The sequence below is a fragment of the Ambystoma mexicanum genome, chromosome 10 (assembly GCF_040938575.1).
Source record: "Ambystoma mexicanum isolate Mex_15411 chromosome 10, UKY_AmexF1_1, whole genome shotgun sequence".
NCBI classification, from domain to species: Eukaryota; Metazoa; Chordata; class Amphibia; order Caudata; family Ambystomatidae; genus Ambystoma; species Ambystoma mexicanum.
The window spans coordinates 1,640,165,891-1,641,319,323 of record NC_090932.1 but is presented as its reverse complement, the minus strand read 5'-3'; the positions used below and the strand labels follow the sequence as shown (position 1 = coordinate 1,641,319,323).

General features: G+C 47.6%; 2 protein-coding genes and 1 long non-coding RNA gene across 4 annotated transcripts; 2 read left to right on the top strand and 1 right to left on the bottom strand.

The window, feature by feature from the left end:
* The first annotated feature begins 172,008 nt into the window (after positions 1-172,008).
* Positions 172,009-233,969, top strand: LOC138492707 (uncharacterized). The gene is made up of 4 exons (XR_011276252.1): positions 172,009-172,305; positions 173,141-173,217; positions 233,691-233,786; positions 233,875-233,969. It is a non-coding gene; the product is annotated as an uncharacterized lncRNA (long non-coding RNA).
* A 181,725-nt stretch (positions 233,970-415,694) lies between these two features.
* CLDN5 (claudin 5) lies at positions 415,695-420,231 on the bottom strand. Its single transcript, XM_069620054.1, has one exon. The coding sequence runs from the start codon at positions 419,822-419,824 to the stop codon at positions 419,171-419,173; it is 654 nt and encodes a 217-aa protein (XP_069476155.1). The 5' UTR covers positions 419,825-420,231; the 3' UTR covers positions 415,695-419,170.
* Positions 420,232-542,691: 122,460 nt separating this feature from the next.
* Positions 542,692-1,110,794, top strand: LOC138492705 (septin-2A). Of its 2 annotated transcripts, XM_069620052.1 has the most exons (13): positions 542,692-542,829; positions 628,519-628,567; positions 646,020-646,119; positions 689,921-690,007; positions 690,739-690,862; positions 777,235-777,369; positions 824,536-824,653; positions 895,894-895,995; positions 914,403-914,548; positions 918,458-918,541; positions 949,083-949,140; positions 1,054,619-1,054,698; positions 1,110,120-1,110,794. In XM_069620052.1, the coding sequence occupies exons 2-12, from the start codon at positions 628,541-628,543 to the stop codon at positions 1,054,685-1,054,687; spliced, it is 1,050 nt and encodes a 349-aa protein (XP_069476153.1). In that variant the 5' UTR covers positions 542,692-542,829; positions 628,519-628,540; the 3' UTR covers positions 1,054,688-1,054,698; positions 1,110,120-1,110,794. The 2 variants fall into 2 exon arrangements, with proteins under 2 accessions (XP_069476153.1, XP_069476154.1); XM_069620053.1 differs by lacking the exons at positions 949,083-949,140; positions 1,054,619-1,054,698; positions 1,110,120-1,110,794 and having other exon boundaries at positions 918,458-918,545.
* The last annotated feature ends 42,639 nt before the right edge of the window (positions 1,110,795-1,153,433 follow it).

The window sequence follows — 1,153,433 nt, the reverse complement described above, 5'->3', positions numbered from 1 at the left end:
ATCCTTCTGCTGCATATCTATCTGAAGAGCTTCCTTTTGATGATATTTTGTTTCGTTAGGATTGCCCGAAGCAGGGTTTGGAACCTACACCTATTCCCGTTAATCAGAAAGGTCCCTACGTTGAAATGGTAGTGGGAAATAGGAAACATCAATTTTTGGTAGACACTGGAGCACAGAAGTGCTCCATTGATCATTCTCGGGTTCCAAACATTCCACTGTCAGGGCAAACCAATGTTTCTGTAGGGTTTTCTGGCACACCAGTTGTTTGTCTGGTTTCTTCACCGGTACCTATTTCTTTGGGTCCCTTTACGGACCACTGTCCATTTCTCTTGACTTCGAATTGTGGAGAGAATTTGCTGGGGTTGAATCTGTTGAAGGAATTAAATGCGGTAATTCATTGTTCTTCTGATGGAGTGCGTTTGACGATTTCACCACAGCAATGTTCTGTTTCGCAATTCTTGACTAGACCTTTGCCGCCAGAATTCAGTAATGTACCAGAGTGTTTGTGGGCAGTTGATGACAATGATGTCGGTGTTTTGCAGATTGAGCCTGTTAAAATAGTTTTGAAACATGGAATTAAGCTGCCCCGTATTCCACAGTATAAGATCTCAGTTGAAGGCGAGCGAGCTTTGAAGAGCAGTGTTTCCGATTTTGTGCATCGTGGGGTGATTGAGGAGATTGCAGGAAGTTTGTGCAATAGTCCGATTTTACCCGTGTACAAAAAAGGTGATAATGCAATTCCATTTCGTTTTATAATTGATTTACGTGCCATTAATAAAGTCGTCGCTCCGCAATTTCCAATTGTGCCTGATGTGACGACAATATTAACCATGATTCCAGCTACAGCTACTCACTTCAGTGTTGTGGACCTAAAGAATGCTTTCTTCAGTATTCCTATACATGAGGATAGTAGATACTTGTTCGCGTTCACCTTAGGGAGACGCTCATTCACATTTACTTGTGCACCTCAAGGTTATACTGAGAGTCCTAGTATTTATAGTAGGGCTTTGAAAGAGCAGCTTGATACCCTTGAATTGCCCCCTACTTGTACGTTGCTTCAATATGTTGATGATTTGCTTTTAGCCGCTGACTCTGAGAGCTCTTGTAAAGAGGGCACTGTGTTGTTGCTCATCCATCTAGCTAAGCATGGTCACAAAGCTTCGCTTAAAAAGTTTCAATATTGTTGCCAGGAGGTCGCCTATTTAGGCTATCTCCTGTCAAAGGAGGGAAGAAGATTGACACCTGAAAGAATAAAACACATTTCTGGCATGTCTGTCCCAAATACAAAAAAAGAAGTTAGAGCCTTGATAGGTATGGCTTCTTACTGTAGGTTATGGATCCCAAACTTCTCACTAGTGATAAAACCGATGTTGGCCTTGACGAAGAAGGGTATTCCTTCGCCATTGCCATGGAATACGGAGCATCAACATTCATTCGAGTTGCTCAAGACTGCATTATGTTCGGCGCCAGTTTTGGGCACACCAAACTATGAGAAGGCCTTTGTGTTGTTTGTGCATGAATGTGATGGATGTGCTTTGGCTGTATTAACGCAGGAACATGGAGGGAAGAATAGGCCATGCGGTTACTACTCTTCCGCCCTTGATCCTGTTGCATGCGCTTTGCCAAGATGTTTGCGCGCTGTCGCTGCTGCTGCGTCTGTAAAACAGAGTGAGGGAATGGTCCTAGGCCATGATTTAACCCTGATGGTGCCTCACTCTGTAGATATTCTATTGAACAAAACCCAAACGCAACACCTCACTTCCGCACGACTGACAAGATATGAATTAATCTTGTTTGCTCCCCACATTCAAATTAGGAGGTGCTGCATTCTTAATCCGGCTGAATTCCTACCTTTCCCGCAAAATACTGTTTGCGGTGACGAAGAGTCACATGACTGCCTGTATACTACTGAACAAGATACAAAAGGCAGAGTTGATTTGAGGGACACTCCTTTGGATAACCCACAAGGGGAGCTGTTTTGTGATGGCTCCTGCTTCAAACTACTGGATGGTACATCCACAGCTGCTTATGCAGTCACTACATTGAGTACGGTTGTGGAGACCAAGAGAATTACGCATAACTCTGCACAGGCCGCAGAGATTATAGCATTGACTCGAGCTTGTGAGCTTTCCGAAGGGCTAACAGTAAACATATATACTGATAGCCAGTATGCCTTTGGGGTGGCTCACAACTTTGGGAGACTTTGGTCAGAGAGAGGGTTTTTAACTTCGCATGGCACCAAGATCCAACATGGCTCCCTGATAGTACAATTGCTTTCAGCGCTTGCGCTCCCAAGTCAGTTAGCAATCATTAAGTGCGCAGCACATCGTAAGATTATAGATGATGTAGGGAAAGGAAATGCTTTCGCTGATCAAATAGCTAGACAAACTGCCTCTGATCTCTTCACGGAGATGTATGTTTCAAGGGAGACTGTAGATGCCTATGCAATGGATGAGGGTGTTGAGTCTGTACGGGATATCCAAGCCGATGCCACATTAGAATAATCCAAGAGGTGGGCTGAGGGCTTGGGGAAACTCGATGATGATGGGTGTTGGGTGGACATGGTTGAAGGGAAATGGTTGCTTCCTAATGCCTATATAGTAATGATGGTTACCATGGCACACGGTCCCACACATGTGTGCGCTCAACAGATCACGAGAATGTTAGAGAAAGTCTGGGTAGATGATAAGATTTCAAAAACTGCCCAGCATTATGTCCAAAATTGCATGATTTGCCTACAACACAATGTGGGAAAGGGGACAGCAACTCCAAGAGGTAGCTTTGGGCCTCCTTCTGTCCCGTTTGAAGTGATTCACTTTGACTTTATTGAAATGGAGCGATGTAACAATCTAAAATATGTCCTTGTGGTCATTTGCGCCTTTAGTAAGTGGGTCGAGGCTTTCCCTGTTAAAGACGCTACAGCCATGACCACTGCAAAGACCATGTTAAAGGAATTCTTCCCACGGTTCGGTTTGCCGAGAGTTATCTGGTCGGATAATGGCCCGCATTTTATCGCTGCTGTAATTCTACAGATATGTACGGCATTGCAAATTGACAAACAATTCCATTCGGCCAGACATGCTCAGAGCGCCGGATTAGTGGAAAGACACAATGGTATCATAAAAAACAAGCTCGCTAAGACGTGTGCCGGCACCAAATTAAAATGGCCGGACGCCTTACCGATCGTGTTACTAGCCATGCGTACAACCCCTCAAACTAAGACTGGGCTCTCTCCATTTGAGGTGGTAATGGGGAGACCTGCCAATATCTGGGGTCTTCCAAAGCCTAGGGCATTGAGGAATGTAGAAAATGTATTGCTTTCAGACTATTGTAGCCAGTTGACTAAAAACCTGTATTTCATTTATCACCAGGTACGAGACGCTTTACCCGCGCGATACGAGGGCCCAGGCCACAGTATACAACCTGGAAGTTGGGTTTTGGTCAAATCCTTTGACCGATCTTCCTGCCTTGCACCTCGGTGGCGGGGCCCGTTCCAGGTCCTGCTGGTCACTCAAACAGCGGTGCGTGTCGCAGGTCGGAAGCATTGGATCCACGCGACACATGTCAAGAAACTTCCTCACCCAGTGCCACACGTTACAGAAGAAACAGAACCCCTCGCTAACGCTGCAACCAATGATCCCAAGGCAGTGAGTAGCACTGAGAGTGCGTCGGAGAATCTTTCTGAGCCCGTGAGGCTTGGGGAAGCTGCCATTTTGTCTCCGCACTCTCCGAAAATTTTGCTCCTGGAAATTGCTGTTCCAACTTCACTTGCCTCTGATACGTTGCTTCCAACGGGAAGTGACGACATCTTGTTCTCGGATCAAACAATACCAGGCACAACAAGATACAACTTCCGGCCACGAAGATAGACATACGGCACGGTTTTGCTGTGCATCTGATAGACATACGGCACGGTTCGGCTGTGCATTCAAGGAAGGAAGGGATCATCAAGGGCTTGCTTTTGCCCAAAAAAGTTGAGGAAGGGGATTCTGTTGGCTAGGGGTTGTGGAAGGACTAAGAAGTCGCGCGACCGTAGTGTCGCCAGCAACGAACATTGGGGTCGTCAATTGAAAATCTACAATGCCTGCTACCGCCACCGCTGCTGCTCGTATTGGACTTATAAATAAGGGGGTAACCAACTCGGACAATGAACAATGTGCCTGGGCCCCGAAAACGTATTTCTGTGTTTTTATGATAATATTTGGTTTTATAATAGTCACTGTCTTAGGCCTTTGGTATTTCGAAGAAACTCATCCTTTAGAGTCTTTGCTGCCGACTGAAATTGTACCCACTGTTCCTACAGCTTTTGTACATTTGCATACTCTGTCACCTAGGGACTCACAGCATAGACAGAAGTATCACAATAATACCTTGTTGCTTATAATGAATGCAACACATGCCATTTTTAATAAGACTAATTGTTGGGTCTGCTCACATTTACCGCAACATGGGGATAAGGGGCTAGGTTGGTATATTCACCCTTTACCTTTGACAACTGCTTGTTATGCTTCACTTAGAGCACTGTTCTTTGGCCGATGGAACGATAGCATCTCAGGGAACTTTGATGGCACTAATTTGAATAGTTTTGAGAAACGTGTTCTGACTCCCCTGGGATGCTCGCTTTTCGCAAATAGGAGTAAGCTCAATGTTGCTTCTATTAGGCCTTCTGATAGACTGTCTCGTCCTTTCCAATCTTTGATTTCCTTTAAAATGGCTCCGATAGGCAATAAGGATGCCGTGCCTCCTTCTTATACTGTTAACCATAGCCCCGATTCAGTTTCTTTCTGCATACAGAGGAATGGCACCCGGTCAATGGGAGATTTTAAAGGTTGTGCCAACGTTGCAAATTTGACTGGGGAAGACAGACCTTTGTATGTAGGCGAACCTATCTATTTTGTTTGCGGTAATGTAGCATTTCCATGGTTGCCCAGGAATTGGCAAGGAACTTGTTATCTAGGAATCCTGTTACCTGGGGTGTTTATAGCAAGTACTGTAGAGGTTTCGAAGGCTCGTCCACGGCGGGACGAGAATGGCGACACTCCAGCACAGGTTTTAGGAGATGTAGCGAAATCATTCCTTCCATTCTTTGGGCAGATAGCGAATTCCGAGGATATCAGGAAACTAGCGAGAGTACTGGAGAGAACCATCAACCGGACCACAGATATACTCTATAATATGACTTTAGAGCAGAAAGCGATCAGATTGGTAGCGCTTCAGAACCGGATGGCATTAGATGTCATTCTGGCTGAACGTGGTGGAGTATGTAAACTAGTGGGGTCCGCTTGCTGTGTTTTCGTACCGGATTCCTCCCCAACTATTTTTAAGGCAATACAGAATCTGCACATTCTTAGTTCAGAAGTGCATGTTCCCGAGGGAAATTGGGATCTTAGCGCTTGGTTCTGGGACTTCTTGCGGTCTTGGGGTTGGAAAGTGCTTTCAGTCTTGCTGATTATTTTGGGAATTCTGCTATTTCTTTGTTGTTGTATCCAATGTCTACCAAGTATATGTTCAATGCTAGGGGGATGTTGCGCTCAGGCGATAGGTACAATAGGACATAAGGTGTATGCCCCGGATAAAACCTCTAAGGAGTATGTACTGAAAGAGATCTTAGTAAAAGATCTAATGGCGATAGATATTTCTGACAGCTATTCAGGGTGTATGGACGATGACACATGGAGTTATTTGCAGGGAGATCAGAAGTAGTTTAGCACTTGGCATAGGCCAAAAGGAGGGTTTGTCAAACTAGAAATTATATCGTGCCTCCTATTGCTATGAATATATGTATATTGGCCTACGCCAAGCTGCTAACAAGCTGCTTATAAACTACATGTGAATAAACTCGCATTGCAAGGTCCTGACCTTAGAAACCATGTAAACTGTCATTTTGGGTCAAGCCGCCATTTTAGGTTTTCTTGCTCTATAAAGTCACCATGTGAGCTAAAATGGTAGCCTATGTTATTCAGAACAGAACTCGATTGTCATGACCTCTGTACAGCTAATGTATAACTTGCCTGCAGGCCACTTGTTAGGGTCATGAGCTGAGACCTTGTCCTTCTGCTGACCTGTGTGCAATGGATTACCTGTATCACCGAAACTGATCTATAATTGAATGAGAACACCTGCTTAACTATATTGTATAAATTAAGTCCCGCATTGTAATGTTAGGCCTAGAGCATACATTATTACCATTTCTTCTTGTTAATGTATAAACCTAAGATGAACTAGATTTGACCTGGCAAGGGACCCTAGAGCAGTAACTTATTTATGGAATGGTTAACCCAAAGGAGGGCTGAACAGCAGGCTTGAAATGTATAAAAGCCTGACTGTTTCAATGAATTTTTGCACTCACTGAGCACACCGAACCACGCCGGAGTTCGTTGTGTTGTACTGAGGGTCGATAGCTATCTGAATTTTGTTCTGTTCTTTTGTAACTGGATTCAGTATAAAATAAAGTACTTTGTATGTTCCTTTGTAACCTGTGTTTGGTGTGTTTCCTTTTTGGTTACCCTGCCTCATATTATTTCCTTGTTTTCACAGCAGGTACCTTACCTGAAGGACGCCCCCACAGAGGTAGCGACGGCCACAATGGGTGGATGCTCTAAGTTGCCCATTAGACCCTCCACAGGACCCTCCCTGTTGGAGGAAGTGGAGGCGATGCCGTTGAAAGCAGCTATAGAGCCATTTCCTGGTAGGGAGCAAGGAAAGGGTTGGTATTCTACCCCCCATCTTGGACCTGAGGCTTCTCAACAAGTTCCTGAAGAGGGACACATTCAAGGAGGTGACGCTGGTCCAGATTCCACAGGCCCTAGAACTCCCAGACTGGAGAGTGCCCCTAGATCCTTAGGGCGCTGATTTCCATGTGCCCCTGCTTCCAAGGCACAGAAAGCACCTGAGGATTGTGAATGAACAATTCCCCCTGCCCCCGTTCGGGCTATCCCCCGGCTGATGGTCTTCACGGAGCAGATGTGGTTGTGGCAGCGAGGCTCAGGAGTGAAAGATTCATGTCTTTCCCTATTTGGATGAGTGGCTCATCCTGGCTTCCTGTTTAGAGCAGGCAACCTTCCATATTCACTGCATGTGCCCATTTCTTCATAGTCTGGGCTTCTCCTTAAGCTTCAAAAAATCTCTGGTGACACCTTCTCAGGAGCTTCAATTCATCATAGCAGTTTTGGATACTCCCTTGGTAAAGGCTTTTTTTTCTCGTGGGCAGAGCTCTCTATATTTTACAGATTGTTGAAAGTTTCCAGAACAGTACCTGTCAACATTAGCCTTTCTTTGTCTTCTGGATCTGGTGCTATCATGCATCTTTTTGGTGCCTCAGGCTTGACTGCGGATTAGGTCTCTACAGTGGCGCCTCGGATCACAGTCGTCCCAGTTCTTAGGCAACATGTCAGACCGCATTTGAGTCTCGACACAAATCATTCAGGATCTGTCATAGTCGGCTCAGAGGGACAAATGGAAGGGAGAGCAACCATTCTGGCAACATTGGCCAGAGGAGATTATTGTGACAGATGCTTCCTTAAAATTCTGGGGCGCTCACACAGGGGATCACGGAGTGAGCAGGACTTGGTCATTGGCAGAATCTAGATTACACATCAGCCTGTTGGAGCTATGGGCATTCAGGCTTGCCCTGAAGGTTTCCCTATCTTCAATCTGGGGGAGAAGTGTCTTGGTCATGACAGACTTACCCTGTGCAGGGATGCAATGCAGAAGTGGTTCTGGGCTTTTGAGAACAACATTTTCTTGTTGACTGGCTATCGGTATGGGAACGAGAATGTGGTAGCCAAAGCCCTGAGTAGGCCTCCCATGAGTGGTAGTTGTGCTAGGTGGTGCATGTGGAAATCTTCTGCTTTTATGAACGACTCAGATGGACCTATTCGCCTCCTTTGTCAAAAGAAAGTGCAAGCGGTTCGGCTACAGGTAATTTACCCCAGAGAGGGACACTGCAGGATGTGTTCTTTGTGGACTGGGATTTCGATCTCCTCTTTGTAGTCCCGACACTTCTCACCATCCTACAAGTTGTCCGGAGGCTAAAGAGATTCAGGACCAAGATGAACCTGATTGCCCTCGTTGGGCTCAGAGAACGTGACCATCTGTCCTCCTCGATGCCTCGCGAAGGGAGCAGATCTTCTCTCCAAATCGGAAGGACAGCTCCTTCACCCCCAACCTCAGCAGCCTGAACCTCCTTGCCTGGCTGCTGAGAGGCTCACGTGCAGGGGTTGGGACTTGTCAGAAGAGGTGGAGGAGGTTCTCCTTTCCACCTGAAGAACGGTGACCAAAGCAATTTACAACTATTGTTGTAAGACATGTTGTTCTATGTGCGGAGAATGGGATATGGACCCTCTTCTTTATTCTACCCGCTGGATACTGACATTTCATTTTGAGGGTGACCTGGCAGCAATAACAGTGGTCAAAAGGACACTGAACAGAGCTCTCACTTTTGGGTTCCTCCTGTGATCCAGTTTCTCAGTGGACTGGTCCTGGGATTTAAATGTGGTACTTGCATTCCTCATGGGCTCCCCCTTCGAGCCTTTTCATTCTTGTCTTCTACATCTGTTGACGCTTAGGACAGTGTTTCCTGTTATCACCACACGTATAGTGAGACCCATTGTCTCACGCACCCAAGGAAAAATCTTGACCTGGTGACCCAGGTGACATTTTAAGAAACATCCTCATCTTCTGCACCTTTGGCCATGGCAGCAGTGCCTACATTAGCCTTAAGAAGAAGGACCACCACACCCCAGCCCTGTCTGCACTGGACTGGCTCCCAAAATGGCCATTCCCAAAAAGGAGGGCGTTGTGGCACTGTTTGACTGATATTTGGGGTGGCAGGTTCCTGAGGACAATCACCCCCTTGTCCTTAACGTGGGGAGACTGGTCTTGACTGGGAGTGCAGACAAGCTAAACTGGCATCTGGGGCTTATGTATGATATGATATGGCATTTATAACGCGCCTATACACAAGTGTTTCAAGGCGCGATGAGGCAAGGGGGGGGGGACAAAGGGAGGACAGACAACCATCTTACTAGGCCAGGTGTTATTCAGATCACGCAGGTGTATGGGAAGGGGGGAAAAAGGAAGAGTGCAAGGGGGGAAAGGGAGAGGGGAAAGTGCAGTACATGGGAAGTGGAATAAATAAGATAAATAAATAAGAACACATGAAAAAACAACAGGCAAGTGCAAGGAAGTGCGGACAAAGTGCTGGAAAGGGGACTGAAGGGATACAGAAAAAAAAAAACATTCCCCAAGTGCAGGGGTTACCAGGGAGGCAATGCAGGTGGGCAGTTGACAGGGCCTGGGCCAGATATCAGAAGGGTGGCCAGGTAACCTGTGCAATTTCAGTCAGGAGTTCATCAAGGGAGGGGAGGAGAGAAAGCAGAAGCAAAGAGGAAGGTTTTGAGGTGTTTCCGGAACCGGAGGTGGTTCTCCTCGAGTTTCAGGGAGGCAGGAAGGCTGTTCCAGAGAGAGGCCCCTGCCGAAGAGAGTGATCTGCCACCAACTCGTTGCTTGGAGAAGCGACTGACCCTGAGAGAGTTGGAGGCAGATGAGCGAAGAGCTCGTGAAGGAAGGTATTTAGGAAGAGAGAGTTGAAGGTATTTCGGCCCCAGACCCCAGAAGGCCTTGTGTACAATGCAGAGGGTTTTGAATTTAATCCTCGCAGCCACTGGGAGCCAGTGCACAGATTTCAGTCCGGGAGAGATACGATCCCTGGGCTTGAGGCCAAGGACAAGTCTCATAGTCCTGTTCTGGATAAGTTGCAGAGGGCGGAGAGTGGAGGCAGGAAGGATTTAGATAGAGGCTGTTACAGTAGTCCAGCTTGGAGAGGACCAGGGCTCTGGAGACAGTGAGCTTCTGGGAGAAGGATAGGAAAGTAAGAATACCTCTAAGGAGGTGTAGCTGGTAGTGTGACCTCTTAGAGACGTCCGAGATATGAGGGGAGAGAAGGAGAGTGCAGAGTCGAAGATGACCCCAAGGTTTTTTGCCTTGCAGGTGGGAGTGTGAGGAGGGCCAAGGGAGGCCGGCCAAAGAGCTGCAGGGAAGGAGGGAGTGGGTGTGCCGATGAGTAGAATCTCAGTTTTACTGTCATTAAGGCAGAGGTCGTTGGCGGCACACCAATCCTGGATGGCAGACAGGCAGTCAGAGATGAGGGAGGGAGAGGAGGAGGCCGAGGGTAGCCTGAAAATGAGCTGGGTGTCATCAGCACAGCACTGAAAGTTGGGGCAGAGAGTGGCGATGCGGTGGGCAAGGAGTACCAGGTATTGGTTGAACAGCCAGGGAGAGAAGTTAGATCCCTGGGGGACACCATAGGTAGAGAAAAAGATGTCAGAGAGGAAGGACCCAAGTTGGACCTGGGAGGGTCAGTCGGAGAGGAAAGAAGTCAGCCACGCCAAAGCCAGACCAGTGATACCCAGGTTGTCACAGAGACGTTTGAGAAGGATGGCATGATTGACAGTGTCAAAGGCAGAAGAGAGATCAAGTAGGATAAGAACGCAAGGGGTGTTAGAGTCGAGGTTGGAGAGCAGGTCTTCACGGATGTTCAGGAGAGCAGTTTCCGTGCTTCTGGCAGCTCTGAAGCCAGACTGATGGTCATGAAGACAACCAACAGATTCAGTGTGGAGATTGAGTTGGGAGATGGCTAGTTTCTCCAGGAGCTTGCCCAGGAAGGGAGTTATGGAGATTGGGCCATAGTTAGCCGGGCAGGAGGGGCCGGCAGAGGGTTTCTTAAGAAGAGGGTGCACAAGGGAGTGCTTCAGGGGGGAAGGGAAGACTCCAGTGGCGAAGGAGTGATTGTAGAAATCCGCCAGGACAGGAGCTAGGGAGTCGATGTGATCCTTAATAGTTTAGGAGGAACAGGGGTGAACCTGTTTTGACGAGACTTTCATAGATCGGACTTGTCTAGAAACCTCGTCTTTAGAGAAAAGGGGAAAAGTGGAGAAGGAGGGAGGAGAGGTGGCAGCAGAAGGGCCAGAGGAAGAGCAGGGAATAGCGGGAGGGGGTGAGAGGAGGAGAGTGAGGACAGGATGTCCTGAGTTTTAGAAATGAACTGAGAGGCCAATGCCGTGCAGAGGGACTGGGAAGGGACAGAAGAGGTAGAGACTGCGGCAGGATTGGCCAGTTCCTTGCAGATTTTAAAGAGTTCAGCCGAGTTGTTAGATGCCGCAGTGACACGGGCTTGGATATGAGCTCTCTTCTTGGTGAGGACGGAGAGCCGGTACTGTCTTTGCAGCAGGCGGCAGGCCAGTTTGTCAGAGGATGAACTTGAAGCACGCCATTTCCTCTCGGCAACCCTGCACTTACGTTTTAGGCTGACGAGGTCTGAGTCGTACCAGGAGTTGCACTTGGCTTTGGGCTTCAAGCGGCAAGCGGATTCTGATGACAGGGCCAAGGATGTCAAGAGTATCAGATATTGCAGAGTGGAGAGTGGAGAGTGGAGAGGGCTGCGTCAGAGTGAGAGTCAGCCAGGGGGGGAGGAGGAGGTGAGAAGGTGGCAGCGAAAGCCTCAACTGACACGCGCTTCATGGGTCGGGTGACCGAGAAGGTGGGTGGCAGTGACGGAGGTGGCTTGGCCTGTGGGGTAGGGAGAGTGAGGTGGGAGGAAAGGAGAAAGTGGTCACTCCCGGAGAGAGGAGTGGAGAGAGGGATAGTGAGGGGAAGGTCTGAAGAGATCAGAACATCGAGAGTGTGCCCTGCAGAGTGAGTCGGGCCAGGGGGAGAATAGTGAGGGAGAGGGAGTCGCAGAGGTCGCGAAAGAGTTCAGAGGGGGGCAGGAGGCATCCAGGTGGATGTTGAAGTCTCCGAGGAGGAGGAGTTGAGTGGTTGAGGCCAGGAGTGAGGAGGAGAGGTCCGCCCTATCAGAGAGGAAGGAAGAAACCTGACCAGGTGGCCGATAGATAGTAGTCACAGTAAGGGAATAGCTAGGCGAGAGAGAGAGCCTGCAGACGAGGCATTCAAAAGAGGAGTAGGTCTGCGTAGGAATGATAGAGGCAGGAATCCACTCAGGGAAGATAAGGGCTACGCCCCCACCAGATCGGTTGGGTCTGGGCACGGAGAGGATCTTGTAGCCATCAGGTAGGAGCGTGTCAAAGCTGGTGACAGAGTTGGACGTAAACCATGTCTCAGTGAGACCGAGGACATCGAGGTTGAGGTCTTCAAGAAGGCGGCAGATGTCAGAGGAGTGTTTGACAGCGGGAGTTAAGAGTGGCAATGTGGAGAAGGTTGCCCTCCTTGAAGGACCTCCGGGGAGGGGTACAGATCAGAGGTACGCTCTATGGAGGTGTAGAAAGCACCCGAGAGGGGGCAGAGTGGAGGGGGTAGGTAAGGTAGCCAAGGAAGGGGGGGAGGGGACAGCAGGAGAAGAAAGGAAGTTGATGAGGCGCTGAAAGCATCTATCAAAGAGATGAAGGTTGGCCTGAGGGCCTTGGACAAAGACGGTTCCATTAGAGTAGACACTAATGATGACCTTAGAGGAAAGGAAGGAGGCCAGGAGGGCATCCCAGCGAGTACCACCATTAATGGGAGAAGAGGAGAAAGGCGAGAGTACAGAGACCATATGAGGGGTCCATAGATCTGGAGAAGGAACGACAAAGAGGATGTCGGTGAGAGTTTCCTTGGAGGAGGCACTGATGTGGGTGTCAGCGATAGGGAGGCCTGGGTTGGAGACCAGGATTTCCTTTTTAAACTTTTTCCTACCAGACTTAGTGAGGAGATCAGGGTAGTCAATAATGAAACAGTTTGAAAAAATGGGGGAGACAGAGAGCACCATAGAGTAGGTGGGAGAGGAGGGGGTCCAGGGGTAGGCTGACAAGACAGCGAGCGGCAAGTGAGCAGGAGAGTGGCACAGGACGGTACTTACGCGGGGAGCACAGGAGAGGCCCAGGACAAACTAAGATAGGAAGGACAACCTAAATTTTAGAATCCTAAAGAGGGAGAAAAGGGCCTAGGTTTCACAGAGCAACTTTAAATACGGTGACAGTGCATGTTAAACAGGTAGAGAAACCCACCTAAATTTGAGAATCCTAAAGAGGGAGAAAAGGGCCTAGGTTTCACAGAGCAACTTTAAATACGGTGACAGTGCATGTTGAACAGGTAGAGAAACCCACCTAAATTTGAGAATCCTAAAGAGGGAGAAAAAGGCCTAGGTTTCACAGAGCGACTTTAGATACGGTGACAGTGCACAGTAGAAACAGTGAGATCACAGCTGACTTAGTTGGTCAAACCAGGTGGACACAGTGGGCAGAGGGCCCAGACCAATGTGCAAGGGTGGCAACAGGCGTCCCCTGCGGACACCTGCAGACATCACAAGGAGCTGCCCTTTGCCTAAGGGGCCCTTAGTCGAGGGGCTGCCGGGCAGGGGGGCTGCCCAAGAGGGACAGATTAATACCAGAAAGCACCCAATTGGAGGGGGGGTGTGTGGGCGGGCAGGTAGGCGGGAGGGAGTTAGGGAGGACCAGGAAGTGGCTGCAGGGGGAGGGAGGGAGAACAAGCGCAGGGAGCGCGGGCCCGCAAATATCAAATTTAAACAAAAGCACCCAGAAACACTCACTGGAGGCCCACAGGGGCCGGGCAGGGATTAAACCTGCAGACTGGGCATGGCTAATGGCAGCTGCTCACACCCGCTCTGCTCATAGAAAGAAGCGAGCGGGGAGAGCAGCTGTCGGGTAGTCCTGGAGGGACAACCAACGGCACCAATCAGAGGGGGGGTGGGCGGGCAGGTAGGCGGGTGGGAGGGAGGGAGGTCTAGGAAGTGGCTGCAGGGGGAGGGGGGAGGAGGGAGAACAAGCGCTCAGAGCGCAGGCCCGCAAATTTCAAATTTAAACAAAAGCACCCAGAAACACTCACTGGAGGCCCACAGGGGCCGGGCAGGGATTAAACCTGCAGACTGGGCATGGCTAACGGCGGCTGCTCACACCCGCTCTGCTCGTAGAAAGAAGCGAGCGGGGAGAGCAGCTGTCGGGTAGTCCTGGAGGGACAACCCACGGCACCAATCAGAGGGGGGGGTGGGTTGGCAGGTAGGCGGGAGGGAGGACCAGGAAGTGGCTGCAGGGGGAGGAGGGAGGAGGGAGGAGGGAGAACAAGCGCTCAGAGCGCGGGCCCGCAAATATCAAATTTAAACAAAAGCACCCAGAAACACTCACTGGAGGCCCACAGGGGCCGGGCAGGGATTAAACCTGCAGAGTGGGCACGGCTAACGGCAGCTGCTCACATCCGCTCTGCTCGTAGAAAGAAGCGAGCGGGGAGAGCAGCCGTCCGGTAGTCCTGGAGGGACAACCCACGGCACCAATCAGAGGGGGGGTGGGCGGGCAGGTAGGCGGGAGGGAGGGAGGACCAGGAAGTGGCTGCAGGGGGAGGGGGGAGGAGGGAGAACAAGCGCTCGGAGCGCAGGCCTGCAAATATCAAATTTAAACAAAAGCACCCAGAAACTCACTGGAGGCCCACAGGGGGCGGGCAGGGATTAAACCTGCAGACTGGGCACGGCTAACGGCGGCTGCTCACACCCGCTCTGCTCGTAGAAAGAAGCGAGCGGGGAGAGCAGCTGTCGGGTAGTCCTGGAGGGACAACCCACGGCACCAATCAGAGGGCGGGGTGGGTTGGCAGGTAGGCGGGAGGGAGGACCAGGAAGTGGCTGCAGGGGGAGGAGAGAGGAGGGAGAACAAGCGCTCAGAGCGCGGGCCCGCAAATATCAAATTTAAACAAAAGCACCCAGACACACTCACTGGAGGCCCACAGGGGCCAGGCAGGGATTAAACCTGCAGACTGGGCACGGCTAACGGCGGCTGCTCACACCCGCTCTGCTCGTAGAAAGAAGCGAGCGGGGAGAGCAGCCGTCCGGTAGTCCTGGAGGGACAACCCACGGCACCAATCAGAGGGGGGGTGGGCGGGCAGGTAGGCGGGAGGGAGGGAGGACCAGGAAGTGGCTGCAGGGGGAGCGGGAGGGGGGAGAACAAGCACTCGGAGCGCAGGCCTGCAAATATCAAATTTAAACAAAAGCACCCAGAAACACTCACTGGAGGCCCACAGGGGCCGGGCAGGGATTAAACCTGCAGACTGGGCCCGACTAACGGCGGCTGCTCACACCCGCTCTGCTCCATTGGCTGCACCATTTCAGTCCACCTTTTTATTTCTGAGCATACGAACAGTTGCAGCCTATTTCAAAACCATCATAAATGCTGGGTGGGACACTCATGTTTTGTGTTTCTAGGAAAGTTTTGTGTTTCTAGGGTTTTTGCCTGCTTCCTCCTTCCTAGCAGCACGAAGTCTGTGCACAGTCTGCTGGAACTTTGGGCGGGGATCTGTGCAGGACCCTTCCATTCTCTGAGGATGATCTTCTCAGGACTCTTATGTTTTTTGATGATCTTCTAAAGACCCTTCCATTCCCTGATGGAGGGTGTAAAGCACCGGAGGGGGGCGTCTGTACTCCTGCTCTCTATATGGCAGAGGAGAGGCACAGAGCACCCCAGCCAAGGTTCTCTGTATTGGTATCGTGGTCGAGCAACCAAGGCTTAGCTCTCAGGAGGTGATGCAGGCTGGTTCTTAAGTACAGTGTAGTCCCCAAACACACACAAAGGAATGTCCACACACTGTATACGTGAAAACACAGTCTTTATATAAATAAGGTTCAAGAGGTTATATACACAATCACAATAACGCACTTTATGCTCAGTTAATCTATAATGGGAAATATATACACCGTTCTACGTGGTACCACAATTACTATGTGATTTCATTAATGTGCATCAACTGTACTTAGTTTAAATGTCACACAAATCAAGTAATAAAGAGAACCAACAATAGACATAGGAGGAAAAGCAGTTGGTTAGAACAATAGGCAGAATACTGGCCCCGTTACCTAGAAACAGTTCTGTGTGGAGATCACTCCCCACCTGGGCAACCTGTAAATAAAGATATCATACAAGCCCAGTCCATATATTGTTCACAAGAGTCTTATTTCCTTCTAAATAGTTCCACAAGCCCAATGTACCTGGAATAGCAGAGTTCGACGTCGGGTCGTCGACGGATCCTTCTTAAGCGGCTCCTTTTAAGGCAGGAGCCACGGATCATTGAGATCCCACGAGGGAAAAGGGTGAACACTGTTGTTGCGGCAGCAGCTTCGGTTCTTGCGGTACTCGTTGACGCTCGGTTGAAAGCGTCCTGCAAGCTGAGGCGTGCGCTGCACCTCGACGACCAGTATTCATTGCCGCAAGGAGTCAATGAAGAATTTTGGCCCAGCAAGGGCGTCGAGTCGTCAGCGTCTCTGCGGTCTTGGGGGGGCGGGAAACCCACCAGCAGATTCTCCTCGATCGTCGGCGGCCTTGACTTCCTCCGGCAGGATGAAAGCGGTCGACGAGGTTGAACAAGGGAGTCCTTGGATCAAATGTTCTTAGGCAAAGGGAGCACTGCGGCTCCGGTCGGCGATGGTGGACGGCTGTCCGGTGCTTCTCTTCGTTCTCCTTGGCGGTCCCCTTCTCCGGTCGGCAGCCTTTCATAGGTCTGTCTACCAGGGAGCTTTGGCAAAGATCAGCTGGTGCACAATGGTCCCTCATAGCTCGGGAAGAGGTCTCCTTGCCAGGTCCTCTCTTGGATCAGTTCCTTGAAGGCACAGCAGCTTTCAGATTAGCGAAGGACAGCAGCAGCAGTTCTTCTTCTTCCAGTGGGCTTCAAAGTTAAGCATCAGTTTCGAATTCAACTTCTGAACGATTTCTAGCAGTGAGAGGCCCCCAGATATACTGTTGATCTCCCATTCACTCTGCTGGGTCACACTCAGGCAACCAATCATTCAAAGGGGCATTCAGGCAGCCAATCAGGCGCACAGTGCATTCAGGCCATTCTTCTCCATCCAGACACTCACAACACAGAATGTGGATTCGGACATGCACTCTGCCATTCAGCACTACACACTGCATTCATGCCAGTTTCGGGCAGGACTGTCTTAGTCATTGTGTCAAACACCAGATCCTAGACACACATAACACGGAATGCATATTCGTCACACACTCCATTCACCCAGGTCCCAGCCCACGGGCGTACCCACAACATACAGTCATTGGGAAGCCTCCAGCCAGTCTGGCCTGGACTTCCCCACAACACCATATATGGAATGTCCACCCAACAGCCAGAAGGGGGGAAGGGACAGAGTGAGGGCTTCCCGGAACTTCGGCAAAAGTAAGGTAACAGGCGATAGAAAGCAAGAGGCCACAGGGGCCATCTTGTTTCCTATCAGGAATCCAATGATTCCAATGACAGGGTCTGGGTATCCCAAAATGGAGGATGTGCAGGGCACCTGTCAATTCGGCACGTAGCTGCCACCAGCCTGTACCCTGCTCTGTGGGCCACACAGAGGTGCCCAAAAACATACATTAGGAGTACCGGGTCGTACTCCCACCCATGGGTGCCATAAAGGTATCCCAAGGGTCTGTTCACCAAACCAAAAAGAGGAAGAGCCACACCACCAGGAGTCCCACATGCACTCCTGCACGGAAAACAAGACAGAACATACATGATAAAGCAATAAAGGACAAGGATACAGAGGCCCTGTCCCTCTGATGCATTTCCAGCATCACAATGGACTTATCAGGTCCCTTCCATTTGATCTTCTCAGATCCCTTCCATTACCTGATGATGGGTATTCAGGACCCTTCCATTCCTTGATGATGATCTTCTCAGGCCCCTTCCATTCACTGAAGATGACCTTCTCAGGTCTTTTCCATTCCCTGATGATCTTATTAGGTACCATCCATTCCCTGATGATCACCTTCTTAGGGGTCCCTTCCATTCCCTGATGATCACCTTCTCAGGTCTCGTCCATCCCCTGGTTATCACCTTCTCAGCTCCCTCCCATACCCTGATGATGATCTTCTCAAATCCCTTCCATTCCCGGACGATCACCTTCTCTGGTCCCTTCCAGTCCCTGATGATGGGCTTCTCAGGTCACTTCCATTACCTGATGATGATCTTTTCAGGTCACTTCCATTCCCTGATGATGTTCTTCTCAGGTCCCTTCCATTCCTTGTGATGGGCATCTCAGGTCTCTTCCGTTCCCTGATGATGATCTTCTCAGGTTCCTTCCATTACCTTATGATGGGTTTTCAGGACCCTTCCATTCCCTGATTATGATCTTATTGAGCACCTTCCATTCCCTAATGATGACCTTCTCATATCCCTTCTATTCCTTGATGATGATCTTCTTGAGTCCCTTCCACTTCCTGATGAACACCTTCTCAGGTCTCTTACATTCCCTGATGATCACCTTCTCAGGTCTCTTACATTCCCTGATGATCACCTTCTAAGGTCCCTCCCATTTCCTGCTGATGATCTTTGCAAATCCCTTACATTCCCTGATGATGATCTTCTCAGGACCCTTCCATTCCGTGATGCTTATTTATTTGTATTTATAACAGCGTGCCAAACCCACAGGTATCAGGGCGTTAGTTACAGTAGGTGATGATGAGCTTCTCAGGTCCCTTCCATTCTATGATGGGTTTTCAGGATCCTTCTATTTCCTGATGATGGGCTATTCAAGTCCGTTGCATTCCCTGATGATCACCTTCTCAGGTCCCTTCCATCCCTGATGTTGGGCTTCTCAGGACCCTTCCATTCTCAGAGGACCTCCTTCATTACGGCCATTAATGGGAATTTAAGTTTGGTAGATCTTTTAAATAACCTTAGGTCCTATTCCGGCATTTGTTCCCCTATAGGCATGGTTTTGGTAAGCAAAGACAATAACTTTGTCAGACAATTTTTAGAAAATTATTTCAATGGATTGCTTTCTCCCACAAATTCCTCATCTGATAGATATCCTCATCCAGCTCTGCTGCTTCGGAAAAATGTTAACAGGGGCCGTAGTCAGCCTTGGATGTGAAGTCAGGCGTCGTATATACACCACTGTCTTGATGGTCGTGAAGATTATGAGAACCTCCGTCCCCAAGTACCACACGAGGAGATAGTAATATAACTACCCGTGCGATCCTTGAGGCCACAGGTGTTGAGTGCCAAGGAACAGGAACCAGGAATGACGGAAACTCCCCTGACCGCTATAAGCTAGCAAGGGTTAAGTATAAGGTAATGGCAATGCAGTTGATACTTAGAACACAGGATGTGAACCGCAATAAGGCTTACCTAGGCGGGAGAGGAGTGGATGTTAACCATACCCCGAGTAATGACAAATGGGCAGGAGCTTGAGAATATCCGGCAGCAGCAAGAGGCGTAAGAGGTCCTGTGTAGCACTCCAGATGGAACACAATATGCACCTGTAAAGGCAGTGAGGCTCAATGTTCAGGTTTCAGAGTGGGGTAATCCGTGAGCAGTCCAAAGAACAATCCGAGATCAGAAACCAGAGAGTATAACACATCCAGGGGAAAATCCAGAACAAAACCAGTTAGCTGTGCCAGGGGTCAGTAGTCCAGAAGATAAATACGAGGCAGTCCGTGATCCGAGGCAGAAGAACAGGGGTCCGTAAACTTTCCTTAGTCAATAGCTGAGAAACAAAGGTCCAGGAAACGCCAAACAGTACTCGATACGAAGCAGCTGTGAAGCACTGTGTCAGCGTATACTCGCTGTATTTAAATGCACTGATGAGTCAGGTGATAGACGTCACGTGGCACGTTTCTCCTGACGCTTCTGCGTCATGTGTTCCGTGGAAACAGCAGGTGATTGTCTCTTCCTGATCACGTGACGCGGAACCAGGCTGAGCCGGCAGCCCCGGCACACCGTTGAGCAGCGCCATGGCAACTGTCAATGAAAAAACGGTCGTAACGACCTCGGGCAGCCGTCCCAACCCGCCTTCATCCGGGTGTTCCCAGTTTGATCACCAAACTGCTGCTGCCGGCTAAGTGGGGGCGAATAGGCAGTAAGGGAGGTGCTGATATTGGAACAATGGGGACTTGTAACAGCGTGCATGACAACCACGACATTATGCCCCACACCTCAGTTCCTTTTCCTGTGCGGTTGACACGCTGCTTTGGGAACACAGTGATCAAGTCTTCGACTCTACTTGATGTATTTTCATCAGAAATAGATGTTTTCCTCTGTGCAAGATGCCAATCACCCGGGTTTCGGGTATCAAGCGGTGTACCGACTGCCACTCCAAAATGTCGGTTACCGACCCACATGAGATACGCCTCTGGTGCCTCAGCACGGGTCGCGATATGAAGGGGTATGCGTTGTGCGCTAAAATGCACCCAAAATCAGTGCACAAATGGGCTGCAAAACTCGTTCTAGGCTGATCACCTTCAAAATCTCTTGCACGGTCGGCAGTCCGGTCCTCTTAGGCTGAGACCTAGGGGCCTACCTCCGAAAAAGATAAGCAGAAACATTAGCGAAAAAAGAAATGGTCCCATTCTAGGAGCCATTCTTCCCCCTCATTGTCACGCAAGAGAAAGGCGCCACCGGCGAGACTCCGATTCGTCAACGGAAGGTGGTAAGCCATCGGCTCGGCCTACCACTCGGCACAAGTGTGAGCATTTCAAAACCTCCATCCTTAAAATGTTTAAAAAACAGGCAGCCGCAGGTGCTGGTCACCCCCCAAGCAGCAGGCCTCAGAGGCAGAAGTAGTGCTTATTATTACCAGACACTCAAAATCCCCAGTGCTGACGCCATTGACGTCAGGGAAGCCTTTGGGCTCTACGCCAAAGAAGACGCTGAAACTTTCGATGCCAGGGTCTTCCCATGCATACCAAGGTGTGAGCGTCTCTGATGCCATCTCAGTGCCACAGCATCGGTCAACAGCAACGGTCATCTTATCTGCACTGAAAGACAAGAGGCCTCATTATGACCCGGGCGGTAAGGGATTACCGCTACCGGTAAGGGCACTGGTATTGGTAATCCCTTACCGCCCTATTACGAGTTCCCTTTGCGGGTCCTCCCTTAACACCTGGTTTTACCAGGCGTTAAGGACGGGACCCACAAAGGGACTTTGGTGCTAGTAAATATTAGCGCCTTCCCCATTCCCATTGAGCCCTATGTGGGCTCAAATGGGAATGGGGAAGGGCCCTGGTGAATAGGGAATTACCGCCCCCATCAACCTTGGAATGGGGCGGTAATAGCTCCTTTCACCAGGGTGGAGTCGGTGAGGTTTTGGAGGCAGCCATGGCGCTAATAGCGCCATGGTTACCTCCAACCTCGTAATGACCCCCAAGGCCTTGATGCCGACAATCAGTGAAAAAGCCTTTATCCCGCTCTTCTGGACTGATTTGCTCGGCACTATGTCATCCATCTTCGACGCTGATGATGTGGATGACCAGGGAGGATTTGATGCCATTTTCATGAGAGCAGGTGGCGTTGGCTATTTTGACGACCAAGCTCAGCTTTTAGAACTGGCACAAGGACTTCTTGATGCCAGTGGCCTAGATACTTCACCAGACCTGAAGTTCCAGCAAAGCCAACCATATGCATACACCCATGCCAAGTTCAGGGCACTGGTAGACAGAGTGGTTGACACCTTAGGTCTACAATCTTCGGCATTGCCAGTCCAAGGTTACGAATTGACGGATATGTTGGATGAGGGTCCGGTTACGGAATGTAACATGTCTCTGAATCCGGCGATCACCGATCCAGTAGCCTCTCTATGGCAGCATCCCTGCTCCAACCCCCGGTCAGTTCGACCATGACCAGAAAGTATAGGCCGGCAAAAGGAAATCCGTCATTCCTCTCCTCTCACCCTTGCCCGGAAGATTTGTCATACAAGCTGCCACAGTCTCGACCAGGCCAGCATTTACAACTTCAAATCTCCCGCCTGATAGAGAAGACAAAAGAATTGACGCCATTGCCAAGAACGTTTTCACTTCAGGTAGCATGGCTCTGAAAGCCACAAATGTGGCTAGTGGTTTTGCAAAGTACTCCTTCGGTCTCTGGAAGGCAGTGCAAAATGTGGCGCAGTAAATCCCTGAGGGGAAATGCATGCAGGCTTCATACAGCTGTTGGAGGATGGGAAAGAGGTGGCCAGGTAGTTGCTGAAAAACACGCCTGGACGTGGCCGACTGCATGACCCGTTCGATGGCTTCGGCGATTGCGTTAAGGAGGCAGGCCCATTTGAGGTCTTCAGGCTTTTTCGCCGAGTGTCCAAAACAAATTGCTGGACATACCCTTTGAGGGCGAACTTCTTTTTTTCGGCCAGAAGACAGATGATTCCTCAAAGAAATGTAATGAGTCAAAGATCGCTTCAAGGTCACTAGGCCTAGCTGCGCAGCCTGCCAAACCTGCCTTCATCTTCCCCTCTAGGGGTAGGGGCTAAAGGAACTATGTGCCTCACAGCAGGAAGACGTTGCTCCTATAGGCCAGGCAAGGCAGAAGCGTTTATCGCACTCTGGAAGGGGGAGGGGAGCTTCTAGAGGTCAACAAGCAGCAACAGCTGCTTTGATTTCCTTTCCCACACTTACCGGTTGGTGGATGGCTGGCAGAGCATTGGCTCCAATGGTGGGAGAATACCTCTGATGCCTGGGCCCTAGAGCTTGTGCGGTGGGGCTATTGGCTGCCCTACTTATGGAAACGGTTGAACAGACCTTCACCACTTCCAACCCAACCACGACAGGAGCACCAGGAAGAACTGAGAGCCCTGTTGTTGAAGGGTGCCGTGGAAGAGCTACCTCCCGAGCAGAGAAGATCAGGCTGGTATTCCTGGTATTTCCTGGTGCCCAAGAAGGGAAGAGGTCTTCATCCAATTTTGGACCTCAGGGCCTTGAACAAGTTCATGAGGAAAGACAAGTTCAAGAGGGTGACGTTGAGAGAAATTCTCCATGCCCTCGAATTGCAGGACTGGCTGGTGTTTATAGATCTGCAGGACGCTTATTTCTATGTGCCGATACATTGGAAGCACAGGAAGTTCCTGAGGTTCCTCATAGGGGCCAAGCACTAGTAGTTCAAGGTGCTACCCTTTGGGCTGACCTCTGCTCCAAGTGTCCAAGCTCATGGCAGTAGTCGTGGCTCACCTCAGGAGATCCGGAGTCCACATATTCACATACCAGGACGACTGGCTGATTCGAGAGAAGTCCGCGGAGCAGGCTTTGTCTCACCTGGAGGACACCTGCTCTCTACTCCACAAGCTGGGCTTCTCCCTGAACTTGAAGAAGTCCCATGTGATGCCAGTCCAGAGGCTCCAGTTCATCGAAGCAGTCCTAGACATTTGGGTGGGGAAGGTCTTTCCCCCACGAGGAGAGAGTCAACAGCATTGCGTAGATGGTGAACCGATTCCGGTACCATGCCTCCTTAACAGCAGCTTCCTTCCTCCACCTTTTAGGCTTCATGGCGTCCTGTAGCTTTCTAGTGCCAGATGCCAGGTTGTGCATTAGATCTCTTCAATAGCTTTTACAGGGACAATGGTCCGAGTACCTCAGGACTCTCTGACTCCCTAGAGGTGTCCATGGAAGTGGTCGGCGACCTCGTTTGGTGGGCCGACAGCAGCAATTTCATGGCAGAGGAGCCCTTCTGGCTGCCGTGGCCTCAGGACTGAGTGGTCACAGATGCAGGACTTGCAGGTGAACAGCCTTTGCGCAGTGATGGAAGCCAGGTGGTACGTCCACAGGCTGGAGTTGCCAGCCATCAGGTTAGCCCTGTGAGCGTGAAGCATGTCCTGATTCTGACAGAAAAAACGGTGGCCATGCCCCTACCTGAAAAAGCCAGGTGGCATGCGCTCCCTTCCCCTCTACACAGAGGCGATGCAGATGTGGTTCTGGCTATTAGAGAGCCGGATCTTGGTCTCTTCAATTCCTCTGGTGGGGACAGAGAACAGTTTGGCGCATGCTCTGAGCAGGCATAGCTCGGTCTTACACAGTGGGAAATGTGTCAGGAAGTCCTAGAGGAGGTATTTTCTCACTGTGGTACCCCATCAATTGACCAGTTTGCCACGGAATCCAACAGGAAGTGCAGACACTTTTGCTCAAGGAAATTCCCAGTGAACAGCGCTCTAGGGGATGCGTTTTTGGTGGATTGGACCTTGTCTCTCGACTACGCCTTCCCTCTGCTTCCCGTCATTCCCTGGGTTCTCAGGAGGCTCAAGAGGTTTCGAGCAACCATGATCTTGATCACCCCGGACTGGGCGAGGAAGACCTGGTACTCGGACAATCTGGATCTGACCATCTGCCCACCTCTCCGGTTGTCTCAGTGCCCGGATCTCCTAACCCAGTCGGAAGGTCGGGGACTTTAACCAAACCCAGAATTCCTCAACTTATATACATGGCTCTTCGAGAGGATGAGATACGATGACTGGGACCTCTCTGAGGAGGTGCTTGAGGTGTTGCTGGATGCATGCAGACCATCTCCAAGATCTCTGTACGCGTGCAGATGAAGATTTGAGGCACGGTGCAGGGAACGTGAGATTGACTCTATCTCTTGCCCCACCACTTCAGTGATGGAGTTCCTTCTGTCACTTGCCTCTGAAGTCCTTCAGATCTCCACAGTCAAAGAGTCAAAGGATATATGGCGGCCTTGTCTGTGTTTAAGGGGTCCCCCGGATCTAAGTTCATATTTTAACGATCCCAGTGATGGCTCAATTCCTGAAAGGCCTTGTAAATAAGTTTCCGCCAGTGCCCTTTGTTGTGCCAGATTGGGATCTTCAAACGGTTCTGATATTTCTGATGGGGCTCCTTTTGAGCCCATGCATACTTGTTCTTTGCGGTGGCTCTTGTTGAAGACTGCTTTTTTAGTGCCGATAACATCCGCCGGGCAGGTAAGTGAATTGCAAGCCCTGCGCTGCAAACCGCCTTTTCTGCGGTTCTTTCGAGAGAAGGTCTTGCTCAACTACCCTCCCCAATTGCGAATCCATGGCCCTCATTACAAGTTTGCCGGTCCGGAATTAACCGTGCCTGTAAAACCGTACCAGCACCGTTTTCTGGACTGGCAAACTACGAGTTCCCCGGGATGGGTGACATTACACCCGCCAGGCCTGACCTGGTGGGTGTAACGCCACCCAGCCACAGACGGTCACTGAAACACCGGCACCATTTCCACATGGTGCCAGCTTTTCCACTGTTCCCATTCCCATAGAGTCCAATGGGACTCCATGAAAATGGGGAGTAACAGAATTGCCAGTGCCGATTTACCAGACCACCGGGGTTGTAATGCCCTGGGAATTCCAGCAAGTCTGGCGCCAGTAATTCCCTACGGGTCAGGCGGCAGCCTGCCAGTTTTACCGGCACAGCTACCGCCGGACTCGTAATGAGCCCATATCTGCTAAGATTAAATGCTCACCCAATGCAACCATCTCACTCCACCTCATCTACCAACCCCCTGGCCCTGCCAATACTTTCAAAGATTACCTCAACCAGCTCATCCTACACAACCTTAAGCCTTCAACCCAACTTCTCATTTTAGGCAACCTCAACCTGGGCCACAACAACCCTTCTGACCCTGAAGCTGCATCTCTCACCAGCTACGTGGCAGCTCTCAAATGCCTGAAACTGATCACTAGTCCAACACACTCCCAATACCACACACTTGACTGGATTATAGACAACAACAGTAATGCCACCATCCTATCTAACCTCCCGTATCCGTGGTCATCACCTTCTCCATTCCTTCACCATGCCAACCTAGACCCACTGGTACCAACCCTGTCACTAAACCAGCAGCCATCATGGCCCGTAGCACACACAACCTATCCAGCGACCAATTGATCCCACTCGTCAGGCTGCCCCTTCACAAACTCTTGACACCAGAGACCTGTGGCAACACTATAACTCCTTGCTCAGCAATGCCCTTGACACTCTGGTTCCTGTTAAAGCCCGGAAACCAAACAATGTCAAACACCTCAATTCCTGGTTCACACCTGAACTCAGAATCTCCTGCGCCAAAAAAAGAGCAGCTGAAAAAGCCTGGTGTAAAGGCCCCACTCAAACCACCAAAGCCCATTTCAACTCCACCTCACGCCACTACAGAGAATCCATACACACTGCCAAGGCCAATGCCTACAGTGACAGAATTTCCAAAGCCTCCTCGAGCTCCTGAGAACTATTTGCAATCCTCAGAGAATTGAAATCCCCTACCTTCCGCCTACTACCATCATGAAAGACAACACCTGGTGCTACACGGTCCAAAACACTCTCACCAACAAAATTGCTTCTCTGCAAACTAAGAGCGCCACCAAACGAAGAATTCCTAGAAGCACACCACATCTTAGGCACTCGTCAATCAGGCTTCCGGCCCAAGCACTGAACAGAAACTGCCCTCCTAGACCTACAAAACAGCTGTACGAAGCCAAAAACTGAGGAAACCTCTCCCTCCTCCTCCTGGATCTGTCAGCAGCATTCGACTTAGTCGACCATCACACGTTGTGCCATCACCTCACATCCTCAGCTGACTTTTCACCAGCCGCGGCAATGTCGATTGCATCCTTCCTTGTGGACAGAACCTCTTGGGTCTTCACAGGCAAAGCTGCCGCACACCCCACTCTATCCCCCTGAAGTGTGCTGCAAAGCTCTTGTGTCTCCCCCACCCTATACAACATATACACCAAACCACTGTTTGGTCATTTGGACTTGCTAGTCTTTTCATATACAAACTACGCCGACGACACCCAGATCCTCACCCCCCCTCTCTGGCAGCTATGTCCAAGACACCACCATTATGAACACTGTCTATGAAACAGTCCAATCATGGATGGCCTCTCATAATCTCTGCCGATAAGAGAGAGTTACTCCTAGTTGGCCCCAATGCGCGCCTAACCAAGCTGCACCCAGCCTACAAATCATTCACCATAGAAGGTCACAACATTCTAGTGGCCCCCTCTGTGAAAACCCTCCCCACTAAACATGTCCCACCAAGTCAATCACATTGCCTCCACATCAGGCTATGCCACTGACCCCATCACAGCTAGCAAACCCTTCCTCACCTCAAAAGAACCGGTTTGAAGTAGCTTGGGCCCTCATCTGCTCTAAACTAGAGCATTGTAACTCCCTGCTCAGCAGCACATCCCGAAAAAAACTGACCAAGCTTCAAATGGTACTGAACAATGCCCTGAGAGCAGCCCTAGATATCGGCAAGAGAAAACATATCTCTGAGGCCAGAAAAGCCACCCACTAGCTACCAAAGACAGGATCCATTTCAAGATCCTCTCCATTGCGCACTGTTGCCTCTCAAACAATGCTCTGCCCTACCTTGTAAGCAAACTCAAAAAACACTCTTCAACTAGACCTCTAAGAATGGCCCACAAACACTGCCTCACCACCCTAAAATTAATCTGGAAAAGGTCAGTCAGTTCCCGCTTCCCAGTCCAGGATGCCTCACTCTGGAATGAGTTACCCATGCACTTGTGCAATGTACCGTCCTAAAACACCTTCAGGAAGTTACTAAAAACCCACCTCTTCAACTGACACTTAGTTTTCAATGATAATGTAATGTTCTGCTCTGTTTTCCCTTACTGTAACCAGCGCCTAGTTGCCCACGGGCTTGGTGCACTCTACAAATAAATAAATAAAGTAAAGTCGGGATTCCTACCATAGGTGGTGTCTGAGTTCCATCTATCGCAGGCCATAGACCTTCCAGTCTTCTACCCACCACTGCACCCTTCTAAAGAAGAGGAGCATTTCCATCGACTAGATCCCAAAAGGGCCCAACGATTCTACATCGCAAGGACGCAAGGATGTCTGAATTCAGAAAGTCTGACCAATTCTTCACAGCCTACTCTTTAGCCTTTAAAGGTCTGGCAGTAACAAAACAAACATTGTCCCAGTGGGTCATTTTGTGCATAGCAGAGTGCTATCAGTCTGCAGGCAGGGGGCCGCCTGCTGGCATCAGAGCACACTCGACTAGAGGGGTCTCTGTGTCATCTGCCTTACAAAGGGGGGGCCCGGTTAGGGATATTTGTTGTGCGTCAGCATGGTCCTCACTTCACATGTTTACAAGACACTACCGTCTAGATGTTGCCCGCAGGGCTGATACGCATTTTGGTAGAGCGGTGCTGCAAAATCATCTGTTAGTATAAGTTTCTGCCCACCTCCTTTGCCTCACTGCTTGTGAAGTCTATCAGATGAGGAATCTGCAGGAGAAAGGGAATCCATTGAAGGAAAAATTACTTACTGTAATGTCCATTCTATGGATTCTTCTCCCGCAGATTCCTCATCTACCCTCCCATCCATCGCCTCTCTTCTTTAGTGGGTTGACACCTGGTGATGGTCCTGAGATTACTGTTTTATGTCTTTCATGCTGCATGTTTTCTCTCCAATTTAAAAAATACAAAAAATAATATTTTCTGACGCTACAGGTTGGGGTGTCTTCCACAAGGATTTTTCTCCCCTTGGGAAGTTTGTTATGTTAACCTCTTATGGGCTGGTTAGCTAGTTTGTTCTCTCTCTGTGTTCCTATGCAGTAGTCATGCTCGGCAAGAAAGGCGTGTCAAAGGTCAACGGTCGAGGTCCACTCCGCCCCCTGTCGAAATGTTTCCGAAGCAGCAGAGCTAGAGGGAATATCTATCAGATGAGGAATCTGCGAGAGAAGAATCCATAGAAAGAACATTATGGTAAGTAATTTATCCTTCCCCCGAGACTCCTGCATAATAACCTCCCCCACCTCCGTATATGAGGCCCGATCGGCGATCACTGGCTGAGGAAGAGGATGGAGACAGGAGAGAGTCCTTGTGTGCAGACCTTGTCGTCTTTCTTTTTTCAGCCCATGAACCCTTTATACCATCGTTTTCTATGTCATCCATATGGGCCTCTGTCTCCCTGGAGACTAGAAGAGCATCAGGAGGATGTAAGGTCCAAGGAGGAAGTAAGGTCCCAGGAGGACCTGGTATACCTTAGAAGGAAGGGGCTTATCTTTTAGATGTGAAAAGGGTTCCTATTGGAGGGCGTGACCATGGACGTCATTTAGGGGTTGCCAGGGGTCGCAACTGTGACCCCTGAGGTCTCCCTTGCTACCCCTGTGGTCTCGCTTGTTACCCCTAAAAAAAGAAGACAAAATATGTATTTATTTATTTATCTTAGATTGAGGCTCATGGGAATTGGCCAGCAGCATGTGGCTCTTTATTTCTGGAGTGGCTGGTTTTCTGATAGCTATAGCCGGTAAGATAGCTCAGTGGGTTGAGGGCTGGCTGCTGCAAAGTGTGTGTGATCTGCAGGATGCAGGTTCGACTCCCAGCAAGGTCATCTCAGCCTTTCATTCTGCTGAGGTTGATAAATGAGTACCAACACAGGTTGGGTGATATTGTATGTATATTTGTTATATATGAAGCGCTTAAGCATAAGTGCTATATAATAACACATCATTATCGTTTGGCCTTGGACATCTGATTACATTCACAGTGATTTAGTAATATGGGCCTATACACACTGATATTAACGATATATATGGTGATCCATTCTTGTATGAAATGTATATCACTTTACAGTGATATCATAACCATATTGTTTGTTGTGTACTTAGAAACAATGCTATGTGATGCCACGTCCTGTTTTGTCTAGGGGTGAAAGGTTGTGTTCCATCGCTTCCTGTGATGTCACTTCAGGGTGTGGTCAAATGACACCACTTCCTGTGATGTCATCAGAGGTCAAGGGTCGTGTGATGTCACTTCCACTACCCCTGGCATTTTGGTGAAATGATATCCCTGGGCGCGGCCCTGTCCGTTTTTTAGGATTGTGGTGAGGAAGAGTAGGACTAGCAGTGATGAAGATTACCAGTAAGTACTCCAGGTGTTTGGGCTCCCCTGAAGCACCATGTTACCAGCATTCAGTTAAGCACCAGTGAACGGTCTCTGGGCGGTGAAGGCTTGGGCGAGATGCCGCATCCCAGTGGGTCATCCCTGGGAGTGTGGGTTTGGGGTACTGTGTCATTGTGGGGTCACAGAACTCCCGGCCCCATGCTTACCCTGTTCTTGTCAAGTGAAAACATGTGACCCACCACTGGTGGCTTTTCCGTTCCAATTGGGGTCTCCTTTCACTCTGTGAAGTTGGGGCTCCTGGGTTTGGTATGTTCATAGGTAATGGGGGTTCAATGGGACAACTCGGTAGGCGAGGCGCAACGTGGACCTTGTTCACCCAGACCCCAACTTTCCATCAGAGAGATCAGAGACAGGAGGTCTCCAGGCCCGACTCGTGCACCAGGAGCCTAGAGGAAGTGGGGGGAGTGAGGCTGAACATGGAGGGGTAAAAGAGGAAAGAAGCGGGGCAGCAAAGCTCAAAATGTAATTGCGGACTGTGGTGGCCTCTAAGGACGACAGGACGCTGGAAGTGATTCTAACTGCCTTTATTTAAAGGACACAACAGGTGGGCGTAAACTGTCATGTGCTTAACAGAGGCAGGTACTCACAGTTCAGTCTGTGCCTCCCGGTTGCTTCACTGGAGGCAGGGTGTGCACATGGATGGCACACTGTAAGCTTCCAGGGCCCCCATGAGGCCTCCTATGGCATTGGATTTATGCCCTGGAAGCTGGGCTGCATGGGCTCTTCTGGGCCTCAGTTACGGTGGCTCCATACCAGGAGCAGCGCTGTTTCCAGACCGCTTGTCTGGCGCTCCGCCAACCTTCTTTCTGGCGCCAATGTTCTATCGTGAAGCACGGGTCCACGAGATCTCGTTATGCCGAGATCCCACTAGACCACGCTCCCGCGATCACGTGACTTCCCCACACACCTCCTTTGCTGGGAAAAGGATAGATGGTCATTCCATGACAAAGTCTGCAAACTTGCTGGGTTTCCTTTTCTCTATCTGAGGTCTGCCTTGATCTAGAAGCGGGGCAGGGCTGCCGGAGCACTATTGTGGAGGTGCGGGTGAATCGGATTCTCCTTGTCTTGCCCTTCGCTGTGACTCCCTGAGTGGGGTTGGGGAGTTGGTGGTTGACACTTCGTTGCCGTATGGTGACTCCGAGGCATCTCTTTCTGCCTGGCGAGGGTTTTCGGATGGCTCTTGTTGGTCCTGATCTTCTCTGATTTCCCAGTGTGGCTGTTCATTAGTTTCTTTTCTGCGGTACATGGCCACCCTTTCTAGATTCCATTTCCTTCCGTCGCTGGTGCAAATGTGGTTTGACCCTTTCGCAATGAATTCTATGGGACTGCTGTATCTGGAGCCGGTCGACGTGTCTTTGTGGGGAAGACGTATCTTTACCAGGTCACCTTTGTTAACTGCTGTGTGGTGAGCGGCCCGACGCGTGTCCCCTTGAGCCTTCATGGCTTCTTTGTTACGCTGCGTGCGAAAGACCACGTCTTCCATATCCACATCATTGTCAGCCCTCACTTGATGGAACCAAGGTGGTACCAGTGTGGATGCTGCCCTTCTCCCCCTTAGCAGATGGAATGGTGACACGCCGGTGACAGCGTTGGGAGTAATGCGGTGGGCTGCGACGGCCTCCTTGACAGTCTTGTAGGGGTTCAGGCCCGAGGCATGCGCTAGTTGCAGCACCCCTTTGATGAAGCGGTTCGCCCGCTCGACCAGGCCATTGGCCTGTGGGTGGTAGAGACTTGCCCTCCGCTGTCGAATATTGTTGAGTTTAAGGAATGTCTCCATTTGTCTGGTGACTAGCTGGACTCCATTGTCCGTCACAATTTCCTCGGGGAGGCCTTTGCGCTGGAATATGGTGGTGAGTGCTTCGATGACTGTGTTTGTGGTGATGTCCGAGGTGAAATCAACTTCAACCCACTTGGAGAAATAGTCGACTGTGACTATCCCATATTTATGTTCTGGGGGCATGCTGTCCAGAGGCACGATGAAGTCCAGCCCTAGTTTGCGCCACACCCCTTTGGGGACTTCGGTGGGCAGCATGGGGGCTTGTCACAGACAGGCGCTTGTCACTGTTTGTGCACTCATGGCACCTTTCGACCATTTGTCGTATGTCCTGATCCATGCTTGGCCACCAATAGGCGTTGCGTATCTTGCGTCTGGTCATGTTGCACCGCAGATGGCCTGAGTGTGCTCTGCACAGTATCACTTTATGAATTCCGCTGGGCAGGATCACTTGGCCGTCTCTCAGAATGAGACCATTCATGGTGGTGATTTCGTCGTTCACCTTCCTGTAAGGACGTAGGCCTTCAGGGATTGCTCTTTCGTCAGGACCCTTCGTGGACCCAGGCTGCTACGCGCCGTAGGGCATCGTCCTGCTCAAACTCCTCCTGCCAGTGGCGCTCGCTCAGATCTATGTATTTGCCATTCCTCAAGTCACTTATAGAGGCTACGACACATTCATCCTCCAAGAATGTGGTCCCAGGGGCATTTTGGTTCAGGAGCCTGCACGTTTTTCCAGCCGGCAATGTGGGCTATCTCGTATGTGTACCCTTGAAGTTTTGCGGCGATCCTGGCCAGTCTCAGGGTGGCAGTCTTGGTGCCGCCCGGGTTCAACATGTGAATGAGGGGTTTGTGGTCAGTGACCAATCTAAATTTCATGTCCCAAGCGTAAGATCTGAAGTAGTCGACGGCCCAGGCACATGCCAACATTTCTTTCTCTACGGTGGAGTAATTCTTCTCCGCCGATGATAGGGCTTTTGAAGCAAATGCCACAATATTTTCAGTGTCGCCCTTCTTCTGGGTCAGAGTGGCCCCTAGCCCGTACGCGCTGGCATCCATTGTGATGCAGGTGTCCCATTCAGGGTTAGACGGTTTTAGGCATGGTGCGTGCAGAATCCTTCTTTTGATAGCAGTGAAGGCTTCTTGCTCTGGCCCCCAGGAGTAGGTTGCCCCCTTCTTCAGAAGTTCTCTCATGGGCGACGTGGTTTCAGAGAACCTTGGGTCAAATTTTGCGTAGTACTCCGCTAGGCCCAGGAACGAGCATAGTTCTTCTCTGGACATCGGGGCCGGGGCGTCTGTTATGGCCTCCATTAGGTTCTTCTTGGGGCTCACCCCTTCGCTCGAGATGCAGTACCCAAGGTATTCTACTTTGCTCACTCCAAAAACACATTTCTCGTGGCGTAGATGTATGCCTCCCTCTTGAAGTATGCTCAGGACTGCCCTGAGTGCTTTGTCATGGGTCTCGTTGTCCTTGGCATACACGAGGATGTCTTCCTGAAAGAATGAAACATTTGTGAGTCCTTTGAGTAGGGAATTCATCATCCTTTGGAATGTGGACGCTGCCGAAGACAGCCCAAATGGCATGCAGGTGTATTGAAAAGTGCTGAAGGGAGTGATGAATGCCGTAAGGGGCGCGAAGATTTGTGTAGTGGAATCTGGTGATAGGCGTCACGCATGTCCAGCTTCGAGAAGATTGCCGCTTCTTTCATCATCAGGACAACTTCGCTGATGCTGGGGAGCGGAAAGCTATCGGTAACAACCTCTAGATTCAGACTTCTCAAGTCGATGCATATTATGAGGTTGTTACTGGATTTCTTCTTAACTAAGACCACTGGACTCAGCCACTCGGAGGATTCCACTGTCTCGATGGTACCTTCTTCGACCATCTTCCGAAGGTGGGCATCTAACGCAGGTCTCGCTATGGCAGGTACCTGTCTAACTTTATGTTTCACAGGCACTGCATTGGGTTTCAAACAAATCTTGTGGACAAAGTTTCTCACTTTCCCTGGGTTCTCGGAAAACAGGCTTGGGAAAATCTCCTTGAAATTTTGCGCTGCTCCTGAGGAGACCATGAGTACCTGTTCCGAAGTGCTGGGGTCCAGTTTAATACTGAGTCTGTGTTGATCGTCCCATCCGAGCACGGCTGGGCCTTTGGGTGAGAAGTACACCTTGGTGGTGGTTGACCTCCCTTTGAATTCAATTTGGGCTCTGATGTAGCCCAGTAGGTTGATGGTTGCCCCTCCGAAGACTGTCGGTTTTTGCTTGGTTGATCTGATTTCCACTTGTGCTTGTCCCATCATCTCCTTGTACGTGTCGATGGGAAGGATTGTGAGGTCTGAACCTGAGTCTGCCATGACACGTGTTTCCATGCCGTCCACTTTAATGGTGCAGTGGGGCTTTTCTCTCCTGGCGTGGAGGGCATTGACCATGATGACCATGGGTCTGTCCTGTAGCTCGTCATTGTCGTTTGAAGTGTGGTCGCCATCGACGCGTGAGACGTTTTTTTGCCGTCACATGCATGCCGGGGCCACGTGACCAATGCGTCCAAACTTGGAGCCCTCCTTGTTCCTGGCGGGGCAGTCACGATCATTCGCCATGTGTTTGGTGCTGGCACATCTGTAGCATTTCGGCACATCCCTTTGCCTGGGGCCTTTGTCTCTGGGGCTGTCACGGGACTGCTTGTCTCTGCACCCTCTCCATTGCAGTGCCGTAGGTTCGGGTACTGGCAGATGACTTCCCGCCTCTTTGCGCCTGCTGGAGGTTTCTTCTTCCGCCCTGGCAATTTGGATGTCCTTGTTGAGGGTCACCTCCTTTTCTTGGATGAACTTGTCCTGCACTTTCCTGGAGTTTGTGTGAACGACCAACATGTCGCAGATGACCTGCTCTGCGTTTTCGCCGAAGGCGCATAGGGATGCCAGCTCCCTCATCCCGGTGATGTAGTCGTCCACGGGTTCGCTCCCTTCTTGTTTACGGGTGTAGAACCTCAGCCTGTGTAGCACCATGTTCTCCTTATTGGTGAACCTCTTCACAATGCAACGGGTTGCCTCCTTGTAGACGTAGTCGTTGTCATGGTCCACTGGTATGGCAGTTAAGCTGGCAAAAATGTGCTGTCCTTCAACCCCATTGGGTTCAGCAGCATCGCCTTCTTCCTGGCGGGGGCATATCCCGTGGCACCTACAGCCTCCAGATACGTGGAGAAGAGGGGCTGCCACTGCATCCACTGAATTGCCGGGGTCCTAGGTGAGGGGAGAAACGCAGGGGGCGGTGTGGCACCTTGCATGGTAGGCCTGTGGGTCTTTGGTATCCTCATCGCCAATTATGTGGTGGCCTCTAAGGACGACAGGACGCTGGAAGTGATTCTAACTGCCTTTATTTAAAGGACACAACAGGTGGGCGTAAACTGTTCATGTGCTTAACAGGGGCAGGTACTCACAGTTGCTTCACTGGAGGCAGGGTGTGCACATGGATGGCACGCTGTAAGCTTCCAGGGCCCCCATGAGGCCTCCTATGGCATTGGATTTATGCCCTGTGAGCTGGGCTGCATGGGCTCTTCTGGGCCTCAGTTACGGTGGCTCCTTATCAGGAGCAGTGCTGTTTCAAGACCGCTTATCTCGCGCTCCGCCAACCTTTTTCTGGTGCCAACGTTCTATCGCGGAGCGCGGGTCCTCGAGATCTCGTTATGCCGAGATCTCGCGAGACCACGCTCCTGCGATCACGTGACTTCCCCACACGGACTGCCCTTGCTGCATCCTGAAACATACCCTTCAAGGCAGACCCGGGCATCACCGTTTTACGCCGGCTGTCCCACAGGAGACCAGAGCTATGCCGAAAAGCAGCCCTGCCAGGCCAGTGTGGGCCAAATTCATGAATTAGTGCCCTGTGCCGTCGGCAGTCTTAACCAATACTACTGTCCCAGCGTGATTTAAATGGACCATTTACCACACATGTTCATAAAAATAGCACCCCAAGGTACGACGACTTTGCTTGTTGCCAAAAGTGACGAAATTCGTGCAAGTGGGCAGGTATTTTTGGGCTGCCCAGGCCTGTTTCTCTGCCCCCAGTCTAGCTCTTAGAGGGTATGATGCTGGGGGGGAGGGAGGAAGCCTCAGTCACACCTGCCCCACTTGCCTTATCGCCCCTTCCCCCAGCTGCTATCTGGCGCTTCTCGCACACTCAGCATCAGGTCCTGTTATGGGCACTTCCTGCCGGCAACTCCACGCGCATTCCTTGTGGTTTTCTGCTTCCACGGGTTCCCAGGCGCGCTCAGGCCCTGCCCCCAGCCCGCGCCTCCCTCCCCCCGCCCCCTGCTCTGGGCCTTGTCACCCCTCAGCCTGGGTCCTGTCCGGGAAGGGGCTGGGGCCCCTCTGGGAGGATCTTGCTGGGAACTGCAAGGCGCTTGACTTCTACCTTCTGAATCACCGAGCGATAGGTTCATTTTATTTATAGCTACAGGGCTTCTTGGCGCAATGCTGAAAAAAGAGACAGGTTTTATACTTGATGCAAATGCGTAGGTGGTGCACATAGTGCAGCCTGCACCGGAAGAGTGCTATGCCTCCAAATGAAGAGGGCGTTGATGGCAGGAGTGAAAAAGGGTGCATTTGCCAGACACCCAGCATGTATTTAGTGGCATAGATGCCATGTGGCCCCTTTTCTGCGTTCTTTAGATGAAAAGAACCGGAACCCAGAGTGAAGTTACCAGTTTAATTGTCATTTTGCGGTATTCCCAAAGAATTACAGCCACACTCGATTACTGTTACCGCCACGCGGTATTGCAGAATTACCGCTGGATTATGAGTGGTGTTAAGGCAGTGTTTATCCCCATTTTAGGAGTCCATAGGACTCCATGGGAATTTTTAGATGTACCGCAAGCGGTAATTCTGTTACGTGCTGGAGGTAAATCCCCCACCTCACCTGTAATGTTGGAGATCAGCGGTGCGGTAGAATCAGGAAAAATTCCGTTACCACCACAGCAATTGATGGTAGCGGAATTACCACCAAAAATATGCCATACCACCAAACTCGTAATGAGGCCCTTTATATTTGTTTTCTGTCTCTGAATTCTATCCACAGTTACAACTTGCCTCACTGGGCACTTTCTAAATACCACAACATAACATAAATTGAGTCACAGACTTCCAAGGTGGTATCATAAAAAGTTTAAGGTTTGTGCACCGCAAAAAAACAGGTCTGGTACAGCGCGTTGAAGGACGCAAAAAAGCCTTTGCTCGCACACACAAAGCACTGTTTAGTTTGACTTCATGTGGAAATCTACGCAGGTCAGTGTTCGCAAGCTTACACGATAAACAGTTCCCTGAAGTCTAATCAGGCTGATCTCTGATCTTTAGCTTTCCCTGGTTTTAGTAGCTGGGGCTTCGCACATTTCATCAATCGCTGTTAACATGTAGCGAATACGAGTTTTCAACAAATATTGTTTAAAAATACACGCAGTGAAGCCATATCCAAGTGAAAACGCGTGATGCCATTTCCTGTGATGTCAGTGAAGGGTCTATTGTTATGTGATGGCCACAGGAAGTGTTCAAAGATTTGTGCCACCCGAGCGAAGAACCATTTTGCACCCTCTTCCCTTTCAATGGTGCTAGATTTGATGTTTTGACCTCCAAAATGCCGCACCAGTGCCGATCTGCTGACGCGGCGCTAGCACGTGATTTGCCCTCATACTGCACCAGGTGTAGGTGATTGGTTAATATGTGAGGGATGCAAAGCGGTCCACGCGGGCTACAAGCAGTAACGCTGGGGTCATTGCAAACCGTATCTACCCCAAAATGGCTGCCATGGCTGCAGCTAATGCATTGAGATGTATTCATCTGAACTCTGGGTCTGAGTACGGCTTTGGCGGTAATAATGTGTGGGTGTTTTACCACTATGCCAAATTCAGAGTTTAGAGTCTAAGGGCCTCATTATGAGGCAGGCGGCCACGTAATGAACGTGCTGGTACGGGACCGGCACCGTTCATTACGGGCTGCCCTATTACGAGGACTGCTGTGGGACCCTCTAAGGAACGCCTGGTCAGACCAGAGGCCTCATTACGAGGTTGGAGGTAGCCATTGCGCTATTAGCTCCATGGCTGCCTCCAAACACGTTCCGACTCCGCCCTGGTGAATGGAGCAATTACCGGTCCATTCCAAGGTTGGTGGGACCGGTAATTCCCCATTCACCACGGCCCTTCCCCATTTCCATTTGAGCCCCCATAGGGCTCAATGGGAATGGGGAAGGCTCTAATAACGGTACCGCAAATTGCGATACCGTTATTAGCTCCAGAGTCCCTTTGCGGTCCCGTCTTTAATGCCTGGAAAAACCAGGCGTTAAGGGAGGATCCGCAAAGGGAACTTGAAGTAGGGCGGTAAGGGATTACCGGCTCCGGTGCTCTTACCGGTGCCGGTAATCGCTTACCGCCCACCTCGTAATGAGGCCCCAGGCGTCCTTAGCGGGTCCTGCTAGCAGTCCAGGATGCTAACAACGGGCCTGTCATTAACGGGCCGTTGTTAGCATCCTCTCCATTCCCATTGAGTCCTATAGGGCTCGAATGGGAATGGGGAATGGTTTTTTCCAGAGCCCAGACAAGGGCAATAACCTGGTCCACCAAGGTCGGCATGACCCGGTTATTGCCCTTTTCTAGGCCCCAGAAAAAAATCATTACCGGGGGAAATTACCTCCACACAAATGCAGTACCTCATGCAGTAATTATCGGACTCCATGAAGCCCTCTGGGACTCCAAAATGGGGAATACTGAAAAAGTCTGCATGGCTTGGAAGTACCTTTCCCGGCCACCCAGTAATTACTGCACGCAGTAACAATGGGCCTCAGGGCCTCATTCTGACCCTGCCGGTCTTACCGGCACCGTTGTTTCCAAACCGGCATATTACAGGAGCCGTAATGAGGCCCAATGAATGAGTTTCTCAGTATCACTAGAGCTAATGCCGCAAACTCATAATGGAGCCCTCTGTGTTGTATTGCATCCTGAAAGGTTCAGACGCAAATAGCATACATGCAATGCCATTTCTCCCATCACTACCTCTTCCAACCTTACCCACAGACCAAGGTCTGGTGCTGGTCGCAAGTACCTGCCACCGTGTGGCAATCCGCTTTCTATGGGTTTGCTGGAGTAACTTGGGAGTATGTTATGTGTAGGGATGAGCCCACATCTGAGTTTAGTCGTGGCTCAGTTAGTGTTGATGTGCGAACGGCCAGGCCTGGGGCAGGTCTTAGAGCGACGGGAAGGGGGAATAGGCCTCACTAGGAAACACAAAGTGCAACTCTACTAGTGGCCTCTTGCAGACCGGTCCCATGTCACTCCTTCTCTCCATCTCACCACCACTCTCAAATAGATGCATTGCACCCCTCTGCAAGTTCGCCAATTAGGGGAAGGGGTCAGGGGCGTTGGCTGGATCACTGTTTTGGGAGGTCTTGACTGGCTTCATTTCCGAGGTCCTTCTCATTTCTCACGCCATTTTCCCAGAGACCCTCCCAGAGACCCCCCTTGACTATTAGTGCAATGAAGGCACTAGCTCTGATCTAGGAGTGGCACTGTTGGCAGTGCTTTATTTGCTGTGACACCGACTGGCAACGCCGGGGCTATGAAACAGTGGGGCAATGCCCGGCTTCACAGGTACCTACTAAGGTCTGCTTGGAGATGTATATTTGTGAAAAAGGAACTCGGCTTTAACTCCATTGGCCCACATGGCCCCCAAGACGAGGACACTGGCGCTGTGGGGCCACTTGTTATGCAAAACAACAGAATATGCCCTCACCCCTTGATCTAAGGTCTGCTTACCTTCAGGTGGACCGCCGGAGCCGTCTAAAGAAATAGCTGCTTTCATGACTGGGCTGCCAGTTCCTCGGGATGCCACTCGACTTGGCATAAGCTGCCTCTGTCGTCCAGGAGAAGATGGACACACTTTTCAAAGGCACGGGAGAACGTGCGTGTTTTCCGCGCAATCTCATTTATATGGGCACAATGGCCGAGCACGCAGAGGTTCTGGACACTAGTGTCAAGAAAGTAAAGGGCTGACCTCAAAGTTCGAGTACTTAGGGCGCACTATCAGTGGACAGCAGCCGCCCCACTTGGCTCTCCTCAAGGCCATCAGGACGCTGCAGGCGTTTTAGACTTACAATGTGTGCAACATTCAAGGTTTGCTTACAACATTATAGGAAAAGACACGCTCCTGTCTTGCGTTATTTTCCAGGGGTTTCTGATTAACCGCCCCTGAAAGGCACATTTGTATTTGTGTTAGGGCGGGGAGGGGGTGGGATGAGGTTGATGTTGTAGCTGAATGGAATGTGGAATGTAGGGCTCGGGACAGTGGGAAGGCAGTTAATATGAGACATTAAAATAAGTAAGACCCAATCCAGCGTCATCATTCATGTTATGGAAGACATACATGAAATTAGGGTCACAACAACTGAGACAACACTCACCCCCTCCCAACACATCGCACCACTCCTCACCCCCTCCCAACACATCGCACCTCTCCTCACCCCCTCCCAACACATCGCACCTCTCCTCACCCCCTCCCAACACATCACACCTCTCCTCACCCCCTCCCAACACATCGCACCTCTCCTCGCCCCCTCCCAACACATCGCACCTCTCCTCAACCCCTACCAACACATCGCACCTCCCCTCGCCCCCTCCCAACACATCGCACCTCTCCTCACCCCCTCCCAACACATCGCACCTCTCCTCACCCCCTCCCAACACATCGCACCTCTCCTCACCCCCTCCCAACACATCGCACCTCTCCGCACCCCCTCCCAACACATCACACCTCTCCTCAACCCCTACCAACACATCGCACCTCTCCTTACCCCCTCCCAACACATCACACCTCTCCTCACCCCCTCCCAACACATCGCACCTCTCCTCACCCCCTTTCCACCCCCTCCCAACACATCGCACCTCTCCGCACCCCCTCCCAACACATCGCACCTCTCCTCACCCCCTCCTAACACATCGCACCTCTCCTCACCCCCTCCCAACACATCGCACCTCTCTTCACCCCCTTTCCACCCCCCCAACACATCGCACCTCTCCTCACCCCCTCCCAACACATCGCACCTCTCCTCACCCCTTTCCACCCCCCCAACACATCGCACCTCTCCTCACCCGCTCCCAACACATCGCACCTCTCCTCACCCCCTCCCAACACATCGCACCTCTCCTCAACCCCTCCCAACACATCGCACCTCTCCGCACCCCCTCCAAACACATCGCACCTCTCCTCACCCCCTCCCAACACATCGCACCTCTCCTCACCCCCTCCCAACACATCGCATCTCTCCTCACCCCCTCCCAACACATCGCACCTCTCCTCACCCCCTCCCAACACATCGCATCTCTCCGCACCCCCTCCCAACACATCGCACCTCTCCGCACCCCCTCCCAACACATCGCACCTCTCCTCACCCCCTCCCAACACATCGCATCTCTCCTCACCCCCTCCTAACACATCGCACCTCTCCTCACCCCCTCCCAACACATCGCACCTCCCCTCGCCCCCTCTCCACCCCCTCCCAACACATCGCACCTCTCCTCACCCCCTCCCAACACATCGCACCTCTCCGCACCCCCTCCCAACACATCGCACCTCTCCTCACCCCCTCCCAACACATCGCATCTCTCCTCACCCCCTCCTAACACATCGCACCTCTCCTCAACCCTCCCAACACATCGCACCTCCCCTCGCCCCCTCTCCACCCCCTCCCAACACATCGCACCTCTCCTCACCCCCTCCCAACACATCGCACCTCTCCGCACCCCCTCCCAACACATCGCACCTCTCCTCACCCCCTCCCAACACATCGCACCTCTCCGCACCCCCTCCCAACACATCGCACCTCTCCTCACCCCCTCCCAACACATCGCACCTCTCCTCACCCCCTCCCAACACATCGCACCTCTCCGCACCCCCTCCCAACACATCGCACCTCTCCTCACCCCCTCCCAACACATCGCACCTCTCCTCACCCCCTCCCAACACATCGCACCTCTCCTCAACCCCTCCCAACACATCGCACCTCTCCTCAACCCCTCCCAACACATCGCACCTCTCCGCACCCCCTCCCAACACATCGCACCTCTCCTCACCCCCTCCATGTCGCTGGTGGGATCACCATTTCCAGCGCTGTCTCTATCGCATCCTACAGGTCACGGAGACCTGCTTCAGCTGTCTATCCAGCCTGGTGTCACCCTGACTAGCCGGTTATCCAGCCCCATTCCAAGACCACAGCTGTGCGATGGAAGACCCACCTGGGGACCCAAAACCTGCGGCTGAAGGAGTGTCCGGAGCGCAACATCACCCAGGCTTGGACTGGGACAAAAGATTAGGCCTGGCACCAAAATAAGAGCGGCCCGCATATGCCATTGGGACTTTTCAGGACCCACGAAGGAATACAAAAGGGGGCATTTTCTGGATCCATTTCTGGCTAGGGTTCCATTGTAAATCCCACCATGCTATGAACCCGATAGTGTGGGTTGTTGGGTCTCTCAGAAGAATTTATTTAGGAAAGTTTGAGGGAACTGGTACACTTTAAAGCTCACTCTAATATGTAAGGGATTAAAGGCAATGTATAGCTTGGTTTGGGACTCTGCCCCTTGCACGTGCCTTGCTTGGCAAGGGGAAGATCTGCTATTGACCCAACACACTCAGCTCCGCTTCATTTAGAAGGCGTCATTGGCTCGGGTTCGTTTTCACCAAGAAACACGTCAGTGGGATCAGCGTCCAAGCCAAGATTCCTCATCCTCAGAGATATGGCTCACTCGCGAGATGGCTATTGAGTTCAGCGATGGTGCTGTCCAGAAGGGGAGCTCAGAGTCGCCCCTCCACTTCCGCTCCTCGTCCTGGGCAGCATGGAGTGTATGCAAAGTGCCTGCAGTCCATGGGGTCCTGCAGAAGCCTCTGACAGATCCGCACCTGCTGCTCTGCTATTGATGAGGAGCGCCTGCAATAGTGTTCTCTCTTCTGCAGCACTCGGCCCCCAACCCTGCACCCCCCCCAGACTGTCATTTAATAATGGTTACGTTTTGGCCAGGTGCCCAGCAGACCTCAGGGAGGGCAGTCTGCCAATGACCGATCAACTCTAATAATCCCTCGCCCTAACTACAGTGCGTCTCGCAGAAAGAGCCCAATGTCTAACTCAATAATGTGTTAAACTTGGACTGTGTGGTCTATCAGAGCAGCGGGGACACAGCTCTCTGACAGCCCTGAGGACACCACGTGGATTTCCCCTCACTGCCCTGACCCTCACTTGCAAGGCCCGGCTTCTCTGCCATCTAGTACAGGTACTGCTGGTGGAGCGAGGGCTCTGGACTCCATGCTCCGAGTCTCACTCTGGATCCCCATCACTTGCTGGTAAAGTGTTAGCAAGCGACCCCCACTCAGTGGGTCTCGCTCACTTTAAGCAATCACTCTTGCCTAGTTTCTCTGTGCCCCTTTAGGCATTTTGCACAGACCAGCCTGATCGCTGGTGTGCAGTGCAGTGCAGTGCAACCTTCCTTCGCATACGTAGAAAGTGCACTGAATGTGCTGCACACGCCTTGAGCACGCGGTGCTGCGCCAGGTATGGCTTCCCTACCGGATGTAGCACGTGCGGCACCAGTGCAAGCTTTCTTCAAATATTTAGAACAATTCAGCGCCTCCTATGCTGCAGGAGTGTCAATCTAGCCCCATTCCTGAAAATGTCATTGACACATGCAATAATCGCACCCCAGAGTCGGCCGTAAAACCAGCCTCCTTCAATTGTGCAACTTCCTATAGGATTTGACTGTTGAAATAATTCGGACTATGTACATGATATGAGAAGGAATGGGAAAGGACAACGCGACTCGTATTTTTTTTTTTAAAGAAAAAGATTGTCCCACCAGCCTAAGAAAGAAAAATAGTCAGAACTTAAATGAAAGCAAACTAAAAATAGGCAAGTCTCATGTGCCTGGTTTTGAAAGGGAACTCCTTTGGTTACAAAGGCAGAATTTTTCTGAATGCAGTATTTGGGTTTGGGAACGCACGCGCATTGCGAATATGTCTGCACTTCTGGCTGCAAGTGTTAAACTGGGCTTTGTGTCCTGGTGAAATGCATAACCAGAATTGTCTAACAAGTGGGACCTGAAGCTAAAGAAGTTGGGGCTCACCGCTGACATTAACACCTGTAAATGCCCACAGATTTTGGATGGGCCTTGCCCGCTCAGGCCCTAGCACGCAGGCCTTGGTGCCACACAGCTGCCGGCAGGGCACATAAGGGGACGTGAAGTGACATGGTGACGCTTGAAGTGGGAACGTGTTTTGTTGTACACTTTTGTTATTGCCACGACCCTTGCATATCATTGAGCCACGCCAGCCTCCAAGTGTGCAGAGCTAACCCGAAAGAACAGCATTGTCCACCAACCCACAACCGCTCATTACAAGCCTGCAACATTGCCCTTACATTATTTTGGTGCAATGTGTACTGTGCACTGGATAGTTACCAAAATCGGCCCACACATGAGCCAGAGTACCAGCCCACAGTGCTTGTCTCTTGTTTCGGCATTGGCCGAATGCCCAACTGGACAATCCAAGACTGGCTACACCTGATGAACCAGAAATGTTGGAAAGGAGTGGAGTTAAGAGAGATGAACAGCTTCAAACACAGAATAATGAACTTAGTCGGAAAGTCAGTGGGCCTCATTACGACAGTTGCGGTAAGGCAACAACGGCACCGGTAGTGCTACCGGCGCCGTTGTTGCCATGCCGCAACATTACGAGTTTGCTCGTGGGTGCCGCTCTGGACGCCTGGTCAGACCAAGCATGGAGAGCGGCACCCGCAAGCATACCAGGATGGTAGCAACGGTAACGTTATGAACAATACCGCTGCTACCTTCCTCCCCATTCCCATTGAGCCCTATGGGGGCTTAAATGGGAATGGGGACGTACAGGCCCCGGGTCCCGCGAAAGGGAATTACCGGGCCCTCCAAGGTCGGAATGTCCTGGTAAGTCCCCTTTTGCGAGTGTGCCCCTCTGTGTTGAGTGCTGGCTCCCCGGCCAAATCCACTAATTCCTTTCCGCAAAGTAGATGAGAAACTTTCTATTCATGATGGCGTGTTGGGCACTCAGGTTCAGATTGCACCTTGCCTTCTGGGGTTTAATGATAGCCCCAGCACATGAAAGGAAAGTCCAGGTTAGGCCTCTAATGTGAAATACATCATTCTTAGGGCAATGCACACCAAAAAAGACAGGCCTGAAACCTTAGCCTAAGCGAAGGGGCCTGGTGAGTAGAACTCTGTGTCTTACTGAAAGTGACACAATGAACAGTGTATCATGGAACAAACGTGCCTTGCTGAAAATGACACGAAGGACAGTGTATCATGGACCATACATGTCTTATTGACAATGACACCATGAACGGTGCATCATGGAACAAATGTGTCTTGCTGAAAATGACACAAAGAAGTATGTAAAGATGGAAAAGGCACATAGTTGGCTGAGAGACAAAAACGTGGCATTTGTCATTGAAAATGCCACACATTAAAATGCTTTGCACCCTGGACATAAAGCAGCACAGGAACTGACATTATGTTAAATGGGAAGCCGAGTGCATTTTGCAGCTGAGGTTACAAATACATGGAGTTAAAAATGTTGCTAAGGGTGAAAATGCACATGGTAAATGACAACACAAACAGCAGGGTTTAATGTATGTTGCCCCATTAATAAACTAGTGCTGTGCAAAAAGAAAGACACTAATTCCAAATGGCCTTGCATGTATTTATGAAGGGCAAGAACACAATAAAGAAATTGATGTTACATGAAAAGCAGGGTCCTCTGACACTGAGGCTGCAATGTCCAGAGGCATGTGCACTTCGCAGAAAGGAAAAATGTTGCCAATAGTGAATGCATTATAATGATCAGATGAACAGCGATGTGCAAACGTGTTGAAAATAATAGGAAGGCCTCATGTCTAAAGAAAGATATTGTGACAAGTGAAGTACAGTATTTTGGTCAGTGGGGCTGACTTCAACACAGTGATTCGAAATTGCCTTCCCCCATGGCAGGTCTGTTGGGCTCCATATCTGGAAGGGAGATCTCTCTGGGCGCTTTGAAACACAATTTACTTGCTGTAGCGTCTTACAAATGCACAATCAATAAAATAAATAAATAAAAATAAGCTCCTGCATGCTAAGTATTTACGACGGGCCAGATCCAGACAGGACCGGCCTGGGTAGTTGAAACTGTTTAAACCTATTAGTTAGAATTGTGGTCAACTCATGATATTAAGGACAAATGGCAAATGAGCCCTTTCCTCTCCTCTACCTCACTCTCTAACTGCAGCGTCCCTCGGGGCTCTATCCTCTCGCCGTGGCTTTTCAACATTTACCTTGCCTCTCTTGCCGACTTGATCTCCGCCTTCTCCCCTCTTTTCCAGAGTTATGCCAATGACACACAGCTTTCCTTTAAGCTGCCCTCTTCTACCTCCCCACCTTGCTCCCATTCCCGATTGTCTGACTGCTATTCATGCATGGTGCGCTGCTAATGATCTCTGTCTTAACGCCAGTAAGGCAGAGATCCTTCTTATTGAAACTCCTGCCCCTTCCTTCCCCCCTAATCTCTGGCCACCCTCCTTGGGTCCCCTCCCCTCACCCTCTTGTGAAGCAATAAACCTGGGAGTCATCTTCGACTACTCTCTCTCCTTCTCCCTTCACATCATAGACCTTGCCAAGAAGGCCCACTTTCAGCTTACCGGCAACGTTGTATCTGGACCGGCATACTTGTAATGTGCCCCAATGACTTTTATCATGTTTTAATAAATGGGGAAAAAATACCATTCATACGTGCAACCTTGTGTGAATATGGGAGTTGTGTCATTAAGTCTGCCATGAGTAGGCGAACATTAATATCTATATAATATGGCATTTATTAGAATATTACCAAAATTTGCCATGTAGGGACTTTTTGAGGAAATAAGCTGTCATGATAAAATTGTAAATCATAGAAGGTGCGTACCTCTCCACTTCACTTCAACCAAGGGCCTATCGGCACAGAGGGTTTGGTTCTTGGGTGTAGGGCAAGAGGGTAATCCGCCAATGAGAAAGTTAGACCCAATAAACTGGCTTCTCCGATTTCTGTAATAATTGGGGGTGTGGCTTATACATTAAAAAGCACTTGCTCTATGCAGAAGCAGACAGACAGGAGACAAAGACAGACAGAGAAAAAGAAGAGCTGCTAAACATCTTGAAGGGGAACTGCCCTTAATCTACATGGGGTATCCTGGGACAGTTGCTTAAATCCATCTAGCGTGGAGAGGCCTTAACATTGAGAGGCCTTAAACTTTTGCTGCGTGAGAAAAACTGGGGAAGCCAACAGCTGACTGTGCCCCGATTCTAAAGGAGATCCAGATGAGGGATGAAAGCTGGTGACAATCTCTGACTGAACTGACCAGACCCTGTCCTGTCCAAAGAGGAGTCCTGTCTTCCCTGAGTGCCCCAACAAAACAGAGGTCCAATGTAAGTAGAATTGATCCATTTGAAACCGTGTGTGGGGAATCTGCCTGCCATAATATCTTCCCTTAATAGTGAGTGGGGGGGCTATTGTGTAGCTCCTTAGCATATTTGACTGTATATTAATTGAATTAACTACCAAATAGATTGCCACAGCGGGGAGCTTGGAAGAGTTTGAAACTTCCACCCGCTTTCCTAGCGGGATTAATGTTATAGTCATGTAAAGTAATTGGGTGCTGTTATTTTTCCTGTCCACCCCAGATTTCTCTAATGAACAAGGGTGTCTTAGCCACAAAAAACGAAATTCCCAACTGATGCCATTTCCAAACCTTACCTTTAAAACAGAAAGGTGCTAGTTGAAAAAAATGAAATTCCCAACTGATACCACTTCCTAGAACCCAGCATTTCAACACAAATGTGTTTTTGCCACCAAACGAAATTCTCAGTTGTCACCACTCATTAAACATTGTATTTAAACAAAAAGTTGTTTCTGCCAAAATGAAATTCCTAAACTGTTCCCACTCCCTAGATGTCATGATGCCTACCCCCGGGCATCCGGATCGAGTCCATCAGCCCCGGGAGCAGGCATCCAGATACTCATTAAAACCCCAACAGCCCAGGGTGGGCGCTGTTTGGATTCAGTCCTGGCGCCTTAGGCGCCAGGCTCATCATAGAAATCAGACCTGGCGCCATAGGCACCAGGCTCATTGACTTTACTTACCTTATGCAGACCATGCTGCAAATGAGTCCAAGCCAACGTGAGGCCTGGATGGGACTATTTTATTACAGGGACTATTTTTTACTCGGATGTGGTTCTGGGGAACTTCTTACCTGGGACTTCTTTGCAGGCTATTTAAACCACGCCCGAACAGCAGCTCATGCTTCGTGTTATTCTGCATCCAGCAGCGTAACGCTCACCGTGTCTGCAAGTCAGCATCCAGTCTTCTGCCACACCTGCCTCAAATCTGGAGCTCCTAGACAAAAGGAAAAATAGGAGAAGAGGTTAGATCACGGACATTATTTGATTCCTTACCTGATTCCGGACCCAGCACATCTCTGAGCCTGGAAAGGACATTATTTTAGCACGGGTTGCTTCGCCAGCAGCAGCGCCACGTTATACTCACCAGTCCACCGCATCTTTCAACTCGGCGCTGCCTCCATCATTTTCTTCGTCGAAACCCAGCACCTGGGGGGAAAACAAAAGGAATAACAAGGTGAGCCGAGAAAACCGACAAAGACAATCTCTTTGCCACCATAGGCTTACCTGCTTTACCACCGGAGGTATTATCCTTTAATTCGCTGCATCTTTCTATGCCGCATCTATAAAGGGAGAGAAAACAGCAAGTTAAACTCATGCAACTTTTACCGGACAGTGTTTGGTAATACAGACTCTTACCTGAACACCGTCAGCTGCCTCCAGGCAATATTCATTTGGACTCAGCTGCAACCTAACGAGGGAATGGAACAAGAGTGAACATCGGACATATTGAACTCTTTGAACTTTATAGACACTGGAGTCAATATTCCTCCGGAACTCCTCCAGTACCTTCAAACCAGTTAAGTAACTGGTATCTACGCGCCCCTGCATGCCATGCAGGATGGAGAGCTCATCATTTAAAAACGTAAGGTGAGGTTATCAAGAGGGGATATCGGAGGTTATTAGTGGGGAGAACGAGAACAGTTGGGGGGCCATCACTAAAGTCCACGGGTGGCTAAATCCCTTTCTCCACTTGCAGGAGATACTTCTATGAGTCCAGCAGACAAGATTAGGCGGGCCAGTTCAGACTGTCATCTATTCACTACGCATCACTTTGGTGGAGACCGCAGCTGTCCGGGTCCGATCGACGCCCCTGTGGGAACCTGGTGAGCGTAACACTAGACCTTGCCTCTAAACAGAGGGTTGATGCATATCACGAGGCCTGGGTTTTTGGTGCTGGGGGAAGAAGTGCTTTGCAAAGTGAAACTAGTGTAATTTCCATTGAACAATATACACTATTTCCTAAGAGTGAGTAAGTGACCCTGAGAGCAGAACGAGTTTGCATTGCTTTTGGGTGAAAAGGAAACAGGGTTCTATTTGCCACATGTATTCGTACAAATCAGTGTGATTCCAAAACTGCTAGCATTTCCAAGTGTGCATGAAATTAAATAAATTGACCTTTTTTAAAAACAAAACTGCTTTATTTTCACTCTAATTTGTATAAAGTCATATTTGCCTGTTTATTAGAAAAAGGAAAGTTCATCGTGTGTTGAAGCTTTGTTTTGTGCCACAGAGTAGGTGTCATCTGTAACCAATTGTGATCTATTGAACATATACTAAATACCTCAACTACCTCGTTTCTGCTGGTATATACCTCACTGGGAGGATGATTTTTTAAATGAAATCATAATTTTTTCAATAAAATGTTATCAAAATATTTAAACCTGCAGACCTTTAGTGTTTATTTCGAGTATCCGTCATGTGTTTGCTGCTCAAACAGTGTGTTTGCATTGGCAACCTTGGATATACTTAAATGAATATATATTCTTTCTATATCCCTGCCTGGTTCTTGGCTCATTGTTGGGCCAGGGGGAGGGATCTACGTGGCTTCCTGAGTCATCGATAGTGCTTACAGAATCCAAAGAAATGAATGGTCTGTTGTGGGCTCTCTCTTCATTGGGGGGGAGGAACCCTCTATGTTGAGCGGGGTCTCCCAATATATTGTTACAGCCTAGGGCTTGGGCAGTGCCAAATATTTGCAGGCAGCACACCAGGGGCATCTTCATCACCAACAAAGCATCTGTGGGGACTATTAGTGGCCCATGATTGATTCTGAGGTAGAAGGACTTGTCTGGCAATGCCTTGTCTGGGCCTTAGCAAACACATTTCTGGTGACCAGACACCCCCGTTCTTGTTTTTACTGGTCCCTGGCACAAGCTAGCCTTTGATCTGATGAAACCTTACTGGAAACTATTCTTAGAGTAGAGGTTTGCCATAGTCCTCATAGATCACTTTTTAAAGTGGCCAGAGATTACATTAGTTCCCACCATCAATGCTGTCACTGTTATTAATATCATACAACAGCTCTGTAGTAGAGGGCTTATCGGAGACAATGGGGTGCAACTCACATACCATGCGATGAGTGCCATCCTAGATTCCTGGGATGTTTTGCACCGCACCACTTCTTTATACCACCCCCAATGTAATGACATGGGGGAGAGATTTAACATGGTCTCTAAATATTCCACCCAGGCTACCATTCAGGAGCAACCTGAATGTGAAAGAAATTGTTGGCCACATGTTGTTTTCCTACAGGACTACTCCTCCTTCCACCACCCGGGTTTACTTTTTTGAGGTCATGATGGCTAGACGAACACTGTGGGCTTCCAGGCCCTGGTGGCTTGTTAAAGACTGTGAAATGCACACTCAAATAGGTATACAAGGCATGCGCCTCAAGTTGTTTGCCAAGCAGGAACACACAAGGGTCTCTTATGACAACCAGTTTTTGGATTACACCCTGTCCTTTAAAATGGGGGATTGGATCAAAATTAGATTTCTAAGTCTTCTTGACAAGTGGGACTCCAGGTTAACTTCACCCACTACTGTGTCCCAAGTGCTGCAGGGAGCTAGCTCCCCGGGCGGCCATTGGTCAAGTGTAGAACATTTAGGGGGTTTCCCCCACTTAAAGAACCTTGATGTACCATAGGAGCCAAGTTACGGGGTGTGTTGCCCATCCTGCCACACTGCACATCTCTGGTTGTCTCTGACATAGAGTGTTTCTCTGGCCAATCACAAGCTTTGGTAGGGGGAGTTCAAGTCCCCGCCTAGAAAGGCGGTGGTTCCTTCACTCATTCCTCCTCTTCTCCTACCCCCTTGACTAAAGCTTCACTGGTGGAAGCTTGTGGGTCTGTGGTGGTTAGAGTCAGAGTAAGAGGGCACCCATTCAGGATTCCTGTTAGGTATGCCCATTAGGTATGCCCTCTAGTTATACCCACCAGTTCTTGGTCAACTGTTTTCTGTCCCTTGTTCATTAATACTATTTTGTTGCATGGTGTTGTTTGCTATTGGCTTTCAGTTCAGGTCCTGTTTTTTCTCTACCTCTAATGACTGTTAATTCTCTGTGTAATGATGTTGTTTGCTAAATGAGGGAGTAGTGTTCTATCCTGTCACGTGTCTGCTGCCAGACTCATGTCCGTTGCAGAGCATTGAGCATTGGCAGCAGGCCATGTTTTAGGAGCGTGAGTTACTCCTGCACAGCAGTTTACCTGCAAGTCCAGAAATTCCTCGAGTCTAATAATCTACTTTGTCTCCGCCAGTCAGGCTTCCGCCCTGGCCATGGGACCGAAACTGCACTATTAAAGACCAACCTGACGATTTCAGTGACGCAGGCAAACCAGCTCTCCTTTTGCTCCCCGACCTTTCGGCAGCTTTTGATTTGGCGGACCACAAGACCCTCTGCCACCATCTCTCCACAGCCACTAACTTTTCCAACTAAAGCCACAGCCTGGATCACCTCTTCTTCCAAGAAAGAGTTGTGAAGGTCTTTTCTGACCAAGCCTGTGACTGCTCGAAACCTGTTAAATCCAGAGTCCCACAGGGCTCTTGCATCTCACCCACCCTCTACAACCTATCCATGAGGCCACTCTTCAACTTCCTGGATGCACAAGGCATCACATATACGAACTATGCTGATGACACGCAGGTCCTCATCCCCCTCACCGGGGAATTTGAGTCTGACATGGAAACTCTAAACTCCATTTTCTCCATAATTCAAGCCTGGATGGCAGAAAACTGGCTATACCTTAACGGAGAAAAAACCGAGTTACTACTTATCGGATCACCTGCAACCCTAAACAAACTTGACGACCAGTACAGCTCTTTCACAATCGACAAAACCTAAATTACTGTCTCCCAAGCGGTCAAAACCTTGGGGTCTACCTTGACTCTGACCTCTCAATGATCAGACAGGTTGATGCCATAGCCTCTGCTGCGGCCTACCACTCTAAATTGCTCAATTCAGCTAGACCTTTTCTACCAGAGCAGAACTGCATCACCTTGATTATTGCAAAGCCCTCCTAGTGGGCATCTCAGCTAAAAACCTTAGAAAACTACAGACCATACAAAGCAATGCCCTCAGGGCTGCCACCGGCATATCCAAAAGGGACCACATCTCAGCAACCAAGAAACGTGTCCACCCCCTCCCCATCAAGGAGCGCATCATTTTCAAAACCCTCGCTATCATGCATACATGTATCCACAACACTGCCCCCGACCCCGGTATCTATCACAGAGGATTGCCAACCCTTCCTCAAACAGACCCACCAGAACCGCTTACACCAACAGAATCAGCATCCCATTGACCTTGAGGACCTGCGCAGGGGGCTCCAGCTTCCCCGTCATGGCCACCTCCTGCTGCAACTCCTTACCACCGCACTTTAGGTGCATTGCCTCTCACTGTTATGTCACACTCTTCAGGCACTGCCTGAGCCAGCTGAGCTAGCCACTTGGTACTGTGATGTCATGCAAGTACCAAGTGGAATGGTGATGTATGAGTGATAGAAGGCTGTGCTGAGTGTTCTGTTTATGGGTCAGTTGGTCCCTCCCTCCCTGGGTGATGGGTGCCAGTGATCTATCTTATGTCTTATACCTTATGTCTTTATGTCCTGTAACAATTAACTGAAGAACTGGAAGTAAACTTATTTATAAGCAACCTAACCCAAGTATGGACATTGCTTTACTACAATGGCGACGAGGATGGGACACATAGGATGGAACACATAGTAGTTGTGGATTTTGGTACATTGTATACGGAGGTAGCGCCTTGGTTTACTTAAGCATGGTGAGTAAAGTCCTCTTTTGGTTATGGGGACATGTGAGGTAAATCCTGGGGGTAGCGCCCTTTCAGGTGCAGTAGTGAGTAAGTGGAGAAGTGCACTAAGGTGAGTGGGAGTTGTGGTCGGGGGATTTTAGGAAGATCTTAGGAATGGTAGTAGTGCACTGTTAGAAGAAGTCAACTCTTATCTGAAATGGACAGGTGGTTTTCTTGGATGAAGATGTGGTAGTGGTTACCTTAGAATTAGCTGTTGTACTGGTTGGGGACGCCCTCTGGTGGTAACATTGGCTAAACGGAAATCTGTTGTCCAAGATGAAGAGTTGCCTTGTAGTTGTTTTCTTTTTGTGTTATATGTAAATCCAGGCCAAGGTACCCCAAGGTCAGGATTATGGGACTCGTCAGTGCTGCAATTGAGTTGAGCGTTTAGTCCAACCCACTGTTTTGTTGGTGGTCTTGGAGATGCCTGGCCAGTATCTTCGAGTTGTTGTAGGATCTGTTTACCTTGGTGTGGTTGAGTTGGGCTCTTCTGCCCTAGTCCTTTTGTTGTATTTGTTTGTATATTCGTGATGTAGGCATAGTGGTGATATTTCAGCAGTGGTTAGCGGTTTTATGAATTCTCTCAATAGGTATGGTGATTCTGTTGTTTTCCTGGATGTCTAGTATTGCGCCAGGATCACAAGCCATGTGAAGGATACCACTGACACCGTATGTGTGTTTCAGTTTTAATCAGCGGAGCTCCCCGGAGCCCCAACACTGCACTCCACTCTTCAACTTCCAACCATCTCTCGCTGGTCACGCGGCTCCCCCAGCCACAATCCAAGAGTCCGCGAGACCAGCTCGAGAGCAACATTCTAAACTTAAGCTCTACACATCTTTCCCCTTATGCAAATATAATTAATAAGAACTGATTATACGAAAACCTAAATTATATTCTATTACATTTTCACTTAACCAAAACAGTCCTAAAATAGAGATATGCTATGCATACAAATTTTGAATCTTAACTTTGAACATTTAAATATCAATTTCTTTCCATAAAATTGTTAAGTTTCTGTTTCATAATCTCTCATCCACACAGGCTTTGACCTATGCCTATGTGAACCTTCTTCATTCACTCTTACATCTGTATCCTTCTTTTCCACTTCCACATCCACCATTCCCCCTTTCACTTCCTCATCAGCAACTCTTTCCTTCACCTCCTCTTCTTCCTCTTTCTTATTCCTGTCCACACTCTCTCTTCTTCCCTTCAATCTCTCCTCCAATGTATCTTCTTTCTCCATTCTTGCTCTTGCCAACCTTCCTTTTGACCAAACTTCCCCTCCCTCCAAGACAACAACATTGCTTTTAACCGCACATATCTTTTTTGGTCCTAAGAACTTACTTTCCACACATTTGTTCACCAACCTTGGATTTTTAACATACACCATCTCCCCAACCTTCCACTTCTGTTCTTTTACCCTCATCCTGTCATCAAACAGTTCCTTGTTTCTTTCCTGATTCAATTTAATTAGTCTCATTATTTGATCACGATCCACACTGACCACCTTGGCCATCCCCAGCCATCCTGGACAAAGCCTTGTATCAGGTTCCCTACCTTTCATTGACACAAATAGAGATACACCAGTTACAGAGTGTGGCGTAGTGACGTAACTCCATGTTAACATCTTCAACACCTCCCTCCATGGTTGTCTTGACTTCATTGCCAATTGTTGGCCCCCTTTTAGATACCTGTTGATTCTCTCCACTAGACCGTTCGCCTTGGGATTATACAGTGCAGTCCTTGTGTGTTTTATGCTGTAGCCCGCCAAAAAACTCCTCATTGCCACAGACACGAATTGTACTCCATTATCAGACACAATTTCCTCTGGAACACCCTCCTTTAGGAAAACTTTTTCCAAGAAACCAATCAACTCCTTAGTCGTCACTTCCTTCACCGCTTCCCATTCGAACCATTTCGAATGAAAGTCTACTACCACCAATATAAATTTAAATCCTTCTCCCAGGCCAGTCACTGGGCCCATAATGTCCACTGCCAATTTGTTCCAAGGTTGATCTGGTATCACATTAGGTATTAATGGGGCCTCTCTTACTGTAACGCTCACCTGAATCTCTCGGAGGCGCAGGTCCGGGCTTGGAGATTTCAGTGTCTTCTAGGGTCACGCGCAGGCCTCTGGTAACACCCTGGATAGACCCTCTCCTCACCGTAATTTTGACCTGGAGGGTGAGGTGTCTGCAAGTAGGAGAACAAGGGGTTAATGTATGTCTGGTTGGCCAATCTGACCTTCCCCTTTTCTGGACTCCCCACGTTACTCGTAGGCTGAATATGCTCACCTCATATAGGTGAAATCGGAGCTCTCCATCCTGCGTCTGTGCAGGGGTGCTGATGCCAGTTGCTTCACTGGTTAATTGCCCAGCCTCTTGATTGCAGAGGATGAAGTCAGGGAGCAAGGCCGTCGTTAGCTGCACGAACGGTGATTGCTTGAATATGGAGTTTTATTTATATGACCCCTTAAATGTCTCTCGCCATTGCAGGTCCGGTATGTAGATAAGGTAAGCGAGAAGAATGCCGGAGCTCATGAAGGCACGTAAGTAAAAGAATGTTATTCGAAGTTAAATGCACTTCTTAATGTCTCTTTTCCCTTTCGAAGTTAAATGCACTTCTTAATGTCTCTTTTCCCTTTTTCAGGTAGCCGTAGCAGTCGGCGTGGAGATGGACGCCGAGGTACGTGCCGGAGAATGGGCAAGCCGATGACAGCTAGAAGGCACGTGAGTAGTGATGGCGTACTGTGCCCCTAATGATGTCCTTCTTGTTTTAGCGGGTGCGGACAAACAGCGCCTGCCGAAGATCGAGGCGTACGTGGCACAGGTAAGCAGAATAATCACGGAGGTTCACTAACCAATGTCCTTTGTTTCCGCAGGATTGCCGGAGTATGAAGAGTGCGGCACGCAGCCTCAGGATGCTCCGATGGACGAGGTAAGTGCTGCGCTGGTTTTGTCTTGTCCTAACCTGGTGTCCTTGCTCTCTTTCAGACGCTGCTGAAGACTGAAGACTGATCTTCCGGAAGGTAAGACTGAAGATTTCTTATTCACAGATGCAGAAGCTGAAGATTCTCTGGAGCTGACACGGTGAGCGTCCTGCTGCTAGTGCAGAATAACGCGAAGCACGTTGCACTGATCGGGTGTGGTTTAAATAGGCCACTGGAGTGCTTAGGTGTCTCTTTCCACAGCCTCGCCCAGACAAGAAAGAAGTTCCAGCTTCCAGAACAGTTCCAGTATCCAGTCCCAGGGAGTGGTGCTGGCCACACCCAGAAGGTAAAGTAGTTCCAGCCAGGAATGGATGAGGATATCATCCTACAAGTAAGTGAGCAGCATGGTCTGCAGCAGGTAGGTCCACCCAAGCACCATTCCTCTCAATATGAGCCCGGCGCTTCCTGTGCCGGGACTGGGTTCCCTTATGAGCCTGGCGCTACTGGCGCCAGGACAAGGTCCAAAAGGCCCCTGTGGGGACCGGCTGGTGCCTGGAATGGAAGTTGTGACCCTGCTTCCAAGGATGTTGGGCTGGGTCTGACTCCTTGGAGACAGCGGTCATGACAGCACCCCCCTTCAAGGCCCCTCCCAAGCTTGTCTTCTCCGGAGGCTTTGGCTTGTTGGGAAAAGTTCGATGAAACTTCCTGACTAGACGAGGTGCATGGACATATTCTGAAGGCTCCCAAGATCTCTCCTGGGGGCCAAATCCCTTCCAATCAATCAGGTAGTACAGTTTCGATTTGGAAATTTTGGAATCCAAGATGTTTCGAATTTCAAATTCGAGTTCTCCATCCACCTGGATTGGCTCTGGAGGATTAGTCAAACGGGTTCCGGGTTGCATAGGTTTAAGGAGAGAAACATGGAAAACGGGATGTATCTTCATCCGAGTAGGTAGCTCCAATTTCACAGCCACCGGATTTATCACAGCCGTGATCGTGTAGGGTCCTAAATATCTTGGGTTGAAGGTGCGTGGTCCTTTTAGGGATAAATGCTTCGTGGACAGCCAGACTTGATCTCCTACTTGGTATTGAGGGGCCTCTTTTCGATGTTGATCCGCTCCTTTCTTATACATTTCCTTGGCTCGTTGAAGGTGAGCTGTGGCTTCCTTAAATGCTTGAGTTATTGTCGCATGCAGATGGTCTACAGCGGGCGTTCCGAGAGCTTGAGGTGGATCCAAATAAGAGGTTCGAGGATGACTTCCATACAGCAGAAAGAAAGGGGTTTTCCAGTTCCTGAAAGGATTGAATTGTTGTAGGCGTATTCAGCAATCCAAAGGACATCCTTCCAAGTGCCCTCCGATTGTTGCAACATACAGCGTAGATATTGTTCCAGAGTTTGGTTAGTCCTCTCAGTCTGCCCGTCAGTTTGGGGGTGATGGCTGGTGGAAAGTCGTACATCAATTTGCGCTAAACGACAACAACTTCGCCAAAAATGGGAAATAAATTGGCTCCCTCGATCAGAGATTAACACTGAAGGGAACCCGTGCAACCCGACGATGTTTTCAAGGAATTCTCGGGCCAAAACGGGAGCTGTTGGTAAACATTTCAGTGGAATAAAATGAGCCATTTTTGAAAAAAGGTCCACGATTACTAGAATTGTGTTGTATCCGGAGCAGGAGGGTAAATCCGTGATAAAATCCATTGAGAGAGTATGCCAAGGGCATGGTGGAATGTCTATTGGATGTAGCAGACCTGCTGGTCTTTCCTTTTGACTCTTGTTTTGTGCGCAGATGCCACAAGAAGCCACAAAATCTTTAATGTCTTTTCTCCAAGTCGGCCACCAAAAATGTCTTTTGATTTTCTCTAGGGTTTTGCCCACCCCTGGATGTCCTTCTATTAGAGAATCATGGTAGCAGGTGATGACCTGATTCTGTAAGTCAACACATGGCAAATATAGTCTTCCTTGGAAATACAATAGATTCTGATCTATCGTAAAATCTTTCCCTTTCAGTTGCCAATTCAATGAATCTTCAGGAGTTATTAGTTGACTGACTTTTGCTTCGATATCTTCAAGGGATAGCGTGTTGATTACTCCCAGTATCTTTTGTTCGGGGATTATTGGTACCGGCTCTGAATTAGCTGAGTGTTCGTCTACCCCTATTCGGGAAAGGGCATCTGCTTTTCCGTTCTTATTCCCTGGCCGATACGTGATCACAAAATCAAATTCCGCGAAGAATAATGCCCAGCGGAGCTGTCTCGAAGATTGGGCCTTGGCTGACTTCAGATACTGGAGGTTGCGATGATCAGTGATTACAGTGACTGTGTGCCGGGCTCCCAGGAGATAATGCCGCCAGGCCTTAAAGGCGGACTTAATTGCCAGAAGTTCTTTGTCCGTAATTGTATAGTTGATTTCGGGGGCCGAAAATTTGCGGGACCAAAATGCCACAGGGTGTAATTGGTGTGTTTCGGGATCTCTTTGTGATAGCACAGCCCCCATTGCGAGGCTGGATGCGTCTGTCTCGACGATATACGGAAGTTCTGGACGAGGATGCTATAAGACTGGAGCGGAGACAAATTTAGCTTTCAATTCTTGGAAGGCTTGTTCGGCCTCTGGAGTCCACTCAAATTTTTTATTCTTTTTCAGAAGGGCCGTGATGGGTTGAACTACTCGGGAAAATTCTGGAATGAATCTCCGGTAAAAATTAGCGAAGCCCAACATGCTCTGTACTCCTTTCACGGAAGTTGGGGACGGCCATTTGGTGATAGCGTCCACCTTTCTTGAGTCCATGTGAACTCCATTGGGTGACAAGATGAACCCCAAGAATTCGACTTCCTTTACATGAAAAGTACACTTCTCCAATTTAGCAAACAAACGGTGTTGGCGAAGTCTCTGTAGAACCGCTGTGACATGTCTTCGGTGCTCAGCTTCTGAGGATGAGTATACCAGGATATCATCGATATAAACAATTACGCATACATCAAGAAGTTCTCGGAAAACGTCATTCATAAAGAACTGAAAGGCGGCCGGTGCGTTACATAGTCCAAAGGGCATTACTTGATACTCAAACAATCCGTATTTAGTGTGAAAGGCCGTCTTCCATTCATCACCCTCCTTAATGCGTACCAAGTGGTAAGCTCCTCTGAGATCTAGCTTTGTGTATATGCAGGCTCCTTTAACTTGGTCCAATAATTCGGGAATCAGAGGCAAAGGATATCTATTTTTGACTGTAATCTGGTTCAGGGCGCGATAATCGATACATGTTCTCAGGTCACCTTCTTTTTTCGGAACGAAGAACAAAGCTGAAGAAACTGGAGATTTCGAGGGACGAATGAATCCGTTAGCCAGGTACTGGTCCAGGTATTGCCTGAGATGGAGATTTTCTGGCTCAGTGAGAGCATATATTCTACTGCACGGAGGAGTAGATCCAGGTATTAGGTCTATCTGGCAGTCGTATGACCGATGCAGGGGCAAGGTATTGGCCTGATCTTTCTGGAAGACGTCGCGGAACTCTTGGTATTCTGGAGGCAATTGGGGGCTCTCGGAAGCGATGGCTGCTAGCCTGATATCGGGTCGAGGGTAGCAAGTTGGGGCGCATTCTGGAAACCGGATTACCTTGGCTCGCCAGTCTATCTGAGGATTGTGCTTTTCCAACCAAGTAATACCCAGGATTACTTGAAACTGCGGGGCCTTGATTACATCAAACACGATCTTCTCCCGATGTCCATCTTGGCATAGCAACATCACTTCCATGGTGGTGTGAGAAACCGGTCCGGAAGCTATTTCTGTACCATCCACTGTAGTGATTATGTCTTTAACCATCTTAGAACATAGAGGAAGATTCATCCTGGTTGCCATATCTTGATCTACATAGTTACCGATCGCTCCGCTATCAATGTATGCTTTAATTGCATGCATGCGATCTGGACTTATGAGGACCATAGGCATTACCAAATGCGAGGTCAAGGAACTGGTTTTAACGCTCGGCAAGCGGACCTCTACACTTGTCGGGCGAGGTCGTTTCCCGATTCTAGTTTTTCAGCATTCTTATCGGAAGCTCCTACAGCCTTCTTGACCGGTTTCACTGAACAATCACGAAGGAAATGTCCGGAATTCCCACAGTAGAGGCACAGCTGTAATTGTCTTCTCCTTTCCCGTTCCTTTTGGGTTAATGGTCCTTTAACAACCCCTATCTGCATGGGCTCCACGGAATCAGTTCCTTTAGCGGAGCTCTGAGGTCTTGAAAATGTTTGGGTTTCAAATCTGGAACGATCGGTCTTCCTGTTCTGTAGCCGGTGATCTAATTGGACTACTAGGTCGATATAATCGGAACAATCTTGCGGGGGATTCACCACCTGTGCTAAGACATCTTTAAGTTCTCCACGCAGCCCTCTGTAGAAAAGCGTGATTCTCTTATCCTCAGGCCACCTACTCTCAACCACCAGTCTGTTAAAAGATGCTATTTATGCTAGGAGATCCTGATTCCCTTGTCTTAGTGATAGGAGTTCATTGTCCAAGGCCTGCCCCTGTGAGTGTCTTGCGAACAACTTTTCCATACTGGTCTGGAAATCTTGAAAGTTATGGAGGATCGGATCATCTTGTGTCACAAGAGGAACGGACCAATCTGCAGCACTACCGCTAAGATAGGAAAGTACGAACGCTACTTTGGTTTGGTCAGTTGGGAATGCGGCGGGTCTACACAGAAAGTGCAAGCGGCATTGATTGATGAATACTGCAAACCGTTTTGGACCACCTGAAAAACGTTCGGGCGGGGCCAAAGGCACATTCCCTGGCAGATTAATTTGCACCGGATTATTTGAGGTTGTAGGAGTGTAGCTCCCTCCCGAGGCAGGCAGAGGCGTCTGTCCCGCTTGTGTGTGTAACAACTGTCTGGCCAGATCATCCGTTCGTTCTTTTGAAATGATCAACTCCCTTCGTAAAGCATTTGTCTCTTGGCGGGATGCCTGTACTTCAGCTCTCAGTGCCCCAAGCAATTGGGCCAACTGATCTGTGTCCGAGGTTTCCATTGCGCCTGGGTGGGAATTTTGCGGTAGGCTTCGCGTTCTGTAACGCTCACCTGAATCCCTCGGAGGCGCAGGTCCGGGCTTGGAGATTTCAGTGTCTTCTAGGGTCACGCGCAGGCCTCTGGTAACACCCTGGATAGACCCTCTCCTCACCGTAATTTTGACCTGGAGGGTGAGGTGTCTGCAAGCAGGAGAACAAGGGGTTAATGTATGTCTGGTTGGCCAATCTGACCTTCCCCTTTTCTGGACTCCCCACGTTACTCGTAGGCTGAATATGCTCACCTTATATAGGTGAAAGCGGAGCTCTCCATCCTGCGTCTGTGCAGGGGTGCTGATGCCAGTTGCTTCACTGGTTAATTGCCCAGCCTCTTGATTGCAGAGGATGAAGTCAGGGAGCAAGGCCGTCGTTAGCTGCACGAACTGTGATTGCTTGAATATGGAGTTTTATTTATATGACCCCTTAAATGTCTCTCGCCATTGCAGGTCCGGTATGTAGATAAGGTAAGCGAGAAGAATGCCGGAGCTCGTGAAGGCACGTAAGTAAAAGAATGTTATTCGAAGTTAAATGCACTTCTTAATGTCTCTTTTCCCTTTCGAAGTTAAATGCACTTCTTAATGTCTCTTTTCCCTTTTTCAGGTAGCCGTAGCAGTCGGCGTGGAGATGGACGCCGAGGTACGTGCCGGAGAATGGGCAAGCCGATGACAGCTAGAAGGCACGTGAGTAGTGATGGCGTACTGTGCCCCTAATGATGTCCTTCTTGTTTTAGCGGGTGCGGACAAACAGCGCCTGCCGAAGATCGAGGCGTACGTGGCACAGGTAAGCAGAATAATCACGGAGGTTCACTAACCAATGTCCTTTGTTTCCGCAGGATTGCCGGAGTATGAAGAGTGCGGCACGCGGCCTCAGGATGCTCCGATGGACGAGGTAAGTGCTGCGCTGGTTTTGTCTTGTCCTAACCTTTTGTCCTTGCTCTCTTTCAGACGCTGCTGAAGACTGAAGACTGATCTTCCGGAAGGTAAGACTGAAGATTTCTTATTCACAGATGCAGAAGCTGAAGATTCTCTGGAGCTGACACGGTGAGCGTCCTGCTGCTAGTGCAGAATAACGCGAAGCACGTTGCACTGATCGGGTGTGGTTTAAATAGGCCACTGGAGTGCTTAGGTGTCTCCTTCCACAGCCTCGCCCAGACAAGAAAGAAGTTCCAGCTTCCAGAACAGTTTCAGTATCCAGTCCCAGGGAGTGGTGCTGGCCACACCCAGAAGGTAAAGTAGTTCCAGCCAGGAATGGATGAGGATATCATCCTACAAGTAAGTGAGCAGCATGGTCTGCAGCAGGTAGGTCCACCCAAGCACCATTCCTCTCAATATGAGCCCGGCGCTTCCTGTGCCGGGACTGGGTTCCCTTATGAGCCTGGCGCCACTGGCGCCAGGACAAGGTCCAAAAGGCCCCTGTGGGGACCGGCTGGTGCCTGGAATGGAAGTTGTGACCCTGCTTCCAAGGATGTTGGGCTGGGTCTGACTCCTTGGAGACAGCGGTCATGACACTTACCACTCTGCACTTGTCACTTGTTTGACAACTCCAGCAATCCTTAACATACCTTTCAGCACTTTTGTCAATTCCCGGCCACCAATAGTTCTGCCTCAACTTCCTTTTCATGGCAGCTTCCCCTGGGTGTCCCTGATGCGCCAATCTCATCAAAACCAATCTAATAGGTTGAGGGGGAACCAAACACCTACCCCTCCTCAATCTGCCTTCACACAAATTCAATTCATCCCTTATCTCCCACCATGTGTCAAGACTGGATTCCTCTACCCCTTTCTCCTCCTCACCTTGGTCTTCTTGTATCTCCTCCAACCTTAATGTTTCTGTCTTCTTCCTAGTTCTTACGCCTTCTCCTGACTTCTTCTCCTTTTTCTGACGTAAGTAAGGACGCGCTCCCTCGGTGGCCACCTTGATCTGGATGTTTTACAGATCTTGGGGAAACCCGAGGAGCACGCCCTTCGTGCTGGGAAAAAAGCCCAAAGGCAAAAAAACCCTGAGAGATCGTAACTGTCCGTCTGTAGATGCGTTGAGTGTTTGTTTGAGAGTATCTTTCAATTTACCTTGGAAACAGTACACAAATTCTCCAACGATTCCTCTGATGGAGTTAATGATGGGTTGAATAAAGAAATCAGAGTCCAGTAGTTTCCACAAAAGAAAGAAATAGGTAAGAAAAAGATAGACGATGACGGGAAAGAATTAGAATAAGGTAAGACTTCCGATACTGTGGACGTCGGTAAAATAAAGAGGAAAAGCTGAGAGAGATAGCCGATGTAGACACTTATAGGGAAATAGCGGCAGACACAAAGGGAGGTTAGCGCTATGTGTATGAACGAATAGAGAAACAGAACCAACCGCTACCTTACCTTAACCTGTAAACACCCACGTGAGGGAATAAAGGTGACACACATACAGAGAAGGGAGACAGGGAGAGAATGAGCTCTGAACTGCAAGTCGCCTCTGGAAACGAAACTGGCAGCGAACGTAACGAAGTCGATACAACGCGCTAAGCGCCAGTTTGCATCGTTGTTTATAGTTCCCGGCGGCCATGTTGGAAAAACACTAGACCCTCAACCTGGAACAATCAGAACCATGTTAGTGGTATTTCCACCTATGCATGAATTTCCAGGGCTGGTGCATGACACCATGTATTGAATTTATTATCCAACACCTTTTTATCTGGCCACCCTTTCACTGTCCATTCCTTTACAAGTTTGAGGTCCTCATCTGACTCTTCTTCTAGTGTCCACTCTTCTCTACTGACTGCACATTGTATTTCTGCCACCACTGGCTCCTCTTCTACCTCTCTTTCTTCTGTCCCGTTACTTTCCATTGGTAGCCTGGACAGGCAGTCCGCCACCACATTTCTCTTTCCCGGCAAGTAGCTCACATCAAAGTTAAAATTTTGAAGTCCTAATCCCCACCTGCTTATTCTTGGAGAACCCAATGCCCACCTTCCACTTTCAAAGAGCTGCACCATGGGTTTGTGGTCTGACCTGACCACGAATCTTCTCCCCCACAAGAAATACTTAAAATGATTTACCGCCCAGAACATAGCTAATGTTTCCCTTTCAATGACGGAATATTTACATTCTGCTCCTCTTAGCGTCCTAGACGCAAATGCAATAACTCTCTCTGTATTGTCTTTGTCATACTGCAACAACGTTGCCCCCAACCCCAACATACTCGCATCAACCACCAACACACTTCTATCCTTAGAATCAAATCTTCCTATGGATGGTGCTGCACTCACTGCTTTTTTAATGCACTCAAAAGCCACCTCACAATCTGTTGACCATTCAAATCTCACACCCCTCTTAAGTAACATTCTAAGAGGAGTTGATACTTTGGCAAAATCCTTCACAAATCTGTGATAATACTCGGCCAACCCTAAAAATGATTTGACTTGTTCCTTATCCTTTGGCACTGGTGCATCCTTCAATGCTTCCACTAAATTCTTCTTCGGTCTCACTCCCTGCTCATCAATTTCATGTCCCAGATACTCCACACTGCTCACTGAAATCTTACATTTGTTCCTTTTCACCGTTAGCCCTGCCTCACCCAATCTGTTCAACACCTGTTTCAACACTTCATCATGTTCCTTAGTGGAACTAGCATATATCAGAACATCATCTTGGAACACAATAATGTTTTTTACACCATCCAGTACTGTCTCCATCACCCTTTGAAATACCGCAGCCGCCGAAGCGAGTCCAAATGGCATCCTACAGTACATATATGTTCCAAATATTGTTATAAATGCTGTTAAATGTTGACACTCTTCCTTCAATGGAATCTGATGGTACGCCTGAGAAAGGTCAATGACTGAAAATACTTTGGCGTTGTTTAGTACAGATAATTTATCACCAATTATCGGTAGGGGATGTCTATCTACCAGGATGCTTCTGTTAAGATCCCTCAGGTCTACACAAAGTCTAATGTCTCCACTCGCCTTTGCAGCCACCACCACCGGCGACAACCATTCCGAGCTTTCACTTTTTTCTATTATTCCCCTTTGAAGCAATGACTCCACCTCCACCTTCAGTTTCTCGCTCAACTCATGAGGTACTGGCCTCACCTTATGCACCTTTGGGCTTGCACCCGCCTTCAGCCGAATTTGGTGCTCAAATCCTTTCAACATACCCAATTCATCCTTAAATACCATGGGATACTCCTTCTCCCACTTGTCCTTCACTTCGGCCACATCAATAGGTCTCTCTGCATTCGCTTGGATTCTGATTCCTAATTTCCATTGCTCACCCCACCCCAAGAGTGATGACCCTTCTTGAGTCACATATACTTCCGCTTCACAGCTCCTTCCCTTATATTTTATGGAGGCCTGGAACATCCCTACCACATCAATCTTCACGTTTCCATATGCATAAGGTTCAATGTTGTGTTCTTTCAACAATCTCACGTCTCCCTGCATGCAACTCAGAAATGTTGCCCTTGACATCAAAGTCCATGGTGAACAACTGTCCACCTTCATGGTCACTACTCTCCCATTGATCATGAACACATCTGTGGGTGCACCTCCTTTGCTTGACACCTCAGAAATCTCTAGCACATGCTTTGTCCGGCTGCACAGTTCCAACTCTTGTTCCTCTATTTGTTCTGGTACTTTTCCTCCTATTTCAATGTTCTGCACCACACCTGATTCCCGACACACTCTCGCGAAATGGCCCTTCTTCTTGCATTTCAGACACAAGATATTCCTGGCGGGACAAAACATACTTGTGGAAATGTGGCGGTTACTCCCACACTTGTAACATCTTATTTCCTTGTTAGTAACAATCTTACGGAAACCCTTCACTGCAGCCACTTCTCCTTCTCGCTTGTCTCCCTTCATGGTAGACATATACTTATGGGTTTGTTCCATACTCCTTGCTGTATCAATGGCTGATTCCAGTGATGCATCTTTTGATAATAGTCTTTCCTGTATTTTCACATTATTCGTGCATCTGACCAATTGGTCTCTTATAAGGGAGTCTGTGAGCAGGCCAAATTCACATTTATGGCTCAATGACCTTAGTGCCGCAATGAAGTTCTCCACTGGTTCCTGTGGATCTTGTATCCTTTGGAAGAACTTATGCCTTTCAAACGTTAGGTTTTTCTTGGCTTCAAAACGGATCTCCAATTTTTGTTCTGCCATTGAATATTGGTCGATTTCACCTTGGCTTTGCTGCACGAGATTAGGCAATCCATCATAAACACTTCTGCCCTCAGTTCCTAAGTTATGGAGCAGGATAGCTTCCTTTCTCGCCGCCGCAAACTTATCACCCCCTATTGCAATCAGGTAAGTGTCAAACAACTTTTTCCACCTGTCCCATCTTATTGGTGGAGTGCCGGGTTCTGACAGGAATGGGGTTGGTGGTGACATACTCGCTGCAGCCATTATTGTGTAATATAGACCAATGTATTCAACGCTGGGCTCTATATGCACCGTTGCACACTAGGTATATCCTCTTGCTCCACCTTATTTATTCTTATCAGTCTTCTTATAGTCTCTACCAGTATTTCTGTATACTGGTTCTGTAGCTCCTCCCTTTACACTGTCCAAATCTTCAAACGTGCTTTCTGTAGACCCAACAGTCATTAGCCTAACAACAATCCTTATGCAGGCTCTATCCTTAGGGTGGCACTTCCCTTTTTCTAATAAATTGTTATGGATCCTGTAGATATCACTGCTTTCATCAGAAAATGCCTTCCCTTCAGTTTATTCCCTTTTTCAATACTTCTTCTAGGTGTCACTTTTCCAATAGTTCCACTAGGTGGCACTGTATTTGTATGTGCCTCCTCTCCCTCCTGTTGTCCCCAGCCCCCTCTCCCCCTTCGTACTTCCTCCTCACCTCTTTGTCTTCAGGGGACTGAGAACCGCAGCACCAACCAGTTTCTCCTGGTGAGGTGGGGAGAGCGAAGAGCTCCTGCTCCCCACTCCGCCTCCGCCGCGGAGACCGTCTCCCTGCAGCACCAAGTCTTTGCTGCTGAGACCGCTCCCTTGCGGCCCCCACACCTCTCTCCCTGCTACGCGATCTTCCGTAGCCGTTGGGATCGGCACTACGGAGGTCCCAACACTATGTTCCGTGTCACAGGACTACTCCGGCGGCTCTGTGGCGAGCTCCGCTCCTCGTCGCCATATGAAGGATACCACTGACACCGTATGTGTGTTTCAGTTTTAATCAGCGGAGCTCCCCGGAGTCCCAACACTGCACTCCACTCTTCAACTTCCAACCGTCTCTCGCTGGTCACGCGGCTCCCCCAGCCACAATCCAAGAGTCCGCGAGACCAGCTCGAGAGCAACATTCTAAACTTAAGCTCTACACCATGCTTCAGGGTGGCAGCCTGGAGGCTCGCCTGTGGCAGGGGCGGGCGGAAGGATATATGTTATGTTAGCGAGTGTTTGGTTTGTAGGGTAGCTTTAGCCTGGTGTATAGGCTGGCATGTGTCTAGGGTGAGAGTCTAGAGTTTGTCCGTGGCAGGGATAGACAGAAGGTGATTTGTGTTGGTATTGAGGGTGACCTGGATATGTAGGTGAAGTTTGGAATTGCATAGCTGTGGGATTTCTTGTGAAGCTGTATGGTGGATGGTGATGTGACTTGCCTATATGTAAAGTGCTTATTGTTCGTGTAGACGTTTCGGTAAGGCGGGAGATGTGTTATGTCACACTCTTTAGGCACTGCCTGAGACAGCTGAGCTAGCCACTTGGTACTGTGATGTCATGCAAGTACCAAGTGGAATGTTGATGTATGAGTGAGAGAAGGCTGTGCTGAGTGTTCTGTTTATGGGTCAGTTGGTCCCTCCCTTCCTGGGTGATGGGTACCGGTGATCTATCTTATGTCTTATACCGTATGTCTTTATGCCCTGTAACAATTAACTGAAGAACTGGAAGTAACCTTACTTATAAGCAACCTAACCCAAGTATGGACATTGCTTTACTTCACTCACATAGCCTTCAGGAAAGCTATAAACACTCTTTTGTTTGTATACACTGGGCCCTATCTGCGTTGTAGCTTCCCCAGTACGTTGCGCTACTTTTCCATGATGGGAAACCCATATTGATTGCTGATTGACTGTTATTGTTTGTCTTACGTAGCTCATTTCTCTGTAACCTCTCACTACTAATGTATGACCTGTGTAAATCACAATCAAAGATGTTCCAATTTTCCTAACCCTGTTTAGACTCTGCTCTCTGTAACCATGAGTAAAGCTTTTCCTCCCTGTAACTAAGGCACTTTCTTGCAGCAGCGCCTCGATGCCCCAGGGCTGTTAGTGCGCTTTACAAATGTAATAAATAAATAAATAAGTGGCTGCGTTTTTCTTGCCTGTTCTAATAAAGTGCTTGTTTGTCATGGTGTGCACTTTGCTTTTTATCAGTATTAGGCCTCGTAGCAGCCGGATTCACCCTCATTTGGGTTTCTTTCTTCTTTACTTTTTACATTAAGCAGGCATGATATGTTATGATATGATATGATATGGCATTTATAACACGCCTATACACAAGTGTTTCGTAGAAGAAAGGCTTCAGTTCATCACAGTGAGCCGAATTTTGTTTTACTATGTTTATGCCTAATGCAATACTGTGCCAATCCGTACTTGCAGTCAAGCTTTAAGCATTGAAAGGGATTTACATGTCATATAAGCATTAAGTACTTTTTTACGAATTACAGGACGTTTTTAGAGAGTGATGTCACCATCTCATCCCAGAATGCACTGCAATTTGACAGTGTCTTAAATAAAGCCCTTATAATTATTTAATCTTTTATAACATGCTTAATACTGGAAACCAGCATCAAAGTGCGAACTGGGATTCAAACCTCTGTTGCTCTGTGTTGTCTTTGCTTCTAAGACAAACTTGTTGCCCCTGAGCTACCCTCCCACACCCTGTACATACTTCTAATGCTGAAAAACATGTGAAAATTAGGGTGAACAGAAGTCTTGCTACTATCTCTATGCTTAATGTAATACATTGCATATTCTTATATGGGCCAATGCGGGCATGTTTGGCCAACGCTATCACATTCCTACAGGAGAAATTGCTGATAGGTTGGGACAAATCCATCAGGGCTCTGTGCCAACATGGGCAAACTCTGGCCTTTTGGGGCAAAGCCATCACATGTGTATCCTTATTGGGGCAACTGTTGGCATGTTGGGGAAAAGCCATCCAAGATGTGTTCTTACAGTGGCCATACTTGCCTAATTTTATTTCCCTGTCTATAATACAATCTACAAAACATCCCAACTAACAGCCTGGCATCTGTTTGCGCACATACAGCACATTAGTTCTTGAACGGAGTTACCTGCTTTTATTTGCCCTCTTTTTGTCATGTTGGCATATTGTGACAAATTCCCATCTGTGAGAATGTGAAAGACCTCACTTTTTTATGTATATTAATTCAAAATGATGTGTGTCATTCTGTTTCTGAAAGGGGGCTTGCTAATCAGATCCCCTTTCATAAAGCTGAATGCCAAAACCATAGTGCATTCATGTAACTTTGCTGCACTAGTCTCTAGTGGTACATGGCAGGGTCAAGGGTCCCATTTACATGCCTGACAGCTGCTATGACCCAAAGTCACTGCAGCCACAGGAAGCCTTTACATTTCTGCACCTCCAAACTAAAATGTCATAATTTTACATTCTGCTGCCAGTGAAATCTCTAAGAATAATCCAAACCTGGTGATGGTATGGTGACTGATAAGAGCACACAATTATAAAAGCAACACCAATTTGATATCATAAAAATACCTTGTGAGCCCAGGTCAGTGATGCCAAAGTGATATATATATCATAGCTAGCCTGACTGTCTCCACTGCTCACACAATAGCCAGGATACTGTGTTCATTTCATTCCCTGGGAGGAAGGGTAACACCACCCCTCAGACCACAGGAGCACTCATCAGGAGATCTCCTGGGAAGCCTGCTTTAAAGGGGCACTCACATAACAAAGGCCAGATACACACCAGAGTGCTGCACCATAGAAAGCCTTTGAGGTCATCGGGCATGGAAAAGTGGCAAAGGTAGAATAGTCAGGTAAGCAATGGTGTCCTGAGAAGGTGTTCCACCATCTTGATTTTCTGTTGGGGCTCGCTCCCTTCCTGTCCCATCCATTTCCTTCAGGACAAGCCACTCTGGATATGATGTCAAGGGTCACTTGTTACAGCAACAGGGATTGGGCCCCTTACAGCAGGCTTGCTTTTGTCCAATCCCCAATGACTATTTAGCTTTACAAGGAAGGGGTCACCCTGTCCCTCTTAAATACATAAATACATTTCTGGACTTTCAAGAAGACAATAAGAAGTCTTTGGACCTCTTGGGGGTGTATTCCATTCCAAAGTATTACTACAGTGAGGTGAAGATAGAAGGCATCCAAGGGTGTTGAGCGATATGTCCCCTAACCACCCCGTTGGAACATTAGGGGGAAAATTGCTGTGGACCAAGGACTTCCACCCTGCCAGCTGCACTGCATTGGAACCAGGATCCTCTCTGGAGGAGAAGGAACTAATGTATGTGCCATCCAAGCACCCTGGACTAGAAGTGCAGGACATAAAGGACTCATCTTGTTTTAGAGCCCCTGGATTGGAACCCTCAGCAACCAGATTAGTTGTAATCCTGTTGCCACAGCTCCAAACAAAATGTTAATCATGATTGACACCCTTTGAACTGACACAGGACCTGGGGTGCTGTTTTTGGCACTTTACAACTTCGAACAGCTTGCCTGTCACTTGGTACCACTTGACGCCACTTCGCACCAGTAGCTCTCATTGTCACCTCAACTCAAACACTGGCTCACTGCTGTGGAAGCCTTACACTTGACCCATTTATGAGCACCACATTGAAACAACAGGCCTTCACCTCGACCGACTCGAACTATGATGCGATCTGCTGAAAACCATTGTACTATGCACTGACTCGAGCGAGCGGTAACATTGTCTCGAAATGACTTGACCACCCTCCTCAACCTTTTCGTCATGCTTGCCTCCACTTGGAAGCTATGGCACACTTGGAGCCTCTGCCATTAGAGTGCCACCACGCCCGCGCTGAACAACTATTGCGGGTCTAGTCGTTTCCAAATTGGCGCCTGCTCCAAGATATACATACAGTCCGGAGCCTTGCTTCCCCGCTTTGCAACCCTTTCTTTGTACGCAAGGGTAAGGCGCTTGTTCTTCTGTTCTATGCCTCTTTTTGTCCTCCCTTATGCCTACTGTTTGCCTTATCCTCCTTTTGTGCTATGCCGGTCACTTCAGATCGCGTTCCTTCCAGCCTCTGTCTTCCTTCCAGCCTCTGTCTTCCTTCCAGTTCATTCTGCTCTGTTTTCTGTCTGCCTTCACGGGAGAGTCTTTCCGCTCTCACACCGGCCACCAGTAGAAAGCTTCAAGTTCTGCCTTCCTTCCAGCGACTTTGGAAGGCGTCTCGCACAGCCCATACTCCGGCAACCATGGGAGTATTTTTGCTTTATTCACTGAAGATATTCAGCTACGATTTTCAAGGTTTTTTTTGTCACATCGGCCTTTTCCACAAACGGGCTATACCCGAGAGAGGGGGGGCGTCTTGCTCTCTCTGGTTAACACAGGCAAGCGTAGTGGCTAGCCCTCAGGATAGATCCTTTCTCCATGAAGGACGGAGGACCACACTAAAGAAAACCGTTGCTGCTGAATCAAGAAGACGTAGTTCCGCAAGACCAACCAGCACCTCGGGTGAGGAAGAGGATTCAGAATTTGAGACTTTTGGACCCTTCGAACCGCATCACCTTGAATGCGACTCAAACTGCACAGAGCCCTGTCTCGAATCCGACTTGACACTGACTCAACACTGGATCAACGCGATTCGCCGCATCTCGAGCCCTTATTTGACGTTTGTTGAACCACCCAAGAATAAGGTGCAGTCGGGGGGCCTTGAGACCATAGGGATTTATAAGCCCCTTAGTGTTTAATTAAAAGTACATATTTTAATAGAACCTTGATTAGACATTCCTTTATTTTGGACCATTGTACTTAAGTTGTTTGAGTTGCTACTGTTATCCCGTCATATCCCTCCTGACAGCATAGCCTTCCCTCGGCCCACACTACCACACAAGGCCAAGGAGGTCTACCTGATAGGACTCCATGGGAATGGTGACTCAGAAGCACCAGCACCATTGCCAAGGAGGTCTACCTGTCGGCTGTGGCTGTTTCACCTTCACGATTGGTAACACTGCTGGTTTAGTGGCAGTATGGGGCTGAGGGGGCGGTTTAGCCACTGCTCATCCTGCAGAGGCGTAGTCATTAGGTCACAGACCCTCTGGTGGATGACACTGCTCCCCATCAACAACCATGAATAATAACTAGCAATTAAAAAAAAGATACATATTTATGAAGGAGCGTGTTTGGCGCCTCCTAGTGGCATTGCTGCTTTAATTTCTCAAAAGCAGTTCTCAATCTGTAAATATAATGGTAATATGTACATTTTGTGTTGAAAACCTTTACAGGTTTAACACCTCATAATGTCCCGCGCTCAAGGGTTTCCAAATAAAGGTGACACCCTTCTAAGTTCGCCAACTCCGGCTCGTTTTTCTTGGGGGACAAACTGTACTGTTCATTTAAGCAGAAGGTACATGCATGGGCTGCTCTGTGCTTCTGATTTAAGCTGGAAGTGCTGAGCTGTGCTGTCAGGTGGGCAGCTCTGGATCTGTCTCTCTTGGCAGAGACCAGCCCCCAGGTATGGTTGGCACCTGGGAAAGTTGCTGACTTCCCGTCATCTGGAAGCCGCCATGCCCCTTGGCCACCAGAAGGGATATGATATTGCACGCGACACCCCCTCCCTCATCGCTCCATGTTGGGTGGAAATTAAAACCTCTCAAGCTGTTGCTCGTCATTCGCCCTGAAGTGCTTTTTCCGCTTAGCCATTGTTTAATGAAGTGTTCTGCTCCCAAAAATAAGCGTGCGCAGAAGTGCTATACAAATAAACCAAATACAAATACAGAAGTAGCTGGAAAGTTCTGCAAACGGCCATCAATCATTCTGACGTCACTTCTCACGTGATCTCCAACGTAAAAGTGCACACAATGGACGCTTTGGGTTCCAAAGCGTGTTCTCAGTAACAACATATAAATGAAGTGAGCACATATCTTCTGTCGCTCATGCTTCTTACTGTGGTCCTGCAAAGGGTGAGTTCAGTCCCGTTTGGTGCCGTCCGCATGGTTCGTGTGTGCCCATCACGCACACATCACCCATGGGCCCACCCTCATGCATTCATGGAATTGATGCCAGGAGCCAGTGAGTTGCTGTGATAACTGGCCCACGGGAACCCTGCTAGGGAGAATTCTCATGTCTGTGTTAATTCCCTTCAACCTTAGAAACCCCCAGCTCCTTTGCTGGACTCTAGGACTTTTCATTTCTATCCTGGAGAGAGTGGGCCCTTTTGCTGACTCTCACATGTGTTTTTATTCTATTTGGACTCTCTGTTACTTTTGGTTTTGGAGTCTGACAAACTCCATAGGCATCTGCTTTTCGTATGGTGACACACAGCACCTTCAGTGCAGTGTCACAGAGAAGTCCTTTGGATTTCTCAAACGTTTAAATGAAATACCTTCTCTTTGATAAACAACTGTTTCCAAGAGCAGTGAAGTGAAATTGACTTTACTTACACTTTTCTCTTTGTAGACCCCGCACACACTATCTTACATAGAGTGCTGGAGGAGTAACTAAGTATCCACTTTGTCTACCTTCTCATGTAAAAAATGTAATGTTACCCTTTCTACAATTAATGGCTGGTGGCAGTGGTTTCATTTTCCTACCATTGTGCGTTTTTACCGCATGCTGAATCCTCAGATGTAGGATAGCACCCATGGGTGCCCATGTTGTCAAAATAGCCCGGTCTTCTTTTTTCACCATTTCTTGTTGTAAAAGTCCTTCTTGAGATTTACTCAGCGCACCAAACCAGTTTTGGTCCCTTTGTTTGTTTTGTCTTTGGCGGGTTCACTGGTAAAGCCCACCTCTGGCTCCAGCGTGTCTGGCAGGGCAAGAAGCAAGGGAGGTTCTCGAAGCTCCCTGTGCATAGTATCCTTGGTTTGAATGCACCCAAAGGTGATTGGCCGGCTGGCTGTTCTTGGAAGACAGCCACCCTGCTGTGTGAGTGACAGCTAGCCTGCGAATGAATGGGAGAAACCTGCATAAAAGGCAAGGTCTTTTTCAAGGAAGGCCGAGTCGACCACTGGATGAAGAAACCAAAGAAGAAACCGAAGAGAAGCTTTCTGCACCCTCCTGGACCGTTGGTTTGCCCGGTGAAGCCCAGCTGCAGTGCTGAAGCTCCGAATTTCTAATCGACTAGAGAAGCCCGGAAAGGACGACTTCTCCCCTTGGGTTGGTTGGACCAATCAGGCCCAAGACGAACGTGCCTTGCTGGCTGTACTACTTTGCTGCAGCAGGTACCGGGTGCCAGGGGACAGGAACACCAGGACGAGTGCATCACTTTTAAGCCGGACCCAAGCTCCAGGAAGGTCCTCCGGACTCCCTCGAAGCAGGACTAATCAAGCCTGAGCCACCTCAACAGAGTTCTGGACCCCAGAAGCAAGGAAAGTCCACAAGGTGTCCAAGAGCCGCGGTGTGCTATTTGCGAGTAGCTGAAACTGTGAAGTGCAGCTGATCTGGAGTGTACCCATTGATGCCACCGACCTTCAAACCGTAGTGCAGGCGTCCCGAGACGTCCTCCCTCTTGTTCCCATGACTGAGGCCCAGGAACAACAGGATCTGCAGGACTGCAACAGGAACATAAGCCAGCTGGAACCTTTTCTTCAGACTCAAGGTACTATGTGACTAGGGGTAGTTACGCCTTGTTGTGTGTAGCTTGCTTGCTCTCACTGGAGACTTGCATTGGCTGCCCTTTGCAAAGGTGCTTGCAGCTTTGCTTTTTCACGAGCCTCCCAGCTTGTAGCCCAACAGGGATTCCTTTACTACAAAAACTCTCCTTAACATTGTACACTTTTGTGCTATCTTCAAACCTTGAGCCCAGTGTAAGCCGAATAGACAGGCGGGGTCTCAAGTACATCAAAGTTCAATGGTTCACAGGCACATGGGGCAAAACTCATCATGAGGGAAACTTTATTAATCAGGGGAGGTGGGGACTCCCCTCGACGGACGACAACATGCTCAGTTACTGGATCCATTTTAAGCATGCTGACAATATGCAGGATCGTGGCTTCACACACACATAATTACTGGGACCACTTTAAGCAAGCATCACATTGCTATCTTTACTGAGCCCGCTTTAGGCACTCGTGGAGGGGCAGGAAAACCCATGGTCTGCTTGGGAGCAGGGGGCATAACCAGCTCCTGGCACGCGCTGGCGCAGTCTGGCCACAAGGATAGCCACGGTCATGGGGTTGGGGACAACTAACTTGGGCAATGACATTTTATTTGTTCAGGCCAGGGAGACGCTCCTCTCCACCCGCGCATATGCAATGTCGCACCCTCTGATGCCGTGGGCCACATCTGCTGTGTGGATGTCAGATCTGTCCAGGAAGAGAGGTCTTTCACATGAGGCCACTCCCTCGCTCCCCCAGGTAGGAGTTTGACATCTGTCACCACGGAGGCGGAGGCCATGTCACTTCCTCTCTCCCCTAGACAGGAACCGAATACCTCTTAACACTGGTGTGGTGGCTGTGCCGCTTCCTCTCCCTCTGGGTCAGTGTGCCGACAGTCCTTGGGAAAGAACCGACAAGACAAGCGAGCTCCGCATGGCGGGCACTTTTTTTTAAAAAGTTTATTGATCAAAATTTTGTTTTTGATGCATACGCATCTTTACAAAATTATAGCATTATTCATAAAAGTTACATCAAATAAACATCTTTGCATCTTTGCAACATTTAGTTCATTCAGTAGTTTACATGTACAACAATTTATCACTTTCTATGCATTTACAAAGAATTAAAATGAGATTAAAAAGATAAAATAAATAAACAGAACATCAAACTACAGATATCGTGTATAATATCATATAATACTTCACATAAACAAAGAAAGATAAAGAAAACAGAAGAAAGGAATTTTTTTTTTTTTTTGCACGACATGATAAATGTTAAAAGTTAAACATAAAAAAAGCTTGGAAATATCTATATATATATATATAGTCTTGACCCAAACACTGGAAGTTGTGGCTTAATATAGAGCAGTCTCTGAACTCGTTGACAATGCCTCCACAATGATTTTCACTAAGCGTACTGTCGCTAAAATTATAGCATTTGAAGAACCCCACATACAACGCGACCAAATTAATTCTCTTACAAAGCTCGAGTCTGTCAAACTAACGGAGTTAATCGTTTTCACTCTTTCAGTTTCAAAGAATGGACATACTAAAAAAAGATGTTTTAGAGTTTCGATTGCTTCAGATTTATTGCAAAATCTACAGCTGGTACTGGTAGTACTATTAACCGTACTCTCCCAATATTTCGTTCTCGATTTTGTATGCAATAGATCTAGGCGGAATCGCATGTAAAGGGCTCTGGTTTCAGCACAGGGGCAGAGTATCAGATATAGTAGTCTTGGCGATTGCTTATAACGGAATTTCGCATATTCGGTGAACGACTTGTAGACCGATATTTGTGAACAGATAGCCGCCCAATCATTCCAGAACAGTCGTTTATGTGCTTTAAATAATTTAGATGGTAGAGCTTCAGCAGAAATGTTTATACTCGCTAAAATAGCAAGAATATGCTTATAGAAGGTTCTAATAGATATAGGATAAGCTTCCTGCAACATGATTTTAAAGTCCTCATAAATGGAATTTTCAATCGGAGAGTACATTTTTGCAAAGTTCTTTACAATGCGCCAATCATGACGCACTGCTAAGGAATTTAGCCCTAGTTCGTGTAGTAATATTGAATTAGGAAGATAATTCGGAAGACCTAAGGTGGCCTTCCACAATTTTGCTTGGAGTTTATTTAGGAAACCGGATAGATCTAAGAGACATAGACCTAGACTATACAAAAGTATTGCTTCAATCTTCTTAGAATAAAATTCAAACAACGGAAGTAGAGAAAATTTGCAATACTTATGAAAAATCATTTTCATTTGATTTTGCAAAGGTCGTATTTTTTCCGCAAGTGTAATTTGCCAAAAAATAGCAGAGGAATTATTTGCCAAATTATAGCCCAGATAAATAGTCTGTTTAACAATTTGAATATTACAAGAGTTCAAGTGCCATTGAAATTTGCGAATTTTTACCTTTGAAGAGAGCACAAGAATATTCGATTTTGTGGAATTTATCGTCAAATTGTTATCACTACAATAATGCTGAAAAATATTCAATTTGTTTTGCAAACCTGATTGAGTACTATCAAAGAGAAGCACATCATCGGCATACGCCAGCCAAGACAGCTGAAGTTTGCCAAGATGAACAGTGTTAGATATAGCAGGGTCCCATAACCCTTCGATGTCAGATAAATAAAGGTTAAATAGGACCGCTGCGAGATTACATCCTTGCTTAACCCCAATTGCAGTGGAAATAGGGTCAGTCAAATTGCCCTGACTCGAGATGCGTACTCTGAAAGAAGTTTTGTCATGTAACAACGCAATGAGTGCTACTAAGTAGGGAGGGAATTTCAGTTGGAGCATTTTGTTCCAGAGCCTACTGCGAATAACGCAGTCAAATGCAGATGATAAATCCAGTGATGCTATAAAGATTGGACCATGGTCAGGATGAAGTGCCTCAGCTTTTAAATGTGCTAGGATCGTGGCGTTTAATTGTGTGCCCATATTCTTTCGAAAACCAGTCTGTACTTTGTTTAAAAAATGATTCTCAGAAATGTGGGCTTCAATAAGAGGAGAGAAAAGATTTTGGATGCCACGTCCATAAGTGCAATAGGCCTGAAGTTAAGGGGGTTATTTATTGGTCCTTTTATATGTAATGGGATGATAATAGAGCTAACCCACGAGGTCGGAAGGTATTTTTGGGTAAAGATAGATTGAAAAATCTTCAAAAAAGTATTGGCCCAAAACAGTGGGTCATCTTTAATAACACAGGGCGGGAGGCCGTCAGGACCTGCACATTTCGAGGATTTAAGTTTGGAAATAGCGAACAGAATGTCTTCAATGGTCTATGGGCATATCATTGGGATAGGGATAACTAGGTCCATAATATCTGCAGATGAAAATCTTGGTGGGAGCAGGTATTTCTGTGCATAAAAGTTGGACCAAGCAATGCCATCAATGGATGATTCAAGCGAGGGCCTAGTACTTTTGTTCACTGTACGCAGTAGTTTCCAAATATCCCGCGTATTGCGGTTACAGATTAGGCGTACCATGTTTTGGTTACCTATTAGGTGAAATGCAGATCTGGCCGCTCTTATATTGTTTCTATATCTGCATAGTAATAGCTTCTTACTTACAAGATAGCTGCTACAGGATGTGGAACAAAAGTTTCTTTTAAGAATTCTTAGCTCGCGATTTCTCTCCGATTTTAATTTAGCGATTTTACATGTCAAAATATAATCAGGAGCATTTGATTGAGGCTGTATCAATGCAAGTTCTGCAAGGGCAGTTAGATGATTATGAATCATTTGTAAATTCCATGCAAGAATAAACTGGCAGGATTGTGCCCCTTGATCATGATCAGGCCACCAGTCCCGGTTTACTAAGAATGTTAGACGTCGGCAGGTAGAGATGTTCCAGCGAATAGACAAGAATTGTCTATCGCTTTGAACTAAAGTCAGCGGTTGGGATCTGCCAAAGGACTGAATTTCAGCAAGTATGATACACTGTAGAATGGCATGATCACCGTATGCTGGAAAAAAAGAAGTAATAGGACAGATGATGCCCGCTAGACCTTGGGAGGCCACCATGTAATCAATAGTCGAGCAAGCCTTTCCCCTGTGCCAAGTTAGGAAGGATTGAGGGAGTAAGGGATCCAACACTACTAGATCCCATGACCAAAAAAATTGGGTCCATTTTAATCCATTTGCGTGTGCTGTTTTGAAGTGCTGAGAGGCTATGTGTGAGGGATAAACTCTTTGAGATGCAAATAGATATGCATTAAAGTCGCCACAAATCAGCACTTCTGTCGCTGGATAGTTACAAAAAGTTTCTGTTAATAATTCATTTAAAATGTGGATGGCCTCTTCAATGGCAAGCTTAGCGGGATTCCAATAAATGGAAATCAACATCACCTTTTTTAGCCCAGAAATGTCAATATCATTGTTTGTCATTACAAACAATTGAGAGCACAACTTAGAATTTATTACAAAGACAAGATCATTATTGAGAAGAATAGAAATGCCTCCGACTGGCCGACCAGACCGTGGCTGACATGCGGTGTTGTGAATGGTTGTGAATCCATCAAGACAAAATTCTTTGCAGCACATGGTTTCTTGCAGAAATAAAATAGAGGGAAGATCATTCAATTTTCTATTTGTAAACCATGTAAGAAGATTGTTTAGACCGCAGCAATTCCAGGACTGAATAATGAGCTTGTTACATTATGATGAAGATGCCGCAGTGGTGCTCATTGTTTGTGAGGAATTTTGAGAAAGCGCCAAAATTCCCAGAAGTCCATTCAGAGCGGAAGTAAGGGAGGCCAACTGAACTAAAATGTTTCCATTCTCCAAAGACGTAAGGGCCGAGTTAGTTAGAGCATTACATTTCGACAGAGTGGGTGGGGGAATGAATTCTAGGAATTGCATTGCTTTTTCGAAAGAAGCAAATGCTTGTAGTTCCAATCCCAAGAAAACTAAGTCCGATTTATGCTCCCAGATTAACTTTGCAATAATGGGCGAAATTACCTTGCAAAGCATGCGATTGTTGTTGATTAGGGGTAACTTTATCCATTCTATGTCTTGGGAAATTAAATTACGTAACAAAGGGATTTTATATAGGGTGTTCATCAGAAATGAGCGATTGATGGGCACCACTCCATTGATTTGTTGATTGCTGGTCCAACCAATCAAGGTCTGCGTTTCTTCGGGGATTTCATTGAAGGAGCGCAGATCATGACTAACTATGATCTGTGTGACAGCCGGAGTACATTCAGCAGTGGGCTCTCGCCGGACAACATTCGCCACCTCAGAAGGAGATGAAGCTACAACTTGAATAACCTCTGGAGAAGCGCCGATGCCCGAGGATGAACCAACTCGCGTTGCTAGAACTACTCCACAGGGATTATTAGTGGCTGTCAACATAGTTGGGAGGAGCATTTGAGTAGCAATATTCTGCGGGAAAGAGATTTGAGGTTCCTGCAGTTGAATCATAGTCGTGGGTTGGTGAAACATTACTGGGACATTCATAGTAATTGGAGTAAGAGATTCGGTAGCTTCTTTCTTAACGTTAGTAGTCCCACCACAGCATGATGTTTTTTTGTTTTCAATCAGGGGAAAAAAAGTATTTAGATTTGCCTGAACTAACGTGCTAGAGCTTCCAACATCTTCACAACCAACTAATTCTCCAGTATGAGTGAGATCTTCTATTGCGTTCTCTACAGTTGGTTTAAGAGAGTTTGGACACATTCCTTTCTTTGCTTTTTTTTTAGTTTTTTTAGAGGAATTTATTTGTAGCGCCATTAAACTTTCTTCGTTCAGTTGGCTAGAATTAAAATGAAAATCTTTGCTTCCAATTTGTGAAGTATTCAGTATTACATCCCCATTGTTACAATTTTTGGCGGGAACCTGCAAAGAGATAGCTGCACTGCCACTATTCGCAATGCAGGCATAGTTTTTCTTTGATTTGTTTCTTCGTTTCAATGCTCTCTGATAGGATTTTTTCATCCTCCGTGAGGGATGATAAATATTAGATGGCACCTCAGTCAAATCGGGCGAGGTCAAGATGGAATCCTCAAGTAAATTTGTAATCGCTGAGGGACTATCAGGAGCCAGCTCATCCGCAGTAGCAGCTTGAGCATTTGTATCATTGTTAAGAAGGTCAGCTGAAAACAGCTCTGATCTAAATAGCATATGTTCAATTTGTAGTATTCTCTCGTGCTGAAGTTTCGCCACCTCTACTATGTCCATTGGGGTTGTGCCAGAAGTAGAAGTTTCTGGCAAACTAACTCCAACTGTGGCATTAGCAAAAGAGGTGGGCATGCCATTTATTAAGTATGTAATTTCAGTTGTTTGTGTACTTTGCGATGTTAGAGCCTGTATTGCCAGGTTGGCAGGCAAACTTCTCTTTACAAGCCCAGCCGTGCGTTCAGGACAAGCAATATGAAACTTATGACAAGATTCTTGGGCTAACATAAACCCTTCGATTTTTGCTAGTTTAATCGAATTGTCAACAATAGATTCTTTTATATCCTTTAACAGCACATGTGTGAGTTCATGTCCCCTATCCAATAGATTTAAGATACGAGTCAATACAGGAAATGAATGTAATTCACGCTCCAATGAATGTGAAGAGTTTTCGTTGTTCGATATTGGAGATAGAGGAGAGTGGGGGGCAGTAGGATCAAGAGAAGTCACATGTGGTAATTGATTATTCAAAGGATCAGAGAATACAGTATTCTCATGTTGTGGTTTCATGAGAGATTGAGGTTCAAAAGTGGGTGAACTTCTCATTTTGCTCAACGCAAACATTTCCCGTGAATGACTTCTGGATGAAGAAGGCTGGTTAAAAGACGCTAAAGGCGGACATGGCGTCTGATGGAAATGGACATGTTCCCTCACTCCGCAAGAAGATGCTACGGGAGTGGATGGGCCTAGAGAGAGACTAATTCGCCTTTCTAAGGCCGAGATTATGCCAGGAGCGAGCATAGAGGTATCGGAGATGGGCATAGGGCCATTATCGGTCACCTCAAGAAAGACACTAGATTGAGTATCTATGTCGTTGGCAGTTTGTAATGTGAAAGGTGTGTGCACTTGTAATTCGAGTAAAGGAACAGATACTTCAGTGCCTGTATGTTGTTCAGAAGCACTCAGAGCGACCGCCAGTTCTACAGGATTCGCAGTAGACATTGTTTGTATGTCAGTGGGAGGCTCGGACTGTGGACAAGTTTCTGATACCCTAACTCCTTCCATTTTTGCTTTTGGAATAGATTTAAGACCAGATTTTTTGTTGGATTCCCGCAATCGTTTCCCGTTCCTTAAGGTGAATAAAGAGGAATCCATAAATTAGTGGTTGGTAGGAATATAACACGTCACCTATTGTAACATCACAACAATAGCAACTCACCGAAATAGTGTGTGATGTTTTATTTTTTTTTAGTATTATTTTTTTATTTTTTATTTTAAGGTTGCGTTGCAGGAACCCAACCGTATTAGTATTTATTAATTAAGCTGTCAGAAGGGAAGCGGAATACAAAAGAATAAAGCAGGGCTTACCCAAATTGTTTGATTGTCCGCTTAGAAACTGCCACCCACCACGCGCCGCGCACCGCGAACAGCAAACAGTCCTTGGCAGTGCTTCGCGGTGCGCAGCGCGGGTGCGCTGGGGGCGAGTGAATTTATGGAGGTAGGAGGGGCGTGTTCCAACAGAGGGAAGCTTGATTCAGAACACCTTTGAACAATAGAAGAGAGATAGAACAAAAAGAATAAATTTAAATTACTGCTTAACTCGTATTCACTGTCCGCTATACATAAGCAATGGAGGTAGGAGGGGCGTGTTCCAACAGAGGGAAGCTTGATTCAGAACACCTGTTTCCTGCCGTGATGCAGGTCAGGCACAACGGCAGTTCAGGTTCAAGAGAGGCGAGGTTCGGAAAGGTGAAGTCCACCGCCACACGAGGGCTGTGCAAAATCAGAGCGCAGCGCTCCTCAATTAGGGACCAGCACAGCAAACAGTCCTTGGCAGTGCACTTCCTATCATGTGCTCCGGCATGGCTGGGCTGCACACGGGTTGTCCCATACTCGTTGCCAGTTGTTTTGATGCCAGGTAAGGCCGGCACCCCTCCTGCATACATGCACGACACAGACAGTGGGTGGCTGTAATAACTGGCTCACGGCTGTCTGTCTTTTTCTTGCTGATCGATTTTATCCATCAGCTGTGATTTTTGGATACCGAGGCTTGGTCTCATTACTCCATCCTCTCGGGTTGAGTGTGTAGTCGTGGGTTGCGTTTCTTCTTGGTCTGTGTGGACTTGTCACAATAGGGCTGGTTTCATAGCGTCTTCGCCGTGATGGGCCGCGTGTAACAGTAAACTGGCGCACGGGAAGCTGTGCCCCCCCTTTTATTGGGACCATCACAGGGTGTCGCAGGTGTCATCAACCTGTGACACCGCACACGCCCTGGAAGGGCCTTGAAGTCACAACAACCAGCAGGCACCTACACCCGCTGCGCTAGTGCCAGACTGTGCCGAGGAATGGTGACAAAATCCCTAGAGTTTCTACTGTTGCATCATTTTAGTAATAAGGAGTACATTTAAAATGTAACACATTAAGGTCACTTAACTTAAAAGAACTAGTTACTGATGCTCGATTGAGTTAAAGAAGTTCTCAAGGCCACTACAAGGCATATTTGACAACGAGGACTGTTACGCTGGGGAATAGGCTCAGTGTTTTAAGTGGGATATGAAATCGAGGGGGGCTGTGACGCGTCATGAAGCAATATTTGGGGGCATAACCTGAAAAGGGTTTTGAGCAGCTTAACATCCCAAGTAGCTAATAACGCTTTAAAAGAGGTGGGGAATATGTAAATAAAGGAGGGACCGAACTGAGCCAATCGAGACTCCATATGTTGAATGAAAAGGAGAACATTCTACTTTAAAAGATATTTAAAAATATAATGAATGTGTTTAAAAATATTGACCAAAATAAATATATTCAAATATAAAATAGAACATCAAATCAAAATATATCTGTGCAGCATGCAATCCCACAGTTCTTTTGATAGAAATCCTGGAGTCTCACGCACTATTTAAAATCATTCTAAGGACAATTCTTTAATACATGCTGTAAAAATGAAAGGATGTACTCTCCTGTAATTTTCGTCAGTGTTTAAAAACAACCATGTGTTTTTATTTCTTTAACTAATGTGATCCTAAACACCTCTGAAATTGACATCTGCTGGTGAAGCGTAGTATTGCCACTCATATTTTTATTTGCATTTCTCTAGTTTGGGGAGCCCTGGTAAAGCCGTGGCTCAAGGCCAATGTTTGGACACTGCCCGGGCTGAGCCCTGGCTTGTCCGGGCCCACTTAAAGCCCTCCCTAATCAGACCTTCCAGCCAAAGAGTGTTGGCTTAAAATTCTGCCAGTGGCTTGGTGCTGGTGGGAACCCTGGGTCAGGGTATTTCCTGGGGGCTCCTCGGGGAATACCATAAAATGGTAATATCGTTACCGCATGCATTCTACATGCTGTAACTTTACGTGTCTGCATGATTTCCGCGTCATGTAGACCCGAAAGTTATACCGCATTTTGAGTCCTATAGGACTGCATGTGAATGTTCTACTACCGCATGCGATAATTACAGCATAAGGTGATGCTTTTGTGCGGTGGTGAATTACCAATTATTTATTTAATGTGTTTCAGTATAAAACTTTACACATAACATCAAAAGTAAAAAACAGATAATAGCGTCCAGCGGTCGAGGATGGGTGTGCAGGAGAGGAAGGACTGGGCTTATGATATGTTGAACAATGCATCTGTATGAAAGTTGTACTGTAATCACCCTGCTTTGATTTAAAATAAAAATATATTTTAAAAAAACAGATAATAGCAAATTATACATATAATATTCAGCAATCAAAAAGATCATGTTAAAATTTCATAGACTTATCTAAAAGTCATGTATAAAACAACATATAAAAATACCATTAAAAATGACATATGACTTAATTGATTGGTTAGTGCGTTACCATTCCTTGCCCCTCTCAGCCTCATAGCTCAGTACTTTCAGCAACACTAATACACTGCTTTCATACCTAGAACATCGTATTAATTCAGATGCAGTGCAACCCTCTCACGGCTCCACCAATTATTCGTTGTCTAGTAGCTTAGAGGCGATCAACCGTACTCTATATATGTCAGTCTGCAGCTTTTTATTCTGCGTATTGCAGCATCTTCGCCATAGGTCATCCATACTAATGGTGCGAAGCTCATGCACGCGCTCCCCCAGGTACGTTACATAGTGCAGGCCCATAACCGGACACTCGGTTAGCACATGTTTTTGTGTTTCTACGGCTTGATAATGTTTACAGAGTCGTCAGGTACGTTCATCCCTCGGGATATTCATAGATCTTCAAAATCTCCAGGACCGGTAACCTATTCAGGCGCAGTAAGAGTAAAAACCTTTGAAGGTTCTTAGACGGGCAGGTAGGAAGATACCTTTGGGGTTGACTATAGGTATACAACCTCTCAGCAATAAAAATGTAGGACCTCACTGTAGACAAGTGGGTGAAATTCTTCCCCCAGTCACAAAGTTCGATTTTCCTATATGACTCTTTGACTAACTCATGAAGATTGTTACCCCAGTCGGGAAACCAATCAAGCACCTCGAATAATTCCAGGATACTTTACTCGAAAACTTGGTCAGTCTTCAAATCAGAGAAAGGGCAGAGGAGGTCATATAGGAAATGCGACTCTGTACAGGTTTCAGTAAAAATGTACAGTGCCACCTGTTTCTTTGTACCATACATTCCAAGGAGAAGAGTCCCATATCCAGCCTAATGACCTCCATTGGGACGCACTGAGGCAGCCCCAAAATCTACTTCTAGTTTCTACCCTCGATTAGTTGCAACGAGCCTAGGTTGCCCAAGGAAAGGCTTTCCAGTCCGTATATTATAGATGGAGCCAGGCTCTGAATATAGAGACGCCTGGCTCCGTACATGGTAAAGCACCCTGTGCGCACCACGAACTGTTGTATCAGGCAAATAAGTTGGGCTGATCTCCTAGTGTGCGCCTCTTGGCATGATGAGTAGCCATTTTTTGCAGAGATCTCAACTCCAAGGTATTTAAACACTGGTACATATTCAATCACCTCACTGCAGGCTCTAAGCTCAGGGCAGCAAAACTTCTTGGAGGTAAATAGCATCAACTTGGTCTTATTGATGTTTATGAGCAGGTAATTTTCCTCAGCATATTGCCATAATTTGTCTGCAGCCCATTTTATGCCAGCAAATGGGTGATCCAGCACAACAAGATCGTCTGCGTATGCTAGGATTTGACAATGCATTTTACCCAGACGAGGAGGAATACAATTAAAGAGCAGCATTTTATCAGGAAGGTCAGAGATGTAAAAACTAAAAAGAAAAGAGCAAACACACAACCCTGTTTAAACCCTCTTCCTATTTTAATGGGCTTTGAAACCATACCATGAGCATTCAGCCTAAGGACCTCTTTGGTTTGTGAGTGAAACAGCTTTAGAAAATGAAGTAACCTTGGAGAACAGCTCTTCTGTTCCACTGTAACACACAGTCGATCCCTATCTACCAGGCCGAGAGCAGTCGGGAAATCGACAAACAATGCGTAAAGTCCTGGGTACCCTGCTTGTTTGCTCTTGATGTTAGATAGTCCATAACCCGAAGGTTATTGGAGGTGGAATAGCCTGGGCGAAACCCCCTCTGTAACCTATCCAACAGGCCCTGGGTTTCTGCCCATAGTTGCAGCTCCTTTAAGATAAGAGATGAAAAATTCTTACCAGTGGAGTCCACCATTGACAGGAGCCTGCAATTGAACGGAATCAGAGGCCGGGGGGGCTTTTTTAACACTGGAATGAAGATAGAGGTATGCCCGGACCTACGGATTCGACCTTCACTTAATATTTTGTTAAACATAGTTTTCAGTAGGGCCGCCCAGAACTCCGGTCCCTGCTTTATAACTACATTTGAAAGCCCACCGGGCCGGGCGACCTTGAGGGTTTTAACCTTTGAATACATAATTTAATGTCAAATTCATCAAATTTCTGGGTTGAGCCTGCTGTTACATCATATATTCCAAAATATCCCTGGTTCGTCATCCCATTATGACGTGAGCCTAAGTAGTGAACACAGTCTTCCACCTTTATAGGGTTAATCATTCCTTTTGTTTTACTGCCTTTGGCTTCACCCAAGATCTGTCAAATGCTCCTTGAATCCCTCTCTGCTAGTACATTTATCATGTGCTGCCACTCTACCACCGGTCGGGATCGCATCCACCCCCCTATCCAGTTTCGACATGCATTTTTGGCCACTCTGATCTGAGCAAGTCTGTCCTTAGCATTGGTAGATTTACGTTTAATCAGTCTAACCTCTTGTCTCATACGGCACTTTCTGTCAATCATCTCTCTGTCAAAGTGCCGGATCTTTCCCATTCATTCAGCCATAACAGAATTTGCAGTGGCGTGTATACTTGAGAATTCTGCAATCCACTGCTCCATTTCCTCTATACCCTTGGTACCAAAATTAGTAAGAGTAGAAGGGCTGTGGTTACAGGTAGTTCTTGCAGCATTCTTTATGTTAAGCGAAGACCAGACAATGCGATTAACAGCCTGGTTTCTTTCAACTGGACCAAGGTTAATTTGAGTGGTTCTTAAAGCATTATTCATTCTAATTTCCACAGTTGCATGGTCACTCCACTTGTTCCATACAACACTCATGTCATCCAACCTCTGGAGGAAATGTGGAGTGACAAAAAGTAATCCAGAGTAGCTCTCTTATTCATCATACGATAGGTAAAATTGCCAGGTCAATCACCGTTCATTCTTCCATTCAACAATTTAAGATCCCATCTCTTCATGTAATCCAACCATAGCGATTGCTGGTCTGATGCTTCGAGCTATTGTACTCAGCCACATTTTTATTCATACTTTTCAAACCTTCAAGACAAACACAGTGGGCATTGAAATCGCCCCCAATCACTATTTCATCAACCCCATCCCCAGCTGACCAGCTAACAAGTAACTCGCTCAGAGCACCTTGAATGTCCATCGTCAGCCTCCCAATAGGTGGACCGTAGAAATTTATAATGAGCAGCGGGCAACCTTGATTATGGACAGAGAGATCGACTTCCACTGCAAGTATATTTTCGGCGTTAGTGATTGCAATCCCACGTGAGTTCATACAATGTTTTACCCCAACCAGCAAGCCCCCGTAGGGCCTCCCACGCTCACTATGCTTGGCCTTAATTTGATAGATGGTGTAACCATCGATTACTATGTCATCCATTAACCAAGATTCCTGTACCAAGAAGATTTGGTTGCAAGTCCAAATACTGAGAGAGCCCCCGGCCTCCAGCAGGTGGGTCAACCTGTGGGTATTTCAAGATAGGATAGAGACGGATCTTTCCTGGCTCGATAGAACAGGCAGGGCTTCTGCTAGCCATTTCAGAGCAGCCTGAATGTCAGACATTTGCACCTTGCCTGTATTTGTGATAGCGTTTTTAGTCAGGAATGAAGCAGAACCAGTAGTACCTGCTTTAATACATAGCAGGTTCAAAACCTCGCTCACACAGTCATCATCAAGTTGGATACTAAGATTCTGTAAAAGATCTTTAAAGGTACGCAATAGGGTGACAGTCCCCAGGCTTTTACAATGGAGTAATGATGTATTGGCGTTTGTAGCTGGCAGAGGTTGAAAGAAGAGTAGTTCATCATTATGTTGGACCCTTATCTGTGGAACCTGGCACATATTTATCAAAAAGGTAGATCTGCTTGCCCATGACTTCCTATCTTTTTGCTCCAAATGCTTAAACAGGATTTTGCCATCCATCCTCAGCTCAGCTGTTGATCATTGGGTTTATCCATACACCCATTGGACTTGGATGTATACATTGTTTTAGATTTAAAGGTAAACGTACTAGGGGCTAGGTCACCTGTCCTAATAAACTCCACTAAATCTGTGAGATTAGCAGAGGACGTTGACCCATCGATGGTCACCACACAAAAGCAGGTGGAGAAAAAGTGTTCAGAGGTTGACACTCGAAATTTGACAGCGTGGTAAACCATCCGGTATTAAAAGGTACCAGATGTTTAACCAGTGCCACCAAAGTTGTAATGAGGCCCTAAACCAAATCCCCGCAACATCAGGCTGAGTCTAGTGCAAAGAGGGAAGCTTGGCCCCAGGAAAAAAACAAGATTGGCAAAGACAACAATTTTGACTTTTGGAATGGGCATTTCCAGAAACTGCCATAAAGGTACCACCTGGTGATAAGGTGGCACAGCTGGAATATGGTGTTATTACCTGGGCATATTATGACAGCGTCTAGAAAATGCATGGTGCCTGTACAAGAGCCAAAACTGTTGGCTTTACCACAAACACAAGAAACAACTCTGTATAAAATAGCACTGCCCTATAAGAAAAAGGCAATTTTCCTAGGGAAAAAAGTAGGCATTTGAGGCAATTTGCATACCAACACTGTATTGCTTTGTGGTTCTGAACTGGAGGTGAACTTCCAGTGCTGGCCACTGGGTGGTTCTGTTGCACGCGTGACTAAGATGGCATGGCTAATTCTACTTTCATATTTCAGGTGGAAGAATTTCTCCTACTCATAACGTTGATGGTGTTCACTAAAACAGCCCAATGCTCCAAGCACAAGTGGTTATATTGTGGTGTGGGCATAGTGTCTGTGGCGAGCTGCCGGTGCAAGCCTTCATGCATGCCAGAGGACTGAACCGCTTCAGGAACGCCCCGGAGGGATAGGGATACACAGCAGACGAGACGGAATACCACCTCTTCTGGGTCTGCACCTATGCCCAAGACCTGATGTGGGACTTGTCCACGGAACTGCGGGGCCTGATCGCTGCAACAAACATCACTGCTGAGTAAGTGTTGTGCGGTTTGGTCCCAGGGACCCACGCACAGTGAGATATCCAGGCCTGTTGGAGAATCCTATGCTGTGTTAAAGATGTGCTCCTCTTTTCCAGGAACCGCTTGGTGGTGGGGAAGAAGGAAACTTTGACTGAATCCTGCCGACAGATGATCCACAGCCTCCTAAGGGACTACGAGATCATCGACGGGCCGGACGATGACACCGATGAGGAGGAGTGAGTAATGTGAACTTTCATTACCAGTTTGTATGCTTTCTCCTCCAAGAACCACCCAGGGGTGGCGAAGAAAGAAAGGTTGACCAGACCCTGCTGGCGGAAGTTCTGTAGCCTCGCGAGGGGGTCGGCAGTGGGTCAGATGGTGACAGAGACAAGGAGGGGTATGTAATGTACACTTTCATTACCTGTTTGTGTGCTTTCTCTTCCAGGACCCACCTAAGGTGGCAAAGAAAGAAATATTGACCGCACTTTCGGTGGTAAGATGAGGATGTGGAAGTAATGTACACCTAACCTAACATGACCTTTTCCTTTCACATGCAAAAGGTCAACAGAGCAGGCTTGTACACATGTTGTTCTGACGATGCTTGAGACTGATGAATTAAGTGGGCGATTCTGAAAGTGACGATTTACCATATCGGAACGGAACGTTGACCCCAGACATTTTGAACAGTTAGTGGCGGTTAGGTTTTCTTGGGAGGTTGGTTAGTGTCTGCATTTGGGGGAAATAGGCGACCATCATCTCTTCAGACGGAAATTGATGGCTCCCGAAGAAGACAAACTCTATCGGACGAACTGAGACCCGAATTCAGGTGGGTTGCTTTAACAGTGATTGAACTGTGTTCAATTATTTGTGTTATGCACGTCTGATGTAAATTGACTGTACAGGAGGGTTAGGGCGGCGGGTGGGTCCTTACTCTGGAGTGTTAATATGCATTTTCTCCTGAAAATCTTATAGACAGAGCGTGTTAGTCAATTCCTCTCCGAGCTAGTGCACCGTTGTATAACTTTGCTATCAGAAGACTGGGGCACTTTTTAAAGCATTGTAATCTGGTACTTCAGTCTAATTGCTTCTTTTGAGATCATCAAAACTACAAGTCCTAAAATGCATTTTTTCCAGTGAAGAGCTACTTCTGGATATTTTTGGGACAGTTGACCTGGAGCCCTCTGCAACTTACAGTGAAACGGAAACGATTATTCAGCAATACAGTTGTCCTCATAGAAAAGATGTGAAAGACGTTTATTTTGAACAAGACTCTTGTTTTACCTTTAAGTTCCTGTATGTTTGATCCCCATTGCCATTTCAAACTACATCTTTGCCAAGTTGCAATTTGATAGGTACAGCCCTGACTGCTTAAGGAAAGCCCAGAGCGCTCCCAGAGTTGGGAGGTGCTGCTGCGGCAGGGCTGCTCATGGGTAGAATGAGTGGGGCTACCAGGTAGCCACACTGTCGGTTCTCATGGAGGATTCCTCGGGATCTAGTGATTCTGGCTCTGATTGGCAGCCAGTGCCTTTGAAAGAGAAGAGTAGGAGAGAGGATGAGACTAGGAGCAGGTCTCCTGTGGACAGTTGGGTGGATGATGGACATGCGATTGCTGAACCTTCGAGACATGCTGCATTGGCACACGAGGAGATGGGCCCTCTCCAAACAGGGGGGGTGAAAGGTGCAGGAGGTTGGTTTGGAAAAGCTGTGGGTGACAATGGGTCTTGTGTACAATTGACTGTGCTGAATGAGGGTGATGTTGGTACCCCTAAAGAGAGGGATTTGTCAGTCATAGTGGCGAGTGCTGTGGACGGTCCGGCCTTCAGGAGGGTGTGACCAATTGAAATAGTGGAAGCTGTACAGGCGAGGGCTAGATCGCCTTGGTTCGTACATAAGGTGGGTTAGGGTAAGCTTCTGGTTTGCTGCAAGAGTTTTGAACAAAAGGAGAAGGTGTTGTGCTTCGCAAAGTGGGGGGTATTCCTGTCCTGTCTACGGTGCCACAAGTGAGTGTGAAAAGAGGTGCAGTGTGATCTATGGAGTGCCAACCGGCACCAATTTGGAGGTTTTAATGGTGGAACTTAAGCACGATCATGTGGAAGAAGTACGACGGTTGGGACGAAGGAATGGTGAGTGGGTAGTGCAATCTACTACTGTATTGGTGACATTTCAGTCTATTGAGGTGCCGTATTATGAGGATTGGTTATCGACAGTTTTGAGTGACAAAGTATGTCCACCCCCCATCCCCCATTGAGAAGTTTTAAGTGTCGGAGGTTTGGTCATGTAGGCAGTGTCTGCAGAGGTATGCATTGTTGTGCAAAATGTGGAGATGGCCATGGTATCAAGGAATGTTTAGATGAGAAAAAGCCTGTTTGCAGGAACTGTGGTGGGGATCACTGTGTTATGCATAAGAGGTGCCCTGTGCATGTGCGTGAGGTCAGGTGCAATCGGTAAGAGTGTCTCACAAATACGAGTTATGCTGAGGCGGTTGCTCGGATGCAAGTCAACGGTGGGATTAGTGTTGGGCAGAATTGTGATTGAGCTCTTGCCTACTTCAGGTGTTCCTAAGGAGCAAGCCGTGCAGGCGCAGGTGGCGGGGGATGCTTTGGTGCTGACAAAGGCAACGTGTTTGCTCTTTATGGTTGTGAGGTTATTCACTGTTCCTTTCAAACGCAGAGTAAGGCTAAAAAAATGGTGATAATAGCTAAGGCGGCCGAAAGGTTTCGGGACATTGTCGAATTTTCGAGGGAATATTTGAATGAGATCTTGAGAAGGGGGACTGTGTGACGTGTGCAGTGGCTGTAATGTGGTATGGGTACAGAGGTAGTGGCGGTTTGGTTTTCTTGGGAGGCGGAATCAGTGCCTGAACTTGCGAGACATCGGTGAAAATCATCTACGAAGATAGAAATCGCCGGCTCCTAGATGTTGGGAGCCACCCCAAGAAGAGGAGGCAATGCACTGAGGATTCCTATTAAGGGGGAACATGTGTACAGTTCTCTGTATTATTGAGAGCTGTCTGTTGTGAGTTGGAAAACCCATGTATTCAATAGTATATGGCTCCTATACGCATACAAGCTCATATCAAAGTGAGCTCCCAATTTGATGTGAATTTTCAATACTTCTAAGAAGCGCAAATAACTTATACACTGCGTACATTTACACACTCTTTTAATCTCCTATACAAACTATATATGTATGAAAACTGACACCAGTCAGTCCTAACTTTGATGCCTTTTCGTCTCTATGGTAGCGTACATGTACGAAACGTACATTTTCTACACGTATGCGTACGGTTTGTATAAAAGATTTTAAAAGAAGTTTCTTCTGAGCATGGTCCTATATAGATACATTTTAAAATGTGAATATCTCAAAATTGGGAATCCCGATTTAGGAAACAAAACAGTGCACCAATTTATGATAATATGTAGGTGCACGCCAAAAATCTTGAAAATGGAAGCAGACAATTGTGAGATATTCGGGTCAAAATAATATTGTTTTCCATATGAGAAAACCCAATGTTAAAAGCTATTAAAAAACTAAATCAAAACATTTCTAAAAATATGAACCTGTCCAAGAACAATTCTGAAATGCTCTAAGCAGGAGCAGTTGCTACGGAATTCTACTGTGGAATATTTTCCGAATGTTTCATGGAAGGGTTCAAGTGTTGCTAAAAAAAAAGTTATTTATACATGTTTAAGGGCACTCACATGGTACCACTTCTACCCTAAATCAATTGATGAATATTGCTGTCATAAGAAATGTGATCAGACACATCTGATCAAGAAACTAGGATCCAGACCTGAAGCCCTTAGAAAGAGGAACCTAATTGAGATGAAAGGGCTGCGCTTCAAGGGGCAAAATAATAGCACACACAAAAATCACAGTGAAGTCACTAAGCACTGAGAAGCAGTAAAGCACGAGTTAATGTACCAAGCATGAAAGTCATTTGCAGGGACTACTAAACAGGTACAGTTTTGAGGTTGATCTCAAGTACTGGTTCCTGGAGCTGCTATCCAGTGCAGTTGTCAGGCTGATCTGATGTACTGGTGCCTGGGTCTGCTACCCAGTGCAGTTGTCAGGCTGATCTGATGTACTGGTGCCTGGGTCTGCTACCCAGTGCAGTTGTCAGGCTGATCTGATGTATAGGTTCCTTAGGCTGCTACTCGGTGCAGTTGTCAGGCTGATCTGATGTACTGGTGCCTGGGTCTGCTACCCAGTGCCGTTGTCAGGCTGATCTGATGTACTGGTGCCTGGGTCTGCTACCCAGTGCAGTTGTCAGGCTGATCTGATGTATAGGTTCCTTAGGCTGCTACTCGGTGCAGTTGTCAGGCTGATCTGATGTACTGGTGCGTGGGTCTCCTACCCAGTGCAGTTGTCAGGCTGATCTGATGTGCTGGTGCCTGGGTCTGCTACCCAGTGCAGTTGTCAGGCTGATCTGATGTACTGGTGCCTGGGTCTGCTACCCAGTGCAGATGCAAGGCTAATCTGATGTATAGGTTCCTGAGGCTGCTACTCAGTGCAGTTGTGTGGCTGCACTGATGTACCAGTGCCCGAGGCTGCTACTCTGTGCAGTTGTGAGGCTGTGCTGATGTACCAGTGCCCGAGGCTGCTACTCTGTGCAGTTGTGTGGCTGCACTGATGTACCAGTGCCTGAGGCTGCTACTCAGTGCAGTTGTGTGGCTGCACTGATGTACCAGTGCCCGAGGCTGCTACTCTGTGCAGTTGTGAGGCTGTGCTGATGTACCAGTGCCCGAGGCTGCTACTCTGTGCAGTTGTGTGGCTGCACTGATGTACCAGTGCCTGAGGCTGCTACTCTGTGCAGTTGTGAGGCTGTGCTGATGTACCAGTGCCCGAGGCTGCTACTCTGTGCAGTTGTGAGGCTGAGCCGATGTGCTGGTGCCTGAGGCTGCTACTCGGTGCAGTTGTGAAGAGATGCAGCAAAGTTACCAGGTAAGAACATTGTGTTTTTATCTTTCAGGTTGTGCTACTCAGTTTGACGACCAAAAGCAGTGGAGAGGGAGGATAATAAGAGACTTGTTCTCAATGTTATCTTATGGGGGATAGGAGGAGATAACTGCTTTGCGTTTACTTAACCCCCTGACTCTGACTTTCCCAGATGACTGGATGGATCGACTGGGGGTCGCGGGAAGTTGGATTTCCCACTGCTGGTTCTTTTGAGAGGTGCGCTGGAGCTGCTGGTGAAAGGAGTCTTCCGGTGGGGTTCAGGAGCAGAGTGCAACCCTTAAAGGAGAAATGAGGAATGCACCAATGCAGCCCTCTTCAGTACACTTCACAGAATGGGGGAAGGCGAGTTCCAGCAACGGCCACTGCACACAGACGGCAGGCGTCCTTCCAATCGTGGTTGTAGAAGTCCTTCCAGGACAGGATCCCTTGACAGTGGGAAGCTGAAATTCAGCAGGAAGGTGACTTATACCACGAGATGGCAACCAACAATGCTACGGCTACAATTGTGGAACGCTGATGATTCTGTCAAGGTAGCCCATTAGAGAGCTGGACACCCCACGGGCTGGCCCAGGGGTACTTCCGACGGCTCAGAATGGCTGGATACTCGAGAACATGTTAAGACTGGTTGGTTCCACCAGTCCAGGGGTTGAAGCACCACACATGGCCTTCGCAAATCAGGTAGTCGAACAGTTCATCACCGGTACAGAGGCAGCAAGGGATGTTAGGCCTCTTCAGGAGTCTTCTTCGGATCTTCAGTCGGATGTTCTCCAATGGGAGATTCTGGGCTCCAATGCTGATTTCAAGAAATTGATACAGGCATACTGTTCTTATACAGAATCCATCCTGGAAGCAATTCCAAGCCGACTAGTGGTAAGGATCTGCACCATTCAAACAGCCAGCAGTTGTCCAATCAGGGACAGCTATTGGTTTCACTCAGCCCCACACCTAGACTCACTGGCACCATAGATCTGGAGTGGGACCAGTTGATGCCACCCCTATCCTGGACCAGCACACAGATAGGCATCACTACCACACAAAAGCAGCAGCGTTCCCGGGCAAGTGCATGACCTTATAAGGGCTTTCCTCACCTGGGAAGACAGGAAGAAGGTCAAACGTCAATATGGCCAATGAATACGTGAAAGTCTCATGGCGGTGCCATTTCAGGGCACTAAATACAACAAAAGGAGTCCCAACAGGAAAGACAAAGAATTGCTTCCAGTGCCTTAAGTCACTGCATGTGTGGGGGAATCTAGGCATTAGGTAATATTTTTTCACATATTACAAGTCCTTATGTTTGTTCTGTATTTTGTTAGAGCACAGCACTCTTGTGCTCAAACTCCAAAATGTGTATAAACTTCACATGTATTCCATACGAATCAAGGTAATCTCATAAAGAAAACACATACAACAATGGTTATACATATAAAGATATGCATGTCTGGCAGAAACAAAGAAAAACATCAAGGTTTAGACAGTGCAGAAATACTTACAAGAAATTGTCAACATTTGCTATGAGTGACATTAAGACTAAACACATCTTCAGATATAAATTTACCAATCCATTATATTTCAAGCAAACACACAATCTGTTATCAATCTACCTGAGATTTAGCGTTACTGTTGTATTATTCCTAAAGCACGATGGATCATACAGCAACTTGGAATGTCTGTGTTGAATTTTTAATGATTCTCTAGTTCAGGGATCTAGATAATGTGCCACTGTGAATCTAATATAGCGCAGGCTACTTGCGTGTGTCAATCAGGACGCAGCGGTAATACGTTTCGGCGTTTAGATCGATTGGACCGCCTTCCTCAGGACCAAAGTACTGAACTTGTGTATTGACCCCTGAGGAAAAGTAAAAACAAAGGAACGGAAAATCCTGCTATTCGGTAATAAAGACCTGCAATTGAACTCTTGTGCAGGTAAGAATGAAAATTAAAAATGCCCAAAAAAGAGCATAGTCACCAACTCCCACGCAGTGACCTGCTCTATGCATGTGCACCAGCCATTTCTGCCAACCCTACATCTTACCAAGTGCTCCTGCCCTACCCCGTCCTGCACGCGTCACCACACAGTGCACGGATACAGAATACTTTTGGGCATTAACCTGCCCCACACAAGCACCTTTCTAACTATGCTCTTTTCTGGGCATTTTTCATTCTTACCTAAACAAGAGTTGAGGCTGAGCTGAAGTACTGGTGCCTGAGACTGCGACCAAGTGCAGTGGTGAGGCTGAGTTGAAGTACTGCTGCCTGAGGCTGTGACCCAGTGCAGTGGTGAGGCTGAGCTGAAGTACTGGTGCCTAAAACTGCTACCCGGTGCAGTGGTGAGGCTGCGCTGAAGTACTGGTGCTTCCTGCTACAGGAGAGTCAAGATGTAAAGTGACACTGGTGAAGGAGAACTGGAGATTAGCATGAGCATCAGAGACTTATAGATAAGACTGCCCAAGAGTGTTTTTCTCAATAACTCTGTTTAGAGACTTCCTCGTGATTTTGCCATGTAATCGATATTTCATTGTCATTTGGTTTCTGAGCCCCTGTTTATTGCAGCTGTGGCACTCTTGCCTTTGCTGATTTCCCTGTTCAACACTTCACGTATTTCAAGCACACAAACCTACCTCCAGCTGGGGATGCCCTGTCCCCTCAATTCAGAAAAGATTGAGCCCTCAAGGAAAGCTTAACAGTGCTAAAACCAACTTTCTTTTCTTGCCATACTGTAATCTGAAGCAGCTTTGACAGCATTAAAGGACCTCAAACCGGTGTCAGTGTGATTTGTAGATGAAGGGAGAGCCAGGGATTACTTCCTTGGCTCTGTGGCAGCTGGGGGTCCCATTCCAGGGGCTCTGGGATAAGGATAAGGTTAGTACTTTTGTTCAGACTTACCACCCCCGGGAACTTGGCTGGCACCTACAGGGGATCATTCGCATCTGGTGAACAGGGTCTGGTTCCAGTCCAAGGCAGCAGAGAAGTCTTGGTCCAACAGCAGGCTCCCTCGCTGGGAATGGTTAGGTGACAGAGCCCTCCTCTGTCTTCTGCCTTGGATGCCTTCTGTCTTCAATGCTATGGCAGAGGACTTTGAATTAACCAGTACTTCCAAGAGGTCTAGTAAATCCGTTGTGCCCTTGTTAGAGTCCAAATATGAATCAGAGAATGAGGGATTGCCCCTCTTCATTAAAAGGAATACTTCTTCAGTGGAGTGGCCAAAGACAGCCAGCCTAAGGGCTCCAATCCCTATTGTCGTAACAGGTGCCTTTTGCCTTATAACATCCCACCCAGAGTACCTTGCCTGCAGGAAATGTAAGGGACAGAAAACAGAAGAGAGCACTAAGAGAAAGCAAGATGGTGAGTCTCTTTTCAAGGCCTACATTCCCTCTCTGGCTACTTTAACTTTGGTCCCTTGCCATGCCCGCTGACTTGAAAGAGATTCCAGTGGTCTTCACCCTGGTGTGAGTATGGCTCTGTAATGTAAAAGTTGCGTCTGAATCACTGGTTCCAAAGGGACTTCCTGGGTCAAGATCCTATGCCATTGGGGAAGGTGTAGAAGAATAAAAGAGGCAGCACGCTGGATTTTGTTCCACGTAGTAGCTGTGGTGACAGTCCAGGCCAGACACTAATGTACATCAGTCCTATCATAGCTGAGCCCTGCTCAGAGAGCTGCCACTAGTGTGATATCAAATTGCTGTGCTGTATAGTTGTGTGCTCTTAATGGTCATCATTCCGCAACCAGGCATGGCTTCTATTTATAGATGTGTGTGCCACCAGACTGACTAGAGTACACAATGACTATAATTTAGATCAGAGGTGCAGACAGTTAAAAACCCACCTATGCCCGCAGTTTCCAGGAATGCACATGTGACCTTTGAACCTGCTGTGTTGCACTGCAGAGCTGGTGCTGTTGCTGTAAAGAGACTGGTATAGTAAAGGCACACGTATGCAATATGCTTTTCGGCATGGAGCTTCTTGAAATGAGTGCCTGATTAGCAGATCTCCCTTTCGGTGACTTTTTAGATTTTTAGTCTCAAAAAAAGCTTTCACACCCTGGCAGATGGCATTCCGACACACAGAGTGAGACAGGCATAGATTGCAGTAGAGAGAAAAGGAGAGCGCAGAGGATAGTGACAGAGGGGGAGAGAGACAGAAAGAGCCTGGATTGGCATGTGATATGAAGATTACAGCTCGCAAGTATGTATTTCTCTTCTACGCATCCAGTGTTCCCATTGGGCCACACTTTTTTGATGGGCATGTATGAGATTTGCTACAGCAAACTCCTCCTGTGTACTTAACACAACTTGGTATCTGAAGAACTGAAATATATTTCATATTTTCCCCTTCTCAACTTCCTGGAAATCCTATGGCTTTTAATAAAAGAACATTTGGTCAAGAAACCCCTACATACCAGTAGTGTTTTCAGACTACTGTCATTTGTGCCCATTTTGGGACAATATTTCCGTCACATCACAAATTTACCAGCTGCCACTGCTCCTCACCTTTTGGAAAATTCACCTCCCAGAGCAGAAGCAATATTTAGGGGGACAGGAAACGTGGGAGCATTGAGTGGGGGACACCTTTTACTAATCGCTCAGAACTTCTAGGAGCTCAGAAACATCAAGTGCTCTATCACGAGTGGGGCGAAATCGCCGGAATACCGCCCAACGCTGATAGCGCTACTGCAACTCGGTCCGACGTCATTAGCGCCAAATCATGAGTTGCAGGGGGGCACTATTACTGCCGGTGGTAATAGCGGGGAAAACGGCCTTAATACCAGCGCATTCACCTCCATCTGAGATCTGGAGGTGAATGCGCCCGAACATAGGATTTACCACTCGGCCCAACTAGTGATGAACCCGCAAGTCATGAGGGATACGCCCCTCAGCCCGCACCTCCCCATGGTCTCAGTTACAGAGTGGATAAAGAGGCCCCCATTATAAAAGTGTGGGAGCCCCTTGTGGAGCGCTAGTCTCGCAAGACTTGGCCCGGGCATGAAAGAGGGGAGTGTGGAGCAGGAAGGAGAGAGCAGTCTCACCACAGTCTCACCACGGCACTTCTACTGCAACTGGGGTACATTCCCATAAGGATATTATTGTATGCTGGATACACCAGCAACTGCATGAAGAGAATCAAGGAAGCAAAGAGTCTCTGAAATTGTTGAATCATCCTTACCAGGCCACAACATACTTGGCACGAGGATGAGGTCGTACCAGCGTCCACGCGGAAAATCACAGAAGAAACATGCAAGCAGCAACACCACCACCAGCGTTCTTCAGACTCCAGGGAGGCCAGTGATTCCATGGCCCCAGTGGGAACCACTATTCACTAGGTATGTGGACGCCTTGGGAGGGACAGATTACTCCCCAGGAAGGAAGAAGGCCATGCTGCTGAATGCAATGATGGTGGAGTATATTTGCCGGATTGAAGCCTGAACCGGTCTAGGATGAAGACGATGATGCACAGAAGGAAGCTATCAGGAGGATAGTTAGTTAAGAGATTCTCCAACAGGGAAAACACTGTATGTTTATATTTATTTAGTATTTTTAAAGCGCTCACACAGCCCAGGGGCATCGAGGCGCTGTTACAGGAATTGTTTTTTTTTTTTTTAGTTGCGTAATTTTCTTTGTCTTAGTTGCGTATTTATAACGTGCTTAAATAACCAGAGGTCTCTAAGCGCGGACCTGGGGATCAAACCTATGTGGCTTTGTGTCGTCTTGCTTCCATGGCGATCACGTTGACGCTGAGCTATCCTCCCGGGACTACTATAATATACACAATACAATTGTACAGCAGGAATCAGGAGAATATGGAGTCGGTAGACAACTACGTCACAAGTCCGTGAGAAATAGCGGCATATCATATTTTCTGTGTTGTTTAGGGACAACGCAGAACATTTGATTCGTGACATGGTGGTAATTCACATAAATAGCAGGAAAGTGCAAGACAAGCACAAACTGGAAAAAGTTAGATAAAGCCACTCAGATCGCCAGAGCGGCAGAGACCACACTCAGATGCAAGGAAATGGTGGGAAGTTTGCAGAGTGCGGAGGTGCACGCCCTTCAATATAGAGGGAACAGAGAAAGGCCCAGGAATGAGACCAGAGAAGAGAGAGAGACAAGCAGAGAGAAACCATGAAATGCCACAGGTGCGCAAGCACCCAACATCTTGAGAATGACAAGGCATGCCCAGCCAGAGGCAAAGAATGCACAAAGTGAAGGAAAATTGGACATTTTGCCATGGTGTGCCACTGGCGGAGAAGGAAAGTGACATCCATAGAAGCACGAGAAGAAACGGGCAGAACAGGAATCATCGGAAGATGATAGACCCACGATCATTATGGTGAACAGTACGAAGGCCAGAATAGGGAAACCTCACTGCCTGATTAAGCAATGAAACCAAAGTGATGGCGGATTTGGGGTCATACCTCACCATACTGCTCATTCGCACCTACGAAGAAATGATAGGAAAAAATGAAGTGGAAGTTCAGAAGATGCAACACCGACCAAAGGTATTTGGAGGTGCCACAGTATGCCTGTTGGGATACATAATGGGAAATATAGAATTTAAAGGTAGACAGACAGTAAGAAGAGTGTATTTTTCAGAGGAGGAACCAGCAGTGCTTGGGTGGGATGACCAGGTGAAGTTAAACATCAAGCTGCGTCCGAGCACTGAAGACCTGGTCCTCTCCATAAGAGCAGGAGCAGCATCACTATCCAGATAGGAGTTCCTGCGGTTGTTCTCTGACGAACTGGGAAGGATAGCGTGCTATGCACATAACATCCGGCTGAGAGAAGGTTGGTGCAGGACAACACAAAGTCGGACCAGTCCCAGCTACGGCGAGATCTGCATTACAAAATCAGCTCATGAAGATAGTAAAAGAGGGCACGATTGAGATGGTGGAATCGTCAGAATGTTTAAGTCTGGTCATTCTGATCAAAAAACAGCAATCCAACGATACATTAGAATCTGCATAGATCTCCTCAATCTCAATTTAGGGATTATAGCAGATAGCGGCTACTCATTACCAAGCATCAATGAACTGATTCTGATGATGAAGGAGGCCAAGTGCTACTCGAAAGTGGAAATGCGTAACGCTTACCATCAGATTAGTTTACACAAAGAGTTGCCGTCTCTGGTGGCGTTGATCACATCATTCCGCATGCACCACTATACCAGAACGCCATTCGGCCTGTCATCGGTCGTTTCGGTGTTCTATAGGATGATGGACGTGTTACTGCGTAACATAGGAAATGTGTCGTACTTCCAGGACGTTATACTCATTCATGCTGAAGACGAGGAAACTCATGGTGTTGTACTGAGAAATGTGCTCATTAAATTGCAGGATGCCGGAGTTAAATTGCAATACGAGACGTGTATGATCAAGGCGAAAGAGACGAAATATTTCGGGTACAAGAATTTGCGTGAAGGCATTAGCCCCAAGATAAATGTGCCTCAGTTGATAGTCAGGGCATCAGAGCCAACCACTAAAGAAGAATTGAGATAGGATTTGGGCCTTGCCGAGTACTGCGCGAAATGTGCACCATGATTCTCCTAAATGACAGCACCCATGAGAGAACTGCTGAAGAAGGAGATGGAGTACTCGTGGAAGACAGAGCAGAAAGGAGCATTTGAAGAAATAAAGAAATGATAGTGGAAGTCCCATGCCTAAAACTGATCAACCTTGTGTGGAAGACCTGTATCACACGAGATGGCAGAGACTTTGGGTTAGGAGCGACCCTTGCAAAGAAGAGAGGTGATATGGAGCATGTGGTAGTGTTTGCATCCAAGGCACTGTCCGAGACATGGAAAAACTACTTAGAGATGGTAAAATGTGCATGGGCAATGGAATATTTTGGACCTACAAGTGGGGAACCAAGTTTCATCAGCTCACGGACCACAAGCCTTGGGTACTATGAGGGGTCAAAAATGCGAGATGGACACAAAAGTATAGTTTTCTCAATGTTTGCCATTTTATACAAATTAAAAGGGGGTTAGATAAACGCCTATCTATCCCTACCCTAATGAGAATGTTCCTACCTAGCAAACTAAAACTAAAGAAGGATGACCTGGTGTCCAAATGTATCTGACCCTCACACTAATACATATAACCAAAGTAAATGGTAAATATATCAGATTTCAGTTGAACAAAACAATGCAAAAGGTCATACTTATAAATCCCCCAAAGTACTTGTTGTGATCAGGGTGTGGTCCCCTTCCCCTGGATCAATTCAGGAAGTCCTTTGCAAAGATTTCTATTTAACAACGTTCTATTCAATTCAAAACAAAATGTCTTTTCCATTCAAATTGTCCTTCCACCTGACAAAGTAAATGGGCCTCATTACGACCCTGGCGGTAAGGGGTTAACGCCAGCGTTAGCTGCGCCGACCCCTTACCGCCAATTACGAGGTCCCTTAGCGCCATGGCGCTTTTAACACCTGCTTTTAGCAGGTGTTAAAATCCATGGCGCTAAGGGACCATGGAGTTAATTACGCCACCTTAATTTACGGTGTCGTAATTAACGCCTTCCCCACTCCCATTATGCCCTATGGGGCAAAAATGGGAATGGGGAAGGGTAAATGGGGATTGGGGACTTACCGCCCCGCCGACCTCGGAATGGGGCGGTAAGTCCGCCAACCACCATGGCGTAAACGTAGTTTACGCCATGGTGGTAAAGTCACGGCCCAGGCGGTAACTTACCGCCTGGGTCGTAATGAGGCCCAATGTCTCTTTCACAAAACACTTGTTCCAAATAAAAATAAAACGGTTTTCTCCACAAAATGTTCACCCCAGGATATAAAACAGATAAAAGGATACCAGAATATTCTTCTGATGGAGTACCTTTGTCAGGATAGCACAGCAAATGCCTTTTGTAATGGAACAGCTTGGCAAAGTAAATGTTTCTTTCCACAACAATTTTCTGCCACAACCACACTTCATCAAAACAACTGTTTCTTTCCTGGTATACTCACGTGCCAGGACTAACTACAACCGATCCCTTTCCTGGTTTACTCGCCTGCCAGGAATACAAATTCCTACATTTACAATTGTGTTTTTCTGTTAGTGGCAATGTTTGTTCCAGGGTTCTCCACACCAGTATCCCTTGTAAGGTGAGTTGGACCATGGCTGCCTATCTTTATAGTCTCTTGACTGCTGGCAACGAGGGTTGCAGGTTTCCCCATGCTGATATCTCATAGACGGAGAATTGCACCCAAGTTGCCTCTTTAATCTACTGGTTTGGTATTCAAATGTATATGCTACTGAAAAAATTTTCTTGGAGCGCCCCGGGATTACATTTTACTTCAGGTCAACTCATCGGTCTCCTTCAGCATCTATGCGTTGCTACTGGCTGCTGCGGCAAGCCTTCTGCAGTCTGTCCATACCGTTGACAGCTCCACCGTAGATTCAGCTGTCTTCTCTAGAGCTCCACAGGCTCTGTTGTGTGTCTGCATCCTCCCGCACATCTGAGCATCTCACATCGGGTTGGGTGCATGTCCACATGGCTTGGCTTCTCTCCCCACTGCTGTCCATGACTCTGCTTCACCTGTGCATACTCTTCAAAACTGCACGCCTTCTCTTCCCGTGTCGGGTTCTACTGGTGTACTTCCTTCTGCTTCAGTTGCCTCTCTCCTGACTGCTCCTCTCTCTACTACTCCTTCTCCTTGATGTGGCTCATTCAGCATTTAAATTTCCTGTGTAAGGGCCTTGCTTCACAACTAGACCACAAGTTAGTTTCAATTGAACTTCAGATCTTTACTAACTCTTGGTCTCAGTTCCACAGGCATTATGGATCCCGAAGTCCATAGTGGTTTGGGTTCTTTAACATCTTTAACATCCATTTTAGTTCTGATTGCTTTGTGAACTGAATGTAATCCGAGCTTGGTGATATGTGAATAGCAGTTACAGTGTTTGGCTTTACTTTACAATATGCCATAATTGTTCTAGGAAGAATAGAGGAATCAGGGGCACAGCTTCCTCCTGATATGAGTCTCCTCCCACGCGATCCTACATCATACCACCCCCAGGGTCAGGATCAGGCAGTGGCTGCCTTCCCCTGGCCACATGAGAGGAGGCCCAGACCGAGGTTTCAGTGATGATTTTGGTAGATTCATCGCAGGGCACATACTAAGCCCAGTGGGCGCAAAGACATCCGCTCCAGGATTGCCACGTATGGCAGCAAAACTAAAAGAGCACATGCACAAAATAATGCACATTCCGGGATGGAAGAATTGGCAGGTTGATTGCATGCCACGCCTGCCTAGACAAAATGGCCAAGTTAACACGTTCTTGCAAGATGAGCACTTAGTAGCATCAATTGGAGACTTGAGGAGCAAAGAATTCATGGAAATAAGTGAGAGGCACTGGCTAGAGGAATCAGCCAAACATATATCTGTGCCGAAGTTGACGAGATGGGTCAAGATTGGATGGCCAGACAAAAGGGGGATTCTAGATGGCCTGCGACCATACTGGTAGGTGACAGAGGAAATACATGAAGACAAAGGCCTACTTTTTAAGGTTGACAGAGTAATACTCCCCCCCCATGGCAATGAAGAAAATCATACGGTACAGAGCCCCTTCAGGGCACTTAGCAAGGAACATGATGAGGCGCAGGAAAAGGCAATCATACTGGTGGCCCTGTATGGACCTGGCTATAACAAACATGATGGAAAGATGCTGGGAGTGCGTAATTAGTGACAAAAGACTCACAGTGAGACAGGCACCTCTCGTCCCTACATAGATCCCACTGGGTGTATGGCAGAAGGTGGGGTTGGATTTCATAGGTCCCTTGGAAGCCATGACATCTGAACTTAGGTAGGGAATAGTAATCGTAGACTATTTGTTGAAGTGGGTATAGATGGAATTTGTGCCTGATATTACCACGAGAACACTGATAGATGCCCTCAAGTCGCTGTTCCAAAGGGAAGGGCTACCTACAGAGATAGTGACCAACAATGGAGTCCAGTTGACACCCATTGAGGTGGGAACATTTATGAGGGACAATAATATAAGGCAGATCAAAGCGGCCCTGTATCAACCCCATGCCAATGGGCTGGTGGAAACAACTAATAGATTTATAAAAGGGGCCATTTAACTGCCAATGTCATCATAAATGGATCCATACAAGACAGTGAAGGAGGCAGTGGCCGCTCACAGGCTCAACCCTTATGGAACCACCATGGTGTTGACCTTCCACATGCTAAGAGCTGCATCCACGTTAGTGCCCCAGCGCCGGTCCAGGATGCGGTAAAATGACATGATAACCACTGAAGTATGATGATTTTGTAACAGAGGATGACATCATGCTTCTCAAGAAAAGGAGGTATGTGGAGCGCTAGTCTCGCGATAGCGGCTCCGGCCTTACTCTTGCTAGACTTGGCCCGGAATGGAAGAGGAGCGTGTGGAACAGGAAGGCAAGAGCAGTTGCGCCGCTCCTCCTGTAACTGGGGTACAACCCCATAAGGCCATTGTATGCTGGATACACCAGCAACTGCATGAAGAGATTCAAGTCAGCAAAGGGAAAATGCATCCAAGTGTCTTCTGGGTAAATATTATTTAAGGTCGTACAAAAATAAAGGAGTCCCTGAAATTCCAGCGTTGAATCATCCTTCCCAGGCCACAACAACACCCTTCTACTGAAAACAGACATAGTTCAAATAGCCTTGGAATGAATGCCAGGACCGCTGGGGGTGTATTTTCTATAACATCCAAGCTCCCCCAGACCCCCTGCCCCGCACGCACACAAGAGCTGTTATTTTGATTTCAAATATCAAAGAAAACATCAGATATTGTTGAAGGTTTGTTTGAAAAAACATACAGAAACGTCGTGCCAGACTCCCAACGCATCATCAGCAAGTTTTCTTCAATTAAATGAGCGGCTTTTGATGTGAAACATGCTTGCAGGCCGATAATGGCAGGAAATTGAAAACAATAAGGGGAGCGCTGGGGGGCCGGAGCCTGGGGCCCCGCTTCTCCGGAGAGATAGCCGGCGCTGCTTTGCTGCGGTGCTTTGAAATAATGACTTGTTGTGGTAAGAATGCAGCAGGTTTGATTCGGCTGAGGTCAGAGGTTATCCCTGCTTCAGCGAGAGGGATGGGCGCTGCTAGGGGGCCTGGCTGAAGAGGAGTATGGGATAAAGTCTGGGGCCGAAGCTCACCCACCCACACCTCCGTAATAAGAAATCACTGATGTGGGGTGGCACGAGTTTTCTCATTAGGGCTGTGGTATTTGGGGGTACAAGCAGGTGTTCAATTGGTGCAATTTGAAATCGCATAGGACAATTTGACCCTAGAGTACAATTGGCCTTCTGCAGGTCTGTGTACCAGCTGTCACTCCCAAAGGGCCAATCAGGAATGGGTGTATGTATGTACAGGATTACTAGAGCACAAGCCTAGCTGGCAAGCAACAGAGTGAGCACCTTACACAGGGGGGGGGGGAATACACCTAAGGGTGCAGGGGTGGGAGAGGCACCAGGAGATAGGGAGTTTCGGAGGAGAGGGGAGGGTAGAAGGAGGGGCGGCCTTAGCGGCGGCAGCGCCCCCCACACAGCAAAACAAACATTTGGTGCCCCTGCACCACGTCACATGGGGGGAGGGGCACATTTTTCAATAGGTGGCAATGTAAAAGCGGGCGCATCCGAGCTGGTGTGGCAGGGGGCTAGTGGCGCCCCGGGTGGTCGCCCCGGTGGCCCTGCCCTAAGCCTGGCCCTGGATAGAAGGAGGGTTGAGAGATCAGCAAGTGCTGAGATGTTTCTTGAAGGGTCGCTTCGTCTGGTCCTTCCTGAAGTTTAGATTGGAGGGGGGCAGTCTTATCTGTGTTAATAACTTGTTCTAGAGACAGGGTGGGTGACAGCAAAAATCCTGCTTCCGGGGGTTTCCCCTCTTGCAGTTCAATGTTTCCAGCCTGGTGATGTTTTTAGGCTGGCTATCCGTCCCTTATTTTGTGAGACTGTGCCAGTTTAAATAACTGTGGGCCTCATTCTGAGGCTGCTGGTATTCTGGCGGTAGAGACACCAGGATACTGGCAAATGTAGATACCTTTTCCGGCGGCATTGCCACCAGATTACGGTTGCCGGAGTGATGGTGTAAATCACCATTTGGTGAGCCATGAGGGGATTTGCCGTAATTACCGGCACCTGCAATGCAGGTAGCCAATGGGCAGCCTTTCTGGCCTCAGAGATGTGGGCACATTCACCGATGTCTAGTGTGGCTCGGAGTGCATTGTTTTGCAATGTTTGTAGTTTGTGTACATTTTGTTTCCGAAGTGCAACTGAGCAACGAGTTGCAGTAGTCAAATGTGGAACCTTTTAGGGCACAAGCAATTTCTAGCCGGTTCTGCGTAGTGAGCAAAGGTTTGCTAGCATTGATGAATTTAGTGGCATACCCTGTGTGCCCTTATGCCTTCACACCACTGGTGCGCATTACAATGTTATAAACTAAACTAAATTAAACTGGATGGTCCGCGTGCACAACAATGTGCTTCTGGTGGCCCTAGGCATCAAAACCACTTTGTAAAGTTGCCCGCCCTAGATGTTGTGGCTTCTGGGCAAGTTCGCATCTTGGACAGCGTTTAACTTTAATTGTGGATACTGCTTACCATGCGCGCATGGGGATCTCCAGCATTTGCGCCGGCATTAAAAATCCATGCTGACGCAGATGATGGCGCATTTGGACGGCGGGGCGGATGGGAGGCGGCAGAAAGGAGGGAAGATGTGTTACGCCCCTCCTCTCCGCCATACAAATGATTGAAAATGAGCTGTGGCGTGAATGGAAGGTGTTAAAGCCTTAGTCAAGGCTTTTACGCCTTCCATTCACATTACGGCTCATTGGAACATGAGTTCCAGTGTCTCAAATTGGCAGGTGTGGTAACCCCTCAGGGTAGGAGAGTGTGACCTCTCTTGCCTGAGTGCAGTCGGAACCCTCCAATTGAGTCCTGGTTCAGTACAGGCTTGAACTGGCCTGTAAAGATACATTTAGAACCTAGTGTAATGCCTAAAAGGCCAGCCCAGGATACCGAGGTGCCTCAGTTCTGTGGGGAAGACTAATTAGTGCATTGTGCAGCTGCTAGTATTGATCAAGGGCATTTGCTGTACACTTTCCCAACAATCATACAGTAGGTAGCACTCAGTTTGCTGGGTAAGGTCCAGAATTGCAATTTGTGTGTGTTCCCACATTTTCACCATGATTCAAAGAAGCATTTTCTAATGGTGCAATCCCATTGGAAAACACTTTGTGAATCAGGCCCTTTTGTTTAGTGGCAGAGGGCTATCTCAGTGAATCGAAGTTATATCAGTCCCACTCCCTGAAACAGTTTTACAATCCTCGACCAATTGAAATATTTATGCATCAGATTTTAAATTGTGAGGAGTAGTTGGTCACCCACACCCAGATGATTGCTCACTATTTTAAATTATGAATTTCTTTGCAGTACTTCTTTAATTATCAATTGCACCCCACCTTAAATGTGACATGCTAATAATGGTGGAGTTATACCTGCAGGTCTGGTCTGTTGTCTGTTACATTTCTTAACATAGGCGTATCGTGGTCCTAGTAAAATACAACCAATCCAGAATCAGATAAATGTGCGATTGCTTAATTAAATTTATCAGAATTGTTTAATCCCTGGTGCAGATCAGTTGAATATTGGATATTCATATTCGTATTGCCTCGTCCTTTCGGTAATTAAGCATGTTAGCTCAATTGTGTTCCAAAAACCATTAGTTACGATCTGTGCTGTTGATGTAGGCTTTGAATAATAAGTTCAAAGATGATATTCACCATAGCGTCAATGTTGTTACGCATGAACAGTGCAATTCAGATGTTCTGGGTGTGCAACTACCCTCTTACAAAAATAAGTATTTGATATTATGTACTGGAATAAATTCCACATCTCCTCCAAAATTTGATTAATTAGTCTATCACTTATCAGCTTAACAAATCATAAAAACACATTCATTTCATGCTTGCAATTGAGGGTGGTTTTTAAACATCGTAATTTACAAATCATTCTTGATTCTGAGTGTCTCAAAAGGGGTTTCTGGTCACCATTTTGGATACTCCAATTAACATTCTTACACCAATAAACCGTATGTCATTCTTATTTTGCATCTGATGTGATTCTTACCAGCGAGTAGCTAATGGTAGTCTCATATCCTGGGTATTCAGAATTGATATATGTTCTCAAATGCGGATACGTAACTTTCGAATCGGGCTCCCCACATAAGTTTTATGACATACACAAATAATCGCATACACTACATATTTAGATCGTCGATTAATAAGATCTGTAATTGGTAACAGTATACCATTGTCACATGCAAATCTACTGCTATCTGGATGCGCAAATCTGCACATGCTGCAGTTCCCACATTTAAAAAATCCTTGTGTACGGGGTCTCCTCCATTCACACGCTCCATTTGTCCGGTCATCTAAAGCCTAAGAAAAGATGGCCTTATCTTGTTTCTGATAGTTTGTGCTCGAGCATAGATAAATGTTGGTTTGTCGTCTATATATTGGGTTAAATCTCTATCCATCTGCAAAAAATGCCAATATTTATTGGCAATTCTAAACAAGACATTGCTGTCTTCTGAGTATTTGGTGATGAGACTCACATTTAGTTAATGTTCAGTCTTATCTTTCAAATTAGGAGTCACCAGGCCTCATCATAAGTTTGGCGGTAACCCTTAAATGCGGTGGTAGCGCTATTACTGCCGCATTTAAGGGTCCGCCAAATCACGGCTTCGGCTGATTTCCCCCCAGCTCTTAGCTGGGGGGAAATCTGCTGAAATTTCGCGCTCATACCTCCGTCAGGAAATCCGCCAGCGATAAGAGCACGAAATTTCCCCATTGAGCCCAATGGGGAATGGGGCCTTCTCGAATGGGCTCAACAGGGAATGGGGATTTCCCATCTGCCAAACCCGTGATCCGGCGCTAATAGCGCCGGTGGGTTTGGGGGTAGGGCAGATAATGCCGGCGCTATTAGCGCCAGCGTTACCGCCCAACTCGTGTTGAGGCCCACCATGTTTTCTCTAGTCATGCCTTTATTTTTATTACATGCTGTGGAAATACATTCCCTAGTGTATTCTCTCTCACATTCTTCATCAAAATCTGAATCGGTACTACAGTTCCTGCGTGCACGATCAAATTCACTAGTGGGGATATTCTTAATGGTAGATTTTTTATGGCAGCTGGAGGCAGTCACCGGCACTCTCGACCTGCCTTGGCGTAAGTGTGCATAGCTCTGACCGCATCCCCTTGCTGCCTCCTTAAGTTCATGTTATTTATTTATTTACCAAGCCTTTTTCGGCTGGTAATCCGTCCCGATGCCTCCCCTGCCCGCTCCATCCACTATCCCCTCTCCCACCCAGAGTGCAGATTGGGCCTTGTGCCCACCTGAAACACCTAGCGAGGGTCTAGGGCCTAGGGACGGACTACCAGCCGAAAAGGCTCAGTAAATAAATCTATAAAGTGAGCTTAAAGGGGGCGGCAGAGGGATGCGGTCAGGGGCCTAGAATCTAGGCCCCTGACCGCGTCCCTCTGCCGCCCCCTTTAAGCTCACTTTATAGATTTATTTACTGAGCCTTTTCGGCTGGTAGTCCGTCCCAAAGGCTTCCCTGCCCACTCCATCCACTCTCCCACCCCTATCCCCGCCCCACAGCGCAGATTGGGCCTTGAGCCCACATGAAACACCTAGCGAGGGTCTAAGCCCCTCAGCTGCAGCTTCCCCGGCACTCTCTACCTGCCTTGGGGTAAGTGCACATAGCTCTGACCTCATCCCCCGCCGCCTCCTTTAAGTTCACGTTATTTATTTTTTTATTTACCAAGCCTTTTTCGGCTGGTAATCCGTCCCGAAGTCTCCCCTGCCAGATCCATCCATCCACTCCCACCTTTCCCGCCCCAGAGAGCTGATTGGGTCTTGAGCCCGCCTGAAACACCTAGCAAGGGTTTAGGCCCCTCAGGTGCAGCTTTCCCGGCACTCTAGACCTGCCTTGGGGTAAGTGTGCATAGTTATGACCGTGTCCCTGTCGCCTCCTTTGAGTTCACTTTATTTATTTATTTATTTATTTATTTACTGGGCCTTTTTCAGCTGGTAGTCCGCCCCGAAGGCTCCCCTGCCTGCTCCATCCACTCTCCCACCCCCAACTTTGCCCCACAGCCTCTGCCCCTCAGGACCCCTTTGCCCCTCAAATCCATCCTAAAATAAATATTTGACCCCCCTGCCCACGTGCAGCCCGCTCCCTGCAGGCTCTCCGCGTTGTGCCATTCTCCCTTTCCACCCTCCCCTCAGCCCTCCCACCTCCCCTGATTGGTCAATACTCAGGTCATAAGTGACCCTTCCAGGGCAGCCCCCTGCCCGGCAGCCCCTGCGGCTAAGGGCCCCAAGGAAAAGGACAGCTCCAACAGGGGCGGCTCCAGAAAGTGTCAGCAGGTGTCCGCAGGGGAAGCCAGTGAAGCCAGCAACCAGCCGTCAATCAGCAGCAACCCTAAAGTAAGTGTGGCATGGGCGGGTAGTAGAGCAATTAGTCTACTCCGGAAAACCCTGCCACTCAACATTACCTTACCTCAGACCTATGCATGTTAGCAATGCTGCACTTCATTAGAACTGTGAACAGTAGCCTGCGTCGCTTCTAGATAGGATTGTGAATGTTAGCAATGCTGCACTTGGTAGATTTGTGAACATTAGCCTGCGCCAGACCCTGGCAGGATTGTGAATGTTAGCAATGCCGCACATAGTTAGAACTGTGAACATTAGCCTGCCCAGACGCTGACACAATTGTGAATGTTATGAAACAAATGGGTGCCATCCTGCCACATATTTTTCTAACAATTGTTCTTTACATTACTATTTGTTGCAAAGATTTTCACATTTCACACGCTAAGTATCAGAGGATCTGTGTACTTATAATAGTTAAAGTGCAGGGATACAAAAAAAGAGAAAGAAAGAATATCACAGGTGACTGTTGGCTTAGTTATTCAGCTAATGTCACAAAAGAACTGGGTTTAGTTTCCCATAGTGTTTAAATAGCTTTTTTTAACAACACTTGCCTAACATTTGGCAAACATGTAGAAAAGAGAACAAATAAAGAGCAGACTAAAGCCACAATTCAAATTTCTCAAAGCATGATCATACATTTGCTGAAACATGTACATAAAAGCAGATAGTTTCGCAGCAGTTATGTACAGAGATACACATAAAGTATGAAGCATAAAATTGTAGTTAGTGAACCGGAGTTTCGTCTTCACAAAAAAGTCATCCTGATAGTTGTTTCAAATGATGTACTGGATGTCTTGTTACGGGGAGATAACCAAGTCTTTGGTCACTATGGGAAACTAAACCCAGTTCTTTTGTGACATTAGCTGAATAAATAAGCCAACAGTCATCTGTGATATTCTTTCTTTCTATTATGAGTACACAGCTCCTCTGATACTTAGCGTGTGAAATGTGAGAATCTTTGCAACAAATAGTAATGTAAAGAACAATTGTTAGAAATATATGTGGCAGGACGCCACCCATTTGTTTCATATCCCTACAGCTCTTAAAGTCCTACCACTTTCTTTGAGCAGTCCCTCCAGTTGCGTAACGATTATGAATGTTAGCAATGCCTCCCCTAGTTATATTTGTGAACAGTAACATGCTTCAGTTCCAGATAGGATTGTGAATATTAGCAATACCGCACTTAGTTAGAATTGTGAACATTAACCTGCCCAGACCCATACTAGATTGTGAATGTTACCAATGCCGCACTTGGTTAGATTTGTAAACAGTATCCTGCGTCACCTCTAGATAGGATTGTTAATGTTAGCAATGACACACTTAGTTGGAATTATGAACATTAGCCTGCCCAGACCCATACTAGATTGTGAATGTTAGCAATGCCGCACCCAGTTAGAATTGTGAACATTAGCCTGCGCCAGACCCTGACACGATTGTGAATGGTTGCCTGAGTCGCTTCTAGATTGAAATGCAAATGTTGGTATGTCCCACACTTGGGTGGAGCTGTGACCATTAGCCTGAATCACATCTGGATAAAAATATGAATGTAAATGCTAACATGCCCACACGTGTAGCACTGTGTACCCTGCTTTCCTGTTCCCCCATGCTGTTGCTATACATCCGTATCCCCCCTCCTGTTACTGTAAGCCCAGCCCCTGTCTCTGTGTCCGTGGGTCACTGTGTTCCCTGCCATCCTGTTGACATGCTTGGTCTCGGGCATGTACAGGAGGGTGGAGCGACCTCTGACGGGCCCATAGGATCAGAGCTCACCCTCAAGTACTTTAAGATGAGATAGCTGCACCTTGAGGTGGATGGGGTGCAGGTTTCTCTTACTCCAACACCAAGCAATAAGGACAACTCAATGGTTTGGCAAAGGGAAGTCCATTTAATGACAAGTACAAAAAACAGGGAAACAATGGAAATCAACAGTGATGCGGTTGCCCGTCTCGCTTCGACTCCCCCATTCTTCATTCAGACAGCAATAGTTATAGTACATTCTCGTCATCATTGACGTGTAACACTCAAAGGTTTGTCATGCAATTCTATTGGTTACAGAGAAAACTTAAGTATAGGTGCTATATCTGTATATGGTAACAGAGTGTGAGGATTGGATAACTCTTATCGGGGGCGTCTACGCCCATCCCTCTACATCACTCGTGCAAGACGTCACTACAAGTACGACGTCTCATTGGTTCTACTAGCTATAGGACCCTAGATTATATGGACCATTGTTATTGGGTCGGTTACACCCCTAAGCATAAATCTCCACTTTAATTAGCAGCATGCAGAATGTTCACCCAAATGCAGTGTGCCCCACAGTTCACCCTGCCTCCCTTCCATCAATCAGTACTTTTAGGGCTATGTGTCAATTAGTTGGCTGAGGTTGGCCTTGAAACTGTAGCTTCTTATCAGGAAAGGTTATGGCATCCTCTCGTTTGGGTGACATCAGACGTTGGTATTGTATTAGTACAACGTGAATCTGCTTCATTTTCCCTCTTTTTGTGTATTTGATTCTCCCTTTGGCCTCGCCACCTGCCTGGGCCTCCTTATAACGACCTTCGCGGGGCAGGCTGCTATGCTCTTAAGTTTCATTTCTTCGAGGTTTGCGCTCTCCTCCCTTCCTGGAGTTGACCTCGAATTCCCAGGCATGAGCTGCAACTTGCTAAGTTTCGATTCTGCTGTTTCTTCTAGCTTAGCTGGAGTATGAATCTTGGCCTGTTTGACCCCTACCATCCTGGCCTTAATTCTGCTTTTGTAAAATGGAGTCGCACTTGTATAATGTGCTTCATTGAGGTAGATATATAGTTGGCGCTTGCCGCTCTATTCTTCTACTAAGCATAGCAAGCTGTACTTTTTCTTAGCTTCTTTCGTTCCAAGCCTATTTACAGGCATTTAGCTAGTTGCATATTTTCATCCTACTTCATCGTTACGTTTCTTTATATGTCAAGATCGTTTCTTCATCTAAGTCCATTACATCATTATTCTTTACATTTCGTCTTTGCGTATTGTTAGGAAAGATTTCGTAATTGTAGGTAATTTTCCTTCCATGTGGCAACCCCTAAACTTTTTGCTGTTGTTTTTCACCTTGTTCTTGACTTTGCCAGAGAAGTGCAGCCTTCTGCCGCACTCCTCTGGGCTTTCGCTCCTTTCTTACGGGGAAACTGACATGCCCTTAAGACAGTCAGTACCGGGGAACGCTGTTTCCCGTAGTTTCCTTTATCATGTTGCAGCTTTCGTGCAACATGACACAAGAGGGCACTGTAAGCTAAGTTACAGCTCTCTTGGGTCTCTAGCCTTCTACAGGCCCTAGATACTCGTTTAGGATTGTATCTGATCGGTGCAAGTGATTCAGGGACGGGAATGGTGGCAGCGATCGTTTTCTTGTGTTTTGAGCTCCTTTTGGCGTTCTAAGCGCGTTTTCCGCGCTTAACCCAAAATGGTGGCCTGGCTCCCAAAATGGCCAGACCACGAGGCTCCTTTGTCCTGTCCGCTGACCGTCTTGCTCCCTTCACCTTCCCCAGGTCGAGCCGACCCGGGGCCTTCCTTATTTGGGCATGTACTTTCCTGCGAAACACGGATGCTTTCGCGGGCTTCTACATGTCTTGTGTGTGCCTCCAGGATGTGGGCTGGGATGTCTGGTCCCAATACACATCCTGGGTGCCAGAGAGTCTAGGGTGGTGTGAATGCCTGGGACCACCGTGGTCCGTGATTGGTCCACGAATGGTGTGAGTGTTGATGAGCGGATCTCCCATTGGGTCCCCTCCGTTTTGGCGCGAAGGGAACCGTGGATAAGAGGGGGCTGGAAACACCACTACCATGTCGATCTCCTGAGTTCTCACGAACGAAGGAATACAGGAGCCAAGTATCCTGCAACCAAGAGGCTGGACCGAGGAATCGCTGGTGACCCGCTGAAGGACTTCTCCTCTGCACTGCTGTCGCCTTGTGAAACCCTTTTCACCTTTGATCGAACCAGAAGGCCTGTACTGGTACTTCGACCTTTGGAATAGCGGGAACAGCTATTCTCGGCATCTTCACCATCTCCTGCCAGTAAGCCTTCGGAAGCGTCTCTGGGCCATCCAGCTGACTGACCAGCTTACACGGGAGTCTTGCTCTGTAACCGCCGCCAGGTTGTGTAGTATTTCGAGTCCTGGTCACTCTCACACGCTTCGTACACTTGGCGTTCCCAGGTCGGAAGTGAGTAGTGTACATTTGGCTCAGATACACACGGCCGCTCCGTTGCCCTGCTGTGGTGACAAACTGTGCGGGTTTCTTCGATTGGGACGTCTTTTTACTCGACACGACGACGAGGCGTTCCCTGCTCTTCTGAACCTGCCAGCTACTGAAACGGACGCAGAGAATCCTGGGTCTGCTTGCATCGGGGACCGGTGAGTAGCATAGCTAGGATCTGGTCGCCCTCCTGCAGGAGCCCATTGCTTTTCCCCGCTGTGTCAAACAGCACCCTTGTCTGTACTCGCGCTCTGCTTCTGCCCACTGTGGAGGCTGCGCTTGAGTCGCGGAACTTGTTCTTCTTCTTTTGTGCACTAAACTAAACTGCCTGATTTCCCTCGAAGAGCTTCTCCTTTTGCCCGTTGGCACCAGCGTGTGCAGGTACTTTTGAGCACAAGGCTCCACTCTTCGCAGGGCTCGGACTTCCATCTAGTTAGGTGCCTCTGAAGGCGAACTGGGTCTAAGCATTATTTCGCACTGCCTGTCTTCCTTCCCTTTTAGGTGGACTACCCATTTCGTGCGTCTAACGCTTCAGACTGTCGTATTTGTATATATATTGTATTGGTATGGTATGTGTTGGTTTAATATTGTTATATTGTGATTTTCTCGCTATGGTCATTGTTTTAAAGGCCTTGAAATAAATGTGTATATATTTTTAATATAACAACTGTTTGGAGTAGTTTGTAAGTGTTCTTGCTTTGTGTGCTCATTGCGGGCTTTCAGTCACCCTCACCCCTCTTGAGACCTCGTCTTGACCGCCGCGATCGCTACCTTGATTGGTCTGGCTCGTCCAGAGGTTACCCTGTTCCAAGTTATTAGGTTGGCCTTATGAACTTCTGCGCCACCAGGACAGAGTTCAGAAATCCGTCTTAACACGTATCATCTTTCGATTGTTGTTTATGTTCATCTGTACGTCTGTCCAGGCCCTTGTGTCGTCACCATTCACCTTCAATTAAGGCCCTTTGGGTCTCTTCGGGGACAGTTTGTAAGTAGTCTTCATTTCGTGTCAGCTGCTGGTACGGTTGTCTCAATGGGTACTGTGCTGCCCATGGTTGTCTGGTTATTGGCACTTCAGCAGATATTGCTCTTCTGATGGGCACTGGGCAGAGCCCTAGTGCTGCTCTCTGTTGGTTTATTTGCTCCTCATACGTCACATATCTCGGCGAGTATGTTCCTGGTATTTCAAAATGGGTGACTGGAGTGTAGGCCATATCTGGGGCCTCCTCTACAGGCACTTTAAAGATAACCATCACATCACATCACTAGACTTATCCTCTACTATACACCACCATTCAACTAGACCACAGCTATACCCCTGAAAAATTCGGCCTAGCTGTTCATGTACGAATACGACCCCATGAACACCTCATCACCCTAATAAAACGCAGCTAGCTGAGCACATTGCGGTCTTGTTGCTCACATATGCGTCGTTCAGGCCTAACGCAGCCAGCGCCTAGTCGGGGTGTCCACCCGCCAGACAGCACACATCCAACTGATATCTTCAGCACCACACGTAACGCTAGGATGCAGCTACCATCCGGCAATTACATCAGCTGCACACATATCTGGTGCACCCACAAACCCTATGACACTATCTCTCTCTACTGACCAGAACTACGGTTCCCGAGGGCGTTCAAACTACAAGCGCTTTGAGGTCATACCAATGATATATGGAGCGCTATATAAATGCCAAGTAACGTAACATAACAGATAAGGTGCAGTTGACCTCTGTTGGTTTTCTGTACGTTTTGCTTTTAATTTGCCATTTCTTGATAAATGCATGCAAGTCTGAAAAGTCAATAATATTTGGGTCACTATGGCCTGTTAGTTCCAGACCAAATTCATTATGGTTCAGATAGTTATTGAACTCCTGAAATTTTTCTGAAGTGCCATTCCACATTAAAATAATATCATCAATAAAGCATTTCCACATGACAATATTATCCTTATAATCACAGTTCCTCAATGCATAGGTTTGTTCAAATTGTCCCATAAATAGGTTGGTCAGCGATGGGGCAAATTTGGCAAATAGTCGTTTTGATTAAATAAGAAATTGTTGTTGTTCAAGGTAAACCGCAAAAATTGCTTTACCATTTCTATGTGTTGTCGTTTTGAGGCTGAAAATGTTGTGTATGTATAATCAATTATCTGTATTGCCAATTCATTATCCATGGATGTATACAATGATTTGACATCTAAGGTAGCTAGCAGAAATTCAGGTTGCCAATCAATGTTAGTCAGAATTTGTAAAACGTGTGTTGAATCCCTGATGTAGCAGGGTAATATTTCAACTTGGTGTCTAATTAGTAAATCAATGTATGTTGATAATCCCTCAGTGGCCCAACCAGTTCCAATCACAATTGGGCGTACTACAGGCAAACTTTCAAATGGTTTGTGTATTTAAGGGAGAAAGTAAATTGTTGGTATAGTCGGTTCTATTTAGAAATAGATTTTCATCATCTGTTAATATACCTATGTTGTGCCATTTAGATATAAGTGTTGACATGTCCTTGACTACTGTCTTTGTGGGGTTTGATTCCAGTCCAGTTTCCTGTAGCAACCCAGTGTTGATAAATGTAGGTTTCACATTTGCACATAGTCTTCTCTATTGAGAATGACCACTCCTCCACCTTTGGCAGCCTCCTTGATTACTATAGAACTTGTTTGAGATAAAGTTTCTAGAGGTCTGATTTCTTCACTATCTAAATGTCATCTACTATAGTTTGATTGTGCACTGCTCCTGTCCATATGTCGGTGAACTTTTTCAACAACCGCTTTGTGAAAGGTTTCTATGACACTTGCATTAGATTATTGTGGACTGAATTTTGATCTGGGTTTTAGTTCTTTCATTTGAATATTAATGTGATGAACACCCAGTTCCTTACATATTTGTTCTTGACTTTTCTTGTGATTACATTTCTAAAGATAGTAATAGATGTCCGTTCTCTATATCTGATATTGCCACTCTACTGAGTGGTGTGTGTTCTTCTTGTGATTGGTAAATTGTTACCGTGCAATGAAAATATTTTTTAAGTTTAAGTTTAAGCTTTCTGATACATTTATATAGATCAATTATGCAGACGATTTAATCCTACTTGATCTGACCCAGGTGGGTCTCCAACGTCAATTGGATAATTTATCATCATATATTCAAGAAAACAACTTGGAGATCAACAAATCCAAAACAAAGATAATGATTCTGCAAAAAAGGGCCATTAAAAAAAAGGAGCGTTTCCACTGGCACCTGAACGAGAAACAAATTGAAGTGGTGGATTCTTTCAGATACCTAGGAGTGTTTGTGGACAGCTCGAGGAAAGCGAGCAGTATGCAAGTCAATCTATGGTCAAAAACCAAATGTTTGACAGCACAGTTGAGAATGGTTGACCGAAAATACGGAAAGTTCTCCCTCCAACCGCCCATAAATTACTACAAGGCAAAGATTGTTCCATCACTGACTTATGGCATGGATGCCATACCCTCCATTCCTCCTCTAATTTGGCAAAAATTGGAGGGTTACATATGGAGAGCCGTCCTGGGCCTACCAAACTCAACTCCGATTGCCCCAATCAGGCGTGAACTTGGCCTTCTGTCGTTGAAGGCAGTTGTGGACCATAGCTCTCTTCAGTTATATAGGAAAATCATTCATCCCGAGAGCCTGGAAATCTACCAAATAATGGCATCAGAACTGGAAAAAGGTTCTAATCAAACTATGAATAAGTGGGCTGAGGACCAAAAACAAAAACTACATCAAATTGTATGTACAGAAGCAGAACTGAAAGACAACCCAACCAGGATAAAAACAAAACTGGAATGTGGGGACTGGATTAATACCATTGAGTCAGTATCCTCTTGCAAACTTCTTGAACACCTTCCCATGAACACCAACAAATTAAAAGAACCGATGGCGTATTGCAAGAAATATCCCGATAAATTACTGATGAGAACTTTTCTAAAAGCCCGACTAAACGTCTTACCGACTGGAGAAATTTTAGCGATTAGAGCAGACTCGGAGAAAACAAACTGTGGATTATGTTCTAATCCTGAGGTTATTGAATCAATAAAACATCTGCTGATGTGTTGTCCTGCCCTCCATCAGGCAAGGATCGCATATTTCTCCACCCTGACGGCAACCTCCTTTGCAGGGAATGAAGATACTTGGTGGAAACGCCTAATAACGGGCGAAAAGACCCAATGGCACACGGCTGCCGCAAAACTTCTAAACTTGGCCTTGGAAAGAATAAAGGCGATTCCGGAGGTTGGCGCATGACTACACCTACAATGAACCAAATTGCCAGGCATGCATCACTCATTACTTATCAAGCAAAATTAGGAGTGGATTCCCTTCAGTTGGACTGAAAAACGCTCTTGTAAAAATCTATGATTAAATACAAGTAATAATAAAAAAAAAAAAATAGATCAATTTGGAAATCTATCAAATTTGCTTTAGCAGTTGGGGCAAAGGAAAGCCTCTGTTGAGAGCAGATCTTTCCATATCTGTTAATTCTCTATCAGATAAGTTAATTATTAGATTCTGTGTTAGCTTTTTGGTGTTTGTTTCCGAGATCCTGACCTCGTCACGCTTTATGTTTGATTTAGATCTCCGTTTGGTACGGCGGCTGCCTCTGCTTCTTCCTCTGGTGACGTTCCTTGTATTGATATACCATGAATTAATGTTATTTGAAATCTTACGTGTTTGTAATTTTGTTGTTGATTGCCTCTCTTGTAACATTTGATTTACTCAACAACAAAAAAATGTTTTGGCTGGTACACCCTATATTTGTGTTAATTGAACTTGTGTTAGATACTTTCGATTGGTTAGTGGTTTTGTCCACCTCAAAATCCCAAGGGAAGAGTTTGGTGTAAACGTTCTAGATGGACTTTTAGTTCTGTCATAAAATGTGCATTTGAATTTAAAGACTCTATCTTCTCTGTAGTGTCTAGTGTCCCTAACATATTTTCTGAATTTCATCAGTTTGATATCATCTTGATATTCTTTAAGAATAGAGTACATTTTGGTATTGTTTTTTTGCTTTGTACTTTCTAAACTATCCATTTGTGCAATTTCTTGTTTGACTTTGTCAATTTGAGCAGTTGTTATTGCATGTTCTCTCTCTGTATGTTCTATAATAAACTATACGATCACCTTTGAACTTCGTATGTGATTTTCCTCCCATTTCTGTGCTAAATCTCGAGCTTCGCTATTGCTGAAGTCTGGGGAAATTAAGATGCCTAGTCCCCTTGGAATTGTATCATTCTTTAGTTAGTTAATCATGTAGGCCTTTTCCCAGTATTTGTTGAGCTCTTTTTTCAAGAGCCTTTCCAATCTCTGAAATGTTTCGCGTAAATGTTCTGATTGGTTGGTACCTGTTCTGAATGCGTTACTAGGGCTTCCTCTGGGGACAAATAATGCAGCCCGATCCTCCTCTTGATTTAACAAGGATTCTGCCATTTCTATCAATTTAGTTGTTAGGATTACTGTTCCTAGCTGCCTCTATCCAGAGTTGGGTGCTGACTGGATAACTGGTGTGCTTGGGTATCAATTATATAAGTGTGTAGTTCTTAGTAGTTAGATAGCTGAAAACCCTTGGAAGCAGAGACTAACCCCCTAGCCTCTTTAAATTAAACTAACATTGAAATGCTTTCTGGGTTGTGAGCTTCTCTTAAATCAATTATTTACACATTGTCTCATTCTTATTCCATTCTTAGATATTTATTAATTGTGTGTTCTCATTAATTGTACATAGCCAACACATGTTTCGACCACTGGTTGTTTTCAAGGCTTTACAACTGCACATAATAATTATAATCAAATTTAATATTTGCATGAAATCACAGAACCATATTTATGAGAATGTGAATTGTCGTCATGTCCATAACATTTTGTATAAAGTTGAAATAAAATGTTAGTAAAGTTTAAAACAACAACATATACCAATATTAATCATGCCAATAACAGCATTGTTTCCCATTTCTGAATCAAATATAGTCAGACATCAATATTGTTGGTTTGTGGCTAAGCGGATATTGATATGGTAAAGAAGCTGATAAAAGAAAAAGACAAAGTAAGAAAACAAATGAGAAAAAGAAAAAAGTTGAAAACCTTCATTAATAATAAAATGACTATGTTCCTTAATTCTGCTCAACTTTCCTCTTTCAATAGTTATTATTGTTTTTTATACATGCTCAGCCAATCATAATTATATCAGTCAACAGTAAAAACCTATAACTACCTTGAGGATAACACAGTTATACAAGGTGAGTAAGACCTTTTGGATGTAATATACAATTACAGTTCCTGTTCAGCTCAGTGGAACACAGTCTAGGATAAGCAAGAACTTGTTACACTAATTTAGGATTGCACCAGGCAGACCAGGGTCAGCTGTACTTGAGGAACACTTTTTAAGAATAGCACACAGCTATTCTAGGAAGGTAAAACCTAATGTTGTAATATACTATTATAGTTGCGTTCAGGTCAGTGGAACACAGACTGAGGTAAGCAATAAGTCTAACTTATTTTAGGATGGCACATAGCTAACTCAAGGTAAGTAAAACCCATATACTTTTAAAAGGAGCTATCAGCAACTTGAAAGTAAGTATAACATAAGGAAGACTTATTCCAGACAGGCTACCAGCAAGTCAGGGGAAGCAAGATCCACCAGGGGCACTCATACATTTATATCCTAACAGGAATAGTAAAATGAAGCCAACAACATTACTTTTGGGGAAGAGGCACAACCAATTCACAGGTGTGTAAAATAACCTTATATATACTTTTCGGAATGGCACAGCACACTTTACACTTACTACTTGGGGAGAATTTATATTTTTATTAATGATACTCTACCAAGTAGCGTGAGGGGTAGGCTTTTCATGCTCAAATCTTTTCTTTATTCTTAGTCAATCCATCCACATAGATTTCCTTAAATAATACTGATGGGTCTCTAGACATCATTATTCCCAAATATCTAATTTTTCCCTGCCCCACTGAAAAGCGAACTCGTCTGGGAATGCTTGAGTACCATTATTATTATTTGTTTTAACTGTTTTTATTAATTTCTTAATACAAAAAGAAAAACAGTTCAGCACACACATGCCCCGCAACCCCTTGCTTCACGCCCACCCACCTGACAAAAGTATAAGAACAATTACAACCCAGGAGAAAATTAAGCTGAGCAATTGCAGGCAAAAGGATAAAATTAGCAATCAGAAACCCCAGTGTCACTGTTACCATTTGACAGTAAATATGCGATATACGGCCCCCAGATGTCCTGAGGTTTCGCGGCAGCGTGCACCATAGTCCGTTTCCAGTTTGTGACAATGAGCAATATCCATCTTCCACTGTTCATATACAGGAAGGCGGCCCCTGCCCCACACCATTAACCACCCTTCTTTTAGCCAGTAGTAACAGCAAACCAAGGAGGACCCTAACCTCCTTTGGCAGCTTCTTGTGTGACCCAGCAGCACTACAGAGGGGACGGAGCCCTCCTTACTCTAGCTATTCTCTCCGGCAGTTCAAACACCTTTGCCCAGAAGGAATGTATTTGGGGGCATTACGAAGCCAGATGTAAAATGTTTGCGGGAGAGGCACCTTCTTGTGGTCCCTTTGCTTCCATTTTAAGTCATGGCGCTTTGAATCCAGTGTGTGTTTGTCTCGTAGCAATCCTCGCCCCTGCCTAGTCCCGCCCCCGGCCCTGATTGGTTGTTCCTTCGTGTGTGTTTCCTGGACCTAACCCAGTGCACCCAAGCTCCCTGTGCCATTTGCATCAGTAACTACTCCTCCCGCCTCCCATCCCTCCCCTGCGCTCTGATTGACTCCTAGGGCGGTCTTAACCGACCTCCCCAGGGCAGCCCTCTGCCCGTGCAGCACTGCGGCTAAGGACCAGAGGCAAAGGGCGGCTGCAACAGAGGAGGCTCCAGGTTGTGTCTGCAGGTGTCCCGGGGAAGCCAGCCATCAACTACTATGACCAGTACGCTAGGAGCGGCCTGGGTTGGAAGTAGAGCAATTACTCTACCCTCAAATCTTCGCCGCTTAAGCAAACCTATCTAAAACACTATGATTATTCCCACTCCCTCCCTCCCAAACTCTCAAATCTTGCGGTGCTTAGTATTGCACTCAACAGTTCAATTGACTCTCAAAACTAACTGTGTTTAGCATTATACCTTTTTGCTCTGTGAGGCGCAGCCCTCTCTCCCAGTATACAGGACTCTCAAATCTAGCTGTGCTTAGCATTGACATTGTGAAAGATAGCGTGTGCCACACTGAGTTGGAATTGTGAACATTAGCCAGGGTCGCTTATGGATAGGATCGTGAATGTCAGCATGTGCCACACGTGGATGGACTCTTAGACCCTAGGCTGTGTTGCATCTAGATAGAAATGTGAATGTTAGCATGTTCCACACCCATGATAGAAATGTGATTGTTAGCATGTACCACATTTAGATGGTAATGTGATTGTTGCATGTGCCACACTTAGATGGAATCTTAGACACTAAGCTGCGTCACATCTAGACAGAAGGGTGGTGGGGGTGCAGCATTTTGATAAGGGTGGCCGGGGCCCCCCTTGGCCACCCATTGGTGGCGCCTCTGCTGCCAGCTCTGGAGGTAGGAGGAGACCCTCCTCGGTAATCAGACCCAGCATTGCCTGGCGGCTCGGCCAGCACGCTCCTCAAAATGCTTCTCGTATCGGATGAGGTGGCTTTTGGAGTCACAGTTCAGGGTAAGGTGACCAGATTTCCAAAACGAAAACCAGGTCGACCAACAGCATAAAAAAGGGACTACCCCATCGCAGATCACCAATTACCACCCCTCCCCCAACACGCCCCAACAACCAGCACCCAATCATATTTCCAGCACTTCTCCTTTCTATAAACTGTACATGATCTCATTTGTGTAGTTTTGTCTGTGAATCTTGGCGTGTTAATTCAAATCAGGCGTTTGCTCTAATTGATATGACATGGCTTGCTGTACGTCCATTTCCAAGCCAGTCGCTTTGGCACAGTCAGTAAGTGTTGTGACTTGTACCTGAAAGGTTGGGGGTTCAAGCCAATCCTCAAAATTCTGAAAGTGTTGTGAAAAAAAAAAGTACAATTTTAAATGCTTGAGCTACCCAACCATGCAAACCCGGACGGGGGACCCGGACTGTCCCAGGAAAATCGCGACGTCTGGTCACCCTAGTTAAGGGACACATCCTGCTTGTTGGGCGTGCTCGTACCTGCCTCCGTTTGTAGACGAGAAACACGGGGAATGACGTCACCGACGCGCCGCCCCCTTTTTGGCAAGACTCCCCCTACATTTTTGACACAAAAAAACCCAAACCCGACCTCAACATGACCCGAGAATCATATGTATTTTAAACATTTTTAACCAACACTATTTCCCTGTAGATTCCATATTCATAAGAGAAATATTGTTTTCCCTCATCGTGTCTGATTGTTGATCAGGTGTCTGCAGAAAGTGTAATATTGGCCCACAACAATTATATCCTGACTACATCGTAAAGCGCTTTGACTCCATGAAGGGCATGGGAAGTGCTAAAGTAAACGTTATAAATATACAAATGGGTGTGGCTAGGGGGCGAGCGAGTGCCAGTGAAGGAGGGGGCGAGCGAGCAAGGTGTCGGGGCCACTGAACGTGTGTCTGTGTGTCAGGGTGGAGCTCCTTTCCTTCACTGCAGGGGGTCGGGTCACTTAATGTTTGAATGGGGGCACTTGTCCCTTGACTGGATGGCAACTTGAATGCCTGCAGCTCAGGGTCAGGGTGTGGTCACGTGGTGCAGCAATGACAGCATTGGCATTGCATATTTCAGGTGATGGGGTCCTGACCCTCCGGTGCCCTCCGCCGCCCACTGCTTTTGACGGCACATGTCTAGTGCGTTTCCTTTCCCTGATCCCGATATTATGGCGCAGCCGCCTGGGAACTGAAGCGTGCGCCTCGCAGTGTTAATCCTGGTAAACCCGGAGACTCCACGGTAGACCCGGAGAAGAGAATAAAAACCCAGAGTCTCCGGGCTGAACCCAGCGCTTAGGGAGGTATGGCTCCCGCACGTGCTTCCACCGGCAGGATGTAGAAGGATCCGGGAGAAGGATAGAGGTTAGGCAGCTATGGCCCCGGCACGTGCTTCCACCGGCAGGATGTAGAAGGATCCGGGAGAAGGATAGAGGTTAGGCAGGTATGGCCCCGGCACGTGCTTCCACCAGCAGGATGTAGAAGGATCCGGGAGAAAGATAGAGGTTAGGCAAGTATGGCCCTGGCACGTGCTTCCACCGGCAGGATGTAGAAGGATCCGGGAGAAGGATAGAGGTTAGGCAGCTATGGCCCCGGCACATGCTTCCACCGGCAGGATGTAGAAGGATCCGGGAGAAAGATAGAGGTTAGGCAAGTATGGCCCTGGCATGTGCCTCCACCGGCAGGATGTAGAAGGATCCGGGAGAAGGATAGAGGTTAGGCAGGTATGGCTCCCGCACGTGCTTCCACCGGCAGGATGTAGAAGGATCCGGGAGAAAGATAGAGGTTAGGCAGGTATGGCCCTGGCACGTGCTTCCACCGGCAGGATGTAGAAGGATCAGGGAGAAGGCTAGAGGTTAGGCAGGTATGGCCCCGGCACGTGCTTCCACCGGCAGGATGTAGAAGGATTGGGAGAAGGATAGAGGTTTGGCAGGTATGGCCCCGGCACGTGCTTCCACCGGCAGGATGTAGAAGGATCCGGGAGAAAGATAGAGGTTAGGCAGGTATGGCCCTGGCACGTGCTTCCACCGGCAGGATGTAGAAGGATCAGGGAGAAGGATAGAGGTTAGGCAGCTGTGGCCCCGGCACGTGCTTCCACCGGCAGGATGTAGAAGGATTGGGAGAAGGATAGAGGTTAGGCAGGTATGGCCCCGGCACGTGCTTCCACCGGCAGGATGTAGAAGGATCCGGGAGAAGGATAGAGGTTAGGCAGCTATGGCCCCGGCACGTGCTTCCACCGGCAGGATGTAGAAGGATCCGGGAGAAAGATAGAGGTTAGGCAAGTATGGCCCTGGCATGTGCCTCCACCGGCAGGATGTAGAAGGATCCGGGAGAAGGATAGAGGTTAGGCAGGTATGGCTCCCGCACGTGCTTCCACCGGCAGGATGTAGAAGGATCCGGGAGAAAGATAGAGGTTAGGCAGGTATGGCCCTGGCACGTGCTTCCACCGGCAGGATGTAGAAGGATCAGGGAGAAGGATAGAGGTTAGGCAGGTATGGCCCCGGCACGTGCTTCCACCGGCAGGATGTAGAAGGATCCGGGAGAAGGATAGAGGTTACGCAGGTATGGCCCCGGCACGTGCTTCCACCGGCAGGATGTAGAAGGATCCGGGAGAAGGATAGAGGTTAGGCAGGTATGACCCCGGCACGTGCTTCCACCGGCAGGATGTAGAAGGATCCGGGAGAAGGATAGAGGTTAGGCAGGTATGGCCCCGGCACGTGCTTCCACCGGCAGGATGTAGAAGGATCCGGGAGAAGGATAGAGGTTAGGCAGGTATGGCCCCGGCACGTGCTTCCACCGGCAGGATGTAGAAGGATCCGGGAGAAGGATAGAGGTTAGGCAGCTATGGCCCCGGCACGTGCTTCCACCGGCAGGATGTAGAAGGATCCGGGAGAAGGATAGAGGTTAGGCAGGTATGGCCCGGAACGGGCTTCCACCGGCAGGATGTAGAAGGATCCGGGAGAAGGGTAGTGGTTAGGCAGGGATGGCCCCGGCACGTGCTTCCACCGGCAGGATGTAGAAGGATCCGGGAGAAGGGTAGTGGTTAGGCAGGTATGGCCCCGGCACGTGCTTCCACCGGCAGGATGTAGAAGGATACGGGAGAAGGATAGAGGTTAGACAGGTATGGTCCCGGCACGTGCTTCCACCGGCAGGATGTAGAAGGATCCGGGAGAAGGATAGAGGTTACGCAGGTATGGCCCCTGCACGTGCTTCCACCGGCAGGATGTAGAAGGATCCGGGAGAAGGATAGAGGTTAGGCAAGTATGGCCCCGGCACGTGCTTCCACCGGCAGGATGTAGAAGGATCCGGGAGAAGGATAGAGGTTAGGCAAGTATGGCCCCGGCACGTGCTTCCACCGGCAGGATGTAGAAGGATCCGGGAGAAGGATAGAGGTTACACAGGTATGGCCCCGGCACGTGCTTCCACCGGCAGGATGTAGAAGGATCCGGGAGAAGGCTAGAGGTTAGGCAGGTATGGCCCCGGCACGTGCTTCCACCGGCAGGATGTAGAAGGATCCGGGAGAAGGATAGAGGTTAGGCAGGTATGGCCCCGGCACGTGCTTCCACCGGCAGGATGTAGAAGGATCCGGGAGAAGGATAGAAGTTAGGCAGGTATGACCCCGGCACGTGCTTCCACCGGCAGGATGTAGAAGGATCCGGGAGAAGGATAGAGGTTAGGCAGGTATGGCCCCGGCACGTGCTTCCACCGGCAGGATGTAGAAGGATCCGGGAGAAGGATAGAGGTTAGGCAGCTATGGCCCCGGCACGTGCTTTCACCGGCAGGATGTAGAAGGATCCGGGAGAAGGATAGAGGTTGGGCAGGTATGGCCCCGGCACGTGCTTCCAGCGGCAGGATGTAGAAGGATCCGGGACAAGGATAGAGGTTAGGCAGCTATAGCCCCGGCACGTGCTTCCACCGGAAGGATGTAGAAGGATCCGGGAGAAGGATAGAGGTTAAGCAGCTATGGCCCCGGCACGTGCTTCCACCGGAAGGATGTAGAAGGATCCGGGAGAAGGATAGAGGTTAGGCAAGTATGACCCCGGCACGTGCTTCCACCGGCAGGATGTAGAAGGATCCGGGAGAAGGATAGAGGTTAGGCAGCTATGGCCCCGGCACGTGCTTTCACCGGCAGGATGTAGAAGGATCCGGGAGAAGGATAGAGGTTGGGCAGGAATGGCACCGGCACGTGCTTCCACCGGCAGGATGTAGAAGGATCCGGGACAAGGATAGAGGTTAGGCAGCTATGGCCCCGGCACGTGCTTCCACCGGCAGGATGTAGAAGGATCCGGGACAAGGATAGAGGTTAGGCAGCTATGGCCCCGCCACGTGCTTCCACCGGAAGGATGTAGAAGGATCCGGGAGAAGGATAGAGGTTAGGCAAGTATGACCCCGGCACGTGCTTCCACCGGCAGGATGTAGAAGGATCCGGGAGAAGGATAGAGGTTAGGCAGGTATGGCCCCGGCACGTGCTTCCACCGGCAGGATGTAGAAGGATCCGGGAGAAGGATAGAGGTTAGGCAGCTATGGCCCCGGCACGTGCTTTCACCGGCAGGATGTAGAAGGATCCGGGAGAAGGATAGAGGTTGGGCAGGTATGGCCCGGCACGTGCTTCCACCGGCAGGATGTAGAAGGATCCGGGACAAGGATAGAGGTTAGGCAGCTATGGCCCCAGCACGTGCTTCCACCGGCAGGATGTAGAAGGATCCGGGAGAAGGATAGAGGTTAGGCAGCCATGGCCCGGCACGTGCTTCCACCGGCAGGATGTAGAAGGATCCGGGAGAAGGATAGAGGTTAGGCAGGTATGGCCCGGCACGTGCTTCCACCGGCAGGATGTAGAAGGATCCGGGAGAAGGATAGAGGTTAGGCAGGTATGGCCCTGGCACGTGCTTCCACCGGCAGGATGTAGAAGGATCCGGGAGAAGGATAGAGGTTAGGCAGGTATGGCCCCGGCAGGTGCTTCCACCGGCAGGATGTAGAAGGATCTGGGAGAAGGATAGAGGTTAGGCAGGTTTGGCCCCGGCACGTGCTTCCATCGGCAGGATGTAGAAGGATCCGGGAGAAGGATAGAGGTTAAGCAGGTATGGCCCCGGCACGTGCTTCCACCGGCAGGATGTAGAAGGATCCGGGAGAAGGATAGAGGTTAGGCAGCTATGGCCCCGGCACATGCTTCCACCGGCAGGATGTAGAAGGATCCAGGAGAAAGATAGAGGTTAGGCAGGTATGGCCCCGGCACGTGCTTCCACCGGCAGGATGTAGAAGGATCCGGGAGAAGGATAGAGGTTAGGCAGCTATGGCCCCGGCACGTGCCTCCACCGGCAGGATGTAGAAGGATCCGGAGAAGGATAGAGGTTAGGCAGGTATGGCCCCGGCACGTGCTTCCACCGGCAGGATGTAGAAGGATTGGGAGAAGGATAGAGGTTAGGCAAGTATGGCCCTGGCACGTGCCTCCACCGGCAGGATGTAGAAGGATCCGGGAGAAGGATAGAGGTTAGGCAGGTATGGCCCCGGCACGTGCTTCCACCGGCAGGATGTAGAAGGATCCGGGAGAAGGATAGAGGTTAGGCAGGTATGGCCCCGGCACGTGCTTTCACCGGCAGGATGTAGAAGGATCCGGGAGAAGGATAGAGGTTGGGCAGGTATGGCCCCGGCACGTGCTTTCACCGGCAGGATGTAGAAGGATCCGGGAGAAGGATAGAGGTTGGGCAGGTATGGCCCCGGCACGTGCTTCCACCGGCTGGATGTAGAAGGATCCGGGAGAAGGATAGAGGTTAGGCAGGTATGGCCCCGGAAGGTGCTTCCACCGGCAGGATGTAGAAGGATCCGGGAGAAGGATAGAGGTTAGGCAGGTATGGCCCCGGCAGGTGCTTCCACCGGCAGGATGTAGAAGGATCCGGGAGAAGGATAGAGGTTAGGCAGGTATGGCCCTGGCAGGTGCTTCCACCGGCAGGATGTAGAAGGATCCGGGAGAAGGATAGAGGTTAGGCAGGTATGGCCCCAGCACGTGCTTCCATCGGCAGGATGTAGAAGGATCCGGGAGAAGGATAGAGGTTAGGCAGGTGTGGCCCCGGCACGTCCTTCCACCGGCAGGATGTAGAAGGATCCAGGAGAAGGATAGAGGTTAGGCAGCTGTGGCCCCGGCACGTGCTTCCACCGGCAGGATGTAGAAGGAATCGGGAGAAAGATAGAGGTTAGGCAGGTGTGGCCCCGGCATGAGGATGTAGAAGGATTGGGAGAAGGATAGAGGTTAGGCAGCTGTGGCCCCGGCACGTGCTTCCACCGGCAGGATGTAGAAGGATCCGGGAGAAGGATAGAGGTTAGGCAGGTGTGGCCCCAGCCCGTGCCTCCACCGGCAGGATGTAGAAGGATCCGGAGAAGGATAGAGGTTAGGCATGTATGGCCCGGCACGTGCCTCCACCGGCAGGATGTCGAAGGATCCGGGAGAAGGATAGAGGTTAGGCAGGTATGTCTCCCGCACGTGCTTCCACCGGCAGGATGTAGAAGGATCCGGGAGAAGGATAGAGGTTAGGCAGGTATGGCCCCGGCAGGTGCTTTCACCGGCAGGATGTAGAAGGATTGGGAGAAGGATAGAGGTTAGGCAAGTATGGCCCTGGCATGTGCCTCCACCGGCAGGATGTAGAAGGATCCGGGAGAAGGCTAGAGGTTAGGCAGGTATGGCCCCAGCATGTGCTTCCACCGGCAGGATGTAGAAGGATCCGGGAGAAGGATAGAGGTTAGGCAGGTATGGCCCCGGCACGTGCTTCCACCAGCAGGATGTAGAAGTATCCGGGAGAAGGATAGAGTTTAAGCAGATGTTTACCTGGGTAGCTGATGATATCATGGCCCTTCCTGCCATGTGTTGGTAATCTTCACGTGACAGCATCAGGCGTCAAATACAAATAATACAAATGTGATGATGTAGTTAGTGTCTCATACTGGATTGTTCAGTTTGTTCACTCTGCTTTTTTCTGTAATTATGTGCAGTCTGTCACTAGTATCCATGAGTCAAAGTGTACAAAACAAAGTAGTCAATCGATGTTGCCCTCTGTCCCACCCGTTCCTTCTTCATGTAACCACACTCTTTGTTGTGTGGTTGTTGGCCTCTGTATGTAGCCACACTCTTTGTTGTGTGGTTGTGGGCCTCTGCATGTAGTGTGGCGGGTCGGAAGAAGGAGTCGGACACATGGAGGACATGTTACCTTTCTTTAATGAAAATATATGGAAAAAGACAAATCTCTCCCTATTACTAAAGGGATCAACCTGCCTATCTAAATTAACTAAAGGTGCTCGTCTGTCGTCAGGAAGTCAAAAAAGTATGATGTGTCCTCAGTCCCAAACCTAACTCTACCACGAACATGAATAACTCAACATAGGCCAAGAGAATGTCCCTCTTGCCCTGGTCATCTCTCTCTCTTCTTGCTTTCTTCCCAGCGTCTTTGTCTTTTTTGTTATTTATTTATTTTTTATTTCACATTTATAGCAGCGCACAAAACCCTCAGGCATCTAGGCACTAGATACAGAAAGTACAAAGTGACATAGTTCAAGGTGCGGGACCACAGATATGGCTTAAAATATGCAGGTGGATCTCAGAGACATAATCATATGTGCAAAAGACAAGATAGGGCAGATGCAGATACTGGCAAAGATCGCCTGTATCTCATCTCCTGGGGTTTTTGACACACAAATATCTCTCTTTCAAATATAGGTTTCTTTAAGTTATCTTCCCTGAAAGTCTCTTGAGGTCTCCTTCAAGAGCTCACATAGCTCTTCCCATATACTTGTGGGTTTTGCATTCTCTTTAATACCAGCTTTAAGACATTTTTCCTTGAAATACTTTCTCACACTATTTACTTGTAAGTCTCTTATATTCCTGAGGGTTAACATTCCCTGGGTTTCGTATGACCTTATCCAAATTATCAGCCCCCCTCTCCTGGGTTCTTGGTATTGAATTCTCTTTTTTATGAATCTGTTCCCTTGCCTGTCTGATTTCACAACACTTTGTATACTTATTTGCCATGTGTTTTCTCCTCTTTTCAAGCCTCAATACCTGGGGCTTCTTCCTTCCTCCCAGAGTATTCACTTACACAGTTTATCTATTTTCCAAATAATAGCATTCTTCGTCACGCTCTGTATTGGTTTCAGATATCTCCAATTCTGCTTATTTAATTTCATACCTGTAACTTTGAGAGGTTTCTTTCTCTTTCATATGTTGCCCTGGCAGCCTCCCGCTTCTCCCATCTCCCCGGCACCTTTTCTGACGCTGGGGAACCACACGGGGCTCTGCGCACATTCAGCTTCTCGGTTGCTCTTCTCTGTGTCTGCATTTGCTGGCGTAGTGTTCTCGGGTCCTCTGATGTAGGGTGCCATCTAGGTTTGTTTGTTTGTTTGTTTTATTACTTATATTGCGCACCAGACCCAGGGGTAACCGGGCGCATTTTATAAGACAGCTCAAAGCTTAGTTACAAGATCACATGGCAGGTAGAGCAGCAAAAATAAGATACAACAATTAAAATACAACAAATGTACACGAATATACAGCAAGTAAAAAGTGTAAAAGCATGTATTTACAGTCCTGAACAGAAGTTCCTAGGATTGAGTAGGTCCAGGAGGCAGTGGATGATCTAAAGTGTGTCTGTATTTTTGATCCACATTATAAGGTTGTGTCGGAAGGTGAGGTAGGGTTGGTCAGTCTTCAAGGTGGATGGTAGGGAGTTCCAGAGTTGAGCTGCTTTCACCTGAAAGCTGCAGCCACCGACTTTGGTCAGTTTGACTCTAGGTATAGATAGGTTATTGGAATTAGCAGATCTAGTAAGTCTTATAGGTTTTAGTTTGGTGAATCTAGCAGATAGGTACTGTGGTGCGGCGTTGTTAAGGCATTTGTGGACCAGAGAGGCAACTTTTAGTTGGATTTTCTCCTGCGTAGAGAGCCAGTTGTTAGCTCGTCTGAGAGCGGTGGTGTGGGCTCTCCTGGGAATGCAAAGTGCTGCTCTAAGTGCGTTGTTCTGCAGAATTTGAATTCTTTTGATGATTTCCTTGTTAGCCCCAATATAGAGCGAGTTGCAGTAGTCCAGTTTTGATAACACGAGCGCTCTAGCGAGTGTGATGCAGCTATCGCTTGATAGGAAGGGTTTGCCTGCTCTTATCAGTTTACAGGTGTAGGCGGTTGCCGAAGCCATCGCATTGACCTGCTTGTTGAAAGAAAGGGTGGAGTCCAGGTAGAAACCCAGTGTTTTTACCGCGTGGGCGGTCGTGATTTGGTTATTGTCGATGTTAAAGGAGGAGTAGTTGGGGCCCGGTTTTTTAAGGGTGGGGGGTGTGCCCAGGATGATGATTTCAGTTTTGTCGTCATTCAGGCATAGACCGTGTGTGGCCATCCATGCCTGGATGATGAGATACACTCTGTTCACCAAGGCCAAATCCTTGTCGTAATCACCGGTAAGTGGTAGGAGAATCTGGGTATCATCTGCATAATTAGTGTAGGTGATACCAAGAAGGTCCAGATCATCGAAAAGGGGCTTAGTAAAGATGTTGTAGAGTGTAGGCGAGACACAAGATCCTTGGGGCACACCACATGTGATGGGGATGGAGTCTGCTGCCGCGGTGGTGGAGAAGACTCTCATAGTCCTGTTATTGAGGAAGGATTGGATCCAGTTGGTGGCTTCTTCTGAGAAGTGCGCGGCTGTATCCAGGTGCCTGCAGAGGACCTTGTGGTCAACAAGGTCAAATGCGGCTGATAAGTCCAGGAGGAGGAGTAAGGCTGGTTTGCCTTGATCCCTTAGCTCATCAATTTGCGCCTTTAGGTCTAGGAGGGCAGTTTCAGTTCCATGCTGGGGACGGAAGCCGGACTGGCATACTCCTAGTAAATTGTTGTTTTCTAGGTGTTTCTATATTTGTGAGTACGCCACTTTATCTATGATTTTTAAGAGGAATGGCACAGTGGTGATTGGGCGGTAGTTCGTGGGTATGGCGGGGTCAAGTGTCTGTTTTTTGAGCAAAGGGAGTACCCAAGATTCTTTTAGGTTACTCGGTATGGACCCTGTAGGTACGTCGGCAGCAAGGAGCTGGCAGTACTCCCTTCTCCTGTAGTCTCAGTGTCGTTAGTTGGGCATCTCACCCACCATGAAGCAGCTGTGGTCACGCCACCAGCTTGCAAGGGTCTTAGCTTCCAGTTCTGACACAGTTCTCCCGTTGCAGGATTTGTCAGCTCTCCGGCGTGTCATTCTGGCATTCCTTGCCTTTCCAAAAGTCTTGGGCTCTGTGACTTCATTCTGCTCCACCTCTCCAAGGTGTAATCACATCAGGGGGCTTCCCCTGCGTACCATACCCTCTCTCCTCACAAGAGCTACTCACCCCAGTTACATACACGTCTCTTTTTAAAGAGACGTCTCCTTTTACTTGGTATGGCTGTTTGGTTCCCACATTACCTTAAGCCAAACATAAAGGTGAATGATTGCTCTTGTTTGCAGACCATCCCATAAATGTGGATATGATATTGGGTTTAGGGAATTCCTCATCGGAATGGGAGTCCTTGTCCCCAAGGGGGAGTCACTTCCATTGAGGTCCCACTTGCCCATACCCCTAGGGAGGGTCTTGCTGAGCAGGCTAACCTTCCTAGCCTCAAAGGGAGGGAAGGGACAAATACCCTCGATTCATCACAGTAGACATGCCCTTTGGTGTGTGGTGGTGGGTCTTTGCGTGTAGCTAACTTAATTCTTCTTGGGCTTTTCTGTCCGAAAGTAGTGCAGCCGTTCAGTGTGACATTTTTACACTTCACAATCAATGGCAGGGCTAGATGAGGGGCTGAGAGGGTAACTACTCCCCACGCTCCATGGCTGCTTCCATATCCTAAAGGGCCCTCATCCCACCATTAAAGTACTGAAATAGTATTGACTGATGCTCTATGAGGAACCCTACAACCTGTCTGGCAATGAAACCTGACTCCATCGCTGCTTCATACCTACTTTGACAGCATAAGAAAGGTAACCACATGGGCACTGTGCCTCTTTGGCACAAGCTACAGAATACCACAGCCTTTCATGGCATCTGCGTGTGGTTTCCCTAGCTAACATGGTCCTCTAGGACCACCGAACATATCGTAGAAAAGCTGTGTACTGAAATTCCTCCAAAGCAGGGGTAGATTTCGACCAGTGACCATTGGGTCAGCCAAGGCAGCCCCTTACTGTGACAAGGAATTTCCTACACCCTATGTTCAGGGTTAGGGAACCTTAATTAACACCCAGGTTGCAGAGAGCTTCTGTATAATGCCGGCCTCTCTCAGAGGTAGACCTGGAAGAGCAGTCATGGCTACGCTCTAAAGACGGGAGCACAGTGGTGCAATGGTACAGGGTAGCATACAAAACCATCCAATAAGGGAATGCCCACAGAACATGTATGTTAAAATGACCTCTTCCTATAATTCTAGCAGGAAGAGATATGTAGTATCCTACAGATGAGTAGCTTTTCCGGATAGAGTTGAAGGGCAGGAAAACAGTTCAGGAGTTTGCAGTGTTTTTTTAATAGGGTTTTTACAACTTGGTGAACATCCAATGTTAGTCAACGGGGTGGATCCAAGAAGCAAGTTTGAGGGTTTTGCTAAAAGGCGCAGTCAAACTTGGGGCGGTATCAGCCCAAGTTGCGCTTGGTGCTCAGCTTGCACCCCCAATGCTTTTCTATCAGATAATAATGTTTAATGAGGAAAAGTCCAGTGACAAGCTTCTGGTTGGAGGAAAAGGGATATATCAAAGTCGCGGCCCAACTGAGAAGGTGCAGGATGTTTAGGTAGTAGACCCCGGACGAGGAGGCCGGTGCAAGGACCCTGGATGACATTGCTGCGGGGAAGAAAGAAGAACCACATGTTTGTGACTGATCCAGCCTCTCCCACAACCAACATTGTAGTCTCAGGGGATGAAGCAGTGCAGGTGGATGCCCAGTAGGTCTGAAGAAGGTAAGATGATACTTGAGCAGTTGTAGGGCTTAGAAACTACCTACTGCCCATCTGTTGTAAGAGTGTCAGGATCCTAGACAGAAGGTGAGCCCGTGAACTAGCTGGCCCATGCTAGCACATGGCACGGCCCCAAAGGGGCTCAAAGCACCAAGGCATTACAGGATGGAGGAGCCGTGCTCCCACACCCCACCTGCTGCCTCGGTAAGTAGGCGCATGCAGGAAAAGAAAGTGGGGCCATAAAGTATGGCCCCTATACCTAGTACCTGTGCAGGGGCAGCGGTCTCTTTGTACATCCGCTCCCCCTGCAACAGGACCAGTGTTGTGGCATTGGTATCATACTTGTGCTTTGCTGATAGGCCCCCCAAACCGCCCATGAAAGAAAAACTCAATGTTGGCTTTAGGGACGCTGAGAAGATGTCCATCGAGCTAACAAAGAAGCTGGTTGCGGCAAGCAGGAGCTTTGTGACAGGATGGCCGGGCGGGCGGCCTGTTGTGAGGCTATTCCAGGGAAAGGATCAACATTGCGCTGCAGTTTCAGGTGTATCTCCATTGGAAGTAAGCAGTGACTCAGTGTCCTGGGTGGAGCGCAGAGGACGGCGCGTGGAGCATCGGGTCCACCGAGCCAGGCATGGGGGCCAGGAGATCCACCTTGGCCGAGTAGGACAACCGAGGGCGAGCGCACGAGCACGGCACCAAAATGCAACATCAGTGAGTGCCTGCGGTCCCCAGCAGCTTGGTTGCATGAAGGAATCCCAAAGGAAAGTTTTGCTTGAGTGCCAGCCCCCTGAGTAGAGGAAACATGCATCTGGTTTCCTAAGAAGAGTTACAGGAAAGGCCCAAGCATCGTGGGAGAAACGTGGCAGCCATCTTGGGAGAGGCCGGAGAACTAGCCCAAGGCATCAGGATTGCATGCAGGGGAACGGAAATAAAGTAAGGACTGCACCCCGTGGGGGCTGCATGGCAGCCATTTTGGTTTGGGAATAAGACATTGTGACTGTCCGGAATGCATACTGAGGAGGCAGCTTCCTTGTCTCAGTACTTTCTGAAAACTTGAAGAGAAGAAAGCAAGGGGGTGTTGCTAACAGTGTTGCAGCTAGCACGGAGGCATAAGTTAAGCAGCAACAAGCACGAAGGAACCTGCTGGTTGTTGGGGCAGCGCGGCACCTGTCAGGAAAACTCATGTGCCCCGTCTTCATCGTCACTTATCTTCCTGGTCAGAGTACTTACAAAAAAAAAAAGATAATTACAAATAACTGGAATTGCTGGGCTTGGCTGCACAATAACTGGGAGCATAGCAAATTGAAGCACAGCAGTGTGGCAGGGGCCGAGCAGGAGGGGAAAGGACTGAGGAAGAAGTAGGGTGGCCTGGGCCAGGGATCTTCAGAGGCATTGTCTTGGGCACCTAAGAAATAAATAAAGAAAGGAATATGGACAATACCGAGGAGATGGCTGACCTAGTGAGGAGGATAAGAGCAGCCGCAAGAGACAAAGGTGTGGACTGGCTCATAGCGCAGACTACAGCAAAGGAAGAGAAGGATCAGGAAGGAGTGGTATTGCTTGAAGATGTTAAGGGGGAAGACTGCATCCGAGATACTCCCCCAGAGAGTGGGTGGCCAGAGCCCAAGGAGAAGGAGAGCGAGACAATAGGGGAATAGTCTGATGCGTTAGACAGAACGGAGGTGGCTCTATAAAGAAAAAACATGGAAGAGGAGACCGACCCACCAGCAGCAAAGAGACCTCAAAGGGCCAGGAAGGCATCAGTGAAAGCCACAGAAGCTAGTGGTGAGAGGGAATCACCGAACCAGACGCAACAGTGGAAGGCAGAGCTAAAAAGTCGCTACAGGCCTTAACGGCAGCGGCAGAACATGACGCATTGGGTGAGAAAATTGCAAAGATGGTAGAAATGCATGTATAAAGAGCACTGAAAGGGTTGCATGAGACCGGACGGGTTGATTAAATACATTCCTGCAGGGACAACTATGGGTTGCAAGCGGAGGCAGGTTTTGAGGGAAGCACGAACATTGCACGGTTTGAACAAAGGAGGGCCCCGATAAGGGGAAACGAGTTAGCCACTTCGAGCAGGGGCGCGCAGGCAAAGAGTGCACTGGCACCTGCCCAGCTGCCACAGGGGAGGTGCACAGCTCCCGAACCAAGCAGGGCAGATCACGGGACAAAGGAGGTAGCCTTTCCTCCACCAGTGGGCTTTCCAGGGGAAGCATGGGGGCTCGGAAAGAGGGGCAACCAAAGGGCGGTCAGGCTAGGAGACATGCTCGCTTCAGCGGTGGGAGTCAGGAGGGACCCAGGGCACACACCTATGGCCACAAGGGCGGTGGGTCTAATCTGCTACGTACCCGAGGAACTTGAAGAGAAAATATGTAGCAAGGTCTTTAGCAACATTCTTACTTTACTCGAGCTGGAGCAGGTAGGGTTGGACATAGTAAAGGAGGCCAAGAAGGAGGATGACAGGGTTGATAGCAGGAAGAGAGTGAGGAGGGAATGAAACATCATGAATTGGCTATATGCCTTTAGAAGGCACACCTCCATTATGGTTGAGAAGTACCCAGTGACGCCTCTGTACTCATTACATACAAGCAGCCCATCCACGAGGCCCATAAGGAGTATGGGGGGATGCTTGGCTCAAATAGGATGAGGGCTTCAGGTTAAAGATGTAAATGTTTCCCAGCATCAACTGGGATGATGAGGATGTGTCGGGGTAAATTCACAAGATGATATCCAGCAATGGGCACAAGAGCATGTCAGTGAGGGAGCAGCAGCCAGTTACGAGGAACTACCCAAATTGGCGGGCAGGACTTATCAGAGTAGCGACAGAGGAAGGTGGCCCTTTCAGGATGGGAGTGGTGTCTGGTCCAGGGGGAGCGGATCGGGGAAGGACACCACCTGCTGGAAGTTTGAAAAAGGGAGCTGCACTTGCGGCAGAGACCACACGGCAGCCCGGTGAGGAAGTGAGGAACAGCAGGTCCCCAAGCAGAGGGAGCAATCAATGCAGAAGGGAGGTGGAACCTAGGTTGGGGGAAATAGCCCCAACCCCCATTAAGCTTGCGACACTGCGGCCGCTGCTGAATTGCTATCATGACAAAGGAGCAGCCGATATACTATTAAGGGGTTTCTAAGAGGGTTTTAAGATGCTTAGCCACAATGTGCTCAGCGGGATTGTCCCAAAGAACTTAAAGCCAGCAGCCATCAAACTGGAAATAGTGGATTTAAAACTGAAAAAGGAGATAAAACTAGGTAGGACAGAGAGGCCATTCATAGTGCCCCAATTCGAAGAATTTGTGGTTAGCCCCCTAGGGGTGGTCCCAAAGAAGGAAGAGGTGCAATTCAGGTTAATCCACCATCTCTCTTAGCCTAAGGGAGAGTCCGTAAAGAGTGGGTTAGATTCTGACCAGTGTTTAGTGGGGTACACTTCCTTCGATGAGGCACTAGACTTGGCGAAGGAAGCAGGCAGAGGATCTCTGTTGGCAAAGGCGGATATTGAGTCAGCATTCCGACTGCTGCCAGTCCACCCTGAGGGCTTTAGGTGGCTGGGGCTCCAGTTTCAAGGCAAGCCCTATTTCGACAAGTGCATGCCTATGGGCTGAGCTATCTCGTGTCACTATTTCGAGCTGTTCAGCACCTTCCTGGAGTGGACAGTGAGAAAAAGGTGTGCAGGGGCAAAAGTGGCACACTACTTGGGCGATTTCCTATTTGTAGGGAGGAAGGGCAATGAAGGGTGTTAGGTGGCGCTAAGCAGTATTGAGCAACTAGCAGAGCATTTAGACATCCCACTGGCCAGGGAAAAGATGGTTAGGCCAACCATGGACCTGACTTTCCTGGGTATCGAGATTGACACCCTCAAGGGGCTCTGCAGGCTCCCACCAGTGAAAGTAGAGCATTTTAGGGGGGCTCTGCAAGAGCTGGGGAGGAAAGAGAAAGCAACCCTAGACAAGTTGCAGAAGCTGATGGGGCAACTCAACTTTGTAGGCAGGGTGATCCCGGCTGGCAGGGCTTTTGCAAGAAGGCTTGCCCAAAAAACGGTGGGGCTGGCGCCAGCACTTCACCACATGTGACTGGGGACAGGAGTGAAGAGAGGTCTCCAAGTGTGGGAGCGTTTCCTGCAATTCTACAATGGGGTGCCAGTATGGAGGGAGCCATGGCAGTCCAATGAGGAGATGGAGCTGTTCACAGATGCTTCAGGAGGTGTGGGATATTGACCATTGTTGACAGGGAGCAGGTGCGCGAGAGCGCGCAAGCCAGGGGCATGGATTGAGGAGAGGCTGACGGGGAACATATCATTTCTGGAGTTGTTCTCTATCGCAGTCAGCTTCCACATTTGGCAGGAGAGGTTGATAAATAAGAAAACCACATTGTGGTGCGACAACCAAGCAGTAGGGCAGTTAGTGAACAGCAACGCAGCAAACTGCCCATTAGTGCTTGCCCTGCTATGGTTCCTAACGCTTATATGGCTGAGACTGAATATGGAGGTGAGGGCGAGGTATATTCCAGGTGTGCAGAACAGCATAGATGACGCTTTGTCTTGTTTACACAGGCAGAGATGTCAGTGGCACCGGAGTGACTCTGGGGGAAACCAAGGGGGTTCTAAGGAAACTCTTAGACAATTCTGTTGTCCCAGGTATGTTGCAGCGGTACAAGGGGCATTGGAGGAGATTACTGGCAAGAACAAATGCCAGAGAGTTCATTGGAGAGCAGGGCGTGTTGAAGTTCATAATAGGGGCCTGCAGGGTCCAGAGAAGCAGGGCATGGGCCGCCACCACTTTAGCAGCAGTGGCTTTCTTCAGCAGGACCAGAGAAGAAGCTGTCCACACAAAAAGCGAGGATGGAAATCAGGGGCCTATAAAAAAATACATCATGACCGACAGAATGTAGAGTGCTCCACTTATGCTCTGTAAATATCTTTCTCCCCCCATGCTAGAGGACGCCACGCATGACAGAAAGGTAGCATGGGTGATTGCCCACTCGTTCGTAGTGAGAGCAGAGGAATGGGCGAACGACAGGAGGAATGGAAGAAAGAGGGCCTTGAGTAATACCGACATCCCCTGGTTTGGTAAGGAAGGAATGAGATGGGAAGATCTGGATGAAACAGTGGCGGCATTGATGAAAGAGGACCCCCCGGTGTAGTAATTGTCCACTTAGGGGGGGAATGACCTGGCGCAATTGGGCAGAGGTCTCCTGCCTCGCGAAATGTGCGGCACAATGTGGGCGTTGAGCAAGGCCATGGGGGCTTGCGAATTGATGTGGTCGGAAATGATTCCTAGGTTCACGTGGAGAGAGGCCAAGTCAAACTCACCTGTTGAGAAGTCTAGAAAAAAGCTGAACATGGCAATGGTGACATTTTGCAAAGGGGATGGGCACAATCAGGCGTGGGCTCATAAACCTAGGAGTGCCTGGTTATTACATGTCGGAGATGGGCTGGTATCTCTTTTTGCTGAACTTGGAGGACGTCCGGAGAGGACGAGGCTGCGAATAGGATGCCAGTTGTTGCAAAAAATGCGGGCGGCAATGGGGCAAAATACCCTTTTTGCTGTGGCAGTAACTCCGGCGACTGAGCAGAGCCTAAACTAATCTCCTGATGGAGGGTAAAGAGGACCATGGGTAAATGGCCCCGTTAGCCTAGCACGGTGGTGGGGAGGCAGCATGGGGAAAAAAGGAAGGGCACCCTCGTGGTCGTCAGCTTCTAGCCTGGGCTGGTAGAAAAAGGAAGACATAACGGCATCCCATGCAGCCCATCGGTGGCGAATGCCAGTGTGTTTCACCCAGAGCGGGAGGTTCGGAGTGAGACCTAAGTACACCGGAAATTCATGGATAAGGAAAAAGAGAGCTAAATGTAAATAAAGAAATAGAGAAAGGAAAAGTGGGTGCCAAGGAATTAGATTATTATACAGAAAGGTGCTGCCCATCCTCTGCGGTTGTAAAAAGTATTGAAGATGTTATTGTTTGGCTTCAAGTGATAGTGTGAAATGTCCTAGGCAAACACTTCAGACGTCAATCCCAGACACCCATTCACACATCCGGCAAGATCTAGTCATGGCTGCCCTGGAGTCTCACGAGGACGGTGCCCATGCATGGTACACACTTGTTTGCCTGCTGCCCGGGTAAACACAGCATTGTTGTCCAGGGTCACTAGAATTCTAAAGGTAGGTTGCAATTTGAATGGGCACCTGCAGGTATCAAGCGTTTGTGCCCAGATATTTTGTTAAAGGATGTTTGTACCGTGCCACAAAATGGCGGCAGAAGCGTGAAGCCTTCTGAAACATTTCAAACAGATGCCAGTGAGAAAACACTAGAAACCAAGCAGGTTAAACAGGGTACCTTGGAACACCTGGGCCGGGGTCTTACGACACCCACGGACACATACTCTGAGTTCCATTGCCATTGAGGCTCTGGACAGGCTCGGACTGGCCTATAGGGCAATAGGCCCATGGCCGAACCAAAAACACAAAATGCTGGTGTGGGCCGTTTCTTATGTCAAAGTGGGCGCTTTGTTAATTCACTCTGCGGCTCGTAGTTTTCACCAGTGTTGCTGAATAATCTGTAAAATGCACAATTTGCGTCACAAAGCCTCCTCTTTAGTTACTGTTCAAACAGCGTCACAAAAGGAATGAATGGCCATTTGCAACGCTGGGGCCGAGACAATTTTATGGCCCAGTCCGACCCTGGCTCTGGATGGGGACTAACTTGGAAAAAGAGGTCATTGAACTGTGAGGGGGGAAATAAAAACGATGGGGGACTGACTCACTGTGAGTCAGCCTTTAGGACTCCGCCCCTTACACTCCCCACAGCACCATGCTCTTCTGTTCTTTGGGGCATTTCGTGCTTCACTTTGCGATTGGGCGCCGTCGCGTGGCTGGGTCTTCTGCGTTACATGTAAGATTCATGGCTATGCCCACTTGCACCTGGTTGGCACACACTTTATATCGGCTGTGCACAGTGATAAGTTCACGTCCATTGTAAACCTGGGCAGCTGATGTCCATAAGTGCCGACTGGGGTGGTTAAGTGCAATGGGGTGTTGGGCTTGGCTGTCTTTTCTTGCCCATTATCATTGGCACAGGGTTGACATTTTGTCTGGATCTGGTGTTTTTGTTTTTTTTTAGATAGTTTCACTTGTATCCGTTCCTGATTTCTAAGGAGGCCGCCTGGAATCTATAATCGCCCCCTGTAATTGGCCTTGGTTATGGTTTTGCTGGCAGGTGTGCATGGGTGCCCGCCAGTTCAAGGCCGTGCCCATTGCTATGCTGTTGGAAGATGCTCTCAAGGCGCCATTAACTGTGCTAGGCAGGAAAGGGCACCGGGGGCAGCTGGTGCTCATAAAACTCCCCTCTTTCTCTGGGCCACTGTGTCATTAATGGCATTTGTCATGGCAACCACACAGGCTCCCGGGTTTCTTGGAAACGGGTGGGCCTGCTCGTACCTTTTGGGGGGCCGTGAATCACCGCTGCACGGGGCTTTGTGCGCCCATTTCATGAGTTTGTTTACAACCTTTGAGGTTTTTGGCTTTTCCCGACCTAGGCTATTGTGTGCACCACCGGGCCCAAACCCTGTGGATGCCAGGGTCACCCCGAGCTTTGAATTAGGGCCTAGTGTATTGTGTATTGGAGCAGACCCTGTGACAGCCACATTGAGGGGGCGCTGGAAGGGAAAGGTCAGCCATGCCTGAATGCAGAGGGTGGCTGTCCTGGGAGAGGACGGATGCGGCTGAGGCTCACAGCAGCAGACCCTGGAGGGGGTCATTCTGTGCTTCCACAGGCCCTGGCTGGGACCACACTGCTGAGGGTATATCCTAACACCGTCAGGTCTCGGAGAGGGCAGGGTCTGCTCCACATAACCTGGCACCACACGGCTGTGGGTATATATTATCTTAGCACCAGGCCTCGGAGAAGGCAGTGCCTGCCTCAGAAACCCTGCCACCTCACTGACCCAGGGATAGAGGGGCAGTGCCTGCACCCACAGTCGTTGGTACCACACTTCTGAAGAAGTACCATGAGGCACACATCATCAGGCCGTGTCTGTCCCCCCCAGGCCCTGGCACCACACTGCTGATGGTATTCATTTTCCTAACACGAGGCCTCAGAGGGAGCCCTGTCTGCCCCCACTGGCCTTGGCACCACACTGATCCAGGGATAGTGTCTGCCCCTACAGTCACTGGTGCCACACTGCAGCAGGTGTATGAAGCTCAGAATAAGCAGCCCTGGAGGGGGCAGTGTCTGCCCCACTGGTCCTGGCACCACACTGATTCACAGATAGAGGGGTAGTGTCTGCCCCCACAGTCACTGGTGCCACACTGCTGCAGGTGTATGAAGCTCAGAATAAGCAGCCCTGGAGGGGGCAGTGTCTGCCCCACTGGTCCTGGCACCACACTGATTCAGGGATAGAGGGGTAGTGTCTGCCCCCACAGTCATTGGTGCCACACTGCTGCAGGTGTATGAAGCTCAGAATAAGCAGCCCTGGAGGGGGCAGTGTCTGTCCCACTGGTCCTGGCACCACACTGATCCAGGGATAGAGGGGTAGTGTCTGCCCCCACAGTCACTGGTGCCACACTGCTGCAGGTGTATGAAGCTCAGAATAAGCAGCCCTGGAGGGGGCAGTGTCTGCTCCACATAACCTGGCACCACACTGCTGTGGTTATATATTATCTTAACACCAGGCCTCGGAGAAGGCAGTGCCTGCCTCAGAAACCCTGCCACCACACTGACCCAGGGATAGAGGGGCAGTGCCTGCACCCACAGTCGTTGGTACCACACTGCTGAAGAAGTACCATGAGGCACACATCATCAGGCCGTGTCTGTCCCCCCAGGCCCTGGCACCACACTGCTGATGGTATTCATTTTCCTAACACGAGGCCTCTGAGGGAGCCCTGTCTGCCCCAATGGCCTTGGCACCACACTGATCCAGGGATAGTGTCTGCCCCCACAGTCACTGGCACCACACTGCTGCAGGTGTATGAAGCTCAGAATAAGAAGCCCTGAAGGGGGCAGTGTCTGCCCCACTGGTCCTGGCACCACACTGATTCACAGATAGAGGGGTAGTGTCTGCCCACTCCAAACCCCTAGTCACTGGTGCCACACTGCTGCAGGTATATGATGCTCAAAATAAGAAGCCCAGGAGGGGGCAGTGTTTGCTCCATTGGTCCTGGCACCACACTGGTCCAGGGATAGAGCGGTAGTGTCTGCCCCACAGTAACTGGTGCCACACTGCTGCAGGTAAATGACGCTCAGAATAAGAAGCCTTGGAGGGGGCAGTGTCTGCCCCACTGGTCCTGGCACCACACTGACCAAGGGATAGAGGGGTAGTGTCTGCCCCCACAGTCACTGGTACCACACTACTGCAGGTATATGACACTCGGGATAAGAAGCCTTCTAAAGGCATATCGCCAATTCATGATGTTTCTTTCCCTCCTCACTCTCTTCCTGCTATCAACCCTGTCATCCTCCTTCTTGGCCTCCTTTACTATGTCCAACCCTACCTGCTCCAGCTCGAGTAAAGTAAAAATGTTGCTAAAGACCTTGCTACATATTTTCTCTTCAAGTTCCTCGGGTACGTAGCAGATTAGACCCACCGCCCTTGTGGCCATAGGTGTGTGCCCTGGGTCCCTCCTGACTCCCACCGCTGAAGCGAGCATGTCTCCTAGCCTGACCGCCCTTAAAATCTAGCCTGCTTTTGGAGTCCAATCCCTACTCTTAAAATAAAGGCACTTTGCCCTTCTGACATCACACCCAAACTGCTTTGCGCTAAAGGAAGTGGAGGGAACAGGAAGGAGGGATAGAGGCAGAGAGAAACAAGATCTTCCTTTATCTGTACAGAGCTTGCCTTCTCAATAGGCTCAAAGGCCCTTTGAAATGCAGCACTCTGGTGTGAGGCCAAGCCTTTTATGAATGGGTGGGCCCTTGGTGCCTATTCCCAGGCCAGCTTCCTGTGGAGTGGCATTAATGTCCTTCTGGGAAGGACATTACCTACTGGAGTACATCCAGATCCTCCAAAGCTTCGCTGAAGGCATCATGATGCAAGACATAGACAACAGACTTAAAAGTCAAACAAAAATATTTATTAACTTAAATGTCAAGATTGTACAAGGCCTAATTTGATCTATGCCAAGGTGGGATTTCCCTACCTGAACAAAACTAAATAAAGTCTTTGGCTTCCCTTTATCAAACTCTTAATTCTGCCATCACGTGTCACACATCTCTTGATAGTCTGTGGCCTTGCCGCACTGCATTCACCCTTAAAAGTTCACCTTTGTGGGGTTTTATTCACATCCCACCTTCTGTGGCACTCTTTTACACTTATACCCTTTTCCGTAGTTTATTTTCACTTGGGCACTTTATTGGTCCTTCAAGATTTGCTTTGCCCATAAGATTCTTAGTATATTCAGTGTATTCAATATTCAATGTATTTAACTTCAAAGGTTTCATTCAGTTCGATATTCAATATACTTCTGTTTTGTTTAGTTTCACCTTTTCATTCAATCTCGTTTTTAAAAGGCATTCATTATCCTTAGGTTTAAGTTTCCATTCAGTTCTGTAATTACACAGCATTCATATGCTCATCTGTACGTTTTCAGGCAGTTCAGTATTCAATAAACATTCAATAAACATGTGTTGCACTTGTTTCAAAGACTGTTACTTATTCCTTGTCTGTTAGGATCCCCCCCGGTGCACCGTGTTCTCCTCGACACTCACCGGCTGATTGCAGCTCCCTCGGATGGCCGTCACAGCCTCCTTTATGGTTGCGGGGCTGGCGGGCCGTCTGATGCAAGCCCTACTCACCTGTCGGGCAGTCTTCTCTGCATGCCGGCAAATGGAGAGGGTTCTCTCTGACGTGGACTGGATCCTCTCTCCACCGGCTGTGCCTGCAGCTCCTGCTGCTCTCACCCTGGGCTGGTGGGCCCCACACCTGTGTCACTTGTCTTTGCCCACACAAGTTCCTGGGGTCTCTGCCGGTGACCTGGCTCCAGCTCTGGTCCCCTCACGGCTGCCTCCACACATGAAGGGATCCTCTGTTGGTCTCTCCCACGCAGCTTCCTCCTTGCTTCCGGCTGGTCGTCCTCTTGTTCTCTGACCCTCATTTTATACACCTGCAACCAGTTAACAGGTTGCAGGTATGGGTCCTTACTCAGGTTTGCCTGACCATGATTAAAGGGACATGCCTAACTCTCTGCAGGCATCTTCCTTGTCCCATTACTCTTAAACATCAAATATGGGGAAATGAGGGGGGAGGTCTTGCAATAAGCCATAAAGGTCGGGGAGAGTTAGGTTGGTCATTATTAGTGAAAGGGGGATACCATGTCTCACCTGCAGGTACCCCACCGCCAAACTCTGAGGACCCTCCACCCAGGAGATCCTCCCTCGCTTCTCCAACCCCAGGGTCAGGATCCAAAAGTGATGGCCTTTCCCTGGCCACCTGAGAAGAGGATCCAGGGGGCTTAGGAGTGAGAATACCCTCAGGATTCTCACATACCCTCCCCAATGCTGGTTGGACCGAGGTGATTCACATGGAAACCACGAGATAAAGTCTACATTACCTTGCTCTCGACCCTTCCGGTATTCCACTGTGAAGCAGTAACGTTGAATCTCCAGGAACGACTGCATTACCCAAGGGTTGGATTCCTTCCTTTGACTGATCCACACTAGAGCAGAGTGATCTGTTATTAAGTAAAACGTGCACCCCAGGAGGTGATACTTTAGATGAATCATTGCATACTTCATGGCCAAAGCCTCTAACTCGATGATTGAGTAGTTCTATTCTCAGGGAAGGAGTTTTCTGGTTATATACAACTGCTTATATACAAAATTGGGTGTTCAAAACCATCATGGTTTTGCTATAGAACTGCTCCTAATCCCAGTAAGGAAGCATCAGTCTGGAGGATGAACTCTTTGGAAAAGTTTGTCACTTTTAGAATGGGGCTTTGGCATAGGGTTTGTTTCAAGGCTGTATAACAGTTTTAATCTTCCTCTTCCCATTTGATCTTTTGGGGCTCAGCATTTTTCAATTTATCTGTCAATCTAGATGTTTCGCTGGAAAAGTTCGGAATAAACCTGCAATAGTACCCAATTAGTCCCAAAAAGGCTCTTAGATCTTCCTTTGTTTTTGGAGTGGGGTTATCCTGAACTTCTCACCTTCTCCTGTTGGGGTTGAACCATGCCATTACCTACCAAAAATCCCAAATACTTAACCGCAGATTGGACCAGTTTACACTTTGGGATTAGCGGTTATCCCGGCTTGTCTCAGCACTCTCATTACAGTGTAAAAGTGGTTCAAATGGTCTTTCCATGTCTGTCTGTGTATGACAATGTCATCTATATAGGCTCCGCAAAATTCTGAGTAGGGTTGTAAATTGTGTGCATTAGTCTCTGGGAGGTTGCAGGAGCACCATGCAGACCAAAGGGTAGAACTTTAAATTGGAATAACCCTGTGGGAATGGCAAAAGCAATTTCCTCTTTATCTGGACCATGTAAAGGAACTTACCAGTATTCTTTCATTAGATCAAATGTTGAAAGGTAGACAGAATTACTCATCCGATCTATCAGATCATCGATACGGGGCATTGGATAAGTGTCAAAGGCAGAAATGGCATTCACCTTTCTGACGTCTATACAAAACCTCCAACTTCCATCAGGATTTGCCACCAATACAATAGGTGAGGACCAAGGACTATTAGAATGTTCAATGATGTTAGCCTCTAAAATGCTCTTAACTTCCTGAATGATGGTATCTTTACTAGCCTCGAGCAGCCAATAGGGTTTCAAATGTACCACTTTGCCTACAGGAGTGCGGATGTGATGGTATATATCCTTTACTCTCCCAGGTTCTTTTTGAAATACATCAGTGAACTGCCTAATATGGTCATACAAGTCTTGTTTCTGATTATTGTTGAGGTCCTGTGAAATTAAGGCTCTAATGTCTGTGTTTTCTGGTAAAAGACAGGATAATATTATCACAAGGGACTCTGAAGGATTCTCCTTCCCTTCCTTCAATAGGTTTACGTGATAAACCTGGGTATTGAGACGGCGGTCAGGTGGTGAGATCTTATAGTTGCAAGGACCTACGTGTTCTAATACTTCATATGTCCATGTTTTCAGAAGTAGGCAAGAGTACCAGCACCCTTTCATCTATGGACAAGGACTTCAATGAAACCTTTTTATCATAGAGCATCTTTTGTTGTTCCTGTGCTTTAAGGACGAGTATGCTCATCCTTTTTGCATAGACATGCATAATAGCCTGGCATTTAAGGGGTTAATCATATGAGTCTGGACTAGTGATCTAACTGCTGTCATATGTTCTTTCATTCTATTTGCAGTTTGAGAGACTGGGTTTGGTGCTTTCTCTCTCTCTTCCCATGTCTCCCTCTCAACATATCTAGAACATCCGGCAGTTCTCTTCCATAGAGGAGTTCGAATGGGGAAATTCATGTCTAGGCTTGGGGGGTTTTCCTGACTTCAAACAAAGCCCAGGGTATCATTTGCTCCTAGTTGTTATCAACCTGCTCAACTAACTTTTGGAGTATGGTTTTGAGGGTCTTATTGAATCTTCCCACCATCTGTCTGAGGATGGTATACAGATGCTCCGAAGGTAGCGATGTGTAACAGTTCTTTAGCTTCGCCCATAATTTTGCTCATGAAAGTAGACCCCTGGTCAGTCAGTATCTCCATCGGAAACCCTACTTGTGAGGCTTTGGGATGGCATGTAGCATAATCTACAATAACCAGAATTTATTTATTTCCCAGTTTGGACATTTCTAGGGGGATCCCACAATGTCCATACCAATATGGGAAAATGGAACCTCGATTATTGGCAATGGATTTAAGGGAGCTGGTGGTGGTATGTGTATACTAGTTTCATGGCAAATGACGCATGCTTGAATTACGTTTTGAATGTCAGTGTGAATTCCGGGCCAGCAAAACTTGTTTGCTATATGTGTTTGAGTTTTGGATTGCCCCAGATGACCTCCTGTCAGATGTGAATGGGCTATTTCTAGGACCACCTGTTTGTGACATTTAGCGACCAACTGTGTTTTTACCATTTCCTCCTCAGTGGTGTCTCCTGTATAAAGAAGCCTGTGTTTCAGAAAGAACCCCCCCCCCTTTCCCCTGATCTTCTGGTTCCAACACTACTTGCAAAAATGCTTCCGCCAACAATGGGTCATTTCTCTGGGTAAAGGCTAAGTCAGGAAGTATTTCAGACTTTTCTTCTTTAGCTTTTCTGGGTTCAGGGTTGGGAGGGCCACCTGTTGTCTCATCAGCCTCCCCAAATCCTCGAGTTCCTCTGTCTGTACTTTCCTTCCCAGATTTTTCTTTAAGCTTGGTGAACATTGCTTTCTCAAGTACCCCTTGAACAATCTTATCTACCTTGATGAATTTGGAATGGGTCATTTCCGTGATTTTGCAGCAATACCTTAACATCACCTCTAAGGTCTGGTTCTATCACTCCCGCTAATACATCTATTCCAAATCTCCATGCCAGCTCTGACTTGGGTGCTAGTCTTATGCATGTATCAGGGGTGGAATAAGTATCAAATCTTCTGTCACCTGGAGGAATTGTCTCATCCCTACTACTACAAATATCAAACCCAATAGAGTCCTTGGTAGTTACTAATGGGTCTGATGCTCTGGCACTTAGCTTTTCAAATCTCAGGGGCCCTCAACTTGTATCAGTTGAGCCGCATCCCACTCCTCACACCATTTGTGAAGGTATCATGAAGCAAGACACAGACAACAGACTTAAAGTTGAAACAAAAGATTTTTATTAACCGAAATGTCAGGATGGTAGAAGGCCTAACTTGTCCTAGCTAAAGTGGGATTTCCCTACCTGAACAAAATTAAGGATAGTCTGAGACAAAGAGTTCAACTTAAACGTCCTCTTGCCCTCACAACTAAAGCTAGCCAATGTGTAGGGATCTTATCAACAAGATAAACAGTGCTTAACTCAAAGTCTGAGCTCCTTCCAGCCCTCAGCTTTCTTTCAGCTCCCCTTCCCCAAGTTCCTCACATTCAAGACAACACAGTTCCAAATAGTCCTTGGGGTTCCTTTCCCCAAGCTCCAAGTAACACAGTTCAAAAAGCAAAGGGGTCTTGAGGCTTCAACCTCAAGACAACACATGCAGCTCCTCAAATCTCAGGGCTTCTTTCCCCAAGATTTTTACTCTGCCAAGTTATTTTGGTCTTTTCAAAAGTAAAACACACCTCGAGATTAACCTGACCCTCCTTCTGGTTGCCTCACAAGTTCACTCACAATGCCTCTCCTTGGTTTGTTTCACAATGTCTTTGATTTCTCTTCATCCAGTGCTCACTTGTCTAGGCGCAGTTGTCAGAGCACACAGCCCACCCATGACTGGCTCTTCAGCTCCTGCCTCTGTGTACCAAGTTACCTTAACTTAATTCCTCTTTGTTGGCCCCTTGGCCTTCTTTGCAAGTTTACACTTCTCTGGCTTCTCCGTGTGACCTTTTTGGTTCTGTCATCACGTGTCACATACCCCTTGCTAGTCTGTGGCCTTGCTGCATTGCATTCACTTATAACATGTCACCTTTGTGGGGTTTTATTTATATCCCACCTTCTGTGGCACTTTACAAAATGGTTTTGCAGGACGCTTTGTATGTGGTAGCGCATCAGAAGCAACCTGCAGTGCGTGCCATTCCATACAATATCATTTACACCCCCCCAGTCAATGTATTTGGTAACATTAATGGCAGATGGCATTTTAACACATACGCAGAGCAACAACAACAATAAAACTGCAGGACCATTACAGATGCAGGGAACTCATCTAGTAGAGCCCTGTCCAGGTGCTCAGGGGCAAAATACATGCAAACCTCCTAATTTGCATATGGACTGCACCAACAGAAGTGACTTCCCAGAAAAGGACTTTCCAAGGAGCAACATCAGTCTTTGATACTTGGAGGCAACATGGATAAGTAAGCCAAGTGGCAAATAACTTTGTGGTGCAAAATACCTGAATTGCACTATTATATTTGTAAGAACTCTATATTCATTGTGCTTTTTTAAATAGCATGATATATTAACATAAGCTATGAAGTGAATTACTTACAGAGCTGCATATAAGACACAGGGCCTCATTACGACTTTGGAGGCAGCCATGCCCTTAATAAGGGCATGGCTGCCTCCAAAATCGGGTCCGGGTTCCCTGAATGGGGAATAGTGTATAGGCGCGTTACAAATGCCATATCATATCATATCATATCATATCATATCATATCATATCATATCATATCATTACCGGCCCATTCCGAGTTTGGAGGGCCCAGTAATTCCTCCTACAGGGCACCCGGGTCCGGTCCTTCCCCATTCCCATTTGAGCGCCCATACGGCTCAATGGGAATGGGTGTGGGAGCTAACAACGGGCCGATTACGACCGGCCCTTTGTTAGCTCCCTGGCCCCCTCGCGGGACCCGCTCTGGACGTCTGGTAAAACGTAAAACCAGACGTCCAGAGAGGTCCCCGCGAGGGGACCTCGTAATATTGCGGAATGGGTTTAACGGCGCCGCCGCCATTAGCGGCGCCGTTAAACCCATTCCGCAATTGTTGTAATGAGGCCCACAGTGTGATTAAATGATCTGCCTAGGATCACACACTTTGTTGGTTAAATGGACTATTTAAGCAACTGAGCACATCTTCCAGGTCTAGTTGATAAAGATATTTATTAAGGTTTTGCTTTGCATTTAATGTGCTTAAATATTACTTTATTCTTAGCAATGCCTTGGAAACAAAGCACATTACATAAGGAACTAACCTTTCATAGTAAACTAACTTTACACTATATACATTCGTCATAGAAATATGATGAGCAATAAGAGTATGGCTTTAGTTTTATTCTCCCCATCCTGCATGCAAAATCAGAATAGCATCATGCAGATTACTGTGAGCCTAAAAAATAAAAAATCCCCCTTGAGTTTTAAAGCCACAGGGCATGATTCATGGAATTTTTTGCATGGTGCAAAATGACTTTGCACAACCGTGCAAAGTGTCTTTTTGCTTTGCAAGGTCACTTTGCACTGCAACAATACACTTTTCACTGCTCCATGAATCAGGGTGGAGCAGTGCAATGTGCACTTTGCATGCTTCCATGGGCCTGGGTCTTTGTTGACAGTGCAAAGCCACTTTGCGCCATGCAAACAATTCCATGAATCCAGGCCATAGTTATTATTTTCTGAAGCCTGCAGCATTGTGCACCCTTCTCACTTCTGATCATGCTATTCACATTTCTATAGGGACAAACGTCCCTGCTCATAGTACCCCCTCCCGCCCATCAGTGCTAATGAAAGTGCTGAGCAGGAACTCCTCCAGTGTCCTGCCAATGCCCCGGCCTAGCTATGAAAAGAGGCAATGCAGGGGCAAGGTGCCCACCCCCAACCACCTCACCGGCAACTGCACACGCCACTGTGTCTGCCATCACTCCGACCCACAGGTCAAATTGAATGTCTGACAGGGCATGGAGGTCAGAATTAGGTCTCTTTGTTCAAGCCCCGCATGCAGCCATTCCTCTGTTGCTATTTGCTCCATTTTGGCTCCCTTTCTAATTTCAATATCACTAATTAGGCAGTGAACGCCGCCATTAGCTTAGAGGTGCACCGGCGAGCAACATTGCTTCTATGTTTATCAATGGAGGGTGGGCGATGAAATCCAGGATTAGCTGGCTCTGATAACGGGTTATTACTGGCTCTGATAACAGACACAAGAAACAGGCGATGTCTGAAGAGTGAAAATGAATGAGTCGAATGGAAACCCAGGCACTGTTGATCATTTCTTTCCAGATCCAGCAGGGACAGCTTCGCCGTTTGCAATCCTGGTGGCTGGGCATGGCGCTTCTGGGAGGAGAGGGGAGTTCATTGTATGAAGTCACATAGGAAAGCAAGACTAGTCATGCGCGTGCAGCTTGTTATTGCTTTTATAGCCATTCGTCACGAGTTGCCGTTGCCATCATGAGTTAGAAGAGGCTCATTCTGGGACTTGTAGTTGCGTTTTCCACATTATAATGCCAGGCGACACAGAATGCACAGAAACATAATACACATCAGGACTGGGGGGACAAGGGCCATATGGTCATGGATGTTTATGCATTCCATTTCTCCACACAAACTATAGTTTGTGTTGCACTTATTTTATTCTCCACAAATTATTAACACGACATGACATTACATTATAGTTCAGAGGAAATTCTACTTTTCCAACGAACGATTACATTTTTTGTAGCCTACCTTATATTTTCATTCTTGTGTTGGGATGGACTCCCGGGTATGCCAGAGCGATACTGGAAGTCCGCGGACTTGGAGGGTCTAACTCCCTCCCCCAGAATACACAGAGAACTCAGTCAGAAGGCAAGTACACACTGTGGTTTATTACAGCCAAAACCAACAAGGATCGATAAAAGAACTCAGAAAAATTCCAGCATGTCACATAGTAAGTGGTGCGCGGGCCACTTTTGTTCAACTACACTGTCACTACTCAGTCTGCTCTCCAAAAACCTATCACGGTGTGGGATTGCATGTCAGGAGCCTAATAGCCTATATGGATACCTATCCATGTTATTCTACTGGCTCTTCCATGTCAGGTGGCTGGCCTGTCCCGTCCCCAAAATCTAAATTACTACATTGTTGCAGATTAGTGGACCAACTATTTGACTCTGCTATTGAATTGTATTCATTCAATCTGATGTAGATGAGGATGTTTCCCCCTCAATTGTTAACACTTGCTCCTTATTTTAGTGCTTGTTTCTGAAATTTGTATATTTGCTTTTCTCCACAAATTTGAAAAACGGCTCCTCAAAATGTAGGTGTTTGCTCTTCTTCACAAATGTACATATCTGCTCCTCAAAATGTGTTTCCCTGTCTTTCCATCTGACGGTTCATCAGGAGGTGCGATTCCTGCTGTTTGTGATAGTCCTAGCAGCTGAGACAAACCAGGCAGTCACATTTACTTATTGTATTTTAAGACTACCATAAAGTTCTGCAATATTGGTCATTTTACTTACAAATATACTGCCATGTGTTTCTAACAGTCAAAGTCCATTAATCTCTTCCTAGGGTTAATCGGAGGTGAAACATGTGTGGAGGAGCAGATATGCACATTTGTGAAGAAGAGCAAACACTTAAATTTTGAGGAGCGGATCTTCACATTTGTGGAGAAAAGGAAATATATCAATTCCAGAAACACAATAAGGAGCAAGTGTTAACAATTGAGGGGGAAACATCCTCATCTACAGATTGAATGAATACAATTCAGTAGCAGAGTCAAATAAATAATGGCACATTGAATGAAATAAATTCAATTAGAGAAAGCAAAAATTAAAAATTGTGGTTGAAGTATTGAATTTTGAGGAGTGAAGCAAGTATCGAATTTTGAGACGCAAGTACTCCAAATATGAGTTAATATTTGAAATTGAGTAGAAAATATATCCAATTACACCACATTGAATACATTATATTAAAGTGGAGGCGCAACGTGATCGGATTCGAGAGTTTTTCATTTTGCTAATTTCTGGTCAGCCTCAGGGCACAAGAGTCTGACATTGTCGCCCACAAATTCACAAAAAATATTCTTTTCAGAATAACTAAGCATCTATAGGGGAAGCGCCAAGTGCTGTTAAAGGCTGGATTTACCATAAAGGCAAGGGAAAGTACACAATTTACTTCCTGGTCGAGGCTTCATAGGACCATGCATAGTCTTAGTTTTTACACATTTCTTTGTAATTACCACAGAACTTATCCATGTGTGGCTTCTACTTCTTTTATGATGCCGTCCGCGTTGAGTACGGTGGGCATCTGTTCAAGCTCTTTCTTTGCTGTTTCAGGTAAAGCCTCACCTTTTGTTTGAGGCATAACACTTCTTTTTTTAAATGTTATGCTGTGCATTTAGGCTTTCAGTTTCCTATCACTGGTGTAAACACCGTTGGTGCTTGCTGCGTGTGTCTTCTAGATTGGGTCATTTAATGGACATCACCTGTTCCTTGGCCTTGAGGTTCAGCTGTATGTCCAGATTTCCTTGATGTGGATTTCTTGGATTGTTACAGATGTGGACCACCTAAGATGGAATCTCTTGGGTTGTTACAGATGTGGACCACCTAAGATGGAATCCCTTGGTTTGTTACATACACCTTCCATGTGGCAATTCTGTCCTTGAATTTCAGTGCACCTTTCATGTATCTGAGTAAATGCAACTTACCACCGCTGTGCATGTTGGCTTGATGTTGTTTCTCGTGAGTTGTTTCTCGTCTCCTCATATTTCTTTGTAGGTGCTTTTGCGTATTATGGTGATGTGCACGCCTGAATCGACAGTCACGTTGCGCTCCTTTTCATTGATTTCTGTGGGGAACCTTGTTTAGAATATCTGCGTTTGGTTTTTAGGCCTTCTCTGCTCAGTGTTTGCATTGGCGGAGATTCATAGTGCCTGGCGTTTGGGTGTCGCGGCTGCCGATCCTTGCTTCTTCCTTTCTTTACGGGTTTGCTTCTGCACACTTTGGCAATGTGGCCTGAGTTTTCTGACAGTTTGCACAAGTTTTGCCTCTGGGTGGGTATTCTCTGTTGCCTGCCACAAGAGGGGAGACTCTGCAGAATTAGCATCCTTTCTTGCACTTTTGGTTTATGTTAACTTCTGTTCTTTCTGTGTGCATCGCTTTTCCTCAAAGTAGCCTTCTGACTTCAGTAACTTTCACAGTTCTTTTTCTTTTTCCTCTGCAAAACTGCTTCATGTGTGCTTTCTGAGATCATTATTGTCTGTTTATTGTGACATTCTTAATTTGTAGTAGTTTGTCCTGCTTTTTGCTGCCGCAGCACCCCTTGACTAACAGATGTCTCAGCACAGTGTCTGTTATTGCTCTAAACTGGCATGCACTTGCTCATTCTCTCAGTGCTGTTATGCAGTCATTTAAGCTCTTCAGGTGGTTCTGTTTTCGGTTTTAAGACCACAGTCAGTGCCTGAGAACTCTGCTTTTACATTGCATCGCTCGGTCAGTCTGTGCATCACTTGTTCATATTTGTTGTCCATCGCTGTGCCTATCGCTGCTTTTTCTGCGTCTGTGTCCTAAACAACCTTTTCCCCTCCAGACTGCAGCTATTCTGCTTAACACTTTGTTGTACAGAAATCTTTTGAAAGGAAGGCTGCTTGCTGTTTTATTTAAAAGGTTTCCAGATATCAGACCAATCTCTCATTAGGATATATTTTTCCCAAAAAAAATAAGCCATAGTCAGTGTTTAAAGTACACCCAGTACATTTTTGAATGTGCATTTTTTAAACACTAGTGATAGCCTTTATAGTGAATTTACAAAAACAAGAACAAATAGTATTTCTGCTTTTCCTTCTTTCATATTTATAATAAACAGACATCATTATGTAAAACACCTTTTGCTGATTTTACACAATTGCAGTGAAACATAATTTTTGGAAGAATTTCACAATATTACTTAACGTGTTTTGGTTACATCAAAACCTTTTAACACTATAAACACAATAAGCTTTAAATTTAGCACTGTTTTTATACAAGTGTAACACCTCTTTGAGGTCCCATGACTTCTTTCTTGACCGACAAGACATGTTTTGACTATGAAGCATCTATTCAACCCACTCTTCCCCAGGCTCTAAAGTGAAAGTGGCATTATCCTATGAGGTGTCTTCTTTGACGCGTTGGGTGTAAATCTAATAAAAAATGCAATAAATGTTACTTTAATATATGGAATGTTCAGGATATATATATATATACTTTGCAACCTAAAGCCGTAACAAACTCAACAGATATTGGGCATTTAGGTGGGTGGCTGAAGTTTAATTACATTGCTAATCTTGTGTGTTGAGAGGTGTAAACCTGGAGAGGAAACTAAAAACGTAGGATAAGCCTTAAAGCTTTGTGGCGGCAGGAGTAAATGTGTATGTAGTTCATGAGAAAGTTGAGTGTGGAAATTGTACCTGTGTTAGGTTCTTTCGTAAATGCGGTGCCTCCTATAACGACTATCCCAGATAGGCCAAGAGGATTGTTGTGCTCACATTCCCCAAGTTTGGTAAACCTAAAAAACAGAGCAGAGCAATACCATGTTTCAGTTTTCATCGTAAAGCAAACATATAATTTAGATTCTGTGGGTCGAACATCTGTTTTAATTTTAATCTAAATCCTCTATAGTTGTACAATGTAGAAACTGTGCAGCCATTGCTTGTATGAAATTAAATGCTCTTCTGGGTTACTTACTCTTCTTCGTCTGTTTGTTTAGCGAAAACTGTTGCATTTTAAAGCAGAACAGCGAAATCCACTAGGACAATTATTTATATTTAGGTTTGTCTGAAATTCACGGTCGTTATTGTGAAGGCAGAGAAAAATACCTTGATTTTAGAAAACTCTGAGGTGCATCCCTTCCCTGCCCGCTTGGCAGAATGGCCAGCAATAACAGTATTTATATGTCCTGCATCTAGATCAGGACTAGGCACTATGCTGTGGCGGCCATTTTAGGAGATTGCCATTTCCAAAATACAGGTTCAATAGATAGCTCTCCACAATCTGGATATCTCCACAATCACTGCTCACTATGGCATTCATATTAAATCTCTCCATGAGCCACATGGTCCTGCTGGTCAGTTTATTGACTACTTCTTCCAACTAATTGACTCCTTTCCTCCCCATCCTCACCTCATTGTCACTGGTGACTTTAACCTCCCCTCTCTCTCCACTCCTCCATCCACTGACTTTAGCTCTCTTCTCCTTAGCCCCACGCTCTCTTCTGTCCATTGTCTGCCCACCCATTCAAATGGTGACCCCCTTGACCTTATTCTCATCTCCTTTCAACTCTCTGCCTCTAATGTTTCCACTGCTCCTTCTCCCTCTGATCATTTCATCGCCTTTGCCTCTATCTCCACTCCTACTTCCATCCCTCTCTCTCATCTACCACTTCCATTACCAAGTTTTCTCCCTCCAAATTCCCTATCCACCTTTCTGGCCTACACCACTTTCTTTCTTCCAATGCACAATTACCAGTTCCATCCACTAATAAAGTCATCCCTAACTTAAACGCTGCTCTCAACGCTCCCTTCGCCTCTCACTTCCCTCTTTTCTACATTCACCCCTAAACCCTCCTCTCCGCAGCCTTGGATTACACCCACCATGCACCCTGAAGACAACACTGGTCCGATCTCCATCTCTACCTGACTGCTCTTCAAAATGACTCCTCTGCTTTCGACTCTGCCAAACGTGATTTTTATTATTTATTTGATTGCTTCTAGCGCAAACCTGGCCCGTAGGAGCGCTTTACAGTGTTCAGGAGGAGCCAGGTGTTAGGGAAGGATTCCATTTATGTGTGATTTTCCCTCCAGTTGTGAATCCCCCCAACTTTTTGCTGTTGTCTGACCATCCTAGCCTGACCTTTGCCAGTGGAGCCCAGCCTTATGCTGTACTCTGCTGGCTTTTCACTCACTTTGTAATGGGGAAACTGACATGCCCTTAAAGACAGTCAGTACTGGGAAACTTTGTTTCCCTTAGTCTTTCTAGCAACATGTTGCAAGTGCACAATGTACCTTACAGTACAGTGCTTGGGAGTCTTACTTTCATTTTTAAGGCCCTAGACACCCTCAAAGGATTTTTCGGTAGCAGTGCAGAAGTGCCATGGAAAGAGCTGGTGGCAGCAGTTACTTTTCATATATTTGTAACCCTTTCTTGTGGTCCATACTGCATTTACAGCGTTTGGCCCAGGACTGTGGCTTGGCCCCAAAATGGCCATTCCACGAGGTCCTTTGTTTTGTCCTTTGGCCATCTTGTCCCTTTGCCTTCCCCAGGTTGAGCAGACCTGGGAAAACCCCTATTTGGTAATGCAAATCCATGTGCAAACCAAAGCTTTCGCAGGCTTCTGCATGCCTTGTGTGTGTGCGCACAGGATGTGGGCTGGACTGTCTAGTTCCAATACACATCCTGGGTGCCGGGATGTCTGGTGTGCTGGGACTACCTGGGACCACGGTGGTCCGTGATTGGACCACGTCTGGGATGGCTGTATGTGAGCAGATCTCTCATTGGGTCCTCTTCATTTTGGCGTGAAGGAGATTCTGGATAAGAGAAGGCCCTTTAGACCCATATCAGGTGGATCTCTTGAGTTATTTTCGAACTTAAGATAGCAGCCAAGTATCCTGAAACCAAGAAGCAGAGCCGAGGAACCGCTGGTGACCCGTTGGAAGGTTTGGCACCCTGAGTCTGCTGTTGTCGCGTGGGAACCCCTGTTTTCGGTCGAACTTAGAAGGTGTGCAAAGGCGTTTCGACCCATTGGAACAGTGGCACTAACTATTCTCAGTACCTACAATTTAACCTATAAGCGAGCCTTTTTCGGAAGTGTTCCTGGACTGCCCAGTGAACTGTCCAGCTTGCATGGGACCTTTGCCCTAGACCTTTGCCCAGCTATGGTGACGCACTTCGAGGGTGCCTTGCTTCTGTACCCCCTTGTGCCCTCAGACCTGCTGCAGTGGAATTGGCCTAATCCCTTCATCAGGAGCGGAGAAATCGCCAATGTCCCGCCACATAAACATCCTTGGAATGCTGCCCCTGAAAGCTGCAGAACTGCACAACCGCAGGATTTGAACCTGCAACCAAAGTGGACTCGACTGCCAAAGTTTGGTCCAGAGTGCGCAGAAGCTCGCTGCCCACTGGCGCATCCATCCATTTTTACCCAAAAGTGTCTCCTGAGGGCCACTCCTCATTATCGAGGTAGCCTGTGCTACCGAGCTATTCCCAATTGTTGGATCCAGTTCTGCCCTCTTGGGGAGACCCTCCTTGAATAGTGGGAACTTATTCTTCACTGCCTCAACCGCCTTCCCGAGCTGCTACAGCCCTGCAAGAGACCCCGTTTTGGCCCAACCGCATGATCGTCATAGGGACTGGACTGCCTCTTAGTTAGGATTTGATAAGTGAAGGACTGCCTAAAAGTTATTTGTACAGTTTGCTCCCTTTCTTCACAGGTTGTGGACCCTTACTGTGCACTATTCCTTTAGGCCATTGGTAACTGTATATATGTTTCATAGTAGTGTTATATTGGTTCAGTTATTACTGCTGATATTTGCTTTGTGTTTGATTTAAAAGGCCTTTAATAAATGTATATGCATTTTTGATATATACACCTGACTGAGAGTAATTTGCAGTGTTGTTTACTGTGTGTGCTCATTGTGGGCCTTTGGTCACTCTCACCCCTCCTGAGACCTAGTCTTGACGGCTGCCAATGCTACCTTGATTGGTCTGGCTTGTCCAGAAGGTTACCCTGTTCCAAGAAACTAGGCTGGCCTTCCAGGTCAGAGTTCAGAAATTCATATTAACGCTAGCAGGTACTAGCATCGAGCTAGCGCTTTTAACCGTAACACTGTACTGTGGGGCAGTGTCAGGGTTTCAGTCATGGGGAGGAAGTGATGGAAGAGCCATGTCTTCACGATTTTGCAGAACTGCATGATGGAAGGGGCAGTACGAGCCTCAAGGGGGAGTGAGTTTCAGAGGGATGGGGCATAGCAGGAAAGGGACTGCTTTCTGGTCCCTTCCTTACGGGTAAGCGTGGACTCTAACCCTTTGATGGTCGAGCTACCGGAGGTGCGTGAACCACAGAGTTTGGCTGTTGGGTAAGATGGGGTTCCATTGGAAACCGCTTTGATGTGATGCATGCGGTTTTAATGAGAATCCTTGCGGGGAGCAGGAACCAGTGGAGATCACGTAGGATGGGGGTGATGTGGTTGAATCTACAGACATCTACAATAAGACGGGCTGTGCCATGGTAGGCAGCTTTGAGGAGAGCCTATGTATCTCTCATTCCATCTTTATCCTCTCAACCTAGCCGCCTCCAAAAATTTCTCATCTCACTTCCTAAACCCTCTCCATGTGCTGTGCTCTTTCTGTTAATGTTCTAGCTCTCTACTTTGCTTCAAACATTTCCAGCATTCAAAATGCCCTTGCAAATGACCTTCCATCCCCCACCTGCTCACTTTTCCCAACTGCCTCTATGCTCCTCTCCTGCAACAATGTCTTCCTTTACCCCACTAGCCCCAATGAGATTCTTGACTTTCTCCTCGGGGATAACCCTTCATATTCCCACATCGATCCTCTATCTCTCCACATAGTGAAACTCATAGCTCCCAGTGTTGCTCCATATCTTATTTCCCCGGACGAAGCTGAGAATGAGTTACTATCCCACGTCATCAAGGGAGTGCACAATCTAGGTGTTCAAATGAATTAAAAAGGTGGAGTTCAGAACACAGATTGGCTATCGCTTGCCTTTGATTGGGTCTTGTCATGGCTGGAGGCAGCAGTAAAATTAGTGATTCCTGTGATCGTGTTCTTCTTGGTCCTCTTCTGCACGTGCCAATGGGGTCTCCGATGATGTGTTCCTATAGTCCCTAATAGTGCAAAGGTGATGCTATCAATTGGGGGATCTAAAACACCTTGCCATACAATAAACAGCAAAACTCAAAAACTAATATTTCTGTGGTTGTAGATATGTCGAGTGCAGATGAGTTTGTTACTGTAGAAGTAACAAAAGGGGGGAATGTTGGCAAGGAGCCTAGTGCTTTCCTTCATTCCCAAACTTTCCAAGTGCTTTAAAATTAGGAAAGACTTCTGTTAACTGTTTTCTAAGCACTAAAAGAGCCCAGGTGGGAGGAGGGTCACTAAATAAAAATAGTTAGGATTGAAATATAAGGTGCAAATAACTATTTAGGTGAATATATGTGTAGAACTGTTAGAATTGTAGTTAGCTTTGCTAAAAGCACACAGTGAATGCAGCCTGTGCTAAAGGTAGACGTCACCGAGGCTAGCTCTCACAGAGCACACAAAGTGGCTGAGCAGTTGTTCCTGTCCATCAAAAGCCCCTGCAGACTAAGAATAGGAGAATGTACCTGCTCATTCATACAATGCAACATTATGTAAAAATAGGGGTTTTTATGAGAATTACTGGACCATATAAAATATATTTATATGCAGTGAAGTGTTGAGAGTATGGCGGGAAGATGTGTTTTTTTTTAATTGAATGTTTATGACAAAGCAGATGATGCTAAGCAAGAGCTTTGGTGTTTTCCTGCAGAGGCAGCAGTATGTTAAGCAGTAATGGTGTAAATGTAAACCTGGACATGCAACACTGGAGACTTCAGCACCCCTTGTATGGCAAGAACAACAATTTTGGAGGAGCTCTGCCGGTATCCAGTAATGAAGTCAAGAGTATTTAAGCTCCAGGCCAGCACCAGTCTTCAGGACCTAGGAGCGGTTGAGGGACAGAATATACTGCTCTGGAGCATAGTCCTTTGCCCAACCTCACTTCTGTACAGATTAAATTTGTTATCTTTTGCAAGATAGACTCTTGGCCTTAATTCCCTAGAGGGGTGCATTCATTCTGGTGTGAGCATAATTAAGGTACAAACTTAGAGTTAGGGGTACCCTTACAGGGACTCCCTTTCACTCCCTCTCTATCTCTATTTAAATCCAACCTCCTAGCTCTCCTCCTTCCCAAAGAACCACTTGCATAACATTGTACACTGCCACATCGCCCTGTTCTCCTCTGCCTCTACTTCTCTATGACAATCCCAAGGCACATATCCCTCACCCTTTCATCCTACAACCTAGCACTTCCTCTACTATCCCGTTCCTATATCAGGCTCTACTGTCCTCGTCCCTGGTTCATGTTTCTCCCTTCCCTGCATCATCTGGTCTTATATCCACATCCCCTCACTCCTTGTTAAGGACATTGGTCCTCTGCTTTTTTACATGGGCCTTCAATGCAGTGCATTACATCGACAGTTTTACAATTTGAGAACTTTCTGTGTGTATGTTTAACCCTCATGTGCAAAGTTCATGCTATTTTTGTGAAGATACAGGCTGGGCGGTGTCCTCTAAATTCCTGTACCCCTCAGCAGCTAGTGATTAGTGGTAGCGCTGGCCTGTTGCTTGAGCTGAGCTCATTAGGTCTTTCAAGCTTTTCTTTCTTTTTATGACAACAAACAAGCAATAGCTTCGCCTTAAATGTTTCATGATGTTTCATCAGGATCTAGTTTTCGAAAAACGGCGTTCCTAATTTTTGAGCCTTGTTTGTTAAATGTGGTTAACACATACAGTGGGAATACATTAATCCTCAGGATGTTTTGGCTGTAGAAGCCCCTTTCTCCCCCATCTCTGTCCTTTGCTCTATGTTGTGTCCTGTAGGTCAAATATTTTGGATAGCCCTTTTCCCCCTGTTTGTCATGTTTTTCGCACTTCTTTCTAAGTTAAAGGTAAAGGTGACAGTAGTAAGTTGTGAAAATTTAAAAATAAATACAACTATGGTTGTGAAATGTATTTATTTTAATTTTTACATCGCGCCACTTTCCCATAGGTCTCAGGGCGCACATAAAACCACAGACTAACAACGAGAATCAGGAAGAGGAGAAGCAGGGGTCAATTAAGGTGCAAGGTTGAAAAGGTGGGTCTCTGTCCTTTTCTTGAAGTCTGTCAAGGATGTTATCTTTCTCAGATCGGGAGGGAAGGCGTTCCAGGCCAAGAGGACCTGAACATTGAACGTGGTGCCACCAAACCCGTTAAGCTTGAATTTCGGTTGTTTGAGGCTCGCCTGGTCAGAGGATCTGAGTGAATGGCACGGTTGGTAGACCTTTGTGTGCTCAGTGAGATAAGAGGTGGCCTGGAGATAGAAATATTTGTGACTCAGCGTTAAGGCCTTGTGAGAAACACTTTGGTTCACTGGGAGCCAGTGGAGCTCCCTTCTCCTGTTGGTTACGTGAACTCATCTGGCAATACCCTTGGTAGCAAGCACTGCACCTTTTTGAATCACTTGTAGTGCTGTAAACATTGCCTGAGGGGTGCCCAGGAACAAGCTGTAACAATAGTCCATGCACGAGATAACCAATGCTGATGCGAAGAGGCAAATTGTCCTAGGTGACAAGAAAGGATGAATGTAGCCAAGGAAATAGAGGGATGTCTGTGTGTGCTGTTTTTTGGTGATCTTTTTGTGTTGTTGTTAGGCAGAATCATATGCAGTACCCGTTGGGAACACCACACACAATTAAGACTACAAGTACAAGTACAAACTCACCTTTGGTACAAGCCTGTACTACACAGGAAAGTGGTAGCGATGGCTCAGTAGCCAGACTAATCTCAAGAGTAAAGTGACCAGTATCAATAGTTACACAAAGGACAACAAATTACTATGGTTCAAACAAACTCTGACTCAAGGTTTCTGAGTAAAAGAATATACATTTATTTACACATAAGTTGTAAAACAATTCACTAAGTAAAGCAGCAGAAAAATCACAGTTAAGCTCAAAATGAAGTGTGAGCAAAATGGCACTCCAGCAATTTAAAAGGGAGGGAAAGACAAGGTTATAGAAAATTAAGCAGCACCAACAAGTAAGTAGGCAGGGCAATCTAGAAAAGGCTTGCTACAATGAGGATTCAAATCAATAGGCCTGGGCCAATGTTAATGGTTCAGAGTTTTTGCAGAGGATCACACAGTTCAGAGTAGTTCGCAGTTAAGTCTTTGCCAAGAGTTTGAAACGAAGTTGGTCGGAAGAAAAGTTACTTAAAAGAGTAGAGAAGTATAAGCCCTCAGATTGGCGAAGGATTTCAAACACTTTCACCGTGGTCGGACGGAACGAACAACCGGGTTAGAACAGTACCTTAAATGAAGAAGAAGGCTGTCACTGAGGCAGAAGTTCCTGGCAGATCCTGGAGGCTCACGGTTCCTTAAGCGTCTGTCGGACTGACACGAAGTAGGAAGACTGGAGGGTCCTGCACTGCCCAGGGAAGAAACCAGCAGCAGAGCAAAGCAATGAATAAAAGGAGCGCTCCTTAAACCCAAACAGGTTCTGGTCCTCCTGGCTATCTGGTTCACTGCAGATGTGTACAGCAAATCCGACCAGGGGAGGGAGGCCTTGCTAGGTGTTTGGTGAACTGGTTGGTCCCACCAGCTCAAGGGAAGAAGATTCCTTGCAGTTCTTCTCTGTTGTCGAAGTTTGGAGATCTGGACCCGCAGCAGGACTTCACCGGGAGGTTCAGTCATGCTAGTGGTCCTCTTCTTTCAGCTTCTCTTCGGTTCTTTCGATCCAGTGGCGACTCTGCCTCCTTCCGAGTCCCAGAGACATGCTTTTTATGCAGTTGTCCCCCCATTCACGCAGCCTGGCTGTCAATCACACAGAAGGGTGGCTGTCCTGGTGGGACAGTCACCACAGCCAATCATACAGAGTGCGACATGGGCGAATAAACCCAGCCAGAACCAAATAAAAGTAAATGGGGTCCAGCAGATTTAAGTTCAAGGCTACTAACTTAGTCTAAAACAGTAGCAAGGCTATTTAAATAAACCGCAGTAGGAAAAATATGGTAGATACCACTGCCACCAGCCAAATCTTAACGAAAGGGGAATACAATAATGTTCCATGAGAGACAGACAAAAAGGGATAACTATTAACCCTTTCCAGTACTCTATGTAAGATAGTTTGTACTGGGTCTGTGAGTTTAAAAAGACTAATAAAGTCAATGGCAACTTTACATGTTCTGGGCGACAGTAGTCAGTCCCAGAAAATGGAGTCTAAAGTGGGAAGTCTGAAAAAGACAACCCTGTGTTACTGCACTAAAGGTGCTGTGTGACACACAGTAAAAGGATGATGCCTTTGGAGTAGGTGAAGCTCCACAGTCCATGAACACAAAAAATGTTAAACACACACAGCAAAACACATGTAAGAGTGGGATAAAAAAAAGGCTCACACTCTTACCAGGTGAAAATATAAATCCTAGAAATCCAGCAAAGCTGCTGAGGGACTCAGTAGGTAAGGAAAATTAACCATTCTGGAGAATTCTCCCTAACAGTTGTCTGCTCTGTGTTCATGTATGCAATTGGGACTATGCTGTGGGAAAACACGGATGCGTACTAGTAACTTATCACATTTCAGAAACACTCATCTCTATGGTTCAATCTATTGTCTAATTTCTCTTTCCTCTGACCCCCTCAGAACGTCCCCTTTCCTTTCAACAGACTAAGGACTGGCGACATCCTGGCAAGGTCACAATATGCCACCTTTCAGACAATGCCAGACGCTGTAAGACTACACTGGTGATGGGCGCAATACAAATATTGGATAGCATAACACATAGATTGAATTTGTTATGGACTCTCCCTCAGGTGGAGCGTTCAATTGCTATATATCTTTATTTCGACTGTAGATTGTGTCAAAATAGATGTATACTTCTGTATAATAATCATTGTGGCTCTATATAGTTTACCCAGTCTCTTCCCAGAGCTTTACCACGATCAATGTTATGCTATGTAATGTTTAAATCTAAATACATTATGAAAAAAAAATACATATTTCATGTGGACTGTAAGCGCATTGGGTGGTGGATATTCTACAGAACGAGAGATTTGTAGGATGTACTTCATCGTGCAGGTCTGAGCTTCGAGGTATCCTGTAGTACTGTCTTTCCATTGTTGCCACTGTATAGTTGGCGTACCTGGGGTCAGTACCAATACCGGCAGGGCTGGTACTCTCTGCACCATGGTGTGTTTTGTGTGGGTAGCGTTTGTCATGCTGGCCTTGAGTTTGATGTACACCGTGGAACTGGCTTTCCCTTGTTGCCACTGTATGATTGTCGTACCTGGGATGCGTACCAATGCCAGCGTGGCTGTTACTTGCTGCTCCACTGTGTCTTTTTTGTGGGAGGTACCTGACATGCAGGTCTGAGCTTCAAGGTACACTGTATAACTGGCTTTTCCTTGTCGCCACAGTATAGATGACGTACCTGAGGTCAGTACCAATACCGGCGACGTTGTTACTTGCTGCGCCATGGAGTATTTTTTGTGGGTAGCGGTTGTCGTGCAGGCCTTTAGCTGAATATACAATATGGAACTGACTTTCCCTTCTTAACACAGTATGGCTGGCCTACCTGGGGTCAGTACCGATGCTGGCAGGGCTGCTACTTGCTGTACCATGGTGTCTTTTTTGTGGCTAGGGTTTGTCGTGCAGACATTGAGCTTGAAATAAATATTGGAACTGGCTTTCCCTTGTTACCACGGTGGCTGGCGTACCTGGGGTCAGTACCAATGTGGCAGAGCGGGTACTTGCTGCGCCATGGAGTTATTTTTGCGGGTAGTGTGTGTAACGCAGCCTTTGAGCTTGATATACACATGTAACTGGCTTTCCATTGTTGCCACAGTAGGGTTGGCGTACCTGAGGTCAGTACCAATGCAAGTAGGGCTGTTACTTGCCGCACCATGGTCTCTTTCTTGTGGAGCGTATTTGTCATGTAAGCCTTGAGCTACACTGTGTAACTGGCTTTCATTTTGCCACAGAATGGTTGGCATACTTAGGGTCGGTACCAATGCAATTACCCCAGCGCCCCGGAGATGTGTCCTACATGCCGCAGCATGACTCATCAAAGGACTCCACAAATTTGACCACATCACCCCGACCCTAATCAAAATGCATTTGTTCTCGCTGCAAGACCGTATCATTTTCAAATCCTGCTGTATCATCTACAAGGCTGTCAACCCAAAGTCCCCAAGCTACCTCACTGAGAAACTCAGCATCGCTAGAGGCCTTCGATTCTCCAGAAGTAAGGACATGAGCAGTCTTGAATTCTGCTGGTGCAGGAAATTAAAAAAACAGGGTTTCTCTAAATGCGCCCCAAGACTCTGGAAGCTCCTCCCCATCAACATTCGACTCGCCCCCTCGCTTCTACTTCAGGAAAGAGCTCAAGACCTTCCTCATCATGGAATGGCTCCTCCCTAACACCTAGGTCCACACCCCCTGCACTCCCCACTCTACCTGAGACTCAGTGATCTGCTCCCCACTGTCTTCACCCTTTGCTGCCAATTGCCCACCCTGCCCTGTTAGTGCCCTGCTCCTTGTTTCTCTGCTTTGCAACTGTGTTCTTCCCCATATGATTGTAAAGCACTTTGTTGCTTTTGGAATCTAGGTTCACACTCAATAAATACCAAAATAATAATAATAATATTAATGTCAGCAGGGCTGTTACTTGCTGCGCCATGGTGTCTTCTTTGCGGGTAGCATGTGCCGTGCTGGCCTTGAGCTGAATCTGCACTATGGAATTGGATTTCCCTTCTTGACACAGTATGGCTGGCGTGCTTGGGGTCAGTACCAACGCCGGCGTGGATGTTACTTGCTGCGCCCTGGTGTCTTTTTTGTGGCTACTGTTTATTGAGCAGGCTCTGAGTTGGATATACACTGTGGAACTGGCTTTTGCTTGTTGCCACAGCGACTGGCGTACCCATATTTGTCAACATTCTGTGACCGAAAAGATTCCGGATTTTTCAAGTTTCAAAAATATTATTTTGCATAATTTTTTTAAAAAAATGAGTTTAAGGTGCAATTTGGTTCATTAAAACCTTATACACTACAAACAAAGGAACAATTACATTTCAATCCTTAAAACCGATATCATGAAGAGAGAATAAATACAAACATATTACAATCATTTTTTAACAAGTCATAAAATAAAAGAAAAAGCACATTATAAAAACACCATTTCAAATAATTCTCTAACAGACAGCTCTTTTCCAAATATAAAAGGCTGCCCCAATAAAAACCTTTATCTCCCCGTCATAAATAACTGACCAAAATTGATCGGATTCAATCATTTGGAAATCACCAACTATATTTACATACCCTTTGCAATACCATTCCTTTAATTTAGAGCACATAGTAAGAATATGTCTTACAGTCTCCACCTCTCTTTTACAATGCCTACATAGTCTTTCTGGTCGGGGGATATTAGTCCAAGAACCAATTAATTAATTACAAGGAAGGGTATTCAAACGTAATTGCAAGATAAATCTTCTCAATGCCCTATTTCCTGTATTTAATAAATATTCTGTCGGGATGGCAGGTTTAAGACCTTGGAGAGCGTAGGCAGCGTATCCTGTCTTAGTGTACAGGTATGTTTGATTTTCACACAAATCCCAGATATATGCTTTTTCCTTAAGACTTTTCAAAATGCAGGTAGCATCCTCTTTCACCATAGGCTCCTTGTAACCTAGACCTTGCAGGAAGGGCAGTACTGTATTTTGTAGGCTTAAAATATAAGTATTATTGAACTTACCTTTACTTCTATTTTTTTCAATTAATTAAAGCAAATTTCCTTCCTCCCCCTCCCCAGTATTATTCTAAAATACAATTTACAGCATCCTATGTCCCACAAAGTCAAGAGGGAAATAAGCCCAAGTTCACATCTTATTGCGTGTACTGGCACAGCGTTAGGTAATCCTAGAACAGGTCTCCAGAGCTTCCTTTCGAGTTGGTCTAATTTACTCAGATATTTACTCTCCACTGTTTCTAAGGCGTACTACAGAATACCGGGTATAATACAACTCTTGTATACCTCAAGAAAGCCTTCAATAGAGTGGCCTCCTTTACTGGCCATATGTTTCCATATGACATTCCACTTCTTTAGTATTTTTGTATCTACCGCCTCTTGGAAGAAATTTATACTGGGATTACTCAAAAGGGGCATCACAGGAAATTACAAAACATACCTTGTTGGCACCATTGGAGCATTCCAAAATGCGCAACCCATGAAACAGCACAACATGGAAAGATGCTGAAATGTATAATTGTGAATGGTAAATTAACACCAAATTCAATTACCTAACTTCACAGAAAATAATCACACAGAGCTGGTAGGCAACGTTTGCCACTGCTCCGTAGCAGCAGCCCGGGCAGTACATATATATTCCTGCAGTGCAGGTGGAACACTGAACAACATGGAGACTGATACCCTCCTCAGTCTGCTAGGCAGATGCTGTGTGATGGTGGTACGCTCTGCCACTGGCCTTCACTGGTGGTTCACCTAAGGCCTGTCCCAGCAAGAGTGCAGGGCAGAGTCATGTAGCTGTCAGGTCAGTGGATTGAGCTGCGCCCATCACTCAAGTGTAGCTCTTCCCCACCCACTGCACAGACAGATGAATTGCCTTAGAGTCACATAAATGACCTGCCACTGTAAAAAGCAGTAGGATCTGTCAGCCAAAGCTGTAGGCGGCAGGACTGCTTAAAAAGCAGTAGCCTACTGCCTAAATGGGTAGGGTTGGCAAGCATGCACGGTACCTGGGGTCAGTATAAACACTGGCGTGGTTTTTGCTCGCTGTGCCATAATTTTTTGGGTGCCAAGTGCGTGTTTTGTCTGTAGTGTGTGCTTGCTTCAGGTTTACCATGTCAGCATTAGCTATTCCATTAGGGAGACAGTAGTTCACTCCTAGTTTTAACTATGCATTTCGGGACTTGTAGTCCTGCAGGTTAGAGCAGGGCAATCCAGGACTACAAGATCCAGAATTCAATTTTAAAACAAGGTCTGCAGTAGCGTCTCTCGAATGGAATGGATAATGTTGGAATGTATGCCTTTACTCCCAAACAGCGCCCATCCCCAGAGTACAAGCCCACCATGACAAAAGGACGCAGTCAGGCCAGAGACCGCGACTCGCCCTCGTATCTGCGGCCGCAGCTGGGCACAGGGTCGCTTCTGTTTCCTGTTTCCTGTGATGTTGTGCTCAAATCTTTGATGCGGGATTCGTAGGCGCAAAGCTAAATATTTACGGCAGTGTTTCGGCGGTCCCACTTATCTTCGGCTCCAGAGAACCCCCCCTGTGGCTTCTGGCACTGCCACCTTCCTCTACTCTCTGAATCACCACAGAAGGTATGATTAATTGCTTGACTTCCGGTTGCAAAAGGTGGGAGAGGGGCGGCGGAGCACTGTGTGAGCCAGACAAAAGGTACAGTTTGTATTTAAAAAATAACAAAGCAAAAACGTTCAAGCATGCCGTGTTAGGAATAGCTCTTTCCACACTGTTTAGCTGCTAAGAAAAATGTGTCATGGTGCTTGAGTGACTGTGCTGTAAATAGGGGTACTACCAATTAAGGCGCATGGGTGAAGCCCAGTGTGTGTGCCAGTCTGCCCAGCGTTGGTGGAATGGCTGAGGTGGGCATTACTCAGCATCACCAGGGGTCGTGCAGTCTGCACCTTAACCACCAACACATTTCTTTTCTGACCAGCAGAGCCTTTCCTAAGCGTCACGTGACATTTCCAACTGAAGGACCCCCACATAGCCCCAGTTACCAAGATAGGTAAAGTGAGTAACAAAATAAAGCTCCTTTTAAAGATTAGTTTATGTCCATAATGTCTACTAGCTTGGCATGCAAAGGGTGGCGTTTCCGTCCATAGTCCAATGCTCCTAACATCATGCAGAACGATTCTGTTCTCCGACTTTATTGCACAACATATTTAAATGATAATGATGTGTTAAGTATATAGCGCCTTTATCCAAAGCGCTTAATGTGGTAAACGGGTGAAAGTACAGTGGTATTAAACATTACATTTTTCAGACTTGCATTATTTTTCATCCTGGGACTTCTAGTTTTCCATTCAGAATGTGTAAAATAAGGTTACAATAATATTGTTTTGCCTTAACGTGTTTCTATATGGATTTACATGTTGTCAAGTTGTTTTACTGTGCATTTTGTGTATTTTGCAGGTAAATTCTACAAGACAGCACTGCTGTAGGCCTTGAAATCCACAACTTAAATATTTGTAACAGGTAAAGCACTTAAGGTATGTGGGCAAGTGCCTTAATTGGTTTAAATTTCCGACTTCACTGTTTAATCAAAGTGTGTGATCCTGGACAAATCATTTAATCTCACTGTGACTTACCTGCAGAAGTTGGAGTCATAGAAGTGCTTTAGTTCACACTATTTGAAGAAAACGTCACCATTACGATAGGGCAGATCTAATGATGTGTGCCCCCTTGTTCTTCTCTGTTACTGCCCTCTGAGGCCGCCATCTAGAACTGCATTTTTGTTGCGCTGAGACTCCACCAGTCCCATATCACTTGATTTGATAGGCAGATGTATAGTTTCACCAGCCAGTCACTACACCAGAAAATCCAGTGCACTGGACTGACTGTGGCAGAGCCAACTTTCATTTTCTCCCGTCTGGCTGCCTTTCACTGACGTTGCTTGCACCGTTCAGAGTACTGCCCCACAGGAGAATGAGTGAACCTCTGCTATGCCCCGGTATCCTATGTTATCAGGTCTTATATAGCAGGCATTCTGCCGTTTTCAGTTTCTTGGCGCTTCAGGGTCTGCAAGAGGTGGGGTAGGGGAGCAGGTTAATATTGCTGTGTGGCAATGCTGGTGTGTGCAGATCTGAAAAGATAGGGTTCTCTTTGAGGTGTAGGTTTTCAATTGAATTCCATGGATTGAAGTACATCTAAGGTAAAAACAAAGACCAGGAGTGGAGTAGAGTGTCCCCCATGACATGGAGTCATCTGGACACCCTACTCCCTTGTGAGATGGGGGGCCCCGGAGGGAATGCGTAGCGTTTCCCCTGGGGTTTTGGGCGCTGCACGGGCCAGCTCACTGGCCTGCGCATAGTGCGTTGCTGTGGGTAGTTAAGGGGGCAGGGAAGGTTCGAGAGCAGGCAATGGTTGAGGACGAGCGTTTGTCCTTGTCGCCTGCTCCCGAGTCTTTTCCTGCGTGGGGCCTATTGGCTTGTTGGTTGGAGGAGGTGAGGCAGGATTTTGGGAGTAGCAGCAGTTATTGGTAGGCGGATAAGAATAGGCTTATGATTTTCCATTTGTGTTAGGATTAATAGAATAACATAGTCGGGGATAAGGTACCCCCAATCCGTACCATGTTTTTTAAGCGGCTCCTCAGTCGGCTGTCCGTTGGTAGTGTGGGTTATCCGAGGGGCAGCGGGTGCGTAGGGTGCTCCAACCCGGTCTCAGTGGTGCCTTGTAGTGGCGTTGGGTGAGCGGATTAGCTGCTGGTCCCCGCAGCTTTTCGCGAAGGGGAAGTGGGGGGGGGGGCGCAGGACGCGTTAAGTCAGATTTCGCCCCCTGTGTAGTTCATAGCGGGATCCCAACAAGCCGGGCGCGAGATCCTTGGTGGCCGGCGATGAATGCGCTGCAGTGCGGTACTGGGGTGGGGCCAACGGCGGCAGTGCAGAGCCCTTAAAGGGGCCGCACCCATTATAGAGAACCCTGTTAACAGTGCACGGCAGTCTTGTATTGACGGGGCAAAGCAGTGCGGTGCCATCATCTCGCCACCAGGGGGGCGGTGGGAAGCTGTTGTTTCGACGGTAGGTTGGGAGCAAGGGCAGCCAAGCAGCTGGGGACAATTTGGCTGTTGGGGGTGGAGGGGTTCAGCAGGTCAGGGAGCGCATGAGTAGCCTAATTTATGGGGCAGGGTTAAAAAAAAAAGGGTTAAAATTAATAATTGGCCCATAAGTGGGTACAGACATATAAGTTAAGGGATTTAAGAGGAGGGCACCCGGGGAATTATTTGGGGTGTCTATTAAGATTGGTACCCCCTCTTCCCACGCTGCAGGCAGTTCCATCGGGTAGAATTTTGGCTTGGGGGCTAGTTGTTGAGGGGCAGATCAGCAAGGGCATTCTTTGCACACAGTTGGTTTATTTCGGGTGTGCCATGGTGGGGCAAGGGTCTAAGAGGAGGGGGCTGGTGGATGCCAAGGCGCTGAAGGAGTCCCTGGAAATTATTAGCAGGGCAACCAAAGCACAGCTCGAAGGGGCGGTGGGCGAAGTTACGGTTGAAAGGGGGGATGTTGGAGAAAGGCTGCAACGGAGAGCAGCGGCAGATGGGGCTCTTGCGGCAGTGGTGGCATGTAGCCCCGCTGCCGGTAGAGGGGAGGTTTGGGGAAAAACGGGCAGGAGGGAGATCCCCAGGAGAGCGTCCAGGATGGAAGGAGAGGTAGGAGAGGGGTCAGGGAGGGATTTGGGGGACAAAGACCCGGTGGGGGAAGAGGGTGATAGGAGATTGCAAAAAGGTGCAGGGCAGTTGGGGGGTGAGGATAGGGGTGCCAGGGTGGAGAGAGGGACAGCAGTGCGGAGGGTGGGAGAGGAAAATACCTCCAGAACGGCCCCTCCGCAGGATTTACGAGGAAAGACTAGAGGGCACAGCACGCCCCTAGCACAGAGGCCTGAAGGGTGGAGGAGAGGACCCCTCGCCCGAGAATGGAGGAACAGGCAGGGGTCTCTACGGCCACGCCGCGAAGACGCCAACAGAGTGGCGGGGCAGATGCCCCGGGCTCACGCGAGGAGGAGCTGCCCGGCCAGAGCATGTGCTCGCAACAGCCATGGTATTACATTGGGGATGATGAAGGGGAGGAGGAGTATGTGGGACAGTGGGAGGATGAAAGGTACATTGGTCCAAGGAGAAGGGAAGGAGTGAGAAGCGGGCTGAGGTGGGAAGGAGAAAGCCAAGAACGGGGGGGTGTTGGAGTGCTAGGGGTCGGCGGGGAAGCTGTTTAGGTGAGAATACTGATATGTTTTGTCCCACGGCAGGAGCCCGGTGAGGTAGGAGATGAGGAGCATTGGAGTGGAGGCCGGACTGCGGCTGGGCGATGGGCGATGGCTGGGCGATGGCAGGGCAGAAAGAGGTGAGCGGAAGGGGAGTGGTCAGCGGCTTGGTGCAGGGGGGACAGGAGGTGAGGGCAGGAAGGGAAGGGGTTGGGGCACAGGTGGAGAAAGGGTTTACAGGCTGCAGGGGCCGTGGAGATGGAGAGGAGGGTATCCTCGGTGGAGTTGCAGACGGACAAGGTGGATGTGGCACCCGAGGTAGCGCAGGCCCCGGAGGAGAGGGCAGCTGAAGGATAAAAGGTTGCCACATATGGACATTATGAAGCCATTGGGCGCACATTTGATGGGGGCAACAAAGGATAAGATATGGGCAGGAGAATTTGTGGGATTTTTTTTAAGCTCCTGCATAGGGAAGTAAGGGCTAAGGAGGAGGAGAAGGAGTGCCGGTTGCGATCGAAAATTGAACGTCAGCTTTTATTATTTACACAAGCGTTTATTGTGAGAAGTTCCCGGAGAGGTGCGTAGCACTGTTGAAATATATGGATGTGATAAGGAAGGCATTCACAAGTTTTGGGGGCTTTGCGTGGGTGCGTTATGACGAGGAGTTCAGGGCAAGGATGGCAGTGGACAGCCAGGCAGTATGGGGGAAAATCGATATGGATCTCTGGTTACAATGGATGGCGCCGACAAGGCCAGCTCCAACTTTGCATATGGTAAGTGGCTTGCCTGTGCCTTACCGGCCCTTTCTTGGTCGCCCCGCCCCAGAAGGGGCAGGGAGAGGAGGCAGAGGTCAGCCCTAAGCAGCATGTTGGGCTTTCAATAAAGAAGGCTGCACGAGGACAGCGTGTAGGTTCAGACATGAGTGCAGCAGGTGTGCAGGGCGGTGACCAATTACCCAATGTTTCTAACAGGGGGACAGGGCGAGTAACGGGACGAGGGGTTGTGGGGAAAGGCTTTTACATCAGTTAAGGTGGAGGTTCTGGAGAAGTGGCTTAGCTTTTACCCGGACAGGGAAGGAGCGAAGAATTTGGGTGAGGGTTTTCGTGAGGGTTTTAGGTTAGGTTACAGGGTCCAAGGTTACGTCGTTGGGTGGAGAATGTGAAGTCGGCTAAGCAAAATGTTGAAGTGGTAAGGGAAAAATTGCACAGCTGGGAGAGGGGAGAGTGAAAAGGCCATTTGCAGATCTGCCGGGTGATTTGCTGGTGTCCTCATTGGGGGTCGTGCCCAGGAAGGTGCCGGGGGAATTCAGATTGATACATCATTTATCGTGGCCGGAGGGCATGTTGGTAAATTATTTTATTGCCCCGGACATGTTGGTAAATTATTTTATTGCCCCGGAGGAATGTGGGGTGTCATACGCGAGCGTGGATCAGGCGGTGGGTCTGATGAGGACAGCGAGTTGCAGGGCATTAATGGCCAAGTGCGACATCAAGGTGGCGTTTAGGTTGGTGCCAGTGCACCCAGAGGATTTTTGGCTGCTGGGAATGCAATTTGAGAACCGCATTTACATAGACAAGGCCTTGCCTGTGGGTTGCGCAATTTGTTGCGCCTTGTTCAAGCTTTTAAATTCTTTTTTGCAGTGGGTTTTTACACATAGCTCGTGTTCGGAAGGGGTATTAGACTACCTGGATGATTTTGTGTTCATTAGTGGGGCGGGCAAAGAAAGAGAATGCAAGGAGATGCTAGGGAGGTTTCAGGCTCTGATGCAGGAGTTGGGGGTGCCGTTGGCGGAGGACAAAACTGAAGGACCAGCTGTAGTGTTGACCTTTTTAGGGATCGAATTGGACTCAGTGGCCATGACCTCACGCTTGCCGCAGGACAAGGTGAGCAGGCTGGTAGGTTTGCTGGAGAAGGCAGTAGTGGCACGGAGGATGACATTAGTGGAGATGCAGAGGGTGGTGGGACATTTGAATTTTGTATGTAGGGTAGTGGCCCCTGGGCGCACTTTTTGTAGGAACATGGCGCGGGCGACGGCGGAAGCAAAGTACCCACATCATTGGATGAGGGTGTCGGGGGTGGTGCGGGAAGATTGTAGGATTTGCCTGCGTTTTCTGGAAGGCTTTAACGGGGTGTCCATGTGGCTACAAGGGGATCCTGTGTCATGGGAAGTGCAGATATTTTCAGACGTGGCAGGCGCGGGGGGATTTGGAGTTTTTTGGGGGGGGCAGATGGTGCACAGAAAAGTGGCCAGCGTGATGGCTGTAACAAGGGAGAAGCATAGCATTTATGGAATTTTTTCATTTGGTGGTTGCTTTGGAATTGTGGGGAAAGGAATTGAGGAACAGGAAAGTGAATTTCAATATTGACAATGAATGCGTGGTTCATGTAGTGAACAGGCAGTCGGCAAGGGACCAGAGGGTGGCGAGGTTAATGAGGGAGTTTGTGTTGTGCTGTATGGAATTGAATGTGGTGTTTAAGGCAACACACCTGCCAGGGAAGGATAATGGCATTGCTGATGCATTATCTCATTTTCAATGGCAGAGATTCCATGGGCTGGCACCAGGAGCACAGCAGAGGGGGCAGCGGATCCCGGAAGAGGTGTGGAAGATAGGAAGTTGAGAGCGCTGTCTTTAGTGGAAGGTTTGCTGGCCCCGGCGTCCAGGACGGCATACAGGAGGGCATGGGTGGAATTCATAAAAGGGGGCGCGCTTAGCTGGAAGGGTAGGAAGGATGCCGAGGATCGAAGAAGGGATGATGTGGTCAATTTCCTATTAGGGTGTATGGACAAAGGATGGTCGAAAGCAACAATAGTCAGGAAGCTGGCAGGCATCGCTTTCTATGGGAAGTGGTTTTGGGGATTTCAGCCCAGCGGCAGGGAAATGGCGAACAGGATGTTAGAGGGATGGGTGAGGGAGAATAGGAGGGAGAAGGACAGCAGGAGGCCAATCTCGGTGGCTTTGTTGGCCAAATTATGCCGGGCTTTGGAAGGGATATGCTGGTCGGCTGGGGAGGGGGTCATGTTTGCAGCATGTTTTACTTGTTTGTTTTTTGGGGCGTTCAGGGTGTCTGAACTGGTGGGAGGGAAGTAGGGGAAGGTGGGAGGATATTTATTTCTCAGAGGTGGGGTTGGATATTAAGATTAGGAGGTCAAAGGCGGATCAAAAAGGGAGGGGTTGTTGGGTGTTGCTGGGGTGGGGTAGTAAGGAGCTGTGCCCGGTTAAGGCAGGTTTGACTTGGAAGGAGTTATGTGGGGGGAGGTCGGGGGTGGTTTTCCAGCATGAGGATGGGGCAGTAGTGTCGGCGGCTCAAGTGTTGGGAGTGTTGAGGAAGGCTTTGGGGGCTGTGGGGGAAAATGCGTAGGAGTTTGGAACTCATTCGTTCAGGATGGGGGCGGCATCTGAAGGTAGCCAGTTGGGGTTATTGGAGGACAATGTTAAAAGTTTGGGTCGGTGGAAGTCAGGGAAATACAAAGGGTATATTAGGGACCTGGGAAAAGGGGCTGTCTCATAGGGGAATAATGGGGGCAAAGGTGAGGGCCGAGGGTTGCGGGAGGTTGGCGAGTGGAAAAGTGACATGTAATTTCTTTTGCAGATGCGGCTCGAAGGACGGGGTAGATGCCACAGATTTGGATTGTTGGTCATTCAATTGTGAAATGGGCGGGGAAGGAGGCAGAGAAAAGGATTTTTGGTACTCAATTGGGGTGCAGCTACAATGTGGCGCTTGTGAGATGGTCGGGTTTAGGGGGGCTTTGGGTTCAGCTGCTGCTCATGTTGGCGGGGCTGGGCTGAAGGATTATTATGGGGTCCCATAAGGGGTGATAATACATGCGGGGGAGAACGATTTGGTACGATACACAGGTGTGGCTCTTTTGAGGAAAATGAAGAGGGATTTGGCATGGATTAGGGAGATATGGCCAAAGGTAAGTTTGGTATGGTTTAAGCTGCTGCCGAGGAAAGTATGGAGGGGAGCGGTAAGTGAAGGGGCAGTAGAGCGGACTAGGAAGAAAATTAATAGGGAGGTGAAAAATGTTTGCAGTTTGGCAGTGATGCAGGTCCTGGAGCACAGATTTTTCGGTCTTCCAGGAGGATGGCGTTCATCTGTCGGTTTACGGGAACAGTTACTACCTTTTGGACATGCAAGTGTAGGAAATGATAAATAATTTGGGTTAGTAGGTAGAAATGTAGGGGTGGGACAGAAGCAACACCTCAGGGGAGCGTTTTTCTGATGCCGGGGCCATGGCCCCTTTGGATGAGGGGGGAGGGAAGCAAAATGGGGGAATAGCGCAGGAAAGGATGGGGGTGGTGCTGTTTGCACAAACGGGCTACCCTGGGGGTGCAAAGAGGGGGAACAGGTATTGAAGATGGAGAGGCATGGCCTCGGGAAGAAGATGGGAGAAAGCGGGAAGGAAGGCTGGAGAAGATGTTAAGGAGACAGTAGGGAGCAAGGGATAGGTAGGGAGGAATTTAAACTGATTTATTTATTTAATTGTTAGGGGAATTGAAAATGTTTAATTATTAAATTTGTTTGGCAATTTGTTAAAAACAGATATGGTAGTCTGTAAGGCCAGGTGGCCAGGTTAGCGTTTATTTGTGAGCTTTGGCCTGTCAAATTAAAGCAACCTTTTCCACTACAAGCGAGTCTGGGTGTTTTGTGCAGTAAGCCCAAAGCTCCTCTAGTCCATCGCCCCTTTGGGCCTTGGCTCCCTGGTAAGTCACTCCCTTCTGGTCCATCACCCCTATGATGCTTGGTTGCTCGAGGGAGTCACTCTCCCCTGGTCCCTGGCTCTCTGGTGAGTAGCTGTAGAAAACAAACACAAGAAAAACACTTCCTGTTTCTTTGTGCTGTAGCTCCTAAAATGCATTTGAAAACCCAAAATACGCACGCTTCCATGGTGTGTCCAGGCAATCACGTTCAGCACGAACTGGAAAAAGATATGGTAGCACTAACCACTCACTTCAAAAGCATCCTAGCTCCTGCCCTAACCAACAACATGTCTCGATGCACAGCTCCTCCATCGAAACAACACAGGTTACACAATGGAAAGTACACAAGCCAAAGGCATGTGTCTGCACTAAATTTTGCTTAGTGCCACACAAACCCTCCACATATACACAAACGCACCTGCATACACCCCTTACTCAAAACTCTGACAGACACCACAAATGCCACACAATTACCTTAGCAATCTGGAGCGCCTATTGACTACTGCACCAAACAGCTCACACAATATCTAAAACGTGCACCTCAAAGAGAGCCCTTTCTTTTCAGATGTACACACATCAGCATTGTAACACAGCAACATTGCCCTGTTCTCCCTGCCTCCATTATTTCCCTACCCCACCTCTTGCAGACCCTGAAGCTCCAAAAAACTGTTGAAATGGCAGAATGTCTGCTATATAAGACTCAATAACATAGGATAACGGGGCATATCTGTGTGGAATTCGACCATCCACACGGTGGCTGTGCACTCATGTTGGCTTTTTTGCAATTTTAAATGAAATTGAATGATGGTAGATCAACCTCTGGAAAATGTGTGGGGCTAATCCGCACACATTTTCTTGTGCTCACTGCACGACATATGGCTATATCTGTGTACTCTGGGTGGACACAGCCTACAGGCGCAGTCCCCCTGTCATATTTAGTTGGGATATGACAGCCAGGAGTACATACTGTATCTCCAGAAGGGGGAAGGACATACCTTCCCCTTGCCATGGTCAGCCTGATTAACTGCTAAAGGCGCCACGGATCCTTCCTCTCCATTTGTTGGGCTCTGTACAGAACACAGCACTTTATATACTAATTAGAAAGTAATTCAAACAGGCCCACATGGGGCCTGGCTACAGAGGCTAACAAAGGAGACCGGAAACCCCAACAACCTTTAATATGCAACTGTGTCAGCCTGATGCCAGCTCCCGCCCTCTGTATTGATTGACAGTGAAATGTCATGTCTGGGGCTGTGTGTTTACAGTCATCCCCAAAGGGGGAGCCCAGTCAGAAGGTACGAATATGATGGAGCCAAAAAGCCTGGTCTCGCAGCAGCTTAAAGGGAGACCTGTCGCTTTAATCAGGAACCACAGAGAGCTTCATAAAACCAAAGGGACCCTGTGATTCACAACAGACAGGAAGATGGGTCGGACTTAGTATTACATGTTTTCACCCCTTTACCTTTTCTATTGCAAAGCACACTGGTTATGACCCCATGCATACAGGAGATTGTTGGTGGGGGCCTAGGATGTATTCATTAAGGTAGGCTTAGCCCACACCAATCCCTGTGGTCCATTTGGCTTCAAAAAGGGCTGAGTCCCTCTTTAGGCAGATCATCTGAAGGCTTTACCAGAAGCAGAAAGAAGAACTCACCCTTGGAACCTGGCTGAAGCTACATCACAATGGGCATTTAGCCTTTCAAGCTTCTAGAAGTTGCTAAAAAAACATCAGTGTATCTGCGCATTTCTATTTACCGTTTAAGCGCTATGTAGAAACTTACAATGAATTGTCATTCTCTACCTCACCTAAAAGCTGTAAGTAAAAAAACATAATACACTATACCTCTTGAAAACTGTATATATCACACACAACATAGCTTTAGAAGTTACAATAAATCCTTCAGCATATAGCGACACATCCATCAGCCGTGTAAAAAATAAACAAAAAAAAAAGAAAAAACATTGGGTTGTCATTTGTTAGCCATGTCATGACACCTGTTTTAAAAAGTAATGGAACAGCTCTGCTCGTTGGGGCCTTGGGCAATTCAGTTAATAAATCAAAAGAACAACTTTCATCATCGGACTCCCCCCAGACATTCCTCTGGCCCCTATGGATTAATCAAAAACAACAAGAAAAAAAAGGAACAACCCTAGGCGTTGGGACCCCCCATACATTCCTTGCGCCCTTGAATAGCAACAAAGCTATCCCATTGATGAATCAAAAAAAGAACAACTTCGATCGTAGGGGCCCCCCCAGACATTCTTTGGGCCCTTATGATCAACAGCCAAGATGACCCATCCTCGGGCCCTCACATTCTGTAGCGCCGGTTGTCAAACCCCAGCACTTGATATCTTGGTAGCAGCAGCTCCTCTGGTGTATAACCACTGGTGATCACAAAACAGTGGGCCTCGTCACCCCCTCTATACCTGGTGTTTGCGGATACTGACGGGGTCCAAAAAGCCTGCTTTTTGCTCACGACATTTCCATAACACTTGTTGCCGGGACTCCTTAAATTATTCCAAAAGCCATTCTCCATTGGCGGTGGCAATCCTGGGCCTTTGTAGCTCGACGTCCCCTGAGAACCAGCGAATGGCACACTCCACAAATCCTGACTGCGAAACTCCGGCCTCGATGATTGCATGAACCCATCAGCCTTATCCATGGGCATTCCTAGATCCATTTCCACATGCCTTGATGTTTGCAATATAGCAGAATCCGTGATACATCCCATATACACGACATCAGCATCCGCCGTTTGCAAGGGCCCACACGTCTGACACAGTGGGGAAACAGCGCAGAGACCACAATGATTTGTCGGACCCCAAAGCAGCATTTTCGGGCCCTCAAAACATCGACCTTTGTAGGCTGTTTTTCCATAAATGCCCTGTTGCAACATCCAATTGTTAAGTGCCATTTCTGTAAAAAACATATAGAGTCAGAATTCAATATATTAAACCTTTATAACAACCAAGCGCACAGTCCTGAATATAAAAAATGCCAAATTCTTTATTCATCGCCACATCGATTGTGTGATCTATGACACATTGGCAAAAACAGCAATGTTTGTTAAAGGTTGCGCTATATAATTCCTGGCACACAGTTAAGAAAACAACAGACACAGGAACACTTGGACCATCACAGAAAGCTGGGCCGCATATCGGACACAGAACCATTAGAACCCCATTAATAAAGTAGTGTCGTAGCAGCGGCAATGGTCCAACTGTCCCTGACGGGCAGCTGTGATCTCCAGCAAATTTGAAGAGTTTGCAAAGAATATATTTGGCATAAACACTACTTCTTTTTGAGTTTAAAGGTTTAATTTTATTTAGTACCAGAATAAACAATTACAATCTGAGTATAAATGAGCTATCAATTACATGACATAACATTTCAGATCGTTAAAACATTCTGTAATGCAATAAATAAGATCAAATATAGCACGAACATTCATTAACTTTGAATATATTTCTAGTGTGATGACTAAAAACAGAATTATCATGAATTCATTAGCATATGCGTAAATTACTCAGATTGATTGAGAGGAGAAGAAGGGGGATGAAAAACAGGATGAAAATAAGGGGGGAGGTGTTTTTCTCAGATAGGTAAAAAGATAAAGCGAAAGGGACATGAAACTGTAAATAGAGTTAGCAATACAGGTAAGCTTAAACATTTGTATTATTTAAATAATCAACAAAAAGATGCCATCTTCTATCATGTCTAGAGGAGAGAGAGGGTGAGTTAGCGATACGCTTCTTCAGTCAGTGGGCATCTCATATATTATTCCACCAAACTTTTGTGGAGATTTTAGTGAAATCTCTCCAATTTGATGTAATTAAGCGTATTGCCAGAAGTATAAACAGGTCAAGGATGACAAAGGATGACCTAATCTTGCCCTCTTTGAGAGCTAGGGTACCAAGTAGAATATTAGTTAAATTTAAAGGAAAAGAGATTTGAAAGATGCGTTGAAGAAAATTCCAAACTTGGTTCCAAAATGTATTTATCAAGGTATGTCTACAGGACCCAGAGGTTGATTGACAAGACCAGCATAAATCATTATCTGCCAATTTAGATAGAAATAATTTCTTGGGGGTGATAAATGCTCTATTCATGAAGAAGTAAAGGGTCTGGGTTAGGTTCGCTGATGTGGATATAGTTTTAGGCCCTCATTACAACCAGGCGTTAAGGGGTTAACGGCGCCGTAAAAGGTGGCGGCGCCGTTAAACCCTTAACGCCTGATTACGAGGTCCCTTTGCGGGTGGCACTTTAACATCTGCTTTTAGCAGGCATTAAAAAACCAACCCGCAAAGGGACCTTGGTGCTAAGTACGGTGCCGCAAATTGTGGCACCGTACTTAGCGCCTTCCCCATTCCCATTGAGCCCTATGGGGCAAAAATGGGAATGGGGAAGGGCCATGGCGGCATGGGGAATTACTGCCCCGCCAACCTCGGAATGGGGCGGTAATTCCCCATTCCGCCATGGCGGAGTCAGTAAGTTACCGGCATGGACCATGGTGCTATTAGCTATTAGCACCATGGTCCAACGCCTGGGTCGTAATGAGGGCCTGAGGGCCTCATTACACGGATGGCGTTAGGGATTTACCGCCTTACTACGAGGTCCCTTTGCGGGTTGGGGGATTTAACGCCTGCTTTTTGCAGGCGTTAAAATCCAACCCGCTAAGGGACCTCGGAGCTAATTACGGCACCGTAAAATTGCGGTGCCGTAATTAGCGCCTTCCCCATTCCCATAGAGCCCTATGGGGCAGAAATGGGAATGGGGAAGGGCAATGGCGGAAGGGGGATTTACCGCCCCTCCAACCTTGGAATGGGGCGGTAAATCCCCTTTCCGCCAAGGCGGTGCCGGTATTTTACCGGCAAGAGCCATGGCGCTAATAGCGCCATGGCTCACCGCCTACCGGGTAATGAGGCCCTTAGTCTTGGACCAACTCATGGACCACAATTCATCCCCAAAGTGAATTGCACAGCCCTCTTCCCATTGCAATTTAGATGACCATAAATTATTGGGATTTATTTCTGCCCTTACATCTTTGTAGAGCAGCAGTATTCAAACTGTGGGGCGCGAGCGCTTGGGGCACCGCAGCCTGATGTCCAGGGGGTCGCACACCCACAGTCTGAATTTAAAAAGAAATCTGTTTTTTTTTAGTCTAGAATCTAGACTGGAGTCTAGATTATAGACAAAAAAAATCTGGTCTTCAACATGCAATGAATATCGTGTGTAATGGTACCATTTCCTTGTACATGGCTATCATTACACACGATATACATTGCATGCTGGAGACCATATTTAGCATTTAATATAATGGCCACAACAAAAGGTATTGTAGCTCTCTTGGGCATTGGGTGGTGCATGTTTCGTTAAACCATGACATTAGTTAAGTGTGTTATTTAAAATACAGATGATTTGAAGAGCACCATAAAAAGAGGGCGATTGCTGAGCAAACTAAGGGATTTTCAACCGTAGTGGGTTTTTCTACAGGATACCCACCTTAATATGCTTGATTAAACATATGGAGGGCTTCCTGTTTTCTGTGTTCTTATTTTTTTTTTTATTCTTGGCCCGACAGTTATTTAAAGTATTTGAAATCTGATTGAAGAAATTGCCCCAAAACGAGCTTTGGCAAAGCCATTGTTGGCTCTTTTATAGCTATTAGATGGTTTGCCAACCACTGCCATACATATGCTCAGGGACTGATGCGATCCACCAGCTGTCGCCATCTTATGGGCAGATATCACTGTTAAGGTAGTGCCTACTTCTGCCCACACAAAAACCAAAACTGTGGTGTTTAATCATGTCAGCTTAGGTTCCTAAAGACTGCATGTTAGTGCATTGTAAAGGAAAGAGAGAGACATTTATTAAATCATTCATTCAGTTCAAATAGTGATGAGATTTATATTGTACCTTGATGTCACCAGCAGCCATTTCAGAATGTTGTTTTTGTTGTTTTATATATAGGTGATCTATAAGGAGCCATATGGTGGCAAACGTTCATTTCATAGCACAGGGTACTTGCTCTCTATGGGCCTCATTCCGAGTACGGCGCTAACCAATGGCGCTATTAACGCCTTGGTTGACGCCGTACCCGGACCGGCAGCGCCTTGGTGGATGGCGGAATTACCGCCCCATTCCAAGGTTGGCGGGGCGGTAATTCCCCAATCCCCATTTACCCTTCCCCATTCCTGCCCCATAGGGCATAATGGGAGTGGGGAAGGCGTCAATTACGCCACCGTAAATTACGGTGGGGTAATTAACATCAAGGTCCCTTAGCGCCATGGTTTTTAACACCTGCTAAAAGCAGGTGTTAAAACCACCATGGCGCAAAGGGAACTCGGAGTATGGCGGTAAGGGATTACCGCCACCGCTCTCGTTAGCGGTGGCCGCTATCCCTTACCGCCATACTCGGAATGAGGCCCTATGTGTCTATGTGCACAATATGCTTAGTGGCGCTTTTTCCATTGGAAATTAGAGAGCACTGTTGATCACAATTAGGTGCAACTTTAATTTCTCCAGCAGAGATTTCAATGGGGAAACCTGCTCAAGCACCCCACTATTCATCAGGGGGCTTTTGCTGAAGATGAGGAAGACCTGTTAATATGCTGTGCAGTTTAGGGATGGGCGGTAAGAGTGGTAAACAGTGGTAATTAAAAACGTCTGCTCTAAAAGGCAGCATTTTAACACATTATTTAAAAAGAATTCCAGGGGGAGAAACCCTCCTCCCCCCGAACCCTTTCGATTGGTTTGGGATCCCTCACTAAGTTCGGTCGCTATGGCATATCTGAGGGAAATATGTATTCCCCTCCACTTAATAAATGCACCATCCGCCGCTGGCCCCAGCACTCTGCTGGGTGCACAGTGGGGGGAGCCCAGGGACTGTGGTGGGGGCAGGATCGGGGAGCCATGGGATAGTGGTGGGAGCAGGATGGGGAGAACCCAGGGACTTTGCTGGGAGCAGAGGGGGGAGAGCCCAAGATCTGTGGTGGGGTGGGGAAAGACCAGGGACTGTCCTAGGAGTAGGATGAGTCAGTCCAGAGACTGTGGTGGGAGCAGGATGGGGAGAACCCAGGGACTTTGCTGGGAGCAGAGGGGGAGAGCCCAGGATCTGTGGTGGGGTGGGGAAAGACCAGGGACTGTGCTAGGAGTAGGATGAGTCAGTCCAGAGACTATGATGGGAGAGGTGGGAGAGCCCAGGGATAATACTGGGAGAAGGTTGCGGCGACCGTACCCGGTAGTTCATATCCATTTGGACTTACTGTCCATTTGGAATTTTTGGAGGGTTCCGGCCCGCCCAAATTATGTTCAGGGGGGCCTAGGCCAAAAAAGTTTGAAGACCACTGTTGTAGGGGTTGGATGCTTTGATTGCATCGGGGGATTCTATGGGACGCATTCTAGGAGGGTCTACAAGTAATAGATGGGAATTGTTTCTACTGGTAGCATCCAAACATGCATTAATTAAGTTAAAATATTGACTCCAAGGAAATGTTGGAAATAGGAATTTGTTGCTAAATTCTTCTGCAGAGAGGATATTGCCATTCACAATTATTTGATCCGTGAATTTAATTCCTTTGCCAATACAGACTTTGCAGAAAATAGGTCTATCAATTATGGTTATAGACTTATTGCACCAAATAAAGGGAGAGAGGGCCTTAGCAGGCTTGTTAATTTGATCAAACAGAAAGTCCTTGAAGTAAGAACTAGTGAGACAGATGGTTTTAGAGAAGCCCTTTTTGGATCCATTGAAAAGATATAGGGCCTCATTACGACCCAGGCGTTAAGGGGTTAACGATGCGGTAAAAGATGTCGGCGCCGTTAAACCCTTAACGCCTGATTACGAGGTCCCTTTGCGGGTTGCACTTTAACGCCTGCTTTTAACAGGCGTTAAAAAACCAACCCGCAAAGGGACCTAGGAGCTAATTACGGCACCGAAATTTACGATTCCGTAATTAGCGCCTTCCCCATTCCCATTGAGCCCTATGGGGCAAAAATGGGAATGGGGAAGGGCCATGGCGGCATGGGGAATTACTGCCCTGCCAACCTCGGAATGGGGTGGTAATTCCCCATTCCACCATGGCGGACATCGGCATGGACCATGGTGCTTATAGCACCATGGTCCTCTGCCTGGGTCGTAATGAGGCCCATAGTGTATCTTTGATATCAAATGGTGAAACAAGACATTTTTCAACAATTAACCAAGTTAGGTGGGTTTTAAGACTTCATTCATGGGGAACCAATGCCTGGCTTGTTTAAGAACGAAGGCTCCATGATAGTTTTTAATATTGACGCCACTATTGACAAACGGATATCTTAATTTGCTAGCAGCAATTTTTTTCTTTTTCTTAGATCCCCATAAGAAATATATAAGTATTTTATCAATAGATTTAAAAAAGGAGGTTGCCAAAGGAATGTGAAGCATTTGTCAGTAATATAAAATCACAGGTGTGAACATCATTTCAATGGCCTCTAATCTTCCGTAGCAAGACAGGTAGAAGGGGCACCGTGTGGTTACAAATTCATTTAGCTTGGTTTATAATTTTTGTAGGTTCATTTTAATGATTTTAGGAAGTGAAGAGGCAATTGAAATACCTAGATAATCAATAGAGATAGGATTTCATTTAAAACCGAAATGGACCAAATCCTCTTTAACACAGTAGGCATTAAGCGGAAGCATTTCTGACTTATCCTTGTTCAACTTGTGTCACGAGAATTGAGAGAAGAGATTAATCAAATCTAGTAAGTGGGGAAGTGATGTGGCCCGGATTTCAAGAAAGATCAATATGTCATCCGCATAAGCAGCTAATTTAAATTCAAATTTCCCACACCTAATACCAGCAATATCTTTATTGGTTCATATTAGTTCTAATAGTGGTTCCAGGGCCAGTACAAATAAAATAGGTGAAAGGGGACATCCTTGTCCAGTACCCCTATGGAGGGAAAATCTAGGCGAGAATTGATAATTTATAAAAGTAAAAGATTAACTAACTTAATATAACCATCCCCCAATGCCATGTCATTTTAAGGCTTGAAATAAAAAATCCCATTCAACGCGTTCAAAAGCTTTTTGCCATAAAGGGTTTTTGGGGTGATTCTTCTTATGCATGTAATGCAAAAGGTTCATAAACAGTCTGGAATTCACTGTCTTTATTGTGTTTGGGAAATAGGATCAGAAGGGCTTCTGTAAAGGAGCCCAGTAACTTATCTGCCTTAAAGAAAAATGTATAAAGTGATTCTAGCTTAGGTGAAAGGGTAGAAGAGAAATATGCAAAAAAGTCTATAGAAAACCCATCAGGCCCAGGGGTTTTTCCTTTTGTAAGATCTTTTATGGCTTTAGTGATTTCATTGATATGAATAGGGCTGTCTAGGCCCATATTAACAAGGTGGTTGTGTTTCAAGTGATCAAAAAAGCAATTGGGCCTCATTCCGAGGTTGGTGGTAGTCATGGTGCTATTTGCGCCATGACTGCCACCAATAATGGTACCGTGTCTGGTTTGGTACAATGGGGACTTACCGGTCTAGTCAGACCTTGGCGGGACCGGTAAGTCCCCATTCACCAAACCATTCCCCATTCCCATTGAGCCCCCATAAGGCTCAATGGGAATGGGGAGGGCGCAAATAACGGGCCGGCGTATGCCAAGCCCGTTATTTGCACCCAGGTCCCTTAAAGGGTCCCGTCCTTAACACCTGGTCAGACCAGGCGTTAAGGAAGGGACCCGCTAAGGGACCTCGTAGTAGGGCGGTAAGGGATTACCGGCACTGGTCTCCTTACCGGTGCCCGGAATCCCTTACCGCCCTACTGATGGCCATTGAAATTATTATTAAAATTAGTATGATCAGAAGCATATAGATTTTCATAGAACTTAGTGAAACACCCAGGATATCTGCATCAGAGGTTTCTATTTTGCCAGTAATTTTTAATAGGAGATATCCTGGATCTTTGCTTTTTGATTTTAATATACAAAGCCAAAGCTTTACCAGCTTTATTGGATGATTGATATATTTCGGATTTAAATTTCAGCATCACACCACAAGTTTGTTCTGCACATTTTTGTTAATAGAGAAATTAAGAGTTATGATTTGTTTAAGCAAAACATCACTTGCTGTAGCATTGTATCCTTCCTCTAAAGCTCGTAATTCTCTATGTAGGGCATCTAAATCTTTCCTGGCCTCTTTCTTCCTTTTGGCTACAAATGAGATGATATTTCCTCTTAGGGTGGCCTTATAGGCATCCCAATTATTGGCCGTAGAGGTGTTGTCATCTTTGTTAATATGAAAGAACAACATGTGGTGAAATTCGAGAAAAGATTTTTGAAAGCTATCCTGAAGTAGTGAGTTGCTAAATCTCCATCTGCACCCCAATTCTATATTAGTAACTACAGGGGAATAGTTTGATATTGGTGAGCACTTCAATAGTGGAGTCAATTATTGCACATGCTAAGGATTTGGTGACACAAATGTAATCAATGCGTGATGGCGAGTTATGTGGGAAGGAGTGAAAGGTGAAGTCCAGATGAGTAGGATATGAGAGCCTCCATGTGTCAACAACTCCAATGTCCGATAAACACCTTGTAAACCCGGTGTGTGATTTGCTATGTTTGAATTAACATTGGGATCTTCTATCAAGAAAGGGGTCAATGACATTCAAATTTCCACATATTATTAACCTGGGAAGGACTGATTGTAAAATCATTTGTTTCATTTCCCTCAAAAACTTGGGATCAGGGTTAGTGGGAGAAAGTGTGAATTTTGATTGATAATTTAGCTAAAACCCATCTATCATTAGTATCTGTATCCTTGTACAGGACCTGATAGTACTCTTTTGATTAGGATAGACACTCCATTATTTTTACCATCTGCCTGACTAGCCAATACCTCGCCTACCCAAAATCTCATCAGTTTCATGGATTCCTGTGATGATAGATGCGTTTCTTGCAAGCAAGCAATAGTTGGTTTAAATCTATTGATGTGAACTAATATCCTTTGTCTTTTAATTGAGTTGTTAAGACCCTTAACATTCCATGTCATGCATCGCAGGGCCATTATCTAGAAAAGGGTAATAATAGTAATATTAACACAACGTAAACATGAAAAACTCGTCCATAGTCCAAGTGCCTTCCGCTTATCCAGAGATTTACATATTCCAGCATTGTTATAAAGTGAAGTGGGTATGAAAAACAGAAAAATTAAAAATAAAAGTAAAAGGACCAACCTTACAACATCTGACAGTAGGGTATCATTGAGTGGGAACTTGTAGCTTGATGGTGACCGATATATTCACCGAGACAGTTTGGACTCAACTGTGACTACCTCCCACTCAATATCAACCTATCCGACACCTGCACCATCAGCATGCACATTGTATATCGACCTCCCGGCCCCTGCACCGACTTCCAAGATTCTCTCATCCATACCCTGTCGGATAATATCAAAAAGACCTCCCAAATCATTCTCCTGGGCGATCTTAACTTGGGCTTCAATGACCCCAAAGATCACCATGCTAAAGCCCTCAACAAAGACCTCACCACCCTAGGCTTTGCACCAATCATCTCTGAACCCACTCACATCAAAGGACGCACTCTGGATTGGATCAACCAGCACAACTACTCCATTCTAGTCACTGCCAATACCCCTATTCCTTGGTCCGACCACCACTATATCCAGTTCAATCTCACCGCTAAGAAAAAGCACCCCATCCCCATCACCCCATGTCCAGCAGCACTCGCCAGGAGCTCACGCAAACTTACAGTGGAAAATCTGGCGCCATTTCTAATGCCCTCCTCCAATAACCCAGATACTCTGGCCAGCATCTTCAAACACATCATCAACAATGCAGTCGATGCCATCACCACTCTGGCCCCTAAGAAAGCCAAGAAAATGAAACACTCCAATACTGTTACACTTCAGGCTTCCCCGCGGGCCTCCTTACAGAATACAACTTCTTTACAAGCTCCTCTATGGACCAGATACAGGCTGCCATGGCGCTTGTACAAACTACGACGGACTCCGGGTCAGCTGACACGTCTTGTACGTGAAAGACGTACGGCAAGACACGCCGCCTTATGGCTATAAAACCACTGTCTTCCAAGGGCCTCGTTGCTGCTAATTAGCGTTACAAGCTACTTGCGGTTACGTCTGTTACTTCTTCGTGTCTTCCCACACGATTCCTCATCTGAACTCCTGGTTTTGACCCTTGCCTGACTATTGGATTGGCTTGTCTCCTCCTTGTTCTTGTCATGCTTGTCTGGCTTTTGACTCGGAACGTTACTGGATCTGGCTCCCTTCTGTCTCTTGCGGTACTTCATTCCAGGTTGCTGCTTCTGCATACTGAACCAAAGCCGAGAACTTGCTGTCAACTATCCGGAACTTATTGTACATCTACTCTGGATACATGTTTGCTCAGGTACATACTTAATTGGCAATTCTTATTTCTACTACTATTTCTCTCCACGACTTGTTTGGATATTTGTCTCCTGTTGGATTCTGGGACATTGAGTGCTATCCTGTGAACTTGTCTTCAAGTGCATATAAACGCTCTGCTGAAACTGCACCAACCTGGCACTAGTGCGACCCTCGTGCCGTTCGGGGCTACTTCCCTATACTAGCATTCCTGTTTGTTATTTTCTCCTTTTGTTGTCTTCTGTGTCCTGGATTCCTTCCCTCAAAATATCCTTATTCAGGTTAGTTGTTTACTTCCAATTCGATATATATATAAGTTGGGACTGATACTTTAAAGGCTCTTTAGACCATTCCCACTCATTTTGTGTTATATTCTTTGTAGGACCACCCCGGGGAAGCTTCACTCCAATACCTATCTAGGTAGTTTCCCATTTAATTCAACTGTTCTGATTATTTGCCTTAACTTCAACACTGTCTAATATCTTTGTATTCCTTTGCAGCATTGGTATTGGCGGTGTGTGTTCTCCCCGCTGTTTTATTCAATTGACACCTCTGTCTGGCCCAACTGAAACATCAGAGAGGTACATTGTAGAAAAGAGCCCCTCTTTGAGGAAGCCTGAGTCCTGTACTCAGGGGAGCTGGGATGGAAGGCTGAATATCGATTCTTGTACCACCATCATCTCCAAGGTCACTCCTCCGCATCTTCGGCCTATTTCGGAGTGGTGAGTAACAGAATTAGCAGCCACGTAAAATGTCCACGGAGGCCAGTGATGCTTTGACTCAAATCGTGCAAATGGTCACGGATCTACGAACCGACTTGACCAATGCACAAGAGGCACTGCGCCAACGTATGGACGACATTCAGGCCTTGGTTACCACACCAGCGCCACAGATGGCCGGTGCTGGTGCTACAGCATCAGGTTCAGGGTTTCCACCTCCACAGCAGGAATCAAACCCGATCATGCTTACAACCCAGTTCCCACTAGCTCCTCCTGAACGCTTCCTAGGCGATCCTAAACAATACTGAACATTCATTAACCATTGCAAACTGCATTTTTTGTGCCGTCCCGCTTCTTTTCCATCCTCTACAACTAAAGCGGCTTTTGTCTTGTCACATTTAGGAGGCACTGCAGTCGCATGGGCTAACCCATTGTTAGAATCCAATCGTCATGTTCTCTACAATTGTGATGCCCTTCTTGCTATGATGAGTAAAGTATTTGATACACGTTATACTACTCAAGCTACTGACTTGGAACTCTTAAAGCATCGACAAGGGAACAATTCTTTATTGGTTTATTTGGCCCGGTTCAATCAGTTGGCAGCAGAGACTGACTGGCCTGAAGAAAAGAAAACCGCCGTCTTCTATCAAGGCCTCTCAGATGAATTAAAGGACATCCTCTCCACTGTTCCTGTAGTCCCCACGGCATTCAGGGAACTACTAGATTTAGTCCTTCAGATTGATGCCCACAAATCCGAAAGACGTGGCGAAAAGAAAACAGCATTGTTTAGCACGGTTTCAGCAGAGGCCTCGACTTCTTCACTTCCTGCGCCAGAACCCATGTAGATTGGTGTGGTTAGGGGACCACTTACCTCTGCTCAACGAGAATATCGTAGATCACACAATCTCTGCATGTACTGTGGGGCCTCTGACCACTTATTGCCTGAATGTCCAAAAAAAACCAAAAGAAAGATAGGAAACGCCAAATCCCGATAGTAGACAGAGTCCCTATGTCGGGATATTCACTTTTGGACTCTACATTACAGAATCCAAGTCATCTAGTCCACCTACCTGTTACATTTACCCTAAATCAAGGTGTTTCATTCCAGACAACAGCCGTGATTGATTCAGGTGCAACAGGTAATTATGTTGATCAATGCTTTGCCTCTATGTCAAGAATACCACTGGCTCGCAAAGCTATACCTGAAACAGTGAATGCAGTGGACGGTTCAATTCTTGTTTCAGGAATGGTAACTCACCAAACGGTTCCATTACATATGAGTACCGATGAAGGCCATACTGAAGAGATATAATTCGATATTATCAAAGCACCAGCCTACAAAGTCATTCTGGTATTCCATGGTTGAAGCTTCATAACCCTGCCATGGACTGGTCGACCTCTCAGATTCAATTCCCTTCCAGTATATGCAATACCCGATGTACTACATCATTTGGTATTACCCAGGATAGTCCGGTCAGGGCACTGGTTTCTCCTACTATGCATATTGGAGCTGTTTCTAAAAATGTTGCCTCTGTGGTACCCTCTCAATATGCAGATTACGCAGATGTCTTTGACAAAGGGATGGCGGAGACTCTGCCTCCACATAGAGCCTATGATTGCCCAATAGACCTAATACCGGGAGTAAAGATACCATCCAGCAGAGTGTATTCCCTCACTCTCAAAGAAGATGAAGTCCTTAAAGATTATATAGACAAGGCCTTGGCCATGGGATTCATTCGTCCATCCAAATAACCAATTGCATCACCACTTTTCTTCGTTCCTAAGAAGGAGGGGGATTTACGTCCCTGTATTGATTATCGTGCTTTGAATGCAGCAACCATTAAAAACCAGTACCTTCTTCCTCTGATCTCTGTCCTCCTTGATCAATTGGGATCTTCCAAAGTATTTACTAAGCTCGATCTCAGAGGAGCTTATAATCTCGGCCGTATGAAAAATGGGGATGAATGGAAGACTGCTTTCAAAGCACGTTATGGTCTATTTGAATACCTTGTCATGCCCTTTGGGTTATGTAATGCCCCGGCCACCTTTCAGGCATTCATGAACGATTTGTTTTATGACATCCATGATCAGTTTGTTGTTGTCTACCTGGATGACATTTTGATCTATTCACAAAACCAGGAAGACCACGAAAAACATGTCAAAGCAGTGCTCCAACGCCTGAGAGATCACAAATTGTTTGTAAAAGCCAAAAAGTGCATATTTCATGCCTCAGAGGTGGAATTTCTGGGATATGATCTTACCAACAATGGGGTGCGCATGAGTCAGTCCAAAATGAGTGCTATCCTGGAATGGCCTGTGCCCAATTCAGTCAAGTCTTTACAATCATTCCTGGGATTCGCAAACTTTTATAGACGCTTCATCAATGGTTTTTCTGAAATCTCTGCACATCTTACCTCTCTGACAAGTGCCAAGGTGCCATTTGCATGGTCTTCAGAAGCTCAGAAAGCTTTTTATCAATTAAAATCAGCCTTCACTTCCGCCCCTGTCCTTAAACATCCTGATCCCGAGCTTCCTTTTTTTGTTGAAGCTGACGCTTCGGGTTATGCTCTTGGGGCGGTGTTGTCACAAACCTGTCCTCATTCGGCGAGATCCATCCTGTTGCCTACTTCTCTCGGAAATTGACAGCTTACGAAAGAAATTATTCTATCACGGAACGCGAACTCTTAGCCACCAGCGACGCATTCTTGGAATGGAGACATCACCTTCTGGGGGCCAAACACCTTGTAACAGTATACTCGGATCACTGCAGTCTGTTAGCCTTCAAATCTATGAAATGTCTTACAGCTAGACAGGCGCGGTGGCATTTATTCTTTTCACAGTATCAATTTGTTATCACTTACCGTCCTGCTAAAGCTCAAGTTTTGGCTGATATTCTCTCTCGCCTACATCCGGATGGCCAGTCCCAACAGATCGAAGCACTTCCTCTCCTATCGAACAAAGTTATTTGTGGTTGTTCGGTTCAGCCCTCTTTGTGTTCAATCATCCTTGATTGGGTCTCAACCCATCCAAAAGAGATCACTGACTTCAACCTGGAAGTAATTCAGGGTATGCCATTCATTCAAGGGCGCGTCTATATACCCTCAGGTCAAGCTAGAGCTTTAGCGCTCCAGTGGTCTCACGATTCTTTGATTGCTGCACATCCAGGAAGTCAAAAGACTCTTGAAGCTTTACGGCGTTGGGCCTGGTGGCCTTCCATGGTTCGTGATGTAAAGGACCACATTTTGACTTGTTCCATATGCACTCAGTGTAAAACCTCTAGAGCTAAACCAGTAGGCTTGTTACAACCTCTTTCTGTTCCGTACAAACCTTGGCAGATGCTGTCAATGGATTTCATTGTGGAACTTCCTGACGTTCAGGGCTATGACACCATTTGGGTGATTGTTGATTATTTCACAAAATATGCATTGTTCATACCTTGCTCTGGCTTGCCTGCGGCTCCGGAATTGGTGAGACTGTTCTTGACGAATGTGTTTCGTTTCTTTGGATTACCCTCGGGTATTGTTTCTGACCGTGGTACACAATTTACATCATTATTCTGGAAGGCTCTTACAGCTTCTCTCGGTATTGAGGACAGGTACTCCTCGGCTTACCATCCTCAGACGGATGGGCAGACTGAGAGAACTAACGCTACTATCGAACAGTACCTACGCTGTTTATGCCTTCAGTTCCAACAGTCTTGGTTTATTTCTCTGCCTTATGCAGAGTTTGCATATAACAACTCTATGCATACATCAACTGGGGTTTCTCCCTTTTTTGCCCTGTATGGTGGTCATCCTAGGGCACTCCCACTTGATCCGGTATTGCCGGGCGTTAATCCAGCAGCAAGAGATTGTATAAGAGATCTCGATAAGATTTATCGGGATGTACGCTGTCATTTACTCTGAGCTCAAGATCGTGCCAAGAAGTATGCCGATGTGCATCGATCACCTGCACCAGTCTATCGAAGTGGCATGAAGGTGTGGTTGCTGTCCCGTAATTTGCGAATTGTGGGCACACGCTCGCTTCTGCCCAAATACGTGGGACCCTATGCCATTACTGATGTTATCAATCCCGTGGCGGTCAAGCTCTCCCTGCCGCGCTCATGGCGGATACATCCAGTCTTTCACGTCTCCCTGGTCAAGCCTTTCATCCAGAGGACCCATCTGCCTACACGCCCTCCACCAATCTTGGTGGATGGAGAGGAGGATTATAAGGTCTCGCGTATCCTGGACTGCAGAGTATCTAGAGATACGTTGTTCTACCTTGTGGATTGGAAGGGGTATGGGCCTGAGGACCGTACATGGGAGCATCTATCCAATTTAAATTGTCCCGATCTTCTGAGGAGTTTCCATTCCGGCAGGGGGTTGCCGGAGTCTTTGGGGGAGGATGCTTTTACACTTCAGGCTTCCCCGCGGGCCTCCTTACAGAATACGACTTCTTTACAAGCTCCTATATGGACCAGATACAGGCTGCCATGGCGCTTGTACAAACTACGACGGACTCCTGGTCAGCTGACACGTCTTGTACGTGGAAGACGTACGGCAAGACACGCCCCCTTACGGCTATAAAACCACTGTCTTCCAAGGGGCTCATTGCTGCTAATTAGCGTTACAAGCTACTCGCGGTTACGTCCGTTACTTCTTCGTGCCTTCCCACACGATTCCTCATCTGAACTCCTGGTTTTGACCCTTGCCTGACTATTGGATTGGCTTGTCTCCTCCTTATTCTTGTCGTGCCCGTCTGGCTTTTGACTTGGAACATTACTGGATCCGGCAACCTTCTGTCTCTTGCGGTACTTCATTGGAGGTTGCCGCTTCTGCATACAGAACCAAAGCCGAGAACTTGCTGTCAATTATCCGGAACTTATTCTACATCTACTCTGGATACATGTTTGCTCAGGTACATACTTAATTGGCAATTCCTATTTCTACTACTATTTCTCTCCACAACTTGTTTGGATATTTGTCTCCTGTTGGATTCTGGGACATTAAGTGCTATCCTGTGAACTTGTCTTCAAGTGCATATAAACGCTCTGCTGAAACTGCACCAACCCGGCACTAGTGCGACCCTCGTGCCATTCGGGGCTACTTCCCTATACTAACATTCCTGTTTATTATTTTCTCCTTTCTTTGTCTTCTGTGTCCTGGATTCCTTCCCTCAAAATATCCTTATTCAGGTTAGTTGTTTCCTTCCAATTCGATATATATATAAGTTGGGACTGATACTTTAAAGGCTCTTTAGACCATTCCCACTCATTTTGTGTTACATTCCTTGTAGATCCACCCCGGGGAAGCTCCACTCCAATACCTATCTAGGTAGTTTCCCATTTAATTCAACTGTTCTGATTATTTGCCTTAACTTCAACACTGTCTAATATCTTTGTAATCCTTTGCAGCATTGGTATTGGTGGTGTGTGTTCTCCCCGCTCTTTTATTCAATTGGCACCTCTGTCTGTCCCAACTGAAACAGCAGAGAGGTACATTGTAGAAAAGAGCCCCTCTTTGAGGAAGCCTGAGTCTTGTACTGATGGAAGGCTGAATATCGATTCTTGTACCACCATCATCTCCAAGGTCATTCCTCTGAGTGGTGAGTAACAAATACTTGGTTCTCCAATGAGCTGCTTAAACAACACTCAGAAAAACGATCCACCCTCTCTACCTGGAAAGCAAACCCAAGAATTGCACTGCCAATGATCGGAGCTTAACAAAAAATGTGCACTCTGGACATATTGGAGACTATCATCTTAAGTAGAGAGATCCTACCATAAAATGACATTGGAAACTTTGACCATACATTTAATTTAGCTAACAGTGTGTTGAGATACTTTTCATGGTTTTCTTCATATAGCAGTTTCTGCGTTCGGGAAACTTCTACACCTAAATATTTTAAATTATATTGAGCCCATCTCAAGCCTCAAAGCTCCCCTGGTTCGATTGTGTTCTCCGTGAGTGGGAATAATTCGGATTTTGAAGTGTTTATCTTATATCCTGAATGATTGGTAAATATGGCTACCTCCTCCATAATTGGTTTAATATTTAACCCTGGGTTATGCAAATACTAAGTAGGGTGTCATCTGTGTATCGGGATATAATCTGTGGACGTCCCGCTATATGTATCCCGCTGTGTCCATGGTGGTCCCTTATCAGTCGCACCAGTGGTTCTATTGTGAGTATGAACAAAAGAATGGAGAAGCGGCATCCCTGATGTGGACCCCTTGACAATGAAAACAGCTGTGATATATATATATATAGTAATTTCACATGACCAATAAATCGGTTTCAGCATCCAATGACGCTGCAACTGCAGAATCATGGGGGTCTATCTGGGAAATGATCCCAAAGAGACGTTGCAGATTAAAGGCCATAGAGCTGCCAGGTTTGAATCCCGATTGATCGGGGTAAACAAGATGGGGGATATGTGGAAGGAGACTGTTTGCCAATACTTAGGCTAATACTTTTACATCTGAATTAATCAAGGACAGAGGGCGATGGGAGGCTACTTCTCCGGGGGGCTTGCTCGGCTTCAATAGTACTGTTATAACTGCCTCAGTTAATGATGTCGGAAGAAGTCCGTCATTGCGGGCCTCCTCCCATACCATAAGTAGCTGTGGCGTCAGTATATCCTTGTAAGTCTTATAAAGCTCCATTCCTAGACTGTCCGGCCCCGGTGCCTTACCGGAAGCCAGTGAGGCCAGTTCTTCCAACGTCACCGGTTCGTTGAGCCCATCTCTGACCTCTTCACTATGACTGGGGAATGCAATCCCATTTAAGTATCGGTCTACTTCGTCTTTAGTACATGTGTCTGCATTTGCATACAGCTCCTTGTAATGCTTCATTATTATATATTTTATTTGATTTAGTTGATACACAACTTTTCAAATACATGCAGGAATACACAATAATACAAAAGCAACAAAAAAGAGAAATGGAATAAAATACCAAGGGTACAAAAGATAAACATATTAGACAAAAACAATGGATACAAACAAAATACTTTACATTTCATATACCTTCCAGATGATTTGAATACAATAACAAAGGATAAAAGATAAAATGACAAAACCAAACACATCTCATGAACCAATAGGGCCCCATACAAAATTAATTTGAAGTGGCTACAACAGGCAAAACAATTCTTAAATATTGCACAATAGCGATCTGTACTTTTTCTCTTGAGGTCAAAAACATAATTTGCCATTTGTAGTCACTTGAAGTGTGAGTGTGAAAGGTGATAATATTCTGAAAATATCTTTCTCTCACCAACATTAGGGACGGACAGTCTACTAGCAGATGTTGCAGAGTTTCTTTTTGCTGAACATCAGTGCAATATCTGCAGTAGTTCTGTTCCTGAGGGATCAGTTTCCGTCTAGATAATACATCTCTCGTACCCCATAGATTAAATCTAAACCATTGGAATTCAGATCGTATAGCTGGAGATGGACATTTCAGCAGGTACTGAGCAATGATACCATAAGGCTTGACACCAAACGCCCAAACATTAAAGTCTTTATAGTTCGAGCACTTCGCTAAAGTCCCCGCCCAATCAGCGCGATAGAATTTTACTTTAGCACGGTCAGGGTTCTGGAGTAAAAGCTCAATTGTTACATTTGCCTCACTCATATGGCTAAATACACACTTCAGCCATTTCATTGGATATATATTACGTGATTTTAACAAGGCAGAGGCCAAAACCTCCAGAATGGTCCCACTATTTATACCCAACAGGCACTTCCGTAGCAGGGAACACTGTCTCCACCTTGCCTGTGCATACAAAGACACCAACCCCAACTCATACCGCACCATAGCGATCGGCAATGCTTTAGGTAAGCCTAAGATCGCCTTCCAATACTTAACCTCTAAGGCCTCCCATGGCGAGCCTTTGTCTAACACCGTGCTCTCCACACCATACACTACAATCGGGACGACTTTCATTTTGTAGCATTCTACTGCATGTTTCAGGGAGAATTTACCAATTTATTTTTATAATAATTCTGGACTGTGAGGTCAATTGGAGTAGTTTACTCTGCACCATTGTTCCCGTGTCACCCTTAGATTGCCTATTTGAGATTTCTATACCCAAATATTTGTATTCAGACACCTTTGCCAACTTGATGTCTTGTATCGACCATGTGTGTGTAAGGTGGGACCTCCTTTTGCTTCCCAGCTTGGGAGGACAGGCAATTACTTGTGATTTACTGACAATTATAACCAATCTGTTTTCACAGGCGTATTCCCTAAGCCTTACAAGCAACCGCTGTAGACCTTGTGGGGTCTGGGACAAAAGGACAAGGTTGTCTGCGTACAGCAGATATGGGATCTGCTGGGCCCCAAACCTTGGCAGATCACCATTACAATGCAGAAATTCATTCCCAAGATCTAAAATGAAAAAGGTAAACAAAAATGCAGCCAACGCCCAGCCCTGTTTCAAGCCACGTGATGTTTCAATTTCTGGAGACAGCTTCCCATCTAAGCTCATGCGAACCCGCATCGATGTATTAGAATGGAACAAAATGATCAGGGACAGTAGGGATATTGGGCCCTCATACTCTTTCAGTTTGTTAAACTTCAAATGCTTCAAAAACTCTGCGTTAATCACTTCAGTTTCTGTTAAAAACCGTCCCTGTTCCTCTATCCCTGTGATTAATTGTGCCCCTCTTTTGCCCCTTATCAGACCTGCCAGGTACCGCCCAGGGTGATCTTTTTCTCCATACCTGAGGGCGTGACTGGTTTTGCCATGCATCGCACAGTTTTGCCATGCATCGCACCTCTTGGTCTGCCAGTTTGTGAAACCTCAGCAGGTTCCCTTTGATAATCCGCAGGAGAGCACCATTACTAACTAGTAGTACTATATTCCTTTTCAAGCCTCCTCAGTTCCTGTTCCACCTCTCCCATTTCCTTCCTAGTGTTTTTCAAAATTCCTGGCGATCACTGTTCCTTGCAGCCATACTTTAAATATTTCCCATATGGTTGCATAGCACAGGACTGATCCTTCCTTCATACTAAAACCCATCTATTTCTTCATGTAGGGTTGATCTCAGTACAGCATGCAACAGTGCCGCGGATGACATCCTCCACATCGGCCGGGTTCTTGGTACACTATTCAGTGACAAGGATATCACCACCGGGGGAATGGTCCGACAGGGTACGTGGCAAGATCTTGCTGCCTTGCAGCCTGTGTGACCAGGCAGCCGACACCAAACAGAAGTCTATCTGGAACATTGCATCATGCACGGTAGAGTAGTATGTATACTCGGCAGTTCTCGGATGTTCCTCCCTCCATATGTCAACCAGCCCATGATGTAACATTATCTGCCCAATTGTCCGACCCGCTGCTGTGGTCCCTCACGGTCTAGTGCTAGATCTTTCCTTAGCCACGTCTAGGATAGTATTAAAATCTCTGCCTCACACCACTGGGAGGTCAGCTACCCTCCCCAATTGTTTAGATAGGTGAGTATAAAAACTGGGATTGTCAATGTTTGGGCCATATGTGTTCACTAACACAATTATTTCCCCAGCAATCTCCCCGACTACCATAACGTATCTCCCTTCAGGGTCCACTTGTATGTCTTCCGCTTGAAAAGGTAATGATTTATGCACCATAGTAAGTACACCCCTGGCCTGCGATGAATAGGAAGTATAATATCTCTGTCACCCCCATTTAGGTGCAAGGCCATCGTGTATGGAGCCCAGAGCGTGTGTTTCTTGTAGCATCACTATTTTAGGGGAGTGTCTCTCCAGTTAAGAGATAACCTTCCTAGCTTTAACAGGGTTATTAAAGCCTCATACGTTCCATGATGGTGGTACTATTGGTTCACCCATAAGACCCTTGTTGTTGCATATTGAACATGCATGTGTGTCTGTGTTCCGTTAATTATCTTCTGATGCCAATTTGCCTGTCACCCTGTCTGCCAACTTTTATGTAACACCCGTTCATTCCAATCACCCAACAAGCCCCTTCTGTTTAACCATCCAGGGTCCCCCCAACCACCCTCTTTCCGATACCATACCCTCCCCACCAATTCTCCCCTCCCGCATCATCTACCCCAACTTGACGATGTATCCCTCCAGTAATTGCGAAGAACTCCCCACCACCCCACCTGCCTGCCCTGATTCCCCATGCTAACATTTCAATGTTCCTAACATTCTACCCTCACCCTCCCTCTGCCCTCACCATCCTCCCCAACTTCCTGATGCAGTCCCCACTTAACCATGGAAATATACTGGGTTGCGCCGCGAGCAGCCACCGCCTGAGTAGGCCAGCCAGGAAGACCTGCATCCCAACTTATTTATCAATAGCTTGTGCCTGAATAATTAACCACACTTTTTCAATACAAAAAAGGATTTACACATTATTCCTCCATTTCATTTCCTCTGGCATTGTCTCTCGGGGCTTGATTTGGATTTCTTTCATGCTCCGGTACTGGGAGCGGGATCGAGACTTCCACATATGCAAGCATGTCCCCAGGGTTCTCAAAAATATGTGCCCTTCTACCATGTTGGATATGTTATTTTGTGGGAAACATTCGGGCATATTGAACATTCCTAGCCCTCAGCAACCTCTTTTCCGGACCGTAAAACCTCCTCATGATCTGGATCCCCACTGCCAAGGCAGGATAAATGTGAATTTTATTGGATTCGAAGCATAGCGTCCCTTGCTCCCTGGACAGTTTCAGGACACTATCCCTATATCTATAATTAAGCATTTTTGCTATGATAGTGCGCGGAGGGGCTCCCGGTCTGTGAATCAGAGCTAAAGTACGGTGAGCACAATGCACCAGAAAGTGTGCAGAGTATTGTTCTGCGCCGAATAACGTTTTTAGGGGATCTTCAAAGAACGGTTCCATTGGCCCTTTGCATGTTACTTTGGGAACACCAACTATGCGCAAGTTATTCCGCCTTGATCGTGATTCGAGGTCATCGTATTTCCATTGGGTCTTGGTGAGCTCCACCTTCATTGTTGCTATCTCACAATCGTGTCGGCCTACATTGTCCTCCACTTCGCTGATCCTGGTCTATGCCTCTTTTATGCGGCCGCTCCCCTTCTCTAGTTTGGCTTTAGAGACCCAATGGTTGCGACAATATCATCCAGTTTTACATTGACACCCGGGAAGCAACTCTGCATTGCTACCAACAATTGGTCCTCTCGGGCCACATTAGTTGTGGTGTTCAGGGTTCCCTCCTGTTCTGGGGTTGCCGTACCCTGCAGACGAGGCCGGATTGCTAGTGAAAGAGTCCATGGGGCCCGCTTCTTTCCAGCTCCTTTAGTCATATTGCACCCCTGATCACCACTCTTCAATGACCAGTGGGGCTATTGGATGTCTTTTCGTTTCCCCCTTGGGGCACCCACACTATGTCCACCTACACCAATTCAGTTCTCATATATTGCGGGACTCAGACCCCACATCGTTATGTACTTACATAAATAGTGGTATCTGAGAGGTATTGTATGCTGGGTCTTCGCTTCCCTCAACGGATATCAGCTTTCTTGTGTCCAGCTACTCTTCCACTGCCTACTTCAGTTAGTGTTGCTTATTAAGCCTCTCCTCTGTTCCACACTCTGGACCAGCCAGTCTCCTTTGGTCCACTAATTGTCCCCAGTGCAAGGCATCGCCATTATGATGGGGGCAGGCCGCACCAGTCCCATGCCAGTTGCTCAGTCCGCAAGCAGGATCGGCAGGTAACCAGGGGCGCAAGCCAGTGTTGCTTCGTGTGGTTTCTTTCAGTCGGGACTGTGCATCCCCTTGCAGCCCGGGTTGGTAGCCAAGCTGGGTCAGGTCAGTCGGCTAGTCACCAGCAAAACGCCCGCTCTGCAATTTGTCATTAAGCATGGAATGCCAGCTCCTGTTGTGGGGTGTTTGGTGTCAGGTCTTCCCGCCTTAATCAAAAGAGCCAGTCTTTCAGTTCTTGAAGCAGCTATCCTGCTGGTGCCCCTTTGGTCAGCCCCCAGCTCCACCAGCCCCCGGGACACTGGTCTTCAATTTGGGTCCGCTCACTAATCGAGCCCCTCCCCCTGCACGCCGTGAGAATACTGGGGCTCAGCAGATGGTGCCCCGTGTCTCGCTAGGGTCTGCCACCAGCATCCCCTCAGGTCTGCTCCACCCCGATCCTCCCATAATGAATTAGGTCTTCTTGTATAACTCACAGGGAGTCGATATCCTTGGGCCACCAGTGCCCTGTCTTTCAAATGACCAGTATCAGTACTTGGGGAGCTAGTATTTGGATTCACCACGCAAACACGTACCCCTGCGGGTCCCAAGACTAGTGGCACACAGTAGATGGTTTACTGTGCGTTGCTGGAGCTGACAGCCGGCGTCTTCTCTGGGATCACCCTGCTTATTCCGTCACTTGCCAAATCTCGCTGACACAGCCACGAAGAGCCTCAGTCTTCAGACCGATGGTGCCCCAGAGTTTCTGCCACCTTAATATTCAATATTGTTCCAGAATGCAGGCGCGGTATAGGATTTATAGTACACAGGATTATGTTGGGGCCGGAGCTCACACTCATGTGGCCATTCTTCTTCGCTGCTCGGCAGCGCCCCCTTTTTTCAACTTCTTCATTTCTTTTCTCAAAGCTCACCCATCTTTCATCTAATTGTTGGAGTTTAGTGTAAGTGATCTCCATAAAGGGTTTCAGTGCTCTAATTTCAAGTAAAATAGTTTCCATATTTAATTTCAAAATAGTTTGAGCAGGAGGAGGGGAATCACTTTTGGGCCGTTTTAAGGTGGCCGTTGCTGTTTCTTTATTAGCAGAGCCTTTTGCTTGACTTTTATGTGAAATGTAGTTTAGGGCAGCAGGGGGGTCTTTAAAGTGCACTAGAAATGTCAAGGTTTGTTCGTCTCCAGTTATATTTAAGTACTCGGGTAACCACAACTTATCATACCAGGTTGTTGGGGTGAAGTAATTTGCAAAGGACCACCAGTAATTGAACTTCAATAGAAGATGTGCGGTGTGAAACTACACAACCCTTATCCTCTTGTTATTAGGTAACCCACCTTTTGGTACAGGTCTGTACTACACAAGTTGGCAGTGTGACTGAGCAGCCAGGCTTATCTCAAGAGGGGTAAATGTGAGCTGTATAAATGAAATCTATCAATACAAGTAGCCAATTAACACTTACACTCTCAAGGTTTCAGATATACATATTTATGTATTATTTATACATTTGCACATCAAGATTTAGTTAAGCTTCTTTAAAAGGGCAATCGTTTGTATCAGTTAAGAACATTTTGGAATCACTTTTTAACAGGCAAGAAAGTTGGTGAATACTCTTTGGATATACTAATACATTTCTCCTACATCCTGCAGTGACTTCAATAACAAGGCTAGTATTGCATTTATATATAACACCAATATACCTTTTAGAATCTGATTTTCAAAAAATAAGGGTTAAAGGAAAATGAGATGGTTAGAACATACTTTCTTATAAAGTAAATACAGTTGGAATCCTCCAATGAAATCTACGTAAGCCCTTCCCAGCAATAAAAGGGTTCAACAAATTACAACATATGAGGGACAAGCAATGCTAAAGTCAATGAATTCAGAAAGGTGCCTTTAGGGAGCCAGGACAGCCAAAGTCTATAGTTCTGATGTACGTCTTGGAAAAAAGTCTTTAACAAATTTAGGTAATTCAAATAGAATCACTGAAGGGACACAAGCTGTTAAGTCTGTGCAAGGGGAGTTAAAATCAACTCAGAAAGTTAAGCAAGTGCAACGTCCAGTAAGAAACTCCGACCTAAGGCAAGAAGGTAAGTACTCCAAGCCCAAACAGTACCTCTGTTTAGAAGAAAAGTGGTCCAGCTGGATTCCGTCTTGCTACAGCCAAGCAGACCCTGGTTCCTGAGCCTCAGTCATGGGGACAAGATGGGGGACATCTGGAGGGCTCCTGCAGCAGTACTCTGGAAGGTCGTCAGCAGCTATAGGCTCTCTTCGATTCAGTGGCACTACGCAGTTTCAGCGTTTCACAAACAGCACTGATGCAGATCGAATATCGCTGGTTGGGCTTTCCTTGCTCCCTCAGTCCTGGACCCTGGGGAGGGGACTATAGATCAGGGTTTTCTGCTTCTGGAGTGTCCTTGGGAGGCTCCTGGAGCTTTTGGCAGGATTGGTTCCGGGACAGACGTTGCACTTAGTTATGACCACTCAACCCTTGACATTGGGCTGCTGCAGCAACGGAGAGACACAGCCAGTTGGGTGATTGCGCCAAAGTGGAGTTTATTGGTCCCACTAACCCACAGAAAGACATTTGGGGTCATTACGACCCAGGCGGTAAGTACGCCAACTTTACCACCAAGGTGAGTGGGGCGGTAAATCCCCATTTCCCATTTTACCCTTCCCCATTCCCATTTTTGCCCCATAGGGTATAATGGGAGTGGGGAAGGTGCTAATTACGCCACCGTAAATTACGGTGGCGTAATTAGCACCAAGGCGGTTTAGCGCCATGGATTTTAACGGTTGCTAGAAGCAGCCGTTAAAATCGGAATCAGGCGTTAAGGGTTAACGACGGCGTTAACCCTTAACGCCTGAGTTGTAATGAGGCCGATTGTCCCTTCCTGAGCTTCTCTGTCGATACGAAAAAGGCGGTCAACACAGCAGCATCGCTTCACCTGTACTTTGAGGTCCAGGAGGTTGCAGCAGGCTTCTCGTCACGATTTCTGCTTCAGATGTTTCTTCCAGTGGTCGACTCTGCCTCTAGTCCCAAAACCCTCGCCTTTTAAGCAAGTTTCCCATTCATTCACAGCCTAGGCTGTCAATCACACATCAGGACTGGTTTCATTCAGGCACTCCTAGAGACAAAGGCCAGGGGAGTTCTGGGAACCTCCCTCGCTTCCTGCCCTGTCAGACACACTGGAGCCAGGGGCAGGCTTCAGGCCAAAGCCTGCCAAAGGCAAAACACACAAAGGGCCTCATTACACGGACGGCGGTGGACCAAGGTGCTGTTAGCACCTTGGTCCATGCCGGTAAAATACCGGCACCGCCTTGGTGGAAAGGGGAATTACCACCCTATTCCAAGGTTGGTGGGGCGGTAATTCCCCCTTCCCCCATTGCCCGTCCCCATTCCCATTTTTGCCCCATAGGGCATAATGGGAATGGGGAAGGTGCTAATTACGGCACCGCAAATTGCTGTACTGTAATTAGCTCCCTGGTCCCTTTGCGGGTTGGTTTTTAACGCCTGCAAAAAGCAGGCGTTAAATTCTCCAACCCGCAAAGGGACCTCGTAGTAAGGCAGGAAGGGTTTCCCGGTACCGGTAAAATACCGGTACCGGTAAACGCTTACCGCCTACCGTGTAATGAGGCCCAAAGGGGTCAAACCTGTCTAAAAACACATATTCAAAGAGAAAGACCTCACAAACAGAAAATGGCGAAAAATGAAGACGGGGCCATTTTGACAAAATATAGGCCCTTGGGTGCTGTACTGCAACTTAGGGGTTGGCCTGTAGTAGAAAAACACAATGGTAGTAAAAATGAAACCACTGCCATGAGACATTTAAAGCAGTGAGGGTAACAAAACTGTTACATAAAAAAAGTAGGATAAGCGGCTACTAAGTAACCCCCGCCACTGCACATAATATGGTGTGTGCAGGACCTACAAAGTAAAAAAAGGTAAGTAAGAACAATTTCACATTACTATTTTTGGGAATGGTAGTTCACCCAAGAAAAACTATTTAAACCTTAAGCAAATACAAAGGACTTCTCAGTTACACTGCACTGAAGGTGCTGTGTGTCACTATACAAAAAACATATGCCTCAGGAGTTTGTCAGATTCCAAAAACAGTCAAAACATAAAATTCAAATCAGGGAAAAACACTTGATAGAGTGAGAAAAGTGTCCATTAAAAAGTCCAGCAAAAGAGCTGGGGGTCTCTAATGTGAGAGGAAATTATCACAGAAATGAAAATTCTCTCTAACACTACTGTGTGCCAGTTCACAATGCCTCATGTCACTTGTGTGCATAATCAGAGCCCGACATCTGAAAAAGTTTAATTGCCTAAACCAAGTGAATATTTACAGAAGTTTATAACTGTGTTTTTGTGCGTGCTGTGCGTGCTGTGTCAGCTCAGCATGTGGAGGATAAGACCTAGGCCTAGTTTTTGCAAACAAGCTCTCTAAAAACACTGATAAGACCTAAACACTAGCAGCCCTGAAACAAACATAAAATGCAGATTACAAAATGCCCCTATCTCACCTGAAACAGTTTCGCATGCAACTTAACCCTTGCCTGCCACTGTTAAAGGGCACTTTAACTTCTGTATATAAAAATGTAGTCCGGCAGCTAATCCTGCCTGCCTCCAGAGAATAAACACATTTGGGCCTCATTACACGGACGGCGGTAAGGGTTAACGGTCACCGTTAATGGCAACGGTGACCGTTAACCCTTACCACCGTACTACGAGGTCCCTTTGCGGGTTGGAGGATTTAACGCCTGCTTCTTGCAGGCGCTAAAATCCAACCCGCAAAGGGACATCGGAGCTAATTACGGCACCGCAAAATTGCGGTGGCGTAATTAGCGCCTTCCCCATTTCCATGGAGCCCTATGGGGCAGAAATGGGAATGGGGAAGGGCAATGGCGGAAAGGGGATTTACCGCCCCTCCAACCTTGGAATGGGGCGGTAAATCCCCTTTCCGCCAAGGCGGTGCCGGTATTTTACCGGCATGAGCCATGGCGCTAATAGCACCATGGCTCACCGCCTACCGTGTAATGAGGCCCATTCTGTTTTAAATGCTCTGCCCATTAAACAACAATACACAGTACTAGATTCTAGAACATGCCCTTTTAAATAAGAAGGCTTTCATAGCATGTTTAAAAGGCACATGGTGCCGGTGATCCAGACTTTTCAACAAAAGTGTGCTGTTTAGCCGAACACTCACTTTCAGTCTGCCCTGACAGCAGAAAATGCATGTATTTTGTTTATCGTGCACATTAAATAGCAGGGCTAAAGACAATTTGAAACACAATCATGCGCCCATGTTAGCATCTTGAAACACTTTCTAGCACTAGAAATACTATTCTTTAGATTTAAAGAGTGTATAAATATTTTACGCTTTTAACACAGCCCACCTGGTCAGAAAAACAGATATTTATTTAAAAATGCTTTCACGTCCCTGTACAAGGCTACACAAAATAATGAAATAAACAGATCTTACCTCATTGACTCTTCCGTCACAGGACTTGTAGATGTCAGGGGTCTTCAGTTCCAACCGGGTTCCATAGATCAAGCAAATCTCCCGAAATCCACAGCACTAATCTGGCAGGCTTCAAAAGCCTGGGTTTTAAAGACATCCAGTTAGTGCCGTCCCACCTTAGCACCAGCCCTCTTATCGGAACATCCCCCATCCTGCATATTCCACGTGCAGTCTGCTACGGGCCTCTGAAAACCCCCTAGTCACAGTGAGTTTACAATAAAATAGGCTTATTCAAATGCAGTTTAGATACACCCAGCACGTGACAGCATGAGAAAACACAAGCCTTGGTAGCGTCAGTGTAAGGTTGCATCATTCTGATTTCAGTTTCATATATTTTCTAATACATGGGCAGATCCAGCAGCTGAGTCAGACTTCAGGGCCTCCTGTGTCGTCATCTGTGAATTCTTTGGCCTGTGCCTCCGTCTTCATGGATAAAGCCAACTGCTTTGTATGTGTGTGTGCGTGATCCTGCCAGCAAAATCATCAGTGTTAACCAGCTGCATTTTTTAATTAGACACTTTTGACTGTCTGGCATATACAGAATGTGGCGCTCTGTTTAACATTAATACAATATATTAATGTTACAATATAAAAAGATACATTATTCTGAATGTTATAACACTTTCTATATTTTTATTCACGACCTGCTCTGCTTTTTCATCCTATCTTTTCAATGACTTCATGTTTCCCTATGGGCCTGCTGCTGTGTTTTGCAATGGGGGCCTGCAGCTGTCTTGCTGTGAACACTGTGTATTTTAAAATGACAAAACGGCAAAAGCCAATGCTCCAGCATTTTATTACTTTCATATGCCTGTGTTTTTGTAGCCATGAAGTTCGATCTTCACATTTCATTTTTTGTAAAACCCTTATTCACGTTCTATCAAAAATGAGGTTAGTAAACTATATATTCACAGGCTGTGTAACATAGCTGTTTAAAAAAAAGAAAACATATCTCAGCTTTGCGCATGCGCTGTAGAAGAAACACGGGCACGTGGGGATACCCGCTCGGTAAAGAGTTCCGCATGTTCTCCTCGACAGAGGAAAAAACACTGGGCAACACGGACAGCTTTGGTTATTCTCGTTTCATATCTCAACACATTGTATGTGTGTATTTCATTGGCGGAGTCGGTGCAGAGTCACTGGAGTGAGTAGAAGCGTGGACCCTTTTTTCCTCTGGACCTGTGTTTGCCTATCCTGACCACTGGGAGTCTCTCTTCTCTCTCTACTGGAAGAGGGTGTTTCCAGGACTCTTAAGCCACCTAGACCCGCAGAGGGGAGTCGGTGCAGAGTCACTGGAGTCCCTTGAAGTTCGCGGAAGTCAGAGGGTTGCCTCTAACACCTATAGTACCTACAGCAACAGCAACATGTGCCAACGCTTCCAACGCTTCCAATTCATCCTTCAGGTAAACCTGTGACACTTGCCACTTTATTGAACTCATTACAATTAGAAGTGAACACCGCGTGGGGACTGCGGGGAAACCTTTGACCCACATGGCTGTATACCATATTGTCTCAATTAAAGTGGTGGATAACGTAGCACGGCATCAAAAGCGCCGAAGTTTGGGACACGCACAAAGTTAATCACTCTCTACTAGCGTTCTAGGAGCTCATCTTGTGACCGCGAGGGGACTGCGGGAAAACTTCATTTGACCCTCGCGGCCTTGATTATCATCAATTCTCTCCTACTTGGAAACTCTCGGAACTCTTGGCTTTGCTTTAGAAATTAGGCTCTGCTACGAGCCAGCCTGCTGAACTACTAGAAATACTTGTAATCATCTGCGAACTAGAAGGCAGAAGCAACCTTGACCCTCCAACTCACCTCATCCGGACGCCTCGTCCCAGCAGACCGGCTCTCCTCCAGTTTCCGCTGACTCCTGGGTGCTGTGGTCGTGGGGGCATAGGGTGTCTCCCGGTGCCGCGCATCTTTTTGGGCTGTTGGAGCCCTCCCGCCTGTGGAGGGGCTTGTACCTCCGTTCCGGCGGCTCTGCCGGCTGCTGTCCCCGTGCCAGACAAGAGGTGCGCGTCGGGACCGTTGACTTCCCGGGCCTGCTCGGCTTTTCCTCCCGGAGCAGAGAGGTGAGCGGCCGCGGTGGCTTCCCAGCCCTGACAAAGCCCTGCCCACGAGCCAATAATACAACCTGTCATGTCAGACATGTAGGGCACTTTGGCAAGCAAGCCCCCTAGTGTCCAACTAGGTGCAGTACGGATGCAAACAAGACAACAATCCGGCAAATTGATCACAACACAACGTCCAAAATATACTCATCAAAACACTCCAACAATGCCCAATGAAAACCTCTGTTACATAGAAAACACTACAGTTAGCGAAACCACTACAATAATAAAGTCTATAGAAGCCCTTCAACAAACCTGCACCCTAGATAGCAAGGTTAAACCAGCGACTACTGACGATATGTCCTCTGTGGTGTGCAGCGCTTTGCAGGTAAGACCTACACCGCTAACCCAGTCAACACCACAAATAGAAACACTACTAGGCATCCATAAAATTGAAACCCAACCGATTGAAACAGCGACCCGGACAAGTGATTCAGAGAAGATGGATGACCCGGCTACAGACTCAAATGGCAGTCAACAACAACAGAATACAAGCTCAGTGGACCCTGAAAAATCCATTCTTTCCAACCTGCAAGACGCCATTTCTCACCAGCCAAAAGCAACCCTAATCCCCAGCCATCAAACAGATTCCCAATTTAGCACAGCTCCTTCACAAACCAAATACCAAAAAGATAGAGCAAAGCTGGCCAAAGCTAGATGGAAATCCCTGCCCGAGCCCAGAACTAAATCAGAACTACATGACTTATTGTCTTAAGCAGTCACGAAGCAGCGACTGCAACGCCTATCGCTGGACTTAACTGAGATTGAAGCCCTAATGGAGCTTCAAGAAAACAGAAGGAAGACATCCAAAAACACCTGGGACCAACTACAAACCTCACAAAATGATAGCTGCAGACCATACATAAGTGCCAAAACACACCAAACAACAAGCACACCACTGCCTGCCTTGAATGCAAGTATACACCGTCTACCGCAGCCTAACCGTGAGGACAAACCTTCCCTATATGATCCCTGTCAAACCTTTCCTATGCCTAACCCACCTCAACAGCAAGAGTCGATTCCTACGATGATGGTGGCCCTTCAAAACATGCTGGTAACAGTCTGCACTCAAGCCCTAATTCCGTATATGAAACTGCAAGAAGCACAGGCTGATACAGCACGGGACCAAGCCTCAATCCTAGCTTCAATCTACTCGAAGAAAAATTCCAGGAAGTGCTGATGATCAAAATAGAAGGCCGATTCAAGCGAAGGCTGAAACCAGTGCATCCTGGCAACAAAGGCTAGCTGATATAGCACAAAAGGAAAGAATAGAAAAAGTACACATCACTGATGCACTGATACAACTAATGCACACCAACATAGCAAATTCTGCACGTAATGAAGAGTCTCAGCGAGACACGATATACAGTCCAAAAAACATGGCAACACAAACGGATCATCTAGAGCCCCACCCGCATGAGACAGCGACCGGACCTTCCTCAGATCCAACCAATAGAGGAAATACCGCAGACTGCTTAATCAATTTAACCACTGACCCACAAGTTGCAACACAATATCTAGGTAACTGTCCACAAGTAATCCCTGAGTGTCTCTCAAAAACCAAGGACTCCTATAGTATATTCGACCCAACACGGCCACACATCAACCCCAATCCTGGCCACCAGAAAACAAAGAAACAATATAAACAACAACAAAAAGGCTCACAAGCTTTCCTACGCAATCTTAATCTCCCAGCAAACCATGATGCCAAAGCATCAAGACCTACGCCACAACAGACCTTGATCCGAACCAATTCAGAATCGGATCCCATAGTAAGGCCTCTACAGTAACAGAAAGTGCCACCACAATCATCAAACAACACTATGGAAGTACATTTAACCGATATAGAGAAGGCTGATACAGAACTATTATTAAACCTATCCACATACTCAAGTAATCATCATGGAGTCAGTGTTCAAGAAGAGATCCAATTAAATGAATCTGCTCAAATTATCATTGATCACTATGAACGGACACACTCAGATCAACAATCCATGACAGATCCCGACGATGAGAAGAACGGAGACCCATCTTCCCAAATCCCTACTATCGACCTAGATGGCTCTGCCATCTCGCAAACCTCGTTAGGTGCTTCAATCCTCAATCAACCAGTTCCCGCAGCATTGAAACTTCCTTATTTCATTGATCCACAAGAGAAATCTTCAAAGAACAGCCTCCATCTTGCAAGAATTGACACCCAAGATGACAATTTGATCCTTAATAGGACAAATACTCTACGTCTCCTTCATGCCATTCCAGCGTTGAGAATAGTTACTACTAAAGATATACATTTAATCGAATCTATGGATCATAGAAAACTTGACATAATTGCTATCGAATGTGCTACTATGAAGACTCTACGTTTGATTGAAGCCCACACCGAAGATCTCCGAACGTTGGGATTTTACCTCAGCGTCACAGACACATAATTTGACTCCAACTTCGAACAAGACAAAGATGAAATGATTAATACAACAATATATTAATCTTTAAGCTCTAGTGAAAGCCTTTACTCAGAAAATCGCATTGCCTTCCAAAAGCGATCAACCAAATTTGTGACAGAGTCCTCCCATTATGATGGATACCAGCCGGCGAAGGAAAGACAACCAATATGGAGAGACATGAGTTACTCAACCACATCTACCAACTTGAGCGTCCAAGAAGCCACTTAGCAACGACCGCATCCACACCTCTACTCTTTGACAATTTGTTCATGGAACACCCGAGGTCACCTTCACCTGTATCAATCGACGAGACCCGAACTAACAAATTCTGAGATTGTATGTCTCCAAGAAACGTGGCTACATCAAAAATCAGTATGTGACGGGTACACTGCCTACATGAACCTGGCGATCTGCCGACAAAAAGGATGCCCCTCTGACGGTCTTCTAACTTTTATCAAAAGGAGCACTGACCTAAATGTAATAGAAGCACAAGACATCACCCCATGGATCCAGAGACTCATTATACAACAAGATAGGATTCTTGAGAAGAACTCCATGCAAGATCCTCTGATACCCGGCCACACCAAATACATGGGTCTTTTCAACCTATATTGGAATCCCAACAAAATACCTGATGACCTCTTCTTAGACGCCTTTTTTTACAACAATGGACAAAGACACCTTGAAATATCCTGGAATTACATTCATCACACGTGGTGACTTGAACATACACCTTTTTTCCTCCAATGGTGAAGAGCTTGCAGAACATCTGCTCGAACCCTGTGCCCAACGATGGTCTAAAGAAATGACAGATAGAAACATGGTGCGGCTAGATGTGCTTAATGCAGCCTCCACCTCCCTTACACCAACGTGGGCACGTGGAACTAGTACTGGGATCATTGACTATATATACCGTTCAGGGAACATTAATGATCCCTTACGCGGGATGGAAAATATTGCCACAAAGGATAGCGATCACTACATCTTGATCAGATCATGGTGCAACAGCAGAGATCCACCACTGCGACTACAACTACCAGAGTTGGAAGCCAGTTTTAGGGCAACAAGATTGAAATTATCACAACCTGCAACAAAGTGCCTGCCAGATATATTCAAGAACACAATGATGCTTGATGAGTCCAAACTAAATTATGAATGGATACTACAAAATTTTCACCAACGTCCAACTGCCGGACTCATACAGAGAAACAAACACCACCACGCCTACAGCTGCATGATAGTTCTAAGAAAAAAAGCTCTAAGAACTCAGATCAAGCAATTAATGAAACAACCTAATCCAGATAAGTATAATCAGATCAAACAGCTCAAACAAAGACACAAGAACTGGCTGAAAAATGCTAAGATGACCCTCGAACAAAACGACGCAGAGACCATGCTAAGAGCCATGGCGATGATAAATTCACGAGATCTCTGGAAACTGCTGAATGAAACAACAAACACATCTGACCATATGCTTTCTGAGGGCCCTGAAACAAGCTGGATAACCCATTACCACCATCTATATCAAAAACGACGACCCGTCGGCAGCGACGAACCAACAACCCCCAACCAAACTGGACGTTTGAGTGGGATCTTGCAGATATAACTGATGCAATACGCCAACTGAATGTATCTCGGGCCCCTGGTCCAGATGGCCTATCAAATGCCATTATAAAAAACAACCCTGACACCTGGGCAGCCTTTTGTAGCCATCTATTTGACTTGATAAATCACACGAAACATATTCCTGCCTCATGGCAAAGAGCGATAATAATCCCCATTTACAAGCAAGGACCAACTGAGAATCCATCTAATTACAGGCCTATTGCGCTATTGGACCCATTGAGAAAAGTCTTTGCAAACATCCTTCTCCTGAAACTGAACCACAGCAAACAGACATGCCAATCGCCAAACTGGCTTTGTAAAAAATGTTGGGCCCAGCATCAATTTACTCCTCCTAAACCTGCTTAAACATGAAACCATCAGATCCAGCACTCCGACATATGCGGCCTTCATTGACCTGCATCTCGCCTTTGACAAAATCAACAGAAACATCTTATGGGCGAAATTGTCGAAATGGGGCTGCCCAAACCACATACTGGAACCAATAAAGTTGCTATATTCAAATACACAAGTGCAGATACGTTTAAGCAAGAGTGGCCTTGTCACGCAACCAATAAAAACATGGCATGGGCTCAAACAAAGCTGCCCACTGGCTGCAGCCCTGTACAACCTGTTCACCTCAGACTTTGAAGAGACTATAGTTATCCCACAAATGAACCCACCAAAATTAAACTCAACAGCAATTCCAATGATTCTCTATGCTGATAACATTGCAATCTTTTCCAAAACACCAAGAGGCCTGCAGATCTCCCTGAATAATATTCAAGAATACATGGACAAAAATCAGCTGGAAATAAACACCAGAAAGACTAAGATCATGACATTATCTAGTCTAAACGGCCCTACTCAGAAAACACCATCATTCTTTCTGCAGAAGGAAAAAATTGAGCAAGTTCAAACAATTAAATACTTAGGGGTTTGGCTCAATAAATCCTCTGTCGAGCAACCATGGATTGATCACCTCAAAGGCAAAGCACACTCTCTAGCGCGTCAAGGCCTAGTACTTCATAAAAGATTTGGGAAATAGTCTACTAAACCAATCGTAATTTTCTACAAACAAAAAGTTGTACGTATCTTGAGATACGGCAGAGAATCAATGATAAATTTATCAACAATCATATGGGACCAACTGGAGCAAATCTTTTGGACAAAGGTTTTAGCCATTCCAAAATCCATCCCTTCATCAAGAATTTGTTTTGAACTTGGTCTGCAATCACTGCAATCAATCATACGGTGGAAACAACTTGATCTTCTCAGAAAAATAAGCAATAACGAGAAGATTCCTGCCCTGAATATTCTTCGCCCAATCGCTGGAAACATCAACTCAATGGCACTGAATAAATGGAAGGAATTCCTCAATCAAGAAAGGATAAGATATGACATATCAACTGAAACATTAGTTTGTAGACCTCAAAGAGCCAAAATCCAAATTGAAAGACTGGATATCAACAATAAAAGAAAAAGATGGATACAAACTTATGTTAACTTGTATCACCAAAGTTAGAGCCTTAAATGTGACCCCTCGTTATCTTAACCTGTTTCTTGACCACCTTATCCGAGACACCTTCATGCGGCTTCGTCTTAATGCTCTTCCAACACAGCAAATTCTTAGGATACGAGCACAAAAGAAAATCCGAAATCAGACATGCAGGTACTGCAGGGAAGAAGACACTATTGAAAGTCTCTATCATCTATTAATGCAATGTCCGGCCTTAGCAGATGAACGCATTGCAGTTGGTAGGCTCTACATGAAATACAATAAATCCATGGACTCTGAGGAACGATGGCACATATCTTATCTGGAAACACCAACTCAATGACGACTGCAGTTATTCGTTTCTGGCAAGCAATCCAGACACAATTAACGCTTGGTCATGGACAATTATCTCTCCTTGGATAATTCATGTAAAAATGTCAAATCTTTTTGTACAAACTTATGTAATGATACTAAGACAAATGTAAGGTTTAAAGCTATAAACCATATGCATTTTAATTAAAAGAAAATATCTCAGCTTTTTGTCATAATATATTTTTAATGCTTCATGTCCCTTATAAACAAACATGCCCGGGCATGACCTGGCAACTTCACAATACTGCCCGCTCCATAATTGGGCATACCCGGGCGTGTCCACACCATTATAAAATCATTTTTATTCAACTTGTATTGGTGTTAAAATAGCCAGAAGCCTCCCAGACCTATCCTTCACATTGTAAAATGATAACGGTGTGCCCAGAAAAGACCCAAACCCTCTTTATATTAAATCTATATAAAATCTTGTTCTAAAACTCTTATAAAGTCGACACGTCACCCATCTGCCTCAATTTATATTACAGCTCTAATAAATCTATTTAAACTGATGAACATTAAAGTGCTTATCAAAATGCCCGCCAGATTTATACAAAGCTAATATAAAGTGTATATAAACATTATTTAGGTTCTTATCAATCACAATCCCTACCAGCTTTATATAATAATAATATAATGTTTATGTAAAATTATTCAAAGGCTTCTCAAATATACAACAACCTCGTATAAAATCTGTTCTACAATAATGATGTCACTCCATAAAGGCCCCAACCCACTCCTGCGTCATCAAAGCGGCACCACCGCCTAGCACTCGCCAGCTAACTCCTCACAACTCACTTTGCCCTTGACCAAGCAACAGCGCACACACGCTCTCCCATATTAAAATCATTTTAATATAACATTTATATTAAAATTGTTATATAAAGTTTAGATTCACTTTATATCAAAACACAGAAAAACACTTTATAGCTGTTTATATAAATCTGATATAAATTTGATTTCAATGTGATATCATTTTTAGATTAAATTGATATCAAAAATCATATCAAAGGGTCGGGACTAAGGACACCAAAGGGGCGTTCCCACCTGTCAAAATGTACTTGATGGGGAAGGGGGCCCCATATACTACTGACGTCCTCTACTCTGCACTTAAGAAAATATAATATTGACATGTAACACTGCTTAGCACCCTATGCTGTTCTATCTTTAATGCCCATCACAATATGTTTAAGCTACGTTTGTAATTGTGATTTAGTGTAAGTTATGACACAAAGATAACACAAATAATACACATGTTCTTAAGAGGTCTGTCTCTCAAATAGTATCTTGTTGAATTTGCATGCAGCAGATAGATCAAAGATGTCTATTTATTAATATATTTGTAGTCATATATTCTCTGGATGTTTCTGTCTGAGGCGAGTCTATCCGTAATTCTTTATGCATTCCAGGCAATGTCTAGTCAAGCCCCAGTGAAGCTTGCAAACCAAAGACCAAGCCCTGCCCTGCCCCCGCCTCGCCTCCACCTTTCCTTTTTGAATTCAGCGAGAATATCTCTGGTCCCTTTTCGCTACTTCCACCACAGTTTTCTATTATTCCCCCTCTCCACAGTCAGGAGAGGTGGAAAGCGCTGCACCGGGCAACTAACACAACATTATATTGCACTCAGTGTCTGTGGCAGCCGTGCTGGCCTTGCGCTCTTAATTATGAACAAAGATTCGCAAATTGTATACACAAAATTGTGTGTAGCACAAAAAGCCTCTGGCAAAAGCACAGCCAACAGCTGTTTCGACCGTCTGGGTGTTAACAATGGCAATGGGAAGGATTGTGGTAGTTCCACAGAGACTCAAGTCTGTACCAGAGCTTATTCTCGGACACACACGGTAGGCGGTAAGGGTTAACGGTCACCGGTAATGGGACCGGTGACCGTTAACCCTTACCGCCTTACTACGAGGTCCCTTAGCGGGTTGGTACTTTCAGCAGGCGTTAAAAACCAACCCGCTAAGGGACCTTGGTGCTAATTGAGGTACAGTAATTAGCACCTTCCCCATTCCCATTATGCCCTATGGGGCAAAAATGGGAATGGGGAAGGGCAATGGTGGAAGGGGGAATTACCGCCCCGCCAACCTTGGAATAGGGCGGTAATTCCCCTTTCCACCAAGGCGGTGCCGGTATTTTACCGGCATGGACCAAGGTGCTATTAGCACCTTAGTCCTCCGCCTACCGTGTAATGAGGCCCATTGTCCTGAGATGTTACCGTATCTACTGGCGATCCCGCGAAAATACTCCTTATAGTGTTATCTATCAATTATTAATAATCCAGCGAAAAACTTTGGAAGTTCACACGTGTTTAAGAACGTCTTAATCAAACTGGATGATGTGGGTACATCGGCCTGGGTTCAGCCTTTCAACAAGACCCGTGGACACGCTGAGCTCCGATTCTTGTTGAAAGGCGGAGCACAGCCCGACGTTCCTACATCATCCAATTTGATTAAGACGTTCTTGAACACACGTGAACTCTCAATGGTTACTGGTTTGAACTCAGCAACGAGTAGTTTCGCTGGACCACCAGCAGGCCCCTTCTCTCCTCCCCCCGCCACCCTCCCCGTCCAAGCACACGCAGGCGCAGCTCTGTACTTACATGTACGAAACATTACATGTGGCAGTTGAAACCAGTTCTAGTGCCCATTTGTGATTGACATTGTGTTGCCCTCCCCTGTCTTTGGGTCACGACCTCACGCCGTGTCTAATCATCCAGGATTTCTCTTAAAGCCGCGTGCGTGACTCACAAGGCTGTGCCTTTTTGCACATTTCATCCTTTTCGCCCCAGTGGAACTGCCATGTTTTGGAGATTACACAGAGCCAGGCTGGCAGGAAGATCTTTCTCTTATCAGGCAGCAGTTCATTGCGCACCTCTGAGTCGGTGAATGCAGAAAAATCTACATGTTTTCACGAAAGAAACAAAAACTAGGTTGATCAGGAAATGGCTGTCACCTTTCGATAGCGCAGAGAGCCTCAAGGGGAAAACGTCGCTTCATAAAGCCACTGAATACCAAACACTAGCTTCCATTCTCCGTGTCCTTTCCACAGTCAGCGCTGTGAAGTGGCCAAGAATGGGGGGAAGCGCTATCCAAGCAGCAAGCCCAGGGCTGTCAGAAGATGTGGTGAGGCCCGGGGCAAAATAATTTGGTGAGGCCCCCTTACAATTTTTTGCACTCGGCCAGCGGCGGCATATCCGCACACAGGAGACTTGAGAAATCTACCCATGAGTTTGTGTGCAGGATCCCAAATATGGTTTATTATTACTTTCTCTACTGAAGAAAGGTTCATGCCAGACTAACTTTTTTATCATATGAATAAATATATATAAGATGGCATGAGCTCTCCACTGCGCCACCTCCAATTCTCTGAGGGTCAAGCACTATTCCAAGCAAAGAGTTGAGGGCAGATCTCTTTCTTCGGCTGGGGCCTCCCTCTGGAAACAGCCTCCCTGCCTCGCTCAAACTTGAGGAGAACCATCTGCGGTCCCGGAAGCACCTCAAGACCTGTTTATTTGCTTCTGCCTTCTCTCTTCCTCTCCCTTGCTGATCACCTGCCTGATCCATGCACTGGTCACCTGGTCAAGCTCTGAATTCGGGCCCAGGTCCCTGCCTGTCCTGTTGCAATCCTGCACTGCCTCTTGGCTCCCCTGCACTTGTGGTCTGTATCTGTAACCCTACAGTCCCCGCTCTTGCTTGTATTGTCCACCCGTTGGCTGCACTTATGAGTACTCACACTTGCCACCAGTTGGCTGCACTCTTGTTTCTCCTTTGTTCCTGCACTTCTGCATCCTACCCCACCCTTGGCACTTCTCCCCTCCCCCATTCCCTGCTCTTGCACGATCTGAATGACACATGGCCTAGTAAGATCTGTGTTTTGTCCTACTCTTTTGTTTCTCCCTCCTTGCCTTGTCGCGCCTAGAAACACTTGCGTACAGGCATGTTATAAATGCCATATCATATCATTAAGGAACACCTTGCCCCTGTTTGCGCATTAAAACACACATCATACACAGTGACAAATGATGTACAGTGGAGGCTGGTACATTTCTGAACTTAAGAGGCTTAAATGTTTGTTCCAATTAGTCAGGATCAACAAGCACAGTGAGGGAGCCCAAACCAAACAAGGGTGGCTTGGGGGGGGGGGGATTATCACTCCCAAGAAAATGTTTGAAACATTGGGTTAAAAGTATGCATTTTACAGCACTTTCTTTGCAAAATTGGGTAGAAATCCACAGAGTTTACAATTGGTTTTGTATGGAAGCACATGGGAATTCCCAATAGTTGCAAATCACAAATTGTGCATAGGAACATTTTCCAATACATTTCATGCCGCCTTTCCACGCGAGATATGCTAGTATAAACATATATTCATGCTGGTTGTTCTAATTATGTTGATGCAGGCTGCATCAATATATGCCATTATTACCATGTACGGATTCCCAACCAGTAAAAATGCCATGCCACAGAAAGTATATCCAGGCTGACTGTGTACCATAAGTGTTATTACTGGCTGGATTGGCCTACATTCAAAGTGGGCCAATTTAGCCAAGTAGTGTGTTTGCTTTAACCTTGATGCATAGTCCTGTGCATCAAGGGTAAAGCAAAAAGAGCACTGGCAATGCTAACAGTTTGGGCATTCGTATAGGCATGGGAAAGGCACTTCTGTATTGGTATTAGCTGGCCATTGATAGTGCCAGTGCAAAATGGTTTGAGTACCTGAGCAGCTAATAGCAGTGCCCCGTAAATGCCTAATACTTATACACAAGCCAAAACTGTTGGCTTTGCCAATGCTTATTTTTTAAAAGAATTTCATCGAAAGACATGCAGGGTGTTTTTAAATTGAGTGGCCAAAGGCAGACCTGATTAAGACATTTTTATTACACCAGTTACATGTTTACAACTCCAATGAAGTCATGAACTCTTAGAAGACTCCTTTGAGGAAACACTTGCAGGCACATGCAGGGCACAGTTTGATGGCTAGCCATATTTAAAGCTAGCCCAAAGAGATCCAGTCAGGAGTTGTTTGCGTGGGGAGGGCAGGGACTGGGTGAGAATTGCCATAGGGATTAGCATGGCCATGAGAAGTAATTTCCCTGTTAGCACCTGCATTCATATCCATACATTTTTAGGTAATTGAAATCGTGATGTGGGGTTAGCACTTGCATGCTAGGGGAGTGATTAGAAGGGAAGTGGTGACATGAGACATCTCATTCTCACAGCAGTCCTTAAGTGTGATGTTTCAGAAATGAAGGCAAGAGGTAGCTGCTTGTAACATTGAAACTTCAACAGAATAGTCTCATTCGAAAAGTGGAAAGATTTTAGGTGCCCCCCCACAAGGAAGTTTGCCCTTTCCTCACAGCTACTGACGTTAGCACCTCTCCCAACATTTGAAGTATTAGTCCCCTTTCCCCCCTGACATTTTAGCCTAGGTGCACATCTGATGCCATGAACCCACCCCTTAATGAAGTGGCCCGCGGGGCGGTTACATTTAGGGGTGGTGCTGAACACACACTCACAAAAAAACACTTTCACCGATGCATTCAACCACCAGTTACACAACTCCATACATGCAGGTATACATAAAACCAAACACAGCATTGACACAAACATCAACATGCACGCATGCATTCATACATACATATACATACTAATTTAATTTAAATACACATATACACTTTTAATTTAAAATAAAAAACACTAACCTTACCTCCATGCACCCTTAAAAAGCATCAACGCAGCCGACACGAAGACATGCTGCCTGAGAAGAGAGAACTCCTCTCCCATCAGTCAGCGTGGTCACGCTGAGCAATGTGAACACACTGACTGACAAGAGAGAACTCCTCTCCCATCAGGCAGCGTGGTCACGCTGAGCAACGTGAACACACTGATTGACAAATGAGGAGTCCTCTCTAATCAACATGAACACACTGACTGACAGGAGAACTCATCTCCTGTCAGTCAGCGTGGTCATGCTGAGCAACGTGAACACACTGACTGACAAGAGAGAACTCCTCTCCAATCAGTCAGCATGATCACGCTGACATGAACACACTGACTGACAGGAGAGGAGTCCTCTCCCATCAGTCAGTGTGGTCACACTGACAACATGAACACACTGAACTACAAGAGAGAACTCCTCTCCTGTCAGTCAGCGTGGTCATGTTGAGCAACGTGAACACACTGACTGACAAGAGAGAACTCCTCTCCAATCTGTCAGCGTGTCACGCTGAGCAATGTGAACACACTGACTGACAAGAGAGAACTCCTCTCCCATCAGTCAGCATGGTCACACTGACAACATGAACACACTGACTGACAAGAGAGAACTCCTCTCCTGTCAGTCAGCGTGGTCATGCTGAGCAACGTGAACACACTGACTGACAAGAGAGAACTCCTCTCCCATCAGTCAGCGTGGTCATGCTGAGCAACGTGAACATACTGACTGACAGGCGAGAACTCCTCTCCTGTCAGTCAGCATGATCACGCTGACATGAACACACTGACTGACGGGAGAGGAGTCCTCTCCCGTTAGTCAGTGTGGTCACACTGACAACATAAACACACTGACCTACAAGAGAGAACTCCTCCCAATGTCAGCGTGGACACACTGACAACATGAACACACTGACTGACAAGAGAGAACTCCTCTCCTGTCAGTCAGCGTGGTCATGTTGAGCAACGTGAACACACTGACTGACAAGAGAGAACTCCTCTCCAATCTGTCAGCGTGTCACGCTGAGCAACGTGAACACACTGACTGACAAGAGAGAACTCCTCTCCCATCAGTCTGCATGGTCACACTGACAACATGAACACACTGACTGACAAGAGAGAACTCTTCTCCTGTCAGTCAGCGTGGTCATGTTGAGCAACGTGAACACACTGACTGACAAGAGAGAACTCCTCTCCAATCTGTCAGCGTGTCACGCTGAGCAACGTGAACACACTGACTGACAAGAGAGAACTCCTCTCCCATCAGTCTGCATGGTCACACTGACAACATGAACACACTGACTGACAAGAGAGAACTCTTCTCCTGTCAGTCAGCGTGGTCATGCTGAGCAACGTGAACACACTGACTGACAAGAGAGCACTCCTCTCCTGTCAGTTAGTGTAGTCATGTTGAGCAACGTGAACACACTGACTGACAAGAGAGAACTCCTCTCCTGTCAGTCAGCATGATCACTCTGACATGAACACACTCTCCCATCAGTCAGTGTGGTCGCACTGAGAACATGAACACACTGACTGACAAGAGAGAACTCCTCTCCGATCAGTCAGTGTGTCACGCTGAGCAACGTGAACACACTGACTGACAAGAGAGAACTCTTCTCCCATCAGTCAGTGTGGTCACACTGACAACATGAACACACTGACTGACGGGAGAGGAGTCCTCTCCCATCAGTCAGTGTGGTCACACTGACAACATGAACACACTGACTGACAAGAGAGAACTCCTCTCCCGTCAGTCAGCATGGTCACGCTGACAACATGAACACACTGACTGACAAGAGAGAACTCCTCTCCCGTCAGTCAGCGTGGTCATGCTAAGCAACGTGAACACACTGACTGACAAGAGAGAACTCCTCTACTGTCAGTCAGTGTGGTCATGTTGAGCAACGTGAACACACTGACTGACAAGAGAGAACTCCTCTCCTGTCAGTCAGCATGATCACTCTGACATGAACACACTGACTGAGAGGAGAAGAGTCCTCTCCCATCAGTCAGTGTGGTCACACTGACAACATGAACACACTGACTGACAGAGAGAACTCCTCTCCCATCAGTCAGCGTGGTCATGCTGAGCAACGTGAACATACTGACTGACAAAAGAGAACTCCTCTCCTGTCAGTCAGCATGATCACGCTGACATGAACATACTGACTGACGGGAGAGGAGTCCTCTCCCATCAGTCAGTGTGGTCACACTGACAACATGAACACACTGACTGACAAGAGAGAACTCCTCTCCTGTCAGTCAGCATGGTCATTCTGAGCAACGTGAACACACTGACTGACGAGAGAGAACTCCTCTCCCATCAGTCAGCGAGGTCACACTGACAACATGAACACACTGACTGACAAGAGAGATCTCCTCTCCCATCAGTCAGCGTGGTCACACTGACAACATGAACACACTGACTGACGAGAGAGAACTCCTCTCCTATCAGTCAGTGTGGTCACACTGAGCAACATGAACACACTGACTGACAGGAGAGGAGTCCTCTCCCATCAGTCAGTGTGGTCACACTGAGCAACATGAACACACTGACTGACAGAAGAGGAGTCCTCTCTTGTCATTCAGCATGTCCAGGTTTTCAGCTGAATGACGGGAGGCAGCAGAGCTCACTTCTGAGACCTGCTGTCTCCCATTATTTTGCTGTTTGTTGCAGAGCCAAACGGCTTCGCAACAAACAGCAAAATCATTGCAGGGGCAGCACAGTCCCCCGTGTGAATAAAGGACACGGTAGACTGTGCTGCCTTCCACTCAGGAGAGGGGGCCGCAAGGCCCCCAGCAAGCGCGAGGCCCGGGGCAGTTTGCCCCCCCTTCACCGCCCTCGTGACGCCCCTGAGCAAGCCTAACACCATGCTGCCTTCTTCCCGCTACTTTGCCCTTACTCCCGCTAATCTCACTTCCGGTCTCCTCTCCATCCTCAGCACTTTGAGACAGGCCAGTTTTCATCCTCAGCACTTTAAGACAGGCCAGTTCTATGCAAGCTCGTGGCCTAACGAACCCTGCCCTCGTCCTGCAAAAGCAAAGCCAGTCCCTGGGTATAGCCCCCGCCTGCATCCGGGGGTCAGGGAGGGTCCCCAGTAGGGGCTGTGCCCTGCAGTGCACTCCACACAGATACTGCACGCGCAGGCAGAATCCCTCAGGAGGGGGCCCTGTACAAGCCCCACCCGGAAAGTTACCGCGTGCCTGCAGACAATCACTTTATCTGCACCGGGTGACAAGGGAACTGGTCCCGAGTTCAAACATGCGAGTTTGGACAATTAACAGTTTGAAACATCAACATGTGGAAATTATTGCAAAATGTTTTTAAAAAGTGCTCCACAGCATAGCAACAGTAGGAGGACGGAAGGGGACAAGGAGGCGACGCGCACATACACACATATGAAAGAAAAGGCACCGCATAACCGAGGATCATGAGCAGGGCAGCCGGCAATGAACAGGCAGAAAGCTTAGGCCCCCATTTGGAGTTTGGAGGTAACAGCAAATACCGCAATATCTGTTTGCGGTAAGCAAGATTCCCCATGATTCAAGGGCACCATTGATTTCCTCCCCCATTCTGAGTCCCATAGGCCTCCATGGGCCAATACCATATCACCGTATTTGGGATTACCACATGCAGTAATACCCCAGGTGGCACAGCCTTAGTGTGGAGGAAGCAGTCTTTGTGAGTTTCTTTTTCGAAACTCTGAATTTGGTGGTGCAGTAAAAGTGTCAGTAATTCCTATTCTGTGCTGTTTGACTGCAGTGCTACACTCTAAATTATTATAATTATTGTATTTATTGAGCGCAGACCTAGCTTCTAGAAGCAAACAAACACTTTACAGAGGTATACAACACTACAGATACACAATGGAGCGCTTTACAGAGGTATACAACAGTACAGATGCATAACAGCGCTTTACAGAGGTATGCAACAATACAGATACACAATGGAGCGCTTTACAGAGGTATACAACAGTACAGATGCATAACAGCGCTTTACAGAGGTATACAACAATACAGATACACAATGGAGCGCTTTACAGAGGTATACAACAGTACAGATGCATAACGCTTTACGGAGGTATACAACAGTACAGATGCATAACGCTTTACGGAGGTATACAACAGTACAGATGCATAACAGCGCTTTACAGAGGTATACAACAATACAGATACACAATGGAGCACTTTACAGATGTATACAATAGTATAGATGCATAACAGAGCGCTTTACATTGGTATACAACAGTACAGACGCATAACAGCGCTTTACGGAGATATACAACAGTACAGATGCATAACAGAGTGCTTTACGGAGGTATACAATAGTACAGATGCATAACAGAGTGCTTTACAAAGGTATACAAGAGTACAGATGCATAACAGTGCTTTACAGAGATATACAACACTACAGATACACAATGGAGTGCTTTACAAAGGTAACAAAAGTACAAATGCATAACAGAGCGCTTTACGGAGGTATTCAACAGTACAGATGCATAATGGAGCGGTTCACTGAGGTATACAACAGTACAGATGCATAACGCTTTACGGAGGTATACAACAGTACAGATGCATAACAGCGCTTTACAGAGGTATACAACAATACAGATACACAATGGAGCGCTTTACAGAGGTATACAATAGTATAGATGCATAACAGAGCGCTTTACATTGGTATACAACAGTATAGATGCATAACAGCACGCTTTACAGAGGTATATATCAATACAGATACACCATGGAGCGCTTTACAGAAGTATACAACAATACAGATACACCATGGAGCGCTTTACAGAGGTATACAATAGTACAGATGCATAACAGAGCGCTTTACGGAGGTATACAACAGTATAGATGCATAAAGGAGCTTTATGGAGATCTACAACAGTACAGATGCATAACGGAGCATTTTACAGAGGTATACAACAGTGCCAATGCATAACATCACTTTACAGAGGCATGCAACAGTACAGATGCATAAAGGAGTGCTTTACTGAGGTATACAACAGTACAGATGCATAACAGCGCTTTACAGAGGTATACAACAGTACATATGCATAATGAAGCACTTTACAGAGGTATACAACAATACAGATGCATACCAGAGTGCTTTATGGAGGTATGCAACAGTACCGATGCATAACATCACTTTACAGAGGCATACAACAGTACAGATGCATAATGGAGTGCTTTACTGAGGTATACAACAGTACAGATGCATAACAGCGCTTTACAGAGGTATACAACAGTACATATGCATAATGAAGCACTTTACAGAGGTATACAACAATACAGATGCATAACAGAGTGCTTTACGGAGGTATACAACAGTACAGATGCATAACAGTGCTTTACGGAGGTATAAAACAGTACACATGCATAACAGCGCTTTTACGGAGGTATATAACAGTACAAATGTATAACAGTGCTTTACGGAGGTATACAACAGTACAAATGTATAACAGTGCTTTACGGAGGTATACAACAGTACAGATGCATAACAGAGTGCTTTACAGAGGTATGCATATGTCGTCTCGGGGGGATAGCTTAGGGGTAACGTGCTTGCCTTGGAAGCAAGACGACACAGAGCAGCACAGGTTCGAACCCAGGGTCCGCAGTATTAAGCGCGTTATAAATAACCTATCATATCATATCATACAACAGTACAGATGCATAACAGTGCTTTACGGAGATGTACAACAGTACAGATGCATAACAGAACGCTTTTTAGAGGTAATAACAGAATAGATATACTGCGTGGGTAGGAAACAGAGGGGCACAAAGGAGGGGTACAGCGGCGTCTAGCGAGTCAGGTGGCACGAGGTGTGGGCAACGTGATGGCCTAGATGTTGAGGAGGAGAAACTCCTTGAAGATGTGGGTCTTGACTTCTTTTCTGAATTGTAGGAGTGTGGGAGGCGAGTCTGATGCGGACTGGGAGGAGGTTCCGTAGTCTTGGGGCATAGGCAGAGAAGGCTCGTTTTCTGGTCCTTTCCTTGTTGCAGCGTCAGATTTCAAGTCTACACGTGTCCTGGTTTCTGGTGGTGCGCTGTCAGCCGGGGATGCTGAGTTTCTCCGCAAGGTCGCTCGGTGACTTGAGGGCACCTGCCTTATAGACGATGCAGAGATTTAAAGCCATTAGCTAAGAAAAAGAGTTGTGGCACAATAGTGATTGTGATAGTGAAACCTATTTTAAAGGGAGAACACAGACCACACTGTATGAGGCTGGGGTGGGGTGATGTAAAATGCATAAAGCAGAATGAGATAAGAAAGTAATAAAACAACAAGCACTGGCAAAGTCAATAGGTCTTGCGTTTTAAAGAGGAAAGCCTTTGTATGCAGGGGAATCAACATGTGTTGCAGGAAAGGTTTGGTAAGATTATGCATTAGTGAATGCTAGCAGTCTCAGCAGAGAGGGCAATGTTTGGATGGCCTCTTCTCTCTGTCCTGTTAAGCAGTTATTTTGCACACTGATGAGACGCTCAAAGCATATCCTGGTAGGGCTGTTCTACCTATGGGGCTATACAAGAACTAATACCAGCACTTCTAAGCACCTTTCCTACACAGTCATACACTGGCATAGGGCTGTCACTTATTGGAAGTGTCTGCATGGAGACTGAACACCACTTTTACATATATATATATATTAGTAGTCTTTTATATGGAGCACGTGGTCTTAAAGGTTCCGTGTGTTAATATCCCTGCAACAATATCGGCATACAAGAATATCGCCTATGCCGTTTCCCGGCGACCATATATATGGCGATATTATTTACAGGGATAATATTACCTGATACCGTCTTAAAGCACTGAAAGCTTGTGTGCATGGAGGCGAGTTGAGACCCCACTCAGGGAGAAACCAGATCGTAGTCTGAGGGGCGAAAAGGGGAACGGCCAAGGAGGATTGGGAGGTGCATAGATGAGCCTCCTTGTGATGCACGCTAAGAAGGTGTAAGAAACCCTGTACTGCACTGTAACTACCTATGCTTTACTTGTATGTAATCTAGCGCCGTGATACCTCCGGATCCTGGGCGCGTATAACACATGAAATAAATAAACAAATAAATAAATAAAGGGGGAGTAATCCAGCAGGAAGCACTATATATAAAAAACGGGATGTTATTCTTAAATATACAGAGCACTTTCGCAGCATCTTTCAGGCCGACTCTGACAGGCGCTTCCCCAGCCCTACCAGCCTTTCAAAAGCAACCCTGCATATAAGAAGCACGTGCCAGGGGCACTCTGCTAGCTCCTACCTACACACTACATTTTACACAAGCTAAATGGGTACAAATAGCCCCTCACAGGCACTGCACCCAGACCGTGAAGCTAATATATGTGAAGAAATGGATATTACGACAATAACCCCAGGAGAAGCAAAAACTGTGACAACAATGACTGATGGATGTGAGAATGACTCTCTGGAGAGAGTGGTGCACCTCAGGAGTGGACCGTGCAAGCTTAATCTGCACACCAAGCAAGTAAAGTGTGGGCATCAGTGCTGCATGGTTCACAGAAACACAAAACAGTGATAGCACAGTGCTTACACATGCACAAGCATGCACAAGCATGCACGGCTTGGACCTCGGCATGACTACATCAGTCATGTTAGGGCTTACTAAGGGACTTGTATTGTGGAAACCTAGGTCTGGATCAGCAGAACTCTGTACAGTTAGGGGCGTTCAATGATAGACCCAGAAGGCTAATCAGGGGGGTGGGTTATGGACGGAGACCTCCCTAATCACTGATCGGCCATGTGTTGGTTAAAGATCAGGGCCCTCATCGCTCCCCTGAATGGCAGGAAATGGGGAACAAGTTCTTTGTAGTGAGAATGCTTTCCCATAGACAGGGGCAGAGCAGGGCTAGTTTCTTGCCACTGTTGACTTGAATGTGCCGGCCTTCCAGTTTCAACATCGCCATGCCAATCCCAAATTGATTTGCCTGATTGAAACTGCTCCAGTTAATCCCATATTATCAATGTCATGCCAGTGTCAACAGGGCCATGCATGCCATTGTTGCTGCAGTAAAACATATTCTCATGCTCATATCTAGATTGCCGCCATAAAACGTTATGCCGCGCTCAACACAGCAATACCAATGTTGCCCAAGTAGAGCACATTTTCATGGTTAAATCTGATGACAAATTCCGTGTGGTCTATCTAACCCGCCAATACGGCAAAAAGGGCACTTATGTTTAGCTATTGGTGTGATAAGAGGTCTTTAGAAGTGCCGGAATGCAATTAGTTTGCCAAACTGTTTTTCTGATTTTTTTCGTATTTCGCTCAATTTTTTGGTGGTTTGAATTGGTTTAAAAATGAGACAAGATTAATATATCTTTCTGTCCAGCTTTAGGCAGAATTATCTTGTACTATAAGCTAGAATAAAGGCGCACGAGGGTTGCATACTGTATTGAATTCTGTGACCCATGCATTTGCTTAGTGGCGAGCTTTCTGCCTCGCAATCTATACGTGCCGACACTGCGAGTGAACACGAGTCGAGGAGAGAGGAAGCACTACCCCGACCCATAGTAACACCGGCCGTTTGAATGCGATGTGGGCTCAGTAAATAAGTGGCAGTTTTGCTCTCTCTCTCATCATAATCAGGTGAAGTGCGCACTTTGGTGCTCACATATATAAGTAGAGGAGTTTGTCCTCTCTTTGTTGTAATTAGGCTAAGCTTGTGTACTCGTGCTGGCGCCTTTCTTATTTACTATTGGTTTAATACCTAATAAGCGATTGTGAAGAAATGAAAGAGAACTTTACTGCTTGGATTTTGCAGGGCTGTTCGTGGCCCTTTTTATCACGTGTGCCTATGAATGATATAGAGCAAAAAATGAGACGGTGGTACTTTAGAATATGTTAAATTTGCATCGTGGACATATGCAACTTGGCTGTGAAGATTGGTCCTGCCCTAGGATAGGTGTTGGGAGATGGATTGAATAAAAAGCGCCACGTAATGAATAAGGACACTAATAGATGAAGAGAGGTATCCTCGGCTGACATTTAATTTATGTCACTACAGGTTTACGGTTTTATGACAGATGAGGTACCCTGGAGATTAAGAATATTTCCAAGGCAGTACGCAAATCGAAACAAATGAATAGGAAGGAGTATTGCGGTAAGTATCCCTTCTTTCTCATTTTCTCTAACCCTGAATAGGAGGTAGAGTTCCTTATAATTATGATGATATACTACTTTCATTTTAGGACACTGAGTGAGAAGACGTGTGCGCTCGGCCGCGTGCCACGAGTTAATTGGGAGGTGGAGAACCCCTCTCAAATTTGTGAAGCTTATTTTGAAGTGCTTTGGCATAGACAACAGAATCATTGCGATTTAAGTCTATGAGTAAGTATCCCTAGCCTTTGGGATAGTTAGAAGAGCTATTTAGGAACTAAATTTTAAAAGAGTGAACTAACAACCTTGAGAAAAAGTCCCTATGCTGTGTTTTTTCATTCTTCAAAGTGGGATGAGATGGGTTCTATCCTAAATTTTGGAGTGTAAAGAGGATTGATCCACAATATGTCTCTCTCGGGTATGCAGAGTTATTGCATCCTGAGACCGATGTTTAATGATTACTCATTAGAATCATTGCTACATTCGTGGTACAGATTAAGCAAATGGGGAATGGTAAAATATATATATATTTTATATATTTTTTAATATGGTGTATTTGCTTTTTAGGTGGTGTAACTCACCCTACTTGGTTTCTATGGCAAGGACTAACGTCCCATATTTGGTCCTGAAGAAGGTTGCTGTATCGAGAGGACGAACTACGGCAGTCCAATTAGACAACCGAAACATTTGTAGACTTTATTAATCTGTGGAAGTGAATAAACACAGATAGTTCCATTGGCTATTCATATGGAGGGCTTTTGCATTGCTAATAAAACGGTATGTTGACCTAGATAGTCAAAACACCAAGTATGAGTAATATATCTTCTAAATAGCAGTGAGTGAGTGGTAGGAGTGAATGATGATGTGTGAGTTGAATTATGTTTTAGTAGTGAGATGTTTTTTAGAATAGACATTTTATATGTTTATATGCTAATACATTTAAACATCGAATTAACAAAAGTACACTTATTGTTATTTATGAAAAGATAAATGTTAGTGATATATCATTCCCTATCCCTGTCAGGAAGGCCTGTAATCTCCTCTTCCTCCTGAGATGCCCCTGACTCCCTTTCCTCCCCTTGCTCCTCACCTCGAAGTCACTGGCGTTGAGTCAGCTTCGGGTTGTCCTTTGTTCAAGTCTTCCCCCCTTTTTTTTGAAGATAGGGACGACCGAGGTAGGACGCCACAGTGACACCCTTTGGGTGATCTGTGGCAACCCTCCTCGGTGCTGGTCAATGGGGAAAAAGCCAGTGGCACAAAACACCCCAGAAGAGTAGAATCTTCAACCGCTGTGTGGTAGCTATCAACCCACTCCGGAGGCAGCAGCAGAGGGAGAGGAACTGCTTGACACAGTCCGGAAATTAGAACAAGCTCCAACGAGATTCGGGTAAGAGATCAGGTAAGTAGAATATAGTTCCAGTACAGATAGTCAGAAGAGGGCTAGGTGAGGCAATCCACAAGACAGGCAGTGGTCGGTACACAGGGATTTCATGCAGGATAGGTACACATGAGGGCTATCAGAAGAGGGCAAAGCGAGGCAAGCACAAGACTGGAAGGAAGGAAGACGGAAAGAACAACAGAGTAAGTAAAGAGAGAAATACGAAGGAAGTAAACACAAGACGGGAGGGAGGAAGGATGAGAGACGGGAACGGAACAGGCAAGGGAGGAGGAGAAAAGATTGCGGGGGAACCCCGACTAAAGGTACGGAGACAAGGGAAGAAAAAGGGGCGAAAAAAGCAAAGAAGGGCAAACGGGCGGAAAAAAGGAAAACTACTCGAAAAACAGCAGCGCCGGCAAAACAGGACGAAACACTGTACGTTGCAACGCACCTGACCCCGGAAGTGAAAGGAATAAATCCCGGTGTCGGGAACGTCGCAAGGACAGCTAGACCTACACTGCGCGTTTCCCAAAACATGATGGAACCAGCAATGGCGGGCGCAGCCTCCACTTCTTCCAAAGCCGCCAGGTTCCCTGAGGCGTGACAATCCCACTGGTCCACTCCTGTGTTTATTGTTGTTGTTGGCCTGAAGGTATAGGCACCCCTTTGTTTATAAATATGGTGGCAGAACTGTTCCATGTCAGTCATTTGTCAGTGCTGCCTGATGCCATATACATTGCCACAGAACGGTTCCATGCCACAGTCATTTGTCTGTGCTGTCTGGTGCCATATACATTGCCCCAGAACTGTTCCATGTCACAGCCATTTGCCAGTGCTGCCTGATGCCATATACATGGCCTCAGAACTGTTCCGTGCCACAGCCATTTGCCAGTGCTGCCTGATGCCATATACATTGCCTCAGAACTGTTCCGTGCCACAGCCATTTGCCAGTGCTGCCTGATGCCATATACATTTCCTCAGAACTGTTCCATGGCAGAGTAATTTGTCAGTGCTGCCTGATGCCATATACATTGCCACAGAACGGTTCCATGCCACAGTCATTTGTCTGTGCTGTCTGGTGCCATATACATTGCCCCAGAACTGTTCCATGTCACAGCCATTTGCCAGTGTTGCCTGATGCCATATACATGGCCTCAGAACTGTTCCGTGCCACAGCCATTTGCCAGTGCTGCCTGATGCCATATACATTGCCTCAGAACTGTTCCGTGCCACAGCCATTTGCCAGTGCTGCCTGATGCCATATACATTTCCTCAGAACTGTTCCATGGCAGAGTAATTTGTCAGTGCTGCCTGATGCCACATACATTGCCACAGAACGGTTCCATGCCACAGTCATTTGTCTGTGCTGCCTGGTGCCATATACATTGCCCCAGAACTGTTCCATGTCACAGCCATTTGCCAGTGTTGCCTGATGCCATATACATGGCCTCAGAACTGTTCCGTGCCACAGCCATTTGCCAGTGCTGCCTGATGCCATATACATTGCCTCAGAACTGTTCCGTGCCACAGCCATGTGCCAGTGCTGCCTGATGCCATATACATTTCCTCAGAACTGTTCCATGGCAGAGTAATTTGTCAGTGCTGCCTGATGCCACATACATTGCCTCAGAACTGTTCCATGCCACAGTCATTTATTTGTCTGTGCTGTATGGTGCCGCCACCATTGCACTCAGAACTGCCAATGACACTTGTCATTTCATCCTAATTTGCACCATGTCACTCACATTCCCCCCAGAGCTGATCCATGCCATGGCCTTTGCCCCCAGAACTGCTCCAATTGCTGCTCCCATCCACGCCGAGCCCACCACTTGTGCAGTCTTACTAAGTACTTCTCCTGGGGTAGGTGAAGCCAGAGGCTGTTTGCAGTTCACACCTGGCAGCACGGGCTAAAGGCTGTGCTTGGCCTCCGCTTCAACACCCTGCGAGCAATTTTGCTTGGAAGTTCTGCATGTCTGCGCTCCTCGGCCACCGTAGGGCGTGTGTGCGTTGTGCGCACGCGCATGTGCTGGCCAACATTTCTGGTGCATCTCCTCCAATACCATAAACACCTGAAGATGTTAAACGTGAGACCCAATGATTTAAGCTGCGAATAGCTTGCAGCCTCCCATCCCGTTTTCATATCCCCCTCGCCCCCCGCCCCCCTTGCTGGTTTACCCTCGCACGCGTGGTCGTTCGTTTGGATATGCACCCCAGAAGTTCTAGGTGTCCTCTAGATCCCCCCTTTGTCCTCAGGTGAGTATTCTTGCTTGACGGGCTGTGTGCAGGTCACGTGGTTATTGGCAGCGCCACGTATTGTTGGGGTGCAGCCTGCCTTTGTAACCAGCGGCAATGCTTCGAAATTACACAACTATAAATGCAGGAGGCCCTAACATCCAGACAATGGGCTCCATGACACATGCATGATGCAAGGCTAAGCTGGCCATGGCCATATCTATGTGGCTTCCACTGCACAAATGTATTTGCACGAGATGTTTGCCCAGGAAGTTTTGGATGCAGTGCATTTCTTTACTACTGGGGTGGGGGCAGAGGCCTTCAAACCAAGGGGGGTGCGGCCACATTACTGGTGGGGGGGTGGTTGGGGGGGATTTTGTATTTTTGGTTCAGGCATTCCCCTTTTGCCATATAGGCCAATCCGAGCCTGGCAGCTCATTCAGAATGGGCGAAAGGGCGTCATTCCAATGGCCCCCTTACCCATTATGGAGGAGCCGAGGAGGCAGCCAAGTGAAACACTGAGCACTCCCTCCGCTTCCTTTTCCAGCTGAGGGAGTGCTGCTGGGCTAGCTAAACTGTCAAAGGGAAAGAAACACTGTTTCCCTTTGACAGTTCAGTTCCCGAGTCACACATGCTCACTGAGCCATGCAAGGCTGGGTGCGTTTTGCTTCGCAAAACTTGCATAGCTCACAGAAATGCTTGCTTGGGAACTGCATGTCTGTATGTGCGAGGGGGAGCTCCTGCACCCCCTCGGTCGCTATGTCATATCTGGGGGAAATATTTATGCCCCTCCACTTAAAAAATTCACCAGCCGCCACTGGCCTGGGACTGTGGGAGGAGCAGGGTCGGAGAGCTCAGGGACTGTGGTGGGAGCAGGATGGGCGGGAATAGTGGTGGGAGCAGGGTGGGGAGAGCCCAGGGTCTGTGGTGGGGTGGGGAGAGCCCAGTGACTAAACTGCGAGTAGGGTGCAGTGACGGCGCACAATAGTTCATAGCCATTGGGACTTTCTGTCCATTTGGCATTTTTGCGGGGACCTGGCCTAAAAAGTTTGAAGACCCACTGTTTTAGGGCATTCTCTAGTTCCCAGCTCTGTTCACCTAACAGCCCAGCATTCTCCTTCACCTATTGCCATACCATATGAAATTATCAGCGAGGCAAACTATAGGAAAGCAGCCCAGGTGTGCATTGTTAGTACTGTTGGTGCAAGGAATTCTGGTCACTGTAGTCTTTCCAGGCAGCCAAGAACCACCTCTATCCCCTTCCCTTAGTAGTGCAACTAAAGTGGGTATAGTAGCGCTTCAGGAGTCCAAAGCGCCATAATAAGGGTTTTACTTCTTGAGGGTGAGGGATGCCCTCTGGTTCCCAGCTCTGTTCAACTCACAGCCCAGGGGTGTTCCCCTCCAATCATGTTCATGGCTTGTGCAGTCATCAGGGAGGCAGCACCTAGCACACAGGCAGTGCAGGGGTGCATGGAAAGTACCATTAATGGGAATCTGAGCGTGTCTCTCACCCACCAAGATAGGTAGATAACTTGGAGAACTGGGATGCAGAGGGGCTGCAACAGGGTGACCCGTGCCACATTGCTGGATAGTCCCCTCAATCGACCCTCCCATCATCACTGAGATTGAACTGCTAATAAATGGTGGCGGGGAGTTGGTTCGTGGCGCCCTGATATGGCTAGAACGCACGGATTTCTTAGCACCGGCGGAAACGGTATCAATAACGGAGATCTGGACTGCCGCCCTGGTGACTGCGCGGGCCGAGAAGAGTAAAGAGCTGGGAGCCAGACTGGGCCTCGCCCACCCAAAAAAGCACGTTAACCCTGCACACCTAGACTGCCTCCCCGATGATTGTATGAGGCAAGAAAATGTTTGGAGGAGAACACAACTGGACTGAGAGGTCAACAGAGTTGGGAACCAGGGTGCGCCCCCCCATCACCAAGGAAAGTACATTTGAACGCAGTGCATCTGGTCCTCCCTCCCCTGTCCTCCTTAGCATAACATTGGGAATGTCTCCTTGTCCCTTAAATTCCATTCCACTCATCTGAAGTACAAGAAAACATGTACTTACCTTTTAGTAAAATTGTTGAACGTTTTGAACCTGCAGAGACATCTTTCTAGTGAGAAACATTGTGGCTCCTGTGACTTTTGGGCACAAGGCCTCATTACTCTTAGCGTTTAGACTGCCTTGACTTGTGATCTGGTCCCATCATTTATTATATCTAATCTATTACCTGCTTTGCTAAACAGGTCATTTGATGTATATTTGGACCTATGGTGAATGCATATATTTGTATCCGAGTATTATGCGATAGATAATACTACCTGTAGGATTCATGTGCCAGAGTGTTCTGAAGGCCTGCAATAAATAGTTATATTGTTAGGGGAGATATTCATCGTTATGCATAATCCCCTCCCATGTGAGGCCCCCAGCACATTTTGCTGGATTTAAGGATTTTTGGTTTGTTGCCCTGTGTGGGTGCGACTCTTTCCTTCACCCCTATCTTTTGGGATACTTGGTCTTTCTTTATGCAACTCTCTCTTCGAGAAATGCTTTCTATGGCATCTGTTATTGAATGTTGCTACACACATCACTCTGTGCAGTGTGGCTGGACACACAGCACTCTCTGTGCAGTGCTGCGGAACACACAGCACTTGGTGCAGTGTGGCTGGGTGCCCCTCGAGCATCCCTTTTTATTTTCTGTTATTTTTTCTTGTGAGAACTCATGTTCCCAAGGACAGGTATCCTTCCTAACTTTTATGTTGTGAGAAGAGCACACCTCACCTTATGTGGACGGCTGATGGGTGACGCTGTATCCTCTTTCTCACTGTCCCTGTAACTTTTTGGCTAGTCACAGGCAAGTGCGAATGGCTGGTGGCCGTGGTTTTATCCTACCTACTTTTGTGCAATTTTTAATTTCAGGTTATACTCACGGCCCCACTAGTGCACAGACGGGTCACCATTGACTATAAATAATGGCTATATTTTTTTTTCTCCACCATTTCTTGTGTGCTTTTCCTCTTTCTTGGTCATTCTGCTGTGCTGGGTGGGAGAGGTCCTGGTTTGACTTTTGTCTTCAGCGAGAAGCCTTTGTGAAGCCCGCCAAGGCTCCAGTGTGTCTGTGAGGACAGGAAACGTGGGAGGGCTCCGAAACTAGTGGGTACAATCATTCTGAAGACGACCTGCATTTCGAGCCATCCAATGACGAGCTACGGCCTTCAGGGGCTGAAACTCGCCAATACCCTGAGACCTGTGGCCACTGTGCAGTGCATCATCTTCCGAAGATTGAATCCTCACAAAACTTTGGTGGACTCCTTTCGGACCTCCAGAGGCAGGATTCCCCTCACTAGAGTACTGGACCGAGATATCGAAACCAATCGACCAGGCGGTAACCTTTCTTCACTGGTGCTTTTCAAAAGGCGCCAATATCACAGAACTGAGAAGAATCCGTTGCTGAGAGCCTCTTCACTTGACTGCTGCTGTGAGATCCACTCCAGTGTCCCTCCTTTCGTCTGTCTGACCAGGAATCCAGTGGCCGAGTCCAATGGCATATTTAGGCTTTTTGCTGCCTTGAGCCCAAATAAGTGCAGGCACCTCCCGCAACCTCACTCTACCTCTGCCAGACTCTGCACCTTCACCAGATGTTACCCCTTCAACAAACTGTCTGCGTTGTTCTAACTACGCCTCTTCACCCCTATTTTGTCCCCCAGTTTGGCTCCATAAAATTATAAGGATGTTTTTAAGATTGCAGGGGTTAGAAAGTTATTGCTTCCTCTCTATTCGAGCCTGCCATCTTCTATGTTATGTAGTTGAAAGAGTGTTTTCAGGTCTCTGCTGCCCAAGATTGGGAGAAGGCAGTGGGCCTCATTACGACCCTGGCGGAGTGGGTTTACGCCAGCGTTATTCGCGGCGGACCCGTCCGCCCTACTACGAGTTCCCGTAGCGCCATGGAGCGTTTTCCGCCTGGCTTTTCCGGGCGGAGAAATCCATGGCGCTACGGGACCTTGATGTTAATTACGCCACCGTATTTTACGGTGGCGTAATTAACGCCTTCCCCACTCCCATTATACCCTATGGGGCAAAAATGGGAATGGGGAAGGGTAAAATGGGGAATGGGGATTTACCGCCCCGCCAAGGTCGGCATGGGGCGGAAAATCCGCCAACCCCCATGGCGCTATCGGCAGCTTTCCGCCGTGCTCCGCGGTGCATTTTGCACCGCGATTTCCGCCAGGGTCGTAATGAGGGCCAGTGTGTTCTACAGTAGAGTGCACTATAGTTAATTGTTACGACTAATTGTCTACGTTCGGTTACGACCGCAAACAATCTTTTAGAGGAAGCCATAACAATATAAGGTGTCTACCAACTGGACATTAGTTGGAACGCGGATTTCTGGTTTGAATGATAATATCTGGTTTGCCTCAGAAAGTGCCTGCTGTCACTCTTTGTGAAGCACCGAGACTGGTCTGTAATATTGATGCAACATAACTCCATTTCTACATCCGGTCTTGTCAAATGGTAACGTTTACCTATGAAATATATTCAAGTGGTACAAGCACATCTTATTAACATGTTGAATCAAAAGAACTCAACCCCCTTCTCATGGTTACAGCTCTGGTGTTAACTGAAGGCAAAATGGGAATAAGGCAAGTTACCTGCTGCAGCCGATGCATCTCCAATCCCTTGGGCTGGAACGCCATTAAAATATGGCAACATCACATGTGAAGTTTCTAAACTATGCCTGGGCATTAACACCTCAGTAGAGTAAAGACAGTTGGCAAAGGTTCTTGGAATCTTTGGTTGTACATTCCCACAGTGGAGTAACAGATAAGGGTGACCCTGAACATTCATGTGTGGGAAGGCACAGCTTTCCTCGTAGCTGCACAATGCAGGCACCTTTTATAACAGATGAAGAGGTACATACTGTTTACTTCATTGCTGTTTGTGCAATTGATCAAAATACCCAACACTCCAAGAGTAAAATTGAGCAATGGATTGGGCGTTCCTGCACAATATTGCCTCTGTGGATGTGGTTTAGGCTATGGGTCTTGCCAACTTGCGTTTAAGGTCATTTAAAATGTTTGTTAACTCTGTAGAATATGTTGGACAGTACAGTACAATACAACTGAGACGACTCTTAACCAATAGTAACCGCCGGCAGACGGAAGTGGGCCTCCGACAAAGGCCGAAGAAAAAGGCCCTGTTTGCCCCTGTTCTCCACGGTGAGGCACATCTGACCTAACATTATTGTACCCTCGCATACCAAACTCACAGGTACCTGTACGTATCCTCCGTGGCCTATTACCAACTGATAGACCTTCCTACCCGCAAGCTAGAATCTGTTCTCCAACCTGCCAAAGTGACAATAGCCCAGAGTCCTTGAATCTCCCGCGTACTGCTGACACCTTTTTCATAGGTACGCTCTGCTGATTAACTTTGTACGGCCAGGTGTCTGCACTTCCGCTCCCTTCCAATCTGTTCCATTATTTTCGGGAATGTGCTAAACCCATTGCTCACATGATTGCCCTCATAAACGTTATCCGTGTGCCTTTCATTTATATTGTACATGTCTATGCTTAAGTGTATATGCCTATGTTTAATCAGCTAACCTCCGCCACAGATCTACGACCAAATGCTATCTTGTTTGCCCCCTAACATTCTGTTAGGGATCTGTTATGCTTAGGCCCATGTCATCCTCTGCTTATGATTTGCCTCTGAAGCGTTTTCTAGATCTGCAGTTAACCCAAATGTGCACTGTACTATATTCTGCATGCATTCCACTCAATGTACCACGGCAACCTGAATGCCTGTTTGCTTCTTTGTACTGTGCCAATGCTTAATAACTACTGTGATGACCTGCATTTCAATTTGTTAGGCCCCTGTTGACCTGCATTTCAATTTGCTACATCTAGGCTCGGACAGTCAGCTCTTATAGGCTATTCATATTAGACAGAGTTCAGTCATACTTCAACTCTGATTTTCCAACTTACAAAGTTAAGAGCATTTGCTTAAGTTACATGCCCGATATGAAATTTGCCAGTTGGTGACTCTCGTTATATGACTGGCATTCTTGTATGTAAAGGGTAGTAAAACGTGTCTTCCTTTAGGTCACCTCCAGGCTTCATTCTGGTCGTGCCTGAGTCCAGGTGAGCCTTCTTTTTGTCGGTAACAACTGTTTTCCTGATTCCCGCTATGCTAGCCGCGGTTCTTACAATAATGGACTTCCATTCTATCTGGGTTCTTTCCCCCAATAGGCCTGCGCCCATGAAATGTCGTTGGTCAGAAGTAGTATATCCACTTCATCTTGAAAGCAGCGGACTACACAAACAAGGTCTGTTCATGCCTTTTTGTGTATATTTTTTTGATAATTTGGAACTTGATGGTTCATGTACTACTGTATTCTGTGGTTTGTTTCAGTCCCTCCCATGGGGTTATCATTTCTTCACCACCTAGCATGGTTCTTCCTTTTAGGCTTCACTAATCTTCAGCTCTGGGTCAACTCTCCAGGGATGGGCACAATTGTATACTTTGGAATGCACATGCCAACACCAAATTGTAGTTTGTTTTTAACAATTTTTCTATGTGGGTTGCATGTGGCAAAGATACTAAATGGCTGTTGTATTCAGTATTAAGATAAGGCAGTGCATTTAACTTATGCACTCATCTCCTTTCCTTTTTTAGCAAATTTGCATTCATTTCCTGATGAAGACGTGGACAAAATCAGTCTTTGACATCGAAACCGGTTGCGAAACTTCAAAGGGGATGTGATCTGCTAATGCAACAAATTTCCATTCATTTCCTGATGAAGACGTGGACAAAATCAGTCTTTGACGTCGAAGCCGGTTGAGAAACTTCAAAGGGGATGTGATCTGCTAGAACAAGTTTGTTTAGATCCACCTCTATGATAGATCACATGAAATAGTTCTATAGCTGTGTTTTATACAAAAACAGTTTGTCTGTGGCGACAAGTTGTATGCCCCACCGAGTGTAGATAAAGGTTGAATGTTGCACTTGAATGAAAAAATATTGGTATGTATTTTTAGCTTTTATTAGGTAGTCTCATGCTTTCCTGCTATATTATATAAACTATGAAGGGTTAGTAATATGTGATTAATTCACCCTTTTTTTGAATTTATGTTTCATGTTAAATACATTTTGATACGATGTTTGTAAAATAAATACGTCCTCTGGACAATTTTGTCAGTAATCATTGGTACAGTAATACTCTGGTCCAGAGAGTAGGGTTTCCCTGCATTTTTCAGGTACTCACACATGGACTATACCTGAATGATGAGAAGACTGAGCTACTCCTCTTAGCCACACCCGCCAATCTAAAAAAAATGAACAATCAATGCCTATCCTTTAACACTGATCGGAAGGATATTAAGGAGGTAAAAACATTGGGTTTTTACCTAGACTCCTCCTTGAGTTTGCGCAAACAGGTCAGTGCTACAGCCTCAGCGACAGCATACACCTGTAAGCTTATCCACACTTGCAAACCCTTCCTTTTCAGTAAAAGCTGCACCACGCTAGCCAGAGCACTAGTACTGTCAGAAATGGACTACTGTAATGCTTTATACCTAGGTGCCAGCAAATACATCACTAATAAACTCCAGATCCTGCAGAATTAAAGCACTCAGAACTGCCCTGGGTATCCACACAAGGCAACAAATTTCAGGGTCTAGACGAAACAACAACTGGCTCTCCATCAACGAGAGAATATAACTTAAAACAGTTTCCCTAACGCATAAATGCCTTAACAACTCAGCCCCTCCATGGCTCGCTGAAAGTTTTTCCAAAAACATCACCACCCGACATACCAGATCGACTACCTCTGGCTGCCTAAAAGTACCCAGGACCAAACTAAAAAAACAGGTGGCAGCAGCTTCCCTGTAATGGCTGCTCAACTCTGGAACTCACTAACCACCACCTTAAGAGTTGATCAGTCTTTCTATAAATTCAGGAAAGAACCCAAACTCTGGCTCATCTCCAAAGACTCACCATAGTAGACCCCTGCAGGCGTTCATCCTCCTGAACCGTGTATCAATACACACCCCCCCTCTCAATTCTCCACCTTTTATCATTACTGCCTTCCCGTCCAATATCGTGTTAGCCCTCTTTCGACTCCTTCACCAGGGTTCCCCTCGCTGCTTACCTATACTTTGAATCTATGAAATTATTTCCCCAGACAATGTAGACTGCTTTGGAATTTGAAGCTGTATACTTTTGTATGTTTCCTGTATATAAATACGATTCTTTTGTAATTTTATACTACTGTAATGCCTTTTTGTGTAACTAAGATAATGCATATCCTTGTAAATGCGCCCAGATACCCTTGGGTTTGGAGCGCAATATAAAGAAACAAACTAACAAACAATGCAGACATTGTTTTCTATCCCTAATAAAGCACAATGTTCCCTGATATTTCCAAACAAATTAACACATTTAAGAGGGATGTTGGAGAAGATTATCAGGATATAAATACATACCTCAATAAGTCAGCCCATTTAAAAAATAACATGTGGTATCAGCACATGAGTGATGTGGGGAGAAGAAGGTCCGATGGGAGCTGCTATGTATGTTCTCTCATCCCTTATGCCATGAGCACAGCCAGAACATTTATAGCAAGAGAAATACTTACACATGATGCGAAGTGTGTCAGCCATCTAGTAGCATGCATGAAGACGATTTGAAGGGAAATGGGCAACCATACGATGGATGTCAAAGAGAACGTTCCCATGTGAAGATGCTTACATAACAACGAAGATGATAAAAGACCCAAGATGGAATAGCAAAATGACCCTGTACTCATAGAGTTGTCTGAATAGAGGAGACAGGAAAATTGTGGAACAAAAAAGACTGAATTGTGCAGATGGATGGGACAAGCCAGGAAGCTGGGAAAGACCTTGGCTAATGGTATATGGACATGTAGCCACGAGTACAGGATGGGAAGAAGGAATGTTAGGATGTAGTGCACACTTATCAAGGACAGCACCAGTAAAGTAGTGAATGATGAACGCCTTAAGCAATGGCCCGGGTATTCAAAGTTACTAACATGGGTTGAAGATGAAGCAGGACCTGCATCCATATTGCCAATGAAGAATGCAACACTGTGTTTCAGAAACACTGCTCAGACCAAAGTTCAGGAAAATAAAGGAGGCAACAAACATAAGTGATGTGCCAGGAATGAAAGGAGAAACTGTGCTGCTAATGGACCACTATTGGACCTGTGGAGCCAACGCTCATATGAAGCTACCAATAAATTGGGGGGAATATGTTCTATGGTGGTAATACATTCTCCTGTGTTTGTGATCCCCCAAAGTGATCTTCACGTAGCCAACTTTCCGAAAATAGATGCACATCAAAGCAGAAGAGAGACCACTATTTTTTGGCAAACTCAACAGAAGCTTATCATGACATTCCAGATGAGCATAAATTGTTCAGTATGACTGAAGTGATATTTATAGCCATAGTCATGGCAGGAATTCAAGCTTCAGCAAATGCCAAGTGGTTACAAATCACAAGGCAGGAGCTGCTATAAACAATTAACATGACAAAAAAGGATTCAATGCCATTAAAGAAGACTTGAGGACCATCAGACTCATGACCCTCCAAAACAGGTATGTACTGGACTTAATTACAGCAATGGAAGGAGGCATGTGCTCCAAGTTCACACCATCTTGCTGTATATACCCACCTGCCCATGATGGAGAAAATGGAACCCTGACAGAAGCTATAACTCTGTTGTCAACCCTGCATATGAAAATGGTAGAAGAAATAGATGAAAGCAAAGACAAAGATTGTTTTTCATATCTTTTCTCATGGGTTCCAACCTGGCTGGCGAATGCCTTCAAAATGTTGGGAGCAATACTAGTGTTATTTTATTCTGGGATTCTGTCTTAGATCATAGGACAACAGAAAGCTGTTGGAATGAAGATAATGATTGATGTAAAAGCTGTGGCTGACGATCACACACAAACCAAAAAACACCACCCGTGAACACCTGAAAGGAAGCCCAATGGCACCCCTAGGAACAAAGTTTTATTATGCTGAGGACCATAAGAATTATGTGGAACAATGGGTGTTCTGTACACCAACTGGGGAATGTTGCAATTGACCTGGAGTGTGAATGAACACATAAACACTTAAAGAATGCAGTTGACCTGAGGGGGGTGACAAAGATATGGATTCCGAAAAAAACGATATGTGAAGAAAAGGTAAAGAAAATTGAGGAGGTGGTTGAGCACTCAACCAGAGGGGGGAATGTAGAGAGACAAACGTACACGTCATTTATAGAGCCCACCCCCTCACCTCCATCATATTGGATGGAGCGACAAGAACGCACTGTGTTTCTCACACCTGGTATCATCCCAATACCAAATCAACGGTACGAGAGATGTTATGTGCTCAGACAACTGTACCGAATGTACCCTCGAACTGATGCGGTAGACATGAGCCTACAGACACCACTGGATATAGAAGAACTATAAGTAAAGTCAGACAGATGTAAAGTGACACCACCAAATATAGAAGATATGTGGCCGTGCTGAACTCAATGCATGAATATCTAAAGAATGAAGATTTAATTAAAGCAACGAAGCAAACGTATGCAAATGAAAAGGAAATCCATATACACTAAGAAGATAAGAGATGTAATCGATGTATATACGCAGAAACGCAAGGTAGAAAAGACAACATAGAAGCTTGCTAAAGTAGGAAATAGAACGCGAATAAAGCAGCCATGTTGAGAAAATTGATGTTGGCATTTTATAATAGTAAGCAAGAAGCCTCAAGAAGGGAAACCAAAGCTGCAGTGCTGAAAGGCACTGAAATACAAATTCTTGCAAGAACAAATGATATTTGTTTTGGCTCAGAATCAAGGATGCCACAGCAAGAAGCAACTGCAAGGCTTGAAAGGAGCTGAAGAGGATAGGCCATGTACTCAGGACATATTTCTCTTAGATTAAGTAAAGGAGTGAACAGTTGCGAGTGCCAAGTATTGTACAATTAAAGATGCAAGTACATGCAGGACGGAGCAAACAAGACTCCAGAGGCCAAGGAGAGTAATAGCACCCAATATTATTGAATCCTATAGCATTAAATAGAAGGACAGAATGGTCAAAATCATGGTCTTGTCAAATGTGGTATAAGACCAGAATACAAGGCCTATTCATAAAGCTCCAGACGAAGATAGCAATGTACCTTCACTCCCTTTAAACTTTAGAGGAAGAGAACAGTCAGCAAAGTCAACTACATAGAAGCAGTGTTGGCTTAGGGCCTAACTGATAAGAGATGGTAGGCTAATTAGCGAAGAAAGGCAGTTGTCTGATGTTGCTCCATTGCACCTGGTTTCGTTGCTTACAAGTCAAATGTCCAAGGTTGGTAAGAGAGTGCCAACCAATCACGAGGGTCTATGTAATGGTGGGCCATACATTGTTGCATGGGGCTATCCACTGCTTTCATCACGTTATTATCTGTATTTTACGTAGTCAGAGGTAGTTCAAGGCGTGCCTACCAGATCCAATGATGATACTAACATTCATACAAACTATATGGATAAGTTTTCCCTAACCAATCCCTCCACCCGGTAGGTTTTTACTGTTATTCACATAGGATGACATCATAGCTGATGTATGTCAAGGTATAAACTTTTAAGTAACTGAAAGGCATTGACAGTGTGTGAGCTAGAATATTTTTGTTCGCCAGGATTCCCTACTTTATTGAACTATTGATAATAAAGTCGTATTTTGCCATGTTCCTTGAGTCTTTCTGGTTATTTGCGCCTGAGATCCTTTATTGTGGTAATCCCATTCGGCACTTGGAACCCTACAGGTGCTAACGCACAAGTATTTAGAGACTGGTTTAGCAAGCACCACACTAGTAGCTGCAGCCCATCAGATGGTTTGGGTTGATGATGTCATGTCATATGTGACCGGTAGTGTCTTAAGGGAGCTGGTCCTGGTGTTGGTGGGCTTTTGGATGGCACATCTTGTACCTTTGGGGTTCCTTACTCAGGTGACTGATGTTGGTGGTATTTGAAATGGTAAGATGGTGCATTGACGTAAGTGAGTCCTAGTGTCTTGTGTTGAATGGCGTTTAAATAGCACTGATGGTGTACTGAAGGCTGTTGAAATGGCAGTATAAGCTTCATGGTGTTGGGTACTGGGTGGTGTTTGGATGTTACGGATGTATTGAGGGTTAATGCTACTATTTACTGCAGTCGGGTGGTGCTTTTATGGAAATGACGTTGCCTTGAAGCAAGTTGGTCTTGGTTACCACTATTGACTGGCGTTTTAAGAGTGGATGGTCCTAGTGGGTGGTGGTGGGTGGTATTTGTATGGCTGCATGTGGAGAGCTGTTCCTGGTGCCTGGTGTTGGGTGTTGGGTGGTGTCGTACTGTAGTGGTGGAGCCGGGGGTGGGTGGTTGGATGCCCCCCTCCCCAGTTCACTCTTAGTGCCCAGTGTGCCCCCCCAGCCTCCTGCTGGCTCTGGATTAGCACCACCAGGCACCAGAAGATGCCTCTGCTACTGGGTTGTTGATACCAGTGTCTGTGGTTGGGTGGCACTGATGATGTCTTAAGTAAAGTTGATCATACGTACTGGTGTTGGCTGCTGTTTGTATGTCACTGATAGTGTCATAAGATAAGTTGGTCTTAGTGTCTGGTGTCGGGTGCTGTTTGTGTGGCACTGATCGGGACTGATGAGAGTCGGCCCTATTGTTTGATGGGGTTTAGATGTCACACACAATGAAATCACCCAGTGCATACCTCAGTGTACATAGCCACGGCAACAAGCATTTGGAACCACCCCGTCGTACCCCTCAGACCTCTCTTGTCCTTTGCTATTCACTACTCGTCTCGGGAGGATAGCTCAGGGGCAACACGGAGCACCACAGGTTCGATCCCCGGGTCCGCGCTTAGAAACCTCCGGGTATTAAGCGCGTTATAAATAATCAATCATATCATGTATCATATCACAACATACTGGCAATATACATACATGGTACGAGTCAATCAGTCACAGACTTCAGCCTGACAGATATATCAGGTATGAAGCTACTGCACCTTTGGGCAATGATACAGTGCTGCAAAAGCCTACCAGTGATAGTGGGGTGCTATACAAAACACAGTTTGACATTGGTAGTTGATGCCTTGAGGGACGTTGGTCCTTGTGCCTGTTCTGGGGTGGTGTTTGGATGACACTGATGCTGTAGTGAAGGGATCTGTTCCTAGCCTTGTTTCTGCTGGTGTATCGTGCCTTGAGGGTTGAGGGTCCTAATGTCTGTTGTTTATTTGTCGTTTGTATGCCATTGATGCTGCATTGAGGGTAGTTGGTCTTAGACTCTGCTATTGGATGGTGTTTGTATGCCATCAGTGATGCATTGTTGAGAGTTGGTCCTAGTGTCTGGTGTTGGGTGTGCGTGTATGCCATTGATGGTGCATTGATAGGAGTTGGTCCTAGTGACTGGTATTGGGTGGTGCTTGTATGCCGTTGATGGTGCATTGCTGGGAGTTGACTCTAGTGACTGGTGTTGGGTGGTGTTCATATGCCATTGATGGTGCATTGTTGGGGGTTGGCTCCAGAATCTGGTGTTGGGTGTGCCTGCATTCCATTGATGGTGCATTTTTGGGTGTTGCTCCTAGTGACTGGTTTTGGGTGGCGTGTGTATGCCACCATTGGTGCATTTTTGGGAGTTGGCCCTAGTGTCTGGTGTTAGGTGGGTTGTGTATGCCATTCATGGTGCACTGTTGTGTGTTGGTCCTAATGACTGGTTTTGGGTGGCGTTTGTATGTTAATGTTAATGTTAAAGGATATTTATACCGCGCACTATCGCCACCGGAGTGGTCCCCTGGCGCTCTGGCGGCTCTGAAAGAGGGAGAGGGGGGGTGAGTTAGTGGGAATAAACTGGAAAAGTGCAAGAGAGCAGTGATTTGCTTTTGGCAGTGTTAGGGAGAATTCTCTGTTTAGGCTGAATTTCCTAACCTAGTGAGTCCCCCAGCAGCTTTGCTGGATTTCTGGAGTTTGTTTTTTCCATCCTGCCAAGAGTGAGACTCTTTTTCTCCCACTCTTGGACATGAGTGTGTATAATTCCTTTGAATGTCAATGTGTTCTATGGGCTTTGGGGTCTTTTACTCCATAGGGTCTCATATGTTTTGCTATGTGTGTTACACCGCACCCTCCGTGCCGTAATACTGGGGCGTCCTAGCGGACCTCCCTCATAGACTACATACCCGGGGACTGACTACTGTCTCCCCGGGCATGTAAAGTCACCATTGGCTTTACTAGACCTAAATTTACTAACAGAACTAGTACAAACCATCTTATTGTGGACGTACTAGTAGGGGTAATTCGATTACTCCTGGATCTGTTATTCGAGGGGGCACTGTCCCGTCCCCCCTCATCGAGTTTTGGCTGGTGGCAGTGGAAACTACTTGTTATGTTCGACCCCGAATATAACCCTATGGGATTCTTCCCATTGTTGGAGATTGATACTTTTTCTCGTTAATCCCTAATGTACCACCGGTCTACTTATCTTACATAAGTCTATCGGATGGTATTTTCTGCCAGAACTCGGTTTGTAAAATGGCGTCTATGTTCGTCTCTGTGACTCCTAAACCAAAGGTCGAGCCCTTTGTTCCACTTTTGGCGGGCCTCTGTACAGAGACCCTCCAAAGTGGTGCCATTCTGTCTGGGTTACCACAGGGGTGTGGGAGGGGGTTTAGGCACCCTGGACCGAGTTGCCTTGCCAACTCCGGTCACACTCTGGTATGATTGGCCCAAGTGGTGAGCCTCCACGCTCACCACTTAGCGTGTGTTGATTGACAGCTAGGCTGAATGAATGGGGGTTTTCTGCATAAAAGCAGGGCTTTTGGGACTGGATCTTCAGAAGTCGCCACAGGACCTAAGAATCCGACGAGGGTTACGCTGAGCCGACCTGCACGACGACACCTCAGGTGGAGCCCTGCGGAACCGACTCACCACTTCCCGACGACAGAGGAGATCTCCCTGCCGGAGAGTCTCTTCCCCTGACTGGTGGGAACAACCAGTCCCCTTTGCTTTTTCTTCGCCTCAGGACGCAGTGGTCGAATTGCCCGTGCAGAGCACCTCGGCAACCGGATAGCCACTACCTCTGTACCGCAACCAAAGGGTGGTGCCTTGTGACGGAGCACCCCCCGGCTGGTCTCTTCCCTGGTGGTGCACCGGACTTCACTTTTCTTCGACGGCGAGATCACCTCTACTCTTGGCAAAGACCTGACGTGCATCCACCACCAGGAACAACTGCCCCCGCCGGAGCTGCCCTCCACAAACAAGGTACCGTGTCTGCCTGGCTTCCCTTTTGATCGGATAGAGTGAGGTGTCTTAATCCTCTCCTTTCCGTTGGGTCGCCTCCAAGCTTTTTCTCACGCATTGTTCTGAACTGGTTCAATCTTCCAATAACAATTTGCTACCCAGGCTCGAACGCATTTCCACAAAGAGACTTTTTGGGGCAAATCGCCTTGCCTCTCTCCGAGTGGGCCTGGCCTCTGAACTTTATGATCTATTGTGGTTCTTGTCTTCTTGCCTTGCATTTTTCCCGTAAAGTATTGAACTGTGTTGATTTCGTAACCTACTACTTTTCTCTCCCATCCTAACTGATATCAGAGTGCCATCTAGATTGAGGCATACACCTCGGTCTGCAAATAAGTGATGCCGGTAGAACCTAGACTTGTCGAAATATTGGTAGGGGGTTTGATCGATTCTTCTTCGTAGAGTAATTGTAATTGAATTGTTTGCCGTGATAGAGCCATAGTGTTTTCCATAGATGTTCAGTTATAAATAAATACCTTTATATCTTTACACTGAAGCCTTGTTGCGTGTTTGCTTGTCTTACTGTGAAGAAATGTCCTATATTGTATACTCCACATACTGCTTAACTCTTCTTGAGAGAAGTCTGACTGCTCAGCCACCGCTACCAAGTGAATCTGTGTGGTACAGACTGCTACCAAGTGGGTTTACTGCCAAACACCTGTAGTCCTAAATCTTTTGCAGTGGTCCCAGAGGGAACTGCACAGGTTTCCCCCTAACACTGGTGTACAGCGGTGGGATTTGTATCGAGTATACAGTTTAGAGTGCTTTTCGACACTTTAGGATAACTAACCACAAAGCTTAGCACTAAAAAGCAACTTTCAAAAACATGTCTACGATGGAAACTTACAGTCAAGAATCCTTGTCAGGTGAAAATACTGAGTTTGCGAGCTCTCTATAGGCAAGAGAATCTTTCTGTAAGAGGCAAGAAGTTAGAATTAATGGAGAGATTGCTGGCGAACCAAAGTCTGGGTACTGGTTCAGAGGAGCCAATTTCTCCATCAAATGTAGATAACAGTGATGGTGTTGATCTGAATCGTAATTCTGATGATAGCGATGAAGAGGCTGACGAGGACGGAGAGGCTAACAAAACTGTCTCCCCTGCTCCTCTACCTGCCTTACCAGCTGTGCCTACGGGGCCCATACCAGGTCCCACAAGTAACCCTGCTTATTTTGAACTTGAAAAAATGAAGCTCGAATTAGAATACAAACAGTTCTTGGCTCAATCTGAACGAAACCAAGAGCTCGAGTTCAGACGGATGAATGCCCAGGCTGAGCAGAAGCAAGCTGAGTTAAGACTCAGGGAAATAGAACTTAATCACGAGTTAGAGATGAAAAAGTTGTCTATAGAAAATGCTTCTCTCTCCTCTGGTTCCTCTAGGAGCTCCAGTCCCAAAAGACCCCGGATGCCGAAGGAATTAGTGGGTATGTATGAACCGAGATTGGATGTGTTGGATTGGTTAAAACTGTTTGAGTACAATCATGGGCTCCAGGACATCACCGGGAATGATTTACTTCCCTGGTTGTTCTCTAGGCTCCCTCCTGTTGCGACTGATGTGGTAATGGAATTGGGGGAGGCGGATAAGACGGAGTACGAAAGTGTGAAACTAGCTTTGATAGCTAGATTCGGGAAGACCCCTTCCCAGTATCTTAAGAGGTTTAGAACCCTCAAAAAGCATGATTGTACCCCTTGGGCTACCTGGGTGAGTGAAGGGTTGAAAAACTTAGAGGGATGGATTAAGGGTTACAAAGTGAACACTTACGAGGGTATAAGGAATCTTTTTATGTTGGAGTCTATTTATGATGCCTGTTCTCCTGACCTCAGACAGCACTTGGCTGATTCAAAGGAATTGGATTCCCGGAGGCTAGCTAAGGCTGCTGACTTGTGGGTTGCCAACAGGGCTACTCATAAGGATTCTGGGGCAACTCAGAAAAAGGATGAGGGAAAACAGCCTAAAAAAGACTCAAAAGAGAATTCGAATAACTCAAATTCCAAAGAGGGCCCCAAACAAAACCAGAAGGGTAAGCCACCGGGAAAACCACAGCAGAATAGTGTGTCTTCTGGTGCCAAACCGGAAGGAGGCCAGAACAAGCCACCATTCCAGGAAGCATTTGGTAAATGCTTTGTTTGTGGCTCGACTGACCACGTGAAAGGAGATCCCAGATGTAAGGGTAAACCTTCAGGGGTCCAGCTTGTCTCCTTAGCCTTCGCTCCAGAGGAGGAAGTCCAAATGGCAAGTGGAAACTTTCTACTGCTAGCTGACGAACCCATTGGAGTCTCAGCCAGCATTTCTTTAGTATCTCTGGGGTTGTGGGAACAGCAGAATTTAGATGTCTATAATTCTATCCCCGATAATACTAAAGAGTATTATAAGGACAGTGTCCAGGTGAATGGTCAGGAGACTCCTGCCATTAGGGACACTGGGGCCAGCATAACTGTGGTGGATAAATCGTTTTTTCAGGCTGAGGATGTTGCTAAGGCACCCAAACGCCTCACCAAGTTAGCTGGAGGGCCTGTGCAGATGCTTCCCCAATTACCAGTTCTCATCCAGTGTTACAACATGACTGTGAAGATACCTGTCAGCATACAGAGTGAGGTACCAGGACGCGTACTGTTGGGTAACGATTTGAAAACTCTTGGAGTTGTATCGCATACTCCCAGACCTCCTAGTAAACGGTTACAGGAGCTAACCAGACCCGCAAGAGAGAGGACCATGCGTGGTACTCTCCAGGAGATGATGAAGAAGGAAATCACTCCTGCTCCACTGGAATTGTCGTCCGCTGTCTCGAAGAAACCAGAAGCGAAAGGGAAACCTAAGACTTCTATCCCGAAACCAGCAGCCAGCATTTCAGTGCAGCCAACACGGACTTCCCCGCGGTTGTCCAAAGTTACACCCGTAACTCCACCTCCAGCCGAGGCTGAGAGGGAGGTACAACCCTGTGTGGTAGAATTAGACTCCGAGGAAGAGCTAATGGAAGGCCCGGAACTCATTGGAGATCTGGATCCTGTTGACCATCCTGAGCTACAGTCTTTACTGGCAGAAGGTAGACCCAGCAGGGCAGACTTCAGTAAGGGACAGAGAGAATGTCCAACTCTGGAAGGTCTTCGCCACCAGGCAGAAGCTCAGGCTGAAGGGCAAGAGCCTGGGAAATACAGGTTGCACTGGGAAGATGGCCTCTTCTACAGTGAACCGACCGAGTCTGCACCTGGAGACTACAAACGACTTGTAGTACCCCAAGAAAACAGACCACAGTTCTTGCAGTTAGCCCACGAGATTCCTTTAGCTGGCCACTTGAGTTTCAAGAAGACTAAGGAAAGGCTCTCTCTCTACTTCTATAGGCCAAAGATGGGGGCCGAAGTAGAAAAACACTGCAGGAACTGCCACACCTGCCAGACCTCTGGTAAGTTTGGCTCCAAGAATGTGGCACCTTTAGTGCCTCTCCCAGTTGTGGGAGTCCCATTTGAGAGAGTAGGGATTGACATTGTTGGTCCCCTTGATACTCCAACCTCCTCAGGCAACAGGTTTATACTTGTTGTAGTAGACCATGCTACTAGGTATCCTGAGGCAATTCCTATGAGGACTGCTACAGCTCCGGCTGTGGCTAAGGCCCTCCTTGGTATTTATACTAGGGTTGGGTTTCCTAAGGAAGTAATCTCTGACAGGGGGTCAAACTTTATGTCCCACTACATGAAGGCCATGTGGAAAACCTGTGGAGTTACTTACAAGTTCTCAACAGCTTACCACCCACAAACCAATGGGTTGGTAGAACGGTTCAACCGAACCATGAAGAGCATGATAGGTGCTTTAGAAGAACCCCTTAAGCGTAAGTGGGACCTTCTACTGCCATGCCTTCTCTTTGCTTATAGAGAAGTCCCTCAGGAGGGAGTAGGTTATTCTCCCTTCGAACTTCTCTATGGTCATCCCGTCAGAGGTCCATTGGCCCTGATTAAGGAGGGGTTGGAGAGTGCTCCTTCCCCCAAGCCAGTCAGAGTGACTGACTACGTGATAGGTCTCCGGAGGAGAATGTCGCACATGATGACGGAAGCAAGCGATAACTTGAAAGCTGGACAAGCATTGGTCAAGCACTGGCACGATCAAAAGGCTAACATGGTTGAGTTCGCTCAAGACCAGCTCGTTCTCGTTATGATCCCAACAAGGCAGAGGGCCTTGCAAGACAAATAGATGGGACCTTTCAGAGTTGTGGGTAAACTCGGAGAGGTCAACTATCTGGTGGACTTGGGCAATCCCAAGGAGGCTCCGACAGTCTTTCACACCAACCGACTCAAAGCGTATGTCTCAAGACCTGATGTAGGAGCGTTGCTTCTAGCATCATCCGAGGAAGAAGAAGAGAGTGAAGCTCTTCCGGATCTCCTCCGAGGCTTACCTTTGGACGAAAAATCTGACACCCGAGCAACAAGAAGAGTGCAAATCTATGTTGAATCAGTTTGCCTCTCTGTTTTCGCTTTCACCAGGCTTGACCCCTTGGGGCCAGCATGACATACTCACTGGTGACTGTCTGCCAGTCAAAAGCAGAGGATACCGAATGTCAGAAAACGTACGAACCCACATCAAAGGTGAGGTCAGCAAGATGCTTGATCTCGGGGTAATAGAGCCCTCTACTAGTCCATGGTCTAGCCCAGTTGTGTTAGTACCAAAGGCCGGATCTAAAGAGCTTAGATTCTGCGTGGATTATAGAGCTCTAAATGCAGTCACCAAGACTGCTGTCACCAAGACTGATGCCCACCCTTTGCCAAGAACAGATGAGTTGGTGGATAAACTCTGCGCCGCCAAGTTCCTCAGCACATTTGACTTGACTTCAGGCTATTGGCAAATAGCCCTGACAAACCATGCCAAGGAGAAAACTGCATTTTCTACCCCCGTTGGCTTATACCAGTTTAAGGTAATGCCTTTCGGACTGAAGAATGCACCTGCTACGTTTCAACGGATGGTAAACCAGGTTCTGAATGGGATGGAGGACTTCTGCATGGCATACTTGGATGACATCGCAGTGTTCAGCAATTCCTGGATAGAACATGTAAACCACCTGAGAGATGTTTTGCAGGCTCTTGGACGAGCCAATCTGACCATAAAGGCGAGTAAATGCCAAATTGGACAGAGTAAGGTAGTCTATCTTGGACATGAGGTAGGAGGTGGAGAAATAAGGCCTTTGCTCAGTAAGATTGAAGCTGTGCAAAATTGGACAACACCTACTACTCAAACCCAAGTAGGAGCCTTCCTAGGCCTCACTGGGTACTACAGGAATTTCATAGAGAACTATGGGACCATAGCTTCTCCACTGAATGTCATCTCCTCGCCCAAATTTCCTAAAAAGGTTATATGGAACGAGGAGTGCAATCAGGCTTTTGAAAACCTGAAAAAGGCTCTTTGCCAAGCCCCAGTACTCAGAGCTCCTGATTACCGCCAACACTTCATTGTGCAGACAGATGCTTCAAATGTAGGAATAGGTGCCGTACTCAGTCAACTGTATGGGAAAGGTAGGGAGCACCCCGTTTGCTTCATCAGCCGCAAGCTGAAGGATCCTGAAACAAGGTGGGCAACAATCGAAAGAGAGTGCTTTGCTATCGTGTGGGCTCTGAAGAAGTTTAGGCCGTACTTGTATGGTTCTACTTTCGTCATTCAGACTGACCACCAACCCTTGAGATGGTTAATGCAAATGAAGGGGGAAAACCCAAAACTATTGAGATGGTCGATCTGCCTGCAAGGGTTTGATTTCACCATTGAGCACAGGTCAGGGTGTCACCACCAAAATGCTGATGGTCTCTCTAGGATGTATGTCATCGACTAGAGGTATGAGATTCATCCAGGAGTGGATTAAATCCTCCTGTCCCTTAGTCTGGGGGGGGCAGTGTTAGGGAGAATTCTCTGTTTAGGCTGAATTTCCTAACATAGTGAGTCCCCCAGCAGCTTTGCTGGATTTCTGGAGTTTGTTTTTTTCCATCCTGCCAAGAGTGAGACTCTTTTTCTCCCACTCTTGGACATGAGTGTGTATAATTCCTTTGAATGTCAATGTGTTCTATGGGCTATGGGGTCTTTTACTCCATAGGGTCTCATATGTTTTGCTATGTGTGTTACACCGCACCCTCCGTGCCGTAACACTGGGGCGTCCTAGCGGACCTCCCTCATAGACTCCATACCCGGGGACTGACTACTGTCTCCCGGGCATGTAAAGTCACAATTGGCTTTACTAGACCTAAATTTACTAACAGAACTAGTACAAACCATCTTATTGGGGACGTACTAGTAGGGGTAATTCGATTACTCCTGGATCTGTTATTCGAGGGGGCACTGTCCCGTCCCCCCTCGTCGAGTTTTGGCTGTTATGTTCGACCCCGAATATAACCCTATGGGATTCTTCCCATTGTTGGAGATTGATACTTTTTCTCGTTAATCTCTAACGTACCACCGGTCTACTTATCTTAAATAAGTCTATCGGATGGTATTTTCTGCCAGAACTCGGTTTGTAAAATGGCGTCTGTGTTCGTCTCTGTGACTCCTAAACCAAAGGTCGAGCCCTTTGTTCCACTTTTGGCGGGCCTCTGTACAGAGACCCTCCAAAGTGGTGCCATTCTGTCTGGGTTACCACAGGGGTGCGGGAGGGGGTTTAGGCACCCTGGACCGAGTTGCCTTGCCAACTCCGGTCGCACTCTGGTATGATTGGCCCAAGTGGTGAGCCTCCCCGCTCACCACTTAGCATGTGTTGATTGACAGCTAGGCTGAATGAATAGGGGTTTTCGGCATAAAAGCAGGGCTTTTGGGACTGGATCTTCAGAAGTCGCCACAGGACCTAAGAATCCGACGAGGGTAACGCTGAGCCGACCTGCACGACGACACCTCCGGTGGAGCCCTGCGGAACCGACTCACCACTTCCCGACGACAGAGGAGATCTCCCTGCCGGAGAGTCTCTTCCCCTGACTGGTGGGAACAACCAGTCCCCTTTGCTTTTTCTTCGCTTCAGGATGCAGTGGTCGAATTGCCGGTGCAGAGCACCTCAGCAACCGGATAGCCACTACCCCTGTACCGCGACCAAAAGGTGGTGCCTTGTGACGGAGCACTCCGCGGCTGGTCTCTTCCCTGGTGGTGCACCGGACTTCACTTTTCTTCGACGGCGAGATCACCTCTACTCTTGGCAAAGACCCGACGTGCATCCACCACCAGGGACAACTGCCCCCGCCAGAGCTACCCTCCACAAACAAGGTACCGTGTCCGCCTGGCTTTTCTTTTGATCGGATAGAGTGAGGTGTCTTAATCCTCTCCTTTCCGTTGGGTCGCCTCCAAGCTTTTTCTCACGCATTGTTCTGAACTGGTTCAATCTTCCAATAACAATTTGCTACACAGGCTCGAACGCATTTCCACAAAGAGACTTTTTGGGACAAATCGCCTTGCCTCTCTCCGAGTGGGCCTGGCCTCTGAACTTTATGATCTATTGTGGTTCTTGTCTTCTTGCCTTGCATTTTTCCCGTAAAGTATTGAACTGTGTTGATTTCGTAAGCTACTATTTTTCTCTCCCATCCTAACTGATATCAGAGTGCCATCTAGGTTGAGGCATACACCTCGGTCTGCAAATAAGTGATGCCGGTAGAACCTAGACTTGTCGAAATATTGTTAGGGGGTTTGATCGATTCTTCTTAGTAGAGTAATTGTAATTGAATTGTTTGCCGTGATAGTGCCATAGTGTTTTCCATAGATGTTCCGTTATAAATAAATACCTTTATATCTTTACACTGAAGCCTTGTTGCGTGTTTGCTTGTCTTACTGTGAAGAATTGTCCTATATTGTATACTCCACATACTGCTTAACTCTTCTTGAGAGAAGTCTGACTGCTCAGCCACAGCTACCAAGTGAATCTGTGTGGTACAGACTCCTACCAAGTGGGTTTACTGCCAAACACCTGAAGTCCTAAATCTTTTGCAGTGGTCCCAGAGGGAACTGCACAGGTTTCCGCCTAACAGGCAGCCTCAGCCTGGTGGGTCCGTTGGTTGGGGTTGGGGTGCTTGCGGTCCGTAGTCGTCGTGTGCTGTTGTGCAAGTCTATGTGCGGTTTTATTTGTTGTTGCAGTGTAGTGAAGTTTGTGCGGATTGCTGTGTATTAGAGTTGTGGTTGTGTTTGGTTAGAGTTTGAGCGGTGTATGTAGAGAGAAGAGATTGTTAGTGGATTGGTTAGTTGGCCTTTCAGTCCTTGCAATTGTGTCTAGGTGTGATGTTTGCTATCATTCACTATTCCTTCTAAGTGTGTGGCGCTTGCTAATTTCAAAATTCTGTCTAGATGTGAGGAAGGCTAGTGATCATGATTGTCATCGTTCACAGTTTCATCTAAGTGTGGAGCATGCTAGCATTCATAGTCCTTTCTAGATGCGGCGCGGACTAAATTCAAGAATTTACATCTAAGTGTGGTACATGCTAAAATTCATGAACATGTCTAGATGCGAAGCAGGATTAAGTCAAGAATTCCATCTAAGTGTGGTACATGCTAACATTAAAATAACCCTGTCTAGATGTGATGCAGGCTAAAGTCATGAGTTCCATCTAAGTGTGGTACATGATAACATTAACAATCCTGTATGCCACTGTTGGTGCATTTTTGCAAGTTGGCCCTAGTGACTGGGTTTGGGGTGCATTTTTGGGAGTTGGCCCAAGTGTCTGGTGTTGGGTGTTGCTTGCATGCCCTCTATGGTTGATTGGTGGGAGTTGGTCCAGGTGTTTGGTGGTTTTTGTATGTTATCGATGGTGCATTGATAGGAGTTGGCCCCAGTGTCTGGTGTTGGATGGTTTCTGTATGCCATTGATGGTGCATTGTTGGGTCTTGCTCCTAGTGACTGGTGTTAGGTGGCATGTGGATGCCACCGTTAGTGCATTGTTGGGAGTTGGCCCTAGTGTCTGGTCTGGTGTTGGGTGGTGCTTGTATGCCCTCTATGGTGGATTGTTGGGAGTTGGTCCTAGTGTCTGGTGTTGGGTATTCTTGTATTCCATTGATGGTACCTTATTGGGGGTTGCTCCTAGTGACTGGTTTTGGGCAGCATTTGTATGCCACTGTTGGTGCATTGTTGGGAGTTGGCCCTAGTGACTGGTTTTGGGTGACATGGTTTTGGGTGACATTTGTATGACACCATTGGTTCATTATTGGGAGTTGGTCCTAGTGCCTGGTTTTAGGTGGCATTTGTACACCACCGTTGGTTCATTGTTGGGAGTTGGCCCTACTGTCTGGTGTTGGGTGGTGTTTGTATTCCATTCCTGTTGCATTGTTGGGAGTTGGTTCCAGTGCTTTGTGTTGGGTGTTGCTTGTATGCCCTCTATGGTGGATTGTTGGGAGTTGGTCCTAGTGTTTAGTGTTGGGTATGCTTGTATTCCATTGATGGTGACTTATTGGTGATTGCTCCTAGTGCCTGGTTTTGGGTGGCATTTGTGTGCCACCGTTGGTGCATTGTTGGGAGTTGGCCCTACTGTCTGGTGCTGGGTGGTGTTTGTATGCCATTCCTGGTGCATTGGTGGGAGTTGGTTCCAGTGCTTTGTGTTGGGTGTTGTTTGTATGCCCTCTATGGTGGATTGCTGGGAGTTGGTCCTCGTGTCTGGTGTTGGGTGTGCGTGTATGCCATTGATGGTGCATTGTTGGGAGTTGTCCTAGTGTCTGGTGTTGGGTGTGCGTGTATGCCATTGATGGTGCATTGTTGGGAGTTGTCCTAGTGTCTGGTGTTGGGTGTGTGTGTTTTCCATTGATGGTGCATTGTTGGGAGTTGTCCTAGTGTCTGGTGTTGGGTGTGCGTGTATGCCATTGATGGTACATTGTTGGGAGTTAGTTCCAGTGTCTGGTGTTGGGTGTGCGTGTATGCCTTTGATGGTGCATTGTTGGGAGTTGTCCTAGTGTCTGGTGTTGGGTGTGCGTGTATGCCATTGATGGTGCATTGTTGGGAGTTGTCCTAGTGTCTGGTGTTGGGTGTGCGTGTATGCCATTGATGGTGCATTGTTGGGTGTTGTCCTAGTGTCTGGTGTTGGGTGAGCGTGTATGCCATTGATGGTGCATTGTTGGGAGTTGTCCTAGTGTCTGGTGTTGGGTGTGTGTGTATGCCATTGATGGTGCATTGTTGGGAGTTGGGCCTCGTGTCTGGTGTTGGGTGTGTGTGTATGCCATTGATGGTGCATTGTTGGGCGTTGTCCTAGTGTCTGGTGTTGGGTGTGCGTGTTTTCCATTGATGGTGCATTGTTGGGAGTTGGTTCCAGTGTCTGGTGTTGGGTGTGCGTGTTTTCCATTGATGGTGCATTCTTGGGAGTTGGTTCCAGTGTCTGGTGTTGGGGTTGAGTGCATGCCATTGATGGTGCATTGTTGGGAGTTGTCCTAGTGTCTGGTGTTTGGTGTGCGTGTTTTCCATTGATGGTGCATTGTTGGGAGTTGTCCTAGTGTCTGGTGTTGGGTGTGCGTGTTTTCCATTGATGGTGCATTGTTGGGTGTTGCTCCTAGTGTCTGGTGTTGGGTGTGCGTGTTTTCCATTGATGGTGCATTGTTGGGAGTTGGTTCCAGTGTCTGGTGTTGGGTGTGCGTGTTTTCCATTGATGGTGCATTGTTGGGAGTTGGTTCCAGTGTCTGGTGTTGGGTGTGCGTGTTTTCCATTGATGGCGCATTGTTGGGAGTTGTCCTAGTGTCTGTTGTCGGGTGTGCGTGTTTTCCATTGATGGTGCATTGTTGGGAGTTGGTTCCAGTGTCTGGTGTTGGGTGTGCATGTTTTCCATTGATGGTGCATTGTTGGGAGTTGTCCTAGTGTCTGGTGTTGGGTGTGCGTGCTTTCTATTGATGGTGCATTGTTGGGAGTTGGTTCCAGTGTCTGGTGTTGGGTGTGCGTGTTTTCCATTGATGGTTCATTGTTGGGAGTTGGTTCCAGTGTCTGGTGTTGGGTGTGCGTGTTTTCCATTGATGGTGCATTGTTGGGAGTCGGTTCCAGTGTCTGGTGTTGGGTGCGCGTGTTTTTCATTGATGGTGCATTGTTGGGAGTCGGTTCGAGTGTCTGGTGTTGGGTGCGCGTGTTTTCCATTGATGATGCATTGTTGGGAGTCGGTTCCAGTGTCTGATGTTGGGTGCGCGTGTTTTCCATTGATGGTGCATTGTTGGGAGTCGGTTCCAGTGTCTGGTGTTGTGTGCGCGTGTTTTTCATTGATGGTGCATTGTTGGGAGTCGGTTACAGTGTCTGGTGTTGGGTGTGCGTGTTTTCCATTGATGGCGCATTGTTGGGAGTTGGTTCCAGTTTCTGGTATTGGGTGTGCGTGTATGCCATTGATGGTGCATTGTTGGGAGTTGTCCTAGTGTCTGGTGTTGGGTGTGCGTGTATGCCATTGATGGTGCATTGTTGGGAGTTGGTTCCAGTGTCTGGTGTTGGGTGTGCGTGTATGCCATTGATGGTGCATTATTGGGAGTTGTCCTAGTGTCTGGTGTTGGGTGCGTGTGTATGCCATTGATGGTGCATTGTTGGGAGTTGGGCCTCGTGTCTGGTGTTGGGTGTGCGTGTATGCCATTGATGGTGCATTGTTGGGCGTTGTCCTAGTGTCTGGTGTTGGGTGTGCGTGTTTTCCATTGATGGTGTATTGTTGGGAGTTGGTTCCAGTGTCTGGTGTTGGGTGTGAGTGCATGCCATTGATGGTGCATTGTTGGGAGTTGTCCTAGTGTCTGGTGTTGGGTGTGCGTGTTTTCCATTGATGGTGCATTGTTGGGAGTTGTCCTAGTGTCTGGTGTTGGGTGTGTGTGTTTTCCATTGATGGTGCATTGTTGGGAGTTGCTCCTAGTGTCTGGTGTTGGGTGTGCGTGTTTTCCATTGATGGTGCATTGTTGGGAGTTGGTTCCAGTGTCTGGTGTTGGGTGTGCGTGTTTTCCATTGATGGTGCATTGTTGGGAGTTGTCCTAGTGTCTGTTGTTGGGTGTGCGTGTTTTCCATTGATGGTGCATTGTTGGGAGTAGGTTCCAGTGTCTGGTGTTGGGTGTGCGTGTTTTCCATTGATGGTGCATTGTTGGGAGTTGTCCTAGTGTCTGGTGTTGGGTGTGCGTGTTTTCCATTGATGGTTCATTGTTGGGAGTTGGTTCCAGTGTCTGGTGTTCGGTGTGCGTGTTTTCCATTGATGGTTCATTGTTGGGAATTGGTTCCAGTGTCTGGTGTTGTGTGTGCGTGTTTAACATTGATGGTGCATTGTTGGGAGTTGGTTCCAGTGTCTGGTGTTGGGTGTGCGTGTTTTCCATTGATGGTGCATTGTTGGGAGTCGGTTCCAGTGTCTGGTGTTGGGTGTGCGTGTTTTCCATTGATGGTGCATTGTTGGGAGTCGGTTGCAGTGTCTGGTGTTGGGTGTGCGTGTTTTCCCTTGATGGTGCATTGTTGGGAGTCGGTTCCAGTGTCTGGTGTTGGGTATGCGTGTTTTCCATTGATGGTGCATTGTTGGGAGTCGGTTCCAGTGTCTGGTGTTGGGTGTGCGTGTTTTCCATTGATGGTGCATTGTTGGGAGTCGGTTCCAGTGTCTGGTGTTGGGTGTGCGTGTTTTCCATTGATGGTGCATTGTTGGGAGTCGGTTCCAGTGTCTGGTGTTGGGTGCGCGTGTTTTTCATTGATGGTGCATTGTTGGGAGTCGGTTCGAGTGACTGGTGTTGGGTGCACGTGTTTTCCATTGATGGTGCATTGTTGGGAGTCGGTTCCAGTGTCTGGTGATGGGTGCGCGTGTTTTCCATTGATGGTGCATTGTTGGGAGTCGGTTCCAGTGTCTGGTGTTGGGTGTGCGTGTTTTCCAATGATGGTGCATTGTTGGGAGTCGGTTCCAGTGTCTGGTGTTGGGTGTGCGTGTTTTCCATTGATGGTGCATTGTTGGGAGTCGGTTCCAGTGTCTGGTGTTGGGTGTGCGTGTTTTCCATTGATGGTGCATTGTTGAGAGTCGGTTCCAGTGTCTGGTGTTGGGTGTGCGTGTTTTCCATTGATGGCGCATTGTTGGGAGTCGGTTCCAGTGTCTGGTGTTGGGTGTGCGTGTTTTCCATTGATGGCGCATTGTTGGGAGTCGGTTCCAGTGTCTGGTGTTGAGTGTGCGTGTTTTCCATTGATGGCGCATTGTTGGGAGTCGGTTCCAGTGTCTGGTGTTGGGTGTGCGTGTTTTCCATTGATGGCGCATTGTTGGGAGTCGGTTCCAGTGTCTGGTGTTGGGTGTGCGTGTTTTCCATTGATGGCGCATTGTTGGGAGTCGGTTCCAGTGTCTGGTGTTGGGTGTGCGTGTTTTCCATTGATGGCGCATTGTTGGGAGTCGGTTCCAGTGTCTGGTGTTGGAGGTGCGTGTTTTCCATTGATGGCGCATTGTTGGGAGTCGGTTTCAGTGTCTGGTGTTGGGTGTGCGTGGTTTCCATTGATGGCGCATTGTTGGGAGTCGGTTCCAGTGTCTGGTGTTGGGTGTGCGTGTTTTCCATTGATGGTGCATTGTTGGGAGTCGGTTCCAGTGTCTGGTGTTGGGTGTGCGTGTTTTCCATTGATGGTGCATTGTTGGGAGTTGGTTCCAGTGTCTGGTGTTGGGTGTGCGTGTTTTCCATTGATGGTGCATTGTTGGGAGTTGGTTCCAGTGTCTGATGTTGGGTGTGCGTGTTTTCCATTGATGGTGCATTGTTGGGAGTTGGTTCTAGTGTCTGGTGTTGGGTGTGCGTGTTTTCCATTGATGGTGCATTGTTGGGAGTTGGTTCCAGTGTCTGGTGTTGGGTGTTCGTGTATGCCATTGATGGTGCATTATTGGGAGTTGTCCTAGTGTCTGGTGTTGGGTGCGTGTGTATGCCATTGATGGTGCATTGTTGGGAGTTGGGCCTCGTGTCTGGTGTTGGGTGTGCGTGTATGCCATTGATGGTGCATTGTTGGGCGTTGTCCTAGTGTCTGGTGTTGGGTGTGCGTGTTTTCCATTGATGGTGTATTGTTGGGAGTTGGTTCCAGTGTCTGGTGTTGGGTGTGCGTGTTTTCCATTGATGGTGCATTGTTGGGAGTTGGTTCCAGTGTCTGGTGTTGGGTGTGAGTGCATGCCATTGATGGTGCATTGTTGGGAGTTGTCCTAGTGTCTGGTGTTGGGTGTGCGTGTTTTCCATTGATGGTGCATTGTTGGGAGTTGACCTAGTGTCTGGTGTTGGGTGTGTGTGTTTTCCATTGATGGTGCATTGTTGGGAGTTGCTCCTAGTGTCTGGTGTTGGGTGTGCGTGTTTTCCATTGATGGTGCATTGTTGGGAGTTGGTTCCAGTGTCTGGTGTTGGGTGTGCGTGTTTTCCATTGATGGTGCATTGTTGGGAGTTGTCCTAGTGTCTGTTGTTGGGTGTGCGTGTTTTCCATTGATGGTGCATTGTTGGGAGTAGGTTCCAGTGTCTGGTGTTGGGTGTGCGTGTTTTCCATTGATGGTGCATTGTTGGGAGTTGTCCTAGTGTCTGGTGTTGGGTGTGCGTGTTTTCCATTGATGGTTCATTGTTGGGAGTTGGTTCCAGTGTCTGGTGTTCGGTGTGCGTGTTTTCCATTGATGGTTCATTGTTGGGAGTTGGTTCCAGTGTCTGGTGTTGTGTGTGCGTGTTTAACATTGATGGTGCATTGTTGGGAGTTGGTTCCAGTGTCTGGTGTTGGGTGTGCGTGTTTTCCATTGATGGTGCATTGTTGGGAGTCGGTTCCAGTGTCTGGTGTTGGGTGTGCGTGTTTTCCATTGATGGTGCATTGTTGGGAGTCGGTTGCAGTGTCTGGTGTTGGGTGTGCGTGTTTTCCCTTGATGGTGCATTGTTGGGAGTCGGTTCCAGTGTCTGGTGTTGGGTATGCGTGTTTTCCATTGATGGTGCATTGTTGGGAGTCGGTTCCAGTGTCTGGTGTTGGGTGTGCGTGTTTTCCATTGATGGTGCATTGTTGGGAGTCGGTTCCAGTGTCTGGTGTTGGGTGTGCGTGTTTTCCATTGATGGTGCATTGTTGGGAGTCGGTTCCAGTGTCTGGTGTTGGGTGCGCGTGTTTTTCATTGATGGTGCATTGTTGGGAGTCGGTTCGAGTGACTGGTGTTGGGTGCACGTGTTTTCCATTGATGGTGCATTGTTGGGAGTCGGTTCCAGTGTCTGGTGATGGGTGCGCGTGTTTTCCATTGATGGTGCATTGTTGGGAGTCGGTTCCAGTGTCTGGTGTTGGGTGTGCGTGTTTTCCAATGATGGTGCATTGTTGGGAGTCGGTTCCAGTGTCTGGTGTTGGGTGTGCGTGTTTTCCATTGATGGTGCATTGTTGGGAGTCGGTTCCAGTGTCTGGTGTTGGGTGTGCGTGTTTTCCATTGATGGTGCATTGTTGAGAGTCGGTTCCAGTGTCTGGTGTTGGGTGTGCGTGTTTTCCATTGATGGCGCATTGTTGGGAGTCGGTTCCAGTGTCTGGTGTTGGGTGTGCGTGTTTTCCATTGATGGCGCATTGTTGGGAGTCGGTTCCAGTGTCTGGTGTTGAGTGTGCGTGTTTTCCATTGATGGCGCATTGTTGGGAGTCGGTTCCAGTGTCTGGTGTTGGGTGTGCGTGTTTTCCATTGATGGCGCATTGTTGGGAGTCGGTTCCAGTGTCTGGTGTTGGGTGTGCGTGTTTTCCATTGATGGCGCATTGTTGGGAGTCGGTTCCAGTGTCTGGTGTTGGGTGTGCGTGTTTTCCATTGATGGCGCATTGTTGGGAGTCGGTTCCAGTGTCTGGTGTTGGAGGTGCGTGTTTTCCATTGATGGCGCATTGTTGGGAGTCGGTTTCAGTGTCTGGTGTTGGGTGTGCGTGGTTTCCATTGATGGCGCATTGTTGGGAGTCGGTTCCAGTGTCTGGTGTTGGGTGTGCGTGTTTTCCATTGATGGTGCATTGTTGGGAGTCGGTTCCAGTGTCTGGTGTTGGGTGTGCGTGTTTTCCATTGATGGTGCATTGTTGGGAGTCGGTTCCAGTGTCTGGTGTTGGGTGTGCGTGTTTTCCATTGATGGTGCATTGTTGGGAGTTGGTTCCAGTGTCTGATGTTGGGTGTGCGTGTTTTCCATTGATGGTGCATTGTTGGGAGTTGGTTCTAGTGTCTGGTGTTGGGTGTGCGTGTTTTCCATTGATGGTGCATTGTTGGGAGTTGGTTCCAGTGTCTGGTGTTGGGTGTTCGTGTTTTCCATTGTTGGCGCATTGTTTGGAGTTGGTTCCAGTTTCTGGTATTGGGTGTGCGTGTTTTCCATTGATGGCGCATTGTTGGGAGTTGGTTCCAGTGTCTGGTGGTGGGTGTGCGTGTTTTCCATTGATGACGCATTGTTGGGAGTTGGTTTCAGTGTCTGGTGTTGGGTGTGCATGTTTTCCATTGATGGCGCATTGTTGGGAGTTGGTTCCAGTGTCTGGTGTTGGGTGTGCGTGTTTTCCATTGATGGGAGTTGGTTCCAGTGTCTGGTGTTGGGTGTGCGTGTTTTCCATTGATGGTGCATTGTTGGGAGTTGGTTCCAGTGTCTGGTGTTGGGTGTGCGTGTTTTCCATTGATGGTGCATTGTTGGGAGTTGGTTCCAGTGTCTGGTGTTGGGTGTGCGTGTTTTCCATTGATGGTGCATTGTTGGGAGTTGGTTCCAGTGTCTGGTGTTGGGTGTGCTTGTTTTCCATTGATGGGAGTTGGTTCCAGTGTCTGATGTTGGGTGTGCGTGTTTTCCATTGATGGTGCATTGTTGGGAGTTGGTTCCAGTGTCTGGTGTTGGGTGTGTGTGTATGCCATTGATGGTGCATTGTTGGGAGTTGTCCTAGTGTCTGGTGTTGGGTGTGTGTGTATGCAATTGATGGCGCATTGTTGGGAGTTGGGCCTCGTGTCTGGTGTTGGGTGTGCGTGTTTTCCATTGATGGCGCATTGTTGGGAGTTGGTTCCAGTGTCTGGTGTTGGGTGTGCATGTTTTCCATTTATGGCGCATTGTTGGGAGTTGGTTCCAGTGTCTGGTGTTGGGTGTGCGTGTTTTCCATTGATGGCGCATTGTTGGGAGTCGGTTCCAGTGTCTGGTGTTGAGTGTGCGTGTTTTCCATTGATGGCGCATTGTTGGGAGTCGGTTCCAGTGTCTGGTGTTGGGTGTGCGTGTTTTCCATTGATGGCGCATTGTTGGGAGTCGGTTCCAGTGTCTGGTGTTGGGTGTGCGTGTTTTCCATTGATGGCGCATTGTTGGGAGTCGGTTCCAGTGTCTGGTGTTGGGTGTGCGTGTTTTCCATTGATGGCGCATTGTTGGGAGTCGGTTCCAGTGTCTGGTGTTGGAGGTGCGTGTTTTCCATTGATGGCGCATTGTTGGGAGTCGGTTTCAGTGTCTGGTGTTGGGTGTGCGTGGTTTCCATTGATGGTGCATTGTTGGGAGTCCGTTCCAGTGTCTGGTGTTGGGTGTGCGTGTTTTCCATTGATGGTGCATTGTTGGGAGTCGGTTCCAGTGTCTGGTGTTGGGTTTGCGTGTTTTCCATTGATGGTGCATTGTTGGGAGTTGGTTCCAGTGTCTGGTGTTGGGTGTGCGTGTTTTCCATTGATGGTGCATTGTTGGGAGTTGGTTCCAGTGTCTGATGTTGGGTGTGCGTGTTTTCCATTGATGGTGCATTGTTGGGAGTTGGTTCCAGTGTCTGGTGTTGGGTGTGCGTGTTTTCCATTGATGGTGCATTGTTGGGAGTTGGTTCCAGTGTCTGGTGTTGGGTGTTCGTGTTTTCCATTGTTGGCGCATTGTTTGGAGTTGGTTCCAGTTTCTGGTATTGGGTGTGCGTGTTTTCCATTGATGGCGCATTGTTGGGAGTTGGTTCCAGTGTCTGGTGGTGGGTGTGCGTGTTTTCCATTGATGACGCATTGTTGGGAGTTGGTTTCAGTGTCTGGTGTTGGGTGTGCATGTTTTCCATTGATGGCGCATTGTTGGGAGTTGGTTCCAGTGTCTGGTGTTGGGTGTGCGTGTTTTCCATTGATGGGAGTTGGTTCCAGTGTCTGGTGTTGGGTGTGCGTGTTTTCCATTGATGGTGCATTGTTGGGAGTTGGTTCCAGTGTCTGGTGTTGGGTGTGTGTGTTTTCCATTGATGGTGCATTGTTGGGAGTTGGTTCCCGTGTCTGGTGTTGGGTGTGCGTGTTTTCCATTGATGGTGCATTGTTGGGAGTTGGTTCCAGTGTCTGGTGTTGGGTGTGCTTGTTTTCCATTGATGGGAGTTGGTTCCAGTGTCTGATGTTGGGTGTGCGTGTTTTCCATTGATGGTGCATTGTTGGGAGTTGGTTCCAGTGTCTGGTGTTGGGTGTGCGTGTATGCCATTGATGGTGCATTGTTGGGAGTTGTCCTAGTGTCTGGTGTTGGGTGTGTGTGTATGCAATTGATGGTGCATTGTTGGGAGTTGGGCCTCGTGTCTGGTGTTGGGTGTGCGTGTTTTCCATTGATGGCGCATTGTTGGGAGTTGGTTCCAGTGTCTGGTGTTGGGTGTGCATGTTTTCCATTTATGGCGCATTGTTGGGAGTTGGTTCCAGTGTCTGGTGTTGGGTGTGCGTGTTTTCCATTGATGGGAGTTGGTTCCAGTGTCTGGTGTTGGGTGTGCGTGTTTTCCATTGATGGTGCATTGTTGGGAGTTGTCCTAGTGTCTGGTGTTGGGTGTGCGTGTTTTCCATTGATGGTGCATTGTTGGTAGTTGGTTTCAGTGTCTGGTGTTGGGTGTGCGTGTTTTCCATTGATGGTGCATTGTTGGGAGTTGGTTCCAGTGCCTGGTGTTGGGTGTGCGTATTTTCCATTGATGGTGCATTGTTGGGAGTTGGTTCCAGTGTCTGGTGTTGGGTGTGCATGTTTTGCATTGATGGTGCATTGTTGGGAGTTGGTTCCGGTGTCTGGTGTTGGGTGTGCGTGTTTTCCATTGATGGTGCATTGTTGGGAGTTTATCCTCGTGTCTGGTGTTGGGTGTGCGTGTTTTCCATTGATGGTGCATTGTTGGGAGTTGGTTCCAGTGTCTGATGTTGGGTGTGCGTGTTTTCCATTGATGGTGCATTGTTGGGAGTTGGTTCCAGTGTCTGGTGTTGGGTGTGCGTGTATGCCATTGATGGTGCATTGTTGGGAGTTGTCCTAGTGTCTGGTGTTGGGTGTGTGTGTATGCAATTGATGGTGCATTGTTGGGAGTTGGGCCTCGTGTCTGGTGTTGGGTGTGCGTGTTTTCCATTGATGGCGCATTGTTGGGAGTTGGTTCCAGTGGCTGGTGTTGGGTGTGCATGTTTTCCATTGATGGCGCATTGTTGGGAGTTGGTTCCAGTGTCTGGTGTTGGGTGTGCGTGTTTTCCATTGATGGGAGTTGGTTCCAGTGTCTGGTGTTGGGTGTGCGTGTTTTCCATTGATGGTGCATTGTTGGGAGTTGTCCTAGTGTCTGGTGTTGGGTGTGCGTGTTTTCCATTGATGGTGCATTGTTGGGAGTTGGTTTCAGTGTCTGGTGTTGGGTGTGCGTGTTTTCCATTGATGGTGCATTGTTGGGAGTTCGTTCCAGTGCCTGGTGTTGGGTGTGCGTATTTTCCATTGATGGTGCATTGTTGGGAGTTGGTTCCAGTGTCTGGTGTTGGGTGTGCATGTTTTGCATTGATGGTGCATTGTTGGGAGTTGGTTCCGGTGTCTGGTGTTGGGTGTGCGTGTTTTCCATTGATGGTGCATTGTTGGGAGTTTATCCTCGTGTCTGGTGTTGGGTGTGCGTGTTTTCCATTGATGGTGCATTGTTGGGAGTTGTTTCCAGTGTCTGGTGTTGGGTGTGCGTGTTTTCCATTGATGGTGCATTGTTGGGAGTTTGTCCTCGTGTCTGGTGTTGGGTGTGTGGGTTTTCCATTGATGGTGCATTGTTGGGAGTTGTCCTCGTGTCTGGTGTTGGGTGTGCGTGTTTTCCATTGATGGTGCATTGTTGGGAGTTGGTTCCAGTGTCTGGTGTTGGGTGTGCGTGTTTTGCATTGATGGTGCATTGTTGGGAGTTGGTTCCAGTGTCTGGTGTTGGGTGTGCGTGTATGCCATTGATGGTGCATTGTTGGGAGTTGGTTCCAGTGTCTGGTGTTGGGTGTGCGTGTTTTCCATTGATGGTGCATTGTTGGGAGTTTGTCCTCGTGTCTGGTGTTGGGTGTGTGTGTTTTCCATTGATGGTGCATTGTTGGGAGTTGTCCTAGTGTCTGGTGTTGGGTGTGCGTGTTTTCCATTGATGGTGCATTGTTGGGAGTTGGTTCCAGTGTCTGGTGTTGGGTGTGCGTGTTTTGCATTGATGGTGCATTGTTGGGAGTTGGTTCCAGTGTCTGGTGTTGGGTGTGCGTGTATGCCATTGATGGTGCATTGTTGGGAGTTGGTTCCAGTGTCTGGTGTTGGGTGTGCGTGTTTTCCATTGATGGTGCATTGTTGGGAGTTGGTTCCAGTGTCTGGTGCTGGGTGTGCGTGTATGCTATCGATGGTGCATTGTTGGGAGTTGGTCCTCGTGTCTGGTGTTGGGTGTGCGTGTATGCTATCGATGGTGCTTTGTTGGGAGTTGGTCCTCGTGCCTGGTGTTGGGTGTGCGTGCATGCTATCGATGGTGCATTGTTGGGAGTTGATCCTCGTGCCTGGTGTTGGGTGTGCGTGCATGCCATTGATGGTGCATTGTTGGGAGTTGGTTCCAGTGTCTGGTGTTGGGTGTGCGTGTTTTCTATTGATGGTGCATTGTTGGGAGTTGGTTCCAGTGTCTGGTGTTGGGTGTGCGTGTTTTCCATTGTTGGCGCATTGTTTGGAGTTGGTTCCAGTTTCTGGTGTTGGGTGTGCGTGTATGCCATTGATGGTGCATTGTTGGGAGTTGGTTCCAGTGTCTGGTGTTGGGTGTGCGTGTTTTCCATTGATGGTGCATTGGTGGGAGTTGGTCCGAGTGCCTGCTTTTAGGTAGTTTCTTAATTTCTCTATATTTGGGTGGTTGGTCAGACACGTTTACCGGAAGTGCTGTGCCAACAGCGGAAGCAATCCCTTTACAGGGTGTATTTACATAGTAATGAATCATTGATGGCTCTATTGGTGAGGCCGGGTGTTGGGGTAGCGCAGGGCTTAATAGGGGGTGATTGACAGGGAGACATGCAACATAGGGTCTCCTTTTAGGCAATGGGCTGCGTTTCCATGGATGGAATATCCATACATGCAGTTGTTTCCTTGGAGCGTGGGGCAGGCGAGCGGGAGCGGGTAGGGGACGCCCCTCCACTGGGGCCAGGCTAAAGAGCTGTTGTTCCGAGTGTGTGGATGGCACTGATGGTGTCTTGAGGTGTGTTGAATTGAAGAGGGGCGTGCTTGCCCCCACCTTGCAGTTGCTGTGTTTATTAAGTCTCAGCCCCCCCCCCCACCCACCCCTTTTCTACCTCGCAGAGTTGGTTCTGTGTCGGGCAATCGCCTCCTCATTGCCCTCAAACCCACCCCTCCAGTGCACATAGCCAGGCAATAAAGACCGATAGAGGGAGTGGGGGGTGTGAGGCGCAAGAGGGCAGGTCCAGCCTCAAACTACCACAGGGAGGGACGCCAAGAAACCAGTGGAAGCAGTGTGTTATTGCACCCACAAGCTGTGTCAACAGCTGTGAAAATGCCAAAGGGGGCGAGGGGGCGGGGACTGGGGTCGTTTAATCAGAACCCGGCGTGGGAGACCGGGACCCCCTCTGCATGGAGCCGAGAGCGCGGCGCTCTGTGACCAGTGCTTCTTATATTGGTCTTTTTGAGGAGTTTTTTTTCCTCAGGAAAGGAAGTGTCATTTTCCTAATCCTGCTGCAAACGTGACTGTCTGCGTGTCCCCATGCCCCCTACCCCTCGCCCCACAGGATGGTGTACGAGTCAGGTGATGGCTTGCCCACGTGCTGCCCTTCAAGTAGGGCCATTACATTGGGTAATAATAGCACCTGATATTACAGCGCTTAGAAGCAGGGGACTCCCCCATGAAGCTGCTCTGAAACCAGGTGTATTATTATTCCCCATTAAATTGGAAGTATCTTTGCTGTCCACGACCATTCTCCGTTAATCCCTCATTAACCACACCCACGAGCTCCAAGTCATGGAATCATTTCATTTAGACCCCCCAAAAATCCTAAAAGCACAGTTCACTTTTCTTCTGTTTTGTTAACACGAATATATAACTGACAACTAACCCTCCTAAAAACCTTCATCTTTCCTACAAACTCAAAACTCAACTGCCAAATACAACACACACACACACACACACCCATAGACACCCTTACCACAGCAAAAACAGGAAACGGCACAGCAAACACCCATCCACCCCCCCTGTAATCCGACTCAACCCAACACACGAAATGTTCAGCACTGCGCCACAGACCCACAAAACAATCCCACATAGACACACATACACATAGCCCACGCCATCTTGAAGCAAACCAAACACAGCGACCATTTTTTCCCTAACTGAAGCTACCAACAGCAAAGCAAAAGTCGCTCTTGCGCTGCCCCTCTCTGTGCCACTGACTAACCCTGCCCAACCCTCCTTCCTTTTCGGATCTCCCAGAGCGCCTGGAGGCCATGAAAACGGCAGTGGTGGGTGCTATAAAACTCAATGGCATAGCAAACGTCTTCCCTGTCTATTCTAGTCACTAAACCGAGGGAGCCTGGTGCAATTTGCAGTTGCAACACAGCAAACATCCCGACGTTATCCATTCCATTTGGAGAGGCTAGTCCAGTCCTGGTTTTAACGTTTCATTCTGGGACTTGGATTTCCCCTTTACAATCCCAGGACTACATGGGGGGGCTTCCCTGCTAATAATTTGCCCTTCAAATATCAATAATAATGCGCTTGTTATGGTAATGTTAAAGAGCACTTGTAGCGCGCACTGTCACCACCGGGGTGGAACCCTGCCGCTCTGGCGGAACGGAGTGGCCCCCTGGCGGACTGGAGTGGCCTCCTTGGGCTCTGGCGGATCTGAAAGGAGAGTGTTACTGTAAGTGGGGAGTAGTGTGACTAGGTAGAGTGAGAGTTGTGATGTTGTGTTGGCAGCTTCTGTTCGTTTTGCGCGGTTCACTGAGCTTGCGTCGGTAATATTCCCCTGGGCTGTTGTGCATGTCCATGTGTTGTTTGTTGGTAGTCGCAGTGCAGTGAAGTGCATGCGGATTGCTGTGCAGAGATGTGGTGGTGTATGTTTGCGTTGGAGAAGTGCATGCGGATTGCTGTGCAGAGATGTGGTGGTGTATGCTTGCGTTGGAGAAGTGCATGCGGATTGCTGTGCAGAGATGTGGTGGTGTATGTTTGCGTTGGAGAAGTGTATGCGGAAATTGAGGTTTTAGAGTCGGGTTAGTGGGGGTTTTCCACCTCGTTGTTTGGGCTTCTGTGCTCGTCATCTCGGGCCGTCCTGTGTGTTGGACATATTATGGTTGTTTTTAAACCCAAGCCAAGTTGTGGTGTCTTTCTTTGCCTACCAGTCCAACGATTCTATTTTTAAATATGCGCTTATGCTATGTGGGACAGCCTGGCCGTGACCTCATCGAATTTATTTTATTTAATTAATTTATTTATTTATTGGTTTTCACTCTGCCGAAGCCCGCAGGCATCAGGGCGCAACAAGGAACAAAAGACGGACAGGATAAAAAAAACTATTAAGGAAATCTATCCTAATCTTCAATTTATAGCCAGTTGAGACTGGCTTGAGGGGTTCATTTAAATAAATGGGTCTTCAACTTTTTTTCGAAAGCTTTGGTCGTTAGTTTGTTCCATATCGGGGCTACTCTAACTGGGAATGCTCTGCCCATGCCCGGGGAGCACTTGCACGAGGTTCTTTTTATCTGGTTCGTTCCTTCTGATCTTAAGAGATGGTGCAGGTGTGTACAAGGAGATCCTTTCTTTCAGGTATCCTGGAGACCGTCCCAATAGGCGCCTGTCTGCCAAGGTCATGCTTTTGAAAATGATCTCTTTTTTCAGCTGCCAGCCAGTGAAGCTCCATTTGGTCTTCAGTAAAATGTGCCCTCCGTGACCTTTTCTTTATTATTCTGACAGAATAGTTTGGCATTTGGCCATGCAACCCTTACTTGCGCGAGCATCAGAGCAATTCCGTAGTCCAGCCGTGATAAAATAATGGCTCTTGCAACGGTTGCTGTGTTCTCTTCGCGTGAGTACGGTCACATGGACCGAAGTAGGCGATTCCAGTATTGGCAGGTCTTTTGGAGGTGCATTACATGCGCCCCAGCACCTAGTGACGCTTCCAGGGTCATACCTAGACTTTTCACTTCATCCCTAACTGCAATGGCCGAGTCCTTGACGTTGAACGACTTGTACTGAAGACTGAGCTTGTGCCTTGCATGGATGGACTCCCTCCCTTCTGGTGACACTACCTCTGGGAACAGGATTCCCAGTCCACAATGTGATCTGGTATCAACTGGCCCTCCACACAAGACTATGCTACACACGGTGCCTTAAAGATGTCTACACAACTGTTAACCCCTTGACAAGTTGGTGACGATTATTTTGCATTGAGTGTTTTTTCCCTTGACATAATAGTTCCAAGAATCACACCATTTAAATACAGGTGGGGGGTTCAGGGCGTGACTGGGAATCATGTTACCAAAGCTAGTATCACCAGAAGGAAGGCAGCCCATCCCTTCTCCTCTTTCCCCTTCCCCCGCTCCCTGCCTCCTTGCCCCCACCCAAAGCAGCGGTTAAGCGGGTGGCAGCGGGCACAGCAGGACCCTGCCAAGGAGGCTTTGTGCCTCCCTTCTGATTTACAGTGGGAAGGCTGCGAAAGCAGGGGCTGCCTGGGACCCAAAGAGCACTCTCCTAGCATCCAGGACAATAAGGCACGTCTCTGTCAGGGCATAAAAGGGAAGGCATAGATCAAGACTTCCCTGGCACTGAGAGGAAGGATCTGGCAGAGTCTCCTGAAAGCAGTGCGGCAGTGGCTGCCAGGGAGAGCCTTTCACGACTGAGACTGAATGCAGCCCATCACATCTAGCCCTAAATGGCTTAAAGACTTAGAAGGTAATGATAATGTGTTTTTATATAGCGCTTTAATCAAAAGCGCTTTATATAGGACATACATAACTAATATTCCCCAATCGAAACTGATGCTCATTTATCGACCTAGGAAGGATGAAAGGCGGAGTTGGCCTTGCCGGGATTTGAACCTGCGACATGCAGATCAAACACAGATCACAGCAACAAGTGTTTAACTTGCTGAGCTATTTTACCGTCTCTAGGCTGAACAGGGGCAGAGCCCTTCTACTCTAGGCTGCATGCCAGTCATTTGCACCAAGGGCTCGATTCTGTTGGTTGCACTTGCAGGCATGCACCACTGCCGCATGCCTGTGAAATGGGCCTTTTTGCGTCTGTTATGGTGGATTCTGATCCTTCATTTTGCACCAGGCGAGGGGATGGCACACATACGGGGCTAATATTGTGTGGCGGAGAGGAGGCATGGAACGGAATTCCCGTATCTGTCAACGCCCCCCCCCCCCACACCATCATGTCCGTCATACAAATGTGCAAGCATTTACGTCAGCATGATCTTTTCACATTTACGCCAGGTGGGCATTTTCATGCTGATGCCAGGTGGATTCCATACGAATTAGAAATCCATTGTAAACGATGCCTGTCAGGTGTAAACGCTGCCTGACAGGTGTAAATGGCAAGTGACATTCACTCAATTTACACTGAAAAGTGCTAAATGATTTAAACTGCATTGAGGGGACCGGCTTATGAAAGTGCAAACCTAACCAGGTCCGCTTTATGCAATTTCTGCTTTGGAGGAACATGACTTCCATAAAATGCCAAATGTGTTGCAAGCAGGCGCTGCACCAATGTATGCTGTCGACAGATGCAGCGATGAAAAACCTTGTTCCATTCCGCCTCGGACATCCCAGACAGGTGAATTTGCCATAACATGACCTGTGTATTTGTAGCGCCCATTCACCCCCAGAGGGGCTTCTTGGTGCTATTGACAGATAACAGATGGTTTATTGTTACCCTGCGTAACGGTACTTATTTCTATCAACCCCAGCAGGATGAAGGGCTGAGTGGACCTGCCGGGAGTCGAACCTGTGACCATGAGGTGTAGCACAAGCCCCTATAGTGGATGCAATAGTCCACGCCACCACAGACCCAGCTGTAATACAGGTCCATTCGCCCGCTCTCTGCCCCACTGCGCAGGCTCCCCTGTGGTGGCTGCTCTGCCTGGTGCATTGCCTGCTTGTGACAGCTCTCCTGGGGGTGTCACAGCTGCAGCCCAGGCTAGTGCTACCAGTAATCCAAGATGCACTGTGCCACCACCTCACAGGTTACAGACCTAGAGTAGCGGGCACCAGTGCCCAAAAGAAAGCAAAGACCCAAACATTGACCCAAACCTCCTCTTCTAGCACAAGAGGTTAGGTTCCCCCCTTCACAATTCACCACCAGGAAGACCTCTGCCTTGGATTAGATTCCTCCCTCAACAACCAACAAGCCAAGCTGCCGAAAAACAATCCTTTCCCTCACATGACTCCTTCGGCAGTAACTGCCATGCACCCCCACTCAGCAACTCCTGAAGCATCCACTAGCCTCTTCGCTCACCCAGTGACAGACACACATGGCAGAACTGGCCTGGGTTCCCCTGAGCCTCCACTACCTCACACCCTGACACCGGTCATAAGGAATAGAGACCCCCGCCCTGTCAGGAGTCCCTCGGCACAAAGGCCTGTCTCGCAGCTCTCTGTCCCCTCGCAGCCCGACTTCTCCCCAAGCTGATGGCTACATGTGCACAGACACTTGCGCAATAATCTCAGCATTCCTCACCATGCAGACATGCCCAACCCCCCCACCATGTCCTCGATACCTTAACCCCGGTGCCCTCATTGTCTGTGAGTCCAAAATGGTGCTCGAGGATGCGACCCCAGCAAGGAGGTGCTTTTCCGTTCTCCTTCTGTCTTTTTCCCTTTCTCCACACTGTCTTTTTCCTTTCTTCTCTTCTGTCGTTTCCCTTTCTCCTTCTGTCTTTTAACCTTCTCCTTCTGTCTTTTCCCCTTTCTCCTTCTGTCGTTTTCCCTTCTCCTTCTGTTTTTGTCTTTTTCCTCCTTCTGCCTTTTCCCTTTCCCCTTCTGTCTTTTCCCCTTCTCCTTCTGTCTTTTCCCCTTTCTCCTTCTGTCTTTTCCATTTCTTCTTCCGTCTTTTCCCTTTCTTCGTCCGTTTTTCCCTTTCTTCTTTTCTTTTTCCCTTCTCCTTCTGTCTTTTTCCCTTCTCCTTCTGCTTTGTCTTTTTCCTCCTTCTGTCTTTTCCCCTTCTCCTTCTGTCTTTTTCCATTCTCCTTCTGTTTTGTCTTTTTCCTCCTTCTGTCTTTTCCCTTTCTCCCCTTCTCCTTCTGTCTTTTTCCCTTCTTCCTTCTGTCTTTTCCCTTTCTCCTCCTGTCTTTTTCCTTTCTCCCCTTCTCCTTCTTTTTCCCTTTCTCATTCGGCCTTTTCCCTTTCTCCCCTTCTCCTTCTTTCTTTTTCCCTTTCCCCTTCTGTTTTCCCCCTTCTACTTTTGTCTTTTTCCCCTTCTCCTTCTGTCTTTTCCCTTTCTTCCCTTCTTCTTCTATCTTTTTCCTTTCTCCCCTTCTCCTTCTGTCTTTTCCCTTTCCCCTTCTGTCTTTTCCCCTTCTCCTTCTGTCTTTTCCCCTTTCTCCTTCTGTCTTTTCCATTTCTTCTTCCGTCTTTTCCCTTTCTTCGTCCGTTTTTCCCTTTCTTCTTTTCTTTTTCCCTTCTCCTTCTGTCTTTTTCCCTTCTCCTTCTGCTTTGTCTTTTTCCTCCTTCTGTCTTTTCCCCTTCTCCTTCTGTCTTTTTCCATTCTCCTTCTGTTTTGTCTTTTTCCTCCTTCTGTCTTTTCCCTTTCTCCCCTTCTCCTTCTGTCTTTTTCCCTTCTTCCTTCTGTCTTTTCCCTTTCTCCTCCTGTCTTTTTCCTTTCTCCCCTTCTCCTTCTTTTTCCCTTTCTCATTCGGCCTTTTCCCTTTCTCCCCTTCTCCTTCTTTCTTTTTCCCTTTCCCCTTCTGTTTTCCCCCTTCTACTTTTGTCTTTTTCCCCTTCTCCTTCTGTCTTTTCCCTTTCTTCCCTTCTTCTTCTATCTTTTTCCTTTCTCCCCTTCTCCTTCTGTCTTTTCCCTTTCTCCCTTCTGTCTTTTCCCCTTCTCCTTCTGTCTTTTTCCATTCTCCTTCTGTTTTGTCTTTTTCCTCCTTCTGTCTTTTCCCTTTCTCCCCTTCTCCTTCTGTCTTTTTCCCTTCTTCCTTCTGTCTTTTCCCTTTCTCCTCCTGTCTTTTTCCTTTCTCCCCTTCTCCTTCTTTTTCCCTTTCTCATTCGGCCTTTTCCCTTTCTCCCCTTCTCCTTCTTTCTTTTTCCCTTTCCCCTTCTGTCTTTCCCCCTTCTACTTTTGTCTTTTTCCCCTTCTCCTTCTGTCTTTTCCCTTTCTCCCTTCTGTCTTTTCCCTTTCTCCCTTCTGTCTTTTCCCTTTCTTCCCTTCTTCTATCTTTTTCCTTTCTCCCCTTCTCCTTCTGTCTTTTCCCTTTCTCCCTTCTGTCTTTTCCCCTTTCTCCTTCTGTCGTTTTCCCTTCTCCTTCTGTTTTGTCTTTTTCCTCCTTCTGCCTTTTCCCTTTCCCTTTCTGTCTTTTCCCCTTCTCCTTCTGTCTTTTCCCCTTTCTCCTTCTGTCTTTTCCCTTTCTTCGTCCGTTTTTCCCTTTCTTCTTCTCTTTTTCCTTTCTCCTTCTTTCTTTTTCCCTTCTCCTTCTGTCTTTTCCCCTTTCTCCTTCTGTCTTTTCCGTTTCTTCTTCCGTCTTTTCCCTTTCTTCGTCCGTTTTTCCCTTTCTTCTTCTCTTTTCCCTTTCTCCTTCTTTCTTTTTCCCTTCTCCTTCTGTCTTTTTCCCTTCTCCTTCTGCTTTGTCTTTTTCCTCCTTCTGTCTTTTCCCCTTCTCCTTCTGTCTTTTTCCATTCTCCTTCTGCTTTGTCTTTTTCCTCCTTCTGTCTTTTCCCCTTCTCCTTCTGTCTTTTTCCCTTCTTCTATTTTGTCTTTTTCCTCCTTCTGTCTTTTCCCTTTCTCCCCTTCTCCTTCTGTCTTTTCCCTTTCTTCCCTTCTTCTTCTATCTTTTTCCTTTCTCCCCTTCTCCTTCTGTCTTTTCCCTTTCTCCCTCCTGTCTTTTTCCCTTTCTTCTTCTGTCTTTTTCCCATTCTCCTTCTGTCATTTCCCCTTCTCCACTTCTCCTTCTGTCTTTTTCCCTTTCTCCTTCTGTCTTTTCCCCTACTCCTTCTGTCTTTTCCCCTTCATTTTTTTCCCTTTCTCCTTCTGTATTTTTACTTTCTCCTTCAGTCTTTTCCCTTTCTCCTTCTGTCTTTTTCCCTTTCTCCTCTGTCTTTTTCTTTGTCCTTGTCTTTTCCCCTTTCTCCCTTCCCCTTCTGTCTTTTCCCTTTCCCCTCTGTCTTTTCCCTTTCTCTTTCTGTCTTTTCCCTTTCTCCATCTTTCTTTTCCCTTTCTCATTTTTCTTCTTTCTACTGTCTTCCAGAGATTCCCTTTTCTCCTGCCCAGCCCATTCTAGAGCAGCAGAGTGCTGTCCCTTTTTTTTTTTACTTTGACTATTAGGTGTCGCTTGCACCACTTTTATGCTGAAACGTTTGCATTAGAGTCCGGATAGGGAGAAATGGCATATAAGGAGGGGCACGCGGCTTGTAGGTAATGTTTGGTTATTCGCCCAACCATTGATTGCCCATTGGCATTTTAATCCCTGCGGCCATTCCCATCAGTTTTTGCCCCTCCTGACCCAAAACACCTCCTCATGGGAACTCGTTGAGCTCGCTTTAATCAAGTCTTACCATCAAACTTTGCACTCAAAGTGCCTGCTACTTTTTTTTCAAAGCAGTCTTCTGAGAGTTAAGTATTTAATTGGAGCTCTAAACCTGCTAATGGTGCAATAAAAGTCTCTTAACCAGGCTTGCCATCAGTCACTCGATTTATAAGCACTGTGCTGTTCTTCACTGAAGTCCTGATAAAAGCAAGCATTGGCAAATCCAACGGTTTTGTCTTGCATTATAGGTATTCGGCATTTGCCAGGCACTGCTATTAGATGCCCAGAAACTCTCACCATTATGAAGGTGCTACCATCAATGACCATTCAATACCAGTACCGCAGTGCCTGGCAAGTGACTTTCCCATGCCGACACAAAAGCCCAAACTGTTGGCATTGCCAATGCGTGTTTGTCTTTTCTAGTGCTCTCAGCAACATTCCATCCAGCCCCATGGTGAGCTGGATGGACTATTCCAATCTTCAATACATAGACATAAAATCAAATATTTTATTCAACCCTGGTGTCTGTGTCTTTCTTTCTAGGTTTTTTCCGCTGGGACCAAGCATGCAGCCCTTTCCAGCCAGGCCCTTTCTGGGCCAAGGGTGAAAAGACGCCTCCTTCCTGGACTGCCTCTGTCTGCCTCTGTCTCCTGTATTCTTTATCCTTTTTTACGCTATTAATGGTTTAAAAAAAAAAAAAAAACACTGCGACCTTCAATAAACATAAATAAAACAAAAATACAGCTGTCATTGTCAGGCTGTTGCGACGAGCATCCAAAGACACTCATCAGCACCAAGAGGTCCTGTGAACTGCAGCTGTTGTGCTTCTAAAATGGTGTGTAACATACGTTTCATGTTTGTCATTTTGATAAAAGCTCCGCCCATAGCAAAGCAGAACTGTTGATATAGAGAGAGGATACGGGCTGAAACATGTATTGGACAGAGCACACATTATCATTTTATGTGCTCATATGCCATATCCATGTTTCTAAGCAGCACACACTAGTGTGCGAGTCAGTCTTGGCGTTGCACTGAAAGGAAACAAGCTTCTAGTCTGTTTTCTCTTTTCAATATGTCATAGAAAGAGATGACCACAGCAAGCCCCTCCCATTGCAAGCTGTTCAGTCTCAAAACAATGATGTATCCCACTCCCCATGTCCTAAAAGAACTGGTCAGCGGGAGAAAGACAAGAGCCCCTCCTTCTCTCCCCTCTGCGATAGGAGTGGGTTGGAGCAAGGGAGGTACCAGAAGGGCGAGCTTCTCTAGGGAGAGGAGTTCAGCATGGCGTTGATCTTCTACCACACCACCAGCCTCGAATATGGCTCCTCTTGAGTGTCCGCTGCTGGAGAATAGTTCAGCATCACTTGAAGGTACCAGCACAGTTGGTGACAAGCATTGGCTTGTGTCAAGTTCCTGAGCATTTGCTGGCAAGCCTTTGCAATGGGGTAAGTACCTGCACATTCTGCTGGCAAGCCTTTGCAATGGGGTAAGTACCTGCACATGTGATGGCAATCCTTTGCAAAGGGGTAAGTACCTGCACATTTGCTGGCAATCCTTTCCAATGGGGGCAAGTACCTGCACATTTGATGTCAATCCTTTGCAATGGGGCAAGTACTTGCACATTTGATGGCAATCTTTTGTGATGGGGCAAGTAACTGCGCATTTGATGTCAATCCTTTGCGATGGGGCAAGTACCTGCACAGTTGATGTCAATCCTTTGCAATGGGGCAAGTACTTGCATAGTTGATGTCAATCCTTTGCAATGGGGCAAGTACTTGCACATTTGATGGCAATCCTTTGCAATGGGGTAAGTACCTGCACATTTGATGGCAATTATCTGCACATTTGATGACAATCCTTTCCAAAGGGTAAGTACCTGAACATGTGATGACAATCCTTTGCAATGGGGCAAGTACCTGCACATTTGATGGAAATCATTGGCAGTGGCAGAAATACCTGGATGGTTGATGGTGACCCTTGGCAGTGGGGCAAGTCCCCAGACATTTGATGGCAATTTTTGCCAAATAGGCCGTCCTCCTTCAGCCATGGTTGCTGCTACCCTGTTTCTTCTGCCAACGACATGAGACACCGCCTACATGGCCAAAGGAGTTGGCTCAACAACCCTTGCCTGACTCTGCCTCCTTCAACTTAACCGCTAGGCCACTAATTCTGCCACTTAACCACTAGGCCACATCTCCTCTAACCTATCTAATAGGTCCAACCCTCTCAACGTAACTACAGCTCATCCAACGTAACCACTATTATACATCTCCTGCAACTTAACCACTATTCCACATCTTCTTCAACGTAACTACGATTCCACATCTCCTGCCACTTAACCACTATTCTACATCTCCTGCCACTTAACCACTAGGCTACATCTACTGTGACTTAACCACTAGGCCACATCTTCTGTAACTTAACCACTAGGCCACATCTTCTTCAACATAACCACTATTCCACATCTCCTGCAACTTAACCATTAGGCCACCTATCCACCAACTTAAACACTAGGCCTCATCTCCTGCAATGTAACAACTAGGTCACCTGTCCTCCAACTTAACCACTAGGCCACATCTCCTGCCACTTAACCACTAGATCACATCTCCTATAATTTAGCTAATAGGGCTCACCCTCTCAACGTAACTACAGCTCCTCCAACTTAGCCACTATTATACATCTCCTCCAACTTAACCACTATTCCACATCTCTGGCTACTTAACCACTAGGCCACATCTTCTTCAACATAACCACTATTCCGCATCTACTGCAACTTCACCACTTGGTCACCTGTCCTCCAAACTAACCACTTGGCCACATCTCCTGTCACTTAACCACGAGGCCACATATTCTGCATCTTAACCACTAGGCCACATCTTCTTCAACATAACCACTATTCCACATCTCTGACAACTTAACCACTAGGCCACATCTTCTTCAACGTAACCACTATTCCACATCTCCTGCCACTTAACCATGAGGCCACATCTTCTGCATCTTAACCACTAGGCCACATCTTCTTCAACATAACCACTATTCCACATCTCTGACAACTTAACCACTAGGCCACATCTTCTTCAATGTAACCACTATTCCACATCTCCTGCCACTTAACCACTACACCACATCTCCTCCAACTTAACCACTAGGCCACATCTTCTTCAACATAACCACTATTCCACATCTCCTGCAACTTAACCACTAAGCCACCTATCCTCCAACGTAACCACTAGGCCCCATCTCCTACAACATAATGACTAGGTCACCTGTCCTCCAACTTAACCAATAGGCCACATCTCCTGCCACTTAACCACTAGGCCACATCTCATCTAACCTAGCTAATAGGTCCCACCCACTCAACGTAACTACAGCTTCTTTAACTTAACCACTATTATACATCTCCTGCAACTTAACCACTATTCCACATCTTCTCCAACATAATCACTATTCCACATCTCCTGCAACGTAACCCCTCGGCCACCTATCCTCCAACCTAACCACTAGGTCCCATCTACTGCTACTTAACGACTAGGTCACCAGTCCTCCAATGTAACCACTAGCCCACATCTCCTACCACTTAACAACTAAGCCACATCTCTTGTAACCTAGCTAATAGGTCCCACCCTCTCAACATAACTACAGTGCTCCTCCAACGTAACCACTATTATACATCTCCTGCAACTTACCTAATAGGCCACATCTCCTACAACATAGCCACTAGGCCACATCTCCTGCAACATACCCACTAGGCCACATCTCCTACAACTGAACCACTAGGCCAGATCTCCTGCAACGTACCCACTAGGCCACATCTCCTCCAACTTAACCACTAGGCCATGTCTTCTCCAACTGAACCACTAGGCCAGATCTCCTGCAACCTACCCACTAGGCCACATCTCCTCCAACTTAACCACTAGGCCACGTCTTCTCCAACTTAACCACTAGGCCACATCTCCTGCAACTTATCCAATAGGCCATGTGTCCTCCAGCGTAACCATCAATCCACGTGTCCTGCAACTTAACCACTAGACCACAACTGGGGTCACTTGACTAAATCTCACTTATCTGGCAGGTCACTTTTCCCTCTTATAACCTTTCCTTTCACACTTACTCTCATGTCACACAGCAGTCACAGGTCACATCACTGGGTGCGTTCTTGAATTTTTGGTCCTCCAGCCCAGTAGATAATGATAATATTACACCTGAGTTTATTATGTATTACACATCTTTGCAATGTTCAGAGATGGAAGTGTAATGTAAATCATTGGCACGCTGTGCCACTAGTTTGTTTGCATTTAACAGAGTGTACCTTTAGTTTAAAGGCTCAAGAAAAGCGTCCTGAATGTGTTTTCTTTCTCCCGGGCCCAATATAGAATCAAACATTCAAGCAGTGCCAATTTCTGAAGTAACGCCCAGGCATAGACACATGCCCAGAGTCTGTCTGAGACTCTGCCAGGCATAGACACATGCCCAGGGTCTGTGACTCTGCCAGGCATAGACACATACCCAGAGTCAGTCTGCGACTCTGCCAGGCATAGACACATGCACAGAGTCTGTCTGCGACTCTGCAGCCTGAGCACCTTAACAACCCCACAAATACATTTCTTTTATCAGCAGCATAGCCTTTCATATGCATGGTGACATGTTTTCAGCTGAAAGCCCTTTAAAAGCGCCAGTTAACTTGCACATCTATGATAAAGTGAGCAAGTATGTTTATACCCATGATGCCTACTAGATTAACATGCACAGAAATAAAGCTGCTTTATGTCACTAATCAAATGTTCTCAACATCATGAACAGCAACGAGCTGGAGGTTTGTGACAAAGAATCTCCATATCTATCAGAGTGTATTATACAACTTCTTTTATTACATGTCTTAAATCACAGAAAGTACGGTGCAGTAACAAATATTCTGTAGGTTCGCTTAATCCTGCATTCTGGGAGTAATAATTTACTAACTATCTAGTCTGTGTCAGGAAGTCCAAAGCAAATATCTATCTGAGTCCAAAACCTATACTTGCCCCCACCTCTATTTGGCTTTCCCCCTCCCCCCATCAAGGGGAAGATTTGTGCTATGGAGGGAGTTGTTTCCAGTCACCTGCCAGCAAAATCAAGTGCGAAAAATACAAGTACCAGAATCCTCAGAGCTAATTAACCTGTCACACCTGAAACAGAAATGCAGACCCGCCTGAAAAAACAAAGAAATTCAGCCTCCCTGAAGCTTGATGAAGTCATGAAAACGTGCTTTAGGAGGAGAAGCTAAAGACTGGTAACAGAGCGCCTGCCTTCACATCATTAAACAATGTGTAGGGATGTCCGCCTCAAAATCTAAAGTGTTAACATAAATGTTCTGAGCTTCGTCCAGCTCTTTGTGAAAAGGTTTGCCTTCCCCAAGGTTCAAATAGTTGTTCACAGTACAAAAGGCGGCTCCCTTCCCCAAGCTTTCAAGTCTTTCAACAGTTTCAATACAAAATCATTCCTGGGGATCCTTCCCAGCTCTTCTGTCTTGGTTATCTTTCACCAATCTCTTAGAATTCAACTACTTACATTCAAATCACACAAGGATTCCTTTTAGAATCAATCACAAGCTTCTTTGTGGTGCTTTAAGTGGCTTTGTTCCATAGAGGGGTGCACTCGGTCCAGGCTCAGTTTTTGGACCACACGGTCCACCCATTACAGGTCACACAACCGACACACCTTACTTGCTCCTTCTTCTCTCATCTCTACAGTGGTGTATTGACTTTTTTCTCATTACACATCCTTATAATGCTTTACCATTGCTTGTTGTGCCACCATTCTCTTGTTGCACTTTCAGATACCCTCATTGCTCTTGCCAATGCTTGCACAGTTCTTTTATGGCTCTTTCCAATGCACATTCTCTTAATCTGCATAGTTCATAATGATATCATTGTGGCTCTTGCCAATGCTTGTTCTCTTATTCTGCACAGTTCCTTTAACTTGTGTGATTCCACAAAACAACTTTCATTCATAACGGTATTCCACCGTATTCAAAGTTCAAAATATTTGTCTTCATGTAAATAGGTATTCAACATACTTGTTTTCATTAAAATGCTGGCTTTCCTTTAAAGCGGTATTCAGGACACTTGTTTTCATCAAAATGCTTGCTTTCATTTAAATCAGAGCTTTCTTTCACTTTCTTAAAAGTATTACAAGCTTTCCTGCCATCCCGATGTCCCCTTCTCTAGGCTAACTCACCGGTCGGTGCTTCCGGCGTCCCGTAAAGCTTCCGGCTGTCACAAACTCTCTCTATCTCTCTCTCTCTCTCTCTCTCTCTCATGCAGCTCCTTGTGTAGTGTCTGCAACGGCTTTCTGTGGCTTTGCTCCACCGACAATGCGTATCTCACAGCACAGGCCCCACTCGGCAGTTTCTCCTGCTCACGCCGGTTCCTCTTCCGTACTCTGCCACCGGCATCAAGCTTCCTTTAGCCGTGCTTCCCGCTGCATACACTCTGTATCTTCTTTGGTTCCTCGAGCACTCCGTCTGCCATGCCGTCATCCCGGAGAGGTCTGCTCTTGCACAGCAGTCCCGTGACCTGCTTCCACAGCTGACTCCATGTTCTTCAATCTTCCTGCTTTTAAACGTACCGCCAGGCGAATTCGTCAGAAAAAGACTAGACCGCTCATTACTGGTTTGGGAGTTCTGTGTTACTCTTGGTTGCCTCCTAACCATCCCAGTACCTTACTGGTGTTTGTATGTGTATTTATCAATAAAGAGAGGCTGTGTGTCTCTAGTGGTCTCTTCCTCGTCCCAGTATAAAACTTGTGTGTTTTAGGGAATGATTGACAAGAAAAGTAGGGAAGGGATTGACAGCCTATAAAGCCTCTAGAGGCTTGGGGGACATTGTACTCATGGTGAAAGGGAAATGGGGGATACCATGGCCCCCCAAAGGGTGCCTCATCCCCACTCCCCACGTCTCCTCCACCCAGATGATCCTCTCTCGCATATCCACCCCCGAGGGTCAGGATCTGATAGTGACGGCCTTTCCCTGGCCACCTGGGAGGAGGTTCTATTGGGGAAAGAAGTGATGGTGTCCTGAGGTTCCTCACATGTAGTTAATGTGAATGGGATATGTGTTACTTTTAGTGTTACTTTGTGTTTAAGTTGATACATTTTAGATTTGTCAAAACTGCCGATGCAATATAAACATTGGTGTGGTGTGCCACGTAGCGCCTAAATGTTGGGCAGCAAGGAGCTTCAATGCACATGTGAGAAAGGAGTTTTGCAATGGGTGTCGCAAGTCGTCTCATAAAGTAGGGAGTGTGTAGGCCAGGAGCCTAGGTTGGCGAGATGAACTCTGTGTGACTGGGAAAGCTGGTTTAGCAAGGTTGAAGGCTGAGGAAGGGCAACAGGCAGACAGACACAGGTAATGCCTCCATCAGCTACGATTCCTAAAAGATGGGATACTGAGGAGAGTGGAAGGGTAACTCCTTCAATGGTTAGGGCCACAGAAAGGTTGAGAACGGAGGGCAGAAAGGGAATAACTCCCCCGACTGCTAGCAGAAAGATTACGGGTGGAGGAGCGAGAGAGAGTGAGAGCGGAAACTGGAAGACTAGACGAAGGGATGAGAATGAGCAAAAAGGGGGAGACTGTGCCTTCTACCACTAGGATGGAGGATAGGCTGTGAATGGCAGTGGAAAAGTAGGAGTGGGAAAAATTATAAGAAGCATTGAGACTATCAGATGAAGAGGTAGTGCTGTTATGACAGCAGAGAAGTGACGAGCGGTAAGAAATGAATAGGCAGGTAAAGGACATAGAAGAAGGAAGGTGGAGGCATGGAGAAGGTCTTGTTAGATTGGACAGGTCAGTTATCAAGGAGGTCAATGTAGACCTTGAAGACGAAAGCGTTGCTATGGGTACAGGATTTGAGTAGGGAGAACGGGAACCGGCACCCTATGGTAGTGCCGAGTATGTTTCTATGCCCATAAAAATGCCAGGGGAATGTGGTAACAGGAGCAGGAGATGAGGATGAATGGGAATCAGATGTTGCGCAGAGAGAACAGGTTGCAGCAGCCCCACCTCCTGCTCCAGCAGCAGTGGTAGGGATCACACCATGGGGTCCTAGGACACGCTGTGGTACTCATATGGCGGGAGTGAGCAGCAGGGGAAAGATGGGGAAAGCCCCAGTAAAGGCAGGTGTGACTCAAATTCCATTGCTCCAGAAGGGTCAGGGAAAGGCGCATTATGTCCTATGGTCACACATGGACCGGAATAATTTGATAAAGACACTCCCTTCGCTCACTGCACAGAAGTGGATTTATGCATTAGAAAAACACACTGCTGGTGCCATGTTGGCCATAGGGGGCATGGAAAGCTTATTCACAGCTCTAATGAGGGAATGGTCAGACACGCTTTGGAGGCGAGCAGGGGATCCAGGTGTTCAGTTAGATAAGAACTCCCACGATGGAGCAGCATTCAATAATTACAGGGCACAGGAATGGGGGGCCCTGCGGGTCATATATCCTGATACAGCAGGTATAAATTTTATTTTGGCCAATACAATGAAGTTAGATGACGATCCTGCCACACATATCCAATTAATCCAGGAGATGTGGAGGGCAGAGTCGGGAGAAGCGTGGCATAAGAATGTGGTGATTCTTTACCACATGTTAAAAAAGGGACTTCCCAAAGCAGTCCAGCATGACTTAGACAAAGTGGTAAGGATGGAGGCCACATGATGGGTGGAAATTCAGGCACATGTGCATTTTTGTTAAAGGAGACAAGACAAGCAAAAGCAGAACATAGAGCAGGCACAAAAGGCAGAGGCCAAGCTTGTCCAGAAAAAACTAGCAAAGCTTTGTTTGGAAAGAGCTGTGATTACCAGCTCCATGGAGGGACAGCAGGAACAATCAGGACAACAGGGACATATTGAATCAGGTATGAGACAAGGTTGGATGGATGAGTATGCTCCCAGTCCATGGCAAATGAGATGGTTTCTGAGGGGGAGAGAAGTATTTTCACTAGGAGTTGTGCCATTTGGCAGGTTTAGAGGAATAGGCACCCGGTTTAACGGGCCCATGGGAAATAACTATGAGGGTTGTCTGGGGGTTGTCTGGGATCCAGTGTTGGTCGTGTGGAAGGATGAGATACTTTGCACAAGATTGTCGGTGCAGGCCCCAGTATTTTAATGTAGGAGCTCTGCAATTGTAACCCCTGCCCATGCCATATGCCCTAGGTTCCCTGCAATTGCAGCAAGTACGGGTTGAACAGAACACAGCGTCTCGGGCTGCACAAACCTATTTGTTTCAACCAACCATGCCAGAACAGGCCTGTGAATTGTCAATCAGTACACTGAAGCAAGTGTTTTTGGAGGGAATCCTTTCCTGCTCCCCGGTGCCAATGTTTACCTAGATTAGGACAGCCCACAGGGATCTCTGATGTGTCCAGTCCTGTCTGTTACTGCTGATTTGGAAGAGGAACCCCTGAGCTAATGGCCCTTGTAAACATGCATCTGTTACTGGATGGGATTACACCAGAATAATTCTGAGTCCAAATAACCAGACAAACTGAAGAAGATGGCAAGTTGCTGTTTTTTTAATAAATTATCTAAAACAGGGAGTTACAATTAACATCAACGGACGTACACTCATTCTCAGCGATTTCCACATAAAATACAATTATATACTTTCCTTGTGTGTCAGATTGACGTCATGCTACGTGGCAATAATGAAAAACCTATCAAGGGTTGGGATTGGTTAAGGGGCACATCTAGATATACAATAATGTAGGGGCTAAGTTTGTTATTGTCTGTCAGATATCAGGTGGACAATTTATGCCCACCTCTTCATATGTGCCATTTAAGAAAAATCAGTTGCATAGTGTTTCATTGGTTTCTCAAGCTATAAGGCCCTTCGTTATATGGACTAATACAATTGGTTTTGCACACTCATGCCAAGTATGGAACATTAGGTTCAATTAGCAGTAGATAAGCCAAGACCCAGGTACAAGAAGATAGGGCATGAAGCTGCCCTATCACCCAATTAGCCCACCATCTCTCATCACCCATGCCTTCTGCCATGAAATTCTCTTCATACCTGGCTTTGCAGAGTATTCTTGTCCTAGGAATGCAACGGGAGTGAGGGCACTCACTATCGTGTTCGGAACTCCAAGTTCAAGCCTTATTTTCAGCCTCGACTCACGTGACAAGAGATCACGATTCTGTTCATTCTGCAAGCTTTTAAATGTTTTAATGAATTAAGACTTGGCATCTTCTGTGTTATTTCTCACACCTTAACGTGAGAGGATTCATCCGCCGCACACATGTTCCTCTTCCGTGTAGATAGCTGACCTCGACTTTTCATTTCTTGACTTCAGGCTGGACAGTCTCCCAACGCAGCTCCAACAACCTGCTATTCTAGTGCGACACAGCCTTTCATTTGCTCTTCATGATTCTTTGGCTTCATTATTTCATGATACCAATGTCCAGTTTCTGTACAATGGCGGCTCTGCCTGCATTCTATTCACTACTTGTAGCTAGTCTATATGATGACTTGATCTGTCTTGAATTTCAGTGTATGCACATTCATTATACTCCTGATTTATGCAGTACTTTCTAATGTGTAGTCTTCTTCTTTTACACTTTCAAGGTTCACTTGATTCTTTACTTTCTCATCTCTCCTCTAGGATTCATACATTGTCTTCATTCAGTATTTCAGGACTTTGTGCACACCTTCTTATGACGTCATCAGTCCATTTTCTTAGCTCTTTCTCATATTCCTTCAGGGATCTCCTCCTGTATGCTGTCATCAACTCAAGCGTACATTCGATATGGTTGTCTTAATGGATACCATTTTCCAAATACTTGCTGCGGTATTGGTACAATAACTGGTGTTCGACCAGGCACAGTCTCATGTCTGAAATACACAGAAGATTGGGGGGGGGGGGTAGGATCTCCTACGGATGTGTACGTCTGCTCCTCTACATTCCCCCTGTGGTTGAGTCCTCGACCACCTCCTGAAGTTTTCTTGCTTCTTTGAATCTTTTCTTGAAGAAAGGTTACTTTGGTATCCATGTCTTCATCACCCACCTCAGGGTGCCCGCATTTTTGATGTGTTTGTCCACACTCTAGGTCATGTAATTACATTCTCCCATTGGGGTACAGACGATCCACCATCCCACATAATTCTTATGATCTCTTGGGTACAGGAATTTCGTTCCTTCGGGTGCCACAATGCTTGCTTTAATGCAGTCTCTGATGGTACTTTCAGTGTGTCCATTTTCTTTTGTTTCATCCTTCACATAAATCATGATCTTCATTCTCTCTGCTTTCTTTCCTGTTTTTTGGCATTGTCCAATTATTTTCCTTATAACACAGAATATGAACATTATCATCACCAATATTGTTCCAAGGAACTTGAACACATTTGTCATCCAGTCGGGAATCCATGCAAACAGAAATGAGAACCTATTGTCATCTCCAATAGCCTCTGTCTCCTCCTCCATTTTTGTGTGCAGTTCTATCAACATAGTTATAGCATCCATCTGAGTCCCGTTCTCACCATCATAGGATGGTGGGAAAGTACAGAAAGAAGGCCTGACTCTGGCACAAACACCACCTTCCATTGCTGAAATCAGGTTGAGGACATACTTGTTCTGGAGGGTTATTAACCTTATGGCCTTCAACTCTTCCTTTATGCTGTTAAATCCTTTTATAGTGGCATTGATTGGCTGTAACAGCTCCCATCTTGTGATCTGCAACCATTTGGCATTCACTGCTGCTTGGAGTCCAGGCATAAATATAGATGTCATTATATCCGTCTTGCTGAACAACCTGTGCTCATCCGGAAGCTCATTGTAAGTTGTTATTGACTTAGCTGAGAAATTATTCTCTCTCTTCATCTGCTGGAGTTCAAGTGGCCTTATTCTTCTCAGGTGCTCATCCATTTTTGGAAATCCCTCAATATTCAGGTCACTCTGGGGAATCACGGAGGCTGGAACATGGATGAGTACAATGGAACACACTCCTCCCCAGTTACTGGGCAACTTTATATATGCTCTGGATCCACAGGCCCAATATTGATCCATTCGGACAGCAGTCACTCTCCTCATTCCTGGGATATCAATTATTTTATTGCACTCTTTATTCTCTCCAACTCAGACTTTAGCTTTGTTTTGAAAGCACACTGTTGAATTAGTCAATGGAACTACAGCCACTGGTCCTGATTCATCATCCAACCATGTCAGCAGTTTAGAGTTCTTGGCCCATGACTTTAAGCACTCATGCGCGACGACTCTCCAAGAGTACAGCGCTTCCATTTTGCTCGATACGAACAGTTCCGCTCCCTGTAGCCGGGTACACAGGAGGCGGTTTGATTCACGAAATAGAAATTCATTGTTCTGTATGAACCTTACCGTGCGGATGTATTAGTAATATCTATCAAAGATTAGCCCACAAATCGAAGAGAGAGCAACTTTGATGTACACTAGAGGCCACTGGAGCACATGTTACCAGGCCACTGGAACTCAAGTTACCAAGCAAACCCAAATGGGGTTTGCAGAATCTGTTAATGTTCATCCCATCCTGATGAAGACTTATATATTTTGTCAAGTCTAAACTATTTACCAACTGGGAAGCCTGTGTTATAAAGAAGACCTGCATTTATGGGCACCAATAGTCGATATTTTGTCTGGAATTAACTATTGTTAGCTTTATTGTTAGTTTTATATACTTTGTCTGAAATGAACTATTGTTAGCTTTATTGTTAGATTTATATGTGAAAGGATTTGGAAATGAATTTTACATTTCTCTTCTTTATCTCAAAATAATTGAAAGTTTTAGGGATTTATTTAGACTGAATGAATGTTTGAATGCATGTTTTATAGGATGCTTTTATAACTAAACTGATTAAAATGTTTAATGATTTTTTATATTCAAATCAAAATAAAATGAAATAATGATTTGATTTTCTTAGCCTTCTGCCTTCCTTCTCTCAGTTAGTCTCGCTCTCCTGGTACCACCTTGTTTTTCATTGTATGCCCTTACCTCAAGGTGCCAGTGATTGCTGAGGTTCCCACCTTGGGTTTTGTGTATCGTGTTTTTAATTGAACCATCAGAATGATAAAGACTTCGGAATATAAGATACAAGAACAAGAAAAGAAAGCACATGTATATATATATGTAATTCATAAGAGTTTAGAAAAACATTTTATGTGCCATGCCATTTCTTGTTGAGTTACTAGCCTTCTTGGAAGTGCATTTTTTACTCCCTGAAACATTTTTAATACATGTACTCAAATCACATTCGAAGTTGCACAATCTGCTCGATTATTGCAATCATATTATAACTGGGCTGTTCTTAGGATCTTAGAGAAAGGTGAGAATATTAACATCTCTCCTAAAGAGGGGAGGGTATGAATGAAGTATAAACATAAAAGCTGCCACCACAACCCTATATGTGTCACTGTCAGCTGGTGTCATATGTTATTTTTGGAAATATGTTTTCTAAAAAGGAATCTGGGCATTTATCTCTCTTGCAGATTTTAATAAGGAATTGGTGCTTGGGCATAGTGCTGATATGATTTTACTCAAAGAGTCTCTAAAAAGTACTTTTAAGCTCTGGAATTCTCTGCAAGTCCATGCACTTCCTGCTAATATTTTAAGAAGTGTCCAATGAATTCCAGTCCAAAAGAAATGTTTTTTAATCACACTGCTCTATCGTCCTTCTTCTAGGTCATCGATCGAGTCTGCACACTTGGAAATTCTTCTTCTTGTCTTGCTTCCCAGCCAGTGGATACTAGAGGGAGGGTCTCGCCGTTGTAGATTTTTAAGCTGCCCAAATGTAACAACACTCTTCTTCCAGACACCCTAACTGCAGGAGGGGAAACCTCCTCTATTTGATATGGTGCATTAAACCTTGGCTTATGCTATCTACGTGTACAGTTTTTTATAAGCACTTGATCTCCAACATACAACTTTGGTGGTATCAATAATTCACTTGGATCAGTTACTGGGCCGTCCTCTTCCGTGTTCCTCAACCCCTCCCTCCGATGCTTGACTTGGTCTGAAATGAAAGAAACACCGGTAGTCATACAAGTCAAATAATCATGCATCTCATCACCTAGAGTCTGCGCTAAACTCTGGGCATCACTTCTAACTCTGGATGGGGGTTTGAGGGGCGTCCTCATGCGGTACCCTGTTACTAATTCATGGGGCATAAGGTGATGGTCTGAAACTGGCTTATTTCGAAGGGATTATAAGGCTAGCGATAGGCAATATAGCCATCTCTTTTTCAAAGTTAATCTGATCTTTGCTATTCTTTCCTTGAGGAGGCAGTTGAGCCTCTCAACCATCCCATTTGCTTGTGCGTGATAAGCAGAAGAAAACATATGCTTTATGTTCAATGAAAACTCTATTTGTTCAAATAGCTCATTGACAAAGTGTGGCCCATTATCGGACCTTAATACTTCACACACTCCTCATGCATTAAGAACTTTGCTGCACGGGTGGCATCAGGATGTGTACAAGGACCGGCTTTGATCCATCGAGAAAAGGGACACACCACCACCAATAGATACCTATATCCATTACATGTCTGCAGCATATCGGCATAGTCAATATGCAATTGCTGATAAGGGCCATTTGGACAGGGTATTACTCCTCTGATTGCTCTTAGTGTATGCCCAGCTGTAAACTTCTGTCACACAATATAATTCACAATGAACTGTCCAACTTGTTCCAATAGATTGGGAACAAACCAGTCCTCTGAAATAGTGGCAGCAAGACTTTCTCATGTTATATGCATAGGGTAATGTAGCTGCTCAAGTGCCACTTTTAGTAATGCAGCTGGCATCACTGGCTTGCCAGTGCTTTCCTGTCTTCATAGTGCTTCCATGGGGGATAAAGATCACCCCCTACGTCTCCAAAGCTCCTGCTCTTCTTGCGGGGCTCCACCCTGTATCTCTATTAGTTGCATAATTGACAGCATATTAAACCCGTCTCATACCAGCATGCTTCTATTTAATACTTCTTTAGCATTTTCAGTTTCGAAACTCAAAATTTCTGAAGAATACACAACCCTTTTATCTTCTAAATCTGCAGCGTTGTTTCCATGAGAAATAAAGTCTGTTTCTTTAGTGTGCACTGCACATTTTACGAGCACTATGGACACTGGGAGATGTAGTGCCTTAATGCACGGAGATAAGCCCTCCTTTTCCAATGTGAAGGTCCTGCATGTGCAGTTGACGTAACATAGGCGGACTCACTGTGCACCGTCACTTCCTGATCTTTGTGTTTCTTGAGCGCAACAATAAGCCCTACCAACTCTGCTGCCTGTTCTGAAAAATGGGATAGTAGTCTTGCACTCGAATTCACTGTTTAATCTGTATTTTACAACTGCAGATCCTAAATTCCACTCCCCACTAGTTTTATTGATGTTTTGATGAACTATCAATAAAAAGAATCTCCCCTTCTCCTAAAGCATTTTCTTTCACACAGGGTATATCAACATAAAATTCAACCTAGTTAGTGCAATCGTGTACATGATTACCTTCTATTGGTTCAGCTACAAATGTGGCTTGGTTCACTATTTTACCTCTCACAATTTTAATCACTGGATTAGAATTCATTACTTCATATGCAGAAGCTCTTTGTGTTGTCAATGTTCTATTGGGTTTCTCTAAAATGGCAAATAGGGCATGCTCCACATATAGCATCACTGCACAACCCATAGTAATACTTGTGGAATTCTCAATCGTAAATGTAGCAGCAGCCAAAGATTGTTCACATGGAAAATGTCCTCTCATAACTGTATCTAAAATCCAACTGTAATATGCCGAAAGGTTTATACCCTAGTGTTGTTCTTTGTGTGAGTACTGCTGTCATTACTGATCCATTGGTATGTGAAAACAAATAAAACTCTTCACTATAATTGGGAATTACCAAAGTTGGAGCTGTACAAATTTCTCTTTTTATTCCTCAAATCCTTCCTCCATTTCTTCAGTCCATTCTATCTTTTCCTTACCAACTTGTGCTTTCTTAAGTGCTTGCAAAAGCGGTTTTGCGTACGTGAACACCCAGACCCTACAATAATTTCCCTCACTGTATTTGGCTTTGGTGTTGTCATGATAACCTCAGCTCTCTCATGTGTCACTTTCTTTCCTTCATGTGAAGTTAACTAGCCTATGTACAACACCTCTTCCTGGCAATACTGTAATGTCTCCTTATCTAAGTTGTATCCCTTGTCTGCCAACACAGTCATTAGCTGAACAGAGTCCTTCCTAAATTCATCCTCTGTTTTTAATACAGATTAATATGTCATCTACAGACTGAATTACAGCACTCTTGAGTTTAATATTACCTAATCCATCTGTAGGACCCTATTTAAAATAGACGGGGACTCACAGTACCCCTGAGGCAAACAAGTATGTTTTTGTCTTTTTTGTCTGAATGCAAAGGAAGTAAGGTATTGCAAGTCTTTGTGCAACAGGATCGAGAAAAACGCATTTTTCAAATCTATCACTGTGAGATACTTAGCTTCAACTGGGATACTACACAATATTGTTGCAGGGTTCGGAACTAATGGAAATTCCACTTCTGCAATCTGATTAAGAGGGCGCAAGTCCTGGATAAATCTCCATGACCCCCCTTTTGATTTTGTAATCGGATACACCGCCGTATTGCATGAGGAGTCTGACGGCAGAAGAATTCCCTGTTTCAGCAACGCTGAGATAGTCTGAAATATGCCTTCATCAGCTTCTCGAGAAATGGGGTACTGTTTTGCTCTGGGTTAAATTGCTCCTGGCTTGAGTTTTATTTTAATACAAATAGGGGGTAGGGGAGCACTGCTAATTCAAATCAATGTAAAACTGGGTAATTAATGCCATGGAGTCGGCCACTGGCAACTTCAGTGTAAAGGAGTTCCTAACGTTTCAGGTGCAAACGGGCTGACGTCACAAGACCACTTGGGACACAAAAATGCACAAAAAACAGAACAACTTATTACTAAGCAGTAAGCCCAAATGCACTCCTATCGGACCATAGTACAATTTTTTAAAGTGTACTTCCTAACACAAGCTAATCAAAAGCATGCTATTGCGATTTTTCGTTAATATCTAAAACACATCGTATTTCAGAATTTTGTAATAAAGTAAATCCTCAAAAATTAGACAATGTTTGCACACATTTCTTGAGATATGGCTCATTTTCTTAATTGGCCCATCTCTGTTTTTTTCAAAATTAAAGAAATCAAAATACATTTCCAACAAAAATCATTAATTTCCACAATTCAAACAATCTAATGAAACTGTTTTCATAGGCATTTACAAAATCATGCACTGAATACAGTGTTACATTATAATCCACAAATTGAGTTATATTGTTGTGTGAGAGATCAATTCACACATGTGAAGCCCTTATTTTTGCGAATCTTTGCAAATGACCGACGTGTTTCGGATCGAGCGATCCATCTTCAGGGTAGGGGCTTCTCTTTAATTGTTACTCTTGGGCAATAGATAATTCTTAACAGGCTTGACCTATGGAAAATTAGAGAGGTACATTATCTATAAGTAGATACCAACCAGGGCTAAATAAACTGGCTGGAAACCAGGTGGGTTAAGAGTTACTAACCTCACTCTGGGGGAAGCAGTATTTCAATTCTGACCTATCAAAAGGTATAGAATATGGGTAGGGTAAATATCAAGTTATTCAAAACACTAGTCCACTGATTAAACAGTTGACTCTTGTATGGCCAGAATAATCTACTCACCCAATCTGTGATAGCGAGGCACCAGAGACTGGGAAGCGGCAGAGGGCGGCTGTGAGGACCCTGGAATGAAAAAACGGGTGTATAGGTTACACTCGAAATGTGTCACACATTCCACTCCCTCTGGGGATCCCATTCCTCATCCCCGTGCCCCGAACATCCCTCGCCCTCTTGCCCGGTTCCGGGACTCACAGGTTCTCTCTTCGCCACAGTTGCCACGGCGCCGACTGCCACAAAGCTTGGGTCGGCATGCTCTTTGCCCGCGGAGACGTCTGCCCCCTTGGCGTCTTCCGTGGCGGCTGCTAGACTGACTTCTTCCGCGTCACATGACCACCGCCTTTCGCTCACGTGTTTCTGGACTACACTCACGTGACGCTCGCGGGTCATGTGACCGGGAGGAAATAGCAGCGCCAGTATTTAAACGGCTCTGTTACGGTGCTTCGGTGCTTCACAGCTGTTTCTTTGGATTCCTGTACAGCGCTACATACCTTTTGTTTCACCCCTTTTTGGATCTTGACCTCGGATTTGTTTCACGGACTGGCAACGGATAACCCTTGGCTTTGGTACTTGCTTTTGGATCATTGTTACGACCACGGACTCCTACTACGTTCCGACCTTCTTGTGCGGATTCTGGCATCAGGTGGGCCTGGCACTTGCAACCTTGCTGGGATACTTACATACTGAAAGAACTGCCTTGCTGGGTCTCGGAACCTCCCCCATAGGTACAACCGCCACTCCACAGACACCTTTTGGTAAGACCGTTCCACTTACTTGTTGATTGGTTGTTGATTCTGTTTTGGCTTGACACTTAACCGGTGTTTCCTTTACAGTGGTTCGGGGTTCCACGAGTACCGCAGTTCCGGAAAGAACATCTCCCACCTGTGGCCTCAAAGGCGGCACAGAGAGTGACTTCGATTCTCTCTGTGCGGCACTTGTGGACAGAGGACTCTTCGGCTACACGACAGTCAAGACACAACAGACTGTAAAGCCATCCTGTCGTGTAGCTATGGAGGGAGCTGCGGATGACCCCTTGACCACTATGGTTCAGGCCATAACCGTGTTACGTGCGGACATGGCCGCAGCAAATACAGCCATTCACCAACGCTTGGATACCATCCAGAGTGCTAGACATCCTCTACCCTCAGATGCTGAATTTGGGGATACCCCACGAGGCCCCCCGCCCGTCCAACCTCCCGTTCCACCCATTCCTAACCCTATCCCCGTAGTACTGCCCTCTCCTTTTCATTTGGCTGCCCCTGAGAGGTATCATGGGGATCCCGGCAAGTTCAGAACCTTCTTGAATCAATGCAAATTGCATTTTTTGTGTAGACCCATGGCTTTTCCAGACTCCACCTCTAAGGCAGCCTTTACTCTTTCTCATTTAGCAGGCACTGCTGCTGCCTGGGCCAATCCACTCCTGGAAAACGACCACCCAGCCCTTTACGACTTTGATTTGTTGGTCACTGAGATGTCCCGAGTGTTCGATACACGCCATAAAGTCCAGTCCCGAGACCTGGAACTCCTGGACCTGGGGCAGGGTAGGGGGTCTTTGATCGAATACATTACTAAGTTCAATCAGCTTGCAGCCGAGAATTCCTGGCCTGAATCCAAAAAAGCCGTTGTGTATTATCGCAGCTTAAATAACGCCATGAAGGATGCCCTTGCGGTTGTTCCCTCCTTACCGACCTCTTACCATGATCTAGTCAATTTAACTCTGGATTGGACGCCAGACGTTCTGAACGTAGGGCTGAGGCCAGTTTCTTGCACACCACTACCCCATCTCCTTCCACCTCGGCCCCTCAAACACCAGTTCCAAACCCATGCAAATCGGGGGCATCAGGAGCCCGATCACACCCATAGAAAGGGAACGTAGGAGGGTGGACAATGCTTGCTATTATTGTGGTCTAACTGGCTATTATGTGAAGGAGTGTCCCCGTCGTCCCGAACTAAAACCATCGGGTTTTCGGAGTGCTCGACCCTAAACTCGGGGACCCGGTTGAGCGCTCCTTGTCATACCTCGAACCCTGTGTTTGCTTTCGGCCGCATCAGACCCATATATGTGCAGGTCATTCTACAACCCACACCTGACATCTCAAACCCAGTTACGATTATCATAGATTCCGAGGCTACAGGTAATTATATGGACATCACACTGGCCCAAACCCTGAACCTACCTCTTCTAGCCAAAACCCGGCCGGAACCAGTACAGGCAGTGGATGGGACTGCTCTGGTTTCCGGACCAATCAAACAGCAGACCGCCCCGATGCTCTTGACCATACAGGCTATACACAGGGAGATCCTGAGTTTCGATCTCATCTCAATGCCCCAGTTCGGTGTAATATTGGGCTACGGGAGCACAACCCCTTAATTGACTGGAAAGAGGGTTTGGTGCATTTCGAATCCGATCTCTGTCAACATTTCTGTCTAACCGCAGCCACCACTATTGAGACACCCGCTCAAGCATTGGGGGTCATGGCTCAATTATCTCTAGAGGATCCTGTTGTCCCCTCCACAGAACACCACATGGTTGGACTAGTCTCCACACTCATTCCGGCCCAATACCAAGACTATCTAGAAGTGTTCGACCATGGTTCATCAGAAGTTTTACCGCCACATCGCCCGTACGACTGCCCGATAGATCTGCTTCCGGACCGCACTATCCCCACAGGTCGTATCTACTCCTTGTCTCCTACTGAAGATCTAGCCCTCAAGGAGTACATTCAAAAGTCCCTCCGTCTGGGCCAGATACGTCCTTCTACATCCCCGGTGGCGAGTCCCGTTTTCTTTGTCCCCAAGAAGGAGGGTGGCTTACGGCCTTGTGTGGACTACCGCAGACTCAACGCCATCACCAAGAAAGACTGCTACCCCATTCCACTAATCACGCCCCTCTTGGACCGTCTCACACATGCCACAGTCTTTACCAAATTAGACCTCCGCGGTGCCTACAAGCTGGTTCGTGTGCGTTCCGGGGACGAATGGAAGACCGCTTTTTGTACTCGCTATGGCTTGTATGAGTACACGGTCATGCCGTTCGTTTTGTGCAACGCTCCGGCCACGTTCCAGAGGTTCATGAACGATATCTTCTCTGACGTCCTGGACGTTTTTGTGGTGGTCTACTTGGATGACATCCTGATATTCTTCCAGACCATGAAGGACCACGTACAGCACGTCAGAGAAGTGTTGTCTCGTCTACGGACGCACTCCTTGTTTGCCAAACCCGAGAAGTGCCAGTTCCATGACGACTCCGTAGAGTTTCTTGGTTTTCACATCTCGTCTGGAGGGCTAGCCATGAACTATTCCAAGGTTCACGCAGTGCTGGATTGGCCGGTCCCCGATTCATTGAAGGCACTCCAGTCTTTCCTTGGTTTCGCTAACTTTTACAGGCGATTTATCTCTGGGTTTTCTTCTTTGGTGGCTCCCCTCCCTTCCCTGACTAGCCCTCGCACACCTTTTCTATGGACGGACACACATCAACAGGCTTTCGAGGCTTTAAAGACGGCATTCACTACTGCCCCCATCTTGCAGCACCCAGACCCAGAACTGCCATTCATAGTGGAAGCTGATGCTTCATCCTTTGCCCTAGGTGCTCTATTGTCACAGACTTGCCCTACCTCTGGTCGCCTTCATCCTGTGGCCTTCCATTCCCGTAAATTCACAGATGCCGAATCCCACTATACCGTGACTGAAAAGGAACTACTGGCGGTCATGGACGCCTTCCGCGTTTGGAGGCATCACCTCTCGGGTGCTAAGCACGTGTCACAGTTTATTCTGATCACCAGAATTTACAAGACCTGGCATCTCTGACGTGTATCAACAGCAGGCAGGTCAGGTGGCATCTCTTCTTTGCGGCCTTCGACTTTGTGATCAAACATCGCCCGGGTAATACCCATGGCAAAGCCGATGCCTTATCGCGTTCCCCTGGGGGAGTGGCCTTGCTGACATTTCCAGACACCCGTCTGGATGTCGGCAAGGTGGTTTGTTTATGTACTCCAACCCTGACCTTACTTGACACGATACGGGATTGGGTTTCTTCACACCCAGGCCAATTGTCCGATTGGGATTTGGTGGTTCACGATGGTCTCCCCTTTGTTTCTGATCGTCTATTCATGCCCACGGTAGACACCCGCAACATGGCCTTGGAATGGTCTCACGACGCCCCGGTTCATGGTCATCCTGGTCAGAAACGCACTTTGGCGCTGCTGAGAAGGTGGTGCTGGTGGCCGTTGAAGGCAAGCGTCCCCAAACAGCACAATCCTCCCCGCAATGAGAGACAATGAAGGACTCTCCCAAAATGGGAATAAGGCCAAGACAGAGTGCGGGTGAGCGTAAATGGGAGTTTATCAATCAGAATAGGGCATGCAAAGGACTCTGCAAACTCCGAGAGCGCTCTGTCTGACAATAGCAAAGACAGGCGTATATATTTACAAAAAACGTCATGAGACCCTACACACTATAGGGGGTACAAGTTCATGGGGATTGGGTGGCGACGACTAACTATAGGTGCTGCTGTGATGTGGTTGGCTTTGGCTGGAAGACGTCACTGGGCAGCCTCGTGGGTTGGGCTGGGCCTGGCAGGGTGGCGGAGTTCATCCAGGCGGTGTTGTGGGGCCATCGCGGCCAGTGGCAGAGATGAATGTCTTCTCCTGACTTATTAGCCCTAGGCCATGCACACCGCAGTCATTCAGGCATTTTTGGTATTATCTTCTTTAGTAAATCTTACAATAGGTTATACAACAGGTTAATGCAACACAGGAGGAATGCACCTTGTGAGGGGACTGGCGGTAATACGTCAGGGCATGGTTACCAGTGTCCTGTTGACCGGGGCCATAGGTCGAGGGGCTAAGCTTCAGGGCCTGGGACGGGCAGTACATGTCTTTCTGCCCTGTTAGAAGTTGTTATGGATGTTCCGCTGTGTGTTGTCAAAGTGTTGGGTGTCTTGATTGCACAGGGCCATAAGTCTGAGATGGTCCGGTGGGTTGTGAGGTTTACGAGGGGGCGCGTGTGTTCAGGCAGAGGTTTACTGCTGTGCTGTAAATAATGCATGTGGCAGGTGGTGGCCTTGGGTGCTACAGAGGGGGTTATAAATCTTTGAAGCGACTCCAGTCTGGTTGGGGGAGGTAACGCAGCGCGGCGCGGCCTCTGCTCTCATGCCTTGGCAGCCTTCGTAGGGTGGGAGGGGGAATGGCCTTGCACGTATTTCACAAAAGGTATCTCCCTCGTGTGTTGCCGATTTAGGTAAAGACATCACAAACATTTGAACACTCTACAATACTTATTCAAAACATTACAAAACATGCATTTAAACTTTGCTGGATGTGTCTTGATTATGCCCAGCCTGAGTACCTTATTCATATATTATGTTTTAACAAGTACAGTATTTAGTTATATGCATATATATTTGCAGTAAGTGAGGTAGAGTTTAGGATTGGTGGAGAACATAGAAAGTAACCCGCCACTTGTTCATGACGGTGGTGGCGCATGTGGGGCCTAGACATGCACACATGACATGTGCCTTCTCGTGCATTCTTCACATGGGCCCTTTGTATGGTTACATTCGTTTTCTTGTGTCCTCTAGCAGCATTAGTTCAGTTATGGCGCGAGCCCATGGGGTGTAAGTTTTCCAGTCATACACGTAACAAACAGATTCCTGGTGTGTTCCGTTATTATTAGTACCCAACTGCAATGGTATAGGCTCACCATCGCTTATATCATGGGAGCATGATCTCTTGTAATTATACATCGTACAGGCTTTTGTAATATAAGGGATTTTATGGAAGAAAAGCATCCTTTGCAAGTAGTCTCAACATTAATATACAAAGATTGTCTGTCATCTAACGACCATTTTACTGTTCTTTTCATTTGCCTAGGCCTGTTGGCCGGGTCATGCTGGGAGCGATGATACATTGCGGGAGGTGAACTGTTACAATGTTAGCGTATTACACTAGCCCATGTCCGTCTTGTTCGTGGGAACGTGCTCGCAGCGGATCTGCCAGGGTGCTGCGGCAACAAGGACGACTGAAACCCTCCAAGGGTGGGGGCCGCGCAACAGTGCGCTGAGCTCACACCATCTTTATCAGACAAAATGGTTTCTAGGCCTAGCTAAATTTTAATACATGTGGGCAATTAATACGTGCGGGCAATGTCTCCAGTGGGTGAACCCTCCACCACCTGGGCCCGGGTGGCATGAGGGGACGCCCAAGAGAGCCATCGTCCTCACCTGGGGAGAAAGCGTAGGCGAGGGGGGGTCTTCTTGGACCAGTCCTCCCCTACATTTCCCCCCTTTCGTTACTTAAAGTAACGAATTCTTCAAATCTTCTATCCTCCTACATTCTGCCTCGTTCATCACCGCCTCATCCCATGCAGGAGTTCCTTTGATGGGCATCCATGCTCTGCACACCCCCCTTAAGCTCTCACCTCTCCGGGCGTATTCATCTGGGGTACACATTAGATATATGCACCCACCATCTCCTTCCAAATCTACCCAAACTTCCTCATACCATTCTAGTATACGGGGCTCTTTGATGGTGGTGTGCCACAACTTATCTACAATATCTTTATCGTGGTATATAGGCACCAGTTGGTACTTGGGCGAGTTATCTATCCCTGTTTGTACTTGTGCTTCTTGCATCGTTTTTATTGTACCGTGTGAGTTGCCCATTGTCACCATCATCATTGCACCATTTGGTACTGCATTAGCACAAACTCGAAGACCCACATGGCACAGGCAAAAAAGTAGAAGGAGGAACACAACAGCTGGTATTAAAAATTTCACAGTTGTTCCAAGCCATGAGGGAACCCAGGAGAAGATGTTGTCGAACCATGTACTCGCTTCTGCTCCGCCTTCCATTTTCATTTTTTCTCCTAGGTTGTGGACTGCTTCAATCACATGGGACAGGGAGCCATTCTCTGCGTCTTCAGAAGGTACGAAAGTGCAGCAGGCACTTCCTATTTTTCGGCAAACACCACCGTCCATCGCCGTCAACAGGTCCAGGACATACCTGTTTTGCATGGTCATTAGTCGTAAAGCTCTTAGTTCCACTTTGATAATATTGAATCCTTCTTCAGTGTCGTTCGCCAGCTGAATCAATTCCCAGCGTGTTATCTGGAGCCATTTTGCGTTTGCCCTTGCTTGGACACTTGAGACGAGTGAGGCAAAAAATGTTTCTGCTGAGCTGAATAATCGATATTTGTCTGGGATCTGAGCCAATAGTTCTGATGATGCCTTTGATATGTAATTTGATGCTCGCCTGTTACGGGTCAGCACTTCTTCCTTGTTTCCAGAAGACAGGACATATATTTGTGTCTCTGCAGTTGGTTGAGCCACACTCTGCATGCGTTCCTGCGTCCCATCGACGTGGCTTTCTGGTATCACCATTAGGGCTGAGTGCAGAGTGGCCATTGAGCAGCTGCCACTCCATGACTGGGGGAGGTGTAGGTATGCCTGTTTGCCGCACACCCAGTACGTGTCCATCAGGGCCGCTGTCCCTTTCCTTAGGTCTGGGATGGTGAGGGTCTTGTTGCAGTTCTTGTTTGTTCCCATGGGGGTTCTCCCTTCTCCTTTAAAGCACAGTTTATAGTCCATTTCGCTCTGCAGTTTGAACGGCTTTTCAATGGCAGTTACCCAAGTTAGTTTTGAAATGTGTTCTCTCCATACTGGTGTACATGTTTCCTCTATCCACTGCAATTTATCCGGTGCCACACCTCTTAGTGCTTCCGCTTTGCACAGTACTTCTTCATCCTTCCGCTTGTTGTCAGAAAAAAGTGTCCCTTCTATCACAAAAAATGGTTCTTTCAAACATACCACTCCTGCCGTTTTTGGGTAACACGTTTTCTCGTTCTGCAGCATTTGAAAAGTCACTTCGTGTGCCTGGAAGGTGTTCCTAATCCTGCACAGCGTGAGATGAAGGAGACATTGGGCATCCACAATAGGCAACTCTTTAGGTAACAACACTTTGGGTGTACCTGATGCATGGGGGATGAGGGAACAGACATAACAGCTCTCGTTTGTTGTCTGTTTAGCTGTGGCACTCATGTCTGCATACCACTTATTTGTTTGATGGGGGTGTCGTGGGTCTTCCATCTCATCTAGACCTAGCCCATAGTACTCATCGTACTTTCTCCTCCCTGCTTCTCTCTTTCGTCTGTTGTTCTTGTTACTCATGTACTTCCCACCCCCCTGGGCAGTGGACAAACTAGACCCCCCTTTCTCATTCCTGCCCCCCTTGACCCATTCATCATATAATATTTCGTGCATTTCTAGTAGCTTTTCGTCTTCTTTCCTGACGTTATCTGGCAGATTGTTTTTTGGGATGGGGGCAAGCTGGCTGGTGGGGGTGTTATACAACCATGATATGGCAGACGGGTTTCGGTCATTGAGACTGTGGGCATTGTAATTGGATACCCCTGGTGGAGACACTGTGTTGCTCTGTATTCCACCTTGTGGCTTTTCTCTTTGTGAGGTCACAACACTGGATGGTGTGGTATGATACCCCCACACAAGTTTAGTTCCGTCCCATATCAAAAAATCACCTTCCCTGGTATTGACACCTGCAGTTGTATTGGGCCCGGTGGTACTGTTAATTGGTCCAGTAGTGTTGTTACTCCCTCCCCCCTCGTACATCTCGATAGAGATGAACGCTATAAACCAATATGTAACCAAGCCAAACATCATCATAAAAAACAATGTGATGCATACTGATAATCCACACTCATACGAATATCTACATCTCTCATATACTAATTCTCTCATTCTACTAATTCTATCCGTTGCAGGCTGCCCGTTAGATGCCATGGAAGCTCCTGTTTGGGATATAAAAGTGCATTAAGTGCATGTATGTAAACGTTTTGCTGGCACCATCTGTACCAATACATTTGACGGGGAATGGAAGCGGGTGGGGATGCGGGGGAGGGGTATTCACAGACAAGGGTATATACAAGCTATAATATTATTATTTCATTAATTACATACCACTCAACAAGATAAAAAAAGAAATCACACACACACTTTTTTTTTTGGAATATCCTTGTCAGTCATTATTTCATTCAATTCCAGTGCTGACATTATTCCATTCAAGTCCAGTGCTGACACACACACTCACGCAAGTCGATATTTAGACATCCTACTCATTTGCATCGTTTGCTGTTGTCTGTGCCTCCTCATCTATCTCCTCTTGTACATTGCTGTATGCTTTTCGTACGTCGGTCAAGTGCACCCAGTACCGCAAGCCCTTTACCTTCACTGCTGTGGGCGTGCAGAATATTACTTCGTATGGGCCATGGAATCGTGGTGCATTCCACCGACGCACAAAGCTTCTAACATAAATTGAGTCACCTGGCATCAGCTGTAGCTGTTGCTCTGGCTCCGTGACAGATCCTGTTACGTTTCCCTCTTCTCTAGTGAAGGGTGGGGAGAGTTGCTTTGATATTGCGCGCGCTGCCCTTGTTAATTTTCTTAGATAGTCTGTGAACTCATCTCCCAATATTGCGGCGCTTCTGTGAGCATCTGAGTGTTCGCGCAGTGGAGAGTGTGCTGTGTTCATTCGTCTCCCAGTCACGATCTCGTGCGGGGACAAATGGTGGTCTTTGCTTGGCTGATTTCTCAATTCAAATAGCGCTAGGGGTAGACAGTAAATCCAACTTTTCTTCAATGAGAAGCATAGTTTTGATAACCTGCCCTTCAACAGTCCGTTCATCTTTTCCACTACGCCATTACTTTGGGGATGATAAATCGAACACAATTTATGTTTTATACCCAATAACGTGGTAACTTCCTTGAAAAGTTCATTCACAAAGTGAGAGCCGTTGTCTGAGCGAATCACGTCACAAATTCCCCAGCGCGGGAACACTTCCCTTACTAGGAACTTGGCGGCGCTTTTGGCATCAGGTCGCGCACATGGTCCCGCTTCCACCCACCTTGAAAATGGGCACACAACCACGATCATGTACCGCGCGCCATTACACCTTTCCCCCATGTCTGCATAATCTATATGCAGTTCTCTGAAGGGGCCAATGGGTTTTGGAATTGTTCCCCGGAGTGTGCGTAATGTCATTCCTGAGTTGTATATTTGGCATGTTGTACATTCCATTGCCAATCGAGACACATGCTCCTGGAGACAGGGCACAAACCAGTCTTCCTGTATTTCTGCTGCAATGTGCTGTTTAGTGTTATGTGCTGGGAAGTGCAGCTGTTGAAATGCAACTTCTAGTAACTGCAGTGGCATTACCACTTTCCCTGAGTTATTTTGCCGCCATAGTAGGTCTGTTCCTGATTGGCTGCATCCCCGTTTTGTCCACGTCAATTTTTCTTCTGCACTCGCTCCTTGCTGTAATTCTAGTATTTGTGATAAGGACATCATGTTGTACCCTTCTGACAGTTCTTCGGTTGTTGTGGTCTTGATCATAAACTCACCTGTGTCGTATTTCTGAAAATAGGGAGCCTCCTTGGCGGCAGCGTCCGCTGCCGCGTTCCCTAAAGACACAACGTCTGAGTTGGATGTATGGGCCTGGCACTTCACTATTGCTACAGCAGTAGGGTTTTGTAGGGCCTCAATTAATTCTTTTAACAATTCTGCATGCTGCACTGGTGTTCCGTCTGCCCGTCTGAATCCCCTACGGCCCCATCTTGCTAGACCTCCATGTACTGTCGTCGTCATGTAAGCTGAGTCTGTGTATATTGTTACTGCACAGCCCTTTGCTGCGTGTAGTGCTTCTATGAGCGCAATCAGTTCTGCTGCCTGTGCGGAGTAATGCGACGGGAGGCGGTACTGTACTAGTGTTTCAAACTCACCTTCTTCCAATCTCACTACCGCCATGCCAACGTGTTTTTCTCCCGTGGCCATATCAATTGATGCGGATCCATCCACAAAGTACACTTCCCCCTCGCTGAGAGGGTTTTCACACACCACTGTGTCCTCCCCTCCTTCTCCTGTGTGGGTTGCGCAGTCGTGATTTTGCATATCCTCTAATGTGCACGCTTCTGTAATGAATGTGGCGGGGTTTACTGTTTTACATCTCACTATATGGATGTTGGCGCTGGACAATATAATCTCGTATGCTGTTGCCCGCTGTGTGGTCAGTGTGCTTTTTGATCTTTCAAGTATTGCAAATAATGAGTGTTCCACAAACAATGTCACAGGGCACCCCATTACTATTGTGGCACTTTTCTCAATCGCGAATGCGGCTGCTGCGAGTGATTGTTCGCACGCGAAATGACCCTGCATCACGGCATCCAAAGTACCACTATAGTAAGCCAGGGGCTTGTGTCCTAAGGATGTCTTTTGTGTCAGTACTGCTGTCATAAGTGTTCCTTTGCAATGTGAAAATAGGTAAAATTCGCATCCATAATCAGGGTTTGCTAGTACTGGAGCGCTTGAAATTAGCTCTTTCAGTGATTGGAACGATATGCTCATTTCTTCTGACCATTTTATTTTTACATTCTCCTGTTGTGCTTCTCTGAGTGCTTGTAGGAGGGGCCTGGTGTATGCTGCATAATCTAGTATCCATGCTCGGCAATAATTGCACATCCCCAAAAATGTCTGCATATCTTTCACTGTCGCGGGCTCTCCTACTGACCTTATTGCCTCCACCCTGTCAGGTATTATTCTCTTTCCGTCTTTTGATATGAGCTGTCCCAGGTATAGGACCTCAGTCAGGCAATACTGTAGCTTCTCCTTGTCTACCTTGTATCCTTTGTTGGCTAATAAAGTCAGGAGCGTTGTTGAATCTTTTCTACATGTTGCTTCGTCTTGTGCACACACCAATAAATCATCCACGTACTGAATAATCGTACTCTCTACTGATAGGTTTCCCAAGTCTTCATGCAATATGCGGTTGAATATGCTCGGGCTCTCACAGTATCCCTGTGGCAGTCTGCAGTGTTCATATCTTTTTCCCCCCAGTGTGAACGCTGTAAGGTATCTACTCTCTTTAGCCAGGGGTATTGAGAAAAATGCGTTTTTTAAGTCCACTACTGTGAAATGTGATGCTGCTTTTGGTATACTGCATAGTATTGATGCCGGGTTCGGGACTAAAGGGAACTCTTTCTGGATTACATCATTGAGGGGGCGTAAGTCCTGTATCATCCTCCAAGATCCCCCTTTCGCTTTTTTGATTGGATAAATACATGTGTTACATGGGGAGTTTGAGGGCACTATTATCCCTTGTATTAGTAGTGCCTTTATCGTTTCTTTTATCCCTTCTTCAGCCTCACGGGACAATGGGTACTGTTTGACTCGGGGTAAGATAGCTCCTTGTTTTAGTTTTATTATCACAGGTTGTACTCCGTGCAACAGCCCTACATCATGGGGGCCTGTTGTCCATAAATTGTTTGGTACTAGCCTCATGTCGTCATCAAAAAATGACGGTGGTGTTCCTACCACTGCCATCAATTGGACGGGGATCTCTCTGGCTTGGATCAAAATGTCACAGGGCATCGCTATTTCCATTACTATCTCACCATCTGCTTCTGTGTCTGAAAAGAGATCCTCATCTGTTACCTCGCGTAGGGCGAGGTTGGCGTTTGTACACAGCACTGTGCGCCACTCACATCCTTCTCTGTCCATTCCAATCACAGCGATCCGTTTCGTTGATACCTGCACAGCGTGCAAATCCAACGACACCACTGATCCTGGTGCTGCGTTTGGACACACTATGGGGCGGAAGAGGAACTCTGCTGGAATCCTCCAATCCATGCTTTTTAGCTCGGGAACTATAAGGGCCAAAGTCTTTAGTCCTTCAACAAACATCTCTTCATTCTGTGGCAGCCCTCGTATTTCCTGTGTGGTTGTGTAGGCTTGCACTACCAACATTGCACGCAAGGGGCATATCCCGGGTGTAGAACACACTATTCCTCCTTCGGTAAATGAGATGGTCATGTTAAGTTTACTCATAAGGTCCCTCCCCAACAAATTTATCGGGGACTGTTCATAATACAGTAAGGGTGCCTTTACAGTCTTGCCCCCTACGGTTACATCTAAAACTTCTGTGTAAGGAACTTCAATTACAGCCCCAGAGAACCCCTGCGTCTCTAACTTCCTGTTAGATAACGGGAACCGGCCCTCCCTGACACATGATTTCTCCGCTCCCGAATCAACCATGAATACAAATTGCCTGTCTCCTATCTGCGCCCCTACCAATGGTTCCTCTGCTGCACTGTGGGTGGTAGATAGAACTGGACACGCAAGTGTTCTCTGTGGGCTGTCCTATGCGGGGTGTCTCATCGCCCCCCCTTCATTGAATACATTACCTGAGACCACTGACATGCCGTTGTAAGGTGCTGGTGCGGGGGCCCCGTTTGCTGCTGTCGCGAAAGGGTTGCCTGGTGTATATTGCATACTGTCGTTGTTTTGCATGTTTTGTGGGTGGTTCTGTGTTCTATATTGGGGTCCCTGTTGCTGGCCGGCATTACCTTGGCTTGGGTTTCTTAGTTGTTGTTGTCCCATTGGGAGGCCATATGGGCTTCCCGGGTGGGGATGGCCATATTGTTCTACCTCTTGGAACCCGTTATTGGGTCTGCTTCTGCACTCTCTAGAATAGTGCCCCCATCGCCCGCAGTTCCAGCAACTTCCTTGTGCACCTCTAGGGCCCTGCCATCCATTTCCTCCCATTCCCCCATACCCCGTTCCGCCTCCTCTTCGGCCCCTGTACCCACCTCGTCCCCCTCGAGGGGTCCACTCTTGCCACTGCGGACCTCCACCTTGCTCTTGCTCATTCCACTGCCGCTGTCCTGCTCCCGCCCAATTAGCTGCCATCCTTCCTTGTATTGCTATCAGCCCCTCCTCCTCATCGTCTCCCTCCCTGCTGTGTGGGAGTGCGGCTACTGCCGCTGCGACCTTCACCAATTTTGTCTGTACTAACTTTGCTTCGTCTGCCAATCTTTTCTGAGCTACCTCCCTCTCCCTTTCCTTTATTCGTTTACAATGGTGTACTATTATGCTCTGAATTTCTGGCCATCCCTTTGCTTCAATACCTGCTATCTTGTCGAGCGCTTTCTGCACTTCCTTTGGGAGCCCTCTTTTTATAATGAAGTAAAATAAAGAAGTCGATTGATACCAAGGCGTGCCCGTTTCCGCTCTCCACATCTCTTGGACCCGAAAAATGTAATCCATAGCCTCCTCCCCGTCGTTCATTGTACACTGCATCACGGACTGTAAGTCAGGTGTATCTGGAAATGTTTCACGTAAGGCGTCCCACACCCTAGCCCGTACTGTGTTAAAGGAGGCCCCATCATGGCGGTCGCAGTCTAACGTTACTCCCGGGAAACCGGCTTTAACCCATACTCTTTCAGCCTGATCGCCCACCGCTGATACGAGCAGACTTTTCACATCTCCTACAGCTAGGGGTACTCCAGCAGTATGTTTTTCAAAGGCGTATATCCACTTACTTGCCCCTCCTGATAACGGGGGCAATAGCTTTAATAAGTTGGCTTTGTCCATTTGTGCCCATGGGATATAGTTAGGTCTCCCTCCTCCTCTGTGTATCAACGGGAGCTGTAGCTTTCCTTTCTTTATGGCACCCGGACTCGATGTGGGTGCCGATGCTTCTAGTGATGCCATTTTCCCCACTCTGTTCCTTAGTCGTCCCGACCACTCATCGTCCAGTGTTCTCACTGAACATGTGCCATCCCCCCCTTCGCTTCCCCCTCCCATAGCCATGCTCAACCTGTCACTTTCTTCTAACTCGTCCCTTATATCGCATAGTAATTCCTCTCTATCCCCCATAGGCCTTTCATCATTGTCAGGATCTCCCTCACGTGTCTCTATTTCAATTATTCGGGTTGGTTCTTCCTCAATTCTGAACAGTATCTCACCTTTCTTCCACCCCTCTTCAGCTCTTCTTGTCTCGCCTGGCGCTCTAGACGTGCGCCCTGATCTAGTCGCATTAAGTGCTGTTTGTCCGCACATGTCTTTTATTCTTGAGAGCTCATCTTTTGCTATTGAGAGTCTTGACTGTAAATCATCTGTGAGTTTCTCTATGTCCACCCTTTGTGTACTCGCCTGGCCTCGCTCCCTTGTACTTTCATATGGTGGGGGTGCAGTGGGCCGGTGGGGTGTAGTAGTTGTCGGGGGAGGTACATACGTTGGATCACTGTATCCTTCTGCGGGTACAGGTTTTTTTAATATCGGATATAAACTTATTACCTCTACTGGTGGCGCTACATTTGGCACTTCTTTGATATCTTTATGTATCATCAGTGGATTGTCTGTAGTGGATGGGAGATCAGGATTTGATGCTGGCGCTTTAGGCGGTGGTACCTCTTCAAATAACCGCCAAAGATCTAATATTTCCCTCCTATTCTGCAGCTGCTTCCCTCGGTACTTCAAGAAAATGCATGTCATCACCATATCCAGAACGCTTTTGTCAAATGACCCTCCCTCTGGCCATATCTGGGGTAGCCCCTCTCCCTTCAACTCAGTTACCCATTGGTCGTGATATTTCTTAATCCGCTCCGCGTACCCTGGAAGACTTTTCCAAATATGTGATAAGGGTGTTTCAGCCCCCATTTCTGTGTGCCCTCCTAGTGCTTATGTGTCTCTGTGTGTCTGCAACTCCAATGTGAATGTAGTATCAATATTATTTTTCGTATTCTACTTCACATTCAATGTTATGCTCGGTTGGGCTTTCCCTCCCTTGGCTGCACAATACAAAACTGACTGTACACAATTTCTACTTTGTTCTCTTTGGGGGACACATACAAGAGCAACCCATCATTTATTTTGACAATATCAACCCGGAAATGAAAAAGCACCCACTCACGTCACTGTATCAACGTTGCCTTCAAAAAGTTTTATCCGGTCACACTTACCATGACCATTTAACTATTATACATTTATAGCCGTTTTACACATTCGCAACATCAAAGTCGTCCTCTGACACATACGAGGTGCACACACCTCTTGGTAGCATTCAATTCACCATTCGAGCTTCCCTCCCTTTCCTCCCTAGCCGGCTGTCCCTGTCCGTCTCACTTAGATAGATGGATGCGCATATGCATATATTTATATATTTAACCTGCTCTCCCCCCTTCTCGTAGGACCTGTTTCTCTTTTACTTTCTTCCCAGGTTCGTGCTGAACTTGTTTTTTTTTTTTTTTTTTTTATTCTCCCCCTACCCTTAAAGAAAAAGAAAAGAAAGAAATAATAGCGAGCACTAATATATTCTCAGTGTCCCCTTTTGCTGAACACTTTTATCTTGTATTTCACTTCGTCATATATTCCCAGTACTAGTCAATATAGCACTATGCGGCGCCGCCTTCCACCCCCTTTCGGAGCTAGGTTCCCGTCACTTCTATCTCTTATTCACCTCGTGATCCTAATGGCCATATGCAAAGAAAAAGAAAAGGAAATTTTAGAATAATCTTTAGTATCTCTCCGTACCCCCTTTTCGTTCCCTGTCCTACACTTCTCTCCCCGCTCCCTTTACAATCGCTCACACTCAGTACTCACGTGCCCGTCTTGAACCGATAGTCTCCGAAACTGGGTCCGTCCAGGCAGTGTCGCCGTCAGCTCAACAGTCAGCCCCGACTCCGGCGAGCGGTACTCAAAGGGGATTTTTCAACCGGGATCCCGTACCCTTTCTCTATTGAGTGCGCACTTCTTAGTGTACCGGTCGCCGTTGGCGGGCAGCCTCCCGGAGCCGGCTCACCGTGCGTATCCCTTTTCGACCGGAGATTCTCGTGCCAAAAGGGGACGGTTATAACGAGTTTAGGAAGAAATAATATCACGCTATCGGGGTCACCACTGAAGGCAAGCGTCCCCAAACAGCACAATCCTCCCCGCAATGAGAGACAATGAAGGACTCTCCCAAAATGGGAATAAGGCCAAGACAGAGTGCGGGTGAGCGTAAATGGGAGTTTATCAATCAGAATAGGGCATGCAAAGGACTCTGCAAACTCCGAGAGCGCTCTGTCTGACAATAGCAAAGACAGGCGTATATATTTACAAAAAACGTCATGAGACCCTACACACTATAGGGGGTACAAGTTCATGGGGATTGGGTGGCGACGACTAACTATAGGTGCTGCTGTGATGTGGTTGGCTTTGGCTGGAAGACGTCACTGGGCAGCCTCGTGGGTTGGGCTGGGCCTGGCAGGGTGGCGGAGTTCATCCAGGCGGTGTTGTGGGGCCATCGCGGCCAGTGGCAGAGATGAATGTCTTCTCCTGACTTATTAGAAGTTGTTATGGATGTTCCGCTGTGTGTTGTCAAAGTGTTGGGTGTCTTGATTGCACAGGGCCATAAGTCTGAGATGGTCCGGTGGGTTGTGAGGTTTACGAGGGGGCGCGTGTGTTCAGGCAGAGGTTTACTGCTGTGCTGTAAATAATGCATGTGGCAGGTGGTGGCCTTGGGTGCTACAGAGGGGGTTACAAATCTTTGAAGCGACTCCAGTCTGGTTGGGGGAGGTAACGCAGCGCGGCGCGGTCTCTGCTCTCATGCCTTGGCAGCCTTCGTAGGGTGGGAGGGGGAATGGCCTTGCACGTATTTCACAAAAGGTATCTCCCTCGTGTGTTGCCGATTCAGGTAAAGACATCACAAACATTTGAACACTCTACAATACTTATTCAAAACATTACAAAACATGCATTTAAACTTTGCTGGATGTGTCTTGATTATGCCCAGCCTGAGTACCTTATTCATATATTATGTTTTAACAAGTACAGTATTTAGTTATATGCATATATATTTGCAGTAAGTGAGGTAGAGTTTAGGATTGGTGGAGAACATAGAAAGTAACCCGCGACTTGTTCGTGACGGTGGTGGCGCATGTGGGGCCTAGACATGCACACATGACATGTGCCTTCTCGTGCATTCTTCACATGGGCCCTTTGTATGGTTACATTCGTTTTCTTGTGTCCTCTAGCAGCATTAGTTCAGTTATGGCGCGAGCCCATGGGGTGTAAGTTTTCCAGTCATACACGTAACAAACAGATTCCTGGTGTGTTCCGTTATTATTAGTACCCAACTGCAATGGTATAGGCTCACCATCGCTTATATCATGGGAGCATGATCTCTTGTAATTATACATCGTACAGGCTTTTGTAATATAAGGGATTTTATGGAAGAAAAGCATCCTTTGCAAGTAGTCTCAACATTAATATACAAAGATTGTCTGTCATCTAACGACCATTTTACTGTTCTTTTCATTTGCCTAGGCCTGTTGGCCGGGTCATGCTGGGAGCGATGATACATTGCGGGAGGTGAACTGTTACAATGTTAGCGTATTACACTAGCCCATGTCCGTCTTGTTCGTGGGAACGTGCTCGCAGCGGATCTGCCAGGGTGCTGCGGCAACAAGGACGACTGAAACCCTCCAAGGGTGGGGGCCGCGCTACAGTGCGCTGAGCTCACACCATCTTTATCAGACAAAATGGTTTCTAGGCCTAGCTAAATTTTAATACATGTGGGCAATTAATACGTGCGGGCAATGTCTCCAGTGGGTGAACCCTCCACCACCTGGGCCCGGGTGGCATGAGGGGACGCCCAAGAGAGCCATAGTCCTCACCTGGGGAGAAAGCGTAGGCGAGGGGGGGTCTTCTTGGACCAGTCCTCCCCTACACCGTCTATGAGAAAGGATGTTGAATCTTACGTTAACGCATGTGCGGTTTGCGCACAGTGTAAGCACCATAGGGGTCGCCATGTGGGTCTCTTGCTTCCTTTACCTGTGCCTCCCAAACCGTGGCACACCTTGACCATGGATTTTGTCACTGACCTACCCTGGATCCGGGGCTTCGATACCTTGTAGGTGGTCATCGATTCCTTTTCTAAGATGGCTCGTTTTATCCCTTGTAAGGGCATCCCCTCGGTGCCTACACTGGCCCGGTTGTTCTTCGAGAATGTCTTTTGTCTTTTCGGGCTTCCCTCGGTTCTCGTCTTGGACAGGGGTTCGCAGTTCACCTCGCGTTTCTGGCGGGCCCTGACTAGGTTGCTCGGAATGGACGTCCGTTTCTCCTCAGCATATCACCCTGAGACGGACAGTCAGACCGAGCGACTGAACCAGACGCTGGAGCAGTACTTACGTTGTCTGACCCTACAGCTGCAGTCTTCCTGTTTGAGCGTACTGCATCTTGCGGAATTCGCGTACAACAACGCTGTCCATTCTTCCACTGGTTTCTCCCCGGTCTACGTACTTTATGGTCAGCACCCTCGTGTTGTGCCCTTCACGGATTTGCCTACTTCTGCCAATCCAGCTGCCCTTGCATGTGTTAGGGACCTGGCCTCCGTCCACGCCCGGGTGTCGACTCATCTTGTCGAGGCCCAGGCGTCCATGAAGGCGCAGGCGGACAGGAAACGGGTGATGGCCCCGTTGTATACTGTGGGATCCCGTGTTTGGTTATCCACCCGACATCTGCACTTGGTGGGTTGTCGCAAGCTTCTACCTCGTTTTGTGGGTCCCTATACGATTACTCGTGTTATCAACCCTGTGTCTTATCGACTTGCTCTCCCGGGTTCCTGGCGGCTTCACCCTGTTTTCCACGTTTCTCTGCTCAAGCCCTGTCCCGCTCCCACACGGCTTCGCTCTCCTGGGGCCCCGGTGTCTCTGTCCACTCCGGATGTGTTTGAGGTCTCTGCCATTCTGGGTTCCCGTATCTCTAGGGGGTGTCTCCAGTACCTTGTAGATTGGTCCGGGTATGGCCCAGAGGAGCGGTCCTGGGTCCCGGCTACTGATGTCCAGGCTCCCCGTTTGGTGGCACGGTTCCATAGGAACCATCCCTCGTGCCCACAGGGTCGTGGGTCTTTGGTGGGGGCTCTGTCACGCATTCCACTCCCTCTGGGGATCCCATTCCTCATCCCCGGGCCCCGAACACCCCTCGCCCTCTTGCCCGGTTCCGGGACTCACAGGTTCTCTCTTCGCCCCAGTTGCCACGGCGCCGACTGCCACAAAGCTTGGGTCGGCATGCTCTTTGCCCGCGGAGACGTCTGCCCCCTTGGCGTCTTCCGTGGCGGCTGCTAGACCGACTTCTTCCGCGTCACATGACCGCCGCCTTTCGCTCACGTGTTTCTGGACTACACTCACGTGATGCGCTCGTGGGTCATGTGACCGGGAGGAAATAGTAGCGCCAGTATTTAAACGGCTCTGTTGTGGTGCTTCGGTGCTTCACAGCTGTTTCTTTATATTCCTGTACGGCGCTACATACCTTTTGTTTCACCCCTTTTTGGATCTTGACCTCGGATTTGTTTCACGGACTGGCAACGGAAAACCCTTGGCTTTGGTACTTGCTTCTGGATCATTGTTACGACCACGGACTGCTTCACGGACTCCTACTACGTTCCGCCCTTCTTGTGCGGATTCTGGCATCAGGTGGGCCTGGCACTTGCAACCTTGCTGGGATACTTACATACTGAAAGAACTGCCTTGCTGGGTCTCGGAACCTCCCCCATAGGTACAACCACCACTCCACAGACACCTTTTGGTAAGACCGTTCCACTTACTTGTTGATTGGTTGTTGATTCTGTTTTGGCTTGACACTTAACCGGTGTTTCCTTTACAGTGGTTCGGGGTTCCACAAGCACCGCAGTTCCGGAAAGAACATCTCCCACCTGTGGCCTCAAAGGTGGCACAGAGAGTGACTTTGATTCTCTGTGCGGCACTTGTGGACAGAGGACTCTTCGGCTACACGACAGTCAAGACACAACAAAATGACGTTTGTTCGTGAACAGATGTTAGAATACATACGTTCGTGAACGAGTGTTCAAGGGCATCACCAAATTAGTTTAAGGGAGTTTGTACAGTCGTACACAGGCTAAAGAACTCGTAACCTTACCTAGTTAACGGAGGATCCACAGTGAACGCCGACTGCTGCAAGAACAGCAGCCCAACAGAAACTGGCGTGCTGTGTAACCTCGGCAACCCCGCGCATGCGCATGGGGGCCGTTCTAAATGTCGCCCATCTTTGTATGGGCGTTCAGGTACACGGAAGCATTGTCATAGCTACGACAAACGCTTTCTAGTCACTGTGTTCAAAGGAACACCTTTATATCTCTGGAATTACCGGGTCCCCAAGGAGTCCCTAAAGGCACATTCAAAAATGCCAACACTCTGATAATGCGATGCAAGTGGGGGCGAACAGCGCACTACCAGATCGGCAAATACGCTGGGCGCCCCCATCTTTCATCAAATTTTAAAACCTGGGTCTCAGTCAACCGCATAGCCTCCGCACGAAGCAGTGGAATATCTGGCACGGAGTTATTCACCATTCACCCAATCCACACTAATAAAGATTCTCAGGCCAATATGGCTGATGGGAGCTTCCTAAGTTAAAATGGATCTTAGGGGTACATTATACCTTTGTAGGTGGATACCATCATAAGACCTACATAGTGTTGCCGGATCAATGAAGGCAAACCCACCCAGTCAGAGACAGTGGTATAGCAGAGTAAGGTGTAAATTGCATTATCAACAACAATCAAGAAGTTACATATGGAGCGTAAGCACAATCCAGACATGTGAAACATCACGACACAGTCATTGGAGATGTAAAATAGTAATCCAAACTAATCCCCAATCATGATTCTAAATGGAGCATCCGTTACATTGAATCGCCCCATGGTAAAACAACAACCACCAGCAAGTTTCCTTTTGCCAAAATCTGCAATTGATGTTATTTTTCATTTTAACGTTCCCAAGTCTCAATGCCAATGTCATCATACAAAACACATTAAGCCAATGTCATCATACAAAACACATTAAGTCACATTCAAGGTTCAAGCCCCGGGGATGCAGAGAGTCCAGAAGTTCTATCCACAGGATTTCTCGTTGTGCTAATTTTCGTTGCATATCCCCCCTCTCTTCCCTGATGTTACTTGTTCTAGGATAACACACTTGAGTTGGGCCACCGTGTGGCACGCCTCTGCAAAATGGGTAGCAACAGGTGATTTCGAGCTTTTAGTATGTATTTTTGACTTGTGCTCTGTCCATCTTGTTTTGGCTTTCCTCGTTGTCATCCCTACGTAATAGAGTCCACAGGGGCATTTAAGAGCATAGATAACGTTCTGTGCATCACAGGTGCATGAGTGTCTCAACTGTATGTGTTTGCCTGAGTGGGGATGCGTAATGTAATCGCCTTTAATGATGTTGCTACAATGCTGGCAATTGTGACATGGTGTTGTTCCTTTGAACTGAGGTATCGTGTTCGGCAAAGTCACTTCAGCTTTTACCAAGCTCCTCCTTAGAGACTTGCTGTTTCTGTAGGCAAACGTGGGGGGTTCTGGAAACAGATGTTGTAATTGGGGGTCCAACTGTAACATTAGCCAATTCTTCTTTATGGTCCTCTTGATACGAGCACTCTGCACTGAGTAGGTAGTGACGTATACCAAGGGTTCTCCAGGTTTAGTTGGCTTAGGTACCAATAGGGTGTCACAATTTATGCTTCCAACCTTTCTTGATACATCCGAAATCAATGTGGCATCATACCCTCTTGATGTGAATTTCATTGCCAACAAGCCTGCTTGTCGTTCGTACTCCACATTATCGGAAATGTTCCTTCTATACCTTAAGAATTGGCTCAGAGGAACGCTGTCAATAGTTCGTTTTGGATGGAAACTGGTGGCAAGTAAAAGGCTGTTCCTGTCCGTTTGTTTAGTATAAATCCTAGTTTCCAGTTTCGCCGCAGCTACATATATTTCCACATCAAGGAAATTAATATTGGTAGTGCTTGTTTCTGTAGTGAACTTGATACGTGGGTTCATTCCATTCATCATTGCGAAGAAATCATCCAACATTTGTTGGAAATGTATTTTTATTTCTTTAATTTTGAAAAAAACAGAGATGGGCCAATTAAAAAAAATGAGCCATATCTCGAGAAATTTGTGCAAACATTATCTCATTTTTGAGGATTTACTTTATTACAAAATTCTGAAATACGATTTGTTTTAGACATTAACGAAAAATCGCAATAACATGCTTTTGATTAGCTTGTGTTAGGAAGTACACTTTAAATAATTGGTCTGTGGTCCGATAGGAGTGCATTTGGGCTAACTGCTTAGGAATAAGCTGTTCTGTTTTTTGTGCATTTTTGTGTCCCAAGTGGTCTTGTGACATCAGCCCGTTTGCACCTGAAACATTAGGAACTCCTTTACACTGAAGTTGCCAGTGGTCGACTCCACGGCATTAATTACCCAGTTTTACATTGATTTGAATTAGCAGTGCTGCCCTACCCCCTGTTTGTATTTGTCTATTTTTATGACCACATCAGGGGAGATGCACGCACTATAGTAATACTTACAACAACACTACTTAGATCTACTTTACTTAGGTCATTAAGCATGTCCTTTTCCCAAATAGACCAGACAACAAAAAACAGAGCAGAAACTCTTGCCTTTAGTGAAGAAGAGGCCACAAGAATATTGGGGCTAATCAAAACAGCTGGGACCGAACTTACAACAACTGAGAAACCAGAAGCATTAATTCGCCAACTAGAATGGAAGATCCGTAGGGAAATCAATATTAAGTTACATGCATCTACCTTAGCGCAGTCCTATACCACAAAATAAAATAATCTGCTTTTTGAGTTTTATTTTAACCTCCCCATTCCCTTCAATAGGCCAACGTCATATGGTCCCGTAGTCCAAAGGACACTTGGCTTTTATTGTTATGTCTTCCTGAAAGAACTCTGGTCTTTGCCAGATCATTGCCGTTCGCTGTGGGACTTCCCTTTTCTCAATCTTTGTCCATTATGTAAAACACTACCTCATCATCTATACATTAATCTCTGAACATATCTTCATCTGTTATATCAGTCAATCTGTATTCCTCCTCAAGAACTATCACTGTTCTACATGCTCTGTCTTAGTCATCTACTCCTTCAAGCATTGTTATTTCCCCTCGTACTACAGCTGCTTCCAGTCCTATGGGAATAATCTGCCCTTCTTCCTCATCCATAGGTACTTGTGGTCTAAATAAAAATGAATCATTTATCCTCAAAATGTTCCCTACTAATCCAGGTAGCCATGTTAATAAAATGCTCACCCCAAACATGAAGACTTCCGGATCTACTGGAACTCCCCATAGAGCCACTTGTCCTGTAAATGCCAGTATAAACTCTCCTACATTTAAATAGTGTATTCCTGGAGTGGGGCACACCATTCCTTGATCCGTGAATGAAATCTTCATGTTAAGTTTCATCATCAAATTTCTACCCAGAATGTTAACTGCCATTTGTTGTGACTATAACAAGGGGGCAGACACGTAAATTCCCCTATGGAAACAGGTTATTTATCAGTAAAAGGAACTAAATTCATAGCTCCAGAGAACCCTTGAGCATTCATGGCAATACCTGACATTGGGTATTGTCCCTTTCTTAAACAACAGCGAGTCGTCCATGTGCCTATTGGCACATTGACCCTTGGTTCCTCTTCGGGGTCTGGTGTTCCTGATCGTACTGAACACATCAAGTCACCCTGTGAGCTGTCCTATTGAGGGTACAAATTCATCCCTGTCCCATAAAAGGATTCCCTCCTACTGCAGTGACACCCCCTATCCCAGGTGCTAGTGTTTGCCCTGCATTCACATTCCGTTGTGTCTGTCTGTATAGGTGCTTTTTGCGATTGCCCTTGCGGTGGGTGGATTTGCACTGGCCCCTGCTGTTGTGCCTGCTATGCTTGTGGGGCCTGCGTGTGATAGGATGTGTGATCCTGAACACAGCCCTCTTGTGTTTGTGTGCTGTATGGCGGTGGATGACCTGTCCCCCCTAATGAATTTTGTCCATTTTGTTGCATGTTTCCTTAGCTTCTATATACAGGCACAATATGCCCTGCCATCCCACAAATCCAGCAAAATGGGGATGGGCCTCTGGCAAACCTACCATTATATCCTCCCTGAGTGTTCTGATTTCCACTCTGGGCATTTTGAAATCCACCTTGGGTGTTCTGAAATCCACCTCCTTGTCCTCTAAATCCTCCACCTCTACCTCGTGGCCAAAACCCATACCCATTTTGATCCACTGGGTGTACATTATTCACCTGTGATGCAAACGTTGTTTCTTGCATTCCTCCTCCTTCTCCACTTGTCAATACTGCCCCTTCTATAGTAAATTTTGACAATTTCTTCTGGCTTCCTCAACCTTCCTCTTCTCATCTTTCTTTCTATTCTTCTCTTCTAACAATTGGTAATGATGCACAATAGTCAACTGTATCTCAGCCCACGGCTTGGCTTCCATTCCTACTTATTTTTTCATTTGTCTCTGTACTGTATCAGGCAATCCCTGACACAAAATATGATAGAATAATTCCACTGTTTTTCCCAAGACTCACGCGTCTCAAGCTGCCATCTCTATTGAATATTCTGAATATAAGCAATAGGGTCTTCATCTTCTTTCATTTTACGTGTCATAATTGCACCCATATCTGATGTATCCGGATACTGTACCCTGAGAGGTTTCCAAACATCTGCCCTACAATTATTGCGCCGTGTTCTGTGGAGTTGCACTTGCATATCCTACTTTTTTCCAAATGTCGTTAGCTCTTTCTACAAGAATAGCTGCATATAGATATTTTATGTCCCCTATGGCCAACATATTTCCCCCTGTCATTTTCCCTAATTCGTATATCCATTTTCGAGCCACAAAGTTAAAATAGGTATCTTGCATTTTAAGTTATCCTTATCCATCTGAGGCCATGGAATATATTGCTGTCTTGCCCCCCCCATCTCTAACAAGGGGAATTGTGTGAACCCCATCCGATAACTGGACCCCATTATTCGGTTACTCAAAGCAGGGATAATCACCCCTGTTCGTCGTCGTGCTGGTAATGACCTTAACCTACTCACATAGTGTGGGGATTCTCTCACACTACACAATCGTCTTTGGGAAAGTTTGGGATAAGGTATAGGATCTGGTTTTCTTTCCTTATGGTGTTCCAGATCTGACCATTTTACCACCTTATCTAGATTTTGACTTCCAAAAGGGGTGCATGCATCCTCCCCATCTATCTCACCACATGACTCCCTTTCTTCGTCTGACATTGCTACACCCCAACTAGAGTGACTATCACCCTCCTCTTCCCTATCTAAATCTAATCTACTCAAAGACAATGCTCTGCGTTCATCAATGAACATGTTTTCCTCCTCATCCTGTGTTTTTGGTATCAGGAATCGTCTGCCGCTCCCCTGAGTCCCAAACTTGCTATTCTGCCTTATTTGCTGATTTAACTTATCGATCCTCTCTCCAATCCCTTCTGCATCATATCTTTCCTCTTCTTGTGCCACTTCTTTCATTGCGAAAATGTCCCTTATCGTTTCCCATCGCCCTGTGTTTTGTCGCTTGGTCTTGTTCGTTCTTTAAGAAGAAGACTGTCTTCAAGATCTCGATGCTATCTATTCTGTTTTATTCCTTCTTCCACTTCCCTTCATTCTCTCGCATCTCTTCTTACCCTCTGTCCTTCTTGCTTTCGTTCTTCCCTTCTTATTTCTTCTCTTTCTTCTTCTTCTCTGTAATCTTTTTTCCTTCACTTGTTGTGCCTCTTCTTCCTCTCTTTCTTTCTCCCCTATCCCTTTCTTCCTTTTCTTTCTTCTGACTTTCATACTTCCTTTGTTTCTCTCTATATATCTTTTCTAGTTGTTCCCTGCTTTTCCTTGCTTGCTCTTCCTCCCTAAACTGCTTCTCTCATTCCGTTCCCTATCCTTCTTTCTTGTTCATCTTTGTCTTCCTTTTGCCTAACCACCTCACTACTTTTCCCATCTAACTTGAGTAATATCTATCCTCCCATCCATTCGTCCTGTACAAGCGTTACCTCATCGGCCCTATCCTTCTCTCCTTTCCAGCTCTTAATTTCCTTGTCTATATCTGCTGATATATTCAATCTCTCGCCTCGTTCCTCTTTATCTCGTATGAACCTACACACGTCTTCCTTCTTTTTACTCTCTTCTGGACTGTCATCTCTACTATACGCAGGGGGTGCATATACCTAGTTACTATACCCCGCTACTGCTTTTAATTCTTTTAAAGGATAAAATCCTGTCTCCTCTGCATCTTCATTCTTAATTTCAGGAAGAGTAAGAAGAGCAGAGGGCTCCGGTGGCATGTCCTCTTTCTACTCTTGATACATTTTCAAAAGTTCTAAAACTGCCAGTCTTTTCTCTAATTTGTTTCCTGTGTACGCAGCATGCACATATGTGGTCATGTGTTATAATACTGCCTTTGACAATGATTCCCCTTGTGGCCATGGCATGAACATTTTATCAGCTGTGCCCCTTACCCCTTCTGCACTGTACTGTTTGAGCTTGGGCACATGTCGCAGTAATGTTTTACAAAAGTGCATAAGAGGAGTGTCCTCCATAAAGACAAGTCACAATTAACTGTCGATACTTACCAGATCATTACCTTGTTATATTTAATACATCTTTACTTATCTCAAGGCCTATTGCTCAACACTTTAAATCTCAAAAACAATAAATATGAGCAGGCACCATCAATCACCACTCAATCCTCTTTCGTCTCAACAACCAATCTGTCTTCTGACTGGTGCCAATCATTTACTACACTTAACTCAAAACAAATTCAATTCCAAATTTCACAATTTATCACTTTTCAGAACTTCATACATCAAAATAATAATCAAAATATGAAAACAATACACATTAAAAACCCCTGTGATCACCTTCTCTTTTCCCTATAACATTTATAGTAAAAGGTATTCTTGCTACGCCTCCAATTATTTTACCCTGCATGGAATTTAAGACGTCAGCTTCCACGGTCCTGACCGTGAGTATCCTCTCGCTTAATATTCTGAATGGAATTTGAGACGTCTTCTTCTATCTCCCTTGAAATAGGATTACCTAGGTGTTCGTTTATCCACGCAAAATTCCTGTTACCCAATTTATTTTCATAAAATATTACAATCCCACCCCTTTATATTGCAGTTTCCCTTAGTCTATTTACATCTGTTTAATCGACTTGAAGCCTTTGGTATCGACTCTTCCTCCAATCCGACCACTTCACCTTCCATCCGCAGGTGGAAACCAAGCAGGGATTTCTTCAAAGTGTTACGCTCACCTGGTCTCTGCGGAGGCGTTGGGGCACAGTCGCAGCCCTCCCAGGGATGAAACTCCTCTTGTCTGTTCCTCCCTCTGCGTCTGTGTGGGGAACTGCAGTGATGAGCAGTGCGGTACCTGCATGAATATAAGGGGGGTTGTATGAGTATGCAGCTGTAATGGTTTCTTCCATTACATTCCGCAATGTGTGTGATATTCGTGCCTTCAGCTTTTCTGAGACGGCATCAGCTGCAAGAAGTGTTGACGGTCTAGTTGTGATTACGGTCACGACGTTACCACAGGAAGCAGTAGGACGCCAGGGGGACGTAGCCACGCCCACTGAAGAAGATCCGGTAAAAGAATGGAGAGCGGATTTCACGTCGCGTCACTACTCGATTAGAGGTTGTCAGATGCTCTGGGAGTACGCTACAGGATCTATTTGTATCTTTCTTTGTGCTTCTATTTTCCCTTTGGATCCTTGCAAACTTGCATCACTGTTTACCTTTTCTCCCGTATTTCGCTAGGAACTCAGCTTTGGAACGGTGACCTCTTTCGATCCTCCTTCTGTTTAAACTTATTGCCTTCCTTCATAATCCCAGTTACAAAGTGTTCGGGTAGGCATAACTTGACATTAGTAGTTTATTCTTGTTTTGACAGTTGGCGGAGGGTTTGATAGGTTTATGGTTTTGGTTCATTTTCATTTAGGAAGCCGCATTTGTTTTGAGAGCCACTCTCTCTTTCCCGGGAACTACTACTCCCAGAATCCTTTTTGTCATCTTGCGCTAACTCCTCATTCTACGGACAAGGTCGCGCAGCCTTCATCCCTTGCAGGTGGAGAAACCCTTTCTTCCCTTACTTGTTTCTATCTGATATTTCCTGGGGCAAACCCCGTTACTATCTACGCTTATTCTTTCATTTCCTCATAGTATTTGAAGGCTCCATGAACACAGACTCTTTGCTCTGCCTTCATTATTGAATTACCATTCAGTTTTAGCACTTTGGTAAGGGAAGGGGAGCTTTTCTGTAATCTTTATTTTTCTTTTTCTGTTCTATTCTTTAGCTAATAATTGTTCTTAAATTCATCTACAGCTGGGCTAATTAGAGCAAGCTTTCAACATTGGTAACCGGAAAGCAGGAATTATTCCGAACATTCCGGAGGGAAGGAGAACGTTCATCCACGCTCCCAAGCAGCTCAGCACAGGGTTTTTTCCCCCTCGAGGGTTTCCCTGGAATTCCCTTCGGGGGGTAGCCTTTGTAGTGCTGACTGCATAGGGGGTTCCAGGAGGATCCTTTATTTCATCAGGATCAGTGCAGCCCCATCGTGCACCTATCTTCATTAAGACAAGGTAGGAACTATTCCCAGACTGCCTCATTTGTTTGTTTTCGATTATTAAGAAAGACCTTTTCAGGCTTTCTACAAGTTGGGTTGGTTTAGTAATTCACAGAGGTTGAAGTTACAGCAGCCTGTGGTCCCTGACGCCTTCTCCAGACCTCTTCTCCCTGGATGTGGCTTCTCTGGGGTTGCACTACTCTTGAGGCTCACCTGCTGAATGATGATGATGAGCTCTCCATCCTGCTGCTTCTGGCAGGGGCGCTTGTTGAGGGGAACCGAGTTCCTTCACTGGTCCCTTTTCGTGGAAGTCCAGGCCAGCTGCAACTAGTCCACTTCTCTTGTAGTTAAGTGCTTCCCTTGTTTCCACTTGCCTGCTTGTCTTCCGAATGTTGTAATTGTATTTGTAAAGTTTGTTCTCTGTCCTTTGTATGTAATGTCTCTTTTCTCTGCTCTCTCCCCTTGCAGGTGGTGTAGCCGTGCCGGTGGTAGCTGCAGTAGAAGAAGCGGAGCCAGCGGTATGGAGAAGCGGGGCTGAGATGGTATGACAGCTGGTAAGTAGCCTTTAATGGTGCCTTAGGGTGTGCGTTGGGTTTAGAATGCAGAGCGACACTGGGTTGGGTGTTTTCGGAGTTCTAACCTTGTCTTGTCTTCTTTTCTCGTTTCAGGATTTCGGCTTCGTGGGACAGAGAGCGCAGGTGCTGCAGCGTCGATTTGGGATCTGCCAAGAAGATGGAGAGTTGCTGTGAGATTCGAGCCAGGGTCCAGGTAAGGATGCTGGTCCACGAGGTAAGTAGCTGGTCCAGGCGGTGGTGAGCGTCACGTTGCACAGAGGTGCAAATTAACGTGAAGCGTTTGCTTGAGGGATCAGTGGGTTTATATAGTCTTGTTCCCGGCCATGCCCAGTAGCTCTGGCCTGCCAGCAGCCACGTCCTGCAACAACCGATGAGTCAGTCCTGAAGACCAGGCCTAGGGAGCCACTCCGATGAGTCAGCACATGGGGATGTTCTCTGGAATAAAGGCTTTCAGCACCTGGAAAGTTATTGTTAAATAAAAGCACTCCAGCACTGAAGTAAAATAAAAGCACTCCTGCACTGAAATAAAGTGTGCAAAAAAGCACTCCTGCCATGAAATAAAGTGGTTCTGCTCACATCGCTATATGAGCCTGGCACCAGGACTGAGTCCAGCTAGGTCCCCTGTGTTTATGAGCCACAAAGGGACATAAGTGAGTCAAGTGACCCATTGCCCCATCACTAGATGGTGTGGTTTTTGTGTTCTGGAGCCCGTGGCCATGACAAAAGAGGGACCTGCCCACCGTCTCGGTTTTTCTTGCAAGTTTATTTCTATCGGCCGCTGTACACAGGAAACTCCACGATCTCCTAGCAAATGGCGGAGGATGCCTGATTGTCCGAAACTCTGAAGTCAAACTAGTTTAGATCGAAACCATCTGCACCGCTAGCACATGAGCTTATGGCCCTTGTAAATATACATCTGTTACTGGATGGGATTACACCAGAATAATTCTGAGTCCAAATAACTGGACAAACTCAAGAAGATGGCAAGTTGCTGTTTTATTAGCAATTATCTAAAACAGGAAGTTACAGTGTACATCAGCGGACATACGCTCATTCTCAGCGATTTCAACTTAAAATACAATTATACACTTTCTTTGTGAGTCTGAATGATGTCATGCTATGTGGCAATAAAACCTATCACAGGTTGGGATTGGTTAAGGGACACATCTAGATATACAATCATGTAGGGGCTAGGATTGTTATTGGCTGTCAGATATCAGGTGGACAACATGCCCACCTCTTCATACTTGTCATCTAAGAAAAATCAGTTACACAGTGTTTTATTGGTTTCTCAAGCTATAAGGTCCTTCGTTATATAGACTAATACAATTGGTTTGGCATGCTTGTGCCATGTCTGGAACATTCAGTTCAATTAGCAGCACATAAGCCAAGACCTAGCTGCAAGTAGATAGGACATGAAGCTGTCCTACTACCCAATTAGCCCACATCTCTCATCATCCATACCTTCTGCCATGAAATTCTCTTTGTACTTGGCCTTGCAGAGTATTCTTGTCCTAGGAATGCAACGGGAGTGAGGGCACTCGCTATCGTATCTGGAACTCCAAGTTAAATCCCTATTTTCAACCTTGCCTGACGTGACAAGAGACCCCGATTCTGTTCATTCTGCAAGCTTTTACATTTTTGAATGAATCAAGACTTGGCATCTTCTGTGTTCTTTCTTGCATCTTAACATGAGAAGATTCATCCTCCGCGCGCATGTTGCTCTTCCATGTAGAAAGCTGACCTAGACTTCTCAGTTCTTGACTTCCGGGCAGACAGCCTCCCAACACAGCTCCAATAACCTGCTATTCTACTGCGACACAGCCTTTCATTTTCTCTTCATGATTCTTTGGCTTAATTATTTCATGATACCAATGTCCAGTTTCTGTACAATGGCGGCTCTGCCTACATTCTATTTACTACTTGTAGCTAGCCTATACAATGACTTGATCTATCTTGCATTTCAGCGTATGTACATTCATTATACTTCTGATTTCTGCAGCACTTTCTAACGTGAAATCTTCTTCTTTTACACTTTCAAGGTTCACTTGATTCTTTACTTTGTCATTTCTCCTCTAGGGTTCATACATTGTCTTCATTCAGTATTTCACTGACTTTGTGCACACCTTCTTATGACGTCATCAGTCCATTTTCTTAGCTCCTTCTCATATTCCTTCAGGGATCTCCTCCTGCAGGCTGTTATCAACTCGAGGGTACACTCGATATGGTTGTCTTAATGGATACCGTTTTCCAAATACTTGCTGCTGTATTGGTACAATAGCTGGTGTTAGACAGGGCTCAGTCTCATGTCTCCAATAGAGGGGAGGTAGGGGGGTAGGATCTCATGCGGATGTGTACATCTGCTCCTCTACACCCCGGATAAGTGTGTGTGCAGGTAGGTGATTGAACATTTTCATTTATGGTCGATACTGGGGCTACAAAATCTTGCGTCAAGGAAGGTGAGTTCTCCTTGTCAGGCAAAACTACAGATACACAGGGATTCTCTAGGGCTATCCTGTCACTTTCTCACACAGAGGATCTACGTATTAAGTTAGATACTCAAAATGTATCTGCTCCCTTGTTGTATTGTACAGATACCTTGGCGAATCTCTTGGGCAGAGATCTCCTTAGCTGACTCCACATGTTGATCACATTCACAGAGGAAGGTGTAGTATGCCTTTTCTCAATATCAGGGCCTTCTGTGCCCAAGTCTCTTCTCATGCGAAGTTTCTTGCTTCAGAGGGCCTGATATGCCAAAACAACAAAACGAACGTTTGTTCGGTTAATCTTTTTACGTCAGGTGATTACCCTTCACCATTGGATCCCCCTCAGCTGGGCTCTGATCCTTCTCTCAGTAGTCGGCCTCCCTCATTCGGGCTCAAATCAACCACTCACTGCGGACATCCTTCAGTCGGGTTCACACTTGTCATCACAATGTTGTTCACTTAGCTTCTTCACAATATGGGATTCACTTCACAGTAATCTCAATATCCTTATTTGTAATATTCACAAGTCTTAATGTCTTTTTAAACAACCCCCCAGTTTAGTGAGGTCCCACTCACCCGGACTCAGAGCTTCCAAAGTACTTGCCAATCTTAAACAGAGTCTTCCGAAGGGCGATCTCGTCTTGCTGGGTCACTCTGTTAGGCTACAGCAGTTGCAGGTTCTCACACAAACAGTTCGCACAGCGTTTCCCTCAGCCAGATGCAAACGCCTGTTTCACATTTCAAACCTTCTGCAATGGGTCATGGACATTCGATTGTACAAGGGATTTGGCTTGACCCTTGTATGACCACCTTAACACTTTATGCCGGCCTTCCCTATAGCCTCTTGGTATTTGTAGTTTCTTTCTTCCCAATGTTCAATGCAGTCTCTTTGTTCATAAGAGAGGTACCCTCTAGAGACCTTCGACTGATCTCCCACGTGGCGCCGGACCACTGTAACTCTGGTACCAAGGTTGCTCACAAAAGGCCTTGTGTCTCATTATCTTCTTAATGTTGCCACTGCAACTTTGAACCTAACACAATCCGATTGACTATCAGGTTCTTTCAATTCACTGACTGTGCTGAACTCGTCAGCGCTTCCTTTGCTGCTGGAGTCAAGGACGGTACCACGATGGCAACCGTGTCTCCCTGCCCTGGCTATCAGTGCAGGAGGGTTCCATGTGCCGCTGACAGCCGTCACATCATTTGCCAGCTGCGATTCCCGGCCTTACGTTTCTTTCATCTCAGGCTTTGCAGGTTTGGGTTGAAAAGGGCAAGGGAAACTCCCTCCTTGACTTCCTCTCAGGTCTCGCCACCTTTCTCCTCCGTTTTAACTGCCATCCTGGAATGGTTGCTTCCTCGTGCATTCGGCCTTGCTCGGAGTGTGCTCTTGTGCTCTGCCTTTTATCCCAATGGGGAAGGGAAAGGGTAGTCAGGTGTGTGCAGTTGTCATCAATTGCCTGATTCTGCCTATCAGGTAAACAGCTCGGGTATTAGTCAGTTGTCATTCACGTTGTGAGAAAGTGTTTGTCTTGGAAAGCGGGGTAGAGTTTCTAAGTACCCTACTAGGCAGGATGAGGAAAAAGTGTCACAAGGAAGGGGATACTGTGTCTCAACCTTCCGTCTCCCACTTCTGCTGCCTGAGGACCCCTAATCCAGGTGATCCTCCTGCACTGGTCCACCCCAAGGAACTGGATCCAATAGTGATGGCTGTGTCCTGGCAACCTGGATGACAGATCCCTGGGGACTAGTAAGTGAGACACCTTCAGGTTTCTCACACTGTCCTTGTAATCCCTGAGGAACATTTAGTACTTGCCTGCTCAATGCCCAAAGCAATATCTGTGCTCCCTTTGTTCCCTGTGCCCCTTGTGTCCCTTGTGTCATCGTATATGAACCTGTGTCATCATATATGGACCAACCAATGACTTTGCCTGATAGTGAAGAAGAGGAACCATTGCAACGGACCAATCAGTTATATTTGGGCAACATCTTCAAAAGCTCTAATGGACATTCCTGAGCAGTATCGACTGTTCAACCGTACCGGGATGTTCTTCTCTTCTCTCTTGGCCCCGGGTGTTCAAGCCATCGCAAATACAAAATGGCACTAGACCACCAGCTATGAACTTTTTGTTTTTTGTGAATTCCTATAAATCAGCTTTTAGTGCTTATTGGAAGTGATGAAGGACCATGGGCCAGAGGCTCATCCTCTTGAAGAATTGGTACATTTTTGTCCTCTTAAGAGCTATGGAGTGGGGAGTGTGCCAGAAAATAAGAGGCACATACTGTACATTTGTGGCTCCTAGTTATTCGGAAAACGGAACTCTAACTCAGACAATTGCCGCTTTGCACAAGCTTAGGGTGGTCTTGGAGAACGAAGCAGGAAACACAAATGATCCTTGATTAGACTCTCTTTTTCTTGGGTACCATCTTGGATGAGTCTAGCTGTGAAGATCGTATTGCCATTTTTTCTATTTTTCCTTATTATCTTGTGTTACTGTCAAATGCTCTTACAAGGTTGTTCTGCCCTGGTTCTGAAAGTAGCTGCCATGATGACTGTGAACCACTACCATTTTGGGTACTCAGAGTGAAGCTATCTTGTATCCTCGACGAAATTGGGATGATTGTGTGGAGCAGCAGGTAGATTGTGGAAATGGTGGGTGTGACAAATCAACTTCCGGGGCACCAGTGGTCCTGGGATGAATATTGGTTTCTAAACCATCAAACAGCCCCACACCTCTAGTACACCAGAAGGGATCCGAACACATTACAAACACATGCAAATTATAAACCACCTTCTCCAATTTCGGTAACATGGATGGAACGGCAGGCTTATCTCCGCAAGGTCGTTAATCATTGGTTAGTTGTAACACAGTGAAAATACAATTATTACCCAATGATAAAAGGGACTGTCCAGTCAAGATTGTATAAAAATATCTACTTTATTATTATTCAACAGACCGTTCGAGCACACTACAAGTACAACCCACACTGTAAAGGAACACAGAGGACAGACTGTTTCAAGAAGGAAAAGAGATGCACTCTGGATACTGACAGGACGGTAGTCGGTAAAGTAATTAATCGCAATAGTTCAAGGATACTTGGTTTCAGCAGAAAGGGAGCAATGGGTTGTAAAATGTCACAATGTCACGAGGGGCCTTCAGAGAAGGACCAGGGGGGCATAACCACAATGTACCTTGTGTTTGTAGAAGTTCTTGGTGCTTGACAATATAGAGTCGGTTTCAGGGTGTTTTGCAGCTTCTGCAACAGGGTTCAAGACGGGAGACAGCTCCGGGTATCAGGCGGCAGGCAGCTCGGTGAGCTAGGCTGGACAGACTGCAGCAGGCGGGCCTACACAGCGGCTCTGGGTCAGGAATCATTGTCTCAGTGCTGGTTGACGGGTCTGAAACACTGGTCGAGGCATCTCGGATGACATTTTCGACTGCAGGGTGACAACAGTCAGCAGTGCAGTCGGTTGCAACTCAAGGGGCTTTACTGGCTTGAAAGTGTCCTTGAAGGCGGACGTGGGTTTATGCTTGTTGATGCACTCCTCCTAGCTTCTTCAATGGGCTTGCGTCATCCTTTAAGGTGGACAGCCCAAAGCTGAGGAGAGTGTTGCAGGCCTTGTCCTTGGTTTGGTTCAGAGACTCTCTGGCACTTCCCACCTAGGTAGCTTGCTTGCAGAGCTTAGCAGGGCACGCTGTGTGCTAGCTGGGTAACGGTTCTGAAGCTTCTGGTGGGTCCTCTGGATTTCGTATCTCCCTCTGTTCCCTGGGAGATATATAGGGGAGGAATCTTGCTTCCCTCTTTGGAAATCCTGGCCTTCCTTTACTGGCAAAAGCTGTAATGCAGAGTGTAGCCAGGGTCCAAATTAGTTCTTCTTGTGACTCCTTGCAAAGTCTTCAGATGATCTGCCAAAAAGTGGGGCTCACAGTGATTGGTGTAGGCTACGCCTACCTTAATGAACCAATCCCGGGTCCTCACCAACAATCTCCTGTATGCCTGAAGTCATAACCAGAGTGCTTTGCAACAGAAAAGGTAAAAGGTTAAAAATATGTGATACTAAGTCCCACCCATCTTCCTCTCTGTTGTGGATCAAAGGGTCTCTCTAGTTAATTGAGCTCTCTGTGGTTCCTGATTAAAGCAGCAGGTCTCCCTTGAAGCTGTAACGAGAACAGAATTTCTGTCTCCATCAATCCACACCTCTCGTACCTGTAGAGGAGCAGGTGGACATGTTATCCCTAGCTCCTGCCCCCTCACCTCTGTCATACTGGAACAGCAAAAGAAGACCCCTATGTGGGACACCCATTATCATCCCAATATTGCATTGAGTGTATGGGAGATGATATGCACTTAGACAACCGTATCAAATGTACCTTCGCACTGAGAGGGTGCAAGGATGTCTGCACACACCATTGGACATCATAGAGCTATAAGTGAAATCTCACAAGAGCAGAGTGACATCATAGAGGAAACATACTGAGACTCACTGAAACGATATGCAGATACTCAAAGAATAAAGACGTAACTGAAGTAACAAGAGAAACATGGGAAACATGTAATTGAATATGAAGAAATCATATATGCAAAGAACATAAAGTAACCTGCTGACTAATAAGTGTATATACGTAGAAACACAAGTTCGATGAGATATAAAGAAGCTTGCTTCAGAGAAAAACATAACGTGGCTAGAGCGGCCATGATGGAAAGATGGATGTCGGACTCATATTAAAACCAATCAAGTTACCTCAGAGACGGACTAGGGCTGCAGAGTCTGGAGATACTGGAAAAACAGCTTTGTGTGAGGAATAAGAGGAATCTATTGGCCTGGGATCAAAGATGCTACTTCAAGGAATAATACATAAGACATATTTCTCTTAGACTAAGCAAAGGAGAAAACATCTGCAAGAGCCAAGTATTAGACAATTAAGGATGCAGAACACCTATTTAAGATGGAGTGAGCAAGTGTCCAGAGGCCAAGAAGGCTAATGACACCCAGCTCAATTGAAACCAATAGCAGTAAATAGAAGGTCGAGATGGATACATTTGTTGTCTCCTCATGTGTGATTCAGAAGTAAAAAACAAGGGCTATTCTTTAAGTCCAAACAAAGATAATGGTGTTCCTACACTCCCTTGAATGTCCCAGAACAGAGAACCAGCTTCAAGGTCAACTACAAAGGACAAGCCTTGGCTTGGGGCCTGAATGATGAGAGATGGTGGACTAATTGGGAAAGTGGGGAGTAGTCTGATGTTGCTCTCGGCACCTGAGTTTCGTTTTTCTTACGTGCTGCTAATGAGCTGAAAGTCCAAGGTTGGGAAAGCATGCCAAACCAATCTGAGGGTCTTTGTAGCAACATGCTCTACAATGTTGCAAAGACCAACCCGCTACCATTTTTCCACTATAATCAATATTATACGTATTTAGAGGTGGTTTGAGGCATGCCTAACAGATAAGGAGCATCCAATGAAGTTATTAACACTTATACATACCATAGGTACTTATGTTCCCGTAATCCATTCCTCCCTTCAATAGGTTTTACAGTTTGCCACATACGATGACCTAATAGATGATGCATATTGAGGAATAAAACCTTATGGTTCGCCAGATTGCCCTACTTTATTTTTATGCTAATAGTAAAGCAGTATGTTGCCATATTCTTTGAGTCTGTCTGGTTATTTGGGTCCGAGATCATTATTGGTAATTCCATCTAGCACATGAGATGCTTCAATGTGCTATAGCACATACCTTCTGAATGGGGTCCTCCTGCGGGGGTTGCATACTGTAAAGACATAGTCCCAGACATGACAGGTCACTTTCATTGATACTTTAGGACATGAGCTGGATTCAGGTGGACACAGTGCATATGAAAGGGGTGCTAGGGTTTCCTGTCTCCTTTGTTTTAGCCACATGCAGCCAGGCCCTGTGTGGGCTTGTTTGAAGTCTACTCTATTGGTATGTTAATTGCTGCCACCATCTGCAGAGGGTAAACAAATAGACATGGCTGATCCATGTAGCCTTTGATAGTTAATTAGGCTGCCCATAGCAGGAGGAATGTTTTGGCCCTCCCCCTTCTGAGATGCATTGTGTACTCCACCTGTCAGATCCCATCTAAATATGATAGGCAGGACTATGCCTGTAGGCTGTGTCCTCCCGGAGTACATGGGTCTATGTGTATGTCGTGCAGTGAGAATAGGAAAATGCGTGCGGATTAGCCCTATACATTTTCCAGAGGTTGATCTACAATCATTCAATCTCATATTTTCAAAAGTTAAAAAGCCCAGGTGAGCGCACACCCACCATGCAGATTATTGAATTCCTCACAGTGGGGGGACGAGTTGGGTTTGTTCAGCAGAGGAGTATGCCGATAGTGGGACTGGTGTGAGAGATGGTTGTAGGGTTTAATTTCCCCCGAGAAGATGGTTTAAAAGAACAAGAAATTGCTTTATTAGTGAATGTATTAACTAAAGAGGGGAATGTGGAGGTGGTCGATAAAGGTCCCAATGAGAAAGAGAGGTTCACGTTGCGCACACCATATTGGTGACTGGGGGAACAATGAGTGATGTTCACACAATGTTGCAATTTAACATCTATCTAGTGTAATTAATGGGAACTGGATATGTGTTGCTTTTAGTGTTACTTTGTGTTCAAGTTGATACATTTTAGATGTGCTCATTCACAGCAAGATACATGTCAAATCTGTTGATGCAATGTAAACATAATATAGGTGTGGTGTGCCACGTAGTGCCTAAAGTTTGGGCAGTGAGGAGCTTCATATATGCAGGCGAGAAAGGAGATCTGCAATGGGAAAACCACAGGCAATAGGACGCGGTAGTCTTGACTATACATGCACAGACAGACATACATGGGGTCTTTAGGGATATGTTTTTTGGGACAGGTCAGGTACATGGTGAATATACAAATCTGTATGCCACAAGTCCTCTCATAAGTTAGGGATTGTGCAGGCCAGGAACCTGGGTTGGCGAGATGAACTCTGTGTCACTAAGAAAGCTGGTTTAGCATGGTTGAAGGCTGAGGAAGGGCAGCAGCTAGCAAATATCAGATGGTCAGTTACAGCCAGGCTCGGGTTTTTATGACTTGGTAGTATTGGGAAAAGAGATGCAATCCTTTTAAGTACATGGGAGCGTGTAGTTCATCGTCCAGGGAAGTCTGACCTGCTGGTACAGTTAGTTGTGAGCGAGTAATAAACCTGGGGGGAAGGGACACCTAAGGGCAGAGTTGAGAAATGCTTTATGGGTTTCAATCATTTTCTGATGATGTGCCCAAAGTCCATGCATGTTGAATTGGTAGTCGTATAAATTAGTGTCGAACAAGGATGCCAACAAGTCTGGGCGGGTAAGATATTTATCGGCATTTCAAAGGGAACTTGTTTATTTATCCCCCACTGCATATCATTAAAGTGTCCTTGCAAAAACTCTGTGTATCATGTTTGGGGTTAGAGGTCCCAGGCCAGCCGGAACTTCTAATGAAATATGTTTGTGTGTGAATGTGTAACTATGTGACGGCATCATGACCTACCACGGAAAAATCCCAAAAAGGGGAGTGCTCTTCATATGAGCTGACGCAAATATATGTTAAAAAGGGGATGGTAGTCAAATTAATGTGTCCAATGAGAGCGTGGGAATTAAAGAAGATTGAATTTCTTTTGTGTAGGTCTGACCAATCATGTGTGGGGGATGATTTATAATACAATATGTGGGAGTGTTTCAACAGTTGGCAAATGTATAAAATGTGTAAACTTGTGTGCTTCCGAGCGACTCAGGTTAGTTTGACTCTGCTGCATCATCTAGCTCCTGGGGGCCGTTTGTACAATAAACTTGCTTTACGGACAAACTTGCACTCACTTCTTAAGAGGTGGGCCTACTTTGGGTTTCAGGTGCTAAGAAGTCCACCTGCACAAATGATTTATATGTCATGTAGCTCTACTATGCAATTTGCACATTTTTGTATGTAGACTCTATAAGACAGTATTATTGTATGCCTTGAAATCCAAAACTTCAATATTTATACAAACTAAAACTTGGAAGGTATATGGCCCAATGTACATGGTGAGGTAATATCTGAGCTTCAGTGTTTAGCCAAAGTGGGTGATCCTGGTCAATGATTTAATCGCACTCTGACTTACCTGCACAAAGTGGTGTCCTTATATCAAATAGTGTGTACTTAATCACTGTATTTGAAAAAAGACAACCTTGCAGTGTGACAGATATAACGAGTAAGAAGAAGATAGCGTACACTCCTGCTCCTCTGGGAGTGACCCAAAATCTGTCAACTAGAATTTCATCATTGGTGCAGTGTTCATTTTAACTATTTTGAGAGTTGTTTGGAGCTGTAGTTAACGTGTACTACAGGTTGCTAAGTTGCTTGTTTATGTGGCTGTATGTGGTTCTATCAGAGTGGTGTTTAAGTAGTGTGGGGAGTTGTGTTGGTGTATCTGTGGTAGTTTAGTTTGGTGTTTAGGGAAATGCAGTGTATATACCTTGGTTTCTTTAGATGGTGTATTCTCCATAGTGTAACCTTTTTTTTCTGTGTGCCGCAATGTATTTTCAGTTAGGGTGGGAGGTAGACTGTTTTTGAAGCAACTATTGTTACCATATCTTTCTGAAATCAATGGCAAACTTGATTGCATTGACACCCCATGTCATAGTGGGAATTGGATGCTTTCAAAGTGCACTTTAAACAGCAACAGCACACAGAACATGGAAGCATTTTGTGTCTGTTTGTTTTTGACAGGGACTGACCAGGGAATCAAGGACCAGTCAAGGGGTGGACCAGAGAAGCAGCTGTCAAGGGGCGGGGGGCAAGGACCAGAGGCGAGTTACTCACCAGAACTGCCAAGGAATAGAAGGGCAACGACCAGCGGGACACCTAACCACATTGCATTGTTTGTACCGTAGTTTTACTTCAGTACATGTTTAGTTTTGACTATTTGGTGGTGCTTTTAAGCTGGAGGTTTTGCACTGAAGTGCAGTTAGGAAGAAGAGAACTTGAGGAGGGACAACAATTGAGGTTGTGGTTCAGTTATTTAGAACTCATTGACTGCCCATGGTTATTTTAATCATTATGGTGATTCCCACCAACTACCAGCTCCTCCCTCCCCACCCAAAATACATCCTTCTGGGGTGTCTTTGAGTTATCTCTATCAAGCTGTGACATCACACGTTGGCCTGTCAGTCATCTGCTAAAAGGTAATAGCTTAGTTGCAGCTGCAAAAGTGACACATGCTTAATAAAACGTCTTAAACAAGTGTGCCTTCAACCACTTGATTTATGCATGTTCCTTGCACTGAGGTCCTGTCTAAACAAACATCGACAAAGTCACCCGTTCTGGCTTGTGTGTAAGTATTAGATGGGCATATGCCAGACGCTCGTGTTGCTAGATAATCGCACCATGTTCCGGCAGTTTCCAGTTTATGGACGGATTATGGCAGTGGCTGGCAAATGCCCACACAAAAGCCAAACTGGTTGTCTTTGCCAATATTTAGATTCAATTTAAGTGACTGAAGCCAGGAGATTTCCTATGATATGATGGTTTATTTATGTAGCGCCTATACACAATGTGTTTCAAAGCGCTTCTACAAAGGGTATTGAGTATGGGCTTGCTCAAAGTACTGAATTTCTTATTTGCTCAATTACTGTTACTTACAAATAAAAGTATGACTTCAGGGCAAAGGATGCAGTGATCTAAAATGGGCATTAAACTGGCTCTTGTCATAGGTGGATTAACGCCCTCTACTATTCATGTAGGAACAGGACTTCCCTACCTACTATCAATGTATAGAGCCCCACACAGTTCACATTTTATTGCCAATCAAAATATGTTTTGAAACTATATTTGTAATTGTGTGTTTTGGTGCCAGCGATGATTCACAGATAACACGAATAAACATGTTCAAAAGAGACGCGTGTCAGATAGTAGCGTGTTCTATTTGCGAGCAGAGTTGTATCAAAGATTTCTATTTATGAATATTTAGTTTTTATAATCTACGTATTTATTTATTTGCATGTATAAAGCGCACAAACAGCCCTAGGGCATCGTGGCGCTGTTACAGAAGGCTTACTTGGCCAGGGGAGAATCGAGTGCCCTTTTTTGATTAAATAGGAAATGTCTAGTCCGACCAGAATGCATAAGGAGCCTGTGAGCATCACCCTCTGCCTCTCTCCTAGCAGCCCCTCCACCCCCATCCCACTCCCTCCTGTCTGGATGCAGCCAGAGTACCACGAGTTGGCTTTTCCCACTGCAACACCACTATGCTTGACAATAGCTACGCTGGTGTTTGCCCGCGTGCCCGGAATGAGCTGGCGTTTCCCGGATTGGTGTAGAGAAATCGGGGGGTCTCCAGGTGCTGACGGGGCACTAGCGTCCGCTGACCGGAGCTATCTCTGCGGGCGGTTTTGGGGCCACGCATCGCCGAGGAATGCGGCCAATCTCGGGCTCCCGGAATGCGGCGCTTGTCAGCATTCGTGGCCGCAGGCGCTATAAACGGAGCTCTCGTGGTGCCATTCAGATAAGATGTGCCGCCCCCTGACCCCAAAAGGCGTCCCAACAGCTTTGAGTCATGGGGGCAAGTGAACTAAACCCGCGCTATCAGCAGGTCTCTGCTTCTCGCCTTCACAGCGTGGGCCACTCCCGGGGCCTGGAAGGCGCTCTCTTTAAAGGCATGGAGGTGGGTAGAATAAAAAGCAAGCAAAGGACACGAAAGAACGACGCAGAGGAGGAGTTTAAACATTGAATAGCATGCATTGGCAAAGCCAATATGTTTTCGCCGTTATATGAAATGTACAGCACCAATTGCCCCAATAAACGTCCTGCCGTTACCAAAAGACAGCAATGAAGTTCACACCATTACAAATGCCAAGCCTTGTTGAAGTACTTAGCATAAAACATCCACACATTCAGAAAGAATAGAGAAAGACAACTACTGTTCTGTCAAGCCCGGGCATCTGGAACTCTTTCCATTAAATTGACTGCAAAGGCACCCAAAGCTAACGAAGGCAGACAGAGAATGTTCATTTTTCCGCAAATCACAGGGCCAGAAACACATGTGGATGTAGGGAATAATGAAACATTGCCAAGGGGGACGAGTATTCATATATATACTATGAGCTGGAACCTAAACATGCCAGGTGCCCTGCGGTACGCCGTGTTTGGGCGCTGCCCAACACCTTGGCCACAGGTCTCTTTTAGGCAGGCCCTGTTGGGCGCGAACAGCTGGGCTCAGGGATCTGTGTTCCTGGATATTGTTTAAATATATTGTCCCTTGAAGCACTGAAAAATGCAATGCTTTGGACAACAGTATGTTTAAGCAAACAATACTAGCTGCTCAGTACATTGAGCTGTCCTGTGAGTGAACACTCCATGGCCAAATAGCTTTCTGTGACCCCCATCTTGAGATTTATTATTCCTAGGGTCACCAGAAAAAAAAAATGGGACATGCCATAGACATAGAAGTGGGACTAAAGTTAACACAAATAAAACTGTAGTCATACCTCTATGTCGCTGGCCTGTTGCAAGGGTGTGTGCTCACAGGCACTCTCCTCTCATTGGAGGAGAGCGACCGGGGATGGAAAGGGGAGAAAATGGGGGCATGAAAAGCATTCACGCCCCCAATCACGCGCACGAAGAGTCGCGCTGGGCCCGTTTTCGGGATTTCAAAATCGGGTCCTGGCAAAAACCGGACGTAGCCACCTACCCTTCCAATCCCGGCACAGTGTTTATAAAATTAAAAATCTCCCGGGACCCTGGGACAGAGGGCAATTTCCCAAGACTGTCCCGGTAAAGCCGGGACGTCTGGTCACCCTAATTATTCCCTACCCACACCAAAGAGTTGAAAGCAGGGTGAAACACGTCAGCGACAAGTTCACACATTTTAAAGCGGTCTGTCTTTGGCCACCAAATGCACATTTAAAATGGCACAGCCTTCAGTTTGTGAAGATGGACGACTCCTTAGAAAATATGTGCAAAGCATCCACCCCATCTTGGGGCTTCATTCTGCGGCAACATTTTAGATAAAGGAATGAAGGGAGGGGGCGAGTGGCTGCAGATTATGACAGAGCAGGTGTATTGGCCTCTGTGCTCCGAGACAACGGCAAACAGAGAGCTGAAACCCTGAATGAGCACTTTAAAAGTGACATATTTATTCACGCTGTTCAGATTGGATGCCAACAAGACCACTGGCGAGAACCCTGAGTAAGCCAAATACATATTTACAGGCCTACATAATGTACTGGTTGGGGACGGTGGCTCTTGCCTAATCCAGTTGCCCATTCGTAGGGAACGCCCAGCACTCTTTAGGCCATACCCTGCATTTTGGTCACACCCCTTTATTAGAGCACCCTAAAGCACTGGATTATATAGTTAGGGATTTTAAAAAATATGTTCATGACCAACAACTGATCCAGAATAGAGCTGCACACCCACTCCTGAAGTGACAAAAGACTCCAGCATATTTTGGGGGTCCTCAAGAACCTTCACGATCCAAGAATGTATTGAATTTAAAGTCTCATGCTTCAGGTTCATCTGTTTGGAATAGTCCTATACTTTTGGGAGGATGAACAGCTATCATTCACTTAATATCACCTTTCAGGAGGAAAAGACACCCCCAGAAAATGTAGTGCCCTCTTCTGGCCATGTGTCTCCCAGCAGCACTGCCGCCTGCTGAACTATGGAATAGGTTAAACCATCAGAACATGGATCCGTGTTACCCCTTTTCACATCAATAGTGTGGCCCAACCTGGTCAAGATCTAGAACCACATCTGGAGCGTTGAGTGTGGTTGTGGAGGCTGCACCAGGAATATCTGGCTCCGTTCTGGAGCCACGTCTGCAATGATGTGTCTAGGTATGGTGGCCACGTCTGCAATGATGTGTCTAGGTATGGTGGCCACACTTGGAGTATACAGTGCAGTTCTGGAGCCACTTCTGCAATGATGTGTCCAGGTATGGTGGCCACACTTGGAGTATACAGTCCAGTTCTGGAGCCACTTCTGCAATGATGTGTCCAGGTATGGTGGCCACACTTGGAGTATACAGCCTAGTTTTGGAGCCGCTTCTGCAATGATGTGTCCAGGTATGTGGCCACACTTGGAGTATACAGTCCAGTTCTGGAGCCGCTTCTGCAATGATGTGCCCAGGTATGTGGCCACACTTGGAGTATACAGTCCAGTTCTGGAGCCACTTCTGCAATGATGTGTCCAGGTATGGTGGCCACACTTGGAGTATACAGTCCAGTTCTGGAGCCACTTCTGCAATGATGTGTCCAGGTATGTGGCCACACTTGGAGTATACAGCCTAGTTCTGGAGTCACTTCTGCAATGATGTGTCCAGGTATGGTGGCCACACTTGGAGTATACAGTCCAGTTCTGGAGCCACTTCTGCAATGATGTGTCCAGGTATGGTGGCCACACTTGGAGTATACAGTCCAGTTCTGGAGCCACTTCTGCAATGATGTGTCCAGGTATGTGGCCACACTTGGAGTATACAGCCTAGTTCTGGAGTCACTTCTGCAATGATGTGTCCAGGTATGTGGCCACACTTGGAGTATACAGTCCAGTTCTGGAGTCGCTTCTGCAATGATGTGTCCAGGTATGGTGGCCACACTTGGAGTATACAGTCCAGTTCTGGAGCCGCTTCTGCAATGATGTGTCCAGGTATGTGGCCACACTTGGAGTATACAGCCTAGTTTTGGAGCCGCTTCCGCAATGATGTGTCCAGGTATGTGGCCACACTTGGAGTATACAGTCCAGTTCTGGAGCCACTTCTGCAATGATGTGTCCAGGTATGTGGCCACACTTGGAGTATACAGCCTAGTTCTGGAGTCACTTCTGCAATGATGTGTCCAGGTATGTGGCCACACTTGGAGTATACAGTCCAGTTCTGGAGCCACTTCTGCAATGATGTGTCCAGGTATGTGGCCACACTTGGAGTATACAGTCCAGTTCTGGTGTCACTTCTGCAATGATGTGTCCAGGTATGGTGGCCACACTTGGAGTATACGGTCCAGTTCTGGAGCCACTTCTGCAATGATGTGTCCAGGTATGTGGCCACACTTGGAGTATACAGCCTAGTTTTGGAGCCGCTTCTGCAATGATGTGTCCAGGTATGTGGCCACACTTGGAGTATACAGTCCAGTCCTGGAGCCGCTTCTGCAATGATGTGTCCAGGTATGTGGCCACACTTGGAGTATACAGTCCAGTTCTGGAGCCACTTCTGCAATGATGTGTCCAGGTATGTGGCCACACTTGGAGTATACAGCCTAGTTTTGGAGCCGCTTCTGCAATGATGTGTCCAGGTATGTGGCCACACTTGGAGTATACAGTCCAGTCCTGGAGCCGCTTCTGCAATGATGTGTCCAGGTATGTGGCCACACTTGGAGTATACAGTCCAGTTCTGGAGCCACTTCTGCAATGATGTGTCCAGGTATGGTGGCCACACTTGGAGTATACAGTCCAGTTCTGGAGCCACTTCTGCAATGATGTGTCCAGGTATGTGGCCACACTTGGAGTATACAGCCTAGTTCTGGAGTCACTTCTGCAATGATGTGTCCAGGTATGTGGCCACACTTGGAGTATACAGCCTAGTTCTGGAGTCACTTCTGCAATGATGTGTCCAGGTATGTGGCCACACTTGGAGTATACAGTCCAGTTCTGGAGTCACTTCTGCAATGATGTGTCTATTTATGGTGACCACCCCTTGAAGGAACAGCCTAGTTCTGGAGTCACTTGACAGATGTTAAATTAAGCTTAAGAATAAGATCTGACTATTATATGATTATATATTGTAGGTGAATAATGAGAAAAAGGACTCAAAGAGGGTAATCAACTCTTGAAGAAGGGGTTAGAACAAACCTCGAAACACGTCGAGTAATGTACAATAGCACTTTCCATAAAACACCATTTGTCATTAGGCATCTTTCTACAAAAGTGAGGAAAGTTGATTAAGCATGTTGTTTACCCACGAGGATCACTGTACTGAATTTAAGTGCATCTCAACTTATGGTGAATGTGTAAATATATATACTGTATGAAGTTTGTAATACAGAATTTGATACACTGAAATGCAAATGTATAGCATGTGATACACAGCGAAATCTACTTAAATTGATTACTATCTTTTTTAATATAATTGGTTTCTAAAGCATATTTTCTATATTGTTTTACAATAGGTTAGTAAGTAAGTTTATTGAATTTTGATTGTATTTACAATAGAAAGGGTGTGCAGGGGACGGGAGAGTTCCACAAGTTTGTGGACATCTGTTGGTTCTATATAGGTCAAAACAACCCAGTGTCAAGGTTGTTTTTCTCCCCAGCACCCCACTAATCATCTAGCAATTGTTTTGAAATAAAATTACCAGATAGATGTGCGCCAAGCAACACACATATTGGGTTCTAGTTATGGTGGCCACCACTGGAGTGTTCAGTCCAGTTCTGGAGACTCTTCTGCAATTATGTGTCTAGTTATTGTGGCCACATCTGGAGTGTACAGTCCAGTTCTGGAGACTCTTCTGCAATGATAAGTCTAGGTATGGTGACCACGCGAGAAGTGTACAGTCAAGTTCTGGATCCACCTCTGCAATGATGTGTCTAGTTATGGTGGCCACACATTGATGGTAGAGTTGAGTCCAGTTCTGGAGCCACTTCTGCAATGAAGTGTCTAGTTATGGTGACCCCACCTTGAGGGTACAGTCCATTTCTGGAGCTACTATTGCAATGATGTGTCTACCTATGGTGGCCACACCTTGAGGGTACAGTAAAATGTTGAAGCCACTTATGCAATGATGTGTCTAGTTATGGTAGCCACACCTGGCGTGCACAGGCCAGTTCTGGAGCCACTTCTGCAATGATGTGTCTAGGTATGGTGGCCACACTTGGAGTATACAGTCCAGTTCTGGAGCCACTTCTGCAATGATGTGTCCAGGTATGTGGCCACACTTGGAGTATACAGCCTAGTTCTGGAGTCACTTCTGCAATGATGTGTCCAGGTATGGTGGCCACACTTGGAGTATACAGTCCAGTTCTGGAGCCACTTCTGCAATGATGTGTCCAGGTATGGTGGCCACACTTGGAGTATACAGTCCAGTTCTGGAGCCACTTCTGCAATGATGTGTCCAGGTATGTGGCCACACTTGGAGTATACAGCCTAGTTCTGGAGTCACTTCTGCAATGATGTGTCCAGGTATGTGGCCACACTTGGAGTATACAGTCCAGTTCTGGAGTCGCTTCTGCAATGATGTGTCCAGGTATGGTGGCCACACTTGGAGTATACAGTCCAGTTCTGGAGCCGCTTCTGCAATGATGTGTCCAGGTATGTGGCCACACTTGGAGTATACAGCCTAGTTTTGGAGCCGCTTCCGCAATGATGTGTCCAGGTATGTGGCCACACTTGGAGTATACAGTCCAGTCCTGGAGCCGCTTCTGCAATGATGTGTCCAGGTATGTGGCCACACTTGGAGTATACAGTCCAGTTCTGGAGCCGCTTCTGCAATGATGTGTCCAGGTATGGTGGCCACACTTGGAGTATACAGTCCAGTTCTGGAGCCGCTTCTGCAATGATGTGTCCAGGTATGTGGCCACACTTGGAGTATACAGCCTAGTTTTGGAGCCGCTTCTGCAATGATGTGTCCAGGTATGTGGCCACACTTGGAGTATACAGTCCAGTCCTGGAGCCGCTTCTGCAATGATGTGTCCAGGTATGTGGCCACACTTGGAGTATACAGTCCAGTTCTGGAGCCACTTCTGCAATGATGTGTCCAGGTATGTGGCCACACTTGGAGTATACGGCCTAGTTCTGGAGTCACTTCTGCAATGATGTGTCCAGGTATGTGGCCACACTTGGAGTATACAGTCCAGTTCTGGAGCCACTTCTGCAATGATGTGTCCAGGTATGTGGCCACACTTGGAGTATACAGTCCAGTTCTGGTGTCACTTCTGCAATGATGTGTCCAGGTATGGTGGCCACACTTGGAGTATACGGTCCAGTTCTGGAGCCACTTCTGCAATGATGTGTCCAGGTATGTGGCCACACTTGGAGTATACAGCCTAGTTTTGGAGCCGCTTCTGCAATGATGTGTCCAGGTATGTGGCCACACTTGGAGTATACAGTCCAGTCCTGGAGCCGCTTCTGCAATGATGTGTCCAGGTATGTGGCCACACTTGGAGTATACAGTCCAGTTCTGGAGCCACTTCTGCAATGATGTGTCCAGGTATGTGGCCACACTTGGAGTATACAGCCTAGTTTTGGAGCCGCTTCTGCAATGATGTGTCCAGGTATGTGGCCACACTTGGAGTATACAGTCCAGTCCTGGAGCCGCTTCTGCAATGATGTGTCCAGGTATGTGGCCACACTTGGAGTATACAGTCCAGTTCTGGAGCCACTTCTGCAATGATGTGTCCAGGTATGGTGGCCACACTTGGAGTATACAGTCCAGTCCTGGAGCCGCTTCTGCAATGATGTGTCCAGGTATGTGGCCACACTTGGAGTATACAGCCTAGTTCTGGAGTCACTTCTGCAATGATGTGTCCAGGTATGTGGCCACACTTGGAGTATACAGCCTAGTTCTGGAGTCACTTCTGCAATGATGTATCCAGGTATGTGGCCACACTTGGAGTATACAGTCCAGTTCTGGAGTCACTTCTGCAATGATGTGTCTATTTATGGTGACCACCCCTTGAAGGAACAGCCTAGTTCTGGAGTCACTTGACAGATGTTAAATTAAGCTTAAGAATAAGATCTGACTATTATATGATTATATATTGTAGGTGAATAATGAGAAAAAGGACTCAAAGAGGGTAATCAACTCTTGAAGAAGGGGTTAGAACAAACCTCGAAACACGTCGAGTAATGTACAATAGCACTTTCCATAAAACACCATTTGTCATTAGGCATCTTTCTACAAAAGTGAGGAAAGTTGATTAAGCATGTTGTTTACCCACGAGGATCACTGTACTGAATTTAAGTGCATCTCAACTTATGGTGAATGTGTAAATATATATACTGTATGAAATTTGTAATACAGAATTTGATACACTGAAATGCAAATGTATAGCATGTGATACACAGCGAAATCTACTTAAATTGATTACTATCTTTTTTAATATAATTGGTTTCTAAAGCATATTTTCTATATTGTTTTACAATAGGTTAGTAAGTAAGTTTATTGAATTTTGATTGTATTTACAATAGAAAGGGTGTGCAGGGGACGGGAGAGTTCCACAGGTTTGTGGACATCTGTTGGTTCTATATAGGTCAAAACAACCCAGTGTCAAGGTTGTTTTTCTCCCCAGCACCCCACTAATCATCTAGCAATTGTTTTGAAATAAAATTACCAGATAGATGTGCGCCAAGCAACACACATATTGGGTTCTAGTTATGGTGGCCACCACTGGAGTGTTCAGTCCAGTTCTGGAGACTCTTCTGCAATTATGTGTCTAGTTATTGTGGCCACATCTGGAGTGTACAGTCCAGTTCTGGAGACTCTTCTGCAATGATAAGTCTAGGTATGGTGACCACGCGAGAAGTGTACAGTCAAGTTCTGGATCCACCTCTGCAATGATGTGTCTAGTTATGGTGGCCACACATTGATGGTAGAGTTGAGTCCAGTTCTGGAGCCACTTCTGCAATGATGTGTCTAGGTATGGTGACCACTACTGGAGTGTACAGTCCATTTCTGGAGCCACGTCTGCAATGATGTGTCTAATTATGGTTGAAACACATGGAGTGCACAGTCCAGTTCTGGAGTCACTTCTACAATAATGTGTCTAGTTGTGGTGGCCACACCTTGAGGGTACAGTCCAGTTCTGAAGCTATATTTGCAGTGGTGTGTCTAGGTATGGTGGCCACACCTGGAGGGTACAGTCCAGTTCTGGAGCCACTTCTGCAATGATGTGTCTAGTTATGGTGGCCCCACCTTGAGGGTACCGTACAGTTCTGGAGCCACTTCTGCAATAATGTGTCTAGCTATGGTGGCCCCACCTTGAGGGTACAGTCCAGTTCTGGAGCCACTTCTGTAATGATGTGTCTAGTTATGGTGGCCACACATTGATGGTAGAGTTGAGTCCAGTTCTGGAGCCACTTCTGCAATGACATGTCTACTTTTGGTGGCCACAGCTGGAGTGTACAGTCCAGTTCTGCAGCTACTTTTGCAATGATGTGTCTAGTTATGGTGGCCACAGCTGGAGTGCACAGTTTGGTTCTGGAGCCACCTCTGCAATTATGTGTCTAGTTATGGTGGCCCCACCTTGAGGATACAGTCCAGTTCTGGAGCCACTCTGCAATGATGTTATATGTATGGTGGCCACACCTGGAGTGTAAAGTCCAGTTCTGGAGCCACTTCTGCAATTATGTGTCTAGTTATGGTGACCCCACCTTGAGGGTACAGTCCAGTTCTGGAGCCACTTCTGCAATAATGTGTCCAGGTATGGTGAGAACTACTGGAGTGTACAGTCAATTTTTGGAGTCACTTCTGCAATAATGTATCTAGTTTTGGTGGCCCCACCTTGAGGGTACAGTCCATTTCTGGAGCTACTATTGCAATGATGTGTCTACCTATGGTGGCCACACCTTGAGGGTACAGTAAAATTCTGAAGCCACTTCTGCAATGATGTGTCTAGTTATGGTAGCCACACCTGGAGTGCACAGTCCAGTTCTGGAGCCACTTCTGCAATGATGTGTCTATGTATGGTGACCACTTCTGGAGCCACGTCTGCAATGATGTGTCTTATTATGGTTGAAACACATGGAGTGCACAGTCCAGTTCTGGAGTCACTTCTGCAATAATGTGTCTAGTTATGGTGGCCACACCTTGAGGGTACAGTCCAGTTCTGAAGATACATTTGCAGTGGTGTGTCTAGGTATGGTGGACACACCTGGAGGGAACAGTCCAGTTCTGGAGCCACTTCTGCAATGATGTGTCTAGTTATGGTGGCCCCACCTTGAGGGTACAGTCCAGTTCTGGAGCCACTTCTGCAATAATGTGTCTAGTTATGGTGGCCCCACCTTGAGGGTACAGTCCAGTTCTGGAGCCACTTCTGCAATGATGTGTCTAGTTATGGTGGCCAAACATTGATGGTAGAGTTGAGTCCAGTTCTGGAGCTACTTCTGCAATGACATGTCTACTTGTGGTGGCCACAGCTGGAGTGTACAGTCCAGTTCTGGAGCTACTTTTACAATGATGTGTCTAGTTATGGTGGCCACAGCTGGAGTGCACAGTTCAGTTCTGGAGCCGCCTCTGCAATTATGTGTCTAGTGATGGCGGCCCCACCTTGAGGGTACAGTCCAGTTCTGGAGCCACTCTGCAATGATGTTATAGGTATGGTGGCCACACCTGGAGTGTAAAGTCCAGTTCTGGAGCCACTTCTGCAATTATGTGTCTAGTTATGGTGGCCACACCTGGAGTGTAAAGTCCAGTTCTGGAGCCACTTCTGCAATGATGTGTCTAGTTATGGTGGCCCCACCTTGAGGGTACCGTACAGTTCTGGAGCCACTTCTGCAATAATGTGTCTAGCTATGGTGGCCCCACCTTGAGGGTACAGTCCAGTTCTGGAGCCACTTCTGTAATGATGTGTCTAGTTATGGTGGCCACACATTGATGGTAGAGTTGAGTCCAGTTCTGGAGCCACTTCTGCAATGACATGTCTACTTTTGGTGGCCACAGCTGGAGTGTACAGTCCAGTTCTGCAGCTACTTTTGCAATGATGTGTCTAGTTATGGTGGCCACAGCTGGAGTGCACAGTTTGGTTCTGGAGCCACCTCTGCAATTATGTGTCTAGTTATGGTGGCCCCACCTTGAGGATACAGTCCAGTTCTGGAGCCACTCTGCAATGATGTTATATGTATGGTGGCCACACCTGGAGTGTAAAGTCCAGTTCTGGAGCCACTTCTGCAATTATGTGTCTAGTTATGGTGACCCCACCTTGAGGGTACAGTCCAGTTCTGGAGCCACTTCTGCAATAATGTGTCCAGGTATGGTGAGAACTACTGGAGTGTACAGTCAATTTTTGGAGTCACTTCTGCAATAATGTATCTAGTTTTGGTGGCCCCACCTTGAGGGTACAGTCCATTTCTGGAGCTACTATTGCAATGATGTGTCTACCTATGGTGGCCACACCTTGAGGGTACAGTAAAATTCTGAAGCCACTTCTGCAATGATGTGTCTAGTTATGGTAGCCACACCTGGAGTGCACAGTCCAGTTCTGGAGCCACTTCTGCAATGATGTGTCTATGTATGGTGACCACTTCTGGAGCCACGTCTGCAATGATGTGTCTAATTATGGTTGAAACACATGGAGTGCACAGTCCAGTTCTGGAGTCACTTCTGCAATAATGTGTCTAGTTATGGTGGCCACACCTTGAGGGTACAGTCCAGTTCTGAAGATACATTTGCAGTGGTGTGTCTAGGTATGGTGGACACACCTGGAGGGAACAGTCCAGTTCTGGAGCCACTTCTGCAATGATGTGTCTAGTTATGGTGGCCCCACCTTGAGGGTACAGTCCAGTTCTGGAGCCACTTCTGCAATAATGTGTCTAGTTATGGTGGCCCCACCTTGAGGGTACAGTCCAGTTCTGGAGCCACTTCTGCAATGATGTGTCTAGTTATGGTGGCCAAACATTGATGGTAGAGTTGAGTCCAGTTCTGGAGCTACTTCTGCAATGACATGTCTACTTGTGGTGGCCACAGCTGGAGTGTACAGTCCAGTTCTGGAGCTACTTTTACAATGATGTGTCTAGTTATGGTGGCCACAGCTGGAGTGCACAGTTCAGTTCTGGAGCCGCCTCTGCAATTATGTGTCTAGTGATGGCGGCCCCACCTTGAGGGTACAGTCCAGTTCTGGAGCCACTCTGCAATGATGTTATAGGTATGGTGGCCACACCTGGAGTGTAAAGTCCAGTTCTGGAGCCACTTCTGCAATAATGTATCTAGTTATGGTGGCCCCACCTTGAGGGTACAGTCCAGTTCTGGAGCCACTTCTGCAATGATGTGTCTAGTTATGGTGGCCACACATTGATGGTAGAGTTGAGTCCAGTTCTGGAGCCACTTCTGCAATGACGTTTCTACTTATGGTGGCCACAGCTGGAGTGTACAGTCCAGTTCTGGAGCTACTTTTGCCATGATGTGTCAACTTATGGAGGCCACAGCTGGAGGGTACAGTCCAGTTCTGGAGCCACTTCTGCAATGATGTGTCTAGTTATGGTGGCCACACCTTGAGGGTACAGTCCAGTTCTGGAGCCACTTCTGCAATGATGTGTCTAGTTATGGTGGCCACAGCTGGAGTGCACAGTTCAGTTCTGGAGCCAATTGCACAATGATGTTTCTAGGTATGGTGGCCACATCTTGAGTGTACAGTCCAGTTCTGGAGCTACTTATGCAATGATGTGTCTAGTTACGGTGGAACAGCTGGAGTGCACAGTTCAGTTCTAGAGCCAATTGCGCAATGATGTGTCTGGGTATGGTGGCCCCGCCTGGAGGGTACTGTCCAGTTCTGGAGCCACTTCTGCAATGATGTGTCTAGTTATGGTGGCCACACATTGATGGTAGAGTTGAGTCCAGTTCTGGAGCCATTTCTGCAATGACGTGTCCACTTATGGTGGCCACAGATGGAGTGTACAGTCCAGTTCTGGAGCTACTTTTGCCATGATGTGTCTAGTTATGGAGGCCACAGCTGGAGAGCACAGTTCAGTTCTGGAGCCACCTCTGCAATGATGTGTCTAGTTATGGTGGCCCCACCTTGAGGGTACAGTCCAGTTCTGGAGCCACTTCTGCAATGATATATCTAGTTATTGTGGCCACACCTTGAGGGTACAGTCCAGTTCTGGAGCCATTTCTGCAATGATGTGTTTAGTTACGGTGGCACAGCTGGAGTGCACAGTTCAGTTCTGGAGCCAATTGCACAATGATGTGTCTAGGTATGGTGGCCACACCTTGAGGGTACAGTCCAGTCTGGAGCTACTTTTGCAATGATGTGTCTAGTTATGGTGGCCACAGCTGGAGTGCACAGTTCAGTTCTGGAGCCAATTGCACAATGATGTGTCTAGTTATGGTGGCCACACCTTGAGGGTACAGTCCAGTTCTGGAGCCACTTCTGCAGTGATGTGTCTAGTTATGGTGGCCAGAGCTGGAGTGCACAGTTCAGTTCTGGTGCCAATTGCACAATGATGTGTCTAGGTATGGTGGCCACACCTTGAGGGTACAGTCCAGTTCTGCAGCTACTTATGCAATGATGTGTCTAGTTACGGTGGCACAGCTGGAGTGCACAGTTCAGTTCTGGAGCCAATTGCACAATGATGTGTCTAGGTATGGTGGGCACACCTTGAGGGTACAGTCCAGTCTGGAGCTACTTTTGCAATGATGTGTCTAGTTATGGTGGTCACAGCTGGAGTGCACAGTTCAGTTCTGGAGCCAATTGCACAATGATGTGTCTAGGTATGGTGGCCCCACCTGGAAGGTACAGTCCAGTCTGGAGCTACTTTTGCAATGATGTATCTAGTTACGGTGGCCACAGCTGGAGTGCACAGTTCAGTTCTGGAGCCAATTGCGCAATGATGTGTCTAGGTATGGTGGCCACACCTTGAGGGTACAGTCCAGTTCTGGAGCCACTTCTGGAAGAATGTGTCTAGGTATGGTGGCCACACATTGATGGTAGAGTTGAGTCCAGTTCTGGAGCCACTTCTGCAATGACATGTCTACTTATGGTGGCCACAGATGGAGTGTACAGTCCAGCTCTGGAGCTACTTTTGCCATGATGTGTCTAGTTATGGAGGCCACAGCTGGAGTGCACAGTTCAGTTCTGGAGCCACCTCTGCAATGATGTGTCTAGTTATGGTGGCCACACCTTGAGGGTACAGTCCAGTTCTGGAGCCACTTCTGCAATGATGTGTCTAGGTATGGTGGCCACACCTTGAGGGTACAGTCCAGTTCTGGAGCCACTTCTGCAATGATGTGTCTAGTTATGGTGGCCACAGCTGGAGTGCACAGTTCAGTTCTGGAGCAAATTGCACAATGATGTGTCTAGGTATGGTGGCTACATCTTGAGGGTACAGTCCAGTTCTGGAGCTACTTATGCAATGATGTGTCTAGTTACGGTGGCACAGCTGGAGTGCACAGTTCAGTTCTAGAGCCAATTGTGCAATGATGTGTCTGGGTATGGTGGCCCCACCTGGAGGGTACTGTCCAGTTCTGGAGCCACTTCTGTAATGATGTGTCTAGTTATGGTGGCCACACATTGATGGTAGAGTTGAGTCCAGTTCTGGAGCCATTTCTGCAATGACGTGTCCACTTATGGTGGCCACAGATGGAGTGTACAGTCCAGTTCTGGAGCTACTTTTGCCATGATGTATCTAGTTATGGAGGCCACAGCTGGAGTGCACAGTTCAGTTCTGGAGCCACCTCTGCAATGATGTGTCTAGTTATGGTGGCCCCACCTTGAGGGTACAGTCCAGTTCTGGAGCCACTTCTGCAATGATGTGTCTAGTTATGGAGGCCACACCTTGAGGGTACAGTCCAGTTCTGGAGCCATTTCTGCAATGATGTGTCTAGTTACGGTGGCACAGCTGGAGTGCACAGTTCAGTTCTGGAGCCAATTGCACAATGATGTGTCTAGGTATGGTGGCCACACCTTGAGGGTACAGTCCAGTCTGGAGCTACTTTTGCAATGATGTGTCTAGTTATGGTGGCCACAGCTGGAGTGCACAGTTCAGTTCTGGAGCCAATTGCACAATGATGTGTCTAGTTATGGTGGCCACACCTTGAGGGTACAGTCCAGTTCTGGAGCCACTTCTGCAATGATGTGTCTAGTTATGGTGGCCAGAGCTGGAGTGCACAGTTCAGTTCTGGAGCCAATTGCACAATGATGTGTCTGGGTATGGTGGCCACACCTTGAGCGTACAGTCCAGTTCTGCAGCTACTTATGCAATGATGTGTCTAGATACGGTGGCACAGCTGGAGTGCACAGTTCAGTTCTGGAGCCAATTGCACAATGATGTGTCTAGGTATGGTGGGCACACCTTGAGGGTACAGTCCAGTCTGGAGCTACTTTTGCAATGATGTGTCTAGTTATGGTGGTCACAGCTGGAGTGCACAGTTCAGTTCTGGAGCCAATTGCACAATGATGTGTCTAGGTATGGTGGCCCCACCTGGAAGGTACAGTCCAGTCTGGAGCTACTTTTGCAATGATGTGTCTAGTTACGGTGGCCACAGCTGGAGTGCACAGTTCAGTTCTCGAGCCAATTGCGCAATGATGTGTCTAGGTATGGTGGCCACACCTTGAGGGTACAGTCCAGTTCTGGAGCCACTTCTGGAAGAATGTGTCTAGGTATGGTGGCCACACATTGATGGTAGAGTTGAGTCCAGTTCTGGAGCCACTTCTGCAATGACGTGTCTACTTATGGTGGCCACAGATGGAGTGTACAGTCCAGCTCTGGAGCTACTTTTGCCATGATGTGTCTAGTTATGGAGGCCACAGCTGGAGTGCACAGTTCAGTTCTGGAGCCACTTCTGCAATGATGTGTCTAGGTATGGTGGCCACACCTTGAGGGTACAGTCCAGTTCTGGAGCCACTTCTGCAATGATGTGTCTAGTTATGGTGGCCACAGCTGGAGTGCACAGTTCAGTTCTGGAGCCAATTGCACAATGATGTGTCTAGGTATGGTGGCCACATCTTGAGGGTACAGTCCAGTTCTGGAGCTACTTATGCAATGATGTGTCTAGTTACGGTGGCACAGCTGGAGTGCACAGTTCAGTTCTGGAGCCAATTGCGCAATGATGTGTCTGGGTATGGTGGCCCCACCTGGAGGGTACTGTCCAGTTCTGCAGCCACTTCTGTAATGATGTGTCTAGTTATGGTGGCCACACATTGATGGTAGAGTTGAGTCCAGTTCTGGAGCCATTTCTGCAATGACGTGTCCACTTATGGTGGCCACAGATGGAGTGTACAATCCAGTTCTGGAGCTACTTTTGCCATGATGTGTCTAGTTATGGAGGCAACAGCTGGAGTGCACAGTTCAGTTCTGGAGCCACCTCTGCAATGATGTGTCTAGTTATGGTGGCCCCACCTTGAGGGTACAGTCCAGTTCTGGAGCCATTTCTGCAATGATGTGTCTAGTTACGGTGGCACAGCTGGAGTGCACAGTTCAGTTCTGGAGCCAATTGCACAAGGATGTGTCTAGGTATGGTGGCCACACCTTGAGGGTACAGTCCAGTCTGGAGCTACTTTTGCAATGATGTGTCTAGTTATGGTGGCCACAGCTGGAGTGCACAGTTCAGTTCTGGAGCCAATTGCACAATGATGTGTCTAGTTATGGTGGCCACACCTTGAGGGTACAGTCCAGTTCTGGAGCCACTTCTGCAATGATGTGTCTAGTTATGGTAGCCAGAGCTGGAGTGCACAGTTCAGTTCTGGTGCCAATTGCACAATGATGTGTCTAGGTATGGTGGCCACACCTTGAGGGTACAGTCCAGTTCTGCAGCTACTTATGCAATGATGTGTCTAGTTACGGTGGCACAGCTGGAATGCACAGTTCAGTTCTGGAGCCAATTACACAATGATGTGTCTAGGTATGGTGGGCACACCTTGAGGGTACAGTCCAGTCTGGAGCTACTTTTGCAATGATGTGTCTAGTTATGGTGGTCACAGCTGGAGTGCACAGTTCAGTTCTGGAGCCAATTGCACAATGATGTGTCTAGGTATGGTGGCCCCACCTGGAAGGTACAGTCCAGTCTGGAGCTACTTTTGCAATGATGTGTCTAGTTACGGTGGCCACAGCTGGAGTGCACAGTTCAGTTCTCGAGCCAATTGCGCAATGATGTGTCTAGGTATGGTGGCCACACCTTGAGGGTACAGTCCAGTTCTGGAGCCACTTCTGGAAGAATGTGTCTAGGTATGGTGGCCACACATTGATGGTAGAGTTGAGTCCAGTTCTGGAGCCACTTCTGCAATGACGTGTCTACTTATGGTGGCCACAGATGGAGTGTACAGTCCAGCTCTGGAGCTACTTTTGCCATGATGTGTCTAGTTATGGAGGCCACAGCTGGAGTGCACAGTTCAGTTCTGGAGCCACTTCTGCAATGATGTGTCTAGGTATGGTGGCCACACCTTGAGGGTACAGTCCAGTTCTGGAGCCACTTCTGCAATGATGTGTCTAGTTATGGTGGCCACAGCTGGAGTGCACAGTTCAGTTCTGGAGCCAATTGCACAATGATGTGTCTAGGTATGGTGGCCACATCTTGAGGGTACAGTCCAGTTCTGGAGCTACTTATGCAATGATGTGTCTAGTTACGGTGGCACAGCTGGAGTGCACAGTTCAGTTCTAGAGCCAATTGCGCAATGATGTGTCTGGGTATGGTGGCCCCACCTGGAGGGTACTGTCCAGTTCTGCAGCCACTTCTGTAATGATGTGTCTAGTTATGGTGGCCACACATTGATGGTAGAGTTGAGTGCAGTTCTGGAGCCATTTCTGCAATGACGTGTCCACTTATGGTGGCCACAGATGGAGTGTACAGTCCAGTTCTGGAGCTACTTTTGCCATGATGTGTCTAGTTATGGAGGCCACAGCTGGAGTGCACAGTTCAGTTCTGGAGCCACCTCTGCAATGATGTGTCTAGTTATGGTGGCCCCACCTTGAGGGTACAGTCCAGTTCTGGAGCCACTTCTGCAATGATGTGTCTAGTTATGGTGGCCACACCTTGAGGGTACAGTCCAGTTCTGGAGCCATTTCTGCAATGATGTGTCTAGTTACAGTGGCACAGCTGGAGTGCACAGTTCAGTTCTGGAGCCAATTGCACAATGATGTGTCTAGGTATGGTGGCCACACCTTGAGGGTACAGTCCAGTCTGGAGCTACTTTTGCAATGATGTGTCTAGTTATGGTGGCCACAGCTGGAGTGCACAGTTCAGTTCTGGAGCCAATTGCACAATGATGTGTCTAGTTATGGTGGCCACACCTTGAGGGTACAGTCCAGTTCTGGAGCCACTTCTGCAATGATGTGTCTAGTTACGGTAGCCACAGCTGGAGTGCACAGTTCAGTTCTGGAGCCAATTGCACAATGATGTGTCTAGGTATGGTGGGCACACCTTGAGGGTACAGTCCAGTCTGGAGCTACTTTTGCAATGATGTGTCTAGTTATGGTGGTCACAGCTGGAGTGCACAGTTCAGTTCTGGAGCCAATTGCACAATGATGTGTCTAGGTATGGTGGCCCCAGCTGGAGGGTACATTCCAGTCTGGAGCTACTTTTGCAATGATGTGTCTAGTTACGGTGACCACAGCTGGAGTGCACAGTTCAGTTCTGGAGCCAATTGCGCGATGATGTGTCTAGGTATGGTGGCCACACCTTGAGGGTACAGTCCAGTTCTGGAGCCACTTCTGGAAGAATGTGTGTAGGTATGGTGGCCACACATTGATGGTAGAGTTGAGTCCAGTTCTGGAGCCACTTCGGCAATGACGTGTCTACTTATGGTGGCCACAGATGGAGTGTACAGTCCAGCTCTGGAGCTACTTTTGCCATGATGTGTCTAGTTATGAAGGCCACAGCTGGAGTGCACAGTTCAGTTCTGGAGCCACCTCTGCAATGATGTGTCTAGTTATGGTGGCCACACCTAGAGGGTACAGTCCAGTTCTGGAGCCACTTCTGCAATGATGTGTCTAGGTATGGTGGCCACACCTTGAGGGTACAGTCTAGTTCTGGAGCCACTTCTGCAATGATGTGTCTAGGTATGGTGGCCACACCTTGAGGGTACAGTCCAGTCTGGAGCCACTTCTGCAAGAATGTGTCTAGGTATGGTGGTGTTAGTGGTACTCATGACCAGGGTTGGAGGTCGAAAGGTCAGTCTTCTCTTGGACAGACAGAACCCCGGACCAGGATGTGGGGTCTCCTATTTTAGGGTGATCTTTTCCTTGAAACACCACTCTGTCCGTTTAGAAATTCACAGGCAGCGTTGCAATTCAACTGAAAGAGCAGAATAAATACCACCAGGTATGCATCAGGTTAGATAGATTTAGAAGCAATAGTAGCGGGAGACAACACCTAATAAATGTAAAGAGGTGACACTAATCTCATTAAGGTGGATGCTAGTCTTTAATTCCAAGGTATCGTCTGGTGGCAAAACAAAACTCCGTGGGAACTCTCTGAAAGTATCGAAGGAGACCCAGAAGGAAATAATAATGCAAAGGAAGGAACTAGGAGCGGATGGGAAGGTGTATTAGTATGGCTAGTAGTGAACTACCCAGGGCGCGACGAGGGCGCAGCTAACGATATTTTCCTGTGCACAAATTCTGCATAGCGTCCAGAGTTCAATGCACAATTCTAAATCCCAGGAAAGAACTCTAAAGTACCCAAGTTCCACAGGGAGCTTATGCAGGAGGTATATTCGTAAACACAGCAAAGGAGAATACGAGGACATAACACGGCCGGAGTAAAAGGGTCGTTACTGTGAATAGCAGAGAGTCGAAGGTACAAAATCGAAATCCAAAGAGGCAGCCGAGTGGCAATTTCCGGGTCACAGAGAATCAGCAGGAGTACCCGGAAGTAGGCGGAAAAACCTGCGCTGACTTGTCATCAGAAGCGCCGGCGTCTCCACGATGCAGTACTTTATGGCGAACACAGAAGTCTAACAATCCGTCAGGCTTTGTCCATCGGGAAAGCTTTATAGAAGATGGCTTGAACTGTGCACTTTGAAGCCATCTTTTATAAACATAGAAAAGTTTAACAAAGATGGCTTGGAAAGTGCACAAACCATAAGGTACGCGCACAAATATATAAATGCTATATATTTGTGTACGTACCTTACTATGGTTTGTGTAGTATGCAAGCCATCTTTCATAAACATACAAATATATTACATATTTAAATGTTTATAAAAAGATGGCTTGCATACTACACAAACCATAGTAAGGTACGCATACAAATATATAAATGCTTACGTATGTAAGGCCACGCCCATCCCACAAGCCACGCCCCCAAATTAGCCCCCCCTCGATTTCTTACCTCACTTAAAGCCTTGTCTGCACTTGGCATAAGATGGCTGAACACGGGCATATGAGCGAATAATTTTCTTATGAGGCTCCGCCTGGCATATGATGGCTGAACACAGGCATATGAGTGAAAACATTTCTTATGAGGCTCCACCTGGCATATGATGACTGAAGAAGGGCATATGAGGGGATACTTTTCTTATGAGTCTCCACCTGGCATATGATGGCTGAACACGGGCATATGAGCGGATACTTTTCTTATGAGGCTCCACCTGGCATATGATGGCTGAACACGGGCATATGAACGGAAACTTTTCTTATGAGGCTCCACCTGGCATATGATGGCTGAACACGGGCATATGAGGGGATACTTTTCTTATGAGGCTCCACCTGGCATATGATGGCTGAACACGGGCATATGAGCGGATACTTTTCTTATGAGGCTCCACCTGGCATATGATGGCTGAACACGGGCATATGAGGGGATACTTTTCTTATGAGGCTCCACCTGGCATATGATGGCTGAACACGGCATATGAACGGATACTTTTCTTATGAGGCTCCACCTGGCATATGATGGCTGAACACGGCATATGAACGGATACTTTTCTTATGAGGCTCCACCTGGCATATGATGGCTGAACACGGGCATATGAGGGGATACTTTTCTTATGAGGCTCCACCTGGCATATGATGGCTGAACACGGGCATATGAGGGGATACTTTTCTTATGAGGCTCCACCTGGCATATGATGGCGGAACACGGCATATGAACCGATACTTTTCTTATGAGGCTCCACCTGGCATATGATGGCTGAACATGGCATATGAATGGATACTTTTCTTATGAAGCTCCACCTGGCATATGATGGCTGAACACGGCATATGAGGGCTTACTTTTCTTATGAGGCTCCACCTGGCATATGATGGCTGAAGAAGGGCATATGAGGGGATACATTTCTTATGAGGCTCCACCTGGCATATGATGGCTGAAGAAGGGCATATGAGCGGATACTTTTCTTATGAGGCTCCACCTGGCATATGATGGCTGAACATGGGCATATGAGCGGATACTTTTCTTATGAGGCTCCACCTGGCACATGATGGCTGAACACGGGCATATGAGCGGATACTTTTCTTATGAGGCTCCACCTGGCATATGATGGCTGAACACGGGCATAGGAGGGGATGCTTTCTTATGAGGCTCCACCTGGCATATGATGGCTGAAGAAGAGCATATGAGTGAATATGTTTGTTATGAGGCTCCACCTGGCATATGATGGCTGAACACGGGCATATGAGGGGATACTTTTCTTATGAGGCTCCACCTGGCATATGATGGCTGAACACGGCCATATGAGGGGATACTTTTCTTATGAGGCTCCACTTGGCATATGATGGCTGAACACGGCCATATGAGGGGATACTTTTCTTATGAGGCTCCACCTGGCATGTGATGGCTGAACACGGGCATATGAGGGGATACTTTTCTTATGAGGCTCCACTTGGCATATGATGGCTGAACACAGGCATATGAGGGGATACTTTTCTTATGAGGCTCCACCTGGCATATGATGGCTGAACACGGACACATGAGCGAATACTTTTCTCCTGAGGCTGCACCTGGCATATGATGGCTGAACACGGGCATATGAGTGGATACTTTTCTTATGAGGCTCCACCTGGCATTTGATGGCTGAACACGGGCATATGAGCGGATACTTTTCTTATGAGGCTCCACCTGGCATATGATGGCTGAACACGGGCATATGAGGGGATATTTTTCTTATGAGGCTCCACCTGGCATATGATGGCTGAACACGGGCATATGAGGGGATACTTTTCTTTTGAGGCTCCACTTGGCATATGATGGCTGAACACGGGCATATGAGCGAATACTTTTCTCCTGAGGCTGCACCTGGCATATGATGGCTGAACACGGGCATATGAGGGGATACTTTTCTTTTGAGGCTCCACATGAAATATGATGGCTGAACACGGGCATATGAGGGGATACTTTTCTTATGAGGCTCCACCTGGCATAGGATGGCTGAACATGGCATATGAACGGATACTTTTCTTATCAGGCTCCACCTGGCATATGATGGCTGAACACGGGCATATGAGGGGATACTTTTCTTATGAGGCTCCACCTGGCATATGATGGCTGAAGACGGGCATATGAGTGGATACTTTTCTTATGAGGCTCCACCTGGCATTTGATGGCTGAACACGGGCATATGAGGGGATACTTTTCTTATGAGGCTCCACCTGGCATATGATGGCTGAACACGGGCATATGAGAGGATACTTTTCTTATGAGGCTCCACCTGGCATATGATGGCTGAACACAGACATATGAGCGAATACTTTTCTCCTGACGCTGCACCTGGCATATGATGGCTGAACACGGGCAAATGAGCGGATACTTTTCTTATGTGGCTCCACCTGGCATATGATGGCTGAACACGGGCATATGAGGGGATACTTTTCTTATGAGGCTCCACCTGGCATATGATGGCTGAACACGGGCATATGAGGGGATACTTTTCTTATGAGGCTCCACCTGCATTATGATGGCTGAACACGGGAATATGAGGGGATACTTTTCTTTTGAGGCTGCACTTAGCATATGTTGGCTGAACACGGGCATATGAGCGAATACTTTTCTCCTGAGGCTGCACCTGGCATATGATGGCTGAACACGGGCATATGAGGGGATACTTTTCTTTTGAGGCTCCACTTGGCATATGATGGCTGAACACGGGCATATGAGGGGATACTTTTCTTATGAGGCTCCACCTGGCATATAATGGCTGAAGACGGGCATATGATGGGATACTTTTCTTATGAGGCTCCACCTGGCATATGATGGCTGAACACGGCATATGAGGGGATACTTTTCTTATGAGGCTCCACCTGGCATATGATGGCTGAACACGGGCATATGAGGGGATACTTTTATTTTGAGGCTGCACTTGGCATATGATGGCTGAACACGGGCATATGAGGGGATACTTTTCTTATGGGGCTCCACTTGGCATATCATGGCTGAACACGGGCATATGAGAGGATACTTTTTTATGAGGCTCCATCTGGCATATGATGGCTGAACACGGACATATGAGCGAATACTTTTCTCCTGACGCTGCACCTGGCATATGATGGCTGAACACGGGCATATGAGCGGATACTTTTCTTATGTGGCTCCACCTGGCATATGATGGCTGAACACGGGCATATGAGGGGATACTTTTCTTATGAGGCTCCACCTGGCATATGATGGCTGAACACGGGCATATGAGGGGATACTTTTCTTATGAGGCTCCACCTGGCATATGATGGCTGAACACGGGCATATGAGGGGATACTTTTCTTTAGAGGCTGCACTTGGCATATGATGGCTGAACACGGGCATATGAGCGAATACATTTCTCCTGAGGCTGCACCTGGCATATGATGGCTGAACACGGGCATATGAGGGGATACTTTTCTTTTGAGGCTCCACCTGGCATATGATGGCTGAAGACGGGCATATGAGGGGATACTTTTCTTATGAGGCTCCACCTGGCATATGATGGCTGAAGACGGGCATATGAGGGGATACTTTTCTTTTGAGGCTCCACATGGCCTATGATGGCTGAACATAGGCATATGAAGGGATACTTTTTTTATGAGGCTCCACCTGGCATATGATGGCTGAACACGGGCATATGAGGGGATACTTTTCTTATGAGGCTCCACCTGGCATATGATGGCTGAACACGGGCATATGAGGGGATACTTTTCTTTTGAGGCTCCACATGGCCTATGATGGCTGAACACGGGCATATGAGGGGATACTTTTCTTATGACGCTCCACCTGGCATATGATGGCTGAACACGGGCATATGAGGGGATACTTTCCTTATGAGGCTCCACCTGGCATATGATGGCTGAACACGGGCATATGAGGGGATACTTTTCTTATGAGGCTCCACCTGGCATATGATGGCTGAACACGGGCATATGAGGGGATACTTTTCTTATGAGGCTCCACCTGGCATATGATGGCTGAACACGGGCATATGAAGGGATACTTTTCTCCTGAGGCTGCACCTGGCATATGGTGGCAGCGTGTCACTCATGTGACTTATTTGACAAATAATGTTCTTTATTGGAATCTTATTAACGAGGAAGCTACTTTGAGTGTTTTTTTCTGAAATAAATAAAACTTTTCATGCAGCAGGAACTTATGACTCAGGGGGAGGAGCCTTTGCTGGATAAACAGTCCCACCGGGTGGATCCCAAGGGTCTAGCGACTTACACCAATGTTTAATCTGCTCCCTGAACCTGTGACTCCCACAATGGCGGCGGGAGCCAGAAGAGTCCTTCAGCTCCCGGCCATGCAAGGTGGCACCTGCCACGTGCAACGGTGTCCTCCAGATCTCAGGACACACTGAGGCGTGCCCTGCCACACCCTGGGTATCTTCTAAGGCAGGGATCTGCGACCTTTGGCTTTCCAGGTGTTTTGGACTACAACTCCCATCAGCAATATCCATCAAAGTCAATGCTGTGGAATCATGGGAATTGTAGTCCGAAACATCTGGAGCGCCACAGGTTCTAAGCAATGAAGAGAGAGGGTGTATTTCCAACAGTAGGAAACCAGCCTCCTCTTTACACCTGTGTCCAGCAGCAATTTCCAAAGAAGAGCTCACGCTACCGCCTATTTTAGAAAATACACAAAACATGCTACCCTTAGCAAATATGCTTAGACAAGTCATAGTTCCTCCTCTTTTTAAACTGCAAGCAGACCTTGCCAGCTGTTGGCCTATCTCCAACATCCTGTGTGTTTGTGTCGTATGAAGGAGACATGTGTTTTGGCCAGAAACATGTACATGAACAAGAAACAGACAGTGGGGTAATCGGGATTCAGGTGTGGCTCAATTTAGGTCATGTAGAATGGATGGGGGACTGGGAAGGTATTGGGATGGGGTCCAGATGTCAGACGTGTTAAACAGGTTGTCTTAGGCAGTTAGGTGAGAAGCAGGACGGTTAGGGTGCAGGCATGATGTGGAAGCAGATGGGGGGGCCTTTGGGAGGATAAGCGCGAGGAACTTAAGCGAGGATTGGATGAGTGATTAGTTGTAGAGTGTTTCGGGTGAAGGGGACTCCAGTGAAACGGGACTGGGCGGGAGAAGGGACAGAGAGATTAGGGAGTGAAAAGAGGAGTGTGCAGGGAATGTAAGGAGTAGTCGTGTCTGCTAGGGGGAGCAGAGGCGTTGCTGGGGTGGGGGCGGAGAGGGCCATAGCCTCAGGTCTTTGGTTGTAGTCTCGGATAGAAGCTCAGGGGCTACAACCAACAGGCGAGCTAGCCCCGAGTCCCGACAGACCCGACAATAGCGTAGCTCCCGGATCTTTACCAGACCTAGCAACATCCCTGGGGGAGGGAGGGGGGGTGCAAGTGCAAGGATGTAAAGGCAAGCAGTCGAAGATTAAGGAGACGTCATGGTATCATTGGCACTCAGCCAGCGATGGAAGCAGTGTTTGGGGGTGGGAGAACGTTATGGAGGCGACCCCTGGCGCCTCTGTGCACCTTGTCTTGCGGGGAGAAGACATGGCGAGGGAATTGCAAGTAGGAGGCAGGTGCAGCAGCACAGGCAGCAGAGTGGCAAGGGCAGGAGGAGGGTTCTGGCAATGTGATAAGTGGGGGGCAACGGGTGTAAAGAAGGTTAACCCCAGATACGCAGTGTGGGTAATACCGTGATAGCACGTGAGGTTAATGCCAAGGCTGTGACACTTGGCAGAAGGGGAGAGTGAGCAGGTGGAAACGAGAAGGAGGGTGGCCATTAGACGCAGGAAGGTCGGTTACTTCCAGGAGTTCAGCACGAGACAATGAAGTGCTTTGCGTGAAATGGCGGCACCTGGTGGAACCCATTGTACCTGGCTGGGTCCTTTGGCGCCCCCTCCCCCTTCATTTCACAAAAGTGGAGGTTCTCTTTGCCTCGAAGACTGGAAGTGTCACATGTTTCTCTTTGTGTGTGAGAGAGAGGAGGTGCCCCCACCCCTTTGGTCACTGGTCTTGTGTTCCCCAGTGCTGCAGGCTGTGGTCCGCTGGAAATCAGTTCTGACTGGAATATTCAGATACAGGACAGCGCTGATTAATTTCTAGAATGCCAGGGTGTACTTAGAGGGATGGCCCGCCATTGTCTGACCACGCCTCTGTTTGAATGATTCTTGACGTGTGATTGTGTGCTCTCCTCGCTCACTGCCTCCAGAGGGCGATAAAAGCAGACTCCCTCACCCACTCACCTTGTCTACTACTGGAACTTTGCACCTGCATTCCTAGAAGGTCTACTGCTTGGGGGCGGACCGAAGCTTCGAAGCATCCAACGGCGACGCGCTGACACGCCAGGCAACCAGCTAGAACCAACTGTGACCCCCCCTTGTCCTGATCCTGTGGGGACAGCTGGAACACAGCATCTGCTTGAGGTCCTTATATCCCTGGAGCTCCTCACTGTGCCTGCATCACCGGACCCAGAAGCAGGCGCCCCTTCACTCTCCACGCTGAACTGACCAGACTCTCCATCCCAGGGCAGCAAGAAAGCTTTTGGGGTTCATGATGCTCCCCAACTGCAGTGCCAACCTCCCCTCCCAGGACTTCTTCGTGGACTGGCTCTTTTCTGGTGTGACTTTGCATGTTTTTCTTCAAAATGTGTATTCCCTTGGAGTCTTCTTGAGCTGGCACATCCTCAAGCCAAATCCTGTACCTTAAGGCGATGTGGGAACCCTGCATCAGTGACTACCACCGGCCACAAAGCTCCTCTGGCTCGGACCCCTGACCTGGTAACCAACTAATCGTGAATAATTACCCCACCCAAGGGATTTGAGGCCCCTCCTTGCCCAGCGTGGTGTCGCTGGCACTCGCTGCAACCCAAGTAGGTTGCCAAACAACGTGTACAATGACTGCCTCTGGAAACCTCCAAGCCCTGCAGCAGAATTGCTTTTTCGTCCTGGGGTATTGCTCTCCAGACTCTCTTGGCACAGCTTGCAAGTCTTTTCTTTGTTTACATCTTTATCTCTGGATGCCCTTTTCATCATTCAGGGTCTTCTGCGGGCTTCACTTCGCCGTAACTCCAGAAGCGGCCCCTTGAGATGCTTTAGCAGAAGGTAAAGCTTTTCCTCCAAAGGATGCCCCAAATCCACATAGATGGTCCCCGTTGTCTCTCTTGAAACCTTCTGGCCTAGATGGGAAATGTGTGTGGCTTACTTGTCATTGCTTTTTGTCTTCTACGTAAGACTTTCACTGAACACTGCTAAACCCCACACGCAGAGTACTACACTGGCTACCCTGTTAGCTTAAGAGTGGCCTTCAAAGCCATGTGCATCACACACCGAGCCGTCCACAATACAGGACCAAAGTTCCTACAGAATGCAATCATCCACTACCAACTCCCCAGAAACCTCTGATCGGGCTCAGTTCTCCTCCTCGCTATTCCCCCTTACCACTCCACTAGAGTGGGCAGCTCGACCTTCTCTATCCTAGCTCCCACCATCTGGAACACTCTTCCTCTGCACACCGCACCGAGAACTAGGTTTCATTAAAAAAAGTCCCCATAACCTGGCTATTTACCGCGTTATCCTAAAACCTGTCCCTTACCTTCCAATTCCCATTTCGAGAATAGGAACACTCAGTCCCAGGTGGCGCTGGCTGTTTTCCTGGCACCCCCTACCTCGCAGCACCTGGCGCTGCCGGCCATTATCGCGGAGGCCCGGACCGCACACACCATCAAATATCAATGAAGACCCTGGTTTCCCACAAGTACCACCAGCTACAACACAGCCCTTCATATCGTTTTCACACTATGAAATGTTACAGGATTGATTAGTCCCTGCAACTGGCCTGTACTGGGAAAAAGGCAAATCGCAGTCAAAGTAGTTGTGATAGAATCACCACCATTGACTCGGACAGATTGGGATGCACTGCAAGGAATTGTCATGGGAGGAATTGTGCCATGGCCATGTCTCTCGCCAGAAGGCCAGGTGGGGGTCCTTGTGCATTACTCTGGGAAGGTTTAATATGTAGATAGAGGCTGATGCTCGATATTGAGATTAATTAGGATTTATTTTTATAACAATATATAATAACGGAAAGTGAGAAGGAGATTATGTGAGCCCCACCGGACTCAGATCAGTAAACAGTTTTCCTTCAATCTGGCCTCACAGTTCTGTTCACGTAACAGGCACTCGTGAGCACACGAGCCAGAGGGTTCCACTGATGATATAAGCAAGGCTGGAATGCTACAGAAGGCAATCAAGAACTAGTCTCGGAACCACACTGGAAGGACTTGATGGATGGGTGGGTATCATGCATGGATGAACTATAGGATGGGCCATCCATGTTTAAGGAAACAATTGAGAAGGTTCAGTAAGCGCACAATATTTGGGTAGATTCGCCAGGCTATCAGCCAAGAAGAGCCTATAAGCATAGACCGTGCTCCTCTAGTTGCAATTAGTTGAAGCATAGACTGTCGCTGTTGCTAACCGTTTTATCTCAGACGCATGAATCGACAGAAGAAGTCAATACCTGATTGGGTACACATACAACAAATCAATACTGAATCCGCTATGTACGTATAACGCATCACTCCGGTTGACACTGGCTGCATGCATAGTTAGCCACATGCATCAAAATACAGCAAGGACTATGACAAATGTGGTCGTGCTGGTCACATAATTCTCTACCAAACTAAGCAAGGTCATGTGAGGCTCGACGCTGATCAAAGAACAACAAGCTCCTGAATTCGTCACAACTTAATATGGTGGAAACAGAATTACGCACAAAGATTATACTGCAGTTCAGATTTAATTTGTTTGCAGTGGGTGTTTCAGATACATTTCAATTTCTAGAACATAGAATATTTCAACATTTACGGATTCACACGGTGTAGTACCTAAGTTGCATGGATCAAATGTTGAGTATTTGCAAGACAAAGTTCTATTGCTTCTACATCCTCTATGTATTCCTTGGGAAGAAAACTAGAGAACTTAGTGAAGTAGTAGCATGGTTATTAGCGTAATTGCATGAGACACAATGTAGGGTTGAACAACAACAACAAAACAAACAAGTCAACGCGACAGTGTTTCGGCCATGGGGTAAGCTAAATCAGCTTCTGCTGTGTAGGCCTTCATCAGGACTGACTATTCATGTGGGAGAAGTATCCTATGGGGTCTGTTGAGGTAAACAGACAAAAAGTATATCAGGAGTAAGTATATTCTTAACAGTCTAGCATTCGAGGAGTAAATACATACAAGAAGATACCGGGGCTTACCGGATCTGAAGAGCACAGTGGCTCAATGCGTCTAAGTGTCTATGTGCACTGAGTAGGATTCATTATCCATAGGGTGGCCATACCTGTCGGGGGAGATCAATGACAGGAAGAGGGAGCTGTAAATAGCTACAAATGGTGTCTCTGATAGAGACAGAGTGTGGTATAGATGAGAGATTGCTTACCTATTATGAGCCTGCTGATGCAGGATTCAACAGTAGGCGGCGTAATCAATACAGGTTGGGTTCCGGGAGTGACCTAAAGAGTCATCACTGCAGGAACAAAAATAAAAGGCTCAGAAGGGAGCCTGGGAACTCAAAGGTCAATGGTGTGCGTCGTCGTGACCCGTGCGGTCAAACCGTGCTGGCATGCGGATCCCAGGTCGAGGTGGCTATGTGCAGGGTGCGGTTACCGAAGGATGGTAGCGATGCTGCCCAAACATTTGCAATGAGTGGCCTAAGAGGCTACTGGCTGTGAGAGGCATAATGTATGAATATACACACAGGTAATATTACAGTGCTAGGGGTGTCTAAACCGGGCCCAGCAGTTACAAATGAGTTGCGTTGTGAGAGGCTCAGAGGTAAAACTGCTCAAGGTATCGAAACCGTGCCCCTCCGGTTGAAAAGCACCGCGTAGGAGGCTTCTCATTGTGAGTGGCTTGATGTATTAATACAGAGGAAGTGCTCAAGGTGTTCGAATCGGGCACGCTTGTGAATCGGCACGAAATATGCAGTGTGTGTCATCTGGTACGTGGCGTGATAGAGGTACCAGGGCAAGGGTGGTGTCTCGGTCTACCAGAAGGAGCCGTATGCGATCGTGGATCGGTGTGGAGAGGTAAAAGCCTTAATGGCAGCAAAAACCCAGAGTATGGGCAGTTTTACCTCGCGTGTGGAGCATGCAAGGCACAGGTGGCAGCGATGGCGTCCATACCACCACTACCAAGAGAGGGGGTGATGTAGACAGAACCCTCACCCAACTAGAACAGAAATGGGTGCACAGACTGAACACTGTGAAAAAAGACCTCAACATCAACGTAGAGTGGAAGCATTTCCTGTAGAATTATCCATACATCATTGTAAAAATGGATAGTCGCTACACACATTATAACACGTCATGACATGGTGCATTTTTGTCTGTGTAAAACATCCCGATGTCGGGTGCAACTTATTGTTATTAGCACCCCCCAGGGTATATAATGTGTTGATGGTTGTAAATGTAATATTGACCTTGAAGGTACATCGCTACATTGTATTTTGTAAAACATCCCTTACCCGGATGTCACATTTTGACATTAGTACTCTCTCATGTAATTAATGTGTTGATGCATGCTTCACATATGTTTGCCTATCTGGCATACAGAAGGCCACTCTTTTGCCTGTATCTGTCCAGACGTCGCCTGTCATGGGCATTCCTCAAGATAATTCGTACCCCTTGTCATACAGCTTGACACTGGTCAGCGCCTTCATGGAGGCTCTTTACTAAAATCAGACGTGTTCGTCAGTATCTTTTGACGCAGGCACATGTGTGGACGGCTTTTTCGTGTGTGCACCCCAAAATGGCTGCTGCACTTAAAGTAGTCCATTCCCATGGACGCATCATTCTATCGCAGACACCATCGCTGCCACCTGTGCCTTGCAGGCTCCACACGTGAGGTAAGACTGCCCATACTCTAGGTTTTCACTGCCATTAAGGCTTTTACCTCTCCACCCTGATCCGCGATCGCATACCGGCTCCTCCTGGTAGACCGAGACACCACCCTTGCCCTGGTACCTCTATCACGCCACGTACCAGATGGCAGACACTGCATATTTCGTGCCGATTCACAAGCGTGCCCGATTCGAACACCTTGAGCACTTCCTCTGTATTAATACATCAAGCCACTCACAATGAGAAGCCTCCTACGCGGTGCTTTTCAACCGGAGGGGCACGGTTTGGATACCTTGAGCAGTTTTACCTCTGAGCCTCTCACAACGCAACTCATTTGTAACTGCTGGGCCCGGTTTAGACACCCCTAGCACTGTAATATTACCTGTGTGTATATTCAGACATGATGCCTCTCACAGCCAGTAGCCTCTTAGGCCACTCATTGCAAACATTTGGGCATTTGGGCAGCACCGCTACCATCCTTCAGTAACCCCACTCTGCACGTAGCCACCTCGACCTGGGATCCGCATACGAGCACGGTTTGACCGCACGGGTCACGACGACGCACACCATTGACCTTTGAGTTCCCAGGCTCCCTTCTGAGCCTTTTATTTTTGTTCCTGCAGTGATGACTCTTTAGGTCACTCCCGGAATCCAACCTATATTGATTACGCCGCCTACTGTTGAATCCTCCATCAGCAGGCTCATAATAGGTAAGCAATCTCTCATCTATACCACACTCTGTCTCTATCAGAGACACCATTTGTAGCTATTTACAGCTCCCTCTTCCTGTCATTGATCTCCCCCGACAGGTATGGCCACCCTATGGATAATGAATCCTACTCAGTGCACATAGACACTTAGACGCATTGAGCCACTGTGCTCTTCAGATCCGGTAAGCCCCGGTATCTTCTTGTATGTATTTACTCCTCGAATGCTAGACTGTTAAGAATATACTTACTCCTGATATACTTTTTGTCTGTTTACCTCAACAGACCCCGTAGGATACTTCTCCCACATCAATATCCAGTCCTGATGAAGGCCTACAAACCAGAGCTCATTTAGTTTACCCCATGCTCGAAACACTTTTGTGTTGGCTTGTTTGTTTTGTTGTTGTTGTTCAACCCTACATTGTGTCTCATGAAATTACGCTAATAACCATGCTACTACTTCACTAAGTTCTCTAGTTTCCTTCCCAAGGAATACATAGAGGATGTAGAAGCAATAGAACTTTGTCTTGCAAATACTTTACATTTGATCCATGCAATTTAGGTACTACACCGTGTGAATCCGTAAATGTTGAAATATCCTAGGTTCTAGAAATTGAAATGTATCTGAAACACCCACTGCAAACAAATTAAATCTGAACTGCAGTATACAGAATTTCGCTTTCAGAACTTTGTGGGTAATTCTGTTTCCACCATATTAAGTTGTGACGAATTGAGGAGCTTGTTGTTCTTTGATCAGCATCGAGACTCACATGACCTTGCTCAGTTTGGTTCTCTTTATAATGTTACCCGCCTGGGCAGAGCAAGGCATCAACCAGGTGCCCTTTTGAATATTGACATAATTTTCTGCCTACTTACTCCAGACTATGCCTCAACACCTCCGACATCAGAATGCAGTGGACAAATTCGGGCATGCTGAAAACATAGCGAGCCCCTACACTCACGCCATCTCCTGACTCCTCTCAGCACCCATCCACATGCCTGACCACATGGGTTGCTCTCTGCTGCAGCCCAGGCAGCCCTGCTAAACCTTATTTGGCCAAATGCACACATGCATTCTAATCCTACTCTGTGACCTCCAACACTCTGGACTTCGGTCCCTGAGGGCGTTCCCACCACCAGCGCATTGTGACTATAATAATGGTAAATGGTGCTATATAAATTACAACTACAATACAATTAAGAACAGCAACGCCCATCTGGATTAGGGATTCTCTTCAATGCCCATCTGGATTAGGGATTCTCTTCAATGCACATCTGGATTAAGGATCCTCTTCAATGCACATCTGGATTAGGGATCCTCTTCAATGCACATCTAGATTAGGGATCCTCTTCAATGCCTATCTGGATTAGGGATTCTCTTCAATGGCCATCTGGATTAGGGATTCTCTTCAATGCCCATCTGGATTAGGGATTCTCTTCAATGCACATCTGGATTAAGGATTCTCTTCAATGCACATCTGGATTAGGGGTCCTCTTCAATGCACATCTAGATTAGGGATCCTCTTCAATGCCTATCTGGATTAGGGATTCTCTTCAATGGCCATCTGGATTAGGGATTCTCTTCAATGCCCATCTGGATTAGGGATTCTCTTCAATGCCCATCTGGATTAAGGATTCTCTTCAATGCACATCTGGATTAAGGATCCTCTTCAATGCACATCTAGATTAGGGATCCTCTTCAATGCCTATCTGGATTAGGGATCCTCTTCAATGCCTATCTGGATTAGGGATCCTCTTCAATGCCTATCTGGATTAGGGATTCTCTTCAATGCCCATCTGGATTAGGGATTCTCTTCAATGCCTATCTGGATTAGGGATCCTCTTCAATGGCCATCTGGATTAGGGATTATCTTCAACTCCTGTCTGGAATAGAGTCTCAGATTGGGGACTCCCTACAACTCCTGTCTGGGTTAGTGTCTGGATGATGGACACTCGGCAATGCCCATCTGGATTAGGGACTCTCGGAAACTCCCGCAAGGATTAGGGACTCTCGGAAAATCGTGTCTGATGCACATTAAAATGGCTGCCTCACCTGTAGAGGAAGGACGCCTCTTTCTATCCCCTGGCCAAAGTGGCCAGGTGGATCCTCAGATGCACCTTGCAGGTGTAAGATCCTGTCCTGTTGGTTCAACCCCACCCTCTGAACAAATGCCACGGCAGAGGCTCTTTAGGGTGCAAACCCCCTAGTCTTGAATGTTTTCACCCTAAGCAGAGGTGCTGACCAATCAGGAGGCCTGGAAAATTGGTGTCATCTGCCAGTTATGCCTGACGTTCTGTTCTAGCCATTGGCGTCTCACCCCTGCGCCCCCTATTTTTTAGTTTGAGCTGTTAGTGCCACCTATAAGCCAAAACGTTTGCATTCAAGTACAGCTAGGGGAAATGCCATATGAGGAGGGACACAAAGCTTGCAGGTGTTGTTTGGTTAATTACCCATCCATTGAGTGCCCATGGCCAGGCTAATTCCTACAGCCATTCCCACCCACTTCCTGCCCCTCCCCACCCAAAACACACCCTCCTGGGATCTAGTTGAGCACACCGTAATCAAGCCGTACCCTCAAGCTTTTTGCTTGAAGTGCCGGCCAGTGCATTTGCAAAGTATTCATCTGAGAGCTAATCGCTTATTTGGAGCTTTAAATGTGCTACTGGAGCAATAGAAATGTCTTAAAGAGTTCTGCCTTCAGCCACCCGATTTATAAGCACTCTGCGTGTCCGTCACTGAAGTCCTGTTAAAAACAAGCATTGGCAAAGCCAACAGTTTATCTTGTGTATAAGTATTAGGCATTTGCCAGGCACTGCTGTTAGATGCCCAGGGGCCTTTAGTGCTGTTCTGAGCAGTGAGGCCTATGGTATCGTTCTTATTTTAGGGGCCCATGGTCCTGTTTTTGGCTCAGGGGCCTAAGCCCAGGTACTCATTTTAGGGGCCTTTGGTGCTGTTTTGGTCTTAGGAGCCTTTGGTCTTGTTCTGAGCAGTACAGCCTATGATGTAGTTCTTATTTCAGGGGCCCATAGTCCTGTTTTTGGCTCAGGGGCCTAGGGTCCTGTACTCATCACAGGGGCCTTTAGTGCTGTTTTGGTCTTAGGAGCCGTTGGTCTTGTTCTGAGCAGTACAGCCTATGATGTAGTTATTATTTCAGGGGCCCATAGTCCTGTTTTTGGCTCAGGGGCCTAGGGTCCTGTACTCATCTCAGGGGCCTTTAGTGCTGTTTTGATCTTAGGAGCCGTTGGTCTTGTTCTGAGCAGTACAGCCTATGATGTAGTTCTTATTTCAGGGGCCCATAGTCCTGTTTTTGGCTCAGGGGCCTAGGGTCCTGTACTCATCACAGGGGCCTTTAGTGCTGTTTTGGTCTTAGGAGCCGTTGGTCTTGTTCTGAGCAGTACAGCCTATGATGTAGTTCTTATTTCAGGGGCCCATAGTCCTGTTTTTGGCTCAGGGGCCTAGGGTCCTGTACTCATCTCAGGGGCCTTTAGTGCTATTTTGGTTTTAGGAACCTTTGGTCTTGTTCTGAGCAGTGAGGCCTATGGTATTGTTCTTATTTTAGGGGCCCATGGTCCTGTTTTTGGCTCAGGGGCCTAAGCTCAGGTACTCATTTTAGGGGCCTTTGGTGCTGTTTTGGTCTTAGGAGCCTTTGGTCTTGTTCTGAGCAGTGAGGCCTATGGTATCGTTCTTATTTAAGGGGCCCATGGTTCTGTTTTTGGCACAGGGGTCTAGGGTCCTGTACTCATCTCAGGGGCCTTTAGTGCTGTTTTGGTCTTAGGAGCCTTTGGTCTTGTTCTGAGCAGTACAGCCTATGATGTAGTTCTTATTTCAGGGGCCCATAGTCCTGTTTTTGGCTCAGGGGCCTAGGGTCCTGTACTCATCACAGGGGCCTTTAGTGCTGTTTTGGTCTTAGGAGCCGTTGGTCTTGTTCTGAGCAGTACAGCCTATGATGTAGTTCTTATTTCAGGGGCCCATAGTCCTGTTTTTGGCTCAGGGGCCTAGGGTCATGTACTCATCACAGGGGCCTTTAGTGCTGTTTTGATCTTAGGAGCCTTTGGTCTTGTTCTGAGCAGTGCAGCCTATGATGTAGTTCTTATGTCAGGGGCCCATAGTCCTGTTTTTGGCTCAGGGGCCTAGGGTCCTGTACTCATCACAGGGGCCTTTAGTGCTGTTTTGATCTTAGGAGCCTTTGGTCTTGTTCTGAGCAGTACAGCCTATGATGTAGTTCTTATTTCAGGGGCCCATAGTCCTGTTTGTGGCTCAGGGGCCTAGGGTCCTGTACTCATCACAGGGGCCTTTAGTGCTGTTTTGATCTTAGGAGCCTTTGGTCTTGTTCTGAGCAGTACAGCCTATGAGGTAGTTCTTATTTCAGGGGCCCATAGTCCTGTTTTTGGCTCAGGGGCCTAGGGTCCTGTACTCAACTCAGGTGTCTTTAGTGCTGTTTTGATCTTAGGAGCCTTTGGTCTTGTTCTGAGCAGTACAGCCTATGATGTAGTTCTTATTTCAGGGGCCCATAGTCCTGTTTGTGGCTCAGGGGCCTAGGGTCCTGTACTCATCACAGGGGCCTTTAGTGCTGTTTTGATCTTAGGAGCCTTTGGTCTTGTTCTGAGCAGTACAGCCTATGAGGTAGTTCTTATTTCAGGGGCCCATAGTCCTGTTTTTGGCTCAGGGGCCTAGGGTCCTGTACTCATCTCAGGGGCCTTTAGTGCTGTTTTGATCTTAGGAGCCGTTGGTCTTGTTCTGAGCAGTACAGCCTATGATGTAGTTCTTATTTCAGGGGCCCATAGTCCTGTTTTTGGCTCAGGGGCCTAGGGTCCTGTACTCATCTCAGGGGCCTTTAGTGCTATTTTGGTTTTAGGAGCCTTTGGTCTTGTTCTGAGCAGTACAGCCTATGATGTAGTTCTTATTTCAGGGGCCCATAGTCCTGTTTTTGGCTCAGGGGCCTATGGTCCTGTACTCAACTCAGGTGTCTTTAGTGCTGTTTTGATTTTAGGAGCCTTTGGTCTTGTTCTGAGCAGTACAGCCTATGATGTAGTTCTTATTTCAGGGGCCCATAGTCCTGTTTTTGGCTCAGGGGCCTAGGGTCATTTACTCATCTCAGGGGCCTTTAGTGCTGTTTTGGTCTTAGGAGCCTTTGGTCTTGTTCTGAGCAGTACAGCCTATGATGTAGTTCTTATTTCAGGGGCCCATAGTCCTGTTTTTGGCTCAGGGGCCTAGGGTCCTGTACTCAAGTCAGATGTCTTTGGTGCTGTTTTGATCTTAGGGGCCTTTGGTCTTGTTCTGAGGAGTACAGCCTATGATGTAGTTCTTATTTCAGGGGCCCATAGTCCTGTTTTTGGCTCAGGGGCCTAGGGTCCTGTACTCATCACAGGAGCCTTTAGTGCTGTTTTGATCTTAGGAGCCTTTGGTCTTGTTCTGAGCAGTACAGCCTATGATGTAGTTCTTATTTCAGGGGCCCATAGTCCTGTTTTTGGCTCAGGGGCCTAGGGTCCTGTACTCATCTCAGGGGCCTTTAGTGCTGTTTTGGTCTTATGAGCCTTTGGTCTTGTTCTGAGCAGTACAGCCTATGATGTAGTTCTTATTTCAGGGGCCCATAGTCCTGTTTTTGGCTCAGGGGCCTAGGATCATGTACTCAACTCAGGGGCCTTTAGTGCTGTTTTGATCTTAAGAGCCTTTGGTCTTGTTCTGAGCTTTGAGGCCTATGGTGCTGTACTCATCTCAGGGGCTTTTAGTGCTGTTTTGGGAGCCTTTGGTTTTAGTAATCCAGAATTACAATGGATTACCCATTTTGTGGATTTATATCAGGGCAATAAGTAACATTGCAAGAATTTCCTAGTGAGACACCCTGGCTTGTTACTATCTCGCAGGAGTGCATTTTCGACATTATATGCAGCTGTTGGGATTCAAGACCCCTGGCCCGAATGGACTGTGCAACACAATTTTGAAACTAGCTCCTGAGGTTTGGTCTAGGATTCTCTTTGTGCTGTTCACCAATATCCTTGAAATCTATTATTCCGTCCACATGGTGCACGTCAATTATTGTCCCTGTTTTTAAGAAGGGAGACTGTACGTCTCCTTCGAGCTATCGCCCCATTTCCTTACTGGACGCGGATTGTAAGATATTTTCTGCCTTGATCTTGAACGATAGATGCCTGGATTCTAAAAACAAATTTTGTATCTACATATCAGAAGGGCTTCCGGAAGGGAATAGGGACAGAGATCAATGGGCTTTTAATTAACGCACTTATAGAACAAACGCCCAAAGAGGGTGGATCCCCTGCTCCTTGCCTGGGTGGACTTAACCCAGGCCTTCGATATGGTGGACAGGCATAGTCTGTGGTCTAAATTGAAATAGTGGAATTCTTCCTGAAAATCTTTTGTCTATTTTTATATGGCGCTACGTATAAGCTCGACATGCAGGGTTCGTTTTCGAAACCTAGAGGTCTTAGGCAGGGATGCGTATTAGACCCTTGTCTTTTTAATCTTTACCTTTCTGACTTGGGTGAATACTTAGAATTTTTCCTGCCTTGAATTTGAAATGTTAATGTTAAAGGTATTTGTACCGTGCACCGTCACCAATGGAATTGGTCCCCAGGTGCTCAGGCGGTCTGCAAACAAGAAGGCGGGGGTTGGGGAGAGTTAATTGGCTGAAGAGGGAGTATGTAAGTGAGAAAGGTGATGTCCTGTTGGCAGCTTCAGTTCGGTTTTCACTGTGCTCTGAGCTTGGGTGTGAATATCGTCTCGATGTGAGTCCTTGTGTGCTGTTGGTGTGAGTTATGTGTTGTTTGTTTGTTGTCCCGGTGTGGTGAAGTGAGTGCGGTTTGCCGTGTGAGAAGGTGGTTGTGTGGATTTTTGTGTGAGTTATGTATACAGAAATTTGAGCTTTTGGGTTAGTGGGTTATATGTTTCTTAGTCCTTATAATTATTGTTCTGTGTGTCCGGTTGTCCTATGGAGTGGGCATATTCTTTCTCTTTTCTTTCCTGTCCGTCTAATTGTTAGGAGTGATGGCGTGACAAGTTCCCAGCTGTGTTATTTCCCACCTTTGTGTACCAGGTTGAGGCGTGCACTGTCCCCTGGGGATATTGGTGCTTTATTTTTACAATCACCCTCTCCCTTCCTATCTATTTCCTGTCGGTGATCCATTGGTGCCTGTGTTTAATGGAAAAAATGTTGGGTTCATTTACTCTAATGATGTGCTTTTATTCGATAGGACCCAAGTGGGGCTTCAGCGTCTTTTAACTGGATGTTGTTGTTACTCAAATCGGAAAAGCCTAATGACCAACCCCTAACAGGCAAATATATTAAGCTTCAATGGCTCCAGAGCGAAAACTCCTAAGTATGCTTGGAAGCAAGGAAACTGTAAGCTAATGAGTGTTGAAAGTAGGAGATACCGGGGTGTCACTATGACACGGGTTAGCCAACAAGTGGAAATGTATGATAAGCTGCTTGATACGCCGACTCAATTTGGAATTGAGATGCAGCTTATTGTGCTCGCAGATTTTGTTGCTTTACTGTTATTGAGCTCATAACCTTTTATAAGCTTACGGTGTTACCTGTGATTTTATGTGGTGTAGAACGAAGTACTATTTCAGAAGTCTTAGATTTTGCAAAGCTGGAAGGGAGAATAGGTAGAAAAGCCATGAATTTTCTAAACTGTACTCCTGTTATTTTTTTATTAGGTATGAGTTATTTGGAATGCAATTTATTTATATCGAATTTTTAAGTGGGGCATGGTCATTCCCAGTATCAGTTATTTCGTGCTGGGATTGATAAGCCCAACTCGGGAAGTTTTAATGGTTTCAAGGGTATATGTAAGAAGTTTCTAGATCAATTGAATGTAACAAAAGAGATCCTGATTATGAAAAAGGAATTCCAGGAAGCCGACTGGATTAAAACATGTGATTCTAGGGGCTCCTTTAAATTGTTTTATGATATTGCTTTGGAGAATACGCGTTTTTAGGTTGTCCCTTCATATATTAGTGAATTTCTGGATGGCAGAATACGTAGAACCTTTCTCCAATTTAGGCTGAATCGTGTGCACATGAGGGAGATTGTGTATGTGAGAAAGCACGCCAATGCTCATATGTGTAGATTCTACAGTCGGGAAGTGGAAGCATTACAACATATTCTTATAGCATGTCTAGTACTTCAGTCTGCTGGGTTGGAAATAGTTTCTAAATGTGTTCATGATGAAATGTATCTTAACAGAATTCCAGGCTGGAGGGGCTTTTAGTGGCTACTCCACACCGCTCTTGTGGAGCTCGGTTTTATGTGCGCTTTACAAATGAAATAAATAAACAATGTCGACTGTCCTTCTCAAAGATCTCAAATTGATGGATGAGCTTTAGCATTAAGATATTTTGGAAGATGTTATGGTTGAGGGTTATGGTTTTAGATCTTTGATGGATTTTCAATGATTCTTTGATGAGATAATGATAAAACTGTGCTCCAATTTTGTTTTTCTCTTTTCTAGTGTTTGTATAAGGTTTCAGATGAAAACCAATGCAATACAAATAAAACGGTTCTGTTCTGGTCTCAGGAGCATGTGGTGCTGTGCTGGTGCCAGGAACCTATAGTGCGTTTCTGGTTCAAGGCTGCTAAGGTGCTGTTTTGGGAACTGAGGCCCATGGTACTAATTGGGCTGTGCTCTTGCACCTTGAAGCGCCTCTTGTGCTACATGAAATTACAAATGAATATCTCAGACCAAATAACCGGACAGACTCTGGCAAAAAACTACTTTGTTCTCAATAACTGTCATGGGTTTTCCCCCCCCAGTGCCAAGGCCTTTTTTGGTGATTTTGGTATATCGCCATACAATGCCTTCTAACGTTTTCTCTTTCATTAATCCCTTAAGTGCCAAGGACGAGGTATCTCATCCTTGGCAACAGGGAGGTAATCCCAAGGGTGAGATACTTCGTCCTTGGCACTTAAAGGGTTAATAAAGCAGGGAAAACTGGCAGACATCGGGCTGATGCTCACACTCTCACACACAAACCTGATTACACAGAGGTTTTATACCCCAACATGTATATTGATTTTGATGAGAAATATTTCTCCCTTTTCAGCCGGCGAAGAACAAGTGACCGCTTCCTTCTCTGGTGTTCATTCATTTTTGGAAATCCATCAATTTTGAGGCCACTTTGAGGAACCTCTCTTGCTGGAACATGTATTACTACAATGCAACATACTCCTCCCCAATTCTTAGGCAGCTGCATGGAAGCTCTGGATCCAAAGGCCCACTATCAGTCCATCAATAATACACTTCCTCTATTCCTGGGACCTTGATTGTCCACATCCTTTGTTTACCCAAACCAGAACCAAGTCTTCATTCTTGAAGAATCTTGTTGCATTCCTTTGTGGTATTATACATACTGGTCCTGCTTCATTGTCAACCCATGTTAGTAACTTAGAGTATTTGGCCATGATTCTAGGCATCTGTCATTCACTATTTGCACTATGCTTATTGGTTCCTTCTTCAGTAAGTGTGCAGGGCAAGATAATAGTCCTTCTTCCCATCCGGTACTGGTGGCAGCACGTCCATACACCAATAGCTGAGGTCTCTCCCAGCATCCTGGTTCTCCTGATATCTCAGTCATATCTGAGCAGTCCACCCTCTTCATCTTGACGATTTGTATTTGTTCTCCAATTTGGGATAGATACATATGTTTTTTGCCTGTCCACTCCATCACAATTTTCATCTTTCTTGTTTCCACATAAGTATCTTCATGATATGTAAATGTTTGTCATGATCGTCATCGTAAAGTTGACAATTTTCTTTCGAATTGCCATCTGGTTGTACACACTGCTAGATGACTGAGAAATTTTGCATCATGTGCAGGCTTTTCTTTTGCAATAAATGTCCTTGCTGCGTTCATGGCATACAGTATTAAAGAACAGACGTATCAGCCTCTCCCACCTCCTTCAGGTGCTGATACCATACATTATTTTTTAAATGAGCTGAATTATTAAGAAATGTATTTATATCTTCATGTTCTTCCCCAACATCCCTTTTAAATCGAAATAGGTGCCTTGTAATTGTATAAAAAAATGCTGTCCGTACTTTTATTGGGAACAATAGTAAATGTTTCATTGTTACCTCCATGTCTGTATTGTTTTTTTTATAACATATCTAAATGCCATAATAATCAAGAGGAAAACATAAATCTTAACGTAGAATGTTAGCACAATTATTATTCCATGAAAAGTCATCGATTCTGTTGATAGCAATGAGCCTTTTATATTATATCTGAAACCTCCTCATCTTATTTTGACTCTGAATACATATAACTCTGTAATTCTTTATGGATCGCACTTTTAGATCAAGAACTGCAAGATGATTGTTATAGTTATTCTGAAAATTATATGATTGTTCTTGGGGTTTCCGAGAAACATTCCAATATTCACATGCCTTCTTACTAAAGCTAGATAAGACCGTAATATCTATGTATAAACAGCATACAAGAATGTGTGCATTGTTATTCCAATGGGTAACATAAGAGATTAAGGGTGCTTCTTTTCTTTCTGGTCCGGTATGTCAAAACATGTCTCTTTAACCTATCTAAAATGATCTGGGAGAACTGCAAGTCTATTTAGCCCTCATCAAATGTTGAAAGATATTGGTCCTTAATTTAAAGTGCTGCTGCACTCTTCATTTTCCTTGTCTTTGCTCTTGGCCATTGAACAAGTCTGCAAGCTCAGAACTTCTTCTCTTGCTTCACCGTTGGTAGCTGCATGAGGGGTCTGGGTTTCTTCTTTATATGGTTTGATGTCGTACAAATGCACCCAATCTCACTTTCCTTTTAATTTAGCAGCTCTGGAAGTAACTTCTTCCACCTCATATGGTGCTTCAAAACGGGGCGTACTCCAAGTGCATACAAACTTTCGTACCAGCACATGCCCCCTGGATATAGACTGGGTTGCTTCAATAAATCCTCTTAATCAATGGGTTGGCTGTCTTGGTCACTCCTCTTTGACCCCTACCTCTGGTTCTTGACCTTTTGAGACATGAAAGAAACACTTGCAGTCATTGTTATTAGGTAATCATGCATCTCGTCACCTAACGTCTTCGCTACACTATGGGTATCAGCCTTTAACCTAGTTCGAGGAACAAGGGGATTTCTCATATGGCGTCCAGTCACCAATTCATGAGGCGTTAAATGATGATCTGAGCTAGGCTGATTTCTTCAAACAATTAATATACAAAATGCGGTCCATTGTCAGACTGCAAGACCTCGCACACACCCCGTCTTGAAAACACATCATGCACAATGAACCGGGGGCCGCATATGGCATCTTGGAGTATGCCAATTTTGCTGCATGCCTCCTGTGGTTCTGTGTTCTGGCTATGTCTCCTATTCTTCCGTAATTCCAACATTGTTGCTGTTGTCTGCCATTAAATCCTCCGCCTCACTGAGGGTTCTGAAATCAAACTCGCCCTCCTCCTCTAGGCCCATTGCCTCTTCCCCTTGGCCAAGAATTGTACCCACCCTGATCTGTGGGGTACGTTATGCTATTTTGTTGCACTGGTCACATCTCTTGTGTTACCACACCCTCATTACTCGTCAATATCGCTCTGTCTATGGCTAACTTCTTCTAAACTAACTCTGCTTCCTCCTGCTGCATCCTGCTCTCAGCTGTCTTCTTATTCTTCTCCTGTAACAATTGGCAGTGATGCACGATTGTGACCTGTATTTCTGGCCATGGTTACGCTCCCATTTTCACCTGTTTCTTCATTTTCCGTAACACTGGCTCGGGCAGTCCCAGACATAAAATGTGGTAAGATAATGCTACCATTTTATCCCATGGTTGTCTCCTCTCAAAACACCATATCTCTTTAATATCTTGAATAAATGGAACATGGCCTTCATCCTCTCCCATTTTCCTAGTCATAATCATGCCCATATCTGATGCATTGGGATATTGTACTCTGAGCGCCCGCAATACATCTGCTCTGCAATTATTAAATGGCACTCCGTCATGTGTCGTGCTTTGTGCAGTCAAACCTGCGTATCCTGCTTGCTTCCAAATGTCATCAGCCATCTACCCTAGAATGGCGGCTAACAGGCCTTTTATGTCAACTATGGCTAACGCCATTCTTGATGTCATTCTCTCTAACTCATAAATCCACTTTTCCGTACCGGAAATTAAACTCGGTAATTTACGTCTTTATCCATTTGTGGCCATGGAATATATTGTGGTCATCCTCCCCCTTTCTCTAATAAAGGGAATTATGAAAATCCTAGTCCATAATCATACCTTCCTACACTTCTTGTTTTCCAGGTGGGGCTAGTCTCTCCCATTTGTCTCTGTCCTGGTAGTGCCCTTAGTCTTCTTACATAAGGTGGGGATACATCCCCTGTACTACACGATTATGCTTGTGGTCACTCGGTGTACAGTGGCGATTCTGTTCTCTCTATGGGGGTCCTCTAGATCTGAGTATTTTACCCCTTTCTCAACAATCAATTCTTTTCAAAATCTGCGTGCGCTCTCCCTCCGCGTTCTTTCTTTTTCTTCCCTTTCTTCGTCTGTCATCATGATGCCACAGTTGGTATGACAACCACTTTCTCCACACCAGCAGGATCTTATCTACTTAAAGATAGCGCTCAGTGCTCGTCTGTCATAACATCATCTGACCTACCTCCCGTTTACCTCAAAAGAGATCCTTCTATATTCTCTTGGGTTGTATACCATTCTTTGTCCCTCATTTGCCTTTATAAATCCCCAATTCTTTTCCCTACATTTTATACTTCATGCCCGTCAGCCCATGTTGGTATTCTTGCAATCCCTTGCAGCTCCCTGCAAGGCTGTTGTGACCCTCTCTCGTCCTCAAGACGTTCTTGTGCTTCAATTGGCACTATGCGTCTATGACATAGATAATCCCCTACTTCTGTTCATTTCTTCTTCTCTTCTCCTCATCTCACTCAATTCATCTCCCTCTCGCCTTCTTTGCAACCTCTGTAGTTTCATTCTTTGTGCTTCAACCTCCTCTTGTTTCTACTCTTCTAATCTCTCCTTTTCATTCCGCGCCTCGTATCTTCTCCATTCTTATTACAATGCGTCCAATATGAGACAGAACAATTATGTAGTTCACTAACCTGGGCAGCAGGCGGACTCCGTACCAGCAACAAGGCAGATAGTGAAGGCTTCCCGGGAAACCCTGCTCCCTCCCAGCCGTTAGCTTCAGCTGAGGAGGAACCACAGTCCCCAGGGAAAACCCTCCGGGGAAGAAAAACCCTGTGTTGTTGTGACGGGATACTGTAGACCTTCAGGATGAATCAGCCAACTTCCCTTCAAAAGATCCGGTGCAGACGAAGCTGGTCCTGGACGGAAGAAAGGAGAGGTAAGTTTTCTCCACTTTCGAACGTCTGTTGTTGATACGAAAAGCTATGTTAACTTACTCCGGGTATGGAGTTGAGAGATTCGAGAAGTCTGTGTAAAGTCTTCGAGAAGGGGGTGAGTCCTACGAGGAAAGAGAGAGAGTTTCCGGAAACCCGAAGCGGATGTTAGTATTTGAGCTAAGATTGGGGAGAGGATTGAAGGGAACTATAAACCCTCAAGAACTCACTCTTTAGGTTGGAAGCGGACCTTAGGGGAGAGGAGGTGAGCGGACGGAGTACGGAAAATGGCCTAATGGAGGAAAGGGCAGAGAGCACAGATAGTTAGATACAGAACTAAAGATAGGAGGACGGAACATGAAACAGATTCCCTAGGAACGAACTTACGAAGCGCCGATCTGGAGAGTAGCGACGCATTTGCTGAACTTCCTGGTCGGGTTATATGGAGTCACATGATCGTCGCGGCGTGAAGGAAAACAACGTGCAACCTCTGCAGCGGGAGCTTCACATTCAGATTCAGAGGCGTCTGCCATCTTGGGTGAGTAGGAATGCATTGTGTTGTACACCCGATGCTGTCGCCAAAGCGACCACCGGTGCAAAGGTGTAACAGTATGCCCCCTCCTACGAGGCGCATAACCCGGCTTCCCGGGGTGCCGCCTGAAAAACCGTCGAACCAACGAGGGAGCATGAACCCCCGATGCCAATTCCCAAGTCCGTTCGGCAGGAGAATAGCCCTTCCAGTCCACAAGAAATTGCAACCGGCCTCTGTGATATCTGGAATCGCAAATTTCTGCCACTTCATACTCTGGTCCCGTATCAGTCATCATCGGAGGAGGACGAACTGCAGGGGTGCGTTGAAATCTATCCTTCACGGATAGTTTGATCTGGGAGACGTGAAAGACCGGATGAAGACGGGCCCAGGAAGGAGGCAGCGCCAGTCGGACTGCCACCGGACCGACAAATGATTTCACTTTAAACGGTCCAAAATATCTGGGCGACAGCTTGGACGGCACCAAATGTCTCGGGAGGAACCGGGCTGATAACCAGACCGCATCCCCGACTTGAAGGGATGGCAGTTCTAGTCGACGGCGATTAGCTGCCCTCTTGGCCCGATCTTGGGCGGTTTGCAGAGCTATTCGAGCGAGCTGTTGACCCTTCTGAATACCATCGACTAGACTGTCTATTCCAGGACAATTGGCGGAGGACTTTGAGACGGACGGTTCAAAGGATGGATGAAAACCATAGGAACAGTAAAAAGGACTGGTCTTTAGTGCCGAATGACTGGCATTATTGTATGCATATTCAGCCAAGGGTAGGAGATCTCCCCAATCATCCTGTGCCGCAGAAACAAAACAGCGCAAATATGTCTCAAGTGTTTGGTTTAGGCGCTCGGTCTGCCCATTTGTTTGGGGATGATATCCTGAGCTAAGGGCTCTATTGATTCCCAATGATTGACAAATACCCTTCCAAAATTGCGAAATATATTGGGGGCCCCGATCAGACACAATAGTGTTAGGAAGACCGTGTCTAGAGAATATTTCTGAAATAAAGATCTTTGACATAAGAGCAGCCCCAGGGAGTTTTTGCAGAGGAATGAAATGGGCCATCTTCGTGAAATAGTCAATAGTCACCATAATGGTGGTGTAACCCGAGGACAACGGAAGGTCGACAATAAAGTCAGTGGAAATGACTTGCCAGGGCTTGTCCGGAATAGGCATACAGGTGAGTAAACCAAAAGGTGGATACCTGGGAGTCTTAGACTGTAGACAAACCGTGCATGCTGATACATAATCTTGGACATCCTTGGTTATCCCTGGCCACCAAAAATGACGAGTAGTCAACTCAAGGGTGTTTTGATATCCTCGATGCCCGGCTGCCTTGGAGTCATGACACATGAATAGGACTTCTTTCTGAAGTGTCGGGGTCGGAATGAATACTTGATCCTTAAAAAAGTAGTATCCCTTCTCCTGAGTCAGCGAATGAGTCTCTTGTAAGTTCCTGCAGATTGGATCTAGACGTGCCGTTTCCTGTCTGACAATATGTAGAAAATCAGTCACTGTTGCCAGAAATGTAGCTTTAGGAAAGAAAGGCTCTGAATGGAACTTTTTGACAGGAGGATCCTTTCTTGAAAGCGCATCTGCTCGGAGGTTCTGATTCCCGGGAAGGAAAGTAAATTCTATCCGAAACGGTAGAAAAAAATGAGCCCAGCGAGCTTGTCGACTGTTTGTGGTATGGGCTTGTTGCAATACTTTGAGGTTGTGATGGTCGGTTCGAACCTCGACCGGGTAGGCCGAGCCCAGCAATAGATGTCTCCACTCCTCAAAGGCTCGCTTGATTGCCAGCAATTCTTTATCAAGGACTGAATAATTTATTTCCGAGGAGGAGAAGGTTTTGGAGAGATAAGCAACAGGTCCTTCTTCTCCTGACTCGTCCTTTTGCAAAAGAATTGCTCCTAGAGCATGGTGAGAAGCATCAGTCTCGACAATGAATGGTCGAGACTGGTCTGGGGTGAGCAAAACGGAAGCAGACGTGAAAAGATTCTTTAGTTCCGAAAAGGCTTTCTGCGCAGGGTCATCCCAAACGAAAGTCTTCCCCTTCTTCAGAAGACTGGTAATGGGAAGCACGGTCTCGGAGAATCCTGGGATGAATTTTCTATAAAAATTAGCGAACCCCAAAAATCGTTGGATCTCTTTGACGTTCGAAGGGGAAGGCCAATCTAATATAGCCGAGATCTTCCGAGGGTCCATAGAAATCCCCTGGGCAGACAGCACGAACCCAAGATACGTCACTTGGTTCCTGTGGAACTCGCATTTTGCCAGTTTGCAATACAGCTGGTTGGCCTTAAGGCGGTCTAATACCAAATTGACATGTCGGATGTGTTCCTCTATTTTCTGTGAAAAGACTAGAATATCATCCAAATAGACGATTACATAGTGAAGGAGTACATCGGCGAATAGATGGTCCATAAAGCGCTGAAAAACAGCGGGAGCATTAGCCAACCCAAACGGCATCACCCTATATTCGTAGTGACCGAATGGGGTCCGAAAGGCAGTCTTCCACTCGTCGCCAGGGGCGATGCGAATCAAGTGATATGCCCCTCGTAAATCCAACTTGGTATAGAGCGAAGCCCCTTGAACGGCTTCCAGAATGTCTGGGATAAGCGGCATTGGATACTTATCCGGGATGGTGACCTTATTGAGCCCTCGCTAGTCTATGCATGGCCGTAGTTCCTCTGTATCCCTTTTGGGAATAAAGAATAACGAAGCACCGGCGGGTGATTTGGACTCAGTTATAAGACCGTTTTGAAGATTAGACTGAAGGTAGTCTTTGAGAGCCTTTTTCTCCGGTTGGGATAAGATGTACATTCGGCCAAAAGGTATCGGTTGATCAGGGAACAAATCTAAATGACAGTCATCCCGACGGTGAGGAGGTAATGTAGGGTATTCTGGCTGAGAAAATATGGACTGAAATTGTTGATGACACCTCGGGATCTGACTGACCATCCCAATCGAGGAGCCTTCGGTTGGTACTACCATCATGGAAGGTGCTCGAATGCCAACAGATGATTGAGTAAGACAATGGGAAACACAATATTCGGAACCTAAAAACAAAGTTCCTGCCTTCCAGTTTATAAAAGGATTATGGGTTCGCAGCCACGGTAAGCCCAAAATAATGGGAAAATGAGCAGTTTTTATCAGGTCAAAAACTAACGTCTCCTGGTGGGTTGAAATCAGGCATGTAAGAGGAGTAGTCTGTTCTCGAATGGGTCCAGAACTAAGGGGACAACCATCCACCCCCTGAATGGGAGTTATACACGTCTTGGCGGATCTAATGATTCCATGCTTCGCAGCCCATAGGTCATCAATAAAGTTGCCAGCTGCTCCGCAATCGATCAATGCCGGAACCCCACGTAGCTCTAAGTCTGGTAATTTCAAGATCAGGGGAAGTACTAACATAGTGTGTTCCGTAATGTCCTCTTTAAGAGAAGTACCAAGTCTCTTTGGGGAACTCCTTTCAGGACCTCCTGCCGTGGTTCCCCTTACGACAGGGTCTTGGCGTTTCCCCGCATCGGATTCCTTGTCCGACGAGGAGGGACGACGGGACAATCCTTCAGCATGTGAGATGAAGCCCCACAGTACATACATAGGCCCTGACTCATCCGTCTTTCTCTCTCGCTCTCTGACAAAGGGCCTCTGGCCACTCCTATTTGCATGGGTTCGTCGGGTTTCTGGGATCGAGAAACCGGGGAAGGAGAACTGGAGAATAGTTGAGAGGGTTTCCCTCTCTTCTTCTCATGGAAGCGTTCATGGAGACGGTAATCAATCTGCATGGTGAGCGCAATCATCTCGGCTAAATTGGCGGGACGAGGAACCTTCGAGACCTCATCTTTCAGTTCCTCGGAAAGACCTCTGCGAAATAGCGTGAGGAGACCGTCATCTGGCCACCCTGTTTCAGCTGATAGCTGTTTAAATTGAGTCACGTAACTCATAAGATCCTTATTTCCCTGTTTTAAATCTAGTAGTTTCTCCTGAGTAGAGACTGAAATTTCCTGCCTACTAAACATAGACCGCAAACTGTTAGTAAAGGCTGGGTATGAGTCTAAAATGGCATTTTCTGAGGTGACTAAGGGGGTCGCCCAGGCCAATGCAGGGCCTGCCAAATGGGATATCAGATAACCTACTTTGTCCTTATCAGAAGGGAAAAAACGTGCTTTGAAGGTAAACTGAACCAGGCAACTATCCAGGAACTCCTTGAGTTTGTGCGGGTTTCCGTCATACTTATCGGTATGCAAGGCATAAGGAGGAGTTTCTGAAAATGCTCGAGCGACCTGTTGTCTTAACTGAGCATTGTCTTGTTTTAGAGATTGCATCTCCAGAGACATAGACTGCATAGCAGCCATCAATTGTTGCATTTGTTGCTCCATCGGAGTCCACCGTCTGCACAGGAGCCTGTGATAGGATATTTCCTTATATTTGGCGTCGCTAACTATTACAATGCGTCCAATATGAGACAGAACAATTATGTAGTTCACTAACCTGGGCAGCAGGCGGACTCCGTACCAGCAACAAGGCAGATAGTGAAGGCTTCCCGGGAAACCCTGCTCCCTCCCAGCCGTTAGCTTCAGCTGAGGAGGAACCACAGTCCCCAGGGAAAACCCTCCGGGGAAGAAAAACCCTGTGTTGTTGTGACGGGATACTGTAGACCTTCAGGATGAATCAGCCAACTTCCCTTCAAAAGATCCGGTGCAGACGAAGCTGGTCCTGGACGGAAGAAAGGAGAGGTAAGTTTTCTCCACTTTCGAACGTCTGTTGTTGATACGAAAAGCTATGTTAACTTACTCCGGGTATGGAGTTGAGAGATTCGAGAAGTCTGTGTAAAGTCTTCGAGAAGGGGGTGAGTCCTACGAGGAAAGAGAGAGAGTTTCCGGAAACCCGAAGCGGATGTTAGTATTTGAGCTAAGATTGGGGAGAGGATTGAAGGGAACTATAAACCCTCAAGAACTCACTCTTTAGGTTGGAAGCGGACCTTAGGGGAGAGGAGGTGAGCGGACGGAGTACGGAAAATGGCCTAATGGAGGAAAGGGCAGAGAGCACAGATAGTTAGATACAGAACTAAAGATAGGAGGACGGAACATGAAACAGATTCCCTAGGAACGAACTTACGAAGCGCCGATCTGGAGAGTAGCGACGCATTTGCTGAACTTCCTGGTCGGGTTATATGGAGTCACATGATCGTCGCGGCGTGAAGGAAAACAACGTGCAACCTCTGCAGCGGGAGCTTCACATTCAGATTCAGAGGCGTCTGCCATCTTGGGTGAGTAGGAATGCATTGTGTTGTACACCCGATGCTGTCGCCAAAGCGACCACCGGTGCAAAGGTGTAACAATTCTTCCCTTTGCTTGCTTTCTCTTTTCTTCTCTTCTTTATATGCTCTCTTTTCTTCCTTTTCTTTTTTTCCCACTCTTCTCTTTCTCAAACCCCATCAATGCCTTTATCGTCCCATCCATGAATTCTGTATTATTGTCATTCCCATAGCTTTGTCCTTTATTGCTTTCTGTTTCCTTCCTTCTTCCTCTATCTCCATCTGTCTAGCCTTCCTCTCATCACACTCACCGTTTATTTTCCTTGTGTATCAATATATGTGTACAGTCTCTGCTTTTGCTCTCTTCCGCATTGTACTTGCTGTTATAAGTGGGAGGCTCATATGTTGGATTAACATACCCCACCGCTGCTTTCAATTCTTTTAAGGGATAAAATCCTTCTCCTCTGTATTTACGCTCTTATTTCCAGGATGGGAAAGGGGAAGTGTCTGTGTTTTATCTTCCCCTTTATGCTGACTGAGCATCCACTCCGTCTCGGCCGAATCTTGTTACTCACTCTGATACATCTTCCATAACTCTAAAATAGCCAACCTTTTCTGTAACTTCTTTCTCTTATATGTAGCATGCAAATATTTTGTCATATGTCGCAATAATGTTTTGACAACAAACCCTCCATGAGTGTCTTATTGGTCGTGCCTCAAACCCACTTCAAATGATTCTTCCTTATTTTGGCTGTGTATTTCTGGCAATGTTCTGCTTAAGTGTATAAGAGGAGTGTTCCCATGATAACAAGTCGATCTCGACTGTCTATACTTACCCAATCTTTTATTCTTTTCTTTATTCTATCAAATATACCACACTGATCAATTTCAGCAGGAATCATCAATCGCCGCTTTATCCAAAAATCAAATTATTTTAACTACTTTTCAAATCTATGCAACAATGTTCTGTTTGTTCCTTTATTTACACATTCTATCAATGTTTAGTATTTTGTTGTTTTATCATTGATATTTTAAGAATCTCTTTATTTATTTATTTCTTTTCTTTGAATGTTATCCTCCTAATTGACGTCAATCATTTGGTTAAAAAATCTAATAACCACTTTAATTTTTTACTTTGGTTTTAGATCTACTATTAATCTAAACACAACACAGATTTTATACTGTCATATTATAACCACATAGACATAAAAGCTTTCAATTAATGTCCCCGCGTACGCCTCCTGTTACTGCCTTTAGTAAATGTATCTCAGCTCATTTTGTACTCCGTCCTGGAGTTTGATGCGCACTCGTTTTGTTGGCCTAGCCTCAGAAATCCTTAACACCCCTATATGGAGTCTTTTTAGTGAGTACCCTTCCGTCCCATTGGGACTAGGAATCAAGGTATCTATTTCTGTTCTTTATAATCTCAAAAAAGCCTGTTACTTTTTAAACCTTATATTTACAACATAATCCCCCCCCCCATTTTAGCCACCTTCAATTTTCTGCTTACATCCGTGGCTCAGCTCGAGTCCCTCAGCGTCGAAGCTCTTCCTCAAACGACTAGATTGCCTTCAGTCCGCAAGGCACCTGCGTGGACCGGATAGGAATTTCCTCAAAGATACCTACAAACCGTATCTACTTACATGTATTTTGTTATGCGCCATTCTGAACAGGAAGCTAAGCGGCCTTCTGGCTAATGGCATAAGCAGCCAAAAGTCCGAAAATCTGGATCTGGGCCTAGGTCGATTAGACCTGAACAATCCACATTGCTACCAAAATGTGCTCTAGCACCTTAAAACGTCTCTTGTGCTAGATGGAATTACCAATGAAGATCTCAAACCAAATAACCGGACAGAATCAGAAAATATGACAAAATACTACTTTATTCTCAATTTAATAAAGCAAGGCAATCTGGCAGAAATCGGACTGATGCTTGCACACTCACACACAAACTTGATTATACAGAGGTTATGTACCGCAAGAGGCATCTTCTATGATGTCATCCTACGTGGCAAACTGCAAAACCTTTTGAAGGGAAGCATTGGTTAAGGGAACATATGTACCTATGGTAATTATATGGGTTAGTACCCCATTGGCTGCCCCTTATCTATAAGGCACGCCTCAAAATACCTTTAAATATGTATAATACTGATTATAACAGAGCAAATGGCAGCTGATTGGTCCATGCAACATTGTATAGCATGTTGCCTCTTAGACCCTCCGTTTGGTTGGCATTCTTACCCAACCGTGGACTTTCGGCTCGTTAGCAGCACGTTAGCAAAATGAAACCCAGGTGCTTGAGTCAGGTCAGATTACTCCCTACATTCCCATTGAATCCATCCTCTCTCATCAGTCCGGCCATAAGCCAAAGTTTCTCGTTTGTAGTTGACCATATAGTCTTCTCTCTGTTCTGGGACATTTGAGGTAGTGTAAGCACATCATTGTCCTTATCTAAAGCTTACTGAAAAGCCCTTGTTTTTTATTTCTGAAACACATGTGGGGAGACTGCAAATTTGGTCATTTTGACCTCCATTTCCTGCTTTTTGATTTACTTAAAATGGGTGTTTTTGCTCCTCTTAGCTTCTGGAGACTTGCTCACTCCATCTTGCATAGACCTTATCCATTGTTAATTGTCCAATACTTGTCTCTTGCAAATGTTTTCGTCTTCTTTAATCTAAGATAAATATGTCTCACGTTCATAGCTTATCCATCTGCCTCCCTTTGTGCTTTGCAGCTATTCCTTGAAATAGCATCCTTGATCCCAGGCCAACATAGACTCCTCTTCGTTTGCACACAAAACTGTTTTCCAGCGTCTCCTGACCCTGCATCCCTGGTCTGTTTCTGAGGTAGCTGGATTGAGTGTTAACACGAGCCGTTGTCCATCTTCCTATCATGGCCGTCCTTGCCACGTTATATTTTCCTCTACAGCGAGCTTCTATATGTCTCGTCTTCCTTGCGTTACTGCGTATTTACACTTATGGGTCAGCGACTTTACTTCTTTGCATACACGATTACTTTATCATTTCGTACATGTTTCTCTTGTTGCTTCAGTTACATCACCATTCTTAAATATTTTCATATCGTTTCAGGATGTCCTCATATATCTTCTTCTCTGCCCTCTCAGATTTTATCGGCGCTCCATGATGTCCAATGGTGAGTGCTGACATCCTTCCACTCTTTCAGTGCGAGGGTACATTTGGTATGGTTGCCTGTGTACATATCGTCTCTCATACGTATAGGGACAACACATGGGGTCCCACATATAGCCCTTTTCCGGCTGTTCCAGTATGATGGTGGTGGGGGGATGCGGGGGCCAGGAAACACATCCACATGCTCCTCTGCAGGGCCTTTTAGTGCTGTTTCAGGTGCAGTGGCCATTGGTGCTCTTCAGATCCCAGTGGGCTCTTTAATGCTTTGTGGGCACAGGTACCTAGGATGGTTTTGAGAGCTTGGTGAGATTGGGAATGCATGCTCTCTTGGTTTCAGGTGCCGGAGAGCTACTTTGGCGTTATTGGGCGTTATTGTGGACGGTAGGGCCGATGGTGCTGGATTAGTAACACGCTAGGTGGGCTGGGATATTGTGCTTTTTGATCAGAGGGGCTTTGGTGTTGATTGGGGTTCTTCTGACTATAGTGCGAATCTGTCTCTGACCCATTAGTGTTGTTAGTGGTTCAGCGGCCCACAGCGCTGTTCTGTGCTCAGAGGACCATGGTGCTGTTCCACACTCATGAGGACCTGTGGCACTGTTTTGTTTTGCACTTGTTGGGTGCGTTGGTGCTGTTCTGTCTTCGGCTTCATGGCGCTGTTCTGACACTAGAGGCCAATGGTGTGGATGTATGCTCCAAGCCAAACTGTGCTGTTGTACACCAATGTTGCCCTTCTGTGCTCTGTGCTGAAATGTGCTGTTCTAAACCTATGATGTGATTCTGACCTCCGGGCCCAGTGGTGCTGTTGGACACCTATGGTATGCTTCTGTGCTCCGGGGCCACTGGTGCTGTTGTACACCTATGGTCCACTTCTGTGCTCCGGGGCCAGTGGTGCTGTTGTACACCTGTGGTGTGCTTATGTGCTCCAGGGCCAATGGTACTGTTCTACACCTATGGTGCACTTCTGTGTTCCGGGGCCAATGGTGCTGTTCTACACCTATGGTTCGCTTCTGTGCTCGGGGGCCAATGGTGCTGTTCTACACCTCTTGTTCGCGCCTGTGCTCTGGGGCCAATGGTGCTGTTATACACCTTTGGTGTGCTTCTGTGCTCGGGGGCCAATGATGCTGTTATACACCTATGATGCGCTTCTGTGCTCCGGGGCTAGTGGTGCTGTTGTACACCTATGGTACGCTTCTGTGCTCCGGGGCCAATGGTGCTGTTATACACCTATGATGCGCTTCTGTTCTCCGGGGCCAATGGTGCTGTTGTACACCTTTAATGCACTTCACTGCTTTGTTGCCAATAGTGTTGTTGTACAGCGATGTTGTACTTCTGTGCTCCGTGGCCAATGGTGCTGTTGTACACCTATGGTGCGCTTCTGTGCTCCACGCCCAATTGTGCAGTTTTACATCTATGGTGTGCTTCTGTGCTCAGAGGCAATGGTGCTATTGTACACCTACAGAGCGCTTCTGTACTCTGGGCCAATGATGCTGTTGCATACCTATGGTGTTCTTCTGTGCTCTGGGGACAATGGTGCTGTTGTACACCTATGGTGTTCTTCTGTGCTCTGGGGCTAATGGTGCTGTTGAAAACCTATGGTGCACGTCTGTGTTCCCAGCCAATGGTGCTGTTGTGCACCTATGGTGCGCTTCTGTGCTCCAGGGCCAATGGTGCTTTTGAAAACCTATGGTGCACGTCTGTGTTCCCAGCCAATGGTGCTGTTGTACACCTATGGTGCGCTTCTGTGCTCTGGGACAATGGTGCTGCTTTACACCTATGGTGCGCTTCTGTGCTCTGGGGCCAATGGTGTTGTTGTACACCTATGGTGCGCTTCTGTGCTCTGGGGCCAATGGTGCTGTTCTACACCTTTGGTGCGCTTCTTTGCTCCGGGGCCAATGGTGCTGTTGTACACCGATGGTGCACTTCTGTGCTCAGAGGCAATGGTGCTATTGTACACCTACAGAGCGCTTCTGTACTCTGGGCCAATGATGACGTTGCATACCTATGGCGTTCTTCTGTCCTCTGGGGCCAATGGTGCTGTTGTACACCTATGGTGTTCTTCTGTGCTCTGGGGCCAATGGTGCTGTTATACGCCTATGGTGCACTTCTGTGCTCTGGGGCTAATGGTGCTGTTGAAAACCTATGGTGCACGTCTGTGTTCCCAACCAATGGTGCTGTTGTACACCTATGGTGCGCTTCTGTGCTCCAGGGCCAATGGTGCTGTTGAAAACCTATGGTGCACGTCTGTGTTCCCAGCCAATGGTGCTGTTGTACACCTATGATGCGCTTCTGTGCTCTGGGACAATGGTGCTGCTTTACACCTATGGTGCGCTTCTGTGCTCTGAGGACGATGGTGCTGTTCTGCACCTCTGGTGCGCTTCTGTGCTCTGGGGCCAATGGTGTTGTTGTACACCTATGGTGCGCTTCTGTGCTCTGGGGCCAATGGTGCTGTTCTACACCTTTGGTGTGCTTCTTTGCTCCGGGGCCAATGGTGCTGTTGTACACCTATGGTGCGCTTCTGTGCTCAGGGGCCAATGGTGCTGCTGTACACCTTTGGTGCGCTTCTGTGCTCCGGGGCCAATGGTGCTGTTATACACCTATGATGCGCTTCTGTGCTATGGGCCAATGGTGCTGTTGTACAACTATAATGCGCTTCTCTGCTCTGTTGCCAATGGAGCTGTTGTACAGCGAAGTTGTACTTCTGTGCTCCACACCAAACTGTGCTGTTCTACACCTATGGTGCACTCCTGTGCTCCGGGGTCAGTGGTGCTGTTGTACACCTGTGGTGTGCTTATTTGCTCCAGGGCCAATGGTACTGTTCTACACCTATGGTGCACTTCTGTGTTCCGGGGCCAATGGTGCTGTTCTACACCTATGGTGCGCTTCTGTGCTCGGGGGCCAATGGTGCTGTTCTACACCTCTGGTTCGCGCCTGTGCTCTGGGGCCAATGGTGCTGTTATACACCTTTGGTGTGCTTCTGTGCTCGGGGGCCAATGATGCTGTTATACTCCTATGATGCGCTTCTGTGCTTGGGGCCAATGGTGCTGTTATACACCTATGATGCGCTTCTGTTCTCCGGGGCCAATGGTGCTGTTGTACACCTTTAATGCACTTCACTGCTTTGTTGCCAATAGTGTTGTTGTACAGCGATGTTGTACTTCTGTGCTCCGTGGCCAATGGTGCTGTTGTACACCTATGGTGCGCTTCTGTGCTCCACGCCCAATTGTGCAGTTTTACACCTATGGTGTGCTTCTGTGCTCAGAGGCAATGGTGCTATTGTACACCTACAGAGCGCTTCTGTACTCTGGGCCAATGATGCTGTTGCATACCTATGGTGTTCTTCTGTGCTCTGGGGACAATGGTGCTGTTGAAAACCTATGGTGCACGTCTGTGTTCCCAGCCAATGGTGCTGTTGTACACCTATGGTGCGCTTCTGTGCTCCAGGGCCAATGGTGCTGTTGAAAACCTATGGTGCACGTCTGTGTTCCCAGCCAATGGTGCTGTTGTACACCTATGGTGCGCTTCTGTGCTCTGGGACAATGGTGCTGCTTTACACCTATGGTGCGCTTCTGTGCTCTGGGGCCAATAGTGTTGTTGTACACCTATGGTGCGCTTCTGTGCTCTGGGGCCAATGGTGCTGTTCTACACCTTTGGTGCGCTTCTTTGCTCCGGGGCCAATGGTGCTGTTGTACACCTATGGTGCGCTTCTGTGCTCAGAGGCAATGGTGCTATTGTACACCTACAGAGCGCTTCTGTACTCTGGGCCAATGATGCTGTTGCATACCTATGGTGTTCTTCCGTGCTCTGGGGCCAATGGTGCTGTTGTACACCTATGGTGTTCTTCTGTGCTCTGGGGCTAATGGTGCTGTTGAAAACCTATGCTGCACGTCTGTGTTCCCAGCCAATGGTGCTGTTGTACACCTATGGTGCGCTTCTGTGCTCCAGGGCCAATGGTGCTGTTGAAAACCTATGGTGCACATCTGTGTTCCCAGCCAATGGTGCTGTTGTACACCTATGGTGCGCTTCTGTGCTCTGGGACAATGGTGTTGCTTTACACCTATGGTGCGCTTCTGTGCTCTGGGGCCAATGGTGTTGCTGTACACCTATGGTGCGCTTCTGTGCTCTGGGGCCAATGGTGCTGTTCTACACCTTTGGTGCGCTTCTTTGCTCCGGGGCCAATGGTGCTGTTGTACACCTATGGTGCACTTCTGTGCTCAGAGGCAATGGTGCTATTGTACACCTACAGAGCGCTTCTGTACTCTGGGCTAATGATGCTGTTGCATACCTATGGCGTTCTTCTGTGCTCTGGGGCCAATGGTGCTGTTGTACACCTATGGTGCGCTTCTGTGCTCCAGGGCCAATGGTGCTGTTGAAAACCTATGGTGCACGTCTGTGTTCCCAGCCAATGGTGCTGTTGTACACCTATGGTGCGCTTCTGTGCTCTGGGACAATGCTGCTGCTTTACACCTATGGTGCGCTTCTGTGCTCTGGGGACAATGGTGCTGTTCTGCACCTCTGGTGCGCTTCTGTGCTCTGGGGCCAATGGTGTTGTTGTACACCTATGGTGCGCTTCTTTGCTCCGGGGACAATGGTGCTGTTGTACACCTATGGTGGGCTTCTGTGCTCAGGGGCCAATGATGCTGCTGTACACCTTTGGTGTTCTTCTGTACTCCGGGGCCAATGGTGCTGTTATACACCTATGATGCGCTTCTGTGCTATGGGCCAATGGTGCTGTTGTACAACTATAATGCACTTCTCTGCTCTGTTGCCAATGGTGCTGTTGTACAGCGAAGTTGTATTTCTGTGCTCCACACCAAACAGTGCTGTTCTACACATATGGTGCACTTCTGTGCCACGGGCCAATAGTGCTGTTCTACACCTATGGTGCGCTTCTTTGCTCTGAAGCAATGGTGCTGTTGTACACCTATGGTGTGCTTCTGTGCTCGGAAGCAATGGTGCTGTTTTACACCTTTGGTGCGCTTCTCTGCTCTGTTGCCAATGATGCTGTTGTATACCTATGGTGCGCTTCTGTGCTCCAGGGCATATGGTGCTGTTGAATACCTATGGTGCGCGTGTGTGCTCCAGGTCAGTGGTGCTGTTGTTCACCTGTGGTGCACTTCTGTGCTCTGGGCGAATGGTGCTGCTTTACACCTATGGTGCGCTTCTGTGCTCTGGGGCCAATGGTGCTGTTGTACTCCTATGGTGTGCTTCTGTGCTCAGGGGCCAATGGTGCTGTTTTACACCTTTGGTGCGCTTCTTTGCTCCGGGGCTAATGGTGCAGTTGTACACCTATGGTGCGCTCTGTGCTCCGGAGCCAATGGTGCTGCTGCACACCTATGGTGTGATTCTGTGCTTGGGGGCCAATGGTGCTGTTGTACACCCATGGTGCGCTTCTGTGTTCGGGGGCCAGTAGTGCTGCTATACACCTATGGTGCGCTTCTGTGCTCCGGAACCAATGGTGCTGTTGTACACTTATGGTGCGCTTCTGTGCTCCCGGGCATATGGTGCTGTTGAACACCTATGGTGCACTTCTGTGCTCTGGCGACAATGGTGTTATTGTACACCTATGTTGCGCTTTTGTGCTCTGGGGCAAATGGTGCTGTTCTACACCTATTGTGCGCTTCTCTGCTCTGGGGCCAATGGTGCTGTTGTACACCTATGGTTTGCTTCTGTGCTCAGTGGCCAATGGTGCTGTTTTACACCTTTGGTGCATTTCTTTGCTCCGGGGCCAATGGTGCAGTTGTACGCCTATGGTGCGCTTTTGTGCTCCGGGGCCAATGGTGCTGCTGCACACCTATGGTGGGATTCTGTATTTGGGGACCAATAGTGCTGCTATACACCTATGGTGCGCTTCTGTGCTCTAGGGCCAATGGTGCTGTTGTACACCTATGATGGTCTTCTGGGCTCTGGGGCCAATGGTGCTGTTGTACACCTATGGTGTGCTTCTGTGCTCGGGGCCGATGGTGCTGTTATGCACCTATGGTGCGCTTCTGTGCTCCGGGGCCAATAGTGCTGTTATACACCTATGGTGCGCTTCTGTGCTCGGGGGCCAATGGTGCTATTGTACACCTATGGTGCGCGTCTGTGTGTCCGGGCCAATGGTGCTGTTATACATTTATGTTATGCTTCTGTGCTCAGGGGCCAATGGTGCTGTTCTACACCTATGGTGCGATTCTGTCCTCGGGTGCCCATGGTGCTGTTATACACCTATGGTGATCTTCTTTGCTCAGGGGCCAATGCTGCTGCTGTACACCTATGGTGCGCTTCTGTGCTCAGGGGCCAATGGTGCTGTTTTACACCTTTGGTGCGCTTCTTTGCTCCGGGCCAATGGTGCTGTTATACACTTATGTTACGCTTCTGTGCTCAGGGGCCAATGGTGCTGTTGTACACCTATGAAGCACTTCTGTGCTCTGGGCCAATGGTGCTGTTCTACACCTATGGTGCGATTCTGTCCTCGGGTGCCCATGGTGCTGTTATACACCTATGGTGATCTTCTTTGCTCAGGGGCCAATGCTGCTGCTGTACACCTATGGTGCGCTTCTGTGCTCAGGGGCCAATGGTGCTGTTTTACACCTTTGGTGCGCTTCTTTGCTCCGGGCCAATAGTGCAGTAGTTTGCACCTATGGTGTGCTTCTGTGCTCCGGGGCCATTGGTGCTGCTGCAGACCTATGGTGTGATTCTGTGCTTGGGGGCCAATAGTGCTGCTATACACCTATGGTGCGCTTCTGTGTTCGGGGGCCAATAGTGCTGCTATACACCTATGGTGCGCTTCTGTGCTTGGGGACCAATGGTGCTGTTGGACACCTATGGTGCACTTCTGTGCTCTAGGGCCAATGGTGCTGTTGTACAACTATGATGCGTTTCTGTGCTCCAGGGCCAATGGTGCTGTGGAACACCTATGGTGCGCATCTGTGCTCCGGGCCAGTGGTGCTGCTTTACACCTATGGTGCGCTTCTGTTCTCCGGGGCCAATGGTGCTGTTGTACACCTATGGTGGCTTCTGTCCTCAGGGGCCAAGGGTGCTGTTTTACACATTAGGTGCGCTTCTTTTCTCCGGGGCCAATGGTGCTATTGTACACCTATAGTGCGCTTCTGTGCTCCGGGGCCAATGGTGCTGTTGTACTCCTATGGTGTGCTTCTGTGCTCAGGGGCCAATGGGGCTGTTTTACAGCTTTGGTGCGCTTCTTTGCTCCGGGGCTAATGGTGCAGTTGTACACCTATGGTGTGCTTCTGTGCTCCGGGGCCAATGGTGCTGCTGCACACCTATGGTGTGATTCTGTGCTTGGGGGCCAATGGTGCTGTTGTACACCTATGGTGCGCTTCTGTGTTCGGGGGCCAATAGTGCTGCTATACACCTATGGTGCACTTCTGTGCTCCGGGACCAATGGTGCTGTTGTACACGTATGGTGCAGTTTTGTGCTCTAGGGCCAATGGTGCTGTAGTACACTTATGGTGCGCTTCTGTGCTCCCGGGCATATGGTGCTGTTGAACACCTATGGTGCACTTCTGTGCTCTGGCGACAATGGTGTTGTTGTACACCTATGTTGCGCTTTTGTGCTCTGGGGCAAATGGTGCTGTTCTACACCTATTGTGCGCTTCTCTGCTCTGGGGCCAATGGTGCTGTTGTACACCTATGGTTTGCTTCTGTGCTCAGGGGCCAATGGTGCTGTTTTACACCTTTGGTGCATTTCTTTGCTCTGGGGCCAATGGTGCAGTTGTACGCCTATGGTGCGCTTCTGTGCTCCGGGGCCAATGGTGCTGCTGCACACCTATGGTGGGATTCTGTATTTGGGGACCAATGGTGCTGTTGTACACCTATGGTGCGCTTCTGTGTTCGGGGGCCAATAGTGCTGCTATACACCTATGGTGCGCTTCTGTGCTCTGGGACCACTGGTGCTGTTGTACACCTATGGTGCAGTTCTGTGCTCTAGGGCCAATGGTGCTGTTGTACACCTATGGTGCTCTTCTGTGCTCCAGGGCCAATGGTGCTGTTGAACACCTATGGTGTGTGTCTGTGCTCTGGGCCAATGTTGCTGTTGTACACCTATGGTGCACTTCTGTGCTCTGGGCCAATGGTGTTGTTTTACACCTATGGTGCGCTTCTGTACTCGGGGGCCAATGGTGCTGTTTTACACCTTTGGTGCGTTTCTTTGCGCCAGGGCCAATGGTGCTGTTTTACACCTATGGTGTGCTTCTGTGCTTGGGGGCCAATGGTGCTGTTATACACCTATGGTGCCCTTTTGTGCTCGGGGACCAATGGTGCTATTATACACCTATGGTGCGTGCCTGTGCTCTGCAGCCAATGGTGCTGTTGTACACCTATGGTGCGCTTCTGTGCTCCGGCGCCAATGGTGCTGTTATACACCTATGGTGCGCTTCTGTGCTCTGGGGCCAATGGTGGTGTTGTACACCTATGGTGGTCTTCTGTGCTCCAGGGCCAATGATGCTGTTGTACACCTATGGTGCGCTTCTGTGCTCCGGGGCCAACGGTGCTGTTATACACCTATGGTGCGCTTCTGTGCTTGGGGGCCAATGGTGCTGTTGTACACCTATGGTGCGCTTCTGTGCTCCGGCGCCAATGGTGTTGTTGTACACCTATGGTGGTCTTCTGTGCTCCAGGGCCAATGATGCTGTTGTACACCTATGGTGCGCTTCTGTGCTCCGGGGCCAATGGTCCTGTTCTACACTTATGGTGCGCTTCTGTACTCACGGACCAATGGTGCTGTTCTACACTTATGGTGCGCTTCTGTACTCAGGGGCCAATGGTGCTGTTTTACACCATTGGTGCATTTCTTTGTGCCAGGGCCAATGGTGCTGTTTTACACCTATGGTGTGCTTCTGTGCTTGGGGGCCAATGGTGCTGTTATACACCTATGGTGCGCTTCTGTGCTTGGGGGCCAATGGTGCTGTTGTACACCTATGGTGCGCTTCTGTGCTCGGTGGCCAATGGTGCTGTTGTACACCTTTGGTGCACTTCTGTGCATGGGGGCCAATGGTGCTGTTATACACCTATGGTGCGTTTCTGTGCTCTGGGGCCAATGGTGTTGTTGTACACCTATGATGGTCTTCTGGGCTCTCGGCCAATGGTGCTGTTGTACACCTATGGTGTGCTTCTGTGCTCCGGGCCAATGGTTCTGTTATACACCTATGGTGCGCTTCTGTGCTCCGGGGCCAATGGTGCTGTTATACACCTATGGTGCGCTTCTGTGCTCGGGGGCCAATGGTGCTATTGTACACCTATGGTGCGCGTCTGTGTGTCCGGGCCAATGGTGCTGTTATACACTTATGTTACGCTTCTGTGCTCAGGGGCCAATGGTGCTGTTGTACACCTATGAAGCGCTTCTGTGCTCTGGGCCAATGGTGCTGTTCTACACCTATGGTGCGATTCTGTCCTCGGGGGCCCATGGTGCTGTCTTCTTTGCTCAGGGGCCAATGCTGCTGCTGTACACCTATGGTGCGCTTTTGTGCTCAGGGGCCAATGGTGCTGTTTTACACCTTTGGTGCGCTTCTTTGCTCCGGGGCCAATAGTGCAGTAGTTTGCACCTATGGTGTGCTTCTGTGCTCCGGGGCCATTGGTGCTGCTGCAGACCTATGGTGTGATTCTGTGCTTGGGGGCCAATAGTGCTGCTATACACCTATGGTGCGCTTCTGTGTTCGGGGGCCAATAGTGCTGCTATACACCTATGGTGCGCTTCTGTGCTTGGGGACCAATGGTGCTGTTGTACACCTATGGTGCACTTCTGTGCTCTAGGGCCAATGGTGCTGTTGTACAACTATGATGCGTTTCTGTGCTCCAGGGCCAATGGTGCTGTGGAACACCTATGGTGCGCATCTGTGCTCCGGGCCAGTGGTGCTGCTTTACACCTATGGTGCGCTTCTGTGCTCGGGGGCCAACGGTGCTGTTCTACACCTATGGTGCGCTTCTGTTCTCCGGGGCCAATGGTGCTATTGTACACCTATGGTGCGCGTCTGTGTGTCCGGGCCAATGGTGCTGTTATACACTTATGTTACGCTTCTGTGCTCAGGGGCCAATGGTGCTGTTGTACACCTATGAAGCGCTTCTGTGCTCTGGGCCAATGGTGCTGTTCTACACCTATGGTGCGATTCTGTCCTCGGGGGCCCATGGTGCTGTTATACACCTATGGTGATCTTCTTTGCTCAGGGGCCAATGCTGCTGCTGTACACCTATGGTGCGCTTCTGTGCTCAGGGGCCAATGGTGATGTTTTACACCTTTGGTGCGCTTCTTTGCTCCGGGGCCAATAGTGCAGTAGTTTGCACCTATGGTGTGCTTCTGTGCTCCGGGGCCATTGGTGCTGCTGCAGACCTATGGTGTGATTCTGTGCTTGGGGGCCAATAGTGCTGCTATACACCTATGGTGCGCTTCTGTGTTCGGGGGCCAATAGTGCTGCTATACACCTATGGTGCGTTTCTGTGCTTGGGGACCAATGGTGCTGTTGTACACCTATGGTGCACTTCTGTGCTCTAGGGCCAATGGTGCTGTTGTACAACTATGATGCGTTTCTGTGCTCCAGGGCCAATGGTGCTGTGGAACACCTATGGTGCGCATCTGTGCTCCGGGCCAGTGGTGCTGCTTTACACCTATGGTGCGCTTCTGTGCTCGGGGGCCAACGGTGCTGTTCTACACCTATGGTGCGCTTCTGTTCTCCGGGGCCAATGGTGCTGTTGTACACCTATGGTGCGCTTCTGTCCTCAGGGCCAATGATGCTGCTGCACACCTATGGTGTGCTTCTGTGCTTGGGGGCCAATGGTGCTGTTGTACACCTATGGTGCGCTTCTGTGTTCGGGGGCCAATAGTGCTGCTATACACCTATGGTGCGCTTCTGTGCTCCAAGACCAATGGTGCTGTTATACACCTATGGTGCGTGCCTGTGCTCTGGGGTGAATGGTGCTGTTGTACACCTACGGTGCGCTTCTGTGCACCGCACAAATAGCGCTGTTATACACCTATGGTGCACTTCTGTGCTCTGGGGCCAATCGTGTTGTTGTACACCTATGGTGGTCTTCTGTGTTCCAGGGCCAATGATGCTGTTGTACACCTATGGTGCGCTTCTCTGCTCCGGGGCCAATGGTGCTGTTATACACCTATGGTGCGCTTCTGTGCTCGGGGCCAATGGTGGTGTTGTTTACCTTTGGTGCGCTTCTGTGCATGGGGGCCAATGGTGCTGTTATACACCTATGGTGCGCTTCTGCTCTCCAGGGCCAATGGTGCTGTTATACACCTATGGTGCGTTTCTGTGCTCTGGGGCCAATGATGCTGTTGTACTCCTATGGTGCACTTCTGTGCTTGGGGGCCAGTGGTGCTTTTGTACACCTATGGAGCGCTTCTGTGCTCTTGGGCCAATGGTGCTGTTGTTCACCTTTGGTGCGCTTTTGTGCTCGGGGGGCAATGGTGCTGTTATACACCTTTGGTGCGCTTCTGTGCTCGGGGGCCAATGGTGCTGTTATACACCTATGGTGCGCTTCTCTGCTCCGGGGCCAATGGTGCTGTTATAAACCTATGGTGCGCTTCTGTGCTCTGGGGCCAATGGTGTTGTACACCTATGATGGTCTTCTGTGCTCTGGGACCAATGGTGCTGTTTTACACCTATGGTGCTGTTCTGTGCTCCGGGGCCAATGGTGTTGTTATACACCTATGGAGCGCTTCTGTGCTCTTGGGCCAATGGTGCTGTTGTTCACCTTTGGTGAGCTTCTGTGCTCGGGGGCCAATGGTGCTGTTATACACCTATGGTGCGCTTCTCTGCTCCGGGGCCAATGGTGCTGTTATACACCTATGGTGCGCTTCTGTGCTCCGGGGCCAATGGTGCTGTTATACACCTATGGAGCGCTTCTGTGCTCTTGGGCCAATGGCGCTGTTATACACCTATGATGCGCTTCTGTGCTCTGGGCCAATGGTGCTGTTCTACACCTATGGTGCGATTCTGTCCTCGGGGCCCATGGTGCTGTTATACACCTATGTTGAGCTTCTGTACTCGGGGGCCAATGGTGCTGCTGTACACCTATAATGCGCTTCTGTGCTCTGGGCCAATGGTGGTGTTCTACACCTATGGTGCGATTCTGTCCTCGGGGGCCCATGGTGCTGTTATACACCTATGGTGAGCTTCTGTACTCGGGGGCCAATGGTGCTGCTGTACACCTATGGTGCGCTTCTGTGCTCAGGGGCCAATGGTGCTGTTTCACACCTTTTGTGCGCTTCTTTGCTCCGGGGCCAATGGTGCAGTTGTACACATATGGTGTGCTTCTGTGCTCCGGGACCAATGGTGCTGTTGTACACCTATGGTGCGCTTCTGTGCTCCAGGGCCAATGGTGCTGTTGTACACCTATGATGCGCTTCTGTGCTCTGGGACCAATGGTGCTGTTTTACACCTATGGTGCGCTTCTGTGCTCCGGGGCCAATGGTGCTGTTATACACCTATGGAGCGCTTCTGTGCTCTTGGGCCAATGGCGCTGTTATACACCTATGATGCGATTCTGTCCTCGGGGGCCCATGGTGCTGTTATATACCTATGTTGAGCTTCTGTACTCGGGGGCCAATGGTGCTGCTGTACACCTATGATGCGCTTCTGTGCTCTGGGCCAATGGTGGTGTTCTACACCTATGGAGCGATTCTGTCCTCGGGGGCCCATGGTGCTGTTATACACCTATGGTGAGCTTCTGTACTCGGGGACCAATGGTGCTGCTGTACACCTATGGTGCGCTTCTGTGCTCAGGGGCCAATGGTGCTGTTTCACACCTTTTGTGCGCTTCTTTGCTCCAGGGCCAATGGTGCAGTTGTACACCTATGGTGTGCTTCTGTGCTCCGGGACCAATGGTGCTGTTGTACACCTATGGTGAGCTTCTGTACTCGGGGGCCAATGGTGCTGCTGTACACCTATAGTGCGCTTCTGTGCTCAGGGGCCAATGGTGCTGTTTCACACCTTTTGTGTGCTTCTGTGCTCCGGGACCAATCGTGCTGTTCTACAGCTATGGTGCGATTCTGTGCTCTAGGGCCAATGGTGCTTTTGTACACCTATGGTGCGATTCTGTGCTCTAGGGCCAATGGTACTTTTGTACACCTATGGTGAGCTTCTGTACTCGGGGGCCAATGGTGCTGCTGTACACCTATGATGCGCTTCTGTGCTCTGGGCCAATGGTGGTGTTCTACACCTATGGTGCGATTCTGTGCTCTAGGGCCAATGGTGCTGCTGTACACCTATGGTGCGCTTCTGTGCTCAGGGGCCAATGGTGCTGTTTCACACCTTTTGTGCGCTTCTTTGCTCCGGGGCCAATGGTGCAGTTGTACACCTATGGTGCACTTCTGTGCTCCGGGGCCAATGGTGCTGCTGCACACCTATGGTGTGTTTCTGTGCTTGGGATTCAATGGTGCTGTTGTACACCTCTGGTGCGCTTCTGTGTTTGGGGGCCAATAGTGCTGCTATACACCTATGGTGTGCTTCTGTGCTCCGGGACCAATGGTGCTGTTGTACACCTATGGTGCGCTTCTGTGCTCCAGGGCCAATGGTGCTGTTGTACACCTATGGTGCCCTTCTGTGCTCTGGACCAATGGTGCTGTTTTACACCTTGGTGCCCTTTTGTGCTCAGGGGCCAATTGTGCTGTTATACACCTATGGTGCACGCCTGTGCTCTGGGGCCAATGGTGCTGTTGTACATCTATGGTGCGCTTCTGTGCTCTGGTGCCAATGGTGCTGTTATACACCTTTGGTGCACTAATGTGCTTGGGGGCCAATGGTGCTGTTGTACACCTATGGTGCGCTTCTGTGCTCTGGGGCCAATGGTGCTGTTGTACAACTATGGTGTGCTTCTGTGCTCCAGGGCCAATGGTGCTGTTGTACACCTATGGTGTGCTTCCGTGCTCTGGTGCCAATGGTGCTGTTATACACCTTTGGTGCACTAATGTGCTTGGGGGCCAATGGTGCTGTTGTACACCTATGGTGCGCTTCTGTGCTCCAGGGCCAATGGTGCTGTTGTACACCTATGGTGTGCTTCTGTGCTTGGGGGCCAATGGTGCTGTTATACACCTATGGTGCGCGTCTTTGTTCCGGGCTAATGGTGCTGTTATACACCTATGGTACGCTTCTGTGCTCAGGGGCCAATGGTGCTGTTATACACCTATGATGCGCTTCTGTGCTCCGGGGCTAGTGGTGCTGTTCTACACCTAGGGTGCACTTCTTTACTCTGGGCCAATGATGCTCTTATACACCGCTGGTGTGCTTCTGTGCTTGGGGGCCAATGGTGCTGTTCTACACCTATGGTGCGTTTCTGTGCTCCGGGGCCAATGGTGCTGTTCTACACCTATGGTGCGCTTCTGTGCTCCGGGGCCAATGGTGCTGTTGTACACTTACGGTGCGCTCTGTGCTCCGGGGCCAATGGTGCTGTTGTACACCTATGGTGCGCCTCTGTGCTCGGGGGCCAACGGTGCTGTTAAACACCTATGGTGCGTCTCTGTGCCCAGGGGCCAATGGTGCTGTTATAAACCTATGGTGCGCTTCTGTTCTTGGGGCCCAATGGTGCTGTTATACACCAATTATGCGCTTCTGTGCTCCGTTGCTAGTCGTGCTGTTGTACACCTATGGTACGCTTCTGTGCTCCGGGGCCAATGGTGCTGTAATACACCTATGATGCACTTCTGTGCTCTGGGCCAATGGTGGTGTGCTACACCTATGGTGCGATTCTGTGCTCTAGGGCCAATGGTGCTTTTGTACACCTATGGTGAGCTTCTGTATTCGGGGGCCAATGGTGCTGCTGTATACCTATAGTGCGCTTCTGTGCTCAGGGGCCATTGGTGCTGTTTCACACCTTTTGTGTGCTTCTGTGCTCCGGGACCAATGGTGCTGTTCTACACCTATGGTGCGATTATGTGCTCTAGGGCCAATGGTGCTTTTGTACACCTATGGTGCGATTCTGTGCTCATGGGCCAATGGTGCTGCTGTACACCTATGGTGCGCTTCTGTGCTCATGGGCCAATGGTGCTGTTTCACACCTTTTGTGTGCTTCTTTGCTCCGGGGCCAATGGTGCCGTTGTACACGTATTGTGCACTTCTGTGCTCCAGGGCCAATGGTGCTGCTGCACACCTATGGTGTGTTTCTGTGCTTGGGATTCAATGGTGCTGTTGTACACCTCTGGTGCGCTTCTGTGTTTGGGGGCCAATAGTGCTGCTATACACCTATGGTGTGCTTCTGTGCTCCGGGACCAATGGTGCTGTTGTACACCTATGGTGCGCTTCTGTGCTCCAGGGCCAATGGTGCTGTTGTACACCTATGGTGCCCTTCTGTGCTCTGGACCAATGGTGCTGTTTTACACCTTGGTGCCCTTTTATGCTCGGGGGCCAATTGTGCTGTTATACACCTATGGTGCGCGCCTGTGCTCTGGGGCCAATGGTGCTGTTGTACATCTATGGTGCACTTCTGTGCTATGGTGCCAATGGTGCTGTTATACACCTTTGGTGCACTAATGTGCTTGGGGGCCAATGGTGCTGTTGTACACCTATGGTGCGCTTCTGTGCTCTGGGGCCAATGGTGCTGTTGTACACCTATGGTGCGCTTCTGTGCTCCAGGGCCAATGGTGCTGTTGTACACCTATGGTGTGCTTCTGTGCTCCAGGGCCAATGGTGCTGTTGTACACCTATGGTGCGCTTCTGTGCTCCGGGGCCAATGGTGCTGTTGTACACCTATGGTGCGCTTCTGTGCTCCAGGGCCAATGGTGCTGTTGTACACCTATGGTGTGCTTCTGTGCTCCAGGACCAATGGTGCTGTTGTACACCTATGGTGTGCTTCTGTGCTCTGGTGCCAATGGTGCTGTTATACACCTTTGGTGCACTAATGTGCTTGGGGGCCAATGGTGCTGTTGTACACCTATGGTGTGCTTCTGTGCTTAGGGGCCAATGGTGCTGTTATACACCTACTTTGCGCTTCTGTGCTCCGGGGCCAATGGTGCTGTTATACACCTATGGTGCGCTTCTGTTCTCGGGGCCCATGGTGCTGTTCTACACCTATGGTGCACTTCTGTTATCGGGGCCCATGGTGCTGTTCTACACCTATGGTGCGCTTCTGTGCTCAGGGGCCAATGGTGCTGTTCTACACATATGGCGTGCTTCTGTGCTCCGGGGCCAATGGTGCTGTTGTACACCTTTGGTGCGCTTCTGTGCTCAGGGGCCAATGGTGCTGTTGCACACCTATAGCGCGCTTTTGTGCTTGGGGCCAATGGTGCTGTTGTACACCTATGGTGCGCTTCTCTGCTCTGGGGCCACAGCTGCTGCTCTACGCTCATGGAAGCCTACAGCACTGTTCTGTCCTCAGGGGACGTTGGAGGTGTTACGCACTCATGATGGCCTGTGGCACTCTTTTGCACTTGTAGATGGGTTAGTGCTGGTCTGTGCTGTTGGCAGCCCGGGTCGCGGTTCTGGCTGCGGCTCGATCGTGGGTGTTCTGAACCCATGGACGTATGTGGTCATATTCACTCGTAGGGTGGGGGCAGGTTTTGCTCTGTGCCGTGAGGCTCGTGGTGCTGTTCTGCTCTCATAGAGGTAGTGTTTGTGGGTGGTGTTGTTACTCGCTCCAGGGGGCTATGGTGCTGCTCTATGCCGTGTGGCTGAAGGTGCGGTTCTTCACTCCGATGTGGGGGTGTTGGTGTTACTCACTCTTCTTGGCGGCTATGGTGCTGTTTTTGCCGTGAGCCAAACGGTGCTGTCCTTGACTCATAGAGGTAGTGTGGTGTTAGCCGCTCTTGGCGGCTGTGGTGCTACTCTATGCCATGAGGCTCGTGGTGCTGTTCTGCTCTCATAGAGGTAGTGTTTGTGGGTGGTGTTGTTACTCGCTCCAGGGGGCTATGGTGCTGCTCTATGCCGTGTGACTGAAGGTGCGGTTCTTCACTCCGATGTGGGGGTGTTGGTGTTACTCACTCTTCTTGGCGGCTATGGTGCTGTTTTTGCCGTGAGCCAAACGGTGCTGTCCTTGACTCATAGAGGTAGTGTGGTGTTAGCCGCTCTTGGCGGCTGTGGTGCTACTCCATGCCATGAGGCTCGTGGTGCTGTTCTGCTCTCATAGAGGTAGTGTTTGTGGGTGGTGTTGTTACTCGCTCCAGGGGGCTATGGTGCTGCTCTATGCCGTGTGACTGAAGGTGCGGTTCTTCACTCCGATGTGGGGGTGTTGGTGTTACTCACTCTTCTTGGCGGCTATGGTGCTGTTTTTGCCGTGAGCCAAACGGTGCTGTCCTTGACTCATAGAGGTAGTGTGGTGTTAGTCGCTCTTGGCGGCTGGCGTGCTACTCTATGCCATGAGGCTCGTGGTGCTGTTCTGCTCTCATAGAGGTAGTGTTTGTGGGTGGTGTTGTTACTCGCTCCAGGGGGCTATGGTGCTGCTCTATGCCGTGTGGCTGAAGGTGCGGTTCTTCACTCCGATGTGGGGGTGTTGGTGTTACTCACTCTTCTTGGCGGCTATGGTGCTGTTTTTGCCGTGAGCCAAACGGTGCTGTCCTTGACTCATAGAGGTAGTGTGGTGTTAGTCGCTCTTGGCGGCTTTGGTGCTACTCTATGCCATGAGGTTCGTGGTGCTGTTCTGCGCTCTTAGAGGGGGAGTGCTGTTGTTACTTACTCCTCGGGGCTATGGGGCAGCTCAATGCCATGAGGCTTGTGGTGCTGTGCTTCACTCATACAGGGTGTGTGGATTTGTTACTCGCTCTTGGGGGCTGCGGTGCTGCTCTAGGCCATTAACTCATGGTGCTGTTCGGCACTCATAGAGGGGGAGTGCTGTTGTTACTCGCTCTTTGGGGGCTATGGGGCTGCTCTGTGCCGTGAGGCTCCAGGTGCTGTTCTGCACTCATACATGGGGTGTGCTGTTGTTACTCGTTCCTGGGGGCTGTGGTGCTGCTCTGTGCCGTGAGACTTGTGGTGCTGTTCTTGACCATAGAGGGGGAGTGTTATTTGTGCTCGTCCTGCGGGCTATGGCGCTGCTCTCTGCCGTGAGGCTCATGGTGCTGTTCTGCACTCATAAAGGGGGTGAGCTATGGTGCTTAAATGTGCAGTGAAGCTGACTGCCTGTGCTGTGAGGCTCCGGTGTTCTGCACTCATGGGTGGGGCACGGTGCTGTTACTCACTCTTGGTGATATGGGGCTGCTCTGTCCCGTGAGGATCACGGTGCTGTCCTTCACTCATACAGGGTGTGTGCTGTTCGTACTCGCTCCAGGGGGCTATGGTGCTGCTCTATGCCGTGAGGTCCAGGGTGCTGTTCTTCACTCAGAGATGGGGGTGCTGTTGGTACTCGCTCCGGGGGGGCTGTGGTGCTGCTCTATGTCGTGAGGCTGCGGGTGCTGTTCTGCACTCATTGAGGGTGTGTGCTGAAGTTATTCCCTCCTGTGAGCTAAGAAGTCACTCTGCCGAGAGACTCGTGGTGCTGTTCCTTCAATCATAGAGAGGACGTGCTGTTGTAACTCGCTCTTGGGGGCTATGGTGCTGCTCTGGGCCGTGAGCCTTACGGTGCTGTCCTTCACTTATAGAAATAGTGTCGGTGGTGTTACTCACTCTTGGGGGGGTATGGTGCTGCCCTGTGCCATGAGGCTCATGGCGCTGTTCTGCACTCATAGAGGGGACGTGCTGTTGTAACTCGCACTTGGGGGGTATGGTGCTGCCCTGTGCCATGAGGCTCATGGCGCTGTTCTGCACTCATAGAGGGGGTGGGGTGCTGTTGTTACTCGGTCCAGGGGGCCTATGGTGCTGTTCTATGATGTGAGGCTCTGGGTGCTGTTTTGCACTCATATAGGGGGCGTGCTGTTGTTACTCGCTCCTGGGGGGAGGGGAGCTGCTCTGTGCCGTGAGGCTCCGGGTGCTCTTCTTCACTCATAGAGGGAGGGGGTGCTGTTACTCGCTCCTGGGGGGGGGGGGGGGGGTGCTCTGTGCCGTGAGGTTCAGGGTGCTGTTCCTCGCTTATAGAGGGGGGTGCTGTTGTTACTCGATCTTTGGGGCTATGGAGCTGCTGTGTGCCGTGAGGCACACGGTGCTGTTCTTCAGTCATAGAGGCGAGCGTGCGCTGTGGTACTTTTACTTTGCGGCTCCTGGTGCTATTGTATGTTCAGGGCCTCGTAGTGCAGTTCTGCACTCCAAGGATTCTCACCCCCCTCCCCCCCCCCCCCCGCCACCCCCAGCCCAATCGCTCTCACGATCTGCTCAGGCATTATACTCAACCCTCAGAGAACAAGTATGTCCACGGTGCGAAACCTCGGCTCAGAAATGCAAAAATGATGACATCAGAAGAAAGGACGAAGTCGCGTGGTTTAATAATAAAAAAACAACATTTATTAACTGGTATTACAAGCACCTTTGGTGGGATTCATACAAAAAGTGTACATTTACATACATATGAATACAGTTACTCTCTATATGGTTAGGGGTTGGTTAATGCATTTCAAAGAGGGTTGCGGCGCTGACTGAGGTCAGCACCTGCCACAAACAAAACAATAATGAAAAAGGGGGGGGGTGGGGGCGCGGGACAGGGCCCGGGGGCTTGCAAAGTGAGGTCAGGCGGCGAAAAATGCATCAGCAAACCCAATTTAAATAGTACATTAGTGGCGGCTCAACCACTGACACGGCGGTGACCTTGGGCATTCGGGGTCTTCTCATATTATGCTCTTCCTGTCTCTGCCCCCTGAGGGGGGGGGCCTCACGCCACTGCCCCTTCGGATACACCAGGGGCGTTGCTAGCGGGGGGGCTAAGGGGGCTATAGCCCCTGATCTTTTGGTTGTAGCCCCGGATAGAATCTCAGGAGCTACAGCCAAAAGACTAGTTAGCCCCCAGTCCCAACAGTTCCGACATCAGCTGAGCCCCGGGTCTTTTCCAGACCTAGCAACTCCCCTGGGATACACCGCGGGAGCCCTGAGATGCGCGTATGTCTTCGGAGCCCACGTGCGCCTGAGTGTTTGCTGGCGACCTGTGCAACGCGTGGCGAAGTTACTCCGCAACACCCTCGCATCGTGGGCGGCTAATTTGCGAACTGGGCAAAGATTCGGGTCCGGGGACTCGGTGCGTGCGCTGCGTGAAACGCGCACCGCTACTGCGCGTAGAAAATGAACACGCGGCCCTGAATCGTGGAATTAGTTGCGTGTAAAATGGCGACTTGCGTGCCATCTGCCCGCAAATCCCTATTTGACGAATGTGGATTTACGACCAGAATGGCACGCAAATCCCCGTTTTACACGCAAACACTTCCCTGATTCGGGGCCTGTATGTTTCGCAGCGTTCAATGATGGGGGTTGCACTATACTGGGCTTCTAGGCGCTTCTACTTTTGCAGTTCACGGTTTCGAATATACGCACAATTCTTTGCAGGTGCGTGTGTTAGCGTCTGTCTTTCGGGGGGTGGAGGGGTGCGGGTTCTAGATCCCCTGGGACTTGTAAGTCCGTAATAACAACGCGAAACACTGCTCTAGAAGGGGGCTGCCCCCTACTTCACACAAGGCACAAATCTTAAGACAATCCTTGATAACAATACAACATACGTTCTGGGATACACACACGTTCGGGCACCTGGCCGCACTGCAATTAACGAGTGTTTTGTTACCCAATTTGACCAGGGGTATCCATTTATATACCCCCGAAGATGAAAGGCGGAGACCCTTTAACCGAGTTCAGCCACAGACCTTCACGTGCCATATAGATGTCTGCCACGGGTGCATTAGCCCACCGAGCTATTTCTTCGTCTGCCTTGTGACTCGGGAAGTGCAGTGAAGTAGACCCGTTGAGGTAGCCGCTCCTTTCTGCACTGCCTCACTGCTGCTCCCTGAATCGCCCTCGGAACAACAAAAGAGGCCTCAACCCACTGAGCTACCTTGGCAGCTTCCGGCGCTCGCTAAACACACCCACGTCTTCAGCCGAAAGTTTCCGTGTTTACAAACGTGTATCTGTTATCTCACATGTGTTTCTCTCCCCAACAGTTCCCTACACGCGATTACAATATACCAGAAATCTGTTTTAAAACAAAATAGTGTACTCGTGGGGTAGAGATGGCCGGTGGGGGGGGTGGGGGGCGAAAATGTGGTACACGGAAGGGGCGCAATCACACAAGTCAAACACAGCAGAGCATGGCATGTATTTAGCATCAGTTAAATGACCCCTAGAGTAGAACATGACAGCCTGGTGCATGGCCGGTCAAACCTTGCACCAACCCCTTAAATTGACAGACATCAACAGTGTTCGGTTATTGACTAATGCCAATGGCCTTCCTAGCCAGTAGTCAGTATAATATAGCTGGGCTATTGGCAGATCGAAACAATGTCTGGTCATTGCGATGTTTGGTTGCACAAATGGGTGATCTTCAGTTTTTGAATAATATCTACCACTTGCATTGAGCAATTTCAACGGTGTTTCATTTGTGACAGATATCACTGATATAGACAATGATTGTTGACTGGGAGATACAGTCTTTGATGTCTAGTCTTTGATGATGATTGTTGATGTCCAGTCTTTGACACATATGGTTGATGACTGATGGCCAAAAGCCAGGATATCCATTCTTTGACAGATACGGATGAGGATTGATGGCCAACATCAGGGATATGCAGTCTTTGACAGATACGGATGATGATTGATGGCCAAAATCAGGGATATCCAGTCTTTGACAGATACGGATGATGATTGATGGCAAAAATCAGGAATATGCAGTCTTTCACAGATACAGATGATGATTGATGGCCAACATCAGGGATATGCAGTCTTTGATAGATACGGATGATGATTGATGGCCAAAATCAGGCATATCCAGTCTTTGACAGATACGGATGAGGATTGATGGCCAAAATCAGGGATATGCAGTCTTTGACAGATACGGATGAGGATTGATGGCCAAAATCAGGGATATCCAGTCTTTGACAGATACAGATGATGATTGATAGCCAACATCAGGGATATCCAGTTCTTGACACATATGGAGGTCTGTTGCCAATTGCAGGAATATTTGTTGCTTGACAGATATGGATGAAGATAATTGACAGATCGCAGGGATATTTGGTCCTTGACAGATATGGACGATCACTATTGACAGATTTGAATGATGATATAATATTTCACAAATATTCCCAATGTGATAATGTTGGCGGATATCAACAATGCTCTAATATTGGTCGATATCAAGAAGGGTGTGAGGGATATCAGAGTTTTACATCATTGAGTGATTTGGAGCGGGCTCACCGTCAAGTCTTTTGTGTACAGTTTGAACTTGCGCACCAGGGAATGTTTTGATTCGGACTGAAGTGTGTCCCCTGTGACACACACACACACACATACACCCCACTATCCACCAGTCATTAATTGTTTCATTGCATCAATGTCTAAAATGTGCCCGGCAGCCTTGAGGTGTTGCCAGTTCAGTTCAAGAGATTCCGGACAGATACTCGGTGACCCCAGAGCTTGACCCCCATTTCAGTGGCTGAGTGGGAGAACCTCAGAAGGGCCAAGCCTAGCTCTCCAGGACCCCAGTGGGGGTTGATGGTCCTGGTTGGGCTGGTCTTCTGGGGAGCACTCTTGAGTTCATGTTACAGATGCTTCTAGACGAGGACATTGGAGGAGGCCCTCCCTCTCCCCCACCCATCCAGGCAGAGGTGCCCGCAGCCTCCCAGCAAGTGTCCCCCCAAAGGCTCTGGTCTCCAGTCAAAGCTTGAGCCCACCCACAGTCCCCACATTACCTGCGAGGCCTGCGGGGGTCAGTCCCTACTCCTGGAAAGGTCCCCCAGACTTGGTCTCCAGGACCCGAGCTTCTCAGACGTAGTTCTTCTTGTCGTACTCGCCGTTGGGGGTGGGTCTGCGGGGGGCCGCGTACTTCATGGGGAAGGGGTTGTCCTCCCGCTGGGCGCAGCAGCAGGAGCAGAAGAGCAGGGACCCCCCCAGCAGGAGCAGGGCCGTGGCCGCCCAGCCGATGTACAGAGCCGAGCCCATCTCCCTCTTCTTGGAGGGGGGCACGATGGGGTCGTAGAAGTCCGTGATGACCAGGTGGGCGATCCAGCAGAGGGGGATGAAGACCAGGAAGCCGCAGGTAATGTAGATGACGCCACCGGCGGCCACCACCCGGCTCTTGACGGGCCCCGCCGGCAGGCAGGTGGTGCACTGGGCCCCCAGGATGGTGACCAGCATGGCGATCAGGCCCAGGATGGAGGCCAGGATGGTCAGGGCGCGGCCGGCCTGCAGCTCGGGCCGCAGGGCCAGGATGGAGTCGTACACCTTGCACTGCATCTGCCCCGTGCTCTGCACCACGCAGTTCATCCAGAGGCCCTCCCAGATGGTCTGCGCCACCACGATGTTGTTCTCGATGAAGGCGGACACCTGCCACATGGGCATGGCGCAGGACAGGATGACACCCACCCAGCCCAGGATGGAGAGGCCCAAGCCCAGGATCTCCAGCGCCGCGGTGCTCATCTTCCCTGGCGCTGCTGCGGCGGCAGTGCACGCCTTGTGGGGTGGTGCGAGGCTTGGGCTCTCTGGCTGTGATGGGCTGCCCACTCCGCAGGCCGTCTCTTCCTTGGCCCCAGGGGTGCAAGCACTTATGCCCAGCCCGGGCAGCGACGCGGTGTCCCTGGGCTGCGAGTCGCCCTGTCAGGTTGGGGTCCGCTACTTTGAGCAGGATGGAAGTCTGTAAAGTGCTCGCAAGTGCCCTGTGAGCTGCACGTGTTCGTTTCCGCTTGCCGGGTTCCGCTGCGTTCCGGCGCGCTTGCCTGCGTCCCCCTGGCTGCCGCTAAGGTCCACCTCGGTTCTTTTAGACTCTGAGCTCCACTGTCTCCTCTCAGCCACAAGAGATCGCGCGTTTCTAAGCCCCGGCTCCGGGCTCTGGCATTATGAGGCTTTGGGGGGAGGCCAGGCCTGCCCCTTCAGGATGCTGGGGGCTGGGCCAGCCCCAGACCGCCCCCTCCCCCTTAACGCCCCAGTGCACGGCAGCCAGACGAGAGGCAGAGAGAGCCTGGTACAGGGGAAAGTTTCACGTGAAATCAAGGAGAGGGTAAGGTGGGGGCGCGGGTGGGCGCTGCCAGGGCTGGGCCCAGAGAACAGTACACTCAAGAAAGGGTATTATTTTTTGAGAGAGCGAAACATTTTGTACCCTTGTGGAGAACACAGCCCGGAGGACGAAGACGTGTTATTGACGGGTGCCCCGGGAGGACCCGCCTTTCCGGGTGCCCCCGTAATTGTTCAATATGAGCGTATTTTTCCACCTTCCGTTGCTACACAATTCCGCTGCCCCGTTACATGTCAGTCAACAGTCATACTATGACAAACTAAGACTCGTGTGTCGTATTCCCAACGCTCCGCACAGGCGGTGCGCTAATTAGCCGACCAAGGGCCCTCAGTTTTTCGATCTGGCAGGAGGTGCATTAACTCACCCAACTATCTATCTGGCACCCGCGTATGCCATATGTAGTCGCATGCTTTGCGTTTCTGAGTTAATACGAATGTAGCTTATTGTAGGAATCGGCAAGCACGCACCTGCTGGACAGGAGCGCCAAGAGGTCCTTACAGTGGCGAGTCAGCGCTATAGAAGTCCGCGTCACATGACGCATAGACACATTAACATAAAGAGGCGCACTTAGGGTAACCTGCTTGGCTGAAGTCACCAAGTATGATATTTAAATAAAAATACAGCCCTTGGAAAAAAAAAACCTTTAGGGGACGTCAAGTTTACAATGCAGAAACAAGAGTCTCAAAAGACGCCATTGCCCTCCTTCAGTGCGCTGCCTATGACGTCACCCGTGATCTCGGCAATGACATCACCCAAGCAGTGCCATTGTACGGTAGTTTGGTATCCCGGCTTCATAGAAACATTACAGATAGGGCGGTACGGGGTGCTGCTGAGTGGTTGGGTAGAAGGAGGGTGTCAATCTACTTGGTATGTGACGCTCGGGCCACCCCAAGTGCCTGGAAGAAGAGGGGGGTACTTCACGGCAATGAGGGTGGTTGGAGCTCACGGGAGGGCACACGCGAGCTGCTGACAGAGAACATTTGAGAAGACCGACAAAGAGCAGCATTTCTGCAGCATTGAACACTGGTGGTTCTTGGGAGCAGCAAAACTACAAATCCCAGAATGCCGAAGAGTTCAGGGAGAAAACTAAAAAGGGATGGGTGAACATGTTTGCGCCAACCCTTCTGTTCTGAACCCCTGGGAATTCCTCTCGTAGGATTCCATTCCATGCCATTCTGCTTTTAGTCTCTACAGAAGGGTGGTCACCATACGTGATGCATCCAGCAATCACGTGTGTTCCAGCCAATAAAGACGGCTCCCCGCGGCTCATGCGCCAGATGGAGCCGGGGATCTGGTAAAACAACAGCTACTGTGTCTGTGTCTGTCCTCATTACTCGCTCCGGGCCTCGCCTTGACCAGGCCCCACATCAAATTGGTGAGGAGGCCAGTGATTCTGCTTGTGCAGGCAAACTATTCCTGCCTACGGCAGGCTTCCCATGATGGCCGATATAACCCTGCAACGCCGCGGCCCCTCCTCCACCTCCTCTGCTCCTGCCACAGAGCCCGTGTGTCATGAACCATTGGACACGCCCCTTCTGGGCCTCCTGGTCCCTGACACGTCAGGGCTTACGCTCTGTTATACTACCAACATGGCCGCAAGCACAGAACGCTGCCTAGCAGCCTTCGCGTCCAATGCAGCACGTTCTATAAAGTAGCCACACCCCCGCAGGCCCGCGCGTCTCAACGCTACTGTTAGCTGTGCTAGACGTGCGCTCCGTAGTTCGCCTTCGTGGAACTCTGTTGATTTCTGGTTCCTGGACCTTCTGCTTTCCTACTATTCTCACTCCTTCTTATTCAGCCCTTTCCTGGATTCCGTGCACCCGCCTCTGAGTGCTCCTTTCCCTTTTCCTGGACTTCCTGAAGTTTCCTAGCGTTCTCGGACTTGGAGTTGAACGAACACTGGAAGCCGAAGACGGCCGAGTGGGCTTGTACAAGACCCGAACCATACGAAAGAAAACTCCTCCTAAGGATTCCATCAAGCAGCGAAAACAGGTGAGAAAAGGGGAAACCTGTGACAGATTGAGACGCCACCTGACCGAAGTCGATACAGACATGGAGGCGGCCATTCAAGAATTTATGCGCGGCATGCAAGAACTAACGACCGAGGTACAAAACCTAAAGGTAGAGAATGCCGCGTTAAAACAATTAGTCTTATCCCGCCACTCTGCCACGAAGGAGAGCGTACTATTGGGCGACATTGTAGATAAATACGATGGGTTAGCCAAAAACCTTCAGGGATTCCTTGATTCCTGTTTGGTCCACTTTACTTTTAAGTCCTATTATTTCTCTACTCCCAGGGCTAAGGTGGGCTTTATTATTTTGCACCTTTCCGGGAATGCATTAACCTGGGCCACCCCCTTAGTTAATGCCGGAGATGCCCTCCTGGATGATTATGACGGATTCATTCAAGCTCTCAAGACCATGTTTGACCGCCCAAAACAAGTCTATACCATTCAGGAATATCTGCTTGATTTCCACAGGGGCTCCCAGGACATGCTCACGTATGTAACACGATTCAAGCTATTGGCTAAAGAAGCGGACTGGTCCTCTGAAGCTTGCTTCACTCTCTTTCAAAGAGGGCTAAACAAAGACATCAAGGATGAACTAGCCAGGGTGGCACGTCCAAGTTCATACCAGGCTCTTATGGATCTCACTCTACAGATTGATTTTCGCATCCAGGAAAGGAAGGCAGAGAAAAAGAAGACCAAGTTACCCTTCCAGAAGAACCCCATAGAGACTTCCTCGAAATCCGAAGGTGGTTCTGTCCCTACTAACGAACCCGAACCCATGCAAATAGGGGCCTTCCGTGGACCCATATCCCTCCAAGAAAGGTTACGAAGGATCCATACCGGCTTATGCATGTATTGCGCCTCAGACAAACATTTAGTGAGAGAGTGTCCTATAGCCCCTCCACGGCGTTCGGGAAACGCCAACTCCCGATCCTAGATGGAGCACAGTTTCGGGAGAGAGATGTTGGCTCCACATCTATACCATCCTTGAACTCTCCTGGAAAAAACAATTTGGTAATTTTACAGGCCTTTCTATTGCCATCCAAGAAGGAAACCTACCCCATTCTGGCATTAGTGGACTGTGGGGCCATGGGAATATTTATAGATCAAGAATGGGTCCTTAAACACCATATTCCTTACGAATCCCGGAATATCATGCAACCTGTAGAAGCAATTGATGGGAGACCTCTTTCTTCAGGACCTATAACCCTTCAGACCAAGGAAATTGAGCTTGCAATAAACCATCATCAAGAGAAGATAAAGTTTGATATCATAAAGTCCGCCCATTACCCAATGGTTTTGGGAATGCCATGGCTACAAAAACACAATCCATACATCAATTGGGTAGCAGGTTCCTTGTTTCTGGGTTCCGAGCATTGCATGTCTCATTGCCTACTCCTGGATCCTGCACTGATACCATCGGAAGGGCATTCAGCAGACCTTCAAGCTCCACTCACGGTCTCAAACATCATCCGGGTTCCTAAAATCTATCAGAAATACTCTGATGTGTTCTCTTCTGCTATTGTTCAAGCCTTACCTCCTCATAGACCTGAAGATTGTGCTATTGAAACCGAACCTTCAGCTGTGATTCCCTTTGGAAGGATGTTTATTTTATCCGAACCTGAGAAAAAGGCCCTCCGTGAGTACCTAGATACTAACCTTGAAAATGGCACCATACGACCATCTAAATCTCCAGCCGGGGCTTCTCTGTTTTTTGTTCCAAAGAAAGACACCAATGAGCTCAGACCTTGTCTTGATTATCGAGGTCTAAATCAGTGCACCCTTAAGGACCGCTATCCGTTGCCATTGATCTCAGATATCCTGGAGGCAGTAAGAGGAGCTATAATATTCACCAAGTTGGATCTCAGAGGTGCCTACCATCTGATCCGTATTAGAGAAGGCGACGAATGGAAGACAGCCTTTAGAACACCCTTTGGTCATTATGAATACTTGGTCATGCCCTTTGGACTCGCTAATGCCCCGGCGGTCTTCCAACGCTTCATGGATCGGGTGTTTTTGGATATGCTATTTCTCTTCATCATCGTGTATCTGGACGACATCTTAATATTCTCTAAGGACCCTCTCAAGCATGAAGAACATGTTAAGACAGTGTTACAACGGCTACGTGAACACAAGCTCCTGGCAAAACCCAATAGGTGCCTTTTTCATGTCTCTACTGTTCACTATCTAGGATTTGTCCTTAGCCCAGAAGGTATTGGAATGGATCAATCCAAAGTAAAATCCATTCTATCCTGGCCAAGCCCAACCACCAGTCTTTCCTGGGTTTAGCTAATTTCTATAGGAAATTCATAGCTTCCTTTTCCGAAATAGTCCGACCGATTATTGCCTTGTTGAAGAAAGACACTCCCTATCATTGGACAACAGCCCAGGAGGAAGCCTTCCAAAGGTTGAAAACAGAGTTTACACAAGCCCCCATCCTGGATCAACCTGATATCAACCGACCCTTTCTAGTGGAAACAGACGCCTCTAACTACGCCATTGGAACAGTTCTGAAACAGGAATTCGACGACAGACTAGAACATCCTATTGCCTATCTTTCACGGACGTTAACTCCCAGTGAAACCCATTACTCTGTATTAGAAAAGGAACTGCTAGCCATCCGTCAAGCCTTCACCGAGTGGCGTCATTTACTTCTGGGAGCAAAACATCCTGTCCATGTTCGCACGGACCATCAAAATCTTCAAGTATCACAAGCCCTGGAATGTAGGAATAGCCGTCAAGCCCGTTGGGCCTTCTTCTTTGCCCAATACCAGTTCCAGATTCATCATGTTCCTGGAACACAGAATATAATTGCTGATGCCCTATCCCGACGTCCTGACTATGAACCCCCTGAAGACCGGACATTTCCTAAGATGTTTCCCCATACGATATTTGTAGCTCAAGCAATTAGCCTCCTGGAAGAAGTTCGCATGCAAACCCAGTCCTCTGAACTCTGGAGAGATATTTCAGGGAAGAATCAATGGAATCTGAGAACCAAGGATGGATATTTGTTCAAGGTTAATGCTCTAGTCATTCCCACACAAAAACTACAACAAAGGATAATAAACCTCTGTCACTATACCCTTCACTCCGGACATCGTGGCATTACCAATACCCTCCGTCTAATACAAAGGCAATTTTGGTGGCCCAGAATGAAAACCGACGTACAACTGTACGTACAAGCCTGGTCTGTCTGCAGTCAAAACAAACATGATAACAAGAGACCGGCGGGTCTCCTACTGCAGCCTACGCTGCCAACAAGGCCATGGGAATTCATTGCTACAGACTTCATTGTGGAATTTCCGCCTTCCACTGGATACACGACTATCATGGTCACTATTGACTTGTTCACCCATATGGCTCATTTCACCCCCCTTTATAAACTGCCATCTTCATCAGAACTTGCTGGAATCTCCCTGGAACACATTTTCCGACTTCATGGACTCCCTTCCAAGATCATATCAGACAGAGGGCCTCAATACATTTCTCAGTTCTGGAAACACCTTTGCCGGATACTAGGGATTCAACGTGCCCTCTCCTCAGGCTATCATCCCCAAACCAACGGAGCTACTGAACGTGTGAATCAGACCTTAGAACAGTATCTTCGTTGTTTCACTACCAAGGTCCAGGACGATTGGTCCCTTTTAATACCTGTGGCTGAATTCACCTACTAAAATTTGGATCACTCGGCTATTAATGCCAGCTCTTTTTTCTGTAGCCAGGGATTCCACCCTTCGGTTCTACCTTCTGTCCTCCCACATCCTACACCAGTTCCTACAGTCGATTCCTGGATTGAAACACTCATCAATGTACAAAGAGAAGCCACAGAACAGTTAGAAAGGGCCAGGACTCAGACCAAGCATTATGCAGATTCAAAGAGAAGACCAGGGCCCTCCTATGCACTAGGAGATAAAGTATGGCTATCCTCGAAACTGCTGCCCTGGCATCTACGGCCAAATAAACTGGCTCCACGGTATTATGGGCCTTTTCCTATAAAAGAAATCATCAACCCAGTGGCCTTTCGACTCAAATTACCACACTCCTGGAAGAAAATCCACCCAGTTTTTCATACATCTCTAATGAAACCATACATCCAGACCTCTCGGTCTAACCTCAGGCCTACTCCCGTACTTGTCGATGACCAACTGGAATATGAAGTCTCCAGAATATGTGACTCCAGATATAAACGTGGTCAGCTCCAGTACCTGTTGAAATGGAAAGGGTATCCTCCCAGTGAACGCACTTGGGAACCAATCTGAAACTTAAATACCCCCAGGTTACTCAGAAGGTTCCATCTCATACACCCGGGCAAACCCGGCGGGATGGGTTTTCGGAGGAGACATGCTGTCATGAACCATCGGACACACCCCTTCTGGGCCTCCTGGTCCCTGACACGTCAGGGCTTACGCTCTGTGATACTACCAACATGGCCGCAAGCACAGAACGCTGCCTACCAGCCTTCACGTCCAATGCAGCACGTTCTATAAAGTAGCCACACCCCCGCGGGCCCACACGTCTCAACGCTACTGTTAGCTGTGCTAGACGTGCGCTCTGTAGTCCGCCTTCACGGAACTCTGTTGATTCCTGGTTCCCGGACCTTCTGCTTTCCTACTATTCTCACTCATTCTTATTCAGCATTTTCCCGGATTCCGTGCACCTGCCTCTGAGTGCTCCTTTCCCTTTTCCTGAACTTCCTGGAGTTTCCTAGCGATCCCGGACTGGAAGCTGAACGAACACTGGAAGCCGAAGACGGCTGAGCGAGCTTGTACAGACCCGAACCATACGAAAGAAAACTCCTTCTAAGGATTCCATCAAGCAGCGAAAACAGGTGAGAAAAGGGGAAACCTGTGACCCCGTGTCAGACACCTGGCAAGTGAAGGTACCGGGGACTGGGGGCGCATTGCCCTGCTTCGGTCCCCAGAGCAGGGACTTCACGGAAAGGGTAAAAAAGTTTTTTCTTTCTTCATGAAGTGAGGAAGAAACTGGACGTAAACACTATTTTCAACCCATAAGCACGGGTTGCTGGACATACACGTGCGTAGGCCCCGGTCCTGCCCTTGTGGCCCAGTGATGCGCGCTCCACACAGCACCCAGCCATTTATCCTTGAGGGGTTACCCCTCGTTGTGCACTGTCACGGTTTATTACACGGTCACACCCAAGTCAGGGAGCTCCTTCCCCCACAATGAATGTGGGGCACAATAAAGCGCTTTAGTTTTTTTTGTAAAGATCAATGTGGTTAGGCCTCCAACCCGTCTCGCACCCAACCCAACAAGTACCCGGGACCACAATAAACTAGGAACCAGGCCGATGTGTAGTAAGAATATACATTTATTAATTTATTTAAATCAAATATCACAAATCGATTGACATCAGCCACCAATACTGTGGCCAGAACAAAAATGACTTCCGTAAAGCACCAACACAGAGATATGGAGTCACAATTAATTCCTTTTAAATCACCCACCCAATGCGGAAAAGAACAATTCAACACACACAGTGATTGCATATTGAAAACCCAGTGTTATAATACCTTTCCTCCCAGCAACCCTCAATCTCCAAACATCAATTCGGCTTGCCTCCTTTGAATGGGAGGCAATGGCAGGGAGTGGGGAAACAGTGGGAGAAATCGGATTTTGAGTATTACTCAAAGAAACAATATGGTAGACAGACAAGTAATGGAAAAATTCGTTTTGCTCCCCCCAACAAGAACAGTTAGGGCTTTATGGTTTTGGTCAGAGCACAATGGGAAAATCGGTTTTGGATTAGGATAATTGATGCAATGTGAGAAAGAATGAAAAGCAAGGGGAAATTCATTTTGCAGAACACATTGGGAAAATTGGTTTGGGATAGAAGCACAGCTGCAATATGAAATAATGAAAAGCAAGGGGAAATTCGTTTTGCACCTTGCATATGCACAGGCACTACCAGGCTTCCAACGTCTGATTTAAAATGAAGGGGATCAATGGGGAATTTTGTTTTTACATCCTGCGCACACACGTGGAATAGGGTTTTGGGGTTAATTCTTTTGGCAAATCTTTATAACTTTACCAGCTCACAACACACTGAGAAGAGTTTGTTAGTTTTGAATGCCATCAAACACCCCCCGTGATTTCTGTAGGGGAATTAATTGATTTACTTTGATTAAGTATGCTAGGAATCTACACAGACAAGCAGAATATTTTCTATGAGGAGATAACTAAAACAATGCTTGAAAATGCCGGCCTTACACAATCTATGTTTTTGGGCCAGTCTTACGTACAGGAGAGGCCTGGAACTGGGCCTCAGGGAGCATCAGGGCCCACTGGAACAGCAAAGGGGGTCAGACAAGGATCTCCTCTCTTTCCTCCAAAAGGTATCAGTCTGCTTCTATGTCTCCTGGCTCTTGTCTCCACAGCAAGATTAGGCCTTTCTGCTGAGACATTATTGCCAGATTTTAGCAGCAGGTCTCCTCTCAGAATCATTGGAAGAAGTCCAGCTCTGATGCAAACTGGCTTATTTATAGGGCAAATGACATCACAACTTGTCATGATTCTCATGAAAGGGATTGGCTAGTCTTCACTACCCGCCTCCCACCTGTGTGCTGATAGTACAATGGGATGGGGGAGTGCTTTGGGATAGCTGTGCAAGGAGAGAGCTTAATCATCTCACTTTGACAGGTGGGCTTGGAATGCTTTAGGGCATAGAAATCTCACCACACGACAAGTACCCCAAATTTCAAATCTTGACATGTATGAATATATGTATAAGAACTACATTTGAAAGAAAATCAGATGAGGCTAGTCTGGAGTCTGCATATACTTCCTGTGCAGGGATACAGTTTTTCTTCATTTACTCAGGAACCATATTAGTGACAAACATGCCATTTTACAGTGATATTAATTATTACCGGCATGCTTTTGCCAACTTTCGCATCTCTTGGAATCAAGGGAAGACCCAAATCACATTTTCATTAATAACTTTAGTTGTGTTTATCCCACCAGAATCGTTTAGCATGGTTAGAAGGGGGTAACCAGCACCTTTAATGAAAGCATGGAATGACTGCTGTGACATGTACACTTCCCCTTTTATGCGTTAAAATGTATTTCTCCCATTTAAGCAAACTGCAGGTTCATATCCTCTCTCTCTGGCCCCCACCCTTGCTGCCTGAGTTTCGTTTCTCCTCAGGCACATGACCTAAGCAGAGCTGCCTGAAGCCACACTAATGCACTTTTTAATGGGACTGGTGACCTGGAGGTCACTCCTGCTGCAGAACAGACCTGACTTTGGGCCTCATCACGAATTGGGTGGTAACGCCGGCGCTAATAGCGCTGGCGTTATCTGCCCTACCGCCAAACCCACCGGCGCTATTAGCTCCAGATACGGGTTTGGCGGAACTGGAAATCTCCATTCCCCATTGAGCCCATTCGGGAATGCCCCATTCCCCATTGGGCTCAATGGGGAAATTTTGCGCTCTTACCGCTGGCGGATTTCCCGCCGGCTGTATGAGCGTGAAATTTCGCAGATTTCCCCCCAGCTAAAAGCTGGGGGGAAATCAGCCGAAGCCATGATTTGGCAGACCCTTAAATGTGGCAGTAATAGCGCTACCGCCGCATTTAAGGGTTACCGGCAACCTCGTGATGAGGCCCTTTATCTGGTTTACACTGTGTTTCTGATCCAAACAGTATTACTTTCTTGTATTTTTAAGGAAGGGCAATGATGGATGAAGACAAACAGGCCTGAATCTCCTAGGCAACAGAGGGATGTCCTGGAGGTTAGTTTCAAGTTTGGAGAAATGACCGTCCATGTACCTTGCAGCAAACAGCCTTTAAACTTGCACATAATTTTAACTTTACACAGTATCTTATAAGACTTTCACAGTTTCAACATACATGGGGCCTCATTACGACCCAGGCGGTAAGTTACCGCCTGGGTCGTACCCTTACCACCATGGTGTAAACTACATTTACACCATGGTGGATGGCGGATTTACCGCCCCATTCCAATGTGAGTGGGGCGGTAAATCCCCATTTCCCATTTTACCCTTCCACATTCCCATTTTTGCCCCATAGGGCATAATGGGAGTGGGGAAGGCGCTAATTACGCCACCGTAAATTACGGTGGCGTAATTAGCATTATGGTCCCTTAGCGCCATGGATTTTAATGCCTGCAAAAAGCAGGCGTTAAAATCACCATGGCGCTAAGGGACCTTGTAATCAGGCGTTAAGGGTTGGCGCCGTTTACGGCGCCGTTAACCCCTTAACGCCTGACTCGTAATGAGGCGCATAGTGTTGCTTTGAAATTGTCCATGTGGATAAGCTTGTTATGGGCAGAAACCATATTCACACTTTAAAAGTCTGATGAGCATTTCGCTCAGAAAACTGTCAATCTGGATGAGGGAAAAACAAAAATGACATTCTTTTATTTATTATGCATGAAATGCTCCGTTTCACTTTAGCTGCCTGGAGCATAATTCTGGTATCCCATTCAATATAATGTGCACTGCAGTTTCTTTATCTGTCATTGCAGCTCTCCATAGATTGTCAGCCACAAGTCTTCCTTTTCCTTCCTGAAATGCATTGCACACATTTTAGCATTCCCGCATTTAGGCCCACTTTCTTTCCTTATTATTTTAGACCTATTTTTGGTTCCCTTGCCCTCAGGTCTGGCAGCATTTCTGTGTTGGTTTTATGGTTTGGTGAGCCTACACAAGTGACTCTGGCTTCTGCATTTCTGGCATTTACGGGTTATATTTCACCCCACTAGTTCCCCCCTCCTGCTCTTCGATTATTCACATGAGACAGAGAGAAGAGCAAGGAGAGAGTGGGGAGTCTGTTTCCTTGTGGCCTGGGTTTGTTCCAGGGATCGCCTTGGGAGCACATCTGCTCTTTTCTTGGTCCTGAGGGAGTGATGCTCTGGTCTGCACTCCACTCTTTTCGGATTTTGGGTTTTGATCCTAGGCCCCTCCCTTTCCGGTAGGTCCACCTCCAGCCTGTAGAGGCAAGGAATTATTTCATCTGCCGGGAATAAAGGCGAGGTTAAATATTTCATACAGTGCTAATTTCCCCGGTATTGACGTGCAAACTGACAACAACACAACAAGTTACATGTCACATTTTATGGCATTACACATTTTGGACATGACAATAATTCTTATTAACTTCCTAATAAGCATAAGTGGTTCTACTCCCTGTAAATGTGTGATTTTCTCCATCCGGGTTTCCATTCTTCACCTTTATTCTTCAGATGGTTTCTGGACTCTACCCTCACTTGGTTCTTCAATCAGTCACAAGTTCTGTCTGGGATGGCAGCTTTTCAGCTGATTGATGTGAACCCATTTCTATTCCGTTTGTCCTCCTTTAGGGATGCAGATCTTATAGGCGACAGGTCAGATTTTACCAACAATTTCAAAAGCACCGCGCCAGGAGGGGAAGTATTTTCGCTCTTTGGTCTGGTTCCTTTGAAAGATGTACAGGTAGACCCTGTCTCCTAGTTCATACACTTTCATGGTGGTCTTTAAGTTGTAGTGGGTTTTCATCCCCTCTGCTGACTTTTCTAAATTTCGCTTGAGCGTAGGCAAAAGTGTGCTGAAGGAGTTTTCGTACATTCTCAATATACTCTTGGGTCATGGATGCATTGATCAGAAACTGCTCTTGAGTTCTGTAGAGCAGATGCTGAGGTAGCACCATTTTCCATCCAGTCATGAACTCCAATGGTGACATTTTTGTCGCAGAAGATGGTGTAGACCTGATGGTCATCAGGACAAGCAGTAATCGAATGTCCCAACTAGGTCCAGAGTCCGCCACAAACTTCTTCAAGATGCCTACAATCATTTTATTCTACCTCCAACTCCCCCACTCGAGGCTGAGCGATAGGCAATGTGGAGTTTTGTCTTTATCCCGAGTATCTCCCACATCTTTGTCATCACCTCACTGGTAAAATGACTTCCTCGGTCCGACTCTATCCTTTGGGGAAGACCAAAACGTGAGATGATGTCATTGATCATGAGGGCGGCTGCTGTCTCTGCCTTGCAATTTGGGGCCAGGAGACATTCCACTCACTTGGTAAACAAGCATGTCACAGTCAACACGTACTTGTTTCCCCTAGAGGAGCGAATGACGGGGCCGATGAAATCTATTTGCAAATCCGACCAAGGCAGTGTCATTTCCCTTTTCTCTAGGGGAGCTCTTTGTGGGAGGGAACTTGGCTGGAAATGAGCACACACAAGACACCCCTTTAAGTATTGGTCGATGTCCTGACCTATGTTTGGCCAGTATGCGACCTCATGAAAGATTTCCAAAGTTGTATGAAACCCGTATGACTGGCAGTGGCCGCGTCATGGGCGTGACTTAACATTAGGCTTCGGAATGAGGTAGGTACCACCCACTGGTCACATCCAGAGTTGGATCTCCATACCAACAAACCCTCTTGGATTCAGAACATTTTGGAAAACTTCATCAACACCAGGAGATCCTCTTACCCAATGTAATCAGATTCGGTCAGATGAAAATTCATGGGGTCTTCAATATGTTGGTAAAATTTACCAATAACCGGGTCCCCTTTCTGTGCCCTAATCACATCAGCATCTGAGGTTTCTTTACTCCAATGGACAGTTGAGAGTTTATTTTGGGCAAGTATTTGGGACCTGGTGACAGCAGTGACCTGGATTTCCCCCAACAGGGATTCCGTTTCTATGACATCACTGTGGATGGCTCTGGTTTTGCCAACTGATCAGCCAAGTCATTTCCAGTTTTGTCTGGTCCCTCTATTCTGTAGTGACCTTTGATCTTTTTCCAGTAGATAGTCATCTCATTAGAGGTGACCAGATCATCAATGGCTTGGATTAATTTCCCATGCTTGAGTGGTTTGTTATTCACACACAGCATGCCTCGAATCCCCCAATTAATCAGGTGTTCCACGAACCCATTCCTGACATAATCTGTATCAGTGATTATGACCAGTTCTTGGAGTTGTTGCACGGCAGTAAGGAAGGCTTGATGTACCGCATCAACTCTGCAACCTGACTACTTCGGGACCGATCCTGTACCCATCAGAGGGCTCTGGGACGTCATTCACCCAGGCATTCCCAATGCCAGCCACTAGTACCTTTCCCCCATGGTTATCAACATAGTAGGAGCACCCATCCTTGCGCTAGGGGTTCTTCTTGTTTTGTCCATATCTGACCTCCTGTGGGGTGAAATGACCCCTGAATATAAGACATAAGAAGACCAGAGTCAGTGAGGAGGACACTCCAAATTCTCAGGCCTCTAACAGAATCATGTGGAAATGAGGCCCTGTATTTTCAAAGCGAAAAGGAGTGAAAGTAAGCACCAAAACATTGAGATGCATAGAAATGTTTATTGCCTTACATAAGGGAAAGATATATGGCAAGAGTTGCCAAATTATGGGAGAGCAGAAGTCACATCCTCAGAAACTACCCTCCACAGAACCCTAAAGGAAATGTCAGCATTGTGACCTACAGTTGCAGTGAAGCAAATTATATTCTGGCAGGAACATTAAAGAAAATGTGTAAATCCCTTTTTCCCTTCACACTAAAGACATTCTCATCAAAATGTGTGCAAGATTTGCAAAATATGACCTTGGTTTCTGTCATGCTGGGAGGCTGTACTGTGTTAAATGGCTGCAGCAAAATTAAGGTTTTTCACGGCTGAGACTGAACAAAATGACATTTCAGTTGTGCTTTTAAAGTGACACTCTGCATATCTAGATGTACAACAAAAGGCTCTTTTACCATTGTGTGCATGAAACTATTTTTCAAGGGTTTACATGGTAAAAATGTGCATTTCCAAGAGTTTATTTGGAAGTGAAATGCAGATAAAAGGCCAAGTTGGCTGAGTGGGGGCAGGCCTAATCTTGGTTTCGTTTCTCTCTGCTTGTGTCTCCAAATGTGAAACTAGATTACAAAGCCTGTTGTCATGGGTATGGAGGTCTGGTTTCCCTTCAAACATGAGGCCATTCTGTTAAAAATACAAACTTAAATTCCAGTGGAGATCAGATTTGTGGTGTGGGTGAGATAAGAATTGCTCTGCTCTCAAGCTTTTATGACTCAGGCCACTTAGGCCGCAATAAAATTGGCCTTAGCTGGCAATTAGCTCTTGAAGCTCTGAGCTAATCTGAACACAGGACCCCCTCTTGACTTCACAGCCAGGAACAGACATATGGCAAGGGAGGGGGCCATGGTTAATGAGTGGTTTCACTCCCATTGTGCAAAATAGGAGATATGCTTTTTATTCTATAACATTGGCAATATTTGTTGCACTCTATTCATGGCAGGATTTCTGAAAAGCTGTCAGCGGGCCACTTTTGGACAACCAAAAACGATTTTGGTGACACCAACATACCAAAAGTTATTAATAAAAACTTAATGAAGCCCTTCATATGAAATGTGAGAAAACCTGCAAATTATGATTCATATTCCGCCCACCGAACGCCATATTTTTCACAGATATAGTTTCGGTGTAAATGTGGAAAAACTGTAGATCTGCATAGGAATGACCGAGAAACTTCTGAGTCGTGTCATTTGACTGGCAGTAAAATATAATGTTAAAAAATGCCATCATATGTGTCGATATATGAAGATTAAGGGCACTTGTCACACAGTGAGATTTCTATGTCCCTGAAACAGAGCAATATACACAACAAAAGGGGTACTGGTAACGCAGGGGAGGGCCCATGAAAACTGTTAGGGAGTTAAGTCCTATATGGGTCCTATTCCCGAAATAACCTCATTGGTTATGTAAAATACTACACCCATTTGTATATTTCAAAGTCATAACCTCACATTACAATTGAATTTTGTGTCAAAAACATATTTAATACGAAATATTTGTACATACAATTAAGTCAAACATGTAATACACATACACAACAATAAGGGAAATCATTGAAACCCTCTATTAACTGGTTGAAGCCATATAATACACATATATAACAATAGGTGAAATCATTGAAACCATATATCAACTGGTTGGAGCCAAATCAACACTTTTAACCAAATAAGGTCAAAGAACAAAAAAAAAACAAACAAAGTAAAAAGAAAAAGGAAAATGCCTGACCAAAGCCAGACATAAGCAGGAGTTCCTAAATTGTTTTTAGGCTTACAATATTACTTAACAAAAACAAGAGTTCCTACTCATATATGGGCATTCAGTTTTTCTAGAATACATATTCCTTTGAAAATGAAATCCCAGGTTGAAAATATTAGGAAGCTGGGATTGGGTCTGGCAACGCATCAGAGGGGAGTTTTGAGAACCCAAAGTAATGAATGCCACTACTGCGTGTCCTTAGCAAATAAAGCACAAGGGGCAGGGTTCGAAACCCAAAGTGGGCGAGGCGTGTTAGTGAAGAGCCTCCAATATCCTCTGATCAAGAAAGTGCGTTTCGGCGGTGGTAACTGTGCAGAGAAAGTAGAATCTTCACAGTTGAAAGACTGTTCCGCCTTCGTCAGGGCAATAAGTAGCAAGACCCTGTTGTAGTGAGATGAAGGAACAAAAAAGGAAAGCAAGTGCATGAGGGTGTAGAAGAAAAAAAACGAATTGCTGTCAATAGAAATACAATGTAAAGAGGTTATGAAACAAACATATACAAACTTGAGTTTCAAGTGTAGGGAAAATACGCAAATGTATGTGTGCAAGTATAAGAACGTGGTCCTGTATGCACTAAACTGTTAAGTGCCATGTGAGGCTAAGCCTCTAATACAGGGGGTACTCTGACAAATTGTAGATGAAACCCTGTCCGGTAAAATACGAATGATGGCCCTTGGTCCCTCCCAGGGAATCCTAAGCCACCCAGAGGCCCGGCCCACCACATGCATCCCCAAGTCAGCCCCATGGTGCGAGGGCACGGAGGGAGGTGGGAGAGGGGGAATATCCAATCATGTGAGGATCAAATACAAAGGGTATAGCTTACCTCGAGTGGTACCAGGAGAACCCGCTGTAGATAAGTCGGTCCTCATGTATTCAGTTGAGAAGATAGGATATAGGTAGAAACCAACTGACGAGCTAAAGATAGCCGTTTAGAGAAAGCAAGCCCTGATTGCGGGAAAATATGAGGGACTGGACCTTAAGAAACCGACAAAACATTATTATTATATCGTGCGAGGTAAACACTCCTGTGCCAGAGGGGCAGGAAGTACATAAGAGGTACCCCGATGAGCAAAGAAATGGAGGTTACCTTAATCATGATCCAGAACAGGATCCTCTGCAGAAAGTGTTAGTGCGGGAGCACGCTCAGCGAAGAGGGAGCAGAGAGGTCTGTGTCTTTCATCACATGGAAGCTGGGTCTCAAACCATGTAAGAGCACGTTCAGATGTGCTGGCTCTGAGACATGGAGAAAGAAAAAGGGAGACTCTATGAAGCAGTAAATCAACCCATCGGCTGTGAGCTGAGTCAGTCGCCGTCAAGGCCCGTGGAGGACCTGCAAAAAATATATATACATGTGTGAGAGAGGGTGAAATACCTGGGAGCGGGTTAGAAAGTAGCTCAGAGTCGTCTCAATGGAACTGGAGCGGCTATGAATGCCGTTGTGTCCCGTGTGCTGCGGTCGTGAAAATGCAGCATCAGATTGCACTGAAAAAATGCGAGCTGACGGCGTCCGTTGCTATGGCAGCGACGTCACGTTCGTGAGGGCTCGCAACCCAGGGCCCGTATTGGTTGGTTGGGAAGGTATCCAATCCAAAATGCGAGCTGACGGTGTCCGTTGCTATGACAGCGACGTCACGTTCGTGAGGGCTCGCAGACCAGGGCCCGTATTGGTTGGTTGGGAAGGTATCCAATCCAAGGGCCCAATACTATGGGGTTACCGGGTCCGGGGGTGTGTTCAGGATAGCCAGTCAAAGTGCGGCATGTCCAAATGCCGGAAGTAAGGCTTCAGTGGTGCCCTAAAAAAAGGGGTGCATGAGGAGACATGAAGCCAGCATGAACCAGGAAATAAACGACTCGGTTCTCCGTGAGTGCCACATCGCAAAATCTAAAAAAGGAAATGTGTATTATATGAGCACAGATCTATATACACGTGAAAGTGCCTATGAGAAATACTGGCGTCCTCTACATCAGATGGTGTTCCTATACTCGTACGTCAGGGACGCGTCCCGCACATGATGAGAGTGTGGGAAGGGGGAGAAACAGAGCAAACCTTTTTGCCACAACAATATGATGTATAGGTCTCCTCGCCTGGTATCTCAAAACACTCCTACATTTTCTGGACCTATCAGCCCACAGATGGGAGTGGACCCTTAAACAGTAACCCATTCCTTCTGCAGGAACTCTGACACATTAGTGATGTCACTTGCCCTATAAATAAGTCACCTCGCCTCAAATCAGGACACTTCCTACTAGATGCTGAGGTGAGTAGCTGACAAAATCTGGAACGATCCCAGAACAGTGGGTCCTAAATCCTGGAGTGGAGACAGGAGGTTTAGTAGCTGCTCTGGCACCCCTTGGAGTACAGAGGGAATCCTTGACTGACCCCGTTGAGTGTCCCAGCAGTGATGCTCTGATGCTCCCTGATGTCCATCAAGCCCTCTCCTGTAAGTATGCACATCCCAAGCCATATATCGCATAAGCGCTATCCTCTTCAGCATTGCCATAGAGATTCCCCCCATGGAAAAATCCCCTATCTTATTTGTCTGTGCATTTAGTAATTTTCCCATTGAAGAATCATTTGTTTTCCTGTGCATTTCAGTCATTTCCCATTCAAGAACCCCCAGTTGCCTGCGTAGAGCCTTAGTATAATTTTCTCAGTAAATCAATTAATGTCCCCATTTATTTCACCGGATTTGTCTAGTTGGAATTCAAAACCAACTATCTCTTCCCAGTCAATTGTGAGTTGTTATAGTTATAAAGTGTTGCCCAAAATAATTAATCCCATTGTTACCTGAAAAACAAATTTGTCCCTGTGTTTAAATTGTGCCCTGCTAAACGAATTTCCACCTGCAACTATATTTTCCTCTTGCTCTGCCATCCTAACCCCAAATTGATTTTCCTTTTGCAAGCTACCCCTTTTCCCAGAGCCTACCTGTTATTTGCATCTGTCATTCTAACCAGAAACCTATTTTCCTTTTGTGAGCTACCCCTCTCACAGAGCCTATCTGTCATTTGCAGCCCCAGTACAAACAAATTCCATTTGGATTGTCTTTTCCCTTGAATGTGTGCTTAACATCCCTAAAACCGATTTTCCTATTCTGTTCCCTATTGTGTTTTTCAAAGCAAATTTCCATTTGCATTCCCTTTCCATTGCCCATGTGTCCAATCTCCTAAAAAAAGGTTTTCATCCATGACTGAGGAAATGTTTTCACCCGTGACAGTGCAGCACAGTAAACTAGCCCATTGAAGGTATTGTTACATTTAGTAGATAGAAAGCTGGGTTGCCTTGTGAAGGCGCCATCCAAACCTGTACCCTGGGTATCAGGGCTGTGGGTGTAAATAAAAGATTGTGATTACTGACTAGTTCGCGCTGAGTTTCAGTCAGCTGCAGTCACCACTGTGAGAGGAGTTGCAGCGACTTTCTGCATTCTCTTTCTGCGTTCTCTGTTTCAATTGCTGCCTTGGACTATGAAGAACGAAGTGTGCCTTTAAGGGAAAAAAGGCCAACTTTCCATTAAAAGGCCTGGTCAGCGCGGAGCGCGCGCAGAGTTTCGCGCTGAGTTTCAGTCAGCTGCAGTCACCACTGTGAGAGGAGCTGCAGCGACGTTCTGCGGTCTCTTTCTGCGTTCTCTGTTTCAATTGCTGCCTTGGACTACGAAGAACGAAGTGTGCCTTTAAGGGAAAAAAGGCCAACTTTCCATAAAAAGGCCTGGTCAGCGCGGAGCGCGCACAGAGTTTCGCGCTGAGTTTCAGTCAGCTGCAGTCCGCGGCAGGTAGCCAGCTGCCAGGTAAGACTATCGATCATGGACACTCGTCCTTTAACTCGCCTAAAAGTAAAACAAACACTTTCTGGTGCCAAGAGTGAAATGCTTTTGAACTCGGTGACCGCCAAAGTGGATAAAAGCCTCCTGACTGTTGATTCAGGGGCTGCTTATAAGACTTGTGAACTGGGAGCGGGGATTGTGGAGAATGAGTCTGGTTCGCCAAGCCATGATCTACAGGGGCTCGCGGCAGTAGTTCCATCGATGTGTGTCACTCTCGAGCCCCCTCGAATACCCCCTCTGCCCTCAGTAGTACTCTCAGTTTCAGCAATAACCTCCGATAAAGAACCAAAAGGACGGTTCCTAGCGGGGGACTGCATTCAGCCAGCAGTGTCTAACGTCGGGGCGAGCCCAGCTTCCAACGTTCCCGTAATAGTGGGAAAAGCCGAGGCAAAGCATCCCGAAAATGAGGTTAATGGGCGTGAATGGAACGCCCGATCAGACGTTTTATGTGAACCACGAAGTGCGGAAAACACCAAACACACTCTGAACGAGCAAGATCACACTCAAAAAAATATACAACATGTCGACACTCTAAAGGTAGAAAGTGCCGTCCAGCCTGCCTGCAAAATGAGTTCTGAAACCCCAAGTAAAATCTTACAAATATGTGGCCCACTAAATGGGAGCAACGAGGAAGGAGAAGATTCATTCTATTCCCCATTTGACGCGACGGACGCCAAGCTTTTGAACTCGGATCCCGAGCGTATTAAAAAAAAACACCAAAACGTTAAGATTTCATTTTCGGAAACAGGTTCCAGATCAAACAGTTGCTCACACAGAAGTATTTCCTTTGACCTAGACAAGTCATCCACTAATTAACCAGCTGGTGAGTGATATAACGTTGAATCTAGACACAACAAACATTGATAAATCAGTGTCCAATAATAAAGAGAAAATGCGAGTCAGCACTGCACATATGACTCCCTTGTTGAGATTGAATAACAACGAAATTGACTTACCAGGACGAGAGACCAGATTCTCTCTGAAACTGCAAGCCGACTTAGAATTAATGAAGGCGAAGCTAGCAGAAAGTAACTCCAAGGACAAATATGGAAATGGCCACAGCAACAGAACAATGTCGACTATTGAGCAATTCAGCGTTCTGGAAACAGGAAATGTAAACCTCCCACAAAAAACGACTCACCAGGAGCAAAAGGAGAACGCAGTAGTCAGCTCCCTGAGATGGGAGAGGGATGCCCTCGGATTACACCGGTCTCACGATTTTGGAGACGGACGGACCGAAAAGCTGAGCGGGGCGGTACTGCATGCTAAGTCCTCGATAAAAAAAGGTGGAAATAACACTCCAAACTGTTCCACCCCCCTAAATGTACACACAGTCGAATTTGCAGAGACACGACGTGAGAACCAACTTCCGCCCCGACAATCTGAACGCTGCGACATCAAATATCATTGCAAGGATAAGGCCGTAAGTCCAATGGACTCAATCACAGAAGTCAAATCTAACCTATCCTTTGCTGCGGCAATAGAGATGCATAACAACGTCTTAGCTGCGACAATCCCTTTCATAAAATTATATGAAAGTGTGAATGAAACGTTACATAACAATGGAGCATTAGTTGGACATTTAGCAGAAAAAATATCATTGATGGAACTCAATTTCCATTCTCAGCAACAACAAAGAGCAAACGAACATATTGAGATGGAAGATGGATTCAAAAAAATATTTCGGCTAATCGAAAAAAACTCAAATGAAGCCAGGACTCAAACGGATGACCTGTTGGACTTCATGAAAAAGTCCTTCTTGAACTTAAGCTCAGCATTTCCAAATCCGGCTTATGCAGGAAGCTGTAGGCGTAATGACATAAGTTTTAGCGAGACAGCTCCGGATACTAATGTTCCAGCTAGTGTCCAAGTCAGTACATCTCATTGGCACATTCTGACGTGAGCGCAGCAAATGTTATCACAAAAACGTATTAAATAGAAATAAAAATTGACAATCATGTGAAATCTCAATCACACATAGTGGAGGCCCCAAAATTGAACGATGGGAGGCAAGCATGCAATGGCATAAAAGGATCAGTCCCCTCCAGTACCTGGGAGATGCCAATGGTGCCACCAAGTAGTTCCAATTCAAAGGCGTCCTTCTGAATCTTTCATGGAGCAGCAAAAAATCTCCAAATTGGAAAAAACTCGGGCTCCCCTCAAGATGAAGGGCAAGGAGGGGTAACAAACAGGAAAGAAAAGACAAAAAACACAGTTGTTACGAAGCATACTTCAAACTCGAGGAAATTCATTAGAAATTTAACAACCTCCCCCAAATCTAAGGTATTTGCCCGAGAAAAGTCTTTAGGGAAATCGACAAATAAACAATTGTTAATTCCTGTTTTGGACCCAACAAAAGAGAATGACAATGGAAAAGAAAAGCAAAAAACACTTACCGACTCGACTTTGGACGACAATGACGCAAGACAAGCTTCTAAGCCAGTAAGATCAAATCCAAACAAGCGGAGGAGAGTCGATTCGGATTCTAGCTGCGACCCGACATTCGATGGACTTGAAGAACTTTGCAACTTGTCTATCTACTCACATGATGTAAATGAAGAATGTAGCAGTGCTTCCTACGATAACCCTTCCAATGACAGAATGAATTTTCAGGAAGCATAAACTCAAAGTCAACAAAACAGATCAAAAACAAGACGGACTCGATCACGTCCTCCTATAAAAATGGGAGAGACTCGTGCTTCAGCCTTTGTGGAGTTTGACAAACAAAGGCATGGAGGAAAGTTGGATAATCCTTGCAATAGCAAGGAAAAATTAGTTACTGTATTAAATCCCAAGCGCACAGCCGCTCAAAAACAAATAATTGGAGAACCAACAACGAAGACCTCCATCTCTGGGCAACAGTGCATATCATCAAAAAAAAATAAAATTGGCAAACGTGTTGGCAGATGATATTGATGTAAATCTGAATCGTGGCAATGTAATGCGCCTGTTGCACTCAGTGCCTCTACTACGGACAATCACAAATTGTTGAATATATCTCAGAAGAACGGGTCGACTGCGTATTGCTACATATCAATTTGCATGCAGTCAGAAGGTCATTGATGGGCGTAAAGGATGACATCTTATGCCTTGGCTTCGAGATCTCGGAATATCTCGAGCCGATAAGACAGAACGGAGCAGAAGGCACAGACAGGCGAGAGTCGAAGAGCTCTCTGAGTCATCGGCGCGACCAGATTCGGAAGCACTTGAACTCAAACTCAACGTCTGCCATGAACACCAGGACCGTTCAGCAATTTGAAAAAAAACATTAACTAGACAACGATGGCTTGGACGCTGTTAACACCCTGATCTCGTGGAATACTAGAGGCTTCAGCCACTTATACAACAACTTCCCAGTGGACCTATCAGACAACTTCATAATATGCCTGCAGGAAACTTGGATGCGTCAACCTCCTGTAAAAGATGGATATCAAATACTGATAAACCCTGCAAGTAAAAACACAAGAGGCCGCCCTTTTTCTGGCCTCCTGACGCTGATAAAAATAGGAACAAGTTGGGAAGTGGTGGAATCAATAAACCCAAATGGATACGTCCAAACGACCCTACTCGAAAGAATAAACAGTGGAGCTGAAAAAGTGCAACATTCATCTCAACACCCATTGTTAATTAACGTATACTGGAACCCAGCAAAGATTTCGGCAGGGGCATTTATTCTATCAATAACTACAATAATTGACAAAAATCAGAGATGTCTACAAAATCTCTGGATCATCGTGTGTGGTGATTTAAATACATCCTGGCTTAATGGAAACCAACAGAAAAGCAATCTTCGTTGCCCGGAAGATCTCAGGAATTTCTCTAGAAGAGCACGATGGACTGAGGCTATGGAATCTAGAGATTGTACCATGGTAAACGGAAACGTGCCTGGCGATTCTCTGCCACAAATTACGTGGCTAAATATGGGGTTAAAGAAAACATTGGATTATATTTGGGCCTCGAACAACGTGATGCACAAAATTACCAACCTGCAGATAACACCAACGAACAACAGTGATCATTACCCATTGAAAATGTCCTGGCAATCACGGTGCAGGCGCTTGAGTGGCACGTCTTGCACTCAATTAGAAGTGAACTCAGGTCGCAACAGACTCAGGTTGAATACAAAACAGATCCACCAACTAACTTCTGTTTTTCAGTCAGAAAATAAAGAAAGCTCAGATTTTACAAATTATCCAGCAATTCTTCAAAACTTGAGCACACATCCCTCAAGAAATCCACTTCCAGCACCTAACCACAAACATATGTGGAGTACCAGCTTGAACAATTAAAAGAAGAAATTGAGGAAAGATTTAAAAGATCTGCGATCCAGATTTGGCACCAATAGTGCAAGCATAATCAAACAACGCAAACAAAGGTACCGAAACTGGTTAATAGCATTCGCACACCAGCGAGACCTAGAACGTGGTGAGGTGATGCTCTCCTTGATAAGAACACATAACACTAGAGACATTTGGAAAATCTTAAATCAAGGTCATCTAAATCAAGCCATAACAATGGCAAATGGAGTACCCGAGGCGACATGGGTGAGCCACTTCCAGAAAGTATTCTCATCCCATGTTCGATCAATGGAGGAGGAAAGTAACTCTGCCGATTTTTGCTGCGACTCAATAGAGACGGTGGACAACATAGTACGTGCCATAGCAAAGCTAAAAAATTCTAGAGCAGCAGGCCCGGACGGCATCACAAATATGATGCTAAAACAACATTCTCATGAATGGGCCAATTTCATAGCTGAACTGTTCGTGATAATAGCAAAATCTAGGAAAATTCCATTATCCTGGTCTGAGGCAATAATCGTCCCGATCCATAAAAAAGGCAGCAGGGATGTCTCTGCAAATTATCAACCAATTGCTTTATTGGACACCATCGGAAAGGTATTTGCAACTTTCTTACAGAAAAAAATATCAGCTTGGGCCCTTCTGTTTGGACTAAACAATGTAAGGCAAACTGGCTTCACTAAGGGAGTTGGAACCGAAAACAATCTCGTCATATTGAACATTTTGAAACTAGAAACCTTGCAAAGAAAAGAAAAACTGTGTCTTGCATTTATTGACATGCAACAAGCTTTTGATGGAATAAATCGGGCAAAGCTTTGGGGAAAGCTGAAGAAATGGAATTGCCCAGATAACATACTAAATCCCATAAAAGCCTTGCATGATTTAACCTCGATAAGAATAAGGCTAAATGAAAATGGCGACCTCTCTGAACCAATTGCAACAAATAAGGGAGTGAAGCCAGGCTGCCCATTGGCAGCGGTTCTATTCAAACTTTACATCGCTGATGTGTCAGGAACGCTAGCAAAAACTCATTGCTTTCCCCACCTAAAGTCAACGGCAATCCTGTAAGTTGTCTGATTTATGCAGATGATCTAGTATTGATTGAGAAAACGCAAATTGGTCTAGAGGGGTTATTAAATATGTTGAATATATACATGGTGGAAAATGATTTGAAGATCAACGTGGAAAAAACAAAGATAATGAAGTTCGGCCTCGTTGAGGGTTACAGAAATAAGAACTTTAAGTGGACAATAAACAACGTCCCGATCGAGGCAGTGAATGAGATCCGCTACCTGGGTATATCCTTTAGCACTTCGATAAGAGAATGGAGTTGGGTGACTGAACTTGAAAAAAGAATCAGAATTTTAGCGCTCCAAGGAGCTAGAATTCACTCACAATACGGGAAATTTTCTTTGATTCCAGTACGACCCTTTTATCTACAAAAGGTGATACCAGCAATAATGTTTGGAGCCGAGACAGGCTGGAATATTGATTATAAGATCTGGTCAAAATTTGAAGGTATGTTTTGGCGACGTGTGCTAAGACTGCCTAAATATTTATCAGTGACAGTAATATGCCATGAATTAGGACTGGAGCCTATGTATGGAGCCGTCATTTGGAAATCGATGGCTCTGCTACGAAAGATGTCAATGGAGAAGCTGGAACCTGCATTTAAACTGTTTAGTCCACTGAAAAACTCAAACATGGAAACCATACAGGAAATTTGGTCTGAAAAAGTAAAAGCAAACATGCAAGCAGCAAATATCACCATGGAGATGCTATTAGAACGGCTTCAAAATGCAAAGAGAAAAGTGAGACAATGGCTATGGATTGTTAATTTGGAAAAATATCATGAATTAAAGACTGCCCTGGATTTGAGGCTGATAACGAACAAATTGGATCAACTGCCGAAATACTTGTGCAAATTTCCGTCTCGACATCACAGAGAGGGCTTTCTGCGCTTAAGAACAAACATTTACAAGATCAGGCAATTGTGTTTTGTTCAGCACATTGACAATGTAAAGGATCCTCTATGTAGGTTTTGCTCGAATCATCCGGAAACAATAAAGCACATACTGACCGAGTGTCAATTGTTTAAAGATCTAAGAACTTTACATTTGTTCAAGTTCGCTCCGCTTACTGACAGCATGGATGAATTGTGGATGCGAATTCTAAGTGGGAACTCAGTCCACTTGACTTGTGCAGTCATAAATTGGTTGGAGAAATCATTAAACTGAAAGGTTTCCTGAAATCTGAACTTTGACAATCCACAAGATGTAAAATGGAGAGACTCATGAGGAAAGTTGACAATAACAAATTGTAATAAAAGTTTGTAAGAAACTAGATATTACACAAAAAAAACCAAAAAAAATATTACTGACTAAGCAGGAGCAGGGTGGAGATTTTGCCCTTGCATAGCGAACCTATCAGGTGCACCAACACATTTCACAATGAGCACCATAGAAATTAACATGGCTAGGAAGCACCTTCTATCCAAATTGTTCATTAAAGGTGAATGGGTAGAACAGGAACATGAAGCATGGGAATCTATAATGATGCAACAGGTTACCTCTATAAATGGGGATGTGTGGCCGGATAATGGCCTGTTACATCAAGCCCTGACAGATTTTTATATGATGCAGACCACCAGAGATGAGCAAATTAAAATGGCCCAGCTCACCGCATATATGTACTTCCATATGATGATCATGGAAGAAAGGTACCAGGAGAGTGTAGCCTCTGTGAAAAATCAGTCTGAGTTATTGGATGAAGCACAGAGAGAGATAAGGCAGGTAGAGGAGAAAGTTCGACAGAGCCAAAATTCTGAGTTAAAATTGGGCAACATCATTTAGCAGCTAAAGTATGAGTTGGCAGCACAGTAACACATTAATTCAGAGCGAGAGTCTCAATTCTCTGCACTGTGAGAGGAATGCCAAGAAGGGACTGCGAACCAGAGAGGGAGCTAAATAAAATGGAGTTAACAAGTGGTCCACAATAGAGCCTGCGTAGAGGACATCTGTGCATTTCAAAATCAGATTAAGCAATTGAAAGAGGAGACTAGCCGGTTGGCCATAAGAAAGGTCCATTCCCAGGCAGAATTTGATCAGGAGCGCCAGAATTTGAGTGCTATGAAGCGACAGAGAGGTCACCTCAGCGAACACAATAGCACATTGTGTCAAGGAAAAGATGCCCTGGGGAAAAGTGAGTCATGCTTTCAGGAACTGACTGACATGAGGGTAGAAAATGAAAAATTAATGGGACATGTGAGACAAGTAGAATTGGATCTAGAACTGGCAACAAAGACCAAACGTGCACAAAGTGAGGAGATCAATCTCCTGCAAAAGAAGAGGTCTGAGTATTCCCAGATAATACAAGATTCACAGAAAGAAAATGAGTCCCTTTGTGAGGAAAACAAGGGACTCCATGGCCAAGTAGTGGCACAAAGCAAGGTTATAGAAGCTACTCAAGCCTTGAAAGCAGAGCTCAACGTGCAGGCCTCTATATACCACCAAGAGATAAGGGCTGAGAAAGAGAAATCAGAGAGATTGGAGAAGGAAACGGCTAAATTCAATCAGGCTTTGAGGAACTCCGAACAGTTAGGGTATGGAAGGGCAACCCCCGATCACAGTGTGAGGTCCTCTCTACCAGGGGCCTCAAGCCAACTCACCCCATTATATGCACAAAGCGCTGTAAATGTCATGCCTACCCATTGACAAGACGAGGGAAACATGAGGCAGCTGGACTCAATTAGGCCTAGTTTAACTGAGCCGGAAGGCCAGTCCCTATCAGATATTGATGGACGTGCATCTTTATTTAGATTAAAAAATATACCAGCAGACACTTCTGACCAGGAGGGCTCCTATGATGAGAGGATCAGGGAGTTAGACTGGCAGAAACATAAACTACAAAAAGACCACTTGGTCCACTTTGCAGACAGAGAAGGACTAGAGTCCAGGCCTCAAAAGAGCATCTTGAAAACCTCCACCCAGTCGGGGGGATAGAGGGAGTTCTCCACCACACCCGGGAGAAGGGAGGAGGACGGTGAGTACACTCCTATGCAAAAGGGGGAGCCCAAGCGAAGTGACCCAGAGGGCCCACAGCGCCACAGGGGAGAAGAGACCAGACCCCGTCATTCTGGGAGGGACTCCCAGTGTCAGGGAGGCAGGAAGCGCATAGAGGACCGGGAGTGGACCACAAATAGTAGCAGCTCTGAGTCTGAGGGCGAATGGGCTCAGGTGCAGCGGAAAAAGAAAGCTGCCAAACAAAAGAGAACTCTTGTAAAAGACCCAATTCGGCAAATAAAAGCCATCAGAAACTTGAAGAGTCCCAACCACAAAAATGCAAAATACTCAGTATGGGACCATCTGGAGCTGTATGACCAGATAATAACGTCATTTGGCATATAAAAGTTTCATAATTCCATGGAGTTTGAAAAGTGGACATTCTCCCTGGAATACTTCAGTTTCTTTTCTGGGCTGGAGGATCAAAATCATTTAAGATGGTCTCCCTACAAGGCGGCCATGTTGAAACACTTCTCCGTGCACAGGAACCCTCAGGAGGCACGCAAGGTGGCCTACAACCTGCAGTGCAGAGAGGATCAGGCACCTAGAGAGTTTGTGCAGGAACTGAAGCGGGCATTTGCCCAGACCTCTAGATGGGTGCGAACCAATAGTAAGGAGGTCATTAATACTTACTTTCATGCCCTCCTTAAGTATATCATGACCCAATTGGAAAGATACTTCCATGATCAAAGGACCCTAGATTGGGTAATAGAACAGGCTACCCAGATCTATGAGGTCCAAAAGCCTGTTGAAAACAAAATCAATCCCAAAAATCGCAAACCAGCCAAGGTGGCAAAAGTGAAAAATACCCCCATTCTGGATTTAGAAATGGGGGGCGCCTAAAAATACTCCTCCCTCTAATAAGCCAAATGAGAGGCAGAGGAGACCCGCTGATCATTCCCATGTGGGTGGTAGCCAGGCAGGGTATCCCACAAACGCATCACCTGACTCTGCCGCCTACATTAGCCCGAGGTACAAGAGTAACATACCCATCTTGGGGTATGTATGGACTCCACCGGCACAAGGGGGGATCCAATCAGGTAAGTACAGTCCCAGGAAACCTCCCTCCAAACTTCCCCCGGGAAGAAAGAAATATTGCACCCTCCAACTTAGGTTTCTTCCATAGGTACCCTCCAAACCCCAACTTCCAGAATAATCTTCCTCTCTCTCCCCGCCTTCAGGATTCTAAACCCCAAATCACGGAGAAGGGAGACCAAGGATGGAGGGATACCAGGGTAACCCTCAATATCTGAGCTACACTGGGGGAAGGAACAGCTACCCTACCCGAGAGCAGCAAAGGTATGACCCTAGACCCCCATACCAACCAGAGAGGATGTTGCAACTGGAGCGCCAGATCCAAAGTCTGACCCAAGACCTGAGTCACTTGTTGAGGGCTCAGCAGGCCCCTCAAATGAACATGGCTGTTCAGAACAGCTCAAATCCAGGGTCTGGTACCCCCGAGCAATGACCGGGAGAAAACCCTGACAACCAACAGGTTCCAGAGGAGGAAGCCCGGGGGGAAGGGAGATGCAACGCCCTAGAGGAAGCTTCCTTTCTCACCTGTGAAAAACCCTCAGGAACCTCAGAAACTGAACTTAAATCTTCTACCCCCGAAAAGCTGTAACGTAGGGAACAGAGGGTAAGTAGGAGAAACCAAAGGACAAAGAAAACCCATTTCGTGGAGGAAGTCCTCGTCATCCAGTTTGAAGGGGAAGAATCCCTGGAGGATTCAGGGAAGAAAATCTTCTCTTTCAGGGATGGGGGGATTCCTCCCAACAAAAAAATGGCTTCCAAAAGAACCTAACATAGACTGGGCAAGTATGCGGACTGACCCAGAACCACCAATTCCTATACCCCGAAAATTTCATCCAGAGGATTCGGAAATCAAGGAGGGATCCTCCCCCCAATCTGGTTCAACTGACTGTCTCCAGGAAAAAGGGGACAGCACAGAATCAGGGGGAAAGGGGGATTCCCAAATCCCACAAATCTCTGGGTGCCAGATTTTTGTTACAGATTCCCAGACTCCGACACAGAAAATTGCCCAAGATCACACAGTGTCGGAGTTCAAAATAAAGAAATTAAGTGCCAAGCTGGACCAAATCTCCTTTGCCCCCTGGAGGAGAGGGAAGGCAGATTGTATGGCTCGCTCAAGGTACAGAGCCAAGGTGCATTTTCAGCGCTGGTGGATATAGGATCCTAAGCCATACATCTGTCCAAAAGGCATTTGACCAAATCAATTCAGGAAGGGGGAGAGTCACCAAATTCCCCTCACACCTCTTCCTGGACAACTCCAAAACTTTGACGGAAATGACATTCCCATCGAGGGGACTGTGTATCTGAAGATCAAAATTGCGCGACACAAGGTGAAACACAGAGTCATAGTCATCACTAGGGCACACCGTGTCTCCTAGGGCATTACCTCCTTTTGGAGGTTATCACCCCTAATAGACTGTGAACAAGGTCCTCTGGACACAGACTAACCGGCCAATAAAACTGAGGCAAAGCATAAACTAAGTGAGTCTAAATGGCACATGCCACATGGTTGAGCAGCGGTCTAACCAAATCGAATTCCACTTTAGGAACAATCAAGTCCCCAACATCACTGTCATCTCTGTAGGAGAACAAACTGGTGATGGGAACCCTTCTCCATTTTTGACAATCAGCCTTCCTCCCAGTTTCACGTGGCATTGAACACTGGAAGGAAACACCCTGAAATTTTATACTGATCCAGAATTTGAAGAAAACCATAATCCCATGACAAAAGATGATGAAAAACCAGCTCAGAATTTGGCTGATATCCCGAACAAGGGTGAACAGCTGTTCTTCCCCATTTAGGTAAATAAGGGGGGTCATGTTCTCGCCAGAGTATGCCTGAGTAATGGAACAAGCTTCATCAGTGAAGCATTATTCAAGAAACTCCCAAAAGATCAGACCATTCCCACAATTAAGTTGATTGATAAGTGGGAAATTGGCCTGGAAACTTCATATTCTAAACATCTCCTGCCTAACAGGTGCATGCTAAAAATGTCCATTGGCAACAAAAGCATAGAGCATAATTGTTGGGTTGTGAGAGATGTCCCCTCTGCCTTCTACTTAGGGAGTGACATTCTCAATCGATTCGCAATTAATTTGGACCTAATTAATTACAAACCCTGGTCATGACTGGAAGGTAGCCCCATAGGCTTTGAGCACCCTGAGAAAGCATTTCGGTCAACTCAATTGCTGCTGTATGCAGTTGAAGTTCAAACTGGAGAAGAGGTCATCATACCAGGACTGGTACGATAATTCACCATGCCCCTAAAAATAAATCGAGGACCGAACCTCCAAAACCCGGACGCTTATATACATTTAAATTATCACCTCCAACAGCAAGGGTTGTATTTGAACCCAACGCCACTACGTGACCTAGAACACAACACCATTTGAATATTGGTGGATAACAGCGACCCTAGGCGTATCACTCTGGACGCAGACACCTTTATTGGAATGGGGGTTGATGCCCAACATTTTTCCATTGACTTAGGGAATGAGATCATGGGCCAGATTCCAAATGACTGTTACAATGGTGACTATGACGCTATACCTCCATAAAAGATTTTCACCCGCCAAGACGATAAAGAGTGAAGATATTGAGACACTACTTGCAGTGGCAGAGAGTGGACACGCGGCCTCTAGTATCTATGAAGTGTTGATAGAACAGGCTTTGAGGACAGAACTGAAGTGCAGGGAAAGGTGGGAAAGGTGGGAAATTAAATTGGGGAGAGTGTTCAGAGATAACGAATGGAAGGAGGTGAAGGTGTATCATAAAAAGGTCTTTAGGAATGCCAGACTGCAATTAATACAATTGTATATTACACAGAGAGCATACCTTACACCAGCTACTATTGCAACCTTTAAGAGCGCGAAAAGACAAGAATGCCCCAGATGCAGGGTAGCAAATGCTGGACTGGTGCACATGTTTTGGGGATGCCCAATAGTGCAAGGGTTCTAGAGGGAGGTGGCGTACAAGGCACCCCAAGGTGGCATAAAACTGGATATTCAGACCATTCTGGGTAGATTTAAGAGAAATGTAAAGAATAAACAGCTAAGTAAAATCAAAGATTTAATGTATATATTAGCTAAGCGGAGCATTGCTATGAGATGGAAAGATGCTAGAGATCCGAATGTATCTAGATGGTGGGAGTTGTAAAAGTGGATTGCTGCAGAAACTGGAGCATGGGAAAAAGTACTGCATGAACAAAGAGCTGAGCTGGGAATAGATATTCAACGATGGATTGCGTTAACTGTGTCATTGCTTGCAAAAAATGGTGCGGTGGGGGCCACATAGGCCGCACCGGGAGAGGGAGATGCAGAATAAGCAAAAGTAAGTACCCGGACATGGCATGCACAGGCAAAGTTGCGGGGGGGGGGGGATTTTAGTATAAGTAGACAATGTTGGAAACAGACAAGAAAATTATATGCTGTATGACATTATGTGTTGTTGTTTATTGTGGCTTAAAATGCAATAAAAAAATGTAAAACAAAAACAAACAAAAAAATGTCATTCCAACACTCGTTATACAATGTTGCCCCTTGCAACCTTGACTTCAACACAAAGCAGTCTTGCATTGGTCTCCCCAATTAACCGGCTGTGTTGATCTCTCTGATGCTTCTTTGTTCTTGGAGCCAAGGAAGATACCACAGTGGTTGCTGCTGATCCTCCCGGCTTGGTCAGTTACACGGGAGGGACTTTGGTTTCTCTCACACACAATGCAGGATTGTTCAGTCTGGTTTTCTGGGCTTATGCTTCATGCCTTGAAGATTTTGTTAAAGTAACAGTTTCTTGCCGAAAATGTCATGGGTATTTCTCTCCTTTCGAACCCATCTTGGTTTCCCGTCTTTCTCCCCTCGTTCAGCTGCTGACTCAAAACTGCTGTTCCTTCATGTGCTTTGCCTCGCTCAGAGTCTGCTCTCGTGCTCTGACTTTTATCTATGTGGGGAAGTTTAATGGAAGTCAGGTGTGAATGATTGTCAGTAATTGCCTGACTTTGCCTGACCATACTAGCAGGACATGTCAGGTACACTGCTCGGGTGTGAGTCTGTTTTCTCCCAGAGAAGGCTGTCTGTGGGAAAGTGTTTGTGAAGGGAAAGGGGGGGTACATTTCCCATGTATCTACCTGGTAGGATGGGGTAGAGGTGTTACAGGGGAGGGATACCACATCTCGCCATACAGTGTCCCACTCCCACTCTACGAAGACCGCTCACCCAGGTGATCCTCGTGCACTGGTCCACCCCCAGGGTCTGGATCCAAAGGCGATGGCTGTGCCCTGGCCACCTGAGAGAGAGTTCCGCAGAGACTAGCAGGTGTGACAATTGCCAGACCGCAGGACGTTGCACACACCCCACCTTGAAAACACCTCACGCATGGGGATTTTGGCTGCACATGAGGCACTGGGGTGCGTACATGGACCTGCCTCAATCCATCTGAAAAAGGGACATTCTACTACCAGCGTGTACCTGTTAGGAAAGATTTCATATCTGAATTTCATTTTCCCTCCCTGTGTCAACCCCCAAACATGTTGCTGCTGTTTTACACCCTGATTTAAACTTTGCCAGAGAAGCGTAGCCCTCAGCTGCACTCCTCTGGGCTTTCGCTCAATTCTTATGGGGAAACTGACATGCCCTTAAGACAGTCAGTACTGGGAGACTTCGTTTCCCTTAGTCCTTTCCTCATGTTGCAGCTTTTGTGCAACATGTAACAAGAGTTCAATGTAACTTACTTTACCGCACTCTTGGGTCTCTAGTCTTTCCAAAGGCCCTAGAAACTCTCGCTGGACTTATCATGAACTGTGCAGGTGTGTCACGGACAGGCCTGGTGGCAGCTATCGTCTATCTTATGTTTTGAACCCTTTTTGCCATGTTATCCGCGCTTACTGCGTTTGGCACAAATAGGTGGCCTGGCGCCAAAATGGCCATGCCACGAGGTTCTTTGTCCTGTCCTTTGGCCATCTTGCCCCTTCACCTTCCCCAGGTCGAGCAAACCCGGGTCAGTCCTTATTTGGTCATGCACTTTCCCGCAAAACCCAATGCTTTCGCAGGCTTCTGCATGCCTTGTGTGTGTGCCTCCAGGATGTGGGCTCGGATATCTGTTCCCAATACACATCCTGGGTGCCAGAGAGTCTAGAGTGTCCTGAATGCCTGGGACCACTATGGTCCGTGATTGGTCCACGTATGGAGTGAGTGTTTGTGAGCAGATCTCCCATTGGGTCCTCTCCGTTTTGGCACGAAGGGAACTTTGGATAAGAGGAGGCCGAAAACACCACTACCATGTCAATCTCCTAAGTTCACACTGAACAAGGAATAAGGAGCCAAGTATCCTGCAATGAGATGCTGAGTCGAGGAACCGCTGGTGACCCGCTGGAAGGTTTGGCACCCTGAGCCCGCTGTCGTCCTGCGAGACCCCTCTGCATCTGATCGTCCTAGAAGGTCTGCTAAGGCGCTTTGACCCATTGGAATAGTGGGACCAACTATTCTCATCACCTTCATCAAACCCTGCAAGCAAGCCTCTTCGGAAGTGTCCCTGGGCCAACCAGTGGGCTGACCAGCTTACCCAGGGCGTTTGCTCTGTCACCGCCGCTGCTTCGGGGAAGCCCCCGAAACTTGGCCTACTGCTAGCTCTGTGTCCACGGCACCCTCACACCGAATTTCGTACACTTGGCATTCCCAGGTCTGAAGTGAGACGAGTGCGCCCGGACCAGAGTAAACGCGGTGGCCGTGTTACCCTGCTGTGGTAACAACCTGTGCACGTTCGCTGCAATTGTGACCCCCTCAACCCTGAATCCTGCTAGCGCGGAATCTACACGATGTCGAGACGTCCTGCTTGTCGCATCCGAACCTGCCAGCAACGTGAACTGAACTGGCGAAGTCTGGGTCTGCCTGCGTTGGGGACCTGTGAGTAGTCCATACCCCAACCGGTGTCCCCTAGCACAAGAACCCATTTCTTTTCTACCGCTGTTGCGAAATAGCAGATCCATCCCGCACTCTCACACTGCCTCTGCCCGCAAGTGGAGGTCTTGCTTGAGTAGTGGGGATTTGTTCGTCATCGCTTCATCCACCTTACTGAACGGTCAGAGACCCTTGAAGAGACCCTATTTTGTCCATTGGCACAAGCGCGTGCATTTACTATTGAGCACAAGGCTCCTCTCTTCCTAGGGCTTGGACTGCCTGCTAGTCAGGTGTATTTCTGATGTCGAACTGGGTCTAACGATTACTTGCACTGCCTGTTTTCCTCCCCATCTAGGTGGTCTACATATTTCATGCTTCTAACTCCTTAGACCCCTCGGTCTTGTATATATATTGTATTGATTGTGATGTGTTGGTTTACATTAGTATTATTGTGATTCTTTGCTATGGTCGATGTTACAAAGGCCTTGTAATAAATGTGTCTATATTTCTAATATAACACCTTTCTGGAGTAATTTGTAAGCGCTCTTGCTTTGTGTGCTAATTGGGGTCTTTCAGTCACCCTCACCCCTCTTGAGACTTAGTCTTGACCGCCGCCATCGCTACCCTGATTGGTCTGGCTTGTCCAGAGGTTACCCTGTTCCAAGAAACTAGGGTGGCCTTCCGAACCTCTGCCCCTTCAGGTCAGAGTTCAGAAATCCATCTTAACAGTGCCTATGGCCATTGCATGTCTGAAACATATCCACATAATCTATATGTAGCTGCTGAAACAGGCCATTTGGTCTAGGGATTGCTCCTCTCACTGTCCATAAAGTGTGCCCTACAGTACATTTCTGGCACACGATGCAAATTACAATAAACTGTGCCACATGTTGTAAGAAATTTGGTGAAAAACAATATTTTGCAATCATAGCAGCAAGTCTCCCCTGAGTCATATGCACGGGGTAGTGAGACTGCTCCAGCGCCACCCCCAATAATGCTGGAGGCATAACTGGCTTTCCAGTACTGTCCTATTTCCATATTGCTTCAATAGGGGATAAAGAACACCCCTGCTTCCTCCATAAATCTTGCTCTTCCTGTGGAGCTCGACCTTGTAATTCAATTAGCTGAAAAATAGACAACAAAGCATCTGGTCCCCTGGATATAAACTAGGTTGCTTCAATAGATTGTCAGGATCAATTGATTGGCTGTCTTCTTTAATCCTCTTTGACCCCTCCTTTTGGTTCTTGTTCTGTTGAGCGATAAAAGAGACACTAGTGGCCATATATGCCAAATAATTATACATCTCATCACCTAATGCCTTTGCTACACTGTGGGCATCAGTTTCTATCCTGGTAGGAGGAGCAAGAGGTATTCTCCTACGGTGTCCAGTCACCAACTCATGAGGAATCAGGTGGTGGTCTGAGCCAGGCTGATTTCCTAGTGCATACAATGTAAGGGGTAAGCAATGTAACCACCCCTTTTTTAAACTAATCTTAATATTAGTTATCCTCTCTTTAAGGAGTTAGTTTAAACATTTGCATATCCCATTCGCGTGTGGATGATAGGAAGAAGAGAACCCATGCTTTATACCTAACAAAAGGATCACCTGCTCAAATAATTCCTTTACAAAATGAGGTCCATTGTCAGACCGCAGGACTTCACACACACCCCATCTTGTAAATACGTCACTCACGAAAAACTTGGCACTGCATGTGGCATCAGGGTGCGTACATGGACCTGTCTCAATCCATCTGGAAAAGGGACATACAACTACCAGCATGTACCTATAACCATTGCATGTCTGCAACATATCCACATAATCTATATCTAGATGCTGAAATGGGCCATTGGGTCTAGAGATTGCTCTGCTCACTGTCCGCAAAGTGTGCCCTGCAGTACATTTATGGCACACAATGCAATTTACAATACACTGTGCCACATGTTCTAATACATCTGGTAAAACCCAACCTTCTGCAATCATAGCAGCAAGGCTCTCTCAAGTCGTATGGTGGGGTAGTGAAGCTGCTCCAGTGCCACCCTCAATAATGCTAGAGGGATAATTGGCTTCCCAGTACTGTTCTTTCTCCATATCACCTCAGTAGGGGATAAAGAACACCCCTGCTTCCTCCATAAATGGTACTCTTCTTGTGGGGCTTGACCTTGTAATTCAATTAGCTGGGCAATAGACAACATATTAAAAACCCCTTTTACCATCATGACCTTCCTGACATTTGTTTAACACTTTTCACTTCACAATCAGGAATATTTGGAAATACAATGCCCTATTGGCTTTTACATCTGCGGCTTGGTTGCTGCGAGAAATCATTTCTGTTCTTTTAGTGTGGGCCGCACATTTCACAACAGCAATAGTTAATACAAGTCTTACTGCTTCAATAGGCTTATCCAATAGGGACACATGTTGTACTGGTGTGACGTCTGTGCAGAGGAAGCCCCTCCTTTTCCCATCTTGACAAACCTGTGTGCACTGTTGACAACACATAGGCGGAGTCAGAGTACACTGTCACTACCTCATCCTCATATCTTTGGAGTGAGGTGATAAGCGCCACTAATTCTGCGGCCTGTGCTGGGCAATGTGAAGGCAATCTCGCACTTGTCACTACTTGATATTCACCCTCATGGTTCAGCTTTACTACTGCTGATCCAGTATGCCTTTTGCCAGTCATTTGGTAAATTTTTGGAGAACCGTGATAAAAAGAATGTCCCCCAATCCTAGAGCATTTTCTCTAACGCAGGGAATATCATCATAAAACTCAGTACACATTAGGCAGTCATGTACATAGTCATCTTTTCCTACTGGTTCTGCTATGAAAGTTGCTGGGTGCACTATTCTGCATCTATCAACTTTGATCAGTGGGTTGGAAATAATTACCTCGTATCCTGATGCTCTTTGTGTAGTCAATGTGCTTTTGGGTTTCTCTAGAATGGTGAATAATGAGTGCTCGACAAATAATGTCATTGAACATCCCATTGTAATACTTGAAACTTTTTAAATAACAAACACAGCAGCAGCTAATGCTTGTTCACAAGGGTAATGCCCTTTCATTAATGGATCTAATATCCCACTATAGTAAGCCAATGGTTTGTTTTCATGTCCTAATGTCGTCTTCTGTGTGAGGACTGCAGTCATAACTTCTCCATTTGAATGAGAGAATAAGTAAAATTCTTCATGATAATCTGGAATTCCTACCTCAGGGGATGTACTGATCGCCTTATTTAATTCTTCAAGTCCTTCACTCATGTCATCTGTCTATATTATCTTCCCTTTGTTTACCTCTGCTTCCTTAAGCCCTTTTAAAAGTGGTTGAATATATGTGCTATAATCGAAAACCCAGGCTCTGCAGTAGTTACATTGGCCTAAAAATGCTTGCATTTCCCTCACTTTTTTAGGTTCTGAGGTCTTCATAACTGCTTCTGCTCTTTCAGGTGTCACTTTTCTCCCTAATTTAGAGATTAACTTTCCCATTTCCATGACCTCCTCCTGAAAATATTGTAATTTTTCTTTGTCTTCTTTGTATCTTTTCTCTGCTTCTATTGGCATTAGTCAAACTGAGTCTTCCCTGCATTGCTCTTCAGTTTCACTACATAATAATATATCATCTACATACTGAATTATTGCACTCTCAAGTTGCACATTACCTAAATCCATCTAGAGAATCCTATTAAATGCCAAGTCTATCAACCTATATCCTTCACAGAGCGCTATCACTGCTCACCATCCTCCTCACTCATCATCTGTCCCACGGACAACCACTCTTTCTTCTCTAACCACTACTGTTTCTAATTCTAAAGGGATAACCTGTCCTCTTTCATCATCCATACGTATTTCTGGTCTAAACAAAAACTCTTCAGGTATTCTCATTATTTTATCTACCAACATGGGAAACCACGTTAGTAAAAGAGTCACTCCATACAAAAATACTTACGGACCTGTAAATGCTAAAATAAACTCTTTCACATTCATGTAATGTATCCCTGTAGTGGAGCTCACTATTCATGCATCAGTAAAAGATATTGGGCCTCATTACGAATTTGGAGGTAGCCATGCTGTTTTTATCTATCCCCAAACCCGTGTCCGGGTCCTAAAAAATGGGAATTACCGGGCCATTCCGACATTTGTGGGCCCAGTAATTCCCATTTTCGGGATCTAGACCCGGTACGTCCCCATTCCCATTTGAGCCCCCATAGGGCTCAACGGGAATGGGGAGGAGGCTAACAGTGGTCCTGTTAATGACGGGACCGTTGTTAGCATCCTGGTCTGCTCGCGGGTGCCGCTCTGGACATCTGGTCTGACCAGGCGTCCAGTGCGGCACCCGTGTGCAAACTCGTAATGTTTCGGCGAGGTAACAATGGCGCTGGTAACACTACCAGCGCCGTTGCTGCCTCACCGTGACACTTTTAATGAGGCCCATTGTCCTGTTAAGTTTTGTCATTAAGTCATGCCCTAATATGTTAACTTGTCTCTGTAGTGAATACAATAATGGCATAGAGACATCATGTTCTCCTATAGATATCGGTAGTTCATCTGCAAAAGGAGCTAAGCTTGTTGCACCAGAGAATACCGGTGCATTCATGGCCTTGCCTGACATTGGGTATTTCCCCTCAAGGACAGAGGAACGAGTCGCTCCAGTGTCTACATGAAATTTAATTTAAATGTCTTTCATTGCCTTGACCCTTGGTTCCTCTTGGGGGTCCGGTGTCACTGATAGCACTGAACACATCAGGTCGCTCTGTGTGCTGTCCTATTATGGATATAAATTCATCCCTGTACCCATGAAAGGATTTCCCCCTACCACGGTCACACTCCCTATTCTAGGTGTGGGTGCTTGCGGAACTCCTGCATTCATATTCCATTGTGTTACCATGGCCTGTTGTGTCTGCGCTTTACCGCAATTGAACAGATCGTGAAGTCAAAAGACTGAGGAGCAGAAACTATCACACTACCTGTGTGAAGGATCAAGTACAGAACTTAATTCATGAAGGCCAGCAGTCTGCAATCACAAGTGCCACTTTTTAAAAGAAAAGACCAAGGACGTTTACTTGGATATATAACTGTCTTCAATACACCAATGCTTGCTCAGCAGTACAATCCGTTGTTTTTAAAGGTGATTGGGCTCCCAAAGTGCACGGAGCAAATCATAAAGAATACGAGTGCCATATTAAGGAACATCTAACTTTGAGCAACGTGTTGCTAGTTATTTTTAAAGGTGATTGGGCTTCCAAATTGTACGGAGCAATTAATAAGGAAATAAAGACATTATTGCTGAAGAAAGGAACATTCAACCTTGAGCAACGTGTTGCTAGTTGTTTTTAAAGGCAATTGGGCTGCCAAATCATACGGAGCAATTAATAAAGACACAAAAACACTAGTGCAACAATTGTTACACTTCCATCACCATAATATTATCAATTATATCATTACAGTCAGCCACATAACAAAATTACAAGAAAGAGAAAAAGCTAATATATTGGGAACATCACATCTGTTCCACTAATAGAGGCAACATTTCATTGCAAAAATATAAAGGATCAAGAGGGACCACGCATCTCACATAATATAAACAAATATACTAGATACAGATTTTTCTCAAACCTCATTTAAACAATTGTTATCAGCAACTTCTGCCAGTCATGCAAGGCATACCGCCTCCTAATTACTTTTTAGACACCAAAGGTGAACCTCCTGTGCCATGGAAACGATGCAAGAAGCGTTTTGATCATTATGTGTTAACAGCGCATGGTCTCAATTTCTCCAGTGAGAGGAAGAGATGTCTACTTTTTCATTGTTTGGGTAACTATGGTCAGGAACAGTTTGAGAACCTGCCTGCACTATCTGATCGGAGTCTGTGGGGTTGACAGACTATGACAAGTGTATAAAAATGCTTGATCTACATTATGAAAAGTCCATTAGTGTCATTCTTGAAAGATACCATTTCGGGAAGCGAAAACAAGAAATTGGAGAAACAGTAGAACAATTCATCACTGCACTATGCGGTTTAGCCACTACATGCGATTTTAGATCAAATTTAGAAGAGCGCCTCCATGATCAGTTTATGTTGGAATGTAAGGACAGTAAAGTAAGAGATGCCTTATGGGCCAAAGGCAATCCTTCATTGGATGAAGTTCTCAGGATTGCAAAGAAAGTGGAACATACAAACAGATGTGTAAAGGAACTGGAGAAAAGAGAAGAAACTGATAACAAACTAAATATGACTAATGTTCCAGAAGTACTGTATACACAAGAAGTCAATAGTAAAACTACTAGAAAGAAAGAAACAAACAAACAAGAAAGATCAAGTATATGAAAGAAAAAAGGGCCAAAATTCAAGGGAAGAAGAGATGAAAAAAGGGATGTGAACGATCATAAGAGGAAATGTTTTAGATGTGGTATCATATATCATATTGCTAGCAGTGATAAGTGTCCAGCGTTAAAAGAAATGTGCAAAAGGTGTAATAGGAAAGGACACTTTATGAATTGTTGCAAAACCAAAGCAGAAAACATTGAATGTGTTGATGAGTTATGTGATGATTTTGAAGAATGTACCTTTATGATTGAGAATTCAGAGATCAGTATAGTGGAAGATTGTGATGCGGATTTAGAAAAACCTATGGCTGACATACAGATTTGCAATTCAATTGTTAAGATGGTCATTGACTCTGGTGCCAAGTATACATTGTTACCATGAATAATATGTGATAGGCATTTCAAAGATAGTATTGCATTAACAAATATTGATGTGAAGCCGGTTGCCTAGCGGGGTAAAATAATTGAATTAGAAGGCTGGTTTTGGTCGACCATGAAATTTAAAGACAGAACAGCAAAGGGAAAAGTATACGTGTCAAAAAGGGGTCTTCATCCTTTATTGAGCTGGTCTCATCAGAGGAGATTAAAAATAAGACTAGACCCCAGTGCAGATAATATTACAATTTGAACATCTTGAACATCATCCAGTTTTCAGGGAAGAACTGGGAAGTTTAAGAAACTTTAGACATGAAATAAGAATGAAATGCAATGCTGTTCCTGTTGTATATGAAGTAATAGCAGTGCCATTGGCTATCAGGAGTGGTGTAAAAGAGGAATTGGAAAAGATGCTAGAATAAGGTTTTATTGAGAGAGTTGAATCTTCTGAGTGGGTGTCCCCTCTGGTTGTAGTCCATAAACCTAATGGGAAACTTAGGCTTTGTATTGATCTTAGGTCAGTAAATAAATACAAAGTTCCTGATAGACATCCTTTGCCAAATATAGCAGAAATGTTGGTCCAAAGGTCATGAGCACGCTTGACCTCAAGTCTGAGTATCATCAAATTGTGTTGCACCCTAAGTCTAAGAATGTAACAGCTTTTATTACAAGTGAAGGTTTGTTTCAATGTAGGAGAATGCCCTTTGGGTTAATCTCTGCAGCTGCAGTGTTTCAACGTATAATGTACAATTTATTCCATCATATGGAAGGTGTCCTATGCTTTCAGGATGATGTTTTAGTTTATGGAAAGACAAAAAGGAACATGATGATAGATTGTACAAAGTGTTAAATCTTTTTCAAGAAGCTGGTCTTACGCTCAGTAAGGAGAAAGGCAAAATCAACAGATCACAGATACAATATTTGGGTTCATGAAATTTCTGAGACAGGCATAAAGCAAAAACAAGATTAGGTTAATACTATCGTAGGTTTTCCCAGTCCAGACACTAACGATAAAGTCATATCATTTTTAGGAATGGCAGAATATTATGTCAAATTTATTCCAGACTTAGCTAGAAAGAGTTTCAATATGAGAAAGTTAGCAAAAAAGAATTTAGAGTTTGTATGGGATGAAGAATGTGAGTTGGAATTCAAAAAGATCAAGAAGGAGCTCAATGCTGCACCCACTTTGAAGTATTTCAATCACAATAAAGGTAGCATTCTCACCAGTGATGCAAGCAATCAAGGTTTAGGTGCAGTATTATCACAGGTTGAAGGGGGAAGTGAACATTCCATTTGTTTTGCTTCCAGAGTACTCAAATCGGCAGAATGTAATTATTCTACAATAGAAAAGGAGTTACTAGCTATAAAATGATCCATTGAAAAATTTAGATCCTTTTTGTGGGGCACCAAATTTGTGGTGCGGACAGATCACAAACTACTAAAAGAAACTTTAACAATCAAAGGTTTAGATAAAGTGTCGGCCAGGATTAAGAAATGGGTCACAGATTTTCAGGAATACAATTGGGATGTTGAATATCTTCCAGGAGTTAAAAATAAGTACAGATTGGTTATCGAGGTTAACAAACTATGTAGACTCTGATGAATGTGATAATGATGATGAAGAAGTACATAGCGTGACTCAAGAAGTGGTATCTGAAGATGAGTGGGAAAAGGCAATGGAATCAGATGAAGTTTTATGCAAATTGAAAAAATGCATTTGTGAGGGAGTCAAGAGTAGTGCAGTCAGGAAAGGGTATTTACTGGAAGCAGTCAGACAAGTGTATGATGAATTTCATATGAATGACAAATTTGTAATGAGAGGTGATAAATTGTTTCCACCCACAAGTGTGAGATGTAACATTTTGGAGATAGCACACGAAGGGCATCAGGGTATGACAAAAATGAAACAGTTGGTAAAACAAGACTATTGGTGGCCTGGCATGGACATTGAAATAGAAAGAGCAATCAGAGAGTGCTGTGCATGTGATGATTCTGCAAAGGGATACATTACTAGGCAGGAGCCCATGACATTAATTTCTGTACCTACCATACCGTGGGCGAAGGTGGGTCTGGACATTGTGGGATCAGTAAGGAACAACGGTAACTTGAAATATTGCATTGTTTTAATTGATATGCTTTCCAGGTGGGTGGAAGTGAAATGGGTAATAAATATCTGCTCCAAAAATATCATTATATTTTTTAATGACATATTCAAGAGGGAAGGGTATCCCACTACTATCATTACGGAAAATGGGGTACAATTCAAATCACAAGAAATGACAACATTTTAAATAGAAAATGGGGTTTATCACAAAACCAGTTCCATTTATCATCCACAAACAAATGGAATTGTGGAAAGGTTCAATAAGGTCATCAAAAATAGTATTAGGTGTGCCTTGAAGGATAAAACAGATTGGAAGAAAGTAGTTGAAGACACTGTAGTTGCACACAGATTCACACCTCATACTACTACGGGGATATCCCTGTTTGAGATGCTTAGAGGTAGAAAGCCCAATACAAGGATTTGTCCACTATGGTTGGCCAGAGCGTGCAAAAAGGAGCTTGATTTCAAGGAGATTGAAAGGAACATTATGAACAAGCAATTAGCCAACAAGGAAAGCTATGATGTGAGAAAAGCTGTGAAAGTTTGTGAAGTGAAGGTAGGTGATATAATGAGAATAAAACTGCCTTCCATGGGTAATTTGGTGAAATGGTCACCTGTGACAAAAGTTGTGGAAAGATTTCATGGAAGGAAGGGTCTGGAATGTAAACAAAGTGTGCAAGTGTTCAAAGAAAAAAAAAGGAGTGTGGGTAATGTTAGTAAAAGTTCTGTGGGAAACTCTAAAGAGGAAAGTGAGGAAAGTGGCAAAAGAAGTTGTGGTGACGAACACAATACACACTCTAAACGGGTCAGCAGGAGACCTGTGTATTTGCAAGACTATGTGAAGTAGGAGTGTAATTAATGTTTGTATCAATACTGTTATTGTATGTAAACCTACATTGAAATGGGAAGAGTGTAAATTTATTTTATGTTGATTCTATGTTTTATTGTTCATTAATTGAAGCGTTAAAAAAAAGAAAGTTGTGTAAGAAAGGGAGGTGTGTAATATCTTAGGATATGAACATGCATTTAGTTAACACCTTTATATGTAATTGTGGACAGTGATGTAATAGAGGAGGGAATATAGAATGTGGAACCCAGGAGAAAGTATGCTGATCTGAGTGAACTGAGAGAGGAACTGTTAGCAGAGATGGAGCCGGTGGGTTTATCTATGGATCGTAAATAAACCAGTGTATCTACAATACTGTGTGAGCCAATACTTCAGTGTCCCGCTCCCGAGAGCAGGGTGCATCTAATTTCAAAAGGGTGCCTGCATCGCCTTCTCCCACCATGCCAGCTAGGGGGAGACCTTGAAAGACTCCCCCAGCTGGCATGGTGGGTGGCTAATGGCGCCCCGGGCAGTTCCATTGGCAGACCTGCCCTAAGGTCAGCCCTCCGTGCAGGACATTGCACATGTGACTCGGGACCCAGTTTCCTTGTTGATTGAACAGGTAACATGGCACACACAGTCTTCATTGATTGAACATGTAACTTGGCACCCACATTCCATCTTTGGACACATAGAGGCTCATTTTCCTTAGGGACGCAACGTAAGAAAAATGCGTAAAAGCCTTCTGTAAGGCTTTTACACATGCTTCTTACAACATGCCCCATTTTCATTCATTTGCATGGCGGAGAGGAGGGGCAGAACACAACATACATTTCCGCCGGCTCCCTTCCTTCTTGCCATCCAAATGCATGCATTTTCTTGCCGGTGCAAATGCTGGGACCCCTACGGGGTCTAACCGCTTTATGTGCCAGCAATAAGCAGGCAGAGCCCATAGGGATCCATTGTAAACACGGCCTGTTATGTGCACATGGCAGGCAGCGTTTACTTCATGTGCATGTTGGAGTGCAAAAGTGCAAAGCAAAAGGCGGTGTACACGCAGTGCTGATTAAGCCCTGTGGAGGCCCCTAGGCAGTCGAAATGTCAGGGCCCCCCTTGCAAATTATCTCCTAATACGTTTTACATTTTCTGCACCACTTTATTTTGATCTGTTATCACGGGCCCCTAAAAGGAGTGGGGCACCTAGACCAGTGCCTACTTGGCCTAATGGTAATCCGGCACTGTGTATGCGCTTTTACGCTGCCTTTTGCCAAGTACTTCTGCAGTCCGCCATGCAAATACCCAAAATAACCGCCTATGTGTACATGTAATGGGTCCCCGCCGCCGAATCACGCCGCTCAATAAAATGAGACCTATAGACCTCAATGATTGCACATGTTGTTTAGCAACCGCGCTCCTAAGCAATTTTACATTTAACATGACACCATCATTCTTCATTGTTTGGACATGTATCTTGTCAGCAACATTGTATAACTTTCCTCTGCATCCCTCACTAATTACACTCGCAACATGGCACATCACTCCCAAATTACTGCATGTGTAAATTGGCACCCATGTTCCTTATTAATTGCCTGTGTAACTTGGCAGCCTATTTCTCGCTGATTCCAGAGGAACTTTGCTGCACTTTTCCCACAGCATTTGGGCATATCCTGCCACCACTTTCCTTACTGTTCCATGTGAGCCCTGTGCTCAATCTCGTTTTCGATCTTTCCACTTGTTGGCCCCTCTCCACTGGAATCTCCTTCCTTTTTCTCTTCAATCTATTACATTTTATTCACTATTTCGCTCATCTTTAAAAACTCATCTACTTCAGTCTCCTGCCAGATTCCTACCGGCTATTGCGAACACTATTGATTACACTGATTTTATGTACTGTTGATGTTCTTTTGTGTAGCGCTTTGGAAATAAAGCGCTATATAAATATCAATAAAATTGAAAAATACAAATGTCTGCACATGGAAATTAGCACCGGACAGCCCACCAATTGCACATGTCACTTAGCATCACTTCCTTTATTAATTGATCAAGTAACTTAGCACTGCGTTGATCACTTTTCAACATAGTTTAGCAAAGCCTTGTCAGAGATCCTGTCCTGGATCTAAGAGTGCCTGTCTGAGACTCTGCAGTGGATCTGCTATTCATTATCACTAATTATGGCCCTTGACATCCCCATCAAAAGCTAATGTGAATCAAATTGGCAAATCCTGTTGATAAAAACAGATACAATAGACAAAATAAATTCATAAACAACTAAATTGAACAAGAAGAACCAGGCTTTCATTAGTATTATTATTATTATTATTATTATTATTATTATTATTATTATTATTATTATTATTATTATTATTATTATGTTATTTATTGAGCGTGGACCTAGCTTTGAAAAGCAATGAAGCGCTTTACAAAGGTATACACTAATAATTGTGTGGGGCAGAGTCACATGCTGACGGGGATCTAGTCTCGGTGCTTAAGCAGAGAAAGCTTGTTTTCTGGTCCTTTCCTCTTTGCTTCTGCCTTCTTTCCTCCTCTCCCCTGCTGATCTGTTCTGCTTTGGCATCTTGCACCTGGTTACCCTCTGATTTAGGGCACAGGTACTTGCCCACCCTGTGACGCACCCACACTGCCTCCTGGCAACCCTTGCACTTGGTCTGTATCTGTAACCCTACAGTCCCCTCTCTTCTGCACTTATCAGACACCTCCTGTCGGTGCCTCAAAACCTAGCACTTGCCACTTGATGGCTGCACTATCACTTGTTTTTTTTGTATCCTTTGCTCAGCACTTTCCATTTCTCCCTTCCCCGCTGCACTTTCCCCCTTCGCTCTCCCTTGTGCGTTCTCAATGTCAGTGTGCATAGTAAGATTGATGTTTTGTTCTCCCTTGTTCCCATCCCTTGCCTCGTCACGCTCTGAAACACTTGTGTATGAGCGCGATACAAATAAAATATCATATCATACAGATACATATCAGAGCACTTTACACAGATGTACATCATTACAGGTGCATAACGGAGCACTTTTCAGTGGTAAAAACAGAACAGATATACAGTCGGGGGTAGGATACAGATCAGAGGGGGACAGAGCAGGGTTACAGCTGTACCAGCTGGCAGGGAGGAGAGGGGTGACAAGATGGCCTAGGTATTGAGAAGAGACTCCTTGAAGTGGGCCTTGAGTTCTTTTCTGAATTGTAGGCGCGTGTAGGCGAGTCTGATGCTGACGGGGAGTTAGTGTTGGGGCATAAGCAGAAAAGGCCTGTTTTCTGGTCCTTTCCTTTTTGCAGCAGTGGATTTCAAGTCTACACACGTCCTGGCTTTGGGTGTGGGAGATGCAGACTTTCTCTGCGAGGTAGCTGGGTGACTTGAGGGCGACTGCCATATAGATAATGCATCAAGACTTGAAATTGAAATTGATATTTTATTTCTATTGCGCTCGTACACAAGTGTTACAGAGCGCGACAAGGCAAGGGAGGGGAACAGGGGAGAACAAAACAGCGATCTTACTAGGCCCAGTGACATTGAGAACACGCAAGTGCATGGGAGAGGGGGAGGGGAAAAGTGCATGGAAAGGGGAGAAGTGGAGAGTGCAGAGCAAAGGAGAAACAGATAAATAACAATAAATAAATAAATACATAATAAAGGCAACAAACAGTGGTAGTGCAGCCAGCAATTGGCAAGTGCTGGGTTTAAGGCAGCAGACAGGGTAGGTCTGATAAGTGCAGAAAGAAAAAAGGGGGGTGGGACTGTATGGGTACAGATACAGACCCCAGTGCATGGGCTGGCCCGGAGGCAGTGTGGGAGGGTGGCAGGGTGAGCAGGTACCTGGGCCCAGAGGACAAAGGGTGGGCCGGTGTACGGCGCCAAGAGAGAACAGATCAGCAGGGGAGAAGGGGAGCGAAGGCAGAAGCAAAGAGCAAGGTCTTGAGGTGCTTCCGGAACCGGAGATGGTTCTCCTCAAGTTTTAGAGTGGCAGGGAGGCTGCTCGAGAGGGAGGCCCCAGCCAAAGACAGAGGTCTACCCCCAGTTTGTTTCTTTGAAAAACGACTGACCCTGAGGGAGTTACAGGTAGTGGAGCGAAGAGCTCGAGAGGGGAGGTATTTGCGGAGGCCTTGTGGACAATGCAGAGTGTTTTGCATTTAATCCTTGCATCCACTGGGAGCCAATGGTGATATTTCAGAGCTGGAGAGATACGATCCCAGGCCTTGAGGCCAAAGACAAGTCTTGCAGTCCTGTTATGGATTAGTTGCGGAGGGCATAGAGTAGAGGCAGATAGATTTAGAAAGAGGCTGTTAAAATAGTCCAACCTAGCGAGAACCAGAGCTTGGGAGACCATGAGTTTCTGGGGGAAGGAGAGGAAAGGCAGAGTACCTCTGAGGAGGTGCAGTAGGAAGTTTGACTTTTTAGAGACATCAGAGATGTGGGCGGAGAAGGAAAGTGTGGAGTCAAAGATTACCCTGAGGTTCTTAGCCTCGCAGGTGGGGGTAGGAGGAGGGCCAAGGGAGGCCAGCCAGAGAGTGAGGGGAAAGGATGGTGAAGGTGTGCCGATGAGGAGGATCTCCGTCTTGCTGGCATTCAGATAAAGATCATTGGCGGCACACCAACCTTGAATGGCAGTTAGGCAATCAGAGATGAGAGAGGGCGAGCTGGTGGCCGAGGGCAGCCTAAAAATGAGTTGAGTGTCGTCAGCGTAGCACTGTAAATTTGAGCAGAAAATGGCAATGCAGTGGGCAAGAGTTGCCAGGTATTAGTTGAAAAGCCAGGGCAAGAGGTTAGACCCCTGGGGAACACCACGGGTAGAGAGAGGCGTGTGGCCGCGGGTCGGACACTTCTCAGGGGCACAAGGATGGAAGACGGTAGGCCTTCGAGGAGTGCATTGCCCCATCTAGGTTGGATAGGTTGGTTGGAAAGGACCAGAGCTTGAACAGTGGATCTAAAGCTGTCCGTAGGAAGTACGGGATTGACGTTTTGCATGAGAGAGAGAGCTGATACCAAGCTGTCTGAGTTTTCTTAGCTATGTGTGTCTCGAAGGAGAGGTGTTTAGCAATGTGGAACCCAAGGGACTGGGCGCAGGAGGTGAGCTTGGGTGTGAAGCCCTCAGAGTTCATGGTTGATAGACAGGTCTATATGTCTGGGTGTTTGCTCTTGTTGGTGAGGAGTAGGAATTCGGTCTTGGAGGGGTTGAGCCTCAAGCGTGCACTGGACATCCAAGACTGGATCAGCGAGAAGCAGGTTTTGAGCCTACGGATGTCCTTCATGGAGTCGATTTTCAGGTGTAGCTGTGTGTCGTCAGCGTACTGGTGGATGTTGTGTGTGGCTAGGAGGCACCCTGGGTTTCTACCAGGTCCTCTGTCGAGAGTGTCTTGAATGTTGTCCAGGGTGTGGAGATATTGTGATTAGGCACGTGAGGTGGGGTTGTGGGTGTAGTTCCTTGATGAGTGCCAGGTCTGATGCAGTCCTGGAGCGGCACCATGTTTTCGCTTTTTTCCTGATTACTCTTTTGCTGAGGTTGAGTTCTTGCATGTACCAGGGTGCTGACGGTTTCAGTTTGCAGGTGTGTTGTTTCAAAGGCGTGTGCTGGTTGATAGAGGCTGATAGGGTGGTATTGAGTGCTTCCAGTTCTGTTGGCAGTGTTCGGTCTATGTACAGTGTAGGTTGGCAAGGTCTTCTGTGAGGGCTTCCACTGGGAAGTTCTTGAAGGACCTGAAGGTTTGTCTGCTGGGTGTCTGCTGGGAGTGCTTGACTGGGGTGGTGTGCAGGATGTTGGAAGGCATGGCTAGGTGGCCAGACCAGACAATTCGGAGAGGAGAGTTGTAGTGGAGGGAATACAGTGCAGTGATGATTAGGTTGAGGATGATGTTACCTTTCTCGTGCATTGGGTTTTTCGTGTGCTGTGTGAGGCAGAGGGAGCTTCCTTCATCGGTTTGGTGGCCTTGTTGCCTCAGAGGTTGAAGTCACCTAGGAAGATTTTGTTGGCATGAGGTACATGGTGGTGACCAGGTCGGTGAAGTCTCTGATGAAGGCGGTGTTGGGTTTGGGTGGTATGTAGATGAGATGGAAGGTGACTGTGTCTGTCGGGGAGAGCAGGAAGTGGTAGGAGCGGACTTCGGAGGAGCCAATGTTGTCAACGTCATGTCTGCTGCAGAGCACCTAGGTCTTGTGTATGACTGCACGGCCTCCACCTGTCTTGTTCGGCTGGTCTCTGTGTTGGACGCAGTAGCCGTCAGGGAAAGGACGTCTAGGATGTGGCTGGAGGTGGCGTCAAGGTCGTGTGTAGTGATGAGGTTGGCGATATCTGCTGCATGGGTGATAGCTGAGCGGACATTGGCGAGCATCAACTTCCGTGTTGTGGATGGTGAGGGGGTGTTGACGGGCTTGAGGCTGATGTGAGTGAGGTTGCTGCATTACCTATTGTCTGAGTAGGCGTTCGGGCCCTGGGTCCTCCCGGTCCGAACAGGTCCAAACAGGAATTGCACTTCACTTCGGACACCCGGGCGAGAAACACCTTTGATCTAAGAGTTAAGAGCAGAAAGGAAGAGGCAGGTGTAGAAAGTGGATGGGGCTTATACCAGGTGACCTAAATCCATGTGCACCTTCTCACCAACTGCAATGAAAAGAGGCTGGAGGGCTGCTTAAGTAGGGGAAAAGGGCAGGAAAACAGGTGCCAAAAGTTTAAGGTGATTGACAGATAGGTGGGGCTTGGGCCAGGTGACCTAGGTCCACTTGCACCTGCTCACCAATGGCTTACGTCAATTTCGGAATATGCACGACCTTGCAATCAACCTATCAATACAAATGGCAGTGGGCATGGTCTCGGTCCCAGTAACATAAAACAACACAACACAACTAAACAAGAAAAAAGAACTAGCAGTAATGACCATAAATGCCGAAAAGGCTTTCGATAAGGTAAGGTTTGTATGGACCATTCTTTAAAAAATAGGATTTATGGAAGAGATAGTGAGGAGTTTCCTAGCTCTGCTTAAGGCTTTATCTGTGAAAAAGGTATTAATAATAATAAACACACAGATGCATTTCTTTGTTTACTGCTGTTTCATAATGCGACACACAAGGGGCTAGAAGGAGGATTAGATTACCATTTGTTCCTCACAAGGCAGCATTTCTGGAACTCTGTATCCATCACAAATGGCATTTCCTGTGCAAACCTTTCTTCTTTGTAGTATAGCTACAGTAACATACGTGTATGACTAAGGTTCAATGAACACCCAGAGACTGTTTAGGCCTGGACATCCCAACATTTGGGTCTGAGCGAGGTGGGCAACGTCGAACGAGAGACAGTCAGTATGCCAGAGTGAACAGAAGAAGTTTAAGTGTCTTTTGGAACTGCAACCGTCTCTTTTGGAGTCATGTCTTCTGGGTGCGCGAGCCTCTATTTCAGGAAAGGAGTCTTAACTCCAGTTCACTTCTCGCAGTTACCAATGAGGAGCTGGCCTCGTTTATATCGAGCATGCGTTCCTCAACGGGACTAATGGTGTTACAATGTTGGACAAGTACTTATGCCCAATGATGAGTGTGCCCCATGTGCTTAAAGCCAAAACATGTTATGTTATGTTAAAGGTTCTTGTACCGCACACTGTTGCCACCTGCGTGGTCTCTTGGCGCTTTGGCGGATCTGTAATGCAAGGAGGGTGACAGGGTTTGTTAGTCGAATTGAGCAGGAGAAGAGCAAGCGAGCTGTGATGTTCTGTTGGCAGTTTGAGAACCCGGTCACTGAGCGTTTGTGGTTTGCGGTTGGTACCCGTCATGTGGTGTTGAGGTCTGGTTGTGTATGCTTTGGTTTCATGTTGGGTGTTGTGAAGTGCGTGCGGTTTGCGGTGCGGTAGAGGTATGGTTCTGTTTAGTTCAGAGTTTGAGGGTGAGTATGCAGAATGGTGAGTTTTTAGTACAGTTAGTTAGTAGCAATGCATTTCCCAACCCCAAAAATCCATCGAAGTGTGGTATATTTCCTACCCCAACAATCCATCAAACTGTGACACATTAATGCTCTCACAAATCCATCAAAGTGTGGTATATTTCCTACCCCAACAATCCATCAAAGTGGGACACATTAATTTACTCAACAATCCATCGAAGTGTGGTATATTTCCTACCCCAACAATCCATCTAAGTGTGACACATTAATGTCCCCAACAATCCATAGAGGTGTGGTACATTTCTCAACCCCAACAATCTATCTCAGGGAGCAGAGCCCAGTACGATGCACATGTTGTGCCATGCCCATCTCAGGGTGCCACCGGGAGCACAAGGCTAGACTATGCAGTTAGACGAGATGCTGAATATGGTTACTCTACACCCACAGACTAAGAGCAAATATGGGTCATTTATACAATGAGGCTATTTGCAAGATATGGTGACCTGCCAGGAGCAGGGGGCACAGGGACAGCCTACACACTTGGGCCAGATGTGAGGTAGGCAAACTTACTCTGGGGGGGCAAGTTGCAAGATGTGGGCTCCTTACCTGATTAGGCCGGGTGCAACTGTGGGATCCTTATACCATTAGGTTAAATGTCGACTGTTGCAACTTGACATAGGTTGATTGCAACTGTGGCTAACTCACATTCTTAGGGTACATGCAAACTGTGGCTAATTAACACACTAAGGCTAAATGCAAAGTATGGCTACCTTACACAGTCAGGCTCAATGCGAGACACGGTTACCCTACACAATTAGGCTAAATGCAGAATATGGCTGCCCAATGCATTTGGGCTAAACGCAAGGTATGGCTACTTTACACAATTATGCCAAAAGCAAAAATATGACTACCGTACACAAGTAGGCTAAATGCATGTAGATAGTAAGAGTGGTGAGGTTTTACTGGAGTACAGTAATACAGTACTGGCTGTACTCCCCACCCAGACCACACTTACCTTATCAGTTGCTGGTGGTTAACCGTGGCAGGCTTCCCAGGCAAACACAGGTAAACGCAGAGTGGAGCTGCTTAGTGGTGAGCTGTCCTTTGCCTTGTGGACCTTCACCGGTGGCTGCCCGGGCAGAGGCTGCCCTGGGGGAATCCATGAATAGGGAGAACTCAAGGTCACCTGACCATAGCACAGGCCCAATTCACTTGGGAAAGGGCGGGCAGAGGGAGACGGGGGACGTGGGAATTTAGGAAACAAATACAAAAAATTAAAGGACACAGAGCGGGCAGCGGCACGGGAGGAGGGCGGGCATGTGGCCTGAAATCAGGTCGCTCACCTGGTGTGCCGGGCCTGCAGCCCCCAAAAGGAATCCCAAAAGTAGGTATAGACGACCATACCTGGCAATCCCTATGTGACTATCTATGTGGGGTTTCATTCAACACTGAATACAAACTCGTTCAGTATGAAATTCTACAGCAGGCATACATCAGTCTGAAGAGATAAAGGATTTGACTCAACCAGCACCGGGCAATGCCCAAAATGTCAGTCTGAGGATACAGAATTTTCATATGCTTTGGGCATGCCTGCCAATTCTCCAATTCTGGGAAGGTGGTGTCTTTGATCTCAGTGACATTCGGCATCAACATTCCTCTAGACCCAGTGATCGAAGTGAGTGGGAACGGTCGGGAGTGGAGTTCCACTACTTTTATTTTTTCTGTTAACCATTCCTCTACTTTTTATGACCATATTCACCGTTCCATGCAGAGGATCTGTCCATTCATGTCCCTGTGCCAGTGTAAAGTTGTACTAGGAGCCTTAGCTACTAGTCACTTAGAATATTGCATTGCCCCGGCTGTCACATGTTGCACTAGGCTTCCGCCTGCCCTCTCCCCTGCCCAGACCACAGTTCCATTACTTTTTTCGGTACACTTCCACCACTGCGGCTAGACCTCAAGAGCTGCTTATTTGGCAGGGTGGCAGATATTTCCATGGAGAATCGTAAATCATGATTGACAGGTATCAGGTAATATTATCCCCATATATATGGTCGCCGTAAATAATATCGCCGGGAAAAGGTTGCAGCGATATTATATGGGTGACAGGGGTCCCCCGCATGTTCCATGCAATAATGTCGCCACAAAAAACGGCCATTTTTCGGCGATATGTTTGCATGGCGAGATTTTTGTGGCGACATTATTACATGGAACCGATGGACATGTCTGATTATGGCTAAAAGATGTACTGTGAAGAAATGGATACATTCGGTGGCATTTTCAACCCGTGAATGGCTTCGAGGCGTGATCTGGAGGTGTGACATGGAGTCCACATTTCGAAAGCTGACACAGCCCAGCTCCCACCAGACAGATTTCTAGGAACCCTTTCCACAATGTCTTCGAACACTAACACAAGAGGACGCAGGTTGCGAGAGTTAAGACTATTATGCCTGCCTGGCTTGTGAGTTGGCATTCTCCCCTTCATTTGCCTGTGGTAAACCTTCATAGGAACTGTACACACATGTGACCCCAAAGATGTCAGATGTAAGATGTATGCACTGTGATAAAGGTTATAAATAAAAATGCACAACACCAAAACATTGTAAAGTTACTTTAGTCTAGCTGCTCTCCAGCTTCCATTCTCTCACTTATTAGCAAGCTCTCCTAAGAATCTACTACTAATATCGTTCAGAATATTTAAGCGTGAACAATAGTGGGGTCCCCCGGGGTCCTATAACCAAAATGAGAACGGAAGTAGGAAGGGAAAAAAAGAATTGACCCCCCTCTGATTCTTAGAGTTCAATGCCTGCAAATATGTTTATTCTTAATATAACAATCGTCATTTATAACTTGGGTCATTAGAATCGTAACGCGATTGGCTGCAGGGACACATCTGCTACTTAAATAAGCACTTGATGTAGGCACATTTTTGTTACATTGTGCACCTTTTAAAATGGCAGCCATTTCTCTCACCACTTGACCCCCAACATATGCAGGAGTGGACTGAGAACCAAAAGAGGCCCTGGAAATAATGTTCACAGTGGCCCCATATTACACATTTTCAGCAAGCCCAACCCATTTGGAAATAAAATAGGTTATCGCACAAAAGAAGCCCAGGGTGCAAGGGGCCCACCGGGAAATCTCCAGAGTTCCCTATAGGCCAGACCACCACTCACCATAAGCATTTACACAAAGTAGCAAAAACGAACAGCAAATGCCAGAGGGAGAGGGGCGCGGCAGGTGAATACGCGAAACTTCTGGAAAACAGCAAATGCCAGAGGTAGAGGGGCGCGGCAGGTGAAGATCCTAAACTTCTGGAAAACAGCAAATGCCAGAGGGAGAGGGGCGCGGCAGCTGAATACACTAAATTTCTGGAAAACAGCAAATGCCGGAGGGGAAGGGCGCGCCAGGTGAATACACTAAACTTCTGCAAAACAGCAAATGCCGGAGGGAGAGGGGCGCGGCCTGTGAATATGCTAAACTTCTGGAAAACAGCAAATGTCGGAGGGAGAGCGGCGCGGCAGGTGAATACACTAAATTTCTGGAAAACAGCAAATGTCGGAGGGAGAGCGGCGCGGCAGGTGAATACGCTAAACTTCTGGAAAACAGCAAATGCCGGAGGGGAAGGGCGCGCCAGGTGAATACGCTAAACTTCTGGAAAATAGCAAATGCCAGAGGGAGAGGGGCACGGCCTGTGAATATGCTAAATTTCTGGAAAACAGCAAATGCTAGAGGGAGAGGGGCACGGCCTGTGAATATGCTAAACTTCTGGAAAACAGCAAATGTCGGAGGGAGAGCGGCGCGGCAGGTGAATACACTAAATTTCTGGAAAACAGCAAATGTCGGAGGGAGAGCGGCGCGGCCTGTGAATATGCTAAACTTCTGGAAAACAGCAAATGTCGGAGGGAGAGCGGCGCGGCAGGTGAATACACTAAATTTCTGGAAAACAGCAAATGTCGGAGGGAGAGCTGCGCGGCAGGTGAATACACTAAATTTCTGGAAAACAGCAAATGTCGGAGGGAGAGCGGCGCGGCAGGTGAATACACCAAATTTCTGGAAAACAGCAAATGTCGGAGGGAGAGCGGCGCGGCAAGTGAATACGCTAAACTTCTGGAAAACAGCAAATGCCAGAGGGAGAGTGGCACGGCCTGTGAATATGCTAAACATCTGGAAAACAGCAAATGTCAGGGGGAGAGCGGCACGGCAGGTGAATACACTAAATTTCTGGAAAACAGCAAATGTCGGAGGGAGAGCGGCGCGGCAGGTGAATACGCTAAACTTCTGGAAAACAGCAAATGCCAGAGGGAGAGGGGCACGGCCTGTAAATACGCTAAACTTCTCAAAAATAGCAAATGCCAGAGCGAGAGGGGCACGGCCTGTGAATACGCTAAACTTCTGGAAAACAGCAGATTTTCAATGTAAAAGTTAATCTAGCGCTCCTGTGGGTTACCCCATTCCGATACCTACCCACAATTGGCAGATAAACAATGCAGAAGAGAGAAGACAGCGGTATTCCCAGTATCACACAATGTTAGCAAATGGTGGGACGCCGAGATTACAAACGGAACGTTCTGAATCCACAATCGGCAACTTCCTAACAAAACCACATACCCTGTTCAAATAGGGCACGCGCAGTAACGCAAAGGAACCTTGTGAAAATCAAGAATATAATCTTTTATTGCCTTAAAGCACTGGAAGGTGGGTATTCCTTTATGGAGGGGAGTAAGGTTTCTGGCAGGGGTGGACTGGCCTACAGGGAACTCTGGAGATTTCCCGGTAGGTCTCTGCAACCTGGGCAGGGGTGGACTGGCCTACAGGGAACTCTGGAGATTTCCCGGTAGGTCTCTGCAACCTGGCAGGGGTGGACTGCCCTACAGGGAACTCTGGAGATTTCCCGGTAGGTCTCTGCAACCTGGGCAGGGGTGGACTGGCCTACAGGGAACTCTGGAGATTTCCCGGTAGGTCTCTGCAACCTGGGCAGGGGTGGACTGGCCTATAGGGAACTCTGGAGATTTCCCGGTGGGCCTCTGCACCCTGGCAGGGGTGGACTGGCCTACAGTGTACTCTGGAGATTTCCCGGTAGGCCTCTGCAACCTGGGAAGGGGTGGACTGGCCTACAGTGTACTCTGGAGATTTCCCGGTAGGCCTCTGCAACCTGGGCAGGGGTGGACTGGCCTACAGTGTACTCTGGAGATTTCCCGGTGGGTCTCTGCAACCTGGGCAGGGGTGGACTGGCCTACAGTGTACTCTGGAGATTTCCCAGTGGGTCTCTGCAACCTGGGCAGGGGTGGACTGGCCTACAGTGTACTCTGGAGATTTCCCGGTAGGTCTACAGTGCCGGTGGGCCTCTGCACCCTGGCAGGGGTGGACTGGCCTACAGTGTACTCTGGAGATTTCCCGGTAGGTCTCTGCAACCTGGGCAGGGGTGGACTGGCCTACAGTGTACTCTGGAGATTTCCCGGTAGGTCTCTGCAACCTGGGCAGGGGTGGACTGGCCTACAGTGTACTCTGGAGATTTCCCGGTAGGTCTCTGCAACCTGGGCAGGGGTGGACTGGCCTACAGTATACTCTGGAGATTTCCTGGTAGGTCTCTGCAACCTGGGCAGGGGTGGACTGGCCTACAGGGAACTTGGAGATTTCCCGGTAGGTCTCTGCAACCTGGGCAGGGGTGGACTGGCCTATAGGGAACTCTGGAGATTTCCCGGTGGGCCTCTGCACCCTGGCACTGGTGGACTGGCCTACAGTGTACTCTGGAGATTTCCCGGTAGGTCTCTGCAACCTGGTCAGGGGTGGACTGGCCTACAGTGTACTCTGGAGATTTCCCGGTAGGTCTCTGCAACCTGGGCAGGGGTGGACTGGCCTACAGGGAACTCTGGAGATTTCCCGGTGGGCCTCTGCACCCTGGCAGGGGTGGACTGGCCTACAGTGTACTCTGGAGATTTCCCGGTAGGTCTCTGCAACCTGGGCAGGGGTGGACTGGCCTACAGTGTACTCTGGAGATTTCCTGGTATGTCTCTGCAACCTGGGCAGGGGTGGACTGGCCTACAGTGTACTCTGGAGATTGCCCGGTAGGTCTCTGCAACCTAGGCAGGGGTGGACTGGCCTATAGGGAACTCTGGAGATTTCCCGGTAGGTCTCTGCAACCTGGGCAGGGGTGGACTGGCCTACAGGGAACTCTGGAGATTTCCCGGTATGTCTCTGCAACCTGGGCAGGGGTGGACTGGCCTACAGTGTACTCTGTGTACACTTTTGTGTGGTAACCTATTGTATTTCCATGCTAATAGGAAAAGGTTTGGGCTTGCTGAAAATGTTATGGGGCCACTTTGATAATGATTTCCCGGGCCTCTTTTGGTTCCCTGTCCACCCCTGTTTTCCGGATCTCCAGGAAACACTGCGCCTCAATGCGGAAAATCCATGAATGGGGATTTACACTGTGCCGCCGGCACTCGCAATCTGGCGGCAATGCCTCCGGACGGGGTGCCGGTAAAGGTAAGTACCAGATGCCAGTCCTGGCAGCTCTACTTACAATTCTATTAAAGACACCTTGAGGTCTTGGTTTGTGAGTGCTCCTTACGGTATGCGAGGGCTTTTTTTGGCTGGTAGGGCGCCTGGCTTACCTGCAGCATTTAGCCGGAGGTAACCCAGGTGCCCCACGGGCAAACCCACAGTGGGGCAGTCCGGCACCAGAACTTTATTACCAGACCGCCTGACTCGGAATCAGGGGCGTTGCTAGTGGGGGCTAAAGGGGCTATAGCCCCTGATCTTTTGATTGTAGCCCGGGATAGAATCTCAGGAGCTACAGCCAAAAGACTAGCTAGCCCCCAGTCCCAACAGTTCCGACATCAGCTTAGCCCCGTGTCTTTTCCAGACCTAGCAACTCCCCTGCTCGGAATGAAGTCCAGTGCTTCCTTTGCAGCCTTCCACTCTTGGGGCGGGAGTGGTGTGTGGGGACGAGGATGTTGAGAGGGGGAGGGGGTTGGAGATGCGATGGGAAATGGAAGAATAAAAGCGGTAGAAAGGGCGCCCTGTGGTGAGGCGCAAGGCCTCATTTCCTGGGCCTGGATGGCATGTGAGCCAGGCGGGCGGGTGTCTGGCGCGCACTTCCGATTGTGACAAAGCACCCATTTCCCATAATGATGATACAAGTCATTATGCTCATTTCTTGCAACTCAATCCCCAACCGCCGCCCCCCTTAACCGTCTAGCTTAGCCTGCGCATGCGCATTAGCTTGCCTTTTATTCCCGCGGATCCGGGAGACCAAAAAGGCGGGGATCCGAACAGGGAGGTGACCGGATTGTAGTGCGGACATCCTCAGCACAAAGAACAACACAGCACTCAAACGGGGGGAGCTGTACACGCAACATTCGTTGTGTGGGGACTGGTTAAGACTAGATTACAGACACCAGGCTGTGGGGGGAGAACACGTTTACCTCTGGGCCCCCGAATGGCGCATCTATCCGACGTCAAGTGGAGGGGTAGACTGGCCTACAGGGAACTCTGAAGATTTCCTGGTAGGCCTCTGCACCCTGCAGTGGGTGAGTTGATCTGGCAAGAAACGCCCTTTTTTAGTCAAGGCTGGAATTTGAACCCAGGAATCAAACCCAAATGTTTGGGTCTGCTCGTTGCTTGAGCTAAGAGCCACTGGGCCACGACGTATGCCAGATCCGTTCTAGGTGAGCGAATCGGCTTCTTTTCATAGGTTTATATATATTTTTTCAATTTGGATGCAAATGTATGCAGGGGAGCCCCCCACACTCCCCAACTACCCTCTATATTTATTATCACAAATACACCCCCCCCTAAATATATTTACATCCAAATTCGGCCCAAAAAATACTGCGGCCAAACCTCCCATTCCCGTCAGAGATCCATTCGGAGTGAGGAAGCAGCGCCGCACATAGAAAACTCGACTCACTTGAGCCCCCCGCCCCCAAAATAGCAACCCAGCTTATTCAATACTAGGAGATGGACATCTGCGCCTTGAAACACCTGTGTATAGGTGCGTTACAAATGCCATATCATATCATATCAGAGAGGTGAACATGATCACTTCTAAAGGGCTCAAACAAAACGTGAATGAATGACTACACAAAACACTATACATCCCTCAACCTAATAACCCCCAGTGTGTCAGTGGAGAGGAAGAACAAAGTGCCAGAACACATCATTGTTGACGCTCACTCCAGCCCTGCTCTGGAACCGCTTGTACTTGACATGTAAACTTCCAGGGCTGTTCTTGGTTCTCAGTCCAGTCCTGGTCCGGAGCTGCTTGCCCTTTATTTGAAGTCTAGTCCTCCTCTGGAGCTGCTTGTACTTGACTTGTAAAGTTCCAGGCTGCCCTTGATTTGAAGTCCAGTCCTGCTCTGGAGCTGCTTGTATGTGACTTGTAAAATTCCAGGGCTGCCCTTGATTTGAAGTCCAGTCCTGCTCTTGAGCTGCTTGTTCTTGAGTTGTAAACTTCCAGGGCTACCCTTGATTTGAAGTCCAGTTCTGCTCTGGAGCTGCTTGTTCTTGAGTTGTATACTCTCAGGGTTTTTCTTAGTTCCCAGTCCTGCTCTTGAGCTGCTTGTTCTTGAGTTGTAAACTTCCCGGGCTGCCCTTGATTTGAAGTCCAGTCCTGCTCTGGAGCTGCTTGTTCTTGAGTTGTATACTTTCAGTGTTTTTCTTAGTTCCCAGTCCTGCTCTTGAGCTGCTTGTTCTTGAGTTGTAAACTTCCAGGGCTGCCTTTGATTTGAAGTTCAATCCTGCTGTGGAGCTGCTTGTTCTTGAGTTGTATACTTTCAGGGTTTTTCTTAGTTCCCAGTCCCGCTCCTCTTGAGCTGCTTGTTCTTGAGTTGTAAACCTCCAGGGCTGCCCTTGATTTGAAGTCCAGTCCTGCTCTGAAGCTGCTTGTACTTGACTTGTAAACTTCTAGGGCTGGCCTTGATTTGAAGTCCAGTCCTGCTCTGGAGCTGCTTGTACTTGACTTGTAAACTTCTAGGGCTGGCCTTGATTTGAAGTCCAGTCATGCTCTGGAGCTGCTTGTATTTGGTTGTAAACTTCCAGGGCTGCCCTTGATGTGAAGTCTAGTCCTGCTCTGGACCCCTTGTACTTGAGTTGTAAACTTCCATGGCTGCCCTTGATGTGATGTCCAGTCCTGCTCTGGACCCCTTGTACTTGAGTTGTAAACTTCCAGGGCTGCCCTTGATGTGAAGTCTAGTCCTGCTCTGGGCCCCTTGTACTTGAGTTGTAAACTTCCAGGGCTGCCCTTGATGTGAAGTCTAGTCCTGCTCTGGACCCCTTGTACTTGAGTTGTAAACTTCCAGGGATGCCCTTGATGTGAAGTCTAGTCCTGCTCTGGACCCCTTGTACTTAAGTTGTAAACTTCTAGGGCGGGCCTTGATTTGAAGTCCAGTCATGCTCTGGAGCTGCTTGTATTGGGTTGTAAACTTCCAGGGCTGCCCTTGATGTGAAGTCTAGTCCTACTCCGGAGCTGCTTGTATTGGGTTGTAAACTTCCAGGGCTGCTTTTGGTTCCCAACAGAATCCCGGATTCGCCTGCACTGGAGGATTTCAAAACTTCCAGGCCTGATACCAGGGGAGCCGATGTATGCATTCCCAGGGATCTTGTGCGCACAGTTGAGCGAAGTGGCCTCGAAATGCAATTCCAGTACAGCCCTGTTCTGCGGGCGCCTGTACTTTAACGGTTCTGTGCAGGTCCTGGTGAATGAGGTGCGAGGCAGGCAATGTGCAGTCGTAACACGGGAGGGGAATGTGTGTGTTGTCAAGACACTTCTGACCTCTGACCTTTCCGCCTGGACCACACTGGGCGGGCTACTCTCGTTATAATTCCGAAAGCAAAAAACGTACATATTCGATAAAGTCCTATTCACGCGGGAAGGAGCTTCAAGGTGCTGACTGGGTGATTAATATGGCGCCCACCCGTCTGTCAAGAGCAGCCCCATACAAATAAACACCGGGTTCACGCCTGATAGCTGTTTCACCCTCCCCAGTAACCGTCCTCCCTCATTGTGAAAAGGTCCCATTTTCCCCACTGCTGTCTCAAAAGCTGGCGCGATAGCTCTCTGGGTAAATGCGCCTGCTGTGATATGTATGTATTGTTCACTTATTAGGTGCTTAAACAGGAAGCAAATACTGTTTCCAAGCGCCCACAGGGCAACAGGGAGGGGACATGGGATGATGGATAATGTAATTACAAAATAAGAAGAGACAATGGGGAAGTGAAGACAATCCAACTATGCCTTGTGAGTGTTCAGAGCGTGCAAGTGCAGAGGGGAGAGGGGTATGGGATAGGTGCTGTGGTGCTCATGGAGAGCAGCAGGTGAAGTGCTATGAAGAGAGGTAAGTGTATGTATGTATGTATTTATTTTTGTATAGCGCGGTAGCCCGAGGGCATCAGGGCGCTTGAACATTACAACACAGAAGAAAAGAGGACAGGCATAATGTGACGCAAGCTGTTGGCTCAGGAGTCCCGGCAGCCACCAGCGCCAGAAAACTTATCTAAAGAGGTGTGTCTTCATCTGTTTCCTAAATACAAGGTGGTTTGCTTCTGACCTCAGAGAATCGGTGAGGCTGTTACACAATTTAGGTGCCAACACCAGAAAAGATCTAGCCAACCTAGATTTCAACTCGAAATTGTGTATGTCCAGGAGGCACTTCCCTTCCGATCGTAGTCTTCTCCTGGGTGTATAGAGAACTAGGCTGTTTTTCAAATACTCTGGTGCTTTACCATAAAGGCACTTGTGGACCAAGGAGAGGGCCTTGAACTTTATACGTTCCTCTACTCTTAGCCAATGAAGGGAAATCCTATCGGAGGTGACATGATCTTTCTTCCAGTGCACCTCCAGTGGTGGATGGTGAGCCGAGGCAAGTGCAGAGGATAGACAGCAGCTGGGATGATGTGGGAGGAGAGGGCCCTGAGGATGCATACGGGCCCTGCACACCAGTCAAGCTACTGTGCGATCCCCGCTTACCAGGAGGCATTCTGTCACACGCACACCAGCCGAAAAGGTTGCGCGCTACCCTCCTAAGGGCCGCCTCATCGTCAAGGTGAAATTACCTACTGAGCCCATCGGCATTGGAGCGCTGCCACCCAGGTTTATGCCAGATGTTCATACTCAGTCCTTGTAGGGATATGGCCCAAGGCAGCAGCTTAGGGTTCCCTCCCTGCATAGCCAATAACCGCTTGAGAGGTCGGTGATCGGTTTAGATAGAAACGTGATGCCCAAAAAAGTAGGGTGTAGAGAAGTAGACGCTTATGTCATTCATAGAACCCACCCCTCACCACGTCATACTGGAATAGTAGCAGGAGAGCACTGTGTGTGACAACAGGTATCGTCCCAGTACCGCACAGAGTATATGAGAGACGGTATGCACTCTGACAACCATACCGAATGTATCCATGAACCGAAGTGGTAGAGGAGATTTGCAGGCACCACCGAACATCGAAGAGCTGTAAAGGAACTCTGACAGATGCAAAGGGATGTCATAGGGAGAAGACACAATGACGCACTGAAACGATATGAGAACCTTAAAGAATGAAGAAAAGTAACCAGATGAGTAGTAAATGTATATAGGCAGAAACGCAAGGTAGATGAGTCACATAGAAGCTTGCTGCAGTAGAAAATATAAGATGGGTCAAGCGACCATGTTGAAAAGATGGACACTGGCTGTGAATACAAGTAAGCGAGAAGGGCGAAGGAGAGAGACCAGAGCTGCAGACCTGACAAATGCTGGAAATCCAAATGGATGCATGAACAAAGCATAGCTATTGGCCAGAGATCAAGGATGCTGCAGCAAGAGGAAACTAAAGGGTGCAAGGGGAGTCAACGAGGATGAGCAATGCACGCAGGACATATTTCTCTTAGATTATGTAATGAGCGAACATTTCTGAATGTCAAGTATTGAACAATTAAAGATGAAGAAAGTATATTTGAGGCAGAGCCTCCAGAGGCCGAAGAGGGTAATGACACCCAAGATAATCAAATCAAATAGCATTCAATAGGAAGGCCAGATGGACAAAATCACAAGTGATTCTAGACTCGAAAACAAGACCTATTCATTAGGCTATAATAGAAGATAGTGATGCACCTACACTCCCTCGAAAGTTCTGGAGAAGAGAACACCCAGCAAGGTCAAGTACAAAGGAGAAGACTTGGCTGATGAAAGATGGTGGACTAATTGGCCAACTGGGCAGTAGTCTGACATTGTTCTCTGCACCTGGGTTTCTTTTGCTTACATGCTGCTAATGAGCCAAATGTCCAAGGTTGGGGGAGAATGCCAACCAATCGTAATGTTCACCGGGCCTATGCAATGGTGAACATACAATGTTGCAGGGGCCAATCCGCTGCTGTTATGCTGCTATAATCTGTATTATACATAGTTAGAGGAGAGTCCAAGGTATGCCTGCCAAATGAGGGGCAGCCAATGATCTACTAACACTTATAGAAGTCATAAGTAGATAGGTTCCCCTAACCAATCCCTCCGTCCGGTAGGTTTTATTATTTGCCACGTAGGATGTCATTGCTGACGTACACTGAAGTATAACGCCTTTTACTGAACTAAAATGCATCGAGGGTGTGTGGACTACGATTTGTTGCTCGCCAGGTTTCCATACTTTATCGAGCAGATAATAAAGTAGTATTTTTCCATATTCTTTGAGTCTGTCCAGTTATTTGGGTCCAAGATTATTCGTTCTGGTAATTCCATTCTGTGCATACGAACGCTCAAAAGTGCTACTGCACAAGGGTTTCAACTTGCCTAGCACCCAAACATCCGCAAATGCCTCTTTCTCAGTTGTGACCCAGTTGCATTTGCGCTTTGTCAAGCACCTGATAAGGGAGTTGCACGGTTGTTTCATTCCCTCAGAGTTTAGCTGCTTTAGCGCTGCACCAATTCCACATTCACAGGCGTCCGTCTGTATAATTTATTCCTCCCCATAATCTGACATTTTTAGAAATGAGTCCCTGCACAAAGCATCTTTTAACCCCTGAAAGGCTGTTTGGCAGGCAGGAGACAGGCGACCTTCTTCACCATTTCCTGGGATATCAACTAATTCAAGGGAAGGGTCACGGTTCCATTCCCATTGATAAAGGGCCTGTCGTATTCAGGCGCAAGAAGGCTCTCACATTTGTCTGGGAAGTGGAGAAGTCCCCATCCATCACCACTTTCACTTTGGCTTGAAGAGGCTGTTTCTGACTGCTGCCTGTTGGTGTCATGACAGTACCTCCCCTCTCTAGCGCTTAGAAGCATTGATAGTCAAGCCAGCTTTCCTCACTTCTTGAAGCACTGTATAAAGGTGGGATGAATGGTCTTCCCAGGAATGGCAGCAGACTGCAACGTCATATGGATAAGCCACGTTGAAGTCCTCTAACCCAGATAAAACCTGATTTCCCATCGTACGAAAGGGGCATTTGTTAACCCAAAGGTCATGACAGTTAACTGGTAGTGCCCCACTGGTGTTGGAAATGCTGAACTCTCATTTGTTCTGTCAGTTAAGCCAACCTGCCTGCACCCGGCCATGAGGTCAAAGGTACTCATGTACTTGGTAGCACCTAATCTGTCAATAAGCTCACCTGCACGAGTTATAGGTGTGCAGCTGCCTAGACGACATAATTGAGCCATCTGTAGTCCACAGAAAAGCAGACTTCGGTCTTCCCTCTGCTGGCCTTTTAGGGACCTGCAGCACAGCACTAGGTCAAGGGCTGTATGATGGCTCAATGACCTCTAACCCCAAGATCTTGATGATCTTGAAGACTCCCTCCTTGATGGTGTCCTTTATCTTGTCAGACATGCATTAAATTCTGCTCTTCACCGGCGTGCTGTCTCCAGAGTCAATATCATGGATGCACCAATCAACTTTGCCTGGAGCCGGCAAGGACAGACTTGCGTACTGGCCCAGAGCTGCTTGCAGTCATGCAATGGATGTTCTGTCTTTTCTGGGAGATCTGAACCCTCTCCTATAGCAAAACAAAAGAGTTGATGGCTGGAAGGTTTAGAATAAATCTTGACCTCTGGCATTGCTCTGGTCAACCCTCCAGACCATCGTTCTTCGCCTGCCAAGCCATTACAAAAGGGGAAAAACCATATGCAAGTCAGGCTTGGTCCCACCCCCAAAGGGGTAGTCCAGCCCGAACTGCTAGGTCACATCCCTTTTGCATGAGACCACAAGCATCCCCAGACATGTTTCAGCCTTATTGGGCGTCATCAGTGAGGAGTAGCTTGGGTCTCTAGGCCCAGCAGGCAAGGGACCCACGTCTGGGCATACCCTTCCCACTCGGGGTGACAATAGCAAAACAAAAGAGTTGATGGCTGGAAGGTTTAGAATAAATCTTGACCTCTGGCATTGCTCTGGGCAACCCTTCAGACCATCGTTCTTCGCCTGCCAAGCCATTACAAAAGGGGAAAAACCATATGCAAATCAGGCTTGGTCCCACCCCCAAAGGGGTAGTCCAGCCGAACTGCTAGGTCACATCCCTTTTGCTCGAGACCACAAGCATCCCCAGACATGTTTCAGCCTTATTGGGCGTCATCAGTGAGGAGTAGCTTGGGTCTCTAGGCCCAGCAGGCAAGGGACCCACGTCTGGGCATACCCTTCCCACTCGGGGTGACAATAGCAAAACAAAAGAGTTGATGGCTGGAAGGTTTAGAATAAATCTTGACCTCTGGCATTGCTCTGGGCAACCCTCCAGACCATCGTTCTTCGCCTGCCAAGCCATTACAAAAGGGGAAAAACCATATGCAAATCAGGCTTGGTCCCACCCCCAAAGGGGTAGTCCAGCCCGAACTGCTAGGTCACATCCCTTTTGCACGAGACCACAAGCATCCCCAGACATGTTTCAGACTTATTGGGCGTCATCAGTGAGGAGTAGCTTGGGTCTCTAGGCCCAGCAGGCAAGGGACCCACGTCTGGGCATACCCTTCCCACTCGGGGTGACAATAGCAAAACAAAAGAGTTGATGGCTGGAAGGTTTAGAATAAATCTTGACCTCTGGCATTGCTCTGGGCAACCCTCCAGACCATCGTTCTTCGCCTGCCAAGCCATTACAAAAGGGGAAAAACCATATGCAAATCAGGCTTGGTCCCACCCCCAAAGGGGTAGTCACCTTTCTGTTTTGCTAAAGTCACCCCGAGGGGGACGGATATGCCCAGACGTGGGTCCCGAGTCTGCCGGGCCTAGAGACCCAAGCTACTCTTCACTGATGACGCCCAGCAAGGCTGAAACATGTTTGGGGATGCTTGTGGTCTCGTGTAGAAGGGATGTGACCTAGCAGTTCGGGCTGGACTGCCCCTATTGGGGTAGGACCAAGCCTGATTTGCATATGGTTTTGCCCTTCCGTAATGGCTTGGCAGGCTGAAAAAAGATGGTCTGGAGGGTTGCCCAGAGCTTTGCCCGTGGTTATGATTAATTCAAAACCTTCCAGCCATCACCTTTCTGTTTTGCTAAAGTCACCCCGAGTGGGACGAATATGCCCAGGCGTGGGTCCCGAGTCTGCCGGGCCTAGAGACCCAAGCTACTCTTCACTGATGACGCCCAGCAAGGCTGAAACATGTCTGGGGATGCTTCTGGTCTCGTGTAGAAGGGATGTGACCTAGCAGTTCGGGCTGGACTGCCCCTATTGGGGTAGGACCAAGCCTGATTTGCATATGGTTTTGCCCTTCCGTAATGGCTTGGCAGGCTGAAAAAAGATGGTCTGGAGGGTTGCCCAGAGCTTTGCCCGTGGTTATGATTAATTCAAAACCTTCCAGCCATCACCTTTCTGTTTTGCTAAAGTCACCCCGAGTGGGACGGATATGCCCAGACGTGGGTCCCGAGTCTGCCGGGCCTAGAGACCCAAGCTACTCTTCACTGATGACGCCCAGCAAGGCTGAAACATGTCTGGGGATGCTTGTGGTCTCGTGTAGAAGGGATGTGACCTAGCAGTTCGGGCTGGACTGCCCCTATTGGGGTAGGACCAAGCCTGATTTGCATATGGTTTTGCCCTTCCGTAATGGCTTGGCAGGCTGAAAAAAGATGGTCTGGAGGGTTGCCCAGAGCTTTGCCCGTGGTTATGATTAATTCAAAACCTTCCAGCCATCACCTTTCTGTTTTGCTAAAGTCACCCCGAGTGGGACGGATATGCCCAGACGTGGGTCCCGAGTCTGCCGGGCCTAGAGACCCAAGCTACTCTTCACTGATGACACCCAGCAAGGCTGAAACATGTCTGGGGATGCTTGTGGTCTCGTGTAGAAGGGATGTGACCTAGCAGTTCGGGCTGGACTGCCCCTATTGGGGTAGGACCAAGCCTGATTTGCATATGGTTTTGCCCTTCCGTAATGGCTTGGCAGGCTGAAAAAAGATGGTCTGGAGGGTTGCCCAGAGCTTTGCCCGTGGTTATGATTAATTCAAAACCTTCCAGCCATCACCTTTCTGTTTTGCTAAAGTCACCCCGAGTGGGACGGATATGCCCAGACGTGGGTCCCGAGTCTGCCGGGCCTAGAGACCCAAGCTACTCTTCACTGATGACGCCCAGCAAGGCTGAAACATGTCTGGGGATGCTTGTGGTCTCGTGTAGAAGGGATGTGACCTAGCAGTTCGGGCTGGACTGCCCCTATTGGGGTAGGACCAAGCCTGATTTGCATATGGTTTTGCCCTTCCGTAATGGCTTGGCAGGCTGAAAAAAGATGGTCTGGAGGGTTGCCCAGAGCTTTGCCCTTGGTTATGATTAATTCAAAACCTTCCAGCCATCACCTTTCTGTTTTGCTAAAGTCACCCCGAGTGGGACGGATATGCCCAGACGTGGGTCCCGAGTCTGCCGGGCCTAGAGACCCAAGCTACTCTTCACTGATGACGCCCAGCAAGGCTGAAACATGTCTGGGGATGCTTCTGGTCTCGTGTAGAAGGGATGTGACCTAGCAGTTCGGGCTGGACTGCCCCTATTGGGGTAGGACCAAGCCTGATTTGCATATGGTTTTGCCCTTCCGTAATGGCTTGGCAGGCTGAAAAAAGATGGTCTGGAGGGTTGCCCAGAGCTTTGCCCGTGGTTATGATTAATTCAAAACCTTCCAGCCATCACCTTTCTGTTTTGCTAAAGTCACCCCGAGTGGGACGGATAGGCCCAGACGTGGGTCCCGAGTCTGCCGGGCCTAGAGACCCAAGCTACTCTTTACTGATGACGCCCAGCAAGGCTGAAACATGTCTGGGGATGCTTGTGGTCTCGTGTAGAAGGGATGTGACCTAGCAGTTCGGGCTGGACTGCCCCTATTGGGGTAGGACCAAGCCTGATTTGCATATGGTTTTGCCCTTCCGTAATGGCTTGGCAGGCTGAAAAAAGATGGTCTGGAGGGTTGCCCAGAGCTTTGCCCGTGGTTATGATTAATTCAAAACCTTCCAGCCATCACCTTTCTGTTTTGCTAAAGTCACCCCGAGTGGGACGGATATGCCCAGACGTGGGTCCCGAGTCTGCCGACCCAAGCTACTCTTCACTGATGACGCCCAGCAAGGCTGAAACATGTCTGGGGATGCTTGTGGTTTCGTGTAGAAGGGATGTGACCTAGCAGTTCGGGCTGGACTGCCCCTATTGGGGTAGGACCAAGCCTGATTTGCATATGGTTTTGCCCTTCCGTAATGGCTTGGCAGGCTGAAAAAAGATGGTCTGGAGGGTTGCCCAGAGCTTTGCCCGTGGTTATGATTAATTCAAAACCTTCCAGCCATCACCTTTCTGTTTTGCTAAAGTCGCCCCGAGTGGGACGGATATGCCCAGACGTGGGTCCCGAGTCTGCCGGGCCTAGAGACCCAAGCTACTCTTCACTGATGACGTCCAGCAAGGCTGAAACATGTCTGGGGATGCTTGTGGTCTCGTGTAGAAGGGATGTGACCTAGCAGTTCGGGCTGGACTGCCCCTATTGGGGTAGGACCAAGCCTGATTTGCATATGGTTTTGCCCTTCCGTAATGGCTTGGCAGGCTGAAAAAAGATGGTCTGGAGGGTTGCCCAGAGCTTTGCCCGTGGTTATGATTAATTCAAAACCTTCCAGCCATCACCTTTCTGTTTTGCTAAAGTCACCCCGAGTGGGACGGATATGCCCAGACGTGGGTCCCGAGTCTGCCGGGCCTAGAGACCCAAGCTACTCTTCACTGATGACGCCCAGCAAGGCTGAAACATGTCTGGGGATGCTTGTGGTCTTGTGTAGAAGGGATGTGACCTAGCAGTTCGGGCTGGACTGCCCCTATTGGGGTAGGACCAAGCCTGATTTGCATATGGTTTTGCCCTTCCGTAATGGCTTGGCAGGCTGAAAAAAGATGGTCTGGAGGGTTGCCCAGAGCTTTGCCCGTGGTTATGATTAATTCAAAACCTTCCAGCCATCACCTTTCTGTTTTGCCCCTCTCCTATAGAGACCCATCAGTGGATTCTGCGTGAAGCAAGTCTGAAAGGGGATCTGTCTCACCTTTAGTCTCGTCATCGGTCACGAGAGCAAACACTAAGTCATCCCGGCTGTATTGTGGTTTCGGCCAGTTGACATTAAAGATCCTGTACAAGTGCCTTTGTGCCAATGAGTTAGTTAACCTCCCTAATCTTTTTCAGAACCACCGCAACCACTGGTAGTAGAATTAAGAGGGCTTTTGTCACCCCACCGGACTCATTGGATGCTTGGCAAGTAACAGGGGACCAGACAAATTCCTTTATTTTCACACCCATATTTGGCCAGTCAGCTGCCTTGGTCGCTCCTAAGTGACCCGCCAAAGGAATGTTGAAAGCCAAGTCTAGTAGGAATTGGAGCACCAACAACCTCGGGTTGGCTCCAATCTCAACATTCTTGGGTTCACTGTAACGGATGCCATTCTCCCAGTATACCCTGAACATCCCAGAGGCTTTCCCCTGACCTTGTTTCTCTGTCCGCACACGTAGATATTGTAGACTGGCACAGCCCAACCGTGCCTTGCAAATGTCTGCTTGACTTCGACCTCCAGATGATGGTGACTCAATCAGTTCTGTCAGGCCTTAAGGTCTGCAACTACCATGTCCTCGACCTCAGGTTCTGGTTTTACAACACTAGGAAACTCTGATATCACTGAATCCGGTGCCACTGCAGTAGGTACCTGAGTGGTCATTGGGCCCCCTCTGGTAGGAGCAGGCGCCTCCGTAGACATGGGATCTGGATTTGGCACTACTGGGATCCCCGGTCTTTTCACTTCTCCAGCTGGAACCACCCCATGGACTCAAGAGCTGCTTCTTAGGCCTTAGATCTAGTGGTGGCAGCAATTATCTCTGGGTCTGGTACATTATTTCCTAACAAACACCCAACTGCAATTGTCTCCTTGACAAGCATTCCTTCTCCAGCTAAACTCCTCTACTGCCAGTGGGCATCGGCTGAGGCCGTCCAACCCCACTAACTAACTTTTATGGACCTGAAATGACCTGTCCTTCTGGCATCCAGGGTAACCGGACTACGGTGCCACTCGCAGCTGTATCCCATAGTGCAGGAGCTTTGTTTCCGTAAATGAAGACATGCTCCAAAAAGATCTGCGTATTCGCAGGAACAGGTGTTCCCTCAGGGGACCCAGTACCTTTCCCACTCAGAGTCACTACAGACCATTTGGCCACTCTCGGGCCTAGTGGGAATGCATCTGCTAGGATTCCCACACTGACTATGAGGCAAGTCCGAACTACGGCATTTTTTGGATTTTCCTTCCTATATGACATGGCTCCACACAGAAAGCAACCTTTGAGTGCTGAGGGTGTAGTTGCCCCCAGTGTTAGAGTAATCATCACCCCACTTTTCGGTGGGAGCTGACATGAAATGTGGCTCGGATTTTCTCATCATGCTTTTGGAGATCCTTCTTGGCAGGAGTGTGCAAACCTTTTTCCTTAACCTCCTCCGATTTACTTTTATTGAATACCTTGTCTTCTTGTTTGGGTATGTTCCCCTTAGCTTTCTTTTGGACTCTAGTGCTCACAAAGCTGTCGGCGGCTTTTGCAACTTCCTTAAATTCTGTAATAATCTTGTCCACTAGATGCTGATGTAACTTCGGTTCACAGTTTTTAAGGACCATGAGACCAATTATACATCCCTTGAAATGTGTCAACTTTGTTACCTGTGAGCCACCCACTCAGATTATTCAAGGACTGATACGTAAACACCTCAAAGGTTCGATTTCCCTTTTATGTGCTGTGACGAAACCAGGGAAGTTTTATCCTCTCCCCAAAGGGGAATGTGAGGGGTCAGAAATGAGAGTCGGACACAAGGTTGCCATATTCTCTTCCAAAGACATTTATTAAACAATAATGGGTTGAAAAATGCCTCGCTGACATTATTTCAAAGAGGAAATTCCCTACCTAAAAACTAAAACTAAGGATCTGTGTGTGTCAGGATGTCAATAAATGAAAAGCCGTCCCGGTGTCCAAAAGTTCCCTATCCTGACCCTCACACTACAAACAAAAACAATAGAAAGTGTAAGGAAATAACTTCAACTTGATACTGGCAAAAAGGGTTCACACCTGAAGAAAGAATAGTTCCAACAAAATGTTCTCCAAGATGGAAGCACTTGGATCCAGAGGGTGGACCCCTTCCCGTGGATTCTTAGGAAGGATGGCAATTGTCGCTTTTACTAACAGGTCATTTGTGTCTCTCCTTGATTCACAAGGTTCCTATATAGGCCATATAGGCAATACGTTCTTTAACAGTCTTTCTTTAGCACACATCTCTCCTTGGTTTAGAAAACACTTTCTTCTGAATTTTTGGAAGCTTTGCAAATTGCATGGTATACTCCCCTACCAGGACTCTTTATGCAACACCAACTGCCTGGTGTACTCTCCTGCCAGGATTTCACTTCTGGTTTTCACCTGCCTGGTAAACTCCCCTGTCAGGACTACATAGGTGTTTATATTTGCTTGGTGTCTTGCTTGGCCAGGACTTCTCACGTGTATCACAGTTTCTCTGTATCACCAATAATGTATTGCCCTTGGCTTGGTATATAGGTTTGCGATAAGGTTTGTTCAAGATTTGTCCCATATTTGCATTTCATGCATCCATTGCTCATTGGGGATTGTACGTTGCCTTTTCTGCATTCAATCAATCTTCTGGTAGTTTTAACAATGGTATCGCATTCAAATTGCTGTTGGCACGGTCACCAGAACGCACCGGGCCCCCACTGGCTTTGGGTAGACTCACCGGTTTTCTCCAGCATCCCAGGTTCGGTTTGAGCTTCTGCAGCATGTTGCTATCACCCGCTTTCCACACTGGAGTGTGCAGAGTTCCTTCCGGCTTCCTTCACAGCTCTGCGGTCACACACATGCTTACCTTCAAAACCCGGAATGGAGAACGCTGTTTTCTCGAGCTGCTGAGCGCCCAGGACATCTCTCACAGCTCCTAGCGGCTCCATGGCACTTCTTTCTCTGCCACCGCGTTTGCCCCTCTGACTTGGAGGTTTTCTCTGTTCTACCACACTGGTTTGTGATCTTCGCGTTCGTGAGCTTCGGTTTAGGAGCCAACGTCTTCTCCTGGACTGCCTCTTACAGTAGTGCGCTGGCCCTGTTTAAATGTCCCGCACACAGGTGAGTTGGAAAAACAACTAGACTGCATACTGTACTTCAAGCTCTTGTTACCTTTTTAAAACTCCTTCATCTCCTCGTCTCAGTACTTGGGGAATTCTGGGAGTTGAAATCCATAGGTGTCATTGGACACATGGTATTTAAATAGTTCTTCGTAGTGATTTGACATGAAGGTACATCAGAAGCACCAGGTGTTGTACAGTTCATGCTTGCATTCTCAATGTCTCAGACTGTAAAGCTTGTCTCAATAGATTCAGTGTTGTCTCTGTCATGTGACATCCTGGACTGGGTCTCTGGCTGACCACCCCACCTCGGGTTTTGGTATTGCTTTCTTTGGCTTGGGTTTGGTGGTTGTTTGCCTTCTCTTGTGTCTCATAAGTTTCAGTTAGCCTTCTCTCTGGGTTCCAGTTTCTCACACCGACCTGGAATTCGACTTTCCTCAGTCCGGCATGGACCTTTGTATTGTCTACCCTACCCAGAGATCGATTACTCTCCTTTCAACTTGTGCTTTCAGCTTCGCCCCCAACCCTTGGGGATTGGTTTCTATTTGCAAGCCAGGGCTTTCTGTGTTGTAACCCTGAACTGTGCAGCCGGGCAGGAGCCCTAGTGCTACTGAACAGGCCTTATCAAAGAAGAGGAGTCAGAAGCCAATTATCATTCATTTAAGAGGGACAAGGCCCAAAACATATTGTTCCTATGTTGATTTTTGCTAGTTTATGGTGGTAGAGACAGAGTTTAGGCAGGTATAGGTTTTTGGACAGGGGACTGTTTCTGTTGTTTCTTAGGAGACATCCTGATGAGCAGAACCCAGACCCCACGACTTAGGGAAAGAATAGGTCTTGCTTTTGCTGACATAATAAATCTAAGGTTGGAACACAATGCCACCTTGTGTCAGGTTCTGGTTCAAAATCCCCCTTCTCCTCACCTGAATCCTCAGAAGAACGGTTCTTAAGTACCTTTTCGGATTTCTTACTGTCCTTCTTCCTTTCCTTGGGATGGTTATCCCTTAGTTTCCGACCTTTTCTTTCGTGTAAATAAGGTCTGGCCCCTCCAGAGGCCACCGTGACAGAGATGAGAAACTGCCCAGGGAGGCCCCCAGGAGGGCCAGCCTCGCCCCAGGGAAAAAGCCGGAAGGCAGAAAAAACCCTGGTTCCAAAGTAAGTGAGAGTTGTTTCCAAAGACCAAATCTAGTACTGAATGTAGTACTGTAAGCTGAGAATGGCTCAATTCACAGAGAAGAATGTAACGAAAAAAACATATAGGGAAACGTATTATATATATATAGCAAAGATCCCTTAACACCGAAGAAAATCGCTGGGAGTAAGTAAGAACATGAAATGAAAGTCGCGAAAGCTGTTCGCATACAGAAAGTAAACACCGCCGTCTTGCGTGTGATACAAGCGGCTGGTTTCGTTTGGGCAAGACGCCTTGAATGCAAGCCGTGAATGCAAGCGGTGAAATGCAAGCCAAGAAAGAAAGTATAGTTACAGAAGGCGGACAGACAGAGGGTCGCCAGGAGTAAGTAAGAAAACTGAAATGAAAGTCGCGAAAGCTGTTCGCATACAGGAAGTAACACCGCCGTTTTGCGTGTGTTACAAGCGGCTGGTTTGTTTGGCAAGACGCCGTGAATGCAAGTCGTGAATGCAAGCTGTGAATGCAAGCTGAGAAATGCAATCTGAGAAAGAAAGTATAGTTACCGAGGGCGAACAGACAGAGGGTAAAGATGATAAACAGGTAGGTAAACGAACAGAAGGAAAAGAAAGAAGTGAAATCACAGATACCAAACAGAATAGACCCCGGGGAGGGGTTTTCTAGATACAATAGAGTAATCACAAGAATCACTAGAATCACAAGAGTGGCACCGAAATGCAAGCGTAGTAGCGAGAGAAAACAGATACAACGCGCCGGCAGAAGGGGAGGAGCCGGCAAATATAGTATAGTCCGCCATGTTGGATGAGGACTAGAGCGCTATTCAGAGTAGAATTAAAGCCTCCGCCAGTAATTCCATACCTTCCAACCACCGATCCTGACAGTATACCCCCTTCTCCTCCGGGGACCCCCCGGTTTGCCCGGGTGGAAGTGGTGAAATCTCCGAACCAATCGGGGTGCCTTTATATGACTCACTGGTTCCCAGGATCTCTCATCCAACGGATAACCTTTCCAATGCACTAGGTATTGCAACCTACCCCGGTGGTACCGGGAATCAACTAAATAAGCCACTTCATATTCTTCAGGTGTTGGTTTCACTTGTGTACGTACCTTGCGGACTGGTCTTTGGAAAGGATCTTCCTTGTACTCCTTGAGTAAGGAGACATGGAAGACCGGATGTACCCTCTTGAGATAATCAGGGAGCTTGATCTTAAAGGCAACCGGATTAATCCGTTGCACAATGGGAAAAGGTCCGAGGAACCTGGGGGAGAATTTACCAGAATGAACCCACCTGGGCAGGAAACGGGTAGACAACCAGACCAATTGGCCCACCTGCCACGTAGGGTTGGGGCTTCTATTCTTGTCTGCCCATCTCTTTTGAGCCTGTTGGCTGGCCAGGTGTGCCTTTTGTGCAAGTTCATGTACCTCATGTAAGTTCTTCAGAACCCCGTCCACAGCAGGAATCTTAGTGGAAGGGGTACTGAGCCAGGGCAGATGTTGGGGATTATACCCGTAGGTACAAAAAAAAGGACTCATCTGGATGGACGTATGAACTGCATTGTTGTAGGCAAACTCTGCTTGTGGAAGGAAGCGATACCATCCTTCCTGCTGTGGACTACAAAAGCATCTCAGATATTGTTCCAGACTGGCATTCAACCTCTCGGTCTGTCCGTTACTCTGAGGATGGTAACCCGATGAGAGAGCCCTGTGAATCCCTAGTGCCTGGCAAAGAGATGCCCAAAATTTCGAAGTAAATTGAGGTCCCCGATCCGAAACCACAGTCCGAGGCAACCCATGTAAGCGGACTATATCCCGAAGGAATACGGCTGCTGTCTCTGAGGCTGATGGAACATGCTTGAAGGCGGAGAAGTGAGCTAACTTACTGAAAGTATCAACCGTTACCATGATCACAGACATATCACCCGAAGGAGGGAGATCCACAATAAAATCAGTGGAAATATGTTCCCAGGGACGTTTAGGTAAGGAGTCCTGCTGAAGTAGACCTAGCGGTCTTCCAGTTCGATGTTTGTTAGCGGCACAAACCGAACATGTGGAAACATATTGGCAAACATCGTTCCGTAGGGTAGGCCACCAAAAACCCCTGCGTAGCAAGTCATAAGTCTTCCTGACTCCTGGGTGTCCTGTTAAAGGGGAATCGTGGCACCAGGACAAGACTAGAGTCTGAAGTTTCTTGGTAGGAATGAACAAAGCCTCATCATGATAATATAACCCATCCTTGCCTTGGATGATAGAGGATGGAGGATCAGAGCCTGTTTGATATTGAGGTATCAAATCTCGAAGAAAGGATAGAGTGGACGCAACAATCTTAAGCCCTGGGAATACCAATTCGTGTCCCCTGTAGATTCCAGAGCCTTCCCCCAAACTACGAGACAGGGCATCCGCCTTCGAATTTTCTGTGCCCGGAATGTAGGTAATATTAAAATCATATTGCAGGAAGAAATAGGCCCACCTGGCATGGCGTGCATTGGTGCATTCCATTTGTTGTAAAACCCGAAGATTACGATGGTCCGTTCTGATGTCAAAGCTGTGAGCGGCCCCTTGCAACAGATGGCGCCACTCCTGACAGGCTAACTTGATTGCCAAAAGTTCCCTTTCCAGTACTGAATAGTTACGCTCACTAGCAGTAAGAGTCCTTGAAAAATAGGCCACTGGATGTTCCACCTCGTCCTCAGACTTCTGTAGTAGGATAGCCCCTACTGCACCAATGGAGGCATCCGTTTCCATAATGAATGGTTTAGTTTGATCTGGTTGGATCAGTATGGGTGCCTTAGAAAAGCATTCCTTGAGTGTCATAAAGGCTCTTCTGGGATCCTCATCAAAGATGAACTTTACACCCTTCTTTAACAGAGTAGTTAGTGGAAGCACCGTTTTAGAGAAATTGGATATAAATCTCCGATAAAAGTTAGCTAAACCCAGGAAACTCTGTAGCTCCCTTATATTAGTAGGTTCCTTCCAGCTCCGGATAGCCTCGATCTTGATTGGGTCCATCTCTATGCCCTCCTTAGTTAGGATAAATCCCAAATAGGATACTGACGTAGCTTCAAACTTGCACTTTTCTGGTTTGACAAGCAACTGATGGGACTTAAGGCGTTGCAAAACCTGTACAACAAGTCTTCTGTGTTCTGAAAGTGTCTTGGAAAATATCAAGATGTCATCAAGATAAACCACTACTGTTATGAACAACATATCTGAAAACACCTTATCCATGTATCTTTGGAATATTGCTGGAGCGTTTACCAGTCCGAACGGCATGACCCTATATTCATATAGACCAAATGGGGTGCGGAATGCCGTTTTCCACTCGTCTCCTTGTCTTATCCGCAGAAGGTGATAGGCACCTCTTAGGTCGAGCTTAGTGAAATATACCGCTCCTTGTACCGCTTCTAATATATCCCTTATAAGTGGCATGGGATATCTGTCACGGATGGTAACCTTATTCAATCCTCGATAGTCGATACAAGGACGTAACTCTACTGAATCTTTCTTAGGGATAAAGAATAAAGAAGCCCCACAAGAAGACCTAGATTCACGGATAAGTCCGTTCTGTAGATTTGCATTTAGATATTCTCTAAGAGAATTGCGTTCCAGAAGCGATAATGGATACATGCGACCAAAGGGAACTATGGCTTCAGGTATCAAGTCGATGCTGCAGTCCTCTGCCCTATGAGGAGGTAGTATCTTGGGTATAGTATCCAGAAATACTTCGGAAAATGCCTGATATTGAAGAGGGACAGAAGAAATGATCATGGAATTGTGAGTAGATCTTCCTTCTTCCAATCTGGCCTTGGTGATTTGGGTAGTAGGAAAGTCCATACAGTTGGTTTTACAAAACAGAGAATCAAAGCTCACCTTATTGTCTGTCCAATTAAAGTGCGGGTTATGCCTTCTTAACCATGGGATACCTATCACAACCGGAAAATGGGCGGCCCTGATCTGATCAAACACTAAGATCTCTTTATGTTGGCCCATCTCCATCTTCAGTGGGAAAGTCTCTGAGGTGATGGGTCCAGAGGATAATGGCCTGCCGTCAACACCTTCTACTGGAATGGGAGATGACTTGAGTCTGGTAGCCACCTGATGTTCAGTGGCCCAATTGAGGTCCATAAAATTGCCTGCTGCTCCGCAATCCAACATTGCTAATACCTCCGTGGGAGCAGTCTCGGACAGCCACAGTTTCACCTTGAATATCATCAGGCTGTTTTCTTCCTTGTTGTCTAAGGTTCTTGAGTTGTTGCAAGGGTATTTGTCAAGTCCCCCGACACTTCCCTTGCAGCAGAGCGGGGGCTGAAGTTTCCCTTCCGTCGAAGAGGTACCTCCGGGCAGTCTCTCAGTAAATGTTTGGAAGAACCACAGTACATGCATAATCCTGTGTCCCGTCGTCTTCTTCGTTCGTCTGGAGTCAGGGGACCTCGAGTGGCTCCTATCTGCATGGGTTCTTCCGTCCTGGCTGAGGGTCTTGCTGGAGGAGAAGGGGATGGGAGCCTCATGGTTAGCGGAGTTCCTCTGGGTCGTCTTCTTTCTTGTCGCCTTTCCTGTAGGCGAAATTCGATCTGGAGTGATAATGTTACCAACTCTCTGAAGGATGCTGGTCTGACAACTCTAGCAAGCTCGTCCTTGATCTCGTCGTGAAGACCTCATCTAAAAATGGTCTGTTGGGCCGAGTCTGGCCAGTCTGTTTTAGCAGCTAAACTCTGAAAGCGGGAAACGTAGGTTTGAAGATCAGAGTTACCTTGATAAACATCCAGAATGGCTTCCAAGGAGGAGTAGAAGACCTCCGGTCTGTCGAATCTTTCCTTGAACAGTTCTATGAAACGGTCATAATCATTTAGGGATGGGTCATTATTAGTGACCAATGGTGTGACCCAGGATAATGCGTTTCCTGAAAGGTTTGCGATGATGAAACCGACCCTTGATCTGGCCGTTTCATATGCATGGGTCCTGAAGGCAAAGTACACTTTACAAGCATCTAGAAAGTCCTTTAGACCTCCAGGGTACCCGTTGTACTTGCCGAAAGAGAGTGGCATAGTGGGTAAGTCACCATGTCCTTCCTGACGTACCACTACCTGTTGTCGAAGTGCAACGTTTTCCGTTCTCAGGGCTTGAACCTCAACTGTTAGATTCTGCATAGCCGCAAATAGCTCTTGGTATTGCTCCAATGATGCCATAGTGTGATTCGGGCGTTGTATGCTGTCAGGTTCTGGTTCAAAATCCCCCTTCTCCTCACCTGAATCCTCAGAAGAACGGTTCTTAAGTACCTTTTCGGATTTCTTACTGTCCTTCTTCCTTTCCTTGGGATGGTTATCCCTTAGTTTCCGACCTTTTCTTTCGTGTAAATAAGGTCTGGCCCCTCCAGAGGCCACCGTGACAGAGATGAGAAACTGCCCAGGGAGGCCCCCAGGAGGGCCAGCCTCGCCCCAGGGAAAAAGCCGGAAGGCAGAAAAAACCCTGGTTCCAAAGTAAGTGAGAGTTGTTTCCAAAGACCAAATCTAGTACTGAATGTAGTACTGTAAGCTGAGAATGGCTCAATTCACAGAGAAGAATGTAACGAACAAAACATATAGGGAAACGTATTATATATATATAGCAAAGATCCCTTAACACCGAAGAAAATCGCTGGGAGTAAGTAAGAACATGAAATGAAAGTCGCGAAAGCTGTTCGCATACAGAAAGTAAACACCGCCGTCTTGCGTGTGATACAAGCGGCTGGTTTCGTTTGGGCAAGACGCCTTGAATGCAAGCCGTGAATGCAAGCGGTGAAATGCAAGCCAAGAAAGAAAGTATAGTTACAGAAGGCGGACAGACAGAGGGTCGCCAGGAGTAAGTAAGAAAACTGAAATGAAAGTCGCGAAAGCTGTTCGCATACAGGAAGTAACACCGCCGTTTTGCGTGTGTTACAAGCGGCTGGTTTGTTTGGCAAGACGCCGTGAATGCAAGTCGTGAATGCAAGCTGTGAATGCAAGCTGAGAAATGCAATCTGAGAAAGAAAGTATAGTTACCGAGGGCGAACAGACAGAGGGTAAAGATGATAAACAGGTAGGTAAACGAACAGAAGGAAAAGAAAGAAGTGAAATCACAGATACCAAACAGAATAGACCCCGGGGAGGGGTTTTCTAGATACAATAGAGTAATCACAAGAATCACTAGAATCACAAGAGTGGCACCGAAATGCAAGCGTAGTAGCGAGAGAAAACAGATACAACGCGCCGGCAGAAGGGGAGGAGCCGGCAAATATAGTATAGTCCGCCATGTTGGATGAAGACTAGAGCGCTATTCAGAGTAGAATTAAAGCCGCCGCCAGTAATTCCATACCTTCCAACCACCGATCCTGACACCTTGTCCGTCTCCCAATTCTGATCTACCACAGTAAGTTATCTAAAACCCATAAGGTATTGTTCTCTGGTCTTGCAGAACTTTCTGAGGACAGTGACCTTCAATTTCTCATGAATGGGCCTCTCATCAGGAGCTGACTGAACAATGACATCAGTTCCAGCCATTGGTAGGTGACTGAAATCTGCTGCCTCCTTCTGTCTCGGATCCCTCTACTTCTGTTCTGCTAGCGGCACCCTCCTTTCCTCTAACATGATCTTTCTACCTGCTAGCCTCTCTGAAGTGACCTTACTTAGGCCTTGGATCTAACTGAAGCATGTGACCTGACTATCCCCTTCCATGTCTAAAGCCCCACAGATGAATGGGTATTACAAGGAAGGAATGGTATCAAACAGTAAGACAGATACAAGTGATCACAGTTCAAGGGGGTTTATTGAACTTCAACTGGGTTTGAAAAACGCCTATCTGATCCTAAATCTAAAGATGGGAGCAAGCTACGACCATCAAAGAATAATAAGGCAGCCCTAGTAGAGTCTAAATAAAAGGGCCTATACTAATAAACCTATTGCCAATCCTTACTTATAAATACAAATAGTGTTGGAAACAATGTTATGCAAAAGAAAAGTGTTCAAGAAATGATATGTCAGGATGTTGAACCTATTGGCCTCCCTTACCCACGTTTGCATCACGGGACAAGGCGGTAAACTCCCGCTTAGCACACTCTCTGGCTTCTCTAGCATGAGGATGCAGTTTAAGACTTCAACATCAGGGCCTGCTGTGCCAAAGTCTCTTTGTCCTTCAAAGTCACTTATTTCCAAGGGCCTGACGCAACACGACAAAACAGTCAAGTTCCTTTCTTCTCAGGATTTTCACTTATACAACTTGTCGGGTGATTTGCTGTTAACCCCGGGCCCCCCTCTGCCAGGCTCAGACCCACCCGAACACAAAACCTTCAACTGGTCTCCCTCTGCCGGGCTCGGACCAAATACATGTACTTTTCCAAACTTTCTCTATTTCATCAAAATTGAAGGCTTTCGACTGTGCGCAGGATTTTGCTTGACCTGTCGCAGGACCACGTCGATTCACATGTATGTATTCGTTCTCTTTCAATTGGTCTTCTTCTGCTGGGCTCGGACTACATGGATCTACTGTTATCACTTCTAAACTGGATACCTTACAGAGACCATCGATTGAGAACCCATGCGGTGACGGACCACTCTGTCAAAGGTATTGTAGCTTGCTTTAAAGTTGAATCACTCATCAGCTGTTTAACTTCACTTGCGTCTCTTATCACACACATTTTAACACTGTCCGTTCCAGCGCTCGCCATACAATGTTGTTGCTTGCAACCTTGGCTTTAACACAGACCGCTCGTGTATCGGCCTCCCCAACTCACCGGCTGTGTTGACTTCTCTGAAGCTGCTTTGTTCCTGGAGCCAAGGACGGTTCTACGGCGGCTGGTGATTCTCCCTGCGTTGATTACTGATGCGGGAGGGCCCTTGCTATCTCTGACACACAATGCAGGATTCTTCAGCCTGGTATCCTGGTATTGCGCTTTCTATTCTCGAGGTCTCTGGAAAGCAATGGTTCTTTGTTGAAAATGTCAAGGGAATTTCCCTCCTTGTGATTCCCTTTGGTTTTGCCGTCTTTCCCCTCTTGCTCAGCTGCCAGCTCGAAACTGCTGTTTCCTCGTGTGGTTTGCCTCACTCAGAGTGTGCTCTCATGCTCTGCCTTTTATCCATGTGGGGAAGTGTAATGGAAGTCAGGTGTGAGTGATTGTTGATAATTGCCTGATCTTGCCTGACCATAGTATTGGGACACGTCACGTATAGGGCTCTGTTTTCTCTCATAGCGGGCTGTCCGTGAGAAAGTGTGTTGTAAAGGGGGGAGGTAGAGTTCCTAAATATCCTACTGGGTATGATGGGGGTAAAGGTGTAACAGGGAAGGGGATACTGCGTCTCACCATCCTGGTGTCCTGGCCACCTGGATGACAGAGTCCCAGGGACTAGTGGATGAGACACCTTCTGGTTTTTCACAGTACCCGGGCTGGAGGCTCCAGAACACTACTGGGCTCCTCTACTCCCTAGCTTCCGCAAACGCTTGGAGGATCCTTACTGCCGCAGGGGGGTCATCTTTCTTGACATAGCTCTTGGAGGGCACTGACTTTCTAGCCCTGCATGGAGATCATATTCGACTTCATAATACTAAACAAATTAAACATTTATTAACTGCAATTCCACATTTGTGATTTATGGACTAGAATGTGTCTGCAAAAAACTCTACATTGGCAGTACGATAAGGAAATTAAAAGTAAGAATGTTTGAACATTTAAGAGCCATTCAAAACCGGGACCTAAGATCTCCCATTGCAATGCATATTTTGGAAAATCACCCTATGTTTGACATATCAGGATTGAGAATATTTGGCCTGGAGAAAATTTCCCTACCACCAAGAGGGGGGAATAAAGAAGACATTTTGAGAAAGCAGGAATGCAAGTGGATATGCATAATGGATACATGCATAAATGGTTTGAACAATTATACTGAAATGTATAATTGGCTATGATACTATATTTTTGAAAAAATTATACTGTAATGTACAATTGGTGATGATATAAGATTTTGTTAAAGTGGAGTGTGTAAATTGTTTGACCAGAGAATGTACTAACAAAAGCATTGCGTTTTTCTACGTTTGATTTTTTAAACAAATAGAGGATCTAATCTGAATGAGAAATTAGATTATTCTCATGGAATGTTTAACAAATATATAAAATTCCAAAACTAAAACATTTAAAATAGAAAGAATCATAGGTTAACATTATTTTTCTTTAAAAACTTAGTACTGAGTTAAAATCAATATAAATCAGCTCCACAGCCCTTTTCATAAAATTCTGACTATTTGTATGAGCCCGTATTTTGTTAATCCGCATAGGATCGTATTTAGAACAAAATGGCCACCATTGCGCGGGTGAGCGCGATGACATATCGCGTTACGTGAAATAACGTGACGCGTGACGTGATGACGTCATCGTGGCCCGCGCAAGTGATATAAATAGAGCAACAGGTCACAGAGAAGCCGCGAAAGCACCCGGCGGTACTCTGCTATGGAACCTGTACAAAAGGAGGATTTTGAGATGAAAAACCAAGTAATATACTAAGGTGAGAAACTTCTGTTTGCATTTAGCTTCAGAATACAAAATAGTGGTTAGTAAAAAGGACTCCAAGAGCCAAATATTTGTTGAATAGAAACTTTAACAGAAAATTAAACAAGACCTTCTCTATCACCTATAGAATCTGAAAAGAATTGACAGCAGAGGGCTGCAATATTGAAACAGCATAATATATTTAAAATAAGGATTGAAGTGAAAGTAACCTCAAAACTAAGGTTAATTGGAGAGTATTTGGGAATTGGAAAATGTTATATGGGAAATTGAAAAACAAATTCAATGGATATGTTCGCATGTGATGTTAACATGTGTAGTTACAATAAATGGAACCATGGAATTACAGATTTGACTATTTGAAATTGTTAACTTGTGGAATTTTGCTCTTCATTTTCATCTTTTGAGAGTACTCACCGAAATAAATTCAACACAAGTGGTTGGCGCATTAGAGTAAAATTATAACTCTTATCGTTTTTCAAGATTTCGACTTCATTGTGTAGCAATCAAAAAATGGCTGTCAGTATTTCTAATGTTAAGTGAAGCCTTTTATTTTGGATGATTAAGCTGTAGGAAGTCGTAGTTAAAAATCCCACAGCTTTCTACCAGTGTGACAAAATGACTACTGCTCTGCAGAAGTACAGGTATGAGTAGTGACTAAAGTGCCTACTCAGCCCCTCACTGCTACCAAAGCAGCAGTGATCCAATAATATACGTAAAATGGACACAGACTGAGGGGTATACCCCTTTTGTCTTTTGCGGTAATGTGAGCTGAGGTCAGGCTATACTCTTCAGGAGGGGTGTGAAGTGAGTAGAAACCCAAATAGCAATTGTACAAATACTCCAAAATAAAAGAACGCGTAATCAAGGTTCAATATAAATATGGGGCCTCATTATGAGTCTGCCATTAAAAATCCGGTGTCACCGTGATCGCGGTCCTACCGGGTCCGCCACCGTGTGGTACTGGAAACAAGGTAGGATTACAGCTTGTCGGCCACACGCATCCCTTATCTGCGGAACCAGTGACACCGTCATAATGGTAACACTGGTGTAGACGGATGTACTGTCACCAATGTTGGCGGTGCATCTGTCTCCGCCGCATGCATGCTGGACATAGCGGCACCGCATACTGGGAGCCGAAATCACTGGAACCAGAAATAACGTGATCGCCGTAAAGAAGCCGGCGGCCATTACAAAAATCACAATCCACTGCAATCTCCCTGTACCAGAAGCCATCCAGCCCTAGTGAGTGGCCCAACACATACAGGGACATGACATCAAGGATTCCACAAAGCCGCCAGCGGAAGCCACGCTGGTGCAGCACATAGTGGCCAATGCAGGGGAGCTTTTCTCTGCAGACCAGTGGCACAGCATGCAGCTCTAGCGCAAGGCTATATGGGTAGAAGCAGCCCAGAAGGTGACAGCTGTGGGTGTGACAGCACATAGTGTCAAAGACTGCCACAAGCGGTGGGATGACATGCGGCTAAGGGCACAGAACCTTCTGGCTGCACACCGGCGCAAATGCACATCCACAGGCAGCAGCGGACCACCCTCACCCCTGAAGCTGCTTCCATGGGAGGACAAATACAGCAGTGTGCTGCATCTGGAGGGCATTCAGGGAGTCAGTGCAGCAGAGGCAGGAGCTGGGGCACCTGCCGTGGCTGGTGAGTCTAGAAAGTGCATAAATATCAAGCTCACTCAAGCAAATCCTGCCCCCCCTACCATCAATGCACATAAATGCCCATAGCACTGTCCACATCACTCCGACCACACCCAGTACTCCCATGACCCCCTCACTGAATACAGTGCAAAGCAAGTCACATATCCTGCCCCCAAGTATGACCCATACACAACTACATGACAATGCACCACACATGACTGGTTGTGAACTGGAACTATGGTTTTTGTAAGTAGACCACCACACATGTGACAGGTTCAGCAAATACATTAGGATGGGCCATTACAGTGGCTGCCAGGGCTGCAGCGGACAACATGGCTGTCTGTGGCGGGTGCTGTGGTCCTAGCATGCTGAGCTTCCATGTAATCATTGCAACCGTCAACAACGTTTTCACTTCACATGCCTACCCACCCAAATGGGACAGTATGGCACTCAATGGGAAATGTGAATCATGAGCATCCTGCTGCCTGACTTCCTGGTCCCTGGACTTAGATCATCCCAGTTGAACTGTTAAGTCAGCATATGTAAATTGGTAATGCCTCCAGTATCAAGGCGCCTGTAGCACTGGCATGGTCAATACAGGACACATAATGAGGCACGGTCTCACCTGCACAATGCAGCACACACCCATGCAGGGACACCCATATACATCTGCATGTACAGCATGGCTACAGTGTAGGCCATGCACCCAGGCCCCCCCTAACCTGCACATGCAAACACCAACTCTTCAGCAGGCCCAAAAGACAAGTATTTCAGAATACATAACCCACGAAGGCCACAATGTGCATCCTAGTCACGAGTATTGCATGTGTGTCTGCCGTGCTGCCACTGCCAGCACATCTCAACACTGGTACGCCTTCACCTGCATGTACACATGGGTACACACTGATTGTGGAGTGCATGTTACTCATATGAACTTGGCAGCCCTACCATGAAAACAGCACACACTTCCTGGCCAGGCAACCAGGTGACACATCGACTCCAGGCAGCCCCCCCAAACCTTTGCAACACATCCCAAATATCTGCACATGGGAGACATGCATGGCACTACTCACAGCCCAATGTGGGTGTACATGTCAGCATAACCAGCACATCTGTATAGTATAGGCCCTTTTTCTTTGGCAAGACGCCACTAGGACTGCCTTATTATTATTTGATGGTTGTAGCTTGCTCTCATCTTAGATTTGAGTTTAGATTAGGCGTTTATCTCACCCATTATAGAGTTCAATAAACACCCTTGAACTGTGATCACTTGTGTCTGTCTTTACTGTTGCCACCATGAGTTCCTTATATATGGTGTCAGCAATGGGATGTGATTCAACTGATAAAAATGGAAAACCATGCTAATAATTGTGGTACCACCAGAAGGGGAAAATAAAATAGTTGATCTTCTCGACTCTGACCGCATATCCATGCTAAAAGTAGTATTGTTGTCTCAATAGTGGGTCACACCTGCTCAACGGGATCTGTTCTTTAAAACTCAAGTACTGCTAGACCCCCTTGCTCTCACTCATTACAACATACAACCTTGCGGTCGGATAATGCAAAATATCCGACCTGTCTTTTCCTTCATCAGACCTAGTGCTCTGAATCCCCCTCCTTTCAAACCTTTTTTTTGGTACTCTGTCATTAGCGGTTGCAGGACCATATGGGTTGGGAATTGAAACACTTCAGCCCACTACTTCGACCGACTCAGAGTCAGAAGGGTCGGATGATTTCAAGACCTTATGCGAAGGAATCGAAAGTTGCTTCCTTTCAGATTCAGAACCATCTACAGAGGGGACCCTTACACCCCCGGAAGAAATGGACGACCTAGCCAATGTCATCGCCCAGTTTGCGGCCCATCAAATACAGGCCGAGATCAGACTCCAAGAAAACGTAACCAAACTGGTTGAACTACAAGCCAGACCCTTACTACTGCAGGGGGTACTACAACCATATCCTGAAGGTGAAGATTTAGGAAACTTTTTCTTAAACTTCGAATGCCTAGCTGACCAGCTAGGGTGGGAAGAGAACCTTAAAAGATGCTATTCAGCCCCTCAATTGAAAGGTGAATTACAAACCTCCTATCAGCACCTTAATCTTGCACAGGTAGCCACCTTTCCATCCATCAAAGAAGGGCTATTAAAAGGAGTGGGGCAAACTTGCAATTTTTATCGGCAGAAACTAAGGCCTATCAGATTGAACCCAGGAGAAACCCCCTTAGAAATGGATGAATGCGTCTAAAGCACTGTGGCCCTGTGGATTAGTGACAAACCCTTAGAGGAACTGATAGATAAACTCACCCTGGAACAGTTCGCTAATTTCTTATCCCCTTTTCTGCAGAAAGCCGTTCTTCAGTTAAACCGATCTACCCTAGCCATAGCCATTGAAATGCACAGAACCATTCAGATGCAGCTAAACCCTTTCACTCGACCCATCGTTGGGAGGAACGGAAGGATCATAAACCTATCCACCGACCCCAACCTCAGGGAGTAGGTAACCCAGGGGGATAATACCGAACCAAAGAAGGTTTGACACGAGAGAGAGTGGAAATCAGGAAACTTGACCCAAAGGCCAAGGAGGAAAGTAAAAGGGAGCAGACCATCTCCTCCAATCTGTTACCCATGTAAAGAAGTGGGACACTTAGTTAGACACTGTCCAAAGAGCATAACAGATGAATCTATGTAAATAGGTTGTTTAAAGGGCAAAGAGAGGGATGAACCAGAAGAAGAGCTATAGAAATTTAGCATCTGTTTATGTCAGACTCCTACCGAGTTTACCTATGAAAAAGCCTGGGCAAACGAGAGGCAAGTACGAGCCTTGATTGACTCAGGTAGCAAGCAAACTGCTGTACGGGCCTTTTTTGATTTCCACCAAAGATCTAGACAACGCAGCCCTAGTGAGAGTTACATGTGTACATGGAGACAATGAAGTGTATCCTAAAATACCTGTACACATTGAAATCCGGGGTCAATCCTGTGAGGTGCCGCCAGCCACAATTCCGGGACTCCCCGAAGAAGTTATCCTGGGGAGAGATTTCCCCACATTTCCTACTCTTTTACAAGAAACTCCACCTCCATATGGAGATTTTCTACCGCAGGTGAACTACTACTCCGAAAACTCTCCAATGTGGAACTGTGAAACTTCTAAACCTGTGGAAGCCAAAAAAGACCTTAACCCCCAATTCATAGAGTATTGTAGAGAGACCGATAACATCACTCCACCTCTACCTACAACGGCCAAAAACAATCAGTGGAATATGTCAGAGTTCCTGGATATCTCTCATCCCTGTTCTCTTCCCGGTCTTAACAACAGAAGACCCTGACAAAGAACAGCCATATTCACCTCGCATAGGGCATGGGTATGTGAGAAATCCGAGGGTGCCTCACTTACTAGTGCCTGGGGATCTGTTGTCTGGGTGGCCAGGACTTGGCAATCGCCATTGGATCCAGTTCCTAGGGGTGGACCAGTGGAGGAGGATCACCTGGGCAAGGGGTCTTTGGGGAGTAGAAGTGGGACACGAGGGTTGAGAGACGGTATTCCCCTTCCTGTAACACCTTTTCCCTATCCTACCCTGTAGGATATTTAAAAGCTCTACCCCATCCCCCTTTTCCTGCACGAACACTTTCTTACATGGTAACAGACAACAGACTACAACAGACTACCACCAGAGCCGTTTACCTGACATGTCCCAATATACGGGTCAGGCAGAGTCAGCTAATAGACAATAACCACGCACACCTGACGGCCCTTTACCTTCCCGACAGGGATGAGAAAAATGGGGACGAAACCCTCTTTTTTGTGAGGGGGCCTGACTCTAGAGGGTTAAAGAGGAATATCAGAGGAGAGTTAGAGTCAAAGGCTACCCTAGTCATTGGTATGTATAAAAGAATACACTGTGGTATGCATATGAGTGGGTTAGTAAAACAAGTGACTATTACTACATGTATTGCCAAATCAAGTAGCAATACGCTAACAAGCAATTTATATTACTACAGTAATAGTCACTTGTTTTACTAACCCACTCATATGCATACCACAGTGTATTCTTTTATGCATACCCAACGTGCTACCTGAGGCACATGTCTATCCATGTAAATATGTCTCTTATGTTATGTTGAATTAAACTTTTGCTTTGTGACAAAAATTACTATCACTAATAATTTTATTATTAGCTAGGGGAAGGGAACCCCTGTAAAGACTGGAGGGGGGTGTCTGTACTTCTGCTCTCTATATGGTAGAGGAGAGGCACAGAGGACCCCAGCCAAGATTCTCTATTGTTGGTAGCAATGGACGATCAATCAAGGCCTAGCTTCTCAGGAGGTGATGCGGGCTGGGTCTTAAGTACAAGCACCTACAAAGGAATGTCCACACACTGTATTAGTGAAAACACATTCTTTATATAATTAAGGTTCAAGGTTATATATACAATCACAGTAACTCACTTTGTGCTCAGTTAATCTACAATGGCAAATATATACAGTTGTACGTGGTACCAGAATTATTATCAGATTTCATTAAAGGAATGGTTCGGTCAAATGTTTATTGCCCCTACGGGTCCGCCATGTGTTTTTAAGCCTAAGTCGCTCGATTTTAGAAAAATTTCCTATGGACCTTACCCGAGTTTTCGTCCATTAAATGCACACGAAAACAGGCACCAGAGAGCTGCCATTTTGTGATAATCCTATCACTTGCCACATCGCCCTGGCTGACCTGCTTTTGCGGCACTAAATCATATCCCCCGCCCCTGAGCCTGACATTATCAAAACATTCACATTCCCCGCCTCTCTCTGTGACGTTTCTGTGCTGCGTAGGCAAACGCGCCCAGTCGTCTTCTACGCGACTTCACACAGAACCCGGAAACCAACACAGATCAGCTCACAACACAGCGGCCAAAATTCGGAATATGAAACTGTACTTTAAAATCAAACAGCAACACGGTAAATTTGTTAAAGTACATTTATTTGACATTAAATGTTTATAGAATATTCAGCAATTGACATATGAACTCCGAAAGTAATTTATTTTCTTTTATCTCTATCCGCAAATCCTTAAAAGGTTATCGTGAGTCACGCGCTGTTCCTTTATGGTACACAGGGTGTTGGTTTTCGTTCAAAGAGGCACTTTTGTCGCACGTTGAACCGCAAGGCTGTTCCATCAAGTAGGCACTAGGCCAGCGTAAAGGTTGATATGTTGCTTCTAGCCGCTAGTCCCGCGTAAGGGAATATGGGCCCTTGGTGATCGTCCCATAAGAAAATTAGGATTGTGCGGTTGTTCACATTAAGCTGCAGCTGGCGGTTAAAAAAACCATCTGCCGGTGTCTGAAACTGGTGGCATGGGCAAAACGGGAGTATGTACCTATTTTGAAAACATAAAATTTATAATTAGTCTCGCCAGCCGATATTTATTAATATTATTCATTTTATTTATTACAGCCGAGCTGAAACTATTTGCTTTCAAGTATAGTGTAATGGAGTATGTTCGGCTCTAAAATCAATGCGAAAACTAACTAAATAAATCGAGGTTGGTACACAATGAGAAACGACTTTTTGTCTACATGCGTGTGGAATGTGGACCTGCATGCCCATGTGCCCGCTACAAGGACGATCCCACAAACCTTTTTAAAGCTCTTCATTCATTCATTTATTCATGCATCCATTCATTAATTCTTCATTCCGGTATAAAAGCGTCTAAAGAGTTACTTACATTATATTTGCAATTTCCATTGTGTCTCTGCGTAATGCAGTCCATAAATCCCACTGTGCTCTTGACAACGATTTTTCGTATACTGAACTAACATGAAACTCGGTCTAGTTTAAGAATTTTCTGCCTTATCGTCTCAAACGTTATTGCACCCCCCCAACTCCCTCATCAAATGAAGTTCTTTCAGCATGGTCCCTGTCTCTCAAGGTCAAAAAACAATAGAACCTTATACTGCCAGTGCGAGTTGTGGGCCTCTTCAGGGCACGAGCTGAAAATCAAAGCCGCTGGCATTCACTACAAATTAGCATACATTCTTTCTTTGCAACATCCCGTAGTAAAGCCATCTGTGAGAACTTGAAGTTTCGAATCCATCTATGTAGTGCGCCTCAATGTGCAAATGCGAACTGGCTTCTCTCTCCTCTGCAACAGCTCGCTTGGCGCGTTCTAAGGCCCCAATTTTGTCCTCGTTGTCTGCGAGCTTTGAAGCCCCAAAGAACCATAACTATTAAGACTTTTAATTTTTTGGGGAAGGTCAGGTGAAAGTGTAAAGTACCCGAGCAGTTAATTTGAAAGTGAGATTTATTGATTGTTTGTTTTATTATTTGCAATACGCAAGCCTCCCCTCGGTTAACAGTGCCCAGCATCTATAAGAGATTGCGAAAATAAGTTACATCAACAAGAATATATACATACACAAATAGACAAGGTCAGCAATATGAGGTGAATAGAGAGAGAATTCAAAGATGACACCCAGGTAGTTCGGCACCCAGGATGGTGAAGGTAGGGGTTAGGGTTAGCGTACTTTGTATGCACACTGTACAATAAAACATATTTACAATAAGACAATCGTATTACAATTATTTAAACCGGGATTTGTACTTCACAACCAGCTCTCCTTTGGGTGGACATGGCACAGTGGCAATGTTGGGTGGCAATGGATCAGTGCTCTGCACAGAAACGTTCAAAATTCCATATCTGTGCTTCTCTAATACAGCAACAATAAGGCTTTTGACAAAGTCGAACTCCATTTCCTCATAGACTGGTTTGATCACGCATTGCTTACTTCTTTTTGAAAAGGCCTTAGTGTAGCGAGGCATCCTTACATTACCCTTAGTCCTAGATTGTTCACGGCCGAGATTCTTGTTATGGGCCAAGACGGCAAGTAGAGTCTTATGTCTCATGCCCTGTATGCTGAAATGCAAGCGCTTTGGCCTGTACTTTAGGCACATATTGTGGAACACCTCCAAACCTCCTGTGTGACAGAATCCGTCAGTCCCCTCAAATCTCTTGATAGAGTTTTATCGAAAACAATCTTCTCAATGGCGTTGTGTGTTGGTGAAGATGGATTCAACCACTTCTTCTTCCGTGCCTCCACTGGGGATAAAGGGCCATGTTCACATTGGTGGAAATGTAGGTTTTCTGACCAGCGGTGCACGTTGGTACAGTAGTGCATCAGTGACCGCCATTTTTCAAGTAGTATTTCCACTGACCCTTCACAAGTTTTGGAGCTCCACCAAAGATGGTTGCTGATAGACTGGGACCACTCTGAAATACTTTCCAAACCTTTTTTTTCCCCTGCAGCCGAGATTTTCTTATTGATTGATTTAGCAAGATGCCATACGTCAAATTGATGTTTAATATGTGGGAACTGCTCTCTCATTGTCTTGGCAATTGAAACGTGTCTGTCCGTGGCTATGAGGTCGATGTGCATTCCCCTCGATTGTAGATATTCCACTGATTTTATAAATCCTAGTTTCTCCATGGCCACTGAGGATGTACATTGTGTTACCTGCACGACCACCGAACTCACAGTTTTCTTACTATCCATGTCCTGAAAGTGGTAGGTGCAGTACTTGGCAGAAAATCCAGGGCTGTCGCACTGTCCATCGCCGGCTAGCCTGAATCATTTGCCTTCGAATGTACTTGCTAGAGACAATTGTTCAATTTTCCAAGCATCACTAATGGCCGGAAACAGATAATCATGTTGGTATTTGTAGTACTGCGTTTTTTAAATGAAATGGAGTCCCACAAACTGAAAGAAAGACTTTAACTTTCTAAAACTGGAGCCACTAAAAAGTGATGCAGCTGCACACAGTAGATTGCCTGCTGGCAGTTTCCCCAGCATCGGTTGTGCAGACCATGAGAACGTATGATGTAATCTACAGGCGGCATGTATTGTGACGTTACTGCCTTGTTTTTGATGAGTCACATGAATCAATGGCTTCGCACATACTTTCCCTCTGACGGAATGCCCACATTTCAGCATACTTATAATAATCAATCAAACAGCTTTCGAATACTATGTATTTGCCCTCTTTCATTAGACTGTCATCCTGCATCAAAGTTGATTCGGCCTGTGACGTTGAGGACATATCACCACATTTGAAAGAAATATCTCTGCTATCGAGTTCTGATGCGTCGGTGAATGCTGCTGCTGGTTCATTCTCTGTCATTTCAACATCTGCTACCTCAACATTGATGGGAGAACACAACAATGTCGACAGCTTTTTTGGTGGCAATTTTTTGGCGGGTGTAGATTGTGTGACTTGATCTGCGACTACTTCAGAGCTATCTTCAATACTTCCAGTATCATGTTGTTGCGGCGGTGCGGTCGTACTGTAGCAATGGTCCAATAAAACTTTGCTGGATTCTCCGGACACATTCATTTCATGTTCTGGCCATTGGACATGAGCATCCCGAGTCTCAACACGCCGCTTCTGAATTAATATTTCCTCCATAGCCTCCATAGTGTAAATGGTCTGGCAAGCAACATCTCTCATTCGCTTCACTGTCTGTGTATGTATAGTTCGTAGACCCACGGGTCTAGATTGGACAGATTGGAAAAGGGATGTTCAGATTAAACACAAGATAAAGTATAGTACAATTTACTGGAAAAAAACATAAAATAGTCCCCAGCACAAAAACATTTCTAAAGTTATGAACTGTTTGTAACTAACCTTATTTTGGTTTCTTTTCTTTACAACTTTTTTGACTCGACCTTCAACATCTGCACGCTGTTGCTCTGATACGTATCTGCATGTCTCCCCTTCCTCTTGCGCTGCAACAACTATATTTTCTGTATCCGCATAGACAGCACGGAATGAGGCTTCAACGACTCCCTGAAACATAGTATTTTCATTACTGTGTATCAAAATATTGTTAGCGTAAAACGCACGTGAGGAGAACACACATGTACATCTCAATAGCCAAACACGATTTAAACATTGTGTGGAACAATCAAACGACAAGTATTCGAGCTCTGATGACCTAGTTCGATGGAGATGTCAGTATCCATACCTCTGGCTCTGCATGGACTCCCACGAATGATTGTATTGAAGAGGAGGCATCAGCAACTCCCTGAAACACAGTACTTGCGTTAGTATGGTTTTCAATATCGTAAACATAACACACACTTGGAGTCGACGGCACAGGTACATATAAAGAGATAACCACAAATGTTGCATTATCTAAAAGAATCAAGGAATATTTAAAAATGATCAGATTTAATCGACTTATTTCTCCGATTTCTTTACATCTGCATCATCTAAATGTGATCTTGTGATTGTAGTGGAAGCTCCATCATCTCCCTGAAACACAGTACTTGCGTTAATAGGGAAGAAAGTATAGCAAATGGAATTACGTTATATGATCACGCTCGATGGAGCTGTCAGTATCCATACCTCATGCTGCTGAAGAATATCTAGGGCTGTTGTCAATGTGGTGCGCACTTCTGAAAGCTGTTGCGCCGATTCGTATCCGCATGGTCCCACTTCCACCGGAATTACTTGAATGTCAGGCTCTGCATCAAGTGCGTGGGTTGACGATTCAACAACAGCCTGAAACATAGTATTTGCATTAGTAAGGATTACAATATTGAAAACACAACACATGCTTTGGGGTCAACCGCACAGGTACATATCAACGGCTAACCACAAATGAAACATGGTGTAGAACAATCAAACGACAAGTGTTCCAGTCCTGATGATCACGGTCAGTTGAGCTGTCAGTATCCATACCTCGGGCTGCTGAAGAACATCTAGGGCTGTTGTCAATGTGGTGGACGCTTCAGCATCTCCCTGAAAGACAGTACTTGCATTAGTATGGATAACACTTATTATAACTGAAAACAAACACCAGGGGACGACAACTAAGGTGTATATCAATTGGAAAGCACTAACCAAACAATTGGTAAAATAATCACACGATACATACAAACTATTACTTGACATGCATAAAACAAGTCTGTAGCGGAATAGCCAAGTATGATTACCTGATACGCGCTAGAAGTGGTTGATAACTGCGAGCACGTGACGGAAGTAGAATGTTCTTGCTTCAGAATCAAGGGATAGTCAAGAAGTTGTAAAGGTAAATTATTGTTTGATAATGAAATGCCAATATTTAAAATTGCCATGTAAGGAGACAGAATACTTGAGTAATGCGCAATATAGCACAGTTCCCTGTGCTCATATATAGATTTCGTTTGTGGGTTATGAAATCTAAAAATAATATATTGATAAATGTCATTATTCAAAAAGATATACACTCATATCAATGTCGAAAGTATTACAAATTGGAAACAACACCTAAAATATCAATGAATCCATTTGTCTACCTACACACTACTGCAAGGCCTAAAGCTAAAAACGGACACTTAACACACCAGTGGCGGATTGTGGATGAATAGAGTGGGAATAGCGTTTGCGAGCAATTTTCGTGTCGATCGCCGTTTGTTCTTCTTTGTTACCCAAGATGTGGTGTACATGTTCGAGGGAAAGTGCCGGCTGCAGATGCGGTATCGATCACCCCTCTTGTCCTCAAAGACTTGTTGGACTCTACTTTCCAGCTCATCCAGTGGATATCTGCAATGTCTGACCCATTCTCTTATTCGATCAACATTTTTCGGGAAATCATGCATTGTAGTGCCTTCAGATTTAGCATGGGTCTTCGAAGGGCAACCGCTAATCGAACAGGCAGGCATTGTTGAAAATTCTGAAAAGTAAATATCAAGATTATTATAAAACCTTGATGAATAAAAATGTCATAAAAAAGTAAATGAAACATACCATGCTCAATGCAAGGTTTGTTTTGGTCGCCGGAACTATACCAGTTCATCATGTGCGGCTTAGTATTGGCATAAGTTACAGAAATTTCTGTTTTGTCTTGCACGAAAAGGAACCATGCTTACATTATAGACTGGACCCCCGAAGGATGCAATTCGATGACAATTGACACAGATGAAAATAAATAGATCTATTGATAGCATAACAATTGAAACTCAAGTCAATAGCAATGAGACCAATGACCATAGCTGTATTGGGTACTGTAATAGCAAATAGATTGAAATGTAAAAATGACCGAAATATGCCTAGGATACATGGCCTTACCTTGACCAACAAACAGTTGGATTCAGCAGGCCGAGCAGTATGTTGCAGGAGAACAGGTAGATGGCCACAGGTAGCACACTGACGAGTTTGCTTGAAGCGGTCACAGATAGCATGGCGACGAGCAGATTAGCATAGATCTCAGTGCTTCTCAGGTAGAAGGTTCAGGAGTTGACTTGCAAAGCACAAAGATGTTCTCATGAGACATATCAAGTGGTTTATAAAGTATTAGAAACAGGGGTGTGTTTGTGAATGAATGACGTTTGTATGTCATGGTATTGCAGGGGGCGGCCTGCCTCAGGGGAGGCCTGCCTGGAGACACGGGGTCTGAGGAGGCCATGTGAGCGATGGCCCCTGGGCGTGGGATACCTTTTGAAGTGTACATGCTGTTCGGCACTTTGGCCGTTTGCGCCCGTCCCTTGCCCTTATGTGATGTTAAAGGACACGGGGCATCCATTTTTGTACCCCCTTTCCACTCCATTTTGGTGACCAGGCCTCACTGCGATAGTACAGTGCGCAGAGCACATGGCCCACAGCCTCGTTCCCACTCTGACTGGAAAACCCCAGAGGTACTTGCAACAGCTAATAAATGTAACACATCACTCTCTGAGATCACGGTCCTGCATGTGAACCGGCTTGAACCATGCACATGGCTTGTTCATCTCCACAAACGTGTCCTTGGCCACGCACCCTCGCCAGTGGAAAGTAACTGCCATTCTGACCCTGTGTCCCTGCAAGGTATTCTCTTCATGTGCCAGACCACTGACCACGCCATGATGGCCACCTAGCAGATCCCCAACTAACATTAGACCCCTACTGCAGTATATCGTTGCCTATCAATAACAAATGCCACATATCGGAGATTCTTGTGAGCACAGACCCACACTTCAAACACTGTATTATAGTGGTCAAGACCCTTGACCTAAGGCCTGTATAATCCAATGTTCATTGATAGTATTGATATTTATGTGACTTTTATAGAGACATAACCGACTGAAAGACTTTGAACAAGTGTTATTTAGTGCATGCATTATTGATAATATATTTGGTTAGCTTAGATAGTGACCACCCCGCTTCACAGCGACCTGAACTTCACCCATTCCGAGCACAGATGTCTGACGTCCATCCTTGAATGGAGACACACTTGATTGATTTAAAAAATCGAAACAACCGTTGTTAAAATATATGTGGTGTTTTATTTTGTAGCTTATTTTGATGACAAAAAAATACAAAAGTTTACACATTGTACAGTTCAGGTTGCAGCACAGCGAGAGAAAATCCCCTGTACTGACCGCTGTCACTCAGGAACGTTTCTCTTATGGCACGATCGGCACAGGCGGGTATCACTCTTCGAACGAACGCGGTGTCCAAGCCTCCCGTGAAGCCACCATGTAAAGGAACGATAGGCCACCAGCCTGTACCATCTGTGAAAAGGAACGAAACAAACTGTTTTTAAATGACCAAGATAATTTTAATAAACATGTGTTGTCAATGACCATTCTTGTAACTAATGGCATTCTGCTCGGACAAATGCTATCTAGACACTGCACACTATTGAACGAATTTCATGCGTTACAATGATATGTATATGTAATTTTGGATATAGTAGAAGACCATGAAATAGTAGTGGCATCACAAGCAGAGTAAACTTACTCGTTACTCGGATTACGAGGACGAACAGTTGCGCGAAGTTCGTGCATAAGCACCATCATTATCCTCAACACGGACCGTGTGAGGCAGTCTGCCCTGAAGTCTGGCAGCTCGGTGATGCATTGCGGTCGTGGCTCGCCTTCCGAAATGTAGGCCATGCATCCCGAGTTTTCACAGCAGCAGCAGTTCTCCTCCTCGGTCGGCATTAGCTCGCACCGATTGCATGTGCACCAGGTGGAAACACCATCCATGCGACTAGGTCCAGTTTCTTCACCCTTTGATTCGTCCTGCCAACTGCTGTCCGAAGCCCCATCGTTTTCGCGTGTTTCCCTTTCCAGTAGTTCCTCCTCGGTATACATGTAGGGCATTATTGTATCCATTGTGTGTTGCACAAACTAAAATAATTGATAGCGGTGGTACTGGTATCTGTCCACACGGGCTACAAGCAATGAAGGTAGCTGACCAGAGCACAGAAGCGAGTCACAGAATACTCAAAGTAACACAGAGAGAGGAATGGAATCGAAAATCTGCTGCTGTGTGTTGTGAAACGGTCTATTTATACTTATTGAGGAAAGAGGCATCCTGCCATTTCCATGGCGACACGTCATTAGCTGAAGCTCAGCGAATGTTGACACGAGACGTGCTTTGGTTTTGTGAAATGGGCGGTACGCGTCTGCTGATGACAGGCTCAGGGGCGGGGGATATGATTTAGTGCCGCAAAAGCAGATCAGCCAGGGCGATGGGGGAAATGATAGGATTATCACAAAATGGCAGCTCCCTGGTGCCTGTTTTCGTGTGCGTTTAATGGACGAAAACTCGGGTAAGGTCCATAGGAAATTTTTCTAAAATCAAGCGACTTAGGCTTAAAAACACATGGCCGACCCGTAGGGGCAATAAAAAATTTTGACCGAACCATTCCTTTAAAGTGCATCAACTGTACTCTGGTCAAATGTCACACAAATCAATTAATAAAGGTAACCAACAATAGACATAGGAGGAAAGGAGTTGGTTAGAACAATTGGCAGAATACTGGCCCTGTTTACCTAGACACCGTTCTGTGTGGAGATCCCCCCACCTGGGGAACCTGTAAAATAAAGATATACTACAAGCCCAGTCCATATATTGTTCAATCAGTCTTATTTCCCTCTAAAGTGTTTCTACCACCCCAATGTACCTGGAATAGCAGAGTTCCTCGAGGAGGCATCGATGGATCCTTCTTGAGTGACTCCCTTTAAAGCAGGAGCCACGGATCATCGATGGGCCTCGAAGAAGGTGAACTTGGCGTTGATGTTCCTCGATGAAAAGTACGATGGCGTTGAGGCAGCAGTTTCGGTTCTGGCGGTGCTCTTCGACGACGAGTCGAAGACGTCCTACAAGGAAGAGTTGTGCGGGGAACCTCGATGTCGATAGTTCAGGACCGCAAAGATCTTGTTAAGAACTGTGGCCCAGCAAGGGCGTTGAGTCATCCGGCATCTCTACGGTCTTTGGGTGGCGGGAAACCCACCGGCGGATGCTGCTCAGGGCGTCGACGGCCTGGCCTTCTCCAGCAGGATAAGGCGGTCGGCGGTGCGGACGAGCGCGTCTGGGAATCAAATGTCTTAATCAATGGAGTGTTGCGGCCTCAGTCGTCAACGGCACAGCGTCAAGCAGTCCCCGCTTCTGGGCAACTAACTTCAATGGGCCTCCAGCGGTTATAGCAAACCTACGAACCCTGGTCGGTGACGGTGGACGGCTGTCCGGTGCTTCCCTTTGTTTCTCATCTGCGGTCCCTGTCTCCGGCTGACAGTCTTTCGTAGGCTGACTTCCAGTGCGCTTCGGCGAAGGTTAGCAGTGCACGATGGTCCCTCGTAGCTCAGGAAGAGGGTGCCTAATCAGGTCCTCTCTGGATCAGTTCTTGAAGACACAGCAGCTTTCAGATCGACGCAGTAGAACAGCAGCAATACTTCTCTTCCAGCCGGGCTTCAAGGTTAAGCTTCAGTTTCAATGTCAGTTTTAACTCCAGCTTCTGAATGATTTCTAACAGTGAGAGGCCCCCAGCTATACTGTGATCTCTTATTCATTCTGCTGGGTCACACTCAAGCAACCAATCACTCAGAAGGGCATTCAGGCAGTCAGTCAGCCAATCAGGCACACAGGGCATTCAGGCCATTCTTCTCCATCCAGACACTCACAACACAGAATGTGGATTGGGACAAGTACCCAGCCATTCAACACTACACACTGCATTCATACCAGTTTCGGGCAGGGCTGTCTCAGTTATTGTGTCAAACACCAGATACTAGACATCCACAACACAGAATGCGTATTTGTCACACACTCCATTCAACCAGGTCCCACCCAAAGGCGTACCCATAACATACGGTTGTTGGGAAGGCTCCAGCCAGTCTGCTCTGGTCGGCACTTCCCCATACTACCATATATGGAACTCCACCCAACAGCCAGTCAGGGGGAAGGGACAGAGTCAGGGCTTCCCGGGACTTTGGGAAAACCAAGGTAACAAGCAATGGAAGGCAAGAGGCCACCGGGGACAATCTACTGATTCCAATGGCAGGGCCTGGGCATCCCAAAATGGAGGATACTCGGAGCACCTGTCAAATTCAGCATGGAGCTGCCACCAGCCCATACCCTTCTCTGTGGGCCACACACAGGTGCCCAAAAACATACACTAGGGGCACAGGGTTGTACCCCCACCCATGGGTGCCATAAGGGTATCCCATGGGTCTGTACACCAAACCAAAAGAGAGAGCTGCACCGCCAGATGTCCCACATGAACTCCTGCACGGAAAACACGACAGAACACACGATAAAAAGCAGCAAAGGACAGGGATACGGAATTCCTGTCCCTCCGATGCCTTTCCAGCATCACAACCCTGCTTTCCACTATAATTGTGAACTGTGATAATTGGGAAGTGAGAATTCAATAGCGGGATGCCGAAAGAAAGCTAAAGAGAAAGAAACCCCGCTTTCTGATAAAACTGAGCTATACATGAACTGTAATTGGAATACATAAACTGTGTGGAAGAAGGGCCGTAGTGAACCTGACAGAGGGAGGCCCATTTGTACAAGAAGGATCCGATCCTGACGGAGGGAGATCCCAGGAGTGAGTTTGTACAAGAAGGGTCCGATCCTGACGGAGGGAGATCCCAGGAGTGAGTTTGTACAAGAAGGAGCTGAGCCCGGCAGAGGGAGATCCCAGGGGCGAAAAAGCAATCGCCCAAAAAACTTTTGTTTGTTTATTTGTTTTCCATTCTACGAAAAGGGGTGAAGAATAATACAAATGAGAACAGCATATTAACAAAGGCGTCACCTTGTAGTTTGTTTAAACGGACATTAAGGCTCCTAAAGATTACGAGCGATATCTGAGAGGCCTTAGTGAACCCAACGGACGGAGGCCCATTTTTACAAGGAGGATCTGAGCCCGGCAGAGGGAGATCCTAAAAGTGAAGAACAATAGCCCAAGGTGCAAGAATACCGAGAGAACTTTTGTTTGTTTGTCGTTGTGTAATCGGGGTGAAGAACAATCGCCTAAGGTGCAAGAACACTGAGAGAACATTTGTTTGTTACTTTAAATCAGTAAACCTTCTAAGGCAAGAGACTTTTACAGGAAAGAGACTTAGCCTCTGAAGGGGTTTTGATATCATTGAACTGAACTGTCAACCTTGTGCTGTCGGGACCCAGGAGTGTGCTGTGCTCGAGAGTCCCGCCTTGTCACGTGCCTCAAACGTGGGGAAGGGAGACCCAGCCATACCATCCTGACTTATCATTTTGAGAACACTTCTTTATTTTCTGGTGAACATTACCCCACTCTCTTTTTGTAATGTAGTAGTAAGGATTGGCAATAGTTTTTTTTTAGTATAGGCCCTTTTTATTTGACAAGATGCCACTAAGACTGCCTTATTATTCTTTGATGGTCGTAGCTTGCTCTCATCTTAGATTTAGGTTTGGATTAGGCGTTTATATCACCCATTATAAAGTTCAATAAATACCCTTGAACTGTGAACACTTGTGTCTGTCTTTACTGTTGCCACCATGAGTTCCTTACAAGAGCGAGCGTTCTGCTTCCTAATGCCAGTGATCGGTCCAGAGCAGTACGTCAACCTCACGTGGGAGTTGGAAAACAGCACAAGCACAAACACAGCTGAGATGTGAGAGAGAGAGAGGAGAGAGAGAGAGAGAGAGAGAGAGAGAGAGAGAGAGAGAGAGAGAGAGAGAGAGAGAGAGAGAGAGAGAGAGAGAGAGAGAGAGAGAGAGAGAGAGAGAGAGACGTCCTCCCAAGAGGAACAATGGGAGCCGTGCATGGGGGCAGCAGACGCAAGCCGCAAGGGAAGCCGGAGCTAGAGGAAAAAGAGAACCCAAGCAGGTGAATCCACTCTACTTCCCTGGGCATCGCAAACCGTGGAAGAGGCAGAACGCTGAGCTGGGCAAAGGAATCAGACTGCAGAGTCACTGTGGACCCCGCCGGATGACAGAATGCTACTGGAGCCTCCAGAAGGGACACAGCAGCCCGGGAACTGCTGGTACTTCCGATAAGGAAGCAAACAGGTACACAGGTTTCCCGTGAGCTGTTAGAGGTCTGGGGGGAGCAATGGGGTGGGCTCAGGAACTGGAAAGAGAGGGTCTGGAACCCTGAGGCAAAGCAAAGATAGTTGTATACTGGGCAGGGGAGTGAATCAAGCAGATACAATGCAAGGGTGCAAGTCTGGGATTCGCACCCAAGTGTAAGAGGGTCTGGGACCCTGCTGAAAGAGAGGGTCTTTGGACCCCGAAGCAAGAGACAAAAGGTTGTATGCTTGGTAGGAGAGTGAACCATGCAGAAACAACGCAACAGTGCGAGTCGGGGACCTGCACTCAAGAATAAGAGGATCTGAGACCCTGAAGCAAGTGAGGGAGACTTGTATACTTGGCAGGAGAGTGAACCAAGCAGATACAATGTAACAGTGTGAGCCTGGGAACCAAACACAAATAAAGGATCAAGAATAAGTGGGTCTGGGACCATGCGGATAAAAGAAAAAAACAAGGTAGAGTTGTATGCTAGGCAGGGAAATAAACCAAGCAGACACTATGCTGCAGTGCAAGTCTGGGACACACACCCATGTGAGAAACCAAAGTTTAAAGCGAAGAGGGACTGGGACCCTGTGAGAGAACGAGAGATAGCCCACACAGGAACAGGAGAGTGAACCAAGCCGTGTAACATATTGCGAGTCTGGGACTCGCACCCACAGGAGAAGTTGAGAAAAACAAGGAAAAAAACCCTGGAACAGACAAAAGGAATCCTACGCTTGGTAGAGGCGTGTGCCAATTTGATAGGATAAAGAAGTATGAACCCAAGACGTATTCCCTCCTGGACTGTTTAGTGACATTATATCAAAAGAGGAAAAGGGCTCAGTAGCCTAAAAGAATGGAAATGAGATAAGAAGCAAACTAGGGGAAAGGAACACAACCCTAATATTGGGATCCTACGCGTGGTAGCGCAGCATACCAAGCTAGTTGGGTAAAGAACTGTGAAGTCAGGAAACAGTTCCTCGTAAAGAATCCAGTGATTTAAGATGAGAATTCATCTAGGGAAAAGGAGCACCACCCTAGCACTGGAATCTAGGGAAAAGGAGCACCACCCTAGCTTGGAATCTAGGGAAAAGGAGCACTGCCCTAGCACTGGAATCTAGGGAAAAGGAGCACCACCCTAGTTTGGAATCTAGGGAAAAGGAGCACCGCCCTAGCACTGGAATCTAGAGTAAAGGTGCACCACCCTAGCTTGGAATCTAGGGAAAAGGAGCACCGCCCTAGCACTGGAATCTAGGGGAAAGGAGCACCACCCTAGCTTGGAATCTTGGGGAAAGGAGCACCTCCGTAGCTTGGAATCTAGGGGAAAGGAGCACCAGCCTAGCTTGGAATTTAGGGGAAAGGAGCACCACCCTAGCTTGGAATCTAGGGGAAAGGAGCACCACCCTAGCTTGGAATCTAGGGGAAAGGAGCACCGCCCTAGCACTGGAATCTAGGGGAAAGGAGCACCACCCTAGCGTGGAATCTAGGGGAAAGGAGCACCTCCCTAGCTTGGAATCTAGGGGAAAGGAGCACAAACCTAGCTTGGAATCTAGGGGAAAGGAGCACCTCCCTAGCTTGGAATCTAGGGGAAAGGAGCACCTCCCTAGCTTGGAATCTAGGGGAAAGGAGCACCAGCCTAGCTTGGAATTTAGGGGAAAGGAGCACCGCCCTAGCTTGGAATCTAGGGGAAAGGAGCACCACCCTAGCTTGGAATCTAGGGGAAAGGAGCACCGCCCTAGCACTGGAATATAGGGGAAAGGAGCACCACCCTAGCTTGGAATCTAGGGGAAAGGAGCACCTCCCTAGCTTGGAATCTAGGAGAAAGGAGCACCACCCTAGCTTGGAATCTAGGGGAAAGGAGCACCTCCCTAGCTTGGAATCTAGGAGAAAGGAGCACCAGCCTAGCTTGGAATCTAGGGGAAAGGAGCACCAGCCTAGCTTGGAATCTAGGGGAAAGGAGCACCTCCCTAGCTTGGAATCTAGGGGAAAGGAGCACCTCCCTAGCTTGGAATCTCGGGGAAAGGAGCACCAGCCTAGCTTGGAATTTAGGGGAAAGGAGCACCTCCGTAGCACTGGAATCTTGTATTTTGAAACATTATTTTGCAGCACTTTATTACAAGCGAAACTAGGAACTTTTCTGTTGGTCGAAAACACAAATAACACATTTTACTTTGAGAAGAGATCCTCCTTGCGCAGTTACTTTAGATTATTAGTGTTAGCGATAGCAGTAGGTTTTGGGACACAACAGTGGCAGACTTTTTAGTTTCAGACTTCCTGACAATATCATTAGTTTCCTTTGAGGTAGGGAAACCCCTCTTAACTTTAGGGACAGAGAATCATTTTTCCAACCATCAGTTAATTAATAAAAGTCTATATCCAAAAACATGCCACCATTATGTCCGAGCCTTACTGCGGCACCCTTACACAGTGCTGAGAATCTGATTACTTAATTGACTTCTTATCATCAATCACGTATTATTTGGCTTTATCTGCTTTACTCATAAATCGTATGCCCTTTATTTGTAACAAAACTGTGATTCACATTATCTTGCAAGCGAGCAAAGATTTTTAGGTAATTGCAGCTGGTCGGGGCTAAGTTGGAAATGTCAAATCGTACTTTCAATTGCCTTAAATATGTATGCTTAAGACCAGTTTCTGCTAACGATGAAACTTGTTTCAGAACTAACTGCTAGACCTGTGTTAACAGAGACTGCCACCCTTTATCATATGCGCTCTGTCCTCCTTGGTACTGCTCCATAGGTGAATGAAGTCCATGCAGGAATATAACCCAAGCTGGGGGGCATTGCCTGGTAATGCCCCCGGGTTGAATTATATTGCTTAAATAACAGGACCTTAATCAGGGCAGTATCTAGCCAACCTGGTGCCCAGGGCGAAGCACTAGAATGCACCCTCCCACCCCCCGACTGGCACACATCACTCCCAAACTACACCTCTGTGTCGCGTGACAAAAACCCTCATCAATATTAATAAATCATTGCTATACAAATGAAGCTGGTTTCATTACATTGAAATTCAAGTACTTTACAGAAGAATTGTAATGCGAAAACAAAGCTGTTGATGTCCAATTAAATGGTTTTTCTGTCACGTGCTCTTAGGGAAGGCCTTGCCTGAATGCAGTTTCAAGCTGTCCGTACCGGCACACTGCAGTGTAACCAGCCTGCCGGGGTCTGAGGACCCACTGACCACATGCCCTGTGTTGCAGGCGTTCTATTTGTACCACCCACTTGTATTTCGTAATCCCATGGCTTAACACATTGTCACGTTTCATTTTGCAGCACTGGCCTTGAAAAGTTCTTTCCTCTCCTTTTTGTGAGCGACTGCTGGCGAGAAAGGGCTGCCGGGAAGGTGCTTGCAACTGTGGCTGGTGTAAGCAGTGTAAGCTGCAGTGTAGGCCCTGCAGTGTGAGTGTGGCATGGGTCCCTCAGCGTCCTCTTGTGGATTTCATGCATCCTCATTTTGGTGGCTCAGCACTGGGTTATGCCGTGCATTGAGCTGCGTTGTATTAGTGAACTGTGCCTGGAACTGCCTAATGACCAGCCAGGATACATCATAACCTGCCTAAAGCCTGCCTGAAGCTGAGACACTTGAGGTGGTTTGGTGGGTGGTGGAGAGGACTCCCCCCTCGGAGCCAGGACGTTGCATGGGGAATTCCCTCTACCTGTTGGCATTTGCAAATCGTAAGTCAACTTTCATTTGCTTCCACCTACATTGTATTCTTTGTTTGAACTCCCCAGTGTGGGGGCAGAGACTTAACGAGTGGTGTAACTCCCCGTGGTATAACAACAGGCTACCTGAACTAAGAGTTTATCGTCTACTAGCAACACTGAACAGAGTTTCCTTGTGTGTAGCTTGCAGTAACCACTATGCAACAATCTATCAGCTAACACAGAGTTGGTGGTTCTGGCAGTCAGTGTATGAGTTTGGCCTGAGACTGCGGAAAATGCCAGGAAAGGTAGTAAACAACTCACATAACGACAATGTGCGTAAAGGTAAACACTCAAGAGATCAAGTAGTGTAATACATTGTATCAAGGAGTGCCTGTGGTGATGTCGGGAGAGACAGAGATGGCAAGCACAGGAGCGCAAGGAGGAAAACATACCCATGGGAATATTACATCATTTTACCACTGAGAGAAACCTGAGGACATTCTCACTCCTAGACTCCTTAGATCCTCTGTGCAGGTTGCCAGGGAAAGGCCATCGCTCTTGAATCCTGACCCTGTGGGTGGAGAAGCAAAGGAGGATCACCTGGGTGGAGGATCCTTGGGGATTGGAAGTAGGGTGCCCTCAGGCAAGACATGGTATCCTCCTTTCTCTATTAGTGACCAACCCAACCTTTTCCCCATCTTCATGGGCTGTAATAAGCCAGTTTCTGTTATTTCTCCCCATTTGACCCTTGATAGTACTGGAACGAAGAAGAGGCAACTAAGAACAATGAAGACCACACTCTTTTACCACTCTGGGATGAAGAAGAGGCCTGCTAAGAGCTGTAAAGTTCAGGCACGTCCCATTGATTGTGGTCAGGCAGGGTTGATTGGACATCCACATGTGCAACTTGTCATGGGGCTGCAGGTGTATAAAAGGAGACCAGCCCCGCAACAGAGGAGACAACAGGGAGACCTGTGTGTGGAGAATTGACAGGAGCAGCAGCAGGAAGGCCGGTGCAAGCGGCAGGGGACCATACTTGAGAGACATGCTGAAACTCTGAGGTCTGGAGAAAAAGGTGGTCCTTGGAAGCGTGGCATGGGCGCTGGGGCTCCGTGAAGCAGACCAAACGTTACAAAGGGAGCCGTGTGGAGAGCCCTTCTATATGTGTAAAAGATACTTGTTCCCTTGTTTTGGGTCGTCAAGGCAGGAGTGCTTGAGGGGCACGAGTGGGATCCCTCACGTGAAGGCTGTGTGAACCATGCTGCTGGGAAGCCTCTGAACGCGACCAGTGAATTTCTAGCAGTTGAGAAACCACATGCCCAAGCTTTTGAACTATGCTATTTGAGGAACACTTTGTATCGTAGTAGACGCATGTTTGAGGAAACATGTTTTCGAAGGTCTCCAATTCAATCCATTGTCCAATATTAAAATACTAGGAATACATTGTATCAGAGGGGTCGCGTGTTGGAGGAAACATGTTCTTGAAGAGTTAAAGAAATATTACACTGAATACTGAACTGTATGAAAATCTTAATAAGTGCAACCTGTGCCTATTGAATACCGAACTGAGTGAAAACCTTACAAGAGAGCAAAACTGTTGCACATTAAGTTCAGAAGTAAAACGTGACTCTAAATCCGAGTAAAACCATTAGATGTGTGTCTCCTCACTATGGGCAAAGTGGAGCACTGCTCCTCTGCATCATGGCCGTCTTGCACCCATCCCTTTAGTGCCTGGCATTGTTTTTGCTGAATCCCGCATCTGCTACATGCGAATTGGCCGGGATGCCTGCTTTCATCATCCACTACGAATGAGCCGGCAAGGCGAAGCCGTCTCACAACAAAGTGCTGCAGCCAAGGGCCAGGGTCTTCCGCTGTCTGGGCCGGTTCCATCTTTGGCCCCAACGAGTGCTTGAAACATCTCCATGCACTCTTATCATCTTCCAAGGCAAGCCTTGTGTGTGTCTCCTCACTATGGGCAGAGTGGAGCACTGCTCCTCTGCATCATGGCCGCCTTGGGCCCATCCCTTTGTTGTCTGGCTTCATTTTTGCTGAATCCCGCCTCCGCTACATGCGGATTGGCCGAGATGCCTACTTTCATCATCCACTACGAGTGACAAAGCGAAGCCGGCTCACAGCAACGGGCCGCAGCCAAGGGCCAGGATCTTCCCCTGTCCAGGGTTGATTTTGGGGGTATGCTTTGCCCCTTCCACATCTACCGCTTCTCCACTGTAGGCATCCCAATGTGTTGCTGGCTGCCACTCCTGCTCGCACCAGAGGCAAGGAAGGCATGATCCACTTCCCGCTGGCTCACTCCCTCCTAATTGCTCCCTATGACTCAGTTCTGATTGATTTGTATCCTGAACTTGACTCCATATCGTATGACTCCTACGACTCCTGTCCAATGTTTGCATTGCCATGGTACCATCCACCTACCCCGATCTTTACTTGAGTTCCCCGTCTACCACCATTGCACTTTACTGGTTACCCCTGTGATTTCCTAGGAGTTGACCTTGGCCTCATACGTCCCTAACTTTCTGCAATCGTCTATCAACTCTAGACTCAGTATTGTCACACGTCTGAGATCTCTACGAACTACGCATGCCTCGGCTCAGACTATGAGCCTCATTACAATCGACCCGGTATGGTAACAACGGTGGCGGTAAACCCGCCGCTACCGCTGTTTCCATGCTGGGTGATCTCAACTCCTGCAGGCGGAGGTGTCAAACCCGCCAGGTCTGACCTGGCGGGTTTAACACCGCCCACCTGCAGGCGGACGAGGAAACACCGGCACCATCACGAGATGGTGCCGGTGTTTCCATGATCCCCGTTTCCATTGAGTCCTATAGGACTCAATGGGAATGGGGATTAACACCATTCCGCCTCTGGGATTCCCGGGTCACCGGGGTTGGAATGCCCCGGTAATTCCGGGAATCACAGAGGCGGAATGGTAATACGAGTCCAGCGGTAACCAGGCAGTTTTACCGCCTCGGTTACCGCCAGACTCGTAATGAGGTCCAATGCTGCACTCGTAACCCTTTTGTCTGCAACCCGCCATTTCTGAATTTTGTTCTGCCTGCAACCCTCATTGCCTGTGCTGCACCCCCCCATGATGTAACCTAGCAGTTTTATGCTGCGGGCGCACTTCACTATGTACGATTCTCACCTGATGTGACACTACAGCCTCATACTGTTTACTTAATGCGCACTGTCTTTTAACCTACCTATTGTAACTGTTTACAATGTGACTAGTGCCCACATACTACATGCAATCTACCTTACTGTACTGGATATGTTCCACTACATGCTTGCATCCTACCTGACCTGACCTGCAACCCCATACTGAATATTTACGTGATTATGTCCAATGCATATCTATAGACCTGATGTAGCCCCCTGTACCTCGAGGCGTGGCTCTCCCAGCCTGTGCACTTACCTGATTGTCTTCTGTATATCTATAGACCTGATGTAGCCCCCTGTACCTCGAGGCGTGGCTCTCCCAGCCTGTGCACTTACCTGATTGTCTTCTGTATATCTATAGACCTGATGTAGCCCCCTGTACCTCGAGGCGTGGCTCTCCCAGCCTGTGCACTTACCTGATTGTCTTCTGTATATCTATAGACCTGATGTATCCCTGTACCTCGAGGCGTGGCTCTCCCAGCCTGTGCACTTACCTGATTGTCTTCTGTATATCTATAGACCTGATGTATCCCTGTACCTCGAGGCGTGGCTCTCCAAGCCTGTGCACTTACCTGATTGTCTTCTGTATATCTATAGACCTGATGTAGCCCTGTACCTCGAGGCGTGGCTCTCCCAGCCTGTGCACTTACCTGATTGTCTTCTGTATATCTATAGACCTGATGTAGCCCCCTGTACCTCGAGGCGTGGCTCTCCCAGCCTGTGCACTTACCTGATTGTCTTCTGTATATCTATAGACCTGATGTAGCCCCCTGTACCTCGAGGCGTGGCTCTCCCAGCCTGTGCACTTACCTGATTGTCTTCTGTATATCTATAGACCTGATGTAGCCCCCTGTACCTCGAGGCGTGGCTCTCCCAGCCTGTGCACTTACCTGATTGTCTTCTGTATATCTATAGACCTGATGTAGCCCCCTGTACCTCGAGGCATGGCTTTCCTAGCCTGTGCACTTACCTGATTGTCTTCTGTATATCTATAGACCTGATGTATCCCTGTACCTCTAGGCGTGGCTCTCCCAGCCTGTGCACTTACCTGATTGTCTTCTGTATATCTATAGACCTGATGTAGCCCCCTGTACCTTGAGGCGTGGCTTTCCCAGCCTGTGCACTTACCTGATTGTCTTCTGTATATCTATAGACCTGATGTAGCCCCCTGTACCTTGAGGCGTGGCTTTCCTAGCCTGTGCACTTACCTGATTGTCTTCTGTATATCTATAGACCTGATGTAGCCCCCTGTACCTTGAGGCGTGGCTCTCCCAGCCTGTGCACTTACCTGATTGTCTTCTGTATATCTATAGACCTGATGTAGCCCCCTGTACCTTGAGGCGTGGCTTTCCCAGCCTGCGCACTTACCTGATTGTCTTCTGTATATCTATAGACCTGATGTAGCCCCCTGTACCTTGAGGCGTGGCTTTCCCAGCCTGTGCACTTACCTGATTGTCTTCTGTATATCTATAGACCTGATGTAGCCCCCTGTACCTCGAGGCGTGGCTCTCCCAGCCTGTGCACTTACCTGATTGTCTTCTGTATATCTATAGACCTGATGTAGCCCCCTGTACCTCGAGGCGTGGCTTTCCTAGCCTGTGCACTTACCTGATTGTCTTCTGTATATCTATAGACCTGATGTATCCCTGTACCTCGAGGCGTGGCTCTCCCAGCCTGTGCACTTACCTGATTGTCTTCTGTATATCTATAGACCTGATGTAGCCCCCTGTACCTTGAGGCGTGGCTTTCCCAGCCTGTGCACTTACCTGATTGTCTTCTGTATATCTATAGACCTGATGTAGCCCCCTGTACCTTGAGGCGTGGCTTTCCTAGCCTGTGCACTTACCTGATTGTCTTCTGTATATCTATAGACCTGATGTAGCCCCCTGTACCTTGAGGCGTGGCTCTCCCAGCCTGTGCACTTACCTGATTGTCTTCTGTATATCTATAGACCTGATGTAGCCCCCTGTACCTTGAGGCGTGGCTTTCCCAGCCTGCGCACTTACCTGATTGTCTTCTGTATATCTATAGACCTGATGTAGCCCCCTGTACCTTGAGGCGTGGCTTTCCCAGCCTGCGCTCTTACCTGATTGTCTTCTGTATATCTATAGACCTGATGTAGCCCCCTGTACCTCGAGGCGTGGCTTTCCTAGCCTGTGCACTTACCTGATTGTCTTCTGTATATCTATAGACCTGATGTATCCCTGTACCTCTAGGCGTGGCTCTCCCAGCCTGTGCACTTACCTGATTGTCTTCTGTATATCTATAGACCTGATGTAGCCCCCTGTACCTCGAGGCGTGGCTCTCCCAGCCTGTGCACTTGCCTGATTGTCTTCTGTATATCTATAGACCTGATGTAGCCCCCTGTACCTCGAGGCGTGGCTCTCCCAGCCTGTGCACTTGCCTGATTGTCTTCTGTATATCTATAGACCTGATGTAGCCCCCTGTACCTCGAGGCGTGGCTTTCCCAGCCTGTGCACTTGCCTGATTGTCTTCTGTATATCTATAGACCTGATGTAGCCCCCTGTACCTTGAGGCGTGGCTTTCCTAGCCTGTGCACTTGCCTGATTGTCTTCTGTATATCTATAGACCTGATGTAGCCCCCTGTACCTCGAGGCGTGGCTCTCCCAGCCTGTGCACTTACCTGATTGTCTTCTGTATATCTATAGACCTGATGTAGCCCCCTGTACCTCGAGGCGTGGCTCTCCCAGCCTGTGCACTTACCTGATTGTCTTCTGTATATCTATAGACCTGATGTAGCCCCCTGTACCTCGAGGCGTGGCTCTCCCAGCCTGTGCACTTACCTGATTGTCTTCTGTATATCTATAGACCTGATGTAGCCTCCTGTACCTCGAGGCGTGGCTCTCCCAGCCTGTGCACTTACCTGATTGTCTTCTGTATATCTATAGACCTGATGTAGCCCCCTGTACCTCGAGGCGTGGCTCTCCCAGCCTGTGCACTTACCTGATTGTCTTCTGTATATCTATAGACCTGATGTAGCCTCCTGTACCTCGAGGCGTGGCTCTCCCAGCCTGTGCACTTACCTGATTGTCTTCTGTATATCTATAGACTTACCTGATTGTCCTTTATATATCTGCATACCTGAGGCAGCCCCCGTACTCTGTGGCTCGGCTCTGCTAGATCACACCTTTCTAGAAGCGCCTGTATGCTGCAAAACGTGTATCTGATCTTGCACTTTGATGAATGTCACTTCGCACTTACTGTAACTAGCGCCCTGATGCCTGAGGGATTGGTGCGCTGCTATAAATGCAAACAAATAATTAAATAAAGATGCCTCTAAGGGCATCGAAACCAAATGATCTTGTTCCATTGCTAGTTGGAACAGTCGAGGGAATTTATTAGTTGGCAATGGCTCTTTAGGTAACCTTGTAAAGTTTGATGTTTTTATGTTGCAAGAAACATGGTTACTTTCTCCAATTGCCACTGATGGCTTTCATCTATATCATGAAGCAACTAATCAAGGTGTATGAGCGGGGGGCTTCATGGGGTCTCATAATAGGAGTGAGGCAGGACATACATTCTGCTGCAGTCTTCCCTCGGGAGATTAACGGGAATGTATTGGCCGTGGAGGTGGTCTATGGAGAAGGTGAAACTAGTAGGAAGTTGCTGCTTATACGTGTCTATGTTTGCCCAGGGATTGCAAACTTGGAAGCAATCTTTGATTCTATTGATCAAGTTTTGACTGCCTGGTTGGTGACCCCTGATCATGAAGCTATACTCCTGGGAGGCGATTTAAATGCTTATTGCCATGATGTGTAGGCTAAACCGGTTTATAGTAACATCAATAGTGTTAGTATCATGAATCAAAGTAAATTCAACACCCAAGATAAACAATAGCTTGCCTATTTAAAAGACTGGGAGTTGACTCTCCTCAATGATAGGACTAGGGGTGATGTCCGGGGAGGGTACACCTGGACAAATGGCAGTAGTAAGGCCACACTTGATTACTACTTTGGTAGCAACGCCCTTATGGAAAGCGTGTGCAAATTTACCATTTTACCTTTCGATTATAGTGATCATATCTCTCACGATTGAGATGAGTACAAAATGCACTAAGCTAATAAATGCAGGGGGTGGGGGGTGGTATTGTAACTTCTCACGTGGGCTCTCGTTTCATATGGTCAGAGAGTAACATACGGAAAGCAAATACTGCCATGGCCCAGGCGGCCTCTTCCGGTGCGGTGAAGCCGAGTGCTCTGCCAATAAATGAAATTCAGGATTGGGTAAGAGCTAGGACCATGGGAGTGACCTCAAGTAACAGGCGCTTAGTTGCGACTGCTAGGCAAGGGACACAAAAGGTTTTCCACGTGATGATTCAGGATGCCAAAAGAGCCATGGGAAGAAAGATAAGAAAGGTTAAGAACCTGGTGGGGGTATGTGCAGAAAGGGAGAGAGACAGCTATTAAGTGAGAGTACCATCATTGGCTCAGGCGTTGGAGGCTCTATGTCAAAAATGCCGAGTGGCGACATATGTTTAAGGTGTTAAGACTCGATCCATCTGGCAAACTCTGTCCTCAGTGAAGGGGGAGAGGGGAATTAAGACCCTGAAACCGATTACTGATGCAGTGTGGGTAAAACACCTCAATAAAAGTTTTGAAACGTCTGAGGTACCAATAGCTGGGGAAGTATTACTGGAAATGGAATGGCCTGTTACCTCTGACACTCCAGACTTAGAAATGGCAACAATACAACGTAAAAGCTCCAGAGCCCCAAGACCTAATGGTTTAGTAAACAGTTTCCTGAAAAAAGGTCCTCGAGGATGGGCAATAGTACTAAAACTACTATTTGATAAAGTCTGTCATCATAAGATTATTCCGGGCGCCAGTCGATTCTAATTCCTGTGCACCAGCGAAGCGACAGAAATCTACCAGAAAATTACAGATTGCCATCCTTACTGGATGTTTCTGTGAAACTGTTTGCCTCTCTTGTGCTTAAAGCTTTAAAAGACTGGGTGGACCAATGTGGTATCATATATTCTTTTCAAGGTGTTTTAGGCCTGCATCTTCTGCCTCTCCTGACATCGGATTGGTGGATAGATTCATGCATAGGTCGGCTAGCACAGGAAGCCTGTCGCTTTATGGACATTCGTTGACTTCCGTGCAGCGTTTGACTCTGTAGTGTGCGTTAATCTATAGTGCTAGTTGTTGAATATGGGCAGGGCTTTAAGTGGGGTAAGAAATCGAGGGGGGGGGCCTCATTTGGGGGCGTGGCTTGTGGGAGGGGCGTGGCCTAAAAAGTACGCAAACGTAGGGTATACACACAAATATATATAAATGTTATATATTTGTGTGCGTACCTTACTATGGTGTGTGTACTGTGCAAGCCATCTTTTCTAAACATAGAAACATAGAAATATGTAACATATGTAACATATTTCTATGTTTAGAAAAGATGGCCTGCAAAGTACACAAACCATAGTAAGGTACGCACACGGATATATAAGTTTTATATATATTTGTGTGCATACCCTACGGTTTGCCTAGTTTTCAGGCCATCTTTTTTAAACATTTCGAGTTTGTAAAAGATGGCTTTGAAAGTACACAATTCAAGCCGTCTTTTATAAAGTTTTGACTACGGACAAAATTGGATGGCGGAATTACAGCCCTACTCCAAGGTGAGCAGGGGCAGTAATTCCCCATTCACCAAGGCACTTCCCCATTCCCATTTTTGCCCCCATAGGGCTCAATGGGAATGGGGCAAAAGCTAATTACGGTACCGCAAATTGCGGTACCGTAATTAGCACCAAGGTTCCTTTTCCGGGCCCGTTCCTTAACGGCTGGTAAAACCAACCGTTAAAGTCGGGTCCCGCAAAGGGACCTCGTAGTAAGACTGTAAGGGTTTACCGGTACCGGTGCCCTTACCGGTACCAGTAAACCCTTACCGCATTCTGTGTAATGAGGCCCATAGACTCCATACCCTGGGACTGACTACTGTCTCCCAGGGCATGTAAGGTCACCATTGAGTTTACTAGTCTTAAATTGTGAACAGAACCAATACAAACCATCATATTGGGAAGTACTGGTAGGGGTAATTAGATTGCCCCTGGGTCTGTTTTTCTAGGGGGCACTGTGCAGTCCCCCCTAGTCGAGTTTCTGGCCGGTGGCAGTGGTTACCACGTGAAATATTCCACCGGAATATTTCCTATGGGATTTTGCCATTCATTTTAAATGCACCACTTTTTTGGTGCAATGTTAAAGATACCACCGGGTTATTTATTTAATATTTATTCCCCAGTTGGTTCTTTTTGCCAGGACTTGGTTTTAAAATGGCGTTTGTGTTCGCCTCTGTAACTCCAACCCAAGTCGAGCGCTTTGTTCCACTTTTGGTGGGCTTCTGCACAGAAGCCTCCAAAAGTGGTGCCACTCTGTCTGGGTCTACAGGATGTGTGGGAGGGGGAAATAGGCACCCTGGACTGAGTTTCCTCGGCAACTCAAGTCTCACTCTTGTGTGATTGGCCCAGTGGTGAGCCGCCCGGCTCACCACTTAGCATGTTTGAGTGACAGCTAGGACTGGTGATTGGGGTTTTTCTGCATAAAAGCAGGGCTTTGGGGACTGGAACTTCAGAAGTCGCCATGGGACTAAAAGAATCGCCATTAGGACCTAAAGAATCCGAAGAGGGAGAAGCTGAGCCGACCTGCAAGGACGACACCACCGGTGGAGCCCTGCTGAACCGCCTCACCACTTCCCGACGACAGAGAAGATCTTCACCCTGGAGAGTCTTCTTCCTTTGAACTGGTGGGGTTAACCAGTTCGCCCTCTTTTCACCTTCCTGGATCATCTCATGGTCGAATCGCCCGTGCCAAGCACCCCGGCGGCCGGATAGCCACGCTTCACCACTACCGCAAATAAAAGGGTAGTACCTTTTAACCGGGAAACTCCGCGGCTGGTTTCTTCCCTGGCAGTGCAACGACCTCCAGCTTTCTTCCACCTCGAGATCTTCTCTTCCCCTGGACGAAGCACTGACTTGCAACCACTGCCAGGAACAACTGCCCCCGCTGGAGCTTTCTCACCCTTTCAGGTACTGTGTCCCGCCTGGTCTCCCTTGCAACAGACTGTTCAAGGTGTCCCGTAAATCCTTGACTCTCTATCCTGGGGTGACGTGGGACCTGTTAACTAACTTTTCTGAACTGATCCAACTCCTTTTGAACTATCTGCAAAGACTTTTAAAGTGTACTTCAACTGTGTGATTTTGGGCACATTCCGCCTTGCTCTCTCCAAGAGTGGCCACCTGAGAACCCAAGGCTAGGTCCAGTTCGTAAAACCAAACCCGAAAAGGTTTTTCTTACTGTGGGGTGGACTCAAATCTATTCATAAGGAGAAAGAATAGAACAAGGTTGTGGCAGAAGACAGAAGGATAGAGCGAAAGGGGTGCTATCCCTGCCTGAAGTGTGCTCTTAGCTAGGTTGCGGTGTACAACGCCTGTCTAATAGTGACAGAATAAGAATGAAATTACCACTTCTATGATGTGTAATACATTCAACCTTGAGAGTCCCAACCCAAGGTTGAATGTGTGACTATTACTTATCTAGGGCAATACCCTGTCAATTTATAGAAATTGCCCCATTTGTTTGTTAATAACTCTCCAAGAGTGGGCCTGGCCTGTGAACGTTCTTTCTCTACAGTAGACTCTGCCTTTCTTGACTTGCTATGGTTCTTTTAAAAGTGTTGGTATTGTGTGCTTTCCTAATTCTGCCTTTTCCCTCCCTTTTTTAAAATAATTATTGGAGTGCCATCTTGGTTAAGCGCTCACCCCTGTATTGATAATAAGTGGTGTTCTTTTCCTAAGACTTGTCAAATAATTAATCAGGGACGTGTATATATTTCTAGTTACTGTGTTTGAAATTGCTTGACATATTAGTGCCAGTGTATTTTTAAAAGTGTGTTTTTAAATAAATAATTATATACTTTGATACCCAAGCTCTGGTCAGTGTTTGCGTGTGCTACTGTATTTTTGTACCTAATGTGTATACTCTATATACTGCCTAACTCTTCTTGAGAGAAGTCTGACTGCTCAGCCACAGCTACCAGGTAAATCTGGGTGGTACAGACTGCTACCAATTTGGTTTACTGCCAACACCTGTAGTCTTAAACTTTTTGCAGTGGTCCCTAAGGGAACTGCACAGGTTTCTGCCTAACAGATGTAGGAACAATGTCGGAGCAGGTTGGCATTGTCACGCCTCATAAGGGTAGTGAGGCATCTTATGGTAAGTGTCAGCGGAGGATAAAGACATTTCGGGGAATTCCGCTCTCATCGTTATGTTGCCTTGCCGTTCTTTCAGCGTTGGTTGTCTCCATGGAGACGTGCATTGCGAACTGTACCCACGCAGAGTATCCCGAGTAATGCTGCGTGCATTGCCGTCACGTGATTTATCACATGATTGCTTCCCTATTGGCTGCGGGCATTTATCTATTAAGCCTGCCTCCTCCGGCAGTTCTTTGCTTCTGATTGAACTCCAGTGCAATGTTTCGTTTGTTGATTGATCCTGATTCCTACCGCAGCCTTCCTGTGACTCCTCTTCTGCCTGCTGATTCTGTTTTGACTTTGTCCACACGTTATCTGAACTCGGCTTGCTTCTGGAATGCCTATTATCTTGCCTGGGGACGATTTTGCAAGCACTTCCGCTTGCTCTCCAAGTCTCCTCCTCTTCGGTTCATACTGGTACGGAAACACTGCTGCTTTTCTGCTTCAAAACCTCCTGTGAGTACCTTCCGACTGCTGTTTCTACTAAGAAGTCCTCTTGGTTTCTTTTGCCTCCGTGCACGATATCAGGACGCTTTGCTGCTAGAAGTAGGTGCACCATCCCGACACTAATGTGGCCCTCGTTGCGTTCGGGGTAGCACCTCACTAACATTCCCTCCTTTCTTTCGTTTTGGCTATTGGACTTCCTTGGACTGGGTATATCCTAACTTGGTAAGATTCAGTTCTTTTGGAGTATATTTTGAGAATAATTAACAACACCTTAGTAATAGGATTCCTTTTTTGTTTTCTCCAATTCTACAAAGGTCCCTAACGTTTGATACGTGTATGTAGATAATCCTTCAGAGAAATACAGGGCCGTGGAACAGAGCCATCCTAGTATCAACCAGTGTACGTGTATTTTTCCTTAAGTCTGTTCAGTTAGGTGTGGTATTTGTCACCTTGATTCTAGTTTTCCTTCTTTCTTTTCAGCCTGGGTCCCAGCGGTTTGGTTCTCCTGCTCTTTCGTTTGATGTATCCCTTTGTTCTGTTATTTATTAAAACAGCAAAGGAAGATCTCCCTTCACTTCCGAGTGAGGAAGAGACCCTGGCCAGGACGGGCCTCCATCTGTCTTCTTGTACCCAGTCTAAAGGTCTGAAGGTTCCATTGAGTACGGTCAGAGGGGCAGTTGGGGGAGTACTTGACAGGCATAAATAGGGGAATCAGGCAAGGATGTGTACTGGCTCCCCTATTGTTCAACCTATATCTCGCAGATTTGCTTTCCATGCTGAGTGAAACCGTGTGCTTCCCGCCAAAACTAGGTACCATCAAGTTCACCAGCATATTATATGATGATGACCTGGTACTTTCAGATCATACCTACCGGGGGATGAAAAATATGTTACAACTTTGGCTGAATATGCCCAGGAAAAGTGATTACCCTTAAATCTAAACAAGACAAAAATCTTGTTAGTTGCAGGAAAGAAAATTAACCATACTACTATGACAACTGTATTGAGTCCCTTTGTGTATTGTTGGGAACCTTGGTGCTCTTTTCCGCCCCCTTACCATTCCCACACTGGATAAATCCCACATATGCTAAAAGGAGGAGACGCCCCACTCTCCCTTGTGCGTAATTTGTACTAATCACCCTCTAACCACTAACAAAAAGCCTTCTGGCAAGCTCCACACAAGTCCTGTTCTCATGGAAGTTCAGCAAATCATTGTTGCAACAGTTAGTATCGCCCAGGGGGAAGATGAGCTCACTGCACTGTGTGAGACCGGAGCAGGCCACCGCCCAAGAACACATCCATCTCCACTAACCCGCCTATGCTCCCTCGACCCCCACCCCACCAGGCCACTGTCTACTGGGCCCATGCCCCACTGCTTCTCTTGATATAAATACACAGCTGACCCCTCGCAGTGACCTGACGAGGACACCCACCATAGACCTAACCCCATGTACCAATATATCCTCTGCAAAAAACAACACATGTCTATCTGTATCATGAGGCATCAGGAAGATCAAAACCCCCCAAAACAGGCACCTGGTTCTGGGGCACTGTGTTTATGGGTGCAGAGGGTAGAATGTCCATATAACCTGTCAGTGACCACTGAAAGCACCCCTATTAATGTCAAACTGTTATGCTTGCCATTTGTCTCATTCCCTCAGATCCTGTTATTGAAGATTAGACAGTTAGGAATGTAGCACTTTGCCAACACAACCTTCACCCTACGGAGATGGGCCCAGCTGACGCCCAAGCAACAGCCAATCCAACGTGGTGACCCAGTATGGATACATAATCTACCATTGTGTCTCACTAATTGTATTGCAGAGTTGTGTACCTATAGTGTGGCGTCAGTAGTGGGCGCGATTTTGACTTATAATGTGTTGCCTGTGTAATGTTTGGCAGAGCGCTCTCCGGGCAGCACAGTTCTCTGCATGAGCAACTTATCTTATATAAACCTATTTCACTTGCAATCCATCTCCTGGTCTCATTTCCTAGCAGGGTGCGTACATTTTTTGGTCCTTTTTGTATGACGTGTTGGGGAGTGGGTGCCTTCATTATGTACACAAATGTACTTACCTCGGGTTAGTGCTGAGTGATGTCATGGATTATGCCAATTTAAGGAAAACAAATTTAAGGAGACCTTAAGAATTTACCTTTTTGGTAAATCATTTTGCTGGGCTAACTGCTGAATTCACTATTGAAGGAATCCTGATCATTTACAGGCAATGTTTTTGCGCTGCAATTTTGTATGGTCTTGTGGCCCTGCTCATGAAAGAGCTTTCATGGTTGGACTGCCTTGAGGGCTTCTTTTGGAGGAAGATATTAAAATTACCTCCTGCCACTTCCATAGAATACATAAGACTGGAACTGGGGCTGACCTCTTTACGCGGTCAGATTCCTGATTAAAAGAGGTGAGCTGTATTTGAAGTCAAGAGCTGAACCAAAATGTCCTATGTTGGCTAGGGTCAGTGAAAACTATATCACAGAGTCTCGCACTAAAGGAATGCATTTTGTGGAGTCAAAGGAGGAGTTTTTTGAAGCCATTAATTGGTCCCCCCCCCAAGGAATTGGTGAATGAGTATGAACCTGTGAAAGGTGCTTTTAAGAAAAGGTTTTCGACAGTGGCATTGGTTCAAATATTATACACATTTAGCTTCATAACATTTTTTTGAATATGTATCCAATGTTACATATAGGTTCTTTAAGCCACAAATGTTGTACCTTTTGAAAAGTCCTAGTCCTGGGGCGAGGGACTCGATCTTAAGACTCTGAATTAATAAGTTACCTGTTTTAGTGGTAAAGGGTCCTCAATTAAAAATTCAGCGTGAATCCAGGCCGTGTGGGATATGTAAGTCTAGCCACATTCCTGAAACTGCATAGCATGTGTTCAGAGTGTGCGGCGCTGGATTCAGTATACATGTGTGCTATTGCTTAAACTCTGACTCTGAATCGCTGCACCTGGCACCTTAACGCCTATGGCGGAAAATTGAAAAACTTCCTAAGCCATAGCGGGAATAAGTTATACCATACATGAATTTAGTGATGTGTTTGTATGCTGGGATGTTATAGATTTTGCATGAATTTGTGTCTTTATAAGATACATTAAAATGGATTGTTAATGCAATGTGTATGAAGTGTATACATCCAAATGATTGATTGCTTTTGTAAATGTTCAAAAAAATAATAATAATTTGCATGGGCAGGGTCAATAATAGACTAACCATATGAATTATTTTCTGATAGGTGATATTTCCAAGATGGACAGTCTGGTACACTCTTATTGTACTCTTTCAAAATACCTCTGTGAAAGTTGAAAAGGGGACAAATGGCACCAATGAGTGTTCCTGTCTGCTTTGCATCAAAACACAGAGCATTTCAGGGATATAACAGTGATCTCTATATTTGATAAAAACCAATCTGTGATAAAAAAAATAAATAAACTTGTATGTGTGAATCTCTAAATACATAAGACACTTGGTGCTCACATCAGTGTTCACAACACCCACCCTAACATTAAAATGATTGTAACTAACGACCATGCATACTCATTCAGACAGCTTAAGTTTTTGGATGTGACGATAAAATGGCTGCAACATCCGCCACTCAAATGGGTCTTTTTGCTTCTTGTTTCTGGAGAGGGGCTGGGTCTCAGTGCCCAGCCCCCAATACAGAAATATCTTTAGGGATTTATATCAAAATAGACAGAAAATGATACCCTGCAAGGACAACCAATAAAGAATGCAGTGCTCTAAAGAAGACACACACGAAACTACTACTACTGCCATTACGTCATACATTCATGGATTCGCCCAGCAGCACAGGGGTACTAGTAGTGAAACGTCATACACAGGGCGCGCATGCGCGGCCTCTGCCTAATTGCCCGCTTGGCCGCTTCCTGCCCACGACGTTACCATAGAGCGTGCTGGGAGGGTAGAGCGGCTGCGGCGCGCGGTGTCTCCTGGGATACTGGCTGTCCTGGAGAAGTCTTGAGTGAAGAGTTGCCCAGTGCTGCTGCTGCTGCCGCTTGAGTGTTGGGAGGTGAGTGCTGCCGGAGCGGGGGATGGGCGCGGTGCACCCCCGCTGTATCCCCTCCCTGACACCGAGAGGCGGCCGGGCCAGGAGGGTGCAGCGGTGGGCTGAGAGAGAACGGGCGGCTCTGCTGTCCCCGCAGAGGCAGCACATTCCTGGCATTCCATCACCCTGGGAACTCCCCGCCTCTCACTGCAGGGGTGCAGCCGCGCTGTGCTGCCGCTAAAAGAAGTGGGGACCCCCCCCATCTCCCTCAACATTACAACTCGGGGAGGGAGGGAGGATGGGGGGGCACAAGCACGCCTGGACAGGACCCCAAGATTGGGGTCAAGCAGGACCCAAGGGTTGGGGATTTAGGCGAGGCAGGGCTGCAAGAGGCTAGAACTAAAAGAAGGATGAGAAAGTAGGGTGGGAAAAGGGGGAATGGGAGAAAGTAGGGATATGGGTGGGGCAGGAAGTGAGGGGCGACGTGACAGAATTGATGGGTCAGGCAGGATCTGTAGCATCCCCTCCCATGCCGTGTGTGGGAACCCTCCACTCTGCCTTTTACGTGGATGGAGCTTGTAATCCTGAATTTGTCAGCACGACTGGGCAGGAGTGGAGGTCATTGGGTAGGACCCCAAGATTGGGGTCAAGCAGGACCCAAGGGTTGGGGGATTTAGTGCATTAAGGTGAGGCAGGGCTGCAAGAGGCAAGAACTAAAAGAAGGATGAGAAAGTAGGGTGGGAAAAGGCAGGATATGAAAATGGGAGAAAGTAGGGATATGGGTGGGGCAGGAAGTGAGGGGCGAAGTGACAGAACTAATGGGCCAGGCAGGATCTGAAGCACCCCATCCCATGCCATGGGTGGGAGCCTTCCACTCTGCCTTTTACGTGGAATGGGGCTTGTAATCCTGAATTTGTCATCTCCAAAAAAAAAAAGTTTTAATTCATCTCTAGAATTCCAAGAAAAAAAGCCTGCATGGCTTTCTCACGCATGGAATGGGAAAGCTAGACATGTCGGGGTGCAGGGTCTTGAGGTTTCGGTGGTAAGGGATCATAGATGGGGAGCAATGAAGGATGGTGGTGAGCGCGGGTGTAGATGATGGGCAGGTATCAACGTTGAAGGAGAGTGCAGGAACAGAAGGTTGTGAGGCAAAGAGGAATTGAATTTGGTGGACAGTAAGTGATGGATAGGAGGAGCGAGAAGCATAATGGATTAAAAAAAATGAAGCGGTGGCGAAAACGTGAAGGCAGCGCAGCGTTTGGAGAGTGAAGGCATGAAGGGCAGAAGTGTAGGTTTTGCTCTGCTTGATTATAAAGATGCGGGCAGAGTTTGGGGAGGGTCAGGAAGTGAAAATGTGGCAATAAGCTAGAGATGAGTAGATCAGGTTTTGGCTGGTATGGTCAGAGATTGAGTGTGAAAGGACAATAATTGAGGGTGTGCAGGGACTGGCAGGTTGAAATTACGAAGGAACAGGGGTTGATGAAGGGATAGTGGCAGTAAATGTCATTTGGAAGCGGGCAGAACGTGATGGTTGGGATGCAGCCGAGTTTGTGAACAGACAGGAGCTGAAAGTGGGATGCAAATTGAATGAGTAAGGTTTCAGAGCTCACAGTTGGGGCAAGAGCAATGGCTGAGCAAGAGGAGCTATTGGTGGGGGCAGTAGAAACAGAGTTACATCTTGGCAGAAGTGGACGGCAGAAGCTCTTCAACTTGGTGTTCTTTCAGAATTCTCCCTCTGACTTCATGGTGCTGTACCCTAAAAACTAAACACATTTCTATGACTGGCGCTGGAATAATACATTATCACCACGTTAAACACGTGGGGGCGTGGTGAACCGACATATTTCAATCATTGGCAATTTACTCTTGCTACTTTAGTTTCACAGATAATTCAGATTTGTCAGTGGTGCTGCATCCCCATGTACCCTAGTGAAACTAAACTTTGCTGTTGGCACACATGGTGGATAGGATCCATCATGGTATTAGGGTATGTATTCAGTGCAGAACTAGCTCTCGAAGAAAAACGGTGCTTTGTAAGTCAAAGGGGGGAAAACTGTGAGGTAAAAGAGAGCAAAGCGAGAGAGAGCTAACAGGTGGGGGGGTGCGGGCAATTTGGCAGCAAGGGATCTGCAAGCATTCAGGCGGAAACAGGTAGGAGTCTGATCAGCCAGCCTTGGGTCAAATGGTTAGTGGGTACATTGGCCTAGGTGTTGGGGAGGAGGCTTTCCTTCAGGAGCAGGGTATTGACCTCCTTCCTTCAAGTCTGCACACGTCCTTACTTCTGGTGAATAGTAGGCCTCTGTTTCTCAGTGTGGTAGCTCGGGGACTTAGGTTGGGAACGGCCCCAGATATGAGGGTACCGTAACCCTCAAGGTGTCTGCCTCGTGAGAGGAGAGTAATCATTTTCATATGTCCTGGCCTCAGATGAGCGGCACCGTATTCCCTTATGTCAACCCATATGAGGGTTCAAGAACATCCTGTGTTTTGGCCTCTGATGTGAAGGTACCATAGCCACTCCCCCGCCCCCCAGGTTTCGGGGTACCGTAGCCACTGATCCAGACAATGAGACTACCATAATCTCGGTTTCCCAGCCCCTCTGATCGGGGGATTCAGAGTCCTGTGTCCTGGCCCCAAATGATGCTAACAGAATGCGCGGTGTCTTGGCACCAAATACAAGGTCACTATAGCCACCTTTGTTAGTCACAGATGCGAGGGTCTCATAGTCCCCACCCTTGTGGTCTGTCACCGGGTATGACGTTACCCTAGCGAGCTGTGCTGTTACCTAGGTAGTGTTGGTACTACAACCTTTTTGTCCTGTCTCCAAACGATGAGGGGACTGGAGCCGTGCCATCCTTGGCTCACAGTTACTGCAGCCCCTGTGTACTGGTCTCGGATAAGGAATACCATAACTCTGATTCATGGTTGAAGTATTCAAGCACATCATAGGGCTTCTGTCATGACACTGCTATTGAAGGGGCATGTGGTCCTGTTTTTTGGGCGGTGACAGTACTTTAGTTTCTTTAGGTCCTATGACAGGCCCACATATGATGCAGTGCTAGACCCTGGTAAATGGCAGCTGGTGAATTTGAGAGGCATACATATTTTTCTGTAATAAGCAATCAAGCATAGCGAGCACTAAAGGCATTGGGGGAGCCGTCCTCCTTGAGAAAATGTTGAAAAGAATGGGTCAAATGGGGTGGCATTGTACAGCACACTTAATAATAAAAAAAAGAGTAAAATCCATCCAATGTTTATCGTATCTCTGGGGTAAATCGGGAGAAAAAAGTAGATGACGAGCCACCAAGAGTACGTATGAGCACTTTCTAACTCCGTTTTAATCCTTTACCCATCCCCCATATTTTTTTACCAAAATATCGGTATTTAGGGTTTGTATAAAATGTATTATATTATTTTCAATTTGTTAATATCGCTGGATACCGCTTGTAAGTGCACACAGCGCTTTTTCAAACTTCCTGCTGACCCTCTTGCACCCTCCATCATCCCTGACTGCCTATCTGCCCTCCAGTCCTGGTGCACCTCCAACGATCTCTGCCTCAACGCCTGTAAAACTGAGATCCTTCCCATCAGGAAACTCTGGCCTTCCTCCTTGGGCTCTACCCCGGCTCCTTCTTCTGAAGCCAGAAACCTTGGAGTCATCTTGGACTTCTCTCTCACTCTCTCTCCTCCCTCACACTCGGGACATTGCCAAGAAGTCCCACTTTCAGCTCTTCCTTCTCAAAGGAATTATCCCGTTCCCCCAGAGGCTCAATGTTACCCAAGCCCTGGTTCTCTCTAGACTTGACTATTGCAATGGCCTCCTCCTGAATTTACCTTCTTGCACTCTGTGACCCCTCCAGCTAATCTAATCCAGAATAGGGCAGCAAGACTTAACCTTGGCCTTAAGCCCAGGGACCGCATCTCTCTCGCCCTAAAAAGTCTTTGTTGGTTTGCACGTGCTGCACAAATTGCATTCAAATTCCTCTGCATCATCCACAAGGCTGTCTGGGCCCAGGGACCACACTATCTTCGTTCCTCTGGCACCAACTCTTTGTGTGTAAAGCGTTTTGCTAAGAGGGTAGGTGATTGATCCCTTTCCTCAGCTGGCTCCCTCCTATGGAACAGCCTCCCCCTGCTCCTAGAGCTGAACTTTCTTAATTTCTGGAAGCTCCTCAAGACCTTCCTCTTCATCTCCGTCTTCCCTTCTTATCTTCTCTGCTAATCCCACAGTTGCTGTGATTGGTGTCCGGGGCCCTAATGCATCCTCGGGTCCCCTGACCTCCCACACCCAATCAGCCCAGCTCTGTTGTGCTGGTACACCCTCTGCCCTGGTGGATCGCACTTACTCCTAATGTGGCCCATGGCCATGTAGCACTCAACAACCAAGCACTTAATCTGCGGCTCGCCCATGAGCCAAGACCCCCCAGCACTTACTCACTCTACCCTTTTCCTTGCTGCACTTAAACCTTCTGAATGCTCACATGGCATAGTAGGTTCGTCCTTTCCTCCTTTTCCCTCCACTGCGCTTATTAATTGTGTAATGTATTTCACTCCCTTGCCCCTCCTTCCGTCGCCCTGTGGGTGCTTTGAAACAGTATTTTACTTGCTTTATAAGTGCCTAACAAGCAAACAAAAAATTAAAGAAATATTTCAAATGAAAAGTGTCCAAAGGCGCACCAATATTTAGGAGTAGTAGGAATCAATGTAGTTGGTTTAAAGATATATTTTGAATCTAGCTGCTGTTTTGTGCCACTGCTCTGCATCTTTTTACACAGGATGGAAGTCCTGGACCTGTACCTTGGGGTCTGGCTGCATTTTGATTCTACCTACTCTTTCTGCCACTACCTTGCATCCTTTCCCACAGGGATATTGTTGTAGTATTACACTTTGAATCACGCTGCTGTTTTGTACCACTACCCTGTATCTTTTTCCACAGGGATAGTGCGGTGGGCTTGCCTTCCAAAGCCTACAGGGGAGACTGGTATGTATAGCCCTCCATCTGAATGGAAAAGAGCTGTATCCTGCCCAGGACCCGACCACCCTCCACATATATATATCCAGCAATGCACTACTTGACTTCATACCACCCTTCACCTTTTCCATTCGATTGCAGCCGAGTCCTATGACCAATGCGGTCCAGCTGGGTACATAATCGGCCTGCTTTACTCTCCTACTCTCCTGACTGTCTATCATAGCACCCATCCACTAGCCAGATCCTGGTGGTCGCTAGCAGGGATTTAGCCCTCCCACTCTACCTTCGTGCTGGCTAAAATGCACACACGGATTCTAAAAATCCTCATTCAATTCTCATACCTGGAACTTGGGTCCTCCAATGGTGTTTACCCCCACATCGCTTTGCGGCCATTCCAATGGCATTGGGCGATATACAAATGCCAAATAACATAAATCAACTTGGGTGTAGGGGAGATAAAAAATAGCCTTAGCACAAAGGCTAAGGAACAAAACAGAATATAGGTGGTAGCCAAGAGACTGGATACCCTGGTCCTCTGCACTTGCAATAACTAGTCAGTTTGATGAATTTATTAATTGGGAAAGAAGTATTACATGAATAACTTAAACGGTACATAACATGTTCCAAGGACTACACACATCCTTATTTTTGTTTTGTAATGATTTAATGTATCTCAGATTCAAATTTCAAGCTCAACGCGTTTTGGGAGATGATCCATTCATCAGGAGCAAAAGTTGCATCTGTCAATAAAGAGACAAAGAAATCTATATGTTACTAGTTATTAGGACAGTCAATAATAGTATCAACACATTTCCATCAGACAGTTTTTAAACTATCGACAATCTCATACTCCATTTAATAATGAGCCTCAAGTAACCGAATAAATATGTTGAAAGATGGAAATATTACATGAGGGAATATTCAAGAATAGACAATAATTAAAGTATATCCAGTGCATCCATTGTCAGGCCGTTCACATAACTCAAAACGATATGCAATGTATAGGCCTCATGACCATCGTTTACTCTAACAGAAGTAGGTAATGGCCAAAAGTACCTGTCCAAGAATTAGACCTTCTACGACTCAATCTTATAAAACATAATACAAATGGTAAAGTGTATATGAAATAATCGAATGTAGTAAAGTTAGAACAATATCCAGAAAAACACAAACTAGATGTACCTGTATGTAATTCAAAACTGTAAAGATGTAAGTTCCCTAACGTGATATTAAGGTATATCTAAGCACTTGGAAAAGCTTTAGCTAGTAGGATATAGTCTCAAGACTCCATACTCTTTCATGATTCAAAATGTTTCCGCACAGAAAGTTGGAAATCGGCATTGTGTGCATGTAAATGTTTTAAAATCGCTGGCATATACTCTTGTTTTCATGTGGACTATTTTTGCTTTCTTCACTGGTGACTGGATTACAAACAGGAATAGGAAGTGATTTCCCATAACTACAAATTGTAGCACGCAGAGTGTTGGGTGAGTTGGGTCAGAAAGATATTGGTTGCCGAGAAGTCCTGAGTACCTTGCACTTGCAATTGGAGTAAACTTATTTGACCCTTTTTAAAAAAGGATCTCTCGTGTTTTGCTGTGGGTTTTACAAGTGTGATTTTATTGGATCATACTGCAGACATATTGTCTGGAAACGGTGGTCAGCCGACAGGTGTTTCAACCCTGGAGGGTCTTTCTCAAGGCGGGATTGTTTAGGTCAATAATTCCCGTTGGGTCTCAGTAGCCGTTGGCCGGTTAGTCTTGGCGGGTTGACTAAAAATGGTCCTTCAAACAGCAACAGCTTGAAGGACCATTTTTTGAAAACACTGCTAGACTAACTGGCCAATGGCTACTGAGATCAAACGGGAATTATTCCCCATTGACCTAAACAATCCTGCCTTGAGAAAGATCCTCCGGGGTTGAAACACGTGTCGGCTGACCACCTTCTCCAGACAATGTGTCTGCACTATGCTCCAATAAAATCACACTTGTAAAAACCACAGAAAAACGCGTGAGATCCTTCCAATTGCACGGTAACCAGGACTTCTCGGCAAACTTTTCCATAAGAGGTATTTGTTTTACCTCTTCCAACCTGTGACCCTGCAAGAGAAAAATTGAATTGAAGAAAACTGCACAGGAGTGTTCAAACTCTAGAACCCACCCCCTCTCTGTTCCAGAAAGATATTGGGAAACTATCCTTTTTCGAGTTTGTCCCCTGCCACTGTTCTGGAGAGGTGGTCCTGCCTCTAGCCCCCACCCCCCCACCCAAGTCGTGAGCACTCCTTACCGAGGACTGAGAGCGTAAGACATTGCCTAGTGCTAACCTTACTGTGCTTTAAGAAAGCTGAGATCTGTCTGCCTGGGCTGTGCAGGCGGGGCCTGCGCAGTGGGTCTATTAAAATGCGAGAACGCTGCAGAAGTCCCTCCAAACATCAAAAGGATCTAAATGATGTACACTGGTCAAAGAAGGACAAGAAGGAGAATGTGCCTAAGCAAGAACAAGCCATAACTTGATATATTCAGAGATATCTAGCCGAAAAACCGATAGGAGGGGTGCAGACGGAAAAAATACTGGAGGCACCGCCTGAAACGCACACGTATGTGCAGACTGCAATAAATATAGAAGTTGCTCCAAATGTTGATTGTTAGGATGACTCTCTGAATTGTTTCGCTGGCATATTACCATCAATGGGTAGTAATAGATTGCTACTTAATATGTGCGTACATTTTAAGCGCAATTCATTGGGACCTGTGCAGCCAAGCCACGAAAATATAATTGGAACCAACTTGTCGGCCAGCCCGTGCCTGCTCTGCTTTTTCAAATGAGGATAGTTATGAGAATGACGGGGCTACCTCGCATTCCACAAAAAAGACTTCTACTGTGGATGACTACTTTAGTACCGCCCTATTAAACACGGTTTTAGCAAAGCTTGATGCGCTGCTCACTCTATGTAGGAGCTTGGTGGCAGAACTGCGCGATTTGAACTTAATTACGTCCAGGGTGGTCGACGTCATTTTGGACTGTAGCTCTGATGCTAATAAACGAAAGAGCATGGCAATTCACTGGCAAGCCAATTACTCGTGATCCATCCCAAGGCAAAGTAAATAATGACTCAGTTGATCTAAGGACACAGTGCATGGAAAATCTGTGTAACAGCAACACTTGTGTAGTAACGCAATCTGTCGGGACGGATACGTTTTGCAACATTACCACGAATCGCGAAGACGACGCATTGGAAGCTATGTGTGACGAGATCTCGATGTTAAACGGCTCTGATGGTAGTAATAAAGGAAAGCAGACTTGTACTAAGCCTAAAAAACTGAAGAAGGGCGCCATCCCGAGCAAGACAATCCAAAGATTTGTATCCGAGAGTAGCACATAGCACCAAGAAACTGTGTGTGCACAAGGGAACTAGGATCATCACCAAACTGCAGGGAGATGGAACAACAAGATGAGGCACACTGACTGAAAGTATTATTGGATCAATACAAATAACCAGCAAATGTACAGTGATATCATCACTACTTCAGATCATGCATGTGATCCAATACATGTAAATCATAACAGTCAACGGTTTCACTCGGCAGATAATTTGGTACCTGGGCCAGTTTCTGTGGATTGGAATGGGGGGTGGGAGGGTCAATCCCAGCTCCGGTCTTACCCAGGTGAAAACCAGCCTTGGTTTTGGTGGTCTCGGGGTCTGTTCATAATTATGATAAGCCTATCAAAATAATACATTCTCTGGGAACCCTGGATAGATCGGAGGGATTGCCCTTTTTTTTTTTTTTTTAAACCACTCGATGCTGCTAACCATATGGAAAAATATTCGTTTGGTGTCAGCTATTAGCAGTAACGATATTGCCTGTAGTGAGCTACCTAAAGAGGACAGAGGAGGAGCTGGAATGGCTCGAAAATGTCCTTTAAGGTGGACGCCGGTTGATGCTTGTTGGTGCACTCCTCCTAGCTTTTTCACTGCGCTCGTGTCATCCTTTAAGGCAGACGGCCCACAGCTGAGGAGAGTGCTGCAGGCAACGGCCTTGTCCTGGGTTTGGTTCAGAGACTCTGGCACGTCCCACCCAGGGAGCTTGCTTGCATAGCCTAGCGGGGCACGCTGTGTGCTGGCTATGTACCGGTTCTGGAGCTGCTGGAGGGCCCTCTGGATTCATCATCTCCCTCTGTTCCCTGGGAGATGTTTAGGGGGAGGGCTCTTTCTTTCCTCTTTTAAAATACTGGCCTTCCTTCACTGGCGGAAGCTGTTAGGTAGACCGTATCTTCAACCATGGTCCAAATGATTTCCTCTTGTTACTCCCTTCGAAGTCTTCAGATCTGCCAAAAGAGGGGCCCAACCCTCCTTTTAAAGGCACGGTTAGTATAGCGCAACCTGCTTGTCTTGGAAGCATGACGACACAGAGCAACACAGGTTTGAATCCTGGGTCCGTGCTTAGAAACCACTTCGGTATTAAGCACGTTATAAACGACCAATTATACATTCAAGCCAAATGGGCCACGGTGATTGGTGTAACATAAGCCTACCTTAATGAACCAAATACTGGGTCTCCACTGACCATCTCCTGTATGCATGAGGTCATAACCACAGTGCTTTGAAACAGAAAAGGTAAAGGGGTGAAAACATGTAATACTAAGTACCACCCATCTGGATCAACACTCTGTGGTTCTTGATTTAAGCGGCAGATCTCCCTTGAAGCTGTAGCAAGACCAGGCTTTTGGTCATCACCAAACCACATACTCGTACATTATGAATGGGGTCCCCCTGTGGGGGTTGCCTACTATAAACACATGGTCCCAGACATGATGGGTCCGTGCCATTGATACTGAGAGGCGGGAGCTGGCTTCAGGTTGACCCAGTGCATATCAATGACTGTTGGGGTTTCCTGTCTCCTTTGTAAAACTCTGCAGCCAGGTCACATGTGGGCATGTTTGACGTGCACTCTATTAGTATGTTGATTGCTGCCACCATCTGCAGAGGGTAAACAAACTGACAGGGCAGATTAGGCTTGCCATGGCAGGAGGAAGGTTTTTACCCTCCCCCTTCTGAGATGCTTTGTTTATTCCACCTGTTGGAGCCCAACTGAATATGACTGGGAGGACTGTGCCTGTAGGCTGTGTCCACCCAGACTACACTGGTCTGTCTCTGTATGTTGTGCAGTGAGCATAGGAAAATGTGTGCGGATTAGCCCCACACATTTTCCAGAGGTTGTTCTACCATCATTCGATTTTCATATGAAATTGCAAAAAAGTCCAGATGAGTGCACGCCAACCGTGCGAATGGTTGAATTCCTCACCGGTGGGGGTTGTGTGCAGCGCCTCTTTAGGACACTGCATTGTGGGACGGATGTCCTGTTGTAGGAGTCCATTTTCCTGAGCACTGTGATCTTGCGTGAAGTAATTATGGGACTGGTGCTGTATGCTGTGTAGCTTCTCGTATGAGAGAATCCATCTTGTCCCATGGGTGTGTCCCCTCTATTATTGTGTTTGTGTGCACCAAGTACGTCAGACATACATTTTTTTTTTTTTAATGTGTGGGTGGGATTACGGATTCTGGTCCCGAGGAGGTGAGGTGTGTGTGTGTGTGTGTGTACGTGCGCGCATTGTGAATTTTGTTACTATAAGTATGTAGAGCTTGTGCCTAGTTTAGGTGTGTGGTTTGTGTAGTGGGCGATATGAGGATTATATCTGATAAATGCTTGCTTCTAATGTTGGGAATTGATGGGAGGAACACCCTTTTCAGGGTGCGATAGCGTCTCTGGTCTGTTTTGATGTGTGGTTTATTTTTTTATATTTTTTTAGGGCTTCTATTGTGTTGGAATAATTGGAACTGCGAGTCATTTTGTGTCTTCTTTTGTGTATGTAGTGTCCACTTTTGTGTGTAGGTAGGGTTCATGAGAAGTTGTTAAAAGGGACTTATGTCTTTTTAGATGTGAGTGGGGTTTCATATGCATTTGTGTAGAGCCTACCCTGGGTTTTCCTATTCATATTCCCACCTCTCCTTTCAGATTGACGTGGAAGTGAGTGGAACAGCTGTGGAATAAAATGTTTTCTTGGCACCGCAATGGAAAAAACACTTGGTCTTACTGGACACCAATGTTCTAGTAAAAACCATAAAACATCTGTTTTGAACTCGTGAACGATTGGTAGATCACAAACAACGGTACATATTTTACACTTACAGGTGTGATGCCTACTTCTTTGTTAAAAAAATAAAAAACTGTTCAATGTGGCTAGTTTGAATGAACACAGCTGGTGGGGTTCATGTGAGTGAAATAACTTCTTCAAAAAGGGGATTCTAGAGTGGCACAGGTCGGTTCGCAAAATGTACACTCACTAGCCTATGGCAAGTGATAGTTAAAACTCGACAAAGTAAGAAATGGTTTGCTGTGTGCATGTGGACATCTGAGGGAGTGATTTTTTTTTTGAATTTTTTTTTTTATACGTGGTTAGTAGCATGCATCTTGAAATGTTCACCCTGCCTACATTTTCCATCCCATAACTGTTCATGCATGAGAAAATGGTGTCAGTTATTACGTTTTCTTTGCAGATAAATGCCCGACACGAATGGGTTTCGTTCCTCTCGCACGTTTAGGAAATTCTTCAGGAGTGTTAACGTCCATGGAATATCTGTGGACAATAGAGTGAAGAGTGGGCTTTCGTTACAGATGGGTTGCCATTATAAGTCATACAAGGAGCATCCAGACTCTTTCCTATGGTAGACGGACAAAGTTTTACATGAGCACTAAACCTGAGAGTAATGATGTGCTCGTAGTGAGTGGGAGTGCAGGCTCCTGATCAGAGGGGTCCACGGCCACAGATGAGGGCATTGTAGCTGCGTTTCTAGCACTAGAGCCTCGGTGTCATGGCACCAGATTTGTGAGTGGCCAGTAGGTAGCCCCAGTGTCTCCTTGTATCAGAACTGAGGCGAGTCAGTAGCCACGGTGTCAGAGCATCAGAGCCCCTGTGTTCTGGTACCAGATATGAAGGGGGCCAGTAGCCTCAGGGCCTTGAGGCGGTCTGTTTCCCATGAGGCCTGCCAAGTGACGAAAATGCACCCTGCTTTCAAACCAAAAAATGGTTTCTTGTGTCTTTGGCACATGCAGGTTAAGATCCTTGGCTCTGGGGCATTTCTTCACTTTGTATAGGGTGCATGGGCACATAGTAGTGACGGACCCCATTGCCCCCCCACCCCTCTTTTTGTGGGGAGGTAACCTATCTTGGAACCTAACCTACTAACTAACAAAAGACAGACACTGGTTTTACACTTGGAAACGACAGGTCATAATTTATTGGAGCATACAACACAGGGGGCAGTCCCAGCCCAAAAGCATCATGGTTCATGACCATACTTTCAAAGTAGCCCACAAGCAGGGCCAAGTTCTACTGCTAAATGTTCTTGGTGTCCCCTTGCCGTCCATTGCTTCTGCAAGGCACCAGACATACGCTTTGTACTGCACAGAGAACTTCCTCCTCGGGCCACTGAATCTTGCAGGTGAGGAATCTCAAGTGTTTCTAAGGGAAGGGACTCTGTGTCCATCGTCCGAGTTTGGCTCGAGTGCGGCCATCAGGAAACCTGCCCACGGTTCAAGCTGCAGCATACTCTCCTCCCTGGCCAGGACTGCACCAAACTCTGCCTGTGACAGAAATGGAACAATTAATACATAATACAGGAATCATAAGCACACATTTTTGGCTTTTCCCCCTCCCGCAGGAGGGATGGAGAGACCCTGTAGAGGGGTGGGGGCGGCCAGAGGGGCGTCCTGCTATGTGGGATGTCCCTCTAGCACCCCCTACAGTGGCATGGCACAACCCCACATACTCCAAATGAATATCCGGAGGTTACCAGATTCACGGGTTTGTGGCCATCGGGAAACCTGCCCACGGTTCAAGCTGCAGCATACTCTCCTCCCTGGCTAGGACTGCACCAAACTCTGCCTGTGACAGAAATGGAACAATTAATACATAATACAGGAATCATAAGCACACATTTTTGGCTTTTCCCCCTCCCGCAGGAGGGATGGAGAGACCCTGTAGAGGGGTGGGGGCGGCCAGAAGGGCGTCCCGCTATGTGGGATGTCCCTCTAGCACCCCCTACAGTGGCATGGCACAACCCCACATAGCGTCCCGCTATGTGGAATGTCCCTCTAGCGCCCCCTACAGTGGCATGGCACAACCCCACATACTCCAAATGAATATCCGGAGGTTACCAGATTCACGGGTTTGTGGTACTTTATGAGAACTTTAAATTGTAATTTACTCGTGGATTCTATGTGGTCATCGATTTCCAACTAGTACACATGACAACTTAATGTCCACTCTGTAGTGGTAACTCGACAAGTGGCACCAACATGCGCTGAGAACTTCAATCGCGTGGACCTCCGTGGTAATGCCAAAATGAAGTTTGGACCAGTAGAAGAAAAACGATCACCTTGCTACTGTACATTAAAAAATGATCTGAGTTGGACTTATCTTACAGCATTAATAAAACAACCAAAAAATGCTTTTAAAAAGTCCATCTCCCAGAGCGCCTCTTATCTTGTTCGTGTGTACGCCTAGCTCCGTGTTTGCATGTTTCTGCTTTTACATTCCTCCATAATCTCCGGGTAAGTCCCATGCCCTGTCTGGGCCATCTTTTATCCCCACTGTAGCTGAGTCCTCCTGGCAGCTGCTGAGTGGAGGAGTGGCTGCTTCACAGCTGCAGCAGACATAATAACGTGCACATGGGCATAACATTAAAAACTGGGAATGAACTGGCAAAACTGAGGCATTTTTCTAGCCTTGCCTTTTCATGGCCACTGATATGAGTAGAGGTTAGAGGTTAGCGAAGACCCTTCAGTTCCCATCAAGGGGTGATTCTCGCCACAATTCACGCATTGACATATTTTTGTTCTGTCATCGCGCGCCCCTCCCCGCGCCAATGACCCCCCCCCCCCCCGCCCTTGCGCAAAGGGCCTTTATGCTAGTGGTAAAAAGGCCAGCTGTTGCCTTCCTGTGTTTATTTTTTTTTTCCCCCCTCACAAGTGGAGGGCAGCTAGTGATGATTGATTCTTGGTGAGTACGAAAAGGTGTGTTGTCTGTATAGAATTGAGATGGCGAGTGACTTTTCATGGCTGGCTAGTGGATAGCAACTTGAAATGTATCCTCTTGAAAAGTATCTCCCTGCTACAATTGTACTAAGAAAAATGTGTCGAGTGTTATTTGTAGGAGCCCAGGTTGGTTTTATAGTGCTGCTTCTTTGCTTTACTTGGTTGCAAGGTACAGCGCCCAGCCGCTTCTTCGTCGCACGTCTTCTACAAAGTGAATCTCCATAACATTCATAGTACCAAGCTTGCCTTTTTTTTAAAAATCCTGCCTGGTGGACAGCTCCTTGCTGACGGCTGAGCTCCTACCCTTTGTTAGGGAGAATTTTCGTTTCTGTGCTAATTCCCTTGAACCTGCTGGACTTAGGACTTTTTAATTTTAACTCCTGAGTGAGTGGGACCATTTTGCTCTCGTGTTTTTTTTTTTTTTTTTTTTTTCGCCCTGATTTGGATTGTACGTTTTCACTGTTTTTGAGTCTGACAGACTCCATAGGCATCTGCTGTTTGTATAGTGACGCACAGCACCTTCAGTGCAGTCTCACTGAGAAGTCCTTTGGATTTCTCTTGGTTTAAATACGGTGAACTACCGTTCTCAAGAATAGTACGATGAAATTGACTTACCTTTTCTCTTTGTAGGTCCAGCACACACCATCTTATGTGGCGTGCTGGGGGGGTTACTTGGTAGCCCCTTATACTACTTTCTCATGTAAACATTTTTGTTACCCTCAATACTTTAAATGGCTAGTGGCAGTGGGTTGATTTGTACTATCATTGTGCTTTTCTACTCCGCTGAACCTTCAGCTGCAGTACAGCACCCCGGGGTGTCCATTTTGTCAAAATGTCACTGTCTTCTTCTTTATTTTTTTTGTTGTGGCCATTTTCTGTTTGAGAGTTCATTTTTGGCTTTTACTCTGTGCGTTGAGACAGATTAGAGCTCTTTGTGTGTTTTGACTTTGGCGGGCTTCAGCCCTGAAGCCCGCCCCTGGCTCCAGTGTGTCTGGAAGGGCAGGAAGTGAGGGAAGTTCCCTGAACTTCGCTGTCCTTTGTCTCTAGGAGTGCCTGAACGAAACCAGTCTTGATTGGCCGCCTGACTGTCCTAAAAGGATAGCCACCCTGCTGTGTGATTGGCAGCCTAGGCTGTGCATGAATGGAGAAAACTTGCTTTAAAGGCGGGGTTTTGGGAGTAGAGGCAGAGTTGACCACTGGAAGAAACATCCTAACCAGAGATCGTGAAGAGAAGCCCACTGCAACCCCCTGGACCTCAAAGTACCGGTGAAGCCCTGCTGCTGTGCTGACCTCCTTTTTCGAATCTACAAAGAAGCTCCGGAAGGGACGACTACTTCCCTTGGGTTAGTGGGACCAATTAACCCCGAGAGAAACTCCACTTTGGCGCAATCCCCGACTTGCTGTGCCTCTGTGTTGCTGCAGAAGCCCAATGCCAGGGGTCGAGTGTCCATAACCGAGTGCAACGTCTGCCGCAGAATGAATTCTGCCAAAAGCTCCAGGAGCCTTGTAAGGACAATCCAGAAGCAGGAAATCTCGATCCAGAGTATAGGACCGACGGGACCAAGCACTTGCTTGACATTTTGAGTTGATTTCAATTCCTTGTGTTTCTATACTGCGCTGAACTATCTGACTTCTGTGAAAGACTTTTCGTCCAAGAAGTGCATCAGAACGACTGACTTTGTCCAAATGACTTTGGCTGTCCTGGCTCCCTAAAGGCACCTTTCTGAATCCATTAACTTTGGCATTGCTTGTCCCTCGTAGGTTGATATTTGTTGAACACTTTTTCTGCTGGGAAAGGCTTACCTAGATTTCAGTGGAGGATTCAAATTGTCCTCCCATTATAAGTACATGTTCTAACCTTTCTATTTTTCCTTAACCCTTCCTTTCTGAAGCTCACAGTCTAAAAAGTATACTGTTATATATTAATGCAATACTATCCTTGTTATTGAAGTCACTTCAGGGTGTAGGAGATCCAAAGGTATTCACATCTCCAAAGTGTATTCACCAGCTTTCTTGATTTTGAAAAGTAATTCCAAAGTTTGCTTCACTGTTACAAACAATTGCCTTTTTAAAGATTGATTTACTAAAAACTGATGTTAGATAAATAACTATTTATAACTGAAACCTTGAGTGTAAGTGTTACTTGTATTGACTGATTTCATTTGTACTGCTCACATTTACCCCTCTTAAGATGGGGCTGGCTGCTCGGTCTCACTACCAACGAGTGTAGTACAGACCTATAACGAAAGGTGGGTTACTAATACCGAGCAGATAAGTCTTGTGTAGTCTCGCACAGTGTGATTGCACTAATTATTACCTAACAACTTTCCCATTAAAAAAGGATATTGTGCCTTGCTCACCCTTAAGCAATGTGGCGCCCTTCACACTGCAAACCTTGTCCGCAGCCTTTTCTGGATCCAAAGCAGTTAATCTCCTAGGACTTTTTAGTTTTGGTGACAGCAGTTTTGTCGGCCTGCCTAGTTGTCTCGGGAGCATCCAGAACTCGCTTTTCCTTCTGGTCTTGCCTTGAACTGCTGCCTCTTGGTTCCTTCGCCCTTGCTTCACATCTTCTAGTAGGCCTTTTGAAGGCCCTGCCTGCCAATCTGCGTTGTCTCCTTGTTTTCTCTTGGCCTTGCTTTGCCAGCAGTTGCATTTGGACTGGCTGGTTGTACTAGTTGTCTCCTTTGCTCCTCCTTTTTGTGCACACGTCCACTGTGCTTTTGGGTTATCTTCCTCTGCACGGTTATCCCTTGACACAAGTATTGCTTAAACCCACAGCTGTACTGTCGTTGATGTCCTCGGGGTGCTTTAGGATAAGGTCTGAACACGGACTGTCACCGGTCACAAGATGTTGGCATCCCCAAGAATTTGATTTTGGGGCTGAGGAAATGCAATGAGAAGAAAACTGACCTGAGACGATGCAAAAGATGATCACGTGAATTGAGAGCTGTGCACGCTTTGCAATATCCTATAATAACACATCTTGGAATTCTCCATAATGCTGGCTCTTTCCATATGCAGGGACGCAGTCTGGATTGTCTAAAAAGTGGGGCTTGAAGCTAATGTAGTTGGGGCCATCGCAGTGACATAAATATCTATAAATGCCCCCACAGCGCTGCTGAGTGGCCATTTACAGATTGCGGGTGGGCCTTGCCTTCCCAAGCCCTACCCCGGTTACGCCTCTGTCCATATGATCCCTCTATATGATCATTTGGGCTTTCCTTAACTATCCAGTTGGGTATATGTTGCAGTGGCAACATTGCCTTTTTTTTAAATTTATTTTTAATTATTTTTGTTTTTGATGGCGTTTTAAGAACACATTTGGAGCATTTGTTTTTCTGGCTTATTTGGTGGTTTCCTACTTTTTGGGAACCCTTTCACTACTGCTTTTAATTATTCCTTCAATTTTATTTTTTGTAACATGTTTGTAGATTCCCCACTAACTTGCCTTTTTTATTTTATTTTTTATTTATTTTTTTTTAATTATTTTTTTTAAATGACCCTCCCTAATTCATTTTTCCCTATTATCTGTTTCATGTTTTCCCTTTTTTCACCCTACCTTTTCCGTCCTCATCCTGGTCGGCAAACTCTCCAGCTCTGTCATCCGCTTTTCCATTGTCTTCATGTTTTTCTCACCTTGGTCATGTTGGGTAATTGGTCCTTGCAAATCCTTCAAAATCCCACCAGACCTGCAAGGCGAGTCCCTTAGTTTACCTACTCCACCCAAGAGAAAGGCACTGGCAACATGGTGACTGGTATTTACTTGTGCTTTCTGTAAAATGGTGCATGTCCCCATAAGTCTGTAGGTTCAAAGTGACACCACTTATGTAAATCAAATTTACAAAAATGGTTACTTCTTGTTTGGTTCACACCAGAGCTCTCTTGCACACAGAGTATGTCCATTTTACAACATTTATTCCCTTGTCATTAAACTGGCCAGAACCCTTGTAGATAATCTACTGCATATTATAAGTAAACCTACACTGTGCTTTGTCACAATTACACTCGATTCAGTTTTAATGAAAACGTAGTGCAATGGATTTTGGATGTCAACATGCATCATCCGGGACTTTTCTTGACTGTCTGTTTTTGATCTAAAAACAAACACAAAAAATGTCATTACCAAGAATGAAGCATTCTGAGATCTGGGGGGATATCAAAATTCTGGCTGCTATAATGTTTATGCCCACTAAAGTGTAGCACAAATCAACATTGATGCATGCATAAGCCCCAGTGACTCAGCACAGCAACACGATCATGGGCACACCCACACCATCGTGCACAACCTCCTAATTCCTTCCTTTGTGGGGGCACGTCCCATGCCTATACCTTGATCACTGTGTACCTATACTATGATCTACTTTAATCTGGCCTTGTACACCAATGCCCTACATGACCAATCAAGTCTTAGTGGGATACCATTAGCAGATGTGTCTTGTAAAGGTATCCATTGATGTACAGCTGTTACTGTCCCAGATTTCTGCCACACATCTAGGTGGCTGTTCTTTCCTCCACGGCATTGTTTTTCCTCTACACTTTTCAATTGCTTATTCAACATAGCTGGCCCAAGAAAACAGTCCACCGGCAGGGAGTGGTGGGTTCAGGGGGGGTAGAGATGCACAAATTAAGACTTGGCCCTCTTTTGGCATAAATGCCCGTATTGGGACCCCAGTGGTCCTTTCCATCTAACATCTGAATTCAGTACTGAAATTGCACATGTGCCCAATCGGATGCCAGTGTTGCTCGTGAAACTCATTCAAATCTAGGGGATTGTGGGTTGGTTGCATTTCCGCTGTTTGCACCACTTTCATTGTTGTTGTTTTAGGTACTGCTTGACTGCTGGAAACCGATAATGTTCACATTGGGCCGTTTGTTTATTTAGTTGAGTAAACTGTTAGTTTACTTTGTTTGTTTTATTTATATTGCACGCCTGACACAAAGGTATCTGGGCGAAGGTACAAGTCTTAGGTTACAATATAGAGACAATAGCATTTGGTAGCGATACAATAGATAAATGCAGAATTAGTCCAAAAGCATAACGACTGTTCAGTCACGGTCAAACAATGTTCATACAGCAGCAGGTAAGGCAGCCATTGGTCATTTGACACTATCCATTTTTTGAGGTTAGTCCTAAAGTTAAGGAAAGTCTGATCCATGCGCAAGTGTCGGGAGGGCGTTCCAGCATTGGGCGGCCTGAACAGGAAAACTGGTACCCCCTGCCTTTTTCAGGTTGAATCAGGGGACAATGATGCAGTTTGAGTTGACCAACCTGGTATGTCATGCTGAGGTGTTTTTTTTTTTTTTTTGATTTATGATTATTTATTTTTTTTTGTCTCTTGTATTGTGGGGCAGCATTGCTCAGACATTTGTGTGATGGAGGCAATTTTAAGCTGGATTCTGTCCTTGATAGTCACTTTAAGTTTCTTCTCACTTCAAAAATGTGGTGGTTCCTCTGGATACTTGGTGCTGATCTTAATGCATTATTAGCAGAATTTGCAATTTTTCAGAACCTGTTTATTTGCACATGCGTAAAGGGCATTACAGTAATCGAGCCCTTAGTAGTGTGATAGAGCTGTTATTAGATAGAAATGGTTTGCAAACCGGGATCAGCTTGCAAGTATATGCTGTAGCTGACGCAGTGACGTTAACTTGTTTCCCTAGATTCAAGGTTGAGTCCAGGTAGAATCTTGCAGTTTTTGTCTCCTTAGCGACTTTAGTGTCAGTGCCGTCTATGTTAAAAGAGGTATATTGACATCCAAGTTTGCTAAGGTTGGGGCACCTTGGATAAAAATGTCACTTTTGTCATCGTTCAGGCAGAGGCCCTGTGTGGCCATCCATGCCTGAATGATTGAGAAGGTTTTGTTAGCTAAAGCCAGGTATATGTCATAGTCGCCCGTAAGGGGTAGGAGTATCTGGGTATTGTCTGCATAATTAGTGTAGGTGACGCCCAGATGGTCCAATACATCAAAGGCTTTGTAAATATGTTGTACATGGTTGGTGAGACACATGAACCTTGTGGTACGCCGCAAGTAATGGGAGAGGGGTCGCAGCGGCCGATGGGGAGAATACTCTCATAGTCCTGTTGTTAAGGAAGGATTAGATCCAATTAGCAGCTTTTTTAGAGAGGTTGGCGGCAGTGGACAGATGATTACAGAGCAATTCATGATCCACCAGGTCAAACGCCGCTGATAGGTCTAAAAGGAGCAGTAAGGCACATTGTCTGACTTTTAGGAGGTCAATTTGCATTTTTAAATCAAGGCAGTTTCTGTGCATTTGGAGTGGTCTAAAGCCTGATTGACGTAATCCTAATAGATTATTAGACTCTAGGTATGACTGTATTTGGATATATGCGGCTTGATCAATTATTTTAAGCAAGAATGGGACACTAGTTATGGGCCTATAGTTTGTAGGAATAGTTGGGTCCAATGAGGCTTTCTTTAGCAAAGGAAGGTTATTGGGGACATTTAGAGTTGGAGAAGGAGGCATTTATTAGTTTAGTGATGAACGGGGCTGTCAGAATCCGTCCCTACTTGCCCTCTTAGTGTAGCTGACGTATTATTCCCAACAATATAACCTTCTGTCTGTAATGTAAACAAGACAGCAGGATCTATTTTTTGAAAGAATGGACCCAACGAACACGACCTAAGAAGAAAAGCACACTAATTCAGCTCCCTAAAATCAGTCGGACTATAGTCTCAAAGAAACCCAGACTAACCTCTGTAATAATAGATGAAGGCTGCTGATGATGTCCCAAGAATGATGTAAGAATAGGTAGCTTCTACTGGTATGTCCCTTCCAAGGTGTAATGACACAATCTGCAAAACATGTACTCCGATGTTAGGAGTGTGGGGATGTAGCAGGATGTGATATAACAAGAGTAGGGACAAATATCTTTCCGTAGATCCAGCAGTCTGCACCCAGGAAGACTTATTCTATGCAGGATCGTAGCAGCAGTGCTGAGTGGAGATGGAGCAACCCCTTAGACCTAAACCCGATGGAATGAGGATGCCTAAACAGGAAGTCTCTAGCCAGACGGAACGAGGACGCCTAACAGGATGCCACTAAGACACACAGGCAGTCTCTAGTCCGTGTGTAGCAGCAATGGGGGTACTCCCCTCCTCCTCAGCGAAGGATTCCAAATAAACCAGTGAGCTCGGCAAGATGCAGGAAGCAACTCATTAATGAAACGAGAACAAAGCAGTCCAAAAGCGTTCCGGGTCGAGGAGGATGAAGTCGGACCACATCAGGTAACCATAGCAGACCAGGAAAAAACGAAGCAATCCAGAAGACAGGCAAATTCCAAAAACCAGGTAATCGAATAGAACAGGAAAAGCAAGGCAAAAATCCAAACGCACTTCTGCAAATTCAGAAGCACAGTGGTTTGGGAGGGAGGAGCTTAAATGTCATGGGATTCATCACGTGACAGGTAAAAACAGCCTGAGTTGGACTGGAAAAAACATCAAAGCATGGACACTAATCGCCATGGTAACCTCCAGTCTCGACCGTAACGTCCCCTCTTGCAAGCTCGTAATGGTCTCTGGGCCTTGTAGTAGGGTGACGGCATAGGAGGACAAACGTATGTTTTTGTGCTAGGAAAGCAAATGCGAGTGTGAATGTGACTTGTGAGTATGTGCTCTCATGGTTTGACCGTGCCCCGTGTTGCCCAAATGAGGGAGGCATAACTTGGAGCTAGTAGAGGAGTGCGTGATGCTGACAGGTGCCAGGTCTTTGGCAGCCTCTTTGATCATTTGTGCTGGGCATACATCTCCCTGACATCTCTAGGGTTTAAGTGAGGCAATAATCTTTTCCACCTCTTGCTTAGTGACTGGAGAGAATTTGAATTGTGGTAGGGTGTTCTGGGTATATTTTTGTGAGTTGTCTCTTTGCCTCAATCTTATTTTGTAGGATAGTAATTTTATTGGATAAGGCATTTTCGATGTTAGTACACCATACTTTGTCCGTTGTGCACAAATCCTCTGGTGGAATAGGTGATTCCTATTTCCCTCATGATCGCAAAGAGTTCCTTAGTACTCGAACTGGCTTTGTAAATCCTGTTATACATTTCTTGTTTGGTTTGCAAAATTTCAGTTTTATACTTGGTGGATATTTCAGTGAAATTTTGTTTATTTTCTTTAAATGGCAGGTTTTTCCACAAGACTTCCATATTTCTTTTCTCTCCTCAGAGGGTTTTAAGCTGAGGTGTAAACCAGGAATAAAGATGTGCTCTAGGTTTTGCTTTACGCAATTTGACAGAGGCAATAGTGTCTAGAGCTTGAGTGATGGAGGAGTTGTAGAGGTCTACTAAAGCAGTAGGGTCTAAGGACTCCGATGCTGCTTTCAGGGTAGGGATCAGGAGAGGCATGAGATTATGCACTGTGATATTTCTCTTGTTCCTAGTTGCAAGTGCTGGGGCCGTCAACGTATTTTTAAATGATGTACTTGTGTACAGAAGTATTAAAGGAGATAAGTAATGTTCAGTCCATGACTGGGGTTCAAAGGATGTGATTACTGTCTCGCAGTTTGTCTTACGACCCATTCTAGCAGCCTACCTTTCTCGTGGGTAGGCTGATAAACTCTGAGTAAGGCCAAGTTCGGTAAGGGCCTCGGAGAAAGTCTTGGCTAGTGGATTGTTGGGGTTGCTGAAGCCAATATTATAGTCTCCTAGTAGGAGTATTTGTGAATTAGGTTTAGTATCTGACAGTAAAGTCATGATGTCTTCCTCAAAGCAGGGCTATTTTAGGCTGTGTAAAAGAATCAATGTAATGCAATTTGGCATTGGTATGGCCTTAAAGTGCTGTAGGTGAATGCCCTTTGGGCTCCGAAGTTCATGGTATCGGAGATTCATGGAATGAGTGTGTGCATTTTAGCCGATACAAAGGTTGGGGTGGCCAGTGACTAGTAACCCAGGTTGCGCTGGCTTTTGGATGGGTGCTGTGAGTTTGTCGGAGAGTATGCGAGTGCAGGAGACTGATTATAGGCTCTGCGTTCTAATGGCAGAGATGTTGTGCGACGCATCTTCAGGTAGCGTATGATTGCAGCTGGGTGGATGTGCCTGTGGCTGTCTTTCATTGACATGGAGTGCAATACGTACTTGTGTGTCCATGCTGGTTTCTTGTTTCATTGACGTGGTGCGGATCCCATCCCGTGGTCTGTTGGAGCCTGTTCTGTGTGTCACTCAGGATGTTCTTAGAGGGACTCGTTGCTGCCTCGTCACATCTCACAGGTGGTTAAAATAACCAGAGGGGCGGAATGGGTTCATCAAGAAGCGGGAGGGAGGGAAGGCTCCATGTTTTGAGGTGCTTCCGGAAGGCAAGGTGATCCTCTAAGCAGTGGAATCGCGTTCCATATTGTAGGAGCCTGGACAGAAGAGGAGGACCCCTAATCTGGTCGACTTGAAGGGGAGGGGGAATTATAAGGAGAAGTGGGTTTGTAAGGAAACCCAATAGAAACCTCATTGAACCTCATTGCAGGTTTATATTGGGATTGTAAGGGGTGAGCTTGTGTTCTAGGATTTTTGGGCCCATCTTCTGCAGGGCAAGGTGGGTGATGCACATGGCTTTGAAGGTGAACCGTCGCCCGACAGTGAGCGAGTGGAGGACATGGAGGGTGGGTGTGATGTGCTCACTGGGGCCAAGGGCTAGGTGGAGCCTAACTGTAGTGTTTTGGACTCTTTGGAGCCTTCTGAGTTGATATGCAGGAGCACCCAGGTTAAGTTAGTTAGTCTAGTCAGGAGATTGCTGTGACAGTGGGAAAGGAAGGGAAAGATGCGTCGGAGAATGTGAAGGTGTAGATAGCATGATTTAGACTCCGAGTTGATGTGGTGTGAAAGTGTCAGATCTGCGTCAGTGGTACATCTTAAGTTCTTTACTGAGTGGGATGTGGCGGGAGGAGGGCCTAGTTGGGGAAGAGAGCAGTCTTCCCGCAGATTTTCTTTTTCCGGGTTTGAGGAGTTGGCTGTCATTCAGGGGTTTTTGCAAGGTGAGTTTGGGTGGGGGGAGGCAACGAGCTGGGTTGGACGAGGTCTTGGGAATTTTGAAGATGATCTTGGTGTCATCTGCGTAGTTGTAGCCGGTTAGGCTATGTGAGCGAATTGAGCGCAGGGAGGAGGCTCAGCTAGAGGTTAAAGTGTGGGGGGGGCAAGGAGGCGCCCTGTGGTACTTTTGGTGACAGGGCGTGGGGTTGAGGCGCAAGGAGGTATGTGGGTAATTTTCCGTTGGTTGGTGAGGAAGGAGGATATCCACATCAATGCTGTATGCCTGATGCTGAGCGAGTGGAGTCTGTCTGTGAGGGTGCAGTAGTCTATAGTGTCATAGACCGCAGAGAGGTCAAGGAGGATAAGTGCAGACCACTTCTGAGTCTGCGGTTCTTTTGCGGTCATATCAGATGGAGACTAGGGATGATTCCGTTCCTCGTAGGGGTCTGAAGCTGCGCTGGGCGGGGTCGAGGAGGAGGTTGGATTTGGTGAAAAGACAAAGCTGGGAGTAGGCTGTTCGGTCAGTTAATTTGTCTATGAAATGGTTGTTAGAGATAGGGCTGTAGTTGGCTGGTAGGAGGAGGGGGGTTGGGGAGGTAAAGGGATTTAAAAAAAAAAATGTATTTTTTTATTTTATTTGAGCAGTGGTTTGTTGTGGGATGTCGTGAAGGTTGCAGAGGTAGTGCCTGGGGTGAGGGAAGAGTTAATGATCTTGCAATTGGGAGGGCACGGGTCTCCTGGGGATCCCGACCTACAACTGCAGCCAAGTAGCCTCTGGAGTTCAGGTGGCAAGATGGGAGAGAGAAGATGCAGCGTGCAAAAGGAGTGCTGTGAGATCAGACATGTGTGCATGTGATTGGAGTGGGAGTGCTGCTAGTTTGGCGTTCATGGGTGTGGCCTCTTTCCACTGCTATGTTTTGGAAGAGGTCAGAGGGGCGAGGGGGGGAGGAGTCGTCGTCGGATACCAGTTGGGTCATGTGGAGGGCTTCCCGGTTGCCCAATAGTGGTTGTGTCATTGTCTTATGCAGAACATCCCACCATATGTTGAGGTCTCCTAGTATAGTGCGGGAGGGGTGGGAGACCAGGGTGGCTTCTAGGAAGTTACTGAGGATATCCGCATGTTTCTGTTGTAGCTGGTGGTATGAGTACAAAGCTGTGAGTAAAAGAGGGGGTGATGAGAAGGTTCACTAGGAGAGATTTGCAGTCCGCATTGCAGGCTTGTTCCTCACAGTGTGAGATGGTGTGATTTGTGAGGATGGCGATAATGCCAGCCCTGCTGGTTCTGTTCTGCACAATCAGAGTGTAGCCTAGGGGAAAGGCCTTGTGCGCAATGGATTGGAAGTTCTTGGAGAACCAGATTTCTGTGATGAAAAGGATGTCTGGGCCTTAAGTCGTGTATGTTGCGACTGTTTTTGGCAGTAGAACAAAAGATGGGTAACCACTTCATCGCTGACAGAGGGGAAAGTACAAATAGTAGTCGAACAGTGGTCATGTCTAGCGGAACAATACGACTTAACATATGAGGAAAAAACGCACAATGATGAAGGAAGACCCAAAACAGGCATCACAGATCAACCCAAAGAAAACCTTGTTTTTTTGTAAACAAATCTAATCATTTTATTATTATTTCAACAAAGGATAAAAAATTCACATTAAATCTGCATGAGTCAATATCAAATATTAGCTTATTTGTATAAGAGTAAAGTGCATTGCAATTAAAGTGCTTGTCATACACTTTTAAGAGGAAACGTCTAAACGGTTCACACCAATGGCGCGCAGCTGGATCACCTGCAACCCCGTACGAAGTGGGGCAGTGGTCACAGGTGCGTCTGCGGAATACTAACTAAAATCACAGCAATATACATTCGAACAGTAGTAATTTGCACAAAAGTTGACCGTGGGGTGCCGTGACTGTTTTTGGCGACAGATCTTGCATTGATTAGAATGCATCCAAGTCTGCTTCTAGAAGGGCTATTTGTGGCTGGGGAGGAGGAACAGACGTGGTTAGTAGTTGGATGGTGGTTGCTGGCAACAGGAGCGGGGAGCGGACAAAGGCATACTGTGAGGGTAGGGGCCCTGCAGGAGGGATTGTGTGGATGGGAGGATGGTTCCGGGGGTGGTGAGAGGAGGAGAGGTTTTGTTGATAGGAAGAGGGTGGGGGTAGTTAATGGAAGGTGGTGTGTGTCTGTAGTGGGTGGAGGGTGAGGTTGCTGGGAGCATTCTTGGGATGTGTTCGAAGAGTGCTCACGAGTAGTGGTTCCTGGGGGTCAGGGGGTCTGGTATGTAGGTCATAGAAGGGATGTGTGCGCGAGAGGGGAATTACGGAGGTGTCCCTATCTGAGGTTTGCTACAGGAGTGCAGGTAGGGTTGAATGGAGTCAGTGTTGTTGGATAGGTTGAACAGTGAATTGGGAGAGATTGAAAGTGAGAGGTGAAGTCATGAATCTGGGGTAAGGGGTGAAGTGTGTAGAGATGAAAGGGTCCGGGTAGTGCAGTGTCTGTTTTCAAGAGGAGGGAGGGGGGGGTGTGTGTGTGTGTGTGTGTGTGTGTGTGTGTGCGTTTAGGGATACGGAGACATTGATGGGATAGAGGGCAGTATTGGTGGAGGTAGGAAGGTTGCGTGCTGAAAGGGATTGGAAGGTGGTCTGTGTAGGTGGTGCAGCAGGAAATGTCTGGCGGTGTGGGGGCTAGGGGAGTAGTTGGGCAGGTTTCTGGTGCACCATAGTGCCACTCTAACCTCAAAGCTGCGAGGAATGATGGAGTATTTGCTGCCTCCGCTCTGAAGGATAGGTTCACGATTATGGGCCTACCACACTATCCCTTTGTGAAAGTTGCAAGGGTAATGGTAATAAATACGGCTAGATTCAAAGTACAGGAGGCTATTTAGATCCCAGGCCTACAGCGCTTTCATGGGAGGATGAATGGTATTGACATAAGACAGTGGCTGGAATTAATAGTAGGAAACGTTTGTATCCCTGACCCACGGCACTATCCCAGTGGGAAGGGTGCAGGCTAGAGGAATCAAGTAAAGTTGGATTCAAGCTATAGGAAAATTACATTCCCAGGCCTCCATCACTATCCCAGGGGAAGGTGCAGAGTTATGACCCAAACCAGTGGCTAGATTCAGGGCCTTCCAGATTGCGAGCAGGGGTTGAGATCCCCCACTGGCTGGAATCAAACCAGTAGGTGTTTCTTTTTGTTTTTTTAATTTTTTTTTTATTTTTAAATTCAACTGGAATCAAAACAGTGGCTAGGTTCAAGAATGGTGATGGGTCTGTAATTCGTGGGTATGGCTGCGTCTAAGGATTGTTTTTTTAGAAGTGGGAGAACCCAAGATTGTTTCAGGTTGCTAGGGACTGAGTTAGAAGAAAATGACAGGTTAATTAGTTTAGTGATGAAGGGGGATAGATATCTGGCTGCGTCTTTTGTAATCTGGGTAGGGCAGCTGTCCCCTTTGCAATTAGATGGTTTTAGAGAGACTATGATTTTTTTTTTTTTGCACTTCTGGTATGGTTAACGTTTTGAATGTAAAGCCCAGGTTGGGGCCGAGCGGCTGTGGTGAGCTAGGGTTAGTAAGCTTATTACTAGTAAGTTGTTGGCATTTGTCCTCTATTTTTGCTTGGAGTCCTGTGGTTTTGTTGGCAAGGGTGTTCTGGATACTGGTGCACCATGGTTTGTCTTTCGTGCACGTATCTAGGGGTAGAATAGGATTTTCTAGCTCCTTTAGTATCTTAAATAGCTCTTTGGAACATGATCCTGCCTGATTTATCCTAACATTATAGGCCTCTTTCTTGGTACAAATGATCATATGTTCATGAGATTGGTTATTTTCAGCAGAAGGTATCGTTTTCCATAGTATTTATGACTTGGCTTTCTTTTTTCTCAATATTTTGAGTTCAGGGGTGTACCAAGAGTTCAGATGCACTCTAGGTTTTCCTTTGTGCAGTTTCAGTGGGGTCGGCAGTGTCTGGTAGTGCGTTAAGAATGGGGAGGATCAACGGTATTAGGGCTTCAGCGGTGATGTTGCGCTTGTTCCTAGTCGGACAGGGTGGTGCCGTAGGGCCGTTTTTCTGATCTAGGTTATTGATGATAATGACTAATGAGATGAGATGGTGGTCAGTATAAAGTGAATAGAGATCATACTTTTGGGAGAAGTTTGCCATTTGATTGTGAGTTGCTTGCATGATTTTAGTGGAGAGGATGTGATTGATCTGAAGTCTAGCGAGTATTTAAAGATGATAGCTACACCACCTCCTCGAGCATTATGTCTGTTGGCTCTAATGATGAGTATTTATCAGGAATGGCTAGGGTTAAGTATGGACCTGATCCCTCGTGTAGCCAAGTTTCAGTAATGGCGAAGAAGTCAAGGTCATTGGTTAGGATGTTGTCAGCAATTTCAGTGGGGTGGGCAGCAAGGGATCTGACATTTAGTAGGGCACCTTTAAGAGGGAGTGCTTTGGGCTTGTTCAAGGCTATTATTAATTTTAACATTGGGTTTGACTGAGAGCTTGCTGATCCTAAAGGGGAGTCTAGTACCTAATCTAGTGTTCCGGGCTGTAAGGCTGGGGTTTATAGTAAGTGTTTCCTGGAGGCTTAGTGGAGGAAGGCTTGGTATTGGGATTGATATGGTAGGGCTTAGTATTGGTATTAGTGCCTCTTGTCAAGCATGAGCCACTGGGTCTAGGGAGACACAGAGTGCTGTCCCGGATGGGCATGGCTGGGATGTCGACTAGATAGTCACTGGTAGTGTGGTTATGGCCATGGCTGGGTGGGAATGGTGCCATAGTGGGTAGGAAGGGTGTGGGGCAAGGGAGAGGGGAGTGTCTCGGACATGCAAGTTTGGCTAGGCCTTTATTGAAGGCTATGTAATTGTTAGCGCTGCACAGTACATTATCCTGCATGACATAATATGGGTACATGATGATGGTGAGCCAGGTGAGCATGATCTGGTTGCGGTGTGGTCTAGGTAGTGGGGCTAGGATACGTAAATTCGATGGAGGCTGGGTGCATACAAATGGGCAGGGTCAGCTTAGGCGAAGGCTCCAAATTAGCAGAATCGATTTACGCAGGTATGCACAAGTAATCGTAATCGGCTGTGGCTGGGGGCTGACAAGATGGGCTGATGCAGCTTAGGCTAGAAGCTCATACTTGGGCACACTCGGCTTTGGCTAGGTATGCATGTATAAACTGCTATAACTTTGGTAGGTATGCACATATAATCCGGTTCAGCTAGGGCTAGAGGCTGACAGAATAGGCAGGTTCATCTTAGCTGAGTACACACAAATATGCAGTTATGATTAGGCTAGGTAAGCATGAATAACCACTTCAAATTTAGGTATATATGCACATATAATCAGGTTCAGCTAGGGCTAGAGGCTGACGGAATAGGCAGAGTCACTTAAATTGAGTTGCACGAGTATGCAGAAGTGATTTAGGTTAGGGGAGCACAATACGTAGTTTAAGCTAGGGCTAGAATCTCTCAATTAACTGAAGAAGGTGCATACAGGTGGGCTGAATAAGCCTTAGCCGAGGGTTGAGCAGATGGGTTGGGAGGTGTATCTGCTAGAATGGCGTGTGCTGGCAGACCGGATCTTGGGCGTGATGGCGGCGCAGGACGTGGTGGGTGCTTGGTGGTCGAGAGAAATGGCGTGAGGTGAGGGCGGTGCAGAAGGTACAAAGACAGTGGGACCGGGGAACGGGGGGGGGGGCTGAGAAGTGAGTAGCTGTGCAGCTGAGCCGTGTGGGTGCGCTAGGACTGCAAGGGGCGCGAGGCGGTCACGGCAGGTTGGCGGGCCGTGGAAGAGTGTGTGCAAGGTCTTTAGGGTAGGAGACGGTATTTCGGTGCTGCGGACGTGGGTATTCAGGCAGATTAAGCATGCAATGTTGCACAAGTATACAAAGTTGTCAGTCTTACGGCGACTAGTTGTAGCGATAGGTCAGCGGCCGCCCGACTTGGCGCTTCCTCTGTGCCCTTGTTTGGATACTCCTGGCGGTGATGGTTCCGAGGGGGGCATAACTGAACGGCGTGGCAGGTCGTGGACCGGCTCGGGACAGGAGCCTGTCTTGTGCTAAGTGCCTTTGGCTGTGGGCCGGCGCTCGCCTGCCGGCGAACAGTGATTGGTTAAGGGCTCTGGCCCAATGCTTCTGGATTCAAAACGGAGGCTAGGTTCAAGAACGCAGCTAGGTTCAAGACTGTACAAAAACACAGCTAGATTCAAGGTGGTGGCAAGATTAAAAATGCAGCTAGATTTAACGATGGTGGCATGATTCTAATGCTTCTGGATTCAAAACAGAGGCTAGGTTCAAGAACGCAGCTAGGTTCAAGACTGTACAAAAGCACAGCTAGATTCAAGGTGGTAAGATTTAAAAAAGCAGCTACATTCAAACAGGGGCTACAATCCAATGCGCTACCAGATTTAAACGGTGGCTAGGGTTCAAAAGCGCAGTTGGGTCAAAAAGCGCATTGCGTCCAAAGCAGTGGCAGGATTCAGAGCGCAGCTACATTCAAAGCATGCCCAGATATAGGCTGTTGGCATAGTCTACTCTGGACATGACGAGAGCGATGATGGTGAGTGTTTTGTTGGCGAATGACAGGCATGGTAGGGTCCTTTTTACTGCTTCAGTGCAGTGTCACAGAAAAATCCTTTAATTTCTTATTTTAATTAGCTTTTTCTTGTGTGAGCTACAGTTCCCAAGAACAGTAAAGTGAAATTGACTTTACTTACCTTTTCTCTTTGTAGGTCCAGCACACCTTTTCTCTTTGTAGGTCCAGCACACCCTATTTTATGTGCAGTGCTGGGGTGGGGGCTACCTAGTAGCCCCTCTTCCTACATTCTCAAATAATATTTTTGTTACCCTCACTACTTAAAATGGCTGGTGGCAGTGGTTTAATTTTCCTACCATTGTGCTTTTCTACCGCAGGCTGAATCCTCAGCTGTAGTATAGAACCCTAGGGTGGCCATTTCGTCAAAATGGCCCCGGTCGTCTTTTTTTTGCAATTTCCTGTTTGAGGTATTTCTTGGGTTTTACTCTGTGCGTCGAGGCAGATTTGAGCCCTTTGTTTGTTTTGCCTTTGGCAGGCTTCAGCCCTGAAGCCCGCCTCTGGCTCCAGTGTGTCTGGAAAGGCAGGATGTAAGGGAGGCTCCCGAAACTCCCTTGTCCTTGGTCTCTAGGAATGCTTGAATGCAACCTGTCCTGATTGGCTGGCTGAACCCTGCTGTGTGATTGGCAGCCTATGCTGTGTACGAATGGGACTAGAGGCAGAGTCGAACACTGGGAGAAACACCCGACGAAACCGTGAACTAAGCTTGCTGCATCCTCATGGACCTTTCAATTGCCCGGTGACGCCCTGCTGCTGTGCTGAAACTCCTTTTTTCATTTCAATTCAACAGAGAAGCTCCGGAAGGGACGACTTCTTCCCCTGGGTTAGTGGGACCGACTAACCCTGAGACTAACTCCACTGGACCATCTTCCTCGACTGGCTGTACTTCTTCACTGCTGCAACAACTGAGTGACAGGGGTGGAGATCCGTAGTAGCGTGCAGCGTCTGAAATCCGGCTAGAAGCTCCAGGAGTCTCCTAAGGACCCCCCAGAAGCAGGTCGACCAGACCTTGAGTCCCTTCACCAGAGTGCAGGACCCAAGGAATGAAGGAAACCTAACCGGTATCCAAGATCCGCGACAGTGCTGTTTTCTAACCGCTGACACCGCGAAGTGCCGCTGATCCGAAAATAGCCTGTAGCTGCTGCCGGCCTCCAAATGGCCGCTCCAGGAGCCCTACAGACATCCTCCCTCTTGTCCCCATGACTGAGGCTCAGGGACCCATGGTCTGCACTGCATCAACAGGCCAGAATCCAGCTGGACCACTCTTCTTCAAACCAGAGTTACTCTTTAGACTTGGGGTACTTACCTCAGTGTCTTTGAGCTGTGCTTTTTTCAGTTGAGACTTGCAGTGGCTTACATTTTTAGAGTTTATTCCAACTTTGATTTTCACAGGCTTAACAGCTTGTGACCCTACAAGTGATTTTTCTACAAACTCCCTAACTTTGTGCAAGACTCTTTTTTTATCTAAGAAGTGCCTCCGCTCCATATCCTCTGTTCCAATTGACTGGTTGTCCTGGCTCCCTGCAGACACTTATGGTCCATTGACTTTGATACCGTTTGTCCCTCATAGGTGGTAACTTGTTTAAGACTGTTATTGCTGGGAAAGGCTTGTCTAGATTTCATTGGAAGATTTAGTTGTCCTCACATATACGGAGAACCTGTTTAACCCTTTCCTTTCTGCAACCTCAGACTGTAAAAAGTATAACTAGTGTGATTTATCTAAATGCCATTACTGTCCTTGTGAATGAAGTCACCTCAGGGTGTAGGAATTGTGTAAGAAGCATATCCAAAGAGTATCCACTAACTTGTTTAAAATACTTTTCAGAATCAAAGTATACTTACAGTGTTGATTATTTTGCCCTTTTTAAAGAACACTTCCTTTTAAAAATTATTAAATAACTATTTATAAGTGAAACCTTGAGTGTAATTGTTACTTGGTTACTTGTAATGATGAATTTCATTGCTACAGCTCTAAAGCTCACATTTCCCCTTTAAGGTAGGCCTGGCTTCTCACTCACGTTACCAACTTGTGTAGTACAGACCTATACCAGAAGGTGGGTTACCTAATACCAAGAGGACAAGGGTGGTGTAGTCTCACACAGTGTTACTACATCAATTCTTGGCTAACAGATGGTGGGATGACTGTCTCTCCCTCAATGTTGGTCTTCAGCTGTGTTGGTTGAGATGTCGGGGCTCGGGGGGTTTCTTGAGTTTCCGTGGCTGAGCGGTAGGTACCTTGTTGGGTGTTCCATGGTAGCAGCTATGATAATGGATCGGAGGTTCATAGTTTTTACTGTTGTCATGTGTGACCGTCCTGAATCGGTGATGCATTATTGACCACATCTAGGAATTAGTTGCTGGCTTACTTCGGTGAGTAAGGTTGCAGCGAGTGGGAGCTACAGATGGCAGGGAAAAGTTACTAGTCTTGGAATTAAGATGAGGGAGCATGTTGGTAGGTGGAGGAGTCTCTCGAGTCTGGGATGATTTGTTGAAGGATGAGTTTGTCTTGGAATTATTATTCTACTCGGGGTGTCTGACCACCATTAGCTGGGAGTTTTCCGTGATTGCAATCACATGTTTTCAGCCACTGGACACCGCAAGGGAAAGTTGATTCTCATTTCCTGTGTGGAAAGCGGAAAGGGAAAATGGGTTGCTTCCTTCTGCCTTTCACTAGGGACAGACACTAAAACGGACTCAAGTTGCCCCCACCCTTTGTACGGAAATGGGCGTGAGCTCGGGCTCACTGGTGTCTGTGCTTTCTCCTGAGCTGGGAATATTCTGCAGGATAATGCATATTGTTCAGGAGTTAATGGTCTTTGAAAATAAAAAGTGTAGTAAGGGGGGAAGCGAATACCATACTTTGCTGTACCTGCCATGAATTCCTGCATGACTGCACGCTTTGTGTTTTACTGGGCCAGTTGCAAATGCCATGCATTGCTGTGCTTGCCATCAGCTGCTGTAGGGCTGCATGATATCCATTTTACTACGCCAATGGTGAATGAATGCCCTGCATTGCTCTGCTTGCCATCAGCTCCTAGACGTAATTGCAAGCGTTTGCATCTGCCATGTTTTGAAGGGGCTGGGAGCGGTATCCTGCATGAGCAACTGAATAAGATGATAAATGCCGACCAGCCGCCAGATATGGACGCAGTAGCCTTGGCTGACCAATGCCGCGCACTGACTGGATTGGGAATGCCCTCTGGTCCAGATTTAAGGGACACACACACACACATGCCTGCCTGCCCCGCGTACAGACGGGTGTCACATAGGTGGCCGGAGCCAAACTTTAGCAAGGTTATTAATGTGACCGAGTGTCGGGCAGCCCCAGATCTAGACGGAGATGCTTGCACACCCCACCTGGAGAGAATGCAGAAGTTTAGCGCCTCGCTTCCAGGCAGCAATGCCAATTAACCAATCCACTAACAATTTCACCGCTCTGCATACACCTCTCAAACTCTAACCAAACACAACCACAAGCCTACAACACAACACTCTGCAGAAACTTCAGTACACTGCAACAACCAAACAAACCACACATAGATTCACACAACTACCGACCTCAAAACACCCAAAGCCCAGCCAACAGATTTACCACGCAGAGGCCGCCAACAGCACATCACTGTTCTCTTGCACTTTTCCTGCTTATCCCCACTAATTCCCCCCCCCCCCCCTTTTCCGTTTATCAGAGCTGCCAGAGCACCAGGGGACTACTTCGGTGGTTATAGTGCGCTGTACAAATATCCTGTAACATTATCCGCTGCGGTAGGGCCACAAGCAATCAATTTTACTACGCCAGTGGTGAATGCCCTGCATTGCTGTGCTTGCCATCCGCTGCTGCAGGTCCGCATGCTATCCATTTTACTACGCCAGTGGTGAATGCCCTGCATTGCTGTGCTTGCCATCCGCTGCTGCAGGTCCGCATGCTATCCATTTTAACTACACCAGTGGTGAATGCTCTGCATTGCTGTGCTTGCCATCCGCTGCTGCATGTCCGCATGCTATCCATTTTACTACGCCAGTGGTGAATGCCCTGCATTGCTGTGCTTGCCATCCGCTGCTGCATGTCCGCATGCTATCCATTTTACTACGCCAGTGGTGAATGCCCTGCATTGCTGTGCTTGCCATCCGCTGCTGCAGGTCCGCATGCTATCCATTTTACTACACGAGTGGTGAATGCCCTGCATTGCTGTGCTTGCCATCCGCTGCTGCAGGTCCGCATGCTATCCATTTTACTACACGAGTGGTGAATGCTCTACATTGCTGTGTTTGCCATCCGCTGCTGCAGGAACGCATGCTATCCATTTTACTACGCCAGTGGTGAATGCCCTGCATTGCTGTGCTTGCCATCCGCTGCTGCAGGTCCGCATGCTATCCATTTTACTACGCTAGTGGTGAATGCTCTGCATTGCTGTGTTTGCCATGCGCTGCTGCAGGTCCGCATGCTATCCATTTTACTACGCCAGTGGTGAATGCCATGCATTGCTGTGCTTGCCATCCGCTGCTGCGGGTCCGCATGCTATCCATTTTACTACGCCAGTGGTGAATGCCCTGCATTGCTGTGCTTGCCATCAGCTGCTTTTTTCAAACTTTTTAAATTCTAATATGATAAAACATTACTTTGTTTCAGCCTCAAGCTAGCATTATTTTGACTAAAACAGGTCGGAGTTGTGCTTCAAACAGGTCAACACTGATCTCTACGCAGAGAACAGAAAAGCTGCAGCTTGATCCTATTATTCAGTACAATAGCAGTACATGCATTCGAACGGCTACTATTTAGGGGGTAAGTCTCTGCGTTATTGGGCGAGGGCAACCGAGCCTTCAGCATTAGAGCCCAGAGATGACGTGTGATGCTCAGCCATTGTTGCATTTTAACGTTCGCCCCTTGGTGTTCTCGAGTGTGATTTTTACAGATTGAAATTATACTAATTTCTTGGTTGGCTAGAATTGGAGGGAAAAAGGAGCGCCAACCCCTTTCTCTTACTATTTTGTTTATATATTTTTATAGCGCTGACCTAGCTGGGGAACATGAGCGCTGTACAGATCATAGAGCAAAAGATATGCAGCAAATCCATCGGTCTTGGTGGGGTTAAGCTTTAAGAAGGCACTTGTCCACGTTTCAATGGCTGCAAGGCAGCAGTGGAAGCCACCAATATCTTGTTGGCGCTTGACCTTTAGGTACAACCTGTGCTGCAGACATGATTTAGAGGTGGGAGTATATGACTCCTGTTTTTCTTTAATTGGAGAGTAAATCCAAATTTAAGACAGTGAAAATTAGTTTTCTTCTTTACAAAGGAGTAAAATGTTTGACATGCATCTATTGCATGCAAAAAGTTAAAACTGTTTCATAGTTGGTTATCTGGCTTCAAATAATGTTTTACACTTGCGCAAGACATTCTTCTACAGAATAACTTGAAGGCGAGTGCTTCCCAGCTGCCTCCTCGTGATACTTCAGATGAGGAATTCTGGGAAGAGCTACTACGGGTGCAGCACTATAACCTTTGTGTCACTGCCTCTTTGTCATATTTTTGCTCTATCTCGCCTCCCCCCACCCCTCCGCGCTCTCACTTTCCGTTGCTATGCCACCTGTCACTCTTCCTCTCCTGTCTCTACATGTTCCCGTCTTTCTGTACTTCCTCCCCGCCCACACCCTCTTCCTCTCTGTCCACCCTAGCTCTCTCGCCTTTCCCATCTTTGTTTCGGCCCCTTTCGTTGATCACCCCTTTATTCCACTATCTAATGCTTTTGGCCTTCTTTGCTTGCCTTTTCCTGCTGCTGTGCATCTGTTACGTTGAGGCCCGTCTCTTATTTTCTCTTTTGGTCAGATTATTTCTATCCCTTGCTCCTATTGCTGGTACTTGTCTTTGTTAAGATTGTTACCTCTTCTAATTCCCACTTTCTTTTGTTGCTTTTCTTTCTGTAGCGCCTTGGTGTCTTTCTATTCCTGCTCAACCTTCTTTTTTGGCACATCTCGTATGTTCTCTGTTCTTCTCAGTCCCACCCCTATCCTTTGTTGCTCTGTTTCTCTTGGGTTCAGTTGTTCTTCCTCTCGTGTTCCTCTTTGTGGCTTTTGGCAGAGCAATACGAAATATTTTAAAATAATAGTACATCCATTTTCCATTCACAATTCTAGTTCAGCGTGAAAGTTGGGGAGGGAAGGAGAGGCCTTTGATATACATGCAAACCTGCTTTTGGGAGTTAGGCTGAACATAGTGTTTTAGAAATGCGTTTCAGCAGATGGCGCACTTGCTCCCACGCAGATGCTTTCCCTGCAGTGTACTATGCCCATACAAGTGTAACGGACCCCGATGTGATTGGGGTTTCATGGAGATGGCACACTTGCTCCCATGTAGATGCTTTCCCTGCAGTGTACTATGCCCATACAAGTGTAACGGACCCCGATGTGATTGGGGTTTCATGGAGATGGCACACTTGCTCCCATGTAGATGCTTTCCCTGCAGTGTACTATGCCCATACAAGTGTAACGGACCCCGATGTGATTGGGGTTTCATTCTGCACTTGCTCCCATGTAGATGCTTTCCCTGCAGTGTACTATGCCCATACAAGTGTAACGGACCCCGATGTGATTGGGGTTTCATGGAGATGGCGCACTTGCTCCCATGCAGATGCTTTCCCTGCAGTGTACTATGCCCATACAAGTGTAACGGACCCCGATGTGATTGGGGTTTCATTCTGCACTTGCTCCCATGCAGATGCTTTCCCTGCAGTGTACTATGCCCATACAAGTGTAACAGACCCCGATGTGATTGGGGTTTCATGGAGATGGCGCACTTGCTCCCATGCAGATGCTTTCCCTGCAGTGTACTATGCCCATACAAGTGTAACGGACCCCGATGTGATTGGGGTTTCATGGAGATGGCGCACTTGCTCCCATGCAGATGCTTTCCCTGCAGTGTACTATGCCCATACAAGTGTAACACACCCCGATGTGATTGTGGTTTCATTCTGCACTTGCTCCCATGCAGATGCTTTCCCTGCAGTGTACTATGCCCATACAAGTGTAACAGACCCCGATGTGATTGGGGTTTCATGGCGCACTTGCAGGGGTGGACTGGGACCTAAAGGAGGCCCTGGAAATAATTTTCAAAGTGGCCCATATGACACATTTTCAGCAAGCCCAATGCTTTTCCTATGAGAAAATATGGAACTACCACACAAGAGGCCCAGGGTGCAGAGGCCCACCGGCAAATCGCCAGAGTTCCCTATAGGCCAGTCCACCCCTGCGCACTTGCTCCCATGCAGATGCTTTCCCTGCAGTGTATGCCCTTACAAGTGTAACTGACCCCGATGTGATTTGGGTTTCATGGCACACTTGCTCCCATGCAGATGCTTTCCCTGCAGTGTACTATGCCCATACAAGTGTAACTGACCCCGATGTGATTTGGGTTTCTGAACCATTGAACGTTTAGCAGTCCTGTAGATAGATGGAAAGAAACGTGAGCGCTGCTACAACTCAAACCGGGTGTCTACTCTGAATCCTAAACGCACATCTCTGCTGCAGATGCATCACCTCACTGAGCTATCGACAGGATTTGCACCAGCGGGCTAAACGCTGATCTGTGTAGCATGATTATTATCCCAATGAGCTACATTTCGTAAAATGCCCTTGACTTTAAAAGGCCAACAGAGTTGAGACACTGGCAGTCTGATAAAGTTGACATGACTGGCTCGTCTAAGCTCAATGCCTGTTTGCATGGAGTATCTTACACGAGAAGCAGCAGATGTATGATGAAGACCGTGCCTTTTTAAATGTGGTAGGTTTCTGGAATTGTTCACTAGTCAGACATCGAAGAGGGAGAAGTCATGAAAAGTACAATGCAAGGATGAGAATAGTAGGGCTGTCTACCCCATCAGTCCACCCTTCTCCCGCTGTCCAAATGTCATCTCACCAGCTCAGACGATTGCAGAGAAGAGCTCAAACACTGCTCTTGTTCCAAGCATGCATGATTTTTTCCAAATTGCTAAACATTGTTTGTTAATTAGCAATCCAACATTAATGCATAGCAAACGGGCATATCCTTTGTATACGGGCTGGCGCAAGACGCATGATCCCTGTGTGGCAGCACTGGGCCTAGGAGCCTTGCCTCCACTCTAGAGCTATGAGCTCGTTACTGGACACTGCTACCCTGCTGTTGGGGAGAATTCTCTTATAAGGCTTATTTCCCAAACCTAGTGAGTCCCCAGCAGCTTTGCTGGATTTTTTTTTCTCCTGCTAAGAGTGAGACTTTTCCTCCCACTCTTAGGCATGATTTGAGGTATGTCTTGGACTTGTTGTGTGCTTATGGGCTATGGGGTTGTTGTTTTTTTACTCTATAGGGTATCATCTGTTTTTTTTGTATGTGTTACACAGCACCCTCAGTGCAGTAACATAGGGGTGTCATAGTGACCCCCCAAACATAGACTCCATACCCTGGGACGGGGACTGACTGTCTCCCAGGGCATGTAAAGTCACCATTGACTTTACTAGTACAAAATTGTGAACAGAACCAGTACAGACCATCATATTGTGGAAGTACTGGAAGGGGTTAATTCGATTGCCCCTGGGTCTGTTTACAAGGGGGCACTGTCCACTCCCCCCTTGTCGAGTTTCTGGCTGGTGGCAGTGGTTACCACGCAAAATATTCCACCAGAATATTTCCTATGGGATTTTCCCATTGATTTTAAACGCACCACTTTTTGGTGCAATGTTAAAGATACCGCCGGTTTATTTATTTAATATTAAATCAACGGTTGGGTCTTTTTGCCAGAACTCTTTTCTAAAATGGCGTTCGTGTCCGTCTCTGTAACGCCAACCAAGGTCGGGCCCTTTGTTCCACTTTTTGGTGGGCTTCTCCACAGAAGCCCTCCAAATGGTGCCACTCTGGGTTCCACAGGATGTGTGGGGAGGGGAATTGGCACCCTGGACTGTGTTGCCTTAGCAACCCAAGTCACACTCTATTCTGATTGGCCCAGTGGTGAGGCGCCTGGCTCACCACTTAGCATGTTTGAGTGACAGCTAGGCTGTTGAATGGGGTTTTTTATGCATAAAAGCAGGGCTTTTGGGACTGGAACTTCAGAAGTCGCCACAGGACCTAAGAATCCGAAGAGGGATGAAGCTGTGCCATCTGCAACGACGACACCACCGGTGGAGCCCTGCTGCAACGAACTCGCCACTTTCCCAATGACAAGAGAAGATCTGCTGGACGAGTCTTCTTCCTTTGAGCTGGTGGGATCAACCAGTTCACCCCTTTCGCCTTCCAAAGACATCTCTTGGTCGAATCGCTCGGGCCAAGTACCCCGGCGGCCGGATAGCCAAGCTTCACCACTTTGACTGCGAATAACAGGAACGCACATTTTAACTGACGAACTCCGCGGCTGGTTTCATCCCTCTGCAGTGAATCGACTCAAAGTTTCCTCCTCGACGAGATCCTCTCTTCCCCTGGTCGAAACAACGAACTGCAACCACTGCCAGGAACAACTGCCACCGCTGGAGCTTCCTCTCTTTAAGGTACTGTGTTCTGCCTGGCCTCCCTTTCCACAGATTGCTAAAGGTGACCCTTAAATCCTTGGCTTTCCAACTGGGTTTGCCCCAGCCCTTCTAACTTTACTTCTTGAATCACCCCAACCTCTTTTGAACATTCTGCAAAGACTTTTAGTGCATTTTAAACTGTGTGATCTTGGGCACATTTCGCTTTACTCCATTTAAAGTGGGCCTGGCCAATGACTTTGGCTCTCCAGTGTATACTGCCTTTACTCCCTTGCTTTGAACTTCTAAAAGTGTTGGGAACTGTTTTTTATTTTTATGCCCTGCCTTTTTCTCTCCCTTTAACTTACCTATTGGAGTGCCATCTAGGTTACGCACTCACATCTGTTTTAACAAATAGTGGTGTTTTAACTCTGACTTGACTAATAGTTATCAAGGGAGGTGTTTATACTTTACCTGACTGTGTTTTAACTTGCTTTTGATTTAGAGTGCTAGTGTATTGCCTAAAGTGTGTTTTAAATAAGTATATACTTTTGATACAAAGCTCTGGTCAGTATTTGTTTGCTCTACTGTGTTTTAGCCCTATTGTGTATACTCTATATACTGCCCTACTCTTCTTGAGGGAAGTCTGACTGCTCAGCCACAGCTACCAGGTACATCTGGGTGGTGCAGACTGCTACCAATTGGGTTTACTGCTTACTCCTGTAGTCTTAATCTTTTTGCAGTGTTCCCTAAGGGAACTGCACAGGATTCTGCCTAACACCTGCTGACTAGTCTTCCCTTCCCATTTCCTTCACATAGTACACAATAGAAAGCTGCCTTATTGGGTGACCTTATCCCAGAACTGCTTTTGTTGTGTGTCTAAGCCTTGAAATTGTTTTTCCAAAACGGAGGATATTTCTTTGCTTTGTATTACTTTGCACTATTGTGCTTGTAGTCTAATAACAATGTGAAAGAACATATATGGCCATACTCTGTCTTAATGTATTTCTATATGGTTGTACACATTTGTCCAGGTTGGTTTATGAGTTATCATTTTCAAGTCATCTTTACAACAATGAGTATTTTAAAAATACAAACCCCTGTTTCTGTCACCTAGAATCGAGGCGATATGTGGTTAAGTGCCTTGTTTGCAGACTAGTCGCCAATCCTGGCTTCACAAATTAACTAAAGTTTGTGATCCTGGCCAAATCGTTTATCTGCCAAAATTAGAAGTGCCCGCGAGTCATCAAGTTGTGATTTGTACACTGCCGAAAAAAAGCCTGACTCGAGGTACTGCTTCGTCTCTGACAGCGAAGCTTGACATGTTGCAGATCAGACCTGTGTCTCCTGGTTTAAATGCAGCATTTTTCATGTAACCGAACGTGCGTATCAAATGCTGCCTATGAAATCATTTTCTGTGCCATCACTTCATGGTGTTGACACCTTTCCTGCATGTCCTGCCACCTGCATGGTCCCCTCCACCCCCTGCCGTCACCATATAACATGGACCTATATTAAAAATAAAACAAATCATTCACCTATGCGCTTCACGTTTGGTTCATCCTTCAAATCTGCCAATAGCCGATAACCCTAATCTGAGATTTTGGTGTTTTCGTTGACTTGACGGATACAATCGCTGCAGCTTTACTTTCCCAAGCAATACACACTATCCCAGCTTCAAAGGTGCGCACTCTGCTTTTGAAGCCCACATTCGAAATTGCACACGATTGCTTTTCGCGTGCATGCACACCACTATGTGCACAGAGACTCACTTTTACGTGCATGGACATAATAGCCTTTCACCTGCATGCACACCACTGCTTCTCACAATGTGCACACGCCCTTTCTTTTGCATGCACCGAATATCCTTTTACATGCACCAGACAGCCTATCGCTTCCTAGGACACTGCAGCCCGAGTTGCATGCAGAGCTCAGAAAAGGTGGTGGGAGAAGAGGCCAAATGGAAGACAATTGGTTTAGGAAACGAAGAAGAGCTGACGGAGGAACAGATGAAATGAGGGTAAGTGATATTGGGGTGAAGATGGATACAGGAGAGAGAAAAGTGAATACAGAGGGTTAAGAGGCAAGAAAAGGTGACAAACTCGAGTGAATAAGGGAACGAAAGTGAAGAATGCAGTGGAACGGAGCATAGAGGAAGGACTGTTTCGAGAGGGGCCGTCTTATGGTTCCATGTCTTAAAATCGCCGCAAAATGGCCGTGAATACAAAATATTGCGGCAATAACGCAATGGTTTTTTACTGGCATGTCGCAATTTTATTACCTGATACCGAAAGAAGGTCTCTGTTGGACTCCTGTAGCAAGACAAATTGACTTTAAGCTCAACTACCTGTCCTATAAATGCTTACACCAAAGAGCTGCAAGCTACCTCAGCATGAAAGTTAAACACTGCATTCCCTCGTGGCCTCCAAGGTTCTCACAGTAGGCCGCTCGGGTGGTCCTGAAATGCCAGCTGGAAACTAGAGGTAATGGGCCTCTCTCTATACAGGTTGACCATCAATGGCATGTAAGACCAGTAGACATGCAAGGCCATTCAGTCTAGTGTAGAGTGAACGATAAAAGCTGGAACAATCTAGCAACAATTTAAGTATTCCCAAAGGCCGGCAAACCACTGAGGGATCCTGCAAATTCCGCCCCATCAGCCTGATCTCTGGACTCCTCGAAGGTTCTCCTCGCCCGCCTCAGTAACTTCGCCTCCAAAGGAAATCTACTAGAAAAGAGACAGATTGGATTTCGAAAGGAGTATACAATAACCTATTAGCTGCTGTGTTGGACACCATCAGCCACGGATTCATCAAGTCCACGTGAATTATTTTCTTGGATGTCGCCAAAGCATTCGATTGAGTCTGGCACAAGTGACTGCTGCACAAGATAATCGGCCTGGGATTTCCCAACTACCTGCTGAAGACGATTGCAAGTTACCTGGGAGACCACACCTTCCATGTCACCATGCGGTCTACGATGTCCTCATCACATCCCATCCAAGCAGGCGTGCCACAGGGATCGAACCTCGGACTGTTCCTGTTTAACATCTTCACCAATGACATCACGACAGATCTCCACAAGACCGACCTTGCACTGTATGCAGACGATGTTGCAGTCCTCTCCCAGTTATTCAACGGGAAGGAAGTGGCGAAGAACCTGCAAGCTTCATTGGATACCATCTCGATGTAGTGCATTGATTGGTGGATAGAACACACCACCAGCATGACAAATGCCACGCTGTTCACCAGAAAGATCAAGGAGCACCCATACATCAGCCTCAATGGGTAGGCTATCAAGTGGGAGAGCAGCAGCAGCTACCTCGGTATGACCCTGGACAGCAAACTCAACTGGAGAAGCCATATCGAGAAGACTCGGCAGAAGGCATCAGGAAATCTGGCAGCGCTGTACCCACTCCCGAAGACCAAGTCCATGCCCCTCCAGAAAAAGATCAATGTCTACACCGGAAGAGTCTTCAGATAGTCTAGAACAATGCACTGCGGATAACGTCTGGTGCTCCACTCTTCTCAAGGATAGCAGACCTTCAATGAGAACTGGACATTGAGATGTTGGACGAACATTTAGCAAAGCAGAGTAAGAACTTCTGCCAAGGACCGGATCAGAACCCGACCCCTGTGATACGAAGACTCACTGCCACCACTGCAAACCCTTTCGACCGCTACCCGCTGCCCTTCACGGCAAAGACCCTGTGAAATCAGCCCTACTGTGCCAAGTCCACACAGACCATGAAGAATCCTAACCCGTGACTACATACTCAACCCGAGAATACAAACGAGTCAACAGATATAAAACAAAAAGATAAACACAACGAAGTGCAGAAAGACCCTAATAAGCAACAAGACAAAAAGGGCAGAATTCCAAAACAACGAGTTTACAACTTTTTGAAACTTAAATAATCAGAAATGCATGTAGTTCAGCTGGGCGCACATTCCAGCCACTGCAGAGCCCGAAAAATGTAGCTTACAGGAGGTTGAACGTCTAAACCTAGGAACCTCGCAATGTTAACAGCTCGTGACAATGCAAACTTTTAGAGTCCTCCGCCCCAGATTTGTGTTGTATAAGAGCTCTGACTTGGCCAGATTCATGTAAAAAAAAAGTGGGAAGCCATCCAGTGGGCAATATCGAGCAAACAATCATGAAGACAATGCACATCGCCCTCGGACAATATAAAGCGGAGTATCAAAAGTGCATCGATGCATATTCACATTACGCTTAACAGCCAATTCTCCCAAAGGCTCCATATCCAAGTTAAAATCATAGGTGACAGGATTGACTTCTTCTAGAGTACTTCAAATGGGCGGGAAAGGGATCTAACAAGGCCACACGAGGGTAAACAACTGCCAACTACTAGACAAAAACGGCAAAACGACTTCAAAACGTGGCCCCTAATACACACCCAATATGATAAACGTACACAAAAAAACCCACCCGATGCATAGTGTTGAATACAGCAGAGAGATCAAGAAGGACCAATAAACCAGCGCCCATCTAGAATGTGAAGCGCAGCTGTTTAAATCTTTCAGCCTTGGTGAAAGCCACATTGCAGAGAGGCCAATAGCTGCTGTTCAATTATTCAGGAATGTATTCGAGACACCACTCTTTCTGATAACTTGCCAAGAAATGGGAAAAAAGTAACATGGCAAAAACTAGAAAGACAATTGACATCTAAATTTGGCATTTTTGGGAAGGGGCGGGGGGAAAGTTACCTATTTTAAGAGAGTTAGGCAAACAACCTTTACTAAGGGAAAGGTTCACAAGAAGCATGACGGAACAAAAAGTGAAAAATATTCATTAAACTTAGAACAAGGATCACCCATATAGGAAGTTGGTTTCATTAAGGGATTTACGATTATCCACATCAGGGAGGGCTGTTCCCAAACAGGAGTCTTGAACGGTCATGCCAACCTCTTCGTGGGAACCTGAGGAATCGCTTTCCTAATATCTAAAATCTTACTAGGAAAAAACCCTTGCAAATGTTTGATGCTGGTCGTGAAGCCAATGTGTTGCGATAAGTGAGGATTCTTCAAAACCTTCAGAAGACAAAAAAAGAGCCTTAGAACGATTACCAGCCGACCCAATTGCCAAAGAGTAATGGGAGCATTTCACAACTGCAATATTAGCAGAGAACAGACTCCTGAAAAAACTCACTCTACCCCGAAATACCTAGCAAACTACCAGCTGATCACGAGTCTCCCCTTTTATTGGCAAAGTAATTGAGAAGGTAGTGGCAAAGCAGTTGGTTACCACAATTGAGCAACTCCGTCTTCTCTGGATTACCAGTCTAGGATCTGCCCTAAACGCAGCACTGAAACAGCCCCCTTTCAGGTGGCAGACCATGCCCTCCAGATTATCAATAAAGGGAACTTGTGTCCGTTAGTTCACCTGGAACTCTTGGCTGCGTTGAACTCGACCATCACAAACGGGAAGGGCTTCTGGGGCACCATCCTGAAAAGGTTCACGTCCTGCCAATCTTGCGGACACCAGGATGTCCACATGGGCTCCATCATGTCTGGACACAGGTGCGTCACCTGTGGAGTACGTCGGGGTTACATTCTCTCCCCAATCATCTTTAACCTCTTCAAAGAACCGCTGGGCCTGGTCCTTGATAAGCCCTTGCATAAAATAGCAGAATGCAGAAGAAACACAATTCTGCTCTGCCCTCCAGACAAGGTGGGTATCTGGACTTTTTGCACACATACATCTTGTGAATATGATACTTCTCCATGTGTTTCACTTGCACCGCCACTCATAAATCATGCAGGCCACTGCCGACAGCCAAATGGGATGGGTGATAATTCTACACAGAAAACGCTTTCTGTGTTGGTAAAATTGATCTACTGCTCAGTCATTTAAGGGATGTGAGATTTTGTGTAGGGCACTTGGAAGTGAATTTTCACTCTGGAAGGGCTTTGCACTAGGAATATGTTGGGCACATGTTCCAAGGTGCTTTGGGGAACATTGAGTTGGAGACTGGTCTAGTGCTGTGGAAATGGGAGTGGTTTTCCTTTGTTGCTGCAGTGGCATCACTTGGCCTGGTCAGGGTCGGGGTTCAGCAGTGAGCCTGCGTGGGCATTTCATACTGCGTTTTCTCTGGGATTCAGAAGAAAGTCGGCCGAATACAATGCCTTGAGTGCTAGGGCTTCATGGGACCCTCCCGAAAAGCAGTTGTGTTCAGCATTTGTGTTTTGGAAAAGCTTTTGGTATTGAATACTAAGATGTGCTAGGTATAATTTTAAGAGTGTGTGTTTGTGTGTGTGTGTGAGTGTGAAAGGGCGCAGTCAATACTAAGTAGTCCAAGCAAGGAGAGCAAGAAATGGCTGGGCACGTGGTGTGAGCTTTACTTTAAATCCCCTTGGTATAATACACAGCTAGCTGGGCAGTGTGGAGAAAAAGAACTGCACTTCTTGGATGTGCTCATACTAATGTAACAGTGGCAGCCTCTCCTAGCTAATCGGTTTTTAATGGGACAGGTTGAGCACTTCTCCAGCATGGGGTCTGGCATGGATTCACATGCTCATTCCCCGTCGTCAGGCTGGGAATCCTCGGTAAAGAAAAATCCGTATCAGTTTCGTTTCTGATCTGTCTTTCGTAGTAGTAACCAATCACTGATCTCTGCGTCATACTGACCACAGCCAATGACTGCCCTCTACCTAAGCCCCGCCTCTGGCAGCCATCTTCAGATTTTTACCGCACGTTCAAGTGTTGGGATCCTCGTGCTATTGCTCTCGAGCGTTAGTGCTATTTTTCACGTTTTTCTCAGAAAAAATTCTCTTTTTTCAGTCAAAAGAGCCTCAAGCTCCACCGTTTCTTCATCCGATCAACGGGGACCCGTGTCGGATTCGTCTATGCCCCTCAAGGGTGAAGATTTCGTCGAGCCACGCTTTTGGAGGACTCCAGAAGTTTCTCAGGCCCATCTCGGACATGGCCCAGGAGAAGGGAAGCTCGACGCCCGGAAAGCTGTTCAGGGTCTGCCCTGGATGCCAGCTTCAGAATGTCTTCAAGGAGGACGAACACTCCCTTTGCCTTTACTGCCTACATGAGGACAAGACGCATGTGGAGAAGGACTGTGCGTTTTGCAGCAATATGTCGGAGCGGACCATGAAGGACCGCCATCAACGTCTCGCCAACTGGCTGGAAGGAAAGAGCCCGTCAGGCGAGAAGAAGTCATCCGAGCGGTCTTCTAAGACCTTTGAGGGCGCCCCGGCGACAGGGGTCCAACAGAAGGCCAAGCACCGCGAGTCCGCTGGCACCGGGAGCGCCGAACGGTCGGGCTCTACGGGCGCCAGGCAGGGCGCATCCTCCCCGGCGCCATCAACCACGAGCCAACGCTCTGGCTCGGGTAAAAGGAAGGCTGAGCACCCGGCGAAGCTCCTGGAGAGACCCCGGTCGTGCCCTAAGGCCCCATCGGAGGGGGAGCGAGGTGGTGACCCCCCCCCCCCCAAGGAGAAGGCGGTGAGAGCACCTAAGGTGGTGAAAGCCTTGATCCATCCGGCCAAGGCCTCTATCAAGAAAGTCGCGGCGGCCCTGGCTCAGCCTGTGGAGGCTACACCAGTGGTGGCGACCCCGGGGCCCAGAATCTCCCTGCCACCGCGGAGGGTGTCCTCTTTCATGCCCATCGACAGGACCCCCGTGAAACCTCCGGAGAAGAAAAAGAGGGGGCAGGAGGTCGTCGTGGACTCGGCCTCAACCTCTGAGGAGGAGCTGATCGAAGTCTTAGGCCACGGCTCTGGCGTGGAAGAAGGCCATCCTGGCGGGAGGGACCCCGACGAGGGTGTCGAGGATGCCGACGGGGCTCCTGATCGCCCGTCGGATCTCCCTCAACCAGTGCCGCAAGACATCTCGGCGGCCATTTTATTGGCTATACAGTCCTTATGCTCGGAGATAAGGACGAGACTGCCGTTACCACCAACGGAGGAACCGCTCCCGACGGGGGACCCGGAGCCAAGCCCTTCTGGGAGCCCTCCCCCTAAGAAAAGGATTCATCCTCCACCACCTTTTCAGCAATCGCGCCCTGTTCAGCCCTCCTCCCCGTCCACGACACGTGGGGATGATACAGGGACTGACACGGCCGCGACGGGTACAGACGACGAGGATCTCCAGTCGTCGCCTCCCACCCGGGCTTCCCCGCCCGACGAGATTGGATCGTTTCACTCCATGATCGCCAGGGCATCCGAGCTTTTCCAGCTCTGCCCGGAAGAGAAGAAGGAAGGTTTCCTTTATCAACGGCGCGAGATCAAGAGGAAGACGGTCCTCGCTGTACCACTACTAGACTATATTTGGGATGAGGGCCTCGCCCTCCTCAAGAACCCATCCACGATGCCGGCTAGAAGGGATCGGTACGAGAAGAAGTACCGGGTCCCGGACGCGGCCCCCTTGTGCCTTCGGGCACAGCCGACCCCGGACTCGGTCGTCTCCGCGGCGGCCAGGAAGAAAGCGGGGGGGGCGTGGCCTCTGCGTCAACCTCCCCGCCGGACGGCGAGGGAAAGAAATTAGACACGATGGGACGCAGAGTCATCTCGTCGGCAGCGACGACGATTAAGGCGGCCAACGCCTTGGCTATCGTAGCCCGCTACGACAGGGATTTGTGGTACAAACTGGCCCCCTGCTGGACTTCCTACCAGACGACAAGAGGGCGGAAGCCCTAGAGATCTTGCAGGAAGGAGAGGTGGCGTCGGACCACGCCATTACGATTGCGACGGACATCGCTGACACTGGATTTCGCCAGTTGGGCAACGGCGTGTGCCTTAGGCGGCGTGGATGGCTCAGGGCTACTGACTTCCGTCAGGACGTGCAGACCAGAGTCTTGGACATGCCGTTCGACGGAAACAACCTGTTTGGGAAGCCAGTGGACGATTCCCTTCAAGCCATCAAGGCGGACACGGAGACGGCCCGGGCTCTTGGGGTTCTCCAGCAATGGCGGCCGCCCTTTCGGAGCGGCGGAGGCATTCCAGCGGCGGATTTTCCACCTACCGTCAAGCGGCCTGTTCGTCGCCACAGGAAGCTTACAGGGGACGAGGCAAGTCAGGCGGACCCCACCGTCGTCGCCAAGGAGGACAAGGCGACAAAGCCTCGTCGAAGCAGGACTGAACCGGCCGTGGGGTCGGGCCCCCACCGAAGCACCCCGGTGGGAGGCCGGCTGGCGAGCTTCGTCAGCGTGTGGGAGTCCATCTCCACCGACCATTGGGTGCTGGACGCCCTAGCTCAGGGTCACGCACTCGAGTTTCTAAAGAGGTGCACGCGCGTCCCCCCTCTGGCCAGGAAAGAACATCACATCCCTCAACTTCTCTTGGAGGTAAAGGCGATGCTCAAGAAGGGCGCCATCAAGCTCGTCCCAAAGAGGCTTCGGCTCTCCGGAGTTTACTCAAGATACTTCCTCGTGAAGAAGAAGACGGGAGGATGGCGTCCCATCCTGGACCTACGACGACTGAACAAATTCATCAAGGCACAGAAGTTCCGGATGGTCACCCTCCAACACGTCCTGGGTCAACTGGAGGAGGGCAATTTTCCTGTCGTCGTTGGATTTGGAGGATGCCTACTTCCATATTCCCATCCTAAAGGGACACCGAAAGTTTCTCAGGTTCGTGGTCCAAGGGCGTCACTACCAGTTCAGAGCCCTTCCCTTCGGATTGAGGTCGGCACCCAGGGTGTTCACCAAGTGCCTTGCACCGGTGGCGGCGCAGCTGCGCCGAGAGGGGATCCACGTCTACCCCTACCTGGACGACTGGCTCATCCGAGCAAAGACGAAGGAGCTCGCCGTGGAGCACACGGCAAGGACCGTCCAACTGCTCACGGACCTGGGATTCTCCACAAAACTACGCCAAGTCCCACCTGGTGCCCGCGCAAGACGCACTGTTTCTGGGAGCGAAGCTCGACACAGTGTCGCTTCTGGCCTCTCCGTCGGAGGAAAGGACGAGGGCCATCTTGGGCAAGGTGCAGCGGATGCTGGTTGCGGACGGGGCCAGGGTGAGGTCCATCAAGTCCCTCCTCGGAATGATGTCTTCTTGCACTTATCTCATCCGCCTCTGCAGGCTCAGGATGCGCCCGTTGCAGGAGTTCCTGGACGCGTGCTGGATCCAGACGACGGGCAGCTTCGAGGAGAGGATCACACTCGACGAGAGTTTCCGTCGAGCGATCCGATGGTGGGCACCCGTGCGCCTCTGACGGCGGGCATGGACTTCCAGACCCCCGGCCACCAGGAGACAGTGACCACGGATGCCTCCCTGGAAGGGTGGGGAGCGCACACCGAAAATCTGCACGCGAGAGGCCTTTGGCTTCCGACGGAGAAGTCCCTCCATATCAACGTCCTGGAGCTCCGTGCAGTGTTTTGGGCCCTCGGGTCCTTTCTTCCGTCCCTCAAGGGCAAGGTGGTGAGGATCTTCACCGACAACACCACCACCATGTTCTACATCAGGAAGCAAGGCGGTACCAGATCCCCAGCCCTGTCCAAGGAGGCGAAGGATCTGTGGCATTGGGCCGTTGCCCAAGGGATGTTTCTGGTGCCGTTTCATCTGGCAGGGATAAAAAACACCATCGCCGACTCGCTCAGCAGAGAGCTGCGCTCGTGCCACGAGTGGGAACTACGACAGGATCTAGTGGACTGCCTCTTCCGACGGTGGGGCACACCCCAGATCGATCGTCGCCATCGCGAACAGAACTCCAAGTGCCGGAGGTTCGCCAGCAGGTTTCCCCAGCCGAGGAGCATGGGCGATGCTTTCTCGTTCCCCTGGGAGGGCCTGTTTCTATACGCGTTCCCTCCATTGCCATTGCTGATCCGGCTCATCAACCAGCTCAAGAGGTCACGGTGCAGGATGGTCCTCGTCGCACCTGCGTGGCCGAGGCAGATATGGTTCCCGGACCTTCTGGACTTGTCAGCGTCCCCGTCAATCAAGCTGCCAGTGGACGCGGATCTTCTCTCCAGGGAAGGAGGCGCCATCCTCCATCACGACCCGAAGTCGCTGAACTTGCAGGCCTGGCTCCTGCAGCGTTAGAGTTTGGAGGATACGACATACCGGCCGACTGCCGAGAGATTCTTGCAAAGGCCAGGGCGTCCTCAACTCTTAAATGCTATGGACACAAATGGAAGAGGTTCTCTGTCTGGTGCCACGCACAGAAGATTAACCCTCTACGGATTACGGCTCCCCAGGTACTGCCGTACCTTCTGACGCTGGCCAAGGCTGGACTGGCGCACGCGTCCATCAAGATTCGTCTTGCTGCGATCTCCCGATACACCAGAACCACGGGGCGGACGTCTTTGTGGTCTCATCGTCTGGTGAAAGAATTCATGAAGGGACTGTTCACCGGCGGGAACGATCTGAAGGCTCCGGCCCCGGCGTGGGAGCTCAACGTGGTGCTGACCAAGCTCATGGGACCTCCGTTCGAGCCTCTGCACTCGGCTCCGTTGTTCTTGTCGTGGAAAACAGCGTTTCTTGTGGCCATCACCTCCGCACGAAGAGTGGGAGAGATCCAGGCCCTTTCCTGCAAGCCCCCGTACTTGACTTTTCACGACACAAGGGTAGTGCTCAGGACGCACCCCTCCTTCATGCCCAAGGTGCCGTCGGACTTCCACCTCAACGAACCCTTGGTGTTGCCTGTTTTCTTCCCGTCGCCTTCGTCGCCGGCCGAAAGGACTTTGCACTCGCTGGATGTGGCTAGAGCGCTGAAGTTTTACGTGGACCATACGAAGTGTTTTCGGAAGACGTCACAACTTTTTGTGAACTTTGGACCTGTCAATCAGGGGAAGGCTCTCTCAAAGGCCTCCATTTCCAGATGGCTCTCCGGCTGTATCATGTACTGTCATCGGTTGGCAAACCGACCGCTGACTGGCCGTCCGAGAGCCCATTCCACCAGAGCGATCGCAGCTACCACAGCGTTCCTATCTGGTGTGCCCTTGCTGGACATCTGCAGGGCTGCTACGTGGAGGTCTACGCACACCTTCACGAAATTCTACTGCGTCGATCGGGATTCCAGGGAGGAGTCCAGGGTCGGCCAAGCAGTGCTGCGCAATCTGTTTGCCTAAGGTGAGCCTGGTGAGGAGGTAAGAATTGCTTAATGTTGAGTTTTATGTAATGCTTAATGTTGAGCCTTGCCACCTCCCGTGGTTGTGCATGTGTGTACTGCTATGTATTCTCTTATTCATGAGCATGTGAATCCATGCCAGACCCCATGCTGGAGAAGGAACAAGTTACTTACCTGTAACTGTTGTTCTCCAGCATGGGTCTGGCATGGATTCACATGCGAACCCTTCCGCCTACCCCTCTGCGGCTCTTCACTTGGTCATACTGCCACTTCACGTGCTACCAAATCTGAAGATGGCTGCCAGAGGCGGGGCTTAGGTAGAGGGCAGTCATTGGCTGTGGTCAGTATGACGCAGAGATCAGTTACTACTACGAAAGACAGATCAGAAACGAAACTGATACTGATTTTTTCTTTACCGAGGATTCCCAGCCTGACGACGGGGAATGAGCATGTGAATCCATGCCAGACCCATGCTGGAGAACAACAGTTACAGTTCCTTCTCAGCAGTGCTCTCTATATTTTGGGGTGTCTGACCGTACTAGAACTTCCACGGTGCAGCTATTTCTCAGGGGAGCTGCCAGAACTTTTTCATTGGACGATTTCAACTATTAACAGCATGGCTAATTCCTATTTTGTGGCATCATAAGACACATTTCTTAGCAGGAATGCTATGTTTTTTGACAGTGCTGCGGTAATGGACAGTACTGATGTGTTGACAGTTTCAGCAGAGAGCTGAAGTACTGAACAACAAGGCATGAAATAAGCAGCATCGCAATTCAGAATGCAATCATGGACTTCAAAATGATTTCAGAGGCGATAAGCACGTTCGTTGCTCTGGTCACCAAACTCCAGGACAGTACACAGGGCCTACACAAAGAGCAAAGGAGTCACTCAGGCTGCTGACCGACCTCGGCAAGCTGAGCGATGGAAACTGAGACTGTGTGCGCCTACTTCTACCTTGTAAGTAAAGCCAGTCCAATGTCAAACTTGCAAAGGGGCTAATGGCAGGCTGGAACTAAATAAGATGGGTATCGGGTAATAAAATCGCGGCAAAAATGTCACCAGTAAAAAAAATTGCGTCAAAAATGCAGTGGTTTGACACGGTAAAGGTGTACTCCATTTCCCCTATTTAACGTGAGCGGGGGTTGTGGGGTGTACCCTGCTCCCCTTAAATGGTATAATGAGTCCGGGGGCTGCGGGGGTGCCCCCTGCATCCTTTACATGATTGTGGTGTAAAAAAAACACTGTTTTTTGCCGTGATATTTTGTATTCACGGCCATTTTTGCCGCGATTTTAAGACGTGGAACCCTTCTTTCTTGACGGATCTCATCAACCTTCCTTCCACACAGGTAAGCCAGACGCCTGCACTAGAAGCTCTCTGCGTTCCAGACATTAGTCTGCCTGGTAGGCCAGTGTTAGTCCCGCCTTGAGCTAAGATCCCCCCCTGCCCCCTGATAATAGAGTATGTGTTTGTTTGATGGAAACAAAAGGTGCAAAGATGTGTTAAACTCTCACATTTTTCTAGGCAGTTTTTTAAAAGGTTTGTTAGTTTTCGGTTTTTTAGCAATATAAAGTGCTGTTAGTAGTGCAGCTGAAGCATTACATGTGTGACTTAAGCTGTATTACATAAAGCTGTATGGGTACTGCGCCTGTCAGCACTGTAGTGGTCTCCTATCGTTTCAGGAAACTTTGCTTGATTCTCTTCTTTCTAACTTTGACTAACCAGTAACTACTGTAAGGGGGTGGGGAGGGCAGCCAGGTGACCTAAGACAGTCGATGGATACTGGAGCTTTCTTATGATGAAAATACTCCAGACACATGGAACATCCTAGTTGACGCTCATGCTTTTAGGAGTTCCAGGAAATGGCTCCAGAGGGCCTCAAGCCTGTGTTCCTTCTCCCTCCGTTTGTAGGGCACCAAGTGCTATTTCGGTTGGGTCACTCAGCAATACTCCTGGGCTCTGGCAGAAGGTCGTTTTCCCGATGCAAAGCATTATCCTTTTAGCCGCCATCAGGGCCCTTGTAATGCAGAGGTATTCTGTGAGGCACCACCTCAGTCCTCTGGACCAGTAGGGTTGCGATTCTCTGGCCTGCCGCTTTCCACCAGGGTGCTGTTACTGGGAAGGACCGCGCATGTGGGTTAACGTTGCCTTCTCTTCTGGGCACCTCCAGCAGGCCTGGTGCAGTGGACCAGTGCACTCGGGATAATTTGCTGTTGTGCATGTGTGATACTCGGGGTCGGATCTTCCTCCTCCGTTAGTCCTCTCGGGCGCCTCAGACATTCCTGCTCGCTCCATTCTGTTTGTAGTTCCTTCTCCCACGCTTTTTGTATATCTTAAGATGCTGAAGTATTCATCTCCTATCAAGATCCAACAGCAGGTATTTCATTATTTATACAATTCCAGCACACATGTTTGCAGGGCTCTTTTTACCAATGTAGGCTGAGCCAACTAAATGTCAGGTAGCCCATATCCGGCGCATTCAGTCTTGAAGGCAAGAACTCCTTTCTTTCCACCAGCTGGCCCACAGGGCAGAGTTCAACTTGTGACGATTTTACACACACTTGAGGTGGACCCAGTAGATGGAGCATAGAGATTCGATTATCGCTAAGCTTGGTAGCGCGTCTGGGTGTTTATCTAGTTCTGCACAGATTTGATGGAATGTAGTCTTGGCGAGTACCAGTAGCGCTGTCTGGTTTGTTCCGGCTGCCCTTCAGTATGACTTTCCAATAGGGGAGGTTCACCCACAAGCTCCTCACAAGCAGCTGGCCTCTTCCTGAATACCCTGCCTGCCCGCCTTGAACCAGTGCCTCAGTTTGCCCAGATGAAGGCCTGCAGGTATTCTCTTCACTGTGGGAAGTCCAAGCTTCCATTTTGTGGATTCTCCTTGATCTTTTCCAGACCCTGCTCTTTGTGGAGCATGCAGTCCGAGCAGTATCTATTTTCAGGAGTGACTCCATCTAATCCATCTGACGGCATCCTGCTTGACGTGGACCAATGTTCCTGCTGATGTATTGAACGTTTGTAATCGGGATCAGCAGGTTGCGTGGACGCTGGTCAGGGTGTGAACACATGGGAATGGGAGCTCTCGTTTACATGTATGTGTCCAACTTACCTTGAGGTCCTCTGCCTCCCTCATTGCGGTCTCTGGGGATGGGAGGCTTCCCTGTTCAGTAATTACCTTTTTAGCTAGCTGGATCCAACTTGAGAGCACTCCATTAGTGCTGACCCTTGTTGCTGCTTCATCAGAGTGCTCTGCAAACACGCAGGCCCATTGGACGACAGCGAATACCTTTCCATGTTCACTATGAAGTGTTGTTCCAGTCTGTCCTTAGAGTCGTGAAGGTTGTCCAAAGTCTCTCCAATATTGGTATGCCTGTGTCGTCTTCTGATGTACTTGCATCCCCTTGTCAATCACGTGGCCCACATCTTCTCTTCCCCTCCAGATTAGCAGCTGAGGCTTTCATAGGGTCCCTCTTTGGATTGTTTATCACAATGGTTTGAATCCCCTCATTGTATGTGGGGAGCTCGGAGTTTCCAGAGCTGCTTTGCACATCTGACATCAAGGACAGTAATACCTCGGGTTTCCTTGTAGAGGGAAGTGCTGCAGCCATCTGGGCCAGGTGATTTGCCAAGGCGTCACCTCTTTCTGCTAGTTTGCCATTTAGGAAATGTTTGAGTGTCTGTCATTTTGGGCCAGTTCAGTCAGTCTAGGTAGCTGGAGGTGATGGCGGGATCTCTTTGGCTGGTTGAAGAATTCTTTGAATGCCTTGTTTATTTTCTGTCCATGTCCCATTCGCTACATGTCTGATAGCTTGTGTACATTAGCTTGCATCCATTTTTGGTTTTCTAATTTCTTGAGCGGCAATAGTTTTTTTACAGACCATTATGTTTCTCAATACTTTTGTTTCATGCTAAACAGTGACCCCCCCATTATTCCCATGAATAATGACTTGGTTCATATTTTGCTTCCTCGTTTTCTTGTTACTTCATTAGATGGTACACTAGCATTTTTGATTTAGCACCAGCTATTTGACCTCTTTTGGAAGTTCTCAGTGGGTTTCAAGCATAACCAAAACGGACTAACTGAAGGAGTCAAGGTTTTGAATGAGTCAAAAATCTAGCATTGCTCTGGGACAGCCTTGCAGACACGTTTTTCAGCCTGCCGTGTCATTACAAAGGGGGAAAGAGCATGTGCAAATCGGGCATCACCTTGCCATAAGAAGGGCAGTGCACCATGAACAGTGATAGTCCCTCCAGCACTAGACCATAAGCAACCACAGACCAGTTTCAGCCTCAGTGGTCATCAACAATGAGGTATAGCTTGGGTCTGCCCATACCTCTCCCACTCGGGGTGAGCTTTTCAAAACTGAAGCTTGACGGCTATCTGGTTTGAATTAATCATAACCGCTGGTAATGCCAAGGGAGGCTCTTCAGGCCATTGTTTTTCTGCCTGCCATGCCATTGGAGAAGGTGAAAGACCATATGCAAATCGGGCTTGGCACTACCCCCAAAAGAGGCCCTGCTGCCGAAACTGCTAGGCCACATCCCGTTTGCATGAGACCCAAGCATCCTTGGACATGTTTCGGCCTCATCTGCCATAGTCCGGTCTAGCTTTGGTCCCATGCTTCGGCCAGGAGGCCATCCATCAACGTAGATTAATTATTTGCGCTATTCTACTGCGCTGAAGCACCACCGTGGGCGTCTCAAAGCGCCTATCTTTGTTTGGGGTTTTAGGATGTTTTGTGTCCCGACCCAGGGTTCGCCAGCCCTTCGCCTCCTGGAGGAAGATGCAGAATATATGTACTACCCACAGTTCCTTATCTGGTGCACGTTCTATGAATAATCATATCTGCATATTGGTCCCTTCAGGATTTGACACTTTGGATTTTTCTCAGTGGGTTTATTTGCGAATTATATTTCTATTTTTGGATTCAGCAAAACTGCATATCTTCCTTTTAGAAGATAATGCTTTACCAGTTAGTTACGGTCCAGTTCAATATATAATGTCACCAGCTGATGGTTGGGGTCAAAAGGTGAAATGGCCATTTATTTCAGATCATTGTCTTTTAAAACCCTGTGGGTATTGTTTCTTGAGTGTTCGTCTAAATCCTGCTGGCTTGTGCTGTCCCATCCTGTGCATTGTATGAAAGTATGTAATGAAGAGGCCAAGCCAGTGACACTCCTGGCAGCTGCTGCCAAGGGCCCTGGATCTGCGAGTGTGTGCAGGAAGCCATGTTCTGATGCTTTGCTAGCGCTGCTGTGACGTCAGCACGGCACGGCAACCATTCACCGTGTAGGACAACTAAAATATATATCATTGTTTTAACTGCTTTAATTGTTTGCCCTATACTTTTTGATTGACTACATGTGCGAGCGCACCTCCTCACTTGCACCAAACAAAGTTGCACCCCAATTTACAAAGAGCATCTGAATGTGAGCATCTAAAAATGCACGCATTCAGATGCGCCTTTTTCTATGAATAGACTTCTGGGAAGTCCCTCTAAGCTGGGCCAGACTTTGGCCAGTTCGCTCAGTGGTCCTCTGCTTCGTGCCATTGAGTTGGGTAATAGCAAGCATCTGTTAACAGGCCATAGAGCCAAAAGCCCCCTATGGGGGTGAACATCCCAAAATCCACCAGGCATGTTTATTGTTCATGGGTAACGCCATCCTCGGTTCTCCTATAAGATTGGGGCACTTTCGTCGTGAACTTATGACCGGGGAGCTGGATTGTGCAGGCTCCAGATGGAGGACGGGTAGGCTTTGAAAGTCATAGGGGGTTTTCATATTTCCTCTCGTTGCTGGCTCGATCTTTGATATTACGGTCCAAGATATGTCTGGGCTCACATTACACAACCCCTTATTACTATGGTACTTTTGCAGTTGTTTGGGATCAGGCCCTCGTGTAGGCCCCCTGCCACCACTCGAGTTCTCTGGCTTAACTCTCGTCTTGTAGACCTTTTCCAACGCCCCACCACCCTTCTGGGTGATATGTCTCTTGTCTCTTTTGTATATTAAAATAAAATCCTGAAGGTGCTATACTCGAGACAGACACACACGCAGACACACACGCAGACACACACGCAGACACACACGCAGACACACACGCAGACACACACGCAGACACACACGCAGACACACACGCAGACACACACGCAGACACACACGCAGACACACACGCAGTCTCTCTCTCTCTCTCTCTCTCTCTCTCTCTCTCTCTCTCTCTCTCTCTCTCTCTCTCTCTCTCTCTCTCTCTCTCTCTCTCTCTCTCTCTCTCTCTCTCTCTCTCTCTCTCTCTCTCTCTCTCTCTCTCTCTCTCTCTCTCTCTCTCTCTCTCTCTCTCTCTCTCTCTCTCTCTCTCTCTCTCTATATATATATATATATATATATATATATATATATATATATATATATATATATATATATATATATATATATATATATATATATATATATATTGCACATGTTGATCTGTTTCACCCATTTGGGCCGGACACACCAGGGTAGGGTATCAAAGAAGATGCACTTTAAATCAATTCAGATAAACTCTATACTGAAAAGTTCTGGTTGAAGACCAGCCAGCGTTTAAAACTCACACCTTGAATGGTCTAGTTTGAGCCCAGTCACTTGACGCCCGAGGAGTTTTCCATCTCGCTCTTGGGCTTGGTTACTGAGAACATCCTTGGCACGCGCCCCTGCATAGTGAACCCATTTGGAGAGCTGGATCGCCAACACTGCAGGAAGCCCCCCCCCATTATTCATCCGTCTTCCTCCATGAGAAACAACCTATGTGCTAGTAATTCTAAAACCTCGGTAACTTGATGGCCTCCACGGATTGGACCTGTTCAGAGAAGGACTGGTCATGGGAGGAGAGCTGGATCTTCTGGCGCGTCTTGTAATAGCATGCCTGGAAGCATGTTGGTTTGCGTTGGGGCAGACTCGTGGTTGGGGAGAAGAACAGATTAAACACAGAGGGGGCGTTATCGCAAGGAACAATAACCAATGGGGGCTTAAAGCAGGACTGTGTCCTAGCAACATGTCTTTCAACTTGTGTGACGGACAGGCCTCGGGCATTCATGGAGCAGACACGTATTAACCAATGAACTCATACATTGCTTTAATCACTTCCTTATAGGGCTATACAGGAGTGTAACTGCTTTCAAAAATATTTGGACGATAATGAACTAGAAATAAATATGCAAAAGTTAATGCACACCTCAAACAAAAAGAAAAAATGTGCCGATGGAATTTGGAAAGATTGACTGCACCTTAGCGCTATGACCTTGAGGAAGCATACATTCCAAGAGCAAAGAAACCTGTTCATCAGTCCGAATGCAAGGATGCACTGATGAGCAGCGCCTGCCCTTTGTGAATGAGAAAGGAGGGCAAAGCCATCTGCAACTATAGAGCAAGTACAGGTTATGCCTTACTTAATGGCGAAAGCCAAATCAGATACATGTGAACATACTGGGAGAGAGGAAAGAGTTGCCCCGTTCTTGCACTGCTGTGCCACTGTGATATACAATATAGTGGTGTTTCTCTTGTTCCATTGATAAAGGCCTACAAACAAAAATGAGCCCGTCCCGGACGTAAACATTTAACAAACCCTCCATTGCCACAAAAGCAGCGGGAGAAATGTGGACGTGTTTGACCACTGCTGTTGACACCTCCCCAAGCAGTGATCATAGAATTGAAGGACGTTGTATTGTCTACCCTGTCTCTTAAAAAGGGTGGCCATGTGAATGAAGCTACCGGCAACCTCTTCAAATGCAGTACTGAGTTGTTACACCATGTCTCTATCATCGGGAGAGAGCTGGTTGGCTATCCGATATCTCCGATTGGGACCCACCGGTCTAAAATAAATCGAGTATGCCCAGAAATCTTTTGATTTTATATATACATACACAAAGCCTTCCTTTACTCCATTCAGACCAGTCTTGCCACATTTAAACACAGTGCACAACTATAGAAGTATTTGCCTCAACGTGCACCTTTGCACCTTTTTTGCATTCAGGTAGACACACAAGGTAATTCAAAAAAATATACATATTTTAATCTCTATCACATAAAAAAACACAAATGTTGTGTTCCTCTATAATAGACAATATTTCATTGAAACAGGTATGCATTTTGACACCTTATTCCTTATGAAAGGGGAATACTATAAATGTCGTGGATAGAACCAACTTGTGAAGATTTGTATGCGTCACAAATGTGTTAAAATGCATACCTGTTTCAAAGAAATATTGTCTATTATAGAGGAACACATTTTTTTTTTATGTGATAGAGATTAAAATATGTATTTTTTTTAATTACCTTGTGTGTCTACCTGAATGCAAAAAGGGTGGTTTGTGTGTATATATTAACTTGATGTTATAGAGAGCTCTAGAACCCAAAAGGCAGGAAGCCATATCAATGGGGTGTTCTTTTGTGTAATATTTTGTAGTCCTTTCCCATATGGTCCCTAAAAAGAGGACAAGACAGCTCTGGTTAGCTGATGTTACAGAAAGAAGGCATAGCTGAGGCGTGATCAGCTTGTGATCTTGGGCACACGGTATATGACTAGGTTTTGCAATACACACTAGGGGCAGGAGACCTGGTATTTGTTGCAATTCGTCATGGTGAATTTGGAAAGACACTAAACTCGTATGTTCTATTGGAGGAATGAAAAGCCATCAGCAGTGGGACTTTGGAAAGATTCACTGCGCTGACTGGTGTGACCTTGGGTAACCCGTACATTCCATGGCACCATGTTCCAAGGAGAGGAAAGAAACCTGTTCTTCAGTCCGAATGTAAGGCTACTCTGATAAGCAGTGTCTTCGTCTGACGATGTATGAATGAGAAAGGAGCGCAAAGCAATCGGCAGTGAGAGCTTGAAATCACTGAAGACATAAATCCATCCGGTCAGCAGTGAGAAATGTGCGCAATGAGGTAGCTAGTTTAGTCTACATGTGGCACCCTTAGTACCAAATAAAATGAGTGCATGAAAATCGCTATTGACTTCCTATCATCCCATAAGAATGTTCAGCGTGCAGCCAATCTGGTATTGACTGCACGCTCAACATTCTGACACCAAAAGCAGACGGGAAACAAAAATGCAATCCCCAGGAAATATTTCTTGCAACCAGACCCTTGCAGTGAAAGAGAACGTCCTCTTACAGTGGATCTTCCTATGCATTAGAACAAGAAGAAAGCTAAAACATGGGGAACGTGTATTTTCTTTCTTATAGAGAAACCATTTACTTTTACACAACCCTAATGCATGCTCATGTCATACCCTCTCCAGTTTATCAATGTTTGCTTGTAATTGAAATGCTTAACTGATGAAGTCAAGCTTGTGTTGACCTGTCCTGGATTATGACCTGCCGCTGGATTAGATGCGCTGGCCTGTCTCCGGATTGGGTGGGCCTGCGGGCCTGTTGGAGGGGCCTGTCTCTGGATTGGAGGGGCCTGTCTCTGGATTGGAGGGGCCTGTCTCTGGATTGGAGGGGCCTGCCGACCCGTCGCCGGATTAGATGAGCATATTCTTGGCTGCATGCTCGGGGTTGATGGCTTGCAGTGCTGTTTAAGCCCCGTTATTTCAGAGTTCTGGAAATTCCCTGATTAGTGCTTGCACAACTCCTTCTTGTAATGGCATTCATGGGTTGCCGGGCAGTGATGGGATCTGAACAATCACCCCCCTCCATCCCACCCCCCTGTCCTTAAATTACAATCGTGCCTCAACCAAGCAAGGAGGAGTGAATTCCCGCTAATGGGCGAAAATCTCCTGCGTGGGCCAAGATGACTATATCCAGACATACCGCCAGGGCCGGCCCTAGGATTTGTGGGGCCAAGTGTGGCAAATTAAGTGTGGGGCCCCTCAATTTGTACAGGAAGTGACATCACAGGATAATGAGCACTACGTATGTAGGCAGCAGCGAAAATAAATATGTCCACCACCGATTGTCCAGTTTCAATAATGTAGATGGTGCTGCTGGTAACTTCTGTTTGTGCCGCCTGGGCTGCCCACATTGCCAACAGCATGCTATCCGAAGGGGTGGCGAGGGGGACAGGCCTGCACTGTTGGTTTGAGACCATGATCACCCCATCATGTGCTGGGGCTAGTTGGGGTGCTGTCAGTCTATTCATATTCTATTCTGGTGAAGCTTCAATGTTGCAAGCAGTTAATTCTTATTACACATCTGAAACCACAAGACTGCTGTGAGAATGAGCTGCCTTCTGTGCCCCCCCCACCCCCACCCATCCAATCACTCCACTGACATCCAAGTACTAACCCCACATCACGATTTCAATTGCCAAAAAATGTATGCATATGAATGCAGGTGCTAACAATGAAATGCTTTGCCTTAGTAATTGCAGGGCCTTTCTTAACAGCGAAGCCCAGGCCCCGTTCTGCCCGGCTGCGGGTCTGTGGGTCAGCCAGGTTGAGTCAACATAGCCCAACATCTTTTTGGTGGGTGGTGGCTAGGCACGCAGCTGCTCAATGGTGTTGCGCCCACTGCACTTTTGTTGGTCCGAGTCTGGCCGTGCGCTGACCACCACTCTAAAACTCCATGCCCCCTCACCCCCATGCTTGCACATCAGTGCAGCTTTAGAGGGCCAGCCCCAGCCCCAGGATTTGTGGGGATAGGCTCACCGCCAAACACCCGAGCTAAAATCAGTTTGTTTTGAGAAATGTTGTACACACCGAAGCCCTGAACAAGTCTGAAGAGCTTGGATGCCCAGTTCACCTTAAATGCAGAGCAAATCAATTAGTGATTAATTGGGGCTTTCTTTTGTATAGTGCTCAGAGCAAACTGACACCACGTAGGAGCTTTATTACATACACAAGATCAAGCAGAGATTTTGGGGCTAGAAGAAAAGCGGTTTATCCAAACTGTGCTAGTTTTGGACACGTTCTTATTGAGAAGAACATGACATTACAGGCGAGAGAACCAGCATGTGAATCTGTTGGCCACCTTTTGAAAAAGAGTTGGCATTTTGGGGACTGTTAGGCAGAATCACCTGCAGTACCCTTTGGGAACACTACAGGCAATTAAGAATACAAGTGTAAGCACAATTTCACCTTTGGTACAAGCCTGTACTACACAGTAAAGTGGTAGCGATGGCTGGCTGAGCAGCCAGATTTATCTCAAGAGTTTAAGTGAGCAGTAGAACAAGTTACACAAAGGACCAACTAATACAGTGATTCAAGTAAACACTTAAGGTTTCTTGGTAAAAGAATATACATTTATTTACTCGGTCAATTAGAAAACATTACACTAGCATAAGCAGCTCAATATCACACACTAATACACCACAAAAATCCAACCTGTAAGTAAATGAACAAGTTTAGCTCCTGTGAAGTGGGAGCAAAATGGCACTTCAGATACTTATTCAAGGGATAAAAAGACAAGGTTATAAGAATAGACGGCCCAAATACATTCATATGCAGGGCAAAGGGTTTCAGTTAAATACAACCAGCCTGGGCCTAAGTCAATGGTTCAGAGTCTTTGTATAGTTTTGGTAGATAACTGTTAAGTCTTTGCCACGGAGGTTGAAAGAATTTGGCTAGGCGAAAAGTTTGACGAATGTTTAGGGAAGGACAAGCCTTCAAAGTTGAGGAAAGTTTCACGCACTTTCTCGATGGCCGAAAAGAGTTCCGGACCACGTTTGCATAGTACCTTGTTAATGAAGAAAGCTGGTGCTGAGGCAGTTGTTCCTGGCAGGTCGAACAGATCTCGCTGTTCCTGAGCTTCAGTCGTGGGGACAAGGACGACGTCGGGAGGTTCCTGCACTGCCCAGGGATGAGGCCAAAAGCTGTAGTAAGACGTCTGTTTTAAGGTGCGAGTGCCTTAAAGTCCACAAGCTGGTTTCCTTCCCTCTGGTTTTCAACAGCACTCTGATGAAAATTCGACCAGATGGGGACGGTGTCCAGTTGGGTTACGAGTTGGTTGTTACCACCAAAGTCAAGGGAAGAAGTTAACCTTGAAGGGCTTCTCTGTTGATTGGAGTTTCAGGCAATTCGGACCTGCAGCAGGGCTTCACTGGATGTCCAGGAGTTGCAACAGTCCTCTTCTTTCAGCACGTCTTCGTGTTCTTTCGTTCCAGTGGTCGACTCTGCTTTCCAAGTCCCAGAGACCTGCATTTAAACTGTTTTCCCCCATTCATTCCAGCCTGGCTGTCCGTCATACAGCAGGGTGGCTGTTCTTCCCAGACAGCCAGCTGGCCAATCACACCAGAGTGCATTCAGGACTCCTAGGAGACTAAGCACAGGGAGGGGGGGGTGCTGGGAGGTGGTGCCGGGGGTAAGCAACCCCTCCAGCACTCTATAGGAAGATAGTGTGTGCTGGGTCAGTAAATTTAAAAGCCAATTTAACTTTACTTACTCTGGGAGACGGTAGTCAGTCCCAGAGAAGGTATTTAAACCTTGGGGAGTCTGAAAGACACACCTGTGTCACTGCAGTGAAGGTGCTGTGTGCCACACAGAAAAATATGATGCCATTGGAGTTGTTTTAAAACTCCATAACCAAAGAACACAACAGTAAAACGCACACAAAGTGCATGGGAGTGTTGGGTGGGGGGCGGGGGGGATGCTCACACTCTTCCCAGGTAAAAAAAAAATCTAATCCTAAAAATCCAGCAAAGTTGCTGGGGTTCTCAAAAGGTGAGGGAAATTAGCACATTTTGAGAATTCTCCCTAACAGGGACATCAATGAAAGTGAAATTTTAACGACAGCAGCTCGGTTGCCGTGGCTTTTTTTCCCCTTTAGTCTTAGAGCATGTGCAACACAGACTACCTTCATTTGGATCCTAGCTTCCATATAAAGCCAATGGAGGCCATGAAGTGGGGAACATAGATTCCCATTTACTCTTCTGCCTGTATGCATCTGCAGAGTCTTGTGCTGAAATCCATTGGCTTGCTTGGGTGCAGCGGCTGCAGTAATTTAGTCATCTCATTGATTGGTAATGAGAGGCCAGTCAAGAGGTTTTATTCTGTGATGTCTGAAAGAGTTCACTACACAGTATTGATAAGTGAGAGCAAGTCTAGAAGAAGCATTTGGTTTCTTGCTTTCTCAGATTCACTGATAGTGCTTCCAAAAGGATGGGTGCAGTTCAACTTATTATTTTAAAGGTTACATGAACAATCAATAAAGAACATTTACTTCTTTGTACATAAATATAAAACAAAACGGATATGAATTTTATCTCAACAAACCTATTCATAAAGAAAAAAGAGATGGAACAGAAAGGGGGAGAGGAGAGAGGGAAGAAAAGGAACACAACACGTAGGTGGGGGGCAGGTTTCAGAATTAATAAACCTTAAGGTGCAATTGCAAATAACTAAGCATGGAGGACATTAAACACACCCTAGATAATTTCATACTTTTTGATGCTGATCTTTACCATGGAAAGACCCTTTCTCCCTTCTAGACTCAAGTGACAAACTCAGCAGCTAGTCAACACTGGGGCAGTGTTACTTTCCAGAATTTTAGAATATCCCTTAGCAACCAATAATGCCCGGTATGCCCAAATAGGTTTACCACTGGTCAATACAATATCGGTTGGAAGTAAGCCCAGCACACCAATAAACCGGTCTCAGGGAAGTGATAGACCCTAAAACCAGATCGACTCTTTGGAAAACACCATCCCAAAACTGAATTTTCCTACACAACCACAACATATATGTAGTGTTGTGCCAACGTCACTTCTGAAATTCCAGCAAACATCTTCACACCACAACTTGCACGACCTCATCTTCCATGGGGACCAGTACAGATGATGAATAATTAGCTGCTGTGTATACCATAGCTCCTAATCAACCTTGTACTTAACCGGTCCCGTACATATGCGGTGCCACTCAATATTGGACAACAAACGATCTAAATCCCAATTACTTCTACCACATCGCGATGCCCGTGCAAATTCAGAAGGCGTAATAAGTTTGTATATGGTGGATGCAGATAGAGGCATAGTTTTAGGTGACTGTAGGACTGCAGGCGAGGCATGCAAGGTAGCACCCAGAGGTGAAAGAATGATGGCGAAGAGATCCCCCAATACCATATAGTGATGCATCTCTTCTGCCTTTAGCTCATACTTAAAATGCAAGGATTCAAAATCGAGCATGTTCTGACTATCATGGACCTGTCGGATTCTCCAAATGCCCACTTTCTGACCAAGCACAATTATCCTGTTGCATAGCCGGGCATCAAGGGGCATAGGTGAAACCGCTTCCCTCTCGGTGTTAATCCAACCTGCACAGTCAGTTTGGTCAATCCTAATCCAGTGATGCAGAGTACGTAATACAAATGCTGAATGATATCGCCTTCTATTGGGATAACCAAAGCCACCCAGATGTACCGGTCTTTGATGAAACGTCTTTCGGGATCCGTGCACGGCCATTCCCTCCCAACAGAATTCATCAATTTATTAATGCTCAAAAGCAGTTTTTTCAGGAGCGTCATAGGGAGCATACTGAAAATATATAATAACTTGGAAAGCGGTCATTTTCACCACGCAAACCTTGCCCCAAAGAGTTAGCTTCAACTTCTCCTATTTACTACAAAGTCTGCCTATCTCAATTTTCAGTCGAATGTTAGTTACAAGGAGAGATTCAACACCCCTGTCAACATGAATACCTAAATACTTTATTTATTTGTTTGGCATTTATTTCAGCGCACAAAATCCTAAATCATCTAGGCGCAAGTTACAGTAAGTGCTTGTTACGTTTTCGGATCAAGAACATGCAATGGGGTTACAGTGTAGTGGTGTAGGTCCACTGGACATTGACCTGTCTCTCCTCTTGTTGCAGGGGACTACATTAGGTTTGCAGACCCCATATGACGGATGGGTACAAGTATACAGACGGGCAGAGCCACACCTCATGTTACGGGGGACACCTCATGTCACGGGGCTGCAGTGCTCATGCAGACATCATAGGGCGAGATCGGTACAGGTATACAGACTGGCAGTGCCACACAGTGTGCTGCGAGGGGCTATAGTGGTCAGGCAGACATAAGGCGGGAAAAAATAAGGCATTACATCGATATTCGGTGAGCAGGTTAAACATCACTTCTAGGTTCCACCTTTTGCTAGAGTGCACTGTATGCTTGAGTACGCTTGATAAACAGATTTAAAGCATCCTAAGTTCGAAATCTCATTGGACATAGAAATACCGCACAGTTCGGGAGTGCACAAGTTAAAAGTTTTAAAAACGTGGTGAAGAGCCATTGCTGGGCATCCCATTCACAGCGCGCGAGCCCGCGAATATAGAACAGGTCGGCCCAAGCAGCAACATTACAGTAGCACTTAGAATACAAGCAGGGCAAGGTGTTTAAGTATATTTATTTCTGCGGGGGAGCAGTGAACAAGGCATACAGGGGGTCAGCAGTACAGCATGATGATGCTGCAGTATTCTAGAGTAGCGAGTTGGGTACAGTTAGATTCAAGTGTCTGCTGATAAAGGAAGGTTAATAGATGTAACTAGGCCTTTAGAATGTTCAAGCATTGTCTGTGGTGACGAAGGCGTGTGGTGTCCGTGGCGATCGAAGACATGTTTGCGCTTGAAGGAAGATAAGAAGATAAGAAGCTAGGGTGCGAGGGGGCGGAAGCAGTTTACAAGACTGGGAACGCACATGATGCATGGATAGCAAGTGGGATACGTGGTGAATGACATGCTGGTGCGAAGGGGTGAACCTGATGTAGGGGAGGAAGTCCAACGTTAGTAGGAAGGCATCGGGAAGTGGTCTGGCATGGGCAGACGGGGGGGCCTTCAAACCCGGGCCTTTGATCCGGCCCAACTTCGCCTCACGACTTAGCCGGGTCTCAGCATTTGCTGCGGGGGAGAGGCCAATGACTGTGCTCCATGCTGTTGAGTGCCTCTCCAGGCGTTTCAGGTAGGCCGTGCCGGCAAGAAAAGGTGACCGCCATCTTCACAGTGGTTTCTAAGGCTATATAATCCAATGTAGAGTGATGGTGAAGCAGACTTTGCACCTCAATGGGGTAGGCACATCCTTCTTGACCAGACACCCGCCTGCACCTACTTAAAACCTTAGTCCGCTCACACCCCACGCTCTACATTCAATAGCCCCCTATGACATGAAATGGATATCGGCAAAATTAAGGTCTTTGAGACATTCACCTTATAATTGGAGATACTTCAGAACCTCTACAATGATAACAAAAGCTCTTGGTGTGGGAGCTCAGGGTTGGAAATCGGCACCAAAAGATCGTCTGCATATAAAAGGACATTTTGAAGTGTAGTTACCAAACAGGATGCCCTTAATATCTGGATGGTTCTGGAGCACAACTGCGAGAGGCTCTATAAGCAAGTCCAGCAACAACTGGGACAAAGGGCAGCCCTGACGAGCTTCTTTTTGGATTTGGAAATGATCTGAAATACAGCCATTACCAGTCACGGCTGCTCTTGCACCACCGTATAGAGCTCTAAAAAGTTTGAGGAAACGTGGTCCACAATTAACTTTTAAGCAAGACTTGGCGAAGGAAAACCCAACTCGCCCTGTCCAAAGCTTTTTCTGCATCAATACTAACAGCTGCATATGCATCAACCGCATTTCCCTTGAGGTAGAGGACCTCGATTCATTCACGTACATGTACAGACCGTGCCTGGTTTGTATGAACTATTTTAGGAAGGAAGCCATTTGGACTTTTTGTGTGAAAACCTTTGGCAAAAGCTTAACATCAACACCTAAAAGTGAAATCTGACGATGGTTCTCACATGACGACGATTTCTACCTGGTTTCGGAATAACCGTGATTAATGCTGTTTGTGCATAGTGAGGCGGTTCCTGAGTCTATGCAGTCTCCATATAAAACTGGACAAGGAAAGGAGCAGGAACCTGACAAAAGGTCTTATAGAACTCTATAGGGAATCCATCAGGCCCAGGGCATTTACCAGTTGCCAATCTAGTTTTCAATTTCCTGAACTGTAATTGCTGCATCAAGATCTAACCTAACTTATTCACCTAGTCTTGGCATATCTATCGAGCAAAGATAATCATTAACCATTAATCATTCAAGCAGATTTCACATTTATTTCCGCACTCTGATCAAAAAAACTCAGAAAGGAACATATGCTGGAGGAGTGCACAGATGTAAGGCAGCTAACTGGTGCTTTGTACGCGCTTTCAAAATAAAAATGCCCTTTTGCACTTCTTAACACGTTAAGAATGATTCTTAAATAGGCCATCACTTGTTAAACACACCGCTTTAAATGTTCTGCTTTAAGAAAGTGATCAGCAGTGCTTAAAAGGCCAGCAGCTGCTATTGGGCCGCTGGGAGGGGCGGTATTTGTCTCTATGGAGTCGCAGCAGGAGGTTGAGATGTGACACGTGGCCTCACAGGACAAAATGGAGGGAGCTCAGCCTTGAGGTAGAACAGCCGCATTTGAAAAAGATATTCGACAACACCAACAGGCTTCCCCCAGCGTCCTGCTGAAGCATGGGCTGCCCTTGTGCTCAAGAGTGCACTGCACCAAGTTTGCTACTCTGAGCACACGGCAGCCTGCAAATAAAGGTGTTCACAGCACCCTCGGCACAGGGCCAAGTTCCGCAGCACATGGCGCACACACCTAGCGCCGGCCCTGCATATCGCAGTGGTTTCTTTCTCGCGAGCTGCCAGATAGAATCCCTTACCACACAAGGGCCGTTTACAAACTAGAAAACCCAGAGGCCATCATTTTCTGTTCATCACTGTCAAGCGCTTTGCTAATCCTGAAACCAATATCCGTGCGCTGTTGGTTTTTAGTCTAACCCTGTGTTGTTGTCCTTAATTTAAGCCAACTGAGCCTCAGCAGATTAGAAGCAGTGCTGGGCTCTGTTTACTGTTTCTGTGGATTGTGAAATATTAAAAAATACTTTGCATTCCCCCAACATGCAGGATATATAACCCTCTCTGATATATTGGTCAATTTTATCCAAGAAAATCAAATAGTTTCTTAGCTGAATCCTGTTAATAGTACCATATAATCTCTAATATGAATTCAGAATAATCCTCTGCTTTGCGGAAGAGTGGCTGTCGTTTCCGAGTTCTATTGCTAAATTACTATCATCACGTGATTGTAAGGTAATCGAGAGAGGACATGCGGTTCTATTTCACGAGTGCTTGCGCACCTTTGTTCCTGAATATTGCACTGTTAAGATCGTTTCAACAATTGACAACAGTCACATGACACCGCTTTGTCTAAAAAGAGATGCACTGCAGTTTGTTATTGGGTTTGTCAGTCTGTTAGTGATTGGCCATTTAAACCTGGAATTCCACATCAAGTACTCTTGTCTGTGGTTGGAAAACACTGAAAACATAGCAAACTTTAAATTAAGGAATATCCGTGACGAAAAGCAAGGCACTAGGATTAAGAATCGGGCACAGCAAACGCAGCTTCAATGTCTAACACTGGACTGAAGCAAACCGACTTATTTAATAGCGGAGTATTTTCACATGCTAGCCGCAGGTGGTGTGCTTCCTCCCCCTCTTCCTGGCTCGTAAGGGTGGAGGTGAAGCTGTGTGGAAGGCTTTCTAGGAAATGTAGTCTTTGAACTGAAATGTGTTCTGACGTCTAAGAAATGGATCTGGATAAGGAAGAACTTTGTTAATTTCAATCTTGAAGCTTGATTGAGTACCAGTGGCCTACAAGCAGCGCAATCAAGCTGAAGACCCTGATGTGCATAGAGACAACCCCCATCCAAGTCTATATATGCTGCATCCTCCACGATTGAGATGCCTACCCCTGCTAATGCTTGATCGCTTTGCAGCCTTCAACAGAGTGGTCTATCTAAGCTTTATCATCCTGCTGCACAACTGTATGGCCGTCTCAGAGCATGTCTTCTGCTGGTTCACTTCTTCCTAGAAAACCACCATCCGTTTGTCCAGATGGGTGCCTCCAGATCACCCTTTCTATCCATCACATTTGCAGTGCCGCAGGGGTGCATCATCTCAAACATGATCTTAAAAATATTCATGGAACCGTTGGGATCCCTCATCTCCTTCCACAACATCCATATCCGCCATTAGGCAAATGGTACATAACTGTTCATGAAAATATCCATCACCTCAAGGCGTTTCTCACCCTGATCGCTACCTCGAACTGAACTCTACCAAGACAGAACACAATTTCTGATCACATCCAGACCTGGCCGTCAACTAGTCTTTCCCCTTTCTGTAATGTCTTGGTAGGTGAAGAACGGAGGCCAGAAGAATTGCAAGCGGTTTAAGATCATTCTAAACTGTTGGGTGTCCTGACCCACGTTTGAGCTATCATGCTGCAACATTTGGTGCTGTGGGCTTAGAAAATCCAAGATGGCCAAAAAGCCCACATGTGCGCCAGAATCCAGGAGAACCACACAGTTTGTGCGCACACCAAAATGGTTACCTAACTTGCCACCCACCAGTGTAAAGAAAGATCTTTGTTAACAAAATCCACTGTTACGGATGTCAAAAAGTTGCTGAAATGGTGGCTCATCGGACCACTTTAAAGATTCAACCCTTTTGTGGGGTTCCACATAACCATTTTACTGTAAGGAGCCCCATCAAAACAATGTTAAGCAAGGATTATTTACTACCATGTAAGAACCATTCCTGTTTAGAATGCATTAATCCAAGAAAGATCCCAAAATTGCATGCAGTACCCGCTTTTGACTGAGGGCAGCGCTAGCAGTCTAAACTCTGACAGGGAAACTGCATGTCAGGAGTTGCAGGAGAGGCCTTTACATCAAAGGCTGGGAGTTAATTAAAATCTTCACCACATGCTGTTCCCAGAAGACAATCTGATTTAATTAACAGGCCAAAGGCTGGGAAACCTCTCACCTCCAGAGATTCACACCAGGAGTGAGAATCTCACATGACCTCTTGATTGATAGAAGGCAGACTGGCTGGGAGCCTCCTGGAGACCACACAATAGGCTCTTGCACTTGAATAGGGTATGTTGATTTTGACTGTTTCCTGTCAACAAAGGCCTGCCTGCCAGAAGACACATGTGATCACTGACCCACCCAAGTCTTGGAGGCGGACTCCAACACTCTGAGAACTGAATTGAAAGCAAAATATATATTTTACAGAAACACTGATAACTCTTTGTAATCAAATGACAGGAATGTATAACTTTGAGAGCCTTCATTTAAAAAATGTACCTTCGATTCAAGCCCAAACTCCAATTTGTGTGATGTTCTGGGGCAAAACCCTCCTATTTATGTATACTACAGACTCTGTGTTTAAGCTAGAGACATGGGAATTTACTGGAGTATGTATGGACAGGCCGTGTACATGTGTACAAATCTGGAGAAAAATCCGATGTTGCAAAACCCACTAAAAAGCACCAAATGTTGCCATTTCTGAATGCAAGCCCCCAGGAAGAGCAGAGTTTGAACAGGGTATACCTCATGTGATATGTGATGGGTGCATGTAATTTCAAACCACTGTATCTATGAAATATGTCTTTAGGTCAAATATAGATTGTGTGTAATTTGACAGGGGAGTGTCCTTTCTGCAAGCCATTAAATGACACCGCTCTGACACTCCACTTCTTTTCCCCAATCAAGAGAGAAAGGAAAGCTTGACCAATGGGCAGTTGAGAGAGGGGCTGGCTAGTGATGCTGCACACACACCCACTTTCAAAAGACCTAAAAAGAGCCACTGGAAGCTAGAGAGGGGTTCAAATCCATTTGCTGCAACACGCTCTGCCGGACCACACAACACCCAGAAGATACTAGATCCAACACTTGGACTTTAAAACTCCAAAGAACTTGATTCAGAACTCAAAGCAAGGGCCTAAACCCACAAACTGAGAACTCTTCTCAGTGGGCCTCAGCATCCAGCAAACCTAACAGCGGTAGCAGCATCCAGGAGCCGTGCAGATCAGCGCTGGGTCCAGAGAAAGCTGTGCAGAAAGATCCAGAAGCAGTGCTGTACCCAGAGAAAGCAGAGCAGTATCCAGAACCAGAGGCCAGAGATCCAGAGTGACCCAGACCACTGTTAGCAGAACCAGAGAGCTGACCCAGATCACTGTGAAGTGCCGAGACCAGAACCGGAGTCCAGTCCAAAACCTGACCAGATCCGTGGCGAGGCCTAATTCAAAAATACATTGTGAGTACCTAGCAGAACTGTGCAGAACCAATCTCTTAGTTAAAATAATATTCAATCTATTTTAAATCTAACCAGAACTGCCTCCTAACTGTCGCCTGTCATTTGCAAAGCTGTCACCTGTCATTTTCTAGCTGCAAGCTGTAACCTGTCCCTTTGAACTTTTAAAATTTCAAATCCGAAAAACTACCTTTATTTAATCGTCCGTATCTCTGGAACAGTTTGGGAACTTGGTTTAACTTTCCTCTGAAAGCTTAGAATCTCAGCTTTTCTACAAGCTTAGAACCGACTTGCTACTCCTCATACTTTCGCCGTAATCGTGATTCACGCATTCGCGAATTTTGCCGCGATTCGCGATTTGGTTAAAAATCCAGCCACGTGTGAAAACAGCAGCTTCCTTGCTTTCCTTTGCCAAAAATTCGTTTAACCTGCTAGTTACTCCTAGATCCTTGCTAAAGTGAGCCTGAACTCATCCCAAGTATATTTCACTCACCCTGAATCTCCTAAAGGGAATTAAAACCATTTTCAGCATATTTCTCACTGCATTGTCACCATATTCAAAGCACTTGGGTCTGTGTTTCAAAACTCCTATCTGTTGTATAAGCTGCTGGGGGGGAATTGAACTGAACTCTATTTGATTGCATTCCTAAGAACTGAGTCCCATTCTATTCATCGCCTTACATTGCATTAAGGGGGGGGGGGTGAATTGTCCAAGAAAGTGATTACATTGTCTTTTGCTGAAATCCTATCAAGTTATTTTCTGTACTGCATTTCATTCCACATTGCATCCATTTGAAACCATAAAAGTATTGTTGCTATCGTATCCATCCTATAACCACTCATCATTGATTATAAAGGTGTGCTAGTGCTGGACTATCCATTATTGATTAGTGCTCAGATTAAGTGTGATATTCAATTATTAATTTATTATAAAGTGTGATATATATATAGTTTAAATTATCAAATAAACCGTTTAAACTTGCAAAACAGAACTACTTCTTGGCTCAGTGGGGTCAGGGGGATTCCAAGAGAGGGGTGTTACATAGGGGTAGTCATCCAGAACTCATGAACTGGACATAAAGATATATCAATAAGGGTTTCCATTCCGTATTCCAGACTAGGCATTGACTTAGCTGTAGTGTTGAATTGAATCCTCTTACAAAACCTTCCAGCCATCACCCCTTTGTTTTGCTTTTGTCACCGTGAGTGGGACGGGGATGCCCATACGTGGGTCCGGTGCCTACTGGGCCTAGAGACCCAAGCTACTCCTCACTGATGATGCCCAATGAGGCTGACACTTGCCTGGGGATGCTTGGGGGCTCGTGCAGAAGGGATGTGACCTAGCAGCTCGGCTGGACTGCTCCTTTGGGGGTGAGACCAAGTCTGATTTGTATGTGGTCTTTCCCCTTTCTGTAATGGTTTGGCAGAATACCGATGGGTTGCCCAGAGCAATTGCCAGAAGTTTGATAAGTTCTAAACCTTCCATCCTTCACCCTCTTTGTTTTGCTTAGTCCACTAGGACTGGCAAGGGCTTCACCCTGGAGCTGACCCCCTGCACCACCTTTCCTTCAAAATGCACATAGTGAAGAAAACCCTGCATCCGTCCCTACTACCTGTAAGAGTTTACCATTCTCCGCCATCGAGAATTAATCTCTGCCTTTACGAAATGGTGTGTTGCAACGACTGCTCCCTTCTGAAACCCTGATGCACAGCGCCTCCTAGCTTCATGCTCATTAAAATAAGAATACTATATGCTGAGTGGGACTGATGTAGCTAGGCCACACCCACTCTGTCCTACCTTTCCTTCTCGAACGGTGCATTTGATACTAAACTTCCCGGAGCAATGAGGTCCTGATTTTCACTACTTATAATTGGAAAGCTAATAAATCTCAAAGATCTTGTTAAAACTGTGTGCAAAGTGCGTTGTGGCTATGTAAATAATTCAGAATGGTTCTTTTGTGCGGGTTCAGGTAAAGCACTCGTTCTCCTGCTGTCTGATAAGTGTACCTTGCTGTTTTCCTTGAATGGCAGATTATAGGCCAGAGGCTGCATACCCTTCAGCCACCTTTTTAGTAGCTTAGCCTCTTGTAGCAAAAGTGTGAATCCATTGGTTTCCTCTCTTTTGTGTATGCAGTAATGGCTTTGAGAGGTACAGTTGTCCACGTGGGTGGTTATCCAGGTGGGTGATTTATACAAGGACCTTATTAAGTCATCTTTGTGGAGCGATGACTCGTTGGGTTGCCAGTCATTTATACTGTTAGTGGTTGGATTCTTTTTTGCGGCCTGGTGATGGTAGCTAGAAAAAAATAAGCTTTTTCAAACACATTAAGGTGGATTCACAAGAATGTTTGTCCAATATCCCATCAACTTGGTGTCCTAATGAGGGATTTGGCCCCTTTACACGTTACTCTGGTATAATGATGCCCTAGAGGTGAGAAGATTTAGCTTCTTAAGGCACACATTGACGTCTCATTGATGGATTAAATCCGAATTGTTGATGGTTTGACCTGAAACCAGACCCGCAGTCGATGAGAAACAAGGTAGCTGATAAGGTATAAGGGCTGCTTGCAGAGAGGGTGAATTTAGCTGCATCCACCCACATGCATTTCCGTAAAGAGCTCAGACCCTACTCTTCAAGGAGAATCTTCTTCATGCATGGTAACCACCCCCGATCACACCTACCCACTTGCCGCCCCCCACCACCTTGCCCCCCACCACCTTATCCTTAATCTGAACTTGCAAAATCTACTAGCCCACTTGTGTAGGCAAAGATATTTTATGAGGGCTGAGTACTGTTTGAATGGTACTCTACCTTACTGGCAAGCATGAGTAGGTTTTGTTTGAAACTTTTTTTTTATTTGACATTTGCAGCAAATGCCAAATAGGTTTCCCTGTGCATGGTTGGCCTTTGGGGGGCATCATTTCACCAAATATGAAGTGTGCTTATGGTGACCTGCACTATTTTACAGAAAGGACTGGTAAATGTTTTGTCCTCCGTCACTATGGGGCAAGTGCATTTCTCTTACATCAGTATGTAAACTAAGGAAGTCGTCCTGCAGGTCTGGTCTAGTGTTTATTTTTTTAAGGGCCTGCCCATAATTGCTACCTCTATTGCTTTGAAGTTACACTGCCTGTATTTATAATAAAATATTGCTGAAAGAGCTCAGCTGTTTTTAGAGGCAGAGGCATGGTCAAATGCCTACAATTGCTTTTTTTTAAAAAAAAACATTGCTAGAGCAGGGGTTTACATTGGAGAACAGTAAAGCTCAAAGGTAACTTGCTAGTGGCTAGTCATAATCGACTCTTGGCAAGTAAGAAATGGTGTGCCGTGTATGTAGTGCATAGAGGGAGTGAGTAGCTTTTTATGCCTGGCTAGTAGCTTATTTACCCAATCCTTGCAGCAGAAGCTGCTTTGCTAAGAATTGCTGGTCCTTAGTTTTTTCACAGGGACCAGTTGGAGTGAATATTTCATATTCTCACCGCTCTAGTGGGCTTGCATTAATTGGTAAAGCTTTATTCTGTTGTGAGCGTGAAATCCAGATCCTGTTTTACTACGGACACAAATGCCAACTGTACAAATGATTTTGTTGAAGAATACACATGTGATCATTTGTTGAGTTATGGCATGGGTTACACTGGGTTTAGCTGACTCTGCAGGCTTGCATTTCAGTGGTTACTTGGTGCCCAAATGGCCATGGTCTCGATCACTTGCCCTTATCTCTCTGAGCACTACAACCTCTCTCCCTGCTGGACCCTTCTGTCTCCTTCAAATCTGAAACTGCATTACACCTATTGAACAAACCCTCTGCTGACCCAAACGTCCCACCAACCTATTGCCACCATTTACCTCCTTCGCCATTACTCCAAGGTCCTCTAGCGAGTGTTCTTCAACTGCACTGGTTTGAACTTTCTCTCTGATACGCAGTATCTCAAACTCTCTTCTATACTCTTAGACCTCTGTGCCGCTTTCACCACTGTCGACCACGCCTCTCCTCACTCTCCAGGACCTTAGGTTTTGCAAAACTGTTCTCGCCTTGATCACCTTCTACCTGAAGGTTGATCGTTTAACATCTTCTGGAACTGAAAAACCTCTGCCCCAGCACTCTCCCTGTCGGCATCCCCAAGGATGCCGTCTTTGGACATCTGCTCTTCACCCTCGATGCATCTTCCCTAGGATGATGTATCTCGTCTTTTTGGCTTTCACAATCACCTTTTTACTGTTCACACACCATTTATATTTGTTCTTCCTTTCCCTCCTTCACCCCAGCCATCTCGAAATGGATTACGAACTCTCACACTGCAATTGATCACTGGATGGCTCTCCACTGCCTCATGCTGAACTCTTCAATAACATATGTCATCTTTTGCCCTGCTTACAATGCCATACCTCACCTCCCCTCGCTTCTGACTCTACCTTTTTGCTCCCTCGCCCAAAGCTTGCAATCTTGTGGTACTTTTTGATAGCGACCTGCGACAATTCATTGCTACCACTGCTGCTCGTATTTCTAATCTGAAAACTCTAATCTGCATGCATGTGCTTAATGGATCTTACTACTGCTTAAACCTACTACTTGCCCTTCTTCTCTGGTTCTTATTCCCTCTAGAGAAAGTACTCAATTTTGCAACCTGCACTTTACACGCTACCCAGATCCTTTTCCACTTCTACTTACTGACAACGTGCGTGTTTGCTTGTGCAACCCCCCCCCCTTTTTCAACTTCCCTCTCCTAGTCTACAAAGCTACCAATGGTCTTGCTCCTGAGTATCTTTGTGATTGGATCGGTTTATTCACCATCTCATTCCCAATCCTCCTTGGCACTCAACCTCACTGTCCCGTGCCCTCCTTGTTCCTCCTCCTCGGTTCCGCTCTTTCTCCCTACTGGCCTGCTCTCCTGGATGCCATTTCCCATAACCATCAAAGCCAGCCCAAGTGTTTATCTCGTCAAAGCTCGACCTAAACTTCACTTCTTTGCTGAAGGGAGTCCCCGTCCACCCTGCCTGACCCCACTGCTCCCTCCAGTAAAACTTTGTATGTTTTATATATTCTCTTTAGTTTGAAGCATTTGCCCCTTTGTAAGTCATCTGTTTTCTTATAAATGCATTTGTTTCTGTTTGTTTTGTCCCTGGTATATGTCCCCCCTTTTTGACACCCTCATAGACTGGCTCACCACTTGGCCTCATCTTTGTGCTATTGTACAGGAACACTTTGTGGGAAATGCCTCCAGCATCTGTCAATAGGTTATTGTAAGGCATTTCTGTTTGAAGTGGACATTCAATATGTCAATATTGAAATGATCTTCTGATGAATACACATCTTGGAGGCATGAGTCTTTATCTGTCAGAGTACAGGATTGCTAAGCCTCGTTCTTGTCCCGGCTTGACTACTGTAACAGCGCCAGCATTGGATTCCGCGCACAGGTCGGTCAGCAGCTGTAATTACCTAAGAATTGTAAGGCTAGGCCTAAGAAAATGACCACATTTCGCCTGCTCTGAACCCTCTTCACCGACTCCAACTGAAGGGACCCATCCCCTTCCAGTCGCTGTCCTTCACTGTGGGTACTGGTCCCGAGGCCCCGTGTAGCTAGGCAAGCCCATTAAACACTGTGTCCAGAGTGTCGGTGCAGTGAGTGGGCTCTAGCTTCCGCTACACACAGGCAGCGCTGTTTAGCAGTGTGCAGCTTTCTACAATTCTCTAATCGGGAAGAAAAGTTTGTTAGGGAGATTCGGGGGAGCGCTGTGGAGAATTGCTAAGAGGGGGGGGGGGATATGAGATTGCTCACCCTTTTTGATCTGTTTCTGTTGGAAATGGGTGCATATAGTCTGTCCTTTGGTATTGGGCCTGCATGTGAAACCGTTTGGCCCACGGCGGCCTCTGTTCAGTTTAAGGGGCGGGTGCCTGGAAGTGGTAAAACCTGCAGGGCCCAGGCAAGCTCATATAAGGTGCACAGAATTTAAGTTAATGTATCAAAATCGAACAGGAGTACATTTCACACGTGCCCCAATCCAAGAGAAGGCAAGAAAACCTGGCAAGAGTGAGACCAATCCTCCTCCTCTGGCTTAAATGGAGTTAAGAAGCATTGCACCAAAATCGAAGCAGAAAAGAGGACACTAGGGAAGGACTAGAGATGAGAGAGACTTTAGTTCCAGTATACTGGCAAATGCAAGAAAGGGGTGTATGTTTGATCGCCTTGATGCCTGTAAAGTTTAAAAGGTTATTCATTTGAGCTGAAGGGGCGAGGAGGCTGTCTGCCCCATTGTCGCCAGGCAATCTTGTGCGGAGGCAGATATTACAATGCTGTAATGGTGCAATGGACAATCGTGTCGGGATGTGTGATGGCCTTGGGATGTGCTCGTGGGTGCCCAAGGGATATGCAAGCTTCTACACCAGATGATAATGAATTCTCTCAGGATGAAAACCTTGGTCGGGGTGGTACCAAGCCCGATGTCCGGCGGAGCCAAGCGTTGAGCTTGTACAGGATGGAATATAAGAGTTCACATGGGCAGTGTGGACTCTTAAGTCTAAGCTATCCTGAACCTAACCCGGTCGGCCTCCTGAGGAGAAGTAAGTGTGCAGCCTGCATGAGGGGGCTTGGTGACCCTTGCTGTACATACTATTGTTATGCGTCAATGTAGCAATTACATTCTAATACTGATGACTTGCCAGTATTATTCAGGAGTCGGTGCTCAGACTTTCAGAATGTCACAAGAGTGAGCAAGAGTTTCCAGTGTTCAATGACTACCCATATGGTTCAGGGAGCTACCAAGTTTATTATGACATTTGAACAGCGGCTAGCAGTATTTATGGAGCCGAAACTATGACTAATACTTTTCCATTCACGATACTCTGCATAAATCCATTTAACCGGCTTCATAGAAGCATGGAGGGAGGTCAAATCGAGGCTTGCGTTATAGAGCTATCCCATAATGTGTCTACCCTCTTAATCGTGAGGGTACGGCTTGTTTTCTGGGTCGGTTATGCCTCCTGGCCCATGCTGTCCAGCAAGCAATCGAACGGGTGTCTCTACCACCCGAGTAGGAGTGGTGGTCCACCTTTCTACATGTTCTCTTTTATTTTACCTTTATTTCTTTTGACACTTTAATTTTTTTTTTGTAAAGTAGCCGACCCAGTACATGGTAAATCCCCTCAGGCCTGGACTCCTGCATGGGTGGTTGCCTAGTAGCCTGTGGGTCGATCTGGGGCGCTGCAACTTGGATGCTGTTTTTTAATTTATTTTTGTATTTATAAAGCACCTATACAGCAATTGGTTTTTCAAGGCGCCACAAGACAAAGGGGAGGGGGGGGGAGAACAGGGAAGAAAAACAATAATTACGGTCCTAGTAGGCCTTGTTGCATTCGGAATGTACAGGTGCAGTAACAAGAAGTGCTGGAGGAAGGGGCCAGGGCATGCGAGGAAGGGGTGTGTGTGGGGGGGGGGGGGGGGGGAGTGCCACAAGGGGAGAGGGGAATAATGCTTGGGGCGGAAGGGAAGTGTGGGAGACTGGAGGTATACAAGTGAAGGGGGGGCGGGAGGAGGAAGAATCGGGAGGAGGAAGAATCGGGAGGAGGAGGAAGAATCAGGAATCGAAGATTCAGGAATCTGAGGAGGAGGAAGAATCAGGAATCTAGAATCAGCAATAGACTGGGCGGGGAGGACCTGGTGCGCTGTAGGGCTCAGAAGGTCCAGTCAATAGGCCAAGGGGAGAATTAGCAGGGGAGTGCGAGGGGGAGAGAGGGAAGGGAGAAGAGAAAAGGAGGGTCTTGAGAAGCTTCTGGAAATTGAGGAGATCTGGCTCCATCCTGAGAGGGGCAGGGAGGCCATTCCAGAGGGAGGCTTCTGCCGAAGAGGGAGATCTACCCCTCTCCCCGCCCTTCTCTGCTTGGAAAAGTGTCTGATCTGCAGAGAGTTGGAGCTAGAAGACCAAAGGGCTCTAGCAGGGAGAGAGTTAGATGTAGCGTGGTTCCAGGCCCCATAAAGCCTTGTGGGTGATGTAGAGGGTCTTGAATTTGATCAACAGAGCCACCAGGAGCCAGTGGATAGATTTTAGGATTGGGGGGTTGGGGGGGAATGCCATCCCTGGGCTTGAGGCCCAGGATGCGTCTTGCAGTCCTATTCTGGATTAGTTCAAGTTGTCGAAGGGGGTCGGGGAGGGGGGGGGTAAAGGCAGATTGAGGAAGAGGCTGTTGCAGAAGTCCAGCCTAGAGAGGACCAGACCTCTGGAGACATTGAGTTTCTGGGGGAATGTAAGGATATGGAGAATGCCTCTTAGGAAGTGCAGCTGAAAGTGGGCTTTCTTGGCAAGGTCCGCGATGAGGATATTAAAGATGATGCCAAGGTGTTTAGCCCCAGGTGAGGGGAGGGGACCCAAGGAGACCGACTATAGAATAGGAGGGAAGGAGGGAGCAGGGGTCCCAATGAGCAGGATCTCTGTCTTACTGGTGTTAAGGCAGAGCTGGTTGGCCGAGCACCATGAATGAATAGCAGTCAGGAATGCGAGAGGAGGCAGTGGAGGGAAGCTTAGAGGAGAGCTGCGTGTCGTCCGCATAACAGTGGAAGTGAGAAGAGAAGGTGGAGATAAAGTGGGCCAGAGAGGCAAGGTAGGTGTTGAAGAGCTACAGTGAGAGGACCGAGACCTGAGGGACGCCACAGCTGGACAGTGTGGTGGAGGAGAGAAGGCCCAGTTACACCTGGGAAGGTTGGTTAGATAGGAAGGAGGTCAACCAATCCAGTGCCAGGTGTGTGATGCCAAAGGTATCGGGCAACATGATGACCGTATCAAAGGCATAGGAAAGATCGGAGGACTCGAACTGAAGGAGAGTTGAAATGGAGATTTGAGAGCAAGTCCTCCCGGGGGTTCAAGAGAGCAGTTTCCGTGCCTCTGGCTGCTCTGAAGCCACATGTTCTCCGATCTATTTACATACATGTTTTTTTTCTCTGCTCAGGTGCATCTCAGAAATCCCTCTCGGGAATTATGTAGACACCCGTTTAGTTCCATGCTATTTTTAAACCGAAGCCCCTCTCCACAGCTGCCAACATTTAATGTGCTTTAGAAGGCAGGTTTACGTTTCAAAGGCTCGTTGGTAAGTGTGCATTTGGAAATCTGCTCATTTAAAATGTAGAAGGAACATCTGAACTATCAAGTGCCTGTTGATAAGCTTGTTTTGCAGATTTTATTTAATAATGTCGACCTGCAAATACTCGGTTGAGTGGGGTGGCAAAGGCTTGCATAATAATCTATATTGAGCACACGTCACAGCCCTAATAAAGCTGGGTTCTGCCTCGATGGGTCTTATTATTTCCTCGACCCCGGGAGGGGGCGGGGGGAGGGCTGAGAGGACCCTCTGGGCTAAGGCCTTCAAGTACGGCAGTCTGCATGGAGTGTGATAGTCCATGGACCATCCTTAAAAGGTGTTTATCTCTGAATCCCTTCCTTTCCCAGGCTAAATATGTTCATCTAGTTGGGTACGTGACTCTTTACCCGGTTTCCTTGAGGCGAGTGTCCTATTTGCAGCCTCCGGGAGGCATTGGGGGTAAACTAGAAATAAAAGCTACATTGCTTGCATAGAGGGGGTGTGTGCTTTCACGCTCACCCTTCTATGCCCCTTACAGCAGAGAAGAGTGATTTTGAAACCCTACCCTGCTTGCAGTTACGTGACTGCCGGAAGGTGGTGGTTCACCGATCCATTGAAGCAGATGTATACTGGGAAGTAAAAGCCTTGCTTAAAGTCTGTCCCCAAATGCCCATTCGTTTAGTCGCTTTGATCCTCCCGCTGGGTGTACTGTAGACGGCATTTCTATTGCCATTTCCGACTTCTCTTGTGCATCGAAGCACGGACCAACATCATCGCAGCCCGGACACCGACCAGCGTAGACCTTTTACCCACGGAACGTTACCGGATATAGAAATCATTCTCCATAATCTTGAATCCTGCGCTGGAAAGGAGGTGCCGAAAATGGCCCTTTTTTGCAGTGGGGCATGAAAAAGCTGGGTATTATTGGTAGAGCACACCCGCCCTCCCCTCTTTGTCCGTGCCATTGTGCTTTCCTGTGCTGCCCCATAAAGCGCCTTGGCTTTGAAAGTAATCCGAACTTTTATTGACAGCCAGTGCAATTTACATAGCGCTGGGGTTTCATGGCTCTGTAGAAGTTGTGTCCCTGGGCAGAAAGCAGTATCCAGAGCCACAGGTAGGGAACAACTTGAGTTCCAAGTTCTGGATTACACAAGAGATACGGTTCTTGGTAAGGTTCAAGAAAGATGCATGAGAAGTGTACACCAGAAGACATCCACCAGCACTCCCCTCTCACAGGCCTCTCACTCCAACGGACTCCTCTAGAACACACCCCGCGACCCCCCTTCCCCCAACTAACATTCTACCAGGCATTACATCAAGCAAGCATCCACACAGTGCCAGAGAAAGGAGAACACAGGACATAACATGATTTAGTAAGCACTCTTGCAAGCCTTGAAGCCTGGATAAACTTTCCCTTATTAGCGCGCTACAATATCTCATGTTGCGCCTATGATGGCACAGGCCCAATGTGTTTTAGGAGCATGACGTTGTAGTTTGGCGAGCTCACGATCGCGTTTGAAACCTCAGAGTTGGAGGTGGCTGAGCGAAGGGCTCGAGAAGGCAGGTGTTTAAGAAGAGAGTTGGATATAGTGTGGGCCCAGCACCAGAAAGCCTTGTGGACGATGCAGAGGGTCTTGAACTTGATCCTTGCAGCCACTGGGAGCCAATGGAGAGATTTCAGGGTTGGGGAGATGTGATCCATGGGCTTGAGGCCAAGGACAAGTCTTGCAGTCATGTTCTGGATTAGTTGCAAAGGGCGGAGAGTTGAGGAAATAGGCTGTTGCCGTATTCCAGCATAGAGGGAATCGGAGATCTGGAGACAGTGAGCTTCTGGGTGAAAGTGAGAAAAGGAAGAAGGTGCAGCTGGTTATGGGCCTTCTTGGAGAGGTCTGTGATGTGAAGGGAGAGTGGAGTCGAAGAGGACACCAAGGTTTTTTTCCTCACAGGAAGGCGCAGGGAGAGGGCCCAAGGAGAGTGGCCAGAGGGAAAGCGGGACAGCGGGAGCAGCGTTCCAAGTGAGAAGGATCTCGGTCTTACTGGCATTAAGGCAGAGATCGTTCGAGGAGCACCACTCCTGATTCACGGATACAGTCAGGAATGAGAGGAGAGGAGCCTGAGGGGAGCCTTAAGGAGAGCCGACCGCCATCTCCATAAAACTGAAAGTTTGAGAAGGTAGAAATGAGGTGGGCCAAGTAGACTTTGAAAAGGCAGGGTAAGCGGTTAGAGCCCTGAGTAACACCACGCATGGAGAAGAGAGTTGGTGGAAAGAAAGTACCCAAGTTGGACCTGGGAGAGTCTGTCCAGGAGGAAGGAGGCCAGCCAAACCAGGGCCTGATTCGTGATGCCCAGCTTCTCAGAGTGAGAGGAGGTTGTGGAAAGGGTCTGTGATTACACATTGTAGTGAGGACTTGTACATTGATAACATGCCGTTGCATATCTGGGATTGATATGATTTTCGTCCCCAGAAGATGAGTACTACGTCTCTTCCAGCAGAGTCACCACTACCCCCTGATAGCCGTCTCCTCCCATGTGATCCCCCCCCCCCCGATACCGCTCCTAGGGTTAGGATCAGGTAACGGCTGCCTCCCCAGGTCACATGGGAGGAGACTTTAGGCTGGGTTTGGTGATGACCCTGAAGGATTCATCACGAATATAAACAATGGGCAACACACCATGCAAGTTATAAAGGCAAAATCCCTGGGAATATGGAAGGTGTGTCTTGGGTAAATGGTAGAACCGAAACATCTTCTAGCAACCTGTTGGTTAGGCACTGGTTCTTTCAGCATCTCACTTGTGATATCGATGACTGCTGCAGAATTTACCTGTAAGTAAGGGGTCATCACATCTTTACTCATCTGATGGTTTTACCTGATGTTCTATTACGGCCTTGGCCAAATGTGTCTGAGTATTTGCTTCATAAGCATCATGTGTGTTCTTGCATTCATTCCTTTCATTCCTGTTAAAAACCAGCATAACAAGACCGACACTTTTGGCTCATTTTGTATTCATTTGCCAGACATGGCATTAACATGCCCAGGTACTAGAACCTGTTGCCATCTTTGTCTGGGAATGCTTGTCAAAAGCCTATAACTGTTGGCTTTGCCAGTGCTTGTTATTGATGGGTTATCACACCCTTACCCATCCATGTCAGCCTACTGTTGCTGCCGGTGCCCTGCTGGGGTTCACCTATATTATGCAGTCCTTGCATAATTCCTGCATTGCGTTTGATTTCTGGATTGTCCCATTTACTTGCACCTCCAACCGGCGAGCTTGCCACTGCTTACCCCTAGCAGTTTTATTTCCCAATGACGGCTGATCACGTGACCTTGTCAACATAGTTTGTTATATTTAAGTATTGCAGGTAACTGAATGTTATGAAAATATATCTACTGCTTCAATACTGTTGAATCCTTCAATTTTGGTTTTCATTTGTTTTTCAGTGTTTAAAACTCAGCTTGAAACATGTCTCAGACTGGTGAAAAAGTAAAGGTAAGAGGCACTTTTAAATGTTCATTTGGTGATCAACTGACTTATTCGGAGTCGGTGTGTGCTTCATTTGCTGTTGAAATCGAGAAGGGACCATCTGCAAGTACTGCAAGTGTGATTGGTGGTTTTCAGTCTGCCCTCACTTGTGAACCTTGCTTTACAGTTTGCCACAGAGATTAGACTTGCTTCACTGCCTGGAGTGTGCCATCATTCAGCCTGAGAGCCTGGATTTCCTATCTATTTATTTAATTCTGCTGCAATTTCTGTACTGTGCTGTCCTTACCCAGATGGTCTAGTAGTGGGTTACAAGGTTCAAAAGTAGAAAACGTGGGAGGTGAACCGAAGTTACAAAAGCCTCAGGACAGGATAGGAAGAATAGGATACAGGCGAAGGTAGGGCAGGTGTTAAAGCTGGATTAGGTGTGGGGAAATGGGTATGTTTTGGGACTTTTTGGAAAAGTGGGCATGTGAAGTGGTAGGGTTCCAGGCTCTGTGTGCCCACTGGCGAATGCTGATTTTGTGAGCATGCACGTAATCCGACTGGAATGGGTAGAATATGCTGGCTCGCGTGTCTGGTGTTTTTGTGAGTGGCGGATTGTAGTTCGTCGTGAAGTTTAAATGGGGTTATGAGGTGATAGGTTTGAATACAATGCAGAGACCTTTCAAGGCAATTCTGTGGGGTATGAGGAGCCAGTGGAACCGTGCAAGAGCTGGGGTGATTAAGGTGTCTTAAGGTGGGTGGCAAATAAGTCTGGTTGCTGTAGTCCATATGCCCCACAGGGGCGGGGGGCGGGCAAGAGGACTGTTGTGCAGTCCAGTGCTGTAGTCGGTTTGGACAGAACCAGTGCTTGGACTGCAGTGCAGAAGTAGTCATGGGGAAGGAAGGGTGTGTCTTCATTTTGTGTAGGTGATGTACTTGTAGGTTACATGTTTTGGTGGTGTTAGGTAGGTGGCGTGTAAAGGAAAGGTGTGGGGTCAATGGTGTAGCCAAGGGATTTCACAGCTGTGGAGAGGGATATGTGTGGGTTCTTTGATCCAGGATGTGAGGTCGGGTAGTACCTGTCTGGTGTGCTGTCACTGTGGGAACCTGGTTGTACTATCTATTTTTACTGAGGCTTTTGCCTTTTGTGAAGGACTCTGAAAGGTTGCATGTGAATTGTGCTCCCGTCCGAGTTTAATGCAGATTTGAAACCCTGCTTTGTATTTTGTATTTTATTGATATTTATATAGCGCTTTTTAACAAAGCGCTTCACAAAGAGAACACCACAGTACATTAAAATCATTATATACAATTGTGTTCACAATTGGCCAATAGGAATCGGACTGGAAACTGTAGTAGGTAACATTTTAGGGAGGAGCGAAACAGAGAGTAGGAGGTGATAGATCGGAGAGATAATGAAAAGGTTCCAGTGGAGAGGGGCCAACAGCTGAAAAGATCAAAAATGAGATTGTGCACAGGTGGCGCGTGGAACAGTAAGTAAGAAGAGTCCAGCAGAGAGGCCGAAACGGAAGAGTAACATGTAAGAAGAGAGGCGAGATAATCAGGGGCAAGGCCATATAAAGATTTGAATACTAGACAAAATAGAATTTCAGCTGAGAGTGAAAGGAAAGCCATCCAAGGCAGTCAAGAGAGGAGGCCATAGAATCACGATGGGGATAATGAGCAAAGCGAGTGGATAGAAGAATGATGCATTCATTTGACTGGGGCTAGACGAGAGCGAGGGAGGCCAAAGACTTGATCGCTTTGATGCGATTGGAGCGCAAGGAGTCCCTGTTTCACCATTGTGTGCTTTAAACAGTCTTAGGAATGGCCACGTTAACATTGCCTTTGCCAATGGCAGAGTTTTTCTCTTGCAAACATTTTTGCTTTTATCCAATGACATTTCTTTCCCTTTCTACTTGTTGCATTAGAGGAGACTGGGGTGAGTTCTCAGACCACATGCGTAGCTCCATATATGCGTGTCTTTCTTGTGATGTGCGCTCTCTTGGCTAAAATCAGCCTCTGTTCAGCATAGCATTTTTGCCTGAATGAACAGCTGGACTTCAGCATGATAGTAAATGCACCCTTGCCCTCATGTGTATCGCATGGCTTGCGTGCACAGGGAGTCTGTGAGTATGCTCCCCTGTGTACCAGACTGTCGGTTCCACAACCATTGTGCTCGTCGCTTCTAAGTTACCCGTCTGTGTCATTGCTCTCTCCCAGACTCAAACTAGAAATAGATTTCCCATTTTTGCAGAGACCTCTACCAAGTTACTAATTTCTGTCCATTCTTGTATTACTCAATTCCCACCTTTTTCCAGACTTGCACTTTGATTTTCACCCTATCCTAACCCAAGTATTGATTACGGTTTCAGTGTATTCTAGCAATGTGTGATGAGTGTTGAACAGAACACTCGCGACTCTGGTTTAAATTCTACAACTTTATTGTACTCACAAGAGTGATTGGGGAAAAGCCAATCTGATTGGGTTCAAGTGAAAAGGAGAGAGCATGTTGTGTTCAACCAGTATCACCGTTCGCCTTAACACACATGGGCTCATCACCCCCGTGCAGTGTGGGTTCTGCGGTGGTTCACTTCACGGGTCACCAAGCTCTCACCCATACCATGGCACCAACATTGTGTCACCTGCTCATGAATCCCACCCATCCTCCTGCTTCATCTGTCTGCTACCTTCAGAATTCACAATCTCTCTTCTCTCCGCTCTCCTCTCACATCCAGGGCTCTGCCCTTCCCTGGATTTCTTCTTACCTAGCTGGTTTCTCCTTTTCCATCTCCTGGACCGGTGGATCATAATCCTCCTCCTCCTCCAACCCCCTACCAGTCGAGGTCCCTCAAGGATCTGCTTTGTCCCCTGGAAGTAACTTTCTACTTCTCGTTCCTTTGCAAACTCCTCACCTCTTTTTGGACCCCATAGCACCTTTTTGCTGATGATGCACATTTTCCTTCTTTCACCCGAGACTGCCTCCCTGCAGTAGACGTCTGGTCACTTGATTGCTTTATGTGACCTGATGCTGCACTCTGCTAAGTCTGAGGTCATCTATCTCCTGGTTTCTATCACCTTACCACTACCCCGTTATCACAGATAGCCGTTCCTTATGCATCCCCTATGGCTTGCAACCTGGGGTTCTCTTTGACAGTGAACTGGAACTCCACATGTATTGCCTTTACCGATATAGTGTCTTGCGAAATATGCCCCTTCATCTTTGATTGCTAAAATACTCATCTCCACCCTGTGTGCTGGCTCCACAAGGGGCTGCCTCAGACTCCCACACCTAAAAAGATGCTTAAGGTTGCTACTTGCACCCTCTTTAATTCCCTCAACGCTCACCCCCTCTGTGCACTGCTTTTATGGGGGGTGGGCTGTCCATGTGTGAACACTCCCTCCTTAAATACATTTTCGTTGTGTAAATCCATCCTTGGGCTCGCTTCCCCTCTACTGGGCTCCATCCGTCTGCAGCTACACAGTCCCACCCTGAGAGCTCAAGCTCCCTTCAACTTGCTCACTCTGCTCACCCCCTGCCACTTTTAACCCTCTGATATTGTCACCTCCATTACATTGGACCTCAAGACTACCCTGTTGAAAGGAGCACTAGAGCAGTCAGCTAATAATACTCTCCTTCTCTCCCTGTGATCCTCTCCATCCTGCCCTTCCGAGTGTACATGGATGTAAATAATGCATTTGATAACCAGGTAGCACATATCAATATTACACATTTTTATGATCTAATATTGTGTTCTGTTTCCTATGTCTGTCAATGATGTCCTCTCTCTTTTCAGCAACTTCCCTAATGCAGCTGGGTAATGCTATGGCTTTGCATCTCATTTACCATTGAAAGTTAGGTTTGCTTAACTTGCCAATAATGTTGCAATCTACACAGGGTGCCTTCTGTCCAGGAATTGCCCTGCGGCAGCTTAGGAATTGTTTTCCGCATATGCATCTGAATGGTTAAGGAGTCCTGTACCGGGGGCAACTGAATTTCATCCTAACCCCGCCTTGCTTTGGTTGTAGGTAGGGAGGTTTCTGCGCTGGGCTCAGTAAGAGTGCCCTGAGAGACTGGAGTTGCTGGGTAGGAAGTTCCTTCCCCCAGTTTATTGGACTTTCTGTGGGTTGTCCGGGGGTCACCTATTGCAGGTATTCGTGCACGCACACCCTGCAAGTGTGCATGTTTTGACCACCACCAGCCCTTCATGGCAGATGCTCTTTACCTACTTTACAAAGTTATCGTGGTGCCAAAACGGGGGTCTGAAGACCTTTGCTGAGCTCCTTACAGGCCACGGTTGTCATGGGGTTTACCAGGCTCTGACTGAATTCCTAGAAACAGCAAGGGTGGTACCTCAAGACTATTATCACAGAGTTGGAGGACTACTGCTTTCATAAACCTCATGCTTCAGTATAAGATTCTCTGGCATCTTATTAAAATCTTATGCTTGAATATGGTTCATGTTCTCCGTATGAGGAGGCCTTTTGGACCTGCTTTCTGTCACTTGCACCTCCTTGCCTGGAAGACTTCATTTATAGTTTGTGTCACTTCTACCATGAAAGTAAGTGATTTGTTAACTCTCTCACTCTTCTGGAAGGAGCCTTTACAGTTTTTCCATGCTGAAAAAGTAGTACAGTTCCTTTCCTGAGGTTTTGTCAGGTTTGCGTTTCAACAAGGAACTCTATTTAACAGTTTTTCATCCAAGGTCAAGTAGCTCCCCAGCAGAAGTGGCTGTCTTGTTTCTCATGACATAGCGCACTCTGACTGGTTATGATGTTCATGACTGCGTGCACAGTGCAGTTGATGTGTTGGTTTGTATATCAATGTGCATGTCTCCCTGGGTTTCGCTGTCACCCTGCATTGTAGCTCGGTGTGAGTGGATTTGTACTTGTGTCTATCGATGTGTGATCGCTCCTGCATGGTGACCCTATGTAAACCATGGTGTGCCTATGTGGAGCAAGATTTCGACTGAACCATTGTGCTTGTGTGCATCCAACCATTGTGAGTGGGTGTAAATGTGCGTGCACCTGCATAGTGATGTCTAAGACTCCATGGTGTTCAAGGTTTCAGTGTGCTGGTGTGAGTGGTTGTATGAATGTGGATGCATTGGTCTCCCTTCGTATCCATGGTGGGGAGCAATTGGCTGGTGAGAATGAATCTTTGTGTGTGGAGGTCTCTCTTGGTGCTAATTGCACAGTGCTTGATGAATGGCTATGCTAGCTGTTGTGATCCGAATTCCATATAAATAATCCAGAACACTAATAATGACTCAGACTATAGTAGGTCTTAATTCTTTTAATGTCTCATCTTAACGGACTTCCAGCTGTCCCCAGCCCTATATTCCACATTCCATTCTCCAGGCTGCCTTGCCTACATTCCACATTCTATTCAGCTACAACACTAGCCACCCTCCATTTTCATTTGCCCATGCAGAGTGAGCTGGTGAGAAACGGATCTGTGCATGTGGAAGTCTTTGTGCTAATGGCACTGTGCTGGGTGAACAGCTTTTAGCCACCCTCCGTTTTCATGTCTTCATCTGAGAAAACATTAGTCACTTTGACAAAATAAAACTCCAACGACCACTCAAAATACATCAAGAGCCGTAAAAAAACTGCCTCAATCAATCTGCAACAAACCCACAAAACTCTTAAAAATCATCAAAAACCCTACATCCTGCAACAAAGGCGTTACGCCATCACAATCACTGTGACATGACCAACTACCTAAGAACAAAAATAGAAACCATTCAACAGACTATTGAAGCAAGCCACACATCAATAAACGCAAGCACAACTACGGAGGCACCAACCGCAGCAATAGTAGACCGTTTTGAACCCATAGATGAAGAAATCTTCTCCACATTAATGACAACAACCTCGCCGGATCCCCAGCAAACCATGCCACACAGGCATCTACAAAGAAATACTTCACCAATCAGCACCCCAGCAGCTTCCGGGTTCTGATGAACCTATCCCTAAATACATGAATAGTACCGAAATATTTAAAATCAGCTTACATCAAGCCACTCTTAAATGAAAAGGGAAGTGCGAAACACCCCAGCAACTACTGTGGAGTGTATTCAAGGGCCCTAAACCAACCGAACTAAAGGGCCCACTGGAAACGTGACCTGCCGGCCTTTTTTTTTTTTTTTAAAAACCTTCACACTGAAAATGGGGCTACTAAGGCAGAATGTGGGGGTTCTGCAAGTAACACAAGGAAGTACAATGTGCAAAAGGCCAATCTGTCATCACAAAGGGAAACTCAGCCTATTAATTCATGGTGGCGGAAGAAAATCAATCAAAGGCCCCTTCGGCATGAAAAGCAGGATTTGCAAATACAGACACGAAAATGGCTTTAGATGTGAGTTTGTAGTTTGAAAGCAAGACGTGAGACAAATGTTCCCCTGCTAACATAAATGTCAGGGAAAAGACTTGGTGTGTGTTAAACAAGATGTAATGTATATTATGGTTCACCTGCAAAATACCGGCAACAAGTGAAAAGATAAACTTGTTTCAGTGGGTCAAATAAAGAACTGATTTAGGCGTGAGTCAGATCCTTTTGGCTTGTTGTTGGGCAGAATTCGCAAATTGCTTACCCCACTGCAAGCCTGGTTCGTGCACCCAACCGATTTACAACTGCAATAAAATGTGGCCTACCTGAGGGGTGTTGAAACCTGCTGTCTCTGAAGGCAGTTCTGTGCAGGCCAAATGTCATAGCCAGTGCGTGACTGCAATGTGGGGAAGGGGCTCTGTGTTGCCAAAGCCTCCCTAGTAGCCACCAACTTCAAACAACAAAGAGGCTAATAAAAACACAGTGCAGAAAGCTTAGTCCACATGCTGTCCAGGAATGGCAAATGTCCCCGGAGGAAGGGACGCTCCTATTTGCACATATGAAGATTCCTCCTTTGTTTAAATGGACTATAATTTATGCCTTTTTCTCAGCAGCAATAAGTCATACTGCCTTTATTGCTAAGTCATTTTTTAGATAATTTCCAGCCGATTTTGTTGAAATAAAATTAATCTACCAGCGACTTTGAGAGTTGGAAAACTGGTGGAGAGTAAAATTAGGAATGTGCAGAGTAAATCCGAAGGATTATGCTGTTTGTGAAAATGGGCTGAAATTGCCTAACGACCGTGCAAAATGGTGCAGACCCGGCTGTCGTTTTATTTAATTCCCCATGATTATACATTATGGCAGTTACTAGTAAAGCACAAAGTTTTGCCACATAACTATTTTGTGCCAAAAGGTTGACATGGCAATAAAAGGGGACTTCAAATGGTAGTTGCCATTTGTCTGTTCCACACTCCTAAACCAAACCTTAGAGGCTCGATTTGGGCGGCGAGAGAAGGGTAACTGTTCAATTCTGGTTGCGAGAATTCTTGCACGGCACTGCCCTATATTGAAATCTTGATGGTGTCATCACTGAAATATAAAGTGGGTGCACTATGAGCAAAGGTACAGAGCTGCTGAAAATTACCATCTGACAGCTGCAAGGAAACACCAGAGGAGATTGATGAGATTGCATTTGGGTGGAGCTGTATTTTGTAGGGGAGGCCAAAAAACCCTGACTGGGCCCTATGGTGAAGAGCTGGGGACCATCCTTGAGAGATCAGACCCCTGCCTGGCCCTCCAAGAGTGTCCTGAAATGTAGCTGACTTTGCTGAACTTTAAGCAAAGGCTTTCAATGTGTATAGAATTGAGACCAAAGCTGGAGGAATCTACTTGCCTTAAATCCTTTCCCTATTTAGTGGGTTGGGAGGGGGGGGGGGTGGAGCACAACTGTGTACATCCTTAGCCTATTTAACAAAAAATATTTTAATGAATTCCCCTTGTACAACACTACAGAGTGAAGCTCATTCCCAGTGTGCAGTGAAAACTATAGACTGTAAGGTAATTGGGGTAATCCCATTTAGCCTGTTAACCCTGACTTCTTTTAGAACGAGGGGTGTCTTTGTCCCTACACTAATACAAAGAAAAATCATCCCAATTTCTTTTCTGTTCAGCTTCCCCAATACAGGCCTTTACGTGGAGAGGGGGTGGGGGGAGGGGCATTCTGAAATCTCAATCGTAAATCGCCCCAATCTTTCTGTCCGACTTCCCCAACACTGACCAAAGTGAGGGGATCTGAAGAACAAACTGTTGAATCACCCTGCGTTTATTTCAAAGCAAAAGTGTGGGTGAAAGAATAACTGCCATATGCTTTTATACCAACCTGTAAACTAAACTGCCAGCCTTTATAAGTGTGCAGGAAAATTGAAATTGCATAGCATTGAATAGGTAATTGATTTTGTTCATTGACCATCTGACTATTTCTTGAAGTGAAATCTGTAGAAAGTAAAGAATTGCAATTGTGTTTTTCCCATCCAACTTGTGTGATTTATGTAACAAGGAATTTAACTGTGAGCCAAGAAGAAGGTGGCATGTGTCATTTTAGTGTGATCTCCATTTTCTAATCAATCAATTAAATACACATATATTTCCTGTACAACTGCCTGGTTTTTGGCTCATTACTAGCTCAGTAAGGGTATCCAAGGGGTAGTAGATGAATCGGAAATAGAGCTGAAAGAAGAACTGACATGAAATCTTTAACTGTGTAACCCCTAGATTGGGGAGGGAAGGAACTCCGTTGAGTAGCCTCGCAATAAACCGTTACACTACAGGGCTATATCTAATCTACCCTACCAGGCGAAGCTACTGGAGAACCTTGTATACAAAATACTACTAACCTACATAGAAACGGGCATATTGCTCGACCACTCGCAAGTCGGCTTCTGACCTAGGAGGAACAGAATCGGCACTCCTATCCATATGGGACAAACTAAAAATAAAGGATGGGTAGAGCACTAGAATTCGCAGATCACTGCGCTGATCTTATGTAAGTAAGTCAAATCATGCGCCCATGCACTGACACCCATCATAACAAGATTCATAAACGCATCCTTCAACAAAAATATGGTGCCAGCTAGCATTAAGGAAGCCTGGGTTACCCCATTGCTAAAAAAGCCTAACCTTGACTCCACTGTGCCCACAAACTACAGACCAATAACAGTCCCTTTCTTATTAAAAATCCTTGATAAAATAGCCTACAATCACGTCCAAGCACATTTGGAACAGAACCAACTCCTTGGCACCAGACAATCCGGTTTCCGCCCTAACCATAGCACGGAAACCACTCTATTGGACCTTAAAATCCAAATGGACTCCATCAGAGCCTCAGGAAAGCTCTGTATCCTCCTGTTACTGGACCTATCTGCAGCGTTCGAACTAGTGGGCCATAACAAACTTTGCACCACCTTAGCCAATGACTCCAATTTCTCCAAGGATGCCACCACATTGATTAAATCCTTTCTGGCAGATCGAACATCCAAAGTGTCTATAGGCAAAGAAGCGGCAGACCCTATACCAGTCCACATAGGTGTTCCACAAGCTTCCTGCCTATCTCCCACCCTCTACAATGCTTAAACAAAGCTCCTCTTCTCAGCACTGGACGATATGGGTATAATCTACACCAACTTTGCAGATGACACCCAGATCCTCATCACACTCGCAGGGAGCTACTCACAAGACACATCCACCAAAAATAAAATCTACTCGATAATCCTAAACTGGATGGCTCATAACAGCCTTTGTCTCAATGACGAAAATACAGAGACCCTCCTTGTGGGCTCACAAGCCAAAATAAACACCCTCCAGCCAGACTACGCCACCATCAACCTAGACGGCACCATCATCCCAGTACTGAAAAATGTAAAACCACTGAGTATATCTAGACTCTAACCTCACCCTGACCAAACGCATCAGTGCACTCTCATCCTCCACGTCCTACACCTCGAAACTCATCTCACTCAGCCGCCAATTCCTGACACCATCCAATTGCATCACGCTAGCCAGGGCTTTGATCTTATCTAGACTCCACTACTGCAATGCACTATTTCTAGGCACCTCGGCCACTAACCTCAAAAAACTGCAGTTGATTCAGTAAAAGCCCTCGGGTCTGCTCTCGTAATAAGTAAAACGGATCACGTATCTAAAACCAGAAGAGAACACCGCTGCCTCCCTATTAAAGACAGAATCTTATTCAAAACATTGTGCACCACCTTCAAATGCCTACATGAAAATGCCCCCCTTCTATCTAAACCACGTAATAACAAACGAGTCCAGTACCAGAACCCTAAGATCCAATAACCACTCATTACTTGCAATACCCCACTTTAAAAAGTCTAGAGCAGGAGGCGCTAGTTTTCAGAATCTAGCTCCCGAACACTGGAACACTCTGCCGCTCACCAATGAGACAACCCTCAATGGGTTCAGAAAAATGTTGAAAACCTGCCCATTTAATCAATATTAACAATCTAGCCTTTACAATCTTTTGTGTGTGTATATATGCTTTGACCGCCCATCTTGATGCAGTGGCCCACTGGCCCACAGATTTATACAAAAAGAGCCTATTGACAGAGCCCATCAAATAAAATATATGCTTTGTGATCACCACATACGCCTTGAAAAAGACCCATGTTGGATCGAAACACATGTCGGCTGAGTATTGATAAATCACCAACAAATATAAAGCGACAAGGCTGCTCCAATTCTTTGTAAAATCTGTATTCAGTAAAACAGTCATTACTTCAATGAACCAGTGCCCAGGAGATACCGGTTCTTCAACCCAAATTGGACCTAAAACTAAATGCAGAAAAGCACACCACCTACCCTCCTACTACTGGACATATCGGCCATGTTTGACGCAATCGGATACACAATACTAATCTAGAGACCCCTGGAGGAATAATCGAGAGACCACTGGAGCTATGCAGTGTATAAAACTGTTTACAATGGCTAAAATCTTTCCTCACTTACTAAACTGCGCAAACGTTCCTACCGCCATTAATTCCAACACCAAAGACGACATCTGTGGCATTGTCCAACTCGAGGGCTGGAAACCTGATGGGTTGTCAGGATATCACTCATTAACAATCATGAGCAAAAATGTGCATACATTGAGAATCCTTATATGCACCTTTATCTCATATATTAATGAGGGGTATCCTGAAAATCTGGCCTAGAGTTTTACAAACTCTAGCCTCTCCCCACTCCTTTTCAACATCTACATGTCCCCCTTAATCAAAATCATTCAAAACTACGGACTGAGCGCCTACAGCTATGCAGATGATACCAAACTTGTCAAGATAGACACAACCCAATAGCCAAACAGCACCGTCAACAATCTCCTCACTGACATTTACAGCTGGATGACCACCAACAATCTCAAGTTAAACCCGACCAAAACATAAATAATTCTCACCCTCCGAGGACAACGCAACAGATCCACAAGTGAGCTTCCCCTCCCATCCCCCCCTGCCAAGTGCAGGCTAACTTGCTATGAGCAGATGTGACCTTGAGCTTGTGTGTGAGCAGATGTGTGCCTGTGTATGGTTGTGGATACACACACAATGAGTTAGTAAGAGTGATTGTGTGCCTGTGCAGTCGCCTTGATGGACACCCGTGCATGCACTGTGCACTTGTGGGAGTACGTATGCCTGTGTATTTTGGACGCAAGTAGTGTTTTTTTAATAGTGTTTTTTTTTTGTGTTGACGGCTGCATGCACAGTGAGCTTGTGCAAGCAGATGTGTACCTGTGTATGGTTGTGGATACACACTATGAGCTAGTAAGAGTGGATGTGTGGCTATGCAGTCCTCTTGATGGTGATGGCTGTATGCACAGTGAGCAGATGTGTGCAGCCTCTCCTCTCACCCTGGGTATTTTATTCGCCTCAGCTGCCCCTTCTGTGTGCAGATCTAATCCACTATGCAAAAAAGTTGGATGAACTCATCTAACTAAGTCTGGCGCTCTCCTTAAGAGCTCTCGTGGAGCTTATTAGTTGATTCTGGTGCAAGTTTGTGCAAACTTAATCAGAGTTTTTATCAAACTTTAAATCTATATGTATATTCAAAAGGTTGATTTGTATTTATATTTGTTTTATTTGTATAGCGCAAACCAGGCCCGGAGGCTACCGGGCGTGTATCTTGAGGCAGTGGTTACATATCAATATAACATTGCAAAGAACATATAAATAGAACATATAGATTGAGCATTAAAATAAGATCACATTGCAGATTCAAGAACTGATACATACATAGACATGCTTATTAAAGTGACAATTGGTCATCAGAGGAGACTAGCCACATTTTGGCTGTGTGTTTAAATGAATTCAGGGAAGGCAAGTTTCTTATAGTGAGAGGCACAGAGTTCCACAGTTTGGCTGCCAGAACTGGGAAGCTGGCCCCACCGGCTGTTTGGAGCTTGAATCTCGGGATCAGTAGGCTCTGGCTGGTGGCAGACCTTAGTGAGCGAGGTGGGATATACTGGGTAAACCGGGAGGATAGATAGCTAGGGGCCTGGTTATTCATGCATTTGTAAGTCGGGGCAAGAGATTTTAGTGAGTTCCTTTGGGAGACTGACAACCAGTGATGGTTCTTCCTAGTTTCAGAGATGTGGGCTGATCTAGGGATGTTGAGGGCTGCTCTGATAGTGTTATTTTGTGTAATCTGGAGTTTGTCAAGGTTACATAGGTTGGTTCCTTGGTACAGAGCATTGCAGTAGTCAAGTTTGGACATGACCAAAGTCCTAGCAAGAGTAGTGCAGTTTTGAGAGGAGAGAAAAGGGCGGCATGCTGTGATCAGCTTGCATGTGTAGGCAGAGGCGGCTACTACTACATTTGTTTGTCTGTGAAGGGAAAGAGTGGAATCGAGGTAAATTCTGAGGGTTTTAGTATCTTTGGAAACTTATGGAATTTCCGTCTGATATTCAGATGCAATTCAAAAAGATTTCAGAAAAAATTCTGTATATGCAACTTATAAACCGCTAGGTGTCTTCAAGCAAGAAGCAGACTTGTTTGGTTTTCCGTATGGTTGTTGTAGAGCAAACCTCCTTCTTCAGGGCGTTGACCACACTACTAAATTCAACTAATTCATCAGTTAGAAACAAACAATGGGATGGGTAAACAAATCAAAGGATTCAACAAAGGATACATTGGTCCCATATGAGGGAAATCACAAGTCAAATGTGGTACAAAAAAGATTTGGTTTGTTACACAAGTCCATATGTATTAATTCCACAATCCGCCATTTTGGAGATAATGAATCAATATGTAAAAAAATAATTAGAAGTGTACATACCCATTATTGGTAATTGCCAAAAGTCAGAAGAGATGGTTATGGGGAAGAAAACATGGCATCCTCATTAGACAAGTGTTACTCTAAAGTTGTGTGAATGAGCATAAAGTTCAGTGCTATGCATGTCTGGAATAAGATCAAATTACCTTTGTAATTTCTTGTGGTGCCTAACACCATTTCAAAGTAGTGAACTTTGTACATTCAACGGTTCAACTGCGAGTGATCTAGACAAAGATAACATGTACTCAATGAATTACTACTAGTCATTAAGAGAGGCGTGTTGCTGTGTGCCTTCAAACATAGATTCGAGGCTTACCCGTTTGAATACGCTCTTGTATATTTTCTTAGTCTATGGCCGTTCTGTTAAAAGATCATGAGTGGGCCTGATTATAATACGAGCGTTAAAATAACTTTCAAGATCTTATATTCAATAAGCGGGCAGATTGGATTTACCCTAGTATTCTATAGTTCTTCAGCACGGAGACTGGCGTACTATTCGCGAGTGTGTCGCGTAGAGAACCTTGATAGAAATTGTGTTCAGGTTCCCATGGCAACCCCGTTTGGCGTGCACAATTGCGTAGCACGTAGCCAGCGTAGCGACGCCTCGTGTCCCGTGTCCCCATGGAAACGGGGAGACAGGGCAGTCGGGGTGTCCATGTAGATGTTAGGTTACGTAAATTGAAGAAACATTCTTTCTCAATTTATTATGCGCGCACATGTGTCTTCATTAATATAACGTTTTGTAGTGGGTATGTTTGAGAATATAATGTCACGTGTCTACGTTGCTATCCTTGGATTCGAGGTGAGTACATCCTAATGAGTACAATCCTCATCAAATATTTTTACAAAAAGGTAATTATGAGATGAGGCTATTGACAGACAGGATACAAGGAATTCCTTTCTGAACCAACGCCCGTTCTTCGATCCGCACTTGTGAACGGTTGTCGAAATTTGATGAAGCCATGAGTGATGGCAGTGAGTGGTTAGTTCATCTATGCATAGTAATACAGTCATTCTTTGCCTAACTCATACATAATGGCAAATGCCTTCCTTAATACACTTATATCTCACTTAGGTGCTATATTGCATAAGAGAAAATTAATTCGAGAAAATTAATCCCCAGTTGGTATACCCCTCATAGCCATGTGAACACGAGCATGCTTATAAGAAGCATGCCCAGTTAATTTCTTCCTTCAATCATCGTGGGGTTAGGCACCCCAAATTCTCAATCCAATAGCATTCCCTCCTGTACAGTTTCGTTTGAATGTTCTTGTGTGGATCATTACTTTGAACTACTTCCAATACCAAAAAACAAATTTGCGTTAAATTATGTCTCTCTTTGAGCCAATGTCTTGCGACTGCAGAGTTCACATTTTTATTACGTATGCACGAGCGATGCTCGTTCCAGCGGAGCTTTGCTTTTCTCTGGGACTGTCCCACATAGAATTGTCCACAGGGACACTTAATGCCATAGATAATGTTTGTTGTGTCGCACGTGGCAAATGATTTCAACATAATGTTTTTCCCGGTGTGAGGGTGGTTTATAGTCGATCCTTTTAGCACATAACTGCAGTTGCTTCAGTTTAAACACGGGAAAGTTCCAACGCGTTTGGTGTCTAGTGGTTTCTTTGGTTGTCTAGTTTGCACTTGGCTGTCTCGCAAGTTTCTGCTGCGTTGATAGGCAAATGTTGGTGGTTCTTTAAAAGTTCCTGTCCTCTGATCGCAGGATAACACTTGCCAGTGCTTCTTTATGATTGATTTGATGCGACTGCTTTGTGTTGAAAATCTGGTGACAAATACCAATGATGGTTTTCACTTTCCTTGTAGCTGTTAGTAGTTAATTTCTGTTTTTTTGGTCCACCTTGCGTTTTGCATCTGCTATCTCTTCCTGTCTGTATCCGCGTCTTAAGAACTTCTCACTTATTTCTTGGAGTTCCTTGTCATAATCCCTCGGATCACTGATGATGCGTTTTACTCTGAGCATCTGGCTATATGGCAGATTTTTGATTAAGCTTGATTCATGAAAACTTAGTCTGTGAAGTAAATTGTTAGGATCCGTTGTTTATGTATATATGTTGGTCTTGTATTCATGTTCCATGGATTGTACGTTCACATCAAGAAAATGGATGCTGTTCTGGGAATGTTCATGAGTGAACTGGATTCTTTCATCGATTGTATTCAGATATGCAAAGAATTCCAACAAATTTGCCTCTGTACCTGTCCAAATTCCAAATATGTCATCTATAAAACTAATCCAAATGTGGTTTCCATGTTTGATGACTTAATATGTGATCTTACTCAAATTTATGCATAAATGTGTTAGCATATGATGGGGCCATCGTGGCTCCCATTGCAGTCCCTGTTATCTGCATGTAGAACTGGTTTTTGTATTTGAAATAGGAGTTTGTTGATATGAAGCGTAATAAGATGATGATGAATTGCTTGTTCGCTTCTATGTCACCCGTGTTGAAGAGTAACCATTCAATTGCTTCAATTCCTGAGTCGTGTGGGATTCATGTGTATAAGTTCCTTACGTCAGCAGTAAACAAAATCTGTGACAGTGAATGTGGTACTGTAGCTAGTAGCTGGAGGAAATGTGTCGTGTCCTTGATATAAATTGGAGTTTTGTGGATGAGAGGTTGTAAAAAGTGGCCGATGTACTTTGCAATTTGCTGTAATATGCTGTTAATCCCGGCTACTATTGGTCTTCCAGGAGGGGTGATAAGATCTTTATGTATGTTAGGTAACATGAATAAATTTGGGATGTGTGGGTTCCTGTTCATCAGAAAGTCGTGTGTTTATCCATGCGTTCTCTTCAGCTTCATATAGTAGAGGCTCTAAGCTTTATTTGATTCTCATTGTTGGATCGCTGTCCAATTGTTGTATGGAACAGTAGCTGCAAGCTGTCGTTTGCATTCTTTGTCATAATCCTCCGTGTTTAGTATGACAAGTGCTCCCCCCTTGTCTGCAGGTCCGATTGTTATTGAGGTATCGCTATATAGATCTTTCAACAATCTAAACTCATGAGGCTTCAAATTCTTGTGTTTAGTGCTTTTGAAATTAATCTTCAAGTCTTTCAAGACTTGTTTTTCAAAAACTTCCACTGCTGGTATGTTTATTTGTGGTATAAACTTGCTTTTTGATTTGAATTCCTTATAAGGTGACTCCTCTTGTGTGGTCTGTGATATCTGTTTCATTAAAGAAGGCTTTTAATTTCATTTTCCTAATTAGCTTATACATTTCTACTTTTGTTTCAAATAATGAGGTATCAAACGTGGGGACGAAGCTTAGACCTTTCTGGAGTGTCTCTGTCTCAGCAGGAGTAAGGATTCTGGATGATAAATTAATCGCTAGGTTTTCTTCTGTTGTAGACGTGTCTGTGGTCCTGCTCGTCCTCTTGCCCCTGCGGGTTCTTTTCCTCTTCCTAAAAAACCACTGGCAGATGGCCCCGGTCTTGTTTCTGATGGTTCAGGGTTTGCTGTTGGTGGATTTTCCTCTGTTGGTCGAGTCTCACTTGTTTCTGATCTGGTTGCAGTATTAGAGTTATTCTGTTGTGGTCTTCTTCCTGTTGGAGCGTATTTATCCATCCAGGAGTACACTTCGTCATTCACATAATCGTAAGTGTCTCCCTTAAATTTCCTGATTTTTTAAAAAATTTTTTATTTTTTATTTTCAAGCTCAGTTTTGTAGATAGACACAACCCAATACCCAAACAGCACCCTCAACAATTGCCTCAATGACATTTACAGCTGGATGACCACCAACAATCTCAAGCTAAACCCGACCAAAACAGAAATAATTCTCACCCTCCGAGGACAATGCAACAGACCCACAACTGAGCTTCTCTCCCCCCCCCCCCCAAGTGCAGGCTGACTTGCTATGAGCAGATGTGACCTTGTTGTGTGTGAACAGATGTGTCTGTGTATGGTTGTGGATACACACACAATGAGTTAGTAAGAGTGATTGTGTGCCTGTGCAGTCGCCTTGATGGACACTCGTGCATGCACTGTGCACTTGTGAGAGTACGTATGCCTGTGTATTTTGGACACAAGTAGTGTTTTTTTTAATACTTTTTTTGTGGCGACGGCTGAATGCACAGTGAGCTTGTGCAAGCAGATGTGTATGGTTGTGGATACACACTGTGAGCTAGTAAGAGTGGATGTGTGGCTGTGCAGTCCTCTTGATGGTGATGGCTGCATGCACAGTGAGCAGATGTGTGCAGCCTCTCCTCTCACCCTGGGTATTTTATTCACCTCAGCTGCCCCTTCTGTGTGCAGATCTAATCCACTTCCATTTCACTTCCAGTTCTCCGACTCTGCCGGCTACGTGGGCTTTGCTAACCTGCCCAACCAAGTCCACAGGAAATCTGTCAAGAAGGGCTTTGAATTCACGCTTATGGTGGTCGGTGAGTAGTTTTCAAACTTTACTTGTATATATTTATAATGCGCAGGCCATGGACCCGTGGGCTTATGGGCGCAACAGGACACGGAACGAAAGAACAAAAAATCTGCAGGCATGGACAGATTACAGAGGAGTAGTAGGCAGACGCTGATCTCCTTAGGCAAACAGTGTCTCCATTTCCCTTTAAGACATCAGTTGAGTCAGTGTCTCTTAATTCTAGAGGAAGGTCAATCCAGGCCCTACGGGCAGCAGCGTAAAAGGCTCCCTTTGAGGCCTTCGCAGTCCTACACCTGGGGGTCAACAGAAGATCCCATTGCTGGGTCTAAGTAATTTTCCATGAGTTTTGTTAGATAAGAGGACCTGTAAATACGCTGGCATTTTTCCCTGCCTACATTTCTGAGTTTACTAATGATCAAAAAAGGATTCTTGACTCAACAGGGAGCCAAAGAAGAGCTTGTCTAGCTGATACCTGGTCTCTCTGGGGGAGGCCCAAAACCCCTCTTACAGCTCCGTTCTGGGTATTCTGCAGCCGATTGCAAATGGATTTATTGATGCCAACGAGTAGGCTGGAACAATAATCAATTTTCGCTCCCACAATTGCTCTCCCAATTGTCTCTGCGTTTATGAGGGGTCTAAGGTGGGCTGATAGTTTGATGTAATAGTCACAAGTCTATACCAAGCTACATACATCAGACTTCATGCTGAGATGCTGGTCAAAAATGACCCCCAGCGTTTAACCTTTCTTAGGAGCCGCTAAATTAACCCCTCTTATGTGAAAATATTCATAAACTGGTCCTAATTTCTGTATCCTATTGGGCGAACCTACAACCAACAGCTCAGTTTTGACCTTATTCAGCGAAACTCCATTATGGACCATCCTGGTCTCGATCAAGGCATACATTTTATTAATCTGTGCCTCATCTAAGTCATGATTTCCAGATAGAGGGGTGACGCACTGCGTATCGTCGGCATAGTTTGTAAGTATCACTGCCTCATGCGCTAACATGGCAAATGGAGGAACTGTGAACATGTTGTATACACAGGGCTAGGTACACAACCCCTGTGGTACCCCAAAACCTATATCGATGGGCATTTCTTATGCTTCTTTAAAGAATACTTTGCTTTCCCAATTGCAGAGAAATGATGAAATCCATTTGGCTGCTATTGGTGAGAAATTCACATCCGCCCCCAACCTGGTGACCATGATGGAGTGGTCCACCAGGTCGAAGGCTGCCGACACTAAGGACATCAGCAGAGGCTTTATTTTTATCCATGCGGCCCAGGAAGTCCTCAAGATCTTGCCAGATGCTTGGAGAAGGTCTATAATGGAAGCATGTCTCTAGTCTCACCTATCCTGAAGACGAGGCCCCCCTTACTGTACCCCAGGCCTGGGAATCCTGTAAGATCATGTCTTATGTCACCCATGCTTTTGAAGGACCCCAGCTGCATATTTTTGGCATTGGTGCTGGCCCCGTTTCTATTTATTTTTTCATTTGTAGAGCACACGCAACCCTTGGGCATCAGGGCGCTTCACCAGTTACATGGGCCAAAGGTGGGCATAGGCGTAAATATAGTTACAGCAGAGGTCTTCAAACTGTGGGGCAAGCCTCCATGCCAGGGGGGTGCGAGAGCCCAGCATGAAATGTAAAAAATTAGATTCGAGGAAATGGGCAGGGGTGGCTTACATGGTTGGACTGGAGCATAACACTGTCTCAGGCACCAATGAAAGTGCCCCGCAGTTACAAATGGATATTCTTTCCTTTAGTCACAGGGCTATTTGATTAGTACCCATGGGGGTAGTTTCTGTTAAAAATATAAGCAAATTGTGATATTTAAAGTATATTTATTCAGCAACAATGGTCAAAACTACTAGCTGAATAGTGAAGTAACTCAAAAGGCCCACATTGTATTTGTATTTATTGGTCACTTGTTAGGCGCTTATACAATTAGCAAAACTGTTTAAAAGCCGCCACAGGGTGGGGGACAGGGGAAGGTAGACTATGAATAACCGAGATAAATAATTAAATTAATAGTACAAACAAATCATGAAGTAACAGGGAGGGGGCGAACCTACTATGCCTTGTGAGTGTTCAGAACGTGCAAGTGCATTAGGGAAGGGGGGGTGGCTAAGGGAAGGGTGCTGTGGTGCTCATGGAGAAGTGATAGGGGTGAAGTGCTAAGAAAAGAAGAAGAAAAACGTAAGTGCAATCTCCCGTGGGGAGGATGAGCCTAGGCAAGTGCAGAATATAGACAGTGGCTGGGATGAGAGATGTGGGGGGGTCAGGGCCTGAGGATAGATAGGGCCCTGCACATCACACGCTACTATGACTAGCAGGGAAGAGAGGAGGAGAAGGAAGAGGTTAAGAGAAAGGTCTTGAAGCTGTTTCAGAACTTAAGGAGGTCCTACTCCAGCGGGAGGCTATTCCATGGAAGGGAGCCTCACCGAGGAAAGTGATCGACCACCAGCTCTCTGTTTAGCAAACCGCTTCACACACAGGGAGTTGGTACCAGGGGAATGCAGGAGTCTAGAAGGTGAGTATTTGGTCACATTGGCCAAAAAAGAGGCCAATTATGACAGGCCCAAACTAGCATTTTTGGTACACGCATTGCCCTATAGGCCAGTCCGATCCTGGCGGCTCATCCATAATGGGGAACACTGAGCACTCCCTCAGCTGCTATTTCCAGCTGAGGGAATACTCCTGGGCTGGCTGGCTGAACTGCCCAAAGGGAAACGCTGTTTCCCTTTTCCCCAGCCGCACATGCTCACTAAGTCATGCAAGGCTGGGGGTGTTTTGCTTCGCCAGCCTTGCATAGCTCATTGGAAATGCTGGCTTGGGCACTGCATGCCTGTATGTGAGAGGCGGAGCTCCTGCGCCTACTCGCACATACTGACAGAGCAACCTGGAGTGGGGGCAGTACAAGGCTTTTTAAAAAAGCCTTTGTTGCACAATCCCCCTACCCACCTGCCAAAATCAGCTCTCCTTCTGAGGCGCTGTGGAGCCCAGGGGATGGGGATGATTTTATTTTTTACTGGCTATTTATCATAGTGCTTTTCCCCTTGGACCCCCCCCCCCCCCCCCCCGCCAGCGCCTTGCATACACACGTAATCATGTTGATTGTTTTAGGGACTGTGGGGGCTGGGGGACAGGGATGTTATCTTCTCACTGGACATCTATCATAATGTCCAGTAAAAAATATCATGCCTGCCCACTGGGCCCCCCAGCACCAATTGCAAACTGTTAGACTTTTTACCCATTTTTGTACATTTTATTTTAGTATGCTCTAAAATGCAACATTTTAACCCATTATTTAAAAAAGGTCATGGGGGTAACCCCCCCCCCCTCCCACAACTCCCTTGGGGTTGCTCGGTTGCTATGGCACATCTGGTGGAGATATTTATGCCCCTCCACTTAAAAAATTCACCAGCCACCACTGGCCCGGGGACGCTGCTGGGGGCAGGATGGGTGGGAGCCATGGGATATTGGTGGGGGCAGGGTTTGGAGAGCTCAGGGTCTGTGGTGGGGTGGGGAAATCACAGGGTCTGGGCTAAGAGTGGGGTGAGCGAGGCCAGAGACAGTGATGGGAGCAAGTGGGGGGAGCCCAGGGACTATACTCTGAGTAGGGTGCAGTGACGGTGCGCTATAGTTACTTGCTGTCCATTTGGCATTTTTTGGGGGGACCCAGCCTGCCCACATTTTGCTAGTGGGCTGGGAGGGCCCCAGGCCTAAAAAGTTTGAAGACCACTAAACTGTTACAGGGTGGGGAACAAATGGAAATCTAGTCATAGTTTGCCATCAGGGACTGCTCTAGCTGCATGCCTGTTGCACTGGAGCGCAGTGTCAGACTGGCACATAACATTGGCTCTTGGACCAGTTAAAAAGAGACCTGCAGTCCAAAAGGACAAATCATTCTTTCTTCCTTTCCATCATGGCCTGTCGCTGATCGGGAGCAGATGCACTGGGGACTGAGTGTTCCAGCGTGTCTGCTCCCAAAAGGGACAGAAAAGAAGATAAGTGGGGGTAGGAGGGCGAATAGGGAATTCTGTGGATGGGGCGGGGGGGGGGGGGTTTGGTGGAGGGAAAGCTTACCTCATTCCCCGGCGAGGGGAGATGGCAGCCGCCAGTCGTGAGGAGGCTCACGGCGGCGGGTTTACCGTCTGGTAACGCCCACATTCTGAGCCTCCCCATTGGCTGGGAGCCCGCCACGCTCCCTCTCCGGTACTAATGTGTTTTTTACTTCCCTTGAAAAGTATACTGCCATTCCAAATGTGTAACACTATGTTTTACTCACCTTGAACTGCATACTGCTATTCTAAATAAGGTTTATACTTTGAGTCACATATCATAAGTATTGTGTTGGTTTTTACATTTGTGTTCGACTTATAATAGTACTTTTCTAAAGAATTCTCTTTACCCATGTGTATATGTATGTATATAAACCATTATTTGTACAATACATCAGTGTTTCATTGGACCGCATGTATGCTACAAGTTCTTATACTACAGCCCCCTCTCCCTCCTAAAATGAGCCTGGCTGCTCTGCCATAGCTACCCCTGAGGGGTACAGGCCTGTATTAGGAGTTGGAGTTTCTTTATTGCTCAAGGTATAGTTTTATAAAGTCCCTTTGGGTGGACTTTAGAAAAACTGTTCTTCGACCTTCGAGATGGAGAAACACTGTATGGCAACGGTTCGAGCTGCTGTAAAGTCAGTGGCAAGACAATGGCTTCTGCTGTGTTAAGTCTTTATTTGCTATGGTAAGTTTGATGGTTTGCTGCTACTCAAATCAGGGTTTGAAGCAGTTGCTCCCATGAAGATTGTGCCTGCGGTCTGATTGCTTAAGACCGTCTTCGACAAATAGGTCAAGCTGGTGTCTGGATGACAACATGCAGTTTGTGGTTTGCTTCGAGTGCCAAATGCAGCACAACTGCTCCTGCAGTGGCTTAAAGATGTACAGCGCGGTTGATCCGGCTTGAAGATAGTGAAACAGGATTCCAGCTGCTTCAGGTTTGCTGGAGTACCAGTTGTGGGGCTCTAGGACAATCCCGGGGCTTTTGGAAGTCCTCTTCTGCACACCCACTCTAGGCAGTTTGGTTGGCAGGAGATCCTTCACCTCCAGGGAATTGGGTCCTGGTTTCAGTGCAGCCAGCAATGAGGCCTTGGTCCGGCAGCAGTTCACCCCCACTGTTCCCATCGGGTGGTTAGGGAGGAGAGAGAGCTCTTCTCTTCCTAGGATCCCTTCTGATAGAGGACTTTGGAATAGACTGTATCCCTCAAGTCCAGTGAATTATTCTTGTTCTGTGTGGCACAGTTGGAAAAAAGCCGATGGCGAAGTAAAATTCAAGAAATTCTGTTTCTGAGGTAACTATGATCATACTGAATATGAAGCCTGCGATGCCTGTCCATCCAGGCTCCTGGTACAATGCCTTGAGACCATCAGTCCCTGGATCACCAAACTGATCAATCAGTCCTTCAAGGAGGGCCAAGTCCCGGCGAACCTCAAGGAAGCACAGATTACACCTTTGCTCAAAGAAGCTAATCTGGACTCTTCTCTTGTCAAGCACTATCGGCCAATAACCAATGTGCCCTTCCTTTTGAAGGTTATGGACCGTGTAGCTTATCTCCAGCTACAGAAATGTATTGACGACAGCGCCATACTTGGCCCCTATCAGTCTGGCTATCGAGCCTGTCACGGCACAGAAACTGCCATGTTAGATTTAAAATAGAATCCCGGAACCATCATCGACCGTGGCCATCCTGCCCTTTTGATGTTGCTAGATCTCTCCGCTACGTTTGACTTAGTTGACCACGCATTCCTCTCAACGGGATTACAAACACTTGTTTGCTGCACAAACCTTATGACGCAATGGTTAGCCTCTTTTCTCTGTCCCCGGAATGCCTGTGTGGTGATCCAAATTCATCTCCCTGCTCACACGTGGTGTTTCCTAGGGATCCTCTATCCCCTACTCTCCAACATTTACATTCTCCCTCTGCTCCTGTTGCTCGATGACCTGGGTGTCTTATATACCAACTACGCTGCAGACACCCAGGTCATCCTCAAACTCTCAGGCTCTTACTTCACTGACTTTAAAGCCGTTGCTGCCATCTACTCCGTCATCCACTGCTGGATGAGTCAGAACTTTATGGCATTGAATGCCGATAAAATGGAGATCCTCATTGCCGGATCTAGTCGCAAGTTAAATCTCTCTGAGGATTATGCGTCATTTACGATTGCCAATGTCTCCATTCCGGTGGCCCAAAGCGTTAAGACCACTGGCGTTACTATCGACGCCGAACTCTCCATGCGCCCACACATGGCCAAAACCCAAGCATCCTGTGGCTGGATTAACAGGCGCAATGCATCAATTTTTATCTGTTAGCAATATGTCTCTTCTCACATCTGCCCTTGTAAACTCCAGGTTGGCCTATTGTTGTACTATTGCAGCAGTCTTCTAACAGGCACCTCTGCTGGCAACATCGGTGCCTTGCAGATCACTCAAAACGGAGCGGTCAGAGCCATGCTGGGTCTACCTAGGTACTTCTCCATCACCGAAGCCCAGAAGAAACTGCACTGGCTTCCCATCAAGCACAGGGTTTACTTTAAGATACTCACTCTTACTTTTAAATGCTTGAACAACTCTGCACCCATCTACCTGACACCGTGCATCCAGCGCTATGTCCCTGGTCGATCACTCAGGTCGAATGAGCAGGTCAGGCTCAGTCAGCCTCGTTTTCGCTCAGTCAAATTTGGAAAAACCAACTTCAGTTTCACTGCACCCGCTCTATGGAACTCCCTCACTCTTAACCCTAAGAGCTCCACCTCACTGGTAATCTTTAAAAAGAACCTTAAGACTCGTCTCTTTAACACACCCTAGTCCTCTGACTAGCTTGTTGCCTTCTTCTTGTCTCTGATTTTCTTTGTTTCTACTGATTGTCCCTGTCTTGTATTGTTTTTGTGTGCGCTGTGACGCCTGCGGGTGATTTTTAAGAGGGATTTCTGAACTCTCACCTGGAGGGGCAGAGGTTCAGAAGGTTAACCTAGTTTCTTGGAGCAGGGTAACCTCTGGACAAGCCAGACCAATCAGTGTAGCTATGGCAGGCGGTCAAGACTAAGTCTCGAGAGGGGTGAGGGTGACTGAAAGACCTCCTCAATAAGCACACAAAGCAAGGACACTTACAAATTACTCCAGACAGTTGTGTGTGTATATATATATATATAGATATATATATATATATATATCCAGAGTCTAATGGATTAAGAAGCACGAAATATGTAGACCACCTAGATGGGGAGGAAAACAGGCAGTGCAAGTAATCTTTAGACCCATTTCCACATCAAGAATACACCTAACTAAGAGGCAGTCCAAGCCCTACGAAGAGAGGAGCCTTATGCTCAATAGTACATGCACGCGCTTGTGCCACTGGACAAAATAGGGTCTCTTCAAGGGTCACTAGCAGCTCAGGAAGGTGGATAAGGTCGATGAAGAACAAGTCCCCACTATTCAAGCAGGACCTCCACTTGCGGGCAAAGGCAGGTGGAGAGTGCGGGATAGTCGCTATTTCGCAATAGCTGTGGAAAGGGGCCCTCGGGGCCACTTCGTGCGAAAAGAAATAGGCTCCTGCGCTAGGGGCCACCGGTTGAGGTATGGACTACTCACCGGTCCCCGACGCAGGCAGACCCAGACTTCGCCAGTGAAGTCCACTTCGCTGGCAGGTTCAAATGCGATACTCAGGACGTCTCGACAGTGCAGGGCAATACGGTAACCGAGTTTTACTCCGGTCCGGGCGCACTCGTCTCACTTCAGACCTAGGAATGCCAAGTGTACGAAATTTGGTTTGAGGGTGCCGTGGACACAGAGCAAGCGGTATACCAAGTTTCGGGGGCTTTCTCGAAACCGCGGCGGTGACAGAGCAAACGTCTGCATAAACTCATCAGCCCACTGGATGGCCCAGGGACACTTCCGAAGAGGCTTACTTGCAGGGTTTGATGAAGGTGCCGAGAATAGTTGGTCCCACTATTCCAATGGGTCGAAGCACCTTCGCAGACCTTCTAGGGCGATCAGATGCAGAGGGGTCTCGCAGGAAGACAGCGGGCTCAGGGTGCCAAACCTTCCTGCGGTTCCTCGACTCAGCTTCTTATTGCACGATACTTGGCTCCTTATCCTTTGTTCATGTGAACTCAGGAGATCGACATGGTAGTGGTGTTTTCGGCCTCCTCTTATCCAAAGTTCCCTTCGAGCCAAAACGGAGAGGACCCAATGGGAGATCTGTTCACAAACACTCACTCCATACGTGGACCAATCACGGACCACAGTGGTCCCAGGCATTCAGGACACTCCAGACTCTCTGGCACCCAGGATGTGTATTGGGAACAGACATCCCAGCCCACATCCTGGAGGCACATACACAAGGCATGCAGAAGCCCGCAAAAGCTTTGGGTTTCGCGGGAAAGTGCATGACCAAATAAGGACTGACCCGGGTCGGCTCGACCTGGGGAAGGTGAAGGGGCAAGATGGCCAAAGGACAGGACAAAGAACCTCGTGGCATGGCCATTTTGGCGCCAGGCCACCTATTCGTGCCAAACGCGGTAAGCGTGGATAACATGGCAAGAAAGGGTTCAAAACATAAGAAAAACGATAGCTGCCACCAGTCCTGTCCTGACACATCTGCACAGTTAATAAAGTCCAGCGAGAGTTTATAGGGCTTTTGGAATGACTAGAGACCCAAGGGTGCGGTAAAGTAAGATACATTGCACTCTTGTTACATGTTGCACAAAAGCTGCAACATGAGGAAAGGACTAAGGGAAACAAAGTCTCCCAGTACTGACTGTCTTAAGCAGTGCGGCTGAGGCCCGAGGGCTGCGCTTCTCTGGCAAAGGTTAGATCAGGGTGTAGAACAGCAGCAAAACGTTTGGGGGTTGACACATGGAGGGAAAATTACATTCAAATATGAAATCTTTCCTAACAGCGATGTGGTGTGTTATCAAGAATTTAAATAAATAAATAGTTGTCCACCTGAGAGTAGAGACCCAATCGCAGCCCCCGTCAGTATGGAACGTATTCATAGATGTTCCCTTTAAGCCTATTGCATTCCCAAGTAGGTTTTTCTAGTTGCCAAGTAGTGTGACGTCAATGACAAATTCTTAGTATATGAATGCTGTTTTTTCATGAAATGCTTTGAGAGACTTGAGTGAACGTCTGTTGATGTCCGTTGTACTCACTGTTTTAGATAATTGCAAATAAAACAGCCCTATGTTTTGCCAACTTCCTGAGTCTTTGATTATTGATGGAATGAGTACGTTCTGTATCCCCATCCATCTCTAAGTATTGCTACCTCGTCTTAAAGGGTTCCCAGGTCCAGGGATTCAGATTCAACGTCTGGCACCTACTGTCTGAAGCTTCGATGGACATTGCCCTCTCGATAGCTGGCTGCGGCCTTCACCAGACTTCGCCCTTTGCAGTGAGGAGAGCATAATGCCTCTTTCCGCTTTCCTTTCTACTTGTACTTGTCTGGCTGCCATTACATTTACAAAATTATGGAAACGATGCCTTTTTTAAATTCTGTCCTTCCTGCATTAAAATGTTCCCTGGAAAGATGCACACTGTGTGTAATAATTGAATTCCACGCGATCACGTCTAACAGCGTTGCGGATCCTGCAAGCTTTTTAAGCCTAAAATGGTTACAGAGGCGCCTTAAGCAGTGGGCGGGCACGCCATGCAGGCTGAATCCCATTCTCTCACTGGCGCTGTTGGTTCAGAGGAAGAGCTCAGCAGCTATGGTTCCATTTAGGAAACCAAAAACCTACAGGAGTCGGTAGGTTCACGCGTGTCTGTCCCCAGCTCCACCAGGCAGGCCGAAAGCTCTGCTATAGGGAGATCCTCTGGTGAAAAAGACACGTGCATTTACATAAACGCACAACCCCAAGCCAAACTTTGACGGGATTACCACTTTTGTCAAAAGTGGTCAAATCTTCAAGTTCGGAGCCCTCTGTGCTTTCACAATGGCGCTTACTGCAAGGCTCTAAACAAAAGAAAAACACGTTGCTGTTCATGAACAGCCATCGACTGCTACGTCAATGCGGCCGTCGAAACCTCTTTCAAAGCATAAACATGGGGGGGAAAAAACAAGACTAAATACCACGTATCTACACAGCGATCTACATCTCCTGTTACACCAGTAACAACCTTAGGCTACTGAATGTTGTCCAAGTCCCTGCATGGTAAAAGAACTGAAGATCCTGAAGACATTGTTTTCCCTTCCTGAAGCCCCAAGCACCGGTAATATGGGCGAAGGAGAGATTTGACAGGACAATGGACAAGGTGTCAGTTTGTAACCTTTATGGACCAATACCCTATTAAAGAAAAGGCATTTTTTAAATTGTAATTTGTTTTGATGAGGGTGAACCACCTGCCAAATCTCCCACTCATCACTCACCTGTACATGATTTTTCTGAAGATACTTCCAATATATTTCAGGACGACTGAGGTGATCTACACTATCACCAAGAGCAAGGGGATAAAGATCAAGGTACAAAGGTTCTTGGCCGGCTGCTCCCATTCACGATACCTTGGATGAGCCAGACACATTTGATGAGGATTTTCCTCTGGATCAGCCCAGAGACTCCTCTCCCATTGATGATCAGCTTCTCTTGAATAAGCTGCTTAAAAAGCAGCAGAAAACTTCCAAATTCACATCCAGGAAACTGTTTCAGATCCAGATTTTGTGGAAGGAATTTTAAAAGAATAAAAGCTGCAAGTTGGTCCATTCCCTTATCAAAATCAATTAAAAAGAGAATTTCACCTTCCCTACTCGCACCGTCCCTCACACAGGTAGTTAACCTGCGAGTGGTAAAGTTTAGACCTGTACCAACTGACCCTGGGGTCATGTAATACTCGACTCGCTAGTAGTCACTACCACTAGAAAGCATGCTGGAGTACCCCTATTTAATACTGGGGCATCATAAGGAGTGCAAAAAGCATTATGCTTTATGGAAAAGTGTCACTGCCTCGGCCGCCTACTTGGCACGCATTGCCAATAACATGACTCGGTTGGCAAGCTGCAACGATGTCCAGTGGGGCTACCTAAAAATAACTTAACTGACGTCCCTGAGTCCACTAGGTCTCAATTACTAAACCTCATCAAAGACGGTAGACCAGTTATGTTGTTCATAATATTTTAAAGAATGCCCTTGATTCCGCAAAGACAGTAAACAGTCCTTGCACAGGGTACTGTGAAGAATCCTGCGCATCCCTTACTGAAACCCTGCCAGATGGCTAGTGGAAGGCAGATGCTTCATGATCCCAGTGTACAGCGGGAGGATCACCTGGTAGGAGATCCCGTGGGTTGAGACGCAGTATTTCAGATGCTTGTTAATCTGCTTAGAATCATATGCTGTGCATATGGTCCGACATCCAGTGTGAACACAGAGTATTGCATCTTGTCTTTCGAGGAACGAAAGGGGACGTCGGCATAGGCGAGTCTGCAACACTATCCCTACCGTTACATGTACTGTACTACATGTACTGTACCCAAAAACCCTCACGCGCCGAGGTCCCTCAGATTGTTTTTTTTTTCACCCAGACTGGTCACCCTAATGCAGAGCCAATTACATATAGATAGCGTTATTGTCATTATTATCGACTTTTGTCGTTATTCCCGTTAAGTCACTTCGGCAGTTGAATCCTGTGAAACAACGCTGAAGACTGCTGCGGACTTTTAACGCCTGTTGGTCCTGGCGACGCTGCCATCCACGTGGCCGGGCCTTCTTGCCGGCCTACACAGTAGGGAGAGTGGGGTCAGGGGTGGGGGGGGGGGTAACATATTCTTTACGAGTAAGCCTTTCCTCTTTCACCCTCTTTGATCCTTGGGTTTTTTCATCGCTGTATCTGTCTTTCGCTATGGAAAATACACCGTTTAGATTTTTCCCTTCGTGCAGGATCAAATATCTGTGGAAAGACTAGCATGTTCGGTGCAACAACTGTCTTTCCTTCAACCACAACGAAGCGAGTTGTGTGGTCTGTAGACTCCTGCACCCTAATATGCTTAACGAGCACCGCTTGAAGCGGTCGGCGGCCTACGACATATCTCATGCCGAATGTTCTCCCCCCCCCCCCCGCTGTTGCAACCACCAAAAGTGCCGGGGGAACTAGCGATGACCAGGCCTCCATGTCGGAAGCCATTGACCTAACGGCGGACTGCTCTTGGTCCGCGACGCCCGTCCCCGATTCCGCTAGGCCCGACGCGAGTCAAGCTACCGGGAAAAACACTTGGCGACAGGGGTGCATACAATCATAACACCAAACGCACAACCCAAGGTTCTGCTTCGGCGGCACTGTTGAAGCTTACAAAAGTGCCAACAGAACTGTCAATCTTCGATGGGATCCTCTGATTGGCAGCCTTCCCTGCAGTCCTGGCCTGCGACTGGGCAATATAAAGTAAAGGGTGTTAACACCAAGACACACGGACGTCTAGGTGCTCCAGGAGGACGCACAGATGCCGCTTAAGGCTCGGGCGGTGCAAAAGTCCACCGCTCAGCCTCTGGTTCTTTCGGTGGTGTCAATCTACCGTTCAGCCTACGGTTTTAATTACTTCTGCAGCTGGCTGAAGGAAGGGTCGAAGGAGGCGGCGATGCACAAAGAACGGCCTAGAGACGTGCCGAAAGACACGCCACACCACTACGAACCCCGCAAGGAAGTGCTGAGAGTCCTATGCTTTTGTCAAGCACATTGGAGGACAAATCTTGAAGTCGCGGCGAAGATGAACCCTTTCCTCCCCTGGAGCCCTCTGGTTCATCCTCATGGACCAGGGAGAAGTGAGAGGGATGTATGGACAGATTAGAAAAATGTCTTTTTCTGAGACCCTCGCTCCCAAGAGGCCTTCGCAAAGACTTTCTTTCTACACCTGTATCCAAGTTTCAAAGGACCTTGGAGGATCCACGTGAGGAGTATACCTGTGTCCTCACAGATTAGGATGTTATGGACACTTATGATCAGGATTGAACCTTTCTTGAAAACTACAATGTGGATGATCAGACAGGTCTTATGGACAATTGGGAGGACAGCCGTCGGGTTGATGCTCCACCCTGGAGGTCCCCTACTCCCACCCAGGACCCCGATGTCCTGTGCATAGATTCCCCTCCCTCCACTCCGGCTCGCCAGGCCTCTCCAGTGGATGACCAGATGGCATTCATCGCCATCTTGAAGAAGGCGGCTGACCATTTTCAGATCGCCACTTAAGAGGTTTTACAGACTCTGATTTTGTGGCGGTTATACTCAACCTCCGGCCAGTCAGGCCATACCTTTTGTTGAACTCAATCAAAAGTAGATTGGCACCTTCCTGGTTGACGCCAGACCAGGGCGGTGAACGGTAGGGTGTAGAAGCTGTTTTGGCCTTCTCCGACTGACCCGGCCTACATCAAGGGTCATGCCACTCCAGATTCTTTAGCAACGGCTGCTGCATTTTCCTCCTGTATAGCTAATAACATGATGCTATTGGCCAGCTATGCAGACGTCCAGTGGAACCTTCTGCAAGAAGTGCCAGAACCTACAAGGACCAAGTTGCTCGCCATCGTTTCCGAAGGCAAGCAGGTGAACCAGAATGTGCTCAAAAACACTCTGGACGCTGCACAGACAGCGGGTAGATCCCTGGCACAAGGCACCTTGCTCAAGAGGCATGCATGGCTCAGGAACTCCGGCTTCAAACCAGAGACCCAAGCATCACTGATTAACAAACCCGCTGAGGAGACCAAACTGTTTGGAAAGGCAGTGGAAAATGCACTCGAAACAGCCAAGAAAAGACATGAAACACTCAAGTCCCTTCAACAGATTACCCAGAAACCCTCTCCTCAGAGGAACCTGCTCCCGCCGGTCGTTTCATGGGCAATCTCGTTTACCCCAGAACCAGTATAATGCAGGAAACAACTGGAATTCCAGACAAGGGTCCGCTACCTCCACCACTTATCCACCCAGAGGACAGTGGCGTGGGAAAGGTAGAGGCCGAGGTTCCAACCCCAGAGGCGACCCGGACTCTGGTCAGAAATGACCTTCGTTACCAGGTCCCCTCCCATGCCACCCCAAACATCTTTCCTTACTGCATGGGAGGGGATAACAGACCAGTGGGTACTCAAGACTGTCGCCCACGGGTACTGCATAGGATTTGCCCGACCACCCCAATTCAGACAGCCAAGATCAAGACGCCTGGCGCTGGACCACCTGCAAATCCTACTGCAAGAGGTGGAGCCCCTTCTAGGAAAGGACGCCATAGAAGTCATCCTTATTCTACAGGTAAACAAGGGTATTTATTCAGTGTACTTCCTTGTACCCAATGCGCCCTGTGCTAGACTTGACAAATTTGTCAAACCTCAAAAGTTTCGTATGGTCACTTTACAGGAAGTAATCCCACTGTTGAAACAGGGGGATTACATGGCAACACTGGACATGAAAGATGCATACTTTCATATTTCAATATTTCCAGTGCACCGAAAATACCCAAGGTTCATGATAGAGGACAAGCACTATCAGTTCGGAGTACTCCCCTTCGGCAGCGCACATGTGCAGACTATCGGTCCCGGTTTACCTTTATCTTGACGAGTCGCTCATAACAGAGGAGTTCTGCGAAACATGCCTATTGAACACTCCGAAGACAATAGACCTCTTATTCAGTCTGGGAAGACAATAGACCTCTTATTCAGTCTGGGGTTCTCCAACGAGAAGTCCAGCCTAGACCCCAGTGAAGTCAAACAGTTCCTAGGGGCTCTAATTCAGACGAAAGACTGCCTCATCTTCCCCTCCAATGAGAGGGTTCAAAACATGCGGTTTCAGATCCCTCAGTATGTAGCCAGTCGGGAAGTGACGGTACGCAAAGCCATGCGACTGTTAGGGATGATGGTGTCCTGCATTTACTTAGTTCCTCATGCGCGTCTGTGCATGCGTCCCATGCAAGAGTGGCTCAACAGCCAGTGGTGTCAGGCCAGTGGACAATGGGAAGATCTGGTAGTTGTCTCGCCAGCCCTCGTTCACTCTCTGCAGTGGTGGTCGAGGGAAAACCTCTTGAAGGGGAAAACCTTCACTACCCCTGCAGTAGAAGCCACTCTCATGACCGACTCATCTCTCACAGGGTGGGGGCTCACCTGTTTCAGCAGACAGCGCATGGAGTGTGGTCCCCACAAGTAGCGTCCAACCACATAAATGTGTTGGAACTACTAGCAGTATTCAAGGCACTAAAAGCCTTTCAGGCACAGTTACAGGGGACGACAGTCCTGATCTTGACAGACGGCACCACAGCCATGTACTACCTGAACAAACAAGGGGGCACACACTCTCCAGGGCTATCCAAGCTGTCCCAAAACATCTGCATATGTGCTCTCAAACACAGGATGTTCCTGTTGTCCCAGCGCGTTCCAGGGGAACTCATTCTTCTCGCAGACTTGCTCAGCAGAGACTTCCCACTGCCCGTAGAATACTAATGGTGACTGCACGAAGACATTGTCTCAAAGGTTTTTGCAGAATGGGGTTTCCCAGAGATTGACTTATTCGCAACTCTGAAGAACGCTCAATGCCAAGATTCCGCCTCCAGACCTGCTCCAAGGGGATCGGGCTCTGGATTGCATGGTTAGGGAAATAAATCTGTTTACACTCCCTCCTACCCCGAATCTCTTAATCAACAAGATAGTGCACAAGATGCACCAGGAACCAGTCACCATGCTATTTGTGGCCCCCATGTGGGCCAGCCAACCCTGGTTCTCATCTGATGGAGATGCCCTTCTCCCCTCCAATGAAACTGCCCTGCCCGTACAACTTGTTATCTCAGGGGAGAAACACTGCACCCATGCCCATAAACTCTGAACCTAGCAGCCTGGCTCCTGTGGACATAGTTCAGACACCTTCAACTCCCTCAGAGATGTATGAACATACTCAGGGAAGCAAGAAACCCCAATACCCGATAAAGCGTTTCCATTTACTGGAATAGCAGTATCTGGTGTAATGTCAAGGGCATCAATCCCATTGACTGCTCTCCTACTCACATTGTATTGTACCTGACCCACCTACTGTATTCAGGCCTGGTTTTTAATTCCCTAAAGGTTCACTTAGCTGCTCTCTTAGCCTACACTACGTCACAGCAGAAGGTGTTGTGGTGGAAAATACCAGTTATCAAGGCTTTCATGGAAGGGGTTAAAACGATTCATTCCCCTATTTCTAACCCTGCTCCCGGATGGGACTTGATGTGATTCTGACTGGACTAATGGGGTCCCCCTTTGAGCCTATGCACAAGGCAAGTCTTAAAGACCTTACCTATAAGGCAGCCATCCTTGTGGCTATTACTTCTATCAGAAGGGTTAGTGAACTACAGGCCCTTTCAGTACTAGACTCTTTCGTTACTGTTCACAGAGAGGTGGTGGGTCTGCGCGCTCACCCTCGATTTGCGCCTACATTTATTTCGGAGTTCCACACGAACCAGTCAATAGTACTGCCCACTTTCTTCCAGAACCCCTCTAACATGGCCGAAAGAAGTCTACACACGTTAGATGTGCGCAGTGCAGTCATGTTTTACCTGGAAAGAACTAAACCACTGAAAAAAAGAAACCAATTTTCTGTTTTATTGGCAGCTGGCAGAGACGGATAGTCAAATGCATCTCAATTTGTTGCACTCTTGCTAAGAGAGAACTGCCCTTCAAGCCTAGAGCACATGCTACTTGAGGCACTGGGGCCGCCATGGCATTCATTGCAAATGTTCCCCTACAGTCCATTTGCAAAGCGGCAACCTGGAGGTCTGTACACACCTTTACAGAAAACACTATTGCCTAGACACTCATTCTAGCTCTGATTCTCAGGTGGGACAAGCAGTACTAAGACATCTTTTCACTACTGTTCCTTCTCGCAATCCACCTCCAACTCCAGGTACTGCTCACTAGTCTGATTCTAAGCAGATTAAAAAGCTTCAGAAGACATGCATTACTTACCATAATAGCAGTTCTGATGATTGTATCTGTTTAGTTCACATGCGCCCACCATTCCTCCCCGCTTGAGTGGAAGGAACATAGAAGTCTTACTACTTTCTCTCTTTTATGTACTCACTCACATTTGCCTTGGGCTCTCTCATGGCAGAAAAAATACAATCGGAGGGACCTCGGCGCATGAGGGAGTTGCACGTCACGGTAGGGGTAGTGTTACAGACAAGCCTATGCTGACCTCCCTCTTTCGATCTTGAAAGACAAACAATACTCTGCGGTTACCATTGTATGTCGTACCATATGCACTGCATGTGAATCTAAGTAGATACAATCATCAGAAATGCTATTATGGCAAGTAATGCACGTCTCTTCCTCCTCCGGGAAGACTCTTCCCAGTTTACCTAAAGAGGTAATGGCTATTGTCATTTTAAGGTCTCTAAACCTCACATTAAATCTAAGGTTGTGAGCCCTAAAGTTATTACCTTTATTAATAGATCTTTTTGGATATCACAAACTAAACACCTTCCTCATTCCCAAGGGTACAACGTGATGGAGTATGGAAATGCCTTCAATAAACCATCTTCCTCTGTAAACTCTAATTCTGAAAGCCTCTCTCTCAAAAACTGTAAGGGAATCTAATCTACCCTTGCAAGTAATTAAAGTATCAGAGAAAGTAACTGTTAAAAAACTGAAAGTCCCAGAATCCTAGAGAAGGACTGAGACGAAGAAGCAGGCTGAAGAGGCATGCTGATGGAGTAGTCGGTAATTAAGCCTAGTAGCCATTGCATTAGTCAGGCATCGAGGCTAATGGGCCACACTTGAAAATTATTGCTGAACCTGGGAGTCATAAAATTCCCCCTCGGGTGCAGACAGGAGGAAGGAGTGGATGTTAGGCAAGATTGTATGCAGTAACCCTGTGTTAGGGAGAATTCTCATAAATGCTCCGCTGATCCTCATACGCCCTCCTACAATGAAGCTACAACCTTCGCTGATCCTCATCCACCCCCAATCAACGCCAACAATGATGCCCCGCAACCAAAGAACCACAAACCAAAACAAGGTACGACCAACAAGCAAAACCACACCAATAAGATCCACTGCAACCTCATCAATGCAAGATCAATGTCGAAACATGCCGCTGAGATATACGATTTGATCTGCGACGGAGGAATCGACATCCTATTTGTAACGGAAACCTGGCTAGACGACAATTACAAGATCACCCTCAACAACTGCTTACCTGAATTCTTCAAATGCGTCCAATCAAACAGAAAAAGCAAAAGAGTGGGAGGGCTGGCAATTATTCACAAGGAACACCTGGATATCAAACTGGAAGACCCACTAATCATCGATGAATGCGAATCCCTAATCATACGTCTAGCAGTAACATTCAAAACAAACTTGAAATTCGTACTAACATATAGACCACCAACTTACGATGCAACCTTCGTAGACTCCTTCACAGAAGCAATCACCGTCCTAGCCATCAAACACTATCACCTGATAGTCCTAGGAGATTTCAACATCTGGTTTTAAGGAAAAAGCACAACCATACAACCAAAAATCGGTAACAAGCCAACTAGCAGCAATGAACCTAGAACTAGTCAAAGGAGCAACCAACTCGGCAGGGCATACACCTGACGCAATCTTCGCTAACAAACTACTCCTCACCACGGCACCCCCAATTCAATACCCTGGAGCAACCACCACATCATCCCCTTAGTAATCAAAATGACCAGGCCAACAATCAATCAACCGGACAAAACAACGAAAACCATGAGAAGAAATTGGAGAACCATCAAAAACTCCAACCTGCATGAACTCCTGGAGCTAAACAACCTACACCCAACATTCATGGAAGAAGATGACCTGGACAAAAAGGTAACCCTGCTGCATTCCTGGATTATAACTACCATAGACGATATCGCCAAAGAAAAACCCTTTGCTTCTTCTAATAAACAGTCTATGGCAAAATGGTTCATCCCATTACTTTGCACCATGAAAAGAAAAAACCGAAGACTAGAACTTGATTGGAGAAAACAAAACGACGCAGCGAACAAACTGAAATTCCTAAAACACAACCGGGCTTACAAAAAGGAAATACAAAAAGCAAAGAGGAAACACTACGACAACCAAATCTTCGAAGCACCAAACACCCAAAAAGAGCTCTTCAAAATCATAAACAAAATCAAAAACCCTCCAGGATGTAACACACTGACTCCGTCTGCGAAACTCTGCAACGACCTTGCAGACCACTTCAAAAACAAAATCGCCAACATCCAACAAACCATTCAAAGCAGACCGTCTGATCTGACAACAACCCCAACCTACACCGGGGAGGAGCACCCAAACAAACTACGAAGCTTTCCAGAAATATCAGTGGAGACATTCGTCAAACTGGGAATGAAAGCAACAACTCAGGATCCCCTGAAGACCCATTCCCACCAGACATCTACAAATCAATTCTTAAACAAGGAACGCCCATGGAATATCACAGGAATGTCCTCAACCACTCCATCGCAACTGGGAAAGTGCCACAAGCCTTCAAAACTGCATACATCAGGCCACTACTCGAAGATACAGCGGGGAAACGTAGAGGACCTCTCCAACTACAGACCTATCTCCAACGTCCCATATGCAGCCAAGCTGCTCGAAACGTACATATGCAAAACGACCCAAGAGTTTATAGAAGAGCACGGCCTACTAGACCAGGCACAAGTTGGCTTCAGACCACTGAGAGGAACGGAATCAGCTCTACTCTCAATATGGGACGATCTAAAAATCAACGCAGACTCGGACAACAGCACTGCCTTGATACTCCTAGACCTATCGGCAGCATTTGACACAGTCGACCACAACACCCTCATAACGAGATTAGAAAAAATTGGCATAACGGACACCGCCCTACTATGGATCAAATCTTTCCTAACAAACAGAACGGAAACAGTATGGATGTAACCCTTCAAATCCAGCCTGAGAAATTCCACCTGTGGAGTACCACAAGGATCATCCTTCTCCCCGATACTATTAAACATCTACCTGTATCTACTTTTCAGAATCCTCAAAAGCCACGGCCTCCCCTGCTACAACTACGCTGACGATACTCAAATAATCTTCAAAATACAAGACAACCCGGAAAGAAACTCAACACTAGAAAACTGCCTCTGCAATGTATTCTTCTGGATGAACTCCAACTCCCTCAAAATCGACCCAGGCAAAACTGAAATAATGATTGTCACAAAAAATGGAGGAGAAAACCAATTCATCCCTTGGCCAAGGGAACTCGGGACTACCTCAGCACCCTCGGCGATTGTAAAAAAAACCTGGGGGTTCTGATGAACAATAATCTCACGCTAGAGCCACAAGTAAACGCTCTCCTCAAGAAATGCTTCTTCCTCCTGCGAGCGGCAAAGATGATCTTACCGTTCACCAACAAAAGACCACCATCATCACCCTCGTCATGTCCAAAGTAGACTACGCTAATAGCCTACAGCTAGGTATGCCTGAACGACTCCTAAAAAAAACTACAATGCATTCAAAACGCGACAGCCAGACTACTGTTGAAACTACCCCGAAGAGAACACACCGCACCAGCGCTGAAACCCCTACATTGGCTACCAATAAAATAACAAATAAAATTCAAAACAATGTGCATTACGCACAGAGCAGTACACAACCAAGGCGCTGAGTTCCTAAGAGACACTCTGTGCCTACATCAACCAACAAGAACGCTCCGATCAAGCATGGACATCCGCCTGGAACCGAAGCCCTACAACAAAAGAAAACTTGGAGGCTCCTCCTTCTCTCACCAAGCCCAGAAAACCTGAAACGACCTTCCAAAGTACATACGTAACACAAGAAACCACCTATTATTCAGAAAATTACTCAAAACCTGGCTCTTCACGTCATAACTAGAAAGACTGGCCACGGGCACCGACATAACTAAAAACATCAATGAACGTAGAGCGACCGCGATACGCACCGATCAATCAATGGGAAAGGCTGAGGTAAATATCCCACGGCATACTAAAGGACCAAACGGGAGACAGTCGCAATACGACCAAAGACAGTAACCGTAGCAAACTAAGGCAGAAAGACGAGAACAAATCATCAAGAGGACCAGGACCTAACTATGACCTTCCCCAACAGCCCTCGGAACAAAACATAGAGAGGGAAAGGAAGCACTGCATCACGGGCCCAATGCAATGGGTGAGAAACAGAATGTTTCATCACTACACACGGTCCACCAATGCAAAGCAGGAAGCACAATGCCCCACCACACAAAACTACAACTAAACATCAGTCCCAAGGATGTTCACCCCAAGGAAATCAAAGAAGCAGTCAGGACAGAAGGATACAGACGTCTGAATACACACGCTCGCCAAGACGGATCCACTGGGACAACACGTCAACACAACCCCGACCCTGAAACACTCAAAGCCTTAACCGACCAGGGTCACACTAGATCACCTGAGAATAGATCTCACCCACCCAGTCCCACACCTGAAGATTAGGTTCAGACGCACCCACCAATCCAAACTATACTCAATAGAATACAGTTGGATCAGCGCAACACCACCAAATCGAGTCGGCCCACGAGGAACCAGCAACATCCAAACCCACAGGTATACAACTCTAACGGAATCATAAGTACCTGAACCAGGATACAGACCCCACTAACCCAACCCTTAATCTTCTGCATACTTAAACCCTCACAAAACCACATAACCATCTCTCTCCCAGCAATCCGCACGCACTTTACCACACCGCATCAACAACACATAAACTTCACCCACAGCACTCGAGGTCTTCATCCGATCCAATACAAGCATCAAAGCCCAGCACTCGGTGTATACCGAGCTGAAACTTCCAACAGCACACCACTTCTCCCACTCTCCTTCTCCCCTCCTCCCGACTAACCCTACCCCACCCTTCCTGTTTACAGATCTGCCAGAGCACCTGGGGACCAATTCCTTTGGTAAAGGTGCGCTATACAAGTACCGCTAACATAACATAAATGTACTAGCTCTTTTGCTAAACTTTGGGACTTTGAACTTTTCAAATCAATGTTTTTTCTGTGTTTCTTTTTGGTTATGGAGTCTAACCAACTCCATAGGCATCATCTATTTCATTTGTGTCACACAGCACCCTCAGTGCAGTCACACAGAGAAGCCTTTCAGGCTTTCCCAAGGTTTAACTACCTTATCAGCACAGTGGAGTGAAATTGACTTCACTTAGTCCTTTACATTTCTAGACCCAGCACAATCTTCCTATTGAGTGCAGGAGGGGTTACCTAGTATCCCCTGTGTCTAGATACTGATGTAACAGTCAAATGTTACCCTTCCCTCTCAGAATGGCTGGTGGCAGTGGTTTTACAACTAACTACCATGATTTTTCCCGACTGCGAACTATTCGTAGCTCCGGTAACATTAAATTGCGGGGGCCATGTTTTTCAAGATGGCACCCAGCCATAGTTGCTAAAATGGTTCCCGGTCTTCTTTTTTCGCCATGTCTTTGTGGAAAGGTCCTTCTAGAGTTTTTCTCTGCATGCCAAACCAGGTTTTGTCTTTGTTCATTCGCCTTTGGTGGGCTTCAGGAGTGAAACCGGCCTCTGGCTCCAGAGTGTCTTGGGTAGGCAGGAACTGTGGGAGGTGTCCAAAACTCCGTGTTTAGTCTCCTAGGAGTCCCAAATGCACTCTGTGATGATTGGCTGGCTGACTGTCCGGCAAGGACAGCCACCCTGCTGGGTGAGTGGCAGCCAGGCTGGAATGAATGGGAGAGAACTGAATAAAAGGCGAGTCTCTTGGCTTGGAAGGCAGAGCCGACCACTGGATGAAGGAACTGAAGAAGAGCTTGAAGAGGACGGCTGCTGCAACTCCTGGACCGTTGGTTTGCCCGGTGAAGCCCTGATGCAGGTCCGAATCGCCAATTTTTCATCGACAGAGAAGCCCTGCATAGGACGACTTCTCCCTTTTGAGTTGGTAGGACCAATCAACTCCCAAGTAAGCCACCTGGACACCCATCTCGGAGCTGGTTGCATTTCCTCAGAGTGCTGCAGGAAACCGTAGAGCAAGGGAGAGGGACACCAGATTGTGTGCGTTACTTGTAAGCTGGACAAAAGCATTTGGAAGATGCTCCGGACTCCCACGATGTCGGACCGACTGAGCCTGAGCCCCCTCAGCTGAGTGTGGGACCCCAGAAGCAAGGACAGTCCACCTTGACAGCCAGGACCAGCGTTGTTTAAAGTGCGGTAGCCGAAACACGAAACGGCCACTGAAATTGAAGTTTGCCAGTGCAAGCTTTTGACCAGTCACACTGCAGGAGAGTCCCAACGTCCTCCCTCTTGTCCCCACGACTGAGGCCCAGGAACAGTGAGATCTGCAGGAACAGAAGTAATCGGCTGCATCTTTTTCTTCATTGTAAGGTACTGTAAAACAAGACTGAGAGACCTTACCTCTCACAGTCAAAGTGCTTGAAACGTTTGCAACTCGCAGGCCTAATCAGCTTGTGACCCAACATATGATTCTTCTTTTTACAAACTACTTCTAAGAACTTGTGCAGAGGCAGGCTTTTCCGTATACTTACCAGAACCGCTTTATCCTACCCAAGACTTTAGCCCATTGACTTTGGCCTAGCGTATTGAATTGACTTCCTCTGGTGAACTCAAAGTATTTGCCCTGGCTAAGAACATTTTAGTTGCTTATGTTCTGATAACCTTTGCCTTTTACTCCTCTTGAAAGGTATTGAAGTAAATTTGTGTGTTATTATGATTGCCTCCTTCTAATGAATGTCTTATATCTGACAGGTATTTATCAAAGAAACCTTAATTTGAGTGTAAGAGTTTATTTGAACACCTGTGATTGTAAACCTCTGCAACATCATTACTGCTCACATTCCCCTCTTGAGATCAGTCTGGCTGCTCAACAGGCTACCCAAACTGTGTAGTACAGACTTGCACCAAAGTTTGGTTTGCTTACACCTGTAGTCATAGTTGTGTGTAGTGTTCCCAAAGGGTACTGCATACAAACTCTGCCTAACACCCTGTGGGAGACTACACCAGTCTTGTCCTCTTAGGTAAACCACCTATTGGTATAGGTCTGTACTACACAAGTTGAGCGACTGAGCAGCCAGACTTATTTGAAGAGGGGTAAATGTGAGCTGTAGAGTTGTAGCATCGAAATCCTCACATCCAAGTATCCAAATAACACTTGCACTCAAAATTTTTCTAGTGAAATAATTCTTTATTTAATGGTCAGTTTTTAAATAAGCCTTCATTAGAAAGGGCAATATGCAACAATAAAAATACACTTCATAATACGTTCTCACAATCAAGTTACACAAGTATTTACTTGTTAGAGATGCTTCCTACACATTTCCTACACCCTGAGGTGACTTCAATTACTAGGACAGTATTGGCATTTATAGATCACTTTTGCGCTTGGTACAATTCTGAGGTTGTGGAAAAGGTTAGGGAAGGAAAAAGTTGAACAGGTTCTCGAGCATGTGAGCACTTTTCAATCTCCTGATGAAGTCTAAATTAGATCTTTCCCAGCAATACAAGTTGCACATATTCACCACCAATGAGGGATAGTTGGAATCAAACCCAATTGGTCAGAAGAGTCTGCAGGGAGCCAGGACAGCCAAGGTCAGTTTGAACAATGTCTTTGGTGCTGAGGCACTTCTTTAGATAGCACAACCGTCTTGCACAACGTTGGAGAGTTTGTAGAAAATCACTGTTGGGCCACAAGCTGTTAAAGTTGTGAAAGTCAGACCTAAGATCAACTCTGCAAAAAGCAGCTACTGCAAGTCTCCAGTGAGATAATACAGACAAAAGAGGTAAATGCCCCTTAGTTAGCACAGTACCTTAGGTTTGAAGAAGAGGATCCAGCTGGCTTCTGTTCTGGTTGCAGTCTTGCAGATACTGGGTTCCTGGGCCTCATGGGGACAAGAGGGAGGATGTCTTGAGGACTCTTGCACTGCAATTTGAAGGTTGGTGACGGCAGCTACAGGCTCTTTTCAGTTCAATGAACCTTTGTGGTTTCAGCTACCGTCAAATAGCACCACCGCAGATGTTGGACACTTGATGGGCTTCCCTTGCGTCTGGAGTCCAGCACTCTGGTGAGGCGACTCTGGCTTGGGTCGTCCTACTTCGGGATGGTCCTCAGGATCTTCCTGGGGTCTGGTCCGGCTTAGACGATGCACTCGACTATGGATTTCTTGACCCCTGGCACTCGGTTCCAGCAGCAGCGAGGAAGGTACAGCCAGTTGGGGAAGGTCCTCCAGCAAAGTTTGGGCTTAGCTGGTCCCACTTACCCAAGGGAAGAAGTCCTCTCTGGACCTTCTCTAGTCGATTCGGAAAAGCAGTTTCAGCACAGCAGCAGGGCTTCACCGGGCAGTCCAACGGTCCAGGAGGATGCAGCAAGCTTCTCTTTGCGATTCCTTCATCGGATGTTTCGTCCAGTTTTAGACTTTGCCTTCAGTTCAAGAAACCTCGCCTTTTATGCAGGTTTCTCCCATTCATGCACAGCCTAGCCATCACTCACACAGCAGTGTAGCTGTCCTGCAAGGATAGCCAGCCAGCCAATCAGCACTGCGTGCATTCAGGTAACCAAGGAGACTAAGAATAAAGAGTGTCAGGCACTTCCCTCGCTTCCTGCCCTACCAGACACACTGGAGCTCGAGGCGAGTTCAGTACTGAAGCCTGGCAAAGGCAAAACAAACAAGGTTAAACCTGGTTTGGAGCACAGAGTAAAACCCATTAAAGACCTTGCAGGCAAGAAATGGTGAAAAAAGACGACCAGGACCATTTTGACAAACTGTGCACCCATGGGTGCTCTACTGCAGCTGAGGGTTCAGCCTGCGGTTATAAACGCACAATGCTAGGGAAATTAAACCACTGCCACTAGCCATTTAAAGCTGTGAGGGTGACATAAAATGTTGTAAATGAGTAAGTAGGAAAAGGGGCTACTAAGTAACCCCCCAGCACTCCACATACGATGTGTGCTGGACCTACTTAGGTAACGTAAGTAGAGTCAATTTCACTTTCCTACTCTTGGGAACAGTATTTCACCCAAGAGAAGGTATTTAAACCTTATGAGAAATCCAAAGGACTTCTCTGTGACACTGCACGGAAGCTGCTGTGTCCAATACAAAAAGCAGATGCCTATGGAGTTTGTCAGACTCCAACAACAAAGAAACAGAGTCCAAATCAGATCAGAATACATGAGAGAGTGAGAAAAAAGATCTCACTCACTCCATCATAAAAATTAAAAAGTCCTAAAGTCCAGCAAAAGAGATGGGGTCTCTAAGGTTGAAGGGGAATTAGCACAGAAATGAGAATTCTCCCGAACAGTGGACAGAGCTAGAACGGTGGCTGGAGTGCAGGCTGTAGCAGTAGAAGCGGGGAGAAAGCACAAGGCTGGCATACCACGCAGAAGTTGGAGAAATGGAGGGAAGCCAGGAAGCAGATTTCACCTGCAAGTTCTGAGAGTCCTGGTCCCCCAAAGTTGGAAGTGCAGAGGCTGCGCAGCAGAAGACTTGCAGGAGAAAGCTTTCACCATCTGGACCCGATTGCCCAGCCTTTGAATGTGCGGGAGACTAAGGCAGCAAGCAAGTGGCAAGCGGACGGTCTTGGGAAGAAACTCCCAAATCAAGTGGCTGGACCAGAGACCCCTGTTCAGGAGAAGGGTGTGTCCCCAGTGAGCCAGAATCGGTATAGGTTGTAGTGGAAGACAGGAGAGCAGTGCAGCCCACAAAGCAAGTGTCTCGGAAGCCGGTGAGTGAAGCACAGCATTCTAACACATTGCGCAAGCCTTGCCGGTAACTGTATCCATCTCCTTATTGACTCGCTTATGACTTTATGCGAGCAGAAGTTAGTGTGGTTAACAATGGAAATGTAGCACTCTAGTATATCGTTAAAGACCCGATACATTCGTCAGAAGCTAAAGCTCTGAAATCCATTATTCTCCAATCAAGACTGTTGCTGCCTAATGGAGTGGGCGTGTGTACCTAATTAGAGGGAGACTGCCGATAGAACCATTACTGAATACCTAATCTTGACAAAAGTTCTACAGACTGAAAACTAAATCAGAGAGGTTGTGTTTGCCTAATTGTGTTGTCAACTGAAAGATTGAATCTTAAACTGTATCTAGAAGTGATAGACCTTTTAATTTCTACGAAGTAGAGTTAATGGTGAAACCAGCCGTCCTGAGTGTTACAGAGCCATACAACTGCACTTTGAAGTTAACTACCAAGTGGCTTAAATTACAAGCGTGCACGCAGTACCTGAAGCTTAAAGTGGCATCAAGGCTTCTGGGTAGTTGATTGGTCTGATAGCTGGCAGAAAGGTGAGTAAAGCTAGGTAAAAAGATTTGGTTGCTCGTAACACATTTCAAAGTAGACACAACCTGTGGTACCAGGGACTGTGGAAGCAGGGGAGAAGAGTCTTAACGGCCAATTAAGGGGGTTGTTGTAGCAAAAGGACAAGCAAGGCAAGGAGGCTGCCCCTTTTTGGGACAGGGTTATCCCATAAGGAAGAGTGCATGGACTACCTGAAGAGGTTGAAGTTCATAAGAGTGTATCTTGTCGAAGCCAGTCTAACAATTCAAAGTATTGAACCTGTGGTAGTAGTTGGAAGTACTGAAAATTGTGGTTTATCCAGTTGTCAGTGTATGCAATATTGCAGCAGTCTGGATCAAGTAAAGTACTGTGGGACAAAAGTGGCCGTTTTCATAGTAGAAGCCAGTAGAAGTGGGATTGTTGAAGTAGAAGCAGCAATATTAAGAAGTCATCCTGACAAATATATCAATGTACATATTAAGAATTTCACTAAAGAAGCCTTGGAACGTTTGTTTAAGAACGGTGTATTATTGACAGTGGGAATATTACATTTTCTTTCAAACTGTGGCAAGGTTTCTGGAAGAAGAAACCAGTTGTCATAACCAAGATTACCATTGGTGCTGTTTTCTTTTCTGGAAGTTGAAAGTGAATCTTTCATCAAATAATCAAGTTAACAGTGGAACTGTGCTTGTTGGACTTTTATTTTGAACTTCTAACAAGAACTGGTTCAAACCTTTCCTTTTTTTGTTGTTGAACATTTAAGTTAACTTTGAATCCTAGGGAAGGGACCTTACCCAGGATAAGAAAAGGTAATTCAAACATTGTACCAATACTATTGGTATATTGTATTGCCATATATTTTATTTGTGTTTTGTTTAGTGTGAGGGACAGTTATCCTATGTTAGGTGTACCTTTTTCTTTAGTTGGGCAGGCAACTCCCCAACAGGGTAAGGGATAGTTAGGCATTTCTACATATATTTTATTTAATAAAATGTCATGTTTTAATAAATCGGCAAGCATTTGTCCACCTCGCATTACTGACCCCCTCTCCTCACTATTGGCTGCGTAATTCTGGTTTTAATCCAGAAACACAAGCCACCCTGATTAAAAAAAATCAATTGAAGAATCTCTTGTTTTGGAAAGGCTGTAGATGAGGCTTTAGAAACGGCTAAAAAAGACCATGAAAGACCTTGAGTCAGATCTCTAGTAAGCCATATATTCAACACCGAGTGTACAACACCTGCCGTTCATTCGCTCCCAAACCTTCCCCAGACTCCCTCAATCAGGATTCTCATCGGGTTCCTCTCTGTGGTATTCGTCCCAGGGTACACACTCCAATTACCAATCCTCACAACACTGAGGTTTCAGACGAGGCAAGGGTAGAGGTAGAAGTTCAGCCTCTTGAGGCTTCCCTACCCCTGCCAATAAATGTCTTGCCCATCAAGGTTCACTCCCATGCATCTCAAGGAGTTTAAATTACATCACTCACCCATGTATGGTAATGGGAAGAAATAACCTCAGATCAGTGGGTGTTGAATACCGTCGCAGACGGACACTCTATAGAATTTCTTTTAAAACCTTGTTACCACCCGCTGAAAAAAGGATGTTGCAAGAACGTCATCTCACCCTACAAGTGGAGGTGGAGACATTACTTCAAAAAGGAGCCATAGAACTTGTCTGTTTTTAGAGGTAAAAAGGGTATTTATTCAGTGTACTTCCTTGTACTGAGAAAGGACTTAACCATGGACCTTGTATTTGATTTGTGTCCTGCAAACAAGTATGTCAAGCCACAAATTCAGGATTACGACATTTCAGGAGGAAATCCCTCTTCTCAAATGGGGGGATTATATGGCAACATTAAACATCCATACTTTCATATTTCAATGTTGCCAGTGCACAGAAATTCCTAAGTTTCAAAGTGGGAAACCCTTGCTATCAATTCAAAGTACTTCCCTCCAGCATAGCCTCAGCGTTGAGTTTTTTTCCAAAGGTTTAGCAGTGGTGGCCGCTCACTTCTGCAGAACATCCATTGCAGTGTTTCCTTATCTAGATGACTGGCTAACTCCAGGAGACACACCTCAAGCATGTCTCAAACACCCAAGATACCATCAACCTACTGTTCCAGTTGGGGGGTCTCCATCAACGAGACAGTAGAGTCTTGTTCACAGCCAAGTAAAACTATTTCTTTGAGCCTTAATTCGGACAGAGGACAGTCTGGTCTTCCCCCCCCTCCAATGAGAGGGTCCAAAACATACTATTTCATATTCCATAATATGTAGCCTGTTGGATAACCACACGCAAGGCCATGCGCCTGCTCAGAACGATTGATTCCTGCATCTACCTAGTTCTTGCCACCCACCTGCGCCAGATGCAAGAGTAGCTCGCAAGACAATGGTCTCGGGCAAGCTGTCAGTGGGATGATATAGTGGTTGTCTCGCAGTCTCTAGTTCTGTCTCTGCGGTGGTCAAGGGAAAACCTTCTGAAAGGGTAATACTTCACTGCACTGGCAATAGAAGCCACTCTTACCATAGACACTTCACTATCAGGGTGGGGAGCACATTATCTCCATCATACAGCTCACGGCATGTGGACTCAAACGCTAGCCAGCAAGCACAACAGCCTGTTGGAGCTTCTAGCAGTGTTCAAAGCTCTCAAAGCCTTTTAAGACCAGCTACAAGGGAAGACAGCTCTAGTCCTCACAGATAGCACTACAGCCATGTTTTATATAAACAAACAGGGTGGCACACATTCACCAGGTCTGTCCAAACTAGCCCAGAACATGTGGAATTGGGCACTGACACACATGCTCACCCTGCCCCAACATGTTCCAGGGGAACACAATCTTCTAGCAGATGTCCTCAGCAGAAATCTGCAACTTCCCGTAGAGCACGAATGGCAGTTGCATGAAGATATTTACACATCTTCACAGAATGGGGTCATCCACATAGCGTTCGCTTTGCAACACTGGGGAACGTGCAATGCCCCAACTTCGCCTACAGGTACCACCAGACAGGATCCAAGGGAACACCCTGTGGATGGATTGGTCAGGGAAGTTTGTTTGTGCTCCACACCCCAGCCCCCCCCACCCTCCACCCCCCAACAGGATAGTCCACAAGATGCACCAGTAACAAGTCAAACCTATCCTAATGGCTCCAATGTGGGCCTTGCAGACATGGTTCTCCCACCTAATGAAGATGTCTTTGTCCTCCATTCAAACTTCCATGCCTGTTCAAAATGCTGTCCCAGAGTCGGGGGGGATCCACTGCATCCATGTCCTCAAACACTGAATTTAGCCCTTTGGGTCCTGAATTAATAGAATTTGGCATTTAAGTCTTCCTCAATGATGTACGGACATTCATAAAGAAGCACGTAAATCTAATACCAGACACTGCTATTTGAATAAATGAAAACACTTTATTTGGTTTAGATCATGTAGCATCAATCCTACTGACTGCACACCTTCTCACATTGTTTATATCTTCTTTTCCCCTCAGACTCGGGGCTAGTCATTAATTCACTGAGTGCATCTAGCTGCTCTTTCTGCTTACACTGTCTCGCAAAATAAAGTTTCTTGGTGGGAAATCCCTGTCATCAAAGCCTTTGTGGAAGGTGTCAAAAGAGGACGCCCTCCAATTTCAAATCCAACTCCTGGTTCGAACTTTAATGTGGTCCTTACTAAACATATGGGCCCTCCTTTTGAGCCAATGCATAAAGCCAGTCTTAAGTGTCTCACTTATAAGACTGCTTTTCTCGTGGCCATAACAACTATAAGCAGGGTAAGTGAACTGCAGGCTCTCTCAGTTCAAGACCCATTGGTCGCCATTCACAAGGCAAGATGGTTTTGCGCACACATTTTGCGCTTCTTGCTTAATTCTTAATTTCATCTCAAAGTTCCATGTCAATCAGTCTATAAAACTTCCAGCGTTCTTCCAAAACGCTACAAATTCAGCTGAGAGGAGCCTCCACACATTAGATGTCAGGAGAGCTGTGATCTATTACCTCAAGAAAACTAAACCCCTACGGCAAACAGAACAATCCTTTGTTTTCATAGCCAGTGGAAGAGAAGAGGGTCCTGTCTCAAATCGGCTATTTAAAAATGAATTGTGAAATGCATCCAGATGGGTTATTCATTTTTAGAGAACTTTACCTTTCACGCCGAGAGCACACACTACTCTAGTCACAGGGGCTACTTTATCTTTCATTGCAAATGTAACTTTAGATGCCTTTTGCAAGGGAGCTCTACCTTCCATTCACACCTTTACACAACATTACTGCTTAGATGAACATGAGTGATTCGCAGGTCAGTCAAGCAGTGCGAAGACATCTTTTTGCTGCTGTACCGTCAACCATCCCACCACCATATCCTGGTACTGCTAGCTAGTCTATGCCCAGCATGTGATTCTGGGCATATCCACAAGCCTCTGAAGACCTGCATTACTTTATTTTATTTCTGATGCTTGTATCTGCTTAGATAAGTATGCGCCTGCTCTTCCTCCCCGTTTGGAGTTGAAGGTACATGGACGTCTTACACCTTTCTTTATCTTTACTCGCGCATACACTTCATGCTCCCTCATTTCAGAAATAAAACAATCGGAGGGACCCCAATGCATGATTGATCATGGGTACAATACACTTCACACAAAGGATAGTATTACAGATGCGTCCAGTCAACGTCCCTTTTCGAAGTTCGAAAACAGAATGCAATACTCTGCACCTTGCACTAGATGTCAGCCTATGCACAGCATGTGAATCTAAGCAGATACAAGCATCAGAAATATTAGTGTGCGTAGTGTGTATATGTATGTATATATATATATATATATATATATATATATATATATATATCTGAGGCTTGTGGAATCTGCTTAGATCACATGCTGTGCATAGGCCGATATCTAGTGGAAGTTGCGGAGTATTACAGTTTGTTTTTCGAAACTCGAAAAAGGCCGTTGACACAGGGCGTGCCAGTAATACTATCCCTAGTCTGATGTCCACTGTACCCATGATCCCTCACGCGTCTAGGACCCTCAGATTATTTTTGTCCGCCATACTGGTCGGAAGCATTTCGCGGAGTTCCCTGGCCTTAGCCATACTTTTGCTAAATATTGTTAAATTTACCCATTTCTCCACCCCAATGTCGAGTCACTGAACTTCCACACTCGACGCCGGCCCGGAGAAGAATTCAACCGTTGACAGCTGCACGACGGATTTGGGCCTCGGAAGGCCTCTGGCCTCGGCCCTGCAAGCAGGGCGAGTGGGGGGTGGACATACTCTACACTCTTTTGGTATATAGGTACATTCTTATATATTCCTACACTTACAAGCCCACTGCCACAAGGTGCGTATGGAGGGTACCCCTTTCCAATTCTGCCCCAAGTGCAACCGCAAGTACCCTTGGGTCGACAGGCACGCCACGTGCAAACTGCAGAGCGTGTAGTAGGTTTAAACCCAAAACACTTAAGGACCGTTCGATCAAGCGTTGGGCCCACCACGCCAGGCGTCAAGAGGCCATGGCAGCGGAGGGCGCCTTCAGCGATGGCAGCGAGGCCGTGCTTTCGGACAGCGAGGGCATTATGGCGTCGAAAGACAGCCGAGCGCAAGTCCCTGGCCTCGGAAGGTCGTCCGGCAGGGCGGCTATGGGAAGACCCCCAGAGACACAAGCACTTCCCACAGCACAAAACACATGAAGTCCAACCAGGACTCGACGCGCACGTCGAGTTCTCGGAAAGAGGCACATAGAGAATGGTCCGAATCGGCGTTCTCGATCAAGATCGCCGCATGACTCCAGGCAATCATCCACTGTTGCCAAGAGTGCCTCGCTCCCCAAGGTAACGGATGTTCGATCGTCGGAGGACGAAGCTGACTTCCATCCCCAGACCGCACTCCAGGAGTCGGCGACCGCGTTACGGCGGCTCCCGAGCCCCTACACTCGAAGGATAGGGACACTACCCCCGTACCTTGACGCCAGGTGTCGAAAGGCTCCGAAGGGGCGAAAAAACAGGGAAAACACTCTTCCACTCACGGGGAGGGGGGAAAAACAACAAAGGAAGCAGCCTCTGCCTACTTCCACACCTTTTAAAACACTCCACTCCTCATAAACAGACAGACAAGTCCAAGTCTTCTGCTATCACAAAGACCCCTGCTCAGACCACCAAGTCTAGTCGGGATAAGTCAGAGAAACTTCCAGAAAGAGTCATCCCCAGTTCTAGAGAATGGTCTAGTGATGCCATAAACGGGGTCATGTCAAGGATGTCATCATTGGCAAATTTTTACGCGAAAAAACCCTGAACACTGTCTCTCTTATACTCCCGACGGGTCAGCACCCTCGGGCTCTAAGGATCCTATACCTCTAAGTAAAAAGTCCCGGTTTGAAACACCAACACGGTCTTCGGACCCCTTTTATGTACAGCCCTACTCTCGGTATCAAGGAGAGACATCCCTTTGTGAGGATCCAGATTTGGGCATGTTGGAAGAACAAACTGGTACGGGCTACTATGGGGATGAGCACCAAGAAGAGGATGAGGACGACCCGGAAACCTACATAGTAGATTCCCCGGTAGAGAAGGAACCCCCGGTTACCGACTCCCCTGTCGACAATCAACCTCTCCTGAATGAAGTTCTGTCTCGAGCAGCTGAACATTTCCACATTGACACCCAGGGTGCTCAAGAGGAGAGGGACTTCGCCGAGGAGTTAGTGGGAGAAAGGAGGCCCGTTGCCCAGGCCATCCCTATCCTGAAGTCTATTCAGAGGAGAATAGACCCTTCACTCGTAAATCCTAACCTCACCAGAGCAGTGAACCCCAGGATTGAGAAACGTTTCAGGGCAGCCCAATTGGACCCACTGCTTATAAAGGGGCATCTGAAGCCAGACTCCCCGGTTGTTACAAACACCCGTAAGAGGGCTAGAACACCCTTGTCATCGTCCGAAGCTCCTCCCGACAAGGAGAGCAAGAAACTGTATGGTTTGGGCAGGAAAGTAGCCTCCACTTCCGCCTACCAGGCAAGGATTGCCAACTCCACCACCCTGTTGACCAGCTACAACTGCCATCAGTGGGAAGAAGTCGCGGCACTCGTAGACTCTGCCCCAGAACCGTTAAAGAGCCATTTGGCACGAGTTTCGGCGGAGGGAAGAGCCGTGTCCGGTTGGTTTTTAAAAGCAACCTTTGATGCCGCGGATACCGCCGGCAGATTGATAGGAACTGTTATCAAGAGACATGCTTGGTTACGGCAGTCTGGATTCAAAGCTGAAACCCAAGCATCATTGTTAGATAAACCGGTGGAGCCGGATCTGTTTGGTAAGGCGGTAGAGGACGCGCTGAAAAATGCCAAGGACGAGTATGAAACCCTCAAATCCCTAGGCCAACTAACCAATAAACCCCCTAATCGGAGAGGGAATGGCAATTTTCGCCGCTCACGCGGTCAAAATTCCCAGAGAGGATCTAACTATTCCCAAGGGCAGGGTACACCGTGGAGCAATAATAACCAACAGTCTACCCAGGGTTACGGTAGGGGTAATAAAAGAGGACGTGGAAAAGGTAGAGGCAGCCCCAGTAGAGGAGGCGGCACGCCTCCACCAAAACAGTGACGCTCCGTTCTGGGTCCCTTCTCGCGCAACCCCAGTAGAGGGACGCATTTCCAACTTCACCCAAGCTTGGGAAGGGATCACATCAGACAGATGGGTGTTGTCCACAATATCCGCAGGGGACTGCATAGAACTGTTAGAGGGTCCCAGAAACCATCCTCCACAACAAAAAATACATTCCTTGGACCACTAGAAGATCCTCCTCGAGGAGATCGTCAATCTGCTAGCAAAGGACGTGATAGATCTCGTCCCGGGACACCAGGTAAACAAGGCTATTTATTCAATTTACTTCCTTGTGCCAAAAAAAGATTTGACAATGCGCCCAGTATTGGACTTACGGCCTGCAATCAAGTATGTCAAGCCCCAAAAGTTTTGCATGACTACTCTCCAGGAGGTAATCCCCCTCCTAAAAAAAGGGGATTACATGGCAACATTGGACATGAAAGATGCCTATTTTCATATTTCCATGTTCCCAGCGCACAGAAAGTACTTGCGCTTCAAGGTGGACAGTCGGCACTACCAGTTCAAGGTACTGCCCTTCAGGATAGTTTTGGCTCCAAGGGTATTCACCAAGGTACTGGCGGTGGCGGCAGCACACCTGTGCAGGGAGGCAATCCCGCTGTACCCTTACCTGGACGACTGGCTCATCACAAGGGAGACCCCAGTAATTTGCAGAGCAAACATTCAAAGGACTATCAACCTCCTCTTCGAATTGGGCTTCTCAAACGAGAAAAAGTCAAGTCTGGTGCCAAGCACATCCAAACAGTTCCTAGAGCTATCCTAGACACTCAAGAGGGGTTGACCTTTTCTTCCGAGGAAAGAATTCGGAATATACTGCTGCAAATTCTGCAATATCAGTCCGGTCGCCAGATAACGGTACGCAAAGCAATGCATTTGCTGGGCATGATGGCGTCATGTATTTACCTGGTCCCCCACGCGTGCCTGCGCATGCGTCCCATGCAGGAATGGTTGGCGAAACAGTGGTCTCAGGCAGGTGGTCAGAGGGACGATCTAGTGGTCGTTTCGCCAACACTTGTACAAAGCCTTCACTGGTGGACAAGAGAGAATCTGTCCAACGGGAAACCCTTTTACGATCCCGAGATACAGGCGGTAGTCACAACCAATGCATGCCTGACGGGGTGGGGAGCTCACCATCTCCAGCACACAGCTGAGGGTCTCTGGTCGCACTCAGTGGCCAAGAATCACATCAACCTGTTAGAGCTTCTGGCAGTATTCAGAGCACTTCAAGCGTTCGAGCCCTACCTGTTAAAACTGTCAGTGCAAATCCGGACAGACAGCACTACAGCCATGTTCTACCTGAACAAGCAAGGAGGGACTCTGTCGCCAAATCTGTCCAAGCTTGCCCAGAAAATCTGGATATGGGCACTCAGACGGAACATCTTCCTGTCATTGCAACATGTTCCAGGGGATCTCATTTCCCTAGTGGATGCTCTGCGCAGAGACCCCCTCCCAGAGGAACACGAATGGTGCCTACACAGAGAAGTCGCAGAAGATATCTTCTCTCAGTTGGGTTTCCCCACTATAGACCTATTCGCCACAAGCGAAAACAGACAATGCCCAGGATTTGCATCCAGGTTCCCCCAACCAGACTCCCAGGGGAACGCCCTGTGGATGAACTGGTCAGGGATGCTTGCGTACGCTTTTCCACCAACTCCTCTAATCAGGAAGGTGGTCAACAAGATGAACAGAGAATCGATGACGCTAGTCCTAGTTGCTCCCATGTGGGCAAGACAACCGTGGTTCCCACACTTACGCAGATTGGCGGTGGGCGAACCCATCAATCTTCCGGGCTGGTACAATCTACTGTCCCAGCACCAAGGTCAAACAGTGCATCCTCAACCCAACTCAATGAACCTGACAGCATGGCTCCTGAGGTCAGAGTTCGGACATCTCAATTTACCACAGAGGTTTATGGACATCCTAAAGGAATATAGGAAACCTAACATGAGGTACTGTTACTTTGACAATTGGAAGAGATTCGTTATCTGGTGCCAGAGTAGAGAAATCAACCCAGTTGATTGCACTCCTTCCACTATTGTTACATACATGCTCCACCTGCTGGATGCAGGACTGGTTTTTAACTCGCTGAAGGTACACCTGGCAGCCCTGTCAGCATACACCACTTCCCATAACAAGGTGTTGTGGTGGAAAGTACTAGTAGTTAAAGCCTTCATGGAAGGAGTAAAGAGACTTCACCCTCCTATTTCAAAACCACCACCAGGATGGGACCTTAACGTGGTGCTATCTAAGCTCATGGGGGCCCCCCATTCGAGCCCATGCACAAAAGCAGTCTGAAACACCTGACTTACAAAACGGCCTTCTTAGTAGCAATTACATCTATAAGAAGAGTCAGTGAAATTCAGGCTCTGTCAGTGCAAGATCCCTTCTTTACTGTCCATAAAGATAAACTGGTTTTACGCACACACCATAGGTTCTCACCTAAGTTTATTTCAAAATTCCACGTGAACCAGTCCATCGAGCTTCCGGCTTTCCTCCAAGACCCACAAAGCTCGGCTGAGGTAAAACTACACACACTAGATGTGCGTAGGGCGGTCCTCTACTATGTAAACAAGACCAGGCCGCTAAGGAAAATAGATCAACTGTTTGTCTCCGTAGCTACAGGCAGAGAGGGGGATTGTGTCTCTAAAGGTGCCATCTCGAAGTGGATTATTAACTGTATCCAGCTGTGTTACTCACTTTCTGAACAAACTCTGCCTTTCACGCCTGGGGCCCACTCTACAAGAGGCATTAGGGCCACTCTGGCTTTCATTGCAAATGTACCCCTAGACACCATTTGCAAAGCAGCTTCTTGGCGCTCTATTCATACTTTTACTCAGCACTACTGCATTGACACTCATTCCAAGACAGATACACAAGTGGGACAAGCGGTTCTAAGACATTTATTTGCTCATGACCCTTCTCACATCCCACCTCCTTCAGGTACTGCTCGCTAATCTATGCACAGCATGTGATCTAAGCAGATTCCACAAGCCTCAGAAGGGATACATTACTCACCGTAATCGCGTTTCTGATGCTTGTATCTGCTTAGATTCACATGCGACCCACCCTTCCTCCCCTCTGAGAGAAGGCGCATGGATACGTGTAGTCTTACCTTTCTATCTATCTGCTTGGATTATCTGTACTCGCGCTACTCCTCATGCTACCTCCTGTCAGATAAAATACAATCTGAGGGTCCTAGACGCGTGAGGGATCATGGGTACAGTGGACGTCACACTAGGGATAGTATTACTGGCACGCCCTGTGTCGACGCCCTTTTTTGAGTTTTGAAAAACAAACTGTAATACTCTGCAGCTTCCACTAGATGTCAACCTATGCACAGCATGGGAATCTAAGCAGATACAAGCATCAGAAATACAATTACGGTGAGTAATGTATCCCATATGTGTATACATATTTCTGAGGTTTGTGGATCTGCTTGGATCTTTGCAGATGGTGACATCTAGTGCTAGTCGCAGACTATTACATGATTTGTTTTCAAAACTCAAAAAGGAACTGTGCATGCCAATACTATCCCATGTGTGATTTCCACTGTACCCATGGTACTTGACGCGGCGAGGTCCCTCGGATTGTTTGTTTTCCGCCATCGTGGTCGGTCGATGCCTTTTGCTAGAGAAAGTTTAACTTTAGACTTTCTTATTATCCTTTCTTCAACCGCCCATCGCCTGCCGCACTACCAACTACTTCAGCGGCTTTCGACGGATGGCAACATAGACTATAACCGCTTTGATGATCGCTGACTGTGGCCTTCCTAAGCCTCAGCGGGCTTTGACCCATTACAGTAGGTAGAATGGGGGGAGTTTTCTTGCTCTTTTTGTTGCTAGAGAATGCCTTTTCTGACCCCCACCTATCTTCCTTCTGATCGCTGCACTGCCTTTCCCTTTCGCCGTGGAGAATACTCCATTTAAATGTTGTCCATCCTGTTATAGGAAATTCCCCTGGAAGGACACGCACGGTGTGTGCAATCGCTGCCTGCCAAGGGACCACCCCGAAAAAACGTTAAAGTCCTGCAAACTTTTCAGGCCCAAAACATTAAGACCGCCGAACAAAGCGATGGGCTGTCCATGCAATGCAGGCCGAAGCCTCCATAGACGTGGTGGGGGAATCCAGTGAAGGCAGCATCAGCGTACTAGCTGATGCTGAGGGCGATCTGCCTCCTAAGGAACCCCATGTGCGTGACCCTGACTAAAGCAAGCCAGCGGTCCTGTGATGGAGAAGTCACCTGGCGGCAAAGGCACCTACACTAAGCACATACCCTACAGCCAACCAGTTCGTGCCTTGCAGTGTCTAAGGAGAGATCCTCTAAACTATCCCTTCGCTCATGACAGGTCTCCGAAACAGGCGCCATAAAGGCCTGTTTCAGACACTTCTTTCCCACGTTGAAGGACGTGCATCGAAAGGAGTAGCTACAAAAGGTCCAGGAGTAGAGGACGATCCTCTTTTTCCGGGGTTACCACCCCACTCAATGACACTTGGCTCCAAGTTCCCCCCTCCGCCCCCCCGCCCCCCTGCTGCTCCAGTAGGAGGTGGTATCTCACAATTCACCCATGCATGGGAGGGGCTCACCTCATACAAGTTGGTGTTATCCACTGTGGCGGGCGGTTATTGTATAGAACTTCTACAGAGACCATCCAATCACCCGCCAAAACACAAAGATGGTAACAGAAAACAAGCGCATTCTGCTAGAGGAAGTCAAAACACTGCTGCAAAAGGACGCAATAGAAATCATCCCAGCAAACCAGGCTATCTGTTAAACGTACTTCCTTGTGCCAAAGAAAGACTTGACTTGATGCGCCCTGTACTAGACCTGCGCCCAGCGAATACTGATGTCAAGCCACCAAGGTTTTGCATGACTATGCTTGAGGAAGTAATTACCCTCTTAAAACAGGGGGATTACATGACAGCATTGGAATGGAAGATGCATACTTTCATATTTCAATGTTCCCAGCGCACAGAAAATATCTGCGCTTAAAAATAGCAGGAATACACTACCAGTTCAAGGAGCTCCCCTTCGGCATAGCTTCGGCTGCAAGGGTGTTCACCAAGGTACTAGCAGTGGTAGCTATGCAGAGTCAATCCCAGTGTACCCTTATATAGAGGACTGACTGATAATGGGGGAGTCTCCTCAAATTTGCAGATACAACACCCAAAGAACAATCAACCTCCTGTACCAAATGGGATTCCCTATGAGAGAAAATCAAGTCTCCTGCCCAGTCAAACAAACAATTCTGGGGGCGATTATAAAAATAAAACGGGAACCAGTCTTCACCCTCAAACTACAGGGTACAAAATATGCTGTTACAAGTACCTCACTATCTAGCTGGTCGCCAGATGACACTACGCAAGGCAATACCCCTGCTTGGGATGATGGCCTCCTGCATTTACCTGGTCCCACAAGTGCGGATGCGCCTGCACCTAATGCAGGAATGGTTAGCAAAACAATGGTGAGAAGATCTAGTGGTTGTTTCGCCAACCCTGCTACAGGCTCTTCGCTGGCTGGTGGTCCAAGGACAATCTATTAAAGGGAAACCCCTTTTGCAATCCACCAGTTTAAGCGATATTAACTACGGACGCCTCAACCTGCAGTTGGGGAACCCACTACCTTCACCACACAGCTCACGACCAGTGGTCAAACACCACAACCCAAAACCACATCAACCTCCTAGAACCTCCAACTTTTCCCAAAGCTCTACAAGCTTTTCAGCAGCAACTAGCAGGTCAAACAGTGCAAGTCTTCACAGACTGCACCACTGCCATGTTTCACAGAAACAAGCAGAGAGGCACACACTCTCCAAATCTGTCCAAACTATCCAATAGAATTTGAAAGTGAACACTCGAGGAGAACATGTTCCTAGTCTCGCAACATATTCTAGGGGAACTCAATACTTTAGCAGACTCTCTAAGCAGAAATCCTCTACCCGAGGAACATGAGTGGCAAATTAACAAAGATATGTAACACAATCTTCTCACTGTTGGATCATCCTCATATAGACACATTCGCCACAAGCCTAAGTGCGCAATGCCCAGACTTGGCATCCAGGTTTCCCCAACCAGGATCCAAGGGGAACGCCCTGTGGATGAACTGGTCAGGGAAATTTGCTTACGCTTTTCCACCGACACCTCTCCTCAGCAGGATAGTGCACAAAATGCACCAGGAACAAGTCCCGCTAATCCCGATTGCTTCAATGTGGGCTTGACAGTCATGTGTTCCACACCAACTCAAACTGGTGATATGCAAACCAATGAAACATCCGTGCCCATTCAACATGCTGTCCCAGCACGAGGGAACACTCATCCACATCCTCAATCTCTAGACTTGGCAGCCTGGCTCCTGAAGACAGAGTTTGGGCATTTAAACCTTCCTCAAAGGTGTTCGGATATCCTTCAGGAGGTACAAAAACCCAACACAAGACACTGTTACTTCAACAAGTGGAAAAGGTTGGTCATCTGGTGTACTTACACCATCCTTCAACCCAATCGAAAGCTCAGCTTCAAACATTCTACATTACATGCTTTAACTGCTATACGTTTTTGCCTAGTATTTAACTCTGTTAAAGTACACTAAGCGGCACTGTCCGCGTACACCACCTCAGAAAACAAGGTATCCTGGTGGAAAGTTCCAGTTATCAAGGCTTTCATGGAAGGAGTCAAGAGACTATACCCTCCCATCTCCAACCCTCCACCAGTTTGGGACATTAATGTTGTACTTTCAAAGCGCATGGGTCCTCCCTTCGAGCTCATGCACAAGGCCAGCCTAAAACACTTGACCTACAAGACTGCCTTTCTAGTAGCTATCATCTTCATACCTTAGATGTAAGGGGTGAAGTTGTATACTACATAAACAAAACAAAACCGCTAAGGAAAACAGACCAACTCTTTGTTTCCATAGTACCAGGTAGGAAAGGAGACATTTCTAAAAACGTCATCTCCAGATGGACAGTCAAATGCATACAGCTCTGGTATTCACTATCTAAATAAACTCGACCTTTTATCACTAGCACTCGCTCTACAAGGAGTACAGGAGCTACTCTAGCATTTATTGAAAATGTACCCCTAGACACAACTTGCAAAGCAGCTACTTGGAGCTCAGTTCATGTATTTACATAGCATTACTGCATCAATACACACTCTAAAGAAGACTTGCAGGTGGGCCAAGCGGTGCTGAAACATCCATTTGCTGCTGCACCTTCTCACAACCTGCTACCTTCTCCAGATATTGCTGGCTAATCTATGCAAAGCATGTGATCTAAGCAGATCCACAAGCTTCAGAAGGCATACATTACTCACTGTAATCTTATTTCTGATGCTTGTATCTTGTATGCTTGTCGGCCAACGAGGATAGTTCAGGGGCAACGTGTTTGTCTTGGAAGCATGAACGCGTAGCAACACAGGTTTGAATCCCGGTCTCGCGTTTAGAAACTGAAATACGGTATTAAGCGTGTTCCAAAAGAACAATTATAATCTGTTTAGATTCACATGCACCCACCCTTCCTCCCTTGTTGAGTCGAAGGTGCATGGATGTTCTTGCTTTATCTCTATTCTCTGCTTTATTACATCTTGTACTTGCGCTACACTTCATGCAACCTCATGTCTGTAAGAAACCAATCTGAGGGACCTTGACACGTGAAGGACCATTGGTACAGTGGACGTCACATTAGGGATAGTATTACTGACACGCCCTGTCGACGTCCCTTTTCGAGTTTCGAAAGAAAATCATGTAATACTCGGTCTACCACTAGATGTTGGCCTTTTCAAAACCTCTCCCTCTCCGTCCCCCTTTTTAGATACACTCTTACATCCACTATACCGGTGCTGTCCTGAACCCCCCAGAGTGTAGGTTTCATACTTGCATATAAAGGCTTGCATGACAGTTGGGAGCTACAAGGTTTGCTAAATGGCAACATGTTAAGCTTTGTGCACACTGCATCCTCTGTCCTGTAAATGAAAATCACCCCGTTATCCCTTGAAACGTACCATGGTGTGTTTTATTTGTGAATCTGTGGCTGTTGGTCTGTCAGAATCTATTCACGTATATACGGGGATCGATGTATACTTTCAGGGATTTTAGGACCACTTGGAGAAGGTGCCCCATGGATGTTATGTGCAGGGGAGCGGAGGTATGTGCATCTGTATGCACAGGGGTCGATGTGGGATTTTGTGTGCACTATTGCATACGTTTGGGGTGGACATTTTTCGTGTGCGACTCTGATTTGCTGTGTGTACACTTGGCTAAGCTTTCCCTTGGCCCCAGAGGTCATGAATGCAGATTCAGTGCTGTTTGGGCTGGGGCTGTGCATGTGTGATTGTGTGCACGATGGTTCGGCATGTGTGTGTGTGTTTGGCATGCATGGAGATCACCTGCCTAGATGGGAGAGTCGGCGGCCTATTAAGCACCCGCGGCGCGCTCTGGTAAGCAGAGGAGCTGAAGCAGTTCACCTCAGCAGGCCCCCCCCCTCGTGGGTTTAATTCTTGTAGCAGATGCGGAAGTGGTGCGAACACTCAATGCTGTCCGGCTCCTGCTGTAGTGGGAAGACTCCCTTCGAAGTGCATGTGTCCTCTTTTATTTGGATAGTTTGTATCTATTGGCGCCCAGAGTGGTTCTGTTCCGTCTGGCTTCAGGGAGCGCTTGTTAAAAATGAAACCGTAAATACACGCCAAGGGTGCAAGACAATAAAATCATGCAAACGTGTAACCATTCTGTTGCACTTCCTGTTCGTATTCTTTTAAGCCTTGGCCTCCGAAGCAAGGTAAACGCTTATTTCCCTGCAGTCAAACCCTTTTGGTGAGTGCCCGCAAAGGGGGGTGGTTTTTATTAATGGCTCTTAGGTTTTCCTTCAAGATGTATTTTGTAATCCGTCTGCTGCCTTCCCTTCTTGACTGCTCTCTTGCTTTTACCTGCAGGGGAGTCTGGCTTGGGAAAGTCCACTCTGATTAATAGCCTCTTCCTCACGGACCTGTACCCGGAGCGTTACATTCCCGGAGCGGCAGGTAAGCAAGGGGTCTCTGTGTCAGTGGCGTGGAAAGTGGGAGGGCCGGGCTCACTGTGAGCTCATACTTTCTACTCCAGCCCTCAGAGTTTATCAATTGCTCAGAAAAACCTCGGAATTTCCCCAGTTCAACGTGTACATTTTCTTCATCTACTGTTTTGCCAAAGTAAATGACAGTGTTAATTTACTTTACCAAAATGACATCTCTGTGGTAAAAAGGGGATACATGTCTGGATAGCGGTAATTGGCATAAGGGGGTGGCTAAGGGTAGGGGAGCGGGGTCAATATGCTGAGATGTGTGGACCCCTATAGTAAAACTAATCACTGCACAGTAATGGTGGCAGAGTAAATGGCCACTTTTTACTGTAGCAAAATGACAGTGCCCATTTTCTAATTACACGCGAGTAACTACCATACTGCAAGAAGGAAAGAATCTGCAGGCTGACATGCCTTCTATAGCCTTCACTAACAGTGGCTTGACCTTCCTTTTAATTGTTCATGCACTAGTCGTTGAGCTTCCGGCCATAGGAAGGTTATCTGCAAGCCTGGGCCAACAGTGGCTCCAGTTGCATCTTTGACTTAACCGCAAGTGGTTATCGTTTTGAGAGTACAGTCTCTTGGTGCAAAGTGTGTTTTGGTCTTGACTGTTCCAAGTGCCCCTCCTTTTGATTTGCTGTGGAGAGCAGGGCTGCATTTGACTGGTCTGACACAGACTGTCTTGCCTTTATACAGAGAAGATCGAGCGAACGGTTCAGATCGAGGCGTCCACGGTGGAGATAGAGGAGCGTGGCGTGAAGCTTCGGTTGACCGTGGTAGACACTCCAGGCTACGGTGATGCCATCAACAGCCAGGACTGGTGAGTGCAGGGGTGTGCTGGGGGCTGGTGCTTGGCTGAAGGTGCTTCACCTTGCCTGTCCTGCTCTTGATGAAGCCCTCACAGATTGCTGCCTGTTTGAAACATGTTGACTTTGGCTTCCGCTGCACTGTTTCAGTTTCAGCACAGAGTATTTGGAAGAGTAGACTTCTTGAATGCTACTGACGTTTGTGAATTGTTCCCTGTGTTAAAGTGCACAGCAATCCAGCTGGATTTCCTAGAGTTCAATGCGGGAAAGTAGGGGTTGACGCTTGCCCTGTCTGGGGCAGATTATCAATACATTGTTCTCAGACTGATAAGTTCCTAGAAGTCGTTTGCTGTGCACCCCTACATCCTGTCAACTTACACTTGTAATGCCATGTAAGGTGATCTTATGTACTGCATCTATGCAGTTTTTTGGCAGGTATGTGTTTCTTCAAAAGAGTGGAGTGGAGTGGAGTGGAGAGGAGATAATAAGCTAGAAAGTGAGTTGTGCGAACCTGGAGGTCAGTGCAGGCTGGAAGTGCCAGAGTCTTGAGTGCTCGTACGGTGCCATCTCGTTTTTGGCGCTGATATGTAGATGTGTGTATACAACGGAAAGCCTAAAATCTCTTAGGTGACAACACTTGGACACAGAGAGGGGTGTTGGTGTGGAGGGCCAAATGGGTGTATTATTGGAGGTAAGTCGTAGTGGACCCTGTAATGAGCTCTACATGGCTCTTCCCCGGTTAATGTGCAGCTTGTGTAGCTAGCCAGCATAAACCTGCTGTGTTTCTGGGGCCCTGTTTGTAGTAACAAGGTGGTAGTAGATTGTAAAGTATGTCTGTTATGGAAAAGTGCATCATTTTTGCGGGCTGGGCTTACTTCTTGTTCCTGAGGCTTAAGGCTATATTCCTCTGGTAGAGATGCACTCAGGAATTATGATATAGGCAGAGGACCTGTCCTCAATTGTGATAAGGTTTCTACAGTCCTGCGTGCGTTACAATTGAATTATTGCGAATGGTTGTGGATAGGGGTGGAGTAATTGGCGCTAGAAAATCATTAATTTTAAAAGAAAAGCTGGAAATCGTACATGCTACTTTGCACTTGCCCATGCCCTGCTGCCTCCATCCGCCCACCTTTCCTTTTCTGCTGGCAGCTGGACTGGATGCTACTCTGCACTTGCCCATGCCCTGCTGCCTCCATCCTCTGTCTGGATGCTACTCTGCACTTGCCCATGCCCTGCTGCCTCCATCCTCTGTATTTGCCCACCTTTCCTTTTCTCCTGGCAGTTGGACTGGATGCTGCTTTGCACTTGCCCATACCCTGCTGCCTCCATCCTCTGTATTTGCCCACCTTTCCTTTTCTCCTGGCAGTTGGACTGGATGCTGCTTTGCACTTGCCCATGCCCTGCTGCCTCCATCCTCTGTCTGGATGCTACTCTGCACTTGCCCATGCCCTGCTGCCTCCATCCTCTGTATTTGCCCACCTTTCCTTTTCTTCTGGCAGCTGGACTGGATGCTGCTCTGCGCTTGCCTCTGCTGCCTCCATCCTCTGTATTCATCCACCTTTCTTTTCCTCCTGGCAGCTGGACTGGATGCTGCTCTACACTTGCCCATGCCCTGCTGCCTTCATCCTCTGTATTCGCTCACCTTTCCTCCTGGCAGCTGGACTGTAAGCTGCTTTGCACTTGCCCATGCCCTGCTGCCTCCATCCTCTGTATTTGCCCACCTTTCCTTTCCTTCTAGCAGCTGGACTGGATGCTGCTCTGCGCTTGCCCATGCCCTGCTGCCTCCATCCTCTGTATTTGCCCACCTTTCCTTTTCTCCTGGCAGCTGGACTGTAAGCTGCTTTGCACTTGCCCATGCCCTGCTGCCTCCATCCTCTGTATTTGCCCACCTTTCCTTTCCTTCTAGCAGCTGGACTGGATGCTGCTCTGCGCTTGCCCATGCCCTGCTGCCTCCATCCTCTGTATTTGCCCACCTTTCCTTTTCTCCTGGCAGCTGGACTGTAAGCTGCTTTGCACTTGCCCATGCCCTGCTGCCTCCATCCTCTGTATTTGCCCACCTTTCCTTTCCTTCTAGCAGCTGGACTGGATGCTGCTCTGCGCTTGCCCCTGCTGCCTCCATCCTCTGTATTCATCCACCTTTACTTTTCTCCTGGCAGCTGGACTGTAAGCTGCTTTGCACTTGCCCATTGTATCACAAGAGGGGTAGCCGCCAGACAAAGTTAGGACATAACTGTAGATTTAGTATGCGATTATTTACAGTTAAATACATGGTGTTTTTTTCAATGAATCGCCAATGGTTCATACTAGTGATGTAGTCTAGAAACCCCTAAAGGGTGAGCATGATAAATATATTGCATTGTACAAGTGTACTCAATCTAAATGGGAGAAACAGTTTCTTTTGATGCAATTTTATTACAAAAAGCTTCTCTTATCAAAACAACAAAACGCAACATATGATGTCCTGATATACTAATAAATAAGCAGATAGAAATAGAGCATAGGTCTCGAGTCTATTCTGCAGTCAAAGAAACAAAAAAGGAGGAAGAAACAACTAAATTGTAGTGATACGTTTTTCACATAACATTATAACTCGAACAAAAGAATACAGAAGTCAACATAAGCATGAATAGTTAGGGGTACATTTTCATCAATTTGAAGAGATGCCCCACTAGGATAAGGCTATAATGAAACATAATCAGGACAGTCTAGTGGGTAATAGTTGGTTAGTGTACAGTTTTATATAGGTCAGGAACATATGTCCTTGCAGTGTTGGTTTCAATCCTATATGTTTGTACACTAATTTGAGATCTATTGGTGACCAATCCCCGGTCTATCGGTCTACGTCAGGAACATAGCATTCCCAAAGATGTATATTGGGTCAACAGTAGTGGTGCTGGACCCTAGGACGTTTCGGCTTCCAGATTTGGTGCCTTCTTCTGGGCCAGAAAAGGATTGTATAGCCCTATAGATGGTAAACACAGAAAGGGTGGATGTTAGAAACTCAGAGTATACTGTACCAGCAAGTGGTACCAATAAGCACTATACAGTTGTAGTCCTCTATAGCTAAGAGAGAGTATCTCTCATTTAAAAAAAACAAATAAAAAAAAACAAGCCAACCTTGAGCTTGGGTCCGGGGAGGAAAGAGGAGAAGGCAGTTCGGTCAGGTGGAGCTGCATTCATTCAACAGTGGGCAGTTGGCAGCAGGCAGAACCCTGGGTAGGGTTGTAAGGTAGACCCCCACCATACATCTGGAAGAGGCCAATATATGTGTAAGAGCTAGAGAGTCCTATGCACAAAATGGCTGGAGGTAAAAGAAAAAAACCAAAAAAAACAGTTGGTAAAGTGCATACCTGGTAGTCCTGTGGGAATGCAGGCAACCTCCAGGAATTGTCAGTATGGGTGGCCAGAGCAGATGAATGCCCCTAGTAGGCCCCGGGTAAGTAGAGGGCAGCAGATGGTGGTGCCCAACCCGGGGTGGTTGTTAGTAGTGGACCCTGTAATGAGCTCTACATGAGTCTTCCCTGGTTAATGCACAGCTTGTGTAGCTAGCCAGCATAAACCTGCTGCGTTTCTGGGGCCCTGTGTTTGTAGTAACAAGGTGCTAGTAGATTGCAAAGTATATCTGTTAGTTATGGAAAAGTGCATCATTTTTGCAGGCTGGGCTTCTTGTTCCTGAGGTTTAAGGCTATATTCATCTGGTAGAGATGCACTCAGGAATTGTGATATAGGCAGAGGACCTGTCCTCAATTGTGATAAAGTTTCTACAGTCCTGCGTGCGTTACAATTGAATTATTTCAAATGGTTATGGATTGGGGCGGAGCAATTGGTGCTAGAAAATCCTTCATTTTAAAAGAAAAGCTGGAAATCGTACATGCTACTCTGCACTTGCCCATGCCCTGCTGCCTCCATCCTCTGTATTCGTCCACCTTTCCTTTTCTCCTGGCAGCTGGACTGGATTCTGCTCTGCACTTGCCCATGCTCTGCTGCCTCCATCTTCTGTATTCACACACCTTTCCTTTTCTCCTGGCATCTGGACTGGATGCTGCTCTGCACTTGCCCATGCTCTGCTGCCTCCATCCTCTGTATTCGTCCACCTTTCCTTTTCTCCTGGCAGCTGGACTGGATGCTGCTCTGCACTTGCCCATGCTCTGCTGCCTCCATCCTCTGTATTCACCCACCTTTCCTTTTCTCCTGGCAGCTGGACTGGATGCTGCTCTGCACTTGCCCATGCTCTGCTGCCTCCATCCTCTGTATTCGTCCACCTTTCCTTTTCTCCTGGCAGCTGGACTGGATGCTGCTCTGCACTTGTCCATGCTCTGCTGCCTCCATCCTCTGTATTCGCCCACCTTTCCTTTTCTCCTAGCAGCTGGATTGGATACCTTATTTTATGCACTGCTCATCCTATTTTTCTTCATTTTGTATCCCACCACTTCAGAGGTTCTCTCTCTTTGTGATAAATCCCGTGGATGCCGCACTGAAACCCTGCCTAAGGCCTCCTCCCAGGTGGCCAGGGGAAACGGACGCTTTCTGATACTGACCTGGGGGTTGTGTACTACAGGAGGATTACCTGGGAGGAGATCCTGTGGGATGAGACACATTTTTTTGTCTTTAAAAGGGAAGGACCAAGACAGATAATGGCGTATTATGTGTTTGAACCACGCATTAAACCTGTGGAGGTGGGAGAAGCCGGTGTGAGATTTTACTTTTCTAGGAAGAAAAGACGGTTTGAGATTTGCAAGGTTACAAATCCCCCTTATTCCCAGAGGTACAGTGACAGGAAACCCATAAATAATGATTTAAATTAACTGCCTTCTCCTTTTCAAATAAACTCTTGTAACGTTTCCTTAAATGCATTTACGAGGGATAAATCTGCATTTGAAAATAAAAGCTGGGACGAGAAAGAGGGCTCAAGAGCAATGTTGCAGGAGTGGTCTGCTTGTTAAGCAAAATGAGGGAAGCAGAGAGGCTTACAAGGCCCCCTCGGGTGCAGGCCATTAGACAGATGGAGATTGAGATGTGGCTGGCATAGTTGCAGCAGTAGCAGAGCAAGTGCACGTTGACAATCAAAGCAGAAGTTGGTGGAAAGGAGGGACGCTGGGACTTTCACCAAGCAGAGACAGCTGCTTGTCTTGAGAGGGTTCAGTTCCCCCTAAATGAAGTGCAGAGGTTGCGCAGCGGAAGGCGTGCCAGAGATCGTGGCAGAGAGTTGCCATACAGCCAAGGGTCTCAGGGGCATAAGTAGCTCTGTGACTGAGTGGTGAGGATGAAGACGCCTTCACAGAGGAGGTGTGTGTCCAAAAAAAGCCAGAAGCAGTAATAGTTCTGAACACGTGACGGGAGCAAGACATACGCCGCAGAGTGTAAATGCGCATTCTGAGCCCTTGTGCGAACACAGACAGGCAACTGTAGCCCCAAATGGAATCGCTTGCGTACCAGTGAAAGCAGTAGAATACAGACCGTTGATTGACGGACAATGGCAATTCACAAAAATAATCTTCTTCCCTAGCACTTTTGTAAGCGGCAAACGCTCTGAATTAAGCTAGTTGAATATTAAATCCTCACAGATGAAAGACTGGTCGCGAGTGCTGGGCAAAGGCTAACCAAAGAGCCAATTGTGAAGCTGTTCAAGTCGAAGTAGCACTGAAGTTAAGTGACAGAATATTGAATTGTGAGTTTAAGGGTATAAGCATTGCCCATGGCAAGAGTTTTACAAGCATAGTCTTCAGCCAAGTGAGACTAACAGGCATACAATTAAGCTGCTTTGGTGGGCAGAAGACAAAGAGGCGAATGCAAGGGTGTAAAAAGATGAAGTCTGCCGATTCTAAATTTTACCTAAAATTTGGTCTAACTCAAATTGCCAAAGCCATAAGGAAAGGTACAATTACATCCTTACAATCAATCTTGGTTGCTGATGTGACGAAGACAAGAGTGGCAAAGAGGCTGCCCTTTCGATAAATTGATTGTTCAGAAGAAGAGTGCCTTGCTTACTTGGAAGTGCTCAGGGGCACTAAAGTGAACCTTGTATTTTCTGAACGTTGTTCAAAGTCACAAACGTGAAAACTGCTGAAGCTGTAGTACATATGAGATGTTGCATAAAGACAAATGGCAAACAGGCTGTCTTTCTGTAAGGGGAATGTTCATGGGAAGGATGCCTGGCCTACATGAAGGTGTTGACGAACACTGCTGTGAATATTTCCTTTTCTGGAAAGTCGTGATTAATCTTTTGATTGTTGGTAAATTTAAAACTTCAGAACCCAGTTGAATGTGGGGCAGGTGAGTAGACCCGCATGATGAATCCTTACAGAAGTTAACCAGGTATGAGGGTTATACAGGTGGAAGTAATGGGGCTGTGACTTCATCCCGACAAATATATAACTTGTGACTTATAAAGCTATAAATGGAGACTTGAGAAATGCTATCAAGTAGATGTTTCTTTTGCCTTGCCAGAAGTTGTTTCTTTAAATGTGACAAGGAACTTCATTTCTTTTATGACATTTCCAAGTGGTGACAAAGCATTGTGACCCAGAATCTCATTGTTGCTTTTTGATGAAGTGGAAATTATTATTCAAGGAAGTAGATTTCTGTTATGCTCACCTGGTTCCCACAGGGGCGTCGATCAGACCCGAACAGCTGCGGTCTCCACCAACGTGATGCGTAGTGCCGAGATGACTGTCTGGACTGGCCCGCCTAATCTCGTCTGCTTGATCCGTAGAAGTATTCTCCTGCAAGTGGAGAAAGGGATTTAGCCACCCGTGGATATGAGTGATAGCCCCCTCCCACTGTTCTCGTTCTCCCTTCTTGTCACCTCCGATATCCCCTTTTAGGAACCTCACCTTATGTTTTTAAATGATGAGCTCTCCATCCTGCGTGGATTGCAGGGGCGCGTTGATGCCAGTTACTTCACTGGTTTGAAGGTGTGGGAGAGTTCCGGAGAGTATTGACTCTGAGGTTCCTGGCAAGGTTCCGTAAGTATCAAGTTCATAGAGTTCAATATGTCCGATGATTCACTCTTGTTCCCCCCCCCCCCTTCCTTCCTTGTCTTGCGACTAAGATTGTGAGAAGATGCCCCTCGTGGCAGTTGGTGGCGCTCAGGTAAGAGTCTGTTACCCGACGCCGTTCGGTAAATGCCGGTGTTTGACGTGTTGTTTTCTCTGCCTTTTCAGATGCGGCACATGAAGATGTGGAGAGTTATAGAATAATGCCTCCGGTGGTAATCGGGTAAGTCTATGATGATAAGTGTTTTATTTGTTGGTTTTCTCGGCTCACCTTGTTTTCTTTTGTACCTCAGGTGCCGGAGTTCGGCGAAGAAATGATGGAGGCAGCGCCGAATCGAAAGATCCTGCGAGGACTGGTGAGTATGGCGCGGCGCTGCAGCCGGAGATGCGAGGCGTACTGAAATGATGTTCTTTCCAGGTCCGGAGGCGAGATGGATCCGAAATCAGGTGAGGAATTCGAAATAGTTTGTTTTCTAATATTGTCCTTTTCTTTCCTCTTGGTTTTAGGAGCTCCAGATTCGAGGTGGGCGTGGCAGAAGACTGGATGCAGACTGCGGGCACGGTGAGCGTTACGCTACTGGATGCAGAATAACGTGAAGCGTGTGCTGTTGTTCGGGCTGGGTTAAATAGCCTCCAAAGTAGTTCCAGGTAAGAAGTTCCATAGAACCACGACCGAGTAAAAAATAGTCCCTGTAGAAAAATAATTCCATCCAGGCCTCACGTGGCTTGGACTCACTAGCAGCATGGTCTGCATCATGTAAGTAAAGTCTATGAGCCTGGCACCAGGACTGATTTCCATGATGAGCCTGGCGCCTAAGGGGCCAGGACCTGAACCCAAACAGCCCCCAGCCGGGGCTGTTGGGGTTTTAGTAAGTATCTGGATGCCAGCTTCCGGAGATGATGGGCTTGGTCCTGATGCCTGGGGGGGTAGGCATCGTGACCATTTCTCCAGCATTGGATATTTCATGGATTCACATGCTGTGAATATTCCCGTCAGGCTGTGAAACCTTGGTAACTATAATAGTGATTTTCCTATGATAGGACACTCAGTGTTTAGTTTTATCGACGTCTTTATGGGTGCTTTAGGCTGCACCGATAGGACGTCCAGTATAAATAGCCCCGCCCCCTCGGTTTCCCTTCAGATTTCAACTTTCTCAACTGTTGGGCTCACTTCTTGTTCTCTCCTGAGATTTTGCTCTCATTTTCTAGACAGCCTTCGCTGTTCCTGTGTGCTTCCAGGCGCCATCAGGTCATGTGTGGGCCCGAAGAAGTCTCTATTTCAGCCGTGTGAGACCTGCAGCCTCAAGAACGTTTATGAAGGGGACGGCCATGCAGACTGTTGTACTGCCTGTACCACAATCACTCCGTGGAGTACTGTGACATTTGCTGGGGATTCTCCCAGAAGACTCTCAAACTGTAACCGGCGGTTGATTTTCTGGTTCAACGAAGGGTCTTACCCGGCTTTGGAGGTGGGTTCTTCCCGCTGGGTCAGGCCCTCTACTTCTTCGGCCAAGAAAGCCTTCTCACCCCATAGGGCGTGGTCGGCAGAGCCGAGGCCCAAGAAGCAATGCACGGGGGCCGGCCCGGCATCAGAGTTGGGTAAAGGCAGTGAGTCTTCCCTGGTACGGCCGGTGCAGAAGAGTATGGGGTCGGGCCCCCATCTCAAGTCAAACCTGCGCTGAGGGCTGATAAGCCAAAGGACTTGGGTTCACGCCCACAGAAGCCAGCGGAACTGTCGCACAAGTACTCGTCTTTGGACAATAAGTTGAGATTGCATTCGTCCTCGTTGATGGAAAAAGTAATCTTCGAACGGGCATCGCTCATCTTCTGGCCATGATTCTTCCAAACACTGCTCCAGGTCCGCGTCCAAGCAGCCCTCTTCGCTGATGAAGGAAGTGTCGGTGCTGGTGTCTGCACCGATGGCTCGGCTGTGTTATCATTGGTTCCACAGACAACAAACTCCTCGACGAGGGACCCTCTGTTGATAACCTTGATGACGGCGACTGCTACATCAACATCGTCCCTGTCAACGACAGCTCTGGCAATGGTGGAATTGCATAAGTCCTCAGCACCGCTAATGGCCGATGTGGGTCTGTCGCCTCCTGGAGGGGTGCCATGGTAGTCCAAGTCAGGATTTGCATCTATACTCCCAATGGAGATTCTCCAGCAGGGGCCCTCGACCTATGACTTAACTCGCGTCCAGAGGAGGGGGGGAGGAGGACATCAGTTTCTTGATCCTTAGGTGTTGAGCCTGCAGCCTTCTCTTCCTTCCACATCAGGAGGCTGTCCTGCCTCAATATCCGCTGGTCAATCAGCACTCGTTGTTCTCGATGCAGGTGCTTACGTTGCAATCGCTCCTGGGACAGTTAGATGCTCTGCTCCCTGTGCCTAAAGCTCCGGTGGTTCCCTTGGGGCAGGAATTGCCTACCATTCCTCATCAGACCGAGGTTTCGGAAGCCCCTCTCAATAGGAGGGCCTCATCCAAGGTGGTTTTCTCTGGTTCGGCCTCCTGTGCCGTCCCCCAGGGCGTTTAGCCCTCCTCTTAGTGGAGTCTGAGCCGGATAGCGTTCCGCAGGACACTCTCTCTCGTCGTCACCCAGATGGACGGATCCTGAGCTGGATGCTCTGACTAGCCCGGCCCAGCCTTCTCTGTCGGACGATGTTGGAGCCTTTCATACCTTGATGGGTAAGGCCTGCCATGTGGTTGGCCTCACTCCGGAAGAGGAGAGAGGAAAGACTTTTTTTTTTTTGTTTGATCATATGGGAAAGAGGCATAAGGCAGTCTTCTCCACCCCTTTTTGGACCATGTGGGGCAGGAAGGGCTTTGGACTATGCGCCATCTGTTCATGGAACCCGCGGGTCAAGGGCTGCTTGAAGTTGTTAAAGCCGCCGGAGTCCACGCCAAAGTGCATAACATGGCAGCCCACTCGAGTCGGTGTTGTCGGGGGCAGCAAGTCGGAAGGCGCGTAGCCAGCACAAGTGTGCGACTCCCCCCAGACAATGAAGGACGTAAGCTGGACGCTTTTGGAAAGAAGGTGCTCATGGTGGGTGCTACTACGGTCAAGGTGGCCAACTTGTTGGCTATCATGGCACGATACGACCGCGACATGTGGCACCAGTTGGTTCCTCTGTTGGACCACCTACCTGAGCAAAAGCGGAAGGAGGCGATGCTTTTGGTTCGTGAGGGGGAGGAAGCCTCCAATCACAGTATTAATATTGCGAATGACCTGGCAGATTTTGGGTTCAAACTAATTAATAATGGTGTAGTTCTCCGGCGGCAGGCCTGGCTGATTTCCAGTCGGAGGTCCAGCAGAAGGTGGTGGACATGCCTAGCGGAGGGGAGCAGCTTTTTGGGGAAAAGATTGATGAGGCACTGCAGAACATGAAGAAAGATTCAGATACTGCGCGGTCCCTGATGGCTCTGCAGGGCAGGCAGTCTTTTCGCCCCTTTCGCTAATTTCGGGGCGAATCGGGGGAACGCCAGGTTTGCAGGATCTCGCGACAAGGGGTACAGTCGCTCTACCCATTTCGTCCAGGGTTTTTGGAGATCTTTCCAGTCCGCTCAGCAGAACAGGGACTATCGAGGACTGCAAAAGAGGGGTTCTTCCTCCTCCGCTCATAGATACCGTCAGTCCAAGCCTCAACACGGAGTGCCATATGGGCAGTCGACTTGTAGGGAGGGTGGTGCAACCAGTCGATGAGTGGTGTTTGATCAGGACAGACAGGTGGGTGCTGGATGCAGTCCAATACGGCCACTCTGAGTTCAAGCGTACAACGCCCGATTCCACCAGTGAAAACAGCGCAGCCGAATCTACTGGTCTTGCAGCAGGAGGTGCGTCTGATGCTACAGAAGGGGGGCTATAGAGAGGGTCCCGGCGTCGGAGAAAGAAAGAGGAACCTACTCTCAGTTCTTTGTCATCAAAAAGCCAAACGGAAAGTGGCGCACCATTCTGGACCTAAGGCCACCAAACAAAAATGTGAAACGCCAAAAGTTCAGGATGCTAACGTTGCAAGACGTCATAAGGACGGTTCAAGTGGGAGAATTTCTGGTGTCATTGGATCTCGAAGATGCATATGTTCACATCCCCATGCACCCCAAGCATCGCAAGTTTCTGCGGTTCATGGTCGGCGACGAGCATTACCAGTTTTGGGTTCTCCCCTTTGGCTTGAAGTCAGCTCCCAGGACGTTGACCAAATGCCTGGCTCCGGTTGCGGCTTGCCTTCGCAGGAACAGACACCATGTTTATCCGTACCTGGACATCTGGCTGGTCAGGGCGGCGACTCGTCCGCAGGCGTCCGAATCTCTCAACGCAGCTATGCTCCTGTTAACAATGTCTGGGCTTTGCAGTCAACTTCGCCAAATGCTGTCTGACTCCATCCAGGGACTTTGTTTTTCTGGGGGCCCACTTTCAGACGCAACTCAATATGGTAAAGCCGTCGCAGGAAAGGATAAAGAAGCCGTTATCCATAACAGGCTTGTTTGTACCAGGAATTTCGGTCACGGCCGCGTCTACATGTCTCTTCTCGGCACCATGGCGTCCTGCATTCCACTCATCCCGAATTGTCGGCTGCATGCAAAGTGGTCCCAGATACAGGGCTCCTGGTCAGGCAAGGTTCTCATCTTCCGGTCGTTGCAGGATGCACTGCAGTCGTGGACTCACTCTGAGAACTTTGTGAGGGGCATACCCGTGGTGGAACCAGATTTTCAATTTGCGATCGTAACCGATGCTTCCCAGGTGGGATGGGGGGCCACTTCGACCAGTTCCAGGTCAAAGGCCCCTCTAAAGTTTCGTTGCACATCAACATTCTCGAATTAAGGGCAGTTCACTGAGCACTCAATTCTTTTTCTGCTCCTCTTTTAGGACTCTGTCGTAAGAATTCTGACAGACAACACCACGACTGTTTTATCTGCGCAAACAGGGCGGCACACATTCACAGTCCCTGTCCCAGGAGGCTCAGGCCATCTGACACTGCGCCATCAAGCACAAGGTTAAGATCTTGGCTTTCCACTTGCCCGGGGTTCAAAACATTCGGGCGGATGCTCTCAGCAGGGAATCTGCTCAGATGCATGAATGGCGGCTGAAGGACAACCCCTCCCCCCCCCACCCCTCGCCCCTGGACTTATCCGGCAGCACAGAGAGCAAGCAGTGGCGTCTCATCCGGACTTGAGGGGGGACGCGTTCTCGTTCCCCTGGATGGGCCTGTTCGCATACGCATTTCCTCAGTTTCCCCTGAGCAGGAAAATGATTCACATGATTTGCAGCGTTCCGTGCAGGGTGATCTTGGGATCTTGGCCTTGTTCTGGCCCAAACAGACCTGGTTCTCTGACTTTCTTCACCTGGCAGTGGACGACCCTCTTCACCTGGATCTTTTCTTACCAAACGAAGGAAAGGTGTGGCATCACAACCCAGGCCCGCCCAGCCTTTCAGCGTGGCTCCTGACCACATGAGGATTCCTTGGGATTGTTGCCGCATTTAGGCGGCCGCAAGGGCACCCTGTTCAAACGCGTCTTACTCCCGGAAGTGGAAATGGTTCTGTATCTGGTGCTCACAGCAGCCGAACTTACAGCCGCTGCAGGTGTCGCCTCCACAACTCCTTCCTTACCTTCTGCTGTTGGCAAAGGCGGGTCTGGCATTGTCATCGATGAAGGTCCACTTGGCAGCCATCTCGAGGTTCCTGCGGCAGCGCAACTCTACACCTCTGTTCAGTGACAGATTGGTTAAACATTTCCTCAAGGGCCTTTTCAGGACTTTTCCCCCGAAGAAGTTTTCTCCGCGCTGGAGTCTCAATTTGGGGCTCTCGGCCCTCATGAAACCATCGCCGCTGTTGACATAGGCTCAAACTGTGAAGTTTCTCACGTGGAAGGTGTTAGGAAAGATTTCATAATTGTAGGTAATTTTCCTTCCATTCCTTTTTGCTGTTGTTTTACACCCTGATCTAGACTTTGCCAGAGAAGCGCAGCCTACCGCCGCACTCCTCTGGGTTTTCGTTCCATTCTTACAGGGAAACTGACAGGCCCTTAAGACAGTCAGTACCGGGAGACTTTGTTTCCCTTAGTCCTTTCCTCATGTTGCAGCTTTTGAGCAACATGAAACCAGAGTGCACCGTAACTTACATTACCGCGCTCCTGGGTCTCTAGTAATTCCAATGGCCCTAGAAACTCTCGCTGGACTTATCATGAAATATGCAAGTGTGTCACGGACAGACTGGTGGCAGCTATCGTTTGTGTTTTGAACCCCTTTTTGCCATGTTAACCGCGCTTCCCGCGTTTGGCCCAAATGGGTGGCCTGGCCTCCAAAATGGCCATGCCACGAGGTTCTTTGTCCTGTCCGCTGACCGTCTTGCCCCTTCACCTTCCCCCAGGTCGAATCGACCCGGGGCAGTTCTTATTTGGTCGTGCACTTTCCCGCGAAACACAAGCCTTTGCGGCCTTCTGCATGCCTTGTGTGTGCCTCCAGGATGTGGGCTGGAATGTCTGTTCCCAATACACATCCTGGGTGCCAGAGAGTGTCTTGAATGCCTGGGACCACCGTGGTCCGTGATAGGTCCACGTATGGTGTGAGCGTTTTGTGAGCAGATCTCCCGTTGGGTCCTCTCCATTTTGGCGTGAAGGGAACTCTGGATAAGAGGCTGGAAACACCACTACCATGTCGATCTCCTGAGTTCTAAGGAGCCAAGTATCCTGCAACTAAGAAGCTGAGTCGAGGAATCGCTGGTGACCCGCTGAAGGTTTGGCACCCTGCACTGCTGTCCTGTGAGATCTCTCTGCCTCTGATCGAACGAGACGGCCTGTACTGGCGCTTCGACCCTTTAGAATAGTGGGAACAACTATTCTCGGCATCTTCACCAAATCCTGTACGTAAGCCTTTGGAAGCGTCCCTGGGCCATCCAGTGGACTGACCAGCCTACACAGGAACCTTGCTCTGTCACCGCTATCTGGCTTACTGCTAATCCCGTGTCCTCGGCACTCTCACACAATTCGTACACTTGGCATTACCAGGTCTGAAGTGAGACGTGTGCTTTGGGACCGGAATACCTGCGGTTGCCGAGTTGCCCTGCTGTGGTAACAAACCGGTGCGTGTTCGCTGCATTTGGGACACCCTCGACCCTGAATCCTGCTGTCGCGGAATCTACACAGCATCGAGACATCCTGCTGATCGCATCTGAACCTGCCAGTGCCGAAACGGAACCGGAGAAGCCTGGGTCTGCTTGCATCGGGGACCGGTAAGTAGTCCATACCCTAACCGGTCGCCCTTCCGCAGGAGCCTGTGGCTCTCCACCGCTGTCGTAAACAGCAACCCTTTTCCGCACTCGCACCCTGCTTCTGCCCACAAGTGGAGGCCGCGCTTGAGTAGCGGGGAACTGTTCATCATCGTTTTGTTCACCTCTCTGAACTGCCTGATCTCCCTGAAGAGATTCTCCTTTGCCCGTTGACACCCGCGTGTGCAGGTATTTTTGAGCACAAGGCTCCACTCTTCGTAGGGCTCGGACTTCCTTCTTGTTAGGTGGCCTTTGATGTCGAACTGGGTCTAACGATTACTTGCACTGCCTCTTTTCCTCCCCATCTAGGTGGTCTGCATATTTCGTGCTTCTAACTCTTTAGACCCCTTGGTCTTGTGTATATATATTGTATTGCTTGTGATGTGTTGGTTTATTGGAGTTTTACCGTGATTCTTTACTATGGTCGATGTTACAAAGGCCTTGTAATAAATGTGTCTATATTTTAATATAACACCTGTCTGGAGTAATTTGTAAGCGTCCTTGCTTTGTGTGCTCATTGCAGGCTTTTAGTCACCCTCACCCCTCTTCAGACCTAGTCTTGACCGCCGCCATCGCTACCCTGATTGGTCTGGCTTGTCCAGAGGTTACTCTGTTCCAAGAAACTAGGCTGGCCTTCTGAACCTCTCCCCCTCCAGGACAGAGTTCAGAAATCCATCTCAACAGAAGGTTGTTTTTCTGGTGGCCATTCCATCTGCCAGGCGGGTTTCAGAACTGCAGGCTGTGGTCATTGACCCTCCATATCTACGTTTCATGAAGGACATGGTTCTCCTCTCTACGAATCCTCACTTTATTCCTAAAATTCTGTTGGATTTTCACAAGAACACTTAGATAGCCTTGGCAACGTTTTTTTTCTCCAAGGCTGCCACCCCTGCAGAGAAAGCGTTGCATTGATTGGATGTTGAGAGAGCTTTGAAGTTCTATCTGGACAGGACTTAGTCCTTCAGGACATCGAGACAACTCTTTGTGGCTTTCGGACCCTCCAACAAGGGGAAGCAGATTTCGAAGCAGGGCATCTCTCGATGGGTATCGTCTACAATAACATTCTGCCACGTAAAGGCCAACACGCCTTTGCAGTCGACTCCCAGGGCCCACAGCGTCTTTTGCGGGTCTTTGGGCAGGCATACCGCTCAGTGATGTTTGCCAAGCAGCAACATGGGCGGTGCCGCACACCTTCACTAGGTACTACTGTCTGAATCAACAGCATGCTGAGTACATGCAAGTGGGGCGTGCTGTACTTCAACACCTGTTCCAGTAAGGTAAACCCTGCAGCTTCCGAGGTTTGTTGGCTCCGCTAATGTTTTCGGTTTTGTAATAACCGACAGTGATGCGTTATGTTACCTGTGGTATAGGTCTTATTTGCCTGTTATGCACCGCTACTCTTACTGCTACGTAGTCTATTCACAGCATGTGAATCCATGAAAGATCAAGTGCTGGAGAAGTTGAGTAGTTTCTTACCTGTAACTCCATTTCTCCAGCGTTGGTATCTTACATGGATTCATAGGCACCCTCCAGCCTCACCCCTTCAGGCAAAAATCCTTTTCGGGTTTCCTCCATGTTTGGAGAGGTTAAAATATGAAGGGATGCCGCAGGGGCAGGCTATTTATACTAGACGTCCTATTGGTGCAGCCTAAAGCACCCAAAAAGACATCGATAGGACGCTCAGTGTTGAGGTTTTTCCATAGGAAAACAACTATATTAAAGTTACTGAGGTTTTCCAGCCTGACGGGAAATATTCACAGCATGTGAATCCATGAAAGATACCAACGCTGGAGAAATGGAGTTACAGGTAAGAAACTACTGCCATCTTTCTGTTGATTGTTTAACAGAACTTTATTTTGACAAAGTGAAGGAATCAAGAACTGAGTTAGAACTTGGTTGGAAACCCAGTTTACCAAGAAAGACTGTAAATACATTTGAAATACAATTGTTGATATTTGTTGTGAAGTCACTGTGTGCCATATATTTTCTTGTGTATTGTGGGCTTAAGTGTGCATTCCAGATATCCTGTGTTGGTGTTTCCTTTAGTTTTGAATGGGCATGGAAATCCTCATCAGAGTAGGGATAGTGAGACGTCTGATTAAACCTATGATTTAATAAAATGTCATATTTTGAGAAATCATCCAAAAGTTGTCCTCCACACATTTTGGGACCCCTCGGAGCTTGTGCTGCGTAAAGTGGTTCCACCTCTTGCAGATCTTGTGTTGGAGAGTTAGCCTCTGGTGAAGGATGTGTAACCATCTAACCTAAAGATGAAACGGAAAGAACAAAAGTGGTAGCTGTGATTGAGCAGACCGCGTAGCTCGGTGGAAAGGCGGGGGCTAAAGCGGAGGACTTGTAGAGACCATTATTCCAACATCTAATATGAAAACCCACAATACACTGATATATTGAAAAACATACACTTGATAAAGTTTCACGTTAGAGTATCTATCTAAAATCAGTATGCTAGGTTAAACATAACAGACAGCACATGAAAACAAAAATAAGAGTGAGGCCTCAACCCACTCCTAAAATACCTGGGGTGCCGGATACCTGGTGGTAAGCACATCACAGGGTTAATGGGTGGGAAATGTTTGGGCTCCCTAGACATATTAGTTGAATAATTTTTTTTAATGTAAGTATTGCGATTTGGTTTCCAAAACCTTGCACATTATTCAAAACAAATAACGATTTGCATCATCATATTAAATGATAACCTATCAAATATGTCTATAAAAATTCCTTGCATCAATTCTCAGCAATTATTACAAATAATTAGATGCATTGTTAGGAGAATCTCTATACAAGGATTTTAGACTAACATCGGGTGTACTACCTTGATAAATGAAACGAGTGCAATAATTACAGATTTGTTCGTACACATGAACAATAGGACCCACAGCATCTCACTTGATCCATTAATATATGTGAGGGGTCAAAAATGTAATCCGGACACAAAGTTGTCCTGTTCTTGGTTAGACTTTTATTCAAATGAAAATTGATTGGGGAAAATGCTTCCGAGACCCTATGCTAAAGAGGAATTTCCCTACCTGTAAACCAAAAGTAAGGATCTGTCTGTGTCAGGATGTCAGTAACTGAAAAGCCGTCATAGTGTCAAACGTCCTATCGTGACCCTCCCACTACAAACAAAAAGAATAATAGTGTGCAAGGAAACTTCTTGAAGCTGGTATTGGCAAAATGTCTTCATAATTAAAGTTTAGAATGATGCCAACAAAAATGTTCTGCAAGGTGAAAGGCCTTGAACCCAGAGGGTGGTTCCCTTCCCCTGGATTCGAAATGGGTGGCAATGTCTCTTTTGCTAACATTTCCTGTTCGACTGGATTCACATTGTTCCTGTTGGGCAAAAAGTTCAGCAACAGGCTTTCTTCAAAACAAGTATATCCTTATATTTAATAAACACTGTTCTTCTGTAGCTTTCCTTGTAGCTTTGCAGCTCACCTGGTATACTCCCCTGCCTGGACTCTTATGCAATTCCCACTGCCTGGTGTACTCTTGCCGGGACTTCTCTTGTGGTTTCACTTGGCTGTTATACTCCCCTGCCAGGACTTCATATGCCGTTCATAGTTCCTCTGTCACCAAAACATGATATACCCTGGTGTGTTCGATTTTATCTGTCTGCGGTAATACTTGTTCAAACTGTACCCCACACCTGCATCTCGTGCACTTGTATCTCTTTGTAGCTTGACTCCTTCTGCCTTCACACAAACTTCTCTGAGTGTTGATTCTGTGCTTTGCCTTTTCTGCATTCAAATGAACATCTTGTATTTTTGATATCCGTTATCTCAAAATGTTCGAACTGTCGTCTGCACAGTTGCCAGAGCGCCCCGGGGTCCCCACTTTCTTTGGGTAGACTCACCGCTCACTCCAGCATCTCTGGTCCTGCTTGGCCTTCTGCAGCGGGGCCCTGTGGCTCGCTTTCCACTCTGGATGCTGCAGACGTCCTGCTAGCTTCCCTCGCAGTTTTGTGGTCACACGCCTGTTTCCCTGCTGGTCCCGGTCTGGAGAACGCTGATTTGTTGAGCTGCCAAGCACCAGGAACTCACTCCTGGTGTTTCCACTTCCTGCTCTCGCTCTGTGTTCCTCCTTCTGCTTTGCCACACCGGTATGTGTCTCCCACACTCGAAAGCCTTCTCTGTGGATTCAACGTCTTCTCCTGTGCTGCCTCTGTAGTGCGGTTGCCAACTTTAAATGTCCCACGCACAGGTATTTCTGCAGTACTAGTCTGTGCAATTAGCTTCAAGCTTCTTACCTTGTATCAACTCATTCATTCTCCTCGTCTCAGTACTTCAGGGATTATGGGAGTTGAAGTCCATAGATGTCACTGTTTATATAGCATTTAAGTAGTGTTCCTCAGTGTTTTTACGCTAGCGCACATCTTCATACAAAGGTATTTTAGAAGCAAAAAGGGTTCTGTGCATCTAGGTCAAATATAGTTTTGACCTGAGGAAAAATTCGAAGAGGTTTCATCACTGCCTCTACAAGGGGAAACCAATACCTGACAATATGCATTAAGGATTTGGGCATCAGAGGGCCTTCCTCAGGGAAAAGGGGAGAGAATACTGGGTCTCGTCAAGTGAAGCTGTGACATCTCCCTGGTAGCTGTCTCCTCCCATGTGATCCTCTCTCATGCAGCTGCCCCACGGGTCCGGATCAGGTAGTGGCTGCCATCCCCTGGCCACATGGGAGGTCACAGCCCGGGGAATCCATGATGACTCCAATGGATTCATCACATACTCTTCCCCTAATGTCGCTGGTTCTTTTAGCACCTATTGGAAAACGGGAAAGAAAGTCCACATTACTTCCTTTCCTGTATTCCACTGAAAACAAAAGGGCTGTAAATCGAAGAACCAACGCATCACTCTTGCATTAGTGCCCTTGTGGAGGCTTATCCATGTCAATGGTGCATGGCTAGTGACTAGCCTGAATGCTTTGCCTGTTGGATAGTATTTGAGGTAAGTGATTGCGCAGTTTTGCTCTCCTGGGAACACTTTCCTACTGATATAGAGGATGAGATGCTCAATACCATCATGATCATGTCAAAGAACTGCCTCAGGTCAATATGCAAAGCATCTGTAGGATGAATTCCAGGTAGAAATTGCCACTTTCATCACAGGCTTGCGGCACAAAATGTGTTTTTAAGTTTGTCAAAGCACAACTGATGATCTTGTCACTTAATTTTTCTGGGGTTCAGCATTTTTGAGTTTATCAGTAAGACCGGATACTATGGAGGAGAAATTGGGGAGAAAATGTCTGTAATATCTTACTAGGTCCAAGAATGCCCTCTGATCTTTTTTGTCTTGAGACTTTAGTTTCTTTAGCTGCCTTAACCTTTTCAGTTTGGGACTTGACCAGCCAAGCCTGTTCCTTACGAAAAACCCAAGATAATTGACGTCTGATCTATCAAAGTGGCATTTCCTTGGATTTGCCGTAGGCCCAGCTTTTCTTAGTGCTCTGGTAACTAAGTATAGATGATAAACCTGCTCTCTCCAGGGTTTGCTGTGTATGATATAATCGATATACGCGCCACAGAAAGAGGCATTGGGAGCACTGCCTATACCCATATGTGAAAAAGGTAGATTAATAATGGGCAGAGGTTGCAGTGGAGCTGGATGGGGCATTTGAATACTGCTCTTCTGACATGGGGAGGAAGTGAGCACAAAGTTCTTTACATTCGCATATTTCCTGGACGAATAGACTTTCAGGATTTGTGGTTCTGTTTTTGTTGTCCCTAGATGTCTGCCTTTCCGATTGGAAGTTGCAATTTCAAGTGCAATTTTCTTGTGGCTTTTGGATACCATAATCTGTGATCTAGGAGTACCATTTGGCCCATTATCTGCCCTATATAACAGCTCTTTTCTTTGAAAAGAAATGGTCCACCTTTCTTTCTCCCCTTTTCTTCTGGTAAAACCTAAACAAAAGTCTCAGCAAGCAATGGATCATTCCTGTGGGGAAAGGCTAAAACAGGGATGACTTCGGTCTATTCGGCAGCATTTTTGAGGTGGGACTGCCTCTGGTGTAATGTGTATCTATGTCTGCCTGCCCAAAAGCCTTGATGCCTCATTCTGTTTTATCAGAGCTCCTAACTTCCAGAGGCTTGGGTAACTGAGCCTTTTCTAGAATCCCCTGGTCTATTCTCTTCCCCCACCTTTACTTGATATGCCTCTTTGCCATTATTTTGCATCAACATTTTTATATCCACTCTATAGTAGTCTGACGCCTGCTAACGCATCCAGGGCATGCCGGCAGGATCAACCCAACTTGGGGGCAAGCCTAATGTAGGTTCCAGGAGACGGAATGAGGACTAAGTCAGTCATAATTAGAACTTGATCCCCCAGGTTAGATCATTTCTCCCCATCTACTGCACAAGTCAAATCCAATATGTTTTGTGGCAATTGATGGATTGGAAGCTCTGTTACTGAGCTTCTCGTAATTAAGGTTTCTCCAGCTTATGTCGGCTGTGCTTGATCCCACTTCTAACACCTGTGAGGGGTCAGAACTGAAAGCCGGACACCAAGCTGTCATGTTCTTGGTTAAATCATTCAAATGAAAATGAGTTGGGGGGTGGGGGGGGGAATGCCTCTCAGACCCTATGCTTAAAGAGGAGTATCCCTACCTATAAACGGAGCATCTGTCTGTGTCAGGATGTCAATAACTGAAAAGCCGTCTTTGTGTCCAAAACATCCTATCCTGGCCTGCACTATAAATAAAATAAAGTGTGTAAGGTAAGTCATCGACCGGGTATTGGCAAAACAATGTTCAGAACTAAAGATTAGAATGGCTGCAACAAAAATGTTCTCCAAGGTGAAAGACCTTGGACCCAGAGCGTGGTTCCCTTCACCTGGATACAAAATGGATGACATTGTCTCTTTCACTAACAGTTCCTGTTATGGTTCTCCTGGATTTACAATGTTCCTGTTAGGCAAAACGTTCAGCAACAGTCTTTCTTCAACACAAGTATATCCTTTTATTTAACAAACACTGTTCTTCTTTAGCTTTGCAACTCATCTGGTACACTCTCCTGCGAGGACCTCTTCACTCGTGTTTTCACTTGGTAAACTCCCCTACCAGGACTTCATTTGCAGTTCATAGTTCCTCTATCACCAAAACTATATACTGTGGTGTTGGTATATCTGTCTGCAGTAATATTTGTTCAAACTTTGCCACACATGCACTTGTATCTCTTTGGAGTTTGACTCTCAACTTTGTCTTGTCAGGATTCAAACAAACTGCTTGTATTTTTAGTATCTGTAATCTCAAAACGTTCAAACTGTCGCCACTTTATAAAACTATACCTTGGGCAATACAGAAACTCCAGCATTTAGTACATGCCTGTACCACCCAGTAAAGGGTTAGCTATGGCAGAGCAGCCATACGTATCTCAGGAGGGAAAGAGGACTGTAGGACGGTACAAAGAACTTGTAGCATACATATTGTCCAAAAAACACTTCTACCTTGATATATTGTTAAAATAATGGTGTTATATACACCGGCAAAGAAGGTTCTTTAGAAAGGTAATTACTATCATAAGTCATAAACGCAATATAAAAACCAACACCGTACTTATGGCAAGCAAACCAAAGTATATTACACATTTAAAATAGCAGTATGCAATTCAAGGTGAGTAAAACCATATTATTAGAATATTGGAATGGCAGTATGTAATTCAAGGTAAACAAACCCTATTGGTAGCAAACTGTTACTTAATCTGTTTAAAGCTATAATACAGTTATACTGCTAACATTGCTTTCTGGAAAAGTGGAACACAATTCAAAGGTAAGCATATAACTTTGTAATACTTTTCAGATTGGCAGTATGCACTTCTAAGGTAAGTAATAACTTTGTAACTTGTTCTATTTCAGGAATTATACAGTTATAGCACCAACACATAGCAAGTAAGTACTTTTGCAACACTTGTGCAACACTTGTACAAATTCCCCCACAGATGCCTTCTGCTTTAGCAGTCCTTCCCTAATCTAGGGCATGAGTGTTCTCCGAGGCAGAAGGGGACACTGGTGGTCTAGTGGCCAACAGTAGGCAGAACAAGAATAGGCAAACTGTAGGAAATTAGAATTCCAGAGGATATCTTCTAAGAACAAGTACAGTACTTTAGAGTCTGTAAAATGTTTCAGGGAATTCGTAGAAGACTTCCTGAATGTGTTCCAGCACTAGGCCTGGGCAAACGGTATGAGCGAACTCCCAACTACACAAATAACCACCATAGCCAAACATGAGCGACACAAAAGCTTTAGGTAAGTATTACTTAAAGCCACACAGTATCTCAGCAGTGAAGGCAAGCTTGCAGACAGACGCCTTCACGATGCAGCAGCACAGGACCTGGCCTCGGGATTCTTGGTCATGGTGACAAATTAAGGCCCTTTTCAAGATACCAGATGAAGAACGGTTCTCTGATCGATTTGCCTCGCTTTCCAGCACTCTGGTGAGGGGACTTCAAGGAGTGGAATAGTGCTTCTGAAGTTCCAGCAGGAGTCCATCGAAGTTTCAGTGAGATTCGTTCACAGGAAGACATTGCACAGCACTCTGCCTCGAGGTCCCAGGGTATTGGCGGTTTGCAGCCCAGCAAGGTCACAGCTCGTCATGGGATGGCTCGAAATGCAGGTCTTCTTAGGACTGATTGGTCCTACCAGTCCATGGGTCAGTCGTCTTCGGCACTCCTCTGTCGCATGGAAGGAGTCAGCACAGGCAGCGTTTACACACCAAGCATCTCCAGTTGCTGGAATCGGCTACAGCCGTCTTCTCTTCATCGGATTCAGCTCCAGTGGTCGACTTGTTGTAAGCTTCCAGATCCAGCCCATTTATCCAGGAACCCAGCCAATCATTGCACCTGCTAGATTCAAACTTTGGGGTGTGGCTGTCCTTTCAGAACAACCAGCCTCCTAGTTGGAACTGGTTCCATGCATGCCAGAAGACAAAGGACTCAGGTTTTGGACTCCTCCCTCATTTACTATCACTCTGGAGCCTTGGCGGGTTTTACAAAGGTTTCCCGCTGAAGACAAAAATCAAACAAGGACCTCCCAGGACAGCAGAAGAAAGGAACAAGAAAGGACAAGCGCACGAAAAATGCCACAAAAAAAAGAATTCAGTCACCATTCTGGATGAATGATGACCCCTCAGGGCATTACTACAGCTCGGTTGGCAGCCTTTTGAGTAAAAATCACACAAGTCGGTAGAATATGTCCTCTGCCACCAGCCATAAAAGCTATGCTGGTTACTGTAACAGAAATGTTACAGGAGCAGTGAGAAAGGGGATACAGTGGATCCCCTCAGCACTCCACATGAAGTTGGTGTGGGGGGAGGATTCTGATCTCACAATTGGAATTGTAGAAATTACATAAAGTATCCTTCTATCCTTGTGAACCTTAGTTCACTCAAGGAACCCAAGAGAAAATAAAAAGGGAAGCCCATGGGGTGCCCCAGCAACACTGCACAGAAAGTGTTGTGTGCTGCTTTCATAAAATGTAGATGCCCAAAATGTTATATGAATTTGATTCCAAAAAGTATGGAGAGTGACAGAAGACTCCCATCGAAGAGTGGAAAAGGTTCTCACTCACTCCGGAACATAGAAAAATAATCCACAAGTCCAGCAAAAAGTGCTGGGGGTCTCTCAGGTGAGGGTGATTTAGCATAAATATGAAAATCGATCATCGGAATAGTGTGTTCAGTGTTTCAAAGAAGGTAGCAGGCGCTCATCTCCAGAAAGAACATGGCATGATAACCTGTTCTGAGATGAGTTTGCAGCACACGCTTTTTGCTCACTGTACCTTTCACAGATGGGAAATATCCATTTGTATATCAGTCTTTGTCCCGCCCACATGGGGGCAACCAGATGTGGACTCCCTGCTCACTGTGCTCAGAGGCGCAAAGCTTCACCTCACTGATGAGGCCCAACAAGGCTGAAACACGTGTATGGGGTTGCTTTTGGTACTCCTGTTCAGAGAGGAATTGCCATAGCATTTCGGTGCTGGACCGCCCATGTGGGCGGGACAGACTGATATGCAAATGGATATTTCCCTTCTGTGAAAGGTACAATGAGCAAAAAGTGTGTGCTGCAAGCTCTCATCTCAGAACAGGTTATCATGCCATGTTCTTTCTGGAGAGGAGCTCCTGCTACCTTTTTTGAAACAGTGTCCGGTGTGCCGAGAATTGTCTTGCTGTCTTGCTGCAAGTGCCTTAGGAGCAGCTAATCGATTGTGACTGACTCCGTGGATAGGAGTCTTTCTTTTGTTCACTTCCTGCCGCTTTCTCTACTTGCTGCCTGTTAGCCCTTCCTCTGACTGCCACGCCTCTGCTGATGCTGATGCTCACCCCAGGACAAATAGCAGGTTGGGAGCGAAGCTTAGCGTGGTCAGAGTGTCCGGTGTCGGGTGACGGCAGAAGGTGATCACCCGTGAAGGACCAAAACCAAGGTAAGTATAGTTATGCAAAAAAAACTGTGTGAGACTTGAATACTTAAAAGTATGGAGAACCACCATGGAGACAATGAGAAGACACACAATGAAACCTTAGAACCAGTAGACTCCTCTACGCCGTCATGGGCGGCGGAACCAAATTCGGTCGTCACACTGACAGACCCGTACAAAAAAACCACATAACAGCAGAAATGGGGGAACATTGTCAAAGTTCTCATTTAATGTTAGTCAACATAGGAGCAAGTACGGCCTCCTTTATTGACAACCATGGAGACGAATTGAGACCACAACAAAATGTTGAACATAGCCCAGTAACCCCATTATTTCAGCTGCAAGTAATCAATTCAGAACCACACAAACAAAATAGTTCCAGCCAGCAAAGTGTGGACTACCCCCTGACAGCGAAGGGAAACGCTTGGGGAGACCAAGAGCCCCTTACCAATCAACCAAAAGGAGCAATTGAGCAACAGGATCCCAAAGGGCACATCAACAGCCCCGGCGGAGTCCAAGAGAATGCACTAGAAGAAAAAAACAGTAAAAGAAAAAGGTAGTACGAGGAAGAGGGACCACCCGAACAAAATGACACTATGACTACTAAACATCAGGAGACGGATTATACTCTGTCTGAGGAAAGTGGAGCGAAAGAGGCTTTGGATTAATCAACACTGAAAAGAAGGGATGCCAAGGAAACTGAACAACAATACCCTAGAGATAACATCTTACGAAAACGAGGAAGAAACCAACAGGAAGGAATCAGAAAGGACAGACCATCGGAGGGTTAATGACACGATCCAGATGAAGAGTTCCCCTTTATAAAAAATCAACAAACCAAGAATGTGGTTACCAAACAGAAGACAACAGAATAGAAACATGCTAACTGACATGTAAATAACAAAAAAATAGTGGAAAAAGAGTATCTGGAAACCCCAGAAACCGACAGTCTTCAACAGAACCCAACTGCAGGATAAGCAATCCCATTTCACTAGCTACCAAAAACAGCCAGGGCAAAGAGCAGTTAACAAAGATCAATCCGAAATTCCAAACAAAGTCATATGAGAGACCTCAAAATCTATGGAAGACGAGGTAAACCTAATAACGCAGGAATTAAATGCCATCAAAAATGAGCAAGAAAAAAAAAACCTACATCCTCAGGAATAACTTATGACAAGGCTGTTCAGACATCACCTAGTAGCAATGACACATGAAAACTCTTTAACGACAAAGCTCTGCAAAGGTCCCCTAATAAAGACAAACTCTTAATTAACATGGACACAAACAGGAAAAAAGATGGAAACAGAGAACGCCAAACATGGACGGATTTCAATAAAGACCCAATAATAAAGGGTCCAAATTTACAAGGATACCCAGAAGAAACATTCTTATTAGTCTCAACAATGGCAGCCATCCTGGAACCCTTCATGAAGCTCTGAGGACCTAGCTGGTAAATTACAAGACCAAACTTCGCCATTAGCGATGCTCCAGTCGAAGACCATTTTCGTGGAAGGCTTCATAACATCAGTGCAAAACCACCTTGACAATAGCAACGTGAAGGTGGCTCAAATGTTACAGGACATACTTGAGCCGATCGTAAAGGATAGAAAAGAAAGAAAACTAGCAGAAAGGAGGGAATCAATTGTAATGGCCCCTGAACTAAAAACAGATAGCCATCTGGGTAACCACACCAACTGGGACACCAGAGACCCCAATCAAGATACTGAGGCCTTTGGCGAACTATTTAATATCGGAAAAAACCCGCCAGTTACACAATCAACAAACAAAAACATTGCAGGCATTAACAAAGATGAGGAGAAAGAGACGGAGGCGCCCCAAAATTCCAAAACGATCATCAGTGAAGCGAACAGTATAGCGGAGGAGACAAAACCACAAACTTGCATAGAAGAAACCTCTCTGGGGATTCAGAGAGAAATCTCTGAGGACAAAGAAAAAAAAAGGTGATATTTTCGTAAAACCAAGACAAAGGGGAAACCAGAAACCACAGGGAGCAAAACAAAAAAAAGTACCAGACTCAAAACGGAACAAAGACCAAAGAGCCAACCACTACCGCCCAATCAGAAACCTAACAAAAGTCTAATTCTTCAAAGAATTAACAGTACCACTACAATGCCCATCAACCACCAATCTGGGTATAGAGGCACTCCAGAATGAAGAGGAAAAAAAAGTGAAAACAGTTGAAATACAAATATCTGAGATTGAAGAATGTTCGGAAGACGAGGGAAGAGCAAAACCTCTTGGACCTCACTACACACTCTATACTGGATGAGGAAGACCTGATGGAAGAACTTGAAACTATATATGAGAGTGACCAGGAAATAACATTAGACAATTCAATAGACATGGAGACTGACGAAAGAGATTCAGAAGACGAAGGAGAGCGAGACCAACAAACGATGAGCAGGAATGTAGGAGAAAAGTGAAGCCCGGAAAAGAAAAATTGCGACACTCCCAAAGGGCCCAACCCAACTAGAACCAGAAAAAAGAGCAGTGAATTCTAAAAACGTGATTGACTGAAAACCGCCACAGAAACTGAAGTACTCAAGTACCATCCCCACTGAGGTTGGGGCCGCCAAGAATGAGAAGAAGCACGCCCAAAAATTTATCAAACTTGGAAAACCACAAAGACGAGCAATTAAACCATGTGGAAGCCGGAAAAGACACTGATCTAAGGGAGAGGAATAGTGAACAACCCGACTGATTAATTCTGGAGAGAATGTTGTACTAGAACGATGGCCTGATCCTGAATAGATGCAACGTGATCAGGCTACTACATCACATCCCAGCTTTCAGACTGATGACATCAAATGATATAGCCATAGTGGAATTAATTGAAGAAGACCGTACAAAGTGCTGCTCCATACACTCTTGAGATTGGTCAAAAAACTGCTTTTGGAAGAAGCCGTACACCTAAGACCAATGGGTTTCGATCGAAGTATCAACTACGTACTACCAACAAAAAAAAGACATGAATTCACGCAACACGAAACCTAGAGACAGGGAACCAACTAAAGGAAAAAAACTAAGAGCATTAAAGGAGCAAGAATAAAAAAGAAAGGAGTCCAAATACCACCCAGGGGACAAACAAAAAACCGATGATGACAAATGGAACTGGCTAGCTAAATTGGTAGCTGCTAAAATGCAACAAATAGATTTTAAAAGGAGAGACAGAAGACCAATGGAGGCTTTTGAGCTGGAACACAAGAGGTTTTAACGATCTTTACAGGCAAGGCGACCTCCAAAAGTTAAGGGTCCAGGTGATGTGCCTCCAGGAAACATGGCTGATTCAAACACTGATGATAGAGGGCTACCAAGTATCAACAAACCCAGCCATAAAGACCCCAGGCAGGCCTCCCGATTGCCATAAAGAACAACCTGAATTGGGAAGTACTGGATGAAAGAAATCCTACCCCTTACGTCCAGGTATTAACGATTAAGACAGAACAAGCACACAGAGTTCTGATAATTAATGTTTACTGGAATCCGGCATCACCAGTGAACGAGAATTTACCAGAAGATGTAGGGAGGTGGATAGACGTATCCATGGACAAATGGCCAGACCCGACCTTCATAACAGTCGGCGACTTAAACTGCTCCTGCATAAACTTGGGCAACCCGAAGAACGAACTAGCAGTACAAACAAACACGCGGCACAAAATGGACCAACGCCCTAACCTCAAGAGACTGTGTCCTAATAAACGGAGCATTGAAAGGGGACGTTCGCGCAAAGCCAACATGGAGAGGTATCTTTTCAACAGCGACCCTTGACTACATATAAATTTCCTCAAACCTGCCTCATAGAACTGAAAAATTAGTGGTAATTGACAGTCACAAGTGACCATAACTTTTACAGCTGGCATGTAAAAAACTGAGTGACAACAAAACAAGCAAACATAGTGCAGATCTCTCATTCTATGTGAACATGGGAGGAAATAGACTAAAAGAATTAAGGCTGAGAAGCTACCAGACTTGAATTTCAATCTGAGAAACTTAATTAAAAAGAGACAAAGAGAAGTAGAAAATAACACAATCGACTATTTGCCACTATTGAAAGTATTTACTACAACTCAAAAGTAGGGAAATATCAAAGGGTCAAGTACACAAAAGCATGTCTACGACAAAGCAATTATTAATCGGAAAATGTTTTTGAAGAAAACAATAAAAAATCTAATAAACAAGAGCCTAAATTCAGAGGAGGAAATAAAGAAAGCCAAACAAATATCGAAATTGGCTACGTGCCCCACAAAAAAAATGTTAAATCAAGATTCCATATTCATGCTAGAAAGAAATCCAGAGCAAAAATAGCCACGAAATTTGGAGAACCATAAACCAAATTAATGCTCCCCAAGATGCATTGATGTTAAACCCAATAGCAGCAAGTATATGGTGCAAATTTTACGAATAAATGCAGCAGATTGATTGATATTTTATTTCTATCATGCTCGTACACAAGTGTTTCAGAGCGCGACAAGGCAAGGGAGGGGAACAGGGGAGAACAAAACAGCGATTTTACTAGGCCCAGTGACATTGAGAACGTGCAAGTGCAAGGGAGGGGAAAAGTTCATGGAAGGGGGAGAGGTGGAAAGTGCGAAGCAGAGGAGAAACAGATATATAACAAGAAATAAATGATAAAGGCAACAAACGGTGGTAATGCAGCCAGCAATTTGCAAGTGCTAGGTTTAAGGCAGCAGACAGGGTAGGTCTGATAAGTGCAGGAAGAAAAAGGGGGGGGCTGTATGGGTACAGATACAGACCCCAGTGCAAGGGGTGGCCCGGAGGCAGTGCGGGAGGGTGGCAGAATGAGCAGGTACCTGGGCCCAAAGGACAGAGGGTGGCCAGGTGCATGGTGCCAAGAGAACAGATCAGCAGGGGAGAGGGGGAGCGAAGGCAGAAGAAAAGTGGAAGGTCTTGAGTTGCTTCCGGAACCAGAGATGGTTCTCCTAGTTTTAGAGGGGCAGGGAGGCTGTTCCAGAGGGAGGCCCCAGCCGAAGACGGAGATCTACCCCCAGCTTGTTTTTTAGAAAAAAGATTGACCCTGAGGGAGTTGGAGGTAGAGAAGCGAAGAGCTCGAGAGGGGAGGTATTTGCAGAGGGATAGCTGAAGGTATTTTGGAACCAGGCCCCAGAAAGCCTTGTGGACAATGCAGAGGGTTTTGAATTTAATCCTTGCATCCACTGGGAGCCAGTGGAGAGATTTCGGAGCTGGAGAGCTACGATCCCAGGGCTTGAGGCCAAGGACAAGTCTCTGTCCTGTTCTGGATTAGTTGCAGAGGGCGGAAAGTAGAGGCAGACCTCTGCGCATTCCCACAGGTGTCCTCTTTTGGGAAATGCATGGGGTTCCCTATTTTCCTTGCTGGCTTCGACACCCTAGGGCCAAATCTGTAGGTTGCCCACATGGACAAATTGTGCTGTGGCGAAAGGCTTGGGGTTACTAGCGTGTTACCCCTTTCCTTTTGCACCCCTGGTAGGTGCACCCACACATGTGAGGTACCATTTTCGTCAGGACACCTGTGGGAACGCAAGAAGGTATGACATCTGTTGGTGGCAACGTGTTTCGGTGAGTGCACACAGGGAAATGTATCTGAAATTGGCTGGAAATGCAGACAATTCTCAGATATTTCCCTCTGGCCACTCACCGAAACACACCGCCAACAACACGTGGCCTACCTTCCCGCATCGCCACACGTGTCCCAATGAGAGGCAGACCTCTTGTGTGCAGGTGTGGTACCTGAGTGACAATGGGTACATCTTTTGTATAGTAACTTCTCTGTAGTGCGTTTAGGAAACAGTAAAGTACTGGTAGTAAGCCATTTCACATGCACCTTTCCTCACACTTCCCATACATACCAGACACAATGCAGTTAGACACGCAAGGTGGGATTTAGCACAAGGAGAAACCTCCTTCTGTAGCACAAGAAGGTTTGTCCTTGTGAGCAGTGATGCCACGACAAGGCACCCACCGGATCACTGGCCATTCGTATCCCTTTCGTGTCTGCAGTCAGTTGGCATCCATTTCAGCAGTTGCACTTCTACCAAATCACTAGCACCAGAGCAAGTGTATCTACACATGAGCATATCTACACACTTATACCACGTGGACATGTGTGTACAATGCAACTGTGTCTCTAGCAATATCTTAACTATCATTTGGCATCAATTTTATAGCAACTGTGTCTGCATGCAAACTTTGTGCCTGCAATCACATGTGGACACTGATAGCAAGTGCATACTGGCTCACTTCGCTACCCTGCCCTACAGGCGCTATCTTCCACACCAGCTTTGAGTATGCCCATAGCAACTATGGGCAAACATTCTTATGTTCAACCGTACCCACACAAAACAGCCACCCTGCAACATGACAATCATTTCGGCAGTGCTGGAAAAGCCAATTCACAGAAATTGCATCTGCATGTTCTTTGTATCTTTACCTAATTCACACACCAATCATATCCAATTAATTCCTACAGAAGACTTGTCACTTACACCACACATAACATTACTCGCAGTAAAACAATAAACGAGGCAGGATGTTACGAGGTACGCAAGACACCGCTGCCATATAGTTGGTGTCCAAGTACCACTTTCATGACACTTAGACCTCAAGAGAGGGAGCCAAAGTGGCGTGTATTATTTTGAAAAGACACCCCTTGAGTGGAGGGAACCTGAATGGTGTTCTGGTCTTCCACAACGCACCACTTGAGTAGAGGGAGCGGGACTGGACTTTCTTTGCTTGCCAAACCGTAGGTGGAAGGAGCCAGATTCGGGTTCCTGCCCAAAGTACGCCGGAAGCGGATGGGGCTTTCCAGACGTTTTTTTAAGGCAATCCCGAACAGGAGCAAGCTGCACTCCCATAGGGGAGTGACCCAGAGTGCTCCACCCTTCTTCTCCATGGCCCGCCTCAACTAGAGGCGGTGGAGTGGCATTCCTTTCCAAGATGCGCCTGCTTTGGAAGAAACAAGCATTGCGTTACTTTGCAAGGCACACCACGTGCAGAGGGAGCTAGACTGCCTTTTCCTTATGAGGCAGACCTGAAGTGAAAGGTACCGGGGGGTGATGTCTCTTTCCCAGGCAGCCCTCAAGTGGAGGGGGCAGGACTAGCATTGCTTGCCTAAGCATGCCAAAGGGGAGTAAAGCAGAGTGCTGTCCCCACCTACTCCAAGGCACACCTCAAGTGGAGGGAGCTAGAGTGGCATTTCTTTCCAAGATGCGCCTTCTTTGGAAGAAACAAGCATTGCGTTACTTTGCAAGGCACACCATGCGCAGAGGGTGCTAGACTGCCTTTTCCTTATGAGGCAGACCTGAAGTGAAAGGTACCGGGGGTGATGTCTCTTCCCCAGGCAGCCCTCAAGTGGAGGGGGCAGGACTAGCATTGCTTGCCTAAGCATGCCAAAGGGGAGTAAAGCAGAGTGCTGTCCCCACCTACTCCAAGGCACACCTCAAGTGGAGGGAGCTAGAGTGGCATTTCTTTCCAAGATGCACCTGCTTTGAAAGAAACAAGCATTGCGTTACTTTGCAAGGCACACCACGCGCAGAGGGAGCTAGACTGCCTTTTCCTTATGAGGCAGACCTGAAGTGAAAGGTACCGGGGGTGATGTCTCTTTCCCAGGCAGGCCTCAAGTGGAGGGAGCAGGACTAGCATTGCTTGCCAAAGCACGCCAAAGGGGAAAGACCCGCATGGCACAACTCAAGTACAGGGACTCGTAATGATTACTATTTTGCAGGCACGCCTCCAATGGAAGGAGCCTGATTAGCGTTCCTTTGCAAGTCACGCTTTGAGCTGAGGGATCTAGACTGATGTAAATTTTGTTGGCAGGCCTCAAGGGAAAGTTACGGCTGTGGTTGCCTTTCCAAGGCAGGCCTCAAGTGGAGGAAGCAGGACTAGCAATGCTCATCCTGTTGCTTTTTCATTGAAGGTACACCTCCAGGGCAGGGTGCAAGAGTGCCATTCCTTTACAAGACATGCACGATTTCAGTGGCTAAGGGCCCCTTTCAAGGAATGATGGGCATTTTCGGAAATCAGTCGATCTCCCAATAATTTTCCTTTGTATGATACAAAAGGAAACGGGCAGGCTGGGAAGGGCATTGGGGACAGTACACCAGAGTATCCTTCCTCTTTCCTTGTTTTGTACACACCTTACATTTTCGGTACGGTTGTGCCTTTGTGGCAGTGGGAGCAACATAATCACCAAAGTGTCGCTCTTGCAATCTGGCCACATCTTCGACCTCTGGAAAGGAGGGAATTTGTACATGAACATTAGCCAGAGATTGAACAATTGCTAATTCAAAATCCAAAAAGGAGAGCTTGTTTTCTGGAGTAGCTGCACGGTACACCACATAAGCATTGTACATTGCCATATGCACAATGTGTGTGGCTAACATTTTGTACCAGAAACGCGACTTGCGTTCAGCGTGGTATGACGCAAGCACTTGGTCATTTTTGTCTACTCCACCCATGTACTTGTTGTAATCCAGAATGCAATTGGGCTTCAACACTTGCTGAGTCTGCCTGCGCAGAGGGACAGTTGAAGTACTTTCATCATGAATAGTACTTAGCATGTACACATCCCTTTTGTCGCAGAATTTCACTGCTAACAATTCATCCTGCCGCAATGCCATACATTGTCCCTTGGCCAACTTCTTACACACAAGTTGTCTGGGGAAGCCTTTGCGGTTACTGCAGATTGTACCGCATGCCAGTGTGCCCACATTGAACAATTCCTTGAACAGTGGAATTCCAGTGTAGAAATTGTCTACATACAAATGATGTCCCTTGTGGAGCCATGGTGTGAGAAGATCCCAAACAATCTTCTCACTTGTCCCTAAATGGGCTGGGCAGCCCGGAGGGCTTAGGGTAGAGTCTTTACTGGTGTAGACTCTCATGCTGCTGTCATACCCAGTGGTACTTTCACACAACATGTACATTTTAATCCCATATCGTGATCTCTTGCTAGGAATGTATTGCCTGAATACTAGGCGACCTTTGAACACCACCAACGATTCATCAATGGATATGTTCTGGCTAGGAACATACACCTCTGCAAATCGGTGAGTGAAGTGGTCCAGAAATGGCTTCAGTTTGAACAGCCTATCAAAGTTTGGGTCTGTTCTAGGTAATGCTGCCGAGTTGTCATTGAAGTGCAACATACGGTGCAGTGCTTGAAAGCGATTTCTGCTCATTGTAGCTGAAAAAAACGGGCAATAAAGTGGTGCTACAGTAGACCAGTATATCGCGACAGACGGCTTGTGTCCAATTCCCATGAGCAGAATGAGACCCCAAAACGGTCTCATTTCAACATCGTTTGTGGGTACCCATGCTTGTGCTCTGGAGTGGGGTTTCAGAGTGGGACCCCTAGACCTCATGAACTGTGCAGCGTATAAATTGGTTTGCTGAACCACATCTGCAATGAACCCATCATCAACAAAAAGGTTGAAAATATCAATAGGCTGAAACCCTTCTGTATTCACTGTGCACCCTGATGTACCAGTGAAAGGGGGCACAACAGGCTGAGCCATTGCTGGAGGCACCCAGAGCGACTCTTGAGTCATGTCAGTAACTGCCACATTGCGTGGCCGTCTTGCACGTCCCCTCCCCCTTACAGGTCCCCTGCGTGTGGGAAGTGTGCGCAAAGGTGGACGCACTCTTCCTTCCTCTTCGTCATCAGATGATGACGATGATGAGTGGGAGGAGGGACTTTCGTCAATGGCCATCTCACTTCCCCAATCACTTCCCTCCTGCCCCTCAGAAGCACTATCTGTTTCAGAATGCATGTACACATCTGTGCCTTGCTCTGAGCCAGACTCCATCACTGCAGCTAATGCCTCCGCACCAGACATTGATAGCCGAGAAGCCATGAGTACCTTCGCTATGGAACCCTTCACTGCCCAAAGACCAGATGAAGACTGAAACAATAAGTATGTGTGCTTCTGAAAGTATGGAACGTAGCACAGTAAGTGGTATTCAGTGCCACAAACCTACTCCACACAAGTACACCAAAAGGTCCAGACTTTGCTCACAAACTGTAGCAGCCCTCTGCAATATGACGTACTCCCTGCACGCTACAATAAACGGAGTAGTACTTTGCAAACACTCACGTGAAATGCTAAGGACCAGCTGACTGCTTTCCTACAAGTGGGTAGACCGCTACAACACACCTGCACCTAAAAGAAAGAGAACAAAAAATCTATGGACAATGTACAATTCCGCTAAACTGTACAGAAATACAAGCGTGGGGACGAGGATTTCAGCCACACCGCCTATTCAGAAACCGCCAACATGCTTTGCACCATGCCCTCCTCCATGGGATGCTTGTGGGTGGGAAATCGAGGTGAGAAGCAACCATGCAACGTATTAGTGATTGGGCGAGTTGAAAAGCCATAGGCAATGAAGAAGCAGAAAGGGAAGATAAAGTACACGGCTGGCCCTTCCGGGCAACTGCTGGCACACTTTTGACAAAAACACCTACTCATTCACATAGGGGTGTCTATTGTAAGGGGAAAGCTCACAAGGACAAAATTAATGCACGGCCAAGCAAATTGATGTAGGCTGAAGCAAGTGGTGATGGGTAGCTAAGAAATAAGCAGCACAAACGTACTGAATGCTTTGACATGCCATGAATGCAAACAATTGCTAGGAAGTGGAAGTCTCACTGCCAACATACTTCCATTTTTATTCACTTTTCACATCTTCCAGTGCGTCCATCAGTCACTGGGCAAACCCCCCCTAAAATAGCATCTGGGCAAAATCCATTATGTTTCCAATGAACAGCTCCATGCCTGTTTTGGATAGGTGCACCCCATCTCTGTGAAACATGACAGCACCTTTGATATTGCCATGGTGAATGGTCCGTATTCTGGTGTTGCCCTCTGTCAGTCTAGTGAACTCGTCATTCAGTTTCCACACCGAGCGGTTGATGGCCCTTCTATTCCCTTGAGTTCTCCAATCCATCCTGGGAATCATCTGGGACCAGGCCACCACAGTGTTTGGAAACCTGTGCAATCCATTCAAGGGCTGCCATGAGCTGCTCCCGTACCCCCTTCCGTCCCACAGACGCAAAATCATTTCCTCCCAGGTACACCACTATAAGGTATGGGGGGGGGGGGCCTCTCCTTTTGTTTGGGCAGCGATGATGGCTCCTCGGAGCTGGTGAAGGCGCATCCCCCCCACCCCAAACCAATGCACTGCAAGGCCATCCCTTCCAGACCCAGATGTAGATGGCCCTCGGAAAAGTCGTGCAGCCCTTTGGATATAAGAGTGGCCGAAAATCCACACAACCCTCATCCTCACTAGGAAATGGAAACAGGAAAACCCCCATGATTATGGCTACACATACATTTTACCAAATTACACAACAAAAGCAATAGCTTTTCAGTAGCCGCAACTGCAAAGGAAACATAAAAGAATTACATTCAATGCTTTGCCTACCAATAACGCATCCAAACTGTCTGGCAACTATCTGTACATGTTTTACTTCCTTCCACCAGTTCCATGACACTTCTCAGTCATCTACCACTACGGAAGGCTAGACTGCACACGGATTGGAAATGGAAATAAGACAAGTGGGCATATGGCATCCTGCAGGAAAAAAAAATAAAAATAAATAAATCCCGGAAATCTGGCACCAAACAATCACTTTTTGGAAACCTCTGTGCTATCCATTCCAGTTCCTCCATTAGCAGCTCATGTATCCCTTCCCCTCCCACAGACGCTAAATCATTTCCTCCCAGGTGCACCACTGTAGGGTGGGGGGGTTGCATCTCCTTTTGCATGGACATCGCTGATGGCTCCTCTGAGCTGGTGAAAGCTCTTCACCCTAACCCCAAACCAATGCACCAGGAGGGCATCCCTTTGAGAGCCAGATGTGGTTGGCTCTCGGAAAATCGTGCAGCCCTTTGGGTAAAAGAGTAGCCAATTATCTACACAACCCTCATCGTCACTATGAAATGGAAACAAGTAAACCCCCATGAATATGGCTATACATACAGTTTACCAACTAGCTGAATGATTGCGTGAACACATGGCTCTTGTAACGATCCCAGACACACACTTCACCCATTTGGACATGCACCTCTCATGTGAATTTACAGTAGGTCATTACGTAATTGGCACTTGTGTTTCAGGGGAAGGAGGTGGGAAAGAGGTGAAGAAGACAGTATGTCACCTTGTGCCAATAACACAGTTGTGCTGGGGCAATTGTAATCAGTAATGGTTGTCTGCTCCTGTGGCCCACTGCCTGCACTGCACGGTGGTAAGGAGACTTGCACATGCTACACCAAGGCAGAGGCGCAGCCAAGGACACACACATCAACCACCACCACCCTACATCTCTGCCTGGCCAGCACTGCAGCTTTCCCCTTTAGGATGGGATGGGGACCGTGCCGGGGCACCCTGCACCCACTGCTGCTTTTGAGGGACAAAATATCCATCTGGGAGATGGACGCCCAAGGCCAATGACTTCACCCCCCACCCCTCCTGCCCCTCTAGCTACCCTGCGTTACAGCTTTTCCCCCTGCAAAAGGATGGAGACCCTGGCGGGGCTCACTGGGATGACTGCTGGAAAAGGACCACAGAAATAAGGATTGTTGCAGTAAAAGTAGTGTTCTCTGTATCAAGTGTGCGTACCATGCTCAGAACAAAATGACCATCTGCATTACTACCGGCAACATTTTTGAAAAGGAGCTGCTACTTATGTCGGCCAATTTTTCCTTCTGCAAAGCAGCCACCTTCCTCAATGCAAGGCACTCCCATCACTGGCCCCCGAACCGCCCCACTACCCTTTCTCACCCATACCACTGACACTGTAGCCACAGTTTCTCCCACCACAGTAACCATCCACCCGCACATTACCAAGTAATATATGTGGTACTTACATAAGTCAGCATAAGCTTTTCAGTAGCCGCAACTGCAACGGAAACATAAAAGAATTACATTCAGTGCTTTGCCTACCAATAACACATCCAAACTGTCTGGCATATATCTGTACATTTTTCAGCTCCTTCCACCACATACATGAAACTTCTCAGTCATCTACCTCCACAGAAGGCTGGACTGCACAGTGATGGCAAACTGGCCTAAGACCAATGGGTGTATGGCAACCCCCAGCACACAAAAAAAACATTGCACAGATGGCTAAGTGGCAAACTTCCCTCCCAGGGAAACAGCACTGTTCAGCTGCACTGGGGGGTGTTTTGTGCGCTACCCCGGCAAGTGTGTTCCTGGCCACCCCAATACCTCCCCAGAGCACCCACTTCCTTCACAACAGAACACTACAGGCCCTGTTCACCCCCATCCCAATAGCAATGTGCCCTCCACCCACTATAAAATGTTGGAATAACCAAAATTTCATACGTACATAACAAGGGAGAAGCTTGAACTGCTCAAGACCTGTAAAGGGAAAAACAAAACATATATTATCTGTGTCAGCCCACCCTCATACCAGACCACCCATATTGGCCCCCCCTGTTGCATTGGCCTGTACGTTTTGGGCACCCCGGCGCCAGACTGGCACACCAATGTGCCCCTCTACGCCAAGGCAGGTATAGTAAACGAAGAACACAATTCAAAATGGCAGGCTGCCCTTTTGTGGGGGGCGGAGGATCCCCCTACACCGCTGTGGAATTTTCTAACGTGAAGGGGGTTGCACCTCTCCACCACCACCCCAATTGGAGGGGCGGCCCATCTCATGTAGCCCTCCCAAGGGGCAGATAAGGGGGGAGGCTGTCCTGCACTCCTCCCTGGGCTCAGGCGTCCGTTCCTAGGAGCAGATATCTGGTCCCTGGGAGGGCTGCATGACATGGCACCCACTACATTGTGGGCGGGGGGGTTAACGCCCCATTCCATTAGAAACTTTCCCGACCCTTTCGGGTGCCCCACCGCCCCCCCCTAAAAAGCGTTCCAACATTTTCACTTTTTTCCTTTGGTAACCCAACTCCCCTTTGTGCACAGGGGCACATTGGTGTGCCAATCTGGCGCCGGGGTGCCCAAACCTTACTGCCCCATCTATTGGGGGGCCTGTCCCAGCATTTTTGGGGGCCACCCACCCCAAATGGGTGGCGTGGGCACCTCATGCAGACCTCCCTGGGCCTCCTCCAAACGGCTGCGTGAGGTACACCCCACCTCCATTTGGGGTGAGGGGGGAGAGGGCCACCACAAAAGGAGGGGCAGGACCCCCAATAGATGGGGCAGTAGGGTTTGGGCACCCTGGGGGCAGATAGCCACACTACTGAGGCCATCTGCACCAAGCAAAGTTGGGTAAACAAACAAAACACAAATTCACAGGCTGCTTTTTAGGGGGGCTGAGGGCCACCCTAAATTGGCAGCGAATGATGTACCGCAACGGGGGGTGGCCCTCAACCCCCCCACCCCAAATGGAGGGCCCCACCTCATGCAACCCTCTCTGGGGGCAGATGGGGGGGCCCCACCTCATGCATCCCTCCCTGGGGTCAGAGGCCCCTTCCTAGGAGCAGATTTCTGCCCCCAGGGAGGGTTACAAGGGGTGTCCCTTTCTACTTCGGTTGGGGGGGCATCCCTCCCCCCCTTTCATTCAATAAACAATCCATGGTGGCTAGTGGCCCCCCCCACCACCCCTTGCCCCCTTTCCACATCATTTCAACTTTTTTTTTCATTCTCCTGGGGCAGATGGTCAGCCATCTGCCCCAGGGTTCACATGCATGTGCCCCCATGCTTTGGGGGCCGGGAGGGGGGAGAGGGCTGCTTACTTGAGGCAGCCCCCCCTCACAAACGGATCCATGGTGGTCTATAGGGTGCTGGTCACGGATTGAGCGCTCTGCGCCGATCTGTGACCAGCAATGCCTCATATATGTGGTGTCCTTGGAAAGGGGGGAACCCCCCCTTTCCAAGGACACCATTTTTTTTATAAAATCCCTGGTGGTCTAGTGGGCCCCAAACCCCCTCCCACCTCCCCCTTCCCTCTGATTTTTTTATTTTTTTTTTTCCTCCCCACCCGTATTCACCCCTGGGGCAGTGATCATCTGCCCCCAGGGGTCTCTGCCGCTGTGGCCCCATGCCTTGGGGCCACGGGGGAGGGGGGCTGCTTACCTAATAAGCAGCCCCCTCCTCCCCCTGCGTCACAAACGGATCTGTATTGATCCGGTGGCATTGCTGCCCGCGGATCGTGCGCCCTGCGCCCGATCCGCAGGCAGCAATGCCACACAACGGGTATCGTTGTAAAGGGGAGAATCTCCCCTTTCCAACGATACCCGCCTCAATCTCCGGCTTGAAATACAGCCGGAGATCGAGGCGGACAAAGACGGTCTCTTACCTTCTCTTCTCCGCAGCAGCCGAAAATGGCTGCTGCGGGGAATTTACTTTGTTTCACGCCGACATGCGTTATGCACGCCGACGTGAAACTGAAGGTAATCCAGCCTTCTCGCAGTGAGGGGGGGACCTCCCCCTCACATAGCCCGGGGGTTGGATTACAGTTTTGAGCGATCCCTGCTTTGCAGGGATCGCTCAAAACAAGGTGCCGAAAAGGACGAGCTATCTCGTCCTTGGCACTGCGTGTGCACTGTCAAGGATGAGATACCTCGCCCTTGGCACTTAAAGGGTTAAGCTGCGAGATGTTCACGATGATAAAGTTAGTGTAACATTGTTACACTAACTTGAACGGCTGGTGGCAGTGGTTTTTTACTACCTTATGCCATGTGTCTGCAAGCTGACCCAAGGTTGACCATTGTCTCAAAATGGCCCTTCTTTTTTTTTCGCCATTTCTTGTCGGTTAGTTCCTTCTGGGCTTTTTACTCCATTTGAATCAGGTTTGAGTCCTTTGTGCATTTTGTCTTTGGTGGGCTTCAGCCCTGAAGCCCGCACAGGCTCCAGTGTCTGGAAAGGCAGGAAGGGAAGGAGGGTCCCGAAACTTCCCTGCCCTTGGTCTCTAGGTGTGCCTGAGTGAAAGCACTTCTGATTAGTTTCCCAATATTACTTGTGTGTGCCGAGTAGCTCAAATAGGGTGCAAGACTGTGATACAGGATCCCATCATTACCTGTGTTCCTCTCCAGTGATCTGCTTGCATCCTAATTTGAGATGCGTGTGTGTCCAACTGCAAATGAAATCTATTTGAAGAAGAAATCTGTATGTATGGTGGTTTCAGCCCACCTATTGGCTTTTGCAATGTGCAGGGTGGCGAGGCTCATGAAATGGACACGAGGTTTAGTGGCCTCCTCCTAAATGTTGCCATGCCTTGATTGGTTTGGAATGTGTTTACGTGTTGCAGTGCAGAGCTCCCTTCACGGGTGCGATGTTGCAGAGTTTAGTCGATCAGTGTCGATCATTTTTTAGTAGAGTTTCCGCCAATTGATTTCCCAGAGTACACATGTTCTCCTTGCGCCCTCTAATCCAGCGCGTGCTTTTGCTGGAGCCCCCTATTCCACAGGAATGTTCTGTTCCATTGTCCAGACCCATGTGCTGTAATGCCTGCGTGAATTTCCTTCCTCCCGGGGCTGTGCTGCTCGGCTGCCGCAGCTCCCGAGCCCCTGCTTTGTGCTTCTGGGAGCTTTTCCTCTTGGATGCGCACCCACTTAGTGTATTCGGCATAGACGTTTTTCAGAGAGCTCCGCCGTGCTGCGTGCAACTCTGTATTATGTCTTTCAACCCCTTCCAGTAACCTGTGCAGGTTTTGTGTGTGTATATATATATATATATATATATATATATATATATATATACACATGCATTGACAGCAATAACCATTCTTATTCTTTTCATTTCTTTCTTCCTTCCAGTAGATACGGGGACATTACATTACCTCGGAGCACTGGGAGGGAGGGAGGGAGGGAGGGAGGAGGATGAGGGAGGGAGGAGGGTGGGTGGGTGCGGTTGGGGGAACCTGACAAGGACTCGTAGGCTCAGGTTGGCTGCCAGTGATTATACTTTGGGAGAAAAACGTTTGACTGGGAAAGTACATTCCAGTTGACATTCCAATCCTTTAGGTCAGCTCATAGTTCCGGTGATTTCCAGCCTGGGTTTTGAGGTCCGGGAATGCTGCGGGGTGGGCAGACTAAATGCACTCCCAGCCGATTGTTGCACTTCAAGTGACCAGGCTGTTCACTTTCAAAAGTTCACATTGAGTCATTCTAAATGCTCGTCTGAAAGGAATTGAAGAATTCCTTTCCTCTTCAAATGATGAGGAGGTTGGGGGTTATTCCGTGTTTCGGCTCCGATTTTCTATGCTCTAGTGTAGTCCTTTTGAGCTTTTGCTCATTGAAAACTTGCTTCAAGTCCTAGGACCGTTGTCCCTTTTCTATCTCCATGCTGCTGTTTGCATCTCTCGTGATCTGTGATGCTTTTAATTGAAACACCAAGATGAAGTGAAACTGCCTAGTGCGTTATTTGTTGGTGGCCTCTCAGATCTGTCTTACACTGACTTTGCTCCTCCCTTCGATGGTCCATCTGGCAGGTGCTACAATTTACAACATGAAGCCCAATAGTCCCACCGACCCGACCGCCTCTCTACCACCCTCGCCCCCACTGCTCATGTTCAGCACTGGAATTGTGCCTCATTTTATACTGATACAACTATTTCTTCTGTATGTGTACACGATGCTGTTCAGAGCAGTCCTGCTCCGAGCGTGTAAACGTGTTACTGCTTCTATGTATGCACACACTCCATTGCGAATGCCAGCCTGGACTTGAGGAATAGCTCGCTCTGGGGTAATGCGCGTGGCCTGACCTATTCTGTTATGTGATTGTCCTCATCCTGCTAAGCTCTTAAGGTGCCCAAAGCCCTTTGTAGACCCCTCTGGTGCTGGGGGTCGAGTGTTAAATGGAGCATAATTTCAGATGCACAGTACATTTACCTGTCCTGTAAAGCAGACTGGGACCGATATTGTAGGATATTAAGTGTGGGCGTGTCTGTTTCTGTCCCTGAAATTAATATTCGATAAGAGGAGCTAAAATCCGCTCTGGATATCAGGCATTAACCAGTGACCAGGAGTTTGTACGTAGCGTTCCCCAAATCTAACTTCCACATTAGATGTAAACGCCATGTTGTCCATTATTTATGTCCCCTTAGGCTTTAAATGTTGTACGGTGTCAGCATGTTGTATTATAGATTTCCGCAAACGCACAGAGTTAGATTTACACTGGTGTGTTTGTTCAGCATCAGTTTGCCTCGGGATGCAAAAGTAGCACCTGGTAGCTCTTAGTGTCAAGCTAACAGACTCTTCCAGGCTGCAAGCAGGAGCGCAATAGCGCCCAGGCCCCCTCAGTTTCGAACCTGTAATGGTGCGGTTTAAAGTGGCTGCCCTAGTGGATAGTCGTAGAGCTGGTGCTCATTTTGATTAAACAAATATAGCCATTTCTCAACAAACGACCATAACAAAAGCTAAACATGTGCTTAATAAACAACCACAATAAAAGTGAGCAATGTGCCAAAGATCAGTACAAGAAATTCGGGAAAATAAAATGTGTTTTGATGACATTCGAAATGCACATCCCCAGGGACCACCCAAGAGACTGTTTACTTTTGGTAATAACGCCAGAAGAAACCCAAGCCAGACAACAGGCAGATGCAGCCAGACAGGGAGCAGAAAGACTGACCGCAGAAGACCCCAACACAAAGGCAAACAGACAGCAAGCTGATGGATGGAGAGAGCATGAATACGGCAGGAGACCCCATAACAAAGCCAAACCAGACAACTGGTCGATGCAGTTAGGACACCAGGACACTGTGCTTCAAGAGACACAACTCAGAGGGTCATCCTTTCACAACCTGTGGCGAACTCTGAATGCGTTGAGATAGTCAATATTTTGAATTATTTTGCTAAGTTTGAGGCTGCACGTTTGTTCCAAATTCTGAGGCTAATCAGAATGTTGAGAAAATCTGAAAAGGAAGAAAGGGTGGAACCCTTTGCTGTGCGCTCTTCTTATATTTATTTGGTTGCATGGATAGTCCAATTGGCCTTTCTTAAGTAATAAGTTATACAAGACACATTTTGCTGGTTTGTAATTGCTTTATTACCGTACCAGAATTTTTGTTTCTTCGGTAACAACCACCCTCTACACGTGTTTTACTGTCATTGCTTTTCTGACAGATCCTCGGGAGGGATAGGCCTATGTTTAGGCTCTGATTTACGTAGTTATGTATGTTTGCTGTCTGTGTGGATTTAGATAGAGTAAATGAGTTTTCTTTCTTCTCTCCTGTTGAGTGACTAGTTGGAAGAGTGTCTAAACATTGGGAAGGCAAGAGAACCCGGCTCTGGCACCCATATGAAAACCAGGAAGCCAGAGAAATTGGGTCTGCGACCCATATGAAAACCAGGAAGCCAGAGAAACTAGGCCTGGGACCTTGTGAAAACCGGGAAGCCACAGCACTAGGGACTGGGCACCATACGAGAACTGGGGAGACCTGGATAGCCTACGAAGATGGGAAACCACTGTTCAGAGTGGATGACACCACTGACCTTCTCCTTCGTCAGTGTCTGGCAGGTTAGTGAACCTGACCTGTTGCACTAAGAATGCCATGGGAAGAGTCATACCCCCTGCATTCTGAATTGTGAAAGCCTTAGGCCAATGGAAGAGTCATACCCGCTGGCATTGCGAATTGTGAGGATATGAGAAAGGTCAGGGGAAGAGGCATATATCCCTGACATTGTGATTTGTACAAGGCAAAGAGAAACCAGTTGGTATTTGAGTACACTGTGATAGAAAACCAAGAGAAGGGAGGCGTCCTCTTGGTGAACACGATTCTAGTTGGATGTTTTGCTTTATTTGCGAATAGAGGCATTTTTGGTAATCTGGAACTTTGTGGGCTACACTTAAAAAGAACTATTAGCTGGGGAAAGGAGTCTCTCCCTCAAATAGTCCTGAGTGACTTGATGGCCTGGTATTAATCTATGCAGAAGACAGGGACAAATCTTCTGCGTTAAGAAGACTCGCCGGTCCTTTTTTGTTGTTTAGTTAGCAGTGTAAGGAATGGAAATAGGTTGACAGAGGGCGATTGATTTCAGACTTCTGGCACATCCTTGGTTTAAGTTGAGGCAGGGAAACCCCTCTTAGTAATAGGTGAAGAAGGGGTTTTTCTTTACTTTTGTTGAAAATAAGTCTGCAGCCAAAACTCTCCTGTGTCCGTCTCCTACTTCCACACCGTTACAGTACATACGTACACACTTAGACACGCACAAAGATTTATGGGTGCTTCTGCCTGCTGATCTTTGTGAGAGAATTCTAAATGTACCTGTTGTGACAAATCAACACTTCTCCCCAGAGGGGGGTGAGGGGGCTTTACTTTTAAAACTAGGAGGTGAGCCTGCTATGTGATATTCCTCCTAGGGGTGGCGGGAAGCGGGATCTCACAGGTAGAGACGCCTCCCTGCACCCCCCTCTCCGCTTCCCCCCTTCCTCCCTAACCTTCCCCCTGGGGGAAAAGGAATCGCGGCCTCTGGCAAAGATAAATATCTGCTTGATACTGCGACGAGTACACACCAAGGGGAGGATAAAGAGCATTCTGACAGTGGGACAAAGAAAGCCAATGGAGTCAGACCGAGCATGGCACTAACACAAAGAAAGATCAATGTCTGGAAACGGGGGAAGCCTCAGTTTAGTGAAATACAAGTGGAAGGAGGAAAATAATGGCAAAAGATCCAGAAGTTTCAAACTGGCTCCAGAGAACGGGGAGCAAGGAACTCTGGTGTGCCAAGAAGCCCGAAGGAACGGGTGTCTGGAGAACACCTAAACGGAAGAAGCCTACTGGGAGGCTGGGAGGCGATCGAGTGTCCCAGGAGGGATGCGCCCATGAGAGGTGGAGGCTGGAAAATGGGAGGGGCAAGAAACCCTCTCCGGATTGATACCATCCACACAGGGGTATCCCGAACGGTATCCAAGAACGAAGGGAAGCCAAAAGACCTACTGCTGAACGGGGTGACATAGAAGAGAACACGAGAAACCCTCTCTGTGCCGATACCGACATGGGTGAAGTATGCCGAAGCGAAATTGCAAATAGAACGACTGGGAACACGAGAACTCTCCTGTGGGAAATAGAGGTCCCAGAGAGGAACAGCAACCTGGTGACACAGACGCTAACTGTGGAAGGCAATGGGTGGGCGCGGGAGATCCGGGCAGAGGGCTGGCTATAGTGGCTGGTTAAACCCTGATTGGCATACTGACCAGAGTGAAAATATGTACAGGACTCGTACTCATCCCAGCAGTACTGAAAACCATAAGAGTGCGAAACTCTACAGTACTCCCCATGCTTATCCCAGTGGTGTCGAGTACAGTAAGAAGAGTGAGAATCCCTACAGGACCATTTCCTCTCTAGACAGGGAATGGTACAATGCTGTGCAGAGGTAAGTGGACCACTGAGAACAGGTCCCAGTGGTGAGAAGAGACACGTTCCCCGGACATTGCTTCTCGCTGTTGTATAAGGAGCCTTGGTTGGCACCAGCCACAGAGCGAGACGGAAGAGTGCGCCCCAAGAGCCAGCTCGACGGCTCGTTTCTGGGGCTCTTGTTCCCCGGGGTATCGCTGCTAATGACTTCAGTGTGTTAAAATGAAGGGATTCCCGCCTGTGCCCCTTGAAGACAAGCGAGCACCGAATCCGGGGTCACTGGGGGTCCGTATATTGAACATTGGTGTTCCAGGTCACGATTGCGCCTTTCCGTAGATCTGGGGGCAGCCCTCTTCTGTTTTGAGGGGCTGTTTCGGCAAAGCTGCAATCTCGCCTAAAGGGCATTGTTGGCGAGCAGGGGAAGCTCTGCAGAGCACCTTTTTCCCCCGCTAGAACAGCTGCTCATGTTTGCTGCTTCCCAGACAGGTCGTGTTATTCCCTTTAACGGCGTTAATGGAGGTCTAATGATGTCCCCCGTAGCAGGTGCTTCCCGGAAGCTGAAGGGCACAATGCAGACCCCCCTCCCTCCCCCCCGTAGGGGTGTTGACCCAGCTGCACAACAGGGGCATTTGTCGCCCTTTGTTCGTGATCCAGTCACTATCATGGGCGCGCACGCGCTCTCACTCTTCGTTCTTGGAGTTAAGGTTTTTCACGGACTCCCGCACGAGTCACTTGGGGGATGTGATGCGATGAAGCATAGCCATAGGAATTCTGGCATCCAGGGGGCTCCTGTATCGCTGCTCCGTGTTTTACAGACCAGGCCATGATGACGATGGGACGTGGGGGTGGGGGGGGGGGGTTCTAGGCTTAGATCTAGTTGCCATCTCCGCTTTAGCGAGTACACGTTTTGTAGCAGCATAGGCGATTGGGGTGGAGTACGGGGGGTGGGGTTACGGACCGTTATGGCCCGTAGAGGCGCAGTTGGAGTTGTATGCAGGTTGTGCGGCTACTGCTGAGCAACCTCTGGAAACCTGAATGCAGTGCCTCCATGCTGCACTGAGGCAGCTGCCACGGGGCGGGCTGTGATGCCCTCACTGGGGGCTCTGGGGGGAGAGAGAGGGTTAGAGATGCTGCTTGTACGTGATCAAGTAAGCCATCTGAAGCTGGCTGAGCTTGGACACAGGGACTTGAACTGTGTGCGTGGAATAGGCCCTCGTGGGCCATCCATTTGGGATAGCCTTGGCACGTTTAGCGAGTAGGTGACGGATATAGGTGCGGTGCAGAACAGGCCTTGAACACCCATTGCATACAGAGGGGTGTGTGTATGGGCCGGATTATGAAGGTTTGAGGTACCATCCCGTTCTGACCCCTGCCTTAATCCAGCTCAAAGGCCACAATGACTGTACTGTAATCTCATTGCCCAAGCACCCCCCCTTCCCCGTTTCCTATAAAAATCGAGTTTCGAAAAAACCTGTGTAAGCTTGAAAGAATGTGTATAGACTAATCTCTCTGTGAATAGCCTCGAGCTTACACAGTTAGTAGCCACAGGGCTGCCTTTGAACTGTCAATCATAGTGCTTACATTCTGCAATAAGGCCCGGGCCCCTGTCCAGCTGGTGCCTGGCGCGAGCTTATAGGGTTGACTCGCTTGTATTTTACAATAGCTGTGCCCCGGGCTGCGCATCACTGCCTTGCGACATCAGCATCTGTGTAGTGCCACCCCAGTGGGGTACCGAGCGCCGGTCTCGGGCCCCAGCACTGTAGATCAATGGGGCGCGACCTGAGCGTGCTCCCCGTGACTGCCTTAATTGGGTTCAGGGAGTGCAGAGCCGAGTTTCAGAAGAGAAGAGTAAGAGTGCATCAAAATGTCAAGGAGGCGATGCTCCCAGTGGATGAACATGTCGCCAAGGGACCCCGCTGGCTACACACTCGTGCTACGCCAGACTGGAGATGTGCATTGGTATGGCACGACAATAACGTGCCGAAGGAATTCACAATATACAATGTTACTTTACTTCGGTCCACATATTAGAACACGGAGTATTTAGCTAAAAATGCTTTCATAGTTATGTTTAACTCACCAGTAGGCGGCATCATGGGCGCGCTCAGCAGCTAAACACACGTTACAAGTGTACAACACATTAATACACCGAAAAGCATGTTTACAGTTCTTGTAACAGTTCTCCGAGCGGTTTGTGGGCTGCAAACTGGGAAGGCAGCCCTACCCCCGCCCCCTTATAGTTTTACTAGACGTGTGCGTGTCAGGGGTTGGTGACAGGATTTTCGACTGCTATGGAGTATCTAACACGATTCAGATTTTTTTCAATGTCCACTTTCCGAATCTTTGGGTTTTATTCTTGTAGCACAGTTTGAAACTAGTGCTGCTGGTCTCATAATAGCCACCGTGCCGGTGGGAATGTAGCCGAGGCCGCTTTTGGTGCCATAGAGCCCCTGTATTTAGTAGGATTTGCTTTACGGTTCCATTCTTAGGCCTGTTCATACCTTACCATCATGGGGCCTACTAAGCTACACAAACGCCCAAAACACCCCTTTGAGTTACAACCGTGTGGTGCTCCACCCCAAAGGCTTTGTGGTTAGTGTGGTCACCTCTGCGATTACACCCCCGTGCATGGAGCCCTTGACGACCTCTGCATTCTGAAGGCTGTTGCCTCTAAACGCATGCCTGCATCATTCCATACAGCGTTTGGCATCTGATGCACCCTCGAGCTTGTAACGCTCTCTTTAATAATTCCTTTGTTTATTTAGTCATTGCTTTTATAGAGCGCTTAATTTCCGTACATACACTACCATACCGCGGGAAACCTAAAAATACATGAGTGGTCTGGCTGCAAAAAGCATGGCAGTAAGCTGAAGACTGCAAGGAAGCGAGTAGAGCCGGAGAAGAGTTCCAGTGTAGGAGGGAGAAGGAATCGTCAGAGGCCGCGGGGATCACTAGTAGCAAAAGCGACGAGGAATAAACAGGCCAAGGCGAGAGTAAGCAGAGAAGAGAGAAGGGGGGAGATGAAGTAACTCGGCAAAGAGGTTACAAAAGAAAGCCACCCAAGAGACGTTAGCGGGTTGAAGAAGCGGAACTGGGCGAGAGCAGACATAGAAGCCGAATAGCAGGTTAATGCATGAGTTGAAAGGAATGAGGAGCAATTGGCAAGGGGTGAGATCAAGTATTGGTGGCAGAGAAAGAGAACACAGGACACATTGTCTGAAGTTGAAAGCAGCAGGAATGAGGAAAAGAAACTACACCAAGATGAACTATCCTCCTCCCCATCTTTATTATTAGGTACTTTGTTACAGATAATAAAAAGATAGTAAAACCATTTCAGCAATGAAATGGCATTGAACAATCTGCTCTGGCCTGCTCCTTCACTCCATCTTCTTCAGGTGCTCCCTCCGCTGCTCGGCCCTACACATACTACAAAGTTACCTACACCACTCACTGCCTGGCTAGAGAACCTGAGAGAACCTAGTGAGTGAAGGGGAACACATGAATAAAAGGAGTAGGGAGGACAGCCGTGAGAAGGAGCAGGAAAGAAAATGTCACTCTTGAGAGAGTAGACACATATCCAGGACTTAATAGCCGAAATACAGTCAGAAATGGACGCATGCAGTTGACCAGTGAACGAAGAGAGTGAGACCTGTGCATTGAACAGATCATTAAGAATGAGTAATTAGAGGGAGGGATTGCATATAGAGAAAATGGTGTAGTTCCAACTGAACCTTGAGGAACATTAAAACGCAGATGGAGAGTAGAACGAAACTACAGAGACATGCGCAAGGAGAAAGATGGGAAGAAGGCCAAGAGAGCAAAGCCAAAGATACCAAGAACAGAGCGGACCAGAGAATGGAGTGATGAACTGTATAGCACGTCAGACTAGTCCAAATGCATAAAGAAGTGTGATGGAGGAGAAAGCTCGAGTTCAGCTAGAGACGTAAGACAAAGGGCAGCATACTCTAGGAGTTTAGAAAGGTAAGGGCAATCTGGTGATTAGTTGAAGCCAAGAGATGAGTCGGAGGTTTTTTTTTATTTGAGAATGTGCAAAGTGGTAGCATGCTTAAGAGGTAGGAAAAAAAGACCCAATGAGAGTGAAGGGTTAATCGAGGGATCAGATGGGGAATAAGATTAGCATGCAGAATGCTGTCAGGACATGCTGAATACGGCTTGGATGAAAATAATTCTAATATAGAATATGGCGTTGGCAACCCGTTGAAAGGTCTGCAACGGGGGAAAAGTCCCGGCAGCCCGACTTACAGGCCCGAGCAAAGCAAGGGCCTGTAACGAGGGCTCCGGGTCGTTACCCCCCCTGTTCTAGCCCTTGGAGTGCAGTGCGAACGCCATTCGCACCACGGGTTACCACTTTGGTTAAGGTTAAAATAAAATTGAATTTCATTAATTGAATGGGACGCTGCGCTCGTCCGGTTCAGTGAATGAACATCCTATGCTAAAATGGCTACCATGGATGTGGAAGGCGGGGGTCCACATGGAGCCCCTCTTTCATTACCTTGATTGCTCGTCACGCATATGGAGCATTCCAACTTGCCAAGTGCCGCCAGCTAATCTTACACCAAAGGCACAAGTAACCAGCACCCCTGGGAAAAACATGACACGCTAATGCCCCTGAAGATAGCGATTATTCTTGAAACAAGCTGGGTAGGACTTCATAATTTGGAGTGCATTTGTTATTAATCTCTTGGAATTGTGAGGGGTCAGAAATGAGATGAACGCAAAGTTGTAATGTTTTCAACATATTTCTCATCTGTGAAAGGTACAGTGAGCAAAAACGGATGGCTGTGAACTCTCAAAGTGGGGAAAAAAAACCACAGAACAGGTTATCCTGCCATGTTCTTTCTGGAGAGGGAGGGGTGCCTGCTACCTTTTTTGAAAAATGTTTGCAAGGAACTTGGGGTTGTTCACCCTGAGTCACCTGGGGCGACGCATACGTGAACTCCCTGCTCACTGTGCTCAGAGAGGCACAGCTCCACCTGATAAGGTCAACAAGGCTGAAACACGTGTGTGGGGTTGCTGTCGGTACTCTTGTTCAGAGAGGAATTGCCATAGCATTTTGGTGCTGGACTGCCCATGTGGACGTGACAAAGACTGATATGCAAATGGATATTTCCCATCTGTGAAAGGTATAGTGAGCAAAAACCGATGGCTGTGAACTCTCAATGCGGGGAAAAAAAACACAGAACAGGTTATCCTGCCATGTTCTTTCTGGAGAGGGAGGAGCGCCTGCTACCTTTTTTGAAAAAAAAATTCAACATGAGCCATCCCTATCCAAATTAATTTCCCAACCTATGAATCTCATCCAACTTAAGCCAACTGCCCTTGTGTTCAAAACATATCTGACCCTCACACTAAAAATGAACAACAACAAATGTGCAGGAAAATGTCTCTACTTTAAACTCTGAAGAATAAGTGCAAAAACTAAGTTTATACGTCCAACAAAAGCATCCTTGTATCCAGGGGAGGATTCCCTTCCCCCTGAGCTGTTTCAGGTTGACTATTGGAAGGATTCAGTACACAAGTAGGTCTTGAAGAGTGGAAGAAATGTCTTTCACACAACACTTCTTCAAACACGAGTGTCTCTTCCAAACAAATGATGCTTTAGTGTTGAGGATTTCAATCGGGCGACACACACCTTGGTCTCGGCCTAGTATGTAGCGCACAACTGAGATGCCTTTCTCTTTATTTTATGCGGATTCACTTTGAGATGGTACACAACTCGTCTCGCGCCCCCTTTTTAAAATACCCCGGGTCATAATGGACCATGAACCAGGCTGGTCGGTGAAAATGCAATATTTTATTTACTTTAAGATTCAAAGGAAATCATACAACATTAATATTGGGCAGCAATCAGCAATGGGGTGATAATGACAATGGAAATGGAAGCAATGCACTTGGTTAACCTTCTCCTAGAACATTTACAAAGCACAGTTAATAGGAGCACTTTCTGAATTAGGATAGATAGCACCCAAGGTAAGGTTTTCCCCTGCAACGTTCCCTCAACCCCCAATTAATCAGATTCTGAGTAGGTGGAAAGAAGCAGCAGGTAATCGTGAATAAGGGGCACAAAACAGAATCAAATCCGACCTTCCCTCGCAGAATGAGAGGATTTTAAACCCTTTGCAAAGGCATGAACTGACACTCGGAAATGGACAAATAAATAATGAATGTGCGGTTAAATGTGTGAGGCAAATATGATTTCTCCCAACAACAGGAATGCAGAAACACTAGCAATCACAATGCAATTCGAAAATGAGTGGAAAGTTAGAACATGCTGCAGCCGAATGACACGTTGGAAAGTTGCAATTTTCTCAATTCCCGTTTAAAATGACCCAAACGGTTTATTATGAAAATGGGTGAAATACTGAATCGCAATGCGGTTTTTGGTCTGGGGACAGATGTATATCACGGGGACAATATCAGTTAAAATGAAAACTTCGGTTTTGAAAGAGACAAATGTTACTTAGTTTAATTATCTAGACTATATTGTTAAAGAGGAACACCGTGAGCTCCAAGGTTGATTCGCGAGGTCAACCTGATCAGTCCAGTGCTCAACTTTAACTGGAAATTAGTTTGATTACTCAAAATATAACTAAGGGCTTAGCATTTACACCAGACAGAAATGAAAAGAGATGGCACTAGCACTTAGAAATCAAGGACAGGGTGCACAGAGAATTCTACAGTTTTAACAAGTTAACAGGATATAAATATGATTGCTTAGAGTGTAATACAGACAAAAGGGTCAAGATGGGGAGACTGTGTTGCTCTGTGATGAGGAGATGCTCACATTCCACGCTTAGGTTTGGAATTATGGAACCGCCAACTGGGTCTGGTCACCACATGGCGGGCGCGCCTTACAGCAAACCGCTGGGCAATTACGGCCACCGGGTGGCAAGGACAGCTGGATGGCAGGGTTGCAGTGGGCATGCAGGTAGTGGGCAGCAAGCTGGTCTGATTTCAGGATGCAAAAGTTACCACAGCCTTTCCCTTTTTTTAATGGGATTTTAGTGGGGTTTTTCTAGATCAATGGCCTTGCTGGATAGGATCAGCAATGCTTTGGCCTTGTAGTGAAATCTGGAATCAACAAGATGAATGGAGCAGATCAGGAACACAGCTGCAGGAAATTCAGGAGAGAGTGGCTGGAGCTCTGTCAACCACTCTTATTTATAGGGTATGGTGACATCACAGAAGTGTTGGTGGGCAGAACTGAGCTAGGCCTACCTCCAAGAAGCGGATAGGACACTCAATGTTGGTTGCCTCCTCGAAGACTCCCATTTTATGAGGTTGCATTTTGAGGTAAAAAGCCATTCCACAGTCCTTTTTGTCAAAAATCAGTCATAACCTAATTTACACATTTATACATTTGTGACACTTTAAAAAATCACATGGGCAGATTACATATTGTATGCAGAGCATAGCAGTCCAATCCTCACGGTTGTGGGACCTTGTTTTGCCCTTTGCCAGTTTTTCGCGCTCTTCAGTGAGAATTATATTACTTAAAATTCTATAACTTTATACATGGGTGTGGATTATCATTAGGCATGTAAGTATTAAAATTTGCAATGACATCATGAATGCTCTCCTTATAATACCCAATTCTCTGCCATTTCTAGTCCCCATGTGTCAATGAAGTCTATGACTTCTTAAATGAAAGCCCAGAAGATCACATTTAAACTAACTTTTCAAATTTTTTGCAAAGTCCTGTGGCAAAGATACGTCTTACAAGTTTTATTTATAAAATAGTCTTTGAAAACAAATGTTCAGTAGTGTTCCCCATATACGGCATAGCTTCCAAGTTACCCCCCTAAGTCCAGGGTTTGTCATGAAGTTTTTCTTTGAAGCTTCTTGTTGAAGTCACAGGGAGGTGTGATTTTCACTTTGCATACCTGTGTCCTAGAAGTTCCATTGTAAGATGGCTCAGCCCAGACCCAAGTCTGATTAGTATGTGAAGTTTCTTTGTCTTGGTCAGTCAAAGTTTTCCAACCTAGCAATTATCACTTTCGTGTCCTGGAAGTTTATGGTGGTTCGCTTTTGGGGGAAGCCTTTGCTCTGCCAACAGGAATAACTTGTTTTGGGAGCTTGCAAAATCCAGCCCAGGCAGTTTAACAGCTTTATTTTAATTTTATTTTGTCATGAATCAAAACAGCCTGTTGAATAAAACAGCCTATATATGTCTCCCCAGCAACAAACCCCTTTATATTGGTAGGCACGGACAAGCTTTCATTCAACATTGTACTTTTTAAAACAGGCATTTTTTTTTCTCTGGTTTGTAAAAGCCCATTCTGACACGTGGTGAAAGCTGGCATATTCCTTTCAAATTCGGTTTTGCTCTTCCATCTGGATTCCCACATGGTTTTGTAGCTGTAGTCCGCTTGTTTTACACAACAGTCTGGACAATGCAAAGGTCTCCTGAAATTGGCAGGGGCTCAGAAAGCTAGAATTCCTTTTCAGGCAGTGATTTTTGACATTTTCAGTGTAGCTGAAGGAAAGCTTTTGTTGATTTTCTCAGATTTGGCTGGCACTGCCTGCCATTCAGGAATCAGGCTTTTTTCTGATGGAGCACAATGTGAATATGGCTGGGCATGACTGGGTCTTTTTTTATAAAGGTGGTGTGATGAAGAACAGGGAAAAATAGCATCAGAGCGGCATCATTTTAAAGGTGAAATATTCCCTTTTTCAATAGGAACATTGGGCTTGAAGCAAAGCAGCGCTGGGGTTTGACTCCATTTCTTTAAGACAAACAAGAACACAACCTAGTAGCCTTTCTCGGGGTGCTCCCTGTTCCATCTTGCCCCATGGCGCTTGGCAAAACCGTGCATCCGTCCTTTTGTTGCTGCAAAACGCAGTTTGGGTGCAAAGGTGCTCACAGGAGCCAGCACCATTTTGCTGGTTCTGCTGAAGTGCAGCTTGGTGATGTGGGGGGGGGGGGGAGTACTGCTGAGTGGGTAAATATATCCCACATTAGGGATGGTAAAGCATCTCTTGGCAACTTAAATAAGGAACAAGTTACTTACCTGTAACTGTTGTTCTCCAGCATGGGTCTGGCATGGATTCACATGCTCATGAATATTCCCCGTCGTCAGGCTGGGAATCCTCGGTAAAGAAAAAACCAGTATCAGTTTCATTTCTGATCTGTCTTTCGTAGTAATAACCAATCACTGGTCTCTGCGTCATACTGACCACAGCCAATGACTGCCCTCTACCTAAGCACCGCCTCTGGCAGCCATCTTCAGATTTGGAAGCACGTGAAGTGGCAGTATGACCAAGTGAAGAGCCGCAGAGGGGTAGGCGGGAGGGTTCGCATGTGAATCCATGCCAGACCCATGCTGGAGAACAACAGTTACAGGTAAGTAACTTGTTCCTTCTCCAGCATGGGGTCTGGCATGGATTCACATGCTCATGAATAAAGAATACATAGCAGTACACACATGCACAACCACGGGAGGTGGCAAAGGCTCAACATTAAGCATCACATCAACTCAACATTAAGCATCTTACCTCCTCACCAGGCTCACCTCAGGCGAACAGGTTGCGCAGCACTGCTTGGCCGACCCTGGACTCCTCCCTGGAATCCCGGTCGACACAGTAGAATTTCGTGAAGGTGTGCGTCGACCTCCACGTAGCAGCCCTGCATATGTCCAGCAGGGGCACACCAGATAGGAACGCCGTGGTAGCTGCGATCGCTCTGGTGGAATGGGCTCTCGGACGGCCAGGCAGCGGTCGGTTTGCCAACCGGTGACAGTACATGATACAGCCGGAGAGCCATCTGGAGATGGAAGCCTTCGAGAGAGCCTTCCCCTGATTGACAGGTCCAAAGTTCACAAAGAGTTGTGACGTCTTCCGAAAACCTTTCGTGCGGTCCACGTAGAACTTCAGCGCTCTAGCTACATCCAGCGAGTGCAAAGTCCTCTCAGCCGGCGACGAAGGCGACGGGAAGAACACAGGTAACACCAAGGGTTCGTTGAGATGAAAGTCCGACGGTACCTTGGGCATGAAGGAGGGGTGCGTCCTGAGCACTACCCTCGTGTCGTGGAAAGTCAAGTACGGGGCCTTGCAGGAAAGGGCCTGGATCTCTCCCACTCGTCGTGCGGAGGTGATGGCCACGAGAAAAGCTGTTTTCCACGATAGAAACTTCAACGGGGCCGAGTGCAGAGGCTCGAACGGAGGTCCCATGAGTTTGGTCAGTACCACGTTGAGCTCCCACGCCGGGGCCGGAGCCTTCACCGGCGGGAACGATCTGAACAGTCCCTTCATGAACTCTTTCACCAGACGATGAGACCACAAGGACGTCCGGCCCGTGGTTCTGGTGTATCGGGAGATCGCAGCAAGATGAATCTTGATGGACGCGTGTGCCAGACCAGCTTTGGCCAGCGTCAGCAGGTACGGCAGCACTTGGGGAGCCGTAATCCGTAGAGGGTTAATCTTCTGTGCGTGGCACCAGACAGAGAACCTCTTCCATTTGTGTCCGTAGCATTTAAGAGTCGAGGACGCCCTGGCCTTTGCAAGAACCTCTCTGCAATCGGCCGGTATGTCGTATCCTCCAAACTCTAGCGCTGCAGGAGCCAGGCCTGCAAGTTCAGCGACTTCGGGTCGTGGTGGAGGATGGCGCCTCCTTCCCTGGAGAGTAGATCCGCGTCCGCCGGCAGCTTGATTGGCGGGGACGCCGACAAGTCCAGAAGGTCCGGGAACCATATCTGCCTCGGCCACGCAGGTGCGACGAGGATCATCCTGCACCGTGACCTCTTGAGCTGGTTGACGAGCCGGATTAGCAGAGGCAAGGGAGGGAACGCGTAGAGGAACAGGCCCTCCCAGGGGAACGAGAAAGCATCGCCCATGCTCCTCGTCTGGGGAAACCTGCTGGCGAACCTCCGGCACTTGGTGTTCGTCGCCGTCGCGAACAGGTCGATCTGGGGTGTGCCCCACCGTCGGAAGAGGCGATCCACCAGATCCTGCCGTAGTTCCCACTCGTGGCACGAGCGCAGCTCCCTGCTGAGTGAGTCGGCGATGGTGTTTTTTATCCCTGCCAGATGAAACGGCACCAGAAGAATCCCTTGGGCGACGGCCCAATGCCACAGGTCCTGCGCCTCCTTGGACAGCGCTGGGGACCTGGTTCCGCCCTGTTTCCTGATGTAAAACATGGTGGTGGTGTTGTCGGTGAAGATCCTCACCACCTTGCCCTTGAGGGACGGAAGGAAGGACCTGAGGGCCCAAAACACTGCACGGAGCTCCAGGACGTTGATATGCAGGGACTTCTCCGTCGGGAGCCAGAGTCCCCTTGCGTGCAGATTTTCGGTGTGCGCTCCCCACCCTTCTAGGGAGGCATCCGTGGTCACAGTCACCTGGTGGGCTGGGGTCTGGAAGTCCATGCCCGCCGTCAGATGCGCGCGGGTGCCCCACCACCGTATCGCTCGTCGGAAACTCTCGTCGAGCTTGATCCTTTCCTCGAAGCTGCCCGTCGTCTGGATCCAGCGCGCATCCAGGAACTCTTGCAACGGGCGCATCCGGAGCCTGCACATGGGAATGAGGTAGATGCAGGAAGACATCATCCCGAGGAGGGACTTGATGGACCTCACCTTGGCCGCGTCGGCCACCAACATCCGTTGCACCTTGCCCAAGATGGTCCTGGTCCTCTCCTCCGACGGGGAGGCCAGAAGGGACACTGTGTCGAGCCTCGCTCCCAGAAACAGTGCGACTTGCGCGGGCACCAGGTGGGATTTGGCGTAGTTCACGGAGAATCCCAGGTCCGTGAGGAGTTGGACGGTCCTTGCCGTGTGGACCACGGCGAGCTCCCTCGTCTTGGCGCGGATGAGCCAGTCGTCCAGGTAGGGGTAGACGTGAATCCCCTCGCGGCGCAGCTGCGCCGCCACCGGTGCGAGGCACTTGGTGAAAACCCTGGGTGCCGACCGCAGTCCGAAGGGAAGGGCTTTGAACTGGTAATGACGCCCTTGGACCACGAATCTGAGGAATTTTCGGTGCCCCTTTAGGATGGGAATGTGGAAGTAGGCATCCTCCAAATCCAACGACGATAGGAAGTCTCCTTCCTCCAGCTGACCCAGGACGTGCTGGAGGGTGACCATCCGGAACTTCTGCGCCTTGATGAACTTGTTCAGGCGTCGCAGGTCCAGGATGGGGCGCCATCCTCCCGTCTTCTTCTTCACGAGGAAGTAACGCGAGTAGACTCCGGAGCCCCGAAGCCTCTTTGGGACGAGTTCGATGGCGCCCTTTCTGAGCATCGCCTTTACCTCCAGGAGAAGTTGAGGGACGTGAAGTTCTTTCCTGGCCACGGGGGGGACGCGCGGGCACCTTCTTTGAAACTCGAGCGCGTGGCCCCGGGCCAGGGCGTCCAGCACCCAACGGTCGGTGGAGATGGACTCCCACACGCTGACGAAGCCCGCCAGCCGGCCTCCCACCGGGGTGCTTCGGTGGGGGCCCGACCCCACGGCCGGTTCAATCCTGCTTGGACGCGGCCTTGCCGCCTTGGCCTCCTTGGCGACGACGGCGGGGGCCGCCAGACTTGCCTCGTCCTCTGTAGGCCTCTTGCGACGACGAGCGGGCCGCTTGACGGTAGGAAGCGAAACCGCCGCCAGAACCTTTGGAGGCGCCCTTGCCTCCGCCGCTCCGAAAGGGCGTCCGCCGTTGCTGCAGTACTCCAAGGGCCCGGGCCGTCTCAGTATCCGCCTTGATGGCCTGAAGGGAATCGTCCACTGTCTTCCCAAACAGGTTGTTCCCGTCGAAGGGCATGTCCAGGACCCTGGTCTGGACGTCCTGCCGAAAGTCCGTAGCCTTGAGCCATCCGCGACGTCGAAGGCAAACGCCGTTGCCCATCTGGCGGAACCCAGTGTCGGCGATGTCCGTCGCCACGGTGATGGCGTGGTCCGAGGCCACCTCACCTTCCTGCAGGATCTCAAGGGCCTCCGCCCTCTTGTCGTCCGGCAGAAAATCCAGCAGGGGAGCTATCTTGTACCAGAGTTCCCTGTCGTAGCGGGCCACGATAGCCAAGGCGTTGGCCGCTTTAATCGTCGTCGCCGCCGACGAGATGACTCTGCGTCCCATGGCATCCAATTTCTTTCCCTCGCCGTCCGGCGGGGAAGTCGACGTGGAGGCCGCACCCCCCCCCGCTTTCTTCCTGGCTGCCGCGGAGACGACGGAGTCCGGGGTAGGCTGCGCCCGGAGGCATAGGGGGGCCGAGTCCGGGACCCGGTACTTTTTCTCGTACCGGTCTCTTTTCGCTGGCGTCGTGGAAGGGTTCTTGAGGAGGGAAAGGCCCTCATCCCAAATGTCGTCCAACAGAGGCACTGCGAGGACCGTCTTCCTCTTGGTCTCGCGCCGTTGGTAAAGGAAGCCTTCCTTTTTCTTCTCCTCAGGGCAGAGTTGGAAAAGCTCGGATGCCCTGGCGATCATTGAGTGGAACGATCCAATCTCGTCGGGCGGAGAAGCCCTGGTGGGAGGCGACGACGGAAAATCCTCGTCGTATGCCTCGTCGTCCGTACCCCTCGCTGCCGTGTCAGTCCCCGTATCATCCCCTCGGGTGGACGGGGAGGAGGGCTGGACGGGGCGCGACGGTTGAAAAGGAGGCGGTGGATGGATCCTTCTTTTCTTGGTAGGGGGAACACCAGAAGGTCCCGGTTCTGGATCCCCCGACGGGAGAGGTTCCTCCGTCGGTAACGGTAGTCTCGTCCTTATCTCGGAGCATAAGGACTGTATAGCCAACAAAATGGCCGCTGAGTTGTCTTGCGGCGCTGGCAGAGGGGAATCCGACGGGCGAGCAGGGGCCCCGTCGGTATCCTCGACGATGTCGTCGTCGTCACCTGCGTCGGGGCCCATTCCGACGGGCTGGTCTTGTTCCACGCCTAGGCCGTGGCTTAAGACCTCGATCAGTTCCTCTTCTGAGGTTGAGGCCGAATCTACGACGACGCCCTGCCCCCCCTTCTTCCCCACGGAGGGTTTCACGGGGGTCCTATCGATGGGCACGAAAGAAGACTCCCTCCGAGGAGGCAGGGAGATTCTGGGCCCCGAGGCCGCCACCACTGGTGCAGCCTCCACAGGCTGGGCCAGGGCCGCCGCGACCGTTTCGATAGAGGGCTTGGTCGAATGGATCAAGGCCTTCACCACCTTAGGTGCGCTCACCGCCTTATCCTTGAGGGAGGGGGCACTGCCACGCTCCTCCTCTGCCTTAGAGCTCGACCGGGGTCTCTCCAGGAGCTTCGCCGGGTGCTCGGCCTTCCTCTTACCCGACCCAGAGCGTTGGCCCGTGGTTGATGGTGCCGGGGAGGGTGCGCCCTGCCTGGCGCCCGTAGAGCCCGACCGTTCGGCGCTCCCGGTGCCAGCGGACTCGCGGTGCTTGGCCTTATGTTGGGCCCCCGTCGCCGGGGCGCCCTCAAAGGTCTTAGAAGACCGCTCAGATTTCTTCTTCTTCTCGCCAGACGGGCTCTTACCCTCCAGCCAGCTGGCGAGACGTTGATGGCGGTCCTTCATGGTCCGTTCCGACATGTTGCCGCAAAACGCACAGTCCTTGTCCACGTGCGTCTTGTCCCCATGAAGGCAGTAAAGGCAGAAAGAGTGTTCGTCCTCCTTGAAGACGTTCTGCAGCTGGCATCCAGGGCAGGCCCTGAACAGCTTTCCGGGCGTCGAGCTTCCCTTCTCCTGGGCCATCTCCGAGACCGGGCCTGAGAAGCTTCTGGAGTCCTCCGAAGTGTAGCTCGACGAAATCTTCACCCTTGAGGGGCACAGATGAATCCGACACGGGTCCCCGTTGATCGGATGTAGGATCGGTGGAGCTTGAGGCTCTTTTGACCGAAAGAATCGAAGTTTTTGTGAAAAAGCGCGAAAAAATAGCACTAACGCTCGAGAGCAATAGCACGAGGATCCCAACACATGAACGTGCGGTAAAAATCTGAAGATGGCTGCCAGAGGCGGTGCTTAGGTAGAGGGCAGTCATTGGCTGTGGTCAGTATGACGCAGAGACCAGTGATTGGTTATTACTACGAAAGACAGATCAGAAACGAAACTGATACTGGTTTTTTCTTTACCGTGGATTCCCAGCCTGACGACGGGGAATATTCATGAGCATGTGAATCCATGCCAGACCCCATGCTGGAGAATGATGTTTTAGCACTTCCTTAGGGATGATGAAAACATTATCCTTCCCAAACAATGGCTCCCCAAGAGTAGTGGAAATGTCCACCAGATATATTTCCCCTAAAGACTCACTGCCTAATGCAACACTTATACCAAGTCTTCTTACAACCTTTCAATTCTCTTTTGAGTATAATACAGTTCTCACTCCTTCACTGTTTTATACTCCATTGGCTTTGGTTATTAGTTGTTCCAACTTTCCCCCCACGTTGGCATCCCTTATATGGAGCCTTGTTTAAGTTTCTTTTTCTTCATTAGTAATATTCATTGGCTTGCGGCAAGTTTTGTCCCAATCTCCCTCATATTGACCATGCATATATGAAGTTACTTTATTAGCAATGTGTAATATCTTGGTACCTAAAGAACACCCGGACCAGCAGGTAAGATATTAAGTAGGTTTATTGTAAGATAGTATCCAGGAACAACATTGGCATGTCCCCTGAAGCCAGCATATCTCTAACTGTCAAGCATAGAACCCAGCTTCAGAGAATAACACCCCAACACTCCACTCATACTGACCTCCCCACATTCCATGCACAGTGATGTCCTCACCTCACCCAAGATACAGATTACAACACTTCTCCCTCCTTTTCTTTGTTGAAATAAGAGAAATTCCACACAAAACCACCATCAGACAAACCCCTACATACGCGTGTGGCCAGCACGTAATGCACCAATTTACCAACTCCACTGGCAAACAAACTGCCACCCAGAGAACACCTATAACTCTGAACACTCCAAGAACACTCCAGTTCTCCAGCGTCCGTCGTCAGGCTGGGAATCCTCGGTAAAGAAAAAATCAGTACCAGTTTCGTTTCTGATCTGTCTTTCGTAGTAGTAACCAATCACTGATCTCTGCGTCATACTGACCACAGCCAATGACTGCCCTCTACCTAAGCCCCGCCTCTGGCAGCCATCTTCAGATTTTTACCACACGTTCAAGGGTTGGTATCCTCGTGCTATTGCTCTCGAGCGTTAGTGCTATTTTTCACGTTTTTTCTCAGAAAATCTCTTTTTTCGGTCAAGAGCCTCAAGCTCCACCGTTTCTTCATCCAATCAACGGGGACCCGTGTCGGATTCGTCTACGCCCCTCAAGGGTGAAGATTTCGTCGAGCCACGCTTTTGGAGGACTCCAGAAGTTTCTCAGGCCCACCTCGGACATGGCCCAGGAGAAGGGAAGCTCGACGCCCGGAAAGCTGTTCAGGGTCTGCCCTGGATGCCAGCTTCAGAATGTATTCAAGGAGGACGAACACTCCCTTTGCCTTTACTGCCTACATGAGAACAAGACGCACGTGGAGAAGGACTGTGCGTTTTGCGGCAATATGTCGGAGCGGACCATGAAGGACCGCCATCACCGTCTCGCCAACTGGCTGGAAGGAAAGAGCCCGTCAAGCGAGAAGAAGAAGTCCGAGCGGTCTTCTAAGACCTTTGAGGGTGCCCCGGCGACGGGGGTCCAACAGAAGGCCAAGCACCGCGAGTCCGCTGGCACCGGGAGCGCCGAACGGTCGGGCTCTACGGGCGCCAGGCAGGGCGCATCCTCCCCGGCGCCATCAACCACGAGCCAACGCACTGGCTCGGGTAAGAGGAAGGCCGAGCACCCGGCGAAACTCCTGGAGAGACCCCAGTCGTTCCCTAAGACCCCATCGGAGGGGGAGCGAGGTGGTGACCCTCCCTCCAAGGAGAAGGCGGTGAGCACACCTAAGGTGGCGAAAGCCTTGATCCATCCGGCCAAGGCCTCTATCGAGACAGTCGCGGTGGCCCTGGCTCAGCCTGTGGAGGCTACACCAGTGGTGGCGACCCCGGGGCCCAGAATCTCCCTGCCACCGCGGAGGGAGTCCTCTTTCATGCCCATCGACAGGACCCCCGTGAAACCTCCGACGGAGAAGAAAAAGGGGGGGCAGGAGGTCGTCGTGGACTCTGCCTCAACCTCTGAGGAGGAGCTGATCGAAGTCTTAGGCCACGGCTCTGGCGTGGAAGAAGGCCATCCTGTCGGGAGGGACCCCGACGTGGAAGACAACGGCGTCGAGGATGCCGACGGGGCTCCTGATCGCCCGTCGGATCTCCCTCAACCAGTGCCGCAAGACAACTCGGCGGCCATTTTATTGGCTATACAGTCCTTATGCTCGGAGATAAGGACGAGACTGCCGTTACCACCAACGGAGGAACCGCTCCCGACGGGGGACCCAGAACCAGGCCCTTCTGGGAGCCCTCCCCCCTAAGAGAAGAAGGATTCATCCTCCACCTCCTTTTCAGCCATCGCACCCTGTTCAGCCCTCCTCCCCGTCCACGACACGTGGGGATGATACGGGGACTGACACGGCCGCGACGGGTACAGACGACGAGGTTTACGACGAGGATCTCCCGACGAGATTGGATCGTTTCACTCCATGATTGCCAGGGCATCCAAGCTTTTCCAGCTCTGCCTGGAAGAGAAGGAAGGTTCCCTTTATCAACGACGCAAGACCAAGAGGAAGAAGGTCCTCAATGTACCTCTACTGGACGATATTTGGGATGAGGGCCTCGCCCTCCTCAAGAACCCATCCACGACGCCGGCTAGAAGGGATCGGTACGAGAAGAAGTACCGGGTCCCGGACGCGGCCCCCTTGTGCCTTCGGGCACAGCCGATCCCGGACTCGGTCATCTCCGCGGCGGCCAGGAAGAAAGCGGGGGGGGGGGATGCGGCCTCTACGTCAACCTCCCCGCCATACGGCGAGGGAAAGAAATTGGACACGATGGGACGCAGAGTCATCTCATCGGCAGCGACGACGATTAAGGCGGCCAACGCCTTGGCTATCGTAGCCCGCTACGACAGGGAGTTGTGGTACAAACTGGCCCCCCTGCTGGACTTCTTACCAGACAAGAGGGCGGAAGCCCTAGAGATCTTGCAGGAAGGAGAGGTGGCGTCGGACCACGCCATTACAATTGCGACGGACATCGCTGACACTGGATTTCGCCAGTTGGGCAACGGCGTGTGCCTTAGGCGGCGTGGATGGCTCAAGGCTACTGACTTCCGTCAGGACGTGCAGACCAGAGTCTTGGACATGCCGTTCGACGGAAACAACCTGTTTGGGAAGACAGTGGACGATTCCCTTCAAGCCATCAAGGCGGACACGGAGACGGCCCGGGCTCTTGGGGTTCTCCAGCAACGGCGGCCGCCCTTTCGGAGCGGCGGAGGCAAACAGGGTGCCTCCAAAGGTTCCAGCGGCGGATTTTCCACCTACCGTCAAGCGGCCCGTTCGTCGTCACAGGAAGCTTACAGGGGACGAGGCAAGTCAGGCGGACCCCGCCGTCGTCGCCAAGGAGGACAAGGCGGCAAAGCCTCGTCGAAGCAGGACTGAACCGGCCGTGGGGTCGGGCCCCCACCGAAGCACCGCGGTGGGAGGCCGGCTGGCGAGCTTCGTCAGCGTGTGGGAGTCCATCTCCACTGACGGTTGGGTGCTGGACGCCCTAGCTCAGGGTCACGCGCTCGAGTTTCTAAAGAGGTGCCCGCTCGTCCCCCCTGTGGCCAGGAAAGAACAACACGTCCCTCAACTTCTCTTGGAGGTAAAGGCGATGCTCAAGAAGGGCGCCATCGAGCTCGTCCCAAAGAGGCTTCGGGGCTCCGGAGTTTACTCAAGATACTTCCTCGTGAAGAAGAAGACGGGGGGATGGCATCCCACCCTGGACCTACGACGACTGAACAAATTCGTCAAGGCACAGAAGTTCCGGATGGTCACCCTCCAACACATCCTGGGTCAACTGGAGGAGGGCGATTTCCTGTCGTCGTTGGATTTGGAGGATGCCTACTTCCATATTCCCATCCTAAAGGGACACCGAACGTTTCTCAGGTTCGTGGTCCCTACCAGTTCAGAGCCCTTCCCTTCGGTTTGAGGTCGGCACCCAGGGTTTTCACCAAGTGCCTCGCACCGGTGGCGGCGCAGCTGCGCCGAGAGGGGATTCACGTCTACCCCTACCTGGACGACTGGCTCATCCGAGCAAAGACGAAGGAGCGCGCCGTGAAGCACACGGCAAGGACCGTCCAACTGCTCACGGACCTGGGATTCTCCATAAACTACGCCAAGTCCCACCTGGTGCCCACGCAAGACGCACTGTTTCTGGGAGCGAAGCTCGACACAGTGTCGCTTCTGGCCTCTCCGTCGGAGGAAAGGACGAGGGCCATCTTGGGCAAGGTGCAGCGGATGCTGGTTGCGGACGCGGCCAGGGTGAGGTCCATAAAGTCCCTCCTTGGAATGATGTCTTCTTGCATTTATCTAATCCGCCTGTGCAGGCTCCGATGCGCCCATTGCAGGAGTTCCTGGACGCGCGCTGGATCCAGACGACGGGCAGCTTCGAGGAGAGGATCACACTCGACGAGAGTTTCCGACGAGCGATCCGGTTGTGAGGCACCCGCGCGCATCTGACGGCGTGCATGGACTTCCAGACCCCCGGCCACCAGGAGACAGTGACCACGGATGCCTCCCTGGAAGGGTGGGGAGCGCACACCGAAAATCTGCACGTGAGAGGCCTTTGGCTTCCAACGGAGAAGTCCCTCCACATCAACGTCCTGGAGCTCCGTGCAGTGTTTTGGGCCCTCAGGTCCTTTCTTCCGTCCCTCAAGGGCAAGGTGGTGAGGATCTTCACCGACAACACCACCACCATGTTCTACATCAGGAAGCAGGGTGGTACCAGATCCCCAGCCCTGTCCAAGGAGGCGCAGGATCTGTGGCGTTGGGCCGTCGCCCAAGGGATGTTTCTGGTGCCGTTTCATCTGGCAGGGATAAAAAACACCATCGCCGACTCGCTCAGCAGAGAGCTGCGCTCGTGCCACGAGTGGGAACTACGACAGGATCTAGTGGACTGCCTATTCCGACGGTGGGGCACACCCCAGATCGATCTGTTCGCGATGGCGACGAACTCCAAGTGCCGGAGGTTCGCCAGCAGGTTTCCCCAGCCGAGGAGCATGGGCGATGCTTTCTCATTCCCCTGGGAGGGCTTGTTTCTATACGCGTTCCCTCCATTGCCATTGCTGATCCGGCTCATCAACCAGCTCATGAGGTCACGGTGCAGGATGATCCTCGTCGCACCTGCGTGGCCGAGGCAGATATGGTTCCCGGACCTTCTGGACTTGTCAGCGTCCCCGTCAATCAAGCTGCCACTGGACGCGGATCTTCTCTCCAGGGAAGGAGGCGCCATCCTCCATCAGGATCCGAAGTTGCTGAACTTGCAGGCCTGGCTCCTGCAGCGTTAGAGTTTGGAGGATACGACATACCGGTCGACTGCAGAGGTTCTTGCAAAGGCCAGGGCGTCCTCAACTCTTAAATGCTATGGACACAAATGGAAGAGGTTCTCTGTCTGGTGCCACGCACAGAAGATTAACCCTCTACGGATTACGGCTCCCCAGGTACTGCCGTACCTTCTGACGCTGGCCAAGGCTGGACTGGCGCACGCGTCCATCAAGATTCATCTTGCTGCGATCTCCCGATACTCCAGAACCACGGGGCGGACGTCTTTGTGGTCTTGTCTGGTGAAAGAATTCATGAAGGGACTGTTCAGATCGTTCCCGCCGGTGAAGGCTCCGGCCCCGGCGTGGGAGCTCAACGTGGTGCTGACCAAGCTCATGGGACCTCCGTTCGAGCCTCTGCACTCGGCTCCGTTGAAGTTCTTGTCGTGGAAAACAGCGTTTCTTGTGGCCATCACCTCCGCACGACGGGTGGGAGAGATCCAGGCCCTTTCCTGCAAGCCCCCGTGCTTGACTTTTCACGACACGAGGGTAGTGCTCAGGACACACCCCTCCTTCATGCTCAAGGTGCCGTCGGACTTCCACCTCAACGAACCCTTGGTGTTGCCTGTTTTCTTCCCGTCGCCTTCGTCGCCGGCTGAAAGGACTTTGCACTCGCTGGATGTGGCTAGAGCGCTGAAGTTCTACGTGGACCGCACAAGGTGTTTTCGGAAGACGTCACAACTCTTTGTGAACTTTGGACCTGTCAATCGGGGGAAGGCTCTCTCGAAGGCTTCCATTTCCAGATGGCTCTCCGGCTGTATCATGTACTGTCATCGGTTGGCAAACCGACCGCTGCCTGGCCGTCCGAGACCCCATTCCACCAGAGCGATCGCAGCTACCACAGCGTTCCTATCTGGTGTGCCCTTGCTGGACATCTGCAGGGCTGCTACGTGGAGGTCGACGCACACCTTCACGAAATTCTACTGCGTTTATCGGGATTCCAGGGAGGAGTCAGGCAACAGGGAGGAACAGGCAACCTGTTCGCCTAAGGTGAGCCTGGTGAGGAGGTAAGAATTGCTTAATGTTGAGTTTGATGTAATGCTTAATGGTGAGCCTTTGCCACCTCCCGTGGTGTGCATGTGTGTACTGCTATGTATTCTCTTATTCATGAGCATGTGAATCCATGCCAGACCCCATGCTGGAGAAGGAACAAGTTACTTACCTGTAACTGTTGTTCTCGAGCATGGGTCTGGCATGGATTCACATGCGAACCCTCCCGCCTACCCCTCTGCGGCTCTTCACTTGGTCATACTGCCACTTCACGTGCTACCAAATCTGAAGATGGCTGCCAGAGGCGGGGCTTAGGTAGAGGGCAGTCATTGGCTGTGGTCAGTATGACGCAGAGATCAGTGATTGGTTACTACTACGAAAGACAGATCAGAAACGAAACTGATACTGATTTTTTCTTTACCGAGGATTCCCAGCCTGACGACGGGGAATATTCATGAGCATGTGAATCCATGCCAGACCCATGCTGAGAACAACAGTTACAGGTAAGTAACTTGTTCCATCTATGAAACTAGGGAACGTGCTCAACCATAAAACCATGGAACGCAAGAATACCTACATGGCACCCCAGATTACTAACTAACTGTGCCATAAAACATAAACCGTGTCAACCAAAACACCCAACTCCAATTCTCCTTCTATAAACAAACAGTGAGGAACCTAACGCAGTCTAATAAGGGCTAACTCCTCCCATAAACAGAACTGGACAACCCTCGAGAAATAAAAAGAAAAAAACTAAGCACTTCCACCTGTTCCAAGCTGTCCCTTGGAACCTAGGTCCTGCCACGACCCAGCGTCCACACAGATAAACTACCTAACCCTCTGTGCACAAACATCCTTCCGCCCTAGTCTGCCCCCTAGGACACCAGGGCTGCCACCCCCGGGCACGAACCCAGCTCAACCAAGCACAACAACGTAGAACAGTTCACCACAGCACCATGAGAACCCAAAGGATTGCAGAAACATAACCACCCTGAACCAACACAAACTGTATCTCGACCTAGGACCACTAGTCCAGCCAACTGCTCAACCGCAGCACACCGAATAACACCATGGGCCCCTGGCCCAGCCCACTGCAACAACGAAGCACACACACCTCTCACCTCGGACCCCAGGTCCAGCCAACTGCTCAACCGCAGCGCACACAACACTGTGGGCCCCTGGCCCAGCCTACTGCATGTATCACACACACCACTCGTACACCTACACACCGCAATGGTCACCTTACACACCATATGCACACCAGCACACCCGGTAGGCGGGCATACACACAAGGCATTGCACAAATTCACAAAACAGTGACATAACGTGCAAAAATGCACCATTTTGTCAAAAATAACTGCAGAAATCAACTGAAAGATAAGTGTGGCAATATATCACATCAAAATCCTCTTGGCACAGAAGAATGCCGTTCATCATAACCATTTAACCCGCAAGCATCCCACCCACAAGTCTGTCCAGCCCGTAAGTGGGAAACCCAACCTGCAAAGAAACATAGTTAGAAATTAACAAATCACTTTAGACTCAAAGTCCAGACCAAAATCCACAGGTCTGTGCAGGCAAATACCCCCTCCCAAGAGTCCAGAAATACCAAAATGTCAGTCCCATCTGCAAGAGATAGGTTACACGAGAAAACGCATGCAATTTTGGCAATAAATGTAACAATTAAAATCTCACTCGCCCAAATTTGCACTTAGAACCACGACACAAACACACATCATCCATTTGAACACATACACAACTTTCAGCGCACGCATCCACTCTCACTAACACGGGCCCATGCAACACGCACACACAACCGGTAATATGACGAAATCTCACTAGTACAGCCAACTCCCATTACAGGAACGTCCTCTTTATGGCATCAAACTGCTGTGGTATAGGGCCTAACTCCTCCAAGGCCCACGCAGCACAACAACTCTTCCTGCAGGCGACTCCTCCCTAGCACCCAGCCTGATGGAGGTGCAGCACCTAGAATCCTCCTCGCTACATCCTCCCGACCGAAGATCATAGTTCCATGTGTAACCCGCATGGGAGACACCATATAGTTCCACGTCACAACCTTGTGATCCTCTTCCGACCACACAAGTAGGGGAGGAAATTCTGAAATCTTCCTCCTTGCGCATTGGTGGGAAAAACGGCATCTCTTCCGGCAACATCAGGCATAACGGACTGATTCTTCTCAAGCCGCGTACACTCGACACAACAGAATGCTTCCTTGCGTTCCAGCCGCCCACGCTGGAATGCACGCAGAGTCCAGGGCAACGTCATTCTTGGAGAACGTTCAGCCCTCCAACCTACATCACATCCGCATTCCAGCTTCTCATGCTGGAACGCATGCTCAGAAGTAGACAACGTCACCACTCTGCCTGACCTGTAGCGAAGACAACCTCTCTGCAGCGCATTAATGGTCACTGTTCCTGCGCAGTCCACTGCACCGGGGCACTTCTTCCTGGATGCCTTCTTCCTCGACACAGAGGGCGGGCCACCACACCATCCCGGGTGAGCAATCAGCTGGATTGTGGCAGTCATGTGCATTATCAGCACTACTCTCCTTACGCTGCGCGCCAAATCCTCACCCAGCTTCAGCCCCAAGATGCTTTACCAGCACCTCTGCTCCCACATGCGGAATGTAAACAACGGGTACCGCACACGAAACGAAGCCTGATGACAGCGCCTACCAGCGAACTAGGCCCACGAAGCTGAAGGATGACGCCAACTATTCCCCGGATGCTACACACACCGACGTGTGTGCCAATGACTACCCCCAGCACCAACCGGTCAGGCGGTCCTCGACGTTGGTGTGCTGAAGTCAGCACTGCTCACCGTCTGTGCGCCAAAAAACTGCCCACAGCACCACCCGGCCACCGGGTCCGGCGGCCCCCAGAGCAGCTGTGCCAACCAGCACTGCACACCGAGCGGAGTGCCGACAGAGTCAGCACTGCCCGGCCTGCTGAAGAGGATGACAGGCCAGTCCAATGAACTCTGGCCTCAAACTTGATGGCAACTAGTTCCTGAGACATGAATTCAATGGAGGGCAATGTTTCCTGGTTCTGGGCTGTCCCCTCCACGCCAGGATCCCATCCTCGTCGCCAGTGTAATATCTTGGTACCCAAAGAACACCCGGACCAGCTTAAGATATTGAGTATGTTTATTTAAGATAGTATCCAGGAACAACATTGGCATGTCCCCTCAAGCCAGAATATCTAACTGTCAAGCATAAAACCCAGCTTCAGAGAATAAAACCCCAACGCTCCACTCGTACTGACCTCACCATATTCCATGCACAGTGATGTCATCACCTCACCCAAGATACAGATTACAACACAATGCTCATTGGCTTTTGACAGCTTTTACTCCAACTTTCCCCATATGGAGGCTTGTGTATTGGTGGATATTCAAAACTGCTTGGTAATTGCTTGTATGCCTATTGGTGTGTCCCAGGCCTCCCAATACACCAGGGAAGACTCGCCAGTGTTTTCTGGCATTGCCGACCCTTGGCATACGGCTTCCGTGATGTTTGTGTGGTGGAAAAGCATTTCCCCCTCTGCAAACACTTCTCCAGTCTTCCCGCCGGCTTCTTCCTCACTTGCTGGTGGGATGGTTGCTCTGCAGCGTGACCGCCCCTCGACAGCCTTCTACTTGCGGCCGGCTCTTCAGTTGTCACCTTTCTGCACCTATTATGCTGTTCGCGGTCTTTCTCCACTTCGGTAGGATGCGCCTGCCTCCTTTAACGAAGCTTACACGCGTGTGTCTGCTTCCCGCTGTGACCGCTCTGCAGCTCTCCTCTCCTCCCCTCCTGCATTTTCAAAGGCACAGCGTCCTAGTACTATAGGTTTTATGGAACCTGGAGTCCATTGGAGATTGAGACTCTGTAAAACGTATAATGCCTTGGATTTTTATTGAATTCAAGATGGTCAGACATAGAAGATGTTATGTGAATATTATGTGCACATGAAGTGTGAATGTTATCCTGCTTAAGGTGTCTGGCAAGAAGAGGTCTTTGAGTTTTATTATTGAAAGAATTGGTATACTGACAATATGCCATCAAAAAAGAATGGATTATAGGATCCTCTTCACATGGGAGAGGAGCATACCACGTCCCTCCTGATGGGGTCACCACATCTCCCAGACAGCCATCTCCTCCCATGTTATCGTCCCTCGTAATACCCCCGCTAGGGTCCGGATCAGGCAGCGGCTGCCGTCCCCTGGCCACATGGGAGGAGATTTTAGGCTGGGGATCAGTGATGACTCCACAGGATTCATCACAGAATATGAAACTAAAAAGCAAAGAATTAGAAGATGAATTATCACCCTGGGGTGTAACGTGGCACTTCATTGTCCAATTTCCACTTTGGCTTGGAAAACACGTTATGGGCCCGGCAGTGAGGGTAGTTGCGTGCTTCTCAGAGAGCTCTTAGCACGGTGCTCCGTCATCACATGGAAGGCCGTGCTGTCAAGCCTGCTGCAGTCAGGGCTCTGTGTGTTGCTCCCTCATCACAGGGAACACAATATTGATGGCTCCTCTGGCCCGGGCAGCACCTTACTGGCGTGGCACAGGCCTAGTGAATTCCAGGGGCCCCTCCTCCTTACCTTCACAGGGGTGGTACCCTGCTCCTTTACCAAACCTTCCTGGCTTCCTCTCACCACACTGTTCATGGTTGCTGGCAACTCGCCAGTTACCAGCAACTACTCCAAACAGGTGATGAGAGCTTTATACACCACGCCCTCTGGTTGTACCGGGAGTTATGGGCCTGTACACCTCATTAAAAGCCCTTGTGCGCCCGGGCCTTTAACTCGGTCTTCAGGGCTCATAGCTCCCTGTACTACCCGTGGGCTACATCAATAAAGCTCAATTGTATGAATTTGCAAATCTAGAGAATGTGCAAATGAATGTACTGATTGATTTTGCAACTTTGTGCAACAGTTGGTAAGGCTGGATTCTCGAGTCGTCTTATTGATTTTGAGTTGGTGGGAGTACCCACGGTTTACCCATAAAGCACAGCACGAATGAGGTGTATTGCTTTATTTAGATTGCGCCGGAGCCCGCAGGAATCGGGTGCATAAGTAAGGAGGGGATGAGGAGAAGAGGGGTTTAGGTCGAAGACTATCTAATTATTCAAGTGGTTTTTAGGCATTTTCTGAAAAGGAGATATGAATCTGCACGTAGATCTTTAGGCAGATTGATCCATGCTTGGGTGGCCAAAGTAGGGAAGGATCTTCCCAGGCCTCTTGATCGATTACTTCTAGGAACTGTCATGCGGATGCCCTCGCTGGATCTAGACCATCTCTTGAATATGGGCTTTTATGCGTTTCAGGATGGACTGGAGCCTGTCCATAGTGACACTTGTATACAATAAGTGAGTGCCTTAAAACGAGTCGTAGCTCCGACTGGGAGCCGTGAAGGCTTCTTCTGTGTGTTGAGATTGGTTCTTTTCGGCGCAAAATGTTTACAATACGAACAGCATGGTTTTGGAGTACCTGCAGGGGTCGTAAGTCTCCCTTGCTAGCGCCAATATGTAGTGCTCCTCTATCCTCTGCATGATCAATGCTCTCACCAGGGTAGTGCAGTGGCTTACGAGATTTAAAAAGTAAGAAACTGGAACAGAGCACCTAACAAAAGTAGGCCCAAATCGTGAAAGTGGCCGTCAAGGGACTACGCTCCAGTAGCGTTTGGAGAAGGAGGTTTAGGCGTTACCGTTCCTAAACTAACACCATCTTAAGTTGTAAAATGCAGCATTTCTTCTGTGTGAGATTGTGCATGCATGCATGCCTGCCTGCCTGCCTGCCAGCCATGAAGACCTACTACCAAAAACCTGTACCACTGCAGTTTCCAATGGGAACATAATCTTGAGAAAGAGGGACAGAGCACGAAATTCCGGGACTGTCTGGTAAAACCAGGACTTCTGGTCACCCTAAACACAACATAAAGGGTTTGGCAGAATATATTGAACAGTGATGGGGAGAGACAAGCGCCCTGAGGAACTCGTATCTTGATGCTTGCTGGTAGACACCTCGCAGGGCGCTCGCTTTGCGTGGGAAGAGTTGGATTGCAGTTTGGACGCTTGATGCTTTGGAATGGAGAGTTTGCACTGGGCTCTTGGCTCTGCGCTGGTTCCCAGCAGCCGAGAACTAAGTATGTGCCATGTGTGTGAGCCCATTCTCCGGAGGAGAACATGAATCGGGACACACCATTCGCTCCTCAGGCGATGGCCATGCCAAGGCAGAGACTGCTGCATTCATTCGAGTGGAGGACAGTTCATTATCGCGAGCAAAAGAGCTCGCTCAGCAGAGTAAGGTCGTGGTATTGCTCCGCAGGTTCCAGCGTGGGCCTCCCGCACCCCTACCAGCCTCCAGCAGCACTTTGTTCTCGATTTCTGATCTCCCGTGGGGAGCTTCGCGAGTAAATCGCCGAGGATAAGGAGTGTAAATCGCCAGCATGCGGCTCTGGCTTGCAACCCCTTCCATCTCCTCTCACGAGCCGGCGCCTCGTGATACTGTTTGTACAAAAGGTGCAGCCCGCCACGCGCATTCCTGCGCCACGTTGTATATTTCGGGTCTTTGAAGTGCCTCTACGTGCCCCACGACCCGTGTGGGAGGGTTGTTCTGTTTGGCAGAAAAGTGGAAGTCTTAAAGCACCATGCATTTGTTCGCGTTTCGCCCGTAATCCATCGTCGTATACTCTCGTATTGTTCTACTGAATTCCAGCAATGCACCGTAGAGTTCTAGCATGCCCTTTGCCGGGAGCGTGGCAACTGCGGCCGCAGTGTCCCCCCTTCTCTCCAGCTGCAATATAGGGTTCTCCTTTCATCTGGCGCACTCCCATTTACTGGATGGCGATAGTTATATCTTTTCTTCTGTCTGTTTTATTTTTTCCCTGGTATTGAGTCCCACTTTTAAACCCTAATAAACTGGCTCCTCACTTGTTCTCATCTTTGTGCTACTACTGGACAGGCGCTCTTCGCGGGACCGCCCCCGCCATGGTCTGCGCTAGAGAGCAGTGTGTGTGGTTACCCATCCTTCCACACCAGTAAAGGAGCACTGCTGTGTATCGCCCGCAGGGGATCTGCAAACTGCAAAACTGTAGGCTCACCCCTTTAGTTTATGGCGCTTTCAGCACAATCTTCAAGTCACACAACTGAGTTCTTGGTGTGTCAGATATGCTATGAATTTGACCAGCTTCCATACACAATGCTTTCAGAAAGCCATTAGTTGAAGCAAAGTTCACTTGAAGCTAAGCGCGGATGGTTCTTACCATTGCGCTTACGCATGCATGCAATTTATTTTTCCTCGTGTCGATATCCCACCAATTTGCTCCACTGCAAAATTCAGGCTTAGAACTCATGTAGTCTTATATGTTATTTACATAGCGCCTATTCCCATTGGTATAGGCTCAACGCGCTGAAGGTGAACGCCCTTGGGGGACCAACGTACATGGTATGGGAGATTCGAGAGATGAGAATAGATTGCGTGTGTGCATTTTAGCCTGTATTAAGGTAGTTGGGGATGGTTAAGTCCCTGCAAGCAGCCCATGTTGAGCTGGCTTGTGGATAGGGGCTGCAAGGTTTTTGGTAGAATATGCGAGTCCAGGAGACTGTGTACAGCTAGACACTGCTGCATTCTAATGGCAGATGTGTTGTGTCTTCAAGTAGCGTATGACTGCAGACGAGTGTGTGAGATTGGCTGTGCCTACAGCTATCTTCCATTTATGCAGAGTGTTATGTACCCATGAGTTCTGGCTGGCTTGTAGTTTTGTTGACATTGCGCGTATCCTGTCCTGCGGTCTGTTGGATTACTTACTCTGCATCGCTTCAGTACAATTGCTGGACTTATTGATGCCTGGCCTGTCTGACAAGGGGCACGATTAACCCGAAGGTGGAGTTGGGGTTGGCCTGAAGCAGGAGGAAAGCCAGGTCTTGAGGGCCTTATGGAAGGTAAGGTGATCCTCCAAGCAGCGGATGCTAAGGGGAATCGCGTTCCACATAGTGGGTACTTGCACAGAAAAGGAGAATCCCCTATTCCGTTTGTTGAAGGAAGGGATGACTCTGAGGAAGCTGGTGGCCAATCTATGGGTTCTGTTGGGATTGTAGGGGATGAGCTTGTGTTGTAGGTCATCTGGGCCAGTCTTGTGCAGAGCACTGTGGGTGATGCACATGGCGTTGAAGCTGCACCATTGCCTGACACAGCCATCGGAGGACTTGGAAGGGCGTTTGTGATGTTCTCTCTGGGCCAAAGGGGTTGGAGCCTGGCTGCAGTGTTTTGGACCCTTTGGAGTTTTCTGAGTTGAGATGAGTGGTCTCCCAGGTATAGGGAGTTATGGTAGTCTAGGTGAGAGAGGATGATGGTCACGATTGCAGTGACACAGTGAGGGCAGTAGAGGTCGGTGAGGTTGCGTCGGAGAATGCAGGGGTGTAGATAGCACGATTTATACACAGAGTTGATGTGGTGTGAAAGTGACAGATCTGCATCCATGGTACACCCCAGGTGCATTACTAAGTTGGAGGTAACGGGAGGAGAGCCTAGAGGACGGCCACTGAGTTGGTTGTGGGGAGAGGGCGGTCTTCCCGCAGATCATGTCTGATTTTTCAGTGTTGAGGAGGAGCTAGTTAGCCATCCTCCAGTGGTTGATCTCTGTGAGGAATGAGGTGAGGTCGGTAGTGGGGGAGGGGTGGAGGTTGTCTTGGGGATTCCAAAGAGGATCTGAGTAGCTGTTGCAGGTTAGGCCGAGTGAGTGGACAAGAGCTGGAAGGGGGCTCGGGTAGAGTTTAAAGAGTAGGGGGATAGGGAGGCTCCTTGTGGTACTCCATTGATGACCGGGTGAGAGGTTGTGGAGAAAAGGAGTACATGGGTAATTTGTGATCGGTTGGTGAATATCCGCGTCAATGCTTTATCCCTGATGCCGAGTGAGTGGAGTCTCTCCGTGAGAATTCAGTGATCGATTGGTGTCAAAGGCCGCCGAGAGGTCGAGGATTGATAAGTGCGGCGCAACCTTCCGAGTCTACAGTTCTATTGAGGTCATCTCAGATGGAGACTAGTGTTGATTCAGTTCCTTGTAGGGTCTGAAGCCGGACTGGATGGGGTCGAGGACTACTTGGCAACTAGATATTTCTTTGAGACCTAAATTCAAACGTAAGGCACTTCATAGGACTGAATGATACTTAAAGTAATTAAGGTTAGCGTAGATTACTGGGAAATGCACTTGCAGACCGACACACATGAAGACCCCAGGGGTGTTTGCTGGGTGGAGCAGGGTTTTAGGACCTGCTGATGGGACATCTCATTACCTGTCCAGGTTGATCCTTTGGTGAATCTCAGAAATGGCAAAAATCTGGTTCCCTTTTATAATTAATTCATAAAGCTGAAAGCAACTACTGTTTACCTGAGAAGCACAAGGCTGCTAATGCCAGCAGCATTTGCACATCAAATTGACCAAGACCGTCCCAGGCATCAAAAGGTCCCCCAGAGAATTGCCATTGTCCCATAGCCTCATGTGGCCTGTTACCTGACCTGCGGTGTGTAGAGCCGGGCGGGTGGGGGAGGGGTAGGGGGCCCAGTAGCCCACGGCCACATGACCACAGCACCCACTGAGGATGCACCTACATGCAACATAGGCATAGGATAGTGCTGATCTAGAATGGCTGGAAGGCTGGAATTGAGAGAGGATGGGGCAGAGAGAAGAGTCAAATGGTCTCCACTGAGAACGGACAAAAGCTAAGCCAGTGTGTTCTTAGGCTGCAGCTGACCCAGGAGGTCCCCAGTCACTTTAGGCTCGCTAGGCATTAGCATGTGAGTCTGATCCCACATATAAAGGCAGTCCAGACGGAAATGCCTCGCTAACCCCTCGGGGCACGATGGCCTCAAGCCAACTGTCCATCCAATTCTCCAATCAAGCGCTTTGGCTATAGTTCTATGTTTAATTTGATCTGAACATCTGGGTCTACCCTTAAAACGCTTTTGCTCAAAGGTTGGGCCATTTCGTGCATAATTGGTCTACCCACATGGAATTTTAGGGAACATTGTGTTGCCGTAGGCGGGTAGTCTGATATACCCCAGTACAGGTTTCTGTTATACCCCAATGGATATCAGTCCTACAAGCACCCTAACATTATTTTGAGGGACAACTTAGATTATTGTCCTGGGGTGTGCCGGTGGTGTGGTTGAATTCTATGCTGTGGGGAGCAGGGGTTACTTCACTGGGAGGCGGAGAGGTGGTCACTGAAGCATAGAGGCTAGCGCAGTGCCAAGGTGCCCAGTGAATGCCACCAAATCCCTGAGCACCGTTTAATGCAGGAGGGTCCGGCTCTGGCCATTTGACCTCATGGTGACCTTGGTCCAGAAGCCCAACCCTTATATGAAAAGCGTGTCCGGGATGCATTGGTGTTGGGAACCCAGCGGAGAAAATGTTACTTTCGGCAAATTGAATGAAAATAAAGTGTAATGCTTCCTAATTGAGGTCTGGTCGTTCTATTGAAAGCAGTAGCTGGGATTAGGTGTAATGAAGAGGTGAGCCCTTCCTTCTTCTCGTTCCCATCTCCAGGTAGTTCCATTCACCCACTTCTGCTTTTTAGTTCTGGCTTTTAAGTGGGCGTGCAAGCGCTGCATATAAAACAAAACTGTTGGTGTGGAAAACTAATATCCGATGAGGAGGGAAAGAGGAGCACAGCCTGTGAGCTGTGTTTCCTCCCCACCCATTGCTATTCTGGTTTCTGTAGCCATTTCTACCCAGTACCTCCCCATCCACCCAAACGCATCACTGGGATCAGTTTCAGCTAGCTGAATGCTTTCAATGGTATGCCAATGCTATTCTGTTTATTTCCAAGCAGTTTTCTGAAAGGTAATGGCTTGATTGCAGCTCTAAATCTAGCTTCTGGTGTAATAAAAATGTCTTAAGGGTGTGTGCCTTCAGTCACTTCACATATAAGCAATGTGTGTGTTCTTACATCTCTTCGTTGTACTAAATTCCTGGTGAAACAAGCATTTGCAAACTCGTTCGTTTTTGCTCTTGTTATAGGTATTTGTCAGGGAGTGTCATAACATGGAAGGCAGTAACGCCATTTGCTATCTCGTGGGTAGGTTGTTTCAACCTAGCAATACCTATGCTTGTGTTGGCTTTCAGTGTTTGTTGCTTTCTATTATGGGACTAGAACGCAAATACAAATCGTTAATATATAGCCTAGTCACACTTGATAAGTGGAACCGAGAGCTTTATCTCAAAAATGACAGCATGAATATATTTGGGATAAAATGCAGGTCGCATTAATATACCTTGCACGTTCAGTGTGAGGGAGGAGTCTTCACTTATGACCCTGTTATGCCTCATGTGAGCTCTTGGTGTGGGGAATTTGACCATTCACACGGTGGGTATGCGCTCGCCTGGGCATTTTTTAAATTTGTAATTAAATGGAATGATGGTAGGCCTACCTCAAGAAAATGTGTGGGGCTAATCCACACACATTTTGCGGGGCCTATAGACACAGTATGCCGTGTCATATCCCAACTAAATATGACAGCCAGGAGTACAAAATGCATCTCCAGAACAGGGAGGACCAAACATTCCCCCACCCATGGCTAGCCTGATTAACAAAGGCGCCATGGATCCGCCCTGCTCTTTTGTTAGGCCCTGCAACCGGTGGCAGTGATTCACATAACGGGGTCATTCAAGCAGGCCAACATGGCGTCTGGCTGCAGAGGTTAGCAAAGGAGATAGGAAACTGTGACAACCTTTCATATGCAACTGCCAACCTGAAGGCATCTGCCATCTTCAGTATCAATGGCAGTGAACTGTCATGTCTGGGACTGCGTGTTTACAGTAGTCCACCTCGCAGGGGGACCCAATTCATAAGATATGAGAATGTGGTTTGCAGGAGCCAGAGAGTCTGGTCTCGCCACAGCTTCAAGGAAAACCTGCCGCTTTAATCTGGAACCACAGATGGCTCCATTAACCAGAGAGACACTTTGATCCACAACAGACAGGAAGATGGGTGGGACTTAGTATCATATGTTACCTTTTTCAGTTGCAAAGCAATCTGGTGCACCTCATGCATACTAGAAATAGTGGTGGCGACCCAGGATTGGTCCATTAAGGTAGGTTTACCCTACACCAGTCCCTGTGGCCCATTTGGCTTTAAAAGAGGGCTGAGCCCCTCTTTTGACATATCTGAAGACTTAGTAAGGAGTGGCAAGAAGAACTCATCATTGGACCATGGCTGAAGGTACAGCCTGCTTTACATCTTCCTCCAGTGAAGGAATGCCAGGACCTCCGAAGAGGGAAGCACGTGGTTAGGTCCCCCTGTTCCTCCCGAGAAGGCCCCTAGACGCATTCTATGACCCATTGCCCCATTGCTGAAGCCAAGTAACCTTGAACTGTTGTGGTGATTTACCATAACTACTACTCTCTTGTCAGTATCCAGAGTGCACCCCTTTTCCTTCTTTGAAAGTGTTTGTCCCCAACATGTCTTTCCAGGGTGGGTTATATTTCGTAGTGTTGCTGGAACTGTCTGTTGTGATATTAAAGTAGATATTTTTGATAGAAACGAACTGGACAGTCGCTTTTATCATTGGGTAATGTGTTTTTACTGTGTTGCAACTAACCAACGATCAACAACCTTTCTGAGATGTCTGCTGTTCGTCCACGTTGCCAAAATTGGACAAGGAGGTTTATAATTTGCTTGTTTTCCAATCTGTTCGTATCCCTTCTGGTGTAATAAAGGTGTGGGGCTGATTGAAGGTTTAGAAACAGATATTCATCCCTGGACCACTGGTGCCCCAGAAGTTGATTCGTCACATTGGTGGCAGGCGGTCGGATCTAGTTGGAGACTTGCGCACAGCTTAGTCACCCAACGATAAAAGTACTATTGCAGACAACGTTTAGTCCTGCTGGTTATTTGTAATAGTCATGGATCTTGAGGCAGAGACTGGGAAAGGCATGAGCAATGATGTCCTGCGCATCTTATGTCAAGAGAGGGGACTTCTCCACTGCACTAAGGTTAATAAACCCGAGTTGCTAACCAGCCTCCATTCTTGGGTAGAAGCAAGGGTGGTTAGGGAGAAGACTCCAGGGGATGGGCTAGGCCCCGTGTACCCGATTGAAGAACAACTTCCGGGAGGGGTGGTGGAAGATTAGGAAGACGGCATGAGCAGATTTCCTCGCCAACCTATCCGTCCAGGGGGCAAGTGTGTTTTCTCAACACTCTAGTCAGTGAGGTCCGGGGCTGGGGCGGCATCTCGCAGGTCCCAAGCCTCAGCCACAGGCTCGAAGTGGCCCAGTAATTGTTCCGGCTGTTGTAGCTGCTAGAAAGCTAATGTTGGAGGAGATGCGACCAGTGCTGGAGGAACCAAAACAGCAGGACATGGTCGCAATGGAGCGGGACGGCCTTTTTATCATCGGGTAGGTCATATTTGTATTTTCGTGGTGTTGCAACTAATCAACCATCCACGACCTTTCCGAGATGAGCCTGCTGTTCGTCCACGTTAACAAAATGGGATCCCTTCTGGTGTACTAGAGGTGTGGGGCTGATGGTTTAGAAACCGATATCCGTGAACGACTGCTGCCTCAGAAGTTGATTCGTCAAAGTTGCCAAAGAGTAAAAGTCAATACCCTTTGAAACAATTCCATCGGGTGGCCTTCTGCTCACAGTGCCCCTGCCGCCCATGGTTGTAACCGGGCCTATTGCAGGGTGGCATCCTGCGCATGCCATATTCGGAGGCATTGGGCAAATTTAAATGTGTGTGCTAGACTTTGCTCTGCTTTTTTTTTTACACGTGTTTTTAGCTATATTGCACGTGTTCCATGCAGTGAAAATACATTTTGATGAGCAATTAAGAGTTCAACGTTAGCGTGTAAAATGGTGTTTGATTGTAGCATTCCCGGGTGCAGGGGTGTCCTGCTGTGCAGAGAGCCAGCCGGGATGTTGTAACACAGCTTGCATGATCTATTGGGGGTGTACCTCTGCGGTCTAAGCGAGCCCCCCCCCTGGAAGCCTGCATCGAGTGCTCGCGGCAGTTGGCACCCTGCGGGCTCTGTGCACTTGGGTCCTGTTGTTCAAGGAACATTGCTCGGAGGGGGGAGGAGGAGGGGGGGCTGAGGGGCTGGCAGGCGGGACTGGAGAGAACAGAGAGTGCGCGCACCACTGGGACCCCCGCTCATGGTGAGTGAGGCACGCTGGTGACCGTGCTTATCCTGCCCTGGCTTCTGTTCTCGAAGGAAGTGCGCGTCTTGCAGACGTACAATATGCGTTTCCCGTCACACTTGCGATCGCAGGTGGCGGGCACACACTGTTCTTTGAGGTGGCGTCGTGCTGCTGGCTGTGCTTTGGCAATGCGTGCACTGGTAGAGTGCCATGTAGAGGCCCTTTGAGTCATTCTTTAATGGAGTTTTATATGAACGAACTTGGATTTGCTTGGAAGGGACCTGCTATTATTATTTTTTTTAGCATGGTCTAATTTATGATTTTAATGCATCAATGGAACTTATGCTACGTGTGTGTGTAGGTTTTGATAGTTTGGGTGATTAGGCGGCCCTTTAGCGTCACCTATAAGTCAAAACTATTGCATTAGAGTACAACTAAAAGGGAGATGACGTGAGGAGGGAATCGCAGCTTTTGAATGTTTATTTACCCACCCATTGACTGCCCAGGGCCATGCTGATCCCTATGGTAATTCCACCCACTACCTGCCCCTCCCTGCCCAAAACACATCCTCCTGGGATCTCTCCCAGCGCGTTTTATCAAGCAGTAACGTAAGTTTTCGCTTGGCAGTGTTATTTCTAAGCAGTCTGCTCGGAATGAATGGCCTACTTGCAACTGAAAATGGCAATTGGGGTAATAAAAATGCCTTTACCAAGTGTGCCTTCATCCACTTCATTTAAATGTCTTCATTGCACCAACGCCCTGTTAAAAACGAGCACAGCAAAGCGGTTTTGGCTAGTGCTTATGAAATTCCTATCCCATACCGCCACAAAAGCCCTAACTATTAGCTCTGCCAATGCGTGATTTTATTTATGTTGCTGTATCGTTTTGATTTGTAATTAATGTGATAGTTCTTTTGTCATTGAATGGTCACTGTTCTGGCAGGACTTTTATCAGTGGGTCAAACTGTATGCCAGTGTAGACCGCTAAAATGCCTGCTCCTGCCACATTTACCGCTTGCCTTCGATTTAACATTCTTCACCGCTTCTGAACTGCTGCTCCTGTTGGGTGGGGTTGTAGCATTCTGATCTGCCTGGCAGTGTTTTTTTGTTTTTTTAACATTCAACCTCTGCTCTGTCATGGCAGTTTCCGACAGCTTAGATCATTTGTATCATAACTCTAAATCTATAGAAGTATAGCACATAACAGTATGATTTAGGAAATGCGGACAGTAACTTTAAACTGTTTGAATATTGGTCTATTTGGGCTGTCAGTTGAGGACCTGTAGTGCAGTGCACCCTGGGTGGCTCCTGATTTACCCAGATTAGTGCAGAGGGGCATGAGAAGAAGTCCAACAAACCCTTCCTGTTGGCTTATTTCGCCACCTTGCATCGCATTCTTTCGACGGTCTTAACCGTGGCTGACCTCCTGCCTCACTGCTCTTCATCAGTACCGGTCTTTACCCTGGCGGACCTAATCTATCCCTTCACTTCATCAGTACTGGTACCTACAAAAAACAAGGGGTGTTCCTGGGAGTCCCTCTGCCGGACATTAGAGCCTTACCCAGATTCTTTTGCTCACTTCCTTTCACATAGGAGAATATCAGTCTTTGTCATGCCCTGGGGCAGTCCAGTACCGAAATGCCAGGCAATTCTCCTCTGAACAATAGTACCAACATCAACCCCAGACACTTGTTTCGGTCTGGTTGGACCTCATCAGTAGGGTGGAGCTGTGCCCATCTTAGAACGGTGAGCAAGAGGTCCACGTCTGGATTCTAGGGGTGTACCGAATAGTACATTTACTATTCGGCCGAATACCGAATAGTTGGCCAAAATATTCGGCCTGAACCGAATAGTAGTTTATTAATAGAAATGTGTCAATATATGTATGGAAATATTTCTTTTGAAATCTAAACGTAGGAACATTGCATTATCTGGTCTCACAAAATAAAACAGATGGAAAGAACTTGATATTGCTGTACTATGTATAAAAAAAAAAATAATTTTGCCACCAACTTTTTAAAAACACGTTTAAGTTTAATAGAATCTAGAAACGTGTGTTGTCAGGGAAACAAGAACAGCAAGTTTGCTGCTTTTCTGAACCTTAGCAAGTCATTTTGGCATGTGAGGCAAATTTGTTTTTCCTCCAGGTTTCTTGGGGGCATGGGGCAGAGTGGGTCAAAAAGATTATGGAGTCGCCACCATAAACTATTTCTAAGGTGTAACCTGCCTGGAATGGCAGTGTATTTGAAAGGTTCAAGACATTTTCACAAAAGCATTCCTACATGTAGGCCCACTGGCCCTGTACAGTCTAGACCCACCCAGTGCAATTGAAAGGATGTGCACAACAGGGTACTAGATAGTAGTTGTCTATGTTCCTGAAAAGAAATGTTCGTGACACTGTAGCCTTTGAAAATGTGATTTGTAGCCAGCGGACAATCTTATATTTGTTTGAAATCCTGATCAGGCACCAGTCGTTTATTTATTAGTGTCAGCTCTTGTTGGCCATACGCCTGCACAAAAACTGCATTTCACGGTAGCAGCCTCAAAGAAGAAAGGGGAGGGGAAACTACCGTTGTCCATCCACGGGATGAGAGAGCCATCTCCAAATTATAATTTCACAAAGGACCAATGCTTCATACAAGCAGTGCTGGGCAGCATCCCTACCCTATCCTAGAGCTTTTGACAAAAGAAATGTTTGTTGCCGAAATTCCCCTGCGTTAAAACATGGATAAAAGGCAGTCAGTAGCCAAGAGACAATTAGGTGTGTCAGGGGCATTGCGTCTTTGTGAAACAATCACTGAACTTACCTAATGCAGCAGTGAGTGGAAAAGGAGAATGCGGACTGGTGGGTGACCCTGCAATCACCTCCCCGCAGGTGATCGGCCAGACATCTCTTTTCCTGTTCACCAGGTCAGGAGAACATGATGGCTTCCACAATGAGCAAACAAATGCCGCAGAGTGGGAGCACAGAGCAGAACGTTCGTCTCAACATGTGTAGAGCATGGGCTGTGTGTGTTCACGGCAGCGGGCGTGGGCCTGTCACATGGTAATGCATCGAACATGTGTGCAGTCTACAGCACCTTGGACGTTAGGTAGGGCCTGCTGGGCCTGGCAACAAAGGGTATGCAAACTAACGGGATGGACACAGATGTTGAAAGTCGAAACACTGCATGCAAGCACTGTAGGGTGTAATTACCCCGCCTTCATGCAATCTAAGTACGTAGAAGCAGTGACGTCTTACTTACATCGCTGTGAGGCTAAGTGGGTTTTTTGGGGGATTGTTAGGCAACCCATTCTGAGCAGTCATTGAAATTGTAACAAAACAAGTTAAATATGTATCAAGTTCTACTAGCACAAAAACATGAAACCACAGACTCTGAAGTGCCCGGGCATCGCATTTTGGGGAGCAATTGAATACAGTCAGTTCGCTGGCCGCTGCTTCTGCTGTTATGGGAGGCCATGCACGCTGTGAAAATAGTTAGCTCTCGTGACCCTTAGTCCTCCTGCTGCCCCTTCCCTCCGTCTGCGGTCGGTGTGTATTTATATGACGAGCTTTGCCCAGAATTCCAGTTACGTGCTTAGTTAAAAATGACAATACAAGCGGAGGTGGAGATGAATGCTCAGACCAGCGCCACATGCAGCACGTTGCAAACTAGGGGTGTAACTTAGGCTTCGAGTGAGGAGTCCAGTAAACAGTCGGCCGAAACCGAATAGTGGATTTTCAGCCGAATGTCTGCCGAATACTCACTCGAAGCCGAAGTTCGGTACACCCCTACTGGATTCCCCTAGTAACTTAGGGTGAGACCCAGTGTTAATTAAAATATGAAAATAACGAGGGGGGGGGGTGTCCTGGCAGTTCCTCTGCCAGACATTAGTCCTGGTTACGAGGGCCTCAATTTGATAATCATTCATGAATCATTGCTAGTGTTGACCTGAACCAATCTCAAGTAACTATCACTCATCCTGAATCTTTTAGTGAATTAAAATCAATTTAGCATATTTCACTTTCACTGCAATCCCATTCAAAAGTATTTTTGCCTGTTTTAAAATTATACCTGTTTCTCTAAGCTTGCTGGGGGAACTGGGATTGAACTGCATTCTTGATTGTCTTCCTGCAACCTGTGTGCCCTTATTTCCATCTCTTCATATTGCATAGGGAGGGGAGTGAGTAGTCACAGGGGAAAATTGATCATATTGTCTTTTGTTGAAATCAAGTTATTTCTGGGTTGCATTCTTTCCCTTCATTGCATTTCCTTGAATCATATAAGGTATTCTCTGCTACAGTATCCTTCACATTCATACTCCTAAGTGATTAAAGAGATTGTCAATTTTGTAATATTCCCCTTGTTGATTACGTCCATATTCATAAGTGTGCTATTCAAATATTTTATTCATAAAAGTGTGATATATATTGTTTAATTCTTCAAATAAATCTTTTAATTTGCAAAACAAACCTACTTCTTGGCTCAGTGAGGTCAGGGGGATTCAAAGAGAGGGGCGTTATACAAGGGTTCATCATCCAGATTTAAAGAACTTTGACATAAAAATATATAAATAAGGGCTTCCATTGGGCATCCCAGACTAGGCATTGACTTAGTTGGATTGCTGGATTGAAGTCACAAGGTATTGTGCATTTGCCATGTACAAAGGCCCAGGTACCCGCACCATTTTGCAGCTGTTGCCATCTTATGGCCAGATAGTACCATTATAGCACTGCCTGGAAAATCCCTATACAAGTGTTGCAACTATTGCCTTTCCCAACGCTTGTAATATGCTGTGGTTTCCCTTGTTGCTTCCTTATTTAATGCGTCTTTCTTTGGGTTTCTTTTCTCCCTCTTTATGCAGCTTCAAAACCATCATCCACTACATTGACAATCAGTTTGAGCGCTACCTGCATGACGAGAGCGGCCTGAACCGGCGCCACATCATTGACAACCGAGTGCACTGCTGCTTCTACTTCATCTCCCCCTTCGGTCATGGGTGAGCTTGACATGTGACTGTCTGCTGCTGCTGCTGCACTGCTGGCGCGCCTTTCCCTGCTCTCCTACATCACGTTACAATGTTGCTCACTGAAAGGCCACGGCTGGCGGCTGGGACCTATGACGCTTCTCCAGATTGCATGAATCTGCTGCTGGCAAATGCTACTACGCCCAGCGGCTAGAACATAGGCCGCTGCTCCAGACTGCAATGATGAGTCACTGGCCAATAATGGGCCGCTGACGATGCTTCTGCGCCCAGTGCCTACAACATAGAGCTGCTGCTCCAGGTTTCATGCATCTGCCGCTGTCAAATGCTCCTACGCCCAGCGGGCTAGGACATAGCCTGCTGCTCCAGGTTTCCTGCATCTGCCGCTGGCAAATGCTCCTAATGCCCTGCGGCTAGAACATAGCCCACTGCTCCAGGTTTCATGCATCTGCCGCTGGCAAATGCTCCTACGCCCAGCGGCTAGAACATAGGCCGCTGCTCCCGATGTCATGAATCTGCTGCGGTCTAGATTATAGTTGGGGGCATAAAGCAGCTGAATTATGGTCCTGATGCCTAGTGGATTGACCGTAGGTTCTCTTCACTGGTTAAGGATCATTTGGCCATGAATTCTGATGTGCCGCAGCTGTAAAGCGGGCTCCCATCACATCACGCTGTGAATACACTAGTGGCCGGGTGGCCCAGTGATCAGGGCTGGAAAGCAGGACACAATTGTAACCCGGTGAAATCCTCTACTCTCCCCAGACAATAGCAACGTGTGTGAATTGCTGTGATGTTGTACAAAATCATTGCTTTTGTGTAAAATGTATAAACCACGAACCATGCTCTGGGCCGTCATCGTGCGAGCTGAGCTATATTTGCCGAGCACAGTTGGCTTGTATTTATTTGTTTCTAGTGCGCCATAGCCCGCAGGTATCAGGGCGCAGTTAACACAACTGTTGACAAGACAAATGGTTCCACCACTCTTTAACAGAAAAGCACTGTCTTTAGCTTTCTTTTGAAAGAAGCAAGGTTTTCTTCCTTACGAAGCAATTCTGGGAGAGCATACAAGCCAAAGCAGCCTTCACCGAGAAGGAAATGCCTTTGCCTCTTGCTCGCCTTGGTCGTGTGATTGATAACCGATTCGCCGTGCTGGAGCACAGTATTCTGTTCGGTGTATCCCTCTATCATTTTGGTTAGGTATGCGGGGGCCTTGCCAAACAGGCATTTGAGTAAATGTGAGGATTTTAAAGCATACCCTCTCTGCCACTGGCAACCAGTGGCGTTCTTTCCTTTGGTAGGATACATGGTCCCTCCTAGGAATGTTTTGAACTACTCGAACTGCGTTTTGCACGACCTGGAGTTTGTGTATGCTTTCCTTACTGCCTCCCCCTCCACCACCGCTTAGGAGGGCATTACAGTAATCCAGCCTAGGCAAGATGATAGCATGAACTGAAGTTTTGCAGTTTTTGCTAGAGACCAGCGCGTTGTTTTTCCGTAGTATTTTCAGATGGTATTGTGTGTTTTTTATGATGCTATTAAAATGAGCATCTGCACTCATAGATGCTTCTAGTATACCCAGGGTTTTGACTTTGTTTACCACTGGGATAAAGGAGCCATCAATCAAAAACTGAGTAACCATGCCCCAGTGTGTGGTGTTTGGTTAGTAGTAAAAACCATAAATTCTGTCTTTGAACCATTAACACACATCCAGTTTTTGACCATCCATTCCTGGATGGATTTGCAAGCAGAAGTAAGATTGGCTGGGTCAGTCTCATAGTCCTCACTGGGGTCCATTAGCAGTTAAGTTATCTGCATAGTTTGTGAATTGTAAACTCCTTGATTCAAGTTGGTCACATAGGCTTTTTGTATAGGTTTAAAGGGGGCCGGCGAAATACAGCGCCCCCTGCGGCACTGCGTATTTAACAGGGGCCGTCTTGAAGCATGCAGTACCCCAGCATATTTTAGAATGTCTTTAGCTGAGGAACGAGTTTATCCACGAAATGACCTCAGTGGAGCCATTCCCCATGGATGGCAGTATTTTAAGCAAATAGGAGTGGTCCAATAAGTCGAACGCGCCGATAGGTCCAAGAGGATCAGTAGAAAGGTGTTGTTTTCTTCTACTGTATCCAGCCTCTGTGATTGCAAATTAAGCAGGGCACTCTGTCCCATGGTGACTCCTAAAGCCTGACTGATTGGTGCAAGATGGCAGATGCCTCCAGATGGGCCTGTAATTGGCCAGACCGTATGCAGGATTTTTAATAGGAAAGGCGTGTTTGTAATCGGTCTCATATTGCTGGGGTCTTTAGGATTAAGGCCGGCTTCTTGATTAGGGGTGTAACTACAACTTCTTTGATTCTGTTGGGTACATTTTTGTGCCGGGTAGATGCGTTAAAGAATCTTGTCAAGAAAGGGGTGAAGAGTCTGTTGTTGGCAAGGATTACTTTAGATGGTATTGTGTTTCATAAACCGGATGTAGGTAGCATTTTGATGAGAATATCCTCCTTTTCCTCGATGGTGACATTTTGGAAGGAGAATCCTGAGCCTGAGCCTGAGCCTACCTTCTTGGTGTTCAGTTCAGATGCTTGATCCGGGGGTATATTCAATTTATCATGACGGATTTGGATTTTATCCCTTGCCTGAAGGACTTTGTCCTCTAGTGCTTTTTGAACATTGACAGTCTGTCGAGTCAAGGGAAAAAGACAGAGATAAGACTGGGCTTTTCCCAGTTCCTGTACATTTCAAACAATTTGTGAGAGTTGTTCTCTGCTTTAATTTGTACATCATAGAAGCATTTTTTAGTTGAAAAAATCTTCAGTTTGTATGATCTTTCTACCAGTTTCCATTCCGCTCTATTTTTCAGTTTTATCTTTGGCCCAGATTTGCTCTGCCCGTCTTCTCCTACAGCAGGTCAAGTTCTGGGGAGAAGCAGTTCTGTTTGTTGGGGCAGTTACAAACTGTTAGTGATCTAAGTGGGGCTTTGCCTCTGAGAGAGTGGATAAATGTTGTTTATAAAGTAGTAGTAAGGTGAATGGCTTAAAGCCGCAATCACTTACCCCAGCCCCTTTCCTGGCCACCCATGCCTGCTGATCCTTGACATTTATGCAGGGTGAGAGAGTGTGCTGGCAGCGGCTCGTCCCTTTCAGTAAAGCTGATGATGCTTGGATGTTGGGACTGGAAAAGGAGGGGTGGCAGTAGCTCCAGCTGCTGAAGTCCTCACCCTCAGTTCTTTGCTGTGCTGAGTAGGAAGTTGAGATGGCCTTGGCTCCCATCCCTCCCCCTCAAGGCATAGATTAGAGAATCAGCTGTTTGAGGTGGTAGGGGGAGGAAGGGAATGGAGCACACATCCTTGCTCCTATCTAGCTCGCCCTCCTTGCGATTTCCGAAACTGCTCGTATTCAATCAAGCATCCGTCCCTCAATGGCAGCAGCCATGCTTGCTTCTAGCTCGCCCTACCTGCGACTTCCGAAACTGCTCGTATTCAATCAAGCATCCGTCCCTCAATGGCAGCAGCCATGCTTGCTTCTAGCTCGCCCTACCTGCGACTTCCGAAACGGCTCGTATTCAATCAAGCATCCGTCCCTCAATGGCAGCAGCCATGCTTGCTTCTAGCTCGCCCTACCTGCGACTTCCGAAACTGCTCGCATTCAATCAAGCATCCGTCCCTCAATGGCAGCAACCATGTTTGCTTCTAGCTGTCGTCCTTGCGATTTCCGAAACTGCTCGTATTCAATCAAGCATCCGTCCCTCAATGGCAGCAGCCATGCTTGCTTCTAGCTCGCCCTACCTGCGACTTCCGAAACTGCTCGTATTCAATCAAGCATCCGTCCCTCAATGGCAGCAGCCATGCTTGCTTCTAGCTTGTCCTACCTGCGACTTCCGAAACTGCTCGTATTCAATCAAGCATCAGTCCCTCAATGGCAGCAGCCATGCTTGCTTCTAGCTCGCCCTACCTGCGACTTCCGCAACTGCTCGTATTCAATCAAGCATCCGTCCCTCAATGGCAGCAGCCATGCTTGCTTCTAGCTCGCCCTACCTGCGACTTCCGAAACTGCTCGTATTCAATCAAGCATCCGTCCCTCAATGGCAGCAGCCATGCTTGCTTCTAGCTCGCCCTACCTGCGACTTCCGAAACTGCTCGTATTCAATCAAGCATCCGTCCCTCAATGGCAGCAGCCATGCTTGCTTCTAGCTCGCCCTCAAGCATCCATGCCTCTGTTCCCCACTCGCCCACCCATGCAGCTTGCGCACTATGGCGGTAGGTGCATAATAAACAGTCCCACTGGCTATCCCAATTCTGCCCTTTCTTTAGGGCGAGAACGTTTCATGGCCAGAACCTCTCTCCCTGGCCGCTCATGAGCAAAGTTGGGCGTACTGTGTGGAAGTTAGGAATGAGGCGCATGGGCTCTAGTGGCTAAATTGCCGCCTTTAAACCCCAGTTCCCAGCTTTCAAGAACTGCTTTCGAACAAAACTGCAACTCTTGTGATTGCCGGCAAAGCACGACCTGTGCCTAGAATTGTGAATGTGTGTAATGCAAATGTATAAATAGGCACATTAGAGTGCCTGCAGAACTGTCCCAGTTGCATGTTCCTTCCTCATCATGCCCCGAGTACTGTAATCTGGTCTTCACCAGTCTCCATGCGCTGTGCTATGCAGCATCCCCTTATGTTTCCGGTGCTGCGGCTACATAACATTTCCCTGTAAAGGGCCTCTCCCTTCTAATAGTTGTGCTATAACAGGTGCATAAAAAGAAACCTTTTCCGCCATCCAATTATAGTGGCTTCCAATTGATTAGGCACGTGGATGACCTGGACAGTCGCACCCTGAGCATTTCAATGGTTTAATGTAAAAGATCCAAAACATGTCCCTATCTGCCTGATTTTTATGAGATGGGAATGTGAAGAACCTGTTGGGGCCCTTGCATGTCTCGTTACTCGTGGAGGCCCTTTTTCATAGCCCCGCAAGTCTCTGTTAAAAGGTGCTTGCATACCTTCGGCTGCCCTAACCATGATGCAGTCAGTCGTCCTCAAGCCCTGATAAAGCTGTAGCCCAACAGTGATATGACCAGTAATCCGTATGTCCTGATAAAGCCATGTTCAAACTAGCCAGTCATCCTTGTGTCCTGAAAAAGCCATAGCCAACAATGATTTAGCCAGTCGGTCTCATGTCCTGATGACCCAACAATGATATAGCCGTTCATCCTCATGTCCTGATGACCCAGCAGTGATCTGGCCAGTGATTCTCATGTCCTGATGACCCAGCAGTGATCTGGCCAGTGATCCTCATGTCCTGATGACCCAGCAGTGATCTGGCCAGTGATCCTCATGTCCTGATGACCCAGCAGTGATCTGGCCAGTGATCCTCATGTCCTGATGACCCAGCAGTGATCTGGCCAATGATCCTCATGACCCAACAGTGATCTGGCCAGTGATCCTCATGTCCTGATGACCCAGCAGTGATCTGGCCAGTGATCCCCATGTCCTGATGACCCAGCAGTGATCTGGCCAGTGATCCCCATGTCCTGATGACCCAGCAGTGATCTGGCCAGTGATCCCCATGTCCTGATGACCCAGCAGTGATCTGGCCAGTGATCCCCATGTCCTGATGACCCAGCAGTGATCTGGCCAGTGATCCCCATGTCCTGATGACCCAGCGGTGATCTGGCCAGTCATCCTCATGACCCAACAGTGATCTGGCCAGTGATCCTCGTGTCCTGATGACCCAGCAGTGTTCTGGCCAGTGATCCCCATGTCTTGATGAGCCAGCAGTGATCTGGCCAGTGATCCCTAGGTCCTGATGACCCAGCAGTGATCTGGCCAGTGATCCCTAGGTCCTGATGACCCAGCAGTGATCTGGCCAGTGATCCCCAGGTCCTGATGACCCATCAGTGATCTGGCCAGTGATCCCCAGGCCCTGATGACCCAGCAGTGATCTGGCCAGTCATCCCAGTGTCCTGATGACCCAGCAGTGATCTGGCCAGTCATCCCAGTGTCCTGATGACCCAGCAGTGATCTGGCCAGTCATCCTCGTGTCCTGATGACCCAGCAGTGTTCTGGCCAGTGATCCCCGTGTCCTGATGACCCAGCAGTGTTCTGGCCAGTGATCCCCATGTCCTGATGACCCAGCAGTGATCTGGCCAGTGATCCCCATGTCCTGATGACCCAGCAGTGATCTGGCCAGTGATCCCCATGTCCTGATGACCCAGCAGTGATCTGGCCAGTGATCCCCATGTCTTGATGACCCAGCAGTGATCTGGCCAGTGATCCCCATGTCCTGATGACCCAGCAGTGATCTAGCCGGTCATCCTCATGTTCTGATGACCCAACAGTGATCTGGCCAGTCATCCCAGTGTCCTGATGACCCAGCAGTGATGTGGCCAGTCATCCTCGTGTCCTGATGACCCAGCAGTGTTCTGGCCAGTGATCCCCATGTCCTGATGACCCAGCAGTGTTCTGGCCAGTGATCCCAGTGTCCTGATGACCCAGCAGTGATCTGGCCAGTGATCCCAGTGTCCTGATGACCCAGCAGTGATCTGGCCAGTCATCCCAGTGTCCTGATGACCCAGCAGTGTTCTGGCCAGTGATCCCCATGTCCTGATGACCCAGCAGTGTTCTGGCCAGTGATCCCATGTCCTGATGACCCAGCAGTGATCTGGCCAGTGATCCCCCCCATGTCCTGATGACCCAGCAGTGATCTGGCCAGTGATCCCCATGTCCTGATGACCCAGCAGTGATCTGGCCAGTGATCCCCATGTCCTGATGATCCAGCAGTGATCTGGCCAGTGATCCCCATGTCCTGATGACCCAGCAGTGATCTGGCCAGTGATCCCTGTGTCTTGATGACCCAGCAGTGATCTGGCCAGTGATCCCCATGTCCTGATGATCCAGCAGTGATCTGGCCAGTGATCCCCATGTCCTGATGACCCAGCAGTGATCTGGCCAGTGATCCCCATGTCTTGATGACCCAGCAGTGATCTGGCCAGTGATCCCCATGTCCTGATGACCCAGCAGTGATCTAGCCAGTCATCCTCATGTCCTGATGACCCAGCAGTGATCTGGCAGGTCATCCTCATGTTCTGATGACCCAGCAGTGTTCTGGCCAGTGATCCTCATGTTCTGATGACCCAGCAGTGATCTGGCCGGTCATCCTCATGTTCTGATGACCCAGCAGTGTTCTGGCCAGTGATCCTCATGTTCTGATGACCCAACAGTGATCTGGCCAGTGAATTTATTTTGATGTCCTGTTTTGAAAAATGACCTGCCTTTGTGGCCAGGGAAATGTAAGGAGGTCTACAGTTCTCACAGCATTGCAGTCTTTTCTTGACTACAGCGGCCAGTGCTCCTGAGAGCAGAACAAGCTCTTGGCTCGTTTTTATGTGCTCTGCATGAGTGCCTTGGTTCCTGTTCATTTGTTGCTGGAAAACAGCTATCAATCCACACTGTTGATTTTTGCCGGTGAAATTCATAGAAAAATAAAGGAAGCCACCTGGGCAAGTTTCAGTTTCCTGTATTATTTAAATATTCAATTGCAGAGTGTTTTTCAATGCCCATATTTGGATGCGACCCCATGACGTAGAGCCAAGTTTGGAAGCTGGTAACACTCTTGCACCCACCACACTAGAGTCTGGCCTCGTCGTCCTCAGTCTAGTTCCTTTGGGCAGCCGGAAGAAGAGAAAAGACACACTTTTTGTGGCCGTTTTCTGCATTTCCTTGCTAGCTGGTCTGTAGGAGGTTGTTTTATAAAATTCCGTAGTGTGTGCAGAATTTGCAAATGCATTATGCTGCTGCATTTCCTGCTGTCCTGGGGGTATGTTGCCCAATGCGGAGAGCCTCTAAACGGGTATTTATGAAAAAGTTCCAAGTGAAATGCTTGATTTAGCGTTTGCGGGGTCTTCAAGTGTGTAGAAACCACAAACAGAATCTGGTACACCAAAGTTTGGAAGATGCAGCGGAAAAATACGCACCCGCCCCTCAAGATCTATTTCTATTTATTTAAAATAACACGTTTTCTGCTAGCTCTCATGAATGCCAATTGGTCAGTCTGGTATCCACCGATTTTTAGGGTGTGAAGAAATATGAGAATCTGGTTTTGCTCTGCTCGCTGTTTCAAAGGACCAGTGATTCTGACAATTATTGCCCTTATAAAAACCTGTCTACCCTTAGTGCTGCCAGACCCAGGTCCTATAGAACAGGTCACTGAGAAGAGGGCATCGAAGGCGGCTGATACTCTAGGTGCAGTGCGGCTTGATGCTCCATCCCTCCACCGACCCACTGCTAGGTCCTCTCCTCTAATCTTCCAAGCAAGCTCGGTGTGTACTTAGCTGGCAGCTGGTGGAGTGGATGGAGGTGAATGGAGGCTGCCTCGCATTGACCTTTACTTTGAGCGCATGCTGGACTTGGCTGAGTGCAGAGCTCCAGGCCTGAATGGCGTTTGTCGTGAGCGATGAGCTGTTGTTTTTTGTCCCCTCCTCGTGATCAGTGAGTCATTGATTGTTGCCATCTCTACTCTGGCTCTTTAGTACAACGCTTATGCTTATCCGTAAGTAAGCTGAATACTGTTGCAAGCGTACCATTTCCCCTCTTTGAGATCATCTATACAGGGAAGAAAAAAGGGAAAAAGGGCACTGTGAAGGGCTCAGTAAAAAAGCTTGTGGCTCTGCTGACATAGCCACCATGACTCCCCCCATGCAAGTTTTAAGAAAGGTAGCCTCTCCTACTATGCCTGTTATCCCAGTCACTTCTCCAGATTTGATTGTGGGCGGGGTCATGGAGGCTATGGCTACTACCCCTAAGGCCTCCTCTACATCTGAGCGGGGACCTTTTGTTTGAGGCTCGGGCACTGAGTCTATCTACGGAGAATATGGAGACCATGGCTACAACCCCCAGGACTCCCTCCCTTGACATTGAAGAGGGACAGTTTGTCCGCGGTTCGGCTTATGAGCCTACGTACAAGGCAAAGGATCTACCCCGAAAGAAAGGATTTGCCGTTAATGGTTATCCCCATCAACGCCTGGGATCCTGATAAGTTATCAGGCCGGTAATGACGCTTGTCAATACGTGAACTCGATGATTGATGCGGCCACTATCGCTGGAAATCTTTCATTCAACTCGCCCCAGTCTATCACTTCCACCTTAGACACAGAAGGGCCCAAGAACCCAAGAATAATCCACAACCCCAAGCTAACCCCACAACCCCAAGCTAACACCGTGTCTACCACAACGGCCGTTATGGTGGTTAACTCCCAAGAGAAGATCAGCCTTGACCAATGGATCATCGTAAGGGCCAATATTAACCAACTAAATTTGTGTCAACATTTTGATAACTTTAGTAACTGGATGGACTCCTTAGACAATTGTGTGGGGGAACAATCACACTGTGAGGGTGGATATTGCAACAATATCCAGCCCCTTCTGACAATTTCGCCTGGCCTCTCCCTCTATCGAGAGAGGGGGGGATCGAGCTCCATCTCCCACATTAACATCCCATGACTTGGCTCCTATCATTGGCTCTGAATTTTCAGTGGGTCCTGTCGTTCCTTGTTCTGGAGAAGGGTAGAGGGGGGGGAAGTCATCTACACCCTTTTCCACTGATGGGTCCCGCGAAGTCCATGTTGGATACTAAAATCCCTATTCCAAAAAACCTTCGGGTAAGGAAGTCCATAATGCCTTGGCCCAGGGATAAGACGTGCGAAACTCTGTCATGGACAAAAGGAACTTCATGACTACCAATATTGAAAAACCTACCGGGAAAGATCCCAGAGATGAGTTACAGGTCCTGGTCTGGCTTTGCCAACGAACTGGGCCAGGGGAGGTTAAACGCATCGACCTGAAAATCCTATATATGTTGGAAATTGACGAGTGGTGTACCCAGGAAAACGGGGACTGTGTCCTGGTCGGATGTGGATCCAGTAATTTAGCAAGCTACCTTAGTGACTGCAACTATCTGGCCAGAGGATCATCAAATCTGAAACTTAAAGTGGATTCTCCTGAAGGCTTGTATCAACTATAATCCATCAACATCCACTTGAGAAGGCTGTATTTGATGAACTTTATGTTACGTCGGCTGTGAAGATGGTGTTTTTGTTTCTTCTGTAATTTATGTTGTAGGTTTATTTTTTGTTTTAGCGCTCCGATGCCTGCAGGCTTTCAGCGCCTTATAAATAAACAAACACGTCCAATGTTTGCCTAAAAAACGCAAGGGTACTGCATGGTTTTATTAATGTGTGCATGCAAACGGATATGCATGTGTTGCAGAATGCCACATGTACCCCTAGATGCTGGCACCGCTTGTGGTTCACTACTTCCACCTGCAGACTCCATTGCGCGTCACACGTGAAACACATGTCCCAGGCATGACCTGGGCCTTCAGCAGTCGAGGTCGAAGCCATGTGGATCCGTTGCTGAAAAGGGTATAGCGCTGGACCCTCCTGGCTAGAAACTGGGCATGAGGCCAAATGGGTCAGTCGGAGGCTCGCCCGAGCCCCTGAATGCCTGGTACAGCACGTTGGTCCTCCTTGAGTAGCAGGCCTTCTTGGAATACAGGGTCCGGGTTCCATCAGTAGACACCATGGGCAGGCAAGGGGGTCTGCTTTGACCACCAGCCCCCCCTCCCCCTTTGGAGGTATTGAGTAAACGCAGCACACCATCAACCACCAAGAGTCATTCAAACAGAAAGGAGGCCAGCCATTGGCAGACCATCGCTTGAGCACACCTGTGCATTCTAGAAGGGTCTCTTACACAAATGCATACTCTCCAGACAGATGCCTGCATATGCGAGTCAGAACCGTTTACAGTCTGCTTGCTGGTCCCTGCCTTGGGATACAGGCATCCAGTGGCCCAAGATGAGGCTTCCTCTTACACAAGGGAGCGCAAGGGATCGCCATGTGACCCTAAGGTGTGGTGGACTGGGTCCCACCGAGGGGAGCCATGTTATACAGGCAACAAAGACACTCCCAGCCAAGCCACACGACTAAAGGAGAGAGGGTACTCTGGGGTACTCCAGGCAGAGCACATAAACACAGAGCCACACCCAGGCAGGCTTCAGATTAAAAGTCCAGCAAAACGTACAGGGCGTTGCCACACGTGGCAAAGGAAATGGGCTTTCTACCGAACTATGACTATGGAGTATGATGAGACCAGTAGCCATGGTGGTGAATACATGTGACTATCGGCATTCAGTGTTAACAAGGCCGGGGTTTCACCATTGAATGAGCCCTGGATATGCTAATGGCAAACCATATTCTACGTGTGGGTGCACCAACAGGTGAAGTGGGTCAGTATAGTCAATGCCATAGCAACATTGAAAACATCCTTTGCCCCCGGAGTGCTGAAATGGCCTTGCATTAAAAGGGTTGGGAATACTGCACAGGCTCGATTCCCTAATGATTCCAAAGTAAAGACGCCCAGCCCCTTCTCCGCCAACTTTTAAACAGCCTCAAACTTAATTAAAGCATTCCTTGAGCTTAATAAACCCCCCAGCATCCCTCTTGGAATGTAATCATGTATAATCGGTGATTTGCGTGAAGGGCTGACCGCCAGCCATAGATCTTGCAAATATTTGCACCAGGGAGCCGCAGCCAATCCCAAGTCTTTGTCCGCCTGTCACTGTTTTCCCTGGGGCTTACTGTATTTTTTTTTGTTTCACTGGAATGCTACTCAAATTAATGTTCTCTTCAGATAGAATATATTGTATTTGCAGAAGCATTAATGGGAGATGTCACTGTAGGAAGTTGGGGCACACTTGTATTTTTGTAAGCTTATGCATGGGAAAGCTGCAGCTTTAGGACGACGAGAGACAGAGGCATTTGCTGTATGCAGACACAGCAGTGCAAGTTGCAAACACAGGCCACAATCCTGGGACAGCGTGGGCATGGCAGTCCAAGCTCCTGACACAGTTCCAGCAGCGAACGTGGGGATGCACGCGTCTCCCACTGTCCAGTATCCAGGTGCAATTACAATGCAGCTTCTCTTGCTCGCCAGCATCCGGGTACGTACAGAGTGGACCTAGGACCTTACACCACTCTGCATTCTGTCAGAGCGGATATAGCGGTGCAAGAGTCTCCTTCTGTCCAGTATCCAGGTGCAGTGTCGACATTGCGCTGCGGCTTCTCATGCAGGCAAGCGTCTCCTACTGTCCAGTATCCAGGTGCAGTGTCGTCATTGCGCTGCGGCTTCTCATGCTGGCCAGCATCTGGGTGCAGAGTAGAGTGGACCTAGGTCCTTCTACCTAGAGCAGATATAGCGGTGCAAGCGTCTCCTACTGTCCAGTATCCAGGTGCAGTGTAGTCATTGCGCTGCGGCTTCTAATGCTGGCCAGCATCCGGGTGTAGAGTGGACCTAGGTCCTTCTACCTAGAGCAGATATAGCAGTGCAAGCGTCTCCTACTGTCCAGTATCCAGGTGCAGTGTCGTCATTGCGCCTCGGCTTCTCATGCTGGCCAGCATCAAGGTGCAGAGTAGAGTTGGACCTAGGTCCTTCTACCTAGAGCAGATATAGCGGTGCAAGCGTCTCCTACTGTCCAGTATCCAGGTGCAGTGTCATTGCGCTGTGGCTTCTCATGCTGGCCAGCATCCGGGTGCAGAGTAGAGTGGACCTAGGTCCTTCTACCTAGAGCAGATCTAGCAGTGTAAACGTCTCCTACTGTCCAGTATCCAGGTACAGGTTGGACGTGCCGCTTCACACGTGGTCCAGTGTCCACATACAGGGTTGACCTGGTGGTGCAAGCTTCACATGCCATTCAGAATCCTGCTACGGAGGGGACTCTTCCCTGGATGCTTCGGTCACTGTCCACCCACGGTGCTCCAGTCTGTTCTACAAAGGGGATCTCCTCATGTCCCATTCAGAGCTTGCCACTGCTGCTGGAATAGCCGAGGGTCCAGTTATGTTGGAATATTTTTCCAGTAGCCGACTGATCTTCCTCACCCCCTTTTACGTATAAAAGCCTTTTTTTATATATTTTATTTTATTGTATTTCGATAATATATCTTTACAACAAACACATTTAAAAAATCAACATAAAACCAGTATTCTTATTTCTTTTCCTTACTCGGTTTACAATAATTTCGTAGTACTAAACATGATAACGAAGGTGAATAAAGATGGGTATCAAAACAGCATTAAGTCATAATTATGACATATCTATCGACTACATGATCAAACCTTAACCTGTATATCAAGCGGGATTTTAGAGCATTGCATTCAGTCACAATTTAGCTTTTGTTGGTCGCTTCATCACATCCTCATTGGTAATCCATGATGATTATTCTTTTTCCAACTTGCTTTCAATAATAATTAAAAAATAATACAAGTCCATAATCAATGATCTCCTATGTCCCCACATACATTGTAGCCACAGAGATTCAAAATCATAGATGGCAAATTCATCCACATATTTCCCAAGATGAATTTGCCTATCTTTTGCAAAGAAGGGACAGTATATTACCCGATGTTTCAGAGTCTCATTTAGTGATGATTTACAAAATCTGCAACCTTCTACACATATTAGTAGGCTATGCTGCCAATTTTTGATCCGAGCTGCTGTTCTGAAAAGGTTGAATTTAAACCGCATATATAATTCGCTGATCTTTTGACAGGGTACCTGCTTGAAATATTCAAGTACTGGTTTGTGGCTATGACGAAATTTGGCATATTCCCTATACAATGTATAGGACCCAATTGTGTCTGCTGTGACTGCCCAATCATAGTGACGTAATTTCACCTTCACCGTTTGTGGCCGTTTGATTAAATCATCTGTCTTCATAGCAATTTTTTCTAGTGTTTTTACACATTGTTGTCCAGCATCATATACAGATTTTGGTGTTCCCTGTTTTAACATGTCTCCAAGATCTTCATACAATGAGTTTGAAACTGGGTCTAGCATTTTTGCATAACTGGCCATTTTGCGCCACAACTATTTCGTAGCCAGCGAGGTGAGTCCCAATTCATGAATAATTATTGAATTTGGCAGTGACATGGGTAAATGCAAGACTTGCTTCCATATTTTGCCTTGCACCTTGTTAAGAATTATACCAATTTCAAGAGAACATAAGTCTAGCCCATAGATGATCGGTTCCACTTTAAGCGTATAGTATTCAATTAGTGGAATTAGTGAGAATTGACAGAGCTTCTTGTGTATTAATTTCATTTGAGAAATTAGTGGAGAAGCTTTAGTAATAATTTCCAACTGCCATTTCGCAAGTGAATCAGCATTTGTTAAATTGTACCCTAAATATATCAAGCCCAGTGCCCGTGGAATAGACAGCCCTTTGATATTCCCTTTGTAATGCATTAGCTTTTTCTTGTTGGTAAGAACCATAATATTCAATTTCTTTGTATTTAGGTTCAAGTTGTGATTGTCACAGAATTCAACCAGACATGTCAATTTGTTTTGCAGTCCGAATGGAGTAAGATTGAATAGTATTCGATCGTCCGCAAAGGCCATCCAATCCAGACGCAATACCCCCAATTTGACGGCGAAGGAATTACAACTTGACCATATTGCACCCATCTCTGTTAAATACAGGTTAAATAGGGTAGCTGCAAGGTTGCAACCCTGCTTAACTCCTATATATGTGTCAATTGGGGAAGTAAGGGAACCGTTTTGATCTATTTTTATCCTGTAGTTCGTGTTGGTATGAAGTAGTACAATCATTGCTATAATTTGAGGTGGTATATTAAGCTCTTGCATTCTTCTCCAGAGAATTTGTCTTATTACCGAGTCAAATGCTCCAGATATATCCAGCAGAGCCATATAAATTGGACCATGATCTTTCATCCTAGTTAGCTTTAATAGATGAGCCAGTATGGTAGCGTTTAGTTGCGTGCCCATTCCTTTCCTGAAACCAGTTTGGAATCGGGAGAGGATCTCCTGTTTTACAATAAAGGTGTTTAGATCTTTTTAAGATTAGGGCAGCAAATACTTTTGCTGTTGCATCTATAAGAGCTACCAGTCTAAAGTTTGCTGGATCGTTAAGTGGACCTTTTTTTTGTATAGGGATCACAATGGCCGATAACCAAGACACCGGTACTCTCTTAGTTTGAAAGACACATTCTATGGTACTCAATATAATGCCTGCCCACAACTTAGGATCATCTTTTAAGACACAGGGGGGGATGCCATCCGGGCCAGCAGCCTTTGAGGATTTCAAATTCGTTATCTTTTCTATGTCATCCACACCCCATGGGCATTTTAGTGGCAGATCTGACATATTAACCGCAGTCTGCTGATGTCTAAATTTGAGTGGAAGTGCATATTTGTTGCGATAGACATCTGTCCAAACTTCCCCACTGACAGCTGAAGTCAAAGGTGATATTTCTTTCATTAAGGGATCTCTTAGCATTGCCCAGATTTCTCTTGTATTTTTTTGAATAAGATTATGAATCATATTCTGATTAGATTTTTGATATTTGGCAAGTTTTATCTGTTTGATATAGTGTTTGTAACTTGTCATAATAAGCTTTTTGTCTGTACGGTAAGATGATTTACCATTACAGAATTTCATCAAGTTACGCAGTGCTAAGTTCTTTTTCCTAGTGGCAATTTCTGCATTATACAAACCCTTTTGATTTTGCTGTATATCATTCCCTTTTTGTGCTGCCAACCATTCAATGTGCCTACATATCATGTTAGCATTTTGCAATTCGAAGGTCTTGACCTCGGGTATAGTCATCAACTGCGGATTCATTTTAACATTATCCCTGTTCACCGAGAAGTTCAATTCCCTGTACAGTCTTGTGTTCCATCGTATGGATAAGGCTTGCCAATCAATTTCCAGTAAAGACAAAGCAGGTAACACGTTACATACTGGAAGAGTACATTCGAAAGAACACTCCAATATGCAGTGATCACTTAGATGTGAGTTTATGATGTTACACACAGATGCAGTATTAGATAGAGGTCCAGACATCACAATGTAGTCAATAGTAGAATTTATGAGACCACGAGACCAAGTGAATAATGGATCTTTATCTATATATGGTATTATTTGCATATCCCATTGATCAAAATAATTTGACCATATTTGTCCCCTTTCAAAGGAGGATGCAACATAACCATAGTTAGATGTTGCTTGGACCACACTACTTGCGTAAAGATTGCAGTTAATGTCACCACCTATAATGATCATGACATTAGGAGAGTATTCTACAGCTGCAGTCATTACATTTAGTTTTTTCCATTATAGTATCTAGAGTGGTTGCCATTGGATTCCAATATAGAGAAATTAGTAATATATGTGGGTACATTATAGTGCTTGATGTAATTTCTATTGAGAGTATGTCAGCAGATGTAAGGACTTGCTGTGCCTTAACCGAGTATACATGTTTTACAAAAATTGCAAGCCCACCAGATGGACGCCCAGTTGCGCCCCTCACTGCGTGTGCACAAAATGCCATGTAGCCTTCTAGATAAATATCCTCGAGTGCCATGGTTTCCTGTACTATAATTATAGCAGGTAATTTACAATGTTGTAGTTTCTGGAACCATGCATTCAAGTTCTTCAGGCCACAGCAATTCCATGAATTTATAAACAATGCATCATTTTATAAATTTACTTTTCCTGGCAACTCCCCAATTAGAGTTTTCATTAATGGTTCAAGCCATGCAAGGCTTGTGACAATTTGAGCCACTGCCTCTGATTGTACTCTTATTTTTTCATGCATGCTTACAAATTAGTTCTCTCACCTCAGCATTAGGTTCATTTTGGCACATTGGCACCTGATATTCAACAAAATTACTTGCATCTTCCATTGAGTAATACATCGATAGTTCAGACCCCCATCGCCGTGGAGAGGGCAGGAGCCCCCACCACCGTCTTGGACCTCAGCGGAGACCCCGACTCGACGGAGGCGGCGTTGATCCCCTCTAAGGATCAGCAGCAGATCGCAACTGCATCTGGCCATCTGCCCCCCCTGGGCACCCCACCTCATCACAGGAGCCTCCTGCGCCTCCAGAGCCCCCAGATCCGCTCGCGCCGACATTTTTCCAAAAACAAAATGTCGGGCGCGATGCGGCCCGAAAGCGAGGCTGGGCGTTGCACGTTGCCTAGCAACGCTGTGTAGGCAGCTCTTAAGGCCACACATCCGCCGGCAGGCGGAAGCCGGCGGCCACCCAAGGCCAACATAAGGCCGACTGCCCTGTTTGCCCCCTCAGACCCCCATCGCCGTGGAGAGGGCAGGAGCCCCCCACCACCGTCTTGGACCTCAGCGGAGATCCCGACTCGACGGAGGCGGCGTGGATCCCCTCTAAGGATCAGCAGCAGATCGCAACTGCATCTGGCCATCTGCCCCCCCTGGGCACCCCACCTCATCACAGGAGCCTCCTGCGCCTCCAGAGCCCCCAGATCTGCTTGCGCCGACATTTTTCCAAAAACAAAATGTCGGGTGCGATGCGGCCCGAAAGCGAGGCTGGGCGTTGCACATTGCCTAGCAACGCTGTGTAGGCAGCTCTTAAGGCCACACATCCGCCGGCAGGCGGAAGCCGGCGGCCACCCAAGGCCAACATAAGGCCGACTGCCCTGTTTGCCCCTGTTCGCACCGGGAAGCTACCGTTACCGTTGGACCCCCAAGATCACACACATTCTCCTCATTAAGGTATCATTCGTTCATGGATGGACGTGGATGATCAAATTCTTACTAGGACTTAAACAACGTGAGTACTGTCACTAGCTGTTCAATTGGTATTATATACTAGTTACAATAGTGCTCTCCTGTTACCCATACCACTTGCTATGCCCTTTGGCCAAGCTCAGCCTCCCATTGTCCGATGCTGTGCTTTTTGATCGTTATACGGGTCTGGCTCATGCTGTGCCTGGTGCTGTGCCCTATGGTCGCCTACAGACCACCTTTGAAGTTGTGTTGTGCCTATGGTCACCTACAGACCACCTTTGAAATTGTGTTGTGCCCTATGGTCGCCTACAGACCACCTTTGAAGTTGTGTTGTGCCCTATGGTCGCCTACAGACCACTTCTGAAGTTGTGTTGTGCCCTATGGTCACCTACAGACCACTTCTGAAGTTGTGTTGTGCCCTATGGTCACCTACAGACCACCTTTGAAGTTGTGTGTTGAGTCCCCCCACTTACAGCACCACCAAGTACACAATCATGCCCATAGCGTCCTGCAAGCTCACCGCTGCCGCCACCACGCTGCTCACTCTCCTCTCCACACTCACTACTCTCAAACTCTATCCTCCCATCCATCCCCTCACCCACACACCACCCAGCCCACTCTTCTGCCACAAGCATCTCGCTATTAAGGATATCACACCTACCATGAAAGATCGTACACCCTGTGTAGTAACTCTGCACAGACTAGAAAGACTTAGAGCGCGCACACAGACCCCAGAACTTAGCACACTAGCCCTTGCCACTGAATTCAGAAACTATAGACTGAGTTCCCGCACCACCTCCACACGCTGCCCCCGCACGGAATACCCACACACCCACAGTCCACCACCCACTAACCTAGCCACACCCTGCAATATCACCTCACAGAACATACCAGACACGACCATCACTCACACCTCCAAAAGCAAACATCACACACCTCACATCAAATGTGCCCTCCTCAATGTCCGATCACTCCCAGCTCATGCCTCTGATATTCATGACATTATAACCAGTAATAACATTGACCTGTTAGCCATCACCGAAACATGGTTACATGAAGCATCAGGCCCTGCCGTCACACTTGCACTACCACCGGGCTTCTCCATACTCAGACAAGATAGGCCAGATCGAATAGGAGGCGGAGTAGCCCTCATCTACAAAGAGAACCTACAGCTCCGACCTGTCAGTCACCCCTCGACCAACAACTCTGACCTCTTATCGGCCAAACTCACATTGTCACCCAACAGCACCATCAACATTCACCTACTATACCGCCCCCCAGGCAACTCCCCAGACTCACAGGACAACATCTTACACATCCTTAGCAACAATATCAAAAGCTCCACCAAAACCATTCTACTAGGGGACCTCAACCTCGGATTTAATGATCCCAAGGACAAATCTGCAGCCACTCTCACCAAGGAACTCAATGACCTGGGCTTCATCCAAAAAGTAGAAAGTCCTACTCACATCAAAGGCCGCATACTTGACTGGATCGCAGACCATAACTGCCTCTCCTCTATCACCTTCAACTCCTCACTGCCCTGGACTGACCACAACTGCATAGAGTTCTCTATTCCTATCACCAAAAACCTTAAGACTCTGACCCCTGCCAACGCTGCACAAGTCAGAAGCTCTAAAAAACTCAGAGGAGAACCTACGCCCATACCTCAATACCCCAGTGTTAGCCCCCCCATTCGCTAGCGACCCCAATATCCTAGCAGACATCTACAAAGATGTCCTCACCAAAGCTATCAATGTAATAGCGCCACTTGAATGGAAAGAAGAGAAGAAATCCTTACACTCCAACTCCTGGTTTACTGAAGAACTGCACTCAATGCGATCCCACAAAAGGGCAGCACTAAAAAACTGGCAATCTGACCCCTGCACCAATACCAAAAACATATTCAATTTAATCTCCCACCAATACTAGAGAGCTATCTCCAATGCCAAGGCCAACGCCTTCAACACTCGTATCGCCAATGCCAAGTCACAATCCAAAGAGATTTTCGCAATCTTTAATGAGCTCATCGCCCCCCCTAATACTCCAGATGAAATAATCAAAGATGAAGCGTGGTGTACCAGCATTCAAGCTGCCATGCTTCACAAAATTGACCTTCTCCAAAAGAAAATCAAAGACCACTGCAAAGCACTTCCTCACCAGACAGGAACCAAACCGACCAACACCCCACCCACTTCCTCCAAGCCCACCATACCTGACTTCTCCTTCAGAGATGTCACGGAAACAGAAGTTATCAACCTTCTAATAAACCTCAAACCCTCCCCATGCAAAGGCGACATTTGCCCACCTAAACTAGTCAAAGACTGCGCAGACTGCCTTGCGCCGCTCCTCACGGCATTTATCAATGCGTCCTTTAAAACAGGCATCATCCCAGCCAACCTCAAAGAGGCTTGGGTCCGGCCTCTCCTAAAAAAACCGACTCTTGACCCCTCACAACCCAACAACTATAGACCAATAACCACTGTGCCATTCTTGCTGAAACTACTGGACAAAGCCGCACACTGCCAAATCCAAAACTTTCTGGAAACCCACTCCATCCTCGGGACGAGGCAATCGGGCTTCCGGAAAGGACATGGCACAGAAACAGCCCTGGTAGATCTGAAGAGCCAGATCACCCAAATCATGGACAAAGGCAAGCCGGCTCTTCTGCTTCTTCTAGATCTCTCAGCCGCGTTTGATCTGGTTGATCACAAGATTCTCACTTCCCACCTCACGCACTCAGCCAACTTCTCCAAAGAAGCAGCCGCCTGGATCACTTCCTTCCTCGAAGGTAGGGCCATGAAAGTCTTCTCGGGCATCGCCAACGCCACTCCCACGACTATCCACTGCGGGGTCCCTCAAGGTTCCTGCACTGCACCTACACTCTATAACTTGTTCACAAAGCCACTCTTTGACAAACTTGACTCATACGGCATCACCTACACGAACTACGCGGATGACACACAAGTACTTCTACCCCTCTCAGGCTCATACAACGAAGACGCAAAGGCACTCCACACTATCTACTCCATCATCAAGGCATGGATGGCAATTAATGGCCTCTGCCTCAATGGTGACAAGACTGAAATCTTGATACTAGGTCAACAGAACACCTTAGACAAACTGTACACTAACTTCTCCATTGACAACTCCATCATCCCCGTGTCCACAGCCGTCAAGACACTGGGAGTATACCTTGACTCTTCGCTATCAATGACTAGACAAGTCAGCGCAATCACTTCCGCATCCACACACACCACCAAACTTATAAACGCCATCAAGCCCTACCTCTCTAAACCTAACTGCCTCTCCATAGCGAGGGCAACCATTGGAGCCAAATTGGACTACTGCAATGCTCTCCTAGCAGGCACATCAGCCAAAAACATAAATAGACTACAAATCACACAGAACAACGCTCTCCGGGCCGCTCTTAGTATCCCAAGAAGAGAGCATATCACCCAGGCCAGGCTCTCAGCCCAATGGCTCCCAGTCAAAGAACGGATCACCCTCAATCCTCACCCTCACTCACAAATGCCTCTCCTTCTCCGCCCCGTCCTATCTTTCAGATACCATCCTCAAACCTTCCTCCACACGTCCCACTAGGACGCAATACGCTAACCTACTCTGCACCCCACGCATCAAAAAAGCCAAAGCCGGAGGTCTAGGTTTTCCCTACATTGCAGCACAGACATGGAACGCTCTCCCTTCAGACATCCGAACGGAAAACTCACTTCCCATCTTTCACAGGAAACTGAAAACCTCGTTCCTTGCAAAATAATTAGCAAACTCTCAGGAAGCCATGTAAATATACTGCCTTGCTATTGTATATATTTCCTCTGTAATTTATGTACTGCTTGTAACTACGGTTTCCTTTGCAACTAAGATGTCTGTAACAAGCGCCACGATGCTTCTGGGCTGATGTGCGCTCAACAAATTTGAATAAATAATAATAACCCAACATTTCAGTCTTTTACATGTTGTCATATTAAAGAAGCAATTATGTTTTGATATTTACACAACATCCTACAATTGGGAACATATGGGAGCCTAATCCAATCAATATCATTTGATACGAGGTTACGCAAGTTTGGAATTTGGTGAAACACTCATCAGAGAAGCCCGATTTAAGTTTGGTTTATCGACCTTTGACGGGTCTACCGTCCAGCCCATCACCAAATTCATCTCAGGTGACACTGGTTTGTGATTGTTCATACCATTTTGATAGTGTCCCTCCTGTGTCGTAGTATCTATATTGGGTTTCTGTTTGACATGGGCATCTAGTTGTATCATATTTGTCTGTGAATTACCAGGCCCAGGTGCCTTAGTTAACTCCATTTCTTTTTTCTCGTTTTGTGCATGACTAGTATCATTACTATTAGATGCATCTAAGGTCTGAGCCGTATCTTCAGTATTAATCACAGTACCATGAGATGGTTGAGTTAGAAAATCAATTTTTTTATCCATCTTTTCAAAAAAACATTGGAGCTGTGTTTGTATGAGTAGAGGTGTAAATATATTGGCAGCATCTTTAGCAACTACCGAGTTGTCTTCACTACACCTCAGTTCTGGTTTTTTATTAGACCCCTTTACAGATGCGGATACAGACTTCTCCTTTACATTACAATCATTGACCTCCAAAAGTGCCTGGCTTTCCATGTTTAGTCAATGATCGTTTCATCCTTTGTTTTATTTACATTTTTTTTTAAAGGTCTCTCCTAGCGGCAACATTTTGTTTTGTTTTTTTGTTCCCATTTTTTCCGTTAGGGTAAGCCCCACTTGTGTTTTACCAGTTCGCTTGTCTCTTTTTCGCTCTAGCATGAAGTTTTTTTGCATTGCGAGACATAAAGTATGGTGTTTGGTTTTCATTAGACTCTTCAGATACGATTTTAATAGGATTGTGTGCTTTCATATTTGCTCCTTCATTTAAGTCAATCAGATCCGTGAGAGCCGAAGGGCTATCGGGACCACTATGGGATAAAGAAACATAGTTATCACCTTGTACAACCTGATCTCCACAGGGAACTGCAACAGGAACTAGATTTGCTGCTAGGACAATTTGTTCCAATAACAAAATTCTCTCATGTTGGAGTTTTGCAATTTCTGCATACGGGGGGAGCTGGTTTGTGTTTTTATCAAGTGAGCAAGAGTATATATTTACTTCCAAGGTGTTGTCCGTGTTCCCCAAATTAGTTTGGGTAGATTGTGATTTTAACACAGGGTCAATACAGTTGTTTACCACTCCTATCGGTTCCAATACATTGATGTAATTTCTTGTAGTGCGTCTAAGAAGTTGTTCAGCCCAGAATGTATGGCATTTTTCCTGTGCCATCATATAGCCTTCAATTCTACTCAATCTAGAGACAATATCAGAGGTTGCTGTGCTAAGGGCACCAATTGCTCCGTGGGTATATTTGTGACCCTTATCCAGCAAGTTTAGAATCCTTGCCAACACAGGAAAATTTTGTAGCTCCTGTTGATTGAGATCAACCAGCGTATCTTCAAGTGGGAAGAGTGCTAGTGATGAATTTGGTTGGCGTATTGAATCAGAGTCTTTTAGCTAGAAGTGGGTCAGACCCTAACACAGGTGAGTGTGGATACATTACATCAGATGGATTGCTCACCAAATCATGGGCAGGTGAGCTTGCATTTAGTTTTTTCTCTTTTTCTCCCCAAGCCATCTCGTTTTTTCTTGTTTCTTTTAATTGATTGAGATTGGCCGCAATTGCTGCATGAAAGTGTACTTGTTCTCTCAAACCCCGAGAGCTCGCTGCGGGGGTCGAGGGACCATTTGATAGGCGGGTTCTGCTGTGTAGTTCTGCCAGAATCACTGGTGCTACTAATGAAGTATTATCAGTAGACAAGCTATGTCCATCGCTTACCGCACCCAGCAACAAGCTATCAGTGATGGGTATATTACATATAGGATTGGGAGGATATGTAAGTCCATCAGTATTCTCCATGTGTATTTGAGCAAGTGTATCTATTTTGTTTGATGCGTCATTGGAATTTGCCGGATCAAACGCTGGTAAATTTAAAGTGGGTATATTTGAAAGCATTGAGGCTAGTTCCTGGTCGCTTGAAGTCTTACTAGTGCTTCTCCCTTTTTTCTTTGTTTGATTTATAGTGTCCTGAGATAACTCATCCTCTGACATGTTTCCTTCGCTTAACATAGGAGACCCGTTAAGACACCTTTTCCCGTTTCGTAACTTTTTAACCATGCAATACAGCCTGAAATCGCAACTACCTATTAATTGCAGATATTGTGAAGTACGCACCCAATCAATTAAACACCACTTTCCAGTGATGATATGGGTATCGTATGTTATGGTCCCCCCAGCCACTCAACAGTCTCCTTATACAATTTCCTGCTTATGAGTCAAATCAGCCCTGTTTTCGACACTTAGCACCTTAACATTTGCAATTTACAATTCATACCTCCATCATTGCAGGCATCAAATAATTGTCTGACCTTTGATATCACACTTATTTTCACAGACCTCGCACGCCGCACCGCGAACAGCAAACAGTACTTGATGTACTTGCTGGGTGCACGCGCGTGTGCGCTAATGCAGGTGATTTAATTTGGTAGCGTGCGCGCCAAGGAGGCGGGGCCAGCGGGTTAGTACCTTTAAACAGCAAGAGAAAAGGAAGTGTTACGTACTGTCAAGATATTTTGCTTGTAACACCCCCTTACAACCCGCTGTTGAGAATGTGCCCAACACAACTACACAACTCTCGTTAGCAGCTCGTGTGAACCACCGGTGTTAGCAACTCGTGTTAGAGTTAGACAAACAGTCACCTTTTTCAGTTTCTATGAGCCAGTCAATCCAGTGTTGCTGTTAAAGACGTCCTCCTTGTGGACAAACAGCAGCACGGCGGGAGAACGCAACGCTCCAAGCTCCAATGTACTCCAATGGAAGTGAATCAGGAAACCGCAGCGCAGACCCCACGAAGTCCTTCGAGACAGCAAACAGTACTTGATGTACTTGCTGGGTGTTCAGTTTTCACAGGATTGAGTTGTAATTTGTTAGTAATCACCCATTGATTAATTTCCTGAGTCCAGTCTAATTAGGCTGCTCCTGGTTCTTTCTCGAATTCTTTCAGGATGGCAGCACTCTGCATTGTAACACCAATAAAAGCCTTTGAAATATCAAACATTGAATTAAGACACTTTAACCTTACCCTGGATCCACGGTGCACACCACGGCCCCTTCACTCATCGGCTGATTGCATTCCTCCCTTATTGATAATCTTCTTCAAATGGAAGTGGAGAGCCAAGTAGGGCCTTGGGGCCAAATGAGTTTAGGGTCTTGTGCATTCATCGGGTTGAACTTATGAAAGTAAATCCAACATTTGAACAGTTCCATCCAGCTTCTTCCTTTCCCCTGCTAATGGGCCGGGTGACCTAGTGCCTCTAGTGATATTGGGGCCATGTCATCTCGTGACCATGTCCCCCCTTCACCTCCCTGCACTGTCCCTATGTTCGTCAAATGTATCCGTGACAAGTGGCTGGCACCCAGACCAGATGCTTGTGTGTTTTATATAGCAGATGAAATATCCACCTTGCAACATAGAGCCGCAACCCCTTATCCCACTTCTTGAATCGACTGCAACTGTGGAGGTTTCTCTGAATAAGTTGTTAGCATATCATTCCAAATACACCAAGGGTTCCTAAGAGAAGACTAGTGTGAGGTGCGTTGTTTCCCGTAAGCGCCCACTGGCCATTGGTGAAGTCTGTGTGACCACTGGTGGGTCTCGATCCTTCATATATCATGCATTGTCATGCTACCTGCTGCTGGATTGTGCATGTGCTGTTGAAGTATGGAGTAGGTTAGTGATTAGGCCTAGATGGCATGTATGGCTTCCTTGTTTGCATGCAGAAATGCCCGTTATTCTTAGGTAAACATTTCATTTCCTGTAACTGAGCTACTGCCACCGTTTATGAAATGACCAGCATCTGGCTACCGTTCAGTGTCGTTCATGTCAATTCAGACATGTCTGTTTCCATGAAACCACCAGAAGGCTGGGTTCATTTTTTTTCCCCCGGTTGGTAGTTTCTACCGGGTTGTAAGTGTTGCGGGGTAGGGGTTTGGGGGGGCGGGTGTTAGAGTGGTCTAGACTGAGGTTGGATTTGTACCGGAACTGGGGCCTCTGTAGAGAATTTAAGTCGCTGGTTTGCGCACTGCAGCACTTTCATTAATAATGCAATGAATGTGCACACAGTGGACACATTCAGGCTTTGCATTTTTACTCTAGTAATACATTGCACATGCAGGAGTAATGAAGCTTGCAACCTGGCCGCTTTCTTCATATAATTCGGTTTGGAAGTCTCCTTCATGCAGTGTGGCACTTATGAATCGCGTGCGTTACCTGGCATGTAGTTATTAAATCTCAATGTTACCGTCTCTGAAACCTTCTTTTTTTCTATTCTAAATGACGTGAGTGTACTATGGGTGGGCTTGCCCTGGCACCTCCTAGATACTTTGAGAGCCACCCTCAATGCCACAAACTCACCCCCTCGACATAGTGCCATCTTCACTGTCATTAAGCAGGTTCCCGTGGATGGACTACTAAAGAGTTTGCATGCACCAAGTTCTTTCACACCTCTGCAGCTTGTCTGGGATTTCCACAAGTGCTCAAACACTTATATCACAAAACCTTCAGAGTGATGAGATCAATGTGCGCCTGGAAATAAAATGACATTCCAGTGCTGCTAGCCGGCGCCCACACTGGCATCAGGAACCTGAGAGCCACACTCAAACGGTGAATGCATTCCTGAAGCTTTCGCACCTAAAAACAGAGGGCCTATTCAGCCCTCCATCCTCTCCTCACCCCCCACCGGCAACCTTGAAATCTACTGAGCTGGTGGAGTAAATACAGGCCCACAGCTGATGGCGCATGGCTGTGCAGCCCTTGGCTCTCTACTTATGTGGACTGCAACTTCCATCGGCCCAGCCCATTATTGGGAAGGAGCTAGCGCCTTTCTGCACCCCAAGCACTTTAGAATTAGGCAAGACTTCTTTTGACTACACTACTTCTAGGCACTACAAGGCACCAGAGGGAAGGGGAGCGCACTGGGAAAGCTCTCACATGCAAATATAATCATATACACAGACCTGGGCAGGCACTAAAAGGCAGTTATTTAGATATAAGGTGCAAATAACAATTAGCTGAATACATTTGTAAATGTTAATTCCTATGTAGTTCTACAATCATAAAGCAGGGTAGATGCAAGCAGGCTCTCTGCTGGAAAGAATGCAGCATGTGCTAAAAATGGACTACAGGCATTTCTGTGGTGGTCGTGCCAGCACAAGCACACTGACCAGCTGCCTGCTATCTGTCTAAAGCCTGTCAGTCTAGAAAAATGGATACCTCTCATGATTGACGACAAACGTATTTTGGTGGCCGAAGGCCAACCGTCTCATGCACAAAAAACAAGTTTACCAATGAACGGCCATTTTGATGTAACAAGGATCGCCATTTTGTTTTCTAACAATTGCTCATTGCTTTCTGTTCAAATTGCTTTGCAGCACATTTTCTGCTTACACTGCTCGACTGTTAATATTGTTGTCTGAACGTGAAAGGACAAGGCCGCAGGGCCGCGAGGCTAATAAGAGTTTGTTGAAACGCAACGTAGGCAGCGCCGGGAAGGAATGCCCGGCTCCCTCCCGAATGTAGCCTTGAAGCAGAGCCGCAGGGCATTTAATCATTTCACAGCTGCCAGCCAGTCTCGTTATATGGTAGAATATGTTACAATAAAGCAGCTAAAGGCTTGAATTATGCTCTTTTTACGGCCCCCCTTACCGAGCCCTGTAGAGCGTGTCGGCTCCCAGGACACGAATAGCACCTCATAGATAGCAAGGGCTGGAATGTGACTCCTCCCCTGTATGTAGCTTGCTTCCAAGAACAGAAGCACTGTGTTCTATTCAACAAGTTAAAGATGTCTACGCACTTGCAAAATTGCATATTGTTACTAGAATAGATATTTGAAGGTGTCATATTCGCCGAAAGTGTCCATCAAACCGAGTTCAAAGAAACCCAATAAAGGGGGTGTCACAGCTGATTGTATGATATGCATTTTGTATATATGTAACTGATGTACGTAATTCGCTCTCTTGCGTCCCTCGAGGTCTAGAGATGCACGTCGCGGGGAGTGAGACCGAGTTGGCCAACTGAGACTATTTGCTTTGCAATAAACCCTAGCTTTGGGAATACAACCTCGTGTCTGGCGTATCTATCGTGTGTGGTGACTTGCCCTGTTTCCATAGACGTGAGGGACCCCTAGGGGCCCCTTTCAAGATGCCGCCCGAATAGGGACCCTCCCCCACTTGTTCCATTGTGTACATTGTAATTGAGTAAAGGCGGAGAACTGCGAGGATGGGACGATCGAGCCGGGATCAAGAGGTGTTCGGGGCGCCCTGTAGAAGTGATGAGAGATTCCTTTGCAGATCTGCACACATCTGATCCCTGATTGACGTACCCGGCTAGAGAACAAGGAGACGAGGGTCCCGAAACGAGGCGGAAGCCAAGAAACGCAGACACAACGTCATTGGTTGCGTCAGTATACAGACGAATTGTGTCCTGGAGGACAAATTGATTTATCAGGTGAGTCATTCCCTGATTCATAGTAATCCTGATATTGGTTGAGAGTTGACTTTGCAAAATCAAACGCCCTAAGTAAGGTTGATTAACCAAGGGAAGGTTGAAACATACCTGGTGTATTGTCCACCCTAGTGGGGTTTTTCAGCTGTGGTAGACAATCTTTGGAAGATGGCCAAATTGCACCACCTGGGAGAACGTCGGCGTATGAGATGTATGTAAAGTATGGTGTGGGAGCAATAATATTCTGTGAGACTTGGCATAGGCAAACCAGAAAGCAACAGAACCATCACTGGCCGATAAATGGTAGTTTTGAGATAGCGTGAATAGATAACCTGGAAAGGGTGTTGATCAGAAAGAAAGCGCGTCCTGCAGCATTTGATATCGTTAAGGACTGAAGAAGGGAAGCAATGCTCTGACTTAGAAGTAGAGCGAAGCATGCGCGCAGGCATAAGTCGAAAGTTGAAGTAGCAGAAGAAGAGGAGGAGGAGGAGGAGGGGGAGGAGGAGTGGACTGAGTAAGGAGGTCAGGTAGACGTGACCAGTTGAATATAGAAAAAATATACCCACAACGAGAATTGCACATAGCAGATGAATTGATAGAAAACATATTGATCCATAAAAAACCAGGCCCAAGATCAGAAGCGAGGCCAAACACGCCAGTAACAACTGCTCAAGCCCCTCCCGTAGCTCAAGCCCTCCCACAGCCACAGACCGTTCACGTAACACTTCCTATTAGCCAACCAGGCCCACGGCAGACCCTCCCTGCTCCTGTTGTCCCATCCGCACCTCCCACCTTAGAGAAAGACTCGGTATCGTCCGTCCCTCCCAGGGTTGAAGTTGAAACCACGGGGGCGAAGGCGGGACTGAACAAAGTAGATGCACGAGGGTAACTCGCAGCGCGATCAGCAAGGAAAGGAAGGTGGAATTGCAGCAACAGGCAGAGATGTATATAGACAGGAATGATGGGACGGCAGCATTGGCTTCGATGTATGACTTCCGAAGAAGCAACGAAAGACAGGTAGTGTTGGAATGTATGGGTGAATATTTGGTGGAGAAAAGGAAACAGTTAATTGGGAAATTACCACCGCAGCGATTTTTAGATTTGAATGCATTAGCACACTGTAGAGAAAGAGATGAAGAAGTAAGGGAACTTATGTATATGGACTTTTTGAACTTAAAAAATGAATTGGATAATGATTATGCTGAAATGTTTACTGCACCTGGGTACAGGGGTAAGGATATCAGGAGAGATGGGAAGGAAGATGTAGAGCCATATATACAACGTCATTCAATGTAGTCAGTACAAAGGGGCGACAAATTGAAAGTATGTATACGAGAGGCGTTAAAATGGATGTCGAATCCCAGTATCCCCACAATGGACATACATGAGATATTTGATGAATATTCCATGCCTATGAAAAGGAAAGCATTGCAGTCGATGGCTGAACATTTAATAGATAAAGATATAAAAAGCGACAAGGCCAGCCCCTCCCGAAATAATTGCGATATATGAGAGCACTAGAGCGAGGGAAAGGAGAAACAGCCCTATGGCTTGACTTAGGAATATTGTTGCACATGAGAGAAGGGGGAGGGACAGTGAGTGCGGCATTTCCTATGAGAGAGGTCCCACCTACCTTTGTGCCTAAAGTAGAGATTCCTGCAGCGGGCACCGTAGCGGCGCAGGGAACACCAGCCCATTATACCGCCCAATATGTGCATGTCCCCTTTTCCAGACAGGAGGTGAACAACATAAAGCAGACGATTCCCACTATAAGAAAGAATCCTACAGGGTTTTACAAGGAAGTAGAGTCCTGCCTACAATCATCCGTGCTTACCATGGGTGACATAGACCTAATATTCCCAGTGATCCTGCCAACAGACATATGGACGCAAATAAGAAAGGTCGATGATATAACGACCTTTGGCGCCACATGGGCGGATTTGGTAATAGAAGACAGGAATAAAGCGGTTGGAGGAACACCGGGAACGAACCTGGTAGCATTACGAGCACGCATAGTACAGAAATTAAAAGAAATTGTCCCAGAGAAAAGAATTCAATGGGACAAATTGACTGCATGTGTACAACGCAAGGATGAGTTGGCTACAGATTATTTTAATAGGTTTGAAGAAGTATTTACAGACTTCAGTGGGCAGGATGTGAGCTTGGAAGCGGGGAAGCAGCTATTTGTTGACAAATATGTGAGGGGGTTAAAACTTCCAATCCAGAACCTAATCATGACATCATTGTGCATGGTAAGCAAAAACGCTGGGCAAAGTATTACACATGGCCCAATATTATGTGAACAGAGTGAATGTGGAGAAAGAGAAAGAGGAGAAGGCTAGGGTAAATCTGAAAACACGGGTGCTACTGCAGCAAGTAGCAGGACGTAATAGAGGGAGAGGGAATGCACAAGGAAGGAGTAATTCGAATATGCATGGGGGGCCATTGGGACAAAATCGGTGTGCGTACTGCGTACTGCCACTGATGCCAGTGTAAGGAGGAAGGACACTGGCGAGCGCAATGTCCACATATGCAGAATAGAAATAGGTCTGGTAAGAAAAGACAGCACAGAGGGCACCAAGGAGCGAATGGACCAAATAGGAATAGTATGCAGCAGCACCACAATAAAGGAGGTAATCAAAACCAAGCCCAAAACCAAAGTGCTCCTAACCAGAATCAGGGCCAGCAAAACCAACAGTATGGAAACCAGAGTGGGGGAAATAGAGGGAAGAGTGGGAACGTTTTCGATACACAGCCAAATACGTATTGCAGTAATAGTAGTGATTACACATCGGAAGAAGTGTTATTTCCCCAATAGGACAGCCCAGGGCAGGGGTCGGTACCAGTGTCTATTCCCATGAATCAGAAAGGACCCTACGTAGAAATGAGAGTCTGGAATGAGGAGCACTGCTTCCTTGTAGAAACAGGAGCGCAAAAGTGTTCAATAGACCATCACTTGGTTCCGGATATACCACTGTCGGGGCAAAAGAATGTTTCCGTAGGGTTCGCAGGTACACCAGTCATAAACTCAGTGTCCCAACCAGTCCCAGTTACCAAAAGGCCATTCAATGAACATTGTCCTTTTCTCCTAACAGAAAATTGTGGGGAGAACTTGTTGGGATTAAATTTGTTGAAAAAGCTAGGTGCGATTATACATTGTACGTCAGACGGGGTGTTTCTAACGATTTGGCCACAAAATGCCCCTGTGTCAGAATTCATGTTTGAAACTTTACCAGGAGAGTTAAGTAAAGTGCCAACCTGTACATGGGCAATGCATCATAATGATGTAGGATGCTTGAAAATAGAGCCAGTAAAGATAATTTTGAAAGAGGGTGTTACACTGCCGCAAATTCCCCAATACAGAATTTCGGCTGATGGTGAGAAAAGATTGAAGAGTATTGTTACAGATTTGGTAAAATTGGGGGTGATTGAAGAAATTACAGGCAGTACATGCAACAGCCCGATTCTTCCAGTTTATAAAAAGGGAGGCAATGAAGTACCATACCGGTTCATAATTGATTTGCGCGCGCTGAACAAAGTAGTAGATCCACAATTTCCTTTGGTCCCAGACGTCACTACAATATTGACAATGATACCCGTCTCAGCAGAATGCTTTAGTGTAATTGATCTAAAAAATGCTTTCTTTAGCATTCTGGTGGACAACGACAGCAGATATTTGTTCGCGTTCACATTAGGACGATCGTTTACATTTACGCGGATTCCGCAAGGATACACGGAAAGTCTGAGTATTTACAGTAGAGCATTGAAAGAGCAGCTAGACATGCTAGAATTGCCAGTGGGTTGGGTACTCTTGCAATACATAGATGATCTGTTAGCTGCTGACACAGAGGAGATTTGTAAAGAAAGCACTGTATTACTATTGTCACACCTAGCGGCACATGGCCATAAAGCTAGTTTGAAGAAATGTCAATATAATCGAAAGGAGGTGGCCTATTTGGGCTACCTACATTCGAAAGAAGGGAGAAGGCTAACACCAGAGCGGATAGAAAGTATTTCTTGTATGCCTATTCCAAAGACACAGAAAGGAGTCCGAGCCATAATAGGCATGGCTTCGTATTGCCGACAATGGATCGGTAATTTTGTGTTAATTGTGAAACCGATGGTGAACTTGACTAGAAAGGATGCGGTCATGCCTTTACAGTGGGATGAGGAATGTCAGAGAGCGTTTGATCAATTGAAAACTGCATTGTGTTCTGCTCCAGTTTTGGGCACACCAAATTATGAAAAGGTTTTAAGACTGTTTGTGTGTGAAAGTGAAGGATGTGCATTGGCGGTTTTGACACAGGAACAAGGTAGAAGAAATAGACCGTGCGGCTATTTCTCTTCCGCGCTGGACCCTGTAGCGCGCGCACTACCATGATGTTTGCGATCTGTCGCGGCGGCTGCTGCGGCGGTGAAACAAACGGAAGGGATGGTATTGGGGCATACTTTAATTCTGATGGTGCCACATGCCCTAGATGCCCTATTAAATAGGACACAGACGGAACACCTCACCTCCGCTAGACTGACAAGATATGAGATTATCTTGTTCGTGCCCAATATCCATATTATGAGGTGTAGCGTTTTGAATCCTGCAGAATTAATGCCACTACCCACAGAAGAAATTGGTGACAACGAATCACCACCCCATGATTATTTACTGGTCACTGAGGAAGAAACTAAGGGAAGGGTTGATTTGACACACCCCACAGAAAGAGCCGGACGGAGAGTTATTTTGTGACGGCTCTTGTTTCAAATTACCTGATGGCACGACAACTGCCGCCTACGCTATCACTACCCTAGAGAGCGTTGTAGAAAGCAAAAGAATCCCCTACAACTCGGCACAAGCCGCAGAGATAATAGCATTGACCAGAGCCTGCGAGATTTCTGAAAATGTTAATGTGAATATATATACTGATAGTCGGTATGCTTTTGGGGTGGTTCATAACTTTGACTCTGGGCTGAGAGAGGTTTCTTGACATCACATGGTGCCAGAATTCAACATGGCCCTTTGATTGTACGATTGCTGTCTGCACTCACGTTTCCAAAGCGCCTAGCAATAGTGAAATCCGAGGCACATAAAAAGGTAACGTGCAAAGTAGGAAAGGGAAACGCGTTTGCAGACAGAATTGCGAAACAAACTGCCACTGATTTAAATACTAAGATGATGACAGTCCAGTCTGAGGAAGTGCCCTGCATGATAGAAGATGGAATTGCCACTGTCAAAAGAAATTCAGGCCGAAGCCACGGCCGATGAAATACAAGGGTGGGCTGAGGGCTCTGCTGAATTAGATCTGGAGGGTTGGTGGGTGGACAAGGGAACTAAAAACTGGATGTTGCCAAATTCTTATGTGACTGCAATGGTAACAATGGCTCACAGCCCTACTCACATCTGTGCGAGAAAAATAATACAGCACCTGTCTACGGTATGGCAGAATGCAACCATAAAGAAAAATGCAGAGAGGTTGGTGCAGAACTGTATCACTTGTTTACAACACAATGTAGGAAAGGGAACAGTGACTCCAATAGGCAGTTTTGGCCCACCCTCCATGCCTTTTGAGGTAATCCATTTTGATTTCATCGAGATGTAGAGATGCCAAAACTTATGTCTTAGTGGTGATCTGTGCATTCAGCAAGTGGGGGGAGGCATATCCCTTAAAAGACTGCACAGCGATGAGTACGGCAAAAGTAATGCTTAAAGAATATTTTTCCCGTTTTGGCTTGCCCCGTGTCCTATGGTCAGACAACGTCCCACACTTTGTGGGCGCAGTGATATTACAGATATGTGCAGGTCTCCAGATTAATAAGAGATTTCATAGTTCGAGACATCTGAGTTCGGCCGGTCTTGTGGAGAGGCACAACGGATCCTCAAGTCACAAATAAGCAAGATATGTGCAGGAAACAAGTTGAGTTTGGTGGATGCATTACCAATAGCGCTATTATGCATGCGTACGTCTGTACAGGCTAGAACTGGGCTCTCCCCGTACGAAATCGTAATGGGGAGGCCGGCAAATGTTTGGTGCGCACCTCAGCCAAAAAAACGACTTAGCGAGGTAGAACATCCTGTGCTTAGTACTTATTGTGACGTTTTAATGCAGAAATTGCGTTTGATTCATTAGCAGGTGCATGAGGCTCTACCAGTGAGATACACCGGTCCGGGGCACGCCTTGGAGCCAGGCGACTTGGTGCTGCTTAAGAATTTTGAAAGAAAATCATCGTTGGCACCCAGGTGGCGTGTCCCCTATCAAGTACTCTTGGCAACGCAGACGGCGATGCGCGTGGATGGACGGAAGGCGTAGATCCATGCCACCCATGCCAAAAAGATCCCATCTTCGCTGAAAGACTTGCCAGACCCAGACGACCGGAAAGAGACAGCGGTCCCAGAAACGAAAGCAACTGTTGCCAGTAAACTGCCACCAAATCTGCCAGAGCGAGAAGTGAAACTCGAAGCGAAGCCTGAAAAGATTGCCAAAAAGGGGGAATGGCAAAGAGTGCCCCAACGTTGCCTAGCAGAATCTACATCACTGTTGGCTGACACGAAATCTGCATTGCAAATGCCGGCAGACACTAAATGTGTACCCCTTTGGTGCCCACCAGCACTTGCCAGCACGCCAAAGACTGAATCTGCATCACTGGCACGGCGCACACCAGCACCTGCTGTAGCGCCACAGGCTGACTTTGAGCCTGGATCTGGAAGTGCACCGGCACTGTTCACTGATCACACAATACCAGGAGTGAGGCGATATGATTTACGGCCTCGAAAGACAGTGATCCACAGTTCTTTGGTGCTTATGTTAACCTCTGGTTCCGCTCATGGATGGAGAAGGAACTAGAGGTGTAGAGGAGAGAAGCGTGAGAATTGTGCAAATCGGACAATTCAAGACTCGCGGCTCCTCGGCGCGATCATAAAAAGTACATGTGTCCGGAACCAGAGCAGACAAGCTGGGCTCACATGGTACTAAGGCAATAGATAACTGATCAGAAGTCCTCTGAGCAGTATGAGAAAGGACAAGTGATCTTGCCTAAAACAAATAAGCAAACCGAGGCTATGAAGGGCTGGCAGACTGAACTGTGAAAATTCCGTTGAACTTATTGACATCAGGACAAGTGCAACAAAGGGAGGTATCCACGACGAACTTTAATCAGGAAGGACGACGATGAGAAACATGTCGGGACCGGTTTCAGCCTCCTCCTGCACCGCTGCTGAGAATGAGTTAATTATAAAGACTGTAAACTTAAGGAAAATGCATGGTAAAAAAAATTGTATGCTGGCATTGACAATAATCATGTGCTTCATGAGTGTGGTAGCACCAATAACGACAGCGTTGGTGTTATGGTATGTGGAATCTATACACCCATTGGGAATGTTTTTACCAATAGTTAATATATCCACTACTGAAAGCCTGGTTAATGTGATTACTGGTACCTTGTCCCCAATGGAAGAGAGCGATAGAGAAGGGTATGGGAACAATACGCTGTTACTGATTATGAATGACGCATGCAATTCTAAAGAAAAATAATTGCTGGGTATGTGCCCATTTACCGCAGCATGCTGGGAAAGTAATAGGTTGGTATGTACAGCCATTACCATTAAGTTCTGCATGTAGTGCATCTTTAAGTGCAATGTTCTATGGGAAATGGAACAAGAGTGGTACGGGTCAATTGGACAGAACAAACATGAATGAGTTTGAGGAAATAATTATGAGGCCTGTGGGTTATTCCATATTCCATAAAGCGCGAGTGATGATCCCAGAACCTACGAGAAAAAGTTTGCGAAAAATAACACGACAAAATAGACGAGATAGATTGTCCCCATCAGTTAAAACATCTATGGTGACGTTTCGTGTAAGAACAGACGGGAAAAAAGATGAAGTTCCCCCTTCTTACACGGTGAATTATAACCCGAGAACTGTCCCTTTTTGTCTAAAAAAGAAAGGCTCCTATTCAGTAGGAACATTTACTGGATGCATGAATACAGTGGTATTAAAATGGGAAATGGAACCAGTATATGTGGGAGATCTGGAGAGAAAGCATATCCTTGGTTGCCCAGAAACTGGGGAGGTACATGTTACCTAGGTCTACTGTTCTTGGGAGTGTTCCTCTTAGAAACAGCAGACATGGCCAGACTATCCAGATCTAGAACCAAAAGGAGTCGCGAAGGTGTTCGCTAGACTGACTTGGCAAAATGATTCATTCCATTCTTGTTCCAGATAGTGAACTCCTATAACATAAGGCAGCTGTCCAGAATACTAAAAGATACCATAAACACAAAGACAGATATACTATTTAACATGACGTTGGAAGAAAAAGGAATCCGGTCAATGATGCTGCAAAATAGAATGGCTCTCGATGTAATCCTGGTTGATCGTGGGGGAATTTGCAAGATTGTGGGATCAGCGTGCTGTGTATTTGTAGATGACTATTCCCCTACGATTTTTGAAACAATAAAGAAAATACATGTCCTAAGCTCCGAACTCCCTACTGGAGAAGGGGGCTGGGGAATAGAGTCCTGGTTTTGGGGAATACTGCGTTCTTGGGGATGGAAGTTGATCTCGATATTAGTAGGGGTGTTTGGAATATTCATAACGTGCTGTTGTTGCATACACTGCCTACCGTTAGTTTGCAATGAGGTAACTGAGGGATGTACGAAGGGATGTATGCATATGATAACAAAAAGAAAACAAACTTATGGCCGGGATGACACACACATGAAATAAAAACAGAAAGAATTAATGGCTATAGATATTAATGAAGATGATGATGCTTATAATAGCATGCAAGATTCCGACATAAGTGCTTCGGACTTATCGTCATCAGAGGAGGATACAATAGATGAATGAGATGTATGGCATACGGCCAAAGGAGGGTTTGTCAGTCTAGAAAATGGATACCTCTCATGATTGACAAACGTATTCTGGTGGCCGAAGGCCAACCGTCTCATGCAAGATACGATAGAAATACAGGTTTCCGAGTTTACCAATGAACGGCCATTTTTATTTATTTACATTTATATAGCGCGCAAGCAGCCCAGGGGCATTGAGGCGCTGTTACTTGCACTAAACTTAGTTACATGGTACAGGCAGGATAGTGATTGTTGACATATTGTGAATGTAACGGGGAAGCATAATGTTACAGATATTGCTTTTGGTCATATAGTACAGTATACATGAAGGTGAACATGCTGGTGTGTCAGGTCTTATGTGAAGAGGGCAGTCTTCAGCGTTTTGCGGAAGGTGGTGAGGGAGGCCTCGCCACGGATAGTGGGTGGCGGGGCATTCCAGTGAGAGGGCGCGAGGTAAGGGAAGCTGAATACGCCCGCTCTTGCTTTTCACTAGTGGCACCGAGAGCATGTTGGTGTACGGTGATCTTGTTGGTCTGGTGGAAGAGACTGGGTGTATCCTTTGTGAGAGGTATGCAGGAGCAGTGAGGTGGATGCACTTGTGGGTCAGTGTCAGGGCTTTGAATAAGATCCTTTCTTTTATTGGGAGCCAGTGGTCTGGTTTTCTGGCCTCAATGTGTTCTCTTTTTGCAATGCCTTGGGCTGCCCGGAGCGCGTTGTTCTGTATTACTTGTAATCTCTCAAGTTTTTGTTGGAGGTTCCTAGAAAGAGTACATTGCAGTAGTCTAGCCTAGAGCCGGTGATGGCTCTGGCTATGTTGGTGCAGTTCTCTTTGGAGAGAAAGGGTCTGACTGCATTGATAAGTTTGGCATGATATGCAGCTGCAGAGGCTATTGCATTGATTTGTCTGTCCATGGATAGGCCGGAATCTAGGTAAACTCCGAGTTTTGACAGTTGGAAACTGGAATTTTGATGGAGTCAATGGTGAAGTGGCTGAATTGGACATCTAGTTTTTTTAGGGTGTCGGGAGAACCTACCAGGAGGAGTTCCGTCTTGTCAGAGTTGAGGCATAGGCCGTTGTCTGCCATCCAGGCTTGGATGGTGTTGTAGAGGTTGTTGAGGGTCAGGGAGTCAGTGTTGTAGTTGCCTGTGAGAGTGAGGAGGATCTGTGTGTCGGCGTAATTGGTGTAGGAGATGCCCATGGCTTCGAGGATGAGGAAGAGGGGGCGTGTAAAGATGTTGTATAGCGTGGGGGGGAGGCAGGAGCCTTGGGGCACCCCACAGAGTATAATGGTTGGTGAGGCGGCGGATAGGTCCGAGAATACTTGCATGGATCTGTCTTGTAGGAAGCTGTGGCTTCTGGGGAGAATTTGGCGGTGGTGGAGAGGTGGTGGCATAGGACGCCATGATCCACGAGATCAAAGGCCGCTGAGAGGTCAAGGAGTAGGAGAAGTGCTGGTTTACCCAAGTCTCTTGCATCGTCCATCTGGTTTTTCAAGTCAAGTAGGGCTGTTTCGGTTCCGTGTCTGGGGCGGAAGCCAGATTGGCGGAGTCCAAGGAGTTTGTTCTCTTCAATGAAGTGTTGGACCTGCACGTAGGTTGCTTTGTCCAGTATTTTAAGGAGGGAGGGGACAGTGGTGATGGGTCTGTAGTTGTTGGGGGAGGTGGGATCGAGCGATGGCTTTTTTAGAAGAGGGCGGACCCAAGCTTCCTTGAGGGAGGCAGGGACTTTTCCTGTGGTGAAGGAGGCATTTACAAAGGCTGTTAGGAAGGGAGCTAGCGTTTCCGCGCAGTCTTTGATAATAGAGGCTGGGCATGCATCACCTTTGCAGTTCGAGGGTTTGATGTTCCTCATTATGTTGATGATGTCTTTTTCCTGAATGGGTTTGAAGGAGAAGGGTAGGGGGGGAATCAGGGACAGGCGGTGGGACTGGGATGTGTTTGTTCGGTAGGGCTTGTTTAGTGGCTAGTATTTTACTTTTGAGGAGACTTAGTTTGTATTGCATGGCCTTTTGTATTTCATCACACCAGTCTTTGTCTTTGGCGAAATTCTGGGGGGCGGGGGTGGGTGTCTCGCGCTCTCTGAAAATGGCTAATATTTCTTTAGTGCTAGATTGGGCTTCCGAGATTCTTGATTCAAAGGATTTGGCCTTGGCTTGGGTGATTGCCTTTTTGTATTTGGTGGAGAGGGCTTTAAAGATCATCTTATCTTTTTCGGAGTGGGATTTTTGCCACTGTGTGAGTGCGGCTTTTTTCTCGTTGCGGAGTGCGAAGAGGTCAGGTGTGAACCAAGAGTTGGAGTGGGTAGTGGGTTTGGTTTTGCGAGGTTTGAGCGGGGCAATGGCGTTGATAGCTCCTTTGATGGCAGTATCATAGGTTGATGCGAATGTTTCGGGGTCTGAGGAGAAAGGTGGTCTCAAGGCTGGACCTTGGAGGAAGGGCAGTAGTCTCTCCTTAGTGAGTTGGCGGGAGCTTCTGGCGAGGCAGGGAGGGAGTGGTTGAGGTGAAGGGGTAGCTGGGGAGCTAGTGGTGAGGATGCTAAAGGTGATGATGTGGTGGTCAGACCATGGGGTGGGAGTGTTTCCTGTGATGGGTGGACAGTTGTCCTGTGCTATCCAGTCAAGTGTTCTGCCCTGGGTGTGAGTTGAGCTAAGTATGGTGTTCTTGTAGCCTAGAGCCTTAAGGGCAGAGTCAAGGGATTTTGCTGCTACGTCCTTACTGTCCCGATGTAACAAGGATCGCCATTTTGTTTTCTAACAATTGCTCATTGCTTTCTGTTCAAATTGCTTTGCAGCACATTTTCTGCTTGCACTGCTCGACTGTTAATATTGTTGTCTGAACGTGAAAGGACAAGGCCGCAAGGCTAATAAGAGTTCATTGAAACACAACGTAGGCAGCGCCGGGAAGGAATGGCCGGCTCCCTCCCGAATGTAGCCTTGAAGCAGAGCCGTAGGGCATTTAATCATTTCACAGCTGCCAGCCAGTCTCGTTAGATGGTAGAATATGTTAGAATAAAGCAGCTAAAGGCTTGAATTATGCTCTTCTTACGGCCCCCCTTTACTGAGCCCTGTAGAGCGTGTCGGCTCCCAGGACACGAATAGCACCTCATAGATAGCAAGGTCTGGAATGTGACTCCTCCCCGTATGTAGCTTGCTTCCAAGAACAAAAGCACTGTGTTCTATTCAACAAGTAAAAGATGTCTCCGCACTTGCACAATTGCATATTGTTACTAGAATAGATATTTGAAGGTGTCATATTCGTTGAATCATCAAACCGAGTTCAAAGAAACCCAATAAAGGGGGCTGTTAAACATGTCACAGCTGATTGTATGATATGCATTTTGTATATATGTAACTGATGTACGTAATTCGCTCTCTTGCGTCCCTCGAGGTCTAGAGATACACGTCACGGGGCGTGAGACCGAGTTGGCCAACTGAAACTATTTGCTTTGCAATAAACCCTAGCTTTGGGAATACAACCTCGTGTCTGGCGTATCTATCGTGTGTGGTGACTTGCCTTGTTTCCATAGACGTGAGGGACCCGGAGGGGCCCCTTTCAAGCCCATGCATGCTAAAAGGGGATTTTAACATGCTCGATGCACAACATGCAGAATTATGGAAACCAAAGTTTTAAAAAAATTACAGGACTACATAAATACATAAGTAGGATGCGTGAAGTATGGAGAGAATGACGGGGAAATCGCAAAATGAAGCAAAGCATTAGTGTATTCTTGCATAGGCTAGCAATATCTAAATTAGCATTACCTGACAGAAATCGCTGACAATGAAGAAAGGAAGACTTTGCAGCATCCCTTGTTTGGGATGGAGCCATGCCTGTATCCAGTGACCAAGCCTAGAGTATAAAAACCACTGCCTGGCACCGGATTGGGAGGAGTGAGGAACGGTTGAGGGACAGAAGAGACCGTTCAGGCATGTGGGGTGAAATAGCCCCAGATGCCATAACTAAAAGGGCAGAGTCATTGGGGGACATGCCCCTAAGTAAAAGGCCTCCCCTGAAATAATGTGGAACATAAGGCCCATGGAATCAAAGCCTAAAAGGAAAGACAATACTAATGAGGCGATCTGCCTTCCATGAAGAAAGCAAAAGACACGTGGAAATCAAATGTTTGACAAATTCTTGAAGAGCTGTACTAATATTTCCATGAAACAGCAGTCCACAGAATCTCAAGGGAAAAATGACAAGATTATGTCTCGAGCAGCTGCCGTAAAATGAAGTTTCTCATGTGTGAACCAAAGAAAATGTCCTTTTGTGTTTCCTCCAAAATGACAATCTGCAAAATAAAATGTTCACCCAAGCCACTGAAAATGTAATTATGATGCCCTCATTTAACCACTGTATGCAGGGGACAGCTTTGTAGTGACACTTCTACATGCCACAAAATTGGTGGCTGATGTAATTGGTGGCTGTTTGTTAAATGTTAAAATGGTAATGTTAAATGTATTTGTACGGCGCACTGTCACCAACGGAGTTGGTCCCCAGGCGCTCTGGCGGATCTGTAAACGATAAGGTGGGATGGGTTAGTAAGGTGAAGAGGGAGTAGGATAGTGAGAGAGTGGTGTTCTGTTGGCAGCTTCAACTCGATATACAGCGGGTGCTGAGCTTTGGTGCGGGTATTGGATCGGTGTCAGTCCGCATGTGCGGTTGATGTGGCTTATGTGTTGTTGCAGTGTTGTGAAGTGCGTGCGGCTTGTTGTGCAAGAGATAGTTGTGTGAGTTTTTTGAGTGAGAGAAGTATGCATATGGTTTGAGCTTATTTTGGTTAGTGGGTTACCTGACTTTTAACATGCTAACATTCACAGTTTGTCTAAGTGTAGCACTTGCTGACCTTAACAATCCTATCTAGATGCGACTCAGGCTAATGTTCACAATTCTAAGTGTGGCACATGCTAACATTCACAATCCTATCTAGCTGCGACGCAAGCCAATATTCACAATTCTTCTAATTGTTCTAATTTGACATTAAATAATACATTTATAAATAGCTTATTGATGCACACCGGCCTGGTTCCTAGTCCATTGTGACACTGGGTGTTGGTGGAGGTTGGGTGCGAGAAGGGTTGGAGGCCTTATCAAAAAAGGACCTGAAATAGAAAATCCAAAGCGTTTTGTTGTGCGCCACTCATTGCAGGGGAAGGAGATCGCTGACTTGCCCGTGTAATAGATCGTGAAAGGCAGCAGAGTTCTTTGCCATCCTCATTTCTGTAAAGAATAAACTTGTTATCCTAGCAAGATAGACCCTTGGCCTTACTTCCCTAGAGGGGTGTAATTTACTCTGGTGACAGCGTGATTAGGGGTAACCTTATAATTAGGGATACCCCTGTAGGTTGGGCTACCCTTACACCAGCATAGCCAATGCTTTGGGGGATCCTGCGAGTCCTAGGGTTGCAGACCCCAATGACGATTGCTGTAACCAAGACGCCTAAATATGGTGTTGCACAATCCTTTGCATACAAGCTATCCCATTCATCCGTCACCTCGGCAAGGCACAACTGCAGGTAATGTAGCTTGCTAGCATTGAAATAGGGTCACTGCCTAGACTCTAGGCCCTAGAGAGAAGATTCCTGTCTGAAATGTTTGGCCCTTGTAAAACATAATACATTCCAGCCAATGCTGGAGGTTTTCTTGCAGCTGGAACAAGATTGATCTTTAACTCCTGCTCCCTTTGGTGGGGTGCACCTCGTTGGCGCCTCAAGGTCCAGAGTCCACTATGGACTGGTAGTAATCTGTGCCACAGGGGAACCTCCTGGTTAGAGAGGGAAAGGTAAAGGCTTCAGGAGGGAAACTGCTCAACCAGAGCCACTAACAATGGAAGGGTTTATTCAGACACGCCGTAAGCCTAGTGACTGGATAGAAGAGTTCCTCGGACATGTAGGAAGAATCCGCCAAAACTCTGCTGACCGCTAAGGTGGGTGGTACTGATCCAACGAGGATGGTCCCTACAGCACAGAGAATATGCCTACCTCCCAGGTGCAACATGGCCGCCGAGGCAGCGGCGAAGGCTGCGGTCACCCGCATCACCGGTTCATGTCCCAGTACATGGCCATCAGGAGGGAAAATGGAGGGCGAGGAGGCCCCAAAGCAGCCCTCCAAGGTTTACGATCAGCCAATGGACATCTCCTCCTCCACGGACCGACAACCAAGCATCTGTCCATACAGTCCACGAGAAGGACGGCGGCGCAGGGCCTAGCACTCCCATCATTGCTTGCACAGCCGATGGACATATCCATGGACATCCTGTCAACTCTTCCACACCCTACCGACCGAGATCCAGCAAAGTTTGCCTACAACACCGGCACCTGTTGTACCGTAGGCCCCTGACCAGCCTCCATGTAAGAAGATGAAGCGTCACCCGACTCATCAGCCTCCTTCAACACATTGGGACACGACTCCACTAGCGAATCCGGACACAGACCCCTGGACGCCGCTCATAGAGGCTTTCCACCAGATGAGGTGTAATCATTCACTCGATCTCCAGGGCCTCCGAGCTGTTCCAGCTGGTGCCAGAGGAAACTAAAAGGCAGAGCTTTCTACATCAGCGAGTGGAGGCCAAGAGGAAGACCATCATGTCTGTACACTTTTTGGACGACATTTGGGAGGAAGTCCTGGCCCTCATGAAAAACCCATGCATGGCTCCAACCAAACGAGGCAGGTTGGAGAAGAAATACAGGGTGCCGGACTCCACACCCAAGTGCTTGAGGTCATAACTGTCACCGGACTCAGTAGTATTGGCAGCCGGAAGGAAACATTCAGCCAATCCGACCTCTGCATAATCAGTCCTCCCGGACAACGAGGGGAAGAAGATGGACACCATGGGAAAACATCTACACAGCGCCATCCACGATCAAAGCGGCTAATGCTCTGGCGATCTTGTCCCGATAAGACTGGGAGCTTTGGTACAAGCTTGGCCCTATCCTGGAATTCCTTCCCGACGACAGGAAAACAGAGGCTCTCGCCCTCTTCCAAGAAGGGGAGGTGGCATTGGACCATGCCATTACAGTGGCAGTGGACACAGCTGACACTGGCTTCCGACAGATGGGAAACTGTTTGCCTTCATCGGCAGGAATGGTTGAAGGCCACTAACCTTTGTCAGGACTTTTCATACAAAGGCGCTGGACATGCCTTTCGATGGCGAAAAAATCTGTTCGGGATGGAAGTAGATGCATCCCTTCAAGCCTTGAAAACTGAGACGGTACGTTCCCATGGCACTCTGCAGCAGCATCGCCCGTCTTTTTGCTCCTCCAGGGGTTTACCCCGGCAGCAGATCATCCAAGGAGACTCCACGTCGTACAGGCAACCTCCCCGATCCTCCATGCAGGAAGCCAACAGGAGTCGATCCCAGGCCTACGGTAGCAGAGGTCCGTGTCGCTGTCGTCCACAGGGTTGAGCGCCAGCGCCCAAGCAAGCCTGATCCAGCCAAGACGTTGTGCCCACACTCATGCACCCCGGTGGAAGGCCGGCTGACCAGGTTCGTCAGCAAGTGGAAGATCACCACTGACTGATGGGTGTTGGATGCTCTCGCCCATGGACACACCTTCGAGTTCCAATGCAGGTGCCCCCGTATTCCACCAGTTCCCCGTCTGGAGAAGCACATCCAACCATCTCATGGAAAGGGGCGATGGAGCTAGTTCCCCAACGCTCTGGGGCTCTGGTGTCTATTCCAGATACTTTCCAGTCAGAAAGAAGACTGGGGGTGGGAGCCCCATCCTGGACCTACACCGTCTGAACAAGTACTTGGAAGTTCCAGAAATTAAGGATGGTCACGTTGCAACATGTGCTCTGCCAACTGGAGTAAGGTGACTTCTTGACGTAGTTGGACCTAGAGGATGTGAAGTTCCATGTTCCCATCCACAGGAAACATCAGAAGTTCCTACGATTCGTGATACAAGGCCAACACTACTAGTTAAAGACCCTACCTTTTGGCTCAAAGTCGGCCCCAAAGGTGTTCACAAAATGCCTTGCCCCAGTGGCGGCCCACATGCATCTGCAGGGCATACACATATACCCGTACCTGGACGATTGGCTGATATGCGCCAGCTCCCGGAAACTGGCCGACGAGCACAAAAAGCAGGCCGTCCAGCAGCTGATGGAGCTGGGGTTCTCCATAACCTAGCCGAAGTCCTGCTTAACGCCATCGCAGGATACGCTTTTCCACGGCGCCAGACTCCACACACTGGCTTGCCTGGCACCCCCCTCAGAGAGTGTAGAGGCCATTCAAGGGAAGGTTCAGTGACTCCTCGGCGAAGAAGGCCATGGTTTGGGCCATCAACTAGTTTCTGGGCATGATGTCCTGCATCTACCTCATCCATCTCTGCAGGTTGCAGATGCGACCCCTACAGAAATTCTTGGATGCATGTTGGGTACAAGTGTCTGGGAATTTTGCATACAATATCCCCTCAACAAGCAGTTTATGCGGGTGATAGTGGTGGGGGGTGCGCTCCCACATCGCCCAGGGTATCGGATTTCAAACCCTGCCATGCCAGGAGACGGTCATCATGGACGCCTCTCTGGAAGATTGGTGAGCTCACACCAGATGCCCACATGCCAGAGGTCTGTGGCTTATGGAGGAAAAGGATCTGCACATCAACATCTTGTAGCTACGGGCAGTGTTCTGGGCCCTCAAGTCTTTCCTACTGTGTGAGATGCAAGGTGGTGAGGATCTTCAAGGACAACACCATGTTCTACATAAGGAAGCAAAGGGGCATGCGATCCCCAGCGCTCTCATAGGATGCTCGGGGCTTGTGGCATTGGGCCATTGGATAGGGGATGTTCCTCGTACTTTTCCACCTGGAAGTAGGGGGGGAGAAAGGGAGAAAAAAAACACTTCTTGTGGCCATCACCTTAGCCAGATGAGTGGGTGAAATCCAGGCCCTGTTCTGCAAGCAGCTGTATCTGACTTTCCACGAATCTAGGGTGGTGCTGCGTATGCACCCCACTTTCATGCTGAAGGTCCAGTCGGAATTTCACCTCAACAAGCCTTTGTCGCCGGTGGAGAGGACCTTGCATTAGCTGGACATTGCTAATGCCTTCAAGGTCTACGTGGCACGCATGAAGAGTTTTCTATAGACTTCACAGTTGTTTGTGAACTTTGGACCTGTGACCCATGGGAAGGCCTTGTACAAGGCTTCCATCTCAAGATGGCTCTCCAGCTGCCTCGTGCACGGTCATCGACTGGCTAATCGGCCACTGCCGGGCCGTCGGAGAAATCACTCCGCCAAAGCCATTGCTGCAACGATGGTGTTCCTTTCTGGTGTGCCCCTGCTCGAAATCTGCAGGGCTGCAACGTGGAGGTCCACACACATCTTCACGAAGTTCTACTGTGTCAACAGGGATTCTAAGGAGTCGTCCAGAATTGGCCAAGCAATGCTACGCAACCTCTTCGCTTGGGGTGAGTCTGTTCCAGGGGTAAGTGTTAATTGAGTCTGAGACTTGCCACCTCCCATGGTTGTGTAATGTGCACTGCTGTGTATTCGGTTTTCATGAGCATGTGAATCCATGCCAGACCCAATGCTGGAGAATGTTTAAGTTACTAACCTGTAACTATTGTTCTCCAGCATGGGCCTGGCATGGATTCACATGCAAACCCTCCCTCCAGCCCCTCTGTGGCTCTTCTTGGTCATACTGCCACTTTATATGCGTACCAGATCTGAAGATGGCTGCCAGACGAGGTGCTTAAAGAGAGGGCACTCATTGGATGGGGTAGTATAACCCAGAGGACAGGGATTGGTTTAGAGGAGAAATACAGTTGTGAAAGTGAAACTTTTTTTTATTTTTATTTTTTATTGAGGATTGCAATCCTGACAGGGAAAATTCATGAGCACGTGAATCCATGCTGGAGAACAATAGTTACAGGTAAGTAAAAACCTTTTTTTTTTTTCTTTTTTTTTAACGATGCAAGCTTTCTTATTAATGTCAGAGCCAAGGTCCGGACCCCCATTTTATGTTTGTTTGAATATTGTTGCTCAATTCTGTAATAAGACAGTACATGACTGAATGAACCCCTGCGTGAGGATAGTAAACGGATTTGCTGTAGGTAAATGGCTAGGGTGGACCTAAGCATTCTATCCCTCTGGTCTGCGATGGCCAATATCTCTTTCTTTTTTTGTCTGGAATCTTTACAGGCTGAAGCCCCTGGACGTGGAGTTCATGAAGGCCCTGCATGGAAAAGTGAACATTGTCCCGGTTATTGCCAAGGCGGATACTCTGACGCTGAAGGAGCGGGAAAGGCTGAAGCGGCGGGTGAGTCTGGCAGCAGTGCCCCCCACATTGCCGGCCTTGGGTGGTTCTCATTGATTAAGCCACTCCCTGGGCAATAACGCACCAGCCAACCCCATTCTGCATGTCTGCTTACTCTTAAGCTTGATCCAGTGGCTTCACTGGATCATGAAGCCTAATGTAAACTCTTCCTGCTGTTCTCGAAAGTCCTCTGATGTGCGCAGAGTTGGTGGCCAAAGACTGTTCGGGTGTCTCTCCTCCCCGCCCCCCCCCTGAGGCCACTGTTGCTTCTTTTTCTTTGCTATTAAAATGGACCTTCGTAAGATCACACGTGTTTATATTTCTACCACTGAAAAATATTGTTTTAAGGAAAGTTGTACTTGTGCTTGCTCGTGCATAGCGACCATGGAGCGAGCCTGGCGGCGCCTTTAATCTTTCTGCTGGAAATGTATCATTTCGGGCATAGTTATTCCTGGGCTGCAAACTGTGCATAAATAAGTGTAAAAATGGATGCAAAACACATGCTCCAGCTCTCACAATATTTACTGTGGTGAAATCGGAAGCCTGGTCTGTGCGGGGTGCAGCGGCCATTGAACTCCACTCTGCGGAACACAGGCTCGCGCCACTCCTTGAATTGTTCTAACTGAGCTGCCAGCAGAGGTCTTGTGAGAGGGCCAGTGTCCTGGGGCTGTAACACAGTGTTTGCAATGTCTTTCTGCCCCAGCAATGCGGGCCGCTCCCCCTCGCCGCGGGCCGCAGAATGGCACTCCCTGCTGGCCCCTCGGAATCTTTAGCTTGGCTTTGCTCCATCACCGAGCAGTGGGGTGCCTGGAGGGCCGAGAGAAACAATTACAACAGTGTGGTTCCATTCCAAGTGACCCCCTCTTATTGAGGGCACCTCCCTGCTAGGGCTACCATTAAGGATGGCCTTTCGCCCGGCTCAGTGTTCTGAATGAAGGCTCTCTACACACTCGTCCGTCGAGAGTGCTTACCTTCCCTTGTTCACACACCTTCAAACTCCTACGTACTTTATCGCAATCTTTCACACTCGCCTTTTTGTCAATTTGGTTTGAAATGTGCCAGAACGATTCTTACGTTTAATAGCAACTAGGGTGCTTTCAATGCTGGACTATCTTTGCAGAGATTATGGAGTGCTAAAGTACAGATCCGGCAGAGAGCATTCATGTTCGGGTGTATAGCGCTTACATGCTGCCTTCCAGCTGCTCCTGGGCGCTTTGAGACACCCCAACATTCTACATATGAAGGAGGGGCAAGGATTCCACAGGTGCAGGAAACCAGGCGAGCACTAGAACACTAAAGTTCGGACGCCCCTGAAGAACCTGGGCAGGAGATGTTTCCACCGCCCTCCTACGAGGGATGTGAAACCATCCATCCTCGTGCTAGTCTAGGGTTTCAAACGCAGGATGAGACCGAACTCTCTTTACTGCTAGCTATGGAGGTGGGGGTGAGGGGGAGGGTCCGGGGGGGGAAGAAAGGCTGGCGCATTGCACAGGTAGCTAGTTCCAGATAGGCACCTCCAAGAGAATACACTACACTGCGATAGTAACACATTAGGACACCCAGAGTAACTAGCAGTTCAAATGAGTACTTGGGTTTAAGCTTAGTACATAGTAAAAGCACCGTGCATGTGTGTAAGACCAGTAACCTTGCCACTCCTAAGCTGAAGTTCAACACCTCTAGACCTATGGATTGGGGAGAAAAGGGGAACCAGAGACTGCAATGTATTTCCATAGTCCTAACTAAGCTGGACAACCGCTACTGCATGTTATGTTACCGCAGTAGAGGTCCTACGGCACCTAGCCTTGTCCGATGAATGGGGCATGTACTACATATGGCACCTGAAGGGAGAAGAGGATGGTGGGAGGGGGTGTTAATCACTTTTCCAACTGTGCCCGAGGGCATCAGACTGCAGTGCCAGACAGCCTAGTCTCATGCCCATGATGAGGGTTGATACAGTGCAACCACAGCAGGAGAGTATGGTAGAGGTTTAATACAATATATTCAGTATTAAATCCTAGAAACATGCTAACATTCTAGCCTTTTCTGGAACTCTCAAAAGACCCAAGTGGACCCAGGATAAAATGGCACTGTTCCAGTAATGACCTTTTAAGTCCTTTTAGTGGAGTGTTCAGAGTTGGTAAAGGTTCCCAGACCAATCGGCGGCAATGGGGCAAAGTCTCTGTTTTATATCACAGGCGCAGAAAAGGAAGAGGTCCACGACGAGAGAAGGATTCACGCCAATAGAAGTAGATGACCTGAAGTGGAGGGGACCTACCCCACTCCTGCACACAGGAGACTCCTAATAGTACATCGGAAGAATAACCAGGACCCGGGGAAACTACTCATGGTGCCATATGCAAAGAACTTCCTTCAAAAGTGGTGAAACAAGCCAGTGAGTGCAAAGCTGCTTTTGTAGAGCCCGATTCAGGATTCCATGACAAGGGTCTTTCACTCTGACCACCAACTACCTAGATGGACCTAAAAAAAGAATCCCCCCCTTCCCAAGGAAGGAGTCTAGAAGACCAAGGAACCCACCTGCCCATGCTAATCTGGGTGGCTGAAAGGGCACAACTGGGCAGCCAACCTGCAGAAAACGGTGCCACAATGGGGGCAACAGTGGAGACTACCAATGATCACCCCCACTAAGAGGAGAGCTGGAGAAGTGGTGTCCGGCTGCTATTCTGGAAGATGTAGGCTCCATAACTCGAGGCCCAGGAGGATTGCACCGGGAAGCCACACGCAGTCCTAGCATGGAACACCTAGCCCAGGCAGATAGGACGACTGGGAAGAGGATGAATAATAGCCCAGGTGGGATGCACAGGGCCCGGCCAGTGAGGAGGACTGGGAAGAGGATGAATAATAGCCCAGGTGGGATGCACAGGGCCCGGCCAGTGAGGAGGACTGGGAAGAGGATGAATAGCCCAGGTGGGATGCATAGGGTCCAGCCAGTGAGATCTGGGAAGAGGATGAATAATGGCGCATGTGGGATGCACAGGGCTGGCCAGTGAGGACGACTGGGAAGAGGATGAATAATAGCCCAGGTGGGATGCACAGGGCCCGGCCAGTGAGGAGGACTGGGAAGAGGATGAATAATAGCCCAGGTGGTTATGCACAGGGCCCGGCCAGTGAGGAGGACTGGGAAGAGGATGAATAATAGCCCAGGTGGGATGCACAGGGCTGGCCAGTGAGGACGACTGGGAAGAGGATGAATAATAGCCCAGGTGGGATGCACAGGGCCCGGCCAGTGAGGAGGACTGGGAAGAGGATGAATAGCCCAGGTGGGATGCACAGGGCCCGGCCAGTGAGGAGGACTGGGAAGAGGATGAAGAATAGCCCAGGTGGGATGCACAGGGCCCGGCCAGTGAGGACTGGGAAGAGGATGAATAATAGCCCAGGTGGGATGCACAGAGCCCGGCCAGTGAGGAGGACTGGGAAGAGGATGAATAGCCCAGGTGGGATGCACAGGGCGCGGCCAGTGAGGAGGACTGGGAAGAGGATGAATAATAGCCCAGGTGGGATGCACAGGGCCCGGCCAGTGAGGAGGACTGGGAAGAGGATGAATAATAGCCCAGGTGGGATGCACAGGGCCCGGCCAGTGAGGAGGACTGGGAAGAGGATGAATAATAGCACAGGTGGGATGCACAGGGCCCGGCCAGTGAGGAGGACTGGGAAGAGGATGAATAATAGCACAGGTGGGATGCACAGGGCCCGGCCAGTGAGGAGGACTGGGAAGAGGATGAATAGCCCAGGTGGGATGCACAGGGCCCGGCCAGTGAGGAGGACTGGGAAGAGGATGAATAGCCCAGGTGGGATGCACAGGGCCCGGCCAGTGAGGAGGACTGGGAAGAGGATGAATAATAGCCCAGGTGGGATGCACAGAGCCCGGCCAGTGAGGAGGACTGGGAAGAGGATGAATAGCCCAGGTGGGATGCACAGGGCCCGGCCAGTGAGGAGGACTGGGAAGAGGATGAATAATAGCCCAGGTGGGATGCACAGGGCCCGGCCAGTGAGGAGGACTGGGAAGAGGATGAATAGCCCAGGTGGGATGCACAGGGCCCGGCCAGTGAGGAGGACTGGGAAGAGGATGAATAGCCCAGGTGGGATGCACAGGGCCCGGCCAGTGAGGAGGACTGGGAAGAGGATGAATAATAGCCCAGGTGGGATGCACAGAGCCCGGCCAGTGAGGAGGACTGGGAAGAGGATGAATAGCCCAGGTGGGATGCACAGGGCCCGGCCAGTGAGGAGGACTGGGAAGAGGATGAATAGCCCAGGTGGGATGCACAGGGCCCGGCCAGTGAGCCAGTGAGGACTGTATTTGTATTTGGCCTGTCGGGGGGGAGTGGGTAGTCAGTCCAAGCCTACTATAGAGGGAGCAGGGCCGGGGTCAACATGTGTGTCCAGCAGCCATTATAGGCCTGCCTTGTGTTTCCCAGAAAAATAAAGGGAATAGCCCAAACCAAAACGGCAGTGAGTAGGATCACAATGGCTACCACAGCATTACGTGCAGCTACTAAATCAGTAAAGCAGGCTACACCCCTAGTAAAGCCAAAACTCGCAAACGGCCTACTCCACAACACAAGTTTAGCTTGTAAAACCCCCCTCAGTGCAGGCTTCCCAAAATGGCACATCAGATACTCGACCGTACTTGCTGTGGATTTTGCTCTTAATGTATTCTGCTGCATGCAGGAAACTGACACTTGCATGACATTTACCGTTTTTCCCTCGGGAAGGCGGGCTGTGGACATTGTCCATTTTCACCACAACTAGTGGGCCTGTACTTGATCGTAGTGAAGTCGGGGTTCTATTTCTAAACGTATCCACAATCTGATGTTTTGCTCCTTTCTTTTGGCGTCAGAAGTGGTCATATATGAAGGTCTTTGTCCAAGATGCTGTTTTAATTTCAATCCTTTTTCGTTCGTGTTGTGTAGTGATTGATTGGAGTTGTATACTTTGATTCTAATATTAATATACATTTTCTCACTTTTTAGCAGGGGCAGTGCTTACTTCCTGCTGCTGTGGGGATACGCATATTCCTAATAGACCCAATCCTTCTTTCGGACAAAGAAATCCTGGATTTGCCACAGTTTACTTGTTCCTTTTATTTTCCAATGCGTGGATTCATGATTTTTTTTTTTTCAACTTTGTTTTATTGGCATTTTCATACTATAACAAAAGGGCGCAAAACATTTTCACAAATTGTGCAAGTAACAGGCCCAAACCCCCCCCCCCCACCCACCTCAAACGCACCTCCCCCCCCCCCCAAAAAGGGAAAAATCAAAAAACTTAGTCCTCATAGAAACGTTCTGCTGGGGAGCCACTGTGTAAGCTCCGAGAGTCTGGAGCTCCAGGAAGAGCGAGAGCATTGACTATTAGAAATGGCTGATGAACTACCATCGTCCCCCGGGCCGAGGGCCCTGTCCGCTCCTTGTCCCCCTTGAGGATCAGTGCACACCCTAACCCCATGTCTGCTGTGCCTCGTACCAGTTTGCATGGAAAGAGCTCAAGTTATTGTTCATCATTGCCGTCAGTTTATCCATCAGGTACATGTTTTTTACCTTTTTTAGACAGTCCTCCTTCGATGGGGTCTCCAGGCTCTTCCATTTCTGGGCCAGTGCTACCCTTCCCGCCCTTAGCATTGTCTCCCACATCCTAGGGTATCGGGGAATGTCCGAGTCCTCCGGGGGGAGGCCCAGCAGCGTTTTCAGGGGGTTCTGGGGGAGAAGCTCATCAGAAACTTCGACGATCCAGCCCCTCACCTTCTCCCAGTATGCCTGGGCTTTCGGGCAGTGCCACCACATGTGCCCTCTCGTACCGACCTGGCCACATCCCCTTGGGCATGCGGGGGACACTCCCGTGTACATTTTAGCCAACTTCACTGGATCTCTATGCCACCCCTGTAAAATCTTGAAGTTGTGTTCCATGTCCGCCGTGAATAAGTTCCCATGGAAGGCTATTTTAAATATTCTCGCCCAGGCGTCCTCCGAGATCTCATCCCCCGCTAAGTCATTCCAGAACGAGCGGAACCCCCTTCTCTCCCCTCGGTTAACCGTGTTCAGTAGCTTGTACATCCCTGATACCGCACCCTTCCTGGAGGTTGCCGAGTCCAGGAGCTTCTCGAAGGGGGTCAGCTGTCTTTTCAGGTTCTGGCCCCAGGCCTGGTCACATAGAATTCCCTTCAGGCGGATGTATTCAAATATGGAGAGGGACCCCTGACCGAGGGCGTCCCTCAGTTCCTCATATGGCCGGAATTCTCCTTCTCTGAACATCTGCCCCGCCCACTCCATTCCCATGTCAGACCACGACTGGGCGTTGCGGAACCCCCTGCTTCCCAGTTTGAGGGGGTGACCCCAAAGAGAGGACATCGGTGATGGCCACGATGTTAGGTGTGCCGTCTGGGGACCCTCCCTCCAGATCGTCCAGAGGACTCCCAGGGTTGGGTCCGATTTGAGTCTGTTCGGAATAAACTTGCTAGGGGCCCAAAGGAGGTCTCGAATCTTCAGTGGGTGGGCGTCCATGTCCTCCAGGTATGACCAGTAAGTGCCCATCCCCTCTTTCATATGTTCTAGGAGGACGCGTAGTTGGGCTGCCCGGAAATAGAGTTGAAAGTCTGGTAACCCAAACCCTCCCTCCTCCCTCGGTAAGGTCAGGACCCTATTGGCAGTTCTCGGGGTCTTACCCTGCCATATGAATTCCCGCACCGCATTCTGAAGGGCTCGGACGGTCCGGTCAGGGACTACAGATGGGTGGGCGGTGAAAAGATATAGTAGTCGCGGGAGAATTTTCATTTTCACAGTCATGCGGCCGTACCAAGACAGAATCATTGACCTCCACCTCCTCAAATCTGCAGTGATTCCCGCCACAACGGGATCATAGTTAGCAGGGGCTAGATTGGTTAGGTCCTGAGTAAGGAGGACTCCCAGGTATCGAATGGAGGCCTTTCCCACCGTTATTCCTTCCAGGCTGGCGAGGGCGTCCAAGCCCGGGTCCCGGGTTCTCATAGGGAGCAGGACTGATTTGGACGCGTTGATCTTGAGACCAGAGAAACGCCCGTAGGTAGCCATCAAGGAGAGGAGCGGGGGGAGCGAGGATCTCGGGTCTACTAAGTAAGCCAGGATGTCATCCGCAAACAGGGAGAGCTTAAATTCCACCTCCCCCCTCTTAATCCCCTTAATCTCTGAGTGGGCTCTGACTGCTATGGCTAAAGGTTCCATGGAGAGGATATAGATTAGAGGGGAGAGTGGGCATCCCTGTCTTGTCCCCCGCGACAGGGGGAAGGGCTCCGACAACCCACCATTGACTTGGACCCTGGCCCTCGGGGCCCTATATAAAGCTGCCACCCAATCCCTGATGTGTGGGCCAAAGCCCATTTTTTGGAGGGTAAGTTCCATGAATCTCCACTCCACCCTGTCGAACGCCTTTTCCGAGTCTAGGGACAGGACGCTCGCGTCCAAGTCTGACCTCTGGGCATAGTGCATCAGGTCTATGGTCTTCCGGATGTTGTCTGAGCCCTGTCTCCCCCTAATAAATCCTACCTGGTCGCCATGGACCAGCTTCGGCAAGACCCCCTCCAACCGTCCCCCAAGCACCTTGGCCAAGATCTTCACGTCAACATTCAACAGGGAGATGGGTCGGTAGGAGGAGCAGTCCCTAGGGTCCCTGCCGTCCTTGGGGAGCACCACAATAATTGCCTCCATCATGGAGTCCGGGAGAGACCCCCCCCCTCCAGCACCGCGTTGAACACTTTTACCAAATGGGGGGAGAGGGTCGAGCGGAACCTTTTGTAAAAGTAGACCGAGTACCCGTCCTCGCCCGGGGAAGTGCCCACCTTCATTCCTCCAATCGCACGCTCTACCTCGTCCTCGGTCACCGGGCCCTCCAACCCCTCCGCTCTGGATTGAATTCAGGAACCCCACCATCTCCGCCTCCTCCCCATCGTACTCGGACGAATATAATTTCTCATAGTATCGGCGGAAGGCTTCACCAATGTGGGGTGTGTCGTAGGCTACCTTTCCCACCTCGTTCTTGACCTCTTTCACTAATCGGCTTCTCTGCACCTCCCTCAGTTTCCAAGCCAGAATCCTGTCCGCCCTGTCCCCTTTTTCATAGTACTTTTGTTTGACCAGTTGGAGACTCCTCTCCGTCTTGTGGAGAAGGAGATCCTTCAATTGGAGTCTGTAGCCGTCCAATGCGGTCACCTGCTCGCTGTCTAGGGGAACCGTGGGGAGACCCCCAGGTTGGAGTAGGGCGATTTTCTCCCTGAGGTACCTTTCCTGGCCTTCCCTTTTTTTCTGGGCTCCTATTTTAATCAGGGTTCCCCGTAAGGTTGCCTTAAAGGCGTCCCAGAGGGTATGTTTGCCCAACTCCCCGTTGTCATTAAGCTCAAAGAATTCCGTGATGGCCTCGAGGACCTCCTGGGATAGGACTTCGTCCCTTAACAGGGAGTCGTTGCACTTCCATCTCCCTCTGCGTTCGTGTAGACCTCCCCTTGCTATTGTAGCTCAGATCAAGTCGTGATCAGACCAGGGGACGGGGTCTACCCTGTGGCCCGAGACAAATGGACGTAGGGTCTCGTCTACCAGGATGTAGTCTATCCTGGAGAACGACGTGTGGATGGCTGAGTAATATGTAAAGGAGGGGGAGTCTGTTCTAGGGACGGGGATCGTGTCCAACAGGCCCAATTCTAGGTTTACTTTTTGGAAGGTGTGCGCCATGATCTCATCCGCAGCCCTGGAGGACTGCGGGCCTGCTAGTTTCCTGTCCAGGGTGGGGTCCAGAACCATGTTGAAGTCCCCCCCCCACCGTGCCATAGATGAAATATTTGAGTTTGTCCCCCACCTCCTCCCAGAACTGGGCTTGGCCTTCGTTTGGGGCATAGATGGCTGCTAGGGTCAGTGGGGCCCCCTGCAGGGACCCCCGCACCAGCAGGTAACGGCCCCCCGGGTCTTTCAGCGTGGCTTCTTTCTCAAAGCCCACATGTTTGGCTACCAGAATGGCGACCCCTCTTTTTTTGCACTTGTGGGATGCACTGTGGACCTCGCCAATTCCCCCTCCCCCATTTTGGGCTCCTTCCCCTGTGGCCAGTGAGTCTCTTGAACGAAGAGCAAATCCAGGTGTGCCCTTCTAAATTCCCTGCAGAGCAAGGACCTCTTGGTGGGGGTGTTTAAACCACGGACATTAAGTGAGCCCACTCCCAGGGCGGGCAGCCCGTCAGCCATAGTCACTATTTTTCTCTCTCTCGGTCAACTCCTCCCCTGCGCTCCTCCCCGTGTGCTCGGTTATATCAACTCTGTGTTCCCCTTTTCCCCCCCGCCTCCTCCCCACGGGTGGGCTTATGACAAAACCCCAACTGCCCCCCTTCCCCAAACCGTAACTGAACTTCCCCAACTCCCGTGGTCCCTCCCACCCCCCTCCCCGGCGTCCAGCCAAGTAGTTCTGCCATCCCTGGCTTTTGGCCAAACCACCAGCCTGCCCACCTCGGCCAGGCAATCTGCATTAGAAGCTCATCTCCTTGAGCCCCCTAAGATCCCCCGCGTCTGTGACCTCTCTGCGGACCCCACCTACTTGCAGGTCGTAGGGACGTTGATAGTGGTGAATCCTCTGAGTCTGCGTCCCTCCGACCAGGGCACGCCAGGGTGCCCCCGTGCTCAGTCCTCGGAGTCGTTACGTTCTCCGCCCTTTGAAGGGGAGGGGGTGTTCATTTTCCTGAATTTCCTCGCGCCGGTGCGCTTTCTCCTCTCGCCGGGCGGGTCAGGGCCGCCGGGTCTCCCGTGCTCTGGCCCCGATGGGCCCCTCCGGGGGTTCGTGTCCACTGCGTATTCTTGTATGGCTCCCCTTATGTCCTCTTCCGTGAACAGGGTCGTTCTTTGGCCCATGTATTCGAAAGTCAGGGACAAGGGGTAGCCCCATCTGTAGCGCACTCCCTTTTCCTTGAGCACCTGTGTGAGAGGGCGGCACATCCTGCGCCTGGCCAGCGTGTAGGCGGAGAGCTCTTGGTATATCGAGACTTGTGCGTTGTTATAAGTGATTTCCCTAGCCTTTCTGGCCTCCTCCAACACCTTTGTCTTCTCTGAGTAGTAGTGAAACCGGACCAGAATCGACCGGGGGGCCCCGGCCCTGCCCCCCGCCCTGTGCAGTTGGCTCGGTTGTCATTTCCTCCGTGAACAGGAGAGTAATGATGTCTCGTACTGCTCGGGTGACGTCCCTCTCCGTTTCCCCCTCTATTTCGGGCACCCCAAAGATTCTGAGGTTGTTCCTCCTCTCCCTGTTTTCGAAATCGTCCATCTGTCGGGCCCTCTCCTCGTCCCTCCTCTCCAGGGCCTCCAACCTCATGCTATATTGTATGTCTTGGACTGCTATGGAGGATTGGTTGGATTCGACCTGTAGGAGCCTGTCCTCAATCTTGTCCACCCTCTGGTCCATTTTTTCAAATTTTTGGGCAATGTCGGAGCGCATGTCCCTTATTTCCTGTAGGATCGAGGCAAAGCCCCTTTCCATTGCCGCCGAGGAGGGGGAAGCTTCCCCCGATTGGGCCATGGTTCCTTCGCGGGTTAAGCCTTTGTCACCTCTTACAACCCCCCCGGAAGCGGTATCTCTGCAAGGCTTCCCTCCAGCTCATGTGGTTCTTCCCTGTGTCCTGTCGTCTGGATCCCCGCGGCACCGACAGGGGGCGGGGGGGTCCCCTACTGGCCCGTCCTTCCTTGCTTGGGTTGTGCGCTCCACAGGTGTCCCAAATGGGGTGGCCAAGTCTGGGGGGGCGGGCACACGCCCCACCTGTTCTCAGGCAGGGTCCTCACACCCTTTTCAAGTGCCTCGTGGTCTTCTGGGGCCTCCTCCGGTCTCCTGGATTGGGGGGGGGGATGGTGGATCAAGGGGGCCCAACCTTCCAATCCAAACAAGGGGGGGGGAGGACGTTGTGGCTCGCTCCGTGAGTCCTGGGGGGGGGGCACCTCCGGGCGGGCACACGCCCCCCAACTGCTGGCGGGGGCCTCTCACCCTGGTCACCCCCGCTTCGGGCCTTGCTGTCTCCGGGGGGGGGGGGCCCTGGTCCACAGACCCCACCTTTGGTCCTCTTGCTTTTGGGGTTCCGCCCCGCTCGGGGCGCTCACCTGTGGGGGGGCGAGTCCCCGGCTCCCCTTGCTCTGCTGTGCTGGGCTCCGGTGCTGGTAACCCAAGGGGGGGGGGGGGGGAGGGAGCTGCCCCACTCCTTTCTTTCACTCCCGGAGGGGGGGGCTCCGAGTCCCCGGGGGCACCGCTTCAGGCCCCCGGGTGCCGCCTCCTCCGCTGACCTGGCCTCTGGCGGGCCGTGATCGCCTGCGCTGCCGTCCCCAGGGGGGGGGCGCCCCGCTCCTTCTCTTCACTCTCGGAGGGGGGCGGATGCCGACTCCCCAGGAGCGCTGCTCCGATCCCCCTGATGCCGCCTCCTCACCGCGCAGGCCGCCCCGGCGCTCTTCGTTCTGGTCTGGGCCGCGGGGGGGGAGGGGCGGAGAGGGCCGGCCCACTGCCGCGTCCCCGAAGTCCCGGGGGCCCGGACCTCGGCCGGGTCGTTCCCCGCACCCTGAGGGGGGGGGTGTTGATGGGAGGGGAGTGAAGGCCAGTCGGGCTGGGGTGCCGTGTGCGCCCGGGGTGGGACCGCCTCGCTCGCGGTCCCGAGGCCGCTGCTGTCCTGCTGCGTCTCCCGCTCAGGCGCCACGGGCTTCGTATTCCGGCTCCCCGGCGAGCTCGCGCTCCGTTCTTTCTCTAGTCGGGGGGCCAGGGGGGGCGCCAAGTCGGTCACCCCAGTTGTGCTTGCGGGTGGGTCTCGGGAGGGGGGGTTATGGGGCTCAATCCCCTCGGATACCCGGGCCTCTGCGGGAGCTGTGCACTCAGGCAGCCATTGCCTGTGCGCCCCCTGGTGGCCGGATTCATGATTTTAATTGCTATACAAATTAAGTTACTTGCATTTGAGTCTTAGGGAAGCATTTACATGAAAATTGAAAGCTTGAGCAGGTTCCAAGTATTTAGGGGAACACAAGTGGTACCATCAAACTAGCACCCCACCCCAGAACGAAACCGATAATGCACGAGGTAGCGTCTGTGTGTTTGCATTTTTCTCTATATTGTGGCCAACTGCTGAGTGGGTAGGAGGCCTTGATAGGTCAACATTTGCTGGTCTACATTTTGAGTTTAGGCCTTTTTGGATAGACTGGGTGGCATTTATTTCGAGTGTGCTGCATGCCTCTTTAAGGCTACTAAAAACTACCTGTTGGCCTTGTGGGTGGTGTGCAGGTAGAGGTTTGGGCTTTTGGCCAGGTATTTCATATGGAGTTTGAGGAATGCTACTGGCATCTCAGTGTAACCCGGACTGTTTGCCTTTGAAGGGGGAAGCTGAGCAGGGGGGCCTGTGGGCTTTTGTCCTTGGTCCGACTGCTAAATCCACCTCTGGATGCTCCTGGGAGATGAACACTATCAATGTGTGCAATGTGAGCAGAGATGGAGATCCCTCCTTAGCCCCTATGTCCCCACCACCCCACATTGACTCCTCAGTTCCAAAGTAGAGGTCCCTCTCGCATGTAACCCTTCCCTTTACCAACTGCATTTTTTAGCACTTTTTTTTTTCTCAAAGCACTCCACCTTTTCTAAAGACAACCAGTTGAGAATAGCCAACCTGGAATGCATGCTTCTGCTTCTTCCTTTAAAGGAATAGTGCGCTCAGAAATATTATTGTCCCGAGGGTTCGGGCATGTGTTTTAAAGCGTACGTTGATTGATCGTACAAACATTTCCTATGCACCTTAATGTAGTTTTCCACTTTTGTACACATGCGAAATCAAGCAACAGGGTGTGGCCATTTTGTGATAATCTTATATGTTGCTGCACTAAATCACATCCCCCGCCCCGGAGCCTGACATCACCAAACCCAGTGATATTCTCTGCCTTTCTCTGTGACGTTACTGGGCAGTGTAGATAAACGCGCCCAGTCATCACCTACGTGACGTGATGCAGAACCCGGAAATCGACACACATGGTCTCACAACACAGCGCGTCACAATTTGGAATATAAAACTGTACTTTAAAAGGAAACCGCAAGACTATACAATTTGTAAATACTTTTATTTCACAATAAACGCTCCGAGAACATCCGGCTATTGCCATATTCAATCAAATTGGAATTTATTTTCTTTGCTCTCGATCTGCAAATGTTTATCACGAGTCACACGGTGTTCCTTTTGGGTACACAAGGTGTTCTTTTTGCATAAAAGAAGCTCTTTGGCCGCACAGTGAATTGCAAGGCTTGTGCATCAACTTGGCGCTAGACCACCGTAAAGGATGTTATGTTGCTCCTAATGGTTGGTACCGCGTAAGGGCATATCGGCCCTTGGCGATAGTCCCAAAGAAGAGCCAAATATATCCAGTTATTGACATGTATCTGCAGCTGCCGGTTGAAAAACCCATCAGTTGGTATCTGGAATCGATGACAATTGCAGACTGGCAGGATGTGCCTGTTTGGAAAACATAATAGAGATGTGTCTCAGTAGCCAATCTTTATTACAAGTTATCATTTTACTTATTAATTCGGCATCGAGTTAAAACTAACGATTAGCACAGACGCGAAACAATGTGAACAGAGAGAAAACATGGAAAGTACTACACAATTTGCTTCTGAGTATAGTGCTATGAAGTATGTTCATCTCTAAATGGGATGCGGAAGCTGACGCTACAATTCGAGGTGCACATAGATGACATTTTAATGAAATATTAGCGTTCAACTTGGGGAACAGAGTGGTGGTCTACATGCATCTCGATGCTGGACTGCCCATGTGCCTGGTAGAATGACCAGTACACACAAAGGTTGTACTTGCGTTTCATTGCAATATGCCACACAGAACAAACAAGTACAATGTTACCAAGCAATAACGGTCAGCTAATGATAAGTTGATGCTCGTTCGGGTATAAAATGGTCGAAAGTCAAACTTGCATTATATACGGCATTTCCATTCTCTTGACGTAACACAGACTCTGTTTGCATCAACGATTTTTCATAGACTGAACTTACATGTTCCTTGGTCCAGTTTTGGAATGGAGAACCTTATCATATCTTACGTTATTACACCCCTCCTTTAATTCAATTCCTTTCGCAATGGTCCTTTTCTCTCCAGGTCAAAAACCAATTGAACTGTATATTGTGTGCGAGATGCGTGGGCTATCTCAGCTCGCAAGCAAAAATTCAAAGCTGTTGACCTTCACTCAGAATGAAGATACATTCTTAGTTTGCAACATCTTGGCTCACCACATCCATGAGAACTGGAATTGTGAAGCACAGGAGGAAAAATGTGGGGGCTGTCCTTGCTCTATGTTCGTGGCGCTGCTGAGGGGTAGGGGAAACTTGGCAATGACAGAATGCGCCATACTCCAAAATTGGAGTCGAGGGTACACAAAAGGGACTCAAAGTATGTCTAGCAATAGCCTCACCTCTGCTTATGTCACGGCCTCCTTCCCTTACGTAGCCTAGGTCTTTTGTGACCCTTTTTGTGGGACGAGCAGTTATTCAGCTATTTGGGCAACTGTATGGTAAGGCAACTGCCGAACTGCAAAGTTTCTTTCACACAGTTATCCATCTGGCCGTCCCACGATCAGTTAAGGTCCCACAGTAGCTTGACGAAACTGTGAACTGTGAAAGCACAGCATTGCATTGTATGGCAATCGTAAAAATGGTACTAGTTGGAAAAAAAAGGACAAAGAGGATACATTTTAAAAGACAAATTGGATGCTTTATTTGGACACTTTATAAAAACATTGTTGATCAAAAAAACAGATGGTAATCGTTTGTACCTGGATTTGAACTGTTCCACGAGCTCTGCTTTAGGTGGACATGGCACGTTGGCAATGTTTTGCGGCAATGTATGTGTACTTGGAACAAAATCGCGTGCAATTCTGTGATTATGCAACTCCAAAACATTAATAATTAGATATTTCACAAAATCGAATTCCATTTCCTCATACTGGCTTGACCACCCATTTTTTTATTCTTTTCGTAAAGGCCATAGTGTAGCGAAGCACCTCAAAGTTTCCTGCAGTCCTTGATTGTTCACGGTTTACATTCTCATTATGCGCTAATACCGCTAGTAATGTCCTAAATTTCATCCCTTCAATGCCGAAATGCAATCTCTTTGGCCTGTACTTTAGGCACATATTGTGGAACACCTCCAAATCTCCTGTGTGACAGAATTGAGAGTTCCTTCAGATCTCTTGATAGAGTTTTATCAAACACAATCTTCTCAAGGGCTTTGTGTGGAGGTGATGATGGAATCAACTACTTCTTCTTATGTTCCTGCTCCGGCGACAAAGGGCCATGTTCACATTGGTGGAAATATTGGTTTTCTGCCCAAGAGTGAACGTTGGAAAAGTGGTGCATTAGTGACCGCCATTTTTCTAGTAGAATATCCACAAACCCATCACAAGTTTTGGGGCTCCACCAAAGGTGGTTGCTGAAAGACTGGGACCACTGTGAAATAATTTCAGAACCTTGTTTTTTCCCCTGCAGCTGAGATTTATTTAGTGATGGATTTGGCAACGTGCCATACATCAAATTGATGGCGAATATTTGGAAACTGCTCTCATTGTCTTGGCTATTGAAACGTGGTTATCAGTGGCTATGAGGTCAATTTGCAATCCCCTCGATTGTAGATCTTCCAGTGATTTTAGAAAACCAAGTTTCTCCATGGCCACTGAGGATTTACATTCGGACACCTGCACGATCACCGGTCAAGTGGCACAGCGAGTAGAGCGCTCGCTTTGACATCCGTGCAGAGCTTGCTAACTCAGGTTCGAATCCCGGCAGGGCCAAACTCAGCCTTTCATCCTTCCGAGGTCGATAAATGAGCACCACACACCGTGGGTAATAATAAGCAGCGCTCAGATACCTGAGGGTTCGTAGCGCTATATAAATGCCAAATTATTATTATCACCAATGTTTTTTACTTTCCATGTCCTGAAAGAGGTATGTGCCGCATGTTGCTGAAAATCCGGGGATGTGACACTGTCCATCGCCAGCTAGCCTGAACTGTTTTTTTTTGGAGAATGTACTTTGAATAGACAATTGTTCCATTTTCCAAGCTTCACTAATGGCAGGGAATAGATATTGAAGTTGATATTTGTAGTACTGAGATTTAGAAATGAAATGGAGTCCCACAAATTGACAGAAACTGGACAACTTAATGAAACTAGAGCCACTGAAAAGTAAAGCTGCTGCACACAGTAGATTGCCAGCTGGCAGTTTCCCCAGTATTGGTTGAGCGGACCATGATACACGAGTCACATTCACCAATGGCTTCCCACATTTTTCCCCTCACTGAATGCACACATTTCAGCATCTTTAAATCTCCATCAAGCTGCTGTCGAATACTATGTATTTGGCTTCCTTTATTAGACTGTCATCCTGCATTAATGTGGTTTCTGACCGAACAGTGGTTGACATATCAGCCAAACTGGACATACTGTAGTCGAGATCTTTGTCTAGTTCTTCGGTCCATTGTATTGATGCTTCAGTCTGTCATTTCAGCGTCTGTTACTTGAACCTGAAACGGAGAAAACATCAATGTCGACTGGTTTTTGGGTGGCCCTTTTTTTGGCAGGTGTGGATTGTGTCAAGTTGTCTGTGACTAATTCAAAAGCATCTTATATACATTCAGTTTCATCTTCATCTGGTGGAGCAGATGCATTGTAGCAATGGTTCAAAGACACTTTGCTGGCTTCGCCGGTCACATTAAATTCATTTCATGGCCATTGGGCAAATGCATCGGAGTCTGAACATGCCACACCTCAATTAATAGTTGCTCCATGGTGAAAACAGTTTGGCAAGCAGCATCTCTCATTTGTGTCGTGTCTGTGTCTGCATAGTTCGTACACCATCGGGCAACTAGAAGACAGGCTGGAAACAGATGTTCAATGTCAATCCAACATACAGTATTGGACAGTTTACATTAAAAAGAAAAGCATATTATGAAGGCCCCAGCACAAAACAATGGTTTAAAATTGAAATTGTTTATAAATTACCTGATCTTTCTTGCTTTTCATTGAAACCTTCTTTACTGTAACGTCAGCAACAGCAAGCTGGTCCACCGACTCGGATCCACATGCCTCCTATTCTATATCTGAATCTTGTATACAGCCCTAGAAAAGAGTATCCATTTAGAATTAGTCATTTGTTAAGTCATTTGTATTCGAAATGAAATTATTCCTTCGCACACATGTCTTACACAGATAAACTCATACATCGTGTGCCTCATTTAGTCAAAATATACATTTGGGACTTCACGTGATGGCTAGTTTACTTGATAAGTCGACTGTCCTAAGCACACTCTTCGAAATGTTGCACTCAAGCAATTTGCAAAAACTGCTTGTTTCTAATACTGTCACTGTCTAATAGTATTAGATCTAGGACTGACTTTCTATCATTCGAGGAACTCAGTACGCATACCTCTGGCCCCGAATCAACTACAAGGCATGATGTAATTGTAGTCGAAGCTTCAGCATGTCCCTGAAACACAGTACTTGCATTAGTATGGATGAAACAATTCAAACTGAACACACACTTTGTGACGCAGACATTGGTACATATCAATAGCAATCCACAAATGAAACATTGTGTAAACGAATTACACGGTACGTAAATATGATCAGATTATCTCAAATTCCATGCATAAAACAATTCCGGAACTGAATAGCCAAGTAAGACTACCTGATACGCGCTCAAAGTGGTTGTTGACTCCAGGCAAGACATGGATGCTCAATCTTGCTAATTCATATTCAGTGCATAGTCACGGAGTTGTAAAGGGAAAATATTTGATTTAGAAATGCTAATCTTAAAAATTGGCATGTAGGGAGACATATTACGAAAACATCATGCTTATTTCAAAGGACACTATAGCATAGTTCTCTGTGCCCATAAATCAATTTTCTATGAGGCTTTTAAAACAAAGGACAGATGTTTAGCAAAATGGTCTTTATTTAAAAAGCAATACAATCTTACTAATATGAAAAGTATTATAAGGGACAAAAACACCTAAAACACCAATCAGTCCATTTAGTTACCTGTTCAATACCCTAAGGGCTACAACTTAATCCGGAACCGTGACTCACCTGAGGCAGCATGTGAACGAATAGTCGGTATTGCATTTGGGAGCAATTTTTGATTCGTTGTGAGTTGATTCTTCTTTGTGTACATGGATGGGTTGTACATATTCTGGGTAAAGTGCAGGCTGCAGATGCGGAATCGATCACACCTCTTGTCCTCCAAGACATCTTTGACTACTTTCAAGCTCTGCCAGTGCATATCCGCAATATCTGACCCATTCTCTTATTCGATCTACAGTCTTTGAGAATACATGCATTGTAGTGCCTTCAGATTTCTCATGGGTCTTAGAAGGGCAACCGAAAATCGCACATGCAGGCATTGTAAATTCTGCAACATAAAAAAACATTATTTGAAAATTACTTTGCATAAAAACGTGAGAAAGAAGGATTATACCATACATTCTTTTATGCAAGGTATGTTTTGGTCACCACAGCAAAACCAGTGTAGCATGGGCGGCTATATTATAGGACTTTCATAAACAATTCTTTGATGTGACGAAAATCAGAACATCTCTTGAATGTACTATAGTGCATCAAAAGGAAATGTGCTTTTAATATTGACACAGTCCGCTAAGGATGCAATTCAATGCCAATTGACACTGATGACAATTGATATATCGATAACCTAACAAATTAAACTCAAGTCAATGGCAATGAGACGAATGAACATAATACTACTGGGTATGTTCGCTCGAAATAGATAGAAATGTAGAGATCAAGGAGATATGATTAGGAGGCATGCCCTTACCTTGACCAACAAACAGTTAGATTCAGCCAGCAGGTTAGTAAGTGGCAGGAGAACAGGGAGATGTTCACAGGTAGCACGACGACAAGCTGAGTCGCAGTGGTCAAATAAGTTCTCAGGTAGCATGACAACAAGCAGATTTGCAGTGGTCAGAATTTTTCAGGTAGCACGTTCACGAATTGACTTGCAGTGCTGAAAGATGCTCTCATGGTAAATATCAAGTGGTTTGTAAAGAATTAGAAAAGAGGGTGTGTATGTGAATGAATGAGGTGTATATGTCGTGGTATTCTGTGGATTGCAGGGGCGCGGCCTGCTTAAGGGGATCCTGCCTGGAGACACGGTCTGTATAGGCCATGTGTAGAATGGGCCCTGTGTGGAAGATACCTTTTGAAGTATACATGGTGTTTGGCACCTTGGTCGTTCCCACCCCTGCCAGCCCCCTTTGGCAGCACACATCCACTGGTGCGAACTGCTTTTGATAATGGAGGGGGATGGATGGGCCTGAGGCGTGCAGACAAGGGCCGGAAAACACTGCTGGATGGAGACACACTTGATTCACTGAAAAACTGAAACAACCGTTGATTAAAGTTCTGTTGTGCTTTATTTTGTTTCTTAATTTTATGGCACAAATGTACTGCACATTATAAAGTTCAGGTTGCAGCACAGTGAGAGAAAATCCCCTGTATTGACCGCTGTCACTGAGGAATGTGTCTCTAATGGCACCAATGGCACAGGTGGGTATTACTCGTCTAACGCTGTGTCCAAGCCAACCATGAAGCCACTATGTGTATGAACGATAGGCCACCAGAGAATGACACGAGACGTGCTTTGGCATTGTGAAATGGGCGGTACGCGTCTAGTGTTGTCTAGTGATGTCAGGCTCAGGGGCGGGGGATATGATTTAGTGCCGCAAGGGCAGTCCTGCTCGGGTCGATGAGGCAACGGATAAGATTATCACAAAATGGCTGCGCCCTGTTGCTTGATTTCGAATGTGTACAAAAGTGGAAAACTGGTAAGGTGCATAGGAAATGCTTGTACGATCGATCAACATATGCTTAAAAACACATGCCCGAACCCTCGGGACAATAATATTTCTGAGCGCACTATTCCTTTAAGTGGTGTGACTTCATTCTGTTGTTGGGCACATGCCGCAATCTGTAAATAGTTCTATTACGTCCATCTTGAGGATGGTCTACCTGCAATGCATGCTTGTTCCTTTAAGCCGTGTGACTTTCATTATGCTGTTGGGCACATGCCACAATCTGTAAATAGTTCTATTGCGCCAGTCTTGAGGACGACCTACCTGGGATGCTTGCTTTTTCCTTTCAGCGGTGTGATTTAATTCTGCTGTTGGGCACATGCCGCAATCTGTAAATAGTTCTATTACGCCAGTCTTGAGGACGGCCCACCTGGAATGTGAATGCATGCTTGTTCCTTTGAGCCGTGTGACTTCCAGTCTGCTGTTGGGCACATGCCACAATCTGTAGTTATATTGTGCCCGTCTTGAGGACGTCCCACCTGGGATGCTTGCTTTTTCCTTTCAGCGGTGTGACTTCATTCTGTTGTTGGGCACATGCCGCAATCTGTAAATAGTTCTATTACGCCAGTCTTGAGGACGGCCCACCTGGAATGGGAATGCATGCTTGTTCCTTTGAGCCGTGTGACTTCCATTCTGCTGCTGGGCACATGCCACAATCTGTAAATAGTTCTATTACGTCCATCTTGAGGATGGTCTACCTGCAATGCATGCTTGTTCCTTTGAGCCGTGTGACTTCCAGTCTGCTGTTGGGCACATGCCACAATCTGTAGTTATATTGTGCCCGTCTTGAGGACGTCCCACCTGGGATGCTTGCTTTTTCCTTTCAGCGGTGTGACTTCATTCTGTTGTTGGGCACATGCCGCAATCTGTAAATAGTTCTATTACGCCAGTCTTGAGGACGGCCCACCTGGAATGGGAATGCATGCTTGTTCCTTTGAGCCGTGTGACTTCCATTCTGCTGCTGGGCACATGCCACAATCTGTAAATAGTTCTATTACGTCCATCTTGAGGATGGTCTACCTGCAATGCATGCTTGTTCCTTTGAGCCGTGTGACTTCCATTCTGCTGTTGGGCACATGCCACAATCTGTAAATAGTTCTATTACGCCAGTCTTGAGGACCGCCAACCTGGGATGCTTGCTTTTTCCTTTCAGCGGTGTGACTTCATTCTGTTGTTGGGCACATGCCGCAATCTGTAAATAGTTCTATTACGCCAGTCTTGAGGACGGCCCACCTGGAATGGGAATGCATGCTTGTTCCTTTGAGCCGTGTGACTTCCATTCTGCTGTTGGGCACATGCCGCAATCTGTAGTTATATTGTGCCCGTCTTGGGGACGGCCCACCTGGGATGCATGCTTGTTCCTTTCAGTGGTGTGACTTCACTCTGTTGTTGGGCACATGCTACAATCTGTAAATAGTTCCATTACGCGCGTCTTTTGTAAACCCATTCATGACTTCATCTTTGGCTGTTCACTTTCAGTAATGTGTGGCGCTGGCGGGACATTATTGCAGATTACTCATGGGTAAATCAGGAAGCGCTCGTTATGCTGGAGCCTTTAGGACAATTGCACTGGAAACATAAACACCTGGCCCTCTTCTTTGTCCTTGGGTTCTTGCCAGCTTCTCGATGCAAGAGGAATCGCAACCTTATGAAATGTGGTTCTTTGGCCAATAAGACCTTTTTAAATGCTTGATCTGCTCCTCTGAGAAGCTTTTGCTAGTGATTGCTACCATTAAAATAATGCACACCATAAACTGAAGTCTTGATTCCTCTGTATTGGGCATTTTCAACGAGAAGAGCAAAAGGGCGCATCGGACCTGCTGCGCTCCCTGTCTGCAGGGTACACCGAGCGCTCTTAAATGCACCACCCATCCTCCAAGCGTGTATACCGCTCCCTTTCAAGCATTATGTTGCTTTCCCATTGAGACCCCTGTCCCCCAGACGCATGGGGGCCCCTGTATCAGGCGGGAACGGCGCCCCTCGGAAGCATGGCTCTCAGAAATGGATGCTTATCCGACTGCACTACCCCACCCCTCCTGCAATCATCAGTGCCTCTCCCTTTCAAGCATTGTATGTGGCTTTCCCATTGAGACTTCGCCCAGAGACGTGGTGGCCCTTGTATCGGCAGGGCTCGGAGCCCCTCGGAAGCATGGCTTTCAGAAATGGATGCTTATCCGACTGCACTACCCCACCCCTCCTGCAAGCATCAGTGCCTCTCCCTTTCAAGCACTGTATGTGGCTTTCCCATTGAGACTTCGCCCAGAGACGCGGTGGCCCTTGTATCGGCAGGGCACGGAGCCCCTCGGAAGCATGGCTTTCAGAAATGGATGCTTATCCGACTGCACTACCCCACCCCTCCTGCAAGCATCAGTGCCTCTCCCTTTCAAGCATTGTATGTGGCTTTCCCATTGAGACTTCGCCCAGAGACGTGGTGGCCCTTGTATCGGCAGGGCACGGAGCCCCTCGGAAGCATGGCTTTCAGAAATGGATGCTTATCCGACTGCACTACCCCACCCCTCCTGCAAGCATCAGTGCCTCTCCCTTTCAAGCACTGTATGTGGCTTTCCCATTGAGACTTCGCCCAGAGACGCGGTGGCCCTTGTATCGGCAGGGCACGGAGCCCCTCGGAAGCATGACTCTCAGAAATGGATGCTTATCCGACTGCACTACCCCACCCCTCCTGCAAGCATCAGTGCCTCTCCCTTTCAAGCATTGTATGTGGCTTTCCCATTGAGACTTCGCCCAGAGACGCGGTGGCCCTTGTATCGGCAGGGCACGGAGCCCCTCGGAAGCATGGCTCTCAGAAATGGATGCTTATCCGACTGCACTACCCCACCCCTCCTGCAAGCATCAGTGCCTCTCCCTTTCAAGCACTGTATGTGGCTTTCCCATTGAGACTTCGCCCAGAGACGCGGTGGCCCTTGTATCGGCAGGGCACGGAGCCCCTCGGAAGCATGACTCTCAGAAATGGATGCTTATCCGACTGCACTACCCCACCCCTCCTGCAAGCATCAGTGCCTCTCCCTTTCAAGCATTGTATGTGGCTTTCCCATTGAGACTTCGCCCAGAGACGCGGTGGCCCTTGTATCGGCAGGGCACGGAGCCCCTCGGAAGCATGGCTCTCAGAAATGGATGCTTATCCGACTGCACTACCCCACCCCTCCTGCAAGCATCAGTGCCTCTCCCTTTCAAGCATTGTATGTGGCTTTCCCATTGAGACTTCGCCCAGAGACGCGGTGGCCCTTGTATCGGCAGGGCACGGAGCCCCTCGGAAGCATGGCACACTACCTGCAATAAGGTTCTCTACGGAAGTTCCTTTCACCTACCACGGGTGCATGGCCGCAGTGCCAATTCGCCATCCTCCTTCGCTTGAAGTGGCAGTAGGAGGCACTTTACAGAACACTTCAGTACATACACGTGAAATCCTCAATTACTTAGAAGTGGAAAACGATTCACTTCTGTTTTTCACATTTATTCCAACACGTTACTGAATGTTTCTTGAATGGCACCTTTTAGAATTCTGCTGTACAATGATCAAGCAAAACAATTAAACCAATTTCCGTTTTTTACGTGAGCAATATTTAGACAGACATGTTGGGAAATTGTAATTCAGGACTGACTATTCTTATTTGGTTTAGTTTGTTATAATGCCTTTATACTGAGACAATTACTTATGGCGCCTGTATGTTGTCCAAGGAAATGGTGGCTTTGCCCCCACCCGGGGTAGCGAGGCTGAAGAAAAGGGATAAAAGTGATGGCGGGGAGAAAGAAGCAGGTCTAGGACACAGATGCTCCAACTAAAGCGTCGGGAAATATAGGATTTAGGTAGAGGGGAATATGGTTGTGTAATTAGGTATGTCCGTACGCAAGTATGCAATCAAGGTGCTTCATTTACTGACAAGGGAGGCGTGTAGTAGGCAGAGGGTGTGGACCGCTGCTCGACAGTGCCTCGAAGACTCTCCTGATGGAACACTGCAAAAACCAGGTGTTGCGAGTAGCGCTGAGCAGCAAAGAAACGCAATATTACCTAAAAATGTGGTATAGGACGAAAACCGTGACGTTTTATTTTCGAATACATGTTTCTCCAGCATGGGGTCTGGCATGGATTCACATGCTCATGAATATTCCCCGTCGTCAGGCTGGGAATCCTCGGTAAAGAAAAAATCAGTATCAGTTTCGTTTCTGATCTGTCTTTCATAGTAGTAACCAATCACTGATCTCTGCGTCACACTGACCACAGCCAATGACTGCCCTCTACCTAAGCCCCGCCTCTGGCAGCCATCTTCAGATTTTTACCGCACGTTCAAGTGTTGGGATCCTCGTGCTATTGCTCTCGAGCGTTAGTGCTATTTTTTCACGTTTTTTTCTCAAAAAATTTCGCTTTTTTCGGTCAAAAGAGCCTCAAGCTCCACCGTTTCTTCATCCGATCAACGGGGACCCGTGTCGGATTTGTCTACGCCCCTCAAGGGTGAAGATTTCGTCGAGCCATGCTTTTGGAGGACTCCAGAAGTTTCTCAGGCCCATCTCGGACATGGCCCAGGAGAAGGGAAGCTCGACGCCCGGAAAGCTGTTCAGGGTCTGCCCTGGATGCCAGCTTCAGAATGTCTTTGAGGACGAACACTCCCTTTGCCTTTACTGCCTGCATGAGGACAAGACACATGTGGAGAAGGACTGTGCGTTTTGCGGCAATATGTCGGAGCGGACCATGAAGGACCGCTATCAACGTCTCGCCAACTGGCTGGAAGGAAAGAGCCCGTCAGGCGAGAAGAAGTAGTCCGAGCGGTCTTCTAAGACCTTTGAGGGCGCCCCGGTGACGGGCGTCCAACAGAAGGCCAAGCACCGCGAGTCCGCTGCCACCGGGAGCGCCGAACGGTCGGGCTCTACGGGCGCCGGGCAGGGCGCATCCTCCCCGGCGCCATCAACCACGAGCCAACGCTCTGGCTCGGGTAAGAGGAAGGCCGAGTACCCGGCGAAGCTCCTGGAGAGACCCCGGTCGAGCTCAAAGGCCCCATCGGAGGGGGAGCGAGGCGGTGACCCTCCCCCCAAGGAGAAGGCGTTGAGTGCACCTAAGGTGGTGAAAGCCTTAATCCATCCGGCCAAGGCCTCTATCGAGACAGTCGCGGCGGCCCTGGCTCAGCCTGTGGAGGCTACACCAGTGGTGGCGACCTCGGGGCCCAGAGTCTCCCTGCCACTGCGGAGGGAGTCCTCTTTCATGCCCATCGACAGGACCCCCGTGAAACCTCCGACGGAGAGGAAAAAGGGGGGGCAGGAGGTCGTCGTGGATTCGGCCTCAACCTCTGAGGAGGAGCTGGTCGAAGTCTTAAGCCACGGCGTTGGCGTGGAAGAAGACCAGCCCGTCGGGAGGGACCCCGACGTAGGAGACGACGAAAACGTCGAGGGTGCCGACGGGGCTCCTGACCGCCCGTCAGACTCCCCTCAACCAGTGCCGCAAGACAACTCGGCGGCCATTTTGTTGGCTATACAGTCCTTATGCTCAGAGATAAGGACGAGACTGCCGTTACCACCAACGGAGGAACCGCTCCCGACGGGGGACCCGGAGCCAGGCCCTTCTGGGAGCCCTCCCCCTAAGAGAAGGATTCATCCTCCACCTCCTTTTCAGCCATCGCACCCTGTTCAGCCCTCCTCCCCGTCCACGACACGTGGGGATGATACGGGGACTGACACGGCCGCGACGGGTACAGACGACGAGGTTTACGACGAGGATCTCCCGTCGTCACCTCCCACCCGGGCTTCCCCGCCCGACGAGATTGGATCGTTTCACTCCATGATCGCCAGGGCATCCGAGCTTTTCCAGCTCTGCCCGGAAGAGAAGAAGGAAGGTTTCCTTTATCAACGGCGCGAGGCCAAGAGGAAGACGGTCCTCGCTGTACCTCTACTGGACGATATTTGGGATGAGGGCCTCGCCCTCCTCAAGAACCCATCCACGACGCCGGCTAGAAGGGATCGGTACGAGAAGAAGTACCGGGTCCCGGACGCGGACCCCTTGTGCCTTCAGGCACAGCCGACCCCGGACTCGATCGTCTCCGCGGCGGCCAGGAAGAAAGCGGGGGGGGCGCGGCCTCTACGTCGACCTCCCCACCGGACGGCGAGGGAAAGAAATTGGACACGATGGGACGCAGGGTCATCTCGTCGGCAGCGACGACGATTAAGGCGGCCAACGCCTTGGCTATCGTAGCCCGCTACGACAGGGAGTTGTGGTACAAACTGGCCCCCCTGCTGGACTTCCTACCAGACGACAGGAGGGCGGAAGCCCTAGAGATCTTGCAGTAAGGAGAGGTGGCGTCGGACCATGCCATTACGATTGCGACGGACATCGCTGACACTGGATTTCGCCAGTTGAGCAACGGCGTGTGCCTTAGGCGGCGTGGATGGCTAAAGGCTACCGACGTCCGTCAGGACGTGCAGACCAGAGTCTTGGACATGCCGTTCGACGGAAATAACCTGTTTGGGAAAACGGTGGACGATTCCCTTCAAGCCATCAAGGCGGACACAGAGACGGCCCGGGTTCTTGGGGTTCTCCAGCAACGGCGGCTGCCCTTTCGAAGCGGCGGAGGCAAACAGGGTGCCTCCAATGGTTCCAGCGGCGGATTTTCCACCTACCGTCAAGCGGCCCGTTCGTCATCACAGGAAGCTTACAGGGGACGAGGCAAGTCAGGCGGACCCCGCCGTCGTCGCCAAGGAGGACAAGGCGGCAAAACCTCGTCGAAGCAGGACTGAACCGGCCGTGGGGTCGGGCCCCCACCGAAGCACCCTAGTGGGAGGCCGGCTGGCGAGCTTCGTCAGCGTGTGGGAGTCCATCTCCACCGACTGTTGGGTGCTGGAGGCCCTAGCTCAGGGTCACGCGCTCGAGTTTCTAAAGAGGTGCCCGCGCGTCCCCCCTGTGGCCAGGAGAAAAAAAATCACGTCCCTCAACTTCTCTTGGAGGTAAAGGCGATGCTCAAGAAGGGCGCCATCAAGCTCGTCCCAAAGAGGCTTCGGGGCTCCGGAGTTTACTCAAGATACTTCCTCGTGAAGAAGAAGACGGGAGGATGGCGTCCCATCCTGGACCTACGACGACTGAACAAATTCATCAAGGCACAGAAGTTCCGGATGGTCACCCTCCAACACGTCCTGGGTCAACTGGAGGAGGGCGATTTCCTGTCGTCGTTTGATTTGGAGGATGCCTACTTCCATATTCCAATCCTAAAGGGACACCGAAAGTTTCTCAGGTTCGTGGTCCAGGGGCGTCACTACCAGTTCAGAGCCCTTCCCTTCGGATTGAGGTCGGCACCCAGGGTGTTCACCAAGTGCCTCGCACCGGTGGGGCCGCAGCTGCGCCAAGAGGGGATCCACGTCTACCCCCTACCTGGACGACTGGCTCATCCGAGCAAAGAAGAAGGAGCTCGCCATGGAGCACACGGCAAGGACCGTCCAACTACTCACGGACCTGGGATTCTCCTTAAACTACGCTAAGTCCCACCTGGTGCCCGCGCAAGACGCACTGTTTCTGGGAGCGAAGCTCGACAGTGTCGCTTCTGGCCTCTCCGTCGGAGGAAAGGACGAGGGCCATCTTGGGCAAGGTGCAGCGGATGCTGGATGCGGACGCGGCCAGGGTGAGGTCCATCAAGTCCCTCCTCGGAATGATGTCTTCTTGCATTTATCTCATCCGCCTCTGCAGGCTCCGGATGCGCCCGTTGCAGGAGTTCCTGGACGCGCGCTGGATCCAGACGACGGGCAGCTTCGAGGAGAGGATCACACTCGACGAGAGTTTCCGACGAGCGATCCGGTAGTGGGGCACCCGCGCGCATCTGACGGCGGGCATGGACTTCCAGACCCCCGGCCACCAGGAGACAGTGACCACGGATGCCTCCCTAGAAGGGTGGGGAGCGCACACCGAAAATCTGCACGCGAGAGGCCTTTGGCTTCCGACGGAGAAGTCCCTCCATATCAACGTCCTGGAGCTCCGTGCAGTGTTTTGGGCCCTCAGGTCCTTTCTTCCGTCCCTCAAGGACAAGGTGGTGAGGATCTTCACCGACAACACCACCACCATGTTCTACATCAGGAAGCAGGGCGGAACCAGGTCCCCAGCCCTGTCCAAGGAGGCGCAGGATCTGTGGCATTGGGCCGTCGCCCAAGGGATGTTTCTGGTGCCGTTTCATCTGGCAGGGATAAAAAACACCATCGCCGACTCGCTCAGCAGAGAGCTGCGCTCGTGCCACGAGTGGGAACTACGACAGGATCTAGTGGACCGCCTCTTCAGACGGTGGGGCACACCCCAGATCGATCTGTTCGCGACGGCGACGAACTCCAAGTGCCGGAGGTTCGCCAGCAGGTTTCCCCAGCCGAGGAGCATGGGCGATGCTTTCTCGTTCCCCTGGGAGGGCCTGTTTCTATACGCGTTCCCTCCATTGCCATTACTGATCCGGCTCATCAACCAGCGCAAGAGGTCACCGATGTTCCTCGTCGCACCTGCGTGGCCGAGGCAGATATGGTTCCCGGACCTTCTGGACTTGTCAGCGTCCCCGTCAATCAAGCTGCCAGTGGACGCGGATCTTCTCTCCAGGGAAGGAGGTGCCATCCTCCATCACAACCCGAAGTCGCTGAACTTGCAGGCCTGGCTCCTGCAGCGTTAGAGTTTGGAGGATACGACATACCGGCCGACTGCAGAGAGGTTCTTGCAAAGGCCAGGGCGTCCTCAACTCTTAAATGCTATGGACACAAATGGAAGAGGTTCTCTGTCTGGTGCCACGCACAGAAGATTAACCCTCTACGGATTACGGCTCCCCAGGTACTGCCGTACCTTCTGACGCTGGCCAAGGCTGGACTGGCGCACGCATCCATCAAGATTCATCTTGCTGCGATCTCCCGATACACCAGAACCACGGGGCGGACGTCTTTGTGGTCTCATCGTCTGGTGAAAGAATTCATGAAGGGACTGTTCAGATCGTTCCCGCCGGTGAAGGCTCCGGCCCCGGCGTGGGAGCTCAACGTGGTGCTGACCAAGCTCATGGGACCTCCGTTCGAGCCTCTGCACTCGGCTCCGTTGAAGTTCTTGTCGTGGAAAACAGCATTTCTTGTGGCCATCACCTCCGCACGAAGAGTGGGAGAGATCCAGGCCCTTTCCTGCAAGCCCCCGTACTTGACTTTTCACGACACGAGGGTAGTGCTCAGGACGCACCCCTCCTTCATGCCCAAGGTGCCGTCGGACTTCCACCTCAACAAACTCTTGGTGTTGCCTGTTTTCTTCCCGTCGCCGGCCGAAAGGACTTTGCACTCGCTGGATGTGGCTAGAGCGCTGAAGTTTTACGTGGACCGCACAAAGTGTTTTCGGAAGACGTCACAACTTTTTGTGAACTTTGGACCTGTCAATCAGGGGAAGGCTCTCTCAAAGGCCTCCATTTCCAGATGGCTCTCCGGCTGTATCATGTACTGTCATCGGTTGGCAAACCGACCGCTGCCTGGCCGTCCGAGAGCCCATTCCACCAGAGCGATCGCAGCTACCACGGCGTTCCTATCTGGTGTGCCCTTGCTGGACATCTGCAGGGCTGCTACGTGGAGGTCGACGCACACCTTCACGAAATTCTACTGCATCGATCGGGATTCCAGGGAGGAGTCCAGGGTCGGCCAAGCAGTGCTGCGCAATCTGTTCGCCTAAGGTGAGCCTGGTGAGGAGGTAAGAATTGCTTAATGTTGAGTTTGATGTAATGTTTAATGTTGAGCCTTTGCCACCTCCCGTGGTTGTGCATGTGTGTACTGCTATGTATTCTTTATTCATGAGCATGTGAATCCATGCCAGACCCCATGCTGGAGAAGGAACAAGTTACTTACCTGTAACTGTTGTTCTCCAGCATGGGTCTGGCATGGATTCACATGCGAACCCTCCCGCCTACCCCTCTGCGGCTCTTCACTTGGTCATACTGCCACTTCACGTGCTACCAAATCTGAAGATGGCTGCCAGAGGCGGGGCTTAGGTAGAGGGCAGTCATTGGCTGTGGTCAGTATGACGCAGAGATCAGTGATTGGTTACTACTACGAAAGACAGATCAGAAACGAAACTGATACTGATTTTTTCTTTACCGAGGATTCCCAGCCTGACGACGGGGAATATTCATGAGCATGTGAATCCATGCCAGACCCATGCTGGAGAACAGTTACAGGTAAGTAACTTGTTCCTTACTGCAAATCTTTGGAATACCAACACATCGTATGGCCACTTTTGCCAGAAACGCTACTTCAAATGGATTGTCCTCCAACGTATTCCTCATCTTGGATGTATTCCATCCAGCTTTGCTGCTCTTCGTAAATTTTTTCGGCAGAGGGCGCCGTGCGTCGATTTCATCGAGTCGATAGTCCCTCGGGGGCCTCCGTCGAGGGTGACGTCATCGGGTGTCTAAGTAGCACACGCGGTGCCCGTTGGCCTCAGTTCTGTTTTTCCGCAGTACGTTGCTTCGGACATTCGGCGCGCCTCGAGTTCTGTCAGGAAATATAATATTACGAGAAGAAATCATGTCCTCGTCATCGACGCCGACCACGACCCACGACCCTGAGATCGGGTTTTAAGAAATGCAAGCCGTGCGGCTCAAAAATGTTGATCACGGACCCGCACCGTGTTTGTAGTGTCTTGGGGAACGCCACGACATGGAGGCCTGTTCAATGTGTCAGGCGATGACGGGAAAGGCCTTGCGAGAAAGGAGAGGAAAGCTACAGGTAGGTCGGAAGGATCGGAAAGCCTCTAGCGTCGAGTCGAGACCCCATGGGGAAAAATCTCCTTGACGCGAAAGGCAGAGAGCCAGATCTCGAAGCGATTCTCATCACCTCGTCATCAGACGAGTCTCCGAAAATGAAATGCCCCACAAAACATTCGTCTTCCGAAGAGTGGGAAGCATTTAGGGTCAAAATGATGGAGGTTTTTGAGAAAGCGAAGCCTAGGTCCGCGCCGCCTTCGGAAGCCGACCGGGAGCGTCATTGCTCCGACAGCCCGGGTGATCGTAAAAGGAAGGATAGAGAACCTTCCAGGATGCCGAGCGAAAAACGCTCGTGTCGAGTCAACCGCTCGAGGTCACCGACGCCGTCCGAGATCTTCCACACCTCGAAGGGAAAACTGTCGAAGGCCGCCTCAACGCCCTCAAAACAGACCCTGTCGACGACCACGATGTCATCGTCGACGCCGAAAACATCGGCACCAAAGGCTCCAACTAAGCCAGGGCAGCTAGAAAAGGAGAAGGAGAAACATGTCTTGCAGTTATCTTCTTCAAAATCTATTATTACTCCTCCTCATCCTCCTCCTCCTCCTCCCCTCCCAGAGAAGGTTTTCAAGCCTCTCCCTAGGAAGGAGTTTTTCAAATTCTTGACCTCCATTTTTGAGGATCAGGAGAGATCCGAAGAGGAAGATGTACCTTTTGGGTTAGAATATGGCACCCAAAATGTCCCATAATGCTTAATATCGGAAGAAATGACGGATTTGGTGGAGTCCTTACATAATACAAGTGGCATTGACACCTCTCCTGAGAATGATTTTGGTAGACCAGATCCAGGAGAGCATGCCAGTCCATCTTATCGCCAATTAATTACAAAGGTGGTAGACTACTTGGGATGGGCTAAACCAACAGCCCAATTCATCCAGGACGATTTCAGACATATTGGACCATGGTCCTACTGAAGACCCAGTTTTACCTTTTCATGTAGCCTTACAAAACAGGGTGGCCAAGAATTGGGAAACTCCGGATTCTATTCCTCCGGTGAATAAATCCCTAGCATCAAAATACCGCCCGGCCAGTAGCGACTCTGGCTATCTGTCAAAACATCCAACTCCCGAGAGTTTGGTCATACAGGTAGCCACAGCTTCCAACAAACTTGCGTACCCGTCTATCCCTCCAGACAGGGACGATAAGCGTGTGGATGGTTGGGCACGGAAGGTATTTTCAGCCGGGAGCATGGCATTAAAATCTGCCAACTCCACATGTGCCTTGGCAACATTTTCGTACACTCTGTGGAAGTGCATCGCAATGGTGGCGGAGCACATACCAGAAGGGGAAGAAAGGGAAGGTTTCCTAGCCATCGTGGAGATGGAAAGGAGGCCATGCAGGAATCCCTTCAATCTGGATTGGACACTGCGGATAGTGTAAGCAGGTCCATGGGCACTAGCACGTTAATGCGCAGGTTTGCGTGGTTACGGAAGTCGGGTTTTGCACCGGACGTACAGAACCGCCTCCTGAACATGCCTTTTGACGGGTCTCACCTTTTTGGCAACAAGGCTGACTAGAGCCTTGAGAGGTTGCAGACCTCAAAAGCAGCGGCCAAATCTTTAGGAGCTGCTATTAGGCAACCTCAGCCTTTTTGTGCGCAAGGACAATCATGGAGGGGATGATCCTATCGTTATTATACCTCATACGGGAAGATGAGAGGAATGGCCAGTCAAAGGGGCCAAAGAAAAGCCACTCGTGGTGGACGAGGAAAATGTGCTAAGCCAGCTCCAGCTGCAGCCTCTTTGCCATCAGCGGCTGCAACATCCGCCACAAAACCACTTTGAGGACTTGCACCACAAAACACCTGTAGGAGGCAGGCTGTCGCAGCATCTGCAAGAATGGCGAGCCATTACTTCAGATGTTTGGGCTCTAGAAATAGTAGCCCAAGGCTATTGCCTTCCTTTTCCAAAGCAACCTCAAAGCAATCCACCAGGGAGACACCGTTGAAGCTTTCAAATCCGCTCCTACAGCAGGAAGTTCTAACCCTGCTGGAGAAAGGTGCCATAGAACCAGTACCTGCAGCGGAGAGGAACAAGGGTTGGTACTCCCCGTATTTTTTGATCCCCAAAAAAGACAGAGGACTGAGACCCATCTTGGACTTAAGAAGCTTCAAAAAGTTCCTCAGGAAGGACAAATTCAAGATGGTTACCCTTTCTCAGATCCTTCAGGCCCTTCAACTCAGGACTGGTTGATGTCATTTGACCTCCAGGATGCTTATTTCCATGTGCCGATTCATCTCAAGCACAGAAAATACCGGAGGTTCGTTGTTGGCGACTCACACTATCAGTTTCGAGGCCTGCCATTCGGGTTGACCTCCGCCCGAGGGTCTTCACCAAGCTAATGGTAGTGGTGCAGCGCACCTCAGGAGAGGGGGATTCATGTCTACCCCTACCTGGACGACTGGCTGATCAGAGCGCGCTCTGCCGAGCAAACTTTGGATCATCTGAAAGTCACCTGCCACTTCCTCCACAAACTGGGCTTCTCCCTCAATTTAAAGAAGTCTCAAATGACACCTTCCCAACAGCTTCAATACATAGGAGCTGTATTAGACACATCCTTGGGAAAGAGCTCGCCTCCCAAGACGAGGGCTCAAGACATTCTTCAGATGGTTTCAAAATTCCAAAATGCCCAAAATCTCCAGGCTTACGACTTTCTACGTTTGCTCGGCCTCATGGCGTCCTGCATTTTTCTGGTGCCAGAGGCACGCTTAGGATGAGATTCCTTCAATGGGCCCTAAAGACTCGGTGGTCCCAGTTCTCGGGTCAAATGACAGATCTTCAGATTCCGAACATGGTCAGACAAGACCTTCTATGGTGGACCTGTGCAGAGAACATCTTAAATGGAGAACCCTTTTGGCAACCATGGCCGGAGATCACAGTAGTGACGGATGCCTCACTCCTGGGGTGGGGAGCACATGCCAACGATTTGACAAACGGTCGCTGGTCTCCATTGGAGTCCAAACTACATATCAACCTTTTGGAGCTGAGGGAAATCAGACTAGCGCTGAAGGCCGTCCTGCCATCTGTCAGGGGAAAGAATGTCCTGATAATGACGGACAACACAGTGGCCACGCACTACCTAAACAAAAGAGGTGGTGTGGGGTCACTACCCCTGTGCAGAGAGGCAATGCCGCTCTGGTATTGGGCGATTCAAGAGGGAATCTCTTTAACGGCAATTCATCTAGCTGGGGAAGAGAATATGACGGCAGATGCTCTGAGCAGGCAGAGCACGGTGTCCCACGAATGGGCATTGGCTCGGGAAGTCATTCAAGAGATCTTCGCCCTTTGGGGAACCCCTCAGATAGACCTATTCGCAACCGAAAATGCAAAAGGTATTGCTCGAGGGAATTTCCCCCGAGAGGAGCCCTGGGGGACGCGTTCGTGGTGTATTGGAATTTCCCACAATTGTACGCGTTCCCTCCGATTCCCATCATTCCTCAGGTCATCAGGAGGCTGAGACGCTTCGGGAACCGCATGATCCTAATTGCTCGGGATTGGGCCAGGAGAACGTGGTATCCTGACCTTCTAGATATGTCCATCTGTCCTCCAGTACGTCTTCCTCAGAGAGAGAGAGAACCTTCTCTCTCAAATGGAAGGTCAGGTTCTCCATCCAGAGGTCAGAACACTCAACCTTCATGCTTGGTATCTGAAAGGCTGAGATACAGGGATTGGAACCTTCCAGGTGATGTTATGGAGGTGTTGCTTTCGGCAAGAAGGTCAGCAACAAAGTCTCTGTGCCGTTGGAAATAGTTTCGCAACTGGTGCAGGGAAAAGAATGTCGATCCTTTTTCTGTGTTCTATTCCGGAAGAACTATCTTTCCTTCTGACCCTAGCACATGGAGGTCTGAATATCGGAACAATAAAAGGTTACCTTGCGGTGCTTTCCATCTTCAAGCGCTCATCGGAAGAATGCTCCTACTTCAAAATTTCTTTGATAACACAATTCATAAAAGGTCTCACTAATGTGTTTCCTCCTCACCCATTTTAAGTACCGATTTGGGATCTAAATTTGGTATTAAAATTCTTAATGTGTGCCCCTTTTGAGCCTATGCACACATGTCCATTTAGATTATTAACATGGAAAACAGCATTTTTAGTTGCTTTAACATCAGCAAGAAGAGTGAGCGAATTGCAGGCACTGTCTTCTGGGCCACCCTCTACTGTGTTCCATAAGGACAGAGTTGTGTTGAGGGTTAAACCATCATTTTCATTTAAATCAGAAAATTTTTACCCTCATTTTATCCTCCACCTCATCCTTCTAAGGAGGAAGAAAGACTACACAGACTGGACCCAAAAAGAGCTTTAAGCTTTTACATCTCTAGGCTTTCTAGACTTCGAGTGGACAACCAGTTGTTTATAGGCTACACTGGAAGAAAACTGGGTCAATCAGTAACAAAACAAACTATTTCGCGCTGGATCGTGCTTTGCATTTCAGAATGCTAGACTAGCACAAAAAGACCCTCCTGAATGGTTAAGAGCTCATTCCACCAGAGGCATCGCCTCTTCTACAGCCCTTCAAAGAGGTGTCCCTATAAGGTCCATTTGCGAAGCAGCAACTTGGTCTTCGCTTCACACCTTCTCAAAATTCTATAACCTGGATGCTTCCCAGTCTAGGGAGCTAACGTTTGGAAAAGAAGTGCTTTACTCTGCCATCTAAGGGCAGTTAAAAAAAAAAAATCAAAAAAAAATCTGACCTCTCCTCCAGAGGAGCTATGCAAAAATACTGCTTTGGGAGCCTATCTAAGATGAGGAATACGTTGGAGGACATAATCCATTCGAAGAACAAGTTACTTCTTACCTGGTAACATTCTTTCGATTGGACTCCCGGTGCCTCTACTGCTTTCACAACGACAAGTCGCACGTGGAAGAGGACTGCGCGTTCTGTAAGAACATGTCCGTCCGGACATTGAAGGATCGTCGAACTCGACTCACTGACTGTAGGGGAAGAGCCCAGCAGCAGGTGAGAAGAAGTCAGAGCGGTCTTCTAAGATCTTTGAGGGTGGTCCGGCGACAGGGGCCCAAAAAAAGGCAAAGCACTGCGAGTCCGCGGGCACCGGGAGCGCCGTTGGTTCGGGCTCCTCGGCTACCGGGAAGGGCGCGATGTCAGATGCCATCATCCACGAGCCAACGCTCTGGCTCGGGGGGGGGGGGGGGCGGAAGAAAGGAAGTCGGAGAACCCGGGTAAGCTTTGGGAGAAGCCCCGGTCGATCCTGGTGGAGAAAGCCAAGGGGGGGGCTAGACGGTGACCCTCCCCCGAAGGTGAAGGCCCCAGATGCGCCCAGGGTCGTGAAGGCCCTGATCCACCCGACGAAGGCCTCGATTGAAGGAGTCGTGGCGGCCCTGTCGAAGCCTGTGGGTGCTACCCCAGTGGAGATGACTTCCGGACCTAGACTTTCCCTGCCACCCCGGAGGGAATTATCTTTTCAGCCTATCGAGGACTCCCGGGAAACCCTGGGACGAGAAAGAGGGGGTGGCACGGTAGCCATAACGGACACAGATACCACCTTCGAGGATGAGCTGGCTTGAGTCAAAAAGATCCTGGACAAGAAGTTCGAGGAAGTCGGGTCCTACAGGAGGGATCCCGACTAGGCGGACAAAGAGAGCAACGGTGGGGCCGACTAGGAGCAGTGGGCCGCAGAGGAAACAGAGGTCCCTGCGCCCCAGCCATCGCTCCCGTCGCCTAGGACAACTCAGGAGCAATCTTGATGGCTATCCAGACCCTGTGTACGGAGATAAGGACAACGTTGCCCTTACCCCCAGCGGACGATCCAGCGGCGCCTGGATAGTCAGGGAGCCCACCGAACAAGCGGAGGCGAATCCATCCTCCCCCCCCCTCCTTTCCAGCCTTCACCTCCACCAATAGATGAGACGGGAATGGAGACGGTGACGGACGACGGTGGTGACGACTGGACCGATCTCCCATCACCCCCTGCCCGGGCCTCCCACAGCCCCAACCGAAATTGGCTCCCTTCACGCCATGATCGCCAGGGCATCAGAGCTTTCCCAGCTTTGCCCCGAAGAGCAGAAGGAGGGTTTCCTCTACCAACGATGGGAGGCCAAGAGGAATACCGTCCTCTCAGTCCCGTTACTGGATGACATCTGAGACGAAGGACTGTCACTGCTGAAGAACCCGTAACGGCTCCTGCGAAGAGGGACCAGTTCGAGAAGTAGTACCAGATCCCAGACTCTGCCCCTATGTGCCTCAGAGCACAGCCGTCCCCGTATTCAGTGGTCTCCGGGGAGGCCAAGAAGAAATCGGCAGGGACGACGGCATCAACTTCCACTTGCCCACCGGACGGCGAGGGGAAGAAACTGGACGCCATGGGACGAAGGGTCATCTCGGCGGCGATGACCATCAAAGCGGTCAACGCCTTTGCGATCGTGGCACGCTACGTCAGGGAGCTGTGGTTCCAGATCGCTCCCCTCCTGGATTTCCTGCCAGACAAGAGGGCGGAAGCCCTTGAAATCCTACAGGAAGGCGAGGTGGCTTCGGACCACGCAATCACGGTGGCCACGGATATCGCAGATTCCGGCTTTTGCCAAATGGGCAACAGCGTTTGCTTTCGCCGGCGCGGTTGGCTCATGGCCCCCGACTTCTGTCAGGACGTACAGACCAGGGTACTGGACATGCCCTACGATGGGAACAACCTGTTCAGCAAGGCAGTGGATGAGTCACTGCAGGCCATCAAGGCAGACACCGAGACGGCCTGGGCCTTGGGTTCTCCATCGACGATGGCTGTCATTTTGGACCTCCGTTGGCAAGTCTCAAGGTGCCTCCAATGGATTCTGTGGTGGTTCCGCGTTGTACTGCCAGGCGGCCCACTCCTCGTCGCAGGAAGCCGACAGAGGCCTCAGCAAGGCCAGAGAACATCGTCGTCGCCAAGGAGGCCAAGGCAGCAAGGCCTTGGCGAAGCAAGACCGAACCGGCTGTGACGTGGGCGCCCACCCGAGCACCCCGATGGGAGGCCGGCTGGCTAATTTCGTCAGTGTGTGGGAGTCCATCTCCACCGATCGTTGGGTGCTAGATGCTCTGGCCCACGGGCACACTCTGGAATTCCAAAGAAAGTGTCCCCGTCTACCACCTGTGGCCAGGAAGGAAAACCACGTGCCACAACTGCTTCTGGAGGTTCGAGCAATGCTAAAAAAGGATGCGATGGAACTCGTCCCGAAGAGGCTTCGGGGCTCCGGACTATACTCGCAGTACTTCCTCGTCCGAAAGAAGACCGGCGGATGGTGGCCCATCCTAGACCTTTGACGCCTCAACAAATACATAAAGTCCCAGAAGTTCCGGATGGTCACCCTTCAGCACGTGCTGGGACAGCTGGAGGAGGCCGACTTCCTGTCGGCGCTGGACTTGGAGGATGCCTACTTCCAGATCCCCATACACAAAGGACATCGAAAGTTCCTATGATTCGTGGTCCAAGGGCGACACTACCAGTTCAAGGCCCTGCCCTTCGGGTTGAGGTCGGTGCCAAGGGTCTTCACCAAGTGCCTGGCACCGGTGGCGGCACGGCTGTGCCTGCAGGGGATCCATGTATACCCCTACTTGGACGATTGGCTCATCTGAGCAAAGTCAAGGAAACTCATCGTCTATCACACAGCGAAGACCGTCCGTCTGCTCACGGATCTGGGATTCTTGATCAACTTCATGAAATCCCACTTGGTACCGTCGCAAGACACCCTGTTCCTGGGAGCCAGACTCGACAGTGGCGCGGTTGGCTTCACCGTCGGAAAGGATGAAGGCCATCCTGGGCAAGGGACAGGGGCTGTTGACCATGGAAGTGGCCAGGGTGAGGTCCATCAAGTCCCTGCTCGGCATGATGTCATTGTGCGTCTACCTCGTGCGTCTATGCAGGTTACGGATGCGGCCACTGCAGGAGTTCCTTGATGTCCATTGGATGCAAGCGGCGGGCAGCTTGGAAGACAAATCTCCCTCAGCGGGACATTCCATCAAGCGATCTGGTGGTGGGGCACCCGCGCGCATCTCGCGGCGGGCACAGACTTCCAAACCCCAACGCATCAGGAGACGGTGACGACGGATGCCTCCCTGGAGGGATGGGGAGCGCACACCGGAGATCTCCACGCAAGAGGCCTGTAGCTCCAGGAAGAGAGGTCGCTACACATAAACATCCTGGAGCTCCACGGTGTGTTCTGGGCCCTCAGGTCTTTCCTTCCGTCCTTCAGGGGCAAGGTGGTACGGATCTTCACTGACAACACCACTATGATGTTCTACATCCGGAAGCACGGGGGGGCACCAGATTCCCAGCCCTGTCCAAGGAAGTGCAGGATCTGTGGCACTGGGCCGTCGCCCAGGGGATGTTCTTGGGACCTTTTCATCTGGCAGGAGTGAAACACTGTCACGGACTCACTCCGCTGGGAGCTGCGCTCTTGCCACGAGTGGGAGCTTCGGCAGGACCAAGTGGATCTCCTATTCCGACGATGGGGCAGTCCCCATAGCGACATGTTCGCGGCGGCGAACACCAAATGCCGGAGGTTCGCCAGCAGGTTCCCCCAGCCGGGGAGCATGGGCGATACATTCTCTTTCCCTTTCCCCTGGGATGGCCTGTTCCTGTACGCGTTCCCACCATTGCCGTTGCTTCTGCGACTCATCAATCAACTCGGTCCCGGTCCAGGATGACCCTTGTCGCACCGGCATGGCCTAGGCCCATTTGGTTCCCAGACCTTCTGGACTTGTCAGCGTCCCGTCCCCCCAGTCAAACTGCCGACGGACGCGGATCTTCTCGCCAGGGAAGGAGGCGCCATCCTACATCACGACCCAAGATCGCTGAACCTGCAGGCCTGGCTCCTGCAGCACTAGAGTTCGGAGGCTACGATATCCCGGTGGACTGCAAGGAGGTTCTTGCAAAGGCCAGGACATCCTCGACTCTGAAGTGCTATGGACATAAGAAGAAGAGGTTCTCTGTCTGGTGCCGTGAACAACCCTCTACGGATTACGGCTCCTCAAGTGCTACCGTACTTGCTGTCGCTAGCCAAGGCGGGGCTGGCGCATGCCAAGATCCAGATGGCGGCTATCTCCCGCTACACCAGAACTCCGGGGCGGTCGTCGCTGTGGTCTCACCGCCTGGTGATGGAGTTCATGAAGGACTGTTCCGCTCTTTCCCGTCGGTGAAGGCTCTGGCCCCGGCGTGGGAGCTCAACGTGGTGCTGACCAGGCTCATGGGTCCCCCATTCGAGCCCCTACACTCGGCACCGCTGAAGTGCCTATCGTGGAAGACTGCTTTTCTTGTGGCCATCACCTCCGCACGACGAGTGGGAGAGATCCAGGCCCTCTCCTGTAAACCTCTGTACCTGACATTTCATGAGACGAGTGAAGTGCTGAGGATGCACCCCTCCTTCATGCCCAAGGTGCCGTCGAACTTCCACCTCAACGAGCCCTTGGTGTTACCTTTTTTCATCCCGTCGCCAGCTGAGAGGACTTTGCACTCGCTGGATGTGGCTAGAGCGCTGAAGTTCTATGTGGACTGCACAAAGAGCCTTCGGAGGACTTGACAGCTGTTTGTGAACTTTGGCCCTGTGAACCAAGGGAAGGCTGCATCATGCACTGTCACCGGTTGGCAAACCAACCGTTGCCCAGCTGTCGAGAGCCCATTCAACCGGAGCGATCGCTGCTACCACAGCGTTCCTGTCTGGTGTGCCCCTGCTGTACATTTGCAGGGCTGCCACGTGGAGGTCGACACACACCTTCACGAGATTCTACTGCGTTGACCGGGATTCCAGAGTCGGCCAGGCAGTGCTGCGCAACCTGTTTGCTTGAAGGTGATCCTGGTGGGGAGGTAAAAGATGCTTAATGTTGAGTTGTTGAAATGCTTAATGTTGAGCCTTGCCACCTCCCGTGGTTGTGCATGTGTGTACTGCTATGTATTCTTGTATTCATGAGCATGTGAATCCATGCCAGACCCCATGCTGGAGAACAACATTTACAGGTAAGTAACTTGTTCCATATAATCAATCCCATTGAAGCGCTCAGCCGGCTTTCCTTACCAGAGTCTGCTAAACTGTGAATTTTCTCTGCATGTCACAGTCTGTAAAAGGTAATGTTATCCCTTCTAGTATTCACCAGGGACGTAATTTCCCCAAAATGCCAGGCGTTGCGGAAGTGACATCACGCTCCCTTGACCTTTGGTATCACAGGAAGTGATGCCATTTGACCCCACCCTGAAGTGACATCATGGAAAGTGATGGAACATGACCATTCACACCTATAAAAAAACAGGAAGTAGCATCACATAGAATTGTTCCCAAGTACAGTACGAACAATATGGTTACGATATCACTGTAATGTGATATACATTCCATACAAGAATAGATAATCATATGTATCATTTATATCAGTGTATGTAGGCCCATATTACAAATTACATCGAATGCAAGCAGACGTCCAAGGCCAAATGATGTGTTAATATATAGCACTCAGTTTTAAGTGGTTTATATAGAACAGATATGCATACAATATCACCCAAACTGTGTTAGTACTCATTTATCGACCTCAGAAGGATGAAGGGCTGAGTTGGCCTGGTCTGATTTCAAACCTCTAGATCTCGCACACGTTGTAGCAGCGAGCACTCAACCCACTGAGTTATCTTACCAGCTATAGCTATCTTACCGGCTATAGTAACATGAGCAATTACATGTCTGAATGTTCTCGGTCAGAAAGCAAATTACACTCTGTAGTGGATACCATTAAACTGTATCTGCAGCCCTGGTGCAAAGTTTGCCACATGTCAAGCCTGCATGATCTACTTTTCAGGCTTCAGAGGTTGGCAAAATACATAGCATTGGGAGGGTTCATAACTGTATTAAAGAATTTAGCGTAGCGCAGGGAAAGCAGCACACTCGCCTGGAATCCGGTACTCTGGGTATTCGTTACCTCATACATGCAAACAAACGTATTGAGCAGCCTGCCCAGGAGATGGGGAAAGAGAGACACATTACAACAAAGCAGTAATTGTGGCACAATGAAGTCACGGCCTCTTCATTGCTATGTTCAAACGTTTCTACTCTGTACACAAGCTTTTAGGCACAAGGATTTTGTGAAGTGACCGAGGACTTCGAGATGTAATGTCTTGTGGTGATCGCAACAGAGACAACGGCTGAAAAATGCTATAACTTCAACTTGCGAAAAGCAAAATTCCTATTCCGAAATGGATGCTTATTCTGTTCTCAATTTTTTTTTCAGAGTTTTTGTATGCATCGCGAATTTGAGGTGTTTAAGAACAGACTAAATCAGTGACTCACCCCATGAAGTGTGCCAGAAATAAACCTTTAATGAGTCAATTATTGTATAGAATTCCAGAAAGACAAATTATTTATTCCGATTCTTTCTTATTTAGGGTCACTGCTCAAAGTATTACACTTGTGGAAGGCCCTATTTTTTCTAAACTTTTTAAAGGCCCGAACAAGAAAGCCAGCCACTCCAGAAACAAAGAGCCATATGGCGCTGGCCACAGCCCAGGAGCTTCCATTAAAAAAAAATATATAAATATATATATATGTGTGTGTGTTTTATAGAGTAGCAAGGGAGATCTCGGGGGTCGCAGCGGAGACACCTGGCGACCCCCAAATCAAATAACTGGTATTCAACCGATTGTCTCTTGGCTAGAATGTTAAGGATACCTTGTTTTTCTACATTTCGACTGTTGTCGTTATGATTGGCAGGTGTGCCGGTAAAAGCTAGTTTGGGGAGTGGGGTGCGTTACTTGGCTGCCAGTTAGGGTCAATAAGAGGAACCTGGCATTTACGATGTAGGAGAAAACTGGACAGAGCGTCCTGGGGGGGGAGGGAGGGAGTGCTGCTCATTACACAGGGTAAGTGGGAGTTGGGGCTAGGCAGACTATGGAGTTTGCGGGGGTGTCCCCCACATACATGGATGGGGGGAGGCCCGTGCATTTATGCTCATTTTAAATGTTTACTTTTTCGGGACTCGTTTAATCGCATGCAATGTTTTCTGCCATCCAGTATTAACGTACATCCAAAAATGTTATTAAGAGAAAGGGTTAAAGCAAGAGACTCTGTAGCTGCTATTAAGTGCATGGCTGTGGTGCTGTTTCTGCTATTATATCTATTCAAGGTGTAACTGCTGCTGCTGCTGCACAAAAATGGCCCAACATATTAAGAGGGTGTGACACAAATTAACTTTCAACAGTCGCACGTCTTCCCCTTGATGCTGTTGATCTTGATTGTATCTAAAGCTAGTCTAGCAAACCACGCCCCTAAAGGCCTCCTCAAAGCTTCTCAAACACAGAATCTCCCCCCTCACGATGAAGGTTGCTGTCTTAAGGACTGCTTCTCTAATATCTTTGACTTGGGACCTATTTAAAATGACTCGCATGCCTTCCCGGAGGTTGATTGCATCAGTCATTAGTTTAAAGTCCAACTCATGGCTGTCAATATGCAGCATTTATAAAATCCAGCAAATTAACACTGGCATTAGAGACTGTGGAGGATGGGGAGAGTCGGAACATAGTGCTCTGAGTTGATTTCATATATGGCAGAGAGGTTGGCCACGCGCTGGCCAGAGCCATTAAATTGTTCCATAGAGTTCTGGCATGATACGCAAGGTGCTCGCCACCCACATGGGGCTGTCCTCATCTGGGTATAGAAGTCAAATCTTTCCTCTTCTTTTAAGGTTCTCATGGAGTTTACATCCCAACACTGCTGATAAAATAGATAGGTATTCCCTTTTAAAGGGCCTCATGTCGGAAGCTTAGAACTTTAAACATTCTGGCCGCCATTTTAACTCTTGGTTTGTGCAAGAGGTTCTCGTTTTTTGGTACTTTGGGGGCATTTGAGCTGCAGGATTCTATAGAGCATGGAGATTCAGCATGTTCTGGTTTCAACAAGCGGGTATTTCTCATAATCAATGCTTGAGCCAAGAACTGCTCTTGCAATCATTTGTTTGTGTTTTTCCTTTTAAAAAAAAAAAAAGGGACACAGCTTGGGCGAAGCCACAACCTACATGAAATGGAGTTCAAAAAATTACACAGAGGACTCCCTTTGTGCTGTGGGGAGACAGTGGTGCTCATATAGGATTCATTGATCTCCCTCAATGTGAGAGGGGCGGCTATCAAAAGGAAGTTCTGTTTTATATTTAAGTGAAACCAGTTCCTTTTCATGTATTTGTTTGATTTATTTAAATAGTGCAGATCGTATCAAAAAAGATGCCAGCGCTTTTTGCAATGTTTACAAGAAATAAAATTCAATAAGAAATGACACCTTCAGATAACTGAAAAGAAAGGCATGATGAGAGCCATAATGGATTGAATTATTAGAAAAGAGTTTTTTAAATTTCCTTAAATGTGGTGAAGTCTACTGTAAGAATAGGAGTTGGTAAAGTAATCTGGAGCGGCAATGCTAAATACTTTTTATTTTTTGTTTGAGTTTTGTTTACTTTTGTCTTTATTTAGAGTTTCCCGGATAGGTGAGAGGGGTGACAACTGAAGAGCCTTAAAAATCGGGCAAATAAATTTTAAAAGGATCTGAGAGTGGCAGGGTAAGCCAATGTTACAACCTTAATATTGGTTTAAAGGAATCAAATTTCCTAGCACCTTCAATCAATTTGGCAGCACTGTGAAAAGCTATTTTAGGGGCTTTAAAGTGGAATCATGAATCTCAATCAAGAACAGGTCCCCTCCATCCAGATGTGATGGAACCAAAGACCGGACGTGGGAGTGGAAACCACTCGGAGGGAGAAATTGTGCAATTTTACAAAGCAGCAATAATTGATATAGATTAGTTGTACTCTTGTTGATGTGAGTTTTTAAAGAAGGCTTTCGATCCAAGCAAAATCCTAAGGCTTTCACAACTAAATTAGATTCCATTTGATAGTTAACTGGAAAGAATTGAAAGCAGGAGGAAACCTTTTTTCTTTTCAAGATTTTCTTTGCGCCAAACCAGATTAATTTGGTTTTTGCATGATTTCATCCATGCTTCGCTATCTAGCATGCATTGATTTAGTCTCTGAATTTCTCATTCAGAAGAGACTGGAAGAAATAGTTGGGCATTGTCTGCATACTAAAGAATGCAGATGCTGTGTCTCTGCTTTGGATCTCCCAGCGGTTCTATATAAAGATTGCAAAGAATGGGAGAAAGGATTGATCCTTGAGGGACTCAACATCGCATAGGGATGGGAGGAATCCTCAGAAGAGGAAACATTGGTGCCCATCTTGATAATTTGATGTCTATTAGACAAGAATGATTGTAGCCATTTTAAAACTGTTCTTCCCATCCCCATGCAATGTGACAAGATGTTAAGAAAAACAAAATGGTCCACGGTGTTGAACGCAGCTGAGATATCCAATAATATCAAAAGGTAGGCACCTCCGCCATCAGTAATACAGAGGATTTTTTCCAGCACTTGGATGGTAGCTGATTTTGTACCATGATTAGCTCTAAAATCTGACTGAAATGGTTGAAAAAGATTGCCTTCATGATTGTAGTCATTCAGGTGGAGTGCTACTGAATTTTCTAGCATTTTCCCTGAAAAGGATAGATTGGAAACAGAGCGATAATGTTTTAGATCCTCTGGATCAAGTTTAATTTTCTTCACTAGTGGCGTAATAACACCTGTTTTTAGTAGATCAGAAAAATGCCCTCTTTGAGGGGGCAAAAACTGTAATCTGAAAAAGCACTTCCAGTGCTTTTTTTTTTTTTTACCAATAGCTTTTTGACAGTCTTTGTTAGCAGTAGATCATTAGCGTGCAAAGTCGACTTCAAGGTATTTTAATTGTCGGAAGATGGAAATGTTCCCAGGGTACACGTGGGGATCTTCTATCACTGGGACTCCGATAATTTAATGGTTGGTCCCTGGCCTCATTATAGAAAAGTTCAATCTTTTCTGCAAAGTAATCATAAGACTTCTCACATAGCTCTGTTGATGGATCTAAGGTAGTCGATTTAACTAGGTTGTTGCATTTCTGAATAGTGCTAATAATAATTTTCAGATTAAAATAAGATGAAATAATGAAAGTATAAAAATCTTTTTTTTGCTTTCTTGATCCGTTCTATTTCTGATCTATAAATACTGCAAGTCTTTGTAAATTGGCAAATAAAGTTGTTTGTGGGCGTTTTTAAGTCAGATGTATGCCAACCATTGTATGGCTTCTGTCTAATCTGCTTTTTGTTTCTAAAGGAACTGCATCATCTACAGATTTTTTCAAGATTTCATGATGGCTATCCACCAATTCATTGGGCGAGTGGGAAAAAATGTAAAGATTGTGATCTTGACAGAATCATTTATTCCAAATTGTGTAAAGAACAGGAGGAGACATTTTGAGTGCTTCTAGTTGGTCATGTTTGTTGACCATGATGTTAAACTGTAAATATCTATATTGAATATGGAATTAAAAATGGTCTTACCAATCAAGATGAGGAGTTGGAGTTCCATGATTCATAAGTGCAGAGCCCACGATAATGAAGTCTACATGTTTCCTTTGAAATTAGTCAGTGATGATACATGTTGTGTTCATCGGGGTTTCAATATAGTTTTGCATCAGAGAATCAGTAAATGACTGTGTTGGACCACAAGGTGGAATATTAAAATCTTTAAAAAATATAATGAAAGTGTAAGTAGTGTCCTCACTTAATAAACTAGTAAATTCATCTAAAAGGTTAGCACATGATTCCTTCTAATCTATGTAGACTGGGTAGAGGATAGGCAACCAATTCAACAATTACACAACCACACTGCACAGGTACAATTGATATGAAATGAATCCATATTTAATAGGAATAACACAGCAGACACGTGTGTCCACTACAGGTCTTTTTCCAGGCTTGTATCCACATACCAAGATGCACAATAATATGACAGTCATGACCCATACATGGAGTCGATGTACAATTCTTCGAGCATACCACAAACAAACCGAGGCATAGGAACGAATGAAGCAAAGAAAAAAAGTCCAATATATGTGTTAACAAAGGTGCACCAACAAAGGTGCAGAAAATCAAATTAAGCATCCATTGGTTGAAGCAAGAGAGATCACATAGGATACCAATGTAGCATGTAATGATCCAGTTAGAAAAAAGAGAAAAACATAGTCCCATAAGAATATAAACATATAGTCAACCAGAAGTTAAAATGAAGAATGTGTATATTGGACTGTAACTTTACAGAGTGCATGTGGCTGATGAACCATGTTGTTCTACCCAAGTGGGTGACATCTGAGCCAAGTGCACCATAACGCATGCTTGTTCATGCAGTGAGATATCCTTATTAGTGCACCTAGATGGATAATACCAGTGAGTGCCACTATTAACCTGATAAACGGCAAGGTCAGGCATCCAGGAGTGCCCCATTAGCCCAAATATACCTTTAAGAACACAAAGTAACCAATCAACCAATAGCCGCCTACCATGTCTGGCTTGGCTTTAGCCCACTTTTGGGAAGTTACAGTGAACTAAAAATCATAAGACAGAAGCGATCGCTTAGTATGATGCCACCAACTTGAATTCCTATGCTTTACTGGTTAATACTACAATAGGCACTACCTGAATGTGTGTAGATAATTACTCCGCCCATGCAGAAGATCAAACCCTCTCCATTATGAGTACGGAAGAAAACGAAGGGGGAAGAAAATTTTTATTGAAATGACAACTCACATATAGAAGTGGGTAGGGGATAGGACCTGCTTAGGATTAAGAAAAAATGTTAAGCATGACCTGCATGTTCTCAGCATTGTGGAACAACATCCCTAGTGAAATCAGTAATTAGTCTAAATGGGGTGCATTTATGAAATATGGTGGCAAACATGACCTCTGTGGGAATCCTTAGGACACCAGAACATATATATATCGGACGGTACCACGTCTTTTCATCGCCTGCAGTTTCATCCCCTGGCATTTTAACGTGTATATTACAAACGAATATGCTCATTTAATTTTTTAGGGGGTGTGGGAAAGGGCAGACAAGGGTTTGGGAGGTAGGAAATAGCTAAAAATAAGTTGGGAGGAGGGATGGGGGGTGGAACCCCCCCCCCCAACCTCCCAAAAAAGAAAATGAACGTTTTCGTTAGAATGTATATGTTAAAATGACAGGGGATGAAATTGCAGGCTATGAAATGACCTAGAGCAATATTGCACCAACCAGCCACCCTCTAGACCATCTATCAATTAAACACTTCTGAAATTTAGTTTTATCTGAAACAACCACCTCACTCTTGCTAGTAGCAAGGGGTGGCTCATGGTATTGGAACACCCAAAAGAGATGCAGCAAAATCACAGAAGCCAGTCCCTCATCTATATTGTCCAACTTGAAGTTTGGATGTGTGACTAATCGAGGGCATTCGTACCTTCTCCCCAAGGGGGATTCACCTTTTGCAGCTAGGCACATGAGCCTGCTCTGCAAGACACTCTCTAAGGTTCTGGGCAAGTGGGACCTCACTGGAAGTGACTCCCCCTTTGGGGACAAGGACTCTCATTCCCACAGAGAACTCCCTGAGGCAACCACCTTATCTGCATATATGGGATGGACTTCCATAATTAATAGTGTATCCTGCTATTTGGCTTCAGGCAATTTCTAATCAAACACGCCATCTGAAGGAAGAGGGAATAGCTCTTTAAGAAGAGATTCATATGTAAGTGGGACGAGTAGATCACAGAGGAAGAGAGAATACAATCCTCAGCAAAGCCCCCTGACATAATTACACCTTGGAGAGGCAGGGCGGGGGGAAGCTGCACATCCTGCGGCTATTTGAACAGCGGTTAACGCCAGTGTGAGATGCTGGAGACCCTGCAAAGCAGACAACAGAGAAACCTTTAGGAGGGATGGGTGAGAAGACCCGTCCGACATCGTGGCATGACCACAGCAGTATCAGGGTGTGCCAGGTGCCCGTTGAACAACGCAGAGATCAAGAGTAGCCAGGAGCGCAGAAGGCTCCCATGAACGGGAGAAGCGGGAGGCTGCAGGAGCAGTGCGTTTATAAAGAGCAGAAGAAATTATTGTGAGTTAAGACTACACAGTGAATCGAATAACGAGAGAAAGAATACAGTAGCGGTACCGCCAGAAAGTGTAGATTTGTAATTTTTAAAAAAAAGTAATACCCTCAAAGGTTGGGTTTCAAAAAAGTGAGCCGTAAAGTAAGAATGAAAGAACAGGTGCATGTATCTTAAGGAGAACCCTTATAAAAGTATACGATTGTCAAGAAACAAGACCCAAGGACAGTTGGGAGGAGCTACAAGAGCTCCTGGGTAAAACCTCAAGAGGTTGTCAGAGGAGATCAATTAATGAAATGCATTTCTAAAGAAGGACATATATTAACGATACACCTGGAACAAGTTCAACCCCGAGAGAAAGCTGGAGGGAAAAAGGCAGAAAGGGAAGGCAACGACCAGAAGATGACCCTCTCTTGTCCTGCTTTAGTTCATATTAGTGAGGTAGGTAGAGTTAGGTTTGGACAGAGGACAGTTGCAAGCACCTTTAGTTAGGTAGGGAAATCCCTATAGCGATAAGGAGATGTCGCCTTTTCTTTATAATTTCATTAAGAGTATTGAAAGGTCCATAATCTGACTTTCTTCTGACCTGCCACTTATGTCGGATAGGGGAGCCCTCGGCCATTCCTCTGTTAGGCCTGAACTTACTCCGTTGGTCTTCTGGATGTGATATAATTGAAGTAGCTTAAGTTGAGAAGTAGCTGCTTTCTCCAGTTTCTTGAGAAGGAACAGGAAATTGAATGTAGGTCGAAAAGTACTGCAGATCATCGTGCCTAGTCAAGCGTCCTTTAATACTGGCATGGTCCGCACTTGCTTCAGAAAAAGCGTCTGGAATGGAACCTAAATTCAGAAGGAATATATGTAGATTTCCCATACTAAAAACAGAAGGACTAGTATCTCCAGCAATGGTGGTGAACATATAGTCCTTTAGTGATGTCTGCCACAAGGATCTCCAGCACATTGTCAGAATTCATAGATTTAACAATAGAGGGGGTTGCAGAGATGCCAATATACCTACACGGCTTAGTGACCCTGTGGGAAGTGACTGAAACAGAGGGCTACAGAACAATGTTGCAGCACGGTTCAGTATTTTCTAGCCGATCATTGCAATTTGACTCATAAAAATGGAAAAAGTACCCTATTCGAACAAGTGCTTTTTTCTTTTTTAATTTAGTCTATTCATACTAAATTCACTATTTAAAAAAGAAAACACACAATGTATAGAATATTGCCCCCTTACTAAGGAAAATACCTATTTTCATTAGTTAAAACACTGTTTGTTTGGCTTACACCTGTTTCACATAGTGGGATAACTACAGTAAGTTCCTCAATGTTGTGAGCTTCTTCAGGGTCTAGTGCAAAGTTTCATAGTGTACAGTTTCAATTTTCTTAGAAATGATAAAATAGATCATATTTCTTTCATAGGTAAATACTTATTTATCTTTTTTTCTGTCTGTATTAAAGCTGCTTATGCTGACTCGTTCGTAGCATAGCTGTAACTGATTTTAGGTCAGGTGTATGCAATTTATTTGCCATTGTATGGCTCTTTGCGGTACACAGGGTGGGCCAGTCATCTATAATTCTACAGTTGCACTACTCCAGAATACTGTGCAGGCTATATGGACCATTTCTGCTCTCACAGGGCAGACCTAAATGCACTGTTCTGGAGTCTTCAGCCTCTAGATAATTCTTTTTGGTAACATTTTATTGGGTGGGTCAGATCCTTTACTAAACATCAATCATTAAATGTATTATGGAATGGTCAGCCGATTGCACCATCTATGCCCATCATCCTGTGGCACAGAAGCCATCAGCCAGAGCTGTGTGTTTCATTGGAAGATAGCATACCGTCCTGCTATCACAGAAGCTCTGAGCAAGGGTTTCAGCTGCAGGTTGAAGTGGAAGAGGGTTTCGCCTCCTGTGGTCACACAAGCTTTGAGCCAGAACTTCAGCCAGAGGCTGAAGGGGAAGACGGCATGGCTTCCTGTGGTCATACAAGCTCTGAGCCAGAGCTTCAGCCGCATTTTTACAGTGGAAGATAACATAGCTTCCAGTGGTCACGAAAGCTCCCGATCAGAGCTTCAGCTTCATGTTGTACTGAAGATGGCATACCTTCCTGTGGTCGCTGAAGCCCTCAGCCAGAGCTTCAGCCACATGTTTACAGTGGAAGATGGCCTAGCTTCCTGTGGTACACAAGCTGTGAACCAGAGCTTCAGGCACATGTTTACAGTGGAAGATGGCATAGCTTCCTGTGGTTACTGAAGCCCTCAGCCAGAGCATCAGCCACATGTTTACGGTGGAAGATGACCTAGCTTCCTGTGGTACACAAGCTCTGGGACAGAGCTTGAGCTGCATGTTTACAGCGGAAGATTGCATACCTTTGTGTGGTCACTGAAGCTCTTAGCCAGAGCTTCAGCCGCATGTTTACAGTGGAAGATGGCATAACTGTGGTTGTTTTACCAAGAGCATGCTTCTGTTCAGGGAAGCTCTCTGGAGCTGGCAGTGGTTTCCTCGACCTGTGCCACATGCACGTTCGCAGGAAGCATTGTGACTGCATCTCTGAAGCATTATTTATGTATTTCTCCTCCTTTCCCATGGGAATGCTAATCTTTGGCAGCACAAGCGTCCTCTGGAGGCCATTCAAAAAGATCACGCAGGGACTCTGCTGGGCTTCCATTGTTAAGCGCTCAGATGCAGTTTGTTTTTTCTGCAGGCCTTTCGCATGGTAAGAAGGTAGCGGGTTTCATGGCGTTCACAGGGACATTTCAGCACCCACATACCAACTTCTTTTCCCTTCATTGTTTCACTAATACTGTTTTTATCGCTCTCAAATCTGTAAGATTACCTTATGTTTTTCAGTCACTAAACTTATTTTCTGTGAGTCATGACGGGCAACTATGTGAAGACCTGAGTTGGCAAAATGTCATGGCACAGATCATGACACTGTGACATAAGGGATATCATTTCAAGTGTATGTACATGTTGAGGGGCCAAAAATGAGGTGGACGCAAAGTGGTACTGTTCAACATCGGACATCTTTATGAAACAAAAACCAGTCACTGTCTTGCCAAAACGTACTACTCTGACCCTCATTCTGAAAGGAATACTGAAAGTGCAAGGAAATGTAGCTGACTTATGTTTGGCAAAAAGTGTTTGTAACCAAGGTAAGTAAAGAAATCTAGAGTCTTTTCCAAGGAGTCGTCCTTGGATCCAGAGGGCGATTTCCCTTCCCCTGGAGTACTAGAGTATGATGGCAAAAGTGTCTTTCAAACAATAGCTTCTTAATAACGGCGAAAGGGTGGCAAAAATGTTGCTTTCAAATACCAGCTTCTTAAGAATGGCATAAATGTCCCTTTCAAGTAACAGTTTAAGGATAGTAAAATTCTCTTTCAAATAATATTTCTTTAAAGATGGCTGTTTTGTCCTGGTGGACAGATGTATAGAAGGCCAACCTATTTTAGTGACTGGGATAACTCTGGGAGCTGTAGCCAAACCTATTCACGGTAGGTGGACTAGTGGTTTAGGCCAAGTCTTAAGAGGTGGTGAGCTTCTAAATGGTCCGCAATGAGAACACGCAGTGAACCAGTCGGGGAACACACTTCGACAATCCATTATAAAAATACTTATTTATGGCCATACAACACACATGTAGTAGTATCATACAACACTCAAAAGATACACATATACAATTACTGGAGTAGGGCAAAATACATAAACCCCTGAAAAGGAAGGTTGGTATTAGTATGCAGCACTATAGGTCCACAGAGATACCACACTCATTTTAGAAGTCCATCCCTAAAATGTATGCAGCCTTGTGCCCAAAGGTTCACCGAAGTTCCATACAGTTTTGTGAGATTGGGGGAAAAAACTAGTGTAAGGCTTCTGGGGTCCAATGAAGAGTGGTAGAGGACAAGTTGATCTAACTAACAAGTGTCCCCAACGTCAGAGTACTTGCAAAAGCAAGCAATGGCAAAGCCAAACTGTTATAACAGTTTTTAAAAGTTTACAAACTTTTAAAAGGGCTCCTAGGGATTCAGGTAATTGTTACAACTCTGCCCCATGTCAACCCACCTATACATAAGTGTTTCAAGGTGCGACGTAGCAAGGGAGGGGTGGAACAGAGGGTGGACAGGGACAACGATCTTACTAGGACAGGTGACATTGAGATTGTGCAAGTGCAGGGGAAGGGAAAAGTGCCAGAGGATAGGGGCAGTGCTGTATATGGGATCAAAACAGTAACAAGAAGTCAGAGGGTAGCCAGTTGACCAGTGCAGTATCAGACAGGAAATCAGCAGGGGAGAGGAAGAGAGAAGGCAGAAGCAAGGAGGAAGTTCTTCAGGTGCTTCCGGAACCAGAAATCGTTCTCCAAGTTTCAGAGACAAGGAAGCTGTTCCAGAGAGGGGCCCCAGCCAAAGAAAGATGTACCACAAACTGGTTGCTTGGAGAAGCGACTGACCCTGAGGGAGGTGGAGGAGCGAAGAGCTCGAGTAGGATGGTATTTACGAAGAGAACGTAGGAGGTATTGAGGCCCCATGCTCCAAAAGGCCTTGTGGAAAATGCTGAGGGTCTTGAACTTAATCCTCACAGCCACTGGGAGCCGATGCAGAGATTTCATTGCTGGAGAGATACGATCCCTGGGCTTGAGGCCAAGGACAAGTCTTGCAGTCCTGTTCTGAATGAGTTGCAGAGGTCGGAGAGTAGAGGCAGGCATATTTAGAAAGAGGCTGTTGCAGTAGTCCAGCCTAGAGAGAACCTGAGCTCTAGACAGTGAGTTTCTGGGGGGAAACGGAGGAAAGGAAGAATACCTCTGAGGAGGTGCAGTTGGTAGTTTGACTTCTTGGAGACATCAGAGATGTGATGCGGAAAGGAGTGTGGAGTCGAAGATGACCCCCCAATGTTCTTAGCCTGACAGGTGGGAGCAGGAAGAGGGCCAGGGGAGGTAGGCCAGTGAGTGACCGGAATGGAGGGTTCAGGTGTGCCGATGAGGAGAATCTCCGTCTTACTGGCATTAAGGCAGAGATCGTTGGCGGCACTCCACTTCTGGATAGCAGACAGTCGGAGGTGAGAGAAGGTGGCAGAGGGGAGCCTGAAAACAAGTTCGGTGTCATCCGCATAGCACTGAAAGGTGGAGCAGAGAGCAGTAATGCAGTGGGCGAGAGGTGCCAGGTATTGGGTGAACAGCCAGAGAGAGGTTAGACCCCCGGAGAACACCACAGGTAGAGAGTGAGATAAAGGAAAGGAAGGACCCTAGTTGGACCTGAGATGGTCGATCAGAGAGGAACGAGGTCAGCCAGGCCAGGTTTTGATCAGTGATACTCAGGTTATCACAGAGAGGATTGAGCAGGATTGCATGGTTGACCGTGTCAAAGGCAGAAGAGAGATTGTGTAAGATGAGGACAGAGGGGAGATTAGAATCCAGGTTCTTTTTAGGACTTAGCAGGTCTTCTGCCGTTGGCTTCTCCTTCTGTCTGCTTCGGCCCTTGATGCCCATGGTTTGCAGGTCAAACACTTCTCCGGTCAGTGACAAATGCTGGTGCATGGTCTTTAGGTTGCAGAATGCAGAAGAACTCTATGCAGGGCCCCTCTCAGCACTGGACTGGACACAGGAAAGCTGTTTCGGAGGGCCACCGATGCACAGCGAAGCAGGGGGACACACTTGCTGCGTTCCGACTTCACCTCCTATCTCGGGTCCCCTTGATGATTAAACCATGAAATGTGGCAGGCACGAGTCTTGTAGCATAATCTGTTGTTCATCCAAGTTTCAGGCCTCAACTTGAAACAGCGCCGTCTGCAGCACGGTAGCCCAAACTGAGTTGGTCAGCCACTGGGCCGTCCAGGGACACTTGCGAAAGCTCTTCTTCGTAGGACTCCAAGCTGACATCGGGAATGGCTGTTCCCTCCACTCCAAAGGTCACAACTCCTTCGCAGGACTTCTGGAGATCTTCAACCAGATGGGGCTTTTCCAGGACAGCAGCAGAAGTTGGTTGCCAGGCCTTCTATCAACGGGTCCACGGTCTCCTTGCAAGTCTTGCAGCTGGACAGAATACTTGGCTCTTTCAGCTTATTCCAGTATATCTCTGGAATGGGTGCTGGGGTCCTCTTCTTATGCAAAAAGTTGGGTAAGATCCGAAACTCCCACTAGCCAATCAAAGATCTGACCCACACACACATACACCCCCCAGCAGTGGTCTAATCTTGACCACTGGTGGCAACTCATGAATACCACTCAGACACACTGAAACCAGCTCGTGCTTTGGGACCAGACAGTTTCGACCCACTTCCTGGCAGCAAACACACATGGCCCTACAGTAGCCTGCGAAAAGCCTCTGCTTTCCCGGGCACTGGAAGTCCATTTAAGGATTTTCCTTCCTGTGAGGCCAGGAAGAAGGTCTAGTGATTGGATGGCCAAGGGACAAACGAAAAACCATGTGACATTGCCATGTTTGGACACTAGCCACAGTTGGTAGCCAAACACAGTAAGACTAACATAAAATACACCAATAAATAGCAAAATAACTGCTGCCACCAGCTTGTCCCTTAGGCACCCCTAGAGTAACCAAAAATCCTCTGAGTGTTCGTCTGGGGCAAAACAAAAAATGTACCACATTGTACTGCATTGCAAGATATATTGTACACTGATAAAAGGTTACCAAAAGTGGCAACAGAGCAACAAGTCAAAGGGAAAATCTTTCTTTTCCAGTACTGACCGCCCGAACATGTATGTTTTCCGCATGACAAAGGATCAAAAGCTAGTGTAGTGAAGCTGAAGGCTTTATTTACTGCACTGCAAAAGAGCAGGTCAGATTAAGAAATCAAAGCAAAATGTTTGGGGGTCCATAGAAATGGAAGAAAAGGTGCTGTAATGAGAAATCTTTCCTAACACTGGTAAAAGTATCTCTAGGTTACTTCTTTACCATATACTTTGCAAAACAAATGGGTTTCTTTATACAGCGTCAATGGACCTCCTGGTATACTCCTGTCAGGAATTTTTGATCTCCTGGTATAATCTCCTGCCAGGGATCTTTCCACACTCTGTAAACCTTGACTGGGCCTCCTGGTATACTCTCCTGCCAGTTAGCTTCCCTCCTAATGATCACGCTCTCATGTATTACTCACCAGAACCTTTTTCTTTAATTCAGTGTTTTCAATTCAACACAGTTGTCACTTCACTGTACTTTCTTGTTCATTGGCTTGAGGTTCTATTTGTTCCAACATGCCCCCCACTGACATCTCATGTATGGGAATGTGTTCAAGTGCTGTCTTGGTATTTCACTGGTTAGGTGTTCAAATAACTTGTACTGATCACATGCCTGTTGGTATGCCCTGGGTCCCCAATGGCCCTGAGTAGACCCGCTGATGTATCGAAGCATCTCTGACCCGTGGCACGCTGCTGCAGTGAAGCTCCTGCTCTGGGACAGCTTCTCTTGTAGTGCAGACTTCCTTCCAGCTCTCCAGACAGCTCTGTTTCCACCCACCAGCACGCCAGCTGTTCTTCTGCACAACCGTGCTCCTGGTAACCCCACTGTTGACAGTTCTCTCTCAGTGCCTGCAGTGTCCCTTCTCGCCTTGCACCACATAGGTATGTAACGTTGGCGAGCAGCGGAATGGAAGTGCCTGCTTCCTCCAGCATGGTCCTCCCCCGTGCTGCTGTCTGCTTTGTCTCTGCTTCTCTCGTCCCCTTCTTCGCTTCATTCTTCTTTGGGTCTTTGGATTTTAAAGCAGACACCATTTTTAAATTTCCTGCTCACTCAGACATCCCCCAAAACAACTAGTCTGCATCTTTGCTTGGTGTTCCTCTTGATCTGCATTAACTCCTTCCTTTTCCTCGTCTCACTAACTAAGGCTTTCTGGGAGTTGGTGTTCATAGATTTTCTGTGACTTCCAATGGGATGTTGTTCTTCTGTTCAATCATTAGAGATAAGAGATGTCAAAGGAGTGCTGTGTGTGTGAGGTATGAATGATGGTTTGCCTAGAGTGTTTTTCAAGAAGAGGTTTGTGGCGTTTACTATGGGAAGAGATTGTATAGTGACAACAAGCCATCAACATGTTAGGAATGATGCCATCTTCTTCTCTGTGAAGGGAAGAATACTGAGTCTCTCCTGATGGGGTCACCACCTTTCCCGACAAGTCTCCTCTCACATGATCCTCCCTCATAATACCCAAGGTCAGGATCTGGTAGCGGCTGCCGTCCCCTGGCCGCATGGGAGGAGATCTTTTTCAGGGAATTGGTGGTGACTCCATAGCATTCGCCACAATGTACAGAACTGGCAGGACTGGTCAAGAAGGCAGCATCAAACTGTATGAGGTGTAGTTAAATTGTATTAATGGCAAGTGCTCAACAGTGAGATCCGTACATTAATTTCAGGTTTTAACAATAATGCAGCTAAGAAAAGTGTTTTTATTCATAAAAATCCATTTACCACATAAGCAATACATTACTATAAATCATAATTCAAAATCTAGACCGAATACAAATGCCCCCTATAATGCCCCGAGCATCTACTAGAAGCAGCTTTAACACATGCACACACTTTGTAGATATAACTCGCCATCATTCTGATTCATAACAAGTGGTTCAAGTCCAGGGAGCAAAAAATACCACTCAGGGGCAGTGATGGCATCATTGTGAGCTCAGGACAAGTTTTGCTTATGTGCTGGAGGTACCGTACTGCTAAGAAAGTAGGCTTTTGAATCTGTCTCAGCATTTAATATTCTGACCGATAGCCACCTTAAAGTAATGCTTAACGGCAGGGCACTATATCCTGCAGACCAGTCCGCTAAGCTCCATGTTAATAATTGTCCTGCCTTAAAATGCTGTGCTCCGTTTGGCCCTGGTCTAGACGGTGGAAGGAATATAAGAGATATTAAAGCGCTTGAGTGCAGGAGGTTTTTATTATTGATCCGTTTGAATGTTTTATCCCTCAATGAACAAATGAAATGGTTTGGGGGTAGGCAGAGGCGGCAAGAAATGTACCTGTGGGATTTGTCTTTGAAGATCTAATACATGTTCTATTCATGTCCAAAATGTATGGATTTAAGGAGGGAATGGGTTAAGGCCCGTTTTACTAAAAGTAATATTAGACCCTGTATAGTTTAGTATGTGGCTTTTTAGGAATTATAATGATGTAGATCAATGTCAGCTTAATGTGTCAACGCTGCTTTTAAAAGGTGCTCGAAGGCTATGTCGGCAGAGTTTGGGTAGTCCTATGTCAAAACCCTATTTGCTCAGTTTTGTTGGAAGCCATACCACATGTAGGTGGCAACAAATAGTTTTTACACTGCTTGAAAATGTATTAAAATTGGATCCATGAGCATGTACATCTCCAGCCATCCTCCTATCTCAGCCCTTGGACCTAGGCTTCTGCGCCTCCATCCATTACTTCCACTCGAGGACAAAGCCACGTTTCCCCCCTGCTTAAATCCGATGTGAAGTCAAACCTTTATACTGTGTCCATCACCACTGTATTGGTCTAGCGGCGCCAGTGTGTGTTTGGAAAACTGGCATATAGTGCCCCCACCTCTGGTTACCAGACCTGCGAAGGAAAGGAAACAATGAGGGGTTAACCGTGGCAAAGAGGATTGGTAAACTGGCACACAAACCACTGTAATGATACAGAGGGGATGCAATTGTAATAGTATGCATTCATTAAAAATGGTTTGGCTGAATACTGATCGGAAAGAAAATGTAGAATATACTGTGAGGACGATCGCATTCCATTAATGGAAGCTTCTGGTACTAAAGAGTCAAAGAATGGTAGTGTGGGATGCGACAAAGCAAGAGTTTGTGTGTAACGGAGAATGCAGAGAGCAGTGTGAAAGGGGGAACCGGAATGAAGATGTGAAATCGGCTCTCCCAGATGCCCACTTCCATGGCCTCTCTGTGAGGGTGATTTGACTAACACGAGGTGTGGGTGATGTGACGAATCCCTAGATGTCGCCACTTCTTCCCGAGGGGGAGCCCCTTCCCATGAGCCCAGGGAGGTGAGGCCGCTGCCCGATAGTCACCCTGGGGGTGGAACACAGTGAGGGAATCTCATGGGGAGAGACTCTCCCTCTCAGGACAGGGACGGAAATGTAGGGAGAACGCAGTATGGCACCCCCATCACACCCCTCCTAAACCTACACACGTTGTATACCCCAATACCATGCCAGTCACCCCATTTACATAGCGCCAATAACATAAGTACTTGGAGAGTACAGCCTACCCACTGGAGGCTGGTAGTATTAGTACGGAGACGATGAGCGGTACCATGACGGATGCAGCAAGAATGAAGGGTGAGCATTCTAGTGGTCTCAACAGTTTACATATAAACCAAAGGAGGACTACAGATCGTGTCAAACCAGCCTTGCAGCGACGAGCGAGAAAGCTGTCGGACACAGGAGATTTGAGCGAGCGGGAGCACGAGAACCGGAGATGCAATCTGGAGGCGTTCCCGGGAGATTTGCAAAACAGCGTGCTCAGGCAGATCACGGTGACGCAGTTGCAGGACCTCCAAGGGAAGGTGGACCGTGCAGTCCTTAAGCCGTGCCAAGACTGCAGAGTGCCAGCATCCAAGGAGCCAGTGAAGCCGAAGAAGCAGATGGTTGCCGATAGAGTGCAGGTGACCGGGCCAGATCCCTGGAAGAGCCACCACCATGCATGAAGGTCCGTCCCGGAAGGTAACTGGAAGCATAAGTGGACTGGCAGGGATAGTGGAACACTGCCAAACTCTCCTCCACAGCCCCAAGGAACCGGGTTGGCTAAAATAAGGCTCCACCGGATCTGGAACCCGAAGTTTCAAGAAATAAGCAGCAGAGGGCATCTTCCTCGGCACAGTGGGAGTGAGATGCCCAGTAGCCACCACAGAGGTGTCTGGGACTAGGAAGTGCAAAGAAAGGATCAGATGGAATCTCACTTGGCACAGTGATGCTACGGAAACCATTAGTTACAAGCGAGGTGTCTGGGAATCCCGACAAAAGAAAGACCCTCTTCTTTGTGGCAGTACTTGGCAGAAGAGTAAACCAAGTCTGCCCAAGCTGAGAGGCTAGGAAGCCTGGGTCTGGACAATCCAAGTGAAAGAAAGGCCAGGGGAAGGAAGTCATTCCACCCCCTGGTAGTGTTCAACAGTGAAACTGATTGAATGAAAAGCCAGGGGAATTAGTTATTCCCCCTGCTGGTGTGTGAAACGAAGTGAAGGAGAAACCAGGGAAAGGAGTCATTCCCCCTTGGTATTGTGAACTGCGGTAAAGCAAGTGGAAGAAAGGCCAGGGGAAGGCAAGCAGTCCTCCTAGCGTTGTTAAACCCTGAAAACAAGATACAAGTGTAAGGGAGTCATTATACTGGTAATGAACACCAGGGGAAGGGAGTCCCTCCCCCTGGTTGGGCTGAACTCTTTCAAGATGCCAAGAGAAGGGAGTCATTCTCCTGGTCACCAGAGAATTTCTGATAAACTGTTGGAAGACAGGCAGCGTGTCTGCCAAGGAGCAGTGTTTGAACTGTTGCCCTTTTCTGATGAAGGACAATTCTGACCTGCGGAAGTGAGCCATTCGCCTAAGAAGCCAACACATGAAAACAATCTGGACCAAGAAGGCCTGCTTTATCTTTAGTTTAGGATTAAGTATAAGAGACCGAAGTAGAGTTTTTGACACATGACTGTGCACTATTGATTTTACACAATATTTGGGCAGAAACCTTAGTATTTTAGTTGAGGCAGGGAATCCCATTTTAGAGATGGGGGAAGTTGGGTTTTCCCTTTATTTTTTTTTACTATAAGTCTATAACCATTAAAATGCTACCTGTGTCAGTCTCCTAGTTCTGCACCCTTACAGTGAGCTAACAGGAGGAGCATTGGAAAAGTCTATTGTCGTGACGTGAAGGACCCTATCTCTTTTAAAGCGAGATTTACAATGGTAAACTTGGCTTAAGCACAGTCACTGGGGAATCTGAGGAAAATGAACGGGAAACTACCAGCAAAGTCGGGTGTAATGCCTAGGGCATGTGGCATTGCACAATATGAAAACTGAGTATAGTAACCTTCTGCTCCTCGGCATGATTTACACCCGTTTGTTTCCATCCAACCTCTGAGTATTACAACATCCTGCTTAAGATGTAATCCAGTTTCCCGGTGGCTTGATATGTCCGTTAAAGGGTTATCGATGGTCCTCTGCATTGCTGATCTATTCTGTGAGCAGCTGAGTGTGTACTGTGCTTTAAGCAAAGGGTTATGGATGGTTGTCCTCCACGTTGCTGATCTATTCTGTGAGCGGAGTGTGTGCTGTACTGTGGTTTAAGCAAAGGGTTATGGATGGTTGTCCTCCACGTTGCTGATCTATTCTGTGAGCGGAGTGTGTGCTGTACTGTGCTTTAAGTGAAGGGTTATGGATGGTTGTCCTCCGCATTGCTGATCTATTCTGGGAGCGGAGTGTGTACTGTACTAGGTTATGAATGGTCGTTCTCCGCATTGCTGATCTATTCTGGGAGCGGAGTGTGTGCTGTACTAGGTTATGAATGGTCGTCCTCTGCATTGCTGATCTATTCTGGGAGCGGAGTGTGTACTGTACTAGGTTATGAATGGTCGTCCTCTGCATTGCTGATCTATTCTGGGAGCGGAGTGTGTACTGTACTAGGTTATGAATGGTCGTCCTCTGCATTGCTGATCTATTCTGGGAGCGGAGTGTGTACTGTACTAGGTTATGAATGGTCGTCCTCTGCATTGCTGATCTATTCTGGGAGCGGAGTGTGTACTGTACTAGGTTATGAATGGTCGTCCTCTGCATTGCTGATCTATTCTGGGAGCGGAGTGTGTACTGTACTAGGTTATGAATGGTCGTTCTCCGCATTGCTGATATAGCCCGTGAGTGGAGTGTGCTATACATTTTTTCCAAGAATACTATTGGGGAATTATTTTTAGCTAATCGGGGCGTGCTTGCTTTGCTTCTATGCCCTGCAAATAATGTTGGAATGGTATAGTGAACCCCTATTGTGTTCAGTGTTGCGTTTGTCTAGGGCATTGTGGAGCTTGTTTACTTGTTAGTGGTGATATATGATATGGCATTTATAATGCTTTTCAAAGCGCGATGAGGCAAGGGAGGGGAAACAAAGGGAGGACAGACAGCGATCCTACTAGGCCAGGTGTCATTCAGATTGCGCAAGTGCATGGGATAAGGGAAGGGGGGGAAGGTGCGGGGGGAGGGGAAAGGGGAAGGGACAGTGCAGTACATGGGGAATAGTGTAATAGCAATAAGTAAAAGTAACGGCCAGCAGGTGGCAAATGCAAAGGCAAGTGCAGACATTGTGTCTCAAGTGCAGGTAGTGGGACTGTAGGGATACAGAAACCAGTCCCAAAGTGCGGGGGGGTGTGACTGGCAGGGGAGGGACCTGGGCCCGAGATCCGAGGGTGGCCAGTTAGCCAGTGCAGTTTCAGTTTCAGCCAGGAGGTCAGCAGGGGAGAGGAGGGGAAAAAGCAGAAGCAAAGATGAAGGTTTTGAGGTTCTTCTGGAGATGGTTCTCAAGTTTCAGGGAGGCTGTGCCAGAGGGAGACCCCAGTCGAAGAAAGATGTACCACCAACTCGTTCCTTGGAGAAGCGACTGACCCTGAGGGAGTTGGAGGCGGATGAGCGAAGAGCTCGAGAATGGTGATATTTAGGAAGAGGTAGTTGAAGGTATTGAGGCCTCAGGCCCCAGAAGGCCTTGTGGACAATGCAGAAGGTTTTGAACTTAATCCTCGCAGCCACTGGGAGCCAGTGCAGAGATTTCAGTCCTGGAGAGGTACGATCCCTGGACTTGAGACCAAGGACGAGTCTTGCATTCCTGTTCTGGATGAGTTGCAGAGGGCGGAGAGTAGAGGCAGGCAGATTTAGAAAGAGGCTGTTGCAATAGTCCAACCTAGAGAGAACCAGAGCTTGGGAGACAGTGAGCTTCTGGGGGAAGGAGAGGAAAGGAAGAATAACTCTGAGGAGGTGCAGTTGGTAGTGTGACTTCTTAGAGACGTCCGAGATGTGAGGAGAGAGTGTGGAGTCCAAGATGACCGAGGTTTTTAGCCTACAGGTGGGAGCAGGAAGAGGGCCAGAGTATAAGAGCATCTTTGTTTTGGGTCCGGTTCCAGCATACGGTTGTGGCTGTTTTGGAGGATCAGGGAATCCTCTGCTCAGACATAAGGTGGTGTGGCACCGTATGTAGGACATTTTTGAAGGTTTCTTGAAGACCTACATAAATGGAAATTCATCCAAAGTGTATTGAGTGTGGTTACGTTTGTTTTATTTATAAAGCGCGCCACACCCTGGGGTTTCTGGGCGCATTACAAGACAGCTTAGAATCACTGTTTAGTACATACAGATTGGGATAACAAGGGGAGTGACACAATGGGGAGAGAAACAATACAATTTGAAGGAGAAAAAATGCATAAGGACTATATGATCGGGCACAAATCACATGGAAAAGGGCGGTATTACATGATCAAGGCGGTGTTACATACTAAGAACAGGTCAACAGACAAGTGCATAATCCAACAAGATGAGAAGGCAGGCTCCACTGCTCTGGATATCTCGATATTCCGGGGCGGAGTGTCATTTGCAAATAGACATTTTTTTGTGTTGGATCTAAAGCTTTGGAAAAATCTGCGCGTAGATGTAAGGGGAGAGCGTTCCAGGCTAGGGCAGCTTGAACTGGGAAACTGATCCCTCCAGCTCTTTTTAGGTTGAATCGTGGGACAGTAATGCAGAAGGCATTGATGGACCTTGTTGGTCGGGATGAGGTTTTTTTCAATGATTTTCTTGCTTGGGTATTGTGGTACAGCTATGTTGAGGCATTTATGCGTAATAGCGACCAGTTTGAAGTTAATCCTATCTTTGATAGAGGGCCATTTAGGGTTCCTTCGAAGTTCCAAGATATGGTCTCTCCTAGGGATACTTAATGCGGCTCTGAGCGCATTATTTTGTAAAGTTTGTAGTTTGCAAAGGATCAGTTTTTCCTCCTGCATAAAGTGTGTTGCAATAAAGCTTGGACAGGATTAACGCTCTTGCTAGAATTATGCAGCTGTTTGAGAGGTAGGGTTTGCAAGCATGCCTAAGCGTGCATGTGTAAAAGGTAGCTGATGCTGTCACATTAACTTGTTTGCAAAGATTTAAGGATGAGTCGAGGTAGAAGCCGAGAGTTTTGGTATCCTTTGCAGTTTTAATTATGTTTCCATCAATGATGAAAGCTGAGTATTGGGCGTCCAATTTGTTAAGGTGTGTAGGGGTGCCCAAGATCAGGATTTCTGTCTTCTCATCATTCAGGCAGAGGCTATGGGTAGCCACCCATGCCTGAAAGATTAGATGGATTTTGTTGAGTAAGGCGAGGTCTGTGTCAGAATTCCCTGATAGAGGTACAAGTATCTGGGTGTTGTCTGCATAGTTTGTGTAGATAACACCCAGGTGGTCTAGTTTGTCAGAGAGGCTCAGTAAATACGTTGTACAAGGTTAGCAAGACGCATTAGCCTTGTGGTACTCTGCAGGGTCAATGCTAGGGGAGTGCTAAGGGGGCTATAGCCCCTGATCTTTTGGCTACAGCCCCGGATAGAATCTCAGGAGCTACAGCCAAAAGGCTAGCTAGCCCCCAGTCCCAACAGTTCCGACATCAGCGTAGCCCCCGGTCTTTTCCAGACCTAGCAACTCCCCTGGTACTCCGCATGTGATGGGGATTGGGTCTGCTGCACCCGATTGGGGAAAAACTCTTGGTATTAACCGTGAATTTGAGTGCTATAGTTGGAATTTACATTGCTTTTCTTAGCTCTGTGGAGCTTTTAAGAGAAATTACATGGCCCTTGATTTGCAGGTTTATGCTCGCTCTGTGGATCTTTCTGTCTGCTCTGCTTTTTCACCCCCCACAAGGGGTTTCCCCCATACTTCATCACTGATTGCTTGTGCTCACCCTCTTGTTAGTTAGCAAGTGTTCCACTCGCTCGCAATTTGATGTGGATCCCTTGTTCCTTGCTTTTTCAGGGTCAATGGATTTGTCCAGACCTCTTACCCGTCTGTAGCACCCCTTCCCTTGCCCTCAGCAACTGCCCTCACTCTGATCAAAGCCATTGCAGCAGTGTGGCAGCTCTTTGCATGCAGCAGTGTGCCCGGCAGTGAAGCCAATGCCAATCAATGATATACTTTAAGCTAAAAAGTACAAATCATGACTTAATACATGGAGAATCGACATTATTATATGTGCAGTGTTTACCAGTCCTACCCCACGTCTTGCAAGTGCTGGTGTGTGTCTGTGCCTCAAGTTAAATCAACCCTTTGGGTATGTGTGGTAGTTTCAGCATGTTACATTGGACCAACTTCAACCTTGGACATAGAAGGGCTTCGCATGAACACCTCGGCCCTTAACCTGTCATCTATGCCTCCGTTTTGTGAGGTGGTGAGGCGGGCTCTTCTCTGTCCCATCTCTGCCTCCGTTTTGAGAGGTGGCGAGGCGGGATCTTCTCTGTCCCATCTCTGCCTCCGTTTTGTGAGGTGGCGAGGCGGGTTCTTCTCTGTCCCATCTCTGCCTCCGTTTTGTGAGTGTCAGGCTGAGAGGTCCTGTATCCGCGGAAGCTGCTGAACCCCCGACAATCCCCCTGAGATGTATTTCCCAGAACTAGTTTTCAATACAGCTCTGTAAACTACACCCCAAAGGGAAAGGGGGAATGGGACAACAAAACAACACCAGGCAGACTGCGTCAAGGCTAATCAGTGCTGAACCTGCAGAGGATAAAGAATAACATATACACTTTCTTAATTCACTTACTTAACCTTATGAATAGGAAGTAATTAATCCTTAACTAATAATTGAGAATCCTACCTGGTTCTTCTCTTGAAATTTCTTAGAGAAGCGGATAAGAAGCTGAAAATCTCTCTTACTTGCGATACTAGAAATTCCCAGCAACTTCTTACATTAGGCAAAACTGGAAGTTTTAGTTCTTTGTTTGTCTTTTTTCCAACTTGCACTGGTAGTTCAATTAGATTGTCTTTAAAATGTTCTTTCTTGTAATATCAAAACTTTTCAAACTATTTATAATTATCTTGAGTCTTTGAATCCTTGAAGATAGAGGAAAAAACGTGCTAACTACACACGCAGGTTATTTCCATTAATCGTTGAACTTCACATAGAAATCTTCCTGGTTGAAGAACACGCGCAAACGGATGAAGACGCGCGATCCAAGTAATCCACACGCGCAAAAAATCCACACGCGCAATAATATTCTCCTGCGAGACACGCGAAATAAGAACACCCGCGCTATTGAGTTCAAAAGCAACGAAGTGATTGTCACGCGCAATATTACTCGCGATGGAAAAAACACACGCGCACTCACAAGGCACGCGACGAACAGATTCTCGCGCTTAAAATCACACGCGCTTTGTATTTCACACGCACTTTGTACACACGCGATAAAAATCACACGCGCTTTATATTTCACACGCGAATTGTATTTCACACGCGCATTGTACACACGCGATAAAAATCACACGCGCATTGTATTTCACACGCGCTTTATACTTCACACGCGCTTTGTATACTTGCGCTAAAAATCACACGCGCATTGTATTTCACACGCGCTTTATATTTCACACGCGCTTTGTATTTCACACGCGCTTTGTAGTTTTCACGCTGCGAATAGCTTTTGGCGAAAAGGATCTCTCGTGCAATAAAACACACGCGCTTTTAAAATGGCACGAGACCAACCTCTGCTCGCGCTCGGAATACAAACGCTAGAAAGCACGCGCTCACTTGAATACGCACGTTACAGTCAAAATCTCGCGCTAAGGAACACCGCACTGGAAACACAAGCGCACACCGATAGTTCAATTGTTTTAGTTGAAACACTACTTTTAACGAATTTTCAAGGAGACTGTATTTAAGATGAACAGATTTACAGTAGAAATAAAGTCACTTATCTCCTTAGCGAATTCACAAAGATTTCCTGCTTTTCCTATCTTCCAAAACGAATTCCTGCCAGCTGAAGACTTCTCCTGAACCCCCAAGAAAGTAGCCGCTCAACTGCTGAGATCTGAAGGATAAAATCCACCAGGCCTAATACTAAAGCAGGAGCAGCCACTGAACACGTCCTCTCAGATGGGGTTTTGATGATGAAAGGCACAGAGTGACAGTTTAGAATGTTCATTGTTGTTCAGCATTGTCTTCTAGCCAATCAGAGCTGTCACTGTGAGGCTCCATCTTGCCTTGGGTCAGAACCAGGATTCTGAATCATCAAGTTAAGGCCTAACCAACTATAATGGAAAACTTCCCACCCACACAAAGCTAATCTGAAAAGGATAAATAATGAAAAGGAAACTTGAATAAGAGAAGGAAACCTGACAGTGAGGTGGCGAGGCGGGTTCTTCTCTGTCCCATCTCTGCCTCCGTTTTGTGAGGTGGCGAGGCGGGTTCTTCTCTGTCCCATCTCTGCCTCCGTTTTGTGAGGTGTCGAGGCGGGTTCTTCTCTGTCCCATCTCTGCCTCCGTTTTGTGAGGTAGCGAGGCGGGTTCTTCTCTGTCCCACCTCTGCCTCCGTTTTGTGAGGTGGCGAGGCGGGTTCTTCTCTGTCCCATCTCTGCCTCCGTTTTGTGAGGTGGTGAGGCGGGTTCTTCTCTGTCCCATCTCTGCCTCCGTTTTGTGAGGTGGTGAGGCGGGTTCTTCTCTGTCCCATCTCTGCCTCCGTTTTGTGAGGTGGTGAGGCGGGTTCTTCTCTGTCCCAATCTCTGCCTCCGTTTTGAGAGGTGGTGAGGCGGGTTCTTCTGTCCCATCTCTGCCTCGGGTTCTTCTCTGTCCCATCTCTGCCTCCGTTTTGTGAGGTGGTGAGGTGGGATCTTCTCGTACCTTTTTTTTAGTCTCTGATCTGTTCTGTGCAGTATATTTCCTCGCTCCCTTGCATGTATTTAGGGAGAGCATCCGTGTTGGCCTCTGCTGCCAAATTCTTACTGGTGGCTTGCAGACGTTTGCACTCCTTTGGGGCCGGCCTGTTGGCTTTTCATCCCGCGCACTGATTGTTACACTGCCTGGCGGGACCCAGTAGATGTTCGGCCTCCAGTAATCCTAGACGCACAGGTCCATAGTGTATGTAGCAGTACAGGCTGATCTTGAGGTGGACCTGGAAGCCCTCCATTACTCTGGGCTGTACCTCTTAACACACTACTAGGCTTTCACTGCACTTGGCAGGGTTTCTCTTGTGTCCGTGGGAGATGGAAGTCCTGGTGTGACTGTTCACAGTGCCGGGAGTATTTGGGATTCGAAAGGAGCTGCGGCAGAAATCCTAGGAGTACTGGACCGCAGCCCTAACAAAGGGACACCTACCTCAGGCAGTGTGCAGACTTGTCCACAGCACTGGGAGGCAGTGCTTCTTCTGCACGTGTGATGAGAGGAATGCAGTGCCCCTGAGAAGCAGTGTGGGTTTACTTTTCCACACAGGCGCTCCCACCAGCTGAGGCTGCCATCAGACGGCTTCTGAGACCTCGCAGGCGCTCCGCACCGAAGCAGGTGGGACATTCCAACACCTGCTGCAGGCAGTGGACAGCAGTCGGAAGCTGTATACATTCTATGCGTTGTGTGTCCTCCTGCTTACCAGCGACTCGATGTACTCCACCTCCAGTCCCCTACACCGCAGGTCAGCGCATGCTTTTGTGCGCGTTTAATGTTGAGCAGCCAGGCTGGGTAGCGTTTAACGTTAGGCTAATGCTTCCAATAGTTTGGCTGTTGTAGCCAGGGTCATCTGGAGTAGCTGCCCGTGTGACATGGCCTGTAGCACCACTTAGTCCTGGGTTTCAGGCTCTATAGAGGGGGAGCGCTTACGTTTTCTTTTCTTTGAATTGTTACTCACTTTCATTGGTGGTGGCGAGAACCGGCTGGAGGTTCACGCTCTCTGATCCAAAGGGCTCTATTTTCAACCCATTGGATCCAGAAATCCAGTCTTCACCCAACCAGAGCCTTCATCCCAGTGGAGAGCAGCAAGTTGCGAGGAGTTTTTAAAGGGGGCGAAGGATGGAAAGAGTGACACGATTCGTGCAGTGGGAGGGCGAGTAGAGAGAGGTGCAGTTTGCAAGATGACAAATAGATTTGTAGATGTGGATGGCAGCGTGAAGAGTGATTTCGTATGGGAAGCTATTCAGCATGACATCATTATGTAGAAGTGGTAGAGGTGGGGTGTTGGAACTGGGGAGCTTTCGTATGGCCTTCGTAGCAAAGTTGAGGACTTTATTGAGAGGGGATGAGGACTAGGAATGTTTTATCATACATTCTAGGTTCCCGCTAGCCCAGCACACCGCTACAGGATTTGAAATGAAGATAAAATGAGTAGGAGCTCAAAGAAGCTTCTGGGTGCCAGGCATCAACCAGTAGGCAGGAGCTACCACTGGGGAACCAGGAGCGCAAGTACCCAGCGCACCCTGAATCCAACTTCCCCATGAGATTCACAATTGTGTCCTTTATGTATGATTCATTAAGTTTGAATGTGTACAAGATGTGCTCTAATTTCTCTTTCTTAGCATTTACAAATACTCCGTTCATGTAATCTATGCATGTTTCTAATGCACCAATTGCCTAGGGAGCCTAAAGTAGCTCCTGGTAGCGGTTGTTTTCAAGCTAAGCAGGTGCTCCTAGGCTAGAAGCAGGAGCTAAATATCCCCCAGCTCCATTCAATTGCGAAAACTGCGATATAACCTCCCCAGCGTATAGAATCACACCCTCCAATTCAGGGCAATACAATGGTGTCTCAAAACTCAAACTGTTTCAACCAAAAGTGGTCTCCAGCTTTACCTTGTAAATCACCACAATGTGCGACACAAAATCGAATAGTCGGCAAAACGAATTTACTTGCTTACGTGTAACTCACCATTGATGGTCACGCAGGCATTCACTCTCAATTGCAAGTAAGTATATATTGTACTCTAAAATATGCTAGGCATAGCAAACATTTCTACTTCTATGTAGGTAACACAATTGACTTTAATAGCATTTCATCACGAGGCAAACTGTTTGTCTTCAGTATCAAAACAAGTATGGTATCTAAGAAAGTTACTTAAATGTTAATCAAAATATATACATTGAACTTGGCTCCGCTAGAGTGGAATTGTTAAAGTATGGCCTCTTATGTGCAAGTCGTTTAAATGTCGACAATGGCCAGCTTGCATGCGGCTCCTGCAGGTTGGAATTAGGACAGTCCTAGTCTCAGGGCTTGGTTTACTCTGCTCTGAACACGTGTGCTCGGTCTTCTCATATATGCAGCTTTCAATTAATATGTGTGGGCGACTTTCACTAAACTTAAGTGTGCTACTGTCATTCTTTATTAGTGTACACATCTATGCATACATGCACAACTTTTAATGTGCCTGTGTTTTGGGCTGGAGATGTACTATTCCCCAGTAACATGTACTGTTAAAACACCCTTTCCCTGTCACGTTACACAGAGGACTGTCTGTGCATTCAACGATGGGGACAGCAATGGTCTAAAACTTTGCACAATTTTTGCGTGCATAGAACGAATTCCCTATACTAATTTCTGTTGCACAAACATCTAACTTATGGCAAGCCTCCCGCTGCTGCTTTAATGCATGCTATCTTTTAGTCGATGGTGTGTAATGAATTCACCATCCGCTGTATGATTCGACACTGCCTTAAGCCATGGATTATATTTTAAATGGTGCTTCATTTTACAAAGGCAGTTATGCATTTAAGTGGCACCACAATGCATTCAGTTTTAACTCTTATCTCTCTATACAAAATACATTGGACTTAAGGAAATGACATGTTACTTTATATCCAATGTAAAAGGGATATAGAGGGCATTGTATTTAACACCCGCTCATGATTTGCGTCTCACTCTGCGCCTGTTGTCACAGGCGCAGGTACATGACCCTCGTTTCTGGGCATTGTAAAGTGCAACCCATTTGTGAGGTGCTTTGAAATGCACAGCAACACCCCCCCCCCACCCCCCTTATGGGGAAAGGGGCCTCTGAATGAGCACATCTACGATAAAGGAGCTGTGGCCAAAGCTGGTCCTAGGAAATGAGCGAACCATCTTCATGGCCAATCCCCCAGCAGTTTAGGAAAGGGTCATCTGATCTGAGCAATGCACAGGGTCTCCTCTAGATATTCACATTCACGCATGGGCTGGGCCAGTCTATGCCAGTCCTCCTATCGCAAACCAAGCGCAGACGCGCAAAGGTTTTGATGGCCAGTCAATGAGGCTGGCCCAAACACGCTGGTCCACCCACGCTGGATGTGTACTGGGGCTGTCTGGGAAAAGAAGGTAGCCTAGGTATGTGTAAAACGCTCTAGAGGGTGCAGGGCTAGGCTCATAGTGAGCCCATGCCTGCGCATCGCCCATTTTATGCCTGCGTAGTGAGCGACAAAGGGACGGCCCAAAACAGAAAGACCGGAAATGGGTCTTTAATACATTAGTACTGCAAGTGCTCCCTGGTAGTACATTGGGCTACTAATGTGGTAAAAGAGGCTACACTGTTGCTGAAACCAAGCGTAAATTACAGCTACCACAAGTTTACTCCACAACACAAGCACATGGTGCCAGAATTACTTAAGGACCAGAATGGGATACTTCAAAAGCACCCCTGTCACCTGAGCCATAATACAAGACTGTTCACATACACTGGCAGTGAAGAATCGACTGGGGCTGCCAGTCTAACGCAGAGTTGCTCTCCTTTCTCCACCCAGGTCCTGGATGAAATAGCCGAGCATGGTATTCGCATCTACCAGCTGCCAGATGCAGACTCCGACGAGGATGAAGAGTTCAAGGAGCAGACGCGGGTCTTGAAGGTAAGGAATCTGGGCGGGGGGCACGTGACTTTTCTTTCTAACTAAAAAAGCCAACACCGGAATTGCAGCGTCGAGGCTCCTATTTTCTTGCTTTTCTCACTTTGTATAACTTGCCCCCTACTCATGGCTCCTCCCATGCTTGTTTTGTGTAATCCCCCACCCACCTTGTGTGTCCTGAAAGGCCACCTCTGTCACGCCTTATGCATTTAACTGCACTCTGATGTTTGCAGAATGCCGTTTGCTTAGCGTTGTTTACCTTGAGGATGACAGTACTCGCTTCTGCTCATCATTGTTAGTTTGTTCTATTACTGCGAGACCACGTCCCATCCAGACGCGATGGCATTTTGACTGCTCCCATCTGGCGTCCCCCACTTTTCCCCCTGATCTGTGGTCCCATGCCAGATGCAAACCCTGCTCCCCCTCCCCTCCCCTCCCCTCCCCTGCTTCCTCTTTGAGGGACAGTAGGCCTCTTACGGCTATTGTACACCTGGTACCTAGTTTCCCTGTGCGAGTCTGTAGGCACCGCAAGCTGCTTGCACGGTGACCAGTCTTTACACCTGTGCTGAGGATATCTGTTATTCCCTCAGGAAATATAACCCGGAAGGGGGCCAGGCACAGTAAAAGAGAGCGAGGGAGGGTGAACTCTGGTGGTGATGTAGGAAGGTGGGTGGGAGGGGGGGGATTTCCTCCTTTTTGGACAAACAATAAAATGCTATACTGATCCCTTTACATGAATGCTGAGATGTAGCATGGACCTTTGACCTGATGGAAGGATATTGCCCGATGCGGGCTTGACTGGTTGGTGGCTGCTTTTGTCGCAGGCGAGTGCCCACATCCGCCATGTATGGAAAGGATCCTGTACACCAGGCACACATTCCCACAAGTGTCAGTAATGATCCCAGACTACAAATCTCTCCTTGTTTTTAGGAACAGCGCTAATTTAGCATCTCTGCTCCCTTCCATCCTACAAACTTGTTATTGCAGACCAATACAGCTAATAATACTTGAACATTCCAACATTAGTTTTCAACAAAGCACCAACACAACAGCCACTTAACGTAGGGAAAACATCTCCCTCAAACAACTAATCCAACTCCTTCCTCATCCCTCTCCGGAATCCCCCAAAATGTCAAGCAGCTAGAGAGCATGACAGAACATCGGTCTAGATGATCTGGTCAAAATACTTAAGCAGAGATCCAGAGATAGTTAAGCAAGTAGCTCGTCGGTTTCCAGTGAGCAGGAGCTACCAGCGGGAAGCAAACTAGTACAAAGGGATCGGCCAGTCTGACTTCCACATACTGGCCCTTTATGCTTTAAAGGTCTTGACTATGTGTTTTAATATTTATTTATAGATTGTCTGAAACACAAGAGTTAAATTCACATAGGTGCGTCTGTTCATCAGTTGGCCCGCGGAGCCAAATGTTGCTCCCCTGATAAGAACATAAAATCAGACTCGCTCTGTGGAGCTGGATTCTAAATGCCTTGGACTGACAAACTCTCCAAGCCCCCGCCACATCTCCCCATGATATGCATTCAAGTAAATCAACCGGAAGGTGGCACAGGCCTGGCTATTGCATGTGCCAAAGCAAAACTAAATGATAGCTGGAAGGTGTTGAACATATCATAGACACAAGCAGAGCTCTGGGCAACCCTCCAAACCATAATATTTCAGGTTGCCAAGCAGTTGCAGAAGGGGAAAGACCATGTGCAAATCAGGCTTGGTCCCACCCCAAATGGCTAGATTACATCCCTTCTGCACGAGACCACAAGCATCCCCAGACATGTTACAATCTTGTTGGGTGTCACTGAGGAGTAGCTTGGGTCTCTAGGCCCAGCAAGCACGGGACCCATGTCTGGGCATACCTGTCCCACAAAGAAGCCGAAACATGGTCTGGCGATGCTTGTGGTCTTGTGCAGAAAGGATGTGACCTAGCAATTCGGGCGGGACTGCCTCTTTGGGGGTGAAACCAAGCCTGATTGGCATATGGTCTTTGCCCTTTCTTTAATGTCTTGGCAGGCGAAGAACAATGGTCTGGAGTGTTGCCCACAGCAATTGCCAGAGGTATAAGATAATTCTGTACCTTCCAGCCATTGCCTCTTTGTTTTGTTTCAACAGTGAGTACAAATCAAGAAAGCAGCTTGCCCAGGCCAACTACAACACTAGAGAGCAGAAATCCCAAGAACAAAGGTTTCACTATGCGAAGTGCATTGAACTTGCAGCCTTGTTACCAAAAGGGATATGTCCAACCTCATTAAGGAACTTAAGAGCCAGGTGCTTGCAACACCAGCCTTGCATCATTGCAGGGACTGTGAGAGAACGTCTGCAACCATAATACCAACAAAGTGAGCGATGAGTAACACTTCCATCGATGTGATGCAAGTAAACCTGGCACATGAATTTACAGTAGGAAACAGCCTTCTTCAAACCCCAGAACTGGGAGCAGCAAACCAAAATTCAATAAAGTAATGGCCGTGAATAACCGAATGGGCTCACCAACAGACGCATGCACACCAAGGATCTCCACGAAACTGCACTAATGTATTAATTCCTGCCACTTAGAGAGGCAGTCTGCGATTTCAGGACTGCGTACATCAAACCCCTACTCCAGAACTCAAAAGGAAACCTGGAAGATCAACTAACTACTTACTGACCCATCTGTACCGTACCTGCACAAGTTATGTCTTCAGCCAGTCCCTGGACCATACAGACGAATTGACACAACTGTCAATGTAGGATGTTGTAAAGATCTGCGCTCATCCTGACGATCCCTGTGTCTGTATTCTAGTCAACATTTTAGCAGCTTCTGCCTCAGCAGGGCTTGCGCTCCTCATCAAAAGACTGAAGGAAGCTTGCTAGATGATCAAGCACTACATTGGGGGGTATTGGTCCTTCAAAAAGAAATAGGAGCTTTCCATCTATCCCCTTTCCAAGTTACCCCACGCAACATCCTGCGTGGAAAACTACAATGATCAGATCTGTCACCGTCCTCTTCTCTTTAGTACAACAGGCTCACACTCCACAACTACACAGGTGAGTCACAAATAGTCTGTGTTCTCCACCGACGACAAGAAAACTCTGCTCTACTGTTAGGGAGAATTCTCTGTTTAGGCTGAATTTCCCTACCTAGTGAGTCCCCCAGCAGCTTTGCTGGATTTCTGGGGTTTAATTTTTTTCTCCTGCCAAGAGTGAGACTCTTTTTCCCTCACTCTTGGACATGTTGAAGTGTGTTATCTTGGACAAACCTTGTGTTGAATGGGCTATGGGGTCTTTTACTCCATAGGGCCTCATGTATTTTTGTGATGTGGGTCACACAGCACCCTCTGTGCCGTGACCCAGGGGTGTCCTAGGGACTCCCCAACATAGACTCCATACCCTGGGACTGACTACTGTCTCCCAGGGCATGTAAAGTCACCAAAGACTTTGCTAGTCTTGAATCCTGAACAGAACCAGTACAAACCATCATATTGTGGACGTACTGGCTGGGGCAATTCGATTGCCCCAGGGTCTGTTAGTCGAGGGGGCACGTCTCCGTCCCCCCTGATCGAGTTTTGGCTGGTGGCAGTGGAAACTACTTTTTATATTCGACCGCGAATATTTCCCTATGGGATTTCCCATTGTTTTAGGCTAACACATTTAATTATTTATTTACGGTAGCCTTAAACATACCGCCGGTTTATATATTTATTTTTATAACTCCGGTTGGGACTTTTTGCCAAAACTTGATTCTAAAATGGCGTTGGTGTTCGCCTCTGTAACTCTGACCCAAAGTGGAGCCCTTTGTTCCACTTTTGGCGGGCTTCTCCACAGAAGCCCTCCAAAGTGGTGCCACTCTGTCTGGGGTACTTAGGAGGGGTGGAGGGGGATTTAGGCACCCTGGACTGAGTTACCTTGGTAACTCCAGTCGCACTCCGTCCTGATTGGCCCAAGTGGTGAGCCGCCCGGCTCACCACTTAGCATGTTTGAGTGACAGCTAGGCTGGGTGAATGGGGGTTTGCTGCATAAAAGCAGGGCTTTGGGGACTGGGACTTCAGAAGTCGCCACAGGACCAAGAATCCGACGAGGGAAGAGCTGAGCCGACCTGCTTCGACGACACCAACCGGTGGAGCCCTGCTGAACCGTCTCACCACTTTTTCCCGACGACCGAGGAGAACTCTTAACGGAGTGGCTCCTTCCCTTGACTGGTGGGGACAACCAGTTTTCGCCTTCTTTCCGTCCTTTGAGGTATCTCGTGGCCGCCTTGCCTGTGCCAAGCACCCCGGCAACCGGAATACCACGCTTTACCCCCTTACCGCGAAAGTCGGTACCAACCCTTTAACCGGAGGACTCCGCGGCTGGTTTCTTCCCGGGCAGTGCAACGACCCTCTTCTTCTGCTCTTCAGCGAGAACTTCTTCTCCCCTGACCGACGTCGAGCCCTGCTGCCACTGCCTGGAACAACTGCCACCGCTGGAGGATCCTTTCCGCTTAAGGTACTGTGTTCCGCCTGGCTTCCCTTGCCACCGACTGTACGGGGTAGATTTAGTCCCCGGCTTTCGAACCTGGGAGTGCCTGGGACACTTTGGCTAAACTTTCTGAGCCACTCTAAACTCTTTTTGACTGCTTGCAAGACTTTGAATCTCTAACTAACAGTGTGATCTTGGGCACATTTTCGCTCCGGCTACTCTAAGAGTGGGCCCTGCCTAGTGACTTTTGCTCACCTGTGACTTTGTGCTTCTTTGAGCCTATTGCAAGTGTTCTGGACCTTAGAGTGGTGTGTTTAACCCATTTCTGCTTTTTCTCTCCCTTTCTTGGAAACTACTAGAGTGTCATCTAACGTTAAGCACTCACCTCTGTTTTAATTAAGTGGTGTTAACCTAGAGTTGTCTAGATAGGAGAAAGGATTGAATCTACTTTCAGTATAACTGTGTTTGACGTTTTTACTATATGTTTGCTAGAGTGTTTTTAACTTATGTGTATTTTAAATAAATAACTATATACTTTTGAAACCAAGCTCTGGTCAGTGTTTGCTTGTGCTATTGTATTTTGGTACATATTGTGTATACTTTACATACTGCCTAACTCTTCTTGAGAGAAGTCTGACTGCTCAGCCACAGCTACCGGGTAAATCTGGGTGGTACAGACTGCTACCAAAGGGGTTTACTGCTCTACCTGTAGTCTTAAATCTTTTGCAGTGTTCCCCAAGGGAACTGCACAGGTTTCTGCCTAACACTGGTGTACAGCGGTGGGATTTGTATTGAGTATACATTTTATTGTGCTTTAGATACCTTAGTGCAACTAACCACAAAGCTTAGCACTGAAAAAGTAAAACCTCTAACATGTCAGTTATAGAAAGCTATAGTCAAGAGTCCCTTGCAGCCAAAACTGCTGATTGTTTAAGAGTGCTCTGTAAACATAAGGATCTCCTGACTAAGGGCAAGAAAATGGAGCTGATTGAAAGATTGTTAGCTAACCAAAGTCTGGGTGATGGTTCAGAGGAACCTACCACTCCAGCAACTGTAGATGACAGTGTTGAAGTTAACATGGAACAAAATGTTGATGTTTCTGAGGAAGAGTCAGAAGAGGAGGGTGAGGCTGTTGTAACTGTCCCCCCTAGGCCTCTGCCTGCTCTACCTGCTGTGCCTACTGGACCTTTACCAGGTCCCACATTTAGTCCTCAGTACTTTGAACTGGAGAAAATGAAGCTAGAATTGGAGTATAAGAAACTTAATGCTCAAACTGACAAAGAACTAAGGCTAAGGGAAATGGAGCTCAAGTATGACTTAGAAATGAAGAAATTATCTGTTGAGAATGTTTCTCTCTCTGGCTCCTCTAGAAGTTCCAGTCCTAAAAGACCCCGGATGCCTAAAGAATTGGTTGGTATGTATGAGCCTAAGTTGGATGTGTTGGATTGGTTGTCTCTGTTTGAATATAATCATGGGCTCCAGAACATCACAGGAAATGACTTACTCACCTGGTTGTTCTCTAGGCTTCCCCCGGTTGCAACTGATGTGGTAATGGAGATGGGGGAGGAGGATAGGAAGGACTATGAATGTGTGAAACTAGCTTTGATAGCTAGGTTTGGGAAGACCCCTTCCCAGTATCTTAAGAGGTTTAGGAACCTCAAAAAGCATGATGGTACCCCTTGGGCTACCTGGGTGAGTGAATGTTTGAAAAACTTAGAGGGATGGATTAAGGGTTACAAGGTGAACACTTATGAGGGGATGAGAAATCTCTTTATGTTGGAGTCAATTTATGATGCCTGCTCTCCTGAGCTCAGACAGCACTTGGCTGATTCACAGGAATTGGATCCTAGGAAGCTAGCTAAGGCTGCTGACTTGTGGGTTGCCAACAGGGCCACTCACAAGGATTCTGGGGTAACTCAGAGGAAGGATGGGGAGAAACAGCCTAAAAAGGACTCCAAAGAGAATTCTAATACCTCCCATACCCAAGAGGGCCACAAACAACCAAATAACCAGGGTAAGCCCCAGGGTAAACCGAATCAGGCTAGTGTACCTTCTGGCCACAAGCCAGAAGGAGGTCAGAACAAGCCACCCTTCCAGAGAGCATTTGGACAATGCTATGTCTGTCAGGGTACTGACCATATCAAAGGAGATCCCAAGTGCAAGGGTAAACCTGCAGGGATCAGCACAGTCTCCTTAGCCTTCACTCCTGAGGATGAAGTACAAATGGCTAGTGCCCACTTTGAACTCTTTGCTGAAGAACCCTTGGGTCTTCAAGCAACTGTAAACTTAGAGCCTATGGGTCTGGTTAGTCCCCAGAATAGGGTTGTGTATAACTCCCTACCTGTTAACTCTAAGGTGTATTATGTGGACAGTGTTCTTGTCAATGGCCAGGATACTCCTGCCAGGAGAGACACTAGGGCCAGCAGAACAGTAGTGGATGAAAGCTTCTTTCAACCTGAGGATGTGGCCAAAGCACCCAAAGGTCCCACTAAGATGTCTGGAGGCCCTGTCCAAATGGTTCCTATTCTACCAGCCCTCATTCAGTGTAACAACATGACAGTGAGGATCCCTGTCAGTGTTCAGACTGAGGTACCTGGGAAGGTCCTGTTGGGGAATGACCTAAGAACTCTAGGAGTAGTGTCCCATACCCCCAGGCCTCCCAGTATGGAGAAGCAGAACTTAACCAAATTGGCTAGAAAGGCTACCTTGAAGGACCCTTCTAAGCCTGTGGGACCCTCTACTGAGAACCCCACTACAAGCCCTGGTTTTAGTAAGTTGACCTCTAACCCAGGCACAGTTCAGGATAGTATGCTAGGAACATGGGAGCCCCAACCAAGCTCCACCCTTGTTCCCCTAGTTTCAGAGTCTCTGACCCCCCCTGCTTCTGAGGAAGAGGTGGATAGACCAACTAGGCCCCTATCTGGACCTGAGAGAACTGGTAATTCTCAGTGCTGGTGGAAAACCAGAAAAGCAAAGTCTAAGGCCAAAAACCTTCAGACTGTTGGACCTTCTACTGAAGACCCCAACTCAAATCCTAATATTAGGGGGGAAACTCCTAAAATAGGTAAGGGTAGATCTAAGAGGAAGGGGAAGCAGGTGCATTGCCTAACCCCAACCCCTCCAACCAAGAGGCCTAAGACCCAACCTGCTCCCACAAGAGAGGTGGTGAGGAACCTTGGAGGCCCCTCTAGATCTAGGGGAATCCTTTATAAGGACCCCTTGAAAAAGCCTAACATAGGTTCGGAAGTTGTACCAACTTCTGAGGGACTGGTCAACCAGATCCCCTATAACAAAAAGACTGATGTTCCTCAAAGGGTCTGTAGGTCCGTTAGCTTGCAAAAGAAAACCTTTGAGTTCTCCATTGAACATAGGTCAAGGTGTCACCATCAAAATGCTGATGGACTCTCTAGGATGTATATCATCGACTAGAGGTATGAGGTTCATCCAGGAGTGGATTAAATCCTCCTGTCCCTTAGTCTGGGGGGGGCGAGTGTTAGGGAGAATTCTCTGTTTAGGCTGAATTTCCCTACCTAGTGAGTCCCCCAGCAGCTTTGCTGGATTTCTGGGGTTTAATTTTTTTCTCCTGCCAAGAGTGAGACTCTTTTTCCCTCACTCTTGGACATGTTGAAGTGTGTTATCTTGGACAAACCTTGTGTTGAATGGGCTATGGGGTCTTTTACTCCATAGGGCCTCATGTATTTTTGTGATGTGGGTCACACAGCACCCTCTGTGCCGTGACCCAGGGGTGTCCTAGGGACTCCCCAACATAGACTCCATACCCTGGGACTGACTACTGTCTCCCAGGGCATGTAAAGTCACCAAAGACTTTGCTAGTCTTGAATCCTGAACAGAACCAGTACAAACCATCATATTGTGGACGTACTGGCTGGGGCAATTCGATTGCCCCAGGGTCTGTTAGTCGAGGGGGCACGTCTCCGTCCCCCCTGATCGAGTTTTGGCTGGTGGCAGTGGAAACTACTTTTTATATTCGACCGCGAATATTTCCCTATGGGATTTCCCATTGTTTTAGGCTAACACATTTAATTATTTATTTACGGTAGCCTTAAACATACCGCCGGTTTATATATTTATTTTTATAACTCCGGTTGGGACTTTTTGCCAAAACTTGATTCTAAAATGGCGTTGGTGTTCGCCTCTGTAACTCTGACCCAAAGTGGAGCCCTTTGTTCCACTTTTGGCGGGCTTCTCCACAGAAGCCCTCCAAAGTGGTGCCACTCTGTCTGGGGTACTTAGGAGGGGTGGAGGGGGATTTAGGCACCCTGGACTGAGTTACCTTGGTAACTCCAGTCGCACTCCGTCCTGATTGGCCCAAGTGGTGAGCCGCCCGGCTCACCACTTAGCATGTTTGAGTGACAGCTAGGCTGGGTGAATGGGGGTTTGCTGCATAAAAGCAGGGCTTTGGGGACTGGGACTTCAGAAGTCGCCACAGGACCAAGAATCCGACGAGGGAAGAGCTGAGCCGACCTGCTTCGACGACACCAACCGGTGGAGCCCTGCTGAACCGTCTCACCACTTTTTCCCGACGACCGAGGAGAACTCTTAACGGAGTGGCTCCTTCCCTTGACTGGTGGGGACAACCAGTTTTCGCCTTCTTTCCGTCCTTTGAGGTATCTCGTGGCCGCCTTGCCTGTGCCAAGCACCCCGGCAACCGGAATACCACGCTTTACCCCCTTACCGCGAAAGTCGGTACCAACCCTTTAACCGGAGGACTCCGCGGCTGGTTTCTTCCCGGGCAGTGCAACGACCCTCTTCTTCTGCTCTTCAGCGAGAACTTCTTCTCCCCTGACCGACGTCGAGCCCTGCTGCCACTGCCTGGAACAACTGCCACCGCTGGAGGATCCTTTCCGCTTAAGGTACTGTGTTCCGCCTGGCTTCCCTTGCCACCGACTGTACGGGGTAGATTTAGTCCCCGGCTTTCGAACCTGGGAGTGCCTGGGACACTTTGGCTAAACTTTCTGAGCCACTCTAAACTCTTTTTGACTGCTTGCAAGACTTTGAATCTCTAACTAACAGTGTGATCTTGGGCACATTTTCGCTCCGGCTACTCTAAGAGTGGGCCCTGCCTAGTGACTTTTGCTCACCTGTGACTTTGTGCTTCTTTGAGCCTATTGCAAGTGTTCTGGACCTTAGAGTGGTGTGTTTAACCCATTTCTGCTTTTTCTCTCCCTTTCTTGGAAACTACTAGAGTGTCATCTAACGTTAAGCACTCACCTCTGTTTTAATTAAGTGGTGTTAACCTAGAGTTGTCTAGATAGGAGAAAGGATTGAATCTACTTTCAGTATAACTGTGTTTGACGTTTTTACTATATGTTTGCTAGAGTGTTTTTAACTTATGTGTATTTTAAATAAATAACTATATACTTTTGAAACCAAGCTCTGGTCAGTGTTTGCTTGTGCTATTGTATTTTGGTACATATTGTGTATACTTTACATACTGCCTAACTCTTCTTGAGAGAAGTCTGACTGCTCAGCCACAGCTACCGGGTAAATCTGGGTGGTACAGACTGCTACCAAAGGGGTTTACTGCTCTACCTGTAGTCTTAAATCTTTTGCAGTGTTCCCCAAGGGAACTGCACAGGTTTCTGCCTAACATCTACCCACCCATTAGCAATCTTCATGCTGAAAGACTACCTTGGCTTCTGGAAAGTGCTCCAGGCATGGCTCTTCACCCACCCAATAGCAATCTTCGTAAGACTACCTTGGCTTCTGGAAAGTGCTCCTGGCATGGCTCTTCAACAGGACCTACGAAGTCAAGCATCCATTTTAGAAATTAAAAGGCTATTTCAAGCCGTAGCCATAAACCCCTGCACCAGGACAACAGTGATTGTTGAAAATAACACAACTCCTAAGCATACATCCATGCCGGCACAGAACAGATGCAACGGAGGCTAAAACCGACGAGGCTGATCAACCATCCAGACACCTGCCCTTTTTGCCTAATCTACTATAAACATAAACACGCCAACAGATACGACATACCAGATATGCCCGCAGAAGGATCAGCCCACCAGTACTCCCATCAGTGGATCGGTTAACTGGAAGCCGCCCTGTGGTATCGCTGTGCCCTAACCCAATACTATCACCAAGCAGTCTTTCATCCTGTAACCCTCACCCAAAACATCTCACCACACCACTATAACACGGAAAACGCTTGGTAGCAGTCACCAGAACGCATGTCCGGAACACCCTCCCCAGGCTGCTCTAAGACATGGCCTCAAAAGACAACACCCCAAAAACCTCTAGAAACTTAGCTGGAAGTTCTGGCGTGCAGAGCTTGGTTCCCTTTGATCTGCAGCAGGAACCTGGTCTAGCTCCCTCTAGTCCTACTAATCACCCACCAATGCCATTCTCTTCTGACGCAGCAAGATGCCATCAGACTGGCAGCAGTTGCTTCTATTAGAGCCAATAGAATATCATTGAAAGGCCCTGCCACTTCAAGCTAGTTTTCTATTGCTTTAGTTTACGGTTTCACGGTTTAAAATGTGCATATTTAAATCACTCATTAATTAGGGCTGCCCCCGTTGGTGGTACTTTGTTTATCCAGTTCTTCCAAATGATCTTTTTGTCTTAGATAAGAGTCTGATGGCCAACCAACTTCAGTTTCCCTTTAACTTTAGAGCCTTAAGGTCTATTATGGCGGACATAAAGATTATACCTGCTGATGTATCTTGGACTACGTTCAGATCCACTTTTGTACATCTTACAACGGTGGGAAGGTGTATAATAAACGTGTTTCTAGAACTTGATCTAGAATTTGACCAGAGGAATCCATATTTCCCTCAGTAGCTGAATGTGTAGCATACTTAATCTTCCCAGGCTGTTTTTATTAGCAATTTAGCATTAGTTAGGAAGGTTTTTTACTTAAACTGATGTTGCATAGATTTCACCTTTTTTCAGGTAATTAATTTCATTTAAGATAGTAGCACAAGGACTGGCATCTGGGTGGAAGGTTTACATAATGTGGGAGCTATGCATCAGCAGAAACACAGCTTTACAATGTTAGTAAATATTGTATTCCCATGAATGGAAACCTGTAGTGCATTCCACAGTTGGGGACCGATGACAGAAAACCTCAGATCCCTCTTTTTCAAATTTATGGATTTAGCAATCCGATCTAGGAGGATTGTTGGGTTCCATCTTGTTGGCTAAATAGTAAGCGGTTAACCTAGGAAGGCATTTGAAAACTCAATTTAGGATCTTGAATTGTATTTTTGTGTAGCAATGGATAATGCTGATTCCCCAATATTCTGTAATATTGCATCTCTTAAATGATCAAACTGAGCCCTTTTTTCTCTTGCTAATCTTAGGTGGAACGGTAATTTAGTTGACAGATTACAGTTAAGAAGCACAAGAGGGATAGTTGGATGGAGGAAGGGAGAGTCGAGATAGAGAGGAAGAAAAAGACCATAGGAAAGGAAAACCTCTCCTAACGCACGGTGGCCCCCAGAGGGCTGGAAAAGCAGGCAGGAGAAGGTAGGTTTTATGTACTCATTCGGTATGAGTGAAGGTTTGGTGGCATGTTTGAGTGAGGAGAGGCAGAAACATATGCAGGAAAAAGATCATATGCACTCTTTTAATATTAGAGAATTTTGAGAATAAAAAGATTGAGCTAACCACACGTACAAATCTAGGGTTAGCAGCAGCTTTGTGCTTCTTCTGTTGCTTTTGGAGTCGCTGCTGCTGAGTGGTGGATTAATGTTGTCACCTCCGGCCTCACAATATATACTTGACCACTCTCACAGGCGCAAAGTTGTTATGAAGGTGGAGTACCATTTGCATGGTACTCTACCTTGCTGGCAATTACAATGACATTCTGGGATGTTTGAAACTTTTGACACTTGCTGCAAACAAAATGTGTTTGCATTAAATGTTCGGTTCAATGTGCGTGGCTGCCATTTGGGTGGCAGCAATGCGCCAAACATGAAGTGGGCTTGTGGTGACATGCCATTTCACAGAAAGAGCTGGTTACATTTGTCGCTGTGGGTCGAGTGCATTTCTTTTAGGTTTAGTAATTAAACTAAATTACTCCGTCTAGCTGGACGTTCATGAATTAGCTAGGCTTGCACCTTTCTAGCAAAGCATTCTTTTGCTTAGCTGCTGGATCGGTGTACATTTTTCTTTTCAAGCGGTGCTGCCTAGTTATGGTTATGCAACTCGGGAGGACAGCCATCTGATTGGCAAGCAATGGAATCAATCACTAATGTGTTTTGGCAATGTATTGACAGTTTAGCCTTCTATTAAGAGAGGGAGGAGAGTTGGTGACTAGAGTCTGGTGGAATCTGATATTAAGTTAGGGTAGTATTAAATCTGCCCATCCCTCCATTTAGGCCAGGTAGGGAGATCCTCAGCACGCAAGTACAGTATCCCTGCTCCAGTGTGATTTCAGTGTACTGAAAATTGAGACCTTTCAATAGGGGGAACACATCAGGGTTAGCCTTGGTATAGCCTGGGCACGCTTTGGCGTCTTTGGTCGGTGAGCGGACACAGGTTGTACAGACAGATTACTGACATTGTAGTGGTTCTTTGGGGGTTAGCATTTGTTGAAGTCCCTAGCCCTATAGGTTTAGAGGAGGTTTAGTGTCTTGTTGATGTGGAGTGTGGGTGTTCCCAAGCCCCATGCATGTTCCCTGATTTTACTGTTTCCTTACCGCTTTATATGATTCTCTGCAGACTCGCGCCTGCATTGCTATGGTAGCTGGGTGGCACTCGTTTAGGGTGATAGCCTAGCAGTGAGGCTGTGTCCCTGACAGTGAGTACCTTATTCCGATACCGCCGGCATAAGATGCCTTTGATACGCTGTTCTAGCACCCTCACGGGCACTGCATTTAATGCTGGAGTCTACCCCCTTCACAGGTGCCCCTGTCCTAGGAGGATGCATTTAATGCTGGAGTCTACCCCTTCACAGGTGCCCCTGTCCTAGGAGGGTGCATTTAATGCTGGGGTCTACCCCCTTCACAGGTGCCCCTGTCCTAGGAGGATGCATTTAATGCTGGGGTCTACCCCCTTCACAGGTGCCCCTGTCCTAGGAGGATGCATTTAATGCTGGGGTCTACCCCCTTCACAGGTGCCCCTGTCCTAGGAGGGTGCATTTAATGCTGGAGTCTACCCCTTCACAGGTGCCCCTGTCCTAGGAGGGTGCATTTAATGCTGGGGTCTACCCCCTTCACAGGTGCCCCTGTCCTAGGAGGATGCATTTAATGCTGGGGTCTACCCCCTTCACAGGTGCCCCTGTCCTAGGAGGATGCATTTAATGCTGGGGTCTACCCCCTTCACAGGTGCATCTGTCCTAGGAGGGTGCATTTAATGCTGGGGTCGTACCACCTTGGCAGTGCTTCTGTCCTTGGGGGTATGCTCACTTCTAAGCATGATGCCAACATTTCACCAGGCAGTACCTGAGCAGGCGCCAGAGCCTCTTCACAGGCTCTCCGCCATAAAAATCCCTAAAATAGCGCTGCTGCGGAAGTGCCACTCGGGCTCCGTGTATGAAAGTGAGCTTTGCTTCGACAGCACTTCATTGGCGAATGTGTGATGTGGGCGCTATATTGGCTGTCAAAAGGGGAATGTTTCCACTGGCACTGTGACCATGCGAGGAGCGAGTGTTTGCCAAGTAGGTCCACAGATGTGCCCATAAGATGTGGTAGGTTGGTATGGGCGTTCTACGAGTGCTGACCCCCAGGATACAGGCATGAGGAGACCACCGTAGGATGGGTTTAGTCCTGCTCCTCCTCTGTCCAGAAGTCCTTACCTCTAATGAATTGCTGGGGTTTCTTTCTGGAAAAGACGAATTGACCTGTCTCGGAGTCGGCTTCTTTAAATGCGTTCATTAATCATGACTCCAGGTGTAATGAGATCTTGCTGTCCTTTTAGATGAATCTAAAGCACAGGTCCTACTGCCTTTGCATTCTAGGGATGTATAAAACAGCAGTCTTGAGAGCCATGGGATGGAACACGTGAAACACCTTGGGAATGTTTAGCCTGGAGACCAGAGCTGCCGTGGGTGACTGGCCAGGGGCTGCACATGCGAGCCCCCGCCTCTGCTCGCCCAAGGAAAGGGGCCTGGGGGTCCTGCAGCAGCAGCGCCGGTGGGATCTCGCCAGGCCACTCGGGAGAAGCGGGTTCTGGGTTCCCGGCTGTGCCATCTTGTGGGAACCCTCCGGTTCCAGGTCCCTGGGCCTTGCTGGTGCCCCTCTGACGGGGAAAGACTGCACAATGCTCCCATGTTCCCTGCATCGGATCTCCAGCACACCCCCCTCGTGCATCTCTGTGAATGCAGCCCTGCCCTGTGTCTGCCCGGCTCCCCTCCGCAGGAAGCCAACGGACATCCTGTTTGCCAAGATTTGGGCAGGTAACTCGTTCATATTGCTAGGCCTTCTAGGTAGCCGCAGAGCTTTCCATGGCATCCAGAGCAGGCAGCAGGATTGGGAGGGCTGGATGGATGGATGTTGCAAACCTCTGCGGTCTGTGCTGGAGGCAAATTACCTGTAAAATGATGGGTTCAATACCCAGCGTCGGAAATCCACCTGGATTTTTGTATGGGGGTGTGACTTCCGCTGAACTCTACATGAAGGAGCCCAGCCTGGCCCTCGCAGGCCAATCCCCAGGCACCTGTTTAATGCTGGCGGCATCAGTTGTTTGCAGGCGTCACCATTCCATGAAGTGGGTCTCTGCCCCTCCACACATGGCGCAGTGCAAGTCGTCAACCGCTCACCCCCCGAGTAAACATCCCCCAGATACCAATTGTACCTATATGTTCTACTACAAGCAGTCCCTGTACTCCCTTTTTGAAGCGACTCGTGTTCCCCCTTCCGCCCCACTAGTCATCCTTCCGACAGGGGATCGCCCCACAGTTTGAAGACCACTGCATGTAAGCGCCGCATGTGCCCACCAAGGGCAACATCTACCTGAATGGCAGGGTGCTGCCCTCTAGAGTTGTACACTTGCACCCCTACAAGGGTTCGCAGCAAGGCATCTGTGCTCCCCAACACTGGAGCATCAGTATAAACTAGATGGGAATAGTTTCCAGACGTGCACTAGTTGTCCTTTTTATGTAGCATTTCAACCCTCAGCCCGCATGCTTAATACATGCCAAGCTCTGGGTGTCTGGGGAGTGCCCCAACCTTTCACGGCTAGCGGTGACCTTTTACAACGGAGGAGAACCCCTCTCTGGTGAGGTGGGCATTGATCTACTTCTGAGACTGCTGGTTGCCCCCTTTAGTAAAAGAGGGTTTGCACTGCATAGCCTTTGACTAGATGGGGTAAGTAGGAGTGGCGCCATGCTCCGCACCCCATTGCAGCATAAATGCCAACTGTGCCACGTTAACCTGGCACCCCCTTGGGGGAAGGCTGCCTGCCATGTTATTAATGCTGCAGTATCGTGGGACACTGCTGGTCGATGCAGGCCAGTTGCATCTTTGTGAATGGAGTGATATGCTGCTATTGGGGTATTGGCGAGCCATTGGGGAGGATGTAGTGTCTAGGAAAGATCTGGGAATCGTGTGGTTGCTCTGTAGAGCAGCCCGCCTCTGTGACTGGTCTGTGCTAGCATGCACAAGTAACGAGAAGGGAGTATTAGTCCTCCCTGGTGCCCGCCTCGCCCAGCTATGCGCCAGCCTGCTGACTTTCCTTACTCTCCTGCAGCTGTCATGAGGGATACAGGAGGGTGAAAGGTGGGCCCATTGCCCCCTGGGTTAAACCTCCCACACTCCCACAGCACATATTAGAGTCTATGGGAGTTCAGCAGCTTCTGTCTGCCAGGCAAGCCAGGCCTTGAATATCCTTAATGAACAGCATTCCTGGCCTGACAGGGGATTAAGGCAAGTTGTATGTCTGTAGCTACTGTGTGTGTTTTGATGGTGTCCAGCCGCTAACGGCTTCTCGCATGTAAACAAGCCCTGCGTCGCTGGCGCAAGTAATGGAGATGAATTGGTGTGCATCGGGGCATTCCTGCTGCGCCCGCCCCCCCTCTATACTGCTAATGCTGTGCATCACGTGCTCCCTCAGAGCCCCCGATCACCTTGCTTTACAGTGAAACTTATGTTGTTACTTTGCATGTATATAGCGCCTTATGTACCATTGGTATGGTCTCAAGGCGCTGGTAGGTTGAGCGCCCTCGGGAACCGAAGTTCAAGTCAGTACAGAGAATAGAGAGAGTCATAAGGTGCATGTGAGCACCGGATATGTGTGCAGCAGGTATGGCATTCGTGTGATAGCCGGTTCTTAGCACTAGATGTGGTGGTTGGGAGATCAAGAGTATGTGTCCGTTCTGGCAGGTTGTTATCCAGACTGATTGTGGCTACGTTGGGCCTGAGGAGAATGCCTAGGCTGGAGGGTGTGTAACCAGCTGTGTTTAGTTAGGGTGATGGGGAGTATGCGGCAGGTGATGATATGAGAACAGCTATACCAAATGGTGTCATAGTATCGCAGTGTTCTAGTTGAGTGGTGGTGTAAGGAAGAGAGTAAGCGTGGAGATGTGATATGGTGGTTTACCTTAGGAGCTTGAGATCGAGTGCACTCCAATAGTTCATGTACTCCATCCGTTCCATGTACTCTGACTGTTCCATGCATTACGACCGTTTCAAGCACTCAGAATCGTTCTTTTCCATGCTCTTTCAAATTTACATTCCATGCACACCAAACCATTGCATGCAAGTTGCGCCTTTCCATGCGCTCCAGTCCGTTCCATGCGCTCCAGTCCGTTCCATGCGCTCCAGTCTGTTCCATGCACTCCAACCATTTTATGCATTCAACCATTCATTTGTTCTACCCACGTTATCCTTTCTCCATGCATCAACTATCCACATACGTCACCTTCACACGTTCTATCCACTTCACTGGTTCCTCCCATTTCACACGTTCTATCCACTTCACTGGTTCTATCCACTTCACTGGTTCCACCCACTTCACTGGTTCCACCCACTTCACTGGTTCCACCCACTTCACTGGTTCCACCCACTTCACTGGTTCCACCCACTTCACTGGTTCCACCCACTTCACTGGTTCCACCCACTTCACTGGTTCCACCCACTTCACTGGTTCCACCCACTTCACTGGTTCCACCCACTTCACTGGTTCCACCCACTTCACTGGTTCCACCCACTTCACTGGTTCCACCCACTTCACTGGTTCCACCCACTTCACTGGTTCCACCCACTTCACTGGTTCCACCCACTTCACTGGTTCCACCCACTTCACTGGTTCCACCCACTTCACCGGTTCCAAACACATCACCCGTTCATCCACCTACTTCATCTGTTCTACCATTTCACCCGTTCCACCCACTTCACCCATTCTACACCTGTACATGAAGGGAACTGTGTCTGCCTGCAGGTTAACCTCGCGCTGTGTGCAGATCTGCAAGGGCAAGGGGACTAGTCTTCTGCACGCGACTGATAAACCTGACAGAAGTTGCAAGGGCATTGCAATGGGTACTGCCATCTCTAGAAATTGGATGTGGAGGGGGGGGGCTGTCTGTACCCTGCCAAACATTTTCATATTCCCTGTGCACATGTGGGTCACCCGCCGCATCTTCTGATGCCTCTGTGCATTGCACAGTTTTAGAAAGGAGCTGTTGTGGCCAGAAACCCTGGAGTGGGCGCTCAGTTCCTCCATAGAGACTGGACCTGATCATGTGTGGATTCTAGGCAGAGCTCAGGGTCATATCTGGTGGTGCCCTGTATCTAGAGCCCACCTGCTTGTGCATTGCTCCTGTTGGTGTTGCTATGGACATGGTCTCAAGGTGTGTGCAAAGCTTCTGCTGGAGTGTGAGTGTGTGTTCTTGTTAGTATATTGAGCAAGCTTTTTCTGTACCCAGAGCTGCACAGCTGTCTGTCTGGTCTTTCTTTCTTGGTAAGCCTCTGACGGGGTGCTGTTGGAGTTGGCAAGTGATGTGGCCCATTTGACACCCTAAATAATTTGTTCCTCTTGTTGTTTTTCCTCCTGCCACCAGGCGAGCATCCCCTTTGCAGTCATTGGCTCCAATCAGCTCATTGAGGTGAAGGGAAAGAAGATCCGTGGTCGACTCTACCCGTGGGGCGTGGTGGAGGTGGAGAACCCCGAGCACAACGACTTCCTGAAGCTGCGCACCATGCTAGTGTGAGTAGCTCCCCTTCCCTCCACACCTGGCCGCTTGCACTGCGCGGGCTGAAGCATTGCTAAAGAATTGATCTGCAATAGTTAACACAGACCATCCTTCACTGGGTGCAACCTGGCATCTTCCAACTGGCTGGATCTACAACATACCAGCACTGTGTGTCCGCTCCTGCTGTTCCCAATACTCCTCCAACATCTATGCACTCAAAGTGGCCCTCAAGTGCGCCGTCCCCTACAACTAGAAGGGGTCCACAGCCACTAGCCAAAAACGTTCTTGTCCCGCTAGTGCAACCCTCTCTGACCTTCACTATATTTATGCTGTTATAGAGGTTCTCCAAAGCCCTCTCGTGTGGGGTGTAACCCCCGATTAAGAAACTAGTTTAGGAGACACTCTTGAGTGCATAAGGAACCTCCAAATGGAAGTCTGCCTTAACAATGGCATGTCCTTGTCCTATTTCTGACCCCAGTTCATGTCCTACCCTTCGGCTATGCTTTTGGCCATTGATCAAAATTCTATTGTAAGACCACTGTTGGTGGAACTGGCCCAACCACTGTATGGGTCGCTAATTTCTGTCGAAATGCCATGTACCCAATACATGCATCCCTCTGAATGCTGTAGTTTGGATTGCGAGGAGGGGGGTCTAATACATAGATTTTAGTCTTTGATTATCTGATGCCAGTGTGCTTTTCCTGTCACTCATTGGATTCTGGTCATCGTACCATGGCAGGTTGTGAGCTTGCCAGAACCCCATCTAGCTCTCTACCTCTGCAGCTATTGCATTCAAAATCCTTGGCGTTCTCTACAATTGGACAGCCTATAGTTTTCAGGCGGGGATTGCGAAGCCACTGTTGCATGTCTTTGGGAGACTCTGAATTCACAGAGCCTGCGTGCAAATATTATTTCCTTATATGTAGCAGGGCAGGAATGCCAAGAACCTCATTCTGAAAAGGTAGTTTTATGCCTGTTTCATTTAGGATGTTTTGGAATCGAATGCAAGATTCTCCCGGGCTTCCCAAGTTCTAATGCTGGGAATTTGGGAAAAATATTTAAGGGGCACATACCAAATTTGAGGGGCAAAAACAGAACCCCTCATCCCCCCCTTGTCTCACTTTTTGTTTTGGGATCTGGAAAAGGAGATGAATAGTGCATTGCATTTGCGCACTCATGTGAGGCGACACGTATTGACTATTTAAACACTTCTGCTGTAAAAGCATTTCAAATTAGCCATGGATTCTGCACACCCACGTGTCATGGAAGACCCTACAGACTTACTTGCATCATACTCTATACAAGCCTCCCACCTGGGCCAGCCAGTGTTGTCAGTGGAAAGGGATCATGGGATTCATAGTCCAAAAGATCTGGAGTGCTGCAGGTTGTGTAGACTTTAGCTCTCAATTGCATACCCCCAGACACATCTTCCCACAGGACAGCCGCACTTGATGAAACACATCCTCCCCCCCCCCCATGACAGTTGTCCATGCCAAGAAGCCACAAGAGCCTCCTTAATAAGACATTTAGTAGACTAAAGACCCCCTTAGGTTTCCCCACAGTAAACGCTCCCCCTCAGTCCTCACTGTAACGGTTTGAGAGGCCACCTTCAACACAGGGAGTACCTTCCTTCCCCGCTCAAGGTGTCACGCAACAAACTGTTTAATGGATTCTTTTATTCAGACCGATCTCCAATTCATCTAATACCCCTAGGGTCCCTCCACGCAAGCTACCAATGAGCCAAGAACCAGGCCGGTGTACAGGAAATATTTGTGTATTTGAATTAGATGTAAGAAAAATCACACACACTACACCCGCCATCTTCTTTTTGGCTCACAATCAACTTCTTGTTGCTCAAATCACACAAATGAATTGGGGAAACACACAAATCACAGTACTTTATCTTAATTTCAATTCAAGAAATAATGAGCACTGCTCAGTGAACACAAACAATTAGAAATGTGCTGTGCAGCTTTCTGTTTAAGTGCACGCTTAAAAGGCTAGCAGTTTAGTTTTACAAATTTGGGCAAATGCATATGGCAATTATTTAACCCACACTTTTCCACTTCAAAATAAACACAGTATGATTTAGCAGTTCGTTTTTCAGACCCCCCTGGGCTGGGGAAATCTGACTGAAAAATTAGGATAATTGAAGAATTTTGGATTTCAGAACCCCCTCCATTGAAAGGCCTGTGTTGGGGAACGTTGGATAAAAAGATTGGACTGATTTAAGAACAAAGACACCCCTCTTCCTCGAAGTCTGTCAACAGGACAAAAAGGATTACCCAATTAAATTATAGGCTATAGTTTTACAGCGCACACTGGGAAGTGAGCTTTAATTTAGAATTTTAACAAAAATCACCCCGTAGTGTTCTGCTAGAGGGAATTAAATTAATATTTTTAGTTAAATATGCTATAGAGCTATACAGATTTGCCCCCCACACATCCCTGCACGCTATAAAGCGAAAGGATTTAAGGCCAGAAGACTCCCCCACCTTTTGGTGGCAAAGGGTTAACTTCTAGTTACATGGAAAACCTCTGTTTAAAATTCAGGACAGCCAGCTGCATGTCACAGCCGTCTGGAAAGATGGGGCTGGAATCTGGTCACACCACTCAAGGATGGCCTCCAACTTTTCACCATAGAGTCCAGTCCGCTTTTTTAGGCCTCTCACACAATGGACAGCTCCATCCAGATGCCATTCCGATGTTCTCCTTGTTTGGCTGCTGTCAGATGGTAAGTTTCAGCAGCTCGCACCCTTCCTCACACTCAGTGCATCCCCTTAATATAGCAGTGATGACACTGCCAAGTTTACAATCTTGGGGAGGACCCTGGAAGAGTTTTCACAAATAGGATTTGAAAGTCACCCTTCTCTCTCCTTCCAACTCCCGCCTCTCTCTACGGATTGGTTTAAGAGCCTGGAACAGACATATGGCAACTTCCATTTGCAATACCCTTTTGATTTCTAGTCAAATGTTGGCAGAAATCCTGTTTAAACTTTGATTTACTACTAATTGCCATAATATATATATATATATATATATATATATATATATATATATATATATATTTTCTGATTCAGCTAATCATGGGGAATTAAATAAAAAGACAGCTGGGTCTGCACCATTTAGCATGACCGTTGGGCTATATCCCGCTGTTTTCACAGTAAGCATAACAGTTATGAACATGTTTACTCTCCACATTCATAATTTCACCCTTTACCAGTTGGCCAACTCTTAAATTCAGGAAATGTTCAGATCTGCCAGGAATGTAGTTTAACTGACCATTCCAGTTCCCTAAATTGCGGGTGGAGGAATTGTATATCCTCAATTGCCTGGAAATTATCGAAACAATGACACATAGAAAATCCGACTTATGGTTGCTGTGAACATGTCTAAATGATAAGTCCTTTTAAAAAAAGGGAATCTTCATGTGCAAATATGAGGTTCACTTCTTAGAAGCGTTTGTCTCTCACGTAGTGTTTTTATTAGTCTCTTTGAAGTTGGTTGACTGTTTGAAGTTGGACTATCAGCCTCCTGTCATTGTATCCCCTGTTCTCACACCTTCTTACATTCTGGTCTTGCATTAGCCAAAATAGTTGGCCTGCATATAGCTGCCTTTCTCTAATAAATATTAGCAGGTTGCGTTTCAATTTAACTAGTGGAGGTGTGTTTAGTTAACTGCAGGGGCCAGTGCTCCATGACCACAGTGGCCAAAGGGGGGCGGTATGCTATTGCCTTTTCACGTGGCTGTGGGAGGGTGGGGACGCGGCAGCCTCTTGCCTCACTGGGGAGGGAGTCTTGCACATCCTGGGGCTGTTGCGGGTCCTGGAGTGGCACGCTTGCTGTGTTCTCGCCGTACCCCTGAGTTAATCCTAACGTGTACCACTCAATCCCAGTTACTAATGACTTGACTGTCGTTTCAGGACCCACATGCAGGACTTGCAAGAGGTGACCCAGGACCTGCACTACGAGAGCTTCCGGTCGGAGAGGCTCAAGCGAACTGGCAAGTAAGTGTCTAAGGAGCCCCCTGTGTCCGGACCCATGGCCGAGGTGTACAGGGAAGGGGGCGTCTCCTAGCATTTGTCTGCACGAATTGACAGTTAAATGCACCAACACAGAGTGTGTGCATGGAAAGGAGAACAGTGTCCTGACACTGTGTGTGTGTTGGTGTGTGTGTTGGTGTGTGTGTTGGTGTGTGTGTTGGTGTGTGTGTTGGTGTGTGTGTTGGTGTGTGTGTTGGTGTGTGTGTTGGTGTGTGTGTTGGTGTGTGTGTTGGTGTGTGTGTGTTGGTGTGTGTGTGTTGGTGTGTGTGTGTTGGTGTGTGTGTGTTGGTGTGTGTGTGTTGGTGTGTGTGTGTGTGTGTGTGTGTGTTGGTGTGTGTGTTGGTGGGTGTGTGTTGGTGGGTGTGTGTTGGTGGGTGTGTGTTGGTGGGTGTTGGTGTGTGTTGGTGTGTGTTGGTGTGTGTTGAGTTCAGCGTGCCGGGCCAGTTGGATGCATCCCACAGACTGGTCCCTCCGAGCTGAAGAGTGGGCGGCGGAGGGCCCCAGCAGACCAATCTATCCAGGCTGGAACCTGTGTGTGCGAGTAGTGGTGTCCCTCACATGAGCCCTTTTCTTTGGGGGAGCAGGCCTCGCATGTGAACAGGCAGTCCACCTTCGCATGCCGGATATCTTCTTTACCATTATTTTTCCTTCACTTTTCTTCTTTTTTTGGGAAATCTGTTCATGCAGACGTTTTTCCTCCATCGTTATTTTAATATTTAAAATGCAAGCGCATCAGTCTGTGTGCACCTCTGTGCACTCTGCGTGCCCGCATTTGCGAGGGAAACTTGCACTGCTGCTTTTCAGAGAAGTTACAGCAGGGCCCGTGCATGCAAGTTTTCTGCTCCCGTGCTGGGGGTAGCTGTACCACTATCCTTTCAGCTGCTAGAGGCAGAAGGGGCGGCACCTGGGCTAACATTTCGGAGGATGGGGCTAACCCTTCAAATGTTGGGCGAGGGGCTTACTTCTGAGACCCTGGGGGAACTTCTTTCACATTCTAATAAGACTTCTGGTGCTGCTTCAATGTTACAAGCAGTTAACTCTCTTTCATGTCTGAACCCACACACTTGGGGATTGCTGTGAGAATGAACTGTCGCATGTCCCTCTTACCCTTCCAATCATTCTGCTGACAATTAACACCCCGTCGCCCCTACCCATCACTCCCATACTAACACCCCATCGCCCCTACCATTACTCCCCTAACATGCAAGCACTAACACCCCGTCGCCCCTACCCATCACTCCCATGACATGCAAGTACTAACACCCCATCGCCCCTACCATTACTCCCCTAACATGCAAGTACTAACACCCCATTGCCCCTACCATTACTCCCCTAACATGCAAGTACTAACACCCCATCGCCCCTACCATTACTCCCCTAACATGCAAGCACTAACACCCCGTCGCCCCTACCCATCACTCCCATGACATGCAAGTACTAACACCCCATCGCCCCTACCATCACTCCCCCTACCCATCACTCCCCTAACGTGCAAGCACTAACACCCTGTCGCCCCTACCCATCACTCCCCTGACATGCAAGTACTAACACCCCGTCGCCCCTACCCATCACTCCCCTGACATGCAAGTACTAACACCCCATCGCCCCTACCATTACTCCCCCTACCCATCACTCCCCTAACGTGCAAGCACTAACACCCCGTCGCCCCTACCCATCACTCCCCTGACATGCAAGTACTAACACCCCATTGCCCCTACCCATCACTCCCCCAACATGCACTTACTAACACCCCATCGCCCCTACCCATCACTCTCCCAACATGCACGTACTAACACCCCATCGCCCCTACCCATCACTCCCCTGACATGCAAGTACTAACACCCCATCGCCCCTACCCATGACTCCCCTGACATGCACGTACTAATACCCCATCGCCCCTACCCATCACTCCCCTGACATGCAAGTACTCACACCCCATCGCCCCTACCCATCACTCCCCTGACATGCAAGTACTAACACCCCATCGCCCCTACCCATCACTCCCCTGACATGCAAGTACTAACACCCCATCGCCCCTACCCATCACTCCTCTGACATACAAGTACTAACACCCCATCACCCCTACCCATCACTCCCCTGACATGCAAGTACTAACACCCCATAGCCCCTACCATCACTCCCCCTACCCATCACTCCCCTAACATACAAGCACTAACGCCCCATCGCCCCGACCCATCACTCCCCCCTACCCATCACTCCCCTGACATGCAAGTACTAACACCCCATCGCCCCTACCCATGACTCCCGACATGCAAGTACTAACACCCCATCGCCCCACCCATGACTCCCATGACATGCAAGTACTAACACCCCATCGCCCCTACCCATGACTCCCTGACATGCATGTACTAACACCCCATCGCCCCTACCCATCACTCCCCTGACATGCAAGTACTAACACCCCATCGCCCCTACCCATCACTCCCCTGACATGCAAGTACTAACACCCCATCACCCCTACCCATGACTCCCCCAACATGCACGTACTAACACCCCATCGCCCCTACCCATCACTCCCCTGACATGCAAGTACTAACACCCCATCGCCCCTACCCATCACTCCCCCGACATGCACGTACTAACACCCCATCGCCCTTACCCATCACTCCCCCAACATGCACGTACTAACACCCCATCGCCCCTACCCATCACTCCCCTGACATGCACGTACTAATACCCCATAGCCCCTACCCATGACTCCCCTGACATGCACGTACTAATACCCCATCGCCCTTACCCATCACTCCCCTGACATGCATGTACTAACACCCCATCGCCCCTACCCATCACTCCCCTGACATGCAAGTACTAACACCCCATCTCCCCTACCCATCACTCCCCCAACATGCACGTACTAACACCCCATCGCCCCTACCCATCACTCCCCCGACATGCACGTACTAACACCCCATCGCCCCTACCCATCACTCCCCTGACATGCAAGTACTAACACCCCATCGCCCCTACCCATGACTCCCCTGACATGCACGTACTAATACCCCATCGCCCCTACCCATCACTCCCCTGACATACAAGTACTCACACCCCATCGCCCCTACCCATCACTCCCCTGACATGCAAGTACTAACACCCCATCGCCCCTACCCATCACTCCCCTGACATGCAAGTACTAACACCCCATCGCCCCTACCCATCACTCCCCTGACATGCAAGTACTAACACCCCATCACCCCTACCCATCACTCCCCTGACATGCAAGTACTAACACCCCATAGCCCCTACCATCACTCCCCCTACCCATCACTCCCCTAACATGCAAGCACTAACACCCCATCGCCCCGACCCATCACTCCCATGACATGCAAGTACTAACACCCCATCGCCCCTACCATCACTCCCCCTACCCATCACTCCCCTAACGTGCAAGCACTAACACCCCGTCGCCCCTACCCATCACTCCCCTGACATGCAAGTACTAACACCCCATCGCCCCTACCCATCACTCCCCCCAACATGCACGTACTAACACCCCATCGCCCCTACCCATCACTCCCCTGACATGCAAGTACTAACACCCCATCGCCCCTACCCATGACTCCCCTGACATGCACGTACTAATACCCCATCGCCCCTACCCATCACTCCCCTGACATGCAAGTACTCGCACCCCATCGCCCCTACCCATCACTCCCCTGACATGCAAGTACTAACACCCCATCGCCCCTACCCATCACTCCCCTGACATGCAAGTACTAACACCCCATCGCCCCTACCCATCACTCCCCTGACATGCAAGTACTAACACCCCATCACCCCTACCCATCACTCCCCTGACATGCAAGTACTAACACCCCATAGCCCCTACCATCACTCCCCCTACCCATCACTCCCCTAACATACAAGCACTAACACCCCATCGCCCCGACCCATCACTCCCCCCTACCCATCACTCCCCCCTACCCATCACTCCCCTGACACGCAAGTACTAACACCCCATCGCCCCTACCCATGACTCCCGACATGCAAGTACTAACACCCCATCGCCCCTACCCATGACTCCCATGACATGCAAGTACTAACACCCCATCGCCCCTACCCATGACTCCCTGACATGCATGTACTAACACCCCATCGCCCCTACCCATCACTCCCCTGACATGCAAGTACTAACACCCCATCGCCCCTACCCATCACTCCCCTGACATGCAAGTACTAACACCCCATCGCCCCTACCCATCACTCCCCCGACATGCACGTACTAACACCCCATCGCCCCTACCCATCACTCCCCCAACATGCACATACTAACACCCCATCGCCCCTACCCATCACTCCCCTGACATGCACGTACTAATACCCCATAGCCCCTACCCATGACTCCCCCGACATGCACGTACTAATACCCCATCGCCCCTACCCATCACTCCCCTGACATGCACGTACTAACACCCCATCGCCCCTACCCATCACTCCCCTGACATGCAAGTACTAACACCCCATCTCCCCTACCCATCACTCCCCCAACATGCACGTACTAACACCCCATCGCCCCTACCTATCACTCCCCCGACATGCACGTACTAACACCCCATCGCCCCTACCCATCACTCCCCTGACATGCAAGTACTAACACCCCATCACCCCTACCCATCACTCCCCTGACATGCAAGTACTAACACCCCATAGCCCCTACCATCACTCCCCCTACCCATCACTCCCCTAACATGCAAGCACTAACACCCCATCGCCCCGACCCATCACTCCCCCTACCCATCACTCCCCTGACATGCAAGTACTAACACCCCATCGCCCCTACCCATGACTCCCCTGACATGCAAGTACTAACACCCCATCGCCCCTACCCATCACTCCCCTGACATGCAAGTACTAACACCCCATCGCCCCTACCCATCACTCCCCTGACATGCAAGTACTAACACCCCATCGCCCCTACCCATGACTCCCCCAACATGCACGTACTAACACCCCATCGCCCCTACCCATCACTCCCCTGACATGCAAGTACTAACACCCCATCGCCCCTACCCATCACTCCCCTGACATGCACGTACTAACACCCCATCGCCCCTACCCATCACTCCCCTGACATGCAAGTACTAACACCCCATCGCCCCTACCCATCACTCCCCTGACATGCAAGTACTAACACCCCGTAGCCTCTACCCATGACTCCCCTGACATGCACGTACTAACACCCCGTAGCCTCTACCCATGACTCCCCTGACATACACGTACTAACACCCCATCGCCCCTACCCATCACTCCCCTGACATGCAAGTACTAACACCCCGTAGCCTCTACCCATGACTCCCCTGACATGCACGTACTAACACCCCGTAGCCTCTACCCATGACTCCCCTGACATACACGTACTAATACCCCATCGCCCCTACCCATGACTCCCCTGACATGCATGTACTAACACCCCATCGCCCCTACCCATCACTCCCCTGACATGCAAGTACTAACACCCCGTAGCCTCTACCCATGACTCCCCTGACATGCACGTACTAACACCCCATCGCCCCTACCCATCACTCCCCTGACATGCAAGTACTAACACCCCATCGCCCCTACCCATCACTCCCCTGACATGCAAGTACTAACACCCCATCGCCCCTACCCATCACTCCCCTGACATGCAAGTACTAACACCCCGTAGCCTCTACCCATGACTCCCCTGACATGCACGTACTAACACCCCGTAGCCTCTACCCATGACTCCCCTGACATACACGTACTAATACCCCATCGCCCCTACCCATGACTCCCCTGACATGCATGTACTAACACCCCATCGCCCCTACCCATCACTCCCCTGACATGCAAGTACTAACACCCCGTAGCCTCTACCCATGACTCCCCTGACATGCACGTACTAACACCCCATCGCCCCTACCCATCACTCCCCTGACATGCAAGTACTAACACCCCATCGCCCCTACCCATGACTCCCCTGACATGCACGTACTAACACCCCATCGCCCCTACCCATGACTCCCCTGACATGCAAGTACTAACACCCCATCGCCCCTACCCATGACTCCCGACATGCAAGTACTAACACCCCATCGCCCCTACCCATGACTCCCCTGACATGCACGTACTAACACCCCATCGCCCCTACCCATGACTCCCCTGACATGCACGTACTAATACCCCATCGCCCCTACCCATCACTCCCCTGACATGCACGTACTAACACCCCGTAGCCTCTACCCATGACTCCCCTGACATGCACGTACTAACACCCCATCGCCCCTACCCATCACTCCCCCGACATGCACGTACTAATACCCCATCGCCCCTACCCATCACTCCCCTGACATGCACGTACTAACACCCCATCGCCCCTACCCATCACTCCCCTGACATGCAAGTACTAACACCCCATCGCCCCTACCCATCACTCCCCTGACATGCAAGTACTAACACCCCGTAGCCTCTACCCATGACTCCCCTGACATGCACGTACTAACACCCCGTAGCCTCTACCCATGACTCCCCTGACATGCACGTACTAACACCCCATCGCCCCTACCCATCACTCCCCCGACATGCACGTACTAATACCCCATCGCCCCTACCCATCACTCCCCTGACATGCACGTACTAACACCCCATCGCCCCTACCCATCACTCCCCTGACATGCACGTACTAACACCCCATCGCCCCTACCCATCACTCCCCCGACATGCACGTACTAATACCCCATCGCCCCTACCCATCACTCCCCTGACATGCACGTACTAACACCCCATCGCCCCTACCCATGACTCCCCTGACATGCACGTACTAACACCCCGTAGCCTCTACCCATGACTCCCCTGACATGCAAGTACTAACACCCCATCGCCCCTACCCATGACTCCCGACATGCAAGTACTAACACCCCATCGCCCCTACCCATGACTCCCCTGACATGCACGTACTAACACCCCATCGCCCTTACCCATGACTCCCCTGACATGCACGTACTAATACCCCATCGCCCCTACCCATCACTCCCCTGACATGCACGTACTAACACCCCGTAGCCTCTACCCATGACTCCCCTGACATGCACGTACTAACACCCCATCGCCCCTACCCATCACTCCCCCGACATGCACGTACTAATACCCCATCGCCCCTACCCATCACTCCCCTGACATGCACGTACTAACACCCCATCGCCCCTACCCATCACTCCCCTGACATGCAAGTACTAACACCCCATCGCCCCTACCCATCACTCCCCTGACATGCAAGTACTAACACCCCGTAGCCTCTACCCATGACTCCCCTGACATGCACGTACTAACACCCCGTAGCCTCTACCCATGACTCCCCTGACATGCACGTACTAACACCCCATCGCCCCTACCCATCACTCCCCCGACATGCACGTACTAATACCCCATCGCCCCTACCCATCACTCCCCTGACATGCACGTACTAACACCCCATCGCCCCTACCCATCACTCCCCTGACATGCAAGTACTAACACCCCATCGCCCCTACCCATCACTCCCCTGACATGCAAGTACTAACACCCCGTAGCCTCTACCCATGACTCCCCTGACATGCACGTACTAACACCCCGTAGCCTCTACCCATGACTCCCCTGACATGCACGTACTAACACCCCATCGCCCCTACCCATCACTCCCCCGACATGCACGTACTAATACCCCATCGCCCCTACCCATCACTCCCCTGACATGCACGTACTAACACCCCATCGCCCCTACCCATCACTCCCCTGACATGCAAGTACTAACACCCCGTAGCCTCTACCCATCACTCCCCTGACATGCAAGTACTAATACCCCATCGCCCCTACCCATGACTCCCCCAACATGCACATACTAACACCCCATCGCCCCTACCCATGACTCCCCTGACATGCACGTACTAATACCCCATCGCCCCTACCCATCACTCCCCTGACATGCAAGTACTAACACCCCATCGCCCCTACCCATCACTCCCCCAACATGCACGTACTAACACCCCATCGCCCCTACCCATGACTCCCCTGACATGCACGTACTAACACCCCATCGCCCCTACCCATCACTCCCCTGACATGCAAGTACTAACACCCCATCGCCCCTACCCATCACTCCCCTGACATGCAAGTACTAACACCCCATCGCCCCTACCCATCACTCCCCTGACATGCAAGTACTAACACCCCGTAGCCTCTACCCATGACTCCCCTGACATGCACGTACTAACACCCCGTAGCCTCTACCCATGACTCCCCTTACATACACGTACTAACACCCCATCGCCCCTACCCATCACTCCCCTGACATGCAAGTACTAACACCCCGTAGCCTCTACCCATGACTCCCCTGACATGCACGTACTAACACCCCGTAGCCTCTACCCATGACTCCCCTGACATACACGTACTAATACCCCATCGCCCCTACCCATGACTCCCCTGACATGCATGTACTAACACCCCATCGCCCCTACCCATCACTCCCCTGACATGCAAGTACTAACACCCCGTAGCCTCTACCCATGACTCCCCTGACATGCACGTACTAACACCCCATCGCCCCTACCCATCACTCCCCTGACATGCAAGTACTAACACCCCATCGCCCCTACCCATGACTCCCCTGACATGCACGTACTAACACCCCATCGCCCCTACCCATGACTCCCCTGACATGCAAGTACTAACACCCCATCGCCCCTACCCATGACTCCCGACATGCAAGTACTAACACCCCATCGCCCCTACCCATGACTCCCCTGACATGCACGTACTAACACCCCATCGCCCCTACCCATGACTCCCCTGACATGCACGTACTAATACCCCATCGCCCCTACCCATCACTCCCCTGACATGCACGTACTAACACCCCGTAGCCTCTACCCATGACTCCCCTGACATGCACGTACTAACACCCCATCGCCCCTACCCATCACTCCCCCGACATGCACGTACTAATACCCCATCGCCCCTACCCATCACTCCCCTGACATGCACGTACTAACACCCCATCGCCCCTACCCATCACTCCCCTGACATGCAAGTACTAACACCCCATCGCCCCTACCCATCACTCCCCTGACATGCAAGTACTAACACCCCGTAGCCTCTACCCATGACTCCCCTGACATGCACGTACTAACACCCCGTAGCCTCTACCCATGACTCCCCTGACATGCACGTACTAACACCCCATCGCCCCTACCCATCACTCCCCCGACATGCACGTACTAATACCCCATCGCCCCTACCCATCACTCCCCTGACATGCACGTACTAACACCCCATCGCCCCTACCCATCACTCCCCTGACATGCACGTACTAACACCCCATCGCCCCTACCCATCACTCCCCCGACATGCACGTACTAATACCCCATCGCCCCTACCCATCACTCCCCTGACATGCACGTACTAACACCCCATCGCCCCTACCCATGACTCCCCTGACATGCACGTACTAACACCCCGTAGCCTCTACCCATGACTCCCCTGACATGCAAGTACTAACACCCCATCGCCCCTACCCATGACTCCCGACATGCAAGTACTAACACCCCATCGCCCCTACCCATGACTCCCCTGACATGCACGTACTAACACCCCATCGCCCCTACCCATGACTCCCCTGACATGCACGTACTAATACCCCATCGCCCCTACCCATCACTCCCCTGACATGCACGTACTAACACCCCGTAGCCTCTACCCATGACTCCCCTGACATGCACGTACTAACACCCCATCGCCCCTACCCATCACTCCCCCGACATGCACGTACTAATACCCCATCGCCCCTACCCATCACTCCCCTGACATGCACGTACTAACACCCCATCGCCCCTACCCATCACTCCCCTGACATGCAAGTACTAACACCCCATCGCCCCTACCCATCACTCCCCTGACATGCAAGTACTAACACCCCGTAGCCTCTACCCATGACTCCCCTGACATGCACGTACTAACACCCCGTAGCCTCTACCCATGACTCCCCTGACATGCACGTACTAACACCCCATCGCCCCTACCCATCACTCCCCCGACATGCACGTACTAATACCCCATCGCCCCTACCCATCACTCCCCTGACATGCACGTACTAACACCCCATCGCCCCTACCCATCACTCCCCTGACATGCAAGTACTAACACCCCATCGCCCCTACCCATCACTCCCCTGACATGCAAGTACTAACACCCCGTAGCCTCTACCCATGACTCCCCTGACATGCACGTACTAACACCCCGTAGCCTCTACCCATGACTCCCCTGACATGCACGTACTAACACCCCATCGCCCCTACCCATCACTCCCCCGACATGCACGTACTAATACCCCATCGCCCCTACCCATCACTCCCCTGACATGCACGTACTAACACCCCATCGCCCCTACCCATCACTCCCCTGACATGCAAGTACTAACACCCCGTAGCCTCTACCCATCACTCCCCTGACATGCAAGTACTAATACCCCATCGCCCCTACCCATGACTCCCCCAACATGCACGTACTAACACCCCATCGCCCCTACCCATGACTCCCCTGACATGCACGTACTAATACCCCATCGCCCCTACCCATCACTCCCCTGACATGCAAGTACTAACACCCCATCGCCCCTACCCATCACTCCCCCAACATGCACGTACTAACACCCCATCGCCCCTACCCATCACTCCCCTGACATGCACGTACTAACACCCCATCGCCCCTACCCATCACTCCCCTGACATGTTTTTATTGTATTGGTTTTGCGCCGTAGCCCTCGGCCATTAGGGACCCCATAAACGCACAACACAAAAACGGGGACACAGGGTAGATGGCAGACCATCAGTAACAGGCAGGAGGAGTCACTGTAGTCAAACGAGCAGGTTTTCAAGAGCTCTGGAATGGGAAACCTGCTCCTTTCCTGGCGCAGATCCATAGGCAGAGAGTTCCTGCACTGGGTGAGCCGGGCAGTTCCCTTCACGCGCCGGGCGCTGGGACAGGAGAGAAGGCTGGGCATGCTTGAGCACAGTACTCTTTGGCTCATGGAGCCCTCGCGCGTAAAGGCATTTATGTGCCAGAGTAATGGACTTGAATTGCATTGCAGCACCAAACGAAAGAAGCCCCACACTCCTAAATTCAGAATCTGTTTTATTTTAAATGAAGTTCTAGTATAAAACTCTTATCACTTCAGGTGCAGGGGAGAAACCAACAGTCCTGACACAGCCTGGAACTCGAACACAAGCTGGATCCCATGGAAGGGAAATTCCCGCCCCCTGTGCGGTGTATCTGGCATGAACAGGCAATTCCTTGATGCTGGAAGTGTATTGTGGACATTTAATGGTATGAAGGTTCTCGGTGTTATGTTAAACACATTTCTTGAGTTCTTCTTTGCATAAAACCTCATTCCAATTGCAGAAAAACAAGCTCAACTTGTTTCGTGTCTGTGGTCCCTTCTTCAGGAGCAAATCGTAATCAATGTAAAATTAATAAAAAATAACTTGTCGGTGTTCGTACTATTATCAGTCTTCTATAATCAGTAATAAACTGATACACGACATGAGGTAAATTATGAAACGTCCTTCAGTGTATTACTGATTATTAATGCCTGATGATGGTACTAACACGGGCAAGTGCTTATTTATATTGATTACCATTTGCGCCTGAAGACGGGGCCGTCCCGGAGCGCCTTGAGCTCCTTTTTCTGTAATTGGAAGGCGCTTTTTTGCAAAGAAGAGTTGAGGAAATGTGAGAATCTTCACAGCATTCCATTTCCACAGACATCTGGTGAATCATTCATGCCAGATAGAGTTCAGGGGGCGGGGTTCCCATCCATGGGATCCCGTTTTTGTGCTATTGTAGCAGCCACAGGCATAGTTATTTTCTGGATTCGGCGATTTGGACTGTGCGAGAAATGTTGTTCACGATTTGAACTGCCTCATTTTGCACAACTTGCAGTTTGGGAATACCACCTTTGCCAGCTGCGGCCAAGAGGGCATTACAATAGTCACTCCTAGGTAGACTAGTGTCTCGAGCTGGAGTTTCACCCTTTTTATCCGAGACACAAGGTTTCATCTAAGTAGTCTCTGATGGTGCTGTGCATTTTTAACAATGTACAGCAACTTGGTGCCGTCAGCGTGATTCGTAAACCGCAATCCCATGTGTGTAAACCGATCGCAAAGTATTCAGATGCAAACATTAAAGAGTGCAGGCGACACGCATGCACCCCGAGGGACATGCGACTGCTAACCCCACATCACACGTTCAATTGCCTAAACATGTATGCATAAGAATGCAGATGCGAACAGTGAACAGTGGAAGGTTTACATTAGTAATTGTCGAGCATTTACCTATGCTGTCAAAGGCACCCTTTATTTTCTGTGTCCTGCTTTATGGCTACAGTAGTACAGCTCTGTAGGCCAGCCAGGTCAAGTCAACCTATCCCAGAATTTCAGGGGTTTGGGGGAGTGGCTAAAGCCGAACTAGCCAATGGTTGCGCCACTGTGCTTTCTGCCGCTGGCTTTGCACCCCTCCTCATCACTTGGCAATAGTTGACCAGTTGTCGGAATGAATTTGCAGTGGCACACCCCGTTTGCCGCGGGCTGGTTTGGCATGACCGCTTCGGCACAGCGGCCATCGATTTGGCGCGACGAACGTTTGGGCGGCACGTCTAAAAACCCTCGTGCCAAACAAAATGGGGGGGGAGGGACCGCCCAAACCGGGCCGCAGCGAAACGGAACAGTCACAATGCTGTTGGCCATGTGTCAGATGTCTGCGCGGTTGCCCGGTGCCTTGGTCAGTGCGGGCACAGAGCACGGTGCCAGCAGCAGCGTTCGGTGGAAGCCAGTGCTCACTCTTTGGAAACCTGGAAAAAGCTGAGGAGACAGGGTTACTATTACTTTGCAAGTGCAGAGTGTGTTCGGAATTGGGGAACCAGGTTATTCTCGTTTGTCTGTTTCGTTTACAGGCGGGCTGGCCAGTTTTATTGTAGGAGCCACTGCATACCATCACCATAATAATAATAATTTGGCATTTATATAGCGCTACGAACCCTCAGGTATCTGAGCGCTGCTTAGACCCACGGTGTGTGGTGCTCATTTATCGACCTCGGAAGGATGAAACGCTGAGTTTGGCGCTGCCGGGATTCGAACCTGCGTTCGCAGGCTCTGCACTGATGTCAAAGCGAGCGCTCTACTCGCTGTGCCACTTGACCCGCTACCATGAATCTTAAAAATCTTCCTTGTACAAATAAAATAATGTAGTACTTAGTCCACGGCCAGACTCGTCACTGGAAATGGCCAGAGCCCCGTGAAAGGGCGGCTAAATCATCTCAGAGACCTCGCTATGCATTGCAGGCTATTCGCTCTCCCCAGGCATTGTGGACGTTGTGGTACCAACTGCCCTTACTCGCACCCCGGGTTTGCATCTGACCATATCATTTCCAAGTTGGGCGAGTGGGCATTTTTATGCCCGTATGCCCGTAGTGCACAAGTAAGGACAGTGCCTGAAAGGCCCCGATACCCACAAATGGCAGCCACCCTTGCCTTTACCTGTTACAGGTGTTCATGACGGCCTCCGGCTAACTCGGTGGCAATTATTAACTGCCCGTTATCCACGACGATGCCAAGAAGCATGCCATTTGCGTGTCCTTCAAGCAGCCTTGATCTGTCAGCCAGCAGCACTTTGCATTCTGGTAACTGAAGTTTTGCCCAATATAAGTAAGAAAGGAATCGCAAGTCCCTGCATGTGAACTATTGTCTGCTGATAAGCAGTGCCTCGGGCTGAAGGTTCCATGCTTGGGTGCTATACTTCCACACTGCTTTCAGTGTTCGGGCATTTTTTTGTAGGATTTCAGGAGATAAACTGACTATCTAATTATGAACCTGCACCTGTAACTCGTGCCTGTTACAGGTGCAGGCTCATAATGTTTACAGTGCACTTCGTCGTCTTCCTGTGCCAAACGCCCCGCTCTGAATTTCCAGCCCCATTCATTGCTAATGTAGGAGTGCAGCGCCACCCAGAGGATGGTAAGGCAAACTGAATATCCTATTGGAAAGAACACACTTGTAGCATGACTCTCTCCCCCACCCCTCAATACTTGTATTTGTATTTTATTTATTTGTAACTGCGCACCAGGCATCCGGGTGCATTAATTAGTTACAACATGGTAAAAGGCGAACACACAGAAGTCTTGTGAAGAAGCCAGATGAGGGCGTCCTCGCAAGCGGTAGTCTAGGTCTGCATATCTTGTGGCCATCTCTGTATGATCTTGATGGCAAAGCTCAGACTCCCATCCACATCCGTCTCGGGAGGATAGCGCGGGGGCAACGTGCTCGCCTTGGAAGCAAGACGACTCGGAGCAACACAGGTTCGATCCCTGGTTTCGCGCTTAGAAACCTCTGGTTATTAAACGCGTTATAAATAACCTATCATCTCATCTATCCTCTCTGAGCGGGAGGTTGAGCGTTGTAACAAAGTGGCTTCTCCTTATTTGATCCCTCACCATTGACTAGGCTGATGGGAATTTTGGTCTAAAGCATTTGGCATTTGGCGAGCCAAAGGTTAAAGTAGACGAACATCTTTTGGGAAATCTCTACATTTATTTGGAAACTGTAAATGGTACATAACTCCTAGCCTCTGTCCCCTAAAGCAAGAAAATAACATTCCTGTTTTAGCCACATTCAACGTTCTTTTGCTCGACGCCCTGCAATATTCCACCATAGAGTGTATTGACTGTCTACACAATGCCCAGGGTGATTGCCATGGGCATTCCCCAGAAGTTGCCATATGTGGCTCAAGTGTGCACCAGCAGGGCTGCCAGACCGGGGTTAAGGATCCATCGTTCGATGGAGAATGGAAGTTCTACTCGTACTGCATCATGCATTCCCTCCCGAGAGTCCTGGCGTCCAGTAGGGTAGCGTGAACAGCTGCACTGGCCAAGAACTGCCTCAGATCTGCAAAAGAAACCTCCTTCAGATGTTGGTGGGCTGGTTTATGCGACCTATGAGGGCTGCGTGTGTCCTGTGGGCACAGTCTAGCCTTCTTAGTAACTTCAGAATATCCAGGCAAGGTCTCGATCATACGTTTAGATTTTAAGTTACCTTTTTCACAAGCCCCACCTCTGTCTCCTCTTGGACAGTTGACCGCTCCAGAACTCCTTGCAGAGGTGTAGAATCTTTAGGGCTGCATGCAATCACACTGACCTGGGGTGATACCATCACTGGGACTTAGCAGGGGATATGTGCCACATACTCAAATTGGTACCCCTCTGCTCTACAAAAATTGGGATGGTGTACATACACGCACATAGTAGTCCAGCATTAAATGTAACCCGGCTCTGCTCCATAGGATTAAGGCATCTAGCAGCACAAAGGCTTACAGGGTATGATGCGTTTGAGGAGAATTTGGAGCATATCTTCCGGATGCGTGAGTATCAGATCGATTCAACCCGGTTGGGATTGGCTAACCTCTGGATGGATTAAAATACTAAAAAAGCAGCTTTTGTATAGGGAGCAATTTTGCATGGATAGCCATTGTGCTTGGGGGAAATTCCTGGTGACAGGCAAAATGGTTGTGGGAGTTTGTAGATGGTACAAGTAGAACATTTCAATATCTTACTTGGAGGGGTAGTGGGGGGTCCTGTGAGGCGTGTGACGGCATCATGAAGCAAGACACAGACAACCGGCACAAGTTCAAAATAAAATACTTTATTAAATCAAATATCAGGTTGGTAGAAGGTTACCTTGCCCTATACTAAGGTTGGATTTCCCTACCTGATGAAACTAAGGAAAGTCTGAGTTAGAGTTCAAGAATAGTCTGTCAGTGTCCAAAACCTATGCTCGTCTTCACAGCTTAAGCAAACCAATGCGTAGGGATGTGAAAACCAAAAGAAATGGTGTTCAGCTCACTTCTGAGCTTCTTTCAGCTAGCAGCTTTCTCTGTTTCCCTTCCCTGAGTATAAAAAAGTTCCACAAATTAGTCGTAATATTACCTTTCTCCAGTTCACAACAATACAGTTCAATATTATTCAAAAACCAATCCTCTGGGTTCCCTGCCTCAAGCACCAAGCACCAAGCAACACATTTCACAGAAACAAGGTCTTGAGGCTTCATTCTCAAGACCAAACATTGTAGCTCCTCAAGTCTCAGGGTCCCCTTCCCCAAGACTTTCACTTCATCATCACAATGTCTTTGAGTTTTCAACATTTAGGGCTCCCTGGTCTAGGCGCAGTTGTCGGGCCATACGTTCTACCCCTCAGAGGTCACACAACTAGAATTCTTGACTTTAGGCCTCTTGGCTTTGTGTGTCGCTTTACAATCTTCTGGCTTTTCCTTTTCGGCCTCTTTGCTTTGCCATCCTTTGTCACAAATGCTTTCCAGTCTGTGGGCCTTGTCACTCTGCATTTGTTCATAAAAGTTCAGTTGAGGGTATTTCACTCATACCCACCTTCATCTGACTCTGCCCTACTTGTGTGCTTTTCTGTAATTTGGTTTCACCTGGGCATTGGGGTTATTCACCAAATTTGCTTAGTTTATGCGTTTAATTTCAGTGTTTCATTCAATTCAGTGTTCAATAAGAATGCATGCTGCTTATTTGTAAAGTTCCCTTCAGTGCGGTATTCAAGATTCATTGGTTTCACTGTATTTTAAAGTTCGTCCATTTAGTAATCCACAAGTATTAGATTAGCTTAGTTTTAAAGTTTTGTTCAATTTGGTATTACATAAGCATTGCTTAGATTAATTTTTAAAGTTCCATTTAGTTCGGTATTCAATAAATATTGTTTTCGCTCATTTACTCATTTGTAAAGTACCATTCATTCGGCATTCAATGATCATTGTAGGAGCGCCCGGTGTTTGAGCATTTCACCTGACACTCACCGGCTTGTGGCGTCTCCATCCGGTGGTTCCCTCTGCTTCCTCTTCACCGTTGAAGCTGGGAAACTCGCTCTTTTGCATTCCGCTCGCCTGCCTCGTGTCTTTCTCTGCTGCTTTCTGGATGCAGACGGCGTCCTCTCTCCTGGTGCGCTCACAGCTCCTGCTGCTGAGCACAGTTCTCAGAGGCCCCTAGACTGCCAACACTTACACAGCCCGTAGCCAGTGGCCTGTGTAAGTCTTCTTGGAAGTTTTCTGGTGCCCTGGCTCATCCTCTGTTCCCACCACGGCTGCCTCCTCTGAAGCACGGTCCCCTGCTGGTTCCTTCCTGTTAGACAGTTTTTCTGAAGTCCAACTAAGGGCCTAGTACGATTGAACTGAGAGTCAATACTCCACTCTTAGTATAAGGCTGTACCACCTGAGTTCATGGTCGCGTAGACAGAGCAGCCAGGCTTATTTTAGGAGGGAGGGCTGTAGAAACAGTACACATGAAATTGTATTGTTCATAATGGTCCAAAGAAACACTGACACTATCTATTGTAAAACTAAAGGCTTTATTTTATATACAAGCAGACCAAGGGATTCTTGGGTAACTAAGTACTATCATAAAGCATATAAGCATATTATAAAAACACAACACTACTATGCTTTAAATACACAGAACAAAGCACAGGCCTTATTTAGAACACCTAACAGTATTTCTAGGTAGGTCAGACTTTTGTATACAAATTCAGTATAGGGCACACCTATTCTTTGGGAGTAAAAAACATGAGTTGCTTTTAGATTACTTTACAGTCATTCAAGGGCAGTAGATCCTAGCAGTTGTACCGTGACGCTCAGCAAGGAAATCGCATAGTAAATCAACTGGACAATATACTTTTCAGAATAGTGGATACTTATTCCAGGATCAGTAAAAACCTATACATTTGTGATAAGTTATACTAGGTGAGTAAAACCTATGGGCGTAATATGCTATAACAGGTGTTTTTTGAGATCTGTGAAACACAGATTGAGAAAAGCAATAACTTATTTTAGGATGGCATACAGCTAACTCAAGATAAGTAAAACCTATACATGTTTTAAAGGAGCTTTCAGCAACTTAAAGGCATGTTGCTCTTTATGAATGAGGTTATAATAGATAGGTAAAACTTAAGGCATACTTATTCAGCACGGGCTAACAGCAAGTAAGGGAGGCAAGAGACCGTTGGGGACACTCTCACATTTACCCCAACAGGAATAGTGAAGTGGAACTAACAGCATTACTTTTGGGAAGAGGCACAACCAAATCACATGTGAGTAATATACCCTTACATTTGCTTTCTGTTAGAATAGCAAAACAGTTTATAAGGTAAGAAAGATATTACATGTATACAAAACAACCTTGTATATACTTTTCAGAATGGCATAACATTTCTAAGGTAAGTAGTAACTTGTGTAACTGTTTGCTCTCAGAGTTAGTTACAAACCAACTTTTTTTTACAAGTAACTTTCTTTTGCACACCTGTTCTTTTCAAGGAAGAACCCTTTTCTTATCCAGTCCTTCCCTTATTCTATAGCACGAGTTCTCTCAGAGGCAGTAGAGGGACCATAGTGGTCTAGGTGCCAGCTGTAGGCAGGGTGAGATGGGGCTCACTTGCATGCAAAGTCCCAGTTCTAGAGGGAGACTGTTCAAACAAGTAAGGATTTCACTATAAAGTTAGGTGAGCGTCCAGGGACTTCAGAGAAGACAACCTAGGAGGATTCCACAGTGAGCCTGGATGAGTGGCCTCCCAATTACAGAAAACACCCCAAAGCTATATACACACACAATGGCGTAAGGTAGGTAAAATTAAAATACCCCAGCCAACACAGTTCCTCAGCACATAAGAAGAGTTGCAGCAGGAAGACTTCAGGATCTGCAGCCAAAAACCTGGTTGATGGATTCCTTTTCAAGAAGACGGAAGACGGGACTTTGGAAGAACTTTTGCAGCAGGGATCGCAGGACAAGGCACCAGGCGAGAGTTTCCTTGCGGCTCTGTGGATTTGGCGGTTTTTTAGGAGCACAGAAGAAGACAGAATATCGCTGGTCGGATTCTCATCGTTTGCAAGGTCCAGCACTCTGGTGAGGGGACATTTTGGGCCTGAATTGTGCCTCTGGAGTTCTTGCAGGATGCCCAAAAGTTTCCACGGGATTCGGAATTTAGAAGACCGTGCACCGCACAATGCCTCGAGGTCCCCAGGGTATTGCAGCCCACCAAGGTCACAGTACAACGTGGGATGGCTCAAAATGTAGGTCTTCCTGAGTCTAGTGGGTCCCACCAGGCTCGGGGTCATCGTTTTTTCAGGATACCCTGGTCCATTGGAAACAAGGGCTTCAGCAGGCTCTGGTTACACAGCAGGCTCTGCGGTCGCTGGAAATAGTCTCCGCTGCGCTTTCTTCATCTTCCTCTTTGTTTTGGTTCCAGTGGTGGTCAACCTCTTCAGCTTCCAGGATCGGACTTGTATGCAGGAACCCAGCCAATCAAACAGCCATGCAACATTCAGACGTGGGGGCTTGGCAGTCCTTTCAGGACAGCCACCCTTTCAGTTTGAACAGTATTCTTGCAGTCGGGGTGGAACACAAAGGGTTGCAGAGTTTTGGACTCCTCCCTTGCTACCTACCTTTACAGACACCCTGGAGCCGGGGTGGGCTAGACCGAGGTCTCCCGCCGAAGATGAAATTAACACACAGCAATTTCCTGCCCTGGATGTCAGGATGAAAAGGTACGCTGCCACCACTATTAAAGGTATGTTTGTCTGTGTAAGATAAATATTATTTAAAATGGGAAAGGCAATACTCAGCATCTCCCTAGCACTCCACATAAGGTGGGGGATGCTGTCCACACCTAAGAAAATGTAAAAGGGATAAAAAAAATCCTTTCTACCCTTGGGAATAGTAGTTCTCACAAGGTTAGTCAGAGAAAGTTAAAAGGGGGGCCCCTAGAGCAACCCAGCAACAATTTATTGTCAAAAAGAGGACAACATTAAAAGACACTATGGAGTGTCTTAAACATGACACCCAAAAAAATGGTAAAAGACTCTGCGTGGAAAAAGATTCCCACTCACCGAGGTATAGGGAAAAATAATCTACCAGTCCAGCAAAAAGTTCTGGAGTTGACACAGGTCAGGAAGATAGATCATTGATATGAAAATCTTAACTAACACTTCCACGCAGGCCTCCTTCTTGCTCCCTGTTATGCTCTACTGGTTCCTTTTTATACACCTGCAGCCCCTGACAGGCTGCAGGTGTGGATCTCTGAGACTTGCCTGACCATAGTTAAAGGGACATGCCCGACCCTTATAGCTCCTAGTTGTCATCTTCCTCGTCCCAGTACCAAAGTGGTGAAAAGATGTTAGTGTTCATTACTCATAGTTGCTGCTTCTTTGTCAAGCATGGGAGGGAATCACCTCAGACAGATGGGTGCTGTCCACCGTAGCGAGCAGATATTGTATAGAGCTCCGAGCGACCCTGGAACCACCCCCATGCCAAAAAACCCTCTCAAAAGAAGACCAACACATCCTCCTCGAGGAAATCGCCACGCTGCTCCAAAAGGACGCCATAGAAATCATCCTGGCCAACCCGGTAAACAAGGATATTTATTCAACTACTTCCTTGTACCAAAGAAAGATCTAACAATGCGTCCAATATTAGATTTACGCCCTGCAAACAAATGTCAAGCCACAAGTTCAGTATGACCACGCTACAAGAGGTAATCCCTCTACTAAAAAGGGGGTATTACATGGCAACACTGGTCATAAAAGATTCCTATTTTCATATTTCAATGTTACCAGCACACAGAAGATTCTTGCGTTTCAAGATGGCGAACCAGCACTACCAATTCAAGGGTCTGCCCTTTGGAATAGCATCTGCTCCAAGGGCATTCACCAAGGTACTGGCGGTGGTGGCAGCACACCTGCACAGGGATGCAATCCCAGTGTACCCTTAGTTGGATGACTGGCTGATTTAAAGGGGAGTCTCCCCTAATTTGCAGGCAAAACATTCAAAGAACTATCAACCTTCTATTTCAATTGGGCTTCTCGATCAACGAGAAAAAAAATCAAGCCAGTGCCAAGCACAACCAAACAGTTCCTAGGAGCTGTCATAAACACAGAAGAGGGTTTGTCTTTCCGTCAGAAGAAAGAGTTGAAAACATGTTTCTGCAAATACAGCATTATTAGGCCGGCTGCCAGATAAGGGTGCGCAAAGCTTTGCGTTTGCTAGGCATGATGGCATCTTGCATTTACCTATTACTACACGAGTGCCTGCGCATGCGACCCATGCAGGAGTGGTTGGTTGGCGAACAGTAGTCTCAGGCAAGTGCTCAGTGGGACGATCTAGTGGTCGCTTCGCCAACACTAGTACAAAATCTTCGCTGGTGGACAAGAGAAAATCTGTTGAAGGGGAAACCCTTCTATGTTCCGAAGGTACAAGCGATTGTCACTACCAACGCTTCACTAGCTGTGTGGGGGGCTCATAAACTTCACCACGCAGCTCAGTGTCTGCGGTCTCAGGTGGCAACACAGAACCACATCAATCTCATGGAACTAATGGCAGTATTCAAAGCTCTTCAGGCATTCAAGTTTAACCTAGCGAACCAATCTCTGCAAGTCCTGACAGACAGCACTACGGCAATGTTTTACATCAACAAACGGGGGGCACACGTTCTCCAAATCTGTCCAAGCTTGCGCAACACATTTGGAGATGAGCACTCAAATGGAAAATATTCTTGTCGTCACAGCACGTTTCAGGGGAACTCAACTCTCTCGCAGACTCATTGAACAGAGATCCCCTACCAGAGGAACACGAATGGTGAATACACGCAGGGGCGTAGAGCACCTCTTCTCTCAATGGGGTTTCCCCACAATAGACTTGTCCGCTACAAGCAAACAGTCAATGCCCAAACTTCGCATCTAGGTTCCCCCAGCCCATGGGAACGCCCTATGGATGAACTGGTCAGGGAAATGTGCTTAAGTGTTCCCCCCCCCCCCCAACACCTCTCATGAGGAAGGAGGCGGACAAGATACACAAGGAATAAGTGACGCTCATCCTACTTGCTCCTATGTGGGCAAGACAACCGTGGTATCCATATCTGGGCAAACTGGCGATGTGAGATTCCCATGAAGCTCCCGTGCCCGTACAATCTGATCACTCAGCACGGGGGCCTAACAGTGCATCCTCAACCGCACTCAATGAACTTGGCAGCATGGCTCCTGAAGTCAGAGTTCGGACATCTTAACCTACCACAGAGGTGTATGGACTTCTTGAAGGAAGCAAGAAAGCCCAACACCAGACACTGTTATTTCGACAAGTGGAGATTTGTAATTTGGTGCCAGTCTAAACAAATTAACCCCATACAATGTACTCCTTCCCACATTCTAACTTGTATGCTCCACTTGCTAGTTTCAGGGTTAGTATCCAACTCTTTAAAGGTCCACCTGGCGGCCTTGTCAGACTATACCACCTCACACAATAAGGTCTCATGGTGGAAGGTATCTGTCGTCAAAGCATTCATGGAAGGAGTAAAGAGACTCCACCCTCCAATTTCAAACCCGCCACCAGGATGGGGATCTCAATGTTGTACTCGCTAAGCTCATGGGCGTTTTGAGCCGATGCACAAGTCTAATCTTAAAACACCTGACTTACAAGACTGCCTTCTTAGTGGCTATTACTTCCATAAGAAGAGAAATACAAGCATTGTCAGTGCAGGATCCTTTCTTTATCGTACACAAGGACAAGCTAGTTTTACGTACTCGCCCTAGGTTCTCCCTTTAGTTCATCTCTAAGTTTCACGTAAACCAGTCTATTGAGCTACCGGCTTTCTTTCGGAACCCCACCAGCTCAGCTGAGGTAAAACTCCACACACTAGATGTGAGGAGGGCGGTCCTTTACTACGTAAATAAGACCAGACTGCTAAGAAAAACAGACCTGTTTGTCTCCATAGCACCAGGCAGAGAAGGAGACCGCATTTCAAAAAATACCATCTCCAGGTGGATAGTCGGATGTATACAATTGGGCATGAAAGTCAGTGTCTTGTTTGATGGAATAGCACAGAGCCCACACCACAAGGAGCACAGGAGCCACTCTGGCTTTCTTTGCAGATGTCCCTCTAGACAGCATTTGCAAAGCAGCTACATGGAGCTCAGTGCACACTTTCACTTGGCATTACTGCATTGACACGCATGACTAAGACACCTCTTTGCCCATGAACCTGTCGATGTCGCTTTTCGAGTTTCGAAAACAACTGATACAAGCATCCGAAATACGATGACAGTGAGTAATGTATCCCATATATAACATGTCACTGCGCCCTGTGTGTGTTTGCTTTTTTTTTTTTTTTTTTTTTTAATTTGGCGTGCTCAGCACACTGTTAGGAACCTTTCTCTTGTGTGATCAATAATTTTGTTCGAATTTCGTCACTCTCAGGCCCTAAAGCGTGTTGTTTCAAGCATTGTCAGGACTGCGGCTCGAAAATGTCAGTCGTGGGATCTGCATGGTGTCTCCGTGTTTTGTCTGGGGAAGAACAACAGTGCGGTTCCTATCAGCAAATGAACCTAAAGTTTATTAGGGACCGTTTGGCGAAGTGGGAGCTTGGGTGCCCTCTGTCGAAATTCCCACCACGTTTGACCACCCGGTCATCAGGCAATGACATTGAAGGCCCCATGCCAGAGAAGGAGCACACAGGCACTGTAGGAAGGCGAAGAAACGCTTGCTCTCCTGCAGCGGTTCGTGCCATTCATCCTCACATAAAAATTTGAGATGCCATTGCCAGAGACATGCCTCATCGGAAAAGCGTGGTAAATACTGCCCGGCTTCGGTTCTCCAGAGGAAAGAGTGGGAGGCATTTAGGGAGAAACTGCTCCAGCTTTCCTAGAAGGGTACGGATCGGGTCTCGATGCAGAAGGCAGGTAGGGCACCAGCTTCACCCGGTGGCTTTGGCGTCAAAGTGTATGTGTCAGGTGTCATGCCCTCGAGGTCGACTTCGGCGCTGGGATCCTCGCAGGCATCAGCGCCATGAGACCGCATGGGGATGATCCCATCGGCGGTTGAGCGTTCTTTTGTCCCCGAGTCGCGATCAGAGTTCTTTCGACTCCTAGAGATTGCTTTACGAGGATGAAGGGGATCCGGTCCCTTTTGGTGTGGAGCCATTGAGTCGGGGGCGGGGGGAGGAGTCGGAGGTTCTGATTTCTTCACGGACCAGGCCGACTTGTTAGACAGGTCTTAAGTCTTGTACGATGCAAGTGGGCTGAACACCTCCCCTGACTTCCCACTATGGACAACCCAATGCTCAATACAGGAGGACAGTGGAGAAAGTGATCCAGGTCTTGCGTCTGGGCACACCCCAGCCAAGTCCCTTACTGACATCTTGGAAATGGATCCGCTAACAGATGTGGCCATATCGGACCCCATCAGCACTATGTGGCAGAAGCCGTGTTACACACTGGCTGTAGACCCAGAACTCATGAAGAAATGCAAGCCGGCCAGAGGAGACCACCCTTTCTGCCTCACCCTATGCCAGAGGGCTTGGTGGTTCAAACCGCCACAGTGAGCTCGAGACCGGCCACATCCACCTCTATCCTTCACACAGACCGGGAGTCCAAGAATACCAATGTCCTGACCAAGAAGATTTTTGCATCAGGGACCGTGGCCCTAAAGGCAATTAATGTGTCCTTCATATTTGCTAAAGGCTCCCATGGGCTGTGGAGGAAGATGGCAGAAGCAGCGCGTCCTCTCTCGCCTGGAGAGGTGAGGGATGGCTTACTGAACGTGATTTAATGATTGGAACGAGGTGGCGTGTCCAGCGCTGTAGGCGGGCGTGGACACTGCAGATTGCAGTGGCTGTTCGATGGAGACATTGTGTTTCAGAGGTTTGCTTACCTCCACAGTTTGGGGTTCTCACTGAATGTCCATGCTGAACTTCTGTACATGGCATTTGATGGTGAGTACCTGTTCTAAAGCTGACAAGTTTTTGGAAAAGTTTAAAGACTCCAAGATAGCTGCTAAATTGCTGGGACCAGCTGTGCAACAGCTCAGTAAGCAGTCTTTTGGCTTCTCCTGTAGGGGCAGGGGCTTCAGAAGATATGTACCATTGGGACGAAAGACAGTCTTGCAAGCCAGGCAAGGGCAGTGGCATTTTTCGCATCCCAGATGGGGCAGAAAGGCCTCAATGGGCCAGCAGACTGCAATGGTAGTGCTGCCGGTGCCCGCTAAGCTGCTTTGAGTTCTCCCCACATGTTTCTCTGGTTGGAAGGAGAATCTCGGAGCACTGGCACAGGTGGAAGGAGATAACCTCTGCTTGGGCCCGGAAGCTGAAGCTCATCGGATGGAGGGGTACTGTCTACAGTTTCTAAAAAGACTGCCTGCCAGACCGACCACCCCCCCTTCCACAGCAACCGGAGCTCCAGGAGGAACTGAGGGCCCCATTATTGAAGGGTGCTGTGGAGGCGGTGCCACCCGAGCAGAGGGGATCAGCCTGGTACTCTTATGGTATGTTGACATATACTGTGCATCACTACTACCACTGAGGCGGTCTCCAGGCACTCGCATGACTCTGCAAGAAAGAGGGTGGGGGTGGGTTAGTGAGGGTAGAATGATAGGATAGGTCCAGAACCGGGAGGAACTGGCGTCTGTGTGTGTTGGCTTGCAGACGGGTTGATTGCGTGCACTGGCTTGTATGGGAGATGCCCAATGCCTGGATTGTTTGTTGTATGCAAGTGTTTATGTTGGGTGTAGGTTAGTGTGTAGCTTGGCCGGTAGTTTGATCGAGCTCACTTGCTTGTTGTATCCGTAAGAGGAAGATCCAGTGTCTGGGTTGTTTGTTGTATGCAGGTTGTATGCAGGTGTTTGGTGCCTGTTTCATGTGTAGTTTGGCTGGTAGTTATGGTTGTGTGCACTGACTTGTGGGATCTACTGGGGTATGGTCCAGTGCCTGGGATTGTTTGTTGTATGCAAATGTTAGTGTGTGTTTGTGTGTAATTTGGATATCCCATAGGGTGTGCATAGTACTTGGAATGTATGTTGGAGGGGAGCAGGGTGCTTAGTATATTGACTGTAAAGTTCTTTCAAGTGTGTCAGCAGAGCTCACCCAGCTACAACTCCTTTGTACACTCCAATTTTTAAGTGCAATACACTTGCTGCCCCCACCGCCGCTCTGAGCTCAACACACTAGCCACTCCCACAAATTCCTTTCAATGCAAAAACATTGGCTAATCCCACTAATAGCTCTCTGCGCAGTCACAAAGTGTGATTCTGAGTGCAGCAAGACTAAACAGCTAATGTGACGCATGGCTAATCTTCACAATTCTGTCTAATGTGACGCATGGCTAATCTTCACAATTCTGTCTAATGTGACGCATGGCTAATCTTCACAATTCTGTCTAATGTGACGCATGGCTAATCTTCACTTTTCTGTCTAATGTGACGCATGGCTAATCTTCACAAATCTAATTGTGACGCATGGTTAACTCTTGCCACTTTCTGGAACCTAAGAAAGGAGGACTGTCTCATCCTGGACCTCAGGGCATTGCACAGGTTCTTGAGGAAGGACAAGTTCAGGATTGTGATGTTGAAAGATTCTCCAGGCTCTACAGCTCAGGACTGGTTGGAGTTGCTGGATCTTCAGGATGCATATTTTCATATGCCGATCCATTGGAAACATAGGCGGTTCCTGAGATTTGTCATCACGGATGCTCAATATCAGTTCAAGGTGCCCACCTCTGACTTAACCTTTTGTGCTGAGGTTTTTCACCAAGCTGATGGCAGTGGAGGGGGCGCTCCTGAGGATATCCAGTGTTCACGTATCCCTGTACCTAGAGGACTGGTTGATCTGGGAAAGGCCCCTGGAGCAGCTATCGATGCAGCTCAAGGAAACCTGCTCTCAGCTTCAGTTTTGGTTTCTCCATGAAATTCCAGAAGTCCTACGTACAATTCGTCGGATCAGTCCTAGACACACAGGATGGGAAGGCTCGCCCAACCCTCGAAGAGTCACCCGTGTCCAGCAAATGGTCGAGCTTTTCTAGAGCCACAAGTCTACCAGCAGCTTCCATCCTTCACCTTAGTTTCTGCATTTTTCTTGTGGCAAAAGCCAGAATGCGGATGCAATCTTTGCAGTGGCTGCCCTTATACAGGGAGGCTTTGCAGCTATGGTTCTGGATGCTGGAGAACCAGAAGTCTCCCTGGCTGGCCCAGATGGCGGGAGCTGAGAATGAGCTGGCCGATGCTCTGAACAGACAGAGACATGATCTCGTGTGAGAAGTGGGCCAGGAAATTCTTCAACCTGTTGCGTACCAGACAGTGGATCTGTTTTCCACAGGGACTGACGTGTAGTTCAGGCAGTTCTGCTCGTTGGAGTTACCATTGAGGGGTGCACTAGGGGGTGCATTCGACTTCCACTGCACGTTGCCACCAATACCTCTCCTCCAATGGGTTCTCAGGAGATGGTGGAGATTTTGAGCTATCATGATCCTGATTGCCACAAACCAATCCTTAATATTTGTGGGGCCTTGTGCCCAAACGTTCATCAAAGTCGCATACAGTTTTGTGATGCTGAACGAAATGAAGGCAGAATCTCTGGGGTCCAATGAACAGTTCCAAGGTTGGGTGGACAAGTTATTCTAACTAACAAATATGTCTCCTTTCGGAGTGCTTGAGTGAACAAGCAATGGCAAAGCTAAACTATTGCAAAAGTGTATAAACGTTATGAAGGGGGAGTTAGGGGTTCAGGTAAGTATCGTTACAACTCACCCCCCACCCCCGTACTCAGATTCTTTGTGGGACTTGGGAGGTCTGCTGAAGAAGGTCCAAGATTGCTTTACCTGCCATCAGCCTCAGCCCTTGATCCCAAGGGGGGGCTGCAGGTTTAAGCAATTCTCCAGTTGGCCACTACTGCTGGTGGAAACTCTTCCAGTTGAGAAATACCAAAGAACTCGATGCAGGACCCCTCTCAGGACAGGACTGGCTGCAGGTAAGCAGTTCCGCACTACTGCCACTGCGCAGTGATGCAAAGGGGTTCACTTGCTGCAGTCAAACTTTGCCTCCTTATCTGGTCGCCTTGATGCTAGGACCCCGAAATTTCAGAGGTATGTCTTCTGGCACACGCTGAAGATCCCCCAAGTTCCAGGCCTCAACACGGAACAGCGATGTTGGCAGCATGGTAGCCCAAACTCTGAGCTGGTCAGCCTCCGGGCGGTCCAGGGGCACTTCAGAAGGCTCTTCTTCGCAGGACTCCGAGCTGATATTGAGAAGAGATGTAGTCCTCCACTTCATGGGTCGGAGCTCCTTTGCAGTAATGCCGGAGATCCCCTGGACACTAAACAAGAGGTGATGGCTGGAAGGTTTGGAATTTATCCTAACCTCTGGCTTTGCTCTGGGCAACCCTTCAGACCATAGTTCTTTGCCTGCCAAGCCATTACAAATGGGGAAAGACCAGGTGAAAATCAGGCTTGGTCCAACCCCAACAGGGGCAGTCCAGACCAAACTGCTTGGTCCCATCCCTTCTGCATGAGACCACAATTATCCCCAAAGGATTATGGTCTTTGCATCGAATAAAATGCATCGAAACACAAATCCATTGATGAAAATCCATCGAATCGAAATGCTATCTTTTACATGTAAAACTACATATCCATTGGAACTTTTTTCAATCGAATATAGGGATGGACAGGTTTCAATGGATATGTACTTTTAAATGTAAAAGATAGCATTTCAATGCTTTTATTTTCCACAATAAAACGTTACATGGAGCGGTCCAGTGCTGAAATTTCGGCACTGGCCAGCACCTTGTAACGTTTTAATGTTTATTATATATTGGGGGGCCGGGGGGCTTCCCCCTAACCCAACCCTAACTCTAAACCCAACCCTAGCCCTAATTCTAACCCTTGCCCTAACCCTAATTCTAACCCTTGCCCCAACCCTAACCCTATTTCTAACCCTTTTATTCAATCAAAATCAATTTCGATGGAAAGTATTTTCAGTTAATACAAATCAATGGAAATTAATTTGATGAGTTCATTTTCGATGGAAAGTCCAGATACCATATGTTGGATCACCAGGACCGCAACAGAAGTTGGTCACCTTCTTCCAACATGTCTCCGGTCTCCCTGAGGGTCTTGCAACTGGACAGGATTCTTGGCTCCTTCAATTTCACTGGTGGCAAAATGTATGCATACCACTTAGACACCCTGAAACCAGTTTGTGGATTGGGACCAGACATTCCCATCCCACTTCCTGGCAGCAAACACCTGTAGCCTGGCAAAAGCCTCTGCTTTTCTGGGCACTGGAAGTCCATTTATTTTCCTTGCCTCAAAGGCCAGGACGATGGGTAAGACACAAGATGGCCAAAGGAGAAACAAAAAAGAAAACCTGGAATGGCCATGTTTGACTAATAGCCACAGTTACCCAAACGTGGTATACGTGGTAAGGATTAAAGAAAATACAGGAAACAATAGCAAAAAGTAACTTCTACCACCAGCCTGTCCATTAGGCACACCTAGAGTAACCAGAAATCCTTTGAGTGTCAGTCTAGGGCAAAACAAAAAGTGTACCCCATTGTACTGCTTTGTAAGATGCATTGTACAATAATCGAAAGTTACTAAGGTGATAAGTTACCAAAAGTAGTAACCAGAATGAGGAAAACCATGTTTCCCAGTACTGACAGGCTGAATGACATATCCGTTTCCCCAAGACTGGCCAGCATTGTGCATCACGGGTATGGGGCAAGAAAGGGGGTGCTTCGCTCATTTAAACATGCACAAGCAGAAGGGACCGAGACTGGGGCCATCCCAACTCCCACACCCCGCCTTGGATTACCAAGATTTGTTCGAAGCTGAAATGACTGAGGGGACACAGAGTAATTTTTTTGAAAATTACTTTCGTTTCATTTCCTCCCCCGGCCATTTCAGTTAACCCGCTCCCACCCATCCCCTTACTTAACCATTGGCAGCACACTTTGCTGTGTGCCGCCGACTCGGTTTGTCCCTGCAACGCCTGTTCCTTTCACTTCTGTGATCGAGAACAGGCGGCTCATGATATTTTTATTTTATTCTTTTTCTTTGTTCAGGCAGCGCGGTACACCCCCCGCGACACCCGAGGCCATAACAGTGACCAAGTGTTTTGGGGGACTCTCCCGCAATCCCCGCTCTTTGTTCACTCTAATGACCCGAATAATAGACTGAATCGAAATTTCTGGCTCCATGTAATTTGCGTAAACATGCGATGAAATCTTCCATTCTTCAGATTCCCCCACCTCAGGTAAACAACCTTGTAGGAATTCTGCTCCAGGCAGAGAAGGGTCCCATCCCCTCTTGACGGCGACAGTTCTCACCCATTGTGTTGCACCCTTCCTTAGCGTGTGTGTTCTGTCACATGTTTGGAATCGGTTTGAAGGGATTTTAGAAAAAAGAGGTAAAACAGGCGAGTAACTTCTTTTGGTTTTCATACTTGATCTTGTGAATTGTGAGCCCTGTCGCCCATACCCTATATTCTGCCTGGCATTCTGCCTCACAACTTTCCAAAGCAATGCCCTTATCCAGTCCCAGCAACTGTCTTTTGTGTTTGCATAGCACCTCTGCCTTTATTTGCACTGCCTTGTTTGAGTGAGATGCATAAACAGTTTGTCTTCCTGCAGGCCGGTCGAGGAAGAGGGCGTCGACAAGGATAGGATCCTGATGCAGAAGGAGGCAGAGGTAAGCCTGGCTCTTGTTTCATTTTTATTCGGGGCTGTCGAGTCCTCACTCGTCTTGTACAACGAGAAGGGCTGATGCGTAGCATGCTCCATTCACTTGATTGCAACAGCAGCATGGAAATCCTTTCTAAATGTCTTCCCTTCCACTTGGTGTAAAAGTCCGAACAAGGCGCCTTCCTTTATCTTAAAACCCACACCTCGGAGTACATAATTGAGGAGGTTATCAGTCGAAATTGCTAGTGACTGCAGTTCTGAAAAGAATGTTCTGTCTTCGTCACCGAATATCGTGATCACCAGTACGAAGCTGATCAGTACTGATGCTGCCATGAAGAAACCATGCCAGTGCTGCAGGAGCTGCAGGAGCAGTCCTTGCCACCTGCTGCTCAGGCTGAGAAGCCAGCTCTCAAGTCCAGAAGTAAAGCCGGCTATGGCGCTCAGTAGGCTATGCTCTTATCTGGTTTCATTTTCCTGCTGAAAGTCTAACCTGATGTCGATGCTCAATCGCAAAGGATCTTATGGGGGACCAGATGACCTGGCTGTATGACATCTCTTGGATTATGTACATTCTGTTTAAGGCACAGCCCCTCACAAGAGTACTTCCTGGAAGACCAAGGCCAAGAGGTGCTAAGGTTGCCCCAAGCAAATATAGGAGGTAAACTATTCCAGAGAGTAATATGTGAACATAGTGTTTGAAAAACACATTTTCCAAACAAAACCTGAATAATATAGACTTAAAAAAAAATATTGAGCAGGGGAACGGATTGAAAAGGAAAAACTATGTCGATAGGAGGAGGCAGGCTAGAAGCGTGGGGCCAAGGGACCTTTAGGGGACTAGGCTGCTTTACATGGAAGTAACCGGTACAAAAACTGACACGCTGTTTTTTGCAAACTCTTCTTTGAGAGAAGATCAATTATTTTGTCTGGTGGTTGACTTAAACCGCTCTTTACCTGTTACTCACGATCTGGTTGTCTGGCTTTGCCAGTCAAGCCCCTGCTATGCCCCTGTCTGAAAATGTAACTTTTCTAGCCCATCTATTCCTTGGACGAGTTGCCATTTCACTAGCACCTGCATGGTATTTGGGGGTGCCAGCCCGGCCAGGAAAGTAGCAGCGGCAGGTGAAACCAGATTGCCAGACTGAACCCCTTTATACTTGTACTCCATGGCCTGGGCCTACCGCATCGAGAGTCCGTGTTTGGTATCCCAAGTATGCTTATACTTCAGCCAAATCCTCCTCTGAGCAATGCTTCCTCTTTGCACATGCTCAGTGTGAACATTACAAGCCAAATGTCCATCTTGGGTTTAGCCACATTTTCCAATCCCTTCTCTTAAAGGGATGGTCTAGTAAAAAATTTTATTTAAAAAATAGATAGGTCACATAAAAAAAATATACTAGCATCCTCCGTTTTAAAACTTCCTATGTAAAATTTTGAGCTATTCAAGCTCAAAATTCGAAAAAGCAAGCACAGGGGCGCCGCCATTTTGTGAAATGGAGGCCCTCCTGTGCTGGCTTTTGCTTTTGCGGCAGTAATGAAGGAAAAGCCAGCCAGCTGTAGCAAACAAAGTCTACCGCTGGGTGGCTTTCCCTTCATTAGTGCCGGGACTCGGAGGACGCGGACCGGAGACCAGAGCAGGAAAGCTGCAGCTGAATCTCGGTAAGTGCTATTTATTTTTGTTACAAAAAATAAGCACTAGCTGCGGTTTTTTTTCTAAGTTTTCCGGGCTGGAGGAGCCCGGAAAACTTAGAAATAAAACCGCAGCTTTAAAAACGTTGTATTTATGTTTGCGGTCGCTTTTGAAGCGACCGCAAGCATAAATAAAACGTTATTGTGTTGGAAAACGCTGCGGTTTTAAAACCGCAGCGTTTTCCAACACAACCGCGTGTGTTTCTGCCTGCTGTGGCTATCACTTTGGGTCTCCGGTGCTCCCAGGGGAGCACCGGAGACCCAAAGTGAAAGCCACAGCAGGCAGAAACACACGCGGTTATGTTTACATGCCGCGTAGTGTTTCTACCTGCAGCTGATTTCCCATTTGGGGCTCTCGGGCTCCCTGTGGGGAGCCCGAGAGCCCCAAATGGGAAATGCTAAATGCTGCGTTGTCTGCCTAAATCTGCTTTTCCATTTGGGGCTCTCGGGCTCCCTGTGTGGAGCCCGAGAACCCCAAATGGAAAAGCAGATTCAGGCAGACACAAACGCGGTTGTTTTCCGCAATGCCGCGTTTGTGTCTGCCTGAATCTGCTTTTCCATTTGGGGCTCTCGGGCTCCCCGTGGGGCAGATTGATACTCTTGCACCTAGTAATAATGACAACTTAATAGTTGGCAAAGGGAGTCAGTTTAATGACGAGTACAAATAACGGGGAGTTCAATGAACATCAGCAACCGCTCGATCTTCCTTCTCGCCTAAACTCCAATTAATTTCAGAAGAAAAACAATATTTATACCAAAAACTTGTCATTGATGCGTAATCTTAAAAACTTAACATGCAATGTGATTGGTTACACTAAGGTAACTTTAACATAGGTACTATATCTGTATATGCTAACAGGGAGAGGGTATTGGATAATCAATGTCAGGTGGGGCAACTAAGCCCTTCCTTCAAAATGGCACTGTAAACGTCACTAAAAGTACGTCTCATTGGTTCTACTAACTATAGGACCCTAGATTACACGGTCCACAATGCTTGGGTTGGCATCAGCCCCACACATACTTTTCCACTTGCGCTTTGCAGCATGCAGAACAGCCAGCCAGGTGCAGGGAGTTAGTCTGCACCCCAGCTACCCTCCAATTATGTTACGATCATTCATCACCTCATGTGGCAATTATTTCTTTGTAGTTTGGCCCGAGTCTGCTCTTGGTCTGAGAAAATTGAGGAGTATGGGTATGGCAGGGAAGTGTCATCCCTTCCTGCCTGCCTTGCCAGGTGATTCAGACACTGTGTCATTGACCTCTTCATGCATTTCCGTGTATTTGATTTAATTCTGCCAGTCTTCTACCATCTGTGGCTTATCTTGAACAGGATACTCTGTACTTTTTCTCTTTAATTGTATCCACTGTTGGCCTATTCCAGCCCGATACGACCTTGGCTTCTTGGCATGGTTACCTTCAGCTGGGCTTCTCTCAGTGTTAATTCTCGAATTTGTTTGCTGCAGCACTCTTCTCTTGAGACCTTTAGTAACCTTTGTTCAATTCGGCTCATGTGCGTAGTGGATTTTCACTCATCTATGAATCGCTTTTTAGGTATATATATGTATAGTTGGCGCGTGCCGCAATCTCTTACTACTAAGCATAAACAAGCTTCACGATTTCTTTGCTTCTTGCGATTTCTTGCATCTGTACACGTTTAACCTAACTTAATATCTTCATCGTGCATAAGGCATACGTTTCTGCATCTTGACCTCAATTTCTTCACCTTATGCTCAGGATGTAATTTATCCATGGTATTTCGTCTTTGTCAGTATTCTCAGGTCATTATATCTTCTATAGGAGCGTCAGTCCGATTTCTCCTGACGTCACCATTAGTCTTCCTTTAGTATCCTCTTGGCTTCTTCAGGTATTTCATTCTGACAAACATTCTTTTGTCTTGTCTGTAGATATGGACTTCTCAATGGGGACCAAACTGTCCAGGTTTTCTTAGGTGTCGGTACTTCCATAGGTGCTGTTATTCTGATAGGCACTGGGCAGAGCACAACTGCGGCTCTCTGCTGGTTTATCTGTTCTCCATACCGCACATATTTTGGCGTGAACGTTCCTGGCACTTCGAAGGGGGTGGCTGAAGTGCGGATGATGCCTGGCACTTCCTCTTCAATTATGACATACCCCCGACTAACATATATATATATATATTGATGCTTGTTAATCTGCTTAGAATCACATGCTGTGCATAGGTCCGACATCCAGTGGTCACTGCAGTGTATTGCATTTTGTTTTTCGTAGTCGAAAAGGGACGTCGACAAGGCGTGTCTGAAATACTATCCCTATAGTGACGTGTGTTGTACCCATAATCCCTCATGCGTCGAGGTCCCTCAGATTGTTTTTTTCCGCCCAGCTACTGGTCGCCTTTACGCGGAGCTCCTCGAGAGACATTGCAGATTCCATCTCCTCGACCTTTGGTCGTTTTTTCCTGTTTAAAGATTTAATATATCGATCCCTCCCTCGACGCAGTTGTGAAGCTGTCTCCGCCGAGCAAGATCTTCGACGGAGGGGACGAGCGGAGGAGATCCTTCGGCGTTGCCGAACACGTGGCCTGGCCTCGCAGGCCAAATACAGTAGGGAGAGTGGGGTCGTGGGACATCTGATTCTTTTTCTGAGAATGCCTTTCCTTTTCCCCTTCCTTTCCCTTGGGGTAGTTATCACGGTTTATTGCCTCGGCTATGGAGAGGACACCCTTTAGGTTTTGCCCACTTTGTAAGGGCAAGTTTACTTGGAAGGACAAGCATTCACGGTGTAACCGCTGCTTGCCCCTCGATCACGTAGAGGAGGGTTGCTCGGCTTGTCGGCTTCTAAAGCCAAAGACTCTAAAAGACCGTAGGGTCAAGAGGTGGGCGGCCTACGCTATGTCGAAGGCCGGGTCTTCACCCGCCGCTGCTACCACCGACAGTGACGAGGAACGTGATAACACGACCTCCGCTACGGAAGTCGTACACCCCTCTAAAGAGCGCTCGCGCTCTTCGTAGTCTGTCCCCGGCCCCGACGGGCTCGGCTCACGCCCTGCTTATGGGGGATGAACACCCCGGCGACACTGACGCACACGATACAACACATAAACACACAACCCATAGCTCTTCTTCGTCGAAGACGAAGAAAGCATCAGTGCCCAAGGAGACGCAGGTTACACCGGCGGCCTCCTCGGACCGTTCGGGTTCGAAGCCCCTCTCGCAGCCGCGACCAGCGACTGGGCTTTCGGCAAAAAAAGGCGCCGCCCCCAAACCATCGGCCGGCGCGCACCAGCAGAGAGCGCACGCCGCCGTAGAACGTTCGACACCCGTAACGTCGAAACCACAGCCCTCCGCTGACAAACGAGTCACAGAGAGCTTGGCGAGGATCGTTGTAGCTGACGCCCAGAAGCGTACGCCGAAAGACACGTCGAGCGCTACGCAAAGGTCGAAAGACACGCCGAAAAAGCCTGAAGAAAAACAGGGACTACCCCCTTCAGTCGGGGGGACCCCCAGCACACCGGAAGGCTTTTCGGAGGGCGACTGGACACTTTCCTCGACGTTGTGGGAGAGGTCGAGCCGTTTTCAGCAAGATAACACTAATTTTCCCCCGCTAGACCGCTCAGAGGTACCCCATGAAACCATGGAAAGGCTCCATCTCTGCATGGAGAGGTTTATGAACACCCAGAATCCTCCCACTCCCAAGAGAAGGGCCTCAGGAGGACCCCAGGGCCAAATACCCGAGGCAGGACACAGCCTTAGACTTCCATAATGTGTATGACCTCACTGGTGAGGAACAATACTTGGAAGAGTAGGATGATTTTGTGGACAATGAAGAAGGACAGAACCAAGAGGAAGGTCTGGAAGACAGCCCAGACAGGGTAGGAGAAGGCTTCGGAGAAAATCCAGAAGAAGGACCTTCTCATCCCTGGCAATCCCCATCAGTATATTAGGACACTGATGTCCTGAACCTAAATCCTCCTGACAATTCACCTGTTAGAAACACGTCTCCCATTGACGATCAGCCCACATTCAATGCCCTGTTGCGCAGAGCAGCAGCACATTTCGAACTGGACACTGGGGAGATCTCTCCGGAAATAGACTTTGTGGAAAGAGTAATTAAGGAGAAACCCCCAGTCAGCCAGACCATTCCCCTCCTCGCTTCAGTGAAGAGAAGAATCATCCCTTTGCTATCCACACCCGCACTAATCAGAGGAGTTAATCCAAGGATTGAAAAACTTTTCACTCCTTCACCCTCAGACCCGCTGTACATCAGGGGACATTCCATTCTGGATTCCCTTGTAGTCACTAATACAAGGAAGAGGGCAGGGGTGCCGCTGTCCACCAGTGAGGCACCACCTGACAAGGAGGGCAAGAGGTTATATGCCCTTGCTAAAAGAGTCACATCCTCGGCTGCCTTTTCGGCAAGAATTGCGAACAACAATTCTTTGCTAGCTAGCTACGCGGACGCGCAGTGGGCCAAACTGCGCAAGGACGCCGAAGAAGCGCCTGAACCACTACGTACACGCCTGCTTTCAACTATTGGCGAAGGAACCCAGGTCAACCAGAGTATTGTAAAGAACTCTCTGGATGCTGCTGAGACAGCGGGACGTTCCCTGGTTCAGGGAATACTCCTAAAACGCCATGTATGGCTGCGCAACTCGGGGTTCAAACCGGAGACACAGGCGTCTTTAATAAATAAACCTGTTGAAGACTCAAACCTCTTCGGGAAAGCGGTGGATGAGGCTCTAGAGATGGCTAAAAAAGAGTTTGATACTATCAAAACTCTTGACCAAATCTCTAAGCCCACCACCAGATGCGGCTATGGCAACAAACGCTTTTTTCGTGGCCAACGCCAACAGCAGAATCAGCAGCAACAGTACCCTGCCACCAGTTACCAGACCAATAGTGGGCAGTACAGCCAAAGAGGCCAGCGCCGGGGCAAAGGGAGAGGTCGGGGGTCCACCCCCATAGGCTCCCAAGCCCCCAACAACACCAAGTGACCCAAAGATTCGCGTCCCCTCCCATGCAACACCGATCGGGGGCCGGATAACATCCTTTCTTCCAGCATTGGAGGGAATAATATCAGACCGCTGGGTACTTTCCACAGTAGCCCACGGATACTGCATCGAATTCAACAGTTCTCCAACATACAGACCCCCGAGGGGACGACACATGACATCGGAACACCTTGCCATCCTTCTCCAAGAAGTACAACAACTGCTGGAAAAAGGAGCCATAGAGGTTGTGCCTCTATCTCAGGTAACGGAAGGTATTTATTCAGTGTACTTCCTTGTACCCAAAAAGGATCTAACCATGCGCCCTGTATTAGATCTGCGCCCAGCGAACAAGTTTATCAAACCCCAGAAGTTTCGTATGGTGACCTTACAGGAAGTGATCCCACTGCTATCACAGGGAGATTACATGACAACATTGGACATGAAAGATGCATACTTTCATATTTTAATGTTGCCAGCGCACAGAAGATACCTCAGGTTTAAGATAGAGGACAAACACTATCAGTTCAGAGTGCTACCCTTCGGCATAGCATCAGCACCAAGGGTATTCACGAAGGTACTGGCAGTGGCAGCGGCCCACCTGCGCAGGTTGTCCATCCCAGTTTACCCTTACCTCGACGACTGGCTCATAACAGGGGATTCTTACGAAACATGCTTCTCCAATACCCAAAAGACTGTAGACATTTTGTTCCAGTTGGGCTTCTCCATCAACGAAAAGAAGTCCAGCCTAGACCCCAGCCAAATCAAACAATTCCTAGGGGCTCTAATTCAAACAAAGGACGGCCTTGTCTTCCCCTCCAACGAGAGGGTCCAAAAAATGCTGTTTCAGATCCCTCAATATGTGACCGGTCGAGAGGTGACGGTACGCAAAGCAATGCGCTTGCTAGGCATGATGGCGTTGTGTATTTATTTGGTACCTCACACGCGCCTGCGCATGCGCCCTATGCAAGAGTGGCTCAACAGCCAGTGGTGTCAGGCCAGCGGATTATGGGACGATCCAGTGGTGGTCTCGCAGGCCTTGGTTCTCTCGCTACGATGGTGGACAAAGGAAAACCTGGAAAAAGGGAAACCCTTTGCCACACCCGCGGCGGAAGCCACTCTAACCACAGACGCATCCCTAACAGGATGGGGGGCTCACCTATCCCATCAGACTGCTCACGGAGTGTGGACTCCGAACGTAGCATCCAAACACATAAATCTACTGGAGCTACTAGCTGTGTTCAAGGCGCTAAAAGCCTTCCAGGAACACCTACAAGGCAAAACTGTGTTGGTCCTTACAGACAGCACCACAGCCATGTACTACATCAACAAGCAGGGGGGCACCCACTCTCCAGGACTGTCCAAACTGGCCCAAAATATATGGAAGTGGGCTCTCAAACAAAACATGTTCCTACTGTCGGAACATGTACCAGGGGAACTCAATCTGCTGGCAGACAAACTCAGCAGAGATTTCCCCCTGCCCGAAGAGTACGAATGGCGACTGCACGAAGACATCGTCTTCACACAATGGGGATTCCCAGAAATAGACCTATTCGCAACCCTGGAGAACTCACAATGCCCAAGTTACGCCTCCAGGTACCCCCAGAACCAATCCAAGGGGAACGGTCTGTCGATGCAATGGTCAGGGAAATTTGTTTACGCTTTTCCCCGACTCCCCTTCTCAACAAAGTGGTGCACAAGATGCACCAGGAACAAGTAACCATGATAATGGTGGCCCCAATGTGGGCCCGACAGCCATGGTTCGCTCACTTGATGGAGATGTCTCTATCTCCCCCAGTGAAACTCCCCTGCCCGTAAAACATGCTGTCACAAGACAAGGGCAGGACTTTGCATCCATGCCCCCAGAACGTGAACTTAGCAGCTTGGCTCCTGAAATCATAGAATTCGAATATCTACTGCTCCCGCAGAGATGTATGGACATTCTCAGGGAAGCCAGAAAACCTAACACTCGCCACTGCTACTCTAGCAAGTGGAGGAGATTTGTCATCTGGTGCAGAGGGGAAGGCATCAACCCAACTGACTGCTCTCCCACACATATTGTTCTATACCTGACCCACTTGTTGGATTCAGGTCTAGTGTTAAATTCCATTAAAGTCCACCTAGCGGCACTTTCTGCATACACTACTTCCCAACTCAAAGTGTCGTGGTGGAAGATCCCTGTTATAAAGGCCTTCATGGAGGGAGTAAAGAGAATACACCCCCGATAGCTAACCAAGCTCCCGGATGGGACCTTAACGTGGTACTTACCAGACTCATGGGCTCACCTTTCGAACCCATGCACAAAGCATCTCTTAAAGACCTCACTCTTAAGACTGCTTTTTTAATAGCTATCACCTCCATCAGGAGGGTAAGTGAACTACAGGCTCTTTCTGTTCTAGACCCCTTCGTTACAGTTCAGAGATAAGGTGGTTCTTCGCACGCACCCAAGGTTTGCTCCGAAGCTCATATCGAAATTCCACGTAAACCAGTCTATAGAACTGCCAACGTTCTTTCAAAATCCTTCCAACTTAGGAGAAAAAACTCTACACACACTAGATGTGCGCAGAGCGGTCATGTTCTACATGGAAAGAACCAGACCACTGAGGAAGACTAATCAGTTCTTCGTCTCGGTGGCAGCAGGAAGAGAAGGGGATGCAGTTTCAAAGTCCACTATTTCTAGATGGATTGTTCAATGCATCACTCTCTGCTATACTCTTGCTAAGAGAGAACTGCCCTTTAAGCCTAGAGCACACTCTACTCGAGGCACGGGGGCGTCCATAGCATTCATTGCAAATGTTCCCCTTGAGTCCATCTGCAAAGCGGCTACCTGGAGTTCTGTGCACACCTTTACAAAACACTACTGTCTAGATGCACACTCGAGATCTGACTCCCAGGTGGGACAAGCAGTATTAAGACATCTTTTCTCTACTTGTCCTTCTCGCAACCCACCTCCAACTCCGGGTACTGCTCGCTAGTCTATGCACAGCATGTGATTCTCAGCAGATTAACAAACATCAGAAGACAATGCATTACTTACCGTAAAAGCATTTCTGATGATTGTATCTGCTTAGATTCACATGCGCCCACCCTTCCTCCCCGCTCGGATGGAAGGAACATAGACTTCCTTTTATATCTCTCTTTTCTGTACTCACTCACGTCTAGAAGGCTCCCTCAGGGCAGAAAAATACAAACAGAGGGACCTCGACGCGTGAGGGATTGTGGGTACAACACACGTCACTATAGGGATAGTATTTCAGACACGCCTTGTCGACGTCCCTTTTCGACTACGAAAAACAAAATGCAACACTTCGCAGTGACCACTGGATGTCGGACCTATGCACAGCATGTGAATCTAAGCAGATACAATCATCAGAAATGCTTTTACGGTAAGTAATGCATTGTCATATATATATATATATCTATCTAAAAAGGAATTGAATTTTCGGCCATCATAATTGTGAGGGCGACATTTTGGGCCATTACCCTCGACTGCTGCTAGATCCATTCCAATGTCCCTTTTTTCATCTGCCTGACCAATAATCCGGTGATTGGGTTTGCTGCTGCATTGTGGGGGCATCGTGCTTCATCCTTCATTGCTAAGGTACCATGAGACTCCTGCTAGAATTTGACTAGAGTTGCTTTGCTGCTCCTGTGTTGCTGGGGTGCTGATTTATGTGTTTGGGAGATCGCCCATTCACGTTTACCCAGGCCTAACACCTATGTGGCTTCAGGAAGACTTTCTTGAGGTTCTTGAATCTTTTGCACAACCCAAAAGTGTCACTTGCTACTAAAAACTTCCTCGAAGTTTTGACCTTTCTGCAGCTTTGTGTCTTGCTGTTTGACCCTCCGATCTGACCCTGAGACACTCCTACCTAGCTAGGGATGGACTCCTAAAACCTAAGGCCTCTGTGAAATGATTGCAGTATTGATCTGCGTTATGTTGGTCTTGTTTCACTTGTTTTCCTTGAAACAGTTATTATAAACCTATTTTACTTGTTGAATTGCATGCTGCCATTCTCAAAGTATTCAAGATGGTTTACTTACTGTAAATGTTGCATTGGTTTTTCTGAGTTACTAATTGTATTATAGTACTTGTATTTGTGAACAATCACCTTTACCTGTGTGTGTGTATATTTCTGATGTTTGGTAATCTGCTTAGAATCACATGCTGTGCATAGTCCGACATCCAGTGGTCACTGCGGAGTATTGCATTTTGTTTTTCGTAGTCGAAAAGGGGATGTCGACAAGGCGTGCCTGTAACACTATCCCTATGGTGACGTGTGGTGTACCCACAATCCCTCACACGTCGAGGTCCCTCAGATTGTTTTTTTCCATCCAGATATTGGTCGCTTTTATGCAGAGCTCCTCGAGAGACATTGCAAATTCATTTACTCGACCTTTGGTCATTATTTATTAATATATATTTACATAAGATCCCTCCCTCGACGTAGCTGCGAAGCCTTTTCCCACCGAGTAAGAACTTCGACGGCGGGGACGAGATGGAGGAGATCCTTCGGTGCTGCCAAGCACGTGGCCTGGCCTCGCCGGCCATAAGACAGTAGGGAGAGTGGGGTCGTGGGACATTTCTTGTTTCTCTCTGAGAATGCCTTTCCTTTCCCCTCCCTTTCCCTCGGGGTTGTTATCACAGTGAAATATTTCCTCAGCTATGGAGAGGACACCCTTTAGGTTTTGCCCGCGTTGCAAGGGCAAATTTACCTGGAAAGACAAGCATAAACGTAAATGTTGCTTGCCCCTCGACCACAAGGAAGACGGCTGCGCGGCTTGTCAGCTTCTTAAGCCTAAGACTTTAAAGGACCACAGGGTCAAAAGGGGGCGGCCTACGCCATGTTGAAGTCCAATTCCTCACTTGCCGCAGAAAGTGACGAGGAATGTGATAACCCGACATCCGTTATGGAAGTCGTAGACCTCTCTAAGGAGCGTTTGCGCTCCTCGTCGTCTGTCCCCGGCCCCGACAAGTTCGGTTCACGCCCTGCTTATGGGGATGAACACCCCGGCGACACTGACGCACACAAAAAACACTCCCATCAACACATAACCCCACGGCTCTTCTTCGTCAAAGACGAAGAAACCATCAGCGCCAACGGAGACGCAGGTTCCACCGGCGTCCTCCTCAGACCGTAAGAGCCCTAAGCCCCCTCGCATTCGCAGATGCGACCAGCGACTGGGCTTCCCCCAGATAAGGGCGCTACCCACAAACCGCCAGATGAAGCGCTCCGTCAGAGAGCGCCCATCGCCGTAGAACGCACGACGCCCGTAACGTCAATACCAGAGCCCTCCACAGACAGATTAGTCGTCGAGAGCCTGGCGAGGATCGTTTCCGCCGATAGCCAGAAGCGGACGGTTAAAGATACGCTGAATACCGCTCAGAAGGCTAGAGAAACGCCGAAAAGGCCTGAAGGAAGGCAGGAACTGCCCCTTCAACTAAAGGGACTCCTAGCCTACCAGAAGGCTTTTCAGACGGCGACGGAGACCTTTCTTCGACGTTATGGGAGCGGTCAAAGCGTTTTCAGGCCAAAGGCCCCCTCCCCCCTTGACCGCTCAGGGGTACCTCATGAAACCCTGGAGAGACTCCAGTTCTGTATGGAGAAGATGGGGGGGGGGGTTTATGGAGACTCAAAACCTACCACCACCCAAGAGGGCAAGAGAGGGACCTCAGATGGACCCCACGGCTAAATTCCCTAGCCTGTTTAATCCCTCCCAAGTGGACCTCACTGAAGAGGACCCCCACTTTCAGGAGGACGACGAATTTTTAGGCAACGAAGAGGAACAAAACCTAGAGGAAGAGGGTTTTGAAGAAAATCCAGATATAGGTGGGGGGGCTTTGGAGAAGACCCAGAGGAAGGTGCTTCACAGCCCTGGCAGTCCCCATCAGCGTTTTCGGACCCTGATTTACTAAACCTGTCCCCTCCCAAGGACTCACCTAATAGGAACACGTCACCTATAGACGATCAACCTACATTTAATGCACTACTACGCAAGGCAGCAGCGCATTTCGAAATAGACACTGGGGAGATTTCTCCTGACATTGACTTTGTGGAGAAGGTAATCAAGGAGAAACCCCTTGTCAGCCAAACCATTCCCCTCCTCGCCTCAGTAAGGAGACGAATTATCCCTTCACTATCTACACCCGCGTTGGTCAGAGGGGTCAACCCGAGGATAGAAAAACTATTCAGTCCCTCCCCTTCAGACCCGTTGTACGTCAGGGGCCACTCTGTACCAAACTCCCTAATGGTGACAAATACAAGGAAAAGAGCAGGGGTCCCGCTGTCTACCAGCGAAGCACCACCAGATAAGGGGGGCAAACAATTGTATGCCCTGGGGAAGAGGATCACAGCCTCCGCTGCTTTTTCCACAAGGATTGCAAACAACAATTTCTTGCTAGCAAGTTACGCAGACGCACAATGGAGCAAGCTACGTAAAGACGCCGAGAAGGTACCAGAACCCCTACGTACACGCCTTCTGGCCACGATTACTGAAGGGACCCTAGTCAACCAAAGCATCGTGAAAAACACTCTGGATGCTGCAGAAACGGCTGGCCGTTCCCTAGTCCAAGGAATACTCCTCAAACGCCATGTCTGGCTGTGTAATTCGGGGTTTAAACCTGAAACACAAGCATCTCTAATCAACAAGCCTATAGAAGATGCCAACCTCTTTGGAAAGGCGGTTGATGAGGCGCTAGAAACGGCAAAGAAAGAGTTTGACACCATCAAAACCCTAGACCAGATGTCTAGGCCTCCTTACAAAGGTGGCTATGGCAATAGGTGCTTTTTTCGAGGCCAACGCCAGCAGCAAAATCAGCAGCAGCAAAACTCTGCAAATAACTGGTCCTCTAACCAAGGTACCAGTGGCCAATACAACTAATGAGGACAACGCCGTGGCAAAGGGAGAGGTCGGGGTTCTACCCATAGAGGTTCCCAAGCCACCAACACCAAATGACTCGAAGATTCGGGTCCCCTCCCATGCATCGCCGGTCGGGGGCCGGTTAACATCCTTTCTTCCAGCATGGGAGGGAATAACTTCAGACTGCTGGGTACTATCAACCATAGCCCGCGGCTACTGTATAGAATTTAACAGTTCCCCAACGTACAGTCCCCCAAGGGGACGACGCATGACACCAGAACACCTCGCCATCCTTCTACAAGAAGCGGACCAGCTACTGGAAAAAGGAGCTATAGAGATCGTGCCTCGATCTCAGGTAACGGAAGGTATTTATTCAGTGTACTGCCTTGTACCCAAAAAGGACTTAACCATGCGCCCTGTATTAGATCTGCGCCCAACAAACAAATTTGTCAAACCTCAAAAGTTTTGTATGGTGACCTTACAGGAAGTGATCCCCCTGCTATCACAAGGAGATTACATGACAACACTGGACATGAAAGATGCATACTTTCATATTTTAATGTTGCCAGCGCACAGAAAATACCTCAGGTTCATGATAGAGGGCAAACACTACCAGCTCAGAGTGCTACCCTTCGGAATAGCATCAGCACCGAGGGTATTCACGAAAGTACTGACAGTGGCAGCGGCCCACCTGCGCAGGTTGTCCATTGCAGTATACCCTTACCTCGACGATTGGCTCATAACAGGGGATTCTTACGAAACATGCTTCTCAAATACCCAAAAGACTGTAGACCTTTTGTTCCAACTGGGCTTCTCCATCAACGAGAAGTCGTCCAGCCTAGACCCCAGCCAAGTTAAACAATTCCTAGGGGCTCTAATTCGAACAAAGGACGGCCTCGTCTTCCCCTCCAACGAGAGGGTCCAAAACATGCTGTTTCAGATCCCTCAATATGTAGCAGGTCGAGAGGGGACTGTACGCAAAGCAATGCGATCGCTAGGGATGATGGCGTCATGTATTTATTTGGTACCCCTGCGCATGCGCCCAATGCAAGAGTGGCTCAACAGCCAGTGGTGTCAGGCCAGCGGACAATGGGACGATCTAGTGGTGGTCTCGCAGGCCGTGGTTCTCTCGCTACGGTGGTGGTCGAAGGAAAACCTGGTAATAGGGAAACCATTCGCCAGCCCTGCAGTGGAAGCCACTCTAACCACAGACTCATCCCTCACAGGATGGGGGGGGGGCTCACCTATCCCATCAGACTGCTCAGAGTTTTGACTCCGAGCGTAGCTTCCAAGCACATAAACTTACTGGAGCTACTTGCAGTGTTCAAGGCACTAAGAGCCTTCCAGGCACACACACAAGGGAAAACCGTGATGGTCCTCACGGACAGCACAACAGCCATGTACTACCTCAACAAACAAGGGAGCACTCCAGGACTGTCTAAGCTGTCCCAGAACATCTGGAAGTGGGCTCTCAAACACATGTTCCTACTGTCACAACATGTACCAGGGGAACTCAAGCTGCTAGCAGACGAACTAAGCAGAGACTTCCCTCTGCCCTCAGAGTACGAATGGCGTTTACACGAAGACATCGTCTTCGACGTTTTCACACAATGGAGATTCCCAGAAATAGACCTGTTCGCAACCCTGGAGAACTCGCAATGCCTAGATTATGCCTCCAGCTACCCCCAGAACCAATCTAAGGGGGACGGTCTATCGATTCCATGGTCAGGGAAATTTGGTTGCTAGAGAATCAAATCTCAGTCTCTGCAGTTCATCTGGCGGAGGCAGAGCACAGTTTGGTGGATGCTCTGAGCAGGCAGAGCACGGTCTCACACGAGTGGGAAGTGTGCCAGGAAGTCCTGGAAGGTGTCTTTTCTCTCTGGCATACCCAAGCAGTGGATCTGTTTGCCACGGAAGCCAACAGTCCAGTTGAACAGTTTTTCTCGATGGAATTCCCAGCGAACTGTGCATTGGGGGACGTGTTTCTGGTGGATTGGACCTTCCCTCTCCATTACGCATTCCCTCCGATCCCTGTCATTCCGTGATTCTCAGGAGTTTGAAGAGGTTTTGAGTGGCCATGATCTTGATTGCCCCGGATTGGGCGAGGACATTGTGGTACTCAGACCTCTTGGATCTGTCATCTGTCTGCCTCACTGGTTGCCTTGGTGGCCAGATCGCCTCACCCAGTCGGAGGGTCAGATACTGCACTTGACCCCAGATTCCCTCAACCTACATGCGTGGCTCTTGAGCAGATGAGTTTTGGTGACTGGGACCTCAGAGGAAGTTCTTGAGGTGTTGCTGGCTGCACGGAGATGCGTGCAGGTGGATAAGATTTGAGGTGTGATGTAGGGAGCACGAGGTTGACACCATCTCTTGCCGTACAACAGTGATGGGGTTCCTTCTGTCACCTGCCTCTTCAGGCCTTCAGGTTGCAACAGTCGAGGGATATTTGGCTGACCTTTCTGTGTTTAAAAGGTCCCCGGATCAAAGTTCCTTTTTTCCATGCCAGTCATGGCCTAATTCCTGAAAGGCCTTCTGTCCTGATTCCTGCCCCTCATGTCCCCAGCCCTCCAAGATGTCAGGCTGGAGCCAGGCCACGATCACCTACATGGCCCTCAAGGGCCTCTCCATCCCTCCAAAGACCCACTTGGAGTCAGACTTGGCGCTTGTGGCACCAGACTCACTCACTCCCATAGGATAACATTGGGGATTGGACTTGTAGTGCATTGATGGGGACAAGATGGATGCCCCCACATATTTCGGTTCCCAGAACTGCATGTGCGGTCTAGTCTTTTGGGTGTGGTTCAACCCAGAGGCACCTGAGATACCCAGAGACTATTTAAGCCACACCCAGGCTGAGAAACATGCTTTGCGTTTTCTGTACCTGCAGCGTGACACTCACCGTGTTCAGATCGGTGTACAGTAGGCCTGCATCTATCTTCTGTGCTCCGCTCCTGCAAGAACAAGAACACTGTTAGGAACAGCCTTACCTTGCGGCGCTTCGGCCCATCAGTCATCGCTCTTTCTGTTCTGAGGGCATCGTCGGCGGTGTTATTCCCATCCCGGCACGCCACTTCCTAAGGAAAAGGGAAAAGAACAGAAAAAAGGCATTAGTAAGCATTCTGCAAATCTTTCCTTATTTTTAAATACTGTACGAGCTTCAAACGCTCATCTGAATCCCAGCCGCTCTGGGGGAATTCTGTCTCCGGAACTTCTCATCCATCTGCAAGAGGGAAAAGACACTCCAGGTTAGCGTGGAAACCTCTAGAGGTGCCGCATACCACGCTTAACCACCGCATTTGTTCTTCATAACCGGCATTCACGCTGAAAACGTCGCGGCACCTAAAAGACACAGAAAAAGAACTCCGTTCAATGCAAATACGAAAAGGGTGCATCGCGCCTCGCGCTCACCTTCAGCGCTACTCATCTCAGTAGCACTCTGCCATCCCCGGATGCCGGCCATCATCTAAGGAAGGAAAGGAACGAAGTTAGAGAACTGTTCAAAAGACTCATTATACTTAACTATCGGACTCTTGGCAGTGAAGTAACTAGGGAGCAACGAGCCCGCATCAATCAACGCGCCCCTGCGCTGAAGGCAGGACGGAGAGCACACTATCCAAGAAAACAAGGTGAGCTGTGGATCAAAGGGAAGGGTTGGACCCCGGGGAAGAAGGGGTTCAAGCGCACAGAGACAATACGGAGTTAAACTCTACAAATCCTGTGTTTCAGGCCCATTCTCTAGTCGAATAGCCTCCAGGGAAGGGTCCGAGGTCGTAAGAGGTCAGAACAGGCTGAGTGACGTCCCCGTGGATACCAGGTGAGCGTTACACCTGCTCAACAAATTCCCGCCAACTCACTTTGTTTCGGATTGGGACCTTAACCTGGTTCTCACCTTTTCTTATGGCGCCACATTTTGCGCCTAAGCATTTTTGTTCGCTTAGGTTGCTGTCCCTTAATACAGCCTTTTTGATTGCCATCCCATCGGCCAGGAGAGTTGGCAAGCTGCATGCCTTAAGCTGCAAGCCTCCCTTTTTGCGTTTCTTCAGAGGTTTCTCTCCGACCAGGGTACCTTCCGAAGGTTGTTTCGGGATTTCACCTTTCACATTCTATTGACTTGCCAGTGTTCTACCCTCCTACGGAGGAAGAGCGCTTTCACTGTCTCAATCCTAAAAGAGCCTTCAGCTTTTATGTTGCCTGCACATTGGGGTTCAGGAAGACAGACCAATTGTTTGTTGCCCATATTCTTTCACGCGAAGGTCTTGCGATTACTAAACAGACCATCTTGTGCTCGATGATTTTAAGCATCTCTGAGTGCTATCAGTTGGCGGGTAAAGAAGTCCCACCGGGTATCGGGGCCCATTCCCTTCAGAGGGTGGGTACCTGTTCGGGACATTTGCCATGCTGCCACATGGTCCTCTTTACATACTTTCACAAAGCATTATGCGTTGGACGTTGCATGCGGTGCGGATGCATGTTCGGCAGAGCGGTTCTGCAGAACCTGCTTGTGTAATCCTTTCTGCCCTCCTCCTTTGGCTTACTGCTTGGGGGGTCTATCAAGATTAGGAATCTGCAGGAGAAAAGCAATCCATTGAAGGAGAAATTAGCTTACTTAAACGTTCTCTCTATCGATTCTTCCTCAGATTCATCATCACCCCTTCCAGCCGTTCCCGCTTAGAAAGTGTTGTGGTTTTTTGCTTATTAACCCATGTAGTACGTTGGCGATGGCTTTGGTGTACTCATCTGTTACTTAAATAAAATAAAGAGATGTTTTTCTAATTGGAATGTTTTTTAACCTGTTGGTTTCTATTGCATAGTGGCTAAATTTGAGGCTGGTTAGCCTCCTTGTATTTTCTATGCAGTGTTTGAGCCGGGAAAATTCAGGAGGAACTGAGGCATGTGGCGTAGTGATGTGTTATATGTATGGCACCTGACGTCACTTCAGGAGCCAACGATCGACCACCGCGCAAGATGGATCGATGATTGACAGCCGATTTGCGGTTCACTACGCCCCCTGTGGGAAAAGTTTTCCGAGCAGCAGAGCTGGATGATGGATATCTATCAAGATGAGGAATCTGCGGGAGAGGAGTCCATAGAAAGAACATTATGGTAAGGTAATTTCTCCTTTAGGTTTGTGACTCGTCGGATCTTCTCCTTGTGTAGCAAATACATATTGCTTATGAATTTTGTAGGGCGAGCGTTGCATAGCTCTATAGCTCCTTTCTTCTCCAGTTAGGTTAACTTGTACAGTAGCACCGCCTGTTCCCATTCCGGACTCCCAGTTCGTCTGAACCGGCGCTTGCATAAACTCTAGGTGAAAGACACAGGCTGTCTGCAGAACCTATGCATCGCTGCTAAGCGGGTGCCAGTTTAACCAAAATTGCCCTGTTCTCCCCCCTGCCGCTACCGGGAGATACTGTTATATGAAGCATGCTCACTTGTGCCTGCTCCTTGACTTCTGCCAGCTCCTCTACCTCTGCGGCCCCTGGAGCTTCTTCCCCTGGCTGGGAAGAAGGAATCCTGCTGTCTTGATTTCCAGCAGTGGGCTCTGGCGCCCTGGGGTCTTTGGGAAGATGAGAATCGACCAGCCGATCGTGTAGAGGCTTGGCAATGCTGATCTCTAGAGGAAAGCTTCCTTTAGCTTTCCAAAGGTGCCAGCAGCCTCTGGCGCACAGTGTTCGGCCCCATTACGATGGCCGGGGGAGTGGATGAGGTTTTCCTCTTCCGGGACATAGTTCTCCCCTGAAGGCCCTTTTCCTGGATGGTAACCTTCATGGACGTGCTCTAATTTATTATTTTTTTTTAAAAAAAATTCAATGGTGCTTTTTGTCTTTCTCCCCATAATCAATTCCAGGGTGTCACGCCTATCCTACCGAGGTTCATCTCCATCTTCCACTGCTTCCACCAAAGTCTCTGAGCACCTGTTTAAACTCTGAGTGACTCTTTCTGGCTGCTCCTCCTCACTCCACGCCGACATGCTGGGGCTGGGATCGGGTTTAGGTATATTTGTATAAGCTGCTGTGCCAGTGTCTGAACAGTGCAGACTGAAGCGCACATCCACGGAGTGTCTTGGTGTATGATTGGTGGTTGCAGTGCACCCGCAGTAATTATACTGCTTTCAGCCTGCCCTCAGAGCTCTTGTTGGATCTGCTGCTACTGAGTGACTATGGACCAGGCTTCAACCACCACTTTTTTCGGAGTACAAATATATAGGTGTCCTGTTCTTCCTAAGTGCCTGCGCAATGCAGGCTGAGCACATTCGTGCACCGCAGTATATTATTATTATGAATATCTGTAGCGCTTGTGTAGGGTTTGAGATTGAGGGGAGCTGGGAGTCATTTAGGTCCTGCTTCTAGCATAGAAGAGCCTGGTTAGCTTGAATCAAACAGCTACCAGAAGCCACTTTTGGCTCCTAGGGCCAACCTGTGCCTTCAAAACATGCAAATGTGACGACATCTGAATATTTGAGAACGTTAATAAAGAATTGGAGCACATCTAATATACATTTAAACACAATGGCTCATACAAAATAGACAAAATGTTGCGGTAGCTCCTGCCTACAGTGTGATGCCCGACACACAGGAGCCGGTTTTAGCTCCCGCTGATCGAATCTCAATTTTGAAACCTGTCGTGACACAGAACATTTGTGCTGCATAGCACGGCTTGCTAATTAAATCCTTGCTTTGCCCTGCGGGTCTCGTCGAGGTATTGGCGCGATGCGTTATGCCTCTTTCAACTGGCACCACCTGTGGCTTTGTGCCACTCCTGGTACGTGTGCGGCTCTTTCTGAGCTTCCTGCGCTCGTGCGAAAGTGGATTGATGCTCCTCCCTCAGGGTGGGGCCTCCCCGACCACTCTGCTTCACTCTGTGGTAATGCTGCACGGCACCGAGCTTGTCCCAGAGTGTGCGTGTAATGAGGTAAGGGACCCGCTGGCCGTCTGGGCACAATTGACTGATCTAAATCAATAGATAGATTAACTTTCTCGCCCTGAATGTCGCTCCATGCGACGCACTAGCGGCGCCTTATGCAATTTAATAAGGTCCTGTACAGTTGACCCGGACTCCGCTGATCGCGCTGCTATTATGTGCGCTCATTGTATGTACAGTACATTTTTGCTCATAACACTGATAAACACCCATGTCACGCTAAATCACAGCTAATCGCATAAAAGCAAATGCTCTACAGTAAGGTGTGACTTATCTTGCTGAAGAGCAGCAAAAGAAGAGGAGTTGGAGACAGAAAATGGCTAAAACCCTGAGAGACGGGAAGTGCAGAGGCCTACAGAGATGGACAGGGAAATGTAGGTCTGAAAAAGAGTTTTTGATTTATTTTCAGTTTATGAAACTGCTGAAGAGTAGATTAAAAAGTTGAAGCCTAATGCTTGCCTCTGGTCTTGACATAGAATGGAGAAATCGTAAAATATGGGGCCTAGTCCGTTGCCACAAAGTTTTGTGGCTAACTTTTTAAGAGGACAATCTCCACACCCGATTACCCCAATACCATGCTACGCATTGACTGAAGACCACCAGGGTGGGTCACCCCCTCCTTTAACTGCCCAAGCAATGGTCACCGACTGTCTTCTCCCATCATTGACCTCTTCCCACCTGAAAACCTCCCAAGCCGAGATTTGTGATGTCTTGTGTTCCCTGCCTTGGTCCTGCATGAATGCTTGCCTTCGGGAATGCCTGTTTGAATGTTATGCCTGTGGAATGTTGTGGTGCGAGTGCCCCTGTAAACTCCATGAATGTCAGTTGGAGTGAAGCAGCCTGGGAGAATGGAGGTCGGGGGGTGTCTCCTGGGTACCTTCCTTTGGCCCTTGGATTTACCCGATGTATATACCTTGTCACTGGAACTTCGTAAAGAAGTTCACGTCCCTAAACTGCAGCATCAGACTTTCATTTCACCCGGCAACACTGGCGAAGGGCCAGGAACCTGTGGCTGTCCAGACTGAGCAGCGCCTAGAAGCAAGGAAGGAAGCCGTTAAGACCACAGGGGCCACCTTGAGATATTTTGGCCACTGAAGGGGGCTGGGAGTTCAGCCTGGGAGTGAATGAAGAGTTGACGCATTTTGGGCAGTTCCCAGCAGTGCCACTGAGGTTTTGGACACTGGTCTGCACTTTTTATGGTCACTGGAGGGGACCGCTGCCGCATTTGTTTTATTAATTATGATGGTGCTAGAAAACGAGGGGAAAAAGTACATCTTTTAAAATGAAGAACTCGGCAGCGCCGCTGTGCGTGTAGAGCGTGGCGTTATGGGACATGTAGTGCTAGTGCTACTCAAGAGACACTGCTGCTGTGCACTGCCACGAGGAGGTGTTGCACTTGGTTTTGGTGCCTTGTTTTGGGGGTGCCACGGCAATCGTTGGCGGGGTGCTAATGGGGGCGTTGGTGAAGGAGAGCTCATTTCAGTCCGGCTGCCCAACCCACCTGATTGTGATGACTTGGGTAGGCAACGGGGGAGCTCCGGCGATCCGTGATGTCCAGCCTCTCTCTGCGCTGCTATTCTCCTCGGCAAGCTGGTTAGCGGACAGAAAGAGGCATGCAACGTGCCGTGCCTCGCGTGCCTTCCCAGCGTGCTGTGCGTTACCATGCACTGGAGCAAGGATCCTTGCGAGAAGCAGTCTGCGCTGTTTGCAGTACGTTTATATTGTGGTGGCAATGCGGGAGCCAAGGGAGGGTTATCTGACCTGAGGTACTGTTTTCTTTTTATGCGGCGGCTATGAAGAGGAACTGCAAGGCAGCGCCGCATAGATCAGTCCATAATATTCGCGGTGTGATTTGCAAGGAAATCGCACTATGGGCGGTGGTGTTCAATTGGATGACCATCTGCAGCAGTTTTATAGACGCTTTGCCGGCATTTTCTTTTGAATCTGCACTTCGCTTTGTCTGTGATTTCTGACTGGAATTACAGTTTGTCCGCAGTGTCATCCGCTCTGGCTTCCACTTTGGGGGGCACTGTTCCCCTTTGTATTTCATCCATTTTTTGTTTTTTACATTGTTGTCTTGGCTTAGTTGTCATGTGAGGCCTGATCTTGAAAAGGTGTTAAGCACAGTTATAGCTTGAAGTGGAAGCATTGGTGTTTTGCTTAGGTATGATATTATTAATGGTGATTTGCGGGCTTAGTGATCATATGACGTGGCCGCAGTTTATTAGGAATTGCTATACCACAGAAATTGTGCCTTGAATGTATTTTGTCACAATTCTTTGCCCCCACAGGATCATCAAGTTGGACTTATTAGCTCAGGGCATGAACTCTATCAATGTCGACCTTCCGCCAATTATGTATGTCCTCTTATGTAATTATACTTGTGTGTGTAACATTTTAAGTTATCCAGTGCCCAGTTACCTCAGGGGTAGGTGAGCGATACAAATAATAATCAAAAATGTAGGCTTTTGTTTAACTTGCTATGCCTTAAAGGTCATTTTTCCAATGCTTGTGTGTTGCGGCAGTGTTTGAGTTTGTTGCCTGTTGTATTGTAAACCCGGCTTGCTGGCTTAGCAAACCACTGGTCTGGGTTTGTAGTGTGTGCGTGTGTGTTTGCAGCACAGTGTCTGCTTTTAGGGTTCGGCCTGTCTGTGGTGGTGCAGTGTCCTCTATTGAGAGCCTGACCACGGGACGTACGGGGTGTTACACCCGGCACTTAGTGGTCTCTGACCGTGCCTATCTATTGGGTCTTGGAACCTGGCACTAGATTTATAGGGGTGTTCTGCCACCTGTGCCACAATTATTGGGGTTTGGAACCTGGCACAAGTTTATAGGGCTGTTCTGCTACCCGTGCCATAAATATCGGGGTGTTGGACACCACACTTGAGGGGGGTTCCTGCCCGTGACTTGTGGAGTTGAATGCCGGTTCCTTAGGGCGTGGTACTCTCCACCTGCCGTGCACAGTATTGGATGCCTGTGCTCTGTGCATTTTGAGCATTAATTATTTGTTCTGGTTTAGTAAACTAGAAGATGAAGGGTGTGCTGTGTTTCAGTGCACCTTCGTTGTTGGCAGCAGGATGAATGAAGGTGCTGTTTGGGGATTATGTGGCATGGTGGTGTGACTTAGGGCTGGTTCCTTTGGTTGAGTGTCTATTACGCCTGCGACAGACTTTGTTTTGGATGGGTTTCGCTTCATTGTAGGTGATTGGAGGGTCGGGGCAGGTGGGAGCATGTCTGTGTTCTTTGGAATGGAGTGAGTGGGATTTGGATTGGAGTTTGGAGTGGAGGTGGCCGGAGTGTGGTTAGTTTCATACTTTGGTCGCATTACCCCGTGTATTTCCCCTGCAATTCATTATGTACCTTTATCTTGGTTTCTGTTGAGGAGGGAGATTTGTGGTGTCTTGTGTTCCCTGCCTTGGTCCTGTATGAATGCTTGCCTTCGAGAATGCCTGTTTGAATGTTATGCCTGTGGAATGTTGTGGTATGAGTGCCCCTATAAGCTCCATGAATGTCAGTTGGAGTGAAGCAGCCTGGGAGAATGGAGGCTGGGAGGTGTCTCCTGTGTACCTTCCCCTTGCATTTACCTGATGTGTATATACCTTGTCACTGGAACTTAGTAAAGAAGTGTGCTTCCCTTATTTGCAGTATCAGACTTTAATTGCACCCCACAACGCTTTACCCCATTATATGCAATTCTACACCCCAGGTACTAAACCCTGCTGCAATATGGCTCTTTCTCGTCCCCATGTATCCATAAACTCGCGGTTTGTTTGCTTGTCTTTGAAAAAGCGCCCAGATGTGGCCTCAAAGCAACCGGTGTGGAGCTGCAGAGGAACAATTAATCTGGGATTTGAGGAGCAGAAAGAAAAGTTCACACACGTGGACCATTTGTTGGGAAGCCGTTGCGGCATAAAGGAAGTAAACGTCTCAAAGTCAATAGCAATTTGCAGTCAAGGACACTTCGTTTTTGCAAAAACTGGAACAATAGTGAGTCCCAGCACCTCGAGTCACTCAGGACTCTTACCGCCCGCAGCTTCGTTCCCAGGAGGGGGTGGAGCTTGGCGAAGCATCACGTGACCTGACCAGCCTTCAAAACCCACCTGCAATCACCCTCGCGGCGTTGAGCCCGGCAGGGGTAGAGGGCGTCGGCTGTTGTGCGGCTGTTTGGCGCTAACGGCGTGAACGGGAGACTGCGGAGGTATCCCCTCTTTGATCCCGTTCCGGAGACCAAGGTCAAGGAAAACAAGGCTAGGAGTCAAGAAGATTAAGAACCAAAAAGAAACCGGAGTTCGCGCGGAGTTGCAGTCTTCGGCAGGAAGCCAGTTGCTAGGTAAGACCCTACGATCATGGACTCTCGTCCTCTGACTCGCTCAAAAGCAAAACAAACCTTCATGGGTGCTGGGGATGAAATGTCTGTGAACTCGATGTCTACTGAAGCAGATACAAGCCTCCAGAGTGTTGAAACAGGGGCTGGTAACAAGACTGGTGTTCTGGGAACGGAGGTTGTGGGGAATGAGACGGGATCATCAAGTCCCCTCCCACAGGGGTCGGCGGCGATCGCTCCATCGACGCAAGCAAACCTTGATCCCCCCCTTTCCCTATCTTTACTTCAGTAGTAGGACGGTCCAAAACGGGGGTTAGCACTCTTCCAGTAACCTCGAATGATGAGGATAGTCTAGCACCCGGTGCCATTGTCACTACGAGTAACACAGAGGTGAAGAGTTCCGTAAATGAGGAAAACGGGCACGAGCGAAATGCTCGTTTGGATACCCCCACAAAACCTCATTGTGCGAAAATTATCAACCAAACTTCGAGTGAACAAGAGCGAGAGCTCAACTCACAAAGAAAAGAGTATGTTGGCATTCAAAATGTAGCAAGTGCCGCCCAACTGGCCTGCAAAAAGAGTCCCGAACCCTCAAGAAAAACCACACACATATGTGCTTTATCTAATGGGAACAACGAGGAAGGGGAAGACAAATCTCCCTTTAATGTGACAGATGCCGAGCTCTTGAGCGCAGAAGTAGCGCGGACTCATAATAACATCAAAACACTAAGATTTAATTTGAGGAAACAGGCTCAAGAGCATTCTGTTACTCAAATTGAAGCTCCTCCTTTGACCCAGACAAGTCACCCACTGATTAGTCAACTGGCGACCAGTATATCATCGAAACTGGACACAATAAATATGGAGCAATTGGTGTCCAATGGAAAAGCGAAAAAACAAGCTGGCAATACACATTTGACTGCATCGTCGAGATCGAACAACAACGAAATGGATCAAACAGGACGGGAGGCCAGACTCACCCTGAGACTACAAGCGGACTTCGAAGCAATGAAGGCGAAGCTTGAAGATAGCTACTCAAAGGACAGTCTTGGATCAGGCCGTAGGAATCGAAAAATGTCATCTTCAGAGCAATTAAATGCTCCGGAAATAGGAATTACAAACTCTCAATCAAAATTATTCCATCAAGAGCAAAAAGTGACTACAGCTGTCTGTTCACCGAAATGGGAGGATGACACCTTTGGCCTACATTCATCCCATGATAATGGAGATGGTCGGGCTGAAAAGAGGATTGAGGAAGTACAGCGACTGAAACCTTCTCTTAAAGGTGGAAATAACGCTCCAAACTGCTCAACCCCTTTAAATACACATACAGCTGAATTTCCAGAGACCCGACGAGAGACTGCTCATCCCTCACGACAATTCGAACGAGCCAATTACAAGTGTCACTGTAAGGATAAGATGGTACATCCGACGGACTCAATAACAGAAGCTAAATCTAACTTATCTGTTGCAGCGGCAATTCAGATACACAACAATATCCTAGCTGCTACATCACAGGCTTTAATCCCTTTCATAAAATTATATGAAAGTGTGAACGAAACGATGCATAACGGAGCCATAATTGGACACCTGGCTGAAAAAATATCATCAATGGAACTCAATCAACACTCAAATCAACAACAAAGAGTAAACGAACACAATGAGATCAACGAAGGTTTTAAAAAAATAATTCAGTTGGTTGATAAAAACTCAAATGAAGCCAGGATCAAAATGGATGAGTTGCTGCACTTTATGAAACACTCTTTCGAACTTAAACCCAGTTTCTCCAAACTTGGCCAAATCAGGGAGTCGTAATTGTCTCGATTTAGGTCTAAGTAAAAAAGTTCTACCACAAGGAACACAAACCGAAAATGATGTTTTCATAAGCGCAACAGCCAGTACATCTCTGCGGTCACACTTTGTCGTGGGAATAAGAAATCTCACTCCAAAAATGACTGATCATGAGCAAAAAACTTCTAATCAGGCGAACCCCCAGACACACAACGGAGTTTCAACAACCAATCGGAGAGAGGCATATATGTAATGCTATAAAAGGATCAGTCAACCTCCATTGCCCGGGAGTCTTCATTTGTGGCATCAAGTAGCTCCAAATTTAAAGGCGTCCTTCGGAGGTTTTTATGGAGGGGCAAAAAACTTTCAACCTGAAAAGAATCCAGATCCAAATCACGACGACAGGCAAGGAGGTACAACAAGTTTACTTCAACACAAAAAAAGAAAAGACAAAAAATATAGTTGTCAAGAAACACACCTCAAATTCGAGGAAATTTCTTAGAAACTTAACAACCCCTCCAAAACCTTAAGTCTTCGTTGATGGAAGGCTGCCAGGGAAAATGACGAACAAACAATCGTCAACGATCGCCTTGGGGTCAACAGTGGAGAACGAGCTTGGAAAAGATAAACAAAAAAAAACAAACGACTCGTTTCTGGCTAATAACGATGTAACACAGGCGTCTAAGAAAGAAAGAAAAAATCCAAACAAGCGGAGAAGAGTCGACTCTGACTCTAGCTGTGCTTCAACAACTGATGATACTGAAGAACTTTGCAATCTATCTACTTATTCTTACGAGGAAAGTGAAGAAGATAGTAGTGCTCCATATAATATTTTGTTTGAAGGAACTACTCTTCAAGATGATCAAGTTCAGAGCCAGCAGAATTCACTGAAAACAAAACAGACTCATCAACGTCTTCCCACACAAAGAAGAGAAAATCGTACTATAGCTGCCGTGGAGCACGACAAACAAAGAAACGGTTATAAGTTGGAAATTCCTTGCAATAGCAAAGGAAAACTTGTCAAAGTATTAAATCCAAAGCGAACAACTGCTCAAAAACAGAAAACTGGAGAATTACAACCGAGGATATCCAGCTCTGGGGAACACGCGAACTCAACAAAAAAAATAAAACTAGTGAATGTGTTAACAGATGATACTGATGTGAATCTGAACCGTGGTAACGTAATGCGTTTACTGCACTCAGCACCTTTACTACGGACGATCACCTCCGATCTACAAATCGTGGAATACATCTCGGAAGAACGAGTTGACTGCGTATTGCTACACATTAAGTCCAACGCAGTAAGAAGGCTATTGATGAAGGCAAAGGACGACATCTTATGTCTCGTTTTTTTGAAATTTCAGAATATTTCGAGCCGCTAAAATCGACTGCTCTAGACGGCTCAGACAGGCACGAGACAAAGAGTTCCCTGAGACAACGGCGTGACCAGATTCGAAAGTATCTGAACTCAAATTCGATATCTGGAAAGAATAAGATCGATGTGCAAGAGGGAAATAAACACTAACTAGACAACGATGGATTGGACACTGTTAATTCCTTGATCTCGTGGAACACCAGAGGCTTTAGCCATTTATATAACACCTTTCCTGTGGATCTATCAAACAACTTCATAGTATGTTTGCAGGAAACTTGGATGCGCCATCCCCCTGTAAAGGATGGATACCAAATCTTGATAAACCCTGCAAGGAAAGACACAAGAGGCCGTCCTTTTTCTGGACTCCTGACGTTAATAAAAATAGCAACAAGTTGGGAAGTGGCAGAGTCAACAAATCCAAACGGATATGTGCAATCGACTTTGCTGATAAGAACAACCATAAGAGCTGGAAAAGTGGAACACCCACCTCAACATCTGCTGCTATTCAACGTATATTGGAATCCTGCAAAGATCTCGACTGGGACTTTCATCCAATCAATAATTTCAATAATTGACAAAGAACAAAGACGTCTTCAAAATCTCTGGATAATTATATGCGGTGACTTTAACATATCGTGGTTCAATGGAAATCAACAGAAAAATATTTGCTGCTGCGATGAAGATCAGAAGTCTTCCTCCAGAAGAACACGATGGTCAGAGGCAATGAAATCCAGAGATTGTATCATGGTAAATGGAAATGTGTCTGGTGATGCCCCACCACAAATTACGTGGCAAAACATGGGGTTAAAAAAAACTCTGGATTACATTTGGGCATCGAATAACGTGATGCATAAAATAAGCAAGTTACAGATAACGCCATCGAACAATAGTGACCACTACCCATTGAAATTGTTGTGGCAACCACGGTGCAGATATCTGAGTGGCACAGCGAGTACTCAATTAGAAGTAAATCCTGGTCGAAACAGACTCAGGATGAACATAAAACACATTCAGCAACTGACTTCTGGATTTCAATATGAAAATAAAGTCTCCTCAGATTTCATAAATTATCCTGTCATTCTACCTAAGCCGAATATAGCAAAGGCAAGAAACCCTCTGTTGGCATCAAATCACAAACATATGTGGAACATGAGTCTGAACATTGAAAAGAAGAAACTGAGAAAAGACTTAAAGGATCTACGAGCCAGATTCGGCACCAGTAGTGCAGAAAAAATAATTAAACAACGAAAACAAAGATACCGAAATTGGCTAAAGGCATTTGTGCACCAGCGAGATCAGGAACGTGGGGAGGCGATGCTCTCCTTGATCAGAACAAACAACACCAGAGAAATTTGGAAAATTCTGAACCAAGGTTACTCAAATCAAGCAACAACAATGGCAAATGGAGTACCTGAGGCGAAATGGGTGTGTCACTTTCAGGAAGTATTCTCATCCAATGTTCAGCCTAAGGAGGCGGAAATTGACTCTGCGGATGTAGCCTGGCATACAAAGGAGACGGTAGACAACCTAGTAAGTGCCATAGCAAAGCTAAAAAATTCCCGAGCAGCCGGCCCGGATGGCATCTCCAATGTGATGCTAAAACAACATCCTCGTGAATGGGCCATTTTCATAGGCGAATTGTTCGAGATAATAACGAAATCCAGGCAAATCCCATCATCCTGGTCTGAGGCAATAATTGTTCCAATCCACAAAAAGGGCAGCAGGGATGTCCCCGCAAATTATCGTCCAATTGCCCTACTGGACACCACAGGAAAAGTGTTCGCAACCTTTTTACAAGAAAAGATCTCAACTTGGGCCCTCGAGTTTGAATTAAATGATATCAGACAAACTGGATTCACGAAAGGAGTTGGAATCGAAAACAATTTAACCATACTGAATCTTCTGAAGTTAGAAACCTTGCGAGGAAAAGGAAAATTGTTCCTTGCATTTATCGACATGCAGCAAGCCTTTGATGGCATCAATCGGGAAAAACTCTGGGAGAAGTTGAAGAATTGGAATTGTCCAGCGAACATTCTGAATCCCATAAAAGCTCTACATGACCAAACGTCGATAAGAATAAGGTTAAATGAAAACGGAGACCTTTCTGCACCAATTGTAACAAATAAGGGAGTAAAACAGGGCTGCCCTTTGGCAGCGATTCTTTTTAAACTATATATCGCTGATGTATCTGGAACACTAGCGAAAACGCATTGCTTTCCTCCCAAAATTAATGGCAATGCGGTAAGTTGTCTTATTTACGCAGATGACCTAGTACTGATCGACAAAACACAAGTTGGTCTACAGAGGTTATTAAATACACTAAAAACATACATGGTGGAAAACGATCTGAAGATCAACGTAGAGAAAACAAAGATAATGAAATTTGGTCATGTTGAGAGTCACAAAGACAAGAACTTCAAATGGACAATAAATAATGCCAAGATTGAGGAAGTGAATGAGATCCGTTTTCTGGGCATATTTTTCAGCACCTCGATAAGAGAATGGAGCTGGGTGACTGAACTTGGAAAAAGAATCAAAACCTTGGCTCTCCAAGGATCCAGAATTCATGCACAGTTTGGGAAATTCTCCTTGATCCCAGTACGAACCTTCTACATGCAAAAGGTGATTCCTTCTATAACGTTTGGAGCCGAAACAGGCTGGAATATTGACCACAAGATCTGGGAAAAATTTGAAGGTCTGTTTTGGAGACGTGTACTAAGGTTGCCTAAATATTTATCAATCATAGTTATACGCCATGAACTAGGGCTGGAGCCGATGCGTGGAATTGTTATTTGGAAATCGATGGCTCTGCTACGCAAGATGTCGTTGGAAAAGAGCGAACCTGCATTTAGATTATTCAGACCACAGATCAACTTGAAAACGGACAGTTTACAGAAATTGTGGTCAGAAAAAGTGAAGGCAATTATGCAGGTCGCCGATGTTTCCATGGAAAGTCTACAAGAACAACCTCAATATGCAAAGAAAAAAATGAGACATTGGCTATGGATTGAGAATTTGAAAAAATACCACGAATTAAAAACTGCCCTGGATTTGAGGCAGATGATGAACAAATTAGACAAACTGCCAAAATATTTGTGTAAATTTCCATCAAGACATCATAGAGATGGCTTTTTACGTCTAAGAACAAATACATATAAGACCAGGCCAATGTGTTTCATCCGGCACATTGATAATGTAAAGGATCCCTTATGTAGGTTTTGTGCCATTCTTCCTGAAACGCTAAAACACTTACTGATCGAATGTCAACTGCTTAAAGATTTAAGATCTGTACATCTACATAAATTTGCTCCTCTCACTGACAGCATGGACGAATTGTGGTTACGAATCTTAGGTGGGAACTCAGTGCATCTGACATGTGCTGTCATAAATTTTCTAGATAAAGCACTAAACGAAAGCCTATTAAAACCTTGAGAAATGGCACATCATAAGATGTGGAATTAAAATATTAAAAAAAGGAAGAGATTAATCAGTTGATATAAGAAAATTTTAATAAAAGTTTGTAAGAAACTAGAAATTACAAAAAAAAAAAAAAAAAATTATGCAGCGCCACATTTGTCCTGCTTGCCACGCGGTCTTGTTTACATGGGATGGCCGCGTGTGGTCCATCTGAACGTAAGATCCGCCTCCCGTTTCGCCGCCCGTCAAATCGCTCATCTTCTACCTGCACGAATTTGCCGTGGCCAGCTGCTGTAGGCGAGTGCACGCTAATTAGCAGTGTGTGTGTGTGTGTGGTGTTAATTGACTGGCCATGTTTACAGAATGTGTACTATGTTATTTTGGACCATACAGTAAAACCCTCATGTGTTCATCTGTAGAGATGACGTCTGCCACCGAAGGGATGCACAGGCAGGCACGCGGGCGGACGCTAGATGGCAGTACTTTGCTGAGGGTGCCTCCAGGGCTTGAGATAAGATTTTGAGAGGGGACTTAACTCGTTTTTTAATCCCTGAAAAGCGTTTTATCTGTAGAGTATTTTTAGATGGGACCAATCTTAAAAACCTTGGTGTTTTGTGTACAGTAATTACCACAATGCGTTTAAAAGGAAAAAAAATGATCGTCTCTCTTTGGATTAAGGCGCTATATAATTAACACATCATTATCAAATTAGATAGGACAAGTAGGTGAGCAGTAATATTTATTCACCAAGGGTAAACCCAGACACTGACACAAGTTAAACGAATTCTGTTGCTGAAAATAAGGAGCAAATGACTAATGACACGAGGGAAAATATTCAGGTAATCGAGGGGTCGAAATTGAGATTTCAGGAGCCAAAGCGAATGCTTTGGTATTGGCCATGACGTAGTAGGCAGTAGCTCCCCCCAGAGAACGGAGCTAGTAGGCAGTAGCGCCCCCCAGAGAACTTGGAGCTAGTAGGAAGTAGCGCCCCCCAGAGAACTTGGAGCTAGTAGGAAGTAGCGCCCCCTAGAACTTGGAGCTCGCACAGAGCGTGCCGAAAAATTTAACTTTTATGTGAGATGCAAACTTTGAACCTTTGTCCATTATTTTCTGTTCATTAGACTTTAATGTCTTCTAGATGTTTGACGGTGCTTGATACGCATTCCCAGATACAAAAAGACAAAGCCACATAGGTGGATATGGATGTGTTGCACCGGCTTGCCCCAGCAATCTGGGTCGCTGTTGGTGTCATGCCTACTAGGTTCTCCTAGACTAGAAGCAGGAGCTAAATAGCTCCCAGCAATTCCAAACCCTGCATTGGTCTGATTAATATGGTATTAATGTATGGTCCAATGTCTCGATAAGCTATTTATCCTATCCATTTACCCTAAAGCAGCGCAGTTGCACGAAACATGCGTTGGCTAAAGGCAGTTTTGAGGATAATAAAATAGTAACATTTTGAAGATTGCAGTGGAATTGCTACACCAGTGAAACGAAAGGAAATTGTGGTGATCCCAACAATATTGTAATGTGTGAGAAATAGCAGTGTAAATATTAGACTATTTTTATGAATATCGAACATTGTGTTAATACCTCTTGTTTAACGATCAGGCAAGGTTCAGGCACGCCTCGCTTTCCCCCATGCACCAGGTTATATTCATTTTTTGTTTTTTGCCCGATGCCACTAGGAGAGGTGTCCTTTCCTGGTCCAGGATAGCTGCTGCTACCTAATTACTTCTACTCTTCTGTGGTTGCCTGCGCAGGAGCCGCAATCACCACAGTTCTTGTGGTTGTATTGGGTTGGCTGTGGCTCTCCGGTCTATTGGGAACGGGCTGAATGCTTGGAGGTTTCCATTTTTCTCACACCTGGCACTAAATTTGCAGTTCTAAAAAGTAGACATTTTGAAGCATTTCTTTCATAGACCTAAATAGATGTAATGGAAAGTGGTCTTATATAGCGTGCTACAGTTGATGGATGCAGGTCCAAAGTACCCGTTCCTGGGTGCCCATCTACTTCTTTGGGATTGGCACACACACGTGGACGATATCCGAAGGGGCGAACCAAAAGTCTGATAGCTTGAAGTGTGCTGGGTGTGGTTACCCGCTTGGTAGGACTACTGGAGAACATAGAGAACCCAAACTTAAAGATTGTAAAGGAATCTTCAATTTGGGTATACACAAGGTGCACATTTATGATGTCTACATTGTAAAATGTTTTCTAAATTGTACTAGCCTTGACGAAGAATAGGCGAAACACAGGCACGTACACAAGTGTGGGCACAAAGACATACTTTCAATAAAAAAAAACTAAAAATAGGTTGTCAATGGCTTATAAAGTCATGTATATTGAATATTATGCAAAATGCAGCCTTTGTCTGTGGATCGATGCCATAGAGGAATTTCAGAGGGTCTGAAGGCCTAGGCCTGTGGCGGATTTGTGTGCGTAGTGCAATGTGATTGCACATTTTGGGGCAGTTGGGAGGAAGAGGGGCGTGTATGCCTTACAAGGCAGAGCAACTGGCTGTCCTTCCTGCACTCCTACCAGTGGCCTGTAGCAGACACATCCCATGCACCTTTCTCACATTACCCCTGTTAAGAGGACTCCCTCTTCCTTCCTTTCTTTCTCTTCAGTCTCTTGCCCTCATTTTTTCTCTCTCTCTCTCTCTCTCTCTCTCTCTCTCTCTCTCTCTCTCCCTCTCTCTCTCTCGTACATTGTTCCCTGTATTTGGAGAGGATCTGGGGAAGCAGGCATTATGGAGACTCCATTTGGTAACATATTCTACATGCTAAGGGTTATGAAAGGCAAGAATGTCGGCAAAAGGGCTGCTTGAGATATGAGGCCCTCAGGCACCCACTATCTTTCTTAGTATACTGGTTGACCGGCTTAGAGCGATCTTAAACCTCACTCTAGCTTGCTCAGATGTGTGCAGTGGCCAGCTTGCATGTTTGCCCATCAGGGCACTACACTGGGTTTGTCATGCAGTGGAGGCAGCGTTATGATGCGATATGTCATTTAGAACGCACCTGTGCACATGTGTTTCATGGCGCAACAAGCCAAGAAAGGGGAGACAGAGGGAGGAATAAACAATCTTACTGGACCTTGTGTCATTCATATTGTGCAAGTGCACAGGGTAAAGTCAGAGGAGAAGTGCCAGGTGGAGCGAGGGGGCAGAGTACAATAGGCAAAGCTCAATTAAGTGCTGCCGGGGTGGACAGCTCTAAGTGCAGGGAGGCAGGAGTCTGTAGGGTTGCAGATGCAGTCCCTAAGTGCGCAGTAGGCCCGCAGGCAGTGCTTGGGACTATTGGTCGTGAAGGAGCCTGGTGCCCATTAAGGTTCAGAGGGTGGCCAGGTAACCATTTAGCGCGGTAGACAAGTACATCCGGGGAGAGGGAGAGAAAGCAGAACCGATCAGGAAGGTCTTGAGTTGCTTCTGCAACCTTAAGTGGTCCTGCTCCTGCTCGAGAGAGGCAGAGAGGCTGTTCCAGATGGAGGCACCAGCCGAAGAGAGAGATCTACCCCCACTCTGTCTGGAGAAGCGTCTGACCCTGAGAGTTGGAGGTGGATGGGCAGAGGGTGGGCTCGAGAAGGGCAGTGCTTAGGAAGAGAGAGTTGGATGTAGTGTGGTCCCCAGCCCCAGAAAGCCTTGTGGACAATGCAGAGGATCTTGAACTTGATCCTTGCAGCCACTGGTAGCCAGTGGAGAGATTTCAGGGCTGGAGAGATACGATCCCTGGGTTTGAGGCAAAGGACAAGTCTTGCAGTCATGTTCTGGATTAGTTGCAGACGGCAAAGAGTAGAGGCAGGCAGATTTAGAAAGAGGCTGTTGTGGTAGACCAGCCTAGAGAGAACCAGGGTTCTGCAGACAGTGAGATTCTGGAGGAAAGTGAGAAAAGGAAGAATACCTCTGAGTCGGTGCAGCTGGTAGTGGGACTTCTTCGAGAGGTCTGTGATGTGGGGAGAAAAAAGGGAGGGTGGAGTCGAAGATGACACCAATGTTTTTTGCCTCGCTGGAAGGTGCACGTAGGGGGCTCAAGGAGGGCGGCCAGAGTGAGAGGGAAAACGGGAGCAAAGGTCCTAATGAGAAGGATCTCTGTCTTACTGGCATAAAGGCAGAGATTGTTGGAGGCACACATTCCTGAATCGCGGATAGACAGGAATGAGCGAGAGGAGAGGAGGCTGACGAGAGCCTGAAGGAGAGCAGAGTGTCATCCGCATAACACTGAACGTTAGGAGAGAAGGTAAATATGAGGTGGGCCAGAGGTGCCAAGTAAAGGTTGAAGAGCCAGGTCGAACAGTTAGAGCCCTGGGGAACACCACATGTGGAGAGAGAGAGGTGGTGGAGAGAAAGGACCCCAGTTGGACCTGGTAGGGTTGATCAGAGAGGAAGGAGGTCAACCAGGCTAGGGACTGATTCGTGATGCCCAGGTTGTCATGGAGATGATTGATCAGGATGGCGTGGTTGACCGTGTCGAAAACAGAGGAAAGATCAAGGAGGATGAGGACAGAAGGAAGGCTAGAGTCGAGATTTTAGAGCAGGTCTGTTCAGGAGACCAGTTTCCATGCTTCTGGCAGCTCTAAAGTCGGACTGAGGGTCATGGGGACAACCAACAGATTCAGTATGGAGAGTAAGCTGGGAGATGGCCAGCTTTTCCGGGAGCTTGCCCAGGACAGGAGTAATGGAGATCGGGCAGTAGTTTGCCGGAGAGGCAGGATCGGCAAAAGGCTTCTTAAGGAGAGGTACACAAGGAAGTGCTTTAGGGGGAGGGGGAAAGTTCCAGTGGCAAAATAGTGATTGCAGAAATCAGCCAAGGCTGGAGTGAGGGAGTCTGTGTGGTCCTTTATGGTTCTGGAGGAGCAGTGCAGCACCTGCTTGGACGACACTTTCATAGATTGGACTTGTCTGGAAACATAGTCAGGAATTAACACAGGGAAAGAGGAGAAAAGAGGAAGGAAAGGGAGAGGTGGCCAGAGAGGGGCACAGAGAGGTAGAGGAAGAGAAGAGGGAGGATGGGATTACTGATTTTTAGTGGTGAAGCGAGAAGCCAGTGCCGTGCAAAGGGCCTGGGAGGGAACAGTAGAGGTGGAGACTGCAGCAGTATTGACCAGCTCCTTGCATATTTCAGCTCTGTTCAAGGCTGCATAGACGCAGGCTTGGATGTAAACTCTCTTCTTGGACAGGACAGAGTCTGTATTGCCTTTGGAGCAGGTACAGGCCAGTTTGTCAAAGGATGTGCCTGATGCCCTCCACTTCCTCTCAGCTACCCTACACTTGTGTTTAAGGCTGGCGAGGTCGGAGTTATACCAAGAGTTGCTCTTGGGGGTGGGCTTCAAACAGATCCTCATTACAGGGTCAAGGACATCCATAGTGTTAGAGATAGAGAGATGCAGGTTAGAGAGGGCATTAGCAGAGTGTGAGCCGGCCTAAGAAGTAGGAGAGAAAGTAGCAGCGAAAGCCCCCACTGACACACCCTTCATGAGCTGGATGAACGAGAAGGTGGGTGGCAGTGCTGGGGTTGGCTTCACCTGGGGAACAGAGCGTCTGGTGGGATGAGATATGGCATTTATAACGCGCCTATATACAAGTGTTTCAAGGCGCGACGAGGCAGGGAGGGGGAACGAAGGGAGGACAGACAACGATCCTACTAGGCCAGGTGTCCTTCAGATCGCGCTAGTGCAGGTGAGGGGGAGGGGAAAAGTGCGGGGGGGATAGGAAGGGGGCAGTGCAGTACATGGGATAACAGTAAAATAAATAAAGACAATAAATAATCAATAAATGTGTGACCAGCTGGTGGCAAGTGCAAGGGTAAGTGCAGACATCGGGTGTCAAGTGCTAGTAGGAGCTGTAGGGATACAGAAACGGTCCCAGAGTGCAAGTGTTGCCAGGGGGCAGTACAGGTGTGCAACTAGCGGGGAGGGGCCCTGGGCTAGAGATCAGAGGGTAGCCAGGTAACCAGTGCAGTTTCAGAATCCGCCAGGAGATCAGCAGGGGAGAGGAGGAGAGAAAGTAGAAGCAAAGAGTAAGGTCTTAAGGTGCTTGCGGCACTTGAGATGGTTCTCCTCAAGTTTCAGAGATGCAGGGATGCTGTTACAGAGGGAGGCCCCAGCAGAAGAGATCTACCACCAACTCGCTGCGGGAGTTGGAGGCGGATGAGCGAAGAGCTTGAAGGAAGACATTTAGGGAGAGCGAGTTGTAAGTATTGAGGCCCCAGGTCCCAGAAGGCCTTGTGAACAATGCAGAGGGTTTTGAACTTAATCCTCGCAGCCACTGGGAGCCAGTGCAGAGATTTCAGTCCTGGAGAGATACGATCCCTGGGCTTGAGGCCAAGGACAAGTCTCGCAGTCCTGTTTTGGATGAGTTGCAGAGGGCAGAGAGTAAAGGCACGCAGATTTAGAAAGAGGCTGTTGCAGTAGTACAGCCTAGAGAGAACCAGAGCTCTGGAGATGGTGAGCTTCTGGGGGGGGAGAGGAAAGGAAGAATACCTCTGAGGAGGTGCAGCTGGTAGTGTGCCTTCTTAGAGACGTCAGGGATGTGAGGAGAGAAGGAGAGTGTGGCGCGGAAGATGACCCTGAGGTTTTTAGCCTTACAGGTGGGAGCAGGAAGTGGGCCAAGAGATGCTGGCCAGAGAGTGACAGGAAAGGATGGTGCAGGTGTGCCGATGAGCAGAATCTCGGTCTTCCTGCCATTAAGGCAGTAACGCTGGATGTTGAAACGCTGCAGAGGATTCTTAGCAACAGGAAAGAACAGTAGTGGCGTGTATGTTCCTCGAAGTGCCCCACAAAGGCTGGCTTGCCAGTCGTTTGTTTAAATGGGGTGCAGCAGCTGCAGGAAGGGGGTGGGGGGGCATGCAAATTGTGAAAGTGTGTGTTGGGGCTAGAATGGAAAGTCCAGTTACACTGCCATCTCAGAATGTGTCCTCTTGCTAAATGCTGATGTCTGCCCAAGCTCCTTCCATGAATGTGCACAAGGGCTAGAAGAGCTAGATATTGAAGCAAGGGCAAAAGCAGGAATCTCATTTTAGGGCGCGCTCTTCCAGCGACGGCCAGGGGGCTGCCAGGAATGATCATAGGCAATGGGCGGGGGACTTGTAGATCCAGGAAGGAATTGCGTCTCCCAGTAGCTATTTGCACTACAGATGTTGGAGCAAGGGTTCGCGGATTAAGGGGGGTTGACTGATTTGGACCCGAATATGTACACTTTTATACAGTTTGCTATGATTTCTGCGATGAGTGTCAGCGATAGTCTTTGGCTGCTTATGAAGCCAGTTCCAAAGGCTTGAAGACCCATGTTGAGGCCATCTGGGTTCCCATTGGTCTACCTTCTCGTGACCCTCAGATCCTGCCTGGGCACCATTGCCTGCCTGTTGTAGGCCCATGGCTCCTGCGCATTTGCTCCCTTCTCTTGACACACCTGTCTGGCGTGGCCTCCAGCTTTAGCCTTGCCTCTTCAGTACTAGTGTTCCCCTTTTGTCTGCACATGCTCTGCTTTCTAGTGACACAGCGGCTTTACAGTGGTCCTCAGCTCGTACTTGCTTTATCTTTAACTCTGGTGAGGAGTAGGCCGTTTCTTAAACCTTGCAGATCTTTCTGGAAGCTTATGACTACAAATCGATCTTTCATGCGCCTTTGTCTTTTAAAATGCACCTCGTTTTGGTCACTGTGCTTTGTTTGGGTATTAACTTGGTGAAGCATATGCTGGCATACTAATGGATTTCAGGGCACGCGGACGGAATCTGACGTCGCCTTCACTGGACTAGTGGGTCTTCTTAACCCATAGCACAAACCTGCGTTAGAAGTCTGGCGCCACTTCAATCCCTTCTTTCCCTGCCTTGACGTCCACTGCAGGGGCTGCAGGTGTGGGCCCAGGCACCCACTGTATCTATCCGCTGCCACTGTGCAGCCCCCTGCAGCCCAGTGCGGCTGACGGACCTATCGGGTAGCCCAGCATGAAAGGTGCCGCGGCTAAATAGTCTGCTAGGCTAGTCAAACAAATCGCTGTTCCACGAAAAACGCCCACATTATTTTCATATGTGTCTTATTAATAAATGTTTGCCACCGCTTAAAATGCTTTCAAGGGGATCTGATTTCCGCGTGATGCCAGTTGTTAGTTTGTCATTTCTTCCATTCTGTTTGAGTATACGGTTTGCCAATACCCCTGTCTCACCACGCGGGGGCAGTGTGCACTATGGTAGCCTTTCATGAGAAGCTGGGGCGGAAGTGCTGAAGACGAGAATACGGCGATGTAAATGTCACACGGACTGAACAGCACGAGTGGGGACCACAGACTGCACTGGCCCTGCCCGCTCTCTTTACAGCATCATCCCCTCCTGCTTTCACTTGCCAACGTCCCCCAGTTGCTACAATGAGCCTCGGTGGCAATGTGCCACCCAGGGCTTTAAGTGGGGTAAGAAATCGAGAGGGGGCCCTCATTTGGGGGCGTGGCCTAAAACGCACGCAACTCGGAAGGTCTGCACACAAATATATATACATGTTATATATCTGTGTGCGTACCTTGCTATGGTTTGTGTACTTTGCAGGCCATCTTTTCTAAACATAGAAATATGTTACATATTTCTGTTTAGAAAAGATGGCCTGCAAAGTACACAAACCATAGCAAGGTACGCACTCAGATATATAAAATGTATATATATTTGTGTGCCTACCTTACGGTTTGCCTAGTTTTCAGGCCATGTTTTCTGGTTTATAAAAGATGGCTTTCAAAGTACACAATTCAAGCCATCTTTTCTAAAGCTTTGATTACGGACAAAATTGTCCGTCGGCAAAGCTTTATAAAAGATGGCTTGAATTGTGTACTTTTCAAGCCATCTTTTATAAACCTCGAGGAATCCCCAGGTTCGCCTGGGGTTAAAGACGCCTCGGCAACCTGGGGAAACAAAGGGACAGTAACTGCCTCTGGTGACCCCTCTCGCGACATCGCTGCAGTTGGCTGCCACTTCAGTCAGCGAGCCTGACTTAATGGCAGGCGCATCTCCCGGCAGGGACGGGATAATGCATCCCGCCAATGTTGTGTGCGGTGGGACTGGGCGCCCCGGCAGGGCCCCGGCTCAGCCCCACTTTTTGGAGACTGCCGGGGCCCGGCCCCGGCCTACTTAAAGCACTGGTGCCACCTGTACACCTGCATTCCAAGGACTGGTCTCCATCATGTTCCCTCTTCTACATTTAGCCAATCAAAGCACAATACGCTTCCAAGCTTAAGTTAGTGCAGGTATGATGCTCGTCTTGCATGCTATCTGCGTGTTCCTAGAAGCTCCAAATGCTGCAGCCGGGGCTTTAGGTGGGCCTGGCCAGAGATGCAAAGCAGCCCAAAGTTCAAGCCCACCCTTGCTGGATTAGTGTGCCTCAAAACACTACACTATACGACACGCATGTTACTAATAACAAGCAAGAGCGCGCTCTCCCAGACACGATTTCACAAGCGCCACTAGGTGGCAGATCCGGACCAAAGATGCAGAATGAACTCGCACCCAAGCATCCCAGCCGGCTGCGTCCAACAGGGCGCGCCGAAACGGTCGCGGCCGAACGCTCAGGGAAAGCAGTGTCCAGCCAGCAGCCTGGCTCCAGTGAAGTGCAGAAGACAGGGAAAGCAGTGTCCAGCCAGCAGCCTGGCTCCAGTGAAGTGCAGAGCACAGGGAAAGCAGTGTCCAGCCAGCAGCCTGGCTCCAGTGAAGTGCAGAAGACAGGGAAAGCAGTGTCCAGCCAGCAGCCTGGCTCCAGTGAAGTGCAGAAGACAGGGAAAGCAGTGTCCAGCCAGCAGCCTGGCTCCAGTGAAGTGCAGAAGACAGGGAAAGCAGTGTCCAGCCAGCAGCCTGGCTCCAGTGAAGTGCAGAAGACAGGGAAAGCAGTGTCCAGCCAGCAGCCTGGCTCCAGTGAAGTGCAGAGCACAGGGAAAGCAGTGTCCAGCCAGCAGCGCAGGTTTCCTTCCCCCTGAGGCTGCACGCGTTGTGTGGAATGAATGGGGGGGGTGGGGGGCCCTGGGGCTGCTTACCTGCCCAGTGCAGTATGTCCGCTGGTCACTCTGGCTAGCCATTACATAGCTTCCTACCAGAAACCCTGAACCCAGCATAAGAAGCGAGCATATAATGCTGATGGTTTACCCAGAAACCACCTCCTGCCCAGGCACAGCTCCCCCACAAAGGCACAATACTGTCTGCATGCAACAGGTGTCTACATGGGATGGTACAACCATAGTGTGTTCTGCGTGTTGGGGCATCTTCTAAGCTTCTCGTTGGCACCGAGGAACGGGGTGATGAGACATCGCAGGAGGTCTCCAGAGAAATGCTGCATGTTTGCTGCCTGCTTCTGTGTCCTGTGAAATGCAAGTCTCTGGGTAGCAGTGCAGGACTAGGAAGGAAGGCAAAAGGAGTCCATGGCCAGGGCAGCGCCTCACGCTCCTTCATATAGATTCCAGAAGGAGGAGTCCAAGATTGAGCAAGAGCTGCTTCTTTTCTCCATCTGCTTTCATGATGGGTGGGTCAAAGGTTCTTGGACTACAAGGGGTGCTGGTGCTCATCTCTACTGGGGCACCGCTGTCCGCGGACATCTTCAATGCAACAATCGAACGTGTTATTGAGCTGCCTTTCACAGCTTCACCAGCTTGCAGGCGGCGTTGAGTAATGTGTCTTAGTTGAGAAATGTGGTCATGCAGCCATGACTTGCTACATGCTTCGCAGGCGATGGTCCCCTTAATCTTCTCATGGATGGTCATGCAGCCATGACTTGCTACATGCTTCGCAGGCGACGGTCCTCTTAATCTTCGCGTGCATGGTCATGCAGCCATGACTTGCTACATGCTTCGCAGGCGATGGTCCCCTTAATCTTCGCATGGATGGTCATGCAGCCATGAATTGCTAAAGCTTTGCAGGCGACGTTCCTCTTAATCTTCGCATGGATGGTCATGCAGCCATGACTTCCTAAAGCTTTGCAGGTGACGGTCCTCTTAATCTTCGCGTGCATGGTCATGCAGCCATGACTTGATACATGCTTTGCCGGTGACGGTCCTCTTAATCTTCGCGTGCATGGTCATGCAGCCATGACTTGATACATGCTTTGCCGGTGATGGTCCTCTTAATCTTCGCGTGCATGGTCATGCAGCCATGACTTGCTACATGCTTCGCCGGTGATGGTCCTCTTAATCTTCGCGTGCATGGTCATGCAGCCATGACTTGCTAATGCTTCGCCAGTGACGGTCGTCTTAATCTTCGCATGGATGGTCATGCAGCCATGACTTGCTACATGCTTCGCAGGCGACGGTCCTCTTAATCTTCGCATGGATGGTCATGCAGCCATGACTTGCTACATGCTTCGCAGGCGACGGTCCTCTTAATCTTCGCGTGCATGGTCATGCAGCCATGACTTGCTACATGCTTCGCAGGCGACGGTCCTCTTAATCTTCGCGTGCATGGTCATGCAGCCATGACTTGCTACATGCTTCGCAGGCGACGGTCCTCTTAATCTTCGCATGGATGGTCATGCAGCCATGACTTGCTACATGCTTCGCAGGCGACGGTCCTCTTAATCTTCGCGTGGGTGGTCATGCAGCCATGACTTGCTACATGCTTCGCAGGCGACGGTCCTCTTAATCTTCGCGTGGGTGGTCATGCAGCCATGACTTGCTACATGCTTCGCAGGCGACGGTCCTCTTAATCTTTGCGTGGGTGGTCATGCAGCCATGACTTGCTACATGCTTCGCAGGCGACGGTCCTCTTAATCTTCGCGTGGGTGGTCATGCAGCCATGACTTGCTACATGCTTCGCAGGCGACGGTCCTCTTAATCTTCGCGTGGGTGGTCATGCAGCCATGACTTGCTACATGCTTCGTAGGCGATGGTCCCCTTAATCTTCGCGTGCATGGTCATGCAGCCATGACTTGCTAATGCTTCGCCAGTGACGGTCGTCTTAATCTTCGCGTGGGTGGTCATGCAGCCATGACTTGCTACATGCTTCGCAGGCGACGGTCCTCTTAATCTTCGCGTGGGTGGTCATGCAGCCATGACTTGCTACATGCTTCGCAGGCGACGGTCCTCTTAATCTTCGCGTGGGTGGTCATGCAGCCATGACTTGCTACATGCTTCGCAGGCGATGGTCCTCTTAATTTTCGCGTGGGTGGTCATGCAGCCATGACTTGCTACATGCTTCGCAGGCGACGGTCCTCTTAATCTTCGCGTGGGTGGTCATGCAGCCATGACTTGCTACATGCTTCGCAGGCGACGGTCCTCTTAATCTTCGCGTGGGTGGTCATGCAGCCATGACTTGCTACATGCTTCGCAGGCGACGGTCCTCTTAATCTTCGCGTGCATGGTCATGCAGCCATGACTTGCTACATGCTTCGCAGGCGACGGTCCTCTTAATCTTCGCGTGGGTGGTCATGCAGCCATGACTTGCTACATGCTTCGCAGGCGATGGTCCTCTTAATCTTCGCGTGGGTGGTCATGCAGCCATGACTTGCTACATGCTTCGCAGGCGACGGTCCTCTTAATCTTCGCGTGGGTGGTCATGCAGCCATGACTTGCTACATGCTTCGCAGGCGACGGTCCCCTTAATCTTCGCGTGGGTGGTCATGCAGCCATGACTTGCTACATGCTTCGCAGGCGACGGTCCCCTTAATCTTCGCGTGGGTGGTCATGCAGCCATGACTTGCTACATGCTTCGCAGGCGACGGTCCCCTTAATCTTCCAGCATTAGTGAAGGGACTTGTATAGAAGATAGCCTGAGTCCACCAGTGCGTGATGACATCTGGAAGGAGGCAGGTTAAGAAAGTAGGCTGCTGTGACAGAGTTCTTACAGTGCACTGAACGCACCCCAAAAGAATGTAGACCATAGAAACCGGAAGATTTTTGAGAGAAGGTATAGCATGCGACGATACACTAGGAATGTATTATTTGTTCCCTTCTATATTTATTTTATGTACAAAGTTACTTTTTTCATTTGCATTATTACATATGTTTGAAGATGTATTTAAATGAGGCAGAACCTCGTTTATTTCACTGCCTTATTGAATGCGTGGCAATTGAAAGGTTTTGTGAACGAAAAAGGGAACATGACAAACATTGTATGTTTCCCGAAGGTTTGCCATGGGCATTCAGTGGCCTCTTCTAGTTGCCAACGTTGATACCATGTGGCGGGTAATGTCTCTTGCTCCTTCATTAAATGCTACCATGCCCCCAGCAGGGCCTGCCGAGAGTGTTGCTTCTCATCTCGATGAGTTGGTGCTGTGGTTCCCGGCGGTGACTTCTGCCCTCGCTCCCTAGACTCTTTCTCTTGGAACCATTGCACAATTTCTCTCCAGGCAACAAAAAAACAACCAGGAATTCCTTTTCTTTGCCTGGAGGATTCAGTCATTGGATGGTATATCTCGCATCTGGGCCCATTACACACCTGCTGTAGGGCGTAGCGCCTTGAGGCTGCTGTCTTTGGGAATTTCCATCGTTTGCAATCCAGGCTCCACACGGATGAAGTGCAGCGTCTTGCCTGCAGTCCGTGCCTTTAGAAAGGGAAACCCCACAGGAGCTTCGTATGAGTGTCCAGCCCTGTGCCCAGTTCTGTTTTGTTGGATTGGGGCGGGAACCTTTGTGAATTTGGGCCAGTTCAGGGCCTAGATCATCAAATTGCCTTGAATAAAATTAGAGACAAAACATTGCGTACAAGCCGGCTAGTGTGCAGACACTGGGTGTTCCAGCTTTAAGTTCTGCCCTCCGCTGCTCTGAGAAGGTGAGTCTGATGAGTACAGGCCACACCACAGCCTTCTATGGCAGCTGGCTCTGATTGCTTTGGAATAGTGGTATGGCACATAATCTATGTCTTCCTTTGCTCTCCTTCCTGTGGGGTGCAGAATGACATTGTAATGTCACAGACAAATGGGAGTCTGACCAGGTTAGCAATTGGAATCTCCAACAAGACAACCCCCTGAAACGAGATGCCACTATAGCTGCTTAAGGGGCGCTGTGCTCCTAAACAACTGATTGTCTCATGAACGAGCTGCGGCGCGCTGTGCTCCTAAACGACTGATTGTCTCATGAACGAGCTGCGGGGCTCTCTGCTCCTAAACGACTGATTGTCTCATGAAAGAACTGGAGTTTTGAGGCCGCTAGGTGCGGTTCTAGCTTAGAAAATAAAGTCTAGTGCATTGAAGGGTTTTGGTCACTGTGGTCTAATATTACTCTCTACTAAAAAAATAAGAGCATTGAGCCCAGGAGAGTTAGCACTGACCGTTTTAGAGAACCGATTGTGGACTTGATTGTGGTCCTACTTTAATCCCTTTCACAAACGCACCAAGATGTGTGTGTACTACTTGGAATCACTGTTAAACAGTATGCAAGGAAAGGGTAAACCCGTGCTTCCGTAGAATGGCTTAAATTGATATTTTACTTGCAAGGTTGCGGGCTGCATGGCTACTTTTGAAGTGGTCTAGAGAGGACTGGTGCGAGGCAAAGATCCATGATGGGGATTTGCAATAACCACTGGGAGGGGATGGGCCAGAGATGACCTGCAAGAGAAATACACCCTGGAAATGGACCCGGGATGACCTGCAAGAGGAATACACACTGGAAATGGTCCTGAGATGACCTGCAAGAGGAATACACACTGGAAATGGACCCGAGATGACCTAAAAGAGGAATACACCCTGGAAATGGACCCGAGATGACCTGCAAGAGGAATACACACTGGAAATGGTCCTGAGATGACCTGCAAGAGGAATACACACTGGAAATGGACCCGAGATGACCTAAAAGGGGAATATACCCTGGAAATGGACCTGAGATGACCTGCAAGAGGAATACACCCTGGAAATGGGCCTGAGATGACCTGCAAGAGGAATACACCCTACAAATGGACCCGAGATGACCTGCAAGAGGAATACACCCTGGAAATGGACCTGAGATGACCTAAAAGAGGAATATACCCTGGAAATGGACCTGAGATGACCTGTCAGAGGTGAATATGATCCAAATCGGGAACTGGACCAGAAATGACCTGCTAGAGAATACAGACCGTAAACGAGTCAGAAATTACCCGAGCGATACAAAACTGATCAGGGAAATGGACCAGAGCTGAACTGAAAGATGGGGAAACCGATGTGGGCGTGAGAGGACCTAGACAAGTCCTGACTCGATACAGTTCAGAGATTACCTGAAGTAGAAGGTGCTGTATGGGAAAGGGCATATGCCCATGGGAGCAGACGAGGAGCATGGACTAGAGATGACATGGACAGTGTGGGGCTGCGGACCCACACATCTGATGAGCCGCTGAGTACATCCAGGCAATAAAACCTGCCACAGGCTGAAACAAATTCAGGAAATGCATAAGAAAGGATTTGCAAGAGCCTGGGCGAGAGCTAGTAAATAAATGAATGAGCTCTTGCAAAACGGATGATTGATAACCTGCGAGTGGCAGAAAGAGGTGATGAGAGATCCAGTAAAGTGATTAGATTGGGTGAGGTGGAGCAAATGAATGACACATCACCTGGGAGTGGCAGAAGTAGAGGGCATGGATTAGTGTTACCCTCAATTGGCATGTAGAGGTGGAGGAAGTGGATGAGCGATACCCTAGAGTGCCATGAAGAGGTAGAAGAAATGGATGCGACGTAACCTGCAATAGGCCTGAAGAGGCATAGAACATTGTTGGCGATGAGAGAGAACCTGCAAGAACCTAGGAGAGATGCAGTAAAGTGGTTATGCGAGATCTGCTAGAAGTGGGATAAGGTGGAGGAAGTCGATGACCAATAACTTGGGCGTGGCATTAAGCGGTGGAGGACATGTGTGACCAATCCCAGGGAGTGCCCAGAAGAGGAAATGAGAGGGCACTTGTTAGTGGAAGGAGGAGGTGATGAGGGATGTCCTAGAAGGAGCAGAAATGGGTGTAGGAAATTGTTGAGTGAGAACCCGAGTGTCAGGAAGAGGTTTTTGAAATGGATGAGAGATCACCCATTCGTGCCACTGGCAGGTTATGAGGGATGATTATCAGTGAAGGGATTAGAGTCTGAATGAGTTGGAGCAACTGGATCGGATGACCCCCCAAGAGGTATAGGGAATGGTCGAGCGATGGGGATGACCTGCTAGAGGCTTGAACAGAGAAGGACATGGATGCCAGTTGCCCTGCTGAAGGCAAGGAGAAACCTACAGAATATGAGAGCCGACACGCCAGCTATAGGACATAAGTAGACTAGGGCAGCACAGAGACAGCACATGGATGAGAAATGTCCTGCTAAAGGGATGCACAGATTCTGGTCAGCAAGAGTAGGAAAAAGGAAAAACCTTGAGAGGTGATAATCTCGGGGAAACTGACACCAGAAAATGATCCAGGTGCTGGGTGGATTGAGCTGGCTTAAAGACTTTTGCAACAAAAAAGAAAGGGATAATAAACTCCGTAATGGAATACTTTCGTAAGGTCAAATGAAGATTCGCGGGACACACCAACTGCTAGAAGAACAAAGCTGAAGACTGAGAGAATGCTGATTATAAAAAAGCTGAACAGGAGTCAAGGTAGGACCAGGGACCAAAGAGTAGAAGAGGAGCCAGGTCTGCAGTGCATGGTGGCAATGCGAGTCGAGGTAGGACCAGGGTCCACAGGATAGAACAGGAGTCAGGTCTGCAGTGCATGATGGCAGTGCGAGCGGAGGTAGGACCAGGGTCCACAGGGTAGGTCAGGAGCCGGGTCGGCAGTGCATGGTGGCAATGCGAGCCGAAGTAGGACCCATGACCACAGTGTAGAACCGGAGTCAGCTATGCAGTGCATGGTGGCAATGCGAGTCGAGGTAGGACCAGGGTCCACAGGGTAGAACCGGAGTCGGCTCTGCAGTGCATGGTGGCAATGCGAGCCTAAGTAGGACCCGTGACCACAGTGTAGAACCGGAGTCAGCTATGCGAGTCGAGGTAGGACCAGGGTCCACAGGGTAGAACAGGCGTTGGCTCTGCAGTGCATGGTGGCAATGCGAATCGAGGTAGGACCAGGGTCCACAGGGTAGAACAGAAGTCGGCTCTGCAGTGCATGGTGGCAATGCAAGTCGAGGTAGGACCAGGGTCCACCGGGTAGAACCAGAAGTCAGGTCTGCAGTGCATAGTCGGCAATGCGAGCGGAGGTAGGACCAGGGTCCACAGGGTAGGTCAGGAGCCAGGTCTGCAGTGCATGGTGGCAATGCGAGCGGATGTAGGACCAGGGTCCACAGTGTAGGTCAGGAGCCAGGTTTGCAGTGCATGGTGGCAGTGCGAGCGGAGGTAGGACCAGGGTCCACAGGGTAGGTCAGGAGCCAGGTCTGCAGTGCATGGTGGCAGTGCGAGCAGAGGTAGGACCAGGGTCCACAGGGTAGAACCGGAGTCAGCTATGCAGTGCATGGTGGCAATGCGAGTCGAGGTACGACCAGGGTCCACAGGGTAGAACCGGAGTCGGCTCTGCAGTGCATGGTGGCAATGCGAGCCTAAGTAGGACCCGTGACCACAGTGTAGAACCGGAGTCAGCTATGCGAGTCGAGGTAGAACCAGGGTCCACAGGGTAGAACAGGCGTCGGCTCTGCAGTGCATGGTGGCAATGCGAGTCGAGGTAGGACCAGGGTCCACAGGGTAGAACCGGAGTCAGCTATGCAGTGCATGGTGGCATTGCGAGTCGAGGTAGGACCAGCGTCCACAGGGTAGAACAGGAGTCGGCTCTGCAGTGCATGGTGGCAATGCGAGTCGAGGTAGGACCAGGGTCCACAGGGTAGAACCAGAAGTCAGGTCTGCAGTGCATGGTGGCAATGCGTGCCGAGGTAGGACCCATGACCACAGTGTAGAACCGGAGTCAGCTATGCGAGTCGAGGTAGGACCAGGGCCCACAGGGTAGAACAGGAGTTGGCTCTGCAGTGCATGGTGGCAATGCGAGTCGAGGTAGGACCAGGGCCCACAGGGTAGAACAGGAGTTGGCTCTGCAGTGCATGGTGGCAATGCGAGTCGAGGTAGGACCAGGGTCCACAGGGTAGAACCAGAAGTCAGGTCTGCAGTGCATGGTGGCAATGCGTGCCGAGGTAGGACCAGGGTCCACAGGGTAGAACAGGAGTCGGCTCTGCAGTGCATGGTGGCAATGCGAGCCTAAGTAGGACCCGTGACCACAGTGTAGAACCGGAGTCAGCTATGCGAGTCGAGGTAGGACCAGGGTCCACAGGGTAGAACAGGCGTCGGCTCTGCAGTGCATGGTGGCAATGCGAGTCGAGGTAGGACCAGGGTCCACAGGGTAGAACCAGAAGTCAGGTCTGCAGTGCATGGTGGCAATGCGTGCCGAGGTAGGACCACTGAACTTGGCAGCTTGGCTCCTGAAGTCAGAGTTTGGGCACTTAAACTTACCTCAGCGATGCCTGAACATCTTAAGAGAAACGTTAGGACCAGTGTCCACAGGGTAGAACAGGAGTCTGCTCTGCAGTGCATGGTGGCAATGCGTGCCGAGGTAGGACCAGGGTCCACAGGGTAGAACAGGCGTGGGCTCTGCAGTGCATGGTGGCAATGCGAGCCGAGGTAGGACCAGGGTCCATAGGGTAGAACGAACGCTAACAGGTTGAGGGGACATCTCCATTTAGACAAGTAATAACGTGAATGAGAATCCTGGAGCCTCCACCCTTCACTGGAGCTGCAGAAACACAGAAAGCATCCAAGTCAAGTGGATAAAGGGTGACCACCACCAGCGAGATAATGTGCAAAGGAGGGCGACCGCCACCACCACCAGCGAGGGCATATGCAAAGGCGGGCGATCCACAACCCCCTTCCGCCCCCCACCACCAGCGAGAGAATGTGCAAAGGGGGGCAGCCACCACCAGCGAGAGAATGTGCAAAGGAGGGCGGCCACCACCAGCAAGAGAATGTGCAAAGGAGGGCGGCCACCACCAGGGAGGGCATATGCAAAGGATGGCGACCCACAACCCCCCCCCCGCTCCACCCACCACCAGCGAGAGAATGTGCAGGAATGAGATGACCCGAGCGGGGTCAGCCCAAGCACGGCCCCTGATGGCAGGTAGTACCTGCATGGCACTGGGTGCAAAGTGTGGTCTGGAAGCTCTTTGGAGCTGTGAAGCTTTTTGTGCACAACTTTTACAGCATAATCCATCTGACAGGGACGTGTTTATCTTGGCCGCCTTTAACCGCCCTAGTGGAGGCCTTTGTAACGTATGCTATTGGTGATATTTTTAACCTACACAGCAAGCATCGTGGGAACTTACTGAGCCACAGGCCAGGACCACTTGGCCCTCTTATTTCCTCCTCAGGCATCCTACCCTTCAAACATTTCGTGACCATCGATGCATCGTCCTTGGCTATTTGTGCCCATTTTGTAATTTGGAAGGAGTCTTGATTGGCGTTTTATACGTGGGATGGTGCGCTGTTATTTTACTAGGTCTGGAGAAGTTATCATTGACAAATTGCCATTTTTATCATAGTCGCTAATAAACCACTTCATCACGGCACCCTGACGTTGAGGTAAAGTCAGGTTGAGCCTTGGGGACTTGGCACAAGAGGGCTCTCCTGCAACCCTCGTGTGTAAAGAACCAAGAGCAAATACAAAATCTTTGCCTTGTGTAGGGATGGGTTGGGCATTTGCCAGGCACTGCCATAATGGTGCTACCTGCTCATGAGATAGGAATGGCTGTAAAATGGTCTGAGTACCTGGGCATCTTGTAGCTGTGTCTGGCAAATGGCTATCTAATACCTATACAGAAGCCAAAAGTGTTAGTTAAGACAATTTTATTACATCGGTAGCCCATTTATAACTGCAATGGAGTCGATAGCTCTCTGAAGACTGCTTTGAAATAACACTTGCAGGCATTTAAAGCATTGCTTTTGACATTACTGGTTAATAAACCTAAGTCAAATCGGTCGCAGGAGGATGTGTTTTGGGTGGGAATAGCCATATGGATTAATCTGGCCCTAGCAGTCAAGGGGTGATGGGTAGATGACCAAGTACCTAAAAGCACTGCGGTGTTCCTCACATCCCAGCTTCCTTCTAGCTGTACTCCAGTGCCGTAGTTTCGGCTTCTAGGTTGCTTTTTAGTGCCACCTACTAGCCAACATTGCGCTCCTTCTGCTATTTCCATCGCCTTTTGGCACTTGGTGACCTGCCAAAGGTTTGGGATTGGAGCAGGTAGGACTGGGAAGTTGATAGTATGAAAAGGAAGCGAATGTCTAAGCAATACCGATGCTTTCAGTGTGGGTCTCTATTAAGTGAGGTCTGGCTGTGGGCTGAAATTAGAATACAGTGTGCAGGACTATAAGGAGCTATATAAATGCCAAATAACATAACATAACTACACAGTACCACTGCTTCTATGTGTGGCTTGCTGAACAGTATAGCCTAGTTGTTGGGCAGAAAGAAAGCTCGGTGTGCCGGACTTAAGAAGACCCCTTCTTCTAGGGGTGCATCGGTACCAAGTGCAGTCTAGCTGGGCGTGAGACCCCCAGCAGAGTAGAGGACATATTGACATCACTAGGAGTATTGGGATGTGGGGAATACAGGATATGTGTTGCTGCTCTCCTTTGGTAGGTGAGAGTGCTACAGTTGTCGAGTCTGGTGATCCACCTGCTAGACTCAGGACAGAGCTGTGCAGTGCCGCCCTGAATGCTGTCCTTAGCCTCTTCTGCCCTTTGACCAAGATGCCTAGTGGTGACTATGCTATGGGGGTAACGGGTTTGACTATGGCCTACCATAGTGGGTACAGCCTGTAGGGCCTCCAAGCTTCCTGGTACAGTGGCAGAAGTGGCATAGCTTGGGTCAGACATGGAGTACTATACCGCTATAAGGAATTGCTCCTACATAACACCGATGCCCCCATTGATTATGACTTGTACAGGTCACTCAGTCGCCAGTATTATTCACATATGAGGAATGCAGATTTGTGCTTGTGCTGCGACAAGTGGGGTGCAATAAAGAGTGAGTGAGGGTTAGATCTAATGTGATGGGGAAAGTGTAGGAATGGAGTGGTTTAATCTGAACTAACAGGCAGCATCAGGCCCAAATGTTTGCATATGGAATGTACAATGTGCTATGGTGGGTCGGAAGGAGGAGTCGGACACTTTGACATTTTTGTATTATCTTTATTAGTCTAAAGAATAACACTCATCTCTCCCTATGACTAAAGGGAATACCCTACCTGTCTCAAGAAACTAAAGATGCTAGTCATATGTCTAGCAGTCCAAAGTAACTCGTCCTCCGTCTAAGCTAACCCTCTCTGACCCTACCACTAAATATAAACTAAAGTAAAATGAGCCAAGCAAATGTCTTCTTCCCTTGGTCTTCTTCCCTTGGTCTTCTCTTTATCCAAGTTTCTTGTTATACTATATATTTTAGTACATTCCATTTCTTATTAGTCTTTATTATTATGTCTTGTAGTTCTTAGAGACCCCTTTTGGTTCTTGAACTTTCTATGGTCCTCCCTTGGTAGTAGTTTTCCCTACAATCGTTTCTCCTCCTCTTGGGGTCAGATAACATTCTTCACAATCTTTCTATTCATGCTTTTCCAAAGTATTTTTCCTTTGATTTCCTTTTAGGCTTTCTTTGCCAATTGTACACACTCCGGGGCTTAGGGTTCTTCTATCCTCTTCAATTGTGAGCCTTATCTTTCCTTTCTCGTTACATGCTTTAGGCTTTTCCTTCTCACATGCTTCAACTTTACACACACAGGGTTCTTGTCCTTCTTCCTAGGGTATCCATTCCCAGACTCTTCGCCTCCCACCTGGGTTATTTAAATGTCTCTAATCACTTTTTGTTTCTCTTTCACTTCCCTTCTTATCTGTGCTCTTCCACAATATTTTGGTCACAGTACTGGGATGAATTTATCTTTCAATATACTCCCGCTCGTTTTACCAGATTGTTGATTGTGTGTTCCCTTCGGTTTTTACAGTAGCAAGCATTCAGCTTTCTAGTTTCATCCTTAAGTCTGGGATGTTGCTTCACGTAAATGATTCCACAGTGGCCTCCCGCTGTTCCCTATTCCCCAGGTACCTCTTGTGATGTGGGGAAGGGTTACAGGTGTCGGCTCTTGCTCTGGTACTGCTTCTCGTGCTCGTCCTTCTTCGTGTCTCGTTCTCAGCTCGGCGTCTGGCGTCTACCATCTGTATTTGCTGGTGCTCGGAAGGCGTTCAGACTTCTGTCGCAACACTGTTCTTCGGGCGTCCTGCCCACCACTCTGTATGCGTGGTCGCTCCGCTACCAAGTACCTTCTCCTCATCCTGGTTTGCACTTCCATTCTGGTCCTGTACACTGGGATTCTGGCATCTCGCAATCTGCTGCTCTGCTTCTCTGAACCTCGCGGTCTCCGTGATCTACCTTGACTCTGTCTCCACAATGCGTGATGAGGTCAGGGGGCATCGCCCGAGTATCAGACTCTCCTCAGTCTGCACTGACTCTCGCAGTTAAATGCACATCCCGAGTTAAAGGGATATTTTCCTTATTTTTTTCACACGGATTTCTTTCTGCATTGCATTCTGCCGAAAATGAAGCATCCATGGTATTCTCCACGGAAGACAGTCCCATTTATCTATGGTAGTCCCTTCACGGAGTTCCTCACAGGAATGGGAGTTCAGTCTCTCCCGGTGAGGTCCCACTTGCCTTGAACCCTAGGGGAGGGTCTTGTGGAGCGGAATTACCACCCTACCCACACAGGAGGGAGTTTCCCCCTAGGGAAGAAGGGGTGAATGTCTGTGATACGTCACAGTGGACAGATCTTAGTGTACCTTCAAACAAGCTTTAAACCTTTTTCAGGAGAGGACACGGGGTTTTGAAGTCACCTACAAGGCCCAGATTGTTGGGAGAAGTTGCATTTTTAAAGTTGAAGGCAAGAAATGTAGAAGGGAGCCAATGTGGAAGTCCGCGCCACAATAGATCTGATGATTTGTGTTTCAGTACAAGGTAGTTTGAAGTGTAGTATTCAGCAGGCACAGACGCGGTTGCCAATTCTACAGAGCTTGTGTGCTTCTTCCCCACCCTTTTCTGACTTCCCTATACCATCATGAAATACAGCAGCAAACCCCCTCACCCCTCAAAAAACTAGCCCCCTTCTCCAACTCTCCACATGGTTGTAGAATAGCAGAAATACCCGAAACGTTTTCTAGTAAAGTCTGTTTTTTGTTGTTGTATGTGACACAAACGTGTGGGAAGGAACGGTTCTTCCTGAATTGTCGACTTCTGGAGGTTTTCTTTGTCGATCCTTTTATCATGTGCCTCGCCCCCGGTGTCCACATGAGCAGCGTGTTTTCTCTGCCATCTTCTTGCCTGCTGCCCCTTGTGTCTAGTTTCTCAATGCCTTTCATGCTATTGTTATGTTTATGGTACACATCCTTTCACTTCAAGTACAACAGAATGAACCCATGTACTGCTAGCTCTGTGTGTGCAGGAGATTTTACCATTTCAAATGCAATACTCAAAGGGCCTCATCAGAAGTTGGTGGTGGGGAGCCCTGTGGGATCCCACATTTGATAGGACTGGGAATGGCACTAGCGGAGTCCGAAAAGACCTTCATTACTCTCTCCTGAAGGAACGAAGTTATCCATTCACATGCCTTTGGGGAGAAGTTGGCTGAAGTGAAGAGATGGTGGCATAGGGTTTTATGCTCTACCAGGTCAAAGGCCGCAGAGGTCTAGGAGCAGGAGGAGTGCTGGTTTGCCTGCGTCTCTTAGGTCATCTATTTGATTTTTTAGGTCAAGTAGTGTCGTTTCGGTACCATGACGAGGACGAAAACCGGACTGGCTTAGTCCAAGAAGGTGGTTACCACTCCCCCCCCCAAGAGGTGAAGCGTTTCAAAGCTAGGCAAGAACAATGCTCTGTACCACTCCTCCCAAGAGGTGAAGCGTTTCAAAGCTAGGCAAGAACAATGCTCTGTACCACTCTTCCCAAGAGGTGAAGCGTTTCAAATCTAGGCAAGGACTCCAATCTGAATCTTCCGGCTGGTAGAATATGCGCAGGTTCTGTGCTGAAATCTACCACCGACTGCTCCCGCCACATGCAAGAAGCCAGCTAGACTTGCAGCAGAGGGTGCTGGGCCCTCTTTCCAGCAGGAGCATTCATCCTCCAAGGGGAGGAGCTTTGTCCTTTTAACATCGGTGGACTGATAACTCTGGACCTTTTGGTTCTGAACATTGACAAATAAGGAATACTCCCAGGCTCTGCACCGGGCCCATTGCTATCATATCCAAGATTTCAGAAATCCTCTCCAGAGACCCTTCCACTCTGTGCTGGAACATCTAAGAGGTTGGGGGTTTTACGCCAGATATTTTCTTGTTTCCAAACAAGAGCAGGGTTCCCAGGCCCATTCTGGACCTTTCTATCCTAAATCAGTTGGCAGTGGAAACATCCTACTTGGGGACTTGGGCTCCGATCCCTGAAGCGTTGTAGCTGGATGACTGGGCGTGCCCAGCAAATCTTCACAAAGGCTATTTCCACATTTCACTCTAGAGAACCAAAGGAAATGTCTGCATTTGCCATAGCCTGAGACCATTACCGATTCAGGTGCCTGCACTTTCCAGAGAGGCTTCACCCACTGTCTGATGTAGTAGCATATGTGTGGCAGGAGGCTGTTCAGCACTGCCCTTACCTTGCCAAATGTATTGGCCGGACCGCGTCATTCCGGCAGGCTCAGGAAAGTCTACACAAGTTGTCTAACACCCTAGTTGGCTTATTTTCCATAAGCATTCTAAGGTCCGTCCCCCTCCCTGAGGACTCATTTCAACAGAGAAGTCCTGAACTGTGTTTAATAGAAGGCCTTTCCTCGATAGGAAAGGCAGAACACTGGTGAACATCCACCTGAAATGATACGAACCATGCTGAAGCCTCCGTGCCAAAAGCTTCAGTCCTCAGCATGCCCGCTCTTCCTCTGGCACATCTAAAGTATGCAATGATATCTGAGGAGTGACTGGGATCATGCTGAAGCCTCCGTGCCAAAAGCTTCAGTCCTCATGCATGCCCGCTCTTCCTCTGGCACATCTAAAGTATGCAATGATATCTGAGGAGGGACTGGGATCCTGCTGAAGCCTCCGTGCCAAAAGCTTCAGTCCTCATGCATGCCCGCTCTTCCTCTGGCACATCTAAAGTATGCAATGATATCTGAGGAGTGACTGGGATCCTGCTGAAGCCTCCGTGCCAAAAGCTTCAGTCCTCATGCATGCCCGCTCTTCCTCTGGCATATCTGAAGTATGCAATGATATCTGGGGAATAACTGGGATCCTGCTGAAGCCTCTGTGCCAAAAGCTTCAGTCCTCATGCATGCCCGCTCTTCCTCTGGCATATCTAAAGTATGCAATGATATCTGGGGAATAACTGGGATCATGCTGAAGCCTCTGTGCCAAAAGCTTCCAGTCCTTATGCATGCCCGCTCTTCCTCTGGCATATCTGAAGTATGCAATGATATCTGAGGAGTAACTGGGATCCTGTTGAAGCCTCTGTGCCAGAAGCTTCAGTCCTCATGCATGCCCGCTCTTCCTCTGGCATATCTGAAGTATGCAATGATATCTGAGTAATAACTGAGATCATGCTGAAGCCTCCGTGCCAAAAGCTTCCAGTCCTTATGCATGCACGCTCTTCCTCTGGCATATCTGAAGTATGCAATGATATCTGAGTAATAACTGAGATCATGCTGAAGCCTCCGTGCCAAAAGCTTCCAGTCCTTATGCATGCACGTTCTTCCTCTGGCATATCTGAAGTATGCAATGATATCTGAGGAGTAACTGGGATCACACTTTGCAGGCAGAATCTCGTCTTACTCCTTCTTGGGCCAATGCCTCTGGTGGTCTTGAGAGAAAAAGCTACTCAAGGGCGGCACCCCTTCCCATCCACCTTCACAATGGCTGCTTTGTAATTTGTTTGACGGCATTGTTGCCTGAATCTGAAAGCTCATGACTTCTGGTAAACCAAGACGTGTACCATCATGCCACTGTCCTAGAACGGGAAGCCATCTTTCAACCTTGAAGTCCTTTCTTCTTGACTTCAGACTAGAAGGTCGTTTAGGTGGGCACAGACCACACAGCCTCTGGGTTCTACTTCAACAAGCATGGGTGTACTCTGCCGTGATCTCTGCATCTCGCAGTAAGGATCTAAGACGTCTGTGTGTCTTTAGTTCCCTCTAGGGAACACCTTTCCCTCAGCGTGAATTGTCTTCTCAGCCAGAGACTCTGGACTGAAGCTCAAGCTATTGATGGGATGTGAGCCATTCTCTCCCATTCAGGCAGACCCTCCTGCTCGAGGCTGGTGTGCTTAGCTCTGTGCTGACAGAGCTTCTGAACGAAGGTGCCTTCATGCGCCGTTGCTTCCTGCAGTGTAATGTTCCGGTGGAGAGAATAGTAGGACTTAGTTGCTTTACTGTGGGATGCTTTCGTTTTCCACTATTGAACTAGCCGTGTGTTCAATCTATGCTGGAACCAGCTACTAGAGACCACCTGTGGGAAACCTTTGCAGTGATGGGCCTTCCGCACCCTGAAGATGGAGGCAGGAATGTTCCTTCACGCTTGCATAACACTGCTCGAGTACCCCACGAGTAAACTATTCAGACCCTGTGTCGGGCATCGTCTTTCCTTCTGAAGCCCTCTTCATGCTGAGACCTCTCTGTGGACAGCACATGTAGTCTTGTGGCACTGCACTCTGCCCCTGGCAGCCTCAGCCGGCAGTGCTGTCCCTTCGGAGCATCTTCACAGTTAAGTCTGCCAATATTCCTCTCTGCTGAGGGCCACCAGCTTGCCACACCCCTAACATGTTTGTGATCCTGAGGTCTCGCAGCACTATGCCAGATCTTGAAAGAGCCACCTAGTGTCCTTGTTGCAATAAAAGCCCGGATGCCTGATGTTGGCCAGCAGTTGAATGCTTGATGCTGCATCGCGTTGCTCCCATGGTGCTGCAACTCTCGCCGTTTAGATTAGGGACTACTTTGCCCAGCAGACCTTCACAGCCTTGACAACCGCCTTTGCTCGGCCTTTCTTTTTGAGTGTTGCTTTGGCCCATTGACTACGGTGACTGCGGAGTCCTACGGAAGCCCTCAAAATGCTGAATGCATGCCTGCCTGTTCATTGCCTGATGCTGTGAGAAACCTGGATTGCAAGTAGCCTGCCTTGGCTCTGAGATCAAACCAGCTCACTCTGCAGGTTTCCTTTAAATGTCTTTAGTGTCCAGCTTTACTAGAGGCTTATAACTCCAGTATTCAAGAGAAGAGTTGAGAAGCGCCATTGCTTGATGGACTGCTATTAACACATTTATCTTATTGTTTTAAGACCAGTTACAACGTTGCTATTATGTAATTTGATTATAGGTATATTTGCTGAAATGCATCGTGTGATGCTTTCCTGTGAATTAATGGCCATATGTTATTAATGGACTGGTGGTTTATTGAGCTTGCATTTGTGCTATACCTGTGCTGTAATTTTGGTCAGTCCACTTGTGTAACGTGTACAGACTGAGCGATCAGGCTAGCTACCAAATGGTGGGTTGCGTGTTCTCATACATCTGTTTGACTCTGGGTTAAGAGTTGTGTGTTCTGGGATCATTTGGAGGTTGAGGAGGATCACCTTTCCCCCCCTCCCCCTTCCAAACGTTTGTGAGTTTAAAGACCAACCCACGCACCACTTCAGCTGAGCAGATGTTATTCCGTGTGGATGTTGCAAGGACACTAAACCTCTACATTGAGTAGACGAGTTCGCTCAGAGCTTCTCACCAGTTGCCGATTAACTAGGAGTCGTGGACTTGCCCCGGGCAGGAAGGGAGCTAAGCCACCACTGCCATGTGTTCCCCAGAGACGTGTGCGTCTTCTCTGTAAGGTGCCGCTTTTGATGAGGAAGTCCTTTGCCAGCATTATGCATTCCATCCCTTGCTTCCAGCCTTTTGTTGTGTGGAATTCCCAACCAGTTAGTAAGGAGAGGCCGCAGCTCACTATGGCACTCCTCGTCATTGCTCTCGCTCCAGCACACGCCCCTACCACGCCAACCCTTCCCGAACAGCTGGGAGGAGGGAGGGCAAGAATGAGCTCTTCGGCCCTATACCGGTTATTGCGCTGGGAAAGCCACGTCCATCTAGTCATGAATGGGGTCGAAGTGCAGGGAGGGTTTGGGGGGTGGGGCATGGCAAGCTTCTGGCCACTGTCTTTGTTCCCCTGCAGGCACATCCAGCTGTGTACTGTTCTGTAGCTTTCCTCCCTGACCTTCAGTCACTTCGTCTGAATCCATACAAGACTCTGCCACCTTTTCCTGCCGTGTTCACAGCGCCCAGAGAATTGTATGTTACCTCAGCAGCTGAGGCTGCTAATGAGCACAGGGTGTGGCACTAGTAATGTGATGAGACGCCCCCGCCCCCCCCCCACTATTAAGACGTCCTTATCATGGAGTGGTCTGAATCTTGTTCTTGCCTCCTGTGAGATTTGGCAAAGCCTTACTCTCTGGGTGTTCTGTTTAAAGGAGCCACCAGTGAGGAAGGGGATGAAATGGAGCGTTCATAATACAGATCATTCAGAAAGGGGGCGATGTTTCTGCCCGTCTGGCTGCATTTAGGACTCTCGAGCCTCTCCGTGACATGTCTGGCCTTGACACGTGTGGTTCCACCTCTGCTGTGTATTGCCCGCGTCTACCTTCAAGGATACACCCTTCGTTACCCAGGTGCTGACACAGCCCATTCCAGAAATCCACTCCTCTTGCGTGTGAAGGGTTAACGCTATGCATATTCTATGAGTATGACCCCCCTGACGGGCAAAGCACGTGCTGCGTGTACTGCAAGACACCCATATAGACTGGACCCCCGCCCGATAGATGGGAATGCACTGTCCATCACGCGGTTGTCTAGTTTTTCCTGAGACGGAGTGTACTCTAGGTGACATTGTGTAGTTACTCCTACTGCACAGGTGTATTCTGTTGTATGACCCATTGTGAAGACGCGTTGCACATCACATCACTCTTTCGGGCGGAATTTGCATTCTTGAGGGTTTTCCTTTCTGCAGTCCTGGCTAAAAAGCCACAGTAACTTTTTAAATGCGAGGGCATCTGCTGCCTTGCCAATTAGCCCTAGCTTATTTGTGTGATGCCCACAGGAGGAGACCGCGGGGGGGCGGAGAGGGGCAGGGGGGCATGGGTGGAAGTCATCTTTGGCTGCAACAAAGTGTACAGATTGACCTAGCCACAATTTGCCTTCAAATTGTTCTCTTCATCTCTCTCCTGTCAAACATATACTGATCATTTTCTCCACAAATTAGAATAGTCATTAACCATAATGGGATGGGGAGAAGGTTTTAAAGAGTTGGTTTAGAAGTACCCACACTCATCAACAGTTAAGCTCAATTTATCAGTGAGAAACAATATTTCTGAGGCTTGTGAATATGCTTAAAATCACATGATTTGCATAAGCCGACATCAAGTGGTTGTGTGCAGGGTATGGCTTGACTTGTTTTCGAAAATAGACGTCGACAAGGCGTATTTGTAATATCACGTGTGATGTGCACTGTACCCATGGTCCTTCACGCGTCGGCCCTCCAATTTGTTTTTTTCCGTCATCGTTAGTTGGTTGCTCTGTGGAGCACCTGGCTTACTGGTCTTTACTGAATAATTATTAAATATATATTTACATTGCGATCCGCTTATTTACCATCGTTTGATACTCGATGGATCAAGCGGTACTCTGCGATATTACCATTAAGAATCGAAGCAGCTCGACAACGGTCTTCGACTTCCAACTCCTCGCTGGCAGCGGCCTACAGGAGGCTGCAGCCTTTACAGTAGGGAATGTGGGGGGAATTGACTTTTTCCATTGCCTATAGAGAATGTCTCTGCATATTTCCATTTACATAGTTTGTCTAGCTACCCTTTTTTCCAGATATGGGAAATACACCTTTGTAAGTTTATACCCTCCCTGTAATGGGAAATATCCGTGCAAGGACACGCATATTGTGTGCAACCACCGTCTTCCCAGGGATCACTCCGAAAAGCGCTGCTTGGCATGCAAGCTCTTTTGTCCTAAACATTATTGAAAGACAGACTCACTAAATGGTGAGTGGCTTACGCCATGCAAGCCTGGGCTTTATAGGACAGCCCTGCTGGCACCGAGGAGTCTGTGCGCCGTAGCTGCCCTGTTTTTCCTCAAAGTGGCACCAAATACCTAATGGGATCAGGGGATTCCTGCAAGCCAACCCTCTGCTCTGAGGGGCACGCCATAGGTCCTGCTCTGGAGACCACACCTGGTGACAAAGGCACACACAAACATAAATATGGGGTGAGGAGGGGCACAAACATCTTAAAACCCACAGCCACACTTCGATAAACCCAATGAAACGAGGCCCTATGATGTCTACAGCAAACAAACTCCGAACGATCCCACTATCGCCATAAAAAAATCGATGGTTACAGTTTCGATGACGCTCGTTGCTAAACACGCGCTGAATATAACCGGCTGCACTGTTTAACACTCGGCGTAGACTCCCGCAAATTACCATCGAAAATGTCCCATAAACGGCTGTCGAAACAGATACTTTTTCAAAAGACACACATTGCGCTTCTGATACAACCCACTTATTTGAAGCGTTACTTGGGCATCCCATTTGTACTGATCCTGAAGCAATTGCTTTTCCATTAAGATACATCTAGATCCGGTACAAGGACAAGTTATCGTTTCAAGGAAAAGATGGCCAGGATTTCTTCTTTTGTAAATTTTTTTATAGAACGTTACCCAATTAAACACATACAATGACATGGGTGAGGATCAACCACCAGCTAAGTTGCCTAGACTAGATGGGCAACCCTCTTCACAATCTCATAATATAGTTCATGTTGATGAAGACGACGAAAGTTTTCATTGATGATCAGGGCACTTAATATGAAGATCCCACTGACGATACTGATGACGACACAGATGTTACCACGATGAACCAGTCGTTAATTACCCTATGGATGACCAAATCCACTAGAATGATTTCCTTATAAAAGCTGCAGACAATTTTAAAATACAAACTTGCGAGTCTGTAGGGGATACAGATGTTGTCAATGACATTCTTAATGAGAGATGTTCTGTGGGACAGTTTATTCCTTCCATAACCAAACGCATTAAGCCTTTTTTTTTTTTTTAAAGTAAACCCCTTGCTTGCTAGAGCGTAAATCCACATATTAAGAAAACGTTCAAACCCGCTCCGACTGATCCTTTGTATACAAGGGGCCACCTCAAACCTGATTCCCTGGTAGTAAGAACCGCACAGAGAAAAGGACAGGAATACTACTGCCGTCAGCTGAAGCGCCTCCTGATCAGGAAAGCAAGAAGCTGTATGCTGTAGGTAAAAAGGTTTCAACTTCTGCGGCGTACCAGGTCAGAATTGCTGCTAATACGACTATTAGCAAACTGTAGTAGAGCACAATGGTATACTATCCAGGAATAGTAGACTGTTCCAGAACCCTTCCGCTCTCAAATTCCAAAAATTGAGTTAGAGGATAAACTAGTTGCCCACAATATTATTAAAGAAATACTTTAGATGCTACTGAAATAGGAGGAAGGATAGTGGAACAAGGCACACTGCTCAAACACTCTCTGCTTCAAGCTGGAAACTCAAGCTACTCTCATTAGCATGCTCATAGAGGCCAAAGTATTATTTGGGAAAGCAGTGAATGATGCTCTAGAATATGCCTAAAGAGAGTATGAGACTTTAATAACATTAGGCCAAATTTCAAATAAACCTTATGTTCAACTTGGGCTCATTAACACTCGCCATTCCTTTCAAGGGCAAGGCTACCCACGAACATCCCAGTTCGGTTACAGTTGGCGATCTTCAGCTTCCCCCATGGTATTCCTCACAATCAACCCCTTTCAATCCACCTTCCACAGGGGTACTATGCGAGGAAGAGATTGTGGTAGGGGTGCAGCCACAAGTGGCTCATCGGCCCCTACAAAGCAGTGACTCATCCATTCAGGTTCCCTCCCATGCTCCCCCGGTAGGGGATCGCATTTCTCAATTCACCCACGCATAGGAGGTCATCACAAAAGACCAGTGGGTGCTGTCAACTGTGTCGAAGGGCTACTCCATTGAGTTTCTAGAAAAACCTTGCGATCATCCACCAAGACACAAGAAAATGTTGCTGGAGCATCAGGAAATTCTCCAAACCGGAATACATTCTCTGCTACAAAAAGGAGCATTAGAGCTGTTCCCTTTGCACAAGGTAAACCAGGGTATTCAATATGCTTCCTTGTACCAAAAAAGTCTTCACTATGTGCTCTTAGACATGTGCCCTGCACATATGTCAAACTGCAAATATTGCAGAAGACAACCCTTCAAGAGGTAACCCCACTCCTAAAAAAAAAAAAGCGGGGGGGGGGGGGAGGGATTACATGGCAACATAAAACATGAAAGATGCATATTTCATATTTCAATGTTGCTAGTGCACTGAAAGTACTTGCGCTTGCAAATAAGGGGACATACACTACCAATTCAAGGTGCTCTCCTTCGCCATAAGCCTGACGCGAAGGGTGTTCACCAAGGAACTAGCGGTAGTGGTAGCACACTTACGCAGACAATCATCCCAGTGTATCCTTATCTAGACGACTGGTGCATAACGGGGGAGAAACCACAAATGTTCGGCAGCACACTCTGGACACAATGAACCTTTTATTTCAGTTGGGGTTCTCATCAACCAGAAGAAATAGTTTTGTCCCCAGCCAAGTAAAACAATTTCTGGATGCTATAATTCGGAAACAAGACTCCTTATGAAAGAATCCAAAATGTGCAGTTTAAAATTCCTTATTCTATGACCAGTCATCAGATAACCATGTGAAAGGCAATGCGCCTTCTCGAATGATGGATCCATGCATCTTTCTTGTGCCATGCACATGGTTGCGCATACGTCCAATTCAGGAGTGGCTAGCGAAACGGTGGTCTCAAGCAAGCGGTCACTGGGACGATCTAGTGGTCATTTTGCAATCTAGTTCAAGCAGTGCAATGGTGGGAAAGGGAAAACATGTTAAAAGGAAAACTTCCTTAGCCTTGCAGTACACGCCACTCTAACACACACCACGTTCAGGGTGTAGGGAGCACATTATCTGCATCAAACTGCGCATGGCATATGGACGCTATCGATGTCAAAAAAGGATATCAACCTTCTAGAATAACTGGCAGTTTTGAAAGCCCTACTAGCGTTTCATCATGAGTTAGCAGGGAAAATAGTTCTAGTCCTCACAGGCAGCACTACTGCCATGTTTTACATAAACAAACAAGGCGGGACACTGACTAGGTCTGTCCCAACTAGCCCAAAGGAGTTGGAACAGGTCTCTCAACGTAAACCTATTCCTCCTGTCACAACGTGTTCCAGGGGAGGAACACAACTGTCTAGCAGATTGGTCTAGCAGAAAAATACAGCTTCTCTCAGAGCACGAGTGGCAGCTACATGCAGATGTTTTACACAAGGTCTTCAAAGAATAGGGACAACCAGACATAGATCTCTTGACAACTGATAATACACAATGCCACGATTACTCATCCAGGCTTCCCCAGACAGGGTCCAAGGGCCATGCACTGTGGATCAATTGGTGAGGGAGATTTGCGTATTCCCCCCCACCAACACCATTGTTGAAAATCCACAAAAAGCACCAGGGGCGTCTCACAATGCTCCTAATAGCCCCTATGTGGGCCCGCCAGACTTGGTTCTCACACCTGCTCAAAATGTCACTTAGACCGCCAGTCAAACTACCAATCCCTTACAACATGTTATCCCCCCCATCAGGGGTCAACACTCAATTTGTGTCCACAAACACTGAACTTGGCAGCTTGGCTCCTGAAGTCAGAGTTTGGGCACTTAAACTTACCACAGCGATGCCTGAACATCTTAAGAGAAACGTTAGCCTAACACAAAACCTAGTTATTTCAACAAGTGGATGCGCTTTATCGTGTGGTGCAAAATGCCAAACGTAAACCCCATTGACTGTTCACCTTCTAATATCGTACACTATCTACTATATTTGTTAGACTTGGGGCTAGTCTTTAATTCTCTTAAAGCCCACCTAGCAGCCCTTTCTGCATATTCCACCTCCCCAAATAGTTTCTTGGTGGAAGGTCCTGTGGTTAAACCTTTCATGGATGCGGTCAAAAGGCTATATTCTCCCCACCCCCCCAATTGCAACTCCACCTCCAGGATGGGATTTAAATGTAATTCTTACCCAGTTAATGGGGAAGCTTATAGGGCCCCCTTTGGAACCTATGCATGAAGCTAGTCTTAAACGTCTTCTTTCACCTCCAAGACTGTGTTTTTCTTATAGCCATTACCACAATAACAAGAGTGAGCTGCAAGCTCTCTCAGTTCATGACCCATTTATAACCATTCCTAAAGACAAGAAAGTGTTGAGAACACGTTCATGTTTTTCTCCAAAATGTATTTCAAATGGATTGTGTCCTCCCACGTATTCCTCATCTTAGATATTCGTATCGTCTGCTTTGCTGCTTCGGAAAAACAATTTCCAAACCAGGGGCCACTGTGCTCGAAGTCGTGGCATCTACGTCTCTCGAGGGTTGCCGTTTAGTGTAGTCATCCGTAGTATAAATGGCTTGAGCCGTGCCCATTGGCTTCAGTTCAGTTTTTCTGAAAGCTTTCGCTTTGTGTGTGCGAAAACGGCGCTGCAGTCTTTCGTGATGTCTTCCTCAGCAAATCCTTCTACCCCTAAAACTGGCTTTAAAAGCGCCAGAAATGTGGGAAGAAAATGTGCATTACTGACCCCCATCGAGTTTGCCTCTGGTGCTTGGGTCCAGACCATCGAGTTGACGAATGCGGTTCCTGTCAAGCTATGACCAACAAAGCTCTCAAGGAACGAAGAGGTAAATTGGCGGTGGGGGAGGAATCTTGAAAGGGCTCTTCAAAGAAAAATAGACTCTGCTGAGTCTAGGGAAAAATCCCAATGTAAATCAAAGAATTGTAGATCGAGGAGTCGGTCAAGAAAATCTTTGTCATCTTCTTCTAAGAAGCCGCGGAAGAGGCGTCACCGATCTTCGTCGTCTTCCAATACAGGGGTTATCACCTGTCCTTCAAAACCTGATTCCCCTAGAAAATGGGAGGTTTTTAGAGCCTCGATGATGCGAATCTTCGAGAATGCGGCCCAGACCCCCTCGAAGAAATCGCGTGAAGACCATGCCCCAGCTCATTCTAAACATGACCGGGGAAGGTCAGAGACTAGCAGCTCTCAATCTGGGGAAAAAAATCTTTTGAGGGTGTCGTCCAGAGAAACCTTAACGACACCTCGTAAGAAGAGCAAGACGGGCCTATCGGTGCATAAACCAAAGGAGACGCCAGACAAAATGGTGTTGGGTGACAAACCATCTTCAAAGTCTGTCGAAGGTAGCATCGACACCTCCCTCGACGGCACTGATTTAATCGAAGCCAGAGTCGACAATATCAACGCCTTTGTCGAGGCCAAGATTAATTCTGGCACCAACATCAATGCCTTTTTAGACGAAACCAAGGTCTCTGCTTTCACAGACCACGGGTAAAAATGTTCACCCTGTGCCAAGAAAATACTTTTTCCAAGTCTATGGCTTCTATTTACGAGGAACAATCCTCTGAAGATAAGGTTTCCCCTTTTGGGGTAAAATATGGTATAAAGAATGTTCCTCAAGCAATAATTGACCCTCAGTCCAGGATGTCTGACCTCTATGAATGTCTACAAACAGCTAGTGGTTTGGACATGTCTCCTGAATTAGAATTCGACAAGCCTGACCCTGCTGATCATGCAGACTCGGAATATAGAAATCTTATGAATAGGGTGGTGGAATTCATGGGGTGGAACAGAAATTCACCCATTTACGAACAGGATGACATCACGGACATTCTCAGTCAAGGTCCTCAAAGGGATCCTGTTTTTCCTTTTCGCACAGCACTTCAGAGGAAGATTATGGCCGCATGGGAAACCCCAGAATCTGGACCAGCAGTGAACAAAAATTTGCTAGGAAATACAGACCACCTTCTTCTGACCATGAATACTTAACTGAGAGCTTAGTAGTGCAGGCAGCCACATCCACTAGACAATCCGCATACCCTTCTATTCCCCCATATAGGGACGATAAGAAAATTGATACCTGGTCTCAAGATTTTTTTCTTAGAGCAGTACGACTTTAAAGTCAATAAATGTGACTTGCACCCTTGCAAGATTTGCATACACCCCGTGGGATTGTATTACTGCAGTGGCTGAACACGTTCCTGAGGGCGAGGAGCGAGACGGCTTTCTTGCGATTGAAGGCATTTCCCCATAGCCTCCTTTCCATCTTTCACAATCAGGACTGGACACTGCTGACAGCATCAGTAGGTCCATGACGTCTAGCATAATGCTACACAGGTTTGCGTGGCTGAGAAAGTCTGGCTTTGCACGTGATGCGCAAGCCAGACTTCTCTATATGCCATTTGACTGCTTGAAGTTGTTCGGCAGCAAGGCGGAAGAAAGCTTGGAGAAGCCGCAGACCTCCAAGGCGACGGTTAAGTCACTTAGCGCCTCCATACGACAACCTCAACAACACTCCTACTCAGGCTCATCTTCCTGGAAGGGTCGTCCTTTTTGTTTTTATTACTCGTTTGGAAGAGGAAAAGGACAGGCTAGTCAAAGAGGACAAAGAAAATTTCCTCGGGGTGGACGAGGAAAGGGTGCTAGATCAGCCCCAGCAGTGGCATCTGTCCCCTCAGCCGCAAAGCCACTCTGAGGCCTTGACCCACAAGACCCCGGTGGGGGGCAGGATCTCTCGGCATCTCAACGAATGGCGGGGCATTACGTCCGATGCTTGGGCACTGGAAACAGTGGCTCAAGATTACTGCCTTCCTTTTCAAAAAAGGCCTCAAGACCATCCACCGGGCTACAACTCTGCCGAAATTCCAGATCCACTCCTGTTGCAGGAAATGTTAACCCTGCTAGAGAAAGGTGCAATAGAATAGGTACCTGTTGCGGAGAGGAACAAAGGTTGGTATTCCCCATACTTGCTCATCCCAAAGAAGGATGGAGGTTTGAGACACATCTTGGACTTAAACTTGAACAAGTTCCTCAGGAAGGACAAGTTCAAGAAGGTAAGCATTCCTCAGATCCTTCAGGCTCTTCAGCTCCAGGCAAGGACTCGTTGGTTTGTTTTGTGGTATCATTGGACCTTCAGGATGCTTACTTTCATGTCCCGATTCATCCCAAGCACAGAGTACATGAGGTTCGCGATTGGCAGTTCTCACTATCAGTTTTGAGTTTGACCACTCGGGTGACCTCCGTGCCAAGTGTTTTCACAAAGCTGATGGCGGTAATGGCAGCGAGTCTCGGGAGAGGAGGAGGGATTCATATCCACCCTTACCTGGACGATTGGTTAATCAGGACACGTTCACCCGAACAGGCCCAGGAACGTCTGAACATGACCTGCCACTTCTTACACATACTGGACTTCTCCCTCAATTACTAGAAGTCCAATATTCTTCCATTCCAAAGACTCCAATTCATCGTAGCAGTCCTGGATACTTCCTCTGGTAAAGCCTCGCCTCCCGAGGTGAGAGCTCATCACATTCTGCAGATGGTAACAAAGTTCCAGAATGCCCAGCATCAGCCGGCCTTCAATTTTCTGAGGTTGCTCGGGCCCCATGGCATCCTGCATTTTCCTGGTGCCAGAAGCCAGATTGAGAATGAGATCCCTTCAATGGGCCCTCAGGACCCAATGGTCCCAATTTTCGGGGGATTTGTCAGATCTTTTGCAAGTTACGGCAAGAGTGGCTCAAGATCTTCTATGGTGGGCTTGCAAGGACAATCTTCTCAAGGGAGAATCTATTTGGCAACCATGGCTGGAGATGACCTAGTGACGGACGCTTCACTCACAGGGTGGGGAGCTCACACCAGCGACCTGTCAATCAGCGGTCATTGGTCTCCATCAGATTCCAAACTGCACATCAACCTTTTGGAGCTGAGGGCAATCCGACTAGCGCTGAATGCCTTTCTGCTCTCTGTACGGGAAAAGCATGTCCTGATAATGACAGACAACACAGTGGCCATGTACTACCTCAACAAGAGAGGCGTAGGATCACTACCACTGTGCAGGGAGGCAATGCAGCTCTGGGCAATACAAGAGGGAATCTCTCTGTCGGCAGTTCACCTAGCCGGAGAGCAGAACACGGCGGCGGTTGCTCGGAGCCGGCAGAGCACAGTGTCCCACGAGTGGGAACAGGCTGAGGAAGTCCTTCAAGGGATCTTCGCCCTTTGGAGAACCATAAAGGTGGATCTGTTCACGACCAGTGTCAACCGGAAGTGCGAACTGTACTGCTCAAGGGAATTCCCTCCAAGATGTGCTCTAGGGGACGTGTTCGTAGTGGACTGGCAATTTCCACTCCGATACGCGTGTCCTCCAGTTCCCGTGATTCCTCACGTAAACAGGTGGTTGAGAAGATTCAGGAAAACCATGATCCTAATTGCCCCGGACTGGCCCAGAAGGACATGGTACCCGGACCTTCTGGACATGTCCATCTGCCTCCAATACGTCTTCCAAAAACGAGAGGATTTTCTCTCGCAAGAGGAAGGTCTGGTTCTCCATTCAGAGGTCAAGACACTCAGCCTTCAGGCATGGTTTCTGAGAGGCTGAGATATAAGGATTGGGACCTCCCAGACGACGTAATGGAGATTGCTTTAGGCCGAAGGCCAGCAACTAAATCTTTGTACCGGTGTCATTGGAACAAGTTCAGTAACTGGTGCAAGGATAAGAAAGTGGATCCATTTCTATGTGGTACACCTATGGTGCTTTCTTTCCTGATCCATTTGGCCAATCGAGGCCTTCAGATTGGTACAATAAAAGGATACTTGGCTGCGCTTTCCATTTTTAAGCTCCTCAGAAGAGGTATCGTACTTCAAAATGCCACTTGTTGAATTCTTAAAGGGCCTCTGACTTTCACGTTTCTCAGAAGATCACTTTGCCATCTTTCTATCCTCCCCCTCATGCAAGTAAGGAAGAGGAAAGACTTCACAGGCTGGGCCCAGAAAGGGCTCTAAGTTTTTACATTACTAGACTGGCAAAATTTCGGCAAAGTGACCAACTTTTCATTGGATACACAGGCCACAAATTGGGCCTGGCAGTAACGAAACAGATGGATAATTCGAGCAATTGGAGAGTGTTCCAGAATGGTGGGTAAAGAGCCTCTAGAGGGTCTAAGAGTTCATTCTACTAGGGGCATGGCGACTTCAACGACTCTTCAGATGGGTGTCCGGTGCAAGATATTTGTGCAGCGTCCAGCTGGTCGTCCATGCACAGTTTTGTAAAATACTACTGTTTAGATTCCACCTCATCCCCAGGGGGTCTTTTTCCTAAGGCTGTTCTACATACAGTCCATGAGTTGAATTAACTGGTACTCCCATCTCCAGATCAAATTTTCACTGCTTTGGGAGTCTATCCAAGATGAGGAATACGTGGGCGGACACAATCTATTCGAAGAACAAGTTACTTACCAACTGTAACGCTCTTTCGAATGGAAGTTCCTCCCACATATTCCTCATCGACCCTATCATCCTACCCCGCTGTACAGTTTGTTTCTTACACTCAATGTTCCTTGAGAGCTTACGGTCTAAGGGGACGCCTGGTCAACTCATCAGTTAAAAATATCGAAAAAACAGAACTGAAGCCAACGGGCGCGGCTTGAGCCATTTATACTATGGATGACGTTGACACTCTACAGGAATCCTTGAGGGACGTCAATGCCACGACTTCGAGCACAGCACCCCTGGTGTGGACATTTTTTTTTTCCAAAGCAGCAAAGCTGACGATATGAATATCTAAGATGAGGAATACGTGGGAGGAACATCCAATCGAAAGAACATTACAGTTGGTAAGTAACTTGTTCTAAATTTCATGTTAATCTATAGAACTTTCAGAACCCACAGAATGCAGCAAAGAGAAGCCTCTATTCACTTGATGTTAGGAGAGCAGTGATGTACTACCTAGACAAAACCAATGAGGAAAACTGATAAATTCTTTGTTTCCTTAGCTGCTGATAGACGAAGGGATCATGTCTCTAAATCATCTATTTCCATATGGATTGTACATTGCATTCTACTCTTCTATTCTGTCAAAGAAAACGTTCCCATTCACGCCCCAGAGCACATTCATCTCGAGACACTGGGGCTTACTCTAGCATTCATTGCAAATGTACCCGTGGAAGCAATTTGGATAGCAGTTACATGGAGTTCCATTCACACTTTCAACACTACTGTGTGCATACTCGTACGAGAGCAGATTCCCAAGTGGGTCAAGTCGTGTTGAGACATCTTTTTGCCTCTACCTTCCAACAACCCACCTCCTTCTCCAGGTACTTCTCACTAGTCTATCAAAGCATGTGTTTCTAAGCAGACCCACAAGCCTCAGAAGACAGGTATTGCATACCTGTAATCTTCTTTCTGATACTTGCATCTGCTTAGATTCACATGTGCCCATCCTTCCTCCCCTCTTCAAGTTGAAGGATAGCCAACTTTCACCTTTCTTCACCTTCCTGTACTCGCACATAGCCTTCATGTTCCCTCATGTCGGAAACAAAACAATCTGAGGACCTCAACGCGTGAAGAACCATGCGTACAGTACATGTCGCACTACGGGTAGTATTCCAACACACGCTGTCGACATCCCTTTTCGAATTTCAAAAACCAGTCCTGCAATACTCCACACCAACCACTAGAAGTCGGTCTCTGCAAAGCATGTGAATTTAAGCAGATACAAGCATCAGAAAGACAATTACAGGTATGTAATATGTCATAGGCAAGCATTTGCATCCAATGTGCTCAGTTGGTTAGCATACAATCCATTGGAAGCTTTAGCATACTAAACAGATCGATATAGTCACATATTGCTTATAGGTGCATTATAAATACTGAATAAATAAAATAAAGATGGCAATGATTTCCTGGTCTAAAAGTTGGAATGAAGGGAAACCGGACCAAAAGTGTTGGTTTGGAGCCAGCAATAGGTTTCCTCCATGTCTCTCGCAAATGGATTCCTACTGTCACAGATTCCTCACCTTTGGAAATGGCTGGGATACATATGATATGATATGATATGATAGTTTATTTATATAGCGCCTATACACAATGTGTTTCAAAGCGCTTCAAGGAGGGAGGGGACATAGGAAAAATACAGTTACATTCAGCAAAAGTCCTTGAAACAATACAGAATGTGAAAATAACTATCATAATAGGCCTGTCGACATTTCTGATAGTGCAAGTGCATAGAACAAGTAAGGCAAGAGGTAATGGAAAGGAAGGAAAAACAGAGCAAGCAGTAACATTACTAAGTCTGATGACAATTTACGCAGTGCAGGTGGTAACAAGAGGCGGGGGGGGGGGCAAGTGGACGGAGGGGGAAGGAGAACAAGACACGCTACTGATCAAAAGTCAGTGACAATTGAAAAGTAGGGGAGGGGGAGGGGGAGAACAAAAAGGAGGGAGGGACAGACGAGCTGCTATCAAGAGTCACGGAACAGATGATAGGAGTAAGTGCTAGGAGGCGGAAGTCTAAGAGGGGGAGAAAAAGGAGGGGGGGAGTAGGAGGGAAGTTAAGAGGATGGAAATGAGGGGGGTGGAGCGCAGAGCAGGAGGGGGGGCAAGCAGATACTCACGGGGGGGCAAACAGAATCTCAGGGGGGGCGGGGGGGCACACAGATACTCACGGGGGGCACTGGGGGCACACAGATACTCACGGGGGGCAGGGGGGGCACACAGATACTCACGGGGGGCAGGGGGGGCACACAGATACTCAGGGGGGGCACACAGATTCTCACGGGGGGCAGGGGGGGCACACAGATTCTCACGGGGGGCAGGGGGGGCACACATACTCACGGGGGGCAGGGGGGGCACACAGATACTCACGGGGGGCAGGGGGGGCACACAGATACTCACGGGGGGCAGGGGGGGCACACAGATTCTCACAGGGGGCAGGGGGGCACACAGATTCTCACGGGGGGCAGGGGGGGCACACAGATTCTCACGGGGGGCAGGGGGGGCACACAGATTCTCACGGGGGGCAGGGGGGGCACACAGATACTCACGCACGGAGGGGCCGGCGATCCGGCGTACTGCGGTGGACAGGGCCTTTGTTGTGGGCCTTCGGTAGTGTGGCCGGCTCCCGCCTCCCGGTTGCTGCCATTGGCTAAAGGGGGCCAAGGCAACCAATGGGAGAGGGAGGCAGGAACTGGCCCAGAAAAAGAAGCACAAAGACAAATATAGCATCAACAACGTGCAAACGGCCATCTTGGAAAGGCCTTCTGGCAGCAGGCACGAATAGGGCATAGCACATATGAATCCCAAGTGGGATGTGCCCTGAGCGCAACAAGCAGATGGAAGAAGCAGTGTGCATGCACGGCCGAAAAAGTGCATTTCCAGTCATTTTAGACGGTCGCTCGCAGCATCAGCAATAAATGTCAAAGTGTCTTTTTCCTTACCCCCAGCCATGCGCAGCAATGATGGCAGTCTGGCGCAGGTGGAAAAAGCTGGGGAGCAGAGGGAAAGGGGCTCCATCCGGGTCAGGAGATAGGCAGAGATTGCATATATGGAGCCTCCTGCACGTCATTATCTCTATTTCTTCATTCCTGCATTTCAAGCTACTTCCGGTGTACCACCGCTAAGAGACATGTCTGGGTCTGACTCGCATTACATCGTTTGGTGCCTCAGCCAGATCAGAACACCTAAGGGTGAGGCTCCTTCCAACCAATCCATCAATCAATCGACGGTGACTGCAAGAGTAGCCTAAGTATTTAGGCCCTTCCATATGGCGGGCAACACCTCAGTGGGTGCCACTCCCATGACCCCAGAAACCTCACAACCGAAATGAAGATGAAAAGGAGGCTAAAAAAGAAACATGGGAAGGGGCAGCAGTCCAGTAACTCTTCCATGTAGACGCTGCTCTCCGGGTCAGAAGAGAAGTTGGCACCCTAGTTCCTCCCTAGTTTTATGGCGGATAGTGTTCCCAAAAGGTAGTGAGAGGAATTATGGCAGATAACGTTAGACATTTTTTAACAAGGCGGTACGGGTATGAGTCCATGTTCTTTTGGGTCAGTAGAGTGTTTATTCATATTAGAATGGAATGTGTACTTAAGACCAAATACCACCTTTCGGCGCTGACACTTTATTACCAATACATGTGGCTTCTTGGACTCCAGGATAGTCGCGCAGTATTTGGTGATCAAGAGGACCCAAACACATTTGGCTTGGCGTCTCTGGAGGAGGGTGTGACGGAATGCCATCCGTGAGGGTGGAATAGCTTGAGCTTTTTGAATTTTAATGTCAATTCGGGAAAGCCCCTAAGCAGACCCCAGTTTCCTAATGATATATTCTGAAAGATATAGTGCAATCATGTAACTGTTGAGCCTGTTTACTGACCCCTCTCAGCAGCCGCCTTGTACTTTGGCAGTATGGCAGTTAACAATGTCACATATGCATCCCTGAACGCTTGCTGGAACACAAATTGCAACAGACAGGGAGATGTCTTCAACTGTGCACAGCCCTGTGTGTAAACCTAGAGCCAGGTGGTAGTTTTCACTAAATATAAGCCTTGTATTGTTTGACGTGGTGGCTCCTGGGGCTATGCATTGATGGACCATACGCATGTGGTGTAATTTTGTTGGATTGGTTGCAAGTGACTTATTCCTGATTGGGCCTTCTGTGCAATCAGCTGTGTGGGCTGGTTTCACCCAAAACTATCATTTGGAACCAGCCCAGGAAACCCTTCTGATATCTTCAAAATCTTGTCACCACCTCCAGAGAATAGGAAATGTACCTGCAGGTTAGCTGGACCCAGTGTTTCAAAGCCATCCCTGGCAGTACAGTGGAAAGCTACCACCACAGTGATGATTAGTTGAGGGACTCATGCACGCAGCAGACAGGAGAGTTAATCTCGGGGAGGACTTTCCAGAAAGAGAAGGGTTCCACCAACTTGGGATTTCCCAGGGCTCCCATACTTCCTGTCCTTTGCCGTCTCCCCATTTCCAGCAGGCAAAGCACGCTGGGACACAAAGGAGCGAAGGACAGGATAGGAGAATGAAAGGTGGGAGGAGAGGAACATTGGTTATGAAGAGGTGGAGGGTGAGGGGCGAGGAACATCTGTTGTGGTAGGCGAGAGGAACCTCCATTGTGGAGAGGTGGAGGGCGAGAGTAGAGAAACCTCCATTGTGGGGAGCGAGAGGAGAGGAACCTCCGTTGTGACGAGGTGGAGGGCGAGAAGAGAGGAACCTCCATTGTGGGGGGCGAGAGGAGAGGAACCTGCGTTGTGAACAGGTGGAAGGTGAGAGGAGAGGAACCTGCATTGTGACGAGGTGGAGGACTAGAGGAGAGGAACCTCTGTTGTGAAGAGGTGGAGGGCGAGAGGAGGGGAACCTGCGTTGTGAAGAGGAAGAGCGCGAGAGGAGAGGAACCTCTGTTGTGAAGAGGAGGGCGAGAGGAGAGTAACCTCCGTTGTGAGGAGGGCGAGAGGAGAGGAACCTCCGTTGTGAAGAGGAGGAGCGCGAGAGGAGAGGAACCTCCGTTGTGAAGAGGAGGAGAGCGAGAGGAGGGGAACCTCTGTTATGAAGAGGATGAGCGCGAGAGGAGAGGAACCTCTGTTGTGAAGAGGTGGAGGGCGAGAGGAGGGGAACATTAGTTGTGGAGGGTTACGGGAGAGGAAATTAATCGGTTGGAGACAGGAGTAGGGTCGGCCATCAAAATCAGAAGAGAAGAGGGTGGAAGAAGTGTTTGGGGCAGTGATCAAGTGTATGAAACTAAGTAGTGGAACTATATTCCCTGTTGGCCTGCCCCGCTCCTCACAACCCCATTGCCGCACCTCCCCACCCACAATGCAAAGTACAAACCCCCAAACAAATGTGCCTGCTGTTTAAATGAGAAGTGCTAGTTTCAACTGCTCCTACACTTTTATCTTCCAACTAAACCATTTCGGAACAGTTTATTTTTAAAATAAAAGTATAGGAACAGTAAAACGTATTTAAAATAAAAAGTAGAGGAGCACCGCTCCTGCCCACTTTGACCACTGGTTGGGGGAATCTGTCATTGGGGTACACCGCTTCCAGCCAAAAGATAGACACCACACTCTGTTATTTCTGTCACACTCCGGCTTTCTCGTCCCTTTTGAAATGGGCACAATTAGTCCCGAATAGACACCTCAAAAGAATACACTACACAGGTATACTGAAAAATGTACTCTATTTAGAATTGTGCACATAGCAGCTCGTAGTTCTTACAAGTACCTTGGATAAAACACAGTCAGACACACGTTATTTATTTTAAAAAAAGAAATGTGGGGGGGCTTCACTCCTGAGCTAAAGGTACGAGCATTACCTGCTGGTAAACTAACTAAATACATACATGGTTAACAGATGGCGAGAAAAGGGGACCCCTTGACCGTGATGAAACGCATTTATCCCGTCATGATCAGGGCGCACAGTGCCAGTATCGCTCACAACCTCTAGGTAGGCCGAAGTGCAATGTGTAATGCAGGGATTTAAACATCTGTAGTAAATCAGGGCTAAGTAAAACTCTAGTATTGGCAAACTCCACGGACCCCATGGGGACCCAGGATAAAATGTAATTGTGCAGGGGAATGCATTCGGAAGTCACTTAAGTGGAGTTTAGAAGATGTAGAAAAGTTCCCCATAGGAAATGCCAGGACAAAGTCCATAGGCAGATCCACGGTTATGGGGAAAAGGCAGGCAAGTACCTGTTCTACCCAACAGTTTCTGGAAAAAGAGCAAACTACCGCCGAAGACACGAGGGGACACACTCTTGAAGAGTTCCAGAGGCAGGTTCGTTCGAGACCCATCCAGCAAAAGAGGTGTGGATGCAGAACCTGATTCGGGTCTATATATTCCAACAGGGAACTGCGGTGGAGGGAGTCTATAACACCCCACAACTAAATGACCCATGATGGGGAAATCCACTCACAACTCTGGGGCAAGTCTTGTTCGATGGGGAAAGAGTCGAGACACGTTACCCTGTGGGCATGTACCCCGGGCCAACAGCAGCCTGGACAACCTAACATTACCAGGACATCAAACCCGCCAGAAGCAGCAGCAGCAACAATGAGGAAGACACCTGGAATGAGGAGGAACATGACCAAGGGGATGTCTAGAGGGACTAAACTGGGCAGCCAACTATCCCAAAACAGACCCATACAGCAGCAACGATGAGGAAGACACCTGGAATGAGGAGGAACATGACCAAGGGGATGTCTAGAGGGACTAAACTGGGCAGCCAACTATCCCAAAACAGACCATACAGCAGCAACAATGAGGAAGACACCTGGAATGAGGAGGAACATGACCAAGGGGATGTCTAGAGGGACTAAACTGGGCAGCCAACTAGCCCAAAACAGACCATACAGCAGCAACGATGAGGAAGACACCTGGAATGAGGAGGAACATGCCCAGGGGATGTCTAGAGGGACTAAACTGGGCAGCCAACTATCCCAAAACGGACCATACAGCAGCAACGATGAGGAAGACACCTGGAATGAGGAGGAACATGACCAAGGGGATGTCTAGAGGGACTAAACTGGGCAGCCAACTATCCCAAAACAGACCATACAGCAGCAACGATGAGGAAGACACCTGGAATGAGGAGGAACATGACCAAGGGGATGTCTAGAGGGACTAAACTGGGCAGCCAACTATCCCAAAACAGACCCATACAGCAGCAACGATGAGGAAGACACCTGGAATGAGGAGGAACATGACCAAGGGGATGTCTCGGGGGACCAAACTGGACAGCCAACTAGCCCAAAACAGACCATACAGCAGCAACGATGAGGAAGACACCTGGAATGAGGAGGAACATGACCAAGGGGATGTCTAGAGGGACTAAACTGGGCAGCCAACTAGCCCAAAACAGACCATACAGCAGCAACGATGAGGAAGACACCTGGAATGAGGAGGAACATGCCCAGGGGGATGTCTGGAGGGGCCAAACTGGACAGCCAACTATCCCAAAACAGACCATACAGCAGCAACGATGAGGAAGACACCTGGAATGAGGAGGAACATGACCAAGGGGATATCTAGAGGGACTAAACTGGGCAGCCAACTATCCCAAAACAGACCATACAGCAGCAACGTGAGGAAGACACCTGGAATGAGGAGGAACATGACCAAGGGGATGTCTCGGGGGACTAAACTGGGCAGCCAACAATCCCAAAACAGATCATACAGCAGCAACGATGAGGAAGACACCTGGAATGAGGAGGAACATGACCAAGGGGATGTCTCGGGGGACTAAACTGGGCAGCCAACTATCCCAAAACAGACCCATACAGCAGCAACGATGAGGAAGACACCTGGAATGAGGAGGAACATGCCCAGGGGGATGTCTGGAGGGGCCAAACTGGACAGCCAACCATCACAAAATAGTCCCAAGAAATGGCAACAGTGTGTGTGACTTGGGAAGCTGCTCGGCCTCCCACAAGCAAAGGCGTGGCCCAAAACAGTCTGGTAGGATTAAAATATATATAATATTCCAGTAGATACCATAGTGGGACATTGGGCTACTAATGCAGTAAAGCCGGCTACACCCTCTGGGAAGCCAAAACTAAAATACAGCTGCCATAAGTGTGGGATAATATAATCACTCTCGGGCCAGAATGGGGTGCTTCAAAACACCCCTATGCTTGGAGCTTTGTGGTCTCCCATAGGACAGTGCCTCAAAGGGTGGTGCAGTGGTAGGGGGTATTAAGTAGAAGTCCCTCTAACCACCACATTAAGGTCAAAGAGCCATGAAAACAACAGGAAAAGGCAAAACGTTTAGGGATCCTATAGTATAGAACAGCAGAACTCTCACATTGATTTCTGCCCTAACAAGGAGGAATAGCCGTAGGAGAGGAGGAGCGTAAAAGGAGAGGAAGGAGAACATGTGAGACTTTTGGGGGAGGTTGGAGAGGGCATGTCCTGCCCAGAAAGGACTGAGGTGACCTTGGGCGAGCCTAGATACTGTGACAGGTGTGCCTGGGAGGGGTGAAGCAACGAGCATGTGCTGGAACATAGAGGTGCAGTAGAAGGAGGTGATTCGTTTGGCGAGTAGATGGGGACTAGGAACATTTCCCTTGGGTATGGGTACGTGGTAATGTTGAGGCGAAGGACCCTGGGCCAGACAGGTGGTGAGGCTCCTAGAGGCAACCCAGTGAAACCAGCCTGCTGCCCCCCTGCTTTGCTGCAGTACAGTGAGTGGGTGAAGAGGGGCGAGGTGGGAAATGGCGCAGAGGTTGCTATGGCAACGGAAGATGGGCTCCAAAGGCCCTTCCCAGCTGATGCTACAGGCCTAGGGCCTTGATCAGTCTGGCCCAGTTTTTGTCATCCCTTGTAATTCCAATTGGTGATACTAATCCCGATTAGAGACCAAGCGGGCAGTCTCGCCACCTCAAACAAGCGCAAGGAGACGGCCTCGAGAAAGCAGGACGATGAATAAAGTAGTGTGGCCAGACTAATGACTCTGGGAAGGAACCGGGAGCTAGGCGTGCGGAGGCTCTGGGAAGGAGCCGGGAGCCAGGTTTGCAGAGACTCTGGGAAGGAACTGGGAGCCGGAGGTGCAGAGACTCTGGGAAGGAACCGGGAGCCAGACGTGAGGACTCTGGGAATGAACCGGGAGCCAGGCGTGCGGAGGCTCTGGGAAGGAGCCGGAAGCCAGGTTTGCAGGGACACTGGGAAGGAACCGGGAGCCAGGCGTGCGGAGGCTCTGGGAAGGAGCCGGGAGCCAGGTTTGCAGAGACTCTGGGAAGGAACTGGGAGTCGGACGTGAGGGCTCTGGGAAGGAGCCGGGAGCCAGGCGTGCAGAGGCTCTGGGAAGGAGCCGGGTGCCAGGCGTGCAGAGGCTCTGGGAAGGAGCCGGGAGCCAGGCGTGAGGAGACTCTGGGAAGGAACCGGGAGCCAGGCGTGAGGAGACTCTGGGAATGAACCGGGAGCCAGGCGTGCGGAGGCTCTGGGAAGGAGCCGGAAGTCAGGTTTGCAGAGACTCTGGGAATGAACTGGGAGCCAGGCGTGAGGACTCTGGGAATGAACCGGGAGCCAGGCGTGCAGAGGCTCTGGGGAGCCAGGCGTGAGGAGACTCTGGGAAGGAACCGGGAGCCAGGCGTGAGGAGACTCTGGGAAGGAACCGGGAGCCAGGCGTGAGGAGACTCTGGGGAGGAACCGGGAGCCAGGCGTGAGGAGACTCTGGGAAGGAGCCGGGAGCCAGGCGTGAGGAGACTCTGGGAAGGAGCCGGGAGCCAGGCGTGAGGAGACTCTGGGAAGGAGCCGGGAGCCAGGCGTGAGGAGACTCTGGGAAGGAGCCGGGAGCCAGGCGTGAGGAGACTCTGGGAAGGAGCCGGGAGCCAGGCGTGAGGAGACTCTGGGAAGGAGCCGGGAGCCAGGCGTGCGGAGGCTCTGGGAAGGAGCCGGGAGCCAGGCGTGCAGAGGCTCTGGGAAGGAACCGGGAGCCAGGCGTGCGGAGGCTCTGGGAAGGAGCCGGGAGCCAGGCGTGCGGAGGCTCTGGGAAGGAGCCGGGAGCCAGGCGTGCGGAGGCTCTGGGAAGGAGCCGGGAGCCAGGCGTGCGGAGGCTCTGGGAAGGAACCGGGAGCTAGGCGTGCAGAGACTCTGGGACGGAACCGGGAGCCAGGCGTGCGGAGACTCTGGGAAGGAACCGGGAGCCAGGCGTGCGGAGACTCTGGGAAGGAACCGGGAGCCAGGCGTGCGGAGGCTCTGGGAAGGAACCGGGAGCCAGGCGTGCGGAGGCTCTGGGAAGGAGCCGGGAGCCAGGCGTGCGGAGGCTCTGGGAAGGAGCCGGGAGCCAGGCGTGCGGAGGCTCTGGGAAGGAGCCGGGAGCCAGGCGTGCGGAGGCTCTGGGAAGGAGCCGGGAGCCAGGCGTGCGGAGGCTCTGGGAAGGAGCCGGGAGCCAGGCGTGAGGAGACTCTGGGAAGGAGCCGGGAGCCAGGCGTGAGGAGACTCTGGGAAGGAACCGGCGACTCTGGGAAGGAGCCGGGAGCCAGGCGTGAGGAGACTCTGGGAAGGAACCGGGAGCCAGGCGTGCAGAGGCTCTGGGAAGGAACCGGGAGGCAGGCATGAGGAGACTCTGGGAAGGAGCCGGGAGCCAGGCGTGAGGAGACTCTGGGAAGGAGCCGGGAGCCAGGTGTGAGGAGACTCTGGGAAGGAACCGGGAGCCAGGCGTGAGGAGACTCTGGGAAGGAGCCGGGAGCCAGGCGTGAGGAGACTCTGGGAAGGAACCGGGAGCCAGGCGTGCAGAGGGTCTGGGAAGGAACCGGGAGCCAGGCGTGAGGAGACTCTGGGAAGGACCCGGGAGCCAGGCGTGAGGAGACTCTGGGAAGGAACCGGAGACTCTGGGAAGGAGCCGGGAGCCAGGCGTGAGGAGACTCTGGGAAGGAGCCGGGAGCCAGGTGTGAGGAGACTCTGGGAAGGAACCGGGAGCCAGGCGTGAGGAGACTCTGGGAAGGAGCCGGGAGCCAGGCGTGAGGAGACTCTGGGAAGGAACCGGGAGCCAGGCGTGCAGAGGCTCTGGGAAGGAACCGGGAGCCAGGCGTGAGGAGACTCTGGGAAGGAGCCGGGAGCCAGGCGTGAGGAGACTCTGGGAAGGAACCGGAGACTCTGGGAAGGAGCCGGGAGCCAGGCGTGAGGAGACTCTGGGAATGAGCCGGGAGCCAGGCGTCAGGAGACTCTGGGAAGGAACCGGGAGCCAGGCGTCAGGAGACTCTGGGAAGGAGCCGGGAGCCAGGCTTGCAGAGACTCTGGGACCGTGTGCAGACACGCGTGTGGTTCCCCCTTTAAGGTGCTTTCCTGAGCATTCTTGAAGTTTACCGGTTGCGCAGTGCTTAATATTTTTTCTTGTTTTGTCCCATAAATGTAACTATACTCAAATAAAAAAAGCATCAATAACTTGAGTGCTTTGCCTGGCCTTTAATGGTTCCACGTTGGTTTTGTGGCATGGAATTATGCGAAGACTGCTTTAGATTACGGAATCGGAGCAGAACAGGGAGGCCTGTAGCTAGACTTTTACCCCTTTTTGAGTCCGCCATCCTGACACGTCAAGAACTCACCCCGTTGGGTCATAACTCATCCCTTAATTCATCGTGTATTGGAGACAGAAGGGCGGCCCTAGGAATTGACGAGTAAAACCAGGAAGTCGGGAAATCTCTGACCGAAGAAACGCCACCCTTTGTGTAATCCCATCGTGGGCACTGTAGTTCACAATGTGCCCAGAAAGGCTGTGCCATTTGGTTATGCAGTGTTCACTCATCCTTCTAGGCCTTTACCCAACCAAACTGGCACAATTTAAACAAATCTTACCAGTATAGATATTTGAGTCGTAGACTGTGTCACTAAGACTTGTGCAAATGTGGGATTGGTTATTTCACTGGTAACTGGGCCAGGGTTGCCTCCTGTCTGAGTATCGGTATCTTTCACCCCTGCTCAGATGCAGCAAACCTGCATCCCGCTGGGGCCATTCTCGAGCTGTAAAAGGGGCAACCGATGTCCCCGACCCAAGGAACTACAGACCCACCTAACGAAGTGCATGTGTTGTAGCTAAACAAAGAACTCATCAAAGACACTCGCTTCGGTAGGGAGCTCTCAGAGTGCCCTACCAAAATCCCAGGGACAGTGGAGCCCCAGCACTGCCTCACAGTGCCCTACCAAAATCCCAGGGACAGTGGTGCCCCAGCACTGCCTCACAGTGCCCTACCAAAATCCCAGGGACAGTGGTGCCCCGGCACCGCCTCACAGTGCCCTACCAAACTCCCAGGGACAGTGGTGCCCCAGCACTGCCTCACAGTGCCCTACCAAACTCCCAGGAACAGTGGTGCCCCGGCACTGCCTCACAGTGCCCTACCAAATCCCAGGAACAGTGGTGCCCCGGCACTGCCTGAGTGCCCTACCAAACTCCCAGGGACAGTGCCCGGCACGGTCTCACAGTGCCCTACCAAATCCCAGGAACAGAGGTGCCCCGCTCCGCCATGTCAGATGAACCCTGAAAAGGAGGTGGCTATGCAGGCATTACGAAACCAGGGATGCATGGATCCTCTTGCGCCCCATTGTGCCCACCCTAAAAACACACCGTATACCCTAGGAAAAGTTTGATCCCTTTCCCAACACATTGTGTCCACCCTAATTGCACACTCTCCTAAAACAGCAAAGTCCCTTCCCATCCTGCGATGGTGCAGTGCCTGGCACCACATTGAACCCACCCTAAAAACACACTGCGTGTACTAGTACAGAAAAGACCCTGCCCATCCTGAGGCTGCGGTGGTGCAATGCTTAGCACCACATTGAGCCCACCCTAAACACGCTCTGCCTGTACTGGGACAGTAAAGACCCTGCCCCTCCCGAGCCTGCGGTGGTGCAATGCTTAGCACCACATTGAGCCCACCCTAAACACGCTCTCCCTGTACATCGATAGTAAAGACCCTGCCCACTGTGAGCCTGCGGTGGTGCAATGCCTGGCACCACATTGAGCCCACCCTAAACACTGTACTGAGATAGTAAAGACCCTGGCCATCCTGAGCCTGCGGTGGTGTAGTGCCTGGCACCACATTGAGCCCACCCTAAACACGCTCTGCCTGTACTGAGATAGTAAAGACCCTGGCCATCCTGAGGTGGTGGAAGCCTCAGCACCACATGTGACCACCCTAAGCACACTCCACCCACACTGGGACAGCAAAGACCCCGTCGACGTTCACACTGGGACCCCGGACCCATCAGAAAGACTCCTCTTTTTAACAGTTGTTTTTGTGTGACTTTTTTTTTTAATGCGTTTTTTGGGAGGATGGTGACAAAGCAAGAGCGACTTTTTGAGAAATCCATTACACTCCTGAAGTGACCTCGTGGACATAGAGCTCCGATTGCGCGCGCGCGTCGTTTTCGCCCGCGCACGTGCGGGTCCCACACTGATGGGAGTGTGCGCAGCTGCTGTTCAAGTCTCCTTGTACACATTAGTCTGGCTCTGCTGCCGCTTGTGCACACATTACACCGGGGTGTTAAACCGGCCCTGGTGATTGATTGTGTGGGTTCTGCATGTGTGCTTTCTGCAGCCGTGTTAGGTCGTCAATAGGACCACACGTTTGTCACAGAGTGATAATCGATACCGTTCAGTGTGCGGCTCAGCCTGCAACCCAATTGACCGGAACAAGCTGCTCTCTAGACACCCCAGGCCCGCCTGCTCCATTGGCATAGCCCAGCTCGGTGCAGTATGGTTGTGTTGCCCACTGTACCATTGGCATCGCCCACCTCAGTGCAGCCTGGGTCCTGTTGCCCACCTGTACCCTTGGCATTGCAGACCTCGCCACAGTGTGGCTACTATTGCCCACATCAATGCAATCCATGCCTCTGCCTTTTTTGTATGGCTTATTGTATCCTTTAATGTGGCAATGATGGCCACAGTGATGGGCTCTGACTGTCCTGGCCCTCTGCTCCAACTGCTATTGCCATTATCGCTTGTTGGATGCGGGTTAAATGCTTGGATTACTTACAGCTAATCTTCATTACTCCTAGTCCTACTCTTCCTCGGACTAATACTCTAGTATGAGGTTGCCCACCTCACACAGGAACCCCTTTTCTATCTTTATTTCTTAGCCATGCCCCCCCCCTCCCGTCTCTGGACAGAATAGCCCACCTCCCCCCAGCCACAACAGTAAATAGCACTGCCTGAAATGCCCATTCAACAATGGGGCAGGGGGAGGCGGGAAACTTGTGCTGGGACGAGGAAGAGTAGGACTCGGAGTAATTAAGATTACTGGTAACTAATCCAGGTATTACCTCCACTCTTCCTCGTCCCAGTACTCCAGTATGAAGCATGCTAACTAATGGGCCGAGATCAAAAACACCACAAACTGGGATATGCAACCTGACCAACACCAATTCCTTCAATCTTTTTTCTCGTTCTGGTCTTTTCTATCCTGTTTGTCCTGGTCTTCTCTTTGCCTTACTTCCTCAATGCCTTTCCCATCTAGCTTGAGTAATATCTGTCCTCCTATCCATTCGTTCTGCACAAGCGTTACCTAGTCGGCTTTATCCTTGTCTCCTTTGCATCTCTTAATCTCTCGTTCTATTTCTGTCGATACATTTGATTGCTCACTTTTCTCTTCCTTGGTTTGTATGATCTTGAAGATCTCCTCTTTTCTCTTATTCTCCTCTGTACTATCATCACTGCTATAAGCGGGCGGTTCGTATATCGGATTACTATACCCTGTCGCCGCTTTCAGTACCTTTTTAAAGGCTACAAGCCTACTTCTTCCGTACTAGCGTCTTTTACTTGGGGTGAGGTAAGGGGAGCTGAGGGCTCAACACCTCCCTCCTTACACTGGTTAAGCATCTATTCCTCAGGTGGCGGTCCTCTCTCTCTCTCTCTCTCTTCTTGATACATGTTCCAAAGCACTACAATAGCTAATCTTTTCTCCAATTTCTTCCCAGTGTACGCAGCGTGCAAGTATGTGGACATGTGTTGCAGTACTGCTTTTGACAGCGATTCACCCTTGTGGCACTGGCATGAACATCTTATCTGCTGTGCCTTTCACCCATTCAGCACTATACTCTTTGAGCTTAGGCATGTGCTTTGGCAATGTCTTGCACACATGCATCAGAGGAGCGTCTCTCATTGTGACAAGTCTTATTTAACAATCAATACTTATCAGATATTCACCTTTACCAAATACGACAAATATGAGCGTGCTCAACAATCGCTGCTCAAACCTCTATTTTTCAATATTCTGTCTACCTCTTGGATTGGTACCGATCACTTCCCTAGATAGATAATATAACTTCTTGACTTTTATCTCAATTCTTTCACAACATATATCCTTTTAAACACATTTCCTTCACACAAATTCACAGACTAGTCAACTTTACACATAAAAACCACAGTGATAACCCATTTTTTCTCTTCTCCCCGAATTAATACTCTGATCAGAGTTTAGCTAGTCTCCTTGTATGAACCTGTTCAAACGTAGCCTAGTGACCCCCGCTGGGGTGTGAGACTACCTCTTCTGGACCCCCTTGGGTCAGGATCTCAGGCACCATCTCTCTGTCTTTACACAATATTTCCTGTTACTCCCGTTACTTTTTAAATTCGTACAACCCTGTTCTCTTAGTTTGCCATTCCCCTCCGTCTACTCACCATTTGCTCGTTTGACTCAAGGCCTTCGGTATCGTCGTTTCAACCAACCACTTTCACCTACCGTCCGCAAAGCGCCTGTGGAAGCCAGGTAGGGATTTCGTCAGAGGGACCCTGCCCACCGCCTCGATTTTCTTGCAAGATTTCTGTTCGGCCGCTCTCCACAGGGAACCTTCCGATCTCTTCGCTAGATGGCAGAGGATGTCCGATCGTCTGAAATACTAGAGTTATTTAATCAATGGGTCTAACCATCCTACCACTGCTACCAAGTGAGTTTATGGCCCTTAAATGGGTAGCATATTGTGCAGTAGATGGGATGCAGAGTAACTCTTACACCAAATAATCAAACCAACTCGGGAAGAAGGCAAAGTTGTATTACTGTTTTAATATCATTTGTCTAAAACAGGAAGTTACAACAGACATCAACAGACGTCGCACAGCATAATCTCGAAGTATTTAATAAAACATTACATTTATATATAAAAATTTGTCATATGTGACGTCCTACTATGTGGCAAATAAACATATGGGGAGTTGTGGTTGGCTCAAGGGGAACATCGAAGTATATTTTCTATACAGGAACAGGTTGTGATTACGTTTCTACAGTCAAGTGGACAACTTATGCAAACTCCAAGTGCACGTCCTCTTCAACAGTTATTTGATCCACAGCTCATCATTCGCTATCAAACTATAAGGCTCTTCGTAATATGGCCTTCTACAATTGGTTGACATGCCTGTGCCCTTCTGGAACATTCGGCTCACTAGTAGCACGTAAGCTGGTACCCTAGGTGTCAGCGAGTAGACTTTGACCGTATCTCTCAACCCAATTAACCCAACATCTCTCATCCATGCCTTCTGCCATGGGAAGATTGCCTTTGAACTTGGCCTTGCAAAGTATCCCTGCTCCTGGGAATGTATGGCAGTGTGAGCACATGCTGTCTTAAGTCTCGAGCTGCATGCCCAACTTCTATTTCAATCCATAGCCCACGTGCCAGGAGACAGCAAATCTGCTTATTTTCTAGCATTTAATTGTATTAAATGAATAAAACTTGGCACTCTGTGTTCTTTCTTTGCACCTTAACAAGGGATGACTCGGCTTCTCACGTTCACTGTTCTTCAAGGATAGATAACCAGTTCTTGGCTGCTCCAGTCTTTGACACCAGGCCAGACAGCCTTTCTCAGTACTTCCTCGATTCCAGCTGCTTTCTTGCTGTGACACAACTCTCAGCCATTTTGTCCAAGGACTTAAGCTTACTAAAACTGTAACACCGAAGTCCGGGTTCTATGTAATGGCGGCACTGCCTGCTGTCTTTTCACTACATATAGCAAGCTTTTTATATTAGTTAATATACTTGCATTGCTGGATCTGTACAGTTATTAAATGGCTTGCATTTTCTGCAGTGCTCGTCACACGTGCAAGCTTCACTTCACATATGAAAGCTTACTCGATTCTTTACTTTGGCATCAGATTCCATAAAGTATATACATCCCCTTCTTCAGCCACCCTTCTCAGTGCGTCACGCTCATCTCTTGTGACGTCACCAATTTCTTTCTTTCGTCTTCATATTCTTTCGGGGACTTCTTCCAGGGGATTGTCATCTCTACGGGGATACATCAGGTAGGGTTTTCTCAGTGGATGCCCTTTCTCAAAGACGCTTCATGGAATAGGCACAACTACTGGTGTCGTGCATGGCAGGATCTCTGGCTTCCAGCACATAGGGAGTATGAGGGCGGGACTTCCTGCAGAGGCATTCGGCTACGCCTTTGCAGTGGTGACAATGGATACTCTCCTCCCGCAGGGCCTTCCCGAAAATCCAGAGGAGCGTATCCTCTGGTACTCTGCTCACTCTTCGTCTCTTGGGAGGGATAGAGGGGGTATGTGAAGAGGACCGAGGCTGTACATGCCTCATCTTGGCAGAACGTTTCCGCATGAGTAGCACAACACTGTGACCGCAGACACGGACACTCCTGGCAGTTCAAAATAAATGTGGCGCCAAAACCCAACAGAACGCTGGAAATCAGAGTTGCCTAGCAACAATCATTCCGCTTTATTACCAAACAGTTGCGTTTCCCCAATGTATACAGGGAACGAGCAGGACACGGCAATGAATGGACCGGAGCGCCATTATTGTCAATACTGATATCTTCCCCCAACTCCTTACATGCACCCGGGACCATGAGGTCCAACAACCTGATCCGCTCAGGAACAGCCGGGCCCGCTCCCGACCTTGGCGGGCTTCCTTAACCACCACCACTGGCTATGCCGGTGAAGGTGGGAGGGTCCGGGAATCCGCCCAACCGCAACAGAGGGTCCCTGTCCAGCCGTGACTGAATCACCCCAACCCCAGGCTATGCCATGGAAGGGGGGCAAAAGTGAACAGGTGTCCCTTCCGGGGGCAAGAAAAAAAATAACTGCTTTGTCTTGGGGGTGGGAGATGGGCTATTATGCCTGGAGACAGGAGGGGGCGTGGCTAAGGGAAATAAAAATAGAAAAGGGGTTCCTGTGAGAGGTGGGCCACCTCTTACTTGAGAACTTGGACTGGAAGGGCTAGACATTTTAGAAAAGGCTTAGTTGAGTGGTTACGGGGGTACTATAACGTGCTGTGTGTGCCTGATGGGCAGGCCTGGAGCCCGGAGGAGGGAAGAGCCCAGCGTACACAGGGACATTATAGTGAGTGGGTGAAGAGGGGCATGGTAAGGAAAAGCAAGGCGGGAAATGGCCCTCAGGAGGTCGTGGCAACGGAATATGGACTCCAAAGGCTTGTCCCTGCTGATTATTCCTAATTTCCACATCCTGATTGGTCGCCAGAGTGTTGCAGGAGCCGATGCACTTTAATGTCTTCTTATGTACTTGTCTCCCACCATGATTTAAATGTTAGATAAAGGAAGGATAGTGGGTGCCCACTAATCTGCATGGCATTGCCTCGTGCTTTATTTCAGGAGCCGAAATTAACAATTAAACATTCTTGTAACGGCGGACTTGAAACCGGATACAACCCTTCAATTATCTATCCAAAATAATGTCATCAATATAGTTTTTTAAATAATTCATGCATTTCATAAAATGTTAAAAATCAAAATGCATTTTATAATGCTTGCACAGCATATTGCTTTAACAAGTATTCAAACCCTAAAAGAAAAGCTTTGTTCTTTTTTCCCCTCCAATTTCTGTAATGCTTTTAACATTGGATGATTCCCAAAAGCCCTAAAGCTGTGGAGATGAATGTATCCCTTATGAGGGGCCAATCCTTTCCACTTCCATAAGAGATCCATGGATCATTGCTTTAGACCCACTTTACATGAGGCCACGTGACATGATAATGCATCCTTCAGTAACCAATGGCTAGCCTGGATTATCTCTTTCCAACCGTCAAAGGATAGCTTTATAATGACGTCTTCCAATGCACCTACCACAACACATAAGACCCATCGAACTGACAGTGCACACAATTCACCCAACAGAACCTGCACACCAGCACCCAACCTGCATGCTTCCACGCAATGCACGTAACAGCATAGCACTGCAAAATGCACACACCACACCCTCCTTGGCACGCTTCACATCTCTAACACCACTTCCTCATCTCCTCCCATCGCACCACCAACTCCCCGTCTGTCTTTGCATGACCTCTCCCTCTCTGCTGCCACCTCCCTTGCTCTGTCCTCTCTCTCTGTTCCAGATCCACAGGGATGCTCAGCCACACGACTCGGGCGCAGCCACAAGTCTTGCACCACCGGACAGCAGTAATCCAATCCACCCACTTCAGATATACCGCCCGGGGGGATCTCTGCCAAGACCATCCTCTCGCACAACCCCGAATGGAAGGCACCACAGCGCACGCGGTCACGCAAATCCCAAATAACCCAACACCACCTCCGCTGTGCACTTCTATATTCCTTCCTCACCCATTATCCCGATCCCGCTATTGCCCGACCCCTTGTGCCACCTCTGATAGCACTGCACCTCTCACCGCTCCCACCACGTCATAGCCTCCTACTCCTTTCCGCTAGCATCTGCCACTGCCTGATCCCCTGCACAGTAGTCTCCTGCCACGCCACCAATCTGGCCCCGTCATTCCAGCACGGAGGAGACGCACAAGGTCCAGTCCCGCTCCCGCAGATGCACGCAAATGAACAAACTCACACCAACGTGGACTCCCAGAGTTACTGCAAGGGCCTGAGCCAGCCTACTGGGTGCCAATGAAACGGCTTCCAGATTTAGTGTAAGGGCCTGAGTCGGGCTACTCGGTGCCAATGAAAAGGCTTCCAGATTTAGTGCAAAACCCTGAGCTGGCCTACTCTGTGCCAATGAAAAGGCTTACAGATTTAGTGCACAACCCTGAGCTGGCCTACTCAGTGCCAATGAAAAGGCTTCCAGATTTAGTGCACAACCCTGAGCTGGCCTACTCAGTGCCAATGAAAAGGCTTCCAGATTTAGTGTAAGGGCCTGAGCCGGGCTACTCGGTGCCAATGAAAAGGCTTCCAGATTTAGTGCAAAGGCCTGAGCTGGCCTACTCGGTGCCAATGAAAAGGCTTCCAGATTTAGTGCAAAGGCCTGAGCCGGCCTACTCAGTGCCAATGAAACGGCTTCCAGATTTAGTGCAAAGGCCTGAGCCGGCCTACTCGGTGCCAATGAAAAGGCTTCCAGATTTAGTGCAAAGGCCTGAGCCGGCCTACTCGGTGCCAATGAAAAGGCTTCCAGATTTAGTGCAAAAGGCCTGAGCCGGTGCCAATGAAACGGCTTCCAGATTTAGTGCAAAGGCCTGAGCCGGCCTACTCAGTGCCAATGAAACGGCTTCCAGATTTAGTGCAAAGGCCTGAGCCGGCCTACTCGGTGCCAATGAAAAGGCTTCCAGATTTAGTGCAAAGGCCTGAGCCGGCCTACTCGGTGCCAATGAAACGGCTTCCAGATTTAGTGCAAAGGCCTGAGCCGGCCTACTACATCGGCTGCCAATGAAAAGGCTTCCAGATTTAGTGCAAGGGCCTGAGTCGGCTACTCGGTGCCACGCAAAGCACCCCAGATAATGCACAAATGAACAAACTCACACCAACACGGACTCCCAGATTAAGTGCAAGGACCCGAGCCGGGTCGACTCATTGCCAAGCAAAGCACCCCAGATAATGGACAAATCAAGAAACTGGCGCCTAAAATGACACGGAGGAGCACATCCATAGCATACCACAGAGTCCCACAATAAATTGGGCCCACATAGCTCCTTCACCTTTTCCTTCACAGGCCTTCCTGGGCGTCTTATCTATCCCTCGCGCTCATTTAAATGTCTCCCTACCACTACTGAACGTTCCGTCATACTCCTCCTTTGCCGCTCTGACAAGCAAAACGTGCTTCGCCATAACATATGGCAGTAGGCGCTATGCAAATGGGGATTACCTAACAATGGCCCAACTATCCAGGCGCTGTATGGACTGCCTAACCTGGAGCATTCGTTGGGTAAACCCGACTGGAAAGCACTGTCTCTGCCCCAGACAGTGCTGAGAAGCCTTAAGAATGTCGAACGGTGCGCTACTTAAAAACTGCCAACCCTAATCTGTGTCTCCCAGGCTACGGAGGCGCAGCCCATCACGAGGCCTGAATGTTGAGCCTGCTTCCTGAAGCTAGGACCGCGCACAGCAAATAACCACATAACAGATTTTCTCGTTCTGCCTCTACATAGGTTTACGGAGGAGCTGCAGCACACACACAGACGCGCCGCTGTGGCCACACACTGCACTGTGCACTGCACTCGCTGCAGGCCTGCAGCTGGTGTGCTGCGTGCAGGCCCCAGGCTATCCTCCTGGGCTCGGAAGTGTCGGCTCGTGCAGATTTATGGCCTCTCCTGCGGTTGGTGAAAGGGACCTTTTTTTCGAGCATTAACTCTGCCACTTCATTAAGAAACAGAAACTCGGCTAAACTGGCAGCAGCGCTGGAATTCGGGATCTGCTGCCGCCGCCAAGTTTCCGTGCTCCTGCGGATGCATTAATGGGGAGCAAGGAACTGGCACTGCTCGCAGACTGTGCACTGTTTGGCACCTGCAGAAGACCGGATGGGCACCACATGGCAAAGGGGGGAGCTCAGGAGACAGATCTTTAACACATGTCGGGCAAAAGCAGGAGCCAGCACAGCCTGGACTTGTCGCCGCGCCACCCAAGCTTGCAAAGGGGACAGACTGGCGGCTTGTGAGCGCCCCTCTACAGACCGCGAACAAGGCCCAAATAGCCTGTTCCGTGGGAGGGGTCTTACAGCCAGGTGCTAGCTCACTGTACCTTTCCCAGAGGAGCAATATCCTTTTGCATATCGTCGAGTTCTCCCGAAAGGCTCGGCAGTTTTAGGCTCCAGCAAAGATCGGACTGTTTAGGCTGGCAAAAACCCATGTTAACGTCATTCCAAAGTGTCTGCTTGCCACTGCTGCTCATATTTATGGGCATGGCGCCTGTTGCGCCCTCAGAGCTCCCGTGGCTTGGGCAGCCTGACCCAGAAACGGCTCTGCCCGGCCGAGGCAGTGGCAGACTTTGGAACCCACCCATCAGGAGTCTGGCAACCTGAATATAAATAAAGGGTCATCTTGGTGCACACACGCGTGTAGAGTGCCACATGCTTGCCCTCCCCCCCCCGCCCCTCGCCACGGTCTCTGCTCGTGCACGCACTTGTGTACAGTGCCGCATGCTTGTCCTCCTGCTTCGTGCACGCACTTGTGTACAGTGCCGCATGCTTGCCCCCCCTCGTCACGGTATCTGCTCCATGCACGCAATTGTGTACAGTGCCACATGCTTGCCCCCCCCCACGCCCCCCCCCCGGTCACGGTCTCTGCTCGTGCACACACTTGTGTACAGTGCCGCATGCTTGCCCCCCCCCCCTCGTCACGGTATCTGCTCCATGCACGCAATTGTGTACAGTGCCACATGCTTGCCCCCCCCCCCGGTCACGGGCTCTGCTCGTGCACACACTTGTGTACAGTAACACATGCTTGCCCCCCCACCCCCCGTCACGGTATCTGCTCCATGCACGCACTGGTGTACAGTGCCGCATGCTTGTCCTCCTGCTTCGTGCACGCACTTGTGTACAGTGCCGCATGCTTGCCCCCCCCCGTTTCACGGTATCTGCTCCATGCACGCACTTGTGTACAGTGCCGCATGCTTGCCCCCCCGTTGTCACGGTATCTGCTCCATGCACGCACTTGTGTACTGTGCCGCATGCTTGTTCTCCTGCTTCGTGCACGCACTTGTGTACTGTGCCGCATGCTTGTCCTCCTGCTTCGTGAACTCACTTGTGTACTGTGCCATATGCTTGCCCCCCCCCGTGTCACACGGTATCTGCTCCATGCACGCACTTGTGTACAGTGCCGCATGCTTGCCCCCCCCCCCCGTGTCACGGTATCTGCTCCATGCACGCACTTGTGTACAGTGCTGCATGCTTGCCCCCCCGTGTCACGGTATCTGCTCCATGCACGCACTTGTGTACAGTGCCGCATGCTTGTCCTCCTGCTTCGTGCACTCACTTATGTACTGTGCCATATGCTTGCCCCCCCCCGTGTCACGGTATCTGCTCCATGCACGCACTTGTGTACAGTGCCGCATGCTTGCCCCCCCCCGTGTCACGGTATCTGCTCCATGCACGCACGTGTGTACAGTGCCGCATGCTTGCCCCCCCCCCGTGTCACGGTATCTGCTCCATGCACGCACTTGTGTACAGTGCTGCATGCTTGCCCCCCCGTGTCACGGTATCTGCTCCATGCACGCACTTGTGTACAGTGCCGCATGCTTGTCCTCCTGCTTCGTGCACTCACTTATGTACTGTGCCATATGCTTGCCCCCCCCCCCGTGTCACGGTATCTGCTCCATGCACGCACTTGTGTACAGTGCCGCATGCTTGCCCCCCCCCGTGTCACGGTATCTGCTCCATGCACGCACGTGTGTACAGTGCCGCATGCTTCCCCCCCCCCCCCCCGTGTCACGGTATCTGCTCCATGCACGCACTTGTGTACAGTGCCGCATGATTGTCCTCCTGCTTCGTGCACTCACTTGTGTTCTGTGCCATATGCTTGGCCTCCCGCTCGTCCTGGTCACTGCTCCATGTACACACTTGTGTACAGTGCCGCATGATTGTCCTCCTCCTTCGTGCACTCACTTGTGTACTGTGCCATATGCTTGGTCTCCCGCTCGTCCTGGTCACTGCTCCATGTACACACCTGTGTACAGTGCCACATGTTTGTCCCCTCATCACAGTATTTGCTCCGTGCCCACCCTTGTGTACAGTGAGGCATGTGTGCCCCCCGTCACATTCCACACAGGTTGTTTATGGACTTGGGGTGCACACCAGGGAAAGGCGCATAGCATAGGTAAGTACGCATTTGACAAGTTCTGTACATGAGGGCACGCAGAGGTGACCCCAGCCTATGGCGGGGATTTGCGAAGGTTGATGAGCATGGCAGGTGGCAGAGCCCTGGTTGGCATTCACAACTTGTTACTGCAGTTCCTGTGCCTAGAGCTGCCTCGTGCCAGGTTGCACTGATGCCTCCGACTGGAAGTCCTCGGCAAGAACACATGTGAATTGTTTGCAGTGGGGGCGACACGCAGAAGTCGTTATATGCTCTCGTTTCTGTGTTTAAAGCAACTGGCTGCAAATCAAGTTTAAAAATAAACCTCGCTTCCCGGTCCATGAAAAGCAGGATTCCAAAGATCTCGAATCCAGGCTTTGCATTGGCTACGTCTGCGCGACCCCATCCCGTCCCCCCGCCCCCCAGCCCCTCGCGGTCTCTCTCCATCCACAGCGCCTCTGATTCCTTTCGTTTCCAGGGCTGCTTGTGTTCCACCAGTCTCCAGCCCCGCCTGCCGCCGCTGCTGCTGCTGCAGTGCTGGGAAAAGCGGGTTTCTCAGTCGAGCAGTGGCCCTCTGCTGCTGAATATTCTGCAGGTCACCTTTTTAAAATGACGGATTTGAACACTAGGGGCTTTCTTTCATAAGCCCACCCCTCCCATGTTCAGCAACACATGCGCACTCTTCTCTGCAAGCAAGCCAACCCAGTGACCTACCTGTGCTTCTACTCGCCAATCCACTACAAGCAGAGCCTTCATGCGCTCCGACAGGGTGGTAATGAGCTAGGGGCAGCTTCGCAAGCCCGAGTACAACCTTCATAGGCTGGGTGCAGGCGTACAGCCGTCATGCGTCCGTGTACAACCTTCACGTGCCAGTGTACAGCCTTCCTATGCTGGGTACAGCCGTCATGCGTCCGTGTACAACCTTCACGTGCCAGTGTACAGCCTTCCTATGCTGGGTACAGCCGTCATGCGTCCGTGTACAACCTTCACGTGCCAGTGAACAGCCTTCCTATGCTGGGTACAGCCGTCATGCGTCCGTGTACAACGTTCACGTGCCAGTGAACAGCCTTCCTATGCTGGGTACAGCCGTCACGCGTCCGTGTACAATCTTCACGTGCCAGTGTACAGCCTTCCTATGCTGGGTACAGCCGTCACGCGTCCGTGTACAACCTTCACGTGCCAGTGAACAGCCTTCCTATGCTGGGTACAGCCGTCACGCGTCCGTGTACAACCTTCACGTGCCAGTGTACAGCCTTCCTATGCTGGGTACAGCCGTCATGCGTCCGTGTACAACCTTCACGTGCCAGTGAACAGCCTTCCTATGCTGGGTACAGCCGTCACGCGTCCGTGTAGAACCTTCACGTGCCCGTGTAGAACCTTCACGTGCCAGTGAACAGCCTTCCTATGCTGGGTACAGCCGTCATGCGTCCGTGTAGAACCTTCACGTGCCAGTGAACAGCCTTCCTATGCTGGGTACAGCCGTCACGCGTCCGTGTAGAACCTTCACGTGCCAGTGTACAGCCTTCCTATGCTGGGTACAGCCGTCATGCGTCCGTGTACAACCTTCACGTGCCATATGGTAGGTATAGCCGTCGCGTGCAGGCCTACTGCCTTCAGATGTAGGAAAAGCAGTTCTACGCCAAACTACAGCCTCCATATGGTTGGTAGAGCCGTAATGCGCCAGCGGGCGACGCAGGCGGCAAGGCCGGTGAGGGACACAACACATGTTCATTTGAAAGGTAATAGGCCGCATTTATTACATGTCTTCTATCCCCAAAAATTAAACAAAAACCATACATGAATTACACGTCCCAATGGTTACGTCACTGACAACGTAACGGCACCATCATTGCATCATAAATTACAACATTATGTACTCTAGCATGGGGGGAGTGACCACACCCCGGGACGGGCCTGAGGGAAATATGTGACCCCCTAAACCACGGACCAGACCCGCTCACACCATACACGGACCGGTGAAGACCGCTCTAAAAGCCCCTGGCCTGCCACCTCACCGGAACGTAGGACCCTAATGTAAATCAGCAATCGATCCCCCTTCCAGTGACCCAAAAGGTATAGCCCCTTGCTCAATATAATGTGCTCCAACCTACCACCACAGTGCCGCTGGTCTACGGCCGGGGGCACTCCCCACCACTGCTGGTCACTGTCCAGGGGCACTCCCCACCACTGCCTGGTCGCTGGCCAGGGGCACTCCCCACGACTGCCTGTCACATGGCCCTTGGTCACCGGCCAGGGGCACTCCCCACCATGCCTGCCGCATGGCCCCTGGTCACCAGCCAGGGGCACTCCCCACCACTGCCTGCCACATGGCCCCTGGTCACCGGCCAGGGACACTCCTCATGACTGCCTGTCCTTACTTAAGTACGTCGCATAGGACCGAATACGGCCAGACGTCGTCATCTCCTCCAATTCCACTGGGCCCCGGACACCCCGGAAGAACCACCCCATTTTAACGTAGAAAAACATAACAAGAACGTTTGTCCGTGGCGTGAACCATCCAGACATTCTTGGACGCTTTTTTCTGGGTTGGGTTGACCACTGCACTCTTCTCCGGCTGTAGTGAGGCCCGCAGATACTATTACTCCCTGCCCCACCCCCAAACAATAACCCTATTCACACAGATGGCGCTTCCCCAGGCAATGCGGCTGTAGTCATTCTCCCCGTCGTTGGGTGTCATCTAGAGATACAAAACAGGGTATGTTAAATACATATTGGAAGAAAGACCTGCCACTCCACCTATCCACGCCAGGAACAGGTAGCCTACACCCAAAGTCCCCCAGACAGAGGCCATTTTCCCCCTAGACCACAGTACTTCACAGAAACCCCCACTAAACGGGGCCACATGGTCCCTCCAAACCACTGGGGGCGTGTCCAGTCACCCACGCACCACAGGGACCAAAACATTATGCTCCTGGCGCAACCCAGCCAGTCTTGGCACACCCTGCCCCTACTCGCTCACACAACGGCATGCCATGCACCACACCTGTTGAAGCCAACAATTTAACCTGCATCGTCACCCCCACCGTTGCAAGGCCCACACTTCAACCTCTGTGCCTCCGGTGTATAAAAACCATGGCAACCCAACCATGTATTATCCAACGCAGGGCCGTAATAGAATACCTTCATAAATCAGATACAACACCCTCTTCAACTGCACCCCCTTCACTTGGACACGCACGGATATGCTGTGCCATGCGGCGTTTGGAGGAACCCCCCCCCCTCCCCCTCCATACGTCCCCCAGTGCCTCAGGAGGCCTCCACCCACCCAGATCATAAGTTTAAGAATTCCCTGCTTCTGTACCCATTACTGGACCCAGCCCCCTCGAACTGGGACCAAAGAAGTCAGGGCATGTGTGACCTATTAGAAGAGACCCTTCCAAGGCCGCAGGGAATGTGCCCGGCACTGAACATGACTGAACAGGCTACTGTTCTTTTCATGCCAGGACACAGTAGCGGACCCGGTCTAAGAACTCGCCACAGCCTTAGGCATTAATAGTCAATGATGCAGGATCCTGGGAGCCAATGTTCACCAATATCTGAGGAACCACCGGTTGCAAGGCCCTATCCTACTGATACAGAACACATACACATGTCCCTGTTCTAGCTTTGGTAACAATAGAGAGATTGTTCCGGTACACGCTAGGATCTGTATGTCCAGGACAATTGCACCTTTATGCCTGCTTTCATGACCTTATGTAAAAAGTTTCTCGCGAAATTGTGCCGTTTCTGCCTTACACTAGTCTGCGTAATATGCCCCAAATGCATCATGCATTGCTGCATCTACACGTAATCACTACTTTCCATAATATACCCCAATACACCATGCATTGCTGCATCTACACGTAATCACTACTTTCCATAATATACCTCAATACACCATGCATTGCTGCATCTACACGTAATCACTACTTTCCATAATATGCCCCCAATACACCATGCATTGCTGCATCTACACGTAATCACTACTTTCCATAATATGCCCCAATACACCATGCATTGCTGCATCTACACGTAATCACTACTTTCCATAATATGCCCCCATACACCATGCATTGCTGCATCTACACGTAATCACTACTTTCCATAATATGCCCCCAATACACCATGCATTGCTGCATCTACACGTTATCACTACTTTCCATAATATGCCCCAGTACACCATGCATTGCTGCATCTACACGTAATCACTACTTTCCATAATATGCCCCAATACACCATGCATTGCTGCATCTACACGTAATCACTACTTTCCATAATATGCCTCAATACACCATGCATTGCTGCATCTACACGTAATCACTACTTTCCATAATACATCTACACGTAATCACTACTTTCCATAATATACCCCAATACACCATGCATTGCTGCATCTACACGTAATCACTACTTTCCATAATATGCCCCAATACACCATGCATTGCTGCATCTACACGTTATCACTACTTTCCATAATATGCCCCAATACACCATGCATTGCTGCATCTACACGTAATCACTACTTTCCATAATACATCTACACGTAATCACTACTTTCCATAATATGCCTAATACACCATGCATTGCTGCATCTACCCGTAATCACTACTTTCCATAATATGCCCCAATACACCATGCATTGCTGCATCTACACGTAATCACTACTTTCCATAATACATCTACACGTAATCACTACTTTCCATAATGTGCCTCAATACACCATGCATTGCTGCATCTACCCGTAATCACTACTTTCCATAATATGCCCCAATACACCATGCATTGCTGCATCTACACGTAATCACTACTTTCCATAATATACCTCAATACACCATGCATTGCTGCATCTACACGTAATCACTACTTTCCATAATATACCTCAATACACCATGCATTGCTGCATCTACACATTATCACTACTTTCCATAATATGCCCCCAATACACCATGCATTGCTGCATCTACACGTAATCACTACTTTCCATAATATGCCCCCAATACACCATGCATTGCAGCATCTACACGTAATCACTACTTTCCATAATATGCCCCAATACCCCATGCATTGCTGCATCTACACGTTATCACTACTTTCCATAATATGCCCCCAATACACCATGCATTGCTGCATCTACACGTAATCACTACTTTCCATAATATGCCCCAATACACCATGCATTGCTGCATCTACACGTAATCACTACTTTCCATAATATGCCCCAACACCCAATGTTTTCCTGCATTTACATCGTTTTGCACAAAATTGCTATATTAAAATGGCATTCTCCCCGGGTGAAAACTGTAATGACAGCCCCATACCCCTTCTAAACGCAATGCACCCCTTCCTCAAGCCCCAGGTTGCAGACCCCATTTACACCTTCATTTGATGCGGAAATGTAAGAACTTCAACCATCCACTGGAGCCCGAGTTATCCTGCCGCTCTATGGCATCGGGGAGGCAGCATTACACTAAAGGGAAAGCTCAAGCCAACATGCGGGAAAACGCCCCGGTGCCCATGGACCCATTCCAAGCCCCCCCTCACGTACAATGTCTGCAAGACAAAATGCAACTAAACCACGCACACGCACCCTGATGTGATGCACCATCTTACCTAAAATCAGAATGGCGCACCCCCGATCTCTCGGCTTTGTTAATGGCTCCTCATAGCAGACCATTGTGGGCACAGGTGCCCAGACTTTTAGTATGGTCACCCGCTGCCTATCCATCACTCGTCCCCTTGCTGCCCGCCAGATTTAAACATGCGTGCCTCGTTACTTGTACAGTTCAAAACTACAGTAATGCCACCAATGCCCACCAATCGACCATCCTTAACTGTTCCTGTTCTTTAAAACGCCTCATAACTGGGGCCCAGACCTTTCACACATTACCCGCAAAACAGGGCAGGCAATTAAGTTTAACATTTTTATAGACGGAGACCGCGAACGCTGCCACCAAGAAATCCGTGCTTCCCCTTCCCCCAAGCACTGAACGTATCAAATCATGTGGCAAGACAATGCCCCAGCGCACCGAACTCGCTTATGCGCCCTTTTATCAAAATCCCCATTATATAGATGGTGCCGCCGAGCGGCTCTTCGGTGTGCACCAAGCAACAGGCGCCACAACCGTCCTGCAACTCCAACCCCTCTGGCTAAGCTGAACAACGCGAATGACACAGCGCTGTGAGCCATAATCTCCAAAGGTGTTCTGAGCCCTGGCAGCAACTCTAAACCAGCCACAAAAGGGACAGACAGTGTCATGATACCCCGGTACATGGTGCCACATGTAACAGTGTATTGAGAAGCCACCCTCGACACGGAGTTCCTTCCCGCTCCTCTCTGGGTTACGCAACAAACGGTTTAACAGATTCTTTTCTTTAGCCCCATCTCTCACACATCATGCCCCTTGGATCCCTCTCCCTTGAGCTAACAATGAGCCAAGAACCAGGCCGGTGTACGGGAAATATACTGGTATTTATTTATATAAAAGTAATAGAAATTAGCACAAAAATGTCAAACTCCACTTAATCCATGGCCTATACAACTCCTCACAGCATAAATCACAAAATTGAATTGAAAATAACACAATCACAATTCTTCACTTGCTACAAATTTCACTTCGCAAAATAATTACACAGATCAATAACAAACGTAATTCTCATGTAGTGTTGTGCGATTTTTGATTTTCCTGCAGGCTTAAAAGGCTAGTAGTAGGATTTCAAGATTGGTACAAATACATATGATTGCCATAGGGCAGGGGTCTGGTCACTCCACTCTCAAATATGGCCTCCTAGTCTCCACCATAGGAACCAATCGGCTTTGAGGCCTTCCTAGAAATGGACAACTCCACCCAGAGGCACTCTCAGCAAACTCCTCTGGTGTCTCCTTACAGCTGTTGGATGGTAGTTTTAGCAGTTTTCCTGATGGTCAGTCTCTTGTCTGTTCCTGTCTCTGTGTCCCCCCTGGCCTAGTGCAGTCCACCCTATATAGCAGCAATGACTCCTCCAATTTTACAATCTTGGGGAAGTACCCTGAAAGCATTCCTGCCACCAGGATTGGACAGTTACCCTTCTCTCTCCTCCCAAACCCAGCCTCCAAGTCCGGATTGTTTTATGGGTCTGGAGCACCATATGGCAATTACCACTTGTAATCGCCATTTGTTCTCTTCACAACTTTTTGGCAATTCTAATTATATATCACAACTTCATAATTTTACTATCAACTGCCACAATATTCATATTTTCTGATTCAAATAATCATAGGGAATTATATAAGCCGACCACCAAGTCCGTACCATATAGCACGGCCATGTAGCAACTTTCTGCCATTTCCATAAAAAGCACACCAGTTATGAATATGTAAGTTATTAAGCAAATCCCTAATTTAATTCCCCACCCGCTCGCAAACTCTCGCATTTGGAACATGTTGCGATCAGCCAGCAACCTAATTTAACTGGCCATTACAGTTCCCGGAGTTGCAGGTAGATGAAATTTATATCCCAAAATCGCCTGGAAATGACATAAAAAAAATGTACATAGACGAAATCCATCTGCCTTATGGTGGCTGAGAAAAAGGCCAAAAGGCCTAAATGATAGTCCTTTTAAATCAATTGTGAATCTTAATGTGGGAAATGGCCTTCCTCCTGCCTTTTGGCCATTTGTTTTCACTGTCGGCCAGAGTTTTTTTTTATCAGTCTTATTTGTGTTGGAAGCTTGCTCTTTGAAAGTTGTTGCCCCCAATTTACACCTATTAGTCATGCTCCAGCCAAGAGGAACTTGTCTTGCAGTCAATGCTTTCAGAGGCAGCAGTTCTGGAGAACACTGAATTTTGACACCTTTAGCATGAAACTTCATTGCGGTTGCTCATTAGATGGGAGATGTGAGATCCAAGCTGGGAATGAGAGATTTTGTTGTGAAGTTTTGCCCGTAGCCAGCAAAAGGGTCTGCCTTGGGCTGACATTTTTTCATGAAGACAAAATGGCTCTTTAAATGTCACTGGAGTTTTGTAGGTGAAACATAATATACATTGTTTTTTGTCAAACCGCAGATTGTTTTGTTTTCGTGACATTTTTCTGTGAGCAGTGATACTTTTTCAATTTCAAAACTGCTTTTATTTGCACGCACCTGTGAAAACCGTTTTTGGTGTCACTGTTTAAAAATTCAGTTTCCATGTGACGGAGATCTTTGATTCCTCCTTTTGTAAATTAAAATGCTGCTTTCCACATGGCTCTTTACTTTTACTTGAAAAGCAAAGGCCAGGCCATTTTTGTTTGTGTTTAAAATCCTGCTATTCATGTGAAAGGGACTTCTGTTTGGGGCCTTTAAATGTACACGACACCCACACAATCCCAGATACCCGCTGCTCTCCTGAATGAGATGCGCCTCCACCCAAGCCCGCCCCTCCTTACCTCTCCGAGCACCTCCCCCAAGCCGGGGGCAGCAGATCCAAGAATGACCCTACCCTGCGACCGAGGGAGACAGCCCAAAGCGACAGAAGGCCGACACTGGCAGGACAACATTCCCGAAAATGAAAGCATGCTGCCACGAGCAGTACCACTATCCTGGGTGGCAAATAAGAGAGGGAAGGCACATTGCGCCCCCTTGCTTTATACCTGCCCGGGACCCTAGCATCTCTACTTCCGGCTCCCAGAAGGTCCCTCCCCCTAACAGTCTACTCCCTCCCTGATGGCCCGCTTCTGCACCTCCCAATTCGCTGTCCAGGCAAAGGTTGCCCGGGGCGCTTTCGTGTACAGCCTTTATATGCTAGCCACATCCGTCATGCGCCCAAGTACAACCATTATGTGCACGTGAGCCATCTTCATGTGGTCGGGTACCACATCATGTGCACAGATTCAGCGATCAGGTACCCAAATGCAAATATATGTAAATGCATCATATCGTAGGCACAGCTTCACTAGGCCAGTTACCTCCATGTGCCAGTGTACAGCTGTATTAGCCCAAGTACAGCCATTCTGTGCGTGCCCTTATACTGCCGTTATGTTCCCAGGTACAACCATCATGTGCCCAGATGCAGTTATGTTCCCGCATAACTTGAATGTATGTCTATTGCGCGTAAAAAAAAATCTTGCACCCCTGCACACTACCCATAAATATTGCCTGACCCCACCCGCAGTCATACAGCCTCACATGCCCAGGTACTGCTACCATGTGCCTGTGTACAGTCATATGCCATATACAGCCTCACCTACCCAGGTACCGCTACATGTCCCTGTGTACAGTCTTCATATGCTAGATACAGCCTCACATGCCCAGGTACTGCTACCATGTGCCTGTGTACAGTATTCATATGCTAGATGCAGCCTCACATGCCCAGGTACTGCTACCATGTCCCTGTGTACAGTCTTCATATGCTAGATGCAGCCTCACATGCCCAGGTACTGGTACCATGTCCCTGTGTACAGTCTTCATATGCTAGATGCAGCCTCACATGCCCAGGTACTGCTACCATGTCCCTGTGTACAGTCATCATATGCCATATACAGCCTCACCTACCCAGGTACTGCTACCATGTGCCTGTGTACAGTCTTCATATGCTAGATGCAGCCTCACATGTCCAGGTACTGCTACCATGTGCCTGTGTACAGTCATATGCCATATACTGCCTCACCTACCCAGGTACCGCTACATGTCCCTGTGTACAGTCTTCATATGCTAGATACAGCCTCACATGCCCAGGTGAAACCATCAAGTGTGCAGCAGAGGTCATTTTTTGCCCCATAAATGCCAATGTATCCTAGTATGCACCACACGATCTTGCACAGCTACCATATGCCCTGGTCGTGCCGTGTGTCTGTGTACACATCCATGATGAAGTCAGAAATCTCCACAATTTGCTAGATACAGCCACACATGCCATATACTCCTGCTGTATGCCCGCATACATCCCTCATGTGCAGCCATGTGTTGGCTCAGTACACTTTGGGCCTCTTTCATTATTAGCGGTTCCACCCCCTGAGCTGCCATTGCCTTCGCCCGTTGCATTTGCAGGGGTGGGTAGCAGGCGCAGGGATCTTATTGAAATGCCCACTTTCTCAGGGTGGATCTGGGTATTTTTGCAAGAGCTAGGCTTGTGTTTGAACATCTATCAAGCCAAGCTATGCCATGTAGCAAACACTTAAGCTGGCTTTCAACCCCAAAGCTTTAACTGAGAAAGGTGCATTCATGCTGGCGTGGAGGCGCGCTGTCTTCTTGGTACCTGAGGGCCTTCAAGTGGGTTTCTAAGGGAGTGTTGAGCAGGTTGTGTAAAGTGCAGCATCGGGAAAGCAGTGTGTGGTGGCATGCTCAGTCCTCTTCCAGGGGTTCCTGAGGGAGTGTTGAGCAGGTTGTAAAGTAGAGCATCAGGAAAGCAGTGTGTGGTGGCATGCTCAGTCCTCTTCCAGGGGGTTTCTAAGGGAGTGTTGAGCAGGTTGTGTAAAGTGCAGCATCAGGAAAGTAGTGTGTGGTGGCATGCTCAGTCCTCTTCCAGGGGTTCCTGAGGGAGTGTTGAGCAGGTTGTAAAGTAGAGCATCAGGAAAGCAGTGTGTGGTGGCATGCTCAGTCCTCTTCCAGGGGTTCCTGAGGGAGTGTTGAGCAGGTTGTAAAGTAGAGCATCGGGAAAGCAGTGTGTGGTGGCATGCTCAGTCATCTTCCATGGGGTTTCTGAGGGAGTATTGAGCAGGTTGTAAAGTAGAGCATCAGGAAAGCAGTGTGTGGTGGCATGATCGGTCCTCCAGGTTCCCTGTGCGTGAGGATGGCTCCTCAGTAACTGCAGCCCTTTCTTCCTCTTTGCAGCTCCGCCGAATGCAGCAGATGATCGCCCAGATGCAGGCGCAGATGAGGATGAAGCCGGGGGACGAGTGAGCTCTCGCGAGGTAGGTTACCTGGCACTGCAGACCTGCCTGTTAAATCGCCTATAGCGCCTTCCTTTGGAAGCAGCGAGCTATGACACTTCAGTCTTTGACTTTGTTGTGGATGGGGGGTTAGGGGAGGGTTCTAGACCAAATACCGCGTTTCCACCTGCAACGAGATTGTGGGATTTGGAGAACTCTTGACAGGTGAGAGTAGCATCCCTGCCCCTTGCCTGCTCGTCGCGTGCCCCGTCATCCCTGTGGCAGTTTACACTGTGACAGCCCCCCCACCCCATTTCTCAGCTGTGCATTGAAATAATCATAACCCTTCGACTAGCAATTGTATGGGGTCAGGTAAAGGTCTCTATTGCATTCATAAGCTTCATTTTAACCAAGTACTCCCATCAGGCGCGTTCGTGCGGGGCTGGAGGGGGGGGGGCTGATGGCACTGCTTCTCACCATAGGCTGAACCTTTAGATCCATCCTTCAGTTTGACCTCATCATGGCTCCCTCCCTTATCTTTGCCAACGGGAACCCCCTCTAAGTGTGCCCTTGGGGCGCCATCCTCAATTCTGCAATGGCAGGCCCGCCCCACCCAAGCATTCTCCTCCTGCCAGCCATTCCCCCCCCATCTGTGCTGTACCAACCTCCACCCCCTCTTTCCATGCGCAAGGTCATAGCCGCTTTTGGCAGCGCTGCATTAGTTGAATGAATGTCTGGCCCTTGAATTCGGTACTGGGTTTTTTTGCTGCCCCCATTCAGTGAAGCCCTCACAGCCACCTATGAAGTGAACCAAGGTACATCTACCATTACCCCGAGAAACAGGCAGGGCCACGCCGCAGAAACAGCCACACCTTTGAGGCCTCATCAGGGAAATAGGCTGAAAAGCTGGTAGGAGAAGTATATAATATTGGTACAGGACCCTCACACAGTCTGAAAAGCTGGTAGGAGAAATATATAATAGTGATACAGGGCCCTCAAATATAATAGTGATACAGGGCACTCGCAGTCTGAACAGCAGGTAGAAGTATATAATAGTGATACAGGACCCTCAGTCTGAAAAGCTGGTAGAAGAAGTGTAGAATAGTGATATCCGGACCCTTGCGCAAGCATCAAGTAAGTAGTCTGAAAAGCTGGTTGGAGAAGTATATAATAGTGATACAGGGCCCTCATATATAATAGTGATACAGGACCCTCACAATATGAAAAGCTCGTTGGAGAAGTATATAATAGTGATACAGGGTCCTCATATATAATAGTGATACAGGGCCCTCACAATCTGAAAAGCTGGTTGGAGAAATATATAATAGTGATACAGGGTCCTCACAATATAAAAAGCTGGTTGGAGAACTATATAATAGTGATACAGGGTCCTCATATATAATAGTGATACAGGACCCTCACAATATAATGGTGATACAGGACCCTCACACAGTCTGAAAAGCTGTTTGGAGAAGCATAGAGTAATGATACAGGACCCTCAGGCAAGCATACGGGAAATAGTCTGATATGCTATAGACTGGGCCGACCAACGTGGTCCAAGGGTGAACAAACGGCAACAATGGACTACATCTTTCTCTCAAGAAATGTGTTAAAACATAAATGACTTGCAGGTGGCGAGTACTGTTCATAGTGACCATAACCTCTTGAGAATGTGTTGGCTTGGAGTGGAGGAAAGGGTGTGTCTCGCAATGAGGAGGAAAGGGTGGGTCTCGCAATGAACGCTATCATGGAGGTTTGGCAAAGGTGGCAATCGTCTTAAAATGTCAAAGAAGGTTGTGCATTTGGCAGATCAATACACTCAGTGGGTGGACTCGTGGAAAGGGGTAGAAAGGGTAAAGAACTAGGACTACAGCCCAAGTCTACAGAGTTTTGTGATTGCAAGACCGGGTCAGGGAGGAGGTTTGCTCTGACATAGTCATATTTATGATACGGTAGCAGTAGATAAAAGGTGCAAAATGAGGAGAGAACTTAGACTGCTAAAATCCAGGTGGTCCCCTGAAGCTATCATTGCTGCAAATAAGGAACAAAACTCTACACAAATTGGTTACACTGGTATAAGGCCGCGGTGCAGCAGCAAAATGCAGAGGATGTGTGGGACTTAATAAAGAGTGATGACACGCCGCAGTTGGCTCTTCAGACTAATAGTGTCTCTGAGATGAATTGGGTAAAATCTTCTATTTAAACAAGAGTATGTCGAAAAGCGAGACCACAATAGCGGTCTATGGGAAATCTCCCACAGTGTGTGGCAGGTGGAAGACATTTTAGCCCCGATTAAGAAGGCAAGTGGTTTGCGAGCTCTGGGACCTGATGGCCTAACTTAACCCCATGTTGAAGCCAGAACCGGAGGTTTGGACTCACTTCCTGCACAGATTGAAAGAACCTGTGATATTCCAGCATCCAGGAGAAGATGACTGTTTCAATATTTAAAAAGGGCAGTAGAGGCGATCCTAAAATCTACCGCCCTATTGCCCTTTTGGATGTTAATGGAAAATCTTTGGGTTCACTGTTATTGAGTAGGTTAAATTAGTGGTTCTTGGGTTGGGGGGAGGACTCAATTACCTTTTTCAAACAGGGTTTCTATGGGGTTTAGGAATAAGCCCAAACAATATTCTGATAAATCTCCTTAAAGGCAGAACCCTGGCCGTGCAAGTCGAAGACCTTCTTGGCCTTTGTAGACCTAGTTCAGGCCTTTGATAATATCATCAGGTTCGGTTGTGGGATAAACTTGCCAAATGGAATTGCCCAGCTGACCTTTTGGAGCCAGTAAAGGCATTGCACACAAGCACAGGTCTGAGGGTGAGATTGAACTCTACTGGCTTACTATCAGAAGAGAGATGCTCATTCCAGGGGGTTTAACAGGGCTGTCTGCTGGCACCAGCACTCTTCAATCTTTTTCAATCAGACTTTGGGGGGGCTAAATTAAGACAAAAAGTTTCCCAATACAATTGGACAATTAGCAGGCTGCTGAATGCAGACGATTTGCTCCTGACGGATCAAACTGCGATGGGTCTGCAGCGAGGAAAACTAGATGACTATGTGCAAGAAAATGAGCTTGTAATAAACACACAGAAAACAAAGATTTTAATCTTGGAAGAAGCTCAAAAAAGGGTAAGAACTCTGTTTTTAAAGAAATAAGTCAAGTGTTGGCAATCCAGGCAAGGATCTTAGATAGGAAATATTGCTGTTTTTCCATATTGCCAGTGCTGGAGTTTTAGAAGTTAAAAGCCACTGCGGCACTGAGCTACGGTTCCGAGTCCTTGCTATTTATACCCAAGAGACTGTGATCAGTCATTGAAGGTGTCGTTTGGAAGAGGGTCCTGAGGGTGCTGAGGTCAATTCTGATACAGGTCCTACGGCAGGAACTGGGGCTGGTCTTTCTGAAGGCAATGTGCAATGGAAAAGGTTAACCTTGTTCAGGAAATGTGTCTTGGAAGCATCACCTCCGATTTTTGAGATTTAAAAAAAGAAATTGTTAAGCCAATAAACAATCCGGATATGTTTCACAACAGTTTTATTGGCATGTGTCAAGACAACAGATAAAGACCCCCAACAAATCCAACAATTGAAGCGTAACACAGCTTGAGAAACAACAACATAAAGAACTCTACACTCTAGAATGGGTTTATCTCTCAGACCCATTCTAGAATGAGCCTACTTCCCCAAGATAGTATTTTAATAGCTTAGCTGGTCATATATACAACACAAATGGCAAATGTCAGAGAGAGAACATTGAAGGTTTGGGAATTGTCCTATAGACATTTATTGGACAAGGTGTGTGTCTCAGAGGTCGAGATTCAGTGGGGTGGGGTGGGGGGTGGTGGCATCCAAATATGGTCAAACTGAAACGGAATTGGATTTTAACGACAGTGAATACGTTTAAATTGTTATACCATTTGAAACACGAGGCAAGGGCCTTCGGCTCTGTTCCTAAATACTTGTGCTAGTTTCCCAATAACTTTTATAGAAATCAGTTTGACGCTTCGTCTGAACCTACTTCCTAACAAAGAAGTATTGGCCTTCGGATCAAAAATGAGCTGGAGGGGTGTGCAATGTAGCTATTGTAACAAAGAGGGAATGGCCAAAACTGTGCTCCATAGACTGCTATTCTGCATAGATTTAGGAAGCATGCACTTTAAAACCTACTTGGATAGATTAAGTACTTTAACGCCTGGTGAATGGTGGCCTCTATTAGTAAGTGGGGAAAATGACATCTTTAGTTTTAGCAACTGACATTTTTAGAAATTGTGTTACATAGAAAATGTAAAGAGATTTTATAGAGTAGGATGATTTCGAAAACCGCCTCACTCCCGGGTCAGAGGGGGCGGTTATCATCTCTGCAAAGCATCAGCACCCTATTGTTAAATGTGCCGTGGCGTGCCTTCTCCCACTATGCCAGCTCGGGGGAGCCCTCGAAGGACTCTTCCCCGCCCCCGTGACTGTCGTGTGGGGGCTGTGGCGCCCCGGGCAGTCGCCCGCCCTGCCCTGCCCAGAGGCCAGCCCTGCTAGCAATGAGTCGCTTCAGAAGGCTGAGCCGACTCCACTTAGCCAGGGTCGGTGTTGGGAAAGAGTTGGCTTTGCCTTGGTAGTTTACTCCTCTCCTCCTGGTTCTCAGAGCCACTCTGGTCCCCATAGGTGCCCCCCCTCTCTCACAGCTCTACCCCCGCACTGTTTGTGCACTGTGCATGTGCCAGGTGAATGCTCTTAGTGGATGAGGTCGATGTATTGCTAGCCTTTTTTCGACATGTCGGAAACACGTCACATGTTTCAGTAGGCATGTTAATTGTTTGTTGCATTTTTGTATGTACTCCCGAGAATGAAAACATGGCCTCCTGTGACGTCCTTGTCGGCGCTCTGGGTCTTTTCTTGCCTCTGGGAATGTCTCCCTTTTCGACCTTGAAACGGCGGCCAACATTCCAGACTCAGAATAGTGGGGTTTGCTGCGCCTTCCGCCGGCTCTTCAGGCTTCCTGTTTATTCCAGGTCCCGGCCTGCATCTTCTCCCATTCACTGGCTAGGACTTCTCTGGCGGCCTCTCGGCGGGCCCGTGGTGAGGGCAGAAGCCCGGGCATTCACTGGCTAGGACTTCTCTGGCGGCCTCTCGGCGGGCCCGTGGTGAGGGCAGAAGCCCGGGCGTGCTCGCTTGCGGGGCTGCGCACCGGGCCGCGGTCCTGTAAGGGCAAGGCTTAATGGTGACTCCTGGCTGCGTGTGAGAAAGATGGCTGCCTCTGTGTCGCATGACGTGAGGGAAGATGGCGGTACTGCCGTATATGCCTAGGCGACACCCATGCTAAGGAGGTAGAATTGCCCCCCACCCCTCCACTCTAGCAGAGCACCTTTCTGGTGTCTGTAAAGCAATCTCGTGATTGCAGTCTATTTGTCTGCCTGGCTGTTCTTTTGGAAGGAGGCCGACCACGGAATAGAAGGGCCACGAATATCAGGGGACGCGTCCATGTGAAACGCAGGCTTCGCACATGCTTCCCCACTATTGTTTTGACAACTCTACGAAAACGGAGAATACATTTAGTGAAACCTGCTTCTTAAATGGAAATCCATTCGTTTTAGTATATATTTTTTTTTTTTTTTGCACTATCAAATAACTACCCAGCGTTGCCTATGCCCCTAGCGTTGTGTTTTAGTGCAGGGTATACTTCTAATGATGCTATTGGCTTGTCACACTGCTCATTCGAAAGGAAACGCTTCTATTGGGCTGACAGCAGTTATTGGAGACTCAGCCATGGGTTCATGGAAGCCATCTTTTGATTTTCACTATTGTGTTATGCCTTGAATATGAGTAAGGGACCAGCCCAAACCATCCCCTGGCTTAGCGGTGTGTTTTGAAGCACCAGTTTTTATAAGGAACTTTAAAAAAAAACGTAAGAGTAACAGCCCGCTTTATACTGTTAGTATCTGTGCAATAGTCCCTCAACCTGCTGAGCTGTCTTGGCCGCGTTCTACTTAAAGGCATGTCACTCTACCTTCAAATAATCCAAACTCGTATTTAAAGGTGGGCTAGCCTGGCGAGGCCTGGGCTTTAACGGGGGCTCCAGCCTGACCCTCCTTTTGGCCCGTCACCCCCGGATGCCACAGGCCCAAATGGAAATAAATGCCCATACAGGAAAAAAAATAAAGGCGGCCCTGATGGTGGCTCGCCAGGGCCGCGTTTAATTGTTTTCCTTTTTCTGGGGGAGCCAGGGCTTGCATGGGCTCGGCCCGTGGTGGGCTCCTAGAGCCGGGCCTGACCCCCAGGCTCGGCCCTAGCCATGAAATCCCTGGCTCCCCTGCTCTACTTGGATATGGATCCCTGAGTGTGCTGAAAATCACTGCATTACCAACAGAGCAGCTTATGTTCATGACTTTAAAGACCCAGGTGTTTCATCTCCAGCCACACGGACACTGCACGGTCACTGAGGATGCACAGCCATACACTGAAAACTGTAACCCCTCTATTGTAATTTCAATATTTGGGGAAGTCTTTCTTCCATGCAGATAATCCACCTACACTCAAGACTTCTTCTATACCTTTATGCTCAAATGATGCCTTCCAAGGTAGGTCTCCGATTTTGAGACCGGTTGTAGATTCATCATCATTTGGGACCCTGAGCCAGTATTCCTTGTGAATTAGTCAAGCCCAACGTTTGAGAGATGACCCTTCACTCTGGAGCCAGTACAAGGATGCAGGGGTAGTGTGGGCAGATTCTTTTAAACAATGGCTGTTGGTATGATTTATGGCTAATTAAGCTTTCCTGACATCTGTGTGCAACCTCAAATTACACATTTTAAATTCTGACAGTCGACTTTTCCCTTCAACCTTCAGAAGTTGATAAATTGAGTACGTTGAAGATCGGCAACCTCTTTCCTATCAACCAAGCTGCAGAACTCAGTTCCCTGGCGACTCCAGAAAATGCTCACATAGTCTTACAAAAGCTCGCAAAACCTGACTGTTCACTAGATCATAAAAGACCAAACTAGTATGATCTCCTGTAAAGATTCGACCAGGCAGAACGTTTTGTTTATTTATATTGGGCACCAGACCCAAGGGTATTCGGGTGCGAAGGCAGAAAGAGGGTTGTTCAACTTAGGTTACATGTTACAAATAAACAGGGGTACAGCAACCGTTACAATGCTGTAGACATGTAGTGTCAAAAAATCACAGAAATATGTACAGTGAGTTAACAAGAATGCAGATGTGACAGATAAATGGAGCAGAGCAAATATACAAAATATACATGAGATCCCAAATGACAGTAGGGCGAAGTTAGGCATCAGGATCTTTTAGCCATTGGATCTGAATTGCTGGTAAGGGAGATCTTCCCTTAGAGCAGTTGGAAGGGAGTTCCACAGTTGTGCCGCTTTAACAGAGAAGCTACTCCCGCCAGATTTAGTAAGTTTGAATCTGGGTACTAACAAAAGGTTAGAGTTAGCTTTTCGTAAGGGGCGAGAGGCTGTTTGTCTGGTGAATCTGTCTATAAGGTATTGCGGGGCTGCATGGTTGAGGCATGTGTGTAAGGGAGGCAGTTCAATCTATAGCTGCCCTCCAAGACCCCACCAGAACCACACTGATGAAGCAATCCTGCAATTCCCAAGGCATGGGACACTAGGACTTTACCAACATACCAACCATCGCAGATCTGGATACATAGACTGATCAGGAGCACCACCCTTCCAAACAGGACAAACTAGAGACTTTCCTATTCTGGTCTGCCTCACTGACATGTGCAATACTTGTGTACGTAACACTTACATCAGGAACACAATGGAGATCAAATCAGTCCCGTTTCCCCCACATTTTCTCCCGATCATAAATAAATACACTGACGCCACCCAACAATCATCTTAAATTGGAACCCAGAACAGTAGCAACCTCTCGTCAAGATGGATAACACAACCTTAATTACACTGATTCAATATAACCCAAAGTTTAATAGGACACCTCAGGAGCCCCAAACCACGTGCCCTTCCCTGTCAATATCCTAGCACCCTTAAACTATACACAAGGACTATGACACACATGCAAATGTGTGCCGGCTTGCACCATCTTGACCTCAGGAACATTGGGGAGCAGCTCATTGCACAGTCTGCTACAGCTTTAGCTCTACCACATACTGTGCTCTGCCTGGGGCTCTGCCACGGACCCAGGCTGTCCTCTAATGGATCTGGAGTGGTTCCCTCTGGATACATCACATACTCGAATGTCGCTGCCACAAACCAAATAGAGCAATACCAGCACTCCGGACTCTGGTACATCTGGTCATCCTCCTAGTCACATGTTTGGTACCTACATCTCACTTAATATCACCCTAAGCACACGGCCACCACACATTTCAGCGGGTGCTACACAAGACCAATTTGCATTATTACATAGAGTAATAATACTTATTACAGCTCTTCGACGAGGGAGGTATTCGCCATGAAGCGCTAGATTAAAAACAGGAGGATATTGTTCAGCTTGTAATAGTGGACCAGAGTTTGGTGGACCTTTGCTATGGGTTATCTGCTTAAAACACTTGAGTGGGCACTTTAAGGGAGACACTTTAACTGTAATTTTGGGTTGTCCACGTACGTTTGACTGGGGTGCCGTTGAGGGTGCTTTAGGCTGGACCTTAAAGGTACCAGATGAAAGGGAAGAGTGTGGGTGATTGCAGATAGTCACTTCCTTTTGTTGTGTAATTTTTCATTCATTGTTTTAAAGCTAGAGAACACATAACATGTATTCCACGAAGAACACACAGTAAAACACTTGCAAGACTAAATTCCTTTCAAGGTTTTATTGAGGGCCTGTTTGCAATGGTTGAACATGAGTTAACGTTTTAGGGTATACATTAACTTTATGCAAACATGTATTATCCTAGTCTGAACTTGTCTAGTGTCACCTTTTTTGCCAGTGGTAAAATATATATTTACTTAACAGTTTGACATCATGAGCCTTATTTGATGTGCCACTACCCCAGCCGCATTATTTTTTTGCCTGCTGGTCCCCTCCTCGCTCCAGTTTTGATTTCTAGAGCCGTCACGGTCTATTGGACACTTGTGGTCAAGCTGATGAATGTTATGGATAAAAAGCGTTAGCTGGCTCATTCAGGTACCCTGATTGATAAGGTAATGATAAAGACTGTGACATCACATGCAGGCCCATTCATGTGTTAGGGATAAAGGTGTTCACATCTGGGCACACTAATGTGCTATAAATAAAGGGTGTGATCAACTGCGGGCACACTGATTGAAGTGTTTTGGACAGAGCGTGAAAACTTGTCAGATGCATTTGCTGCAGGTGCCAGGGATAATGAGGACATGTTGTTAAATGAGGGCCTCCCCCGTTGGACAAGTTGAGGCTAGAGAAAGGACTTGTCATTGCGGGAGCTCACATCCTACACATTATGTTGAGGTAAAACAGTGGGCTTGCTATCTCATGAGCATGCTGCATTGGACAGTTGGGGATAGAGAGAGCTTTTTAGGCCTGAGGCCTGTGACCCTTGGCCCACCGCACCACTTTGGGTCCCCGGTTAAGGTGAGGCAGGTACTCTAGGCTCCAATTTTGTGCTGTTGAAGGATTTTTAAATTGTTAAAACCCTCCATATGTGCCTCTGTCTCCCCCCCCCTTACTCTGAACCCAGTTCCTGGTGTGTTCATCCCTCCTCCCGAACCCTCTACCCGACCCTGATTGGCCCATTGCACCTCATTACATTTCGCACTAGGGCAGCACCCAGCCCGTCTCAGCCCCTACAGTGAAGGGCTGCAAGGTTAAGGGCAGCTTCTACAGAAGTAGCTCCCGATCGTGGCAGCCAGAGAAGCAGGAAGCCTGCAGCTGTCAACCAGCAGCAACTAACAAAGTAAGTGTGGTGCGGACACTGGGGGCAGCAATTGCTGCACCCCACTAAATTGACCCACCTCTTATTCCTCTAATCTGATTTCATTGCCCATAAACCGATAGACTAAAACATGCGCCCATTATCAATTGAAAACCACAACTCTTATTTAGACCCAATGTGTTAGCTTTTGAAAACCCAGGCGAACTGTGTTGCTTAGCCATTTCTCAAAACCCAGGCGAACTGTGTTGCTTAGCATGTTCCACATCAAGGCGAACTGACAACATCACCAACATAGTTGGTCCTCCCCCACCTTTAGCAAAGCTTACCCAGACCTGCCAGGATCCAATTACCCACCCACTCTGCCGCCAGAACCACCACTAAAGCACACCCAATCCTGCTAGCTTGAGTTTGTTCCCATTCTGATATTATTGGAAGGAAGGGTACACACTCAAACAACAAAGAGCAGGCAGGTATCCCCACTCCAATCCACCAAAATACCTTTAAGACAGAACCCACAAATAGGCCAGCCGACAAATATTTCCAGGTAAGTATCGGGACCCCTCCCGCCCCCAGCCCCCCACCCGCCACCCCCGACCCAGTTCAGCTCACCGGCCATCTTCCCCACCCCCAGTGAACCACCACAGCCTGCTCACCAAGAACGCAACAAATACTGCAGCTTCCAACAACCGGACAAAGACGAGCACAAGACCCCTAAACCCTACTAATAAAAGAAGAAACACAAGGAAAAAAACGCCTAAAGGAACCTAACTCCAAGCCATAGAGGTGAACGACAACAGGACAGACAGCTACACAAACAATAACACAGGAGAGCAAACGCCCTGTAACTCGCATAACACCCCTCACTCCAACCACGGGATGCCATTCGCAACCGTGAAGCAAACGACCACTAATTGTTGCTATTGTGTTATACCTCTTATATAGGCGCAACTCGCCGGGAGGCCTCAGTGTGCAGCAAGTAAGAGAAATTTAAAAACCAGGATGACACCAGAACTCGGCAGAGAGCCTAATCATTGGAATTAAAATCATGTTTTAAGAGATCTCTTAAAGTATGCGACATCAGAGCAGAGCCAAAGACTATTTCGAAGTGAATTCTACAGGCGAGGAACAATAGTCAAAACTGCATCCACTAAAGGCTGCTAGAGTCTTTTAGAATTGCTGGATTGAAGAGAGTGAGGAATACAGGAGTACTTGACCTTGTTCTTAAGATGAACTGAGGCTTTATCAGTCTGACACCTGCAAGTAAGACCCAGGACCTTGTGTGATACAGTGTTTGATGGGGAGCCAAAGGAGAGATCTGCATGTCTGCGGGACCTGGTTCCTTCTGGTAAGGCCGCACACAGCACGAACAGCATTATTCTGGGCAACTTGAAGGGTATCGCGATTAGACTTCGGTCCCTCCAGAGACAGCGAGGGGAAAAGGATGGACGCCATGGGGAAGAAGGTGATTTACACTGTGGCGTTCACAATTAAGGCAGCCAATGCACTGCAATCCTAGCCAGGTACGACATGGAATTGTGGTACAAGCAAGGACTGATCCTGGAGTTCTTCCCCGAAGATGAGAAGATGGAAGCTCTCGTTCTTTCCAGGAATGAGGAGGTGGTGTCAGATCATGCCATCATAGTGGCAATGGACTTCGACGATAAGGGGTTCCAGCAAATGGGGGAACTGTCTGCCTTTTAGTCGAGAGGGATGGATGAAAGCCACTAATTTCAAGCGAAGGTACTGGACATGCCCTTCGAGTCTGTTTGGGAAGGCCATCAAGACAGGTGCGTAAACCGCCTGTTCCCTCTGCACTTTCGAGCAGCACTGCTCGTCTTTTCGTTTGCCAGGGGAAAATAGAGCAAGTCTTCAAAAGGGTTCTCCACGTCGTAGACATCCTTCCCAGATTTCAATGCAAGACGCCTACAGAGGCCGCTCCCAGGCCAACGGTAGCAGAGAACAGCGTCAACGTCACCCGCAGGGCAGGACGCCGGCATCCAAGCAAGCCTGACCCTCCAGCTTGTCAGCCCCCCACTCGTGCACCCCGGTGGGAGGCCGGCTGATTAGGTTTGTCAGTGAGTGAAGAAAGATCACCATGGACAGATGGGTGCTGGACGTTCTTGCCCAGGGACACTGAGTTCCAACGCAGGTGTCCGTGAATCCCTCCGGTTCCCTGCCAGGAGCAGTACATCCCTCAGCTTCTGGACAGGGGGCGATGTAGCTGGTTTCCCAATGGCTCTGGGGCTCCAGAGTCTATTCCAGATATTTCTAGTCAGAAAGAAGACAGGGGGCTGAAGAACCATTCTCGACCTATGACGTTTGAACAAATACTTAAAGTCCCATAAATTCAGGATGGTCACGTTGCAGCACATGCTCTGCCAACTGGATAAATTAGAATTCTTGCCTGGCACCAATAACAGGCCACCTACAGGGCATATACGTATACCCCTACCTGGACGACTAGCTGGTAAGAGCCTGCTCGCAGGAGCTGGCCGACGAACGCAGAGATGACAGTCCAACTATTGACGGATCTGGGATTCTTTGTCAACTATCCGAAGTCCTGTTTAACACCATCGTAGAATGCGGTGTTCCTAGGTGTCGGACTGACTACAGTGTCTTGCCTGGTGTCACCCTTGGAGGAGAGGCTAGCCGCCATTCAAGGAAAGGTGCAACGGCTGTCGTCGACTAAGACGGCCATGGTGTGGCCCATCAAGCCATTACTGACATGCCATGCATGTACCTCGTCCGTCTCTGAAGTTTGCAGATGCGACCACTACAGGACTTCCTAGATGTCGGTTGGATACAGGTGTCCGGAAGCTTCATGAACAAGATCCCTCTCAACAAATAGTTCAGACGGGCGATAAAGGCAGACCGCAGATAGTTCTATTTGTAACAGCAGTGAACTCCAAATGCCAGAAATTTGCAAGCAGATTCCACCAGCCAAGGATCCTGGGGATGCATTCTCTTTTCCGTGGGAAGGACTGCTTCTGTATGGGTTTCCTCCAATCCCGCTCCTGCTACAAGTCATCAACACACACAGTGTCAATTTATTTATTTTATTTATTTGCATTTGTAGAGCGCACAACTGCCCTCGGGCATCGTGGCTCTTTTAAGAAGGCTTACTTGGTTACATAAGAGCTAATGAAAGAACAGACCTAGTGACAATAAGTGCTGGTGTAGAGGAGGTCCCAGATATGGCCTGCACTCCAGCCACCCATTTTGAAATACCAGGAACATACTCGCCGAGATATGACGTATGAGGAGCAAATAAACCAACAGACAGCAACACTGGGACTCTGCCCATTGCCCATCAGACGAGCAATACCTGTTGAAGTGCCAATAACCAGACAGCCATGGGCAGCACGGTACCTACTGAGATAACCGTACTGGTAGCTGACACGAAATGATACTACTTACAAACTGTCCCTGAAGAGACCCAAAGGGCCCTTATTGAATGCGAATGATGACGACACAATGGCCCAGACAGAATTACAGATGAGCGAAACAACAACCAAAGGATGACACGCTGAGATGAATAAAGATGTAAAGGACTTAAAGAAGAGATGATGTTGAAATATAAAGAAACGTAACCATAAGCAGGATGGAAATATGCAGTTGGCTAACGCCTGTAAATGGGCTTGGAACGCAAGAAGCTAAGGAAACAGTACTGCTTGCTATGCTTAGCAGGAGACTAGAGCGGCAAGCGCCAACTACATATCTACCTCAAAAGAAGCACATTATACAAGTGCGACTCCATTTTACAAAAGCAGAACTAAGCCCAGAATGGTAGGGGTCAAAACAAGCCAGGATTCATATAATAATAATAATAATAATAATAATATATTATGGTATAATAATATACCAGCACAAAGCCAGACGAAAGAGCGGAATCGAAACTTAGCAGGAAGCTGCTCATGCCTGGGAATCCCAGTTCACCCAAGCGAGTGAGGAGAGCGGCAACTTCGAAGAATCGAAACTTAGAGCATAGCAGCCTGCCAGTGAAGGTCGAGATAAGGAGGCCCAGGCAGGTAGCAAGGCTAAAGGAAGAATCAAATACGCAAATAGAGGGAAAATGAAGCAGATTCACGGTGTACCGACACGTGACCAGCCAAGCGCGAAGAGGTACCAACGTCTGATGTCATCCAAAACCAGAGGATGCCATAACTTCTCCTGATAAGAAGCTAGTTTCGAGGCCATCCTCTGCCAACTAATTGACACATAGCCCTAAAGTACTGATTGATGGAAGGGAGGCAGGGTGAATCTTGGGGCACGCCGCATCTGGGTGAACATTCTGCATGCTGCTAATTAAAGTGGAGATTAATGCCTAGGGGTGTAACCCGCCCAATCACAATGGACCAAATAATCTAGGGTCCTATAGCTAGTAGAACCAATGAGACGTCGTACCTTTTTATGACGTCTAGCCCAAGTGATGTAGAGGGATGGGCTTAAACGCCCACCCGATAAGAGTTATCCAATCCTCACACTCTGTTACCATATACAGATATAGCACCTATACTTAAGTTTTCTCTTTAACCAATAGAATTGCATGACAAACCTTTGAGTGTTACACGTCAATGATGATGAGAATTTACTATAACTATTGCTGTCTGAATGAAGAAGCTGGAAGTTGAAGCGAGACGGGGGTTCGCATCACTGAAGATTTCCTGGTGTTTCTCCGTTTTTTGTACTGATCATTAAATGGACTTCTCTTTGCCAAACCATTGAGTTGCCCTTATTGATTGGTGTTGGAGTAAGAGAATCCCGCACCCCATCCACCTCGAGGTGCAGCTATCTAGTCTTAAGGTACTCGAGGGTGAGCTCTGATCCCATGGGCCCGTCAGAGGTCGCTCCGCCCTCCTGTACACTGGCAACAATAAACAGTGTAGGTGGCAAAGACATGATACACAACGCCTTCTCAAAGGGAGGGAACATTATACAATGCAAAGTCATGATGGGTTAGGTGGTGCAGACATGATGCACAACCCCATCTTGAGGGTGGGAACATTGTACAAATGCAGAGTCATAACAGGATAGGTGGCATGGACAGGATACACAATCCCATCTAGAACGTGGCAACATTGAACAATGCGAAGTAATTCTAGGTTAGGTGGCATGGACATGGTACACAGCCCCATCTTAAGGGGTGGCAGCATTATACAATGCAAAGCCATTGTAGGTTAGGTGGCATGGACATGGTACACAGCCCCATCTTAAGGGGTAGCAACATTATACAATGCAAAGCCATTGTAGGTTAGGTGGCATGGACATGGTACACAGCCCCATCTTAAGGGGTGGCAGCATTATACAATGCAAAGCCATTGTAGGTTAGGTGGCATGGACATGGTACACAGCCCCATCTTAAGGGGTGGCAGCATTATACAATGCAAAGCCATTGTAGGTTAGGTGGCATGGACATGGTACACAGCCCCATCTTAAGGGGTGGCAGCATTATACAATGCAAAGCCATTGTAGGTTAGGTGGCATGGACATGGTACACAGCCCCATCTTAAGGGGTGGCAGCATTATACAATGCAAAGCCATTGTAGGTTAGGTGGCATGGACATGGTACACAGCCCCATCTTAAGGGGTGGCAGCATTATACAATGCAAAGCCATTGTAGGTTAGGTGGCATGGACATGGTACACAGCCCCATCTTAAGGGGTGGCAGCATTATACAATGCAAAGCCATTGTAGGTTAGGTGGCATGGACATGGTACACAGCCCCATCTTAAGGGGTGGCAGCATTATACAATGCAAAGCCATTGTAGGTTAGGTGGCATGGACATGGTACACAGCCCCATCTTAAGGGGTGGCAGCATTATACAATGCAAAGCCATTGTAGGTTAGGTGGCATGGACATGGTACACAGCCCCATCTTAAAGGGTGGCAACATTATACAATGCAAAATATTCTAGGTTGGGTGGCATAGACCTGATACACATCCCCATTTTAAGCGGTGGCAACGTTATACCATGCAAAGTCATTATAGGTTAGGTGGCATTAATATGATACACAACCCCGTCTCAAAGGGTTTGAGCATTCTCCAATACACAGTCATTATAGGTTAGGGGGTGCGGACCTGATACACAACCTTATCATACAAGGTGGCAACACTGTATAGTACATAAAGTCATATGTAGGGTGTCTGGTGGCATCTTGAAGGGCGGCAGGAGCATATGATGCATGGGTCAAAAGCAGTGGGCAAGTACATTGTGCAGTCACTTGTTGCATGATGGGCACAGCGTAGAGATGCCAGGTCGGGATCATGGGCATATGCCTGGGCCGCCACGATGATAAAGGGGACCACCCTGCTCTAATGCAGGCTAGCATACCATTAGGGTATAGTGCAGTTCTGAGCTGAAAGGTCAGTGCAAGATGATACTCGCTGCTCCGGTTTGGTATCTGGACCTTCTCAGCCTGTCTGCGTCGCCTCCAGTCAAGTTGCTGGTGGTTCTGGATCTTCTCACCAGAGAGGGAGGCGCAATCCTTAATCATGACCCAGGATCGCTGAACCGGAGGGCTTGGCTCCTGAGTTTGGAGGTTGTGAGTTGCCAGCGGACTACAGGGAGGTCCTAACCAAGGCCAGGTCGTCGGCGACCTTAAAGTGCTACGGCCATAAGTGGAAGCGTTTTGCTACATGGTGCCGGTCGCAGAAGATTACCCCTCTGAGGGTTATGGCTCCACAGATTCTCCCATACTTGCTATCCTTGGCAAAGGCTGGTCTGACGCACACCTCCATCAAGGTGCATCTGGTGGCTATCTCCCAGTGCACCAGATCCCCAGGAAGATCGTCACTTTGGTCCCACACTCATCGAGGAGTTTCTCAAAGGACTTTTCTGATCTTTCCCGTGGGAACTCAACGTGGTTCTGACAAAGCTCACGGTGGGGGGGGGTCCCTTCGAGCCTATGCATCAGGCCCCTCTCAAGATCCTCTCATGGAAAACTGCTTTCCTTGTTACCATCACCTCTGCCAAGAGGGTGGGAGAGATCCAGGCCCTATCCTACAAGCAATCATACCTGACTTTCCACAAATCCACCTCTTTCATGCTGAAGGTCCCTTCAAGAAGCCTTTGGTGTTAGCTGTTTTTTTCCTTAGACCGTAGTCACCGGCTGAAAGGGACTTACACTCGAGGGCCGTTGCTTGTGCCCTGAAGTTCTACATGACGCGCACAAAAGGTTTTCGGAAGACTTCATAACTGTTCAGGAACTTTAGTCCTGTGAACCATGGGAAGGCCTTGTCCAAGGCTTGCATCTCAAGGTGGCTCTCCGGCTGCATCATGCACTGTCATCGGTTGGCGAGCTGACCGCTGCCTGGCTTTCCTAGAGCCCACTACACCAGAGCGATCGCTGCGACGACGGTGTTCCTGTCTGGTGTGCCCCTGCTGAACATCTGCAGGACTGCTACGTGGAGGTCCAAGCACACCTTCTCGAGGTTCTACTGCATCAAAAGGGATTCCAGGGAGGAGTCAAGAGTCGGCCAAGCAGTGCTACGCAACCTGTTAGCTTGAGGTGAGTCTGTTCCAGAGGTAAGAGTAATTGCTTCTGTGGAGCCTTGCCACCTCCCGTGGTTTTGTAATGTTGTACTGCTATGTATTCGTTATTCATGAGCATGTGAGTCCATGCCAGACCACCGGGAATATTCATGAGCATGTGAATCCATGCCAGACCACCGGGAATATTCATGAGCATGTGAAATGCTATTCTGATTGCAGCATAACCGCACAGATCGTACACCTTAGCACCCGCTAGAGATGTACTGCTAGGGCCCACGGCATGCCACTCATTGGTGGAATGCAACCTGGCTCTTTGTAGTTTGGTATCGGATATGTGCAGATATATCTAAAATATTAGGTGTTTCAGTGTATTTTCATGTGGTCACTGGATTCCTGACCTGAGTACAGGGGCTGGTGTCCTCTGCATCACAAATGCAATGCGCTTCTCGTGCCAAGCCACCGGCTGTCTAGCACAGACGTCACGCGTACATGCCAGCACGACCTATTCCCCCATCATAAATCCAGGACTACAAGTCCCAGAATGCAAAGTCTAAACCTGGACTTTACTAGTGTCGCCCAAATGAATGGATACATATTGGCATGTATGCAGATGAGGACTAGTGGGAGGAAAGGCAAACACTTCAATACTGACGTGTGTTCCACCCGCTCTTGTGATCCAGCAGTGTTCAGTGGCCGTGATGATGGATGAATACATAGCGCTCGAGTTCACCGAGGTTTTATCACCCTTCTTTTCGACTTTTTTTTTTTTTTTTTTTTTTACCGTATTGTGTACTGATTTTGTTCAACCCAAAATGGTGGAGTAGGCCCTCCAGCCCATCCTTTATTGCCTCACTCAACCGCCCCCTCACCCCACCCTGCATTTCACAGCAGAAATCTAGTTCAAAAGAGTGTAGTAAAGCATGGACTAAGTGGTAAAAAGCCTGGATAGCGCCCCCTACTTCTCAGAACGCCGCACTAAGCCTCAGGACGCAGGCCTCCTTCCCCTATTCCCTCGGACCTGCGGTGCATGTTTGTGTTTTACCTGTTGGCTTGAATTTACTGTGAGGTGCGCGGTTACTCGATTGAGGGGTGTGGTGTGGAGGATGGGGACCCCCGAACTCCTCGGCACGGACTCTGTCTTCAGCCGATCTCAGGTTGCGAGTTCGTGACTTGGCTTCTTGGCCCGCTGGCGCCCAAGGTGCTCCATAAACCGTCTCCGTGACTCACAAATCTGCCCACTCCCGTGTACACATCGCGGCAGCTGGGCTGCTTTGCTTCAATTTGTGGTTAAAAAAATGCTTGTTGTGAGTGTTTTCAGAGGCCACAGGAGACGCTTCAGACAGTGGATTCCAATGGTCTGCGTCCCTGATATTACTGCAGGCAGTCTGCAACGGTTCAGTCTTTCTAACCTACTGTGTATGTTCGCCACCCCCTTCTGCACCACGCGGGAGGCCCTGCACTGCCCAGTGGGGTCCTGGGGGCCGGTAGTGCTGCTCTGTGGAACCGGAGCTGCCCAGGCTACCCACGAGTATATGCAGTATGTGTCGGGTTCACATGGCGCCTCAAATATTCATGTTCGTACAAGAGCCAGTTGCTTTATGCGGACGGTCTGAGGCCCAGGTCATGTTTCCCCATCTGCGTTATCAGCTGTGTCCAGCCTCTGGATCCGCTGTCCCATCCTACGCTTTTCACTTCCACATTAAGGCTGATGACGTTCAGATAGTTCCCAAATGTGGGTGTCAGCTGGCGATCATGAGCACTTTTTGGAAAGAGTCGTATTGTATTGTATTTAAATAGCGCACCAAGCCCTGAGGCAACTGGGCACATTTCTTGGGTACATATGCAGAAGCATTAATTACATTATTTAGTTACAGGCATATCAGACATTGGAATATACAATTATGCACATAGGTTATATAGTTACACATGGTGACTGTGTGATGCAGGCAACTTACATAGTGGGAACAGTAGTGTGGTATACATGATCTATTTATCATTCCCGGTGAGCCAGGTTCTGGCATCTGTTCGGAATTTGTGGTAAGACGGTTCTAGTCTGATGTTGGGTGGTAGGGCATTGCATGTTTTAGCTGCGAGTACTGGTAAGCTTTTCCTCCCTGCTTTTTGCAACTTGTACCTAGGTATGATGAAGTAGTTGGATAGCGAAAATCTAGTTTGTATAGCTGCGTTGTGGAGGATGAATTTATCGCTGAGGTATTTGGGTGCTTGGTTGTGTGGAAAGGGTCTTAAGCTCATTTCTTTGGTTGATTGAGAGCCAACGAACACTGCGTCTCATTTCTGATATGTGCCATTTCCCGGGGAAGTTAGTTGCTGCTCTGAGTGCATTGTTTGGATAAGTCTGCATTTTGCGTAGATTGTGCTGACTGGTGCTTAGGTATAGTGCGTTGCAGTCATCTAGTTTAGTTAGTACAAGAGCCCTGGCCAGGGTGATACAGTTGGCAGGTGTTAGGGTCTACAAGCATTTATAAGTTTATATGTGTAGGCCGTAGTAGATGCAGTGGCATCGATTTGTCTTCCAAATGTAAGAGTGGAGTCGATGTACATTCCGAACGCTTTGACGTCTTTGGAGACTTTAATGTTATTGCCATCAATGATGGTGTCAAATTTGTCTACAAGTTTGTTGATTCTAGCTTGAGTGCCTACCAGGAGAAGCTGTCTTGTCGTTGAGGCAGAGACCGTGTTGTGCCATCCAACCTTGGATGATGAGATAAATGTTGTTGAGTCTGTGTCATGGTTGCCTGTGATGTGAATGAGGATTTGTGTGTCGTCAGCGTAGGTCGTGTAAGAAATGCCTAGGCGGTCAAGGTTGTCGAATAGTGGTTTTGTGAATATATTGTATAGTGTAGGGGAGACACAAGATCCTTGTGGTACTCCGCAGGTGACAGTCGATGGGGATGCAGAAGCTGTTGGTGCAAACACTCTAGTTTTTCTGTTCAGAAAAGATTGTATCCAGGCAATGGAGTCATTAGAGAAGTGTGCTGCAGTGGACAGATGGTTGCAGAGGGTTTTGTGGTCGACGAGGTTGAATGCAGCTGACAGATCTAGTAGGAGCAGGAGGGCGAGGTTGCCTGAGTCTTTAATTAATTCAGTTTGTGTTACTAAGTCTATCGGAGCCGTTTCCGTACCATGTCTTGGTCGAAATCCGGATTGTCTTGGCCCAAGCAGATTATCTTCCAAATTATGCTGGATCTGCAAATAGGCTGCTCTGTCGATGATTTTCAGGAGGAAGGGTACTGTGGTGATTGGCCTATAATTAGATGGGTTGTTGGTGTCTAGTGTTAGTTTCTTGAGAAGTGGCATAACCCATGCGTCCTTTAGATTGGCAGGGATTGTATTGGTCTTGAAGGTGGCGTTGATTAGGGAGGTGATGAATGAGGCGATGTCATTAGCCGTCTTTTATGATGGGTGCAGGGCAGGTGTCGCCCATACATCTGGATGGTTTTAAGCTTAGGATAATATCTTCCACTTCTTTGACGCTAAGTGGAGTGAATTTAAATAACTCAGCTTGGTCAGGAGGTGGTGTGGGCGTATTGGGTACAAGAGGGGTTGTAGGCAGGCTAGCCTTTCTGGCCTCGATTTTTCTTTGTAAAAGCTCAATTTTGTCTGACAATGCTTTTTGGGTGTTCTGACACCAGGTAGAGTACTTGGTGCAGGTTGGTGGGCCGAATGGAGACTCTAGCTCTCTCAGTATGGTAAATAATTCTTTAGTATTGGATTTGGCATTGAGGATATGGTCATTGTATGAGTTGGATTTGGCTAGGAAGATTGCAGATTTGTATGTGGCTCAGGCTGTTTGGAAGTTTTCCTTGTCTAAACTCATACCTAAGAATTGATGGATGTGAAAGCTTTGGATCAGTCCTACACCTCACCCAGAACATCCCACAAAGGTTCTGCATTTCAGGGGTGGAAATGTTACCGGGAAAAGACAGTGCCCCGGCAAAGTTTCGCTTTTCGGAGCGCCATTCCCATAGGCTCAAAGCTCACACACCTGGGGCAAGCTCACCAGGAGCTGACAAAAACAGAGGCCTAGCATTTCTCTACTGCATGGTCCCAATATTTGCTGCTCAATGTTGCTTGAACTTAACTGTGGCTTTGTGCTCCCCAGCCAGTGAAGGGAAGCGCCCCCAATTCAGCACGATCCTCCCCGCAATGAGAGACAATAAGGGACTCTCCCGTAGTGGGAATAAGGCCAAGACAGAGTGCGGGTGAGCGTAAGTGGGAGTTTATCCAAGAATAAGGCATGCAAAGAACTCTGCAACCTACGAGAGCGCTCTGCCTGACAATAGCAAAGACAGGCGTATTTCTAATACAAAAAACGTCATCAACACCTAAACACTATAGGGGGCACAAGTCAATTGAGATTGGGTGGCGTCGACTAACTATAGGTGTTGCTGCAGCGGGGTTGGTCTTGGCGGGACGACGTCACTGGTCAGCCTCGTGGGTTGGGTTGGGCCTGGCAGGCCGGCTTGAGGTCATCCGTGCGGTGTTGATGTGCTGGGGCAGCCTGTGACAATGACGAATACCTTTCCTGTCTCATTTGCCCTAGGCCATGCACACTGCAGTTATTCAGAAAATGACATTTAAGTTCGTTAATAAATCGCTTCAACAGCTTATCTTATAAAATAAACACAACACATGAGGAATGCACCTTGTGAGAGGTCTGGTGGTTGTCGGTTGGGGTGAGATTTACCTGTGTCCTATTGACCGGTATTTTAGGTCGCGGGACGGGGCTCTGGGGCCTGGGCCGAATGATACATGTCTGTCTGCTGCGTTAGAAGTTATTATATAGATGGGTCTCTGTGTCTTGTCCCAATGATGGGGGTCGTCCTTACACGGGGTCAGGATTCTTGGGGGTTCGTGGGATTTATGAGAGGGTGCTAGTAGATCAGTGGGTTCATCCGTGGGTTTATTACCGTGCTGTAAATAACACAGGTGGCGGGCTGTGGCCTTGGTTGCGGCGCCGGGGCCTCTGACTCTCTGAAGTAACGCCAGCTTGGTTGGGGGAGGTGAGGGAGCGCGGCACAAGTCTTAGCTTTTTTATCTGGCAGGCTTGGTGGGGTGGGAGAGGGAATGGCCTTGCATATATCCACAAAGGTATTTTCCTCGTGCGTTGCTGATCAGTAAATGCAGAAGTTCTATACTGTTCTGCCTTGTTTTGACGTTATTTAGACACATATATATATACTTCAATTTCGTTACACATTTCTTTAATACAGTCGGTTCCAGTATCTTTTCATTACCTAACATTATATTCACTACATTGTGTGCGTATTGTATGTACATTAGACGTTATACGAGAGATATCTAGGTTATGGCCTACAGAGATTGATGCTCGCCGCTTTGGGTTATTCGAAACATATGAGTTCAAGTTTCTACATACTATTGAAAAACACTTTTACAAATAGAGGTTACACGTTTGGTCAACATCTTTCTCCGTGGTTATAGCAGCATTAGTCCAGACCTGGAGGGATATCATATAACGTTACATTTTTATGGTTCATTCACATTTTAAACAGAGGTAGTTCATTAATATCAATACTTGAATTATTTTCTACCTTCTTCAGATAGTGATGCTTCAGCTTTTTTCCCCGTTGCCCCGGCCTTGCGGTCCGGGTCATACGGGGTGCAATATCACATTGTTACTAATATAATGTTGCCGTGTTGGCATCTTGGGTTTAGCTCATCTCCGACTTTCTCATGGGAACGCTCTCGCAGCGGATCTGCCAGGGCTGCTGAGGCGGCAGAGATGCATGAAAGGCCCTCCAAAGGTGGGGGCCTCGTTACAGTGTGCTGAACTCACACCATGTTTGCTGTGCAAGATGGCGTCTAGGCCTAACTTAATTTTTGGTAAATGCAAAGACAGGGTGCGTGTGGGCAATGTCGTCGGCGGGTGAACCCTCCTCCACCTGGGCCCGGGTGGCATGAGGGGGCGCCCACCGAGTCATAGTCCCCGCCTGGGGAGGAAGCTGTAGGTGAGGAGGGCCTTGCGGCCATTGCTCCCCTACACCAGCACACCCTGCATTCACTGAGACAAAACTATTTACAGTACCTCCACCAGGCTGCTTCTGAATGTGCACTCCTGTATACACCTGAAGAAGGAATAAATATAGCGGCATCCAGCACCGACAGGAAGAAAGCGGTCTGTGTTACACTGCTCTCGGTGTATGCAATGTGGTTGCTAACCAACCTAAAATGGCCACCATGTATTGCCACAGTGATGGGTCATTACATCTGACCTTTCCACTCTTCCTTGCGCGTGGCAGTACACGAGCACTCCTGGGTCATCAACTACCAGTGTTGCCAACCTGGCGACTTTCTCGCTCTATTTAGCGAGAAAGCACGCCCCCTAGCGACTTCCTACCAAAAAAGCGGCTAGCGACAAATCTAGCTACTTTCTCCCATTGGTTTGGAAAGACACTTTTTTTTCTATTGGTTTGGAAACTTGCATCATTTACGCAATTTTCCAAACCAATAGAAAAAATGCAAGTCTCCAAAACAATAGACAGAAAATCATGACGCCTGTAATGAAAAGGGAATGTAAAAGAAACTCTTGCAGGACGCCTTCTTTTTTAAAGAAATGGGTATTTGGAAACTAATAGGAATAGGTATCCGTAACAATTCAAATGGAGTGGCAACAAATGGCTGACCAAACACATTACGGTGTGCTGCATTCTGTCTGTCCCATCTAATTTCCGTGACTTAATATTTGGGTCATAATAATCAGAATGCGGTGCTGGGCTGGAAAACGGTCTGATCCTTAAAGGCTGCAACAGTTCATTTACTTTCTTAGCTATTAAAAAGTGCAAACTGTACGTTCTTTAATGTCTTTTGTTTTGGTCACAATGCATGCAAGGTATGTTCCCACACATTCTGCAATGTTTCTCTGAGGGGCTTTCGGAATAGGGGAGGTGCCCAAAATACTGTTCCCTTCACAGAACAATAATCCATTTAAACATATAACTGACTATTTCTGCGGCAAGTAGTAATTGTGATATTAAATTTTCCAAATTGACAATAAGCTCCCTGATCCTAAAAAGCATCCAAAATGTACTGAAGGCAATACACAGAAAAAATGCAAAACGTTACAAATAAAATGACACATTTTTTTAGGGTTGTGGCAAAATGTACATTTAGGCGGCTAGCTGGCTGAAAATTTGAATGAGAGGCTATATATAACAACCGTGCCCTCAGCAATTACCCATCGTGCACATGGCCGATTATGCAAATTAGGCAATGGCGTAATTTTGCTACTACTAGCTACTTTTAAGACGGCCAATAGCTACTTTCCTTACTGAGGAGTTGGCAACACTGTCAACTACTTTCTCAGTGCGCGCTATGGCCCCCTGGGTGGAAATCTACACAGGGAGGGGCTCACGGGTGCCGGTACCAGTGTGGCAGGGCTTGTGGAAAAGCACAGGCATCGTGCATCGCTCACGCCAAGGCTGTAGCAGTGCTCCAGTTACTGTATGCAGCTGGGCGTCCGCTGACGGTGCGCGGCTGAAGGCAAACGCATAGGTGGGTCTGCAGGGTCCACTTACCTCGTCGCCAGTGAAGTAAGCACAGACCCAGCAGGTAAGTGAAATCCCGAGGTTTATTTCTTGGAAACTGACTCCATGGCCCCCCAGCCACGAAGCCACTTGTGTAACCCTGGCCAAGAATAAACACGCCAGGGTTCCATTATAACACCTTTCTTTGAATACCTAATTCATGACATTTTTAGATTTTCTAATATTTTCTGCACCATAGGAATTTCGCACATCACTAGTGAAAATTGCAAATGAAACCTGCACTAACTTTCAAATCTGTCACTTGGGTTGTGAGATCTCACAACGTGGTGCTTAGTGAGTGGTGCAGTGACTGTGGAAAGGCAGATGGCCCCCTGCTGTCTGCCCGGCCTGACCTCGATAGATCCTTGCGCTGTTATGGCGATGTCATGGGCCACCGGTTCTTCGTCTCTGTGGCTTGATTGGGCAAGTGAAGGCAAACCACCGATGCTGCAAGCAATGCTCAGCCAATGGGCGGCTGCCTGCATTGTGCACCGACACAGCAGCCAAAGCATTGTGCAACGCTTTTTGTGACATGGATATTTTAATCTCAAGTCAGTTAAACATGGTGGTTTATCATGAACATATTTTAAAAGGAAGGCGGTCGCCAACAGTCTTTAGGTCACCAGATGTCCGACTTCTCCCAGAAACAAATAGTTTAGAAAAAAAGAAAACCGCTCTGAGAAATGCGAAATTTTAGAAATCGTGGGAAAATCAGGAACACATTTTAAACTGGAACAGTAAATTAATGTTGGAGCTTGTGAGGAAATGCTGAGATCCAAGGGGGGGGGGGTGCAGGAATGTGCCGGCACACACACCCTGTAACATCTCCTATTCAGGGAAACTCTGTACACCCAGTAATCAATGTTCTGAGCTGCCTCTGCAATACCACTGGGCAACTCCACTTTTGATGTCATACTTTCACGGATGTCATGAAAGTGCCCATGGGTGTGAGTGCACGAGCCTCTTTCCAAGCCACGACTAGGCAAAACAGGGCACCTAGCTTCCTACAGGTGACAGCAATAGCCTTCCCCCAAGCCCTGACTAGACCAGGCAGAACTACTGTCTCCCTCAAGGTGTGACTGATGGAGCCCCCTTCCAAGCCCTGGCTAGACCAGGCAGAACTACTGTCTCCCTCAAGGTGTGACTGATGGAGCCCCCTTCCAAGCCCTGGCTAGACCAGGCAGAACTACTGGCTCCCTCAAGGTGTGACTGATGGAGCCCCCTTCCAAGCCCTGGCTAGACCAGGCAGAACTACTGGCTCCCTCAAGGTGTGACTGCTGGAACCCCCTTCCAAGCCCTGGCTAGACCAGGCAGAACTACTGGCTCCCTAAAGGTGTGACTGATGGAGCCCCCTTCCAAGCCCTGACTAGACCAGGCAGAACTACTGGCTCCCTCAAGGTGTGACTGCATGAGCCCCCTTCTAAGCCCTGGCTAGGCAAGGCAGAACTACTGGCTCCCTCAAGGTGTGACTGCAGGAGCCCCTCCCAAGCCCTGGGTAGACCAGGCAGAACTACTGGCTCCCTCAAGGTGCGACTGACGGAGCCCCCTTGCAAGCCCTGACTAGACCAGGCAGAACTACTGGCTTCCTCAAGGTGTGATTGATGGACCCTCCTTCCAAGCCCTGACTAGGCAGAACCGAACCACTGGCTTACCCAAGGTGTGACTGACGGAGCTCCCTTCCAAGTCCAGACTAGGCAGAACAGGACTGCAGGCCTCCTTAGGGTGCAACTGTAGGAGGTCCTACCAAGGCCTGACTAGACAAGGCTGAACTACTGGCTCCCTCAAGGTGTGACTGATGGAGCCCCTTTCCAAGCCCTGACTAGGCAGAACAGGACGACTGGCTTCCTTTGGGTGTGACTGATGGAGCCCCCTTTCAAGCCCCGACTAGGCAGAACAGCACCACTGGCTTCCTTCGGGTGTGACTGATGGAGCCCCCTTCCAAGCCCTGACTAGGCAGAACAGGACCACTGGCTTCCTTCGGGTGTGACTGATGGAGCCCCCTTTCAAGCCCCGACTAGGCGGAACAGGACCACTGGCTTCCTTCGGGTGTGACTGATGGAGCCCCCTTCAAAGCCCTGACTAGGCAGAACAGGACTACAGGCCTCCTTAGGGTGTGACTGATGGAGCCCCCTTTCAAGGCCTGACTAGGCAGAACAGGACCACTGGCTTCCTTCGGGTGTGACTGATGGAGCTCCCTTCCAAACCCTGACTAGGCAGAACAGGACTACAGGCCTCCTTAGGGTGCAACTGCAAGGGCCTCCTTCCAAGCACTTACGAGGCAGAGCAGCACTACTGTCGTCCATAGGGTGCGAATGTAGAAGCCACCTTACAAAGCAGGAAGCTTTGTAATTATTGTTGTAAGGTTAGGAGCCCATCAGCGTAGGCTGATTTTTGAGGCATCGGAAACCACCAGTTTCAAGCGGTACTAAACCTCCAAACGCTTCAGATTGTTCTCTTGCAGCTCTCGCCCTTCTTGCATCCGTTGGGCATGGGCGTTTGCAGCTGTCACCACAACATTGAGTATTGTTGTCATTTATATGGCACCATTTCCCCATTTGTATGGCCTCAATATGCTTTGTGGTTGGAACACCCTCAGAGACCGAAGTCCGGGTATGGGAACATTCTACGGGTTTAGTTTACGATGCATGTGTGCCTTCTGGTAGGATTAGGACTTGGAGGGCTGGCTGGCTAGGCTCCAGTAAGCAACCCAGAGGTCAGGCACGTATGCGGGTGCTGTTGGTGGTTTAGGATAGAGCGCTAGTGCAGGAGACCTGTGTGCCCAGCTAGATTGAACTTTGTCCTAGGTTGTCGCTGCATACTAATGGCAGAGGTGTTGAAGCACGTCGGGTTTCCGTGTGGATGGCTATGCAAGCAGATAGACCGGATTTGTCATAGCCATAGCTGCATTCTAGAGTGCATGGCTGGGGAGCCGTGCCTGCGGCATATGTCCACCGATGTGGTGCGATTTATCCATACCTCAAACTCGGACCGAGTTCATCTTAAATGTCACTTTTTTAGATCTCCCAAGGTGATTGGCTGGTCTCACAAACTGAGAGACACCTAGATTTAACAACTTGAGCTGTGGACGAATCGCCTAAGTTTGAGCCACAGCAGCAAATGGAGAAACCACCCATACAGAGACTCTAAAGTAGCGGGAGAAAAAGACCATGCCCGAGATAAAGCAGTAAATGGAAACGCTCCCAAATATGTCATAAATCCTTCCATGGACATGGTTTATCGCGACACTAGTGCTTTTCTATGCACAGCAGCCTCGGAGCACTGGATTTGGAGGTTTTGCCACTCAAACTCTGATGTGCTGTGATTGCCGTCCCATCGGTGCCACAGGGGTGTCTGGAATTCCCCCACTGGTTGACTTGGCCACCGAGCTCACCCCGGAGCTGCTGTAGCCATGCATTGCAGATGAAATGAGAGATCCCACCACGTGACTCGAGGTCCAGGCACTGGGGGTTCCTTCTCCACCTGCTGAGCTGGTGAACCCTGCAGATGCACCTGTGTGTGTCTTAGGGAGTGGGGGGGGGGGAGGGAGAGAGTCATTTTATGAGATAAAGCTAGTTCCAAGTGTCCCAGTGCTTGGCATTCCATGGTTAACTGCTCCTTGGTCAAGGGCTAGATCTGGTACGGCCCGGAGCCACTCTACACTGCCTCGAACTGTGATTTGCATTGTACTCTCATACTGCAAGCCTTGGACGCCTAAAGTCCTGTAGTTCCTGATATTGTCATTCTTTTTCCCTTGCTCCTCAGCCTATGTACACAGTCAACAGTGACCCACTAAACCTTCTACCCACGTTCCTGTATACTTCTACTCCTGCCGCCCATCCTTTTCCTTTCCCCATGCCCCAGTTCCCTCTCACCATGGGACCAAAGACAACCACCTTCTCCTTACTGTCCTCTCTATACCCCTCTATATGCTCTGCATATCCCCCTGCACTAGCCTCCCCCTCTTCAACTCCCCCATCTTGCTCTCCCATTCCCCACTTCTGCCCCCACCCCCTAAACTCCACCAGTGTCACCCATCTCTCCCACCCATCACCCGCTCTAGCCTGGCCGATCATCTCCGGCTGCCACGAGCTGGGCCTTCACCATTCTCCACACCTGTTCACCCCCCACCCCACCCTCACACACTGGCCTCACCCTGGGCCTCTAGAATTCCCAATGCATTCGCGGTAAAACTTCCTTCGTTACTGGCCACTTCAACTCGCACTACCGGAAGCTCTTGTCTCTGGCCATCAATGAAACATGGATCTCCCCCCTATGACACTGCAACACTCGCTGCACTTCACAATGACTTTGCTACATTTTCTCTCTACCCTAGAACCCTCAAACAAGCCAGCAGGGTGGGTCTTGGGAGAAACAAGACCACACCAACCTCCTTCTATTTTAAACACACATAGCAGTTCAATGCCCCTCACACCCCATCTCTTCTCTGATATAGACCTATAGTCCTCCTACTTGACTCCTTCCCAAATGTTACATTTGTCATGGTGTGTAACTTCAACCTCTTTACGTTATCCAGGGACCCCCACCTATACAGTGATTACACTTTCTCTGACCACCCCCTTGTGAGCCTCCATGACTGCCATCCCCATTTATCTCCCTCTGCCTACTCTTCTATCCTCCACACTCCATTCAAACTTTACTCTCTGGCTCTACCTGGATAAAGTCAAGTTTCCTCTCCAAGTCTTCTCACCCACTGTTGCCCACAACATTGATCTACCCTTAACCAAATTCAATGCCACTCTTGCTACCATCATTGACCACAGTGGTCCTTTAACCCGCCCCCTGTCCTTGCCCTCAGCCGTGGACATCCCTAGCCATCTAACCACTAAAGATATCCATGAGCCTCCACGAATGCTGTGTATGCAAAGTTCCCATCCCCACACTCCTTGCTTGCTACAGAAGAATCTCTCCTAGTCCTAATCCCTGGCCTAGACGCTGAGTAATCCTACTACTATGACCTGATCTCGTCTCTCCACATCCACCCTCACTCTCATGAGCATCCAGGATTTGCTCTCGCCTCTGGAAAATGGCTTCCAAACCACTTCCCTCACTGCGGAGTTCGGAGTACTAAGCCTCCTACTTCTTGTCCAAAATCAAAAGATCTTATAATCTCCCCTCTCTCTCTTCTACTCCCTACTCTGAACTACCAATTCTGTACACAGCAACCCCCTCCTGTACACTGTAACACTTTTGCCTCCCAATTAGTCAAAGCTCTTGCGCTGATCGCATCCTCTGATCTCTCCTCCCTCTTTAATCTCTTGTGTTCTCCTGTGGCATCTTCCATACTTGCAACAAACTGCCACTGTTGTGCCCCCATTCTCAGTGAACCCACTGCAGACCCCAACAGTGCCTCCATCTACACACCTATGTCTCTTCTGCCCCCCACTCCATAGTCCTCGAGCAAACTGCCATTATGTCTGCTGGGTCTCGACGCAGAATAATGCTCTCTACAAATTCATTCTCGTCTTCAAACCCAACCAGGAAATGTGAGGTCTAGTGGGTGGAGGAAGAGCCACCCCAGGCCCTGAGGAGACTGTCTTGTCTGACTCAAAAACATGGAGCCATAGGAGCCTTACAGGCTGTATTACAGCCGGCCCCCACGTGCATAGAGCCTGCTGGGTGGCAAGCTAAAGGGGCAGGGACTGCCTTGGTCGTTTGTGTGCTTTGCTATGATAATTTCTTGTCAAAATTGCACCCTAACCTCAAATACGTACAAATGACCTTAGTCTGAACTCATAAACTGCAGCTCCTCGGCACCCACATATGTGCCAACTCTCAAAGCAGAAATGCACTTGGTGATCTAAAACGAGAATTTCCATGAATGTACTAGACTGTGCCTGACTCTGTTATACCCCACCTTTATAAGGTGGGGTCTGCAAGACTAACTCACATGGTGGGGGGTCTGCAAGCTACCTCAAATCTTGAAGTCTCCAGGGGGTGCCTTGGTCGACGGGGTCTCCAGGGGGTGCCTTGGTCGACGGGGTCTCCAGGGGGTGCCTTGGACGGCGGGGTCTCCAGGGGGTGCCTTGGACGGCGGGGTCTCCAGGGGGTGCCTTGGACGGCGGGGTCTCCAGGGGGTGCCTTGGACGGCGGGGTCTCCAGGGGGTGCCTTGGACGGCGGGGTCTCCAGGGGGTGCTTTGGACGGCGGGGTCTCCAGGGGGTGCTTTGGACGGCGGGGTCTCCAGGGGGCGGCCTGGGACAACTGGGCCTGCAAAGGGGGGGGGGGGGTGCCTGAGTCACTGGGGTCTGCAGTAGGGCTGTACCGAATAGCATATTTAGCATTCGGCCGAATACAGAGTAGTTTGTCAACTAATCGGCCGAGGCCGAATCTGAAGCCAAATAGTTGCTTTATTTAATAAATCATGTTCCAAACTTCAAAAAACACACTTATTAAAAAACAAATAAAGCACCATTTTAAATGCATTTCTATACTTGTATTTCTCTTCATTGTAATTAATGTAGCATATTTATTTAAAGGATAAAAGTCAGGAATAAAGCAGATTTAACCAAAATCAAGGGACCAAATGTACAGAAGATGGGTGCATATTCAGTGCCAGTTAAAGTAGGAGGCTTCACAAATGCAAATGGACTGCCTTTGTGAATCAGATGCATTGCATTCTCTATCCATTTGGAAAGTCGATGCAGTCGAGTTTCAAAACTTCTTTGCAGCTCACATAGAAATGTATAAAATGGTTCATGTCGGCTCATGCAGGAAACAAGTCAAGAGGAAATCTGAAATGCGTGAACTCCATCTCACAACTATTCACCCCACCCAAACAAATGCTCAAATGCTGCTCACTTTTGACTTATCCTAGCCACTCTTTCTTGCCAATACACAAACATAAGCAATTTATAATTCCTGATAAAATGTCAGATAATGTTAAACTCAGGACTCAAGTCCTTAAAAAAAGAAAAGGGGGGGGGGACTAAGGCGTATGCAATGGAAAGTGACATGACAGGAACTGAAAGTATCGATGCACATTTCTTTGTTTTTCCAACTGAAAAAAGTGCACATTACATATAAACATTCGCCAAAAGAAAAGATGTTCTGGTATTGTTGCAGGCTAAGTATAAAAGCTAAGCACCTTTTTTGTCCAAGAATGTGTAACAAAACATGCCCTAAAGAGCAGATTACAATATAAGATATTTTTCAGCTCTGTGGTAGCAATTCTAATGCTCTCTGGTCTAATTCTATTCAGTTTTGCAAACTGAAGTTTACATTTGCCTTTTTGAGTTCATGTAGCATTGTATTCAAATGAGAATTTCGAAGTATTCGGCAAGAGCCGAATAGCAAGAAACTATTTGGCCGGAGCCGAATAGCTTTTTTTCAGCCAGAATTTGGCCGAATACTTACTCGAAGCCGAAGTTCGGTACACCCCTAGTCTGCAGGGGGGGCAGAGTGCTTCGTGGTCTGGTGGGGACAGGATGCCTCGTGCGGAGTTTTGCAGGGGGTGGGGTCCTGGGACGGGGAGGTCTGCAGGGGGTGCTTTCAGACGGCGAGGCCTGCAAGCATTACAGCAATGGTACAGGGTTTCATGCACACTGGTCTCACTGACCAATTGGAGAGGTGGTGCCCTTACAGTGCAGCTCTGAAAGAAATATGACTGCCTCTTTAGAGGATGTAGAACCAAGTTTGCTCCTGAAAGTCAAGGGCAAGACTCTATAAGATGCCAAGGCTCACCCATTCGACATGCCATACACGGGGAGTGTTTTCTCGGACGGCAGGCGAGCTGAGCCTTGTCTGCCAAGGTCTGAGCACTTGTAGCATGGCATGCCTTATTATGCAGAAGTGCATGTTGTTGGGAAGCTGATCTATGCCTGGCCATACTGACTGCCCTACTAAAGTTAGTCGGGCATAACAACCCTTTCTAACAGCTTCAATCGTATTCATCTTGCTCTGTGGGATGGAACATCAAGGTGCTTGTTGGAGTTGGTGGTGGGGCCTGAGTTACAGTGAACCATGCTAAATAGATCTGCATGCAGCCACCAACCTTAAAAGTTACCAGTGTAGCATTTTCTGTTCAGAGAGGTGAGATTCAAGGTGCATTTTGAAAATCCCTGGCCTTCACAACATCAGTACCAAGACGAAGAAGAGGCATGGAGTAATGAAGAATGCTTTGCGGAACCAAAAGCAGCATTCTAGTCGATATGGACAATGTGAGCAAGTGGAACATATGGGAAGGATTGAAAATGGCATTTAGCCCTCCTTCTAGGAGCAGCAAGCAGGTCGGTGGTGCGACGAAGGAAAGCTTGGGGAACCGAGGCGAGAAGGCGAAGCCACTGAAAAGGGTTGGAAGATAAAGCACCCTTCTCCCGAATGGAAGCAGGCTGCCGATACCTACGGAAGAGAAGGGACCACATAATCCACATCGGAAAGGCAGGCCAGCGGGGAACAGCAGCTACGGAGATGCTGCAAGATGGAGCAAACCACACAGAGAGCATGGGACGAAAGAGATGGAATCCTGGGACTGGCCGGCCCCTGAACTTAAGCTCCCTGGTGGCAGGGGATTACCAGGGCTAGTTGGTGGGGACGGAAGAAGGGTGGAAGTACCCTAGAGAACAGGGCTGAGAGGAAAGCCTGGGAAAGAGACTTTTGTTTAACCGTTATATGGACTGTGACGGATCAACTTCCGGGTCACCAGTGGTCCAGGGATGAATATTGGTTTCTAAACCATCAATCATCCCCACACACCTAGTACACCAGAAGTGATCAGAACAGATTGGAAATACAAGAAAATGATCAACCTCGTCCAATATTGGTAACGTGGACGAACGGCAGGCTTACAAGCTGCTTTTTCAATGGTGCATTCACGCACCTCTGTGAACCTATAAAGCGTAGTATAGTGTTACTACATAATTCAGATGCATCTCAAATCAGTAAAAGTGTCAATTGCTAACCTCTTCAAACTCGTGTATAGCTAAAACCAAAAGAACGGAAATCAATCAACACTCAAATCCATTTGAAATGAGAGTTCTAGTAGTGCAATGTGTGATGACAACAACAGCAAAGAGCATGTTTTGCCCATACTGCACCGGGTCATGGAGCGAATAAGAGCCTCAAACTAGATGCAATGCTAAAGCTTTGCTAAAGGAAATGAAGGGAGTCACCCGCCATCCCTTACATGTGCCCTCACCTACTTAATACTTATCAGTAAAGCACCAAAAGTCCTAACGGACCACAGGGCAACAGACAGGCCATTGAAAAATGTACCATTGAAAAGGCAGCTTGAAAGACTTGTGAATGGATGAACTATCCGAGACGCAGCAGCAATTCTAAGAATCAGTCAGTAATACAGCGGAGACTGACTCCTATTGTAAAGCTGCTTTATGTTCTAGAAATGAGTTTTGCTTTACACAACTTAAGTGATTTCAATGTGTTCATTATAAATACAACTTTTACCTGTATGTATGCTAAGAAGCAAAGAAAAGGCTTTGATTATTCATGTGTGTTAAAATATCTTTAGAGTGTGACAATTGAACACTAAATAATTATTTTTTGAAACTAAGAAATGTTGGTCTTTCTATTTTCTGAATTGCCATCCGTTAAGCATTGGGACTAGCTCCCGTTGGTGTGCATTTGGGGTTACCTGTAAGCAACAACGGACTTTTCTTGTCATTTTGTTTTTTAGGTTGCAGTTGGTCGGGGGACCTTACCCGATTGCACCTAAACTTATCAAACTAGCCAATAAACCTGTTATGTATGGTTGGACCGAGTCCTAATGTATCAGTTAGTTAGTAGTGCACCTCGCCATCTAGGGAATTCCATGATGCCCTGCAGTAACTAATGGGGGAATAGTGAGACGAGGACACCTGGCTGCACCCCCATGGTGCCCTGCAAACACTGCTGGGGCTTAGCGAGACAAGGGCACAGGGGTGTTTGTACCCGCCATAGTTGAGGGCATCAGGGTGTACCCACCCTGGTGCCCTGCAAGGACTGATGGGGGGGGGGGTGAATAGAGAGATGAGGGCACCATAATGTACCCAGCCCTGTGCCCTGCAAAGGACTGATGTGGAATAGAGATGAGGGCAGTGGGGTGTACCCACCATGGTTTCCTGCAAGGACTCATGTGGAATAGAGATCAGGGCACCAGGGTGTAGCCACCATAATGCCCTGCAAGGACTCATGTGGAATAGAGATAAGGGCACCAGGGTGTACTCACCATGGTGTCCTGCAAGGACTCATGCGGAATAGACGTGAGGGCACCGGGGTTTATCCACCATGGTGCCCTGCAAAGACTGATGTAGAATAGACATGAGGGTACTGGGGTGTAGCCACCATAGTGCCCGGCAATGACTGATCGGGCATAGTGAGACTAGGGCAGCGGGGTGTACCCACCCTGGTGCCCTGCAAGGACTGATGGGCAATAGAAGTGAGAACTCCTGGGTGCACCCACCAAGGGACCCTGCAGACACTGATGGGGTCATAGAGAGGCGAGGGCACCCGAGTGTATCCACTGTGAGGTCCTGCAGTGCCCGATGTAGAGTACAGATGCGGCCACCCAGCATGGTGCCCTGGAAAGACTGGTGGGCATAGAGAGGCGAGGGCACCGTGGTGTACCCTCCATGGTGCCCTGGAAAGAATGATGTGGAATAGAGATGGCACCGGGGTGGACTCGTAATGATGCCCTGAAGTAATGATGGGGCATAGTGAGATGTGGGCAGCGGGGTCTACCCACCATGGTGCCTGGCAATGACGGGTGTGGAATAAAGAGACGAGGGCACTAGTTGTACCACCACGGTGCCCTTTGCCCTGGGACTGGGTCAGTGGGGAGCGCCCGCCGTCATGTCTTGTGTCCAGATTGGGAGGGCGGGGCCGCCTGGCTGCTACTTGGGCATGTGCAGAGCATACCTGCCTAACCTCCGGAATTTTTCCGGAGACTCCGGAATTTTAAGCATTTCTCCGGGTCTCCGGAAAAGTCCCGTGAATCTCAGGAATTTTGAGATTCTTTGCGGGTCCCGTCATATTCTCCACCTGATTGGCTGCCGCCGGTAGCCAATCGGGTGTAGAAGTGGCCGGGACCCGGAAACGGCGCTCAATGCGACCCCCGACCCCTGTGATAATAGTGCTTGCAATCCATATAATTGGATTGAAAGCAGTATTATTACGGCGGAGGTGCCACGTTCATTTTGCTTACCAAAATCATTCATTCAATGCTATAGTAAGCAAAATGAAGGCGGCGCCGCAGTAGGAATAATGCTGCTTTCAATCCAATGACATGGATTGAGAGCAGCATTATTTCGGCGGTGCCTTCAGTTTGCTTACTATAGCACTGAATTAATTATTTTCAGTGCTATAGTAAGCAAACAGAAGCCGCGCCGCCAAAAATAGTGCTTTCAATCCAATGGCTTGGATTGAAAGCACTATTATGAAGGCGGCAGCACTGCCTTCATTTTGCTTACTATAGCATTGAATTAATTATTTTCAATGCTATAGTAAGCAAACTGAAGCCTGCAACAACCGAGTTTACCTTTTGGACGTGTGGGCGGAGCCATGTGCAAATGGGCGGAGTCTTGTGTGGCTGTGGGCGGGGCATAAATCTCAGGAATTTTGATTTTCAAATGTAGGCAGGTATGGTGCAGAGCTGGCAGCATTCCCCGCCCCTGGCAGTGCAGGGCAGCCGCCGCCTCTGGCTCACGCCGTGTTTCGCTTTCGGTTTTCATGCCGGGTTTATTTGTGGGGTATTCGCCGCCGCACAATTTCCTGCTGGGATGCCCTCTCCCATTTAGGGGAATGCCCTCTACACCGCTGCCTTTGCCGCGCCCAAGGGTCCCTTTGCTTTGTGTTCTGGTCCCTTTCCTTCGATACTTCTTCAGAATGCAAATCCTTGGGGGCCTGGGGACCCAGCCGAGCCCCCCTGGGCGCTGAGATTATCGCCCTATACTAGAAAGGTTTGTCAGTATGACTTGCTTCAGTTGCTTGGAGCTGACCTAACACAGACGGCGGTGGGAGGTGGAGACTCCATTCCTGGGCCAGTGGGGGTTAATTATCTGTGAGTGATGGCTCCTCGAGGGGGATCCCTGTGAGGAGGGTAGGACTCGTGAACTTGTAACACCCCCGCGGGTGTCTAATGAAACTTTCCGAGCCCCCCACCACGAGCCCTTATGATGAATGTGCAGACACTCGTGGCCTTGGCGCGGTGCCCGGGCTACGCCGAAGAGAACACGGCTCTCCCATCGATTAGCCGCCCTGATTCTCCGATCAGCCGATAGTGCAGGGGGCTGGGTGCCCTCCCGATCGTTAAGCAGAAAAGAAAAGGGGCGTTCGATGTCTGGGTAGCCAAACGGCGCAAAAACCGAGCGCATAGAAACAGGGGAAGAGCCATTACAGCGCTCCATGAAAATGAACGGTCGCCCCACTCACATCAGTGATTCAGAGGGCGAGCTTGAAAGCGAAGCCATGGGCCGGGACTCGAGCAGTGATGGATATTGGACAGCCTGTGGCTGCTGTGAGGTGAATATGGGCCCGACGCTATAGAGCACGAGAGCAGGTATGGAAATTAAGATCGGATAAGCGGGAGCTAAAAGCAGCTCCCTAGTTAGTATCCAGCATTAACCAGTGACCAGGAGCTAACACAGCAGGATAGGGAGCTTCTGCATAGAGTTCTGCAAATCTAACTTCAGCAGAAGAGTCATATCATGTTGACCATCATGTCTCACCACTTATCCATTAAAGGTCGTTTAGATGTGTTCTGTTATTTATTTATAGATTATCCTAAACTCTGAATTAAATTCACATGTGTGTGTTCTGCATGATTTGGCTTGCAGTGCCAAACGTAGCTCCCGGTAGCTAACCAGGGTCCTCTAGGCTACAAGCAAGAGCTAAATACCTCTCGGCTCCCCTCCGTTTCAAACTCTGGAACGGCCAGAGTAGTCAGTGACTAGGATGCTCCCCCTTGCCTGCGCTCTTCACTAATTGATTGTTGTATCTGCGGGACACCGGCTGTGTAATGCCTCGCGCGGTGCTACAGTGAGGGCTGGCATTGCACATCCCTTAATTTCCCCTGTAGCTGAATACATTTCGGAGCAGCCACAGAAATACAAGGATTTTCAAAAAATATCCTCCTCCCCCCAACAGGGGGCTCCTGGACAGCCTGTGTCTTGGAATCCGGAGCCCTGACGTCCCCCTAAACCACACAAATTACAGTCATGGGCTTAAGCTATGCGCAAAAATCACTTGGGATAGGGATAGGGGTAGTTGGACTTTCCGACTGTGAGATTGAGCGAGCTGTAGGCCGCTGACATAAAAGAATTTGCAAATAGAACCTACAAAAAACCTGTGTCTGTGTTGATCCTACGTTGAGCATCAGGTGGATGGTGCTGCTCCTTGGGCCCTCCCCATTGTGTTATGATGTTCGCATTTATTTAAACACAATGAGACATTCAAAAGCAAATCGAAATCAACACATCACTATCAATACACCAAAGAAAAGTCCTCATGAGCTATTGTATATCATAAACATCATGTAAACGGTCTATTGTAGAACGACATCTAAGATTGGGAGGGGGAGCGGGGCCCCTCCTCCTTGCCAAACCCCACCGGGAGCAGTACCCCTTTACCTGTACAGTCTCCCTCCTGATCCCCTGCCTCAGTGACACCCAAGGGCAAAGAGTGCTCTGGGAGTGCCGGGGCCACCCCTGAAGGCACATTCCAGCAGGCCAGCAATCATTGTGTGCCCTGTGCCACAGTGCGCCAGACCTACCGGTCCTAGTCACTACCCCACGCCATGCTATAGCAGCAAAAGCCAACAGTCCTTTCACAAGCACCCATCTCCCTTACTCAGATAAGTGGATATGGCCCGCACGAAACGTGTCCTGTCCCCTCGGGAGACCTTGACCCAAAACCTGGATATGCCTGTGGCTGGGTGCCAACCGGGCAATCTCAGTTCAGATGCCGAAACATTCAGCGGCCGAGCTCAAAGGCCTATCGCCCATGACGGCCTCGGGATGATCTGAGGCCAGGAGAACTCCACGCCCGGACAACATTTTCCAATCCATGAGAATTCCGGCAATGAGGTTTTCCATCGGGTCCTTACACCGCATTGTTGCAAAATCATTATCTCCAATGTAAAGAATCACCAGATCTGACCTCCAGCATTCGTAGGCCACGTATCGTAATCCAAAAGACTGCGCTGTCCCGAACATCTCTGCCAGTACCCATGCCTTGCCCACGAGTGAAATGAAAAGCCCTCTTCATGAAGGAATGTCCAAGGATGCACAACACTCGTCGCTTCACCATGAACTGCACAAGAGAATCGACCATTAAAGACCATGAAATACAATTCGGCATTCCCCACCTTGCAATTACCCGTCCCTCCGGCTGGGCACAGCTCAGTCCCTCACGACAGCAAGTGAGGCTATGTACAGCGTTCAAACGGGCCAATCTTATACACCTCACCTGATTATCTACCACCCCAATTACAGCTGCCATGGTAGCTGCACCTGTCCTGAATGAAAGGGAAGAAAAACCAAGCCCATCCAGCCCGGCTTGCCCCCAGTGCCTGCTGAAATACTCGAGATAAGCAGGAGCAACCAAGCCCATCCAGCCCGGCTTGCCCCCAGTGCCTGCTGAAATACTCGATATGAGCAGGAGCCATCTCTTTGTACACATAAAAGCCACTCTGTCGCCTCACCCCGACCTGCTAGATAATCTACCATAGCCTGCACTGGAGAAAGGGCCAGGTCCTTGGCCTGCCCTAATGGTACTCTTGCGCCGTGGCCTTCCTGCTCCATCTTGGATCTATGCAACCATAGGTGCACAGCTGCCCCTTCTGTCTCTTGCAAGCACACCCCTGGCCCCTTCTTTATTACGCTGCACCAGCTCCACTATGTGGAAAGCTCCTTAGTCCCACACACTGCCCTGAATAATAGGAATTTGAGCTGATCCTTGCAAACCCCTATACGCGCAGATAAAATGGCACCCAGTTTTGCAGCATCCAGTGTCTTCCTGCCATCCACCGAGCTACCTCTATCCCGCAAGTGCTTTCATACAGCAAAGTCAGAAGTAGCCACCGCCCATTGCTGACCGCCGAGCGAAAAACCTCATCACAGCCACACGCCTCGTTGCCAATGACACACAGGCCCACCCAGCACCCACAGGTACTACAAATACAAAAGCAAAGTGTCTCAAGCAAACCGCTGCAGTTGGCCCTCTTTTCCCCACAAAAAGCACAAATCCCTTTTGAAAGCCCCTTCAAAGGCTCTCCTAGTCTTGGTCATCCAAGAACTAGCAATTAAATGTGCAAAACTGTTAACGTCAAAACGGAACTGAGCAATGGACGCTGCGCGAGTCTATTTATACGTATGATGACGTCGGTGCTGATACAGAGGCTGTCGAGGGACATCGGCACGAGGGACATCGACGCGCAGCGCCCTCTACTGAACAAAAAAATTCCAAGGCCAGCAAGCTGGACATGATCTATCAAGATAAGGAATACGTCGGAGGAACATCCCATCGAAAGAACGTTACCAGGTAAGAAGTGACTTGTTCTTCACACGCAAATGCAGAAGAACCAATTCCTTCGGTACCTAGGGAACCTAGGCTTCTGCCTGCAGGGGCCCCCTCCTGAATCTCTGCGTCTTGAAATGAGGGAAAAAGTCAGCAGTGTTCTTCTCCCCCCCGGTCACATGCCTCGTCCCAAACCTCACATTCGAAGGGATTGTCCTCCGACGTATTCCTTATCTTGATAGATCATCTCCAGCTTGCTGGCCTCGGAATTTTTTTTTTTCAGTAGAGGGCGCTGCGCTTAGATGTCCCTCGAGACGATATCCCTCGACAGCCTCCGTATCGGCCCCGACGTCATCATGCGTATAAATAGACTCGCGCAGCGTCCGTTGCTCAGTTCTGTTTTTCCACGCTTTGTGGGCCTCTGAATCGCGTTGCTCAGTTCGGTAGTCGGAGAATATATTCATTATTCCTCGAATAAACCAACTCTTACTCAATGGCTTCCTCATCCGAACCGACGACTCCATGGTACGGCTTCAAAAAATGTCGAGACTGTGGAAAGAAAATGTCGTTGACAGATCCTCACAGGATCTGTTTGTGGTGCCTGGGATCGGAGCACCAATGTTCGTAGTACAAGGACTGCATGTCCATGACGGCTAAAGCCTTGAAGGAGCGTAAGGGGAAGCTTGAGAGAGGTAACACGGTTAAAACTCCTTCGAAAGTTTCCTCGGCAGAGTCGAGACATTTGTCTCCTCGCCGACGCAGGAAACCTTCTCGGTCGAGGTCTTGAAGCAGTTCCCACCACTCTTCGAGATCCAAGCATTCCAGTAAGCGACGTCGAAGATCCCCTTCCTCGTCTTCTGTTTCTCCGGAAAGAGTCACTTGCCCCACAAAACATAGCTCTCAGGCTGAGTGGGAGGAATTCCGTAAAACGATGCTTAACGTCTTCGAGAAAGCGGCCTCGACCCCCTCGAAGACAGCGGAGGGTGATACCCTGGGTGAAAGACCCGAAAAATCTAAACGCCCCGAGTTGTTGCACCCAGCGAAAGAAACTACTCAAGAGCGTCACAGACCCTCGAGAAAAGGCACTCTGCCATCGACGCCAGCGTCTAAGGTCCCTTCGCATAAATCTGTGTCATCAACGCCATTATTGAAGGGCTCATCGACGCATCGGTCGATCGAATCGACGCCGTCTTCGACGCCGAAAAAGAGCAAACCCACGGCCGTCACTACCTCACAGCCAGTGGTCATACCCAGAGCCTCGAACATGACTTCGAGGTCATCACCAACAATAATGCCCCGCTCTAATTTTTTATAGGACAAGCACCTTGATAAATACGTTTTCACTTTATATTTCTCAAGATTTACCATAAGAGTGAAGCCCCTACCCTGAAGATGGATCACTTGATCCGAAACGCGTCGGTTAATTGCTAATATCTGCAAGAAAAAGAGGGCTTTGGATTGTAGATTGTCCTTTATAATTAAGGAAAACTCAATTTGCAATTACCAATGTAACACTGAATTAAGTGTATATTGTTGTGAATACATACTGTGCAGTGATTTACTTTGTGAACATATACTGTGCAGTGATTTACTTTCACTTTGTTATTATGTAATGTATGACTTTTTCTTTGAAATTTTGTTTTGAAACCTCAATTGTGCTTAACAGAGAATGGACAATTAAAATGTCCCATATCTCTAAGAACCATTGTGAATGCTGTCTTATTTGGAGGTTAATCTTCAGTATAGACTTCTAATTTTAAATATGGTGTATATATATTCTGTATGAATGCACGAATAAGACTACATTGACCTTATCTCTGCCTATTTGGCAGGACCTAAAGAATTGAACTACGGTTCCTTAGGAGTGCATCTGGGCTTACTGCTTAGTAATAAGCTGTTTTGGTTTTTGTGCATTTATTGTGTCCCAAGTGGTCTTGTGGCGCCAGCCCATTTGCAACTGAAACAAGTTGAATTCCTCTTGAATGAGGCTTGTATCAATCTACTTTTTTGTTATTTAATTTAAACTTACATAACCTTCTTGATTTAAAAATAAGGCTGTGCACTCTCATTTTCAATTCTTAGTCTATCAAGATAAGGAATACGTCGGAGGACACCATCCCTTCGAAGGACAAGTTACTTCTTACCTGGTAACGTTCTTTCGATGGGATGTTCCTCCGACGTATTCCTTATCGGCCCTCCCATCCATCCCCTCAGTAAAACTTCCCTTGTGGTTACAGTTTACGCTCCTTCTGGGTCACTAACCAATGAATGTAAAACAACTGTTAACGTCAAAACGGAACTGAGCAACGGACGCTGCGCGAGTCTATTTATACGTATGATGACGTCGGCGCTGATACAGAGGCTGTCGAGGGACATCGGCACGAGGGACATCGCAGCGCCCTCTACTGAACAAAAAAATTCCAAGGCCAGCAAGCTGGAGATGATCTATCAAGATAAGGAATACGTCGGAGGAACATCCCATCGAAAGAACGTTACCAGGTAAGAAGTGACTTGTTCTTCACACGCAAATGCAGAAGAACCAATTCCTTCGGTAACTACAACACCATGGGGCAGGAGACCATCTGCTTATTTCGCACTGCTGACATGCTGCCATCCCAGAAAATCAAACTCTTCCTTTCAAACTCATGCTTCCATATGTTCAAAGCCACTACAATTGGAAACAGCTCACTTAAGCTTTCCTCACCATTCCTCTGGCCACACAGCCATCCACCACTTCCTGCCCAGAATTGCACCAACGCCTGTACTCCCTGCAGTCAAGAGGCCAATTTCGCTGCTGGACAGCTCCTTTTGAACCTGTTGAAATCCACAAGAAAGGCGGCCCAAATCCACAAGTCCTCGTTGATCTTACTGGCGAGTTGTGTCTGATGGTTTTTCTCTTAAGACCCCCTGGTAGCCACCGCAATGGACCATGTAAACGGCCATCCCATAGAGGTTATGCGAAGTGCAATATTCCGCTCGAGCACCACAATACCTGCAATTGCCTCTGCGTTGCCTTCTTTGCCCACAAACATTGGGCTATAGTCCCCTGAAAAGCCTGCTCCTTGTCTAATGGCAATCTGCCTACCCGCCCTGTGAATCCAATTCTGGACCCAGGAAGGTTAATCTCGTTGTTGGGCCTTCGGTTTTGTTCTGAGCTAAAGTCGCTGCTGGACAGCCTGCAACGTTTATGAGCATTCCACTAACTTGGGTGGACCTAATGGCAAGAAGAGTAGAGTTGCAATTGCTGCAGTCCTCAAACCCGTTTAGTCACCCATTAAAAAAATGTACTAAACTTCGCAAAGTAAGCTCAAAACACTGCGCAACCCATCGGCGTGCATTTATGGAAGTAAAACCGAACCTCAAACTGAAATCCTAGCAACCAGCACTGCTCTGGGTCTACCGACAACAGCCAAAGGTCGATTATGCGTCGGCACGTGGCATCTTTGCTTCCAGTCTAAATTTCCACAGGCAGATCAGAGCCTGATCAAAGGATGCTTAACACATTGCACATAACACCCCTCATCGATGTCCTCATTCAGTGATGCATCTTTCGGGAAAGGCACTTTTTGAATCTGCCTAAATGCCCCTTCAGCTCCAAACCCAAAGGAGAGTATGCCAGTGACTGAAAACGTGGTACAGCGAATGGACCTGCGCACCCTTCCAGAGACATCTCCTTAAATATCTTCCTCTTGACCATCTCAAGATTCCTGTGTGCAGACGCTGATTCTGCGGGTGTACCGATGGCGCGACACTCACTGCAGGATGTAGAGGTCCTCCTTAAAACCCAAGAACACCACGTGCCCCTCCTCAGTGGGATGCAGATTCAACCAACCGGTCAATGTGTCCATCTTTACTGGTGCAGATTAAGGCAACACCATGGGCCCCAACCCCAATTATTCTGTATTCCCTGAAATGCTTTTTCTAGTTCTACTTTGGTTCTCTTTCTTTGGCTTTCTTTATGCCACTGAAACTCCGAGTGTGAGCAGAGTCTTCAGAAGAAGCAGACCTGCTGAAACTTGCAAGCGGATGCTAAATGGGTGCAGGATTTTCTATTCAATACTTACCAGGCTCCTCTGCACTGTGGGCCTTTTGGGCATGTAATAGGCAAGCTCTTGCTTCTAAAGGACAGCCCTGTCCTTGCATACTCCTGTTCTGCCGACTGCACCATAGATTGCTTGAGTGCAGTTCAACTAAATATCAATAGACTTCTTGACCCAATCCAGCTCTGCATTCCCTGCTCTTGCTCCTGTAGAATGTTAATTCTGTGCTATCCCTGCCCTGTTCCAGCAACCATTGTATGTCGACAATATCAAGTGCTGATAAGCCACCAATTTCTGAGCTAAATCTGGGCAATTTCTCCAGCCTGACAGACATGTAAACCTGAATATCCAAGGGACCAATTCACAATTCTTTTTAACCGGGGCTTTCTTCTCCATGCCTTTGCACCCCTTCCACTTCTTCCCCTCCTTCAGCAAATCCTGATGGCAGTTGTGAACAGGAGAGGCGAAGGCGACCGAGACGTCAAGGAAAAATGCTCCCCATTGTGATGACTCCGGTGGATGGTGGCTGTGATCGTAGGTTTGCGGAGGGGACGTTGAAGGGCAATGGTGGATGCATACACCTGCCGCGCCTTTCATCCTACCCTTCCCATCATGCCTCTGCCGTTGCCAGAGGAGGGGAGGTCGAATACTGCCATACCCTCAGCCAGCCCGCTACCCGGGCATATTGCAGGTGCTTGCCTCCATTCTCCCAGGGGTCTGTGAAGCATTTTAACACATTAACACGTTGCTCTGTGTCAACTGAGGAGCAATTAGATATTCTCGGGAGGTCATCACTTGCACAGAAGTGCTGTTACAGCTGTGTGGCGTTGGAGAGAGAGTGCTGACCTACCCTCCTTATGTCGTTTGGTCACTGAGATGCTGGTTTTGTCTTAAGGACTACTAGAAGTCCTTTGTTTATCTTATGAACGTGCAGCAGCGCATGTGAAGTGCACAGAAGTGCTGCTATAGCTGTCAAAGCTGTGAAAGGTGTGCTGGTGCGGCCCGGTTTCCGCTGTCAATGGGTGAGTTTGAACACTTGTGATATTTTACCCTCAAGAGGCTGTATTTGTATCTCCACCTTGGTGACTGTAATTTATGCTGCAATCGGAAGCCTCACATAGATGAGCTTAGGAGTATGTCCTTAATGGCTTCTCAACAATCTAATGGGCCTTTTTACTGCAAATCAATTTGAGTTGATGCGCGTCCTCCCTCTACCAGCATCCCCGATGGAAGAATCTTTGCCATCAACAAGTGGGTTAGGATGCCAATCAGTGATGCCCCATAATGGTAAAAAAAGCAGCTAAAATCACCTCTTTCTTTGAAATGCTACCCAAGGCCACACCTTACTCTACTCTCTCCTTCAACAAGCAGGTAAATGCCTTGGCCTCGGGCACGGCATACACATGCAAGTTGATTAGGGCAGGCAAGGCCTTCCTGTCACAAGGCAGCTGCATTACCCTAGCCAGAGCCCTCATCCTATCCAGGCTGGACTACTGCAACGCCTTATACATAGGAGCCAATAAACAAACCATCAAAAAAATCCAACTCCTACAAAATAATGCGCTGAGAGCAGCCCTAGGAATCCCCAAGAGAGAACATATCTCTAATACTAGAAGAGCCAACAACTGCCTCTCCACACGTGATAAAATAAAACTAAAAACTGCCTCCCTCACCCACAAATGCTTGAACAATGCAGCACCCCGCTACCTATCCGACAGATTCACTTTGAAGCCTGCCACAAGAATAACCAGACTCGCCAATACCAACTTCCTCTGGTCCCCAGATACAAACTTGCCAAAATCCGAGGCAGCAGCTTCCAGGTGAAGGCAGCCCTCCTACGGAACTTGCTACCATCCCCTCTAAGAATTGATCAAACCTTTCACAAGTTCCGCCAGAGCATCACTAGCTGGGTCAAAGATGCCGACATCTAGGCATGTATCTTGTTGACTTTGCCCGGCACCTCTCTCTACACTGAATGCACCAACCGCACCCACTACTTTGTGAAACTACGCATGCCTTCAATGTACCTGCCTGTATATATCACTACTTCATTGTGCCTACATGTAACCAATGTGTACCTAAATGTATTTTAGAAGTTGTAACTAAGCTTTGAGTATCCTTTTGCTTGCGCCTGAATACCCTCGGGTCTGGAGCGCACTACAAATAATAAACTAAACTAAACCTTCTAAAGAGATGCAAAAAAATGAATGGGATGTGGTACTGCAATCAATCGGAGAAGACACCACTGCAACAGGGATGGGTAGAAGGGCTTTCTGTGTCAGATACCGACTTATTGGACTTGAATACTTGTCAAATAGTGAGGAGACGGCAATAGCTCTTCAATTCCCACTACCAGATCGTCACGAGGAAATGGGTTAACTTCTCTCTTTAGGCAATCTCAATGCAGAGACTCCAACCAATCAGCCCTGGTTCCGTTTAACTGTGTCATTGCTTCATTTGGGACACTATGAAAATATTCACTTGGAGGTTAAAAAAAAAAAACTCAATGCTTCTAGAAGTCATATCAAAGAAATTGGACAAGGAAGGCAAAACATATATGCCTCACACAGGACTTAAATGCTGTTGCTGATCAAGCCCCCCCCCCAATCGGTAGAATAAATAGGGTTGGGCATGCCCAATATGGGAATGGAGCAAATCAGGAGTGTGCATAATCCATTGGCGGTTGACTCAAAACCTATTGTTGAGTCTGGGACACAGGGTACCAATGATTGTAGTAGTAACAACACTAGTACATTGCCTGTGCACCTCCGTTAAACCCATCAGAATGTTAAAGGTATTTGTACCGCGCACCGTCGCCAACGGAGTTGGTCCCCAGGCGCTCTGGCGGATCTGTAAACGAGAAGGCAGGAGGGAGTAGGATAGTGAGAGGAGTGGTGTTCTGTTGGCAGCTTCAACTCGGTATACACCGTGTGCTGAGCTTTGGTGTGAGTATCGGATCAATGTCAGTCCTCGTGTGCTGTTGGTGCTGCTTATGTGTTGTCGTGGTGTGGTGATGTGCATGCGGCTTGTTGTGCAAGAGGTGGTTGTGTGAGTTTTTGAGTGGGTTAACTATGTGGAAAGTTTGAGCTTTTTGGTTAGTGGATTATATAACATTTAACATGCTAGCATTCACAACTCCACCCTAATGTGGCACATGCTAACCTTCACAGACTATCTAGATGCAACACAGACTAGTGTTCACAATTCTATCCAGGTGTGGCAGATGCTAACATTCACAATCCTATCTAGATGCGACGCAGGCCAGTTCAGTTTAAGTTTGGTACATGTCGACATTCACAATCGTATGTAGATGCGATGCAGGCTACCGTGCAAACTCTTTCCAAGTGTTGCACATGCTAACATTCATAATTCCATCAAAGTGTGGCACATATTAACATTCATAGTCCTATCTATGTGCAACGCAGGCTAAGTTCACAATTCTATCTAAGTGTGGCACATGCTAACATTTACTATTATATTCATATGCAACGCAATGCAACATTTGCAGTCCTGTCATGAATAGACTCATGGCGATGGTCACAAATCTATCTAAGCATGAATGGTGCAAGTCATGTTCACTTGGCAGTCTAGGTTATGGAAAGGTAAGGTAGAGCAACAGGGCTTTCTGGAGTAGAGTAATTGCTTTACTCCCCACCCTTGTCACACTTCTATTTTGTGTTGGTGTCTGTCGACGGCTGGCTTCTCTGGCTTCCCCTGGTGACACCTGCAGACACTTTCTGGAGCTGCCAATGTTGGAGCCGTCCTTTACCTTGGGGCCCTTGGCCGATGGGGCTGCCCTGGGCTCTCCTTTATGAGGGTGTAATGGACCAATCGGGTCGGGTTGGACGTGGGATCATCAGCACCAGGAAGCGGGCAGGGGAGAGGGGGAGCCGCGTGCACCACGTGCTTTGTAGGAACACATTTTTTAAATAACAAAATTGCCAGGCTCTGGGCTAGGGCATGGGGCCACTAAACTTGCCTGGGAGGGAGGATGAAGTGGCGCGGGTGCCGTCACACACACACCAGGTCATTAGGTAATTATCCAAAATAATTCAAGCCATCATTTTGGAGTTGGGAACGAAAGGAAGAGCAACCTGGCGTGCTCCCGCCTAAATCAATTATTGATGTTACCAAGACTCAATATGATGTTCTGCCTTCTCAAGAGGCCCAAACCAGGAGAAAGTGAAAGAACGCTCTGAAGAATAACAGTAATTCCTCACAGAAATTCCTAAGGAACTTAAAGTTGCCAAGTGTGCCAGAGGTACTTGCTTCTATTGATACAGCTTCTCAAGACCTAATACCATTGGGGCTGGCCTCGGTACTCTTGAATCGGAACCAAACAAAGATAGAGAGTAGAAGATTAAAGCTCTGATGAGTAACCTGTTGAAAAGCTACAGAGTGAACTACTTCTAATAATTCCGAGTCAACATGTCCAGCAAAAGGCTCTCTTGTCTCAGACATTAAGAGCAGGTCTTAATGTAAACAGCCAAACTGTATCTAAGAGTGTGAAGGGGAAGCGGAAGTTTATAACTCTGCCCCCGAATCTGCCCTTAACAACAACAAAAAAACATGTCTCAGTCGCTACAGTGCGGTTGGATGCAGATGAACTAGGGGCATCTAAGGGTGAGAGTGAAATTATAGAAGTTGATTCTGGTGTGGGTAAAAATGTAACTTGCCATATTATCCTCTTGTAGGAAACATCCATGTTTCTCAGGCAGCGAAAAAAGGTGAGGGGGGGTATCATATTGCTGGAACCTTAAGTTCAAAGAACAATATTCAGAGAGGAGCTTTAGGCACGGTTCTGGATCTGTTGGTGGATCGCAAGCCCATTAAGTTATTGGTGATTAATATTTACTGGCATTAAGGTTTCTGTAGTTTAAAGATCTTTTAAGCAATGCTATCTAAATGTTGTGAAAATGGCTAATGGAATCCATAAATTGTCCTTGTAATCACTGGGGATTTAAATTTCACTTGTCCTTGAGCTAATGATCAAAATATAAGGGGAATTATTTGTTGCTATTGACTTTTGCCCATTTGAAATATCTTCATGGAAATTTGTGTTCTTCTGGCTTGATTGCCCTGGGTTTGAAAATGTTGATTGGAAAGATCATGGGTGATATCCCAATGCATACAACCTTCAAGCGAGGGATCTGTGAAACAGTAATTGATTGCATGTTTGTTGAATATGGTTTGTTCCAGCGGTGTAAACAATTCAAGGTAATTCAGACCTCTGTGAGTGACCGCAATGTTAAATGAAAAATTTGAAGTCTGTAGTAAGAAGGGCGAGTTCAGGGTGTTTGGGAATAGATTTGTAAATAGTGGAAACAATAGGTTAAATGTAATAAGCAGTGTATAGATATGTTTAATAATACATTGATTCAAATATGGCAAAGGCACCACTTCTGATTGGAAATTGTCTACTTTTAATCATGACACATTTCATTCTTTTATTGAGGACATATCTAATCAGATATTTGTCTCCCAAAAATGTTCTTGAGCTTTCTTGGCTAGACGGACAGGCCATAAACATTGTTTTGATCCTCTCGTAGCAGAAAGGAAGAAACAGCTGAGACGGGGACTTTGGGATCTAGCTTGGATGCTAAAAATATTGAATTGAGGAAAGTGAAACAATCCTATAAGAACTGGATGAAAAGATGATGGAAATCCTTCAAAAAAGCAATGATCCAAATGTTTGGTGGGTGATAAATGACATGGAAAACAGTCAAATGGTAACGCAAGCAAATCCTATATCCCCGAGAGATGTGGGTCGAGCATTACCGCCTCCGGCTCGGCAAAGTTATATGGAGACCTCCGTGTGGTGTTGGAATTTTACCCAGGAAAAAATGTTGAGACTAATTTGGGCGGCTAATTCCACCCATGCTGCGGGTCCTAATAATTTGTCTAATATTTTTTGAAAGCTGCGTTTGATGAAAGTGGTGATATTTTATATATTGTATTTAGGCACATTTAATTGACTAAGAATTGCCCTACCTCTTGGCAAACATCTTTTATTATCCCTGTCTTTAAATGGGGTCAGCGTAATGACCCTGAGAATTACAGACCAATTATGATCATGGATGCGGACCGCAAATCTTCTCATCTCGATTGCTAAAGCATTTGGAAGCGTGGTCTGATGAGAATAGGTAGAATACGTTTCATGTTGGATTTAGCAGCAGGTTACTTCCCTTAACGGCTTCATCTTGAGCAGTCTTCAGGAGTTCACTTTGGACAAACCTTATGATCCCATTTATGCAGCTTCCATAGACTTATCGGCAGCTTTCGATTTGGTCAATCGAGATTGTTTATGTTCAAAATTAGCCAAATGGGGCTTTCAGACGGCTTGTTGAAATTGCTAATTCGGTACATGAAAAATCCATTATTCAAGTTAAATTACATCATCACGGTAATTTCTCTGAGAAGATTTACACCAATACTAGTTTGAGGCAGTGGTGCATTCTTACTCCCTGCCTATTTAACCTTTATCTTTCAGATGTCCGGGAAGAAGTAGCTAGTTCCTCTTTTGCCTCTCCTAAATATTGGTATTTAAATATTGCTGAATCGTGTATGCCAATGATTTTCTCCTGTTTGACTGCGTGGATTGCAAAATTTAAATTTTATTCTGAAAAAAAGTGTCTTAAAATAAATCCTTATAAGACAAAGATTATGCACTTCTCCTCCTTGAAGTGCCCTGTGAATTACAGTTGGTATTTAAACATGAATGTTATAGTTAATTTAACATATCTTGGATTTCCTATTTTAAATAAACCCGCCATATGATGTGAGTTTTTGAAATTTAAAGCAAATATGGTAAATTCTCGCTTTTGCATATGATTACATTCTATGAAGACAAAGTAGTACCTACACTATTATATGGAGTGGATATAATGCAGCCCTGGGTAATAGCTACATTAGATTATCTTGTGGAATGTTCCGGAGGAGAGAATTAGGTCTACCAAATGTATTTTATTTATAATATTTTTGTGACGCCCAAACCCAAAGGTATACCAGCGTTGGTGCCAGTAAAAAATATAACAGAAGAACAAAATACAAGAAGTAGCCGCATGAACCCGATATTACATGCTGATTTGGATGGCAGAGTTGCAGATCCCGTCCAGTGCGTTTAGTCATATTTATCAAATCACCAGGTTTTTTTAAAGTCTCTTGAAAGCTGCATAGAAGGGTTCATTACTGATGATCGGTGGTAGGGAGTTGCAGAGGGGAGCGGCAGTGACAGTGAAACCCGCGCCTCCTGTTTTGGCAAGTTTCAATCGAGGAGTGGCCAGGGAGTTATTGCTGGAAGATCGAAGGAGCCATTTCTGTTGCCTCATTGAGATGGTGCTGTTCAAGTAGAGTGGGGATTTGTTGTAGATGCACCGGTGGGCAATGGATAGGGTTTTAAAATCAATACAGGCATTGATGAGGAACCAGTGGGACTCTAGGCATGCTGCTGTGATATGGTCCAAGCTACGGAGTCCCATGGCTTTGCGCAGCGCTTTAATTTGGAGGAGTTGAAGCTTAGAGAGATTGATTGCTGGCGTCCCTTTGCGGAGTACATTGCAATAATGAAGTTTAAGTATAATTGATTGTGCGGGGGGGCAGTTGCTGGTAGAGAGAAATGTTCTGCCTCATGAGATGAGCTTGGATGTATGGGCTGTTGAAGAGGTGAGGGCATTAATGTGTTTAGTCATGGTGAGCTCGGCGTTCAGGTATATCCTGAAGGTTTTAACTTGTTTAAGGACCGGAATGCTGGCTCCATCAATAGGAAAAGAGGCAAAGGAGGTATCCATGTATTTTAGATGATGGGGTGACCCAACAATTATTAACTCTGTTTTCTTATTGTTGAGACGGAGGTTGTGTGGCCGTCCAGTTTTGTATGACACTGTGCACATTGTTTATGTTGGTGCTATTATCAATAGTTTCATAAAATGGGGATGAGGAGTTGAGTGTCATCTGTAAAATTTGTGTAGTTAATTCCCACGGAGTCGAGGATATCGAAAAGATGTTTAGTGTGGGTGTTCTATAAAGTGGAGGATCCCTGGGGGACACTGACTTGAAATTGGATAGGGTCAGCAGCAGCGTTATCAATGAAGACTCTTGAGGTGCGATCACTGAAGAAAGATTTAACCCAGGTGATTGCCTCCAAGGAAAGGTGTAAGTGGGAACTGAGGTGCTGACAGTGTATGTCATGGTCCACCAAGTCAAAGGCTGCAGAGAGGTCGAGGAGAAGGATAGCCAAGTTGCCAGCGTCCTGAATCCTGTCCCAACTGTATTTTGAGGTCCAGTAGGGCTGTTTCGGTGCTATGCTTAGGGCGGAAGCCAGACTGTATGGCTCCAAGTAGATAATCAAGAAATTGTTGCAATTGTGCTTAGACAATGCGGTCTAGTATCTTGAGCAGGAAGGCAACCGTGGTGATGGAGTGGTAGTAGGCAAAGTGGGGTCCAGAGAGTGTTTTTTAAGGAGTGGTGTAACCGAAACGGGTTTGATGCTGATGGGGACGGTGCATGCTTTGAAGGATGCATTGACAAAATCTGTAATAGGGGTCACAGTAGAGGCGCAGAGCTTGACAGTATGTGTGGGGCAGACTTCTCACTTGCAGTTGGAGGGTTTTAATGTTAGGCTGGTCTACATTAACGTTTTCTGAGATGCTTGAGGGGAGAGAGAAATGGGGAGGAGTGGCAGTAATGTCTGGGGTAGCAGGGGCTATTCCTCCAGGGGTGGGTTTGGCATCAAGTTGAATTTAATTTCTTTGGTGGTGTTTGTATTGCAAAGCAGGTAAATTGTATTGGTGATGACGTCTTAAATGGTAGTTCACCACTGTTTGTCGGCCCTAGTATGGGTGTTGGAGAGCACAGAGTCTCCAATTCTCTTAGGATGGAGAAGTATTGGAACTCGCATTGGATATTCTGTTGTGATAGGAAGTGGGAGATGGCCGCTTTCTTATATGCTGTGGTAGCGTTGGCTAAGTTTACAGTGTTGCCAGGAGTTTGGTGTTTCTTGCAGAGATGTTCTAGTGATCTCTTGGTTCTCCGGAGAGCAATAAGATCTTCTGGAAACCAGATATTGCTAGGCTTGTGAGATTTTGAGGTTTTTAGTTTTAGTGGGGCATGTAGATTAAGGGTGAGGCGGAGGCATTGATGGAAGAGGGTTGCAATGTCATTTGGCTCACTGGAGCAAGAGGGGGTGAGGGTAAGAGTGGACCATGGCGTGGGGCCTGTGGATCTCGTGCAGGAGTTTCTTGGTGTTTCTGGCCATGGTCTGGTTGCGTATGGGCACCTTTGTTCATGTAAAGGAGATGGAATTCTATTAGGTGATGGTCTGACCAGGGCACTGGACTTATAATAGAGATTTTAATAGTAATATTGGTAGTAGGTATCCTGTCAAGGATGTGCCTTTTAGCGTGGGGGCAGAGACTAGTTAAGAGAAGCTCATGTCTTGAGTGACTGTGCCAATGCTGCAACTTCGTAATTTGTTGGATCATTGTATCCCAAATTGAGGTCACCTAGAATGATATATTTGGTTGGAGTGTTGGAATAGAGGAGTAATCGGCAAATGTATTCCTGTAGCTGCAATTAGGTATGAATTGGGCCCTGGAGTTGAGAGCAAAATGGAAGTTGCTGTCTTTGCTTCACAAAATGATACCGCCTAAGAACTCCCTATATTGTGACTTGGCGAGGCTAGTAAGGGACAAAAAAGTAAAAACAGTAATACATTTTCAAGCAACCCGTTTATGGAAATATTGACAGATTTGGAATGAGGATGGAAACTAGTGAGCATCAAGCAGTCACGGAACGATTGGATTGTATCTATTGAGACGTTGCATAATTATGAATCGTTGGCTCAGTTGAAATGGGAGCATAAAAGGTTGAGCACTCTACCTATGCATTTGAAACGTTTCGCTAATAGTAAAGTTCGCAATAACTTCATGAGAGTTCTGTTCCATCGATGGCCAACTAGGGAAGTCTTATATAAAAGAGGTCAATTATCGGAAGAACTTGTCTTTCCGATTTTGCAGGGATATGAATACAATGGAACTCTTAAAACACTGTATAATACAAAGTCCGGTTTTAAGATCTAGACGAAATCAGTATTTCAGGCGAACAATTTATGGAACAGATTTTATTGACTTTGAAAACTTGTGGTATCGCCTGCTGGATGGTAATTCCACTTCTTTTGTGATTGCTGTTTTGGGTTATTTTAATAGTCTGGATATCATTCTGGAGAGTAAATAATACTATAAACCAGGAACATTTTACATTTTATATATGAAGGTAAGTGTGGATTGGAGTTTTTGTTTTTCTTTCCCTTTCCTCTCTTCTATTTTTGTACATCTTGTATAGAGTTTACTTGGAGTTTAAGTATTTGAATGAAATGTATTGTAATGGTTAAATATTCTTTCATTTTTTTAACCAAAATCAATAAAAGAAAATGAGGGGGGGTGGGCTTATCGGCAGGGACCTTTGTCCCTTAAGAAATGCAAATGGTGGAGATGAGAAATGAGAAGGGCGCATAATGCGGCATAGTGTCAAATGCTTATGGTTTTGCAAGCCAGGGCAGATTTGTTTAGGCTCCCATTACTTAGCATTGTACTAGGGTGACCTTCCATGCAGGATGAGGAACATGGAGCTAAAGCCATACTTTATCCTGTTTCTATGACAATTTAGTTAGTGTAAGGCTAGTGGACGTACTATGAAATGCTGGTTTATTGTGTAATGTGTGTTCTTTTCAAGGCATTGCTATAAACAAAGGATCCTTTAAGCACATGGAAAAACCACAACTGTAATAAATCTGTATAGCAGCCTGACCTGGGACGATATGTGGTCAAGAGCTTAAATGGTCCACATCCCAGTTGTACCACTTCACCACAGTGTGTGATCCTGGTCAAATGATTTCATCTCACTGTGTCTTATCGGGAGTCCCTGCACATTGGTGGAACCGATGCAGAGGTTGGCCTTTGTGTAAAGTGATTTGTGTCCGAGTTAAATCCGCAGTATATGTCGGGGGATGAATCGAGTGTTGGGTGGCTCTTGGTTCCCAGGATGATAAATGCCCTCTCTTTTGTCTGTTTCCTCTGTAGCGTGGTATTCGCTCTTCCGTGGCGGGCTCGGACTGCCGTATACTTGAGGACACTATTGAAGCACCGCCAGTATCCCTTCAGAAGAGTATGCGAAGCTGGGGCGTGCCTAATCCCCACGAAGAAAAGCATTCTTGGAGCATATTGGCGGGAAATGGATACTGTAGACATTTGATTATATATATATATGTATTTCCAATGACGTTCACGCGGTCGGTAATTCCGTTTCCATACTTGGTATATGCTCTCTAACGTATCCTTTTTAATATAGCCAATAATTATATATAAGTATATATATACCGGCGCTATGAGTATGCAACACTATTTGTATCAAGGCCTCTTTTTCTACAGGCTCGTCACATTTTTAAAAATATATTCATGTTATTTTGATCATTGGGAAGTTTCGAGAGCACGTTGCATTCAAGTTTTTATTTTTTTGCATTGCACAATCTTCAGTACACTTTTACAATATGCAACTTTTATACTTTACTTGCTCTGCTTTGTAAACCTATTTCATATTGCTAGTGGGCTCTCATATTTTAAGTCACTTTTGTACTGGTAACTTTATTTCTCTGCACATGCGCAGCAGGTTGTCTGCTTGTGCTTGGCCTCTGTTCACAGCCCCAGGGTTTTTTTATTGTGGATACGTTGGTTGAAATAAAAAGGTACCAAGCTGAAGTACTCGTGTGCGTTTCATTATTTTGGTCCCGCAACAAAGGTAGGCAGTCGCCTGTGGGTGGGCTGGTGGTGAAGCGGGGGCTCAGAGAGCTATATGAATATATGGGGTGGGGGTGCATGATGATCAATGACCTTCACCCCTTCCCTTGCCCTTGTCTCTGTCCGCCTTTATCTCCCTCATCCCCCCCTTAACCCACTCTCTAGCAAAGTGTTCTCCTCAGATTGGGTTTTGCTGAGTTGCTTCTCTGCTTATTGTATTTTCAGTGATCTTTGGCAGGTCTGCACAATTCATCCACTTGCGTTTCACCATCAATGGCCGTCAGAAAATGAATGTTTAAAGCTGTCCCAATCAATTAGCAAACTATGGCTCTCCTTGGTTCCTGCTTGGGAATCATGCTTTGCTAATTCACTTATCCTTACCAAGCTCAAGCCCCGCCTGCGCTACTGCCCACTACATCCTCTGAGTCTCCCACCCTGAAGCTCTTGCATTGATGCTCTGGTGGCACTCTTGTTGGGGATGTCTGTCCAGAACCAAAAATTGGCTATTGATCTTGATGGTTTATTCATATAGCGCCTATACACAATGTGTTTCAAAGTGCTTCAAGGAAGGGAGGGAACAAGGGAGAATACAGTGACATTCTTACAAGTTCTTGGTACATTAACAATGTGAAATTAACTATCGTACTCAGCCTGGCGACATTTCAGATAGTGCAAGAGCTATGACAATAAGGAGGGGAAGGGGTTGGGAAGGAGAATGAGACAGACAAGCGGCTACGTTACTAGGCCTGACGACATTTCTGATAGTGCCGGAATTATACAAGAGGTGAACAGGGGTGGGGGGAGAGAACAGGGAGAAGAACAAAACAAGCAACTATCATACTAGGCCCTGACAACCATTCAGATAGTGCTGGAGAGGGAGGAAAAAACAAGCAGGGGGGGAACAAACAAGCTGCCATCATACAGGTCAGCGAAATTGCTGATAGAGTAAGAGCTTTTGACAATGAAAAGGAGGGAAGGGGGGGTGGCAAGGAGAATGAAACACAGGCGGCTACCATACTAGGCCCAACGGCATTTCTGATAGTGCCGGAATTATACAAGAGATGTGGGGGACAGGGAGAAGAACAAAACGAGCAACTATCGTACTAGTCCTGACGACATTGCAGATAGTGCTGGAGGGGGAAAAAACAAGTGAGTGAGGGAGGAGACAGACAAGCTGCTATCATACAGGTCAGGCGACATATCTGATTAAATGCTAAGGCTATGGTGGGTGGAGGGGGGAGAGGGGAGGGGACAGCAAGACGAATTAAGATAAAGCAACATCGCAAACAAGCACAGGGTGGAGGAACACAACAGGCAGGCATACAGACATCACAAGAGTACAACGGGGAGAGGGGGTGAGATTCAACAGGTGGGCATAGAGGTCCCCAGGAAAGCACAGTCAAATTTGGAACTAAGCTAAATGCATATAAACAGTCAAATTTGGAACTAAGCTAAATGCATATAAACAGTCACATTTGGAACTAAGCTAAATGCATATAAACAGTCAAATTTGGAACTAAGCTAAATGCATATAAACAGTCAAACTTGGATAGCAACTAGATTCAGAAACTAGCAGTGGGTGTGAACACGCAGTGTAGTCAGAAGTGCAATCATGGGGGACACGCCGAGAAGGAAGCAGAGGCAAAAAGGGGGTAGAAGTTTGTCCAGAGGAGAGAATGTATCCCAAAGTTATGGAGGAGTGGTAGGGAAGTCCAGATTTTAAAGTAGTGCGAGGTTGCAGCATCGAGGAAGCTCGAATGCGGGGGTGACAAGAAATTGCCTTATGAAGCATTCTGGTAGCGGACATGAAGCAGATGGGGGCCTTAGGTTTTGTGCCAGCTACAGCCTCCTGGTTGCTCTGATTGGTCTTTCAAGGCCCAGGCAACCAATGGGGAGGGAGTGCAGGCCAGGCAAGGAACCTCACTGAATTGTAAACCTGTTGTAGCCATCTTGGAAGGGCCAGTGTGGCACAATCGACATTGAGCAAGTGGATTAAAAAAGCAAGAATTTTCGGCAGAAAGAGAGAAAAAGATTGGTCTTCATGCAATCTACAGCTCACCACCAACAAATGCAGATTTTAAAGCACAAAGCTGATGAAAATCGCACAACAGCTACAATGTGCAACGCAATTGCAGGGCTTACCCTGACAAACCACAGGCTCTCAGGAGGATGTTGCAGCAAGGTGGAGGGCTGCCGAAGCCCAGGCGGAGAAAATAAGAAAGTTTGGCTCTTATATTGGCATTGAATGGAAGACCATGCACATGCTTCTGTAGTTGATCGAGTCGTTGACCCTTGACCTTGAGAGCGTGTGCAGGTGAAGTCTTCCTAAGGAGCACGATTGGAGGTTGAGTCCCAGCACTCCAGTGCCAAGGCATGTTGAACCAGCTTCCAGGGCACCAGAAGTCCAGACAGTGCAGTCTGTATTGTTTAGTGCATGCAATTTTGAGTCCCTGACAGCGCGCCAGTGAACGTTCGTCCTCTAAAAATAGCTAACGTGGGAGCTTTCTTCACTGTTTGCATAAATGTGGTTTTCAAATTTTGTTATGCAAATTCCCTCAAATTCAACAAGATGTCTGAGCTTCCCCCGGGAAGGCCTTGGAAGTGTGTAAGCTGCTGTTGTAGTAGCGGTCTGAGCTGGCTGCTTGTACCCAAGCAGCGAATCGAAGGATAAAGCACTCGCTCCAGAGGACTTGCTTCTGGACGTGGTATGAAGAGCCCTGTAATGGGAAGTTTACTGGACTACCTGTCTTGTTCCCATATTTCTCATATCCATCCTTCTCAAGGACTGGCAAGCAGAAATCGCATTGAACTTCATAGGAAATTGTCCTTTCTATTTTTGTATTAAGCATTCATGTATATTCTGCATACAAACAGTATAACGCCAACAACTTTGTTAGCTTTTACATTGTGAAAGAGAAGATATGTTAAGAAAATCTGGCAAGCTGTAGCTATCTGTTTTATGCGTTTCCTAGGGGAGGAGAAGTGTAGTAATTTGGCTTACAGAGTAGCAGTGTGTGAGAGGTCATCTGCATTTAGAATGTTTGGGGTGGAAGTGTTCTGCTGGGTGACAGTTGGTCAGAGAGAGAAAGCTGTGAGCAGAGAAGATGGGTGTGGGGGTGAGCCCGGTGTTTCCCTTGTGATCTTGTGTCCCCTACCATCCCTGTGTCTTGTGGAGGAGTACAGGACAAGGACAATAAAGACACTGAACTTACCTGGAGTACTGGCGGTCATCTTTGTTACACAAGCCTAATGTTTTTTCTTTAAATAAAACAAAAATTCCCAGTACATCGTATTCATACAAAGATCATATATTGAAGGTTAATCCTTGTTAATATTGTCAAAGAATATTCTGTTTTTCAAATGGCACTCAATAAAGCCAGAAAACCTTTTTGCTTTGTCTATTTGGGGACATTTCAGCACCTAGTTAGGTACCAAGATTCTACTCTTGAAGGAAACGCAGAGCAAATCCTCTTTCAAAGGCAATGACCACAGTCCTTCAGTTTCTCCAGCCCTTCCCTTCAAAACCATGCCTGGGTAGCATAGAACCCACATAAGGCCTTTTATGCTGTGACTAACCCCAGAAGGGATGTGAGGTTCTTTACTTTATTATTTGTAACGCGCTACACGCCCGTAGGCCTTGGAGCACACATAGAACAATAAAGGGGAGCCTGGAGGAGAGCAGGAAAGGGATGCAGCCAGTAAACCCCTCTGTTGAAAAGATGAGTCTTAATCGCTCTTTTGAATCTATTCAAACAAGCTATAGTTCTCATGTGGCTGGAAGATCACGCCACACCTTAGGAGCCCAGGAGTCAAATCTGGCTCCCCCATACTTTTGTAGTTTAAACCGAAGCTGAAGTATAAAGTTATTATTGTTGGAGCTTAAAACTCGCCAACAAGGTGCCGCCTTGAGGTGATCAGATGGGTATCTACGCACGTCACCAGAAAGGCATTTGTGAGTCAGGGTGAGGTCTTTATGTCGAATTCTGTGTTTTACAGGAAGCCAATGCAGATCACGTCTGGCTGCAGTGGTGTGATCCTGCTTGCCCAGCCCGCGAACAGCCCGACAAGCCCCATTCTGAATAGTCTGGTGTTTTTTCAGATTAGCAGAGGAGGTGCCCACAAGTAGGCTATTACCGTAGTATAACTTAGGGCTTAAGCGACCATGGCTCTATACTCCTCTAAAAGATGAGGGCGAATCTGCCTGAGCAAGTTGATGGTAAACGCACAGTAGTGCATGCAAGTAGGCAGTGTGCTTGTTAAATGCCAACTGGGAGTAAAAAAAAGACACCCAAGGTTTTAACATAAGGAGCCACCGAAATGTGGCAACCAGCTTTTATTAATCGAGTGTAGCAGCGATCACGTTTCCTAAACCTAGGGCCGGAGCCAGTGATAAGTAGTTCAGTTTATTGTAATTTAATGCCAATGAATTTAACGCCATCCATGACCGGATTGACTAGTAGATTTTATTAATGGCCAAGTAGTCCTGGGAGTGATCACCCGAAAGCTCTAATAAGATCTGGGTGTCCTCTGCATAGTTAGTATAGCAGGCACCCAAACTCTCCAGGAGGTCAAAGGGAGGCTTTGTGTAAGTATGGGAAAGACAACAGCCCTGCGGTACCCCGCAAGTAAGGGAAACTGGTGCGGCTTAATAATCACCCACTGCTTCCCTTACAGATTGGAGCCCCAGAAAAGACTCAATCCAATTGACGTCACTTCAGAGCATCTCCCGATCTGGCGAGTAGTTTAGGGTCCACCTGATCAAACGCAGCTGAAAGATCCAGCAGCATCCAGAGGGCAGTATGGCCATTGTCAATGTCTGCAATGGTGGACCTTAGATCTAATAGGGCAGTCTATGTCCCATGCTTAGGCCGAAATCCTGACTGCTATAGCCCCAACACATTGTGGGTTTTCATGAACTGCAGTTGTACATATGCGGTCCTATAGAGAATTTCCAAAAGGAAAGGAACATTTGTGATAGGCCGGTAATTGCTGGTTAGTGCAGAGTCCAGATCCTCCTTTTCAGGAGGGGAGCAATCTATGCCTCATCAGAATGGTCAGGCACACAGGATGTCGCAAACTGTACGTTGGCCATCTTAGTAATCCAAGATAAGAGGAGATCTAAAGAGTCTTTAATGATGTTTCCTAGGCAGGCGTCTCCCAAGCTGGTAGTCTGTTTCATGGCCCTCACAATTGTGATGACATCACTGTGTTATTTGTTTAAAAGAAAACCTGGGCTGGTCCATTAACGACGGTCTAAAAAACACAAAAGATGCAACAGGAGATGAGGATGAGGTCTCAAGAACGAATTGTTGATTGCTAATGGATTGATTGTGACAAGATATTTTCCCTTTGTATTCATCTTGGATGGACTGACACCAACAGTTGCTTATCTCTAACTTGGGCCTCAGGGACAACTTACCTTCCAATTCACAAAAAATTACCAAACGTTCCCTTGAACTTAACTAAGCCGCCAAAATTCATGAGTTCTATTTAGTCTTTTCAGCTGAGAAGATGAGTTGCTTGAATTCTGCCACTTCCTTCTTGTATGGAACTAGAGTAGGGGGACAAAGGCCTTTTAGCCAAGCACGTGCACAGGCTCGCTTTGTTTTCTATACGTTAAGGCACGTATTTTTCATTGATTTGTCGTTTACTTTTTTTTTTACTTAGCTTCTTCCCAAACCTAGAGGGTAGAGAGCAATAATGGACTGCTGAGGTATACAACAATGCAAACGTTTCCAGTGTGCGTCGAACGAATATTGCAAAACATAATATTTTGGTGGTACTAATGCCTGCCGTAAAATGCAATGGTTGTGCCACAAATTAATGGACCCAAAAAGGTTGGTCATTAATAAGATATCATGTATGTGCCTGAGGAAGCCCTCAGTGTAGGATTGGCTACAAGAGATGACCTGCTCTTCAAAGACGGTTTCAGGGTTTCATACCAATACAATATCCTGTATACTTACTAATGTGGATCTCCTTTAATGACTTCTGCATTTGATTTAGTTGCCATGGGGCATTATGAATGCCATTGTGTTGAAAGGTTATCTTGGTTGGAATGATTCGCATAGCTATCGCCAATCTTTCTGGTCCCATCTTCCACCCACCGTTGCCGTTTGCCCTCACCTTCCACCTTGCCTTTCCCGCCCTCTTCTAGTCCTTGTCGTGGTCACTGCCTTACTGCTGCTTCACCTCTTCCCATCTGCCTGTTGCCCTTGCCTTCCACCTTGCCTTTCCTGCCCGCTTCTAGTCCTTGTCGTGGTCACTGCCTTACTACTGCTTCACCTCTTCCCATCTGCCTGTTGCCCTCGCCTTCCACCTTGCCTTTCCTGCCCGCTTCTAGTCCTTGTCGTGGTCACTGCCTTACTACTGCTTCACCTCTTCCCATCTGCCTGTTGCCCTCGCCTTCCACCTTGCCTTTCCTGCCCGCTTCTAGTCCTTGTCGTGGTCACTGCCTTACTGCTGCTTCACCTCTTCCCATCTGCCTGTTGCCCTTGCCTTCCACCTTGCCTTTCCTGCCCGCTTCTAGTCCTTGTCGTGGTCACTGCCTTACTACTGCTTCACCTCTTCCCATCTGCCTGTTGCCCTCGCCTTCCACCTTGCCTTTCCTGCCCGCTTCTAGTCCTTGTCGTGCTCTTTGCCTTCCTGCTGCTTCTCTCTTCCCATCTGCCTGTTCCTAAAGTTGGGTTTTCATCTGGAATCTGTAATTGGTGAAACTATATTTTCTGGAGCTTGTGAAGCTGCCTGGATTCACATGCTTTGCATAGTCCGCCATCTAGTGCTTGGCTTGGAGTTTAACAATTTTACCGAAGTCAACAGGGGTGTTCCTGTCACACTATTCCTTCCCTACATGTACAGGACTTATAATCCCTCAAGCATCGACGCCTTAGATTTTTCTCCCCCCCCCCCCCCCCCCATCGGTGGCAGCAATATTCGTAGTTGAGAGAAAAAACAGCGACTCCATCTCTCCGACCACTGTGCCACAACATGTGTTCATTAGGGCGATAGGTGGGAAATATCTGTAGTTACTGATTTTAGACTTACTTTAATGTGCATAACGTCCAAGAGAATGTCTTTGACCCCTTCTCAAAATAAAGGGTGACGTTGTTTCCCTGGGATTCATATGAAGAACACCCCATTTAAGTTTTGCCCAATTTGCAACTCCAAATTCACTAGAGAGAGAGAGACACAACTGGGTGTGTAATAAGTGTCTCCTGAGAGAACATGCTTAAGGTCACTGCCTGGCGTGCCAATTATTTAAACCAAAAACTGTTTGGGGGTGCTGTTCCAAGCGCTAGACCTACTTGCTTGTCTGACACTCACGCTTTGGAAGTCGAGATCGGGGATTCGATCTCGGTGGTTGAAACCGACTCCTAAAAGTCGAGCAAAGAGGCTCTTTTAAAGAAAGCGCCACTGTGATGGCTCAACCTCCTGGTGAGTGATGGAGAAATACCTGGCGATCTAGAGACCGCAGAGAGACGCAAGCACAAACAGACACAACCGTAGCAAGAGCATCGAATCCTCAACGTCATTGCATATGGCTGAAGACACTACACGCATGGTTGGAAACAAAGACGACTTAACAGTCTTTGAAATAAAGGGCCATGGAAACAAACACCTACTGTTTCGTGCACACTGTCGACGCCGGCGGAAAAAAACTCACTGAAATGAAAAACATTAGTAGACGTCTCCGATTCCGAGGAGGAGTGGGAGGACGACAAGGAAAACATGGCTGACGTCCATGCGGTGGTTGCCGCCATTTTAGGTAAAACTTGGACTCAAAGTTCGACCCTGTATGTAACGACACCAAAACACGAAACAGAATGATTATCAAACACTGTCTAAAATGATGGCTTACTTGGCGGGCCAGCATCGTATGGGCAGGGCCTAAGGGGGAGTAACCAGGGTAGAAGGACCACCCTCAAAAAGACAGAAAAGTTCATATCCTAGGGGAAGCTCAATCTGAAATCCTCACTGAACAGGAGAAATGTGAGGACACTGTTGACGCGCACTCTTCAGGAGTTTCAGGACTTGGACCCTTGGGAATATATAATGCCTTCCCCAGATGAGATGGAACCCCCATTAACTTCTTCACCAACAGAGCATAATTTCCTTTATTCAGACCTCTTACAAAGAGCTGCTGAAAGGGTTGGGATCTTCACAGAAGAGCCCAATTAAGATAATGATATGATATGGCATTTATAACACGCTTATACACAAGTGTTTCAAGGCGCAACGAGGCAAGGTAGGAGAACAGAAGGAAGACAAAGACAAGGATTTTACTAGGCCAGGTGACATTGAGATCGCGCAAGGGCAGGCGACGGGGGAAAGTGCAAGGGGGAAGGGACCGTGAAGTACATGGGAACGACAGTAATAATAAATAGATAAAGCAAAGTGTAAGGGTAAGTGCAGACATCAGGTGTCAAGTGCTGGTAGGGGGCTGTAGAGATACAGAAAACAGTCCCCAAGTGTGGGGGATGCCATGGAGGCAGAGCATGGATCTAATAACTACATAGACAACCGTTTAGAAGAGAGAAGGGTTTGGTGGCACATTGCATCCCACTTTTATCCGCCATCAAAAAGAGGGTCAATTGTCACTTCTAAAACCAGTCTCTAATAAACCTGTGAACACAAGGGTGGAAGAAAAAACACAAACCTTCGAATTCGGCTCCAATATACATCAGGGGTCAACTAGCACCCGATTCGCTGGTGGTCACTACGACTAGAAAGCGGGCTAAGACGCCTATCACGAACACTGAATATCCCCCAGATAAGGAGAGTGGGTTGATATAGGGTTTTGGAAGGAAGGCGGCAACAAATCCTGCTTACAATCTAAGAATCGTCAATGCAACTGCACGGATGTCCAGGTACTGCAGGGCACAGTGGGACGACTAAGACGACTTATTCCTGCAGACGTATAGTCTTATTTTATAAAGACTATTAAAGAAGGGAAAAGTCAGCCATCGCAATTATTAAAAACGCACGTTATGCAGCTGATGCAGTAAGACAGATTGCAGGGGCCACAGTCATTAAATGCCATGCATGGCTGAGCGGCTCGGGCGTCAAGCTTGAGAAACGGGTCACTTTGCCAGACAACCCCATTGAGGAAGCGTGCCTATTTGGAAAACAAGTAGACGAGACGTTGCAAAAAGGACCATGACACACTCAAAACACTTAACAAATCTCCGACAGATCTTCAGAACCTAAGGAAGGACAAACCGATTGCAGGTCCTTTTATCACAACACTTTTGTTCAACTCAAGGCCACTGTGGATCAGGAAACCAACAGCAACACTCCTATGAGCTTCCCCCGCCCACCCCCGAGAGAACTGTCTCTAGGTAAACTAGAGGGAGAGTACAGGCCTCTATGGTCGCTCCATGTGCCTCAAAGCGATGACTTCCACATCCCCTCAAGCAATCTGCCTGGGGCGAGGGGGTCGCGTAACATAATTGAAGGGGATTCATCCGCACATGGAAGGGGATTACATTTTAGCAGTGGGTTGTAGACACAGTACAGAGAGGATATTGCATCAAACTTGTTCGATCGCCAGGGAAATTGCCACCACGCAACAGGAAGCTGTTGCAGGAATTCCAAGACCGCCTACAAAAAGAAGTCGAGGATCTCCTCCAGAAAAACACGAAAAACACCATTGAGTTAGCCAGATGTAAACAAAGGTATTTACTCAGTGTATTTCTTAGTGACAAAGAAACGCAAAACAAAGACCAGTATTAGATGTAAGGCCAGCAAACAAATTTGTAAAGCTCCAAAAATTCAGGAGGACAATCTTGCAACAAGTCATCCCCGTGTAAAAATAGCAATCTACGTGGCAATATTAGACATGAAAAATGCAACCATTCATATTTACATGTTCCCCATGCACAGAAGATTCTGAAGATTAAAAATAAGAAAGATACACTACCAGTTCAATGTACTTCCTTTTGGGATTGCATCGGCACCTTGTGCATCACAAAAGTGCTGACGATGGTGGCAGCTCACCTACCCAGGGAAAACATTCCCGTCTAGCCTTACCTGGACGGCTGGTTCATAATGGAGAAATCGCAAACAGAAGGTCTACAAAATACTCAGAAAATGGCATCTTTTACAACTAGGATTCACCATAAAAGGGTCAAGTCTGCTACCGTCCCAGAAAAAACAATTTGAGGGTGATTGTGTCCTCCGACGTGTTCCACATCTATGACAGTAATCATCATAGCTGTGCTGCTTTGGAAACATTTTTGGCGTCCTGCGTCGATGATGTCGATACGCTGTCCTTCGAGGGCCTCCGTCGAGCGCCGACGTCACCAGATGTTAGTAGGACACACGCCTGTAGCCTCAGTTCCGTTTTTTCTTTGAAAGTGTTAGTTTCGGAATCTCGGCGCACCACCGTTTTTCTCCTGTTGAATCAGTTCTTCTAACTTGGTTCTTGTGAATAATGTCTTCATCTTCTTCTACCCCGCGGTCGGGCTTCAAGAAGTGTCGGGACTGCGGTTCCAAGATGTCCCTGACGGACCTGTACGACGTCTGCCTTTGGTGCCTCGGCGAGAGCCACGCCACCGATGACTGCGATGAATGCCAGTCCTAGACGTCGAAGGCCTTGCGGGAGCAGAAGAAGTTGTCTAAAGGTAGGGTGTCCAAACCCCGAAAGTCGAAATCCGCTGGGCTTTCAACCGATGATTCGAGGGGCGTCTCTCCGCGTCGGCGTAAGTCCAGGGGGGTCTCGGTCCCGGAGTGGTTCTCGTCATTCCTCTGCCTCTTCTAGGCATTCGCGGAAGCACCGTCACTGGTCGCCTTCCCCGTCCTCGTCCGAGGACTCTGCCAGAGTTGAATGCTTGTTGGGTAGCTTGTCCCAACAAGCATTCATCTCCAGCGGAATGGGACGCATTTCACAAGGAGATGATGGCGAATTTCGAATCGCAGGGCACCGTTCCGTCCGCGCCTTCGAGAGAAGCCGGCAAGGGACGCGCTAGGCCCACCGCTAGTACGCCTTTGGGCTCGGCCAGTCGGCGCGATCAACAGGAGCCGTCGATGGTCCCGATCGGAAAAGGTTGATGCTCACTAGCCGTGCCAGGCCCCGGTCCTCGACGCCCTCGAGGAAGTCATCGGTGCCGAGGCCGTCGAAGGACACGCTTGGGGCTCTGGCCTCAGTCGTCGGCGCCTCGCTCAACGCCGAAGCCCTCGACGCCTTTTGAGGAGGCTTTGTCGGAGGTGCCCCGAAGGCCGGTGGAAACTCTGAGGAAGGCCACGAGTAAATCAGCGAGGCCTGCGTTTGAGCCTTTTTCTATACCCTCATCCAGTGATTTATTCCAGCCTTTGGATAACATCTCCGAGGTGGATGAAGGATCAGATGTGGAGGGGTTTGTTCCTCCTGAGGTTCCTGATGACCTGTTATCGGGTCATAGCCAGATGGAAGACCTGAGTCAATCCTTAAATGATGCCAGTGGTCTGGACACCTCTCTGGAGTCGGAGTTTGGCAGGCCTGGTACACATGCCGAGTCGTCATACATGCGTCTCATGTCGAGGGTGACGGAGTACTTGGGGTGGTCTGCTCCACCTGTGGATTTTCTGCAGGATGACCTGACAGATATTTTAGACCAAGGTCCACCCACTGACCCAGTGCTGCCATTTCATATGGCCTTACAAAGAAGGGTGGTGGCGGCTTGGACTGCTCCGGAGAGTCTCCCGGCAGTGAATAAGTTGCTACCGAAAAAATACCCTCCAGCCAGTGGCGACCCCAGCTACTTGTCTACGCACCCCACTCCGGAGAGTTTGGTGGTGTAGCCGGCTACGGCCCCAGCACAGCAGGCTGCGTACCCTACCATCCTTCCGGATCGGGACGACAAGCGCTTTGACGGTTGGGCGAAGAAAGTGTTTTCATCTGGGGGTATGGCTTTAAAGGCAGCCAACTCAGTTTGTGCCTTGGCAAGATTCACTCACACTCTGTGGAACTGTGCATCTTTGGCAGCTGAACATATTCCCGAAGGGGAGGAACGGTATGGTTTTCTTGCCCTCGTTCAGGATGGCAAGGATGCCATGTGTGAATCCGTTCAGTCAGGTCTGGACGTGGCAGACTGTGTCAGCTGGTCCATGGCGGCGAGCACCGTGATGCGCAGGTTTGCGTGGTTGCGGAAGTCGGGATTTGCTCCTGATGTGCAGTCCTGGCTTCTCAACATGCCCTTTGATGGTGTCCATATTTTTGGCAGCAAGGTTGACGAGAGCCTTGAGAGGTTGCAGACCTCCAAAGCTGCAGCGAAGTCGTTGAGCGCTGCAGTACGTCAACCTCCGCCTTTTCGTCCTAGGAGATGGCAATGGAGGGGAGGTTCCTTTTGATACTAGTTTTACAAAGGTAGCGGGCGCCCCTCTCTCGCAAGAACAGACATGATAACCTGTTCAGTGGTTATTAACCACTTGAGAGTTCGCAGCCACTGCTTTTACTCACTGTGCCTTTCACAGAGCACAGTGAGTAAAAGCAGTGGCTGCGAACTCTCAAGTGGTTAATAACCACTGAACAGGTTATCATGTCTGTTCTTGCGAGAGAGGGGCGCCCGCTACCTTTATAAAACTATCCTTTTGATACTACTCTTCATTTGGTAGATCGAGGGGGGCTGCTAGTCAAAGGGGCCAACGTAGGAGTACCAGAGGTCGAAAACAAGGTACTCGAGGTGCCAAAGCCGCGCGGGCAGTTGGCTCTTTGCTCTCAGGCACTGCCGCAGCTGCTTCCGCTCAGTCATGAGGCCATGTCCCATGGTTCGCCGGTTGGGGGAAAGCTGGTGCAGCTTCTTGTAGAATGGTGTGCCATTACTTCAGATGTGTGGGTTCTGGAGATCATAGCCCACGGCTACTGTCTTCCTTTCCAGCAGAGGCCTCACGACAATCCACCGGGGAAGCTCTTTGAAGAGTCCGGATCTGCTCATTGCGCAGGAAATCAAATCCCTGCTGGAGAAAGGCACCATAGAACTGGTGCCTGTAGCGGAGAGGAACAAGGGATGGTATTCCCCATATCTTTTTATCCCGAAAACAGATGGGGGGGGGGCGGATTGAGACCCATCATGGACTTGCGTGGTTTGAACAAGCTCCTCAAGAAGGACAAGTTCAAGATGGTTACTCTCTAAGTCCTCCAGGCCCTTCGACTTCAGGACTGGTTGGTGTCTCTTGACCTCAAGGATGCTTACTTTCATGTGCCGATTTCATCCCAAGCACAGGAAGTAACTGAGGTTCGCGGTTGGTGACTCGCATTTTCAGTTGTGGGTCCTGCCGTTCAGATTGACCTCCGCCCGAGGTTCTTCACCAAGCTCATGGTGGTGGTGGCAGCATATCTCAGGAAAGGGGGGATTCACGTCTACCCCTACCTGGACGATTGGTTGATTAGGACGTGCTCTTCAGAGCAAGTCCTGGATCATCTGTCAGTCACCTGCCACTCCCTTCACATGCTGGGCTTCTCCCTCAACTTGAAGTCCCACTTACACCTACCCAGCGGCTCCAGTACATCGGTGCAGTGCTCGACACTTCCCTGGGGCTGTGTTTGCCTCCCCAGATGAGGGCTCACCACATTCAGCAGATGGTGCACAAGTTTCAACAAGCCCAGAGTCTCCCAGCGTTCGAGTTCTTGAGGTTGCTCGGCCTCATGGCATCCTGCATTCTTCTGGTGCCAGAGGCCAGGCTGCGGATGAGATCTCTGCAATAGGCTCTCAAGATGCAGTGGTCTCAGTCCTCCGGCAGGATGTCGGATCCCGTTCAGGTGCCGCCCTCGGTCGCCCAGGATCTTCTGTGGTGGGCCATCGAAGGCAATCTGATGAAGGGAGTGTTAGGGAGAATTCTCTGTGAAGGCTAATTTCCCAAACCTAGCGAGTCCCCCAGCAGCTTTGCTGGATTTTTGGGGTTTATTTTTTTCTCCTGCTAAGAGTGAGACTCTTTTTCTCCCACTCTTGGGCATGATTTGAGAATGTCCTTTTACTATGTAATGTGTTTTATGGGCTATGGGGTCTTTTACTGTTTTTGGTAAGTGTGTTACACAGCACCCACAGTGCAGTAACACAGGGGTGTCAGTGACCTCCAAACATAGACTCCATACCCTGGGACTGACTACTGTCTCCCAGGGCATGTAAAGTCACCATTGGCTTTACTAGTCTTAAATTGTTAACGGAACCAGTACAAACCATCATATTGTGGAAGTACTGGTAGGGGTAATTCGATTGCCCCTGGATCTGTTTTCCAAGGGGACACTGTCCAGTCCCCCCTTGTCGAGTTTCTGGCTGGTGGCAGTGGATAACATGCAAAATATTCCCCCGGAATATTTCCTATGGGATTTTCCCATTCATTTTAAACGTACCACTTTTTGGTGCAATGTTAAAGATACCGCCGGGTTATTTATTTAATATTTAGTACCCGGTTGGATCATTTTGCCAGGACTCGGTTTTAAAATGGCATTTGTGTTCGCCTCTGAAACCCTAACCCAAGTCAAGCCCTTTGTTCCACTTTTGGCGGGCTTCTGCACAGAAGCCTCCAAAAGTGGTGCCACTCTGTCTGGGTCTAGAGGATGTGTGGGAGGGGGGGGGGGGAATAGGCACCCTGGACTGAGTTGCCTTGGCAACTCAAGTCGCACTCTTGTGTGATTGGCCCAGTGGTGAGCCGCCCGGCTCACCACTTAGCATGTTTGACAGCTAGGCTGATGAATGGGGGTTTTCTGCATAAAAGCAGGGCTTTGGGGACTGGAACTTCAGAAGTCACCACAGAACCTAAAGAATCCGAAGAGGGGAGAAGCTGAGCCATCTACAACACCACCAGTGGAGCCCTGCTGTACGAAACTCACCACTTTCCCGACGACAGAGAAGATCTTCTTCCAGGAGAGTCTTCTTCCCTTTGAGCTGGTGGGACTAACCAGTTCGCCTTTTTTTGCCTCCTGAATCGTCTCGTGGTCGAATCGCCCGTGCCAAGCACCCCGGTGGCCGGATAGCCACGCTTCACCACTACCGCGAATAAAAGGGTTGTACCTTTTAACCAGGAAACTCAGCGGCTGGTTTCTTCCCTGGCAGTGCAACGACCTCCAGCTTTCCTCCACGTCAAGATCTTCTCTTCCCCTGGACGAAGCCCCGACTTGCACCCGCTACCAGGAACAACTGCCCCCGCTGGAGCTTTCTCACCATTTTAGGTACTGTGTCCCGCCTGGTCTCCCTTGCAACAGACTGTCCAAGGTGTCCCGTAAATCCTTGACTCTCTATCCTGGGGTGATCTCGGACCTGTTAACATTACCTTTCTAACTTGATCCAACCTCTTTTTGACTTTCCTGCAAAGACTTTGAGTGCATTTCCACTGTGTGATCTTTGGCACATTCCGCCTTGCTCTCTCCAAGAGTGGGCCTGGCCTATGAACTTTTTGCTCTACAGTAGACCCTGCCTTTCTTGACTTGCTGTGGTTTCTTAAGTGTTGGTACTGTGTGATTTTCCTATTCTGCCTTTTCTAACAAATTATTGGAGTGCCATCTATGGTTACGTGCTCACCTCTGTTTTGCTAAATGAGAGGTGTCTTAACCTGGACTTGTCAAATAATTAATTAGGGAGGTGTATATATTTCTAGTGACTGTGTTTGAACTTGCTTGACAAATTAGTGCCAGTGTATTTTTACAAGTGTGTTTTTAAATAAATAATTATATACTTTTATACCAAAGCTCTGGTCAGTGTTTGCTTGTGCTACTGTATTTTTAGTCCTATTGTGTATACTCTATATAGTGCCTAACTCTTCTTGAGAGAAGTCTGACTGCTCAGCCACAGTTACCAGGTAAATCTGGGTGGTGCGGACTGCTACCAATTGGGTTTACTGCTAACACCTGTGGTCTTAAACTTTTTGCAGTGGTCCCTAAGGGAACTGCACAAGTTTCTGCCTAACAGGGGGCTCTATTTTGGCTGCCCTGGCCGGAAGTGACTATCGTGACGGACGCATCCCTCACGGGATGGGGAGCTCATGCCAACGGGTTGACAGTCAGCGGTCGTTGGTCTCTGTCAGAGTCCAGACTCCATATCAATCTGTTGGAGCTGATTGCCGTCAGGCTTGCCCTGAAGGCTTTTCTGCCGTCTGTACAGGGGAAGAATGTCCTGATTCTGACAGACAAGACAGTGGCCATGCAATACCTCAACAAAAAGGGGGGGGGCAGGGTCTCTCCCACTGTGCAGAGAGGCGATGCAGCTCTGGTTCTGGGCCATCTAGCAAGAATTTTCCATCTCGACAGTTTATCTGGCCGGAGACGAAAACGAGGTGGCGGACACTCTGAACAGGCAGAGCACGGTCTCTCGAGTGGGAGCTGGCACAGGGAGTTCTTTTGGCGATCTTCACCCTTTGGTGGACCCCACAAGTAGATCTCTTCGCCACCAGTGTCAACCGGAAGTGCGAAAGATTCTACTCGTGGGAATTTCCTCCAAGAAGAGCCTTATGGGACACGTTCGTAGTGGAGTGGTCCTTCACACTGCTGTACGTGCTTCCTCCAGTCCCTGTCAATCCGCAAGTGCTGCAAAGAGTATAGAGGTTCGGTTCCCGAATGATCCTCATTGCTCCAGCATGGGCTAGGAGAGCGTGGTACCCGGACCTTCTCGACATGTCCATCTGCCCTCCACGCCGTCTTCCCTACCGAGATGATCTGCTCTCACGGGAGGGGGGTTGGGTTCTCCATCCAGAGGTCAAGTCTCTCAACCTTCATGCTTGGCTTCTGAAAGGTTGAGGTACAAGGATTGGGACCTCCCTGAAGACGTGATGGAGGTGTTGCTCTCGGCTAGAAGTCCAGCAACAAAATCCCTGTACCGTTGCCGTTGGAGAAAGTTCTGCGACTGGTGCAGGGTACAGAATGTGGATCCTTTTCAGTGTTCAATTCCTGTGGTTCTGTCTTTTTTGCTTTCTTTAGCCCACAAGGGCCTGCAAGTGGGTACCATTAAGGGTTACCTGGCGGCGCTGTCCATATTTAAGCGCTAGTCTGAGGAGTGTTCTTATTTTAAGATTCCTTTGATTTCTCAGTTTCCAAAGGGCTAACTAATGTGTTCCCACTTGCGCCTTTTCAGGTGTCGGGATGGGATTTGAACTTAGTTCTAAAGTTTTTCATGGGAGCACCATTTAAGCCTTTACATTCTTGTCCATTGAGACTGTTGTCCTTTAAGACTGTATTTTTAGTTGCGGTTACTTCCGCTCGCAGAGTGAGTGAGTTGCAGGCACTCTCCGCCAAGCCACCTTTCACAGTGTTCCATAAGGACAGGGTTGTCCTTGGGGTTCGTCCTTCTTTTCTTCCGAAAGTTTTGTCAGAATTTCATTTGAGCCAGAAGGTAATTCTTACGGCGTTCTATCCTCCTCTGCATCCTGGTAAGGAAGAGGAGAGGCTCCATAGGTTGGATCCTAGGAGAGCTTTAAGTGTCTACATCTCACGCATGTCCCGGGTCAGAGTGGTCGATCAGCTATTTGTAGGATACGCTGGAAGGCGTTTAGGTCAAGCTGTTTCTAAGCAGACCTTGTCCCGTTGGATCATCTTGACAATCTCTGAATGCTACCGTCTGGCGGGTAAGGACCCTCCAGTGGGCTTACGGGCTCATTCTACTAGGGGTGTGGCTGACTCCACTGCTCTGCAGAGGGGTGTTCCCATTCGTAATATTTGTGAAGCAGCCACATGGGCCTCTGTCCATACTTTTGTAAAACACTACTCCCTGGATTCTATCGATGGGCAAGATTTGGCCTTTGGTAAGGCGGTCCTCTATTCTTCAATTTAATTGGGCATTCTAAAATTCTGAATTCTTTTCACAGTACACTTCCTATTATGTTATTTTCCACTGTCAGTTCATCATTGGGGGTACACTTCTGAGAATTGATGAAATGACAATTTTTTGTCTTCTGTCCTTCTCTGAGACTTTGTAACAGCAGCCTTGTGTAGGCTGCGTAGTCTAGGATCCATGCCCTACAATAATTACATAAACCCCAAAACTGCTACATTTCCTTAACAGTACTGGGCCTAGGGCTGGCGCGTACCTCTGCTGCGCTATCTGGCAATATTCTTTTCCCATTTGCAGAAATGAGTTGTCCCAAGTATAGTACCTCCTGTTGGCAGTATTGCAGCTTCTTTTTATCTGTCTTGTACCCTTTGTGAGCCAGCAATTGCAATAATGCAACAGAATCCCTCCTGCACTGTTCGTTTTCACTACATACCAGCAAATCATCCACATACTGGATGATTGTGCTTGGCACCTGAATATTTCCCAAGTCGGCATGCAGTACTTTATTGAAAATACTTGGACTTTCACAGTACCCTTGAGGCAATCTTGTGTGCTCAAAGCGCCGTTGACCATGCGTCAATACAGTGAGATACCATGAATTGGGGTGAAGTGGGATTAAGAACGCATTCTTCAGATCCACCGCTGTGAAATATGTCACTGCCTTGGGAGTGCTACATAGGATTGTCACTGGATTTGGAACTACTGTAAACTCCTTCTGCACCACGTCATTAAGAGGATGTAGATCCTGTCATCCTCCAACTACCCCTTGTAGCTTTCTTGACTGGGTATATGATCGTATTAGAGGAGGATGTGGATGGCACAACGATCCCTTGCTCTAATAGAGCCTGAATAATGACTTTTATCCCTTCCTCTGCTGTCCTTGACAACGTGTATTGCTCCTGACTTCAATGTAATCTGTACTGGGATCACATCACTCAGTACCCAACATCATGTGGATTAATAGGGTGTCCAGTCAAAGGATCGAAATTAAAGGATCGAATGACCTTTTGGTCGACAAAGGATCGAAAAAAAAGGGTCAATTTTCTTTTTATTTTTATTTATATTTTTTTTTCCCGTTTGGGTTGGTAAAAAAATGTTTTTAATAAAGAAAATGGGGGGGGGGGGGTTGGGGAGGAACCCCCCCCCCAAAAAAAAATTCGACCCTTTTTTTCGGTCCTTTGACTGTCGATCAAAAGGCATTCGATCCTTTTGTTTTCGACCCTATAACTGGCAAGCGATTAATAGTCCATAATTGTGCTGGCACATATCGCATGTCCCCCTTATATTTTGCTGCTAAAAAGATGGACATTATTTCTAGCATGTTTCTGTTATGGGAGCCCTGCTCTGATCAGGATCCGGACACCCCCCCCCTTCCTTTGTTTCCACTACCCATTGTTTGTGATACTTCTCATGTCACAATCCAGTGGCAGGACCCTATGCATGAGTTTTATTGGAGATTCTTCCCCTATAATGTTGCGCGCGTCGCTAATGCTTCACTTAGACCTTACTGATATGCTGTGCACGCTGCTGCTTGTTGCACAAATTCAAATCAACCCACTTTCACCCACTCCCTTTTATTTTTTTTCCACTTTTATTTCACACACACACACAGTGACTCATCCACCTTCCTTTTTAACCACAAAAGACAGCAAGAGAAAATATACCAAAATAATTGACTAAAATCCAGGCCCATTCCTTATACCGAGCCACTACTTATGTCCTTGTAGTACCACCGTCCCAGCTTTTTAAATATGCTGAGGATACCATTGCATTTATTGTCATAAAGGAATAATGCGTTGAGGATCCCTTACCTCTCACCTCTCAGTCTTTATACGTCCAGCCTCCCTTTTTCCATTATAAAAAGTAGAAAAACAGAAATACGCGACAATTTTAATACATAACCCACCTCCCATCCAATATACTCCTTAACACATCACCTGAAATCCTATTCCATCCTACATCACCAAAAGTCCTATTCAATCTATTCCATACCACATCACCAAAAGGTCCTATTCAATCTATTCCATACCACATCACCAAAAGGTCCTATTCAATCTATTCCATAACACACCACCAAAAGGTCCTATTCAATCTATTGACCACACACATTATCCATTTATATCAACATACTGTCATACATACATATCCCCATGTTGTTATCACTTGCAAGAGTATACTTGCATGCGCGTGCTCACTCGAGTTGGGCAAAAAACTGAGATCACGCCAGGTCATCACCACTGTAAGGGTAGCCCAACTTACAGCGCCATCCCTAATTATAAGGGTACCCCTTATCACGCTCACACCAGAGTTAATGCACCCCTCTAGGGAAGTAAGGCCAAGAGCCTATCTTGCAAGGATAACAAGTTTATTCTTGATAGAAATGAGGATGGGGTAAAGAACTCTGCTCCCTGAACGGCCTTCTGTCCCTCTTCCGTTCCTTTCTCCTGCCAAAATGATGCCAGGAAGGGGCTTATATACTCTTGGCTTGGCCACTGGATATGGGCATGGCTCCATCCCAAACTGTCCTGCTTCCATACAAGGAATGCTGCAATGTCTTCCTTTCTTCGTTGTCAGCGATTTCTGTCAGGCCATGCTACTTTACATATTGCTGCCTTACATAGACACACACTGCAGCCCTGCAGACCTTTACAAACCTTGAGGCCTGGACCCAGGAAAAATGTTAAATGTCTAACTACCAGTTCAAGGCTCTAACTTTCAGGTTGAAGTCGGCCCCCAGGGTGTTCACGAAATGCCTGGCACCAGTGGCGGCCCATCTGTATTTACAGGGCATACACGTATACCCGTACCTGGACTGGCTGATTCGCGCCCGCTAGAGGGAGCTGGCTGGACGACTGTCTGGTTACTGGCAGATCTGGGATTCTCCGTCAACTATCCAAAGTCCTGCTTAACGCCATCGCAGAATGTGCTGTTACTATGCGCCAGACTGTGTCTTGCCTGGCATTGCTTAGGAGGAGAGGATAGCAGCCATTCAGGGAAAGGCACATCGGCTGTCGTTAACTGAGACAGCCACGGTGCAGGCCATCAAGTAGTTACTAGGCATGATGTCCTGCATATACCTCATCCGACTCTGCAGGTTGCAATTGTGACCCCTACAGGAATTCCTTGACACTCGCTGGATGCAGGTGTCTGGAAGCTTCATGGACAAGAGCTCTCCGATGAGTTCCGTCACGCGATAGCATGGTGGAACGTCCGCTCCACCATCACCCTCAGCACAGGATTTCAAAACCCCCATACCAGAAGATGGTCACTATGGATGCTACCCTGGAGATCTGGTGAGCCGACACCGGACGTCTACACACCAGAGGCCTGTGGCTGCCGGAGGAGAAGGAGCTTCATATGAACATCCTGGAGCTACGGGCAGTGTTCTGGGCCCTGCAGTTGTTCCTCTCGTCTCTGTAGGGCAAGGTGGTGAGGAACTTCACGGACAACACGACCACCATGTTCTACATCGGGAAACAAGGGGGCACTCGATCCCTGGTACTCTCCAAAGAAGAGCAGGACTTGTGGCGCTGGGCCATCAGACGGGATATTCCTCATCCCTCTTCATCTAGCAGCGGGCCCTATGCTCATGTTGGCAGTCCCAGATAATTACTCTATCTTAAGACATGACCGCCCCAATTCCAGAGGAGGTGGTGTCGCCATCATCCATAAGTGCAGTCTCGCCATGAGACTAGGTACCGCCACTGATGCCCTCTCTTGTGAAACACTAGCAGTCAAACTACCACTCACCAACACCCAAACTCTTAACATCTACCTGATCTACCACCCACCAGGCCCCATTGGCACCTTTGAGGAAGACCTTAACTCTATTCTATCTAGCAACCTCAAAAGCTCCACTCAAGCTCTTACCCTAGGGGACTTTAACTTGGGCTACAATGACCCGGATGACCATCTCGCCAGCGCCATAACTAACACTCTCACTGAATTAGGCTTCGTGCAAAGATGCACGACACCCACGCACGCAAAAGGCAGAACACTCGACTGGGTGGCTGACCACAACTGCCTAGTGAATATCCCAAACACTTCACCTCTAGCTTGGACTGACCACCACATGGTATCATTCATGCTCTCCACCGACAGACTGCCACCTCCGCCCATCATGAAGGCCCCACCCACTCTCACCAGAAACAAGAAGAACATGACAGCAGAAAGACTTATCCCTAACCTACTCCCCACACTTAACACACTTCCTGACAACCTGGACCCCGAGTCCCTGGTCGAAGAATATAACAAGTTTATGGCCACCTCGCTGGACTGCATCGCCCCCCTTAAACTTGGATCCAGTAAACCGAAAACGCACCTCAACCAATGGTACACACCATTCCTCAAAAACCTAAGGCAGCAAAAAAGAAACTGCGAGGCCACTTGGAAAAAATCCCCTTCAGCCTCTAACAAACTCAAACTCTCCAAACTAGCTGCATTATACAAAAAAGAAATCTACCTGGCCAAACAAGCCGCCTTTGACTCTCGTATATCCCAAGCTAAATCCAACATGAAAGAACTTTTCTCCATCCTTAAAGAAATAGAAACCCCTATAGCACTCCTTGACACGTGCACCAAAGATAAAAACTGTTGCTCAGAAATTCAAAGTGCCCTAGCGAATAAGATTGTGACTCTTCAAAGTAAAATCTCCAGCAAAAGAGCCACCCTGAATGACACTCTCAACTCAAAAATTCCGGATAAGATTATGCCCACAGATCCCACCCGCTTCCAATTCTCCAAAGTCAACATACTGGATGTTGAAAAAATTATCCTGTCCCTGAAACTGTCTAACTGCCAGGGAGATCTGTGCCCTGCACAGCTCATTAAAGATGCTGGCCGTGTTCTCTCCCCTTTCATCACGAAATTGATTAATGCCTCCTTCGCTACTGGCTCCAGCCCTACTAACCTAAAACAATCCTGGGTACTCCCACTACTGAACAAAACCTAAACTTTACCCAGCCATACCTACAAATTACCGACCTATAACGACTGTTCCCTTTTTACTAAAAATTCTGGACAAGGTTGCATATGTACAAATACAGAAGCACTTGGAAGAACACAACCTCCTAGGATCTAGACAATCTGGTTTCCGTCCCCAACATGGGACTGAAACTGCTCTTATTGACCTGAAAGCACAGATCAATTTGCTCAGAGACAATGGACAAGCTGCCCTACTGCTCCTCCTCGACCTATCTGCAGCTTTTGATTTGGTCGTTCATTCTGTCCTATGCTCACACCTCCACACTTCATCTCACTTTTCCACTGAGGCCATCACCTGGATCACATCCTTCCTTAACGGCAGGACTATGAGGGTCTTTTCTCCCACGGCGGCAGCGGACCCTATACCCATCACCTGTGGTGTTCCTCAGGGCTCTTGTGTCTCTCCCACACTATACAACATATTTACCAAGCCACTTTTGGATGATTTGGATCATCTTGGTATCACCTACACTAACTATGCAGATGATATTCAGATCCTCCTTCCGCTTTCTGGAGATTATGGAAAGGATTTGGCCTTGCTAAATGGGGTATACATCATCATGCAGGCATGGATGGCCACTATGGACTATGCCTGAATGATGATAAAACAGAGCTTATCATTTTAGGTACTACATTCAGTATAAAGAAACTTGGCCCTGCCTATAATTCCTTCATGATTGACAGGAACATCAAAGTCGGACAGGAGGTCAAAACATTGGGATTCTACCTAGACTCCAATTTTTCCCTCAAAAGACAAGTGAGTTCTCTTGCATCCTCCACGGCTTATACGTGTAAATTAATCCGCGCAGCCAAACCCTTCCTGTCGGACTCTAGCTGCATTACACTTGCCAGAGCCCTCATATTGTCTTGCCTCGACTACTGCAACGCCATGTACTTGGGATCCACCAAGGCCACCACCAGTAAATTGCAAACCCTCCAGAGCAACGCTCTCGGAGCAGCTCTGGGCATTTCCAGAAGAGAGCATATTACAGGATTCAGCCAACAGAACTGTTTCTCCACTAGAGATAAAGTTCTCTTAAAAACGGCATCACTCACCCACAAGTCCCTTAACAATGCTGCCCCAATCTACCTGATCAACAGATTCCACAGACAGTCCTCCTTAAGACCTATCAGAACTGTATACAAAGACGGTTTATCTGTTCCCCACTACAAACGGGCCACTATAGGGGGCAACAGTTTCCCGGTAAAAGCTGCCAAGCTTTGGAACTCGCTGCCTCCAAACCTTAGAACAGACCTACCCTATCAGAACCTCTGATCCAAGGTAGTCTCCTGGCTGAAACTGGAGACCCATTAAGACAATGAAGTGCCCAGCGCTACCCGTACACATTGTAACCACGTGTGCCTTCTTGCTTACTTGTACATTACGGCCCTATTACATGACTGCTGATTTGTATATAACATTATGTCCCTTATTTTTGTATTATGTATATTCTCTGTGTATTGTAACCAAGCTTTGAAAATTCTTGTAAATGCTGTGCCCTGATACCCCCGGGTACACTCGCGCATTATAAATAAATAAACAAACAAACCTAGCGGGAGTCGAGAACACCATTGCAGACTCTCTCAGCAGGGAACTGCGCTCCTGCCATGAGTGGGAATCTCATCAGGATCAGGTGGACCGCCACTTCGTCAAGTGGGGCAGGCCCCAGATCGATCTATTTGCGACAGCAGCGAACTCCAAATGCCAGAGGTATGGCAGCAGATTCCACCGATCGAGGAGCCTGAGGGATGTGTTCTCCTTCCTGTGGGAAGGGCTGTTTCTGGACGCATTTTATCTGTTCCCTCTCCTGCTATGAATCATCAACACACTCAGACAGTGTCAATGCAAGATGATACTTATCACCCGCGTGGCCGAGGCACATTTGGTATCCAAACATTCTCAGCCTGTCAGCGTTGCCTCCAGTCAAGCTGCCAGTGGTTCCAGATCTTCTCAACAGAGAAAGAGATGCAACCCTTCATCACAAAACAGGATTGGTGAACCTGAGGGCTTGGCTCCTACAGCCCAAGAGTTTGGAGGGTATGAATTGCCAGCAGACCGCAGGGACGCCCTCACCAAGGACAGTCTCGTCAACCTTAAAGTGCTACGGTCACAAGTGGAAGCGTTTCACTACGTGGTGCCGGTCAATGAAGATTACCCCTTTGAGGATCACGGCCCCACAGATCCTGCCATACTGGCTATCCTTGGTCAAGACCGGACTGGTACACCCCTCCAAGGTACATCTGGCAGCTATCCCCCGCTACACCAGTTCAATCTTCACTTTGGTCCCACCACCTCGTCAAGTAGTTTCTCAAAGGACTTTTCAGATCTTCCCCCCCCCCCCGGTGAAGGCTCCTGCCCCGGCGTGGGAACTCAACGTGGTTCTGACGAGGCTCATGGGGGTGCGGGGGCCCCTTTGAGTTATGCATCAGGCCCTGCTCCGGTTTCTCTCATGGAAAAAAGCTTTCCTTGTGGCCATCACCTCTGCCAGAAGGGTAGGAGAGATCCAGGCCCTATCCTGCAAGCAATCGTACCTGACTTTCCACGAATCTAGGGTGGTGCTGCGTACGCCCCCTTCTTTAATGCCGAAGGTTCTGTCAGAATTCCACCTCAATGAGCCTTTGGTGTTACCTGTTTTTTCCGAAACCCATGTCGTAGGCGGAAAAGGCCTTGCACTCGCTGGACGTTGCTTGTTCCCTGGAGTTCTATGTGACCTGCAAAAAGAGTTTTTGGGAGACTTCACAATTGTTCATGAAATTTGGTCCTGTGAACCATGGGACGACCTTGTCCAAGACTTCATTTCAAGATGACTCTCCGGCTGCATTATGCACTGTCATCAGTTGGCTAACCAACAGCTGCCCGGCCGTCCGAGAGCACACTCCACCAGAGTGATCGCTGCGTTGACGGCGTTCCTGTCTGGTGTGCCCCTGTTGGACATCTGCGGTCCACACACACCTACACGAAGTTCTATTGCGTCGACAGGGATTCCAGGGAGGAGTCCAGAGTCAGCCAAGCAGTGCTGCGTAACCTGTTCGCTTGAGGTGAGCCTATTCCAGAGCTAGTATTTAATTGCTTCTGTTGACCCTTGCCACCTCCTGTGGCTGTGTAATGTTGTACTGCTATGTATTCGTTATTCATGAGCATGTGAATCCATGCCAGACCCCGGGCTGGAGAAGGTTTAAGTTACTTACCTGTAACTATTGTTCTCCAGCATGAGTCTGGCATGGATTCACATATGAACCCTCCCTCCGGCCTCTCTGCGACTCTTCTTGGTCATACTGCCACTTTACAAGCTTACCAAATGTGAAGATGGCTGCCAGAGGAGGGGCTTGGGGAGAAGACTGTCATTGGATGAGGGCAGTATGACCCAGAGGGCAGTGATTGATTTAGAGGAGAAATACAGTTTTTAAGTGAAACACGTTTTCTTTTTCTTTTACCGTGGATTCCTAGCCTGACTGTGTTCCGTAAAAAAATGTATGAGAACTGAAACATGTAGTTTTTTCCATCTAGGCAAGAAATAACTAGACCGATGAATAATTTACTCCAATAAGAGGTCTTGTGATTAGCGTCAGATGGCCAATGCCCCCCCAACAATCAGAAAATGTAATCTATGTCAACTAGACATACGGTACCTGACTCTATTCAGGTTTTTTTGTCACGACTATAGTGTCTGTTTTTTGACAGTGTTTTAATTTTTACTACGATAAGCGATAGTTATTGAGTCTTCACTTTTTAATGTAATTAAATGTGTTTTTCTAAAATTTGATTATGAATAAACTATGTATAAATGACAGTATTGATTTAATGAGTGTTTACTGTAAGTTGTTGATATAAGCTAACTACCTCTGCTATCTTAGTTTCTGGGAACATTCATGAGCATGTGAATCCATGCAAGACCCATGCTGGAGAACAATAGTTACAGGTAAGTAACTTAAACCTTTTCTTCTTACCAGCAGAAAAAACGCTATGTTTTAATCCTAAGGCACACTCCACACGCAGCACAGGTGCTACTCTGGCATTTATAGCAAATGTACCACTGGAAGAAATTTTCACACCAATAATGTGGCGCTTAGTTCACACATTACCATATCGACACGCAAGCAAGATAACTCACAAATGGGGCAAGGCAGTACTTAAACATCTTAATTCAAGTGACGCAAATCACCCACCGGCTCCTGTTTCAGGTAGTGCTTGCTAATCTATGCAAAAATACAGAAGAACAATATTACTTATCAGCAATCGTCTTTCTGAAGCTTGTATCTGCTTAGAATCACATGCGCCCGCCCTGCCTCCCAACAGGAGTACGGGACCAGAAAACAAAAACGATGCCTACTACACACAACCTTCACAAACGTCGGGCAGAAAAAGAAACTAAGGAGTCGCTGCGTGAGGGATTATGGGTACCTGTACACGTAGGATAGGGATAATAAAACCAGACCGCCCCCGTCACCCCTTTTTTTTACTTTGAAAAAACTGTTATAATGCAAGCCAACCACATGGATACCAGAATGTTTTAAATTAAACAACACTGTACATAAGTGCCTCTATGGAAAGGCACCTCAATATTTTCAGGAAAGACTGACTGTGGAACGCATTACCAAAATCACCTGGTCAAAGGACTCTGTGCTTGACTGAACCAAGATGTAAAAGAGTCTGAGGTAATAGATGCTCCTTTGCTTCACAAGCTGGAGTGACGTGGAACAAACTCCCAGTGGAGATGCGTCAGGAGGTAGACAATCCCGTGTTTAGGAAAAGTCTTAGAATGCTACTATTCGCCTAGGTTGTGATCTGGTCGAGCTCCGGCGCAATATAAATAAACAAACATAAACATAGATGATGGACTAAGGAAAGCATGCGATACAAGTTTCAGAAAGACGATTTCTGGTAATATTTGGCATGTGTGATTAGGATGAGGTTGGAATGGTGCATGTTATACATTAACTGTTTTTTTGTAAAACCCAATGAGTTTAAAAAAAAAAAAGATTGCAATGTTCCATCAAATTCATAATGAAATCGCTGGTTAACTGGAATGATTAAACTTCACAGTGAAAGGTACCCATGATCAAGAGCTTAATGACCAGTTTCAGGTTGTGGTAATAGGCAATGTCTTCCTTAAAATGAATTGGAAATAAATGTAATTGTTAGTGTACACAATATATAGCGTGTCCTCAACCATGGTATAAGCCGTGTAGCAATGGCGTGATCTTGTTGCCCCTCAGTGTGGTGGTGGTCTCTCTGCAATCTTGACTGACCACAGGGAGCCCAATAGTACTGATTATGTACACAATATTGTTATTCACCTTCTCATATCTTTGGTGGGTTATAGGCATACAGTTACTTAACCATTTGGGGGTTAAATGAAAGTTTGAAAGACCTCTTGATGTCAACATGATCAACTTTAGCATTTTGCTAAGGAGACGACTCACCCCAAAAAAGTCACATCAGATGCAGGGATATGACCTTGTCATTGATAAGCTTAGGAGATGCATGGGAATTAAACTATTCTGCAGAGAGTGAACCACAAGGTAATGTTAGGAACCATCATTTAGCAACGGTTTAACAAAAAGATGGAAACCAAACTGAGTAACATTTGTGGTAAGCCCCGTTTTCTTAAACCTTGGAGGTGTACGTGTTTCAATTGTACATTTGTTACTGATCAAGACTGAAATTGTATGATCCAAAGTTCAGTGAACACCGCTACATTTGGAATTCCTCTCTTTAAAGGGCATATCGCACCTCTGCCCCAACCCAGGTGTTCCTGGCCCCCAGGTTAGTAGATGCAGAAGATTGATGCCTACAGTCTATTTCTGTTTTCAGCTGGTTATGAGAACCTAAAGCCACAACACCTTCTCTGAACCTCTTACATTTCCTTATACCATCCAGTTGTTGGTGCTTTACTGGATTTGAGCCTTACAAATACAGTATTGAATTGAACTGAATTTCTTTATTTGTAAAGCGCGCCTGGCCCTCGGGCATCTGGGCGCATATCTTAGGTTAGATTACAGAGACATATAGTACAGCATATAGTACAGCACAAGAACATGAGATAATGCGGGTATGAGCAACATAGGAGAATATGTAACGCGCATGGGGCGAGTTGGGTCATATATAATTACAATTTACAAAATTTACAATAGTGGGTATATACAGGTCATATGCTTACATAATTTACTACATTGGCAGGTAAATGTAGAGATGTAACAGAGTATGGTAGGAAGTGGTCAGGTAACGAGTAGGGCTGCTACTTAATTGTCGCTATCCTGAAGCCACAGTTTGGTTTTACATTTGAAGGCGTGAGAGGAGGGTTCGTACCTGAGTGTGCAGGGCAGTGAGTTCCATAATTTGGTTGCTAGCACCGGGAAGCTGCGATCATCCGCTTTCTGCTGCTTGAACCTGGGGAGGGCGAGACAGTTGGCTTGGGCAGATCGCTGCGGGCGAGTGGAGGTGCGGGTGTAAATTGATTGTAGAGGTATGTGGGAGCCTGGTTAGAGAGACACTTATGAGTGAGTGTCAGGGTTTTTAGTGAAATTGTTTGGGTTACTGAGAGCCAGCCCAAGTTGCGTCTGCTGTCTGAAATGTGGTTATTTCTTGGAATGTTAAGGCTGCTCTGATGGCGTTGTTCTGGGTGACCTGCAGCTTGTTTAGGTTCCGTTGACTGTTTCCCAGATAATGAGCGTTGCAGTAGTCGATCTTGGACAGGACAAGAGTTCTGGCTAAGATAATGCAGTTAGCTGTGGAGGGAAAGGGGCGACCAGAAGCAATCAGTTTGAACGTGTAGGCAGAGGCAGATGTAACTGAGTTGGTTTGTCTGGATAGAGACGAGGTGGAATCAAGGTAGATTCCAAGGGTTTTTGTGTCATTAGAGACCTTGATAGTGTTGCCGTCAATGATGAAAGACTTGAAAGCAGGATCAAGTTTGCTGAGATGATAGTGTGAACAAAGGACGAGGAGCTCAGTCTTATAATCATTAAAGGATAGTTCCGGGACTTTTTTTTTATTGTCCCTACGGTTCGGCCATGTGTTTTTAAGCATAAATCGGTAGATCGTAGAAAACTTTCCTATGGACCATACCCGACTTTTCGTCCATTAACGCACTCGAAATCAGCCGCCATTTTCTGATAATCCTCTCACTTGCCGCATCGCCCTGGCTCACCTGCTTTTGCGGCACTAAATAAAATCCCCCGCCCCTGAGCCTGACATCAGCAGACGCGTACCGCCCATTTCCCAAAGCCAAAGCACGTTTCGTGTCAACAATCGCTGCGCCTCAGCTAATGACGTGTCGCTATGGAAATGGCAGGACGCCTCTTTCCTCAATAAGTATAAACACACCGTTTCACAACACACAGCAGCAGATTTTCGATTCCATTATTCTCTCTGTGTTACTTTGAGTATTCTGTGACTCGTTTCTGTGCTCTGGTCAGCTACCTTCGCCACTTCTAGGCCTTGTGAACACCTGTACCATCTCTGTAAATTATTTTACTTTCTTTACCACTCAATGGCTACAATAATGCCGTATATGTACGAGCCCGAGTACACCGAGGAAGAACTACTGGAAAGGCAAGCACGCGAAAACGATGGGGATTCGGACGGCAGTTGGGAGGACCAGTCAACGGATGAAGAGCCTGGACCATGTCGCATGGACGGCGTCTCCACCTGGTGCACGTGCAATCGGTGCGAGCTAATGCCAACTGAGGAGGAGAACTGCTGCTGCCGTGAAAATTCCGGGTGCTTGGCCTACATTTCGGAAGGCGAGCCAAGTACGCAATGCATCACTGAGCTGCCAGAGTTCAGGGAAGCCTGCCTCTCACGGACCGTGTTGAGGATGATGGTGCTTATGCACGAACTTCGCGGCACTGTTCGTCCGCGTAATCCGAGTAACGAGTAAGTATACTCTGGTTTTGATGTCAGTGATGCCACTACTATGTCATGGTCGTCTCCCACATATAAAATTACATCTACATATCATTCGAATGCATGTAAATTGGGTCCATATTGTGCATTTTCTAGATAGAATTTTTTTCAAAGCAGAATGATAAGAAAGTTTTGTCATTTTAATACAGTTTGCATCTTTCATTTTCACAGGTGGTACAGGCTGGTGGCCTATCGTTGCTTCACTTGGTGGCTTCACGGGAGGCTCGGACACCGCGTTCAGAGAGTAATACCTGCCTGTGCGGTACTTGCCATTAGACAACATTTCCCAAGCGACAGTGGACAATACCGCGGATTTTCCCTGGATGTGCTGCAACCGGAACTTTACAATGTGTAATGTTTATTATTTATGTTCAATTGAAATTAAGATCTAAAATAAAACCCAACATATATTTTAACAATGGTTGTTTTCATTTTTTAAATGAATCTAGTGTGTCTCCATTGAATAGTCTTCCTGTGCCTTGTCTTGTCACACCACATGTCTCCGGCCAGCATCCTCCCTCACGCTGGCCGCCCACCTTCAATCCACATAACCTTTGCACCCATATATTCTCCTGGGAGGGTGAGGTATTTATAAAGTCACCCCCCTGCCTTCCATGTACTAGATCCTGCAGCCTGCCTCTTACATGCAGTTAGATGGCCTCTCCTTGGTGAGGCCCTGCGGCAAATGAGTCTTGTCTGCACGACCACCGCCCCAATCCACCCCCCCGCCCTATCAAAGGCAGTTCGCACCGGGGTACTTGTGCTGGCAAGTGGAGCCGTCAGGGAGCGATAAAGGCCAAGAGGTGCCAAAGACCGTGTACACTTCAAAGTGGTCTATAGAGCATGGGTTGTTGTTCCCATGTCTACCTCCAGACCCCGTGTCTCCTGCCAAGCATCCCCCCTCACGCTGGACGGCCCCCTGCAATCCGCATAATGCCACGACATATAGACGTCATTCATTCACAAACACACCCCTGTTTCGAATTCTTTATAACCCACTTCATATTTCTAATGAGCACTTCTTTGCGCTTTGCTAGTCAACCCGTGAAGGTGCTGGTTATCTGCTCTTCGTCTCTGTGAACTTCCGTGACCACTCCGAGGAAACTCCTCAGTTTGCAACCGGCGAACTGCTCCCTGTTGTACGACAAGAAAGTACTCTGATCCCTGCATCTAACTGTTTGTTCGTCAAGGTAAGGCCATGTACCATAATCATTTTGCGTCCAATTTCTTTTTGTTCAAGACAGTACATGCAAGGAACTAGTCACATGTTCTGAGTTTACATTGGTATTCATAGAGAATTGTTGATCTTTACTTTTCAGAACTTTCCACAATGCCTGCCTGTTCCATTGGCGGTTGCCCTTCGAAGACCCATAATAAATCTGAAGGTACTATAATGCATGTTTTCCCTAAGACAATAGATCAGATAAGAGAATGGGTCCGATATTGCGGATATCCACCGTCTGAGCTTGAAAGTAGAGTCCTAGAAGTCTTTGCGGACAAGAGGGGTGATCGATACCGCATCTGCAGCAGGCACTTTAGCTCAGACATGTACTCCACATCATTGCTAATAAAGAAGAACACACCGCGAGCGAGGCGAAAATTGCTCTCAAACGCTATTCCCACTCTATTCGTCCACATCCATCCACTGGTGAGTCAAGTTTACGTATTTATCTCTCGGTCTTGCGGTAGTGTGTAGCATTAGCTAACAATAATTTCCCCATTTATGTATCCACTCAATATGAAGGCGGAAGATTCTCCATCCGTGTCGTTATTGCAGTCATCAACCACTTCAAGCGCCTATCGGGTAATCTTACTTGGCTATTCTGCCACTGACTTTTTTTAGGCATGTAAATCAATAGTTTTAATTTATCGTGTAATTATTTTACCTAATGGTACACCCTTGTACTCGTCCTCTAGTCTTTGTTTTCAGTTATAATTATTGTTATCCAAAATAATGCAAGTACTGTCTTTCAGGGAGATGCTGAGGAGTCCAACGTATTGACGACAACCGTTGATGTCACTCAGATGCTCGAGGTACGTTTCCGGACAGTTCCATCGATGGAGATCATCAGATCTTGCATTCTTGTAGCGTGATTGTTACACACAGTGTTTCTTTCGTTTTTAGCCATTGATATGTCCTTCTGTCGTCGCCCTCCTATGTGTCTTCTTTTTTCAATATTGTGTTCATTACTAATGAAAGTCCTACGTTTCAGGGAGTCGATGGAGCATTAGTCCAAGAAGAAGGGGGAGCATGCAGTTACGGGTCGGCGCAACAGCTTGCAGAAGTGTGCACCGCAGTTACATCGTCCCTTGATGTTCTTATGCATTTCGAGGTATGGATACTGACAGTTCGATCAAGCGAAATCATATGACGTGATTACATCCGCTATACTTCCTTCTTTATTAACGCAAGTACTATGTTTCAGGGAGATGACGGACCTTCTTCTACAAGAACATCACCCCTAGTAGTTGATGCAGATCTCTGGGTGGTGACACTTCCAACGATCGAGCAAATCGAATCATATTTACATATCCATTATTTATTTTAGACAACTGATCATTTGCGCAGGTCTATTTAGATGAGCCGTTGACGCCTGCACAAAGTTTCTGTTCTTTTTATAAAAATAGAAAATCATACTAATGCAATTACTGTGTTTCAGGGAGTCACTGAAGCATCATCTTCAATAATATCAATGGAAGTCTATGAGGAGCCCGAGGTATGGATCTTGACAGTTCCATCTAACTAGATCAACAATGCGTGAATAATTGTCGTTTGAATGTTCTACACAAAGCGTTCATTCGTGTTTTGCTATTGAGATGTACGTGGGTATTGGTCCCCAAGTACATTTTGTGTTTTCGATATTATTATACATACTAATGAAAGTTCTATGTTTCAGGGAGTCGATGGAGCGTCAGTGCGTGATGGATGTGCTTATCATGAAAATATAGTCGTTGCAGCGCAAGAGGAAGTGGAGACATGCACACACGAGTCGGAGCAACAGCGTCCTGATGTTGAAGTTCGAGGCAAGAAAGTTTCAAAGAAAAGAAAGCAAAAGAAGGTTAGTGTCCTGGTCACTATATTATGTTGTTTTTCACTGTTAATAGTTCAATACTGTAAGTTGTGTTTAAACTGAACATCCCTTTTCCAATCTGTCCTCTAGTTGCGAGTGGGTGTACGAACTAGATCTACACAGACAGTGAAGCGAACGAGAGATGTTGCTTGTCAAACCTTTTGGCAGGGACTTGAGACTGGAGATGCATCGTGCCAATGGGAAGAATATGAAGTGATTGACAACGGAGCTATACCACATCCAGCCATTGATAGTGAATGTCCTCCTGGTAGTTCGGATGCAGTCGGAGATCAGTTCACAGAATCCACACCCGCAAAAACTAAAACCGCGAGAAAGTTGAAGAAATTGTCTTATTCACCCATCGCCGGAGAAGGAACAGATGTTGCAATGGAAGAGAATGAAGTGGACGACAATGAAACACCATCAATATCACTGAACATAGCGGAAGACGATATCATAGATTCTACCTTTCATGTGAGTGACATGTCCTCAACGTTACAGGCCGAACCAGCTGGGATGCAGAGTGACAGTATAAGGAAAGAGGCCAAATTCATTGTATTCGATAGTTGTTTGATTGATATTATTATTCGGATGAAATGTGGGCATTCGGTTGGTGGGGAAGTATGTGGGGAGCCATTGATTAATGTGACTCGTGCAATTCGAGGCACTAACCTTAAAATACATGCCACCTGTACAAAATATCATCCTTTCTCATGGTCTGCACAACCCATGCTGGGGCAACTGCCAGCAGGCAATCTACTTTGTGCAGCGGCTGCACTTTTTAGTGGTTCAAGTTTTAAAAAGTTAGTCTTTCTTTCAGTTTGTGGGAATCCATTTCATTGCGAAAACTCAGTTCTACAAATACCAAACCGATTATCTATTTCCAGCCATTAGCGAAGCTTGGAGAATGGAAAAAATGTCTATTGATAGTACATTCGCGGGCAAACGGTTCAGGCTAGCCGGTGATGGACAGTGCGACAGCCCTGGATTTTCAGCCAAGTACTGCACCTACCACTTTCAGGACATGGAAAGTAAGAAAATTGTGAGTTCGGTGGTCGTGCAGGTGTCACAAAGTACATCCTCAGTGGCCATGGAGAAAGTTGGCTTTGTAGCATCATTGCAAGAACTACAATCGCGGGGAATGGTGATCGACCTGATAGCCACGGACAGACACGTTTCAATTGGCAAGACAATGAGAGAAGAGTACAAAAATATAAATCACCAATTTGACGTTTGGCATCTTGCAAAAACAATCAATAAAAAAATGTCTGCTGCAGGTAAAAAAAAAGAAACGCAAGGTATTTCACAGTGGTCCAAGTCAATCAGCAACCATCTTTGGTGGAGCTCAAAAACATGTGGAGGGTCGTTGGAAATTCTACTGGAAAAATGGCGGTCAGTAATGCTACACTGCACAAACGTTCATCGTTGGAACACAAACCAACATTTCCACAATTGTGAACATGGCCATTTGTCTACAGAGGAGGCACGGAAGAAGAAGTGGTTGATTCCTTCATCACCCACTCACAAAGCCATTGAAAAGATTGTATTTGATAAAACTATAACAAGAGATTTGAGGGGACTCACGGAATTCTGCCACACAGGAGAATTGGAGGTGTTCCACAATATGTGCCTAAAGTACAGGCCAAAACGATTGCATTTTGGCATGGAGGGCATGATAAATCGGACTCTTCTAGCGGTCTTGGCACATAACCATAATGTTGGACGTCAACAAAGTAGGACGACCGGAACTTTAGGGACGCTTCGCTACAATAAGGCCTTCACTAAAAGAAGTAAACAATGGGTGATCAAACCAGTGTTTGAGGATATGCAATATGAGTTTATTGAGAGACTTATTGTTGACGTCCTAGATAGGCACATAAATGGAGTTGTGAACGAACCTGTGCAGGGGACAACTGCATTGCCACCCAACATTGCCTCTGTTCCATGTCCACCTAAAGAAGAGCTCATTGAGAAATACACATCACGGTTTAAATGATTGTAATTTGATTGTCTGTTCTCTCGAGTCTCCTCATGTCGCAGGCCCATTGAATATGTGTATCTATGTAATGTGTAAATTAAAGTGATTGCTCAGTGTACATGCAATGTGTCTATCCAACCTTGTTCATCTGCGCATTAAATTAAACCAAACAGTATTATAAATCATTTTTCAAAAAATATAGAATGTCTCCGTATTTATGGTTCTCTGGGGCTGCAAAGCACGCAGACAAAATGCAAAAATGGAGTGTAAATTTCAAGTCCTGTGAGATGGCCTTACACTGAATGTAGCTAAATAGGAATGTGCGCTCGTTCAAAGTGAAGGTCAGCTGCTTTGATTTTTTGCTCGGGTGCCGGAATGGCCCACGACTCAGTATAAGGTTGTATTGTTATTTGACCTTGACAGGCCGGGACCATCCCGAAAGACTTCTTTTTGGGGGTGTGGGGCAATAATGTAAGAAACGATAATGAAGCCATTTCATGTTCGTTCATTAGAAGAAATAACGTCGGCATAGAAGGAGTGGTATTTCGGGGCTGCCCTACGCACAGACACAATGGAAAATGCAAATATAATGTAAGTAACTCTTTAGATGAGTTTATACCGCAATTTAATTACTATACAGTAGCTTTAAAGACGGGTTAAGTTGTACTTGTTCGTTCTATGTGGCATATTGTTTTGTACCGCCACTATCTTGAGGAGAACCATCTCCTTTTACGGAAGCACCTCAAAACCTTCCTCTTTGCTTCTGCTTTCTCTCTCCCTCTCCCCTGCTACAACTGGTCTATTGTCTGCGACCTCGGTCCTGGGACCTTCCACTCTCCACCTGCACTGCCTCCCTGTCAACCCCTGCACTGGGGGACTGTCTCAGTATCCTACAGCCACCCCTTGATGTATAATACCCAGTTGCACTGTCCTAGCTATGAAATAATTTCCCGACCTAATATATAAAATGAATAATTTTAATAAAGATCTGATGGTGAGACTAATTTCATTTTTTATGTTTTTCAAACAGGTACATCATGCATTACTGCATGTGTCACGAGTACCAGACACCGGCGGATGGTTTTTTTAACCGCCAGTTGCTTCTCCGCGTGAACAACATTACCACCCTGACCATTTTATGGGACGATCGCCAAGTACAAGTATGCCCTTACGCGGTACTAACGGCTAGATGCAACATACAGACCGTTGTGGTGGCCTAGTGCCTCGTTGTTGGAACAGCCATGCGATTATCAGTGCGACCGAAGAGCTTATTTTATCGTAAACCAACACCCTGTGTACTGCACACGAACATCGCTTGCCTCAAGACAAACTATTTTGGATCGAGAGCAAAGAAAAATGCAAATCCCAGAATATTCTCTAAACATTTGATGTCGAATAAATGTACTTTGCCAAATGTACAATCTTGCCGTTTGCTTTTAAACCACAGTTTCATATTCCGAATTGTGGCGCTGTATTGCGAGATGATCTAAGACCCTGTGTACAGCAAAGTAACATTGCGTGCCTCAAAACGAACTTTTTGGAACGTGAGCAAATAAAAATGAAAATCGCTGAATATTCTCAAAACATTTGATGTCAAATAAATGTACTTTACCAAATTTACAATCTTGAAGTTTAATTTAAAAGTACAGTTTCATATTCCCGATTGTGGCGCGCTGTGTTGTGTGAGCTCATCTGTGTTGATTTCCGGGTTCTGTGTGGAGTCGCGTAGAAGACGCCTGGGCGCTTTTGCCTACGCAGCACAGTCACGTCACGGATAGAGGCGGGGAATATGAATGTTTTGATAAAGTCTGTTTCAGGGGCGGGGGATTTGATTTAGTGCCGCAAAAGCAGGTGAGCCAGGGCGATGCGGCAAGTGAGGGGATTATCAGAAAATGGCGGCTGATTTCGAGTGCGTTAATGGACGAAAAGTCGGGTATGGTCCATAGGAAAGTTTTCTACGATCTACCGATTTATGCTTAAAAACACATGGCCGAACCGTAGGGACAATAAAAAAAAAGTCCCGGAACTATCCTTTAAGACAAAACTCATGTTGAGCCATCCATGCCTGTATGACCAGGAAGACGTCATTCAGTGTTTTGGTGTCTGCCAAATATTCTCCGGTGATAGGGATGAGTATCTGGGTGTCATCTGCATTGGGCTCAGTCCTCTGTCTACCACGCTCACACTCCCGTCTCCCTTTCTTCGTCTTATCCACTTCGCCTCACTCCTCCCGCCAATCTTCTATCTGATGTTTGATCCTCCTTATAGGTATCGCCTTCATGTTTTGATAGTACCTCTCCACTTCTTTCCTCCACTCTGCTCCTCTCGCCTCTGCTCCTCTCGCCTCCACTCTGCTCCTCTCGCCTCCACTCTGCTTCTCTCGCCTCCACTCTGCTTCTCTCGCCTCCACTCTGCTTCTCTCGCCTCCACTCTGCTTCGCTCTCCTCCACTCTGCTACTCTCCCTCTCTCTGCTTCTCTCTCCGCCCTCTACCCTACCACTCCGCCCTCTACCCTACCACTCCGCCCTCTACCCTACCACTCCGCCCTCTACCTTACCACTCTGCCTTACCACTCTGCCCTCTCTCTACCCTACCACTCCCTCCTCTACCCTACTACTCCCTCCTCCACCCTTCATACTTCTGCTCTCTCCTCCACACTATGCAAACAACCTACTATCACTCAGTATCATCTGCTTCACAATCACTCCCTACACTAATCTTTCGAATGACACTCGCTACACATAAACGCACTTGCACACCAGTGCCACGTTCACTCACTTACCAGTTCCTCAGTCGCAAGAAATTGCCTCCACACTCCGCTGTGCCTTCTTCGCTCCTGCTGGTCTCTTGGACGTCCTCCACATTTAACCTCGCCCAAATAACCCCCAATTCCAGCTTCCTGTTGTAACCTTTGTACATATGGCCCCAAAATACCAAGAGCATGAAACCAATACTCAATAATGGAGTACTCCAAGTGCACAGTAAATCCCAGCTTTGATTCAAGGCATAGAATCTGGGCTGTGGACAGCATACAAAAGGCTCTCACCAAATACTAAGAGTGTAAGTGGATGTTTTACTACAGATATGTCCACAGTGACATCATACTAAGATTTAATTTACAAAACGTATGAGTGGTTATGATTGGTTAATTCCTTAAGATACACATAGACCAAGTGCTACTTTCTTCATTGGGCTATACCACCTGATGGTACCTTCTAAGCCCAGCCCATCACAAATAATATTTTCATTACATCATTATAGTTTCCACCAATTGGCTGGCATTATTCATCATAGACGGTATAACAACAAGGATTGTTATTGTTTGGAGCATCATTCACCACCCTTGGACACTTTGACAAGATGTTAAAATATTAGAGACACATAGGGTAGGGGTAGAGAGGTCCATGGTCTGCACACATTTCCAATCAAAAGTACGCCTCATTCCCAGACCATGTGGCCTATCAGTTCCTTTGTATTTGACCTTGTGTATTTTCTCGTGCCTGTGCATGCGTGCTAGGGTGTTACATCCGGTGTCTTATCTGTACTTGGCTTATAATGAATACCTAGGTTTCGTGTCTTGATCACGTGTTAGGGGACCGTGTTGGAGAATGAATTTCTTCCTATTTACTGGATTTTTAGCTAATTCTAAAGTGCATGTGCTACTCTTTGTGGCCACTGGGGTGACACTTCATGTATCCGTGACTAAGTCTTTTGACATATGGATCTCATGCACCTGGACATCAATGACTGTGTTTTTATTTTAACTTAATTAGCTTAGCAGTCTGCGCTTCTCGTTCTCTGGCTCATCCATTACTCCCTTTCACGCATCTGTCCTCAGCACTTGCTACGAACTACTGTCTGGGCAGCTTCAAGCGTGTAAAATAAATGTGTTTTTGTGAATTCAGCATCTTTGTCTGAGGCCTTGCTACTCTTAGGCCTGTTACGGCCTTTATGCTAAGATAATGGCTGTACTTCTCAGCTCCATATTAGAGACCTGTATTTGTCTGTTAATGCTACCTTTACCTTATGCATCTGCCATACGTTGATTTCCCTGCCTGTGTATTCTGCAACTATTCTGCCTATACTTCCATCTGTCCTATCAGTGTAGCGAGTCCCTCTCTTGGTCTCCTGGAAACCTCCTCCCTTCTATGCTATATTCAGGACTCTACTTGTGCTTTACTACTATCTAACTGTAATCCCTACTAGTGTCGCACAACCTAACTCATTCTTTATGGCAGAAGCATGAACATTGACTATTTGAAATATTGCTTCAGCGTGTCTCATTTCTCCCCCTGAGATTCATGGGGCGCTAGGGCTGCCTCAGCTGGTATTGTTTCTCACCTGTACGGTAATGGGTAGGGGCAGGAATTGGTACTTGCATAGCAGGGGCATTAGGTGATACCTGCATATTTATCTACCCCATTACACCTCTATTCCCCTTTCTGATACTGGCCTTCTCTCCCAGGCCAATCTGCCCCGGTCTTCCCCACCAGGGGCGGGTTAATGAAATGAAAAGTCATAATTAGCGCATACATGCCTGCCCACTTTTTCCATGCGGGTCCGCACGGAACGTCAATGGAGGCCTGGGATGGCAGGTGTTTGTGTTCCAGGTTCCTGTTCTGGATGGCCCGGAGATGAGTTCTATGGGGGAGGGAGGGTGGTGTTCCCCCTGTGTCCCTGGTGGTCTAGTGAGCAAGTCTTTGTGTGCACTTGCCGGTTTGCCCTGGCCACACTGCGCAGTTCCTCTGCCTGCCATGAATGGACCCGGCTTCTTCGCTCTCTCCTCACTGCGGATCCCAGAAGCATGCGGCATAGGCCCGCCTGGGTGCTGTGGCTTCCTTTTCTCTTCTGTCTGCTCTTACTCCACGGCTGTTCACTGATGTGGGCTGTTCATCTGATTTCAGCTCTGCAGGGTGCTGGATCAGGATTCCTTTTGTTGCTTGTTTAGATGTTCCTCTGAAAGGAAAATTGAGATTTGCAAGCATTTTACAATGGAGGCATGGCTTGACTTAACGACGGAATGCACAACAACATGCGGCACAAGGGGGGGGGGCAGCAGACAGGAATTGGGGCCTCCTCAACTGCCACCATCCACCTCGGAGGAACGACAGTCTCTGGATCCATCCCTGGTGGGCCTACCACCCCCAGCTATGAAGGGTTCCCATTCCCTTCTGACCAGGTCAGGTGATTGGCCTTGTGACATAGACCACAAAATATGCGTAGCTCAGCATTGTCAGATGCATAGGTGTGCATGCTTCCCTGCAGAACTCTGCAAGCTACCGACTGTCTCCTGGAAAAGCTGGCTTGTGCCCCAGCCCATAACTTCACCAGAATCTAGACTCTATAGATGCAAAGCTTCCTGGGGCCAGATCTCACCATTCTCAGATGCATAGGTGTGCATGCTTCCCTGCAGAACTCTGCAAGCTACCAACTGTCTCCTGGAAAAGCTGGCTTGTGCCCCAGCCCATAACTTCACCAGAATCTAGACTCTATAGATGCAAAGGTTCCTGGGGCCAGATCTCACCATTCTCAGATGCATAGGTGTGCATGCTTCCCTGCAGAACTCTGCAAGCTACCGACTGTCTCCTGGAAAAGCTGGCTTGTGCCCCAGCCCATAACTTCACCAGAATCTAGACTCTATAGATGCAAAGCTTCCTGGGGCCAGATCTCACCATTCTCAGATGCATAGGCGTGCATGCTTCCCTGCAGAACTCTGCAAGCTACCGACTGTCTCCTGGAAAAGCTGGCTTGTGCCCCAGCCCATAACTTCACCAGAATCTAGACTCTATAGATGCAAAGCTTCCTGGGGCCAGATCTCACCATTCTCAGATGCATAGGTTTGCATGCTTCCCTGCAGAACTCTGCAAGCTACCGACTGTCTCCTGGAAAAGCTGGCTTGTGCCCCAGCCCATAACTTCACCAGAATCTAGACTCTATAGATGCAAAGCTTCCTGGGGCCAGATCTCACCATTCTCAGATGCATAGGTGTGCATGCTTCCCTGCAGAACTCTGCAAGCTACCGACTGTCTCCTGGAAAAGCTGGCTTGTGCCCCAGCCCATAACTTCACCAGAATCTAGACTCTATAGATGCAAATCTTCCTGGGGCCAGATCTCACCATTCTCAGATGCATAGGTGTGCATGCTTCCCTGCAGAACTCTGCAAGCTACCGACTGTCTCCTGGAAAAGCTGGCTTGTGCCCCAGCCCATAACTTCACCACAATCTAGACTCTATAGATGCAAAGCTTCCTGGGGCCAGATCTCACCATTCTCAGATGCATAGGTGTGCATGCTTCCCTGCAGAACTCTGCAAGCTACCGACTGTCTCCTGGAAAAGCTGGCTTGTGCCCCAGCCCATAACTTCACCAGAATCTAGACTCTATAGATGCAAAGCTTCCTGGGGCCAGATCTCACCATTCTCAGATGCATAGGTGTGCATGCTTCCCTGCAGAACTCTGCAAGCTACCGACTGTCTCCTGGAAAAGCTGGCTTGTGCCCCAGCCCATAACTTCACCACAATCTAGACTCTATAGATGCAAAGCTTCCTGGGGCCAGATCTCACCATTCTCAGATGCATAGGTGTGCATGCTTCCCTGCAGAACTCTGCAAGCTACCGACTGTCTCCTGGAAAAGCTGGCTTGTGCCGCAGCCCATAACTTCACCAGAATCTAGACTCTATAGATGCAAAGCTTCCTGGGGCCAGATCTCACCATTCTCAGATGCATCGGTGTGCATGCTTCCCTGCAGAACTCTGCAAGCTACCGACTGTCTCCTGGAAAAGCTGGCTTGTGCCCCAGCCCATAACTTCACCAGAATCTAGACTCTATAGATGCAAAGCTTCCTGGGGCCAGATCTCACCATTCTCAGATGCATAGGTGTGCATGCTTCCCTGCAGAACTCTGCAAGCTACCGACTGTCTCCTGGAA

Coding starts and splice junctions, on each gene's coding strand:
- CLDN5 (XM_069620054.1), bottom strand. CDS start 419,824: ATGAGCACCGCGGCGCTGGAGATCCTGGGCTTGGGCCTCTCCATCCTG.
- LOC138492705 (XM_069620052.1), top strand. CDS start 628,541: ATGTCTCAGACTGGTGAAAAAGTAAAG. Junction 824,654..895,893: donor GGGAAAGGCTGAAGCGGCGG/GTGAGTCTGGCA, acceptor TTCTCCACCCAG/GTCCTGGATGAAATAGCCGA. Junction 949,141..1,054,618: donor TGATGCAGAAGGAGGCAGAG/GTAAGCCTGGCT, acceptor TCCTCTTTGCAG/CTCCGCCGAATGCAGCAGAT.